The 968,441-nt window shown below is 36.8% G+C and overlaps 26 protein-coding genes, 1 long non-coding RNA gene, 1 other non-coding gene and 1 pseudogene across 50 annotated transcripts; 14 read left to right on the top strand and 15 right to left on the bottom strand.

Annotated features, from left to right (window-relative positions):
• Positions 1-172,246: 172,246 nt before the first annotated feature.
• On the bottom strand, positions 172,247-470,355 carry LOC118274145 (ATP-dependent Clp protease ATP-binding subunit clpX-like, mitochondrial). Of its 9 annotated transcripts, none has more exons than XR_007707451.1 (15): positions 469,929-470,355; positions 460,397-460,531; positions 459,524-459,740; positions 455,999-456,177; positions 450,460-450,576; positions 446,762-446,906; positions 446,238-446,329; positions 444,684-444,837; positions 444,014-444,209; positions 443,631-443,723; positions 443,179-443,307; positions 436,561-436,725; positions 436,137-436,152; positions 435,479-435,538; positions 434,024-435,269 (listed from the first exon to the last, which is right to left on the bottom strand). XR_007707451.1 is itself a non-coding variant. In XM_050706806.1 (14 exons), exons 1-13 carry the CDS (start codon positions 469,996-469,998, stop codon positions 435,216-435,218), a joined length of 1,746 nt encoding a protein of 581 aa, XP_050562763.1. In that variant the 5' UTR covers positions 469,999-470,355; the 3' UTR covers positions 172,247-172,256; positions 435,195-435,215. The 9 variants fall into 9 exon arrangements, 6 of the variants coding, with proteins under 6 accessions (XP_050562763.1, XP_035447432.1, XP_050562781.1 ...); XR_007707450.1 differs by lacking the exon at positions 436,137-436,152 and adding an exon at positions 436,407-436,422; XM_050706806.1 differs by lacking the exons at positions 435,479-435,538; positions 436,137-436,152 and adding an exon at positions 172,247-172,256 and having other exon boundaries at positions 435,195-435,269.
• LOC118273800 (cytochrome P450 6B2) lies at positions 325,309-333,399 on the bottom strand. Of its 3 annotated transcripts, none has more exons than XM_035590918.2 (2): positions 331,862-333,399; positions 325,309-326,356 (listed from the first exon to the last, which is right to left on the bottom strand). In XM_035590918.2, exons 1-2 carry the CDS (start codon positions 333,219-333,221, stop codon positions 326,157-326,159), a joined length of 1,560 nt encoding a protein of 519 aa, XP_035446811.2. In that variant the 5' UTR covers positions 333,222-333,399; the 3' UTR covers positions 325,309-326,156. The 3 variants fall into 3 exon arrangements, with proteins under 3 accessions (XP_035446811.2, XP_035446810.2, XP_035446809.2); XM_035590917.2 differs by lacking the exon at positions 331,862-333,399 and adding an exon at positions 330,126-331,665; XM_035590916.2 differs by lacking the exon at positions 331,862-333,399 and adding an exon at positions 327,997-330,023.
• On the bottom strand, positions 333,560-335,000 carry LOC126912811 (cytochrome P450 6B2-like; annotated as a pseudogene). Its single transcript, XR_007707457.1, has one exon. The product of XR_007707457.1 is annotated as a cytochrome P450 6B2-like (transcript).
• Positions 335,711-337,303, bottom strand: LOC118274311 (cytochrome P450 6B2-like). The gene has a single exon (XM_035591773.2). It carries the CDS (start codon positions 337,301-337,303, stop codon positions 335,927-335,929), a length of 1,377 nt encoding a protein of 458 aa, XP_035447666.2. The 3' UTR covers positions 335,711-335,926.
• On the top strand, positions 370,753-383,773 carry LOC118274242 (cytochrome P450 6k1). The gene is made up of 9 exons (XM_035591675.2): positions 370,753-370,948; positions 375,572-375,775; positions 376,367-376,519; positions 377,106-377,290; positions 377,687-377,844; positions 378,325-378,443; positions 378,697-378,802; positions 380,455-380,703; positions 382,945-383,773. The coding sequence occupies exons 1-9, from the start codon at positions 370,793-370,795 to the stop codon at positions 383,115-383,117; spliced, it is 1,503 nt and encodes a 500-aa protein (XP_035447568.2). The 5' UTR covers positions 370,753-370,792; the 3' UTR covers positions 383,118-383,773.
• LOC118274285 (cytochrome P450 6k1-like) lies at positions 389,637-399,807 on the top strand. The gene is made up of 9 exons (XM_050706871.1): positions 389,637-389,928; positions 392,472-392,672; positions 395,870-396,022; positions 396,579-396,763; positions 397,120-397,277; positions 397,520-397,638; positions 397,782-397,887; positions 398,843-399,091; positions 399,510-399,807. Exons 1-9 carry the CDS (start codon positions 389,770-389,772, stop codon positions 399,695-399,697), a joined length of 1,518 nt encoding a protein of 505 aa, XP_050562828.1. The 5' UTR covers positions 389,637-389,769; the 3' UTR covers positions 399,698-399,807.
• On the bottom strand, positions 424,622-426,125 carry LOC118273988 (uncharacterized). The gene is made up of 3 exons (XM_035591295.2): positions 425,932-426,125; positions 425,475-425,857; positions 424,622-424,905 (listed from the first exon to the last, which is right to left on the bottom strand). The coding sequence occupies exons 1-3, from the start codon at positions 425,957-425,959 to the stop codon at positions 424,666-424,668; spliced, it is 651 nt and encodes a 216-aa protein (XP_035447188.2). The 5' UTR covers positions 425,960-426,125; the 3' UTR covers positions 424,622-424,665.
• On the bottom strand, positions 426,255-429,327 carry LOC118274104 (cytochrome b-c1 complex subunit 2, mitochondrial). The gene is made up of 8 exons (XM_035591476.2): positions 428,990-429,327; positions 428,583-428,812; positions 428,213-428,501; positions 427,671-427,798; positions 427,299-427,471; positions 427,061-427,180; positions 426,510-426,677; positions 426,255-426,418 (listed from the first exon to the last, which is right to left on the bottom strand). Exons 1-8 carry the CDS (start codon positions 429,215-429,217, stop codon positions 426,342-426,344), a joined length of 1,413 nt encoding a protein of 470 aa, XP_035447369.2. The 5' UTR covers positions 429,218-429,327; the 3' UTR covers positions 426,255-426,341.
• On the top strand, positions 431,963-433,534 carry LOC118274147 (kynureninase). Its single transcript, XM_035591546.2, has one exon. The coding sequence runs from the start codon at positions 432,166-432,168 to the stop codon at positions 433,444-433,446; it is 1,281 nt and encodes a 426-aa protein (XP_035447439.2). The 5' UTR covers positions 431,963-432,165; the 3' UTR covers positions 433,447-433,534.
• LOC126912822 (uncharacterized) lies at positions 438,199-495,668 on the top strand. Its single transcript, XR_007707470.1, has 2 exons — positions 438,199-438,960; positions 494,379-495,668. It is a non-coding gene; the product is annotated as an uncharacterized LOC126912822 (long non-coding RNA).
• On the top strand, positions 470,590-495,668 carry LOC118274146 (sorting nexin-27). Of its 3 annotated transcripts, none has more exons than XM_035591543.2 (8): positions 470,590-470,953; positions 487,245-487,347; positions 488,258-488,531; positions 488,812-488,909; positions 488,996-489,242; positions 489,334-489,497; positions 489,718-490,098; positions 490,277-495,668. In XM_035591543.2, exons 1-8 carry the CDS (start codon positions 470,685-470,687, stop codon positions 490,343-490,345), a joined length of 1,605 nt encoding a protein of 534 aa, XP_035447436.1. In that variant the 5' UTR covers positions 470,590-470,684; the 3' UTR covers positions 490,346-495,668. The 3 variants fall into 3 exon arrangements, with proteins under 3 accessions (XP_035447436.1, XP_035447438.1, XP_035447437.1); XM_035591545.2 differs by lacking the exon at positions 470,590-470,953 and adding an exon at positions 480,032-480,583; XM_035591544.2 differs by lacking the exon at positions 470,590-470,953 and adding an exon at positions 482,655-483,038.
• Positions 495,669-500,125: 4,457 nt separating this feature from the next.
• On the top strand, positions 500,126-541,905 carry LOC118274148 (myogenesis-regulating glycosidase). Of its 7 annotated transcripts, none has more exons than XM_035591547.2 (9): positions 500,126-500,284; positions 514,517-515,072; positions 525,232-525,329; positions 536,092-536,239; positions 536,598-536,820; positions 537,073-537,252; positions 537,432-538,837; positions 539,073-539,250; positions 539,680-541,905. In XM_035591547.2, exons 2-9 carry the CDS (start codon positions 514,539-514,541, stop codon positions 539,817-539,819), a joined length of 2,907 nt encoding a protein of 968 aa, XP_035447440.2. In that variant the 5' UTR covers positions 500,126-500,284; positions 514,517-514,538; the 3' UTR covers positions 539,820-541,905. The 7 variants fall into 7 exon arrangements, with proteins under 7 accessions (XP_035447440.2, XP_035447442.2, XP_050561468.1 ...); XM_035591549.2 differs by having other exon boundaries at positions 500,193-500,213; XM_050705511.1 differs by lacking the exon at positions 500,126-500,284 and adding an exon at positions 508,401-508,422.
• Positions 503,570-503,653, bottom strand: Trnal-uaa (transfer RNA leucine (anticodon UAA)). Its single transcript has one exon. It is a non-coding gene; the product is annotated as a tRNA-Leu (tRNA).
• Positions 541,906-549,756: 7,851 nt separating the features above from the next.
• On the bottom strand, positions 549,757-552,825 carry LOC126912956 (uncharacterized). Its single transcript, XM_050707564.1, has 2 exons — positions 552,773-552,825; positions 549,757-552,673 (listed from the first exon to the last, which is right to left on the bottom strand). The coding sequence occupies exons 1-2, from the start codon at positions 552,823-552,825 to the stop codon at positions 549,757-549,759; spliced, it is 2,970 nt and encodes a 989-aa protein (XP_050563521.1).
• An 866-nt stretch (positions 552,826-553,691) lies between these two features.
• On the bottom strand, positions 553,692-751,925 carry LOC118274312 (microtubule-associated protein futsch). The gene is given in 24 exon segments (XM_050707568.1): positions 553,692-554,304; positions 554,427-556,904; positions 556,907-564,569; positions 564,780-565,045; positions 565,048-565,402; positions 565,404-566,081; positions 566,254-567,303; positions 567,850-570,615; positions 570,768-571,000; positions 571,302-572,304; positions 572,425-574,004; positions 574,071-574,566; positions 574,759-575,642; positions 576,729-578,547; positions 578,698-579,281; positions 579,284-579,514; positions 579,550-587,547; positions 588,525-588,696; positions 595,477-595,658; positions 602,648-602,806; positions 612,824-613,052; positions 618,450-618,622; positions 633,630-633,728; positions 751,672-751,925. Coding segments are annotated over 24 exon segments (31,425 nt in total). The 5' UTR covers positions 751,829-751,925; the 3' UTR covers positions 553,692-554,134.
• A 65,423-nt stretch (positions 751,926-817,348) lies between these two features.
• LOC126912838 (uncharacterized) lies at positions 817,349-821,764 on the top strand. Its single transcript, XM_050707098.1, has 2 exons — positions 817,349-818,884; positions 821,116-821,764. The coding sequence occupies exons 1-2, from the start codon at positions 817,675-817,677 to the stop codon at positions 821,148-821,150; spliced, it is 1,245 nt and encodes a 414-aa protein (XP_050563055.1). The 5' UTR covers positions 817,349-817,674; the 3' UTR covers positions 821,151-821,764.
• A 3,399-nt stretch (positions 821,765-825,163) lies between these two features.
• LOC118274018 (DDB1- and CUL4-associated factor 12 homolog) lies at positions 825,164-835,447 on the top strand. Its single transcript, XM_035591348.2, has 10 exons — positions 825,164-825,568; positions 825,965-826,121; positions 827,371-827,523; positions 828,628-828,749; positions 829,237-829,336; positions 829,694-829,841; positions 830,580-830,737; positions 831,154-831,310; positions 831,726-831,823; positions 832,349-835,447. The coding sequence occupies exons 1-10, from the start codon at positions 825,471-825,473 to the stop codon at positions 832,499-832,501; spliced, it is 1,344 nt and encodes a 447-aa protein (XP_035447241.1). The 5' UTR covers positions 825,164-825,470; the 3' UTR covers positions 832,502-835,447.
• Positions 835,448-836,975: 1,528 nt separating this feature from the next.
• Positions 836,976-839,394, bottom strand: LOC118274131 (programmed cell death protein 7). The gene is made up of 4 exons (XM_035591515.2): positions 838,807-839,394; positions 838,390-838,576; positions 837,482-837,704; positions 836,976-837,182 (listed from the first exon to the last, which is right to left on the bottom strand). The coding sequence occupies exons 1-4, from the start codon at positions 839,392-839,394 to the stop codon at positions 837,101-837,103; spliced, it is 1,080 nt and encodes a 359-aa protein (XP_035447408.2). The 3' UTR covers positions 836,976-837,100.
• On the bottom strand, positions 838,815-840,468 carry LOC126910587 (tubulin-specific chaperone A). Its single transcript, XM_035591517.2, has 2 exons — positions 840,204-840,468; positions 838,815-839,575 (listed from the first exon to the last, which is right to left on the bottom strand). The coding sequence occupies exons 1-2, from the start codon at positions 840,410-840,412 to the stop codon at positions 839,440-839,442; spliced, it is 345 nt and encodes a 114-aa protein (XP_035447410.1). The 5' UTR covers positions 840,413-840,468; the 3' UTR covers positions 838,815-839,439.
• A 1,357-nt stretch (positions 840,469-841,825) lies between these two features.
• On the top strand, positions 841,826-847,246 carry LOC118274208 (myogenesis-regulating glycosidase). Its single transcript, XM_035591641.2, has 9 exons — positions 841,826-841,984; positions 842,502-842,606; positions 843,044-843,214; positions 843,820-844,480; positions 844,655-844,847; positions 845,313-845,425; positions 845,848-846,103; positions 846,540-846,696; positions 846,964-847,246. Exons 1-9 carry the CDS (start codon positions 841,960-841,962, stop codon positions 847,149-847,151), a joined length of 1,869 nt encoding a protein of 622 aa, XP_035447534.2. The 5' UTR covers positions 841,826-841,959; the 3' UTR covers positions 847,152-847,246.
• Positions 847,247-848,676: 1,430 nt separating this feature from the next.
• Positions 848,677-856,403, top strand: LOC118274214 (myogenesis-regulating glycosidase). Its single transcript, XM_035591647.2, has 9 exons — positions 848,677-849,336; positions 849,694-849,822; positions 850,552-850,758; positions 850,977-851,637; positions 851,754-851,946; positions 852,224-852,333; positions 854,346-854,619; positions 855,545-855,701; positions 855,996-856,403. The coding sequence occupies exons 1-9, from the start codon at positions 849,255-849,257 to the stop codon at positions 856,274-856,276; spliced, it is 2,094 nt and encodes a 697-aa protein (XP_035447540.2). The 5' UTR covers positions 848,677-849,254; the 3' UTR covers positions 856,277-856,403.
• A 1,807-nt stretch (positions 856,404-858,210) lies between these two features.
• On the top strand, positions 858,211-863,999 carry LOC118273964 (myogenesis-regulating glycosidase). Its single transcript, XM_035591253.2, has 9 exons — positions 858,211-858,377; positions 859,382-859,504; positions 859,912-860,127; positions 860,256-860,916; positions 861,113-861,305; positions 861,677-861,786; positions 862,159-862,414; positions 863,024-863,180; positions 863,646-863,999. The coding sequence occupies exons 1-9, from the start codon at positions 858,359-858,361 to the stop codon at positions 863,921-863,923; spliced, it is 2,013 nt and encodes a 670-aa protein (XP_035447146.2). The 5' UTR covers positions 858,211-858,358; the 3' UTR covers positions 863,924-863,999.
• A 1,579-nt stretch (positions 864,000-865,578) lies between these two features.
• LOC118273965 (myogenesis-regulating glycosidase-like) lies at positions 865,579-873,115 on the top strand. The gene is made up of 9 exons (XM_035591254.2): positions 865,579-865,671; positions 868,161-868,283; positions 868,639-868,848; positions 868,997-869,657; positions 869,958-870,150; positions 870,492-870,601; positions 870,931-871,186; positions 871,699-871,855; positions 872,908-873,115. The coding sequence occupies exons 1-9, from the start codon at positions 865,584-865,586 to the stop codon at positions 873,093-873,095; spliced, it is 1,986 nt and encodes a 661-aa protein (XP_035447147.2). The 5' UTR covers positions 865,579-865,583; the 3' UTR covers positions 873,096-873,115.
• Positions 873,116-873,695: 580 nt separating this feature from the next.
• LOC118273966 (nucleolar protein 6) lies at positions 873,696-882,382 on the bottom strand. The gene is made up of 14 exons (XM_050707791.1): positions 882,248-882,382; positions 881,016-882,093; positions 880,433-880,712; positions 879,796-880,011; positions 879,285-879,389; positions 878,774-878,916; positions 878,228-878,419; positions 877,559-877,726; positions 876,797-877,097; positions 876,201-876,454; positions 875,735-875,949; positions 874,915-875,100; positions 874,332-874,433; positions 873,696-873,882 (listed from the first exon to the last, which is right to left on the bottom strand). The coding sequence occupies exons 1-14, from the start codon at positions 882,257-882,259 to the stop codon at positions 873,748-873,750; spliced, it is 3,387 nt and encodes a 1,128-aa protein (XP_050563748.1). The 5' UTR covers positions 882,260-882,382; the 3' UTR covers positions 873,696-873,747.
• Positions 882,383-883,544: 1,162 nt separating this feature from the next.
• LOC118273801 (probable isocitrate dehydrogenase [NAD] subunit alpha, mitochondrial) lies at positions 883,545-899,638 on the bottom strand. 4 transcript variants are annotated; one of them, XM_035590924.2, is made up of 7 exons: positions 899,481-899,637; positions 898,979-899,146; positions 898,110-898,288; positions 891,076-891,291; positions 889,409-889,544; positions 888,732-888,845; positions 883,545-884,151 (listed from the first exon to the last, which is right to left on the bottom strand). In XM_035590924.2, the coding sequence occupies exons 1-7, from the start codon at positions 899,505-899,507 to the stop codon at positions 883,927-883,929; spliced, it is 1,065 nt and encodes a 354-aa protein (XP_035446817.1). In that variant the 5' UTR covers positions 899,508-899,637; the 3' UTR covers positions 883,545-883,926. The 4 variants fall into 4 exon arrangements, with proteins under 4 accessions (XP_035446817.1, XP_035446815.1, XP_035446816.1 ...); XM_035590922.2 differs by lacking the exon at positions 899,481-899,637 and adding an exon at positions 899,223-899,428; XM_035590923.2 differs by lacking the exon at positions 883,545-884,151 and adding an exon at positions 884,362-886,995 and having other exon boundaries at positions 899,481-899,638.
• Positions 899,639-900,557: 919 nt separating this feature from the next.
• On the top strand, positions 900,558-903,349 carry LOC118273804 (vacuolar protein sorting-associated protein 33B). The gene is made up of 3 exons (XM_035590928.2): positions 900,558-900,645; positions 900,736-900,918; positions 901,112-903,349. Exons 2-3 carry the CDS (start codon positions 900,758-900,760, stop codon positions 902,904-902,906), a joined length of 1,956 nt encoding a protein of 651 aa, XP_035446821.2. The 5' UTR covers positions 900,558-900,645; positions 900,736-900,757; the 3' UTR covers positions 902,907-903,349.
• On the bottom strand, positions 903,178-924,532 carry LOC118273803 (phosphatidylinositol 3-kinase catalytic subunit type 3). The gene is made up of 18 exons (XM_035590925.2): positions 924,325-924,532; positions 923,507-923,695; positions 921,524-921,680; positions 918,827-918,964; positions 916,273-916,395; positions 915,559-915,654; positions 914,969-915,141; positions 913,835-913,902; positions 910,122-910,227; positions 909,608-909,714; positions 908,539-908,658; positions 907,555-907,690; positions 906,946-907,145; positions 906,079-906,300; positions 905,279-905,689; positions 904,833-905,046; positions 904,430-904,537; positions 903,178-904,102 (listed from the first exon to the last, which is right to left on the bottom strand). Exons 1-18 carry the CDS (start codon positions 924,393-924,395, stop codon positions 903,979-903,981), a joined length of 2,763 nt encoding a protein of 920 aa, XP_035446818.2. The 5' UTR covers positions 924,396-924,532; the 3' UTR covers positions 903,178-903,978.
• A 237-nt stretch (positions 924,533-924,769) lies between these two features.
• LOC118273806 (dolichol-phosphate mannosyltransferase subunit 3) lies at positions 924,770-925,379 on the top strand. Its single transcript, XM_035590931.2, has 2 exons — positions 924,770-924,936; positions 925,030-925,379. The coding sequence occupies exon 2, from the start codon at positions 925,034-925,036 to the stop codon at positions 925,310-925,312; it is 279 nt and encodes a 92-aa protein (XP_035446824.1). The 5' UTR covers positions 924,770-924,936; positions 925,030-925,033; the 3' UTR covers positions 925,313-925,379.
• Positions 925,380-931,079: 5,700 nt separating this feature from the next.
• Positions 931,080-964,681, bottom strand: LOC118273809 (uncharacterized). Its single transcript, XM_035590940.2, has 3 exons — positions 964,578-964,681; positions 934,998-935,146; positions 931,080-932,505 (listed from the first exon to the last, which is right to left on the bottom strand). The coding sequence occupies exons 1-3, from the start codon at positions 964,645-964,647 to the stop codon at positions 932,302-932,304; spliced, it is 423 nt and encodes a 140-aa protein (XP_035446833.1). The 5' UTR covers positions 964,648-964,681; the 3' UTR covers positions 931,080-932,301.
• Positions 964,682-968,441: the final 3,760 nt, after the last annotated feature.

A 968,441-nucleotide genomic window follows, 5' to 3' on the forward strand; every position in this document is an offset into this window, starting at 1 on the left:
TACGTGCCGGAGACACACCGCCGCTGAAGTATTAACCTACAAAGAATTAAATTAATCCGTCAGATGAAGTGCGTCTCAAGTTATCCAAGTACGAGTACGTAATTATATTGTATTCAATAAGTTGGTCGCTATGTGCGAGAAGTGACTTGAGTGTACATCTGCCGCTGTACTTCAACCAATGAACTGTTTGGTACATCCCCGGCAATGATGAAACACTCCAACCACATGTGCATAGTAGGTGGCGCGTGCAGACTGCACAGGGCACAGGTACAGCGCGGTGGCAGTGACGTCAGGCTAGTGTATGCGCCGCTCCGAGCCGCTCGTGTATAAGTAGACACAAGTTTTTATACCATTGCGGGCTCGGTACCGACGGACAATAATACATCGCTGCTAACTGACCTGAATAACTCCCGACATTATATTGCCAAGTAAATTAATAGCCGTAAATTGTTCAGCTCTTGTCTCACCTACACAGCGCACTACAGTACACTCAGCTAGATATTCGTGGACGGCACTTATACGAGCCACAATTGGAAATCTCGACTTGTTTTGAATTAATCGTAATCCATACTTTAGGATTAAGCATTTAGTTTCAGTTCTATTTTTATACAAAATGTAATTAGGGTTATTAGTTCTAGTTCTACTGAGATCTGCAGTGCACGGGTATTGCTCAGTAAGCAAGCAAGGTTCTATTATTTCTCCACGTGTTATGTTTGTTGACAGAAACATAACTTATGTACTTACACTTTCTATGTACTGCAGAGTAGAGAAACAGTTTCTATAGTATATATATATATACACAATTACACACATAGGTATATGATTGTACTAAAAGTGCATCACAACGCATTATTTAATTGCTGGATGATAATTTGAAACAAAGTGAAACTAATGAGGTGATGAACTGTAACGAGGCGGGCATGTCGCGCGCGGCGAGACATTAATCAAGACAATCTGAGCCCCGTGTAGCGGTGTAGACAATCTCCGCGCAATTACTGCGCAGCTAAACACTAACCACACATTGTACAGCATCCCCCGGCCCGTGCCATTATCACGAACATCTTACGGGATGAAAAAGAAAATACATTAACATAATGTGGCCAGTTTATCATTTTTATAACCAGCCGCGATCGTTCGCGCGCGGACCCAGTCTCTTCGAGAAAATCCGGCGGAGCACGACACGGGACTCGAGCCGACACCGGGCAGCGTTCCCGAACATATAGTTCGGCAGGATGAATGAAACAACATCGCGTTACGAAATCCAGATTCGTAATATTCCACACAAAAAGTAAATAGAAACCCTTTCACAAAAACGTAGACAAGTTAATGATATAGAAAAATAGTATTCGATCGTGGCAACGAGGTCAGGTTTGTGGGCCTAAGTAGCGGGTTTACCGGGGCTCCGGCTCGAAAGGCAGGAGTAGGAACGGGGTGGTTTTTAGTCAGTAAGAGTCTGACACTGACCTCTCGCCTCGCCCAAGGCGAGAAAAGTCATTGGATGATTCCCCCCCTCAAAAAAAAAAAAGTAAAGCGAGTTGGTCCGAACTTAGCATTTTGTGTGAGTTGGGAAATATGAGTGCGGCGGCCGGCGGACACGAGCGCCGTACGGTCCGCGCTCGTATAGCTCGCGAGCGGCACCGAACTCCTGCCCAGCCAGTACCGGACCCGAATAAAGCGCGCCACCTGCGGACCTCTTAAAGAATTAAATTAGAGATGTGACCTTTTAATTTGGCCGTGGCGATTCGTTGGCGCGCGTAAGAGAAAATAATGAACCTCTTTGCATGGAGTTTACGATCCCTCTCTAATTAGCTAATGCTGTACGCTGTCTTATAAATAATGCAAGTTTAAATTGGGACTCATTGTAACCGTGTACGCCAATTTGTTACAACTCCACATTGCCGCTGCCGGTGGTGGCTCCCCGTGCTGTTTCCACGAACATTTTGTCGTGTTGCTTGTACAACTCTTTCAATTACTTAGATATTTTCTTAATTACTCTGACGAAAATAAATAAAGCGGTTTTGAGCTATCAGTAGTTGTTGAGTTACACAGACTTTTTCTGTCTTACAAGTGAACCTAGCCTGAGTCCTGGTATCCGTAATGTAAGAATCGGTGTGGCTCCTGCCGGCCCGAGCTGGGCCAGTAGCGAGCGTCCTGTGTTACGCAACCGCCGCAGTGCTGGAAGCGAGGCCGGCCGTACATTCCACCACAGCGATATAATCCCAGTGATTAGCGATTGTTTGCGTTGCTGTGCTAAGCTGAAAGACACTCGTGTCACGCGTGGATTTAAAATTAAATCGTGGAATTTATTTTATTGATTTGTTTGTTTCAACTAAAGCCTTTGTTTACGATATGGTTTCCAAATGTTGGTAACGTTGCGACTTATCCATATAATTCTATGCATAGTACTGCTACTGGGTATATTACAGCGACGAGTCAAGTTTTTGTTAAATACTTTGTCGCGAGAAGAGTTATAAAGAACTTCTTTTAGAGGTTTATAAAAAAAGCAAAACAATAACAGTCCAGCAGTTACCGCACTCCTCCGACACACAAGTGTTGTCCCGCACGGCGTGTGTAGGGCGATATAATAGTCTGGGGCAAGGGAATTACGATGAAAAGTTAACTTAGCTAGATGCGAGCTAGTGGCACCCCTGGGACGAGCCACCCCTGGATGTGTGACACCCCTTGCCAATGAGGACATTACACTGTAATCGATAGTATGGACCTATGTACCTGTGCGCCGTGCGCTGATTGCTTACAGCTCGACTGAAGGAGAGCCCCTAATGAGAACATTAGCAAGTACATGCGCGGAATGCACGCGAGACGCGCGTGGACTGACAATGTGATGTACTCGTAGTAACGGCGGAGCTGACAGTTGCGGTATATATATGTGTCGCAGCGAGACCGGGCCGCCCACGTGGCCACTAACACACCGGATGTTGCATTAGTACCCCACTTAGTCCTGCCAACCCTTTCATTCCAACCCTTTCCCAGCACAACCTCACACTGTCCAAGTGTACGACTGAGGGAACAAGCCATCGACAAGATGATTTATATATAGTGAGTGGTGTGACGTCACAGTAGTAGAACAGTGGAGGAGTCGCGTCGAGGGTCACGTTAACATTCATGAGTGACCCGCACTTTATTGCCCGTTTTATTTGCGCAAGAAAAAGTTAATTATGTATTCCCGTTTAATTAGGAGTTCGGAGATAAGTCTCCCCTCACGGATATAACGTATCGCTCCCACTGGGAGCCCAAATAATTCAACACCTACTAGAGCTGATGTAACCTTGTTACGTTACCCCACGGACCCCACAGACCCCACTGCCCCGGTGCTCGCGTGCCCTCTCATCGCAACTACTCTCACTCTTGTTATTTCTGTAGGTATCACCTAATTTCGTTTTAAACAAAACGTCTTCTAGCAATAAAGACTGTGCAGTAAGTGATTGTTTGTTACTCCCAACAATAAAGGAGTAAATAATAACAGCGTCGAGTGGCGGCGGGAAATAGAACCTACGCAATGTCTCGCTGAATGAATAGTTATTTGAAAAAGCTTTTTAGTTCACTTTACAAACAGACCTCGTTTAGCATATCGGGTAGCAGGAACAGTACCTCGCCGCGCTGCGCTGTCTATTAGAACAATAACTAAACTGAAATAAAATATACCCGCCGGGGTAACTCTCCGACTGCTGCCCCGTCACCGATTGTTTATTGGTAAACATCTTGTGTCTGGATATCGTGAAATGACAAATAATGATGAAAACGTGAAAACATGTCCTTCTTGTGTAACTACACATTTATAATGTCATGCTGTGGCTTGCAGGTTGCTGTTACTATACATGTACGTGTACTATGTATGGATACTATGAAACAGAACGACAATTATAAGTGAACACAAAGCCACACAATTAATAACCGCGCTGTTCAAATTAATTGAGATTTTGCGTTATTATTATTTTGTGTGGTCGAGTACGCGACTGTACCTGCGAGCGGTTTGCAAATATCACGTAATAAATGACCGGCTCTGGCTCTGTGCGATTTATTTCATTATATTTGTATTGTGTTGTGTGGGGCCGTTCGCGCGCCCTTCTATCGTTTGCGAGCGTCGCGTCGTTGCGTCGTCTTCCTCCGTCGAAAGTGAACAATTAAAAGCAGAAAGCAATAATCCGTCAACGTGACAATAACACCGTTACGGCACACGGTACAGACACCCGGACACAGCGCGACACAGGCGGACAGTGGCGGCGTGCTGGTGTACTGTTGTATCGAGCTCGGTATTGTATGGCGGCGGCGAGCTACTTGACCGCCAGTAGACAGCTCGCAGTAGCATCGCTCTGCCTTCGAATACAAGCTTTAGTAGAGACTAAAGCAAAGACGTAAGTTCATAGAAATTATTTCTAATGATTCAAGTGCAAAACCTGTCAAACTGCAAGGAGATGTGGCAGAGATACAAACGTTATTTATCCCATCTTTAGCCCAGTCTTGATGATCATCATTATGAAGCCCTACAGTCAACAATATGATATTCTGTTCCAACTTCATCTGGTGCTTAAAGTTGGCAAATGTACAATTAACGTAAATACTAATGTCAATTAAGTAATATGTAAATGTTTATGTTTGTGTGTCTGTCCGTCGTGTCTGCGACTAGTGTACAGATACTCAGGAACTCCATCGCGGAACCAGTTTCACGGCTATTTATGGTTCCTCCTTCAGTCAAAATGTTAGATGTCCACAAAGTAGAACAATCCGCTGTTCTCGAGAGCACTCTAGGTTTTAACAGGGCATTCGATTCTTACTAATTATGCATTTAATTTATAGCTACTACAATAGTACCCGTAATTATGGAGTATAATGTATACTTGTGTCGCATTGTGTGTCCTCGGCCAAGCCTTGCCCGTCGAGTAGTGTGCGGGGCACCGTGCGTAGTGTGTTGTTGTAGAACGATTATTACATTTGTGTTTCGTGGATAAAGTTGTGTACTGTGTAGCGCTGCATAATGTGCTGTGACTAGCTCAGTGCCTTTTTATGTTCCCACAATAATTTACTAAGGAATCGTTGGGAACATTAGCGTCGTAAACTTCGAGCGCTACGCAAGTAGTCTGCTGACTGCACGCCGGCTGAGTTGAAGGCCACCCGCTATATACGCGTATACTCATTGACACAAACTTAAAAATATATTAACAAAATATTGTGTATTTAATTTTTTATGTTTAATAAATTGTCTCGTACCTTGAAGTAAACGTACCTAGCTATAATGTACAAAAAGTTGGCTTTCCATAACAGTCGCAATTCGCAATGTTTACAAACAAACATGAAGTCAGTGATTGTACTTTATATATTTTGTTAAAAGTTAACTTATTACGGAAATTGTTGTTGAGGTGTGAAACAGCCTGAGACTCTTAAGCAAAGTAAGTATTAAGTAAAATTTTAACTGGCATCCATAATTCCGACGTTAATTTTTAACTCTCTCAGGTAAGTACAGTACGGTACAGTACAGTACGGTACGGTACAGCACTAACTACATTACAACTCTGTACTGATGGCGATTTTATTATTTTACACGTTTTATGGTTTCATTCTGTTAAGTAATGTAGACATTATGCGCGTTTAATGTTATTGTAACAGGTGAGATATTTTCTGTTCTCCAAGTTGTTTATTTATTAAAAATATATGCGTCTGAAGCAACGACAAATGTTGTAAAGCTATGAACCGATAAAGCAGCGTCTACACTGAGCAGTAGCAACCGCTGCGTAGTGACTCCGATGTAGTACGAGGAGCGAACGGTAACACTCGGCGGTAACGTGTCGCCTAGCTACCGATGTGATGACGTCACACAATGAACCACACGCCACAGATGATGGCACGCACGGTCTAGACGAGCTCGCACCGTGGCGAGGTGAGCCGGGCTCGCGACACATTACCTTGTTTGGGAAATATCTTTGTTAGGTTGGATCGATTCCACTAATATTTCTAAACTACCGATTGTGTAGTCTAAGTATGTATTATTACTTTCGTCTTGTGTAGATAATGATCTCTCAATGATTGTTTAAAAGATCTACTGAAATCTTGAGACATAGAGCAGCGAGAATAGAGTTCTTATAAACTACACAAGGAGTTGAGTTAATGCAGTGCAGTCGGAAAAAAGTTCCTCGTCTGTGAAGGCCCTTGTTACCTTCTTATCTAACCGATGTAATCTTATATTCTACCATTAAATTGTAGACGGTTGTCTTCGAATTAGAAGCTGCGATGCTAATGACCAGTATATAATAAAAATAGGAACTATAAGACTAGTCGTTTGATATTCCAATAATACCGTAAGCGTGGCGAGTGTGAGTCGGTCGACGGTCCGGTCCGGCGGCGGTCCGGCGGCGGTCCGGTGGCGGCTGTTATTAATACCGGCGACATTAGCCGCCGCTCCGTCTCATGTGGCCGCCGCAGTTGCGTGTAATTGCTCACATTGACAGCTTCGATTGTTACTCAATTGACTTCCATTACACGAGGCGGGTATGACACAGGTGTGGAGGATGGGAGGAGACACCTTCCCAAACAAGTATCGAGCAATTGTATACATCTATTTATATTGTGTTCAGTAGAATATGTCTTTGTTATACAGCAAAGTGATTTAAGTGTATTAACAAATTGAAAAGTAACGTTTTTAATTTCGCTTTCAGTCCCCAAAAGGTGTTGTTACCACAGCCGCCCAGCCGCCGGCCCCGGGTACCACGCGCTGACCTTGATCTTCACTCGTCAACCTCTTTGATTGATGGTCAACACACACACACACACACACACACACGCAGTACCTATCCGGGTTGAACTTGAACTGTTAACAAATATTTGTTAACCCTTGTTATTAATCCATGTTGTGTGAATCACGAACATTATATAAACTTTACGTATTTTTTTATTTGTTGCGCTCGGTAATGCCTTGTCCCACATATTTGTATATAAATATGACCCCAACGATATGTAATGAGTAAAATGCTGAAATAATGGAAGCTTGTTTGTTTGTAGCAATGTTTGTATGTGCATCCATCATGAAGCTCATACATTACAATCTGTAAAGTAAACTGATTAAAAATATAGTAAGTACCTGTGCGCTGTGTAGCTGGTGCGGGGGCCGGCAGAGTGCCAGCCTGATTGATGGCAGCCGCCGAGGGGCGAGTGGTGAGTGCGGGGGGGGGGTGTTTGATTGCAAACCTATTACAGCCAGTGCAGCTAATGCTGCGCTCCCCAATCTCACATTCTTTGCTTGATGTGATCGTTGTGCGGCTGTGTACCCTCACCCTAATGAATTAATTCCAGTGTTGTAAGGTCGGTGCCCAGGTGTAATTTTATGCATTTTACTAGTCATTGTCTTAAATATGTTTTACATTCACAGTTCGAAGAGCGCTATAATGTGATATGAACTCCTGTGGTAGTAATTACCAGCAGTAGTAAATATAAGTTGTAGCGTATTATGTAAGTGGGACAGCGATAGTCATTTTAGAGCGAGACTTACATAATACAAGCATTGAAACCTGTAATGGGACGAAACAATAAACAGCCAACATCTACGAATGAGGCAGAACAATGGAGTCGGCAGGCGGCGCATTATCGGCGCTAACATAAAAACGAACGAGTCGAGCTTGAATCAGGAGCAGGAATCAACCCAATGAAATGATTATAGTCCTGTCCATAGACTCGGCAGGTCCTAGTCGCGGGCTAACGTCTGCAGTGTGGGCTACCTGTGGCTTCTCCACACTTCTTACTACAAATAATGCAAGGCATGTTAACTGTAAACACCCAATGTTCAGTATTTAAGTTCCAAGTCCTATGTAATGTAAGGGGGAAGGCACATTGTCTTATATCGCATACAGTCAGAGACTTCGCTGCTGTTACTGTGGATAAACAAATTAATAATCACACAATACATATAACTGACCCGGAATTCGAAACCTGACCTTTACATCGTGAGTGGCATTTGCTATCACTTCACCAACGAAGCAGTCATTATTTTAATCTAGAATATCTTATCATAAAGTGAGCACTCTCTGTGTGTTGGATAGCCTCCATGGCAGTTTGCTACAAGTGTGAATGTTGGTCTGTGTTACGATGTAAGATAGTTCTGCCGACCCCGCCAGCGGTGCGAGCGCCGGAGCCGGACAATAAAGCGAGTGTCGCAATGCGGGACGGAGCCGGAGCGAGCACGGCGCGCCGTCCCGTGGACACACCGCCTAATTGGGACAGATTATATTCAAATATCTCCTCGCTCACATAAAGAAATGAGTTTCATTATTACGTTATTTCAGAATACCATATTAATAATCAAAGAATTCGTTCATTTACGACACACACAAGAGTAACCTTTTCAAACGTGAATTGAATATAATTTGGAATTTTCTTTAATCATGGATCACTCACAATATACATTTTCAATGTAACTGTGGAAAGAGTAACTCGTGAAAAAGGTTGTACATTTACTGCTCGGAGCGATTTCCTCGCCGCCGCCGCCGCCTCATCTGCTCCTGACAAATGAGTTATTATTTCATCCTCTCACTTAACACACGTGGGGATATATCAAACCGCGTTTTGTTTCATTTATATGCAGAATATATTTTTACTGAAGGTGTCGTGGAAAAATGTATTTCTCTATTTAATGAAACTCAGCGTGGCGTGGTCTCCTCTCCGGTTCAGTTCAGGCTGTAGAAGCCAATGGACTGATAATGATGATAGACTAATGACCACATAATGGTAGTATCACATCATATCATCATCATATTAGTGGCCACTGCTGACAAGGCCTCTTCTCGCACGGAGAAGGTTTGAGCATTAATCGCCACGCTTACTCAATACGGATTGGCGATTTTTTTATAATCAGAAATTATAAGCCCAGGTTTCCTCACGATGTTTTAATTAGCTGTTTGTCAGTGGTGTCTAAATAATCTTACAGACAGACATATAACTCGGATATACTCACATTGGTAGGTTTCGAACCCGCACCCTAATGAATGAGGAGCATGAGGTCTTAAACCTCTGGCAATCACATTTTTATGATCCGATGGTATAATAAATCTATGTGTGTGTACGTATGCCTCGTATAGTAATATGCAGCTGAGAGCAGACTGAAACATTTCGTCATTCTGTTTATGCACCTGTAACTATCGAAACAACAGTCGAGTGCATCGAGTGCAGCGGACGTCACGCGTGCAGTTGTTGCAACTTCTGTTTGTGCGCGTGGCCACCGGCCAGTGAATGCTATCTTATTATCGTTTAACGCTAACCGATGTTTGGTATCGTCGCGCCGTCGTCTCGTTCGTGTGATTTTCATTTTATACCGGCGACTAGCCTTTACTGGGACAGCCATTCCGATCCGAGATCGTTTCGCTGAAAGCTACAGCTTACTGTTAATGTGTTGTATGTTTCTGTTTAAACTTCTTGCTTTTCGTTTTATTAAATATTTTCAATGGAGATAACTATAGTTTTTTTATTATCTATATCCCTATGTTTGTGTTAAATAATTTATTAATATTATGAAACTGAATCTCCAGCTTTCCAGAGTTAGTTTTTAAGTATTATTGCTAAAAACGTCCTTTAACAACAGTAAAAATGTCCTAGGAGTAATTGGGTAAGATATAAGAGTACGGGTGTAATTGTCCGGCTCATGCCTCGCAGCGCTGCAATCGAGCGCAGGACAGTCGATAACTCGGCGATACGAGTAGACCTGCTACAGTAGAGGAATCGATGTGTTGGAGACTGGAGCAACCAACGGCTTAAATAGCTTAAATAAATACGTGGAATGTGTACGAACAAAGATAAAAACGTAACTTATAAACACGGAGAAGAACATAAAAAATGGCGCTACAAGAAGTGCTGAACCAGCGTCACAAGTCGCGTCCCAGCCCGTGATCATCAACTAGTGCTGCCGCCGGGCGCCGGCTGTCGCGCGCCCGACAGACCAACTTCTCAACAAAACAATCGTTTAAAATATCAAAGTTAAACAACGAACGTCTCGAGATCTGCTTTTGTCTGTGGTAATGTAATATTTACTTGCAGATAATGTGGCGCCGCGCCGCGGGGGAATCATGAACAATTACATGCGATCCTACAATGTTGAGTGAGTATCGAGTGGCGATGCTTTGTGATCACGTTGCGGCTCCCTGTTGTTCAATGTTCTTCAACTTGTTTCCAATATCATAACAAATACACGTCATTTTGTAAAGTGTATATAATAATTTCTAATGCATTTATATTGATAAACAAATTATAGCTCCAAATTGGTGCAAGAAGTAACAATTAGACGGGAATTAACCCGGGTAATGGCAATCCTGCCTAAGTAGTTTACCTGATACAAGTACCCTATGAAGAGAAATTGTATTAAAGCTGCGACATGGCTGTGGAATGTGTACACACACACACACACACACACTCACACACACACACACACACACACACACACACACACACACACACACACACACACACACACACACACACACACACACATTCAGCGGTCAGTTCGGGATATTTGAAAGAAATCAACGCGGCCACCTTCCTTATACACCCTTCCGGGGACTCGTGTGACATCGGTTTATATACACCCACGATATAAACATTTACTCACCTCAGGTTACACAACATTCGTACATTTACAGACGTTAATGTTTTAACACATTTATACTCCAGTCATTTTCTGCAATAGGATGATGTTTACATAAATCATTTGGTGACATAGGATATCACAGATTAGTGAAAGTTGCGAGTAGCAGCGCGCTCTATCGCTCGCCTTGGAATAATTTGCGATGCAAACAAAACAAAACGTCCCCTGTGTGAGGGCGCTGAGCTGAAACATTTTAACACTATTTACATATTTTGGCAGTGACAAGACAAAAAAGGGCCGAGGTTTTACCTCATATATAAGTACGCACGCGAGCACAAACGTAGTTAGGACGGTCGCCGGTCGCCGGTCGCGCCCAGTATTACATTTTTGTTCACGTAATACAAATTGTTTTTGTGTTGTCTCCTTTGTGTGAATATATCTGCGTAATAAACACAAACCGCCGCAGCCACAAACAATATTGTTTATACTTTACTGTAGTCTCGCGCTGACCCCGATCCCTTTAAAGCGATCACCACCTCCAGCAAAAAGATCCGAGTTCTTTCACTTCACCGACCAGACGAACATTCCAACAATTATATCTTAAGACGGTCCGCAGATTCGAAGATATTAATTACAAAAGTTTCATTTGATTACAAAAGTTGCACCCTTTGTTTGTATTGAGCAAATAATTTTGACGAATATTGGAAAACTTGATAGGTGCAGGTTTTTAATTAATTTTGTTTGGAACGTGCCGGATCTTATCATAAACTGTGGTTACCTAAGGAAACAGCAGCACCCCCCCCCCCGCCGCCCCCCTCGCTCCGCTCTGACTGCGAGGGCAATCATTAGCACGTAATGCTCCATTACCACTGCCTGCAGTTGCTCCACGGATGGTAACGGCGCCGCCGCGAGACATACTTGAGTTATGACCGAAGGTGCGGTATATACTCCAGCTCTGTGTACTTACCTAATTATTGTTCATTTATTCCGTTTATGAAGAATCAATATTCGGATTCTGTCTGTATTTCAAATACCTGATGTAACAAGCAACCGTCCGCCGATGTCCAAGTATAGCGGTACTCATCCTTGCGTCACTTCGGTCGGTAGGAAACATCTGTGCAGCAGAGCTCTACTGAGCTACTTGTACCCACTGTCAATGTTTAGTCATTATAAAATTATAGTTTTTCAAAAAAAATATAAGAAGGTGAACATTTATCTGACTAATTTACGGGTATGCTCGATTAGTTTCGACCTCGATCAGAGCCCATAACTCAACATAGCAAACAGTACTTTGTTGAACTGAAGTTTGAAACGTAATAAGTAGATATTTGATAATATTATGTAATACTAAGATTATCATTACTCCCTATAGTTACACCAGGCATTAATATAGATTTACTCGTTCGTTGTTTTACGTAAAAATTAGAATAGTTAAATATATTCAACATAGGGTACACAGGGTCCACAATATTCAATTTAACATCAGTACGTAAAAACAGTTGATTTTATTTTAATTACTTTTGGAGTGCGTCGTTTAGCGGGTGGAGCGGTGGCGGAGTGGCGGAGTCGGAGGAGAGTAAAGTAAAACAAAAACACGAGAGTACGTGAGAGTGTGACGCAGGTCGTGGCTGGGGTCTGGCGTTATCTGGCCGCGCCTCGCTTGATTAGCTCCGCACAGACACACCGTAGCTACTGCCGGTGCGAGGTGATCTATGGCCGAGGTTTGTACTCTCAAGTAAATAACGTGACAAATCGTAATTCTTACTTTATACACTATTCTAATTGCTATGGATTGGTAAAAAATAATAATAATTTCATTGTCCATTTTCGTTTATTTTATAAAAGGCCATATAAAATACTATACATAAATGGTAAAAAATAATATTAATTTCAATGTCCATTTAAATATATCAAATGTTTAGTCCATTCAAATACTATACACAAATAAGTAAAAATTACAATATTAAAATAAAATAGAATATAAATATATCAAATGTTTACCAGATACAATAACAAAACTCAGTTTAGATGGGAAAGGTTTAAAATTAAAGAGAAGGAAATATAAACGCAGAGTTTACTTACACTGATACTTTTGATCGTCAATCTGTTATTAAACGTAAACTGTTAGACGATATAAATCCAAGTACCAGGGCAGCAGAAGTAAGCCGAGGTGGACGGAGCTAATTCAATTGAGGGCAGCGTGCATCGTACCGCGCGGCGCGACTATTGCCAACACACACTCGGCCGCAGTTTGTGGCTTAGCTTCAGACATGTCACACACACATCCGGACCACATTTCAACTCCAAAATAAAGTTACGTTTATCTTAATTCAAAGTTATTTATTCACAACTCCAAAATATTATGTTGAATGTTAAAAATATTAAAACGGATATTATGATGTTTGAAACAAAATATACTATTAATAAAATAAATAAATATGTAATAATTCATGTACTCATACTGCATTACACAAAACGCTCGGGACAAAGTTACTTGCTTGCTAACTGAACATCAAACACGTCATAGCGAAAGTTGCAATTCCCACATGAAGAAAATGTAAATAACTTGACGTATGTACATATTATTGTAGGTTCTGTGTATGAACAGGTTCAAATTGTATTTCTCTTTATTTTGATTGTCCATAGATGATACTTACAGTTCCCACACAAGCAGTATGTACTTCGTAAAAAATAAAGCTTTATTTTTTAAATGTTTTTAACAAATCTTCTTAAAGCTTAAGTCCGGCCACTTTCACTTCCCCTTTAAAAACTATTACTCTGTTAGAAAGGGGCGTGGTGGCGTCCTAAGTAATCGTCACACATTAGTCTCTGTCTCACCCCCCCCCCTGCCCACCACACACACACATTTGTACGAAATGTGTGCGTCGTTATTCTTCCCGTGGGCACAGCCATTGAGGATTGGACTCGCAGTTTGAAAATGTAGTAACATTGCGTCACTAATTCACACTGATATGAAAACTGAATCCACGTCTGTTCGTAACAAATGGTGATACATGTCAGGTTGAGTACAATGAAAGGAAAGGCCGAGCAAATGTTCGTTAGCCCGAGTGTCTCCGTATCAAGTAATAACGAAACGAATCCGTGTACCAGGGAGCGCAGCACGCGGCGCGGCGCGGCTCGGCGCGGGAACGAACCTCGTCCCACTTCCAAAACAAATAATTAAATTACTCGGGAACAATCTCGTATATTGGCGCCAATTACGCGGACTCTGTGCCGTCCCCCAAACAATGGATGGTACATTACTATGCCGCGCTCGTTCTGTTGTGCTATTCAATACGAGTGAATTTGTATGTTAATGTCATGATCAAGTTTCGAACAGACAATAAATGGTTATTTTATCATCATTGTCATGAGTTTCGTATTGCTTTCCATAAAAATAAATGAATTTGAATCAATTATTTGTGCGCTAGCAATGGTCGGTGGCTACTTGTATCGGAATCCATTATAAAGTAAAATAAATGTAGAACTAGACTGTTGTCTATGGTCTCACATTGATTGATAGTTAAGGTTCGTTATTGGTGTACCATTATTTATTTCTTATTGTAAAGCTATCAATCCATTAAAAAGTTTCACTAGAAATTGCGTACATTGAACGTTATTTTAGTGTACACACACGTCACAAGAAAATTCCATTCAGTCGTATACCAGTGGAAAGAAACAGTAAAATCTTATTTGTTATACTAATAAATATCATTAAAATCGATACACAGGCCAATTTAAAGTTCAGTTCAATGTCAGTAATTAACCACATGTCGGTGATCGACTGTATTAACAAACATCGTATTACTAGTGTGACATGAGTGCTGTATATTACGGTACAATGACCTCGAGCAGTGCCAGGCTGACGAATGTTTGTCTAAATGTAAGTTCAACAAGGGTTTCTTTAAAAACGCGCGAGTGATCGTTCGTCAGGTGTGTCGATCTATCTGGCCGCGAGGCGCGCGGTGAAATATAGCAGTCATTGCAGCGGGCGCCCGAGGGGGAGGCGGGGCAGGCTGCGGGCGGGGGGGGGCACGGGACATGGCCTGCGGGTCACTGAGACCTACGAATATATGTGGATGAGAACTGGTAATTAGAAATTTAAGTCTTTAAACCATATTTCTAAATGCTAATTAATTTCATAAAAATAAACCCAGACTTAGTTCTTAAGAATCTAAATTAGCAGGTACATTGTAAGTCGGGCCGCGTCAAACAGACAAGTTTTCAGGAAACAATTGTAGATGGAGAAGCTGCGAACAGTTGAAGCTCTACGAGTTATTTTAAATAACCTCAACTAAAGTAAAGTACTAAGTTCGAGATGAGAGATGTGTGGAAGATTTCTTTACTCTCACCGTGTTTGCTTTGTTGATTTCTTTGATTTAAATTCCAAGTTTCAGGTCAGAAGTTCTCAGTTGTACTTTGAGGAAACTCCTCGTCAATTGTGGGGAAATCGTTTTAACAATAGCGATAAACTTTTTTCAAAGAACAAAATAAACCTGTTTTGTAAATCAACTACATTTTGCGTGTTATTCAAGTAGTGCCTATGTACTCTAACAATAACCTACAACTGCTAACATATTTTTGAGTAAAACCTTAACAAATACTAGTAATATCCTCCGGTTCGTACGTCCCGGGCGCTATCAGTGCTGGGAGCCCAAGAAAACGATTCAATCAATCAGTTTGACGGCCTCTGATACCCGTTTCTTTTCCGTTATCACCGCTGAATATGTCGCAAATAAATTATTATCACTGTTAAACGTCCCATAAATTATTATTACCTACTGTAAAATAAATTATTATGAGTGTTGAACGTGGTTGTGCTACGCCGTAGGCGCTACGCCCGTAGCGATATGCTACGTGAGTGACGTAGCGATTGGCGTGCTTTTGAAATGTGTTGCAGTACGGTTTGTATTTACTGTAGCTGTATATGGATTAGCGCTTGATTGCAGAGAAACACATTTTGTAACAACATTACTAAATTTACTAACGAATATTTTTATTAAATTTTTTTGAGAAAATCAATCGCAACAAATGGTGACTTGCACACTTGTACGGTATTTGTACGTTACTCGTATCACGGCCTTCTTTTCTATTGTACAAATTGTATATAGCTATGTAGTAACTATTTGTTTTATTACAATCCTTAGCTTCATTTGTCCAGGAAACAGCAAAGCTCTATGGTTCCTGTCACGAACCCCATCAAGGGAGCACATTCACATAAGTCGTAGTAAAACGTGTAATGCTTTACTATAAGTCGTAAAGCGCAAGTAGTCTCACGTACGTTGCTTTACTGATTCCTGTAATAAAAGCAGTTTCTCTTAACAAAATCGGTGCGCGTACAGAGCGACTCGGTTCAAATGAGATTAGCCTGCGAGTGCCGGGTGCCTCCCAGACCTCCCCTCAAAGACCTCGGTTTTATTGGACATGAAATTAAATCAAGCGCCGGTGTGGGCCGCGGAATATTCTTTCTCTAACGAAGCGGCTAATGTGCACTCTTGCAACGACAACGCGACGCCTAATAAATAAACGTTCGGAGTATTTGAGAAAACTTCGTTATTTTTTCGCAGCTCGTTTCGTTATTTCGTTAGTGTCTGGGTTATTTACTCGTTTCTTTGTTTAAATGCGTGCGCCTTTTATTGCGGCTTCTTAATTAAATGCCGTAAGTTTGTGCATGTCTGCGTCGCTAAGCTTTGCGAAACTTACAAATGAAAACAATAAAATGTCTTCACTACAAGCTCTTAATTTGGGGTATTTTATATTGTGTACATTGTTTGTGACTAAATACATTGTCAATTAACAGAGATTAGTTCCTTTAATCTTTATGATTTAAATATCTGTATTTGTTGAGTATTTCAATGAAACCGAGAAATGAATCACACTTGTAGATTAGCATCTTTCTCAACAAACCAGTAGCCTATAATAAAACTATTAGCGCAAACACCCATTTGAATATCATCAACAATGCAAACAGTGCCGTAGCCTCGTAGCAGCGTAGCGATGTGGCGCCGCGGCGTAGCTGCTACGCGGCTACGTAGGTCGTTCGTAGACTGCTACAGTTTTCTGCATAATTATCTTTATTGTAGACTGGAAGTGGCATAAATATAAAGCCCGTGCTTAAAAAATCACTCTTATGCGGAGAAATTAAAATATTTTAATGATGCTTCTTAGTAGGAATGAAATATGTTTTATCCATTGTTTTGGCGATTTAATCTTGTTATTTTTGGCAATGCCTTTGTTCATCTACTTAGGACTGTGATTTTTCTGCTTTAGTCTAGGCTAGACAGTAGCCACATTTCCAGTATGAGACAAAAAAGCCGTCGCTAACCGCTCTCGACCCTGGGTGTAAAAGTGCAAGAGTTTAATTAAGATGAACGAGACGGAATAAATTAATGTTGGCACTTAATAACCGTCGCCGAGAGATGTCGCCATTTGCATTCGCAGTGACCGTAACATTTTTGAATGACTTAATCTCGGCTGACGGTATCTCGCGGCTTTATTGCGGCGCCGGAGCTGCTTTATGCTGGACTATGATAACTTGTCGGCGGCCGCTCGAATATTTTGCTTAATTAATGTCTTTTTACAGAAAAAATACAATTTTGTAAAAGCTAAAGTCTAAATAGTAGAAAATGTAACACAAGTCTTAATTTATAAAAGAATTATTTTTTGTATGTGCTTTTTTTCCAAATCTCTATTAGGATATTTCGAGTTTTATAATTCTCATGTTCTCCAACGTGTACAACATTTTAATAAAAAACTTTATTTATGAACTCGACTTAGTGGTCAGCAAGAATATTGAAATCAAGTTATTATTTCCTCATTAGGGACCAGTGCACCCATAGCCTTCAAACAGAGAAATTAATCAATAACAATACCTCACTGCACTACTTATATATGTGGTGGATGCATTATTTCAATACGTACTGAGTCGACACCGGGTGGTGTCACACAGCGGACTGCTTGGATATACCGCATGGGATCAGCTTCACAGAGAGATACTGGTCCAGTACACTAACTCTCCACCAGCTATCCTACGCTAGCATTAGCTATGTGCGCTAAAACTGCTATAAAACACCAAGAGTATTTTTTTACCAAAATGAATACATGCAAGTATTAAAAAGGAAACCAAATGTATGTATCTCGTAGCTGTGAGAGTACGTACATGATATAACGAAGGCGCCGTCAATTTAACAAGATTATCACATCGCATGGTTACGGTAAAGCCGCGGCACGTTCCTCCGCCGGGAACATGTCATCAAGTAGTCGGATCATTATAAAATACAATAAACCGCTGACCCGGTCACATTCATTAGGCTTCATTATACCACATCTACATTCGAAATAGATACAAATCAAATTATCCATTTCTAAATCCGATTGTTTTTTTTCTTTTCGTCCGCGAGAGAGAGAGCGAGACGGAATTTGGATTTGATGAAAGAAATATTCCGCTGAAGCCGTAGGAATAAAATGATAGTGGGCCTTACGGGAAGCCATAGCAATCGTATCCAATCCAATCACTGCTGTAATGAATCACAAATGTTTTCTACCGCTGTTGTATGTGTACATGTTATGTCGGACATTGTACGTGCTTCTATGTCCGTGTAGATGGATGGGGGATTAGGGGCCAGTGTGGCCACTGCACATTTCATAGACTGTTATTATATTGGAGTGTAAAGTCAAGAGAATACATACATACATACATATCGTCACGCTTTTAATTCCCGAAGGGGTAGGCAGAAAGTCAAGAGAATAGAATAGTCAAATGAATGTCAAAGTAATAATGACAGTATTTTTTTTTAATTCACCTTCAGTATCACTTGTGCATCGACGACAATTTTATTTATACCCGCGCGTTATGCGAGTGTAACGAACTGCTCGAGTATAACAACAACGTGAGTGTTTCTGCTACAAAACAAAGAAAATCAAATGAAAAACAAACTTCACACTACGAAGTGACATTAACAATAATATTTCCAATAACTGACGGTAAACAACGACTTCCCAGCGACTCGGGGAATTGCATCACCCGCCACAGAGTATAGGACAACAGCTGTCCATGTCGGAACAAGAACAAAATGTTTTATAATTCATTAATCTTAAACCAAAGTACAGTAATAGAGCTTTTGAGTACAAAGTACTAGTTTCAAGTCACACCGGGCTTCATAACCCTAAACAGTTTACGCGACGCGGCCTGACAAAAAAATCTTGTATGGACATAACTTTTTAAAGTATTACAAAAACATCACTTTCATTCCAAACATCAGACCATAGTGTAGTGTGTATATGTGTGTGTGTGTGTGTGTGTGTGTAGTATGACTGGCTGTCAGGAGTTGCATTACTGTGCCGTGTACAGTGTACCTGTACAGGGTGTTCAATGATTAGTGCCGGGGTGCGATTGTACCGCTCATTAGCAGCTTGTCGACGAGGCGCGACTGAGCACTGCTCGTACTCACTACTACTCAGTATTACTTAGTGTGTGAACACTAGCTTACATCCTTGTTACTCACATCAACAATTTGCAGATGCCAATTATAGAGAAATATAGTTATTATAACTGCAGCGAGGGCATTTCATTTATAACGATATTTTAAGTACCTATAACGATACAGTCGTCAATTTTGTACTCGTTAGTTACACTTACGTAAGTTCTAAATAATGTTTTGGTGTTCCGATGAAATAACCACAACTCCATTTGAAATATTTCCCAGCTTTGTAAGATTGTGGACACGAAATATAAATCAGATTAAAATGAAAAAACAACAAACGTTGTCAGTCCACGTGGAGCGGCTTGTATGGCGCGCGGACCTCAAACCCTTTGTATTTATTCAACGTGGATTTATTCGCACGAAATAACATCACACGTCCATTTTTAATTTTCAAATACATTTGCAATTGAAATTAGATAATCCGAAAAAATACTGTTTTTACTGAAATTGCTTTCATGTGTTTCAATTAGTGAGTCCGATTGTGATAAACAAATTAAGTCACGGCCTGGATATAAGTGCTAGCCCTCGGGTGATTGTTTTCATTTAAATATACAATTTTAAATAACATTACTGTATGTGTGTACTAAGTGAGAGAGTTCAGGTCTGCAATGACAAGTGTCATCCGAGGGTTACAGACACTACAGTCCAGGTACCAGGCAGACAACAGTCAAATGCGGCGCACGCCAACTCATTCGCAGACGAAGCCAGATACAATTAAACTAATTAACCAACACAAATAGATTCATTAACTTATTGTCATTAATTATCATGCATTTTTATACTCGGTAATGTTTAATATCATGTTACATTAAATTTTTTAATGAATAATTATATTAACAAAATTTTTTGACTCATTGGTTGACCGTCTTGAAAATTGTTAGTTTTGATGAATACATAAGTATAGCACTTATATAAAGGTAACAGTGAAATGATGAAGTATTGGACTGCCACTCGTATTACATTAGTTCAGAATGTGAGGTACGTCTTGTAGCTTGTAGGTACCTCTTGTGTGAGTAGAGCCTCCTTCCTTAGAAGGATATCGGTATAAAGATCCGGCGTGTATTACTTCGCCGCGCTGCGCCGCCTGGCTAATTACTCAGTAATCTGTATTTGTGCACGACTGTGGCTGTCACTCTGGTGACGTGCTTACTCTGGGATGTTATGGTATTGGATTGGAATGAATATGTGTCTTGGTTGAATCCAATAGAATAGAATTAACAGCAAAATGGGTTAAAATATAATCACTTAAATACTAATTTGAAGGTTCATAATAACAGTAAATGACATAAAATCCCTCGCATATAAGTACTGTTCAGGTCAAATTATACACAGCCGTAGTAAACGTAAGTAACGCGCCAAGTACACGAAGCGCTGTAATGTATGGGCCTCGCAATATATCAACCACCAACGCTTATTAGCTCTCTAACTCTCTAATCTGTGCCGACTTACCAAGTCTAGTTGTTGTATAGACGAGTACGTATGTCACAGCTTGAAAACGTCAAGTTGTTCGTCAGATGTACCGGTACTAGTAATATAAATCGTCCCGGGAACAAGGATTTAAAAATCATAACAACACATTCTTAATTCAACTCTATTTTATTTCATACTCGTACATGTTGATAGTGTCTGTGGAGATATCCGCATGCATTCACCTATACACTAGTGACGTCATTCCTCGCTTCGAAGCCGGGCTCCATAAAAGGGTATCCGCAGAGATAATTGTCACCAAAATATCATAATTCTTCGCAGCATACTGCAGATGTGACCACTAATGGCCACGAAACTCCATCGTATTTTAATTATATCCCGTTTAATGAACATATTATTACCGGCCGTATTTGCGGACTATGGCAATTTTCAATCGTACTCACCCACTGTACATAATTCCGGACAATATTTAACTTGTAATATGTTGTAACGGAAATTAAGGAGCAATTATTGAGCTTCGATTGATGATTATGGGATTCAATGGATGGGAAACATTGAGGAATGACAAAAAGTGGGATCACTTACTGTTTATACGATGTGTGTGTATAAAGTAATTTAGAATTTAAATCTGAATCACACAGTAGGTAACTGACTTCTAGTAGGCACTGCTATCGGCCTGGTGTAATGTGCTCACATGTCGCTGGGTTCTCCGAGCAGTGAACGGTTCAATGCGACTGTTTGTTGAATGTGTCTGTCTGTATCAAGATCATTGGAACATTGAGAAAGTTATTTCTATGTAAATGTATATTTTAAAAAGGTCTGTTTCATTGAACTGGGCGCGTGGGCTGGGGGATTGAATGGCCACATTTATATAAAGGTTTTATGTTGCGACTGAGAAACTGTATTAGCGTTAACACTCTCAACTTTCATGAAAACTGCTAACTTTGAGATTTCATTACAATTTTGTCTTTAACTGATCCGACGTAGCTAGAGTGTGTTACGCAAGTGTACTCTACTTATTTATATAATTTATTTTATTTCTAACGTTGTATGACTTGGTATGACACGTACTGACAGAAATCTAATCTCGCTGCAATAATGCATTCATCGCTCGCAAGAACCGCGTACTTTACGAGACGCGTTTAATTTTAATGCAGGTGTTTAGCATGTTGCCGGGGTATTGAGGCGGGTAGGCGAGTATGTGCTCTAGGCCACACCCTGCAAATATGGGTTAATTAGCTAAGCTGTGTGCAGAGAACATGGTGCAGGGTTTAATTAACTGCTGTGTTATTTTAATTAAATAATGGAGGAGATGTGTATTTAGGCGAGATACCGTCCTGTGGCCGCCGCCGCCGCCGCCGCCGCGCGCATCTCACGCGATGCCGCACACGCGGCTCCTACTTTATAATACTATCATACATTTTGCTAAATTATTTCACCGCTTAACGAGTTACAAACACCAAGCAGCTAAGACCTACTTAGAAAATAATTATAATGTTAGTGTGTTTTAATAGAAAACATGAGAAGCTTGTCACTAGCCAATAGCAACTCAGGGAATAAGTTTATGAGACTGTTCAGAGGGCTTAGTACGAGTTTTGGCTGGCCAATCGCAGCGGTCTCGTTTCGATTTCGTTAAACGTAAAACAAACTCGTACTAAGCAGTACTTACGCATTGGACTTCAGCTTAAGTGCCACATTGCATATGACTCGTAACTCCACGCTTGTATAGAACTGTCAATGGCTCAAACAAATATGAATTAGTCGACGACGGCGCTCGTTGTGAACTCCGACTGAGTCAGTAACGTGTCGCGTGCGGCGTCACACCGCGACACGTTCGTCTCCACTCTACGTCAGATATTAATGGGTGCACTTCTTACACTGAATGCTGGGTTTACTCAATCTTAACTACATAGTAAAGCTGCATAATTAATATTAATCTTCTTCATACAATTAAAATTATAATAGGTATAAATATTTTCTTAGAACTACGAAAATTCTTTTCGAATATTTTGGCTATCATTAGACATATGAGGAAGTGTAAATTACAAGGTTATTGGCTGAGATAAGATATAATAATGTATTACGTTATGTTTGCCGAGCACAATACGAACGGAACGACGTTAGAGAATCCAATTACCGGCGCGCGAGTGAGGCGAGTGCGGCACGGAGCCGCGGCCAGATAATTGATACATTAGCCCGCACTAAGACAACGAAACAAATAATAATACAATCAAACGCGGGCACACAATGCTCACCACGTACTGGACACACCCGGCGCGCTCCAATACATCTATTCTCAGGTATTGATAACAGAAACTATTTTCGTATTTGTAGCGGGTGATTACCCCAAACATACCTTTGTCAGATGATACCACGGCCGCGAAGTCCTTCCTGCCGCGCTCCCTGTAACGTAGTCATAGTGACGTAACTGGTGTTCGACGTAGGTAATATCGTTTTGATTTCGGTTCGCTGGCTACCTTCATTATTACTTAATGTGGATCAAGCAGATTAAATAAGGTTTCAGCGTCCCGGGGGAGCGCGGCCGGCGGCAACTTTGGCACATGTATAGGAAATGTTGCCGGCTTAGTGGCAGCCTGCCATCCACTGGCAACTACATGTGCCACGTACTACTGCTGTCAATATAGCACTACTGCTTACTGCTCATGAGCACAACAGTCTTGGTAATTCACTTCTATGAAAAATACGAAAAGTGAATTTGGAAAATGAATGAACTGTAATTTATTAAATCTTGTTTTTCACAAATGATTGACAGGACTAATTTGATCATTTGTAACAGAAATATTGGAAAGAGAATATATTTTTACGACCGAAGAACTGAGCGGTTATTTTAGTTTAAATAAATAAAATCACATTTACATGAATATTGAGAGACAACGATTTGTTATTTCTATTACATCGGGGCGTAGCGGGCGTGACCTTGGGCAGAAGTGCCGTCGGAGCGGGTTCAGTACATGCTCAGCAGTGGCGCGGTGGCGCGGCGGCGCTGGTGTATCGGAGGGCCGAACATTTTAATCCAGATAAAGTTACCTCCGCCGGCCGTAACGGGCCGAACTCGCCGCAGAATTACCCGTCCGTCATGACAAAAACGCCCCGAGAACCGAGAGAAGGTTCCGTACAAAAGTAATGTGGCATTAGGGGCCCGTAAGCGGGCCGCAGGGTTGCCGGCAGAATTGTAAACTAAAGAATATTGAGTTATTTCAGAGCGCACTCCGCGCGAGTCGAGTGCCGCGCGGCGCCACTACTCGACCGAGTTCGTGCTTCCTTCACATTCATTGATGAATTCCTTCGTCTTACACGTTGCCCAGTAAAGTCCAGTTTCAACTTCTATCCTGTTTATTGTTTTACGAGAACGAAAAATACACTTTATTTTATAGCAGTTTTCCTAAAATTCTACATTTCTCTTGTATTTTGTTCAGTAAGTAAAAGTTCCTGATTGATGCGGTTTTCCTCCATGAAATCCGAATTCTATTGAATCAGTGAGAAATCTTATTTTGAAGATAAAGACTTTGACTTTATAACGAACATCGAGATTGCTTTTTAAATTGGAAGCTGGGAATTTATTTGAAAACCCTTTGAACTTTCTTTGTGGAGGAGATGAAAGTGGAAGTATGCCCGACAACTGAGCACAGGAAGTTGACAACAGAATGACCGACACACTCCGACAGGGGGCGCCACAGTGTGACCTACACAGCACACAATAAGTGTGCACCTTGTGATTTTAATAAATCTGTAGCTACCGCAAGTATTCGTGTACTCGTGCCACCGACAGACCGTGCCTATGTTGCTCGTATGATGTATACAATCAAGCATCAATGTTTGCTCGCTCGCGTATTGTTTCGTATTGTAATACAACATTTTCTTTGTTGTTTCTATTTCTACCCTCTCCAAATATAGATGATATTACCTCAGTGGCGGAATGAATGAGTAATATGTATTATTGTTTTCCCGATTTGTGGGCGGCAGTCAAGTAGCCGGATTGACTGAATGACGGCAAGCTATAATTTATTTCTTGCCAATGTATTGAACAAAGAACGCAACTATTTATTATATTTTGTAGTCAATAGGGTTGGTTGCAGTAATCTCAACACATGGCGGGTCGGCGCGGCTGCCGCACAGCCCTAGGAGGCCATAGTTGGAGCAATTACAGTAAATTAACTAAGTCAGAACATCGGAGGTTATCGCGCGTGTTTATGTAGTACTCTGATAAAGGTTTAGTGTTATGTGTCGGCGAGATACGGCGCCCACTAATATTAATGGCGCGACAACTTAAAATCACTTGAGTTTGTGGTCTGCCGGGACCGAGTTATGGCGGCCAGCCGATGCCCGCTCGTGCGAATTCATCTTAACTTAAATGTATATCGGTGCTCCCACTACGTAGCTACTGTAACTACCTAATCGCTTGATATTTACTTCAACAAATTCACTGTATAAAATATGATCACATTCTCGAGTAGAGAGTGTTGGCCACTTACCTCAATGGAAAAAATAAGTTTACACGACATTACGGGAGCGCGTGTAAGGGTATTTATTGAATATCGGGACGTTTTGTTGTGTTACGTGGGTAAGTGTCCCGCTACCTGTTATCATCACAATCCGAGACAGTCAGATAACGCTACAGTACCAAGATACTCGCGTTCACAACGACGCCAGCTTTTGAATACATTTTCAATTGAAATACAAAATTATTAGTTTTGAAAAGCTTTTCAATAGAAAATATCAATAAATACGTTTTTGTGCACACATTGTTTGCGCGAGACTCCATTATTGCCACATTTGAATTCGCAAACCTTGTATTTGCGATAGTTCAATAACTTTTATCGAACTCGTCGAAGCAAGAAAATGTAGTTTTATATGTGTTTCTAATAGAGGTGAACTTGAAGGAAAATAACAATTCCACGTTGTTGAGGTAACAGAAGGTTGTATGGGACGGCTATTGTTACAGTTCCCTCGAAGTGTGGGAGTCTATCACTAGATTACACACATCACACTTCAGATTACAAAGATGCAATCTCTCAGTGTTTACTCCGTGCCACCGCGCGTTGTCCTGCTCTGCCCTCTAATACAGTATCGGATTATTTTAATGAAGCTCGCTGTGTGTTGCTAACATTTATGCTCCCCTGCAGCAGCTAGTATAAAGTACAAGTGCTAGAGTTCCTTTGTAGTCGAGAGCTCTCGTCTATACTTAGGTACAGACCTTTTTATCACGAACATAAAAGGATTTCTCAAGGATCAACTGTATTTTGTATGATCAACGTACTTGTAACGTATTTGCGTGGGATATTTGCCCGAAAGAAAAATCTGAATCCTGAGTTACCATCCGCTTAGCCTTTTGATAACGTTTTCGTTGAGGTGTGGCGACCTCTGGCGGCATTGTGCGACAATGTGTTGACATGCTGCTCATACAATGTGACCTCACTATATTTAGTTAAATATGCTTCATATTACAATCTTAATTGAATTGCTGAAACAAAAAAACCTCGTGTGTACAATGTAGCTACGCTATAACTCGGCCCTAAGCCTTCGAAGGTCTGCGTAAGTTCCAGCAAAGCATCAACAATATATAAAACGTAGATATTTTATTTGAGAGAGCATTCTCCGATTGTCCGTGGATCTGTAAGTGGACATAAAAGTGATACGTGGTCAATAGCGGGGAATAAACCGGCGGCATTATGTTTGTCGCTCGCTGTACACGGGCACATCTCGTGGCGGTACGCCTTACACGACCGTGGCACGATATGTGGCCGTAGTGGCTACTACTGGACCAACTCACACAGAAAATGGAAAATAAAAAGAAATATTTTAAACAATAAAGTTTTTAAATTCTTGAGGAAAATTTAGAATCTGCTTACATCCTGCATAGTCAACTAGCAACGTAACGGCCGCAGGCTGTAGAACAACATTGGACGAACACATTTCCAGAAACAGTGAAACATTTTAAATGGCCCCATTCCGACCGTGCGTACACAGTCAGCAGCCGGCTGCGAACTCTCCGGGCCGTTTACGGTCAGTGCGGGATTCTTACGTCCGTTGTTTAGCGCGTATAATCCGGCGCCGGAGTCCCCGGGGGTCACTGGAGCCCCGCCCGCGCCCCGCGCCCCCGTCTCGGGTAAGCACGGGTAAAGGACGGCATTGTAGCAACGAGTTAGATGCAGTTAACCGTACCCAAACCGAGAAACTTAATTTTTACGGTTACAATGAACGAACAAGTTTTTGAGTTAATTTTGCCTGAAGACTGGCGTAATGTTGGAACCTTTTCGGAAATGTTCGAGGAATAAGTTGGAAAATATTGCTTAACCTTGTACAGGGACCACGGGACAGTATGTCATTACATGGAAGTTGACTTCATACATAACTGGTTGTGGTACACGTCTTATTAGTTTATACACAAAGTTTGCAGTTTCTGAAACACGTTACACTTGAAAGTATGTTTGTTCTGAACTTGAGTAAAACGTTAAGCGACTAAGTAACAGAACTTTAGTCCAGTGAGTTCTGCGTGAGTTCACGTGGCACTCCGGCATGCCCTAAATGTCCACTCCGCAGGTCAAGGGAACCACTCCGACTGTTCGTTTTGGACATGTATGCTATAAAAGAGTTATTTTCCTGAGTTTCGTCGTATCAGTCAGTCTCCATAGAAACAACAAGTCGCCAGTATCATGCTCCAGTGAGAAGTGGAGTATAATGACGTAACAATAACAACTGCTCAGTTATAATTGTATCGAGATTGAAAATAGTAAGCATTCCGCGACTGGATTAACTAGGAAAGTAGCTTTTAATTGGAAACAAATGTTAATAAGAACAAAGATTGTGTGACAATGAAATGCTTTGAGTGTGTGTTGTGTTGTTGATGTCACTGCCTCATCAATAACTTTGTTTAAATATGTCTGTGTTATTGTTGTTCAACAAGAAGCTAAAGCAACATTTTGTGCGCGTTCCGTAATTTATCATTCGATCAAAATATTGGGAATACAACGCATCCATCCACGATAATCTGCCGCAAAACATTTTACTGTGAATTGATTGAAAATTTCCTTATCTTTTAAAAGATACAAGTAAAAGGAATCCTCGTGTATCCAGAGAAAATATTCATTTACAAGCAAAGATAGGCCGCCATTGAGGAAGGCTCCACCAAATAGAATTGCACAACGAACTGTGTAAGATAAAAGTATAGCAGAAGGGATTGATAAAAACAGTTTGTTAGGAAAATGTACGTGGGCGCGATGTGAGCCAGCGAGACACTGGGACTGTGTGGCTAGGTACACAGACTAGTGACTAGGACTGCTTCTACAGTGACAACAGACCAAGAAATTATAAAATGGAACTTTTCGAAAACTTTATAATGTGTACAAAATGTAAACATCAAGCAGCGCGGTGTCGTGTCGCGTCGTGTCGTGGCAACCTTCAGCGCGCTGTCGCCTTAAACAGGTCACTGAACTCAATTTGTACAACCTATTTCGTACAAGAGGTGCCTTTCAGCTTGGCTCGGAGGATTCTGTCATTGAAACAAGTTGCCTTTATAAATAACATCGTAATATGTAGGATTTGTCTTCGCTTTTTATTACTAAATGTTGTTTTTTTAAATCGTGCTCACGGACGGACAATACAAAGTGTGTCTGCCAGCGGACACAGGTGTTGTACTCTCACTGCAATGCAATGTAATGCTGAATCACTTGCTCCGAATCCTACAAAAGTTAAGATAAATAATTTTACGACCCTTTCTCTAGCGCCCACTCTTACTTACAACGTTAATTGAGTTAGAAATTCTTACTTACTCTCAAATAATTTCACACTTCTCCCGTTTATTGGAAGCTGAGTGGTACTTATATAAAGTGTTTTGATTGCAGAGTTGAGCTTTCAACTAGGTATTAAAAGAAGGAATCAAGTTCAAATCGTTTATTGGGTCGGCAATAGTCAGCAGATTTACGAAGCGCGCTGGAATCCAATAATCATATTTTATTCGAATAATTTTCTTAAGCCCGACGTCTTAACAATTGTAATGATTTCACGATGTTATAAAAGTCGGATAAATTGAAACATAAAACTGTATGGCACCGATATTTGATTCTGTCTTTGAGCACACTGAACAAGGAGTTTTATTCTTTTACGAACAAAGTGTATTGATTTAAAGAAATCGTTACATATCTAATATGTGACCCATGCATGATACTTAGATTAAATTATAATGAATTCAACAAGCAGCCTTTAATCGCGCTTATAAACATGAAACACCTCTCTACACACAGCAGGCAGCTGGGGATCAAAAGACATAATGAAACATGGCACCACAAACAATGATATATCAGCGACAGGCACTCAGTCGGCTGATGGCTCACAATTCATTTAATATCAATTCATGTTGGAATTACCGGCAGTCGACAGTCAACAGTCGGCACTCACTCGCGCGCAGATGAAATTACTCCAATAATTACCCGCGCATAATGTCTCATTTCTGTACACACACACACACACACATTCACACAAACAAATACATACACACACGTACACGGGACAAGGAGGAGTCAACAAATGAAGAGCTTCACGTAAACTATGCGCTACAAATTATAAATTCAGAAACAATATCGTCCCACGTGGTCTATGGGCGGTACTGATTGATTACCACCAGGATCATAATTTAGAGTCTGTTTAATGTCTTGTTTGCTATCTTATCCTATAAAAACAGTAATTATAATATTTAATTCCCATCAAACCTATTCGTTGTTGTTTCATCAGTTAATGTATGAATGATGGTAGTGCACACTCCAGTCATGTTTACTCCGTGTCCGTGGTCCAGGCCATGTATTCGGTCGGCTGGGTATGATTGAATGGATGATGACCGCTTATTGCGTTAGTTGTGGTGCACGCATTATCTTGTTAGGGCACAGTTTAAAGCAATCCACTGTAGCTAAATATTACAATAGTCGGGTTGTATTGTAAAGCAGTGTACACACGGTCACGAGGATATTTCCTTAAGGTAAACTGTTCACAGGTGAACACAAAGTTACGTGAAATAAAGTTGGAGATGTTTCAATACTGAATATGAAGTAACATTTGATTTAGTAAACTGTCACCGGCAGACAATCAATCGGACCGTACTCGGAAATATTAAATAATAGATTTGTAAAACATAGGCGGAAGTCCCCGCAACGTTCGTAATCCGTTATTTTGACCTAGTTTCCGCAATACGTGACCAACTGGATCATAATGTAATATTCTAAGGTATCACATACGTTTGAGGAAAACGATATTTTCTCTATACATACGTAATCGTAGCGTGATCTCGGTCGGCACACTGTTCCCTCCCTAATTACAAATGGATGTACATACGCGTACGTATATCTAAGTAAGTACGTCACTGTACATACCTCGACTATTCTTAACGGTTTATTCTCATCAGTTTTATTTGTGATTTTTTTTCACAATAACCTTTTTTAAGAGGGAAAATCATCCAATAACTTCTTCCCGACTAAAAACGAGAGAGAACCACCCCGTTCCTACTCCTGCTCTTCGAGCCAAAACCCCGGTAAACCCGATAACCTTAAGTGACAATAGCATCTACTGATTAAACATTTAATTTAAAACAACGTTTTTATCCATTGCTGTTAGTTTGTCAGTAGCCACCAGCAGACGCAGTGCAATTATCACGTCGACTGCAGGTGCGGCGGGAGCTACACGACACCTGCCGTGTCTCGGCGTCCTAAATCACTAATATTTCCTTGTTTGTCCTGCTGCTGCCTGCTATCGTTAAATACAGTTAAAAAACAAAAACACACCGAAATACATGCTAAGTGTACGATAACGTGGTCGATGGAAATATAGCTAGAGGAAAGTTTATAAGTGAACCAGTTCATTCACGTAGTTTTTGAAAACAGAGTTAACAATTCTCTTGTGTTCCAATGTAATTGATAACAACCTCCCTCCACTTACATTTGAATGCAGTCTCTCGATATTTTCTACAAGCCTTCAGCGTCTAGAGGTCACTGCGACCTTCCACTGCCAGCCCCTTCAATATAACTGTTGATATAATCTTCCAACAGACAAATTTTCGTTTGAAAAAAATATATTTAAGATAGTCCCTGTCGTTAATAGCTGGAGATTGTCAAAAGAACTTGTAATTGGAATCAGCAATAATTTGATCAACAAACTAAAATTACCAAATTCATTAGATTTGGGCAGACTTTAGACTTTAGAAGATATCTTTTGAAGTGAATTTGATTTTACCACGTTAATGAACAGGCTACCGACACAATTTGCGTCTCAAAACGTATACTATCTATGTAATTACTAGTTTTTATAATAGGTATCATACAACTGACTAGTTATTTGAAGAATGCTAACATTTAGTTTACCCACGGTAGCCATCAGGGGGTCAGTCAAGTTTTAATAAAAACAACTTTGAATATTCCTAACAGTATTAATGAGCAAAGAAAGTTGAAATAATAAAATCGTTCCTTTGTTAAACGTGATTCGTATTCGGGCCAGTGCTCGTCCTACATCGATTAGGTCAGTCGATACGAGCGATCTAATCGCACTCGCAAATCGATACGTTTGGACTAGTATCCAACAATGTATGTATGTGGCGCTCGCTTGAATAAACAGCCCGAGCCGGCCGAGCTGCTTGCTACAGCAATAGACGCCACTAGCTACATGCTATTTACTTCATTGATATACTTATATGTTATGATGTGTGACACTCGCTCGAAGCACTGCCAGCCTCTCTCGCTCCAGTACTATGTCAAGTGCAAGTTCAAGAGTAGAGTCTGTAGCCGGTGCGGGCGGGCGCGACGTCGACTCGCGACGACTCGTAATCTCGTAAATCAAAATATCGACAGCAATAAAGCAGGCATTGGGTGTAAAAATGGCAGTAAAACAATTTATTGGCCACAGTGACAGATTGCATGCCCATCCTATCACCTAAAAGCCTCCGTAAAACCTATCTCGAGAACAATCCGCCGATTGCCGAGATATATATGTGGCTGCCTGGAATATATTTTGTTATAGTCATCATTCGGGACTCGAATGTATTACTTCATCTGGTTTAGCTAGAATTATCTGATTCTTAAAAAAATGATATCAGTCCAAAAGTAAGATATTGATATTAAGAACAACTTCTTGAACTGCTGAGTATATTGTTAAGTAATGGAGAGGGGGAGGGGGTACAATCTAACTCAGATAACGTTAAACATGTCAGCCATCCGTGTGCGAGATGTAACATCAGATACGAAGTATGTATGTCTATTGTGCACTATCGAATAAAATGTAAGTTCCATTGGCCATAATATACAACAACAAGTACTCCCGAGCTGGCGGACCATGGCAACACACCATAAACAAGTCTGGCAATATTAGGACAATTGTGCGAAATAAATCCAAATCCGAATAACACAGAGTTTTATTATTTTATTTTTTACAAACAACTCGTGGAGTTTTCATATTTACTCGGCCCGCGCCAGGGCTGTCACACGCGCGTGTCGATACAGGGCTGTTATTGTTTCATTCACTCGCCGCATGTGTGTGTGTGTGTGCGTGTGTGTGTGTGACTTGTTGTTAATTGTTTCAAACTACGCAGCCTTTTGTTCCCATCCACGAAAGATTGAATGTAAACACGTTGCTATGTCAGTCGTGTATTCAACGATTTTGGTTTTTCCATATAGACACATTCAAGTCCATTCAAATTTAATAAAATACGCAGCAAGTGTACAGTTCAAGTTATTATTAAATGTCAAGTTAAAACACTGTATGGTTTATTATCGTGATACATATTCAAAAGGAAGTACATTGTCTCAAAAATCGTATGTAAGTGTGTGGGTCCCCTCTGTGCAGCGCATTACAGGCGGCGCGAACATGGAACAATATATCAAGCGAATTTCAACACCAGATGCGTCGGCTCCCAGGGACCGATGCGTCCGGCCACCTTCACGCGTCACGATAAAAATATATCCCAACCGACTTCAACACAGCAACCAAGCCAATATAGACCTTAACCCACTACAAATAGAAATTACTAAGAAACTTTAGGATAATTTTGTAACAATTGAAGTAACAAACAAAATTGAACTTTGTGTTTACAGAAATAAGAGTGTTTGTAACGGGTTGTGAGTGAGTGAATCGAGGGCGGCACCCCAGTGAAAGAAATCGGGTAATGGCACTGATTATCGGTGCTGATCCTAAATAATAAATGTCCGCCATTGTGAGCCCCATAGTTGTAACGCGGCGAGCTCGCCAGCTCGCCGGCTCGGGAGATATCGCGAGATTTGTCGCCGGCCGTAAGGCGGTGTGACACCTAGCACATGGTGCGGCGCCACGGAAATAGTCGCGAGTGCGGCGGCTTCACAAATATATTTAGGTTGAACCACTTTCGTTTTTTGTACTATATTTTGGTATTATTGTTTTTTTATTGAACTTTACCCAAAAATGAAGACACACAGTAACACGCGCCAATAAATTAAATCGAAGTACACGAGTACAGTAATCAGCTTTATCCTGAGTGAAACGGACGTCGAAACTTCGGGCCCACATTTCAGCGCGGCTCGGAGCACCAGTGACAGCAGTGACAATTTAAAACCGAACAGATTTATCGACTTCCAAATGAGTCCAATTATTCATTGCGTATGACGTGCAGCGTGCAGCGTGCACTGCACACTGCATTACTACGACACACAACACTATGCGATGTGTACACAAGTACTCAGTGTTCATTCGGTTTGTTTGCTCCATCCAATGTGTGTAGTTGAAAAACAGAACAGTTCACGTTAACACCCAGCGGCACATATTTATGTTCCTTTCATAGCGCTTGTTGTCTACAACTGTATTGTTCTATTTATAATCATTCTTCGAAATACTTCAACTTTTACGCAGGCTATACAAAATAAAGAGGACAGAGTCAACGTACTCTGTATAATTACTTAAGGTGAAATATAAAGATGAAAATAATTACAACTTGATACACCCACGTAACTGTTCAACGACATTACTCGAATAGTTTCAAGCCACGACAAGGACCTATAATTATGAGCAGTTTATGTGATGACTGAAACTAGTCGAAAAACGCCTACCTTATTAATAAGTAATAATAACAATAGCTATTATACTAACAACATTAACGTATTTTATTTGTTATTGCAAGCGGAGTAGCCCCGTACTCCAACAAGTTAGTCGTCGAGTCTCCACGACGTCACCACATTTCTCGGCCGCGCGCCGCCGCACGCCGCCGCACCGCCGCGTCACCGCAACGTCACCGCAACGTATTTATTTCGCTTTTATTCGCAGCGTTTAAAATTTTATTCCAACTCAATTACTTCACAGCGAGATAAGTACTACTTTGTACAGTGTCTCGGCGAGCTAACTTGTTGAAAACACACACACTTGGAGTATAAAAACACACCCTTATCATCCCGCTATCTATGTGTCGTAAACCATACTCAAAGCAACATAATTGTACCTACTTACTTGTAGTTTTATTGCCTTCTGTTTCCAACTACACAAGCAACGTATAAAGATTTCAGGGAGGATACCACACTGGGTTACTTTTGTACTCGTCTCTATGTGGAAACTATTTTAAAAAGCCATAGTATAACTATACTACATTTAATGAAGTATTTATGTACCTATATGTTGTCGTAGTTTGCTGACCGCGGAAGACACTATGTCCATTCACCTCAATGTGTTTCTACTACAAATATATGAACTAAGAACGATCAGCTCCAGGTACGCGATCTATGGCGGATGAATTTCTACCACGTGCGAGGTAAAGGCTTAGTAAAAAACTACAAATAGTTCTTTGTGGCTCCGTCACCCGTCAGTATCAGCTGTAGGCTGCCGTCCTTTGTGCCGCGCCGGGCGATACTCGACTGGATTACTTTCAGGCCGAGTTCAGGTGTGAAAGGCTGTCAAGGGAGAAAAATAAATACTTTTTGGTTCTGAATCTTTGGTCTAAATATAGAGCTGCCTAACTCACACTGTGGTCTAAATATAGAACTGCCTAACTCACACTGTGGTGTAAATATACAGCTGCCTAACTCACACTGTGGTGTAAATATAGAGCTGCCTAACTCACACTGTGGTGTAAACATAGAGCTGCCTAACTCACACTGTGGTGTAAACATAGAGCTGCCTAACTCACACTGTGGTGTAAATATAGAGCTGCCCAACTCACACTGTGGTGTAAATATAGAGCTGCCTAACTCACACTGTGGTGTAAATATAGAGCTGCCTAACTCACACTGTGGTGTAAATATAGAGCTGCCTAACTCACACTGTGGTGTAAATATAGAGCTGCCTAACTCACACTGTGGTGTAAATATAGAGCTGCCTAACTCACACTGTGGTGTAAATATAGAGCTGCCTAACTCACACTGTGGTGTAAATATAGAGCTGCCTATGTGGTATTATACACTAGGTAGGTAGTCATCGTAGCGTCCATAATTTTTTTTATGAAATAAATGGCAAACTATGTAGCAGACGAGTCACCTGATGGTAAGTGATCAGCGCCGTCCATGGTCACCGACAACCACAGAGTATTATGTTATCGTACTATCTCGCATGGGTTCAGTTATATTAATAATATTAATGCAACACTGAAAATAATAACTTTGATGTGTTTGGAAAAACTTCCGTGCGACTTCCAAAGACTGGAAATAACATAAAACAAATGAGAGAGGCAAACAAAGTCGACGCCTCCACACACAAGGAATATTGTCAATACACAACAAATAAGAGTATAAGTAAAGTTTTCATATTCAATCAGAAACACAAACAGAGGTCGCAGCCAGTGATGTAGAAAGGGTCGCACACACTCCCGCACCGAAATATATTGGGCCAATAACTTGACATATACGACATATGGAGAGCAGGCGCTGGGTGCGTGGCACCGGCAGACCAGTGACGTGAGGTTATTGTAATCATCACTGACAACATCGGGCTTCTTCAGTAAATGAGTGACAGATTACGACTGGACACAGACATGGATGGTTCAAGCAACGTGCGCGGAACAAATTCCGTGCGCTCTTTGTTAGCAGGAACATTGTTCAGCGAAATAAAGCTAATTGTTCTAAAACACAAACTATCGTAGTTTCAATCTCAGTCTTTGCATAACTTCCACATTCTGTGGCCGTGCTACCCGACGCTGTATTTTCTTTGAGAGATTTTCTATACAAACTTTTATCCATTAAAATTCCTTTGGCAGATCGATATGATGAAACATTTTTATTTCCCCGCTTGCTAAATAGACACGTCGCTCTCAAAGGGTTTCCAGATACAAAAGAAATCCTTTAATGCATCCAAAATAAAAAGTAAAGCTCTGGCAACACTCGGGAGAGTTGAACTGTCAACACTTGTTTACGTCGTTTAAGTGAGTCCCGTACACTACATTCCTCTCCATTAGGCATCGGTGAGGTGTGCGCGCGACAGGGACAACGCGCTACATGTGTGATTAGTGCGACAGGGAAGGGTAATGGCGATATTTATCGCGGGTCAAACGTTCGCCAGGCAATATTGTCTTATTCGCATTCCCCTTGCGAGGAGGCGGCCATTATAATACGCCACAGGGTAGGAACCGATGGATCCATTTATTATAGCAAATGTCCATAATGTTCTTAGAGTCTGAGTTCCAAACTAGTTCAGTCAATTTCAAAGTGCTGTAATAAGTAGAGCGAGCCGAGGAATAAACATACATTTGAAGAGTGAAAGTTAAAAATCCAATTATCTTACATTACTTAACTTAACATCGTCCTAACTTTAGACTCCATTAGGAATTCAAAGAATTTGTAAGTAAAGTTAGACATTACGGCGGCCTGAGCTAGTGTTTGTGACACTGCTGCGTTGTGTGCGGTCGGGTAATCTCGAAAGTGTTATTGTGACAAAGTGTCAGACAGTTTGCAATGAAAGCTAATGTCGGGCAATCGAATTAGGTCTCAGGGAGAATATCTAATACTCAGTACTAGGATAGCTTCACGTCGATAACGCTGGTACTACTGACATATTTTTACTCTGTGGTTCATATACATATTATTAAATGGAATGTACCTGTGTTTTATAATCAAATAGAAAGTTAATGAATTCTTAATGACTTCTATTATTCATCTACATACTTTTACTTATATAATGAGTGTCGTAGCTTAGTCGGTTATAAAGTAAAACGAAACAGAGAACTACAATTACATAGATTTATACCTCAAACCACAATCAAGATCGATGTTAATTGTTGTTGATGCAAAGAAATGTCCAAAGGCTAGCGCATTGGTGAGCCGAGAGAGAGACGCGACGGTGTAGGTTCGATACCCGGCCCCGTGTCCCGCTGCCTATACTCGCATGAATGATGGCCAAAGTAATGCGCCGACAATGAGCCATAGCAAACTATCCACACTGTCCAAATTGACTATTGTTGTAGTGGCTGACAATTGAAAAGAGCAATGAAAACGATTATTTAAAGACAGGAAAGGTTTTTATAATGTCATAAATCAGTAATTTCAGCCATAATATGTCATGTACTTCTAAGGTTGTGTCGGTGAAGTCGGCGGCAAGTCGGTCGGTAATCGGATACACATTACATAATGTGTTAGTAGGCGAAACATAAGTCATTATCATAACAGTTGACGGCGCAATTACCCAGACACTACATTACTCGATTAAATATCAATCACACGCGACAGCCGAGCTACTGGCGCGAGTACGCCAGATACTCAGATCACTTCACATACTCGCTACTCGCTAGCTGACACAATATTATGGAAATTAATAACGTTTTATATTCCTTGACTATTATTCTGTGCTTTATAAGTAATGATGAAAGTGTAGAGGACATGTTTCAAAACAGTGATTGACAGACCAAGGCCCGCTAGTTCATAATTTTACTACAAAATGGAATTTTACATAAAGTAGAAAAATTCTAGAATTGATTTATTCATTAGTTTTTGTTGGAATGTACGATATATAATGTTGTACTAATTGGCCCATAAAAGTGTAATCTACACAACAATCTAAATAATTGCCTTTAGAAGCTACAGTCGTGCTAACACTGAACTTATTATAGTAGTACCGACGCTAGCGACTTGTAAAACTAGACAATTTGTACGCGAGAAGAAACGACATCAACATAAACAAATCGGTCACTGAACAAGAAAAATATCATGTTACCGTAGTTGTAAGAAAACTCTTTGTTTATATCGAAAAACAGACGCGATACTGATATCGGATCGAACGTACGACTAGCTCCGTAGAATGGGACATAAATCAGGCGGAGCAGCTAACGATACCCTCGATAAATATAAATAGCGGCATTGATACCGGCAGGATGGGTCCCAGTCTACACCTTGCTGCGAGCCCTCCGCCAAGTATCGCGAGATATTGCCGCGATAGCTGCGGGCTGCGGGCCGACACTGGCGGACCGGGAATTACTCGAGACGGTATCAAACGAGATTTTGGTAAGTTCTGCGTTTTATTGCCGAGATATTCTGTTTTAGAAAATATTTTAGTTAGGCTTTTCTACTGGCTTTATTCTGCTGACGGATCGAGGCGATGTAAAACTGTCGGTTGTTGCGTAGATCGTGGCTATATCTTTATGCCTACAGACAGTGACTGAACTCGAATTTACTGGGAAACGTAACAAAATGTCGGCTCACAATAACGTAGTGTCTCGTTACATTAACACGGAGTCCCCATCATCTTTGTCCCAGCACTCGCGTACAATAAGTAGGCAGTGAGCACACGCGTGCAATAACACGAGTGTGAGTAATTTAGCGAGAGCGGCGATTTGTCGCGGGTCTCCGGGGCCCCCTCGTACAATAACACCGCGCGACATGCTCTAATGACTCGCTCCAGGGTTAAGTATTCAGTTACAGAGTCCTTAGACTCCGGTCCAAGAGACCGGGGACAGCTTAAGGTTTTAGTGAGGGTTTGTCTCGATCAAAATGTAAATATCTTATTTACAGCCGCGTTTTCTCAGGGTTCATATTTACACGTTAATTTATTTTGTACTAAGTAAAGTAGTATTATTTAGACATTTTGACAAATTCTATCTAAATTTTTAAGTGTGGAGAGCCATACTTATGTGGAGTGATACCACGGCCTCACAGAAAACCGACGTGAAACAACGCTTGCGTTGTGTTTCGTTGTGTGAGTGAGGTAACCGGAGGCCCAATTACCCCCCTTCCCAATCTTCCCAATCCCCAACAACCCTTAAATTCCTAAGTCCCAAAAAGCCGGTAACGCACTTGTAAAGCCTCTGGTGTTTCAAGTGTCCATGGGCGGCGGCGATTGCTTACCATCAGGTAATACGTCAGCTCGATTACCGGCATGTCTCATAAAAAAAAAACAAATATACAAAATGTTAAAAATATGTCTATATTGAAATGATATCCTTTATTCATGGACTAAATACCAAAAAGCGATTTAAAGTAATTAGCATGAATCGTCAGCTCGGCGGCTGCCACAAGGCAATCCATTGCATTCACAAGTAAAAGTTGATACCATCTGTGAAGTTGGCAATAGCCAGACTTTTCCAATGCTGATGGAGTTGCCAAGTAAAATGAATCCACTTTAATTACAATATTTGCAACACGCTTCTTGGGAATTGAAAGGCGAATTGAATCAAATCTAAAACTTGAAGCATTCAGCTGATCCTGGCCTGCTCACTGGACTGGAAACTGGGATAATAAATTTAAATGAAAAAGTACCGAAATGTTTATATTGAAACGTATTAATTTGGCAAATGATTGGCTGGAGACAAATTAAGAAGATTGCTTTGCTAACAGAATTACCCTGACATAACTATATTTGGGATGAGGTATATGAGCATCATTATTGGTATATGATGGCTTTATAGTAATTATATCACTCGTATATGTACACTCGACACAATAATCAGCTCCGCAATCTCGATCAAACACAATCAGTTAGATTCCTAATACAATGATAACAACCAACTAGAAGTCCTTTGATAGATTTCCAAGCCAATTAAATGGGTTGGCATTCTAATCATACGATAAATTCCTTTATATTAATCATTCGCTACTCCCACGCTAGCGACCTATTTATTCCATTGAAAAAAGGAGCTCAGTGTTTCAGGTCATATTAAATGGAATACAATATCGTAATATGGAAGCTGGAGAGACGAGATTAATAATCTTCCTGGCTCCTGGATTCAATCTCTCGGTAACTGTAAGGAGGTCTGCACACGACGCCACTAAACTGCTGCGACCTCAGACATTACGTACTGTCGAACCATTAGTGTCTTCGGCTTAGGAACTGTGTGTAGGTGGACGCCTCATTTACTCTCTGACTTTTCCTTGAAACAGAGTTTGCCTTTCAATGTGTAGATCGGTGTACATTAAGATGGCTAGACAAAGTACCAATGATTAATTCATTTACCTACTTGTTTGAAGATATAATCACTATCGTCCTATACGTCAGGTGCCACCCAGGCAACAGTCGGTACTGTACCGTCGCAGCAGTAGGAGCGGTGCTCTCGATACTCGACTCCTTACAATGGCAATTTCACGCGTCTTGTCTTGTGATTTATATGGAAGTCATAACTTATTGCTGTTTCATTTGCTTGTGTGCGCATTTTACCTGTTACCTACGTCACGCCGACATTCATTGAACGTTTTGCCGAAATAAAATCATCCAATTTCTCGTTTGATAGATTGAAAATTACAATCCCGAGTTTTTGATCTCTGTATTTATACCAAAAATAACTTAAAACACACGTTTGTATCAAATTGTCGGAACCGAGTACACTCGCGAATCTTAATCACACTTCCGATTTCATTTTGAATCAAATTTGAAAAACAAGATTAACAAAAATAAAATGAAAGAACCAAAAATTTTTGTATTTCATTTGTGTAAATTTGAGGGAAAATAAATATAACTTTAATGATATGCGAGTAAATGATTACGTTAAATAACCTGATATCCACATTTACAAATAATATACGAGTAATTATGTTTAGTAGTTCACCGAACACGTGATGATTTTCAAGTAAAAATGGCAGCTACATAAAAAGTTGTGTGTAAGTTACGTTTGTCGGTAAGTTTAGCTGAATATATTTGGGCCGTGGAACACAATCCAGGTACTATGCTTACATATCCAGTGCTGCTACAAGTACACACTCTCACTGTGTTCTACTTGATTTACACCAGTCTACTTGACTAGTTTGTTTATGAGCTGTGTATGTGTGTGTGAGCTATTTTAGTTTGTTGTTTTACTAGGATTATTGTCTGTGACAGATTAGCTATTTGATTAATGATATGAAACACTCGGTGATGGCTTTCATAGATATTTGGAGAATGGGTGTGAGTAGAGTCTCTTATAGTAGCAGTTGATATGATGTTAGATCATTAATAAAAAAATTGTAAACAAAAATAGGGTCTTTGGACTGTTGGAAAGTTTAAGGAATTATTGAAGGTACTGTAATAATTATAATTGTAGCACTTTGTGTAATACCAAGATTATATAATTCCAGGAAGCAGTATCCGTTAATATTATTAGTAAACAAGTATAATACTGCGAGATCATTCGAACAAATTATCAAAGCATGTTTTATTACTGCGTTCCACTGAGTTTTCTTCGTGTAATCGGATTAACTGATTTTCTCAGAAACAATTTACCGATGTACGGTCAAAACATTTATAGATGAAACGACCATCTCGATAAACTTGTATCCTTTTACTGTTTTTAAAAGTACCTAAGTATTTATGTATTTCTTGTAAGCTTTTAACTAGATGTATTTGCATTAATTATTTTATTTACACACAATCTACCTCGTTGATACAGTGATCACAATGTGATTGACAACTACTGAACAACGCGTCAGAGAGTATGTAATGTCAGTTTCTAAAAAAAAAATCAGTTCCTAATCGCTTTACGCAGTGCGGCACCTTGAAGAGCCATCAGACCACTTCAGATGGGGCCCAATACAGACGCGGCAGACTTAACGCCGGGGCTCCAGTCCCAAGAGCAGAGTAGGAATGGGGTGGTTTTTTAGTCAGTAAGAGTTTGACACTCTCGACTTACCTGAGGCGGGAGAAGTCATCAGATGATTCTCTTGAAATAAGGCTTATCTCGTTTTGTAACTACTAACATTATGTTAACCGTTAACATTTAGAACACACATCACTGCCTACCCTCTCCTTTCAACACATAATCTTACAGCTTAACATTATCAGTGTTATTGTGAGATAATGAAGAGTTCTCAGTTAAAATAAAGTCGTCAATAGCGAGAGCGTGCAGATGAGGACTGATAGTAGCCGTCTTTGAGCAGACATCTTCAGACGGCTAACGAATCCTTTACAGGGATTATGCGGGCACTTTAGATCGAAGCGAGATACTCTACGTTTTATATCTCCACTGCGACTGCGTGCTGTTATTGTGAAGCATTTTGATTAAGAATTATAAACCTCTCGTCTTATTAAGAGGATTGTTTTTTAAAAATATTGGCTATAAAATCAACAAAATAGAAATACATATTATACTGTCGGCGTCATTTATTTAGTTTTTACAAAATCTGAACATAAAGGCCTTTTCAACAAAGATATGACGTAATAGTGTGAATGTGAGAGGTAGGCGAGGTACCTGTACGTAGGCTACAAAGTAAGGCTGGTTCTGAAATTCGACAACATCGTGGTAGTTCACCTGTAGCAGATAAATCGTGGCGATAATTGTATCGCCGGTTATAAATACCGGTGATACGGCCGCCGGCCTGTCCCCGGCCTTATCGCTCTTTTGTGCCAACCGTAGTAGATTAGCACAGGGCTACACTGACGGCGGCACACTACCCGCCACTGTTTGGGGACATTTGTGCTAAAGTCTGTGTAATGTAGGTACACTGACAATTTGTCCTGGTATTACAAACCCGACACAACCTTATCCCATAATATGAAAGAGACATAAAGCAGTAAATGTTCGAAGAAGACATCAGGCGCAGTGAACAAAATTAGTTTTGAAAAAAGCCTAAACGAGGTAAAAATCCTATCGGAAAATTTTGAAAGTTATTCCAGGAAAAAGTGTTTATTACTTCCACGGGCGTTTCCTAGTAAATTTTTTCATTGAGTAATAGTATTTAGTAGTGGCACAAAGTACTGAGTGATGGGGACGGATTTAGCAGACATTCCAGGAATATCAGACATGCCGATATTTTGTGATATTAAAAAGAAACAGAACGACAAACTAACAGCAAAATAACAGCTTCGTTGAAATCGGAGGAAGTGCATCAACTGAGTAAGGAGTTCAGGATTGATTCCCGGATAGACCAAGTGTTCTTGAGAGTTATCGTTTTTCGGATTCGCGTAGTGGCACAGTCTAGATGTGTACGTGTATAACGCAGTAGGCTCCTCACCGGAAAGCCGGAAAGTACACTTGTACCAGCTTTACCTTTTCGGGAAATAAAGGAGGTGCTGTTATGGCAAAAAGTCACGTCTCATGTTGTAACAAGGTTGTCATTCCTGTAACATATGCATCTATTTTAAAATGTGGCAAGTCTGCTGATACCAGTGTAGTTCGGCGCAGGATACATTAGCGCGGCGCTATCAGACGAAACTTTAATAGACGAGCGTCGCATGCAAATTGTATGATAGTAAGTCAGCAATGCAAGCACACACAAACTTGCGCCCAAACTTACATGGCGCTCACACAACACACAATTTCCCCACTTGAGTGTTCACTGTGACCCATTTCACTTGATGTAACTTCCAGCTAATGTAGCTGTCTGTCGCACACAATACGTCTCCAGCTCATTATTCACCAAGTACAGTGTATCGGTAGACGCTTGTCCGCAGTATTGTGACATATAATCAAGAGGCCAACGACCCTTCAACACGAAGGCCGCTGCCGGACCTCCTCGCTGGAAGCGGCTGACATAGCTCCAATAAAAGTCAAGTTAAAAACAGTGAATATGAAAACCGCTGAGATGATTGTGGGAACACGGCGGACGGAGGCGTGCCGCGTGATGGTTTAATATAAATGCAGATACTGTCGCAGGCAATGGCGGCGAGGTAAACAATTGGTCTTTCGGCCGGTGAATTATTCATCACGCCGTGAATTACAGGCATACGCCGATGCCCGGGGAGTATGTGCCGCAGACGCGCACAACCATGCACATCTGTTTATTATGCCTTCACGCGATTTATTACACAGGGTTTAATTTTTACACGTAAACGTTCATTATTTTGGAAATGGCTATTCTTAAAAAACTATACTAAACGAAATTGTTTATAATCATGATTGTATTGACACTTATATTACTTCAGTGACTATTGCCACATTATAAAATCTATCAAACAATAATAGAATAATTCTCAATCTACGACTAATAAATACATTTTGCTTGAACATTACTTTCCCTCAATTAAAAACGATCATTGACGACTCAATGAAGACGCATGTCTTGAAGAACAAGCCATGCTGTGTGTGAGGAGTGTACAATCTGCGAGTGTGGTGTTTGGCCGCAGTGTGTCCACACGTGCTGCGAGCGTGTTTGCTCGACATGTCGTTAAGAGAATCACAATCACATAAAACTACCTCATTATCACCATTTGTTACTGTTTACTGTCGCCACTAATATACAGCCTCAAATATTGCCCGATATACTCATGTACGGGTTTTAATGTAATTGAGTTATTTGTGCGAGATTTTCGATGATCTAAAATCTTGTTCCGTATCTGGCAATTGGTAACATACCAAGCGTAAAGTGGGTTTATGATACAAGTAAAGACATTTATATCAACAATATCGGAGATAAACGACATGATTTAACTGATAACACAATGTAATATTGTGGTTAATGGTTATTATTGTGAATACAATATTGATTTCACAGATTATAAGAATAAACATTTCAATTAATTATTTTAGAAGAAATTTTCGTCTATCAATTTCTAGATAGGTAGTCATTATTTTAATTAGACATACAACATGAACCAAGTTTGCTATTTATGGAGTAAAAATATAAAATTGCTCGTTGATCCACCGTCCCTGAGTGGAACTGCCAGGTAATGAGAAGCTTACTGCTATTGGAACGTAATTGCTACAAATTCATTGAGATGGCTTCCAGCGCCGGCCGTCAAAGGAACTCCTCAGTAAGTCTAACTAAAATGTATTGAATTAATGTCACTGCTTTACATTCCAGCAATAGTTGAACTCTGTTAGGTCTGTGAGTGACGTCAGCGCCACCTACACGAGGAGCAGTTGTGTAGGCAACACGATCGAAGTCTCATTGAATCGGAACATGGTCCAAGCAAATACAATTATAATCTCATTTTAATGTACAATGAGTACAATCGGCGGCCGGAGGTCGATGGGCTGTTAGCAGATAATTTGTTTGCGCTATAATTTCGCCAGAAGAAGTCGGAGCTCGCCACGTCGGACGACTAATTCTCAAACATTACGTTAAGGAATTCTGTAAACAGATTTCGGGGACTTCTGTACATTTACACCTAATCTATTGTTTAACTTTATTTAGAATAGAAAAGTAAAACGGCCTAAAAGGTATTTTTATTTTTTTTTTTTTGTAAAAACGTTGCCCCACACTAGGATTTTCTCCTGTGTCGTAGGTGCGTTAACAAACATACAAGTTCACATACACATCACACCCAGACCCGGAACAACAATTTGTGGATCACACAAAGAATTGCTCCGTGCAGGAATCGAACCCGCTACACATTGCACGGCAGCCAGTTGCCCAGCCACCGCGCCAACCGTGCAGTCAAATCAAAGCAAAGGTTATCACAGAAATCACGCCAACCGCCCATAGACACGTTAATTACAATAAACACGGGCCGCGTTACTTTCCCGATGGAGATGTTCACCAGCAGCTGATGTAGTTGCGGGTATTTTATTCCCAGCGAAGGTAACGGCGCGGGTACATGAACAATCTTCTATTACAATGAGAAGTAATGTGTTACTCTTATTTAGTGCGTACCTTCCACTAACAACTCACTCGAAAATAAATGAAGTAATTTTAGAATATTTATGTGTTATAAAATACACAATTATTGCAGAAACTTTCTTATTTAACTGTGGAATATTATAATGTAATGTGATTGCTTTGCTTATTACAAAGTATTTGTGTTAATGAAATGTAATTACTTTGTGTTACTCCAGGTTTATTCCACAAATTGTGTGGAAGATAAGTACAGCGCCGAGCATCGCGTGAGAATCCTTTGATAGCATTTGTTATGGCATTGTCTGCGCGGCGAGTGAAATTATTTTCATGAAAAAATAAAAGTGCCATAAAGTAGCTTAGAGGTGAGAACATTAAAATTACTTTTTTATTTATATTTTTCATCGTGCAGTGCGACATTCATTTAAGTCATTAGAATGTTTAAATATTACTTTTTCAGCCAGGGCGGGCGGGAGGAGTCTTTTAATTATTTTTATTTTTTGTGACGTTCACTGCAGAACTCATTGTTTATAAAATATTATAATTTAAATAGTTTACTGTTGAGTATCAATCAAGGTTTAAAATGTAACACATCTATATAAGAAGGAGCACAAGATCACTACAACACGTGTACCGCTGTACAATGTACTTGCATACAAGCAGCTTGCTTGAAGGAAGCGGACCATTCTCTGGATAATTGGTGGCGGTATATATTAGCAGTAGAATTAATAAGCCGTTACCGAGATTTACAGCGTGCACTAAGCGCGGACGCGATAAATCTGCTGTATAAAGCAATAAAAACTAGTTTAAAAAGAAAATTAATCGTATCGAGTGCATAATGCGGTCCGGCTGCGGGAACGCGTCGCAAACACATTAATTTGCGCGGAGGAGTCGTTGCGGACCGCTGCCGCCCCGCAACCGGGCCGCAGTCGCCACGCAGCCGCACCGCAGCTGCCGGTAGATTGACGACGGCGGTAATTAACGGGATTTAACGATTAATGTTGTTTTGGTGTAACGCGGTCGGCGGCGCGCGTCACGACCCGCCGTCTGCCACCAACTACTACATTGCGCGCTAAATGAAACTGTCTCATTATAGACGCGTGCACCCAACGCGCACTACTTGTATATGTATATGGACTCCTGTATACGATCTTGTTAATACGTTACCGAGTTAGCTTGTTTTAATAATTGTTATGCTCTACTCTTTATCCGGAATACATAAATTACGTATATAGACTAGTGCATAGTGTCAAGAACTGGATTCAAGATGTAGCTAATGTCTTAAGACAACAGAGATACCACTTCCAGTATAGTTGTGCGCTCCTGGTAGCATCTCGTTGATTACGTGGTAGTGAGAGCAAATAAAACAAATAAACAGCTCTTTTGTCAGCTCGGCAGAAGTGCGCAATCAGTGCGGCCCAAATAAACGGTGCGCTGAAGAAACGCTCCGCGCTCGGGTGAAGTAGTGCGGCACGAGGACGGCCCTTAACTACCGATGTACTGCCTCTGTACTGATTGTGAGGATCGCACACGATACATGGACTTTAGTAAGGTTTTAGAAACGAATCAGGAATTTGTGTGATAATATTCTGTGGCACAAATGGCAATTTGGTAAAGCAATGTAATTATATTGGCTGATGTTGCTTGAAATGGTTGTTTCAAACAACATCAGCTATCTTTTGCTTCAAATCGAATTTAAAGACAAGTCTTCAGTCAGTAGCACCCTCCTCTCTACTCCAAGTGTTAGTATTCCAACAAAAAATGAATAACACCTTATAATGAATGTTATAAGAGTCGTACTTATGTACTGTACATAAAACGAAGTACATTTCTTACATTTAGTAGAGCTCTCTAGTAATATTTATGTTTAATAGTTACACACGAACATGTTATAATGTAAAGAAGCTTATTTGTTTGTTCGTATACTCTTTGAAGTAGCTGTGTGTGTGTATAATTATGTATGTGTTTATGTATTTAGTAGGAAACTTTGAAGTGATGCGTTTCTTTATAGTAACGAGCTGTGAGTACGGGTTAATGTTGTTTAGACACGTTCTTTATTGAGCCTGCCACGGTAACAACTACTTGTGTCATTCTAAACATAGGCTTATGTGTTTTAAAAAAGTATAAAGGGTTTTTAGCGTTTGTTTATGTAAACCAGTTAGAACGAGCTGTTGTTACCGTTATACTTAGAACATTGAGTACAATGTTTCAGGTTAATCGTAGTAAAGTTTCGAAACAAAATAATAAGTCATTGTTAGTTCACTCCGCTGGCCTAAACATGGCTGGCGAGATTACGAACATAATTCAACACAAATCAAGAATTCTAATTAGGTTTCATTTAACGTTACATTATTTATAGGCCAACAGAATTAGGTTTGGGTTTTTCAGATTGTGAAGATTATGTCAGTGGGAGTGGGGCGGTACTGGTGAAGGAGGTAAGTATTGTTTTATAATGAACTGCCCTTCATTCATAACTTGTACGTACTTGGTGAAGTAAAACTACCATTGTTATAAAACTTTCGTGACACATACTAGATTTTTTATGGTATAAACGAGCAGACGGATCACCTGATGGTAAACTATCGTTGCCGGCTTTTTGGGGGTTAGCAATTTAAGAGTTGTTGGGGAATCGAGAATTGGAAGGATTGGGAATGGGGGTAATTGGGCCTCCGGTAACCTCACTCACACAACGGAACAAAACGCTAACGTTGTTTCATGTCAGTTTTCTGAGAAGCCGTGGTATCACTCCGGTCGAACCGACCCATTCGTGCCAAAGCATGGCTCTCCCACACTTACATATATTAATCAATCCAATAAAAGTTAATACTTATGCACCACCTTAGCTCAAGACTTTTGTCGTATGAGTAAAGTACGCCTAACTCTTGAAATCTATCCATAAAGCATAGCAACATTTTTATTGCAGAGCTCCTTAAATAATAGCTGTGTAAGCTGAGCACTTAATCTCTTTTTAAGTACTTTTTCTTTGGATCAACTAACGTTTTATTAAGTAGCTCCTAGGACAAATGACAGTTACATTTACTTTCATATTATATTGCTCGCTATTAGCTGGAACAAACAGGGATTCGTCTTAATCCGCGAGTGCAGTGAACTCTTAATATTCTAATTTGTCTGTTTGTCTAATAACTGCACTTAGTCTTTGTCCCACTGTATGTATAAAATATTGCTTTGTTGAAGCGCTGTATGCTATACACATTGTTAGTGTACCTACATCATAATATATGTTACGTAGGTACTGTTTTTTTTTTTTTTGTAAACGTTACTATATCTTCTCCTATGTCGTAGGTGCACATTCCAACACAGACTTTTACATCTAGATTAGAAATATCAATTTATTGATCGCACTAAAAATTTTCAGCCCCAGAAAGCTTCTGACGTCAATTTAATTTTTGTAAAAATTTCATAGTGGTTGTCGACTTGTAAAGAATTATTTAATAACTTTCGGTAGAAGGTTAGCGGCAGGCAATTTCCAAATCAAACAGATTTATGGTGGAATGGTTATTAATGTTTTTTGTGAAGTTTTTAATATGAGTTGGTCGTAAATACGTAATGAGAGTTAAAAAAAGTTAGTTCAGCGACTGAACGGAGTCCCGGGAGGGACATAAGTTCAACAGACCGGGACTACGCCAATGACGGTAGATGAGCGTAGGAGGGGACACCTCATGACAAAGATAAAATTAGCTACTAGTTAATGTTTTAGCTAAATAAACGAATATTGAAGCAGATTAGGAAAGATCTAGTTATAACTTGAAATGGTAGCTAGCTTTACTGATGGACAGACTTAAGGAAAAGAGCAATGTGTGAAGGTTGACAGTTTTTGGTCCTAGTTTAGTAGAAAACGTAGAGACAGAGAGTAATTAGAAAATAGGTAAACGAAAGTAGTTCTGCTTCACGCCCTCCTACATCACTGGCTCCGCGTCTCCGGCACAGACAATACTCTCGTATAATATATATGTAAAGGTAGACACACGTACACACGTACACACACACACACAAACACAGGTCGCGCGATTTATAGCGCTCCTGATAGAGGCGCGCTTTATGTCGCGCGCGAAGTGTTTCTACGGATCCCCTGTTTATTTCAATCGTAATTTATACGTCCGTCGGTGGCCCGATAGCGTGCTTTATTGCAGCAACACATTCCGTATGGCAGGGACACCGAGGGGAGCAGCTCGTAAGTAGACCACTCCAGGATGAAGTTGTAAGCGGGGTTTTACTGTTGTTTGAATTATGCACCCAGAAAATGTGTGATTATTATCTATTTTACATGACCCGTTACTTTTCACGAACTAGCCTGAATTTTTTGATATGAGTAAATTATATTTAAAGAAATAATAGATATAATAAAATTGAGCCATTCGTTAAGGAAGAGTGAATAATGTCCAAGGAGTTGATGTATATCAAAACTATAATTACGTATGAAAATAACTCCTCACGCAAGCGCCTTTACGTAAAGCTACGTCGCGCGTTTCCAAAACAACAAACGAATAAAATTGTACGAAACGCGAGTACCGACAGATCTCCGAAACTGTAAGCCGACCTCTGTTCTCGTACGACAAAACATTTCAAGCACAACTCAAGACAAGTTTATTATAATAATTAACTTCGGAATGGCAAATATAATGGAAGAACAGAATGCCGTATTATCTCAAAGTCACTTGACAATTGGAGCACTTATATTTTTATCTCGTCTAGACTCAACAATTACATCATCTGTCTTTATTTAAATATTAATATCTGTATTGAGTCGCAGCGCAAATGAAATTTTACTAATAAACGGGTTTAATGGTAACAAATATGTGATCAGTTGAACCGAGCGGGCTCGAAGAAATAAAATTGGTATTATGTTCGGTCAAATTAAAGTTTCTGAGAATCAGATTTATATATGAAGGTCACTGTATGAGGTAAAGTTATACTTGTTCACTTTATATCGAGGATATAATGTCTGTGACCGTAATTCGTCCATTTGTACGATATTGTAGGCGTAATGATCATAAATGAGATTTCACATTCGAAACCGTAATAACGCGGAATGTAGTCCACGATAACGAAACTTGTACTTTATTGCTGGAAGAAACTATTGTATAATTTAATAAATGTAGCATTCAGATTGAATAATGTAACGTTTCATGGCACACATACACTCCCTAAGTATACTGGTATATCCACTCGGTATTGTAATAGTTCTGCAGACTCACGTAGAGCTAAGCGTATAAAGAGTCCCATTTCTTGTGCATCGCACGATTGCAGCAAATTATCTCCTCTTCTAATTTAAAAGCTCGTCTGATTCCATTGTAAAAATCCCGTTCGTACATTAGATATTCAGTTAAATGTCGGCGGCGACGAGGCGACGACGAGGCGAGTGCTACGTGACGCGGGCGACAAGTTTCAATAGTGCGCGATTGTGATGCGCGCCAACAGCCGCCGCAACGTTTTACAAGCGATACGCTACACGAGTTTACTGCTGTGTGCCGTCTCCAGATCATCCCGAAGTACGGGAGCCCTTAACATGCACAGATCCAAGTAACCAACCAGTGTAACTACGGCCTTACATATAAATGACAATCATTTATAAAAAACTTTTCATTTGTTTTTAAAAGACATTATGAACAATGATAAATTCAGACTTGTGGCTGCAAACAAATGTTTAAAGACAATTTGTTTGAATTCGCACATTCGGAAAATGTTAGAATATTTTGATGTGTACTTAGACACCTGCAGTTTGTACGTATGGTCGGTGATCACCGGGAAGTCAATACGACTAAATCTTATTGCATACATTAATAAATAAATTATCCTTTGCATAATACATGAATGATGCAATAAATCTATAATATAGATAATAAATCATTGCATAATGAATAATGATAGATCATTTTAGAACAAGATAATTTTAGAACAGGAGCTGTACTTTACAAAAACAAACTATTTTGATTAGAGATCTCCTGTGGAGTGGTCATTAGGAGAGGCCACTATGTCCAAACAAACTGCTTCCCCGCAGCACTTCAACAAGATACTCCTCAAGTGGTGCTCGCTGACTAAATGTCAATGCTAAACAAACACGGATCGAGTCAAATTGCAACAGTCAGGGTCACGAGCGAGGTCAGACGTACAACAACTTTGGTGACTCTGTTACGTCAACTAGATAATGATATTATTGATTATGTATCTCACTCACAATAAGTATCAGTGGATGTACTAACGTGCCACACGCACTCTGTTTAACGGAGATGCTCGACTAGTTACAAAACCGATCAGAGCCCGTAGTCACGACCCTCCCCTAGCAAGCGACGACGACGTTGAGTGGTGATATCTTTACTGTATCTTCATTAGTTGGAAAATGTCTGACAATACACCATTTTCAACCAAACTGTTGTAGAACCACCTCGTCATAATATGTTCATCAATGTGTAAACTGAGTGATCTGAACAAACGATCGACCTGCCCACTTTGTCCAGTAAAACAATGCTAACGAATGAAGTTGTCACAACTACGAGCCGTTCGCTTACAACAGTCGCAGTAATTGTTTACGTGGAACTGCTACGTAATACTCAGTCAACAAGTGGACAAATTACCTGGAAATTAACTTTTTTTCTTTTAATAATGAACGTCGACAGCAATAATGCTTCAACTTTTTACATAGGTAATAGTAATGTTTGCTTTTTTAAAATCGAATATCTAGCTTCGCCTAAGGCAGGAGAAAACATTGGATGATTTTTCCCCTCAAAAAAAGCTGAAGTTCAAGCTACTGTAGAGGCATTGACACTGATGGTGATGATAATGATAATTTGTACCATAACAGAGATTATGTTCACTACTAAGGCTATTATCGTAACTGAGCAACTTGTCCAGCTCGCACGGAGTGTGCTAACATATTCAGATCCGGCAACTATTATCGACAACTCCGCCATTGACCGGAGCCCGGAGAAACTTCGCGGAACTCATTACACAATATAAACACAAACAACAACAGCGTTTACTAATTCACTGATGCATTGGCTGTGTACAGTGTACAGTGTATACTGTCAGCAGCTGGGTACTGGTGGGAAGATTAGGCTAATGTTCGGTCAGATTACACGTTTTGTTACAAAGCTTACACCAATATCTGTACTAAGCAATAGGTTTATACTCCTTATTTTTTATAGAGCTACAAATGAATATAAGAATCATTTGATGGTAAGTAATTGCTGCCGTCAATGGGCACTCGCGACACTAGACACAAGTGTGTTGCCGATCTTTTAGACATTAGGAATTCGGGGATGAGGGGATTTGATGGTTGTTCATCCTTACAAAAAAGAATAGGCCCTAGAACTAGTAAGGCTTACCGCCCTTAGGGTACTCTAAATTATAAGTAATATTAGTTTAGTAATTTACTGAGTAGTACTAGTCACTATTATATTTAGCCGCCATTTTAACTATGAACAATGGTGGGTAATTGTATAATTGTACAAACAAACACGGGTAATGTTGTGCGAAACACGTGGCTTATAATTACAAGGGAGCGAGTGTTTGCCAGTGAATGTACAAATACGAACATAATCAATTACTGTTCCACAACGAGCTGGTAATCAATAGTAATCGGTGGTGCTTCATATGCAGCAACACACGACACATGACACTCGACACACGACACACGACACGCGAGTCATCGTCTCACTGTGCCTAGTTGACTACACATAGTACGCGGGCGATACAAAAGTTTGATAAAATAATAATCGATTGATGGGGAATGTCACATTACTGGCTCGGTTCGGTTATAATTGTACTTTGTGTTTATTTAGCCATTGTTAGTAAATACATGTGTATTTGAGCTATTCTGTCTGACGGAGTAGAGCGATTTGTTTCCATCTAACTCCAAAACGTTTGAACAATAAGGTTTTCAAACAAGTTAAAGACATCATTATAAGATAGCTTAACAGTTGTTTATGAAAAACGTTTATAAATTAATACCGAGAAGGTTTATGAATATAAGTGATCTTCCTCTTATAGGTACCTAATCCTGGATAATATTGCTATGAAGAAATTCTACAACCTTTCACCACGACTCTGGTAGCAGCTCCAATCAATTGAACAGTGAGCCAATAGCCTCAACTGGGCACAATTCCAGCCTCCTTGCTGCTGCTAAAAATTTCAAACGATGAGCTCTTAACACCCTGAGAAACGCAGTATAAAGACTAACTGCCGTATTCAGAGTCATTTAATGGTTACTTCACTAGTCTAAGTAATCATTTATTGTCTCTGAGTACGACGACGTGTTTAAGCACTGACATAAAATATAGAATAGAATCAGGCGTTACTTTGCGGAAATCCATGCTATATTATACGTATAAGCGGAATTAAAACTAAAAATCTATTGGATAGCTAAACTAAAAATAACGTATTACTTATTAAGTTATATACTTTATATTAGTTTTTAAATTAACCAACTGTCTGTCAGATTTACTTATATTATTAGATAGTGGTTACTGAGCTAAACACTCAAATTTCCATGGAAGGAAACTTCATTTAAATTCATACTTAACATCTCAGCCAGTTATGGAATGATTTAATTAACGAACAAATTGAAATAACGCGAACATTCAATTAATTTATATTAACTGTGTAATTAATGTACACGGGGGAGCTCGGCAGAGATATACACGCTGTAATTATAAAGATTTGCTTCAAAGTATCGACTACTATCACTTAGTACTAAAATTCGGTTCTCCACGAAACTCTGAGAGCTCTACATTCGAAGAAGCTAAATCCTTTTGACTCGCCCGTGTTTAATGTTTTCGGGGGCCAAATTATTATTATAGTTTTCGGCGTAAACATGTAGCGATTTGACGAGGAACTCTACTAGTTTTAAACCATTTTAGGCTCATATTCATTAGCAGCATTCCACGACACACGACGTGGCGATGGTCGCGCTGCGTTACAAGTGCGTTACCGGCCTTTTGGGGGTTAGGAATTTACGGGGTGTTGGGAAATCGGGAATTAAGCCTCCGGTAACCTCACTCACACAACGCAACTGTTGTTTCAGGCTCGTTTTCTGTGAGGCTGGCGGCTGTGAGGCGTGGATCCGTGGTATCACTCCGGTCGAGCCGGCGCTTTCGTGCCGAAATATGGCTCGCCCACACTTATGTCTTACAAAATTTATAATAGGAAAAATAAAAATTTAAAGCTACTTACATAAACTAAACACATAAACAACAAAACGTTATATTATTAGCAAAAACAGAACCGTTCATAATTTAACTAAACTTATCAACATTCCCTGCAATTTTCAGTTACGGTAGTATACTTAGGTAACATGAAACTATAATAAATATTAGTTTTTTGTGTTGAGAAGTAGGGGCGAGGGGAAATTATGCACCGCTGGAGTCATAACTAGTTGTTTACTTATTCAAGTGGCCACTGGTTAAACGGTATATAGGCACACACATATATACTTAGGTATATACGGTCACTCCAGTAATGTTGCAGGACACGTCACACGCTCGATACTTCTACAATATTTTCTTTATTTTGCTAAACTTACTTCAGGCATTATAGTGCAGTAATGTTAACCTCGTCTCCACTAGGAACATTTGTCGTATACATCATACGTCATTTATCGGGCGACATGTCGCTTGACAAATGTTCCTAGTGCAGATGAGGCTCTAGTCTGTACTGCTTTAGACTCATCACTGATTTACATTTATTATGTGCACCTTTACTTATGTTTTCGAAGAATAAAAGGATGATATTACTATGTAGTATCCGGAGCTGCGGATGATCTAGCAGGTTGCCGGAGCTCTGGCTCGAAGCAGGAGTAGGAACGGGGTAGGTTTTTGGCAGTGAGATTCCGTCACTCTCCGGCCTCGTCCAAGGCGGTACAAATCGGTGAATGATTTCCCTTCTCAAAAAAAAAACTAATAGTTCTAAACCAATAGTAATATTTTAGTGGTCTACGTAATTATTTTCAGATTAAAAGCATTGTATATTTTATAAGCTAAGAGTCGGCTATTGTAGGTATTAGAAGCAAACTTGGCTGTACGTTTAGCTCTCAACAAAGAACATTAAATACCCCAACAGAAAGATAACAACTAAAAGAAAACTAATTATAAAATAATTTCGTAACGTTAATTAATCAAACAACGTCTTAAGTTGTTGCTCGTAAATTCGTACAGAAAGCCGAATTGTCTATTAGCTTAGTTTTTAAATACAATTTATCTGGTTCAGCTTGTGGGCGGAGCATCGAGCCAGCAGTTTATACAGAATTAATTAACATAGTTTTATTTTCTTTGAAAGTGTTTCAGCCACAAAAGACTGATAGTTATTTGATTTTAACGCGATTACTCGACTAGCTGATTAATGGACAGCCCCCGTACAGCCCGCACTGCTGGGCTCCAGTCCCACTCGGTACTCCAGCATGTTCTCAATCCAAATACGAATTTGATACTGTCAGCCACCAACTGGAATGGCAAGGTCGTTGACCCCTGGCATCCGAAGCCCCGCACTAACTTAATCTAGTATCGATCATTTGACTGCTTTGATATTCGGGTTAACGAATAAAAATAGATGTTTAATGAAAATTTACGAGCTTGTTATTGCCGTGATTTCGCGTTTGTTACAGCAGCCCGAGGGTAATGTCATGGAACTGGTACATATTATTTAGGAACATTACATTACTTGTAGATGTTTGGGATAATACTCGGTAATTGGGCCTCGTGTAAGTACACACACATTATATATTCGTATTTTTACACAAATTATTAATGAGTACCTAGAAAGTATATAAACACACGCCCGTTGAACGTAATTGCGTAACTTCCATTTATGAAAGAGAATTTTAATTAGCAATATAATGAATATAAAGCCTACAATTAACATACACAAGCCATCCATCAGGGAGGTGGACTTGTAAGTAAAAACTACAATTATGGTGTAAATAGCTAACGGCAGCAATAACCTTAAACATGCAAATATTGTGTAAATATAAAGGTGGCGAGTGGTGGCGAGTGGCGACCCACTCCAGTGACCTGCAATACGCTCGTCACTTATTTATACAAGGACGGCGCCCTGCCAGACAGCCATGGGGAACACGTAAACATCAATCCATGAGTACAGCCCCACTGCCAGCGACTAGCGGGTACATTGCGATACGTTAATGTTTAAACATGGAAGCAGCACCCACAGGGGACATTCATAGAATAATAATAAATCCAGTCACATATATGCATAACAGAAATAGAATATTACTACTATAAAAATAAATGACCAAAAATAAGTTTTATTGTACACACGTACTGTTAATAAGTAATTCAATTTTGCTACAAAATACGCAGAACGAAGAATTTTATATTTTGTTTCATTCGACAGCAAATTGTGTTTGCGGAATAAAAATAACTTTCGAAAATGTTGCCTTTTGTTCGTTTCACTTATTTACAATTTCAATACAGACAAAAGAATTTAAATTTCGACTGCAAAAGACTGGCAGTTGTGATTTTAATATGATATTGTCTGGGGCTCTATACGTCAGTGGTCGCTACCGCCGTCAGTGGGGCCCCGCCCTACTCCACAGTAAAGTGTATCAGTGGTGGCGCGCCTTTTACCACGATTACCGGAACTGTCGTGTTCGCGATAGCAATACAACTCGATACCGAGCGTGTAACACCATGTATACGGAACGTGGTACAGGGTGTGTGTACATTTGTATGATGATTATTTGATATTCATAGCGATCTTTTTGTTTGTCTTATATTTTATTGCGAGGGGTCCGTGCTCACTCGCGTCATCTACTCCCGACACACTTCATGTCGGGGGGACGTGAAACTTTAATTTATTGCGTGTTTTTATCCTGTTTGTTGTCAACAAACATCATTTGTTAAGATTGTAGAGTTGTGTGAATCGTTGTTGTGTAAGTATGACCAACAGTGCAGCTCATAGATACTATATGAGTTGCACTCCTTTGAAGAAGTTGCTGCAAGTTAGCTGCAGCAGTTGCTCCGACCAGCAAAAGACTAATTTATTGCTCGCCATCTGTACACACCACTATCCACAGTTCGCACCAGTATCTTGGAAATACGTTACACAAACTTACTGCAGGAAAAGCAAATCACGGAACATTTTCATTAATAAAAATCTAAAAAGTGTAGTCACGCGACGACTATGAATGTGAATAAATTCCTCGATAAATAAATCATGTATCGCTCGCACACAAGTGAGTCGACAGTCGACATGTTGTCCACTGTGATGGGCGGGACCCCAACTCACTGTAAATATTAAAATTAAAACAAAAGCTCGAACATGTTGTGAGTGTGACTTGTGATCGGAACTGAGTAAACATTGAGTGTTATTTGAGTGTAGGAATAATATCGTGAGTGTCAGAGGTTGAGGTCACGCCGCCATGTCTGTCACTTAGCGAATACTTATTGTGTTCCTTATTCCTATATTTATTGTATTAGATTATACTTTGGTAAAACTTTGTCAATATCAGTAACGATACAAGTTTATCTATATTTTCTTTGTAAGTCAATAATTGAGCTTACATCAAGCAGAGCCACAGTTTTATGGTTCGGATGTACTGAAATGTAGGGAGACAAGTAATTGTTTGAGTTCGTTGTTTAGAATCCAGTTTGGTCTAAAATACTAAAGTAGGTGTGAATACTTGTTATTCACACATGACTTGTCATAAAGACTAAACAGAATAATTGCCAGAACTGTATTAAGAAGGTAAATTAAATCGACACTACAAAGGCTTAACTACGATTACAATAGGAGCAGGACAGACTTTGGTTCAGTATCATATTCATGTATCAGATATTTCAACAGATTCTCCTAATCTCGGGAATGTATGAAGTGTGTGATTTTGTTTTTAGACATACATTAACTTAGTACATAAAATAATACATCTGTAATACCTCAAGGAGATAAACTCTACCCACCAACCATGAGTATAAATCCTAATTACACGTCATGTAATGACGTAACAAGTAAATGATGAAACTTAGGTAATATGTATAAAGCTACTTAACCGAAATATTCATAAACCGCCCTCCTAACCAATATCAGTTGTTAACAAAAAGAGGGCGAATATCGTGGCATCTCACAGAAGTCATATAAAGCGGCATGAATGAGGAGACGTCTCGTATTGTGAGATCAATGTAAGTGCCAGTAGTCATATATTATACTTATTTGATAGGCCGATGACCTGCGGCTTAGCTGATGTACACAGTATGCTCTTCTAGAAGGTCCACACTGTGAGCGAAACTCAAAATCTATTAATGGGTATTATTTGATTTTTAAGACCAAATAAAGAAGATACGCTACGACACCCATGGGCCGGCTCGACCGAGGTAATACCACGGCCTCACAGAAAACCGACGTGAAACAACGCTTGCGTTGTATGAGTGAGGTTACCGGAGGCCCAATTACATCCCTTCCCAATCTTTCTAATCCCCGATTCCCCAACAACCCTTAAATTTCTAAACCTCAAAAGGCATCACACTTGTAACGCCTCCGGTGTTTGGGGTGTCCATGAACGACAGCGATTGCCTACCATCAATCAGGTGGCCGTCGATTACCGTTTACCTTATACCATAAAAAAGACATTTGTAAACCTCATACAGTAAAGAAAGACTACCTATGTCTGTCAATGATCCTGCACATTCCTAAGTATCTCAAGAACTCTATGATTCCTTCTTGCAAAATTACGTAATGTGTAATTACGTAACGTTAAATCTAATTACTCTTGTATTTACAAAATGTTCTACAACCGCGCATCGTATTGCTAATCTTCCTTGTAACCCTGACAGTTGTGCACTGACGTAACCACGCTTACTGCTTACGACACTTAATGATTTAATGCTTTTCGTAACACTCGCAAACTGTCCGACTGATTGGAATGTCGAAAGTTTTTAACCTAATATGGCCATTAACGCTATGTTTATGTTTAGGAATAGCACGTATACCATGGTTATTATTGACAATTAGCACCGTTTCAATGCAAATTAACACTCACATATTAAATCCGAAGCCTATCTTGAGGTTTGCCAATATATTCAAGTCTGTATGCAACTGGAAGATTATGGTTAGGTTATGCTAGTTTGAGGTTCCAAGGACCAAAAAAGCTAAAAGTTGCTATTACCCGACCTAGTGTCTGGCTGCAGTTTTAAGACCTGCCTACCTAAAAAGTAATAAATATGGCCACCTTAATCCTTTACTTTATTATAATACCATTATTGTAAGTTGTAGTGAGTTAACTCACTGACTCCGCCTAACTTTGTGCCGGTAACATGTCGGTAATAACTCTCGAAGAACAATAAAAGTATATTTTTACGAAGTAACGGGCTGTTATTGACGGGACGTTCCGTTTCTTACACGGCTCGTAAACGGCGCGCTTGCCGGCAGTTCAAGGACGGCGGCCGCGACCGGCGACCGTGTCACGGTTTTAATTTAATGAGGCCACCAGCCACGCAGCTCGTGTTATGATTCCAACGAAGCATTACTGCTTTTTTATTTTTAGCATACTTCTAAAAAAAGCTGTGTGAATGTCAATATTTTTATTTTATTTTTATTACACTGATGTATCTTTCGTAACTTAGATTGTCTTAATTGGTATTATGTTTAGGTGGGTTTGTTGAACAGAGAAAATGTGTTCGTTTTGTAACAACCTAGAACATAATTATTATATTAGACAAATTAAGCTATCTAATTACATTATTGTAATTATGTTTCAATTGCACTCCGCATGGTGAATGTGGATAACATAATATGTGGTAGTCATACAGCCAGACAAACTCTTATTATACTATACGTAGTACCTACATAGTCTTTTTCACTAACGATTTTTATTTCTATTCAAAATTTCGGACAATGCCCTGCCGATGTGTCTGGTAATTATAAAACAATAGAGATGACGTCACTCCACCTTTAAAGGTTAATGACTTTGCAATCAATAGCAGCCGCTAGAGAATCTGCTGACTATGGAGCGATTGATTATTTAATTCCACCATAATGCCATAGTACGAGTATAACACAGTATGATTATTTAAAGTTGTATGTAATTATACAATAATACGGGTGAAAGTAGAAATTGATCCACAACTACTCATCGCTCAAATACTGCCAGAGAATGAAGTGATTTCAGTTTCAATTTGCAGTTAGCATCACCTGTTGTTATCGAGCCGCCATACAGCCACACTATCGTACGACAGTGTAGACACAGACGCACACTTCACCCACATATAGTAAATTACTTGTGACGTCAGCGCCCCATGAACCTCCCTCTATCGCCATCACCGGAGTGCTGTAACGACCTGATTACAGCTAATTCGCAAGGGTTACCAAATACCAAGCTACCTGCCCACCTTACCAGACTGTTAAAAGTAACGAGGGGATCGGCAACAGCCATGGGAATGAGCCATTTTCCTTAAGGGGGCTGTTTAACAACATAAAGACATATCACCAGTTTTTGCCCACTGTAGTTGTAAGCGGCACCATTACTGAGGACACTGCTCGTATCCGTTGATGAGATGCGTGATCGTGCGGTACTTTGTTTAATAACTTTCGTAATTAATTACGTGGATCTAATGTCAGAGCAAATCATTTCAGGACATTGAAATACTAGTTCATTGCTCTTTCACCCTGATACAAAGTCAGTTGATGGTAATTGAGAGAAAGTACAACTCAATACAATCAGTCAGTGTATTAATGGATTCTCGCAACCGATTGATTTGTGGAAGTCTCCGAAGTATCGGTCCACATAAATAAATAACTAGTCGGCCCTCCACTACTCACCACCGGCAGTATGGCCGATAAAAAGTTTCCCCCAGAAGGCGCGTGTCGTATAAAATAAAATAATTCCCGATCGCCATACGGCCGCACTTACGTTAACATTGGGAACACCTGCCCCCCATTACTTATAGTACGGGTCGCCATCGGTTACGTCGTTTACTTGAATTTCTATTAGTAGACACTTACCTTGTGTTGCTCCCGTGTTATGTGCGCCTGGTACATTCCACTGAACTGTTTTTTTTTCTATTCTTTCATATTACATAGTTTCTTTAGGAAACTGATTATTGATACTTATTAATAATGAGTTGATAACTGTAATTCCCCGTAGCGTTATCAGGAATATCTCTTACCTACGTATGAGTGTGTGGTAATGGTATATTATTTCCCCGAAGATATAAAATTGCAATAAGTCGCTGGCGGCGTCGTATAGACACCCTCGGCTCGTTGGGCAAACAACATTAACTGGATACAATGTTGACACTACACCCTTGTTATATCTGCGGGCGCATGTTGTGCCATGGGGTTATCGCACCTCCTACACTTACATGTGATCGAGGTAATAAGATATGTTCCAAGAATTATATTATATCGGCCCTTAAATATAATCACGCTACAGATACTTTTGTTTTGATTTAACTGTGACGGTTTAAGTTAGTAACAGTTGAACAAGACCGTCCCTCGTCATCATAATACCAGGGAGTTTCCCTAATGCGTGGCAGACTGTTGAGGATAGCATTTACGTCTCAGAAAGTCTAGACTGTAGTCTAAGGTAATGCAGTTGCCCAAATCTGTGGCTGTTATTGTTTTGTCACCGCAAAAAGCTGGCGCAGTCACGATAATAATATTCTACGAATGTGAATCACTCCGCTTTATTTAATACAATAAGTCCTAACAATGAACGTTACCTAAAAGTACCAAACCATTTAAATGACTTGTGTTTTCTCTCCAAGGAGCACCGCAAACAAAACTATTCAATTAGATTTAATACTTAAAGCTTACTGCACAAGCACAATTTCTGCCGGCAACGAACCACGCACAAACAAATTAATCCGGCAGCGGCCGGACACAGGCCGGACACAGCCGGACGGCACGGCATTCCGGGCTCCCGGCCACCACGCGCTTTGAAGCAGTTGCTGCTAATTTGGTTCTAAGCCTTCATTTCAGTGTGAATGCAGAGCTTATGTAGCCGGACAGCGCACAATGGCGGACGGTTCACGCATTTCCTTGTGAGTGCCACGGCTTAATGTAGCTCTGTAGTACACAGCGCTCTGTCAACACACGCTGCCACCGCCTCATTACACCGCATTACTGCTTTGTGGAACCAAACATTTGTTATTTCCAAATCAACACAATATTAACTTGAGATGTATCCGTGTAATCAACTCGATGGACTGGTTTATTTTTGTTAATATCGCCAAAATCTGTAGGTAATAAAAAATAGCAGGAAAACAGAAATTCTTCTTAACATTTTTATTTTATTTCTGTCAGATCTCTCGTATCGTAGAAAACGAAACAAGAGTAATTTACTCGCGAGAAGAACTTACACAAGTATAAGTTTTCTCAAATAGAGTCGCCCTCGTCCCGTGTCGGGCAAAATGAGGCGAGTAAATCTATCGGCGGCGGCGCGCGGCGCCCGGGCCGGGGCGCCTCTAGTCCGAGTAAACCGATTACTGGCTGCACCCGACACACCGGGAGCCGAGACTTACCGACTATACAAATGTTCACTTTTTACGATTCGACCAAACTATTGCAGCCAAACCAAACTGTTGGTTTTATTGAGGAAAAACTCACAGGAAATAAGAACCAGTTGGAAGCTGCACCGTAGTGTAATGTCTGCAATAAATAATTAGCAGTTGAAATGTTCCAGAAGCGGGGCTCTATTAAGAGTCCCGGCACAGGAGGAGGAGTGTGCTGCAGTAATGTACGTGTATGTGTGATTAATATTTAAGCGGAGGTGTGCATACTTACCTGTACTTTACATACATACATAATTATGAATGTGAGAGATCACTTATGCATGCATTGCCTCCGCGGGGGAATTATTATTTGAAGCGGTATTCAGTCGAGGCATGCTGAAAGTTTGAAGATTTCAAATAATTTGTTCGTACATTTTTCCTTCATTACTTGAATAAAATATTTGTGAAAGGCATCGTAATTTCAATAAAATGTTCTAACATAAAATCTCAAACTGCTCCGCGCCGAGCTCTCAATTTGTAAATTTAACGGCGCGTCCAATTTACCTTTCATTAATTAAAAGTTTTCACAAAAATATACCACCCGGGAAAATAATCTGCTTTGATTACATAAACAATTAATTGTTTGAATAGAGGAAACTCTCCGAATGGATGGTTTCATTAATAATTACATTATATTCAACAAATATGCGCAAAATGTAAATTACGGTAACTGCTCCACACATTACCGAGTAACAGTGGCTAATTGGACACATTTGTCGCCCGGCACTGTACACTTTTTACAGTAATGGATAAATATCAATTGGGCGAAATCATATTATTAGATATCTTTGAAAATTACACTAGGACATGTCTACAAGAAAGGAATCTGTTACAATTAATGTATTTACTTTCAGCATATTGTAAAGTCAAGCAGTACTTTCACTTGGACAGCTATTTAATTTGTTCGTAACACATAGAATTAATATAATATATTTAACTGAGACAACTATAGTAAGATGAGCTTTAACCTAACAATACGATCAGTAACACTAAACATTACCCCAGTATGCACCAGCCCCACAAGACTCCCGGCTCCCGGACAAGGCGAGTCCAAGGAGCAGCCGCGACGGCCTGCGTACAGGGTGTGAGTAAACACGATACTTACTTTATTTCGCTGCTAGCCCTACTAATGAACACTTATTGCTTTATTGGATACCTACCGATGCCGCCCGTATATTGGGTACAGTTGGCTCGCCTAATAAAGTGCCAGCCGTAATATTGGCTTTGTTTTCTTTGCGAAATGTTCTTGTTGGGATCATTATAATACGAAGGGTTTTGTTCGTAATGGATGTAATGGTGTGCTGCAGTTGTGTTATGAAGATAGGTGCCATATTGTCAAATGTAGTCGGCTTAATTATATTTCTTTAAACAGCTGGAATCTGAGTTAAAGATCCAAGTTATTTTAAGCTGTTATATCAATGACTAGGTTATTTGTGGAAGGTGAACCAACACCTGTTTGTACACATATCTTCACAAATGTTACATTTACTAGGCTCCTACACTATAAATTAGGTAGGCTACTACACTATAAAAATATCCCCAGCTCTATATTTCCAGTAATGGCGACTATTTATCTGTATGACTATCAAATGGAAATTTATAACACCAGTACGTATTACGATATTATTAATTTAATGTTGCCATCATAAATTTAAGAAGTGATTTCAGTATAATTTAATTACAAAATTCGATGTTTATAATTAGTGCCGTAATAATTATTGCTGCTGAAATAATTTAATGCGTTCACGGAACCAATTACTTGACATTCTGATTATATTAAGAACTTACAAATTATTTCAGAAGAATTTCACGAGTTTTACCTACGTACTTGATTTTATATGATGTTTACTTAAAATTATTTTGGAATTTCGAATTTCATTTTAATACGCTTTCAGTATAATTTGAGAGATTTTTCAGTCCGTACATTCGAATAATTTTGTTATTATATAGATTTGAAGTTGATTTCTCCGAGCAGAAAGCTGGACGAAGTTTTTTGGTATTCATATCAATACTATCTTAGTATGAAGAATATAGTCCAGGAATTAACGAATATTTAATGAATTACCTAATAAAGTCTGTGTGATTTTAATTTGTTACAATTATTGCCGCGGTCCGAGGCTGCTAATGAAATATATCGCGTGGTGTAGTAGCATATTGTTTGCGCACACATCCAGTAATAATATTATACTTAGTTATTGATTACCAATTTACCAATTATAATTATCGCGAACCACCGCTGTTACTAGTACACTCGCTGGACACTACAATCACATAAACAATATTGTTTGTTAATTCAATTTAAATAAAACGCCGAATTGTGCCTATTTCATACACTATTATTTATACATGTAAAAAGGTGCGTAACCTTATCAAAATAAATAAATATTTACATCAAAATAGCACTACTTTACATAATGGACTCGCCGGACACGTCACACTAGGTTTACTTTACAAAGGGTAATACTTTAGTTAACGCGAGTAACAGTTTTATATTATTGTTAAACCTGAAAGAGTTCAGTGAGTAAGTGGGAAAATAACGATCAATTTGTGTTCCTGTAGCCGGGCACTGTTCGTAAAGGCTGCTGTACAAAGGTGAACACGACACAAATTTTCGCCGTCACCTGACGTGAAAGGTTCCATGAAGCGATACAAATTGCATGCAGTGTGAACCGGCCCTTTGTGACTCGAATATTTGACTCTTTTCATAGAATACCTGCAATCCGCAGTGTATGGGGTGCGCGAGGTGTTTGATTGAACCTGATTGGATGTGTTTTACAAGAGCACTCCGCCGACACCCGCCGCTCTTGTTATTGCCATCAATGTCAGCTGTAGCATCTGTCCACACTCACACACACAAGGCCAATATTAAGTGTCGGCAAATTGTCTTCCATCAGCATCAAGTATCGATCGTTGCACAACCGGTACTTAGAGATTCAACTTAGGTGGCCTCTCACTGTGGCAATTGTTATTATTAGTAACGCACGTCCTCCTTGGTATTTGGCAACTTTAGTAAATGTTACAATAAAACAACGTCACTAAACACAAGACAAACACGTCGCAGTGGGCGTCCACTCCGACCGGTTGAATCAAATTATAATAATAATGTGCCCATTGTACTGTTTGTTGTTCACAAAAGCGTTAAAATTTTCCAGTTCAAAACAAAAGCTCGCCATTTAAACTCGATGACAAAAATGTTAGAATATTACTTGTGAACTTAGGTAAACCTTAACCTTTGCTCGCCCACACAGTAATTAACCGACGCCTAAGTATATAGACCATAATTATGTGCTTGTTGCCATGCTATACAGGCCGGTAAATAAGGTCACGGCCACAATTCTTTAAGCTCTAACACCGATGATCTTTTATTTTGACATTTACATTGAAACCACTCAAACGTCTAACTCGTCTCAATGCATCACTGTTTACTTAGCATATACTTTTGGTGAACAACTAACTAATAATAGAATCGAAATAAATCTACTCGAACAAAGATGGATACTGCTCAGACAACATTTTAAAATGTCACGGAGGAGTGTAAAGTTGTTTATTTCATTTGTTTTCCTTTACATTCGTGTATTCACCCACGCCACGTGTGCTGGCCATAGGACATGTCCAAACTAGTGACAGATGTTTGTGACGTCACGGGGCTCTTACAAATAGTTCACCACGGGTCTTTTGTCCCATTAAATATTATGGAAATTGTAAACCAATAGCTTAGAACTTTATACAGGCAGATCTTATAGATTCAGATTTGATCTTCTCAGTTCCCAGTGTAAGTGGATTTATTTATTAAATATTGGACTGATGCGTACTCTAAACTTGTGTCTACTACATTAGAAGAATTCGTTTTTATGCAGTTGAACTACTCGTATGCCACATTAATTTCCAATAGGCAAGCACGTGTTATTGTTGCGAAAGCTATATCTGGTACACTTGTAGTAAGATGAGCAAGTATGACATAAGCAAACAAATTAGGTACACTCGAACTTGCCACGGAACAAATCGTGTTTACAACACTTTCAATTTCAATTTACAACGCGTGGGTACCTCCCCTGCCAGTACCTCACAGCTGACCTCTGCCGGATCATCACTCGTACCGATTGCAACACTACTCACTCACAACTCGATTACACTAACGCACCTTAAACACTCACATATTTTAATAAATCGATTTATTCTGCAAAGTTCATTGCCTTGTACATCACTTGCGAATATCGTAATGTCCTATTAGCCTTAATCGACTTCACTCGAGTCGCTGCCGAGAGTCTCTATTTCATCTTTATTACGATGATGACTTTTACTTTACTTTTTAGGGTCTGAGGAAAAAGTCAACCATTACCTGGTAACTAGACTTTAGTTCTTATAGGATACAGTCAACAACACTAGTTTGTGAGTGTATTAGTCACATATCCCTTGCCTAGTTGTGCTTCAAACCGAACCAAGATTTCCGGGTCGATCAAAGTTTAATTGGGTTTTTCGATTACGAAATTCTCAGTAGTGACTAGTGACACGGAATTAGGACGTGAGAACGGTAATAGGTGAACCCCCTGTTAACTGGAGATTAATCACATTTAACTCCAATTAAGACGTTAGGTGAAGGAATACGATACAAGTATCTCTGTAACTTGGGAAAACAAATTTGATGTGAAGCGAAATAAAAGCAATATTTCTTCTACAATGTTTTATAAAAGTTTTTTTGAATAACAGGAACTTAATAAAACAGTGCTTTGCGTGGGCAACACGTGATACATTGCCTTCCATTAATAGATAATATTGTATTTATGTAAATAGCCTCGCAGCAGCAGCCTTTGAGAAGATTTTGCGAAATGTTATAAAAACAAGACAAGGCCGGCCAAGGATTGGAATGTTTTATATGAGATTGGACCTTCGGATTACATCCTAACAGTATGCTAATATTGCTCGTAATAGTGTCGTATATCAACGACACAATAATCACATGCCTCCTACATTTTTTCTTGTAATTTTGTTATAGATCGGGTTTACTTGGTTCCCGGCAAAATGTGTAATCTAATCCAAGTTAAGTATAGTTAAAGTTCCACTTATTCGTGGATATGACTGGGTGTATATTTCCTGTTAAAAGTCTAGTATGTAAACTTGAACTTATCTCTTCGATTAGCAAAGCGTCGCTGGCCTTGATGACGAATTAGACACAGATCAATAGGTAGTTATTTATTTTTTGCGCGACACACAACATGTGACTCAAACCCAATCCTTGACTGGAGAATGCTTTGTGCAAGTGTAATAATAAACAGCGTGTCACGTCATGTTTCCGAGAATAATTCCAATGTAAACACATTTCTCAGTATCCGACACTTCCAGCCGTGATTTACCTCGTCTGGTGTTTGATTGACAAGGACAACTGACAATCGATAAATAATAAATTAAACTTGACAACAGGTTCAATAGTAGATAGCAAGTTCATCTTTTTGTTATTGTAGGAACACTAATTTTAGCCTTGGTAGCTGGTGGCAGTTTTTTAGGTCTAGATTATGTTTTTACTATTCTATAATTTCCAAACAAATGGCAGCCCTAAAATATTTTAGAAAACATTTCATTCATCAAGACGTAATCATTGAAAGTTATAATTTTCCATAAATATGTATTGGATGTTTATTTATGAGTTTGTTTGTACGCGGTGCCATCGCTCTGTGTACGTGTATTACATCGACTATAACTGTGGATATATTATAAGACCATGGACACTCGTGGTGTAGTGTATGTCAAGGGTAATATGTGTAACTATCTGTTTTTATTAAAATGAAGATTAAAGGTTGAAGACGATACCAGCTACTACCAAAACTAAGGTGTTATTTAATATAGTTTTAGTTTAGAAGATTGGAAGACCTTTTAAAGTTGCCAGGCATAGTGAGTGTTTCCTCCATTCAGACCAAGCAGCTGCCTTGTACTGCTATCATTGTGTCCTGAGCAGCATCCTTCATGTCTATTGTTACCGAATTACTCCAAGGTTCTCTCACTCGTTCCTCATTTTTAATGCCCATTGTCTTCTCCAAGGAACTCAATCAATCGACAATCAAAGATGTAATTGTATTGTTCAGTTTCATTGGAAGTACAAGTAATAGTACACAATGCTTAAATCTGAGCATTACTTCCTCATTGAGTGTAAGCAGCCTATCTCCGGCGAACAGCTGACCGTTTGTTTCCCTTTCGCACCCAAATCAGGCCACGAGCCCCATTCCATGCCAACAACAATCACCAACTAGTTCCACTTCACACCCCCACTGGCACAACACGCCATCACTCCGTAATAGACAGATGCCGTTGAAAAATATTTGTGCCCCTTCAAAAACAGAGGAGACACAAAAATAACTTTGAGAGTAAATAATACATCAAAGGGCTAAGTGATTGATGCAAGGGGTGTACAGAGGGATGAAACATCATTAATCTTTCTGCGCGCCCCCCCCCCGCGGCACGGGCAGCCCCGCGCCCCCGCCCGCGTCTACTAGCATTGATAGCTTGTTTTGATCGGATTCTTTACGACTCGATATTGGTTGTTGTAAGTAATTGCAGGTGTAGCGCCATGCCGGCGTTTATGTATTTTAAATCTCTTCATTTGCCAGATTGGAGTGACATCTGTGCGACTTTCTCACTACTTAAGGTGAACTTGATACTTTATGTCATTCACCTGTGCTGTTAGCATAAAGCTGAAAACTAGTTTTAACTTCAACCGCGATATTCTTACTTCATTTTAATAGGTTTTCTTGTGTATGATTATGAGCTGAAACCACTTAGCTGAGTGAAACCGCACAGGAACGTTCTGACGCTCATATTGTTTAGTGTTAATTTGTAACGACAACTAGTAGACGTGAGAGGCGTTTCAAAGAAATCAAATTACTTGTTTCGGTTAATTGTTGTCTCAATGTCAAATCACAAGAAACTAGAAATGGTCCTATAAGTAAACAAGAATAAAGTCACCCTGTCTGTCGGGTGTGTCGGGGGCAGGGTTAGTAAAACAAAGTGATGACGAATCACTGCGCGCGGAGACATACAAACAAATAAAGACGGCCATACACGTCGAGTCATTTATTTAGCCACCACGACAGACTTATCGGCCGATCGATCCGCACTTAACAAAGACAACATTAGCAGCGCCTGTACTGAACCAAAATAAATGAACATACCGCATCCACCACCCACCGGCAGTGGCATTGTTTTAATATAAAACAACAACTGTACAATTTTCTTTGTATTTTTTGCCAGTTTTGTATTTACGTACGCTGTAGTATGTGACAGCTAGCGTAAGAATACTAAGTGATATGTAGCGGGTGTGTAGTGTACGGCGTCGCTGCGTCGACATCAAAGGAAACCATTTATCCCTGTAATGTCTCATTCCAATCGCGAAAATGTTAGAGTGAGACAGTGAATGCTTTTTGTAGTGAAATATTTAGTGGAGCTCATTGTGGCGGTGTTTAGCGGCGGCACTACAATACTCGAGGAAGCCACGATTAATGTCTATATCGCGGCACAAAGAGCGGCCTGCTCCTTCAGAAATCACCGATTTGCTTTATTTGCTAGCGCTGTGTATGAAAGCGATTGTGTTTTGACTCAGTTTGCTATTCAAAGCCAAACAAATAAATTATTCATGTTATATTGATATTTGCCTGAATCATAACAAAACGATCTAAACTCGTTTTGATCGACCCGTTTGTTATTTTTAAGTATCATAGAGATGTTGGTAATCCCATCGACCTTTTAAATATACCTATAAGGTAAAGATTTGTCTATTCTGTGTTTCTGTAGCAACCAAATATTTTATTAATATGTATTATTTTCATCGCATAACTCAACCAAAGATATTTATTTTATGTTAATGTAAGTCCAAGTACATATAAGTCGAGGTTACCAGTGGGTTTAAATAATATTGTAACTTTTATTCGACTTTAGGCCTTCACAGTAATGTTGAGAATGCTCCAGTCTCAGTAAATATTAATAAATATATAAATAGAGAATGCTGACAGACAAACACATTCGTCTACTCGTGTAATATTTATTACTTCGTGTGTCTCCATCAATCCCGAACCTCTATCTGCGTTGTATCTATTTTAATCACCAAAGGAAATCCCGCAGCAAATAACTTCCATATTTATTGTCCGTCCGTCGTCACCCACTTACAGAAATAGTGTAACTGTAGAAATTCCAGCTACAAATCTTTTACCAGAACCGAACCATAAACATCTTGGAGCGAAATCAATAAATAGAACTTAACGAAGTCGAGGCGTGATCTTGTCGTCCACAGGACGTCTCCCGGCACCGCGGCACTCCGCCGGCGCCACGCATACATCATCAAACGAATCTCATCCTTTTCACTCCTAAAATAAGAGACAAAGTGACATTTTCGGAGGAGCACTCCAAAGTTGGTTTTCCAACCCCCTTTATGTTCCTCGAGGCGTAAATTGGGTTCGACTCGGACCTTTGTGCAAGCGAATTTATAAAATAATAAAGTCCCATATAATATACGGGCGGTTCATAAACGGTTGATAGCGGATCAAAGGTGTGCGACAGGTAAACACGGACGACTCCGCTAGTTCGGCGCTGTTTGTTCTGTCTCACCTTCACTTCAAATTCAATCTATCCATTACGTGTACTCTACTCTTGGATCCCGACATCATCCCGCTTAAACCTAGTTAAGTCATGTCTGTGTACTAGTTGGTACTCCGCGGCAGCACCGCAAAGTACGCGAGTTTTACCAAAGTTTACTTTATCAATTTTATAGGACGTCACTTACTACGTGCTTAGCTTACATTACTCACTCTATTTTATTATCTGAGAACGTTCGACTGTGTAGTGTTTACATAGAGGTTACTGTAAGCATTTTGTAATCACATCAAAAGCCTTAAGAGTTGTACAAATACAATCGCGACCTACAAAGCTATGGGACATCGTTGATCTAGCTCGCTCGTCTTACAATAACCGAGATAGTCTAGAATTCCTAGAATCTTATAACTCGAGTCGACTGAATAAACAACTTATGTAGGTTCTTTAACTCTCTGTCAAACGAGAATTACGCGAATTCGATATCTTTGTTAGTAGTGTAATATGATAGCGCTTCGATTATGTTCACTCCAAATTATTATCATCGAATTATGATAAATTCAATGAGAGTTAAGATACTTTTATGTCTTATTTCGTACTCTGTGATGTGAATAAATGATAAGCCAAATAAAATATTCAGTGCTCACTTAACGTGTACTCAAATGATAGTCATAAAAATATTGTGTCGCCGATAGCTGTGAGACAGTCGACAGTCGTGCGATATAGGTATATTAAAATAAAGACGACATGTAGATTCCTGCGAGCAACAGTTACAATGCTCGCCAGCCAAACAAATCTTTGTGAGTCCCGTATAGATTGCGCGCAACGTTCAGGCAATAGGATAAAGGCAATAAATAGTAACTAGCCAATACATTACGTTGTTTAGCGTCCATAACTCGCCGGCGACCGGCTAATCCTAAAGATTGCGCCATCGACGCGGCAATCTCGCTGTAATTTATTCGGTCACCGTTTGACAACACATTGTGAAACTGTCCATATGTTTTGTATTAAAGAATTAGTTGGTGAGGCACTCATTTTTCTGGGAAGGTTTTACGTTTCTACAGAAGCCTAAAAAAGAAGGAAAACACTTTGATACAAAAACAACTGAAGCAAGAAGACCCAAGTTCTGTTCTCGGGACAGTAGAAGTAATATTGGGGATTGGTCGATTTTTTAAATTTGGACATACTAAAATATTGTTCACAAAACTCTGACTTACATAGGATGTAATGACAACTAGTGGTGTCCGCGGCCGCCCACGAGCCGCTCATAAACCCGTAGCAACAGCTACAGGCAGTATGTGCCAGTGGCAGGGTGGGCATTGCACGGGCTTGTCACGTCACGCCGGTGTTTGCCCACGCGACGTGTTCTGACGTGTTTGCCCGTCGCCCACACCGCCCGCGCCCGTGTCGCCGTGTCGCCTTGTCGCCTGTCCGACGCACGGCTGATACCGTATAAAATGCATGAGGTGACGCCGCTAAACGGGCATGGAACTGATGCTAGCTTTACATTTTATTCTTTTACTCGCGTTGTTTTGTGCTCAGTTATAATATTGTACCTTGTTTGTTTGTTCATTACTGTTGTAATTGAAAACGTTTTTCTAAATGTTAACTGAATCACGGATTCCGTTTTATCAAATATTTAATTTCAGTTTTGAACATCAGCCAAACAGATATAAGTGTTCCAAAGTATAAATTAATCATGTTCTATAAGAACGAGCTAATCTAACAAAACACTAAACATGACAATTACAAAATGAACAAACTGACTTGTAACCTCCATTACTGTAAGTGTACCACATTAGCTGCACTACTCCCCGCAACTCTTCGATGGAAATCGAGTGGAGATTACATCGGGATCGATTTCGTTGCCAGGATTATGACTGCTGCCAGGCATTACGCCGTACGAGTGGGTATTGCTTGTTTTGAGGATTACTACTCAATATCAACTCCAATTACTAATCCCTCATAATGCGATAGTGTAGTGTACTTATATTATTGTGATCTACTCTATTGTGACGTCACACCTTTTATTTACCAATTCCCATTTTTCCAGTTTTGTTACGATTGTCATACATTTAAAAGAGGGCGAGACAATTGCCACACATATTATCTAGATTCTGTACCAATATTTAACATTTTCAAAAAAATGCTCCAAGTTTATACTATGTAGTTAGTAATAAGGAAAATATAATACATGGCGCGGTTATTCGTATGTGTAAGGAAGGCGGCGCAGTGTGCATCTCATTGGCCTATTTTTAAAGGTGCCTCGAATTCGCGGAGATTTATAGCTGCAAACACATTTTCATGAAAACTTGTTAAAGGTGTCGGTGTTCGTTACTTGATGCAATTAATATCAAATTCATAGTAAATTAGATTTATCTGTTTCTTCATTACTGCGAGTAACCGAGTTATTTGAAGCAAGTGACCGATGAGTTGACCTGTCTACTATCACGTACTATGACACAATGGGCGCGCGCCTCTAACCTAGTTAATTATTACTAATCTGCTTACAGAAGACCAGAATGCCTGTTATTGGATGGTAAACACTTTTGTTTTGGGTGTAATGTAAATTGTGTTCTAATCAATTGTTTGGAGAATGTTCAAAAGTTCTTGTAAAACGAAGTATAATGGATCCATTGTGTGAGTGGTGTTATTGGTAAGTGTGGGAGAGCCATGCTTCGGCACAAATGGGCCGGCTCAACCGGAGTGATACTACGATACGCACAGAAAACCGACGTGAAACAACGCTTACGTTGTGTGAGGTTACCAGATGCCCAATTACAAATATTCCCCGCTTCCCCAACAACCCTTAAATTCCTAACCCTCAAAAGGCCGACAAGACACTTGTAACGCCTATGGTGTTCCGTGTGTACATGGGCGATTGCTTACCACTAGGTGATCCATCTGCTCGTTTACCGGGCATATATCGTAAAATGCTTTCTGATTGGCACTGACTCAGATATGGCAGAATGTCTTTATGTTTCATCGAGCTGTTGCTCCATTACAACCCTTTGAAGTAACATCACGTAATTATTGTTGGTTGGATTTAGATGACTTGTATCGTCCATAGTTCTAATAACTTTACGAAATTGTCCCAGGAATCAGTGTATCTTAAGAGTAACTCATGAACCTATCAAGAAGGTTCTTATAGTGACAGTTACGGTAGCAGGAAAACCATTCCTGGGTATCCGATCGGGTAGTAAAGTGGACTTAGAGTAAGTCGGCGATGCAATCGAGTGCGGTTTGTAAGTCAGTCGAGTCGGAGTGGCGACCGCCGTCATTACGGCGCAAAGCCAGGCTTACAACAAATGCCAGGCAAACGTGTGGGACCCGAAAACAAGGACGTTGCTCACACGGTTTTAATTTCAAACTGTTTTGGTTCCAACTCCGTAGTTTACACTTCAGTTTAAAGCTTTATTTCTTGAAAACTAAAAAGTTATCTTATAAAGTACGATTGTAAATAGGTCATACAATTTAATACTGTATTACATCTGTATGAATTAAATAAACACTTTGTAACATTAGGTATGCCTACCTAGTAAGTTTTTTGTATGCTACCATTGGTTTCATAATCTAGACAGGACCTAATAAATTAGATATAGACATATGTATATACATGTATGTCTGTTAACTTTACATTTAGCAAACGAACCTAATTATCTAGTACCTAAATATGAGTACCTAAATATCTACTACCTAAATAATTAGATATGTATCTAAAAATAATCTAGACTTCGGCCCATTTAGATAGTAGCTTTATTTAATTCAAATACTAATATAGAGAGATATAAAGCTCCACCACCAACAACAATTGTGAGAAACCTACTGAAGAAATATACAAACATATTTATATTTACTGAAACACGTTGAGAACTTACAGCATATACATATCAACATATTATACATACAACCATATATTATATAATGTACATTATCATTTTTATTGTACGAATACCAAGTAGACTCGCGCGAGATATCTTAAAGCCGTCCTCCCAGGGGGACCGGCAGGAGTAAACACAGTGCGACTGGAAGTAATGCTGAGTAATATCATTTACGAAGCTGCTTTTACAATTTACTTGTCATAATATATACTCTATATACTTTTACATTTATTTTTATAAAACAATTATGTTTATAAAGATATGTTATTGAAGTGCGCTTATGTATGTACTAAGTATATAGCATTATTAGTGTTAAGTAGTAATAAGTAATCCTTTGCGGAGTCTACAGTAAACGCCGTCCCTTATTTTATTACGAAGAAGTTTCGTTTCTTCTTTTTGTTTTAAGTTTTTTATTTTAGTGTGACAAACATAATAGTTACCTACACTCTAGTATTGATGTGAACACAAAAGTTTTATACAACATAGACAGAAATAAACAAACACAAAAGTACTCGTAGTACGAAAAAAATTACAATGTATGAAAATACAAGTAGAGTAGTATTTATAGCAAGTTACCTAAGCAACCTAAACGAACGTCTTTCGTAAAAGTTTTGTCTCGAAACATACAAAAAAAAAATCAAAAGCATAATAATATGTTTGAGTGAATTTATGAGTCCATTTCTGTGGAGCACAGCTGCTGCGGGTCTTGACTTCGTAAATAATAAAATATATTAGCGTTTAAAAATCTGTCACGTTGTAAGATGAGCCTGAGGCCTCGACGGTCGACCTGGCGCGGCCTGGCGTGGCCTGGCGTGGCCTGGCGTGGCCTGGCGCTGCCATTGTCGCGTGTCTCCCACTAATACAATAATTTCATTACGGCAGTCACTCGCCCGCGGCCGCCACTCGCACATTTTATTTCACAAGAATAATGTCTTTCGTATATTGTACGTACGCTTTAGATTAAAATGAAAAATTAGCGACTTGGGAATTGTTTTAGCCCCATTACTCATTTTTGACGACGTGATTTTTTATAGCAGTGACATCAATGTTATTACGTTACACTGCTTAAATACGCTTTCAGAATATTTTACTGCCGCACAGACAATTAAGGAGAAAGTTTAATATGCTTTTACCGTAGTTACGTTGCGCGGGGATCGAGTAACCTTAAACTTGACTAAGTTTTTCTCTCTACTGTCATTATACGTTAACACAGATACATAATCACACATTTACATAAAAATCAAATTAAATGTAGTTTAAGGTCGAAAGTTTAGAGATATTGCTTTGTTATCAATAATTTGCAATTAAAATAAACCTCCATCGGCCGTGGATGAGTGGCACCAATTAAAACATGAACTTGCTGCAATAGTTCAAGGACACGGTGACCTCCAAACGCGGTCCGTGTCCAAACATGTTTTGAAATCCAAAGAGATCAAAGTCAACTTACATAACTGACATTGCTATTATTTTATGGGTGTTAATAGAACAAGAAATTAAGACATCAAGATGATAATGTAGGCGAACACTTCTGATTGAGGATAACGTAAAATTAATGCAACATTTCAGAGCCAACACATACGCCGCACACCAAGGGCTGGTCGCTAGCGGAAGAATTCGGTCAATCTCCGGCTTATGCACACACATTATATCGTGGCAAGACAAACACACACAGCGTGAATCAGAGCGCTAATGTGCGCGAGAGTCAACATCGTTTTCCATCAGAGCCGTGTGTCGCCAGCGTCGGAAATAGCCGTCGGAACTGACGAGAGAGTCAATAACATTTAGCGTCTTACTGTTTGGCCGACACTGCGGCGATGGGACCCTGTGTCGGGTGATAGTGTGGCAAGATCACAGCCAGTAATGCAATGCTAAGTAAATACTACATACGCCACGAATAATTTTGTAATGAAGGTAATATTGCTAATAGACATTTGCTTAGACTTCGCTGATGATATCATCAAGTCTCTTTATTGACTTAGAGTTTCGGTGCAGTAGGTTAGAATAACAATCGTAAACATACTCGTACATAGAAGGATTGCTAATACAATGAATTTTCGATAAAACGACCGTAGTAACGAGTTCCCATATTTTAAAACGGAATCTAGAAATATGGAGAGCAGTTGAAATTACAAGCAATAAGTGAAAAATATATGTGTGGGAGGTCAGCTATATTTTGTCGGCACACAGAGCTAATCTCCCGATCGATCGGCACGAAGCGATGTGTCGCATTCCTACTGATATATTGCGCTCACAAATCGTTCCACACATTTATCATACTTTTACTAGCTTTTACAATTATTTTATACATTTTATTTTGTGGAACAACTTCAGCCAGACTGGATGGGTGACGGAGGGCGATATCGATGGCGATTTGATTTCAAGTCGCTGAGTAATCCGCTGTAATTGGAAACGTCCGTAGATTGTTGTTGTTCACAGAAACACAAACTGAGCTCGACGTACACTTCTACGTTTGTCTAGTTTATAGTTTTTACCGAGCACTTGACTTGTTGCATGTATTGTTACTCCGAGTCGACCGGGTCTCACATACCAATAGGGCCACACTCCATCGTTGACAAGCCATCCTTACTGTGCGAATCTAACATCGCCGCTGACAGAGATTTAAGTCGAATACATTGTAAATATAGGACCCTTCGGGGTCCCTAAAATCACGTGCCACGTCTGAAAGTGAATGTTCGAGATGCCGGGCGTGCTCGCCGCGTGCTCGCCGTCGGCGGCGGCTCGGCTCGGTCCTTTCGCCGAAAAATCTCAAGTATTAGAAGATCTCCAGCGAGGGTGGGCTTAAGGCGGGATTACGCGGGTCTGATCGCGGACTGCTCGTAATTGAAGTGTTCCTCATTGTTTCGTAGTTGGGATTGTTTTCATGGCGCTGCGCCGCTGGTGTTATTGTTTACCGGCTTACTCGTCCAATGGCCAACAATAACAGTTTTAGCGACAGTTTACCCGACGTTCATGGTCGGACTTTGTTTATATTGGCTGCTTGTCCGGTTAAATGTGGGACATCGATCCACGACTAAATCTAATGCTATATGTATATCACGTAGGACGTGGGTGAATTGTATATATGATACTGTTGTAAAAATAAAGTGAAAATCTCACCATCGCCATATTGTTTATTCTGAAGACTAAACATTAATTTGAAAAAAGGACACATTACCAAAACGACAGTCTTTTGTTTTAATGTAACATAATAACTCACTCACACAACGTTCCGCGCGACACAAAAGCTTCGTAAATTGAAACAAACAGTTACATGATTATACATATTCATTAAATATTTAACTAAGTTGTGTGCTCCAACTAAAGTTATAAGCCACTCCATAGTTTTCAGTGGAAGAGGCTCCTCTTATAAGGGATTATATCCCGAAGTTTCAGTATCCCTCCGGGCTGTAAACGTTAGATTGCACTTACTCAGAGTAAATTACAAGCGTGTCAAATATCTTCAACGTTGAAAGCAATTCGACAGACGTCTCATAATTAACTGGCAATTATTCAAATTGGAGGAAACACACAGCCGAGCCACAGCCAGGAAACCAAAACGAAGAATACACAAAAAGGGCATTAAGCTCATTACCAGACGAACCTCCGAACCTGTCTTCATTACAGAACAATTATTCAAACAAACCACTTAGAATAATCGGCCTTAATAAAATACTCGTAACGAATTCACGCTGAAAAAGATACGCTTTTTATTTCAGACACAATGGGCGTACGGCCGAGTGACAGAGGAAAAATTATTCAGAAAAGAGACGCGAAAAAAAACGGAGCGTTCGTCATAAGTGGAGTAAAATATGCACCCTCGTGTCGTAATATATAGGAGAGGCCTGGAGAGTCCCGCGGCACTGCGGCCCGCGCCCGCGCGCAGCTGTGCCCGGCGACCGTCGCCTGCTCATTGTGCGGCGGTAGCAGTGATACACTCTCAATTAAATGACCTATCTACAATACGATTTTTAAGGAGTGAATTACGTATCATAAATTGTAGTGTTACCATTGATTGAACTTGATAATATAATCAGTTTCTGGTTTAGTTCCGTAGTACGCAAAGTATGCAGTCAGCATTATGCTAGTGTTACATTTACATAATTCCGTTAAAGCGCTCCGAGCGCTTGCTCACAATTACTGTAATGGATTATGAAACTACGAGCTTCAACTAAGTTTGGATACCACGAGTAATTGCTACACTAAAGATAAGGCTATCAATGCACGTAGTCGTGATGGAGTTTACATTCTGAGGCAACACAAATGTGGATGGCAGTTGATTTTATTCTTACAAGTTATATATTAAATAAATATTAAATAAATATTGATAAATATTTTAAGTTTGTTGCAATGTATTTATACACATTCATTTATTTCACTGTCAAAATTGCAGCATGATTGATAGTGCACGACTTGTATCATCTGATATTTAGGAATTTCATAATTTAAGATTGTCACTTTTTAATACACAGCAATTTAACAATCAACGCAATTCCCGAGCAGTCGCAGTCGCCGCGTTACGTAATGGCGACGCGTGAAAGTGACACGAGTAATTATTAAATCCTAGCGAAAAGATACATTGAGGTGAGCAGCGTTAAGTGGGGGCTTAGCACGTCAAATTCATCGAAGATTTATACTGTTTATACAGCCGTGAAAGAGGACGGATTTGTTTCAATTTTAGGACCCTATCCTACAAGCGATTATAAACCGTAGCCCGAACCCCGCAAAGCTTATAATCGTTGGATAGAAAAGAAGACATTTTGGGAGGCGTAAAATAAAGGTTGGCATCTAAATAATTGCATTTTTACGGTCTTTATTTTTATACAAATGTGATTAATTGAGGTATTCAATTTTAAGGATACTTTCGTGAATGTATTGTATAGTAGATCCATAGAATAAACAACTTGGCTATGAGCTAATCAAAACAAAACAACATGTTCATCTACCCAGCTGGTTCCTGTTTGTTGGAGATCAGTACCTAAGTATTGAACTTTATGACATTTTTACTAATTTATAATCAAACTGTAGCGTAGAAATAAAACGCCACAACCAATGATATACTCACCAATTAGTAAATAAAAACAAAACAATTCGACTACAATTTAATCCCCACGCCATTAAGGACGCTACAACATGTTTATGCTTCATCAAAAGAACTCCCCTCCTCCGGGATCTCTTAAAATAGACATAAAATATAAGATCAGAGGCGTCGCCGTATAAAGAGCACAACTAACGAGAGTAGATCAAAGGGGACTTAATTTTATACGACGCGATTCCCAAACAAATGAAGCGGCCAGTACTAATCGCCGCATTTGTCACGCGACTCATATATGCGTGCCAGCTAGTCACGCCGGATGACGAGCTCACAGGGACGCGGGCGCCTCAGCTATATTTGTACATTATTTCACTTTCCTCGTATAAAATATCTAAAGGCTCGTTTTGTTTGATGTCTCACATCTTCTTTGTGATTTTAGCGTGCTTCCGGGAATAGTTGAACGAGTGACTGTTGACTGACACAAGTATTTATTTCGGAGCGATATCAGCACGCGGTCGGCACGTCACTCATGTTTCTCGTGTATAAAGACGTCTAGGATAAACATTCAGACAAGACATCTAGAATCCAGGTCAGTAGGACGTCTCAGACCCTCGGCCTATCTGCAGCGTTCGCCAAGATCTCTATTATAACATAATAACGTTTTTCCTCGACCAAGTTTCTTTAGAGAAAGGATTGTGTGGACAGTTCCGTTGATACAGCCCGATGTTATCGCGGACACGTCCCGCGGCCGCGCGGCTGCTTATTTTAGAGCACTCCACGGACTATCGAGTAAAGTAATATCTTGTCGAAATACTCGAAATTACTTCGCACTTCTGACGAGAAATGGACTCCTAAGTTTTAACATTTATTAGGACTTACTTATTATTTTAATTCACACCAAATTTTATATTGTTTTGCTTTTTCAATCAAACCAACAAAGATTCGGTGTATCACTTATAATGGAGATAATTGATTCAGTATTTACAAAAAACAAAACATCATAATATGGTCATCACGTTTATGTATCCTAGTAGGTATGTATATACTGCGAATTATTTCACCAAAACATAAGAACTATTTGTTTTGAGAACTGTTTCAGAAACCGCCCTCACACTTGCATACATCACACATATATTACAGTCCTCATTAACACTCGGTGTGTATGGACAGTGTGTGTCGTGGATGACATAATGTGTCGCTGCAATGGAATTAAGTTCCCAACTACGCCACGCCGGGCGTGTCAACTCATTTTGTGGATGTAACGTCACACATAGCGTTCCCGGAATGTAGAGATAGAGAGCAGTTGGAGAATACATCGTACAGCGGATCTTAGCAGTTAGTGAAATTAACCTTAAACGGTTTAAGTGCAATAGAGTCAATATTATGATGATACTATATAAGTTGTAGTACACAACTTTGTCTACTAAATATTCTTTTAATCAGTCGTTAAAACGAGTATAACCGTAAAAGCCAAGACTGTAAGGACAAATTACATCAATAACCTTTCAAGGTACATTCAAGGTACGGCTAGTTCTTAGTTCCCGGCGCAGCTTCCAGCAGTTAAGATAATTTGTTTGACCGCAAAACTTTTACCGGAGTAAAGCCATTCCATTTTTACGCGCCAATAAAGGAGTGACTCCTAAAAGCGTGTCTATTTTGAAGAGCGACTTTACAACAAAGAACTGCTCGACAAACATTCACGGAATCCATTTATCTCAAATGTTTGCGACACAAACAGCTAATCGCCATCAAAGGGGAAAGTCCCATTTCGCGGCGAAGTTTTTAAATAATTTCATTATTGTTAAAGTTCGGCTCTCGGGTCAATTTGGGCCAAAGAAAGTAAAAATTACCGTATTTGTCGCAATGGGGAGCGATTCCAATGATTTAGAATACAAAATGAATTTTTCAGCCGGCTAATCATTGCTGGCGCGCTGTCACACCGTAGCGTGTGATGTATGATAGTTTGTGCAATGTAATTAATCACTCCTTTATAAAAGAATTTAGAAAATTACTTATTTTTGCTAGCTTAGGTACCTAACGATTCATAACACGATAAGTGTTTGAACAATTATAATTATAGCAGAGAACAAAGGGCCGCGATAGAGGTAATATTGTATAGTGTACCTCGCAGGAGTTGTGAAGTTTACAAGATATTAAATTGATAACAGCACACAAGTATTTAATAATGGAACCCTGTCACAGTGATATAATTGTCCCTATTAACAAGTTGCCGGGAGTACGGCCGCCCACGCCGCGACCCGCGCCCGCCGGGGAACGGATTAATAATAGTGCTTCATTTTACATTATTCTCTAATTAATTCTAATGCGTAAATGGGTTTGGTAAAAATGTGATAAATAGAAACATTAAATGCTTAATCTTATAAAAATAAATCCACGATCACAAAGCCACAGACAATGGAATGATCTCGTTCTCTAATCACACACACACTCGTCTCGAATAATTTATTTAACCATTAAGAGAATCAATACCAATAAAGTTCATTGGTGACAAATTCAGGAGCCGGAATAAATGGCATGTGACCGTTTTCTGAAAGTCGCTCGGCGGTGTGCAGTGGCGAGCATGAGTTAAATATATCGGCGCACACAAACTCCACTCGAACTCGTCGGAAACTAAAAGCACGGAAAACCTCACATTATTCACGAAGCCAAAACTTGGAGTTGACATCAATGCGACCAATAGCTATCGATTACTGAAGGCGAATATAAATCTAATAGGTTCGGCACACGTTCGGCTCCTTTCGGGAGCAGTCGGCGAGTCGTGAAGTCGTTACGGTGTGTAGAGATTCCATAAATATCAATAAAATCCCACGAGGTCACGCGAATGCTCAATCAGCTGGCTTTTGGTTTAGTTTGAGTTGGCTTTAACTCGCTGCCTAATATGTTTGTCGTTAAACAAGACTATCAGTCTGAGGATCTTGGAGTGACGGCGGACGTAAGGATTTGTTAGAAGTCATTTACTCATGATTGAGGTCAATACAGGTTGTATGCGATGTGATTTAGTTCATCAGCTTTACAACGCGGACATTACTTGGAACACCAATACTTAACTAGTGTGTACTCACCCATACTACTTCACAAATGGAAATGATGTAAACCTGTCACGAATGAGGCAATGTATGTATGGAGGATCCTCCCCATAATTGCAGCTAACAATGTGTAATGGTGGCTCATGAATAAAGTGAGGAGTTGTGAACAACTGAACATGGCACACTTGATCCAGACCTAATTACCGCCGATTATTATAATGTTGCCAACTTGTGCCGAAATGCTATGCACATAGTAATTGAGGATTTCATACGAGAGTAGTGAGGAGCAGAGTACAGGAACTCTGTGATACCGGAACAACTTACACTTAAATATGTTGTGTTTGAGTAGTCGTTGATGACTGAATGACGAAGGAGGATTAAGGAATTAGTTGTGATGTACTAATACGGGATAATTTAATTTCGTCAATAATAGATACCTACGTAAATCTGAAATTGTGATCCTGTATCAAAGAGTAAACACAAGCCAGTAACACAGGGAGAAGATATCGGAATTTTCCATAAACCAATTCCAGATAATCCCGAATGGAATACACCTACGACCCCACTTCCTCGCGTGTACCAAAACACGTTGGAAAGTTAAGGGAAAATGAAGTAGAACTTCTCAAAGAAGTTTTGTTTTGTGTCCGCACCAGCCCGCGTTAATAAATTCTGTAACACTTCAAAAGCGATGAAAGCTAACCAGACGATATAACGTCAAACCTCTCGCATGAAGTATCAACTTTCTTAAAACAAACACATGTTCGAGTATCGCATCACGTAAACACCGGCTTTGTCGAGCCACGGACGGGCAGAAATAGATGGACGAGGATGGTGATCAAAGGAAACAGCATCCTGACATCTTACACACTTATTCTACGTGAACAAACACCAATTTAAAACGTAGTCATCATCATTTTTACAGCTTCATTAAAATTATAATTGCTTTTGATGTGTTTTATAACTTTAAAATACTAATTAAGCAATAGAAATGTACTTTTAATAGCTCAAAGCCACATAAGACACTCGTAAATTTAGCTTTACTATTTTGGGCTTTGACTGCATACGAACATAAACGTTCAGAATAGTACCACAAGACGAATTTAGACGCATTTGAGCACATTTCTGTAAAATGGCGGCTGAAGGTATTTGTGTTTAGTTGTCTTTATTTAAGTGCCTTTGATCTGTACGAAGATATTCAGAGTGTTCATTGAGAACGCATTAACTGAGGAAATGAGCAATCAAGTTGGTATGACGATGACTAACAACTAGCAATAAGCTAAAAATTAGTCTGCCGTAGTAGTAAAAGTATTGGTCTTTCAATATTACATGCCCAAAGTTGTCAACAAAGTGATCGAACTGGATATTTAGAAACAGATGGCAGTTGCTCTCGTAAAACATATCCCATAACCAAAGTCGTAGAATTTGTTTGTGAAGCCGAAAACTAAACAATATGTATGGCGATATAAAATATGGTGGTGGTGGGTCCCCATTCTGCAACCCGTGCAATATATTCAAGGAGCGGATCGGCCCGTGGTTTGTATTCGTTGTATATCGGGTGACGCTGCATCCTACGCATGCTCGACATTTATTATTCAACGTTGTGACTTCCTCGCCATATTTTCTGAGGATTTTCAAGCCTGATTTATTTTTATACTCTTTTTAAGACCATCGCGATTTGTGTTTGTACAAATTGTCAACATGACATGAATAAAGGATTACAATTGATCCTGATTCTTTTAAAGTCAAAGTCAAATCATTTATTTCAATTAAACCATAACTTCTAATGTCAACAAATAAAGAAATAAATGACAGTCTGTCCATCAGTGAAGCTAGGTGTTCGTTCCAAAGTATAGCTTCGATTGAAGAAGAACGAGCAAGAAACTCCATTTGTTGCTTGTTTAAAAATACGTAGAATTTCTCTGATACATTTTTAGAATCAATAATTTAATATCTCAAGTTCAAGTTGTCCCATTTACATTGTGGGTAACATTCAATATTCAACAATTAAAACTTTACGAAATTGATATGTAAGTGGGTACAAGTTAAATATAGTCACAGTAGAACAACACAATATTGAACGAGCTAGAAAGCCCAGACAATCAATTAAAACTCTCGAAATAGAGCGAATTATTCCACCGTTAGTCGGTGTACATAACTAGTGGCGAGCATTAATACATCGCGCAACGGACGCACGCGATGTTTCAATTATATGGCGGACCATTTTTCACTCGATATCATTGTCGCATGATTTATAGTGGACACCTGAATGGTCCGCACTAAACAAAGGGTGCACCCAGCACGAGTGTGCGTAATTACTTACATTTAATTGTTCAAGAGATTTCTTATCAAGATCATGTTTTGGGTCATTATTATGGTACCCGATACTGATTTTTCGAAACAAAATCTATTTCTCGTATAACTGCTGTAGTGCTGTCATACTGTGGTACTATGCTTGACTAAAGGATCCCGTAGCTGATTAAATGTACATACATTTTGTTGTTGATAATATCCTTTACGTCCAGACAGTCTCACTAAATCTACAAAGAACTACAAGTCCTCTGATATTAGAGTCAAATTTTCTACCACAAGTTCATTTTAACAACAAATTCTAAGCTGTACGGTGTCATCCTACACAAACCCGTGACGCCGGAGCTAGCGACGAACTAACACAAATTAATAACTAAATTGAAGTCCGCAGCAACCACGAGGTGTTTGCAATTCATTAACATAAACAAAACAGTTCACCTTGATTCCACCAGTCCACATTTGTGAACCATGATTAAACAATTCCGAGTATTTAGTTAGGACTGTCGACTGTCGAGTCTGACATCAAACACAGCCTACAGTTATAAGCTTTAATTAATAAACGACAACGAGCCGGTCCGGTCGGGATCCGGCTCTCCGGCAGCCGGTAGCGGGAACATCTTTAACTGATTTATAAACATGCGGGATTTGCAAGTCGCACGTGTTTCCCTTGTCCACGTGTGAAAGTGTGTGTTCTTGAAACAATCAGCGAAACTATTTGTATGGAAAGTTTCTTCAATGTTACTGAGGCTACGGTAATTGTAAATTAGGACAAGTTCAATATCGACATGTGATTAGAAACACTACTGCTATTGTTCCATACTGGACCTGATGACATAATGACCTGATGTTGCCAACAGTGTTACCAAGTGTCGGTCCAGATATTAATTCGTACCTACGTAGGTAGATACGCATACAATAATACCATTTTGTTTGGATTTTATCCTCCAGGGGAATGTATTTTTCGACGTTTTTGTATTTTCAATGCGGAATATTCCGATAATAATACGAGAAGCTCCTAAAATAGAAATAATACAATAATGATGTGTGCAATATTGACGAGAGTTTTTATCGACTCCATTTTCCTTGTCCGACACTAATATACATCGAGACGTTTACCTAGCTTTGCCATATTATAATGTTATGTGTGTTTGTATTATTACACGTCCGTTCTAATATATTTCATAAAAATATAATGTGCTCATAAATCGTAACGTGACGTGGGAGAAACTATAATTTATTAAATAAACTTTATATTGAATAGTAAAAGGCTAACGAAGCCACATATTATATTTAGTTTTACAATAGGTTTGCGTAAACGAAATTGTAATAAATGTGTAAAAATATTTCTATTAAAGTAGGACGAGTTGTTCCCAAACCGCGAACAAGAATTTGCTTTTAGTGAAACTTTATTCTTATTCTAACGAAACCATAAATTAACTACTCGCCGCTGATACACACACAACTTCAAACCGCATTTAAAGTGTAAAAACCTTTAAACTGCGAGAGCATCCACAAATCGAAACAGTTTCACCCCTCCCTGTTCGGTTCCGGCACGTAATCCCCGTGAGCGGGTTCGAGGCCCGGGCCAACTATAAATCACTTGTAAGACTCGAAACTCGCGGAGAAATAAAATTATTTCATTTATCACCGCTTACATGGAGCGCTGGATGCACTCGAGAACTTTTAGGAACCGTTCGACCGAAATGTAAAGTGAGGCCGCGCCACCGCCACCGCCCCGTGTTGCACACTAGCGCCGCCGCGGCACGGTGTCGCAGCGCTCTCTTACTGCACCAGGTGGATATTTTATTGTTGCTTTATTTTAAGAATATCTCCTGCATCGTAAGGGTGCATTATTATGACTGCACGGTTGGCGCGGTGGCTGGGCAACCGACTGCCGCGCAACGTGTAGCGAGTTCGATTCCCGCACTGAGCAACTTGTTGTGTGATCCACAAATTGTTGTTTCGGGTTTGAGTGTCATGTGTATGTGAACTTGTATGTATGTTAACGTACCCAAGACACAGAAGAAAATCCTAGTGTGGGGCAAAGGTTTTTATATAAAAAAATACATATTCCATAAACAACATGATTACAATTTGACTGCCTGACCACTGCACCGATAATGCAGTTAAAATTATATCACCTCTTGAAACAATACATTAATTTATGCATTTCGTTCTGTTTACAACAATCGTACGTAGTATAATATATGTACATCGTACATGTATGTATGTGTGTATGTCCCAAACACTCGCCGCCAGAACTTTCAGCTGTACTACTTGAGTAGGTACTTGCTCAAACAAGCTTTGGTCTATCACAAGCAGCTTTACTGACACGTAATTGCTTCAAGCGCAAGAGTTTAAAGTTTTTTCTTAGATAACTGGTAAAACTATAGTTTTAATGAGGAACTAACTATTCAACCCAGTCAGTTACTGTGTACTGAAGTTCAGAAAAACAAACTTGAATTTTTATTTCTATTGTAAAGTTCTTCATCTATTTTATTCTATGCTTAATGTATTTAATTGTATTCAATAATCACCTATTATTTGCATTCAACAGTGTTATCACGGGCCAAACCGATTACAAGAATAATTGAGTTGAGTGATATTATTTAAATGTTTAATTGTGCAAGCGATATTATTACGATTGTTTAGCATTTATTTGATTTCGTAGTAAAACGCTGGTCATTCACGGTAACGAACTTCCAATTGTGTAATGTTAATTATTGGCGAATAAATTAAAATGGTTTTGGGCAAATGTTTTGAAATAGTTTAACGTTAAACTCACTCAATGTTTTGGGGCAACAGTTGTATGTGTATTATCAGTAGTGAATACAGAAACAACTATTACCAAAACGAACACCAGCATCAATCGCCATCCCTAAAAAACAAAAAAAAACAAAACTAAACTCTTCCTCAAAAGTAGTGAGTAGAGCACAGCCTCTAAACGGTTCACACGAAACTTTCCCCAAGAACTACTGACGCAAGAAACTTCAATTAGCAAGCTGACCTGGGTTCGGAACTAAGTTTACAAAATTGTTCCATGCAGTACACAGTAACCGTGGCCCCTGGTTGCAGGCTAGTGTCGAGTGCACTACGCCACTGAGAATCGTTTAAGGAACCTCTAGTCGTTCTTTTTCCCATACAAATTTGGTTTCGGGGTTTTCCACCACTGTTTGGCCTCCAAAATCAAACATGATCGACATTTTAGTCGATCCGGTTTTAGAATTTTAAAATAATAAAAAGTTATAAGCAGTCAAAGTCTTCTCTTTTTTATTTGCTTTTATTTACTGCTTTAAATGTAATAACAATACAAGCATAAATTCTCCAAAATAAAAAACAGTCGGTTATCGGTACACAAGTTCAATTAATTATGAGTTTAATTACCTTCATTTTGAAGCAGACAAGCAGCAAGAGCGATTAGTTTCAAAGATGGGTTTTATTAAAACCCATCTTTCATTTTATTCTATGCTTAATGTACATAATCGTATTTTTTGCGCGGCCATTTTACTACGAATTGATTATATTTCCCGGTTTCGCTTTCCCCCGCGGAGAAAAATATCTTCATACGCTATTTAATTAGCGTATATCACTTGCACACTTGTAGGGTGGAACAGCATGCATATTTGCCACCGACAAGCAAGTTCGAGCTGCCGACTAGACCGCTCTTAAGAGTATTGTATTGTGTATCTTCGTATTAGTAAAATATCCCACATTGTAGAACTCAAGTGGCGTGGTAGGTACAAATGCCCATTTCTTATTAGTTACGTTAGTCTTCATTTCTAATTACATGTATATCATAGTGTAGTACATAGTCTGTCATGTAGAGACTAAATAATAAATTATTAATATAAAATAACAGAGCTACGTAAGTCCTTTCAGACACACGCTTTAAATGCGCTTTTGGTGTAACTTTTCATGCATTTTATTTCACATTTTCGCTGCGACTATCGGCAGCACAAACTGTTACTGATGATTACAATTCGATACCGCGCTCTCGATTACAATTATCGGTAAACGATACCGAACAAAATCCCTTACATTCCCTATAAAGCCTATAAAAAACTTCATACGTTTTTACCTGTAGCAAAAACTCGGGCCGCGATACATAGTTAACGAAGTGATCGCTCGGGGAGCCCATAACATCCCCATGAATAAGGCAGGGAACATAAAACGGTAAAACACCAACAAATTACAATAGCGATCCCATTCTTCGTGCGGACGCCGTTAAAGCATCGTGATAAGGTCGACAGTGTTGCAACACACACACTTTGTACCACCTCACAGTACATTGTCGGGAATGTGATTTCGTTAACATGTAGGCGATAGAAACTGTTAGAAATTGCAGCTAAATTTTTACACTATTTTCACGCTAAAATACAGCGTGGCATAAACTCAGTGCATTGACACTGGTTTAATGAATTCATTATTTTCATTATGCAGTTCAGTTCATTTAGTAATACAAGTGTATGTCAAAATAATTTAATCTTACAGAACGCCATTCACACAATAATGTACCTCTAACACTTTAAATATTCGTTCATAAGTTTATCCAAAATAAAGCGATTTACTTTCACTCCCAAAAACCCGTAACCCAAATTCAAAATTGGAGGCAAGTTCCGCGTATACCCACAAAAAGGGAAAGCATTAGAACCGCCAAATGTTCCTCAAACCGTTTCTCCCAGTGGAAGGGACGGACGGGAAGTGTAGCAACACCGGCACCGCGCCGCGAATAGAAACAGTCTTATTACCGGAGCAATAGCTTCTAATGAATAATAAAAGTTGCAGCTACATGAGTGGCCCCAACCTACCTTCTTTACGTACACTATGAAGTTTGCGAGTAATGGATACTGAACACCGCGTGAAGGCAACTGCTCTATTTAGAACAAGTGGCTATTTTGTTCAATAATCCTAATTTGTGGTCGTTCCAATGGGTGGCAATATTTTGTTTTGATCTTTGAAGCGTTTGCTCTGCCATTAGTAGTACAAGACAATAGACTTGTATTTTTAATCTTCATACATTATTATCACAAGTATTTCGACAAACGATGTCGCTCGTAAAAACAAATTCTTAAGACGTCTGCAATCAATTTATTTTCGATATGTCTTTTTATAGTACGCAATGAGATCGATCCGAATTTATCAAGTTCACAAAGGAATTTAATTATTTTGGGAGACATTAAGATATTCCATTAAAGATTCTTTCATTTTATTTCAGACTTACACGTCTATGAGCAAAAACTTGATTAATTCTCGTAGTCATGTCGATTTTAATGGACACAGACGGCGATGGTCTCTGTATTAATGATTACGCTACAGATATGCTAAAGTAAAAGTCTCACTTGATGTATTATAAATCGATTACATCGCAGCAGTTGATGCTTCACTTTCTATTTCGACTGCCAATCTCCTGTTATCTGATGTAGTCTGTTGATACAAAATGAAAGATCAAGTGAGCGTCTCCAAAAATATACCAATAAGTCACTTCTACCTGACAATATGACCTTGAGTAGGAAACCAATGTAAATTGACACTAGAGCCGACGCTGCTCTCAAAGGACTATGTTCAACTCCAGTACATGGGAAAGTGGCTCTTGTAGCCACCAAGTGTCAGCATACAATGGTCTGTTTTTCCTCAAGGTTCACTCGATCGGCTGTTCGCTTTTACTGAAGACTCGCTTGCTTATTGAATTACGAGAAGTACGCGCTGTGAGCCATCGGAGCATAGGCAGAGGTAATGAAAACGATTCCACCTCTGTTCGAGATGTCTGAGCGTACCTACATACCTATATACCTACATACCTACATACCTGCGTACCTGATCACATACCTATATCATTTACATGTGCTTGCGTGGGAGCTCTTGTTGTAGGCTGTTTTATTTTATGTATTTGCCTTGGGCGTGAATATTTTTGTAGCGTTTCCCAGTAGTATTATACAAGTATGTAACACTAGGCAGAGAGTAGGTAGTGAAAGAGCTACAGAATTAACATAACCAAGTAAAGCCGGACGCTGATAAATGAAGGGAGCCGTCTAAACAATGGTGAACCGAACCTGTCGCAGTTGGGGCAAAAACTTCACTCGCTGTTGCCAAATTGTCTGACACAACTCCGGGACAAATTATAAAAGTTTTATTCTCAGCTTTACTATGCAAATCATAGCTAAGTAGATACTGATGAAAGTTAAGTTAAACAAACAAACACACGACCTTCCTTAAAAAATACATTAAACGAAACATTATATTGACAGAAACTGAGGTCATTTCAAAAGTCAATAACATTACTATTTACTGATTAATAAACGCGAAACTAATAAAAGTTCAGAACAAGGAACCATACAACGACAACACAGTGATGATAAACTTGTAAGAATATTATCGCGACCACACTCAGCAACAATCACACAGACAGATTATATCCCCGGAGAGTGTTGCTCGAGTAAAAGTTTTATTGTCGCGATAAAAATCTGGTGAGAACAAGGACAGTGTTTAGTTGCGGCGACATTGTGGCCGCAGTAGTGGAGGGCGGCCGAACTTGGCACAAACTGACATTAGCGGCGTATCGCGCCCACCAGGGAGTTTGTCTTGCGAGGCCTACGCCGCCGGCTCTGAACTTGATAGATACGTCCCAGTTGTAGTTCTGTTGACTTATACGAATATGAGGATGGACTCGCCCTCTGAACTCAAAGTTTTGTTGTATGGTTGTGGAGGAAGTTTGAAATTATTAGCTTTAGTATTCATACAAAAATTAGGACGAGGAGTTCCGCATACTCTCGTCCACTTGATGTTCTCGATATTGACTGTCTAGCCAAAGATGTTAAATGAAATCATATTTCCTTTATTATATATTTCATAATCAGCTTCACGACTGCACCAACTATTACTTAAGTACATACGTTGTCTTCCTGAATCTGTCAGCATTGTCATACACTATGAATTCGTCAAGCGATTACATAGTATTATTGTCCTCAGCCTTGTAATGAGGTTGAACATCCGTGAGGTGTATTGTGCCTGCGACCTGCCGACCTATGGCCGACCTATGGCCGACCACCTAATTACTTCACTGTAGTACCTCCCTGACCTTTGCTGATCAACCTGACATTTCCAACGTTTCCTTTTTGCAAACAATTTCATCCTTGAACATCTTTGCAGATCATCATTGTTCGTTTCTATTCGGATGATTAGTATGACATTTTGTATTAGTATATTTTTTGTTAAATTTATTTATAAGTTTAATTTGTCAGTCAAGTAGTTAGAACGTCAATAGCGCAGTCTGATGAATATATTAATTGAATTAATAATAAGGTAATTACATTAACTTTTAATTTTGGAATGGAATGTGTCGCCTCATGCTCAGTAATAACTTATGTAACTAGTACACTCACTAGTAGTGAGTTCAGTTTATCATTTCCGTCATCGGAGGCCATACCCCCTGCCATATTGTTATTGGCATTCACACAGCGATTCCACGAGCTGATAGTGTACTTAGGGCAAATCGTAGAGGAACTCATAACGAGTACGTACCCATAGATCCCAATCTAGCTTAAATTACTAGTCATTTTCCCAACACCTAGTGCTAATACGTCTTGGAACTATTTCCACAAATTGCGCGTTAGAAGCCATCGCAGCCGCGAGGTGAAGCTAATCATTTGCTTCATCAACATTGTAGATTACAGTCGTTTTACAAACAAACATCAACTAAATCACAGCTCTAGTATTAACCGGCTGCCACCATCATTTACACACATTGACCTGAAATGATAATCACTGTTGTATTCTACTTCTTTCCCCATGAACTAGCGATATAGAACAGTATTATCGTTGCCCAAATGTTAGCTCGTTTGTATGGGGTTCGAGGAAATGGCTGGATAGCCTAGTTTTTGTAGTTAATAGTAACATGAGCAAATGTTACCAACAGACACCAAAATCTGATTATTCATACTTAGAAAGCATGTAACGTGTAGTACAAGGCAATGGTGGGAACAGTTGAGTGTATGTAGAATAGTATATACATATAACACTTTAACAACTGGTTAATCATGACCAAAATTTGTTCATGATTCATTCAACATCAAATATTCTGTTTAAATTGTTTCAACTAAACAAACTGGCAACAGCTCCAGTCTACACGTTTAAATATCTAGTCTCTCATTGCGGACTTATTCAAAGGCCCATAAACCACGAACCGATTAAACGAAAAGCAGGTGAGGCGGCACACACGGGCACACACGAGCACACTCGAGCCGTAACCCGCGCCGTCACTCAGCAACTTGAAACCAAACTTAGACAATTAGGTGCCGTGATTACGCGAAATGTGACCGTCGCGGTTTACTCCAAGACACTTGATTTAGCGTCGCTTGGAAGTTTGTTCCGTCTCGGGCCGGAGTAGACCACTCCCATCACTTCAAGTGTCGCGGTTTGTGAGCTACAGACTTTATGTTAAGTGGGAGCCGACCGGAGCGACCGGAGCGACGGGAGCGACCGCTTTATAGAAAACTACGCGAACTCACGGCGACGGATTATGAGGACCATTGAATTGGTTCGCTTGGATTTGGATCCGACTTCAAAGCAGCTATTTCATAGTAAATCATTTGTAAACCTTTTAATATAAGTGAAAGTTTAGATATTATGTACTTTAGTTTGTGGTAACATTGAGGCAGACGGTACGGGTCAGCAATTAACATTTACCTGTCAATTATTTTGAGTTTAAGAGCTATGAAGTACCTATTGGAATGTGTTTGATCTCAATAATAGTTTTGTCTACTATTTTCGATAATGCATGTGTCATTCTATCTCCTGACTCACTCTTCTCTTCACACACATAGTCTCACATGTCAAGTTATTTTATCTCCTCGTTACGACCTGCACTTTGTCATAGGCCGTAAAATAGAACATTAACTATGCCCATTAAAACTAAAGAAAATAAAATATGACCACGAAAATGTGTCTACGGACAATTTATGCCACAACTAACAATAAACTGTACATGACATTGAACTTCATTTTCATTTACTTTGTAGAAGTATTAAAGTAAAAGTTTTTACTATAACTGCGTCTTTCAGGGTTCGCATGTGTTGTGTTGGTGTGTCATGGGCAACGACCTCATAAACCATCCAAACGTCTGGACGTTGCAGTTTATACAACAAAAGCTACACATGTACCGACATTTATTAAGGCCGCTGTGAATTTGTGGCAATTTCTCAAACTACTAATCACTACTGACTTGAAAAAGAGCAATTTGTTGTGTTTTCTTATTTATAGCCTCGCATAGGTTTTACTTTTATTGCCACTGAAGCCTGGCTCGTTAGTCAAGTAGCCACATGTGCGTGCGTTTTTGGAAAATTCTCAGTAAAACATAGGCGTGTTTTCACTATTATATGGCCATCATAATACTATTGGTGAATACTGGTGCCTCTGCCAACCTCTTTGGAGAAAGAATGGGGAGACGTATGTAAGGCAGGTGCTTTTATTTCGGGTGTCCATGGGCGGCGCTGATCGCTTGGCATCAGTTGAAACGGCTGCTCGTTTGCCCCTTATTCCATAAATAAAATACATTTCATTACAATTGGTATATAACACAAACAACTAACATAAACAACTTACTTACTTAAGCAGTTACATCAATTCTCATGGTTTTAACCACATAGTGGTCGCGCTTGTACAGCTGTTCTCATAGACCTTGATATTCCTCGTCTGCAATTACGAATGTAGGGCGATTAGAAATAGTTCCAGACGACAGCCAGACTCCTACAGTACGGCTAACGAACTGCAGGCCAAATGAACAAGCTTGCAATCAACAAAGTGGAACAATACCAAACGTCTAAACTGATTTCAGTCTCCATTTAAATTTTAAAAGAAATAATGTTCTTAAGACATATTTTCAGAAGAATAATATTCATTATTAAATGCACATTAGAGAATCTTACAGTTTTTGAATAACTGTCAGTAAGTAAAATGACAAAATTAAATACTACAATCGGATTTATCACAGAATGTGTAGAGATAGTACTATACTGTACCCGTTAATTAGGAATATATTTCCTAAACTTGAACTAACATCTAGACATTTACTGTGTATAGAACAGTACCGCAAGCAGCTGCACTCGGCTGCAAGTAAAAACATAAAGTTAATTTATTTGTCAAACAAAGCGGGAACTAGTTGCGAGCTGCATCGGTTCGGCGACATACTTATTGTGTGTACTTGCGGGGAATTTATTCACTGAATCAATACGGCCGAGCGCCACTGGGAGCCGGGCAGAACTATATTGTGTGGAAATCACAACTTTCCTACGAACACAAGGCGACACACAACCAGGAGATATTTCCTTACAGTTTCAATTTACCACAGATATTGCCACTCAATTGAAGAGCATGTATTTTAAGTTTTATCGAGTGGAACTCAGAAAAACAAGATTTCAACAAAAAAGTATTTTCCCATTCGAATACGAATACGAGATAGTTGCGATAACAATAATCCATTCTCATTCAACGAGGCTAATAAAAGAAGAATGAGTGGAACATAATTCGTGTAATTTTATTACTTTCGCTTTAGATCGAGTCAAAAAACAAGTTTAATGTTTTTATTTTCGCCAAAATTGCAGCTGTAAAACAAAGCGGTTTCCTCTCTAAGTTAAATTTAATGAGACGAAATCTCAAGTCATTTAATGTAGTGAACAACTAATGACAAAAAGGTCAGAATAATAAAATAGATAGTAGTGAATTAGATTGAAGGTATAAGTGTGTCATTTATCATTCAAGAACTTTGACTTTGTCGGAGCGACGCAATGCAATTACTGCGAGTATGACGGTACTCGCTACACGCACCGCTCACTTACTCAGTAACTAGAGTATGTTCTAATGAAATTATGATGTTTCGAGTTATAGTGAATACGAGTATAAGTGAGTTTTGAAGCACTTACCGTAATATGGCCGTCTGATATCTCTAATGTATTTGTTTATAGTCGCGGAGTGCGTAAATAGGATTACTGACTTCTGAAAGAAAGACAATTTTATTTTATATCTTGTATGACATGTATTGTTCTAAAACTCGACTGCTATGTTCCTAAATGGAGAAACAATAAAATAAATTAAGTATGGGAAGGCTACCTTTCTGAGAAACAGACAAAACAAGTGCAGTACAATGAATGTCCGGCGGTGTGTACCGCGCGCCACGTGACCGGGCCACAGCTGTCCCAGGCTTAACTCAATCACATTAACTAACTTCCAACCCGAGGGCTTAACACACTTTCTACGAAGTACTTGTAACCGCAAAAATCTAACCTTTTACTAACACACTTTTAGGCAAAGGTCTTCGCATCCATCACTTAAAAAGAAAAGTATCAACTTTCGATTCTATGGCGGGCAATCAATGGTGATCTCTGACCCTTGGTTATGTCATGGCGATTGTTATAACCAGTATAATATGACCGTCGAATGTGAGCAAAGATCATACAAAGCGAGACCATTTAAGCTGGTTTTGTATAGCTCCATGTGGAGCATATCTATAACTATTTACTTAACTGCTTATGTAATATGTTATTGTAACAATAGAGTATGGGTTTCCCTCTATTAGTAGTTACGCATTATCGCGCATTCGCTGTGTATTGAATTGATGTTGCTCCATTTTATACAATGAATTATAATGAATCTGTTTAAGCAAACTATGCAAATGTCATGTCATGAATGTAAAGGGCAGTGAATGGTATTTTTGTACTAGTTAATGTTTGATTGCATCGATATTTGCAGGGGACAAGGATTCGTTTTCGACTGAAACAACGAAGCTGGAATTAGATACGAGTATGCCCGGTACATGAGACTATAGTAAAACTGATGAGAAAGAAGTAAAATGGAAGTAAATAATATACTTGTTTATGTGCAGAAACATCAAGAATACACCTATTTACTTGTCTAGTTTTAAAGTGAACCAATAATATTTTCCGAGGTTACGCAGCTGAAGTGGAGCGGACGTGTTAATCCGAGCCTCCGAGTATATAACAATACACACATATGTACAGACGCCAGCAGGTCTACCTACTCCTTTACGAGATTAGATTTTCAACTTTATTATTTTATTACAAAGTCGAAAATTCTGTGAAAATATTTACAGATTGGGGTAGGTTTACCTGCTCAGCTAGTGCCTGTACTACAGCTAGGTAATACCAAAAACTGCAGGTGAAGAGAACTGCGAACAACTGTAATAGTTTGGAATCCGTTGCGAGTGCATTCGGAACTAGTACAATATAATAAAGCTGGTTCACTTGCTGTGTCGCCATTAATCCCCAGTGTAGCAGGTGTGTACTACGCTTTAGATGCTCGAGTTCCCAACTGCTGGGATTGGTTATCTTACGTGTTACATATTTAGGAAATACGTGACTATTTATTTGACTATAGTTCATTTAATAGCTGCACACAAATGCAATAGAAAATGTAAGTATACCGATTCTTCTAGTAATAATTAGAATAAAACAATGGAGAATATCATTTAATTCCATTCCCTTATAAAGCCAGGAGCACTGCGAGCGATATCTGACCTGAAAATAAAGAAGCAAAGCATACGGAAGGATATAAGAAAGTTTTTAATTAAAAGTAGGTTCCATTCGCGCCGCGCATAGATTTCCATAGATAACGTCGACGCGCGATAACTCGCTCCGCGTTCCTTTTTCGATTTTTTATCGTCTTTTCTTAATGTATTCTTTTTCCCTGGCTGAATGGGTTTAAATAAATGTTGATGAATTCATCAAGTCGGTGTAATAACTTGTTTGGAATAAGCGACTTTAATCAGGCCTACGATATAATTAATCAAGATTTACAAAAACTAGAGTTTACTAGTCTAAAACGAATTTAAAGAAATAACGAGTACAATTTCAATAAAAACACGTTAAAGCTAACGTAATACTTAGAACCAACATAAAACCACATACACATATCAAGGACTAGTGTAATTGAAATAATTTCAATCAAAACTCGAGAGGAAATGGGTTTTATTAGCTATTGTAGATTAGCATAGCCATAAACACCATGTTTGCTGGCTGGCATACAGCCAAACGTTGTTATTTCCATGAAAACAAAGCTAAGGAGAGAGTAAATAAGATCAATTATATGAAAACCAAAATGAAAGCATCTCGAAGCCGGGGACTACACAATTAATTGAAACATCTTGAAAGAACGAGATCTCTGTAGGAACAGTGGGCTCAGTAGAAATCTAATAATTACAAGTCTGCACCGTCGTTAACATACAATCTGGGATCAAAAGCACCTGATTTACCTGCTTAGCACATCAAAAAGCCGTGATGGGAGAAATATTACCCCCAAATGAGCGTATCGCGCTCCGAAGCCTTCCACTCGACGGCCGCTGAACACAGACCTCTCCGAAATTCTTAATTCTCGGGAATCCTGTTGGTTAAGGATAATCGGGAGGTCTGAGTAGAGTGGTCAGGGATAAGTTCATTACCTTAGCCGTTGCTTTACTTAACACAGTTAGTGAGTTATTTCGCGGCGAGAGATGCCTCCTGGAGCCTGTACACACCTATATACACTTATATACCTGTATATATGTATGGAGCCGATACTTTCCTTACTCTCGTTTTTGATACGCTCCAAATACCTTCGCTAAAGACGTCATTACTAGCTCCGTTCACCAAAACTCTAGTAAACTAAATCACGAAACTACTTAATAATTAATTCTCAAACAAAATAGCTGTCAGATTAAAGTGTTACAGATCAAAGTATAAGAGAACCATCTGAAAGAGATTTCTGGGAAAACGTTGATGTAAACGTTTTAATCACTAGGTGAAAGTGTTTGTGTTTAATGGGGAAACTAGAAGCTGTTGTATCGCCGCGTTAATGACTAGTTAGCGGTGACGGTAATTTTATAATCGCTATGAAAACTTTAGTGTGAATACTTTAGCTGAACATTTTTAGCTGAACATTATTCGTGCTTTAGTAGACTACATCTGAAATTAGTTTTTGGGCGAAAACAAATGAAAAACATTCTTGGTTAGACTTATTTATTAGACTTTCAGACTAGTGAAAATTCTTTAAATACTGCCTTTGATGTTATCTTGCTATCTTTGATGTATATCTCTCGGGTAGAATTAAAGTAAGAATGCTATTAGAAGATTATATATCTTTAGCCTACCTAGTACTTGTCTTATGCCTATTCCCGAGATCTATTCTATATCTATACCAAATATCAAAATTGGTTCAGTAGTTTATGCGTAGAAGCTGAACTGACGGACAAAAGTATTGTAGGATAACTGATGCTCAGGAAGGTGGCTCATCCACCAACTGACTGCGACAAGCTTGGCTTAACCAAATGACATTTATAGTGCCTGTAGGTTAAATTAATTATTGTGTTATCGGCTTACTAACTGTTTGACGAGGAACTCGACTAGTTTCAAGCCAAGCTAGAGGCTCATATTCATGAGCAGCATTCCGCGACACACGACACGGCGATTGTCGCGCTGCTACTGTCGTTGTAGATGTAGATTCGTTTAGTAGTATTTCTATATATTATTGACTAGATATTAATTAAAGGATAGATAAATGTTTAAAACACGAAACTTTTAATAACGCTACACGCACGTCGAGTATACAACTCGACGTGAGTGTAGCGTTACTGAAAGTTTCATAGAATTCAGCGCGCTGCCAAATATTGATGTGCTGTTCTATTGAGTTCTGCGTCAATATCATATTAATATTAATTTAGACCAGAATTACAATATTGTAACAGATTTAGGATGCAATATTAATTATGGATTCTAGGAAATAGTAGCATAGCAACATAATATGAGAGAGGAAAATCCCAATACCAACTAACAAATATTATGAATGCTACAGTAGGTATGTTTGTTCATGTTTTACGTTTGACCTACTCTGCTACACTTCGTAAAATTTGACATTTGAAACAGCGATCTCTACCTACACACTAAGGGTAGAGACTACGGGCTATTTCTTTATTTACTTTGCCCCTTTGGGTTTTCTTCTGTGTCGTGGGTGTGTTTACAAACATACAATTTCATATACACATGACATCTAGACCCTGAGGTTATGGCAAATCTCTCACGTTGAGAAGGCCCTTAATCCAACAGCGGACTATTACAAGTAGTTAATAATTACGAATAACTTTTTGTACATCAATAATGAACGCAAAACTCGTTGATTGCGAAAATCAACTTAAAGTACATACAAACGAGCAACGTAACCTTTGCAATAATAACACACTCGAGTAACATACATATATAATTAAGCTATTTACTCCTCAAACTGCCGGAAACGATTTAAAAACTTACTTCATTACACACACAAAATTAAATAAGTAACGTGTGACTTGCAACTCCAAGTTACTCAACTTTGAACTTTGTAGAGAGCATACAGAGTGCAAGTTTGTGCAACTAATCTAGCGAGGGAGTGCCTCGTCATCGAATGTACAGCATGTTTAAATTTAATCGATGTGTGTAAGTGACAAGTTGATTTGTGAAACGCTTTTCCATGTCATAGTGTGTTTATAGATTTTTTCTGTGATATTCCATTGAAATTAAAACATGTTTCATTAAGAATTTGCATCATAACACTTGAAGTTTCGCAAGCTCCGTCATTAAACTCTTGTTGATAGGTTTGTGGTCGAGGTGACCTCAATGCGGTGGTTTTCAAACATACTGTTTGTTTGTAATTATATTACAGACTGTTACAGTGAATGGTAAAGTAAATGATTGTGGTTTGGGGACGAGAGGAACTGCATCAGGTGGATGCAATAAAACATCTGCACATATTGCGGGTAAAAATCTCAAGATTAAAGATATAGTCAATTTAATTGACTATATCGTTAGTTAATATTTATTTATAAATTATAAAGGTGAAGATTGAAAACCACAGACTCTTGCTTATGTTTCCTCGAGAGCTAGCTGAGAGTCTGCAAATACTCGTGAGTGGAATCGATTGCTTATTTTTGCACATCGCTTGACCCACATTATGCGCTTTATACTCAAGCTAGTTAATCAGAAAATAATTCCATCAAGAAACACATCTCATCATTACCGAAGAGACCCACAGCTAAACTAAGGCCTTCCCCAAATCCGGTACAACTTTGTATATGGTAAACCAATTCTAACGCAATAAAGTGAAAAATGTGTTGAATATATATCTGGCGCTGCCTACTCGCGCAGCAAGAGTACAATATCCACACTAGTCACGTGCCGCGGCCTCGCCCGCCTACAGTCGCGGTGCAATACTCGCTGATTGTAAACGCGACAAATCGACGCTTGCACTGTCGAGCTGTTTGTGTGGCCACTACAACTGCGGGCGGAAAGCTAAACAATACTAGAGTATTTCTTATGTTAACTTAATCATAACAACATCATTATCTTATTTGAATATTAGCTAATAAGTCAGGACTTACGTACTTAAAATTATACATTTACATCGAGATACATCTGCTAGAAAATATAATGACAGAGTAATAATAATCTAAAATGGATAAGTTTAAAGAAACTATACAGCGCCGATTGGAAGCCTAATATTTGATAGTTTGCTGATATTCTTATATCAAAAATCAATCGAGAAAAAGTATCACAGTGTAAATGAAATATCTAGATAATCGCATCCTTAGTGGCCCGCCGCCCCCGGCGTTGGATTTGCGAGCGATTTGCGTTTATAGCCATTTGCCACCAGCATTACTGGCGCGACGCTATGAATACGGGCCGCTCGGCTTGCTCTAATCATTTAATATGAAAATTGTGCCCATTCAGACGTGCATCGTGTCTGTTACACAAACGATACGTTGCATGTTTCTTCCATTCAAACCTCGTTACCATTCACATTAGCTAGTACCAGTACGTAATGAGTTTTTTTAAGTTCAACAAAGGAGGTTATGTATCTTTAATTTGGCTCTTACAACATTATATCAGCTAACTATCGCTTCATTTCTCGTTAAGTGGTGCACAGATTGGAGTTTAGCATGCAATGCTACTTACACGCAATCAAAGAATTTACCTCGTTTTGCACAGACGTTACATGTTACGATCCAATTTTAAAAGCGATGTCAAAATGTAGTAAAGTTATTAATATTTATCTCTATTTTATCAGTTTATATTTAGCGATAAATGTTACTAAATATAAAGAACGTTTACTGCCGCCCCCGCAGTCTGTACAGCTATTCCAGTTTACAGTTTCGTGTAAAACTCCGCTGGCGTCCATAATTTGTCAAACGTTAGAGTCCATTAGAATCAGGAGTTCGAGCCTTGACCCGGCACATCAGTACACCCTAAACGAAAACTAATGAATTAATAATAATTTACGACATCGTTAAATTACGAGAGCCTTAATTAAAACTCCAGGTTACTGACAGGGAATTAATATCTTCAAATATTACAAGTTTCAAGCACAATTTATTACGAGCGGGCCACGAGAGCGGCGGGTGGAGTACCGAGGTCAGATGTTAAGTGACGTTGCCGAGGGAGTTTAATGTTCGGCAAGTAGCGGCTCGTTATTTAGCATTCGCTTTAAATTCATTACATTGTTTACCTGCCTATACTGTAACAATATTTTAGTAGCGTGAAAAATATTTGGCAAAAACAAAACAATTTTACTTACTCACAGACGAAATCGGAGCATATTTTTTGTAGAAAAAAACTACGTAAATCCTGTGAACCAATTTAAAAATCTAAAAATATAAAACCTTTTATGAATTTGAAATGTTCTACAAACACAATATAAAACTGACTACTTTTTACCCAACGTGAAATGTAAACAAAAAACACGTCTGGAACATCAAGCTTGTATCACGTAGCAACCAGGCAGGTAATGTAATGTACATATGACAAACTCGCTGCTCTAGCAGCCTCGCCTGGTCGAGTGAGATGTAGCCTAGTTCCTCAAAAGAACCGGTAAGTCAGGTCACCGGCAACATTACCATACTCGGACTTGACTTACTGTTTACATAACACTGTGCGATAAAATGTCAGAACATTTTAGCCTTAAGAAAAAATCTGTAGGTATTTATAGAACAGAAAGATCAAGTTCAATGCTATGTAGACGGTACTCGTTTAACAAGCGAGGCACAAAAATAGTTTATAACGTTTTAATTGTAATTGACGACAAAAATAAAATTATAACTGTATTTGACAATAAGGTTGCCTTCTGTTAATTATTAAAGTCAAAGTCAAAATCATTTATTTCCATTAGACCAGGAATGTACTTTTTAACGTCAAAGCAAATATTAAAAATGTCTCTCTGCCGCTCAGTCCTCTAGTGAAGCTATTTGCTCGGTCCAAAGATAGATACCTATGGGAGAAGAATGAGCAAAAACTACATAGGTTACTCTTTCCATTTTCTTCCCAATCAGTTTCACAATACAATTCTTTGTTACGTTGTTTCGTTGGTTCAATTATGTGAGAACAATGAAATACCCACATTCTGTCAAAAAGAGAAAAGGAAATTAACCTTGAGGATAACAAAATTAATGCAGTCTGGAGCTGACCAATCTCAGTTGACGGCACCCGTTCACGAACATGACACGTACACCAGCACCGCCCAACTCAACCATATTGCAGGGAATCGAGCGATCCAATGCCCGTGCCACCGCCAATGAGACCTTTGAGTAAGCATGAGAACCCCAAATAGAACTGCTATTTAAAATTGGGTGTTCTAAAAAGGAACGTACCCTTTCGATTCGATGGCCTCATTGCCCAAACATGGCAGATTATTTAATACAAATGGTACAACACGCACCATAAGATGAGATCCACCTTTACAACTCCAAAACAACAAATAGATTGCATCACAGCTTGGGGCCCTACATCTAAGTAAGTCACGGATGGCCGCGAGCGGAACCATTGTCTACAAATTAAAAGATGTACGAATTTTAATCCGTACTTTCGAAATATACACCAATGTCATTGGATTACAAGCCTGTGGTCTGTAATATTTATTTATTTTCCCATTTATAAGTGTAGTTTGCAATAGTAGCTGTTTGGAGGAGATTGATCAATATTATTACTTGTCAGATAAGTTCACTAATTACCTCGTTAATGACCAAAAAGTTTCCATAGTTTTCCTCAACCTCTTAATTTAACGGCCGATTCCAATAACCTGTCTGTCTGTAGATTTGGTTAGTAGACATTTTAATTAACCGTTAAAGGTCGACGCTTGTCGTTTTGTTGGTTTGTTGTTATATCAGCATTTGATAAAGATTTGTTAAATAGTATTATGTATGTAGAACGGGAGGTTATTGGTGTAAGTACTTTGTAATCTAAGTGACAATATTATGTTATCTTGGAAAAAATGGACCTTAGAGTGCCGAATAGTAATGGAAGTCCTATGTAAATAAAAATATTATTAATTGAATTGGTTAACGTTGCTCATACAGAGGCTACTGTCTTGTTTTATTGGTACCAAGCGGTTAGGCACGTTAAGCAATAGGTCACATCGATTAGATTGTAAACGATCAATTTGTGTACTACGTGATTATGGTAATTTTATTATGATGAGCTTCCAGTCCGCCGAGGCTTCCCTATGTTTTTGCAAATTCGTTGTAACTTGTAAACATAGTTATTTGGCTTATACTTACCAAGTTAATTCTTTAGAAAATGAGTTGACAAATATTTGAGAGAGAATTTAAGGTATATACGTTCGTAATACTCGATGATTTGGCAAACATGTACATTGTACAACCAGTACAACACACATCAATATACTGACAACATGATTATGTTCACACAACGCAGAGATTTCACACGACTCATTGAGTGTAATACCAATAGAAACTGCTAAGCATGTGCTTAAGCCAAATAATTTGTTAGCATGTCGCATTAAAGGTAAATTGGTGGAAAATATATGAAATCGAACAGTCGTTAGCGATACAAGAGCTCTCATACAATGTGACTAGAACGAGAGTGGTCGAGTGTTGGCGACACGTGTATTGTGCGTAGGTACGTGTATTGATCAACTGCCATCTTGTTTAGTGATGTTCCACACATTTGGAAACTAGTTAAGTTCAAGAGCAGCGGCGGCTTGTAGAATGTGTGTGAATATGTAAATGGTACACGGATGGCTTGTCGAAGGTTTATCTTGTAATTCTATTTTAATCGTTTCTTTATTGTGTAATGTTTCGCGTCAGCGTTTCCATGATCGGATGAATGAAGCAATTTGATAAATACACCAATAACAATATTACCAATATTTCATAATAAGTATAAATCAAGAAAGAAGTTTAAAATCGATGTGTCAAAACTATTTTTAATCTCCTTTTATTTATAACAACATGACCTTTAGAATTAATTAGGAATTTTATTATTCAATTAATTAATTGAAGATTTAGCTAGATCTAAATATAAAATATGGCGAGTAACTATAATCTAGGATTTTTTAGAGTTCGGCGATTTACTTGGTAGGTATATACTCGTATTTAATAATTCTCTACTGTTTTAATATTTGATTTAGTCCGCCTACGAAATAATGGATACCACTTACTTCTATAGTTTAATAAATAAAGGCCAATTATGTTACTCAGAGAAGAATATTCTTTTTATTTTATTTCGTTAGAAGTATTATATAAAAGACTTGGATTCAATCAAATGATTATCTTCCATAAATAAATAAATAAGGAAATGTTTAAACTTATTCTTGTCTAACAGGAGAGTAAACAAGTAAGATTACCTTTCGGCTTTTTGTTTTATAGGCTTTGTTTACCTTCTTACCGTATTACATAATATCAATAACCACTGCTGGCCAAAGGCCTCTTCTCACACGGAGAGAGGGAGTGTCAGACTCCTACTGAATAAAACCATCCCGTTCCATTTCCTGTTTGGAGCCGGAGCCCCGGTAACTTGTTACGTTGACCGCAGCTCTGGATCGGGTATCAGCCCCACTGGGCCCCATCTGTGTTAGTCTGGCTCTTTGAGATAATAGGGATGATGACTGGGTCAAAAATAAATGATTACAACTTTTCAATACAATAAACAAATACACATTCTCATTCATAAATTTGATGAACTATGTACTTAATTTTCGATTTTTTCCGTTTCACGTCATAATAGAGTATTTCATACAAAGTTCATAGAAAATATCGTTTTTGATGTTTCGAAAAAAGTATTGAATTTGACTAGTAGGAAACATGCCTATTTTATACCTGTGTTTTATTAGCTATCCTATGCATCTAGAGGAAGTTTAATATTGCTACGTGGAGCGCCATCTCTTGTCTTGATCTTGAACTATTCACAAAGCAATCGATACTCAATGTTGCGAACTTAAACAAGCTTAAAATGTAATTAAATAATTTTTGAATTGTTAATTACATTAATAACTTAATTTAAAAGTAATTTCAATTACCTTTAGCTCTTAACATTAAGGCATCGAGTTTTAAACGAGTTAAGTAGTATTTAAGGAACAAATTGAGTATGAAATATTAACGTGAAGCAGTTTATTAGTACAAGCCAATTATAATAATGTATGAAGGAATGAGTATGTAAGTACTGTCAATCAATGAAGAATTTTCATAATTACATGCGAATATTGCTGTTTTACAAATATACTCATAATTATAGGAACTGTACCTGATTGAAATTAATTAGACAGGAAGGAATGTGTAATAAATTTAGATAATTGTGGTAATAATGTATTAATTTATATACCTAGACACGTCTTTATGTATGTACTTACTATCTGATGCCTTCAGCTTCGCTTGCGTGGATTGAGGAATAAAATAAAATTAGCCTAAGTTTCTCCTTAGTACAAGAACTACCTTCTAATAAAATTCTCGTCAAAATCGGTCCAGCCATTTCCGAGATAAGCCGGAACAAACAGACAAAAATGTAAAAAAAAGGTTATTTTAGTATATGTATCGTATGTAGAAATTCATATGCATGTATTAAAAAACACTTATGTCAATATTATGAACAGACACACCCATTTTTTATTAGTTTAGGTATAAAATATATTTTGCTATCATCTATAAATCAGTAATGAGTCAGAAATATGCTCAGTTTAAATCTTGCCGTCATCTTCGCGAAGTCATTAATGCAGTTACAAGGATCATTGTGCTGATAAATGCTAACATTTGACCAGGAAACTCATATGTTGAGATGTATGTGCATATGTTCTTAAATACCAACGTATTTGAGACTATAAATGGAACGATGACAAATGGTAGCGATGTCATTTTAATTACCAAACCACTAAAGGTCAAAATTGGAGTCATTTTGATTTATTAAGAATAACATTAGCAGGTGCTGGTGGGATTCAAGGTCAAACAGCAGTGCTGTGACATAGAAAGTGGTCGACCTTGACGAGTGACCCCTAATGTAACTACTGACGTCTAAACTTGATATTGGTGTGGACAACGAGTTCAATAAAACAAGAGTTTAGTTAGTTCCGGTAAGCGACATTTTGTTTGGAGCTTATGTTTTATTTATTTATATGAAATCTTACTTAAAATCTATCGTTACAGAGTTTCTCCAATGCTATGATTATAGTTAGGCTTTAATACTAAATCTGTTTAGTTTAAAACAAAAACTGAATCAGAATATGCAAACATACTTAACCTTAACATAGTTACTATGGAAAATAAATGTAAATTTAAACAGAACAAAAACATAAAGATAAACACATTAATCTTAAGATAACATCTCAATGTTAGTGTACTAATCAATTCATCTTAATAATTCTTTTCGCAGATCACTTAACATAACACAACTAATTTATGTTTTAAGCCAGTAAACGAGCAGACGTATCGCCGGATGGTAAGCAATCGCCGCCGCTCATGGACACCCGAAACACCAGAGGCGTTACAAGTGTATTGCCAGCCTTTCGGGGAATAGAATAGAATTTTTATTTGCTCAAACAGGGTTGTAGAATCGGGGAGTGGGAAGGGAGGTAATTAGGCCTCCAGTGAGCTGACAGCTCACTCACACAACGAAACACGACACAAGTGTTGTTTCACGCCGGTTTTCTGTGAGGCCGTGGTATCACTCTGGTTGAGCCGGCCCATTCGTACCGAAGCATGGCTCTACCACATTTAAAAACAATGACAAGAATAATACTTACGAACTGCAACTCTGCCTCCAGATTCACACAAAGAGTCTCAAGGGTGTCGTTTCAAAACCTTTTGTGTCTTTCGTTTAGATAGATTACACCAAACGACGATCTATGGACACTCATCTTCAATTTAATTGCTGTTCCTTAAAAACGCATGTTTGGCGGCCTATTGTCTCTGCCTACCCCAGTAGGAGACAGCTATAACGATAAGTTTGTATGTAAGCCGCAAGTGACATTAATAGTTTAAGACGTATCCACTCATGAACCCCACAGGGAACCGTAAGCTCTAACTCGTTGAATATTGATACCGATCGGTCACATAACCTATCTTCGTATGAAATGCACTCATCGATCTACTGGAGACGCCACAGCGTCACAGTGTAGATAATTTTATACGTGAGCACTTACCTACTGACACATTTACGAGGCAAGTTTTGTACGCTGTGGCTGTGGAGCGGTTTATTAAAGACTATGTTAGTCAAACTATTTAGAGACTCCGTCTTTTGACAGAAGTGGAGCTATGGATGGTATACGTAGTGGTTGTAATAATAGATAGGTAGGGTCTAAGGGGGGATTGTTTGTTTGTTTGATATTATGTCATTAGGACTTTTTTTGGTCTCGTGTCATAATCATATAACTACCCACCAGACATTATAGAGGTCAACAGTCACAGTATAGCAATCACTGGGTCAAAACCATCTAACTCCTAGTATATACCTATATATAGGGTTTGCAACTGATGACAAGTTCAATTTACGGAAAAACGCTGCAAAAGATGGTTATCCCTGTAAACGTTGCCCATTTAGCCGATGGCGTGTGACGTGCAGTAACAAGCAATGAAGAATTAAGGAGCAATACATTGATGACATTATTATGTCGCGACAGCAATGCACCTGCTGTCACACGGCTCCATTAATCACGCTCTCACGTCAGCGTGACGCGGCGCCGTGACGGCCCGTCAGGCTGACGGCCCGTGAATATTGATGACGTCACACGCGCTACCGATCCCTATCCCCGTGAATACAGATACTTTTAACTTGCCGACGTGTTAGCATGCTGCCAGCATCCGCAATGACGTCATATTATATTGCACGCTCGGTGTCGATACCACAAAGCGACGACTCGTTACGTGTTACCGATACCAGCTTTTTGAAATCATTTCACCACGATTTTTGTCAACATTTTTTGTAGTTTATACATAATATCAGGTAGTCAAACGATCGTTACTTTTTGTGTAAACTAGCCTACCGCTTATTTTTTGACGTTTATGATCGGAAACTGAATGTGGTTTTGAAAACAAAGAAACAGATATAGGACGTACATAAAACATAGCATATTTTTTAACTGTTTTTGTGCCAAAAAAGTTAATACTTATTATCGTATACATATCGCTATTGGATAATACTTTAACACTATCGTTAACAACCGCCGGGTCCCAGGAAGCATCGCAAAAATATCTCGGCTGACATGTCGGCGTCCAGCCGCCACTTACACGCTCATACATCACGCCTGCCTGTGTCAGCCATACGTCACGCTGTCACGCAGCCTCTGCCCTCGCCGCATAATAACCGGAGATGTGCCCCTCCCAGCCAAATAAAGGCACAACAGCTTGTGCGATAACTTCAAGTTGATTTGCTTCTGTTATTCCAACCAAACCATAATTTAATATGAGAGACACGCGGTCTCTCGGCTTCGCTTGGCTATTTACAGACATATCATCAGCTTCCATCTGACCGCAACCGCGAAATGCCATTTTCGTTAACGTCTCCATATTGAGCGTTCTATTTTAATACCGAACCAGATGTCAGGTGAGTGCAGTCGCAAAATGGATGATACCACAAATACACCAACGTCTCATGTTTAATTTGAGCACGGGATAAAGCCGCAAAGACCTAAGACACTTCTAATTCTGCCAGTCTCCTCCGTGTCGGGATCGTAAAATTTTGATGGCTTTGATTCACGAACTAGGTATTAAATGGAGTGCCTAAGAGCAATAAAATCAAATCACATTCGCTCAAATCGTGAGTTACTCGCAAGAGAATTCGTTTTCTGTACCTTTGTTCAATCTAATTATACGATGTTCTCATTTTATCACTGTAGAACCTATTCATTTCACTGTGATAGCTAATTTGAAATGGCTGAAAGTAAAGATCACAAAATAAATTAGTCAGTTAGCTAATTAGTGAATTCTGCGCCATGATCAACATGGACGTGAACATTACGGATGTTATCCAGTACAGTGCCCTCCATGGCTGTATAATCCGTGTCGTGGGTTAATGCTACGTCGCCTGTCTATTTGATTGGTTACAAGCCACTGGGTTTACGAGTCTGTTTGTAAATTACAACCTAACTAGAATTATGGACGTTTAATGTGTGGCTTTAGTTTCGTCTATAAGTTGATACCAGACGTGTCTCGAGGGCATATTAATTGTTTAGTGCTTCGTAAATTGCTTAGTAGTGTAGCGTATAGTTACTCGTACTCGGAGACTCATAAATGGGAACGACACCTCGGGGTGGCCGGGGAGCGTCATTAGTATCTATCAACGTATTAATACAGAGTATTGCGCGCCGGTGTAAACATCATTACTTTTTTGCTAGTTTTATTACAGTGATAGGAATATTATTTAAAAAATATTGTCGTCAAATTATTTTATGCTTATAGCACTTTAAATTGATGACATAGACACCTGTGCTCCATTCAGCGTACATCACACACGCAGCTAATGGATGCTGGTAGCTCTCACACGGGCCGGGCGACTCATTAATCTCTCGGCGCGGTGCATCATTATTACACACGCTATCAATCTCTCAACAGTTTTCTTCAAGACTTCATTTATTAGCCTCTGAGGCGTTCATTCGATGAATAAATAAAAAATCACTTAGTCGGGTGTCAGGTGCTGCTGTCAATTACACCGGCCCGTGAAAGCACCACCAGCGCTATGAAATATGGATGTGGTATCGATGGACTGAATCCAGAATTTGCTGGAGATGAATTTATTGTAAAAGTTTGCAAGTTTTATACTGAGTAAAGTTTCGCAAGTTGAAACGTATGAGTTGGCCGTAAGTTGGAAAACTAATGAACTGACACAATTTTAGTATTTTCTGATATCCATGTGGCGTGAGCAGGGAGCGTACGACTTTAACGGTATTCTGCGATTACCTCATTGAGTGTAAATAGTGATAGTCAATGCAATGACTTGTTTTATAAGAGACTCCTGAAACTGTGAATGTTACACATGCTACAAACGTTTGCTGAAAACTAAACATTTATTATGCCATTCCAGACAATCAGTATGCCATAGATTAGTGTAATGAGCGTAATGTATAGCTGGCAGTAGCGGCAGCGGTGGACTGGTGGCAGTGGGTGGCAGTCGGCATGTCTACACAACAAGCTCCTGAGCACTGCTATCAATATTCATGAAGTAATCGCTCGTCACCGTCACGCATCAGCGATGCATGCGCCACTAGCGACATCTACCTACCGCAGTAACATGTGACAGGACGCCATCTTTATTTCCGTTATTCATTTAAAAAATATAATATATCCTTATACCTCGTAGTATAGTTGTTTTGAACAGCGTGAAGAAGGATAAAAAGCGATAATCATGAAGTATTTATAGGTATTTCCTAGTATTGGAAAATATTGCGGGGTTTAGCGTTTTGACGGCTGTTGAACTACAGATACTTGATACAGATTATAGGAATGAAATAATAAAATTGATAAAAGCGCAGTGTATAATAGTGTTTGCCTCCGTCTAATATTTGCGTGCAATTATTATGTTAATTTTGATTAATTAATTATCTATCTGCAGATTTCAATATTAATTAGTTCCACGTAATTCCGTGTAAGGAAGTCAGGTTTGAAATAACAAAAACTGAATGTGGCCTTTGTTCGTTGCGGAATGTGAACTTGTCATAGTCTGTGGACATGTCTACAGGTAATAATAGGTACGTGTCCTGTCAACTCGTTAGTGATCTGTTATCAGTTATTGTGCCGCCAATTAATTTAATATTATTTGAATTGTACATTGTACACAGTACACAATGCCGTGGCATTGCTGTTTCTGATCTAGATAAGAAATAAATTCGATTCCATTTTACGGTTGAAGGATATCCCAATCAAATTAAAGCGTCGTGTAATTAATAGATAATCGTGTTATGTCGAGTTATGATAGTGTATTAGCATGCAGGTATCGAGTAGAGTTTCTTGTTAGCGGAGTATTAATATTATGCATGAAGTAATCGCACCGCACCGCGCGGCGCCGGCAGCGCAGCGTTTAGCTCGGCTGAACGTAAAGTACCTTCTAATAGTTTGCTATCAGGAAATGTTTCAACTTTCATTGAATTAATTTATTTTATAAAAGTATTAGGAATCCCTGTATCAATTTGGGATATATTATGTGGATTAATTAGAATTTCAAAACGGAGTATGTTTATAAGAGAGTGATTATTTTTTCTGTGGTCAGTATTTTATAGGGCTGGGTTATGACGTCATACTTCCAAGGGCTACAGAATATTAATTAAGGTTTTGATAAATAAATGAACACGTTGCTTGACCTAAGGTAACCCTAACCGCTCGACCAGCAGTTATTAAACTTATGATAAGCACAACAACAACATTTGTTTTGTTATACTATTCCCAAACTGGCAATTTACTAAACGAAATATACTAAAGATAAAATATAAATCTCAAGAGAGACATGAGGCGTACTTTTAATCTAATAATATAATATGTTTGCCGACATTATTTGCATCACAAAACATTGAGGATAATATTGACTTTGACAAACGGACGATTTCACAAACGATTTGTTATTGTTTACGTTTGTATTCATATTTTTAGATTGTATCTTACTCATACTACCGAAAGTTATTTTTGTTGAACTTGTATTTTTATGCGTATGATAAAAAATCTTTAATCTCTTTCGTTAGTCTCGCTAAAACTCGAGAACGGCTGGACCGATTTGGCTAATTTTGGTCTTGAAATATTTGTGGAAGTATAGAAAAGGTTTAAGGTTGAAATAGGTTTAAAAAATAAAATTTTTGAGGTGCGAAGTTTGCCGGGCCAGCTAGTTTATAGGTAATTTACATATATTTTTATATACGAGTCTATATTTATGTCGATATCGATCGACATACAATTCATTCATATAACGTAAAGTTTCAGGAACAATAAACTGCCACGATGGTGTTACAGGTGTACGCGTTATTATTCATTCTCATAACTTATTTATTTGTTATATTTCTGTTATTTTGGTTTAAATTATTCGACATTTCCAAAATTAAAACCATAACTAGTTGTGAATTGTGATTAATTTAAATACAGTTCAACAGATATTTCATTTCCTTTGTGTATTATGAACAATTCACTTATAATTGTGCCTTATTTAATGAAATAATGCAGCATAACTTGATAACAAAACTTTCCTCGACTCGCCACGGCCGGCGACGAAACATGGCCGGCGAGGTTCGACGTGCGTCACCGAGTGCTCGCGACACGCTGTGACGTCACGCCCTGACTATGACAGATATTGGCCCGAGATATAGGTCAGTGCTTGTCAGATTGAAATTAAAACGAAAAATAAACCTCAACACAAATGAAATTCAATTATAAAACGTTTGAGATCGCTTGCTTAGATTAGGAGCATTTAACTCAGGCTTGCAATTTATTTATTTTAATTGAATGAAACAACGGGTTACGGCGAGGTCGCGTATAAAATAACAATTAGCTTAGAGAAATTCTGTTGTACAAAATATATAATAAATAAAAAAATATATATATCATTTATAAGAAAATCTTCTCTATGTTCAGAGTTATAAAGCTAATGTTTGCCAAATACGCAGCTATTTATGTTTGTCTAAACAAATCCTTTGAGAAAGCATTTAATTTGCGTCCATATTATCACACGAGACAACATACCTACTTACTTATGTTTATAGTAACAACGAACATACAATAATATACATAGCAAAGTGCTTTTATGTACCTGAATCATGAAATACATATAGTTTCAGTTCCCAGGCAATATCAAGTGAGACAATTAAAATTAACAATTCTGAAGTAAATAATTGACTTTTAATCGTTTAAAATTACGCTGACGAAGTTAAAAATAATAAGTTTGACCTTATTTGTGATTTGAAACTGTTCGGAACGAAGTTTTGTTACCAGTTTGTAAAATAGTTGAATAATCGTAAATAATAAAACGTTTTATTTCATATTGTAGAAACTTTATTTGTTTGTGGCAAAATTGTTAATTACTCTAATGTTTGGTGGACATCTGTCAATTGGTCTAGGTGTTAAACTAACAATTTATTGTTAAATGGTCGTACGATAGGAAATGCTCGATTACATTTCCCAGTAGTTCAGTGCTTTAGTCGAGAATTCGGGAAATTCGCTTGTTTGATATCAGGGAGCTGTTGTTTACACCTGAGCAAGCGAACACCAGCGAGCGACACGTTGCTTGTTGTGTACTTACACCATGCTACGATTGGTGCATCTTAGGGAGCAAACTACGAATATTATAAGCAGCTATTTATTATGCTACTTGCCTATTTATTGGAGAGACTATCAAAAATGTCAGGAACAAAATAAAATATCCTGTGATCTGTGTAAAAGCTAAAAAAACTAGATCGTAGCACGTGGTGGTATGTGATCTGTGTTAATGAATATGATGAAAGATGATAGGTATGCAATAAACATCAATATTGGCAAAAAGTGCAAGGTGTAAACAATACAAGATTGATGTGCCAGCTACTTTGTGTAAATGAGGGGAGAATTGTTGGCTTGTTTTATTGTAATAGATTGCCGATGTCCTGCCGATGGTTAACGACGTGCATTACAGCGTCGCGCGCCGGGCCCACGGGCGTGACGTTCCCGGTGACACGGGCTCGGGACAAACCCTGACTTTGACAGCTATTGGTTGGTTGAAAAATGGGTCATTGCGTTTATAGGCGGAAAGTTATCAACGATATATGTGGGTGAGGACAGACAGACAATAAATCTGTTATATATGCCTCAATCAGTATATTACTGCTGGGATTTGCTGACTAATCTTTGTGGTGGTTTTTACGATCATTCTAATCATCTAATGAAATGTCAAGTTTACCTGAAAATGCAGAATATTGGTTGAAAAAATAAGATTACCAAAAATGTAACAACTTATTACAAGGAATTAAATTATTGTCCTTGATTATATAGACAAACAATACATTTTCTTACGTAAAAGCTTCTTGAAACTTGTTGATAGCACACTAAGTAGGAGAACAATTGATTCAGCCTGCTAGGCTAGCAGTAATTGAAACGTAGGCACGCACAGCGCCTCACACACAATTTATTCTAATAATAATGTTCTAATAAAATTCTTTGTCGTACAAGTTTCTCAGAATGTCGGAGTTACTAAAGTATTCATGTACTTAATTATAACTTGGGGAATAAATCAAAGCGGCGATTATTTTGCTGCTGAACTTTGATTAAATAAACGTTTTGTAAAATTATTTTCCCATGTTTGTTTCGCCCACTCGACTAAACTTTTAAGCAGGTACACATACTATACGTTACGCATATTTTGATAGACAATAATACGAGGTGGAAGCGCATGGAATTATATATTTACGTCCGCGTGTCCCAGCCCGCGGCTCAGGGTCAGGCGCACGTTCTAATTAAATTCCAGAATATTCGTCAAAACGAATTTTGAAGCAACGTCTATCTTGTGTCAACTTGCGGTCGGATAGATCAAATTACGCTTTTTTATAATATTTCTTTGTGGCAACTCTGCCTCGGAATTTAATAAAATGTTTAGAGTTTTCTTTCTTTTTTCCCTTAACGTTATTTTCTATCGGCACTTTACAGTCTCTCGTCAATTTCGACCAGGGAAAATTGGCCCTAGGGACGACTTGGAGCGTATCTGGTAATACGATTTCGCTGGACGGGAGACATTTCTGTTAAAACCACATGTCACTAAAATCAGATAAACTCAAATAAGATTAGAGCTGAGACTAAAAAAATCTAGAAAGTTTTTTCTCCATTTTTTAAAACGATTATTCGTTAGAAGCTATGTTAATCTTTGTTTTATTTTGTGTCGAAGTAATGGAAGGCCTAGGGATAATCTCAGCAAATCGGATCAGGTTTCAAGACGCTGCGATGTAAAGTATAATGAGTTACGTTTGGAATTAGATTATTGAAAATACGAACCTAGGCGAAATTATACGACCTTACAGTTGAATAAGCCACTGCGGTATTAAGCACACAGCCAGCGTATTAGTGGAGCTTGTTAAGAAAGAATAACATTACCTCGAGGTGAGCTTCCCTCGCACAAACACTCGGCTCGCCCACAACTAAATTTATTTTTACATAATGTAAACAGCTGATTATCTCAATTGGGTATTGGAGGTCTCCAAGAAGGTTCATAGCCTTGGAACCTTTTTAGTTGGGGTTGAAGAGCGTAATAACGCTATCAAATCCTCTCGAAGGGTAATTTACATATACATGTTGTGTATTTGGACCCAACCTACCTTGGACAAGGGAATGAGCTGCTAATACAATCATTATACTGCCATTGGACATAAATACTTTATCAAATGAAATGTATTCAAATAATAAACTACGTAGATATCATTTAAAACAATACAAAGCAAACTGAATATCAAGTGGCTCGAGTTTTACTAAGAGTTCAGTACAATGATCAACAATAGGTCCACGTACGCTCCCCATTTAGATCTCCAGCGCGTCGTCTATTAAAAGCTTTAATAGAATAAATCCAATTATTGTTGCGACACTTAGAAACTTATTTCTAAAAGGCGAGGAACAATTCCTTAAAATTAAAATTGGACCGTGTTAAGATTGTAAGAGAACGGCCAGTGTAATTGGAGCCCAGCATACTAATGAAGCAGACTCTTCAACACCCGTTCGACGGAGGACCGGAGGCGGTGAGGGGAGTCCAATTGAGATGGTTCACTCGTGTAAATTGCAACAGAAGTAATCTGGAAGAGGGTAGTCGGCGAAATGCAATTAGGAAGCATCCAGTGACGCTCTCACAGCGTAAAGATATCCTACACTGCGGGACAGGTTTAGTGACCGCTGTTCCACTTTTTCTACCAATTGGTATATTTTTTCTGTCATAGAATTGATTTTCCAATGACCCCGCTCTCCAAAAACCTAGCAAAGAACTTGTGTATGTGCGACGTCGATTGCTTACCATCAAGTAATACATCTGCTCGCTAGCCGACCTGTCCATATTAAAATTGCCTACCAGCCTTCAGCACAAACACGAATTGTTATAAAGCTATTGAAATGTCAGTAAAGTAATTACAAACATCAATGACAGTAATTATTCCATACAATAGTTGCACGAATATTATATTTTACTACCAGTAGGTATATTGTATAGAATATTATAATTTGTATATTCATATAATATTTAATTCTTCTAATTAAATTAATATCTCGTTTTTTACCTTCCGTTATTAAAATGAGCCAGTAAGCCAGTATCAAGGCCAATATTATATTTTTTATTTCATTCATACTATGTATGTATACGACCTTAAAAAAAAAAAAAAAAAAAAAATTCTACATGTACACAATAGCGATAATGATAGGGTATGGAAATTACAAACCTATTTAGTATATAGTATAACGTACGTTACGTACGTTATTTTGTCGTATATGAAAACAATACTTTGATAGAATTGATCAAAGTTTAGGAGTGAGAGCTAACTACGTCACTATTGAGTATAAAACGTACACAAAAGTGACGTCACGCGATATTTCAAATCAATATATCGTCGAAAGTACTTGTTTCTGTAAGAAAATAAAAATACGTAAGTAAGGTAAACCACCTGCAAAAGTCAAAGTGGGAACCTCAATTTTTTAGTCGGGTATTACCCGACTAAGAACTAAGACCTTCTCGGTGAAAAAAAAAACGCTGAAACTCGCATCAAAATCAGTTCAGCCAAACGTGAGATAATCGCGCACAAACATACATACATACATACAGGTCAAACTGAGAACCTCCTTATTTAATTCGGTTAAAAATGCCAGATAGTCAAGTCATGCAGTTTTTCCTGTCCCCAAATGTATTTAAAAGCGTAGTTTGAATCGTACCTCTTAACTGTAGCGCTATTTGAGAGTTTATCTTAATTGTTGAGTGAGCTGCGAACGAACCTAGCGGTAGGCATGTAGGCCGTAGGTGGTACTTTAATAAACAATCAGAAACATGCTAATGTGGCCTTTCGTAGTCAGCCAGATACTGTTTACATTGAAACTAACTGATGTTTAAAATGTACGTAAATTATGAACACGTGTAAACCAATCTCAAGTGTATATTACGGCGAGCAAGAGTAGCTCGCCGCCCGACCAGAACCAGACTCGTGCGTACTGGGCATCGCGTTTCACGCGTGCTTCAAACAGCCATCAGACCACCACAGATGGGGCCCAGTAGGGCTGCGGACTACCTAGCGGGTTTACCGGGGGTGGTTTTTAGTCAGTAAGAGACCCTCTCTCTCGCCTCGCTCAAAGCGGGTGAAGTCATTGAATAATTTTCCCTGATTTTCTCCCATTAAAAAAAGAGTATTTTACCTGAATTATGTTATTTATGAACTTCTTAGATTCTGACAAGGAAGTAATTAATCAATCATTACTAAGGCACAGTCAAGTCAAGAATAATCTCGTTACTCTTGACACTAAGCCACATTAAAATGCAAGGAAACAGCCACCGTAAAGTCAACGGCTTAACATTTAAAAATGCAAAGCTGTTCAATAATGGCGTTAATAAAATCACTGTTTCATTACCAATTACTTGTGGCCGCCAGTGGCGCCCCCTGCCGCGCTGAATAAATTTTAATGCAGATGAACTTAATAAAATGCAGCGCAAACTTGCACCCTGGTCCGACCAGGGGTTCATTTTCTTAGTGCTAGTTACATCGTGTACCTACAATAATGTCACTGAAGTGGATTTTCATACCAGAAAATAAATAATGTGATATTTGGTAAGTGAAGTATAAAAAATATAAGGACATAGAATGTGTGATTTGATATGTTTTGGTCGTTAATTTTACACGTGTTTACGACTACACGTGTAGAAATTATGATATTGTAAAAATAAAATAACACAATTTGTATTACGTCCAGTTTTATTTTTGTACAACTAAATGAGACTTCCTCAAAGATGTTTTCCTTTAAGCTTCAGTGTCAATTATTCAATACGTCATTATATGTACTTACGTAAAACAGAAAATAATTTAGCAAACGACGCCGACGCAAGTAATTATCTTAAAACAATTTAAAAATTCTTCGAGGATGTGTTCGCTGCGGGTATAAAGGGGAAACCAACGGCGCTTTTAAAATAATGATCTTGGAATATTCAGAGAATAACTCAAAATCCGGAGCTAAAATCCTTAAAACTAATACGCTTCTGGAGTGACGTAAAGCTTGGCACATCTATATAAGTTGAAGCCGTCGGAACTAAATGCCAGTCCGCTACGTATGACTTGAGTCTTTGCGGCTTACTCTAAGACATTGAGACATAGACTAACGGCGGCAGACCAGACAGATATACCTACGTTAGAAAATATTATGCCTACATGGCCAATAGGAACCAAATACATTCGGTGCGGAATTATATTTCATTCAGGTAATTATGTTGATGCAAAACTGATACTATGTAGTAAATTATGTGCACTGTATTAATACAATTATGTGTGAAACATTTAGTTTTCAATAGCTAACAAAAAATACAGCGCGGTAACATTCTACTAGTGTAGGTATTTCGGTACAAAAACCGCGCAGTAAAAGAAATTATTATTCCGCCGTATATTCGGGTGCTCCAGCAATATTTATCGTCCGAACAGGAAAATATTCATATATTGTTCTTTTGAAATATTGCCTTTACAAACTTCACTCGTTCTAACATTAATATAGAAAATAACTTTACTATTACTATTTTTATTGTACGGGGAATGCTTTAACGGGCGTCCAATTTATTCGGGAATAAATTCTCATTCATTGACTTGGTAAATCTGCAATCAATTTTTATTCAACTTGTAACATTCTGGCTTCAGAGAGTTGACTTGATACAAGATTTCGTTTTTTAATTGTTCAAATATGGCTGGTATTTTAATGCGGACTATGTCTTGCATGCATTCAAGTTATGCTAGTTTATTCATGGAGACTGTCTGGAATCTTGAATTTGAGCTTCAAGTAGTTAAGAAATATTTCTTGGATGTCTCGGTATGTCTGTGAAATACCAGGGATGAGTACCTTAATATAATCATTGTTTATCTAGCCCAGGTCCTTAGTCCAGGCGGCAAGGACTCGTTATTGGAACTTATCCATTTTCACATGAACAGCTCGACCTTTAATAATTAAATTTAGCATGAAATTCTTATTCTGATTTAAATAGAATTATAATCTTGTTTGTTTATAAAGCTATGACCACAATAATGATCATGGATTTAACCGAAAGATTATTTTATGTAAAGATTAACAATAAAATAAATAAAGCAGCTATTTTAACTAAAGGTATAATATTATATATTTTAACTAAAGGCATAAACATTAATGAGGACGAAAAGATTAAACTGTTCGCCAAAGTAGAAGTGATCCCGTCTGTGGATTTGAACTCTTTGACCTAAAACTTGATCCACATTAAAGTGTAGGACAGAATTATTTCATTAGCGACACATGCCGCGAATGATATTCAGAAAGAGATTTAAGTCTAATAGCGAAACTCTCGCCGAGTTACACGCAGATTACGGATTGTAGGCGTGCGTTGCGGCGGGACATGCATATTCATGCGTCGATGTATTACGCGTCGTCGCTGCTCCTCATTAATATTCTGATTAGTTTGGATTGGAGTTGTGATGTATTAATTTGATTGAGTTCAAGACAATCGAGTCTCGTGCTTGCTATACACCGGGACGTACTTCCTACAGGTGTTTAGGTCTACGTGGCAATATTCAGCCGTGGTCTCTGTTCATAAATTCATTGTTTATTTTATACCAACACAGTTCATTTGTAAAATTATGTATTATAAAATATTATCATGTCTTTTACGAGCACATTACATTTATCATAACGTAGGTAATAAAAATATTTCTGAAGATTTATATTATCTAGTAAACACTTTTCAGTTTCACCGCCGAGACTCGTAAACTACATGAAACATATTATATTGATGGTTACGTGCAGATTTTCATTACGAGATTTTCTTATTTAAGTAACATACTGTGTTTTTATTATAACTTTTGTGAGACATGCTAAACTAATTACTATGTTTTTCAGTTTACTCACATAACTGTTTGACCAGGATCTCGACTAGTTTCAAGCCATGCAGAGGCTCATATTCATGAACGGCAGCAGCTTGCTAAACTAGTCAAGTCTTTCATCAAATAATAACGTGAGTAAGCCGAAAAACATAATAATGAATGTAACATACTGATCCCAAAATGATATTTCATTAATCCTTGCTCTGTCGTCATAAAACAGAGACACACCACAAAGGCAACAATTTAATAAACAACGAGCGTCACGTTACATCACCCAAAAAACTTGATTTATTGACAAATATTCCTTCCGAGCAGTTTCCACGGAAATGGGAATTTTCCTCAAACGACGCTTCAAGCGAAGAATTTCTTTCAGTGCAATTTCAGTGTGTTTGCACATCGAGAGATTTTCCCACTTTTTGCTAGATAATAGCAGTGCAGTTTTAAATTAAGTTTCTGGATTATAAGGCTTGCATGGGACTGTATAATTTTGTGTTACGTTCTTTACCGAAAATAAATGAGGTGGTTTTAATGTTCCCGTTTGTTTCAGATAAAAGGGTTTAAGTAGGTATGTCTCAGGTGCAACTCTCAAGACTTATTTTTTATTGTCATTAAATTAATTAATCAAATATTTTAAACTTGATGTTTCTCCATAAAATAAATGCGGTTTGGGTTTTCTTTTAAACCCAATAAGTAGTGACAGTGAAATATTCCTTCTTTGTGCTAATTCGAACTTAGAAGAAAGACCAGAGTAAGTATTGATGTTATTTTGAGGTGAAAGCAAGCAATTACTGCCCATACAATTGATGAACACTTGACAACATAAAATAACATTACAGAAAGCGCTTATCTAAAAAAGGCCACACACAGGAGGCTATCGCAGAAGGTCATACGCGCTGAATACAATGCCGGGACATAATTAACTTAATGAAGACCAGACCTGGTGAAGAGCTGCCGAACAAAGGGCCGGGACAAAGATGATTCCCTAACAATTTATGCGGATAATAGCAAGAGGTTGTTGGCCATTTGTGAGCGGAGAACACAACGCCATTGTGTTCCAACGGTTTTTTGTTAAGGGCCGGATTAATTGTCGGGAGGGCCTTGGGATGTATGTTGAATGTAGAATTTCGGATGAAAGGACCAATGCTTGATTGTGTAGTGATTTGATATGGGATGGAGGGTGAATTTGCAAGTTTGCTTTAGACGTGTATTCATGTGGAGTTTTGAATTTTCCGGTTTGTGTACTGGAAATTATGGAATAGTTTCGCCGGATTCAGGCTCCTTGGATCCTTGTTTGGACTAACTAGGCCACGAGGGCTTCGCTCTAAATCACACGCAAAACTTTATGCGAAAGTCGCGACGTTATTAAAAATAGTTTGTACATAAAGTTATATTTACCATTGTGCCTACAGTAAACAAATTAAGAAGCTCTATATTTTAATGTGGACATTAATTGTGAAATTTCAGTAACCAAATAAACTTTTATCATCCGCTAAATCAATTCCATTGATAAAATATCACTCAACATTTCAATTAACCCTTTTTTAAAACATAAAATACTTACAATCGAAAATTAAAATCAAATTCATTTATCCATTCTAAAGTCATTAGACGTATTCTCCAAAATCCACTTAATCAGCATTTTGAACTCACTATCAAGTGTAATAGGAATGAGTTTGCGCTGACGCCGACAATGGGCGCGAGGTTGGCAGTGCATCGTCTACACTCCATCAATCAATCATGTCTGACTGCTATCTATGACGAGCAGCGCGCAGCTATACCTACCTACGTATGTATTATATTATGCTGAGTTCGCAAACATTTCGGAGAAATGCTTTGAACGCAAGAATAAGATAAAAATATCATTTTTTGCTGAAACATAAATAAATTTCACTTAACACAACGGTTTAGTGGACACACCTTAGTTATAAGACTTATAAGCTAAATTCTAATAAGCATTTGACTCGCTCGTTTATTAACTTTAATTTATTTATGAAACATTTTTTTCTTTTATTAAAACTGTGATTATAATAATGTCATTACTTTCATAACTAGTGTTTCACGCATTATATTTTCTTTCTCAAAATAAAATTTAGATATTTTATACATCATTATCTACAAAATTTCATTATCTTCGTAATTACGTACTTTTAAAACAAACATGTATTAGAATAAAGACTGAAATTCTGTTTTACTTTAAAAGTCACACAACCCAGTGTTCCATCTTACAATATAATCTAGAAAAAATCCACTAGCCTTATAATATACCTAGGTAAAATTTGGCCACAATGCGTGATCACCCACACACACACACCCACAATGTGTAGATAAGACTTGCTTATAATGTGAAGGAAAAAGCCAGAGACTACAATGCATTGTCCATTATAGCCATCAATCAATGACGACCTCTGTCGGCTCTATCTGTGACGACCAGCTTGCTATAAACTGGCCGACGTTTAATGGCCTACAACACTACCTATATTCATGTTTTTCCTTTTAAAACGTCACTTATACTTATGTTCGAAGCAAATTCTATTTCATTTCCTAAATGAAATTTGGTTTTAAGTGAAGTGTCGACACTTTTAACTATTAAATCTATGTCTAATTTTAACATACGAGCACCTAGCTTCACTGATGGACAGACTGACAGACTATTATTTAATTCTTTATTTGTTGATGTTTCTAAAGTACTTATTTATGGTTTAATTAGAATACATACTGGAATGGAATACTTTGACATAATTATTTTGTCTATCAAATAGTGAAGCTACACCCACGTAGGTAATCAATGATCGAAATCACTAGTTTTCTATAAAACATCTAATTATAACGGCTTATTTTAATGTCAAACACAGTTGTTTATAATACTTAAAACCTAATTACTAAGAATTTACGTATCAATATCGAATGTGGAACAAGATAGTGAACAATATAATATTATAATCAGTAGTCTTATTATAATTCGGATCGTTACGTAAAATGGAGCTAAATGAAAATATGGGAGTAATATAATGTATCGGCCATTACAGTCATCAATCACGGCATTGTCTGGCCATCCATAACAACCACGTTGTAAGTAGTCAGGAAGTTTATAAGGTCTTCAGTATTTAATTTCAATACTTATATTATAAGGAAAATCGCCTTATCATCGTTACACTTGTAAGGCTTTGAGCTTTATGTGGAAGGAAAAATATTATATGTTCCCCAGTTTTAGCATAATGTATCTACGCTCTTGTTTTCCTGAAAGCATACTACAATATATTTTTAGTTTGTATATTTTCAGATAGTACTTAGGTCTCTTTCATCAAGCTAGGTTTAAATCCAAAGCACAACAGTTTTAACTTCAGGAAAAATTCTAAAACTGGACAACGGTCTTTGTCTTTTTTTAGCTGAGCGTTTGTTCCATAAAGGAAAACGATCGATATTCTAAAATTACTTAATCGAATTAAAACTTAACGTTTTCGTGTTCGCGTTTCAAACATTAATTCTGTTCTCATTTCACACAAAACAAAAATGTCAAAAAATAGAATACGAGACTTTGGCAGTCAAATTATTAAGTTTTAAAAGAGGCCTGAGGATAGGCACGTTATCATAAACAAAAGAGTTCTTAACCGTAGTTAATTTTTTGGGCTCGTCTGGTCGTGATGTAGTGATGTGTGGCCCTTTGTTTGCGCCGTAATGTACGAGAGCGTTTTATTCTCACAAAGACTACAGAAAAGTGAGTTTCAATCTTCAAAATGCCTATTTTTGCTCGCACCCACATTACAGTAGTATAATACGTTTAACATAGCTAAAGCTACCGTGGATTCGATTAAAAACAGTGAAGGCAACCGATTTTATAAAAATATTTTTCTTGCGAAAATTCTAAACACGTGTCAGGCTATGTGAAAAAATATCGACAACATTTTTGCCGAATACCTGGCAAAGTTTCGACAGGCGCTAAACAATGCACGTTGCTTTTTTATCGATAATCAATCTGTCGACATTTTCGCATCACTGAGCAGAGTTATTCTGTTACAAGTTCCGTACTACGAATTTTGGCAAAAGAAAGAAGCGGTATTTTTCCTTGATATAATTAAGGGCTCTCTTAGCCTTTTTATTAAAGAAAGTAACAAGCATTAATTTGTAATTAGGGGTGAGGTCGATAGGGTTGGATACTCGCTAGTGGGCAACGACCTGATAGGATTGAGGTTGAACACTGTTTCGCTTTAACCCCTTTCTGGGTAGGCAGATGTAGTTTATCGCGAGCTTTGGGATGAATGTTCGGGTCATGATTTAGACTAAACGGATCCTAACTCTGGGTTGGGGAAAATGATACGACGTCCCTTATTTCCCTTTCCCAGCTCAGAGCCCGTAATTGTCATACATCTGCATGAATGATTGGTATTCTTACGACTATAATATTGTGTTTAGTGAATGTGTTACTGGGTCACGTCGTATTTATATTGGAGTGAAACAAAAAGGTGGGTATAAAACTATTATATTCATCCATTGTACAAAGTTCCCCAAAGACTGTTTAAATAAAGGTCTGAGAAGTTATAATACCTTTTATTTTAGAAATAGAATCTAAATTTCAAGTTGGAAGACACCCTAAATCGTTTAAATGTGAAAGCTAAGGCGTAAAAACAGATAACAACTTCAGCAAAAAAGTATCCGCAAAAGCACTAAACAGATAAAAAAGAAAGTCCAGGGTGAAATTATCGCGAGATCTTTAAATCATCGCAGTCTTGAGCCTTCATACCTACAGCCTGAGTATTACCGAGACCTCTCGCTCCTTTCCTCTCAGTAATACCCTAAACACCGCAAAAACAAAAATATCCAAACACACAAAGAAAAGAAAGCATTAAACGCATTTGCCTATTCCTACATCAAATGTATTTATTTTATATAAACTCAAAATTAAGAGCTATTTTCGTCAATAGATTTATCTTGTTTCAGGAGCTCATCTTTAAATTGTATACTTTGACCGTTACTGGAAAAAAAATATCTGATTTTCATCACTCAGACTTGTTTTGCAATCCAATGCTGATAATGCACCGTCAACAAAAATTTTGCTTTAAAAAAGCCCGCAATCGAAATGAAGAACTCCGCGATTCTCGTTGACTGGTGTACTGGAGCTGTCGCAGTAGGAGCCGGCGTCCTTAAAGGCAGCGCAGATAAACATCTAAGAAAGGTCGCTTTCGAGAAATTTCTTTTCCCATTCCGGGACCTTTTTTGTGAATAGACCAGATTCTTTCATTTCGTCGGCGTTCTGCTGTAGATAATATTGATAAAGGCACGATTGAAAGTTTCGGGTCACTATGACGCCACTTACGTAACGGTTTACAGAATGTCCCGCACTTAGAGCGGACGTGTGCCGGCGCGCGCCGATACATTTGTGGCCGCGCTCTGATTGTACGAGCCCGCGACGCTCTGGATTTATTCCCGAAACATTCATGTGCTCTCAGTAGGTATTTTCATCGTGGATTTTTCGCATAGAGATTAAAAAAGCTACAGTGAGGACATAAGCCAAAACGAATGTTCTTTTAATACGGGTTTAAAAAGGTTTTAAGGAATTTAAGCAAACAGTCTATGACACAAAGTAGTCACCAGTAAAAGGTCTTTTTCTTTCTCAAATCCGTTCTTTACACAGTCGTACCTACAATAGGCTTAGTTTAAATAGCAAAATCTTAGTGTCTCTCAGAATTATTTCAAAAGCCTAACTAAAGTAACTTTATCAAATAATTTCGTATCATCAACAGGTGTGGCCAGATTCTCAAAGATCGCTTGTCTGCGAGTGTTGCCGGCGCAGCAATATGAAGCTACAGGGGGCGGCAGCCTGCTGACTTTATTTTAGAACACCCGGTGTACGTAACGACGCCGCACTGACAGCGCTGGGCTATCAAAACTATTGAACATTCTGAAACTTACATAAAGTAATACTAGTACTAGACCTTGAACACCCTGCGTCGACAGGGAAGCAAACTTTTTACAATAAATTTACATATTACATACCTGCACAATTACACCCGCAACGCCTCAATTTCTCGATAAGTTTCACACAATACTACACACCTGTTCTCATTGTGTAAACCTCCATTTTTCAGCAAGTTTAACGTAGCTAGTTGTAGACCGGGCGCACGTAAATCCAGCCTTGACTACCAATAAGAATTTGCATTTAAAGAACTCCACTTTATCAGGCTAGTTATTGGAATTTCCAAAATTAGATGTTTAAAAAAGTGAAAATGTAATAGCTCACTGTCAAAAATAGAACTTTGAGAATAAAATCTGTAAATATCTAAACATCTACTTATAATATACCTACTCAAATATAAATAAAATTGGAGTGTCTGGTTGTTAAATTGAAATAACTGTTTTTTTCTGCATCCATATGAATATACGATACATATACCAAAATAATATTTTCTCTATTCTCTAAAATTACTGGAGCGAATTGGAAGTGACTTTTATTAGCAGGTAGTTGAATGTACTTAGGTTACTTTTATATCATAAAAAATATTATAAAATTAAAATTCTGTCAAATTTCATTATTCTGCGAACGAAGCCACGGGCAACAGCTAGTAAATAATATACTTACAAAATTATTTTTATAGACAGTCAATGGCCCTTGATGGAAAAAAGAATCATAACTTTGTAGACTGTGTTTATCAGTAAAACGATGATAAGTAAAAATAGAATCGTGATTAAAAAGCGAACCCTTTCTGGCCGCCGCGCGCCGCACTTATCCTAACCTAAAACATCGGCGGCCGCCATTTTGACGCGTTGTTTTTCATCCAGAACATTGATGAAAGTATTTTTTGTTTCATACGAATAAGTTTGTGGTTGAATGTGATGGAAAGGTTAAGTTGCTGGCAATATGAAGCAACAGAATGTAGACTGTTCTCTGACTTTATTTACTAGCGCCCGGTGCGCCTAACGACGTCTGTCTGCCAGGGCTGCCAGGAGACACACTATTGATCTTTGATAAAACAATAACTTTAACATAAATCCACAAATACTTTACGACAAAATTAGCAACGCTCCCAAACATTATTTTTATGTTATCCACTCAAAAATAGAATAGAAATTAGGAGTATTTTCCTCTTGAAATGAAAACAGAAATCTAATATTTATTTTCAAAATAATGAAGCCAATGAATGACGTGATTTAAAACAACATGGCGGACCATCTTGTCCTCGTTTGCCGGTCCATAATGAAGCTGGAGAACACGATCATTATAGTAGAGACACTTGAACATCTGCACTGCATAATTGCACGTCACGCAGTCTTCGCAGGACTGAGACAATATTATAATACCATGTCCTGCATTTTAAACTGCATTAATTAGTATGCAAGGCACTACTTTCTAGTTGGAAGGCGAAGTAATGAAGTTTAGTTGATCACTTGATTTAGAAACTTTGCGAGAAGGATTTTTAGATTTATTTTACAGGTAATGTGGACTTTAGAGCAAGGTAATGATGGGAAATCAATGACGTACTTACGTTTAAAGACATTAGGACAAAATTTACGTGTAAGGTACGGACGTTGAGACTAGTTTTGACGTATTAAACTCATCATTGGAAACGAAAAGGGGGATCATCGTGGATCGTAGCTAGCATAGTAGAAGGAGCGTGTAGCAACCCTGCCAGGATCTCGGGGCGCATAAGATATACATGTTATATTATTAAATTTGGTTACTTAGCTGTGGTTTAAAATTTACGGCCGTATCGAAACTCGTTACAACAAACAAATTTATTGGTCATCTGCTCTCTGCGTAAAATATATTGAAGACTTTTCGGCTCAACTTATAAGACCAGCATCACGCGGCCCCTGTTTAAAGAGATCCTTATTTAAGATACATTCTCTGGCTAAATATTTATAGAATGTTGCTCTCTATAAATTTAAAACGATATTGAATAAATTAACTTTAAGATTTACACCAAAATGAATTTGGATTTTATTTACTTCTTACAAAAGAGATTTTGAGACTCCGCCCACGCTCACAAATAGGTATTATATTCATATTTTTTTCGTAAATTGTTATTAAATATTTTGATGATATTCAAAGTTTAATGTCAAATTATAGTATCTCCATTATTAGTTTTTGAAGCGATTGACACTAAACAGTACGCTTACGACCTTTAGAACAAACAGATAATTTTAAACGTAATGATGTTATTTTTAAACTGAAACTTAACACCAATAGTCATCCACAGTTACTACAATATCATTTCTATAAACTCCAACACATTGTCTTTGACAAGTCTTTGTACACTAAACTGTGACCTTTTGTTCTAAAACTATACAAAATTAATATTTTCTCTATTTTCAGTCGTCGAAGCAAATATTTTACTAAAGGTACTGTTAAATATAGAACTAGTTTTAAACTCCTCTCATCATAAATAGTCAACCAATACAATGTATGGGGTTCCTTAAACATCTTAACGTAGTGTTATATGTATGTGTTATCTAGTCATCTCCGAAATCGTTGGACCGATTTTGACGGGACTTTTATTGATAGGTACCTAATGTACTAAGGAAGTACTAAGTTTTAAGAAACCTAATTCTGTCAGAAAGGCAACAGCTAGTGCCATCTTCATTCTCTTCATCATGCCTTTGTCCCATGTGTCACAACATCATACTTACATTTTTTTAGTTTTCATAGCATTTATACAAGCACCCTGGTCTCACACCGGTTTTTAAAAGTACTCAACATTTAACTTTTTCTTCCAATAATATATTTCTATAAGGACCTATAAGGACCACACAACATTATCCCCTAATCTTCACATACAAGGAAATAGTAACTACTCGAAGATCGGATGAGCTCAGTAAGTAGAGAGAAGGCTGCTATCAGCTCCACAATAATTAGTTTCCCCGAAGCAGGATGTGGAATAATAAATGATGCAAATTGTAAGGATTTATCGGCCCCCGTATTTGTTAATAGCTATAAATTAATTAGTTGGAGTTATCCTGGCGAGCCGCCGCGCCGGATTGATAATAATTAGTTCGTGAGCCCAACCTGGGGGACCCTTACAGGCGCAGATTACCTGTTTGTGTTTTATAGTCGATTGTGTAAGCTTTTCATACCTGATCATTTTATGTGTGGACCAATTTGCACGTAATAAATAACTATTATATTACTATATTCCTGTTTTATGTAAGGTGCGGACGTTGCATGAGAAACTGAGCTAAAAGCTAGGATAAGCTACATCCTATACTAGCTACCTACAACTGTTTAGCAGAAAATCTCACCTACAACAAACATTTGCATTGCATAGTATGAACTTTTTCTGGTTTAACTTACTTTTCCAAACACCACGCGGCAAAAAGGGGTAGGTTTCCATTCACCGGCGAACCCCATTTATTAAAGAAACTCGAGACTCCACAACACCCTTAAACTCGGAGAATCTTCATAAAATCGCTCCCTCGCCTCGTGTCGAACAAAAACACTCCATACAAAGATCAAAGTCAGTCCTCGAACTATGACAGTTATAAAAAGTCGGGAAAAAAGTCGGGCTTGGCTAGTTGGTAAGTTGAGTGATATTTCAAAGCCAGCCCGACTGCCGGGGACGTTTAACACGACTCCTGGCCAAGCCAAGTTTATTTTAAAGTTCGCCATTGTAATTCTGAACCGGTTCCCCCTGGTTTGAACTAGTTCCGAGACAGTACAGTGATTATGGTTAGTTTATTTGCATTGTCAGTATAATTATGTGGTTAAATTGTGGGCACAGCAAGAGAAGACGGGCTCGAACACTAGCCGACTAATGCACTAGGTAATTAAATGAAACAAAATGTTTGTTTCAGAACAAACTGTTCAAGTGTTTCAATTTACGTTTGTCTACAAAATTAATTAAAATTGAACGGAGTCGCCCAAGTTTTTACTCTACATAATTTATTTCGAATTAGTTACAGTATCATGAAAATTTTACAAGAGTAATTTAAATTCTTTCTTTAAATATTTATTGGCTCGCTTTGAGCAGCAGCCGAGTTATTACGGAGGCGAAACAGTTTCGCAACAAAGGGTACACTTGACCAAGTCATTCATTTAGAAAACAGTTTAAATCGCCAAGCAGCAAGCCCTCGCCTCATACATTACAGCTTACGGAAGGGTTTTTATGAGCAATCTACTCGCCTGTTATCTTGTAGTGTAAACAGTTGATTAACCCCCTCGGGACTCGCTTAAACGCCCCCTACGCTCATACGACATAATGGCAGATTTTAGTCTACTACATTCTTCACTGAAAATGCGGCTCTGTCTTTCAGCGTTTAGGGTAGCTTTTCCATTGTTTTATGTGGGTAAGGTATCGTTTCTTCCAGCACTAAGATAATGCTGTTCCGTTGGTCCAGTTCATTTGTCAACGAGATTAGGATGTGTCCAGATGAGTTAGTGAAGTAAGCTGAATATAGCCTCTTGTTGTGGAGCACCGTCTTTACTGTAACTGGCTATGGATGTGGGGCTCCGAGATAAGGTAAGTCACTCGACTTGATGTCGTACACAAACACTGCATTAGGACTTTGTGGGATGAACAGTTGGTACAAAGAAAGAGTTAAGTAATTAGCAGGAAAATGTTTAACGATTCTCTTTTAGATAGGAATTAAATTAGGGATATTTCGTATTTTTGGCTTAATATAACTTTGAAGGAAGACTATTTCTGTAACCAACCATATAACTTTTTATTTAACCACAATTTAAGAAATGAAATATGTAAATTCTCCTTCTACTTAAAAAGATTACGTAATTATCTCACGAACCAATCTTTCGACAGCATCACCATAACTTCATAACGTATTGGAAAATTTCTAAATATGCAACAAAGATAAAAAATAAACACCACAAAGGCCATGAAGCCTATCCCTTTAGTGATTACATGCGTGATATAGCACCTACTTACGTTCCAGAAGCGTGACGTTGTTTCCGAAGGCTGCTCGCAGGCCGCGCGGCGCCTGTGCAAGTACAGACACCGTTCAAAGTTCAGCTGTCTTAAAGGGAATATCGCCAGCGGCGTATGATCCATCGCCTGATAATGAGAATTGGGTTTCTGGGTCACATCCAGGGCCGCTGGAATCACTTACTGCTTATCCACGCTACTTTTTGCAAGTCATTGTACTTTGTTGCCCTGCTTGAAATTGCTTTATGAAAATATCCGATATAGCTATGACTAATGCACGTCAGTAAGTTTGGTTTTTTTATGGTATATGCTGGTAAACGAGTAAACCTGATGGTAAGCAATCGCCTCTGCCCATAGACACCCGAAACACCAGAGGCGTTATGTGCGTTGCCGGCCTTTTGAGGGTTAAAGATTTAACGGTTGTTGAGGAATCAGGGATTGGGGCGATAAAGAAGGGGGTAATTGGACCTCCGGTAACCTTACACAACGAAACACAACGCAAGCGTTGTTTCACGTCGGTTTTCCGTGAGGCCGTGGTATCACTCCGGTCGAGCCGGCCCATTCGTAAAGAAGCATGGCTCTTCCACCCCTATATTAGGTATTTTAATTAGATTATTCAAACATTAATGCTAACACTGGACACAAAAGACAAATGAATTAGATTAAGCATTATCTATACAAATCTTATCTCACATTAATTATGCCTTTGTCTGCCAGGTCAAGTAACAAGGATGCATTGTACAGTTGCCGCGGCTAAGGTGAACCTATTGAGTTCAGGTATCAATTGCTTGAAACCTAACAATAGGGTTTAATCGTATCTGATTATCACTAATTAGTAGAAATACAATAGTACTCACAATTAATTGGCGTCTGTTTTCATATAAAACGTACAGTCATATGAGACAAATCATTATTTTTATTAAATATCCGAACAAAATTGTAGTGAAATGTTTTATAAAGTGAAATTATTCCGGTTTTTGTGAGCCGTCCATATTTACATATTGCCGGCGCGGACCGCTGTTGCGTAAATTGCTGGATTTTACTATTTTTTTATTTATTTTTTCTTTTGTTACCCTACTGTTGCTCGCGTCAATTAAATTAATTGAATTGTTGCTTGTTACAAAGTAATTGTTTGTAAAATGTTCTTAATTAAATGGTCTTTAAACTTTACGCAATGTTTTAGGTGTTCATATGTGTTAAGTATCTTGTGTGACTTGTAAATAAATTAAAATGTAATCCACATGAATGATGTATGTAACAATTTTAATCTTTCATATAAAATCAATTCGAAATGAAGATACAATCGCAAACGTATCTAAGAACCATCGTATACTCGTACCGTACCAACAAACCGTAAGTGCCAATCCATACGGCATCTTCCACAGAAAATATTTTAAAAAGTATTACATTTCAGGTCGTATCCGGCATAAATATCGGCGTGCACGTCTCACAATATTGTATGATACATACAATGTGTCAGATTCCGGTCTGCTCGGTCTCAAAATCAAATTTTTATGAGCCGTGAAATAACCCTGCCTTGAAGCTCGTAATGCCTTTCGATGCAAATATATCGTATATGTATACTTTATGTACATGTTTTGTGGGTGCCGTTGGTGTATCAAATGGTTTTTGCGTCGTAAACCAATTTCTGGATAGGTTAGCGAATTGAAGGGTTTATGTTCTGCCACGGGATAGAATGCCTTTTATGTCGTGTTCTCCCTTAAATAACATTTCGGTTTAGCTATTACCCAGACTGGGTTTATAAATATTTCATGGTGGTTTGTGGGGCACTGCTTCATTAAAATGTATTATTGTTCTCGTTTATTGTTGACACTTTCAATTTTATTTTAGTTTTTCTTTGTTTTATAATTTGATTAATGTAATTGGTGTTAGTGTAACGACTAATTTCAAAACACATGTTGTATGGAGCTTATGTCAAAATTGTATCTCTAGTAAGCAAATCTACCAATAGATAGGTTATTGAAATTGGCCGTTAGTCAATAAACTTAATAAACAACCAACAAATATAAGTATTGAGGTTGAGTATCTATTTCAAAATGTCTAATTTAAGCTTTTGTCCGCGATTACTATTTGGGTCAATAACGGAGTATAATTTAATTAAGTGGTAAACGCCCACTCGTCAATACTCGTCAATTACTCAATAATCGTAAAAAGTTGATAATAACTTTTGTTAGTATACAATAGGGATGAATTTTTATTTTTATATTCGTTTTGTGGATTATTTTAAAATATTTGACACGAATTTTTTATTTTCTCACGCAAGCAAATACTTTCAAAGATATATCGATTTGAAATATCGCGTGACGTCATTTCGGGGCGCATTTTATATGTAGATACGACGTATTAATTTCATCCCCTCCTAAACTTTGATTCGTTTTACATTTATTATTTCATTACCTAATTGACGGACTAAATAGATTTTTAATTTTCATACCCCGTCATCATCCCTATTTAGTAGTTAAAGACCAAAGTGTCAACATACATATACCTCTGTAAATGTAGAGAATAATGAGATAACAACTGATAAAGACGGATGGGGGGCGGCAGCCTCCCGGCAGCATCCCTCGCTGATAGCAAATAAATTAGGATAATGGCAGGAGGATGACGATTTTTCCTCCAATAACAAATGTACGAAGACGTTATTCACGGACCAAATGAGAAACAAAGCGGAAAACGCAAAAATCTTGGCGCGAAATCCACATTATAAATTCCCACATAAATAAGTAAATGGTCCAAAAACTCCTGTTCATTTTCATCCGCTGTTATTTTATTCACTTTTTCCGTAAATAAAACGCGTAATATCGTGATTAATCGCTCGTTATAATTTATTATCAGCCATTGAATCATTTATTTGGTGTAAATGTTATATTTTTGTGTACAATTCCAAATTGTTAACGCCGACGATTTAAGTGTCGAGGTTAATCATTGCAAGTGGAATTATTTAGAATTTTATTTCACAGCGGTGTTTTTCTTCCATTTCAAAGACAAATTGTCGCGTGTGTCGACAGGGAAGAGGTACGTCGCGGAACAACGCACGGCCTACTACGTACGAGTATGTTTAATACAAGGTTCAAATAGAATTTAATCGTGCTCGAAGTCTTCCCTCAGTCCTCACAGTGCTCGTTTGTTTACGTTCCTCCTCTGGCAAAGAGCGCGGCTCCAGGAGGTGAAGAGCAAACATTTCAATTTTTACGACTTTCCCCATTTGATTTTAGGGGGAGGGAACATTTTGTTCGCTTTGTTTTTTCTTATCCTGCGAAGAATTAAATTACGACGTGTCTTTAGGGGAATTATTTGCTTTCCTTATGGAGCAAAGAGTCGGTTGATTCGAATCTTTCATGCCGAGGACCGAGATAACCGCGTCCTACATCTCAAGTACCAATTCTCTAAGCGACTATTGTGTATTGAAAGGCTCCTCTTTACTGATATCCAAGTGAAGTTATTTTTATCTATTAAAAAGCTTCGCAATCCTTTTCACAAAACAATATAAGTACTTTTATATGTTAGCAGTAATACTCGTATTCTTTAAACAATAAAATCAAATTGAATTTGTAGTACAAGGAGTTTAGCAAACATTTTAAGGCTGACAGACAGAAATGATTATGTTTAAATACAACAGCTGGGCAACTGGGTACCGCGCAACGTACCGCGGGTTTGATTCCTGCACGGAACTACTCTATGTGTGATCCAGAAATTGTTGTTCCGGGTCTGGTTTACCATTTAGGCTTATTAAAGTAAAACATAATGCACCACTTTACACATGATAACGCAATAAGTATCTTATGAACATTACATTAAAATAAGTTTTCCAATGAAAATACTTTAAAACAAGTGTAAAGCTTAAAAGATGCTTACGTAAGAGTAGTTGTGCTGATGCGGTGTAGATGGGAACAGAGGAAACTAATAGACTGACCATTATTGGGCCGGTAATGAGCCCCGCCTAATTACCGGCGCCGAATAAACGCTCCGAGCAGAATGGCGGAGCTTTATAATTATTGCCGGCTACTGTATCGCTGTACATCTCTTTATTGCAGCTTTTTGTAAACTACTACAAGTTAGTTTTGTTTATTAACTACCATTATTGTTGTAATTCATTTGCATATTTAGAATATTTTGTTGCAAACACAAACCCAACTCGTACGATGAGTTACGATTCAACAAAAAAAGAACCAAAGATGTGACAAAGGCAACAAATTAAGTACAAAGTGAGTGCAATACGCGAACAATATATTCACCCCTCTATGTAATCATGCAGATATTCTATTTCTGTCCCAAACTAAATGTAAATGGCTAAATAACGGGCGGGTCTGGCCGTGGCTGGGCTGGTGGCAGACATTATAAAACATCGCGACTGAACCTTTCACGGTCCGGCACATCGATAATATTGAATCAGTTGACTCTATTAACAATGCAAATAGTGTAAGCGAGTGCCAGCAGCTAGCTTCGTAAATGCACCGAGTTGTACAACTTACTTAACGCCCACAACCAAGCTATGCGATTCTAAACTTTATTTTAATGGCACAAGGCGCAAACGAATGCATTAAAAAGTTGGCAAGTTTATCCGACATTGTTTGCAAATCCAAACTTATGCAGAAACGGGAGTGTTTACAAGGATCGTTTGTTACAGTTTAATGCTTGTTGTTTAGACTGTCTTCGGATTTTATTCGCAGATAGTATTTTGTATCGGTTCGTTTGAGGCTCGGTTCCGGTCGCAGACTGCACAGACTGCACCGGCTGCAGGCTGCAGGCTGCTTGCACTCGTACATAAATACACACGTACGTACATTACCATGTGGAGATATCGATTGTCGATAGTTTAGAGGATACGCTACATAGAGTTTATGCTGCTACTAGAGCACTGTGTTCTCGTAAAACTATGCAACTTGAGTGCAATTCTGTAATTCGTTCTACCAACATTGTATAAACCGAAATCAATAATGCCAACACTCGGCAACTATCCACACCCACACAACTACAAACTCCATTTAGCTCCAATGCAGCCAATATAACGGCTAAACCAGATTTATACACAACGAGGGTAGAAGGAAATATTTACGACACAGGAGAATTTGCATCGATACTGCTAATGCCGGGTATCGCAGTGTCAAATTATTTGTGGATTATGGCCGGAATATAGCCGCTGATAGCGAAATAGCGGAAAATATTGATCTGCTACGTGACTCTATAGCCTCATCCTGACTGTAGATAAAAAAGCTATGATGTTCGATTCAAACTTAACGTTAGATTAAGTCTTTGACTGCCAATAAAAAACTGTTGAAGGCAAATCCTCCGCTAACGTCGGTCACCGGTGACCATCACGGCGTTCAATGTGTTAAGTACAGTACCCTTAGTACGAGTTTGTTATATGCGTTCGGCACTCTGATTGGTCGGTGCGAATGAACCAACCAATCAGAGGGCCGAACGCGCTCTCATTTTGTTTTCGTTCAACGTAAAGCAAACTCATACTAAGTGAACAGAACAATGATGTAACCTCCTCAGCATTAATAACCTGAGTTACGTACAATCGTTGTTAATTTAAATTTCCGTGTTGTATACGAAACGTTAAAGACAAATCCATATGTATTGTTTATGTCTAGACTCCATGTATCTACTGATATTCTGTGAACTCCTAATGTGGATGACCAATACATGCATCATATTTATATGTACTAAACAGACTATGAACTTAGTACTCCATACATTAGGTGCGAAATATAGAGAACAACAAATTGTGCAGCGCGATACCGCGCCGACTAAAATAGCGTCAAATTATTATCTGCGGCTTATGCACGAAATATTAGCGCGCCCTGATCTGTGCAGGCTTATATGGGGGGGGGGGGGGGAGGGTTGGTTATACGATTCAATTATACTGCTATGGACAGTAGCAGTAGTCACTGTGTATGCGAGGAATGTTTACTTTAGTAAGTTCAACATCATTAAAGCACGCGGCAAATATTAATCCCTCCCCTACAAATAAGTAAGGCTGCCGTTAAAACTGTCAACAATTTAATTTAATTGCTCGACACTCGGTACACAATTGGGTTCGTGATTAATTTCAATAACGACGTCTTCGCAGCTAATCCTTTCGCTTCCACAATTCATAATATTGTATCTATGTACTGAGCAGCCAATTAATGTACTGAGCGGTAAAGTTGGATCATGATCTTGAAAATTACGAATATTAAAACAAAAACTCAAGTAATCTGTGTTGAGCAACATTGACATTGTTTGCACGAAGTTGCTTGTAATTGTGCAAAAATTTCTCTCGCAGCCTTCGACAAGGACGCTGTCGCGGCCTGAGTAAGTTCTCTTGTTAAATAATATAATGGTGAGCACTTTGTGGTCGGAATACCTATTAGCAAGGTTTTAATTTTAAAAGATTAGCGTCGTTCGCGTAACGGGTTTATGATGTAGGTCTGTGGGATAGAAAGGTCACATTTGTGTAGGGTTAATGATATTTATTATAAAAAATAAATACAAAATATGTTTTGGATAAGTGTTAAAACTATGTACATACATCTACATGTATATAATATTCGTGTCGATAAATTGGAACAAACATTTGGAATCAAAAAGTTATCATTTCGTTTCAGATAGAACTGCTATTACTAGCTTTGACGTAGCTATCGTTTCCACTATTTTTGAAATAGTTCTCTTCAAAGCTGCTACAGATTGGCAATACACGTAAAATAAACGTAGAGACCAGCAAACACTCTGTAGCCGCTACTTCACACGAGATATAAAAATATTTCAACTATCAAACATTTATGTGCAGAAGTGGCCATATTTGTCAAATATTTTAAAGTGAACCGTTCAAACATGTTAGTGCTTAGCTTCAACATTAATTCCTTTACATTCCAACTGCACAGTGTATATGACTCAGTGAGTCGGCAATAAATCGATGGAGTTTCGTTTAATGCCCAACTTCGAAGCGACACTCATATATTTCGCTCACGTATTTATCAATAACAAAGGTCTAGAATTAAATTCGTAGGTTACGCAATTCCAGAATACTTTCAAGAGCAATAAAAAGACCTCTAACCCAACGCAGGGTCCGTATCCATCCCTCCCAGACTGTAGCCTCACAATACCACTCCGCATATGAATTGAACCACAAAATTTAAGCGCCCGATATCTCAGAATGCCTTTTAAAGAGTCACTCTAGCCAAACCATCCGCTTTAAGTGCATTCTTTTGTCAAAATTGCTTTTAAAATCTTTTTAGAGAAATTACTTGAGGAGCGCAGCGGTGCGGAAAATTTGAAAATACTACGCTCATATTGTTCGTCACGAGACCCGGCGCCACTCGACTTTTGTTAAACTTAAATATTATATTTGTTTCGTAACTAAGTTCCATAAAAAGAAACGAAAATATTCCGACTAAAGCTCACGTGATATTGTTTTTTATTTTAGTTTTGCCGTAAAGTTCATAAATGTTAGTCCCGAGCGGATTAAACATTTGTTTTGTCAACATACAGCTATTTGTCAGTCTGTATGTTTATACAAAACCACTATGTAGAGAATTTAGTAGCGAACAAAGTTTCATTTCACAGAAAAAGGCAGAAAGAACAAATTATGAACTAACAAAATTATACAACGAAGGTAAACACATAAATTAATTTTCGGAATCCACTTTGTTATTTACTCGAGTGTATTAAACTAAACCATTTCTACACAGTTAGCCACAGTTAGTCCATTCCGTCTGTAGTTTGTTACAGAATAAAATAATAACCACAAGTAATTTCAAAACCTGAAACAAATCGCATCACAGCCCTCTTCAATCAATCACGACATTACATTGTAGTGATTAGCCTCCAACAGGCGCATTACATCCATAACAAAGCACTCGGAGCTAATTTTCTGTAACATTCGCCCATCCTCGGGGAAATCAAGAGCTCACATTACATAACGCGGTACCTATCAACACGCACAACATAATGTAATTTGATTTCCTTATTAGCCTCATTAGTTTACGCGAACCAATACTACTTACTTATGTTCTTAACGATCAAGTAATCTGTGTTTAGTTGCTTTTGTTCACGATATCTCTGTGTTTGTTATCTATATGGCACATTTATGTATTTTAAGTGTGTATTACGCGTTAACACCTTCCCACCTGATATGTTATGATGTAACATGATGTAAGTCTATTACCATAGTTCTTTCGGGCACTGTAAGGTCTGGCCTTATGCTTTTTTGAGAACCCCTATAATAGCGTTAATCGGTGGCTGGGCAACTGGCTACCGTGCAACGTGTAGCGGGTTCGATTCCCGCACGAAGCAACTCTTTGTGTGATCCACAAATTGTTGTTTCGGGTCTGGGTGCCATATGCATGTGAAATTGTATGTTTGTAAATCCACCCACGACACAGAAGAAAATCCTAGTGTCCCCATACTAGGATTTACTTTACGTCAAAGATAAAAAAAGAATCAATCACACTGAAACTACGCAACGGATTTTGATGATATTTGGTATACAGACAGGTATACTTTTAATCCCACGAGAACGTGAAGCCGTTGGCAGAAGCTAGTCGACTATAAATACCAAAAATCTTTTTTCTCAGACTCAGAACCATGAAAATATGAAATCAGAATATCAACAAGACAGCCACTATAACTCGTTCTCGGAATTCTTTAATAAATTAAATGTACTACAGAGAACTCAACGTTGATTTTAAAGAACGCAAATATTATTCTTAAATCAAGGATCACTTCAAACGTAGGCGATGTTAATCTTGTTTCAAATTAACTCTTCATCAAAGCTTTAAACAAAACATCCGGGAACGAATTACTTGTATTAATAGACTTACTTTCTGCTCAAGTCAAACAAATGTTTTAATCTTTCATAAAAATAATTATCTCGAAACATAATATATGAGACAAGACACTGATCTCTTAATATCTACATAAGCATGTATCAGCTTACAGTTTTCCAAGAATTTAATATAGAAAAACATGGCTGAAATACGGCTGGAACATTAAAACAGCAATACTACTAAATATCTCCAATAGCTTTCAGTTTCAGGTCGTCGTGTAAATATTCAGGCAGTTTAATGTTTTACAGTGAGTGTGCCCGACGCCGTGGAGGGTGCAAGGTTCAAGATTCAATATTGTTTAAAATATAAGCGTTTAATTGCCGCTCCTCCACTTTAATTAAAGGAGACGCGGACAGCTGTAAAACACTTGTCGACTTCTACTGACGAGAGGAACGAGGTAACTGAATGTTAAATTGAGCTTACATATTTTCTACAAGTAAGTGAGGGTCTATATAAGTAAGTCAAGTCTACAAGGCTATTGATACGTGTTTTAGATGTAAACATAAATGTTTCATAGAAGTAGCAGTACCTGAATTCAGGCAATTTAATTGATGTATGGATTAATTACTACATCATATTGATAAAAAATATTATCATAAAACTAATGGTAAGAAAGAGTAAAACTAATGGAGTGCGTTGCAAGCACAAATTTCTAATACATTTTTGAATTAAATGAATCTATCTAGTATTATGATAATGTATGTATAATCCTACAAGGAAATACGATGACTATATTATTCAATGATTAAACTACTATCTGTTTATGTAAAACGAATCAAAATTGTCGATCAAAGACCTACTTTGCAAGGAATAAGTATTAAGGAGATTCAATTCAGATCAGCTACGATACAAATCAAATGTAAGATGAATAAAACTGAGCAGAATACGCAAATAAATAATACAAATCGAAGTAATTCCAACAAATATGACGTCATACGACATCAGAAAGCTTCGCAAAATTCCGGCTCTAAATGCCAGATACCGGTTTCTGGATGAGAGCACAGAACAAAACGTTACGTCTCTATGAAGGAGAGTCGTTGTGCATTTTTATTGTTAGTATTGTAGAGAATGCCAAGACTATTGCAGAGAGCTTTCGGCACAAGTTTTAACTTAATAGCTCTGTATTCTGTATTCTTGCTTTTTACTTTTGGCTGTGCGATGACGTCCTCAGATAAATATTCGTAGGGAACCTGTGTGACGTCAACTAGTCTCCCTGCTTATAAAAATGTAGATACCTACGTCATATGTCTTAGTTTCGGAGCTTATACTCCCGACATCATTATTGTGATGTGTGCTAACCAGTGGTGTTAAACAAGATCACGTGAGAATTGTGCGAAGAAAAGTGAAAATCCCTAACAACATAAACGCAAAATGAAATATATCGTAACGCAAGAAAAGTAAATAATGGAGAACATAATACTAAAGTAGAGCAAACAAAAACTAAATAAAGAATAGTGTTTGTATTTTATGGACGATACAAAATAATATCGGTGAAAACTACTAACGTAGGTACTTACAATATTCTGGGCTGCTGCCAGATTCCATGGCAACCCAATCTAGGGCATCCTCTGTAGACTTAGTGACTTGTAATAGTTTTCGAGTAATCGATCTAAGGCGGTACTCAAGGAGTCTGTTTGTTGAAACGTCTCTTGGCTACGAATAGTTGCGCAGACTTCGATATGTTCCCGGGAGTTAGACGCTCTAATAAAATTACTCAGTTAATTTCCAATAGCTCTCGCACAATGAACGTGTGGGTTCAGTTCGGATGGTATGTCACTTCATTAACTCGTGTCCTCCTACGCGTATTTATTTTCTCCCAAGAAAGGGTATCAGCCGCGATCTATATCCGACCTGAACGAAATGTTAATGAAGGTACTAAAATGTTGCGTAGGTACCGAGAGTCCTCACCCAACTTAAGCCCCGGAAGCATCCCGAAAGATCGTCTAACTAAGATAATGAGTTAGTCCAGTTTTCTTGAACACCCACCCGAGCCGGGAACATAAACTTTAAAATGTTAACAGACTCTGACATCGATCATTCGCCACGATAACGAGCGCGGCGCGGGGCGGCTCGGGGCGGCTCGGCGCGGCCACCAGCAACTTCTTTCAGCGCGAGATCAAAGGCGAGTTCTTTCGAGGCCGTAACTTATATCAGATCCCAGGTACTTTTAATGTTTGGGGTAATTAGCGCCCCAAAACTTCCCCATCCGGGGTAAGACGATAAATTAAACAAAAATGGGACATCCAAACAATCTGTGTTGTGAACAAGCTACAAATTTGTCGTGCGCGACATTTTCAGCGGCTATTTATTTACGAATTAGCATTAGGGTGCCCCCATCATTGTTCCGCGAGCTCATGTTGCTGGAGCCATTGTGTTCAGATGTATAGCATCCTGTGCTTATTCAATCTGTTTAATGAGGTGAACATTTATGGTCAGAACAATAACACTGTTAATACTAAAGGAAAAAAAAACTATTCTCCGAATTCAAGCAATTACATTGATTCACTTAAGTTATATTTTTGATCTTTTCACACAAAACTAAAAATACCACCAAAAAACATTACAAACCGCCTCTCAGTAAGCCTTTACTAATAAAATGAATAAGTTTATTAAATAGCAATCAGGTTAATTACTTCCCTGGCTGGAAATAGGTTGGAACAAAGCGGCGCGACCAATAATGTCGTTATTTATATAGTAAACCCGATAGACGCAGTATCGAGGACCCATTAACGTGGTAACTTTTGATCTATTACTTTGTACTTACATCGAACACTAGGCAGTTATTACAGAAGATCCACTTCGGTTTTCGGTGGTAGCTATTTGTTTATGGGATAGGAGATAAATGAAACGGTCGGTCTTCTGGTAGTAAGCGTTGGTGCTTGGTGGTCAGTGCTGCCCATGAAATCCGCAACATCAGTAGAGGTATATATAAAAAAGTAACTACTCGTATCATTTGATATGTGTACAGCAGGAAGATTATATGTTACCATTATGTCAGACAATTAAATCACTAACTCAGCACTTACCTAACTCCTGATTTCGAGTAGCTTAAAGTTTTTTTAGATTATAAAACAACTCTAAAACGAGGTATAATTGACATAAAGCCGTAAAAACTTAAAGTATTAAGACTTTTCTATTTTTTGTTTGAAGCAAAAGGCGAAGTTAATCCAACTATTTGGGGTCAGTAATTAAAAGTTTAGTAATATGGAGTCGAGACCTCTGTCGCGCCGCTGTTGTGAGCAAGATTGACGTCAGAGCCTTACCGACAATTTAATTATTATTGATTTATTAATAGACACACAATAACTTACGTCTTCCCTCTTCCGTGTTCTAATGAACTGAAAACGTATTTAAATTCGTGCTTCGTTTCTTGTAACACACGTTCTCACAAAACATTTTTATCAAATCGTACAAAATAGATTCATATGTTGACATTATTCCAAATCCCTAACGAAAATAGCTCCAGGCTAGCATTTACCTTTAGCAATTGTATTGTAGTTCCACAAAATAAGAGATTTCCAAATAAAAATAACAATCCGCGTTGTTATGTCTACATTCTAAATGCCACGCTATCAGAAACTCTCCGAAGATTCAGTACGTTTTACATTCCCTAGGTGCATGAGAACTCACAAAAACAAAAAAGTACCGCTCATTTCATTTTCCTTTGCTCAAACACACCACATTTACCTTGAATCCCACCATACATCACATCCAACGATTTCCAAGCAAAGAAAGCACGTAAGCAAATAAGCACGCTAAGCAATCTACGTAGCAATCCCCTTATGGATAAATAAAGCATAAACAGCCATACCGAGGAACAGTAACACTACACTTGCAAAGGATTCATGTGGGGCTTTGAAATATTCACGGTAACAAAAAAAGAAATGGCGGAGCGAATTTGGAGTGCGAGCTCGAGGTTCCGCACACAAGATGTGCGCTTTAAAATGGCGGCTGTTTCAATTGTTACGCAGACGTTTACTGCTACGCGTGCTGAGGGCTCAATATTGTGTTCTTTAATATGATACAAATGTGAGAATATAAAGACGGCTTATTTATGTCATTTTTGATACTCTAGATATATTTCTTTCACTTAGATGTATGTGTTGCATGTGTGACCATAATAGACACGTCAACAGTTACCGGAAAACAAACGTTACATTATGTGAAACAAGGATAAGAAAATATAATGTAGCGAGCACCGCACTCCGCTCGCCGGCCTCCAACCACAATCAAGTCAGGAGAACACAGCAGGTTACAGGGTACAAGGCTACACCTTGTAGTCCTTAATCCCAGGCAAATTACAAGCGACACCCGTACATCACTCCACACTACATTAGGACGAGGGTACTTAGACCTCACTCCACGGGACCCCAAACCGTGCACTTCCACGAATAAAGGAGTAAAAGTTAGATTTATGCGTCACTTACTTGTGTTTATTGTCTTAGAACACACTAGCACAGCTTATACATATGTATTGTACACAAATTTTATCCTAGAATAGAAATATAAGGGAGAGAAAAGGGCTTTCAAGTTTCTATTATGTCTGAGAACTCGTAGGTAGTGAATGGAAGCGTTTTTATATTTACCGTTTTGTTATCATTAGTGGAAGCAGTGTAGCAAATATAAAAAGGTGTCGGCTGCATCATTAGCAGATATAATTACTCGATAAATCTGAGAACAACGACAATACCGAGGACTGAGGACGGAGGACGGAGTATTGCCCTCTAATTGGAGACATTGTTATTGTCACCTTCTCAAGCTATCTTACGCATGGATAACTATTCAAAGAACTACGGGTAAATTCAAAAGATCAATCTTTACATAGAATAATGTATTATGATTGAACACACAACATTTTTTTATCTTTGAAGTCAAGTATAAATGCGATATAATACGTCTCGGGGGCTTGACACTTCACATTTTACACTATGATTATTTTATTCAAAACAAGCAAAGACATACAGTAACTATAACTAAAAATATTATTAGATATTACACACCACAGTTAAGAAATATGACACCGGAAAACTAGTTCTAAAAGTAACCCAACCTTGAACTTGTCAAAATAAAGTGAAGCACAAACTGCCTCCCTCCTCCCTCCACCGTCCTTTCTGACCAATTGCCGTAATTAAAAGCCCAATACATTCAACTCCTCAGCAAATAACTGAGGAGTAACACGACAGTTACATAGGAGGGCTTACCCGGTATCTAATAAGAGCGCGCTGTGACGTCACTGGCTAAGCTACGTGCTAACTTGGCCAACTTAGTGATCCAACTCGATGAAGTTATCGTATGAAAATTAACAGCAGACTTGATCTTCTAATAGTTTTCTGCTTGTCTTGTAAACTGTCTGTTGGGAGTGTTTTCCTATGAAAATGTTACTGTGAGATTAATAGTGTCTTAATGTAGTGTGAAGTATAGTATCATTATTTTATAAACTGTATCACAAATTCGATGTCGAATCGAAAAACCTTACCTGCGGGTACCCATAGGCTGAGTACCGCCGTGTCCTGGCATTGGTTCAGGCCATGCCCCGCGTGAGCCGCCTCGCGCAGAGCCATCCGACCACCACAGATGAGACCTAGCAGGGATGATGCCAACCTGGAACTGTGGACAGCCTAGCGGGTTACCGGGGCTCCGACTCGAAAAGCAGGAGTAGGAACGGGATGGTTTTTAGACAGTAAGAGTACTTCACTCAATCTAGCTACGGCCTCAAAAAAAAAAAAAGAAAAAAAAGTAAATGTATTTAAAGCCAAAGCGAATTATTTTAATCACACCAGTAAAATCCCGTACCTAGTTCTAGGAAACGGTGAGCAGTTTGTAGAATGAATAAAATTATGTTGTAGATACAGTACTGCCGAAATGTACTAACATGTTTATATTTTCTAACAAATCCCGTTGAAAGTGTTCGCTACTCGACATGTCCATTTGTGAACATGTTTATTCATATTTTCAGGATTTTAGCTAACAGTGTGCATATTTTAACTATGATAGTTTAAACATGACGGACATAGAGTGCCATTGAACATTACTCCCGACATGATACCCTCTCTATGTTACACAAACGTGTTTGCAAAATTATGCTTATTTATGCGGGATACGAAATGTTTCAAAATCTTCATAAAATATTGGGCAGGTGAAAATTTTTCGGAAAAAATAGTATAAAATGATCGCAAACAACAATGAAAGTTCACGTCAATATTTAAATAAAAGATTACATTCTGACAACTGTTACAAAAAAATATTTTACAGAAAAAACGAATCTACCTATATATTAAATTTCGTACGTAATATTTCACACGTTTATATACAGGATGTGTGTGTTCCGTTGCTTCCAAAATGGACACGTGACTCAATTAAACAAACACAAAATAAAATATTTAAAATTTCATTTTGATTCCACGCACACATCGGCGCCCGGTGACATGTCACCCTGTATACGAATGTTCAGTAAAAATTTTATTTGTCAACAAAACAAATGTTTGAAATAAAACCGTACTTTATGACGCTTTGTTGCAGATCGTTTGAAATTTTAATCTGGGAGTTATAATAAAAATCGGATTTGTGTGTGGCGATAAAGATTATTTTGTTGGAGATATTACGGCAACATATTGTAATGAACATTGTTTCGGTTATTGCATATATTTTACGTTTTATTTACGAAACTACTTTACCATCAAACTATTGTTTTTAGTTCACATCATCATTTTAAGTACACATCAGGAGTTAATTAGAAAACTTTATTGCATTACAAATCTCGCAATGTTCTATAAGTTAACTTTTTATACATTTGATGGGTCGACGTTTGACCGCTATCTCGCCTGATGGTAAATATGCGGCCTACGATGGAGCACGTCTGCCCATAAGCAACCTATTCTCTCGGGCTTTGAGGATACCCAGGTTATACCCATCAGGAAACAACTTTATCTTAGTATAATTGATAATTCTTTATACAGTTACAACTACGTAGATCCTCTATTAAACGTAAAAAACCAAACGAATGAGTATTTTCGTTACATTCCAGTGTAACATGGAATCGTTTCAAATTCTTTGATATTCGGGAAATGTCCATGGTTTCTGTTTTACCATTTATCTCTGTTGCCTATAAATCAATGGAATGAAAAAAGAATTAGAGTTCCACAGTTTGATATAGTGGATCTACGTAAGTTAAAAATAAATCCTTTACAACAGTGGTTCCCAAACGGTGGTCCGCAGAAGATAAATATCTCTAGGACACCTCTGTTCCATAAATACCATAGATAAATATAGAATTAAACTTATGTCAATGGAGACAACTCAGAGAAGCAACTGATATCAATAATCCAAAAGTATTTTTTATGAGAACAAATCTCATTACTGAACCAAAATATTGGCGTGGTGAGTCATGAAAAAGGAAATAGTAATAGTGGTCCCTATCCAAACAAGAATAATATAAAAATGGTCCTTGACCATGAAAAGGTTGAGAACCCCTACTTTAGAAAATAGGAAAACAGGAGTAACGAGTTCTTAAAAAAAAACAGATCAAGCTGAGGCACACGTAAAGACACACTAAACACGTATAATAAGTAAATATGGCCTAAAAATAACACATTCAATGTACAGTATAAATAAATTATAAAAAATCACCACAAAGCTTTGAAAATTACACATTATTATGAAGCACAAACAAAACGCGAACACAGAAACAGCACTTCAGTAACGGGATGAACTCAAAACATTAGAATTAAAAGAGCTGCACTTAATTCTATTAGACCGCTTTGCATGCTGTGTGCAGTTTTAAAAATATGTGCTTTAGTTCTGCCAGTTAAATTAAATGTTGTTTAACAATTTTAGTATTTTCCCTGCTAGTATTTAATCCTTTTGTGAAGAGTAATTGTAATAACCTTGTTATGTACAAACGATAGAGTTTTTATTCAATATGGGAACTAAGTTTTTGGAACTAAACTGGTTAGTTTGGGTGTCACAATAGTAATCCGTGAAGATTATCAGATAGTCATAGTAACAGCGGTTTGTATTCTTGAAAATCTTATCAAATCGGTTTATGAAGCCCTACGAGGAAGTACAGGTCACCCAGTGTTAACCCCAGGGAGTAATGGTGTTACAAGTCCTATAAAGATTTACACCCTACAATTTTTATCATGGAATGCGTCATGTATAAAGAAAAGCGAACGCTCACATAGCAACATGAGCTTAAGAAATAACGTGACAGATATTTCTCCCTGTCAGCATTGAACGACATTACCAAACAGTCGGTACGATATAAATAAAAGCATCTCATTTAAATACATTCCCAACAACCCTCGCCGTAATAAAACACTTACTAAAATTAATTGACACGCCAATAGACTGACGTCACACGTCACGATTTATTCACGTCAGTTTAAATCACGTCCACGTCGACGTCGACGTGAACGAGACGTGTTCAATTAGCGATTATCATTCGCGAACGAATGAATTGAACGACTGTTTGCTTTTATTATTTTTGGCTTTATAGGTCAATTATGCGGGTGGATGCCGAATGGGATTGGCAAAGTAAAAAGAGGATTTTTTATGATGGTGATAACGCACGGCGTCCTACCTAATTAGCACTCAGCATTGAGAGCTTCCCAAAGTGTGTGTCTTTTTAAAGGTCTCTGTTATACATAAACGCAAAAGCATCAAATACTCTAAAAATAAAATAGAGCAGGTATCAGGTGTTGTAAAATTTATAGGATTTTTCACTGGAACTACTTCCAGTAACGTAAAACAATAAATCTTCAATACAAAGTAGTGAAAACTGTGAACTGTTCGAGTTTTAAGTTAACAAAAGTGTATCAAAGGCACCACAAGCACGTATGAATAATGAAACGGGACCTCCGAAAGAACTTTATTTATTCATTTCCCGTTCGTTGATCAAAAGGAACCGTCTCGTACCGGATGGCCGGCAAAATGACGGTTTTTACAATACCTCTTTTGTAGCGATTTTGAATTTATAAGTCGACGTATGCTCGGATTGAGGGGAATCTGAATTGCGAAAGAGTTTTTGATGTTTCGCTCACATTTTTGTTGGAATACGTTTCTGCGTGTAATGGTAATTCTTGAGGAATTCGATGTAAGTCGTAATATGTGACTTGACAACGTTTAGCGTTTATATTTCTTACATTTCGTAGAATAAGAAGTACAGTTGTTGTTGACATAATTTCAATGAAACGTAGCTTGATAGATAGGGAATGTCAAAGAAACCTGTCGTGTATGATTCTAAATATAAACGAAATAACTTCAGAACTTAAAACAGCAATATTCGAAATTTTGAAATTTCTTGCTCGAGTGAGCCTTATTGTTTATCGACTTATTTACTGAGATATTAATTACAGTTATACTACATAACCGGAGTCGGTGGTTTAAGACGCCCGCCAAACTGCATTGAGAAAGCATGGTGATTAATGCTCAAACCAGCAGTGGCCACTTTTATGCCGATGATTTATGATGTGTCATGTGAAAGTACATAGTAGTTAGAATTTCACCCAAAATATGAGAAAACAATCGTTTGTTTACTCATTTTACCACTGTGACCTAAAATAGAAACACAAAAACCAGAGTTAATGATTATGGCATAATGAAGTATACAGTGTGACGTCACAGCGCCGCCATATTTCTTTTAACTGCTGCAGTCACGGAACTTATAATATTAATTCCGGGATCACGATCGCCTGACTTATTCAAACTTCGTTTTCAGCCGAACGTTCTGTTAATTTTTTAATTACTTCCTCAAACTGAATGTAGTAGTATGTGTACTGTGTAGCTTTACGGCACGTGTTTCACTTAAATATAGCTATGTAAATTATATATTACTGTGTTGTACTTTTTCAGTGTAAATTCTACACTTGTGTATAAAATTATTAACATGATATCTTTGCTTGTTTTTCGGGCAACAGATTTTGTTATATATTATGTAATGTATGATACTCGACATGTTAATTAATCAGTATGAATACCGTATTCAAATTAAAGTACCTTCATTTAAAGTAGTAGAAAATCATTAATGATGATCGAATATTTCAGTGCACGGACCAAAAATCAAAAACATAAAGTATTTGGACCAAATCAGGTTAAGCTCTCCCCACTGACCTACGTCTGTGCTGATTCCGCGCATAAATACGGAGAGGGGCGCATTTCCAAAATTAGGTTCACTTTCCACGTAGTATGAAATGTTACGTCATTCAACCGAATGAAAGGACCGGGTATGAAGGAATGAATGAATTTTTCATTAAAAAATGAGTCCAAATGTGCTAAAGTTAGTCTTTTCAGCGTCAAAACGTTGGATGTTGTTTGCTTTTTCTGATATTATTTTTTCTTGTTAGAGGTACGTTTTCATGATATTATTTTTAAGTAAAATATTACAAGGTTATACAACAATATTGTTTCAACTGAATAAATATTTTCTTTTCACATAAAATCTAGAGCTAGGAACAGTAGCTTGCGTAGTTAGGACAAAAGAACGTAAACCGAGCCGGCATTTACACTATTTGCATGTCCAATGAATTTTCTCTTTCATGTCTGACCAACAACCTACGTAATTGTCCAAACCTAAAAATGAACTGTGCTACAAACTGCACTGGGGGCACAAAGCGCCACGGGGAGCGTAAAATGCCGCCTGCTCTTTTTTTACGAACAAAAAATGGCTACATAGTACACCGCAAAAATTCACTCTGTAAGAATTAACGAATGCCGAGCCACGCAACGCAAGACCACCGAAAAAACGGACAAAACCAGGATCTCGATGAAACACCGACGAGCCACTTGTTACCTCACAATAATGGAGCAGTCAATCAAAACATGCCGACACATGAGAAACCACGTAAAGCCATACACTGAAGTTATATCATCGATAGAATACTCCGCCGGAGTTTAATTAAAAAGATGTACAGAAGTATAAACATGTCTGACGTGAAAGAAGACAGAATTGTAATTACCGAAAACGTGGATCGTTAAAACTTGAAATGAAAAAGTATTCATATTACGCTCTGAGCCGGACAGATGGAAATTACGTTTGAATTCAGTTATGAATAACTACAGTTTATTCGTCATTTTTTTGTTTTCCTTCATAAAAGTTGTGTCAGCTGGCTTGAAATTCGTTGAGATGAAAATTTCTCTATAAGTTTAAAAGTCTGCCTTTTGCAGCGGAAAATTTTAGCTGAATACTTTTATCAGATCCAGTGGTGTTGTGTTCTCTGCCGTAATGGATTTTATTCAATGTTGTTTATTTTTATACGTGTAACTTGTGACGTATCTGGATATGTGTTATGATTTCATACATTCTGCTTCGAGTCGTGATAGACTGTGACTCTGTGACATACTTTTACGACAATAGCAGATTGTATTGTCTATTCTTCTTTAAGGATAAAACATTATTGATCTACACAGGTCTTGTGCATGCAATAAAGGACTTTTAGAATTCATTCTTCAATTTAGACCTAAAACACAATATAATTTATTGCTATACCAAATAATTATCATAAACCGAGTTATGGTAATAGCTCCCTTTACCCTGACCTTGGCTAAAAGTCATGATGGAGAAGAAAGCATTACTAAAGGCTGACTTAATCCAGCTTTTGATTTGGCCGTAGAGTTGTCAGGCTGAGCCCAGCGCTGGCCACTAATTGGGTTGTGGTCTGAGGTCAGGCGACCGCTCGGTAAAATACCTGCTACAAATTGCTATTATTCTAAGTAAGGCGCCGTGTCACTGTGTCACTTATGTTAATATTTCATTATTGTGGCTTGATGCTTTATCATTTCTGCAGTTATTTAGTAAAGCTATGTATTAGATTTGTTGGTTAAACATTACAAGACGCCTTTATATCCACGTCTCTTCTCTGATGTACAATTGTAAGTTTTTACAATAAACGATTGGAATTCGAATTTCTCAACTGCTAATAACGGTTTCGCAATACCTACCAACTTGGCTACTCACTCGGGACTATTTTTATTTCTTCCGAACCCTGGTTTACTTTTTTACTTAATTTTTATTTATGTATTTAATTTCCCCCTCAGTCAGACGTTTTCCTCGAGCGTTTGTTGTGATTCCGTCATGGGATGGCAAGCAGCTGTCACGAGAACTTCTTTTTGAAAACTTAATTAAAGATATTTGTAATTTTTCGTTGAAAGTATTTCCATGACTCGCCATGTTTTGTAACATTTATTAAAAATTGGCTAATGATTTCAATGAAAGTTTTTGCTCAAAATAAAATATCTATTGTTAATTAAATCTTCTCAATGATATAACAATATCGCTAAAAAATATGTATTAATAAATGGGTTTAAAATAGATAATGTTACACAAATTCGAAAGCAATGAGGCAAATGAATTAATTACATCGACTGATTGACACACAAAGCACACGGCAGTAGCAAACATCCTGTAGCATATTATACAGTACGTTAATTATAATGTAATTACTGAATTACTCGGAGCTACAGCGTGCTCCACGCTGCACGTCGGTGGCGCTGTACAAACCCACTCGTAGTTATTAGCTGGCCAAGTAAAACAAAGCAAAGAGAACGGATGGACGCTACTGTGCTGCAAAACTCGGTAGGAAGCTAAATTTTTACTCGAAATAAAAAACGTTAAAGCGAATACAAACATGTTGCTAATGTTATATTCGTTTTACCACTAATACAAACTGCTGATCAGAATCAATTAACTTTGCATTAAAAATTCTGATTAATTTCCTATCTAGTATGATTGAGTTTACCGAAAGCTTTAGAGAGGTATAAAAATGTAATCGATTTAAAAAGTAGGATCATTTCCGAATACGTGCCAAAGATAGTTTGAGGAAAGAATAAAAGAAAGGCCATTTTAATTCAGTGTACAATAATAAAAACAAAGCAACTTGTTCGTAAACCAGCCACGGACAATCAATCACGTCACCAAATTCATTAAACCTTAACAGAAAACTAAAAGTATTCTAGTAAATCCAGCCTCAAAGTATCTCATCTTATTTAACGTTCCGTCTACTTAAAAGAAAGAAAAAAGATTGCGAAAACCGATTAATATCTGACGGTGTCTCTAGGGAAAATAATTTTTCCTGAGCGCCATAATCTGATACCGCTTTAATACTTGCTTTCGTTAACAGATTATGTTAGCGTAGCGTTACTCGGCCGGGATTATGTAATGTTCCACACTTTTTATATTCATCACAAAGTTATTATTCTGATCTAGTTGTTACAGGACTCACTGAAGCTGTGTTGTTATCCTTAACTAGTTGTTGTTGAAGCACTGTAACTTCAGTTCGATCCGTGGTCAGTAATGTTATATTTTGAATATAAAAAAGCAGTTTAGATGCTACTCCAAAATAGTCTTCAGCATTTTAGAAACAAATTAGTATTCGTAGAACATAGTTGACTTTAATTCAAGTCTTATTGGTTAGTTTAACCTACTTTCGTCTTTGTCTAATTTAACTAAACCTCCAGACTGGATCCCCCAGTACCCAGTCCCCCAGACCCCAGCTTCATTGCCTCGCGAGTCACATACGGCGCTCTAACTCACAACAGTCCACGGTCCATACGTGCCTCCGTGCCTCCGCTCAAACAATATCTTGCGCCACGCCACGCCTCGGCCACGATGCCTCGCGAGCCATCGATTTTTAAACGCCTCGCCTCGGCTAAGCCGCTTTCGTTTTTGTTTACATACCGGATTCTACTTAAATGGAATAGCTCTGATTTGTTGGTGAATCGCGGTAATCCCTCGGTGGGGAGGGTAGTGGAGTTTCAAGTGTGGATGGTGTTTTAATGGGTTTCAAACTATTTTGTGTAAGATTTGCGTGAGCGATAGAAAAACTAATTGAGTTGCGAACCAAAAATGAATATTATGAATAGTGGAATGTACGAGTAAATAATTCATGTTTGCGTTTAACCGTACGTGGTATTGTTCTAGTAAACTTGCCCCCTGCGACCCATAAACGGGGGCTTTCAAATCAATCATAATTATTTCAACACAGCTTTGTAATACTTGACTGAAAAACTAACCAATTATAGGGCAGTCCAAAGACAAATGGCCGCTCACAGTAAACTTTCAGTTTCACTTCCGTGTTCAGTCATAATAACGAGTGACGTCACGTCACCATTTCCGTTTCCGGGGGTCATACGTGACTGGTTCCATTAATCTAGTTACTGTTGTTACACAAAGAGTGTAACTTGAACACAGAAGTGTAACTTGGGAATAAGTGTTACACGTGTACATTGTGTAGTTGTGTACATTGTGTACATTCACTCACTCGCTCCTCACTGTGATGGGATTGTTAGGGAATTTCTCGGGACCAAGTAGTTGTTAAGTTTGGATTAGCTGTCAGCATGTACCGTACTCATGTTTAGTTGAAAAATGTTTAATACTAGACGAACACCTTCTTTACGGGAGCAATTTGTCGGTGGATGCAGTTATGAGATACAACATGATTTTAGTTTTACTTTTGTAAAACAAACCACATCACATTCGATCGTGTTCAAACCTCCAGCCCAATGTACCTTCTGACGTAATTCTATAAATTGTCCAACAATTTTTTATTGTAAGTAATTGTTATCATAATCAGTTTAAATTTATGAGGTCAACGACTATGCTCACTTATAAAGGACTTTAAAAGGTCAATGACATTTGACACAGTTAAGCAATAAGTAAGTAAGTGACCACTTCATTCAAATGTAATTGTAACCTATTTTTGGAAGATTTAGCTGAAACTTTCAATACAGTACAGTTCCAAGATCCTCTAAAAAGTAATAGAAAAATAATCAAAACTAAGAGTTCAGGATACGTAGGAAGAAAACCAATACACTAGTGAAGCCTATCAATGCCCACTCGAGTAATAATAATAGCTGTGATCATATTATACGTAATATAATAAAACGAGTTCCTAGTAACGCTGTAATACAATACTGGAACATGATCTCCATTTATTTCGGTACAAGATATACTCCATACCGAGGGTGGGAGAGACAAGCTTCTTGAAATCTAACAACCCTGTCAAAATATGGCTCTAAACAAAAATCAGTAATTCCTGTACTTCAGAAACAAAATGTAACATTTAACTTCCAAATTGTCCTCTTCAGAGATCACGTCGATCACTTTTGACCTTTCAACATTCAGCCGTAACGACCAATCTTAGGGAGTGCCTCATTTTATAAATTATTTCCTCCTTCAAGAGGAATCTAAAAATATTTTTACTTCGATGGGCTTGAAGGCTCTTTACTCATCAGGCGATAAAGCCTATCTTTAGGAAGAAACTGTGTGTGTAAACGTATCAATGTGTGTGAGGGACACAATCCGAGAGGAACTGTAGGAATGTTACTTGAAGTAAAATGAGCGTTGGACCAAGTAAACTACCCTGAGGTATCCCATGTATGAAATATTGATAACACAGAAGCCGGCCAATCTGTTAATTTCCAGCCAAAATATATCAGAGCTATAAATTGGCCGGAATATAATATGCTCGCATTATGCATGCTGAGGTTTCAAATTGACGCGAAAATCCCAATCAGGATACAAAACCTCATTACAGTATCCGAAGCGGCAATCAAATCGATTATAAACCACTTTATAACGTAAAATAAACTTGATAAGCGTAAAAATGAGATTGTAATTATAACTTTGAACTTTTAAAGTCAATTGCTTTTGTTTTAATTCCTTGTCCTGACGACAAACCAATCAATTATTCCGGATTATCGCGGAGACGATAAAATCTCTTGCGGTGAACTTTTTGTTCCGTGTTTACACGCTCCGTGCTCGAGATTGTTCGAGATTTTCTCGGGATTTATATTAATCCGTTACAAAATTGTGGGAACGACAATTATCTGTAATGTCCGCAATATTTATTTATTGGGAAGGGTTAATGACACGTATCTAAACAATGGTTTTGTTTACCGTTGTCAGAATTAACAAATCACTCAATTTACTTTATGCCACACACTCAGGCTCGCTGATTTATTTCTTGTTGTAGTAAAATCTGTAATTTTCCATAATAGTTTACAACAATAACAAATCGTAATTTTCGTTTTACAAATCTCCAACGATTTATAAAAAAATATGGAACCATTTTTATGTTTCACTTGATTTCCACGAAAAGAGGTTGTTGATTTAAAAAATCTGTTTCAATCCCTTATTCAACATTTATAAAAAATCTAACAGAAAGCAAACCGAACGAAAAAAGCCTTCGGGAACTCAATACTTTTTAAAATCGCTTACAATAGTAGCGAGGAACTAATTAGAACGGAGGAAAACAATATGTGCAGGTAATGAAGACTTGTGTACGTAAAAGGAGAAATACCTGGCTGTGGAGACAGCCTGTATTTTCCCTATAATCTAAACAAAGGATTGCAGAGATCAGCCCGTGGACCGCTATGTGAGCCAGTTTCTCGTTTTACCTCTTGTATATATTTTGAATCGCATTTTTTCCTGCAAAAGCTTCGTGGAATCCTTTCATGCCCGGGGTAGCATGTCGCTAGTCGCTAGTCGGGGAACTATGCCATTGAGGGGAGACTCATGTTATTGTTGCGAAGGAAATGTTCACTTACGTGGAAACGTGGAAGATATAAATAAAAAGTATTTTGCAAATTTGAGATGCTAATTAGTGTAGGTACATAGATCGTTTTGTTTTATTTTTATTTTTACCTGTTTTTTGTTTGTAAGAAAGAGCTCATTAATTGCTTAAGTTACTTGCTATAAAAGAACGAATAATACACAGGGTGAACAATAACTACAATGGCGTATAATGTATGCTAATTCACATAACACAATTTGTGCAATTTGCCCTCACCCTCGTCAATTACAGTCCATGAAATTCTATTGACAAAATTAAAAAAGTGTAATATAAAATGGTAAACAGGCGGCGGTGTGTAATCACACCGACAAATGTTTGAATAATGCATGTTGGCAGGTTGTTATAATGTCGTGTGGTGCTGTACCACTGGCCACCACCGGTACTGGCACCACTTCACTATATTGAATGTTTCGCCAACAATAAAGTTTATGCTATGAAATTGTGTGTCGACCTAAATACGTTAGTACGTAGATATTCCAGGGTTCCAGCATAGATATACGTATAAGTGGAAATATTTCAAATTCCAATATCATCCCCAGGTATTGTGTCATATGAATTTTACGATACGTATATTCAGAACAGATAAAGATTGAGAAATATTCTTATATCTGGGAGCGTGGCTAGCGAGCGAACATGTTTTACTTCCTAATTTAACATGAGAACTCAGACTGAAGCGGTTTTATTACTTTTAAAGACGGGCTTTAACATTTTCAAGAAGTTAGTATGAAGATTTTACGTTTTACGAAATGTTTTTAGGTCATACGCTTACTTTTATGGTTATGTTTTATTTATTAGGCTCTTGTCTTCTGATTTATGTGATTACATTTATATAAGTATATTATTCTTTACATAACATTGATCAGTAAGCTATCACAGATATTAAATCGCTTCTATAAACTAAACACACTTGGATCGCATTTTATGGTAAACAAACTTAGCTCGATAGCCAGCACTCGGTTCAATTGGATTGCAACAAGTCTAGGAATCTAGAGAAATAAGTCCAAGTACCAAAAAAATAACTCTCAACTACAAGTACACTATCACCATCATAGTCTGCTCAAAATCTTTTATTATCCTTAGTCCAACAAGTGTTCGTAATCAAATATAATACACAAAAAGTATTAAGTTACAGAAAGACAAAAACAAAGGGGTGAGCAAAATAACGAAAGAAATTCAAACGATGAATATGTTACGACAAAATATGTTGAACAATGCAGCTGTACATGTGAAGAGAAATCAAATTGTGTATACAAAGGGAACTCACTACAGATAACTTTGATATTGTAAAGGTCGGAAAATTACAGATATCACCCTTCGAATATTATCTTTGAGATATAATAAAATGAGGAACACAAAAGAAAATGTTATTGATTGGGATGATTTTGTCCTTTATGTTAGAGGCTCGGTCAAGCCGAGGGTAGGCGGAAACAGGCGACATTATAATATGAATGAACTGTCATGTAAAATAACCGTGATCCGTGGACGTGGGGTCAAGTTTATTTAGGGTGACACGGAAATATGCACACTTCACGCTATTCTTACATCTTTCAAATTCAATTATGGTATGAAAAATATGAATGAATAATACTACAAGCGTCAGCCTATTTTTTTATAAATAAACACTTTTCCGTACCAGGTTTTTCTCCTGTGTCGTGGGTGCGTTTACAAATATACAACTTCATAGCACATACATATGACACCGAGACCCGAAACAACGATATGTAGATTATACAAAGATTTCTCCGTGCGAGAATTGAACCACCACCGCAACAACCGTGCAGTCAATTTGCAACAACATTAAAATTAGCTACAACTAACCTTAATCAGCAGATCTCAAAAAATGTGAAATAAAATAAATATATTCCAACACACAAAATGCTTTATGTGTTTGATTAAACACAGGCACGTACGTCAAAAATAAAATGCCATTAACGAACATGGCAATTTCGTCCAAAGTAAATATATAGGGTCCATATGAACAGTATTGGTAACGGTACAATTTAATCAATGCCGGCTGACATAACACGATTGATTTGGGACAATGATGCTAGAAGCAAGGGACGCGCTACACTCGACAGTTTCAAGTGTCTTTACTTTACAACGGTCGATTGATCAACGTTCTTAATGTACAGACGTCAGAGAAATATAGAGAAAGAATTGCAATTCTAACCCTCTGCTTGTAATTCGTTTCAGCGAAGTATTTAGTATTTTGTTCATACTCAAAGGGAGCAAATGAGTACACGGAACGTCCGATGATAAGTGAATATGGCCACAACTGCTACCAAAAACTGGTCGAGTAACCATTGATACTTGAAAGTCGTTAAAATATATTTTACAGTATTCCATTCCATTGTCCAGAAAGTGCTATTGAAGTATACGCAGAATGAACATAGAAACAGGCTTGCCTTAATGGACGAATCATTTACTCTCTAGCTGGAAGCTCGTCTGTTTCGTAGATCCGTGAACTGGACGAGATAAATAAACAGAGGCTACATTTGCGATTTAGGAAGCGTCGCCCGATTGGCTGTTGTGGACTGACCTTTAAAAACGTTTGTTGATTGTGTTGTGCCAACCGTGTTTGGTTTAGAAAGAGTGCGAGATGGGGATCAGCTGCGCGAGGTGACGTGACGGGGATTAAGTTTTACTGCGTCTCTATAAATTAATTCTAGACTTGTAGCTTAGGACTTAGGTTAATTCGTCCTTGAACTGTACTTGTAATGACCGTCCAGCCTTCATTAAGATTATTTTGAGATCGAAGCTAGAAAAGTTGAATTGCGTGTAGCGATACGAGTCGTGTTTAAGTTAAAAATATTTCTTTGTGCTATAAATGTCAACGTTAATTAGTTCAGAACTATATTGATTATTTTTCCAGTCCAACAACGTGTTAGTATAACAAATACACAGTAACTAGTTTATACAAACTTCATATAAAGCTCGTCAAAGATCAGTTTACGATAAAAATAACAATATCGTTTTAGTACCATTGTTACCCACTAAAAGTTGAGCTCTCCTACCAAAAGTATATTTTTCCCAAACTAATCTGTGAATGAAGGTAAGGAAATAAATTTTATTTGTTCTTTTTACTTGAGAACTCGTAAAAAAGTAACAAAAGGGGAGAGGTACCCGCTAAGGGTGACGTAGCTGCCAGATAAAAAGGTGAAACATTTAAAAAATATTTCGCTCGTCTCAGGAATAAAACCGTTTGTTACAATGTACATAAAGGAGCCCGTTACATGAAATTAAATGCCGGCGCTGTAGTTTCATGACCTAGCAATAATATTGAAACATGAACACAATAGATAGATCTCGGCTATTGTAGTCATAGATTACCGTATAACCTAGTTGGCTGATACAAAGAAAGTATGCCAATAAAACATGTCCATGTCGATCTCCCACTAGACTACAGGCCAAACAAATCCAATCTCATGAAATGACACAACTAAAGAGTATTCCATACTGGTATTATAAAATTCAAATAATAACCCACATCGATGGCGCTGACAAAGGTCGTCCCCACGGAGGCAGTGGCTCTGTATCCATTATAACTTGAATTAATGCTGGTCGCCTCTATTTCTCAAGGGGTGTCGATTTGACGAAGGTTTTTATATCCAACTGCTGGATGATCGATTGTTCATTTTGGGATTTAAATTTTAGTTGTTTCTGTCGTTTAAAGTCATGAAGTTTGATGTTGATGTAAAAAACGAGTATCTTTATGTGCTCTGTCACTCTGTTTATCGGGTTCTGCTAATTATTTTTGAAGCACGAGTATATTCTGCAGAATATACTTAGTTCAAGTAGTCGACACAGTTCGATACTAACTTAAAATCCATCTAAAACCGTTCTGTATAAAATTTGAGGACGTTCAAATATAACCACCACTAAACCATCTCTAGACGCTGTTCCAGAGTTTATCTCGAATCTCTAAATTTAAATCAATTTGCATACATTCCGGCTCACCTGTTGTGTGATAGTGGTTCGTTTCTGTCTTTGTAAAGGAATCAGGTCAAGCAAATTTAGTATGCACGAGTGAGCGTGGGACTCCATATATTCAACATAGACACAATAACAACACACATTTCAATGGGAATTTAGTTTCAGATTGAGGAAGAAATGTATCGGAAACGAGCGGGTACAATCTGGTTTTAATAAAGGGATTCACTTCTTATTAAGTATTTCGCAGTGGTAGCACGAATTCTGGTATTGTAGCAGTTTTATAGCACGAACATGGAGCTCAATAAAACTGGTGAAAAGTGAGTGTATCGTGGGTGCTCTCTGTACGGGGAGTAAAATTGTGGTGTTATATAATGGGCCATCGTGATGGAGAGACCCCAGCAACTAATGGCTACTGGATAATTTGTTTATCACGGCGTCGACACGGCACTCAATAAATCTCAGCAAATTGTAGTAATTGACAGAGCATCAGGCGGTCGGTCACCGCGATGGCACGTAAATAATGGCAGGTGCTCAAAGTTGGCCAATAAATGAACGTATTATTATGTCACGACCCCCAGATTAATTTGAAAACTTTATTAATTTGATATTTTTTAATTAAAACTTGACAAAATGTGCTAAGTAAGGGATTATCAGACCTATTATGTGATGAATGGGTAATATTTTTTGCTTTGTTGCTGGATTGAGTTTTAAAATTTTTGTTCGTTTGACTTTTTATTGAGATAGGATCAGCATTGACGAACTTAATGACCCGAGGTGTCCTCTGTATTATTCACAAAATGTACGTTCAAAGCTTTTTTTCAAACATTACGTAAAAATAAGAAAGAAATATTTAAAAAGTACCCCTAAAGAGTAATCCCACCAACAGCAACATTATACTGTAAAATCGAACCGTTAATATTGTCGTAATTTCCAGGAATGTCGGGAATGATCGCAGCGATCCCGTCATTCGGAGGCGCGCCGAGACAATTCTTCACAAAGTAATTATGTCTTTGTGAGTCAAAGACTGCCCCCATCGTTTGATGCCGGTACCTGTGTTACGTAAGCCCGCGGTACAAGACGTGCCCGCCATACCCGCTGTGCCTCATTATACTGCTTTATTACCAAGAATGGCGGGTACTCTCGATTGTATTAATTGTTTCAAACAGTTTCAACATAAAATATTGATGTTTTATTTGTTCGGATTCTGTTGTTTGACTTTGTTCTCGAGATTGTTTTTAGATTCAACAAATTCTGTAAGCTACGGATTATATTATAGTTTAGTTTTGTTTTGTTTTGCTTATGTAAGTTAGTATTATGTTTAAAATAACAGAAATATTAATATTTAATCTTTATTTAGTAGAAGCGTCTTTGAAGGCGGAGTAATCAAGATGAGTGACTTCCTTATCCCCGTTTAGCGTAAAATTAATGTTGTAATTACAAGCTGCATTAATAATGATCCGCCGTAACCCCAGGCGGAGTCAGGTGGCGCGTCTATAGCGCGGACTGGCAACTTCAGCCCCGGCGGGATAATGTCGGATTTTTTAATAAAACTTGTCCCGTTATTCAGGCAGTAACGACTGAAAGGGATCCCGTGGTTTTGTTTACAATAACATGATAATATTCCGTTCATGGGTCACTATTCCCACTTTTATTATCCAACTTGGACAATTGGCTGGGGTTTGCATAATGAAATCGAAGCGCTTAGGATTTTTCGTGGCCGGAATAGGGACGAGCCTAACTAAAATATTCGGGAATAGCTGTTCTTGTTTCAGATTAAGTTGTGAATGGCTTAGTGGGAGTACTTTCTTCGGAAGTAGGTACTGGGGGGATTGCTCTCAATTCTTAAATTAGAGTTATTGGGCTAAACCGATTAAATTTCGTATTTCGATATGAAAATCTCGAACGTTCCGTTACAAAGTAATAAGTAAAGCTAATGTTATTTTACATAGTTCTTAATTTTGTGGAATTCATTACAGTGATCGCCTCACACCGCAGCGACTAGTGGACGTGAGCTATACTTGAAGGGATTACTTTGACTTACACTACCGAGCCATTCTTACCATAAAACCTCTTTAACCAGCGCATCGCTTCACAGTCTTGTATACAGAGGATTAAGACACATCTTTGTCGTAGTAAGATTTGATTGGCTGTCAGAAACAGCACGGAGATAATAATCGAAGTTGAAATTGAGTCTTTTGTCAAACGGCGCACGAACAACGTCTGCTAATCATGGGAAATTATACTTCAGCTCGAGAACGCCTTTATGTCACGTACTTTCATGGATATTAACGGGAATGGGGTAGCATTTCGTTATATTAAAATCTCTTTCTAGGGGATTCCAATGATGAACCAATTCGTTTTATATACACAATGGGGAGTAAGACACATAGAAATAATATTATCAAACACGTTTCTATTGAATTTTGTAGTATTAAAATAAAATAAGCCACAAATATAATGGTTTTAAAATAACTGAAAATGAATACGCAGAACAAACACAATAACGTTACAATTCCCTTGTTACATAAGCACAATAGTTTAAAGAAAATTAACAAGCATTCTGTGGAGGGGGAGGGCATAAATTTGGAGCACATCACAAGCCAAGTTTCTTGAAGGTCGGGAGGGATGGAAGTTTCCCTCTTGGGTTAGTTGAATTTTAGGATTCCGGCGCCGCTTATAAATTCATACACCGCTTTAGAGCGCAAATAATTTTGTGGACTTACTGTAGTCCTCGCCAGGGTGTTGTTCGATTGGATTTAGACGTGGGTGGGGGGTCGGCTGTGTTTCGCAGTGTACAGTAAACATAGGGACTATATTTTGAAAGAGCTGTATCTATTTTTAGTTGTTAGGTTATTTGTGAATTCTGACAAACAATGCTATTTTTAAAGGGTTTTAAGTGTCTGAAGCTACTGTTCAGATATATGTAGAGTTACATAATTCAAATTCTGGTTGAAGCAAAACTTGCAAGAAGATTGGTTTTGAAATAAAGCAACTCCTAACATCGTCTTGTACTACATACAAAAGTAATCCATAGGATTAACCAAAATATTCTACGAATTTTTCGTATTATACTGATTATGATATTAAAATACCAAGACTAATATTTATCCATTTACTAATTTATAATCTGGGAATAACATAATAATATTTCAAGTTTACATGTTGAATCGAGTGACATGAAAAGCAAGTACATACGAGTAATCAAATAGTTTCACTGAAATAGTCATACGAGTGTGCTTTAACTCGCGTATAAATAGCTAATGAGACGAAGTAATATCAAACAAACTGCGAACGTATTAGTTGAACGTATTTTGCCATTCAGAACATGCGCAGTTTGTGGCAGTAATATTGTAAATATTTGTATTAAAACAAATTATCTGGAACACAGCTGGACACGGAGACTGGGGTTAGATAACGAAACTTTTACTGAAATGTATTTAACTATATTTACAGTAATTGTGGACGGTGGCATTGTTAGTCCCTGTAGAGTAGTTTACTACTACCCCGAAGGGGTAGGCAGAGGTGTAAGTTACGGCACGTAATGCCACTATACAATGTATACCTACTTTTCACCATTTGTGTAATAAGTCGGATGTAATAGGGGATGTGCTTATTGCCATATACCGGACACATTTCTAGACTCCGTGCTACTACTGAAAAATGCCGAAAAATGCCCTGTAATTCTTTTCCCAAAACGGTTTTTTACAACCACTCTACCAAAGAGGCAGTTTACTGTTATTGTTGAGTCGTTTACCAATACCAGATAAGTTTAGAAACGAATACACAACACATGCAAGTTAATTAACTTCTTAAAAGGTAGTTAGTGGTGACTATCACGTTTGCTGAAAAAGAGGTCATGCATTTAATTCTAGATTACCTACGGTCAAATAATGTTATTCTTCCAATGTTTAGAATAATAACAAACATTTTGAAATGGTAGTATATTACACTAATGATTAAAATAACTGAATATTTACTGGAATTAATACATAATTATCTATGTCTGAACGTAATTTCTATGACAGCTTTCGTAACTAACATTATTATAATAATTAAAATTAATTCAATTATTCATCAAAAGAGAAAAGTTTAAATGATATTTATAGATACATAGCAACCTGATATACATGTTCAAATTAATGTAATTACAGTCGAATGCGAATGAGTTACAAGTTATAAATAAATAATTGGTAATACGTGGCTTACGTAAGTTTCCAAGTAAAATGTTGAATTAACCCGTAAATATCAATGTCGGTGGGAACTGGTATTACTTAACTCCTACTCAATTATGTAACGACTGGAGATATTGATCTGTGTGTATGTTAGTATGAATACAGCATGTAATAAAATACCCATATACATCAAGAAGCACTGAAGAATACAGGTTGAATAGAATCTCTACACAAAGTTTCAGCTTAAAATACGTTTAAAAAAATTGATACCAAACACTTAGTGTCACACGGTTCTTGATTTTATAAATTAATCACACAAATATGTCACAACACTACAGGGGGTCACTCGCTAATCACGAAACATTTTTTCTGTAAATCTCATCGCCTAGTACCTATTTACCTAATTTTAATTTGCATAAAAAATATTAGAAAAATTCATAACTTGGTACCGAAAACGTGAGAAAAGTCAATTTCATTTTTTTTTCTTATTTCTAGTGTTTTGGGTCAGGTTACCAAGACCCACCACAGACACCACATGTTCTGTGATAGACAAAGAAAACTATATTAAATCAATACACTTGACATTTTGGGAATAAAATAAATCCTAGCATATAATAACCATTTAGTTATTAACGTATGTTAGAGAATAATATAATACTATGCATAATATAACATACATGAATAACAACTTTGAGCTCCCGTCGTGTGTGAAAGTCGACGAGAGAGACATTACGATAGCATACACCGTTTGAATAGAAACTAGAATCCAATATAATAACAATATATCGGTTTAGATGTATAACATAATGAAGGTGGAACTACAACACAAATATATATATATAATCGGAATATATAAAAGCATTACATACGTGGTTGACAGGCGTTGTATCGATAGACGCGGATTCGATCCCGGGCCGCACCTGTGTCGAGACGTGACTATTTGAAATTAGCTCGAGTAAGGGAGAGTTCACATAACATCGTTATGTACTTTGTTTGGAGTGCTTTCAGTTTATATGTTTGCGGGAACAACTCAGGAAGAAATGCCAAGTTTCAAGTGAGTTTAACTTGAGAGGTGCTGCTGTGCTGTTGTGGCTTGATAAATGTAAAATATAAAATATGTATGGTAGCCGCGTACGCTTAATTTTAATCTTTTTTTTTTAATTTAATGGATCGACGTTTGGCCGCTATCTCGCCTGATGGTAAGTGATGATGCGGCCTACGATGGAGCACGTCTGCCCATAAGCAACCTATTCGCTCGGGCTTTGAAGACACCCAGGTTATACACATCAGGAAACACAGACTCCGGCAAGGAGTTCCACTCCCTAGCAGTTCGCACAAGGAAGCTTGAATCTAGATTCAAAGGCAAATATTTCCAACTAAATTGAACTTTATTAGAGACATATTTTAAAGTAAAACAAAGGGTCATTCATAAGCTATATATATAAGAAGTACATCTCATACAAGACGTCTGTTCACAAGATTTATGTTTACAACACCTGGTGCGAGCATAAAGTCCGACTGTGTAACTATGGAACAACGAAATATAAAATACATTGTACTGTGGAGTCATCCTTACACTTTTATTTCTATACTGCTTCGGGATATTTCACATTTTTCATACTTTCAATTGTTAATTAATGATTTCCCGACACTCGATATAGTTTCTATTTGAAGTTTGTTTTATATGGTTCGTTAAAATATATTTACGTAATTGATGAGTAACTAACTCGTTTTAAGTTTTTGGTTAGATTACTATTTTTCCCTAACTAGACATTGTCATCATGAGCTGCGGACTACCTAGCGGGTTTACCGGGGCTCCGACTCGGGGTGGTTTTTAGTAAGAGTCTGACACTTCCTTTCGCCCAAGGCGTGAGAAGTAATTGGTTAATTTCCACACCACACTCAAAAAATACATCGTCATCATGAAAAAACGTTTATTTATCGTATTGTTTTTGTGTTACTGTATTTAAGATTAAGAAAATACAGTTACAAAGGAATGTTTAAAAAACCATTTAGTTTTGCCTCTCAAAACGACATTTAGCCAGAATTTTCAAATGACAATCTAATTATGTTTATAGCAGAACAAGCCAAATTACGGCCAATGATGTTCTACAACGTTATTTCCAATAACTGGTTTCTATTGACCTAATGCTAGTTTCCTGATTGGCTGCAATATTAGCGATTTATTGGCGAACGTGCTCGTTCTGAAAGCTAATCAAAAACAGATTATAATGTTTCAATATGGCCGAACTGCAGCGCCGCAATATACCACTGATATTATTTTAATACACTGTGTACGTAAGACACGGCGCAGATTTGCGATTGCGTTTTTTTTGTAGTCGCCTAATAAAAATAGTCGAGCCTATGACATCACGTATAAAACAATAGAATCCTTATTAAATGAGTACACATGACAATTTCATGTCCGCTACTTTGTAATTCGTATAAAAGCTAAACATAAATATTCATGTCTGAATAAATCCTATGAGCGTCGGTCGGTCAATCGCTCCGATATATTTTATTCATGAAATTATTTCAGCTCACAGTCAATCTATTGTGTCGATGTACCCCATGTTCGTTATTTACTTTAGAAGGGTGCTCACCTAATATATTATGTAGCGATTGTTCGTTTTGACGTATTGTTATTTCATCGGTGGAAGTAAATTAAACGTTTGTTTACTAAAATTTGGAATTTATCAATATCCAGTACGCTGATGGCGATCGGTATGTTGTTATGCTTCATAACATGATACCAACAAATAAATACACATATTGCTTGAAGAAAATTAATTTCTAAGTAGCACAGTATTAGCGATTATAACTTATGTGTTGGTTGAATTCTATTCAAATTAAATTTCCATGAAATATCGTAATACTATTTTAGTAGCGTCTCTCGTGGACCATTTTCCAAGAAAACATTTCACTAGGTACTCTAATTTAAACGGACTGCAATCTCCCCCGCCGTATCTGTGTGCTGTACCTTACTAAGTGTATACAGAGCAGCGCAATCTGCGCTAAATGCCGCTTTAAGCGCTTTGCCCGTCGCCTGTCGCCGGCGCCCAAGACATTACGGCATAGTGTGTGTTGAGAGGAGCCGTCGGATACCAGCGGCTAGCCTATCACTTGCTTTAGACGTCATTAGAAAGGATAAAAGGATTATACACAGAGGAGAGAGCGAGACAGAACATCTATTTACAAAATATCAGGTTTGAATTTTCAATGGTGGGAGATTGATGAAACTAAGATTTGTGAGGGATTGTCTATCTGACAAGCGTGATGTATTATTTGTTTCTTGGTGTGGATTGAAGATTGATTATAACAGAATCAGTTTCGACGGTCATGATTGCATCAGCAATAGTAATATTCATCAACTCGCTGCTGGATTATGTTTAACTTTATCAAACAGTTGTTCATTCGCTAGCAAACAGATTCAGAATGATTTTCACTGGAAATTCACACAAAATCATGTTCATAGCGAACTGATATGATGTAAGTTCCCAGAAACATGTAATTAACCCGTCACTGACATTTGTCAGGTCCGCTATGTAATAAAAACGAACGTTGAACATGAAACTGGTTCACGCTGAATGCTACAAAATTAATAATATCTGCTTCCATGACGAGTTCCAAAAAGGCTTTATGCGCATCTGAAGATAATCTTAGATATTGACATTTGGCTAAAACAATAGCGACGTTCCTTCTCTGTCTGACGAGGGTAAAACGGAGTCTCCATTAAAAGTTATATTAGTGACAAATTTCAAATGGACTTTGGATATTATTCCGCTTATCTCAATGGTTGTTTGATCTCAACTATAGAATTTCCCCATGGACAAAGAAGTCTTTATGAAAATTAGCTTTAGATGTCAAGAATTTGATTCACTCCACCATGTATATCTACATAAAACTGTATGTATATGTACCCGCACAACGCTACCCACATTTCACTCAACGTCGATACTGGATTAGATAAATACGGCGATGCTTTTAAAAGGCACCAATATTTTGTGTAAACAAACAAAATATCATCGCACACAAACATGTCTCCGTGTCAGCCGCGCTCTCGCGTGCACAATTATTTTGACAGATAGTGTAAACAGACTCGCAATGCACGCCATTTGTAAAGTTTCCTTCCGAGCGAACCGGCAGCGGCAGTACACTGCCGTGCAAAAAATATACGCATTTGCATATTTATTATGGCAAACTCATAAGATTTCCTTGAAGAGCACCGTGGGAATTTATGCTTGTTAAAGTATTTCGCTGTGCTTTGCTTTCGACATTTTTTAACTCAACCAGCGAGCTTGCATGGAGTATTGTGAATGTGGATAAAGTGAAAGAAATATCTGCATTTGGCGTTCCATTGTGTTTGTAGAAATATATTCTTACACTATGGCAGGCAAGCCTTTATACTTTTAACAACTTTTTTCTCCCGTAAATGTATTTGCGAGTTTATTTCGTTTTATATAGAAGTACGTCGATCGTGACTTGCGAGTGTTGTATGTAGACATGTAGGAGCTCCTCGCTAAATATGTGTGTAGCTTACATAAAAGATATTGTACGCTGTATCGACATCTCATCTCGAATCAATAAGATACACTCAGTCATAGCTTCTGCTGAGTCAGGACCTGGTGTTGCCAAGTACAACAATATTTTAGATGAAAATATTACCTAATATAACAATAGAATTATTATTTTAAAACTAATAAAGTTTCGACGAAGGGTACTAAAAGGGTTGGTACTTATATTTTTGGTAAATTAATACAACCACAGTGTGCTTATTGTCGGCCACAAGTCTTAATGCCGTTCTAAGTATCTGTTACATAATTAATTTGTGGACTGTAGACAAAATTACTTTTATTTTACTTTAGTATACGCAGACCGGCCTCTATTTCAATACAACATATTTTTCTGCTACAGTCCCGGAAATATTGTAAGGGTTGCACATTTCGACTGGATTGACCTTTACTGACTCGAAAAAGTACGATTTTTTATGATTCCAGTGTGTGGCAACACTGTACCGCAAACGTCTAACCCTCTCATATCTTGCGGGACTTTAGTACCGTCGCGCCGCACATTTGTGTCATCCATCGCTGACGAATGCTTTCGCGTCAAATTGTTCCCGGGATAAAAATGTACCACGTTAGCATGTGAGGGTTGATATCGTAAATCTATGCCACTATTGATGCTGCTCAGTTATTCATGTATCTGTGAACTGGAACACGAAATGATTGTATTGTTATTTCTACCGACAATAACTTCAATTTTGTATAGTGTTCCGCTGTCGATTGACATGTCGATACATCATGAGTATCGTGACTTGAGCTTGAGACTTCTCTTGTACATTTTTGTTAGGTTCAATTGCAGTGAGGTCCAAACAAATACCTATGTGTATTGTTATAGGTCCACCTATTGTGACACCAAGTTTAACTAATAATGTAGTATGACATCATTGAATCATGAAGAGCAGGATGATAATACGCTGAATAAGGTGCCAACTAATCGAATCTTGATAAGACTACTACAACTAAAAATCGATAAAATAATTACAATTAATTACTAAAGGATTTGAAGAACGATTTTTTGAGGATCGCGCACGGAATTTTGTTGTTTTGTTATTGTGATAAAAATAAAACTAATGAGTTTACAAAAAAGTTTCTTACGGAAAGTTGTTTGTAATTATGAGTACAATCTCGTGTTTAAATATCGTTCACTAATTATCAGTCACCCTATACGTACATCCAATACTATACAACAATTTTGCAAAAATACTAACGATGTTTTACAAGAGTTTTGCCAACAGACTCGTGGCATCAAAGAAACAAATAAGAGAGATCTACATGAGACACACGTTTGGTCAATTCTTTGTTCAACGTTCGTTTAGGCACGTTTACTTCGAAACACGAATAAAACTAGATTGAATAAAGGCAGCCTCAAGGGCGAATACTTGGATGTACAACAGTCGGTAGGAGTATGTAGACACGTGTAGTTGCGTGTACGTTTGGTTACATGCTAGATATATTGTTTTTACTATTGAAACTAGACTATCAAAAACCTCACAGAAAACCGACGAGAAACAACGCTTGGATTGTGTTTTATTGTGTAAGTGAGGTTACCGGAGGTCCAATTACCCCTTCCCGATCGGAGGATTCCCCAAGAACCCTTATATTCCTAACCCCCAAAAGGTCGGTAACACCTCTGGTGTTTCGGGTGTCCAGGGGCGGCGGCAATTGCTTTACCATCAGGTGATCCGTTTCCTCGTTTGCTGGCTTATGCCAAAAAAAAAACAAATTATTGGAAAAAATATAATCCAAAAATGAACAGTACATTTTATAAACAATAATGTGCTCGGTCATAATTTACTGTCTGTTGTTGATTAAACAAGACCAGAAGCCCAGATTCAATGAATAAAACAAAACTTAACACATGCAATGCATGCGATCAAATAAATAATTAAATGAAACGAATTCATCGAATGCTTTACAAGAGAATGTTAAAAAGTTGTACATTTAATACAATGTAACAATTAATTAACAGCCAGTAGAGTTCTTTAGTTTTTATTTAATAAATTTGATACTTTTCAGATCAACCATTTTAGTAAACATGGCTCAGATTTCATGGTTCGTTGCTGATTACCCTATATTTTATTTATAACATAAACTTTTAAACTACAGTTGTAATATCTACCAGCCTCCTTATGAAAAACTGTTCTACTCAGAACGTGAATAAAAAGACGAAAATAGTACACAGTAGCTATTCGCGATACACGGCTGTATCTCATTAAGTTTCACAAAGAAGTAAGCACATTACACACGTACAACAAAAACCAGTAGCTTACAGTCGGTAGCCGAAGGTTACAGTCGGTAGCAGTCGGTAGCAGTAGGTAGCAGTCGGTAGTAATGTAAAGAACCGCTCGCTGCAGCCGTCGAATGTGAACGCAACCATTAACTTGAACGGTACGTACTTGTGTTTCTTATGAGACCACCGACGCCGCTTCTGGATACATGTAGCTTGGTGATAAGCGGAGCGGTTGCTTAAGCGGTAGCGATTTTACGAATAACTCTTTTTATAGAGAAGATTTTAAAAGGTAAAATAGTAAAAGGTAACAGAAAATATTATCTATTATTTATTTGATGTACGTATTTGGAAAATAGTCATTTTATTGGCTGTAAAAATAAAGTAAATCTGACGACGTAGTAGTATAATAATTAGATATAGCTGTCTCCGCTACCGAGAGTAGTTAAAATATAGAACATCTATTCTACTTGACAACTTAATATTCAAGTTATGAGCACATCACTCACCGCCGTGTCCCATCCCTAAGCCCCTCACCTCGTCCGTATAAATGTTCACTTTTTTACCACAACACTACACGGTACGTATACAGCGTGTTCTATCTACTTCATACATAATATACAGGCTGTTCTATCAACACTATACAGGGTGTGCTATTCATGCTATACAGGATGTTGTATCTACGCCGCTTATATTTGCAGTCGCTAATGCAATTCTGCAACGGACGCTATTTGCGTCGAAAATTGCTTCCGATATTTACTTAAAGTCAGCCCATAATAGAGAAAGTAGATTTTCAGTTTAAAACACTAGCTTGAAAATGGTTAATGTATTTTTTTGTAATTACAGTAGTGTAGATACACGTGTTCGAAAGGTAATGGGCTGGCTTTTGTCAATATTGATTGTATCAGTCTAGACTATTGTTGTTTCAGTGCTCGAGTACAGGTTATTTCTTTTCAAAAAATACTTTAATAGTACCGGTGGGCGGAAAGCTGACTGAAGCTGAATCTCTATACGAGACATTTTATTTAAAAAATGTATCTTATATTTTCACAGTAAGCCGCAATCAGCGAAAAATAATTAAACCTCAATTATTATAAAACCGTTTAATTGAAAATATCATATACAAAGGTATCCGAAATCAACACAGAATCCGGAAAACTTATCATTTTAAACACACTCACAAATGAATACGTAAATAAGTTAACTACCTTGTAAATAAAACGTAATTATTTACTCGCATCCAACAATTCTCTCATATAAACACGGCCGTAATAAACTTTAAATTATTTAAAACATCTCCTCGGCAAAATGTATGAATCACACGTTCGCGGTACCGTTCAACTTTTAAAATATAAATCATGCTTTATATGACAAATTAAAAGCGGACCGTACTTAAAAATGAAGGAGCTCCACCGACCTTGAAATCACAACTTTATACACAACGTGATAAAGCACATTTTCTTTTATCTTAATAGTTCCTGTAAGATTGCTGACAAAGTAATTGGATGCAGTTTTATAGAACCTTAAGTATAGCCAGATAAGGATGTAATTCGCGTGACTGAGTATCAGAATTAATGTTGTAAAGAAATTCGCTGCGTTTTCTTTTGAATGTCACAATAATTATGACAAGTGACGTCTGGTGCGGTCTGAGAGCCTGAAGTCAATTTTATAGCGGAATCATTTGTTTAATTTGAAAAAGTTTCAATATTTAAATGGAGTTTCGCAAAATGTACAGTGAAATGTTTTGAAATGTTCAGCTCGTGCATTTTGACAGTTTTATTGGAGGGAGCTAATGAAATAGAAGTTATCGCGGCATTGAGGCGGTTTATGCGGCCACTATATAAATGTACTTAATTTATTATTGTGGTATGATGTTAGTGATTATAACTTAGGTAATATGTTTACTTCTTTTATTTGTTTTATACTTAACCTAAGTTTCAGTATTATACACGATGATAAGTAATTATAGGTTCGATTCCCGGGTCGGGCAAAGTATTAACTTTATTAGGATTTTCGAAAATTTCTCAGTAGTCGCATGGAGTCTGGAACTGTGCCCGGCATATGGCAATAGGCTCATCCCCTATTACATGGGACTTATAACACAAATGGTGAAAAGCACATTGTACAGTGGCATTACGTACCTACCGTAATGTTCACCTATGCCTACCCCTTCGGGAATAAAATGTGTAAATAGAAATAAATAATAAGCACATATGGTAATTACAAACATTCGATACTCTCAAATGGAGTACAATAATTGGTATAATATTATCGATGTAGCCAATTCAGAGCAATCTAGATAGAATCGAAACACGGTTAAACATAGACCTGTATAATTCTGAGTAATCTGGCAATATTAATAGATGTTGAATGCTAATACAATATTAAGTTAGATACTCCAATATTTATGAGGTATCTAGGTTTGCTAATAAATCGTCTGACATCAGGTTAGAGATAAACGGTCGGGATCTAGTTTTGTGACTGTAACTAGGTCTGTTTAAGGTAAATACTAGACTAGAGTAGGTATATAAGCTAAGATAGATGATACAACAACATGATGTGGTACGCTGGTTTACAGATGTAAGGCTGTATATTGGAGGTATGTACATGTCATGTTATTTGTAAATAATATAGTGAGATTAAGATTTGTAATCGGTGTATTGATTGCGTGTTATCATCAGCTTCACCGCCGATTACTAAGATTTATCTAATTGCTACCATGCTATATAAAAATAAATGACATTTGTTTTCTTTGAAATTTTTCTTAAATGTTTTGATATGAAGCACTCTAACTATGTACTACATAATCGTTATATTTGTAGTATATTTTAAAGTTTTATTGTCAGCCGAAAGATGTTCACTCCAAGACTAAGGCCTCCCCTTAGTTAGTATTCTGTGTCTTAGTCCTACACATTATAGTAACACTACATTGAATTTAAAATACATATACCACGAACAACACACAAATAAGTGTAGAATGTAGGTAAAGAAAGCAAATAGAACACCCCGACATCCCTAGTAAAGATAAATCGTTCGAAAAAGGGTTAAAAAGTCAAACTGGATCGGTGATCCAGAGCGTGGCGCAAAAATGGGTCGCTGGCTTTAAAGCGCTGGCCTTTGCAAACAAACCCTGCGCACTGACGATGATGGATCGCCGCGCAATGACAGCTTTACTACGACTTTCTTTGTTTGATCCATCGCCAATTAGGTAACATTGATTGAATTGTATACTTACACTGTAGCTCGCATATGTGGCTGCTGATTACACAATTTGTGGTTGATTTCAAATAAACCAGTCACGATATGTCATACTTATATGTAGATTAAACTTAGGAGCCTACGAAAGCAATAGCTCTGAATGGTATATAATTAAAATAACTTCGATTTGGGTTTTGTGAAAGAGAAAATAGACAGCCCAAACATCAACAAGGGAGTTATAAATTAATATGTGTAACAAAACAAGCTCGTTTAAGAGCAAATATTTATCTTACACATTGTATAATGGGGGAACTTTAACAAAAAACATATAAACATTAACAAGCAATACTCTTCATCCGCTGTTCAATCAAAAAGATAAGATAGCAAACATTTACTCAGGAAGCTTCCTCTCATTTCCTAATTAATCCATATTAATTATCGTTAATGAATAATTAACATAGTAGCTGATTACTTAACGGATCTATTTAATCACGCTGATGTTTTGACAGCAAATCAAATATTTGCACACAGCCGAACATTATTTGTATTATTTTAACTAGTTTAATATAATTCCGAGAATACTGTATTACACAAGAAGTAGTAATTTAAGATTAATATTTGACTTGTATATAAATAGGTACTTAGTACAATCAAGAGATCGAGGTGGTCCAGGGGTTTAAGACGCTTCTCGCATGAGGAGGTTCAAAACCACGACAAGTACCAATGTGGCTAATATTTTTCCACTGACTGGTGAAGGAAAACATCATGAGAAAACCTAGGCTTATAATTTCTGATTTCTAATTATAAGTTTGAAATCGCTAATCTGCATTGAGCAAGCGTGGTGATTAATGCTCAAACACAATCCGTGTGAAGATGCCTTTGGTCAGCAATGGCCACTTATAGGCTGTTGATGATAATCCCATAATCGCCGACGGTTAACTTGTACCAATTATATAACCTGACCGACATTGCCTAGGTGTTAGTTAGCATTTAGGTAGTTTAAGCCTTTGTGTATGTGATATTCGTGTTGAACATAACTACATCATCACAGTTTGTACCTCACAGGCCTTTAACAGACGGGAATATCTATGTAATATAACATATCTAAATTAAATTAAACAATTTGCGTTTTTTTTATCAGTTACCTATACTTTACCAAACTGAAAGTTCTCCCATGAAACATTTAACATACAACGTGTATTTAGATACTCTTATTGAAATGTAAACATATTCTCAGATCATTCAAATAATGTATTAGTTTCGTCATTTTTATTGTTGCTTCAACGATTCCATAGAACGAGACAGTCACAACTGAAACACAATTACGAAATATAAAGCAATCTACTCTACTATACCTACCTATATACGTACGTAGGAAGGTACATACCTACAGTCGCTCCTGACATTAATCCCTCAGTCACCTTTTAGGGCACCCACAAAAAAGTGAGGCGACCTGCCCTTTACGGGTCACACAAACATAGACCTAATAAAGAGAATGATAAGGTCTTCCAATGTTTTGCCTTACAAAAATAGGCTCGTTTTATAAGTGCCACTGTGCCTCTAATGGCACTCCACTGGCTTTCCAGTTTTCACACCTGGCGACATTTGCAATTTATTTAATAATGGTGTCTTATTTTTGAAGATTGTTGTGTGTGTTGTGTACGTGGTATGAATATTGTCAGTGTGTGTGATTGTGTTAGTGACGTGATTCGTGATTAGGTGAAATAAAGTATTGGGTGAGTGTTAGTACACTCTAATTAATTGATTTTAATTGTTATTTATGCTCGAAATAGCTTTGATTGGTATATCATTGGAAATTACTGATTACTGCGTCATTTGACGAAGGCACGCAACCAAGAAATGGCAATAGGCAGCCTATAATTGACGAATCTTGCGCCTTGCTTGGAAACTATGAACACTGTCGAACGAAGCGGCAACGACAATTTCGCCTATAGTCTAGTTATAGGTTATATTATGTACTTGTTAAATAATTTGTCGTGGTCAACAGACCTACTTAATACTAATAAATACTTTTAGTGAACAAAATACGAGTAGTTCGTTTTTTTAACGTCCGTAGCTGATTTTCTTATAGGCAACACTGAATTTGGCAAACGTCCTGAAAGGCGCTGTAATGTGCTAACGTTTTTGTCCATTGACGAAGGTACGGCGTGATGAGGGAGAGTTTACAAAGCGCTACGTGGAAGGAATTCTTCTAAGAACACCCTATTATTTCTATTATCTTTTTTTGTAGTAAACGCTTTTGGTATTTAGTTTTGGCTTTTTTCGATGATGTTTTTATTTATTGAGCAGAAAGAGCAACGGGTTTTGTGTTCCGATAGATAGAGTAAATTAATATTGACATATATTTTCTATTTCTACTGTTAATCTTATTTTCAGAGAAATGTGAAAACTGTTCACATCTATTTTGAGTATTTTAATATTTTATTGTAACAGATTTATCTCTGTAAAATGCATTTTTTAAAGTAGCGCCTCGGTGTCAAGGTTTATTAAATACGTGTCAAAATGTGAATATTTATTCTGTCGGCAGACACGATGTTAATGAGAAAATATAAAAATTGGGAAAACTGCAAGTATTTTCGACGCGAGACCGTTTTTTACATAATGTACTTACTGTAATTAAAGTAACGGTAACAGTAACATATTATTATTTTACTAATATTATAAATGCGAAACTTTTTGAGTTTGTGTGTAGTGTTTATGTTTGTTACTCAACCACGTCAAAACAGCTAAAAAGATCAGGCGAAATGTGGACTAGGGGTAGATTATGGTTTGGAATACACATAGGCTATTTTTTATCCCACGGAAACATGAGACGAAGCTGTAGGTAGAAGCTAGTAGTATCATTATAAAGCGTAAGAGGCTCTAATTGAGATAGGCATTTCAAAAATGGATCTAGTAACAAAGACAAATGGAGCTATACAAAACCAGTTTATTGTGGTCTTGCTTTATACGATCTTTCCACACATTCGACGGTCAGTTTATACTGGTTCTGTATAGCTTCACGTGTACATTATACATACCGATATAATACAACTTCGTGGGTAGATAGCGAAGTCCGTTTTCATATCATTCGAAAGGTCAAAGGATCTAAATGTATGTCTTTAATTAAATACTTTGTAGTACATATACATAGGTATATAGGCACGTAATGTAAATTCTAATTAGGGTCTATATACTTAAAGGTCTAACAAATGACATACAGATGTCCTTCATGTGAAACGTAGAAAAAAAAAACATTATTGTAGACTATATTTCACAGAAGTCATTACTAACTTCTTCGTATTTGAATAATTCGCCATTTTTTCTTGTGACGTGATATATGGATGAATTTGAATTTTATTGTTCATAATTTGAGTGTTATGGCTTCAGTAACCGCTGAATGAAATTACTACTGAAAATATCTATGATCACTGTTATGAAACATCAACTTTTGGAGTACCTAGTAACCTTTAGGTTAGGAAGATAAAACAAACCAAGAAAATTTACACAAGCTAAAAATAGCATCAAATACATGAACCAACCTTAATGAAGTACCCCAATTTGTAAATAAACAGTAATATATTCGATGGTGAAATGAGCAGGTAGAGAGAAGCCGGCCAAATAACTAGCATACCTCTTAATTTGGTTGCCATCAAATAATGCAATATAATGCTCGGATCCCATTACCGTGGAATCACCTGCGGGGTCGCTATAAGGAAAATTTTGGGGTAATCTCACCGTTATTAGCAGTCCATTAGGTACATAAAGATTCTGATCACTGCTTACCCACGGGAATCATTTGCTTAATGATCTATCAATGGCGGGCTATGGCTTGTAGAATAGTGACCATCCCTTATTTTAACGAATAGACAGTTGGTGTAACTACACGAAATGATATCGGTGTGATAGCTCTAAAGGTGCTTGTGTTTGGGGTCCGGAGGTCCGCTAATTTTGCGAAAGTTCTTTACATTTCTAAACAGTAGGCAACAAACCCGTAATTAGAACTATGTATGGAAATAAACTGGACCCTAATTATGTAGATTTACTTAACGATACAACTGTCAAAAGACAGTGTAATGAAGTATAAATAATTTTACTAAAAAATGATCGATGGATATAAGATATTATACACAATTCAAATTGAATCAAATTATTCAACGACTCTATAGCGTCCCATAGTATCTGTTCTTACCCCATTGGACATAGGCGTGAGGTTATGCATTTATATTATTGTGTGTAGTATTGCATTACACTAAAATAAACGAGAAAACAAATAAGCAAGATTCAAGAAAACGATTGTACAAGTTTGAAATGAAGCTAACGACACAACTGTGTAACTTTAACACGATAAAAACTGCAGCGACATTTCTCACTAAGACAAATTGTTTGCTACGTAGCGACTGATTAATTATCTCTAGGTATCCCCTTAAATAATGAAATACTAACACGTTTCTTCGATTAAACCGGGATGCTTTTAAATAGTAAAGGTTTTAGTTTAGAACTTCAGTGATAATGTATGAGCTCTGGTTTAGATGTTGGGTCACATTTTAGATTGTTTCGTGAGTACTTTCCACTCTAGAGAGATAAACTAGATTTTACGATTGTAATCTAATCTAGTGGCCAAAGTGAAATGGCAGTTTTGTGTAAAGGCAGGTACAGTAATTAGAGTATTGTTCTCTGTCTGGGAATTACCCAAAAGTCCATTTTAGATTCGATTCTATTATTCAAATGTTATATTCAATTTATCCTCCATTGCCGCCATCTAAAGAAATTGAAGTAGCTATCAACATTATACTAAATGAAAGCATAACAGCTCAATGCCATTACCAGGATATTCTCGAAGGAAAATCATTGGAGGCTGCAGACAAATCTCAGCGAGCGTCGCGTTACGAGCGAAACAAAGCGTTCCAATAAAAATGTACACGTTATAGAAATAAACGGCCACAAAGCCGCCACTAACCGTGCCACTAACACACCATAATCATAAACGTAAACTTAAACGATAAACTTAAATATACGGCGAGCTCGCCGGCTGACAATTTCGGCAGCAGAACATGTACTCAACTATTCCCGGGACGAATCATAACAACTTACAATATTGCATTTTGCACTCGGCCAGAACAAGTTTCCCGGGAAATTTTGCCATACAGTTGGAATAGAATTCTACATGTTTTGCTATTTTCTGAACTGGACTGATCTACGAACTAAAAGTAGGATTGCCACGTCCCGATAGGGACATATTGTGTTTCTGTTTTTATGAAACGAAAATTTGAAATATAACAAATTCGTGGTACTCGTTCTTTACTAATATTCACTTTAAAAATAAACCTGTACAATTCATTAAAAATAAAATTCTAAAATCATTGGATTAATTATCATGCCTTGTTTATTTTGGAACTCAAAATGAAAAAAAAATGTTCACTTTCACTGTACAAAAGTCATGTTTTAAATTTCTTAATCAAGGAAAACTAATTAAGTTCTAATGACCTACTTATATTATGTACGTTAATCTGCTTACCTCCTAGTGAGGAGTATGGCGGGTGCACGTAATTGTGAATGTGAACAATGTGCACATCACATCCTGTGGGACTGCAGTCTGTGCACAATGAGCGCAATGCAATCTGCTGGATAGTTTAGAGTTTCATCAGTCAGGAAATTACATCAGGTACCGCTCGTGACTTCTGAATACCTCGCCGTCCAGGGATTGTTGTCACTCGTACTGTCGACGCTTTATTCGTAAAATAATGAAAACACAAACCGTAATCAATTTATAATCCGAAACTAAATTGGAAATGTGATCAAGAATACATATTGTACATTTTCTGAGAGAAACCTATCTCGAAACAATTCCACGTCGGGCTTACTTTACGATTATCTCACATAGAAAAACGCTACAAAATATAATCTGTTAGCGAGGCGACGTGCCGCGCGCGGCTCGCACGCAACACGCATAAACCCAACCGCTCGGCGTCACTCAACTCGTCAAATTTTACAATCATTGGCTCATGAATTTATATTAATAAATTGAACGTATCGCCCCCGAGACTTATCCAAATACATTTTAATATTCAATTTTGTTAAATAAATATTATATTATTTGAACATTTACAACGCCATCATCAGATTTTACATTTATTTTAGACTCGCTAGTGCCGTTAGAGTTATTGTATGCAAATTGATTGTGAATTTATAGCACTTTCCGGCGAATATGAAATTTTGATAAGCATTTTTGAAAGTTATGATTTATGTTTTGTTTTAATTAAGAGTTTTCCGATAGCACGTTTGTATTAATTTATGAAAGCTGTTGTTTATTTAGGATTCGGACAAGTTGTTGAACTTCATCCTAAATTGTGAGTCGTCACTCCAGTTCTGTGCTATCTTTATATATTGTTCCCTCACGCTGAGCTCACGCTGAGCTTCCCTGGCAGACTCCGTGAGAGCTAATCTCTTTATATTCCGTCCGCACCTCTTCCTTGTTTATCGCGCACAAGTAAATATCTTTTTCCATTTCGCGAACAACTTCATAACTTCATTTGTTCAATAAAAAACACGGTCGCAAGTTTACCGCGTCTCGTAACTTTGTCTTTCTTTCACTTAGTTTCAATTTGATGTAATCGCGTAGTTCCTCTGTCGGCCCCATCAGATTACGTCGAGAACATACACGCGTTGCAGGGATTTGCTCCCTACTGCAGTGTTGTGGCCACGCCTTCGGATTTGTTTCGGACATTTCACTGTTGGAATGTGCGAGGATTTGCCTCGAGGTTTTTGGTTGAAATCTGTACCTATCTACCGTGAACACTAGAAAGTGTTTGCGGTATAAATATTTGTGTTTTCGTTGTGCATATTGTTGTCGTATAGTGACAGTCGAGTAATGAAATGAAGCATTAATTAATATCGGATGGATTGATGGATGCTATCTCTGCGGTATCTGCCATATGATAACATCTTACTATCTCTGTTTGTTGATATGCAATCTCTTGTATATTATGTATGTTTATATGACAGGTTATACCGTATACTACAGCCACCAATTACATTAGAATTTTGAAAATAATTGGTGAGACATGGTGTGTTGCTTTTGATGCCTGTATCTGTGTGATGAAAATAAAGGCGCAGACTGACAATGAAAGACGTGTCTTTGACAATGTTTACTAAACAGTAACACTAATTAGTATTTCAAACTGCTACAAAAAAAAAAAAATTCTCATTCATTCACGCTGACATGGTCGTCCTACTAACAGGGATTAGCTGTGAGCGGGTGCGAGTCGCGCTAAATTGTAGTGTAGTGTGCGCCGCGCTTTATGTGGAGGGTGCGAGAACACACGCCTTAAATTGTACGGGGCGTAAGGGAGAGCGCACACCGCCGACACACGTCAACTACACCTGCAAGTTGCCACAATCGTAAGGTGAAAGAAGTTCAATGTAGATGAAATAGATTTAAAAGATTAAATTTTCTTTTTTAATTTCTTTATTTTTTTCATTACAATGTGTCGCAGAGGTGTGACATAACATGTGTCTGAATGTATGTGCGAAAATTTATTTTCGTTCTATTTTTTCATCACCTTTTTTCCAATGTTAATCTTCTATACAAAAAAGTAATAAATATTAAAGCCCACAGTTAAAGCCCAACTTGAAATGAAATAGAACCCAGAATAGATTTCAATCCCTGTTTCGAGTTTATTAGATTTCAAATTCACAGTGTATAGCAATTGTTAATGGTTTAACTAATGCTACATGGTGCACCCTTTAATCCTCTACCAATCCCAGGAAGGAATATTTAGTACCTAATCTCCTGGAGCTACAGACTACCTGGCGGTTTACCGGGGCTCCGGCTCGAAAAGCAGGAGTAGGAACGGGGAGGGTTTTAGTCAGTAAGAGTCTGACGCTCCCTCTCGCCTCACCCAAGGCGGGAGAAGCCATTGGATGATTTTCCCCACTTAAAAAGGTATCTCAATGTTATATTAATACAAAAAAATCCTTTGTGAATGACGTTACAATACAATTTGATACGAGCAACGATCCCTGAAATAATCCCTCAATATAATTTATCAGGTAATTCCACGCATGTACAGTTTCCACCAACTGAAGTATCTCCCATACAACGTCACAAGTAAACACTACAACAACAATATTATTACATAAAAACTGTTTTTACAAAACCTTATTGCACTACTCCTATACTACAGGTATTAACGTGAAGATTATCTGCAAAAATCACAAGCTTCAGTATCATGATATATTGAACTTTAAGGGTGTGGTGTTAGGGTTGATATTGGTGGGTAAGGGTGTAAAAATGAGGCTTGTTGGGGGTGATTCTCGCGGGATATTAGGGCAGGTAGTATGGAGCGCCGGCAGTGATGGCAAGTTGCTTGGAGTTGTGTTAACTTTGTGCTGCCTCTTGGGCGCTTCGTTAGCTTTCGGGAGTCTATCACCGGTTCTCGATCTAATTACTATGTCAAGGACGATTGTACTGAATGGGGGTGTCATGTTTATTAGTAACGGTTAACAAGTACTGCACATCATTTCTAAGACATGCTAGTGTCTTAGAATTCACTTTTTCTGTACAGGGTGATTTTGTAAACATATCTGATAAAGCTTAAGTAAAGGAAGCAGACCTGTAAAATAACATAATTAAAAAGTAAATTATTCTAGAAGTAAACTCAATGCTGTTGATGACTGTTGACTTAATGCTTATCCACCAGAGATATGCTAAGTAAATATGCTACGAAGTTGTAATAGCTAAGCTGTGAAACTATGTGAAGGTTTCCACTGAAACTAAGCTATGTAGCTGTGCGAGGATGATGTAGAGCTCGAGTGTGCGCATGCCATGTATTTTGATAGTAGGGAAGCCATCCATAGCACGCATTTTTCCATATAAAAAACATAACTTAGCTGAGTTCATTTCCACCAGCGCTAAACTATGTGTACCAATGAATATGATTGGTGGAAGCCAAACACATCCACAGCAACGTAGCATAGCACATCTGTGGAAAACCACGTAAAACAAGACAACCACTTCTCAAAACGTTAGATTTTAAAATTACAATTAGATTAATAATCTAAAAATAGGTGATGAAAAGCGTTAACTCTAATATCCAATGATTAATAAATACCAAGTTATCAACATTAAGCACAACATTAGTTATTAATTTACCATAATTGGTACAGAATAACAAATACCTCATAAATAACGAGCCTGTTAGAATGGAGGGCGAGCGACAAGATAATATGATGAAGAAATAACAACTTATATTAAGCTGTAATTCAATATTCAGTATAATCAGTTATATTTACTGATACAAACGAATTTAGCCAGCTTCATAAACACGCGTGATCTTGCTGAGATGTAGTCTGGAATGGAATTGGGTTCAGTGGGGCGGGTTATATATCTCGTGTCTCATATATTGGGTTAATCATCCCAGTAAATTATTATTTTTAGTAAAATTCTCTTTAATGCTAAACAAATTTGTTAGTCTACGTTACAATTTGTGTCCTTTTGAAAAAAAAATTATTTTAACACGTTAGTGTCCCTAAAACTAGAGAACAGCTCGACCGATTTAACTAATTTTGGTCTTGAGTTATTTGTAGAAATCTAGGAAAGGTTTAAAAGGTGAGAAAACAATATTTGAGGCACTTAGTATGAAGTTTACCGGGTCAATTAATATTAAATGAAAGACTATCTGTCGCACTCAGAGATAATAAAATTGAATGATTACTTAAAGTACGTAGTACAGCGGTTAAATTCTTATGACTTTTTTTTATTTAATATCACCCGAGAATGGAATCGAACCTCGCGTTTGTAACCAATGAGGCAATAGTAAAAGTTACTTCAAGATACTTATATTTCTTTTCTGAGACATTAACTTAAGTTTTTAAGCTATGCTTATACGACATTCATTATACATTACATCCTATGCATATTTATTTAGTAGTTAAATGAAAATAAACTCCAAGCACGCGGCATTTCGTTTAATGCAGTTTGTCTAGTGAGTTTACGTTAGTAGATTAAGCTCATCCGATTTAGTTTACTTTTTAATTGAATTTCGAGGGAACTGCACAACTTTATAATATTTCCAGAATATCCAGCCTGCAAAAGTTAAAAAGTTTCGCCTTCGTTCATGCTCTTAAAACTAGTGGTTTTAACCTAACTGGATCTTATGTGGACATAGTTACATGGCTTTTTACTGTGGTGCTACATAATGTAAAAATAGACGATTTTAGAATAAAATTCTTGTTTAACCCAGAATAGTTTAAGTGTGGGAGAGCCATGCTTCGGAAAGCGACCGGAGTCATTCCACGGTCTCACAGAAAACTGACGTGAAACAACGCTTGCGTTGTGTTAAATGTGTGAGTAAGGTTACCCAATTTCCCCTCTTCCCAATCTTTCAATTCCAGATTCACCGTCATGGCCTAAATTCCAATCCCCTAAAGGCCGGCAACGCACTTGTAACACCTCTGGTATTTCGGGTGCTGGATTGCTTACCATCAGGTGATCCGTCTGCTCGTTAACCGTTTTATACCATTAAAAAAAGATTTGAAAAATTTCTTTCAAAAGAAAAATATTTACGTGATTATTAATTTTGCTAACATTTATATAACTAAAATGTAGTTACTTTATAATAATATAATGACCTAAAATTGGTAAAATTATACGTTTTACGAAGTAAAGTAAACTAAATACATAATTAACTTTCGTACTAAAGCACTTTGTGAGAGTCGAGATACAAGTGCTTTTGGTTAAATTAGGTACTGTTTATGGAGAAAATATTACCTACATCGTGTACATTGAATATTCCTTTGTGAGCTTCTAATTTACCCCGAACTAGAACGCTAACGCGCCACGGATTTTCATACTAACTTTCATGTCAAAAACATAGATTATTCTGCAAATCTACGTACTGAATTATATTTATTAAAAATATATTTATTACTTGTTGATGTATTACCCTTAGTTATTATGGAATTCAAGGTTGGTCAGAACATTATCGTGTGTTCTAATGAAGTGTGAACTTATGGGCGTGTGTATCCGGAGTTGCGGACTACCTAGCGGGTTTACCGGGTTCCAGCTCGAAAAGCAGGAGTAGGAACGGGATGGTTTTTAGTCAGTAAGAGTCTGACACTCCCTCTCACCTTGCTTAAGGCGAGAGAAATCATTGAATAATTTTCCCCATTAAAAAAAAAATTATATTATGTCTGATGTTTTTAAATATTTACCAGACGAAAATAAAAATTAATCATCTACCTATTGACTCTACTCGCTATTCGGTCTATGAATGAAGGAGTGTAGGTAACTTATTTTATATAAAAGAATAATAAATCATACCTAGAACAGCCCACGGCCCACACCTTTGGTATCAACATGTTTATGTCATAAAATGTGTATACTTCAGTAAATATCGCTTTGTATGACAATGTAGGGACGGATGTCGGGTATTTCACACCTCAATAGTAGAAGGATTAAGTGGGGAAGAAATAGATTTCTGGGAAGGTGTAGGTAGGCGTTATACAGCGTGCGTCATAGATATGAAATAACTAACGACCCGCCCAAGCTTTCTATGTGTGCAATGGTGATATATTATGCATGTATTATACATATTAAACTTCCTCTTGAATTACACTATGTATTAAAAAAACGCATCAAAATATATTGCGTAGTTTTAAAGATTTAAGCATACAAAGGGACATAGGGACAGAGAAAGCGACTTTATTTTATACTATGTAGTGATACCTTCAATATGCAACAGTACTGATGCTACAAATAATGGTAATTTTGCTTTAAATTATACGTACATAACCTCATGCCCGTCTCCCATGGGGGTTGGCAAAAACTATGGAACGCCAATTGCTACGAATCTTACATACCTTTTTAGCTTCATCAACATCATCAGTTTTTTCATGCATGTTCGTCGATTAAAGGCACCATTAATTTGGCCTTTTTTAATATATCGCCAATCTAGTAAGTAGTTGTAGTAAACATTACAAGTTAAAATGTATAAAGTATATGTCAGTAACATGACTCACCTGTATAATATCTGTACCTATATATAGCTAGTCTTTGTAGCAATAAATCCCCTATACAAACCCACTCTTGTATGGTGTTGATAACTTCTTTAGGAACGTTCACGCGGTACAGGTTTTCAAACAAGCGTTGAAGTGAAAAATCATAGCAACTACTGAACTTATTTTAATGAAATTTCGCAGGTACACATACGCAGTATATTAAGGAATTAAGGAAATTTTTAAAAGGAGATTTGATAGTCAGACGTAGATTATTTAATGTTAAATCAGGTGTACGTATCGTAATCATCAACATCCAAAAGACATCCACTGCTGGACAACGGCCTCTGCTTTAGTCCTTCACGCCGAACGACAGCTCACCTGCATCCAGTCCACCTAGCGGGAGTACTGCCCACGCTTCGTCTACCAGTCCGTGATCTTCAATGGACGCCATTTCTTTGAATGACCTGCTTACTAGAAAAATATTTCACAAATGTGCGTATTGAGTACAAAGTTACATTCAAAGTTCAGTAGTGTCTCAGTACATATTGATCCCGTATCATTAAGAATACCTCGGATTCTCGACACACGATCGTAATTAGCCAAGTTATTCTCGTACAGTTTCAAAGGTTTTCATTTCGTACGCAAACGGGGAGGTATTAAAACCGCATGGAACTCCCTGGCGGATGGGGCCTCGATATAAATAATGTAAGCCGCAAGATTGCAATACTACATAAATAATGATAGATGCTAACCCGTCTCGCTTTATTATGTACCACAACATTTTACACTGTATTTATGTAACATCATTCCAATTTTAGATACAAGATATATATGGAAAGGAACTAGGTATATCACAGTTCATTTTAAGGAAAAATAAGCTAAAGGCTAATAAAATTATACCTATAACATAACAATAAAAAGTATCAAAGGCCATTTAAGAATTAAAATTAACAAATTATCTGTCCTGAAAGTAAAACTGGATATTTGCATTAGGTTATTATATTTGTTTTAATGAGTTTTTAACTAAAAAAACACTGGTTTACATTAATGGAGAAGCTCTACTAGTTTCGAGTCAGAGGCTCTTCGCCATAAGCAGCGTGCGCAGCGTCGGTAAGCTATCTGTAACTCGAAACTAGTTTATTTTTTCTCCATTCATGTAGGAACGTGAGTTAACCGTGATTTTTATTTAATTTAGTATGTCTCACGATAGTTAGTATAAAATTAGTTTTTACGTTTTTTAGCGTATAAAATGTAATAAGTTGACCACACGTATAAAACTATACCACAGTTTGTCAGTATATAAGTGTTTTATCTGTAAAACATAGTCTGAATTTACATTTACACGTAAATTCCAAGTGAACTAGAAATGAGTCTGAGTCTGTCAGTATTCCCCGGCGGCCGTCCTACTAATATTAATCGTTCCAATTTTCATCTTTTCTGAACGTTAATCACGTTTTCCTTGACGGTCCCACATGATACCCCGTCTACTGTTACAATACATGATTACACAGAAGGTTTACTATTTCGTGTTTTAAAAAATTAAGGCATGTTGACCCCTAAGGTTTTTATTTCAAAGTGCTTTATTCAAGCTGGGGTACGAGTTTACTTTAATTAAAAATACCCTGACCTTTATTTCCAAAAGTTAGTTACCTAAGTTAGTGTAGAGTTACACCTAAGTTGTCCATCAGAATAATACAATTTTGAATGCTTTTGATCAAATGAATTAAGGCAAATGACTAACAGTTTTTTTTTTTATTTGCTCCACACTAGGATTTTTTCCTGTATCGTGAGTGCGTTTACAAACACACATGACACCCGGACCAAGATCAAACATTTGTGGAACACACAAAGTGTTGTTCCGTGCGGGAATTGTACCCGCGACACGTTGCACGGCAGCCAGTTGTCTAGCCACAGCGCCAACCGTGCAGTTGCAACAGTGGTTGGGATACCTGACTCGTTTGGCTATAAATATAAATTTCACAAAGTGTAACTACTGCAATAAACCTATATAGTGGCCACGTATATATTTATAGAGAACATTTAAGGGCTTTGTCCCCTTTGTCCCTTTGGTGTGCGTTGGCTTGGAAATACCTAGCGTGGACCCCAGATAAGGTCAGTCGTATAGAAAGTAGAAAAATAATACCAGATCTATATGCTGACGTGGGAGAGCGCGCTGTCAGCAGTTTTCTCTGGTCAGTTTAATGTTCAATGCAGTGACGTGAAGTCTTATCATATTGGCGTTTTAAGTTCGGTGGGTCCTAAGATATTATGAGTTAGAGTTTTGTACTTATGTTCACTATATTAGCAAGTTGAACGTGACGCTAAAAAAACTTAAACAGGTTTTATTCTTAAACAAATGCGTTATTCCATAAAACATTCGAATTTCCCACCTGCTTCTATTAAAATCTTCAGAGGGCTGTTATTTTAATTAGCCAGACAGTTTGAAAAAGAGCCAGAAATAATAGAGTAATAAGTAACTCTTGATTGATTTTAGTCACTCAACCCATTACAAAATCCGTGCACATTTGAAACATGAAACCATAACCCCATACAAAGCCACATCCAGCAAAAATGTTCGAAACAGCAACTAATTAAACCAATGGCCCTATTACAATGAGCATAATATCGCGCAAGTCGTTATCACCGGGACGCAGGCGAGCGCAGCCGCGCGGCACACTATGTCTCTAACTGCTCAACTTCAGTTTCATTCATTAGACTTAAACCCCCTCATTACAGCTCTGTACTGGAGTAACGCCAAACTGGTTTTGTTCTGAACTTCTACGATTATTGTCCAAGACTCACTAACGATGGAATTGAATTCTAGTTGTGGGCTGATTTGGTTCTGAAAGTGAGATAATTCGCTTCTAACTGCCACACTCAGAGTCATTTAATGGTTACTTAAACCATTCCTTAGTAACGATTTTGTATAGAAAACAATTGCTAAAGACTGGGTTAAGTAACCATTAAATGACTCTGAATATGGCAGTAAGGCCTTAATTAAAAGCATGTTTAAATTCAGCTTAGTAACTATCCGATTTATTCATAATGATTATTACATTTTGACTTTTTCCAAGTCATTATTTTTTTGCAAGCTTTACTACCATCCATTTTATACTCGTACTTAAAATTTTCTTTGCATGAAACTTAGTAATGTAGTTCTCTGAGAAAGAACAACAGCCATCAATTCAACAAACCATCTCCACAAACTTTAGCATTAAAATTGTAAATAGGATACGCCTATAAAGTACGTAGAATGTAGACAAGCGGCAGAGAAACATTACTTTAACATGTTTGGATCATACTATGTTTTTTTCTAATGTAACAAAAAAAAAGCAATGTCGCGCCTTTTATCCCCGAAGGGGTAGCCAGAGGTGCTCATTACGACACGTAATGCCGCTATACAATGTACACCCACTTTTCACCATTTGTGTTATAAGTCCCATGTAATAGGGGGTGAGCCTATTGCCATATACTGGACACAATTCCAGGCTCTATGCTACTACTGAGAAATTTTTCAAATAACCGAAAGTACCCCAGTAATACTTTGCCTTCGTAAATCAAAGAACTAAAATAATGTAATTCCATTCCAGTGTTACTAGAATCCAGGACAGATACACGCGACACTTTGCCCATTAGAAAGTGGCTATGATAGCCGCTGCCGTTGGTAGCCGGTCCGCCGACGTTTCACTCCGTTCTCTATCGCTTTTATGTCGCTTATATTTGTTGCTATTGCTATCATCTGCTATTACTGAACGTATTTGGCATCGTAGACTTGTTCATTTATTTCATTGGATAACAAGTTTATGGGTTAAGTGATACAACATACTTAGGGTTAGATTTTTACCTAATAAAGAGTCCTAGTTAAACGAACGAAACAATGTAATCAAGAATCCACCAATCAATTGTAAACATGATTGAAGAAGAGTAACCTATATAGTTTCTTGCTCGTTCTTCTCCATAGGAATCTACACTTTGGAACGCACAAATAGCTTCACTAGAGGACTGACCGACAGACTAACCTTTTTAATATTTTTATTTTTGCTTGACGCTCAAAAGTGCCTTCCTAGTATAATTGAAATAAATGAGATTGAATTTTGACATTTGGAGTCCTGTAAGAGTACCGTACGTACATCAAACCACCTTTTATGTGTACCCATCTATACCATTATACAATGGGAATGTTTTTCACGAACGACACAAACACAACACAACTCAACCGGAGCATAAATTTTCATTTGGTACGTCATCCGCATCTCAGGTTTGACCACACAACCATCTAGCTACCCTTTCCTCCGGACGACTGCGTAGAATAATTAATTCTATGGCGTCACAGACATGATTTAGATCCCAACGAAGCCCATAAGTTATGCCAAAACTATACATTAATAGTTACCGTTTTAATTTAAGATCAACAAGGAATTCTGCCCTCCAAGATACTGAATTTAATTAAGATTTTAGGATCTCCTGACTCTAGCAAGATATGCCATACTGAGGGCCGACCCGCATTCTGAGACCTGAATACGTTATTTAGGTATTCTTTATTCTAATTATACATAGCTTTGAGAATAATTTGCTTTAATACATGCTGCTTAATTTGGCAATGTCTCACGCTAAAATTACGTCAACTTATTTTGCTTGCATGGGTTAAAAGGATTTTATTTTTAATTTCAGAAACCATACACAGTTAACAAAAGTAATCCACGTTAACAAACGCACTCTCAATAATAAATCCAATCCATAAATCTTAGCAATAACAAGCGATGTTAAAGTTCTATCTCGAAGAAGTAAGTTTTTTCAATAAAACAAAGAACAACAGATTATTCCCGACCTCTCGGGCGAAGACTTATAAACTATTGAAGTTGACAGCGTTTTCCTTCATCTACTGAACTGAACTGTGAACACTACTGAACCCAGTTTAGTACCCAACTGAATGAATAATGCAAACAAGAGAAAAACTAAGACAACGAGCTGAGAATGGACTTGAAAAACTAATGTAAATAAAATGTATTGCTTTTGTTCAGTGTAACAAGGTCACAGTGTTCCAGCATATTAATAACTTATGTAGTTGCTTGCTTTATATTCTGTTATATTATGAATTGATGTTAACTGGAGGCCAGATGTCTACTTGGTTTATGCAGCCTGTCAGGGTTCCATTTCAATGCGTAACTTAGTTTTATACAGCTAAAGACATTTTTGTTTGAGGCCACAAATAATCTGGAAAATCTTTTTATAATAACTATCGTGAGACATACTAATTACACTAAAAAAACATTGTTTACTCACTTAAACTAATAGAGAGTGCATCCGCATGCTACTCATGTTGAAGAGTCTCTCTGTGACCCGAAACTAGTTGAGCTTTTCTCCATTAATTTACGAGAGCAAACCTTAAATCTTTTCTTATATCCAATTCATAATCAAGTAATGAAACCATTTTTAGCCAGGTATAATTATATTCTAAAACCCTTTGTTCTTTGAGATTTTATTTTTCAAATCTGAATTACATAGTATGAATTTAACTTCAAAAAAATTAATCGCCTAATAACAAGTCTGAAGCAACTTTTTCAAACTTTCTCCTAATGAGTTTCAGACAACGATAATTTGGGACATTTTATTAATTTCGTCTTTCATTAGCAGTCATGACTGACGAAGTAGATAATTGGTGAAAACTAAAAAAGTATAATAGCGGCCTAACTGGGGTTTATATCGAGCATAAAAATAAAATATAAGTGGCTCCTCGAGCTGTTGCCTTTTACAAACAGCGACATCTACCGACCATTACAAAAAAAAAACGAAAATTAAAATTGTTTTCGCTGAATAACACTTGTACGTACTGTTAACTTCCCAAACGACAATAAATACACTGATATGCAAATCAGCATAACAAACCGACGCAATCTCCCCTAAACCAATCACTGAGACACGTTAAATTCGACATCCGATGTGAGAATAAAGAAAACTTTAGAGACGTATTTAACATAACAAAGAAGCAAAGAAAATCCAAAAAAGTCGAGAGGCGAACCCTTTTAACAGACAAGACACACTTGTCAGTTAATAGAGTGTAGACAAAGGTGTTTACCATGATAAAGGAGCTGAAAAAAGCGGAAAACGCGAAGCTGAGCTCCACAGTTTGCTCGATAAGTGAAATAAGGTGCCTCGGCAGGCTGTAAGCTATTATTTCGACTAAATGGAAAGCAGTTTACTGTCTAAATGGGTTCTATATCGGACCATCTTCGAGAATTTATTCTTTTTTGCTAACAAAAGCAGTTCTCTTAATTTATTGAAGACAAAATTGTGATGTTTTCTTACGTGGCTGGAGTGTTAGGTAATGTAGGAGATATACAGAGATACATATAGACTTTACGCATACATTTTAATGATCATTGTTTCTGTCAGTCTGTATATCAGTTGATTTCAATTTCCACACATCAATAAATTCAATTATCCCCTTCACAGGGTGATATGCTGCAATGTTGATTGACATTAACAAATCGGCAATCAGAGGGCGCGAGTGAACACCACAAGTTAATGCGAGATCATCCGGAATCGGAGTTAATTGTCTGATCGCGGTAATTACTGACAAACCACAGACACGGCTGATTAATCACCCGCACCTAATCAATGACAAACTGCTTTGTGTACAACTGTCAAGGTCATCTGATCTTTGGTTCATGGGTGTGTGGAGTCTGATAATTTGATATTGGGTTAGACGTTCTAAAAGTAACTTTTTGAAATTGTTGGGTATGTTCTATTGCTCGTCTATTAAAGACTAGCTACTTCTGCGCGATTTCACCCGCTATACTCGGCTCCTAAGAAGGTACTGTTACTGTCCCAGAAGGGGGGTAATTGGGCCTCCGGTAACCTCACTCAGATAACGAAACACAATGCAAGCGTTGTTTCACGTCGGTTTTCTGTGAGGCTGTGGTATCACTCCGGTCTACCCGGCCCATTTATGCCGAAGCACGGTTCTCCCACACTTGAATCTCTCTTTCGCTGTGAATTAAATAAAATAATACTTTATTATTTCCATTTGCTTTAAATTACCACTTCGTAGGCATTTTCACAAGTGAACAACAAAATATATCAAAAACTAATTTCATTTGTCACAATAATGGTCCTTACATACGCAGTTTGATAAGGGTCAAAATTGTGTGCATTCCAATTCCAATTTGACATACAATATTGTTAATATTAGGGTATTACTATCTGATTTATGTAACAGACGTGCATCATACCGCTTAGAGAGTGACCGGGTTAATAAGCATATTCGACCGGCATGCGGTTTCTGAACGGCACCAATTATAAATTATCGGGGAACCACAGAATCAGTACTAATGGTCAATTAGAGGTGAGCTCTCATAGTTCTGTAACAGCTACTGAGTGAGCATGTGTGTGTGTGTGTCTTGGAGCAAGATGAGGCTAGTTAGTGGTTGACGGGATGTGTGTTGAGAGGAGTTAACTAATATGTTGTGTTGAAAAAGGACGTGTATAACATAAAAATATATCTTTGATGAATACGAGAGTTTAGCTTTGTCCGATTAGTAACTTTTTTGAAGAGATGATCAACGATTAAAATATACTTAAATGGAGAAAACGCGCTAGTGTTAAATAATAAACATAGATACCTACTTAAGCAAGACTTGTCCAATTGTTGTTTTCCCTTTAGAAAATATAATCCTCTTAAATTAGAATTATTAGCAAAAGCAAGTAAGATTTTTATATTATAGTTTTTCCAAAGTAATCCATCTAATAAATACTGAATAATAGACACAAACTAATACATTTTCCCGATACCAATTTGTCTGTTACGACATAAATCGACGTATTCCTAAAAATCGTTCACATTCCAATTGACTTGAAGCTAATTTTATTTGTGAGTGTCAATATTCATTTCGTTGGAACATTGTTGGCCGATTTATCGAAATCGGGTGTAACGGAGTGCGAGAAAAAATGGGTCACCCCGTAATGTGACGTAACAGCACTGATACATACCATAAACCGCTAGTTTCGGGACATCCGTGGGATTCGACCCATCGATTTTCATCCTAAAGAGGTCGCAGGGGGGCGAAATAAAAAAGCAATAAAAACGTCCGCGCCGTTATTATTTCCTGTTATTTTGGCATCCCCCCTCCTTGCTCCGTCTCTCCCCACGCCATGGTTGGACTTCGCTAAATAAATAAACTACTACTTACTCTGAAAATGTTCGCGAAGATGAAAATGTAAAACGTTATTTTTATTTATTTTTGCAAGTGATGAGGTGCCGAGTCGCTTCGCAGCCGGAACTAATGTTTCTGTCAAATTGACACTCACTCAGCAAGAAACTCGAACCATCAAAATGTCCGCATTCCTTTTCTCTTTGCTCCAACCTTCTTCATAAAAGTCAAACCTACACTTAATTTTCCTCAAGCCGACATGATTACGGTAAATGGAGCTAACATTTATTCGTATCCAAAAAACGGTTATTTTCGTCCTATGACATTCCGGTCCAGTGCTAACTGCTACACGAAGCACACTGTACCAGGGCTGCCAACCTGCAGTAAAAATAAACTTTGTAAACCTTTTGTGAACACAGCGTTGATAAAAAACTGAGTACCCGAAGGACCATTTTCGAAATAAACATTGGTCCTTTGTAGTTTTTTGAAAAAAAAACCGGTTTGTTGAAAAAATCCTCTTGTCTATATAATTGATTGGTCGTTTGATATTTTTTTAAAAGAAAAATACAATGGCTTTTGTCCACGTGAGAACTACAAACCGGGAATCAAGGTTTGTACCCGCGCTCGCTAATAAAATGGAACAGAACAATGTCAAGCGCAGTTTTCCTCTCTACAAGTTTACCAGTAGTTATTTTTATTTGTATGTCATTTTAAATGGCAACATTGTATTTTAACGTAGCTGACTTACTTTATGTTTGAAAGAAAAAGTTGGGCAGAACTGTTTCTCTGCAGCCTCATTTATTCTCATGATAAAATATGACATTATTATGGATGAATACGTAGTTTAAATACAGCATGAATAAAATATATTCCAACCAAGACGAACACTCAACCATAGTAAGTCGGACAGCCCTGCAATAGTCCCAGAGGGAACTACAAATTAGAGACGCCTTAGGGCCCTTAATTTGGTGACAGTCGATTGACGACACTAGCGCCACAATCACAAGATCTCGACAAAGTCCTTCACGAAATTACCTTGGAGCTATTCACGAAAGTTTTTTCAAGTAATTAACTGTTCCAGAACATTTTATAGACGTTCAAAATAAATTTTATGACAGGATTTTAGAAATAAGGTCCTCATTTTTATGGCTCAGTTGACGGAATTTTGTTACAATACGGGTAATGATATTACACAAAGTTATGTTTTAAATAAATTGCCGTAGGCTTAGCGGATAAAGCAACGAATGGCGATTTCAAAAGTGTGAAGGACGGACTTGTGTGTGGTATATAAATCGGTTCATCCAAACGCGAGATCCACACAAACAAACATACATACAGGTCAAACCGAAAACCTTCTCCTTTTTAAGTCGGTTAAAAATATGTACGTTATAAAATAATTGTGGCTTTCTTATTAAGTAAAAAGATTAAGAAGCTGTAGTATAATAGATGTCTTTAATAATATCTAAAATACAGACAAAAGCAGTATATCTAAAGCAAACAGCGAAGCACATAACTTATTACACAATCAGTGAGAAGAAAACAAATTTATTTAACCAAACCGAATAAATCTCCGATAAAGCTTCGAACAAGCAATGAATTCAAAACGATTCGTTTCACTCGCTACACGCTACACTAAAGATACAACTCTGAAGTTAATTACTGAAACGAGGTAATTATGTTAATAGCAAAGCAGCAACTTTCAACATCAAACTGGGAACAAAATCCAGTCCGAAATGATTCGAGTGAAACTCTCGGTATAATTCAAGTTTCTAATTCAACACACATTACTGGCCCTCCACATGAGTTGAACGTTAAATAAATTACACATGTTCACTTGTTTACAATTCTAGTATAATTTAATAAGGGTTTTATTTCGATGTTGCCAGCCCCGAAATTAATTTGTGTTCCACATTAACATTAAGGTAATGTTGCCTGTTTAGTTTATTACTTTTTTAACTTTTGTAAGTATTGTGATATTGTATTGACTTTCTTTTAAACTTAATATCTTTTGAACAAAGGACGTAGGATAAGGATAATAATATAATTCATCTTCAAACTAATAAATTGGAGTAATAAAGTTTCATAACTTTTCATTCACTTCAGTGACTAGTATTATTAAAATGAAAGTAATAGCTTTTTTATATGAATAATATGATACCCATATCTGTACCGAAGGTTTTGTACCAAAAGGACCAACTATCATAATAGCCAGCTTCCCATTAAAATCCAAAAATTGTTCACTGCCCTCTATTATAAGTAATTTATCGTCTCCAAGTTGAGGGTACAGTCGTAAGCAGCACGCGGCGTCGCCATTGCAGCCAAGGTCACACAACTTATATTAAACTGGACCCGAGTTACGTTACGGCTGTCGACGTCTTTAATCCTTAACTTTGGTTCGCTCTAGATTGATTTATGGCTACTCGATAAATTTCTCAGTACTAAAGGCTTAACACCTACATGACTATTTAAAAATAAAGTACTTTTTGATCCTGTTGTATATCCTTTCTTTGTTATCCTAAACGTATTCTACATAATACGTACCTATGTACCTACAATGTTTTTCTATTTTTATACCAATTGTATATTCCATTCATTTAGCTATTTTCTCGGAATTTAGTACTGAACAAATACCTTAGGTTTTACAATAGAATTACTAGGTTTTTAATACAATCGTTTTGAAGAAATTTACTAGCAATAACATCCATTAAGTTATGCTCACACGAATATTTCAAATGTGAGTTTTATTTTATAGCAGAATGAAAAGTATGAACTGCCAAGAATGTACATTAATGGAATTAATTCTTTATTGGATTACAATTTTATTGTTAGCGCGAGACATTCGTGGCATTTAGGAGTGGGAGGGTTGAGTGGTTTATTTATAGGAAAACACTTGGAATATTCGTGGCACCTCTGAAATGAAGTTTCACTGGGAAATAACTGTGTAACTCGATAGCAGTCACAACCCTCGCCATAAAATGGCCGGTTTTAAAGGTGCACAATTGCTGCACGTTGTAAGCACTAGGTTTTTTTACCGCACATAGGCTAAAACCAATTAAAAATAGGCTGTCGGACATACAGTTTGTATTGACAGCAACTAACTGCCATAGGCTCAACTTTACATTTTCGTTCGTCGTATGCCCCCGAGTTTAAATTGTCGGACTAAAATTTTATTTCCCTAAAAATGTCCGCATGGATTTAGGTACAGTTTTAGTTTTATCAGTTTTTTTTTTACCAATAGATGAAGTATTCTTTGATCATTTGACTGTAGAATTTAGGTTTCATTTTTAAAGATATAAGCGAAACGACAAAATTGCTGAGTAAATAGTTAATAAAATTGTATTCATCTCTTTATTTTAATGAATTTAAGGATTAATACAAACAGGTCGCTTTGGCAATCATGCTCAGCAATATAAATTGATATGATTTCGATTTATTAGGATTTGGTATTACCGAAATCATATTAATATCGAATCAGACCATACGCTATTGAATTTCATCGAAATTATTCGACTATTGTGCAATAGTGGGTCTTCGTGGCTAAACCAACAGCAAATATTTTGTGGAACATTGGCCCCAATGTGCCAACATTTAATCCTAACGTTTACTCAAGTTGTAAACTAGGAATTGTAACACTACAGGGACTTGAGACAAACATTCTGGCCAAATAGAGCGAACTATGCAAGTACAGCCAACGCCGCTGTAATACATTATAGATGCTGTACTTATGTATGTCTGTTGGACTTGGACTTGGTGGTATTGTACTGTGGAGAGTTCCAGAGGAGGAACCGAAGACTTATTCTTAACTACATAATAAATGTGTATTGCACAATTAACCTACTTCTGCAAGCATTATGTTTGCCAAAACATTTCCATTTTCCTCTATTGGGATATTATTTGATAAAGTAGTTGATTGAAAGATTCGTTTATTGAAATATTTTTTTTTTTAATCTACAATCTTGTCGCTTTTAAATTTTAAGATCAGATGTTATAGCAAATTTTTACATTCTCACAAAAACATGCCTAAAGACGAAACATATAACGATCAAGATCCTTTATCATCTTGAGCACTAATAACATAATTTAGCGCTTAACTAAGTTGTACTAGAATTATCGAGTTACGTCGTTATTCAGCTATGCCCCCAGGAGTTTGCAGCGACAGTTAGGACATATTACTCATACAACAGTTCAAAATTAATGCCGCTCAACCATTCCACTGAATGTCTTGTAACGTTAATGAATGTAAATACATTCGCTTTGTGTGTGTTCTTATTGAATTTCATGGAATCTGCTCTTGTTTTATGAATGTTTACAAATATGCCTTCACGATGTGCGCGCCTGTGCTCCTCGCGCTCATAAAAACTGTGTGTCGTAAAAATACAAGCACTTGTTTGTTGAGTGTGATTACTTTTAGACCCTTTTTTTGTAAAATCAGATGAGTTTTTGGTTACTGCCTTGTTGGTTTACTCGTTTTCGGCAAAATTCTCAGTAGCTGTGCGGAGATTTTCTGTCATAAAGTCGCTCTGCGCTGTAAGTGACTTTGTGACTGGCATATAACTAAAATGGACAAATGTGAAGAATCTGAGTCTCTGGACGCTTGTTCTAAAAATAAGCGCAATATTATGTATATTTTGTGTATTTTTAGAAGTGTCTGAATATTCGAAAGAAACGTCGGACAAGACAACTGTGAAGTTAAATGTAACATACAAATAATAGTCGATGATATCAACAACACGCGGCACTCAATAATTGAAATGTCTGTGTAATAACATAAAACACACAGACAAATAAATAAACAATGACATTTAATTTAATTAGCATTGCGAACCAAACTCGTAGCAGTAATTGAATGCTCTCAACATCTGTAATCAATTGATAATCGCATTAATTATATTGTAACTAGCCAATTAATATGCGGACGCGATTGCTTTCAGACCGATTCCATTTTGTACCATACATTTCATTGAAGAAACTCCCGATATATGATGTGGGTAAATCTAAATACGCTAATGTACAATATACCTCTTTTTCCTGGCCCTATCCCAACTAGGTTGATGTTCGCATTGAGATAACTAGAGGCGGCTAAATGCCAGTATTTTACGGGAAATGCCTGTTTTCTGTAACCTACGACCCAAATTCGGGTGATACGATTTTAAATAGGTGAATTGTTAGTCTATATTATACATATATTTATGGCATGTATACCTACAATAGAACTATGGTAAAAAAGATACTACTCACAAGAAAAAAAATACTACCCTTTAGGTGACTTCAACCAGAAATATAACAAAGTTGAAACGAGAAAAAAAACTACGTTTACCTACAGTAACAACGACAAACAAGAAAATGGTTGAACCAAACATTTCTCCTAAAAAACTGTCGCATGTTGGAAAAACCGTTATCACGCCCTCACGTGACAAGCTATTGAACAGTTATATAACAGGAATAGTTTCCTATACATCAATATCTATGTACATAAAACACTAATTTTATTTCAAAAGACTAAAAAAGCTATCTCCTAAATATTTGACTGAGTTGACAATTTCAATCTGCAACTACTGCAACCATTTCATTACTTTCTTTTCTCTAAAATCCCATTCTTATACAAGACAGATATTTTTAAACCATTTCCCGTTTTGAATAAAAGCTATTTATATTAATGCACTATTTTAAAAGGAAAGTCCAAGAAAATAATTTATGCAGAGTTTTACTACGTCAGTTCTTTCATTACATATTTGGTTTTAATTTGAATTCTTGTAGTGCAACAGAAGAATGGCGCATATTTACTTTTCTTTCAGTTTTAATGAACGCATATTTAAAACTGTATTGAAAATTTAATTTTAAAATACATTTCTATTAGCACCGGAGCTCATTCTTTGAATGAGTTCTTTCATTTTGGTCTGATTTTATTTCACATCAAGTTTGCTTTGTATATTTTAATAATGAACCAGAATATTTTTCTAAATGATACAGAAAATTATGATAATTTAGAAATTTTGATACCGAATGGAAATGGAGGATAATTTTAGAAACAATACGTAAATGTCTGACTTTAACAGTAAGAACTCTGTTTAATATGAAAATAATAGAAATTATTTAAATCTTGCTGAAATAAGTAAAAATTTGATACTTTAATACTGCGTGTTTCAGTAAAATTACATTTTGGTCCTTCGATCCGATAAGGACCAAAAAACTTCAACCGGTAATACGTTTAAAGATTACCCAGTTAAACGCTGTCCCCCGTATATTTAACGCCACAGTTTTTCATATCTATCCGCAAAACAAGCAGTAGGAAAGTGTGAAGTTAAAAACACGGTGTAAGCACAGTACGGAGATAGGGGCAGCAAGAATTTCATTAAACTTGCCTCGTTGGCCGAGATCGAGAATTACTGGCTGTCGGGGCGGACTGCCTTTACACCGGAACGAACTCAAAATTAAATATGGTGTGTATTTGATACAAATATCATTCCTATTTTATTTTCCATTAAACAAACAATTTGATTTCTTAAGTGTTAGTGACATAAACTACGATAGTTTCTTATGCAATTTGAAAATATATCTAAGGGTTTTGCTACTTAATGAAAAGCTAACAAAGTATGTTTTTAGGAAACACTATGACTGACGTGTATACAAAAATGGATGAATAAATAAATCAACACGGTATTGAGCCATATTCATTCGAAAAACACGACACTTGATTAAACGTTTGTGTATAACTAAAAATAAACGAACTCTTTTGATTCGTGTGTGCTTACCCAGTTAGCAACACTCGTATTGATTGATCGCTTATTCGCTATCGTTTGTTTAAAACAATACACCTACTCCATTCCAATTATATTAGCCTGAAATAGAAATGTTATACGTAAACATAAACTTTACTGTGTGCCGACGATATAAAATTTGAGTGTTGACGATAGAAATCAAATTCGTTTGGCAACTTTGAATATTTGTGTTTTATGTATTTTGGCTGATCGCCTCTCTTGGTCTTTCGTTTATCGGATCAGCAGAATTTTAAACAGCATCGAACGTTGGAGGTTTATGCAAACAAATGTCGGACTTACTGATTTTAGAATACAGTGTCGGTCAAAGTTGACTGTTGTTCCAATATTTGGTACGTCACGATGGTATTATGGTAAAATTTCTAAAATTTATACGGAATTCTATCAAAATGCAAAGATGTAAAGATTTCAAAAGACTTAAAGGCAACAGTAGGAGGCCAGCTAAGCAGATGCCTGTTTCCCATGATTAATTCAGAATTATGACCAAGTACAAAATTAGACATCCACTCAAAGACAAAGACTTATAGGAAACAACAAATACTTAGTTCTATAACACTAACAAAATGTTTCCTCTAAAACAATTGCACTGTCACGCTACGGTGTGAATGTAGTCACCAACGGCGGCTTTTTGATTTTATAGCGAGCACTAATTTAACGTGTAAACGATATAGCACTTTGTCATAGCACTCATAAGATCTAGTGGCGAAACTTTCTGTTTGTCTGTACCCTGTTTACACCGAAACCTTTATCATTTTATAATTATATACCTTCTCGGAACGGAGGACGCTTTCAGGATAACGTTGTTAAATAGGGATACACTTTGTGGTGACGAGATTTTATATTAAAGATAAAGTTTTAGCAATTTTGAAGATCACTTTTTTTATTCGGCGCTAGCCAACTAATCATGTTTGTATATCGATAACTATATTCTAGATCCGAATCGAATCATAAAGACTCCGTAATACTTCGTTTGAATGATAAAGTACTTATCACACGTTTTTGTAACGACAAATCTTTTGTAACTGTATATGAATGAGTATGAGGTTGGACCGCCTCGTTGGCCGAGTGGTTGCAAATGTGACTGCCGGGCAAGGGGTCTGGCCTATTTACGATTTTTCGAAAATTTCTCAGTAGTAGCACAGAGTCTGGAAATATGTCCGGTATATGGCAATAGGCTCACCACCTATTATGTGGGACTTACAACATAAATTGTGAAAAGTGGGTGTACATTGTACAATGGCATTACGTGCCATAATCTGCACCTCTGCCTACCCCTTCGGAGATAAAAGGCGTGACGATATAAAAAACTAGGTTGAATATAAATTGTGATAAATGACATACTCCACACACTAATAATAATATGGAAAATAACAGTCACTTCCAACTAATCACAACACAAACTCTCTCTCTGGTCGGTCCTTCATGTCTGAAGATCGTGGTCATGGTGGGTGATTCTGGCGCGCACGAATTGTCTCCATCGGCTTCTGTCTGATGCTATGCTAACGACGCCATAAAACTTTGTTGCTTTCGTGGTCTTGAGCTGGTCAGACCATCTTGTCGGCGAGCGGCCTCTGGATCTTTTGCCCTCCGTGTTTCCGACAATGACCAATTTCTCGAGGCTGTCGTCTTCGCGTCTCATTATGTGGCCAAAGTAGCTCAGCACACGCTGATAGCACGTTGCTGAGAGACGCTCCTTGATTTTAAGCTGTGAAAGGATTGACACATTTGTGCGTTTGGCAGTCCACGGAATTCTCAGCATCCGCCTCCAGCACCACATTTCGAATGCGTCAATCCTTTGCCTCTCTCTTGCTTTGATGGTCCATGTTTCCACGCCGTACAGGAATATCGGGAAAATCAATGCTCTCACCAAACAACACAAACAACGAGTGTTTAATACGATCTAGATCCAAAGACAACGCCTACAATCTGTCTAAATGTTACTAAGCCACTAGAATGTCAGTAGATTTCCACTCAGCACAAGCTAGTTCTTGTTATTAGTAAAAGCAAAATTTTCTTGAGGCTGCGGCAAATTTATGTAAGACTATAAAAATAACAAAAATTAACCAAAACCCTCGATATTATTACAAGAAGTAAATTAAAGTGGAAACTATGTTATGGGTCCTTTGTTATTGTTCCCATGAGACGTAACTTTGGGACTCTCTGTTTGTCTCAATGCCCGCCTCTTCTTATAATACAATTTATCCTTTTGGAACTTGTAATTTATTTTATAGTACCCATTTGTAGTTTGATTTTATATTAATTGTTTTATTCGAGTTCTAAGTTGAATTAGAGTTGTAAACTGATTAAAATTGTTGTTTGTATGCGGTAATGAAATCACTAAAGATCTTATTGTTAAAACTTTTATTGTGTAGAGGGTATACAAGTAGAATGAGGCATCTGATACCGCCCATCGATAACAGAAAGAGTGGGTTTCCAGTCCCATAAAAAATGCCGTTGAAGGCTTAAAGGTTCGGACACCGCTTGTATTATATTCCATAGATTTTTCCAGCAGAAAGTTTTAGGAAACCCAGTAAATACTGTATCATCATACTTCATCCCATTACTGTCTACCTACCATTGAACGTAAGTCACACCAGCTTCACCCAATACACTCAATCTTCAGTTCCTCGCAGTACATTAACTTCAAAGAACAGACCTATCGTATTCCACAAACTAACATAGTTAGTGAACTTCCCAGTACTTTTATAGCTCTTCAATACAATAATACTGGGGGAGCCATCTTCGTCGAAAAGCCAAAAAATAATTACTGCCATTTCTCTTCGGCTAACCTAGTTACCCGAAACTTTGGACAACTCTGAAACAACTAAGCGATAGCAGAAATCATGTTTGATTCAAACATGTGCCAACTTGTTCATAATTGGCGCGGGAACAGTGTGAACAGGTCTCCTCTCAACTCGCCAGAGTTTAGACATGTTCATTAGCTTACCGCCTGCTATCAGTAATTGGAGTTAATTGACAATGGAGGTGTGAAGTAAAAAGTTACCGAGTTCCATTCGTTATTTGATAAACTCGGCAGAGGTAAATGATATTTTATGTATGTGTTCATGTTTACTGTTTTATACATACTTGATGTACCTACTTTTTTATTTACATTTAGGTACAGTCATGATGGATGGATGCAATGAAGGTTGGTTCTTAATATGCGAAATCTTCAGTACTATTGAAGGATACACTGAATTGAGTGGCAAATAGTCCAATCAAAGAAATGTTCTTCATGTTGAATATGTAATACCAGCTTCTGCCAGTGGCTTTGTCTGCGTTTCCGGAGGATAAAAAGCTACCCTACGTAGTAGCAGTAACATAGTTCCAGTCACTCTTTTAAAAAACCCTTTGCTAGAGGTAATTACTTCATAGACCTTAAGGACCAATATTCCTTTTCAAGTTAATTTAAAGTCCAAACCAAACAATGTTGAACAATCATACTACACGAAACACATATCAAGAAACATTTGACCCCATTTCCCGGTTATCAACGGAACAAGTTGATCCCAAATTGTCAAATGCCGCTTATTTCTGTACAAGTAAGTAATTGAGTTAGTTACACATAGAGTCGGAACTTGCTAATAGATGGCGCTGTCTAATTGTAAACGATTTAACTTGCTTACAAAGTTTGGTCCTTCTGTACGGACCAAGTTTTGTAGTCAATGACAATAATATGAATATTTTTTGATACAAACTAGCTTAAGAAAACATCGAAAGACTTTTTAAGATTCTAGTAAAGAAAAAGGTTTTTAGAGGCACGGAATTATTTAAAAAGTACTGGGTAGTTTTTGAGGAATTATTTATGACGTGAATACAAATATTTTTTGTATGTTAAATAATAAAATATAGTATGTACTGCGTAATATAACTTTACTGTTTTGATTTTTGTTGGAACACAACGAAATATTATTTTTTTTTATAAGGAGGGGTTTCATATAAACAGAGCCGTATACTAAACATGCAAGACAGCCAGACATTACACCTAAAAGGCAATCTAATATTTTAAGTGCGCCACAAGTTCCCCAACCAGTCACAAATTAAAGCGGTGCGCAGTGAAACCACACCTTAACACGCAATGGTAGGTACACGGCTGCACATCGAACTAGACATAACCAGTTTATCATGACCTCGCTTTGTACGATCATTCCACACATTCGACGGTCAGTTTATACTGGTTTGTCATAGCTTGATATGAACCATGTTTATAAGTAAGTGTAATGTAATGGAACTACCCACACCTACACACAGCTGATTAAACCTTAAACTTTAACGTTTTACGACGTTTTGTTTTACTACTAGTAAAGCGATCTCCTTAAAACTTGGCTAAGTAAGGGTTTATGAAGGTTTTATTAATACTCTTATACTTAGTTAATACTAGATAAGTTTTATTATGACGAGCCTTTCAGTCATTGCTGAGGTCCGCGTAGGTACCACTTAAGTTGATGTAACTTAGCCTATATACGACAATCATTCTTAACATAAATATTATTATTTGATTCCAGAACTTAATAAAAAGGTCATACTCAGTATCACAGTAAACCTAAGCAGGTATTTAACCAAAGATAGGTTGGTGTCCACCAGTTTACTAAGTACTTATTAATAAACCGAATATGGTATGATTTTGAGTCTAAGGCGATGTCAACATGATATTGATAGCAACAAAAGTTTATCTCAGTTCTAAATTCGTACAAGAAATTAAACTCAAGCAAGGATTGAACGTTGTGTACATTGATGGGAGCTGTAGGCGGGCGGGCCACTCGTTCACACACCGTGCTCCCACGCAACATATTAATTAAATCTCGTTCACAGTTCATCTAACACGGGAGCGACCGCAGGAACTCATTACAACGTCGGTTAATTGTTAAAACTGTTTATTTCGGTTACTACACAATTAATTGGACCCATTTATTAAAAGGTTTTTGCAAAATAATTAGGAAATTCGAGCCTAGAAATTATTGGAATTTTCTTGCTTCGGTACGCGAAAATCACTTCATAAACGAGTTGAGATTTTGTTTAAAAATACTTGTCTTCAACTCGTTTCTGATTAAAAATGTTTTTAATTAAATTTCTTTATGTTTTTTAATTATTTGGTACACATTGAGAAAGAACTGGAATACTTGATGAGTTACGTAGTTATTTGCTAATTAAAATTTTGCTCTAAAATATGAAAATCTAATTAAGTTTCCTGTTTGGCGATAATTGCTGGTCCGTGTGTTGTACACTCCTACGTAAATGAACCGTGATTATTTTATGTAATCTAATTATTGACAGAACTAATAACCACTCATTAATAAATAAGTAGTTATAAAAACTTTATATTTATACTGTTACTTATTTCAGCAAACTATTAATATTTTTACATTTTGATAAAATTTGTCACCAAAAAATCTCGCGAAATATCACATTATTGTGGTTAATTATGGAATTTTATTTTATTCCATTGTCCCGTAGACCGTAACACCGAATACACCGATGTTTCTGCATAACTGAGTATGGTCAATGATACATTGTTAAAACGAATGAATTTCCACAAAATTAAATAAAGTCCGTAATGTCGCTGTTGTTTTGTGGTCGATGGAAACATTCGTCAATTTGTGAAACAGATTGTCGGAACAATAAGAATGACATATACGTATAATCAATGTAAAGTATACGTAAGTAGGTAACAAGCTATTGGTATTATAAAGCATCGCATCGACGAGTAATTTATAAAAAAGTTTACTCAAGCAAAATATTTGAGAAAATCTCTACCAGTTTCAAGTCACCACGGGACTCTTATACACAAGCAGCGTGTACGTGACGTAGCGCCTTCTACGTCGTCACTCTGCTATTATTTTTATTTAATTTTATCTATAGTTTTTGCGTAAGAGAGATACAAGTTTTTTTTTATTAGATTTATCTAGTTTTTCTCTCACACAAAACTAGAAAGCAAAAAGTTTCGCTGTTCCAAACGTTTGATCGTTCCTAGTTCAAGCCCGTGCCGCGGCCGCGCATCAGGTCTAACACAATAAAGCTGCTTAAGTTTTTACTCTGAAAATAGTCGGTGCAACGCAAAGCGCTTTAAATCACAGCGCTCTGTTCGCTGCAGCGCTGTGCGAACTTGTTGACTTTAACTTTCTATGATTTTAAATTTTAGATGCTGTTGATGCTGTTTGTCGTGGAATATGGAGTATTGAGGTAATCAGCTTTCTGATGGATGGAGATGACAAAAATGTTTTATAATGTGCCTATAGTGCGCGTATAAACTTTAAAAAACTTTGAGGCAATAATTAACGGTGCAACACACGCCTTTTTATCCCCGAAGGGGTAACCAGAGGTGCACTTTAAGGCGCGTAATGCCACTACTGTATAATGTACATTAACTTTTATTTTTATAATTAACAGCATTCTTTGTAATTAACAGCATTACAGCATTCTTGAATCGAGGCGAATATCACAACTTGAGGCGGATTCCACTAGATAAAATAATCAATGAATACCTGACATAACCTAACCGTCCTAACTTCTACTCTACACTAAACTCGTATTGTATTCTTAAACACAAAAATAGCTTGTTAATGCGAGTAATCACGATTTGTCTAATTGCTTGGCGCGGGTTTTATAGGGTTTTAAACGGTAATGGTGGAATGTAAACACTTCTTTTACCCCATCGAGGAATACAGGCGTGATTTTATGTAACGTTAATGCCTTTATTGCTGCTTTCAACGGCTTGTAGAGCGGTCCGGCTCTGCGAAGAAAACACAACGGTTCGCCCGTACAGATAATTAGCTTGCTTAACAAACAAGCTTCGGGTTTTCCTGAGTAATCTTTAACTAATCTATTAATCAACTCAGTCCCTATCAGCGAGCTTCGCATACTTCATTGTATTTTATCTTTATTTAGCTCATCGGTTTTATAGTTTTATGTGTGTGGGAGAGATATGTGGGATGTGAAATTTCTTTGTGGCATTGAAGTACACTAATTTAAAAATGAAACATTAAAACTATAGACTAATAACGTCATCGTAATTAGGAAATGTATAGGTACTGTACTAGCGCATCTTCTTGTCTGTAAAGGTAAGATAGACCTAAAATACAAACTAAGTCCATTTCAATTCCTTTTAAAATCAAGTCAACCATTTTCAAATGAACGTGCTTCAGGTGATCAGCTCAAAATGGAACCTAACAAAATGGTTCTTGTATCAGCTTATAAGCCTCGTCACGTAACAGATGCGCCGGCGCCAATACTCGTAAAGGGTATCAGCAGAGAAGTCGATATTCTATTGTTAGAACTAATCTGAATAGAAACGTTCTGTTGCAAGTTATATTGCGTTTTATCGCGGAATGTGGACGTGAGCTGAGTTCAAGCGGTTTTTAGGTGGGTAGGCAGTGATAGCGGGTAAATGGAAAGGTTTAAGGCCGTCACAGACTTGGCTATGATATACAGTAGAGCAAATAATTTTCAGCCTATAAATATTTCTGTTTTATTTCTGGCGAGATTAGTTTTTTGGATTAGGCTAATGAAATACGTTTTCGGTTTTAATAAATTCTTAGTAGCAACACGGACTCTTAAAGACCTTTGTTACGTGGAACTTTTGCTTTAACTAGTGAAATGTATACCATTACCTGCACTGTTAGAGAAAAAAAACGCGATAATATCTACGATATTACAAAATCATTTTTTTCCAAACAACAAAACACCTCACCCTCCCCGCTATCAACACAACCCCACCCAATTCCCACGTCAGACAACTTTAAAATATATGTAGGTAACTATAGACAGTTTTATAGAGATAACCCCGGTTGATTTAGTGCCGTCTACAGGGTGTAACTATGTGGCTATGACGTCACGCCATGTGCCCCTAATTTATGTGCGTCACCTCCTATTTACCGTACACAACAAACAATTTATTATACATTTACTCACGACAGTGTTTTGTTTTTTTTATTTATTTATTCATTTATTTATGAAGTCAAGTGTCTATTATTTTGTGGGGATGAAATGTTTAGGTGGGAATAATATTTGTTTTATTTAGCATGATGATAATACATACGTTTCTCTTTGGCTTTTGCTCTTTATTACAGTTTTGTTCTTTGAATTATTTTTCTTACAATTTATGTTTTGTATTATAAAATGAATGGGGCTATAGGTAGAGGGCGTCCTAGATGGACATATAGAGAAAAGTTTAGTGATAAAGAAGGGCCAAATGCAAAGTACCCTTAAACGACTGATGATTGTTGATGAAGCGAAAGAGGTACATATGTAAGGTTCATAGCTATTAGCAGTTCATTATCGTTGCCTGCCCCCATGGGAGACAGGCGTGAAGTTATGTATGTATGTTATACAATTACAAGACATAACATTTATAGTTTCGCCATGTAACATATTTAACAATAGTTAGTTAACAGGTGTAAGTGTAATTATATTATATACCATACTAGTCTGTATGTATATGTATAAACAAAGGATTCCTATATAAATATGTAATTAGTGAATTAGTGGTTCAATTAATGAATTTGACATACCGAATAATGTGCTTGGAGATTAATTAGTAAATCTAATTAATTATATTACACGCTGTATGTTCAGTTGCGGACGTCTTTCAGTCACTATTGTGGTAGTATTAACTAGTGAAATGAAATGATCTAATGAAGAATTGAAAATACATTATCATTTAAAATTGAGTTATGATGTAAAAAAGGAATTGAAAATAATATATCTACCTGGACCACAAATAATGGTTAACCTCAGATAGGATATCGCTACCTTTTATTCAATAACAATTGAAATATAAATCTTTCACTGAACATTTATTCAACCGATAGCCATGCAATAAAAAACGTCACAAAAAAAAAAATATTTCCAACCAAACCTTAAAACAAAATCTAACAATTTCAAAATATATTAAAAGCTATTACTAACGGTAAATAAAGGAAGCTCAACAAACGGCGCAAAACAAAGTCACATATCAGCCATTTCCGGTTCCGTCGGAAGCGGATGTCACCCCCGCGCCCCCTGGCGGCCATTGTCCGAGCGATAGCATGGCGATAAACGGTTTATGTTCAAATAGATAGTTGATATAGTGTGCCTGTGATAGTGCGAGATATAGGCGCGGCTCGTTATACTGCTCGTAACGTTATGCGCTATCATAGCCGGTTTTTTATGAGACCTTATATTAACAACTATGTTGGTCCTTGTTGTCATATTTAGCTGTTTGGAAATCGCTGTCTAAATCACAGATTTCCATATAAATTTGTATGTATATTTCTGATACTATTACTGTTAAAATTACTTTAATAGTCATATCAGAAATATACAAAAAAATATTTTTTTCCTTGTTTTAATACACTAAGTATTAAAGTAATAAATTATGTTCTACAATAATATATAATTTACTTTAGACTAAGGTACAGTGGTATTGGCATATCTTTGGATAAAAACCCCAATACATTTATAAAAAAAGTATACATTTATAAAATGTATATCATTTATATACGAGTACTCAATAAAATAACTATGTAACAAAGCAGAAAATAAGCCATACCTACAACACTGTTATCACCACCATCTTTACAATAGACGCCAAGAAAATCTATTCAACTGATTATTTCGTTCGTTTCAAAGCAAGGCTGGTAACACAAAACCGGCACAATTACAGGGTTGCCAGCGTCGAATTAAATTTCCGTCCGTATTTTACAGGAGCTGAAACTATTGCGACGGACGATCCAATTGAAATTCCTCAAAGCACCGCACACGAGGTGGCTGGGTGCTATGTGCCTGACACAGTGATCTGCAACATATTTCGTTTATGCATTGCTTTGCTTCTTTACGATCGAGGAGTCATGGCAGCGATATATGAAAACCTTTGTAAGTGGTTCTTTGAAGTTTTCATGTAGGTTTAAATGTAATATCATGTGCTATGACTATCAATGATATGACTTATACTTTTTTACAATCAAATATATGATTTTTACAGGATAACGATTAAACAATCATTTCCTCATTCATAATATTCAGCCAACCTGTATGTCTATATGATGAGGATTTTTTTTTTTTTTTTTGAGGGGGAAAATCATCCAATGACTTCTCCCGCCTTGGGCAAGGCGAAAGGGAGTGTCAGACTCTTACTGACTAAAAACCACCCCGTTCCTTCTCCTGCTTTTCGACCCGAAGCCCCGGTAAACCCGCTAGGTAGTCCGCAGCTCCGGATCAGATATGATGAGGATGGAACTGCTATTGCTTAACTGTCTACGTTTCATTATCACAGCGTATCACAGATTACGTGTCAGTGACGTCATAAAATAACATGAAATAGAGATTAAAGAAGTTGTCCCCACTATGAACACGGGACAAGTCATGGCCAGTGTTGGGGATCCCTTTGTCCTTCATTTGTTATAATCTATCACGGAACCCGGGCCGCAGAGTGTATTGGATGCATGGGGTCGGGTCGCGATGGATGGGACCTTTATATGGTGTTTGTTAGCTATCCTTGAGTCATTTGTCTTCTGACACTTTTTTGGGAATTGTTTTTAAGTTTTACAGTAGTGGAGTAGGGTTATTAGGGCTTTAAGTGTAGTTAATTGCTGTAGATATTTTTGATAACACTTTAATATGCAATAGTCAACAAATCATGTCAAAAATGATTTTTACATCTACCATGTTCTGAAAAATAAACCGGTTACTAATCCTACAATCAAACGCTCAAAACAGAAAATAAAACTTTACATCGCAATGTAGCGCAAATTCTGTACCAGACTCGACTCAAAGCAATTTGTATTGAAAACTACTCGTAGCGCGTCTACGCGGCTACGAGGCTACGAGGCTACGAGCGCCGTAGCGCTACGTGCCGCCAACTGCACGCTACGAATTTACTACGATCTAAACAGAATTTCTACTAAAAACAATATTAAAGCAGTTAAATCTAGATTGTTGTTTGTATTTATGTGATTAGGGTACAAAGGAAAACATTTTCGATCCCAAATTCACAGTTTGGTCTCTATATTCTGCGGATGAGAATGCCATTTCATAAGTTTAACAAAACTGTACTTCTGTTCACAACTTGTTCATTCATATGCTGTGAAATCGAGGTGCCTTTAGCTACAAAAAGACCAGCTCGACTGAGCCGTCGAACAAGCTGTTCTAAATTGAGCTGCTCAGGTGTATTGTGTGTTTAGCTGATTTTTGCTTGTGAGCATTTTTCTAGAACGAAATGTTACAAGGTTGTTGCAACTTGCATAAGTTAGGAGGAGAAAATGTTGAGTCTATTTTATTCAGTCAAATGTTGTATGATGCTCATACATTGTAATACACATTTGTGGTAGACTATATTTTAGTAAATCACATTACAACATAAAATATTATAGCTATAATACTGAGCTACGTTGTATAACTGGATTACATTAATTTATTTTACTTTACTTTTTAATTTTTTACCAGAATGGTTCCTAATAAAAACCTTGTCTTTAAATATCTTACAATCTTTCGTATTTTAATCTGTCGGCAGTCAGGCACCGCAGCGGCGAGTCAGCAAGTAGATGGACTCGCTGACTTGCAGATATTTTCGCTAAGGCTTGACCTATTTAATACTTAAATGTTTCCTGTCGATAAAGAAGAAACAACGTTTACGAATTATTGAGACGCTTTCAGAAAATTGGATGTGACCAAAACAAAATTTAATATTTCGTGCTTGTGTTCTACTTGTTTTATTTTTGATGGAAATAATAAATAGCTGTGAAGTAGCTTCTGCCAGCGGCTTCGCCCGTGTTCTCGTAGGATAAAAAGTATCCTATTACCCAAGTCAGCTTATACACAGTCTGTATACCAAATATCATCAAAATCTGTTCAGTAGTTTCAGCGTCATTGACGGACAAACATCCAAACTTTCACATTTATAATATTAGTGTGACAGTAACAATATATTCTATGATGTCAAAATTAAGATACTCGACACCTCTTAACTACCCAATCTATATTAAACCAAATATAAAAGAATACAGTCCTCCATCAGAAAAACTTGAAATCGTAAACTATTGAGTAGTAAATCAGGAAAAGAACAAATCTTTTTACCAGAACAAGTTGTAAGAAACTTGTTTAGAATGCAAAATCGTTCTCGTCTATCGACATCCAACTCGAAAGTATAGACGAACGATTTTTCTTCTTCAAACACAAGTAAATCATTCGGCAAATTAAACGAGCCTCCGAAACGAGCCCCTAGGAAAAAATACAAGGTTTATGGTTCCGCATGTAAGTATTCTTAGGGGTTTATAGTGGGTTCTTATCTAGGGAAGTTCGTGCGTCCAATATTTTGGCCAAGTTTTCTGCCGACTGCTCTTATCGTGACTGATTTTATGTCCTGTTCTCAAGATGAGGTAAGTACTTAGTGTTTGTTGTAAATGTTTCATTGCTTAGTAGTCGTGCTTTTATTTTATCTTTCTATAGAATGACTAACGCGTAGTTATAATGATTTATAATTGTTCCCGTAACTGTAGTTGTAATGATGTTGAAACTTGCTATCCTAGCCAGTCTTATATCCACATAATGAACTTCACGCAACTCCAAAAATTTTGATGAAGCTAGTAATATAAAAGCTTCTTAAAACTTAAAAGGTTGCTGTCTTCACCAAAATATTTTCTCAACAAATTAAATTTAACCGCAGAACCCTCCACGTCGGAATATAGTTCGTTCCTCCTCCAAATGTTTTTTCGTCCCTCACTTAGAATTCCGCGGCATCACTGTGCGAACGGCATTAGCGTCCCAGAGGCACCGACTTCACAAGAACTCAGATTTTTATCAGTTAAGAGAATACCGACTCTTTCAGGGATGTCTCTGTTTTGTACACAATAATCCCGTTACTATACTTTTTGAGTAAACTTTTTCAATTCTGCATGTAATGCTAGCTTGCCCGGATGTTTGACGGTTCGTTCTTAACGAATCTGTGTCAGTAGCTTGGAGTAATCAAGCAATCAGTTTTTATGCTAGCCTAGCTAAACTTTTACTATGGTATTTAACTACATTAAGGTGGTTTGAAGCGCTATCGTATATACATTTGTGTTTGAGTCTCTTCTTGTTTAAATAAAAAAAAAATTACACACACATTGAAAGTAAAAATAAAATGAAATGAAGAAAACTACACATTCAGAGTTAAAGCATTTATTTCTATAAATCCTTAATTTGAAAAGTCAAAACAGTCAGACAGTCTGTCAGTGGAGCTAGGTGCTCGTTCCAAAGTGTAACTTCGAATGAGCATTCTAATTAGTGTCCACTAGCTAAATAACAACAATACCTATATAATACTACAGTCAACCCTATCAGAAGTGAATAGTCCGCATCGTAAAATTGAATGCGTGTCGCTATCAACTGCTACCTGTGTTTAGTCGCAAGTGTACACAACTGCTATCGATACGCAATCATCTTGATATACTACGAAACTATTGTATTACAGTTTATATTTTGGTTGAATTAAATTGATAAGTTTTCTTTTGAAAGATAAGATTAGTATTAGTATTCGAAAGAAGACACATTATACAATAGACGTAGGGGATACGTAGAATCAAATATAACTTTTTAACTAGCTAGCTACCAGCAACTTTGTTTGTACTTTCAGGATATACAAATAAGCTACTATTATCTGGCATATAATAATTATTTGTACATATATTATATGCCAGATAATAGTAGCTTATTTGTATCAAACTATGTATTTTTCATAGGATATCATTCATAAAAGATATTCTAATGCATTTTGCAGTTTTTTCGTAAAACAGACGTCATAACAATATAATTACCCACAGATCCTCACAAACATTCACATTTATAATATCAATATAGATAAGTAGAAAACGGATCGGTATAGACGTATAGAGAGTGAAGTACATTAGCAACTACTAATTTGAAACACCTCATGCCAATCCCAAGTATCATGTAAACTTAACGAAACTAAACGGAGTTAATAGCTCAGTTCGGCTTAGCTCGGCTAAGTTCGGCTTAGCTTAGCTCATTGAATTTCATATGCGTGCGCTAAGCGCGGGCTTACACTTGCCGAGCCAGGATATTAGGCGGTGTACAGTCAGATGTAATGGAATATCTGAAGTGGCATTATAATGTTCGTGTATCTAGGATGCAACTTGTAGAGGCGCTGTTTATTTATATTATGTTATTGTTTATTTCGCTTAGCCACATATTATATATTTTCGTCCTATACTTAGATTACTCACAGATATTATCTTCGAAATTCCAGGAGGCTCTACTCTTCCCCGAAAATTCATATTAGCTTCTTATAAATCAGTCCATATGTTCGTCTATGTTTGATTGTTCCTCATAATATTATGTACAATTTTACAAACAAAAATCTAAAATAAGACTTCAATTTAATTCTAACCCCAAAATTCTATTAACCTAGCTTAAATTTTCATAAACCCCTACCGACATGATATCTCAAAATATACTATCACTAGATTAAAGTGATATAATTTGCCCAAATAACATTGAGCCTGAGTGTACTAGCCAATGAATACAGTAACGTTGTAATTGTTGAATTAATTGGCGATTAGGCCCGGCATGCCATCAATTAATATGTTTTTACTAAAACCTTGTACTCGCTCCACTCACTAACCCCTCCTGTATATTTGATAATGAATTTTGATTGTTTTTGTTCGTAATTGGTAATTTGAAATCTGGACTTACAAAGGGTTGCTGGGTTTTTGGTAGTTAAATGGTATGTTCTGTTGTATTTTTTATTATTAACGGGTTATATTTAGGTCATTTTAAAATCGTAATCACGTTTGTGTTTTAACAATTATTCCAAATTGCTAGTTTGTTTTCGATAAATGAGTTTGTTCTCATCTCTTAAACGCATAATAAATCACTTCTGTTTTTACTCTTCTTTGCACAAAACAACAAACTATTATATTTTATCCATAACAGTATAGGTATTGATGACATTTATTACAAAGCACAAAGAATCCATTACATCTCAAAACTAAAAACATAAACATACAAAAGAAATAACAACTATTTTGTACATTCCATTTATTTTATGATAAATTGCTATGATTCCTTTTCATCAAATTTAACAAAACCGAGTAAAGCCTAAACCAAAACAAGCAAACACGAAGCACTACATATAACTACAACAAATTACTTCATTCATTCACAACGAACATTTGACGCTTTTGTGCGTCAAACTGACGGGCGCTGATTAATGTCTCCACACCGCAAACGAACACCACCTTTACAACGCAAACAATACCGCTCATATTCCTTTGAATTGCTCACCGCAAAATAAGACTACAAGCGAACACTTTACAGAATTGTGAGCTTTAGAAATGTGAATTTAGAGGTGATAATTCTGTGGTGGGTGTAGAATAAGGCTAGACACAATGCTTAGTAAGACCCAAGGTTTGATTTATTTGGGAGGTATTGGCCCATTGTTACCTGTGACTTTTCCGTAGGGACACTATTGTGGCAGCGCTCTATTAAACAGGTAGTTTCTGAGCGATAACATTTTGAAATATGGTTCGAATCAAAAGGGAATTTATATCGGGCTTTCTATATATCTTATTATCAGTATTCACTGGGTTTTTGGACATTCTTGTTAAATAGCACAACTTGTATTGACGTGTCTTTCAGGACAGTGAAATCGTTTGTTGTTTGTGAATGTTTTGACGAGATACCAACTGTTTTGTTTGTAGTTGTTATCATCAGATTTCACTGAAAAGTATTATTTTTTGTTATGGAACAAAACTAAAAGAAGTATAGAACCTGTCTTTTGTTGTAGGCCTTTATATAACAAACGCAAACAGGTATTCACACACCACGTAGTCTCACTACACACTGTTATTTTATAAACTAACCAATTTCTTTCCAAAAAAAAAGAGAAATCACGTAACATAACACACACAATAACGCAAAACGTTTCAATAAGGAACAGCCATTCCGGTCATTATGCTCGCATTGCTCACACATTTACCGACCGCGGGAAAATCGTTGGGAAAATCTTCGAAAAGAAATTTACACAAACGCGGTCCCCGTGTCCCGTTATTTCAATTTATCATTGGACCCAAAGGTCCGTTATTATCTCACCAGTTACATGATTACCTTGGGATTATTTTCTTCGTGCTCGTCCGATAGTGGTCTCGTCACGTACGAATGGTTCGGAGATGGAAAGAAACGACAGGCTTGCGTTCTCAAACGAGCCCGCCTCCGTGACCGGCTACTCGAGAATTAAGGTGAGAACGTTTTACTCTGCTCAGCGAGCTGATTATCACTTGATGATAGAAGATTTAAAAAAATATTAAGGTGTAATATAAATGCTATGAATTGAATTGGTGTAAGCGTCAAGCATAATGTGTAATGGGCTTTTCAATTCGTAAATCGTCTACGGGATTTTCTTTTTCAGAATATAGGCTTGATGTTTAGTTTAAACGTAAACTATAATTTCTTTTCTTTTTAATCGTTACAGTTTTGTAACGATTTATTTTTACAGCGGGCTTGATAGTGGAAACAAGCCTCAGTCAAATAGTTCCTATTCATGTATGCATTATTCAGCTTAAGCAAACTTTATTTGTGTAATACATCACAATATTCCCCGCAGTGGTCAGATTGAGGCCAGTGTGCTGTGTAGTTAGATGCCGACGTGTGCGTCTTGTTTGTCAATGTCTACACAATTTACATACACCAGCAAAACCAGGACAAACATCATGTAGGAATCAAATAATACAACTCTTGTATAATCGGTCCTTCTGCCTACACAAATATTGGTCCTAGTGGGCGGATCTTAGGATAAGATGAAATACTTAGTAAAATACATCTATTCAAAGGTTTTATGAAAACTTTCCTAAGCTTAGCTTTTTTTATGTTTTAGTAAATACGAGTAAATATTTTAGGAAGGCCATTAAACGAAAGTTTTTATTTTAACATTATTTTTAGTGTACGGTCACAAATCTAAACTCGATGCTACGAGCGTCATTTTAAAAACTTCTATCTACAGCTTGGGATTATCGGAGAGATGAGAAACATCTCCTTCATTCCATTACTCCACGAATCCTTTTAGTGGCTCAAAAAATGACGGCTGACCTCACGTTGACCGCGCAAAAACCTTTCCAGGTACTAAAACATTGGAATTAAATTACGGCATCTTCAAGGAAAACGTCTTCAAACTAATGTCGGTGTACGTGTGTGATAGAAAATGGACCGAAATAAATTGTAGCATTTGTTTTGATGGCCTTCCAATGTACTGCCGGCCGGACCTCACGACAAATTGATCGTCCAAATGTACTACAAGCTTCGGGTAGCGTTTAATCTTCCTTCGATTTTATTAAGTAACCGAAAGGGATTTGTATCTTGTTTCTTAGTTGGGAATATAATTTTCGATTTATTTTGGTCAAGATATATAATTGGTTTATGGATAAGGATTTTATTGCCCCATACTAAGATTTTCTCCTGTTCTGTTGTACGTTTAACGTATTATGGTACATTAATAATGTTCTCATGTGAAACATATCGAAGAATGAGTCCGTAAGTAATATGCTCTTTACAGTATGCGCTCACCTGCTTTAAGTCTAAAAACCTATCCACGCAAAATCTAAAAATCTTCAAAACCTATTGAATCAATAACCCATCTAAAATAATTCTTTATCCCTTTTTTCTCAAACCCGATGTGAAAAATAGATAAACACGTAAAAGGTCCTCTCATCGTTGAGGTTCCATGTACTACGAGCTCTATAGTTAGTTATATATAATGTAAACTGTTTCTGAGCAAGATATTAACCAACAGTTTATGTTTTTACACATTATGCTATGGGTAGACGCTGCATAATCTTAAGGTGATATGTGTACGCACTAGGTACAAAGGACGCTACGTTTCTTTTTATAAACTGCTTTGAAATGTTTGTAGTTTTGTTCTTTGTTAGCAGGTTAATAAATGATTTTAAATAGTTTAAGTAAGGTTTGTCGGGCAATAGAGAACATTATAAATACCCTTTACTTATTATCTCAGTTCTCTCACTTTAGTAAGGAACAGTGATCTTAGATCAAGACCATGTGTAGCACTTTACACGTATTACTATTTTAATGTACTTGTGTATTTTTAAATATGAACTATCATTTATTATACTTTGGTGTACTTTGGTGTGTATCACAAAATTACTTACTGTTATAGTTTCAAGCCATGCGAGAGGCTCATATTTATGAACAGCATTCCGCAACAGACGTGCAGCAGTCTGACAATCGCCGCGTCGTCGTCTAGTCGAGTTCCTCGTGAAACAGTTACATGAGTAAGCCGATAACATAATAATTAATAAACTGTCTTATCCTGAGATATTGAGCTAATAGTAACGTACTTCTTTCTAATATGTTACAGCAACCAATTGTGCCTCTACATTACTTCACAAACCGCCCAGAAACCGCAGCAGTACGACAGCGTAGTGCGTGGCCCAGCACACGCAGCACGCCGCGTTTGATTATGTTAATGCATGTTTGTGCACGTGCCTTGTCGTCGCGAATACACGCGTTTAGCAAACCTGATAACTTTACTCATGTATTTAGTTTAACTGAAGCCTAAAATAGGACAGTTATGCTAATATTACTTTTAATGGAATATTCTGATGTACGGGGCTGAAAGGTTATTGGAGGTTAAGTGTAGAATAAAGGTCGTTAAAGAGGTGTTATGGTAGGTTACTAAGCATAAAGAGTGAAATCATTGCCAACAATTTTCAGATTTCTATTTTACTATATATGGCTATTATTTTTTGCTGAAGGTTCGTCATGTATCCTAAAAGCCATTATGTTTTACCTCAAGACTGTATAAAGAAAATTCTACTATCTAATAACATATCAATTTTAGTGAGACATCCAATGTAATAACGAAATATATCATAGCAACACCTATTACAACATAATTGGCTGATAGTATCGATATCATTAGATTATCGACAAGACATACAACTAGAGACTCATGTGCTAACATCATTACATTGGGACGTAAAGCTCCATCGTCTCTCTTCAACATCAATAAGATTAACTGGAACCAAACTGACATACATTCTGAAACACATTCTCAAATAATTATATTTAGTCTAAACGAGGTTCTATGTAAAATATTATATTTGACAGTTTTGGCAGCTTAATTAAATCTTATTGGATGTGCGACTCATATTATATAATACATATTAGTTTCCTTAGTAATATTTCTTTTTTTATACTTTATTAAATTATTTTTAGTTCATGAAAATAAAATATGTTATTAAAGCTAAAATATTAAAGCTATATTTACTAGAGACCTCGAAACAAGACTCCTCAAATTATAATTGGGATAGATAAATCATATAAATATGAAAAAAATACTTCATAATGAAATATTGAAGGGAACAAAATTTATTCGTGGAACAGAGAACAATTTGTAGAGCACCCTAATAGGGGGCGAAGAAGGATCTTATATCGATATACAAAATTGATTTTTTGCTAAAACAGAAAACGGTCACCCTGAGGCAACAGACCGAACTTAATATCGACAAACAAAAAAGGGAAAACAAAGGAAACAAGAATATATAAATTCACAAATCCTACATTCTCAAAATTGTGTTTTCTCCACTAAACGAAGCAACAGAGAAGAAAGCAAAAACAAAGTTGAATATTCCAAAATTCATTGAGTAAGGCTTAAAATTCCCAGCAATTTTGTTCAAGTGTTTCAAAGAAAACGTTATTATTGAGGGTAGGAAAAATTCAGAACAATAATTCCCGATACATTATAAGCATCTTAGAAATTTCCCTTTGAATATAATGTAATCATCCGATATCGATACATTTGTTTGTCGTAATGAAATTCCAAGGTTTGTGCTTGAGATAAATTTGAGGATGTGGGTACTCGTTACGAATACTTTTTATTGTGGGCAAATTGATACTCCATATTGGAGGGAAGTGTGCGAGGAGGTAATTTATGTAAAGTGGCGCGCTGGAGGAACGCGAGCTGATGAAGTACTGGCTGGTGAGCGACGTGGTAACGTGTGCCAACGTGTGTGTATTCAGTATGGAAGTGATGACTAGAATAGAAAAATAAATATCACTGATGTTTTAAACTTTTTCTCGTAGCAAAACGAATTAACTACTAAGCCAGTTGTGTTAAATATATCTAGAGACATGTGTTAATACTCTATCTGGGTTTTAAGACTTGTTAGACTAAGAAAATATTTAACCTATTCTAACAACTTGACCAAGTAGATCCCAAAATTAAGTTTACTAACACGAACTTAGTTAGGACTAAGTAGAAAGCAAAAATAAATGTCATTTATCTCTTAAAGGTCGATTGGCATTAAAACTATAAATAGCTACTCTTCGAAAAGTACGAGTACCATGAATTTCTCGTATATTTTTAGTTCCTAAAAATCGTGATGGAGTCCGTCGATCACGGCTAGAAATAAGCACTTAACCCAATTTCTCTAGTACATTTTTGGTCTACGAAATCTCGAGCAAATCCGTCGATGTAGAATCAATAATCCGAGTCGGAAATGATTCGGTTCGCATTTGCCGTGTCCTGCTAAAAAGACTCACAAATATTCGTGTGGCATGGCCTTCCCTCGGTACGCAATTTGGTACAAGGGACGAAATCTTGGCGACGAAAATGTTTGTTGACGCTTTTCGCCCTTTAATTTAGGGTAATTTATTTTCTGCATTCCAAATCGTCTTCAGACCTTTATTTATTATTGTCTGTTTACGGAAATAAGAATGACTTTGAAATACTCGGTAATGGAAAATCGATATCAAATCAAACATTTGTTAGAAGAACGATACACCAGTGTAGGCTTCCGTATAATATTTCATCTGGTCGCAGTAGAGCACATGATCCATTCTCCAATCAAAAACTGTCACATCCATCTCGCACGTAACTTATCCCTCGCGCAGGTCCAAAGCAATGAGATTATGGCTAGGTTCCGCCGTGTCCGGCGCTCGCCAATCTAATTTTTCACTCACCTCCAGTATCCTGGATTAGGGCGTCGATATTTCGTTAGCTTGCAACTAATCTGTCGGTTATTGAAGCGTACATCTTGGGATCGATAACGTCCCTCGTACGGTTTTAAGTTATCTTTAACATTGTTTCAATTGATTTTGCTACAGTTAAACCTTGATTCGTTTAGATGCCAGCTTACGTCAGCTTACAAGAACTGAGAAAATAAGAGCACAGCTGATATGTTGCGTTGAACCAGTAAATTATGTGACAAGCTATAACTAAAGTAATATTGATGGAACAAGTTTTACGCGACAAATAATTCTTGAAATAACTCCAGAAAAAGGTAGAAAAAGTAAAAAAGCAACTCAATTCAAGTCTGAAAATGTTATGAATACGAATACAGCTTCGAGAAAAGTGACTTTCCCAAATTTTATTACGCTGGAAAAATTGGAGCTACAAAGTATAAAACTACATTCAAAGAGAACGAAGGTAGTTAGTTGAATATATGTGTTATTTATGTATCGCGTACCATTACAGCAGATTTCTTTTGCTTGAAATCTAGATGAGTCCCACAGATACAGCATTCAACAAATATTATGAGAGAACTATTCGGGTAAATACCCATATATATCTTTCAGTAGATTAAATAACTGTGATTTATTACGTGAGCCGAATGTATAAGGAATAAATAGTGGCGCGCGAGACTCGAATGCGTAATAGGATACGTCTTCTGACGAGAGAAAAAAATTAAATTATCAAGAGGCCGTGTCAGAGCAACTCTGAAGAAAGTTCGGTTTGAGGTAAATAAGTACTTTTTGGGACCAGACTTGTTTAGCGTTTGTTTATTTTTTATTTGAAAAATTCTGGGACGCCGGCTGAATATCAATTTGCTCGGGAACTCGCACTAAGTGGTGAATTTCTTTAGAAGAGATGTTTTATTTATTTTAGTTAAGTCGAATCCTTGCTTAGCTGAGAACGGACGAGCTGCAGCAGGCTATATTTGAAGATTTAAAAATTTTACTATCTTTCCTGTTTTCATTCTGAAAAAGAAATAAAAACTTTGCAGGATGCAGTACTTTATTCATTCAAGAGTACGTTTATAAACAAGTCACTGTGTTTGAAGTAAAATATGCGCTTTGTAGAAACACAATTTTTACTTTTGTACTCAACAATATATGTGGTTTAACTATTCCTTTACATTCAACATCTTCACAAAGTTCCCACAGTTTACCTGGCCAACACAAAGCAGCTCGTCATGGTCCAAAATCAGGAACAAACCTCCGTCAGGAATCATTGCGAGCGGAAAATAAAACTAAAAGATTTACATTCTATTTACTTCACTTTGATTTTCACGGTAAATGTTTTTGTAATAACACGAGGTTTTTCCATAAATCATACACTAGTAGCCCATTACACTTACAGAGGTTTACGAGTTATAGCTCCACCGTAGAGTTTCAACAACTAGAAGTGGCTTCGTTGTAAATTAAAAAGTTGTCGATGACCATCCGTTGGCTCTGGGCTCTGGCATCCGAAATAAACGGAACAGTTTACCAAAATGTTGACTGAAGTAGTCTGGTAACTTTTGAATACCGATGTTGAAACTATAATACTTATCGTTGATTATGGAATTAATATTATTAGTAAACTACTAATTGCATGTTACTTATGCGTAAGAAAAGTTTGTTGTCGAAAATGCTAGTATCATCTTTTAATAAATCCTTGACCTAGGACAAGATTTTCTCCTATATCTTAGGTCCGTAGGTGAAAGACGTACATTTAGCAGCTTATTGCTCACCTATAATGCCAGTTTAAACATTTCCCCATAGTACAATTTTTTTAACAAAATATAAGCATGGTATATTGGCCCTTCCATGCATCGCACGTCCGCACAATCGAGTGGCGGGTGCAGTTAATCACCCCTCGACAATGTGTAGTTAACACCAACATGTGTGAGGCAATCACTCCTCACCCGAGCAGCTGGAACAAGCCCACTCTTGTACCAACAACCATACCTTTTGTATAGTATAATTTATAATTGAGATCACTGTAAATGTATTACTCTTTCTCTTATTAAATATCCCTAATTAATTAAGAACAGATACAAAAAGTATATATTTCTCCTTCACAAAGATTTGTAAATATTTTTGTGACGCTTGAAGTGAGAGTGCTAAGAAAAATAACTAAATAACTTCTTCATTTAATTTCGTAGCAAATTACGAAATAAACACTTCAAAGAAATATTCTGTAAAGCTCTACTTCTCCAAAGTCACACAAAACCAAAACAAGGAAAGCGAGAATTAAAGTGGAAAAAATCCCTCGTTCTACATGGAACGTATTTCCAAGAAAACAACCGACCGGGCCGCACCTGAGGACAAATTACACCAATCCTCTGCGACAAATTACGCGATTACCCGAATAAATTACGGACTCACTTACCTCCGTGTAATAGTTTACTGGGGAGCGGTGACGATACATGGCCGTGTTATAATCATAACGCTCGCGAGCTCCAACTTGTTATTTTTCTTAGGAAGTTGGGATGCAGAGCTTAGTAGTTGGGCCTTAAGAGGTTTTATTACTAAGCACACCTGTATCCGTGCTCAAAGTGTGCCACTCGTTATTTTGTCTACGAAACCTCACAACATTTTACCTAAAACACTTTTTTATACTAAGGACCATATTTTATTTCAAGTTCACTAAGGATTACTTTTAATCATTACTTACAGAATTTAAAGAAACATTTCTAATAAAAATACGTGTCGAATTAATTAAAATCAAAAAGTTGTTTCTTTGTGTGGTAATTTAGAGAGCAGACAAAGGTAGACAAGTAATTATTGTCAAAGATTTGGTCCTTTTTCTTGTCTCGGATCTAAGGACCAAACAATAACATACCGAAATAAAGAAAGCTTGATGATGACAAATGAAAACCAAGTCTCATTATTTCTGTTGTCAACGTAATGTGAATACTGACTTAGTTCGAGACACCGCAGTTTATTTTGAACCTCGCCTCCGTACGTACATTTTGTTTGCAAAAGAAATTTCTCTTCAAGAAACCGCTGCATTTTCTTGACCATTAACAAAAGGAGCACTTTTGTTGTGGTCGTTATCCTTTTTAAAGTTGGACCGCGGCCATCATACATACAAATGTGGAGTCTTTGAACATTTTACTTTCCTTAGAGATCGGTAAGATTTATAACATGTCACAACAAGCTTTGTGGAGATTAGTTTGGGTCGGATAAGATTAACATATGTATGTATGTATCTGTAGCTTGTTTCAAGGTTTCCTCCTGCGAGGCTATTGTAAAGGCTTGCTTTGTTCGGAGAAATTGATCCTTCTTATTATCATACCTAGGTCTTATTTGCTACACACTATGTATTTTGAAAATAGTTTATTGAAATGAAACAGCTGTTTCGTTTACTTGCTACAAACGATTGACTGCTGAGAACTGAAACTAATAAAACCATTCAGCGTGTTCCGAGAATTTGTCTGGAAATCCAAAACGTTACCTGCAGCTACGAACTGAACCGGACTGCAAAGGCTATTCGTTCTGAAATCATGTTCCCATGAAATTGTAACTACATAGATACTGAAAAGCGAGACTCAAAGGTAAGATATGAAAAACCGATAGCCAATCTAGTAACTTAGTTAGTGAACACTCACTAAGCTTAATATCCTCACATTCATCCTCCACCAACCCTTAGCACTATTCAAAGAGAAAAGGTCCCTCTCAGTAACCCGCCGACTTACGAGTAAATGTGTAAGCAATTTCTAAATTACACATATTTTCAAACTAATTAAAACTTTCCAGAGGGCTGCTTGTATTTTACTGCGGCTATACATAAAAGAAGAACGAGCTCAGCTTAGGGAGGCACTAATACATTGAAAGAAATAAATATCAGACCATATAACAGATTATTCAGGTGCTAATATTTACGTTCACCAACTTGTGTTTACGGCCGCGGGAGCCTCTATTGGTTGAGCTATAAGGTTCGATTTTGATTGCAAGAGATATGTGGGTACACCGTCATTTTATGGTGAACATTTATAGGTTCTCGGAATCGCTCAGAGATATTGCCTTTGAATATTATATTTTACAGGTGGAAGCGAGATCCGTGAAAATATTCATATTTTTATGTAATGTAATGCTTAATTTTGAAGTGCCATAACTGACTGGTGCTTTGGAGCAATTCGCGGTTCCAAATGTTTCTTCTATATTCTTGTTTGATTTTTACAAGATTTAAGTTCACACAGTGTTGATTGATCTTTGCGTTCTGAAGCTGGGCTTTTGAACATTTCTATTACAAAACCGAGCCGAATTATAATCATAATTACACTCTGTATGGAAATGGAATTTCTAACTTTCATAAATTCAAATATTGGCTTACTCATAACTTACCGACATCAAATCAAATTGTATTGTTTTATTTAGACAATCCGCAACTGATTTCAGAGTAGCCCAATTAAATCATGTCTTCAAAATGTCAGCAACGTCGTAGCTTACTAATCCTCTTGATCACAGTGTCGTCACGATTCAAATACAGAGTGAAACCAGAGAGGGCCGACACTTAATCCTTATTCCTGCAACGACTTGGACCGACTGACCTGTCAACTAGGATTACACCCGGCTTAATAAAGTAATTAAGAATCGAAAAAATTGGAGGAAACCGTTACTAAAGTCGCTACAGTTTGGGTATTTATATACAAACTGATTAAACTGATTTATTTTCCTTTTCTTTCTCTGTGTTATTTGTTAAGAAAATCCCAAAATATACTTTGCCGACACGGAAGACTATTATTGTTACACAGCCTTTTATACAGAGTCACAAAGTCTACCGAAATCCTTTAAGAGATGATAGTTTTCATCACTTCTCACCGATTTGAGTAGGGAAACCCATATCCCAAACTTAACGATTCACAAGTTATCGGCCTTTGAATTAGTTTTATAAAAATCAAAGATTATTTGTCAATTGCAACCCTGTATAAGTAATAAAGCTTGCTATGTACTAAGTAAACCTGTCTATATAAAGCCAGGTTAATGACCTCATCGCATACCGAATAATAATATTTATTGTAGACTGATTTAAAGATATTTCTATAAGAACATTGACAACGCGACGGATAAAGATCAAAGATATTAAATGCAAAGTCTGATGTCTAAAAATAAAATAGTTTTGATTTTAAACAAAGCTAATACAACATTGATCCTTTGAGAAAAAATAATAGATTTTGAACCGCGACTAACAAAACAATTAAAATGCTTACTATAGCTTATCCAGTGCCTAAAACAGCTTGAAACATACAAAAACAGCTATAGGTGACAGGTTGGGCAAACAGTTTATTCTCATTTACGCAAAAACAGATTGGGGATAGCGATCCATCAAGAGGGATTAATCTCCTCCCTCCCGGCAACAGGGCCGGATTTAGTTAGCTTACCTCTGGTGCAAACGCTCTAATTGACGTCCTAACTCTTCAATAATTAATTTTATATATTGTTCGTTTATTTTGCGATAGTTTTGTTTTATAGTTTTTTAATTATTGTTTGTGTTCTTTTAATGACTATGTAGGGGCTTTGGTTGTTTTTATTTTATACTTAGTAATTTTGTTGTATTTTTTTGTAAGTGCGGTTATTAGCAGTGGTTGTTGCTAAGTATTACAGTTACAGTTATTTTCATTTCATTTCTTAATTTTTAATACGATATAAGCTGGTAAATGAGTAGATGGGTCACCTGATGGTTAGCAATCGCCGTCGCCCATAGACACCAGTGGTGTTACAAGTGCTTTGGGGGTTAAATATTAAGGTAAATAGTAAGATAATGCTGGAAAATCAGGGATTAGGAAGGAGAGTAACTGGGTCTCCAGTAACCTCAAACACATAACGAAACACAACGCAAACGTTGTGCCGATATATAACTGTGGTATCACTCCGGTCGAGCTGGCCCATTCGTGCCGAAGCATGGCTCTCCCACACTTAAACTAACTTACTTTTCTTCCTTTGAAACCAAAGGGATCGCAAGAACAACTATTTTAAAAATAAAATATTTTTTCCAACATATATTTCCAACACGATCACATTACATCACTCCACATGTGCGGAATAAATAAAAATACAAATCTGACGCTCAGACCTTGGCCCCGTTTCACAAAAAATATTATCACCTTTTCTTTATACCGTACACAACGTAAAACCTTTGTACACGCTCTGAAAACTACAAAATATATCAGAAAAAATGAAACGTACCTCGGTAGCTACACACTAGAGCACAAATTCCATTTCCATTTTATTCTATGTTTTTTGTTCGTCAAAAAGAACATTTTGCACCCAGTCATGCACCCCTAATTCCGCAGCGGCCCTGTCACACGCTCCCGAGAGCCTCTTTTTGTAACGAATGTCTTCTCAAATAACGCGTCTTGACAATTTTAAGCCGTCTCGCCAGGGCCGGATTCGGCGTGTCTCTGTAATTAGCCTAGTGCCTTTAATTAGGGCTCCTACCATCTTTCTTTGTCTGTGGTGTGTTTGAAACAGAAGAGTTATTATGGTGTGCTTTAAGGCTTTTCAACGAACAATGCCTTTTATAAAGATGTCACTCTTTTGAATAGTTAACACGTATGAAGAGTTTTCAACAATAATTTGAAATGGAAATAATGGAATTCATTGCAATCAGTATTTAAGCAGTATTCCAAAAGTTTTCTTATCTACATACATTATCAAAAGAACTAATTCCAAAGAAGTGCCTCCAATGCGCGTCTTATAATTTGCAAAATCCAGACTAATCAGTGACAAAGTCCTTCGTTTATAAGCGCTCAGTAATCCCTGGTTGGTTTCCCTTGTAATCCGCGTAATAATTGTAACCGCTTATAATATGATGACGTCACGGGTGCCGTACTGCCGTACCGCCGTACTTGCCCGACTCCGGCTCAAAACTTGCCCCATAAAATTGATGAGCACGAGTTTTCTCCAAACACCGCCATTGTCTCAAGATTTTTGGTCGGTGGCGCAAGGGTTGAGCGATATTTTTCCTTTTATACAACGTAAACTAGGTATAGAGTTTTATTTTTGTGACATTCATAGATTTCTGTCTAAAAATGGTAATGAATTAAAATGTAGTAAATAAAGTTGGAATAAAAACGAATTTAAAATCAAAACACTCTTAAAAATATAAACAATAATAGAACAATGGCATTGTTGTAATATTCTACGATGTAATCTAAAACCAATTAGTATTTCTCTTAAATAAAAGTACCTAGTGCTCGCCTGTACCCTGTAACTTAGCACCTAATTATCACAAAAGCATAGCTGGCAGAGTTTAGAATTTTAATGGTTTTATTGGTCGCCCATTCCAAGTTTCAACGTGTCGTAATAAAGGGTTAATTGTTTAATGGTTCATTTAGGTTGTTTGCTGCCGGCTACCGGCCGATACCGCCTTCGAGATCGACGGAATTGGTTTAATTAAACTATGAACATCATTTACACTGTAGCTCGCGGAGACAAGAATATTTGCAGCAAACTTCTGTTATATTTTTTAACTCAAGATTTTAGTGAGATTTTATTACGGACTACATAAAATGAGAGGTTTTGCCTTGACCCGAGCCAGCTCGTTATTGTTGGGAAACTACCAAGGGATTATTATCAGAGTACTTTTTTCTTTATTAAACGTAAGCTTATAAATTCGCTTTTTACACAAATTATTTATACCTATGTCCCTTTAGAAGTATCGAGGGTAGAGACAAAGGAACAATGGGGTAATTATGTCTTTTATTGGAATTTTAGGTAAGGAAGGTAATTTTTTTATCAATTCATTGGTTTCTTAGAACAATGGTGGGTTGAAGTCTAGCAATATCGGACACAATAAGCGATCAAGAGGCGAGAGAGAGTCATAATCGTCCGCTTTGTGGGCCGACATATTGAATGCACAATAGTATGGTATTAATAGCCGGGAGACACGGGACATGCTCCTGATCATGTAATCCGTTAGTCAGCTTACAACATGGCGGCTGTACCACTTTTCCAGGTATTGATAGCTGTTCATAATTTGTTAAACCAAATGCACAGTGAGACTAGGTAATGACACAACAATAAATTTAATCATTTCAGTTATTTTACAGTAGTGTTTGGTAGAGGTATAGTAAATGGGGACCGATTTTTTACTTGATATTTTGTCGCGTTCATACACAGTAGGTAAACATACATACATTTAAAAAAACTTAGAATTCTTTACATAAGTAATTTATTGATTGGAGCCTTGTCTTGTGTAAGATAATAAAACTATTACAATAATCCGACAGTAGGCTAGTTATAGTACTTTTATTACAATTTCTTGCCAAAAACTCTCGTAGGTATTTACACAAGCCTCCTTATTCGGAATACTAGAAAAATAATTGGACAAAAGCACAAGAGACCCTATTATTTCCGATGATGTTAAGTTGGGTATTTATTTAACAATATTTTTTTGTCTGGCAATAAAGTAGAATATTTTTACTTATAATATTGCTCACAGTTTCTGTCTACTTAGGTTTTGACGTTACGTAATTTTAATAGATCCATGTACATGAGTATTTGTATATACACTAATCTTTAAAAGAATTGAAGCAGGTTATAGTAGTAGTATTTTTAAGGCAAACATCAGAAAACGTATTGAACTTATTTCCATAACGGTTTTGTTTTCAAAAAGACTACGTGGTTGGCGCGGTGGCTAAGTAGTGTAGCGATTTCGATTCCCGCACAGAGCAACTCTTTGTGTAATCCATAAATTGCTGTTTCGGATTTAGGTGTCATATGCATGTGAACTTGTATGTTTGTAAACGCACCCACGACAATATTTTTAAATAGGTAAACAAATATTGTCAGGTGATTTTCATCAACTTTATCTTTCACAAGCTTATTTTAGGAAATTTTGTTAAATACCAGAGCTTTGTCCTTCAAGTTACAAAAAAGTAGACTTAGTTGTGTACCAACGAGCCTTTTTGTCATGAATATTGTTTTTTCCCCCATATTTTTGATAAAATTCTGACACCACGTGACAGATGTAGGCAGGTGGCGCTCGGTGATGCATCACGCGGCTGACAAGCCCTGATTGAGTAAAAGACTTTTACGCCAATATTTTATTCGTGTACCAGATATTGTAAATGTATGAAATATTGGAGATGGCAACAACGAGTATTGTTCAACCAATATTGTATAATGGCGGGCACTTCTCATGCATGAGAGTGCTGGTACGAAACCTACCAACAGGAAGTATCAATGTGACTTTTTCCAAGCTTTAAGCTCTATGCTCTATATGCTCTATTATTTACACACCACTAATAAACTGTGAAGGAAAATATCGTGAGGAAACCTGATTTTAAAAATCCTATTTATAAGTTTGAAGACCAACCCGCATTGAGCAAACGTGGCGATTAATGCTCATACCTTCTCCGTGTGAGAAGAAGCTTTTAGTCGACGTCTGTTGACGTGGATGACAATGAATATTGTAAAGTAATAAAAACAAATAAGCTTCATCCCAAAATCCTCAAAAAATATCCAGTTATTTAATTAGACTTATTATAATTATGGAGGAAATAAACTCCATCAGAAACTGCCCTTAATGAACTGACTTGACTTGCACTCGTGTTTTAAGGTCGATAATAATCACCTTGTGCCCTAATTCAACCAACATCATTAATAATTTATTGCAGAAAAAGAAATACAAATTTGTTAACTCAACAAATAATAATACCTATACAATAATACCCTCTACATAATTATATGCCTACATTACATAAGGCTCCTAACATTAGGCACTTAGCTCAGGCTATAGGCACACAATATGGTAAGTGTAGCCACTCTCAGGGCGCCTAATATTGCAGCTCACGATCCGCGCCATCGCCGGCGTGCAAATGGATTCCACTTGTCGATTGTCCACTAAACTGGATGGATTCTGGAAGTTCTTGGTGAGACTGGAACTGTCACGTCTCTATATCTTAGATTAATGGAACGGTTAAACGAGAAATGTCGAACTTAGATTAGTTTTATATCAAGTAATTTTGTAATAAAAAAATTGGTGCTGAATTATTTTGTTGTTGTTGTGAGTTGAGGCAATTTGTAAACAAGAGTCTTTATTGTATGTGGTTGACTGTAGTACGAGTAGTTACTTGTCCAAGTTTAGTAATACGAAAAAGATTAAAAAAAGAAAAAACTAAGTCTGTGTACTCCATCTTCGGCCACATCTTCGCTTCGCCATTTGGCAGTAAGCGTGTTGTTAGCCAAACGAAGAGTTATCAATGCTAAAAGAAAATGTCTGCCACGAAAAAATACCAAAGACGACATTGAAAATAAAAAATATTGAAATCGGCTTCGAAACAAGTTTCAAGTTAGTTATGAACAACCTTCCGATATTAACTGTTCATTGAATTCGTACATTTATTATATAAAATGGCGTGGGATATTCCTTTCACCTTTATGTATGAAATATTTTTAACTCCCAAATATGAATAAAATGAAAATGTGCTGTACATTCCAGCCGTCGATCCGCTCTATTAGCGTTATTTACTTCTCTGGGAATGTAAATAATATGGCAAATCAAAAACACACACAATATGTTAAATAACATTTTTATTCCCAGAATGCTTATTTATAGTACCATTAAGTAATGCCAGGGATTTTAAGAATTTAAGCGAAATTGTTAAGCAAAACGTGTCAGATTCAATTCTAAATTGTGTGGAAACTATTATAAGTTTTCTCAAAATTCTAGGAAATTTACTTAGGATAATTGTGCTTCGTTTATGTAGACGAAAAATAGGTAAATTTCGTTTTCTAAGTATGCCATCAATAAGATAAAATAATATAAGATAAGATATTACATTTAACATGCTAAACCTCACATTATAATACGTATTATTTCTTTGTCAAATTGCAGTAACTAAGTAAACACATGAGGCAGGTAAAATACAATCGAACAGTTGACTACATGTGTTGCATTGTAACGTGGGCCGAGAGCAACACGTTTGCACAGCGCAATAGTGCACAATTATTGCCAGATCAATGGGCTCAAGCGAGCATTTAATTTCAATTGAGGTATCCTGTGGCACCTACCCAGGCTGCGGTAAATGAAAACTATTGTTCAACGAAGCATAGCAATTAGGTTCGGGTTTAGGCAATAAATTACGCTTTACATCGTATTTCATTGAATAGAGTAAAAATTTAGTTGGATTGTATTGTTTACTCTTTATCATTGTCTTTAGAGTTCAACTACCCTAGCTTAATTTAGGCTTAAGTTGGGTGACCATTCATTTGAATAGCCACCCATCCTAAACCTCCTAAACCCATCTTAAACCCATCCTAAAGATGAAATCATATTTAAAGTTTTTCAACCTTCGTAGAGATTAATTTAATATTTAAAATTCTGCGGTAATTAGTCTGAAGCCTAGAAAATATGTCGAAAGATATCATTAAGTCTTTGACTGCCAATAGAAAACTGTCGAAAGCAAATCCTCCGCTAACGTCGGTCACTGGTGACCACCACGGTGTTCAATGTACTAATAATGTCGTACTACTACTAGTTTTAGGGAGTTGCGCAAAAAGGTCGTTCTAAGACAAAAGAGATATAGATATAGATAAGCCTTAGATCAGATACCTAAGCACTGAGTTCCAGTGCTACTTTCAACTTAGCAAGGAAACATTCATGAAAAAAACCTATAACTTCAGTATTCTATAAGGCAAACGTACAAGTCTTACTTTTATATTCACATCTTTTTCAGCAAAATACTCTAAATTGAGACATAATCTTCTCAAATAATACATCCTCACAATCCACCGTCCAGAATAAGGGTGTGTACAGACTGCGCCGGCAAACACTAGACGGTGGGTGGTGCGACACGGCGCACGCATTAGCGAGTGCCGGCGACTCATGCACTTGGAGTGGCTCGAGCACACTCACCATACGCTTCACGTGATTGACTATCTATAGGCTATTCTGATGAGCTCTCAGTAGGTGTGTGCTAGGCGCTAGGAGTAAGCGCTGAGTGCAACCGTATCAGCATATTTTTAGCTAAGTATTCGGCTTCAAATTAAACTGCATCTTGTTATATAGCGTTTATGTAAGATCTAGTCTTATTTACTTTCTACAGTAATAGTTGAAAAGGGTTGTCATTTCATAGATTCTTATAAGTTATTCCAGTATTGATACACATTTATGGAAGGATTATTATAGGGAAACTGATGATACCAGCGCACAACGTAGTAAGATTTTTACTTATAAAAAGTAAGGTAAGTATCGCAGTTCGGAAAAATCACGAATCACTATAACATAAAGAGAATATTAAGTGATACACCAATACAAAAATTTAAATGACCCAAAAATCTACATCAAACGATTCAAAAGTATTCAAGCTGACTCTACTAACAATGACGTACGTACCACGAGGTCACCAGCTGTGCAATATATGGCCAGCCCCCCCCAGACCCCAGCCCCCAGCCCCAAGCCCCACATAGTTGCACAGCTATGCGCGAGAGTTTCCCTTCAATGAAATAGTTGCCAACTTTCTCGTCTCCACGTTATTTACGTGTAAGTTCTGCGGCAATAGGTGTTATGGCGTGGAAACCAGTTTTATAGCCACTTTGTTGGGTAATTGCTGTTGGAAAATTAAAATTCCTGTGGTCCGTGAAGATATCTATCATAAGGTTTTAGTCTTATATATTATTCTCTTTGGATTGATACTTAAGTCGTTTTGCGATGTATTGCTTATGTGTTATGCAACTTTTTGAGTTTTGGTTTAAAAGTTGATGGCTTATATTCTGATGAATGTTGCTATGCACGTGAAATGTATCATCATAAGCTGTATAATGAAACAATACATAAAAGAAATGAAAGACATCAAAACTTACCAACATTAATTACAAACAAACACAGCATCGCAAAAAGCGACAACGTCAAACGTCACTCGAAAAAAAAAACTTGTCAAAACGCAAAAAAAAAAACTTAAAAAGTTAAGCAACGGAAATGGTGCACGGCAAAAGGCTCTGCTCTATTAAATTATTCCGTTTGGTCGAGTCAAAATGGCAGATCTTAATGTTGCCGGCATTGAGAGGAGGCTGCCTGAAAGGGTGGCTTTTTGCTTTATTTTCGCACTGTGGTCAAGTGCTTTCGTGTGGACGAATTGTTGATGTTACATTTTACTATGATGCCTATTAGCTAGACTTGCAAATTACATTGTGACACAAATTAAATGTATAACCTACCCTCAGGATCGTCTCAACATTTAACGCGTTACTTTAATTCCTAAACACACGATGCTCGCGTCAGAACTCTTTCACGAAATATTTTAGCAAACGTACGTATTACACCCACACTTGTACCTTTCAACCCACATAATTGGGCCGAGCCTATTTCCATAAACCGGCACAAAACCTGACTCCGGGCTATTACTGAGAATTATTGGAGATGAAAAATAAAAGTAGGCGCAGCCTCTGTAAACAATATTTTCTGAGTGAATTCACCGCGAACTAGTGTTTAGGTGCGGTCACGTTAAAAGCCACAGACAGAATAATTGATCAATAGGAGCACTGGCCCTACGCCGCAGATCAATTATTTATTTAGGCTGTGGTTTATTCTACTGTAAATTGATTTGGAAACAATCTAAACAAGCTCGAATTTATTGTGCTATTGTAAACTCGGGTAGCGCGGCTTAATCAGGTTTGGTCGCAATTACACTAATTAATTAACGTGTTCATTTGGCTTCTAGTGATATTACTCGGTGTCTCTGTGCCGGGTAGCTAATAAGCAAACACCAAATTATTTACCTATGTAAAGTCATTTTGTTCGAGATTAACATAGTTTATATATTCTAAACTCTCTTTGGACTTATTCACTGAAAAAGTAATCAATCATGACAACAACATTTAGAGGTAAATTTAAAATAAAAATGTTGTAACATACAAATGTAAAAATAATTGTTTAAACGTTACAAAAATAATTAAAGAGCCGTGAAATAATGATTACAGGCGGCCGCTCGCAGACGTTGTGTTGGAAGCAATTAAACAAAAACAAAATATATACAGACACAACATTTGCAGCGACTTAGCGTAATGTATCATAATTTATTCACACCCTCATCATTACCGGTCGCGGCGTGTCATTCCCAGTAGCTTATAAAGACCCTTTATCAGGATTGAGATATTAAAATGATTTATTATTCAGCATACATACCTGTGCTGCGCGAAACCGTGGAGTCTATGAATTCATGTATCATACGTCAGTACTGGAGCTCATCGATTGAGCGTCATGTTCTTTTACTGTCAAAATGGGAGAAATCGTAGGTTAAAAATATTTTAGATAGCTAAACAAGAGGTTCCAACATTTCTCACAAGTTTCTAAAGCCCTCAATTACACCTACAAGCAGAAACGTTCAATACATCAAGATAATATTCTTACAGATACCTACTTATAATACTATGTGTGAAGTTTCCTCTTTGTATTTATTTATATAACCTATCGATCACGAAGCTATAACCTTAACACATTGTTGTATTGAAATCAAGAACCGATAAAATTACATAGTCAAAACTCTAGGTCTTTATTTCGCTTCTTGCCATCGAATCCTTAGTTTATTAACAAAGCACGCCAATAAACCGATAGTACACAAACCCACATAACTTACAAACCCATAAATCCGCGAGCCTATGTTTTAAAACCCCATAAACATGTACGCAGCATACATAATTACGAGCTCAGTCCGTCATTCGGATGCGACACATATTGGCTCTCGATAAACCATTGAAAAACAGTATTTGCGACAATTTACGTTCGCCAGCGATTCACCGCGATGAGATATGTATGTACTGCGTGAGTTACGAGCGCCGATACAATGGCATTTATTACGTGACGTACTTGGAAACGAAATATTGTATGATACAGTATTGAATATCGATATGTTGCGGCAAGAAATGATATTGTGTCGATGAATTGTGAGAACGAGCTGAGAAAGGGGGAGGAACGTTTTCCAAGTAATTCGCGTTCGCTTTGTCTATTGTGTTCGTGTTTAGTGAATTTTAGCTTCGTTGTGATCTGTCAGTTTTAATGATATGTTACATTGTAGGTTTATTAATATGTTTTCCAATATATGAGAAATCTATCAGGTATGCAAAACTTTGGCTTTTTTGTGGAAGAAAATCCATCCTGCCTTAGGCGAGGCGAGAGGGAGTGTCAATCTCTTTCTGACTAAAAACCACCCCGTTTTTACTCCTGCTTTTCGAGCCGGTAGCCCCGGTAACACGCTAAACAGTCCGTACTAAAGTCTGAAGGCCTTTTTTTTTTTCGAAACAAAAAAAACGTAGGGTTTTTACAGATACAGCATCAAATTTTTTTTTTTTTTAGGGTGGAAAATCATCCAATGACTTCTCCCGCCTTGGGCGAGGCGAGAGGGAGTGTCAGACTCTTACTGACTAAAAACCACCCCGTTCCTACACCTGCCCGTCGAGCCGGAGCCCCGGTAAACCCGCTAGGTTGTCCGCAGCTCCGGATTAGGCATCAGCCCTACTGGGCCCCATCTGTGGTGGTCTGATGGCTCTTTGAGGCGCGCGCAGAACGCGACGCGCCGCACGCACGGGTCTGGTTCTGGTCGGGCGGCGAGCTACCCTTGCTCACCGTCCGCAGACCCGCACTTACGGTGGCCGGAGATCGTCGCGCGATCCCCGACGCCCGGAGTGTCTCTCGCGACGGCTGGGGCGTGAGGAGGTTCGTTCTCTCACGCGCCCCGCCTCCTCCTTAGCTAGCATGACTGCTTCGCAGAAGGAGGAGACGGCATCCCAGTCCCCCTCGCTCCGCACCATGGCTTGTATCAGTGCCGGGCGCGAGAGGGCGCCGTCGCCGACCACATCCCTGAGGACACGGCGGTGCTCAGCCCACGCAGGGCAGACCGCAAGCGTATGTTCCACCGTGTCCTCCGGGCGGTAAAGTCTGAAGACCTAAGAGTGTGTTGAGGACAGGGCAAAGACTCAGTTTATCTTTCGAATGAGCCACTTTCATTATATTCAAGCAAAGTCTTAAGTCAGGCAACACATCGTATTAATGAAAACTAAATAATGAACACAATGTATCAACTGCGTAGTTTCACATTTTACACTCGTACTTTAAAAGCCATTGTAACAATATATCTAAGCTGGTTACGTAAAAAACATTGAAAACGTAGCTCATACAGAGATGTAATAAAAAGTGTGTGTGGTGGGAATCTGTCGGTGGCCGCGTAATAATCCGCCGCTGGCGGTGGGCGGCGCGCATCCATCAACCGGCATTAACGCGTCACGATCGGACGGGGACCCACTGACAGCGGAATCTAGTACATTCCTCTCTAGGTACCGGTCTGGGTGTCATGGGCGTGTGAACTTGTGTGTTTGTAAACGCACCCATAGCACAAGAGACAACGCTGTGATGTGCAACGTTTTGTGAGATCGGAATCTTTACGATGAAAATACGCTTTATACAAATAATTTCTTTTAATAAGAATGTCATAACACTTTCAACTTTTTGATTCGTTTTATTACAAACATTGAGATTTTTAGAAAAAAGGATACATACTCTGTTTACGTAATTGCCTGGTCTTCAATTTCATTGCGCTGAATATTACGGAAAACTGCTTTTCCTCGGATCAAATTAGTGGCATGTTTTACGTTTAATTTATGATATTTTGAACAGTCCTGCCAATTTTCAGGTGGTTGCTAATTATTGTAACCTGACTCCTAGTCTTATTTGGATTGCACCAAATCGAAGACCCGCTATTACTGGCACCCCACGACGGTACAACAAACTTTTTTTACATCAATATGGCGCTTCGTGTAGACATTTGCGGCATTTTGGATTTGGAATGTCACAAGGAAATGTAAAGTTTAAATGGCCTACAATGTTGCATCCTGCTGTTGCTGGGAATACCAAAAGTGCAGTTTATTCAAAGAGCGTATTGTACTCAACGCGGATATTTATTGTACAGTCGATATTATCGATTCTTTTTGCCAAAGTTATTAGCCTTATTGCAATAAACTTCATTTTCACAGCAACAGCCTATTAGTAGCCACTGCTGACCAAAGCCTCTTCTCGCATGGAGAAGGTTTTAAGCATTAATCATCAAGCTTACTCAATACGGGTTGGCGATATCAAGATTATACATAATTACAAATTATAAACCCCGTTTCCTCACAATGTTTTCCTCCTCCGTTTGTCAGTGGTGTCTAAATAATCTTAGACAGTACATAGAGCGGAAAAAGTAACACTAGTATTTGCCGTTGGTAGGTTTCGAACCCGCGCTCTCATGCACGATGGTAGGTGTCTTAAACCTCCGGACTTACCAGCTTAATTTTATTGTAACTAAATAACTTTTAGTTTATTTTATTCTCTACCCAGAGCGTAGAAAAAACGAAGAAATGTTAAAGTAAATTTCTAGTTCTTGTTAATATTAATTTTGTTTTCTTCTTTTTAGCATTTATTAAGTAAGTTTTAGTTACTATGGAACTGTCGTGAATTATTTTCAAAAGAGCCTTAAATAAAATAAATTTCAATGTTCATTTTGAATGGAGTGTATCTACAATAGTACTACCACATGGTTGGCTTGGATTCTAGCAATTGAAGCTTACCCAAATCAATGCTAGCTGATAGCTAGGTAGCTAAGCTAGCTAGATGTAAGTATATAAGGGAATATAAAATTATTGATTACTAGCTTTTGCCCGCGACTTCATTCGCGTGGAATAGTGACTTCCGGCAAATTTTTGGTTTTAACCACATAGTTCCCGATCTCGCGGGATCTCTTCAAAAATGAGATGTGGAAGATATTCCAGGGAACTCTTCAAAAATCAACATAATGAGCTCTGCGTTTGAATTTAATAGATGTATACTCACTTAGGGCATTGAAAAAATAGTTTAAAAACGGACTTAAACTAACTTAAAACTAAAGAAAGCTACGAATTACGAATTTATAACAATTAAAAAAGAAACTATATTACAACCTATCCTCTATGCTATAATAACCAAGCTTAAACTAAATAATTTAAAAGAAACGACTTAAATCTAATCTAATTAAAAAAAATTAGACTTACAATTTTATTAAAAAAACTAACTACAGTAACTACTAATAATCGATATCAAACTAAACCTACGTTAAATAGTTTAACCAAAAAACCAGGAAAACCCAACAAATAAACTTATTAATTGACAAATACAACGAAACCAATTTAGAATATACGAAACAGCAGGACCACTACAGACAAATAATCATACGACTGATAATACACTTTTTCTACGATAGTACCGAAGCGCTCGGCCGATACCCAACCAAATGAATGTAACGAAACCATAGCGCGATCTATTTCGATCTATCGAGGATAAAGACAACTTGGATTATTTATTTATACTCCGTTCGGGCATTTTCTTTGTACTAAAAGTTTAATTATATTGATATTATTTTTTTCATACCTTTTTACTATTTATTTACTTTTTTCGATGAATTAAAACAATAACATGAACCGAAGTCGTGTAACGATCGACATAGAATTATCTATACTCCGTTAGAGCATTTTCTTTGTACTAAATGTTTTATTATATTGATATTATTTTTTTCATACCTTTTTACTATTTATTTACTTTTTTCGATAAATTAAAACAATAACATGAACCGAAGTCGTGTAACGATCGACATAGAATTATTTATAAATAATTTATTTCTTATTTTTATTTTTTGATTTTTGAAATAAAAATATATCTATGTCCTTTCTAAGGTTCTAAACTATATCTGTACCAAATTTCAACCAAATCCGTCAAATAGTTGCGGAGATTAATGGTATAAGCATAGAATGTTCGACGTGATTCTTTAATTTGACATAAATTTTTTATTTATGAACCGATTGACATGAAACAAACACTAAATGTAAATTTAAGCATCCCACAATATATTCGTGAAAACCGCATCCAACTCGGATCAGCCGTTTCTGAGATTAGCGCGCACAGACGAACAGACAAACAGACAAACAGACAAACAGACAAACAGACAAACAGACAAAAAAAGTTAATTACATTTTTGGGTTCGACATCGACATAACAATAACCCCTGCTATTTTTTTTATTTTTATTTTCAATGTACAGACAGCACTTTTCTACGATTTTATTATATGTATAGAATATATAGATGAGTTATTTGTTTTCATACACTATCTCTTTCACTATCCCTGTCGTTTCGTGCATCATGCATGTTTAGTAAACACTTTATGCAGAGTAGTGTCAATGTTTATTTAACTTCTTTATGTTCTCAAATTGAATTAACGTGTCCGGGGTACGAATTTTCTTCTCAAACACAACACTACCTCCCATTAAAAGCGTGGCAGATAATTTTAGAACACCTTATATTTAACGTAATAATGAGTGAAGAATACCGGAATGTTTGTGACTTATTCACTTAGTTTCTGCTCGGTTGACGCTCAAAGGCTAATTATTTCAGAAGCACCAACATTAAAATAAAATATTGTTAGGCGAGCCTCGAACGGCAAACGTGGTTACCTATTTACGACTTTAATGACTTTAATGGTCGGAATTGCGGAATTTATCGGATGTTTAGTGAATTTACATCGCAGTGTGAGAAATTCAGTGTACGTTTATGTGAGTTTAATTTAGAGAAGGGTGCCATTTTAAGAGCTATTTTCCTTTGTTCTGTATTTTGGTTACTGCAATTAGTTTAAACCCTAATAGGTAATATAGATGGAGTGTTTAATTTATAGATCTATGTTTATTATAGCTTATTTTTGATATGACGTCATTTATTTGAAATTCAATACCACAATATTCATGCATAAATCCAACTAAAACGTGTTAACAAAAACTCAGAAACAATGCGTATAGAGAACACAGAGTTCCAAAAAGTTCAACAACTGCACTACGGCTCGAACTGGCACGAAATAATACACATTTATTTTAAAAAGTATTTTTTCAAAATGACATATTCCCGTTGCACACACGTTCGTGAAACAATGTATCATTGGAACACGTCGAGTTCTCGAAATAAAAAGTAAAAAACATTTTTACCAGATTAAAACAACATGAGAACATGAGTTGGTATTATTTCAAAATATTATTATCAGAATGTGGAGTGACGTTTTTCAACACAGTACTCCACTGTTGCATAATCTTTGTTCATTTAATATCATGTTTTTATACGTGTTCTCTTCGAGAATAATCGCTTTAAAATACAATGTGCATCGCTGCTTATAGGAACTCAATGCAGATTAGTGATTTCCAAGTTTTTTTAATAAGCGGGTTGTGGTGTTTTTTATAATAAAAAAACCTGACTTATTATATAATATACTACCTTCTTGCATTTCTTTTTCATATTCTTCCACCTTTGTGTAGAGCATTTCTCCAATAACGTCCGTGAGTAATCCGTGATTTATATTTAATTTAGTATGTGTCACGATACTTAGTATACAAATATACCTAGGTACCGTAAAACGGGGTGAATAGAATTCAAGATTCAGAATAAATGTTTGGAAAATGTTGTAACATCTATTCACCCCATTCCTGTGTCTATTCACCCCGTTTTACTATATACAGTTTAAGTCATTGAAATAATAATTGTTAAATACATGTAACGTGGTATAAATGTATTTTTATTGCAAACAAAACTAGCCCATAGATACAGTAACTCTGTCATACAATTCATGTTAGTCGTTGTCGTTTTCTTGTCTCGTTAGTCGCGTGGTTTGAAAAGCTGTCGACCGCTGGTATCTACTGACTTCAAACCTTTTTGTTGTCCATCAAAATATCCGTTAACTATACCTGCACTGCTTTATGCGTGTAGTACGAGTTTGTTTTTCGTTGAATGAAAACGAAACGAGAGCCTTTTCGGCGCTCTGATTGGCTGACTCGATTAAACCAACCAATCAGAGCTCCGAACGCGCTCTTGTTTCGTTTCAGTTCTACGTAAAGCAAACTCATACTAAGGTTACTGATTGGTTGGTTCATTCGAGCCGACCAATGAGAGCACCGAATTCGCTCTCGTTTCGATTTCGTTAAACGTAAAGCAAATTCATACTAAAGGTACTGTATATCTACGAAATTACGATGTCGTCAAACGCGAGTAAACATAAAAATAAAACTTATTATCATTTGATACATTATTTTATACGCGTTCACGAAACTACCACTCAACACATAGGTAGGTACATTGAATAGAAAATTATTCCCATCCCGTTACTACAGCGCCAATTTTCTCGCCATCACGCGAATATAAATATATTCGCTCATTCTTCCTCGGATCATTTGCGTTATGATAATGATGTTGTGTTCACAAATATTGTATTACTGCCGCACACGTGCTACTGACTTATTACGTTACAAGTAAACATTTTTCTTAACAATGAATGTCTATATATAGATAGGTATATAAGGATACGTGATCGGAGTTTTTAATTGTATAAAGGAATCTTTTCTTGTGTAATCTTTGAATTTCTGTCTGTTGAGATCAATGAGGATGTGCCTACGTTATATTTAGTGGTAAGTAATTGTTTTTACCGTCTACTGCTCATTTACGTACCTCTACCAAAATAGGTGACATTTAAAGAGATTTTGGTACAACAAATAAAAAGATAACTAATAGTCTGTCAGTCTATCTGTCAGTGAAGCTAGGTAGCATTACAAGTAAGGGTTTAGTTTAGGTGCTACATCACTCTAAGTAATATTTATCCATCATTTGTTAGAAGAGGTGGTTTAGGGGTGGTTGGCGAAAAATACCATGATTTCAACGTTTCAAAATAGATTACTTCTTTTTCTTCTTTTATTTGTATTGATAATCCAAATAATCTTATTCAATAACACAATTGAGAAACAAAAAACACACACTTCTTTACGTAATCCAAACAACGATCAAGTTTTCCAACAATCACTTTGACTAAAGTATCAAGAAAACGTAACGACGCCTAAATTACGGTTGTCAAACTTAACACCGAGACACACAAGACATAGCACAATGCGAGAACAAGAACAACTCTTCAAAATCACGAGAAAGAAAGAAAAAAACAATAGGTTAGTTGAAAGTATAAATAAAGAAAGATTTATTTCGTGAGGCGAATAAAGTCGGTACAGACATGTGGCGTTGAATGTAAAGTAGGCGAGTACGTCGATTCTATTGTTCCCAGTGTTGTTTCAAGTCCTTTATTTTTTGTTTAATCTAATTCTGTATGTTGATTTGGGCATCTAGTGTGCTCTGTGCCCAATTTGTGGGCACGTGTGTTCCACTGCGAAGGTGATTACGTGTGCATGCTGACTAATGTTGATACGCGTGTGTAGTGGGTTGGTTCTATAAAACGATTCTTTTCTACGATAGAACTAAAACTGCCCCGTTGGTCGAGTGGTCGCAAGTCTGACTGCCAGGCCACATATTTCGGTTTCGATTCCCAGGTCAGACAAATTTTGCTGGGCTTTTTTCAGATTTTCGAAATTTTCTCAGTACTACTACGAAGTGTGGAATTGTGTCCGGTGTGTGGCAATAGGCTCACCCCTTATTACATAGGACTTATGGTGATGTGACAAATGGTGAAAAGTGAAGACGTTACGAATACGATAAAAATATAATGGTTTTACCTATCTACTCTTATGATCTGTAAAAAAATATTTTTTTTTTAATAATATCTAGTAAATATTTCATAGCAACAGGGACAAAATAACTACAATCATTTATCTTGTGAAGCGATGACAAGTGTCTTGAAAAAGGTCTAGGTTATATCCTAGGCTCAGGTTAAGGATATAAATACGTCATATTATCATTTTATGTATTTTTCTTTTGTCTCACGTAAATGTTCTGCAAAAATTTCTTGTACCAACCACTAAGGGTGCTTTTCCACCAGAGATGTGCTATGCTATGTTGCTGTAGATGCGTTTAGTTTCCACCAATCATATTCATTGGTACACATAGCTTAGCACTGATGGAAACGGACTCAACAAGGTGTGTTTTTATATGGAAAGATGCGTACTACAGATCACTTCCCTACTATCGATACATTACATACTCATACTACCCAACTTCCTCACACAGCTACATAACTTAGTATCAGTGAAAACGGTCACATAGTTTCACAGTTTAGCTATTACATCTTCATAGCATAGCTACATAGCACATCTCTAATGGAAAATCACCCTAATAGTTGTATCGCAATAATAAGAATTTAAACATTATAATTGTCTTCAAATTAACAACTACAATGAGCGGCCTACGCAATCAAACCACATTTATATTTTACTTGTAATGTTCCAGTAGTACCCTTTATTCTTTGTACACCATTGTATACAATCGCCACAATAGTTTGAAGTAGTTATTGTATTTGAAATCCTATTAATACTAATTATATAATAACATTAGAATATATTATAGCGTGGCAGTAAAACCGAATTGAATGTATATAGTTAGTGCCCGCAACTGGGGCGATGCAGTGCACTAAATAATGATGACGCCGTTCTATACATTATGTCTGATTTATACGAGCGGTGTTATTTACACTGCATATACTATGTGGTTTATACATTTTGGGGAATAATGTGAGACTGACAAGGGAACATGTTTTATAATCAACTACAGCTTTAATGTTTCTGTAGTTATAGTTATAGTAAATTTGAATTAAAATGGACGGTGGTTATTTTGATTGCGAAATTGTTAATTTATAGTGTCTGGTTGCTCGTGTTTAATTTAATAGAATTAAATAAATTACATTTATAGTCTCTATCACAGCGTTTAACAGCGCTCTCTAAAAATCGCGTGTCAGGCGAGAGACTATGGATTGTTAAGGGTTGTTGATGGTGAATCGATGACATTACTGTAACTGTATTAACTGCACCAGGGACACGGAAATATTAATTTTACAAAACGACAAACCACAATAACCAAAAATAAATTTGTATTATTATTTCATTTATGATGAACACACCACAGAACAAGCATGCTACGTAAAAATGTAACACCCATCAACCGAAACAAGAGAAAATAGGACGAATGAATGATGGAAATAAGTAAAGCTAAATAAAGTAGGTACGAGTAATTAAAGAAGAAATTAATACACAACACAATATTAACAAGCCCCGTTCTAAATTACTTTTGTTTTTTCACAAAAAACTTTTGCGTAACGAATTCTGAGAGTTTTTTTTTCTCATTTGTTCAAAGTGTACTTGTTTCGTTTTACGGCGTGTTTTCGAGTTCCAGCGGCGTGTTTAGGAAATAGGAGGGAGGCTGGAGTACCCCTACAACTACTATTGAACGACCTGCTTAATTTATTCGAGTTGTTTTACTAGTTCTCTGTCTAGCTCATCTCCATATATTGTGATGTAGGTACTGTGTATGTTGTTAGTGGAAGTTTTTGGTGACGTGGTATGTGTGAGGGTACTGTTTGTTAAGGTGGACTGATACCTTCTCAACATCATATCAACAACAGCCTATAAGTGACTGACTGCACGGTTTACGCGTTGACTGGGCGGACGCAGTGTGAAACCGGTTCGATTCACATCCGGACTCTTTGTGTGATCTTGAACTATTGTTCATACCAGTCTGGGTGGCTTGTGTGTGTGAATTGGTATGTTTGTAAACGCACCCACGATACAGGAGAAAATCCTAGAGAGAGGAAACGTTTTTATATATTTTTTATATAAAAAGTGACCCGCACGGAGTAGGTTTCAGCATTCATTACCACGCCTGCACAATGCAAGTTGGCAATTATATACCTATACTAGCTTCTGCTTCGCCCGCGTTTCCGTCGGATAAAAAGTATTCTATCATCCAAGTCAGCTCATACCCTGTCTGTATATCAAACTTCATCAAAATCCGTTCAGTAGTATCAGCGTAATTGACGGAAAATACCAAAACATCGAATCAAACTAACTTTCATATTTATATTGATGTGATTTCGTTAACTCAGTTATTCAGTTGTTACTTCGAACATCTTTGTACTCAACGTTTTACCAGAGTTTGTAATTAAACTCTGGTCTTTAATATTCATGTCTCTCACCACTTCTCAATCACAAAACAATCACTGAATCTGTAATCAAAAGCAAAAAGCATACTTTGCACAATAGACAGACTAGATCTCATTATTCACAAACAAAACAATTTGAGTGTAATCACAACAGCATTGTTTTACATTCGACGGCTCGTTACACAGAATAGCACGATATCTGCTGACCCCGCCCGACACACACTTCATGCTAATATATTATGCTAAACTAGTGGGGGGATGCTGAGGAACGAACCATGTTGCTGGAAGAGAAATTGGTTGGAATATGTTTTGTTTGTTTGGTTTTCTTTTGTGCCATTCGTCACATTTTATAAGCTATGGGGTACGAAAATATCAATCTGTTATTGTAATACGTATGTAGTTGGTGGTTTCAGCATCTAGTGGTTGGTTTAGCGCCCTATATAATATACTAGATAGTAGTAACCTTTAACTGACGAGCTTGCATGAAAATACTGATAACTGTTGATGAAGCGAAAGAAGTATGTAAGATTCGTAGCAATTTGCTATCTATTGTCTCTGCCTACCATCATGGGAGACAGGCGTGAGGTTACGTATATGTACAGCTGAATTTTTAGAGGAAATCTGTAAGTTAACATTTGATTTCCTCCTCACATACAATACAATCCTTTCATAGCAGTAGATGAACAACATTTGTTTTTTATTTCAAATTAGTTTTTAAAACTGATTTTAAAATACACTTAGGATGCCTACTATCAACTAAAATTTCACCAAACCCCAACATTTAAACGACCGCAATAATACCGTTTCAGTATCGTCCCAACCGATAGCGCGGCAATCAGTCGAGGTAATATGCATCTAACATAATTGTTGGGCCATTGCAGGCTTTGTCAAAATATATGAGTTTACCAGCCAACTGCTAGTTTATACTCGTTTTATCAGCCGAATGCAGCTGCCCAACGATTGTACTGTTTCAATCGGTTTACAGGTAAACATTAATTATGCTAATTGCCCATTCGTATTAGTTTATATACATATACAGGAGCTCTGATTACAATATATATTATTGTTCTGATTTACTAAATCGATGGATTTAATCATAGCTTGTGCAAACCGATTAATAAATAATCGAATGTTCAAATTGTTTATAGTCACGCAATGTTACAAAATGTGAATTTATTTCTCTCTAGTTATCCTAATGTATAGCAATTTGTAGTCAGAACTCTGCTGGAACAAAATGGAGATAAATGTCGTAATGATTGTATGATTACGTGAATATTTCACAAAGTTATTATGATGAATAAAGTCTAGTATTTCAAGTTTCCTGATATCACAGACACTATAAATTCAGTGAGACTATGACAAGCCTATTACTGAAAATACCTGAAATTTCCAAAAAAGCATTATGTACTAAGAAGTCTATCTAAAATTCGCATCCTGTGTAGGCTTAATGTTGAACAAAATATTCGCTTCAGTGGAAACATTAATTTAGCAAAATGTCGTATTTGAGATCGAAATATGCGAGAGTCGTGACAGTTTAATTATAAACTCATCATCCCAGAGAGACAGAATGCCATTTCACTTAATATACTCTTCTAAATATTCTATCTCTTTCTATTCGATGAGTTTTATTAGTATCGGTTTATATTTCCACGGTGACATTTCTTTAATGTAGTATCCTGTTATTTCCTCAAGGGGTGGCTAAAGGCGTGTACACACTTACACTATAGCTTCTGCCAGTGGCTCTGCCTGAGTATTAGGGTAGAAAGTAGCCTATGTGTGATTCCTGACTATAATCTATATCTGTCACACATTTCATACACATAAATTTTACTTTATGATTTAAGTATGAACTCTGTAGGTGTTGGGTAAAAGGTGAGAGAATTAATACACGTCTTGCTGTTAACTCCGTCTATTTGCGACTACTAAAAACTTACGAGGCGGGCGCAGCCGCCACTAAAGTGCGCTCTCAGCATAACTACATTTATTAACTATTAACACCTACAAACTCATTATTATAATATCAGTCACAAGACGTCCACTGTCAAAAAAGGTCTCCTTCAATGACTTTCAGATAGGCCGGTGGAAAAGACCTGATAGCAACCTGCAACCAGCGCCTGCCTGCGACCTGAACTAGGTCCGTCCACCTAGTATATGAATTAGTCAAATAGTGATAGGAAACCAATTTATATCAAATACCGGATACTATTCTAGGATTTGCCGTTATTGAGAATTCAGAAATCAATAATTCAAAATATGCTTTTGTAAGTGACTACAGCTAATTTTCAGAAGTACCTCTATATAGGAAATTCAGCCTAGTAAATGGCATCAAGTTCATTCCGTATTAAGTTCAGTTCGTACCTAAAAATTGGCAAAGCGCCATTTTTCTAAGTACATTACAAAAAAGTAGGAAGAAAAATCCAATATCTACTATTTTTATAGAAACCCAAACCCTTAAGCACTAAGCACACATTTTACCCTAACATATAGTAAGTACATAATATAAACATTAATAATATTTTTTTATATTAGACATAACAACAGTAATAAGCATATTTCACCTAATTCCCTAAATAAGGTAAATTATCATAATAATATTAAGGAAAATAAAATCGGTATTAAATTCATTCTTCATTATTGGATGATTACGTATGTATGTACTGTATATACTTTTCCCAATGTATGCGGAGTTAAATTTAAGGAAAACCCAATCTTAACTTTATCCTACATAATTTACATCGTTAATTTGATCTGATTATTACATTTGCGTAGAAATCGCTAATATGATTGAGTTCGCAGTCATTGAGTTTGTTTTGCAGGTTTAAATTAACTGACAACACTTGAACTTATTTAAAGTAGCTTTAATTACGTAAGTCTTTTTTGTTATAGGAGAAAATTATCCAATTCCCTTTTTTTCGCCTAGGACGAGGCGAGAGGGAGTGTCAGGCCCTTACTGAAAACCACTCCGTTCCTACTCCTGCTTTTTGAACCGGAGCCCCGGTAACGTAAGTGCTACTGATAAATGAACTATCTGTAATATGTAATTAACAAACAGTCACCTCACATTGATATAAAACTGACTTTACACGAAACATTCCCATCTTGTTACAACCGTAATAATTTTTGAAGTATTTTTATTGCCCAGTAAAAGTAACTTGATCTGAAAATTCAAGATATGAACGTAATAGCAGTAAATTTTGGGCAAATTGACGTCATTATTGTTAGCAATTTAGCTATTATCATATCAGTCCAAGTTAATAGCAGGAGCTGAAAATGTGTCACTTAAATACTCAAATGAAATGTTTGTAATTGCTATGTTAATAATTACTTGTGCTTAGTAAGAATTGAGAAAAACCAAACTCCATAATGTATTAAACAAATTGTTCGGAATAAATTTTATCTTCAGTCCTTCCAGCACAAAGGACCATTAACTAATCAGTCTTTCATTACCTTAAGGTTGAAAATTCAACTTCGTCTACCAAAAATCTATTACAACACCAAGTACTACCGGATCATTACTTATCATTCAAAAAGCTACCCTAAAGACTGGCTCATGAAATAGCAGTGAATTTCCTTCTCCCCGAAAATTTACGGGGCAACAAGACATCGCGGTAATAACGGCAAATTGACGTCAAATTGTCGTCGCTCACGACCAATTTACTGGCCACAGTGTGGGGGGTATGGCACACTATGGCGCTTTGTCCTAGCTGACGGAATATTGCTGGCTAATCTACGGCTAGGGCAGGTGCGTGTCCTGTAAGACGGGGCGAAGATTGTTCTGCTAAGGACCAAATTTGAGCTGTAACGACGTGTTTGAGTGTTGTGATTGCATGGGTAAAATTAATTTAGTAGGAGAATTTAATGTAATGATATAATAAGACCATAAAAATATTTTTAAGTGTCGGAGACCCATGCTTCGGCGTGAATGAGAGGAGACTGAAGGATCGATCGAAGGTCAAGGTCGACCGGAGTGATACTTCGCACACTCACAGAAAACTGACGTGAAACAACGCTTGCCTTGTGTTTCGTTATGAGGTTACAGGAGGCCCTATTACCCTCCTTCCCAATCCCGAGACCCCAACAAGCCTTAAATTTCTAACCCCCAGTGATCCATCTGCTCGTTTATCGGCTTTTACCATTAAAATTATAAATGGTTTGAATTTTTAAGGTCATCAAAAATAAGAGTGTGTACCAAAACTGAAAATTTTTATGGTCATCAAAAATAAGAGTGTGTACCAAAACCGAAAATAAACTATATCTGACCCAACCTAAGAATCCAAGACGTATGTGATCAATCGACCACCAAATCAAATGACATCTACAAAGCATTATTAATAAAGTAGCTAAACTTACACGTATTTTATTCAATAGTGATCTTCATTTCAAGTTCGCGATAGAAGTGTAGAGTGTATCGTAAAGGATCAGTCTTGCGAACTAGCGAGCGACTGATACCATCGCTCCAAATGAGATGAATTCAATGTGAAGATACCCTGGATATACACTGGCAATGTGATGAGAGAAGATACGTAAACAGTAAATAAATATATGTACTTTTCACTTTATTTTAGTATGTTTAAATCCTACTAATATTATAAATGAGAACGTTTGTATGTTTGCTGTATGTTTGTTACTAGTTCACGCCAAAACAGCTGAAGGGATTGAGATGAAATTTGGAACAGAGGTAGATTATGGTCTCGAATAACACATAAACTTTTTATCCGACAGGAACACAGGCGAAACCGTTGACAGAAGTAAGTTTGTAGTTAAAAATTCATAAAAATAAAATTTCGTGATTTGCTTTGTGAACACTAATAAAAAGGAGATATCCTTTATATTCACATTTTATACAATTGTTATCTATGTAGTTAACATAACAGACACAAAAGGACGAGCAAAAAGTAAATTTCAAATTATATTTCAGAAATGGTCAACACAATAGTAATTTCAACTAATTTTGGACAATAGGATTGGCCCAGTACTAGCCCAGTTTAGCCTTTAGCGGTATCTGGCAGTAGAAGTAATTTTAGTCTACACAAGAGACGAATATAATAAAACAATTTATGTACCTAAGGACATAAGCGTTCAAATGAAAACAAATACGAAACAATAACACAGAAATTCGAAAATGAAAAAACCGCCATAATGCCGACCCGACCTAAACCCGGACCTCCATTACACTTATTTATATCGGCAACTAGACCAAAACCGTACTGAAATAAAACCTATACCACATGGTATAGGTTCAAGGAATCTAAGACACAATGTCGTTATCAAAGCCCGATTCAGCCGCTTACCTGAAAGAACGATTTTCCATTTATTTCCTGTTTTCCCCAGACAATTTTTTCAGACGAGCTTTTCTTTAGCAAAATACTGAAAAATGTATTTTTGTTATTTTTTTGTATCCGTAGGTAGCTACGTAGCAAGGCGTTGGAGCCTGGAGCCTGGATTAGCAAATAGACGTAGCCAGAGCTCTTTAATACTACTTGAGAGTAATGTGCCTTGAAATGGTGCTCGTATTTTATTTTGAAGCTGACAATAATATTTTATGAAAAGTGAATATAATGAATGTATTTCTAGTTAATGTGCGCGGTAAAAACTTCGTAGTATACTTTAATACTTTGTAGATCCAACAGCATTTAGTTCATAAGCTTTTCAGGTTTCAAATTAGGTTATAAACAGTTTTTTTAATTAACTATAGTTTAGTAGTTTAGCTCAAACCGTCTCCGTGTGAGAAGAGGTCTTTGATCAGCAGTGGCCACTTATAGGCTGTGGACGCGTGTGAGATAGAATATTAGCTCGCATTGGATCTGACACTAAATTATCTATATCTCCAGGTATAAACACACAATACAAACACTGACTGATTATATCATTATCTCGAACGATCGACTCACGTTCGCCAATATTTACAAATTGCCCAAAGAATATATAAAGTGACATAAATAGATATGATACCGCAATTTAGCTCTCAATACATTTTATCGTAAGAAGTAAATTACATCACATTATTTGTAAAAAGATCCCATTCCATCGTAAGTACATTATGTAGATAGGGACATAATATTGTGGGAACATAAAACGCTTGTGTTTAGGTGTACTTTATATATAATACTTATATATACGTGTATTGTATCTGAACTGTTATTGAAACGTAGGGCTGCTACGGAGCGCTTTGTGTAAAAAGTTTCTGATTTTCGTGGAAATCGTGGCTGAGTCTATTGTAATGTGTTTGTTGATGTACCTACTTGTGTTTGGTTTAGGCTAGGTTAGTATGTTTTCTTAGTAAAGCGAATAATAGCTGTGCGTAATAATATGTAATATTTTAAAAATAATGCTGTGTCTGGCAGTGTTTTCAAGGTTGATGTGTGGTTTTTACAATATTTTCTTTTAATGGATACTGCATTGGATTGGTTTTATCTGCGAACAAAATTTTTGGTATTAGGAACTTTACTTGTATTAAAAGTTCTCTCGTTTTTAGCAGTTTATAACATGTATAAGGACTTCATTGAAAACTGTGTACATACTAAATATTAAACAATGCTTTGTAATGTATTAATCCAAGGTATTTGCTTTCATACATCGACTATGTACTAAAGTAACAAGAAAACACATCGTTATAAGTTAATAATGCATTTTCTCATTACTTTGATACAAATCAAGGCTTTCAAACTTTAAATACTGATGTTATCATACAAGGAAGTTTTGTCCGTTTGTTCGTAAAAGGGTTGTCACTAAATAACATGTATTGATTTTTCTGTGTGCTGACTGTGTCACCTACAGCCTTCTTATGTTAATAAGATGTTCGATATTATTATAAATATTAAACCCACACGTACATTTTAATTTAGTCGTTGTTATAAAGATGTTACGGTAGATATTTAAGTGGAACCTAAAAGGATAATATACAATACATTCTACACCAGTCACACTTATGGATGATGAATTGAAGAAAACCTTTACACAATACTAGCTTCCGCCAGCAGCTTCGACCACGGCCCAGTGGCTTAAAAACTGTCCTATATTTTATTTCAAACTACAATCTACACTTGTTCCAAATGACATCCTGATCCCTTCAGCCATTTTGACATGATCAAGTAACAAACATACAGACAAACACACAAACTCATAAACATTCGCATTTATAATATTTTAAAGTAAGATACGATTTTTGAAAATTCCATACTAAATTAGTTCTTTTCTCGTAAGGTATAGAGTAAAAAAACGTCGAGACCGCAGCCCTGTCGCGCCTGGTAATCCGGTGGAGGCGGTCGATTCCTGAGATTGTGTATTCAATTTCCTTTCTGCAGTGAAGCGCAGACATATATTTGTGTTGGGACATTCATGTACGAAACTTAAGAGGGTTTACTTCTTAACTTACCTTAACATAACGATGTTATTTAAGTTTTATGGGGATTGATGTATTTTTTATTGTTTGACATATAGTAAGTAATATCTTATTTCTTATGTACCACTATTATATAAATCTGAAGTTTATTAGTGTATTTTAATGCGTGACCGATGAAATCGCGCAGAAGTACGTTTTTTTTTTTTTTTTTTTTTTTCAAAGATATTATATTGTTGATAGTTACGTCAAGAATGACGAATTAAAATTACGTAACAATAGAACATCATCCAAGAAAATATTAAATAACGTATTGTCTACACACATAAACTGTACTATCCTAGTTCACTCGTACAGCGATGTAACTAGAGATTTGTTGAGAAAACGTTCCCCGAGTATAAATCCGCACCGTATCCGCACCGTATCGGCGAAACAAGTGGTTTAATTACACAGCCTCGCCCCGCGGCGCCGCTCGCTCTTTTACAACTTGTCAAACAATTCTCACCGAACTTGTGTCTTTGATGTTATGTTTAAACAGAAATATTAGTTCATTAACTCCCTTGTGGCATATTTAATGAATGTATGATTTCATGTACAAATTAATTCTCAATTTTATTAATGAGGTTTGCATTATAAGTAATAAGTTTGACGTACTTAATTATGGTTTGAATGTTAGCGGGTTTATTATTTCTTGAACTATGAGTTTGCATTTTTCTTGCCATCTTTTTATGGTATAATCCGGTAAAGGAGCAGACGTTTCACCTGATGGCAAGCAATCGCCGCCGCCCATGGACACATGAATTATCATAGGCGTTACAAGTGCGTTGCCGACCTTTTTGGGGTTAGGGGTTATTATAAGGGTTGTTATTAGAATCAGAAGATTGGCAAAAGTAGGTAATTTGGCCTCCGGACCTCTCTCACATAGCGCAAGCGTTGTTTCACGTCGGTTTTCTGTAAGGCCGTAATACTTATCACTCCGGTCGAGTCAGCCCATTCGTGGCGAAGCATGGCTCTCCCACACATAAACCTTAAAGCTCGATTGAATTTATACTAGTAAGGGCATTAACAAAGTCAAAGTATTTATTTCAATAACAACTAGAGATACTTTTCAAAGTCAAGTATAAATAAATGTCTGTTTGTGTTTTAGCGAAGGACCTAAGTAAACTTTAGGGTCATAGTTATAGTTCGATACTTATTATTTAAAAAAAATCTCTGATCTCACATAATTAGATAGACATTAATTATTCATTTAAAGTTATACAATCTATCGATTCTTAGAAAGAATATTATCAGAAGAAAGTATCTACATAATATAAATTGCTAAGTTTCATAAAGTTTCACCTTTAAACTAGATTTTCACATTAAACTTGTCAATTTACAAAAGAAATTGTAAGTTTTCATTCAATTTACATTTATGTATGTGCGTTCTTTTATTTTTATTTTATACTAGTATCTGCCAGCGACTTCTGCTACGTTCCTGAGGGATAAAAAGTAGATAATGTGTTATTCCAAACCATAATATAGGTACCTCTGTTTCGTTCCGATTAAGTAAATATACACACAAACATTCGCATTTATAATACTAGTAAAAGATACAAAAATCAAGTAAGAAGTAAAATTATTTTTAAGATTTTAAACTGTTCTAGTAACTTACTTAGTGTTGGCGTGATCAGGGCAGCACAGTTATCGTAGGGTGATACGTGTCGTATACTCGTTTGATTCTGTAAAAAAAATCCAGTTACCTAGTTGCAGACTGTAGATACCTATAAACGATTACAGTCCACTTTCCAGTCGATTTGTAATGACTTAGAGTGTTTGAATAAAATATTGCTATATAGGTAGGTATCTATGTACTCACAACCACTTGCAAAATCAAGTATACCACTCAACGTAGAAATAAAATGACAAGCGCATTAGTTGTCGGTCTGAATGTCAGTGCGTCCCACGCGACCTTAGCTTAGCCTAGACCGAACCTAGACGCACTACCAAATTGTCTTGTAAATAAAATAATAAATAAGATTATCCATTTTCTTTGAAGGAGGCGATGCAAAAAAGTCAGACGCTCAGTGGAAAATTTTACGTAACTCAAGTTTGATTAATGTTAGGATTAATGGAATGATCTAGAATTTTGATCGCTTTATATAATACGTTAAGTTGACATATTTATAGATCAAAGGTAACAAATGTTTTCAAAGAAAAATTAAAACGCTGTTTGCGCTTGACATTTTGTCAACAGGCAAATTGTTTTACTTTATATTTCAACACACAATGATGTTGTTTGTTGTGATAGTTTATTTTTATGCTTATAAAATATCCTACTATTTTGTTTTTATATCTTTATTTATTAAAGAGGGTTTGATCACATAGTGAATATGTCGTCCTCACGGAAACTTTAAACACAATAAACATTTAACTAATTTATATAATAATCTACCAGCTTTAGACGTCGAAATACTATTATTTAATTTATTAATATATTTTAAACTAATCACAGTTAAAATACATAACGATGCTAAAAAAGCTGGAAATCTAAACACAATTAATATAAATTGAAAGTACAAGCATTTGCTTTGAAATGTTACTTAACATAGGAACTTGAAATCTCTGATCCGTGCAAGGAAAGCTAATCGTATTACTTTGCCACTTTTTTCATATTTAGTGAAGTAATATAGTCCATGAGGTCATTAGTTTTGAAATGTATGTTTGTATTTTATATTTTATAGAAAAACCGATAAGCTTAATGTGTATTATACCTAGTTGTAATATCTTAAAAATACATAATTTGTCAGTACAATCAATGCACATTGATATTATTATTTAAAACAAATACAACATAATATACCATTTTAAAGCCCCTAGTTTCTGTTATCCCAGAACTGCCAAAACCATATCAGCAGGCTTGTTCCCGCGATGATTCCATGTTAGTTCCACATTACGTACATATGATATTCCGCGTCTAGCCGGCTGTACGTCATATAAATATGACAAGTTGTGCCGCGATGTCACAAAGCCACAAAATGGAATTGGAATGTCGTTGCGAGCGACAAGCGGCGCTGCTTGTGTTGTGGCGGACAGAATAAAGTGCGCACTGTGTTGAAACTGGCATGCAATTCAGTTTAAACTCACCATTTTTCTAGTATTTCGTTTTTAGTTATGTGCCGAGATGAGTAAGCGGATGGAAGTTTTCGAGTATTACGTTTTTGAAGCTTAAAAAGAAATAATGGCTACTGTTTGCCAACGTCTTTTATCTGCTCTGTTTCATAAAAAGCGAGCAACGTATGTACGTTCTCACAATAAAGTAAATAGGTTAGCAGTTTCCTACCCACCTTATATAATACATAGTACAGAGAATCGGTTAATAATGAACCTCAAACTCAACAAAATAACACCGTTTAATCCCAAAAACGATATGCAAAATAAAGATTACTTATGTATAATTGGATAATTTTTAATCACTTTCCATGTGGAAAGCTATTCAATAACAGTATTATGTCCTGTTTTCCAGCTGCAATGCGGCCCCCGAACATCATATTCATATGCCATTCCCGCACAAATAAGTAATTAAATTTTCAATACACACACGTTCAACTCGACACCTAACATCCAAATTACAATTCCGCTCCAATCTAAAAACAAAAACGAACTGGCGATCCAATCTATAAAACAAATGAACGAGCATAAAACTTAATTTTATAGGTGCGCTTGGCCTACAGTGTATTTGGAAAAATTCGATGGCATTTTAGGTTTTTCGATACGGCATCGACGCTCGCTGCTCGCGCCCGCACGGTCGGCGGACATCAACAAACCTAACTATGCGTTTTACAATAAAATAAAATTGAACAGAAAGCTTTGTCGATTTGTACGGATTCCCGAACCGGCATTTTAATTCGCTGCTCAAATATCACAATGGGGCCATAGAGTAGACACGGTCAGTAGGACAACTTGTTCTGTCCTATCCTTTTCTGTTTGACTGCAATATTGTACTAGTCGGATTACTAAACAAGTTGTTGTGCTTTAAAACGGTTTATTTATTAACAAAAAAAGTATGAATGTTTCGGTAATACAGTGCAAAAAAAATAATACATAGTGAACATTTAACAAAACCCCTCGGGCTGCATGAAGTCGGCTTTGTCCGCAGTATTTTATAATGTACAGTAAAATTGAACTGTTTGTCCTTTGTTTTAAAACTATTTCGAATAAATCACTTGTATTCTTTTCATCGTGAATTTTAAACGATTTAATGTGTAATTAAGTTTTCAATTTGTAATCTTTTTGTTTCTTTTTTGATGCACACACATAAAAGAGGTCTGCGAACGAAGATTAAAATTGTTCTTTTGAAGATTATTCAGTGAAGCTTATTACTTTTTCGCAGATAATTTATTGGTCGCAGAAGATAATCAGAATTCTATTAAATATTACGAGATTATATTTACCAAATATAATCTAGCTAGCTCATAATATCTAGCTATCAGACAAAGGTGAAAAATTTCCAAGAGTTCACTCATATCTATGACACGTGAAGACAAAGATGAAGCGTGTCATCTATCTGACGAGTTCACGGGAAAATGGTCTGACAGAGTACCGCCTGACTTCACCTAGGGGTCACATTCCCATATATTAAAACAGTTACAGTGGGATGTTGACATAATTGTCGCTTGTGTACATGGCCGTTTATTTAAGCGGCAGCTCTCCCATCAATCTTCATCGAGGGGACGCACTCGATTGACAGGGAACGCGCGCAATGAATACAAATGAACTTACCCTTAAATTTGTGGTACATGCAATGAGATTTGGAGAAAAGAATAATCTAGAATACAATATACAATTATACATGCAAATTATAAAGTGTCTGAATACGTTTTAGGAAGCCCTTATTTTGTAAATTCGGTGGTGTATAACCCAGGTTGTCATACAACTTTAAATAGGCAATTTTTCGGAGTTTTACAGAGTATTTTCACTCGATCATTTATTCAAAAAAGTTGACAAATACCCAGTATTTACTAATCATTATCCATTTTTGAGTATGTATCCGAAAAATCAACCATCTCTTTATACAACCCTTTTATACAGTTGTGAGACCTAGACCAAAGCCCAAAATACCTAACGATAGGTCCAACTAAGCACTTAATATCACTGTAAGCGACTTGTAGACAGCAATACTTAACTCTACATAGAAAATACTATCAATAAGTAAGTAAGACCCCAACTTACTTCGGTAAAGAAGTACAAGACCTTTTCTTAATCTGTAGCACGACTTAAATCACTCGTCGGTACCGATCTCATAGTTAATACGTGAGGGTCGAATACTAGTATTACTTAATAATTTATTTAGTTACGACAACAACCCGAGACCTCCTCGAGGGACGATACATAAATATTTTTCGTCTTGCCCTGGTTTGGGCACTTGGTTGTGTTAACCATCTATATATTGACTATGAGTTGTGAGGTTTTCATTGAAACAATTTTTTTATGACCGTAGTTATTAACCGATTTCATTATCCGATTTCAAAAATAAGAGGTTCTCAGTTTGACCTTTTTGTTTATATCGCATTGGTTGAACCGATTTTGATGCGATTTTCAGCATAGTATTTTTCAGACTTAGGAGAAGGTTTAAGGAATATAACCCGACATAAAAATGCAGGCGGAAAATAAAATAGAAGACGGTGTCATTTAAAAAAATGTATTATTTTTTATGCTTTATACACTGTATAACGTGTTTAGTATTATTGAAAATGTGTTTTCAACAGTCAACATGGGATAAAAACAGTAATACTAAGCACACAATCGCTTGTAACTTGAACCGAAGTCTAGACACGACGATGCTCAGCTCACAGAAATCAGTCTTGGCTGGAAATTACAGAGAATTTTCATTAGAATGGGCTCTTAACTGATAACACCCCATTTATTCCGGGAAAGTACCGTCTAATACATTATTGAAGCGCTTACTTAGTCCGTTTTAGGTTAGTTTTTAGGTCAAACAAATGAATAAATCATGAATCTTAATGTTATATTAATCTTATTTGGAAAATTGCTTTCTTTTCCATAATTCTTTTATTTGTTTAACACAGATCGCACGGGGTGAATAGACGGGATAAATAATCCCATTAACCTATTAACCTACACAAAATATCATGTTACTTTACATGAAATACATTTATTTTCCGTTTCGAAATGAAATGATAAATAATTAAATGGGCCAGAATTTAGAGGTTTGGTAGCGCAAAAAATGTTTGGGATATAATAAAGTCAACATGTATTATTTTAATAGTAAGGAAAAGTGTTTCTTTCGAATTCTTCTCTATTTGAAGCTACACTCTGGAACGAGCCGATTTAAATCTAGTAATCTGAATTATCTGCAGCGTACGAAAGACATAGTTTTGTACGAGTTACAAAAACCACATAAACATAGATTGCTTTTTTAAACAAGAAATCCTTCCTAGAAAACGGGTATTATTGAACTGGTTTTAACCGTAACATGTGGTTATTCATAAAGGATTATTAATCCATGTGTGGTATTGTCCTCATCAAATTGTATGTTTACTAACAAACATGACTATAAATAGAACTTTTCCCTTGGACTGAATAAATGGTATTGATTCATCAGATTGTTATGAGGTGACCGATTAGTTCAATGTAATAGGAGCCGAGCCAATTAATATACACCGGGTACAATAATATTATTAGTTTATTTCTGAAACTGAACCCATTAATATGGGAACAGTAAACAGTTCACTTTTAGTATAGGATAGGATGGTAAATGAGCAAACAAATGACCTGACAGAAAGCAAACGATGCCGCTGAGAAACCGCAACAGTAGATACGTTGTATTGGCCTTTCGACTCACACATACAACGAAACACAACGCAATACAGCCGATCTGGCCCATACGTGACAAAGCATGGCATTTCCTCATTTAAAAAAAAATCAGCCAAAAGCGGGCGTCCGAATGATCAGCGGGCATCTTAAACCTCCGACCCTTAAACGCTTCTCATGCATGAGAGTGCGTTTTCGAAATCTACCAACGGCAAATATCAATGTGACTTTTTCCGAGTTATACATATATACTTTCTAAGATTATTTAGACACCACTGACAAACGGTGAAGGAAAACATCGTGAGAAAACCTGGGCTTATAATTTATAATTATAAGTTTGAAATCGCCAACCTGCATTAAGCAAGCGTAGTGATTAATGCTCAAACCTTCTCCACCCGAATTGAGCAAGCGCGGCCATGAATGCTCATTCTTTCTGCGTGTGAGAAGAGGCCTTTCGTCAGCAGTAGCCACTTATAGGTTGTTGATATAATCACCCATATATCCAAAACCTCAGTTATCTTAAATCTAACAAACTAATCTTCCTTATACCCTCTCCAATAAGTCAAGGATTACAGGCAGACTGCCGTACGTGTGTAGTTGGGAGTGAGACAAAATGCTCATTGAATTTCATAAGTCCCGGATTGCAGGCCAGACCCCACCACCTTTAGCTTGTTGCAACTTTGTTTCACGGCAGCCATTTTGTCCGGAATAATGGGACTAGTTGCTGAATACTTTATAATCTTGTCAAGTATTATAACTTGGAGTTCTTAGTATTATAATAAGTTCGTGGCTTTTATTTTATGGAATAAGCTTCTATTTATTCTTTCGAAGAATATTACGGATTCATATTTCAAATTATTTTTTCACAACCATTATCAAATAAGTTTTTAAACTGACATGGTCACTAACACTAGAATTGGAATTTGAAACGGGATATTTACCATGTTTTTCAATTTTTATGGAGTTTAACCGTGATCATGGCGCTTGTAACAGTGCCGAAATATCAAAAACTCATATAAATTTAAAAACATAGTAAATATCCCGTTTCAAGTTCCAATTCTAGTATTATCAAATAATTCCATAAGCAACCAAACACCAAAAGCGTAGATCTACCGTCAACCAAAAGTTGTATCTCGGAGTCCCAGTTGGGCGGCAGTAAGCAATGTACTACAATAATTTGTAAAGATTACAAACAACAGGTGTACCTAACGATACAGCCCCGTGTTTATTTGTGTACCCTTCGGGCATAGAATATTAGCATGCGTGGAAAGTCCGCTTTAATAACAAATATAATAAAAGTTATAATTGTTTGTACCTGCAGTGAGATTATCTCTACGGAATGTAGGTCGCGGATATGAGCTTGAATTATAATATAATGTATTCAACTATATGAACTGAAGTCTAATTTATGTATTTACGGTAACTTCCTTTTATATACAAGGAGAAATACTGTCTAAATAGGGAGTCTATCTAACATGTGTACCGTATAATGATACCTCATCCGATATCATACTCTCATAGATTTTTTCATCTAAGGTTGAGTTTGACCCGTCACATACTTAGTTACCATAATACCTATAGTAATAAAGTGGAATTTTTTTTCATCAAAACAAAACATCACCCCCAATTATCTAAGATGTAACAACACAAAATTAAAGACAAGAAAGTATAATTATGATATCCGTTTCGAGAAAATGAACGTTTGTCCTTTATACTAGTACTTTTGAAATACCAAGAATTCATAATCAGTATTCAGAATCCCAGTTCTGACATTTACAAAAAGGCTTTTTTTACATCTACCCCGAGGTACTACAAGGTAACTGAAAATGTCACTTAATAGAAGTTTTCTAGAATTTCTACGAATCCAAGATTTTCTTCAATGTTTAAAAGAAACTGAAATAAAATTAACTTGGACATCAATTAACGTTATCTACAGTGACATAAATAGTGTTTCCTAAAACTTAAGGTAAAGGAAAATAAGAGTAATAAAAATAGAAACAAACAACACTACACTAATAATTTTCTTAGTTTTGTATTAAAAAAATAGCTGATACCCACGGTTTCACTCGCGTGTATTACGGACATTGTCACTAAATAAACTTAGTACTGGTACATCAGCTACTTGCCAATAAAAGTAGTCTCGAAATCGGTTTAGTTATTTCAGAGATTGGCACGAATGAGCCGGTTTGACCGGAGTGATACCACGGCCTCACAGAAAACCGTCGACGTGAAACAACGCTTGCGTTGTGTTTAGACGGGTGAGTGAGGCTACCGGAAGAATGAGTAATTCCCTTTCCCTTCCCAATCCCCGATTCCCCAATAACCCTTACATTCTTAACCCCCAAAAGGCCCCCAACGCACTTGTAACGCCTTTGGTATTTCGGGTGTCCATGGGCGATCCGTGTGCTCGTTTACCGGCTTATACCATAAAAATTTATTTATTAGTCTAGATACCCAACTATAACTATTAGACATGATGGTGACAAAATGTCTCTTTATATTTATTTCGTACACTATTCTGTTTACACAAACAAAAACCCCCTGTTCTTATTATGTCTACTTTATAAGAATCATCCTAAAATAGTCCTAGTTTGGTTATCCGAAGATCGCTATTTACATAACGATCGTTTATCGAGCACCATCACTGCCTCGATCCCAAGTCCCATAGGTTAATAATCGTATAAATTCAATATTGGGACGTTCCGACTCTACGAGTTTGGACTGTGGCCAATAGTAATGATTTGGCTTAGTACACACTGAACTTGGCACTTTAGACTTGTTTAAATTTTAATGGGAGGGTAAGTTTTACTCGTAAAATGGCATTCAAGCAGCCAAAACAAACTGAAGTGGGTTTATTTTTACAAACACATTTACTGAACTTATGTAGAAAGACTATAATAAAATGCTGCTTACAACTTCTTTCAGTTATTGAAATCAAATTGAAATATGTTTAAATAATGTGAAAACAGCTAAGAATAGATTCTCAATTGAGTATTAAGAATATTTTTAAAAATATCAGCAAGCTGTAGTGGCAGTGGGTCGATTACATTTGCCGAAGAACCGATGACCGTTTGATTAAACGTGTTCTAGAGTGGAGACCACGCCTAAGCAAACGTAGTGTAGGCCGCCCTTCAGCTAGGTGGAATGACAATATCCGTGAGGTGGCTGGTAGAGCTGAAGATCGAGCTCATTGGCGTGTCATTGGAGAGGCCTATGTCCAGCAGTGAACAAGAACAAGCTGATGATGATGCTATCAAAAATGTATATAGGCGTTAATTTCTTTCTAATTAATTTCACCCGTAAATGAGCACGAATTAGTCCCAAGTCCACAGTTCCAGTGACGTAACTAGCCTAAAGCTAGACCGGGCTCTTATCCGACTGGAGACCGCAGAAGGAGGTATGTATCTATTACTTGTTTTGTTCCCAGGCTCGATACATCAGTGTAAGTTTATAAGGCATTGGACGCGACCTAGTGGCTATATGAGCCAAGTTTATTGAATTCTGGAATTTATTACAAAGATCTATTGTGTTAGATCTGTGCTTCATATTAATTTGTTGCTTGTGTTTAGTTTCTTACGTGGATTTTGATTTAATGTTAGTCACGAGCTCTTTAGATACAGTTTAAGTGGGATGTAGATGTTTTTTTATGGAGTAGGGGGCAAACGAGGACACCCGCAACGCCAAAGGAGTCACAAGTACATTGCTGGCCTATTAAAAAGGAATACGTTCTTTTCTTGACGGTTGAAGGTCTTATCGGTTCGGAAAAATCCCTGACGACAGCTAATTCTACAGTTTTGCTATGCGAGGCAGAAAGTTTCGTGAAAAACGGCAGAAGAAATATATCTAATTAGCACAACGTTAGCAAAGAGTTCTGATGACCTTTTTAGAAGAAAAATAAGTTACTCCTCCACAACCAATCAATGAAACAATATGGTATATATTAATATGTTTGTACCAAGTCATTGAAATGATCTCTACACTCCCCGCACTGGAAACCTTCCAACATATATTGAGAGGTCTATAGATGTCTTAATCGTAGTTTCAGACAAGCTTTTTTGAACTCCAATAAACTCATAGCCATTTTGTTTTTATTATGTACTACAAAATGTTTGTATCATATGTTAAAATAAGAAAAAAAAAGGTTCTGGAAGACACCACGCTCAACACTATTTCACTTAGATAAAACTGCGTTTAAAAAAACCTAAAAAAGTCTTCAACACACGCGTTAAAATGCGAATCTCCATTTTTAAGTCAAGTAATATACCTAACCTTCTTTTAAGTCTGAAAAATACTATACTGAATGCATCAAAGTCATTTTTCCAAACACGATACAATCACCAAAACTGAGAACCTCCTTTCTTTTCGAAGTCGGATAAAAATATATTTTTCCATAGCCACCTCCACACAATTTTCCCCCATAACATTTACCATAGTTCCACCGCCCCCATGTAAACAAACTATCTAAAGAACCGTCAGTATGTAAAACAGACAGTATTCGGTGACCTGAAAACCGTTGTCCGGACGTCCGGGCCGTAACACCGTACGGAATCAATAGCCGTAACATACGCTGCGATCGTACCATGAAATATGCATGAGGCTATGGTGCACTTGCAATGGCTACTTTTGTTGTGACGCCCCTGTAAATACTGCATTAGCTTACCTTTTGTTGCTGGGCTCAAGATGGACTGTTTGGCCTTCGTTGTGGCGAGGCAAAGGTCTTTGTTTGGCTGTGAATATAATCTTAAACATAATTGTGTTATTTCGAAGTTAAGTTATTATTTTACCCTTATTGTTTTTGAAGTTTTTTTGGATGAAGCAACCGAAATTTATTTTGGACTAGCGTCTTACGCGTAGTTTCATCCGCTCTGTTTGGCTGTTATTGGTCATAACGTAATGTTTTATAGCTGCTTCCTTGATAATAATTATTCATATCGGTGAGTAGTTTCAGAAATTAGCGCGTTCAAACAAACCAACTAACTATTCAGCTTTGTTTATTCGTATCTAGATATGCTGAATATTAGTATCTGAATTCTATTTTCATTCTGGAGCTACAATCACTTAGCTACAGTAATTTGTTTTAAAGTCAAAGTCATTTATTTCAATTAGACCAATAAAGTACTTTTGTACGTCAATAAAGATACTTAGTTTATGTAGTCAGATTACAGTACAGATTTAGTAAGAACACTTAAATACTGAGTTATAAATCGCAACAATATGAGCTGTTCCATCATCGCCATCATACCGTCACGCCTTTTACCCCAGAGGGGTAGGCAGAGGTGCAGGAAACAATACGTAATCATTACAATTTACACCCACTTTTCTTTGCCGTCCTATGTCTACATATGTTTTTGTTTATGTAAGTCCTGTGTAATATGGTGTGAGCCTAGTGTAGTCTGGAAAAATGTGCGCAGTATAGGAATACTGCGCACATTTCCAGACTCAGTGTTACTACTGAGAAATTTTCAAAAACCCGAAAAGAAGCCCAGTAGGTAGTACTTTGCCCGGGAATCGAACCAAATACACTTGGCCCATAAGTCGCACTTACAACCAATAGACCAACGAGAGAGCTGTTCTACGTATCTCATAAAAGAACTGCCGAAGCGTTCGTATGATACACACATTTATTGTTAATTGAACTTGTTCTACCTATACCATGTATTAAATTACTTACAACTATTGCTCTCCTGTCCATATTCCAGAGAATATGAAGCCCCATAAACATAATTCAGTGCGGCCGCTCAGTAGCCCGACCACGTATAGCCGATAGCTCACAGTTAATACGAGCAATGTATCTACTTCTTGTGCCACTCTGTTTCCTTGCAATCTATTGTAATGCCTAGCTCCGACTGGACTGGCGATTCAGTAAGTAGGTGGTGAACTTGCGATAAAACGTATTTAAGTATATAGGTAGACTATTTTGTTACTATAGACAGCCATTGGAAAACACAAAAATCATTTTGTCTTATTTATTTTATAGTCGTATACTAAGTTAAATATTAAGTTATCGAATTAATCTCGTGACTGTTTGACGAGGGATTCGACTAGTTTCAAGCCATGATAGAGGCTTATTTTAATGGGAGGCATTCTGCGATACACGTGCGGCGATTGTCGCGCTGCTACTCACTTCGTCATTATACATAGAAAGAAAGAAGAATAAGGTCCTTTCACATAATCTATCCACATTTTAGTCATTAATATTTTCGGCGGAGATGCACATTACAACACGCAATGCCGCTATACAATGTACATCCACTTTTCACCATTAGTGTTATAAGTCCCATGTAATAGGGTCCCATGTAATAAGGATATCATTATGTGTACTATATTCCGAACTTCGGTTCAACACGAGACAATGAGCTGTATCACTATTATTGAGATTAGTTCGTATGTTAGGCACAGTCCAGTCCTTTAACTAATGAAGTTACCACGTCCATTAGCACAGAGGCCTGTTCTCGTTGTAACAGTAAATTAGCGTAATATTAGCACCACAGAATACAATAATATCGCTTGCGGCGTAATATCCCAGTATCCGTGGTAGCGTCCCACTGTGGGGCCAGTTTGTCCAAAACAAACACAAGTGAAGTACATAACGCGTTACTAATATAAAGCACTTTACAACGTTAGCTTCAGAATATTTAGCCTGGATGACCACAAATGAGTAGACCTAGCATTTCGCAGCTGTGGCTCATGTGGGACCAACTTCACACTACCAACCATCCACACAAACCTCAACTTTAATACCATAGTAATAGAGTAACGGGTGAATGTAAAGTTATCGTGGTATCGTTAAATAATGTCATGGGCGCTGTACCCCAAACGGCTTATAAGTGTGCGTGTATAAATAGTTAGAGTTTAGTTAAAAACTTTGCTTCCCACTAATGTTTGGCTCTGGTTTTGTTGGTTTTTCATAAGTTTAATGCGTTTACAGTTTGAAATTTTCTTTTTAAACTTCGCTAAAGGGAAAGTTTAGAGATCGTCATCATAAAAAGTTTGGAACTTCAAAAGATCGAGCGGAGCCGTTTCACGCAAATTGTTGCTACCCAATTATTATTAGGAACATCTTGGTTATGTAACGTTATACCACGCCTACGTTCCCGGAAGGAGTAAATAATACTCCTGTGTTTATCCTCATCGTACTTTTCCAAAAATTGTATGTCTTTACTCAGCAGACATGTTTAATTATCCCATTAGTGACGAGTTTCTAGACTAAAAGCGTACTGAAACAGCACAAAATACGGCCTTAATCTACTTTTTTGTTTGTCTGAACCAAATTCACAAACTACAAATTAGTTTGGAGCGTTCAAAGCAGATTTACTTTCGACCCGAACTCCAGTGTGTCCGCGACACATACCTGTCAGGGCTCACAAAAACTATAATAAACGACACCACAACTTGTACCCAATTGAATAAAGATCTATAACTTGGAGTATAAATCACGTATATAGAGGAAGGAGGAAAAATGCAGTATATCAGTCCCTCAGAAAGTTTTCAAGAGGGTCCAGTGTAACGGTCAGCCGAACAAGTTCTGCCTACCTCCCCTGGGTCAGGGACTCATGTATATTTATTTAGTAAAAGTAGGTCTTCTTTTGTAAGTGTCGGAAACTGGTCGCGTCTGCTACATATCAGTTTGTGGGTGAAGGTTCCTTGTGTGAAAGTTTTAGGTTCTTGTTGGGTGAAAGTCTAGATATTGCGTATGAAATGTTTTTGTTTTCTTTATGTCAATGACTAAACTAAGTTATTGTTTATTGAATCATGGTCAGATTGATTCTATTGATACTTTGGAAAATCTTTAGAAAATTTTACGTTTAATTTTATTTTTTTTTTAACGTTGCCCTACACTAACGTTTACGCCTGTATCGTAGGTGCGTGTACAAACATACAAGTTCACGTACACATGACATCCAGACCCGGAACAACAGTTTGTGTATCACACAGAGAGTTGCTCCGTGCGAGAATCGAACACATTTCACGGCAGTCAGCTACCAACATTATTTGTTTTTTTTTTACCTTGGAAAACTCCTACAAAAGTCATCTCCAAACTACATTTCTACCTTCACCTAACCTAAGACAGCACATTTCAAAATTAAAACCTAATCCCGTGGCAGTCTCCTATCTCAACTAGTCTTAATATTAGAGTGCAACTTCTTCCCCGCAATATTACTCTTAATACTAGCCGTACATGTTCAGCACCGCGGCTCCGCCCGCCCGGCGCGACACTATTTATTAGCTAACTTTCACAATAAATCCGACTGCTCGGCCGTGACGAATCAAACGACGTGCTAGTATATGTGCACACACAAATGTTTTCATGTTTGTTTTATAGTTTTTTTATGCATTAGTAAATGTATCATAATATGTTATGTATTATTGAATAAACATAGTGGCTTTTTGTCCGTCTGATGATTGTCGTGATTTTAAAATTTTTAATGGCAGTAAAGCTATAGATTTTGGTGTTTCATATTCTGAAAATAAAAATATTTAATAACTAAAAACTATTTTTAAACCACCTATTTAGTATTTCTTTTAACAATTTATCGTATTTGTATTTGTGTCGTATTTGTATTTGCCATGCAGACATACAAATCATTACACACAAAACCTTAAACAAATGAAAATTCTCACATTTGTCTCTCACACACAAATAATCCGACAAACAAAAACTCCTCTAAAGAAAAACTAAGAACAGTAATCAATGAAAAAGAATACCCCTTTAAGCAAGATAAATTCGTCTGCAAAGCACTTGTGGATGCGGCAGTACGTAATACGTGTTTGGCATCGATTTATTCCGTGCACCTTACACCTTAATCCGTTCCTTCACCCGTTGGTGAGCAGCCACGTCTCCTGGCGACTGACTGGAATAATGCCCACTTTTATACGATTTATATCTAATACGACTTGAACGAATTGCCTAGAGTCTATCTCCGGAGATGTAGTTTCGTTATGGATATAAGAGTAATCAGTCACTTTGGTTATGTTGCGTGAGCTTTTTTTTTGAGGGGGGCAAAATCATCCAATGTCGTCTCCCGCCTTGGGCGAGGCGAGAGGGAGTGTCAGACTCTTACTGACTAAAAACCACCCCGTTCCTACTCCTGCTTTTCGAGGTGTTGTGTGAGCTGGATGTAAGTCAGAAATTTTGATTATGTAGGTCTATTTTAACTAAAAATCGCGGTTTACGTACGGACATTAATAGAGAATAGCTCTACTAGTTTCGAGTTACATCCCTATGTAAAGTCCCTGTGTAGCGTCGTGAGTCCCTACTCTTCATCATGAGCAGCGTGTGCAGATGCGGCGATGTCCCATCGCATTGTTAGTAAATCGTGATTTTTAGTTAATTTAGTATATCTCAAGATAGTTATTATAAAAATATGTACGACTGCTGCTATTTTGATGCTATTGTTAGAATGACTTATGGCTTTAAATATTATAGCTGAGAGTATAAACCGCGAGGTGACTATTTTAACATTAACTGACGTGCTCTAGGGAATAACTCGTAAAGAGAACGGCGAGAGTCTAATGCCTGGATTCTAATGCTATATTTTAGTTATTTCTTGTGAAATAATTTCTTAATTTTACTAAAAAGCCTAAAGCCTGTAAGTTAGATTATAAGGAAAATGTCAAAAAATATTTAATTTAAAATAATCAGAAAAACACATCCATAAAAGGAAAGAAATGCAATCAAACGAAGATAAATTATTACGAACTTAAAAACAACTCTGTTACAAATAATTTAAGAGCCCTTTTCCTTATCCCATCAACTTTCTATAAAGTACTCAGTAAGTTTGAAAAGAACATGGCGATATGAAAATAACATTGGCCGCATTTAATAAAGCTGCCCAAGAATAATACCTTTGATTTCCTCCTGTCAGATTCATCACAAGATCTTTTGTGTTTAAAAAAAACTGTCGTAATTTCATTCTGTTCCACTTAAATAAAGCATAAACCATCCAAATTGGAGTATGTACTGCCGCAAGCAAATCAACCTACACCAACCTTTGAAATATCTTCAATAGATTATCAACTTTATTCTTATTAGTCTTAGAGTCGAATCTCCATTGAAGATTTTTTTCGGTTTGGTATACATTGATGTGCGACAAAAAAAAAGATTCTTAAGGAAAATGGTTTGGAGGGAAGACGGGAAATCGTTTCGCTGCAAGCCATTCATATGTGGAAATATACGAGGAACGAGGAACGGGCCACGGGCCGCATTATACTGGGGAACCGCTTAGATATACATTTACTTTGAACACCGGCCGCTATTGTCGATGTTATTGTTCGTAATTGCTTTTGCATTTTGATCTTTCATATGTATTGCTTTGGTTGGTAAGAAGGATCATAATGAGTTATTGATTGTCACTTCATAAGTTTTGATACCTTCATTGAAAACTATACGGTAATTTCTTTAATGATTAAATGGAGGCCCAATCCGTTTTCCACTCCCAGTCCCTACATGTCTAACTTTCAAAAAGCCGGCAATGCAGTTGTAACTCCTATGGTATAACTTATGGGCGGCGTCGATTGCTTACCATCAGCGGTTTCAACAGCTCGTTTGCCATTCTATCCATTTAAGGTAAATAAACGTCTTACACAAAAACTATCATAAAACCGCGACTTGTCGTATAACGCAATTCAAATCAAATCCTGTAATTAAGTAAAGTATGAAGTAACAACTAAAGAGTACTCCAACTAACTCAGTTACCACCGACAATGGCATTCAACTGGTGTGTTGGTGAAAGTTCCCGGCTTCCCTCGCCCCACCTTGCCCCCTACATTCCTGGGACGACCTGCGCGCGACATTTCGATCCGCTGATATGAAAACAGGCCCTGATTGAATTGTGATTGGGGTTCAACAATCGGAGATGGATCTTTACAATAATTCCCAACCGGAATTCCTATTATTTTCCAATGACTCGTATTGTGGGAGACGGCCCGCTTAATATCTTTGCTATTCACCGCTTCGGAGGTCTTTTAGGGACGAGTGATATTTGAAACGTGTCGTTTACCGGTAAAGAGTGCTGCTGAGATTTTTCATATTTGTTTTTTTCGTCTCATATGTGTTAAATTAATGACATAAGATTGTAATTTGTGTAAGATATATCACAATTATTCCTAGATGGAAATGGAAATAAGTCATACATCTTCCATAGCTTAAAAAATATAGAGATTGTGTGTGCAACATGTAAAATCTAATGAGCGAATTAATTAAGATATCACCTATAAAAAACGCATTCAAAGGGCTTAATCGATCGGCATGGGATATATCTATCTGTATTATTCCAAACGCTATATCTGGCATCCTGAAATACTGAAGTTCAGTAAACGCCGAGTCAGCAGCACAGCTGTGAACATCCTAAGTAACGAGGGTCATTCCCGGTTGAACCCTTTGTTCCAAGTTTGCAGACTTAAAACAATAAAATTTTACGACTATATGTGGTTCTATAAACTTGTCTTTTTACATTTTTTGCTTTTGAACATAAATTGACTTGGCTAGCTACAGATTTTGAAATCAATAACGACTTTGTGTTATAGATGTAAGGATTATTTTTGAACGTTTGAAGTTTTCAATAGCGATTGTATTTTATTTCGAAATTGAAAATTTGAATGCAAATTCTTTTGTCGTCAGTTTTTAGCTACGAGTCATTTACATTGAAAATATTCAAATGTCGAATTTAAATATTTTCAATCGACTCGAAAAATATATCCACTCGATTTAGAAGCACACGTGCTTTTCAGCTATTGTAAACTAATATTATAATAACAAAATATATTTTCATTTTTCTATCGAAACCATTCAATGTATTTCGATATAAGCGAGCGAGCGTTGAGTATGGCAACGCCATCTATCCAGGGGAGGAGTAACTGAATATTTAAGTCGTAGGTACACTATTTTTAGAAATATAACATTAAAACTCAGTAAATCAGTATGTTACATACGTTCTCAGTAATTTAGTACAATCAAGAGTAGGTATTTAGACAGGTTTCATAGTTTTCATTTATGCAATCTGTGGATAGGTTCACAGAGAAATAGAGGTAAAAGAAAAACTTTGCCTGTTTTCCTACCACTTAAATAACTTTTTTTCTTATATTAGGTAATTGTAATCTATGTATTAGCTAAATAAAAAGATTTTCTCAAGCAATCTAACTATAATACAATCATCCACACACATACAAATGTCAATTTCCACATAAATAATTTACCGTAGCAACATAATTCCACCAAAGAATCCCCACTATTTGCTCCCTACACAGAAAATGCAGACAAACAAAGATACAGTATGACCTAAAACCGGGCATCATCGAGAGAAACTTGCGCCATTAATCTTGTGCTAATAAAGAGCTCTATTGTGGACTTGTTAATACATATCAGGGGTGCTTAATGTTCCGTAAACTTCCACTAGTATTCACTGTCTGTTTGTTTGTGGGTTGGTTTATTTAGATGCCATTATCTGCCACTATGCTTCAGGCCTTTTTAGGGTTCAACCCGTAATTTTTCCGCGGGTGTCATATTCATATGTACTGTGTAGGTATAGCGGACTGGGGGTCTTTGTTTTTTAAGGGGAGAAAATCGACCTATGACTTCTCCCGCCTTGAACGAGGTGAGAGGGAGTGTCAGATTCTTACTAACTAAAAACCACCCTATTCCTACATATGCTTTTTGAGCCAGAGCCTCTGTAAACCTGCTAGGTAGCCTGCAGCTCTGGATCAGGCACTAGTTCTACTGGGCCCCATCTGTGGTAGTCTATGGGTCTAAGTAGGGGTGGAGAATTTACCAAACAGACTTCCTCTTTAAAAACCCCTTTTGTAGTCCAATAGTGAACTGTGATGGACTGCTGATGACGAGTCTTAGACTGCACGGTTGGTGCGGTGGCTGGGCAACTGGCTGCCGCGCAACGGGTAGCGGGTTCGATTCCCGCACGGAGCAACTCTTTGTGCGATCCACAAATTGTTGTTTCGGGTCTGGGTGTCATGTGCATGTGAACTTGTATGTTTGTAAACGCACCCACGACACAGGAGAAAATCCTAGTGAGGGGCAACGTTTAAAAAAAAAAGAGTTTCTCAGAGAAACGAGACCCTATTACTAGGCTCCGCTGTTTGTTTGTCTGTCAGTCTATCACCAGGCTGTATGTCATAGACCTTGACAGCTAGACAGTTGAAATTTCCACAAATAACGTATTTTTGTACAGCAAATACAAATATATAAATATTTAAGAGAGGCTCCCATTATTTTTATATAAATAGGGTCCTTCATTCAGTCCGGACCATTCATTATGGTCGAAATCGCACTTGGTAAGTCTTTTTCTATACGTACGATACATGTAGTTATTAGCTTTTGTTTAAGCAAAGCATTAAATTATAGTATTGGTCGTTTGTCACTATGTCTGTAGCTTTTGTTTATTAGTCCCGGAAATGGAAGATGAAAATGGTATTTTGGGCTGGTCCTAGAATAATGCTTGCTCGTTGTGTAATTATACAAAATACATGTATCGTGTTTTATACATGTATTCATCGTTAAATGTAATAAATAGAAAGCGGTTTCTAAAACTGCGAATAACTGCCAAGAGAAGATATTATAATAAAATTAATTATGTATGTACAGATTAAGATTGCTCTACCTTTTGTCTACCTTTATTAAAACGTATATCTCACGTCATTACTCACACTTTAGCAACATTTTCAAAACAAAAATAAAAGTTCTTCTAATCATTTACCCAAACCATGACCTTATGCTAAGTGACACTCCGCTCCTGCCGCGATGTCACACTGGTTCAACCGTAAAATGTCACTATCATGTTGTCCTCCCTCCTGTATTTGTCATCTCCACGTCTTCTTAACCGACTACAAAAAGGGAGGAGGTTTTGTATACACGGCTAGTCGTAAGCGTGACTACCTACCGAATAAAATTGTCGTATTACCTAGGTAGTATTTTAATCGGAACATACTTGTTATCTATTACTTTGTATCCAACACATACAATCTGTTAATCTATACTAATATTTGTTTGTTGGTTTGTTTGAACGCGCTAATCTCCAGAACTACTGGTCCGATTTGAATAATTCTTTTTGTGTTGAATAGTGCATTTATCGAGGAAGGCTATAGGCTATAAAACATCAAGCTATGACCAGTAGGAGCCAAGCAGAGCGGGTGAAACCGCGCAGAAGTAGCTAGTTTAGAATAAGATCTCTAGTGTATTACGACCATGATTCAGCATCATCATCATCAACAGCCTATACGTGTCCACTGCTAACCAAGTACCTCTTCTCGCACCGAGAAGGTTTCAGTATTAATCACCACGCTTGCTCAATGCAGCTCAACCCTATAATTAGAAATTATAAGCACAGGTTTTCTTCAAAGATTGTTCGTGGTGTCTAACTAATTTTAGAAAATACATATGTATAACGTGGAAAAAGTCACATTGGTACTTGCCATTGGTAGATTTCGAAAGGCGTCTTATACCCACCACCACGGGCCATCGGGCCGCGGGCCACTATGACATGACCATTTATACTAATGCCATAATATATAGTGCACCCCTTCCCATTCTTTAAATGATGTTATATTATGTGTAATTAATATAACTAGGGAAGCGAAGCGCGCCCCTCCGCGAATTGTTTGCTAATTACATCGCTTTGTTCTAACAATCGTAATGTAAGCGCCCTGTATAATGTTTACTGCTATGTATTATTTGCTATATAGGCGGATAGTGGTGGGTGTAAATATAACAATAGAAATAAGCTAGTATTATAATTTATTTTTTACTGTCCGTCTGGCAGACATGTAGATTTTCTTTTCTTACAAAATTAAATACTTTCGAAGATATTATATTGATTTGAAATAATCAATATATCGACACACGACGCGGCGATATATATTATTGATTTGAAATATAGTGCGGCGGAAAAACCCACTCAGTAGGCCTGATCAGGTGTCAGTCCTACTGAGCCCCATCTGTGGTGATCTGATGGCTCTTTGAGACGCGTGCGGAGGCCTTTGCCATGCAGTAACGATCAGGGCTAAAAAAAAAATAAAAATAATTGGGTTTAATACACGTCTAGCGACATCTTTTGATACTGCGCAATAAACTATCTTCCTTCTACCTTTTTCAAATAGCAGGCAGACGTATTCTTAGAACTATTCATTCATAAAATTTTCTGTACATCCGTGGGGCATAATAGTCCCTAAACTACAGAATACATAAACTGAAACAATCAGATAACGACATAATGTTGCATAACTTTCCCATTGCAATAATATTGCGTGATTTAACAAAACGAAACAACTTCATCCAAGAATTGAATGCCAATGTCACCAGTGTGGCGACACATTGACAAGTGACAAGTGACAGATGACAGAAGTCGCACATAGACTATCGACGAGCAAATCAACGGATGACGTCACAAATATCCTGCATCGCACATACGAAGTTTACATGCGAATTAACACGGATAGAAAATCCCAACGAACAACAGTTGGGCAGAAAGCCCGCCAGGCTGATCACCTCGCCTGGTCGGAGGATCCTCCTTTTCATAGGGAACTTTACTCGCTGTTCCCTAAAGTGGTGACCCCCGACGTGATTGAAACCAACCTTCACGGAGCAGATCAGCACCGTCATCCTTATCGCCATCTCCCTCACCCATCACTTCTCCGCTGAGCGGTAATCAAGTCGCAGCCAACCAGCATCCTCGGCCTCATCAGGGACCACCACACGCTACATCGAAGATATGCAACCAGCACCCCACTGTTTGGTCCCCACTCTTGTATTTATTATGGCCATATTTTCCCTCAAACCGCCATTAAACAATCATTTGTAATTTTCCTTGTAATCAGCGCATTATTCGGTAAACTAGGTCACTGGGTTGATAAAATGTATGCAAGTATGGGGAACAGCATATCAACATACACTGACCTACCAAAAACTGTTATTAACTTTATTACTAAAAGTGTATAGTCGATTATTGCTTGGCGATATTATAAAAAATGGGGTAGTTTGATATGCTGGCTTTGGTATTTTTGGTAAGGGGAAGTGCTTAAAATACAAAGTAATTATAATGGCCCATGACGGGTATAATCCCATCCCAGAAGGGAGTCAGATCTCCCACCTTTTATGTTAAAATGCATGTATTATGGGATCCCTGACTTGTAGGTAAGGATTTTATAACTAAGATATTTTTAGCTTATATTAGGTAATCAAGTTATTATAAATCCGGACTTATAATTCCAAATTATAAGTTTTTATTCGGGAATACACTTTGAGCAAGCGTGGTGATTAATGCTCATTCCTTCTCCGTGTGAGAAGAGGCTTCTTCTCAGCAGTGGAGATGATTTTTAAATAATCATATTCACAGCATTCCGCGACACACGACGCGGCGATAAAATAATTATTAATTTAGTATGTCTCACGAAAGTCATAATTAAATTATAGTTTAAAATAATTAAATATGTGAAGATATAATTTAAATATACAATAACTAGCAGCTATTTCGATAGGATCATTAATTAATTAAGTCAATGATTACATTAATTAGTATCAATTTACTTCGCAGTATTTGTGGTGGTTATTGGGGGCTGCTGTTTTATTAATAATATATGAAATGTTTTTGGAATAATTATTTATGCATCAATACATCAAATGATGTCCTAAAACTGCGATTATCCCAGGAATGTGAAGCACCTACTTCTTAACTGTTGGTAGTATAAACTTTAGTATCTAAACCACCTGGCAAGCGTGGGAATTCGGACACGCTCGCTTTAAAGAGAATGTTCAGCAATGGACATATTCTGGCTGGTGATATTAATGATATCACAATATATCCTGAAAGGATAAGCGATATAAGTGTATCCCACCCAAAACATAAATGTGAAAGGCTGCCAAGTTCGATAATATTGGAATGCTTCGCCTATAAAAGAAGTGAGATCTAAATAAGTACCAAGTTCCATACACAGACTTCGGCAGTTAAAAATGATATAACAACTTGGCAAGTTTTCACACACTTTGTTATAAACCTACTAAACGCAATGAGTCTTATAATTTTCTATTAAAACTTGCCAAGTTGCTGTGTATGGAACTTGGTACTTATTTAGATCTCACTTCAGGCGAAGCATTCCAATATTATCGAACTTGGCAGCCTTTCACATTTATGTTTTGGGTGGGATTTCATTTATTTTTGTAAGGTTTATTTTCTTTTTTTCTTATTTTACTTTACTTTGACTAAATACAAACCTTCGTAACGAATTTTAGGTCGGTACGACCATTGGAAGATATAGATAATTTTTTTGTTTTAGTTCCTTAGGGGTATGAATTTACACCTTCATTATTTTTAAAACCGACTCACACTTGGCCATTTTCAGATTTTTTCCTTTACCTTGACCTAAAGACCTACCTCCATGCCAAATTTCAAGTCAATACGACCATTGGAAGTGGTCTAGGTTTTTGATGAGTGAGTCAGTCAGTGAGTGTATAGTAAAAATAGCGATTTTCTGACGTCAATATCTCAAGACCTACAATAGGTACATTAATGAAATTTGGTATTTTAGATAAGTAAGTAGATCTCGACAGATACTAGAAATTTCATATGCGTAGATAAAATAGATTTTGAGTTATAGGTGGGTCGAACTTGGCCCGAAATGGTTCGTGTAATATAACCCACGGCCGGTGTGTCGGTTTTTTTGCTCGAACTTGGCGGACACACTGCCGTGTGTCTAGACTAACAGGTACTTACGTTTAGTTCTTAAGTTAAATGCAGGATAGCTATATTTCGGTACGAATGGGCCGGCTCGAGCGGAGTGATACCACGGCCCCGTAGAAAACCCGCGTGAAACAACGTTTGCGGTATGTTTCATCGTGTGCGTGAGGTTACAAAAGGTCCAGTCGTCAGCTCGTTTACCGACTTATCTCATAAATAAAAAGTTCTTCGTGTTATTAGCCCCATCAAAATACTGGGTAAGATCACAACATGGAATATTACAAAAAATCTGAAACCCACTAATAGATACTTTTGTAACTATGTATATGCTATAACATTGAAACTGTGATATACATACTCAACACACTACCAAACATGACTCCAATGCGTTCAGTAGTCCTAACAGCACAACCTACACATGTGATACAGCTTCAATTTTAATTAATTTCAACACGAGCACAACGAAGTGTATCTCCCACCAGCACTGCAGCAGTAGGCGCCATTAGTTTCCTTTACTTACTAGTGTCGTAAATTGTAATAGAACCTAGAACCTAGGTACCGAAGCCGGGAACTAGGTTACATGCCGTGTAACGAGCGAACATCCGTCACTATTTGTTACTGAGACACTTAAAGTTAACTGCCCCAAAGAGCTACGTGTTTGAGCCACTTAGGGTGCTCGGTAGTTGGGCGAGTTTTTGGTAATGTGTTGCTGTGTTGGTTCTTGGTGTTTTGTTATAGTGAGGTGTTGGTGTATTTATTATTATTGAGATATAGTTGTGATGGCTTAATCGTGGATGTAACTGTTATATGGCACATCATGTTGTACGATATAGCCACTCATATTTTTTTGACTCTACAACTGAATAATATACAGGAGAGCCATGCTTCGGCACGAATGGGCCGTCATGAAGGGAATGATACCGCGACCTCACAGAAAACTGATGTCAAACAACGCTTGCGTTGTGTTTCGGTGTGTAAGTACTCGATTCCCAATTTACAGGCTTAGAACTTAAAAACTACGATACAGAATTTAAAATCTCACCTTTAATCATAAAGGAAAAACGTTATGCCAATAAATTTAAAATAGTACGTATTCACTCACACAAGTTTATTCTAAATTACTCTACTACTAAAACATAGCTCATAAAATACAACCACTACACCTATACATACAAAGTAAAAATCAATTTGCATACAAGTCAAACATTTCCATTACACTCCGGTAATGATAAACCGAACGTCTCCGCGAACTTGCAACAAGTTTGCGATCAAACGATACATGTTGCAAGTAAATTCATTGGCTGTTCTGTCCTAGAACAAGTTGCGTCAAGTTCGTTGCTGCAACTCTAAGTCTGTAACTAAGATTGAATGAGTTGCTTTCAATAGAAATGACGTCATGTTTCCTTGTAGTAAAGCTATTAGGTTGCGTTGTAGGCGAGCGATAGTTTGTTGCTGGTAACGGCAACTAAGTTGCTTAGTCGAGTGGAGAGTTTTTTCTTGAAATTATAAGTTTTCAGATCGTCGATTGCTATGATGACGAATTCTGGAGCTGCGGACTACCTAGCGGGATTATCGGGGCTTTGGCTTGAAAAGCCGGAAGAGGAACGGGGTTTTTAGTCAGTAAGAGTCTGACCTCACTCCTCGCCCCGCCTAAGGCGGGAGAAGTCGTTGAATGATTTTCCCTACTTAACAAAAATACGAATTTGTAATTCAAATAGTTGGTATGCCAGAGAATGAGATAGCTAGGCCTATTTTTTTCTATTACCGCGCAGGTAAAGCCGCAGGTAACGGCCAGTCGAAATTGTATTTTTGTTATGGTCCCTTTTTATAAAGCAAACATACAATCTAGCTAACATTTTAAAAACGTTTTCCAAGAGTAAAAACAAATTTTAACAAAATCCCGTACATACCGGTATTCCAAGAAAACCACTCACTCAATGGTTTTTGAAAGCAAAAAAAAAAAACAAAAGAATTACTAAATTCTGAAATCAAATATAACTAAAGGAGAAAGAATCACGTTTATACATCACTAAAGTTAATTCGCGTTTACGGCAGGAGTACCTTTGATTGCGAACAAAAACCGCCCGATCTACCATCAAATATTAGCCTACCGGAATAATATTAAACGTGAAATAAAAGAGAGGCCTTCGGGCCCTAGGAATTAAGAGTATGGCTACATTGGTAGAAGAACAGCGGTAATGAGAGCGAGAATCTTTCGAAATGGTACAAAAAATTTAGCAACTACACCATTGTTAGATCTTTGAAGAAATCACGTTTTCTTAACCTACATCTATGTCATTATTGTCACGTCATCATTATGTGGTATCCAGTAGTGTGTGGAAATGGGCAGATGATAACTCTAATAGAACATTACTCTGTGTAGCATCTGACCAACAAAAATAAACAAATAATTATAAGTCCCATAGTTTCTCTGTAAAACTTCAAGAATATTATTTTCATCCATCGCAATGTCGCTGTCTGCATCCGCATCGCGTCGCTCGTGTACATGCCCCCTACCTTAGGCTACGTCTCGCGTTAAATACGGCTTACCCACACTCAACTTCACTCCAGTAAAATTATATTCGGCAGTCGTTTCTCTCAGCTTGCTAATGAAGTATTTTTTTTTTCTTTTCTGCTATTATTTAATACTTCAAAGTGACGGCGACATCTGCAGGATGAATGCTTATTGAAATAAGTAGGATTTCTTCGTAAATATTTGAAAAAAATATTTTCTCAGTGGTTTTTGAGAGAAAACTTTTTGATTGTAAATAATAATATTAGTACATTGTTATAATTCACAAAGTTTTACGTAAAATATTAACGTCACGCAACGGCCGTTCTTTTTCCTCGAAGGGGTAGGCAGAGGTGCATATTATGGCACGTAATGCCACTGTACAATGAACGACCACTTTTCACCATTTGTGTTATAAGTCCCATGTAATAGAGGATGAGCGAAATGCCTACAACTAAAACGAAAACTAGTCACAATTCCAGGCTCCGTACTACTAGAATATACCCTGAAGAATTAAATCTAATTTATTGTAATTTGTACTGTACATCCACAACACAAGGACACGAGTCTGTTGCTGTACACCAAGCAGAACTTTAAAACTATAATACATAATCGAAAAACACAAAGATACTACATCCATAGTCTTATCTAAGGAGTCAAAGAAACCAGTACTCTAAATGGTGAACTGATTAATGCGACTTGACTAAAATCGCCTCACACTATTAAAGCTAATTCTTCTCCAAACCCAATAAGGCGTGGATGAGCTTCATCAGACATCGAGCAATCTCCGTACAAGTTGCAAACACTTCCCATTACACGTGTTACTGCCTACTTGTATCGTCTGCCTACATGTCGGCAATATCAAAGTTTTCTAGTTAACAGTATCGTGTTGTTGACGCTAAACTGTTGCTAAGTCCCCCCCACTAACTTAAAGGAGGGGGGAGTAACATGGTGAGTCATTTTGTTATGGTGTTAAGAAGGAGTTTCTTTGAAATCTTCATAATGATGTTCATGTATTCTCTGTTAGAATTTGATGAAAAGGATTGCGACAACGTCTCTTTTGTCAGTAGGTATTGTACTACTAAGACATTTACGATCAAAGCCAAATTGTGTATTCAAGGAATAAAATTCTTCACAGTTTATTGTGTGTTGTAAAAGTATGAAGAGCAATCTATCAGCATATTTGTTTCACTAAAGCACAAACCAATCTTCGTCCAAGGACATTTGAGAAACAAACCTACTTTAATACATAGCAAGTATGAAGCCTCGTTCTTTATTCGTCTCTAAACAATACATGCGCTGTCATACCATTCATCTTCGCGAACTTTCGTTACATCACCAGAGTAGGAAACATTATTAACCGTAAGCAGTCCAGGCATAAATCATTATACATTATCATAAATAAATATTCAATGGCGTCCCGTATTAAATTTCATCTCTCTGTGTGTTTGGCGAGCTTCCAAAGGCCACGATTGCCTGGTGCAAAGAATTAAAGTTGCTGAAAGAGGCTGCAAGATGTCTTGTTCGAGATACCTTGAAACGCCACTGCATTGTCCAAAATCGCAAGTTGGGGCCTTATCTCCATTATCCCCAAAAAACAATCTAAAACAGTTACATATAATAAAATATTTTCAATATACCTTAATTTTATTATTATCTTTAAGTCTTCTTAACTATTCATCATCAATATCAGTGTGTAAGATTAATATTAACAATGAATAAAAAACAAATACAATTTTCTCTGCACTTTCCTAAAAGAAGCACCAAAAAAGTCACCCATAGTTGGAACATATTACTGTATAAAATTGTAGACCACACTGTACACTATGGATGCATTAAAGTGATTTGCTTTGAAAGTCTATTTTCGTATAATCACATCCAGCATCTGTATCTCTTCACCACTGACTATGCAAAATCCCGTCCAATGTTTTCTCAGCGCACTTCACTGTACTATCCATTTTCTATCCATTAAGGACTCTTGATTCTTTCTCAAATTGTTTGTCCGCAGCTTTGCTTCCTGCTTTTGGAACTTCGACTTTTGCGTCTTTGTTACACCACGTAATTCCATTCTGGTCTGATTCTTTTGTAGGATATGGGGCACCGAGTTTGAGACTAGTTCCTTTGAAATGTGATGTAAGCGATGCTTATGTGCGGGCTTTAAAATAGTTTTGGATCATACCTAGGTTACGAAGTTTTAGACAAAACGACAAATATTTTTCTCTGAATTTCGGTAGCTATGAAATTAGACTAAACAAAAATTATTTTTTTTTCTTTTCTGCTATTATTTAATACTTCAAAGTGACGGCGACATCTGCAGAATGAATGTTTATTGAAATAAGTAGGATTTCTTCGTAAATATTTGAAAAAATAAATTTCTCAGTGGTTTTTGAGGGAAAACTTTTTGATTGTAAATAATAATATTAGTACGTTGTTTATAATTCACAAAGATTTACGTTAAATGTTAACGTCACGCAATGGCCGTTCTTTTTCCTTGAAGGGGTAGGCAGAGGTGCACATGACGACACGTAATTCTACTGTAGACCTATTTTTCATCATTTATGTTATAAGTCCGATCGTCGCCGTCGATTGTCGATCTAGTTTATTGTAATTTGTACCGTTCACTCACTACATAAGGGTATCAGTCTGTTGCTGTACACCAAGCAGAACTTTAAAACTATAATAAGTACATAATGGAAATCAGAAAAATACATTAAACCAACACATAGTCCATCTCATCCATAGTCTTTTCTAAGGGTGAAAGAAAACAGCATCTCTGATATCAATACTAAAAATGGCAAACTGAATAATGCGACTTGACTAAAATCGCCCCACACCATTAAAGCTAATTCTTCTCCAAACCCAATAAGGCGTGGATGAGCTTCATCAGACATCGGGCAATCTCCGTACAAGTTGCAAACACTTCCCATTACACGTGTTACTGCCTACTTGTATCGTCTGCCTACATGTCGGCAATATCAAAGTTTTCTAGTTAACAGTATCGTGTTGTTGATGCTAAACTGTTGCTAAGTCCCCCCTAACTTAAAGGAGGGGGTATAACATGGTGAGTCATTTTGCTATGGTGTTAAGAAGGATTTCTTTGAAATCTTTGTAATGATGTTCATGTATTCTCTGTTAGAATTTGATGAAAAGGATTGCGACAACGCCTCTTTTGTCAGTAGGTATTGTACTACTAAGGCATTTACGATCAAAGCCAAATTGTGTATTCAAGGAATAAAATTTCTTTACGGTTTATTGTGTGTTGTAAAAGTATGAAGAGCAATCTATCAGCATATTTGTTTCACTAAAGCACACACCAATCTTCGTCCAAGGACATTTGAGAAACAAACCTACTTTAATACATAGCAAGTATGAAGCCTCGTTCTTTATTCGTCTCTAAACAATACATGCGCTGTCATACCATTCATCTTCGCGAACTTTCGTTACATCACCAGAGTAGGAAACATTATTAACCGTAAGCAGTCCAGGCATAAATCATTATACATTATCATAAATAAATATTCAATGGCGTCCCGTATTAAATTTCATCTCTCTGTGTGTTTGGCGAGCTTCCAAAGGCCACGATTGCCTGGTGCAAAGAATTAAAGATGCTGGAAAAGACTCCAAGATGTCTTGTTCCAGATACCTTGAAACGCCACTGCATTGTCCAAAATCGCAAGTTGGGGCCTTATCTCCATTATCCCCAAAAAACTTTCTAAACAGTTGCTTATATGAAAAATTTTAAATACACCTTAATTTTATTACAAATTTTACGTTTTCTAAATGTATCGTCATCAATATCAATGTGCAGTATTAATATTAACAATGTCTTAAAATCAAATACAATTTTCTCTACACTTTACTAAAAGAAGCACCAAAAAAGTCATCCATAGTTGGACCATATTACTGTATAAAATTGTAGACCACACTGTACACTATAGATGCATTAAAATGAATTGAATTTGAAAATCTATTTTCGTATAACCCCATCCAGCATCTGTATCTCTTCACCACTGACTATGCAAAATCCCGTCCAATGTTTTCTCAGCGCACTTCACTGTACTATCCATTTTCTATCCATTAAGGACTCTTGATTCTTTCTCAAATTGTTTGTCCGCAGCTTTGCTTCCTGCTTTTGGAACTTCGACTTTTGCGTCTTTGTTACACCACGTAATTCCATTCTGGTCTGATTCTTTTGTAGGATATGGGGCACCGAGTTTGAGACTAGTTCCTTTGAAATGTGATGTAAGCGGTGCTTATGTGCGGGCTTTAAAATAGTTTTACGATATCATACCTAGGTTACGAAGTTTTAGACAAAACGACAAATATTTTTCTCTTAATTTTGGTAGCGATGAAATTAAGGCTAAACAAAAAGGAGAAGCATAAAAGTAAGTATATAAAACATAATAACCATCCGCATCACCCTTCTCAACAAACATACAACGAGGCAGGTAAAGTACTTACCCCTGAAACTGACCAAACATTGTCGGAGTCTCTAAAACCCAACGAACCGAATTAACATTTGTTTTTCAACTTCATTACCGCAAATCACCTTCCCTTCCACGGCTATGCACACCAAACAGACAGGGAGGGCCAATAAATTCCCGATTATGTTATTTTTGTTTGTGAACACCGTTAGCTTATTAGTTGGAAAATTTATCAGAAAGGATTTCGGTTGGTTTCCGGGTCAAATTACTAGGTTATATTTAATGTTCTTTCCAATACAATAGTAATTTAGTTCCTGAAGTTTATTTATATGGTAGTAGTAGCTGGTAATATAATAGTACTTGTAGAGTATCTGAATAAGATAAAACGACCTTAACTTGTTGTAGAAAGAACACACCTTCTGGTAGAATTCGACATAATATTATTGATCTCTTGACAAAAAGTAACAACCAACTAAATGGCCTACGATGTATATGTGAATACATAATAAAGAATATCTTTACAATATAAAGAAATTTGAGAGAAAAGAATTACCCTGACATTCAAATATTTTTCTTGTTCCAGTTATGTAGGTATGTCTTTTTGAGAGTCTTTTGTCAAGTCCGCGGCGAGCATAAGTATGAAGATTATGTCCTCCTTCCGTTCATAAGTTTCCAGAAATATTTTTTCATCGAGGTTCCTCCTCCAAGTTCACGAGAACCGACATTATGATAAAACGGAGCACCTGCGGGTCGCTGATTTACCGGCACTACCGTAAAGCTGGCTATTAACGCCGCGACTAATCGCATTAACTCTGTTATTGTCGCACCGCAGGGCGACGCGTTGAGTCGACAAAGCATGGATTTGCGTTGGTGACTTAGTTGTTGCGACTAAGTTGACTTAGACTAGATTTTTTTTTTAATAAACTAGTTTACTTTACCTTTCAGGTGAATTGTTGAAACTGATTTAATATCAGATGGTAACTTTTTTACATTATTGGTTCCTGAAATCTATTTTTATTTATCTATTTTTATTTAACCAACAATCAAGATAAAAGCCTTCGCAATATGAACAGGGCGTATAAAATCCGCAAGTTAATTATAATGAGTCGTATGCCGGCTAATCGCAGTGACGCTTTGTCTGAACTGACAGAACAATGTGGTGGTCCCATTCACGAGCAGTCTTTTGTGAACGCTCGCGTTTAATTTATTGCACCTTTCTTACTCAGGAGTTGAGAACGAGTTTGTAATAATTCTCGTTAATCGCATACTCTATGCCTCCTCGTTTTTTACTTTATGTGCTTTATTTCGTTTACTATTTTTGTTCTGACGTCATTAATTATTGTTCTGACGTAATTGCAAATAGTTTAAAGAACGATTGCTAAAATTAAGTTGACAGTTTTCAGCTTTGTTTCCGAAAATCGATTGATCCACGATTTAACCAATTTTATTTTATTTGAATCATTTCATAGATAATAATAGGTACTAACAACAACAAATGTCCAACTTAAATAATTACTATGCCATTTCCTCTTGATTTCATGTTCGGAAACATTCACGAAATGGCCGTAAAAGCATTTTTAATTAGTATCGAACTAATCACAAGAGTTGTGGCTGGGAATTCGTGAATCAGTCAGTCAGTCGCGAGACATGAACCCACAAACACGCAAACTATTGTGTCCATGAAATACAGGTATACCTACCAAAATCCTTGAAAAAACATTTTTTTTATGTTAAGTGTGAGAGACCCATGCTTCGGCACGAATGGGCTGGCTCGACCGGAGTGATACCACGGCCTCACAGAAAACCGACGTGAAACAACGCTTGCGTTGTGTGAGTGAGGTTCCCGGAGGCCCAATTTTTCCTTCCAATCTCCGATTCCCCAATAACCCTTAAATTCCTAACGCCCAAAAGGCTGGCAACGCACTTGTAACGCCTTGTTTCATGTGTTCATGGGCGGCGGCGATGGCTTACCATCAGGTGATTCGACAAAAAAACTATTTAAACAAAGGCTTTATGAATTAGCTATAATCTTTCTATTGTTGAAAAAAAAATGGCATCGACAATTTTATTTTACGTTTGTAATTGACATCAGTAATTATTATACACGTCAATAGTACGCGTTCACTCTATTGTTATTTTTTAAATTGATTTAGTTGGTTTCCACGGTCTAAAGCTGTTAAGCTTTAAAAAATACTACCAAATAGTTTTGGTGAAATATTTTGTTTCAAATAACAATAGACGATTTATTTACTAAAGGATTTAGATGCAGATGAATTTTATTGTACCACATACATTCATTTAAATACTTTTTAATATTTTCTTATTTAAACAATTTAAAGTTAAAAAATCTAGTATTTTATTGAAACCAAGTGCCTTATATGTTTCTGCGGACTACCTATTGAGTTACTGGGGCTCCGACTCGAAGAGCAGGAGTAGGAACGGGGTGATTTTATCAGTATAAGTCTGACACTCCCTGCCTCACCCTAGGCGGGAGAAGATATTGGATCACTTACTCTCCTCAAAAAAGCATTATGCTTGTTAGAAAATCAAACAAACAACTTTATTCAGACTAGTATAAAGCAAGTTTACTCAGTCTTACATTTTAATACATTTCTTAAGACACAGAACAAATATAAAAGTGCTCATGCTGTAAGTATGGTTCGGAACCATTTCCAGCGTGGCCACTGTGCCGAGGCATCGCAATTAGATTCAATTAACGCTAGGCATCGTTACGGCGGCCTAATTATTCCACCTGGAACCTGCGGCCGACCATGGGAAATTACTACCCCTATCGGCAACTTTTCTTACACCGTCCATGGTGTTTCGTTAAGGGTTATTAGCCAGGAAAATTTGGTTGTACTTGTTACACTAATGTTTTATTCAACATGTGTGGGGCTAATAAGACCGAGTAATCCTTTGTGATTTGGGAAACGCAATTTATTTGAAAACGAAAGAGTTGGGTTAAATAAGGGTGTTGTATTGAATACATTTGTCGCGTCCTGGTCTGAATTGAAGATTTTAAGGGAATTGTTTGGATTTCAAGATGAGTGATTCGGTTTCTTTGTTACAGAAGAATGGTAGTACAAGATATAGATACAATTTGCTTGAGCAAGTATACTCGCCAAGTTTCAAAGTACATCAAGAGCCCATAATCATGATCTGCTTACGACGCAGGTTAGTTGACGCATATAACTCTAATCGATTTTATTAATAAACGCTTTTAAAGTCAAACCAAAAAAAAGTATACTGACAATATTTTGATCATCATAAAACTAAAAATTAGAAGAAAAATACTCTCTACAATTTAGCACACATTCATTTCCAATTGGGAATGTAAATCTAAACTCACTGGACCACTCCATCAATATTAGGAGTACATCTGAAGCGCAATGCTGCAGCAAATCCATCCCAGGGGAGGTAATCAGCACGAGTAGTAAGTAAACGAAGTGTCCGATGTTCGTCCGGTGTTGGTCCGGTATTTGTCCGGTATTTGTCCGGTATGATACAGAGCAGAACGGATTGGTTATCGACTGGCGCACAATCACCGACGATTACTGTTGCAGACGCTCAAATACATCACTCAACTCTGTTTACACAATCGGCTATTTCAAATCGAAATTTGATTGTAAATCAAGCGTCTAAGTGTTGACTAAGCTGTAACTTAAACTGTTTGTAAATAATAACAATGTAATGTATTACAGAACCATTCAATACTATAAATGTTTAACTAAAAATCACGGTTTACTCTCGTAAATTAATGGAGAAAAGCTCTACTAGTTTCGAGTTACAGAGGGACTCTTCATCATGAGCAGCGTACACAGCCTACTCCTTGTCACCACTGTAAAAGAAAATATCGTGAGAATCCAGTAAATTCTTATCATAAGTTTGAATTTATAAACCATTGCATTGTGTGGTGATAAATGTTTAAACCTCCTCCGAGTGAGAAGAGGTCATTGGTCAGCTGTGGCCACTCATAGGCTGTTGATGTGATGTAGTTACGTAGGTATAACACTTAGCTTAACGTTTTGACCAGATTACAAGTATAAGAAATAGAAATTAAACTTCAAAATCCTTATCATCTTATTTCACATTCAACAAAATTTCATATGAAAAACACACATCCTTGCGAGAAAAGCCTGAAAAGTCTGAGTGGGATTTTTCAGCATCAATGTGATTGGAAAAGACATGATTATTTCATGTATTAGCTGATTGGTTTAATTCTGTTAAAATGTCTTACAAATTTACTTAATCCATTAGCCATTGGATGGTTCCTTCTAATTATGTTAAAAGTGTAATACTTTATGTAAATGTAATGTCAGTTATGTAGGAACATGTATGTTAGGTTCTTATGTTATGTTATGAGCTTAATGTCTGTCCAATTCATTGGATATTCATAATTATGTGGTTTTATTGGTTTGTTATTGACTTGTATAATTGTTATTTATGGGATTGATAAAGGTTCATGAAAATTACTGATGATTCTTATGTAATTAAGTATGTATTATGCCGATGGTTTTCAAGAAAGTATTATTTTTAAAGACTGCCTCGTTGGTCGTGTGGTCGCAAGTGCGACTGCCGAACAAGGGGTCTCGGGTTCGATTCCCGGGTCGGGCAAAGTATTACTGGGCTTTTTTCGGATTTTCGAAAAAATTCTCGGTAGTAGCACGGAGTCTGGAATTGTGTCCAGGATATGGCAATAGGCTCACCCCCTATTACATGGGACTTATAACACAAATGGTGAAAAGTGGGTGTACATTGTATAGCGGCATTACATGTCGTAATGTGCACCTCTGCCTACCCCTTCGGGGATAAAAGGCGTGACGTTGTGTGTGTGTGTGTATTATTTTTAGTTCTATAGATAATTCCTGAAGTAAAATCATTTAGATTACGTTCGAAATCACTCAATACCAGTTAAAATTTCCCTAATAATTATTATTATGAATGCGAAAGTTAGTAAGTTTTTTTGTATTTTTTTTTATTCTTTTAATCCTTCACGAAAAATGACTGAAGGGATAGAGATGAAATTTGGAGCACCAATAGATTATGGTTTGGAATAACACATATACCACTTTTTATACCAGGAAAACATGGACAAATCCGCTGGCAGAACCTAATACAGTAGAGCCTCGATAATCCGAATTACCAAAAATTTACCCCTGTTCGGACTCACGGAGCGTTCGGATTATAATATGTAAGTACTATAGAAATAAATAATACAGTATAGAAAAAAATTTAGTTATATTTTGATATAAATATATTTATTGAGGTTTAGTAAAATACACATTTAAACCACATTTTACACAAGTTACTTATTAATAAGTAAAAAGTGCTTCTTCGAGAACGGGATTTTCTGGCAATTTAAGCGTTTTTCTCAATCCTGGGCCTTTCTCGGTTTGAGCTACAAACGACCGTATCTTCTTTTTTCTTTAAATCAGTAATTGTCGATTTTCCAACACCATACTTAAGGGAAAGAGAAGTTCCTGACACTCCATCTTTCAAACTATCCCGTATGGCACACTTTATAGTTAAAGACAGCGGCAGTTCGGATTACAGCGGCGTTCGGATTAGCTTGAGTACGGATTATCGAGGCTCTACTGTATAGTGTAACAAAAACATCAACATATATTTTTTTATAATAGACATGATCTCTAATAAAACCTAAGGAAACTAAATACGTTGATTTAACCGCAAAAAGCTAGAGTAAGTTTCCTCCTAAATGTCATAATACATTGAATGAATAATTAGAATACTTGAGAAAACATTATCATATTATGAGATTGTTGAGTGTGAAGTTTGAGTGGCACCTTGGGGTCGTTTGTACCCTCTCGCGTGTAATAGTGGGTTAAGTGTAACTTTAGAATTGCGCTTGTACCTATTAACTTTATGGTTGAATTTATTGTCTAACTGGTTTTTACCAGAAAGGTTCAGCAGTACTTGTTATAATAAAATTAAGACATTCTATCAGGAACTTGATTATATTGCTTTTGCTATAAGATTCAAAGTCAAAGTCAAATAGACCAGGAAGGCAATTTCAATGGTCAAAACAAATATTAAAGATTTCTGTGTGTCGGTCCTCTAGTGTTGCTATTTCTTCTACATTGTTTGGCTTGTTACTTTTAATCATTCTAATTAATTTTTAAATGTACGCAATTGTTCTGCCTAGATTCTCGTATTAGTTTTCAGTAATCCTGCTTTTGATTATATCAGACGTATAGAATAAAAAAAAAACACAGAACATTTCGCGACAATAACAGATACAAAAATATTCGCCAAAATACCTGTATAACAGACAATTCCGTATAGAAAACAAAACAAAAAAGAATAATACATTTCAGCTCGCAACATGGACCAGAAAAACACACGTCATAGAAAGTTTCAAAAAATAATCCTCGCGCAGATTCTATCCAAACATTGCAATAGTTAAATTATTCATATTCCATCATCATGTGTCATCGACCGGAGTGATACCACGGCCTCACAAAAAACCAACGTGAAACAACTTACGTTGTTTAACACAACGAATGTGAGTGAGGTTACCGGAGGCCCAATTACCTCCCTTCCCAATCTTCCCAATCCCCGATTCCCCAACAACCCGTAAATTCATAACCCCCAAAAGGCCGGCAACGAACTTGTAACGCCTCTGGTGTTTCAAATGTCCATGGACGGCGGCAATTGCTTACCATCAGGTGATCCGTCCGAAAGTTTACCGGCTTATACCATAAAAAAATTAACAACAACCCACGGCTATTGCTGGACTATAGGCCTCCTCTACAAAAGAAGGCCATTACATAATCTTCACGCTTGCCGATTTGCAAGCAGTTTGGAGATCACAGTTTAACACCATCAGTAGAAACCATCACAACCTTCAGACGAAAAGACATAGGATATCTTGTTGTGCGACAAATAGTCAAAGGTGAGTGGTTGAATACGATTTACCTCGCAAATCCATTACCGATCTGACTTGGTGTTCAAAGGTTTATAAGATTAAGTCTATCAGAGAATGCTGCTATAAGTCTCCATCAAATACAAACGTAGTCCCTTAAGGTCCAAGACAACAGATTTTAGTTTGTCTTCTGTAGAAACTCATACAAATGCGTCCACTGATAAGCATCGTACGGACCATATCACCAGCAATGCCTACATGCGATGCGTACTGATGACGTCATACGGAATGCGTACGATGCATGCGATGCGTACGATGTGAGCTGTGGACTGTGAAGAACATGGATGGTGACAAATAAATGAGTAAACGGCTGTAATGTGAATTTAACTAAATCCAATTTAAAAAGGAATAAAATAAAAAACGTTCGATTATAATAACATTGGCAAGCGGTTGGAAGGCGGCTCGCGGTCCCTTCGGTAACGGTTCCAATGAATACCATTACCGACCTCTCCCATTACCATACGTACGAGAATTACTGGCGTTGACCTGCACTAGGTATTAAAGGAATCGTGGAAACTAGGTTTTGTTGATTTGTTCTTAAAATGGATGAAATCTGCCTGAATTTACGTGAAATAATATAGTGTTTAAATGCTTAACAGCGTTTTTTTCAGTTCCCTTTTTTGTGAGGATCCCTTTTTTGAAAGGTAAAAACATCCAATGCCTTCTCTCGCCTTAGATCGAATGACAGACTTTTACTGACTAAAAACCATTATTCTGCCCTTTAAGCCGAAGCCCCGGTAAACCCGCTGCTCCGCAGCTCCGGAAAATCATTAAGCTACCTACTATACTACCTATATTAATGACGTAGGGTGGTAAATGAACAGATGGATCGTCTGAAGCAACGTAAGGGTAATTCAAACCGGTTTTCTAAGAGACCTGAATGGCATCACTTCGGCCGAAACGACCCGCTATTCGTGCCAAAGCATGGCTCTCTCGCGTAAATTATTTTAAAGAATAACACGACATTCGCATATGTTACGTTATTTAAAGCCAATATAGTATGTACATACATACATAGATTATGCATAGATTACTTTCTATGTATGTGTGCGTGGGCAAGCAAACCCCAGCATTATGAGTCTTCACCATTTGAATTTCAAACTACGAACGTTCGAAGATTAAACTGGTTACCAGCCATTATTTCGTAACGTTCCGAATTTGTTTTTTGCACGAACCTTACATGCCAGTACTCTGTGATTTGCATTCTTTAAAATTGGAACGTTCTTGGAATTCTAGAAATGGCCGCCGTTCCGTTTCGTAATAGATCGACACCACAATTTATACTACGCTAACTCGAAATTTGGAAAAATCTTTTTTTATGCCAAGTTTCTTAAAATGTGTGTTTACATACGTCATCTGAGAAGAAATGTGCAAAAATAAGAAAGTTACAAATCTTATAAAACGCTAAGTAAAGGTTCTTTTTGAAATCATTCGATTTATATTACCGCCAAGCTATTATTAGCGTCTGTGCGCGCGGATCACTTTGGTCAAAGTCCGTGCAACACTGCACGAACTCATAGTTAGCGAAGTTTAGTGCGTTAATACTTCTTCGTTTGTAAAATGAACGACTTAGCGACTTTTACGTAGTAAATACTTATGTGTTAACGTATTAATTAGTTTATTAATGGTACGTTGACTATTCTTTTTGTAAGTAAGTACATTTCTTTATAAAAATATTGAAATATGCATCAGATGATTGATCATGCACTACGAACCTTACATACGCCAGTACTAAGATGTGATTTGAATTCTTTAAAATTGCGCTAAACGAAATATAAATATTCTACAATGGAATTTACCAAATTTCAAAAAAGAAATGTAAAAGTTATCACGCTTTAAACGCCTCTACTGTAAAGTACCTTTTTTTCGTAAATAGATCTTAATGGGCAGTTAGGAAGTCAGTTTTATTTGTGCGCTCACGATATAACTGTTTGACGGGGACTTGAAATGTTGATCTTTCAAAGGCTTTCTTTCTCTTGTCAAACTTGCAACTAGGTCTATAGGTTAAAATAATAAAACTTCAAATAATTCGAGTTTCGTATTTCAAATCCCTCCCACAACCACGTAACTAAAGACACAGTAAATAAAATGTAATGAAAACCTAACACAAATACATTCTATAATCAAAAGCATAGTCTTTTTAGTTTAGCGTTTCGTTAGACCGGAGCATTGAGTCTGAATCCACACGTAATGAGCAAAACCTTTTGCCGACAATTCGAGTGAACATTTTCTATGTAACAGTCCATATTTTTACACGTGAATTATGCTGAATACGAGCTTAGAAACGGCAAAGGACGTGTGCTAAAGTGTAGACATTTTTGTAAACATATTTTATGTGAATGTGGCTATTTTTGTGCTTTACAGCCCCGAGTATAAGGAGAGTTTTTCTTTATGTTGAAGAATGTGTTAGGATTTCTGTTTTGCATTGCAAAAGACTTTGGAAATAATTAAAATCTTAAGGTGTTGCTTTTGGGCTAAGTTTTTATTATTAAAAAAGTAAAAATTCTTTCTATTCTTTATTTTGTTTCGCATAATATTAAAAGCAGATTATTTATGGAAAGGTCTACTTGTTTATTCGAAAGGCCTATTTCTATAATCACATGAATTATAAAGTAGTTTATAAAAAGAACTACAAATTTATGTACGAACAGTGGGTGTTCAAAATAAACGCCTTTCTCAAATGTTTTTAGTACATATTGTACTTCTTCACCAAAAATATTGCTTTATAACGTACTTTAAGATTGCCTTCCCTCCGAGTTGAGTACGCGGCTGCGCTTGCATGAAATTGGAGGCTGTTATCTATGATTGGATTAATTTTTCCTTGCTCTGGATGGAGATTTCCATTTAAAAATTTCTCATAAATACAAACTTGGAATCATCAAACAAAATCCCAAAGCACACCAAACGACACACAACGTACCTAGTTAATGACAAAAAAAGAAACTACCTCACCTAACCCGCAACCTACCTACCGCTGCACAATATACCCCGAAGCAGATTCAGCCGATCTTCACCTGGTATCCTTTACAAGTTTCTCCACGTTCGCATCTAACCGAGTCCACCAATCGACTGATATTGAAAATAGATTGAAATTGGATTGAGTTGAAGTTGAAAATTGGAAATTTTGCAATGGCACTCCCTTGGGCCCTGGTTGCATGCCCGCTGAATATATTTTTTCGAATTACCTCCGAGTTTGGTATAAATATATTATTATGTTTGTGTGTCCTCTGTCTGTAAGTTATTGTGATGTGTTTTTGGTTTTGTTGTAAAGAATATTATTTAGTGCTTCGTGCCGGAATGCTGGGTTAAAGTAAAGCTATACTTTATTTTTCTGTAAAATAACAGGTAACATCTTGGGTTTTTATTTTATCATTGATCAATGAAGCAAGCAAAGAAGTTTTAAGATTCATTAACAGATTAAACGAAGCACCTAAGTATGCTCTTTTCGATTCTTAAAAATGATCAATAGCTGAAATAACTCCCAGTACATCATAATATTATTATGACTTTTCTATACGTAAGACTCATAGCTAACTGGTAAAAAGTAGATGTTGTATTTAATAACCCTTTTAAACCGCTTCAATATGATTGTGTTAAGTTTTTTAAACCTTGTCTCACACTAGATTTTTCTCCTGCATCATGGGTGCGTTTACAAACATACAATTTCACATACACAAGACACCTTAACCCGAAACAACAATTTGTGGACAAAACACAAAGAGTTTTTCGTGCGGGAATCGAACCCACTACACTCCATCAATTGCCCAGCTTCCACGCCAACCACGCAGTCAGTTCACTTTATATAAATTACTTTAAACCGTCCTATACCTTAATATAAAACAAAAATCATGACTAAAGCATTAAATCCCATTTCACTTAACATCCCCGAGCAATACTTAAGATATAATTCCCCCAAGTTATGTGGGGCAACATTCCTACTTACTCAGTAAGCACAAGTTCCATGCTTCTCACAAGATGTTCCACCATGTTCTGCCGCTGACTTTACAATCAGAGAATGAGATGCCACTGCAACTTATTGTGCAACTCGCTATTAGTTGCAGTTGCTTGTTTAGATTGCAGGTTTGAAATTAGCTGGTGTATAAATGTGTATATTTTTTTGACTTTTTTGAACAAAACGACAAATAAAAATGAGTGTGGAAGTAAGTATGTGTGGTTTTATTAAACTTATTTAAATGTAGTTTTTGCTTATGAAAACTTATTGATATGAATACTTACTTAGTACTAATGTACACTTCATCACGGCAGTGATACAATACTTAAAGATGGGGACAATTACGCCAAAAAAAATTATTATGAAACATGTTCCAACCATAAAACAGTCCAACACTATCACCACGATAACAATCACACAACTGCAACTGGCCAATAAATAACCGAAGGCTTGTAAAATAAAAACAACTGCAACAAAAATACAGTACGGCGCGATTGCAATTGCAAGTTGCAGTGTGCGCGCCCGCCGGGGAATTATGCGAAATTTAATATAAAACTATGCGCCATAACTCAACGTCCCGCGCCACATGTGACATTCGCCCACAACTTTTTCCTCCCGACATCCCTCGTTGTACCTACTTTGTGGTGCTTTTTTTTTCAAAAAACTGTAAATTTTCCCAACGAGTCCGCGAAAAGTTTTGATTACAAAAAAGTGTCAAATGTATGTATGGTATGTATGTGCCAACTACCACTGCGTATTCAAAATGTTCGCATTCAATGTCATTGTAGGCCATGAAAAATTACGACTCTTTCTTGATTGAAAAGTATCCAGATGTGCAACAAGACAATCAGGTTCAATTCTTTGGAGAAAATATTGTTGCGTAGTTTCGATTTTTGGAAGTTGCCTGCAGGAAATCGACTTACTTTTGCTACACGGAATTAATATAAAAAAGAAAGTTAGTTTTTATACACTTAGGACCCTTTTTTGACGGAGTTAAATCATCCAATGACTTCTCCCGCGTTGGGCGAGACGAGAGGAAGTGTTAGTGTTTATCATCAGACGGTTTTCATCCAATGATTGGCAAAGACCTCACCTCAAGTAGTATGCCACTGAGCTCAACCTGAATATATTTTTATGATCATAATAACATAGTCCGGATAGTGTAGGCAAACTGATTTGCATAACATAACCAGTTTAATCCCCGAAGGAGTTAGCAGAGGTGTATAAGTAATGGATATAGTTCATCCCTAAGGAGTGGGTAGAGATTTAAATAATAAGTATGTACAGGACACCCACCGTGTGTCAGTGTGTGTCAGCTATGGTTATGTGATTAGAGAAGCATTATCATAATACTCATAATGTCAGTAAATTCGTCCTAATATTTTCAACCCACACGAATCTCCCGCTAATGTATTTTGTTTGTGTCAAATTATATTCTCAGTATAATAACCTAAAGAAGTTATTACCTATATGGTAGAGAAATGGTTGATACCAGTCAGGACTGAAATTCTGTTAGACTTTCTTTTGAGGGGGGAAAATCATCCAATGACTTCTCTAGCATTGCGCGAAGCGAGAGGGAGTGTGAGACTCTTACTGACTAAAATCACCACGTTCCTACTCCTGCTTTTCGAGCCGGAGTTCCGGTAACCTGCTAGGCAGTCCGCAGCTTCGGGTCGGCATCAGCCCTACTGGGCCCCATCTGTGGTGGTCTGATGGCTCTTAGAGGCGGAACGCGACGCGCGGTACGCACGAGAAATTCTCTTTGACTGACGGGGTCATTTCACACATTCCTTATAGATAATACCCTGACATATTCTGGAGGACATCCATCCACAGTGCGCTGAGAACTGCATAGTCAAAATCTGAAATGCAATTAATCACTAAAACGCAATTCTCTTAAAGTTAAATATGATAACATTCCTATACGCTAAAAGCTGCAAAAACAACCGCAAATCAAAGCACAAGAACTTAAATTGAATTACCACATTCAAAACAGTAACCGTATTACTTTGAAAGCAAATATCCTGGAATCCAGATGCAGTGGGATCCCCACAATTCTTCCATCTGTGTCTTCTATTATCCTCTCAACAGTGTCCCGGGGTGGCTTGCTCAGTGAAATATTTCCGTCGTTTGTCACTGTCAGTGCCCCCCCTCCCCTCTCTTACCCTGGAGGATTGGACCGGCTCCATACTAATTGGTAATCAGTTCAGCTATTAGAAAATATTGGCGCGCTTAAATCATGATTTTGGATGGACGTTCATTTTAGAATAAGTTGAAAATGTTTCTTTTGTGTTTGTGACAGGTATTTGACGAAAATGAAGCAACTCTCACTCTTGTTATTTTTAACCGACTTCCCAAAAAGGAGGTTCTCAATTCGGCTGGTATGTTGTTTTTTAAGTAAAATAGTAAAAATGAAAACTGTTAGATGTTGTAAGTTAAATAAATTGCCTCCCGTCCCAATTTCAGTTAGATTCACAGATAATGTCGGTTTTAGTTTATATAAAAATAAAAAAAATGTTTTCACACTAAAATTTTCTCCTGTATCGTGGGTGTATTCACAAATTCACATATGCAACATACCCAGCCCTGGAACAACAATTTTGGGGATCACATAAAGAATTGCTCCGTACAAGAATCGGACCCGCGACACGGTGCACACCAACCGTGCAGTCAAAGCATGCAATATTAAATTACAAATTACTGTTCACTCACACACTCATCGTTTTAAAAAAAAGAAATTTAATGTGAGAAGCATCTTGGTGAAAAAGTAATTTCTACCTTTAGAACAGCCAGAAAATAAAGGCAAGTTCAACAACTTAACGTTTAAATTATATTCAGTAGTTATATGTTTTGTTTAATCAAGCTATAAAATCATTTTTATGGTCAGAACTTAAGAAATAACCGAGACATCCCTCTTGGGGTAAAAATTGTAGAGGTCGTAATTAAAAAGTTACACCCTTAGGGGTAAGTGGGTAAATGTACGAAAACTGAACGACAGCTGTGTTTTATTCCTATTTCCTGAAAAAGGGGATGAAAAAATGACCGAAGTTTTGTACCGTAAAATATTAACATCGCCTGATTTTGTTTATAGCACTTATCGTTGGAACGTAATCAGTTTGCTCAAGTAAACAGCCTGGATCTGCGTATTAAAATATCCAAGTTCGGATATTTATATTGTTTTTATGTAGAGGGATTTTGTTTAAAGATGAACAGGCTAGCTGGGTACTTGTATAGAATAGATATATAACACTTTGTGTTGTCTGATACCGGAAGATTAAATACTGAATCTAAGTCGGTCAAAGTCAAAGTCATTTACTTCAATTAATCCTTAATTAGGCAGTCCGTTAGTTAGTTAGTCTGTCTGTCAGTGAAGCTAGGTGCTTGTTCCAAAGTGTAGCTTCGAATGGAGAAGAACAATACAGCGTCAAAATTAATGGGACAATGAAACCAATTTGTGAAGAAAACAGAGTGCCCACATATGTACACTAACAATTTGAACTAATACTTCTATACAAACATAAAACCTTGTTTAATTAAGTCTTTCAAACCGAAAATGAATTGCTTGAAGGAAAGGATAGGAAGGAAAACACACTCTGTTTAAAGCTAAGTTTAATATGTAAGAAATAAGAAGCCATTATAACATAATTACACTTAATCCGCCAAAATAAACAGATGCCGGAACTAAGTAACAATGTAAGTACACAAAGCTGTTGCTCTTTGCGCATATCTCATAAATACAAGATGAACAATGAACTCGTTTCATTACAACATGAAAAGCAAGCGAAAGGGCTAATAATGATACCACGGATAAACACGACGTAAAGCCGGCGACGCACACAGAGAACCAACTTCATTGCGAAACCAATGACCTTTAAAAACTTTTTCTGACCTAAAAAATATTTCATATTATATTTTTAGTAAAAAGAAACGACGACGAAACAAACCCAAAACGATTTTAATTAAAAGAATCCATTCGAAGAAGTAATCTGAGAAAGTTTCACGCCAGTTTTGTTCGTGTGAAGTTTTAAGGAAAATCAAATATTAATTTTTATTTATAGAAAAAAATGTATCTCGGCATTCGTTCTTGTGACAGACAGACATTTTGTTTTCTTTATATTGTAATATATGCTTTGACGTTCAAAAGTGCCTTCCCGGTCTATTTGAAATAAATAATTTTGACTTTGACTTTTGACTTTGTGTGAGTACACTTGTGTGGAAAATATAATTTATTTATACCATTTTCCGACACATGTGTGCATATACCTACTGAATTGCACACATCAGATCAGTAAACTATTGCAGAACCGGAGCTGCGGAGCGGATTACCGGGTCTTCAAAGCAGGAATAGGAACGGGGTGATTTTTAGTCAGTAAGAGTCTAATACTGCCTCCCGCTTTGAAATACGAGCTATAAAATTCATACAACATTCATTGCCCTAGAATAAAATCGCTAAGCCAAACTGAGCAAATTAAACCAACGAAATATGATCATTTTAATGCTTACTAAAGTTGAAGTCAAAGTCAAGGCATTACTTGGCACTTTTAATACGTCAAATTCAATTGTCCGTCAATGAATCCAGATGCACCATGGTTAACGTTTGTTACATAAAAAAAACTATTTATTACATAAAAGAAACTATTTACTTCGTAATTATTTTCCTAAGAGGTAACAATGTCCTCAGTGTACCACAACCCTTTAATCTTGAGAGAATTATTTGGCGTGTTATCAAGTAGACTCAACTCGTGTGTGTGTGTGTGTGTGTGTGTGTGTGTGACGTGTACACAAGTGAGTGGGGGTAATTAAACAGATCTCGCCTGTATCGGGTCATCAAGCGAGCAGTCATTATGTTTTATTATAATCATATAATATAATCTACGCGATATATATTATACAGTATATAGGTATATAATATAAGGATTATATTGTTAAAGATAATATTAGTCTTTCGCTTTGGTGTGGTCACTTTGTATACTTCCTGATATGATAAATTAAGTCTTAAGACTAGCAACTTAAGCCTGACAGTACAGAGCCGTTTCTCGTTAGCGTCATGACTACTAAAAAGCTAGACTGTATTATGTAACAACAGACAAAATAAATTAACGGAAACGTATAGGTACTGAAAATTATAAGGGATTTTCAGAGTTTGTAGAAATATAATGAAATGTATGAAATAGGAATTTTAAATCAAAGTAACAATTGGGTAGTTTCCTCTGTCAAAAATAAATGATTTCGACTTTTCAATACAATAAAATATTAAAAAATAATCATACTTTCATTCATAGATTTGTTGATCTACTTAATTTTCGATTTTTTCTAGCAAATTTTCTAAAAATAATTCTGCTATTTGACGTAAAAATCTTAACGTCTTAACGCACTATTTCATACAAAATTAATAGAAAATATCGCTTTGGACATTTCTTAAAAGTATTAAATTTGACTAGTAGGGAACTAGCCTATTTAAACACAACCAAATAATAGCACATAAAAAAACAAAACCAGACACAAATAGACATTTAATTACTCGTACAACCAAAACAAACAACCTCTCCACATTAAATAACGCAAACCCGACAAGAAAAGGCGGAAAAAATAAACTTGCAAAAATGATCCCAATCCGGGATTCAAACGAGCTTCTAAGGATAGAAAAACAAACAGAAAAATAATGCATTGTTATTAGTAAGGAGAGAGAGAGCTTATAAAAATTGGGTCAGCTGAGTTGTAATGATTAAGTGAGGAGTATTTATAAATGGAGTGATTGATGATGAGGACGTGAGCTGTTCCTCCGAGAGGGCTGAGAGGAATGAGGAGCAGGAGTTAAGGGATTCTGATTACGAAATGATTGGTGTGACAGAATTGTCTGTTTTAAATATGGCTTGGGAATGTAAAGGATTTTACGGCTGGGAATGAAAACTTAACGGTTGGACTTATTTGAATGTTAATAATGGATTGCTAACAATGTAACAGTCTTTTAGTGGTATTTGAAAGATTTTCGTCACAATTAAAGACTGAATGCTATAACTAAACTGTGAAATATAATTTAGTAGTAGTTACAGTAGTCGATATCAAGAATAGGTGAAAAGAAGTGGAAGTAACCGTAACAAAAATATACCCATAAATATATTTTTTTAACTTCAAATCACATTATCACACTATTAAATTAAATGTGAAAGTTTGTTTGTTTGGATATTTGTACGTCAATCACACTGAAACTACTGAACGGATTTTGATGAAATTTGATATACAGACAGGGTATGAGCTGACTTGGATGATAGGTTATTTTATCCCACGGAAAAACGGACTGAGGCTAGTTTTTAATAAACATAACAAAATAAATGATTTTTAAACCTCTGCAAAATCCGCATAAAACATTATTTAAATATAAAATAATAATTCATTTCATTTTATAAAGCTAAAAGCAGTTTTCAGAAACTAACATAAATTATTTATATGTAGTTCCACAAATAGAAAAACGTAATCGAAAACGCAAACAAAATATAATTGCATGTGTATTTAAAAGAGAAAATTTATAACCTACATCCCATTCCCATTTTCCAATTATGAACAGAATTCAACATTATATATTTACCTATATACAGGGTGTAACAAAATACCCATATACATCAAAAAGCACTGAAGAATACAGGTTGAATAGAATCTCTACACAAAGTTTCAGCTTAAAATACGTTTAAAAAAATTATACCAAATACTTGGTGTCGCATGGTTCTTGATTTTATAAATCATACAAACGTGTCACAACACTACAGGGGTCACTCGCTAATTACGAAACATTTCTTCTGTAAATCTGATCGCCTAGTACCTATAATTTTAATTCACATGAAAAAAAAAAACAAAATGGAAAAAATCATAACTCGGTACCATGAAAACCTGAGTTTAAAAAACCCTCCCCGTATAGTTTGTTATGTTATCTAGAAACCGTGCACTTGATATGTATACCCTCTTTTTGTTACACCGTGTATAAATACAACAGCCAACGCAATTTTAATCAGAGTTCATTAACCTTTCACGTTGGTAAAATTGATCATTACATACATACGCAGTTGTTGTCTAAACAAGTCGTCAGCAATAATACATAACAGGAGTGCGTGAAATTATTTAATTTGTTACATAACCATTTAAATAATATATTCCGTGCGTGTCACGGAGTTTACAACTTTTGTTTCTCGTGTTGTTTGAAATTCGTGAGCGATGTTTCCATTAATGGCGATGAGTAAAAATAAATGTGACGCATATACCTTTGAGTATTTGTTAGGAGGTCTATTTATACAGTGTAAAGAAATAAAGTAATCCAACATTGTCTACTGTTTCATACACTCGATCAAATAAATAAGCAAATAAAACGCAAATAAAGCAAATTAGTTCAACTCTAAATAGCACTGTAGATCTGGTAGCTACCAGACTTAATGCCTAGACGATTAGTAATTGTGCTATATATATTATTAGCTACTTCTATAAGTAAGAAGTCAAGTACAACACGTGCCGCAGGTTCCAACAAAGAAGACTGCAGTGATTAAGTGATGACATAACATAACATCACCATTTTAGTGTTTTATATTGGAAATAGGTCAGCTTTTAGCTACTATGTTGCCCATAGGCAACCTATTAACCTATTCAGAGAAAATAAATCATAAGAAATTAAATAAATCTACAATATCACTCGACCGAACCCACAAAACAAAACAAGTATCTACATTTTAACATTAAATACAAGTAAGAACGTTGCGAACGTACGCCCAAAATCAATTTCCCCGGACTGGCGAGATTATATCCCCTTGAAGCCTCTTTTAAATTAAAATAAAAAGAGAAAGGGAAATTGTTCACAGGTAAGAAAATTGTGGCCGCAATATGAATCACTTGAAAGGACACCTTTCCGAGCTATTTTCAGATGGAAATTGTTTTAAGCCTCGCCCATATACATATTGTATTATAATTTATATATTTTCTTCGCTTTTTAGAGCGGTGCTTGTAAAATTGGGATTGTGGTTAACCAATTTACACTGTATATATATGGCTGCGGCTAGCCTTCTGCCAGCTAGTGTCGGTTACAATGAATTTAGAGTTAAATCTGTAAATCCTAGGGCTTTAAAGATTTGGTCAATATTTCTGGCTAAGTTTTAGATATTAAGTTTATTGTTTTACTGAACATTGAGTGAGTCTGAGTGATTTTAACTAGTAGATTTGTATAGTATAGACTTCAATAAAATGTTTTGGAAGCAAAAGTCTATGTTTTAACATAAACTTTAAACTAAAACAGCATTTACCCAACTTGTAATAGAAAAAGAAGTTGAACCGAAACCACTGGATCGCTCCCCGAGTCCCAAGCAAACCAAACAGACTATTAATCGCGGCACCACCTCACCAGATTGCACGCTACTGCGTGTAAACAAAGTCATTTGTTTCTCGCCCACGCCCGCACTGATTGCGTAATTAGGACGCATGGAAGCAACTGATGAAATCAAGATAATACAAATGCCGTATTTTTATCTCCACATTAATCTGAGAAAAGGCTAGTTAATGACTCCGTTGATCAATCAGCTGCGTTAGCTGTTCATTAGAAGGTAGCCTATAATTAAACGAAACCGCAGCCGTTGGAGTAATGTTACCAGTCTACTCTCCCTAGACTAATGTATGGCGGTCCAGTATAATACACATTGTCTAGAAGATTAAACTCCTAGCCGCAAATGACGACTTCAAAATGAAATGAAAGCAACATTTAATTATGGTATGTTTTGTTAAACTTGCCCCACACTACTAGGGTTTGTTTATATATCAACACTTAAATTCCTAATCCCCAAAAGGCCGGCAATACACTTGTAACACCTCTGGTGTTTTGGGTGTCCAAGTGTGGCGACGATTGCTTACCATCAGGTGATCTGTCAGCTCGTTTACCGGCTTATACCATAAAAAAATATCATGGTTATGTAAATAAACTTCATAATAGTGTAAGTACCCATACCAAACTTAGAAGTATGACATAATTTTCTAATATCAATAAGAATAATTGTTTTGAGTGGAACAAAGGGATGTTACTTGGCAGCCGGTCTCCCAACCACTACGTCAAACTTTTCCCAACGATCTCTAGAAAGCAATACCCTTGATATAATATTTTATAGATTTAAAATATATAAGGCGTGCTATGGCCGAGTATAAAGAGACGCTCACACGCTCGCACCAGGCCGCGTGCAGGCACTAGTCTAACACAAAGCCTCGATTCTCTATAAATCACACTTGGTGCTGTATGAAGCAATATTTTTGGCGCGCGAAAGCTTCGCCATATATTTCTGAAATGTGAATTTTCCAATGAAATTGTACGTTATTTCTATTCTAATGTGGCCATGAATGAAATATATTTACTTGCTTATCTTCTGTACGCGAACATCATATTTCTTTTATGAAGGTGGGTTTTTATGAGGGATCGTTTTCAGACGTGAACGTATTTGCTGGGTCTAGATTACTAGATTTTGTTACTAATTGAGATGTATAACTAGTATTGAGGCTTTTCTTCGCTGACAAGGTCTATAGAAGTGTATTTATTAGACGAAGTAAAATACAAGTACCCGCTACTTACTACACGTAGTGTTTCTTTTATCCACACCAAAATTGTCTAGTTTTCAAATACATAACAATTCGTAAATCTTCAATTTTGCAATATAATAAATTGATTTAAAAACCTAAACAATTTTCACACCATTTCCGTGCAGGTAACAACATTATTACATAAACCCACCAACCCATGTGATCACAGATCCGGGACACGTAATTACATATATTCACGGAATCACACAAAGAATCGTTCGGGCTCACACCCAAACCCCGCTGTGTTTAATGATTCACACTTTTTCACAAATCGGGATTCAAAATGTTGAGTTTAAAGGTTCAAAGTTGATAATGTTAAAACAATTAGGAAACAGGTAGGGCTCGAATTACTTTTGATTAATGAGTTTTAGACAAGTTTAGTGATCGAGTGCGTGGGTTCAGGATGGTGGCAGCGAGCCGGTTATTATATATGAGGACACGTGTACTACATGTTACGCCGTAGTATGGAATTGCTTGTATGTAATGATGAACGGGAGAGGTTGATACATAAGTTAGAACAATGTTCTTAGTAGTAGCGCGGCGGCTAGTGACGACAGAAGCTACACTACAACTACAACTGTTGGAAATATAATGACAAATATCTATTTATGTATACCTACAATAAGTAATTCTAAACCTTTTAAAGAATAAAAGGTGTGATTTACGCCAGCCATTGTTTAAAAATAAAATAATAAAACAATCCGTTTAATGGTAAGCGTTCTGGAACATCGAAAATGATGAAAGCAAAATTATTTTTGCACTTGATTTTAAGGGGTACAAGCCTCTTTAGTCCGAAATAAAATTGATGAAAACTCGAGTGGCTACCTTTCTTTGAAGATTTGCTTCTTTTGTTACCATCCTTTGCTTTATTTTGTCTTGCCACAAAAGACCACTGTCCCATTATATAAAAAGAAGGTACAAAGTCAGCCACAATGGCTTCTACTGAAGTACTTATTCGTGTATTCTAATAGCCGTAGCTGTACAAGATTATGGAGATTACCGTGTAATCACTGCTTACAACAATTGGAAAACTAAATTAATTATTATGTTATCGGCTTACTCACGTAACGTTTTGACGAGGAACTCGACTAGTTTCAAGCCATGCTAGAGGCTCATATTCATGAGCAGCATTACGCAACACACGACGCGGCGATTGTCGCACTGCTACTGGCGATTCGAGCTACGCGCCCATCGCGCCCTCTTCAACAGAGACGGTGGCTGGGCATTACCTCCTGCCTGGAAGCCAAGTCTGCAATCTGCGTCAGCCTACAATGTTGCGGGTCTGGAGTGTGACACAGTGAGCGCGGTATGTGACACCGTTTTTGCGTCGACCCGAGAATCGAACCCAACACCTGCGCAGCCGCCGGCGAGCGAGTCTAACGAGCCAACATCGTCGCGCGCGCCGGATAGTACGCGCGATTCCAGGCAGAGGGCGCGATGGGCGCGTAGCTCGAATCGCCAGTAGCAGTGCGACAATCGCCGCGTCGTGTGTTGCGTAATGCTGCTCATGAATATGAGCCTCTAGCATGGCTTGAAACTAGTCGAGTTCCTCGTCAAAACGTTACGTGAGTAAGCCGATAACATAATAATTAATTTAGTATGTCTCACGAAAGTTACAATAAAATTATAATTGGAAAACTTGAGAACACAAATAAAGCAATTATCGCCATCATAATTAATTTGACGTTAACGAGCATCCTGTACATTTAGTTCAGACAAATCATTACGAGATTGGACGGAGCTAAGTTGTGGGCGGTAAACAGAGACCAGCGAATTTTCCGTCCACACGAATTCTTGTTCAAACTGGGAGCTGGAGAGAATTTAAATTTATTTCATCGTTCCTGCGTACTGAGTATTAGTAGTGGGGAGATGGTGGTTACTTGAGTACACTTTACTTGAATATACGGTCTGGAGTAAGTACTTGTGCATTACCTTATAATGGTTTATGTAGATCAATGGAAATTTTCAGTGAGTTTAACAAATGTAAATGAAGATGAAAGTAGACTTGTGATGTTTATATTATAAGTTTCGTGAGACATATTAAATTAATTATTATAGTTATCGGCTTACTTACGTAACTGTTTGACGAGGAACTCGACTAGTTTCAAGTCATGCTAGAAGCTCATACTTATTAGTGTCAACGCGACAATCGCCGCACCGTGATGACTTGAAACTAGTCGAGTTCCTTGTAAAACAGTTACGTGTGTTAGCCGTAAAAAACAATTAACACAGGTGATATTTTTAGTACTAACCATTAACACTGTATATTATGTCCTGTACGGCCCGGATGATACAACATACCCACCTCACTGTAGTTGTTATTTACATGACTTAGTTTAATATTTTTCTAGTCAAGAAAACCTGTCCTTCGCAAGGCGACAATCAATTAATAGTACTATTTAGCTTTAGCAAAACTACAAATCTTCTACAAATAATTCTCAGTCCAGACTCCCAGCCTGGGTCCTCGTCGTCTGGAACTTAAAGTACTCAGAACTTCTGGGGAATTTACATTTTCAATGCGAAATTATGTCTCCCGATGTCTCGGAATAAACGGAGACAGCACTTATGCAAAAATAACCAGCAACTAAGTACTTGTAGCGACTATTAGTGAGCTCACTGATTGACTTTTAAAACTGTTACCGAAGTTTCCAGTACTTTTCGTTCGTTCGTTTCTGATTCGAAGAGCTGAGCGCTCATCCATTGGAAATTATTTCATTTTGTTCTCACAATCTGTAATTAAGCGGTTGAATTGTTGGATTTTAACGTCTGTACGTACTTTTTGGATAGCTATCCAGAAATGGAGTTACTAGTTACCTATAATGTTTTTGGTGGTTGAAATGAGCTACTGGTTTCACTATTGGAGCGACAGACAGGTATATTGGATTCTGTTGGAATCTTAACTTTATTTTAAACTATAAGATATACTACCTTTTTTGAGGGCGGAGAATTATCCAATAACTTCTCAGCTCTCGCAGCTCCGGGTCGGCATCAGCACTACTCGGCCTCATCTATGGCCTGTGGTGGATATCATCATCATCATCATCAGCCTGTTCTCGTCCACTGCTGGGCATACGCCACTGAAGTCGATCTTCAGTGGTGGATATGCGATAATTAAATATAATAACAAGTACTTGTAATGTACTTACGAGTAAGACACATATTGACATTAAATTATCAAGTTATTCGTAAAGTCTATTCAAATTATTTTAGGAGCAAAGCTTTATCAAACAACAACAAACAAACACTGTACAAATACCCTGAAACATCACTTAAAATAACTTAATGAAGAAAACAAGTTCTCGTGAAAGCACTAAGAAAGAATGCAAGTTGTCCAAAGTTGGCGCTGGTAGTACATTGTGGGGTGCTAAGTATTTTACTTGTCATAACTTGTTACCAACTTCTAAGGCTGCTTCAATAACATGTTTTTGTTGATTTTTCAATTGTTTCACAAGTTTTCGAGTCTGCTTTATGTTGTATTTTCTATTATGTTTTCGTTCAGGTTTAATTTAAAGACTTGACTAAAGAGACATCATACATCAACAACCTATAAGTGGCCACTGGTGACCAATGTAATGGCCTCTTCTTGCACGGAAAAGGTTTGAGCATTTATCCACGCTTGCTCAATGCGGGTTTCACTCCTTAGTATCATCGGGTCGAATCGTCCCATTTGTGCTGAAGAATGTCTATGCCAAACATAAAATTTATTGGTATGTAAATAATCTTAGTACATAATAACTTAGAAATGACATTTTGGTACTTTGTCGTTAGTAGGTTTTAAAACCGCGCCGTCATGCATGAAACAATGGCATCTTAGACCAGGCCACCACGACGAATGTATAAATATATATAATGTAGGCATATCACGTACAAATACATAGGTTCAAGATTGAGATGTTTCTAGAACTGTTAGAATTAGAAACAATAATATGGGATCGATAATAACCGCTATGTTTAGTTTCCTAGGATTAGCATAAAGGGTCCCTGTGTCTCAAACTCAGTCTCAGAACTTTGCATAAATTTGTATTAATATCGACCTTTATAAGTGAATACAATAACAATAACTATTCGTCTCTATATTAAAATCTTTTAATTGTGTTTGTATTATAACTTTTGTGAGACATACTCAATTAATTATTATGTAGTATAGCTTGAAACTAGTCGAATTCCTCGTCAAATAATTACGTGAGTAAGCCGAAAATAAACAAATAAAATATCTTGATAATAATTAATCTCTCCATTGTCTTTGAAATACTCAATGAAAACTTTAAAGTATAACTAAATTGGTTAGTACTCTTTAAGCCCCGTTCCGCGTTGTAACACAAAACCTATGTGTAGTAAAAAATACTACAGAAATAGTTGCTAATGTACAAACTATTCAAGTCCTAAATCAACGGTTTCCAATCGGCAGTCCGCAGACACCAAGATATGGTTTGATATATAAAAAAATAAAGAACACGACACGTACTTTGACGTTCAAAAGTGCCTTCCTGGTCTATTTGAAATAAATGATTTTGACTTTTGACTTGAAACCCATAAAGAGGTTAAATCTCGAGTTAAACTTATGTCAAAAAAGACAACTGAGAGGGACAATTGATTTCTATTGCTGGCCACTTTTATGAGAACGAACCCCACAACTTTGGAGAAAACCTTAGAAGGGGATCTCATGAAAAAAGCAATAAATAGTAATAGTGGTTTCTACCTTAACCAGAATGATATAAAAGTGGTGGAACCCCTGGTCCTAAATAATTCCTATCTACTAAATTGTGACAATAAAACGACATATAAATCACACAAAGAAAATCCAGTTACAAGAAAATAAGTCCGTCCTACGGTTACACCGTGCTAAATTGATTTCGCGGATTCCAGACGGCCCCTGCAATAATTTTCAATACACTTTATTTCGTGTGATTTTTTATGGGAGGCCATAATCGTGTTATTGTGAGTGACCACCGCATGACGTATGTGTTCGGTGTGATTGATGCCCGAGATTTTTCACTGTCCCTTGATCTTGGTGTATTCACTTTGCTTTATCCGGACTTATGTCGGGAAATATTTTGTTTTGTTGTCTTTTAGCTTTTATTTACTCAGAAAATTATGTTAATGTCTTAAGAAGTTAGGGTTCCAGGAGTTATTATATTGCTTTTATTTCACATGGATATAATTTAAATTTATATAACTTGAGATGAAAAAATAAATAGTTATTAGCCACTTACCACATAGGAAGTTCTACATAATTATAATTGACATAATAATTCTTCATTTGGATCCAAATGGCAAAATATGATATCGAATATTAATTACTCTTAAGTTCAATGCGAAGTTTGTTAGGACACTAAATAAAAGAGCTAGATAACAAAAAACCATTCCGAAAACATAATCTCGACTAGACAAGACCTCAATAACCGAAAAGCAAAAGTCAATATCTCTACAAAATGCCAATTTCCTGTCATCCGTTTGTCTCAGCTCCCAAAATGTTTTTGAGCCTAGATTGTGAAGAAAAAAAAGAATAACTAAATTGTTTTTTCACAATGTTGGCAACATCTGTATTGAAAACGTAACGACACAATATCCGGTAGACTCCCGATATTAATCTTTTAGTACTTCCTTTTTCTTAGGAAAAAAATATGTTTTAATATCTTAGGAAATAGGTAACGTTACTTCAGAGTCACAGTATTGTTCAGTATAAGGACATTTTCAGGAGAAAGATAAGTAAAAACAAATCACCGGAACTATTAATGTCGTTCGAAACCTACCTACGGCAAAAACCAATGTGACTTTTTCCGAGTTAAATGTACTTTCTAAGATTATTTAGAAACCAATGACAAACCGTGAAGTAAAACATCGTGAGTAAACCTGGGAATATAATGTCTTATTATAAGTTTGAAATCGCCATTTTGTAAGCGTGGTGATTAATGTTCAAACCTTCTCCGTGAGAACTATGTGTACTTTATAATTACGCCATTAATCTAATGAAAATACCACTGATAGGGCCCAGTAGGCCTAAAGCTTGATTTTAAACTGCGGACTACCTAGCGGGTTTACCGGGGTCGAAAAGCAGGAGTAGGAACTGGGTGTTTTTAGTCAGTAAGTGTCTGACACTCTCTCTCGTCTCGCTCAAGGCAGGAGAAGTCATTAGATGATTTTTCCGTCTTAAAAATTAAAGACTAATGAATATGTATGTTACAGAAAATTTTAAATGAATACAAATTTAAGCTAAACAATTTCCCATTAAGCATAATCAACAAAACAATAAGCCATTTCATTAATATGAAAATACAAACACATTTTGAAAAACCTTTGATCAGCGTCGATAAAGCTAGGTTACACTTTATATAAAGTAAATATTTCCAAATAGGTACCCAGTGTTATCGCTGAAACAGCTGCCAAATCTAAATTCATGCAGTGACCTTTCCTGAAACCGCCTGTAAAGTCATTAACCTAGTCGGTCATTGACCTGAGGCTTCAACTTTATGCTGTATACAGAAGTTTCATTAAACTATTCTTACAGTAAAAATATTATACAGTGTTTTATATCTAGAAAAAGGAGTAATTTGGGGTTTTCACAGACCTCTCCGAAAATAAGAAACCTTTAAGTTAAATGACATTGTTGTCACTAATATATAAGTGATACCTGGCAGAATAGGTAAGGGGTTAGTGTTCCTACACTAACTCACTAAGAGGAAGGAACAGGAGTTCCTTCACGGTAACTAACTCTTAGTAGAGAGATGGTTTAGGGAGTACACAATACATAAAAATAATCAACAACCCTTCTAACCCAAATACAGAAGTTTCTCTAGAAGCAATAGCATGTAACTATTCCTGTATTTCTTTACGAAAAAATAAAACAAATATCATTAGGAAAACGGAAGTGAGCAATGGCTTTTTCCTGTCGCTCTACATAAATATGTATGTTGGCAGCACTGCGTAATGTAGGCATTACGTAGTGCCAACTGAAATATACTGGCTACTATGTTGTATTGAAATTCAGTGCGTCTCTTAAGTATAGAAAATGTTACAGACTAGGTTTTATTGTAGCTATGAATTCTTTGGTGGTTTTATGTTTAGAAGAAATTGTTTTGTACCTGGATAAACCAAGTATTGATTTAAAACTATGGCGTTTTAAATAGGGTCAATATTATTTTTTAGCTTTTGAAAAAATAACGTAAATAAAGGCAATTAACAGTAAAGTTAACCAAAATGGACTTAAAACAATAATGGGATTGATCTGAATAGTCTATTTTATTGACACGTCATAATTTTATTTTACCACACTCTAACATTTTCTCCTGTGCAATGAGTGCGTTTTCAAACATGTAATTTCGCATACATATGACACCCAGACCTGAAACAACAATTTGTAGATCACAAAAAGTGTTGCTCCGAGCTTGAACCGAATCCGTTACACGTTGCACCACTGTGCAATCTGCATAGAACTTCCGTATAGAAAATAAGACTACCAATTTAATACCGGCTGGTTGCAATTCTGATCAGAGCCATGTATTTTCGTGTCGGGCTGGATAAACCCGTTTTGCAAATTGTGCCACAAACGATCCCATATCCCTCAGCTAAGATTGAACTTTATACCATTTTCTCCCATGACCAATATCAGGGCAACCCATACTTTTAAGTAGATTTCCGTAAAGCCCTATAATATCTCGATCAAGGAGTACACTTACCAACAAACTGCAATAGGTCGATCAGCACTAAAACGATGTAAGTGGCGTGTGCGTTCATATTTAACGTAACTTTATACGTTACGTAAATACTTCTAATACTCTTGGAGCAAATATCGCTACACTAAGTCACCATGATAAAAGAGAGGGGCAGTAAACCCAGTCATTTAAAATTTGATAAAATGTCAGTTACTTTAGGTGAAAATGCTCAATAATTAAGTCTGAGCATCAAAAACATCAATCAACATAGTCAACTTGCTAATGATCATTATTGAGAAGATAGCATTGGTGAAGTCATAATTAAGAAGCTTCTGGTAGAGCACTGCTTGCAGAACTGATGAAATCATGTCAAACTTACACACAACATCACGCATTTTTATCCCAGAAGTAGTGCACTTTACGGCACGTAAATCCGCTATACAATACACATCCACTTTTCACTATTTATTCAGTGTTATATTAAGTCCCATGTTTTAGGGGTTGATCCTATACTGGGCACAATTCTAGACTCCGTGATACTACTGAGGAATTTCCAAAAAACCGAAAAAAGCCCAGTAATACTTTGCCTGACACGGGAATCGAACCGGCGATCCCTTGTCCGGCAGTCGCACTTGCGACCATTCGACCGACGAAGCAGTCTCTTCCTTTTTTCTTGAACTTGTGTTTCGATGAAATTTCAACGTGATACATTTTCGTTGCTTAATAGAATATCATTTCTAATCCCTAGTCCATAGTACTTCAAATAGTTTTCTTATCAATTTCTCTATTGCAGCAAAAATGGTGCTTCTGTATAATCGTCCTAGGTCGTCCAAACAACCATAATAAACCAGCCCATTCCGGTTTTATCCAGTCATTACTGGCGCCTATAAACACAGGCGGCCGCTGCCACGTGACCGGACTATGGACGCCTACTTTATGGCCCCACACTTCTCATGGAACTTTATATGTACACTTAAATATTGTACGTGCTTACAGCCGGTAGTAATTATTTTTTTATCTTTTTCACTCGCTGGCTAGCTTGTGGTTTACGCTAGTTTGCTACTTCCTAATGTTAGGTTAGTTAAATTTAATATATTGCATTTACTCTATATTTAAATACAAAATCACAATCACGAAGCTTCTGATACCATTAAATGAAATCTTATGGATACTGCAAAAGACTTAATACTATTATTCAGAATCAATTTCCTTCATCATTCGGCTTTTCATATCCGGACAATATCTCTTTATAATATTTGAAATGACCACTATTTTCCATCTACTACTTAGTAGATATAATATGTCATACTTGTGACGTTTACGGCCTAACAAAGCTACATACATTTTTAAAATGCCTTTTCTAATACAAATACATACAAATTATTATATTATCGGCGTACTCACGTAACTGTTCGACGAAGAACTCGACTAGTTTCAAGTCATGCTAGAGGCTCATGTTCACGAGCAGCATTCCGCGACACACGACGCGGCGATTGTCGCGCTGCTACTCAAAACAGTTGCGTGAGTAAGCCGATAACATAATAATTAATTTGGTATGTCTCATGAAAGTTATAATAGAATCAAATCATGGTTTTTTGTAATACAGGTTTATACAGCGTGTAACAAAATACCCATATACATCAAGAAGCACTGAAGAATACAGATTGAATAGAATCTCTACACAAAGTTTCAGCTTAAAATACGTTTAAAAAAAAATTGATACCAAATACTTGGTGTCGCATGATTCTTGATTTTATAAATTATACAAACGTGTCACAACACTACAGGAGTCACTCGCTAATTACGAAACATTTCTTCTGTAAATCTGATCACCTAGTACATATCTACCTAATTTTAATTCGCATGAAAAAAAAAATATTGGAAAAATTCATAACTTCGTTCCATGAAAACATGAGTTTAAAAACCCTTCCCGTATCGTTTGTTATGTTATCTAGAAACCGTGCACTTAATAATTATGTATACCCCCTTTTTGTAACACCGTGTATACATGGACATGGATATACATGGTCTAACACGTGCGTAATGAAAACTCCGCTACATTTAGATAGAACCCCACGGGGGTTCAGGGTGTCGCCTACTATTCTCAATAATTAAAACCTCTTCACCCAGGATCAAAGTAAACAAATGACCGTTATACATATACAATTAAATTCAAATCAGGGACAAAGCGAACAGTGGCGGTGGCCTCGCCCGGGAAGCAAACGCGTATTCATTAAAAGTTAAATTGGGAGTCGCCGCGTGATTGGCACCGACCATGTCAGGCATTCCCGACACATACTTTGTTTTTATGGCAGAAAGTGGGGCGTGTGGGGGTGATACTGTATCTCTGATACGTTATACAATGTGTAATGTGTATTTTTTCATCGTTTTGTCAGCAGATGTGCGAATTCAAGGTTTTTATGGTATAAGTCGATAATCGAGCAGACGGCTCACCTGATGGTAAGCAATCGCCGCCGCCCATGGACACCCAAACACCAGAGGAACAAGTGCGCTGCTGGCTTTTTTGGGAATGGGAATTTAAGGGTTGTTGGGGAATCAGGGATTGGGCGTAATTGGGTCTTCGGTCACCTCACTCACACAACGAAACAACGCAAACATTGTATAGCCATGGTATCACACGGGTCGAGCCGGCCCATTCGTGCCGAAGCATGGCTCTGCGACACTTAACTAACTAATTCTAATATCTTACATGAAACTTTTTCAAGTTCATTGACACTAGACGTTGAAAATCATCGTATTTCAATACAAATTGGTCAAACTGAATACAAGTATTTTCCTTATTTCATTTTGTTTGATCTAAAAATAAATGTGTCTAACGTATTTGCAAAGGTCAGAGGGCTCAGCTAATCTAAGTTTTAATGGAAATAGATGTCCTTCGGAAGGGCTCGGAGGGCCGGCAACTTTATGTTCCTCCGCTGGACTAAGTTGGCCTAAGAATCTGTGTGTCTTGTGGACTTTTCCAGTAATAGATGGCCCCGGATTTGCTTAACCTTTTCAAGTTTTAATCAGAAGATTCTATAATGTGAGGAAATATAGAAGATTTATGTTAAACCAAAGTTTTGAGGAAAGGGTAGGAAGTGCTGATTTTGTTAGCTTCGGTGCAATGGAAGTTAATTCTAAAAAATAATAGCTAGTATTACCCTTTATGTCTTTACAAATAGGCACACGCCGCACATATCATGTGCATCCCTCCCTTTTATTTTTCATTCCCAAAATTACATTTCTAGACTTTAAGAAAACAATACTTAAGGTAAGAAATACAAGAATTCAACAGGCAGGTAACAAAACTAAGACATAATTTCAAAAACAATACAAAGTTTATCGTTTATAACAAAAGGATATAATAATACATTTCTTGGAAAGCAATCACCTGATACTTAATAGCACACATTCGCATTTCCCCACATGTCGCGAGCCAGCGTCGGTTACACCGCTCGATGCCCGGGCCACACAATGGCCACCTTCCCTCTCACTCCGCTAATTCTTTACCACCGGAAGGATTCAGAACTTTTATTGTAGTAAACCCATTTGTTGGGGACGCACTTATTTTTCTCAATAGACGAGTATTTTCACAAGGATTTTCCGTTTAGGATCCTGTTGAGTGGTTTCTGTTACGCGTTTAACAATATGTATCTGTTTTGTTACTATTTTTGGATCGGATTTTATAAATAGCTGTTGTTGGTCAGTGTCGTGTTTGATTTTGTATTTTGTACAAATAAGTATAGAAGGTTTTCTGTAGAACAATACTTTACGATCTATTTTGATATCTGCTACAAATTTCTGCGTTATGTACACTGCTCCAGTTTTCGTTGATAATCAAGATTCACACAGCACATAAACCCGTAGACGGCTCGGACACGAACCGGCCCGATGAGCTAGTATTCAGTAAACATCCGGCATTCCGGCAATTTTTCCGTGAGCCGTTACGGGGTTCGTACGGATTTATTTTACGATAGCAATAATCATAACAGAGGCACATGGAGAACAAAAATATATTGTTTGTAATAATACAGTGGGCAAGTTTAAGTATGCCGGCCGCCTAACAATTTCTTTGTGGAACTCGCTGAGAAATTTAATCTTCCTTTGCTTTAGCTATCTGTGAAGTTACCGAGTATTTTATACCGAAGAATGTTTTATTTTTGTCTAGATAGTTTTGTTGGTAGTTTATTTTTAGAAGTTTAAATAAGTTAAAAACTCATATAGCAGTGGAAAGTTGTTCAATCTTTCTGAAGAAAATAAAATGTAATTTCTTGGCTGCTATGTTCAATCATCCAGGCTGAGAGCCTCTCATGCTCGGCTTACAATACTAGAAAAACAGCCGGTGTGTACCGTATTTGCTCCACTCGGACAATTTTCTTGTCGACAAGTTTTCGAATAAAAATATACACGGTTTCAGAAGTCCAATCCACTGGCAAGTTAGAATCGATGCAAGTGCTTTAGTACGAGTATGTTTTCAGAAAGTTGCCGCTAAAATGTGAGTGGATTTTGCTCGGGGTTTTATTAGTTTGTGAAAGGGTTTTCTAAAATAGTTTAGTGAGGATTGCTATTGGATGATTGTTTAATGTCTAATCAAAAATAGTACGCTGGTTTAGTGCCAATAATTTATTACTTAATGAATCAAAAACTAAATGCATTAAATTCACAACACCAAATGTTAGACATGTGAAAACCAGCGTGCTAATCAAGGGCGAGGAGTTGGACCCTGTAGATTCAACTGTCTTTTTAGGTATAACTCTGGACGCTAAGCTACAGTGGGCTCCACACGTAGATAAGTTGTCGAAAAGACTCAGCTCTGCAGCATATGCCGTTAAAAAAATTAGAAATTTGACCGATGTAAATACAGCGCGATTAGTATACTTTAGTTATTTTCATAGTATCATGTCATATGGTATCCTCCTGTGGAAATGCTGCTGACATTCAGTCTGTCTTTGTGCTGCAGAAAAGAGCCATTCGATCAATTTATAATCTTAGTCCGAGGCACTCTCTTAGGGAACTATTTAAAGAAATTAATATATTGACTGTTCCTTCTCAATACATTTATGAAAATGTAGTGTATGCTCACAAAAACATTAATTTATTCAAAAAGTATTGTGATATACATAATATAAACACTAGAAGTAAAAACAAATATATTGTTCCCACTACTAGACTTAAGAAAATAAGTGGTTCGTTCAGATGTCAATGCATACGCTTTTACAATAAAATTCCCAGCGATATTCAAAGTTTGAGCCTGAATAAATTTAAAAATGTTATTAAAGAAAAACTGTATAGTAAAGCTTTTTATAAAATTAAAGACTACTTAGATGATAGTCAGGCTTGGGAGTGAGCCGCTATAATGTCCACACAGGTCATGTTGACATGTTTGTAACACAAGTTACATTTTTATACAATTTGACATGATATACATTAATATCATTCGATATTTTTTTGTTTTCACATATTATTTTTAAAATTGTTAGTTTGAGGACCGTGCGAGAGTTTGCCTAGTCATTTCACTTGTAGTTAATTATATTCTGACAGTGTGAGCATTGGTGTGGCCTACCCAAATGTTCTTTTGGTAGGTATTGTTCGTCGTATCATTCAGCAACAGCCGTCAGCTGAGCTCATTGTAAACTGACACATGCGTGCTGCCATCTGAACAGGTCCGCTCAAACTGCTGTGGTTCTTTCCTCAAAAGACCACTACAGAATAAACTTGCACGGTTCTCCGACATCTTTAATTGATTTTGTCTGGACTTTAAAAGAGACTATGACCTCTGAGTTTGTTTCGGCATTTCTTCTCAGAGTAGTCGGATAGGAAATGCCGGCCTCATCTAGCTATTTGAAATATTGACGTGTAAAAGTGTTATTTTATAATCTATTTACAGAAATAAATATCATTTATCATTTATCATTTAATGAAAAATTCCGAGTTTTTAGACACATATGTACATGAGTCGTTGATGTCAGTTTATCGTTAGATTAAAATCTTTAAAGTATATCTATGGCTTGTTTTAGTGGTGATTTTTGTAAGTAAATAGATATTAATGTCTATTATAATTGCAATGATAGGAAAAGCTGTCAATTCAATTTAATTTGGTTTTTGTTTGTGTTTGCTGTGCTTTTCACCACTATAGTGATACGATTTGGCTTATGAATTGTCTTAATATGATGGTAAGAATACTTACTACTTTACCAATCTCAATCTATTGTAATACTCGTATATGTATATCTAAAATGCTTACAGGTGCTGCCACCTCCCCCATCAAACATTAAGCCTGGCTACACTCAATTCTTTGTCAGTTAAGTAATGGATTATTTTATTTATTCATTTTATTTTCAGCCGTGATCGTCCCACTGCAGGGCAAAGGCCTCCCTACCCTCCGTCCAGAGCAGAGCTTTCTACGGTCAATCCTTAACGTAGGTGTTAATTTCTTCCATTTCCTTCTGGGCCTTTTTTTTTTGAGAGGGGAAAAATCATCTAATGACTTTTCTCGCCTTGGGCGAGGCGAAAGGGAGTGTCAGACTCTTACTGACTAAAAACCACCCCGTTCCTACTCCTGCCTTTCGAGTTACGGAGCCCCGGTAAACCCGCTAGGTAGTCCGCAGCTCCGGATCAGGCATCAGCCCTGCTGGGCCCCATCTGTGGTGGTCTGATGGCTCTTTGAGGCGCGCGCGGAACGCGACGCGCCGCACGCACGGGTCTGGTTCTGTTCGGGCGGTGAGCTACCCTTGCTCGCCGTACTAGCAATAATAGTACTAGCAATGGGTATTTAGGCATCACAATACATGTATTGTGATGCCTAAATAACCATTGCTAGTACTACTGCAATAACCAATTACCTATGTTAAAAAAGTCAGTGTTTAAGTGAAAATAAAAACATATTTGCAGAATTTAAACAGAAAAGAAAATCTCCTAAATTGGTCTTCACCTAATCTAACACTGATTCACTAAGGAATCGAAGCAACAACACCATCACACAATTATTACAAGAAATACGCCATAGCCTCATTAATAAAATGTCTCACACACATCACAGTGGTACCAGGAAGGCTCCCACTAAGTAACCTCGTGTGCTACTTTGTGAACAAATGGAGAAGAATGGAAAGTTGTCAGGTGGGCATCGTTGGCAGGCGGCTCACGCTTCAAATCCCGCGCCATTCAATCTAGCGGGCATTAAGTGGGAATGTGTTACGTGAACTATCTTCGATGGAGCCACGGAGGCTGGGGGTGATTGTGATATTCATTTGTTATATTAATGTTTGTGAGGCTGCTATGTATTGGAATTATATCTTATACACCATCTTATAACTTTGCCTAGTAAATAGGTTTTAATTATTTTAGAAGTGTATTGTAGAATGGGCAAACATCTAGATAAATATAATCGCAAATAGCTAATGTATTTATATCCAAGATAATTTGCATAGTATAAATGTAGCGCCTGCCATATAATTATAGCAAAGACGACGCGGCGTATCATCAACCACATAGTTAGTTGATGCTATGGCTATCTTAGAAGGCGCAACAAGACATAGCCATAGATACTAAATACTGAAGTCAATAATTACTTGACAATCTAAAATATGTACTATTTATTTCAAAGGTACAAACAAAGACAATACATAACTACTGTCAACAAGTTCAAAGAATAATATAATTATGCATAGACATTAATTATTCTGTAATCGGCTTACTCGACGTAATTGTTTAACAATGAACTCGACTAATTTCAAGCCATGTTAGGGGTCATGTTCATGAGCAGCATTCCATTTCAATGCTTGAAACTAGTCGAGTTCCTCGTCAAACAGTTACGTGAGTAAGCCGATAACATAATAATTAATTTACTACGTCTCACGAAAGTTATAATAAAAATTCATAGACATTGTTATATTAATACCCTTTGATCAAATCGCTCGTTCCCTAGCCCCTCCCTTCAAGGTCGAGTGCTACGTATAATTAATTACAACGCTCCTGCTGACCCCCAAGGAAGCCACCGGCTCTATTTATCATTGCGCTCATAAATAGTAATAGAGTTATTCTCGTGTTTCTGTTTATAGGACCAATGTTTAAGGTAACTGTGATGGATCGGAAGTATGTACGTGGGCTACTGAACCGACCAATGGTTAGAGATGTGGCTTGGTTAAGAACTATATAATTTATGGTCAAATACTCAAACGTCACTCAATTTTAAGACGCTACAAATTCTTTATAAAAGACAGAGATAGAACGATATTTAAGTAAAATTTAAATTTGAGTAGCGTTTCAGTATAAGGGCGTTAGTATAATACTAGCTACTGTGTCTGTACTATGATAATCTTTATTTCCTTACCTGCATAGTAAATCCCTTTTTTATGTTATAAGCCGGTAAAAGGGCAGACGGATCCTCTCATGTTAAGCAAGCGGCGCCGCCCATGGACACCCGAAACATCAGAGGCGTTACAAGTGCGTTGCCGGGGGCGTTACCTTTGGGGGTTAAGAATTAAAGGGTTGTTAAGAAATCGGGGATTAAAAAAATTGGAAAGGGGGTAATATCGCCTCCGGTAACCTCACTCACATAATGAAATACAACGCAAGCCTTGTTTCACGTCGGTTTTCTGTGAGGCCGTGGTCCAGAGCCGGCCCATACGTGCCGAAGCATGGCTCTATCCTATCCTAGGTTACTATCCTAGTAAACCTGTAGTAATTGAATTCTACTCTTCGTAAATATTAAAGCGCTAAATTCTTATATCCAATCTACACTAAACAAAGTCGCTTAGTACCCATCAATCTGCCTATACCGCCGTGCCTTTCAGCAGTGGAACCATCTGAGCGGATATCATTATGCTAATGCTGCTCAATAACAAAAAACATCGAGGCAGAATACTCTCTAAATAATAAAACTGATATCGATGTCTCTCTCGATATTCAGTTGTTTCGTTTCATTCATCTCTCCCGAGAATTCAGGCTCCGACATTATCTAAAAGAAATTATTCTAATACGAAACGTATTTCTTTTTATGGATCTAGGCCACATTTTATCCAAGATTTTGCCTTCCTACCATATTCTAAGGGGATTCTAATGTTTGTATGTACATATATATTATATGTATATAAAGATTGAACATAACAGCATTGGATACTAAAATATTTCTATATAATACGATCGTTGGAAAACTACTTCGAGTATATTGTGTATTGTTCTTCTTTATACGTTATCTTTAAGAGAAAAGATAAAGGAAACACTCAAAGCTTTGTATATAAAACGTATAATCGATATGATAATAATTAATACTAGTAAAACACTTGTGTTCTAAAGTATAATAGGTCAATCACAAATAAGAAACTAATCGCAGTACTCAGAGTCAATTAATGGTTACTTAAGTACTTAACAATTGTTTTCTATAGAAAATCGTTACTAAGGAATAGTTTAAGTAATCATTAAATGTCTCTAAGATGGCATTTTACTAAATCACACAAAAATACAACATTATAGACAGTGTCACAATTCGTATCTCCCTATTTGCAATAAGTACCAATTAAAATTAAATCTTACATATTTACCTCAATAATAACCAGCTGGAAATTACTACAGTACAAGTGTTGAGGTAAACAATTAAAATAATAAAACAGTCATATACGATTAAAATAATAATTGAGCTGCTTGATAATTATAAAAAGCGTTTATGGTGTTTGTGACAAAACAAATAATATAGCGTTACACTAAACTTAAGCCATTTCGATTTGAGTTAAATACTTTAGTTCTAGCTCAGTCGTTTTAATAACCATGGATTTGTTCACGTGTATCAATCTCTCCAGGTAACTAAACTGTATATAAAATAAAAGGTTAATTTTAATTTTCTTTTTTTAAAACATTGCACCACACTAAAATTTTCTCCTGTGTCGTGGGTGCGTTTTCAAACATATAATTTCAAATGCACATTATACCCATACGCGAAACAATGAATCACACAAAGAGTTGTTCTGTGCGGGAATCTAATACACGTTGCAAGGCAGCCATTTGCCCAGCCACTATGCAGTTAATATAGGTATATACAAGACTCGTGAACAAATCCATCGTATTCAGCCAACTGTCTACGAATTTAGCTATCCTTAGCGAACACCCTACTCTCCCATCCCTCCCTTTCAATAAACTTAATCCTGATTCCTCCCACTGGATGAGTGATGAAGGATTGAGCCTTGAACTTCAGCTTCGTCGGCATACCATCAGCTAACTCCAGGCGGTACTTCTTCAGCATCGTGATCAGACCAGCCAACATCTGCATCTTCGCAAACCTCATACCTGAGAACAAAAAGGGTATATGAATGATTTGGTAAAAGGCATATAAAAAAAGGCGAATGTTGCTAAATTGTAAGAGACATTTTAAGTCTCCTACAATTACATGAAGGTAAAAAATTGAGAAACAGTTTCTGTTAACAAATAGGAAAATAAAATTTCTGGAAAGAGTTAACTATTCTTCTCCTTACATTGAGAGCTGAGAAGAGCAGCTCGTTATATTATGGCATTAAGATTCACTGGAAACCAACATGGGAATTATGTGATTTTCTCAGTATAATATAAGTCTATATATTTATAAGTCTCATTTACTTAAAATATTATCAGTTTTTATGATCACAATTTTCAATGATTATTTAATGTCACAAGCACGATAATAATCGAGGTCGCTATCCCACATGACAAAAACCTCGTGAAAGTTGAGAAGGATAAACAAATAAAATATCTTGACTGGGCTCACGAGGTTGTCCACATAAGGAATGTGTATTCGGCTAACATTGTGTCGATAGTCGTGTTGGTCGATGGGTTGATCCCTAAAAGTCTCGACATCTATCATTGGACGTTAAGCGGATGGATCAAGAGCCTGTTACAGAAGGCAGTTCACTTGAAAACGGCACGCACTGTGATGATGTTTCTGTCTCTGGAGCCCTAACCACAACTAACTTAGACCGTGCTAACTAACTGTGGTATGTTACTGGTCGGCTCCTATTTTTATATTATTCCTTTCCATAAATAAATATATGGAATGTTATTAAATCCTGTGTCTTTTGTACACTTCAGTCCATCATATCTTATCTATTGACAACACAATGTATTTTTAGCACTACCTCTGCAGTGTCGTTATCTACATTTATGTTTTTCAATGTTCACAAACGATTTCCTTTCATAAAACAATATCACTAATTAATTAATCCTAAGTTCTATTTATACACACACAATTTCATAATGAGTTGCAATACTTTCAAGTCATATGTTTAAAAATAGAAATATATTCATTGCTAAAAATATAATAACAATAAAATGTTTGATAGTAACTAGATAACGCGTGGATTAAGATAATCAATATGATAACAAAATAGTTCAGTAACCTTAGTACGAGTTTGCTTAATGTTGAACGAAAATGAAACGAAAGCGCATTCGGCGCTGTGATTGGCTGGTACGAATGAACCAACCAATCAGAGAGCCGAACGGGATCTTGTCTTCATTGCGTTAAACGTAAAACAAACTCGTACTAAGGGAACAGGTGATTCATCATACGAATGTTGCTGCGCAAAAGAAACCTTTTGAATTCGTAAACAACTAAGTTGAGGATGCGGATCCATCTCAGACATGTTGCAACATGTCCAAATTACATAAAAGGTAACCTGTAATATCTATTAAAAAGGTGATTTATTCAGAAGTTCAAAATCTACAAATAATGACTCGGTCATGGTCACGGTAGTTGACCGCGATGATTTGACCTTGACAACTCGTATCATTGTGACTGTTACACCTACACATGTTTTGAATAAGGAAAACGAATAAATTAACACAAAGATGCTTATACAGCACATCATTCTTTTCTTTTAAGAAATCAATTCACATGTTCGATCGGATTTTCAAGTTTTATAATAACTTTGTAACATAAGAAATTCTTTATAACGTACCTATGCACACTCTTGGTCCTTCTCCAAATGGTAGATATACATACGGATTGATATTCTTCTTCTCCTCACCCAGAAACCGTTCTGGACGGAATACCTCAGGTTCTGGGTAGAATTTTGGGTTATGGTGAAGATGGTATACAGGTAATTGTACACTCAAGCCTTTGTCCAACTTTGTTCCATCAGGCATTGTGTAGTCCTCCATCAACTCCCGTGGAATTACACTAAGCACTGGATACACCCGGAATGTCTCGTCTATGACAGCGTCCAAGTATGGCAGCTCCGACACACAATCGTAATTTATCTTATTATCATGACGAGCTAAATACGAATCTATTTCTTTAAATACTTTGTTCTGAACATCTTCATGTTTTGCAATTTCATATAAAGTGTAACTTAGAGCAGTAGTTGATGTTTTAAAACCAGCAGCAAAGAAAACATAGCACTGAGCTATAAGTAAGTCATCGCTGGCTTCCAATACCACTTTTTCATTTTCACCAGTTTTCATATTCCTGATGCTGTCTCCCACTATATGATGCTTTTGTTTCCAACCCATTATGAGATCTACAAAATCATTTCTCTCAGAAGGTTTGTTATCCCGCTGGTCCATCACAGAAGTGATCAATTTATGTAGAAAATCCATTTGAGTGCTTGGCATTTTGAAACCTAGAGCATAATAGATTTCAGGCCACAGAGACCGCAGCATAGCCTGGTAAATCACACTTTTCTTTGGTTTCGAAGAACGAATTATCCTTCTAAATGGATTATCATCCTCTCCTTCTGTCATAGTTTTTGTATCTATACCAAAAGCACAGGCTCCAATACAGTCCATAGTGAACCTAGTAGTCATCGGCATCACATCGTGCTCCTTGGAGATTTTTATTTCTCTGTCTATCATAGCTTCGTATTCGTGACAACATTTTTCTATAAGATGGAACATGTTCCTCATCTTTGCTGATGTGAATAGAGGAGTCATGTTTTGCCGGATAACTCTCCAATTATCACCAAATGTACCAAAAAGGTTCAAGCCACCGGGTTCTTTGTGATTATACTCTGATAACGCTCTTCCATGAAAGTAATAAAAGTCCTTGGTCACGATCAACTTGATAATTTCTGGATCTTTAGGAATCAGGACGGGTTTCGTACCGTTGAAAGCTCCAACGTACTTCTCATCAGGGAACTGCTTGCAGATGTCGTCGATTATTTCTCCATTGAACTTCTTATCGAGATACGTATCCGTAAAATTTCCCAATAAAAACGTTGGCTTAGCATATCGTACGTTCCTTGCTTTCCAGTAATTATGTTTACGCGAAACGACATAGTAAAAGAGGAATATGAGCACTAGTACCACTAGTATGAGGTACAGAAAAATCATATTGATTCTGTGCGCGACTCGCGTTGACTAATCGTCCTTATGCTCAGACACACGGAGCAGTACATTGACTGTGGTCTCTATCTATACAAACGTACATTTTTGTATGTACGCTTTTTTATACTTTGCGCGTAAAATGACCGGCGATGACACATTATCAAGATAACAACGTTTATGTAAGCAAGTACTAATATGTTTGTAGTATAAATAGTAACAGTGATTCCCCGTATGTCTATAATTGTAAAAATTACTATGATGAAGGTTTTTTGTCTATATGGACTTTGAGATTTTTCTACTGCTTGTAAATTATAGTTGGAATTTTGTTGCTAAGTAACTCTATTGTCTTGAATCAATGTTGTCTGTATATTATCTAACGTCATCGTACTCTTTTTGTAGAGGGGGCCCGATACGGTGATAATTACGTTGTTACTAATATTAAATAAGTACAAAATGCTACAAGATAATTCATTGTTTGGATTAAATAAAAATAACACTCTACCATTAGCATTAACAAGGTCATATGTGTGTTACTATGCACACTGCGTACTCGTTGATTAAAAAGGTAAATATCGGCGCTATGCAAACAGAACCGGTTTTATGTTACAACAACAATACGTCCCAAAACAAGTCGTGATAACTCAAAACTATATTATATTTATATGATTATGCCTCATACAACAAAGATGCCTAGTTTCTCGCACTGTATTTATTGATTAACTTCGTGTAATAAATGTGTTTTTAATTTTATATTTCAACTCACCGATACATGTCCTTGGTCCTTCTCCAAACGGCAGGTACACATACGGGTTTATATTCCGCTTCTCCTCACCCAAGAACCTTTCTGGACGGAACACCTCAGGTTCTGGGTAATTCTCCGGATTATGGTGCAAGTAGTACACAGGTAAATGTACACGTAAACCTTTAGTTAACTTTGCGCCATCAGGCATTGTGTAGTCCTCCATCAGCTCTCGTGGGATCATCCCAAGGACTGGGTAGAAACGTAGAGTTTCATCTATAACTGCATCCAAGTATGGAAGCTCCGTAACACAGTCGTAGTTCAGTTTGTTATTGTGGCGAGCTAAATATGCGTCGACTTCATTCAGCACTTTCTTCTGCATTTCTTCATGTTTCGCCAGTTCGTACAGAGTATAGCCCAAAGTAGTCGATGACGTCTCAAACCCAGCCGCGAAGAAAACAAAACATTGAGCAACTAGTAAGTCATCGTTTGCTTCTAATGTCACTTTCTTATGTTCTCCAGTTTTCATATTCTTGATACTATCTCCCACTATCTGATGGCTCTGCTTCCAACTCATTACGAGATCTACGAAATCATGTCTTCCAGAAGGTTTATATTCACGTTTTGACATCACAGAAGTAATTAGGTTGTTAAAGAATTCCAACTGCTTTTTCAATAGTCGTCCTCCAAACAAGTAAAACAACGACGGCCACATCGCACGAATTATTCTTATATAAACTAAATATGTCGGGGGCTCTACAAATGCTGCAATTTTTTTAAACGGATTTTCTTCTATTCCTTCTGCCATAGTATTTGTGTCGACACCAAACGCACAGGCTCCAATACATTCCATGGTATATCTTGATGTCATACTTCTAACTTCTAACTCATTTGAAATTTTAATTTCACGATCCAACATTTCTTCGAAAATATATGAGCATTTATCGATGAGATGGAACATGTTCTTCATCTTTGCTGATGAGAACAGTGGAGTCATGTTCTGACGGAGTACTCTCCAGTTGTCCCCGTACGTTGCGAAGAGATTTAATGCAGCAGGCTCCAAGTGGTTGTATTTAGATAACTCTCTTCCATTAAAGTAGTAAAAATCTTTGGTCACAATCAATTTAATGATTTCTGGGTCCTTGGGTATAAGTACAGGTTCCGTGCCAAAGAATGCTCCAATGTATTTTGCTTCTGGAAATTCATTGCAACGATCCTGGATATTTTCTCCGAAGGATTTCTTCCGAAGAAACAAGTCACCATAATTTCCCAATAAGAATGTGGGTTTAGCGTGGGGAACATTTCTGAGTTTCCAGTAATCATATTTACGTGTGATTACGTAGTAGATGAGAATTAGTAGTGTGACGAATAAATACAGAAACATCGTGTTGTTTCCCTAGACGGTCTCAGTTGACTGACTGGCGAGCGCTGTTTGTTATTATATTTGAGTACGTCGCGTCGGTGAATCGATGTAAACTAGTTTTATGACGCGCTTCAAGTGGGAGTGACTACTTTAGTTGTTATCGCGGAACAGCTGTTGTCCAAGTATCGAAGATAAAGTATTAATCTTTAACATTACTGTTATAAGTGACTTGCATAAAATATTAATAACATGTTTGTGAGCGTTCATTATTTATGTTACAATCTAAGGTAAACCAAATATTGAATGCTCAAGAGAACGATATCAGTAAATAATAATGCATACCTATTTGTACACCACAGAGAGATAATAGTGATAATGTAAAACAATAAATACTCACCAATACAAGTTCTCGGTCCCTCTCCAAACGGCATATATGTGTAAGGAATGATGTTTTGTTTCTGATCACCAAGAAATCTTTCAGGACGGAACACCTCAGGGTCAGGGAAATATTCAGGATTATGATGTAGATAGTACGTTGGGATATGTATGCGAAGACCTTTCTCTAACTTCACACCACCAGGCAGGGTGTAGTCTTCCATCAGCTCCCGTGGTATTACACCGAGAATAGGATGGATACGAAGAGTCTCATCAATAACAGCCTCCAAGTACGGCATTTCCATGATACACTCATATTTCAGTTTGTTCTTGTTGCGTTCTAAATAAGCATCAACTTCTTGCAGCACTTTCTCTTGAATATCTTTATTCTTGGCTAGTTCAAACAGTGTATAACTTAATGTGGTGGCCGATGTTCCAAATCCGGCAGCAAAGAACACAAAACACTGAGCCACTAACAAATCATCATTAACCTCTAACATTAGCTTTTTCACTTCACCAGTTTTAGGGTTTTTCAAACTATCACCCGTAATGTGATGACTTTCTTTCCAACCCATTACCAAATCAATGAAATCATTGCGTCCAGAAGATTTGTATCCCCGCTGAGTCATAACAGTAGTAACCAGATTGTGAAAAAAGTCAACAACCTTTGCTCCTATATTTAACCTCAGTCCATAAAAGATTGATGGCCAGACATCGTGAACAACTCTAAGGAAGCAAGCTATTGCTGGTGGTTCTGCAAATGACGCAATTTTTCTAAACGGATTCTCGTCCTTTTCTTCTGTCAAAGTCTTCGTATCAACGCCAAAGGCACAGGCTCCAATGCATTCCATGGTGAATCTTGAATTTAACGACTTGACTTCTACTACATTTGATATTTTAGTTTCTCGGTCTAATACTGCTTCGAGTGTATGTGAACACTTCTCGATGAGATGGAACATATTCTTCATCTTAGCTGAAGAGAACAGAGGCGTGAGGTTCTGACGCAGTACTCTCCAAGTGTCGCCGTAAGTGGCAAACACATTCACGGCAATGGGCTCTTTGTCATTGTGTTCTGATAAATCTCGGCCACTGAAGTAGTTGAAGTCCTTGGTCACAATAAGTTTGATAATTTCTGGATCCTTAGGGATGAGTGCGGGTTCTGTGCCGAAGTATGCTCCAACAAATTTCTCGTTCGGGAATTTATTACAAATACTTTGGAGTGTCTGTCCAAATGCATCTTTCTGTAAGATCAAGTCTCCATAGTTGCCCAATAAGAACGTTGGTTTGATGTGCGGTACGTTTTTCTTTTCCCAGTAACTATATTTCCGCGTGACGACATAGTACAGGAGTACTAGTAATATTATTGTTAGATATAAAAACATCGCGTTGTGCCAGTACCGCGTGTGTCGACTGTGCGCTACGCGTGGGTGTGTCGGACTACACTGTTAGCGTATGCTTCAATGTATAATATATATTATGTGATAAATCTCCCAATCTTTTGATTTTGGGCAACGTCATGTTTATCAACACTTTTAGTTACATAATATGCTGTATATTTTTTTTATCGTTACAAAGATATTTACTATGATAAAGAATATATTTATTTATATGCAAGTACAAGCAGCAATGTCATTGGATACATTCAATACTCAACCCAATGTAACGCAAAACTGAGTTTATTTTGTTTAAAAAAAAATGGCCTTGCGCAACGATAAATATTTTACTTACCAATACAAAGACGAGGTCCTTCTCCAAACGGCATGTAGGTGTAGGGGATGATATTCTTCTTTTCCTCACCCAGGAATCTCTCTGGACGGAACACCTCAGGTTCTGGATAATATTCTGGATTGTGGTGCAAGTAGAACACAGGCAAGTGCACACGTAGGCCTTTGTCTAACTTTGTGCCATCAGGCATGGTGTAGTCCTCCATCAGCTCTCGTGGGATCATCCCAAGGACTGGGTAGAAACGCAGAGTTTCATCTATGACTGCATCCAAGTATGGAAGCTCCGTAACACAGTCGTAGTTCAGTTTGTTATTGTGGCGAGCTAAATATGCGTCGACTTCATTCAATACTTTCTTCTGCATTTCTTCATGTTTCGCCAGTTCGTACAGAGTATAGCCCAAAGTTGTCGACGACGTCTCAAACCCAGCCGCGAAGAAAACAAAACATTGAGCAACTAATAAGTCATCGTTTGCTTCTAATGTCACTTTCTTATGTTCTCCAGTTTTCATATTCTTGATACTATCTCCCACTATCTGATGGCTCTGCTTCCAACTCATTACGAGATCTACGAAATCATGTCTTCCAGAAGGTTTATATTCACGTTTTGACATCACAGAAGTAATAAATTGTTAAAGAATTCCAACTGCTTCTTTAACAATCGTCCACCGAACAAATAAAATATCGATGGCCACAACGAACGTACTAGTCTCATCAAAACTAAATGTAGCGGAAAATCTATTATTTTTCCAATTTTACTGAAAGGGTTTTCCCCTGTGTCTTCGACCATAGTATTTGTGTCGACACCAAACGCACAGGCTCCGATACACTCCATCGTATATCTTGATGTCAGACTTCTAACTTCTAACTCGTTTGAAATTTTAGTTTCCCGATCGAGCATTTCTTCATATTTGTAGGAACATTTATCAATAAGATGGAACATGTTCTTCATCTTTGCTGATGAGAACAGTGGAGTCATGTTCTGACGGAGTACTCTCCAGTTGTCCCCATGGGTTCCGAAGAGGTTCAAAGCGGCGGGTTCTTTGTGATTGTGTTCGGATAGCTCGCGTCCACTGAAGTAGTAGAAGTCTTTCGTCACAATTAACTTTATGATTTCTGGATCTTTGGGTATAAGAACAGGCTCCGTTCCATAGAATGCCCCAACGTATTTCTCTTCAGGAAATGCATTACAATAGTCTTGGATTGTTTCCCCTATATTTTTCTTCAGAAGGATCATGTCACCGTAATTTCCCAGCAGGAACTTGGGCTTGGTGTGTGGAACATTTTTGAATTGCCAATAGTTATATTTTCGCGTAATTATGTAGTAGATGAGAATCAGTAGCGTTATTGAAAGATATAGAAACATCGTTTTATTTTGTTGAACAAAGCGGCAATGCTTGCTGTTGAACGCAGTATCAAAATAACTTAATACTTTAATAGTTGATACCATTTGCACGTTTATATACCAATTGTTATCTGGGAATACTTTTTAGGTATATTTGACTCAGATACCGTACTCAGAGGTGACTCCTGATGATTAAATAGGTACAACATTTTATTTTTACACATGAAAGAGTCTTGTTTTACGAATCGGTCAGCTAGGTTGGATTGATGCCACTGCCTCACAAAAAACCGGCGTGAAACAACGCCTGCACTGTAATTTTCTTTTTTTTACATTTAATTTTCACTATAATGCCCAATCCTCAAATTAACCTAAGACCGGGAACGCACCAGTGACTCCTCTTGTATTGCGGGTATTTATAAGCGGTGCCGCGCACCGATCACTTATCATCAGATGATTCGTATACTCATTTGCCACCCTACCCTACAACAAACTTAAAACCATATTATCTACATCAATTTAACTTTTTTTAGTATTTTAGCCTATAATATAAAGTAAACAAAATCTTTTCCAACAGTTATGGCCAAAGTTTTAATTGTCATTGTCAAGAAAAGAAAAAAAAATTCAAAGCCACAAACAAAATACGAGCAACTAAACCAATTTTACGAAATATATTTCCAAAAGTTTTTGTTGTAGTTTTGATGACATTAATGCCATTTTTTATCATTTCACCTTCACCATATTAATATTTGTAACGAGTGACCATACTCATGATATTAAAAAAAATTACTTGTCCCAGAGAATAAAGGGAAGGCCAGTGACATCTTTACAAAGTGTGGAACTGACAGCTACCGGCACTTGACCTTGTATTTATTGATTTTTATTTATTTTCGTATTACAGGACCATTGGTTCACAGGATATCGATTGTCCAGTGTTCAAACGACACAAAATGTTAAGAGTGGACGACTGAACGGATAAATATCTAATCAGTATGAGTTTTTAATTAAGTTTACTTTAGATGAATTAACAAAATAACTTACCCATGCAAGTTCTCGGTCCTTCTCCAAAAGGCAGGTACGTGTATGGATTAACCTTTTGCTTTTCTTCTCCTAAAAATCTTTCTGGACGGAATTCTTCAGGGTCCGGAAAATACATCGGATTGTGATGCAAATAATAGACTGGAATGTGAACACGCATCCCTTTTTCAATAACTAAACCATCAGGTAGTGTATAGTTCTCCATTGTTTCTCGAAATATCACTCCAAGAACAGGGTACAAACGTTGAACTTCATCAACAGCAGCCCAAAGGTACGGAAACTCATTCACACATTCATAACAAAGTCTATTCTCATACTGCTCCATATAAGCGTCTACTTCTGCCAATACTCTATTCTGAATTTCTTTATTCTTTGCCAACTCGTAGAGAGTATAACTGAGAATAGTTGCCGATGTTTCAAATCCAGCATTGAAGAAAACAAAACACTGAGCCACCAGTAAATCATCATCAGCCTTCAAGGACACTCTGTGTCGTCCACCGGTCTTTATATACGTAATACTGTCACCATCTATAGTTTGCTTTAACTTCCAACTTAGTATGAGATCCAAAAAGTCGTTCCTCCCCGAAGGCTTGTTTTGTCTCTGATTCATGACAGAAGTGATCAAATTTTTGAAGAAATCCATTTGTTTTGACATTAACTGAAGTCCTAATCCATAGAAGATTGATGGCCAAACATTGCGGACTCCTCGTATGAAGGCAGCATATTTTGTTGGACTCGTTAGAGCCGCTATCTTGCTGAACGGATTGTCTTGCATCTCTCCCGTCATGGTGTTAGCATCTACACCAAACACACAAGCTCCAATGCATTCAATCGTATACCTCGCTGTCACCAACCTAGTCTCCAGCTCATTGGACACGCTGGTCTCACGATCGAGCATTGCTTCAAATACGTGTGAACATTTCTCAATGAGATAAAACATATTTCTCATTTTCCTGGACGAAAAAAGTAGGGTCATGTTCTGACGCAGGACCCGCCAATTGTCTCCATACGTGGAGAAGATGTTCAGCGCAGCTGGTTCCTTGTGGCTGTGTTCTGATAGCTCTCGTCCATTGAAGTAGTAAAAGTCTTTGGCTACGATGAGCTTGATGATATCAGGATCCAAAGGGATGAATACTGGTTCGGTGCTGTAGAAAGCGCCGATATACTTCTCATTGGGTAACTGTTTGCAGATGCCTTGCACGCCTTCTGCAAAATTCTTCTTTTGGAAAATAATGTCGCCGTAGTTTCCGACGAGGATGGTAGGTTTGACGTGAGGCACTTTTCTCCTTTTCCAGTAGCCATATTTCCGCGTAGATATAAAGTAAAACAAGAGGATTATCGACACCATAAGTAATATAAACATAGTGATCGTACGTGAGATTAAATTTAACTATACTAAGTGCATAGCTAAGAACTAATTGTTTTTTTTTATTTCCAGGCAATAAACTGCGACAGTGTATCTAATTAATATTAATGAGCCGTTGTATTCATTATATATGTGATTGATTACATTCAGTTATTTGCAGTCACTTAATGGACACGTGGCAGGAATGATTATTGCTAGAGCACAGATTTACTTAGTTTATAATAAATAAACAAACAACATAAGTAATGTCTCTTAATAATGATAAAACTAAACATTAAACTCCCATCGGTAGGTACTATCATTGATATCGTCAAAACAATATGTAACAGGAAAAATGTTTTTGGAAAATTTCAAAAATAAAAAGCTTTACAAAAAAATGCTCTAACCCTAGTCTAGTTGAGGTGTTTGTTTGTGCAAACTAATTATAGAATAGATAGTTACCCACTGTAGATAATACTTACCTATTCACTGGAATTTAACAATATGATCTTATTGTAAACCTCCTATAACAGCATAGTAATTTTACTGCTAAGCAAGCCTTTTTATTTAAACCTAAAAATATTTAAGGTTATAATTTGGTGATTCAATTTGTCGTAAAAGTGTCGTATTAAAAAAAATCAGTGGGAAGTGCTCGAACTGTGTCAAAATGGGTGTAAGCAGAGAAAACAACAGATAATTGAGTCCCATCAGTATCCCATTATTATGAACGGCCGCTTTAGAAGATTTCCCTCCGGTTGTCTTTTGAAAAATAATGGCGCACTTCAACATTTTCGGGGGAGTGAATAAAGATTACATAATAATACGTTCTGGATTTAATTTTTCGCTTACCATGACGTTTTTAATAACTTGAGAGTGGTTCACGGATACCTATTTTTTTTTTTTTTTTTTTTGAGGGGGAAGATCATCCAATGACTTCTCCCGCCTTGGATGAGGCGGGAGGGAGTGTCAGACTCTTACTGACTAAAAACCACCCCGTTCCTTCTCCTGCTTTGAGCCGGAGCCCCGGTAACCTTTTACGTTGTCCACAGCTCCGGATTTGTCCACAGCTCCGGATACACGGATACCTATGACTTCTTAATCTAGGTTAGAATTTATCTCCATTTACCTACAATTCTTTTTTAAATCAAGGAAGGCTTTGTTATAAATCCCACGATTAAACATTGTAGTTAGATTACGAATATCACATGTTTAAAATATGCTATAGAGAGAGAGACAGCGGCGTAGGTATCGCAGTTTCAGGACATAACTAAATTAATTTGGCAAAAAAGTTTTATTGTGAGTAGTGTAGCATCATGTCATTTAAACATATTGCACGCCCATAAAAGGAATGCAATACACACAAACATAATTTTATCAGTGTAAACATAGACTGCTTAAATCGAAACCTGTTTTTGGCTCCACCGCAGTCGGGTAAAAACAAACTCTAATTAACCTCCGTGGCAAAACAAGTTTGGAACAGCCTAGTCATCGTGACTGATGCAGATTATGAGTAGGACTTGAAAGCCTGCTTAGGTGATATAAACAAATGATATTATTATGTACCTACTACATAATATCCATGAGTAATACGCTACAACGGTGGTTAAGACGCCCGCTTCTCTTGCATGAGAGTGCGGGTTCGAAACCTTCTAACAGCAAGTACTAACGTCAGTTTTGCCGAGTTATATTATTGTGTACCAAACCGTACTAAGGGCAAGTACCTACCAATGTAACTTTTTGCAAGTTATACGTACTTTCTAAGATTATTTAGACACTTGTAAATGGTGAATACCATAGAATCCACATAACAATTAACTCAACCAAAAACAACGGTTTACTCCCGTCAACACACTGAGAAACACAACTAGTTTCGAGTCACAGTGGAACTCTTCCTCATGAGCAGCGTGCGCAAACGCGGTGACAGCGACGACGCAGCCTGCTTTAGGTAAGCCCGTCGTCACGCACAGTATATTTAAGTGAGTAAACTGCTATTTTTAGTAAATTTAGTATTTGTCATGATTATTACTATAGAAATATAGGTACAAAATAATTTTCAAATCAAACTAATGCTCCTAATGCTCCCATAGCATATACAACATGTACAAAGAACACAAACACAGAAAATAATAACCGGCGCTCTGCGCATTTTGTCTCCGTAATCTGATAAAAAACAGTTGGTCTGAACACTGGGTAAGCATTGTGCGAAGTTTTTGCTAACGTTCTAACAAATTGCCAAAAGATTACAACCTCCGTTTTTCCTGGCTTGAGCTCGGATCATGTAAAAAGTAGCAGTTTTGTGTTTCATGCGTGCCTGACCATACTTAGAGGGAGACATTTCTGGGCCTTTTTTACGTTATTAATGGGAGATATTATTGTAGCCGAGAGTAATGTAGGGTTTGGATAAAAGTACCCACACGTTGGTAACTGGACTAAGTTGTGGACGAAATGGATTGGTTCGTTTATCGCCTTCGGAATTCAGATTGAGAAAAGGTTTTTTGACTCGTAAACTTCTACAGTAGCGATATTAGGCATAGGTTTGATCTATCATACTTAGTACGAAGAATAATATTATAAATGCGAAAGTTTTTATGGTTGAAGCTTGTACTTAAATGATTGATGGTTTCATTATTTTAAAATTCTGACTTTTATAACTGGCCTATGTTTTGAGGGTCGTCTTCCAGTCGCCATAAAATTCATTCTAGTTATAACAAAATTTTAGGATGCACAAATATCAGTCATAATATTATGATCATCATCTAAACAACGCTTTATTATAATAGCGAGCTCTTCACAAAACATAAATATGTTCCGAAAAGGCATTATACATCATCCTGCATCTCTTTCTAATCTGGTCAAAATATATAGTTTCATCTCTTTCGAACATTCTGGAGAACTTTGCTAAATAAAATACGTATTTACCTATTTTACGGTCTTCTTAGCTTGAAAGCCCAACACCGGAAGGAAAGGAGCGTTTGAAGCGATTTATCTTCAAGCCGACGCCGTTAGGGGGCCGGTTGAAATGTCTCGAGACCAATGACGTAGATATGACGAGGCTGGATGTGGCCCATAAGGATGGATTAAAAAAAAAGCAACATCACGTCTTTTATCCCCGAAGGGGTAGGTTCAGGTGCTCGTAATGAGCATACACTCGTAATGCCGCTAACAATGTACACCCGCTTTTCACAATTTGTGTTGTAAGTCCCATGTAAATATAAATATATACTGGACACAATTCTAGAGTCCGTGCTACTACTGAGAAATTTTCGAAAAACCGAAAATAGCCCAGTAATACTTTAAAAAAAAAATGGGCAATAAAATTACTTCGATGGCAGAAAAAAGTATAACATACCATGCATATTTGGTTAACATACAATATATAGGTATAGTCTATAAGCCACGTGAAATACTAGGAAATCCCAATTTACTGCAATATGAAGCCTCCATACCGCTGAATATGGAATGGATATGAATCACAGATCATATAGTTCAATTTCAAATTTCTCAGTAATAGCACAAAGCTCAGAATTGTTTGATAATAGACTCGTCCTCTATCACAATAGAATTAAGTAGTAGAATGTGGGATTTATAAGCATACTTCTGCTTACCTCTTCAGAGAAGAATAGTATGAGGTTTTGTAAGGAATCTGCATTTGCATTTATTTTTACCCTTTGCCCCACACTAGGATTTTCTCCTTTGTTGTGGGTGTATTTACAAACTTTTAATTATAATAACTATGTTACATAAATACCCAGCACCGACTACCAGCAATTTATGAGCTCACAAAAAGTTGCTCCGTGAGTGGTTTTTAGTCAGTACCTGTTTGACACTCCCACCGCGCCAACCGAGTAATCAATCCCGCTGGTTTTCCCCCTCAAAAAAAATTCTGAAAATATTGCTCATCCTTCAAGTTTTGAGCGATCACAGCAATTGATGAACACTCAGGTGTATTACGTGAAAATTTTTGTTGTGGATCTAATTAGTGATGAGAAATGTGATCAAAGTCAGAATTCTTTATTTCAAATGTACATATTTCCTGCGTTTTTTTATACGTACTTAATAGGATAATATTAATTACGTTTGTTTGTCGGTCAATCCTCTAATGAAGCTATTTGATCATTAATTTACGTGAGTAAACCGTGATTTTTAGTTAAGGAATTTGATCACTGAAAAAATCCAAAGGCACAATTTACAATGTTAAAAAAATACTGCGCTCAAGCCACTTCAATGTTTCTTACATCAGTGTCGCATCTGTATTGGGCCAGCAAACAACAAGAATACTTTGTAAGCGTCCTAAGATTAATGTTCAGCCCACAATAGAAACGTTTTTTCAAAGTGGGTTCGGCTACAGTCTATTCTGTACCCCTTTGGAGTTCGATGAGTTACACTGAATTTATCTACAAGAGCTTTCTTTTTGTTTCTCACTTTGACGGTCTTATATTTTGTTGTTTGAAATATACGAGTATGTGTAAAAACATTTACCTAAATAGGGTCAGTGACATTTTTTAGGTACGGTAGTGTTTTTGTCGTATTTTTTTAGTTTTGTAAACAGAGTAGTAAGTAACTGTATGTGTGAGTATGCTGCCTAATCAATTTGATTCTAGTTGGAAGGTTTTTCTATTGTATCTTATAAAGTATCTTTTTAGCAATTTCTTTCTGTTTTAAATCGCTGTTACTTCAAAACTTCAATCTTGTATTTATTGGATATTTTTTCTTCTATACATAAATTTTGGTTGAATTGTTGTTTAGTAAGATAAAATGTTTACTTAGGGTCATAGATAACACGTAATAAATAAAAAATAATCTATTTGTTTGTTTGTTTGTAGCTATAAATATTATTGAATCATTATGCACCAAAACAATCTCAATGGAAACGTGGCAATCTACGACCAAAAATAAAAACAAATTGATTTATTCATCGATTACTAAATCCTGCTGTACTTACCGATAACACAATCGCAAGTCATAATTACTAGCAAATTTTCTTCAAGTATGAATGACATTGTTTTATTTTTATTCCTCGTTATCAATCACGCAGTAATAAATCGCAATCAATCTACTGAAGTAATTCCTGTCATACCAGAAACTACGTCTGGTCTATTCTTATCATCGCTCGACAATAACTTACGAACGACGATTAGATTGAACGAGACATCCAAAACGTAGACCACTCGTTAAACCAAATATGGTTAGAGAGACAAACTGCGGCGCTCTGCAGACAAATATCGCTGAGCGCTATATCCAATGATCGTCTGACATTGAGAATAGGGACCTATTTCGAGGATCGAGATGGAAACGAATATAATGCAATAATTAAAGCAGTGGTGTCTTTCCATCAGAGATGTGCTACGTAGTCATGCTACGAAGATGTAATAACTACATTGTGAAACTATTTGACCGCGTCCGCCTATACTAAGTAATATAGCGGTGCGAGGAAGATGTGCAGCTCGAGTATGCGAAGTATCGATAGTAGGAAGACCATCCATAGCACACATCTATAGCACGCATCCATAACAAGCACCTTTCCATATAAAAAAATTAACTTAGCTGAGTCCTTTTTCATATGAATATGAATGGTTAAAGCCAATCGCATCCACAGCAACGTAGCATAGCCCATCTCTGGTGAAAAACCACCATAATGATATCAATGGCTGATGGGTTTAACAATTCAGTCAATACCATTGTTTCATGGTCATCCTAATCTACAAATAGAAAGCACCGACTACTAATAGGATAAGTACGTGGGTACGTAGGTATCCAAAACTTAGTAACCTAATACCAAGACAGCACAATTTGAAGACATGTGAATGAAATATTCGTGGGATGTCAGATACGTAAGTAAATTCCCTTTATCAAAACTGCGACATATGTTTTCATGTTATCATTTCATAAATCGGCAGGTAATGCTTATTGTGTTATATTAAGGTGCTTTAGCTCTTTATTTATCACCACACAGTCATTGTGGTCAGCTAAAATTGTTTATTTAGTTTTATTTTTATCAATTGTCAAAATGGAACCATGTTATGATACGATAAATTGATTGATTATTTTGTACTTTATATTTCTATTCTAACAGCTGTCGTCTATCATTCATTCATTCATTCATTGTTACAAAGAAGGAAATGTAGTGAAATATATTAGGAATCATATGAAATGAGTTAACGTGAACAAAACGTTTTTTTATAGTATAAGTCGTAAAACGACCTTACAGATCACCTGGTGGTAAGCAATCGCCGCCGCCCATGGACACCCGAAACATCAGAGGAGTTACAAATTGTGTCGCTTAGGCTGTTGAGGGTCATGGAAATTTCAGGATTGTACAGGATTCCGAATTGAGATAATTAGGGAGTGGCTAATTGGGCCTCTAATAACCTCACTTACAACGCTAAAGAACGCAAGCGTCGTTTCATGATGGTTTTCTGCGAACTCGTGGTAACACTCCAGTCGAGCCATACATATATTACGTTATTAATCTTTACTAAAACATTATATTATATGACAACAAAAAAGGAGGACATTATAATGACACAGAGTGGTATTCTTAAATTTTCTAACCACGACCAGTTAATATCGTTTTCATATCGCATTTATCTCGTTCCTCAACGCCCAAATTCTTGGTTCTTTCGCAGCGCTCATACGAAAGCCCACCGCCACTGTTGGACATCAGTTAAAGGATTCGTTGGGACACTTATAGATGTGTGTTTCTTAAGAGATTCCAGATGCACTGGGCACATACGAATGGTAGGATTACGTGATACGGTGTACTTTATTTCATAAGCTATTTTATTTTGGCTATGGCGTATGTAGTGGGTGAAATGTATTGTCTTTCCAATGTACTAGATACGTTGGTTTAGTTAAACACAACCTGATCGATGATTAAATCGTTTGATTGAAATATGTAATTTTACATTTAAATATTAACTAGTTACTATTAATTACTAAGAACGATTAATAATCCATACTCGACTTATACATATAGGTATATTGCCGATACAAATAATTCAAGCCATTTAGGTATATACGGGATTTGTATGAACTATTTGTCACATAAGTTTATCGGGCACTTATATGAAGGTGGTGAAACAGGCGCTAGGTAAGTCTAATATTTTCTATGACATTATTCACTTATTATGACATAATATATCTAATGATTTGAAACTAAACATTGTTTAGGAAATGCATATAATTTCCAGATATTAAGGATATGATTTAAAACTATATGCAGAGTATTATTTTGTATCAGTGACATTTTTAAAAACCGCAGTGCATAACAAAAACAAAATGATGAAATGAAATGAAAACAATAATTGAGTTTGCGTCAGTCGTAATTATAATGACCGGTATAAAGTAATGACCTGAATCATTTTATTTTCAAAGAAAAATATATCCTTTATTTATATATAAGTTACACACTAGTCATATTTTTTTTGCTAAATCACGATGACCAGAGATAAATTTGAGTGTTTACGTAAATACACGCTCGCGTTTGTGTTGTGTGTGTGTGTGTCAGATAACAGACAAACTCTTGATAACATGAGTCATTACATTGTTTCATTCATGTAAACCCTGTGTTTTGTCTGCACGATTAGTGCGGTGGCTGGGCAACCGGCTGCCACGTGACATGTAGTGGGTTCGATTCCCGCACGGAGCAACTCTTTGGGTGATGACAAGTTTATGTATCGGGTTTGGGTGTCATGTGTATGTGAACTTGTATGTTTGTAAACGCACCCACGACACAGGAGAAAATTCAAGTGTGGGGTAACGTTTTCATAAGAAAAAGTATAAGATGTCTACGTAAAACATGAACAATAATGTCTACCTTTATACCGTTGTTAATGCCCGTCATACTGAATCACAATATTCACCATGACGGGGCAACTCCTTGTGGAGATCAATTAGTATTTACTCATACATTTCTTCCGTGGAAGTAATTTTTGACCAAAACACGCTACGCATGTCATTCGATGCATCTACTATTTGTAGTAAACAATGAGTAGTTGAGAAACCTCCTCCTTTTTTGAAGTCGATTAAAATTTTAGAGAGAGCGATACCACGGCCTCACAGAAAACCGACGTGAAACAACACTTGCGTTGTATGAATGAGGTTACCGGAGGCCCAATCACCCGACTCCTTCCCAATCCCCGATTCCCCAACAACTCTTAAATTCCTAGACCCCAAAAGGCCGGCAACGCACTTGTAACACCTCTGGAGTTTCGGGTGTCAAGGTGTACAATCAAGTGATCCGTCTGCTCGTTTACCGACTTATCCCATTAAAAAATACAAAGTTTATAATTTTGTAAAGAAATAAAAAAAAACAAATATAAGTTAATTTTATTAGTTCGAGTTCTTACATTAAGTGAAGTTTCATTAAACGTTAGCGCTTGTTGAGCACAAGTACCTAGTATGTAAAATGAAAACATTTTATATTTTTGTTCAGTGTTTTTGAAAAGAATAACTAAGTAAAACACTAATGTGGTTTTCTATTTCTACTTTCTAATTAATTTCTAACTCTGTGCATTCGTTTAACAAAAAAGTTAGTCAACGATACACAGTTCAGGTACAGTGGTTGTAATTAAGTCTAACCCTTAATACGAGTTTGCTTTACGTTTAATAAGTAATAATCGAAACGAGAGACGCTCGGCGCCCTGATTGGTTGATTTATTTGAGCCGACCAATCAGAGCGCCGAACGCGCCCTCTATTCGAATACTTTAAACGTAAAGCCAACTCGTACTATTGGTACTGATAGTTGGTTTATTCAAGCCGCCCAATCAATAGAAGCGCCTAACGCACTATTTACTTTTCGGCCCTGAATTCAGTTTGTGGATAAATTAAACATCAAAATACAGTTAAAAGTTAATTATAAAACATAAAAAATATATTATTTTATAATATTCATATATCATCGCACTATAAAATAAAAATTAATCTGAATATTTCGACTATTCGATTCGATAATAACCTTAAATTTCAATTTTTCACTCGACTGGTATTAATAAAATAATTTAAATCGCATGGAGAGGTTATGAACTCATAAATTTCGTATAATTGTGTAATAGTACAGGTCTGGGTGCGAATTATTCGGTACCGAGCATTAATTGTGTTATATGATAGATAAATTGCTATAACGGCCCATCGTATTACTTAAACCTGGGAAACGGTGAGATCAGCCGAAATAAAGACTGGGTTCATTGCTCCAGCCGAGATAAGGCAGATCGTAAAAAAAGAAAGCTGTGTAGTTGTGATTCTGAAATCTAGTACTTATCTACATAATGATTACCTAGAACTACCTAGCGGGTTTACTGGGATTCCCGCTTGAAGGGAAAAAGTAGGAACGGGGTGGTTTTTATTAAGAGTAGTTAATAAGAGTCTGACACTTCCTCTCCCCTTGGCCTCGCCCAAGGCGGGAGAAGTCATTGGATGATTTTCCCCACTTAAAATCTACATGCATAACGATCGACATTGACCTTTAGTTCCCTTAGATTTTAAGTTAGCAATCGAGTAACAGCAGAATTTCACTGTATACTTACTAAGATGTCTAGAATCAGTAGTCCTAATTGTGCCGTATTTAAGAAAAAAACTGATACGAAATAAAAATGTTGCCGCACTTTGACGCAAAATCATCAGCAAAAAAAGTATCGATTCGTCAATTCGCCGTCAAACTAAGAAGTAATACTGGGAAAGTTATCAATTTCGTAAGTTAGCAGTAAGCTGCGGGGGCTCGGAACATTCTGGGCGGCTCTTAAACAGTTCTTAATGACTGTCGCTCGTTAAGGCGAAAGGTTTTGGCTGTTCTTCAGAATTAACAGTTACAACGGTACGAACTCCCATCATAATCTGACCTGCCACTCCCCCCATCATATTTAAAATGCCGAAGTAAATCGGGGCTCTGTACCTCAATTCCCCAGGCCATCTAATACTGGCGCCTTATTTTGCGGCGCGGATGTAAAGTTTTATGCATTCAGAATAGCCCGAAAATTGCTCGTCTGACGTTTTCAAAGCGTTCGTAGATGGGGTTTTATTTTAAAATAGTGATTCTTGATAAAGAACGAAATATGAAACGTGTGGCGGTAATGTTTGCCGGGGAATAGAACATGGACCCGAATGTGCGGTCGTTACTATGAATGGCCGTGAGGTGAGCTAAAATGTTAAACGTGGCTAGATTTGCCGCGGCTCGAGTGCTTGCTCGCAAACACTTTCATTCATTTTCCTTGTCGTGTTACTCATTTAAAAGTAATTGCATGTTTTTGCTCTAAGCGTAATATTAAATTTTATAAAGATTACTTTACGTACGTACGTAGTCATTATAATATTCCATGTTGCTTTTTCTTTTAAAAATATTATAAATTAGAGTAGACTTAACTTTCTATTCTTTAACATGTAGGTAAGAAACGAAGAAGAATCTGTGCCTTTCATGATTTTAAAATCTCTTAAACAAACGTGCAAATTACCTAGCTAAACATATGTGTGGCTTTACTACTGCAGACAAAAAGCAGGTCCTTAACCGCATACGAGGTCATACAATAAATAAATAACCTGGACATTCGGATATGAAGCGGATTCATTTATAGATAAGTAAACGTAGGTAATATTGAGTTATTCAACACTTAACGCTGTTCTTAGCAATTGTTTTCTATGCAAAATCTTGTTGTTTGTTATTAAGGAATAGTTTAAGTAATCATTAAATGAGCACTCAGAAGAGTGCGGCAGTTAGATATGTTCTCATACTGAACATGATAACAAACACTAAACACAAACACAATAGGGGTGGAAATAGTCCCGTGAGACTAAAAAAATATCGGTGAAATTATTGTAGCCACTTCACTTATCCCTTAGAGAAATAAAAAGCAACATGGCTTTCCACTTAAATTTATTTTAAGTCCACTGATTTCAAATAGCTTGTGATTACATAACTACTGAGCTATATAACCCAAAATCTCTCACAAATATGCTCCAAAACACACATTAGGTGGGGAATTTAGACAGAAAACAGTCCATTTGACCCCATTAAGTAGTAAAAAATCAGATAGCAGTGGACAGCTCATAGATAGGGCAATCATTTAACCTGAACTAGCGCAGCTTTATCTAAATTATTCACAACCCCTTGTATCTACGCTAGTGATACACTCGTTCCGTAGGCAGATGCAGAAGGTTTAAAGAAAGAGAGGTCCAATCGTGAAAATACGAACAAAAGTATGTAATTATTTTCATATAGTTTGTAAAATATAGAAGAGAGTTCGTTTTGTTTATATATTCTGGCCTGAAAGGTAAAATAATAGACGGCATCTTTAAAACGACAAAACGCTTCTCTGTTGCTGCGAATAATTAAATTATCTAAACTAAAAATAATGTAACTGCCTCGTTGGCTGAGTGCAACTGCAGGGCCTCGGATTCGATTCCCGGGTCTGGCAAAGTTTTGCTGGGCTATTTTCGGTTTTTCGGAGATTTCTCAGTAATGGCATGGAGTCTGGAAATGTGCCCGGTATACGACAAAAGGCTCACCTCCTATTACGTGGGACTTACAGCATAAATTGTGAAAAGTGGGTGTACATTGTCTACCCCTTCGGGGATAAAAGGCGTGACAATAATAATATAAAAAAACGAAAATTTGACCTACCTCAACATCATCACTACCCAATGGTAGTGGAGGGTTTACCAATGTAAACCATTCACTACCAATTAGAGAACTATGTCTCTCTCCCATACCAAACACACCACTGAACTCTACTCAACCCACATTCAACATTTTAGCTCACAGCCATTCACACTACCAATATCACTCCAAAATCCAGCCAAACTATCAAAGTAATACTTCTGCGTCCTCCTGCCCCAAGTCCGGCCTACACAGGCTATTAGAGTGGCAGACAAGGCGCCGCTGTCGCCGTAATCCGCACAGACAGATGGCCCACTGTTAATACTGATTAATTGCGAGACAAATCTACCCGACACATATTTTGGGGATTGTATCGCCTTCAGGCTGCTGGCAAATTGCTTAGCTCTCAGCTATCCAGATAACGTCTTAGAGCTTTGAAACACATTGATAGGGTTATGTATTGCTTTGTTATATTTGGGTCATGTTTTAAACCTAGGTAGAAAGTTAGGCTTGTATTTTGTCTGACTGGTTGAATCAAATGAAACAATGTGTGTTCTTATAATTACATCTTTAACGCCTAAAAATTTTGCAAATGCAATAAGTCTTTTATTCTTATTTGCTGACTTAAAATGTACAGATATTCTAAAAACATTTTGCACATCTTCTTGAAAATAACGCCTTAAAATTACAGTTCTGAAAATATAATGTATACATATAATAGGCAAAAAAATTAACAATCAAATTTGCGACTTTGACTCACGGTTGGCGCGGTGGCTGGGCAACCGACTGCCGCGCAATGTGTAGTAGCGGGTTCGATTCCCACACGGAGTAACTCTTTGTGTGATCCACAAATTGTTGTTTCGGGTCTGGGTGCACGAATGTTTGTAAACCAGGAGCAAGTTCTGGAGCATATAATAGTGGGGCAAAGTGTGTTAAAAAAAATAACTAAACAGAATTAAAAATTCAGGTTTCAAAGTCAGAGTAAAAGAATAGTAAAATAGTTAGTATTGCGCGCCTGAGTAATATTACATAGCAAGCTGGACAAAGGCATATATACTAGATATGTATAGAATGCACACGTTTGTGAGACGTACACGTTTGTGAGACGTATGAATGTATGTAACGTACAGAGAACGTTTGTGAAACGTATGAACTATTTCGATATTTTAATACGATAGAGAGACAATGGTATAGAGATTTTATATGAACTTTTATTAAGGAATAAAGGATTTGAATTTGAATTTTATTCTTTCTGTTTTAGAGTCCGTTTTTCTTTGTAGGTTGTGTAACACGTGTATGGATGGAGTTTTATTTTTATAATTTTTACATTTATCATTTATCTCTTCGGCAAACTTCGTACCACCTAAAACAGTTCTTTTTTTCTCATCTTTTAAGCTTTCTTTGACTCCCGCAGATACTTAATTCAAGACTAAAACTTGCGTAATCGCTCCAGCCGTTCTCAAGTTTTAGCGAGACTAACGAACAGCAATTGATTTTTATATATACCCATCGTGTTAATCAATAAACAATAAATAAATATCATAAAATATCCATTAATTACGATTACACCATTTCTCACTTCCACAATAAAGTTCCACAAATAAACCTCCCCTTTGATTTACATTGAACAAACAATAATTAGAACCCAAGCTTATTATAAAAAAAAAAAACACAAACATCCGCGTTCATTTAAAAAGTAAATTAGATTAAGAGCTTCCGTTTTGATAATTTAAGATTTAAATAAAATAAACAGTTAAAATCAGCGTTGGCTCTGTTCATCCCCCTAACTCCCCACCCTGGCGGCTAATTATTAATTAACACGGCAGGGTAGGACAACCCTTGACAAATTGTCTGTTTGTCTCGTTATTATAATTCAGTTATACGGGTAACGGTAATATTTAAAAAAAGAAAAGATTTGGGGGTACTTGTAAAAATGCGTTGTTTGTTTTGGGTCGTGGCTAATTGATATTCAGATGAGCGCGCGTCCTCTCTGAGTGCAGACGCGTGTGAAGTAAGGGTACGCATTTAACAACACAAAGTATCCTTACAAATAAAAGTCCTGAACACAATTTGGTAATCAGATAAAATTATTGTATGGGTTCTACTCTGTTTTGTTTCAAATAGGAGTGGAATGTTATAAAGAGATATATGTTTTTTTAAAGAGTGAGGGAAATCATTAGACTTCTTCCACCTTAAGCGAGGTATATAATTTTCAAGAGTTTACTTATTATTCTGTGGCAAGAGGGAGTATCAGACTCTTACGAAGTAAAAGCACCTACTCCTGCTTTTCGAGCCGGAGCCCCGATAACTCGACTAGACACTTAGACAGACCACAGCTCTGGGTCGACATCAGCCCTGCTGGGCCCCATCTGTGGAAAGAGATATGCTTGAGTGTGTTTACTAGCACCACATAAGTTGTGCTACGGTTAACAAGGAGAAATAAAAAAATCGCTTATAAATACATTTTCTTCTTCCTCTACTTAAAAACGCCGAACTGTACTTTCATTTGGTAGCCTGCGTCATGGTGATGATAAGAAATAATCGTAAGAACCAAACTCGAGGGAAAGTGGCCTCTATAACCTAAACATAAAAAGCCTCCCCTTGGAACCCTATAAAAATCAAGTAGCCTCATAGCCCACGGAGTAACTGCTACTTACTGATCACAAAATAACGTTAACAAAATTATATTTTCACAACGTCAGTTAAACTTTACGAGTGTTTAAAACTCGGTTCGCATCACAAGGGTGCAATCGTAAAACTATGAGGGCTTAAAATTGATGTCGCCCATCTGTCACTGGTCCGTGCAAATCAATTTTAACTTGAACAAACTTAATTATAGGCATACAAAAGGCCCTCGCCTTTGTCCCAACTTCTCTTTCACTCGGGATCACATAACTTCAGTCGTTCGTTCACTCTGTCGTTCCTTCGATTGTACGATAGCTTCTGTTGACATAGTCTAATTTTGACGTCATCAATCTGTCTGAATTGTTATTGAAGCCCTTTGATAGACTTTAATTAGGGTACTAAGTTTTAGGACTGGTTGGAATTTCATGTTAGAGGAAACAAATCCAAGAGGAAACATTGGAAGATTTAAGATTAAGAAAGAAATGTCTAAGTACCTCTTAACATGATCACAACATAGTGCGTTACTTGCACGGTAACGACAGGCCAAAGTGTTTTCTCATTTTAGAATTATATAGCCTAATCCAATCTGTGGTAGATCATAATTTACCCATTAGAATAATCCAAACCATAGCACCAACAATCAAAACAAAATACTTCACCCAGCTACATTTCTTCACCAAACCACATTAACACAAAAACAAAAGCCATTGTAAAGGCGCTGAGCGTGATGCATCAGCTCGGCATCAAAGTCCAGTCAATCACGCGGCGGTATCGCGACCGCACTCACGTTAGTACAGCTGCACTGAGGCGCTTTCAATTACCTGCCCCGGGTGTGAACGCCGGAAGGTGCCAACACGCGACCCGCTGGAAGTGTACTGAACTCACAGGAGAGACGGGAACGCCGTGTTGAAAGGCTTGTTCTGCGAAACTTGTTGCGAGCGCCTGTCAGATCTGTTAGAGCAATTGTGAGGATTGGTAACATGAATGCTTAGTAAATTGTGTAGGAGTTAACAGTGTGTTTAATACACACTGTTAACCAGCTGTAGACGGAAACAGAGACATGTAAGCTATGCTTTTTAGGAAAATAGACTATTGTAATAGATATGAATCGAAATACCTGTAATAAATGAAAATTGTTATTAAATCGATGTGTTTGTTTGTATTTTCTTCACGTCCCAACAGAGCGAGTTTACGATATTATGATATTTGTGTGAAGTTAGTTGGAGGGCTGGAGAATATGCTAGATATTGGCTTTGGCTTTTGTCTCTTACTAACCCCCCACTTTCTTAAAATGGGGTGTGAAAGTTTGTATGAAACATTCCGCACTTATTTTTCAAGACAGAAACTAAAATTGGTATGTGGACTATTAGTAACTTAAAAAAATATGTGCATCATTTTTTTTTTTTTTTGTAAGCCAGCTCCAGCAACCCCTTTAAAAGCGTTGGAAGCCGCGGGCGGAAACCTAGTAAAAAATATCGAACCGATCGGGCCCGCCTAAACTAGAACACCCGTACATTTTCCTCATCAAGTTGTACATTACAAAAAGTGTTGTTTTTGTTGGTTTACCACAACTATGGGCGATAATTCCTGCTATGATTGTTCATGCCACGTAAATCAAGGCAAAGTTTAATTCCAACTAAATTAGGGTTTGTGCTTACCGTGTTCCCGAATTGAAGCCCACGTTCTACTTAATTTGGAAAACAATTTAACGAAAGTAATATTAGTTAGTAGTATTAGTATAGTATTATAGTTTGGTATGAAGAAAATAATTGATTAAACTCTAAAAACATGAATAAAAATTATGTTCGTACAATATAGAAAGACTATATTCATGACGGCATGCATATTTTAAAAGCGGGAGTAGGAACGGGGTGGTTTTAGTCAGTAAGAGTCTGACACACTATCGCCTCGCCTAAGGCGGGAGAAGAGGAGTCATCTCCTCAGCATCATCATCAACAGCCCATCACAATCAACAGCCGGATTACAGAACTTCTCTGCATTTAAGAGTTTGCCATAATCCCCAGGCTTAGCAAACGAAGTGGTGATTTCAGTTTGAAATGTTTCAATTTATATAGCAGCACCGATGCCCTGTCTCCATCAAAGGTTTAGGACACCTTAATTGGCTTCGGTGGTTACAATATCATGAAGAATTTGCAATTATCCACTTCTACAGACCCAAAAACATAGGTTCGGACAAACTTTGTAAACAAAACAGTATTTGAAAACTAATTAATTCGAAAACAAATTTCGATAGCTGTGTATTGATTGGTCGATGCGGCAAACTCATTACGAGCCGAAGTGCACCGCAAATATCTAGGAACGATGACGTCATAATACCTAGTATTATTAGCTTTAGATTTTGATGGGCATTTCATTGTTCGACGCAGATACTGATCTGTATGTAATTAATTCTGTTGATGTTTCATTTCCCATTACAAGTTTGTCGTGAATAAAATTAACGATATGCTTGATTTTAGTTTAACTTATATTTTCCTCGTTGCTCGAGAGATTTGTTTTTTTAATAAAACTTTGCTTCACACTAGGATTTTCTCCTATGTCGTGGGTGCGTTTACAAACATACAATTTCACATACATATGACACCCAGACCCGAAACAACAATTTGTGGAAAGAGTTGCTCCATGCGGGAATCGAACCCGCTACACGTTACGCGGCAGCCGGTTACCCAGCCACCGCGCCTACCGTGCAGTCAATCAAGTTTACAAGCACGAGTGCTAAGTCGTCTCGAACTCGATTCCAGCTAGGTTATACTGAGCTTCAGACTGCCTAGTAGGTTATTGGAGCTCCGGCACGAAAAGCAGGAGTAGGAACGGGGTGGTTTTTAGTCAGCAAGATTCTGACAATCATCAATTCTTTCCATCCGTGCATGAGCGTCTGGAGAGGACATTAGATGATTTTCCCCCTGGAGGAAGAAGCTAGTGCTATTCTGTAATTAAATTACTGGCAATGCGAAACATTTGAAGTGAGCTCGATCGCATTCTCGTCTGTCATTGTAAACTCGTTGAAATCACCATATTGTCACAATTAATGACATGGCGGAGTTGCCACGATCGAACTCAGTTCGATCATATACTCTCGAAGTGTTGGCAATCTACAGAATAGCCTAGCTGGTCGGTCGATGAGTATGTCAGTATAAACTTACCACTATGACATTTGGCGTAACGTAAATCGGAACTCTGTGTTATATTTAGTACCTTCACTAAAAAAGATGAAGCTCAACGAGTGATCACAGTGTTCACAATTGAACTCAAAAATCAATTATAACACAAGCACATACATTTAGCCAAAGTCAAAGTCAAAGTAAAAATTATTTATTTCAGTTAGACCAGGAAGGCACTTTTGAACGTCAAAGCAAATATATCTAATAACATTAACAACGTCTATCTGTCAGACAGTCCTCTAGTGAAGCTATTTGCTCGTTCCAAAGTGTAGATTCCTATGGAGAAGAACGAGCAAGAAACTCCATAGGTTACTCTTTTTCAATCAAATTCACAATACAATTCTTGGTTACATTGTTTCGTTTTACGTACGTAGTGTCACGCAAGCAATCACGGGTGACACAACATGTTTATCTCATGTTCCCGATAAACTGTGCCTTTGTAACGGAACTGCTGCCATTAATTATTCGTGTGACACTTTGACAGTTGAAATATAACGTCGCGACTGTTCACTGCCATGTGCTAATAAAACTGCCTTTACTTGATGCAGGCTGTTTGTGTGCGTGCGACTAATCGTGACTTATTGACGACTGTAGACTTAGTATGAGTTTGCTTTACGTTATAAAGTATGTAATTGAAACGAGAGCGCGTTCGGCTTTCTGATTGGTTGGTTTATTCTAACGGGCGCTCTTATTGGTTAGTTCGAATATTTCGAACCGGACAATCAGAGCGCCTAACGCACTTTCGTTTCGATTTCTTTAAACGTAAAGTAAACTCATAGTAAAGGTACTGATTGGAAGGATATATTTTTTTTTTGTAACTCCATACCAACCATGCCTTCATAATTAGCTAATCAATTGTCTTTTCCTGGAAAATTGTAACTTACAGAGCACTATACATCGAAATTAATTTGCATAATAATAATCTCTGTTTAATTGGTGGATTGTACATTTGAGTGAATCAGCGCAAGGCCCTATGTTTAACTGGTATCGTTTCGCCGCAGTGGGACCTGAACATTTACCCATAACTATCATGTTTAAGCCGTACACGGAAAGCAGTTATAACCGACTGCTTGAAGAACGACTGCGCGATGAACTATAGCCATTCATTTGCCGTACAACGATGCTACAGTCGCAACACTTCAAGCCGTCAACAGCTTGTTTCGACGCCGACCGCTCGACGTCCGTGTACGGCCGCTAAACGTCATCGGTGACATGTCACTTGTTATCTCGTGCGAAATAAATGATTTTGCTCTTTCTTTCTTTTTCACCTAATCTGTTTGTGAATCTCATCGAAATATATCGAGGTTTTGGCTTAGTTACTCAATAAACTACTGTAAGCAATCAACAATTAGTTCGTTAAAGATACTTGGGTAAGTACAAGTATAGAAGTAAAATAACTTTACATTCGTGGAACTTTGAGGTAAAGGTCAACTTAATGCCATTTGACTATTTCAGTTCAATACTATATCAAAGTTTACCATTTCTAGGAACCCTAGGCTCTATTACACAGATAGACGATGATTACACAATTAAAATTATAGGACCAACGAGAACAATATTTACTTTCTTAATGTTTAATTTGTGAAAGCAATAAATCTCAATAATCCCAAAAGCAATATTAAAGCTATAATTACTTCCAAAAAAAGTAAATAAAATAAAACCAATCTACAAATTAGTAAAACTGTATAATATAAAAACTAGAAAACATAACTTTATTCTCACTTATTAAGGTACTTGAACCTTCCTTGCGATTATTAGTCGCAACGCTGTAGCCAGCCGAGGTCGTTAAACCTTTAATAGGGCCACAAATTAAATTCACAGAATCAAAATAAAACGGAGTCGAGTTCAAAAATGTATATCTCTGAGTAATGGGTAATTGAATCAGAGTGACGCTGAAACTCCAAGGATCCTGAAACTTTGCTGATGTCACCAACAAGTGAAACATGAGGTAGGGATTTCCAGAGATGTGTTATGTTACGTTGATGTGGATGCGTTTGGCTTCTACCTATCATATTCATTGGTACACATAGCTTAGCACTGGTAGAAACGGACTCAGCTGCTTAGCTAATTTATGTTTTATGTGGAAAGATGCGTGCTTTCCTACTATCAATACATTCAAACTCGAGCTGCGCATCTTCCTCGCACACTATTTTTTTTTTTTTTTTTTTTAGGGTGGAAAATCATCCTATGACTTCTCCCGCCTTGGGCGACGATAGGGAGTTCAGACTCTTACTGACTAAAGAACCACCCCGTTCCTACTCCTTAATGTCGAGCCGGAGCGGTAAACCCGCTAGGTTGTCCGCAGCTCCGGATTAGGCATCAGCCCTACTGGGCCCCATCTGTGGTGGTCTGATGGCAAAAGGCGCGCGCAGAACGCGACGCGCCGCACGCACGGGTCTGGTTCTGGTCGGGCGGCGAGCTACCCTTGCTCGTCGTCCGCAGACCCGCACTTACGGTGGCCGGAGATCGTCGCGCGATCCCCGACGCCCGGAGTGTCTCTCGCGACGGCTGGGGCGTGAAGAGGTTCACAGAATCAAAATCACGCGCCCCGCCTCCTCCTTAGCTAGCATGACTGCTTCGCAGAAGGAGGAGATTGCATCAGAGTCCCCCTGCTCCGCACCATGGCTTGTATCAGTGCCGGACGCGAGAGGGCGCCGTCGCCGACCACATCCCTGAGGATACGGCGGTGCTCAGCCCACGCAGGGCAGACCGCAAGCGTATGTTCCACCGTGTCCTCCGGGCGGTCTTCGCAGTGATGACACCATTGGTTTCCTATACAATCAGAAACAGGAACCTACCGAAGCTTCCAGTCCGGTAAGCACCTGCGTCAGGCGGTAGGTGAGGACGCCGTGGCGCCTCTTACCACTCCTCAAAGAGGGGACTTACCGCTGCAATGACAGCGAGCCCATCCTCGCACAGCTACATAGCTTAAGTATGTGGACACGGTCACAAAGTTTCACAGCCTAGCTATTACATCTTCGTAACATAGCTACATAGCACATCTCTGGTGGAAAAGCACTTTAAGATGATAAATATAAAAAGATGTAAGATAAAACTTCGTTTTTCATACAACTACTTAGTAAGTTTATCTACTAACTGGAACGTGGTTTTACGGAGTATTTATTCGGATAAATATACCCAGCTCTATTCACTCGTAATAGTAATTAAATAACGGCAACAAAACACTTTAGGTAAACTTATATAGAGCACCATTGGAGTAAAATAAATAATTAGGTGTTGCATTACTTCGTAAAAAATCAGATCGCTATAATTTGTCGCTATAATATGTGAAGTAAATCTTCACATATTTAAGACATTCACGAAAATTCACGAATTTCAAAAAATAATAGTCATGTAAAGTCCATTCCGGAGTACAATCGCCAATAGATCGTTTCTTAAAAAAAAAACCTAAAATGTTTCGAAGACCTATATCTCTCTTCTCGAAGCATAATAATAAATAACCAATGATATTGTATTATGTAAATAAAACAAAGTATTTCATAACTTTCTCAAATTCACACACAAACATAAATCACCATGAAATCACATAAACTTTACAAATCTCTAACCTGCTCAGGATTCAAACTCGGGGCTTTGCATGGCGCGACGTCAAATGCGTGGCAATTGAAATTCAATGAGGCACCTCTCAGACATGTGTTTTAGACTTATGTTTCCAGATTCTACATTAAACCTGTTACATTTTGTTTGTTGAGGTAACGGAGTGCTTTTGATAAAGTTAACGATATTTATTATGTAAGTACCGTGTTAGTAAACTTATAGTATTTGGTATTATAATACTTATAGTTGAGCTGTATTTGTGTTGCAAAGGTTTTAAATTAGCTCTTCTTAAAAATTCTCTACCAATGGAGAAATAGTATACACAGTACTGCACAGTTGGCGCGGTGGCTGGGCAACTGGCTGCCGTGCAACGTGTAGCGGGTTCGATTCCCGCACGGAGCAACTCTTTGTGTGATCCACAAATTGTTGTTTCGGGTCTGGGTGTCATGTGCATGTGAAATTGTATGTTTGTAAACGCACCCACGACACAGGAGAAAATCCTGATGTGGGGTAAAGTTTTTTAAAAAAGAAAAAAAAAGTACACCTAACTAATACATAAGTGTGGGTCCAGTAGGTCTGATGCCTTATCCGGAGCTGCGGACTGCCTAGCGGGCTTACCGGGAAATTTTAGGAATTTTAGGGTTGTTGGGAAATTGATGATTAGTAACATTCGGGAGGGGTTAATTAGGCCTTCGGTAACCTCACTCACACAACCAAATACAACGAAATAACGAAAACGTTGTTTCACGTCCGTTTTCTGTGAGGCCGTGGTATCACTCCGATCGAGCCGACCCATTCGTACCGAAGCATGGCTCTCCCATACTTGAAAAGTCATTATAAATAAAATCTATTCATACTGAAAATAAAATTCTCAGAACAACGTTAAAAAAGGTGGCTATAAAACTACTTCGTCCATTTAAGCATTAAGTTCAAAGTTAATTAAACGAATGTCGAAAATTAAAGTAAAACTGTACAAAACTGTAGGAGCAATTACAAAAGTGATCTATTCAAATACTTAAAAACTTTCTATTTCGGGTGTAGTCGGATACAGTGTAATTATTAAGCCGACCCGGGCAAAAACTGCTATATACTGAGTCACACAGGACTGTATTTAGACCTGTGAATGAAAACTCAGTGACATTTATTCGTACCCCTTTACATATATGACTAACTTTCAATGCATGGGTCCACAGCCTAAATTTTCCAAATACAAAATACTTTTGATTTTATTCAAGTGGAAATGTAGCCTAAATAGAAAAGACTAGACGTTTAAATGAATTTGTTTTGTACTCTGCATACAAATTACTGTTTGTGTGAATATGTTTTTCTTTTTATGTATTTAACTGATTTAGATTTGGGATCCTTACATCTAACTAAATAATATTGATATTTTTTAAGTAAACTTTTTTTAATTACAATTTAGGTAACAAAGAGTTTCTGTAACAAAGTAGACTGCGCGACGTCGCCGCGTCTACGCACGCGGCTCATGATGAAGAGTCCCAATGTGACTCGAAACTAATAGAGCTTTTCTCAATATATTTACACAATTTTTAGTCAATTAGTATGTACTAAACATACTAATTTAATATGTTAAACATTAATGTAGCACTACTACATTCCTCATTTACAAAACTAGAAAATTGATGCTGCAACAACTTTTACGCTTACGGTAGGTACCCGCGTTTCGCCATAAACGCTTCTGTAATACAAGAAACTCAAGCATAATTCCAGCTCTCAACGTAATCCGGGATCAATTCCATATTAAAAATCAAGAACCATTAAAAGAGACAAACTTCTTACCGAACAAAATTACAACCATAAGATCAATAAGTACCTATTACAACACTGGGCCGCACTTAAACCCATACAAACTCCCCGATCATTGACCCCAACATCAAAAGACACTTTCTGAAACCAATAACTCCTAAAAAGTAGTCCGTCCACCAAACGACTGCCATTTATTAAGGAATCGCTCCGTCAAACGACCAATTAATCAAAAGGGTGCATACAGATTAGTCCGGCCCTGTACAAAGATTAATTGCGCTTGGACGGCTCGGGATTAAACACTTGGAAAAGTCTATTGGCTTTAAATTTACGGTCTAATTAGGTTTCATTAAACTTTCTTAAGTACAATTTTGGGACTGTCTTAACACTTTGCTGGGAAAATATTTCAAGTTCTGAGCCGTTCGGGGTCTGATCTGTTTGGATATTGGGGTGATACTGTCGTGGAAGCGGAGTGGAGAGTTTTGGGTTATAGCTTTATTAGATTTGGGTTTGAAAAGTAGAGTTATCTAAATCTTTTTTTTATGGTATAAGTCGGTAAACGAGCAGACGGATCACCTGATGGTAAGAAATCGCTACCGCCAATCGACACCCGAAACACCAGAGTTATAAACTCGTTGTCGGCGTTTTGTATGTTAGGAATTTAAGGTTAAGTGAAGATTGGAAATGAGGGGAACCTCGGAAACCTCACTCACACAACGAAACACAATGCAAGCGTTGTTTCACTTCGGTTTTCAGTAAGGCCGTAGTATCACTCCGGTCGAACCGGCCCATTCGTGCCGAAGCATGGCTCTCCCACACTTAAATGATAGTGGGTGGATACATCATATCACTACAAAGTATGTTTATAAAAACAGATAATACAGTCGGAAAGTTTACCCTCTACAATGAATTGCAACCAGGAACAGTATTTCTTTGGAGTATTAAAATTCTGAATGTTTCGCTCGACCGACACATAATGTACCAATTCTCAGGCCACCGAACATAATTGTGCATCAGCAACTAAATTCATTTAAAACACATGCAAATTTAGACTTTATCCCCAAACAAATAAGTTTTAAATTCATACGAAAATAGAATGGGGATTTTTAGAAAATCTCCACTGCATTTTTCAGGGATGTCACCCGTGCAGGTTTATTTATACTAACACGTCACAATGTTGTATGAGGTGGCATTTAAATGTAGGGGAAAATCACTTTAAAGGAAGTTAGTTAAAGTGAGAAAATTAAAAAGAAAGCTACACACGACAGAGCGGATTTTCCCGTGAAAGAATAATTCTGTTTCTTTCACATTTATTGGTTCGAAAAACAGGCTTTCCAATCGCTCCTGGGTATAATTTAGTCATTACCTTTGTCCAGCATGTGACTGGCCGACCCTACTTATGCAAATCTAACAGCGCAGATTGCATTGGAGGAAGAGAAAAAGAAAGTTAAACCACACGTTTCTTTTATTCAGTGCGGGCGTAATTCGCTATTTGTACTGTGCATTCGTACCATTGTAGCCATGAATAGAATTACCCGTCCGGCGGTGGGAGTCCCTCATTACCATGGCAAATGTCCAGTGCCGAGGACTCCGTAACTCGGACGTATTTGCACTTAAATCGACTGAGCGGCAGCCGTGTTAGACGCTTCCAAATTTGAATTTTAAACTAAGCGTTCCGTTTTATGCTGGAGGTAAATTCTGGTAGGTTTTTTACACACTCCGAGGTAATTTGGTTTGTGAATAATTTATACAACAACTAAGTATAAGCTCCTTGCGTTTTGTTGTAAGGAAATGGAACGTACGGATTTTTCGGGGTAAGGGGTTGTAACAAAGACGTCACTTTTTGTTTTAGCTGTATTTAATGTTGGCGGAAAATCTACTTTTTCCTCTAAAGTATTCTTACTAACCAATACGTTATTTTTACAGGCCCCAATAGGCCTTTAGAAAACTCAACTAGATTCTGAATACTAATAATTTTACAAGATGTAGAGAAGAGACCATCCACTACCACAATCTACGGGTAATACTATTTCAAAGAAGTATCATCCAATAAACAAACAAACATAAAACATTATAAGTATTCCCATAAGTAAACAAAGAAGCAGACGCTTATTCTAAATCATTTCCTCTTACAATAAGTAACGGGAAATACATGGAACATATAAATATATGAAAATATCTTAAACACAGCGTTCATAGTTACCTCTGCGGCTATATATCATGTGAGCTATCGACGACCGAAATGAAATATGCGCAACCCGCCCACCCTTTGAATATAATCGCCGAGCCAAGTGAGAGACGATGCTGAACACAGATGTTCCTTATCTGGGAAACCACCAAATAGTCGCATATTTTTACCTTTTTTAGTGTTATTGGTAAAGGGACAATAGTGGGTTTTCTGTCTAAATGTGGGAGAGACATGCTTCGGCACGAATGGGCCGGCTCGACTGGAGTAATACCACTGCCTCACAGATAACCGACGTGAAACAACGCTTGCGTTATGTTTCATCGCGTAAACGATGTTACTGGGGGTTCAATTACCCCCTACCCAATTTCTTCAATCTCGTAACTATACTGAAAGCCCTCTGGTGTTTCAGGTATCTATGGGTGACGGCGATTGCTTACCATCAGGTGATCCGTCTGGTGCTCGCTTTGTTAGCAGAAGCGATTCATCTACTAGCGTAGCGAGCAACGCTTGCATTTTTCGGGATTATTGAGCTATTATGTCCTTCCCCGTACTTCTAAATTCAAAATGTAGAATGTAGTCAGAAGAGGCCATGCAGTCACACTGTCAAAAACTTACCATATACATATTATCTTTACCCTTAGTATGAGTTTGCTTTACATTGAACGAAATCGAAACGAGAGTGCGTTCGGCACTCTCATTGGTTGATTAATTCGCGCCGACCAATCAGAGCTCCGAACGCGCTCTCGTTTCGTTTTCGTTCAACATAAAGCAAACTCGTACTAAGGGTACAGATGTATAACCAAGTTTCTAAATAACACCCTAACTTTACAATCACTTTACATTTATCAATCTTAGTCAAAATGCGTAGGCATGCTCGTGGTCGTTTCCCCACGGAACCCTAAAAGCTAGCAGACCCCAACGTCGATTTATGCCTGTCTAGGATATGGCGAGAATCGATTCTTTTGCTCTCAACTCGGATTTACTCGGGTTTTCATTCGCGTTTGTGACCGAAATGTCGCCCTATTTATGAATATACTCTTTGTAAATAGACTAAACATGTTTTCCTAGTAACTCTTTGAAAACGGAGTTCCTATGAAGTACGTATCCTACGTAGTAACACATGTTACTATCCAAGTAGTTTTCTACGTCAAAAAATAATCGTACCTACTTCCATTCATTGATTTGTGGAATTGACGATATACTTATACACACACACACAATCACGCCTTTTATCCCCGAAGGGGTGGGCACAGAGGTGCACATCACGGCACGTAATGCCGCTGTACATCCACTTTGCACCATATTTTGTGCTATAAGTCCCATGTAATAGGGGTGAGCTTTTTCTATTGCCAATATTGGGCACAATTCCAGATGTGCTACTACCGAAACATTTTTGAAAATCCGGCAAAGCCCGGTAATACTTTGCCCGACTCGGACGAGACCCCTTGTTCGGCAGTCGCACTTGCGACCATTCGACCAACGAGGCAGTCGATATACTTATACTTATTGGAATTTCGATTTATTCTAGCTTTTTTTACAAATAAGTGTGTTATTTGACGCAAAAGAATGATGACGTCTTAAGTTGGTATCTCATACAAATTCATAGAAAAATATCGTCGATAAAAGTATTGAATTTGACTAGTTCTCAAGTACCATATTCATATACCTACATATTAATAATGACTGCCTCGTTAGTCGAGTGGTAAACCCGCAAGTGCTACTGCTGGGCAAGGGGTCTCCGGTTCGATTCTCGAATCGGGCAAAGTATCACTGAGATTTTTTCAGATTTTTGGAAATTTCTCCGTAGTAGCACGGTGGTCGGAGAATTGTGTCCAGTATGACTTACGACAGTCTCACGCGTCCCGCCTTATAACACAAGTGCTTGAAATATGGACGGCATACATTGCATAGCGGCATTACCAATGCCGGAAATGTCGCCGAATTCTTCTGCCTACCCCTTCTGGGACAAAAAAGGCGTGACGTTGCATGATTCACCCAAATATGTGCGCATTAAAAGATACAAAATGTACAATGAGAAGGATCAGATATTGTAATTAGTTTCGCAGACAGACAGCAGTAATTAACAGACTCCAGTAACGAGTGCTGGTGCAGAATTATTACACGCGGGACCCAATTAATTTGTTCCCAATCTTTATTTACTGACACACACAATTTTATTATAACTCGTCACTTTAACATGATGAGGTTTCACATATTTTTAATCTCGGACTAAATCCTGTCGTACATATACATGGATACTGCAGTGTTGTTTAAACCCAAGCAAGCAGATTGTATTTTATTTAGACAATCTTCTTTTTATAATTTGCGGTACCTGGGCAATCTTTGCTTCGTCTTGGAAAAAAATATATATTTTCCTATGTAATACATAAAAAAATTGCGGATTCAGTTCAGCTGTCCTCGAGATTTGCGCTTAGCAACACTTTTATTTACCTGTTCATTTTAATATTACTTATAGATATTAACATTAAGGCGCTGTGCATAGTCAAAATAGGGATTCAACAGATTTTTTTGCCCAATGTTTGCATGTTAGAGCAACAAAAAAAATATATGTTAATCTTGATCATTTTTAAACGCACCCACGCCACTCGGAGAAAATCCTATTGAAATTGTGGGGCAACGTTTTTTATGAACATAAAAAAAAAGAAAGAAAGTAATATTGTATATTCCATGATTTGTTCTTATGTTTGAAGCTTAAATATTAATATACGTACGTCGTCCGACTTCTTCTTCTTCATTCGGATGCTGACACTTTGGAATGAGCGCCGCTAGCTTCACTCACAGACAGACTGACGGACAATTTAGTTTGATATTTCCAAAGTGCCTAAGTAAGTATTAATTTTGTTGTAATAAATGCTTCGACTTCGACTTTACCGCTAGATCGTAGATGGATACGTAACGTTCCGTTCATTTAACTTGCTAACTATTATGTATAAAGATTCTGGAAAATAGTTAGTGTATGTGACAGACAAGATGCAGAATGCATTTTCATTTTGAATTGAATACCTATAGGCATTACATTTCACATTTTGAAATGGGTTTCCTTACGTTCTATGATAAAGGTATCAAACTAAAAACATTATCAGCGACGGATAAAGCTGCATTAAAATGCAGCTAATGGCCATCACAGACCTCCTTCACGAATGGCGATATTTTTTCACTCTTGGAAGATCGATTTTATCTCTCTCAGTGGCGTGCATCTCTCTCTCTATGGTATCTCAGTTTGAAAGATGAATTTACTGCCCTACCCTATTTAATTGAAGATCATAATAGATATTTTTTAACTGTTTTATTTCAATACACCTGCTTGATTTTTTTAATATATTCCAGTACCAAATACACGCGAACTTGCGTGCGTATCGCGTCTTTCGCTACAGACGCGATTTAGACGCGGCCTTAGACCTTTGCAACCTGACGCGCGTGTGTAGCGATGCGGAAGCGACACGCGCGTGTTATCGATACAACGCGCTGGTGCCGCGCCATACAAACTTTAACAAACTCACTGTAGGAGAAAAACGTCCGGCATTTAGGTCGCCACGTTTTTAAACACTAAGCAATAATATTAATAAACGAGTGATATATCTTTATGATGTTAAAACGCTCCTTGCTTAAAACCATAACACACATAACTTATAAAAAAATCTGGAGTTTTTCCTTTAAATAGCCCACAGTAAGATAATAATTAAAGCGTAGCTAGGTACATACTTTAGGAAAAATTGTAGACTATGTCTGTGTGGAAAGTTGAGAGCTTCCATTTACCGGTTATTATAAGCAATAACAATTTTCTCAAATCTCGGTCTACTAAATAAATGTCGGACTAAGTTATAGGAGTCAACGTCATACAGGCAACTGTCACTAGCGCAAAAACTATAGTAGTAGTAAGTTTGTGTAAATTATTGTTCGATTTCGGTTTTAGTCATAAAAAAACTAATAAAAAAAAATAAAATAAAATAAAATAAAAATGTATACAACATACTATTGAAAAAATAAAAAAACAAAAACTAATACGAATAATGAGATTCGATCTTAAGGATCACGGAACGCGAATCTAGACAGCAACGCACTGGGCCAATCGTCCATGAAACTATAGTAGCGAAATTACGCTCCTAAATAAAATGGAATACGCGTATCAATGACATTTGCACGGTGCACCCCTCAGTACACGAGACCCACTTCACCTGCTTCACCCCCTCAAATACATAAAAGTTGTCTATTCACCGCGCCTTAAGTTAGTAGTTATTCGAGCAATAAGACAATACCCATTAACAGAAAAACATCAAAACATCACTTGTTTACATGATTATTTTTTACGATATTGTTTTTATTACGTAACACATGAAACACAACAAGACATCACTTAAAATAATTACAATTTGTTATATTTTTAACGACAAAAACTATAAATAGTAAATCAACCAACTAGACAACGTTAGTGAATCCTAAATATATGACAATAAAGTTTAAATTCTATCAGCAAGAATAATACCAACAATTTGGCACCTCCAATTGCACCATTCGCTTCCTCCTATGTCTTAGCACGCACACTATTAAGCCCGCCCAGTTAATTACTTAGAAAAAAAAAACTTGTTGAAAAGTTGTAAAATATTAAGGTGGACCTGGCGGTGGGGCGGCGAACAACTTCGGTTGCTGTATCGTTACAAGTTACAACCCTTGTTACGGTAACGGCTTTTGTAACAAAAGAATGTTGCATCATCTCTTTGTAGGTGTATCTTTTTCATGTTTAGAGTATGGAAGTTGGGTTTATTAAATGGTTTAAAGTCTTTATACCTTAATTCTTTTTTCAGGGCTTCAAAATCTTATTGAAGCAGCTCCGTGTCAAATGACGTCATTACAATCGCATTACTTCATGTAATGACGTCATTTGACACGGAGCTGCGGACTGCCTAGCGGGTTTTTCGCCGGGAGCCGGAGCCCCGATAGGCTCCGGCTCGAAAAAGCAGGAGTAGGAACGGAGTGGTTGGTAAGAGTCTGACAATCCTTATCGCCTCGCTCAATGCGAGAGAAGTCACTGGATGATTTTCCTCTCACTTTCTCACAAAAAAGTGACATGATTTCAATATGGAACAGCCATGCTTCATTACGAATGGGCAGTTTCAACCGGAGTGATACCACGGCCTCACAGAATATCAGCGTTTGAATTTCGCCTATAAATGAAGTTACTTAAAGTGTAAGATTATGGCTGCGTACTTGCTGACCATGGATCAGTGCTGTCCATGAATCCTTTATCATTTGCCATGAAAAGACTTTGCAACAGCCAGTTGCCCAGCCACCGCGCCAACCGTGCAGTTCATGTAAGTATATACTATTTAACTTTTTATAATATCATTGTTTTCTTTAATAGCTCTAAATGACGCATCTATGACTCAAATTAAACTAAAATTTATTTCCTTACTTCATTATCTACTATGATTTCGGACAGCGAAGATATGAAAGTTTTGTATTTATATGTATGTCAGCCTACACATTATGGAAAAACAAATAACCCAAACTAATCATGATTGAACCCGCTACAAGAAAGTAAATAATGACCAAAACAATACATAAATCGCACGCAACGTATGGCAGCCAGACTTGAAAACCAATATCATCAATTATATAATTTTACTCCATTGTCCCATTTATAATTGGCACCGGGAATCGAACCGGGGACCTCACTAATTGAATTACAATAACGCTATTATTCCATCGGATCAATGGGCACTTGGCAGACAAAGGGCTTCCTAATGGTTTCAGACTTGGCTTTGAAATATTAATTTTTTAATGGCTTTAATTAATACGGAATTCTATGGAACGGAAAAGTAATTTGGTTTTAATTATGGAAATTTAAAATTTTTGTTTTGTATCACTAAAGGGGATTAGAAAAGGGGGCGTTACCCCTCTGTAAGTAGGTCATCTTTTTATGTCAAGTATTAACCAGTTCTTCTAAGTAAAATTTCGTAAGAATTACTTTAAAGTCCAATGTTCCTTTTAATTCTATGGTTCAAGGAATAAGAAGTAATATTTATTACCCGTTTTTACCAACCTTTCAAAAATTTTAAGGATCCCCTAAGATAAGACAAGTAACTCTTAATTTGTTTTTCACCAAGCTATAAATGACATTTAACAATTACAAGTAAGGGCTTAGTTTAAATCATCTCTCATGCTAAAAAACTCTTACTCTAGTTTGTATTAAATGAGAGTATTTTCTCCAATGTGCAAATCATTTCCATCATTATTTTTATAGGTAGTTAAAATAGGAATACGTACGTAATTAAATTTTGTTTACTACCGAGATATAATACAAGTCATTTCCTTTCATAATGATAATTATATAATTATTAATTACTCCCCTAATCGCTTCAGTAATCTACCTGTAATGATATGTATTCCTATTGTATTGATCTGATCACTTACCTACACTTATAAATACATACTGCCACCCCTGTTTCATCGTCTGGGGGGAATAATTTTCAAAAGTATTTTTTTATTAAATATATACTACTAGAATAGAATTAATTCGTCTTCCAATCAGTGAAGTAAATTAATCGGATGCTCTACTCATAGACAGTCTCAGTTTGATTTTTAGACCTGGCTGTACCGGAGCTGCAGATGGCCTTACAGTTGACTGGGGCTCCAGCTTGAAAAGCAGGAGTAGGAACGGCATTGTGTTTATTCAGTAAGAGTTTGACATTTCCTCGTATTCTTTTTAATCAGTAATAGTGTGACATTTCCTCTTGCCTCGCCCAACGCGGGAGACGTCATCGAAAGATCGTTCCCCTCAAAAAAAAAAGTATAATTATTGATTATTCCTTCTCCAAGCCAAGACAGGTTTTTGTCCACCAGCAGAGTGACATTTGTGGACTGATCTTGATCGTATTCTTTAGGCTCGGGGTTAAACGCCGCACTGCCAATATGACGATTCCAAATGCAATTCTACTCACATACAAAGTATTCACATATTTACATGTGCATGCATTGCACTGTGTTATAATAATACAAATTGCATCATTTGGATGTGAGCCCGTGTCTAATAACGAATTTAAATATACATCGTGATTAAATTTCTGATATTATTTTGTTTATGGTTAGGGCTTAAAAAACAATTGACACCAATATATTGTAGTACGTAGAGAGTTTTTACCATACACAATGTATTAAATTTTGATGTTTCATGAGTGCTTGTTTCAAGGTGCTTTTCCACCAGAGATGTGCTATGTAGCTATCCTACGAAGATGTAAGTAATAGCTACTCTGTGAAACTATGTGACCGTTTCCACTGATACTATGTAGCTGTGCTAGATTCGCAGCGCGAGTATGCGATGTACCGATAATTAGGGAAAATATCCATAGCACATATCCATAGATGCATTCATAACACGCATCTTTTCATATAAAAATATATATCTTAGTGGAGTTCGTTTCCACCAGTGCTAAGCTATGTGTACTATTAAATTTGACTAGTGGAAGCCAAACGCATCCAGAGCAACGCAGCATAACAAATCTCTAGTGGTCACATCATAGTAACGCAGCATATCACCCTAACAGGAGCACAGTAAAAAATAACATCGTGTAAGGCCCTTAATGTGACCGAAAATACGTGACTTCTACTCCGTTGAGCAAAACTAACTTGCTATATTCTTCATAAGAATCTATATTTAGATTAGACATTGACAAACATACTGACTGATAGATTAAATTTGTCTATGTAATGATAAGTGAATGAATTCTGATCACAATCGTATGACACGACAATATTTTTATGAATAAACAAACGTGATTGTAAACTTTGAATTGTCACAAATCATGTTAATACGAGTAATACCTATTACATATTTTGTGTTATCAGTTTTGTCATTATTCGGCAAAAAATGTACTAGGTACTTCAAAGATGATAATCCTATGACGGATGTGTTGCAGATTTATGATAAAATATCTAAAATTCTTTAGCTTTCTAATAAGGTATTTAATATTAGGATAACATTAGAAGTTTTGGAAAAAAACTTTAAATGACGAACTATTTGATTTGCTTGACGATGTTACCATTAAACCTCATTCGTGGCATCATGTGGTTTCAACATAGTGGGTGCCCTGCGCACTTCAGAAGTAGTGTCAGAGAGTGACTAGACACCAATTATCCTAATAAGTCGATCAGAAGAGGTGGACCTGTTACCGTGGTCAGCCAGGAGTCCAGACTAATCTTTATTAGTTTAGGATATAGGGTTCCCTGGTCAAACTAGTCAGGATTGATGGAAACTATCTTATCTTAAAGGATCTAGGTCGACTTAACCTGTAACCCAGTATAAAAGTAAGTCGTGTTAGTTACACTACTTATAACTCAAGAACGGCTAAATCGATTAAGCTGAAAATTAGTAGAGAGTTAGTTTAAAACCAGGAGATGGACTTAGAATACTTTTTCTCCAAGGATTTCTCCTACAGGAACGGGATTGCGCGTATAAAGTCGCGGGCAGAAGCAAGTATTGACGCTATTACTTGCCGCTACACAAAGTAGTAGATACTTAAGAGCGGAATCACATATATAATGAGTGTCCCTATCTCTGAAGCCAGTGCCGGCAGTACCGCGGAACAAAATGTACTATATCTTTGTGTTGCCTCTCTTCATTATATCACTATGGTTGTACTCAAAATGGGTCTCCATGAAGAACTATTGGAAGAAACTGGGAGTTCCAAGCGAACCAGTCCATCCCTTATTTGGAAGCATGTCGTTTTTGCAGAAGAAGAATCCGGTTTGTATTCATTTCTTGTTTTCTCTCGTTTTTTTCCTTACTTTGGCAGAAATATTTCTGCAACATTTTGGGTTGCAGTCACATTTCGTTCACTACTATATTATTGTAAGATACTTACATTGCCAATAGGTAAATGATCAAATGATCAAATAATGTATCAGAGATATTGTAAACATCATTTTTTTTAAAAGAGTAACGATGGAGTTTCTTGCTCGTTCTTCTCTATTCGAAGCAACACTTTGGAACGAGCGCCTAGCTTCACTGACGGACAGACTGACGGACAATTCAATTTGAAGTTTCAAAAGTGCCTAATTTAGGATTAATTGAAATAGATCCTTTGACTTTGACAAAATAAGTAATATTCGATTTTTTATTTGTATACTCATATCATCTCATTTCCGTCCACGGGAACAAAGCAAAAAGCCTAATTTGACACTCCATGGTCTGCTTCAAATAAATTCAGCATTTTAGACTTTCTCAATCAATTGAAGATCTTTTAAATGACTTTATTTTTATATAACAATAACAGCCTTGAACTGTATTGTAGATATAACTACTCACGAACATTAGGCCTATCATATCTCGACGAACCCTGACCTAATTATTAGTTTAGGTAATAAATTATTTCACTCTGACTTTAAAACTGAGAAAATTCTATATTCACAATTGCATATAGATATTTTTTTAAGTATCTGTTTGATTACCGCGTCGAGATATAAGGAAGTAAAACGTATATTCGGAATGTGTATGTATATTCGGAATAATACCTCGGAAGCAGTCTAAAAACCCCTTTTTTTCTTTGCATGTAATTGTTAACAAAACGTTATCAAATAGGTGCTTTAGAACTTTATATATACTTAGGAAATGTATATGTAACTTCCATCAATAATGAGGTTAGGTACTTATTTCTTACTCTTACTAATCTCCAATTACTGCACCACTGGCGGGGTGGCTGGGCAACTAGCTGCTGTGTAAGATGTATCAGGTCTGATACCCGCGCGGGGCAACTCTGTATGATCCACAAATTGTTGTTTCGGATCTGGGTGTCATGTGTATGTGAAATTGTTAATGTGTATACGCACCTACAGGAGAAAATCTTAAGATTTTTTAAACGGGATTTAAAAAAGTTAACCTTCCTAGAAACTCACCTTTATCTTACAAGTAAAAAATAAGGAGACCAACGAACAGGCACAATAGTGATAATGACGGGGTATGAAAATTAAAATTCTATTTAGTCCGTTAGGTAATGAAAAAATGTTAGACGTATTTTTAACTAATCGTATAAGAAAACAATATATAGATAAAACGAATGAAAATTCATTTTTTAAGTATAAAAATATCTAAAGAGCAGTGACGTCACGAGATTTTTTAAATCAATCCATCGAAAGTATTTGTTTCTGTACGGTCAGTAAATAAAAAATACGTGTCTTTTTTTAAAATAATCTACATACATATAAAACGGAATTTCAAACCTAAAATTATATAAAGTGTTTACGATAAATATTTCTCAATATAAATAAAACACAGGCAGTCATTTTATCCATTCTTTAACTTGTTCGATGCCCGTATACTTTTTGCAATCTATAATATAAATTACACTACTGGCAGGTTTCATATTTATAACCTATAAATTACATTATAATTAGTTTTATCGCAATAAATTTTACTAACTACTACTGCCACTTCAGCTTCCTTATCCGCCGGGCTACGTCGGCGATTTCTGTTCTTTTTATACGGTCTTGCAAAGAAACTCCGACCTTAGCCCTTTCTATAGCGTTTATTTACTGACTACCAATTAATGGCTACATTTAATTATCTGAATCGCACTTTACGTATTTTTTGTTAGTCCCGATTATACATACATTATCACGTGATGGCCACCTTGTTACGACTTGTGCACGATAAATTATGTGGATCACACAAACAGTTACTCCGTGCGGGAATCGAACCCGCTAAACGTTGCACGGTAGCCAGTTGCCTACCCACCGCACCAACTGTGCAGTATATACGTTTGCATTGAATACAAAACTGCTGTATGAGCATTATGTCTCCCACAGTTCTTTTCAGAATAAGTTAGTGTGGGAAATAAAATAATAAACGCTTCGTGCACAATTTTAATCCAATTAGGTATTTACATCATGTAACACAATGATCAATAAATGATATCAATTTATTCAGTAAATATTGAATATTTGTCTTGTTTCCACGTGTGCAAATATTTGGAAGTTTTCTGCACACAACGTCATGATAAAATGACAAGTGAAGTTATCAGATTAACTTGAGATATAATCAAACTAATAATATTTGCTAAGTGTGGGAGAGCCATGCTTCGGCACGAATGGGCCGACTCAACCGGAGTCATACCACGGCCTCACAGAAAAAGCTTGCTTTGTGTTTCGTGTGTGAGTGGGGTTATCAGATGCCCAATTACCCCACCCGCCAATCTTTCCAAACCCCGACTCCCTAATACCCTTAAATTCCTAACCCCCAAAAGGCCGGCAAAGCACTTATAACGCGTCTGGTGTTTCGGGTGACTATGAGCGGCTTCGATTGCTTACTATCAGTGATCCGTCTGCTCGTTTATCGGCTTATACTATAAAAAATATAGTCTCAGTTTATATTTGGTCGTCATTGTTTTGACTTACATAACGAGATTATTTATCTAAATTAAAATAATTACAGAATTTATCGTAAACGTTCTCAAGGTACCTAATTACAATGACATGCAAACTACAAAATGACACTTAATATGATAATAATAGATATTATTTTTGATTAAACATTGTTTTATCATTGTTCGAGGTCGTCTGGTATGATGAAGTTTACGTTACTTACGTATTTGAACACGTTTTTGGTACAATATTGATAAAAAGTGCATTTTTATCTTTTTTCTCTTCGTTAATCGTGTTTTCATTGAGATTGCGAGGTAAATTCCATTCCCAACGTCACGCCTTTTATCCCCAAAGGGGTAGGCAGAGGTGCTCATTACGACACGTAGTGTAAATTCCATTCACATGTAACAGAATTTATGAATTAACTACTAGGTTCTGCCAACGTCATCGCTCGCGTTCCCACTGAATTTTTCCAGAACATAATCCAGACCTCTGTTCTAAACATCTCAATCCTTTCAACCGTTATAACTTGAAAGAGTAACAAACAAACAAACATATAAAATTTCGCATTTATAATATTCAAAAAATAATCACTGCTCTACTGTCAGTAGGCTGCGCGACATTCACCGCGTCTGCGCACGCTGCTCATAATTAAGAGTCCCTTTGTGATTTGAAACTAGTAGAGTCTTCCTTCATTAACTTACGTGAGTAAACTGTTGTTTTCTCAAGAACATCATACCATGAAAGTGAAGGATTTTTTATGAGCAGCATACCTTGGCTTCACACGTATCAACAACCCAACCCTGACAATAACGAACACAACTAAACAAAATAATATCCATTTCGACACAGTCGTTCAGGAGTTATGCCCGTACGAACAGTGAGGATCTACATTTCCTTTACAGATTTTATTTTGAATGATAGATTTAATATCGATGTCTAGACATCATCATTATAATCGATATTTCAATGTACGACTCTGACTTGCCAAGTACTTATCATCATATCATATCATCATAGAGATTTTATAATCTCTCTTATCGGGGATTTTCGTATTATTTATAAATATTGGTGTTACAGTACACAATGGTAATATACCTACTTAGATATCATCCATCAAAAAGATTAAACCTAATCGGTTAAAACCAGTACTTAAATAAAGCAGCAACCTATACTTACTTTGATATTTGGTATCTCTTGACATTTCTGTTAACCTTACAATAATTATAAATACAATAATAGAGGTTTATCAAAACTTAAAAAAAATGCAGCTATAAACGCGACAGACGCTACATTATCTTCTGACAATTTTTATATTTTTATAGTATTACTTTTTATTTCTTTTTTTTTTTAATTTGCCCTACACTATACTATTTTGTCCTGTGTCGTGACTGCGTTTACTCTTATGGAAAAACTCCCTAAAATTGCCAAAACCCGAGCCAACACGAATAAATATTATTTTGTATACATTTCCCTGTTCCAACTGTTGTATTGTCTGCAACAGATTCGTCTCTGTCACAGTATCTATGACGTCATTTGTCTTCGCAACGCCACTCTGTTAGAAGCCAGGTAATATTATATAGGTATTATCACTCAATATTCTACAAATTAAACATCTCATGATATTTTCTCAGTAGTAGCACGGATTCTGGAAATGTACCCGGTATATGGCAATAGGCTCACCACCTATTACATGGGACTTACAAAATAAATTGTGAAAAGTGGGTACCTATACATTGTACAGTGGCAATCCATGCCATAATGTGCACCTCTGCCTACCCTTCCAAATATCTAATTACTAGCTACTTCCGCGCGGTTTCACCCGCTATGCTTGGCTCCTATAGCGTGATGTTTTATAGCCTACAGCCTTCCTTGATAAATGCACCCAACACAAAAATAATTATTCAAATCAGACCAGCAGTTTCGGAGATTAGCGCGTTCAAACAAACAAACTCTTCAGCCTTATAATATTAGTATAGATAATAAGAAATATTTCTATTAAACTTTCCAGGGTACATGGTTTATTGAGCTCTACCAGAAGTACAGGCCGTCTCCATACGTAGGTATCTGGATATTCTGGCGCCGCGGGCTGGTCATCAATGACCCTGACCTGTCGCGCAAGATCCTCGTCAAAGACGCTGACACCTTCAGGAATAGGATGCTTGCTTCTGGCAAGTCTGATCCCATGGGAGCCCTCAATTTGTTTACCGTTGATGTGAGTACGAAATAGCTTTGTTTTTACTTACTGCATTTTGTATTGTCCGCAGCTATCTCCACTACTACTCTAACGGCCATGCTCAGAGTCATTTAATGATTACTTAACCCTGTCCTTAGAAACCGTTTTCGGAACAAAATCGTGACTAAGGAATGGTTTAAGTTATTATTAATTGTTTCTGAGTATGGCAGCAAATGCATATGGAGTCTTTCTTAAAATTGCTGCACTTACAGTACGTAATCGTAAAAATTATTTGTTTCAAACAAACTTACCATCATATATTGTAATATTTAAGATTAATCTGATTGGTAAACATATATCTATAATATATCCAGTAGACATCTCGATTATATGTATATTTTTAAATATACTTATGTAAATGTCAATAGGCTCACCACCTATTACATGGGACTTATAACACAAATGGTGAAAAGTGGGTGTACAGTGTATAGCGGCATTACGTGCCGTAATGTGCACCTCTGCCTCTTCGGCGATAAAAGGCGTGATGTTGCTGTAATTGTATACTTTCAAAATTAAGGAAACAAACTACCATAATATACCTAAACCTAAAAATCATCTTTCCTCTTCCAGGATCCATTATGGACTTCGCTCCGCAGACGCCTGACATCAGTGTTCACTGGCTCCAAGCTGCGAGGCTGGCAGGAGCTGTACCAGGCCAAGGTGGACGATCTGATCTACAGGATCAACTCGGACAATGAGAAGGGAATCGTCAGTGAATTGAAGGTAACTGTTTGTTTAGTCTAGTTCATCATTTTGATTGCAACGGGTTCAATTTTCTAATAGAGACTTATTTGTGTGATAGAGAAAATGCTTTTCGGGATCTGAATGTAAGTAATAAATTGGAAACACACCCATGGACAAGAAAGGAAAGTCGTCCGTCTGCTGGGTGAAAAGATAAAAAAAATGCTAAGTAAAGTTCAGTAGTTAACTTTGTTTGGTGCGGTAGCTGGGCAACTGGCTGCCGTGCAACGTGTAGCGGGTTCGATTCCTGCACAGAGCAATTCTTTGTGTGATCCACAAATTATTGTTTCGGGTCTGTGTGTCATGTGCATGTGAACTTGTATGTTTGTAAACGCTCCCACGTCACAGAAGAAGATCCTAGTGTGAGGTAACGTTTTAAAAAAAATTAAGAAAAAACATGGCAAAAAGTAAAAAGGAATGTGGAATTATTTAGACTGCGTGAAGAAGCGTGTGTGTATGTGTGTAACTGTGTACCAACAAAAACACCACGTTTACACGCTCAAGAGTAAACTTATCAATCGGGCATTTTGTAACACTACATAACCAATTACTCCTTTTTCTATTCCAGTCTTTGTTTGCTGATTACGCAACAGACATCATCGGAGAGTCATCGTTTGGTATCCAGTGCCAATCCACGAGGAACTCGACTGGTCCGCTGCGGATGATGACCAAGGAGTTTGAGAAGTACAACCAGTGGAGGGGCATGGCCTGGTCTTCCATATTCTTTCTACCAGAAATGGTCGATATATTGAGGTAAATATTTTGAGCCATGAGAAATTGTGCCATGTTTTTATCATTTATGTTAAAGTCAGGCGTCATTGAACTTGTTCCTAGATGATAATTAAAAATAAAAAATATCGTTTAGTCTTGACTGAAATTAATCACATTTCATATCATATCATTATCCGACTAAGACTTAACTTAATTTAGTACGAACCTTGAATTACTACACCAAAAAAACAGGTTGGCAACGCACCTGTGACTCCTCTGGTGTCCATGGCCGGTGCTGATCGCTTACCATCAGATGACCCGTCTGCTCGTTTGCCCCCCATTCATATGTTTAAAGCATCATATAACATTACATAAATATATGTATAAACGTCCTTACAAACTCTTTGAAACTCAAAAGTACTTTTCATTCAATTTCAGGTTCTCATTCTGGCCAAAGAATACAGTAACATACTTTAGGAAAATCTTCAAGGTAATGGTTGAGGAACGAGGAGGGTTTGAAAAGGACATAGATGGGAAGAGGGACTTGCTTGATGCACTACTGAAGATGAAGATAGATGCTCAGAAGGAAAATCAAGGTACGAGTACTTAGCAAAATATGATATTTTATTTATCAAAAAGAAGACGTCCAATGCTGAACATAATACTTCAACCAAAGACTCGATCTGTAGTTTGGAAGCGATCTGTCTCATTCAACTCTTACTTTAATGGTATAAGCCGGTAAACGAGCTGATGGATCACCTGATGATAAGTAAACGCCGTCGTCCATTGACACTCGAAACATTGGAGGCGTTACAAGTTAACGGGCCTGGTGTTTTGAGTGTTGTCGGCTTTTTGGGGGTTAGGAATTTAAAGGTTGCTAGGGACTTGAGGATTGGGAAGATTGATAAAGGGCCCAATAAACATTGGGAATCCGGTAACCTCAGTGACACAACGCAATAACGCATTGAAATACTTGAAATGCCTTTAAGATATACCAATACATCATTTATTTCTCCAGAGATGATGCTCCAAAAATTACTCGTATCTCCAGGTATCATGATATCATTTACTTTCAGAAATGGACATCGACATTTTGATCTCAAACGCTATGATCTTCCTGCAAGGAGGGTACGACACCTCCTCCTCTGCTCTTACATACGCAGTCTATGAACTTGCCTACAACCGTGAATACCAGGTACAATCAATTATTATTATAATTGAATATAATTTTCCCGATTATTTGCTTAGTAGTATTATTAGAAGTGACGTCACGTGACATTTCAAATCGATATACATATCTTCGAAAGTATTTGTTTCCGTAAGAAAATAAAAAATACGTGTATAATATTTTAAAATAATCTACAAGACGGACATTAAAATAAAAATTAGTCATCTACCATATTAATTGTGGGGTTCCAAAAGAGTAACATTAGCTGTTTTCTTTCCAGAAAATATTATACGATGAGCTAGTGGAAGCAGAGAAGGCGCTGAACGGCAAACGGTTTGATGCTGAGAGCCTCGCTAAGCTGCCGTACTTGGACGCTGTCATTAAAGGTAAATTATGCTCTAGGTATCTTAGTAAGTTAGTACTTAGTAGTTTTCAGTTTGCTGTCCTCATATTCTCTTGTTGTAAGTAACTTTAGAGTAGGTACACTTAAAACACGAAAAAACTTAAACAAATTCTAGAATTTCCAAAGCAACCAATCAATATTTACTCTCTTCATAATAATAGAAGCCTAGGTACACTGCACAGTTGGCGCGGTGGCTAGGCAACTGGCTCCCGTACAACGGGATCGTCCCGCGGGGACAATTCTTTGTGTTCATAGATTGTTGTTCCGGGTCTGGGTGTAATGTGTTTGTGAACTTGTATGTTTATAAACGCACTCACGGCATAGAAGAAAATCCTAATGTGGAGCAATGGAGGGGTTTCCACGGCATCGAGGTGACGATGTACCTGGGACTCGTCCTCGACAGTCGGTGGAAATTCGAGGAACTCCGACGTTTGGCTGTTGGAACGAACACTCTGTACCCAATCGGGGGACCAAACGCCTCCTGCCGGAACGCGGGGATTGTGCGGTCTATGGTATGGGGCCCCGGTGTATTTAAGGCGACGACCAGCTCGCGCGCTGGTTTCATCCCAGAGGGATGGCCATTCGGATGATCCGTGGGTACCGCACAATCTCCGGGGAGGCGGCTACCTCCTTGCCGGATTACCGCCGTATCTGGAGGCGAAAGTGCTCGCGGACGTATATAGGTTACGTGCGGAGGCGCATCGCCGGGGCGAAACTCCGCTGCCAAGATCAGTGCGTGGCGGGATATTTCCAAACCAACCACTGTCAACCGTATTTACTCTCTTTATAGCAGCGGTAATGAGGAGTGCCTAGAGAGGCGTACGGCGTCCTCACCTACCGCCTGACGCAGGTGCTTACCGGACACGGAAGTTTCGGTAGGTACCCGTTTTGGATTCAGCGGGAAGAAACACCCGGGCGTCGGCATTGCGTGGATCCGGAGGACACGGTGGAGCATACAGTAGCGGTTGCCCTGCATGGGCTGAGCACCGCCGTGTCCTCAGGGATGTGATCAGCGACGGTGACCTCTCGCGTCCGGCTTTGGTTCAGGTGGTGCGGAGCGAGGGGGAATGGGACGCCGTGTGCGAAGCAGTATGCTAGCTAAGGAGGAGGCGGAGCGCGTGAGGGAACGATCCTCCTCACGCCCCAGCCGCCGCAGAAGACACTCCGGGCGTCGGGGATCGCGTGACGATCTCCGGCCACCGTAGGGTACGGTTTGCGGACGGCGAGTAAGGGTAGCTCGCCGCCCACCACAACCAGACCCGTGCGTACGGCGCGTCGCGTTCCGCGCGCGCCTCAAAGAGCCAGACCACCACAGATGGGGCCTAGTTTGATGTGATCCGGAGTGCGGACATACGTAAAAGGTTAAGTGTCAAAGCAGGAGAAGAACGGGGTGGTTTTTAGTTGTAAGAGTCTGTTACTCCCTCCCGCCTCACCCAAGGCGGGAGAAGTCATTGGATGATTTTCCCCCCTCAAAAAAAAAAAAAAAAAAAAAAAAATGTGGAGCAATTTTAAAAAAATATTTCCAAAAGGCCTGACTAACGCATTAGGTTATATAATTTACCTGTAATGTTAGTTATAAGAGTTGAAATAAATAAATAAATAAATCATTAACATAAACATGAAACATTTTTCCAGAAACCATGCGAAAATACCCCATCATGGGTTGGTTAGACCGTAAAGCTTTGCGAGACTACCAGGTCAACGAGAAACTGACCATACCAGCCAACACGGTGGTCTACATCAACGCCATCGGCATGCACTGGGACCCCAAGTACTTCCCCAACCCTGAGGAGTTCAGACCTGATCGGTTCCTCCCTGAGAACGCCAACAATATCGTACCTTATTCGTACTTACCTTTCGGAGAAGGACCTAGGATGTGCATTGGTGAGTCATTTTGTAATATGGATTTATGATTAGAAAATTCTATTGAGGTTTTTGATTAACTTAAAAGCACAGTCTACTAACGTAGGTACATTAATGGAAACTACTGCTCATAATGAAGAGTCCCTTTGTGACTCGAAACTAGTAGAGCATTTCTCCATTATTATGTACGTGAGTAAACCGTGATTTTTGGTTAATTTGGTATTTATGTATACTACTATCTCATGATAGTACGGTAGTTATTATAAAGATAGAGGTTAAAAATGTCGAAAATTCACAGGCTTTTAAGAAACCAACCTGGATATCCTTCAACTAGAAATTAAGAAACCTCTATTACATGTGACCCCTAACATGGCTAGTTAAAATGAGTGTGAAATTCAAACAGGAATCATGATGTAAACGAAACACAACTTTATTATTCCAAAATTTTGGTTGTAAATTCGTTAGTTAGTATTACAACGAATATTACATTAATAGCTTGACAGCTAATTGAGTAGATTGGTCGGTTTAACCAGAAGTATCAAATAACATGAAATGCCAAAAATTAATGAAGGAATACATAAATAATAACCATCGAAATCCTTGGAATCGGAAGTTATGCAAAATAAACTCGATTTTCTCACAATTGAACTGTAAAACAACAAATAACATCATCCTTGTTGTACCCAGAAGGACTTGGCAGGAACATAATTGTTTACCTTAGCTCTTGACTGTTACTTTGAGGAAATATTTCGGTCCTATTGCGCTATATTCTTATTGAAAAATAACATTTAGTAAGACAACCACAGATTGGGCTCATTAGGGCTGATGCCGACCCGGAGCTGCGGACTGCCTAGCGGGCTTACCGGGGCTCCGGCTCGAAAAGCAGGAATAGGACCGGGGTGGTTTTTAGTTAGTAAAATTCTGACGCTCCCTTTCGCCTCACTCAAGGCGAGAGAAGAAGAAAATTATTAGATGATTTTCCTCCCTCAAAAAACAAAAATGTTAATAGATACATATAAGATAATAGTCTTTTACTTTGTATTGCCTCTAAAAATGTTTTATTTTAAACACTTTTATACATAATTGAGGTAGTTGTGGAAACAATTAGATTATAATATTGTCATCAAAATTAAGAGTGTGTGTGTGTCCCAAAAATTACATCGATCAGTAGTTTAATTAAATTATTGATCACCAACAAAATACGACACCAGTAACTACCCAAACACCGACGGAGTTAATCCAATTCACTAATTGATAATTAAAATGTTCATTAATTGTTATGGTTGACAAATTGACAGACTGAAAGGATCACTAGTCATTATTTGACAGCATATTGACAGGATCTGAGGGCCTAGTGCGACGTTTTACTTTAATGATGCTCGGCGCCTGGTCCCATTAAAGGTACGCGTCCACAGTCCCACATCGTACGCATTGGACGCATCGCACGCAATGTGTTTTAGTTTGCATTGTATAGAAACTCATACAACTGCGTCCACTGATCCGCATCGTACGGAGAGCTCATCAGCAATGCCTACATACGATGCGTACCGATGACGTCATACGGAATGCTGATGCTAAAAATCCGAGAAAAAGTGACATCGGTAATCCTATTGCTCCAATACTCGCGTCGGAAATCCGGACGCAGTCAATCCGTTTGATGCGATCCGTCCGATGCGTACGATGCGGGCCTGTGGACGCTTACGGGGTAAAGTTTCAAACGAGTTAAGTTTAAAATAAAACTCGCAATAGGCCCTCTGTTGAAGGGTTCTGGGTGAAAATGATGGAGAGTTACATTAACGATCATTTAATTAGGATCCTTGGTCCATTGTGTTATTAATTTGTGTATTGTTACGTCGCGTCCTGGTCAAAAACAATGAAGGAATTAATCTGGAATCGTGACTTAATAGACCTTTGTTATTGTGTAGCAGGATCGAAAGAAATGGGTCAGAGGTGGCTTGATTTTATGATCAATTAATAATTTGTGTTTTGATTTTATATTTTTTATATTTTAGGGAGTTACCATACTTACATAAATTAGATAATGGAAGCCTTCAAGACATTTCTGTCGGCAGTCAAAGTGGGTATAGGTACATAATTCTAGATTCCATGCTGCTGCATGCATAAAATGGTACAACCCCAGTAACCCCACCATACTTTAGCCGAACCAAAAATCTACTAACCCCAAGTTCGCTCACCAATTTAGTAAAAAAGACAGTAAAATTTTTCAAACAAATACTAATGTTTTAGTATTTTCATTTACAGGTAAACGCATAGGAATGAACACAGTAAGGTACGCGCTAGCGGCTGTGGTACTCAACTTTGAAATCTTCCCATTGGCCAAACTCCCGCAGCCCAACGATATCCCGATTGAGACGAAAGGACTCTTATACCACCCTGCTATACCACTCTCTGTAGAATTTAAACGAAGAAAATAAACAGAAACATAGGCAAGAACATAGTTATAAAAATTAAGAATGAGGCTACAATACCGTTTTGTGAAAGGTATCGCAAAAACGACATCACATCCACATCCACAATCCCCAATTGCCAATCGCCAATTGCCAGTCACCGATCTGCAATACCCAATCCGCAATCCCCAATCCGTAACCCGGACTTTATGTATTTGTTAGAGACTTACCTTTCAATTGTGCAGTCTAGTATTACATAGAAAACAAATATTTTGTAAATCTGTATGTAATTTCCACTTCAAATGGAAATGTAGATAAAATTCTGTATTAAATACGTGTACCTATTAAATATTGTAATTCAACAATAAAAAATATTTAGCTCAACCTGTGTGATCTAAAGTTTATGAATCAATAACTACGTAATATCAATTTACAGATCAAATTGTTAAAAAAAAACCAAAATAATGTGCCTTCTACTTTTAATAATCATATTTTGAACAATTACAAAACAATATTGTTAGTATATGGATCAAAATGACCAATTTTATTGTATAATATATTTTTATGATATGATATTATGTATGTCAATTTATACCCTTTACCTGTACATATCATTACGATGTTACGATTAAAAGCATTTAAGCTTTTAAAGAACAAGAAATAAAGTTGTTTTTAAGTTTTTTTATTTCCTTTTTATTGTAACCACTTAGTTATATTAGAGGTGTCATATACAAACAGCGGACTCCGTGCAAATTCTGTGAATTTCGAAATTGAAATTACTTACTTTTTTATGGTATAAGCCGACCAGACGGGTCACCTGATGGTAAGCAATCTCTGCCGCCCGAAAGAACAGAGGCGTTACAAGTGCGTTGCCGGTTTATTTTTTGGGGCTAGGAATTTAAGGGTTGCTGTCGGGCATAGCAAACAAAATGTTACGTATTTTACAATACAATTTATTTAGAGCTAAATAAATTGTACACAGAAAAGCAAATTCGCAACATCCCATTTTTCCCGGAACTGCGGACTACCTAGCGGGTTAAAGCAGGACTAGGACCGGGGTGGTTTTTAGTCAGTAAGAGTTTAACACTCCCTCCCGCCTCACCCAAGGCTGAAGAAGTCATTGGATGATTTCCCCTCTAAAAAAAGATTCATAAATCTCCAGTAACAACGATACTTAATTGAAAAATAAGTAAATTATTATTTATTTTTAAAACGTATCGATACTTTCCAACAAAGTCTGTGAAGTTTTACCAACTTATTAAAAGTAAATAAATACTTCTATTGTAAAAAATACAAAACGACTTTATGAATTTAAGGCATTGAAAAAAATATAAACAGAAATTCGCTACAATACAACTTCGTAAATAGTTTCTAAGTCTACCGAAGCTATCGTTGTCATGTCCCTTAAAATAAACAAAAATCTGAGTTGTTTAAAGAACACTAGATTTTCAAACCAAATGCAATGCCTTTACTAGTAAGTAGACAATCCTAGATAGATTGATTGAATCAACCATGAACCAAAATTATCTACCATTTACAACTACCTAAACGCTTAATACGGCGCCTGATCAAAACAGACGAGACAACAGACAACAAACCATGTAGATAAATACTCTAAAAAAACCCACTAAGATTGCAAACTAGAGAAATGTACAGACTCCTGTAATGATACAAAGTTTAAACCTAAAATACACCTACTTAGCTCAAAATGTGCTCCTACAAAGACGACCTTATTACCTTATTACCAAACCTCTTTACCTAAGAAGAAATGAACGAACAAACTATGAATATCGAAAGACCCAGTCGAAAGAAAGTCGGTTTTTTGTTGATTTGGGCACAGGCTTGAGGTCCCATATGGTGCTGAAAAGACCAATACCTGAAGAACTATTGACAAACCATCATCATATCAGACACCACAAACCATAGACCGCCCTCAACGTTTATGAATGACGTTTACGTTATAAAACCATAGACGAATCAGACGAGAACCAACAACCAACAGAGTTACTTACAGAGTAACAAACATAAAATTAGACAAGAAACATACAACATACAGATTTAATACAACATTTAAAAACGATACATACCAAATACCAACCCATTTTTGTACTTCTTTCTTCACTCAGAGCCCGGCATGAAATGGTACACGCACAACAATTCGAAGTACAACGAAAATTACGTAAAAAAACAATTACGAAGCAGTTTTCATGACACAAGCACAATCGTAAGACATGACACCCAATGATACGACGATACTACGTAGTTATTGCGCTGATACCGCGATTATCGCGTCCACAGCGACATTGTTTACCCAACCGCTTGACAACTGGTAGTGGTTCTAATCGCACTTCTTCGGTACGAGCGAATTAATGTTGACATATCGCTGGATTTGTATGAAAACAGTAGCACGTGTGTTTTATTTAGTATTTACATTACGAGGCATTATTTCGTGTGTTATTTCTTGTGTGAGTGTTTGACACACCCTCTTTTAGACAGAGCTACGCCATGAGATTATTGTAAAATACAGGGTTCAATTTGAGAGTCCATGGCAGTTACTAAATTAGAACTATAAAAAATCTAGTAAACTTCGCATGCCGCAAGGATCGAACCTATAAGTTAGTGTTCAAGAATCACGCTTTCGACGATTTTGACTGCACGGTTGGTATGGTGGCTGGGCAACTGGCTGCCTCGCAACGTGTAGCGGGTCCGATACCCGCACGAAGCAGCTCTTTGTGTGATCCACCAATAGTTGATTCGGGTTTGGGTGTCAATTGAATGTGAACTAAAATGTTTGTAAACGCACCCGCGACACAGAAGGAAATACTAATGCGAGGCAACGTTTATATCAAAACGAAAAATAAAAATAATAATTGTGAGATATTTTCAGTTTTCATACGATGAGTTATTAATGCCTTGTAAGATTTGGGTTTTACAATTAATTTATGGATAAGCTTGATAAAGGGATAGTATCTCAGTTAAAATTGTATAAAACATACCGCTTCAAACTCTTCCTACGTAACGATAGTTTAAATTTTATGTTCATTTAATTTTATATTCGTTTTTAAGTTAAACATGTAGAAGTCAAAAAATGTGTTAATGTTCTGCACCCAGTCCAGCCTAGTCCTACCAGATAACGGATTTGATGCCTAAAAAGTATTTAACCAAGTAAAACGAGTCTGGTGTTTCTGGTGGTTGTGGACGGCACCGATTGCTTACCATCAGGTGATCCGTCTGCTCGTTTATCGGCTTATACCATAAATAAACGAAATTTTCCAAAAATATGTCAGATATATAAGCTTTATACGGTTGACCAACGTTTGGTAATAATTTTACACGGGTATTTGACCAATTCTAAACCCAATACAAACTAAGTTTGAAAAAAAGAGGCCAGAGACGTCCAAAACCATGTTAGGTTCATGACATAGGCAAATAAACTGAGGCGCCACTCAGCAGTGAGTAAATCTATGCTAAATATTAAAATGATGGATTATACTTTGTCGTTTATGTGGCCGCGGTGTCGGCAAAACATTATTACATTTTGTCTATTATTGAAACCTTCGATAATAACACGAATTCTGAAAATAACCCTAGACTTTAATAGTAAACTTACACCCTTTTACGTGGAACATAATAAAATTGACTAAAATATCTTGTGTAAAATAGATTGTAATGTCTGATTTACACTTGTAATATTATTACTACATTTCACCAGTTATAGTGCACTGTAGTGAAGTTAGGTTATTGTTGTTCCATGAAGTTTGTTAGTTTGTTTAGGTATATGTATACTTATTTTCACAAGTATACCGAATATTATTCTAGACTCTGAAAACACATCATTATACTTTCCTCTCGATCTATTGATCGAGACTTTCAAACATATTTACATACACAAATACATGTATATGTAAGTAACTTCACGCCTATCTCCCTTAGAGGTAGGCAGAACTCTTCCATAAATATGATGTATATGCTAAATTCATCATGAGAAAAATGTACTTACTTATTAGCTTTAGACTATCAAACCACGTAGAACAAACAATGAAGATTTCATGCAATTACTAGGACACGTTTCCTAATGGGTTAAACTGAAATAGTATAATTTATGGCAATGGTACGGTATGATAGGTGAGACTGCTGAGCTATGTATGGGTTTGATTTTCAATTTTTGATTTTCAATTCAATCAGTCTAAGTATTGAGATATGGATGGCTATACGGTCGACTCTTGCTGTATAGCATAGAATAACTGGCGATTAGTTAGTGCTAGTTTTAAAATTAAATTAGAAGCGTGAGCGTACTAACTGTTTGGTACTAAAAAATCGGGTGCATAAAAACAGCTACACGAAATATTAAAAACGCATCAACTTGAAAAAAAACTAACTACAACAGATAAAAATGCTGCAAAAATACTTATATATAGTCGATGCCAGTGCCAACCGGTTACCGGTTGTAACACCACCATGTACCATAAACAAGTAACAAATTAAGCAAGCGAAGAGTAAATCTCTTTACACCGTACGAGAATCACACCCATGATGCATTACGCAACAGGCCATAACCCAGCCACTGCGCCAGCCCACCCTGCGTGACCCTGCCTTAAATATATATCTTAATTAATCATTTTCAAACAGTTTCAAAGTATAATTGCCAACCACATTGGCCATGACAAAATGCTATTTATTTGTGCAGCACCAGCTCGATACGGTGTGCTTTGAAGATGGGATGGCCCAAGAGTACTAATTAACGCAAGTTGTGTCCCATACTATCTTTTATTTTTCAGGGTGGTAATATCCAATGAATTCTCCCGCCCTGAGTGAGGCGAGAGGGATTGTCAGACTCTTACTGACTAAAAACCATCCCATTCTTACTTCAACATTTCGAGCCGAAGCCCCGGTAACCCGCTAGGTATTCCACAAATCCGGGTCCGAGTAAAGGCTTCAATATGGGCTCTCATGACCTTAGCAGGCTCATACTAAAGACATAAGTCGCATCTTCGTCTTCATCTTATATTCGACAAATCTCTCGCCATGGTCGCGTACCAAGCGTGGGTTCTTGAGTAGCTGGCACGCCGGGTAATTACAAAATGTATCATTAAAATTACATTACTCGTCCAATTTTATTAAGGTCTTTCCAATTATTGAAAATATCTTCCGACCGGAGGGGTCTAGGGTTCAATGTACAGAACAAGCACTGCTACATATAGAAAGTTTCTCTTTTTTTTAGCGTTTATAAGTCTGCGTTTGGCCACCAACCCGCTTTCTGCGGGAACGGCGAAGCGAAGGTGTGTCTATCATTTCTGATATTTCTCAGGAAAAATAGAAGCCGGCAGTTGTTAACATGGAATTCATAACTGGTGAAAAGGGGATGTCATAAGGCATAGTGCGTGTCGTTTATTAAAAAGATTTTGTTACTCTACCAAACTCTTTAATCATAAAAGCGTGATGTCCGACATTTTTTAAATATTTCAAGTTCATTTTAATGTTCATTCTGTAAAAAATCAAAAAAAAAAAAACACTAAATTCCAAAAAAAAATTGAGAATGCACTATATTTTATCTTTACGATACCACTTGCAAAGAGCAAGTGGAGTAATTGGGCATCCACCAATATATGTTATGATAAAATTATCTGTTTACATTAACATTTTTGTCAAATCATAATATTAATACATGTTTTTCCTTATCTTATTGATATGTTTTAACCGCTCTTATCAGTTCTGTATAATAATGTAATTTATATATACATATACCTACGAATTGTCTTGTCTGTATGTCTAAAGTATAGTTGTAAGATTTTCGTGTGAATTTTTTATATGTAGCTATATTTAATACCTGGATTTGTTCGCGTAGAGAAGTGTTAATGGTAATAATTTATTGTTTTTTGTATATTTCCTACATAAAAGTGTATATACAAATAATGCTTAATAATTCTGAATAGGATTTCAAAATGTTATATAGGTAATGAGAATTTCGAAATATCTACAATATTAATAGATTGCCCAACCCGGAAATCGAATTCAAGATTGCACTTGCGGGCACATAAATCAATATTTGGTTTCTGGCTAATAAATAATAGTACCTATTTGTTTATATTATATAAGTATTTATAAATAGTCAAATAGAAGGTGAACACTAACAAATTCTGGTAGAAGAAATATCTGAAGACCTCCATAGATCGCGCTCTATCTGTAGTCTATAGATTTTACTAAAAATGCTAATGGAGTATATGTATGTATAATAAATGTATAAGTCCTTACTAATAAATTTAACTAATCTTTAAAGCTTTACTTTCTCTGAAAACTATAATTGTTTATGGGGCATTAGTATTTAGTTCTTTATTTAATCCTTAAAAAAAGTATCTACGCTAAAAATACTAACTTAACTACCATACCATACCTACCTAAAAACATAAAAACATATAAAAAAACTATCTAAACAAACCAATTAGCATTAACAATATTGCCTATCAATAAAAAAATATAAGAAACAAATCACACAAGTAAAACCGTACGGTAATACTAGTTTCAATCGCAGAACGAAGTATGCAGATCAGTATAAATAGCACTCAGTATCGAGATATTTGCTAAGGAGTTCACACTCAAACAATTTGCAACAAGTTTGCATATATTAAAAAAAAAACATATTAATTTTGAATTACATTAAAAAACACCTCGTGTTCGCACCATGTTCGCGATTCTCTTGTCTTTGGTGGTATTATTCTTTAGTATATGGTTGCTAAATAAATGGCGGAAAGTCAAAAGTTATTGGTTAGAAAAGGGGGTGCCTCATTACCCCCCACACCCCATCTTGGGAAGTCTCACCTTTCTGCAAAGGGAAAATCCTGTAAGTATATCTTCAATTGCATTTATTTTTTATTTTTGGCCAATCATAAGTTAATGTTTGCCCATAAAAACGTCTGTATCCAGCCTGATTTTTTATCACTAGCCAAATTTTTTTGAGAGTTAGGTATCATCCAAACGTTTTGAAAAAAAAAAATCTATTTACAAAAAATCCGACTTAGACCGATAAAGACGGTAAAAAACACATTAAAAGGATCAAATTGACTTTGATTGTGAAAGTCGATGTTTCTCATAATGATTTGTTTCTTATTTAACACCGAGTACTCCGAAATTAAAATTATTTTGACCATTTTAGCCGACATGACTCTCATTTATTAAAAAATCAGGCTGTATACATACTTAAATCATATCAACAAAACGTTTGTATATTAATCAAAAACATTTTGATTACACATTATAAATTTTCTATTTTAAATACTATTTAAGCTCTGTTAAATATAACAAATAATATTTTATTTAACGTACACATAACGTTAAATAAAATATTATCTACATTTTAATTAACGCAAATATTTATGCCACAAAGCTTTACGTTAACACTCACTCATTAAAACAAAATTATACAAATACCAATACTATATTCGCGTTAGTAATATTTGTTTTCAATATAAATAAAATTAATCAACTATTATATTAAAGGAAATAAATAATTTCACTGCACGGTTGACGAGGTGGCTGGGCAACTGGCTGTTGTTCAACGTGTGGCGGGTTCCATTCCCGCACGGAGCTAATGTTGTTTAGTGTTCAATCTGATCAAAACAGTTTTCAGCCATACTAAACTTACTTTGTCAACCGATTCTTTAGTATAAAGTTTTTAACAACGTAATATGTATTCAGTTGCTATATAAACTAATCATAACAACTCACAAAATAAAATAAAACTAGAGTTTTATTAAAAAAGAAAGTTGAACTAAATTTTAAAAAATATATATCGCTTAAAATTCCCAGCGATCTATATTCGGTATACAAAAAAGGTTCTATATCGACAGTTTTTTGTTAAACACAGAGTGTTTGTATTTTTGAAAAAAATATATAAAGTAACCGTCACGAGAAGCTATAAATTATGTAAACAAACATCTTTTACTAAGTAAACATTTTATACTGTGAGATAATAATAACTTGAACATATTCAATCGATATGAAATATAGACGGGTTATATGAAAGTAACAACCTATTTAATTTATTCGAATTATATTTTAACGACGCAAAGCGCTATCGTTTGTGTTTCTTGGTACCGGAACGCGTCCGTCGCAGGGATTGTAAACTATCGGGACGCCATTTTGAAATAAACAGTCATTCGAGTTTCGAATGCTTACGAGTTTGTTTCATTGCTTTGCATATATCGCGGATCTGGTTGTTATTGTTAATTTTGTTATTGTTTCGTTATCACTTTTTACTTTTACGTTGTGAACTCCTGAACACTTGTTTACAAAATTTATAGCTTCTCGTGACGGGGACTTTAGACGGTATTTCGATACGCTCCGGCTTTCCCTATAAATTCCAATCGAGAATTGATAACTTATACATATAAATAGCGTTTGAGATTAAATCCACGCAAATAAATTCAGTTTCAGTAAAATATATTTAAAAGTGTATAGTGTGAAAAACCCGTAAAAATAAAGTGCTATAGTATTGGAGAAAAAAAGTCTAAGTATATAGACAACGACAAGCCTTTTAACCCCGAAGGGGTAGGCAGAATTACACGTTACGGCATACCGCTATACAATGTATAAGTTGATATATGTACCTATATTAATTTCTTTATATTTCTTTCAAAGGTATTTTAAACTAAGTTTTATATAATACTAGCGACCCGTCCCAGCTTCGCATGGATGCAATTGTGATATATTATGCATGTATTATACATAAAAACCTTCCTCTTGAATCACTCTATCTATTAAAAAAGCGTATCTAAATCCATTGAGTAGTTTTAAAGATTTAAGCGTACAAAAGAGACACAGGGACAAAGAAAACGGCTTTGTTTTATACTATGTAGTGATTTGGGAACCACACATCGGTTGGTTCTATGTGGAATAATTAATCATATGCTTCATTATAAATATTTATATATTATATTTATTTAATTTATATGTGTATCGAATGCTTCATTAATATTATAATGAGTGATTAAAATAGAGAGCAAATATATTAACGTATAATTCCCAACATAAAAGTTTTTTTTTACGAAGCTCGAGAATTTAAAATTGAAATTCGTTTTCAATCGAACCTTAAATCATTTGCTTGCTCACACGCTTGTTTTTATTTTAATATTTTTTGCCCCACTCGGCTTTTCTCCTTAGAGTGCGTTTACAAACATACAATTTCACATACACATGACACCGACCCGAAACAACAATTTGTGGATCACACAATCGAATAGAACCCGGTTCACGTTTTGCGGAAGCCGAGTACCCAGCCACAACGCCAACCGTGCAGTCAAATTATGACCAAGTGATCAATGACACAAGAATTACATATAATTACTTGTCCTATCACAACAAACTAACCATCTTCCTTCTTTCCAGTCAATATGGATGAGAAAAGTATACAACGACTTCAAGGCTCCTTACGTGGGCATGTGGCAGTTCTGGCGCCCAGCGCTGGTGGTGAACAGCCCTGAGATCGCTCGCAGGATCCTCGTGAAGGATGCCGATGTCTTCAGGAACAGGTTCCTCAGCTCCGGCAAGAGTGATCCCGTTGGAGCTTTAAATGTTTTTACCGTTAATGTGAGTAATTAGTTGTCTGTGTAAAATATTTATTACATGGCTATTTTTCGAATGCTTGCTAGTTCCTAGCCCTATTTAACTAGTTCTTATAAGATAAATCTTATACTATATACAACGTGTAACAAAAAGGGGGTATACATATCAATTGCACGGGTTCTAGATAACAACAAATGATACGGTAAGGGATTTTTAAACTCATGTTTTCATGGTACCAAGATACGAATTTTTCAAATCGCGCCGCCGCGTTATTCAAAATTAGGTAGACAGGTACTAGGCGATCAGATTGACAGCAGAAATGTTTCGTAATATTAGCGAGTGACCCCTGTAGTGTTGTGGCATGTTTGTATGATTTAAAATCAAGAACCATGCGATACCAAGTATTTGGTACAATTTTTTTTTAATCGTATTTTAAGCTGAAACTTCGTGTAGAGACTCTATTCAACCTGTATTCTTCAGCGCTTCTTGATGTATATGGGTATTTTGTTACACGTTGTATATATACAACGTGTAACAAAAAGGGGTATACATAAATCAAGTGCACGGTTTCTAGATAACATAACAAACGATACGGTAAGGGTTTTTTAAACTATTTTTTTCATGGTACCAAGTTATGAATTTTTCAAATCGCGCCGCCGCGTGATTCAAAATTAGGTAGACAGGTACTAGGCGATCAGATTGACAGAATAAATGTTTCGTAATATTAGCGAGTCATCTCTGTAGTGTTGTGACACGTTTGTATGATTTAAAATCAAGAACCATGCGATACCAAGTATTTGGTACAAAAATTTTTTTAAACGTATTTTAAGCTGAAACTTCGTGTAGAGACTCTATTCAACCTGTATTCTTCAGGGCTTCTTGATGTATATGGGTATTTTGTTACACGTTGTATACAATGTGATAGGGGTGGGACTTCTAACCCGTTAAGGCTGAGTACTACACCTAATTTTATCGACAAAAAAAATAATATGGGTGGTTGAACCCCTAATTGAAAATATTGAAAAATAGTGTTTTTTTCGGTAAAAATAATTCACAAATGATTTTTTTCTCACCAAAACATTATCAAACATATGAAAAAAGTAATGAATTAGTTAGCCAAGGTTTTTTTTTTGTTTCTACGACGCATACAACCTTTGATATCAAAAAAAGTAAAAAAAATATTAAAATAGCCATAATTTTTAGGGGGAGGGGATTCGACCCCTTCGACCCCAGACTTTTGTCGATAAAATTAGATGTAGTACTCAGCCTTAACGGATTAGAAGTCTCACCCCTATCACATTGTATATTGTATACTATTATACTATAAAGCTGAAGAGTTTGTTCGAACGCGCTAATCACTGGAACTACTAGTCCGAATTAAATTTTTGAATTGGATAGTCCATTTATCCAGGAAGGTTATAGACTATAGAACATCACACTATGATTAATAGGAGGTGACCAGAGCGGTTGAAACCACGCACAAGTAGTTAATACGCAGTTAATACGCACAAATAATTAAACCTACCCTGGAGCCCCTATGGTATAACATCTGTTATGGCACATCCCTAGGAGTTAAAAGCATGATAGCAGAACAACAAACAAGATATATTCAATGTTTTTGTTGTGCCCATAACTAAAAGACCATTCTATAATTAACATTAATTTATAATACAGTACTACTTCTTGTCATTATAATTATTCTGTCAATAACGTTTCATACATAGAGCCTTCGGTCAAATCCGTGTTCAAAAATTTCTTGTCGGTACAAACACGTGATTGCAAACATACTTCATTAGTTTCTTATTTCTTCTGATGGTTTTTATTTAGAACATAATAAGCTTCTTACAAAAACATACTATACACATATGTATAAGGTGTTCTAAAAGTATCTGCCACGGCTTTAATGGGAGGTAGGTAGATTGTATTAGTGCATTGTGAGTTTTTCTTTTTCATATACAAAAAAAAAATCTGCCTGTGCTTTTGTTATGAAAGAGCTATTCTTTCACTGTCTCTGTCACATCGTCAATGAAAACAATTGCTATTAATCGGTTTCATTAAAAATGCACTTTATGCAGAGGAAGTCAATGTTTATTTCACTTCTTTAAATTTAATTTAATTGGTCCGGGGTACGAAATTTCTTCACTATTGTAATCTTCGAACACAACACTACCTTCCATTAAAGCCGTGACAGATACTTTTAGAACACCTTATACAACTAGGACAATGATCTTTGTATTTGGTAAAATTAATTTGGTAAAATTTGTAGATGTCTATATTGTTACTACACCTAATAAATAACAACATTAGATCTAGACCTTGAAACGAGTCTAAATTATAGGTCTCTTGATATACTGGTATTTTTGTTGTCCTCTAAACACGTGCACGAGACACAAAATCTCGTTTTTTTTGCTCAATTATAATAATTTAATAATTTTGATATGTATCGTTGATTATTTATTAGTTTAACTAGACATTATGTAATTTTTTTTATACACCTATACTTAATGCTTAAAATATTATGTATTAAATTATAATAATAAATAATAAATGCTAGTAAATCTTTATATATATAATTCTTCTGTAAGTGTGTATGTCACTGAACTTCTCTTAAACGACTGGACCGAATTTGATGAATTTTGTTCAAGGGGATCTGAGAATGGTTTAGATTCACAATTTTGTCCGCTGGACAATGTTTTTTAAATTAATTTTTAATTTATTAGTAGTTGTTGATTTTGGAATGTTTTACATTGGATCTGTCAAATTTTCAAATTAAAGACGCGTAGACAGGAAAACGTCTGTCGGGTCCGCTAGTATTATATATACCTACATCATATTTAGTGGGTAAATTTTATAAAATTAAAATACAGTCGTTATGTAAATTAGATTTTAGCACTGCTAAGTGAATAAATACAGTAAATAACCCTAAGTGTAAAGGAGTAAGGCATTGCGTCGTTACATTCTCAACAAGTATAAAATGAATAATAATTTGTATAACAAATAGAGTCTGTACCTAACTCCTGCATAGTTTGCAAAATTGTGCACATAATTTAGAGCTCTATCTACTCCTTTATAAGGTATAAAAACGATGTTAACACATATTAGCAATGCTAGACATCGTTTATGATAGTTTCACCTAATATTCCACAAGACTAATTTGGAGAAACCTAAAATGTTTATACTTAAGAAAAACAGAATTCATCATCATTATGTTTTGTTCCCAGGACCCTCTCTGGTCTAAGCTGAGAAGACGTCTGACACTGGTGTTCACTGCTGCAAAATTGAGGAGTCTGAACGGCATCACCGTCGCCAAGACCAAGGATTTTGTCAAACGTCTGGAAATCGAATCTAAGAAACCTGAACTTATTGACCTTAGGGTAAGTAAGTAGAGTTTGAGTCACGTGTTCTGCTCTTAAGCATCGGAAATTAATTTCCTTTTTATTTCCTCATCCTCATCTAGCTATTTGAAATATTGACGTGTAAATGTGTTATTTTATGACCTATTTACAGAAATAAATATCATTTATCATTTATTTATCATTTGAATTTTATTAGAAAATTTTTCTAAACACACGACACAGAAGAAAATCCTAGCGAGGGGCAACGTTTTTTAATAAAAAGAAATATTAATAAACTTTTAATAAAATTGTATGTATGTACAAGTTCACATAAAATGAACTTGACCTCTACGTTTCGTAATTCAGTGCCAAATGCAAAAAAAAACATTCGTGATATAGGTACTTATAATTCGAGACTTGCTATCGGTACGATTTTTACTGTGGAATTTTATATACTTTTTGTTTACTGATAAAAACTCAATAGGTAGTTTTTTTCTATACCCACACTCAGTCACTTTGCATCTATATAATAAGCATTTGTTTCAATAAGATTCACATGGAATTCGAGCAATGATGTGTTCTCTCTTTCTCTCAGAAAATCTGCACTGACTTCACAACTGATGTCATTGGGGAGGCAGCGTTTGGTATCACCAGCAACTGCCTGGCAGACGGCGACAGCATCATGAGGAGGGTCACCAGGGAGTTCCAGGCCTTCAACTTACATCGAGGACTGTCCTGGTCCAGCATCTTCTTCTTCCCTGAACTGGTCGATATATTTAGGTTAGTTATTCATCTGTGGTGTTACCATACAGGGTGGGATATGAGACTTAACGTACGAGTATTGTATGCCGCCGGTATTTAAGACACGATAGAAAAAACATTGTGTCTCGCTTGGATCTGCGTTCCACCACGGGTTAAATGTTCTCGTGTGATGCCACATCTTACTTTTTTTTTCATACACAACTATAAAATAGTTTATCAGAATTTAAAAAGATAACCAGATACTTTAGTGTAGAATAATCTATCCTTTAGAAAAAAGGAAATTAAACATTAGCATTAGCATTTTGCTTCAAAACAAAACAACTGGAGTAACCTCCCAACAATCCCAAGTAACCTCAATCTATCTGGTCTTGCAGATTCAGTTTCTTCCCGAAGGACACGATGAAGCTGCTCCGCAAAATATTCCGTACGGTGGTGGAACAGAGAGGAGGGTATGAGAAGGAGGTCAAGGATGCTAAGGACTTGTTCGATGCTCTGCTGAAGATCAAGCAGGAGGCTGACATGGAAAATGAAGGTAAACATTATATTTAAAGTTTGAAATTGTTAGTTAAAGTCAATGATGTATTTCGATAGAAGGATGATGAGAAATTGAGGATATTATTATGATATTGTAGGCAATCATCACTTGTATTCATTTATAATATATACCCATATACATAGGGGGCAATCCTATTGTCATTCAACGATCACTATTTCAAATTCTTCCACTAATGCAAAATCAAACTAACAAGTTACTAAAATTATTTCCATTTCTAGAAATGACAGAAGACATTCTTCTGGCGCAAGCTGCAGTATTCCTACTGGGTGGCTTCGACACTTCTGGTGCAGCACTGACCTGGACTATGTATGAACTCGCCTGGAATCCTCACTATCAGGTAAGGACATACATATTAGAATTACCTATCTTACTTCTTAAAATGCTATCTAACGTACCACCAGCATTTTACCAGTTATTGGTTGGGACTTTTCCCCTTGTTTTAAACACTGCAGTATTCCTCACAAGAAATTATATTTTTAGGAACGACTATACGAAGATGTGCTGAACATGAAAAGGAAGATTGGTGACCGTGGCTTCGACTCCACTGTGCTCGCGGAGGTCGGATACCTAGACTGTGTTATTAAAGGTAAGGAAATATCAGACGAGTCAAGTGTAAGAGAGCCATACTTCGGCACGAATGGGCCGGCTAGACCGGAGTGATACCACGGCCTCACATAAATTCGACGTGAAACAACGCTTGCGTTGTGTGAGTGAGGTTACTGGAGGCCCAATTACCCACCTTCCCAATCTTCCCAATCCCCGATTCCCCAACAACCTTTAAATTCCTAACCCCCAAAAGAACTGGAAACGCACTTGTAACGCCTCTGGTGTTTTGGGTGTCCATGGTCGGCAAAATTGCGTACCATCAGGTGATCCGTCTGCTCGTTTACCAGCTTATACCATAAAAAAACAAATGCTTCTTTTAAAGTCAGATCATAATCCTGATTCCACATTAGAGGTCACCAAAAGTTATGAGGACACGGACACCCATTCATTACATTAACTATATAAAAAATATCTTCTTATTACTTGTTACGAGTATAAAATAAATGCAAAAATAAAACCAGTTATGTATAATTATGCATGTGCATTATGGATGGCGTTATTTATAAACCACGTCACGTGTCTCACTCGTGCAATTTAATACTGACGCACTTGCCCATATATTTACTACAGAAACTTATTTCCATCAATTAAATATTTATGACATTGACATAGGTTCTACTGTCAAGGTCTCTTCTATGTGAAATCACAAGTTAATTTTATAGATAAACTAATATCTCGTCCCATATTTAACCTTCCTCTCATATTCAAACAATTAAGAAAACAGCGTACTCCTTTTAAAAAGCCGGCAACACACTTGTGACTCCTCTGGTGTTACGGGTGTCCATGGGCGGCGTCGATCGCTTACCATCAGGTGATCCGTCTGCTCGTTTGCCAACAATTCCTTAAAAAAAATATTCGCTTTTCCAATCGAGTGTTTAAAAACTTGAAGTTGAATTAATATTCACTTTTATAACAAAAATCCTTTTTGTCTCCAGAAACCCTCAGAATCTACCCTCCAATGGGCTGGTTGGACCGCATCGCCACCAAGGATTACAAGATCGACGAGAAGCTCACTATCCCAGCTGGAACTGCTGTCTACGTGAACGGTGTCAGCATGCAGATGGACCCAGAGTACTTCCCCAACCCTGAAGTCTTCAACCCTGACCGGTTTCTACCGGAGAATGAACGGGATATCACTCCGTACACGTTTATGCCTTTTGGAGAAGGACCTAGGAATTGTATAGGTAAGCCTTAATTATTTAATGAATGTTTCTGCCCATCACGAACCAAACCTCAGATTGATGACTAATTTTATTGCCATTGGTATGCAAAAATGTGTAAATGTCCATAAACGCCAAAATAATGGCTATGAAAAGACTTATCCGATTTGTCACGCTGAAATTGCACTTTTTGAAAATTAAATATAAATTCAACTTTTATTATTATCTTCTGCATCACTTAAAAGTTTTTATGCACATTACCTTTTTTGATAAACCTTCAAAAGTCGCCTAGCTTTTTGGGGATAAAAAACTAAATAGACCTGCCCTGAAGCCCCCACGCTACCACGCCTGTTACGGCACATCCTTAGGTAGACGTGCGTCTCCCTTGGACAGTTATACACAAGTACCTTACCTAAATTAATTTTCCTGTCCTCTTTTGCAGGAATGCGCTTCGCCTACCAGACTCTTCGCCAAGCGTTAGCAGAGATCCTACTAAAGTATGAGATCAAGGTGATCCCGGGCACGTTGAAACCCAGAGACATAGAAATCGAGAAGAACGGCATGTTCTACATGCCCAGCGGGAAGATGAGCGTACAGTTTGTGGAGAGAGACAATGAGTTCGTTCGCTAGGTTGTTTTCAGTTTTACAATAAGTCTTAAATTATGTATAGGTAGTTATTAAGTTACTCATAGTTGTATGCTAAATTTATATGAAATAAAACTTAAGTTATTTATACTTCATATCTAGGTTTTATATAATTTTACTGTGTATCAATATGAATGGTTTTCCTTTCCGCTATTTAATTGTAAACATAAACTGTGCCAAACTATTCCCTTAGTTTTTAATTCATGCATTGAGTTACATTCAAAGTACTATAATAGGTAAAGAGTGAGTAGTAGTATAGCGAGTAGGCTATGCGACGTCGCCGCATTTGCGCACGGTGCTCACGATGAAGAGTCCCTATGTGACTCGAGACTAAACTAGCTTTTCTCCATTAATGTACGTGAGAAAACCGTACTGATTTTGTTTATTTAATTTCGTATGTCTCACGATAGTTATTATAAAAACTATAAGTAAACACCATCACACTCAAACAGAACAAGTAGATAAGTATGTGCCAATGCCAATATAACTACTGCAACCAACAAAAAATTAACAAGATGAATCCATGTAAGAATCACATAATCTACTTATTCTAATAGTAGCTAAAGCAACCTATAATAAAATACACAACATTGATAAATGGTCCATTTAAATTAGTCGCAATAGGTATTACTTGGCATATCTTTACATAAGGTATCCGCAACAACATAATTATTATAATAATGCCATTTACAAACTCAGTACAGTCTACTGACATCACTTACAAATAGGTAATACCTAACATAATACATAATGTGTAACATGTTCTCTTGCGAGCACTTAATGCCGTGCATAATTCTTAATGTGTTGCATCAAGAAATACATAATTATGTATCTACGTACAAGCTTATTTTTAGGGGAGGAAAATCATCCAATAACTTCTCTCGCCTTGGGTGAAGCGAGAGGGAGTATCAGACTCTTACTGACTAAATACCACCCTTTCCTACTTCTACTTTTCGAGCCGAAGCCCCGGTAACCTGCTAGGTAGTCCGCAGCTCCGGGTCAACGTACCTGTTACAATTTATGTATTGTTTTTAATATTTAATGATAACTTAACCTTCTTAAACTTAACCTACTTATCTTAAGTGGTGTACTCCGATAGTCTCCTTACAAATAAGTTACACCTAAGTTTATTAAGTTAACTTACTGTTTACTTAGGTCATTTTTATGGGGGGAAATTATCCAATGTCTTCTCTGGCTTTGGACGAGGTGAGAGAGGTCATTGGATGATTGGATGATTTTAGGAGAGTGTCAGATTCTTACTGACTAAAAACCCTGTTCCTACTCCTGCTTTTCGAGCCGGAGCCCTGAATACTCCTTAGGTCTAGTCTATCTAGTATATTCACAATTGATAATTTAAAAAAAAACATCAGTGTTTTGCGGGCACAGAAATGGAAACTAGAGTTTCACTATTATTAGGTACTTCTAATTTAAACTTTCATATTGAATTTCTTATTAACACACATTAAGATATCTAGAGTAATTTACTATCGATCAGAAAGTCATTAGAGAGCCCTATGTTCAGCAGAAGACAGCTTGTGGCTGATATACCTAATAATCATGATGAACTAACGTGAATCATTGCAAAAATTTTGCATTCAAAGTAACCCCTTTTAATTCTAAAAGTAAAAGTCACCAGAGCATGCCAGATTTTTATCTACTATCATTAAGTGTGGGAGAGCCATGCTTCGTCACGAATGGGCCATCTCGACCGGAGTGATACCAAAAAAACCGACGTGAAACAACGCTGTTTCGTTCCCCAACAACAGTTAAATTTCTAACCCCCAAAAGACGGACAGCGCATTTGTAACGTATCTGGTATTACGGGTGGCCACGGGCGGCAACGATTGCTTACCAATTAGCAATCCATCCGCTTGTTTACCGGCTTATTCCATAAAAATAAATACTTAAATAGATTTTAATTTTCATACCCCATCATCCATTCAACATCAGCAAAATCATCAGAGAAACTGCTATAGCTTCTATAGACAATGTTTCTTTGAAAAACTCGCCGGAGTTAATTCGGGGCCCGTCGCTACATTATCGCCGATCTGCTAGTCTCCCGCTCCCTAAAGATTAACACCCTTTCAGTTTATATATCATTACCGGCTATCGGCTATCGATGTCACCACCTATTCTCATTAACGGTAGTGCTGCGATCGTTACGATAACCGTTATTTATAGACGTTGTTTCAAACGGTTATTTTTTCGGTTTTTGTGTCGGGATGCTTTTCCTTTCGTTATTTTAGAAGAAATACGCAAAAATAAGAAAGTTACAAATCTTATTAAACTAAGTAAAGGTACTTTTTGAAATCACTCGATTTATATTACGCCAACTATTATTAGCGGAGTTGCGCGGGGATCACCGTAGTCAAAGTCCGTGCAACACTGCACTAACTCATAGTAGCGTAGTTTAGTAGCGTACTCCCTTACTCTCGTTCGTGTGTATGCTTGTTCGTTTGTAAAAAACGACTTAGCGACTTTTACATAGTAAATACTTATGTGTTAATCGTATTAATTAGTTTATTAAAGGTACACTATTCTTTTTGAGTAAGTACATGTTCTTTATAAAAATATTGAAATATGCATCAGATGTTGATCATGCACTACGACCTCCCGTACTACACTACGCTAACATAAGTTAGACGGGTATAAGATGTAACATTTTTTTGATGATTACGTTTATATGCGGCTAACTTGGCTTCAAAAAATAGAAATAATTAAGAAATATAAAATGAGATATTCAATGAATAAATTAAATATTAAGCATACCAAATTTCAAAAAAGTATCTTAATTAATGTAAAAGTTATCACGTTTTTCCCTTTAAACGCCTCTACTGTAAAGTACGTTTTTTTGAGTTAGCGTAGTATAAATTGCTGGTGTCGATTTATAGACGTTGTTACAAACGGTTATTTTTTCGGTTTTTGTGTAAGGATGTGCTTATGCTTTCGTGTTCGTTATTTAAGAAGACAGAATATTAAATAAAATTTTGCGGTTTAATAAACGGGTTGGCTATTAGTCTTATTAGTGCATTACTGGGTTAAACGCAACAATCCTGTGAATCCTGATAAGTTTCAACAATTTTGAGCTATTCTCTTTACTCACAAGTTCACACCTCTACCGTACCCAAAAAGCAGGAGTAGGAACGGGGTGGTCCCCCTAGTCAGTAAGATTCTGACACTACCTCACCCAAGTCAAGAGAAGTCTTTGATGACCCTTCCCCTTAAAAAAACCGTATGTTATTTCAACAAACTTATATAACTAATCATCCATAAAATACGATTACGCTTAGGATATTCCTAAGCAAACTACATACATAAACAACACATGAACAAAAACAGTTATTTATAGTGACAAAAAACGTTGAAATAACGTCATGGTTCCGCAGCGGTGTCCGTGTCCCGTGCCTACCAGCGCCATTACAGCTTAATCGTTAAGATAAAGGGATGGCGTCTTTTTATGATCCCTCGCGGGTTTATGGCTAAGGCAAGTACACACTATACACCAAGATTTCAAAATAAATAAATGCTTAAAAAAATGTAGATAGTGAACTGGTTTTATTTCGTATTTTTTGTATGATGTAAGCCGATAAACGAGCTGACAGATCACCTGATGGTAAGCAATTGCCGCCGCCAATGGACACCCGAAACACAAGTGCGTTGCCGGCCTTTTGGGGGTTAGGAATTTAAGGGTTGTTGGGGAATCGGGGATTGGGAAGATTAGAAAAGGGACTAATTGGGCCTCCCACGCAAGTCTTGTATCACGTTGGTTTTTTAAGAGACAATGGTATCACTCCGTTAATTGATTAAATATAAAAATTTAATATCGAATAGTGTAAAAATATCCCTCTAAATTATTTCACAAATCGTCTCTCCAGTTCGTATGTCCGCACCCTTAGCGAGTGCTTCCCTATAATCTATTAACGTGAGGTCAGGTCACTATATCACCTCCGTTGATAACTGAGGGTTACTTTAATAACTCACGTCTCTTCGCCATTACTAATCACTTGCTTTGCTAAGTCTTTATTTTATTTAAGAAGCAGATATTTGAGAGATGTAACTTTGGTACATACATAGAGTTTCTGTTTAGCGTGACGTCACCAATTTTTGTAACAAAATGTATTTTATTTCGTAGGCTGCCTTACTTATAGAAGTTTATTTTTTATTTTACAACCTTTGCCTTATACAGTTAGTTAAAGTAACATTATTAAACAAAATATTATACTGTACCCTTAGGACGAGGTTGCTTTACGTTGGACGAAAACAAAACGAGAGGCGTTCGGCGCTCTGATTGGCCGGCGCGTCTACCCACCAATTAGACTACCGAACGCGCTCTCGTTTTGAAAAACTCGTACTAAGGATACTGCCCCATAATAGTAATTCGTAATTGTTGCATAGGTACAACTTCATCTCACCTAGAAGAGAGTGCCTAGAGGTACTCCCCGAACGAAATAATACATAACATTAATTAACAAGCTACTGCATCTTCAAGCAATAACCTCGGCGCCAGGTTTACCAGCTACTAACAAGGAGTAAGCTTCTAAAGTCTAAATAATCACCACTTGGTCGCCACAGCTCGCGACCTTCCGGAGGATTATCTGACTAATTGGCAATCATGGCGCGGCCCACTCCTCACTGAATTCCGAAGGGCACAGACAAAGTTTTATTACTCTGATTTACCCAATTAACTTTGGAACATTGTGATGCATTATTAAATACCTCCGGGAGGTTTGTGAAATTATCAACTGTTCCGTTGAACAATTGTTTAGGGGATAGAAAATGTATTATTTCTACTGTTTCCCGTGTAGCGGTATGAAGGGCAGTTTTTCATGGAACTTATTTTTCTAAAACTGAGCTCCTATTTTTGCAATGTAGCTAAAGTCTGCTAAAGTTACATAAATATAAAAACTCCTTAGAATAAACCTTTTTATCTTTGGACAAACGTAGATTCAATGTCTTAGGGTGATTTTCTACCAGAGATGTGTTACGAAGCAATGCTGCTATGATGTAATAGCTAAGCTGTGAAACTATGTGACCATTTACACTGATACTGCTATGCAGCTGTGCGAGGAAAATGCGCAGCTCGAGTATGCAATGTATCGATACTAAGAAAACCATCCATAGCACATGTCTTTCCTTATAGAAAACATAGCTTAGCTAAGTTTCCACCAGTGCTAAGTATACCAATGAATATGATTGGAAGCCAAACGCATCCGCAGCATACATCTCTGGTAGAAAAATACCCTTACTCTGAATTTCTGAATTACATATATTCTCAAGTTAAACTCAAGACATATTCTTTCTAAAACTACATTAATTGAATACAACAATATCTTTAAGAACATAACACATCATATTTATTCAATACTGACAACAAAAACATAGAAATAATATTTCTAAACAGCCCCAGAGTCCCACGACACCTGCTTTGGTGGGATATCTCTGAAAAAATCCTCTTACGGAATAATCTGACAGGCGACGTGGTCGGTCCCAGGGCATTTGGTTTTGCATCCACGTGGATATTACTCCAGGAGGTTAAAATGTAACTTTATGTACAGGTTCCGAATTGAAAATGTTGTTTATTGTCGGTTAAAAGGGTTCGATACGTTGATGTAGAGAGGAGAGGCTGGGAAATTGGTACATTGAACTGAATTGCTAAAGGTTTTAGAAGTTTAAAAATAAATTGATGAAAATGTGATGTAAAAAGCATGGTATTACATTTTAATTTTCTATTTGATTATTAATTATGATGACGATGTGGTTTCTTTTTATGGGCGGCGCTAATCGCTTACCATCAGGTGTATGCCTCCTATGCCATAAAAAAACCAAAGATATAATATTTCTATGATTCATGCTAATATAGGTTTTATAAATATTATCCAGTCAACAAGAAGGTGGTGTCACGCCATGCTTTAATAAGGTGGTGTCACGATGCGGGCTTGGTACTTAATGCTAGCAAGACCAAACTTTTAGTTATAAAATCACCATACATTAAAAAGCTGCCCGTACAGAACTTGATAGCCCATGACCACAACTGTTTACACACAGTCAATGCGATCGACTGTAACTGTCCGCAAATAGGTATGGTCAATAAGCAAACATATCTTGGACTAATCATAGATGATAAGTTTAACTGGAGTCATCACATAGAACGTGTTTGCGACAAACTTCGTCAATTTCTAGCCGTCATGGTCATATTAAAAAATCGAATACCCTTTAAAGTAAAAATAATGCTGTACTACGCATTAGCAGACTCGCATATCCAGTATGGCCTCAGTAGTTATGGTCGTACCTACAAAACCTATCTTAATAATATTTTAAATTTACAACATAAAATTCTAAAATCTATAGTTTCTCCTAATATAAAAAAACAATATTACGAAAATATAAACGGTTTGTTCAAGCACTGCAAAGTCTTGCCAGTTCATGCACATGCCAATTTTTTATTGTTAAAAGATCAATTTTTCAACGAGTCGCTACGAACCAAGATTGAACATCCTATATATACTCGGGCTAATTCTGAGAATCGGCTCCGTACGCAGCGCGCTAACAATGCATATGGCGAGCGAACTATTGGTTATATTGTACCAAGACTTATTAAAAGTATACCCGCAGAAGTAAAAAAATGTATCACACCTAAAAATATAAAATGTAAACTCAAGGAATATTACCTGAGTACTATTTAAGCAAGATTATTGTACCTACCTCCATATTGTAACATTTAAGGCAGATTCCATAGCACGGTTCTAAACCTTAGTGGTTTTTTGGTTGCTATTTGTTATTTATTGTATTACTGTGTATTTTGTGTAAATAATAAATAAAAAAAAAAAAAGAAAGTACCGAGGTTTACTGTCGAGACAAGCACTACATTTTCCGGAGCTGCGGACTACCTAACTGGTTTACTCGAAAAGTAAGAGTAGGAACGAAGTGGTTTTTGGTCAGTAAGAGTCTGACACTCCCTCTCGCCTCTCACAAAGCGGGAGAAGTTATTGGATGATTTTCCCTCCTTAAAAAAGGTACTACATTTATATTCTATTCTGAAATCTTTATAGTACCTATCTATCAATCTTTGTAATAAATATCCTGTAACTACGACAGTTTCAGAACGTGACGTTATTTCTAAGTACGTACTTAATAAGTAGGTAGTTGGTAATTTTATTTTATGTAATGACCACTAAATCTATAAGATTAATTGCCTAGTACTTAAGTCTAAATAGAACACTTGAATATATTTCAATATTGCATAGAAACCATAGCTATGTATAACTCGGTAAATAACACAAACACTACTGGTTTTCAATCCTAAATTTTATACATGGACAATCGTTCAAATAACAACTGACTTTGACTGTTGGTGGTTGACGTGGTGGCTGGGCAACTAGCTGCCGTGCAACGTGTCGCTGGTTCGATTTCCACAAATTGTTGTTCAGTTCTGATTGTCATGTGCATGTGAACTTTTATGTTTTTAAACGCAGCCACGACACAGGAGAAAATCCGTGTGGGGCAAAGTTTAAAAAACTAGAGAAATGCATCTTCGTCATAATTATATTTTTTAAATATGACTTAAAGTATTGCCTTAAAATAAAATGTGGGTTATATTGCAACTCATGGACTGGTCCCCATGAATACATGTACATATATTTTTAAATTTATTAAAATACAAACATATGTGAATAAATAAATTTCAACATTTTATGACGTCTAAATAATAAAAAATATTCGTCTGAAACGTGCGACTAACTGCTAAATACTATACAATCTCCGTATAACGTGTAGGATGCAGTAACCACAAACAGTGCTCGCGGCACGACCCGCTGGTCTCGGGTTCTCTACAAATACTTTAACTTTTTCTATGCACAGCGTTTAAAACAATAAAATGTTATAAACTGGATTTTTGTTCGTGAAACTTTAGATTTTCAGCGTGGATATTTTTTATGTGATGTTCCTCTTTGGCCAGTGGGTAGTATCAGCGACTGCCTAAATAGAAGATGTTGGTTCGACTGCCTGATGTCTCAGTAATTTTACAGAAAGTAAGTGATTGATCAACATATATTTTGCGTCTCTATTTACCTCTTTGAGGTATAAGAAGCATAGAAAATCGATGTAAACTAGTACAAGATATACAAGAAGCAATAGACTAAATAGTATCAGAAATGAAGTTAGAAATTGGCTACAAACTAATTTGCAATGCAATAGACCTAGCGAAAACTGGTCGAATGTCTTTATGTTAATAAATTCGTAACACGCATCCTCTTTACAATAAAGAAATAATTAGGTACCAATATCAATTTGCACAAAACAACACACAACACAACACTACTAATATGAAAGCAGATCCTCACGATTAAACAACTGAACTATTTAATAGCGAACAGTAACAAAATTGAATAGAAGACCCGAAGCGATTACAGTTTGTCCCAACACTAGTTCCGAAGGCTTTGTTCACACCTCCGACACTTCGGGATTCGGGATTTTTGTTCAAAGCTCTTGCGACAAGAGTTCTAAGCTCTCTTACGGGAACTATGAAGTCCTCTTTGTTATATAAACTGTGTGGGTGTGGTGTGGGTGTGTGGGCCCATGTGAAGGAGATTTGGAAAAATATAACATCGTGTCTTATTGTTGAGGTTGCGTTGCAATGGATTAGCCATTGGTGTTGTTAGCGTTTTATGGTGTATTCAATTGAGTTGTAGTTTATGGTAATATAAGCCGGTAAACGAGCACACGGATCACCTGATGGTAAGCAATTTTTTATGGTATAAGCCAGTAAATGAGCTGACGAATCACCTGATTTTAAACAATCGCCGCTGGCTATGGATACCCAGGAGGATTGAGTATAAGGAGTAGGGCTGAGCCTCACTCAGTATCACTCTAGCCGAAACATGACACTTCCATGTGACCAAACGTTGAAAAGTCTCTAGACTTGAAAAGTCTCGGTTACCATCAAATAACTCCCGAAATATTGACCAACGAACAAAGAACATCAACAGGTGAAAAAACAACCCAACAAGCCAGGGCTTCACCGAACAAGCAACATTCTGAATAGCGAATCAATGTTGTGAACATGCACCTCACACAATACCTGCCTATCACGTAACCAGTGTACCATGGTCCCGCTTTATATGGTCTTTCCGCTCATTCAGAGGTCAGTTTATACTGGTACTGTATAGCTTGATGTGCCGCCTCATACAAGAGTATCAAGTAAACAGTTTCATAACTCCTGTAACGGTCTGGAACACGCCGGGCTATTCTGAAAGTTCATTCTACTATAATTTTATTATAACTTTCCGGGGACATACTAAATTAATTATTGTGTTATCGGCTTACTCACGTAAAAAAATTCACTAAGATTTACATACGTTCGACACCACTAATCTAGAGTTAAATAATCTCATCGTGGTTTAAGAAGTGATTTAGCGTAATAAATTGTATTATGTTATCGGCTTACTCACGTAATTGTTTGACGAGGAATTCGACTAGTTTCAAACCATGCCAGCTAGCAGCAGCGCGACAATTGCGGCGTCTACCATGGCTTGAAACTAGTCGAATTCCTCGTCAAACAATTACGTGAGTAAGCCGATAACATAATACCTAATTAATTAATTATGCTAAATCACTTGTAAATCCACGATGAGATTATTTAACCAGTGGTGTCGAAAGCAGATCTATTCAAGAGAGAGGAAAAATTACACCACATAGTTAAGTATTCTATTTTAAAAAAAAAAAAAATGTATTTTTTATTGTGTTTTGTACATTTACCGACAGTCAAATGATTAATACTAAAAATTAAAGTTTCATTTTACGAAAATACACTTATTTCGACACTAGCGCCACCAGTTAATCACGAACGCGAATGTGAGTGAAAAATTACACCATGTAGTTAAGTATTGTATTTTTGACATTTTAAGTAAAAAAAGATATTTTTTATTGGATTTATTGAATTGCGATGGGGAGTTGCGAGATGAATTTCCCATTTTCAGAATAGCACGGCTGTCCGGCGCCGGAGCGGCCCCGGGCGACCGGTGACGGCCCGGATTGAACAAATATACCTTCGGAGGAACAATGTTTGACGTGAACGAGGGTTGATGGACGGCCGGCTGGCGACTAAACTCCACTATTAATTATATTTAACACTTCCATAGTGTTTATAGGTGCCTCTTATTCAAGTGGACGCTTTGTAGTTTTAATTTTATCTTAGTAATTAATTTTATAGTCACAAGAAGACCTGAATAGACGAAAATAATGTTTCAAAAAAACTGAGATCAAAGTTCTTTACACATCGTCTATTTTCATTTAGATTCTAGGTAGTCGAGAAATTCCGAGAAAAATATCCTTGAAATGATTACGCTCTGTTTGGTTTGAAACAGTAAGAAAACAGTTACTACAAATATTATTACAGATTGTGATATTTTCACGAAAAAAAACCCAACTTAAAAATCACATGTAACAGACAGAGAAATAGGAGTAAAAACCCATACATAGGTACACACATAATATGAAAATTAAACAATAAATCATTGGTAGGTGTAGGTATGTATCGACCCAGTGGGCACGTAAGGTCGCCAGTAAGAACGGTAATTTATTTTCTGACTGTACATACTGGGGGAATATGAAAATTTCCTCCATGGGGAGTGGAGGCAGACGGGCGGGCTCCGAGCAGGAACCTTTGTTTCCTGAACGTTATCCAGCTAAGCATTCTTTCATTCATAATATCTGAGGTATGGGAGTTTCAAAGATTCGTCTTATGGTATGTTAAGAGTTTAGTACTGTCGTACTCAGAGATATTTAATTATTACTTAAACTATTTCTTAGTAACGATTTTGTTCCGAAATCAATTACTAAGATTCAGGTTAGGAAACCATTAAATGACTCTAAGTACGAAGTATTAGTTGAAGGATTTTTTTTGAAAATTATGTTTCAATTCTTGATTCAAGAATTTGATTCAAGAATCATAGAAGATGCTCCTAAAACGAATGCGTCCTTTGGAAAAATCAGAAGTCTAGCTACATTTTTTATGGAATAGTCCCTATACTTATTTACGCAAACGAGTAGACGGGTTACCTGATAGTAAACAATCGGTGAAGCCCATGGAGACGTGCAACACTAAAGTACCTACTATACAATACTTTATTAAAGGTAATATCTACAATTTTGATGACGTTACCAAAGAAAATTTGGAACAATAATGTAATCGCTATTATCTAACCTCGAACCCGCTGGACCGTTGGACGCCCGTCTGTCCACCCATAACCCCAACTGTTCTGGTTTAATTGGAACACAGTAATTTATCGTGGGATCTCTGTTATCCGATTACGGACCCATCGAGATTGTATTTGAACGAGGGAATTAATTTAACTATGCACATACGGACAGGAACCTGATTGGAGGATCCCGGGTCAAGCTTGCACATCTTATGGTATCGTCTGGACGTCTATTGGCGGAACGGCTAATGCTAACACGTTTTAAGAGTATTGTAATAGGTGTACTGTCTACGTAGATACGTTTCTATAAATCCATACTACAACAGCTATTTTAAGTAGTAATTGGAAACTATGGATTTGACAATGAGTTAGCTTCACTTTTACTAAATAAAACTACAGTTGTTACATATCTAAACTCACGCGTGTTTCCCGTGGGGGTACGCAGAGACAATAGTACGCTAATTGCTACGAATCTCCCTTACCTCTATCGCTTCGTCAACAGTCATCAGTCTTTTTATGCATGCTCGTCGGTTAAAGATACTTTTAATTTGGCTCTTCTTTAATACATCGCCAATCTGGTCAATTCACGTCCGTTTAGAGAGCCTTCTACCGACGGTCCCAATTCTTTATACTTATTTTATAAATCTGTTTTCCTTTCTATGTGTCCCAACCATCGTAACATTAATACAGTTAAATATTTGCGTCACACTTACTAAAATAGTTAGCTACAATTTAGCATTTTCAACGTAAAACCGCACTTATACCAAAATTACCAGCTCATGTTAAAAACCATGTTTTATAAACAGCAACAACTGTAATACGTCAGCTGAAACAGGTAAATAAAACACACAATATTATAATACGAGCAAATGGCAGGTGTATAACAAAACACTGTAATCAAACCCGGGCTCCCAGCGCCGCGTCACTTTTTCGCCGAATTTCTCAACTCACGATAGCAAACTCAAACATGGCAGGTTTAGCAAACAGTTAAGGCCTGGACTCCAAAGGGAAGCGAGACGAAAATATGTATTTTCATTTCAGCTAGGATGTCTGCACTGAATCTGTGTAGTAATTATTTATTTACATATTTATTGTCACTAACATGGATGGAAATAACAGTAATATACAATATACCTTAGGCTAATCTGTATTTATAATTATGGGTAACCATAGCATACGTATTATGAACTGATTACACTGTTCAGTACCCTTAGTACGAATTTGCTTTACGTTTAAAATAAGCGAAACGAGAGCGCGTTCAACGCTCTGATTGGCCGGCTCGAATAAACCAACCAATCAAAGCGCTGAACGCGCATTCGTTTTAGGTTTTTAAAGTACGAGTTTATTTTATGTTTAACGAGATTGAAACATTACCACGTTTAACCCGTTTAACTGGTTAAAATTAAAACACGTACTAAGCCACTAAACCTTAAATTCCTAACCACCAAAAGACCGGCAAAGCATTTGTAACGCCTCTGGTGCTTCAAGTGTCCATAAGCGGCGGTCATAACTTAACATCAGGTGATCCGTAGCTCGTTTATCGTCTTATACCATAAAAAAGCACATCTCTGCTCCCCTATAGTGGAGTCCGACCCTAACTGTTGTGTTTCTCTTTGTGATGACGGAACACTAACGCTGTTAGTTCTCTTCATTTGTTGTTTATACAAGCTTTTTCTCTGGGGTCACTCGCCCAAAATATACGGTACGGTACTTACACCTACGAACCTCAAGTTTGAGGTACTTTGTTTATATGTATGTGTAAGTTCAGGAGTTGGGAAGTCGCTTTTGTTTCTAAGATTATTGCAGCTGTAACATTGTAGGAGTGACGCTAGTTTGTGGTCTTCATGCATACAATGAAATTAATTACAAGTAGATACAAGTTTAAAAAAATTCTAAAATCTCCTTTTTTTACATTTAATGGGTCGACGTTTGGCCGCTATCTCACCTGATGGTAAGTGATGATGTCTGTATAATGTAAGTACGTATAATAATAAATCAGAAAAATAAAATATATAAGTAGTACATGTTTTTTTTATAAGAACCACTTTCTATTTTATTTAAGACTTCAATTTTTCTACAGTAAAATAGGTAATATGCGTAAAACCTTCTTCTAAGTCTGAAAATACTATGCTGAAAACTACATCAATATCAATTTAACCAAACGCGAGATAATCGCGTACAAACATACAGGTCATACTGAAAACCTCCTATTCTTGAAGTGGGTTAAAAATCAACATAGTCTGTCAGCCAAAAACATGTCTCTATGATCCAATAAATCCAGCCTCTTCGTATCAAAGGTTGTATCTAATGGAAAATTTGCATTTTCTCGACCAGAATGGCGTTTGTAGCAAGCTCACCAAACTGCCTTAATAATTTGTGATTGAATCGCTGGCGCACACCCAGCTGGCTGCTCGCTCGATAACGATAACATGAGCGGGTACCACTCACTGTCACAGTTTTGGATCGAGGGGATAAGCTATGGTGGTGGCAGTGGGCTGCAAGACTTCGATTGTGAATAAGATAGGTTGTTGGTCAACAAAAATGTAGAAGAGAGACTGGTTAAGGTTCAGATGTAGAGTTAAGCAAAGGTACATATATCATCATCATACATATAAAACGCATGCAAAGAGTTTGTATGTTAGTTTGAACGCGTTAGTATCTGTAACTACTGATCCGAATTGAGTTATTATTTTTGTGTTGGATAGTCCATTTATTGAAGAAAGTTATAGGCTAACAAAACATTACGCTACGATCAATAGGAGCCGAGAAACCACGTGAAAGTAGCTAGTATTAATTAATATAGTTTTATGGCGACATATGACAAGTGGCAGATGACAGAAGTCGCAAATAGACGATCGACGAGCAAATCAACGGATGACTTCTTAAAATCCTACATCGCATATATGAAGTTTACATACGAATAAACATGGTAAGAAAATCCCAACGAACAATAGTCAGGCAGCCCGCCAGGCACGATCACCTCGCCAGGTCAGAGGATCCTCCTTTTCTTAGGGAACTTTACTCTCTGTTCCTGAAACTTGTAATATCATAGATACATACAAACATAAACTTCACGAACCTTTTAATTTTTCGCCTTCAGAATAAAATCCCGTTGAGCGGCGTCCTTAATTAAATAATTAACATTTTTGTACAGGAGCCGACTTTTACAGAAATATTCCTTTATTAATAACATCTCGTGATAAATAACTGAGAGATATTTTTTGTTTGTATTAAAATTAACTGACTTGGGTTCTGTGATTAAACTTTTTGGATTCTGTAGGTAACACAAACCTACTTAAGTTGTTACCTAACCGCTGTACTCAGAGTTATTTAATGGTTACTTAACCCAGTCCTTAGCAATTGTTATCGTTTAAGGAATAGTTTAAGTAATCATTAAATGTCTCTGAGTGCGGCAGTAAGAGTTGCAATAATATTTTGTGATTATTACTATAAGTAATATTGAGTTAAAAGAAACGCGTGTTCAATACATAATGTTGTTTTTCATATCGCTTTTAGTAAACTTGCAGGAACCTTTAAAGATTTTACAAAATTCTAGACTCAGTGTGCTCATTCACCTATTCATTCATAACCTCACGCCTATCTCCCATGAAAAAAACGCAGGCAAAGACTATGGAACGCCAATTGCTACAATTCTTACATACCTCTTTCGCTTCATCAACAGTCATCAGTCTTTTCATGCATGCTCGTCGGTTAAAAGTACTTTTAATTTAGCCCTTCTTTAATATATCTCCAATCTGGTCGATACTATGCTATTAATCAAAAACTTAAATAATATTGAAATAGGCCATTTCAGTAGATGCACTTACTAGCATTATACAGACGAAGCACTTCAACCCCAGCCTAACTACGAAAATAACAAAATAAAATTAATAAAACTTCGTTTAATTAAAACCTTTTCACGAAATTCGGTTAGGTTATTCACACTAACTCATTCAGTTTTTGACTAGTAAAACATTTTATATATCGCCGAGCAAATAAACGCAATGTTTCATCGCACTAAAGCTATATAAATAAGTTAGCTAAGTATATTAGTTAAGTTGGTTCAGTATTATTTATAAACTATGCGCTACAAAGCTCTATGACAACATTTACACGTTTGCTATTCAGCTGCAGACCAATTATAAAGCGACTTGAGACTTCATTTGACTTTTTTATTCATTTAATACACTAAACGTATCTTACCTAGGTAGGTACATAAGTACGAGATGACTTATAATAAAATTATTTCGGACAGCAAAATAATTTTCTTTAATAACCTCAGAATTTTGAGCCGTCTCTTAGGACACGGTATGTTCATTGTTCGTCTCCTGAAACATGAATACCTAAAGAAATTAAAAATGTAACATCCCGTCAGTGTTTTTATGGAATAGTGAACAAACCGGTACATTGATAATACGATTAAGACCACACATGGAAAATTTTATAATCCTACTTAAGTAAAAAAAATAAGTTTTCGACTTAAGCAATTTTTTGATGGGGAAATCATACAATGTTAGGGAGTATCAGACTCTTACTGACTAAAAACCACCTACTCCTGCTTTTCGAGCCGGAGCCCCGGTAACCCGCTAGGCAGTCCGCAGCTCCGAATCTGCGAATTAAATCGATATGTTTTTATTTCACATCACTCTCTTTACTTCAAAGGGGAATTAACTTAGTTTAAACAGAAATAAAAGTACATAATGGTATTCCGCTACCGTCTGTACCATGGTCCAAGAACAAAGCAGGAAAGCTGAGCTGCCTAGCTAGGTAAATAGTGTTAAACTAATGAATTGGCCGGAACTGGTACATTTTATTACAAGCACCTAGTACGTGGTTCCTGCGAGTGTAGTTAGGTGGCGCCACGTTCGTGATGTTACGTTTTATTCAGTTTCTATTATATTCATTCTAAATGCTATTGTTACAGCCTCTTGGACTTTTATATGAAACTACAGTTTGGAAACTGTATCTTAAGTAGTTTCACTAATCTACTTTTGTTTTGGTATAAGCTGGTAAACGAGCAGACGGATCACTTGATAGTAAGCAATCGCCGCCGCTCATGGACGCCCGAAACCACAGAGCCGTTACAAGTGCGGTGCCGGGTTGGTAGTGTTAAAAATTTGGTTTGGGTATTGGGGGATTAAGGCAGGGGTATACGATAGGAAATGCACAACGAAGCTACATCTCTACGCATTGCCAAAATGTCATCTAAAAGAATACCTCTTTTACAGCGACAGTAAAACATTTTTTCATGTAACTACATTGCACATCGAATTTCCTGTTTCCTTCACGTTTCCAATTTGTTTATTTTTTTCGCTATCTGTCGCACAACAAAAACAGAGCAACCATGGGAATTCAACTTTGATGTTTTCGTAATGAGGGGCTGTGTTTCTGTGAGCGCTCAATAGTTGGCGCCACCAGCGTATAAAGCGTACAAAAGTAATTTTGTTGGTAAATAGTAGTGAAAGATAAGAGATTGAGTACATTTTGAGATTATTTAAAACATTATTAGTAGTATGTGAGAAAATGGCTAAAATAGTTTAGTGTATTTTCTAAGGAATTAACATTAAAAACATCTGAACATAGACCTCCTCCGATTTATTGTTAATTTCACTTTACTCTAATAAAAAGTCGGGCTCGAAAATTGGTTTTATTTATGCAAAAGTTCAAATCAAAATGGTGGAAACTTTCATCAATACTAAACGTCGTTTGTTATATTGTAATACTTTGTTGAAACTAGGTCAATCACTACAGTTTCTGCTACAATTTTCGATAGCTTGCTTGTTGAACCGTCGCGGTCAACTTGGCAAGTTTTCGTGTACCTATAAAACAAGATATTGACTGATTGGCTACTTTGACTAGTCTGACCATTATACCTTCAAATTCTTATCACTAATTAATCTTCGCTAAACTATTCTGGATTCCCTAATTTAGTATTAGGTAGATACTGACATTCTTTATAATAGTTCTTTATAAACTGACTGAGATAGCACGTTTAACATAAACTAAAAGGTTCTTTGTCTAAAAATACAAAAAGCAGTCGTTTTTTTCCACCATCTTGAGTTTGTAACGATTAAACTTACCCAAGGTAACGTATGACGTCACATGTGAAGAAACATCCTTTCCCTAAGCTAACGTTTCAGAAAAACACTAACGAGCAACCACGGCATGAACGCTAAACCTTTCCACTACGAATAACTTCAAAAGAGTTCGAAATTATGAAACGTCATTAAGCTATACCAGAAAAAAAATATAATATAAAAATCCCTTTGAAAGGGCGGAAAAATATATTGAATATTCATGACACTCTAATATACCCCCAGGCAGACTGCGGGTTGAAAAAAAGTTAATTGAATTTCCACAGAATATTTGGAAGTCTTTAGATTTTGAGCGAACGCCTTTATTTCTAAATTGGTCGGGAGGACTGCTGTTTTTGCGAAATGTTATTTTTATTTTCATGTAATATTGGCTGACTGTTGCAGTGCTGTGATTTTGTTTTTGATTTCCTTTTTTTCGTGGTACTTTTCTGTCAAGATTGTGACTAGTTAGCTGGGTAAAGAGCAGAGTACCATCTGATATTCAGTGTCCCCTACTCACGCTGATATGGTCCTTTGTTCCGAAAAAATGTTATAGCTGCCTAAAAAGTATCTTAATTTTCTGGAAGACAAGCATCACCAATTGAAAACAGAACTTGTCTTAAGTTCACTGAGAACTAACTGTTACCAAGAGCACGGTTACTAAAAACAGTTTCATATTACAGTTGATCAATGTTTTACAAAAGAAAAATGGTAAACCATTACCAAAACAATTTATAGCAACAAATCGTATCGCAGACCAATACCTGGTTAATGTTACATGATGATGTACTGGAACCACTCAATAGGACGAATGGAACCAATAAAGTAGATTACTTCTCATCAAAATAAACGTATTAGATTCCAATAAAACAGGGCCGTCGCGACACCGGACTCGGGGGTCGGAATAAAATTAAATTAATGGACACTATCGATACTGGCGACCTCAATGAGCGGGCAGAAGGATCACTCCCTTTTTTTAAAGGGGGAAAATCATCCAATGACTTCTCTCTCCTTGGGCGAGGCGAGACTCATACTGACTAAAAACCACCCCGTTCCTACTCCTACTTTTCGAGCCGGAGCCCCGGTAACCATGTTGGGTAGTCCGCAGCCCGGAGATACACTGTTTTTTTTTTATAGGGGGAAAAACATCCAATGACTTCTCTCTCCTTGGGCGAGGCGAGAGGGAGAGTCAGAATTTTACTGACTAAAATCCACCCTGTTCCTACTCCTGCTTTTCGAGCCGGAGCCTAGGTAAACCCGCTAGGTAGTCCGCAGCTCCGGAGGTTCACTCCCTGCCGTGTGAACAGTGAGATGTCAATAGTGCTTCTTGTACTATCCAGTCCTATCTGTGATTTAGTAGCATTATCTCTAAAATTTGAAAAGGGAGACACTGAAGACGGTTCTTAACTCTGTAACACAACAATTTTAATTTAATACCTATCTTAAATCTTAATTCACAAACTAAAAACGAATTAACCTGAAGATTAATCTCAGCACAAAACAGATTAAATAAGTCTGTTCTGTGATTCTCCGGGACTACTAGCTTATTATTCTGTGCTACTAGTCCGATTTGAAATAATATTTTTATGTTGGATAGTCCATTTATCAAGGAAGGTTATAAGCTATAAAACATCACGCTATGATCAAAGGAAGCTGTGCAGGGCGGATGAAACCGCACAGAAGTAGCTAAAAGATTATATAGAGGTGCCGTTGTAACCACAATAACAAATTTCAAAACACCGAAATCTCTCACTCATCAAACACAAAGAAGTAAATCTGAAAACCCCCTAATTACCCATTAACCTTCTGTTTTCTCCTCTGAATAGTGACATCTGCGAGTACAGCGACAGAGGAAAGTGGAATTATTCAATTTCCGTAGAAAGCAAACCAAAATCCAATTGGCACAGGTTTAAATCGGTTTTAGTTGAATCAGACGTCGCCGGCGGGCAGCGGCAGGCAGCGGCAGACTGCCACTAATATTATATTTGGTTTAGTTTTACATGCGATGACAGAAAAATATCGAGTGCTATTGCTTAGTTTAGGTTTTGATTTAAGATTCATCGGCTCATTAAAGACCATTTTGAAAGAGTTTCAGTCCTCTCTTTTTGTTGTTGTTCGGTCTTATTTAACATACATACATGACATACACACATAACCTCACGCCATTCTGCCATGGGGGTAGAGGGCTACGATTCTTACACAGCTCTTTCGCTTCATCATCAGTCATCAGTCTTTTCATGCATGCTCGTCGGTTAAAGGTACTTTTAATTTAGCCCTTTTTTTTGAAATACCTATCGATTATTTAACCAGATTTTGCTTATGAAGATGAAGCATACGTTTTATTAGTGATTTAATTTGACAACATCTAGAATTTACCATTCAAATTATTATTACACCGAAGTTATCCTTAATATCTGTACATAAGGACCAAGTTTATTTGTTTCAATAACTATTTACGTGAAACTTTTAATGGGAACAACTCATTTAGCTGTCGAACTTTGTATAAGTAGATAATAATACTTCGTGTTATAAATCCTTAGTAGTGTGTGGGATGATTGTAGTAAGTAATTGCGTAGGTGTATAATACAGGGACGGAATTAGGTTGTGTGGGGGCCCCGAAAAGGCAAGTGGGCCCATCAATTTTGTAAATCAATGGACCCACTTAATCAACAATGTAGTAGTTTTTAAGTACTTAGATACTGTCATCATTTCAGAAGATACGTAAAGAAACATTCGTAATAGCTGCTCAATACTTTCAAAACATTTAGAACGGTCATCTTTATAACTAAATACTTATATTGCGGAGCCCTAGAGAAATCCTTCTCTGGTTTCTAGATACCTAAGCAATGTAGTACGACACGTGTAGTTATTTTTTGTCAAAAATAATGACACTGGGCTTCGGAGGGATGTAGCGATGGTAGCTATTGTTGTTTTTACGGAGTAGAGAGGTTGTATTTATAAATCCTTGACATTTAGGAAGTTACCTAATGTAGAGGCACTCGGCTCATCCCACTAGGTGTGTGAATGAACTCTGTGTAATGTTATTTTACGAGAAGTTGTCAGGCTTTCTTTCTATCTAAATTATTTGTATAGTAAATGTCTTATAAGTGTTATACCTATAAACGGTCCCCCTAGATACAGGCAAACTACAACTAAAATGGGCGAAACAAATATCTCTTTAATAATAATATGTACCTAAAACAATGTAATTACTTGAAGGCATTCCTTTTAATATTATTAAGGTTATCTCTCAAAAGCACACCACCAAAAATTTCTAAGTAGATTACTTAGGAGTTTTTACATTTTATAAAAACTGTTATGAACGATAACATCAAAAATTCAAACAGAAATCTACACAAAGCATTTTCTAGCACTACGCAAAATAAACATGAAACTATTTTCGATAAATTTTTAAGATATTTCTCGCAAACCCTCGATGGCAAGCGTAAAATTTAATTATCAACTAGAATTTCGTTTATTGAACGATAAAAACTGAAACCGCTATAAATATTGAGAATTGCATTCATTTCGCACGCCATTGCCGGAGGATAGAACTTCGATAATATCTTTATTGCTTGGAGAGAGCAATGTATTTTGATATTTCTGTTATGTACCACATACTTTGTCTAGGTATTTGCTTAATTGGCGCGAGAGCTTAGCACAGGGATTTCGACTAAACTCTAGGTATGCGTAAACAATTCTTAGCTGTCTTGTTGTTAAATTGGCGGACATAAGTAAAACTGCCTAGCGAGAGCTGTTAAATTCGATTCTGAGATAAAATATCTTAAATAGTTACCGTCCATTACTTATATACCTATCTTCAATTAGGTACGATCCCAACTGAATACTATACTACATCTGCCAATCCTATTTTTGTTGCTATCGGGAAATACGAAGTAACATTTTTTAATAATTAAAATGGCACATTAAACATTTCAGCCACTTCAGCTAACCGCCCACGGTTTCAACCTTGTTGCTTCTTTATTCTATAACGGGATGAGTTCTCAGAAAGCACTTAACTAGGCACAATTTTATTAGGTACCTATCCAAATTTATGTACTTGTTATAATTTAGCAGAACTTAAGCCCGGGACTCAGACGTTAATGAATATAGTTATTTATGCTAAAATATTAAAGTCTTTCGTGAAGACCGGCTCGTACCGCGGCTACGAATAATAAATTTCCCTCTGATAATAATGTCTCTGAAAATCTGCGTTTTAAGAAGTTGAGTACATTTTGTCCGGTTTGAAAATCATAATAAGAGAAAATAATTTATTTATTAGGATTAAAAAAATAAATCCAAAAAATGCTTTGGTTGCCGAATGAGACGATTTTAAAGATTTTGAGTAAAAAGTCTCTATAATGTTTCAGTCAACAAGACCATCGCAGAGTACAAGCCAGCTGTTAATAAATACTTAGCTTAATCTCGAAATAGGAGACGTTCATTTATTGATTTCTTAATCCTTATGAGAATAGAGCGTAAAATAAAATGCCAAAAGCACTAAAACTCCAGCATATAATCCCCATTAAAAAGCAGACCAGAAAAGGAATAAGATTCAAAGATTAATATTCATAAGTAATAGCGTAATAAACATTCTTATATCCGAGGAGTGTCGTAAAAAACGTTAGAATCGAATTGCGAGCGTTCGTGTGTAAGTTGTGGGTTGGCGGGTCGGCGGGTTGGCGGGCTGGTGGTCGCCGGGTCGCTGCGGGTGGTCGCGGGTCGCCCTCGCCAGGAAATTGGACGCCAACGCGAACTATCGCGGATTTCATCGAGATGTATCGAATAAAAACAAAATGAATGGCCCCGGGCGGAGCAGTGTTGATAAATGGGAGTTTAAATTGTAGGTATTTTAATGCTCGAGCCTGTAAATACAGTTTGAAATAGGGATTTTATACGAAATTGGGAGATTGATTAATCGCTTTTGGCTAGGAGGCTATTTGTTTGTCAATGAGTGTGAGCTGCTTGTTACTGAGAAAATAATGAGTTGACCTATTTTAAATTGCCAATCTGGGGCTTGGGTCTAGTTTAATAGTGCTTTGTAACTTAGGGTAGCTTTCATAGTTGTAACTGACAGATGAGGGTCAATTTCCGGGTCTAACAAAGAAGAAAGTTTGCTAAATTCTCTCAATCATCGACATCAATCATCAACAAAATCAGCACATCACAAACAACAATCTTATGACCAACGAGACAAATTAAAACGACATTTTAAATTACTCCAACAAACCAAAACAAGAAACGCTAGCACCCGAATCTGGGGAAAATCCCCCAAACTTAAATTATCGATTGTACTTAGATTCGTAAAGACGGCATCGTTGGCTGGTTGTCAAAGGGCTCCGTGAAGCGTGCGCTGTAGATAAACGCAGCTTTGAACTCCTTTCACTTCCAACCATCTGCCGCATAATGAGACTGTCCGATTGTCTAGTCTCTTGATATTTCTATATTTTAGGTAAGTACTCGTACTTTGATGGTTCGAGCACTTGGAATTTCGTGTAATTGGAGTGTCAACACCTGGTATGGCCTTTCAAATCAAAGAAATCATTAGATATTTGAATTAAAAAGCCTGTTTGGATTTATTAAAAATTCTTGGAAAGCAAATGTCTACCTATATTTAGAATAATTGCTGCTCAGTGTCACGTTACATTATTTTTTCGAGGATTGCAGGTTTATCAAACTTACTAATGAGTGGGCCCCTGGGCCCCGACGGCCAATAATCTTGGGCCCCATGCCTCACTTCGAAGGCTACGAAGGAAAAATATGTCCATAAACAAACTTGAAAGATACCTACTTTTGAATATATTAGGTACTTTCAGAAAATGCTAAGTGAAAATAGGGTTGATGACGGGGTATGAAAATTAAAAATCTATTTAGTCCGTCAGTTACGTAATTTAAAAAATTTTAGACATGATTTTTTTTTATTTTGTCGTATAAGATAACAATACTTAGATAGAACGAACTAAAGTTTAGGAGTGGGAGCAAATACGTAATTTCTACGTATAAAAAGTACCTACCTAGAAGTGACGTTACGCGATATTTCATATCGATATATCATCGAATGTATTTGTTTCCGTAAGAAAATAAAAAATGAAGTGTCTAATACCTACCTATTTTAAAATAATCTATAAGGCGGGCATTAAAATAAATCATCTACCCTATTATCACTAACTAGGTAATTATAATTTTCACATTAAGTAATGTAGAGTTACGCATACCTACGAAAAATATGGAAACAAAGCCACCGACTTGAAATACAAGGGTGTCATTAATCCATGTCAATGAAACTCCGAATTTGTAATTAAGTCCGTTAAAATGGAAAAAAATAAAGCGTTTGACAGGGAAGCGACCTAAATATTGAAGGTCGGGCCACGAGACCAGCGGAGCGGAGCGATGTAAACATGTATCTACCTACTTATCGATGTTTTTAAAACCATTCCGTATTCTGTCTGTGTTCCTTCCTGGACAGGGATTTACCATCCCATGAGATCTCATGGCTAACCATATTCTCGATCCATTTTAAACCAGTTTGATCAATAAATAACATTTAAATATCTCTATCTATAAATAGGTAAAGTAAGTAACTACGTAAGTAAGATTTTTATGCTTTCGCAATTCAGAGCTAAGAAGGTACCATACCTACCATGCTATTGTTTTAGACACGACGACAAAAGCCTACAAGACAATAAAACACTATAAGTAATATAACTTCACGCCTGTCTCAGCAGAGACAATGGACCGCCAATTGCTACGAATGTTACATAACTCTTTCGCTTCATCAACAGTCATGCTATAAGTATATTATAAGTATTATTTAGATATATATTTCCAAAATTGACCGCTGTAACAGGAACTCCACCCCATCTAATGTTATTTTGATTTGCTCTGATGAATACGCGCAAAATATACATTTTTTTCGTTAAACTAAGTCCAATAATAAATCACAAAGAAACGCCTACTTAGGAAAGAAATATCGTTCGTCGTTTGTTTCAAATAATCCGTATTTTGGGGAGCGATTGCGTCATAGGTCGCTAGAGTACCAATACCTACCTATACATACCTACCTACCTGTTACACGACTATTGATCCAAAGATAGGATTTACATTCAACGGTCTAAAGATAAACTGAATCCAAGATCTCATGTAGAACAAGCATAATTTACACTTATCAGACTTTAAAAAGACAGCCAAAATCAGCACACCTACCGAGGTACCTATTAATCAAACAATCACACCTAACTTTTATATGTACCTAACTATAAAGTTTTATCGTAATTAAGATTGCACACATCTTTTTAAGGGTGTCTTTAACGTTAGTTAAATAGCTAGGTAAGTTTAACGGCCAGTTCACGACTTTGTGAACAATGTATGAAGTAGTATGCAAAGAGTCTGCCGATCACAGCGACAGCGTTTCTAGAGACACTACAGCAACGAGCTGTGCAGCGCACAGTACGGAGCAGCAAGAAACCGAGCGACAGCGGCAGCCAATTACCCAGTTGTGGCACCAACAGTGCAGTCATTGTCAGATTGTTTCCCCAATATCCTAGAAATCCTAGAAAAGACCTATGCCTAATTCTTAAAGAAGTCTATCAGTGTGACAGTAATCTACTAAGCATCTACAAAGTAAATAACAAAACTCCCAGTAAATAAAACTACTTTAATATTACATTAATATTGAACAAACTAATCAAGCCTTATACACATCAGTGTGCTTATAGTTAATCTTCTTGTCGATGCCCAGCAGTTGTCGTATGATGAACTCCGGCAAACGTTTGTGTTTCCAGCGAGTTGGGAGCGGAGTGTGGTTGGCTTTCTGGATCTTGTCAGCGACATACTGCTCAGCTTGGAACTCATTGGCCTCCTTCACCATCGCCAGTAGAGAGTTCTGGAATCTCTTCTCTTTGGCTTGACGACGATGCTGCTTTACCTGTAATTTGTTTAAAAATAAATGAGTTTCTAAAGTTTGTGTGAATTTTCTGTACTGTTTTTAACACTGTGTTTAATTAATACTTTTGCATGTAATATAGCACAAGGCGGACTTAATATATTTGTGTTTATCTGCATATGTACTAACAATAGTTTTATAAGGATTTTATATGTTACTAACAATATATGGGCTTTTGTCTGAAATAATTTATTCTATTTTATTTTATTCTATTCTATTCTATTCTCTCCCGGTTTACCTTACGGTGGTACAAAGACAGGGCATCATAGTTGCATAACTGTAATATACTTCTATATCTTGGTGTAAGAATGAGTAACAAGTTTTTTATTGTTAGTATTCTGTTTACTTATTTAGAGAAATATTGTTGTAATATTCCAATAGCAATAGCAATTGGTTAACCGGTGGTAGGCCAGGAACGTAGATCTATGCAAGACACAATGTTTTTTTTTATTGTGTCTCATAGCAGTCAAGAAGTTAAATACAAAACTGAAATTGGTAAATAACAATAAAACATAACAGAACTATATGTTAACATTATGTGAGACACTAACCCTAGCCCAGGTGTAGCGCATCTTCTTCCACAGCTTCCTCCTCTGATGTTTCTTCATCTTCTTCCTCCGAATGACAATCAGCCTCGCAGCTTGAATCTCATCCTGCTGGATAGCTGGCAGACCAATCTCATCCTTCCTCCACTGTTTGTCCAGCAGTGGGAGAATGGACCGAGGGTTCACAATAGGTATGTAAGGTATCGGGTCCTGTTTTATCCCATTAGATCTACGCCTATCAATTATTTCGACACCAACACTCCGTGGTGCAAATGACAGGACGTTTTGTTTACAAACCAAGTCATTCTTAACTTTTACGACATTAGGAACAATGGGCTTGCATTCAGAAATTGTCTTCAATGCCGTGTTGAGGTTTAGGAGACGGAATTCTGTAATAAAATGAGTAAAATGGTTTACAAACAGAATTAGAGTAAAATATAACCTCAAAACGTTTTGTACATACGTTTGATGGTGTTGTGAAGGGAGTTCATCTTGATACCTTCTTTCCCTTTTTTCGTATTTTACATAATTTTTGTCGGAATAATTATGCTTTATGTTTTATTTTATTTTATTAAATATAAATAAGCTAAATAATACCTATTATACAATTTTAGGTTACAATTTACAATTTGACGTTGACATTGACAAATCTAGCTCATGACAGTGACAGGTAGTTTTGATAGAACGTGATCTGTGTTGTCAAGAATAAAGCCAAATTAAACTCGAGGCTTTTAGTTTAAATTTCTTTCGAGAAAAATATAAATAATAAGCAATAACGTTTTGTTCCACGATATCATTTTGACGACTGATATCATTTATTTAAAAATAAAAAATATATCTTCTAAAAGTAAAAACAAAATTGTATGATATTATTCAACATGCACAAATAAGCTCCCTGTCGTGAGGTACCCGTCCAATATCACCAACAACAGCAAGAGCCATATCTCGATCTGCAAATATTAATTAGTACATGACAATGTATACCAAAATAACTTCACTGTCATGTCATCAGTTGCAGCCAAAAAGGCAACTGGTACTTACATTTCTTAGACAAATCTATTGCAGTGCTTGATACATCTTCATTACTGATTCCATCAATCATAGCCATGGACTCTAACGCGGTGTCCATTCTATTACCGCTGGCTAGCTGCAGCGCTAGTCCCTCAGCCACCCTCACACAGTCGTCGTCATGGATTGCTAAACTGACTTCTGAATGAGACAAGTAAGAAGATTCGTGTTATGATTGAACATTACAAAATATAACGAGTTTCGCTTGGTGCCCAAAACCTTGGAATATCCATGAACTGGTCTAGCTCAAAGCGTGATCGTATGTTGATCACGCTTTGGGCTACACAGCAACCTAATTAAGAAGTTGGATAAATCTATTATATAAAAATAAGTCGGGTTTTCCTTCCTGACGCTATAACTCCAGAATGCACGAACCGATTTCCACGGTTTTGCATTCGTTGGAAAGGTCTCGGGCTCCGTGAGGTTTATAGCAAAGAAAATTCAGGAAAAATCAAGGAAAAAGCAGGAAAACAGGGAAAATCATTGGTGGCGAAACGGAGTTCGCCGAGTTTGCTAGTACTTACTAAGTCTCTTTTTACCAATTTCTATTTGTTTATAGCTGAGACATCCGACATTACTCAAAAATTCTGCGGCTGCTTTTGTTACATTCCATGCCGTTGGGGCACGAGTCCTTGCCACTATACCTGAAAAATAATAAAAAACATGACTATAAGTAAACCACTGTTTGAAGATATTTTTATAAGACATGAATACAATTATTATCTTTTATGACTTTGAAGTAAGTCAATCGTGCAATCTCACCGAATACTCCAGTCTCATAATACGATAAGTTGAATGCTCTGAATGAGGTATAGACATCATTTCCCGCCATGAGTCCGAGGGGAAGTTCTGGAGTGCGATCTAAAACGTGGGACCCGTCCTGCATGTTACCTGTCCCACAAGCGTGTGCTACTATCGAGTGCTTCAGTAGAGAACTGATCAAAAATAAAATAATTATACATTAAGAGTTGCAAATTGCAAAGTAACAATAAAAATTATGACAGGCGTTTTAAAGGAATAAAACATTTTTATTGAATGAAGGAATTAGTTGAGTTTGATTAAATTTTACTTTAGAATTATTTAATTTGAGATTTTGCTTTTACATTGGTATAAGTACTGTTGGTAAACACTTACGTTAAGTCTTTAGTGCCACAGCCGGGCACAACCACACATATCCAGGTGTCGCTGCAGGCGCCCAGGTCGTATAACTCAAAGCCTCGTCTCGGGAATGATGGCTCGATACATCTTGGGTTTGGCTTTATCTATAATATTTTATTTCACAATGAGTAACAATCTACTCTAAAAGATGAATTATAAAAAATACTAGTTTTCTACTCGCAGCTTCGTACAAAAATGTCGCATTAATTTATACAGACTTAACCTACAGGTATTACAAACAGACGCGAAAGGGGAATCATTAGCGATTTAATTCTATTTATTGATGGACGATGGACAAAAAATTTAAAACGTTTTCGAGGACATTGACAACAATAGAAAATAGGTAAGTACATTGTGTCTCGCGTGGATCTGCGTTCCGGTACAACAGGTCAGGGACGAGAAGCTGCTCATTATAAGACTACATAATATAGGTATCTACATTTTTAACTATGTACCTAACTACCTAATTAGGTACAACAACTACTTTTTCTACGATACTAATTAAAATAAAAACTTGCTCGTCTGGGCTCGATCGCTTCAGCCATTTTTATAGTCTCTTCAAATGGGACACCGACACTAGCCACTGAACAATGGTCGGACTTGTAGTTCCAATCGGCATAGTTGTCGAGGATTTCTCCTGTCATACCGTTTATCCTCGATGGTTCGCAGTAAATAGAGTTGTTGAGAGGTCCTCCCCAACAAGCCTTTTGGGCCAAGTCCAACACACGTTTCTCTGGATGAATGCGATGTAAATCGTCTCTGATCATTGGTTTTAAGTCTTCCATCTCCCATTCTTTGAAACAGCATCTGATAAAGTTTACGATGTAATGAAAAACAAACGGAACAAACTAAAGGAAAGAAATTATTGACTGCAGACTTATTTCTTACCTAATGACCGTATCCAGCAGGAAACATTTCATTTCTGAGAAAGTAGTGACTGGACAGCGCAATGTGTATGCTATGGATTGTCTGTCACTAGAACAGGTAATTGAAGCACCATACTGGGACATGAAGCGCATTTTCATGAAACCAGAGAAAGCACAGCTGGAAGCACTAGATGCGGCACGCAGAAAGTGGTTGGCGCCTAGGAATTCATCCACTTCATATCGGGAACCAGCCTGCACGGTAAGTATTGTGATTAGTTGGTAGCTACCTAGCTATACAAACTCGATAAATAGGTACCTGCAGCCATAATTTAAAAAGGTACCTTTTGGTAAAACACTGCATACAACCTACCTAGTGATTTTAAAATCAAACTTTATTAATATACCTATGACAACATCGTATTTTCCCACCTGATACATGATTGTGCAAGCACCAATCTGACCTCCAAGAGGTTTGGCTACTGCCACTTTCATCCCATTAAGCAGTATCGTACGCTGCACGTCCACGGGACCATAAGCAGGCTTGGGCCAGCAAGTTCGAGTTATATTACAGTCGGCAGCTGATACCCTTCGTATAGAAATCTTAGAAAGTTTATCAACGATCATCACTTGAAGTTGCGGAAAATTACGTTTGTACATTTTTGATTTTATTATTTCTTGTAAACAAGCTGTCAGTCTGATATTTTATACTTGAAAGCGAAATGAAAGAATGTAGTGATCTCTGGTTCACTTCCAAAGAAAGTTTATAATTTTCCATAGGTAATAATAATCGACCATAGTTAGGTATACCTTTTTTTGGATAATCATCCAATGACTTCTCCCGCCTTGGGTGAGGCGGGTGGAGTGTCAGACTCTTACTGACTAAAAACCACCCTGTTCCTTCTGGGCCCTGCTTTGAGCCGGAGCATAGTTAGGTATACCTAGGTCCTTAAATAAAAGAAAAAAAAATCGACCATAGATTTGTAATCTCTTACTTTTGGCGCGAATATTCAAAATTCATGGAAAGTTGGTACCTGTGGTTGGTACGGTACGCATGCAATTCAAACTCAAACTCAAAATATTTATTTGCACGTTAAGGTAGTATTACAGGTCTTAATTTAAATATATTCTAATATGGGTTATGTTATGTATACCTACCTGCTTACAAACTTGTCTTGAAGTTAGATATTTTAGTTTCCCCGATCAACGGTGACGATAACATTGACGTAACGTTAGATCAACGTGTGATACGTATCTAATGCAACGTGACTCGCTGAAAATTACAGAAATTCATATAAAATTCAATACTCACGCCCACAGATTATCTTTAGACATTAATTTCTTATCTTATTTTAATTAAATCAATCGAGGTGATTGATCTTTCCGTTGGTACCTAAAATAATGGCGATATCTACTTATGTTCTTGTTTATCAAACGATACGTAGCTACGTTTCAATTAAGCCTGATATTTATTAAGTTTATGATATAGATTAGCTTGACAAGGTCGAGGTGCTGGTTGTCAACAAGTTTGTGTCCAGGTTACAGGGTGTACCGTACGTTGCGAATTTGTGAACTTGAAGATTGGAGGTTTTCTCACATTTAGATTTTGTTTAATCTTTCGTTTGTTACTTATCTCAGAGCACGTAGATTCGTACTTACATACACATAACATCACGCCGTATATTCCCCAAGGGTTAGGAAGAGGTGCATCACACTTAAAATACTTACTCGTCAATGGGAAAATCCGTTGTTCCCCAATCATATAACGAAGACTATGGAATAGGTCCTAGCTATTTTTTACCAATCAGGGAATCAAACCCTATAACCCATAATCGATTGCTGCTCCATTAACAAGGCAGTTAGGACACTGCATAAACAATACCCCTGTATTTTATAGTAGAGTAACTGCCCTTCTGTCGAAATAAAAAGCAAAACAGGTTGTTCAAGTTGTATATAGATATAATAACCTACCTTAATACAATACTAGTTCCCTGAGTATGCTAATCTCATTCACTCTTGACTCAACTGGGCGGGTTCTTAAGCCTATTATGTCATCGTACACGAGCCTATAAGATATCATAAAGATAAGTAATTATTAGACATTCATTGAGTTTCACCTAGGTCTTTAATTAGAAACATTTGTTTAGCAGCCAATGTTAACTACACTTGTGTGGGTAGGTACATATAATAAATACATAGAGGAAATACAAATACACATACAGCACACAGGAAACATAATTATACATAGGAAATCTAAACCTAGGATCTGTCTGTCTTAAACTTGAGTTCCTACCTATCCATACAATGTAAAGTAGTTTATTATCACTTTAACTGTATAACATATTGGCTTAAGCTGTAAAATTATGCATGTTTTATTTAGTAATAAATAAATTCAGCTATTGTTTAAACGTTCAATGTCTTTCGCAAGTTGTCCTAAGATACCAAACTTTATCAACCTAGCCTGAGGTTATGACAATAGGCTCAAATGTTCCCTAATCTAATGTACCTAGTACTAATTTTCCCACGTTGAACTGAAATCCCAGCTCAATGTAAGGAAACAGTGATTTTCGGCAGTTCCAGTATCAACCTATCACTTTTATGATATAATCCGGACTTGTTATTGTTATCGAAGATAACTTTGTATTTTATAAGCGTACTCGGGTGACAATCATTTACGGAATGTAAGGGATTTTTTATACCTATTTATTACATGTTCGCAGCCTCAGATGGCGGCAAATACATTTTTTTATGGTATAAGCCAGTAAACGAGCCCACGAGCCATTGACACCAGAAACACCAGAGGCGTTATAAGGTGCGTTGCCGGCCGGTCGAAGGTTAAGAATTTAAGGGTTGTTGGGGAATAGGGGATTGGGAAGATGGGCCTCCGGTAACCTCACTGACACAACGAAAAAACGCAGCGTTGTTCACAACATGCCTCATAACCACTTTATTACATTTGTTCATGAATCATATTGTAAAGATTTTTAACACACACAAATAAAAATATTCCTTCTTGATAATTTAGTACTCATGAATCCATTTTACTGTATTTAGTAATCTCTAAACTTTCCAATATACTATGAGTACTAGTTATGATAAAGGAAATCCCCTATTTAATTAAATAATTAATTAATGGCATTAGTCTTTGACATACCTAAGTTAATTATTTCCATAAAAAGGGATAAAACACATAACAAACGATGATAAAATATTCAGTTTAAGCAAGAAATATCATATAATGAAGAATAATTTGAAATTGTCTTTCACTAAAATGTTGGTCACCCTATCCGCGAACATTGCTCCTTAAATATTCGCATAACTACAGGATTATTATACCTTCCGTTGACTCAGTGATAGCTTATCGATAGTACTTACAAAACAATAAAAGGTTTCGAGTATTTAAATACCTTCTAGTATTTCCCACATAGCATTACACATTGGTTAATTACGTGGGCTTGACCCTTAAAAGTAAATAATTTGATTGACATATTTCAATAAGTAGAAGATTCAGCGAGTAGACGGTTGTGTATTCGAATTCGAGTGAGGATCATAAAGGCAAAGCCTGTATTCACATCAAGAAAATATTTCCCAAGTCAAAGCAAGTTACAATGGACCTGCCATACCAAGATGATGCTGAATACCCAAAATCATTGGACAACAATGACCCCATGGGACACTTCAGACAGCGATTTTTCCTCAAGAAAGACAGCATTTACATGTGCGGTAACTCCTTGGGTCTGGCCACAAAGGACGCCGAAGAATGTGTCTTAGAAGTCATGGAAAAATGGAAAGAGGAAGGTATCAAAATATGGACAGTCGACGACAACAAATATTATTTGTATTCTAAATACTTAGCGAAACTCATGGCTCCCATAGTCGGAGCTGATCCTGATGAAATCTCAATCTTTGGAGGAACTACAATCAACATACATCAAGGAATAAGTACGTTTTACAAACCTACAAAGGACAAATACAAGATATTGGTGGACGACATCAACTTCCCTACAGACCGGTATGCAGTAGACAGCCAAGTAAGATTGCAAGGTTACGATCCTAAAGATGCAGTTAAGGTTGTGAAAAGTAAAGGAAAGTTCATGGACGAAGATGACATTATAAACGCCATGACAGAGGATGTGGCGCTGATCTTCCTGCCTACTGTGTACTATAGAAGCGCTCAGGTACTAGACATGGTCAAAATAACTAAAGCAGCTAAAGAAAGAGGTATTCTTATTGGATGGGATCTTTGTCACGGTGTTGGAGCTGTAGAGATCAATTTGAAGGAAATAGACGCTGACTTTGCAATCTGGTGCACTTATAAATATTTGAACGGAGGCCCTGGATCTTCTGCAGCCATATACGTCAACAGGAGACATTTTAAAAGGTTACCAGGTCTAGCTGGATGGTATGGAAACAAGCCTGAAACACAGTTCCTATTGAGACAGGAGTTTGATCACCAACAAGATGCGAACGGATGGCAGATTGGAACACCTAACGTGTTATCAATGGCGTCTTTGGAAGGAGCTTTGAAGGTGATCAATGAAGCAGGAGTATCGAATATGAGGAAGAAGTCTTTACACATAACGGGTTACTTGATGTACCTTATTGAGAAGAAACTATCAGATTACGGGTTCACTATTGGCAATTTGCGGGAGGACAACAAGAGAGGCGGTCATGTGTGCTTGGAACATGATGAGGGTTACAGAATCAGTATTGCAATGAAGAAAAGAGGTATTGTTCCGGACTTTAGGGACCCCAACGTGATCCGTGTGACACCAACCGCTTTGTACACGAGTTACGAAGAAGTATATAGAGTAGTCGATATTCTGTTAGATATTGTTAAAACTGAGAGCTACAAAGAGATTGATAAGAATAGGAACTATGTAGTATAAGTTTAAATTAAGTAAATATTTCTCATTTTAAGTACTCGAACGAAATGTGTGTTCCTGTAAGATACCGATCTATTTATGTCAAGTATATCTTTATATATATAATTCTTCTGTGCGTGTGTATGTCACTGAACTTCTCTTAAACGACGGGACCGATTTTGATGAATTTTTTTGTGTGTGTTCAAGGGGATCTGAGAATGGTTTAGATTCACAATTTTGTCCGCTGGACAATGTTTTTTATTTAATTTTTAATTTATTAGTAGTTGTTGATTTTGGAATGTTTTACATTGGATCCGACAGACGGCGCTACCATCGCAGTGTCAAATATTAATGACGTTAGATATTGTCATAACATAATAATTTTCATCAAAAAGGTCCAGAATGTTTTAGCTTATTAAAAAAAAATCTAATTAAAGACGTGTAGACAGGACAACGTCTGTTGGGTCCGCTAGTAATATAAAAAGTAGAAGAGTTTGTGTGATAATACGTAATACTGTCTAACCTAACTAAGTTGTTAAAGGTAATATAAGGTAAAGGTTGTCTGTGATGAAAATAAAGAATAGAAATAAAACAATCAGTATTTGGTTTTCTTTATATTTTAAATTGAAAATAGGCTTATACTATTTTACTCGAGTTGCAATGTGATTATATCAACATGCCATAAAATTTATCCTATCACAAGTCCAGAATTATATTAGACACAATTTTTTGGAGGTTTTTTAACAAAAAAATATTCACACTTACTATAATCACACCACAACGATCCATTTATAAATAAAAAAATAATTATGTATAATAATTAACAAAATGTCAAAACGTCATTCCTTCTCAGTGTTGCCGGCCGAAATAAAAAATATCTATTTTATACTAACAACATCTGCGTGTGACTTTTCGTACTTACAACTTATCTGGGATGTACAATAATGAACCCTATTTTAATTTTAATAAACCTTAATTATAACAGTTTCTTTTCTATTAATCATTATCATTTATTATTTACAGTAATTTACATCACAAGAGTATGTTGTATGGTGGTCGTTGACAATACAACATTTATTTCCAACATAAACTAACGTAAGGAACTAACAGTAAGGACCCATAAGGTCTAATTTTAGGTTCAAACAAAAAGTTTTCTATCTTTTTGAATTTAGGATAGAATCGAAAAGATTTTAAATAAATCACGCAGAAAACTTTTAGTTCAAACCATCACATTTTTCATGAAATGCTAGCTGGAACTAAGCTTACTCAGGAGTCCTAATTTACTACAGTTAACTTATCGCTAAAACAGTAGTTCCATATACTATTAACTTGGCCGTTCGATTCAAATGCTGATATAGGATACATCGATAAATCTACATTTGTATGTAACACTGAGTTGGGCAAATTGCTAATACAAGTATAATCACTACGACATGCGGACTTAACAATGGAGGACACTGCCATTACGGATGCCGTGATAACAGAAAAAAGGCAATCCGAGAATGGAGTGTCAATCAAACCTACAAACAGGAATGATGTTAGGAATACTAAGTCTTATAAAACAGGACTCCCGAACGTCACAACGCACAATTTCACAAAAAAGCACTAAATCAAAACGTTGCATTTTTTTTTATATTTTTCAACACTAATATACCGCACAGCGGTGCGGTGTCTACTTCAGTAACAAACAGTTCTTACCTCGGTTGTCGTGAGCCGCTAGAGTGAAGTACAGTCGGCTTCACTAACTAAACACTTGACGTCCGTTCGTTTGTAACCACCATACTTGTTACCGCTCACAGCACACACGAATGAGTGACAGATGGTTGCGTAACTGTAGCCTTGAGCCTCTGTAAACAATAATAAATTTGTTTGTTATAGAATAATGTCAAACATTGCTAAATACTATCATCGCTACACTAGCAAATATTATGTACTACTATTAATATTAAACTAAAACAATAAGTTTAAATACAAAAAATCTATAATTCGCTGTCTAACTATACTGGCCAAAACTTCGTGTAAACTTGATAAAAAATAAAATAAAAAGAAAACTAACAAAATATCACATAGAACACCCATTTTGCGATCTTGGCCAGACCGCCGTGGAAACGACATTCTGAAAAATAATTCAAATAAATGATATTTTATTTCAAAAACTTTTCATTCCCATATTATGTTACTACGAATGTAAGTTAGAAGAGCGATAATTAAAATTAGCACTAACTAATCTATCTAAACTAAAAATACACAAAGACTACATACATACTTTCAAGATAACACATACTTATCGAGACATTCGAGAATTTCAAGACCCATGATTGTAGTTACATCGTGGAATAGATAGGTTTTATTACCTAACTACATATAATAAAGCAACCACAGGGACTTAGGACATACTAAAATTGGTCTTAATTTACTTACTTGCACATTAAATGATTTGACCGACTGTACAACGAAGAAAGCTAGGTAAGACTTGAGCACAAAGGAACATTTATCAAGGTGATCACAGCTAAGTACATACATAGGGGTGAGACTAGAGCTAAGTACCGTAAAACGGGGTGAATAGGAATCGAGAAGTGAATAGGGACAGAAGAGAGGTGAATAGGTATAGGGAAATTGTTCATAGTATCTATTCACTCCTCTTCTGTCCCCATTCAATCGATCCCTATTCACCCCGTTTTACTGTATGTACGCTAGCTACGCTATCTACGTACAGTTATGCAGGCGCACCTGTACAACGAAGTAAATTAGGTAAGACGTAGGAACAAAGGAACATTTATCAAGGTGATCACAGCTAAGTACATACATAGGGGTGAGACTAGAGCTAAGTACCGTAAAACGGGGTGAATAGGGATCGAGAGGTGAATAGGGACAGAAGAGAGGTGAATAGGTATAGGGAAATTCTTCATAGTATCTATTCACCCCTCTTCTGTCCCTATTCACCCCGTTTTACTGTATGTACGCTAGCTACGCTATCTACGTACAGTTATGCAGGCGCACCTGTACAACGAAGTAAATTAGGTAAGACGTAGGCACAAAGGGACATTTATCAAGGTAATCACAGCTAAGTACATACATAGGGGTGAGACTAGAGCTATGCGCTAGCTACGCTATCTACGTACAGTTATGCAGGCGCACCGAGGGCCAGTCGTCGAGGTCCCGGGCGGCGGCGCGCGGCTCGGCGTGGTCGCGGCGGCGCGCCGTCTGCGGCGGCTCGGCGCGCGACACGCAGCCCTCGTGGATGTGCACCGACGCTATGTCCGACCCCGGGATCTCGAACATCACCTCCAGGAGCAGGTTCTCCTACAAATGTAAAGACAATGTTTTATTACAGTACCTTAAGTAACGACTTCCATTTAAATGAAGAGTAACGATGGAGTTTCTTGCTCGTTCTTCTTCATTCGAAGCAACACTTTGGAACGAGCGCCTAGCTTCACTCACGGACAGTTGTCCGTCAGGCACTTTGACGTTTCAAAAGTGTCTAATTTAGGATTAATTGAAATAAACGCTTTGACTTTGACTTTGAAGTAATGGTGAGGATATCATCACAAAGTCACTGGAATTTGATAAATATCAAATTATTGCCTATTAATCCTCCTATGACCTTAAAAACAGATACGAGATACGACAAAGTGGAAGCTGAATTTCCTATCCACAAACACATTTGTAGAAAACAAAACATAAATCATACTAGATGACGAGAACGAACTTGGAAATTAAATAATATTGAATCATATTACTGTATCAAAATAATTTCGTGTTAAAATAATTATTATGATGAAATTTCAATTTAAAAAACTGTTTAAACGTGATGTTTTTAATACTGTTGTGTGAAATTGTTCATGTTTCACATTCCGCTATGAAGATAACGCAATAACGAAAATGAAAACATAATAAACAGTATCTAAATTAAACTAACCTAATTACATAACACTTAAATTTTATCGGAAACAAATCAATTAAATAAAATTACCTCTTTATATCTCAAACAAGTTGTAATTTTCAATGTTGAAATATTATTATTACCTTAATAAAAACCACCGTCTTATCAATTACGCAGTATTTCGTTTCCTTTCCAACAATTGTATTAACTTTATTTTAACACAACGTCACGTCTTTTATCCTCAAAGGGTAGGCAGAGGTGCACAAGATATACAATGTAAACTTTATTTTAATACGTATTAGATACGTATTTTTTTTATTTTGTCGTTTAAGATTCTAATACTTAAATAAAAGGAAAAAAAAAGTCACATTTTTGATTAGGGTGAGGGTCAATTTCAAACCGGCCGTAAAAAGTGGGTTTATGAAATAACTCCTATAATATTGTTGAAACACACGTCATATCTATTTAATGGGATGCATACGTAACATTTTAATATTGTACAGTTGGAAATCTTGAACTATTATATTTAATAATCGAGATAATTAAAAGAAACTACCTATTTTTTCATTTGTGTCACCGGTTCTTTTCCTACTTTTTCAACAAAACTTTAAATATACAAAATATTACTCTGCGAAATTGTATATTTTTTTATTTTGGTTACACTTTATAACCATAACTTCATGTTACGCTAAATAGTTTTAAATTAATTTAAAATATAACACGATTTCTCTGTGTTTTATTTAACTATAAAAATTTTCAATCATTTGTGTCGACTAAACAAAAGTTCCCGTAATAAACAAAGGCTGTGCGTTACTGCCATCCCCACTCCTACGCCGCGTAAAGGGGCCCCAGTGGCACGCAAACGTTCGACAAGAGCAGACGCGCGCTTTATTATTCTGGTAAGAAATCACAATTTTACTCTGTTTCTGTGCTTAATACAAAAATGTAATCATTCGTGTTTATAATAGTGTGGTAGTAAGTGTTTGAATAATGAATTGTTTATCATGCACGTAGATAAGTAACAAATAAGCGGGATATTTTGTGGCCTTCTAATAGCGTCTAGAATATTCTATGACGCAATAAATTAGATTTTTTGTTGAAAATTTCATTCATGTCACTTCATTCGTGTACGTTTTTTGAGTAACACTAATGAAATTCCATTCGACACGAATGAAGCGGTTTATTACTTCACTCCGAAAAGGAGGGTTTTTTTTATGGTAGGTAAAAATCATCAAATGACGAATCCCGCCCTTGGGCAGAGCGGGAAACAGTGTCAGAATTTTACTGACTAAAGACTACCCCGTTCCTTCCATGCCATTCGTACTGGGCCCCAGCAGGCTTCGACCCTTCATCAGGGTCACTACAGTTGCTGACAACTTTTTTTTTTTTTTTTATGAAACAAGCCGGTAATCGAGCAGACGTATTACCTGATGGTAAGCAATCGCCGCCGCCCATGGACACTTGAAACACCAGAGGCGTTACAAGTGCGTTGCCGGCTTTTTGGGAGTTAGGAATTTAAGGGTTGTTGTTCGGGAATCGGGGATGGGGAAGATTGGGAAGGGGGAATTGGGCCTCCGGTAACGTCACTCACACAACGAAACACAACGCAAGCGTTGTTTCACGTCGGTTTTCTGTGAGGCCGTGGTATCACTCCGGTCGAGCCGGCCCATTCGTGCCGAAGCATGGCTCTCCCACACTTAAAACTCCTTGAGGCGCGCGGGAACAGTGCGCGCCGTCGACGACTGAGCTTGGTTCGGATTGTTACCAGACAACCGGACGGTGAGCTACCCATTGCTCGCCGTCCGCAAGCCTGCGCCTACGGTGGCTGGAAATCTGGATCGGAAGTTTTGTTAAGATTATTAAATGGTTTTTATAGTATACGGTAAATTGTTTTAGGTTTAAAATGGCGAAAGAAAAATCTAAGAAAAATGAAGAGGAATTAGAAAGGAGACGGATTGCAAGAAGGGAAAAATATAAACGAATAAAAAACGATCCCGAAAAATATGCCATTGAAAGGGCCAAAAAAAAGGAAGCTTACTTAAAGAGGAAAAGCGAGAATAAAGTAAAAAATATTAACCAAATGTCTCCAAGAGATCGAAGAGCACAAAGAAAACGTTGGAGAGAAAATTCGAAGCGATACCTGGAAAAGAAAGCAAAAGAACGGAAGATACAAGAAATTACTATTTCTGAAGCGCTCGAAGATCACGGAAAAATGAATGTTAAAGAGTTACCTGATCCACTGCGTGGAGAAAATTAAAAAAAAGGAGAGATTGATAAGGAAAGTAAGAAAACGACATTCCAAAGTAAAATTAAAGCTTTAAAGTTAAAACATGCGATGGAAAAAAAAAGAAATGACCTTATTAATTAAGAAGTACCAAAACCGCTGTAAAATTTTAACAAAGAAATTAAATAAAATTAAAGAAAATCAGGCCAATACTGGTTTTGCAGAAAATATTGCATTACCTACTGACTTGAGTAGGCCTATTTATACATCGAGTTGCCATGATACTGCCAAAGAAACAACACTCGAACAAGTTATTTCAAAGCCTGTTGGCAATATAAAACGTAAATCTAGACTAGAGCTTCGTAAAAAGATTCTAAAAGACAAATTTCAACAGAAGATAAAGCACGGCAGTGATAGCGTTCAAGATTTAATTAAACAATTTTATGAAGATGACATTAACAGTCGCGTTGGCGCAGGAAAGAAAGAATATGTCAAAAGAAACGGAATAGTGAAACAAAAACGGTATCTGCTTGATTCTATTAAAAATTTGCATAAAAAATTTCTTGAAGACAATCCTAATATACTGATTAGTTATGTAACGTTTACAAGGCTACGCCCATTTTGGGTCGAATTGCCACGAGATGACAGGGAAACATGTGCATATACGACACATACAAATATAGATCTGATGATTATCGCTTTAAAGAAAAATAAAATTGTTGACATAAAGAATTATCAGGACATGCTGCAAGTTCTTTGTTGCGACAAATACAATACAAAGTGCGTTGGTAGAGAATGTGAAATTTGTAAAAATAGAGTTATACCGTACTAAGAATTTAATAATCAGAAAGAAATTGAGTACCATGAATGGTGTAGAGATAAAAAGAAAGTGGGCTCCAAAGAAATAAATATAGTCAAAAAATTTACAAGGAAAATAAAGCCCAAAGACCTGATATTGAAACTAGAGCATTTCCTGCCGAAATTCCTCAATCATGCAATGAACATCCTCAATCAATACCAAACTGTTACTCTGTTGAAACAATCCCTTAATCATGACGAAACAATTCTCCACATGGACTTTTCCGAAAATTACAGTTACAAATTTGCTAAAGAGGTGCAGAGTCTACATTTTGGGGGTAGCCGTGGACAAGTGTCTCTCCATACCGTGGTGGCTTATCTTAAGGAAGGAAAGGAGACTGTTCACTACTGCTTATGCACGGTCAGCGAATGCACAAGGCATGATTCCCCTGTAGTCTGGGCACACTTACAGAAAGCGTTAGAATTTGTGTTCGAAAAATGTCCCTTTGTCACCACCGCGCACATTTTAACAGATAGTCCAACAAGCCAATACCGAAATAAACACATATTTTACGTAATAACTCGGCTCCGCGATACTTTCCCGTCTTTGAAGTTAGTTACATGGAATTACCAAGAAAGTGGTCATGGTAAAGGCGCCCCTGATGGCATAGGAGCTGTGGTTAAACGGACAGCTGATCTTCAAGTAAAATGTGGGCGTGACGTCGGGGATTTCTCAACATTCCTTGCAGTTGTTCGCGAAAATGTTAAAAATGTTGAGATAAGAGTAGTAGAGGAGCATGAAATTATGGAAAAAGAATTGCTTCTTCCTAAGGATATTTTGCCTTTCAAGGGAACTATGTTAGTTCACCAAGTGGTCTGGAACTCTGGATCCGAATTTCTTGAATTTAGAAAACTAAGCTGCTTTCTGTGTAGCGATAAAATCTGCGAACATGAGAATAAACATTTGCAGTCACATAAAATCTATAAGAGTGCCATCGAATCAGTTATCCAAAATATAAAAATTATTCCACCAAGCAAACGAATAACAGTGTTGAGCGATGTATCCATCCAGTATTATAATCCAAACAATAATCCGTCAACTTCCGGAACACGTAAAATTAGAAAATCGAGAAAGAAAGAAAATGTAAAAAGACTTGCAGATGTTAAATTTGACTGGACAAATCAGAAATTTATAAAAACCCAACAGAAGGTATCCGGTGGGCATGAAGAGGCTTTCCTCCGCTTTATTAATGAAGGGTCTTTTGAGAATATTACAGAAAAAGAATAGAAATGAAAAAAGAGAAGAATAAGTGATTAAAACTTTAACCATGATCAAGACTGATTTATTAAGACTGATAATAATCCAAGAATTTATAAACAATAAGATTGAATAAGAAACCAAAAACTATAGCCCGACCGCTTGTCTGAGACCGTCCCTGAGGTAGCTGCGCAGTGCGGGACGTAGTACGTGAGAGCTCACTGATACGTCAACTTGTGACAACAGTCGGCCCTCCCGCACCGCGCAGCTGCCTCAGGAATGCTCTCAGTTAAGCGGTGGTACAGATTTAACATTAGGAGATAGCCTATCAAAAATGACTGATTTATTAAGGAAAAGTAGTTAGGTAGAATCTATATACGAGAAATTTATTATTTTATATGAAAAAAAAGTTTGTTACTAATAATTCGTTGATCACAAAAAAAAATTGTTACATTAATCGTGTTTTTTTGATATTTGTTTTGTATTTTATAATGTCAAACTTTTAATTGATTTGATTAAATGCTTAATAAAAGTACATATTCTTGTTTTGTTTCTCACTTCACACCTGAAAATTTACTTACATAATCAATAATTATGTGGTTCGGTTACCCAAAATCATTAGTGTCATGCAGACTTCATTCGTGTACTAAGAATTTCATTCGTCTTCCCAGGTAACTCATTCGTGTTACCTTGATCTTGATTTTTTGTCACTTATAAGTCGATGTACGCACCGTGATTTATATTTGCATACATATCTCCATTACAGTAAACGTTATAGACCGCCAGTTAGCAATAAAACGGCTGTTTGCAGATAGCGAAAAAAAAGTGTCAAATTAATTCGTCTCGTGAAATCGACCCGAGACGTGATTGCTTTAATTTAAATATCTAACCACTGTCACGTCGTCAACACGTACCTTAGGTCAATATACTTTCTTGTATAAATAGTGTTACACATTTAGTATGTATTTTGTATAATTTATTTTAAGGGTCATTAAACTTATTGTAGTTATTGTTGATGACTTACTTAATTTCTGTACATTTCTGTGCTATTAATAACAATTCTTCATGATAATGTGATTTTCAATGTTTCGTGTAATTAACATTTCGATGAGTACAGTCTTATTAGCATATTTTTGTACATTAACCCGTTGTATGTCGGAACACAGATATATGCAAGACACAATATGGTTTCTATTGTGTCTCATATACCTACAGACTAGAGGTTAAGCGGTCTACTAGATTACACTTTGACTGCACGGTTAACGGGGTGGCAGGGTAACTGGCCGTGCAACGTGTAGCGGGTTTGATTCCCGCACAGAACAATTGTTTTTGTGATTCACAAATTGTTATTCTGGGCTTAGGTGTGATGTGTATGTTTGTAAACGCACCAGACAACACAGGACAACATCCTAGTGTGAAGCAACGTTTAAAAAAATTAGAAAATCTTCACGTTATGCAGATTTTTTCTTTTCTACCGAGTAGCGCCCATGTGTATCGAGTTTGTCCGACTATTTTCGAGCTCAAACGGAGCTCTTAATCCAATGACCAACATTAAAAATTTGTATTAATTAATGATATTGGTAAATGACATACCATGATGGCTCTAAGCCCACGGGCCCCAGTCTTCCGCTCCATGGCGAGCGCCGCGACGGCCTTCAGCGCCTCGTCACTGAACGTCAGCTCGCACTTGTCCATCGCGAACAGCAGTTTGTATTGAGATACCTGGAAATTAAACAAACAATTAGTAGAATATGTTTGTCACCGCTATTCTACACGTGGGTGTGGTTAGAGTACCGGTTAAAGGTACGCGTCCACAGGCCCGTATCGGGCGCAACGGATTTTAGTTTGTCTTGTATAGAAACTCATGCAGCTGCGTCCACTGATCCGCGTCGTACTCACCGACCTTAAGGGATTGTACATACAACAGACTGGGCAGCAAATCGTCGGATTGTTGAAACTGCGATCTCCAACCGGTTTGCCCAGGAGATAATAGTATGTATTTTTTTAAGGAAGTCCCATAATTCAAGTAGGAAATTTCAACTTACCATAGCATTTTTAGGTTCTTTTAGTATCCGTACGAGCAGATCTTGATTGAGACTATGGAAAGGTACTAAAACTGGGAATCTTCCGACGAATTCCTGTAGAATAGAATAAATGACAAAATTAGAATTAAATTAATGGAATTGTGATTTGTTACTAATTCCGATGTGATACGCGATTATTTACGAGTTGACAAATTGCTTGTTTTAATGTAAGGATTTGTAGTACGTAATTTGATCACTGGTGTGACACCTTTTTTTCTGTATTATGTACTTCACTTAGATTTGTCTTTTACAGGCTTGTTTTAAGCAAAATAACGTTTAATCTGGCAAAGTACACAAAGTACACGATCAACAAACAAGGAACATATCCTCAAGCCGCAACCCACCGGTATCATCCCGAAGTCGATGAGGTCCCGGGCCTGCACCTTGCGCAGCCAGGCGTCCCGCTCGTCGTTCTCAGCGCGCGCGGAGTCGAGCGGGCTGGCGTCGCTGGCCGCGGCCGCCAGCGCCGCGCGCCGCCCCGACCGCGGGTCCCACGCGCCGAACCCCAGGTACTTCTCGTTGTTGCGCCGCTGCACCAGTCTGGAGGGGTAAATAATTCAACATGAGAAAATATAATGAGAAGACCCAACATATCTATTTTGGTAAGCTTAGTCTTACAACGTAGCTTCATTATTTTTATTAAAGCTCACAATTTTACAAGTTTTGTTTTTATTGTAACACAAATATCATGTTATTAATACATGTTAGTTACGCAATGGCGTTACGAGCGCAACTAACAATTAAGGGACCCAGTGTAACTTAAAATTGATCGAGTATACTCGTATTATAAAATGTAGAATAATTGCTTGATTGAATTTGTTTAACAATAGCGACGGTTAAAAGGAAATAGGGTATAACCGACATTTTGGTCAAAAATGAGTTATTATGCTATCCTACGCAAAATTTTGCGCTCTTTCGAATGCGCTTACTTTCATGGTTCTGCGATGACATTTTTGGCGTTTATACCCCATTTCCTTTTAACCGTCGATAAAATTATAAAATACACAGTAGTACCTGTCGAGTCCGTTGTAGGCCCCGCTGGCGACGAAGAGTATGTTGGTGGTGTCGACCTGCACGGCGTCCCCGCGCAGCTTGCGCGAGTTCCGCTCCGGCACCGACACCACCGCGCCCTCCAGCATCTTCAGCATGCCCTGCTGCACGCCCTCGCCTGGGACATTACCATACAACTATATAATGTCTGTCTTAGAGGTATAGAATCAAACACGTAAAAAACTTAGTTGCTTTGTTTGGAATGTAAAAGGTTCTAATACAATTTGATAAACTTCTATAACACTCGACTCAAATAAACTACAATCTAGAAGTTCAAACCACTATCTAAGTTCTGGAACTGCATATCATCAACAGCATTATCTATACATATAATAAAATCGTAGAAAAGTGCTGTCTGTACATTGAAAATAAAAATAAAAAAAAAGCAGGGGTTATTGTTATGTCGATGTCGAACCCAAAAATGTAATTAACTTTTTTTTTGTCTGTTTGTCTGTGTGTCTATGCGCGCTAATCTCAGAAACGGCTGATCCGAGTTGGATGCGGTTTTCACGAATATATTGTGGTATGCTTCAATTTACATTTAGTGTTTGTTTCATGTCAATCGGTTATAAATAAAAAAGCCACCACTCGACAGATTTCAACGAAACTTGGTACAATTGTTCTTCATACTCCTGGTTCAGGTTATAGTATACTTTTCATCACGCTACGATCAATAGGAGCAGAGCAGTGAAGGGAAATGTTGCGAAAACAGGAGAACTTACTCCATTTTTTAAGCTTCCGTCGCGTGTGCAGCTTTAATGGTTAAAGCTACACAGAAATCATGTATGACGAAAATGTTCTCCTTAAATTGTTTAAAAAATATACCACGACAGCAAATGTCTATCTTTTATGGTTGACTCACAATAACACGTATAACTCCCCGATAGCTTAGCAGTTCGGAGCTTTCTGATTATATTTGTCTACTCTTACGTTTATAACACTCTCATTCACTCATTCATTCATTCATTCATTCATTCATATTATAATAAATCTGTAGAAGGGTCAATTCTGTACATTGAAAATATTGAATGAATAAATAGCAGGGGGTGTTACTGAATCGATACCAAACCCAAATATGTGATTAAATTATTTTTTGTCTGTCTGTCTATATGTTCAGGCATCACGTGAAAACTAACGGTTCGATTTCAATGAAACTTGGTATAATTGAAACCTTATTATCCTGGGCATAAAATAGGATACTTTTTATCCTGGAAATCTTTAGTTTTATTCTACAGAACGCGAGCTCAACAGCAGTAGCTCAATAGAGGGATTCCTTATAGTTATATAAGTTTTTAAACTGACATGGTCACTAACACAATAGTGTTAATTAGAACTCAAAACGGGATATTTATTATTATCATGTTTTTCTATTTTTATGAGTTTCCTATATTTCGGCACTGTTGAAAGCGCAAGGAAAACAGGTAAATATCCTGTTTTGGTTCTAATAATAGAGCACTATAGTTATTAAATTTTCTTAAAAAATGAAATACAATGATTGATAAAGCATCATTAGCTCACCTCCAACATCCCTAAGCTGGTGTATGCCCGGCACGGCACCGATTTTGTCCACCTCGTCTAAGAACACGATACCCGTCTGTGCTCGCTCCACGCTGTAATTAGAAAACACTTCATTCGTAAACTTAAAACCGATTTACCAAGAGTAAGTTTATATATTTGAAAGACTGTGATAGTAAGCTCAATTGCAAACACATTGAGATTTCACCCGACAACGACAGACAAATTTTCTTCCCTTCTCAAAATAGTTATAAATTTTACTAGTTTAACCAGATGTATGGGATTTTACAAATCTCTGTAACTTAATTATTATGTTATCGGCTTAATTCGACAAGTTTCAAGCCATGGTAAAGGCTCATATTCATGAGCAGCATTCCGCGACACACGACGCGGCAATTGTCGCACTGCTACTGAGTGATTGTAGCAGCGCGACTATCGCCGCTCCGATAACATAATAATTAATCAGTATGTCTCACGAAAGTTATAATAAAATCTCTGTATTTTTTTTATGTATGTTTTTAACTCACTTGAAATTGGCGTCCTGCAGCAGTTTGGCGATGACACTCTCGATGTCCTCGCCGACGTAACCGGCCTGTGTGAGCGTCGTACAGTCGCAGATCGCGAACGGCACGTCCAGGCATTGCGCTATCGTTTGTGCTAACAGAGTTTTACCTGCAACCAACAACAATATACATTATATTTCGTAAGGCACTAGACAGACGAATTTTGTACGTTTTCCGAAGCAAAACATAGCAGGATCTATTCATGTATAGCAGCATACCCTACAATTTATAATGTACCCTATGTTTCACAAATAAATACTTTGACTTTAGACTTACAATACAGTCACAATTTTTAAGTCTGAAATGGACATTTCGTTGTAAAATTACAATGCTAACAACTTAATTAAAATGTTTCGCAATAGTCCTTTTAATTTACTATGGACATGGACACCTTATCTAAAATGTTTTTTTTTTTATTTCAATGTCATGGATCCAAATAAGGAAACGACTGAACGCGTCGACTTTTAAATTTGAACAAAAATAAATAAAAAATGCAAATTAATGCAACGAAACGCATTTGCATTTTGACATTCCAAAAATAGAATTTAAAAAAGAAATCGCTCAACATTCGTTATTCGTTAAACAAAAATAGTGTTTTTTAAATAGACAACATGGGCTGGTCATACAGAAAGCTCATTATTTAGTTGTAATTGCGGCAGGATGCGCGTGAGTTGAATAATGTAACAAGTTAGTACATTGTTAAGATTTTGTTATGAAATTGTTGCAGTCTGTGGTTACTCATTTGTTGTTGCGTAAGAACCCTTTTGTGCTGAATTGTGTTTGTATGTCTCGTTTTCTTGGCCAACAGCCAGGGTTCAGGGCAGAAGAAATAAAGACAAATGCTTCTAAGGTGATTTGACCTTATCTGATTGTGAATGGATTGCAGAACTGCTATTCCACTAGACTTTGTTGCGAGTCAGTAGGTAGAGATTAGGAAATCAGAAAGCATTTATTTTACTCAATCTTAGTAAAAAAGAGTGTAAAGAATCAGTGACAATGCTAGCTAGACTTAACTAAAATATTGCATTCTTGTTGCATAAAACTGGTCCGACCAGAACCAGCTTTAACAACGCCAAATATGAGTTATATAAAAAAGCTGAATATTTCTAAACCAAGGAATATTTTGTTGAATGGTTTCCCAGAAAATATTTTTGATATTTTTAATTTGGATGTCACAACAATTATTACTGATGATGATTTTGATGATATGCCTAGCATATAAGAATGCTATACCTGTTAATCTTAGGTTTCTAGCTTAGGTCATCTAACCTGAGTCAATTAAATGAGCCCTATAGGACTAAAATAGTAGCTATCTTCGCTATGACAACATTTCAAATAGATTCTCTAAGATGACATAAACAGTTAATACTTTTGCAACAAAACATCGCACTGCAGTTAATGAGAATCCTTTAATTTGCACTTTATGCACTCTGCATACGAAACAGTTTTGAACGTTTAGCATTCAGGTCTCGTGTTTATGGTGATCCCACCCACGAGTGGTTCGGTAAGGAATTAAAGAGTAAATGTTATGTTGAAATATTGGCCTTGGATCACTTAATATGAAGTAGGTAATATTATTAATGACTTATTAAGATGTCCAGACCCTTAATTTGTTGTTGAAGTCTTTTAATTCAAGTGTCGTGTGTAACAATTTTTATTGCACTGATAAGTCAATAGTTATCTACTTTTAAGAAATTCTTGCTGTTCGTCCTAGGAGTAACCAAGAATTGTATTTGTGAACCTGATTGAAAAAGAGTAACCTATGGAGTTTTTGTTCGTTCTTCTCCATAGAATCTACACTTTGGTATAGCTCACTTCACTATTCTATTAAACAATTTATTATACCTCTAAAATAAATTCCATCTGAATATTACAGCACCTTTTAACAATTACATATTTACAATTGTTGTAGATCAAGCAATGACGAGGTACATTTTTGTTTGAATTTATTCTCATATTTTGGTAAGGCGAGTGTTCTACAAATATTTGTTTATCGAGGGACCGGAGTGCGTCATACGTGACTCATTGTTTGATCTGTTTAATATCTTAATACATACATTCACTGTACATAAACTAAAGCCTTTGCGTCGTGGGGATAGGCTGAACTAAAGAGCGCCACTTACTATAACAATTCTTGTAATTTTCTGACTTACTTAGCTTAGAATCCTAACATTGGTAAATGAATTCATCTAAACTCTATTTAACGCTTAATTTATTACTTTACTTTCGTGAAAGTGATAGCCAAAGATGGCGCGTTGAGTCGCCATGTCACAAAAACAAATCTCAAAGATAAATCTTGCTGTCATTTCGAGATATAACATTTAAATGCCACCTACATTCAGGTCACGTATTTGTATTTTACACCGACTTTTAACTTACATCTCTATCTGTTTCAATTTGCATAAAAAGCAACCACATACATAGGGGATACATATCTACACACATACATATTGTCATGCCTTTCTCAAACTGGGCTAGGCAGAGACAATAGAACGTCAAATGACTAGATTCAGGCATAACCCTTTCGCTTCTAGTGGTTCCCAACGAGTGATTAAATAATAATCCAAAGTCACTATTTTTAAATATAAATGAGAAAATCAAAGTGGGACCACTTGAAAAAAGTAATACTAATAGTGATTCCTAACATAATAAGGATTTAGTATTGACTAGGAAAAGGTTAGGAACCCCTGATTTATATCATAAACTCTTTTATGCAGTAAGAATGCTTGCTTTTATGTATAAGAGTAGATACCATACATCATACAACATCACGATTACTATACAAAAAACCTACGTTTATAGTACAAACTAATTACCCAACAAGAGCAATCATAGGTCATGCAAAAAACCCAACGTTTACAAACTATCTCCATAGCAACAAACAAAATACAGTACTAAAACAATGTATATATTTACATTCACGTATGATTCACACCTTATATAATAGTACAATGTCTCGCTTCACCTCTGTTGGGCAAGACTATTGACACTTATTAAGAACATATGCGACTGTTGACTTTTTACAAGAAGATAATTAACGTATTTTATTTTAATGTACTTAATATGTGAATAGTGAGCTGTCGATGCTTAAATTATTCTTTCTTTAATGTTTATTTCCAGCGGTCGTGAATGGCATTGTAATTGGTTGAAGTTAAATTGAGTTTTAAGAGAGTATTTAGCAACGAGAGACGTTGTTTTGGGCATGGCTACTTGTGTTTACTGAGAGCTTTCAGGCAAACAATCTCATTTAATGGTTACTTAACCCAGTCCTTAGCAATTGTTTTCGGAACAAAATCGTTGCTAAGGAATTGTTTAATTTATTATTAAATGACTCTGAGTACGGCAGTAAGACTCATTAGGATTTTCATTAGAGTAACTGATAGGCAATGGTTGGAACTGATCGTAGAAAGTTTGGGTAAAAGTAAAACTGACAGAGAAATTGCTCAAAATTATTATGGGAGTAATACCTATATCTGGGGGATTTTACACACACACAAAGAAAGCAAGACAGCTTTGATAACAAGACTAGATTTCCAGCTAAAAACTTGGACTTGCTTACCTTAACGTAATCATCTTTAAGAATCACTATTCATTAGTGAAAAATTTGTTTTAACATGTAGTACTGTTATCTAAGGTAACGTAAGTAAAACTTGGTAATTTACCGCATCCAGTGGGTCCCAGAAGCAGCACGTTGCTCTTGTCGAGCCTCAGCTCGTGGTGTTGGCGCTCCAGCACCTCGGCGCCGCCGCTGTTGTTGCCGTGACTTAAGTGGAGGAGATCTGGAACCGTTTTACAAAATATATTATTACTAGCTACTTCCGCGCGGTTTCACCCGCTCTACTCGGCTCCTATTGGTCATAGCGCGATGTTTTATATCCTATAGCCTTTCTCGATTAATGCACTATTCAACACTATTCAAATCCGACCAGTAGTTCTAGAGATTAGCGCGTTCAAACAAACAAACAAACAAACAAACTCTTCAGCTTTATAATTATTATATTAGTATAGATGTTCGCTTCCATTCACGAGACCACAGGGTCCCGGACCTTTGGAAGGCGTAGGAGGAGCCGAAGCCAATTTGCAGAGGACCGTTGAACAATTTTAAGTCTTTGACTGCCAATAGAAAACTGTTGAAGACAAATCCTCTGCTAACGTCGGTCACCGGTGACCGCCACGGCTTTAAAGCTGTTAATCTATGTGAAATGGATGTATTATAAATATGATTACACACAGGAAAAAGAAAGCAAAGAGCACATAAAGTCAAAGGGTGTTCCTATTAAAGTGGGAAATATGACGTTAGTTTGCGTTTGATCATTGAAAAAGATTAATTTATTGTATCAAAAGAACCCAAGGTGTTTATCATTAAACATACAATATCTAGTAAAAACATACAATATCTAGTCAAATCACACTATATAGTAAAAACGTGTGGTCTATTGCAATTAAGACGATTAGTAAGTAAGTGTGACCAATGACTCGTAATTCGATTAGCAATAGTACTTTAATTGATATAAATTGATTTCAGGATATTACCAGTTTAGGTAAGATAGCTCTTATATCATCATAGAACAATAAATATATTTCCAACTAGCTTCTCCAGCAAGATTTCGCGGTCTCCTACTCATCGCAGCGTGTGTTTTATAGTATATAGCCTTCCTCAATAAAAAATCAAATAGAACTAGTACTTCCTGAGATTAATGGGTTCAAATAAACATACAAACTATAATAAGTAATTAAATTAATAAAGATTAGATAACTATTAAAGCCACCTAAATACATTTTACGACATTATTATTTAGAGGTGACCTCTATCTTCTTCTCTGTAAAACTGTTCAAACACATGACAGACGAATGAAGACTTTTTCATTTGTTTTGTCAAAGTCATAAAGTCACACTATTACTTCTCCAGACTGCAAATATTAATATGATACCTATTTTAACTAGTTATGGTATAATTTCCATTAAATTATCCACATCAGAACCAGCTCTAAACTGCATCCTTAGTACGAGTTTACTTTACGTTTAAAGTAATCAAAACGAGAGCGCGTTCGGCGCTCTGATTGGTTGGTTTATTCGAACCGGCCAATCACTTTCGTTTACTATAAACGTAAAGCCTACTTGTACTAAGGGTACTGTACGTTACTTACTAATCAGTTTTTGAAAATCAATAATATCCTATAATGCTTTTCTCGACCCTAGGAGTTGAACCCTTTAACATTTTTACTTCGTAGACGCGTTCGGCGTTCCCATCAAAGGATAGGCTTAGTACCAATTTAGCTAGTTATACTTTAGTGCCGCTTACTAGGGGGACCATCTAGCTAGGTACTAGCACCGTACATAATTCTAGACTTCATGCTTCGTAATCCAGGCGATAAAATTGCGGCAGTTGTTGCCTAGGTGCAATAATTGGTGCATCGGTCATTGATTCGTCACAGATGTTACCATTTGTGCAATAGCTTGTGCAATATTGCCACATAACAAAAATGTAATAACTCGATGATTGTGCAATAGCGTAGGTGTCAATGCTTTGTAGTCCAAAAAAAAAATGTGTCAGTTAATTTAATTAACGTAGTCAGTAAGACATAAACACAAAACACGCAAATAATAATAAAACGAACAAAAGTAGTAAATAAGCAAAAAAACCTACACATGAGTTGAGAATAGGGCCATTTGGATATGGGCAGCGAAACCATCGGGGCCAGCGGCTGGTCGACTTTATGGAGAGGAGAGACTCTATTTGATGAACTCCTTCTTCCAGAAGCGACCGGCCAAGAAGTGGACATGGATAAGCCCTGATGGTTCTACCAAAAATGAGATCGACTTCATCATGGCGACCGAAAGACGTATATTCAGTGATGTCTCTGTGATAGCGAAGGTGAAAACCGGTAGCGATCACCGTATTGTCAGGGGCACACTGAACATCAATGTAAAACTAGAGCGGTCACGCCTGGTGAAGTCCACGCTCCGCCCTGGACGTGCCCAGATCCAAAACCCCGAGCAGTTCCAACTCCAACTGCAAAATCGCTTCCAGTGTCTAGCTGATTGTGGAAACGTGGACGAGATAAATAATGGGTTGGTGGAAACTGTCCGAGCAGTGGGGTCAGACTTCTTCAAGACCCCCGCCGAAACAGGCCCCAAAAGCTCTCCGACGGAACCTTAAAACTTCTTAAGGATCGTAGCGAGATGAGGCTGCAGTCTTCAGACGATATGTCTGAATACGGCAAGCTCAATAGACGAATCTCGAAATACATGCGACGTGACCTGCGGGCCTATAACGCCGCAAGAGTCAGAGACTTAATTGAGCGAAACAAGGGCTCAAAAGTCTTCGCAAAGAATTCGTCTGTTGGGCAAAGCCAAATGACGAGGCTGAAGACCGAGGATGGCAGCGTCATCTCGTCGAAGTCCGAGATCCTCGGAGAGCTCGAGAGGTTTTACGGACAGTTATACACCTCAACACGGCAACCCATCGTCGGTACAGCTCGGGACCCAAGAGCTAAACTGACGCGGCACTACACTGAGGATATCCCAGACATCAGCCTGTACGAGATTAGGATGGCTCTCAAACAGCTTAAAAACAACAAGGCGCCGGGCGATGACGGAATCACGTCGGAACTTCTGCGAGCGGGTGGAAAACCGATACTTTTAGTCCTCCAGAAGCTATTCAATTCCGTCATACTCGAGGGAACCACGCCGGTAGCATGGCAACGGAGTGTGGTGGTTCTGTTCTTTAAAAAAGGCGACAACTGTCTGCTAAAGAACTACAGACCTATCTCACTTCTGAGCCATGTGTATAAGCTGTTTTCGAGGGTCATCACGAACCGTCTCGAACGCAGGCTTGATGACTTCCAGCCTCCCGAACAAGCAGTTATACAGAAAACCGAGGAGTATAACTTACCACTGTGCTTGGCGTTTGTGGACTATAAGAAAGCCTTCGATTCAATCGAAACCTGGGCGGTGCTGCAGTCTCTCCAGCGGTGCCACATCGACTATAGATACATCGAGGTTTTGAAGTGTTTGTATAACAACGCCACCATGCGCATCCGACTCCAGGAAGAGACTACGAGGCCAATCCAGTTGCGGAAGGGCGTGAGACAGGGAGACGTTATATCTCCGAAACTGTTCACGAACGCACTGGAGGACGTTTTTAAGCTCTTGGACTGGAGCGGACGCGGCATCAACATTAATGGCGAATACATCACTCATCTCCGTTTCGCCGATGACATAGTCGTAATGGCAGAGTCGCTGGAAGAGCTGAACACCATGCTCAGCGACCTCAATACCGTTTCCCAACAGGTGGGCCTTAAAATGAACATGGACAAGACGAAAATCATGTCAAATGTCCATGTTGCACCTATACCGGTTGTCGTTGGGAACGATATACTCGAAGTTGTAGACCACTACACATACCTGGGTCAGATCATCCAGCTAGGTAGGTCCAACTTCGAGAAAGAGGTCGCTCGAAGAATCCAACTCGGATGGGCAGCATTTGGGAAGTTGCATGAAGTCTTCTCGTCAAAAATCCCGCAGTGTCTGAAGACCAGGATGTACAACCAGTGTGTGTTGCCAGTGATGACGTACGGTACCGAGACATGGTCCCTAACTGCTGGCCTTTTAGAAAGGCTCAGAGTCGCCCAGCGCGCGATGGAGAGAGCTATGCTCGGAGTATCTTTGCGCGACAAAATCCGAAATATGGAAATTCGCCAAAGAACAAGAGTTACAGACATAGCTCTCAAAATATGCAGGCTGAAGTGGCAATGGGCAGGCCACGTCGCTCGGAGGACTGATGGCCGCTGGGCCAGGAAGGTGACTGAGTGGCGACCGCGGACCGGAAGACGCAGCGTGGGCAGACCTCCCACTAGGTGGACCGACGACATCGTCAGAGTGGCGGGGAGCCAGTGGATGCAGGTGGCGGCTTGTCGTTCTACGTGGAGGACCAAGGGGGAGGCCTTTGTTCAGCAGTGGACGTCTCTCGGCTGATGATGATGATGATGATGAAGACATAAACACAAAACAAGCAAATAATAATAGAACGAACAAAAGTAGTCAATAAGCAAAAAAAAACAGTTTACAGTTTACTAGTACCTACTAATAAGTATCTAATATTTAACATGGATACTATAAAACAAAATCTAAACTCTCAATTTATTTGCTAACCATTTTTCGATAGCAGATAGATTTGTGACAGCACTACAGCAACAATAGTACTTTTTTAACACAAAAATAGATTCAACAAAGCGAAATCGGAAGCGTGAAAACACTAACGAATAAGGCATAGATTGCTTTTAGAAAAAAACTGTCATAAGGTCACGTGCCCACTGAAGCGTAATGACAACATCTTTACACCATTCGCCACACTTTCACGCAAACTATTGACAATTGTTTTCAGTGAAAAGCACTTGCGCTCGCGACGCGCTTTACGGCGATCTAGTCTAAATGAGCCATTATGTACTTTCCAACTTTTATTTGTTTCGTGAAAAAGTTGTTTGCGGTTGAGTGACATTTTCAATAAACTATATTTCGAAATGTAGGTTAAAATACTTGTCTATGTAACATAACAATAAAACATATAAAATATAGGTAAAAATATTAAAAAAATTGAGTCGTATTATGTACCTACTTGTTGTGTAAATTACACAAGTAATTACACTTGGTTACGATTTATTGTAATAATCGTACTTTTGTTAAAGTAGTTTAATTAAGATATTATTTACTTATGACATTACAATCGTCACGAGTCAATGCGAAGTAAAATAAAATGTGATAGCGAGAAAGGCGTAATAATTGGCAATAAGACCTTCGTATAATATCCTACAGGTTATTGAAAAATATCAAGGGTTTTTGATAAGAATAATTATGCATAAAGTAAACTTAATTAAGCCGTAAATAGGCATAACATATCCTTAAATATTTTTAATCAGCTGCATCTACGGCCAACCTTTAATTAATACTTCAGACTCCTTTCACCTGTCTTTAGCTATTATCTAGGAGTACCATAGGCTACATTCCAATATTCTTCTATTAGATCTATGGGAGAGAAACCATAGTAAGTCCAGAAGACTGTCTATATTACTATAGGAGAAGCTGAAAACTGTCCTCTAGCTAAATTCTCTTTACCGAAAGATGGTTTTGTGTTCCTTTTGGGGAGGCCTCATTTCAATAGTGGACTTGTGACTGGTATGGTGATGATGAAGTGTCCCTTACCTCTGTGCGTGTGATGTAAAGGATGGTGGGCGTCTGCCGGCGCGACGCTGGTCACGTTGTTGTAGATCCTCTTGTAGTGGTTGTACACGGCCACTGACAGCACCTTCTTGGCGTACTCCTGGCCCACGACGTGTTTGTTTAGGTATTCGAAGATTTTCTTAGGAGGCGGTGGAGGTTTTCTGTGGGGACAAAGAAATATGGGGTTTATTATCATGTTTGATGAGGTTATTTTTACTTAATCGTGTTAATACAGCTGAAAATATTTGGATAGAATATTGCCTACAGAAAAATTGATGATAAAACTATTTTTTAACCTATGAAAACGTACGGTTCCCATAATATAATAATTATGTTAACAGGGACTAATTCAAGTCTAGTTCGTGGATTTTTCTACTTAGAATTCTCAGTAATAGATAGATAGCCGTGCTGTGGCTCAAAACAAAATCGAGACAATGTAATCAACAGCAGCAGCTGACTCCAAGTTTTCGAGGAAAACTGATATTTATTCAAACTTATCAGAAAGTGGACGCATAAATATGTATGAGTTGCACTTAATTCAAAGAAAACCACAAAAGAGTAAGCTAAGATCCGCCATTTTACGGGTTCACCGTCAAGGATACCGCAGCCCTACATTTTTAAAGAGTACGAGTGAAAGTTTAATCCTTTTAACATGACACACGACCGGCCGTACCTCCCGTCTCAGTTTACGGCCTTTTGTGAAACAAAACAACTTGGAAAGCGAGTGACAAGGAAATCATGACTGATTTCCATAAAGATACAGATTTAATGTACATACAATCATTAAACATCAAGTAAATAATGAGGAAATTTATGATTTATGAGTAATCAAAGTTGTTAATTAATATATTCTATCGGCTTGATATTATGCCTACTTGCATGCATTAGATCATTAAAATAATGTACTGGAATGCTATTTTTATATAGTGATTGATGTCTTACGTACATTTTAAAACTAAATCAACTTAACTGCATTTTGTTTTGTTTTTTCTCGGATTAAATTCTGCGATAGGGAGCAAGATAAGGTAAGATATGAAAATGCCGTAAGGCTGTCTGGCAACGTAGTGATAAACATAGTTAAACCGTGTTTACATACACTACTACGTATCAACATTTACATAATGATCTTATAATAGGAAAATTTACATGAAAATTCAGTAGAATCGGACTTGGTAACTAAGAACTGTGTTGGTCCCAAAATCGTACCCTGGGTAATCCCACTTTGCAACCTTATTTGGATAATGCGATTCTTCCGAAGTGCTGTTATAAATTCAAACAATGTGCTCATTGAATACATAATCAAAATTACAAGTATTATGTTAAGTATTGAGGAAAATGTCACTACTCATATATATTTTGGTTTGTGTCTTAAAAATGTTGTGGTTTAGCCTATCACTACGAGTAAAAACAAACTATGCAAACAAGCAATAAAAGTGTGATACAATGTCGTCGGGTCGATGGCTCTAAACGTGGGGATTTAAGTGAAAAATTGCTATTCATTCAATGTGACTTTGAATCTGTGGCTACAGCAAATACTGACGATTCTTCACTGGTTAAATGTATCTGCATTTATTGTATTTTTGCATACGTACCTACAGTACCTAGCAAGTTTTATATTTTAAAAATTAAAAATAATCCGTTGGCCCTTAAAATACGGTAAACTGGGGTAAAATGGAACAAGTGTCACGGCTGTCATACATAATTTAGCATACAATTTCCTAAGATTTAAATTTTCCTTAAAAGATCGAGAGCAAAGACCTTTTTAGTAAAACATGCGTATCGCCACTATTTGTTTGGGAAACCTTCGTTTTCATGCGTCTGATAAGGAGACGTTCAATGAACCATGTATTTGACTAGGGATGATGAGAAATAAGAACAAATGAAGTATCTAACGTAAGCAAAATATAATTTACGCGGTAAAGCCCTTGATTCTACGCACATAAATTTTAATAGTCGAGTATTTATTTCAAACAGCATTTCGTCCCATCATTTAATTTATCATTGTGTTTATAAGAAACTTTGCACTATTAACACTAGGTACGTACAAAAATAGATCAGCACATTTTGGTTATCTTCGCGTCCCTTTAGTTAACCGTGTAATCAAGTAATCGTGTATGAATCAACGACATTGTTGATTATAGATAACCTTATTATAGTAGCCCACAGTTTTATACCTGATAAGCGGCTAAAACGTTGTTTTACTACAGAATAAATAGGATACGATAGCTGCAATTTTGTACTGACGCATTTTCAGCCAAATTGACACAACAGTGAGACTTGTTAGTTCAACAACCCTAGTATAATATTAAATGCTCCGATGTAAAAGCAAGATAGATGAGTTTATTGCTTGGTCATTGCAGTCCGACACTGTATAAATTATTCATATGTATTTCACACCTTTGTGTGTGTTCTGGCAATTTTTATGAACGTTGTTTATGTGGCGGGCGGACGAATCTGATTGTCTGACTTTGACGAGAATCCAAATTTTTTACAACGTTATGTGTGTTCGACAGACCATTGAAACTAAGTATATTCAAGATTGTTGAAAGTGTTGCACATTGTTCAGCTGTGATTTCTAATATAATGAAAACTTGGACATCATTATATCAACACACTTTATAGGTAAATACAAAAACTCAGACAGGAAATCAAGTGACAATGACAAAAACTTTCCGCCCTTTTACTTATTTAATGGGAAGTAAATCAAATACTTCGGTACCAATATTTCCTCAATTTCTCTTTGTTAATTTACTATCTTTAACTAAACGTGCTACAAAGACGTAATAATTGACAAAACGACTGCAAAAAACTCCCATCGTAACTTACGTCAACCTAATTTGGTAGCAAATCACGACAGGATACAGGAAATCGTATTTTGTGCAAATTTGGACATGTTGAGCGCACCGACACGTTATGACGGACACAAATTTGAACCTTATGACCGAGAGTACTCGCCTAAATAAACTTACGAAATCTCGAAATGAATTAGATCTCATAATTAGGAAATGTCAGTTAAATTTTGACAGAACCTGTTCGAAGAGAGATTTGATTGCAATTTTAGATCTTAAAATGTGATTGGTCTTTGATTTATATAAGTTACGAAGATACTGTATGATTTTCTAATAGTAGTATGTAAGAAGTAGGTTAGCCAAAGTAAATATAAGTAATTTTTTTTAGGACCAATGAAAAATATTACGTGACAGTCATTTGACATAAATCATCATTAAATTGAGTCATAATTTATCACCTGGCAACATTACGCAACCGTTATGTTCAAATAATAAATAGGTAATGTAAATAATATTTAGTTGCATTTTATTGCGTATTGCTTGGCTCTCAATCACTATTATTTTTATGTTATCTAATATATGCTAAATTACACTGTAACCACGAGTATCATTTTAAGACAAAAAAATAGGTGCTAAAATACTATTTATGAAGTTTTATTTACATGCAAAATGGTCAATCGTCTAGCATATGTTTCAAGTTCAAATAAATTTAGCTTACCTGTAGAATCCAGACTTATTATCCGCATTATCTTTAATGCTCTTCTTAGTGTCAACCTCACTGAGTACCACGAAGAAGTGGTGGCACTTGTCGCACTTGACGAACCGTGTGGAACTAACGAAGGTCTCGACGTGGGTGCAGGGGTCGCCGCACTTTGGGCACGTGAGGACTCCATTGTTGTTACCAGACCCTGACTTCTTGCCACCTGATGTTGAACCTGAAGAGAAAGAACCAAGAAAATCGTGGTAATTTCAGCGAAAGTTAGAGATGTGAACCGAAAGTACAGAATAAGTAATAGAACTAAAGATACCAGTGTAGCTTCGCAGCTTTCTCCAACAACCTCACTGGCGTGAGTACAACGTGGAATTGCTCTTGTCACTTACAAAATAATGACAAAAATTGTATAAAGTTAACAAAACAAACATGTAATTTAACTAAATGCTGTTGCATAAAACATTACCTACATGGCAATGAACTATAAGTCTACAGAGAATAAATAATTTAGCGTGCAATCGCCTCACTATATAATGAGATAGCCAAGCAATTTTAGGCATTGCAAAGAACCCATTTCCTTCAATTAATGCCTGAAAACGACCTTCAGGTGGATACTTGATACATGCTTTTACTTTAGGCTTGCATTATTATAGTGACCTTTTTGTGCACTAATAAGCTCAAGGCTGAGTTTAGTCAATCAAAAGATATGAGCCTAAACACCTCTAGGTGACTGGCTAGTGGTTCCAAGACAGTAATGTTTGTGATATACAATAGGCTACATCAACGTCATGAATGAATCAATGTCAATCACAGTTTGGACAACTTCAACGAATATTTTGATAATAATGAAATATGTATATCTTATGGGATCGATCTTACCTGAATTAGCAGCTTCCTTTGGTGGGTGTGAGTGTGGTGGTCCGGGTGGTTGCTCGGTGGGGCTCTTGCACAGCACCGAGCAAGTGCTGAAGTCTCGAGGGCACGTCCGTCGTAAAGTACGACATGGCTGAGCACCTGTTGACAATGAAATAAAACATTATCTAACTGACTTTGACTGCTTTCGAGGTCACCAAGACGATTTAAGCAAAAGGTCTGTGGGTTTTATTGTGTTATTAATTTATTATGCTAATAGATTTTATATTTAACATTACGCGAAGTTTATTTTTACGTAGTGAAATACTCAGTATCTCTGAATCATATTTTTTATATAACTACTAGACAATAAGAAGATTTAAACAGTCGAGAGAGATGAGAATTGCAAATACAGTTTGGTCTTCAATTTACCTAAACTTTTTCACAACAAATGAAATCTAGAAATTGCAAAATCTTTGTTACTTGGATAATTTAAACTTTCACGCAATCATAAAGTTGTTACAGATTTTTGTTTTATGTAAAATAATCGACGATGATACTTTCCCCGTTTCTCCCCTGACGACAAAAATAAAAGATTGCTTATCGGAACACGTGCAATTATTTTAATTAAATATTTAATTAAAGATTTACACGACAAAGGCATGTGCAACTAATTGGAAACTGGAATAATTGAGATAGGTATTTCATAAGTATCACTTAAAAGTGTGGTTAGACGCCTGTCTAAGAACCGCCTCAGAGTAGGCATAACAATCTATAATTTCATTCAACACAAAACCAGTAACAGTAATAAATTATGTATGCCTACAAAACATAAAATTACTTACATTTTAACACGCAAGGTCACAAAACCGGTAGATCGGTCATTCGGGTTTTTGCATATTCAAGGTGATTATCCAAAGTTAAATTACGTATTAGCATCAAATAGATGCATTGACTTATGTCAGTTTTATTGAAATTATTCCAAGATTTTCCTTCCGATTGAACTTGACATTCAATACTGTATGTAGACGCAATATTTGACTTAATTCAATGTTAGGATGCTGCTACATGATGACTAGATAAAATATTGTTTAATGACGCTTTTGGTCTAGTATTTTATATAAGAACTAAGCATAAAGATTTGAAACCTATAGGTTTATTTGTTATTCCTAATTTGCGTGATAATTTCGACGATTAGTTATGTATTCGATGCGTAACCCAAAAATCTGAATATCGTAATAAAATTGACATTAAAATGCTAATTAACTATTAAAAACAAACATGTTTCGATTTTCAAATCGAACACGAGTAACTGAGAGGCCATCTTTGTATGAGAGTATTTCTTAAGGAAAACCGAAGGATTAATATGATGTAACCAAAGCTCTTAGCATGTACTGGGCACAGATAAAGCTAGACATTTAGCATTGCAGTATTGTGTGTACACAACTTGGCGCCACTGTCGCAGGACACAAGATATTGTGCAATCAGTTTGCTCAAATTATACACTAATAATATTTTAAATAACCACAGATTACTTAAGCCTCGTTTCGTAATATCCACTTTTGCTTTCTTTAAGTGTATCAAATTGGCATAAACAAACCACAGCCACGCGTTGATATTTGGCAATAACCGACGCATTTTGTGGACATCATTATCAATTATAGTTTAGGAGCCGGGTGCCAATTTTGTTGCTCTTACCTCGGTTCCAAAATTATGGAATGTTGGCTATGCAAAGATGAAGAAATGTATGTAGAACAAAGGACAAAGGAAATCGTAATCACTGCAGCTTTTCACTCTAATTATGCATAGTTTACAAGACGATGGATGGCCATGGTGTCTGAGAACTTGGTTAACAATGGAGACTATTGTTCGTGGCCATGTCGTTTTACTTTCCTGCTTTATAACACCAGCATTGTTGGCGATCCGAGTGTGAAAACAAGAGCCTCCAACCTTTCTAATGTGCACGACTACATCAAAGGTAAACACTGTAACATTTATGGAATTACAGTACCACTAGGTATTTAAGAACCAGTTGGCAATTGTAGCGAAACGTGTTGCAAAATATTTTAAGGCTTTATTAATATGATGTTACAAAATGTTTAAAACCTAATTAAAATTACATTTTCAAGAACAAATTTCGATGTCTACTTTGAAAACGTTACACTGTTGCTGCTTGAAGGAGAGACCTTGCCTTGCCATATGTTTATCATAGAAATGAACCAGAATTATACAGTAAGAACCAATTTAATTGCAGCGAGGTTATATTTAGAAGTTCAGAATTTAATATTATGCTGATGTGTTATCGGTCATTTAAATATATTATGTAAGCATCTTGCAGGTCATTTAGACGACTAAGGATAATTTCTTATTAAATGCCATGGCAAAGAAAGAAATACCTAGAATGTTTTGTATTTTATTGGTCTGTAAGAATTGTAGTGTACAAGTGGCTAGAAAACTGGTTGCCGACATTAACAGATAATCATAAAATAAATATTGTTGTTTTATAGTTATTAATTTTATATGAAGAAATAAAAATACTCAAATTGGCTTAGTATAATCCTTTGATAATATAATTTCTTTAATAAAATCACGCCAAACTACACGCCATGCGAAGGCCATGTGATTAGCGATAAAAATAAAAAAAGGAAAATAGTTTATCTTCGTCCATTGCAATAATCTGTTTTATCACTGATTAATAAAATTAACAACAGAATCAATTTCGCGGTAACTTTCCAGTCCAGATTTACAGAGCAAAACTGACGAGAAGAGGTCAAATGGAATGACACCGTGACATCTCCATAAACCTGAGGTCATTTTATTGACATTAACATAAAACCACTTCATTATACCTCACCACAACTCCATTAAAGCTGACAGACGATGTGTTCGGATACAACAACAAAAAAGTTAAAGACCTTGGCCCAATTCGAGCCAAGAACCAGTAGTAAGGAATCTTCACTGATTTTCGGTGTACCTACAATTAACTGCGATTGTTACTGCTTAATATCCTTCAGCTTCATGTCAAGGTAATTATATTGTGCAACTCAAAGTGGGTTAAAACTTTTTCAAAAGCCTTTTACGGACAAGGATTGAAGACTACTGATGGCCTTTACTGCCTACATTTGGTAATTCGGAGTTGCTTGTTGAAAAAATGGTTATTACCTATGCTTTGTTCGTAAAAATACAAAATGATACATACTAATTAGACAGGCCCATTAGACCCAGTAAATTAACTTTTGTATGATAACTTAAAATGTCTTATCAATGAGAAATGACATCAAAACGGTCAATCAAAATACATTTAAAAAGTAATATTAAACTAAATTGAGTAATTTACGATAACTGCATTTCAAGTATTGTTTATCAACACAAAATGGCGAATTAAAAACAACGGCTAACAAATCAATGTCAGTTGCGTTTCAAGTTTACAAGTTCGTTCATTTTAAGCTTATCAGGAACTTCGCAATTAATTTTTATCAGGGTCTGAGATTCACGTAATAGGTACGCAATACGCATTTAGGTTTATGTCAAAATGGTATATGCAGACAAGAGTATTATCAGAGCCAAATATAAGACCAATAACAGTTTATTAGTCCGCGATGACAAGGAATATTTGCAATGCCCAGCGATTTTAGAAATGAACATGCAATTTGGGCTTTGTGTCCAAATAAAGCTGGGTTTAGTCATTCAGACTCAATACCAATATCTAATAGAATAACCGTTATATTATAGTGAGTAACAGTTATAGTGTTCCTAGCACAAGGTGGTTACGCAACGCGAATTTTAAACGAATCCAATGTTGCATGCACATGTTTATGTGGCGTCAACAGAATCAAAATTAAATGCAGGAAATCAATGAACATTGACTTAAGTTTTCCGTCATCAAACCAGTACATATTATGATTGTGGTAACTCATTATTTTCATATACCATATTTTAGTAGAAAAAAGTATGTTCTTCTTAAATAATGTTGTATTTATTTAGCAGTCCGTGTTTATGACTAGATTAAACCATTTTAGTAATTTAGTCTTCTCTCTTTGCTGTCATTCAGTTTATAATCACGCCGTAAGCTGTTGTCTGCACTTCAATCTTCGTAATAGTCCATTAAAGTCATTTTCCCTTTCCATATCAGAACGAGAAATCAAGCATAAACTACAACGAGCAGGCATGTAGTACTTTCAGCTTATCATACAAATCGAAACAGTTTAAACTCCTTAATTTAAATTTATGAATTGAAAAGTGGATTCAGACCAAAACGTATTAAAAAGTTACACAACAAAGCATTTTATTGTCATATTGCAAGATATAAAAAAATAAAGGTGCTAAAATTTCGTTCAACGAGCGATTTTTGTGTGAAACGAGTTTCAATGAATCTGGTTTAGTAAAATTTAAATAAAAATCGTTAGCATACAATGTAATAAAATGATTGGGAGTGACGTAACTACTTTCACTTTCCTAACATTCTAGATAATCTAGGTGAAGTTACAAATGTTATGTGCGGCTCACGGACTATGAAACCCGAGAAGCAAAAACATAAAATAGGTTTTTATGGCTTCATTTAGAGTTGAGATTTGCTTGTTAATGATATCCCATTGGCCATGATTTTTTTTGTCAGTGTCAATCATCTTTCACTGGCTTTGCCTTCTCCGTAAGTGTGATTTAAAGACTTAAATATAATGTGCCTATCTATTTATCTCGTGAGTTACGCGCCCAGCATCGCTATGGGCCACAGACGGTATAATCACCGCGTATAATAAATTGCCAATTTACATAAGAACCAAAGTAAAAGTAAATACGTACTTAAATTATGTATTAGTATAAAGTTTGCATAAGATGGTAAACTTGTTTATTTTTATATGTTAGTTATCGAAGCAAAACAGAAGGCACGTGCAAACACGTTATGTGATTAAATAATCGTTAGTATCTGTGATAAGCTGATTAGGTACTTAGTCGAATCATTCTGCAATGTGCATGACGTGTGATTATTTTGATATTTTTAGCAAAAGAAAGACGTCATCCTCATTAAGTTGCATTGAGCAAAATCATGACTGAAAGAATACGCAATACCATTGTCATCAATGTCCGCCATTTCTTATTGACACAAATCCTGTCAGAGTAATGACGAAGAAGATTACTAACAGAATGCTAACGAGGTACAAGATTAAGCACTATGTCCATCAGTATACAAAACATATTACATCAGAGACAGTTACATCCAGGGCCATTCACTATGAAGATAAATCTCTCTACATAGTCGTTAGAGAAGAAAGGGCCCAATCATCTCAACTCGAGTCTAATTTTCCTACGATCTCTAATCAGGCATGTGCGTGCGACGTGCCTTTCTACAGATGTGATCAGTAGCTACTCGTGACGTAGGGTTGACATCGAAGCATGCGTCAGCCACTATGTAACAACAAAACAATCACGTAGAGGTCATCGCTTGTTCTGCTTCTGTTTTAATCACGACTTAACTAACTAATAAACCTTTATTGGACATTTTCTTAACCTTTTTTCGTCTCTCCTCGATCTCTCTTTTAGATCATATCAAGCAGAAACTTGAAAAAAGTTACAAAACGACGCCTTACAAGGTTTCGGAGGCTCTGCGGTACTTTTTTCAGAGATATGCGTTTTTTTGTGATAAACACATTATTTGTAGTCGCAAATCGCGACGATTTTATTCCCCAGAATAAATTAGACTTTTTTCGGAATAATGTTTTTGAGTTAGTTTATTTTATTCCAAAAAGAAATCTAATTTATTCTGGTTTATTGATTCCAGTTTAATTCAATTTATATCCCACAAAAAGTCTAATTTATTCTGAAGAATAAAATCGTTTCAGTTGCGAATAATGTGTTTAGGTATCGCGTGGACTACCTATTTATAACAAATCGTATTCCAAAGCAAAAAAACAAACAATGCCAAACAGAGATTACTTAATTTGATAATCATAACATAATAACGCTCATTTTAATGACGTAATAGTTAGAAATACGGAAATGATACGAGATGAAAGCTACAATTATGTGAGCTTAGTCATGCTTCAGTCAAGCTATACATAATTGGATATAGTACCTAAACACATATAGTACTCTTATGGAGGTAAATGGTTAGAGGAAATCAGAAAATAATAGATACAGGAACCAAATAAGAAATGTTGTTTATATCGGAAGTGAATAAGAAATGCGTGTTGTCGACCTATTGGAAACTGGACACGTGTTATTGCTGTCACAGTTAATTGCTGTTTTACGACGTATCAATATTGTTAGCAAAGGCACGTTTTTGCGACGGTAGTTAAAAGATCTAATACCTACAATATATGGCTAGCTCTAGCAACTATTCAAAAGAAGAGAGAGTGCTATTGTCTAGGTTTTTCAAGATGCTCCGACGCTGACGTCTCAAAACGATATTTGATGACGCGGCGCCGACGGATGCCAAAAACACCCTTCTCCATAGTGCCTCGTTTGCTACAAATTTTACTTACACTTAAAGATGCGTTGATCAACAACTTTCACAGTTCTCGCAAATGAAAGGAAAGGAACTACGAGTGTGTACTACAGCAACACAACAAAAACACGAGTCATCGTCAATAAAGACCGCACTTGGCAATACAATTTTCAACATCGCTACATCTAATATTATCCACACGTGTATTATCAATGCCCTCGACAAAATGCACTATAAATAGTGCACTTTAAATTGGTCTAGGTAGGTATAAACATTGTACACTTTACAAAACGGTAGTTGTTTAAGAAAGTGTGAAATAGTTACGTAAGTTAGATAGTAACAGGGTTTAGGAAGTGGGCTCTTTGTCTACGCTGGTAACTCACGTTTATTTACCGATTTTATAATGAGCAATCATACAGTTCATGAACATGCGTTAATTAACTGGTCGTTTTTTTCTACGATTACTAATCTGCTATGCTATAAATGTTTTATGAAAGCAACTTGTTTTTGGCCGTCAAAAAGGGGCACGAACATTTTGACCGGGTCAACCTTTATCGTACGTTCTTCTTCAGACATGCTTCTAATTATAAATTCGTTAATCTTCGTCTATGTTTGCTTGTAAATATAGGTAGATAGTTTTGAATATAAGCGTATCTTTAACATTAGGAGTCAAAATTACACATTGGTACTTTATCAGGACATAGTTACATTTTAGCTGCGTTTATCTTGATCCTTTGTAGCTCTAGATCGCACGACAGACAGAAACGAGGCAGTAATCCTGTAAATCTTCATAGGTATTTCCAGACGATGTAAATGAGACAAAAACAAATCCAAACAACTTCAATTGTTTTTAGTTGACAGATAACTTATCAGTGGCTACCTACAGTCGCGTCACGTGGAGATACCATTAAGAGTTCATGTCAACGCACCTTCTACAGTGGGCACATGTAATCGCCCGCCCGATAAGGTGATCAGGACCTTAGCTGGTGCTTTCAAATCGGTCAGGGTTAGGCGCTACTAAATTGCGAGCAGACGGCCGAAGTTACGGATTTGGTGCACGTCTTAATCAGACATCTAGCCTTCTGTCGGTTGCCAATATTATGTTGTTTTTTGTGATCGGAATTTGGAATTTGTAGTGATGTTTTGGCCCTTCAGAAATTAGGTGCCACCCCCTAGGTGCTTAATGTTCTGTAGGATCTAACTTAGAAAGTGGTCCCTTAGCTACTGCCAGTAGGCTACTGGTCCTTTAGGATCTTATTGGTATCCTAGGAATGCTAATACATTTTTGCTAATTTTCGAAACATTTGAATGACACGTAAAATCATTCTAAGTAGGTAGTAGGCCATAAGAAACTTGGTAACTATTATAATACCAGAGTAACTATTAATTTTATTATTTTTTTTTGAATTGAAAGAGAATCATTATATTTTTTACCTAGTTATATCTCATAGATAGACTAGGTAGGTGGTATTGTAATAACATACAGTCATTTTAAAACAATAATAATATTTAGGTATTTATATTGGTCTGTGTCACCTAAGTAAATATTATTATTTAACTTACACCAGATATTGAAAGTCACTACTATTCAGATAAGTAACAGCTTCCAATAAGAAGTTTGTTAACCCTTAAAAACTTGAACAAACTTTAGGAGTAAACAAAAACATTCAAATTATAATTGTGTTTACATAACAGATAGTTAGTTATCACAGTAAATAAATATGAAATAACATAAAAATTGATATTAAGAAAGGAGGTTTTAATAAGAGTTTAAGGTTTGAAACTATCTTTCATATTATAACTTTTTGCAACTATGGATACCTTTTATTGAAGACATTATATTAAAGCTTTTAGTAGTATAGGTACCTAAATAGTAATGGAACAGGTACCTCAATACACAGATAATGTTCAAGGTGGGTACCTCAATAACCCACGGCCGGTGTGTCGGTTTTTTGCTCGAACTTGGCGGACACACTGCCGTGTGTCTAGATTATTATTTAACTTAGAAATATTGAAATAGCAGTAAGTTACCGCTTCAAATTCCTGAAAAGAAATTCAATATTCTCATTTAATAACTACGTTTTAAAAGAACGGACTGTACTGTTTATGTGACAATAGATATGTTGTTAGCTCTTCTCAGTGCCAGCTATGTTATTAGTTACGGTAACATGTATTGTATATTCTAATGTTTTTCTCAGTGTAAACTAGTTTTAGTAACAATGATGAAACGTAAAACAAAATTGAAGCTGTTTTGTTTAAAAACCATGATATAGAAAATAAATATTGATTCATTGCACATCTTCATATTATTAAAAATAAGTAATTAAAGGCAGACATGACACCAGTTGGCTATGATAGAGGTTAAAAATAATATGATAAGCTTCAATTATCATTAGAATTGAGGAAATAATTGGCATTTTACATTTGTTTTCAATATTGTAATGTAAACAATTAAAGCAAGCTCTAATTGAGGCCTTGTCATTTATTGGTTACAGAATATTATAATTTCTCATGGTATTATCGGCAAAGCAAAAGTCAACAATACTGCATGCACAACAACTTTCTTTTTTTATTCAATTATAGGTATTTCATTTATGTGGTAACATTATAATGACATTCTAAACCAGTTGTTTTCAAAATTGGAATCTGACATTTCACTGTGGTGCTAAAGTTCAGCACCTATCATTGATGTTGATGTTTATCATAGTGTTATGATGGATTCCAATTAGAAAATTACAGAATCAAAATACCAGTTTCCAATAATGATATTTATGCGGCCAGTGTCATTGATACACGTGACTCCCTTGACCTTGCTTCCACATTCACCTTGATAGGCCCTGCACCGCAATGGAAGGAAAACATCTTCAGAATGAGTTACTATGAATTAATTACAGCGGGAATGTCCAGCCGCCTAACACGCGCCATCACGCGTGTATCGTACGGGCTCTAGGTACACCACGCAAGATAAGCAACATAAAACATCACGTTTTGTTATCAAACACCTAATCGCGTACGCATTCGAACACAAAGAACATCGCAAGATACTGCGACACGAGCCTGGATCAACGCCAACCAGCAAAAAAACAACACTGTATAGTGAAATTATTATGCACTCACCCGATATTTGTGAATTTCTTCTCACTGCTATCCTTCCCACGGATACAAAACTCAATCTAACACTACTCATTATATAAATTTCGATAACGATTCAGTAATAACATCAGCCCTCAACCGAACGACAGTAACGTTATACGAGTCCAATAGAAATTACAATAAGTCGCCGTAATAAGCGAGTCGCAATTTTTATTGTATTTGTTTGTCAGTGAGAGGTCTCTGTCATGACGCAACACTTTTAGTCAACATCAACACTATTCGCAAAATGTACAATTAGATGGTGTAAGTACGAAAACTGCACTTTACTATTTTTTTTGTATGATTTTACAAAAACAATTTTATTTTTTAGATAATGGAGCGGCCATACTGATGTTCACAGCTGATTTTGATGTGAAAGAAAATGAAATTTTTGTACCACGTTGTTTCGATACTACCGCTCTCTGTTAAAAATTTGTGGCAAACCCTCACTGTTTTATCATGCGAGCAAAGTGTTGCCGCCTAAATACCAGTAGATGGCGCAGTAAATGACTTCAGGTCAAAACTAACGAAAAACTTATTAGAATTACCTCGATGATCCTTTTAATTTCTGTGTACAATAAAGTAACAAAAAATGAAATCAGATTATTAAAGAAACGAAACTTATTTTCTTTTTTCTTTACATTCGAGAATGGTATCACTTTTTTGGCATTTATGTTTGAATCTGGTCACCCTACTAGGAAACGTCAATTTGTTATTTATCTGTGATGGAAATTGTTCAAAATGGCTGAGACAGAAACCGATAATAACAGTATTATCAGATCCGAAAGAAATAATAGGAATACAGTGCCTGCCAATGGACCCCGTCGCGTTACTATCTATAAAACTGAGACCGGATTTGGTTTTAACGTGCGCGGTCAAGTGTCTGAAGGGGGGCAGTTGAGATCGATTAACGGTGAACTTTATGCTCCTCTGCAGCATGTCAGCGCTGTGCTGGAGAATGGGGCGGCTGAGCAAGCTGGCATCAGGAAGGGAGACCGCATACTTGAAGTGTAAGTACTTTGAATACTAAGTTTTCCACCGCCCAATATTTTGTTGCACAGTCTTGGTTCCCATTGGATTTTCCCATAATTGTTTGTGTTACTTAACATAGCAACGCATTTCCCGCCGGTTCTTTGTGTTTAAATATTCCTTAGAATTATATTCGTCACTATAAAAAGCTTAATTTTCGTGATAGTCTCGTGCATACTTCATTTACATAATGTTTGAGGTGATTCATTCAAAACTTGTTTGATTTTCATAACGACTGTCGCTGGGGTTTGAAATTAATCGTATCTGAGTTCAACATCAGTCCATTAGTATTATTATTGTAATTTTAGTTCAGTTATGATCATATTTCATACTAAATTATGATGGCAGTTAGAATATATCAGAAACTTTAGTAGCTACCAAGGTAAATTACATAGAAGGACTAATACAAGTAGGGTCAATGGTTTCTGTGACACATACCTATACATAATACAAAACTATCACAATAATTACCATTATGTCTGGTTGTCAGCATTTGAAACAGGATAATGAGAACACCCACTGGTGTCCTTTCATTGAGTGTATTAACTATAATTAATTAATAATGGTTTTCCTAAATAATTATGTGCAAGGACATATTCATATTTGTTTAAATATGTATACTTTGCCCATACTAGTAAAAAAGTATTGCCAAAATCTTGTAAGACATAAAGCCATATGAGTATTATAATTCATTTGTTATCTGTGCACACAAATATTATTTATTCTCGATGGCCTTGTCATGTTTGATTAAAGTTTTTTTGTAAGGTAGGTAATTAAATAAAACACAGATGTTTTGTATTTTGAAACAAGAATAAATTTGGTGTTTTTGCTGGTCATTTTAATAAATAAAATTGTAGAATGTTGTTTAAAATGTTTATGCTTACTTAATGTTATTTTTGTTAGCAACTGCCATTAAATAAAATCTTATAATTAGTGTTATCACAATAGTAACTATTTGGTTTTATTATTAAATTGTTTAAGCAAGTCTTTTCCTTAACAATAGTTAATTAATTATTAACAAAGTCATTACTTAATTGTTTTTGTTATATTGCTATACTAGCATACTCTATGAACTAAGTTTAGCCTAAAATAAATGGGCATCTTATCTTACTTAATAAGCTTTTCCAAAATATAACAAACCCAACACAATCAGTTTAGTTGTTACCAACACATTCTACATCGCAAATCAATGTCCCATGAAAATCAGTTCAGCCATCTATTTAAATAGATAAATCAATAAATGTGTTGCTAAGCATAAAACTTACCTACTCAGTCAACCAATTAAACAATATGCTTAGTCGAAGATTTTAAAAGATTGTTTTGACTAGAAAAAATGTGTATACTGCACTAGACATAGGTAACATAACTCGCAGGTCAGGTTGTAATAAGAAAATGAATAATTTATAAAACAGCACAGTCTAGTTTTGTAGTAACTAACATAGTCTGAGAGAACACTATTAAAAACATAATTTATTAATATTATTGTTATTACTACCTGGTTTGTACTGAAACCGGTTTTAATTGTGTAATGTCTCAGGAGATAAGATGTCCGGCAATCATGGGTTTAAAAGAATAACTGAAATGCATCATATTTGTATTGAGTTGTAAATGTATTGTCCAAATTCTGCCAAAATTGTTTAGCTGACATTTTGAAGCTATTTTTACAACAAACAATTTCTAATCTTGATAATGAGGTTAATAAATGTGACATGTTTCCTCATCATCAGAGAAAAAAAAAAATTTAGAGCTATGAATCATGTAAAATGTATTAGACATTCATTCATTTAGTTAAAGTAGGTATATAGGTATGTATTTGTAAAGTAATTTGTAAATAGCATCTGTACCACGGCATTGGACTACTACTACTAAAGAGGACTTGGTGCCTCCTTTAGGTGTAGATGATGACCAATGGGGAGGTTTTAGTTTGTCATGTAATAATATAAATACGTACAATGGTGGTCACATGCGCCTGACCACCACTAAGTTAATGTTTGCTTGCACCCGATGAGATCCGCTTTTTATCTCCGCCCCATGACCTTGAATTGACGAATGAAGCGGGGTGATGGGCGGTGCCACCGCCGGCGCTGTAGCTGAACAACATCAAAAGCACCACTGACTAAGGGAATACACGTGTTGTGTCACTGAGCTGCGACGTTATTACTTTTCTATTTGAGGAGACATTTATAGTCTTAATGTTTTTGCTGGGTTTTAAAATGATCATGCGGATTTATCCTCCACTGTACCTAGCACTTTTCTCTACACGGAAATAAACCGCGAACATCGTCCTTTTAATGGCACTTACTACAAACAAAACGGTCATGTATTTGCTAACAACATACATATTTCGTAACCTACTTGCCGGTAATAGCAACAGATTCACAAAATAAGGGGTGCAAAGGGGTGGAAATTTTCCTTCCACGACATAATAAGTAGGATTTTGTAATAGTAGTGTACTAACTAACAATAAGAAGTAATACTCGTAATAGGTACAAGACTTTGTATGGTTTCTTTCAATAAGCCTTGACTTGGTTCCCAGTTACCAAGTTGACTGCGAAGTAGGTACAGACAGGCTACTACTTAACTAGTTACTAAACCTCCTACATAAAAAACTGCCTTATGTCCGTGTTTTCGAATGATCTCAGCGAAATTAAAGAATAGTTTCAATTAAGTACTTAGAAATTGTGCTCAGATTCTTCCCATTCTGATCTATCTAAAATTTCCTTAAGTCAAGTATGGACTGAAATTCCTGGAATTTAGTGTATGTATAGATAGGTCTAGGTACTCAAAATCACTTCATCTCAAGTAAAATTCAAAGAAAATCTCTCGCCGAAATTGCTTCAGTGCCTCTTATGCCTTGATAAAGGTTTTCAGGAGTTACTAAATTCTGTAGGAGCATAGATTTTTCAAGATTAATATTGAGGTAGAAAAATAAACTTAAAATGGTAAGCGAAACGTCTAATGAAAAATTGAATCTACCACCGTGATGAAACATCGCATTAATTTTCAACCAATAAATCATTCCATAGTAAACATAGATATTGCATCAACTTCTTTCATCCAATAAATATTATTGCTGATAAAGATTTTACGGCCTTTTCTTTGCTAATCAACTTTGTGTTGTTATTTAATCTTACGACTTTAAGAACATGCATAAAATTTGCTGTTACAATCACTATTCTTTACTTATTTCTTTGAAAACCAGAATCGTTGCCTTTGGAGAAAAATGATCCTATATTAAATGCGAAGAAAATCTATCCTTCCAGTGTCTCTGTTTCTGGATGTTTCCACGTCTATCGTTCATATAATTGTGCACATTGTAGGACTCACATTAGCGTGAACACGCAGTAATTGTCCGAGAGAAGCAACCACTCCCGATCTATTGATCGTAATTGATCCATTAGTACAACGAATCCATCAAATTGATTTGTTACGAATGAAGCCACTTTTCCTTCTAATGTAGTCTACGTAAGCATATAAGAACTAGAAGTTATAAGTCAGTTTTTATTATTATTTATCGTTTCCTGATAAAGGTTTTGTTTGCATAATTGATCTGCAAAACAAACAAGAGAAAGGAAATAAAGAAAAACAAGCGTCCTTGATAAACGTTCTATTTCGAATGGATTCCATTAACCGATACTTTATTTCTTTATTAAACTAAATTAGAACACCTAGGTAAGAAATTCACAAAATAACTTGAACATAAGAATTATGGTTTCTAAACCTCTTTTTAGGGTTCCGTAGCCAAATGGCAAAAAACGGAACCCTTATAGATTCGTCATGTCTGTCTGTCTGTCCGTCTGTCCGTCTGTCCGTCTGTCCGTCTGTCCGTCCGTCCGTCCGTCCGTATGTCACAGCCATTTATTTCCGAAACTGTTGGGCCTACATAGTTGAAACTTTGTAAGATGGTGTATTTCGATAACCGCTATTAGAATTTTGAATAAAAATTAATAAATTTAAAAATTAAAGAGGGGCACTCCATACATGGAACTGATTCAAAAAATTTTTTTTTTTCAGCTTACATATCCGTGATGGGTGTCTATGGATAGGTCTTTAAAAAAGACATTAAGGTTCCTAAAACCACTTTTCGTCAAAATCAAACGTTTGAAAGTTAGACGCTTTCAAAGTGGAAAAATGTGTGTCTGTCCCCCCCCTCTAACTTTTAAAATAAGAGAGTGAGAAAACTGAAAAAAATATATGAGTATCAATAGAAACTAACAACGAAAATTGGTTTGAACGAGATATCATTATTAGTTTTTAAGAAATAAAACATTTTCAAAAACCGCAAATATAACTTTGTCGTTCATACAAACACTATGTAAAACCAAGTTATTTTACAACTTTTATATTATGTCATCTACTTGCTGTTACGGAACCCTTCATGAGCGAGTCCGACTCGCACTTGGCCGGTTTTTTAAACATAGACTATAGTCTATGTTTAAAAAAGAGGTTTATGTATACATAAATATAAAATTGGCACCCTTGCTTTCGAAGTTAATTCGTGAATTAACTTGATATCATCATCACCAAGGATTTACGTTCAGGTTCAATTGTTAATCTTGTTCAAATAGCCGATAGTATATCGGTAGCAGATTCTCGAATACTTGTAATTACGTCGATATAAAAATGCGGGGCATTACGATTGGTAATTGTTTCGCAATAGACGTTATAATCAATACAACTATTGCTGCACTGCACTTGTTAACTGGGGCACGTGTGCCTGCATAGGGCTGCCAATCTTTGATAGGAAGCCGTTTTGGATAACCCACAGTTCTTCGAGTATTGGTCGCTTAACAAAATGTTGCTGGAACTAGGTGACAGTTTTAACAGTCCTTCCCTGCTTCACCTGAAAAGTTTACAAGCGATGGTTTGAACTAGTCCACTTACTAAGCAACTCCTAACTACGTGTAGTTTGGCTTTGCTAACGACAGGCACCTGGTCCAATTATAAATTGTTGTGGATCCTGTCTAGATCAGCGTTGTAAACGTAACAAAAGAGCTGAAACTTTGATAGAGAATCAATTATGCAGTTCCTAACCACCGACGAACGCTCGATCGCTATTTCTATTACATGATATAATGGGCACACAGAGCCCTATAAATAATAAATACTATTGAATAACCTTCGAGAATTTCCACCAAGTTTTTACTTGCCTGTCTAAGCGTATAATCTAGTATTCAGGACACCGTCTCAGAAGCCATATTGTAAAGAAATATAGAGCCATTCTTTCGTTTTCACAATCGCCAATACAGCAAATAGTTTCACAATCATGCATTATGTTTTATTGCATTATCAGCTCCGCCCTACTTGGGACACTTCTCACTTAAGAATTAAGCCTAAGAGACTGCTCGACATAAGTAGGTACTTACCTATGTTTTGTTTTAAACACCAGTCTGAATACTTAGGTGGTCGTCACGGTTTGTAATCACTAATGACCTGTGTAGCACTTACTGTGTCAATCATTGCAACAATTTTATCTGCCTCATTCGCATATTATGACCGTGGCTGCATGGTCTGGTGAATTAGCAAAATGTTCGGACCAATTTCTCAGAGCAAATTAAAATAGTCATCAATTCCAAGACTCAGGCTAAAATACCATTAATCGCATTTTAATAGGAACTGGAAATAAAAGTAGTTCAGTAATTGTCACCATCTTTGTATGATAATAAAAATGCCCTTCTATATCGGAGGCAATTTCCGCGAGTTGACATTCCATTAATTTCTCCCATTGCTGCTTCTTAATATCACGTTTTACGAGATGTCGGTAAGTTCTTAATAAAACGTTATTACGAGAGAGACATTAAAAAGAGAAGGGTAATAACTTTGACGTCTTTGTTACAAAGAATGAACGTCCTATCTCGAGAGTAATAAGATATTTGCTTTGTGGAAATAACTAAGCTGTGACGCTAGTTTATTGGATCTCGAATAATCGGAATGTATTCAGCATTAATTCTTTTTCTTTTGAAAAAGGAATTTTGTTGTTTATTGTAAGCAAGATACTCATCATTTTTGCTTAACTCTCAGTCTTTGAATTGTTCAAGAACCTTGTCTCCTAATGTCGTAGCTTGTCGTCAATCAAGTAAACATGGCGATGTAACTACTTACGTATAGATATTATGAGAATGAACTGGCTTTAAAAGCTTGCACGATTGACTCCTTATCATATCAAACTTTGTAGAACTATTACTGTCTTCGTCCGTTGGAGGCTCAGACAGGGGTGTGGGTGTATCCTATATTTAAACCCAAACTGATAAACAACCCACACACCTACACAACGCATGTATTGTTAAGCCATAAAACTTTTTGTGTTACCGTCAGTCTGCGGGCTCATAACTCCCGAACAACTGGGCAGATTTTAATGATGTTTATTTTAGCGTCCGCAAGATTGATTGAGGATGGTTTTTTAAATGCCGTGACTAAAAATAGTAGTTTTGTAAGGTCATTCGCTTACGAAAATTATTTAGTTTCTTTTGACCGTTTGTCAAATGCAAATTTTCGGTTGAAAATGTATGTGTTGTATGGCAATGTAGTAAGAGGTTATCGCCATTTTAGATTTCCATACGGTTGGACGGATCTGAATGGCAACAATAGTTCCCGCATTGATTGTTCAGAGTACTTGAGATGTGTAGGCAGATGTCAGTCACGATTACCGTTTCTAAAGGGATGTGAGTACCAGTATGTTTGCAATAACTCTGTTACCGGGAGATGATCGATATCCAGCTCTAAAATAAATATTTAAATCTGTTCCGTAAATAACTTGAAACTTCGAACCTCACAACAAACCTCGTGGTTTTAGTTTGTGCCAATGTAATATTGGCAGTGGAATCAACGTTTTGTATGCAATAAAAAGAGAAATAACATTCTGCCCTTTTCATTGCCCTTGTTCTATAAAGGCTGATTGATATCTTTGTCAGTTTTCTTGATCAAAGCAAATTGTACCCTTGTCAAAGACCCCAATGTTCAAATTGAAATCATTTCATATCAGCCTCTTGACATATATTCCTCGTCCTCTTCAAAGGACATGTAAGTAGAAACAAACAAAAAGCTTGTTATTGCGAAATAACGTATCTATTAGTAACTGTTATAACAATAGCTGGTGATAATGTCCAATAGTGCACTTTTATCGGTGAACGCCACTGGTCACTTTCGCTGTTCATTTACAATATTAGTTAGTTGTGCTCATTTATTAATGTTGTTTGCATTTTTATACTAATTCGTTGTGAGTATCCGCTTATCTCTCTTTTATTGGTAATTTGGATTTTGATCTACACTTCTACTTTATACTTCGGAAGCTTTTCTCTAAATTAGACTGTCGTAAAAAGTAATGGCGGCTCTTGCCTATCTGTTAGGGTCTGAACATTTCAAGTTGTGTAGTAGCACCAATTCTAGAGCTTCAATTGCTAAGTCACCTTTTATGGGACCCTTAAAAGTGTTATTTTATCTTTTGCTGAGTGCAGTAAAATCGCGTCACTCATAATAGATTTTACGCCATAATATCACCTTGGATAAGAGATGTGATGGTCTTGTCCAGTGCAGTGAATAATTGAATGATAACTCAAGAATGAAATAGCTTCATACTATTGCATAGTATCGGAACACGTGTGTCTCTGTTTAGGATGGTGACTGGTTAATTGATTATAATTACTGGAAACTATTTAATTGATTCTCTTATCTACTATCACGCTGCTTTTACTATGCATGGGATAGGCCAAAGGTTAGCTTAATTGTAGAGTTCTATTTCAGTGGAAATAATCTGTTGGAAACGTGATTCTAACATTATATTAGACTTATAGTATTATGTTTGGCTCTATCTATACAATAATCCTCTATCGTGTAATCCATTGTGCTCCAATAATTGTGACAATGCTCTACTGACCAAGAAATTTCGGCTCCCAACATGTAGTTCAGGGGCTTTATCAATTCGGTGTGGTACTACAATGACCCATTTCAAAAGCAGATGATCCAATTGAATAATTTCATTGTAAACTTCCAGCGGATTGTGTTGTGTAAATCTTTTATGGATACAATATTTGGCTATATGAAGAAATGTCTTCTTGGTGTCAATATATTTTTTAGAAAACTAATTACATTATTATCTGTAATTAGGTGTAGTTTGTGACTATCTCCCACTTAATATTTTCTATTTTGTACCCAGTTGTCGATTTTGTCGTAATTGTACTCGTTGCCCTGTTGACAGACATATCCTATCCTACTTCACACTAATTATAGTGTTAATTATAAATGTGAAAGTTTGTTTGTTGGTTTGGATGTTTGTCTGCCAACCACGCTAAAACTACTAAACGGATTTTGATGAAATTTGATATACAGGCAAGGTATGAGCTGACTTGGGTAATAGAATACTTTTTATCCCACGGGAGCGGCGGCGAAGCCGCTCGTGGAAGCTATTATAATGCATGAGAATGTTTCGAACTTATTGATTGGGTCTTAGAATTATTTCTCAACTAATAACTGAACAAACTTGGAATATTACTATTGGCTATCGGAAAATATCTACCATTAACTACTGCTACTAATCCTTTAGCAACTTATTTTCCCCTAAACAACTGTGAATGAACAGCAACTGATGGTTTCTTTGAAACCGTGGCGTGGTTGTGTTAACACCTATTTAGCAACAACCATCCATCTTCTAACCTTATTGTACCCACTAAGTTCCATTGTACAACAAGCCTCATTAAGCTACCATCTACGATCTTTTGTTCTTTCCACACATATTTCACAGTCTGACGAAAACAACAAACTAAGTATATGTAATTGTCGCGCCGGAGAAAGCGTTTCATCTGTGAAAGTGGTTCCATATTACATGGTCCTTAGAGCCGGATTAATTTGTTTTGTGGTCCTCCCACGGTGCTACTTGTTTATAAGGACATGTGATGACATAAGGCGTCTCAATGTATTCGGATATTTCTGCTGTGTTAATATTTGTTGGCTAATCGAACTTGGGCTTTATTTGAAGGTCTTTTAGAAGAAGCTACGTTGGTTATTCCGCGGTGTAGTACTATGTGGCATTTTGTTTGATTAATGAGTCTAAATTCATCTTGTCGTCTTTCTTTCTCATCTTGTATAATATTCACGTTTTGTTATTCTAATATTAAAAGGCTCTACACAAATCCGAACATAAGCCCTACCTCAATTTATCAGAATAACTCAATTACTTTTTGTTGCTCTTCGCATACTCGTATGACCTTTACGGCTCCTAAACCAACAAGACGATCTAAAACACTCCAACACGGAGTGTATTACTAACTTTCTTTTATTATTATAACATGTATGACGTGATAATCAAGTCGAGCGAGTCTTATTATATAAGTTTATTTTGCCCAAGTTTCAACTATGTGGAAGCTGTTTTAAAGTTGCTTTGACACCGGAACAAGACGAACGAACTTGGTCACTTTAGTTTTGCGTTGCGGAAGTGTCCTGTGGTGGCTTTTACCGATAAAAAGTTTTAATCTGGACTCTAAGGTCAGAGTAAGGTTTGTCCAGGGATGAAGGTAGTGTTTGTGATACAAAATGTTCAATAATATGCATTGTTTGTATGAACCTAAGTTCCAACGAAATGAAACTGGCAAAGGAAGATACACACTGCTGGATACTAGGTATGTTGATTTACTTTTAGTACATGTATGTAACTACTGTTTACTTTATAATACCTACTTCTGATTCTAAAGGAAACAACTTTAGTATCAAACTTATTTGTAGTCGTTTCATTTAGATATGCAGTCTGTCTGTGTAGTTGCGTTTATCTGTCACGATCTATTAGAAAGTACTCACGATGCTAACGTAACGTTGGCTTACACCCGATCTTTAGGCTGGTTTCAAAGATTGGCGTCGACTCAAATCCCTTTCAATATCGACGAGGGAATTTGACGAATAAAAGTCTAAGGTCTTAGGGATCTGTCCCAAGTGGCGACCTCAAAAGCATTTTACGGTTCCTTTTGGTTGCTTAACGATGGATTTGTATGTAAGTGTTCCTCAATTTGTTCGGTAAGTATAGCTATCGATATCGACCCACGTAAAGTGACTGCTAGTATAATCTTCGAGCTTGAGACGCCTTTGTGGGCGTCACCAGACGTCTATTAATCTTGAATGTAAGCGTTAGATCTGTCTTAATCTTCATGTAATTGCTACCTAAATGTTTAGAATGAAAATAAACTATATTTTAAAACAAAAAACATCGAAACAAGCATTTGTCCTGCTTCGACATAGAGGATAAATACTAAAAATAAATCACAGTCTGCAAATCTTTATTTATAATGTTTTAATGTAATTACTATACGGAAATAACAAGGGATTATAACATAGTTGTACGTAGTACTGTACTCAGTTTTCATCAATATTATCCGTCTTTACAATGTTATGCGAAATTGTACGTAGTTATTATACTTATTACGCATGCTTTTCAAGTGTGTTAGGTATAAACAACATAATTTATTCTCCGTTTTGTGGTTTTGACCCGAGTCTCATCGTATTGTTGACTGCTCTCAAGTGTGTTCTCTATTATCCTCGTGATTCGTGATTTTCTTTTGTAGTCAAATGGCATTTCATGTTTTACGTGTGCCTCATTTCCAATTACGTGAAGTAGACGTCTTTTAAAAAAAGGGAGAGGATACGAATATTTTTTTGTAAATTGAAATACGTCTTCTAGAAATAAATTTATTTTCTGGCTTTGCTGATGAATTAGAAAAGTTATTTGAACTTAAAATTAAATTCTTATGCTCTACCGTTTTATTAATGTGTAGACATCCCCATGGACCATACCCTACTGAGGCCTAGACACTATCCATAAGATAAAGAATGATACTAAACTTAGGGATTACGCCCTACGACGAAGTTTCGAATTTTCGGCAAGGTACCGTTATCTGCCCTCAACCTCGACTCGTGGACACACAATCAAAGTTCACGGCAGCCGCGAGTTCAAACCGGTTGTCTAACTAAATAGCTCGTAACTGCATTACTACTCCAATAACCTATATTACTCGTTATCTGACGGACAAGAAATTTAACACTCCCAGTAATGATAATGTGTTCAATTCATGTCAGTAAAAGGGGCGTTTATTAGAAAGTACTTTTTCTATTCAACATGAACTCGACGCCTGTTTTTATCTCCGTCTGGTCCTTTCTGGTCCTTTGATCCGCACCAACGAACTTGAAACGATGTTACAAAAATTGATCTTGAAAGGACAAGGTCAATGTCCGTTTTGTAAGGGTCGAAGTTTAAATGCTAGAGATTAAAATAGTACATTAGGAACCTTTAGTAATACAAATATAACAGTGATAGGAAAGTACTTACATCTTTTATACGTAACAGGGAAGTGAATTACAATTACTCTACTAGCCACAATAGTCAATCAATTAATTCATAGAGACAACTGAATGTCAAGTTGTGATGCCTTGGTAACGTAATTGCGAGCTGATTGAAATATATAGGCATCGTTTCCTAAGGTTATGTGCTCTTAGAACCCTTTGCCACTGATGTAACATTCAACCATATTGCGTATTCAATTAACGATATCCGATTTAACCATTAAACAACTACCTTATAACCTATTTATGTTTAGAGGTCAGAACTGCATCTAATCAACTGTCATCAACGGACATGACCCATATAATTCAACGTCGCAATTCAAATATCAATATTTATTGTTAAAACAAATCTAATTAATGATCATTAGTAGTTTGTTAGTGTATCTGCTCGCGCGTGTTAGATGTATACGTATTTTACTACGAGCTGCATAGTGAAAAAGATTTTGAGAATCTTTAGTGCAAGTCCATTGAACAGTTTCCAAAGTTTCACTTAGCTAGTTCGAGTTTTGTTTCTCCCTAAAAGGAGTTGAAAGTTTTTTTGTGATTCATAAAGTTTTTATGCATACTTACGTGTGTAGTTACCTGTACATAGCAAGATTGTGGTGTGCGTGTCAATGTGCTAGTGTGGGACACAATGTCGGTCCAAAGAGGCGGGGTTGGAAGCTTTCGATACTGTTTCTACTATTGTGCAACCACAGACTTTGAGATATATGACTTGGAGACCGAAGATTCTGCGAAGGATGCTAGGTACATTAGATTAGTAGATACATTTAATTGAAATATTGACAATTGAGAGAAATAATATGGAAGAAAAGTACTTAAGTAGTTATAGGTTAATTGAGTACATAGATATATTATGGTATTGATGACATTGATGCCAAACATTTAGCAAATGTAGAAGTGAGGTTTGATTTGATTATCAATTATAACTAATCAACAGAAAAATAAACAACTTAGGTAGGTATATTAAGAGTTATAAAGTGATTTAAAAAAGTGTAACTTGATTTGGTACTGGTCTATGAAAGGACTCTTCTCACCAAACTTTCGCATTCTTTCAAAAGGTCTAAAAAGAAAGGTCCTTTGATAAATCATGTTCTATAAACTCAAAGCTGAAACAAATACCCATCTGTAGCTCTACATGAATCATCTCCGTCCATCAGTAAATCATTTCACAGTACTAATTCGCTAGCCGCTTATCATACTGCGCGTAGATATTAATATTCTGTTATATCATTTTTTATTCGCCTTGACCTGACCTCAGAACCAGATTATATTAATTTTATCTGCGTATAAAAATGCGTTGGGTTTTTAGAGGTTATTTGTTTGGCTATACATATCTTGTGATGTAGATTGATATGTTTATGGTGTCAAAAGTCTTCGAAATTTACTTGGAAGCTACTTTTTTATTTATAAACTCGTGAATGTGTGTATAATTTTTTAGTCCTTTGGTCCATGATTGCAATTGATCCTTTAACACATTAGACGCCATGTCGGACAACGTTGTCCGACACTAGTGGAGGAATAGCCTTTAACAGTTTTTGTTGGCAATGAAAGGCTTAATATCATTTTAGTTAAAGTAACAGAAATCAATAACAGAACAAACTAGTGAAAGATAGTCTCCCCCATCAAGCATGTAAAACTTAAATTACCTTTGAGCAGATTCAAGATAGGTATCTAGTAATAATAAACCCATTTACACGTACCTACTCACTATATTCTGTAAAACAACCGTTCTTCCTACTTGACCTTTAAAACGGGAGCCTGAATGTTTTATTGGATCACTCTTATCTGGCGCAGATAATCGGAGAGAAACAAAAGCCTTATATAAATAGATATTGGTTAATACAAACTGTTTGGTATACATGTCCCGTTTACACTGGCCGGTCGCGGTTCTGTGTGTAAACACAGCGGCAGTGTATGATGTAATGTGTTTACTAAAAATACTGGAATTGCGGTACGAGCGTGTGTTATGTTATTTTCTGGATATTTTCCTGTAGCCTTTTAGCCTGGGTTGTTGTTTTTATGGGTTTAGTAGTAGATATTTATTCTGAAATTTAAAAAATTGCTTAACCCGTTGGTTTGGGCCTATATGCGTTCGGTATGCTTGATAATATGTCTACGCCCCCTAGATACAATAGAGATAGTTGCTTCTAGTGAAAAGAACGACTTGCGTACGTACGTAGTTTCCATATAATATAATATATTTTAGACATAGGTAATAGTAGTAGTAACATAGGTAGTAGTTAAATCAAATAATATTATCCCAACCAACAAAAGTTAGTTTTATAGAAGGCCATAGAACGTTTTGTAAAAACTAAACGGTGGTCAAATAAAAGGCCAAAGAAGGTGCATCTACAAAGAAAGTGGCGCAATTATATCTCCATTCAGTGTTAAAGTAGAACTATAAGGGTATCAGGCATGACAATTTTGTGATATATAAGCCACCGCAGCACTACTAAAGTGTTTTTGGGTACTGTAAAAGAGTTCATGATTCCATTACATCACTAAAATTCATCATTCATTCATTTTACATTCGTTCACGTCGCTGCTGTGTCTCAGTGTTTTAGAAGAGAAATAAAAAAATAAGAAAAATGACGTATCGTGGTATCGTGATGAGCAAGATATTATTTTGTACTTAATCGAATTATTCGTCTCTTACGAGGAAAATGTTGTGCGACTGTAATTTTACTGATAAACTATGTATGGATTTACGACATATTTGAATGCCCCCTTCGAATTAATGAGCTTTTACTAAAATAATTTCTTATTTTAAGTTATAAACATAGTTCCAGCTTCCTTAACTCTACTATAGTACTCATTATGATAGATTAAATCCACCATTACATGAAATTAGGGTTCCTTTTGAGCTTGTTTGTTATTTTTGTTTTATTTTTTGTCCTTATTCCATAAATATGATGAATACTTTTTTAAACTTTACAATGTTACAATGGGTCTTAGTTTTGGTATTTCATGAACGTTGCACAAAATTGGCCATAACTGTAATTTTGAACTTTTAAAAGCAGGCAGTCCATCTATGTTTATATTGAGTGAATTTAAAGATATACTTTTATTAATCATTTCTAGATAGCATTTCAGTGTTTTTGTCAAGCCGTTGTGCCAGTACCATCCACTTCCCACGGGCTGAGTAGTGACAGATTTTTCTGTATTAAAAAGCGTTCGTGGATCTGCACGCAATGTATTTGGTATTCGATCGTTTATTAGTACTATCCAACTTTTTATTGCTTCGTGTGAAATATTATAATTAATAGCCCAATGCTTCAAACCATCTCGTAGTTGCTGGTTTTTTCTTCAGTTGAATCAATCAAACAATCTGAAAAACTGTCACACCTGGAATCGCTGTCCACAAATGAATTATTCTCCATTTCATCACTGACGTGAACTGTATTTTGTACGGAACCATTTTCTATAATTGGGTCTTCAACAAATTTGAGTGCTTCTTGTTGTTTCCTCATATTGTCTTTTCACTTCTCGTCTATAACTCCCACTGCGTTTGTATCGTTGCCAAGCTTCTAAATCCATTTCTCTTATAATTTATAAAAATATTGTCGCATTAATTACACTGTATCAAAATGTCAATATTGTTGTAGAAGAGCGATAGAAGTGCTTTTACAAAACGGAATTATCATTTAAAAGTATTGCTAGCCTACCTTTATACACAATAATAATGTTTTAAAACACATAAGGTCTCCGTTATAGTACTGTTGTGTAATAGCGGAACTATAATAGTTATAAAAAAAACAATCTGCTTCTAAAAAGTGTATATGTGATATAAGTTTATCACTACAGCTATAATGGGCATTAACAACCCTTTATAAGACAATTAAGCTATATAAATATAATTTGAAACTCAGCTGTATCACCAAATCACTCCGATGTAGACTTTTTGTGCCCACTATATTACTGTGTACTGTAACGATGATCTTAAAACTATCGCAATATCGTCCTATTCCTGAGTTGTCATCTCTACTTTCACAAACGACACATAAGAGTTCGTTTCGAACCTTTATTGCGCAAATTAGGCGCATTAGGGTGACAGTTAAAACTGTTATGAAGTTCAATCGTTGTATACTAGTCACAATGGAGGTTGCTATAACGCCTGACTATAACAGCTATATAAAGTCGTGAAGTAAACCTTTACATCAACTATTAATAGGTCGTTTTTGCTATATAAACTTATAGAGCCAAACTGTGTTGTCAAACGCTTTTACACAACAATCAGTCACCACCAAAACCTTTATACATCATTTACCCAGCTTTTTTGAGATATAAGGTTTGGTTATAGGGCAAAATTGTTAGTTGGGTATGTATATGAAATAAAAAACGTATCCATTTCTCTTTGTGATGATAAACTTATTACGTCACTTTAAATCTTCATATTTAAACAAAACTGCACGAAACGTACAATTTGAATAACATCTGTGTTCAACTCGATATTGATAACAAGTTAATATAATATTGTATGTAAGTATGTATTATTAGCACGCCAATACACGAGAGCTCATTGTTGGTCCGATCGTTTATGAGTAATTTTATTAATAAGGCTGCTTTATCATGCTACGTTTGAAGATTTTAAGAGGAAACGTCATTGTAAACATTAATTATTCTTGAAATAAATACATGATGGATGGAAACTGGACATGTGGCATATTAAGGGCACTCTAATCATAAAATTTCCATGTCACTTAGTTACGGTACTTCTCCGAAACGGCTTTACCGATTTGTATCAAACTTTATAATGGGTCTGAGAATCGGCTACTATCAATTTTCCTCTCTAGAATTAGAAATAATTTATAAGGCAAAACAACGTTTGCCGCGTCAGTTAGTAACTGATAAAAATATTTTTGTGGAAAATTATGGTGTATATAGGCATGTAACATAATCTGTTGTATTTTAATGATCAATTATAACATTATCGATTTTCCTTCGTTACAGCAATGGCGTGAACGTGGAAGGTTCCACACACAGACAAGTGGTGGACCTCATCAAGTCTGGAGGCGACTGTCTCACTCTCACCGTCATCTCTGTCACACAGAGAGTAAGTACACTTATACAGCATCCGTTCTTAATGGATCCCAAATGTTTTGTTTGCTATCGTATGCCATCACTCATCACTTGTCTAGAGGAGTTGTTTGATCTTGGCCCTCCAATTTATAAGGCAAATCGGGTCATTAAAATGGTTCTGCTTATCTGGATCTTGAAGTTAAACTACTTAAAGTAAATTTCACGATTTAATCTTCTCTACAAATTTTTGGTCGCGTTTAGTGAGGCTTAAAATTCGCCTCCAGAACGTAAAATACAGCTTATATCAAAAGCCAAGAAGAAATATCGCTCCGTTTCATCAAACTCCATCCATAAAGCTTTAATAACATTCTGGAACGTCTCAATCGATAGCAGTTTACACGTAATAACATAAAGTACTAACAATGAATATTTTATACGTAGGATTCGGATCGATAAACTCGTATGTTTGATTGTATATCCTCCAAAACTAATTTAACCAAACTACTGACGCGATGGAAATAGTTATGGCGTGGGATGTCACTTTCCCAGTGATTCGTAGCTGCCATATCAATTAACTAATTGCCGTTTACCGTATTCTCAAGGTCGTCAGCAGTTGGATACTCATTACAGTGTAATTTGTCATTTGAATATTAGTGTCGGAAATGTCGTCGGGTGCTTTATGGATTACCCGTTGAATGAGAGTATTTTAGTTATATTTTATTGAACTATATTCCACTCGTTTACGTAACGCATAGATTAAATTGGTAATAGCCAACCCAGCTCAGTCAAGTATAAGGGCTCGCTTTTGGAGTATAAAAGGGTTAGACCGTATTGAACAGGTAAAATGTGACCGTTACACTTTAATATGTAAGCCCCGGCTTATCTCGTCCTTTCAAGGACATACGACAATAATATTTTATGGTTTTGTTGAACTTCAATTCTAGGAAGCAGAACGCCTAGAGCCATGCGACGACGGTTCAGCGCCTGTGGGCGTCATCGGCGGCGCTGCCAATTCCCGCGCCACCGTGTACCAACGTTACGACTACACCGACAAACGTTCCCTCCCTGTATCCATCCCGGACTATCGTATAGTGATGGAGAGGAATACAGGGAGGTCTTACGTCGCCTTCAACGTGCATATGGCCGGCAGACACCTATGTAGCAGACGGTACAGAGAATTCGCGGCGTTACATCATACTCTTAGAAAGGAATTTTTAGGTAGGTAACACTTTTTTGACGTTTAAAAGTGCTTTTGACTTTGACTTAAATAAATATGGACCTATTATGATACCTTGCGGTATACCTGTTTAATTTCTTTCTGCAATATTCCTCCACTTGGGCAATTTTTTCTGTATGATTCCTTTTTGCTCATCAATTTAAATTATTTGTTAATTAAAAACAAGGTTATCGAATAATTTAACCTAACCAGATTTTTAAAATGACACCTTACAATCAAATGCCTCTGAAAAGTCATAAAATATTTACCCTATGATTCCAGGTTTCAACTTCCCTAAACTACCTGGCAAATGGCCGTTCACGTTAAGTGAGCAACAGTTGGATGGCAGGAGGAGAGGGCTTGAACAGTATTTGGAAAAGGTAAACTAATATATTCTACATCTTCAAAAACTCAACAATGTTTTTGGGGAATAATCACTTATAGTTTTAAATTGTTTCCTTTCCAGGTATGCGCAGTCAGGGTGATAGCAGAGTCAGATGCTGTCCAAGAATTCCTAACAGATTCTGACGACTCCTCAAATCCCACCCCAGTAGACCTGAAAGTTCTCCTTCCTGACAAGGAAGTGGTAACAGTCAGTGTACTCAAGTCTACGAACGCTGATGATGTGTACAGAGCGGTTTGCGAGAAGATTGGCCTATCGAAGTCGGTGCAGAAATACTTCTATTTGTTCGAGATTGTTGAGTATAATTTTGGTAAGTTCAACATTTCTATAGTATCTTTCCTTTAATCTGTATTTAGTATCGCTCAAGAACTTTTTACTTAGAAAATAAATAATGTTTTCAGAACGTAAACTCCAACCGAACGAGTGTCCTCACTCGCTATACATACAGAACTACTCGACGGCGTCCAGCAGTTGTCTCTCAATACGCAAGTGGCTGTTTAACCCTCGCACTGAAATATCCGTCGTCGCTGAGGATTCTACTGCCGCCGCGTTTATATTCTGGCAGGTCAGTTCATAGTTCTAAGCCACTTTGGTGTTTGTTTTTATGCTATAAGGGCGGCAAACAAACTGATTGATTAACTTATGGTAAACAATCATTGCCGTCTATAGACAAGACACCCATAAGACTTGAATAGTTATAAGTAAAGGTTCCTAATTTTATTGTTACTTTTTACTGTCATTAGTTCTGTCTATTGTCGCTTATTGTTCCTAAATTACTTTTCCAGGCTGTAGAAGACGTAAACCGCGGCGTATGCGTGGCCGGCGCTCGACTGTACCAGCTGAAGGCGCTACAAGACGTGAGACGTGCGGCAGACTACCTGTCCCTAGCGCGCAGCCTGCCGGGGTACGGGCACGTGTCGTTCCCGGCGGCGCGCGCCGAGCGCTCGGAGTGCCGCGCGGCCACGGCGCTGTGCGTGCTGCTGGGCTGGCCGGGGCTGGCGCTGCAGGCGCCCGACCCCGAGCCCGCGCGCCCCGCCGCGCCGCCCGCTGAGATCCCCTGGAGGAACGTCAGGGACTGGCGCGCTGACGATGAAGCCGCCGCCGCTCGCATCACTTACACGAGAAATGATAACCACACACGTACCCTCACACTCTATACGCCATATGTAAGTATTACCCTTCGCATCTTCACCAAAGAAATTAATAAAGCTTTGCACACTAGAAAAATGACAATAAAAAATAACCATACTCATTATGGCCACATCTATAAAAACAATTTACAAGTCCAATTTATCTTTTTCTTAATAGAAAGTGAGTTTTTAGTTTTCGTCGTCTCTTTTTCAGTATCAATTCTTATGCAACTGCATGGACAGAATAGCCGAAGAAGCAAACTGGGTAGACACTGGGGAATAAATATCGTCACAACGCCCAAACACAACATAAGATGTAAGCTACGGAAACGGTATTATGCCACTTCAACGTCACAATCTTTGGTAGAAAAAGTATTTATCGCCTGGCAACATTAACACAAAAGTATTGCCAGCTAGCTCATACAATTTCTACCAAACTTTTGACGCGAGAGTATTAGTTCGTTATTCTTAATATAAAAATAATATTAAAAACTAATTATTTATCTTAAACCTTTTCAATACATACCTTCTAGATGTAATTATCCTAGCAATATTAGTTTTTATGCAAAATATCACAAAAATTGAGTCGAATTTGTTCCTTAATATAGATATTGTGAGATTGGCTTGCCAATCTTAGGTAAAGACAAAATTCTACTGTTTAGTCAAAGTGATTTATAAAATTTATTTAAAATTATACTCAAGTTTTCGTGTCATTTTGTGTGAAAACTTGATCCATACTGATTTATTGGGAAATTCTTCCCGGACGCAATATCAAAATGTAAACTGTAGATGAGTATAATATACTATTTAACTTTTAAGCCGTGCTTATAAAGAATTATATGTAGTTTAATTATAATTATCTAGTTTGCGATTTGAAGGAATATTGGGAGATTTTGAATTAAAATTTTGTTTTAAACTTAAATCTTTTATTTGTTTAAACTTAAAATGCTACTGATATTCAGTGGTGTTGCAAGAAAAGTCTTCGAAAACTACCAAAATTAAGGTAATTATGATTTTTTAATTCACTTATTTTTGTTTATTCTCCCAATGTTTTGTAGACAATCGCCACAGGTCTCTCTGCCTAGGTTTTATGTACTTACAATAATATAATACGATTTTATTTAGATCTGCTTCATTCTATACGCGAAACCATTTTAGTTCATATCTTAATCTATCATTATATGCGTAGAAATCATTAAAATTATATTCTATATAGACTAAATATTTTTATTAAAACAAATCCATCGATCGATATGTTCGAAAATAGTTTAATATATCTAGGGAAATCTTTTTTTTTATAATATACGCATCATAATAGCAGCTGAAAGCGCAGTTTTATTTGTAAGACAATTTTATTTAGTTGTATTTTTAATATATTCGTGTAGTGATCGTAGTGATGTGAATCATTAACGCATTTACCGTGATAATGTAAAATATATTACAAATTAACTTTAAATAAATAATCTTCATTGTGTAGGTAATTGTGTTTGTAAAATATATTTAATAACATTAATGAAAAATTAATATTCAATACAAGAATATCGCTCAATCAATCGTCTGTTGTTAGTCTAGATCACTAGATGGCGTTGTACTCAAAAGCGAAGTCCCGAATTGAATGTTGTAGTTTTCTATGAATTAAATATGTTCTACAAACATACACTTAAGAATATCATTGTTAAGGATAAAGTAAAATCAATTATTATATATTATTAATAGTTCGTGAGGTGTATGTGTTAGGTATTCGAGTAACCGCCTTTATACTATTATCATTTTTAGAGTTTATTTGTGGCTGTTTAAGTGATACAGATAATTTTACACATGTATAAAAATGGCCTCTACGTAATTTAAAAAGTCTTCAAACGTTATCCTCTCCCTTTTACAGTTTTGGTGTAATTTTGAAATCATTCATTTCTAGTTTTTTGTTCCCACACTGTCTTGTGCTTACAGTTTCAAAGTTGTATTATAATGGTCAGAGCGAATAGGCATATGGTATTGAATATAATATTCTTTACTAGCTTCTGCCAGCGGCTTCGCTCGCGTTCCCGTGGCATAAAAAGTATAGTATCGCCCAAGTCAGCTCATACCCTATCTGTTTAATTTCATCAAAATCCGTTCCGTAGTTTCAGCGTGATTGACGGACAAACATCTAAACAAATAAACTTCCATATTTATAATATTAGTGTGATCTACATTTCTTACTAATAAGTTATATTCCATAATGAAATTATATTTACAGCAATATGTCACAAATCCTGTTTATTTTTACATACACGATCAGTATTATTGAATATTCAATCTAAATGTCTATTTAAACTCAACTTTGGAACTACTCTACAAGATAGTGCTGGGATGTAACGTTTTTTACTTTTATCGATATTTTGGTCTTAAGAGCTTAAAAGCCGTTGGTTTCAAGTCTAACCCTGTTGATGTATGTTGCTGTTGAAAGCTGTTTTATAATAGTTTAAGCCTTTCTTACATATCTATTATTATACCTTTATCTTATATTATATTTATAGATTTTATATAAACGTTTTATATCATTATTGATTGAACATTGTAATGTTTCTTGAATGGTTAAAAAAAAGTGGAAATATTTAACCCGGATTTATTATCGCGTTTGTTTATTGGAAGCTGGACATTTTTGAAGGAGTTTCGTCTGTCAATTTTCTTTTTTTGAAGTCCATACGAATTATGAGATATTATAATGGTGCCATAGAAACGGTGCAAGGAGAAACAATCTCTATTTGTTATGGGAATAAAATACGTTTTCTAATGTTCGATGAAATGGATAGACGTGTCGATTGTATTGCAGTAAGAAGGGAGAAATGTAATATTTATTGAATAATTAAATGTCGATATCGTCTATTTAATTCATTGGGACAACACTCGGTTACACTTCGCTGGTTTAAAGAAACTTATAACATAGGGGTTATGTCAAGCCAGGGATTTGGAATCGCCCAAAAGTTTATCGCTAAGGAAGGACTAGGTTCGATCGTCAGATCGGAATTTAATATTTTCGATTTTAATTCACGTCACACACAGAGTCTAGAATTGTTTGGCAGTTAGTTTAGCCCTATACCCTTGGTATGAGTTTGCTTTACGTTTAAAGTAATCGAAACGAGAGCGCGTAGGGTGCTCTGATTGGTCGGCGCAAATGAGCCAACCAATCACAGCGCCGATCGCGCTCTTGTTTTGTTTTCGTTTAACGTAAAGCAAAGTTGTTTACAATGAGACTAGATTACGAATTATAAGTGTCTCTACTTACACCTTCAGCCAATTACGAGAAGTTGTCTATCTCTAGAATAATAACAATGTCTCAAAATGTTCTCCTCTATGAACGAATTTAATCAAATTCTCTACGAAAACGAAGCACTTTAAAAATGTTAAACAAATGCATGATATCGTCTTAATGTTGCTATATTATAAAAATGTATTGTTCTATGTAATTGTAATACTTTGTGCTGTGTTACTCACTGTTTACACCTAAATAATTGTAGAAAAATCTTATTACATACACTGGCGTGCAATATATTTAACGCATTTGTTACAGGAGTTATATGAATTGTAACACAACATGATTGTTAATAAACTGTTAGTTTACTCGTGTAAATGTATTGAGGAACGCTCTACTAGTTTCGAGTTAAAGAGGGACTTTTTATGTCGATATTCAATGAAAGGATTTGGATTGCTCGGTGGTAAAAATACTGCCAGTAGATTTTCGCTTATTTGGAAGTCGCGGGTCCGATTTCATATTATGTAACACTAAAAAGTAATGCCCTTTTGAGCTGGATGAAATGTGCGTTCTTTATCGTGCACGCCAGTGTAATTTAGTAGTGATAGTAGATGTTTAACTTCTCATGACAAATTGGTTACTATTGACAAGTACTTATTTAACACTTGAGACGGGTTTCGTGTGAACCGTGATGTAGGATAAAAGTTACATCGTAATGAACTTCATTGGATACCCTTATATACCTAGAACTCTGTTTATCGTGTCGTTTTGACTGCCAAACGAAAGGTCCTGATTTTCGAAATCTGAGTGGAATCTGTACCAGTGTCCATTATCTGGTAATAGGATCAAATTGATCTTTTAAGACTTAAGAACTTTTGTAGTTGGCAAGTATTTTTTTTGGGACTTAGCCGTTAAACGAGCAGGCGGGTCACCTGATGGTAAACTTGGAGGAATTAAAGGGTTGTTGGGGAATCGGGGATTGGGAACGGGGGTAATTGGGCCTCCGGTAACCTCACACACACAAAGAAACACAACGCAAGCATTGTTTCACGTCGGTTTTCTGTGAGGACGTGGTATCACTTAGGTCGAGCCGGCCCATAAGGCCCGGTCATGTAACTTTTATCTTACATCAAACTGTAGAAATATGAATATGAAATGCAATAATTGCTTTAAATTACGTTGGCCCTGTGTATGTAGATGTAGAAGTATATTGGTTCGTAAGTGTTAGATAAAATCAAATAATTGTATATTTTACGTTATAAAAAGCAAAGTTGTTGTCTTGAAAAGGTGCCATTGCACACACGACTGAGAAAAGTTATATAGTCTGTGTATTTGTTTAAAAAAAAACTTAAGTTGCTTTATCGCGAGGCTCTATGGTTTTTGCTGTTTGCATATTTTAATGAAGCGAAGCGATATATCATATGAAATATGCTATCTCGCGTATGTTTACGTTGAACTAAGTAACTACAAATTTAATTATTATCCATAATTATAATTTAATAATAATTATATATTTTTTGTATAATTTAGTTTACTTCTTTTAGTTAATGTATGTCGTGGTCTGATATGTTATTAAAAGTCAATGTTTAAATTTTTTTAGTAAATTTTTGTGACTAATCGAAGTACTATCCAGTTTTTAAACGATTTAGAGGTCATAAATGAATTAGATATTTATTGGGATACTAAATTAACCTCTTTTTATGCACTCCAGTGTATGGTATGGATAGTGGTATTATAGTGTAAGAATAAATTCTCATTTCTGTAATGTTATTACATCTGCGCTTACAAATGTTGGTGGCCAACGTTGGGTCAAAATGTTGGTGTGATTGGTCCAATATTTGTGGGCGTGGTTATATTGTATGATACATTCCAATCATAGCATAGTTTCACTTCACATCGCTGTGTCAGATACTTAGTGGTTGTTGGGCGACTTTTTAGTAAATTGTGTGATATGAAATGTTCCTCAAAATAAGTATAGACGCATCATAAAACTACCCGATTCGTTCTGTAATAGATTTTAGACTTTATTACAAAGGGATACAGTTGAAAGTTAATTGAAGACATTCGACAGTATAGAAAACATCTTATGGTCTATTTTTTGGATTAAGACCTGCTCATATGAATGTACCAATACTTTATTGATAAATTATATCAGTAAGTAGAAATAGGAAAGTAGGATTTCTTATTCTATTATTCAAGTTGTTCCCTAGAATTTGTTTGTCTTCCATAGTTCTCGTTACTGCCCAAATCACATGTAAAAAGTCGTCCAACTTGAATTTAATTAATTATATGTAATTATGTATGTTGTCCACAGTGTTTGTGTGATACAATCAGTATGTATAGATTTCGCTTAAATAAATAAAATTGTATTCAATTTTGGTTTTTATTTCAAGTTTACCTTACGATGAGATTGGATCTCATCTCTCTTTAGGGATAGATACAAGGAATGGGCGCCTAGCTTCACTGACAGACAGACTGACGGACAATTCAATTTGACGTTTCAAAAGTGCCTAATTTAGGATTAATTGAAATAAATGCTTTGACTTTGACTTTGACTTTGAATTGTAGTAGTTTCCCCATTCAAAAATAAATGATTTCAAAATTAATCACACTTTCGTTGATACATTTGATGTTCTACTTAATTTTCGTATTTTCTTAGCTAATTTGTGTAAACTGATGACGTTATAACGCAAAATTACATACAAAATTCATAGAAAATATAATAGTTTTTAACGTTTCCTTAAAGGTATTGAATTTGACATTACGAAAACAAACCTATTATCTCAAATTGTGTGTGACATTTCTTCAATTATTATAAAACTAGTATATAAGTATCTGTCATAGTTTTCATTGGTATTACTTATGTTAGTAGAAAGCTCATTTTTGGAAGTACAAGATTTAATTAAGTAATGCGTGCACTATAGCCACTAATGTCTTTTAACTCGGTCACTGTAAAAATCTACAGGGCACTGTATGTATCAATAAATGTACTTAATCATTCAGAGTGATACGCCTTATCAAAGTTAACTGATACATCTATTAAGTACTCAACTACTACTAGTAAAATCTACGATGTACCACCACATACTTAGTTTCTATCCAACCTGCACTGTCATCATCACCACTAAAACTACAAACGACACTCCAAAATGGCTTTTTCCGATGCACTTGAGAGACAATCATCAGAAAATTGCATAAGTAGGTACTCCGAAATGATAAGAATCGAACCTGGACCTGATAGTCAGAATCCGCTCCACCACATCTAGGTCAATAACACATTGTGACTTCTCAAATATCCTTTTAATGCAGACTTCCTTCCTACCGTGAATTGAAACGCAAGACAAGACTAAACTCTTTGCTAGAATTACCTGCTCCTAACTTTTTAAAGTGGGAAATTACATAATCTACGTGTGAACTGTTTATTTTGTGGATATATTTTGTCTAGGAAATAGCTAGCAATGTTATTATTATTTTGTATGTTATCTTAACTTCTCTTCCGTTTACGGGCAGGATTCCGTACCTTTGGAAGGCGTACTAAGAGGGGTCGAACCCAACTCGCTGAAACCAGTACCCTTAGTATGGTTGGTTTATTCGAGCCGACCAATTAAAGCGCTTTAAACTTAACGCGCTCTCGTTTCGATTATTTTAAACGTAAAGCAAACTCATACTAAGGATACAGATGAACATTTTAAATATAAGGGCAAATACCCAGAAGTGTATCGAATCCACGACATGTTGCCAGGTTACTCAGCCGTTGAGCATCGCACCGTGTCTTCACATTGGATGACCTACGCCACATAGGTAATTAAAACTTAGGTATCTAGGACAGACTAAACAAATACATAATAATAGGTACTTAAAACGTCACTATTCCCATTTATTTCAGTTATTAGAAATAATGTTAGTACTAACATACTTACAGCCTCAATATTAGCAGGTCCCAGCTTAATGATAGTGCTAAACGAGCTCACGTGAGTGTTGCCCGCGCTAAATACTCAATCACGAAAACTGCCGCTAATTTACGAACGTAATTTACAGAGACTGGTCTCAAATTTTGAATTATTCATGGGATTGGTAGGTAGAATGGATGTCAGAGTTTTATGTTGGATGCTCGCATGTGGTATCTAGATACCTAATCATGAGCTGCGGACAACCTAGCGGGTTTACCGGGGCTTCGGCTCGAAAAGCAAGAGTAGGAACGGGGTGGTTTTTAGTGAGTAAGAGTCTGAAACACCCTCGGCTCGCCCAAGGCGGGAGAAGTCGTTGGATGGTTTTGCACCTTTAAAAAAAGGTACCTAATCAGCCGTTTGATTTCTCCCATTAAGTTCCTGAAGGCTGATTGGAAGTGACTAGCATCCAGTGGCTGTAGGTAATGCAAACATTAAGTACTAACAAGTAGTAGTTGTTGGTGGCAAACGAGTAGGCGTAATACCGAATGGTAAGCAATTGGCTGCGCCTATAGACACCCGCATCTGCAACGCCAGAGTTAAATTGCATTACCAGTCTTTTGGGGATGAAAGATTTGACATAACTAATAAGAAAACCACATTAGGTGTTTACTTTATTTAAACCAATTTAAACAATATACTGGTAGTAGACAGGTACAATGATGGTCACATGCGCCTGACCACCACTAAGTTCATACTTACATGCACCTGATGAGATCCGCTCTCTAGCTCCGCCCCATGACCTTGAATTGACGAGTGAACCCCGCATCACTAGTGAACGGTCCCGGCGCCGGCGCAGGAAGCCGAACCAAATCAAACGCACTACTGACTAAGGGATTACAAGTGTGAGAGAACACAAATGAGACATGGGGCATGCCTTAATGATTTTGTTGCGTACAAGCAATAACATTTTTAAATGATCAGGCGGATTTGTCCTCTACTGTACCTACCTACTTAAATACCTCACTACCCAGGTACATATAATTCCTCGTTGCATTACGGAGTAGACAGTTAGCGCGGCGCCGGATCTTATTGTGCTGTTAATGTTTCCTCCCGGAGCCCAGACTACGAGACGACACACAGACAACACCAGACACCTACTTAATGTACTTAGGAATTAAAAATAGGAATGTAGGTCAAAGGGTTATGTACCTCTGGTCTATTCAGAGGACCCGCTCCATAGGGAGTGCCCTATGGAGTCGATGGTGACTACCTGGGCCTGGGTGGTTTTAAAGAGAGCGAAGTTCTGTACTCTCTAAGGTTTGTTTCCAAAGGCTTTTGAGGTTTTTTCCCGCAAACCCACTGATTATTTAATTCTAAGTGTAATGTGTTGCTAATAGATAGACTACCGGAGTGACCCCAATTTTTAATTTCTCATGAATCGTTAAAAGATTAATTAAACGATTGAATTATTTAATTAAAGAAAAAAATTCATTAAAAGGGTAATATTCATTTGATAAAATATTAGGTTACTTATATCACCTGTTCTGCCCGTCCATAAATAGCAGTTAATAATAAGACACATTAAAACATTTATTGTCACACCTATAACAATAATCCAGCACACACACACACACATAGACAGTGGTGCGTGGGCGCAACTCTTGGTACCAACTGTTAAACACAGCGCAGTTGTAAACTTACCCGGCTAATTAAACACAGTGTCCATTTGTGACCATGGGGAGGAGGGGGGAGCTGTTTAATATTCTAATCTTCTTTACAAGGCTAAAAAAAAACGAATGCCTAATAAGGAAAATCGCAAAAGTTTGGCAGTTTATATTGTATAGGTTACCTACGTACATTTCCTTAGGTATATCGTTTTAACCAACTTCATAAATGGTGGACTTTTTTAAACGACGACCTAACTAATCAATCCACCCTCATCAATCTAGTCTAGTCTAGTTTTTACTTTCTTTATTTTTCCTAAAAAAATCCCTACTTAAAGGAGATTGTCCAAATCTGGCTATTTTTGAACAGGCTGTTCAACAAAAATGTAATTTACCAATAATTTTATTTATATTTTAGTAAATGTCTGACGCTAATAACTTTGTATCAATTTGTACTTTAAAAAAATCCATTTTTATTGGTATTTGTTATGATAAGACCAAGTATTTGTAGTAGTTTGCTTTGAATTTGACTTTAGTGCTGCCAATCTGCTGTCAATCTGTTGTGTTTTTTGTCAAAATGACAGATATTATTCGCTTTGTTCTTTTGCATTGTGAGTGTTGAAACTCCAATTTATTGCGTGGGAAAATACAAAGTAGACACATTAGTAGGAAAACATATTTTGTATATATATTATATGAAAATAACACTAAAGGCAGGACAGCCATAAAACATTATTGCTGCAACTGCATGGTGGGTGGTGATGTGCACATATAATAACTATTATTTGGTTTTTAAGCTGGGCAAGGTACTAGAAAATTATTAATCCACCTGCCGAGTTCCTTGACCATATTTTAATTACATATGAATCGGATTAATAATGCAATTTAATAGAAAAAAATGTTTTATTTCATGCATAATCAGTTTCAATAAAATGTAAAAAAATATCTAAATATAAATCTTGATACAAAACTAAGTTTGTATCTTCATTCTTACTGATATGAACTAATAAATCAAACATATATTATTAGCTGAAGTGCTTGTTCAAAAATAGCCAAAGTCCCATACAAGTTGGTCAATCCCCTTTAATTTTCTAGTAAAAAAATCATTAAATACGACATTTCATTAGTATAATCATGGCTTCCAAGAGACCACACTAGAGCTGAGCTGGAGGTAAGGACCTCCAAGTGGATCTGTAACCCTCACTTATGGTAAGTCGTGAGGAAATCCTCACGTGTGTTGTCGTCACTCATTAGGCACTCTCAGTTTGCGGGCACTCGAGTAAACGCAGATAATGAGCAGTGTACTTCGCGCCCCCGGATCGACTCCTGCGCATGTAAGGCAGTGAGCGCGTGTGATCGTTGCTGGTGTGTGCTTGCTTGTTTTTTTTTTTGTTAAGTTTTTCTGTGACTTCTATTTGTGTTTTTTAAGTGTGTTTGTAAGTATAATTTGAGATTACTTACCATTTTTTTTTAATTTTATATAAAATAAATTCTATAAATAAATCTTATAGTCGGTAAGTTACAAGAAAAAAATATATTAATACAATTTGATAAACACTTGACAACAATAATAATATGTCTTAGGTATAGTGGATTTTTTTATTTATTATCCCAAAAAATAAATCGATGCCAACTTGTTTAACAATTGAGATAAAATAATCTACGACGAGGTGTCATTAAAATATTTATATTTTTCACAATTATTTATCGACTGTCTTTAGTAGATAGTAAAATACTCGAATGTTTTAAGAGTCAATGTAGTGTGTGGGTATTATTTTTTATAATATTTTTCAAAGTACCCACGTAGGAATTTAGTTAAGATTTTGTTTATTTATACTGACAGTTAAGTTGAAAGTTGTGTAATTGGGTGAATAGTGATTGTAAATCCCTATATATTAAGTTTTATGTCTATCTGTAAATTCCTCTAGTGAGTTTTATATTTATTGTAATAGGAGTTACATATAAATCAACAGTCAGCTTGCAGTTAAGCATCCCACTTAGGTATACTTCTTGTCGGCAGATTGGTGATTTCAGATAGGTATTTATAATACAGGTTTTCTTGTGACGTTTTCCTCTACGTTTTTTTTTTATTATTTATTTTATTATGAAAATATTATCATAACAAAAGCGACATTTACATTAATACTCATAAATAACGATAATGACGCAGGTGTGTGTCTTTATAAAACAAATATATAGTGATTTCTGAAAGTAAATAAATTATAAGATTATACAATATACAATTAATGTATTTTTCTCTATGCTGTATTTTTAATTCTCCGCACCTTATTTTCACAGATTTTCTTTTAAACCCTAAGCTACCACAAATTCGCCTTATACTCCTAGCTTCAGACTTGACTGGCAGACTGACTGAAAATTCAGTTTGACGTTTCAAATGTGGTTAATTAAGGGTTAACTGAAATAATTGCTTTGACTTTATTTTTATTAAATAAATAAGGAATCAAAGCAAAAATTATAATTTGAATAGTATTGGAGAGCAGTCTTATTAGTGCTTACCTATCAATGGAGCCACTTAAACTATATTCTCTAACCCATCGTCAAACATTTAATGAAATACAAATCTATTTATGATTACACCCTTGTAATTACGAAAATCTGTGCAATTTTTAAATTACGTCGTAATGTCGAACTCGTAGCTTCCCACTTAAATGAAATTACTAAATTATGATCATTTCAGTACATAATTGGCAGTTATTCAGCCTCGTACCTAGGTATTATGTCTTCACTATAAAAAAGTATTTCCTAGTTAAGTATAAACCAGAGCTGCGGACTACCTAGCGGGTTTAAGGGGGTTCCGGCTCGAAAAGCAGGAGTAGGAACAGGGGTGGTTTTTAGTCAGTAAGAGTCTAAAACTCCTTCTCGCTTCGACAGAGGCAGGAAAAGTCATTGGATGATTTTGCCCCTTAAAGAAGTAGAAAATCAAAGCTGGATTTCTTTATTAACTTAATTTAACAATTCTAAAATCGTCATACCACTTTGAGCTATCATTACATAATCTGTCGTCATGTGAGAAAAGTTTTCACCCAGCAATGACACAGTGTTTTTATGTTTTGCTACCTAACACCAATTTTCGAGCTATTTACAATAAACTATTATTTAGTACCTACTTGAATGTAGGTGAAGGTCATTGATAAAAACAAAGAGTCCTTGTTTAACAAATTGCTGATAACATCGGTAGCCGGTAGATGATCTCTTTGATAGTGTTACCGACAAAGCGCTTTCTAGATAAAAATATGTATGCAGTTTATTATTTTGACAATATCTGATTAGTGATGGCTTTGATATCGCCGGTAGGAGGTTGAACAACAATAACAGTAGCGTTTTTAGGTCTTTTATCTAAATTGCCGATATTTAGGGTGTGTTCTTATTAAATTCACTAAAAATCACGGTTTACACACGGAAATTATTGGAGTCATGTTTCATGTCAGTTTTCTGTGAGCCCGTGGTATCACTCCGGTCGAACCAGCTTATTCGTGCCGATGCATGGCTCTCCCACACTTATATGAGACTAGCGACCCGCCCCAGCTTGTTACAATGGTGATATATTATATATTATGCATGTATTGTACATAGAAAACTTCCTCTTGAATCACTCTATCTATTAAAAAAACCGCATCAAAATCCGTTGCGTAGTTTTAAAGATTTAAGCGTACAAAGGGGCATAGAGACAGAGAAAGCGACTGTTTTATACTATGTAGTGATGCCATTTGATTATAAAGGAACTTGAATCATTCAACTACTTACTATTTAAAGTTATACTAGGATTCCAATAAGTGCACACAAGAACGATCTCCTTGGACAATCAGAGAGCACAGTGTTGCATAGGGATCGCATTGACATAACACGTAATATGCAAAGTACTGCAGTGTTAATGAATAGGGCCCATTGTTCACCGAGGCCTCAATTATCATGGTAATCAGCAGCATCTATGATGATACACATCTCACTGCATGTCCACACATGTAGAAATTATGGCTCTTTATTGTAATTGGCTTTATTTTTAATCGTTGGACCAAGGTAGATTGTTTAATGACACGCTAACGTTAGTTTAAAATGAATAGGGTGATGAAATAAATGGACTGTCTATAACAAGTGTTATAGACTATTTAAGCACTTGGGGGTATAAAATATATTAGTCCGAGCTTCAGATGTCCAATCCATTTAATTATTCCTGAAGATTTCTCAAAAATTATGGGTAGATTACACGATTTGTCACATGGCCAGCAAATCGTTTGTGATTCTTCTAGTGCTACAAGAGTATTTATAGGGTCTACCCTAAATAGTTTTGTTACAGCCCTTTTGTCAGACTCTTACTGACTAAAAACCACCCCGTTCCTACTCCTGTTTTTCTACCCCAAGACTCGGTAAACCCGCTAGCTAGTCCGTAGCTCCGGAGTTATTACAGGCTGGTATAATTTTATTAAATTGGAAACTTTGAGTTATTTTTTTACCACTACAGAGTTTAGGACAGTTCACATTCGAAACAAAAAGTGTCAATATTCGAAACTAATAATTAAAAAGGCTAATAAATGATAATAAACGAATGTGATTCTACATGAATGGCGCAAATTCCCAACGAAAAAAAAACTTGTTTGAAATTAAAAACATGTGTATAATTTTATCAGTAGATAACAGCAGCTAATCAAACAAAAAAGGTTTTACATAAAAATTATATTGAAACAAAAAGAACACGTATCAATTGTCAGGTGTGGGGTTCGAACCCACGCTCCCTCTCGGGAACCAGAGCTTAAATCTGGCGCCTTAGACCACTCGGCCAACCTGACGTGATGGCAGATGCGAAATAACGAACCGGTATCGACCGGGGTTTTTGCTTCCATTACACACAATGGTCCTTTGGGGTAAGATACCTTTGTTCAGTAATGGTTCCTTAGTTAGTTACACTTAATATGGTTAGATTGAAACGTTAGAATTATCTAATGACGTTAAGTTGAATAGACCTTGTAAAATACATATGTATTATGTTTCTGTCAATTTATTGTTATATGAATTAAGTATCTAATTTTCCTTTTTTCTTATCAATCTGATGCATAGATTAAAATCTTTGTCCTTTATTCACAAACAATGTTAAATATTGATTAAATATGGGTACAGTTCACAGACATTTATTATTATGTTTATGGTATACTTTCTTTTAAATAACTTTGACAACACGAGGCGCAGTGGCTGGCCAACCAGCTAGTACGCACGCAACGTGTCACGGATTCTATTCCCGCACGAAACAACCCATTGTGTGATCCACAGATATTTGTTTCGGGTCAGGGTGGCAATGTGTATGTGAAATTGTATGTTTTTTAACGCATCCACGACACAGGAAAAAAAATTAATATCCCCACATTAAATTTTCTCTTTTAATTAGTGGTATTTTTTCTCTTTTAATTAAGCTGGTTGCCTCCTTATTATATTTTGCCAACGCCTATCTCTTCCTGACGTAACTAAAGAAGCTATTTTCGGACGTTTGAGATAAATTTTATTGTTGACACCCGGCTCCCAAACTTCAAAACATTAGATAATGCTGTTTGACCTTAACAGTTGATAATATCGGAAAGATTTTTAGCCATATTTATACCTATTTACGGTCAGTTAAAACAAACCATCTGAGTCTATCGGTAAGTAAGTAGATTATTTTAATACTAATCAGTCAACTAATGCACTATATCATTCTTTATTTTTTGATCTGTTAACTAAGTAACTGCCTCGTTGGTCGAGTAGTCGCAAGTGCGACTGCAGGGCAAGAGGTTAAGAGGTCGGGTTTGATTCCCGGGTCAGGTAAAGAGTTACTGGGCTTTTTTCGGTTATACGAAATATTTATCAGTATTAGCACGAAGTTTTGGCCCAGTATATGTGCAATCAGGCTCAGCCCTTATTACATGGGACTTAAAACATTCACAATGTGGTGAAAAATGGGTGTAATATTGTACAGTGGCTTTACCTGCCTGCTTTTGCCTAACTCTTCGAGGATAAAAGCCGTGACGATACGATGTATACTAAATAACTTTGAAAATAATGTTTTATATGTGTGTCTGTATATTATGTAGATATCTATCTACACTACTTACAAAGATTTTCATCTCTCATCCTTTGCAGTTAGGAACTATCTCACGATTGTTCTACGATCTCTATAGATATACGTAACTAGCCATAATTATTCACATTTAACTAGAACTGGTTGTAACTAGTTAGGTAAATGAAAAATATTTTTTTACCCTCATACTGTCATATACATACATACATACATATAAATACTTACTTACTTAGATGTTTATCTAAACGACCGCAGACGATTACTGTAATGTACTGTAAACTATTGCTATTGTGAAAATATTGTACGTAGAATATAAGATGCAGAAATTCCACTCGAGTTTTGCTCAAAGAATTAGATAGAAAACACTGAACTCAAGTGTTTGAATGAGTTTTAGTTAGTGAATTTTGAACTTTGAATTGAATTTTGAAACAATTGTAAGAATCTCGCAGCTCGCAGCTATGATGTTACAGCTCCCATGAGGTATTCTCCCCGTACTTACTATTTCATTTCTAATCAGTTGTGTTTCGTTGTGTGAGTGCCGTTACCAGAGGCCCAATCACCCCCTTTCCCAATCCCCGATTTCCCAACAACTCTTTCTATTATTCCTAACCCTCAAAAGACCAGTAATGCCTCTGGTGTTTCGGGTGTCCATGGGCGGCGACGATTGCTTACTATCAGGTGATCTGTCTGCTCGTTTACCAGTTTATACCATAATAAAATATGTGGGTTTATAAAAATGATGTTTTCTTGTCCATTTTATTGAATGAAGTAAGTTCCCTCTCAATCATTTTAAAGCCGTAATTTTTCAAGTAAGTTAACCTTTTGTATCAAAGACCAAACTACATAATGTATGTGGTAAAATAGTAAAACTGAAACAGTTTACGAGTATTTACCACAAATGGCCCGCGCTTTGTTTGCTCAGCCGTGCTCTGTCTCCGTAGCACGCCGTAATGATGGACAATCATTCTGATGACTTGGACTGGCTTAAATATGAGCTATTTTATCGTCTGCTCATTGTGATTTGTATTTACTAACTTGAGGTTAGTTCAGGTAATCGTGTATGTGAAGGTTATGCTTCAAATGTTTGAAGGAAATTCAATGTTAGACACTGTGTTGAGAATTTACATTATTATTACATAGGTAACTTGATCAAAGTTATTCTCAAGAAACATACACAAACATATTTGTAGATAGTGATATGTACTGTATATTAGACGCAGCGTTTTTTTAAACAAATATATCAATGAATAATTTTGCATTATATACATAATTGCATTATCAATTGTATTGAATGTACTAAATGACAATGCCAGAATCTCTATAGAGCTTTGCCCCACCAAAAAACTATATTGTACAGGCATGCCAAATGTAGCATTCTATTGCTGCTTTATTAGTGATAACTAAAAACATGTTTAAAAGCCTTTAGAAGTTGCGGTTTTTATGTAAATCTAAGAAAAAAATACCACTTTTAGGTTAAGCACCAGTTTAGGTTAATTGCAGTTATAATGGTAGAAATAATTAAATTAAGTGCTTTATATTATTACAATGCTATCATAGGGTGTTTAGCTATGAAAGGCAGGAATGTTATCACCAATATAACCTTTAGTAATCCTACTTTTAATTCATAGTCATAACGAAACAACAATGTAAACAGAACAGACAGAACGAATGTCAAATAATGACTTTATCATCACTAACGTTCAATCACGAAATAATAATTAGAATATGCATTCATTATAATATATATTATAAAAAAATTAAATTAACTAACAAACGGTTTTAATACATACGTATTAAAACCAAATTCATATTAAAATCCGTACACGTTACATTAATAAATCTTTTTTTTATTGAATAACTCGTTTTTTTCCTCGTGTATACGTACTGAGAAACGCAGATGGTCGCCATAGGAACAGAAAATAGGCCTTGGGTTTTTTAAATTCTTTTTATTTCCTACTTTTTATCCGCAACTTTATCAGAATAATTATTAAGTAACCAAGGGTCCTATTTTCATTGCATAAATTTTGATTAATTTACTTTTCTTGTACATTTATGAAATCGAGTGGGGCAGGATCTGGCATTGTCATTTAACCCTAAAAAGATATATTTTTGATGATCAATTCCGTTAGTTTTTTACGTTAATTTTGTTTAAGTAATACATAGACTATTGTCATGCCAACAATGACGATTTTCATCAAAAGTAAATCCACGTACGTCAGTTACGTAAGGTCTAATTTGGCAAATCGATTACTTAATTCACTCGAAAAGGTTATCACTGCGTCTTGAATAACAATGTCTCCTATTTAAAGTAGTTTAGTTCACAAATGCATTGATACTTTCTTTATTCCAGTGGTTTAACTTACCCTGGGAGGGTCCTTCATTGTGTGTTTTTATAAAAAGTCATACCGAACTGGGGTTTTGCCTTTTGTCGTGGATGCGTTTGTAAGCCCAACAAAGGGGACCGATTTATGTAGTTTTGTAAGAAGGTACAACATGCTATGGGTTGCGTCTACGCTTGCATGTTGCGTGCAGCGTCTAAGCCGATTTAGCTATTGCACTAACCCTAACCGTGTAACAGCTACATAAAGGATTTCGTGTCGTCGAGAACGCTGGCATCATTAAGGGGAAAATCTTCCAATGACTTCTCCCGTTTTGGGCGAGGCGAGAGGGAGTGTCAGACTCTTACTGACTAAAAACCACCCCGTTCCGACTCCTGACAATAGGTATATTATTGATGGGGGATTTTAAGCTATTCTTGCGTTTAGTAGTCTAATATGGTGATACCCATCCTTTATCTAGCCTATATGATGGATCTACGATTTAAATGGACCCCAAAAGGCTTTAAAGACTCAGTAACAGAGGCAGTGTCTGTTTACACCTATATTTTCCACTTCCTTGATGTAAGCGTCAAATGTAGAGCCTATATCTAAACTGCTCGTAGTAATTAACGTTATATTAACACTGTTGTTTGTCGGATTACCGCGTCATTTAGAACATTCTGACGACTCCAGATCTGAAGCAAAACTTAGAATAAGATAATCACTCAACCGAGTCACGCCGTAATCGTTTACCATTACAACGTTTTAAATATAAGTTCTAATTACATTTTGTGTGCGCTAAATACGTTTTAAATTGAATACCGTAATTAGATGGATGTTAATTTGCTTCTGATTGTACAAATACATGCCTCGAGTGGTTCATTTTGAAGTGTGAACTTGAAAAGTGTTGCGTCAATTGTTTGGATTCCATATTTGATATTTGATTCGCTGTCAAACTGGAGATAAAGATAACAGACATTTCTTTTACTTTTTATAAGTTATTAAAACCTTTTTGGTTGTTATAGTGTCAAAAAACTTTATAAATATGACGATACAGTGTTTCTCTGGTATGCAAGTGTTTTCGAAATGGTGCATAGAACAGTTGGATTACTTACTATATGGGACGTTCGTTTTAATATTGCTGATATTATTTCTTTACTTTATGCTCGCATAGCTGGCCTGTTTGTGGAAGGTAAATATCGACTTAGCAAGAACTTTATCTGAAATTAAATATGGTATTAAGTGTATTGTTGGTTTTGTCTTGTTCGTCGTGATTTGCTTTTAAAATGTGTATTAAAAGCAGAAATGAGAAAGGGCTCGGTCTTAACCTTAAAACAAAGCGTATTTCTAGTGCAAATAAGTTTAGTATTAGGCTCTTATATCGATAAAATTGTTTTAAGGGGGAGGGGGTTGGGAATCATCCCATGACTTCTCCCCTCTCTCCCGCCTTGTGTGAGGCGAGAGACAGAGAGTGTCAGAGTCTTAATGACTAAAAATCAACCGTTCCTACACCTGCTATACGCAGCCCCGAAGAAATAAAATTCTGTTAAGAATGGGATCATACACGAATTAAAAGATTTATGTATAAATTTAAGATTTTTCTTTGTGTTATTTATTTTAGTTTAGTTATATAATTCGCACTCTCACTTATTTCACCTTCAGATGATCCTTTTTATCATTTGTTTGTCCGTCCATCCGATAAGTTTTAATTGTCGTCGCGTTCTTTTTGTTTCCAATCAATAAAAACTTATAAACATCTTTAGTATATTAGTAAACCGGAACTTTGGACTACCTAAAGGGTTTACCGGGGCTCGGGGCTCAAAAAGCAGGAGTAGGAATGGGGTGGTTCTTAGTCAATAAGAGCCGGACACTCCCTCTCAGTTCGCCCAAGGCGGGAGAAGTCATTGGATGGTTCCCCCAAAATTATATAAGTGAAGAAATAAATAGTATATGTAGTCAGACGTGGTACAGTTAATTTTCATAAGTTCTATTCACATAATCAAATGCCATAATGTGTTTGAACATCTGTTAAAATTAAAATCTACCAATAGCAATAACAATTTAATGACAACATACTCGTATTGAAGTGGTTTTTAATTGTTTTGTTAAGTACGTCCACCGTTTGAGGTAACTAGTAAGATATGAAAGGAATTGAAAAGTCCCTTAATAGTTAAAAAATCTAATTTTATAATCTGTATTTAATATAAGTAATTTAACACATTAAACGCCATGGGGGGCAAAAGTGACGGGCGCTAGCGGAGGATTTGACTTCAACTGATTTTTGTTGGCAGTCAATGTATTAATATAAGTAAACCAAGTGGTTTTTTAAAACCTTAGTAAAATTTGTTACTGGGTGATGTGATTGTAATCTTATATACCAAACTTTACTGGGAAGGTTTACTAGCTCTTACACTACCTATATCATGGAGTCCGAACATTGAACATAAACAATTTAGTCATTAATTTCATCAATATAATGTTGTTAAGATAACGATTGATCTGCGTGTCCATTAGGTATTACCTAGGTACGTTATCCATGTAGACAAAATACCCGCTACCTAACAGGTACTAAGCAAACTGAAAATCCGTCTGTGTTTACCTTATATGTATTTCAAGATCATAAATGATCTGTGTATTTCAAGTGTAGTGTATTTCAAGATCATAAATGATCTTGAAATACATATAATATTTGACTAGTTACATAAAATCACATAACAAAATGAAGTATTTCTTATGCAATGTCAGTGGTATGGCAATTGATTTTATTGGTATTTGTAATTATTTTGCTCCAATCGGGAGTAGCTAATTACTGTATTTGCGGCATTTATTTATAAACGGAATTTGAACTACATTTTATCTAATCTACCTACAATTGAGAATGTTTTAAAACTTTCTACTGATTAAATTCGAAGAATAATGAGTAAGAAAGCATGGAAATTGATAGGGAGGGTGATTCGTATTCTGGGCAGTGATCTATAAAAGATACTGGGACGGGGACTTAAGAGTGATCTACAAAGATTAAAGAACTGGGAACTTTGTTGGCAAGTTAAATAAATTAGCAGAAACTTAGAGTTTACTTTTAAAGGATAAAGTATACACAACTTACTCAACGTAAGGTGGATGCCCTTTGCACATGTCTGGAGAGCTAATGGTCTTCAAAAGATTGAGATAGGTAGTTCTTAGTGATTTTCCTTGTTATTTCACTTAACGTTTGTTTGTGTCTTCCTTAACTTGATTGTCTGGAACTAAACTTAGAATAATGAAATGAATTTCTTTATTTTTCTTATATTTTTTCATCATTCATTATAGTTCACACACAGCTACACATCTAGTTTATCATGATCTTGCTTTCTATGATCTATCCGCACATTTGATCAAAGTCAAAATCAAACTTAAATTATTTATTCCAATTAAATCATACATTGGTACTTTTAAATTAAAATGTCGATGCTAGTTGGCATAGCTTGTTGTGTACCATTGCCTGTTATTCTATAGGTAGATACAAAATGTGTCTCACTAGTTACTACGTGATACGTATAAAAATGTGCTTTGTTTTATTTGGACCTTGTTAGGTAGATACGAAATCCAATATTTACTTAATATTTTATCAGAACATGTTTTCCTTGCAAACTGCAGTTAACGTCACAGTTTAGCCGGAATTCTAGTCTTGTTTTGATAATACTACCTACTACCTACAGTTTAAAATGTAACATAATGTAATTTTACTACCGGACCTATCTCGTTGCTTAAGTGGCCTCTAGCACGAATACCAAGGCCCAAGATTCGAATCTGGATATTTTTCTAACCTCTTATTTAATTAGGGCTTTTTATCTAGAAAGATTAGACAACCTCAGAATCTAGATTGATGTTGGGTTTGTTAAGTTATGGAATAACCAGCTTCTGCCAGCAGCTTCATCCGCGTTCACGTGGAGTAAAAAGTAGTCATGTTACTCCAGACCATAATCGACTCCGGTTCAAAATTTCATCCCGATCCCTTCAGCCGTTTTGACATGATTGAGTAACAAACATACAAACAAAACTTCCGCATTTTTATTAGAAGTAAGATAAACCACAGATTGCAATCTGGAATTTGTGACCTGTGTGTAGTAGACTTCTAACAAAACTAGTCAAAAATTGGTTTTAAAATGTGCATCATTATTTAATCTTATAAGGAACATAAAAGACGATTATGTCATACAAAACAAGATATAGAAATATATGTTATCTTCGAAAACTCACTGATCGTTGTATCGTCTTTGTACATCAGCTGCCTTCGATAAATTGTGATAACTGACAAACAGTCAGTATAACCTTCAATGTGAATTTTTGAGTATCACGTATCTTTTGTATGCAATTTATTGTACATTGAAATTCGTTTTTAAATTGTGTGGTGTTTTGTTTCAGTGAATTTTAAAAAGTTAATATTAAAATCAGACTACGGCTACGGTGCACCATGACCGGTAGACCATGCCCGGTATAATATGGCTATAAAGTCAGCTCCTATTTCATGGAATAAATGATGAGAAGTGAGTGTCACATTGTATGAGTGGTTGTGCATCTTACTCCCCTTCGTAGATAATTTGTTTTTTAGTGTGGCCAAATTTTCATCAATAACGGCAATAGAACACGTTTTTTATAGATCATTATCACACGGTCATTACTATGCATTCTCCTGCATGAAAATCTCTCCTGAAAATCCTCCATATGATTTCTCCTACCTTGGGTGAGGCGAAAAGGATAGCCAGATTCTGACCAAAAACCACCCCGTTCCTACACCTACTTTGAGTCGGAGCACCGGCGACCTGTTACTTTGTTCGCAGCTCCGGATCGTTCGTTACTTGATCGTTACGTTACTCGATACAAAAAAATAGTGCTTATAAAATTTACTTAATGAGTATCATATTAAATTTTTGCCACACCTGATTTTTTTTCTATATACATCTCACTTGTCTTTAAATATAATCTGCTTAACATGATTAGAAGAATTGAAAGATCTACTTAGTATGCATACTGACAATTGTAAATCAATTAAACAAATTGTGCGTAAGTAATCTAAATTATAATAATCAATTAAAAAAAGTATCGACCTATGATACTCACTTCAAAAAAAAAAAGACCATGTTACTACTCTAATTTTTTTTTCAGACATAATTTGTGACTTCGATCGGTTTTGACGTCATTATATACAAAAAGCGAGCAGTGCTAATCACGCGATAATCTTATAGTAAACACACACGTGTGGGTAACCTTGTCTCAGTGTGCGTCGGGCCTTACTCTGCGCAAGAGTGGATCCTCGCGCGATTTATAAAATTCAAGTGTAAATATTGTAAATTATAAAGTGTATTGGTGATTACTTAATTTAGTGATTTTATGGGTTAGTCATTATGTTTTTATTTATGGTTGGATATTTTTTGGTTGTGTTGTTTATAGAATTGCAGTTTTAATATAATAATATAAGTTTATTTATTAAGATAGCAGAGGTCCATATAAATGACAATAAGGAATACAATTTATTAGTAAGTAATGGTAACCAGGGATTTAGTCCGTTGCACTAATTTCCACATCAATGCCTATCAGCTATAGCTATTGTTCAAACCCATTACCTAAAGTTTTTGATATAAATTGTGATAACAATTACATTTAAGAAATCAAATGGTAATAAATACTTCACTTACACCAAATACGATTATACATATTATAAAACAAAATAATCGACCTTTTTATATTTTTGAAGTTTTACACTATTAAAGCACGAATCACATTTGTAAAAAACTTATTTAGATAAAGTCAAAGTCCAAACATTTATTTCAATTAATTCTAAATAAAGTACGTTGAATTACATTGTCTGTTAGTCTGTTCGTCAGTGACTCTTAGGTAGGTGCTCGTGTTAAAGAGTATCTTCGAATGGAGAAGAACGAGAAAGAAACTCCATCGCTAGTCTTAATTTTTTTTTACAATCTCTCTGTAATAATTTTCCCGAAGCTTACCTGGTTTTAAGGAATCGCGCCAGTAAACATCCATACACGTTCCTACATACCATTACACCCAATGGTATGATCCCCACCTTAGGGGAATAAAAACAAATGATATTTCATATCACACATTGTAACAATATCAATAACTGGTAGATACCAGTAGAAAATATTAAAATTCTGATCACACACTAACAATAAATCATACCGTTTGTCTGTTTGACTCAGTAGCTTTGTATGGAGGTTCTAATCATTTTGCGTCACATATGTACTTAGACACCTAGTCACATAATCGGCTTACATTACCCAGAAATATACGTAAGACAATATATAAGAAATATATTAGGAAATAGGATGGTTGATAGGATTCTGCTTAAAATACTCGTAGGTATAAGTATAAAAGATAATTCGTATATAGAAGTTGTGATGATGATGCCAAGGGTTTCCAACACTAGGATTTTTTTCTGAGTCGTGGGACAAACATAAAATTTTACATGCACATGACACCCAGACCCGAAATAATAATAGGGATGGTGGCGTAATGAAAAACAAATTACGAATCAAAGTTTAGGAGTGTGAGCAAATATGTCATTTCCACGTATAAAATATATAACCTAGAAGTGACGTTATGCGATATTTCAGATCGATTGTTTCCGTGAGAAAATAAAAATATGTGTCTAATATTTTAAAGTAATCTACAAGACGGACATTAAAATAAAAATTAGTCATAAATCCTATTTGTGAATCACACGAAGAGTTGCTCCGTGCGGGAATCGAATCCGTGACACGTTCCACGGCAGGCAGTTGCCCAGTCACCGCTAACCATGCAGTCAAGTCGACACGACATGACATATAATTTTAAAGTCAATAAACTAAATTAATAAGGATTTACTTTATATTTGAATAATTAAATACACTCTGACCTGAGGTCATCGATCGGAATAAACTGTTCAAGCTTAAATATACTGAGTCATCTTCTCACAGCTCTTCTCACAAGAAAAAATATAATTATGCCAAATTAAATATATCTACCTTGTAGTTACAATGTATGAGATAATACTAATACAAGTGATGGGTAATGAACCCGGTTTTTAAATATGAAGTTTCAAGTGTTTTTGCCTCGATCAAAAAACCACAGATTTCTTTTTTTCTACGTGATATGAAATAAAAAAATACTCTCAAGACTCTTGTACAATCCACCGACTATTTGATTGTATCTAGTGTATCTACAAGCAAATGATTTCATCCCACCTCATAAATAAATGTAGCATTTAGTCATTCCATGATTCAACATACAAACGTTTCTATTTACAGATCTCTACTATGAAATAATATAATGGAAAACAAAGATCAAATCTCAAAAGACATAGAAAAAGGCTTAAATTCACCAGAAATAAAACAAAACGATGACATTCCATACGTAGATGACTTCGTTGAACTAAATCTAGTCAAACCAGACGAACCTGTCCGTCCAAAGCGCGCAAAAGATGAGAAGGAAGATGGGGAACCACACACACCAGAAAAGGATAGAAAACTGCATGCGTCAGATTTGGGAGAAGTACATTCTTCGCCAAATAATGATACGATAATAGTGAATACGCCAGAAGGGACTCTATATATAACTTTAGAGCCTGATTCTGCTAGATCATCGAAGCCTACTAGTCCTACTACAGAGTCTACTGATCTTGAAGCTATGCCGAGTACCAGTTTTGGAGCAGCAGAGTCTGACGCACTGATTCAGAAAGAGAGAGAAGCAGAGATGATGGAACAGAGGAAGATAGGTCTGAGAAGGAATTCCATTTCGATGCCGACGTTGCAGAACTTGGAGCTGGAGGTGTTGAAACAGCAGTACCTGAACCCACAGGACGATGTGAGTTGAATTTTATACTGTTGATATGACTTATTGATTTCAAAACTCTACTGAACATAAACAGAACTGAATTGGTGTAAAACGGTCTAGGATATAATATGGTTATAATATTGAATGATGTAGATAGATTCAAAATTACTTTTGCTATACATTCATTGATAGGCACGCTCCATAATATAAGCGCCTGATATTTTATCAATTCTTGTTTCACAAAACGTCGATATGTCTTGCATACGGAAAATTTTAAGTGTCTGTTTATGTAAAGTACTTTTTAAACTCACCGTACCTAATAGTGCATCGAAGTCACACTGGGATACCGGTGTAGTTTTAAGTTAGTAAGAGTCTTACTTTGCCCGTCGTATCTTTCCCAGAAAAAGAAGCTCTCGGAGAATTTTCCTCCTCAAAAGGGGTTAAAATTATGTTCAATGACTATAACTTGAAATGTCCCTTGATACCCCAACCCAATAAACATTTATTTAAACTAATTATCTCACCATACGATCGCGGCTACACAAAAGAAAGTCAACATTAAACAAGCCAGTTCGATTGCAGAGATATTATCAGCACAAACATTGGTATCACGTGCTTAATCTACTCTACACGGTGATGATCCAAATTGTTTAAGCATAGCCTTGTTCCGATTAGGGCAACTAGCTTAATCTTTGGTGTTTGTTATGGTGTCTTACACCGTAGATAGTATCATTAATACCATAGATACTGCCTCTCTGTGACATTATTGTGTTGGTTTAGCGTTTTTCAAGGCTATTAGCCCCGAGTATTGGGTTATTCCTAGGATATTTTGCCCAGAAATCATCATCTTGATCATTAGTCAAGATCGTGGCTATCTCGAAACGTCCGAATGGAGTCGTTGACGAGTTTCCTATACCACCAGAAGAAGTATTCGGTTACATTTTATTTTCGGAATTTTTTAAATTGTCGTACATCCCTATGTATCTTTAGGATAGCAAATTTAGTAGATCGAGCCTTAAAACTTACTTACTTTACAAAGACAAAAACGACGCAAATACATTTTTTTTTATTATGGAATAGGGGACAAACGATTATTCGAGTCAAACAGCAGAGGAGCCACAGGCGCATTGCCGGCCTTTTTAAAAAGGAATACGCACTTTACAATATTACCTAAAAAGTCATAGACGTTATCACAGATTCTAATCATGATTATAACAACCTACATCACTCGCTGACTGTATTAACGGCTGAATGAAAGCATCACGATAAGCTTTATTATCAAATCATGTGTGATAGTGATCAAATAATTGTAATAATATGCAACAGAGGGCATTAACACATAATGCTTGATTAGTATTCAGCGAACGATAGCATTGTGGCAGATTGTTGGTGAATTGATGATGTGATTCTAACATTTAATTGTGAAGCAATATTGTGCTTTAACACCTAAAATACTAAGCCCAATTTCGTGAAAGTTTGTTACAAACGATTAGAGGGTCATTCAACTATTTTCCTAGAGATGACATTCTGAGTTCTCGAGCCAAATTGAGTACCTACTTAATGTATATGAAGTCTTAACTCATGATAAGAATAGGCAATGAGCCTGATGTGATTGACAATGACAATGATTCATATACGACTTAGGTGCATCTGACTGAGATGCATCGATACTTTGAAGGGTTACTTTTTACTATAACATTATTGAGTAATAGAACTGTATAAGCTGGGTGTTTACCAAGGCACAGAGGTAGAGGTGTATTCCATTGAAGGCTATTCATAAAAAAAATATAAGATGGACGGTACTCCTCTTATCTTTGGAAATAAAACACACTTCTCGAAAACCAATCGGACATGACGCGATGTTTATCAAATAAAAAATAAAATAAAATAAATAAAATTTATTAAAAACATAGATCACATGTATAATTAAAATGACTCAGATGTTGAGGTAAAAACAAAAAATGGTCTTAAGAATAACAATCGGAAAAACTAAGTTAATCTAGGCTAATACATATAGGCAATAATAAAATAAAAAACAGTTCTAATTTTAAATATAGGGACTATCAAATATCGAGATTTGGATTAAGTAGTAAATCACGTTCTGATTTACTTTATTAGCGGATTACTAACTAATTCTTACTGATGTTACGCTAATTCTAACCGGATTTACAATGTACCTGATTCATATAAATTGTAATAAACTAAAAGTAAATTAAGTTTTTAACAATGGTTGTAGCAGTGTAAGCTTATGCATAACATTCCGTTGCTAGACTTATAAAATCGGAAGCCAATACATTTTTTTAATACAAATTCGTAAGACTTTATGATACTTCAAGACCATATCATTTGCTAATTACATCGGTAGGCAGTTACTAACAGTTCCATGGATATGAAATATGGTCAGGCCAATAATTACAATTCACTGAAATAGGAACTGACCCTTGGATATCAGATCATCTGATTTCTGGCTAACCCGGTAACGATAACAAGCAAAACACTAGAAAGATAACTAATCCAATCATATGACAATAAATAACAATCCTGTATTACGTATTATTTATCTACACGACTACCATTGGTGCAAATTTGATAAAATAAAGCAAAGAAAAATTCACAGATAACATTATGAAAGATTACCAACAGTTTTGCTTACAAGTCTTTACGATAAACGATGGTGTAAAACATTTAAAATTAAGATATACAAGAATTTTTAAAAGAAAACTGTGCTATAATTGATTGGTGTCTAAATTTAGTGTCGTTGTTAAAAATATAAAGGAAAATTTATTACCTCGTGATTAGTCTTATCAGTAAGTGTGCAAAGCAACAGAATGAGGGTGCGGAAGAAGCCAGATCTTCGTTTGAATATGCCTTCATACCCTTCTGACTATGTGGAAATGCCACCAGAGACTAGGAAGAAAATAGAAGAAGTTATTCGTAACAGTATGAGTCCTACAACCGAAAACATTGTTAATACTCCTTCTACTAGTGAACAAGATGATATTAGGGAAGAAACTAGGACCCCTGAAGTTAGGATCGTAGGTCCTGAAGATGACACAGATAAATCAGATCCAGCTGAGGCTAAAGACGATGCATCATCAGCTGGAAGTCCAGTAGTTTATAGGAAGGCAAACAAAGAAGCTGAATCTAAAGATGGAAATAGTGAACAAACAGAGACACATGTTGTAAATGTGAGTTGTTTAGTTCTTAACGTAACTTTGAGTGTCAAAATAGTATTTGTTTTGTTTCTGTTTTATATATCCTCTCTCACATCTTTTATCTCCGTAGGGGTATGCAGAGGTGCACATTATGGCGCGTAATGCCACTTTTACAATGTACACCTACTTTTTACAATTTTTGTTGTTGCAACACGACACCCAGACCCGAAACAACAATTTGTGGATCACACAAAGAGTTGCTCCGTGCGGGAATCGAACCCGCTACCCGTTGCGCGGCAGCCAGTTGCCCAGCCACCGCACCAACCGCGTAGTCTGAAGTCATAATATTAAGCATCCCACACATATGAATGAGCCATGAGCAATTGGATTATTAGGGTTTATTACTTGTTGTAGCAGATACATCTGTGGTACTAGATAGATCAGGAGTGCTCAAATACGTTAGCAATATGTTTGCTCAATGCGTTACTTCTATGAAATTAGGATATTGGTTTGCATTAGCCCTAGAAATTGGACTGAGTGTACTTTACTCTTTTACAATAATATTATTATCTTAATTATTATGTTATCGGCTTACTCACGTACTGTTTTGACGATTAACTCGACTAGTTTCAAGCCATGCAAGAGGCTCATATTCATGAGGAGCATTTCGCGACACACGACGCGGCGATTGTCACGCTGCTACTGACAGTAGCAGCGTGACAAATATGAGCCTCTTGCATGGCTTGAAACTAGTCGAGTTAATCGTCAAAACAGTACGTGAGTAAGCCGATAACATAATAATTAATTTAGTATGTCTCACGAAAGTTACAATAAAATTATAATATTATTATCTGTTGATATAATTCATTTCACAGTTAATAATACTTAATCATCATGACCAATTGTTTCGTTAAACAATTATTGATGCTTTATAATAAAATATTAAACGATAAACCCTCGTAAAACAAAACTCTCATTGTGTTTCGTGGTGTGAGTTTACTGGAGGCCCAAATCACCTTTTACTCAAAACCATCCTGCAAAGACCGGTAACGCATTTGTAACTAGTAACTCCTCAGTACCCTTTGGTTGGTTTATTCGAGCCGGCCAATCAGAGCGCCGAACGCGCCTTCGTTTCAATTACTTTAAACGCAAAGCAAACTCGTACTAAGGGTACTTATTTTATTTATCAGAGGATACAGGTGTCCATGTAGTTAACTGATCGCTCGTTTACCACCCTATTCCAAAAAAGGGTTCTAAGGTACAATGACGTCATTGCGGTAGGTCGCGTTGATTCCCACATTTCTTCACCTAGTATAGGGGACTGGAGCCACAATTACCATTACTTGATACCCGACCAACTACTGTGACACTGAAAGCGAAGAAGCTGTTGATAAATTGCGACGTCCTGTCGGGACGATCAATTTAAACCCATCATGTTGCTTGGTATCAGTTTCATTTGGATTTGCTTGTGATTGTTAAGGATTTTGTTCGAGGTTGTCTCCTGATGATTTAAAGTTGAGAAAAGAAATAGATATTAGAGGTGAATGTTTTTGCGTAGGCTCATTAATGTTGCTTAGTGATACATAATTTTTGTTTTGAGCTTATCAGTTTTGGTCTAGTTTATTATCATTTTGGGTTTTTCCTTTAATCCAAATTATAGAAGTCAGATATTTTTTTTTGGCCAAAATAAGACTAACCTAGGTTAACAACTTCTTTGAAAGGAAAAGAGTAACAGCATGCCTAGGACCATATTTTCTACTAGAGTTGGTATAGAAACCCGAAAAATTCATTATGCCACCCTGACGCATCATTTACAAACAAATTCTTTGTTTAATCTAGGAACACGTCATGTGATTGCATAGCAAACAATTCTGTGTGAATTAATGTTATCAGAGATTAGCGGCCTTAGATAATTCGTGATAAAGTATAGATAATCTACGTGATACCTCTGTAGGTATATCTTATGAGAATTATGTTGATTTAGGAGACCATAAGACTAAGGATAGTGAAGTGCTTTTCGTGTTTGATTGAAGGCAATAAAACAGTGAAGAAGTACAATGGTTATGTTTGCTTAGCTTAAAGTTAAATCTAGTCACTTTTACACTTATCAATACAGATTTTTTTTGTTAAATAATCTTAGATTTCTTATATTCACACGGACACAAATATTTTCGATGATATAATATCGATTTAAAATATCGTCACTCCTAGTTACATTTTATACATAGAAATGCTCCCACTCCTAAACTTTGATTCGGTTTATCTAAGTATTGTTATCTTATATGACAAAATAAAAAAATACTTATCTATTTTTTTTCCATTACAGACTAAATAGATTTTTAATTTTCATACCCCGTTATCATCCCGATTGTCAAACCAAAGTATGACTGTTTATTTTGTAGGCAACCGTTATATCAAAAATCAACCGTCATATCATCACTATGACAACGTACCTCAGCGTCTCAATCTGCAAGTCCCTCGTTCTAGTTGCCTACATTCAAATCGTCGGGATTTGTCCGTGATCTTAGACACAGATTCGTCTCATACCCTTTCCTGCACGTACCATTATTGCAACACACACATTTTAAACCAAGTTATTTATACTTTCATTACTTCTATCTTTAGCTGTTATAGTGTCAACAATATCTTCTTTTGTTTCATCCTTTTGTTGAACAGTGTCATTATTTTCAAGTGTCATTTTGTTATTTGTTGTGTTAAAACAAACAATAACTTTGTCACTGATACTATGTTTTAACACAAGTTCTTCACCAAGGTCTCCTCTATCATTATAACCATCTTTGCTTAGTATTTGAAATAGGACTTTAATGCTTATTAATTTTATGGTCTAATTTGCATCATCATCATGAATAACGAGTCAAAGTTCAGTGCGTTTGCTCATAAGTTTAAATACCGGTCTCCTTTGTGGATTGAGTCTGACTCCGACGTGAGTAAGTCTAGCAGTGACTCTCGTGGTAACAATGGTGGCTTGTGTAACAGTGATGACAGCATCGGTTGCCATAGCAGCGATAGTTCCGACAGCATCAACAACTTTCTGGATTCCAAGGTTACTGGTTTTTCATTCTTGATTTGATGAGAATATTGCCATGTTTACTTTGTTGTAAACGGTGTTTACTAGTCAAGTGCTTGGTCAGATTATCATGATCATGATTTGTGTGTTCTATTTCAAGTAACAGTTGCTTATTTATTTGTTACTATATTGTTTAAGGGGGAACAAATCCAATGACTTCTCTCGCCTTGAGCGAAACGAGAGGGGGAGTCACTCTTACTGACTAAAAACCACCTCGTTTCTACTCCTGCTTTTCGAGCCGAAGCCCCAGTAAACCCGCTAGGTAGTCCACAGATTCAGAACAGATTTGTGAATCTTAGAAACAGTTTTAGTTTATGTCAGAAGTTCTAATGTAAGTTGCCATCTTTAGGAAATTTTGTTTTGTTATTTAACTTCGCAAATAACTGTATGTAGGTATGTGGTCACCACTACACCACATAAATCAGTTATGTAACTTAACTGAAGTAGTGATTACAGAATGTTAATATTCAAGGTGTCCACAACAATTTCCATTTCGACCTCTCTCGTATCCTTACGTATCGTAAGTGACCCGGTTGTGGCCACTTTAAGAATTTTGTCGACTTTGAGGCTTTCTTAACTTATAGTTTTTGTTATCACGAACATATTTCTTGTAAAAAGTCATTTAACATGTATTAATCTTGCCTAAGAAAACCCTTTTTTTAAAGAACGTCCAATAGAAAAATAACTGTATAAAAAAGAAAAAAAAAGGGAGTTTGTGCCATTTTTGGCCAGATTCGTGCCATTTCTGGCCACGGTCGTGTGCCAGTTCTGGCCATCAAAAAATACAATAAAAGTAATCAAAATTTATTAATTAAATTTAACATTTTAGAAACAATGGTTTTCATTTAGTATGGAAAATATTAAATATTATTACTTCACTTGAATTTAACTTACAAATAAAGAGATCAACATTTATATGAAGTTGGTAAAAGCTGCAAAGTAAACTGACCTCCCTTTGTGTGAAGGCAATTTATTGCATCTCTGAAAATGAAAAATATGTATTTGTTGATATGTAAAGCCAAGGAAAAATAATAAATAAATTACGATAAATGACTAGAAGTGGGACGTTTATGTTACAAAAGTTTTGGCCAGCCGTGTGGCCAAAGATGGAGAAATTCATAATTTTGTCTCCATTAGTGGCCACCTTCTAATAATCCCACTTCAGAAACATATGGCGTCAAAATAACTTTAGTTCCACTTAGACAATATATTCTTCATGTAGTACTAACATAAACATCCAAACAATAAGCAAAGATTAAAAATAAAAACCAAATCCTCACCCGCTCGCCTTAGCCTTTTTGTTAAGATCTTAACAATTTCACCCTCAACTAAAAAGAATGACTTGTTGCATCGAAGTGAAGTTTGACACATCAAAGCTGCCAACGGTATCAGTGTCTCCAATATTCAATATTTTAAATACTGTACATCACAGAGTAATTTATTTGTCCATGCCTTAGTTATAAATATTTGAAGGCCCAAGTGGCCACAAAGGGGTCGATGGCCACAACCGGGTCACTTGCCCTATTATGATAATAATTATTGCTTATTGCTTCGGAAACTCATAACCATCACAAATGAACATCATAATTAGTTCCTCACGCATCGACAGCACGCCCCATTAGTGTCTATTAAGTTTGCTACAAAAGAGAAATGATTTTACTGCATTTTCTGAACTAGTCATTTTAAACGGACAAGGTAAAATAATCCTTTAAATTAATAGAATAGAGATGATAACACTAAAACAATTAACGTTATTTTAAAAAATAAGCTTATAATAGTGTCTTTCAAGACAATTGTCCTTTTCTTGTAGGCAGCGCCATCTAGTAGCACTGGTATAAAGTACGCGAGCATGTTATTTAGTGTTTGTCATGACGTTTTCAAGATGTGCCATAGTTGTAGTAGGTGTCGCTACTTGTTTCATGCCATCACGCCTACTTTTCTCTGGAGGGTTACCGTAGTCTGTCCTTACAGTAATTTTATTTTTATCACTTATTTTTTATGTACTATAATAGTTTTACCGTAAAATCTCTCTTTAACACGTCGTCAACAAAATGGTTATTTCGGAAAATCATTTTAAAAATTGATGTCATTGGGTCCGTATGTTTCATTGGCCCATATTTCTTGGTAACCTAATTGTTAGTCAGCTTTTATCCATTTGGTTTTAATAGAATTATTATAGGAAGTAGATGCTTAAGTACTTAATTTAATTTTTTTAACTATTTGTATGACTCCGAGGATTAATTGGGTACGGCCGTATTACCTAGGGCTGATGCTGATTACTCATACATATTACGAGAATGTAAGTAATGTAATTAATAAAGAGCGAACAAATACTTCACATTTATTACCACTTTTTAAACTTTCTTTTTTGCAATAAATATGACAATTGACCAAACATAAAGCACAACATACAACCACGTCACTCCTTTTATCTCCGACGGGGTAGGCAGAACTCACATGACGGTACGTAATACCGCTATATAGTATACACCCACTTTTCACCATTTGGGTTATAAGTCCCATATAATAGAGGGTGAGCCTAGTGCCATGTACTGGGTCATTTTAATGGGTCATTAAAAATACATCTTAATTTTAACGACCCGTGAAACAATATTAAACGAATCCTAAAAAGTGGCATCCTTGAATCAGACGTGTCCCAGACACCTAAGTTCATCAACGTGTTAAATTAATTACAATTAAGATGCAACTGACGTTGATTGAGTTACATTCTGCACTGGACGGGTGCAGCACCTAATATAGTAGTACCAAGATACCATATACATGTAGTGTTTCCTTCAAAATGAGAGTTTCTAAAAAGAAAGTGGAATTTGACTGCATACCTCTTACTCAGGTTTGAATTTTTAAAGTGATATTCGCATTATTTTATGCAAAAATAATAAATATTTTTTTATGTAAACGGCTTTAATGTGTAGGTCATCAAGAATAAGAGTGTGTACTAAAAATCAGATTGATCTGTCATCAGAAAGGTGAGAAATTCTAATGACTAATTTTGACTTAAACAAAAAAACAGTACCCTTAGTACGAGTTTGCTTTACGTTAAAACTAATTGAAATTAGATCGCGTTCGGCGCTCTGATTGGTTGGTTTATTCGAACCGGCCAATCAAAGCGTTGAAAGCGCTCTGATCTCTCATCTTATCATAAATCAAACTCATACTAAGGATACAGTTCAAGCTAAATAAAACCAAGCTAAAAATGTCGAGGCGAATCACCTGACAGTACTAAGTAATCAGTGCCACCCATATACTAGAGGAGGATACTCGCAACACTAGAGGAATTACAAATGCGTTGCCGGGTTTTTGGACACCGGGTATTACACTGGTAGATAGACAAGGAAAGGATAGTAGGCAATGGGATTCCCTTAGTTAAGGAAAAAGCAGGAGGGAAGGCCCGGTTCCTAATGTAACTGAATATTACAGATCGTAATATTGATAGCAATGCACACTGGTTATGATGGCTCAATGACGTCAATAGACCTATGAGTACTATGACATATATTTTGTACTATGAAAATACGCATTTTAGTACAATACTTGTTTTAAAAAACAATTTGTATTCATTTAGGATTCGAATACTGTGTTGTGTACTTGTGTAAAGTGAAAAATAAAAGAAATGCGAAATTTATGTTTATATGTGGTACTTTTTCTTAAATGTCTATCGCCCGAATACTCAAACGCTACTCAATTTTAAGTTGTACTTAAATATCGTGCTATCTCTGTCATTTTATAAAGAATTGATAGTGTCAGAACTACATTTGAGAGCGTCTTAAAATTGAGTAGCGTTTGAGTATTCGGGCATAAAGCTTCTAATGGTCATCTAGTTAAATACTTTCTCTAATTATCTTTTCTTTAAATTAAAAAATGGGTTGCCAATCTGTAAATTGAATCTGATAGATCTCATTTCAATGATAATTCTCTCGACTTCCAGATTCCTGAACATCATCAGAGCTCAGCGTCAGGATTCAGTGATGGCGACAACACGGCTGATGATCACACTGAAGTACTATCCGATGATGATAGAGTCAAGTGAGTACAATGATAATTTAATTAATAATAGCTACTTAATAATAAAACTCGATAATAACTATAGGTATATAGGTAAACAATATAAATGTATGCTTCTGGGGGTAAACTATGTATTTCGAGGTTCCTACAAATGATTGAAAGGAAAATCTTTATATAAAATAAAAGAGTTCACAAAAGAATAAAACAAATTCAAATCCAGATAAAAAATTGTATTGCTTTCCTTAATGTGTTATATATGTTCTTAAATTAATATATGGGTAACAATTAAGGCCCCTATCGCGCACTCGACTTAAAGTCTAATGTCCAATGAATAATAATCTTACGTTAGAGCTCAGTACAATAATAGCGTAGGTTACGTAAAGGAAAGTCGTATCACTTCAAGATCCCGGCAATGCATCATTAATGCATTTAACCAATACTTCCACTCCCATTCAACGACTTCATTCAAGCAATACTCATCCTAAACCAAATGCAAATAACGCAACAACGTACCAAGACAATAGCCACCCAAATCCCTAAGTACTAAAGTGCATATTTCACAAGCCCATTACGGTTTCCTTCGTCCAAATGAGTCCGTTTGAAAACTAGGTCCTCCAAATGCGAGGGTTGGGCCAAATCAGGGTTTAATAAGGAAGTGCGGACGATGACCGATGCATTGCGAAACGTCAACGTCGCCACTTGACGGCACAGTGCAATGTAGATAAGATGGGTAGATGGCGCTGTCGTCAATTGTGGGACACTAGTTGTTTGAATGATTGATAGATGTGGGTCTGTTACTATGTGCTATATATTGTCTTGTTGATTATTGCTATTGTTTATTGTGCTAGTATACAAACATAGATGTATAGATATTATGTATCTGTATATTTCATGATATATCTCAAACCAAAATCTTTAGTTCGACTCTTTGACTGAATATTGGTGTTACATTGTTCTCACATAATTGAACCAACGAAACAATATAACCAATTTTCTGATTGGAAAAGAGTAACCTATAGAGTTTCTTGCTCGTTCTTCTCTATAGGAATCTTCTCCACACTTTGGAACGAGCAAATAGCTTCACTAGAGGACTGACCGACAGACAGACATTTTTTAAATATTATATCATTTCCTTTGACGCTCAAAAGTGCCTTCGATTTTTGAAATAAATAATTTTGACTTTTGGTTTTTGACATTAGTTCTATAGAGTTTCTGTCAATAATGAAGATCAATCGGTTATTGATATTGGCAGTTAGGCATTCCTTCTCATACAATCTTTGATTGCGGTAAAGCATCTAATAGTAGATAGATAGATTATTCATCCTTCAACCATAACAACACACTGTCTATTGACTAGCTAATGTACGTTTAACTAATTAATTATATTTAAATCGATTACAACTTGACTCGTGGCTATCTAATTTATTGAAGGAATAATGTTTAACATCAGTGAGTCTATGTTATTTTTGTCTAATGAAGTATCTTGTTACTAAACAGTTGCTCATACAATATTAGAGACTGCACGGTTGACGCGGTGGCTGGGCAACCGGCTACCACGCAACGTGCAGTGGGTTCGATTTTTCAGTTTTGACGAAGAACTCGACTAGTTCCTTGCCTTGCTAGAGGCTCATATTCATGAGCAGCATTCCGCGACATACGACGAGGCAACTGTCGTGTTGCTACTCTTTGTGTGACTCACAAATTGTTGGATCGGGTTTGGTTTTTGTATATTTGTAAATGCTCTCCCACACAGGAGAAAATCACAAAAAGAGTGAAATGATAATATTCTCAAAGCTTTCGGGCTCTCTTATTTCTTAAACGACTACCACAGACTTGTGGACACTATATCAATTAATTCCAAAGAAACTGAAACAACAGCAAATGATTAATGAATCGAATACAATTCATGCAATCAATACGTTGTTGATACGAATAACTTTAAAACATGCATTCAACTTGTAATCTCATGTGTCGGGTAAGCGAGATATTGTGTGTTCCCATCCAAGTTTACAAAGACTGTGGGAATTTTAACTGATAATATTGAAAGGTACCTATTCATCTTCATAGGAATTTAAAATGTGGAATGGATGACAAGCTTCATTCATAGAAATAGGTCTTAGTAGTTGTGAAGTGAACTTTCTAGAGAGCTATTGTTATCATGCGTGATAGAGATGAATGGTTTGATTTGAGATTTGATTTAGTCCCCTGTAGGATGCTTTTTTTTGAGGGGGAAAATTCATCCAATGACTTCTCCTACCTTGGGCGACCCATATGGAATGTTATCGTGATAACATGATTTTGATGATGATGATTAATGGAGAAAAATTCAAATTGATTTTTTAAGACATGATGCTTACGGTGTTTTTCATCAAAAATGTTCTATGGCACGTTTCTGTGGATGCGTTAGGCTTCTACCAATCATATTCATGGGTACACGCACGCGCAGCTTAGCACTGGTAGAAAGAAGATAGCAAAGTTACGATTTTTTTATGTAGGGGCTGAGTCTATTACTGAGCACAATTCCGGGCGCGGTAATACTGATGAGAAATTTTCGAAAAACCGAAAACCGCCTAGTAATACTTTATTACTTATTAAATTTTAATACAATGAAAACGCATTGTTAAGTAAATAAATAAATAAAAACAATGCATACGTAATCACTCAGTTTGTAGTAAAGATTCTGATGTACATAGGTCATGGAATTTGGAGCACGCGACACACTTATATACATACGTACATAGTGTACCTTCGAGTAGTTTGTACTATCATAATAGTTTGTGTAAACTAGTACAACAAGAAGTAAATAATTACATAACAAGATAATAATTTTATTACTATTCTTGTTCTACCAAAATGAGACAAATTTTGGGATATTTTTACTATTAATTATTATGTTGTTAGAGACATTCAATGATTACTTAAACTATTCCTTAGTAACGATTTTGTTCCGAAAACAATTGCTAAGGACTGGGTTAGGTAACCATTAAATGACTCTGAGTACGGCAGTTAATCATATTTATCGTATCATTATTAATTTAATCGATCTTTCCAATATTTTGTCTAGAAAATTAAATCGTTATGGGAGGTCCACATTAAAATATTTTTACAGATATTAATAAACTAATGGCGTTTATTAATAATGTTCTACAAACGAGTTAGAGTTAATGAATAGTTGAACGATTCCATTATGAATATAATTAGTTAAATGCTTACATAATGTTTCTGTCACCATAAACCTGGATTACCGTACTAATAATATTCATCATCATCAACAGCTTATAAGTGGCCACTGCTGATCAAAGTCTCTTCTCATCAATAATGAGAAGCACATATTCCTCTGAAAATGTCACATTGTAGGTTTTGAACCTGCACTTTTAAGCATTAGCTCAATGCAGGTTGGTGATTTCAAATTAGAACAGCCGCGAGAAGAGGCCTTTGGTTAGCAGTGGCCACTAATAGGCTGTTGATGTGATATGATGGACTGCTGAACTATATAAGGGGTCTACTCTATATAAAGACCCTTGGCAGGCGGGTTAAAGATAGAACTCAACAATTCTATAGAAGTGATTAAAGAACAATCAGTCTTAAGGTAATTGTAAGAAGTTCTTAAATCACTTTCTTCAAAACACAAAGTTGTCCATTGGACATGGTAACATAAACGCATCAATTAAAATACGCACTCTAGTTAAGCGCATGCGCTCGACGCGCGTCTCACCGGCCAGTATCACTCGTGCGCGCAAAGAATCAACTCCTGCGTAACTGTTTAAAAAAAACATATTTTTTGTTATAATTTTCAAAGAAAACTTTACTTGTGTCGTGTGTATTGTTAATTTTTTTTGTATTGAAAAGGATTTTTCTGACTGTGGGAGTGTATAGAAAGGTATATTTTTTATTTTAATTTATAATTTTTTGTTCGTAAAGAAAGTTCTGGGTGTTTTAATGGACTTTCTTTGATGATGTGTGTTGTGTAGATTTTTTCTATACTTATTGGTGTTTAATTTGTTTTGTTTGAGAGAAAATTGTTATGTGATAATGTTCATTAAAGATTTCTGAAACGTTTAAGAGGTAAACCATTCAATAATTCTTTAAAAGTGCAAAGTTTAGTTTGTTTGTTAGTGCTTTCTTCTTTGGGGATCACTGCTGTGCTAAGGTCCATGTCTGTATCTTTTGTAACCTTGCGGTTTGCAAATAGAAGTTTAAAATGTCCAGTTTAACCAGAGAGTGCTGTTGCAGGGTCTCTGTCAAATAAGCAGTCCCATAGTTTGTTCTGACGATCTAGTGGCCAAACTTCGACCCATCCAATATATATAATTAAAACTTGGATGATACTTTTATCCCACGGAAACCGCTGGCGGAAGCTTGTAGGGGAAAAACCCGTGATCTAAGTGTGAAAGTGTAGGAATAATTAAATTCTGTCACAGCTGTGTGTATAAGTTGATCGAGACGTTCGTTATTTACATAAACACACGATCGTATTACTTACCACCGATGTTATTACTCGACAATATTTACCAAATAAAGAATTCTAAAGAATATTCGATTGTTTTCTGTTTCTATAATTTGATAGTCAAATTAGTGGACTTCGAATGAATCAACTTTGGAAATGATTTACATAATTTTGTATGTTGTGTTTATGTAAAATCGAATCATGTTTTTTTTTAAAGCTTATTTTGTAGGAATATGATTGTTGGGTTTATTTTTCAAACTATTATTTAAATATACATATTCTAAGGATTTGTTTATAGGCAAAAAAATAAATGAAATAAATAAGATATTTTTAATAAGCCGGTAAAAGAGCAGACGGATCACCTGATGGCAAGACACCGCCGCTATCCATGGATACCCAAAACTCCAGAGGCGTTACAAGTGCGTTGCCGACCTTATGAGGGTTAGGAAATTAAGGGTTCTTACGTAATCGGGGATTGGGAAGAAGGAACTAGGCCACCGGTAACGTCACTCACTCAACGAAACACCGTGAGTTCACGTCGGTTTTTTGTGAGGGCGTGGTATCACTCCGGTCGAGCCGGCCCCCTTCGTGCCGAAGTATGGCTTTCTCACATTAATTAGAAATTGAACCGGTGTGTGTTCATAGTTCTATGTGAAATAAATACAAACATAAACGAACATACATTCACACTCATTAATTATTTTATTAGTAAGGATCTATTAATAATATTTACAAATACTTAAGCACAATTAAGACAACAATTAAGAGATCTAAATTAATAGGAAGATTAATAAGAATTAGCCCTGAGACGTGTTTACTAGGATTAGTTTTATAACGGATTATGATAGTTGGGTTAATATAATTATTATTGTTTATATACCTAGTTCCATATACATATATGAAATGATAATTAGTATAGTATATTCGATATGAGTGCGTAGCTAATGTGTTGTTTACAAAATTACTCTCTAGACATGTTTACGCAGACACATTCATATTATTTTGTTATCATAATAGGTTCAATAATATTTTTTTTAGTACTTTCCCTGGAAAAACAGTCATTTGTTTTTTATAAGGTTTGTTTTGAGTAAAAAATTCTGAAATCGAATCCCGATTAAAGGCCCACAAGCCCACACCGCACGCACCGCACGCATCCGTATGACGTCATCAGTACGCATCGCATGTAGCTATCGCTGATGACGTCATACGGAATGCGTACGACGCGTGCGATGCGTAAGATGCGGACATGTGGCGCTTACCTTAACGAAGAAATAATTTTGAGTTTTGTTTTCAAAATATTGATACGAGACTGATTAGAATAAGTTATGTTGTTCATTGTATCTAGCTACTGTCATTCCTTAGTAAGTACAATATGGGACCATCAAAAACTGACAAAGAAATCTTCTCTTAAATATAAATAACCTCATTACCTTAATTTTTAATCCCTTAAATTGTTCTTAACAAATCTCTTAAAGACGGACAATTAATTCGGCATTGTTTAACAAAGATAGACATTCTAAAAATGACACATTTTCATGTCAGTTAGCCAGATGAGTTAACCGTGACCCAGTTTACACAGTAAAATAAAACATGTCGTAAAACTGTGATAGTATTCTCAAAAACAAAGAATTGGTTTAAAAAGAAAGGTATATTTGCATTTTTAGGACTTATCGTGATGTTTAGTTAGCCTAAAAGAATATGAAAGAAAATTAAAAGATTTTTTGTAATCAGTCTAGTCGTTCTAGAGATTGGAGCATCCATAGGTACAATCTGATGTTCTCTGATGATGAGTATGTTTTGTTATTGTTTGTCACTATATGGTACCATGATATGAGACCTATTTTCTCGAATGGAACTGAAACAATTCTTTCCATAATATTTAAATATCTCTTTATAATTAAACTAAAAATCACGGTTTACTCACGTAAATCAATGAAGAAAAGCTCTACTAGTTTAGTCTAAAAGTGTGTAAACCATGATTTTTAGTTATTTTAGTATAGTTCACGATAGTTATTATAAAAATCACATCATCACTTACCATCAGGTGAGATAGCGGCCAAACGTCGTCCCATTTAACAATAAAAAAAAAAAAAATCTCTTTATAATACCTATAATAAGTACCTACATAGGTCCTCACCTTCTGGAGACCTAGTACACCTGTGTTAAACGTTCTTCTCGTTTCATCTAGATTTAAAGTTCACCTTGAACACAAAGGATACTTAAGTCATTTGGAGACTGATGTTTCTGTGATGATTATGATGATCAGCTTCATTTAGTCACTTGTCCCGTGATCTCTTCAAATATCCAGTGTTTAAGTAGATGAGTAGGCAGCTATATGACTGCAGAGCTCAGTAATTTAGGATTATTTGTGGTACTTACTGTTTTACACCAATTTTGCCCAGACAGAGTAGGCAGAGGTTACCTGTAATTTGTTACCTCTCATAGGTAGACACTTATTTATGTATGATCATGTTTAATTTCCATACATAAAGACGCGTATGAAATTGTTAATACGATATTCACATTTCACCCCATCTTGCGAAGATGTAATGCGAGGTGAATCTGTTACCATACCATATATAGAATACTATCCCGGCCTTCATTGTGAAATTTTCCTGAAAAGGAAATTGAATCCGAAACTGGTTACTCGGCTCTCACTTGACCATCACGGCAGTACAAACTACACAAATACTTCTTAAGTTAACTAATAATCACGGTTTACTCGCGTAAATTAATAGAGAAAGCCAATAGTTTTGAGTCACAGAGGGACTCTTCATCATGAGTAGCGTGCGCAGACGTGGTGACGTCGCGCAGTCTACTCACTATGTAAAGCCGTGATTTTAAGTTAATTTAGTGTGTCTCACGATAGTTATTGTAAAAATATACTTCTTAATATAAGTTTTTAAACTGACATGGTTACTACCCAACTAACAATTTTGCCCTATAACCAAACCTTATATCTCAAAAAAGCTGGGTAAATGATGTATAAAGGTTTTGGTGGTGACTGATTGTTGTGTAAAAGCGTTTGACAACACAGTTTGGCTCTATAAGTTTATATAGCAAAAACGACCTATTAATAGTTGATGTAAAGGTTTACTTCACGACTTTATATAGCTGTTATAGTCAGGCGTTATAGCAACCTCCATTGTGACTAGTATACAACGATTGAACTTCATAACAGTTTTAACTGTCACCCTAATGCGCCTAATTTGCGCAATAAAGGTTCGAAACGAACTCTTATGTGTCGTCTGTGAAAGTAGAGATGACAACTCAGGAATAGGACGATATTGCGATATTGAGGGTTTTAAGATCATCGTTACAGTACACAGTAATATAGTGGGCACAAAAAGTCTACATCGGAGTGATTTGGTGATACAGCTGAGTTTCAAATTATACTTATATAGCTTAATTGTCTTATAAAGGGTTGTTAATGCCCATTATAGCTGTAGTGATAAACTTATATCACAAATACACTTTTTAGAAGAAGATTGTTTTTTTATAACTATTATAGTTCCTCTATTACACAACAGTACTATAACGGAGACCTTATGTGTTTTAAAACATTATTATTGTGTATAAAGGTAGGCTAGCAATGCTTTTAAATGATAATTCCGTTTTGTAAAAGCACTTCTATCGCTCTTCTACAACAATATTGACATTTTGATACAGTGTAATTAATGCGACAATATTTTTATAAATTATAAGAGAAATGGATTTAGAAGCTTGGCAACGATACAAACGCAGTGGGAGTTATAGACGAGAAGTGAAAAGACAATATGAGGAAACAACAAGAAGCACTCAAATTTGTTGAAGACCAATTATAGAAAATGGTTCCGTACAAAATACAGTTCACGTCAGTGATGAAATGGAGAATAATTCATTTGTGGACAGCGATTCCAGGTGTGACAGTTTTTCAGATTGTTTGATTGATTCAACTGAAGAAAAAACCAGCAACTACGAGATGGTTTGAAGCATTGGGCTATTAATTATAATATTTCACACGAAGCAATAAAAAGTTTGATAGTACTAATAAACGATCGAATACCAAATACATTGCGTGCAGATCCACGAACGCTTTTTAATACAGAAAAATCTGTCACTACTCAGCCCGTGGGAAGTGGATGGTACTGGCACAACGGCTTGACAAAAACACTGAAATGCTATCTAGAAATGATTAATAAAAGTATATCTTTATATTTACTCAATATAAACATAGATGCACTGCCTGCTTTTAAAAGTTCAAAATTACAGTTATGGCCAATTTTGTGCAACGTTCATGAAATACCAAAACTAAGACCCATTGTAACATTGTAAAGTTTAAAAAAAGTATTCATCATATTTATGGAATAAGGACAAAAAATAAAACAAAAATAACAAACAAGCTCAAAAGGAACCCTAATTTCATGTAATGGTGGATTTAATCTGTCATAATGTACTATAGTAGAGTTAAGGAAGCTGGAACTATGTTTATAACTTAAAATAAGAAATTATTTTAGTAAAAGCTCATTAATTCGAAGGGGGCATTCAAATATGTCGTAAATCCATACATAGTTTATCAGTAAAATTACAGTCGCACAACATTTTCCTCGTAAGAGACGAATAATTCAATTAAGTACAAAATAATATCTTGCTCATCACGATACCACGATACGTCATTTTTCTTATTTTTTTATTTCTCTTCTAAAACACTGAGACACAGCAGCGACGTGAACGAATGTAAAATGAATGAATGATGAATTTTAGTGTTGTAATGGAATCATGAACTCTTTTACAGTACCCAAAAACACTTTAGTAGTGCTGCGGTGGCTTATATATCACAAAATTGTCATGCCTGATACCCTTATAGTTCTACTTTAACACTGAATGGAGATATAATTGCGCCACTTTCTTTGTAGATGCACCTTCTTTGGCCTTTTATTTGACCACCGTTTAGTTTTTACAAAACGTTCTATGGCCTTCTATAAAACTAACTTTTGTTGGTTGGGTAGTACCAGTTCATTAGAACTTAGAACGAGATATTTACCATGTTTATTAGTTTTTGTGATTTTCTGATATTTCGGCGCTGTTGCAAGCGCCGTGAACGGATGAACTGTATACTCCTTAAGTCTCACAAATCCAGACATTACAATCAGTTCCGTAAATACAAACTTAATGATAATTACCTTCGAGACACGGCTCGGTTACTTAACCCCTTATCTTCATGTTTTCTTGACCTCTAACTTATAAACAAAGTATGGACACTGATAACCCCACACAATATGGTTTTACGGTGTGAATCAAATAATATCAACAGCCCGTGAGACATTGGACTATAGGTCTCCTCAACATAAAATTGTTATTTCACCTGGATCACCTGATGGTAAGCAATCACAGCCGTCCATGGAAACCCGAAACACCTAAGGTGTTGCAATTGCATTCCCGGCCTTTTGGGGGTTTGGAATTTAAGGGTTGTTGGTGAATCGGGGATTGGCAAGATTGGGTAGGGGGAACCTCAGTTACACAACGTAAGCGTTGTTTCACGTCGGTTTTCTGTGAGGCCGTGGTATCACTCCGGTCAAGTCGGCCCATTCGTGCCGAACCATGGCTCTCTAACACCTAGATACCTTCGGGAGGAGTGAGGGTGATGAGAAGTGTATTGCACTCTTCTAAAATGTGTACTGTGTCATTACCGTCACTCAGTTCAACTCAGTATTCCAGTGCCAACGAAATGACACAGCTGAGTAAATGAGTTTCCTCATTACCGCGGCGCGACACTTTACCCACATTGAACATTCTTTTGTTTTGTCAGCCTCTACCATCGTTATCTCGCGTTACGTCATGTCATCTAAATATTTTTGATTGTTTTATTTATTTTAGGATTTTTATTGTCGTCTTGTTAATGTGTGAGTTTAGTTCTGTTTTTTTTTTTGTAAAATATATTTATTCTAGAAGCGTGTGGATAGTTAGTCACGAAAATTGTCGTCTCGATCTCCCACGGGTGTTATTCCATGACATTCTTTGGTGAATTCATTAAATTCATTATTCTTAGTCTTGACAAAAACGAACTTTACATTTTTAGCTAGTAGACAATTTGTATTGTTTTGTATGTTGACTCTAGGTATTATTAAAGATATTTTTTTAAAGGGGGAAATTCATCCAATCTCCTCTCCCACCATGGGCGAGCAATAGGGAGTGTCAGACTCTTACTGACTATAAACCACCCCGTTCCTATTTTTGCTGTTCGAGGAATACCAACTAGGTAGTCCGCAGCTCTGGAACATAAATGATATTCTTCTTCGTCTTCCACACCTAGTTTATTTCCTTAAAATTCAACTACATACTTGTTTCTTCTTCCAGGACTCCCCTCCGCTCCCCCCGCCGCAAGTCCACGGCCCCCCGAAGGTTTGGCCGCTCGGAGTTCAGCATGGACGACGATGACTACTCTCCCAGTAATTCTGTCACCTCTGTCAACTCACTCGCCAGTCTACTCAGGGAGAAGTTACAGGTACACTTTGGAAATATTCCTGCTAATGTTGGATGTTGAATTCTGTTGCCATTAATGTTAACAGAAACTTAAATTCCTACCTGAAATCAGTTAGCTATAAAACAGTAACAATTTTGCCATCCCCTACAGAATTCTCAAGCCTTTAGAAAAAACGAAATGTAGACCTTTTATGGTTTTTGCATCCTTACCTATTTGCATGTCAAATTGTTACCCTCTCTCGATAATTTACGTTTGACATTCAGCTGACTATTATTTTGTCCGTGATAACCATTCTTACATGGATATTCATTCTCAATATTTCTTCGTGACTTTTGTTACTTCATGTCCACAATACTAATCACTTCTTAAAATCTTCCAGAGCATACCCCAGAAGATCCGCAAGAAGCCGACAGACTACAAACTCCGTGCGTTCGTGGGTCTGATGTTCCTGGCCATCGTGTTCTTCGTGGGCTTCGCATACGTGCTGTACCACCAGCAGGCGCTCACCAAGGCTTACTTTGATAATGTACAGTTCAACGAACCGAAGCGACTCATCCGGATCTACAATAAGGATGATGTGGAGATCCTGAGGGCTAGTTTAGGTAAGTTATGTGTTGGAATTTTTGATAATAATATTTTATGACATAAAAAATACTCAGTATATCAACTGCAACAAAACAGCTAATTTCTTTCAAGTCCATTCATGATCCGTGACCCGTGGTTTACAAAATTTCAGAAACTCTATTGGAGTATTGGATTTTCTCTGATTATTATTACTAAAACAGCCTATAGTTTAAAGATCTTCAAGAACTAGAGTTTCATATTTCTTATATATTTCGTATTTTCAATTCTAGCGGTGAACATTCAAGGCAAAATGAAAGCGTACCCATGTCTACCTGAACACCGCCGCAAGGATGGCTCGGAATGCCTGGAATGGCTGCATACTCTCCGTTTCTACTTGAAGTCCCTGCCTCATGACCCTGGCGTTGATAACACCACCTGCTACTCCGTGCACTGGAAGGCGTTAAGATCTGGTCAGTAACCTCTCTCTAAGAAAATTTATTTTACATTTTTGGTAAATGTATAAAACAAAGAGAATTTCAATGTCAAAACCTTTTCACCAAATTCGAACTCTTCTTTCAAATTTCTATACACTCAATTTTTTCTCTCAACCCGTACAAGATTCATAAAAGACCAAATATTTTCATTACAGATGTCTATCCAAACGATTGCTTCGACTGGGGCGCGACGAAAGTGCACTGGTTTGGGGGTGGTCTGTCCTCCAATTTGACCTGGCCCTTGGAGAGCGGCTCATTAGATTACACTCCTTTCATCACAGGAGACATGCAAAAGAACCAATGGGGCAACGTCCTTACAAGATACTTTATAAACTCCAAGGGAGCTGCCATTATCGTAGATGATGAGACACCTCTTCACGTCTCCGTTAACAAGGGAGGCAAACACATTTGCCTTAAAGCTATGTACCATGAATTTGCATATCCTAATAAACTGACTGAATTCCCTGAAATGAAGTACAACATTTGTACATCTGAAGATATGGCGTCATTGCACTCTTCGATCCACAGCCATCGACGAGCTCCATTATGGGACGGACTAAAACCAGCTGACATGCAAACTTTAGAATCTCTTATATCTGAACCAGTTTGGCAAATAGCTCCTCGGTTCAAAGAGGAATTACAAGCAGAAACGATTTCAAAATACACTGAAGATGTTATCAACCTTGGATTCTTGAAGCAAGGACATGTGCTTATCAATGAACATTGGCAAAATGCAATTGGTGATTTATCTGTGGATACAAGTCGATTCCAAACTTTGAATACAACTGTAGATAAATTGCATAGACGAGGTTTCAAGGTAGCGTTTACCATTCAACCGTTTATTAGTACTGAGAGCAAAAACTTCGCAGAATGTGTCCAGAAGAGATTGTTGATCAGTGAAAGAAATAGTGACAGACGTATACCAGCTTTAACCCGCTTCAAGTCGTTAGCTAGTGCTGGAGTATTAGACATCACAAACAACAGATCAGTACCTTGGTTTTTGGAGAAGTTACAGGCAGTGATCGATGAGTACCACATCGACTCTTTCTTCTTTGATTTGGGAACAGCTTACGATATGCCTCATTACTTCCGTTGCGAGCATCTTCTGACCAACCCGGATCAATATAAGAAGATCTTCACTAAGACGTTTGAGAAGATGTTTAATATCATTGGAGTGTCGTCAGCAGTGTCACTACCTCGTCCTCCAATCTTTGTTTCCCTTCCACCGTTTGAGTCTACATGGGAAGCATTGAAGTTGGTTATACCGACTATGTTAACATATGGTGTGAATGGTTTTCCGTTCATAATGCCAGGAGCTGTCGGCGGTGATATTTACTGGCCTGGAAGTGAACAGTTCCTTCCATCCTCCAAAGGCATGGTGGACATTACAAATAGCACTCAGGAGAATGGAATAGAGTTACCAGATAAAGAATTGTACATGAGATGGCTGCAGATGGCGACGTTCCTGCCTGTAATGAAGTTCACTCATCTCCCGAGCAAGTATAATGATGAGAGAGTGTTGGAGGTGGCGAAGAATCTGACGGCACTGCGACAGAGGATGGTAAGGAATTAGACAACTTTTATAATAATAGCAAGGTGTCTCTTCTACCTATTGTATTTTTGTATTCTCCTCTGCCTCTGACGATGTATTCTTATGATAGTAGTAATCAAGTAAAAGTAGATCCAAATTCTGACTTAGCTACGTCTAGATTGTGATACTGCTATTCTTTTTTTTAGGTAGGAATCTGAGCCTAGACCAATAACGGGTTTCCCTAATAGAAATGTTGTATTTACAGGTGACACCCTTACTGTTGAAGTACAAACGCGAAGCCCTAGAAGCTGGGCTGCCACTCCTGCGGCCGCTGTGGCTGCTGGGTGCTGGAGACGCTCCCCGTGCGTTGAAGGATGAGTTTGCCATCGGCAGCGACATCGTTGTCGCACCCGTGCTCGAACAAGGACAGACTACTAGGGATGGTGAGTAGACTGTTTGATAAAGAGAACTAGTAATTATTGGACATAGGCCCATCTCATGTACCAGATGCGAAAGATTTGTAAAGTGTAGTGAAAATTGTATTACAAAACTTCTAATAGGTTGGCTACGACCATTATTTGATACATGATGATTATGGTATATTTTAAGTCAAAACATTTGTTGATATCGCAGTTTTGGTCTGTTTAAATGAGCAAGCATTCTTCGAAGTCATGAATATCAAAACATTATTTGACTTATTGCTTTAATTACGATTGATTTTACCGACTTCAAAACAGGAGGAGGTACTATGTTCGGTTGTGTGTTTTTATTAAACACTAGTGTCAACGTACCTTATTATGACTGATTAAACTATTTTTTTTCTACTACAAAAATATAGTTCGTGTTATTAAAGCATTTATTCCTTGTTTCAGTGTACCTTCCAACTGGATTATGGCAGGACGGTATCGACGGATCTCTTCGCAAAGGCAACCGATGGATGCACGAGTATAGAGTTCCAATAGACAAAGTGGCCTACTTTGTTAGGAAACCTGATGATATGAGGTTTAAGTGATTCTATGGCGTAAGATAAATGCCATGGTTGCAATCTTGTATAGGTATGTTCATGCCAAAGTAATTGAACAGATTGGTTGTTCATATTATGAAGCAGTATGTTCAAATTGAACATTAATCATTTTTATGTTGCTTGGGTAGTGTTTAAGTAGCAAACACTACAATTTCTAGTCTTTTATCGAAACAAATGCAATGATCGTGAATGAAAATACCGTTATTTTTTCGTTTAAATAAATGTGACAGGGGCGGATTTAGAATCTATGGGGCCCTGCGACAGCATTGTTTAATAGCTCTATCATCATGCCTATATAAATTCTTCTTCTTAAATTTCTTAAATCTGTTTCCTTTATTGTGATTATTTTCAATTTACTGATTTATCTTTTATTATTTGCCATTTACTATTTTACTTTTTACTACTTTCCGTCCCTGATTCAAATGTAGATAAATAAAAGATGCTTGTATATTAGATGTTATTTACATGCAAGTTTAATCTTTACCTTGGAATACGAGTTTCAATTGTAGTCTATAATTATTTTGTAACAGTAAGTACAATGTGCCAATATGAGCCTTATTTACATAAAATACAACCAGAATTTATGCATATCTGAAGAAAAACCATATATTATAAAATTTTATCGCAATAAAAACAGTTGTGAACACTGCCTCGAAGTAGAATAAGATAATTAACAGTGTATGTCCAGCTGTTATATTAGCCAGAGGTAATAATTATGTCATAATTATTATTCCTTTTTTAAGTAATAACAGTTCTCAGAAATCCAGTCTGAGAATTAAAAAAAATGTGTTAGGTGGATAATTTGTAGCTAATATTATACACAAATTGGTTGATAAAGTTTACCAAAAGTGAAGGATGTGTAAAAATTGCCAGTTTTTTTTATATACAGAGAAAATAATTGTAGTAAGTAAAAAATCTTTGAAGGAAAATTATAATTGCGAATAATTTTATTGGTTTGACGTCCATAGTATAAAATTTATAAGTGAAATAGATGTATCAACTCTTTTAGTACATAAGTAAGAGTTTTAAAAGAACATTGTAAATACGTAATATCGTACGTAAATAGTTAAAAATGTGATCACATTAACATTCCAAAGCTTTAGGTATTTAGTTTAGTTAGTTATGCGGGCAATATATTTTTCGTAGATATTTTATTTTTATATTGATTCTGATAAGTACAGGGGCGGATCCAGGTACCGTACCATGGGTGCAAAAGGGACCCGAACTAATGAATATGCCTTTTTTGCATAACATAACAGTCCTGTATAGTCCATTGAACTATGTCTCTGCAAAAGAAAGCCCTGGATTTGCCCCTTTATAGGTAATAATTTTATTTTTTGAAAATATCTGAGTATTTTGTTGGTTGTGTCACAAGTTGCCTTTTTTTAGAAAAAAAATATAGTGTTGTGAAATTATCATTCCATATCTTATAAGTAGGTTCACCAAGTATTTATATTTTAATAATTATTTAAGATAAAATAAAACGCTACATTTTATATTAAATTTATGTATAGTAAAGCTTGTTTGAGTATGCATTATGTACCTATGTTTGTATTGTATATGTATATAAATATTTAGCTTATATAATATTAAAACGTATATTTGCCAATAAATAGTACATTATATAAGATAAGTAGATAGTGTACGTTTGAATCTATTTTAATAAGAGGACCATTTTGAGATTGTTTTACGATGTAATTTGGTAATATGATAACAATCATTGTTATTTGTATATAAAGAAATCCCTTCAGTTTCAAAATTATCTGTTTAAGCACATATTCGGAAAATTATGTCTACAATAAATAGGACAAAAATATAATTTATTTAAATTATAATATGTAAATTACTTCTGCTACCCCTTTGGGTAAAAAAAGCGTGATGTTACGTATGTTATCCTGTGTAATAATTATTATATAACTTTAGTTATTGCTTTGTGTAATGTTCATTATGATTATTGCCTATGTAGATAATAAGCCACCAAAAACTATTGTATACGATCGTTCTAATGTATTGATAAGTAATGCATTTAAATTAAAAAGAAAACTGTGCTGTTATTAAATGTTTTTAAAATCTATTTTCTCTTTTAATACCTGTCTGTTTATTGAGCAAGAAGTCTTTGAGTTCGATTCCAGTTGCGGACAAAAATTATTTATGATTTTGGGAATCGTAAATCGAAATAGAACCCAGATATAGAAATTTAAAGGTTTATTTGTTTATAAAAAAAAAAGGTTATCCGCAGATCCGGATCAGAAATACTAGATCTACTAATATCAGACGTGAGCAAGTCAAACTATCTCTTTGTAGTTATAGGTTGAAAAAAAAAGCAAAATACATTTTCAAACATTTTTTATTACTCATAATGATTCATACATTACCACCAAACACTCCGTATGGGTTACAGCGACGTGATCGATACAATGACAAATATAATGAACTCTATAATAATGATTATTACATATAATCATAATCATAATTAATATGCACCTAACTCCCTTAAGGGCGTAACATTATTTAAATTATTAAACATTTCTTATTATTGGCAGGTTTTTTAAAAAGCAAGCAAGCGTTCCAAGTTATATCAGTGCATGCGATATAGCGTTTTAAATAAATGTACATAAATGTTAGTTTCGCTGAGCAGAGACTTTAGTAGTGTCTCTTTCATATAAGGGAGAGAAAGCAAGAAAGAATCTCGATGAAGAACGGTATTTGCAAGGAATTTTGAATCCTATTGCTGTTGTAATAAGACTGATAATGCACTGACCGGTAATCTGAGACTTGATTTTCAACATTGATTAAACAGTTTTGTTTTTTTAAATTTGAGAATTAAATCTTGCTATCTCTTTCTTATATTCACTGTTAGTAAAAGACAGCGATAGTTTTAAGATATTTTACATAATTATTTTAACTAACATATTTTAAATGTTAAATAAAATACAAATTATTATAGCATGCACTGAAATTCTTTACCAAAACCAACATTCCATTAACAGATAACATTATAAATACAGGCGTATACAGCGTTTACCTTGCAACGGATTCGAAGCCCAACTTAGCTGTTTAACATACATCTCAGTCTTACTTACCACTAAGCGTGTTTGCACCCCATAAACGATGAAAGTGGAAGATTATTACACTATAATGTAAAAAAAATCATTTAATAAATAATAAACCTCATAATAATCATTTTATTATAACTTTCGTGAGACATCATAAATTAATTTTTATGTTATTGGCTCTTATTTACTCACGTAACTGTTTGAAGAGGAACTCGACTAGTTTCAAGCCATGCATGCTATCATATTGAAGCGCGACAAGTCGTGTGTGCTGCTCATGAATATAAGCCTCTAGCATGACTTGAAACTGGTCGAGTTCCTCGTAAACAGTTACATAAGTTAGCCGATAACATAATAATGTTAAATAACTCATGAAAACCAAAAAGATTACACGAAACTCAGAGGTAACTTGTTTGCTACTGAACTGAGTTAACAATCTTAATACAACACTAGTGCCCTCTACTATGGACGGTTATTACTCTCCAAAGCTTGTCTAAAGGCAGTATATTGAGGGCTCAGCTTATTTAGAATGAGTCTAAATTTAAAAAGTATTACCTAATTTTAAATCTTTAGTTAGACGCAAAATGTATACATGGTTTAAAGACTCTTTTTCACTCTGTGCATCGTATCAGGCATATAATTAAGGATTATTTAAAACATTGTATAAAAGATAATAAAATTTTGGTAATAGAACAAAGTTGTGTTTTTATGCAATTTTCTTCATTTTCTGTTCAGTAATTTCCACCCTCATCAAATACAGGGTGCAACAATTCAATACTTAATATCGACGCGTCGGTAGCTAGCACCACTTAAGCATTCACTGTCGCTTTATCAAAACAGAGCGTGACGTCATTTCTTTTGTAAACAAACCTTGTTTTATATCTCTAAAAGGTTTTATAAAGGTGTAATTTTGAGACGTGAAAAGTGTTTTTTTTTTGTAACACGCTCTATTTCAAAGCGACAAACACATTTAAACCTATCTACAACAAATTCATATTGAATTTCATTCCTCTATCGATGTTACTTTCTTAAATCTTCTCAAAACCAGCTCAAGCCAAGCTCTCAGCCTCTCACACATACCTACTCCTTGTCATGAATAAAGTATTCGAATAATGACACACAGTCATACGGTGTACCTTCTTGTATGATAGTGTTATTAGCATTGTCTTATATATTATATGTATCTTATATATGTATAATAAACTAGATGTCCGAAGACAGTATGAGGTAAAGCAGGTTCTACGTTGGCAAATTGTTCAGTTTTATTCAATGTCCATTTGAGGTAATATACACAGATATACAGTACCCTTAGTATGAGTTTGATTTACGTTTAAAGTAATCGAAACGAAAGCGCGTTCGGCGCTCTGATTGGTTGGTTTATTCGTGCCGGCCAATCAGAGCACCGAACACGTTCTCGTTTTGATTATTTTTACACGTAAAGCAAACTCATACTAAGGTTACAGGTAATCTGCGGCTTGTTCGTCAACCTATGACAGTCACTATAACGACGACATGTAATCTACTACACAACTAAACATGTTCAATGTTTAACCCACATTTGGAAGAATACAACATTTAATAATTTCAATAATGGTTTATTTCTCAGAGCTATTGATGTTCACTAAGCTGATACAATTCTTAATTTTAATAACATTTTTAATATTCCTAATAATATGCATTAATTAGAATTCTAGCTATAAAATACAATAGTAAACTTTAGGGTCAGGCTTCACAGCCAGCTAGACAGTGGATGCCGGCTGAACATAACAAAGCCTATTTAAAAAAAATACTCAAAATCTCATTTTGTTCGAAGCTTTTAAAGTCGTCATCACCGATGTACTCGTGAACCGTTAGCTTGGCGGATATCTGCATTACTTTAAAATTGTGTCGCCCACAGTCTGAGCGATCTTTAAAATAATGTAGATATCTGTGCAACGTATCGATGTAAAAGCGCTGCTTGTTGCTAGAATTGACTGGAAGCCAATGGTGGTAACAACGGCAGTAGCATCGGCTCTGACCTCATCCCACAAGGTATTCTCACATCCCTGTTTAGTCCCATCCAAACTACCTAAAGCATAAACCACGTAATGAAACAATATTGTGCTCACATCAATCCACACACAGAAACACATACTAATATTAATTATGTATTTTTTAAACTATAAAATAAAAACTCATTCGTTGACATACATAAAAAATAAAATAAAAAAAAACTGTATTCTTTATGTATTCGTTTACAATTTTTTAAAGATATTTTTTTGTTATGTTATTACATTGTGCTGGTGCGTTCAGAGTACGAATTGTTTTCGCTATTTTATTTTTCTATATTTAATAAGAAATGTTGGCGAAGTAAGCGATTGTTGTGTGACATTAATCCACTTATATCTATGGATGACTTAAAATTAATTGACTCAAACATTTTCATTGGATATTTGGCAAATTAGGACAACGTAATTGTGGAAACACGAGCGAGCGAGCATTCCTGTCAGTAAGATGTTAACATGGATATATAATCGGAGGGACCATGCTCGCTCGTCGTGTGTCGGAGGAAAGCCTCGAACACTGCTTACACACTATATGCTGAATCATTTATGGATCATTATCACATTCGCTCACATCCGAACATAACACTTGGAAACAAACAAATCGGAAATCTAATGGAGAGGATATTTATCTATAATACATGAGGATTTCATCTTCGTCAAAACAATTATTATTACAAAAACGCTTAAAAACAATTCATCTGAATAGGAACGAATTTATAAAGACTATAACGATTTTTATAAGTATTTGGGTCGCCACGACTAGAAATTTCAAACAAAATTACAACAGACCGAAAATATAATATATATAGATGCCAACGTAACAGAAACAGAGATTCAACAATCTCTTTACTTCAATAATTATCTTTTGGAAATGAGTTAAATTTATATAACACGTAATTATAACTATGTTATATTACTATACCTCGACGCAACAAGCAAGTATCAACTTAAACAGAGGTAAATATAATGAATTCTTTAATTATAGTTTTTCTACTAAAACATTTATTATTTATAATGGTTAAGCTCTCTATCGTTTTAGGCTCACTGTTGGTCTAGAATAACACAGATGTCTTCAGTTGTGTGCCAGCGAGCGATCATAGTTTACACTCCAACACGAATATAAGCGTTTGGACACACATCCGATTAATATGGAAGTTGCAGGATTCTTCCATTATAATCGAATCTGTGTCTAAGATCTTATACTTTGGTTGCAGTTGACGCATGACGTTGTCACGATAATGGAATGTTGCGTTAGCTCGTGATATTATGCGCAACGTATTTTAAAATAGCTTAGAAGATAAATTTCGTAAGCGTGATGTAGAACCTGAGATCAACAACGTGCGTCGGGTAAATATAACGTCTCGTCCCCACTACAATCGATCGCTACCACTCGTCTGTTCAAAGTTGCAGGGAAATAAGCTCGAGTTCAAAATAAATGTGAAAAACGTCACTCCTTATATCTAACTGGATTACTTACGAGGTACAGGCTGTCACGAGAAGTCATCTTTGTCGTTCTAGAGTCGATATAATAAGTCTCATCTAACAAATATTAATACATACTAGCGCACGCAGCACTAGCCTCGACGAGCGACTTTACATTTAAGAACGTCTTTTTAAGACAATTTGTTTATAAGTATATCTTTATTTAAACCTTTAAAAAAGTACCATCAGGTTTACGTTAGTGTCAGTTACAATGACATTCATTTGTTAATCACGTCCTTTTTAAGCGACTACGCTAAATAAAAGAATTGCCGCTAAGACATTTTGTACAATTTGTAAATTACAAATGGCGATAGCAAAATAATTTCTCTTTTACAATCCCCCCAAAAATTTTGATCGCAAAGCGGTGTTTTGGCTAAACAAAATGGACTGGTTACGCTAAATATCATGTATAAAAGCACTACAGTTTTGTATAAGACCAAATTTTAAAACATCATCAGAAATATATTTTAAATGGCAAGCTACTAGAAAACAGTTGTATTTTAGAAAAAAATGGACGTCTCTGTTCTTAGGTCGAGAATTGGTTATTGACTTTACATTGGATGTGGTCAGGACACTGTCAGTTTGGGAGTTACGACTCGGCCGTGGGTAGCACAACACATTGACACCAGCACTTTCGTTATCGCATCGGTTATCGTTACGTTCATTATAACTAAGATTTTATCAAACTCTTTAGCAGTCTGTTAATTGCATTCAAATATCACAAAAACTCGGCATCTATTTGCAAACGCTCTCACGCGAAGTAGTGGCCACAGGAGTCGGTGCTTACGATCACTTCTTTCATTATCACAGCCTTTTTATTCTACAACAACAATTACACTTTTCTTTGGTTCATTCGGTTCGTAAGCTGCGACTCCGCGGAAGGGGCTCACTTCTTCGATGAGAAGGCCACAAATAGACCCGAAACCTAGAACTCGAGTCTATAGGCCGCACACGATGTCTCATGGTCCTGGAGGTTGATGGTGCACCGTGACGCAGACGGCGAGAGGTCGATCTTGTACTTCTCCAGAGCTTCCTCGTTCTCTGTCACCCAGTAGCCAAGAACGTCGGTGTCATACGTTGGGATTATGGTGACTTCTGTAATGATCAAAAACAATAAATTAGTAAAAATTCAATGGTTCTTTACAATAATTTATAATTTCATTTATAACACATAAACATCGTCATGGTGGTAAGGAAATACAGTTATAATCAACGTACCTAAATCTTTATCTTCCCATGTCTTCTTGGCGTCGAGCAGGGCGTTGTAGATTTCCTTCGATGGCTCTGTTCCGGAGAACACGTAGTAGCGCGCCCGGACTCGTTTGAAGAATTCAATGGCTGAATAGTAAGAATTGCCATGATGTGGAACATACGTCAGTTCCATGTAGACAGGTGCGGGAGCCTTCTTCTTGCTGGGAGACTCTGATGCGCGACTCTTCGCTTCCTTGCTCTTCTCTTGGTTGATCTTATTTTTGTTCAATACATTTGAGTTCGCTTGCTTTTTAGGAGTGCTCTTGCCATCTGCTTGCGTTGGTGGTCCGATCGGACTGGGCAGACCTAGTGGCTTTCCCCAAGACTCGATAGGATCTTTGGATGGTTTACTGGTTTCACTGGTAACTTCAGATTTCTCGTATTTCGTTTCCTGTTTGCTTGATGAACTGCTTTCTGTCACTTTTTTAGTTTCAGATTTGATGTCCTTTAATGTGATTGTACTTTCTTCTTTCGATGAGTGACTCGAGCTAGAGTGGAACTTCGAATCAAGTTCGTATTTCGCAGTTATGTTTGAAATAACCTGAGATCCGCTAACCTTCTTATGTTCTTCGATTGCTTTCTCAAAGTGTTCGTCAGCTTCTTTCAGGAAGGTAGCATCGCTATGTTTCTGATGTTCTGTTCGTTCTTTTGTTAAGAAGTCTTCCGTCATTTTTTTAGCCGAGCTCGTTAGTAGCTCAGTGGTCGTTACTTCAGAATGTGATGAAGATTTATACGAGTCGTCTTCAGGAAGTTGTCCGTAAATTGAAGTTGACATCGGGTCTGGCTTTTCGAACAAGTCCTGTTGCGATTTGGCGGTGTCTAATTCAAAGCTGAGATTTGACCTCGGTGAATGTGCGATCTGAGACTTTGTACTGCTGGGACTACCCTGGCCGTCTTCGTCACTATAATACATTCCGCTGCTCTCTGTGCCCCAGATATGAGTGGCAGCTCTTGACCCTCTCGAGCTGATATCTGATGGTGGTGAGGATATACCAGGGTGGTCCAAGTCGTCGCTCGCTGCTGATGAACTTCGCATATCTCCAGTTTTAGATGAGAGTTTGGAGAATGATTTTTCACTTTCACCAGTATCTACAGTTTCCTCATATTCTTCCCGAAATTCGGAAATTGTGGTCTTTGTAGATTTTGTGGTCTTGGTGACACCGTCACTTCCCTTGCTCACTGTAGTGGTTTCAATGGTTATTTTAATTTTTTCGGGGCTGATTACTTCTTTGGTGGTGACTACAGTAATCGTTTGTGTAATTTCATTGTCTCCTTCTTTGATAACTTTGGTGTAAGTTTCCGTGTCAGTGGTTATTTCTCCAACTGGTGACCGTTGTTTCTTGGGCTTAGACTCTGACTTGTCTTTTGTATCAGCTGGTTTCTGAGTGTCTGCGGGCACTTCATCCAAAATTTGCCTTTCTTCCTGAACAATAGGTTGTTTCTCTATTTCTTCCAGTTCTTCTGGTGACCAATCATCGAGTCCTGTTCCTGGAGGTAGATATGTGATTTGTGTGCGAACATCTTTCGTTGTTTCCACTGTGCCATCATCTTTAGCATTTTCAGTGATTGTTTCCGTCACTGTTTTGACAGCAACGTCGTTCGTTTTACAGTGACAAAGTTCCTCTTTAGTGACATTTGTTGTGATTGTCTGAGTTATTTTTTCACCATGCTCGGATTTGATAATATTAGTCTTTTTATCGACAGATGTCTTTACTTTACCGGTTGGTTCTAATCCTTGCAATGCCGCTTGTAAATCACTGTCCGATGTCTTTTGGAATTCCGAGATTGTTATTTTTACATCTTTCGTCGTTTCCGTTGCGCCGTCAGGGAATTCGTCCACAGTTGTAGTTTCAACAGTCGTTCGTACGCGCTTAATATTCACATCGTTGCTAGCTAAGAACTCTCGCTTGGTCGCTATTGTGATTTTGCGCCTTATGGTGATAGTTCCACGTTGTAATATTTCGTTTTTGACGTCGAAGTCCTCAGTCATACTTTCAACGATTTCCGTATCGCTAATGGGCAAGTCATCCGGTCGTTCTGGAGCGTCGTCATGTTTTTTGTATGAATGACTAGTCACATCAGTAATTGTGACAGTTACCTTCTTTTGGTGATCACAGTGCCATCAGGATATTCATCTTCAGTTTCAGTCCTGATTGTTGTTTTAATTTTCCTAGAACGTGTAACAGTGTTTTCAAATTCTTGTGTAGTTGTGATGACGGTAGTTTTCCTGATGATCTTGATACCATTTTCTGTGATAGAATCTTCAGCAGTTTGCACTGATTCTTTTGGTTTGTCGATTTCAACGTATCCTACAAGGTTTTCGTAGAATGTTTCTGATTTATAATCGTCAAGTGTTACTTTTTTGTCTCGTGTTATTTCTGTGTTTCCGTCAGGCAGTCCAATTTGACTTTCAGTTTCTACAGTAGTTCTTACTTTCTTCTTTCCGTCTTGTGATTCAAGAACTTCCTTTGTTGTCTTAATTGTGATTATTTGTTGAAGTTCTTTTCCTTCTCTTAATATCAAATTATGCTTAGTTTCTACGTTAATTTGTACATCACCAACTTGCTCATAGCCTGCTATATGTTGACTTGGAATATCTTTTTGGTCTTCTTTGATTTCAGAGATTGATGTACTAGTATCCACAGTTGTCTTTGCAGCGCCATCAGGATATTCATCGGTTGTTGTAACAGTTTTTACTGTTTTTAGTTTCCTGAGAACGTGTTGGCTGTCCATATATTTTGTTTTGACAATTTTAGTAACAATTATTCTTTTTATTTGAATGCCATCTTCCTTAATTTCCTTGATGTCCGTATCTTCACTTACTTCAGGTTCGCCTGAGGGCGACAAATCTTTAAGTGCAGCTTCTAGCTTTTTCATTTCAGCCTGTTCCTCAGGAGTAGGTTCGTGAGCCTTAAGAGTTTCATCTACTAATGAGATCTTTTCACTAGCTCTAGTAACAACAGAACCGTCGGGATGTTCATCTTCTATTACTGTCCTTACTGTTGTTTTAGTTCGCTTAATGTTTTGTTCTCCGTTAGTGTACTCTTGCACAGTTGTAGTAATAGTTATTTTCCTTTTAATAATAACACCGTCTTCAGTTACAGTTTTAGTTTCAGTAGTGGTGTCTTCGATTGGCTCTCCAACAGGATCAAAGCCTTCAACATCATCTGCAGTTTCAACTTCTATGTCGGTAACTGAAGTGCTACTTTCTACTATTGTACGAGCTGAACCGTCTGGATACTGGTCAGTTGTGGTGAGAATCGTAACAGTCTTCAGTTTTCTGAGATTGCCTTGTTTATCAGAATATTTCGTTTTGATTATTTTAGTTACGATGGTCCTTTTGATGATTATATCTTTCTCTTTAACATCAATGGACTCGCTAGATTCACTTACTTCAGGTTCACCTACAGGAAGAAATTCTTTTAGAGCGGCATCTACTTTGCTGCTTTCTGACGAAACTTCATCATCGTGTATTGGTGTTTCCTCTTCCGTGGGAGATGCTTCAGCATCTTTGGGTTTATCTGATATTTGTTTAGCTATTATTTCTTCCTGAACGCCGTTAACCACTGGTTTTGAAGGTTTGTCTTCCTGTTTGGTGACTTTGCTTTCTTCAGGTTGTACTTTTTGCTTTGTTAGATGTTCTTCGACGCTAACGTCTGTAATTGTGATACTTGTATCTACAGTCGTCTTTATTGTGCCGTCAGGATATTTATCACTTGTAGTTACAACTGTTTCTGTTTTAATCTTGTGTGGCACACCACGGCTGTCAGAGTACTTTGTTTTAATGATCTTAGTAACAATAGTTCTCTGTATTATGATTTTATTTTCAGTGATTTCTTCAGTTTGAACTTCTTCAGCGATTTCAGGCTCTGATGGAGTAAGATTGCTAAGAATTTCTTCAATCTTTGCATCGTCGGCTTCATCAGTATCTTCTGTGGCCTCTACAATACTTTCATCTGCTAATGTTATTTTTTCGCTAGTCTTCTTGATGACGGAACCATCTGGATGCTCATCTTCTACTACGGTTCTGATTATCGTTTTGATACGCTTAACAGTCCGAGCTGTGTTGATGAATTCCTGTGTAGTTGTAGTAATAGTGGTCTTTCTCTTAATAATCGCACCGTCTTCAGTAACTGTTTCGGTTTCTGTAGTGGTGTCTTCCATGGGTTTGCCAATTGATTCAAAGCCTTCGAGACTTTCATCTACAGCATCTATTCCGATATCTGATACAGAAACTTTGACATCCTTCGTAACTTCTGTAGTACTGTCGGGAAGCATAGTTTCTGTAACAGTTTCAACGGTGGTCTTAAGCTTTTTCTTAGTTCTATCAATATTACTCAAAATTTCCTTTGTTGTTGTGGTAGTTACAATTTGCATAGCACTTTTTCCATCAATAGTAATATTCTTTTCACACTGATCAGTTTCAACTGACTTGTCTTCGACTAAAACCATGCCTTGGAGCTCAAGGCTTTCTGCGGGTTCTACTTCAATATCTGTCAGCGATGTACTGCTATCTACTTTAGTGCGAGATGATCCATCAGGGTAATCGTCCGTGGTAGTAATAGTTGTGTCAGTCTTAAGTTTTTTGGGTACGCCTTGTTTGTTTGCATATTTTGTTTTAACTACTCTTGTGACAATTGTACGTCTAATGGTAAAGGTTTCTTGTTTAATTTCTTCTGTTTTGGATGTGACGCTTTCTTCAGGCTCACCACAAATTACAAATTCACTAAGAATGTTATCTAAATTACTGCTAGAATCTAAAATAATTTCTTCAGTCTTAACTTCAACGTTTTTCTGAACATCTTTCGAACCATCGGGATGTTCTTTAGTGACGTTTGTTTCGATTGTTGTTCGGATCAACTTTTTAAGATCACTGACCTTGATTGTTTCCTTTTTAGTTGTTGTTGTTACAGTTTCCACAACGTCTTTGTTATTTTCTTTGATTATTCGTTTACTAACATCCGTATCGATGATTGTATCTTCAATGTTGTCGTCTGATTCATCAGTCTCACTTAAACAGAGGTAAATATAATGAATTCTTTAATTATAGTTTTTCTACTAAAACATTTATTATTTATAATGGTTAAGCTCTCTATCGTTTTAGGCTCACTGTTGGTCTAGAATAACACAGATGTCTTCAGTTGTGTGCCAGCGAGCGATCATAGTTTACACTCCAACACGAATATAAGCATATTGGACACACATCCGATTAATATCGAAGTTGCAGGATTCTTCCATTATAATCGAATCTGTGTCTAAGATCTTATACTCTGGTTGCAGTTGACGCATGACGTTGTCACGATAATGGAATGTTGCGTTAGCTCGTGATATTATGCGCAACGTATTTTAAAATAGCTTAGAAGATAAATTTCGTAAGCGTGATGTAGAACCTGAGATCAACAACGTGCGTCGGGTAAATATAACGTCTCGTCCCCACTACAATCGATCGCTACCACTCGTCTGTTCAAAGTTGCAGGGAAATAAGCTCGAGTTCAAAATAAATGTGAAAAACGTCACTCCTTATATCTAACTGGATTACTTACGAGGTACAGGCTGTCACGAGAAGTCATCTTTGTCGTTCTAGAGTCGATATAATAAGTCTCATCTAACAAATATTAATACATACTAGCGCACGCAGCACTAGCCTCGACGAGCGACTTTACATTTAAGAACGTCTTTTTAAGACAATTTGTTTATAAGTATATCTTTATTTAAACCTTTAAAAAAGTACCATCAGGTTTACGTTAGTGTCAGTTACAATGACATTCATTTGTTAATCACGTCCTTTTTAAGCGACTACGCTAAATAAAAGAATTGCCGCTAAGACATTTTGTACAATTTGTAAATTACAAATGGCGATAGCAAAATAATTTCTCTTTTACAATCCCCCAAAAATTTTGATCGCAAAGCGGTGTTTTGGCTAAACAAAATGGACTGGTTACGCTAAATATCATGTATAAAAGCACTACAGTTTTGTATAAGACCAAATTTTAAAACATCATCAGAAATATATTTTAAATGGCAAGCTACTAGAAAACAGTTGTATTTTAGAAAAAAATGGACGTCTCTGTTCTTAGGTCGAGAATTGGTTATTGACTTTACATTGGATGTGGTCAGGACACTGTCAGTTTGGGAGTTACGACTCGGCCGTGGGTAGCACAACACATTGACACCAGCACTTTCGTTATCGCATCGGTTATCGTTACGTTCATTATAACTAAGATTTTATCAAACTCTTTAGCAGTCTGTTAATTGCATTCAAATATCACAAAAACTCGGCATCTATTTGCAAACGCTCTCACGCGAAGTAGTGGCCACAGGAGTCGCTGGTTACGATCACTTCTTTCATTATCACAGCCTTTTTATTCTACAACAACAATTACACTTTTCTTTGGTTCATTCGGTTCGTAAGCTGCGACTCCGCGGAAGGGGCTCACTTCTTCGATGAGAAGGCCACAAATAGACCCGAAACCTAGAACTCGAGTCTATAGGCCGCACACGATGTCTCATGGTCCTGAAGGTTGATGGTGCACCGTGACGCAGACGGCGAGAGGTCGATCTTGTACTTCTCCAGAGCTTCCTCGTTCTCTGTCACCCAGTAGCCAAGAACGTCGGTGTCATACGTTGGGATTATGGTGACTTCTGTAATGATCAGAAACAGAAAGTTAGTAAGTAATTCAATGGTACTTTACAATAATTCATAATTTCATTTAACACATAAACATCGTCATGGTGGTAAGGAAATACAGTTACAATCAACGTACCTAAATCTTTATCTTCCCATGTCTTCTTGGCGTCGAGCAGGGCGTTGTAGATTTCCTTCGATGGCTCTGTTCCGGAGAACACGTAGTAGCGCGCCCGGACTCGTTTGAAGAATTCAATGGCTGAATAGTACGAGTTGCCATGATGTGGAACATACGTCAGTTCCATGTAGACAGGTGCGGGAGCCTTCTTCTTGCTAGGAGACTCTGATGCGCGACTCTTCGCTTCCTTGCTCTTCTCTTGGTTGATCTTATTTTTGTTCAATACATTTGAGTTCGCTTGCTTTTTAGGAGTGCTCTTGCCATCTGCTTGCGTTGGTGGTCCGATCGGACTGGGCAGACCTAGTGGCTTTCCCCAAGACTCGATAGGATCTTTGGATGGTTTACTAGTTTCACTGGTAACTTCAGATTTCTCGTATTTCGTTTCCTGTTTGCTTGATGAACTGCTTTCTGTCACTTTTTTAGTTTCAGATTTAATGTCCTTTAATGTGATTGTACTTTCTTCTTTCGATGAGTGACTCGAGCTAGAGTGGAACTTCGAGTCAAGTTCGTACTTCGCTGTTATGTTTGAAATAACCTGAGATCCGCTAACCTTCTTATGTTCTTCGATTGCTTTCTCAAAGTGTTCGTCAGCTTCTTTCAAGAAGGTAGCATCGCTATGTTTCTGATGTTCTGTTCGTTCTTTTGTTAAGAAGTCTTCCGTCATTTTTCTAGCCGAGCTCGTCAGTAGCTCAGTGGTCGTTACTTCAGAATGTGATGAAGATTTATACGAGTCGTCTTCAGGAAGTTGTCCGTAAATTGAAGTTGACATCGGGTCTGGTTTTTCGAACAAGTCCTGTTGCGATTTGGCGGTGTCTAATTCAAAGCTGAGATTTGACCTCGGTGAATGTGCGATCTGAGACTTTGTACTGCTGGGACTACCCTGGCCGTCTTCGTCACTATAATACATTCCGCTGCTCTCTGTGCCCCAGATATGAGTGGCAGCTCTTGACCCTCTCGAGCTGATATCTGATGGTGGTGAGGATATACCAGGGTGGTCCAAGTCGTCGCTCGCTGCTGATGAACTTCGCATATCTCCAGTTTTAGATGAGAGTTTGGAGAATGATTTTTCACTTTCACCAGTATCTACAGTTTCCTCATATTCTTCCCGAAATTCGGAAATTGTGGTCTTTGTGGATTTTGTGGTCTTGGTGACACCGTCACTTCCTTTGCTCACTGTAGTGGTTTCAACGGTTATTTTAATTTTTTCGGGGCTGATTACTTCTTTAGTAGTGACAACAGTGATTGTTTGTGTAATTTCATTGTCTCCTTCTTTGATAACTTTGGTGTAAGTTTCCGTGTCAGTGGTTATTTCTCCAACTGGTGACCGTTGTTTCTTGGGCTTAGACTCTGACTTGTCTTTTGTGTCAGCTGGTTTCTGAGTGTCTGCGGGCACTTCATCCAGAATTTGCCTTTCTTCCTGAACAATAGGTTGTTTCTCTATTTCTTCCAGTTCTTCTGGTGACCAATCATCGAGCCCTGTTCCTGGAGGTAGATATGTGATTTGTGTGCGAACATCTTTCGTTGTTTCCACTGTGCCATCATCTTTAGCATTTTCAGTGATTGTTTCCGTCACTGTTTTGACAGCAACGTCGTTCGTTTTACAGTGACAAAGTTCCTCTTTAGTGACATTTGTTGTGATTGTCTGAGTTATTTTTTCACCATGCTCGGATTTGATAATATTAGTCTTTTTATCGACAGATGTCTTTACTTTACCGGTTGGTTCTAATCCTTGCAATGCCGCTTGTAAATCACTGTCCGATGTCTTTTGGAATTCCGAGATTGTTATTTTTACATCTTTCGTCGTTTCCGTTGCGCCGTCAGGGAATTCGTCCACAGTTGTAGTTTCAACAGTCGTTCGTACGCGCTTAATATTCACATCGTTGCTAGCCAGGAATTCTCGCTTGGTCGCTATTGTGATTTTGCGTCTTATGGTGATAGTTCCACGTTGTAATATTTCGTTTTTGACGTCGAAGTCCTCAGTCATACTTTCAACGATTTCCGTATCGCTAATGGGCAAGTCATCCGGTCGTTCTGGAGCGTCGTCATGCTTTTTGTATGAATGACTAGTCACATCAGTAATTGTGACAGTTACCTTCTTTTTGGTGATCACAGTGCCATCAGGATATTCATCTTCAGTTTCAGTCCTGATTGTTGTTTTAATTTTCCTAGAACGTGTAACAGTGTTTTCAAATTCTTGTGTAGTTGTGATGACGGTAGTTTTCCTGATGATCTTGATACCATTTTCTGTGATAGAATCTTCAGCAGTTTGCACTGATTCTTTTGGTTTGTCGATTTCAACGTATCCTACAAGGTTTTCGTAGAATGTTTCTGATTTATAATCGTCAAGTGTTACTTTTTTGTCTCGTGTTATTTCTGTGTTTCCGTCAGGCAGTCCAATTTGACTTTCAGTTTCTACAGTAGTTCTTACTTTTTCTTTCCGTCTTGTGATTCAAGAACTTCCTTTGTTGTCTTAATTGTGATTATTTGTTGAAGTTCTTTTCCTTCTCTTAATATCAAATTATGCTTAGTTTCTACGTTAATTTGTACATCACCAACTTGCTCATAGCCTGCTATATGTTGACTTGGAATATCTTTTTGGTCTTCTTTGATTTCAGAGATTGATGTACTAGTATCCACAGTTGTCTTTGCAGCGCCATCAGGATATTCATCGGTTGTTGTAACAGTTTTTACTGTTTTTAGTTTCCTGAGAACGTGTTGGCTGTCCATATATTTTGTTTTGACAATTTTAGTAACAATTATTCTTTTTATTTGAATGCCATCTTCCTTAATTTCCTTGATGTCCGTATCTTCACTTACTTCAGGTTCGCCTGAGGGCGACAAATCTTTAAGTGCAGCTTCTAGCTTTTTCATTTCAGCCTGTTCCTCAGGAGTAGGTTCGTGAGCCTTAAGAGTTTCATCTACTAATGAGATCTTTTCACTAGCTCTAGTAACAACAGAACCGTCGGGATGTTCATCTTCTATTACTGTCCTTACTGTTGTTTTAGTTCGCTTAATGTTTTGTTCTCCGTTAGTGTACTCTTGCACAGTTGTAGTAATAGTTATTTTCCTTTTAATAATTACACCGTCTTCGGTTACAGTTTTAGTTTCAGTAGTAGTGTCTTCGATTGGTTCTCCAACAGGATCAAAGCCTTCAACATCATCTGCAGTTTCAACTTCTATGTCGGTAACTGAAGTGCTACTTTCTACTATTGTACGAGCTGAACCGTCTGGATACTGGTCAGTTGTGGTGAGAATTGTAACAGTCTTCAGTTTTCTGAGATTGCCTTGTTTATCAGAATATTTCGTTTTGATTATTTTAGTTACGATGGTTCTTTTGATGATTATATCTTTCTCTTTAACATCAATGGACTCGCTAGATTCACTTACTTCAGGTTCACCTACAGGAAGAAATTCTTTTAGAGCGGCATCTACTTTGCTGCTTTCTGACGAAACTTCATCATCGTGTATTGGTGTTTCCTCTTCCGTGGGAGATGCTTCAGCATCTTTGGGTTTATCTGATATTTGTTTAGCTATTATTTCTTCCTGAACGCCGTTAACCACTGGTTTTGAAGGTTTGTCTTCCTGTTTGGTGACTTTGCTTTCTTCAGGTTGTACTTTTTGCTTTGTTAGATGTTCTTCGACGCTAACGTCTGTAATTGTGATACTTGTATCTACAGTCGTCTTTATTGTGCCGTCAGGATATTTATCACTTGTAGTTACAACTGTTTCTGTTTTAATCTTGTGTGGCACACCACGGCTGTCAGAGTACTTTGTTTTAATGATCTTAGTAACAATAGTTCTCTGTATTATGATTTTATTTTCAGTGATTTCTTCAGTTTGAACTTCTTCAGCGATTTCAGGCTCTGATGGAGTAAGATTGCTAAGAATTTCTTCAATCTTTGCATCGTCGGCTTCATCAGTATCTTCTGTGGCCTCTACAATACTTTCATCTGCTAATGTTATTTTTTCGCTAGTCTTCTTGATGACGGAACCATCTGGATGCTCATCTTCTACTACGGTTCTGATTATCGTTTTGATACGCTTAACAGTCCGAGCCGTGTTGATGAATTCTTGTGTAGTTGTAGTAATAGTGGTCTTTCTCTTAATAATCGCACCGTCTTCAGTAACTGTTTCGGTTTCTGTAGTGGTGTCTTCCATGGGTTTGCCAATTGATTCAAAGCCTTCGAGACTTTCATCTACAGCATCTATTCCGATATCTGATACAGAAACTTTGACATCCTTCGTAACTTCTGTAGTACTGTCGGGAAGCATAGTTTCTGTAACAGTTTCAACGGTGGTCTTAAGCTTTTTCTTAGTTCTATCAATATTACTCAAAATTTCCTTTGTTGTTGTGGTAGTTACAATTTGCATAGCACTTTTTCCATCAATAGTAATATTCTTTTCACACTGATCAGTTTCAACTGACTTGTCTTCGACTAAAACCATGCCTTGGAGCTCAAGGCTTTCTGCGGGTTCTACTTCAATATCTGTCAGCGATGTACTGCTATCTACTTTAGTGCGAGATGATCCATCAGGGTAATCGTCCGTGGTAGTAATAGTTGTGTCAGTCTTAAGTTTTTTGGGTACGCCTTGTTTGTTTGCATATTTTGTTTTAACTACTCTTGTGACAATTGTACGTCTAATGGTAAAGGTTTCTTGTTTAATTTCTTCTGTTTTGGATGTGACGCTTTCTTCAGGCTCACCACAAATTACAAATTCACTAAGAATGTTATCTAAATTACTGCTAGAATCTAAAATAATTTCTTCAGTCTTAACTTCAACGTTTTTCTGAACATCTTTTGAACCATCGGGATGTTCTTTAGTGACGTTTGTTTCGATTGTTGTTCGGATCAACTTTTTAAGATCACTGACCTTGATTGTTTCCTTTTTAGTTGTTGTTGTTACAGTTTCCACAACGTCTTTGTTATTTTCTTTGATTATTCGTTTACTAACATCCGTATCGATGATTGTATCTTCAATGTTGTCGTCTGATTCATCAGTCTCACTTAAAAAGGATTTGAGAGATTCTACATCTTTAGGCACGGAAGACTCGCGTTTATCAGTCAAATCACGAATTTCAAACTTCTCTTCGCTTTCCAAATAATCTTTATCTATTCTATCTTTTGCATATAAATCCATTGATGAGGTAGATCTAAGGCTGGAAGAACATTCTGAAAGTAATGTTTGTGTGTCTTTTGTTGTGGTTGTAGAACCATCAGATCCTTTGCTAAGTGTTGTGGTTTCTATAGTGGTCTTAATGTTTTGAGGTGTTCCATCTTCTCTTGAGATTACTTCTTTAGTAGTCACAGTAGTTATAGTCTGTGTTACAACATTTTCACCTTCTTTGATAATCTTTGTTACAGTATCAGTTTCAGTTTTGATCTTTCCTACATTTTGCATTAGAGATAAGAGATCCGATTCATCGTCTGCTAGGGTGGTCGTCTTTTTGGGTACCTTTTCAGTTGATGTTGAAATCCTTTGTGTGAGTACGTCATCTCCGACATGAACCACTTTTGTAATCGTCTCCTCACTGCCATCGGACTTGTCGTATGTGACTTCACTTTGAACTCCATCGCTGATCTTCACATCTTGGAAGCTACTAGGAGTCTTAGGAAGTGGGCTTACTGGAACTGTTGGGGGAGTAGATACCCTTACTAAAGATTCAATGCTTTCAGTCTTGATTCCTTGTTGTACAGTATCTTCTTCAAACGCCTTATGTATTGATTCCATAAGATGTACAGCACTATCTTTCATTGCTTGTACCACAAATTTTTCGTCACTTGGTCCTAGATCTGTAGGTATGCTATGAACTCCTGAATCAGATGCTTCAGACAAAGGAATTTCATCTTTAGGTGACCCGAGTTCTTGAGTTTTGTCATCATGAACTCTTGTTGAATCCGTATCCTTTAACGTTGAAGTGACTGAGTCGTCAAAAGTTAATGAATCCACTTTATGACTAGATGTTTCATCAGAATGTAACTTATCTTTGAAAGATTTCTTTTCCGATTTTTCAGTGCCTTCAAAACTATATTTTTCTTCAAGACTCATTTCTCTAGACACATCTTCAGAACTGCTACCATGTGGAATGGGAGTGGCAGTATCTGTTGTGCTCTCAATCATTTCATCCACGATAGATCTCTTTTTGATGTCGTGAGACTTAACTGTGTGATGTGACTGAGAAATAGCCATTTTTTCTTGTTTCAGCATTTCTTCAGATTCACTGATTAGGGATTTTGTTGTAACAACCGAAATAGGTTTCTCGTCAACTTTTTCTAATACTTGACTGTCTTCACTTACTGACTCGCCATCTTCGTAAATTTCCTTTTCATCCATATCTAAATCAGGCATATCTACTTTTTCATCTATTGAAGGCTTGCCTGGTTTTGTTTCTGTTAAACTTATTGATTTTGGAACTATTTCACCTTCAACAGCATGATCTGGTTTTTCCTCAATTTTGGTTGAGATTTCTTTCTCAGGTGTCGTCCTACTACTTGTAATAGAAGTAGGTTGGTCAAGGTGTTCCTTTTCGTCAATGTCTTTTTCATCATCCTTGGATTTTCTTTCCATTTCCTTTGTAGAACCTTCACTCTTTTCTAATGGTCGATCCTTTTCACTTGTAGGTTTCTTTTCTTCAAGATCAACTCCCTTCTCATCTTGTTTAACTGGGCTGGATGCTTCCTCTTTAGTTTTGATTGGACTGGGTGATTGTTCATCGGATTTACCTTGGTCTGGTTTCAGATCAGGTTTTAGTGGGCTCGATGTGTCCTCATCAGGTTTGCTTGGACTGGACGGTTTTCCAGCAGGTTTTAATGGGTCAAGCACTTCCTCATCAGCTTTGATTGGTTTGGATTTGGTAACAGTGCTTTCCTCGGCATGTATCGTTTGCTTTGTTAGATGTTCTTCGACGCTAATGTCAGTAATTGTGATACTTGTATCAACAGTTGTCTTCGTTGTGCCATCAGGATATTTATCACTTGTAGTTATAACTGTTTCTGTTTTAATCTTGTGTGGCACACCACGGCTGTCAGAGTACTTTGTTTTAATGATCTTAGTAACAATAGTTCTCTGTATTATGATTTTATTTTCAGTGATTTCTTCAGTTTGGACATTTTCGTCGATTTCAGGTTCTGATGGGGTAAGATTGCTTAGAATTTCTTCAATCTTTGCATCGTCGGCTTCATCAGTATCTTCTGTGGCCTCTACAATACTTTCATCCGCTAATGTGATGTTTTCGCTAGTCTTCTTGATGACGGAACCATCTGGATGCTCATCTTCTACTACGGTTCTGATTATCGTTTTGATACGCTTAACAGTCCGAGCTGTGTTGATGAATTCCTGTGTAGTTGTAGTAATAGTGGTCTTTCTCTTAATAATCGCACCGTCTTCAGTAACTGTTTCGGTTTCTGTAGTGGTGTCTTCTATGGGTTCACCAATCGAATCAAAATCTTCATCTAATCCCATTTCAGGTTTAATTTCGCTGAAATCATCCTCATCAGGTTTAGTTTGTAGTTCTTTCACCTCTGACTTAACAGGGCTTAGCGTCTTCTCATCAGGCTTAGAAGGTGTGGGCTTATCTTCTTCAGGTCTGATTGGACTAGGTGTCTTTTCGGGTAATTTCACTGGGCTGGGTGCCTTTTCATCAAGTTTTTCAACTTTATTAGTAGGGCTGGGTGCTTTATCATCAAACTGGTCACTTGTGGGGCTGGGTGCCTTATCTTCAGGTTTTATAGGGCTTGGCTCTTTTTTGTCAGCCATTTCACTAGGTTTAACAGATTTTGGCTCTTCTTTATCTGATTTGATTGTGTCACCATCTTTTAATTCTTTGGAAATTGCTGTTGGAAGAACTGATAGGATACCTAATTCTACAGGTTTTATTAATTTTTCCCCAATTTCCTGTGTTTCTTTATATTGTTCTTTGTCAGTCATTTCTAGAGAACAAAGCTGCAAAAGTTGTTCTATACTGGGCTTAGTGTCACTCAGCGTAGTTTTCTTGTATGTTCGCCTGACTTTAGTACCATCTGGCAACTCATCTTCTTCAATAGTATTAATAACTATTTTGTAAATAATTGTAGTTCTAGTAATACTATAGTACTTTTGAACAATGGAAGTAATTATAAAAGTTCTCAAAATTACAACACCTTTTTCAGTAACCGTCAAATATTGCGTTACAGTTTTTTCTTCTGACTCTCCCATAGGCTTAAAATCTTTCAGTCTTTCCGCGATTTCTGCGTCATTAAAGAATGTATAAGACGTTTCTTGTACAGGACTGCTTGGACTTATATCTCCATTATCTAATTTTTCTTGAACAAATGGCTTGTCTTCTGACTTGTCAGAAGTTTGTTGACTGACTACTTTTTCATCAAACTTGTCAGCTGCAGGTTTTTTGTCTTCAGGCTTGACCGGGCTAGGTGCTTTCTCGTCAGGCTTGACTGGGCTAGGTGCTTTCTCTTCAGGCTTAACTGGATTAGGCACCTTGTCATCAGGCTTGACTGGGCTGGGTGCTTTCTCATCAGATTTGACTGGACTAGACACCTTCTCGTGAAGCTCGTCTTCCGTGATTTCTTCGCCACCATGTTTGATTGAGCTGGGAGCCTTTTCATCGGGCTTGATTGGGCTAGGTGCTTTCTCGTCAGGCTTGACTGGGCTAGGTTCTTTGTCACCAGGCTTGACTGGGCTAGGTTCTTTGTCATCAGGCTTGACTGGGCTGGGTGCTTTGTCGTCTGCCGTGATGAGACTCGGTTTTCTTTCATCAGGCTGGACTGGACTGGGTACTTTCTCATCGAGGTGTACTTGTTCTGGGCTAGGTATTTTTTCGTCGAAATGTTCTGGGCTAGGTGCCTTGTCTTCTGGTGTGATGAGACTTGGCTTCCTCTCATCAGGCTTGACTGGGCTAGGCTCTTTGTCACCAGGCTTGACTGGGCTGGGTGCTTTCTCATCAGATTTGATTGGACTAGGCACCTTCGCGTGAAGCCCGTCTTCCGTGATTTCTTCGTCCTCAGGCTTGATTGAGCTGGGTGCCTTTTCATCGTGCTTGACTGGGCTAGGTGTTTTCTCGTCAGGCTTGACTGGACTAGGCTCTTTGTCACCAGGCTTGACTGGGCTGGGTGCTTTTTCATCAGGTTTGGCTGGACTAGGCACTTTCTCGTCAAGCTTGTCATCGGCAGTCTCCTTCTCGTCAGGCTTGACTGGGCTAGTTGTTTTCTCGTCAGGCTTGACTGGGCTAGGTGCTTTCTCGTCAGGCTTGACTGGGCTAGGCACCTTCTCGTCAAGCTTGTCATCGGCAGTCTCCTTCTCGTCAGGCTTGACTGGGCTAGGTGCTTTCTCATCAGGCTTGACTGGGCTAGGTGCTTTCTCGTCAGGCTTGACTGGGCTAGGTGCTTTTTCGTCAGGCTTGACTGGGCTAGGTGCTTTCTCGTCAGGCTTGACTGGGCTAGGTGCTTTCTCGTCAGGCTTGACTGGGCTAGGTGCTTTCTCGTCAGGCTTGACTGGGCTAGGTGCTTTCTCATCAGGCTTGACTGGGCTAGGTGCTTTCTCGTCAGGCTTGACTGGACTGGGTACTTTCTCATCGAGGTGTACTTGTTCTGGGCTAGGTATTTTTTCGTCAGGCTTGACTGGGCTAGGTGCCTTTTCTTCGGATGTGATTAGACTTGGCTTCCTCTCGTCAGGTTTGACTGGGCTAGGCACCTTGTCATCGGGCTTAACTAGGCTAGGTGCTTTCTCGTCAGGTTTGTCATCGACAGTGTCCTTCTCGTCAGGCTTGACTGGGCTAGGTGCTTTCTCGTCAGGCTTGACTGGGCTAGGTGCTTTCTCGTCAGGCTTGACTGGGCTAGGTGCTTTCTCGTCAGGCTTGACTGGGCTAGGCACCTTCTCGTCAAGCTTGTCATCGGCAGTCTCCTTCTCGTCAGGCTTGACTGGGCTAGGTGCTTTCTCGTCAGGCTTGACTGGGCTAGGTGCTTTCTCGTCAGGCTTGACTGGGCTAGGTGCTTTCTCGTCAGGCTTGACTGGGCTAGGTGCTTTCTCGTCAGGCTTGACTGGGCTAGGTGCTTTCTCGTCAGGCTTGACTGGGCTAGGTGCTTTCTCGTCAGGCTTGACTGGGCTAGGCACCTTCTCGTCAAGCTTGTCATCGGCAGTCTCCTTCTCGTCAGGCTTGACTGGGCTAGTTGTTTTCTCGTCAGGCTTGACTGGGCTAGGTGCTTTCTCGTCAGGCTTGACTGGGCTAGGCACCTTCTCGTCAGGCTTGACTGGGCTAGGCACCTTCTCTTGAAGCTTGTCATCGGCAGTCTCCTTCTCGTCAGGCTTGACTGGGCTAGGTGCTTTCTCGTCAGGCTTGACTGGGCTAGGCTCTTTGTCATCTGGCTTGACTGGGCTAGGTGCCTTATCGTCTGCCGTGATGAGACTTGGTTTCCTCTCATCGGGCTTAACCGGGCTAGGTTCTTTCTCGTCAGGCTTGACTGGGCTAGGTGCTTTCTCATCAGGCTTGACTGGGCTAGGCGCTTTCTCGTCAGGCTTGACTGGGCTAGGCACTTTCTCGTCAAGCTTGACTGGGCTAGGCACTTTCTCGTCAGGCTTGACTGGGCTAGGCTTGGCTCTTTGTCATCAGGCTTGACTGGGCTAGGCACCTTCTCGTCAGGCTTGACTGGGCTAGGCACCTTCTCTTGAAGCTTGTCATCGGCAGTCTCCTTCTCGTCAGGCTTGACTGGGCTAGGTGCTTTCTCGTCAGGCTTGACTGGGCTAGGCACCTTCTCGTCAAGCTTGTCATCGACAGTCTCCTTCTCGTCAGGCTTGACTGGGCTAGGTGCTTTCTCGTCAGGCTTGACTGGGCTAGGCACCTTCTCGTCAAGCTTGTCATCGACAGTCTCCTTCTCGTCAGGCTTGACTGGGCTAGGTGCTTTCTCATCAGGCTTGACTGGGCTAGGTACTTTCTCGTCAGGCTTGAATAGGCTAGGGGCTAGGCGCTTTCTCGTCAGGCTTGACTGGGCTAGGCACCTTCTCTTGAAGCTTGTCATCGGCAGTCTCCTTCTCGTCAGGCTTGACTGGGCTAGGTGCTTTCTCGTCAGGCTTGACTGGGCTAGGTGCTTTCTCGTCAGGCTTGACTGGGCTAGGCACCTTCTCGTCAAGCTTGTCATCGGCAGTCTCCTTCTCGTCAGGCTTGACTGGGCTAGGTGCTTTCTCGTCAGGCTTGACTGGGCTAGGCGCTTTCTCGTCAGGCTTGACTGGGCTAGGCACCTTCTCGTCAAGCTTGTCATCGGCAGTCTCCTTCTCGTCAGGCTTGACTGGGCTAGGTGCTTTCTCGTCAGGCTTGACTGGGCTAGGTGTTTTCTCGTCAGGCTTGACTGGGCTAGGTGCTTTCTCGTCAGGCTTGACTGGGCTAGGCACCTTCTCTTGAAGCTTGTCATCGGCAGTCTCCTTCTCGTCAGGCTTGACTGGGCTAGGTGCTTTCTCGTCAGGCTTGACTGGGCTAGGCACCTTCTCGTCAAGCTTGTCATCGGCAGTCTCCTTCTCGTCAGGCTTGACTGGGCTAGGCACCTTCTCGTCAAGCTTGTCATCGGCAGTCTCCTTCTCGTCAGGCTTGACTGGGCTAGGTGCTTTCTCGTCAGGCTTGACTGGGCTAGGCACCTTCTCGTGAAGCTTGTCATCGGCAGTCTCCTTCTCGTCAGGCTTGACTGGGCTAGGTGCTTTCTCGTCAGGCTTGACTGGGGGCACCTTCTCTAGCTTGTCATCAGCAGTCTTTCTCGTCAGGCTTGACTGGGCTAGGCGCTTTCTCGTCAGGCTTGACTGGGCTAGGCACCTTCTCGTCAAGCTTGTCATCGGCAGTCTCCTTCTCGTCAGGCTTGACTGGGCTAGGTGCTTTCTCGTCAGGCTTGACTGGGCTAGGTGCTTTCTCGTCAGGCTTGACTGGGCTAGGCGCTTTCTCGTCAGGCTTGACTGGGCTAGGCACCTTCTCTTCAAGCTTGTCATCGACAGTCTCCTTCTCGTCAGGCTTGACTGGGCTAGGTGCTTTCTCGTCAGGCTTGACTGGGCTAGGCACCTTCTCGTCGAGCTTGTCATCGGCAGTCTCTTTCTCGTCAGGCTTGACTGGGCTAGGTGCTTTCTCATCAGGCTTGACTGGGCTAGGTGTTTTCTCGTCAGGCTTGACTGGGCTAGGCGCTTTCTCGTCAGGCTTGACTGGGCTAGGTGCTTTCTCATCAGGCTTGACTGGGCTAGGTGTTTTCTCGTCAGGCTTGACTGGGCTAGGCGCTTTCTCGTCAGGCTTGACTGGGCTAGGCGCTTTCTCGTCAGGCTTGACTGGGCTAGGTGCTTTCTCGTCAGGCTTGACTGGGCTAGGTGTTTTCTCGTCAGGCTTGACTGGGCTAGGCGCTTTCTCGTCAGGCTTGACTGGGCTAGGCACCTTCTCTTGAAGCTTGTCATCGGCAGTCTCCTTCTCGTCAGGCTTGACTGGACTAGGCTCTTTATCGCCAGGCTTGACTGGACTAGGCTCTTTCTCGTCAGGTTTGACTGCACTGGGTGCTTTCTCATCAGGCTTGACTGGGCTGGGTGCTTTCTCGTCAGGCTTGACTGGGCTAGTTGTTTTCTCGTCAGGCTTGACTGGGCTAGGCACCTTCTCTTGAAGCTTGTCATCGGCAGTCTCCTTCTCGTCAGGCTTGACTGGGCTAGGTGCTTTCTCGTCAGGCTTGACTGGGCTAGGTGCTTTCTCATCAGGCTTGACTGGGCTAGGTGCTTTATCGTCAGGCTTGACTGGGCTAGTTGTTTTCTCGTCAGGCTTGACTGGGCTAGTTGTTTTCTCGTCAGGCTTGACTGGGCTAGGCTCTTTCTCGTCAGGCTTGACTGGGCTAGGTGCCTTTCTCGTCAGGCTTGACTGGACTAGGTTTCCTCTCATCGGGCTGTAACCGGGCAGGTTCTATCTCGTCAGGCTTGTCTGGGCTTGGCTCTTCTCGTCAGGCTTGACTGGGCTAGGCGCTTTCTCGTCAGGCTTGACTGGGCTAGGCACCTTCTCGTCAAGCTTGTCATCGGCAGTCTCCTTCTCGTCAGGCTTGACTGGGCTAGGTGCTTTCTCGTCAGGCTTGACTGGGCTAGGTGCTTTTTCGTCAGGCTTGACTGGGCTAGGTGCTTTCTCATCGAGGTGTACTTGTTCTGGGCTAGGTATTTTTTCGTCGAATTGTTCTGGGCTGGGTGCCTTTTCTTCGGATGTGATTAGACTTGGCTTCCTCTCATCAGGCTTGACTGGGCTAGGCTCTTTGTCAGCTGGCTTAACTGGGCTAGGTGCCTTATCGTCTGCCGTGATGAGACTTGGTTTCCTCTCATCGGGCTTAACCGGGCTAGGTTCTTTCTCGTCAGGCTTGACTGGGCTTGGCTCTTTGTCATCAGGCTTGACTGGGCTAGGCACCTTCTCGTCAGGCTTGACTGGGCTAGGCGCTTTCTCGTCAGGCTTGACTGGGCTAGGCGCTTTCTCGTCAGGCTTGACTGGGCTAGGCGCTTTCTCGTCAGGCTTGACTGGGCTAGGCGCTTTCTCATCAGGCTTGACTGGGCTAGGCACCTTCTCGTCAAGCTTATCATCGGCAGTCTCCTTCTCGTCAGGCTTGACTGGGCTAGGTGCTTTCTCGTCAGGCTTGACTGGGCTAGGCGCTTTCTCGTCAGGCTTGACTGGGCTAGGCGCTTTCTCGTCAGGCTTGACTGGGCTAGGCGCTTTCTCGTCAGGCTTGACTGGGCTAGGTGCTTTCTCGTCAGGCTTGACTGGGCTAGGTGCTTTCTCATCAGGCTTGACTGGAGCTAGGCCTTTCTCGTTCTTGATTGGACTAGGTTCTTTATCATCAAGCTTAGCTGGGCTAGGCGCCTTGTCAAGCTTGTCGTCTGTAGCCTCCTTCTCATCAGGCTTGACCGGGCTGGGTGCGTCCTCATCAGGCTTGACTGGACTGGCTGCCTTCTCATCAGGCTTGACTGGACTAGGTTCTATCTCATCAAGCTTAGCTGGGCTAGGCGCCTTGTCAAGCTTGTCATCTGCAGTTTCCTTCTCATCAACCTTAATAGGGCTGGGTGCTTTCTCGTCAGGTTTGGCTGGGCTAGGTACCTTCTCGTCAGGCTTGACTGGGCTAGGCTCTTTGTCATCTGGCTTGACTGGGCTAGGCTCTTTGTCGTCTGGCTTGACTGGACTGGGTGCCTTATCGTCTGCCGTGATGAGACTTGGTTTCCTCTCATCGGGCTTAACCGCGCTAGGTTCTTTCTCGTCAGGCTTGACTGGGCTAGTTGTTTTCTCGTCAGGCTTGACTGGGCTAGGTGCTTTCTCGTCAGGCTTGACTGGGCTAGGTGCTTTCTCGTCAGGCTTGACTGGGCTAGGTGCTTTCTCGTCAGGCTTGACTGGGCTAGGCGCTTTCTCGTCAGGCTTGACTGGGCTAGGTGCTTTCTCGTCAGGCTTGACTGGGCTAGGCGCTTTCTCGTCAGGCTTGACTGGGCTAGGCACCTTCTCGTCAAGCTTGTCATCGGCAGTCTCCTTCTCGTCAGGCTTGACTGGGCTAGGTGCTTTCTCATCAGGCTTGACTGGGCTAGTTGTTTTCTCGTCAGGCTTGACTGGGCTAGGCGCTTTCTCGTCAGGCTTGACTGGGCTAGGTGCATTTTCGTCAGGCTCGACTGGACTGGGTACTTTCTCATCAAGGTGTACTTGGGCTGGGCTTATTATTTTTTCGTCGAATTCAGGTTCTGGACTAGGTGCCTTATCGTCTGCCGTGATTAGACTTGGCTTCCTCTCATCAGGCTTGACTGGGCTAGGCTCTTTGTCAGCTGGCTTAACTGGGCTAGGTGCCTTATCGTCTGCCGTGATGAGACTTGGTTTCCTCTCATCGGGCTTAACCGGGCTAGGTTCTTTCTCGTCAGGCTTGACTGGGCTAGGCACCTTCTCGTCAAGCTTGTCATCGGCAGTCTCCTTCTCGTCAGGCTTGACTGGGCTAGGTGCTTTCTCGTCAGGCTTGACCGGGCTAGGCACCTTGTCACCAGCCTTGACTGGGCTAGTTGTTTTCTCGTCAGGCTTGACTGGGCTAGTTGTTTTCTCGTCAGGCTTGACTGGGCTTTGCAGCTTTTTGTCAAGCTTATCATCTGCAGTCTCCTTGTCGTCAGATTTGACCGAGCTAACTTCATAATCATCGAACGTATCAGGGCTGGTAACTTGCTCACTATCTGTGGCATGCATTGTGCTCTTTTTGCTATGTTCGTCTGGACTAGATGTTTTAGTAGTTTCTGGTTCAATGTTGGCTAATAAAAGGTTGACATCTTTAATTGGTGTTGGCTCCTTAACTTCAATTTTAACAGTGCTCTTCTTAGGTCTAGTATCCGCAACAGTAACTTCTTTAAAACTTCTACTGAATTTGGTGCCATCGGGTAGTTCATCGGCCTCCATTGAAATTACTGTTATTTTATATTTGGTGATTGTCTTACTAACATCTGAATATTCTTGTATGATAGTTGTTACTGTTGTTTTTCTAATTATGACGATACCACTTTCGGTAACTGTTACTATTTGTGATGTCGTATCTTCTTCAGTTTCACCTATTGGTTCAAAACCAAAAAGCTGTTTTTCAATTTCTTTTTCATCTAAAGCTTTCGATGATTCTTTTTCTAATAAAGGTAAACCTTTACCAATAGAAATATCAAGCCTAGATTCAACATTTTCAGGGAGTTGCTGTTCAGAGGTAACCAAATTTGTAGTGAGAGGCTCAGTGTCGTCCACTAAAGCAGGACTAAGAACTTCTTCATCTGATTCAACCGGACTTGGTTTGAAACTAGACACTAAATCAAGTTTAACTGGTTTTATTATTTTTTCACCAGGCTTATCTGGGCTAGGCATCTTCTCGTCAAGCGTGGCATCTGTTTTTTTCTCGTCAGTTTTGACAGGGCTGAGTCCGCCCTCATCAGCTTTGACTGGGCTGAGTGCCTCCTCATCAGCTTTGACCAGGCTGGGTGCAGCCTCATCAGTCTTGATTGGACTAGGTTCTTTATCATCAAGCTTAGCTGGGCTAGGCGCCTTGTCAAGCTTGTCATCTGCAGTTTCCTTCTCATCAACCTTAATAGGGCTGGGTGCTTTCTCGTCAGGTTTGGCTGGACTAGGTACCTTCTCGTCAGGCTTGACTGGGCTAGTTGTTTTCTCGTCAGGCTTGACTGGGCTAGGTACTTTCTCGTCAGGCTTGACTGGGCTAGGCGCTCGTCAGGCTTGACTGGGCTAGGTGTTTTCTCGTCAGGCTTGACTGGGCTAGGCGCTTTCTCGTCAGGCTTGATTAGGCTAGGTGTTTTATCGACAGGCTTGACTGGACTGGGTACTTTCTCATCGAGGTGTACTTGTTCTGGGCTAGGTATTTTTTCGTCGAATTGTTCTGGGCTAGGGGCCTTTTCTTCGGATGTGATTAGACTTGGCTTCCTCTCTTCAGGCTTGACTGGGCTAGGCTCTTTGTCATCTGGCTTGACTGGACTGGGTGCCTTATCGTCTGCCGTGATGAGACTTGGTTTCCTCTCATCGGGCTTAACCGGGCTAGGTTCTTTCTCGTCAGGCTTGTCTGGGATAGGCACCTTGTCATCGGGCTTGACTGGGCTAGGTGCTTTCTCGTCGGGCTTGACTGGGCTAGGCGCTTTCTCGTCAGGCTTGACTGGGCTAGGTACCTTCTCGTCAAGCTTATCATCGGCAGTCTCCTTCTCGTCAGGCTTGACTGGGCTAGGTGCTTTCTCGTCAGGCTTGACTGGGCTAGGCGCTTTCTCGTCAGGCTTGACTGGGCTAGGCACCTTCTCGTCAAGCTTATCATCGGCAGTCTCCTTCTCGTCAGGCTTGACTGGGCTAGGCGCTTTGTCATCAGGCTTGACTAGGCACCTTCTCGTCAAGCTTGTCATCGACAGTCTCCTTCTCGTCAGGCTTGACTGGGCTAGGTGCTTTCTCGTCAGGCTTGACTGGGCTAGGTGCTTTCTCATCAGGCTTGACTGGGCTAGGCACCTTCTCGTCAAGCTTGTCATCGGCAGTCTCCTTCTCGTCAGGCTTGACTGGGCTAGGTGCTTTCTCATCAGGCTTGACTGGGCTAGGCACCTTCTCGTCAAGCTTGTCATCGGCAGTCTCCTTCTCGTCAGGCTTGACTGGGCTAGGCACTTTGTCATCGGGCTTAACTAGGCTAGGTGCTTTCTCGTCAGGCTTGACTGGGCTAGGCACCTTCTCGTCAAGCTTGTCATCGGCAGTCTCCTTCTCGTCAGGCTTGACTGGGCTAGGCGCTTTCTCGTCAGGCTTGACTGGGCTAGGCGCTTTCTCGTCGGGCTTGACTGGGCTAGGCACCTTCTCGTCAAGCTTGTCATCGGCAGTCTCCTTATCGTCAGGCTTGACTGGGCTAGGTGCTTTCTCGTCAGGCTTGACTGGGCTAGGCGCTTTCTCGTCAGGCTTGACTGGGCTAGGTGCTTTTTCGTCAGGCTTGACTGGACTGGGTACTTTCTCATCGAGGTGTACTTGTTCTGGGCTAGGTATTTTTTCGTCGAATTGTTCTGGGCTAGGTGCCTTTTCTTCGGATGTGATTAGACTTGGCTTCCTCTCTTCAGGCTTGACTGGGCTGGGCTCTTTGTCATCTGGCTTGACTGGACTGGGTGCCTTATCGTCTGCCGTGATGAGACTTGGTTTCCTCTCATCGGGCTTAACCGGGCTAGGTTCTTTCTCGTCAGGCTTGTCTGGGATAGGCACCTTGTCATCGGGCTTGACTGGGCTAGGTGCTTTCTCGTCAGGCTTGACTGGGCTAGGTGCTTTCTCGTCAGGCTTGACTGGGCTAGGCGCTTTCTCGTCAGGCTTGACTGGGCTAGGCGCTTTCTCGTCAGGCTTGACTGGGCTAGGCACCTTCTCGTCAAGCTTATCATCTGCAGTCTCCTTCTCGTCAGGCTTGACTGGGCTAGGCGCTTTCTCGTCAGGCTTGACTGGGCTAGGCGCTTTCTCATCAGGTTTGGCTGGACTAGGCACCTTCTCGTCAAGCTTGTCATCGACAGTCTCCTTCTCGTCAGGCTTGACTGGGCTAGGTGCTTTCTCGTCAGGCTTGACTGGGCTAGGCGCTTTCTCGTCAGGCTTGACTGGGCTAGCCACCTTCTCGTCAAGCTTGTCATCGGCAGTCTCTTTATCGTCAGGCTTGACTGGGCTAGGTGCTTTCTCGTCAGGCTTGATTGGGCTAGGTGCTTTCTCGTCGGGCTTGGCTGGGCTAGGCACCTTCTCGTCAAGCTTGTCATCGGCAGTCTCCTTATCGTCAGGCTTGACTGGGCTAGGTGCTTTCTCGTCAGGCTTGACTGGGCTAGGCGCTTTCTCGTCAGGCTTGACTGGGCTAGGCGCTTTCTCGTCAGGCTTGACTGGGCTAGGCACCTTCTCGTCAAGCTTATCATCGGCAGTCTCCTTCTCGTCAGGCTTGACTGGGCTAGGTGCTTTCTCGTCAGGCTTGACTGGGCTAGCCACCTTCTCGTCAAGCTTGTCATCGGCAGTCTCCTTCTCGTCAGGCTTGACTGGGCTGGGCTCTTTGTCATCGGGCTTGACTGGGCTAGGTGCTTTCTCGTCGGGCTTGACTGGGCTAGCCACCTTCTCGTCAAGCTTGTCATCGGCAGTCTCCTTCTCGTCAGGCTTGACTGGGCTAGGCGCTTTCTCGTCAGGCTTGACTGGGCTAGGCGCTTTCTCGTCAGGCTTGACTGGGCTAGGCGCTTTCTCGTCAGGCTTGACTGGGCTAGGCGCTTTCTCGTCAGGCTTGACTGGGCTAGGCACCTTCTCGTCAAGCTTATCATCGGCAGTCTCCTTCTCGTCAGGCTTGACTGGGCTAGGTGCTTTCTCGTCAGGCTTGACTGGGCTAGCCACCTTCTCGTCAAGCTTGTCATCGGCAGTCTCCTTCTCGTCAGGCTTGACTGGGCTAGGTGCTTTCTCGTCGGGCTTGACTGGGCTAGCCACCTTCTCGTCAAGCTTGTCAACGGCAGTCTCCTTCTCATCAGGCTTGACTGGACTAGCTGCTTTCTCATCAAGCTTGGCTGGGCTAGGCGCCTTGTCAAGCTTGTCATCTGCAGTCTCCTTCTCATCAGGCTTGACTGGACTAGGTGCTTTCTCGTCAGGCTTGACTGGGCTAGGCGCTTTCTCATCAGGCTTGACTGGGCTAGCCACCTTATCGTCAAGCTTGTCATCGGCAGTCTCTTTATCGTCAGGCTTGACTGGGCTAGGTGCTTTCTCGTCAGGCTTGACTGGGCTAGGCGCTTTCTCGTCAGGCTTGACTGGGCTAGGCGCTTTCTCGTCAGGCTTGACTGGGCTAGGCGCTTTCTCGTCAGGCTTGACTGGGCTAGGCACCTTCTCGTCAAGCTTATCATCGGCAGTCTCCTTCTCGTCAGGCTTGACTGGGCTAGGTGCTTTCTCGTCAGGCTTGACTGGGCTAGCCACCTTCTCGTCAAGCTTGTCATCGGCAGTCTCTTTATCGTCAGGCTTGACTGGGCTAGGCGCTTTCTCGTCAGGCTTGACTGGGCTAGGTGCTTTCTCGTCAGGCTTGACTGGACTGGGTACTTTCTCATCGAGGTGTACTTGTTCTGGGCTAGGTATTTTTTCGTCGAATTGTTCTGGGCTAGGGGCCTTTTCTTCGGATGTGATTAGACTTGGCTTCCTCTCTTCAGGCTTGACTGGGCTAGGCTCTTTGTCATCTAGCTTGATTGGGCTAGGTGCCTTATCGTCTGTCGTGATGAGACTTGGTTTCCTCTCATCGGGCTTAACCGCGCTAGGTTCTTTCTCGTCAGGCTTGACTGGGCTAGGTGCTTTCTCGTCAGGTTTGGCTGGACTAGGTACCTTCTCGTCAGGCTTGACTGGGCTTGGCTCTTTGTCATCAAGCTTGACTGGGCTAGGCACTTTATCGTCAAGCTTGTCATCTGCAGTCTCCTTCTCATCAGGCTTGACTGGACTGGCAGCCTTCTCATCAGGCTTGACTGGACTGGCTGCCTTCTCATCAGGCTTGACTGGACTAGGTTCTTTCTCATCAAGCTCAGCTGGGCTGGGCGCCTTGTCAAGCTTGTCATCTGCAGTTTCCTTCTCATCAACCTTGATAGGGCTGGGTGCCTTCTCATCAGGCTTGACTGGACTAGGTTCTTTATCATCAAGCTTGTCAAGCTTGTCATCTGCAGTCTCTTTCTCATCAACCTTGATAGGACTGGCTGCCTTCTCATCAGGCTTGACTGGACTGGCTGCCTTCTCGTCAAGCTTGTCAACGGCAGTCTCCTTCTCATCAGGCTTGATCTGGGCTGAGGTGCTTTCTCGTCAGGTTTGGCTGGACTAGGTACCTTCTCGTCAGGCTTGGACTAGGCTTGGCTCTTTCTCATCAAGCTTAGCTGGGCTAGGCGCCTTGTCAAGCTTGTCATCTGCAGTCTCCTTCTCATCAGGCTTGACTGGACTGGCAGCCTTCTCATCAGGCTTGACTGGACTGGCAGCCTTCTCATCAGGCTTGACTGGACTAGGTTCTTTCTCATCAAGCTTAGCTGGGCTGGGCGCCTTGTCAAGCTTGTCATCTGCAGTTTCCTTCTCATCAACCTTGATAGGGCTGGGTGCCTCCTCATCAGCTTTGACTGGACTAGGTTCTTTATCATCAAGCTTGTCAAGCTTGTCATCTGCAGTCTCCTTCTCATCGGGCTTGACCGGGCTGGCTGCCTTCTCATCAGGCTTGATTGGACTAGGTTCTTTCTCATCAAGCTTAGCTGGGCTAGGCGCCTTGTCAAGCTTGTCATCTGCAGTCTCCTTCTCATCAGGCTTGACTGGACTGGCAGCCTTCTCATCAGGCTTGACTGGACTAGGTTCTTTCTCATCAAGCTTAGCTGGGCTAGGCGCCTTGTCAAGCTTGTCATCTGCAGTCTCCTTCTCATCAGGCTTGACTGGACTGGCTGCCTTCTCATCAGGCTTGACTGGACTAGGTTCTTTCTCATCAAGCTTGTCAAGCTTGTCATCTGCAGTTTCCTTCTCATCAACCTTGATAGGGCTGGGTGCCTTCTCATCAGGCTTGACTGGACTGGCTGCCTTCTCATCAGGCTTGACTGGACTGGGGGCCTTTTCATCAGGCTTAGCTGGGCTAGGCGCTTTCTCGTCAAGATGGTCATCTGCAGTTTCTTTGTCATCAGGCTTGATTGGGCTGGGAGCCTTGTCATCAGGCTTAGTTGGGCTAGGCGCTTTCTCGTCAAGATGGTCATCTACAGTTTCCTTCTCATCGATCTTGGTAGGGCTGAGTGCCTTCTCATCAGGTTTCGCAGGACTGGTTGCTCTTTCATCAGGTTTGACATGGCTGGGCGCCTTCTCATCAGACTTATCGTCAATCTTGACATCGATTTGGCTTAATAGATTTTCTGTTATCTTTAGTTTTTGTAATGGTACATGAGCTATACCGTCTTGGTCCTCACCATCGATTGCTTTTTTGTCGTCTTTGATGTGATGTATATCTTTTTCTAAATCAACTTGCTTGTCATCAAGTTTGTTAGAAATGATATCTTTTTTATTGATTTCATCGAGTTGTTGTTCAATTTGTAAGTCTTGTTTTGTATCAATAACCAGTTCATCACTTATACTTGAATGTTGTTTAGTTGTTTCCTTGATTCCAATTTCATCAGTTATTAATTTAGCTGTTGTTTGTACAAGGGCTTTTTCTACTTTATCGATGATTTTTAAATCTTTGTCGGAAATTATCTGTTTGTTATCTATTTCTAGGTGAATGTTATCTTTTTGTGTCAATAAGCTGTCTTGTAGAGAACTCGCATCTGACACAAGATCAGGGCTAGGTATTTCATCGTCAGGTTGTTGTCGTTCATCCTTTAAGCCCGTAAGTTGTTTTGTTATTGTACTGTGGAGCAGGTCATCTTTGATTCTAATGCCTTGATCCACTTCATCCGTTATCTGAGCCTCTTTCTCTGGACTAGGTTCTTTTTCAGGAACTTTGCTGAGAATGGCATCAGAAATTTTGAATTCTAGTGATTTTTCATCGATGGTGATTTTTTTTTCATTTATTTCGTCCGCTTTTAATTCAATTTGTTCCTTTGGGCTTAATTTAGTAACAGTTTCTGGAGCTACGTGTACGTCTTCAAGATGATGTTTATCTATGACTATGAATCCATCGTCATCTTCTTCCTGTTTAACTAATTTTTGGTGATCCAGTTTGACAGTGTCAAAAGTTTTGCTTGGACTAAATTTGTCGTCTATAAGTTTTTCAGGGCATTGATCAGTTACTTTGCTGATTTTTTCTACAGATATAATGCTAGATAGGTCATCGTCAGTCTCAGAAAGACTTAATTCTTTTTCCTCTACTTTGTCATCTATCTTCACTGGTGTAGGGACTTTCTCTTCGAGATGTACTGGACTGGATGCTTTTTCTTCTGGCGTGATAAGACTGGGCTTTCTTTCATCAGGTTTTACTGAACTAGGCTCTTTTTCATCGGGTTTAACTGGGCTGGATGTTTTTTCATCTGGATGTACTGGGCTGGGCGCCTTTTCTAATGGTGTGATGAGACTCGGTTTTTTCTCATCAAGCTTAGCCGGGCTAAGCTCTTTGTCGTCGGGCTTGACTGGGCTGGGTGCCTTTTCCTCTGGTGTGATGAGACTTGGCTTCCTCTCATCGGGCTTGATTGGGCTGGGTGCTTTCTCATCGAGATGCACTGGGCTGGGTGCCTTGTCGTCTGGCGTGATGAGACTTGGCTTCCTTCCGTCAGGCTTAACCAAGCTTGGTTCTTTGTCATCGGGCTTGACTGGGCTGGGTACCTTTTCATCCAGATGCACTGGGCTGGGTGCTTTCTCATCGAGATGCACTGGGCTGGGTGCTTTCTCGTCGAGATGAACCGGGCTAGGTGCCTTTTCTTCTGGTGTGATGAGACTTGGCTTCCTCTCATCGGGCTTGACCAGGCTAGGTTCTTTATCATCCATTTTGTCGGGACTGGGTATTTTCTCGTCGAGATGCACTGGGCTAGGTGCCTTGTCGTCTTTCGTGATGAGACTTGGCTTCCTCTCATCAGGCTTGACTGGGCTAGGCTCTTTCTCGTCCACTTTGTCAGGACTGGGTGCTTTATCATCGAGATGTACTGGGCTGGGTGCTTTCTCGTCGAGATGAACCGGGCTAGGTGCCTTTTCTTCTGGTGTGATGAGACTTGGCTTCCTCTCATCAGGCTTGACTGGGCTGGGTGCTTTCTCATCTAGATGCACTGGGCTGGGTGCCCTTTCTTCTGGCGTGATGAGACTTGGTTTCCTCTCATCAGGCTTGACTGGGCTAGGCTCTTTCTCGTCCGGCTTGACTGGACTGAGTGCCTTGTCGTCTGGTGTGATGAGACTTGGCTTGCTCTCATCAGGCTTGACTGGGCTAGGCTCTTTCTCGTCGACATGCACTGGGCTAGGTGCTTTGTCTTCTTGTGTGATGAGACTTGGCTTCCTCTCATCAGGCTTGACTGGGCTAGGCTCTTTCTCGTCCACTTTGTCGGGACTGGGTGCTTTATCATCGAGATGTACTGGGCTGGGTGCTTTCTCGTCGAGATGCACTGGGCTAGGTGCCTTGTCTTCTGGTGTGATGAGACTTGGCTTCCTCTCATCAGGCTTGACTGGGCTAGGCTCTTTGTCGTCTGGCTTGACTGGGCTAGGTGCCTTTTCTTCTGGTGTGATGAGACTTGGCTTCCTCTCATCAGGCTTGACTGGGCTGGGTGCCTTGTCGTCTAGTGTGATAAGACTTGGCTTCCTCTCGTCAGGTTTAACCAAGCTTGGTTCTTTGTCATCGGGCTTGACTGGGCTGGGTGTTTTTTCGTCGAGATGTACTGGGCTGGGTGCTTTCTCGTCGAGATGCACTGGGCTTGGTGCCTTGTCTTCTGGTGTGATGAGACTAGGCTTCCTCTCATCAGGCTTGACTGGACTAGGCTCTTTGTCGTCTGGCTTGACTGGGCTAGGTGCCTTGTCTTCTGGTGTGATGAGACTTGGCTTCCTCTCATCAGGCTTGACTGGGCTAGGCTCTTTATCGTCAGGCTTGACTGGGCTGGGTGCCTTGTCGTCTAGTGTGATAAGACTTGGCTTCCTCTCTTCTGGTGTGATGAGACTTGGCTTCCTCTCATCAGGCTTGACTGGGCTGGGAGCCTTTCGTCTCCAGATGTACTTGACTGGGCTTTTTCTCGTCGAGATTAACCAAGCTTGGTGCTTTGTCATCTGATTGACTGGGCTGGCTTTCTCATCGAGATGTACTTGACTGGGCTGGGTCTTTCTCGTCGGATGTACTGGGCTGGGTGCCTTGTCGTCTGGTGTGATGAGACTTGGCTTCCTCTCATCAGGCTTGACTGGGCTAGGCTCTTTCTCGTCTGGCTTGACTGGACTGGGTGCCTTTTCTTCTGGTGTGATGAGACTTGGCTTCCTCTCATCGGGCTTGACCAGGCCAGGTTCTTTATCATCCACTTTATCGGGACTGGGTGCTTTATCATCGAGATGTACTGGACTGGGTGCTTTTTCATCGAGATGTACTGGGCTAGGTGCCTTTTCTTCTGGTGTGATGAGACTTGGCTTCCTATCATCAGGCTTGACTGAGCTAGGCTCTTTCTCGTCGACATGCACTGGGCTAGGTGCCTTTTCTTCTGGTGTGATGAGACTAGGCTTCCTCTCATCAGGCTTGACTGGACTAGGCTCTTTGTCGTCTGGCTTGACTGGACTAGGAGCCTTGTCTTCTGGTGTGATGAGACTAGGCTTCCTCTCATCAGGCTTGACTGGACTAGGCTCTTTGTCGTCTGGCTTGACTGGGCTAGGTGCCTTTTCTTCTGGTGTGATGAGACTTGGCTTCCTCTCATCAGGCTTGACTGGGCTGGGTATTTTCTCGTCGAGATGATTGGGCTAGGTGCTTTGTCTTCTGGTGTGATGAGACTTGGCTTCCTCTCATCAGGCTTGACTGGGCTAGGCTCTTTTCGTCCAGATTTGTCGGGCTGGGTGCTTTCTCGTCGAGATGCACTGGGCTAGGATGCCTTTTCGTCTTGTGTGATGAGACTTGGCTTCCTCTCGTCAGGCTTGACTGGACTAGGCTCTTTCTCATCTGGCTTGACTGGACTAGGAGCCTTTTCTTCTGGTGCATGAGACTGTGGCTTCCTCTCATCAGGCTTGACTGGGCTGGCTCTTTCTCATCTGGCTTGACTGGGCTAGGTGCCTTGTCTTCTGGTGATGACTGGACTGGGTGCTTTCTCATCGAGATGACTGGGCTGGGAGCCTTTTCGTCTTCCGAGATGAGACTTGGCTTCCTCTCGTCAGGCTTAACCAAGCTTAGTTCTTTGTCATCTAATTTGACTGGGCTGGGTACTTTCTCATCGAGATGTACTTGTACTGGGCTGGGTATTTTCTCGTCGAGATGCACTGGGCTAGGTGCCTTGTCTTCTGGTGTGATGAGACTTGGCTTCCTCTCATCAGGCTTGACTGGGCTAGGCTCTTTGTCGTCTGGCTTGACTGGACTAGGTGCCTGTTCTTCTGGTGTGATGAGACTTGGCTTCCTCTCATCGGGCTTGACCAGGCTAGGTTCTTTATCATCCACTTTGTCTGGACTGGGTGCTTTTTCGTCGAGATGTACTGGGCTAGGTGCCTTGTCTTCTGGCGTGATGAGACTTGGTTTCCTATCATCAGGCTTGACTGGGCTAGGCTCTTTCTCGTCTGGCTTGACTGGGCTAGGTGCCTTTTCTTCTGGTGTGATGAGACTTGGCTTCCTCTCGTCAGGCTTAACCAAGCTTGGTTCTTTGTCATCGGGCTTGACTGGGCTGGGTACTCTTTCATCTAGATGTACTGGACTAGGTGCTTTCTCGTCGAGATGTACTGGGCTAGGTGCCTTGTCTTCTGGTGTGATGAGACTTGGCTTCCTATCATCAGGCTTGACTGGGCTAGGCTCTTTCTCGTCTGGCTTGACTGGGCTAGGTGCCTTTTCTTCTGGTGTGATGAGACTTGGCTTCCTCTCATCAGGCTTGACTGGGCTAGGCTCTTTCTCATCTGGCTTGACTGGGCTGGGCTCTTTCTCGTCTGGCTTGACTGGGCTGGGAGCCTTTTCGTCTTGCGTGATGAGACTTGGCTTCCTCTCATCAGGCTTGACCAGGCTAGGTTCTTTATCATCCACTTTGTCGGGACTGGGTGCTTTATCATCGAGATGTACTGGGCTGGGTGCTTTCTCGTCGAGATGTACTGGGCTAGGTGCCTTTTCTTCTGGCGTGATGAGACTTGGTTTCCTATCATCAGGCTTGACTGGGCTAGGCTCTTTCTCGTCTGGCTTGACTGGGCTGGGTACCTTTTCTTCTGGTGTGATGAGACTTGGCTTCCTCTCATCAGGCTTGACCAGGCTAGGTTCTTTATCATCCAATTTGTCGGGACTGGGTGCTTTTTCGTCAAGATGCACCGGGCTAGGTGCCTTTTCGTCTTGCGTGATGAGACTTGGCTTCCTTTCGTCAGGCTTAACCAAGCTTGGTTCTTTGTCATCAGGCTTGACTGGGCTGGGTACCTTTTCATCCAGATGCACTGGGCTGGGTGCTTTCTCATCGAGATGCACTGGGCTGGGTGCTTTCTCGTCGACATGCACTGGGCTGGGTGCTTTCTCATCGAGATGCACTGGGCTGGGTGCTTTCTCATCGAGATGCACTGGGCTGGGAGCCTTTTCGTCTTGCGTGATGAGACTTGGCTTCCTCTCATCAGGCTTAACCAAGCTTGGTTCTTTGTCATCGGGCTTGACTGGGCTGGGTACCTTTTCATCCAGATGCACTGGGCTGGGTGCTTTCTCATCCAGATGCACTGGGCTGGGTGCCTTGTCGTCTGGCGTGATGAGACTTGGTTTCCTCTCTTCAGGCTTAACTGGGCTTGGTTCTTTGTCATCGGGCTTGACTGGGCTGGGTGCTTTCTCGTCGAGATGCACTGGGCTAGGTGCCTTTTCTTCTGGTGTGATGAGACTTGGTTTCCTCTCATCAGGCTTGACTGGGCTAGGCTCTTTCTCGTCTGGCTTGACTGGGCTGGGTGCCTTGTCGTCTGGTGTGATGAGACTTGGCTTCCTCTCGTCAGGCTTAACCAAGCTTGGTTCTTTGTCATCTAATTTGACTGGGCTGGGTACTTTCTCATCGAGATGTACTTGTACTGGGCTGGGTATTTTCTCGTCGAGATGCACTGGGCTAGGTGCCTTGTCTTCTGATGTGATGAGACTTGGCTTCCTCTCATCAGGCTTGACTGGGCTAGGCTCTTTCTCGTCTGGCTTGACTGGGCTGGGTACCTTGTCTTCTGGTGTGATGAGACTTGGCTTTCTATCATCAGGCTTGACTGGGCTAGGCTCTTTCTCGTCTGGCTTGACTGGGCTGGGTACCTTTTCTTCTGGTGTGATGAGACTTGGCTTCCTCTCATCAGGCTTGACTGGGCTGGGAGCCTTTTCGTCTTGAGTGATGAGACTTGGCTTCCTCTCATCGGGCTTGACCAGGCCAGGTTCTTTGTCATCAGGCTTGACTGGGCTGGGTACCTTTTCATCCAGATGCACTGGGCTGGGTGCTTTCTCATCGAGATGCACTGGGCTAGGTGCCTTGTCGTCTGGCGTGATGAGACTTGGCTTCCTCTCTTCAGGCTTAACCGAGCTTGGTTCTTTGTCATCTAATTTGACTGGGCTGGGTACTTTCTCATCGAGATGTACTTGTACTGGGCTGGGTATTTTCTCGTCGAGATGAACTGGGCTAGGTGCCTTTTCTTCTGGTGTGATGAGACTTGGCTTCCTCTCATCGGGCTTGATTGGGCTGGGTGCTTTCTCATCCAGATGCACTGGGCTGGGTGCTTTCTCATCGAGATGCACTGGGCTGGGTGCTTTCTCATCGAGATGCACTGGGCTGGGTGCCTTGTCGTCTGGCGTGATGAGACTTGGTTTCCTCTCATCAGGCTTGATTGGGCTAGGCTCTTTGTCGTCCATTTTGTCGGGACTGGGTGCTTTCTCGTCAAGATGCACTGGGCTGGGTGACTTTTCCTCATGCTCGATTAAATCTTGTTCTTTCTTGCTAGCTATCGGTAGACCAATGGCTTTATCATCTGGTTTGTCAAGTTCTGGTTTTTTATTGGCTACGGCAAGCATAGTCCTAACACTCGTTACCACATTTGACCCTTCTTCAGGGATTTGTAATTTATCTTCGAATTCAAATGGTACAGGAACAGGTTTCTTATCGAAAAGTTTCATTTGTCTAAAAACACGGGTATACTTAGAACCATCGGGGTAATCATCGGCTTCTATAGTCATAATGCATACCTTATATTTTATAATTTTTTTAGTGACATGTTTAAATTCAGTGATTACTGTAGTAATTATATATTCTCTCATTACCTTTACTCCTTTCACAATGACAGTTTCATCTTTATGAATAGTGTGTTCTTCAGGTTTACCCAAAGCCATAAAATCTTTTAATATCTCATCAATTTCTGCTTCTTGTGACTCATCCCAGATTAAAGTAGGTGTTGTTCCGTCTGGTTTTGGAGAAACAGGTTCCTCTGATTTTACTGGACTAACTATTTTGTCATCAAGGGTACCTGCAATAGGTTCTCCTTCATCCTTTTCGACTGTTGTTCTTTCAGATAATTTTTCCGATATATCTACTTCTGAACTAATAGATTTTTCGCTAGGTGCAGGAGATGGCAGTTTCGGTTTTTCATAAGCAAGGGAGACTTTTCGGGTGGTTCGACTAAATTTGGCACCATCCGGCATCTCGTCTTCTTCAATCGTTAAAACAGTAGTTTTATATCTGAATGTCGTTTTAGATACATTAGTGTATTCTTGTAGGATTGTCGTCACTATGCATTTTCTTTTGATTAAGATACCTTTTTCTGTAATTGTTGTTATTTGTGTAGTAGTTACTTCTTCTGGTTTTCCAGCCGGTTCAAAAGCCATTAGTCGTTCTTCAATTTCTAATTCCTCATCTTCATTATAAATTAAGTCTGGTTTGGAGGTCGTCAAAACTGTTTTATCTTCTAAATCCGTGGATTTTGATAGTTTTTCTTCAGTTTGAACGGGCAAACTAGGCTTGTCGTCAATTTTGTCTTTTTGTGGCTCCTCTTTATCAAGCTTAACAGGGCTAGGTGGCTTTTCATCCGCTTTTGTTATACCAAGTTTTGGTCGTTCATGAGAAAGAGATACTTTTCTGTACGTTCTTCCAGTCTTTTTACCATCTGGAAGTTCATCATCTTCAATAGTTAGAACAGTGGTTTTATATCTAACAATCGTTCGAGTAACATTACTATATTCTTGTAAAATAGTTGTTATTGTTGACTTCCTAATGATGACGATACCTTTCTCAGTAATTGTTGTAACTTGTGTTGTTGTGAATTCCTCTGGTTTACCACTGGGTTCAAATCCAATCAATCTTTCTTCAATGTCTAATTCTTGATCTTCATCGTAGATTAAGCTAGGAAGCTTATCGTCTGAGATATCTGGACTTGGCTCTTTTTCACTAGAAATTAGTTCTTCAGGCGTGAGTTTCTTCAAATCTAGTTCTTTTGTAGCATCTTTGGTAACATCAATAATATGGTCTTTCATTTCATCGAATATTGATACTCCAGGCTTTTCTTTTTCTATCAAAAGATCTTCAGAAGGTTCTACTTTAGTGGGGCTTGGTGTTTTGGAAACTGATTCTTTTTTGGTTTCAGTTTCCTTTACTTTATCTTTTTCGGGACTTTCTTTTTCTGGGCTTGGCTCTTTCTTGTCAGTTTTTTTGCCGAAGAATCCGAAAACTTCATCTTTGAATGCCGACACTTTTTCGGCAACTTTTTCAACTTTAGTTTCAGCCTTTTGCAATAAAGTCTTTTTCGGAATTTCTTTTTCCGAAACTTCTTTTTCTTCAGAAGGCGATTTGTCTTTAACGGGTTCGTCTGAAACTTCAGTCTTTTCTTGTAAAGTTTTCTCTTCTTTTCTCTTAAGATCAGCAATTTTTTCCTCCAGTTTTTCTAACGTTTTTGCTGATTCTAGTGTGGTGATTACTCGTTTTTCGGGCTTTTCTTCTAAGTCCTTGGGTAAAGATTCTTCTTTAACAATATGATCAGTTACATCAGAACTAATTTCTTTTTGTACACTTTCTTTAACATCATCGACTTTTTCGATGATCGTTTCATCTACGAGTTCTCGTTTGACTCGTTTGCTTTCACTGAGCACTGTCTTGTCTGAGGTTTCACTTACATCATCCGATGTAATGGATCGGGCTGGTGATACTTCTTTTTGTATTTCAGAGCTTTCATGTGGCTTTGCATCAAGAGCTTTTGTCTCTTTGAGTTCTTCATGAAGATCGTGCTTAATTGCTTGTTCACTAGTTAAGAGCATTTTTGTAGCTTCGATAGCACTAACAGTAACTGGCGTGCTTGGAAAAACTTCCGGAGATTTGCTAAGCAAAGGTGATTTCTCAGCCATGATTTCATCTAAGCTTTTGTCTGATTTAAGTACTTCAGCAACATCAGCAACGATTTTTTCCACTTCTTTAGGACTCAAAGGAGGTTTGTCGGGCATTTCTAACTTACGAGCTTCTTCAATCTCTTTTTCAACATCTTCTGGTATTGAAGGGATCTTTTCGGGCATACAAGGAATCTCTTCGATTACAATAATATCATCTTTTATTGGTGAATCGAGAGTTGTAATGTGAGTTTCTCGTAATTTCTCAGTATACTGCCCGTAGTCGTATTCTCCATCATCATATTCTTTAACTGGTTTTAAGTCTTTATCGGGGACTGCTGACACTTTCATTTGTTCGTGGTACATTGGGGACTCTGGAGCCGATCCAGGTGTGACAGTAACAAGTTCAGCATGGGACGCACGTTGCACTGTTTTGATAACAACATCATCTTGAACAGCTTTCATTCCTTTGTATGTTACTCCACCTTCTTGATCTAGGAGAGGTAGGTCTGTAGGAACTTTGACGTCATCAGATTTTCGTTTTACGAATTCTTCCTCTGGTGTTTTCTTTTCTACGTAAGTTCTGTAGTCAACTTCTTCATGCAAAGGTAAATCGGCTACTTCATCTGGAGTCTTGACGATTTCTCTTATTGGAACTGGAACAGATTCGAGTTTAGGACTCTTTTCTAGTGATAACGGTTTTGTATCGATTAAACTTTGTGGTGGAATTACTTCCTTAGTCTCTTCTTGAACGTGTTTTTCTTCAACCTGTTGATCCTCTTTAATATCATCAAGTGTTATCCTTTCATCTTCAGGTAGCGTTGGTGCAGTGGTTGCCCCTGATTCAATAGTAGTAGAAATCTTCTCATCCGGCTGAGACTCTTGAACCTGCATTTCAAGAGAATCTTTCGGTTTAGGAATACTTTTACTATCAGAGGTTTTCTTTTCACTGCTAATGTCTTGTTTTTCTTCAACGCTCACTGAGTGTTCTTTAGATTCAATTTGTTTCGTATCAGTTTCGATAACTGCTTCAGTCTTGATTTGTGTTTCTTCAGGTTTTTCTAGTACTGTAATATCTTTCTTTTTCTCAGATTCCTCTTTATCTTTAGCATGTTTTTGTAATTCATCTTCATGCTCGTGACTATCCTCTCGTTCCACAGCAGAGTCTTCAGTATACTGTTCAACTTCTTCTTTTTCGATTATAAGATATTCTTCTTCAAATTCGCCGTCGGCAGTCGTTTCAGTCTTAGTATCATCTAACAGGCATGTAATTTTTTCAATATCCGACCGTCCTACAAATTCAATTTTCTCTTCAGCTTCGCTGTCCCTATTGAAGACAGCTTCAATTTCTCTTACGATTTCTTGTTCTTCTCTTTCATCCAACTCTTGTTGTTTAATATCATCGAGGGATTTGGATGTGTCTTCATCAGATTTCTTTGCATCTTTCAGTATATCTTCATAATTTACTCTTTGTAAACCCTTTAATTTTGAGGCATCTCCTTTAACTGACTTCACAGATTTGGTTGGGCTCTTCATAGCTTTCAACCCTTTCACCGGTGATGATAAGGGTCTTGGCCGGCGCGAGATAGGTTCCCGTTTAGCTTTAGTTTCTTTCTTTTCAGATGATTTTGCTGTGGTTTCTCGTTTGGGCGATGCTTGTTTGTATTTTGATTCGACAACCATACGATTTTTCGCTTCTTTAGTGCTCTTAGCTGGGGTGCTTCCTGGACTCAGTCTTCTAGTTTTGGCTTTTATTTTGTCTTTTAAAACTGGTACGGATGGAGTAGTTTTAGTATCAGCTAATTTTTTAGGTGTAGTTGGAGGTGATTTTTTGTCTTCTGATCCTGCTTTTTTCTCTATACTTGATGTCGCTTTTCGCTCTGAAACAGCCCGCGTTGCGCGATGACTGATTTTACTTCTTGTAATTGACGACGTCATTTCAGATTTGCGTGTGTCAACTTTAGTTTTCTTTTCTACTTTTGTTTTCGGTTCGGCGTCAACTTTTTTAGCATCAGCCTTAACTACAGAGTCTTTAACTTCATCAGTCTTATCAACGCGTTTCGTTTTCTTATCCACAGCCTTCTTCTTGACATCTTTCTTTTTAGGCAGACCATCTATCACAGTGCTCTCGTATTGAGCAATCTTATCATCTAGTTTAGTTTCTATCCTCGCAGTTATAGCCTCGTGTAAGACGGAGTCCATTTTATCTTCCCCATCTACGAGTTCACTAAGTAGTTTATTGTCTATTATATTCTTTGTTTCACCTTCTTTGAGGTCTTTTGGAGGTGGTTCGGGTTCAACAATTTTTTCATCTTTCGTTTTTTCTGTAATGATGCTTCTTTCTTTACTAGATTTGGTTGTCGTCTTGGCGCTAGTTTTTGTAGTTGTAACTGTAGTTGCTGTGGCGGTGACAGCTGGTACCGTGGGTGCCATTTGCCTGCCTGTGCAAGTGGGATGTTGTAGGAATTCTAAGTGTTTAAGTTTTTCTAAGCCTTCGAATATTTTGTGTTGTGGTGTCGATCCTGGGAACATAATCCTCGTGATCGTGTCATCGGGGTTGGCTGGGCGCCACACTAGTAACGCACAGATTGAAACTAAGTTAGGTATCGGGAAGTTAAACTGTCCGGACACACTCGCACCTTCAAATAACTTTTGTTCACTGTTGTGCCAACGTTTTAAGAATTCACGAACGTATTTAGAGTCCTTGGACGGATTCAGTACGTACATGTCGAGGGTACCTGAAATAAAGAAAAGGTGAGGGTTAAAATATGATATTATGTACCGTGGAGGACCGAATAAAATGGCCATTTTAAAAATTTTGCGCTTGAGTCCATCAAAATATTATATCATACCCCATAAATGTATAATAGAAAAACGGTAAAGTCGCAACTTAGTGACGCAACACGTGTAATCCCTTAGTCAGTGATACGTTTGATATCGTTCGGCTACATTCATTCATAAATTTATTTCTTCATTCGTAAATTTAAAGTCATGGGGCGGGGATAGAGAGCGTTTATTATTAGGTGCAAGCAAATATTAGTTTAATGGTGGTCAGGCGCATGTGACCACCATTGTACATACTTAATAACTGAAGGCGTGGGGCCATCGACTCCTTTCGAAATGGTTCTGCCGGCGGCCTCGACGGCTTGTCCCCTCAACATCTAAAGGACCTAACGTGTTCAAGCGCCGGGGAAGCTGGTGAGTCCCTTTTGAGGGAGTTGACGGCCCTAATTAATTTAATGCTCTCCGGCAATGTGAACGAATCCGTCATCGACGTCTTGTACGGGGCTAATTTATGTGCCCTGCGGAAGAGGGATGGCGGTATTCGTCCCATTGCCGTAGGTTGCACCTATAGGCGTATCGCAGCCAAAATTTGCTGTGCATTTTACAATGAGTCGTTGGCCAGCAAATTCCAGCCCTCACAATTAGGCTTTGGTTCCAAAGGGGCTGCGAGGCTGCGGTACATGCCCTTTCTACCTTTATAAATAGCAATCAAAGTGAGGTCATTTTAAAGGTTGACATAAAAAACGCTTTTAATTCAGTAAGCAGGGACGCCTTGATAACTGAAGAACTTTATCTTGTATTAATAAAAGAAGATTTATATTATTGAATGAAGCTGAACTATGTATAAAAACTAACTTATATAGTCACCTCAGACTTATTTCCTTACTTAACACTCAGTCACTTTATATTTCAAATAGTAGTTCAGGCTTACCATGCCCAACTTTGTGGTAGAGATTGATGGGCTCTGGGTTTCTGTAGCAGTGTTGTGGCTTGAGGTTGATGTGGCGCAGGTCGGCCATCATGTCGGAGCCCTCCTGCAGCAGCGACACTAGCAGGGGATCCGTGTCCTTGTCTCCGTCAGGGCTCGCGAGAGCGCGCCTTTCCTGGAAATTGTTAAATTAAGGTATTAAAGTTATGTTAGCTCGAAATACTGACGGTCGATGGGCCATGAAAGTACTCGAGTAGTGGATCGATAGATGAATCGCCAGAAAATTGCGGAATTAATGGATGCAAGTGGTGGGATGGCCTTCGAAGTGGTGGACAAAGAGGACAAGGGGATTTTCCAGCTTATGATGATGATAATTAAAATTATATCTTATAGAAATAGAAATAGAAATAGAAATATATTTATTTGCTTCAAAACATGGTATATAAAGGTCTTACAATTAAAATGGGATTCACATGTTTTGCTTAAATTATAAGCATGCAAATATTTCAAATTATCACAGAAATGTGAGTTTGTATCTATGGTAATACAACATGCAAAATAATTAAAAAATTAAAACTTATAATCTAAATATTCCTTAAGACTATAAAAATTATGTTGGTTGAGCCATTTGTATAGTTTTTTCTTAAATAGACTAGCATTAAGGCACTTAAGCTCTGTGGGTAGTTTGTTATATACGCGTATACACATGGCCACACAGTTTTTGCTATATTTAGTACTATTAGGTCGGTTTATAACTAGTTTATATGGATCCCGGCGGTTTCTTGGGATAACTTGTTCTAATGCTTGGAAGAATTGCTTATGTTTCGAGACAAACATACAAGTTTCATAAATATACAAACAAGGCAAAGGCAGCAGACCAAGTCTTTTAAAATGAGGTTGGCATGAATCGTCGGGTTTTAGTCCACATATTGCTCTTATACATTTTTTTTGGGCAACAAATGCTCTATTTATATCCGTATTATTGCCCCAAATTACTAAGCCATAACGGAGTATAGATTCCACATATGAATGATAGCATAGAATAGCTGTATTTATATTTGTTACATATCTAACTTGTCTTAATGCGTAAACAAACTTATTAATTTTGTTAGATATAGTATTTGTATGTTCTTTCCAGCATAACATTTCATCAATCGTTATCCCTAAAAATTTGGTGTGTGTGACTTTACTAATTTTATGTATATTCATGTTAAAATTGTATTTACTATTAGATGATTGGTTAAACTGAATGTAAACTGATTTTTGAAGATTTATTTTTAATTTATTTTTATTTAGCCAGTGTATCAAATTGTCTACAGTTGAATTTATTTCACTTTCATGGTCGCTAATTGTGTTAATTTTTTTGTCTGATGATATCAGAATCGATATGTCATCAGCAAATAGAGTGCATTTATGCTGAGTTATGTCCGTTATGTCGTTAATATATAATAAAAATAGAATAGGTCCCAATATACTGCCTTGCGGAACGCCGCGTTTGATATTTTCATATTTTGACATGTAAGGTATCATATCTTTATTTTTATCTAAGTTTGTGATCATAACACACTGTTGCCTGTTACTTAGATATGACGTAATCCATTGAAGTGCAATTCCTCTTATGCCCACATTCTCTAATTTACGTAGAAGAATGTCATGTGTAACCAGATCAAAAGCCTTAGACAGATCAAAAAATAACCCGGTTGTTATATGATTTTCATTAATACTCTCTAAAACATTTTTTGTAAAGGAAAATATAGCGGAATTTGTAGACTTATGTTTTTGAAAGCCGAATTGCTGTTTACTAATGATTTTATATTTATCACAAAAACCCGTTATTCTTTTGTACATGCACTTTTCAAACAGTTTTGCGAATATAGGGATTAAGGTTATTGGCCGATAATTAGTAATGTCATGTTTGTCTCCTTTTTTGAATAAAGGCTTTACTATGGAGCGTTTTAAAGCATCTGGAAACACTCCGAGGGCAAAAGATTGGTTAATTAGATAAGTGAGTATGTTAGTAATCTCATTTGAGCAAAGTTTTATTATTTTCGTATTTATTTCATCGTATCCTTCTGAGTTAGTGGCCTTCAGTAGCATAATTTCGCGATTAACTTCACTTTGTGACATAGGCATAATATACATTGAATTTGCTATAGGAGTCTGAGTTTTATGAATTTGATTAAGCGCTGGTGTTAGTTGATGGGCAGGTGTTATGAAATAGTTATTGAATGCAGTAGCTATATCTAGAGGATTTGTGAGTATAGTATCATTAACTTTGATACCATCAATGTTATCTTTAGGCTTTGCATTTGAGATTTCTTCTTTGACTATTGACCACGTAGCTTTGCATTTGTTTTCATTTTTATTAATAAATTTTACATTGGCAAGTTTTTTAGAGTTATATATACATTTTTGTAAAAGATGTGAATAAGTCTTATATTGATGTTTATTCTCCTCATTTTTATTTTTATAATAACGAGATCGTAGATATCTTTTCTTTGAGCAACTTATTTTGAGTCCTTTGCTAATCCATTTTTGGTTACTTTTATTTAATTGGATTTTTATTTTGTTTTTTGGGAAACAAAGGTTATACATAAGGCAAAACAATTCATGAAATTTATTAAAGGCAATATTTATATTATTTTCATTGAAAACATCTGACCAAGATAGACATTGTAAATACTTTTTAAATTTTTCAATGTTTTCTGAATTAAAGTCTCTTTTGTATAAATAGAAAATAGGTGGCCTTTCGGTTTTCTGTTTTACGGGAAAGCTAAGCATTTGGGCTGATTCGTGATCTGATAGGTACAGTGGTAAAACGGTTGCTTCTGCATTTGGTATGTTACTTAAAATGTGGTCTATGCAGGATGATTTACGAGTGGGAACATTTATGTGAATTTTCATATTATGGTTGTAGGCTAGGTCTTGTAATTCATCTGTGATTTTTCCTTTTTTAAGATATTAATGTTGAAATCGCCGGTTACCACTATTTGTTTTCTAGATTTAAACTTTTTGAGCAAATCATATAAAAGATTATTTAATTTAGTAAGAAACTGTGTAGGTTCCGACTGTGGTGTTCTGTATACGCAGATTATGATTAAATTAATTGATGCAATTTCTATGCCACAAACTTCAAAAGTATTTTGAACTGCATGACTGCTTAAGTGTTGTAATTCTTTAAATATTAAATCTTTTCTCACTAGAATACATGTACCGCCTCTATGCTTATCTCTACAATAGCTAGCCGCCAAACAATAGTTAGTTAATTTAATATAATTCTCACAACCTTTCTTTAAGAATGTTTCAGAAAAACACATTACATTAGGAAGATTATTACACTTAAATAAGTCCTGGAGTGTTAACTCCAATATTTCTTTTTAGATAAGATACTAGCTATGTTTTGATGCAATATTTTAAATGTGCTACTGTTTAGTGGGAGTATGTTGTGAGGCTCGAAAAAAGGTTCCAGTTTTATTTAATTTCTGAAAGTAGTATGGAATTGTACCTTTCACTGGTTGTTCGATAGACAATTTAGGAATTAAGGACTGACTTGTATTATCAATATTTTTTTTCAAGTTATTATTAAAATAAAAAGGGATAGTGCCTTTTTTCGGCTCGTTTTTTCTAATGGTACAATTGTTAGACTTAGAACTATTATGAGCTATTAGTTTTCTAATTTGAGTTGGACACAAAAATTTTTCATTATAATAATTACAATCTAAATAGTAATTTATACATTCACTAATAACTAATACCTTTGAAGTTTTTCTTATAAATGTACATGTTCTATATTGTTTACATACATTTTCGAGATAGTTATTTAATTTGTTGACATTATAGTAGTAACTATTATTTACACCAAGTACAAAAATTAAATTATCCTTAAACCGGTTTAATAATGTTTTTAACTGTGACACGACACCATTTATATTTCGATCATTTTCACCAATACATACTACTAGTACATCGTGCTGACGAAGCTTCGCACTCAAACAGTTCTTTACTACTTGGGTACTAAGAGCGTTCGGGTTTGTTTCACCAATAACTTCGTAAGTTTCATATTGCGTTTTAAATCTAGATTGCCATAGAGCTGAAGCCAAACCAACACATTGTTGAGCACCAAATATGAGTATTCTCTTCTTTTCCATTTTGCATATTTGTATATTATGTTCTTGCTGGGTAGTATCTTCAAATCTCGAGTGTACATAGTTAGGTTGTTCGAGATTTTCTAATTGTATACTAGAACTAGAACTAGAACTAGAATCACAGGTGGGAAGAGTGTAGTTATGTTGCATTATAAGGCTAACACGTTTTGTGAGAGCAACAATTTCCTTTTCTGCAACTTTTAATTGTTGTTGCAGGGATGTAATTTGAAGGTTTAAGTTTCGTATTATATCGTCGTCAGTGGTGTTGACGCTGATCTTGGCTGATGATGGAGAAGGTGGTGTTGAACATATGTTTTGAGGTAGTAGGGCATGATTTTTAAAATTTTTGTTCGTATCTGAACCTTCATACAAGGAAGAAGAATAGCACAAAGATTTTAAAGTTGTTATTTCTATATTTAATTTATCAATTAGTAGGTGCAGTTCCCTGTTTTGTAGTGAAATACTTGCTAGGTCATTTTCGGTAGTTTGTAGCTTATTTGAGAGTTGGGTTATTGTCTCTTTCATGTCAGAGATTGATATGAGATCAGTGACCGTTCCATCCATACTAACAGAAGTTTTATTAGGAGTAGTGTAGGACTCGTCCGATGTTTCGCAGTCGGTGAGTATGTGTGAGTCGGTTAATGTGCTATTTCGAGTTCGAGGTTGTTGTTGTACCTTCTTCGTACGCTGTTGTAGATCGGCAGGCGATGGGATTTTCGATAAGGTTTTCTTACGCAAAGTCATAGCAGACGGTCCACCGTCACCTACATTGCTATATTTCTTGCTTCTAACACAAGCACTGCATCTCCACTTTTTTTTACTTTCGGCATCTTTTAGTTTATACGTTGCCTCGGGGTAACCATCGCAGCTCAACTCGTATCGATTGTCACAAGCGCAACATAAGGCAGTATTCTTCACGCTTACTATTTTTTTACATTTGTGACAGCGTACTAGTGCTGCCATCTTGTGGTCAAAATAGTGATATTTTAGTGAACAGTTTTGAAAGTTTTTTTCCGCTACTCGGCGCTAGATGGCGTTGTCTGTGTTTTGGATTTTAGTGTTTTTGTTTTAATTTCTTTATTTTGCGGTTATATTATAAGGAAATATCTGTTAAATACCTTTCTAGTACTCCTTTACATATGTTCATAGCTTGTGGTTCGAATAACTTCACTTTTCCGGCACTTGACTGTTTTTAATTTTGAATCACAATTTTTGAAAAAGTTCGTTGGTAAACACAACTTTCTTTGTTTTTATCACTTTTGTTCCAAGATTCATTTGAACTACTTCTTTAAACACTGATAGTTGTTAGGTTTTAACTTTTCATCGGTTTTTTAAGGAGATGGATGCACTTTAACTATTTTTAAACTTTAAAATACGCGGGGCTATTTGTTTACGTGCGCACTGCAGCGCCCTCACGTATGACTTATTTTTACGATGGTAAAAGTGTTATTTCTTTTTAACTCTATGCGATTTAATAATATATTGAAGTAGTAGGTTGAGCACATTTAAATGTAATTAATTTTATTTTTATTTTTCTAGCTGTTGCCCGCGACCTCGACCGCGTAGAAAAACGACTTCTGACAGAATTTAAACAATATAATAATTATGTAATTATTTATTTACTCCTAGCTACTCTTTCAATAAATTAAAAACATACAACATTACATACCCCTTAAGTGTTACATAATTTTACACTTTATCACAAACGTAATAGATAACAAATTCACTTGTAACTTGTCAAAGTTTTAATATGTGTACGAGTACTAACTAACGCGGCGTGCGTAGCAAACGATCGAGGAATACTGATTGGAAGCTGATACTACACGCATCAATGGGTGCCATAGATGTTATAATAAGATTAATTAGATTTTAATATCATAATATTTCTGTAAAATGTTGGCCCTAAGAGCGTCGTAATCAGATGGGGCCCAATAGGGCTGATGCCTGATCCGGAGCTGCGGACTACCTAGCGGTTTTATCCGCGCTCCGGTTCCAAAAGCAGGAGTAGGAACGAGTGGTATTTAGTAAGTAGAAGTCTGACACTTCCATTCACCTCGCTCAAGGCGAGAGAAGTTATTGTATGATTTTAAAGAGCTTCGTAATGCACATTTTTCTGATATCACTCATATAATCGTTAGTAGTATCTGTATGAAAGGAAACCAGTTAATTACTGACACCTATTGATTATCTGTAACGCCTGATTTGAATACCGCAAGTAACCTATCTTTCGAATTCGAATCTTTATGGCCAATGCAACTATAGTATTTAGGGATTGTTTTGCTAATCATAAGTTTCAGCTAAGTTAACATGCAATTGAATCCAACATTAAATAATAACTTTTATTACAAAAACCCATAGTCCCTATTTCCTATGCCTCCTCTTGATCTACATAGTCAAGTCTAATAGATTGCTAGTGCTCAATCCGGTAAGCAGCGTGTGTGCTGAGGTGTGACGCGGGAGTGTCAGGTGACGGCCTTGTAAGGGCGACTCCGTGGCGCCACCCTGCCCCCATTGCTCGAATACCTTCGCGAGCACTGAGGACAGCGCTACTGGTCACATTAAGCTTTTATGTTAAGTATAACATTACAATCACCTCACAGAAAACCGACGTGAAACAACGCTTGCGTTGTGTGAGTAAGGCTACCGGAGGCCCAATTCACCCCTTCCCAATCTTCCCAATCCCCGATTCCCGAACAACAACCCCCAAAAAGCCAGCAACGCACTTGTAACGCCTCTGGTGTTTCAAGTGTCAATGGGCGGCGGCGATTGCTTACCATCAGGTGATACGTCTGTTACATAAAAAAACTTACTTCTAAGTTACAGAAGAAGTGTCCAATCTGTGGGTAGACAGTAGCTCCAGCCTTCCTGCGCAGGACTGACGCCATGCCGGAGACGGAGCAGTTGTTGAGCCTGGTGAACAGGACTGCGTCGAGACGGTCCAGGTGGCGGGCGAAGTCCCACCAGCAAGCCTTGCGGGAGAAGCCTCCGTCAACTGGAAGGTACAGGCATGAAAGTTAAGTAAAGGTTTTAAGATTGTCTACAATTTTTAAAAACGCTAAAAACTTTAATATTGATGGCTTCCCTATACTAACGATATAGTAAGAGCTATGCGATGTAGTAATAACTGCGCATCTTACTCGCACATCTTACTGCGCATAGTATCGGTGGAAACCGTCACAAAGTTTCACAGCTTAGCTATTATGTCGGTCACCGAAGGCGGCGGCCGCATTCGGTTTAACAGAAACCGAATTAATACGGCCAAACGAATACCTGTTTATATTAGTTGGTGACCGAATACGGCCTGCAGCCGAATACGGTCTAACCGACTAATGTAAATACGCCATTACATCTTCGTAGCCTACCTACACAGCACATCTCTGGTGGAAAAGCACCCTAAGTGCAAGACCACAAGAGAGAAATGAGGTTAGATTTAAACACATAGCCATTTAGTTGGGCGATGCGCTTCTGTTCCTCTAATAGAACCTAGACAGGGTATCTAGCGTGTCCTAGGAACATTCCAACGTATATAACTGCATACTAAGATACTATATCTGTCTTCAGATCTATCGAGGTTTAAAGTTTCTGTATTTTATTTAAGTAGATGTTTATGTAGTTCTATGAATTTTATATATTGGTATTAAGGTATGTGGTGTGGTGTATACGTGGAGTACACAGTGGTTTGTTTTCTTGTCCGAACAGTTATATTGCAACCTATACATATTTGCTAAGACTTAGAATTAGAGCTTTCACTTTTAAAATTAGTCCATGAATAATGATAACAAACTACTAATATTAAAGCATAACCCAGTAACCAAATAGCACTAACAGAATTCCATACATCATTAACTACCACCATTTATAATTCACAATACAAACGAATTAGCTATTCACGCCCAATTACCGTGTACATTAACACTGTATTCAACAATTTACACCTAACAATACCCCGTTTAATCCAATCACACAATATTACCCCCAAACTCCTTTCATACTCGAATCAACATGCAAATTGCAGTTTGGCTAAGCATACATTACTGGTTCGCAGACCAAACTGTTAAACAAACACGTTAACTAAAACGCAATATGATGCAAACATTCCCAAATGTTCGTTGAAGCGAGATTCTAATTTCAAATGATGGTTTGTGTAAACAAATCAATGCGGCCATTGTTTCATAATATTGCTAAAGGCTTAAAGCCGAGTAAAGGTACCTTTAACCGACGAGCATGCATGAAAAGACTGATGACTGTTGATGAAGCGAAAGAGGTATATAAGAGTCGTAGCAATTGGTGGTTCATTGTCTCTGCCTACCCCCATTGGAGACAGGCGTGAAGTTATGTATGTATGTATGTTAAAGTCGAGTGTAGATGGCAAATCACATTGAGTTAGGCATTAAATTCCATATTCTGGATGCTATTTTACTAATAGTTACGAATAGTGTTGTATAGTTTTAACATTGCTTAATTTTTGCATTAACATTAAGATTGGCTTTAAGAGTATGCTCCCTGATCTTTAAAACTGCGAACCTGCATGCCATGCGTAAAGACCATTATAGGTAAACTCCTCTTTTATGGGTTCATAGTCTAGTAATGGACAGTCACAAGCTGCTGATGATGATGATACACCATTGTTTCATTTTAATAAAGGCACAAACACATTCAGCCAGAACGTTATTCGCCAATGAGGTTGCAAGTTTTAAATAAAGAATTAAATGTCGAGATTTAAATTGGGTGTCAGTTTGATGTGCCTGGCAACTGATGGACGTTAATGGAGGCCGAATGCTGGCCATTTTATGCTTTTTAATTTCCGTTGTGGCGGTCCGAGGTAGCTCTGATGTTTGCTGTTTTAATTGATGACCAAATTGTATGTAGGTGCGAGTTTTTGTTAATTTCATTGGTAGATTGTGAATGTTAAAGGTTTTTCTTTAATAATCACTGCTTAGTATAAAACAAAGTCGCATTCTCTATCCCTATCTCCCTTTTACAATGGGGTTGACGTATCCGTGTGGATAAAAGCCCCCTAATAAATAAATAATAAAAAAATGTCCCTTTGTACGCTTAAAACTACACATGGAATTTTGATGCAATTTTTTCAAATATACACCATTGCCCATGTGAAACATTGGCGAGTCGCTGGTAATTAATATGTGAATACATTATTATATTTAAAAATCTTTGTCTTACACATTAAAATCACACAAAACTAAAGGACCAATCAACGAACTCGACAAAAGGAACAAAATAAAAATTGTTCCAATGTAATTTGAACGACGTTTACCTCCAATCCAGGCGACCGTTCCATCCAACTAATTTAATACCTATAGGTAAGGTAGCAGCTAACAAAATATTGACAGAGACCAACTCAAACACGATAAAATCGTTCTATCGGCTCTTGATTGAAAAATAAATTGGAGAGGGAATGGCGATGTGCATTCTTGTTTGAACACAGAATGACGCTTACACCCGACCACCCGCCATCTTGTTTACACACGGCGGGAAAAAATCAAATTGACAGTTCATTTTGAGGTTATAAAATGTAGATTGAGAATTTATTCGTTTAGATTAATATAAATCGTATTTTATTATAACTGTCGTGAGACATACTAAATTAATTATGATGTCATCGGCTTACTCACGTCACTGCTTGACGAGGAATCGACTGGTTCCAAGCTATGCTAGAGGCTCATATTCGAGTCAAGTTTCTTGTTAAACAGTTACGTGATCGTATTTTATGTGATAATTATTTCCTAAAAAATAATTAAGTATTTTTAAGTTCATTAAGTAGTATTTAACAATAAAAAATAATCATCCCAACACTTTATTGTCTGTTCACTCAATTTGTACCAGAATATTAAGTAAACAACTAAAAGATTATTAAACTACGTGCCGACATTAAAATTCTAAGGATGTACAAGTAATACCATTACCTAGAACATTAATTTCCTTTGTTTTATAAGATACTCAGTAAAATTATAATTAAGAAATTATTTGCTCGTGCTTAATCACTCCTAAGGTTTGGTTGAAGTAATAATTACTAACAAAATCGAATAAGATCACGGAGTCTAACAATGTCCTACATATGAACTTGACTACCCAATCGAAAACCCGAAAATCAATAAGATGAATTATTATGTTATCTGCTTACTCACGTAACTGCTTGGCTCATATTCATGATATTCAGTCGTGTATCGCGGAATGCTGCTTATGAATATGAGCCTCTAGCATGGCTTGAAACTAGTCGAGTTCCTCGTCAAAGAGTTACGTGAGTAAGCTGAACAGTGAACACATAATAATGAATTTAGTATGTCTCACGAAAGTTATAATAAAAAAATAAGAAGATGTACTTAACTTTTATATCACAAAAATAAAATAATGTTCCAGTCCATTATAACAAAAAAAAAAACCTAGAGAACAACAAAATTAGAATAATATAACAAAGATAGCCAACAGCGTGACATTCCCACCCGACGTGTATGTGAGTGTTTACATGTGTGAGTTTACTTAGTAAGCCAACGTGACACGTCGGCCGTGACGTGACACAAAAGGCTTAATGGGAAACGTTGTTTGTTACAGACCCTTATGTTATTCAGGAAATTATCTAGAAAACTAGGTTTGACAGTAGTCTGGAGTCACTAGAGTGACGCGTAGATTAATTGAATCTGTTTGATGAAGATTCGATTCCCGTTTGCGAATAATTTGCTTTGACAAGCGTTCCGTTTTGTCTGGTCTCTGTAACGGATTTGCCTAGTTTAATTTATTAGTGAAACTTTGATGTGTTTCGGTTTATAGTTTACAGTTTCAGTTATCTGATTTATTTAATTACGGGTAGTGAGATTATGCGACTGTTTCCTAAAATCAGAAAATAGAATCGATCGGACATTTCAACATATATGGATCTATGAAGACGTTGAACTACGGTTTTCATGCTTTTTTTAATTAAAAGTTACTGTACTAATATTTTGTCCTGTATCGTGGGTTAAAAAAATACAAGTTTACATAAACCTAGACTTGATACAACAAGTTTTGGATCACACAAAGAGTTACTCCATGCGAGAATCGAACGTTTTTTTGCTACACGTTGTATGGCAGCCAGTTGCCCAGGCACCGCGCCAACCGTGCAGTCAAAACTATGTGTCTAATCTATTGCCATTCAACTGGCACAAATAAGGTAAACTCCATTCATCTACAGAATTTCTGAAACCAAAAGTCCCTTTAACTTACCAGACCACGCAACCAACACATAGCAAATGGAAATCCCAAAAAATGTCTACGACCCGTTTCTATTCCCATTTCCGTATAAAAGGACAAAACTTCAATATTTCAATGTTACATACATATGTATGCAGGTGAACCTCACCGTGTTCGGGTCACGTTCCGCGGCTGTTTGTTCAACATGTCGGTGTCTCGCTGGTTAGACGTGACATTGTGTGTAAGGGATTTAATATAGACTATACAGTTCCAACTGCGTAATATAATTTCTAAAACATTTTTACAATTGAAGGTTCAGGGTTCAGGTCTAATGGTTTTAACTGAAGTTAATGAGGACACGTAAAATATTGTTAGGTTTTGTTTTTGTGATTATATTGTAATGGCTTCTGAGTATTCAAAATTGGGTTTTATATTTAGTTGGTATTTACAATAATATAGTTTTTTTAAATGTTGCCATACACTATGATTTTCTCTTGTGTCGTGGGTGCGTTTACAAACAGACCCGAAACATCAATAATTTGTGAATCACAATCACAATCACAAAGAATTGCTGTTGAAAATCGAACCCGGGATCCGGGAATATCTAGTCACCACACCAACCGTGCAGTCAAAACTATATGTCCATGCGGGAATCGAATGCTACATATTGCACGGCAGCTAGATGCCTAGCCACCGCGCCAACCGTGCAGTGCAAACGGTCACCTCAATCCAAAACGCGAACAAACTATACCTACTTAGGTATCTACCAAATACTCATGGAAGAAAACAAAAACCCATTTTAAAAATAGACCTACACAATTACATTAAAGAATTCCATTTGTGGTGACGTGAAAACAATGACGTCATCAAGATAGCCAACAGCGTGACATGGCCGGTGTCGGTCCGAGCGTGTTTACTTAGTAACACGATAGCACGCTCTTCGCTTGACGTGTGCGGTGGCTTAATGGAAACCGTTGTTTGTAGGACAGTGGGCACTTTATTTACTTTAGTCCAACTAGGTGTCACCTGGAAAATCTAGGTTCCCTGCTGTACTTACATACGTCACTAGTAGAACACCTGAGTCTATGTAAAAGCTTTTTAATCACGTTCTGTTTTGATGTTTCGTGAGATTTCAATTTACATTAACGACGTAATAAAATCATTCCAGAATTGATTTATCGAACAAAGTAATACTAACAAGAAAATTCCACAAAGAACGCTAATACCAATAACTTGTTAAAAAACAAATTACGAACACAGATTTGACCTCAATTTGATTGTTTCCAAATTCAAGAATCTAGACGCAGCACTCACAACTGCCAACAACAACAATCACAAACAAAAACAATTATCTAAACACTCGAGACGTTTCGATCCAAATCTTGTTCACTGAACAATAATATAACATTGTGGGCTTGACAAGCCTTCAGCCGGCGCTCCAAGGCGTCCCGGAGACAGCCAATATTTCTTTGGCACAACACCAAGTTTTAAGTGGCTGTGCTCAGGCTTTTGTGATTGTGTCAAGGTTCGACTTTTATAAGTCAATTGGCTGTGGAATTTTATACGATTTCTCTAAGAAATTTATTTGAAGCATTTTGTGCTTCGATAAAACTTTAGACCACAAACGAAAAGGTACAGTCAATTAAGCCGATTGAATAGATTTTTTTCTTGTTCCATTTAATTTTGGTATTTCTTATCTTTCACAAAATCGCGCAAACATTAAAAAATACTCTACTCTAGGAACATAGTACTAACACTAAAACCCAAAAGTTCCTTTCAACAAATTCCACTTCAATTCCAAGTAAGACCATAAGCACGCGAAACAACAAAAGACTCGTAAAACTAAATTGTAAAATGTTGAACAAAGTACATGGCGTAATCTTGCCAATGTAGCCTAGAGATGAGTTTTGGCCGCACGCCAATGAAAAGCGAACAGCAGAAAAAATCCGCATTGAGCCTCGGGCATGGACTATGTGGAAGAAAGCATTATATTTTAAGAACTTTAGTTAGAGCTAAGTCATTGGGGAGAAGCTAACTTAGGTATTTTTATTTCAGCGCCATTTTGCTCTAGTAAAGGTGGAGTCCCCGAGGCAACATTAACCTCTTGGTACTCGCAACGGAATTTATCAATTAGATTAACGAGACGCTTCGTTGCTGGAAGTTTTCTTACGTTGTGCTATTTATATAGGTACTGCTGCTGAATAACTAAGTTAAGAAGTTACTTTGTTCAAATACAATTAAGAGTAATTTACATTCTTTTAGACTGTTGCAGAGCATACCTATCTGGGACTAATTGTACTGAATTTATTATCCTTTTTTATATTATTTTAATTGTTTTAGAATAAGGAGTCTTCAGCAACTTATAACGTAGACATGCTACAGATGATATGATTTATGACTTGATTATTATCAGAGGAAATGCGCAACTATAAAAACGGGTGTTTTAAATCCATATCATAGTCTGAATACTGCAGTTGCTAAAATGTTTGGATTGCCACAGGGAAGCATCATAGGACCATTGCTAAAATTAATTTACAATCATGTGACCAAATTGATTTTATACTATTTATAGAGCAATAAATCAAAGGTTTAAAGCCACTAGGAACTCCACTAGGAACATTTGAACGACATGTGTCACCAGAGACATCGGGCGAAGTCGGGCGACGTCGGACGACATCGCCGCGACATTGATGACTGAGCGACAAGGAACAGTTTGGGACGAAGGGATGAGGCTTTATTCTTCATACTTTTCTCAGTCTCGTTTAGCAATCATATAACCTAAAATCTAAGACTTACCAAGCATATTAAATCCGTTGATGCCGAACAGCGCGGCGTCTCCTTGTCCTCCTGGGAACACGTAGAGCGTGGGGTGGCTGAACCTGATGTTGCCCACCACGTCGCTCGACACCAGGAGCTGGTCCAGGCTTGCTGGTACCACGTATGGGTCCAGGTATGCTGTGGACAAGAGAAAGGAAGATTAGGAACTATTTACTCATCAGAAGACTAGGTAAAGGTGTACATTTTAAATGCACAGAGTCTGGAAATGTGCTCGATATAATGGCAATAGACTCACATGGTACTTACAACATAAATTGTGAAAAGTGGGTTTACATTGTACAGTAGCACTACGTGTCATAATTCCTACCCCTTCGCGGATAAAGGGCATGAAGATTTTGGAATTGAAGCTGAACCTATCAACTAACACAATTATAATCTACGTTAAAGAATGTTCAATCAATACTTCTTGCCTGACCATTGTACTTGTAAGAACTCGACCAATAAGGGTAGTTTTAATATCGACATAATGTATACCTCAATAAATTTCCTGAATGGGTATTGGGTCTATTGCATCTGTTACTGTGTATTTCGTTTTCACAATACGTTTGGGAAACATAAACGTTTTTGTATGGGGCTGTAATAATAAATAAATAATAGTATAATGTACGTGGATAACAACGTAGAAGTATCTAAGTATTTTGTTTCTCATAAACTTATCTGGTAAAATGTGTAGTCACGGCACACCTTTTGTTTCTATCTTCTAATATAGTGTGTTGTTTCACCTTATTTTCATCTTTTGGACTTAGGTGAGCCTATTGCCATATTATACTGTACACATTTCTAGACTCCGTGCTACTACTGAGATTTTTTTTCGAAAGGTTAACAATTAAAAGGTCTTTACTATTAATAAATTATACAAAACTTTGACTTAGCCAAGAAAAATAAAGAATATGAATGAGACTATACTCTATCTATTTCCATACATAAACAAGTTTAATTATAAAAGTTTACATTAATTAAATTCCAAAACGAACTAGCTTTCATTTGAGAATCCTTAAGAAAGAAACGTTCAGTAGCTTTGACTGTAAGCTCTGAAATTTAATTAAACCAACTGACTACTTGAACTCGAGACTTATTAAACTGAATACATAGTTCTAGGTTTTAGTACATGACATACATACATACATAGAGTATAATTATATGTATTTCATTTAGTACGTAGAACTAGTTTTGTCACTGAGCAACGAAGGGATTAATCAACGAATCTTCCAGGATTTGAAGTTTTAAAGAGATTCGTGTTGGGATAGTGATTAAATTAAGTATGTTTTACTGTGTTGTGAGAGTTGTCTTTTTTCTGGTTTTAATTAAAGTTTTTGTAACAACTATGGCCTATATTATGCTCTTCGATATCATACTAGGGTGGGTACTAAAAAACTGGTGCCAATGTAAGTCTTTATTTGCTTTCTATTTATATTAAACAAAATTCTTAGAGGTATTATGACTTTCACTTTTACATGGTAGCTTTTTTTTGAGAGGGGAAAATCATCCGATTCTTTTTCTCGCCTTGAGCGAGGCGAGAGGGAGTATCAGACTCTTACTGATTAAAACCACACCGTTCCTACTCCTGCTTTTCAAGCCGGAGCCCCGGTAAACCCGCTAGGTAGTCCGCAGCTCCGGAAACGTCCTTATCATAATGTAGCTACAGTAATATTCACAAAATACACCTAACGTTTATTATATGTATGAATTATTACGTAACTAACTACAAAAATATGCAAATTAGAACTATATCATAAACAATAACCCATTGTAAAACCTTTCCACCGCCTCTAATATCAACATTTATTAAAATTTATTTCGAACTAACCCGCAACCAACAATAATAATTCCATGCAAAATTATTTTATAAAAATATGGGCCATTTATCGTGACTAACAAAGAGATATAACCCGTTAACGCGCACGGGGTTATAATAGACCCTATTAACATTTATTCGCGAGGATTGAGCTAAATCCCTGTATTCACTGGGTATAATACTACAATACTGCAGCGCACTGAATGGGTCGCTCCGGCATAAATGCTATTTAGATCTGTGGAAATATTCCGTTGGAGTTCACAGGGTTAACTTGTAGAATTATCAATGGCTCTTAGACGGGTTTGAATGGAATAATATTAATGCGAGTTTGAAATGGCTCCCGTTGCTTTAGTTTTAGTTTTTAGTTAAATATTACGTTGATTTTACTATATCGTGGTTATTTTATTTTGTACTGTGAACATACTAAAGTTTGCAAAATAGACTTGTATGTTTTTCTAAAAAAGTCTATCTTTTTGCTTTTGTTTTTTTTTACATTAATATTTAGTCATTTAGTATATCAATTATAGTTGCTCCGTGCGGGAATCGAACCCGCTACACGTTGCAAGGCAGACGGTTGGCTAACCACCACACCAACCGTGCAGTCAAAATGAATACGGTGTATATTATGTTGTGCCTTATCAAGTAAAAATGTCTGATAAGCACGCATTCTTAATCTGTAATTTTCACACAATTTATGATAACAAAAAAAAAAAACTTAAAGCGCATCATATCTCTTTTAAAAATAACATGAGTATAATTTTAAACCGCTTAGGTTGACGTAAAACAAGCTAACACACACAACTTTATTACTCAAGGAGACCTAACAAGGTGACCTAAATGGTAACCTAACAGCCTGCATCCGCCTCTAATCAATGACCTACCTACTCGCCCTAATAACTCACACATCACCAACGCATTTCAAACTTTACGTCTCTCGAGATAGAGTTTAAACTTGGTCAGACGGCTAGTGATACGCTCCGTTGCACAGCGGTTAATTCAAGGATGTTGCTAATTATTTTCTATGTAGTGCTTTTCAAGTTAATATTTGTTTTGGATAGGGGAGACATTTTCTTTAGCTATCAGAATGTTAGATAACTTGAAATAGTATAAATGATACCAAAGTATCCTGTTAGGGTTGGGTTGCCTCTGGGCCCATTAGGCCTGATGCCTGATCCGGAGGTGCGGGCTACCTAGCGGGTTTACCGGGGCTCCAGCTCGAAAAGCAGGAGTGAGACTCTCTCTCACCTCGTCCAAGGCGGGAGAAGACATTGGATGATTTTCCGTCCTTACAAAAAGTCTCTATAAAACCGAGCCACAAAAGTTTTTAAAACTCACTGCCTATAATAAAACTAAAACAAAAACCTTTCATAACGAAACCAACGTAAATTGAATCCTAACTCCAATATAGGTAGATAGGTTTTACAACAAAAGCCTGTTCGATATGACAGTAGATTTTAATTTCGTCCGATCAAAGGTTCGGCTAGAACACGTTGCGAAAACAATATGGCGCCTGCTATTGTAAGGCCACGGTATGCGTTTATTGAAAATTCCGGGAAATATGTCCCGATATACAGAAATAATGATTTTATATATTACGTTATCGGAGGCCGGTCGGTCGGCGATATAATAATTTTTGATCGGCCCGCTTCGCTAAAATGCCTGGGCGATAATAATTTGGCGATAAAGGTGGGGAATTGTAACAGTTATAATATTAAATTACATAACACTAACACTTTTCGACATTACGTAATCATACGTTGGCCATTTCAGGTGCTTTAAAATCAATAATCTTGATCAAAGACCTAACTCGGAACAATTAATACATACATCACATCAACAGCCTATAAGTAGTCACTGCTGAACAAAGGCTTCTTCTTACACGGAGAAGGATTGAGCATGAATCATGACGCTTGTTCATTGTGGATTGGTGATTTAAAACTTATAATTAGAAATATAAGCTTAGCTTTACTCGTGATGTTTTCCTTCACCGTTTAAGTATCAGTGCTGTCTAAATAACCTTAGATTACATATAACTTGGAAAAAGTCACTTTGGTTCTTGCCGTTGGTAGGTTTCAACTCCGCACTTAAACCACCACGAAATTAATAGATATACAATTCTAATAAAGTTTCCAGACAAAATTAAACTACATTCAACAACAATTTCTCTTTCATTACAAGCAATAAAAACACGACTAGTCATAAAACCCAGAACTCGACTGAAATACTAAGTAAAACATTCTTAAGCCCTCATTACAAAATAACTTGAGACAGCTCTTTGGAATATAACACTGCTTTAAGTGTCACTATGTATAGGACAATAGGTTTCTAAGCTATATTCTGAGCTAGGTCTTTAATACTGAATGTCTAGACTGTAGGAAATAGTCTTAAAGATTGCTGAAGTGGGTAGAGACTTGTAGAAAAGCGATTGTTAAGAAAAAAGAGGCAGTACTATGCAGACGTCTTTGTAGAACTTGAAGAGTTTTACTGTAATGCTGGCTAAGTTGTTTGAGTGTGGATTGCAAACGATTTTCTTTCTTCTAGCCTTTTAGAGAAACTATTTCTGTGTTTAGAAAATTTTTAGGAGAAACTTAGTATTCTTGGTATGACCTGTATTCAGATTTATTATAAAACTTTTTATTCCTTTTAGCAGATCATGTATAAACATGATGATTAATGCTGTATTACAGGTAGAAAATGCATAATTTAAATAGATAAATACAAATATTGAACACTTAAATGAAATGCTCGTTTTTTCTGAATGATAGATCAGTAGTGGGACAGTTAGAAGTTGATGTGTATTTTTCGTTTTTTTTTTTTATTCTAAGAGAGAGTGTATCTAAGAGACATGGAAACATAATTATATCCCAATTTATAAGCATAAATTAAATTTACATGTTCCTTGACAAAATAGTTGCTGTGCTACCATAAGCAAAACTTTACACGGATAACTGATAAGTGTTGGTTGGGAAGCAATTTAAACTTGGTTACAAGTTCTGAGCACTACCGCCTCACACGTGAACTTATCCTACATTATATATTTATCTATGTATTGCTTACATGATCGAAAACTTTTAAGCTTACGTTACATTTCCAATTTTATGTAATCGCTATTAAAGTTCTTTATTAGTTTGAACTTAGCAGTAATTTGGTTTTTATACGATGAAATTGGTGGATGATATTAATAAAAAATATAGGAAATGCAGATCTATTGCTAAAACGAAACAGAAGGTGTATTTAGTAAACGATTAGTCAGTTCATCCGTGATCATTGCGCTTGCAACATTGCCGAAATATCGGAAACTTATAACATAAATAAACATGGTAAATATCCCGTCTCAAGTTCCAATCATAGTGTTAGTGACCATGTCAGTTTAAAAACTAATATTAATAGTCAAGAATAAGGTTTACTTATTATAAGTTTTTTCGATTTGAAAATGGAACTCAAAAATTGTGGCCAGTACTTACGAATATTAACTTCAAAAGAAAGGTTAAAAGCTAATAATAAACCAACCACTGGTTATCCAATAATCACAAGAAAATCTTCAATTCAATCTCAATACCTTCTTTAAAGAAACTTCAAGCAAAAAATATCTGTTTTCCAATAAAAAAATAATATTGCAAGAAACGGGAAAATACTGAAGGCAATCTATTAGCTGTAAAGGAAGCCATCCTTACCGAGCCGTGTTTTATATTTCTATTTACACATTGGTCCAAGGAGGTTCTGAAATGAGATCAAAAAAGATCTCTGAGATAAGATTTTCTCGTTAAATTCGATTGCTACGAGTATTACGTAAACTTATTTACTTTGATTTCTTTCAGTTTAAGGAAGAAAGGACGCCATTTGAGTGTTCACGATTGTTACTATTGTCCACGGTAATTTGTGATCTATTGAAATGTATTGAGGGGTGATTATTGGATATTAGCTTATTTTTAGATGAGGGTGCTTTGGTAAGGATACTTTTTTATTGGATTTGGGTTACTTTTCATTTTCATTGGTCACTAAATTGAGAAAAACTTTGGAATTAATACTAATTTACAAAACATACTTCAGTTTTACAGACTGTCCTTTTATTTAATAATACCTATCTACAGTTTGGCTTATGAAATGTTAGTGCCACGTTATAGGAAAATAGCGACTATATTATGTTATACAATCCTAATGTCCTAATCATCATTATATGTATATTGATATCAGAAACTAAACACTCGCATAAACATATTTTCTTTATTCTGACGACGTATTACGACGAGCGTATTATCGGTTGAGTGTGAACGGTCAAGTCTTTTTCTATACACTTGTCTGTTCTGGCGTTACGCGACCGATAATACACGACGCAAGTTCCGTCAGATATGAACCGGCCCTGACTGTTTCTTCTATTCCACAAATTACCAAATCCACATTAAAACCGTCTCATAAAACCCCAACTACATAGGTACAGATACATAGCGTACTTGAACAAAATGTAAACTCCGCCACGGCCGCGAACAGTTTCCAACATCAAATTAGCTCGAAACAGTATTTGTTTAGCTTCCTACAGCCGACCAACTTTGCTCCTGTCAACCTCGCTACATTACAGACACCAGCAACTCAACCTATACTAATATTTTCATTTAATTTTCGACTGTATTACTACTTTTTTGAAGGTCGAAAATTAAATAAAGGATTGCGACAGAATGTACATGTTGACTTGCCGTTGTCTGTACCGACAAAGGAGGTTTTATTACCCTTTTTGATGCTCAAAAGTGAATAAAAATTACGTTGTTTCGAAATGTTACGCTTTAAAAAGGACTGAGTATGTTTGTCTGAATGTTTGTGTTGTACAAACAGCTTTTTGTGGATTGCACGGAATGGGATTTGGCTTTTTAGATTTAAAACAAAGGAGAGTTTTATTTAATGCTTTTTGTTCGTTATTTTTAGAAGTATTTGAATGTGTATCCTTTAATGTAAGTGAAGTGGGTATAATGCGTATTTTGTCACATATTTTTCAACTGTGATTATATTCCAGCCTTAATAAATCTTATGATTATTAATTAAAGTGACAAAGTTACAATTCTCACACTAATTCCCAACATAAAAGACCAAAATCATAAGTTACTGTAATATGAAATCAACTATTACCTTTGAACAAAGCTTTTAAATTCTATCTAATATTATAAATAATTTTAACGACCGATCATAAAAAGACTCGAAAGTTCTGGCTTAAATCTAAAGTAATAAATGTGTCATGAAACTCAATAAAGTTAAAGAAATAATCTAGAACTAAAACAGAGCCTACAATTTAGACCTATTTTCAGGTAATGTTTAAATATTAATGTGTTAATGGCTGTGAAACACGCCAGCCTTGGTTTTGTAGGTTAAGGTAATAAATTAAGGTCTGTTGCTTTTTCTTTTTGTAAATCAAAATATAGGTTTTACTGTGTTATTGTTACAAAGTTCAAAAATAAATGTTTTTTTTTTTTTTAAGAGGGCTTTGGTCGCCAGCAAGCACTTGTAGGTTGTTGGCGTAGTGTGATATAACATCTTGTATTGTAAGAATCGTTTACTCAACTTTTTTTTTTCATATCTTGCGTATTAAATGGACTTAGTAAAATCATTATTTTTTCTACATAAGTCCAACATTTTCATGTTTTTAAATACCTACTAAGTCCATTTTAATGATTTCATTATGCATTTCAATCTTAATTAAAAGTAATAAAAGCGTAACAAAAAAAAAATGTTATCTTTTTTGTTCAACGTAGCAGTTAAAATAATAATTAGTTGAACGTGCTACGTTATATTAATTTACCTTTCATTTTAGGTAAAATGTATGTTATAATTAATAGTATAAACGTGAAAGTAACACTTATTAATTAACCAACATAATAATTATTAATGTATCTCCGTTGTAAACACGCAATGAAATTACTAGTCAAGCTACGTCGTAGCAAGCTCGTAGCCGGCGCGTAGCAGCTCGTAGCGCTTGTCTACGACGCTACGCTGATTTGCTTACCGTTTGCAAACGCTTGTCATTGCCAACATTGGGAACGTTGTACTGTAGGGTGACAATCATTTAGTAACTGAGACAATTCCTATCTTTGTCATAAAAAATACGAATTGTATAATTTGATCACCTTTTTAGTACTGAGCTGTGAGTGCTGAGATTATTAATTTTAACTCAAATAAAAATTGTAACCCAAAAATAAAAGCCTAAGTAATCCAAACAGAGGTCGACAAACAAGGCCCAAAATAAACAAAAAGGTAATATCTATCCGTCTGAAACACGATACCTCAACATTTACCATCGTGAATCCTTAGTTAAATATTAACAAGGATTTACCGAGCGACGTAAACCGGTGCCGACGGACTTAACACTCAAACACCTACTGTTAACACTTCAAACCTGCTTACGAAACTTAATTTGGTGTAGGAGTGGGTAATTGAGCCGATATTAAAGGTGTTTACAGCGAAATGTTCTTTGTTTTCAGCTGAGATTTTACTGAAAGTAATGGTTCAGTAAACAGTCGGTTTACGATGTAAACGTTGGAGTTCAGGTTATGATTCTGAATTTTAATTTAGTACGCGGTGAGTGAGTTTTTGTTTTTGTAGCTATCAGAAAATATTTTTTAATTTTATGCAAATTGGACAGTTTTTATCTGATTATTAAAATGTATTATTGAGAAAAGACAATACACATAGATATTCAGATAGTTTTGTAACATTTTGAATTATAATTTACACTAGATTTTTACCTGTGTCGTGGGTGCGTTTACAAGTTCACATGCACATGACACCCAAACCCGAAACAACAATTTGTGGATCACACAAAGAGTTTCCTTAACCCGCTGCACGTTGCGCGTCAGCCGGTTATCCACCGCGCCAACCGTGCAGTCAGTACTTAAATCTTACGTACCGCAATAATATCCAAACTTAACTCATTTCTAGGACGGTCCGTCTCTCCAACCTTAATTACAGTTACCCTACAACTTTACACGTGCCAGTAACCCAGGTTCGAACACAAGTGCGATCGTTAGTGCAATGTGAATGGCGCACAGTTGCAAACATTGCAAGCTTCGGTGTGAATGGCGAACAGTTGCAAAACATTGCTGCAAGTTGCTGCAACTTGCTGCAACTTGCTGCAAGTTGCTGCAACTTGCCACAACTTGTAACACTAACTTTGGTATTGAAGCCAAATATTCGTGGTCTTTGTCGAGTTCCTTTGGTAGCAATTACGTTTGGTTTATTGAGGTTTCATATTCAAATGTGGAGCGATTTCTATGTAGACTTTGAATGAGATTTTGTGAGCATTGATATTGCTGAATATTTTAGAAGTGGTCTATATTTATTTGGTTTCGAAAGGTGGGAGAGCCATGATTCGGGACGAATGGCCGGCTTGACCGGAGTAATACTACAGCCTCACAGAAAACTGACGTGAAACAACGCTTGCGTTGTGTGAGTGAGGTTATCGGAGGCCCAATTACCTCCTTCCCAATCCCCGATTCCCCAATAACCCTTAAATTCCTAACCCTCAAAAGGCTGGCAACGCACTTGTAACGCCTCTGGTGTTTCGATCAGTTTGTTAGTTTACCGGCTATGAAAATATGATTTTATAAGGCTACCTATTCGTAACTTTATATTTGTTACAATGAACTCTTAATTTGGTTCGCACACAATCATTAACCAAACTCTACTGCCTTATACCATTTACATTTCATTACTAAGAACCAATTTACATAGAACTAAGATAACATTTAACATAGGCCCACCGAACAACAGCGCAAACACTTTGATTAGACAAACACTAGACGTAGCAACATCGATAATTCTAGACCGTAATGTAATCACAGACTCAATCAGTAGCTGACGAGATCTAGACAATAATCCAGGCTGATATATTGATTACTAAGATGTAACAGATTACTTCAATTGGAAGGCAGATTGATGGTAAATAGGATAGATAATAAGGTTTTGTTGAATAAGGAGTTTAGGTCTGCCGGAGCTGCGGACTGCCTAGCGGGTTACCGGGGTTCCAGCTCCAAAAACTGGAGTAGGAACGGGGTGATTTTTAGTAAGTAAGAGACACTCTCTCTCGCCTCGCTCTAGGTGGCAGAAGAAATTGGATAATTTTCCTCCCTTAAAAAAGATGGTAGAATCTAATAAGCCAGATACATACCTTATAAGAACTAAACCTCCTTGGGCGAGGCAAAAGGGAGTGTCAGACTCTTATTGACTAAAAACCATCCCGTTCTCCTACTTCTACTTTTCGATCCGAAGCCCCGATATACTCGCGAGGTAGTCCACAGCTCGGATTTTTCGATTCTAAAGCAATAAACAATATAAATGTAATGTTTGCTAGTACTCACCAATAAAATCCTTGATGGCTTGAGAGCCAGAGTCGAGTATATCAGTAGGGTTGACCCTAATCTTGCAGTATTTCACGAAGGGCATCTCCGGGAGCTTGGCCCATTCTCCCCCACCACTGGTAGAGCAGTGAACATCAATAGAAATCGAATTCTCATAGGCGCGGATGACGCGCTGTACCTCATTCTCTTGGTAAGCATCAGTGAAGTCAGCTAGGGAAAAGGTCCCGTCCTGAAACAAGGATAAACATATAGGTTAGATAAAGACAAAATATAACAGTGTACATATGTTAGAGATTGCATTGATTGGAATTCGCGTATACTCTACAATAGTTGAGTTTGTAGTTAAAAAGGATTTAGTTAAAGATAAATTAGGATTAGGTTTAGTTTATTAAATCTATTGCCTGGTCTTGGTGGTGGCAAATATAATTAAACTATTTTACCCCATTGTTATTACTAAGTATGTCCATGGTAATATGTGACAATGTCGTGAGTAGTGTATTTGTTAAATCTATTATTTTACAACTTCAATTTCTCTCCCCGCACCGCTGTTTCCCGATTCGTACAATTTAGGAATTTATAAAGCAAGAATGAACAGGCATTATTTGAGCTTGCGTGTACCACCTTAGATCTCATCGGCTTCCCATTAGGCAAGATTGAGGTCAAACTAACTAAAATTTTCGATAAAAAATACATCATTCATGTGTTATAACATACTGCAGTTTGTTGTCCTTGATAAAATAAAATAAAAACCTAATCCATCCAACTCAATAATACTTTAAACTACACAAGTAAGAAACATATAAGCGATACTCCCATTAGTCCTGAAGATCAGCTCAAGTATACAAGTACACAGCCTATAAGTCTCTGGGCCATCCATCAATCCCGATGTGACACATGTCTAGCGGGTCATTAGGGGCCCGATATCTCTCGCTACAACCATTAGACATGTATTGAGAGAAGTTCTTCTAAATTTTGTGTATTGAATATACCATATATATTTTTATACATATATATTTTTATACTAGCTTTTGCCCGCGACTTCGTTCGCGTGGAATAGTGACTTCCGGCAAAATTTTGGTTTTAACCACATAGTTCCCGATCTCGCGGGATCTCTTCAAAAATGAGATGTGGAAGATATTCCAGGGAACTCTTCAAAAATCAACATAATGAGCTCTGCGTTTGAATTTAATAGATGTATACTCACTTAGGGCATTGAAAAAATAGTTTAAAAACGGACTTAAACTAAAGAAAGCTACGAATTACGAATTTATAACAATTAAAAAAGAAACTATATTACAACCTATCCTCTATGCTATAATAACCAAGCTTAAACTAAATAATTTAAAAGAAACGACTTAAATCTAATCTAATTAATTTATAAATTAGACTTACAATTTTATTAAAAAAACTAACTACAGTAACTACTAATAATCGATATCAAACTAAACCTACGTTAAATAGTTTAACCAAAAAACCAGGAAAACCCAACAAATAAACTTATTAATTGACAAATACAACGAAACCAATTTAGAATATACGAAACAGCAGGACCACTACAGACAAATAATCATACGACTGATAATACACTTTTTCTACGATAGTACCGAAGCGCTCGGCCGATACCCAACCAAATGAATGTAACGAAACCATAGCGCGATCTATTTCGATCCCAACGCCATCTATCGAGGATAAAGACAACTTGGATTATTTATTTATACTCCGTTCGGGCATTTTCTTTGTACTAAAAGTTTAATTATATTGATATTATTTTTTTCATACCTTTTTACTATTTATTTACTTTTTTTCGATGAATTAAAACAATAACATGAACCGAAGTCGTGTAACGATCGACATAGAATTATCTATACTCCGTTAGAGCATTTTCTTTGTACTAAATGTTTTATTATATTGATATTATTTTTTTCATACCTTTTTACTATTTATTTACTTTTTTTTCGATGAATTAAAACAATAACATGAACCGAAGTCGTGTAACGATCGACATAGAATTATTTATAAATAATTTATTTCTTATTTTTGATTTTTGAAATAAAAATATATCTATGTCCTTTCTAAGGTTCTAAACTATATCTGTACCAAATTTCAACCAAATCCGTCAAATAGTTGCGGAGATTAATGGTATAAGCATAGAATGTTCGACGTGATTCTTTAATTTGACATAACTTTTTTATTTATGAACCGATTGACATGAAACAAACACTAAATGTAAATTTAAGCATCCCACAATATATTCGTGAAAACCGCATCCAACTCGGATCAGCCGTTTCTGAGATTAGCGCGCACAGACGAACAGACAAACAGACAAACAGACAAAAAAAAGTTAATTACATTTTTGGGTTCGACATCGACATAACAATAACCCCTGCTATTTTTTTTATTTTTATTTTCAATGTACAGACAGCACTTTTCTACGATTTTATTATATGTATAGAATAGATGATTCGTTAGATGCCAAGGTTAGTGAGCTGGTCAAAAAGTTTTATACGATAGGAGTTGTACTCTTAAAGGGCATATAACACTTTAACGATTTAGCACTCAATTAACTTGTCAATTAAATTTCGTCATTATTTCTTATATCGTATGGTACCTATATTTCGTAATGTTTTCAAAGCAAAAGTCCCATAGCAGGGCCGTGCTGTGCCCGTGCGCTTTATGTGTGCGATGACCGACCTAAACGACCGTTTATATCAAATAGTAAACTTGATCGTTTTAAAAGAAATATAAAATATTGATATTTAATAGCAATAAGTTATAATTATGTGGATTTGTTCATTTTTATCTAGCCAATAACTAATTATTATCTTAAGTCACTTTGCATAAAAATCAATTTTCAATCAAAACATTGTGTTAAAACTATAACTCAAATTCAAAGTTAATTTAGCTTTTAATATTCACGTTTTGTGATAAACTACGTTCATAAACCACCACCACATTCTCTAACTAAACATTTAATTTAATATTGCTTTTAAAATATTAACCTATACAGCAGAAACCACGAACAATACCCGACGTATAATTTTTCTCCGTCTATTCAAAATTTCATAATCCGTTCATACTGAAAGGATTACAGTTTTTCAGTACAACAATAGCGATTGTCTGAAAGGCAACGTTTATGCGGCACCCATTGAAGTCAACGTTGCTTTTTTTTAAATGTTAGTATAAAAGATTTTTTAATACAATATTCGGATTAGTAGTTTAATTATGCTATGAATGGGTTTTTAAAATGCTTGCTTTTGTATGAAGTTTTAGTGGAAAAGTACCCTAAGTAGTGTGAATTTTATAGAGATCCATTCATTTTAATCAATTTAGTGTAACGAGACCATATATCTACTTTCGCCTTTCTTTTTAAGACGAAAATTAACTTTTTAAGCATTCAAGATTTAAAAAAAAACATAATTTGCATAAAATACTGCCCCTTATTAGTATGTCTCACGAAATTTACAATAAAATTACATAGGTACATACATTTTGCATTAAATTTCAGGATTAATCCACAACTTTTCAGTCCTATTACTACATACATACAAGTATATACATAAGCTACAAAAATCCTGTTCGCCGTGCGCCCGTAGTTTTAATTTCCGGTAGCGTTGCGTCGGCAAGGAAATGTCAATCAACGAACTTCCATTCACAGCTTGTCGTATACAGTCCGTTTTTGAACCGGATTTAATTTTTAATCGAAATTTATAACTACGCTTATTGAACCTATAATAATCTATATATGTAATATCATAATCATCAACAGCCCCTATAAGGCCTATAATCTATTAATATACCTACATGTGTAATTTCATAATGATCAACAGCCCGGGACTGTCCATTGCTGGACTATTAGCCTCTTTTTTAACCGACTTCCCAAAAAGGTGGAGGTTCTCAATTCGGCCGGTTTTTTTTTTACAACACAGAGCACCACATATGGGGCTCAGTAGGACTAATGTTCGATCCGGAGCTGCAGACTACCTAACGTGTAACCGGGGTTTCAACTCAAAAGCAGGAATAGCAACAAGGTGGTTGTTCGGAAACGTCTGAACGAACATAAAACCTTATGTATAAAACTTTTTGTTTGCTGGCTGGCGACGGAAAAAGTGACGGCATCAAAGGGAAGATCGCGACTCGCCACTTTCGCCCGAGCAGCTGTACAAGCATCAAGGTCGCGCGCATAAAAATTATTCTTTTGTTTTCTTTTCCTCATATTTTTCTCATATATTTTTATAATCCGTTGTATAAATATACCAGTACCTATTATACAGCCCAAGTACTTTTCTTAACAGTGGTTTTTAGCCAGTAGCAGTCTGACACTCCCTCTCCCTCCAAAGCGGGACAAGTCAATGAATGCCCCTTAGAAGAGGGGCTTGTCAACAAATATTATTTATTGTTTTGAAATCAGGCAGTTGAGCAGTTTTCTTTTTAATATTAAATACAAATTTCGGTTTTCATCTGTTACATTTTTGTTGGTAAGAGAAATAAACAAAAAACTTCATCCAATTAGCAAAGTTTCGGGTTCAAATAACAGCGATATTAAATTACTTTGGGAGCGAAGAATTTCGTTCTTTCAGAGCTATAAGTTTCAGTTCATTTAAATTGTTTTGTGATAGGCCTCTGGTATTTTAGTACTTAGAAAGTCTTGGTTGCTAGGTACTTAGGTTTCTAGAGCAATTTCTAGGTGTTTGATATCGAATTTTTACTCCGAAATTAAGACTTTGATCCAGGCTATATTTTTTGTATAAAAAGATGCGTACTATAGATGGCTTCCCTGCTATCGATACATCGCAAACTCAAGCTGCGTATTCCTCGCACAGCTACAAAGTTTGGTATCAGTGGAAACGGTTACATAGTTTCACAGCTTAGCTAATCATCATCTTCGTAGCATAACTACATAGCACATATCCCTATACACCCTCAATTTGATTCAAGAACAGTACAAACCACAAGCTAATCCCTGACACACATCGAGAAAGCTTCTACTAAAATGTAATGGGAACTGCCTATTCTATTATGCCGACATTCTCTAGATAATGTATCTTAATTTGTCGCAAAATGGCGTCTATTTTATTCGAAGTCGCTGATTGGTTGTAACGTAAACACGTTAATTTGTCTTCGCTGTTCATTGGTAGCTTTAGTGTTTACTTGTAAATTGTTTATTTAGTTTTATTGTAGTTGTCTCTGTTAAAGTGGTGATCGCTTTTTGTGGTCTTTGCTCTGTATTTGTGTTGTTTAAAAAGATCCGTATTGTGATGAATAGCAGATTTTTGTTAGTATCTTTAATTAATGATTAGTTTTACCTTTTTTTGCTGAAAACGTTCACTAACTCCTACTGACTCTGTACTGTTTTGAAAATCGAAATTCCTGATAAAACCAATAACGTTTTTAAACTAACGCCCGAATACTGAAATGCTACTCAAATTTAAGTCATACTTAAATCTCGTGCTCTGTCATTTACAAAGAATTTGTAGGGACAGATCTATATTTGAGAGCATCTTAAAATTTAGTGACGTTTGAGTATTCCACCATAAGGATTTCAAACTTTTAACCTCATTCACGGCTTGTTGCTTATAATAATAATAACTTATGTATTTATGACAATCTTCCAGTTCTGCTACCATACCTGCATGATCCAGGAGCCGTTCCCAGCGAATGTATATCCAGCGTGCACAAGGTGCCTGTGTCGAGTGAAGGAGCTGAGCAGGTTGCGCATGCACTGCATCAGCGTGTTCATCTGAGGGTGGATCAGGATCTCCGTCACCAGGTTCTCCGAAGCGAACTGTATCAGACGTTCGCCTGTAAAGAAAATTTCTATGTTAGTTTAGGATGTTTTAGGATAATTTTTAATGGGAATTTGATATAGTAATCTTTTTGCTTCTTAATTACATTAGGTTGGAGAAATTTATTGTTAGACAGTAATGGTTTCCTAACATTTAGATTATAATTATGAGTTTGGGAATCTTTCTTGCATTTACATAGATAGCGTTTTAGTATAATGCTTTAGATTTATTATTAGAACCTAAAACGAAATATTTACCATGTTTATTAAGTCTTTGTACATATATTCCAGTTCATCCGTGATAATGGCGCTTGCAACAGTGGCGAAATATCGGAAACTCACAAAGACTAATAAACATGGTAAATATCCCGTTTTAACTTCTAATGATATTACTAGTGACCATGTCAGTTTAAAAAATCAAAAATGGCTTTAGATTGATTCATCTCCTTTTTTATATTAAATACTAAGTTGTATAAATAATCCTTCAACATTTGTGTTTCATTCAAGTCATAATTAGATCATACTTTCGTATTTGAACGAAGAAATCAACTTGTTTATCTACTAGACTATTCTATACCACAAAATAATAGAACAGCGAATTCTTCTATAAATTTTCCACTAAGTCAATATTATTTCATGTAATACAAATACTGGTTACATAAGTACCATAAAGAACCTCGATCTTAATATTCTGGTTCGTGGGTAAGTAATATATTGCGTGTTGCCAGCCCATAAAATGACGTTAGGACAATCTTTAGTTTTCGCCCCATTTTCGCTGGTTCAAGCGAGCGAAGGTTTCATTGTAATATGTTTTTATCATTGACATATTTTTATTTAGCGTTTCGTGGAATATATTTGTTTTGTTCTTTATTTATTAAGTGGTGGTTTTTATTTGTGTTGATTTATTTCTTTGTTCGTTATGTGATTGTTACCGTACGAGATTTATAGGTTAAGATTCCAGAATTATTTATGTGCATTTTACCAAAACTGTTCAGCAGTTTTGGATATACATAAGACAAGTGGTCGCAAGTGCGACTGCCGGACAAGGGGTTCGATTCCCGGGTCGGGCAAAGTATTACTGGACTTAGCAGTATCTATCACTTTATCTGCTTCATTTAATATCATAGTAAGTCTATTAGTTGTTATTAACCTCCAGTATAAGTAATTCCAACATCTCCATTCATAAAACTCCTCACACAACTATCTAAAGCACCCTTCATCACCCGCACTCACACATAGACATTTCTAACCCTAACCGCTAACAGCCACATGCCGCAACCTTGAACGGCTGACACCATGAGTAAAAATATTAAATCCATGGCGACAAAAAAAGGTACCGCAGTGCGCCATTTTAACCACAGCTATCGAGACGTCTCCATTCACTCCCATTCACTCCCATTCATTCGTTCACCTCATTCACCTTCCCATTCATTGCGTGACGTCATTTATTTGATTGTTCCTCTTAATATAATTCGTGTTTGCCTTTATCTGCCGCCATTTTGTTTGTGTGAGCTCCGAGTGAGCAATCGACTTAGTGATTGAGTGCTTAAATTAAGTGTTGGGGTGGTGTGTGCAGGCGATGTGATTTACTTTTATTTGATAGTCTTGGTGACTTGTTAATAGGGTAGTAATTTTATAGCATTATTTAGGGAACAGTGAGTAAAGTTCCCTAAGAAAAATAGGATCTTCCGATCATGCGAGGTGATCGTGGCTGGTGGGCTTTCTCCCCATCTGTTGTTCGTTGGGATTTTCTATCTATGTTTATTCGGATGGATAGTTCCTATGTGTGATGTAGGATTTATGATGCCATTCGTTGATTTGTTCGTCGTTCGTGTTACTTATGTCGACCTATGTTCGACTTTTGTCATCTGTCACTTGTCATGTGTCGCCACAGTTAATTAGTTTATGTTGATTACGATATAAAGAAAGTAACTATATCTAGTCTAATCTGTCTAGTCTGTCATAGATATTTTAACGTTCAAAAAAATAAACAGTTGAGGATTACGTGATACGTACTGTAAAAATATACCCCAATAAAACAAATAATGCTACAAACAAAATAAAAAACTACCCACTCATTAAATTTACAAACATATACAAGTACGATAAAACTCATACACAAATGAATCGTGACAATGACAAGCGTATCGAATGAAAAAAATGTAACATAAGACCTGAAAATAAACGAAAATGTCGAAGCCTGATCCATCGTATCAATTAGTAGCCAATTTGTAGGCGATCGATATGGAATTAATAACAGCGGCCATTGTTCGCAGAATGTCAAAGGCTCTCGAATTTTTCGCTTCCCTTCGTTAATTGTTGTAGCCCAACAAAAGATTTTTTGTTAATACCTTTTTTTAACAAAGCGAGTGGAATATTCAAAGTTTAATTATGTCGTGTTTAAAGGGTACGTGGGTTGTAGAGTCTAGAAAAAGGTGGAAGAGGTATAAAGAGATTATTTTTGTAAGTTTAAATGTGGGGAGCCATGTTTCGGCATGAGTGGGCCAGCTCGACCGGAGTGATACCACGGCTTCACAGAAGATCGACGTAAAACAACACTTGTGTTGTGTGAGTGAGGTTACCGGAGGCCCAATTACCCACCTTCCAATCTTCCTAATCGTCGATTCCCCAACAACCCTTACGCCCTAATTTCTAACCCCCAAAAGGCCGACAACGCACTTGTAACACTTCTGGTCTTTTGGATGTCCATGGACGGTAGCGGCTTATGACATAAAAATAGTGTTATATAAGTCAGATAAGTAAAAACTATGGCCATAAAATGAAATAAAGATCTCAAAAAAAAACCATGCTTCCACCATCCATCTTAAAGTGTAACATTTTAATCAAAAATTAACAATCCTTTTGAAGATCATTATCTCAAATACGGACTTAATTAGGATTATCATCTCGCAGCTGTAGCAATTACGAAACACCTCGGGTGCTTTCCGAAATTCCGAAACAAAATGAAGGCAGGATTTCAATCAACTGCGATTGTTTCAAAACTTGTTAAATGTCTGAATTCTGAATTCTGTTAAAACTCTCCGAATATAACAATTTGTTAGAAAAATATTTGATTCCAAACCCTTATTGAAAGTTTTTGGGATTGTATTTTTGGTTGTAAAATATTGGGTTGGGTAAAACATTATTGGGTTATAATCAAATTCAAAATTTCTTCGCAACAGCCATTTTTATGAAACTTGCCCAATTTTTATTAGCATGCCAATTTAGTCTCCATAATGAAATACTTAACTGGCAAAAATTTAAGTGAAAATCTTGTTTGTGATCACGACACCTCTAAGTTTGTTTCGGCATTACTTCTCAGAGTAGTTAGTAGGAAATGCTGGCCCCATCAGTAGCTTAATTGAAGTAACAGTGCAATTTACGAAAAAATAAAAAAATACGAAGATTTTATTGTTTTATTGCTGCATAAATCTTCACTTAAGTGTGACGAAGAGTGCTCTTGCCCAACGTATCGCCCATACCTCCCTCCGACAAATATAAAGAACATTTCGATGAACATTCATAGCAAAAAATCCTTTATGTTACACAAAAAATCTAAATATCACAAAGCTTATTGAAAAGGAGTGAAAAATAAATGATATTCATGAACAAAGGGCTTTGTTCGTGTGAACATGGAAGGGAGACAATACTTGGCTGGCTTTGACACCAAACAAGGGGTGGCCTTCGGAATGTGGACCATGGGGCTGTTTACTGTGAAGGTAATAGGGAAATTGTTGTTCCGACATTATCTACATTAATATAAAGAGGAGAGCTTGTTTGTTTGAACGCGTTAATCTTCGGAATTACTGGTTTGAATTGAATAGTTATTTTTGTGTTGGATAACCACTTATCGAGGGTATAGGCTTAAACGTCACACTATGTTCAATAGTAGCGGAGCAGAGCGGGTGAAACTGCGTGGGAGGAGCTAGTAATAATGCATAAGTTTTTATTTAAACAAGTCTGTTTTCCGTAGGTACGCTGTTTGTCACAAATATTTGGTCCAGCTTAAGGACCCTTAGTTTTTAATGAATAAAATCACAAAACGCTCTTGATTCTTAAGGAAATTTTTAAAACTAACAAACTATACTGATACATTCCCCAAATGAGAAGTTCTATATTAAAACGTAATTATTCTTCCTCAGATGTCCCACTTAGCCACTCGACACTACTTTATAAAAAATAATATTAAAAACCACAGCAAATCCAATAACGAACATCCGATTACATTCCGATTCCCAAGCACCACTCGAATCAAATTGAATCAGAAAAAGAGCAATCCGATTAGTCGGAGAGAAAATACCATCAATACAAAATAAATCTTCAGTGGGATGAAAAATATAAAAAGCGAGCAAAAATATAGGATAAAGGATGTTCTCGGTACGTTTTCAAAAGCCTGGCTGAAAATACTGTAAGTTCCTTGAAGTAGTGTAAATCCCCTCTCTTTCAGTGGGGGATGAACACAGATGTATTGAGTGTGTTCTAGGGAACTAGAGCCCGGTGGAGATTCGAGCGAGACGATAGTCTATTGTTTGTTTTTGAAGAAGATTCGATGTGTTACCTACAGTTTGTAGTTTCATTGTTCGTGATGTATTCTTGTTTGTGTGAATACTATTAAAAATATACGTGTTTGAATGTGTTCTTTCTTATTACGGAGTAAACGATACTTGACAAAAGTGGGCGTGAATCCAACGATTCCGAATGATTTGGATTGGATTTCGAAGGATTAAAATTAGTAGCCTATTTGTTATATATTTATTTGTAAATCGTTAGATGGTACCATTTCTATATCAATTACTTTTTCAAATAAATTGTTGGTTATCATTTGTCATTACATTAAACTCAAACTATAAATATCTGATCTATGTACACAACATAAATATGTAGATAACGTAATTATTTCCAGCAATAACATTTAATATAAGCGAGATTTCGTAATCCGGGAGAGGGGCAACCGCAAGGGGTGCTAGGACACGCCCCACCGCCGGCCGACCAATACCTGCCGGGAATTGGGACCGGAGTAAGAGGAACTCCGCCCCTGGCAATAAACTAGTTGAGGAAACATTGAGGTTTTAGAAAACCGGGGTCCTTATTTTGAGGTCATACATCTGACGGCAATAAAGAATTTCGCACCTGAACGAAAGAAAGTTATTTCAATCTGAATGTTCAGATTCAGGTATTTTTACGGGTAATGTATGTAGATATTGAAGTTTCCTTTATGTCTGTTTTGTTATATTGCCTGTCTATTGTTGCATATTTTCATACCTAGTACGTCTTTTGCTATTACTGAAAAACCGGGATCTAGGATGCTTTTCCACCAGAGATGTGCTATTTAGCTATGCTACGAAGATGTAATAGTTAAGCCGTTTAACTATGTGGCAGCTTCCAACATGAACCATAAAATGTAAACCATATAAAACTGAAAAAAACACTCGCAACAAACAAATATCAAAAAAAGAACATCATTCCATTAATTAAAACCAAACATAAAAATTAATCAATCAAAAGCATACTCTAAATAATGAAAAGTACGAATTGTTTTTGCATGAAATAGCTTTCGTGGGATTACCAGGAAAGCTGTACATACGCGACCATACTCGTACCGTATTTAAAACGATTTCAATTCGATAGGATTACGTGTGCCGTCACCTGCGCACATTAAATTGCTTGTTTCAATTAGTAGCCCTGATATAAATGTCACGAAGGATTATCAAATTAGGTTTTAATATTAAATTAAATTTGGAATATGGTTTCGTTCGACCTGTGAGGTATTGAGCAATTAATTTTATGAAATTATGTTAGCGAATAAATAAAATAAAATATTATACTGAGGATGCAATGCGGTATGTGATCAGTATAATGATTATGAAGAAAGGAGAATAGTTTCTAGACTTAAGATGCTTCCTACTAACATACAGGGAGTTTTATATCGATCGAGAAGTCATTTGGGAGGCCTTTGTTTAGAAGTGTCAATTTTTTATGGCTTAGATATCCCCATTTTCACAACGAAACACAACGTAAGCGGTGTTTCACGCTGGTTTTCTGTGAGGATTTCTTGTTTTTGAGGATTCAACTACATTTGGATTTTAAATACTACATCACACATATTTTCAGGTTCATTTATAGGCCAGTTTTATGACCAAGTTTCAACAGTCAGTGGAAAATTGCCTCAATCAGTGTTTGAACCATTACTCTCGACTATTGATTTGTAACTTGGCTAATGTCGTTCTCAATAGACCACTTGGCAAGTTCTCAAGGCATTGCTAAATGCCCTAATGGATCTTTTCTTTCTAAGTGGATCGTTAAACGTTACTCAAATGGCCTTTATTCGTAGCTTAGGTCTCGATCATTTTATTTCTTTTATAAAATTGATCAAAATCGGTTCAATGATATTTAAATAAGTATCTTGGTGCATCTGATCTCAACTACTGCCGTGCAACTTAGTGTGTTCGATTCCCACAAGGAGCAACTCTTAGTATGGTCCATAAATTGTTGTTTCGGGTCTGGGTGCCATGTGCATGTGAAATTGTATGTTTGTAACCCATGACACGGGAGGAAATTCTAGTGCAGGACAACATTTTATTTTAAAGAAATTGTAGAATAGTAATTAGAAAGATGTCCAATTCTTTAAGATGACTTGCAGATCATGAGCACTAAACACCGTGTTACATTTTAGTTATATTAATTGCCTCGCGAAAACGGGTTTACAATACTAAATATCTTGTAATTATAATCAATAGCATCACAATCTCTTATAGGCCTACCATTCACCAACAACAACACAGACACCCAAAAATATTATAACGTCTATAATCAACAAAAAAAAAGTATAAACGTATAAAATGGGACTCCATTTCGCATGCTCCTTCATTCGTGGCGCGTGTCAAGCCAGTGGGCCAGAAACTCCGATAACCCCGCGCCCAAACTTACGGCCGTACCATGGCGGCCTATATTTGGTTAATAAAGTGAACTTGAATTGGTGTTTACGTTTCAATAAATATACTTGTATTGCTGGGTAATGGTTAGTAATGGTGGAACATGACATTGGGTTCAATTCACTGTAACTTCTCCATCTATGAATCTCTTGTTCGACTCCTGGGTCGAGCAAAGTATTCTGTAACTGTAATATGGACAAACATACACTTTCTTTGGAATAGGTAATCTCTGTTTGTGTTGTTATATTAAAGTATTATAATTAATTAACACTCTATTAGCAAAAAACCTCTTCTTATTCAGATAAGACACGATCTCTTAAGCGTGATCAGTAACTCATTGGATTCTTCTTTACGTTGAAGAAAAAGGAACTTCCTTTTTCGACTTTTCTATTTATTCATACTATAGATTTTTCTCTTCTCATTATTATATTATATAATCTATCCCAATCAATAAAACATTTAACCATATAACTTTGTCTACTGCTCTCCATAAGTACCTACGTTTATCCAAGAGCCTTTCCAAAATAATGTCTCGTACAGCCCCTTGCGGATAACAAAATATTTAAAGCCCAAATAATATTTCATCTCCTGCCCAGAGTACTAGGCTAACTTGTGTAATATTTCAGCTGTTACCGCTTATCTTGGTTAGCTTAAAATCTCATCTTTATGTCAGTTTTTACTACCACCGCTTGGTATAACGATCTGATTTTACTACACTAACATTTTTTAAAGCGAGTCGCTTTAAGTTTATTATTTTGTGGCTTACAGGCTTTGTTTTAGGGCTTGTAACTACTCAGATATAAGAACGGTTGATGATTTCTTTTTTAATGGTCGTAGCCGCCAGACTTTGTATTAAATTCCGCGATGAAGTTTTTGATATTCGAAAATTATGATATTGTCGTAAATATCAATCGAAACACAACATATAAAGGGCAAATAATAAGTATTACATAAATTCAAAATGGCTTCCATTACACATCATTGTGAAAGGTTTCGTATTAAAGTCAATAAATACTTAAAATATCCACTTTGTTTTCCATATTTGTTACCCAAGCACCTACCTACGTATTCATAACAGATAAATAAATAAATGAGAAACAAAATACACAGGAGACACAAACACGTACGATCTTTGAATAATAGATGCGCTGTACCCGTCAAATTGTATTGGCCCAATTCTACCGTTCGATATTTAAAACCGGCGCGGGAATTCTACCAACTGTCAGGTCGTACTTTTTAATTTCGTTCGGCACAGACAAAAAATATAACACGAACCTCTTTCGTTGGGAGTACCTATACTCTATACATTTTACTCGCACAGAATCAATATTGAACTAGTTTCCTCAGAGGAGATTAATTCAATTACTGATACGTTCCTAGTCGTGCCTATGGGCGTATACATAATACATTTTCCGTCCGTATATGACACGCTTTCCCAACCAACTTACTTAGTGGTTTCGTAATGAAATTATTCGAGTTCTTTTATAGGATTAATCGGGACTCGTTAATCTTTGTTTTTGCGGAAACCGAGTTTTATGTTCAAGTTAAGTGTCTTGAAATAATAAATTATGACTTGTTATCTTTTTCTGAAGAAATTAGCGGAATGTAAAAGTAGTTTATTGATCAGTTAAGTTTTATGATAATCTTTGGTAGTCATTAAACCGGCAACGCACCTGTGACTCCTCTGGTGTCGCGGTGGTAATGGTCGGTAGCGCTGATCGTTTACCATTAGGTTAGCCGTCTGCTCGTTTGCCCCTTATTCCCGAAAAATCTCGAATACGAGTTTCCAAGATTTCCATTAATGAGTTTCTGAGATTTCGTTTGTCTATATTGCAGTATTCCAGAATTGAGCATTCCCTTTCTCAATACCCTTCTAGATTCTAACTACCTGACATTACCATCGCCAAGAAAATATCAGTAATATAATACCAAAGACTTAATTCAAAGCTAATCGACACCAAAAATACGAAATCAAAGCACCTTTCTTCTTTGCACCTTTCAAGAACCTCCTTTATATGTCACATGTCAATTGATAAGTATTGTTGTACATCAATACCTGACATCATGTTATGTTAGCTCAAGCTAACGACGTCAGGTGCGTCAATCGCTCACGTCATCGTATCATTTGTTACGTCACCTTGATTAATTGCTTCACCGATGTTATAGTGTAGTGTTGTATAGATTGGGTGTCAATATTGAAGTGTAGTCGAGATATGGTTGGAGGTGACGAAAATAGCGTAAGCTGTTGTAATCTTAGATAAGCGAAAATGCATCCACTTATCTTAGTTTATAGTTTAATTATGGGATAAACTAAAATGATTATATAAAATAATTTATAGGGCTTGATATCCATGATTATGGCTTCATATTGTATTCATTTTGTGACGTATCAGTGTAACCTACACTCGATGGCTTAGGTGACTCATAATTTCTGAGATATAAAAAGATAACCTAAAGGAAGTCCAATATAAAAAATAGACCAGTCTTTCAATTTCCCCGTCGAAGCTAGCAGGTACTACAACAAATCAGTCAGGATTGTCCGTTGGCGCGTCGAGCGCGGTTGTGGTGAACTGATTGATTGCTCACTAAACCAATCCGGTGATAAATCGATCCCTGCTGCCGCTGCCGATAGTGGCGACGTTGTGGTGGAAACTGGCTTTTGTTTATTGGGAAATTAATTGTTGCAGACAGCATTTTTTAAAGCGGATAAGTTAGAGAGAGTGGATTTACTGAACAGCAGAGTAAATGCTATGAAGAAATTATGGTAACTCTAGATCCACTATTTCCTTCAATAGTGAGTTGAATCAATCAATCAACTCTTGATCTTAAGAATATGATTGTTAAGACAATTTCACTGCACGGTTGGTGCGGTGGCCGGGCAACCGGCTGTCGCGCAACGTGTAGCGGTTTCAATTTCCGCACAGAATGAACTCTTTGTGTGATCCACAAATTGTCGTTTCGGGTCTGGGTGTGATGTGTATGTGAGCTTGTATGTTTGTAAACGCACCCAAGACACCGGAACTACACCGAGAGCAACGGCGGGGCAATGTTCTTAATAAAAAAAATAATTAAAGGCTCCAGTTTTTTAAAAGTAAACCAAAAGTAACAATAAAACTCAAATTAATCCTCATCCAGTTTAGTAACAAATGATGAAGCACAACACAGAATACACCCTCACATCTTCAATAGCAGCCTCTACAAAGAACAATAAGAGGGATACAACAGAGGGGCACTCTTGTGGACTGTTACCGGTCACCACGTTGAGTCACCCTGTATACAATGCCATTCAGGACACCATGACACACTTAAATAGAGGTCATTTGAAAATAAACCTTATGAAGATGAAATTAAAGTTAAAATCACCCTGTACACAATGCCATTCAGAAGACCATAGCACCTGATGGTGGTCGTAGCAGAATCAACTTTATGAAGATGAAAATAAAGATGTTACTTGCATTTTGCGATACCTAAAGTTACCTTCTAATAGATATCGTTGCAAAATAAACCTTATGGAGACGAAAATAAAGACGTTGTTTGGCATTGTAGGAGGATAAAGCACTGATGTCACTAAGGTAAGTGTCTATCCATTAGGGAACGTTGAGTAATATAAGTAGCTTAGTGATAAATTATCTTTATTTCAGTATATTGTGTGGGATGAAGTGGTACTTTCCTATGTTGTGATCCTTGAGAAGATCTGAGATCTTCATTATGATCAGTGGTTCAAGAAAAAGGCCAAGTTCCTTATAAAATCTGGACTATTTCTACGTTAGTTATTTATGTTATCAGCTTATTCACGTAACTGTTTGATAATGAACTCGACTAGTTATCGCGTGTGTCGCGTAATGCTACTCATGAATATGAGCCTCTTGCTTAACTTGACATGGCCTGAAACTAGTCGAGTTCCTCGGCAAACAGTTACGTGAGTAAGTCGATAACATAATAATTAATTTAGTATGTTTTCATGAAAACCGTATTGCGTGGATATTGAATATTGAATGAACAAAATGGTATTTAGTTTGACTTTATATTCCGTACTCTGAATTCTAATTTACCAGCTACAAATGAGGCTGTATAGTTTGTATAATAAATAAATATTGGATTGGAATTACATTGACATTGAGATTAGTTACAAGAGTAAGAGCCCTTAGAATATAACGAAGAAGGATAGGACATTAACCTTGACAAGGATGATAGACACTTGGAAGCAGTTACTCATCGTCATAAGTCAATATTAATGACTCACTGACCTTAACCCACTTGGAAAGGAGCCAAAAGAAAAGATACTTTACTATAGAGGAGACAAAGTATATATTTGATTGTTACGACTGACATGAAGTTGGGAGATTAATCTGGACCGTTAGTAAGTTTGTGACGGTCATTAAGAGGAATAAACATGGTCATATAAAATGTGTAATCGAGCAGAAGATTGGGGGTGAAGACATAAAATCATTAGGATGGGAGTTTAAATATTCTTTAGTTTAGGTTAGTTAGTTTTAGAGCTGGTTCAGAGTTTTGGAAACTTGCAGGTGCCTTAGTACGATTTTGATTTAGCCCAATGAGATCAAAACGAGAGCGCGTTCGGAGGTATGATTGGCCGGCTCGAATTAACCAACCAATCCTCTCGAATGCATGCGTTCTCGTTTCGATTTCGTTGAACGCAAAGCAAACTCGTACTAAGCGTACTGATAAATTCTTGAATTAAACTAAAAGTTTCTAATAAACTCGTTACCTTGAGTAATTAAACTAAAAGTATTTTTAGTTATAGTCTTGTATCATCTGTAAATTGTATTTTTGATGATGTGTGTAAAAGAGTGCTCAAAACATTTAGCCCCGTACAAACAGTCTCTAATGTCGTACTAAGAGTCACACAATGGTTACTTAACCCCGTCAAATCGTCCAACCAAATGGTTATTAAATAATCATTACATTTCTTTAAGTAGGGCACTTATTTCCAGAAGACAGTTTCCAATAAACAGTTATAAAATCAAAAGCACAATGATTTATGCTACATTTAAATCAACACAGAACTAACATTTCCTTACAAATTAGAATCCCTTACAAAACGAAATAGGAAAATTTGATAAATAGGCGTGAATTGCTTTTGTATTCTAACACCTTGTACAAATACAATAAGGTTTTATTCCCTAAAGCATTGTACCGCGTCTTATTGAACAATGGGCAAAGGAAAATGATATTTATTTACGAAAAATGTTTTTCTTTTTATCTTATATTCGCTTGACTGCTTTGTTAGTTTAGTACAAGTAGGGTTGTTGAATTTGATTGTCAATATTTTGGCGAATACAAGTATGTTTAGTATGGAACATTTTTCGTTTCTCATACATAAGAGTGCGGGTTTCGAAACCTACCAACGGCAAGTACCAATATGACTTTCTAAGATTATTTAGACTCCACTGACAAACGATGAAGGATAATATCGTGAGGAAACCTAGGCTAATAATTTATAATTATAAGTTGGAAATCGCCAACCCGCATTGAGCAAGCGTGGTGATTAATGCTCAAATCTTCTCCGTGTGAGAAGAGGATCCTTGTCAGTAATGCCCACTTATAGGCTGTTGATGATCTGTCTGCTTATTTATATTAGATCTTTTCTTTGTCTAAGAATAATGAACTAAACCTCTTATGATGTCACCTATTAATAAGATTGTCTAATTATTGAAACTAGACTGCTTGTTTTCAGAATTGCAACCCACACAATGTCTGGAAGGCTCAATAATCTCTAATATTAGTTATTTGAGATAATATTTTAAATATCAGATAATGTATTGTATTTTGAGCATGTCATGTCTAGGTATATTTATGTAATGCTAAAATAGAATATAGATACATACTCTGTCTACAATAAGTTTATTTATTCGAAACAAAACCATTTAATATATGAAAACTTAACTTTCATTTACACATTGTAATTTCTAACTCTCTCTTTCGCTCTTTAAAGTTTTCTAATTAGGTATTTAAAAACACATTCTATTCCAATAAAATAAGTACTATTCCAAGAAGGTTTGATATACAATCAAAATAACTAATTAATAAGTAAATTACAAATAAAAGAACCCAAACAGAATTCAAAACCTTGATCTTCAAATACAAAACTTTTAATAGTGTTGAAATTTTGCGTTGAAAATTTAATTTAGAAAGTTGTAAGCCCTTTATATTGCGTGTGGTGGGAGAGTGGAAGGGGAAACCACGAGAGTTTAGTGGTCGGAGAGTAACTCGATATTAAATTGAAATAAACAGAAAATAATGGACAAACTTCATATAACTAGTGGGTAGTGGTTTTATAGAGGTTTTGTTGGTCAAAATACATAATACATAATATGTATTGTTATATTCAGGACTAACTTATTGTTCTACTTTATGTACCTATGTACTGAAGTCTTTAGAATATGTGTATATATTAGTATGTTTTAGACTAGTTAATTTTGGAATAATATTTGTCTAAAGTTCGATGTTTTGTTGTGTATGCCTACATATTGTTTCAAATAGTTTAACAAGGGCGCGTGTAACTTTAATTCGCCATGCTCAAATCATACATTAAAATGACTCAACTCTGATGACATTTACATTACATTACATTAACAGCCTGTATGAGCCACTGTGACCAAAGGTCTTCTCACACGGAGATGGTTTGAGCGTTAATCGCCACTATCTAAATAATCTTAGAAAATACATACAACTAGGAAAAAGTCACGTTAGTACTTGCCATTGGTAGGTTTCAAACAATCACTCTCAAGCAGGAGAAGCAGGCGTACTAAACCTCCGGGCCACCACGACAGACATGACAGAAGTCACAAATATCTTAGAAAATAAAACCAAGCTTCCGATACACGTGTAAGCAAAATCTATTGGATTTAAGCCCAAAGGGTAACAATATACGAACATGGATTGACAAGACGACACATGATGCCACTTTTGGTAGCAAATTCAAGGACTTTCTTTTGTTTTTTTTTTTGCAGATGTAAGATAGGTATTTTGAGCATTGATATCAATAATTATAGAGCTAGATCGAGACGTGCTTACTAGGTAATTGGTTATTGGATTCAGGCATTTAGGTTTTTTGTTAAGAAATATTTTTTATACGTAATGTTTTGCGTTTTCTTTCAAGTATAATGTACACATATTTTCTCTATACGAACAGTCATTAATATCAAATGATTGGTACCATAATAATATCAAATATTTTTTCTTTAACTACACACATACATAATCTCATACCTGTTTCCCATAAGGGCAGAGACTATGGAATGTCAATTGCTACGAATCTTACATACCTCTTCTGCTTCATCATCAGTCATCAGTATTTTTATTCATGCTCGTCGGTTAAGAGTACTTTTAATTTGGCCATTCTTTAATATATCGCCAATTTGATCGATTTATTCTTTTTCTTTAGATATTATTATAAATGTCCATCAAGCTACACTGAAGAGCATTTAATTTCTTTTTGTTAGAGATCCGTTGTTTTTCTCAAAATCAACATCATTTCATGCCATTTCAGTACTAAAATGAATGAAAATGTAGCATGTTCGTTCGTAATTACAGTACTTTGTCAATAATTGCTTCGGAAACCAATCAATTAGTTCATTTTGTTTGAGTCTCATTACATGCAGTGTTAATTTGATGCATGGACACTTCATCTCCTCAATTGTAATTAATTTCAGCGGCTGAGCAGCGAACAGTATTATATTGGCTCGTTGAAACTTTGTTGATTTTTCGCGTACAGGTGACATATTGCGTTGTAATTGGTTGAGTGTTATTGGATTTTTTGCCTATGTACACATTGGGGAATATTACAATTTAGTATACTTCTGTCGCTTTATCCATATTAAATGAAAGTTATAAATTATAGTTTCAAAAATGACTGCTTTATATTTATTAATTAGTCTTTACAAATATTTAGTACCGTTTATGGCAATTGTATATAATGTACTCTATAATTTTAATACGTTATATTATGGAAATAGATGCAAGAAGATTTCCCATATTCATTCTAACACTTGAATAATAATGTCTGGTCTCTTCTGGAGCAGAGATTTAGGCTCTAGTTTCTCATAGACTTAAGTAAATAGGTACGTACCATAGCGAGCTTCCTCCCCCTCGGGTGCCTGCGCCGTGAGGGTGGATAACTCCTTCTCCAGGTCGACCTGGTGCTCTCCTGCGTCCCATGACAGCAGCCCTGGAACAAACGAGTCGAATATTAGTACTGGTCATGGTGAAAAAGATAGAAGATTCATATTGTCTTATTTTTATGACGTATACCAAGATGACGTATTGAATCTTGTTCAAAACCTAGAATAAAATAGGTGACACATTTAAATCTAAGACATAACTAGTATAATTTCTTTGACCACAAGACCCAACACTGAACTTCAATAGAGCAAACACATTCCCTAGTTTACTTGCGCTATAAAACCCTACAGGCACACATAATGAAAAACCTCACACCATTTAAACCCCAACAGGTTATATAAAATTCGCTTTAAAACAATATATTCCGAAATAAAACCTTAATTAAAATGAGTCCGGGCAGCATTAACATAATATTCTTTGCACAAAACGCTTCGCTTTACACCGTTATATTAAAGGTACGTAAATATATGAGAGTATAAAATTAGCTGCACGTGTGATGCAGGCGGGGAGGAAGTAATGGGGGAAATTATGCACCGGTATACGGCACGTGTCTCTTGTGTAGCAGAATAATATGTAAGTGTCGGAGATAAATGGTTTCGAAATTATGTAGGAATTTCGCTTGTTAAGGTTTTTAAGATTAAAGTGTTTTTCTAACAGAGATGTGCTATGTAAGTTATGCTAAGAAGATGTAATAGCTAAGCTGCGACACTATGTGATCGTTTCCACTGATACTAAGTTATGTAGCTGTGCGAGAAGATGCGTAGTAGTATGCGATGTATCGATAGTAGGGAAGCAATCCATAGCACGCATCTTTCCATATAAAAACATAGCTTAGTTGAGTCCGTTTCCACCAGTGCTAAGCTATGTGTACCAATAAATATGATTAGTGGAAGCCAAACACATCCACAACAACGTAGCATAGCACATCTCTGGTGGAAAAGCACCCTTAACCCCTGCCAGCTTACGCCCTTCAGAAAAAAATGTTTTGTTGCTGTCCTGCAGCAGACATTTCTATTGTCAGCCAGTTTCGCTGTAGACTTTATTATCAACATATTTTAATGAGTCCGACATCACTAATTAGTGGTCACATGAATGCTAGTACGCTAGAGGGTGGTAGCTTGATTTCACTTCACAAATGTAGGTTTTCAATTGTTATTTCATATGAATGCCGATGGGTAGATTTAAAACTTATTCAAATCGAGACGTTGTAACATAGCTAGAATCCAGTCTATATAACCTATTTGTAGATTTGTTTACTAGAAATAAAATGTTGATGAACTGTGTATACAGATTACAACAAATTTCTATCTTTCTGTCTAGCAAGCACATCTACAGATAGACTTAAAGTTAGGCAACTAAACTAAGAACAGTTAAATAGGATTTTGAAATATTAGAAGCAAATATACAAAAACCAATTTATCGTAAACAAATTTGATAAGGATAAACAAATGAATAAGGGATAAGAAGATCACTGAAATCAGATTCTAAAAACGATTTTCGAGAAAGTAATCCGTCTGTGTTTTGACGAACAATCCTCTAGGATTAAAAGGATTTTAGGCTTAACTTAAATATTTAATGGATCGACGAAGATATACAATTTTATTAAAACGTTTCAAGATTTGATGTTTATTTTTCTAGATGATAAAGTTTTTTTGTTAAGCTGAGCGATGAGTTACAAAAAATTGTTTGCGTAGGTAGAAAATCTGAACAGAAGAAACTAATGGTCGCAATTTATATCTTTTCATAAACAATAAACAGAAGAAAGTTCACAAAAAATATCAATATTCGGCTGCCGGGCAACGTGTCGCGGGTTCGATTCCCGCACGAAACAACTCATTGCGTGATCTACAAATTGTTGTTCCGGGTCTGGGTGTGTGATGTTGTATGTTTGTAAATGCACCCACAACCCAGGAGAAAATCATAGCGTGGGGATCATAGCGACGTAACAAGCACGGCAATTCAAGTAAATAACATTTAATGAAATCGTGTGTCATGTGATATATTTCATAACGTCAATAAAAAGCCAACGGTCACCACCTGTGTATGTACATACACAACGTAAATACATGTCCATAAATAATAAACAAGATCGATATATAAGAAAATAAATAAATAAATACATAATACAAAAATTCAAAAGCATCTAGGCACTCAGCAAATAAATATCAATCTAGGACACTTTTTCTTTTTTCCTTTACTTTTCTTTCTCTTTAATTATTCACACAATTGCGTCTTTTTGCGACGCGACCGACGCGACGGTACGACGTTCCTTTTTTTATCTTTTTATCTTTTATTCATTCGCCTATTTGGGACAACTTTGTCTCTTTTTGGCTTCGAGATGTATTTTAATCTTCGTATTTTTTTAAAAGTGACGTTGGTTGATTGCAAAGCATTTTGAAATGTATTTTGTTGATAAGAGGGCTGATTTTTTGATGATTCTATAAATTTTGAGGTATTGTATTGTCATTTTGATTGGCATACTTTATTGTGTAATACTTCCAATTCAATTTAAGTCTATTGATTAGTATTAAAATGATTTTGTTTTTCATTGATTTTTGGATCTTGAGACGCAATAAGTATTGTCATACATAACGTCACGCCTTTTATCCACGACGGGGTAGGCAGAGGGGCACTTTACGTGTGCAAGAGGTGCGGCACAATAAGTATTGAGTTTGTGATTGATTCTCTCTAACTTTCAAATACCTTTACTAGAACGTCTATAATATCATCGTCAGTAGGTATATTTTTATCAAACAAAAACCAGAAACAATTTTCCATAACGAACTACCACCATAACAATAAAAGTGTAAATGGAAAACTACCCAGTACCCAGTTTATTTCCAGAAGCACTATTGAGCTAAGTCGTACAATGTGTATCGTAACCGGGCCATATCTCTGGAGAACACGCCCTGTATAACAGAGCTAGAAATAAAACAATATACAGCCGACACCAGCGTTGTGGCGCAATATGTTCTAATTAAACCTCCGTGGACGTCTGTGAGGGATGATAGCTTAGTGTGTGCCGTTTAATTTTGTTATTTCCTACGTACGTATTAGAGTTTCATATTATTTAACACGTTTGTTGTTATCTAGTTAGGTTGAGTTGGAATTAAATGGTTTATGTAGGGATCGTAATGTATTTTTTATAAAATAGGTACCCGTTAGGAACTATGAACTTTAAAAGAATAATTATCTTGATTTTTACTGACCTACTTTGACGTAAATTTAAGAAAAAACTTATTTATTCAAAGACAGCAATACTCTACATATGGCTATTGTAAGTACTAAAAAAGCACCTATAGAAATAAATAATTAACATCTATAAATTATGCGTCACCCATGAGGTCGGGAGTGCAATACATTTTAATTAAACCGCTGGGAGTGATGGATCCCTCTCTAATGATAATACAGTATGATGAATGCGCAGCGTCTATTGTTTCTGTTATTGTTTATTTATTACTGCCTCTGCTATAATTCCAGTGAATACAATGCGTACTCAGAGACTTTTAATGATTACTAAAACTATTCCTTAGTAACGTAATTATAGATCAGAAATTATATGCCTGGGTTTCCTCACGATCCTCTTTCAGCCGTACATAGCTTAAATAAAGTCAAGTAATCTCAAATTTATTTCAATAATACCACACAAAACCAAGGAATAAAGTACAAAATTCTTTTAAAAAATTAAGTATACGATCAAAGGCAAAAAATCTAGAATTACTCTTTAGATCCGAAAAAAAAGTCTGAAACGCAAATTGGAGGTACAAAAGGTATAATAAGAAAGTAAAATTTTATAAAAGTAAAATATCGTGGGAAATGGCCGACAAGAACGTAGATTGAAAGCCGGAGGGCTATTGAAGGAAAAGTTAACGTAATGGAAAACTTTAAAGAGGTCCAAATGGGGTTTTTGGGAGTTAGGCGTACGAAGCAGCCATTGTACAATTTGTATTAACATAAATTAGCTTAGGCGGAATATTTTTGGATGAATACCAAATGTTACGGGTTTAACAGGGCTGTTCTTTAAATTAGAGGTTAGCAGGGCTGTACTTACTGAATACAGACAGGAACTTTATTTTACAATATTATTTATCTTACTTAGTGGTAATAACACTTATGACGTTGTAATTTAAGCCAATTATTCTGGTCTGGTACACACTTAGCCTAGCTTCACTGAAAAACAGACTGATAGACAATTTAATTTGACTTTTCAAAAGTGCCTAGTTAAATAAGGATTAATTGAAATAAATGCTTTGTCTTTAACTTTGACTGGTGCGAATTGATTACTAAGTTAACTCTACACATAGCCATCTACTTACACATGGTGCCTACAGAATAAAAAATTGCAAAGAAACTTCAATTCTTTTTATTTTTATCTCCTTCCTTTTCAACTACGACATTTTGGAAACTTTTCCTAAACTCTAAAATAGTCTCCCTAACAACTAAACTTGTATCTGCCATCTTGTCTCAGCACTCGAACTCTCTACTAATGTATTATGCAGAAAGGGCACGGAGTTTGTAAAGTTGAAACAAATCACTGATTGTTTCGTTGCTCGCGTTCTCAATTACTCTGCTGAAGTCTATTTATATTGTTTGTTTGCTAGTGTGCTAGTTAACGCTATTGTTCCGTCTATCCTTAAGTTTATTGGGTTTAAGGGTTACTTTCTAAATAGTAGTTTTATATTTGTGACTGGTGAAAGGATTATTAGTTTTATTTCGCTTCGAGACGGCTGATGTGAAAATCATCATGGCTGATATGGCGACAATGATGCTAATGATGATCTTCCTATATTATTATAAGAGGGAGATATTACTATCAACAGTATTTTTAAGGGGGGAAAGTGTCCAGTCACTCCAAAGACACTCCTCTTGCCTCTCCCAAAGTGGAAGCACTTTGGGAGAGGCAAGAGGGTGTGTCAGACTCTTACTGACTAAAAACTACCCCGTTCCTACTCCTGCTCTCCGAGCCCCGGTAAACTTGCTACGTAGTCCGCAGCTCCAATACTATCAACCACCTACAGGGTCTCTTTTCACGTCATTCTATGCGGTGATCCTATAGATAAGGCTACTATTACCACTACACGACTAAGTACTACACAACTATCCCTACAAAACTAAACCTATCTGAACTATCCGTTATCAGTTTACTATCTCAGTAAAACCCAATCTCCTGTCCCAAATGTATCGCAAAATGTCAGAGGTTAACGGAACTGGGTTAATTGTGCGCAGCAAACTGAACACGCTGTACTTGTTGCACCCGATACCGATGGAGACACGCCCTGTATAACGTGTTTATGTGTGAGCTATCTCGTGATCGCGTCTGTGTTGTGTTGTGGTAGTATCATGTGTGATGTGAATCTCAGTATTATAAGGTATTACAGTTTAGTAATGGGATGTTAGGGCTTGGTTTTAAGAACAACGGCATTCAAATTAATATTTCTTTTAATTCGTTTATGCAGTCTATCGCTTTTCTCTTATTGAAATCACTTATTTGGTTTTTTTTTTATTATTTCTTTATGCTAATTAGGGACTTTTATAACGCACAGTGTAAGTCGGTTCCATCGTACTTTAACACACATTACAAAAACGAAATCAATGGATCAGGGTCATAAAGTCGAACACCTTTCTCGCATCATCGGAAGTCGGTATCGGTAATTTCAAAATTGAAATCATTACTTTCATCAGACCAAGATCACACCAGGTACCTAATATTCTACAATCGCTTATAACACTTATAACATTTATAAACACTTCGACTTAGCACGAAAAAGTTAAAAGCATAAAATCCACGATATATGCAACTACAATTTGTAGATTTCAACCTTTAAAACCAAAAGGTTGGACAAAGAAAAAGTAGTCAGGGATTTGCATTACGTAGAAACTGCAGCCGACGATAAACTTCTGGTATTAAAGCTCACATTAGCAGAACGAAGCATTTACTTGGAAACTTGTGCTCTTTGAGGAGGTTCTTATTAAGAAAATTTACGAGGAACTCGTGCCTGTCACCGGTCGCTAGTTACATGTGAAAGTAGTGTTCTTCAAGTAATTTATGATTAGGTAATGTGGAGTAGCTATGTGAATAGAAAAGGATATGTTTTGAGTGTTTGGTAACGTAGTTCATTTATTGTATTAGGTTAGGTTTATGTATAAGAGAGAAAAAAAGATTCTAGTAAGTTAATCCTAAAAGAGAGAGCGCGGGATCATTTTAAGAGGAATAATTCTTTCATACATATAATTTTCGTATCTTGAACCATTTTCGCAGCGCACGCAACGGAAGCCCTAAAATAATGCTTTATTTCTTCGCTCCAGAGGACACTATAGTGTCCATAATTGGAAAAACGAGATAGCGGCCAAACGTCGGTCCATTAAACATCAAAAAAAGCATAAATTATATTCAAAATTAAGAAAAGTTAAGGAATGTTATTTTATCAACCTGCATGCTTATTTTGATCAACTGGGCGCAAGTCACTGATTTCAATACCTACTTAGTCGCTAGTTACATGTGAAAGTATTTTCAATTAATTTATGATTATAGTGTGGAGTAGCTAAAAACATACGTTTCGAGTGTTGGTAATGTAGTTAACTCGTTTACGTAAAATGACTGCCTCATTGGTCGAGTAATCACAAGTGACTGACGAGAGAAAGAGAAGGAGAGAGAGAGAGAGAGAGAGAGAGAGAGACTGCCCAGCAAGGAGTCTCGATCTATCCTACATAACCTTGTATGTTCGATTTCCGGGTCGCGCAAATCAATGTTGAGCTTAAAATCATGCTTATCAAGCCCAAACCAACAGGTATTAAGGCTTACTAAGCATAATCACGTTCAAGTTCCTGTTTCAACTATACCAAAAACTAAGCCAATGAACCAGAAATAATAACTTGAAGCCAGATAACATTGTTAATTATAATAACGTGCTAGTTAGGCGTGACGCGCCATATTTCACAGTTTCTGCAGTGTTGCCCGTTCATTAAATCCAGCGATTAATTTGTGCACTAACTAACGCAGATACTAGGATTTTAGCCTGTACATGACCTAGTTTTGAGCTAAAATAATGCTGATGTGTAAATTGTAATTAACGTGTGTTATAATATTAATATAATGAGTATTATGTTTCATTAAGGGATTAATTAATGAGGTTTTTCCTTTTTGTATTTTGTTTTGTTTTTTATTTTTTAATTGGGTTGTATATTATTTATGATAGTGAACATTAAAGTATTCTTAGTACCTACATCAAATGATAAATGATAAATGATAAATGATATTTATTTTGCAAATAGGTTATAAAATAACACTTTTAACGTCAATCTCTTAAATAACTAGATGAGGCCGGCATCACATGTAAAATGTATAGATATGAAAATTTGTTTGTTGGGATAAAATTTGGAACAGAGGTAGATTATGGTTTGGAATAACACATAGGACACTTTTTATCCCACAGGAACGCCGTTTAAATAGCTGGAGAAGCTAGTTTTATATAGAATAGAATTTAATTTTGTTAATTTTTAAAACCTTACTACATGAATAATTGGAAAATATTTAATTTTATGACGATGCAAGCAGCATTGCAATGTACTTTTTGTCAAAAGAAGTATAAATATAATGTTCTTAAATACATAAGAAAATAAACACAATAACGTTATGAAGTAACACACAATGTTCTATTTAACGAGGATAATATTCATTGCTTACTTTATTAAGGTAATTATTTTACTGTTTTATATGGCTGCCATTTTAACGTTTGCATAATTAAATTATACATAATGTGTATGTCTAATTAAACAAACAATGTACAGAGTAATAAAAATAAACTTCCTATTAACAGAATTTGCATACTTTCACACGAAAACTAATGTTTTTTGATCATTTTTTGTATCTAACTGGAATAAGTCGCGTGTCGAACGTTAAACGAATTCTTTTGTAATTACAAAGTATTTTAGTACATATATGGTTATAGATTAAATAATTGTTTCAAAAACTAAGTCCATTGTATAATTAAAGTTATACTATATATATTTGCTCGCGTTCTCGTGAGATAAAAAGTATCCTATCACCCAAGTCAGTTGATATTCTGTCTGTATACAACATTTCATCAAAATCCGTTTTGCAGTTTTAGCGTGTTTGATGGACAAACAACCAAACAAATTTTCACATTTGTATTATTAGTGTGATTTACCCAATTATTTACGTGAAAAGTCTTTAATCTAAATTATGCAACGTCACGCCTTTTATCCCCGAAGGGGTAAGCATCATCTAGGCTGGATCTGAACTATAGGAATAGAAAGCAATCGACATATTTTTTATTTAAAAATATATTACCTTTGTTTAAGTTACTAAAGAATAAAAATAAAACAAAACGAAATAAATTCGTAATGCAATTATGATTGTGTAGATAGTTAAAAGAGAAAGAAAATTGGCTAACGATGACATAGCGAATAATTACAATAGGTCTAAAATGACTCAATCTAGACCATTAGCAGAAACCTAAAAGGTCTTTGATGTCCAAAAGGTTAAAAGCTATGTTTTGTCCTCAATTTTAGCTCGTATGACACACAAAATACGATTGAAATCCAATTAATTAACTAACATGTAGAACGCCTTTTAGCCCCGAAAGGGTGCGCAGTACTACGTATTTTTAATGTAACACCCACTATTTACCAGTTGTGTTATGAGGCCTGTATCTAGATAATAGACCGAGACCCTATTAGATACTATACCTGGCATTAATTCACACTCCAAGTTAAACCGAAAGCGATCCAATAGTCCTTTGCCCGACCTGTGAATCGAATTCAAGCCTGCCTAGCGGGTTACCGGGGCTCCGGCTCGAAAAGCAGGAGTAGGGACGGGGTGGTCTTTAGTCAGTAAGAGTCTGACACTCCTCTCACCTCGCCAAACGCGAGAGAAGTCATTGGAAGATTTTCCCCGCTCCAAAAGAAAGACCTCTTGGTAGGCAGTCAGATATTCAACCATCGAGTTATTTAACCCAGTTTCCTTAATTAGTTCAAATGGAACAACAAGCAAACACTTCCAAGTATTTCGTTAAGTTTTACATAAGCCCACTATAAATCAATTTGCGTGCATAAATCTGGTATTCGGATTGGTCGATTATGAATGTAAATACATACACAAACATGCACATAACTGTGCAGGTTTTTATATACTTTCAACAAAGACTTAATTATCGTGTGATGTGATAAAATCTGGTATAGATTGAATAAATTATAATTGAATTTATAATAACGGTCAGTACGTAATTATGTATATCTCTTCTACTATTTATGCATCGCGTTATTTTCAAACAAATGTTTGGTAATGTGTTTAACCTAAATCTAAAATGGATGGATGGAATGGATAAAAGGAAGATAGCGTATCCCCAAGAGTCCTGCGAAGTGCGAGAAAAATTTGGAAGTACCTGAGGGAATTTTGGGCAGGATATGTTTAGACACATTTTGAATTCATGTCAGAAATGCCGCAGTAACAAAGGTCAGATCAATAAATATGGAAGGTTTTAGCCTTTTAGGCACAGTCTTTGAAAGGACATCGTTCATCGATAGGTACAAATTGAATGTCTGTGCAAACTCGATTGTAAAATCAATTAAATTAATAGCTAGACTCTCCCTTCAAATGTCAATTACGCCAAAACCAAGATCTAGAATTCCAATTAAATGAAAATCAACCAATCACAGCCCTGGAAGCCCAAAGACAATTAAACGCAACGTTCTCATTGGTGAATGAATCGTAAATAGCAGTTTGTTCATTAGTGGCTGTTGTCAATAGAACAAAATTGCGGTACACTGCGAAAAGAGGCCGTTGGGAAGGAGTATAAATAGGAGGGTATCTCGACCTCTGACCGGGTTATACCTAAACAAAGAGGGAGGGGTCATCGCCCTTTCGTTCTATTTTTTCTAGAAGAGTCTTGTGTCTAAGTTGTTAAGTCGGTTAGTCCTCTTTTGTGTCTCGTGTTAACTTTGTAGAATGTAGCGCAAATGTGTTTTTATATTCAGTTGGGAGTTGGGGACAGAATGGAAGGCGACAGCTGTGTGTCCTGTGTGTGCAGGCTTTGTTGCAATAATGAAATTAAATATTTTAGTTCCTTGTTTTTTCTTAGTTGTTGTAACGTAATTATAATTTTGTGTACTGTAGTATGAAATACTGCATTTGCACAGTGTATACTATGTGTTTGTCGCATTTATAGGTTTTAGGAAAACTAAACTTTTGTCCACTTGTCACATTTCCCCAAAGACAATTTCAACTCTCGAAAATTTGACTGCACAGTTGGTGCAGTGGCTGGGCACCGGTTGCCGCGCAACGTATAGCGGGTTCGCACACACACGGAGCAACTCTTTGTGTGATCTACAAATTGTTGTTTCGGGTCTGGGTGTCACGTGTATCTGAACTTGTACACGACACAAGAGTAAAACCTAGTGTCGGGCAATATTTAAAAAAAATATTTAAATCCCAGTTCCAAAATCCAAAAGACGAAATAACCAAGTTCACATTCACATGCCACAACTTCTAAAACTTCATGAGCAGACGTAATTGTTTTCTGAAAGACGGCATGGCATTACCATCTGATTTGAATGCAGTAACTTTCTCGCAGTTTCGAAACAAGATGGCGGCGAATAGTTTCGTATAATTTACTAACTTCTTGTTCTTAATGCTTTGTTGATTGGGCGCTGAATAGTTTCGGTGTTACCCTTTTTAGTTTGCGCAAGAAATGGGTAATTAATGGGGAGTGTTGGTAAGATTTTGTGGATACCAAATGTTATTTTGCAGTGATTTTACTGGACCGGTTTTTGTGGAGTTGAAAGTAGGAGTAGGAAGTAAAAAAGGAATATTTACTAGTAGTGTAAAATATTGGTTTAATGTCTTTTAAGAACGACGAACGTGTCGAAAATGTACTTACCTATATTAATGTAATCAGTGAACCTATATCATTAGTAGCGTTTTTACATGAAAAATGTTTGGTTCATAATAAAAATGATGCCATCTTAAGCATTAATAGGTATAGCGTAATTTATGAAAAGAGTGTACAGCTACAAAATTATAATTTTTTCTCAAATACTGATAACAAATATCCTTTCCTACTGAAACATAGACCACCAAAAAACCTTCTTTAAAAACCCCTTTGACCTTCCCAAACTTGACCTCCAAATGATCGATTATACCACCCTCTTTTCCAAACTCCCATTAATTATTCACGTAGAGTGATTAAAATATCTTACAGCGTTTAGTAAAAAAAAACATCGCTTACGTAACTGGAATTTTCTTTACTTTTAAAGAACCTTAAGTCGTGGGCATAAGGTCTAGTGTATTGTGTTATAGTCCTAATATGTAAGTCTGTTAGGCGTATGTTTAATGTTAACGTATTTCTTAAGGCTTATGTAGATGTGTTAAAGTTCCTGTCTTAGGTAAGTTTGTTTGAATTTTGTGTTGATGTTTCTGAAAGATTGTCGCTAGAGACTTAACGGATTATAATTTTGTCTGTCTCCATAAACTTAGGTCTTGATTGTCTTCTCTTTTAATCTTTTTATTTAGGTTGTTGGAGTTTTATTAAAGCCGTTGAGCCTAACTCTACTGAGGGTATCACATAAATACCTTTTTTATGGTATAAACCGGTAAACGACTAGACGGATCACCTGATGGTAAGCAATCGTCGCCGCCATACCAGAAACACCAGAGTTAGGAATTTAAGGTTTGTTGGGAAGATTGTGAAGGGGGTAATTGGTCCTACACAACGCAAACGTTGTTTCACGTCGAGTTTCTGTGAAGCCGTGGTATTACCGATCCCACTCGTGGCGAAACATGGCTCTCCCACACTCACCACCACCACTATCACACCTTAGAGTGACTTAAGAAAAAATTGTGTGCATGTTGTCTTTAATGGATTTGTTAAATTTACGAGCGGCATAAAGAAAGATGTCTAATTAAAGTGTTTATGCAACTTGAAACCAACTTCCCATTTAAAAACCTAGCAGCATGCGAAATATTAAACGTTTCCATACTCGCGTGACGCTAATTATTTTAGCATCATATTTACGATGAAATTTCACTTGAAAACCGCTACTAACGTTTTTTACCCGTTAAAAATTTAATATCCCAACTGGCAACCCAGTCCCGTAATTTACTTTTTTCAAATTAAAACCGTTGAACGCGACGTTTTGCATAATTCAATGCGAGAGCGAGACGCGTCGTAGTTAATAATGTGACGTCAGTCTATACAGTGTTGCCAGCCATAAATGAAAAAGTCCCGAGATTTTTCTTTTATGGCTCAACATTTTTTATTGGGCAAACTCTGTTAGGGTGTTGGTGTATGTTGAATAATGTATTTCATGGTAGATGTCATACTGTATGTGAGAGTTCACATAAGCTGTAGTGTGGCTTAGCATATGACAAAATATTAAGAAATGTTCCTAACACTTTCTAAGTAAATAAATATTTTGTATATTTTACTCACTCATCTCACTTAGATCTCAATTATTCATACGAATGTGCCAATTCAACTCAAGAAATAAATTGTGCAAACAAAAAGTAATTTTATATCTCAAGCAACAAAGTACACTTTTCAAATTGTTTCAAAAGAGCGCTTACTCGTACAATATTCATATCTGCAGACAAGAATATTGGACACAAAAACTATTATTTATTCGTAACATATATGTAAGAAAAGTTTATAAGACCATTTGTGAATGGGTAGAGGCGGGAAACGATCCAATAAAGAACTCTTACTTCAAGACAATGAATAAAAGAGGAAGATATTTTATTTATCCCACCTCTAGTGTGGGGCCATAAGAGCGGAGTTTTAGCGGTTTAAACGAACATTATGTGTAATGCAGGAAGGTTTAAAGTCAAGTGTAGTTTATGGTTTGTAGCTGATCTTGGATTTAGTGGCCGTTTTTATTGATTTCGTACGTGTTTGAGAGTTTCGGAGTAAATTTTAACGTTGCCGACATTTTAAAGCGGGACTCTAATATATTTAACCACTAAGTTATTTAAGAAGTATCGTTTTACGCCTAAGATATTAGGTTATTTTGAGGGGGGAAATCTTCCGACAGCTTCTTCCGCCTCGGGCAAGGTGGGAGGGCGTGTCAGACTCTTACTGGCTAAAAACTACGCCGTTTCTACTCCTGCTTTTCGAGTACGAGTCCCGGTAACCCACTAAGTCCGCAGCTCCGGGTCGGTATCAGCCCTACTGGGCCTCATCTGTGGCGATCTGATGTATCTTGAGGCGCGCGCGGAAAGGTTAGACTAGACTACAAACTCTAAAATGAAAAGAATAATAATAAAAACTACGCTTCCAAATCACTTATAAACCACTACTCCATCGGTGGAATTAGGTACAAAACAGTACAAAATTAGTATTAAAACCCTCAACAAAAAAGAAATCAACCAATCCAGCAAAGCATAAAACAGCTCCACAATAGAAAAGAACCAACTCAACAATGAAATTATCGACAAGAAAGCAATTTCTTTCAAACCTACCCAAATGAAATTAAACGGTCCTCTCGTATCGAGACGCGATCGTATTAAATCCCCACCTTCCGACCTTTGGTGGGGACAAAAGACCAATAAATACATAATTAGTGTTACAGGGGCTAGACGTAATAATCCCCTATCAGACCCCTTACTGCTGGCTACAGGATTTAATTTCCGTTCCCTGATAACAGTGAGGTATTACTAGGCAAGCTAGATTGTGGGAGGACACTTGGGAGAAACGCTGTAATTTTCCTGTGAATATTGTGGGGGTGGTCCTGTTGCAGCACTATCGTGGATGTTTTTGGTCTAGGCATTTATAATGGTAGTGAATATTAGTAAAGTTAGCTTTGTTCTGTTCCTATCTTTAGGATCATGGAAATATGGTGTACTGGCAATCATATGAATAATGCCAGGGTGAACTAATTTAGTCTAAACATCAGAGGCCTTAGTACGAGTTTGTTTTACGTTTAACAAGATCAAAGCGAAGGCACCTATGGTGTTCTGATTGGTTGATTAATTGGAGCCGGCCAATCAGAGTCCCGAACGCGCTCTCGTTTCATTTTCGTTCAACGTAAAGCAAACTTGTACTAAGGATACTAAACAGATGACGTCTTACACAAATATATTTATGTATATTCGTACCAAAAACCGCTCGATCCGTAGCCCCATTTTAATATCTCAAGTTCACATCACTTCAATATTTTCCCGAAAGTTCCTCCTCTTGGGGAATCGGGGCGTTAGAATTTCTTTGCCTCAAAGACACACTTGCCACATAATGGCCCCAGTGATGTATACTTACGTAGCTACCTAAATAGCGGTAACAGAGTTATTTCAAAGTGTTTTCAAGGACTCCTCGCTGGTTTGAAGATCCAAAATGGAACCTTATTAAGGTGACAAAGGAAAAAGAACCAACGCTTTATAGGTTTACGTTTGCTTTTTCGAGGATTCGGATTTGTATGGTAATTCAGTCGTTGCTAAAGGTCTATTAGAAAACGCGGAAAATCGGGATATTTTTCTGATTTGATAATGATCTTGAGTTCAAATTCTTTTAAATATTTTGAGACTCTTGGTTGTAGTAAGTAATAATGTACCTGTATTATGTACTAATATTATCAGAAAAGAATAAAGAAAACATTATTCTTGAAAAGGAAACCACAATAATTGGATGGCAGAATTATTGTTGTTATTGCTAGCAAAAAATGACAAGCTTATTTTAGGACGCCCGCAAAGTGGTTGGATGCGTAGAGCTGAAGAGCTGCAGTAGCGTGCCATTGGAAAAGCTTATATTCAGCAGTGGACGAAAACAGGCTGACGATGATTATTACCAAAAAATCGCTCACACTAAAAAACACGCTTCAAAAATGTTTCTCTCGAATTTTCTCTTTACACAAACGTTGAAAAAACACCATTTCACACAAAACCGACACATGTCCTGTAATTGTTATTAAAATGGCACCTATTTGGAACCTAACTACCCTCTCGAGTCCTAAATGTTGGTCGAAATTGTAGCTCTAATTTGGTTTTATTTATCCGGTTCAGTTTGCCCGGATGAAAAAACTATTGAAATGTTTGCGGTTATGTCTCCGGTTCCATAATGACCGGTTTTTACGACCTTAGAGATCTCCGGAGCGGTGTTATTATGAAGTGTCATCAGGTCTGTTGGTTCCTCGGGGGAAACAACGTAGTTTGCAGTTGTCATTTGTTTGATTACTTGTTTAATTGAGTTGTCTTGTTTGTTTTTATTTTTTGTTTTTGAAATGATAATTTTGGTTGGTGTGTGTTTATTTTAGATTTTAAATCCTTTTATCTTCTTTTTTAGTTTTATGTTTTCATGTTCATCTTAGAAGTATTTTTAATGAAAAGTCTTTTAACAAACTTCAAAAATGGCGGTTTTCTGTTAGACCTGTATGTATGTTTGAACACCATTGTCTCGCGTTTGGCTGAACCGAGTTTAATGCGGTTTTAGCATAGTATTTTTCAGACTTTTCAGGTTTTAATATATGTATTAACGCGACTTATAAAAATTGAGGTTCGCTCTTTAACATTTACAGGCTACCTTTTTTAGACAAGGTTTTTCTAGCAGCTAATCCTTGTTTTCTTCACCTTTAGTTCTCATACTCATTTTAAAATATATAAAGAAAATTTACCTAACGTACAAACAAGACGTGAAAACATTCTATTCACGAGCACATTTCTCTTTCAAGCAAAACGTTTTAAAGTGAAGAATTTTATATAAAAGTTTTCTCTTTGAACGGCTGGAACACTGCCGAAGGCTGCAACTTTCAACTTTATGTTAAGTTTAAAGCGCCTTTCACACGACAGGTTTTATTTAAAGTAAAACCATTTCAAGTTAGTTGAGGGCCACAGAAAAATGTACTATATAGGTTCTACTCGTAAAGACTTCTTTTGTTTGAATTTTCAAAAGTCGGTAAAAGGATTAAGTGATTTAGTCTTTCTTCTTCTTACCTGTTCGTGACTAACTTGGTTTGAGGGTTTAAAAAGGTTTTGTTTTTTTTTGTGATTGACTATTCTCTGGAATTCGATAGATGTGTTTTAAATTTTCAGTTTAATTAAATCCTATAGGTACACTATAAATTCAAATACTTACAACCGTAAGAATGGTTAGTATAAACTTTTCCAATAATTTAGGCCGCCAAGTATAATATGAAGAAGAAAATAACAAATGCATACTTGCATAGCAATGCGCAAAGACAATGATATAACACTAGTCTAAAAGAAAGCATGTTCCAAAGATGAAATTTAAAATTTAAAAATAATGCAGTGCAATAAACACTGTACACTAAATGCAATGCAAATCTTTGTGCAGACATATTTACTGCAGTACACGAAGTAGAATGCAATCTCCCTCTCGAGAACAATATCCTGAGGAAATCTGTCAGGAAAACTGATATACTGTAACAGCAAAGGCGTTTACCCAGTGGAAATTACTGGAATGCATAATGGATGAGAAGGATTCCATTTTGTGAGGGAAGAAAATTAGGGTAAAGACAAAGGACTTGTAATATCAAGAGAGATATATTTTGAATTGTATGTAGAAGTAACTAAACCAACTGCTGAGCATACAACAACAGACATAATTACTCCTGTTATTCCCGAAGGGCTAGGCAAAGGCGTACAGCACGTACTGCCACTGTACAATGTATACCTATTTTTTAGGTACTTGTATTATACGTCTCATATAGTAGGTGGTGAACCTATTACCATAATATACTGGGCATAATTCCAGACACCTTGCTACTGCTGTGAAATAATCGAATAACCAACAGACGCTTTTAATGATAAAGTATTATACGCCAACCTCCCTTAAATTCAAAGAAGCTCCTAAACTAAGATAGGTTACACTTAACGACATTTCGGTTTTCACCAACCTATAAGTGACATCTAACAGTACAAGTAAATATAGTCTAAGTTCTTTAGTCTAAGTAAGTTTTTGGTAAGTCAAGTAATGGTTTTATAAGAAAAATGTTTCTCTCAAATAAGAAGAAATAAAAATGTTCGACGCCTCTAAACCAAAAGCCTAGGCTGATCATTAAATAGCTGTATCGACACAAACACGGCATACAATCAAGTTTACAACTCGAGTAAACATCGGAGCAGCTCCAACGCTGAACGTGCCGCCCTTAATGATCCTGTACGCCACTCGGATCAGCTCGCAATTGTTACACTGTATTTAATGGATGCCTAAATTTGAATTTGAGTTCAATAAACTCATTTACATGTTTTGGGTAATGTTACATATGTATTACTGAAATTCGGTCTAGAATTTCTCGAGATGAAAATCCTTAAGAAGTCTTTCAGTGAGAAACTTGGTAAGCACCTACGCATATATGAATTATTTCCATTTGAAATTACACTTTGGAACTAGCACCTAGCTTCACTGATAAACATAGACGTTTTAAAAGTGCCTAATTAAGGATTAGTTGAAATAAATTCCTTGACTTTGACATTTCATATTTTCTTAAGAAGAGATAGTGAATTATAAGTATAATATGTATTCCATAGGGAACGTCTCCGATAGAACATAAGTATTAGAAGAAATAAAACAAATAGAGTAATGTAACACAAATAAATAATTCAAGCACAAAAATCTAGAACAATACAAAACAAGCTAAGAGTCCTTGATAATATTAGTTGCTAAGATAACGAATTTAGAGGAGATACAACAATAGATACAGATGCTCTCACTATTTTCTTTAACATGCCGCAATACTTAGAAACAAAACACGTAAAGAATATATTTATGACAAAGGTTCTAAATGCGAAGATGATCAGGTCGAGACGTGACCTGAAATATATAAAGATGTTGTTTAGTCTGCCCTTCGTTATACTGTTAACAAGCCGTTGATCTTGGAGGGGGCGGTGTAGGAGCTGAATATTTATACAGACGGAAATATTGATCTAATGCTTTGGTCCTCTAATTTGTTCCAAAAATAGTGTGATGTTTTCCATTTAGGTTATTTTTTGCTTCAAAATGCTAGAGGATATTGTACAAGCACTTTTCCTATTTCTGAAATACTGAAGGACACCCACACTTCTTATTTCTGAAACTGTCTAATTTAAAACTTTAAAGTTTAGATAGACACATTGGTTGATAAAATATACCTGGAATCTTTTTTGACAACCAAAACGTTTTTTGAGTCAATTTCCACAAATGTAAAATAAGGTAAGCGCTAAGACAGACGACATTTTTCCATGAAAAAGCTGCAGGCAAATTAAAAGGTCCTTAAAATCTCAGAAGGAAGTGTTTATTGCACAAAATTACACGTTTCAGTATTATAGAAGCCTCAACCACGTAATCTTGGGCCAACGCGAGCACCTTAACGGTTAATTAAAGGACATTTGTGAAGGCGTGCACAGGAAAATGCAGCAATTTCTTACTTTTTTATTACCGTTTGAAACCTCTGCAGCGCTTACTTTGCCATCCCTTATACACGTTCATTTTCTTTGAGTTAAATTCGTCTGAGAAGTGTGTGTTTCATTTTTAATTTTACTTTTTTCAATACAGTAGGGGAAATATCATTTAATGACTTCTCTCACCTTGGGCGAGGCGAGAGAGTGTCAGACTCTTACTAACTAAAAACCACTCCATTCCTACTCCTGCTTTTCAAACCAGAGCTCTGATAACCCGCTAGCCAGTCCACATATCCGGGTCGAATACTCAGTTACTTAGTCTGGCTTTCAAAGTGTGGTTTGCTAGTATCTGTTTTGTTGGAACATAAAAAGATTCCAAATCAAATTATTAGACCAATAACCGAAGAAAAGTATCTCGGGTCAAAGCTAGCCTCATAATAAAAATGGGGTCTGAACATCGAAACCTAATGCCCCAATATTTTTTGGTATAAAAAAGGAAATATTGCTTGTTACCATATAAAACTGTTTTTGTTCAAAGCAATTTTCTTTGTGAGCCGGGTCAAAATTCGAACCTGGACATAATATTGTACTTTACTTATTTATATGTTGAGTTCGATTGGTCGGTTGGGCAAAATATTACTGAGCTTTATCGGTTTTTCAAACATTTCTCAGTAGTAGCATGGAGTCTGAAGTGCTCACTCCTTATAACACAAATGGTGAAAAGTGGGTGTACGTTACCTATTTATATCTAGACAAATATAAAGGAACAAGGAGCAATCGAAATTTCTCGATTCCCAAACAAGTTACAAATTACCGTATTTAGAAGTTGTCAGTAGACCCTTAGAATTGATTGGGTGCTATCGAAATTGAAATTCAAGTCGTTGAAGTTCCTTGTTTTAATACAAACTTCGGTGAGGTCCAGATAAATTTGGGATTCTTGAGGGTCCTACCTAAGTGGATTTCTGTCGCTAATGGAAGTCTAGTGAATGACTTTAGTTGGTTACTGGATCGGGATTTCGGGATCTTCTGATATTGGATTGGAAATTTGTTGTAAGGAAATTACCTTTAGAGAATTTATACCTATAACCTATAATTTTCTGTAGATAATTACATTCTTGTTATATGTTCCATCACTTTATGTTGCAGATAAATGGAAAAAACGTAACGATAAAATTGTAAAAATTAACCATCAAAAGACAGTTTGCATTATTAATAAAATTCCGTACAAAATCAAAATTGTTAAGTCATTCATTGTAAGCAACAAATGACTTATTTCGTATTCTATCCGTCAAGCCTCGTTAAATTGAATACGACTTCAAATATCAAAATTGACATTTGTATCCGTCAACGTAATGTCAAGCCGTAATTTTAACATTTGTCTCATTTGACATTTTAAAAGGTTCCGTTACCTTACCCTCCGTTCCAATTTGAAGACAGAAAAACAAACATAAATTGATATAATGTAATTTTTAATCTTCCGACAAGGAAAAATCTAATTCAATTTGACTGTACAATTTTCTTCAAACACAAAAAAAGAACTGAAATTATTCCATCATGATTTACAAAAAGGAAATATTTAATGCAAATTGGATGCTTTATTTCAATAAACGTTTTGAATGTCAAAGTTTCCAAACTTCACCTGTCATAATGACAGCTGTCACTCACTAAGTCATTTTTGACAGTGACAGTAAATGTCGTTATAAATGAAAATACTTTTAACATCGAGCCTTTCCTTTGTTTTCCTTATTCTCAAAGTATTATCAATAAAAGTTAGTGGCTATAAAATGGCAGAAAATACTAGACGTACTGCGGATAGCCGACAGTGACGTGTTTATATCGATCGCTCGTCTGGCCGCGCCTTTACTTACAGGCTAGAACAATGCCAACTTTCAAATTGTATTACTTTTATCTAGAACGTAAATGGCTTAAGGGTGGCTTATCTCGTTGTGGTATGTAGGATTCGGAATATTTGTAGCGGCTTGACCGGCGGTTTTCTTGGATTTTGTCCAACAATCACTTTTAGGTTATTTCTCTCTTGGCTCTGTAGGTATTGACATATTTCCTTTTGGTGTTTATTGCTATATTCTTTTGATAGTTTATATTATGATTTTGTCAGTAACGTTGTAATATGTCTAATATAATAAATTAACATCCAACAACATAACAAACAAAACAGAAAACAATATTTAAAACAAAATACAGACGAAAATAGAACACTAATCTCCCAAACGAAGCAGCAAAAAAAAAAACGAATTCGAAAAATAAAATTCAATTTCGTCCAATGTAACAGTCAAGTAGGGATGTTGCTGGGAGAATTTTAGGCCGAATTTTGCAAGCCGAATACCGAACGCCGAGCGCCGAATGGCCTGTGTTTGAACAAGAGTGGCTAGATTGAATGCTTTCCGCGCTAAGCCGGTGAATGGAGATGTGAACGAATAGTTTGGAGTTTATCTTCAACGCCATTTGCTATTGGTCTGATATTGCGAGCCGGGGTTCGGTTTACGTAGAACTTTGAGTGATTTGATGTTGCTTTCGTAGTTTCGATAGCGATTTTGTGGGGTAAGGATTGTATTTATACTAGCTGTTAGAATTCTAATGCATTGGGATTTGGGGATACGTTTATATTTTTAAGTAATAATGTCAATACATGCTCAAATAAATTAGCAAAAAAAAAAAATTACAAATAAAACAATGACAATATAATAATGAAAAACTGCCATACACAATATTTCATAAAGCTTCTAAAAGAAGAAATGTCGGTTAGCAAAAGGAAAAATGGATGCTAGATAGAAGCATCCATCAATTAAACTACTAACCATTTTGCTCTAGGCCATCGCAGAGATACACGTCTATTTTTCATGTGGTAGTAGGTGTTGCCTACTGGACGGGATGTAGGAGCTTGCTTGCACCACATGACATAAACGTATATACAGTGCATGTGCGAGTTACAATCGAGTCTTACGGATATGTTCTCTATTTGCTCATGACATCTGAAGAAACCAGAATACGGAAATGTTCTCTATTTGCTCATAACATCTGAAGGAACCAGAAACAGAGGAGTAACTCGCACGAAATATTAGTAGACCTTTATGATTTAAAGGCCACTAATATTCTTGGCCATTATTGTAAAATTCCACTATTATTCTACACAGCAAATACAGTCATGCAAGAGGTATTAATTGTAATTAAAAGAATAACAAAATAAAATATAGCAATGCATAATGTCAAAAAAGCTTGTGTAGGTATTGTTTACTCGTATAAAAACGAATTTTATTTATTCTTTTTAAAAAGCTGCCCCACACTAGTATACCTGTATTGTGGATGCGTTTACAAACATTCATGTTTGCATACACATGATACCCAAACCCGGAACAACAATTTGTGGATCACACAAAGAGTTGCTACGTGAGGGAACCAGCCATACATATTAGAAAATATCTTTTTTCTTATCAAAGAAAACAATACCTATGTATATATGTAGCCATAATAAGACGATTTTTTTCCTAAACAATTCTATAAAAGTTTCCAAACTTCGATGTGGGTCTATCATCTATGAAATGTAATCTGTTTCCCGCAAAATGTCGAACTTTATAATGGCTCGAACAGAATCGTGTAAAAGTTCTATAAACAAGTGTGAGAACTAAGTTCTGTTTTGTTAGGCAAAGTTCTTGGGAAACTGCTTTTGATCTTGATTAAGGAACTTAAGCCACAATCTACTGATAGTAAAAACATTGAAATTATTCTTTAAACCAAGAAGTTGTTTAACTTCACACTGATTCGCATTGTGTTTTGTTTTTCGCATATTTTCGTTTCGATATAGATCAAACCTTATTTAGAGATATTCAATTAATGTACCTATATTAACCTTTATTCTTCAAAGACTTTATTAAACAATTAAAACATTATATTATCAACATCGATAAAAAAGTACCTACTTAGTAAACTATAATTATCACATGACGTTGCATGAAAGCTAGTGTGAGACTGTGCACTGTATAAGGTTTACAAACGATATTTAATGTGAATATTATAGAAAACGACCTTATAGAAAATGGAAGTCAACATCTTTAAACAAACACAGATAAAAGTGTAATAAAAGTAACATAAACACTAAAGCCTGGATAAAAGAAGTAAGAACCTAAATTGTCATTCACACTGAAGTATTCATAATTGCGTAGGAAACTTGATACTTATTATAAAACTGCCAAAAGTTTTGAGTCCTAACATCAAATTATAGCTCTCAAAGTTTGGAATTTAGATCCCAATGAAAATTTTAAGACCTAAAGTCTTGAATCGTGTTTTTTGCTACGAAATTGCGAAACTGTGGTTGACTGTAATGTTGAAGTATGTTTGTTTCTTTTTTAATGAAATTTTCAGTAGGTATTGTCACATCCTTGAGCTTGGTTAGCGTTTTAATTATGTTTTTATTTTTATTTGTTTAAGTAAGCTTCGGGTTTGAACACCAGAATGGTATTACAAATAGGGATATTTGATTTTTTGGCCAAAAATTATACTTAGAAGACTCCATTTCATTCCTCCTTTTAAAATTGACATCTCAAAATTGTAAACCTATAAACAATGTCCATTAAACAAATGATATTCTTTTATTTATTTCCAAATCAGTAACAAAATAAAAACAGACATTTCCGAAACCACTCACAGAATTCACCGTAATCTATTTAAAGCGACATTTTCTCGAAATTTCGAAACATTGCGAATGTAATTAGATCAAGTGGGGCTTAGCGCCCGTGTCTCACTGAACGTGTGCTTATGAAATGTTGAGGCGTGGTGCAAGTTGGAAGACTATGGCTGTTCATGTCAACGGCAGATTTGAGGATAGTTTTGTGTCATGTAGTTGTGATAGTGACAAGTGTAATTAAAATTCTGGAGATAGAGATGAGGATACAGTTATGAGGTCTGGAGTAGTAGATAGAGGTATAGAAAGATGTATATTTACTTTTTGTCTATATGTTAGCTACTGATTTACTATAGTAAGTACGGTCTTTGCATGAATTCACTGACAGACAGACTGACGGACAATTCATTTTGACGTTTCAAAAGTGCCTAATTAAGGATTAATTTGAATATTATTTTTTTGACTTTGACAAAAGATTAAAATTAAAATATTCTGTATCTTTTAAGACAACAAAATTACATTCTATAAAATAAACATAAAAAGTTTAAATCAGGAGGCCTTGTAAAAAAATCTAGAACTTAATTGATTCTTGGGAAAGCTAATCAAGAAGTGTCTACAAAGAAAATAAATCGAGGAATGTAACAGTAATTACGTCTCTAGAACGAGGGTAGGTATTTGAAAAATTAATTAATTTGGTATCGAACAAAGTTTAGCTAGTATTCAGGAACTTTCTTACGTAATATTGATTTTAGAGTAATTATCAGTCACTCTTATAGCCTTGTAAATCTAACGACCACTCTGGAAACAATGAAAATTATACTACTGACAATAAATATATAGTGTACTATTGAATTTCGTGGCATGTATCGTCGTCTCATATTATGACGTCGTATTAAGACAAAACCCATCACCAGCGCGCGATTGGCTTAGAAAGCCATTGAGCTTATACATAAGTATTCAGATAAGAGCCGATATCTGCAGCAATCAAAAATATTTTAAAAACAGCAATGTTAAAAATAACAAAATATGTCAATTTTAATTCCCGCTGTCAAATGAAACTTGGACCAAACCAGTCTTGGAACCAAAGTGGGGCGGCAGAAGAAAGTCCTAGTGTTTACACGACCTGAATACCTAGATACAGAGCCTTAAACGAAGGCTTTGAGTGTTCGCTGAAAGCTCGCTGAATTAAGATGGATGAGAACATCTCTAGAATTACACGTAATTGTGGCTGAAACTCTGCGAACATTTTCAGCGTTTATTTTTCAAAGTAATTATTATTTATTGTTCTTTCTCGTGTTTTGTTACGAAAAATTGTGTGAAAATAATGATGATTGAGCGTGTGAAGTTTAGGATTAAGTGTGGGACAGCCATGTTTTGGCACGAATGGGCCGGCTCGACCGGAGTGATACCACGACCCCACAGAAAACCGACGTGAAACAACGCTTGCGTTGTGTTTCGCTGTGTGAGTGAGTTACCAGAAAAGGAAGCTCACTACACTTTCCAATATCCGATTCCTCGACAATCCTTAAAATCTCAAGTTTTATACAGAACTCAATGGAAAAGATACCACTACCTACGAAAGGAAGTCTCAGGCTCTTACTGACTGCTAACCACCCCGTTCCTACTCCTGCTTTTCGAGCCGGATTTCTGGTAAACCCGCTAGGCAGTCCGCAGCTCCGATCAAATAATTTGTTACCAAGATATGAAAATACACAGCGAATATTCACAGAAATAACTACTAAATCATATTCTCCATACTACAAAAACCTCGAAAAATAATCTTCTACCAAATATGGAGGCTGGATGTTGGATGTTTGAATGTTTGCTCTCCACATGATAGATTGCGGACATCCAGGACGTTGTCATGATGAATTGCTTTTATCTCGGCTCGGGTCAGTCGAGGATTTTGTAAAATTATTATAGAAAATATTTTTTTGGCGGACGTTTTGTTGGCGATAATTAATGTGTCTTAATTTTTTTGGGTAATATCATAATAATTTTATACCACGATTTTTGGATAATGAATGCCTTTCGCAATTAGGTGTAATTAATTGAATGTGATGTGATATTATGTAATATTTATATTATAAGTTAGTATTTTGTTATTAATAAGTAATGTATAACATCACATCACACCAATGTGTGACAAGTTTGTTTGTTTGGATGTTTGTCCGTCAATCACGCTGAAATCATACGGAACGGATTTTGATGAAATTTGGTATACAGACAGGGTATGAGTTGACATAGGTGATTGGATATTTATCCTACGGGAATGCGGGCGAAGCCGCTGGCAGAACCTATTTTATTTATATTACAGCTTGAATGAATTTCTGATAAATACTTTGATATGCCAAATGGTTTTAAATAGCATATAGTTCTTTTAATTCTATGTCCATTTTATATAAATAACAGTTTTCTATCTAAAAATATATGATTAAGTATATTCCCTAAGAAAAGCAACCCATCAAAAAGATGACGCGAAAATAGGTTCTAAAGAAAAACACACCCACGTCACTCAACCGTTCACTGATCCTATTCTAGATATGGAAATAAGATCCGCGTGGAATGGACCATACTCAGGCTTATTCATATTATGTTTTTGATAGACAGACTTTCTAGAAAAAGAAATCTAGTGTAAGTAGAATTTTTTAGCGGCGGCTTTGGAGCTGGGACTATACGTACGTGACTATACTTAGGTTGGGTGATCGGCTGTCGTACAACGTGTCGCAGGTTCGATTAACGCGTCTGTCAAAAGGTGATAATGGCATTTTCGGAGTAAAATGACAATTATTGACCCGGAGTCAGGAAGTCCTGCGCCTGAACTCTTTACAGTCGTGTCGGTCTGCTGTCCCATCGGGTTATGAAAGTAATGGAACAGAGAGTACAACTATGTTTGCGTACACACTTGGGCACTCTAATATCTCGTGCGTATAGGACTAGTCTAGTCAGACAGACTGGCCACCATGATCGAAATTGATCAGGAGATTTACTAACGTTACTACTATCAACACATTCCACTTCTACAAATAAAACACCCCATTCCTTACCACCCTGTACACAATATAAGCGTGCAATATTTTATACTAAAGTATCTCCCACACGACACAGTCTCCTCATCAACAGCTAATTGCCTTCATCGCACATACAATGTAATTTTAAACTGTTTTATGCGAATATGTAAATTATAATGTAACTTCGTCGTGCTACGGCAAAAGTTTCACAGTGTATCGCTTGAGGTGATGAATTAAAGATGGCGACGTACGTAGGGGGTTTGAAGCCTATGAAGTACTTTATTAAATAGGTAAGTGTCACCTTGTTATGTCATTACGTTTTAGACAAAATGGAGGAAGAAGTTTTACATTGAATTGAGAAAGTTATACAATGAATTATGATGGTCTTTCTATTTAGGTAAAGATGTTTCTTACTCACAATATCACACTGTATTTAAAATAACACAGTAGCCGCGTCGTGTGTAGCGCAATGCTGCTCATGAATATGAGCCCGTAGCATGGCTTGAAACTAGTTGAGTTCCTCGTCAAACACTTGTGTGAGTGAGCCGATAACATAATAATTAAAATAACACTTTATTCAATTTGAACTCAAGAACTGTCAGATAGAGCTAACAATTTCCCACGGAGAAACAGTTGGTTCTAAATCCCACAACAATTTCAACTCTATCATTACCAAACGAAACGACCTTGAAAGCATAACGTAGAAATCAAAAATATCATAAATCAATACAGATTTATAATTCCGAATATGTTTGCCGAAGACAAACCGAATGCTGAGCAGAGAAATGTATTACCATTCAAATCGAATCGGCTTAAAATCGCAAGAATAAATACGTGAACGAAATATAGGGACTGTACAATTCGTCAATTTCGGATTTTCGGTAACAAACTCCTTGGTACTTACAGATTAACTTTATACCCTCTGAGAGACCGAAATTCAGTTTCATACTGAAGACAGTTGCTAATCTTATTTGAATAAATATACCTTGTGTGTAAAGGTGTTTATAACCGAAAATATTATTTAAATAAACTAGTTTTTGTTCGCTTGTGTTGATATATATTTGCAAAATAGTCAGTGTCCCAACTAAATCTGATTCAGCTCAATGGTTTAGGCATTTAAAAAGGATCACTTTCACATTTAAATTGCTTTATAAATATTTTACGATCAGATATATACGAGCGAGCGTTTCCAAACGGCAACCAACCCCGAGAGACGAGTATCACCGTTCCCTTAATTTTTGGTGACCTAATTGCATTACCCGAGCCACAGCTAAACGCTGCGCCGGTGTTATCGCAAACCTTGGTGTTCTAAAAAAGAAATATTTGTTTTCTGGCAAATAAAAAGTAATTTATACTTTTTACTTTATATTCTTATTCTTTTTTATAGTATAAGCTGGTAAACGAGCAGACGGATCACCTGATGGTAAGCAATCACCGCCGCCCATGGACACCCGAAACACCAGAGGCGTAACAAATGCTTGCTGGGCTTTTGAAGTGGGATATAATTGGACCTCCGGTAAACTCATTCACGTAACGAAACACAACGCAAGCGTTTTGTCACGTCGATTTTCTGTGAGGCTATGGAATCACTCCGGTCAAGTCGGTCCATTGGCCAAATCATGGCTCTCCTACACTTATTCTAGAATATCAAGGTTGAAATGCATTACAGAATTCATTCTTCTTCAAAACGATCAATATCCTTCCAAATTCTCTACTCTAGCTCCATATATCACGGCGAAGCCATTCTTCCATATTCTAGGCTCCAGAACATTCCTAGTTCATGTTTAATCCATAAATCCTGGAATACTTTCTATAGGTCTATCTTGAGAGTAGTGCCCAACGTCAATTGTGGGAAACGATTTATCTTCGCCTATCATTTGTCTAGTCTCGTCTTGATCCAATCGGCTATAACTCACGACCGCACTTCTGTGGCGTGAGCTGAACTGAGTAATTGAAATCGGTTTCATATATTTTACAGAATAGAATTGAGAACTATTTTTACAGAATAGATTGGGAACTATTTTTACAGAATAGAATTGAAAACTATTTTCTTGTTCGTTTCATTAAGAATGGAGTGAGGGTAATGGATTTTTTTGGTGGAGGGATTTTAGAATTGAAAAGAAGTTTTATATATCGGATCAACATTTCAGGATCCCTAAAATGTTGATAAGAAATGTAATTTAGTTGGAATAAAGAGAGTTCTCATCCTGCACATAACGATGTAGGCATGAATTTTCTCTTCTGCATATACAATTTCTTCTGCATAAGATATCAGAATGTGCTATCAGCTTAAGATCTAAAACGTACCAACACTTCCGCAAATAAAATAATTTGAATTTGAAAATAGGTAAATAACAATTAGGTATTATCATAATATAGTATTTTCCACTCTTCTAGAAACAAAACTTTCAATAACTAGGTACGTATTTAGTCAAACTCCAATTAAACACAAATACAGCACTACCCAATTACGTCGCTACCTCCATCTCTAATTACACGTGAACCAATTACATGTAAACTAACAAACAATCCCTTTAACATAACTATTCGATCAATACTTTACTAACCTACTTCCAAATAGTTCCATTTATATTAACTACAGTCAAATCTGAATTGTCGACAAACTAAACTGTGTACACCAATTCAAAATTTGTGATTCAAATGTTTCAGTTTAGCAAATAATCTGGTTGAAGCATTTTCTTATAAGTGTTTGGTTTCTTCATCATCATATTACCTTTATAACGTAACTATGTTAGTGTTTTCTTAATGGGTTATACAAGGATATTTAGTGTAGACAGACCAAGGGGTTCATAATTGAAAATATTAAAGTACTTTTTGTAGGCTATTTCCTGACTATTTCTAAATATCTTCAGTGGTTTAAGGTGCTTGTAATTTTCTTTATACTTTGGTAATGATCAACGCATAGAATTAAAGACCTATTCAAAAATATTATAATTATTTGTGCCAACCATAATGCGAACAGACAGACAAAGACATATTAAAAGCTGTTATCAAAATCACAAAGATCTAATTGGAATAAACGCTTCGAATATCACTTTGAGTTACTCTCGGCTCGTTTCAACGACCCATTGTCAAACAATTGCTTAAATAATCACAAACACAACTCAAAGGTTAGTAAGCACTAATATTTCAAAGACAAATTCAACTGTGTACATGAATTCCAAATCTGTGATTCAAATAAGACGATCCATAATAATTAATCTCACTAAACAATTCCTTGAACCGTTTATTCTATTTAATGAATATTTATTCTGTTATATCGCTTTTAACGGCAATTTAACACTTGAAGATTTTGAGGAGGAAATTAGTAAACGTAAGTAATAGCAATAACCATTATGATTCATGATTTATAAACGTAGCTGTTTGATGAGGCAATTTGATTAGTTTCAAGCGAAACTAGAAGCTTATGGCCTACGGCTCGTTGCGTTCCGTGCGCGCCTTGTAGGGCCATTAGACCACCACAGATGGGGCCCAGTAGGGCTGACGCCTGATTTGGAGCTGCGGAATACCTAGCGGTTTTTTTACCTCTGGCTGCTCGAAGAGCAGGAGTAGGAGTGGGGTGTTTTTAGTCAGTGAAAGTGTGATACCCCTTCGTCACTACCAATGCGGGAGAAGTCGTTGGATGATTTACCTCCCTTAACAAGGGCTTATAGCCATGAGCAACTTTAGCCCTTGGAGTAGCTTGAAACTAGCAAAGTTACTTCATCAAACAGTTAAGTGAGTAAGCCGTTAAATATAATTAAATATCATACAAAAATCGCAACATTTCGAAGGATTAAGGTGAAATGAAGATAATTTCGTGGCTCATCCTGAATTTATGCTTGAATATTTTAAGGCAAGCCCCAAGAAAATGGATGTCGGTAATAAAATTACAAATGCTGCTAATATTTTCTCCTGTCTTTGTTTTTCTTTTGCGAAAGAAATTATTAGATGTCCTCGTTGATTATACTGTGCTTTGAAGGTTGTTTGTGGCTGAAGGCCGTTTTTGTTTTAATTTTTATGATAAAATGCACCATATTTGGCTGAAATATGAGCGAAAGATCAGTTCAGAGCAATATGTTTCCGAAGCTACGGACTAATAAGGGGTAACCGTGGCTCCGATTCAAAGAGCAGGAGTAGGAACTGGGTGCTTTTTAGTCAGTAATAGTCTAATACTCTCTCATCTCACCCAGGGCGGGAGAAGCCATTGGACGATTTTCTCCCCTCAAAACGGATTATTTGTTTAATTTTTTGGTTGGAGTAAAGTACTCTAGGATTTTTCAAGATCAGAGAAATCAATATGCCATTCCTTAAGCCCATACAATTAGAAATAAACACAGTCAATAGACCTGATAGCATCTAATTTCGCTCGAGTACTTCCAACTTTTTTTAAACAGGGATCCTGAAACTGTCCTTCAGAATGTCCTTGAAACATCAGATATCGGACAATGAGGATCCGAACTGTCTAATATCACGTGATTTATGTCTGTACCCCACACTTTTGTCCGGGAATCAAACGTCGAAGTGCGAATTTATAGGATTTACTTATAAAAGGACTGGATGAATAAATGATTGGGCTGGGTCCTTGGAATGAGAATTTATTAAAATGGAACCGAATTGAAGGCTGGTAACAATCAATATTGAAGTTTAAAGCTTTATTTGGAGGTGGGTGTGTCTAGTTGGGTTGGGGGTTCAGTTCTGAATATTGTTTTTTTTTTAGCCCGCACACTAGGATTTTCGTGTGTCGTGGGTGCCTAGACCCGAAACTACTATTTGTGGGCCACACAAAGAGTTGCTCTGTGCGGGAATCTAATCCGCTACACGTTGTGCGACAGACAAGTGAGTCACGGCGCCAACCCGCCAACCGAGTAGTGTAATAAAAATGCTATTATAGTAAATTAAAAATTACTAATTCATACATGGTACCAAAGCCTGTAGGACGCTTATATTCTTCACACAACCTAGCGATTGAAACGTTTTAAATCTCCTGCTAAGCAGTCACTCTCATCCTCACTTCATCAAGAAGACAAATTAAAACCATACCCCACCACCCACCACTCATGCTTCACTTACTGAAACTCCTTACCAAAGTCTCAAGCCTAGCAACATCGTTCACCCACACACACACACACATATATCTACGTATATATAAATAAGTATGTATGTATGTACAGCTAGTAATAAACTTATCAAGTTACGAAGCTTCTAGACTCTTCAACTTGAAGTTGGTATCGGAAACTAGATCTGTTAGACTTTACTTGAGAGTACATAGAGGTATATAAAGAAGTATATAAGGACCATGTGGGCTGAAACTTATTACATATTTGGCTGGAGTTACATATCGTATGTCTTAACACAAAATTTGTTTTGTTTGGTTCTATTTTCGCGATGTTATCGATAGGAAATTGACTGACTTGGTGCTTGAATAATAAATGTGGATGCCTAAGTTTGTTTAGTTAACATGTGTTGGGTAAGTAGTTAGCTATTCTTGCTTGGAAGATATAAATAGATATTGTTTGGAAAAGCATACGTTTCCTGTATTTTAATTATAACGTTGTGTACCTATACATAATTATGTATAATTACGTTTGAATCTATGTGGTAATCAGTAACAGACTAATTATGTTGGAATCAATTTAGTAGTACTGTTTTTAGATCACTTATATCATACCCAGATTTGTAAATCCCACTCAGGGCTCCGGCTCGAAGAGCAAGAGTAGGAACCGGGTGGTTTTAGTTTAGTGAGAATCTGACATTCTCTCTCACCTCACCCAAAGGGAAAAAGTTATTCGATGATTTCCTCCAAAAAACTAAAATAAAAAGAAACTTGTGAATCCCCAGCCTTAGTACCAAATTACTGTCCTAATAACAGTCTTTGAACCAAATAGTTCAAATTCCAGAGATACCTACCAAAACTAGTAACTCAATATTGAAAAAGTTGTCGATTCAAAAGCCCAATGTTTTCAAGATACGGGCTAAAAGTAAATATAGTACTTCAACATACAAGTAAAACAAGAAATAATGTCGTAAGAGGTTGACTATTTTTTTCTTTTTTCTTTTTAATTGGGGACTTTTATACAAAGTATATGCCAGTCCCATCGGATGTTATAAACGTACTAACTACTTTTAACTACAAAAATAATGTAAACCCGTTAGATATACATAGATTGCACTACTAACCACAAGGTCCTTTGCCTTCCTTATTTTTTGCAGATATCATTATATTGCATGATATTTTGTTTTTATTATATTAAATGTAAATAAGAGATGAACATTTTAAACAAAAAATCATATAAAATTTACAAACAGTAATAAATAACACCACAAACAGTGTCACAGTAAAAATATCATACAAACAAATAAATCAACGGACCACAATTCCCCATCACGAAAATATTTTCTCGCAATAAATAACCTAAAACATTTCCAGTTAGCCAGTTTTTGGTACACGAAGCCTGAAAATGTTCATGTAATATCGTATAAATGAAGGAATCGACATAAAAGGCATTATATTATAGCCACTTGATGATATCCAGACGAGTGCCCGAGGCTGGACGATAGAATTGCCCGCAATCCCGAATCCCGACGAAATTTAGCCGCAAGATTATTACGGTTTCAATTTCTGTAATATGTTACTGCGAAAATCCGGATCAAGTTAATCCTTGGACTTTCCAGGTTAATACTTTGATTTTCTGCTCTATTGGTATAAGATAGCGCTTCTAGTTTTGGTATTTTGATAAATTGATTTATTTGAAAAATAAGACGACTTTAGTGTATTTTTATTTTAAATCTCAATGGATTACTGAACCTAATGACATTTATATTTCTCGAAATTTTACGTTCAAAATAAAATATCTTTACCTATTTTCTTATTAAATCTTTTTATAAAATTGTCTAGAAAGACCTTAAATTCACTTAAAATCAAACTTTACCAGCAACATACACAATTTTCTGCCCCAACATGATAGATGGTTGCGTAAAAGTAACGCATTTACGTCTAAGTAAGATTTCATGTTGGAATTTTTTGAATTTTTGCTACAATACTGTTGAAGCTGCCTAACAATAAATTGTTTGGTCTACTTTACCGGCTCGTATGTGTAATGTGGGCATTAAATTATGGCATGTAATTTGTGTTAACTTTGTAATATTAATATTACGTTTCTTATGAGTTATTTCTAGGGCTGATGTTGAAGTGTCGTGTTTTCTTTCTAAGATGTTTTTGTTGTTACTTTTTACGTTTTAGAAATGTTTTAGTTTCTGTTATGTTAGTAAAGTGGTCGTTAACAGAGTTCTTGAATTGATTTATAACATCAATAGCATTGAGTTTATTAATGTCGACATTGTCAATACTAACACGGAGTCTTGAACTGTAATATACTGACTTTATTGTAAATGACTATCGGCGTAATTTACAGGAGATTCTTCACTCTATTTCACCATCAACAGCCGGAAATGTCCACTGTTGGACTAAGGACTAGAGGGGAGGTCCTTTCCACACCAAACGACAGCTCGCTACCTGCAACCACTAGCTCCCCACGACTCTAGCAATGTCGGTAGTCCATCTAGGGGAAATCTGCCCACGCTTCGTCTTTAGGGCCATGGTCTACACTCGATCAGTTTCCTGGCCCATCGGGCGTCAATATAATATACCTTTTCTTATTCAATCTCATTCTCTTTTCATCCCATTATCCCTATACAATAAACTACAGAAATATATAGGACCAAATACTGAACAATACCACTATTCTTAGCTGAAACTCCTCAGCTATTGTTAGCGAAGTTTCCATGGCAACCATTCTGAACTTACTTCAGCATGTGAATTGCTTATGTGGCTGTGAAGTTATTTCACAGTCTCTTGTCTCCATGCAAGTTTAAACTTTCTGTTCTTTTGTTAAAGTTGAGATTTCAATGGAGTGGTTGATATGTTTTAAACTTTGACGGTGTGTGTCTGTTATCTATTCACTAGTATTTTAAGGAATACAATCCGTCAGACATTTTAGATTAATTTTTAAGCTTATTGAAAATTATTAATGTTATAAATAATAGATAACAAAGCCATAATCAGCTTATAGATACTCAGGGTATTGAAATAAATAATCAACCAAAATAAAGATTTCCTTTGTTACTAAAAAAACTCTTACTCTTATAACACGAATATACCAAAACGCCTTTCATAATTTTATTCTAGACAAAAAAGTTTCGCCTTAATTCATAAAATTAATGTCAAGATGGAACATAACTTCGAGCCTTACTTTAGAATATTAAATTCCTAACTTCGTTACTTTTGCAAGGCTTTTATAATTAACATTCCCTAATTATTCTAGCACCAATTTCTAGATGTTCCAACTAGACTGGAACTACAAATTTGATTCTGTCAACGGCACAGGTAAAATAATTACATCCCTTTCATTACGAAAACGATTTTCAATATTTATTTATTAACCGAGAACTAATTTTAGTATTTTGTTTGACCTGGCTTGGCTTGTATATCGAGTAGTCGGCAATGTGACTGCTGATTTAGGTATCGAGTTTAAGTTGCAGGGCATTTAAAATATATGTGTAGAATGTAATTTGAATTTCGCGCCTTTTTCTGTCAACTTACGCTTGACCTTTTTATTTTCCCGCGCTCTCTCTACTCCGTGACATCGTAGTGTACGCGTCTATATTTTTATTGTAAAACATAAAACAGTTTAAATACAAGTTAAACCAAGTGAATAGTCGTTTAATTTATCAGGTTATGGGCCCAGTAAAGCTCAGAAATAAAGACAGTGCAAAATATAGTAGTGAAAAGTGAAAATAAGACTTTGAATGTGAACATAACCTCATACGCCGACAAAATTTTTTTCTCAAACGGACTTGTGAAGTGTTTTCGTATAAGTGAATATAACTGAGTTTAATTGTGTAAAATGGCAGCAAATAATCAAATGGCATTAATTGAAAAGTTAACCGGCCGTGAAAACTATGCAACTTGGCGATTTGCAGTGAAAACTTACCTGCAACACGAGGAGCTGTGGGACTGCATCGAATCCGACACAGACACTCCAGTTGATAAGAAACGAGACACAAAGGCTAAAACGAAGATAATTCTCTTAGTCGATCCAATAAACTATGTACACATTCAAGAGGCCAGCACTGCAAAAGAAGTTTGGAATAAGCTGTCGAGAGCCTTCGACGACTCTGGGCTGACACGCCGAGTGGGTCTGCTGCGTGATCTTTGCAACACGTCGCTAACTGGATGTCAAAATGTAGAAGAATACGTAAGCAAAATAATGAGTACTGCTCACAAGCTCAGAAACATTGGTTTTGCTGTAGACGACGAGTGGCTCGGCACACTGCTGCTCTCCGGTCTGCCTGAATCCTATCAACCAATGATTATAGCAATAGAAAGCTCTGGCATGAAGATAACATCAGATTCAGTTAAGTCAAAGCTATTACAAGATGTTAGACAACCTGACAATACATCTACAGCATTTGTGGCTGATAAGAAAACACACAACTATAAAAAGAAACCATCAAAAGGCCCTAGGTGCTACTCTTGTAATAAATATGGTCATAAAAGTCCGGAATGCAAATCCAAAACCAAAGATACACAACAAAAGTCAGGCAAATCATCTTATGCTGCCGTGTTCATTGCAACTACTAGTCAAGATGATGCATGGTATGTGGATTCAGGTGCATCTTCACATATGACCAGACATAAGACTTTGATACAAAATATAACAACTCCTGTCATACAAAACATAAGAGTTGCAGACAATAAAGTGTTATCTGTGCAATGCTCTGGAGAAGTGAGCTTAGATGTCTATAATGACAGATGTGAAGAGAATAAAGTACTATTCACTAATGTACTATGTGTTCCTGAACTCGCCACAAATCTGATTTCAGTGAGTCAGATAATCCGAAGTGGTGGCCAAGTAAGATTCAACGAAGAAGGCTGTGTTATTATGAACAGTAAAGGTCAGATAGTAGCAACAGCAAGTGCAGTCAACAACATGTACCGGCTAAATATGTCTGGAAGAGGCTATGCATGCATGTCAGATGTTGAAGAAAAAGATCCTTACTTATGGCATCAGAGAATGGGACACCTGAATTTTCACAGTCTCAGCAAAATGACTGAAAATACTGACCATGTAATTTTCCCGAACAAAATAGAAGATCTGACATGTGTCACATGTAAAGAAGGTAAACAGACACGACTACCTTTTAAGAGTAAAGGCTCAAGGGCTAGTAACATACTCGATCTGGTTCACTCTGACATATGTGGGCCTATGGAAACAGAAACACTAGGAGGTTCCAAATACTTCATTACATTTCTTGATGACCATTCGAAGAAGATACATGTTTACTTTCTCCGAAACAAGTCTGATGCTCTGGAAAAGTTTAAAGAATTTAAACATGAAGTCGAAAATCAGAAGAATGCTCGTATAAAAGTCCTACGAACTGACAACGGCTTGGAATATGTCAACAAGAGTTTCTCCGACTATCTGAAAAGTGCTGGTATTATACACCAAACTACCACGCATTATACGCCAGAACAAAATGGGACTGCTGAGCGTATGAATAGGACTCTTGTTGAAAGAGCGAAGTGCATGCTCCTTAATGCAAACTTACCCAAACAATACTGGGGTGAAGCAATACACACCGCTGCCTATGTCGTCAATCGTTCACCGACTAAGTCCTTGTCGTTCAAAACTCCTGAAGAATTTGGGTTTTTATGGACAGAACAGAAACCGAATATAAGTCACATGCGTATATTTGGCTGTGAAGCAATGGTACACCTGCCCAAAGAGAAACGTAAGAAATGGGACCCCAAAGCTCAAAAAATGATTTTCATCGGGTACTGTGATCACACCAAGGGTTACAGATTTATAATACCTGGCACACGAAGAGTAGTCAAAAGCAGGGATGCTACATTCCTAGAATCAACTGTAAAGAGAGATTATGTTCCTGTGGAATTGTCGACGAATCCTGCAACAAATAATGACAACATTATTCAGAAGGAAGCAGAAGAAAGTGACACTAACAATGATTCATATGAAACTGTGTTAGAAGAGAACAGATCTACTTCAGACAGTGATTACTTACCTGACACCAGAATTGAAGCTCCTGTCGCCAGCAACATGACCCTGAGACCTAGAAAGAAAATAAATAAACACAATATAAATACAGAAAGTTCAGATGAAAGTACTTACCTTTGCCAACATGAAGAGACTCTCGCAGATGTTCCAGTAACATACAGAGAAGCTGTAAATTCTATTGATAAAGAAAAATGGGAAAAGTCCATAAGTGAAGAACTACATTCCCATCAGAAAAACAATACCTGGACATTGGTTGAAAAACCCCCAAATGCCAAAATAATTGGATGCAAATGGGTGTTCCGTATCAAAGATGAACCAACAGGTCCTCGCTTCAAATCTCGACTATGTGCTAAAGGATATGCACAAACTGCAGGTATAGACTACCAGGAAACCTTTGCACCAACAGTGAGGTATGATTCCATTCGATTATTGTTATCCACAGCTGTTCAACATAATTTCAATATTATTCAACTTGATGTCAAGACGGCGTTCTTATACGGCGAACTAGAAGAAACAATCTACATGTCTCCACCAGAGGGCCTGCCGTGTGAAGAAAATATGGTATGTAAACTTAACAAATCATTATATGGTTTAAAACAGGCCCCTCGCTGCTGGAATAATAAATTCAATTCAGTATTGAAAAAGTTTGGCTTTGTTAACAGTTCAGCCGATCAATGTGTCTATGTTGGTCTAGTTAATAATAAGAAATGCTATCTTTGCCTCTATGTGGATGATGGATTGTTATTCTCAATAGATGAATTTGCATTAAAGGAAATAACCAAAGATCTGAAAACTATATTTGAAATTAAAGTTTTGAATGTTCCAAGTAACTTTGTGGGAATGCAAATAGAAATGCTTGATAACTGTATTTGTACATCAGACTAAATATATAGAACAAATGTTACATAAGTTTAATATGATTGATGCCAATACCAACAGCGTTCCGGTCGATCCTCACATGAAGCTGCAGAAAGGAGAGGGAGAGCCTGAGAAAAACATACCATACCGAGAGGCAGTGGGCTCCCTCATGCACCTGGCCATTGTGAGTCGACCAGATATCATGTTTGCTGTCAGTCTGGTGAGTCGTTTTCTTAATTGTTACACACAAATGCACTGGAATGCAGTCAAAAAGATATTCAAATACCTAAAAGCTACCAAGGATTATGGATTGTGTTACACAAAGACCACACAGACATCAGAAATCACTGGCTACAGCGACGCTGACTATGCAAACGATTTAGATACACGACGCTCCGTCACTGGCTATGTTTTTATGAAGAGTGGTGCAGCAGTAACTTGGTCTAGCCAAAAGCAACAAACTGTAGCTCTATCTACAACAGAGGCCGAGTTCATGGCAGCTTGTGCAGCCACCAAAGAGGCCATGTGGATCAAACAGCTACTCAGTGATATTGGTGAATATAAACAAGACACATTGTGCCTTCATTTAGACAATCAGAGTGCTATCAGTGTTATAAAGAATGTAAACTTTCATAAACGGTGTAAACACATTGAAACTAAATATCACTTTATTAAGGAGAAGTATCATCAAAAATTAATTTCACTTATGTTTGTTAACAGTAACAACCAATTTGCAGATATACTTACCAAGGGCTTAGCCAAAGATAAATTTGTATTTTTGAGATCTAAACTAGGAATGTGTTCATATAATTCTTTGGTATAAAACATGTTGTTTTGTTAAATATTTTATTTACATAGTATGTAACCGTATATTTAATCTAAAAATGTTGTAGATCTGTTTAATAAGGCTTGAATTCAGAGGGAGTGTAGAATGTAATTTGAATTTCGCGCCTTTTTCTGTCAACTTACGCTTGACCTTTTTATTTTCCCGCGCTCTCTCTACTCCGTGACATCGTAGTGTACGCGTCTATATTTTTATTGTAAACATAAAACAGTTTAAAATACAAGTTAAACCAAGTGAATAGTCGTTTAATTTATCAATATACATAGGTGTAATGATAGGTTACATTTTCAAAATAGTCAATAGCTTTATCATGTCATTCAGGTTGACTGGTAGAGAATGCCATATAGCATTAAGTTCGCCTTATGTACCACTATTTTATTGTATTGTCTACATTAAAGATTAAATAAATAAATAGCAGATTGGAGTCTACTAATTGTTAATATCTGTGCAACAACAAACAAAAATGAGAACAGCTTTGAAAATGTTCTCTTTTGTTAAAGAAAAAACCAAACGTATCGATATAAAAGGCACCAAGATTTTCCAAAGGTAAAGACTGTTTGGACTAAAGAGATCCCCGTACACTATACGATGTTCCCTTCAAAATTATTGCAAGTACCCAAAGCCCTACCGTGACTGCCTGCCATTACGTTAATAACGTTGTTATGATAAAGCGTGCCAGCAAATAATGATGGCTGAACCATTTGCGAGTAATTGTGGTGCGTAATGGGAAATATGTTCCGGGATGAAATGCTTATCGAGTTTAGAAATTATGGGGTTGCTTTTTAAGTGGATTTTGGGTTTTTCTGGCAACATCAGGTTCAAGTGTAAATGTTAATGTACAGAAATTATTCATTGTGTCTAATTATTCCCTTAATTTTATACTGTATTCAGCAGTAGACGTCATTCATCATCATCAGCTTATACTCGTCCACTGCTGGACATAAACCTTTCCAATGGCACGCCACTGAGCTCGATCTTCAGCTCTACGCATCCAACCACTACCAACCACCTTGCGGATATCGTCACTCCACCTAGCTGGAGGGCCCCCTACACTACGCTTGCTTTCATCGCTAGACTTCATTCAGCAGATATTATTATCATGATTCGATTGTCAAGCAAAACATACATATGTATTTGTTACTATCGTATTATTTCTCACCAACAAACAACATTCAACATTTCCAACACTACTTACAAGCATTTTATTCCCATATTATTACTGTTACACACACAGTTCTACATAAGAATCTATAAGGTATATAACAAAATGTCTTACTTACTTCATGTCTCACACACACACAACCATATATTAAGTAAGTACATAAAGACACAATGTTATATTTATTTACTTGTTTACTTCACTTTATGTAAAGGAATAATACAAGTGTCTTTTGTAGCAAATTATTTTATGTAGTGAGCTGTTTTATTTTCTTTGAAAAAAGGGGTTTCTGTATAGAAGACTGTTATGTGTTCTTATGAGTATTGTAGTTACATAAATAACATTCGTAGAATCACAAATATCTGGTTTGCTGAAATGGTAGATAAAGCTATTTATTTATGTATGTAATAAGATCATTGTAATATGAAAAACCTAAGTGTGGAAAGACCCACGCTTCGGTTCGAATGAGCCGGCTCGATTGGAGTGATACCACGGCCTCACAGAAAACTGACGTGAATTATAGTTGCGTTGTGTTTCGTCGTGTGAGTGAGGTTACCTGGAGGCCCAAATACCTCCTTTCCTAATCCTGATTCCTCAACAACCCTTAACTCAAAAACCCATTCATGTTTGCAACCACTAATACTTTCGAAGCAGCAGATATGTAAATATAACGTCACCTTTCTACACGCGTTTAATTTTCCTAGAAAATTCCATAACCAGCCAATACGAAGTCCTTGACATAAGATGGCTGACAATGGACTTACCTTACCAAACATTGTTGTAGTATTCTTAACAATGGCAACAATAAATCACCATAAGTGTTACCTGCAACAAAAAAACAAGAATTATAAATAACGTGACATTTACTGAAGTGCGTAAATAGGTGAGTGGGGCAGAAATGGCGATGTATTTTTAGATATTCAGGTGAAAAAGGGACAGGTATTTTCGTTTGTATTTATTGTTTAATGCTGTTTCTAATTCATTGAATTGATAGCGATTTTTCTATTCTAACATTGTAATAGTAATTACCGGGTTACCGGGGCTCCCAGACAGAAAAAATGGCACGCCAAGTAGGAACGGGGTAGTTTTTAGTCAGTCAAAAGTCTGACACACCTTTTCGCCTCGGCCAAGGTAGGAGAAGAAATTGGATGATTTTTCCCTTATAAAAAAGGTGCAACTCCTGCTTCGAGGGCCAAGCCATTAAAATATCCTATAGTTAATTCGCAAATGTTACTTAGAATCGTTTTATATCCAGAGATATTACAGAAACATCGATTTTAATATAATTGTAAGTAATTAAGTACCTTAAGCGGCAAGATATAAAACTCAAAATGGCAGATTTTGCACAAGAAACAAGAATCGCGCATAAACTTTAGTTTCAGAATAATCTACAACACAATACTATAGAAGTCAAAAGACAGATAAAGACGAATTTAGCATGAAATAAAGCAAGTCTTACACAAGTAATTACTTGGAACGGGAACTCCATTTCACATGCTAGTTTCGACGTTAATGTACGTCGTCTGATGTCGTATTTGAATGGCAATTAGGAACGTTGGCTCTCGCTTTGCTGAAGTTTGTAGCTTCTACTCTGAAGACTAATGTTTGTTGATTTGTTTCAAAAAGTTCGTTGTGTCAATTATTTTCTGTGTTCCAAGAGTAAATACTGATTAAACTTTCTTAATTGGACTTTTAAAGAATAATATTGTATATTATTTCTCGTATAGGAACTTATTTTCAGTGTTATTTCGAAAGATCTAATAATAAATAAATATTCTTTATTTTACACCTTAAAGCAATTTAAACGCACGTCACGCTGCCTATCCTAGAGATTAACAGTCCCTCTGTGACTCGAAACTAGTAGAGCATTTCTCCATTAATGTACGTGAGTAAACCGTGATTTTTTTTAGTTAATTTAGTATGTCTCACGATAGTTATCATAAAAATATAACCAACAGTTCCAAATCATACTATACCAACGAAAATTCACAAAAATGACATACTTACGATTTACCCACCTACCTAATACCGTAGACATCATGTATAATGAGGAAGCACTCTATTCGTACACACATACGTGTCACATTCTTCTGACATGACTATGTACCATCAAATTAGTTCATTGGCACAGTAAAGCTACCACTCTATGTAATTACATGGTGAGATTAATAGTCGTATGACAGAGTATTAAATAGGCGGCTAGGGACTGTTCGTAAAACATGGAGTAATGAGAAAAATGGATATTAATGATTGTGGACATGATAAGGAAGGAAAAATCATCCAATGACTTCTCTAGGCCCGGGCGAGGCGAGAGGGAGTGTCAGACTCTTACTGACTAAAACCGGGGTGGTTTTTAGTCAGTCCTACTTCCGCTTTTCGAGCCAGCGCCCCGATAAACCCGCTAGGTAGTCCGCAGCTCCGGATAGTTTACTAATGCAATTTGTAATGACAACTTTGAATGCTATAGAATATTATAAGTTTCAACAATTGACTGCACGGTTGACGCAGTTGTTTGTCGTTCGTCATTGTTTGTCAATTCCCGAACGAAACAACTCTTTGTGTTATCCACAAATTGTTGTTTTGGGTCTGGGTGTCATGTGTATGTGAACATGTATGTTTGTAAACGCACCCACGACACAGGAGAAAATCCTAATGTAGGGCAAAATTAATTTTTTTATAAGTTTTGAAAGGGAACTCATCTTCATTTTCCACATTACATGACATTGGCTCATAAAGAAAACAGAATAAATTCCAATAGAATGTGGATTTAGTAGTAACATCTTTAAAAACCTTGGAATAAAACCACCAACAAAACAACTCCCACCCACATCAAACAATATTCACGACATTTTTATACACATTTTAACATTAAACGCTAAAACAATATAAATTAGCAAATAAAATTAAACCCAACTACCATGAAAAAGGGTCTAAATTTGAATATCCAGTCATAATTTAGGCCATTATAAGCTAGGCTCCACGGATATAAAGAAAAGCGAACACACGAAGCGGCTTCCAGTTTATGTGAATATACATAAATATAATTAATGGATGAAAAACATTAAGTTCCCTTTGTGTTGTCACGTACGTTGAATGTGGAGAAATAAATTAATGTACTTGTTATTACATATTACGAATGGAAATTATATTTCCTCCACACAATTTCGAATTAAACTCACTTCTAGACGACTAACGCTGTGTTTCCATTCAAATGCAAAATATCTTCGGTTTAGTGATGATGTATTCAGTATTAAAGACTGGCTTTAGGTTGCTTTTCCATTAGATATGTGCTATGTCGCAAATCTACGAAGATGTAATAACTCAGCTATGAAACTTTGTAACCGTTTCCACTGATACTAAGCTACGTAGCCGTGCGAAGAAGTTGCGCAGCTCGAGTATGCTATGTATCGATAGTAGAGAAGCTATCCATATCACGTATCTTTCCATATAAAAAACTGCTTAGCTGAGTCCGTTTCCACCAGTGCTAAGCTATGTGTACCAATGAATATGATTGGTTGAAGCCAAACGCATCCACAGAAACGTAGTTTAGAAGATCTTTGGTGGAAAAACAACATATTATAAAATTTGGTTAAAAATATCTCCCTGAATTACTAACTCCGATTATCGAACAAAGGATAACAAAATATCAAAATCTGCTCAATACTTTATTCATCATCCTACACTAGATTAGCTAAAATGAAAATAAAATAGAAGGAGAATCTTCTAGAAAAATAAATACAACAATACTTAAAACAATATCAACATACCAGTTATTCTTAACTACGACCAGAATAAATAAAAGCAGAATAATACAAATAATATTTTCGCAAATCCAACTGTTTCATGAAAATAAAAATAAACGAAAATGTTGTGTCCCAGGGCGAAAGGCCGAAGATAATACTAAAACAGTTGAATAAAGCCTGATTTCGACTAGATATTTTTTGCTACCAGCGGGGGAACAAAAAAATGTTCACTTCTACGCTTTACCCCCGGGGGACATCACGATAAAATGTTACCGAGTGAGGACTATGTGGAAAATGGAACGAGTTGGATCGATGGCGTAGAAAATTAAATGAAACTCGGTGGAATGGATTCAAATCACGCTGATTGGTGTTGATGAAATATATTGTAGCGTAGTGGAAGCAAATACGAGTAACAGCAATTTAATCATAATTTAACATTTAAATTGAGTAGACTGCCTCGCTGGTCGAGTGGTCGCAAACGCGACTGCCGGACAAGGGGTCTCGGGTTCGATTCCCAGGTCGGGTAAAGTATTACTGGGTTTTTTTCGGTTTTTAGAACATTTCTCGGTAGTAACACGGAGTCTGGAATTGTGCCCAGTATAATTGCAATAGGCTCACCTCTTTTACATGAGACTTATAACACAAACGGTTAAAAGTGGATGTACATTGTATAGTTGCATAAGATGCCGTAATGTGAACGTCTGCCTACTTTTGGATATAAAAAGCGTGACGTTATTTAGTTTTAAATTGTGTAAATGCAAATTTATTGTAATAAAACTATCTTAAGTTTAATCGATTTTCTCCTAACCATGCTTTTTAGAAATTTCTATGCAATATTCTAAGTAAGTTGCAATTTGATATTCATTTATTATTTTCTCCCGTAGTATCTGAATGCTTTTCAATCACAATCCTTTGTCTAGATCCATTTACTCAACTTAATTGGAAACCTAAGAAGATAAAACAACTCTTATTTTTCTTTCATCTCTCTAAGAGAATACTGAAACGTAAATATTGTTTGAAATTTCAATGTTTAGACAAGTACTTAATGTCTTGGAAGTTGCTTGGAATAGAAAACCCCTTTTGTATGAGATAAAAAGAAAATATTAAGAAATGTGATATTTCTAACGACATGTGGGCGTTATGACGTATAATGCTTTTGGTATTTATAAAAAACCATTATCGTTTTAACTTACCATCCCAACTTTAGGATGAAAAGGGTAAGTGTTATGTTACGCATACTAAATACACATTTTCTTACGAAATCCTTAAAATAAGTAAGAAAAAGAACATAAGAATCAAGTATCAGAACATAAATAACGACGTATGTTCTCACAAGGACCACATTATCGCCGAGATTGGAGAAAGGACCAAATTCGTCCTCATATACTTTCGAAGCAGCAATTTCCAGCATTAACGCTATAACAGATAGTAACCGAACATTACACCACGAACAAAAAAGCCTTTAGCTTAGTAAAATATAAGACGTATGTACGTGAAAATAAGATCCACTTGAGAAACGCCTACACATCTTCCTCGTGATTAAATGTCAGAACTTCGCAGTATAGTGTCACTAAATATTGCTGAGTGTCTGCGAATGTCGTGTAGGCACCTCCAACCAGTACTTGACACACACTTCTCAAGCAATTTGTGCTTACGACACCAACGACGAGTGGAATTGAATTCTGACAAATTGAAATTGTTATAGAAGGTAGGAATTCCTTTTAGCTATATTATTATGAATGATACGGAACAAAAATTATGGTCCTTTGAGTCGGGATGGTATAATCGTATTAAGATCTATTTTTACTTGGTTTTGTTATTTTTATTTTTAGTATTTCGGGTGTGGGTAGATATTTGAAGAACCAAGAATAACTCAAGATGTTGTGGGATCATAATATAGGCTGTTCGAAAACGTCAGCTCAATTTATAAGGTCCAAAAAAAATAGGAAAAGAAAGCTGTATTTGTTTATTCTTTGATTAAATAAATTTGCGCGATATGATGTGTATTAAATTTACTACCTCAATAACTTGGTTAAATTATAAAATTATTTTCCCACAAGTTTGTCAGAGAAACGGATCAAAGGATAAATTATGTCATACGCTCATGTGTGTCAATTCAATCTACAAAATATTGGATTGAAGAGCCCTTTCATGTTTTTGGCGTGACGAGTTTGAAACCAAATCAAAAGAAATATAAAATTCTACCAGAAAAAAAATGTAGATATCCTGGTCTTTCGATCCACTACAGTACAAATATGAATAAGTAAGTACTTTGGATATTTTTCCAAGAATACTCGTATCTTTCTTCCAAGTATACATTGACAAACATCTTCACTAAGCCTCAAATTCTCAAACTTTGCATAATAATGATAAACTTGAGCAATAAACTCGGAATCCATCGCAATTTCGCTTTGGATTCCGAAAAATACTTCCAGTCCATTAGTTGTGGAGAAATTCTTCTAAATTTTGTCGAGGGCCTTCCACTTGATAAAGTTATACCAAGTTAAAGAGCCTCTACAATCGCAATATGACATTTTTTGTGTATCAAAGCTTTGTAACTTGTGTGTGTCTTTGTAGTTAGTTTCAGTTGTGAAATTCCCAACGGCATGAGATTTAAGAGACCAGTGTAGTTTCCGTGTATCCTTAAGTAGCTTCAAATATTATGGAACTATGTATTGTTTACTTTTGGGCTTGATTTGAATATATTAACCGTGACTTATGTATACTTTGTTATTGTATTGTCCTATTGTGATTTCTTAGTCTAATTTTTTTACCAACGCTTTATCTTTTTGGGTAGAAAGACTAAGTGTGGGAATTTTACCTCACTAAAACTATCCTGGTAGCCACCCTCAGCACCTATAAAGGGCAACGCGTCCTTTAATTAGACTTTATAAGCGTACAGCTGGTCTCACTTTAGCATAAACCTTTTTTAATATTTCCTAATGATGATACGTCTGTAGAATTTCAAAAAAGTCTTTGTTGATCTTAAAATAATACCATACGACTTTAATCTCATCCACATGCATAATTAAAACTTGATCAATATCCCAATTACCTTTTCCAATTTAATATTTTTGAAACAAATATTGAATCAGATAGTGACGTCACAACACACGAGGGTAAACATCCTCGTGGCTCATTAATTAATAATTTCGTTGGAAAATTCAATTGGCACAGCGCTGGCGTACGTTTCAACATTCAATTAAGATATGGACCACAGACACGGTGATAATTAATTAGATCCTGAAAATGTAAATATGTGGAAATGTAATCAATTTATTAATTAATTTAATACTAGCGATGTTCATTGGTGATGTTCTTTTCATAGGAGTAAAGACTTAAGAGGTCTGATAGGGAAGATTGGTAAAAGACGACATACGTATTGTACCACATCTAACTTTAAACCACTTGGCTTAACAGGAAGAAAAAAAACAATTAAACCTAATACATGAAGATGTTATGTCGTGGTGTCCCAGAGATATAAGACGCTTCTAGTGGATGGGAGTGCAAACTAATTTCACGAGTACCTTTTTTGAGGGGGGAAATCATCCTATGTCAGACTCTTACTGACTAAAAACCACCCTGTTCCTACTCCTGCTTTTCGAGCCGGAGCCCCGGTAAACTCACTAGGTAGACTACAGATTCGGTTCACAAGTACCTACGTAACGTTATGATGGTTTTCTTATAAGAAAATATTGGATTAATTTATCTTATCTTTATTACTTAGCCCAAAATATAATGGAAGATCAAAATTCAGAATTTTCAATTTAGCATTTACGTAGATTCCCATCTACGTAATTACCATGAATCTAATAAATAAGCGAGCGTCGTATTTTTACGAACGCAATTTATTTGTAAAAAATATCTAAAGGTGAAAGGTTCTCGTGCATACGATAGGGAATCGAATTGAAAAGATTTGGGAATGGATATTAATTATTTTGATTTTATTATTGAATAATTATGTTGTTAACAATTTAACATAACTGTGTAATTTATATTTTCAAAAGTTTCGTATAACTTAAGTAACTATTATTATTAATTAGTTAACTTAATGAAGGTATGATTCGGTAGTGCGTCAAAACGTCGCGCCGCCTATGAGCCCTGATGTAACATGGAACTAGTAGAGCTTCTCAGTAAGCTGTACATTTGTGTATTAAAAAATCCATGATATTCCTATTTAACATATTCCAATGAATACAAGCGAACAACACATAAAGACCAAATTGGTCCTTAATACATGTAATCTAATAAAAAACGTTCCAAAGACGTTATTAGCGAGAGACCTTGAACCGAGTAGGTACAAGTATTGTAATAAGAGCCAATATCGATTCTTCATCGAATCGGTATCGAATAAAGCCTAGGGACAGCCATGTGAAGCAATTCGCGTTCCAAATTGAAACGTTGATTGTATCGCACGGCAATCGCTCCGGGATGACACTACGAAATTGTGAATTCTATACATTCTAGAATGGAGGGTAGAAAATGTAGATGTGTTCATCGAATTTGTAGCGTTCGCTTGAAATTTCCAAGTCTATTGAGCTTTTGTAGAAGATATCTGTCTTACGTAACTTGTGTAAGTTACTTCTGTGCTTGGAATTTATAAAATTTATTCTGAGGAGTGGCTTTTTCTAAAAAAGTATTAGTTTGAGATTATATACAACGTCACGCCTTTTGTCGCCGAAAAAGTAGGCAGAGGTGCTCATTATGACACGTAATGCCGCTATACAATGTGCACCCACTTTTCACCATTTGTGTTATAAGTCCCATGTAATAGGAGTGAGCCTATTGCCATATACTGGGCACAATTCCAAACTCCGTGCTACTACTGAGAAATTTTCGAAAACGGAAAATAATACATTTGGAACTAAGGACCAGAAAAAAATTACTTTAGAAGATTCCTAAATGAAAACACAATTGAGAAAAAAAGCAACGCTTAAATAATAGAACCTCCTACTTAACTAAATTATTTCTTAAGTTTCTCCTTAACTTCAGAATACTGCCAAAGTTGCTGAGAGATTTCGTAGCTGTATAAAAAATGTATGAGCTTATACATTAACAAAGCCTAAAGAAAACCTTTACTGCATATATACATATAATATTATTTTGAAAGCCTTCTGGCTGTAGATTTCGTAATTTGCGGAACAACTTGAGAGTAAATCCAAGATTTGACAAAAAAAATATTGAGAACAGAAAAAATAAAAGAGTTACGTGATTTTTATCGAATTTTCTTCACATCGCATTCTATTTTTAGAATTCTCCCGATTGTGTCTTGTTAGGATCTTAATTTTTTTGGGGGGGAATATCATCGAATGACTTTTCTGGCCCCGGAACGCAAAGGTGTTACTGACTAAAAACCACCCCGTTCCTACTCCTGTAAAAGTCTGAGCCAGAGCCCCGGTAAACTAGGTAGTCCGCAGTTTCGACTCGTTAGGATCTTAGGACCTTAAAAAAAATATTGCTCGTCGATAACAGTTTGTCAACGATTTTATGAAAACGTCGCCTTTGAAGGTTTATTAATTTATAATGAGAATTTTAAAATAGATCCACGTATAATATTTGCTCAAAAATAAAGAAAATATTACCTACGTCCAATTTGACATAATTTCCCTAAAGTAATGAGACGTTTTATATCATCAAATTAAATTTGTTCTAAATTTAAACCATCAAACAAAATAAAAAAGCCAGTAAAAAAGAGCACACATTTTAAAAAGCCAGGCATAAAGCAGTTCTCTTTTACGGAGGTCGCATTCAAGTAGAGTTGTCACAATTATACGGCAGATGTCGCCTCGTTACTAGAAACCGGGTCAGCCGGATAATACGGGCAAAGCACATCGGGTAGTGTCGACATATCGGTACTTGGATTGATATAACGATGTTAGCGTATCTGAGCGTGGTCTATCGAGATTTGCTTTGCGAGGACAGATTTGGAGCAATTTTACCGTATCCTCGACGATCCTGATTGGTGTTAACTGGTGACACATTCGTTAAGCCGATGCCGTGTGTCGATGATACCTCTCTCGAAACACGAACATTTTTCTGACTCGACAAAAACATAGAACATTGTTTTGATTGATCCACAATTATATTTTGTGTTTTCCTACGTTTTTATAGACACCTAAGTTTTTTTAGTTACTGCCTACTGAAAATAGTTCCTTTTATTTCTAAATCTATATTAGTGGTTGAGTTTTAACGACATTTTAATAACTAGGCACTTACATTTAATCAGTTTTTTTAAGGGAGGAAAATCGTTCAATGACTTTTCGGACCTTGGGCGAGGCGAAAGGAAAGTATCAGACTCTTACTGACTAAAACCACCCCGTGCCTACTTCTGCTTTTCGAGCCGGAGCCCCGATATACCCGCTAGGTAGTCCGCAGCTCCGGATCAGACATTTAATCACTTATCATTATCACTATCCACATCACTTCAAATTCCTATTACAACAAGTCTATTGCTTAGAAGAGTTATAAAACAAACATGTTTACACGCGATATAATCCGTAACATACCGCATATTGTGGCGTGCCCAAATATCGGCCATATTGGGGTTATAATAAGGCTATTAAGTATTTACGTGTATACGAGGGGTAAAGAGCGTCTTGGCCCAGATTTCTGTAGCCGCTTAGAAATTGATACATTTTAATATTAGTTTTTATGGTTTCTGAATAAAATATCGTGTGGTCGGGTCGGAGAAATGTATATTGAAAACGTTGTAAGTATGTATATTATGTACCTTTTTAGTTAGATGTAGGTACCGTAATAGTTACTGGTGATTATGTAGGCTACATACTTACATTGTCAGATACTATCTGACAATTTTTCTATATATTTAAAGGGTATCACAATAGGTGCTCAGAGTTCCTCAAACTCACATAAAAGGTTTCTAACCTATACCTATTCTTTAAATCACTGATTGATTGAATGATCCGGTAATTTTGTTATACATTTTAGAAGCTTTTAGAATTTATCAATAGAATTTCATCTCTTACGTTTTCCCTGTTTCATCAACAAAAGTAAAGTCAAAGACATCCATTGCCTTACCATCTACAAATCCCATCATTCTCCCAAACCCAACGAGACATAATAAACATCGAACGCCCACAAATTATGACCGCCTTACAACCTTTCATTACACACACAAAATGGGACAAAGAATAAAGAAGTGTGTAACCGAAGAGGGGACACTCAATTGATCGGTTCGGATCGACGCGCCCAAAGTAATTGTTCTCAGTGGTAGACAATTAATATCAATTTGTTACCTACTTCCTTTTATTGCTTTCTGCTTCGAAACGAATACGGTTTTATTTTTATTTTATTCGCCCGTGGAAATGGGTGGTGCTAAGACTTGGGGTAGGGTGCTTAGTGTTTAACTAGATTTATAGGAACTAGTGGTCGCCTAGTGGTCGAAATTCGACCATAAACGATTTAATTTACAATACCACTTAACATACGTTCAAGGATAATTTTTATTTAACTCAAACTCAAACAAACTCTTTTATAAAACTCTATTCATATAAGACGTGAGAATATCATCGCAATGTCTGTCAATTTTGACGTTTTGTCAAATACGATCAGATACTATGCATGTGTGTGTAATTTTTTTTTTTTTTTTTTTTTTTTTTATGGAATAGGAGGCAAACGAGCAAACGAGTCACCTGATGGTAAGCGATCAGCGCCGCCCATGGACACCCGCAACACCAGAGGAGTCACAGGTGCGTTGCCGGCCTTTGTTTTTTAAAAAGGAGTATGCTCTTTTCTTGAAGGTTTGAAGGTCGTATCGGTTCGGAAATACCGCCGACGACAGCTCATTCCACAGTTTTGCTGTGCGAGGCAGAAAGTTGCGCGAGAAGCGCACAGTTGTGGCCTGCCAACCATCTATATGGTGGGGATGGAAATGCTGTCGTGTGGGTCGATGGCGAAAAGAAGCGGCAGGAATAAGACCAAACAATTCCTCAGAGCACTCCCCGTGGTATAAGCGATAGAAAATGCACAATGAAGCTACATCTCTACGCATTGCCAAAGTGTCAAGTCGGTTTGAAACTTCCTGACACTCAACAATCCGAACCGCACGCCGCTGAACGCGGTCCAGAGGATGAAGCTGGTACTGGGGTGCCCCCGCCCAAAGATGAGAGCAGTATTCCATATGGGGCCGAACTTGCGCCTTATATAGAAGCAGGCGATGGGCTGGAGTGAAATACTGCCTCGATCTGTTGAGCACACCAAGCTTTTTCGAGGCTAATTTAGCCTTATCCTCCAGATGACCACGGAACTGGACGTCGCTCGAAATGTTGATGCCAAGTATTCCAATACCGGCTGAGGCAGTCAGAGGGGTACTTTGAAACTGAGGTGAGACGACCAACGGTAGTTTCTTAGCGGTAAACACGCAGACCTGTGTCTTAGTAGGGTTAAACTGGACCAGATTAAGTTCACCCCAATCTGAGATTCTCTGCAAAGAAGTCTCGATTTCTGACACAAGTCTGTTTCGGCTTTCGATGACGTTTTCCCGAGAAATGTTAGCGCGGCCGGTATAATAGGCATCACCTGTACTGTCATCCGCATAACAATGAATGCCGCTGATTTGCAACATATCATTGATATGGATGAGGAACAGGGTAGGTGATAGCACGCAGCCTTGAGGGACACCTGCGTTCACAGACAGAGAGTCGGAGCATTCCCCGTCGACAACGACCTTAATGCTTCTGTCTGTAAGGAAGCAGGAGACCCATTCGCACAATTTCTCGGGAAGCCCATAGGAAGGAAGCTTCGAAAGAAGCGCTTTATGCCAAACCCGGTCGAAGGCTTTCGCCACGTCCAAGCTCACTGCCAACGCTTCCCCCTTAGACTCGATCGCCTGTGCCCAACGGTGTGTCAGGTAAACCAGAAGATCCCCAGCCGACCGACCTTTACGAAAACCGTATTGTCGGTCATTGAGTAGTTGGTGATCCTCTAGGTACCGCAAGAGCTGGCAGTTAATAATGGACTCCATTATTTTCGAGAAGAGGGAAGTTATGGCTATCGGTCTGTAGTTGGACGGATTTGTTCGATCGCCTTTTTTAGGGATCGGGTGGACCAAGGCCGTCTTCCAGGATTTCGGTACTACGCCTAAAAAGTAAGAGAGCCGAAAAAGACGTGTTAAAACTGGTGCCAACTCCGGAGCGCACATCTTTAACACAAGGGGTGGAATCCCGTCGGGCCCACTCGACTTTTGGACATCAAGGGACAGGAGCGCCAAACGTACCGAACGCTGGTGGAATCGGATATCCGGCATATACCACCCACACCACGGCACGACAGGCGGCCCACGCCCCCCGTCATCCAGTGTCGAGTTGGACGCAAAGATTTTACCCAAAAGTTGGGCTTTATCCCTTGCGCCATGAGCCAACGAATCCCCCCCATGTGCAGAGGTGGAAATGACGGCCTGCAGAAATTGCCTTCGATAGCTTTGGCGAGCGACCAGAACGCACGAGTTCCCGAAGGAAGGCGTTCAAGCTTCTCGCCAATTCTACCGATGTACTGAGACTTAGCCCCGCAATAACTCTTTTGAAGGACTTGGAGGCAAAGTTATACTCCTTTTTAAAAGTGCTGGTATTTACATCCCGTGCCACCACCGCATCGGCCCAGGCTCGATAGGCTTCACGCTTCCTGCGTGAGGCCTTTCTGGAAGACGAATCAAACCAGGGCCGATACCTGCCACCGACAGGGACCAGAGAGGATGGGACGAACAGCTCCATCCCCTGTAGCACCACATCGGCGACAGAATCGGCAGCGGCGTTGGGATCATCCTGCAAGAAGCAAACCTGTCTCCAAGGATAGGATGCAAAAAAGGACCGCATCCCATCCCAGTCTGCCGACCTATAGTGCCATACGCGGCGAAGACGTGCATCTTCTAGACGCGGCGAGCGCGTCCAAGATACAGAGCTCCGGACGAGACAATGGTCCGATGAGCCTAGGGGAGCAACAACGGACACACTGTAGCCGTCCGGGTGAGAGGTCAGCAGAAGGTCCAACAGTGAAGGCCTCTGGTCTTCCACATCTGGGATGCGCGTAGGCGCGGTAACCAGCTGTGTCAGGCCAGAAGCAAGGGCTAGGTCGTGGACAGATCTCCCCGCGTGGTCAGTTCTACTAGAACCAAGCCAGTCGGCGTGGTGGGCGTTAAAATCGCCAAGTAGAACGACTTCTGCAGAGGGTATCTGCCCTTGTACAGAGTCTACAGCCGTCTGGATGTGTTCCATGAGTCGGTCAGTCTCGCTATCACCACTATGGGACCTGTATAGGCACGCATAGACACGGGGGTGGTCGTCGTTATCTACACGCAGCCATAAGATGGAGAGGTCCCTACCTTCAAGATTTCTGAGGCGACGAAAGCTGATATCGTCTCTAATGTACACGCACACCCCGGCCCTAGGCAAGAAGGAATGCTCCAGTCCATACCCAGGGTAGGTGAGGTACGATGTGTCCAACGGAGACGATATCTGCGTCTCAGTTAAAAAGAGCAAGGCGGGCTTTGCTGTCTCAAGATGGTAGTGGACAGCGTTAAGGTTGGAATGGATTCCCCTGATGTTGCAGAAGTCCACATTCAGCGTGGCAGGGGGTGCCGAAGTTATTTTGCTCCTGCCTCGAGCTGTAATGCGCGCAGTTTTGCCCCCCCCAGAGTACGATGTGGGGCGGCCTAGACGTCCACGCTCAGGGTGGTTGAACTCTGAGTATGGACGTCCAGAGAGGGATTCTCCAGTGTAGCTGGTACCCTCCTGGGGTAATCGAATATTTCAATAATGTTTTATTTATTGATTTAAATCAATAATGTTTTATTTATTGATTTAATGTATTTTATAAGCATTATTTTTGAAAAATATTGGCGTTCTTCACTTCTCCTACACATAAACTATAAGTGTACCAAATTTTATGCTCCTACGTTCGCGCAATTTTCGTAAAAATGAGAACAAAGTTTTTGCATCACATATTAATATATAGATATTGGGTTTAGGTAACTTTCTTTTAAAAAAACTTTGCCACACACTAGGATTTTCTCTTGTACCGTGGGTGTGTTTACAAACATACATTTCACATACACATGACACTCAGACCCGAAATAACAAATTGTGAGGCGTTCCTGATTGGCCGGTTGAATGAATAAAACAAACTCGTACTAAGCCTTCAGAGGTTCATTGCACCTATTATTTTCTCAATCTTCGTCAATAAGTATGATATTTTACTACTTTTGACCATGACAAATGACGAATCTAATGATTTTTTGCCTAACCTGAAATCTATCCAAAATATCGTGCTCAGAGTCACGATAAGGATCACGACACAAAATGAGGTGATCTAAAAGAAAATAAAATAATAATAGGAACGTACCCATTTTCCACTAGCAGCCACAGCCACGTGTCGTAAATTTTACGACACTTACCTATAAGTACCGACCGATTTTACAACCAAAGTACACCTGCTACAGCAATGTCAACTTTATGTAAACGTGACAAAACGCCATTTCGATTGATACCACTTTAGTACCATATAACTATTAAGAATCCTGACGATTTTATCTTTTTCTATGAAAGTCTTATTCTAGTACAATATTTTATAGATGTTTTATTGCCTAAACAGAGGTATGAACCGGGATTATAATTTTATGACTGAAATACTGCCTAGTTTCTGATCTAGACTGAAATATCGACACCAGCAATTTATACTACGCTAACTCAAAAAAGCGTACTTTACAGTAGAGGCGTTTAAAGGGAAAAACGTGATAACTTTTTTATTAATTAAGATACTTTTTTGAAATTTGGTATGCTTAATATTTAATTTATTTATTGCTATATCTCATATTTATATTTCCTTAATTATTTCTATTTTTTGATTTAGCGCAAGTTAGCCGTATATAAACGTGATTCATCAAAAAAATGTTACATCTTATACACGTCTAACTAATGTTAGCGTAGTGTAGTACGGGAGGTCGTAGTGTATGATCAATCATCTGATGCATATTTCAATATTTTTATAAAGAACATGTACTTACTTACAAAAATAATAGTCAACGTACCATTAATAAACTAATTAATACGTTAACACATAAGTATTTACTATGTAAAAGTCGCTAAGTAGTTCATTTTACAAACGAACAAGTATACACACGAACGCACTAAACTACGCTAACTATGAGTTAGCGCAGTGTTGCACAGATTTTGACCAAAATGATCCCCGCGCACACTCCGCTAATAATAGTTGGCGTAATATAAATCGAGTGATTTCAAAAAGTACCTTTACTTAGCGTTTTATAAGATTTGTAACTTTCTTATTTTTGCATATTTCTTCTCAATTTTTTTATGACGTATGTAAAAACACTTTTTAAGCAACTTGGCATAAAAAACGATTTTACCAAATTTCGAGTTAGCGTAGTATAAATTGCTGGTGTCGATATGAAGGTTAGGACGGGTTTATAGGTCTGTGAATAAATTATATTAGGCAGAATAATAGCGTTAGTGCCTGTCTGTTCTGTATCATATTTTTTGTTCTTTGAAGGTTTATAGTGGAATAGAAGGCATTTTTCACAGAATACGAGTATTTGATCATAAGACGTACCAGACCAAGGCCAAAGAATAGTTTTTTTTTAACGTTGTCCCACATTCGGATTTTCTCTACTGTCGTGGGTTCGTTTATCAACATACAATTTCCCATACACATGACTCCCAGATCCGAATCAACAATTTGTGGATCACATAAAGACTTGCTCCGTGCCTCCCGCTATTCGTTGCACTGCAGCTGGTTGCCCAGCCACTGCGCCAACCGTGCAATTTAAAAATTAGTGCTCGCAAGTAATATAATGCATAATAATATACTATTAAATAATCATCACGTTTATTTAATACAGAAAAAAGTATACATATTATTCTCGTGTATTATAAATTGCAAGTATTGTCACACAAATACTTATAATTTTCTTTAATAATACATTTCATAGAATATTGCCAATCAATCATACAGTGAAATGTCACATTAACTAGCAAATTATAGTGTCTTTGTTATATTTACTACACATTATTAGATATATAGAAACTTATATGGGATGAGTACATTAAATGCTGTGTACTTTGTAAGGAAATAAATGTTCTTTGATTATATTTCTATTAAATTAAAAAAAAAGGAAACTCGAAAATGGGACATACATCTCATGTCTTATTGCTGGCTCTTCTTATTTCTTTCTTAAGAGAACTTAATGATTCCTTAAACTATTCCTGAGTAACGATTTTGTATCGAAAACAATCGATGAGGACTCTGTGTAATCAAGAAATGACTCAGAGTGCGACGGTAAGAAATAGTTTAAGTGTAATCATTAAATATCTCTGACTACGGTAGTAATATACTAATCTATAATGAAACTTCCAAAACATAGCTCCATACGCTAGCTAAACTAATATCGCGCAGACAATAGGGTCTAAAAAGTGAATCCCTACATAAAGGCTCTTTGTCTGTTGATCCCACTTTCAATAGAAGCTTTATTGCACGCCTGTTCGCTTGCTATTCAACGTAGAATTTTTAATTGAAAGAAAAACTCTCGCTTTTTTGATTTTCCAGAGGATTTGCTATTTTCGGGCTACCTATGTGTATGTAAAAAAATAAAGTACGTTGTACTTGAAACTGGCATTCATTACTTTGTTTGCAAAGGTTTTAGCTTAAATAAGTTTTTTGTATTTAGTCAGGAACAATACAAATGATTTTGTTTGCTTTTAATTTCATTAAAATAAACGAAATATTTATTACATTAACAAATAAATGATAAGTCGTAAGTGTGAATTATATTGTGATGTATTTAACACGTTAAATGCCGTAGAAGTTAGTGTCGCCGGTTACCGATGTTTGAGGATGCTTTACCCTGAACAGTTTTCTACGGGCATCAAAGATTTTAATGCAGCATCAGAAAATAAAACGTACACCTTATTGTGTTAACAAAAAAATATAGAAGCGAGAACGTTTTATGCTTACGTAATGACATGATACTGCAATACTACAATAAAGCTGTATAAGATGTAATGAATAAAATGAACAACACATTTTCTATCATTAATTTCATTATAATTAGTAAAGGCCTGACGTATTTAGCAGACTGTGTCTCAATTACTTTAACTTCAGTCAGACGCCTCCCCAATTACACGAAGAGAGCCCTCCAGACTACAATAGGTCCTATATACCTATTAACTTAAAGTATATACCTGTGACGACTCTAATAAAGGTGAGACACTGTTTGAGAAACACATCAAGTTATACAAAACCAGTTTATCTTGGTCCCAACTTGTATGAGCATTCCGCACATTCAAAGGTCAGGTTATACTGGATTTGTGTAGCTTGGTATTTAGCTAAAGGCACTCCATCACTGACAAAAGGTCTACGGAGGGTATTGATGACGTCAGAGCCTGTCGGTCTCAATCTCTTCGCTTTATGACGCCTTAAAACCTTTTTGAAGTAAGTTTAAATTAAGATTAAAGGTAGATGCTATTTTAAGGTGTTTATAAGGAGTGTTTCAGAGGAAAGGTATTGAAACGCCTACGAATAAGAGATGGGTAAGTAACGCTTAAACGTGTTGCTTTTAGATTTTGTCAGGCGCTTTTAGTCTTTATGTTGCTGTTTGTTTAGACGTTGGAATAATATTGTTTAAACGTTTTACTGTAAATTTTGTGATATAATATTATAATTCAGATATGTCCTGAATACATATACTTGCTGTAATCAATCACAGAACTATTGCAAACAGTAACACCGCTTAAGACATTATTTAATTCTTTAACTAAGTGACACACTGGATCACTATTTTAAGGACCATCAGAATGGTAGATGACAACATAAAATTCAAAAACCAAAATCCTTTCTCTCCCAACCAACCGTTTTAATAAGCACTTTGTGTACAAAGCATCGATTAGTTGGTAGTGAACTCATTTCGTTTGTGAGTTCAAAGCTTTTAGGTCTCAGTTGAGACCTAGGTCCCTAGTTTTCATCTAACATTGTGCTAATATTTACAGGCTGTAGGAGCTGAAACATTATTGCTTTCATTGTTTGTTCACTAAGAAAACGAGCTCTGTTCTCGTTTTAAAGGGAATTTGTTTTTAGAAATGTTTTTTTGTTGGTAAATAGTTATGATAGTAGTGTTTGGACGTTACTTAATATTAGTTTTTGTGTTTTTTAGGTTTACTCCCTTTATTAAATCAAATGTTATTTTAGAAATTTTAAACAAGAAGAACAGACAATATTTTAAACTAAAAATAACGGTTTACTCATGTAAATTTTGAGGAAAGCTCTACTTGTTTCGAGTCACAGATGTACTCTTCGTTATGAGCACTGGATACAATTTCAGTATCTATATTATGACCAAGTACACTTAAGAAGAAAACTAACAATACTTTGACCGATCCCAGCATCGAACCCCTCATTTCTATCACTAGAAGAATGAACCACTAATCTAGTGTTAAGAACATTTCAGGATAACAAAAGCCTATTATCAATATACCTACTCATTTAAGTAAATATATCTATCAACCAATCCCAAAAAAGAGGTACATATAAGTCTTAAAAAATCCAGTATTCAAAACAAATAAACATCCATTTCAGTCCCCAAAAGTATTAACCCAAATGTACCCTTTACCCTTTAACCAACAATACGGAGTTGTACCCATTTCAACCACAAGATATTTATTTCTGGTTATACTCGTATATTTGTGGCGACTATATTAGACGTTCGCTCACAATTTAGAAGTTAGGAAAAATGTGTTTAATTTATTTCTTATTACCTAGGTATTAAGGGTAGCTATGATTTACCCAAAAGGACCAAGAGTTTTTAAAATAAGTGTTTTTAATAATTGGTTTTATTATTGAATGGGCCGGCTCAACCGGAGTGATAAGGCCTCACAGAAAACCGATATTAAACAACGCTTGCATTGTGTTTCGTTGTGTGAAAGAGGCTCAATTACTTCCCTTCCCAATCTTCTCAATCCCCGATTCCCCAACAACCCCAAAAGACCGGCCCTGCACTTGTAACGACTCTGGTGTTTGGGGTATCCATGGGCGTTTGCTTACAATCAGGTTATCCGTTTACCAGCTTATACCATAAAAAAGGTTTTTAATATTCATTAATAGGTCAACCAAACAAAAAGCTTACTTTTCTGCCCCAATAACCCTCAATAAAATTCATAGTACTAAATAATGAACCTATTTACTTACAAATAGTTTTACAGAAATAAGCACAAAAGCAATTATTATAAAGTCTAGGCACAAAAGACGCAATTTTCCTACAATTTTCTCTACGGCAGATGGCGCTCTGGGCGGAAACGCTGGGGCGGCCATTTTCCTTCTGCGAACTATTAGTCAGGAACATGGATGAGACTAGATGACTTATTGTGGTGGGTATTTAAATGTGAACTAGTTTTTATTTATACCACGACGGTGGCAAGAAGGCATACGGTTCACCGGGTGGTAAGTGACTATGAACGCTTGCAAACATTTACTCCTAACCTACATACTGCCTCCTTGTAGAACCATTTACACTTATATAATTATAAATACTTCAGTACCATAGATCACCCGATGGCAAGCAAATCGCCACCGCCAATGGACAACCAAAAGATTGCAGGCGTTGCAAAGTGACAAAATATAGTCATGACAGTGAAACAGGCCCTAAAATCATGGAATAAACCACGTTTCTTTATTACACAGCCACCGAACCCTACGTAACGCTTCAAGTACTAGTATACAAACCAAATTACCTCTAACTTAAAACAAATCCAGCCAATCGCAAAATCCAATTCTAAATAACTTAATACTTAATAAATATTCAATAATCGCGTGTAAGTGTGTGCGTAACGTAACATTATCGTTTTCATACAAGTTGCGTCCTTTATTGAGTACTTCGGAATATAAATGATGTCGTTCCACAGTACGCGGTCGATATGCAAATTGTACTTACATTAAACTTATTGAAATCTTAATATTGGATATGAATACTTTTGTAAATTCATTGAGAGAAGTTGCCGCCCGACCAGAAAAAGACCCGTGCGTGCGGTGCTTCATGTTCCGCGCGCGTCTCAAAGAGCCATCAGACCACCACAGATGAGGCCCAGTAGGGCTGATGCCTGATCTGGAGCTACGGACTACCTAGCGATTTTACCGGGGCTCCGGATCAAAAGCAAGAGTAGGAACATGGCTTTGTTGTCAGTAAGAATCTGACTCCCTAAAAAAATGTATAACATTTTAAAGTTAATACGTTATGTTAATTTGACGTTTCAAAAGTGCCTAATTAAGGATTTATTGAAATAAATGCTTTGACTTTAACTTGCATGATAGAAACATTCTAAAACGAATCTAAAACACTTGTACATCGCAGTAGAACTACCAAAACCTTGTACTAAAATACTAAAATTACACTAACAACCAAACGAATGACTATTACTACCACATCGAACATTAAAACTTCAACATTTAAACTCACCCCAAACCCGGAATGGGGTACCATAAAATCCCCAACCCCACAAAGGTACAAACTCCGTCCTAGGACTAACAAACGACTTCCACATCTCCCCCCTTGGACCCCAAATGGGATGGGATGAAGGGGGTCTAAAACCTAGGCAATATAGAATCGTTAACATGAAATACAGCTGAAAATTGAAGTTTGAAGTGCTTTCAGCTTTCAACATTTCAATTGATGTTTCGGGTTAAGGGTACATTTGAATGGTAACTGTGCCTATGTATGTATGTAATAGGTACTGTAATATGTATGTTTTTAGTTCGTTATGTTGTTGATTTCGTTACTCGTTTATTTATTTAAGACTTGAACTTTCGACATTAGCCTTTAGCCTTTTGGCCTAGTTATACATAGAAATAAATTGAATAGAGTTATATAGGCTTTAAGGCTACTTGACAAGATTAAATCGTCAAATATATTTAGTACATACACATTTAACCTCGCTCCTGTCTCCCATTGGGGTAGGCAGATACAATGGAACGCCAGTTGCTATGAATCTTACATACTTATTTTGTTTCATCAACAGTCAGCAGTCTTATCAAGCATACTCATCGGTTAAAGAGAGTTTTAGGATTTGAATATACACATAAACGTCCACAACATTACAAAATCTCTGCATGCTAAGAGTTTCCAAGTCATAAACACAAGAAGAGATAACTATACAAATATCTAAAGTAAAATTAATTAGTAAAAGTAATTTCGTGTAATTTCCTAACCACTAACCAACACTATTTATACAGTACCTATCTTAATGAAAAAGCCACTCAACTTAAAGCGACGATTTCAACATTCAACACGAGATCGCTATTACGTAATTAACACCACATAAGACCCCAAGCTCTAGACCCCAGACCCCAAACCGGGTACAACTAACGCTATCAATCAGACACAGGCTTTTCAAATCTCGGAGCTCACTTCCAGTTAATCCGGTAAGGGCTGCAATCAGTCCTCTTCCACCCTCACCCACCCCCTTTAGGGGAGGGGGATTTACAATTAAAAAGATTATTTAATCCCCCGGGGTATTGGAATGTGCTGAAGCGGGTGACAGTTATAGATTAGGTCGAAATTAAATGTAGGAAAGTTTGTACCGAAGATACTATGTAGGTTCTGTTTTATGTCTTATTGTTATTTAAAGTTTTATAGCAGAATTACGCGCCGTAATATGCACCTCTGCCTACTCCTTCGGGGATAAAAGGCGTGACGTTGTCATTTAAAGTATCGAATTGATAGTTCCTTCGTTTACATGAAATCACAAAGCCTCAATTATCTGTTATAAAATCAGCTTTAGTTATTAAATATATTATTAGGTAGCCATTTAATTCGAATTTGTGAAGGAAAAGTATACTAAATTATATTACGTATAATATTATTATTGTGAAATATCGGGTTTGCTTTGCTAAATAGTAAATATAAACATAACCAGTATGTAATTCTTGCAAATTAATGTTATATTAGGCTATGCAAGGCCTATAAAACTAGCCTTAAAATAAATATAAGTAGGTACAAATTAATTACCTAACGGAAAACTGACATCATTTTACGTTTTCCTGCCTTTTAACATAAGCATTCAACTTATTTTATCTACACTACACTGTCATTAGTAAACTTAGTTGCAATACCGTTAAAACTATTTATATTTTGCAATTACTATAGGTAGACTGCCTAGCTACCGGGGCTCCGGCTCGAAAAGCAGGAGTAGGAATGGGGTTGTTTTTTAGTCAATAAGAGTCTGAAACTCCCTCTCGCCTCGCCCAAGACGGGAAAAGTCGTTGAATGATTTCCCCCCTTAAAAAAGCCCATTACTACTCACTGAACTTCAGCATAACATGATCAATTTGCGCATTTTCATGCGTTTCATGAAGCCATAGTACTATTTAAATGGTATAATATACAGAAAGAATAAAATTTTACTCGCGTATGGCGGATAACTATCACTCATCGAATATTTCGCAACAAAATAAAGTTAAACTTCAATAAATGTATGTGAGAGGCGGAAAATTTTCATTTCAGTATCGCCTCTCGCCCGCGATGAGTTCAAAATGAAATCTGCATACGATTTGTTGGCTCACAATTCATAAGCTTTAGCGGGTGAAGAATTAGCTGGTAATTTAAAGAGCTGAGTTTAGTTTAAAAAATATATTGAAGGCTTAAGTAGTAGAATAAGACTAGGTTAAGATGCAAATCTAAGTAAATTCAGGAATTAAGAACAAGATTTGTCTCTAAAAACTGACTACTTTTTAGCATTCTTATTAAAATTTTTAGCATTCTAATAGGAGTATGTTTAGTCAATAAGCTCATAGTTTTAAAGTAAATTGGCACCTATTTCTTACTTATCCTACCGCAACTCACAATATTCCTATTCCGCTTCTAACTTGCACCACAAAATATATAAATTCACGCGAGCGTATAAATCCTTCTTTTCAAAAACTACGTATATTGACTGGAAATTCTTATGTAAATCATATTTCTTAGAGCCCGGCTAAAGGCTAGGTGCCTTCAAGATTTCCACCAGCATTTTATGCGGACTTAGAGACGATATTATTATGACATGCTATTGAAAACTGTTGGCCTTTGACGGGTTTATTAAATTTCAAACCAATTTCTAATAGCTTTGAGTGCAATTTCCTTTGATTTGTATGTTTTGCTAACGATTTACTAAGACTTTCTTGCTACTAATTAATGGCTTTTATGTTCCTACGTTATACAGTTATTTCTAACCAAATGCTGAAAGAGCTTTTCTACGTTTCTGAAACCAACAGTATTTAAATATTAACTAACTTTTCATAACAAATAAGTACTTGAAATTACCAATTCAGCATCCAAAACCCCTTTTACCAGTTTGTCGACATTAATATAAGTCATTAACATCAATTCGCCTAATTTTAACTTACTTTAGGTCCCAAAGATTTCCTTTTAAAGGTCGCCACTCAAGAACCTGCGTCGTATTTACTACATAGCTATTATGTACTCGTACATAACGTAGTACATAGTCTGATGGCCTGGAAATTGGATTGCGCGTCACACGCAGCCGAGTGCAAATAATATTATGCTGTAATACATATACATATAAGGTATATAACAGTTTGTTGTAAAATGGCGACATTCACCCTGTCTGCCCGCTTCGATGAAGTTTTATTCAATTATATTGTGGATGTCATGTTTTGTAACCGATATAAGGTAAAATTAAGTTTGTATTTTGTTCATGAAATCAATACGTATCATAGTCTAACTGATGCATTTTACGAGGTGTTTCCTATTATTCCTGTTGACGTTTTGGAAGGGTTTAAAGCCGTCAGTTCTGCTCGTCCTAAAAGTCTGAAAGATTTAAGGCCGATTTTAAACAAAAGCAGGTTCGATTCCCGCACGCGTCAACTATTTATGTGATACACAAATTGTTAGTTCGCGTCTGGATGTCATGTGTATGTGAACTTGTATGTTTATAAACACACCCACGACACAGAGAAAAATCATAGTATGGGACAATAAAAAAAGTAATCAGCTCTTAGTACACCCACGGGCAGAGTAGCAAATATTATTTCAATTCTATTCAGAACTACATACTTAACCTCCCACATATTATAAGTAGTGAATAAATACTTTTAATTAGCAATGTTCTAGCCCTACGTGTCCCTTGCAATGGTCGTTGACATTGATCGCGCGCGTACGTTGCTCTCGTCGCCAAAATTAGCTGCGCCGGCGCACGCATTTAGAACGTCTAGATCCGTACGCGAAACTTAGGTAGGTACTTGCGAATTCTAATGTTTGTAGTAAAGCTATAAGTATCTGTATGATTTGAAATATGTATCTGTATTTGGTGTTAAAGACCATGTCCTATTCTGGCATACTTAATTGAAGTTTTTTTCATTATTTTGTTTGATTTCAAAGCAAATTCTATACAGAAATTCTTGTTTTGGGTAACTATCCATCGACTTACACATCAAAATCGATAAATTTTAGACGCTATCTAACATCACTACTACATCAATAATATTCTACTGTCGCGAAATGCTACGTATGCACAATCCCCCGCTACCGTAGCCACAGACCGCCATAGACAGAATTCCACATAATCTATGCAGATTGTAGACATCACACAGAGATATACCACATCTATGAGACTGACTAGTTGCCCTGTAATCTCATTGTGAACGGAGATGAGATACCAATTAATGTACCACTTGATTGTACCTCAGTGCCACCGCATAATTACATCTTGGTCTCATGGTGGTTGTGGCTTCTTGTTAATGGTGACCGTAGATACATTAGAAAAGATCAGAGTATGAGTTATGTGGTACCTGTGGACTTAGAGAGCTTGTTATGACTTTGTAATGTTCTGGTATGTAAGTGCCTGTAACCTTTTAGAGTCTTCTAGATAGTAGTTGTGATCAAAGACATCAACATATCAGTCTTTGGTATTTTTTGGCTAAAAATTAATGAGTAAATTGTCTAATTTGAATAAGGTAATACTCTTATTTATGCAATTTAGCATTAAAATTCTTTAAAATTCTTTAGCAATAGAGAGCTATCACTTCACCAATATAGTCCTTAAAACTGCACAGTGGACAAAAGATGAGGACAAGTCCGACAGTAAAACCTAGTATAAAATAATTCCTGCACAGTGTACCGGCTGATCGCTTCGCAAAAACTTAGCGTGTGCTCCAGTTAATTGGGTACAGAAAGCAGCAACACCGCTGGCACGTTAGTTTTTACAATATTATTACAAAAATTATTTACAAGCATTTTACTAGCCAGCGCACTGTGTGCTAAACGGTTGCGTGTTCAAAAATAAGAGCAAATTGTTTTAACAGCAGGGTACTATTATAATTAGGCTACTGGGCTCAAAACTTCATAAATCTGAGAAGGGCCTAATAAGAAGCCTATAATTGGAATTGTGTAGGTTTGACCACTAAAACACTCAATAGGTATAATTTGTGGGATAGATGCTTGTGATGATTTTTAGTTAGTGAAAAAAAAGTGTTCTAATCTCCTCTGTAAACTATAACTTCACTAAATCGAGATTATCCTATCGCCTTTATCTCGTTCCTGGAAGGTTGATTTTCCTCCTACCAACTTAAATCTCCTGTCAAATCTGTCATACTACTTACTTCTCTCCGTGAATTGCTCTCACTCTTTCCTTTGGTGCTAAGTTACGTACCTGTAACGAACAAAACAATTTCATTAGCACGATTTATCGAATACAAATCGATATAACGCAATAATTATGCACATGCACGAGAATCGAGATCGAATCGATTATTGCATGTGCTGTCAAAATTGTCGTGAGCAAGCGAACTGTGAACAATTGCTTACTTCAGGTTATGTTGGCAAACGAAGGCTGCGTATGTTTTTGTAAAAACGTTCCGATACGAAATTCTACAATTTTTTTCTTAAACTTAATGAAATGTTCTTTTTCTACTAATAAATAAAATAAACGGCTTTGAACGTCACGTCAATGAATAGTTATTACGAGTAATTTATATTGATATTTATTATTATATGTTTTTTTAATATTATCCATTTTGATTTATACGCTAGTTAGTCTTTGAAAAATGTGTCAGAATATTCTCTGTAAACGAAAAAAGTATCGGTCTAGCGAACCATATTGAACATTCCGTTCGAATTTTATTTTGTAGGCAACACTTTAACGAAATATTTTTTCAAAATATTTTGTTCACAAAAATAATATACTATCATAAAGTTTGCTTCCAATTTTTGCCCGTGTTTTAATCCACGCGGAACACTGTGCATTCTTTATTCAAAAAAATGTTTCGGCGGCCATCTTTTTTTGTGATGACATAAAAGTTACCGTTATAAAAATGGTTTTTTGTTTCTTATATTGTGATGGGGAATTCTATTTGTCGAGTAATCAATCAGATAGGATCGTTAATGATGCGTGTCAAATAGAAAAATGTGTATTTAACACGATAATCAATGTAACGTAGCGATAAATTTCTTTTTTAATCCAGTTTTGTTGCGTAAATGTATTGTCGAACTTGAATTACACTAACCTAGATATATCAATCATCGATTCGACTTACTTTAGCGGACTATGTTTCTGTGCACTGGTCACGTTTTGTAGCGTTTAGTTTTATAATTCTGGATTTCTTTTTTTTCTGATCAATGTTTATTTTTAACCCGTAATCGTCTAATATGTTGAGTCAATAAATACATGTGGTAAAGCCCCAATTAATTACACGAATTTTATAGGAAAAATAGCGGTTAGTTATTTTTTTCAAAAACTCAATATCGGTATAAATTTTCAATAGGCAATTCTTCAGTTCAAAACTAATTTGTTAAAATCCTACAGACAGTTTACGAAAATCGATACCAAACCACATTAAAATCAAAATTAATTTCATCACAAGCCGTTCTGATCAAACACTTCAATTGAGAACTTCTCAATAAACCAGTGGTACCGCCTGCCCGTCACTAAACGTGGCAGTTGAAGTAAAACAATCTCAATAGTGCTTCCAAGTTTGCTATCTAGATGGAAGCGACTGGCACAAATCATTTCATTTTATCGTCGACGCGATCGGAAACTATCGGACAACTTCGTGACAGAATCGTGTCGAATAGAATTGATTTTAAATGGCGTTTGTACTTTGAAAAGAATCATTTTTTTATCTCACTTTTCTAATAGAAAATCTCTTTTGAATCAACTCGCAGAAAGCGATGAAGATTGAAATGTAATTACATACAATCAAACGTAACTTGTTACATAAAAATATTCGTAAAAAAAAACAAACAATAAACTGCTCGCTTTATTATGAACGAGAAGAATATTTTGTCCGGACATTTTTATACATTTAACCACTGTGTACTCAACATAATTTGTAGTCGACAGTATTAATTTGAAGTGGACAGTGGGCTGACGGAATTTTGAACACCTGTCTCAACGTCGAAACTTTTCATAATTGAATTAAAAGTTACATTTTGTTAGGGATCAGTCCCGGGCAGAAATTTTCAGTGTTGGACGCAAATCCCTGGGACTCATTAGGTTGAAAAGCAACGTATTTTTAAGCTGGTTTTATAGGTTTATGTCCAACTTTTGACGGCTCCACTCCATTCCAGTTGTTAGAATTGTTTTTGTCAGATTTATCCAGACTGAAATTTAGGTTGTGTGGACTTTTTCGAAAGTGCTTAGTAAACTGTCGTATGATAATTAATTCTGAAAATATTTTTCTGATTTTATTTGGCCGATTTTTTGTCATGGTATCTTTTTTTTATGCTGCCATCCTACATTAAACATAGTCCACAAATAAGAAAACCAACACCTAACATTATCATTCACCAGAAAATTTTCCTCCCCCTTGCCTAGTTCCACCTCACAATAACAACATAGTCTAACAACAAGTTTCTATACAAGACAAGGGAACAATAGTGACGCTTGCTTCCGAAGAGAAACAACTGACTGCTTAGGAAATAGACACACTGACTCATGTGCTCATAATAACAACGCTATTTATGCAGACGTCTTCTAGACGTGCCTGATTTAGTTTTATAGACAATAGGAGCTAGGCTGCTTCTAGACCTTCCTTGCGTTTACAACGCTGGGTTACTTTTGATAGTTTTAAAACTAGACAGGCATTTGACCGCAATGCCTGTCTAGTTTTAAAACTATCAAAGCAAACATAGAAACAAGTGCAACTGTAGTTTTATCGATTGTCATTAGAATTAAAATTAAAAATATTTGTTATACCTGAAAGCTTGATTAAAAATTATACCGCGAGAAATTTATTAAAACATAGTATACCTAGGCTGTGATTTCATGGTCAACAAACACATTAGCAAGCACTAGATCAATAAAACATTCTATATAAACATCCTGTAGTTTAAAAGAACAATAACAAACACACCAGATAGTAAAGATTATAACGATGTAGATAATAAAAATAACAAAACTGTAGAAGCAAAGGCAGCAACTTCCAATAATGCTAAAACAAAACTGGATACTAAAAGAAAGGCGTGAAACGAAGCAGTATTGTGCAATATATTTATTTCTGTTCAGCGAGCTCTTCGCTAAGACTATCCTTAGTCTTGGATTTACCAGTTCAAAGGAGTGGTGGAAATTGTGCGGTTCCACGTTCAAGACCGGATTATTACCGTGTACTTTCTTTGTGTTCTGTATAGATTTCAAGAAAGGGGTTTCTTATTTTATTTTTGTTCCCTCTCCGCCTTGTGTTTGGTTTTCGTCTTCTGTGGTTATATTTTCTTTTAAGAGTAGGTACTGCGCTATAATAATCATATAGGTTTAGTTAGTTAAACAAGATTTTAAATGACATTTCAATATCCTAGGACTTCTCAAATTACAGTTTTAATTTTATTAATCGTTCTTGAACTAAAACCTTCTACAATTCTGTACTCTCCTAAAATATAAACCAGAGTAACTAACATCAACTTGTTCATCTTTAAAGAGGCACGGAAGAAGAATGAAGTCAAATTATCTTTTATCTTTAGCCTTGTTACCAACAAGAGCATAATCATTACATAAATAGATGCTTACAACATTCTTATCTAAAACATTAGGTTACGCTTCGCAAGGGGTAGCATTTTGTAGCAGATAAGCCGCTACTAACTTAATAATTTTCGCGAAATGTTTTCATACAACAGTAATCCAGGAATTACTATAATATCGTTCACGAATGATTTAGTTTTTGAAAGAAATATCATTAGAACTTAAAATAAATATCCCGTTTTAAGTTCTAATGAGTTTGGTTTCAGAAATTAAAACAAGAATGAATGACGTCATAACCAAACGCGTAAGTAATGAGAAAAATATGATTGATGAATTACTAGGAGTGGTAGCAGGGAATATTGACGGGGACAAAGTAGGCGACGTTAAAGGTCATGCTAATCTTCTGAATATTGGAAATTTAGGTTCAGACGTTATTGAAATTTTTGACGATAAAATTCTTTGTAGAATATTATTCTAAAAATTAATTAATCACGTAGGCGGACTATACAGACACCACAGTGTGACATTTAGTATATACGATGTCCTTATCCTTGGCTTACTTCACTGTTCTAAGATTTTTGCCATTTCACAAGTAAAATATCCTAAATCATTATCTCAAAGAGACTTTATTTAGAAAATCCAAGAACCCTGTATAACACCTCCGAACAGAATTAAAAAGGAGAACAGTACCTTTCTTCTTTACTGGGGCGTTACTCAAAATGTTCAAGTGGAAATTCGTTCAAAGAATATCCGAAAGTAAATGAGGCACTCAGGGCCTAAGTACAAAATAATTGGAGCATAAAGGTTCAGAGTTCCTTCCACGATTGTGTTAGGTAAACGTTAGCACTTAGATACTCCCGAACTGTTTCAAAGTCAAGCAGTAAAACGTGTTAGAGTGAACCTCTAGAAGAAAATAGGTTTTATTTTATACGTCTACGAGTTTTTTGTATCAAGTTGATCCGTTAGGAAGCTTCGTGTGAAGAAATTGTTTTGTTTTTTGGGCCTTTCTTGTATGGTTTGAGAGACTCTGATGTTCATTTGTTATGATTTCGAGTAGATTCGCTTATCTTTCTTGCTTGTACGCTTTTTAGAGTTGAATTGGGATTTGTACAGCTCTTCAATTGTATTCTTTTTGTATACGTAAGTAATTACAATGATGCGATTGAGTGTTTCTTATAAATATCTACATACATATATTTAACTTTCATCACACGTTTTTTCTTTAAAAGACTCAATTGGCATATTTGCTACACCAACCAACTTTTATCTAGTTAAGCCATTACAAATGCTCTCTTCAGTGCCAAAACTGACACATTTGTCCCGAAAGTGTTCACAAATTGAGTGTAGTTTGACTTCGTAATTCGCAAATTGGCTGGTCCACAGTGGCCTCGCAATCAGTCGCGAAACACAGCCAAATATGGTCACTTTATGTCAACCAAACACGCGAGTTAACGAGCACTGCGACCACAACTGGGAGTGTACGATGAAAATTGAGGATTTTTAGCTCTATATTATAAATACAATAGATTTTTTGGTTATTACATGAATATTATTTTTATGAACAATTTGATTGTCACCAGCAATAGGCAAAACATGTCCACTCTTCATCCAAAGCCTCTTTTCTGCATAAAATTCTGTATGTCAGTTTAGTTTTATTACCTACAAATTATAATAATATGTATATCATTTTGAATCTTTACGACACTTTTATAAAACTAAGTATCGTAAAATGATTATCACACCTAACTTAAAGTTACTTCATCGATAAATCCAATCAATCAACAATTATATTCCTTGCTAATGCCAAATAGCCAATCAACACGCTTCAATCGTCCGTCTAGCTGGGTGCTAAATGACTCATAATTGACTTCACTCACTATTAGTATTTGTGCGTGTTGTAAAAAGGTTTTAATAGAAGACTAGTTGTATAAAGAATGATAAATAATTACTTCATCAGTCGACAATGGTGCTATTGTTCGGGTGAAGGATAATTTGATTGGTGTTAATAGATTGATATTTTGTTTTGAAGAGCAGATTGTCTATCGAGAAGATTGGAAAAAGAAATTGATCTGGATTAAAAAGGTGTTGGAAAATCATGTGTTTATTTCTAAAGACCTGTTTTACCAATCATCTCTTTTCGTCGTTATTTTAGAGTACTTGTTGAAAATTTCAATTTTGAGTTCTTTAACGTCAACCGCTATAACATTAATGTCAACATTAATTACATTGATACCTGCATAATGTACCCTTCTTTCACTAACGCCTTTATCTCTCTTAACAAGGTCATCTTGTAAAAGAACAAAAAGATTTTCTCTATCACCGATCAGTCGCGAATCTTTTTCATTACCAACAGATGTCAGTCATTACGTCCAAAGTAAATACAAGACGGATCTGTTTATTCTCTCCCGTTCCGAATCTCCACATAAAAGTGGTGACTTCACTGTTATTCGCAGAAATTGTAACATCTTACCTCATCTTGTTGAATGAATTAGTTTACCAGCTATTCCTTCAATTGGACAATATTTTAAGGATATTGTGTTTCTTCGTATATTGAGCTAAAAATATATCTTCCATGTATAGTTCTAAAGATGATTCATAAATTTTTGTCCTATTTGAACAATATTTTTAATCTCTATCGTGACCTTTACAAAGAAGCAAGTCTTGAAGAATTAATATCTGGTGACTAAATAGTGGAAAGTCACGCGACATTTTAGCCAGATTACTTTTTATTGCTACATCATGGTGGATAGAGCTATCCATCTATGTAATGATTTCATCCTTACATATAGTATCAGAACTATTTTTAGTATCAATCCCGACCCATATCTGTTGAATCTCAGCCCGTCCCGATTTTGCGACACGATGGCGACCCCAGAGTTAGAGACGCGCGCAATTTACGTACTGACAGCTCGAAATTAGATTTGCAACAATTTGACGCCAACGACACTGCATGCGCGACAATTTTGAAACTTGTATGGATTTTGGGATTGGCTTTTGGTTATGACATTTACCTTTTATGCTAGTTGCTATGTATGGAATGAAATATTCCAAATATGGTTGCACCAATAATGTTTTAAAGTGCGTCATTATTTATTTGATAGTTATCTTGAAGACTAACTATTAATCTATCTGCCAAACAGTCGCATTTAGTATTTATAAATGCAGACGAAAACCAATTAATATTTTATATATCCTAATACTACTAATATCGGATGTCCATTCCATAAGATCATTAAATATTATGAATAATAAATGTCACTTGTTAATGGTATTACACAACAGACATCATCAGATGCAGTCCCAACGGAATTAACACTGTCAAAAGCACTTATGTAATGTCGTACATAATTAAACAGGACATTTTCTATGGATGTTTCGATCAAAATCGGACGTGTCCAAACATGTGTGTAATCAGACAGTAACAGAGGGTTAAAATGGGGAACTTATACCCCTTTTGTTGGTTATAATAACCCTTTCTAGGTCCACTTCCCCTCGCAGACACGCTAGTCATTCTAACAAGCGCTGACCATTCATTAGGGTCTTTTAGGCCATTCAGCTGTTGAAACCCCTTAAAAGTTGCAACCCCTTTGTATGAGTCATGTTGCAAGTGAGGGTGATTTTAGGGTTGATATTTTAATACTAAAATTGCGTTCGACTCGTGCTGTGGTTGTTTTTTAATTTCCTGTTTTAATGGAACTGGTTCTAGTGAAATGCAAATAAAAAAGGGATACATATCTCTTTTCTTTTGAAAGAGAAACGCTATATAAATTGTGACATACATTTCTAATATAAACTATCTGAACTAGACAAAAGCAATTCTTTCTTCAAGAAAAAAACTCACAGTCCTCAAAAAACCGCCAATACTACCGAATTCACCAAGCCAAAAGACGAAGCAATGCGCACACTCACACAATAACAAAAAGGAACAGCACGTACAAAACCTGTACTGTACACACAAGTGAACACTTGTTCAGCATTTACAAGACATTTTGATGCAAAAATAAACTGAGACACGAATTGTCCTTGACCATAATTCGCACTAACATGTACTTTAGCGAGTACAGAGGCCCAAATCTGTCTTAATATAGCTTGATTCTTTCTACAGCCCAGATTTGACTTAGTACAACAATCTCTTCAATGAATTATCAACCTTAGTCTTTTTACATTATAGTTTAAAATCTAACGGCACCTTGATCCACTGGCGCCTATACAAAGTGTGTCATAAAGATTAAATTGCTTTGGTTCCAATTTTGGACTACTGTAACATAATTTGGTATTGTTTCCCTTTATGAAGTTAAGGAAAATGATATCATTGTCTTTGTGGCTTATTTAGAGTATCTTAAGACCTAAATCTGTTACTATGATCGTTGTGATAAGTAATTTGTTTTATAAGTAACTGCTGTCATAATTGTTTAAAAATACTAAGGAAGTCTTTCTCATTAGGTATTCTAAACTTAGGGGCTCATATTCATGAGCAACATTCCGGGACACACCTATAACACCACACGACTCGACACAGCAGACGAAACCCTTGATAATAAATTTAATATGTCTCACGAAATAATACAAATACACTTCTTCTTTTAATTGTTGTTTTTTGGTTACTCACGAAACTAATTGACGAGGAACTCGATTAGTTTCAAGCTATGTTAGAGGCTCATATGAACAGCATTCCACGACACACGACGCGGTGACTGTCAATCTACTGCTCTAAGCCGAAAACCATGATAATTATTTTAGTATGTCTCACGAAAGTTATAATATAAACTTCTTGTTTTGTCAGTCTTTCAATAGTTTCTTTTTAAACTACAGTTGCTAGGTTTATAACTATAGTGCCAATCACTCCCTGGTACCTATCACTTGGTAGGAAGCTAGGAATGTGTCGTGATAGTTCAGAAGTTCACAATATGTATGCCACATAATAGTATATTTGCGTGTGCCAAAATTATGTTCTAGTGAGTCTAAACCAATTTCCTAGTGTACCGGCAAATCTTTTGCTTTGATAAATACTTTCATCATTCAATTAGAAATCTTATTTAAGTATATAATTGTCTGACATCAGGTCTTCAAAGGAAAACTTTAAATTGACTATAATTTCATTATCTTTATCTAACTCTTTAACAATTTAATTCCTAGACTTTAAAATTAAATCAATGTTGAATCCAAAGATGACAACTGATTTAATTTTAAAATCATATTATGACGACTTAGTAATAACAAACTCGATGAGGTAACGCCTCTAAAAACAAAAACTAAATAGCACATTAGAATAGAATAGAAAATAATTGATCAAGTCTGGAATCAAACACGTGGAAGGAATAATGATTTTATTGGTCACAGGCCATAATTGGATGGGTCAATGAGATAATGCGAACGTAATAAGTTCAGGAGTTTACTGTTTATGACTGAGAATTTTATTACGGCAGTTATTTCATCTTTACGAGGTCATTGCGCATGACGTGTAGGATTTCTTATAGCTCTCAAAATGAGCTCCGTTGATATGTTCTTTGAAGAATCTGAAGTGTCTAAATGTCTGGATTAAATGGTGGTTGCTAAAATGCTACAATGTTGGCTAACTCTGCATTTATTGGTCATACAGTGAACACACTCCCAAAGCCACGACCTTACTAAACATTTCCTCATCAATAAATCTGAAAGCTTTATTCAATTTCATGGCAGCCACACTTGTCACCAATGTTAAATTAAATTGTTCTCATGTCAACACACATAACATACATCACATAGCTCCAGACAAACTTTTATACGAACAGGAAAACGCAAATAAAAAAATTAAAAAGTTCCATCCACTACTTTGTAAATGGGACCGGAGCGAGCCGGCCAGAGGTTGAGAGTCGTAGTTGCAAAAAGTTACACATGTAGGAACTTTGTTGCGTGCATCCCGGGAACTTGTCCGGGATTCAATATCCCGGGTTATGTCAAACGAATTCCAATTGGAAAAGTTGTACTTATTGCTTGTTTCCAGCCTCGAGTGGTCATCGAGAACACGGTTATATACGGGTCGAAACAATCCCAGTACTAAGAGCTATGCCAATACCTACGTAACTTGCTGAAAGAAATATTGGAATGCTTTCAAAGAAGTAAAAGAAAGATTGATTGCTTTCTGACCCACTTCCATCGTGATTCGTATTTGATGCAAAACACATTAGCGTTCGCGAAATGTGGAATATGGATTAATATTTGCTTACTAAAGTGGAGCTGTTATATCTACTTATTCAGATCAAAATAGACCAAAGTCCATGATTGAAAGCCTACAAATATCTACCAAAACTGTCTAAAAATAAAACTCATTTTTCAATATAACAAATAGCACCCATTACTTTTGCTCGCATATTTAAACTGTGACTAGTCAATAAACTGAAATATTTGGGATGCCAAACTGAAGTGGAGTAATTGGACATAATTTGTACAAAGGGTCCAGTTTCAGTTAGTTAGGATATAGAGCGTAGAAAATAATTGGCGAAATTGGACCCTAGTGACCGGTGCTTGTCAAATATGAGTGTTTTAAATTAAATTTAGTTTTTGTTACTGGGTATGTCCTAAAAGTTTTACTAGCCACAGATAGTTGGACAGTAGACTAAATTACTTTTAGGCAACCCATTTTCTATCTCTAAAACGTTCACCAATTTTGACAAAACCTAGATAAAAGCATTTGATCATCAGTACATTCTTTTGAACTCACAAATGATAATGGCAAAGATAACGCAGTAACAAAAAAATTGCAACACGGCAATTGACTTTCACCAAATATAAATTCGCGTATCAAACTCGCTGTGAATGCCGAATGTGATGACAAACCATCAAGTATCAAAGACAACAAACATCATTATAGAACGAAGGCCAAAACTGAGACGTGCGTGAGACACGACCAGTTTACATAGAGCCCTACGATTCAATTCAACCTCAGTATTTAGTTCTACAACGTCGTGATAGCCGGGGAGCAGGGCGTGTCATTGTATACTGGATGTTTTTATTCGCATGACTCAGTAGTGAGTCACAGCGCCAGTACTAAAGTTTGGGGGCATTCCTGCGCCGATCAATATTTTATTATAGTTACAAGTTTTCCTTTTAAAACAGTTTTATTTCCGATTTTATTGGTGAAGTTGTATTTTCACTTTTATTGTCACTTTGATTGGTTTTCTTTTTCAATGTCAATAAACTATTGTTGGGTGTGGAATTGTAAGTATTTTTAAAGGTCACGGTACTCTGGTGAAGTAAATACGAGCCAACCAAAGATGTCAACATCATCATCATCATAATCAGCCACTGCAGAACATAGGCCTCACTTAAGAACTGTCAAATTATCTTATAGCTACATATAAACTTACTATCTTCCACGTGTAAATAAATCCATACACAGTCAGAATTCCTTGGAACATCTCTAGCAGTCATCAATAGTGACTGTCAGTAATAATACGTGACTGCTGACTACTGAAGTGAGTGGCAAGTACCTACCTACTAGACTGTTTATATCAGTATAATTACTACTAATTAGACGTACATTTACGCCCTAACGGTGACATCATCGTTGACAGACTGTGGGTAAAGTTACATAGAAATAATTTCATTTTAAACAACTACGTAGAAAGTAAAATTAATTGTTCTAAAGAGTATTGTAATGATTTCAGGCTCTTCTAAGGTTGATGATATAAGAGATGATGAGAAAGTGGCTCCACTAAAAATTTTACCGAACATAATGCAAGAGTTATTATACCACGCTGATTTTCTGTAGGGCCGTGGTATCAATCTGGTGGAACTGACACAATCTAACCGAAGAATGGCTCTCCCTCTTATTTTTGCCTTTATCTTAGGACCTTTATTTAAGCAGGAAAATCATGCTATGACTTATTTAGCCTTGGGCAAGGTGAGAGGGAGTATCAGACTCTTACTGACTTAAAACCACCTCGTTCATTCTCCTGCTTTGATCCGGAGGCCCGGTAAACTTTTACGTTGTCCGCAGCTCCGGATTCCTTAGGACTTTGACAAAATAATTGCCATTTCAAAAACCTATATCATACAATAACTCACTCTATATAGCTACCTACGTGACCGTCCAGCCATTTTATTTTCACTTCAGACTGACATCACCACAAGTGACTAAGGTCTAATTTAATTTGCATATTCAAGCAATTCTGCACCTAAACCCTTTGGCAATAAGATGCATTGCCACATTACACCGTAAAGACCTAATTGCTGCTGTTTTACAATCGTACATTGCAAATACTAGCATGTTAGGTAATAGATGAGAAGCACTATAGAATTCTATTTTTTAGGTTTCGGTTCTCATAGTATAGTGCTAATTGAAGCAATTGGTTTTGCAAAATGTACGTTTTGTAAGCGGCATTTTTATACTAGAGTATTTTTCAATTTAAAATCGATTTGTAGTGCAAGAGTTTCAGTCGAAAGTGAAAATCAATAATAAAGATATGTTTAGTACTATAATATTACTAGAGTTTAGTACTATAGTTCATGTCAAAATAAGGGATATATTTCCTAAAAACGAATTATCTTCTATTTTATTTGTCCAATCCAAGAAGTAAATCAAAAGTAATCGTACCTATTAGGTAGATATTCATTTTAATAACTATCCAGTCATTAATCTAAGAAACACATTGTAAAATTACAACATAAACTATCTGCTCTAATACAAACAAAAACTATATAAAAAGATAGTATAGAGAAAGTAAAAAATCAACGCAATGCTTCTATGAACACCTCTTAACAAAACTCATTGAATTTATATTACATCATAAATATTGCTAGTTTGTAAAAAATGTTAGTTAGCTACTCCATTGTTTTTGTTCAGATCCGCCAGACTGTAGTTTGAAAGACAATGCGAGTATAGACAAAAGAGGTTTGAATGAATGAATGAACTGAATGATGTTCTTGCGTTATATTTGCTTATCTGATCGTGGTAGTGTTATTTTTGTTTCGCTATTCATTGATTGAAATTTCGTAGCTATTTTACAGTAAAACTGTCTTTCTTTTTAAAAACCTACGTCTCATTCTAGGTTTATAGTGTGGAAACTGCATACATAATACACTCAAATATAAAACAATAATTTGTGCATAACACAAAGTTACTCCACATCAGAGAAGGCCGTAACAACGAGCCTTTTTTATTTAAAGAAATGTTTTTTGGAGCACCATGTGCCGTCAAAATAATAATATTTTATTTAATTTTTTTGGTAGTTCGTTAAGCAAAATTCATGCTGAACTGGAGTCATTTGTATAACTCTGAATCTTTAATGTTATTCATATCTGAAAATAGCGACAGGTATAGGACAGATTTTGTGATCGATGTACCCAAAACACTCTGCTGTATGATATCTAAGGCACGCTATAATTCAACTGGTGTACTCTTTAATTCATCACTATTCCCAAAAAAAAGAACAAAAAAAAAGTAACCCTTTAAAATTTACACAACCCAATTAAAAAAATAATCACAACCAAAACCCGTTTCATTGCACGCATCATACGTCCAAAAAAGGCGACATATTTAAAAATAAAAAAAGAACAATAAGCGTGAGACCTTGGCCGAGTGAAAAGGAACGTTGACAGGTTACAACATACAAAATGGCGGTTCAATGCTCGCATGTTTTAAAATGTAATTGACAAAATGATTTATTGGAATCTATCGATCGTGTATATCAGCTCAATTGAATTTAGACCTATAATAACTGGTTTAATGACCCGTTAAATTAGAATAAAATGTAAAGTTAAATAGACCTACACCTTCTGCCACTCTATTTTGCAAAAATAATTAAAAATGAAATAAATGTGGTATTTTCCTGGTCTAACATTAGTAACTTTCCATTTTCAGTAGTTATTTATATTTGAAAAAGACTCGTTTATGACAAGACCTATTTTGAGTCATGCTTCGGCACGAATGAGCCGGCTCCACCGGAGTAAAACCACGGCCACACAGTTCCAATCTTCCCAATCGCCTATTCCCTAATAACCCTTAAATTCCTAAACCCCAAAAGGTCAGCAACGCAATTGTAACACCTCAGGTGAGGGTCATCCGATGATTGCTTACCATCAGGTGATCCATCTGCTCATTTACCAGCTTATACCATAAAAACATGCCTTGGGCAAATACATTATTTCCATCATCACAATTTTCCAAAAAGATCATCTACCTAGATACTACAGCGACAAACCATTACCTGTCCCTTTATGAATACATTTTAATAAATCAATTTTCCTACAGAATCCGACGTCAGCTTCCTGAGTAACTTTGATTACAAATCGTGGACTGAATATTAAGCATCCTCAGGTATAAGGAATACATTAACTTCTGTGTTTAAAGTAACTAGAGCATTGCAAGGATCTTTGACTTTCAATTTCATTGTGATATCTTGGAATCTGAATGGTCCATTTTACAGAAGGAAGGTCGCTTTGACGTGATTTCTGTTAGAGTTCTGGAGTCAATAACTTTGTGTGGAGACAAAAATAAATGTGGGATTAACACTTTCCACTTTAGTAGGTACCTATATGTATCTATAATCATATACCTAACTCATTAACTTATTTCTTCTCCAGACACCGTATTGAAAATTTAGAAATTGGATAAGCAAACTTAATTAAGAGCAATATCCGAAAAGAGCCGAAAATTCACGTTAATACTACCATCCTTCTCTTTCCCCTACAACCATACTCGCCAAAAATCTAAAGAACTAACAAAATCTATCAATCCTCAACCAGGAAACTCTCCCCTTCCTCGTGAGTCACAGGACTCAGTTGATACACATCTCACGTCACTTAGTACTGACAGCTTCACATCAAGTTATACAAAACCAGTATAAATCGACCGTTGATTGTTTGGAAAGTTTATTCAAAGCGAGACCATGTTAAACTGGATGTATACCTTGATGTGTTCGTACGCTATATTAAAGTGGATGCGTCTGCCAGCGAGCTGAGACGACGGCGCGACGGGCGGCGCTCGGACGCGATCAATACTATATTGGTCTGTTCCTGGTGTATAGAAATGTTTGTGAAGCTATTTGCTGAGTGGAGAAAGGGTTTTGATAGTTAAGATTATGCTGTCTGAAAATTGGCTGAAAGATTTGGTGACGTAAGTTGAGATTTTTACGAAAAATGTGACAGAAATAGTGTATAATTCCAACACGATTTCCTAAATTGTTTAGTGACTTATACATGGTACTAGCAACATTATGACAATTGCAATTTCTTACATGAGAAAGTTACAGAATTTTTTATTTTATGTTTTATGGAACAAGCCGGCAATCGAGCAGACGTATTACCTGATGGTAAGCAATCGCCGCCGCCCATGGACACTTGCAACACCAGAGGCGTTACAAGTGCGTTGCCGGCTTTTTGGGAGTTAGGAATTTAAGGGTTGTTGTTCGGGAATCGGGGATGGGGAAGATTGGGAAGGGGGGAATTGGGCCTCCGGTAACCTCACTCACACAACGAAACACAACGCAAGCGTTGTTTCACGTCGGTTTTCTGTGAGGCCGTGGTATCACTCCGGTCGAGCCGGCCCATTCGTGCCGAAGCATGGCTCTCCCACACTTAGATATACCTTATATGTTTTAGCTAGCACAACATAGAACGCAAAACAAACAATGTTTTAAAAGTAAATTAAAAAAGGGTAACATTAGATTGACAGGTAATTATTTAATTACAAACTCTCTCATACGTTTTGTAAAACAAATTTTAAACATAGCTAACATAATGAACTCTCAACTTCGTAATAAAATCCTAATTGAAACAAAACAACGCGTTTTACGATGGTACAGGTAATAAACAACAAATTAGGTCGACAGCTTCGTCAAAAAATGTTCGTAATTAGTAGATGGAGAGAGTTTTTTGTGCACGCAATTTTGGACCTTGTGGATTAGGGGTTATAAGTCTGCGAATGGCCTATAAACTATAAGCAATGGGCTATTTGGGGCATATCTCCTCGTGTAGTAGTCATTACATGGGTCATTAAGGATATATGTGGAGATTTCCAGATTACCAATCTGTTCTTGTGGTAGACACTGAAATAGTGTGTGAAGTTGGATGATAATTCTTATTAGTAGCTGAATTATCAAGGATCTGATAATAAAATTTAAATCTAAAAGTTTGACCAGATAATAAAATAAATTAGGAATAGACACCAAAACTTCAGAAGTCTTAGGTTCTTTGCATAAAATTGGCCTGGACACACACTAACTATAGAAAATACTCTTTTCGTCCCGAAATCACCCATGAAACTTCCAGTCTACGCTGCATATAAAGACATGTGTCTAACGAGGTAACTAAAACCGTTTTCTTTTACGGAATAAGCCGGTAACCTCACTCACACAACGAAACACAACAATTGTTTCACGTCAGTTTTCTGTGAGTCCGTGGTATCACTACAGTCGAGCCGGCCCATTCGTGCCGAAGCATGACTCTCCCACACTACAACCTTAACCAAGAAACAACCCTGAACCAAAAATTAGGACTAAACCCAAAACTAACCCAAATAAAACAATAGACAGTGCCACTGACATGACTAAGCAATAACACTAAAGTTAGTAATATATTGCAGACCTAGTAATTAGGTCTAGCACTAGAAACTAGCAACTAATGAGAGCTGGCGCTAAGTGCCGTCACAACTTCATTGTCATTAGACTAGTGGGCCTGAGGAGGGCAGGAGAGTATTGTTCTAGTGGTTTTGAACATAACTATAGACTATATATCTAACTAGTAGGAAAACTGTTATTGAGTTATCTATTTTCCAAAATACCCAGACCAAAAGTTTGAATAAATGTCAAAGTTAAAGTGAAAGTCAAATCATTTATTCCAATTAAACCATAAATATGTACTTCTTAAGCCTTTAACTGCCATCAGAAAATTATTGAAGGCAAATCCTCCATTATCTCTCTCATAGAAAGTACTAAGCTTATCTTGGCTATAATTAAACAAAGGATCCAGTGGTTGGATAGAAAGATGGTTGAAGCTCGAACTCAGTTCCGAGCCACTATAAATGTCCAGCAGCTGACGAAGTAACTCATCCATTTTCCTATATATTTGTTAACTAGATACTATATATTATACTATCTATGTATCATTAGCTCTTATATACTTCATGTTCATATATTTTTACCTAATTGCCTATAAGCACCAATAAGTAGATACATATTTGAGATCGGAAATTGACTTCCTCGGCAAACGAAGACAGCAATAGTAATAAAATACTACATGTTATTACCAAAGAAAAGGTTCCTTTCTTTTCCAATAAAATAGGGAACTTATGAGAAAATGAGTGCAGACTATTAAATATAGAAATAGTGAAATGATGCTATTAGAACGATATTTGTTTAGAGGCAGTAAGAACAGACATCATTTACTTTATAACTACATTTTCTTCGTAGCATAGGTAATGTAAGATTGCCTAATAGCGCTTATCAAGATGTGCCAGACAGAATTTTAAATTCGGTCTCTTTGAATTTAATGACAGAGCCTTAACGCTGTCTAACAAACTCCTTAACTTCAGTAGCCTAAAAGTAACTTCATCGAAATAAAATATTTAAGTTTTCAACTGTAGTAACTCGACTAAAAGGCCCGAAGAATCTTTTCTTCAATCTTGAAATAGAACTAAACTTAACAACACAGTCAACCTCCAAATCTCCTTCAAAGAGGTTTCAAGTCAACAAAATCTGTTCGAAAAACAAATTCTAACTCGTTTCAAACAGGAGGCTATAAAATAAATTTATCGCCAGCCAGTTCTTTATAAAATGGACGCCATGCATCTGACTGCATTAGAGTAATATGTAAAATAGTTCTGCAGTCCACTGACGAATTGTCTATGCTCGTAAAAGTGTGCAAAAATCGTCTCTTGCGTCATTTTTGTGGACGAGGATAGCTGTTGTGTGTGGGACAAGTGATGAGAGACTTGCGATCGTGAAGTTGAGTTTGGGAATGGAGAGGATTACAGAAATGATCTGAAATTATGGAGTCCTAGAAGAAAAAGGAAGAAAGCAAAGAAATTGTCTACTTCATATCCTTTTTCTGACTGTGTCGTAATGACTTTAAATGTTAAGTCTTAATTAAGCTCAACAAAATTTCGGTATAATTTTATTATAACTTTCGTGAAACATTCTTTCATTTACTGCTAAGTAGAGCCTCATAAACTTGCTTACAAATAGTTAAGCTGAATAAATATTTAAAAGATGTAGATTTAAAAACCTTTGCCATGCTAAGTTTGTGTTTAAAGTATGCCTAACGCCATTGAAATAGAGTCCACATTGAAACCAAGGTTCCATGTAAACCAAGCAAGAAAACAAATAAAAAAAGTTCCTGCAAATAATTTATTACCCATATAAATTTCGACCTTGGCCGTATAAAAACTAAGTCGTTAATACTAAACCGCTGATCGCTCGTAAAATGGGCCACAAAACGCACAGAGATATGAATCACAGCGAATTTAAGCACTTAGTCCGTCCCAAGGCTGCGCCATATTTACATGGTGTTCGCAGATTACTGTTATAGCACTTAACGTTTTAAGAGCAATCATTTGTAATTGTCAAATGAAAAAACGCTGAAAGAAAACGAAGATGGTATTCTTTTCAACGCCTTTTTTCAAGGTCAGAGTGAATAGGTACTATCTAAGTCTGTGTGCTCCATTTTCGGCCACATTCGCCGTTCTGGCAGTAAATGGGTTGGAGGCCAAACGCAGACTTATAAAAGCTAAAAAAAAAATATAGGTTTGCCCCTGTACTAAGTTCAAGACTGGAAAAAGGTTGTCATTTCATGTTCAATTTTTGAGCTAGTGAATTTTAATTCGTGGATCAGATAAATTGTTAAGTAAGAAGTATTTTGTTTAATTAAAATGTTATTTAAATAATCATGTTTGACGCAAGATTACATAACACGAATGATGTAATATGTTTATTTATTTATTTGGGAATACATAATGGGTATGACGTTACTCAATATTATCATTTAGTAAAATATTTTCCTTCATAAATCAAGTCATTGACTATAACCGACACAATTTGATACCATAGTGACAGACTGACAGACAGTTTTCATGTTTCCCTACAAATACTTATGATAATACAAGACGAAGTCAAAACGTCTCAAGCACCACTTTAATGTCAACAGCTCTTGGATCTTACGCTTTGCTTCAAAAAGTCGCTACAACGCTGACAATTTAAGAAAAATAAAAGTATAATAATTATATTCTTCAAGTGCTAACATTTTTCCCACGGTATTTTAATATTTCTCAGTTTCCTGACTTTGTACGAATATGTTTTATACCTTACTCAACATTAAAATCTTTAAGAGCTAAAAAGATTTGTTATACTATACAATATTGCAGTTCACTCAGGTACTTGTATCAAAGTGTCAAAAAAAAATAAAGGTTATTATGGTAATCGATCATTAGTATGGTTGTGTTAAGTGATACATAATGTATGGATAACCTTATGCCTGTTTCCCATGAAAGTAGGCAGAAACGATGGGACTCCAATTGCTACGAATCTTACATTTCCTTTCACTCTATCAACAGTCATCAGTATTTTCATGCATGCTCGTCGGCTAAAGCCCCTTCTTTAATATATCGCCAAAACTGGTCTCAATTACGTCCGTTTAGTTAACTGTTAAATGATCATTGGGAAAATTTGCATTATTTTGCCAAATACTAATTAATTATAATCTTTCTACAAAAATCTTCCTGAAACCTTCCCATTCTTCTAGAAAATTCTACAACAATTCCACCATTTTTCTTTACGTTTTTTTGCAAATTTTATCGCAGCTATATTTTCGTATTGTTTTCGTTTCTCACGTAACTGGCTAACCTTGGTAGCTCATCTTATGTTTGCTCGTATAAAAGAAGGCTATTGCATTATACAATGTTTACTTGCCTTGCAGTTTTATGATGACATATTTTATTTAGGCTTTAAGGTTAGGATGCTAGTAATATTTGTTTCCAAAGGCATATAACGGCTTGTTTAGTTTTTAAATACAACAATGACTGTTGATGAAGCGAAAGAGGTATGTAAGATTCGTAGCAATGGGCGTTCCATTGTCTCTGCCTACCCCCATGGGAGACAGGCGTGAGGTTATGTATGTATGTAATTTTATTCATCATCATTTTAATTTTTAACTTTTATTTATAACTACGTCTTAATAGCTTTACGTAATTGTAATTGAAGAACAATATAACTATTCTTTCAATGTGTCTAAAATCACTTCGATCTTAAATAGGTACTATTGTGTTCCTGTACAATCACTTTTATTAGATTGACAACCTTATTGTCTAACAATAACGTTGAAAATCATTATACTCTGATAGGATGCTTTATGAAATAGTGACTGCCTAACGAATAAACGCATTGTCCAAACATTTTGTTTACATAAAGAGAAATTGTATAACAATGCTTCGGACCAGTGAAAGTTAGGCCGAAGCTCGTAAGTTGCGTCTAGACATTTTTTCAAAATGGCCGCCAACCATCTGTCAGCTGACGCGTAGCGGTTGTAGATTTAAAAAGAGAACTGTAACTTTTTAATAGGCTGTCTGGGATGATGTTTGTTTTCTTTTTTTTTCAAATGTCGAATTCGTGTGATGTTTTGTTCATGGCTAGCATTTTATTGATGTTTGCGTTTATTCATTTGACGATGGAATAATGTTTTATGAATATTTTTTATGCAATTTTTATCGTAAATATTAGGATAACCTTTTATTCGTCAGCTGATAAATAGAAATGTTTACAGTCAAATTCTTGAATTTTGCGTCTGAAACGGTGAGTACCATTTCAGACGCAAAATTAGACATAGTCGTAGGCATGATCTTATATTATGTACTTAAGACTCATAAGACAACTGGTTAAAGGTAAATGATGAATTTTAAAATATGTACTTCTGTTTAAATTAATCTATAGGTCTTCAATTTTCAAATCATCTATTACTAATTTCTAAATCAAACACATTTCAACAACATGCGAAATAAACTGACAGTAGAGCAACATCACTCGTCCCACATACGACTAAATGCAATCGTGAATCGATTCCGTTCCAGCTAAATCGATCTAGTATCGATACCTACGTAATCGTTATGTAAGTAAACAATATGTACCGAATGTTTATGTCTGGCAGCCATCTTCCGAGTAATGAGCCGTTAAGATATTGTTTTATTTTGATACATTCGTGTAAATGACCTAATTTAATAAATATTTGGAAGTATTATGCAAATAAACGATCTAGTTATTATTATTATCGAGTTTACAATGTTTTATGACTAATTGATTAAACTTGGAATATAAAATAGCACCTAAGCTTACGGCCCGCTTGATGGGTAAACGGTCAGTCTAAGTATACTTACTGGAGTTGCGGATTACCTAGCGGGTTTACCGGGGCTCCGGCTCGAAAAGCAAGAGTAGGAACGGAGTGATTTTAGTCAGTAAGAGCCTCTCGCCTCGCCCAAGGCGGGAGAAGACATTGGATGAATTTCCTCCCTTAAAAAAGCCAAAGTACACTAGCTATATCTGTGGTAACACAAAAATGTAAATTGCGAACCATATACGAATTAAGTTGCCAAAATAATACTGTAATTAAGTTTTGATTGGAGTTATTTCACGACTTTTTAACATTACAAAAAGTATTTTGTTTGACATTTCATATTATCAGATTAATAATTCATTTAAATCTAAAGCAAGGATATCAAGCAGAATTAACCTATTACGAGAGCTGATGACTCACCGCTAGATCAGTCTCTAGATAAAGCAATTATCAATGAGAACTGGGTTGTCTATACAATGGAAGACGTAACACCTTTGATAACAGTCTCTAATTGCCAGGTAAACTTAGTTCTATCTATCGACACGCCTTTTATCCCCGAAGGGGTAGGCAGAGGTGCACATTTTATGTTGTAAGTCCCATGTAATAGGTGGTGAGCCTATCTTAGTTGTATCTAATACATAGGTTTTTAAAATATATTATTTAGTTGCAAATTTGAGAAAAAGAGGTCGCAGGAAACCCCCAACCGGCCGATCTCGTATTTATTGGGGAAGCCCACTGCCGAACGAAGACAGAGGGCGTCAAAATTTAAAGCTATTCTTAGAGTTCAATAGGAATTTAACTCCTACTTCGGCACTTACTATACAAGTCCTAGAAAATAAAGGCTGATTCTTGAGAAGCAGAAGACAGGTATAAGAGCTGTTTGTCAATTCCTCCACCAAGACTTACCAGAAGGGATAAAACCTTTAACAGTGAATTTAAACGACAAGAAAGGAAGGTGGTGGGAAGTGTGACTAAACTCTCGTTGGAAAACTTTACACATGCCAAACAATGAAAGCAATCTTTGTCTGCGCATTTTGCCTTACATGGGATGAATTATATCACCTTATATACATTTAACATATATTATGAAAATAAATTATTCCATTTGATATAAAAGAACTTCCCGTTTGTTCCGGTATCGAAAAACCGAATCGATGTTATAATAACCAGTTAGCATTAAACCTTATAATCAAAATACCGATGAGTGCAGTTAACTAGTGTTATGTCTTAACTCATAAAACTGGTTACGGCTCAGTCTGGCACGCTTATCGTTGGCTGTATGCCAACCGCCGTGTTCCGGGTTCAGTTCTCGGCTGTGGCAAATGGTGCTTTGTTCGAGTTTTCGATCATTTCCGTCCATTATTGGTTGCGGTGATTTATTGGTTTGAAAGTAAAATGTGCGAGGATGCGGTATTGCTGTTTGTTCGTGATTGGCTCGTTAGCTTTCGTAGTATGGTTTGTTGTTTCGCAGAATGTGTCTAGGAAGAGAAAGATAGGGTTGCTATGTCTTGTAATATTTCCTGGATTTTGTTTAGAGATGTCATTCAAGAAAGGGAAGTAAGATTAGGTTGTCTGTCATGTAGTTGCTTCATTTCATTGTGAAACAAAACATCCCATATAACGTCGTAAGAATCACAAACTATGATATATGAACTAGGTATAAAGATAAAGATAAAGAGAGTTTATTTGCCGATATGGGTTATTACAATATAATGTGGTGTTTAGTTAAATTGCGAGCTCGGCTATAAATGAATATAACGCATTGCCTAATTTTCTAATAAGGTTCAAAAAACTTAGATAAAATTTACCCACGGCCAAATACTAGTCACTACGCTATACTTTCTCCCCACACTAAGAATTTCATTGTCAAAACACCCATTAAAACTAAACCTAAATACAAACCAACCACATTACAATACTAAGATAAACCTGTAAGATAGAAGTGCAAAAACTACAAGGTTACGGTGCAATGACCGCTGTGACTCCGCCAGAATCGAACTAGTTGTAATAACGATTAGTTTCGCCAAACTCCCAGCCAAGTGACACGGTCATTCTACTAAACTGATGGTAAGCAACTTTGTTACTGATTGCTGTTCACTTTTGAAGTTTGGATGTGCATTGTTCTTGAGAGTTTGATGTGATGTGATAATGTGGGATTTGGAGAAATATCTTGTTCCTAGTATGTATTGATTTTACCAAAATGTGAACTGATAATAATGTGTTTTAGGAAATACACTATACTATCTATTTGCTTCAATAACTCTTCTTTTTAAGTATCTATTAGGATAGAGTTTGACCATCACTTTGCCTGGTCCAGGAGCCTAATTCAAAATTCCAATATCAACAATCACTCTCTATCTCTATACCTATGCAACAAGGTTCCAAATAACGATCACTTAAAGAACTACATACCAACCGCACGCAAAATAGACGCAGCTTACCTGAGAACAAAAACATCACACTGTTAGACAAACAATTTGACAAAACAATACAAACAAAGCCGTACTTAAACAAACAAAAGGTACAAATATGTATAAACAATTAAATGAATAAAATTGCAATTCATTCCGTGAATAATGGACGGTACACGGTAACATTTGTCTTACAGGGACGCGTAAAGCCTTGTGCTTTATTTTCTATGCAAATAAGACCATTTTAGACGTAGGTCTTAGAGGCCGTAATACCATTTGTAGGCCAATTAATGCTTTATGAAATATTACCTACTCGTAGGTGGTAGAAAATAGGTCTTTAGCTACGCTTAATTAACTGCTAAATGATTTTCGTGGATCATTGTTCAAATTTTATAGTAAAGCACAAATCTTATCATAATTGTCTTATTAGCTTGACGGACAGACTATAACTTATTTCATTATTTGTTGACATTTTAAAAATTTTAGTACATAAGTAAACTTTTGACTTTGACTTTGAAAGATATCGAAATTATTAAATAATTCTGAATATTTCATCAGTACCTTCTACGGCAAATTTAGACCTAAAAATTCACGCATTTAAAACAGAATTCAAATTCCAAATAAATTTTTACTAAACAAAATGTTAAAGCTGGGAAACCCCAGGCCAACAAAGAGCGTTCAACCATCAAAACAAAACAGTAACCAGTTAAAACAAAACTGCTCTAATAAAACAATTTGTTTGCGGTTTTGTCTGGCGTTAGTAACCTTAGGAGACTTGTATTAGAAACCACAAGTCCCCCCCCCCCCTCGCATAATTTATTTAAAATGTTTCAACCAAAGGGCAGTTGATGACGTCAGCACTACCAGTAGTGACGTCATGCTACCCCTTTTATGCGACTTTGGTTTTCAATGTTAAATATTCAAATTCAATTTCTTTGAAACTGATGGAGTTTATATTTATACTTGAACTTTAGATCGAATTGTTTCCAGGTATTGAAATTTTGTGACAAAACAAAAATACGTTGATAAATCAAAATATGTTTGGAATCTTACATTAACTGCCGTACTCAGAGTCACTTCATGGTTACTTAGCCCACCCCTCAGCAATTGTTTTCGGAACAAAATTGTTATATTACTACGGAATAACTTAAGTAGTGTGGCAGTAATATTGTGACGATCAGACAACCCTTATGGATCACTAAAATCTTATTTTTCTGTCAAGTAGAAGCCAATGGAAGAAGAAAAAACAATTTGCATGTATTTCGTTTTCTATTACGACATTCGACGCGAATTTTACTAAATAGATGATCATAAAGACCACTAACAAAAAACCTTAAAAACATTTTGCCTTCGACCATTAAAAATAAAGAAGCCACCAATTTCTCAAACCAAAAAATGATTCTAATTCATAACTTGAAAACAAGACAAGGTACAGTTTAGCACATCAGCTTACAATTTCATGGCGCATTCGTCGCGCGGACCGATCGCAAGCCACACGCCGCAACTCAGTGCGATCGTGTATCGAATTTATAAATCACTGTCCCGTTTATATAAAATAAAAATTGAAAGTATAACTGTGATTAGTTTAGGATGAGGGAATGAATATTAATTGTTTTTTTTAATGGAATTTACCTAAGTGTTTTGGTTATTTGAGTACCTGCCTATCATAAGGTTGTAAAACTTCAATATATAAGATTTTGAAAAGAGTTGCTGAGTGGTCGTAAGTGCAACTGCCGGACAAGAGGTTTCGGGTTCGATTCCCGGGTCGGGCAAAGTATTACTGGGCTTTTATCGGTTTATCGAAAATTTCTCAGTAGTAGCACGGAGTCTGGAATTGTGCCCAGTATATGGCAATAGCCTTACCCCCCCCCCTATTACATGGGACTTATAACACAAATGGTGAAAAATGGGTGTACATTGTATTGGCATTACGTGCCCTAATTTGCACCTCTACCTAACGATAAATGGCGTAACGTTGCAGCAGTCACTAGTCTTGTAACCGATATAACGATAATTATGGAAAAAATAATGCTTAATTTAATATTATCTACTAAATCTTTATAAAAAGCAACAACAATACCGAACCTTAAACATAGATAACAAAAACTTTTAAAAACTATATTACTCAACACCGCATCTCAAACTGGCTGAAAAGAATAAAGCTTAAATACATCGAGTAAGTATAGTTGTAAGGTCGAGTGCACACGAACTGCGGATCAGTGCAGACTGTGCATTTATCATTAATATCAGATGCAGGCCAACCAGATAACACCTGGTTGGCCTTCACCGGACGGTAAAAGTGTTTCTACAGGTTTTGTAAGCTGCTGTGTTATTATTTACAAATGTGGTTCAGATAGTGTGTGCAGTGTGTGTTTTCTTTAATAATAATATTTATATTCTTTCTCTTGAAGGTCATTATTATACCTTTTTATGGTATAAGCCGGTAAATAAGTAGACGTACATATCACCTGGTGGTAACAATCACCGCTGCGCATGGACACTTGAAACACCAGAGGCGTTAACTATTTCATAGCCTCATTCGTAATATTCCCTATTCCCAATAACCCTTAAATTCCTAAGCCCCAAAAGGCTGGCAACTTGTAAGGCCTCTGGTGTTTTGGATGTCCTTGGACGGCGGTGGTTGCTTACCATCAGATTATCCGTCTGCTCGTTTAATGGCTTATACCATAAAAATATTTAAGTACAAGAGAAAATCTTTCAAAACCGTTTAAAAAAGCCCGATTATAAAGAATAACAACAATAAATAACTGTTAAACATCACAAAAGAAAGCTTAAACATTAAATTTACTCGAAGACAGAATACATCAAAAATAAATTTAAAAAATTCCGAGATTATCACCAATTTAGGCGTGTGACGTCACTGCTCCGTTATCCTCCAAGGATGGCTTTGGATCCCTGCCAATGTTCGCAGACTCGCCGCGTATTAGGATTGAATCACCAGAGTTATTTTAAAACTTCAACGGAAATGGCAAAATGCAGAAAAGTAAAAGTAAAAGTTTGTTGATTCCGTTGCCATGGTTACGGGTAGTGTCAAAAAAGGATGGTTTAATTTGGTGCTTCTTAACGACCAATTTCAATATCTATCTATCTGTGTGATTAAGCAAATCTTTCTATAGATAGGTTATTGAAATAGGCCGTGAACCTACTGAGGAAGAGTATTGATTGGTCTCATAATATAGCAAAATTTTATTATACTATTTTGAGAATTTTTAAACATGTTACGCTTAAATAATACTAGCGAAGCCTTAATCCAAATATGTTTAAAATATTAGCATACCGACGCAATATCAAAGAAAACTAATTGAAAATACATAAGACAGAACAACATATTTCATACAACGAAGAGTTTGCTGAGCAATCAAATCAAAATTCAAATCGCGTTTGTCGTTCCGCAAAATGGCTGCCATTTCAAGCGAAAACGTCAATAGCTAAATTCTAGCTTGACATGCACTGCATTGCAGCTGAAGTCTAATCTAGATCTAACTTGTAAAACACACAACCTACCTAACGTGCACGGTAGGTCAAACATCAATTTTGGCTTTAATATATTCATGTTTTACTTAGCTAACTGTAACTAAAACCGAAACTAAACGAAACAAAATAAAATGCAGTAAACATTTTTACTTAAAGAGTCACTTTTTTTGATGTTGGAAAATCATTCAACGATAGGTAGTGTCACACTCTTACTGACAAAAAACCACCCTGTTCCTTCTCCTGCTTTCCAAGCCGGAGCCCCGGTAACCCGCTAGACAGTCCGCCCCACCTAAAGAGCCACTTAACCCCCGTATAAAGCTAAAGGTTGTCGGGCTTCATTGGACGGAATAATCTTTTATAATTGACGAATATCCACGAATTTGTCCGAAGCCACACGAGTGGTCTAATTGGCTAACAAGCTATACGATTTGATCAATGTTGTAACACTAAGCTGAAACGGGTATAGAGGTCAATTTTGTGTATTTTACTTAAGAAATAAAACAGTAAACTTGGTTAAAATTTGTTAGACTAGGCTAGAATTTCTCGGTAGGTACAATGTTGGTATATAAATGTGAATACTATTCTCTCAATCGACCCCTCTCCCATCCATCCCCTAACCGACGAGCATGCATGAAAAGATTGATGACTGTTGATGAAGCGAAAGAGGTATGTAAGATTCATAGCAATTGGCAGTCCATTGTCTCTGCCTACCCCGATGGGAGACAGGCGTGAAGTTATGTATGTATTAATTCCAAAACCACTAAGGAACACATTTTGAAACCTTAGGATTATCATGTCATTGTAACAGTAATTTAAAAGATCTAATTATACCTTTTCTACAATACATGACTTAATCCATTATACTCGCGAGTGTGTCATTAATTATACACCATAAGATCCTTCGCAGAAAGTTACTAAAGCACATAAATAAGTAGGTACCGTACCGACAAAATTTCGCGCGTGAAATTTGACATTTGTTCGAAATGTCATGTGTCATATAAATGTCAGAAGTGTTCATTGACAGCCGTTGTTTTGGGTTGCGAATTGCGAATTCTTAGAAAGCGTGTCTGTATTAAAATAGATACCTAGACCGTTAAATATTCCTGGATAAAATTCTTGAAGAACTTAAGTTAATAATTGACTTTAAGAATAACTTGTCGATAGCTTTCAAAATAGTATCTGAATTCTTCTTAAATTCGTTTTTTAAAAGTAATATTAAAAGAAGCTCTTCATTATTCTCCAAATTCATTATTAAAAAAATATTATCTTAAAATTGTCTTATACCCTATGCGCCGTAACAAGGTGCGGCTGACAGATTCAGTAACGTTTCGTATCACTCTTGAAAGTTGCTGCGATTTAAAAATTACGCCTTAATATTTTAGCTGTATCACATTCGTATTATGTTAAATCATTCGGAAGCGTAGTTAATTAAATTAAAACCAACCGGAATGTTCTAGTATTTAATTAAAATCTAATGAAATGAAAAATAAAGTAAAGTGTTATGCGAATAACGTAAAGCCATAGTCGTGTTTAGTGATGGGATGTACGGCTACCATGGATAGGTAGTCGATGTTTTTTTAGAATAAAAAACGAAAATCGTGCGTCGTTCAATTATCATTCTTAAAAAACCTTTAATTATGTGGGTAAATCCACTATAGACGCGGCTCTCTCTGCCCAAACCACAGTGACATTATCTGAGCAGAAATATGTAGTAGGCATTTTTCTAGACATTTCCGGCGCCATTGATAATGCGTGGTGGTACTTAATCTAACATATACAAACTAATATACCCTTGTTTTCATCACGGTTCTGTAAAACTGAAACTCTGAAACACCTCAGGGCTCGGTCATAAAATATTTATTTTGACAAGTATATACACGTAGTTAGACTGCGCAACTAAATAACACACACATTTAATAAAAAAATTAAAGAGAATTAAATGTATGCTGCGAGTATCGATAGCGATAAAAAAAGATTTTTCTAATGTCCATCCCTAAAGAGAGACGTCAACGTCATACTGGCATCTGTCAGCCGCACCTTGTTACAGCGCATTAGGTATAATTGGTTCATCCTTTTAATAAACTAATTTAATTTATTAGTTACTAATTGTCGATCTTTTTAATCATCGAAGAAAAAGCGATCGTGTACTATTAAAATAACGGTTAAAATCACTTTTATTTTTATTCTTGAGAAAAGACATAGAGCAATCATTATTAATACATATTAGTATTTTTTACATTCGTTACATAGGTATAGAAACCCATATTACATTCAATAAACTGATCTTGAAATCGTAAGTCAATTTCAAAACGACTATGCTCTTAACACTGCAATGCCTCTATCACGAGCAACAACACAACACGTATATAGAAATCGAAACTACACACAATCTGGTTGTGTTGTCTGTCTGTCTGAAAGTAGACGAAAGTAATTCGAGGTTGCGGTTTTTACGACAGATACCGTACAGGTATCAATCATAATTACACTAGTTTCATTACAGTAATGGAGGTCTGGAGTTTTTTCTTCTCTTTTAGAAAATAGTTGGTAGTCTGATGTAATTCATTTAATGGCATTGTGTTATTATTGTTAGGTGTAGATTATTTTTCTGGGGCAGGTCTATTAGAGAACACGGTTACAGGTGCTGAGGGTAGCCAAAGGGGTGGTTTTAGTGAGGTAAAAATCTCACAGTCCCTAGTCTTTATGTCACCAGAAAACTAGGCGCCTTTTGAAGGTTTCCAGCAGTCATCAAAATAAAAAGGTGTGTGTAAAGATGGCATGTCGCTCTCTGTTATTAACCAACTTCAAAAAAAGTTGTTCTTAGTTTGACCTGCATGTAAATATGTATGTATGTTTGTATGTTCGTGCGCAATTATCTTGCGTTTGGCTGAACCGATTTTGATGTGGTTTTCAGCATAGTATTTTTTAGACTTATAAGTAGGTTTTAAGAATATTACCTGACTTAGAAAATGGTAGCGGTACAGAAAACAGAAAGCATTACCAATATTTTTTAATAAAAGTTTTCCATTAAATATATAAAAACTTATGATTAATACAAGTTTTTATCTTAGAAAAGATATTGACTTTACAATAAACACTTTCATTCTCAATACTATAAATAAATACAAAAGTAAATTTGTTTATTTATCTACGCTTTCACGGCTAAATTGATAGGCCGATTGTACCACACCCAGTGAAAGGACGTTGCCAATTTTTTGCCTAACTAATAACCAAAATTACTCACTAAACAAGCGAAATAACACCTTAAGCTACAGCAAAAAAGGCACAATTTTATCAGACGGCCCTAAAAAAACTTGCACACATAATAATATGAATACGATATAAGCCGGTATTCTTAGCGATGGAGTGTAGCCGACACACGTGAGTAGCAGGCCTTAATTAGCTTTTTGTTTGATATCGGTACAGCGAGCGCTAAGGTCTATATAATATGGGACACAATGGGAAGTAACAATGGTGTTTGCATGTTGCCATTAAAGCAATTTGGGGTCTTATGGGGTCAGACAGTATCGGTTTAGTGGGGTGTTGCGTTTCGTCTGAGTGGTATTGTGTTTGTTTGATGGGTATAATGATACTATAGGTTGGTATAGGAATAACAGATGTTTATGTTATAAGAATTGAAATAAATTTTATATTGGTCAAGAGAGAAATATTTTTATGAAGTAGGAAAAATCATCTAATGATTTCTCCTGCCTTAGGTGAGTTGAGAGCGAGTGTCAGCCTCTTATTGAATAAAAACCACCCCGTTCCTATTCCTGCTATTAGAGCCGGAGCTAAACATTAACTAAAAATCACGGTTTACTCGCGTAAATTAATAGAGAAAAACTCTACTAGTTTCGAATCACAGATGAACTCTTCATCATGAGCAGCGTGCGCAGACGCGGCGATGTCACGCAGCCTACTGATTTTTATACACATTACCCTAAAATAATGCTTTCTAATCTCCTCTATCACAATAGCTACAGCTAAAATAGTAAATTAGCAAATTCCTAGGAATAATCTCCTTTACATATCGCATTAAAAACTTACGTGCATCTTAGCAATTAGTAATTTAATAATGGAATGCAAATACAAATTGTTTCTAGACTAGTTCCACCCTCCCTGCGCGTTTCCCGGCGGATAAGAAGCATGAATGCGTAACGGTAATCAAGTCATCAAACTGTGTGCAGTACAGGTAAGTAACAGTAGTACCACGCGAAGCAAAATGTTGTCTTCTCTACAGCTCTGGAGTTTTCTGAAAATTGTAATATGAAGACTACGTGCTTACAGTCAATATAATTTTCTGTTGTCTTTAATTTTGGTACTTTAAAATTTCTTTACGGTGTCGCTCTTGAAATTATTCCAGTTCTATACCCTTAGTACGAGTTTGTTTTACTTTGTACGAAAACTAAACGAGAGACGATTGGCCGACGCGAATGAACCAACCAATCAGAGCGCCGAACGCGCTCTCGTTTCGTTTTCGTTTACCGTAAAACAAACTCGTACTACTATTCGGTACTGGTACTGGTATTCTGAAAATCTTTAGACGTAGATCTTCAGCTAAGTCTTTGCTCTATCAAAACACAACAACATTTTTATATTTTATTCGTATATACATATACACTAATTAATCAACCTTCTACCATTTTTCCTTTTTCCTAGAACTCATAAGTAGCCACTGAAAACATATTCAAACAACCACAACTACAAAAATCTCACTCCACGACAAATTTTCTCCAATAAACCTTCTGATCCTCACCTCCTATATGCAACAAGGGAGCTAAGATGTGTGACTACTCATCCGTAACGGACACAGGTATTCATTGGCGATTACCGCTGCATAGTAATTCTATTTGATGCGCCCACATTGTAACTCGGGCGACACTTTGTATGTATTCAAATGTTAGCGGTCTAGGCGTTCTATCTTAGGACTAATTAGGTAGTAAGGCTTCCTTAATGACTCAAGTGGCTATAGTAAGTATAGAGGTATCAATTGTTGAATGGATAATTCTAAGCTCTAATGTTTCGTTGTTAAAGTTTAAAATGTAATGATGAGTTTTGAATAGGAGTAGTTTGATGTGCGGTTAGGCTTTTTAAAAAAGATTTTTTTATATGAAGTGTTAAGAATTTTGCTAAAATGTAGTGTTTGACTTACTTGTCATTATTTACAAAGCTACAACAAAAACATACAACATATACATAAAATGAATTCAGTTTGAACATAAAAAATAACAAGCGCAGACGCCGCCGCCGCGCCGCCCGCACCAGTTATCGTAGAAAAATGTAGAAAAACGTGAAAACTTGCCTTCATGCATTTATAAGAGCCATCAATCAACAGTTAATTGATTTTTATCTTCACTGACAATTGCAATTAATAAATACGACACGTTTACGACGAAAGCAATAACAACATCTAGTACTTACGCTGTTTACTTTATTCATTTTATCTTTTAATCCTATTATTTTCCAGTCAAAATCATAAGAACTCGCAATGACCTAAAATTGTAGTGCAAATTCGTCTCAATAGATGGCGTTAACCACAAATAAAGTGTCTCTTCCTTATTCCTAATTTAGCTCGGGGTCACCGATCCTGAATGACGTAAAATGGTCATAGACCTTAATACATACTTCATTCATTAGTCAGGTATAACAGCGATATCAGGTTCGATTCTCGGCAGGAAAATATTCTATTGAAGAATTTTATAAATACTCTGTTTTTATGATCATTATTGTTGTTTACCGACGTTTTAATTACATATTTCCTATTTGAAAAATGCATGAATAGAAGTAATTACATCATATTCAATTTAAAACAACATTGAGTACGCAACGTCATAACATGGCATACATTTTTTCTTGGGGTTTTATCATAGTATTGTACACGTACCTACTTAACACTAAACACCTAACAAAACGAACCAAAATCTTTTTTTATTGTAGAGCCGGCAAACGAGCATACGGATCACCTAATGGTAAGCAATCGCCGTCGCCCATGGACACTCGGATCACAGAGGCGTTACAAGTGCGTTGCCGGTCTTTAGTATGAATCGTAATAAAATTCACACTTGCGAAAAAGTATGTCTGATACAGAGTAAACCGATAAACAACAGTCGTTTTCTTTTCATTTCAAAGAACAGAGCACCTAAATAAAACAGATCGCAAAATAATGTAATGTCTTTTTTAACGTTACTCCACACTAGGATTTTCTGCTGTGTCGTGGGTGGGTGCGTTTACAAACATACAATTTCCTATACAATCTGTGGATCACATAATGAGTTACTCCGTGCGGGAATTGAACCAGTGACACGTTGCACGGCAGCCGTCAATTTAAGTTAATTAAAACTATACCTATAATGAATTCAACCAAACACTAGACACACAAAGCCTACTAATTACATAGAAATGACGTGACATAACGGTAACCTAGCCCAATAAACATCTAAACCGCGGGTTACCAACCTAATTGTCCCCTATAAAAGTTATATAAGGAAACGGGTACTGTTTCCGGCGCGCGCGCAACCGCGTGATTCATACTAGTGTGTGAGTGATGGTGCAGATACAGTTTGGAGGTCAATGTCGATATTTTGACCTTGAGGAGTGACGAGAGTTGTGTTTGGCACACGTGAGGTCGAAAGTGAGAATAGATAATGGTCTGCTGGTCAGTGGTCGTATACAGGACCTCTGTAGGGGTTTTATAAATAGTTTATGTTAATAATCGTATCTTAATATTCAATCATCAAGTATTATGTGATTAAAAACTCTAAAAAAGTGGTGAGATATCGTATCGTCACGCCTTTTATCTAGGCAGAGGTGCACATTGTGGCACGTAATGCCATTGTTCAATGTAGGTAGATACACTCAATTTTCACAATTTGTGTTATAAGTCCCATATAATAGAACCCATGTGTGTCCCTTAGGGGTGAACCTATTGCCATATACTGAGCATAAATCCAGACTCCCTGCTACTACTGAGAAATTTTGGAAAAACCGAAAATCTACCCAACAGTACTTTGCCTGACCCTAGAATCGATCACGAGACTCGACCACTCGACCAACGAGGCAGTAAGCAATCCTGCTTGAATATTTCACAGATAGCACATGGGACAGTATGACTTACTTTTCTAAAACTCCAATGACCTTCAATCTATTTCATAAGTCATAATCACTATAAATCAATTTCGTATTGAAGCAGAAAAACGGCAATTCAATCATATCAACGAATCTTGATTATAATACGAATGATAAGAAATCATTGAATGTAGTTGCCACAATCATCAGTAAGGTCATCGTGAATGAGCAAGTCTATGTATTTGCACTTACTCAAAATTTGTGATAAAAGTAGGTAAAGAAGAAGATTTTGGCAATAGGGATAATGACGGGGTATGAAAATTAAAAACCTATTAAGTCCGTCAAGTAGATAATGAAAAAACATTTGACACCTATTTTTCTTTTTATTTTGACGTAAAAAAAAAAACAATACTTAGATAAAAAGAATCAAAGTTAAGGAGCTAACTACGTCACTTTTGAGTACAAAATGTAATCAAAAATGACATCACGCGATATTTCAAATCAATATATCGTCGAAATTACTAGTTTCTGTAAGCAAAATAAAAAATACGTGTCTGACGTTTTAAAATAATCTACCAAATGGACATTCAAATAAATATTAGTCATCTACCCTATTGACGATTTAGTTCGAGTGACTAGGAAAGCCTTGACATTGACAAGTCTGGTGGCTTTTATCAAAAAGTAGTGTTTAAGGTCATCTGCATCATCTGCTATCAATTACAAAAAAACAACTATAAATAGATATCTTCTAAAATTACTTATCTTGTCTGCATTAAATAACAATTCTATTTCTCACTCAAAAATTTTCAAGATTCCAAATTAAAGATAACATCGTAGATTATCAGTCTTATCTTTAAGATTATCAAATTTTTGGAAGCCTTCAATCTAAAAATAGAGATGTCCAAAATCTTAAACAAGAGTCAATTTAACATCCAAATATGACAATAAGACTTAATGGGCAGAGTCTGCCTCATCAAATATTTTCTTCTTGATGTGCGAAAAAATCTGCTATTTTTGTTATGACATCACTTGTTATTATGACATCAAAGTGATAAATTGCAGGTTGCAGAACAGGCTCCTTATCATGATGTAATGTGTACAATTTCAGAAGGTCATTGCCGAGACACTTCCGCTTTTAAAAACTGTGTTTGTGTTAATAAACGATGCATGAATTTGGCAACATGTGTGGCGCAGGATTAACTAATTTTATTACATTAATGAATTAAAACAGATTTGATAATGCAATGAGCTCATGGTGTCATGTGTCTATTTTTTTCATCTCTTCCCATACAGTGGAGATTAGATTTTTCATAGGAGTTGTCTATTTTGAATTGGCTTACTTCTCTAAAGAAGATACCCTTGAATCGGCACAAGACGGTCTGTTTAATGTTTACGATCTGCTAAGTGCTGTACATAGCTAACAATTCTAGTGTCTCCACGACAAATATTCAATTTTTATTTCTACATTGACAAGTATGTGAATTGCAATATGACAACATATTGACATGGAACGTGAGTAATGGCACGTGTGACAATTCGCACTTGAACAAATATTTACTTGACACAGAAATAGAAATGACCTAACCATTTATTTTTTAAGACTTTACTGACTTATTGACCTAGTCGGAGAAGCTGGGCCAGTATTTGATCAATTCATCTCAAACGCAGTTGAAGTGGAAAAATAACAAGCTATTACGTTTGGATTCAGTGCAATACGTAAAGTTGGTAATGGTTCTGCAACACTGCACAAAATATACAATAAAAGTGTGTAAGGACAGATATTTGCAACAAATGCTACAACTATTATACAAAATCATTGAACCGAATAAGATGAACTCGCATAGCAGAATAACGATCACATAGACACTAACTTTCTGAGCTCTGTTTCTGGTCGGCAATGTATATTATGATTGCGCCCATGTTTCCCTAAATCACTGTCCAGACACACACTCAATATCCTTCACCCAAACATCACTTCAAGCATCATTTATTAAGAAATGTTTATCTTTCTTACCTACAAATGTATTATTAAAGTTTAGTTTTAACCGTCCATCATCCTAAACAAACGAGGCTGGGAAATAGGTTAGCGCCGACAATGTGAGGGCGACACGTTATTATGCATTGTTATCACCCAGCTACAGGTTAGCTACAAGTGGTTGCAGCTGTCACACAATGTTGGAGCTTTTGCCTTTGTACTTAGAGGCTATTATTGTGTAAATATTTGCTTTGTTTATGTACTTTACTCCATTTGCAGACACAACATTTCTTTGATTTTGATTGTTTGGACACAATTCATTGAACGGGAGAGTTTAGTAAACATTTTTCACTAGCGTGGGTAAGGAAAGATCAACTTAACCGATGACAAAATAAGGTTTTTTTTAATAGATATCGCTGAAGACTTTGCTCTAGATCTACTTAGTTCATTAGAAAAACTCAAAAAAGCTACTTTCCAATCAAAAATATTGATATCGCCTGTGGGTTCCACTTCGTCCAATTTCCGTTCAACCAAACCAGGTTTTCCCAGCAGTAAATTGAAAATTGTCCAGAAAATACCGAATAAATGGTGATCATAAACATCTTGGGCCTTTATTCGTGGTACTAATAATTTGTTACTGCCTCTAAAGATTTTATCGTCGCTTGAGGAACCGTTTTCTTCGTCTCCTACTTATTACATTTCCGATATTCATTTCTTATTGTTATTGTTGTGTTCTTTATATGTTTCTTTATTGTATTCTGTATTTGATTGGTTTGTTTTGTATTTAGTATGTATTTATATGTTCCATAACATGAGTTGAGTACATAATAATAGCTATTACGTTTCTTTTCATTTCATTGCATTCGTAATTTCGTCTTCACAATTATCTTACCTTGGCCTTGGAAAACAAATCACAGCCTCTCACTCTACACTGTGCTTGCAACTATTAAACCTTAGGCATTCGAAATTATGTTACTTTAAAAACGAGTAGGTAAACCTAACTGTTGTTCACACTAGCATATTCTGTATCTGATCTAAAAAAAAACTTGCACTTTTTCACCTAATGTTAATATATTTCAACACTAGTTTAACTTTGACACGCAACCTTCGCGTGTAAGTGTTGCCACACCAAAGATTTATAATGGATTGTTACAAACTGAAAAAAAATGGTTTTCTGCTTGGTAGGTCAAAAGGACAGAAATTCAGACTTTTAGTTATATTTTTAGCAAAATACTTTTGCAATGGTGACTGAAATCATACCTAGTCATTCTGTAACTTGATATAATGTTTATGGGTAGTAGTAAATGACCTAAGTCTCTTATAAATGGCTTTGAAGTACTAACAAGTTACAAATAGTTACTTTGTGTCAGAAATTGTCAAGAAAAACGTTTTAAATATATTTATGGAAGTGACTAAAACCTTGCATCATTTCTATTTATGTCAAGTTAGTAAGAAAACTAAAATACTACTGGATACTAGTAATCGTGATGATTCTATAGATGTTGACTCAAAACCATTTTTAAATCAATATGCGTGTACCTACTTATAAAAGTTAAAAATTCCAAGCAAAATTTGGATCCAAAATTGGAACACTTTTTTTAAGGCATAAGTCGGTAAATGAACAGATGCATCACCTTATGGTAAGCAATTACCACCGCCCATAGACACCCGAAACACCAAAGGCGTTACAAGTGCGTTACCGACCTTTTGGTGGTAAGGAATTTAAGAATTGGGCCTCCAGTAACCTCACTCACACAACGAAACATAACGCAAGCGTTGTTTCACGTCGGTTTTCGGTGGGACCGTGGTATCACTCCGGTCGAGCTGGCCCATTCATGCTGAAGCAAGGCTCGCCCACACTTTTCACTTCCATATCCAAAAAAGAATTTCTAATCCACAATAGTAAAGTAAATAAATAACTTTGTATTGTAACAAATGAAATAATACATAGCCTACAAACAGAGTAAAACAACCTCCTTAAAATATAATAAGTGCCCATAAATTTAAATTTTCTATCACAATTTCTAAAGGTCGTCCATTTAAATATCCGTTTCCCGAGCATAAATTGTATCTATTCTGAATATCTATTCCAGCTCCACAATTGTATTCTTGTTGTATTATCTCCTTTGAGATCCTCTAGCCATTGAAAGATATTATTTATGAAATCCGAAATGTCTTTTTGGTTCAGTGAAGTCGCTACTGAGTCTGTATTGGATAAAGTAACGTTTCATGATTTATCAATATCGATATTACTGCATTGCCTTATATTTTTAACCTACTTTAACAAAGAAGGAGGTTCTCCGTTTGACCTGTATGTAATATGTATGTTTGTGTGCGAAAATCTCGCTTTTAGCTGAACAAATTTTGACGCAATTTCCGGTTTAGTATTTTTCAGACTTTAGAGGAAAAGGTTTTCGGTATAATATCTGAAAGAAAGGAAGTTCGCACTTAAAAAAGGAATTTTCTTTGCCATCTACTTTTACTTAAGTCTAGCAATCCCTAAAACCACCTAATTATGAAAAATCCAATACAGAAAACCGCATCAAAATGGGTTCACCCAAACGCTAGATAATCGCGCACAAACAAACTTACATACATACAGATCAAACAGAGACCCTCCAATTTTTTAAAGTCGGTTAAAAAAGGAAAATGTCTATAAAGAATTACCGTTCAAGTCTGTAATGTCTCTATGACCTTCATCCACAACCTTGACCTCTCCACGTCTTCATAAGCCGGTGATAATTTAAGCCAGACTGTCTAATTGATAATGATTAGGATTATCCCAGGATCAGTGTCTGGGTACATGTTACGTGAGGTAGGCTATGATGCTTGTATCTAAGTGGTAGTATTTTTTATGGAATAAGCTGGTAAACGAGCATACGGATCACCTGATGGTAAGCAATCGCCGCCGCCAATGGACACTTGAAACATCAGAGGCTTTACAAGTACGTAGCCAGCATTTTGGGGGTTAGGAATTTAGGGGTTGTTGGGGAATCGGGGATTGGAAAGGAAGGTTGAAGAATGAAAGAATTGGGTCTCCGGTAACGTCACTCATACAGTGAAACACAGGTCGTGGTATCACTCCGGTCGAGCCAGCCCACTCGTACCGAAACATGGCTCTCCCACACTTACACAACCGCAAAGATGTCCGACAGACACTTTTATCCAAACTTCTTCAACTTAATTTATATTCATCAATTTCGTTTTCCAATTACGTCATCAAATTCTGGACCAAACTGTTCAGCGTTTCCTAGTTCAGTATTTCTAAAGTGCTGACTCAGATTTCATTAGCAACGTTTCGAACTAAAGTTTTCAATGCAGTGCGCTCTCATTTAGCTAAAACCAACATAAGCTTCTTTGGTGATTCAAATTTAAATTAATTGAATGTAAACAGAAAACAACATGTGCCCGTAGTATTTAGTTAATTGGAAATTATAATTTGATGTTCTGATGACAAAATAACAGTACTTACTTATTTGTTTTATGTTTATTCTGTTTGTGATTCTCTTGGGTCCTGAACTTAACTGTTTGCGACACGCACTTATTTGTAAATTGATGTTATTTTTATATGACATCATGTTATACCTATTAGAGACTAGCATTGAAGTGAAAATGAACCTTTTTTCCAGTTAGTATTAGAATTTTCCTCCATAAATCATATTTTGAAAAAAAAAAATCTGATTCGGTGCAGTCATTCGGTTAAGTTTAAATTACGTGCTTACAAACATATCAAAAATTCAGTTTTAAACCAAAGTTACGGACAAAATATATTCACTTTTTACCCATCACATACCTAATGCTAGTTAGTTCCACAACTAATGACGCATATTACCAATCACCTAACTCATTGTTGTGTTCTAACGCAGCAGCCACAAATCCTAGCTATCTAAAACTACTCAATCAACGACACAAGCATATTCTAATAATACTGCACCTACCACGAATACTTCGATAACAGATCTAGAATCTGCACAAAGAGCTCGCGATAGCCGCGGCATGTAGCGGCCATAATTGTAGTCTCTTGCATGCTTTCTTTTTGCCGCTCGCTTAGTACTTGCAGACAGATTGCCTTGCTTTATAGACTGTTAGTCTGTGGAGATGTTTGTCTAATGTATTGTATTATTTATTTATTGGTAATTATGCTATTGAATCGTTGAAATGAGCTGTATTTATAAAGCTCTGCTGTAATCGCTCTATAGAGTTAGCATTGATTTTGTAACTCAAGACTTAGAAGTAGTTTCTGTTTTTTCCAGATATTTTCTGGTCTAGTTTAACCTCTCTTCGAAAATGATTACGAGAAGGGGCTTAATAATTAATCCTAGCCCCATTAGGCTGTTGATGTGATGTGATGCTGGAACACGGATCCACACGACACAAAATATTTTTCTATTGTTGTCTTAAATAACCACTCTCATATATAATATTAATCCCCTTAAAATCATTTTACACTAAACTATTCAAAGAGAGAGTAAACATATCAGTAAGATCGCAACCACTAAAGACAAAAAAACAAAAACATCACTTGAAAATATCTTAAAAATCTAATCTTCATAACTAATTGCCGCACACGTTTCAAGAAACTGTAACTCGTATTATTATTATTGTCAAAATAAATTTCCCGTTGATCAGATACGTCACGCGGTGATGTATCGAGATTATGGAACTACACGACTGTGACAAATACACACGCGATTCTGTTTTCAACTGTCTTACTGAGCCAGCGACGATTATTTACTAAAGATCAACTAAGATAGATAAATTGAGATACAGTATTTTTATTTTATATACTGAACGATCTTTTTAAGTTAATGAGTGACTTTTTTACACATGTGGCTGTAGTTAATTTTATAATTACAGCGAGTAAAAGTATATTATTTTATTATATTTGTTCAAAAGATACACTTTCTTTGAGGAGGGAAAATGGTCCAATGACTTCTCCCGCCTTGGGCGAGGCGAGAAGGAGTGTCAGACTCTTACTTTCTAAAACCACCCCGTTCCTTCTCCTGCTTTACGAGCCGGAGCACCGGTAACCAGCTAGGTAGTCCACAGCTCCGTCAAGATACACTGACGTACTAATACACAAATAGACTACATTGTTTTGTGAACGAAATCCGGACTTTTGCTAGGCTAGGTATACTTTTATGTTTAACTTCACTGACCAAACTCTATAGATTTTCAGACCACTTCTACTACTATATTTAAATCGAATCTAGTAAGAAAACTTTACCACTTGATTTCCATATTGGTATTAGCGATTACGTACCAGAAGACCAGAAAAGACCACAAAAGACCGCAAGGTTAAAGAGCCTTCAGATTTTAAGAACTAAAGAAACTTAGTAGACCATCGACTCACAAACTTAGATACAACAATTTTAATCCAATTAATTGAATTCTAATTACGTAGTAATCAGCCATTTAAGTAATTACGTCACTAAGTAGGCGTGTGTGTAATTTTATAATTATCGTTGTATAAGTCTCGCTAATCCATTACTTTTTAACTTATATCCACTACTGGTTATACGTTAAACAATCATCTTGCGTCATTCATTAGTGTTTCGTCTGTTATAAAGGTAATTTTTCATTTAATCATAAAATATCTTTTAATAGCATCTTAATGTGTACATTAATAAGACATCTTCAAACGTTTTTGCTGAATAGGAACGATGACGTGGTATGAAAATTAAAAATCTATTTAGTCCGTCAATTAGGTAATGACAAATTATTATACATGTATTTTTTTTATTTTCTCATAAGAAAACAATACTCAGATAAAACGAATCAAAGTTTAGGATTAGGAGCAAATACGTTATTACTACATATAAAACGTACTTAAAAGTGACGTCAAGCGATATTTCAAATCAATAACAACAAATATATTGCTGAAACTATTCGTTTCCGTAAGAAAATGAAAAAATACGTGTCTAATGTTTTAAAATAATTTACCAGACGGCCATTAAAATAAAAATTAGTCATCTACACTAATAGGGTTTGTTTGTTCAAGTAATTATATAGACTTTAGGGCGTGTCGTCTATCCACTAATTGCGTGCGATGTAGTTTTATTTTTAAAGGTAGCCAAATTTTCTAACATTCATAAATGTGACATTATAGTTATACTATACCGGAGCTGCGGACTACCTAGCGGATTTACCGGGACTCCGGCTGGAAAAGCAGGAGAAGAAACGGGGTAGTTTTTAGTTAGTAAGAGTCTGACACACCCACTCGTCTCAGCCAAAGCGGGAAAAGTCATTGGATTTGCATCATTGGATGCATAAAGATGATGATGCATATCAATAGAAACTCTCTTATTAAAGCTTACTCAAATATCAACCATAATAATTACACAATTAAGTTCATTTATGAATAATCAAACATAAATATAGCGAACAAACACCCAAATGGCACAGAAAATTAAACTTTAACCATCTACATATAAAACACATATTCCCAAATTAAGTGGAAAATATTATACATAGCATGTACTGGACGATAGTGTAGGGAATTCGACCGTCGGCTCTTGGATTATTTTCCCGTGGTGGCGTAAGTGAGTAATCTCATAATACAACGCCATCCCTCGGCCTTTACTTGCAAGGCTTCAGTTATACGCCGCTCGTTGTATCCATGTATCAAAATCTCCGAAATTGAGACTTGTAAATAATATTTTATGTCTAAAAGGGATGTTTTGCTTTTAAAATTGTATATTACTAACAAAATTTTGAGTATTACAAACTTTAGTCTGACTTCGTATTACTCTTAATCTTAATAAAATAGTTTACTCAATAGAGACTATGACCTCTGAGTTTGTTTCGGCATTTCTTCTCAGAGTAGTCCATTAGGAAATACCGGCCTCATCTAGGTATTTAAGAGATTGACGTGTAAAAGAGTTACATTGTAACCTATTTGCAAAAATTAATATCATTTATCAATTACTTTAACTCTCATTTATAGCTACCTTATCCTTTAATGTAAACTTTATGAAAATCAGTTCAGTGGTTTCTGAGTTTATTGCTATTAGACATTCAACCGCGCTGTCAAAGACACACATGTTTATAAATCTTCTGTAAATGAAATAAATTAGACAACCTGTAATTACTTTAACAATAGTATCCAAAAACAAGCAGAACAGTTCAATTACTGAAACGTCGTTTCAAAAGGATTCTATTAATTAGAATTCAAACCCTAACATATACCCAAAGAGTTCAATTTCAATTACCTAATGTTCAGTTGAAGCTATTTTGAATTAACGTGTCAAGTTCTAAGTTAGTCGGATGCTTCAATCTTTATAATTATAATTAAATGTCTAACATTCTGTCTCTCTGTCTCTCTTCAGAGTTTAACCACTGTACTCAGAGTTATTTAATAGTTAACTCACTTAACTCTGTCCTAAGCAATTGTTTTCGGAACAAAATCGTTACTAAGGAATGGTTTACGTAATCATTAAATGTCTCTTTTTCTCATTAGGTCGTTTTCCACATTAATTGACAATTTCTACGATAGGTCATCCAAAATCTCTTGCTTATCATTGCAACTCTGCAAACTTGGTCAATATATTATACTAACTTAACTTATTCAGTGTACTTTTTTCAGTAGCTAACTTTGATAAAATATAAATTATCGCGATTACTGATTAAAAATAACTGTTCTCTATACGAATGAACTACAACTTAACTGCAAAGAACTTAACTAATAAGTAGATATACTATTACATAACTACTCTTTCAATATCTCTACATTGTCTTTCTATAAAGGAAAGAAATGATGACCATAATGAATGATCAAAGGCACGTTGCACATTACAAACATAGTTGCATTGTACCGCCAAATAATCGCGGCCGATGTTATCACCGCTTATCATTATGTCACGATAGATAACACGCTATATCTGTGCTAAACACTCAAATGCCAACTTTCTCGAGCAACCTTGAGATTATAATTTGCACTTTGTTTTTTAATTTCTGTGATAAGAATGGTCCACTACTATAATTTGGACGAGATAGGATACATATTTTATTTGTCTTTGAAGCCAATAATCCATTATTGGATAATACATACTATTAGAAGTTTCAAGTTCGACTCCTGTAATCAGTACCCTTAGTACGATTTTACTTTACATTGAACGTAAACGAAACGAGAGCGCGTTCGGCGCTCTGATTGGTTGGTTCAATCGCACCGGTCAATCAGAGCGCCAAACGTTTTCGTTCAACTTCAACTTAAAATAAACTCGTACAAAGGGTACTGATTACTCTTGAATCAGCAAAAGTATTATTGGTCTTATAAATTTATTTTTAAACGTAGTAGGTAGGTACTTGACTGGTTAAATTCATATACTTTACTAAATCATATATTACACAATTATACACTTCTACAAAATTACTTCAGGATACAACAAAGTCCTTTTGAAAAACTTACTGTCGTACAAACTCAGAGTAGAGTTCTACTGTAGAGACATTTGATGGTAAGTTAAACTATTCCTTAGTAACGATTTTGTTCCAAAAACAACTGGGTTAAGCAACCATTAAAGGTTCCGAGTGCGACAGTTTTTTTCAACCGCCGAAAAACAAAAGAAGTCCTCAATTGCTACCATCTCATAAAACTTTTAATAAAGAATTTTCTTCTAGCAAAGACCTTTTTGGCAATAGGCAGGCGGTCCTTATCTTGTCATAATAGTGGTAATATACGGGCGCGCCATCACTCCTTGCGTATGAGTTATATTAACGCAATTCCTTATCATTTCCACCGTTTTTCTTGTATGAAATAGTATTTCTCTGTATCTTTTTTTTATCAATGTGTCTTTCTTCATTCGAGATTTTTTTGTCGTCATCTTGATTTTTTTGGGAGATTCTTTATTAATGTAGGCGTGGTTTTCCTAACTGTAATTTCTTGAAATTGGTAAAAAAGCGGCCACATTTTGTTTAATAACTGCCGCAGTCAGAGGTATTTAATGGTTGCTCAAACTTTCCTTAGTAACGATTTTGTTCTGAAAACAGTTGCTACGGACCGGGTTAAGTAACCATTAAATGTCTCTGAGTACGACGCTAAGTCTGTCTATCGATCATTAACTTAGTACCTACTTATCATCAAGTTAAGATTCTCGATGATAAAATCCACGGCAAAAATATTTTAGTAAAAATCAGACATCAGTATCCTTCCTATAATTTATTTTATCAAATGAAATTAATCTGAATTTGACTTTATCATTCGTTTGAACCCTTATAATCCGTCGACTAATATCATGCGGCTCGGAACCCCCAAAAGGGGTTACCGACATTCCCGATATCCGCTGCGGTAATGTCACATAAATTACAAAATGTCGGTTGACTTTACATTTTGTAAATCTACTATTGTGTTTTAATTTAAATTTAAATCTTTACATTCGAATTGATATTTTGTACTTTATGTGAATATTTTATAAGACTGATAAGTTTTCTGAGGTGCCTAATGACCTAATTCCTAAAGACTAAATAATAATACCTAAGAATTGAAAACTTTTATTTCTTAAAGTGTCATGTTGACCAAGTTATCGGTACAAAAGTGTTTTTATTGATACAAAACTGTTATCATTCCGCATCTCGTCCAAATCTGTTCAGCTAAACCTAGGCTATTTTGTAACTTTCAATTCAAAAGATCGAAGTGAGCTCGATCGCATTCTCGCCTGTCGGTCGAGGACCGAAGTGAGTCCGGTCGAGATCATTCTCACAACCAAATGACACGGCGGACTGCGATCGAGTTTATGTCGATCTTTCGAATTGAAGGTTAGAGAATACCTACCCCAGCAGTAGATTCTATTCTTTTTTGAGTAAGCAAAATGATACAATGGCTTCTCCCGCCTTGGGCTAGGCGAGAGGTAGAGTCAACTCTTACTGACTAAAAAACCACCCAGTTCCTACTCCTGCTTTTCGAGCCGGAGCCCCAGTAACTCGGTAGGCAGTCCGCAGCTCCGGAGTAGTTTCTATTCTTGGAATTTTGATAGGTTCAGGTGTGAAGGTATGCATCATAATCGGCAGTCAATAACGGTTTCAGCGAACCACTTGAAGCTTCATCGACGCGTGGTGATAACACAGCACTTCACTTTACACAGCTATTATTGACAATTATATTATTAAGTATAATATTTATGATGTGTATAGACATTAGACAATTATAATCCTATTAGAAGTCATATTCCTGTACGAATATTTTGCTAAAATAATAATCATACTTTTTTTTAAATGTGTGTATTTTTAATTTATTAGAGTCATAAAATGTATTTTAATTAACTAAATTCGCTTAAATGAAAATTTTGGTCCTTTGGTCCGCCTACTATTTTTTGAAACGATGTTTTCTTTCTTTTACTTCTTCCAGTCAAAACGTATCTCATGTCAGCTCATCATCATCATCAGCCGAGAGACGTCCACTGCTGAACAAAGGCCTCCCCTTGGTCCTCCACGTAGAACGACAAGCCGCCACCTGCATCCACTGGCTCCCCGCCACTCTGACGATGTCGTCGGTCCACCTAGTGGGAGGTCTGCCCACGCTGCGTCTTCCGGTCCGCGGTCGCCACTCAGTCACCTTCCTGGCCCAGCGGCCATCAGTCCTCCGAGCGACGTGGCCTGCCCATTGCCACTTCAGCCTGCATATTTTGAGAGCTATGTCTGTAACTCTTGTTCTTTGGCGAATTTCCATATTTCGGATTTTGTCGCGCAAAGATACTCCGAGCATAGCTCTCTCCATCGCGCGCTGGGCGACTCTGAGCCTTTCTAAAAGGCCAGCAGTTAGGGACCATGTCTCGGTACCGTACGTCATCACTGGCAACACACACTGGTTGTACATCCTGGTCTTCAGACACTGCGGGATTTTTGACGAGAAGACTTCATGCAACTTCCCAAATGCTGCCCATCCGAGTTGGATTCTTCGAGCGACCTCTTTCTCGAAGTTGGACCTACCTAGCTGGATGATCTGACCCAGGTATGTGTAGTGGTCTACAACTTCGAGTATATCGTTCCCAACGACAACCGGTATAGGTGCAACATGGACATTTGACATGATTTTCGTCTTGTCCATGTTCATTTTAAGGCCCACCTGTTGGGAAACGGTATTGAGGTCGCTGAGCATGGTGTTCAGCTCTTCCAGCGACTCTGCCATTACGACTATGTCATCGGCGAAACGGAGATGAGTGATGTATTCGCCATTAATGTTGATGCCGCGTCCGCTCCAGTCCAAGAGCTTAAAAACGTCCTCCAGTGCGTTCGTGAACAGTTTCGGAGATATAACGTCTCCCTGTCTCACGCCCTTCCGCAACTGGATTGGCCTCGTAGTCTCTTCCTGGAGTCGGATGCGCATGGTGGCGTTGTTATACAAACACTTCAAAACCTCGATGTATCTATAGTCGATGTGGCACCGCTGGAGAGACTGCAGCACCGCCCAGGTTTCGATTGAATCGAAGGCTTTCTCATAGTCCACAAACGCCAAGCATAGTGGCAAGTTATACTCCTCGGTCTTCTGTATAATCTGCCGCAGCGTATGAATGTGGTCTATGGTACTGAAACCTTTTCGGAATCCGGCTTGTTCGGGAGGCTGGAAGTCATCAAGCCTGCGTTCGAGACGGTTCGTGATGACCCTCGAAAACAGCTTATACACATGGCTCAGAAGTGAGATAGGTCTGTAGTTCTTTAGCAGACAGTTGTCGCCTTTTTTAAAGAACAGAACCACCACACTCCGTTGCCATGCTACCGGCGTGGTTCCCTCGAGTATGACGGAATTGAATAGCTTCTGGAGGACTAAAAGTATCGGTTTTCCACCCGCTCGCAGAAGTTCCGACGTGATTCCGTCATCGCCCGGCGCCTTGTTGTTTTTAAGCTGTTTGAGAGCCATCCTAATCTCGTACAGGCTGATGTCTGGGATATCCTCAGTGTAGTGCCGCGTCAGTTTAGCTCTTGGGTCCCGAGCTGTACCGACGATGGGTTGCCGTGTTGAGGTGTATAACTGTCCGTAAAACCTCTCGAGCTCTCCGAGGATCTCGGACTTCGACGAGATGACGCTGCCATCCTCGGTCTTCAGCCTCGTCATTTGGCTTTGCCCAACAGACGAATTCTTTGCGAAGACTTTTGAGCCCTTGTTTCGCTCAATTAAGTCTCTGACTCTTGCGGCGTTATAGGCCCGCAGGTCACGTCGCATGTATTTCGAGATTCGTCTATTGAGCTTGCCGTATTCAGACATATCGTCTGAAGACTGCAGCCTCATCTCGCTACGATCCTTAAGAAGTTTTAAGGTTCCGTCGGAGAGCTTTTGGGGCCTGTTTCGGCGGGGGTCTTGAAGAAGTCTGACCCCACTGCTCGGACAGTTTCCACCAACCCATTATTTATCTCGTCCACGTTTCCACAATCAGCTAGACACTGGAAGCGATTTTGCAGTTGGAGTTGGAACTGCTCGGGGTTTTGGATCTGGGCACGTCCAGGGCGGAGCGTGGACTTCACCAGGCGTGACCGCTCTAGTTTTACATTGATGTTCAGTGTGCCCCTGACAATACGGTGATCGCTACCGGTTTTCACCTTCGCTATCACAGAGACATCACTGAATATACGTCTTTCGGTCGCCATGATGAAGTCGATCTCATTTTTGGTAGAACCATCAGGGCTTATCCATGTCCACTTCTTGGCCGGTCGCTTCTGGAAGAAGGAGTTCATCAAATAGAGTCTCTCCCTCTCCATAAAGTCGACCAGCCGCTGGCCCCGATGGTTTCGCTGCCCATATCCAAATGGCCCTATTCTCAACTCATCGCTATTCCGTGTGCCCACCTTTGCATTGAAATCCCCCATCACAACGGTGAAGTGTGTTTCGGAGGAGTGTATGGCTTTTGAAATTTCCTCATACAGAGCCTCTACTTCGTCGTCACAATGTGTCGAGGTCGGCGCATATACCTGTATGACCTTCAGCGAATACCGGTTAGATATTCTGAGTATAAGGTACGCTACCCTGTTCGACACACTGTCGACCTCACACACGTTGTTGACGAGAGACTTGCGGACGAGAAATCCGACACCACCCTGGGATTTACGGTCTCCTTCCCGGAAGAAGAGCAAGTTGCCGGAATCTAGGATTATCGTATCCTGACCCTCTCTTCGGATTTCAGATAGTCCCAAGATGTCCCACCGCATTTTGCTCAATTCTTCCTCCAGCTCGACAATCTTCTCATCAGTCCGCAGTGTGCGGATGTTGTGCGTTGCCAGGGCCAAAGTTCGTCGGGGGTGGTAGCGCTTTCTCTGCCGGGGATTCTTAGCACCCCCTGCTCCGCCGTTACCTGATCCGCTACCTAGATCAGGAATAGCGGAGCTGCCGGGGACTGGGGGCCGTGTAATTTTGTTGTCGCTCATAGTGAAAGGGGGGGGGGGTGGCCATAATCCCCACACTTGGCAGGCGGCTTGGGGATCGCAGTTAGGTCACCGATAGATTTTTAGAATGCTGCTGCCCATTCCTCAGTGGCTGGTCGCAGTTTTAGGACGTACCCGGGTCCGATATGTCAGCTAAACCAATGTAATCAAAATTATGATATAGAAAAGCTTAATAAACGCTTTGCCTATATTTAACATATTCCAATACTAACACTATCTATGGTTGTATCATAAACATCTTTTATTTACAGTTTACAAGCAAACACATAAAGTTTTATTCTAATAGAAGTGTCAAGAAACCTATTTACAATACAAAAGGGAGTGTATTTTATTGTTCAAGTATTTTGACATTTTGCACTCCTCCAAACTATTGAGGTAGGTCGTTATGACTTTCTAAGGCAAGCAAGGAATTATGAAAAGAGACAATATTGATTTACAAATATGTTTTTGATGAAACAATACTTCTATAGGGTAAGAGACAGAGTGATAAAGTAGAGTTAAAGTTGCTCATGGACACCTGCAATAGCAGAATAGTTACATGCTTTGCTGGCCTTTGAAAATAGTGTACCTTTTCTTAATGTTTGAAGGTCGTATCGGTCAATCAAACTTGTGTAAGTATTAGTTAATATGGACTCGTATATTATGACCAATATAAAGGTTTCATTTAGGTATATATAGGATAGATGATAAGTAGAGAAATTACGCAACCAATAAACAATAACATTAGTAGTTAAGTAAAAAAGTGTTTAAAGAAGTTTAAGATGAAATAAAATGACTTCTTGATGACATAAATAAGTTACTCATTCACCGTAGTACTTTAAGTTTAATTTTAAAACTTCCTTAGCTCTGTCTTGTATCACTTATATGATTAAAGTGTAAAGACGACATAATTCCAAACATAATTAAGTGTAAAAGCGACATAACATTCCGCCGTTTTAGGTTACTGGTACTCTTACGTAATTAGTGCTTTAGTGGTCTAAAAGCTGACCCGAATAAAGTTTCATTTAATTAAAAGCCTTGACGTGATCCACTTAGAGTATATTTAGCTTTGTACCTAGTTATTACTTTTTCTGTACAAAATATGACCGGTGACAAACATTAATTAGTAATGTATATACTTTTGTCGTTCTAATTAATTTTTCACGCGAAAAAATGCCGCTTCGCGTAAATTACGCCAGAATTACGGAAGAAATTCACACGCGGATTCCGTAAATCCATTTGAAAATCGTACGAGTATAAAATGCTTTTGCTTTTATACCGAAAAATTCCGAATCGATCGCAAATCGGATTAGCTAACCGCAATCGTGAATTGTTTATTTATTTTTCCGATAATGTTGATACGCGAACATTATCTTTGGCCTGCATCATTCTTTTATCATTTCGCGTAAAATGGGTGTTCTTTTAAAGGCCTTTTTACATCGTGATATCGTGTTACTAAATACTGTAATTTGGTTACTGAATAATGTCACAAAAGTTTCTTGTTTATGATTTACTACTGTTATTACTGCAATGCGTAATAAGAAAATAAAAATGTCCGTCAAACTATTAAATAATTGCCGTCGGCTATCAATCAGAAAAATGATTTCTATTCTTAGTAAAATAGAAATCAATTTTCTCAGCTGAAAACTTAATCTAATATGGCTTCCTATTTCCAACTGTCCGTCGGTTGACCTCTACAACCCGGAGCGTACACAATGACCTCCCGCCGGCAAACAGCTGGCAAACCATTTAACTGGTCCTAAGATGCTGTGTAAAACGAATCACCTGTTTAAACAAACAGTTTACGCAATATTGCAAATAGTCCAATAGTGAGTTTTGAAGTTATGCATATATGCAGTGACTAACATATGTCTGCATTCCAATTCATGATGTGATGTCGCCGACCAACCAAATCATCATCTGAATCATACTTCAAAGATATCTTCTTATCATCTTCAGCCGGCGTCTTGAGATCTTCACATTTATCCATGAAAAATTCGTTTTCAAACATAAAATGTTTGAGGAAAACTGTATCATTAGCTGAATGATTCTGCAACCAAACTAACTGAACAATCTCAGCGCCGTGTATTTTACCGCAATATACTTTTACTATTATTTGATAGATAAATAATTAGTTCGTGTCCAAGCATTCTAATAATCAATTCATCAGTAGTTTTACAACATTAATAAATTTGTTACGACCGGCTTTTCTTTCTTCGTTATAAATAAAGCCGGTTTGTTTAATGTTTGCCATTCAGGCTGAATACTTTCATAGACTTGGGCAGTCGACGAGTGAAAATAAAGTAAAAGTATTACGTAATATAAATATTGTCCTGCGGTATGTTTGCCGCAGTATTTTCATTTAATTATTTACTCACATTACCGATCCTAGCCGAAACTACGCCACCGGTGACGTAACGGGAGAACAGACCAAACCGGCGAACGCAACCATCATCTACATAATTGCCGCATTACATCACATTTCCCCAAATTTTACACTGACGTTACTTTTTTTACTTGTACACGCACCGAATTTTCACACGGAAACCAACAAAATTCCACATTGCTTACGTAAAATAATAAACATTCAGAAAACATCGGAACTATTATTTTTCATCGGAAAGAATCAATGGAGAAAGTGCGTGTTGTGATGCTAAAAAATAACGTTTCTAATTCCACAATAGACGCTCGCCGGCAAATTCAATTTTCTCCCAATTTGACAGCTGTCACGTTGACAGTTCCGACTTTTTCTGAATAAGGCAACAAACAGTTCTGCTTACCTTTAACAAGCCGCTGCAGAATAATCTCCTTGTGCTCGTGAGTGTGGGGCTCCCCGATCACCGCGAGCAAATAACATCCCGTAAGAGGGCTCGGTGGGGGCACGGAGGCAGATACCTCCGTCCCCAAAGACAAGGACCTGTCCTCGTCGTGGTCCATCGCCGACGGCGGCGCCGGCGCGACTGCCGACGGTTCGCCCAGGGCTAGCGTATGAATCGACCGCTCGGCACGAGAACTCCGATCGGAATGAATTCAAACGGCCTGTGAGGTAGACATTTGCGCGCGCAACGCTCCGGCATCGACCGCTGGATATGCGCGACACGCAGACGCGTCGGCGACTCGACTCAACCCCAAAACCGTCTTTTCATTCTAACTTAACATTTCTTTTATGCGAAAGATAGAGATGGAATATGTCGTAGGGCGTATACAGAAGCCGCTGTAGGTTTTTCAGCGCACACGTGATCTGCATTGCGTCTAAACAACCCGGCTAAATAACCTCGGACCGGTGGCTCAGCTGTTCGACAGAATGCCATGGTTGTTACAATCGATAATGATATAATCGGAATGACTTGACATTACAGCGGTTGGTCACTTTATTTTAAAGAAGGCTCTATTAATAGCCGGCGAGGGAGGCAGCGGGCAGCGAGGCCGGTCCTCGGAGACCCGGAGCAGGATGGCAGTACGTACAGGTCTGCAGTGACACGGCCCATTAGTTTCCCTGACGTTTATCACTCTCCTACAACCACCATATTAAGTGGACTAAGCAGGGCTATTCAATTTTTAACGCTTTTTGCGTTTCCCGCATTAGAGTTATTTGCTCGAGGGTCCTTATAAAAGGGAGATAATGTTTTAATCTTTCCTCCTTACCTTTTATTTCGCTCGAGTTATTTAGTTGAGCCTGGGATTAAAAAATGCCACCACGTTAGTAAAATGTGCACATTTTACATTTCGTCACATTTACACCAGAGCAATTTATTTAACTGGTAGGTTCGAGTTTTACATTTTTATTGAGCTGTAATTAGTACGAATTAATTTATCACTCGTATTTGTAAATAAATAATTGTTATTATAGATAGCGGAATGCATTGGTCCTCTGACAGTAATTAATATTCGAGCTCAATAATAATGTAATTTGCAATTTCAATGATTATAACATCAATAAGCGTATCCGATTATTTATCGTGTATTCGAAAAATTAACATTTTACATCTGGCAATCATTTTTAGTGTATCATAGTGAAAACTCTAAAATCTATGTGAAAAGTGTAGATAGTTTCGATAAATTGAAAAAATAAAACGCTGTTTTTCGATTGGCCCTTCGATACGTACTTGTATCGGTCGTTTAATTTGTATGTAAAATGTTTTATAATTCAAATATTCTAAGCTTTCCGAATATGACCGTTGTTAGCATATTAGATTGTATTTTTTTTTGAGTCCTTACATTTCTCAATTGTGTTTGTGTCCTTATCGTTGTTAATCGTTTAACCATTTTTTTGTGTATACCATTCTGAATAATTATATGCTTTAGAATAATATAATTGAAAGATGATTGTTTCGTACATTTATTGACAAAACTCTACACTTGTTAGTTTAGTTAACAAAGTATTTTTTTAAGCTAGCCCAAATTAGCTGACTTTATTGCATATTCAATTATTTTCGATATTTGCATAATTTATTACATGAAGAAAAAGAATGGTCTTTCTTAATTATTATGTGTGAAACGATTATGGTTTGTAATTTGCAAAAACTCGTTCATTGAGGAAATTCGCCGCTACATCAATAAATGTCAGAATAATTTAGAAGATTCCACATAAATTATCTCGGCACATGCTTTCACTATCGACGCCTGTGCATTGTATCATCAGTAATATTGTTCCGACTGCTCCACTTGCCTACATACGGAGAAAATTCTCTGTTGCTAATCAGTATCGTTATCTATGTACAGTTTTGTTCGAGAAAAATGTTATAATTAATGCTGTTCATTATAATTTGTTCATTATAAGTCTAGCATCACCTGCCTTACTCTTAACGTGGGTATCGTATGTCATACTATAGTCGTTAGTCGTCCATGGGACAGGTTACAGGGCTCTATATTTTTTATGGTACAGGACGCCAAATGAGCAGACGGATCATCTGATTTTTAGCAATCGGTGTCACCCATGGGCACCTACAACACCAAAGGAGTTACAAATACGTTATCGACTATTTGGGGTCACAGTATTGTAGATGTTATGATAGTGATAAGCTAGAATGATAAAGTTGCCTTCTTATACTGCGATCATCAATTCGCCTGCAAAGCTTGGTGGTTGTGATAAACCCTCCTATATTCCAGCAGTATACTGACAAGGACTGTTGATGATGGTCCTTAGGTACGCAAGCACAGGTTAATAATATATCTCCTGTCTAAATATTCCTAGTGTGGCCTATATGGCCTAAATAGCCTAATACCGTATCACATCCATAATGATTAGTCAGTGTCGTCCTAATATCGCTGTGATTATGGTTAGCTCGGTAGTCCCACGTCCAACTGTGGTCGTTTACGAGCTTCCCTGATTAATGATACGATCTGGAAATGTCATACTAAATTCTGTCAGCGAAATATCTTATTTTTTGTGGAGGAAAATAGATTGTGGAAAAGTATTTTGTTGGTTAATTTTCAACGATTCTGAGATTGTTATGTTTATTTGTTTATTTAGCTTTTTGGTGTACTTTTATTACCTGTTATAAGCTGGTGAACGAGCAAATGGATCACCTGAAACACCAGGGGCGTTACATGTACGTTATCGGCCTTTTAGGGCTTTAATGTTTTGGGGAATCGGGGATTGGGAAGATTATGGTTAAATGGGCCTCCGATAACCTCACTCATACAGTGAAATACAACGCAAGCGCTGTTTTACGTCAGTTTTCTGTGAGACCGTAGTATTACTCCGGTCGAGCTGGCCCATGCGTGCCGAAGAATGGCTCTTCCACACAGTGCGATTAACTTATTATTACTTACTAATTCTTTTAATTATTACGTAGATGATAAATGATGAGAATTTTCCAAGATTAAGGAGTATGGAATCGCACCGGTTTTTAGCATATAATCGTCCTCACTCCTATTTATTTAAAAATATGTATTTTAAAATACATAAGTGATTACCAATACTAAGCAGACAAATCCACTTTTAGTAAGTGGTTAAACTATCTAAATTATAAAAACATAGGTACTAAGGCGGTCTTAGACTAGGCAATTTCACTTAGATAGCCAAATTATAATCTAATTACTTAGCTAAGTGCTGGGGAACTGTTTTATATAACCAAGTTCTTTAAGTACTAGTACCTAATAGTTAATCAAGTATCATTATTGGAAGAGTTTTCACTACTAAGTAATTACTTTAGAAGTAAAATTTACCAACTATTATAATTGCTTATTTATTTAGTACTTTATAAATCTTCTGCTAACTTTTGGAGCATAATTATTACAGGCTTTTACAACGAATGAAAATCAGCACACGTATAACTGTGTTACAAAAATAAATTCTGTGTAAACTCAAAATATGCCTCTTATTCTTTGAAAATATTGACATCTACTATCTAACTATATAGGTAGTAACTTTTAGTATGTGGCGACATGGCAGATGACAGAAGTCGCACATAGACGATCGACGATCAAATCAACGGATTACGTCATAAAATCCTACATCACACATATGAAGTTTACATACGAATAAACATGGATAGAAAATCCCAACAAAGAACAGTTGGGCAGAAAGCCCGCCGTGCGTGATCACCTCGCCTGGTCGGAAGATTCTCCTTCTTAGGTAACTTTACTCCCTGTCCCCTAAAAGTACTACGGCATTTACTAATTATGTAATTAATTGTATTGTATTAAGGGCCAATCACTCATTGCTACTATACCAAGCACTAGCAATATCCTCTAGAAATTATTCATACGAAATTAAAAAACATCCTTTCCCAAAAACCCATCCGTTACACTACACCAGTATTATAAACAAAAAAGCTAAGAAAAAATCCAATGAACTCATTTCGGAAAGAGGTCGTCCATCTTTATTTACTTACCCTTTCAGCAAAGAACGTACTTAAACTTGAGAAACATGTATTAAGCCCGTAAAAAGACAACATACCAACGTACTAACATACTATACATATATATATATACTAAGGGTACGTTCGGACGCACAAAGCTAACGGGACCCGCATACTAATGTGAGCAGCAAGTCAATGTATACCTTTTGGTCAAACTTCGATTTTCAACTTTATTGTTTTTGTATATAAAGTCGAATATACAATGAAAAAATAATGGATGTTGTAGGTTGATCTGCTGTTTAGCATGAAAAGTGATCACAAGGGATGTAAACATTAGAGATTATTTTGAATACTAATTTTGAAGCCTATCGTTACAATGTAATCTTGGGATTTGATTAAATAAATGTAGATTTTTAGGTTATTGAGTTTATTTTTTCAGCAATTAATTAATTTTGCAGTCTTCGTAGTAATTATGTGTTCTTCTTGAACCACGCCAATTAATAATTGTGTGGTCCTTCGTATCTGGTCCTTTGGTACTGCAAAATTCAGTGAAGTATTTTTTACAGACTGAAAGATGAATCGGTCTGCTATGCTAATGTTGAGATAAGGGCTCCGATATTGACCTATTTTATTAAATGTTCATTAGTAAAAAACGATCTTGTATATATTTTTAAACGTTACCACCTACAGACTACCTATTTACTGTTATGTCGCAAATGTACTAACTTCAGATAGATAAATATAAACCACAAATCTTCCAAATAGTTGTTTCAAGGAGAAACGGAGTCTGCGACACATTACTTAGTGGTAGGTCACCAAGCCATTAGTTTATAGACTAAAAGGACCAATTTATAAAAAAAGACCAAAAAAAACCATTTAATATGAAACCATTGACCTTCTAATTGTGGTGCCAATAATTTGGGACATTACACACACTTATCTGCTATCAGTGGTGTAATTCGCAAATGCATCATCAAGTGTAGTGATAAGGCGGTGATAATCTACATAATAAGTTACGATGACGTAATATACACGCCTGTGTTGACACATAATGTATGGTGTATTATGTATACAAACATACATAGGGTTTTCTATAATATATGGAACGCTTAGTGACTAGAGTTAGTATTAAGCTTCACAAACTGATGGATGATTTTGGTTTCTATTTTACAAAAATTCAAAAAGAGAGTGCACCTACATTTCTAAAATTATCATCATAGTAGCCGCAATTGCCACAAGATAAAGAGTGGGAGAGCCATGCTTCGACATTAATGGGCCAGCTCGACCGGAGTGATACCACGGCCTCACAGAAAACCGACGTTAAACAACACTTGCGTTGTATTCTGTTGTGTTAGTGTGTCAATTACTTCCCTTCCCAATCTCCGATTCCCCAACAACCCCTAAATTCCTAATCTTCAAAAATACGGCAACGCACTTGTATCGCCTCTAGTGTTTTGGGTGTCCTTGGGCGGCGGGAAGGAATAGTTTAAGTAATCATTAAATTCTCTGAATACGGTAGTAAGTTGCCAAAAATATGAGTGAGTATATCACACACGAGTTATATGTCCAACAATAAACAGTATTGTTGATAATGATGACGACACGAGGATTCTGGTTTAATTCCCGGGTTAGACAAATTGAAGTCTGGAATTGGACTTGTTCCTATTAATAATCACGTCTTGCCTTTTGGTCCTTCGAGACGACAGAAATGGAGTTACTTCAGTATTATTACAGTGATGTCAGCACATTTGTGTTAGTGCTACCGCTCAGGTAAACAAGTTAGACTATTAAGTTAATTAAGTCACATTCCACACATTATCCTTAAACCAAGAGGATATTCCAGAAGTAGGTATTGAATTATTACCTAGTACTCGAGTCTTAGAAAAATATGCGCTGTTTAGTGAATAAGTTGTAGGAATTTGATGATACTATTATGCTGCTACTGCTCGGCGCACGTATTCCATGTTTGTCATTGGGTTTACCAAATACTCAGTAGGTACTGACAGGGATTTTTTTCCAGATTGACTTGATTGATGCACTGGCAGGACGAATGAATAATATGACGTGGCAATGATGATTGCAATACGTGTCGTCGACGGCTTCCAAGAGATAAACCACTTCATTACCAAAAGTCCTGACTCCACTACCTAAAAATTCTTGCAAATTGAAAAACCCAAATCTCTTCCTCTCAAGATTCAAATTCAAAGATTCTTTCTTCCCAACCCAAGAATCGAACTCAAAACAAAACTAAGTAGTCGCATCATTTCATTTTTTCATTTTTCATTTCATTCATTCATTCATTTCATTCACCGTCTGTCATTGGTGTCTCAAAATAATCTTAAAAAGTACATACAACTCGGAAAAAGTCACATTAGCACTTGCCATTGGTAGATTTTAAACCCGGACTCTCATGCATGAGAAGCGGGTGTCTTAAACCTCCGGGCCACCACGACTATGTCAACATCATGGCAGGCTTGATCGCCTGTAAGTGAATTTATAAACTCCTAACAAAAACACCCACCATCCTGATGACAAGTCCGTTCTCCTGCCAATTCTCCTTTGTTGGGCTATTTATTGGACGTTGGTTTACTTATCTGTACATAACTGGCTGGTCCAGGATTACTGGCTGAATGCCAGTTCATCTGTTATGCTGACCTATAAACTGAACGCCATTTTGTATATCTCAGCTCGAAGTTCGATGACTTTTCAGCTCCATTTGAAGAGTGCTTAGCGTGTATTTGTGTCAGGTAAGTTGGTAAGTATGGGTGTTATTTTTTATGTCGATGGTTGTTTGTATGATGTAGGCGTGCTTTGGGCTTCAATAATGGCAAAAGTTTGAAATGTCTATTAACATAATACATAACATAACTCCTTTTATATCGAGGAATATTGCAGGTAGGTGTGCACATCTAATCTACGATGCGATACCCAGTTTTCACCAGTTATGGTAAGAGTCGCATATCATAGGAAGTAAGCCTATTGGCTTACACCCGATACAATTCTGGGCTAGTTGTCATTGCAGTGATGCGGGGCAAGAGGGACTGGGATGCCGTCTCTTCCTTCAGCGAAGCAGTTATGCTAGCCAAGCTATGCTAGATTATTTGTCTTCCCTAAAAAAACCCGGTACAATTCTAGTACTATTACTAAGTTGACATCAATGTGCCTAATAATGCTTCTACATTCAGTACTATTCCAGACCCAGTGCTATTACTGAATTAAAAGTGCTGAATAATACTACGCCCGACCTGGCATTTGAACACAAGACTCCTAACTTGACAGTCATTCTTTACACTACGTTATTTACTGTAACATACAAAAAAAATAAACATCTAGAGTGGCTTTATACACCAGAGTCTAACCCATTATGTTACACAATAGGCTCACCCCCTATTACATGGGACTAATAACACAAATGGTGAAATGTTGGTGTATATTGTATAGCAGCATTGCGTGCCGTAATGTGCACCTCTGCCTACCTATTCGGGAATAAAAGGCGTGACGTTGCATATAAGTAAACAAAACACGGACTACGGACAAACCGCTATGAATAACTAAGCAAGTATTCATTACTAAATACATCAATAAATAATATAATATAGAGATCAGACGCAACTGGCTAATAAGTCGATCGGACCGTATATAAGCTGCGATAGGCGATTATAGGATTAATATTCTGCAAGTACAAAATAAGTAGCGTTGGTAGCGTCTAATAAAGTTATTATCTATTCTGTTAACGCCTAATAGGTGTTCAAAGTGAGACAGGAGTCAAGAAATTCGTAGTAGATGACGTGATATTTATAAACTAGTCTAAACATTAATGATAAATCTCATGACACACATTGACAGCTTTTCTAACTGCCTAAGACTGTGTAATGATTGACGGACATGAATAATATTAGACCCACTAACTATGAAAACATAAGTCTAAGTGTGGGAGAGCCATGCTTCGGTACGAATGGGCCGGCTCGACCGGAGTGATACCACGGCCTCACAGAAAATTGACGTGAAACAACGCTTGCGTCGTGTTTCGTTGTTTGGCTGAGGTTACCGAAGGTCCAACAACCCTTAAATTCTTAAACCCCAAAAAGCCGGCAACGCACTTGTAACGCTTCTGGTGTTTCGGGTGTCCATAGGCGGCGGCGATTGCTTACCAACAGGTGATCCGTCTACAAAAAGTACATTCCTGTTACAATATCATCAGAATCTACTTTCTTCTGGTTTCTTCAACACATTCTTATTCTTATTTAAATTACTGTTTACATCTAAACCATAAAACCAATCCTAGTAAACTAAAAACAACACAATAACAAAATACTTTTCACTTACAACTAACTTTAATATCACTTATCCTAACAAAAAGGGAGTAAACAGGAGTATAAGTCCTTGGCAGTCTCTGATGTAACAAAAAGTGGTCGGTCATCACACTAGAGGGCGTCACTCGAAGACCAAGGTTCACGCCTGTAATCCTGTCTGTGACACGTCGGCAAAAAGTATCCGCCAGCCAAACTATTAAGGTCAACCAACACTTGATATGGACGTACTATGTGTCTGTTTATCGTTAGAAATAGAGTCGAGATTGGTGCGAGAAAATATCGACTTTTAATCATTAACATTTATATTTTTTTGTGATTGTGTGTGATAAAACAACAAACAATATTACCATTCCATTTTATCTAAAACATACGACTACGAGAATGCTTTACGTTTAACGAGATCATTCAACGTTGGTTCATTCTCGCCGGTCAATTAGAGCGCCGAACAAGCTCTCGTTTCGTTTTCGTTCAATGTAAAGCAAACTCGTACTAAGGGTACTGAACTTCACTAAAACTATTTTTTGTGTTTTTCGAACAACCTCGAGTATCAATGTCGTAATAATATGACCAATTTACCCAATACAGACTATTTCGGGGCACCGTCTAATTAAATCTATATCAATCGACCTATCTACGAGTTTAGCACTAATAGTATGACATAGTCACAGACAATATCAGGTCAGAGACAAAATTGATGTATCACGAGTGTGATGGCGGGAAAAAAGGTAATGCATTTGTCGACTCTTCCCGCTGGTGTCATAAGAGCCGACTAAGCCTTGCATAGCGCATATAGGCAGTAACACTCTTTGTCAAACCCGTACTTTTAAACCGGGATCTCCAATCCAGTTGCTCGTGTGGAGATTATCGCTTTTGTAGAGGGCCATAGTCTAGCCATAAATGATAACAGCCCGTAAATGATTAAGTCTTTGACTGCCAATAGAAAACTGTTGAAGGCAAATCATCCGCTAACGTTGGTCACCGGTGACCACCACGGTGTTCGAAGTGTTAATGATGTCCCAATATAGACTATTTCGGGCACCATCTAATTGGATATATCAATCGACCTATTTGCGAGTTTAGCACTAATAGTAGGACATAGAACCAGACAACATCAGGTCAGAGACAAAACTGATGTATCGCGGGTGTGATGGCGGCAAAAATTTATAGGTAATGCATTTGTCAAGTCTCCCCGCAGGCGTCATAAGAGCCGACCAAGCGTTGCATAGCGCATGTACGTAACAGCGCTCTCTATCAAACCCGTAATTTTAAACCACTATGTCCAATCCAGTATGGAGACTACTTATGGCAGATCCTTTTTTTGTTATGCCGTAGTCTAGCAGTGAAGCCTGTTAATGATTAAATACCACCCAACACAGACTATTTCGGGGCACCATCTATATCATCTAATTGAATCTATATCAATCGACCTATTTGCGAGTTTAGCACTAATAGTAGGACATAGGCACAGACAATACCAGGTCAGGAGCTCGCACAGAAATGGCGTGTCGCAAGTAACAGTACGTTGACTCCCAACCACTAATGCTTACACAAATAACCAAACACTACCATTTAATTGGAATTATGACTATTACTGTATTTTCATAGCTACAGTATTTATTTTATTCCGATATCGTTTTGATAGAAAGTAATTGTACCTAATATTCCTTCCTTACGACTAGTTTACATGAAAATTGTTTTGAAGAGTACATAGATACTGATTGGGATTAAAGAGCAGGTACCTACACATAAAGAGGATTAATTTAGAGACTGACTCGTTGGTCGAGAGGTTTTCGATTTTCGAAATTTTCTCAGTAAGGGTCAGTTCATATCTGACGGAACATGCCTCACGTATTATCGGCCGCACAACAGATAAATGTATAGAAAAACACCTGATCGTTCACACTCAACCGATGATACCCTAATGCAACTGATGATAAGCACGACGTATTTTGCATCAGATATGAACTGACCCTAAGAGTACTGAGTCCGGAATAGAGTCCAGTATACGGCAATAGAAAATTCGACCTTTATTACATGGGATTCATAACATTTTTCTTTTGTATAACACGGTAAACGAGCAGACTTATCACCTGATAGTAAGCAATCGCCGCCGCCCATGGACATCTGTAACACACAAGTGCGTTTGTCGGCCTTTTGGCGTTTAGGAATTTGAGGTTGTTAGGGATTCGGGGATTAGGAAGATCGAGAACACATAACTGGTGAAGTGGAAAAGATCGGTAATAAAAAGATATTATGTTATATACCCATCTTATATGATGTAGAGAGTAAATAAGCTTCTCGTATACATTTTCCGATGATATAGTTGCATTTCACTATGCAAATTTGAAGTAAAACAAACAAAGTGCGCGATACAGCTGACAATTTGTAGTCTGTAATAATATTCATTGAGTTCGGCTCGGTTCACCGAACTATGCAGCAAGGCTTTGTATTACAACTATATTTATGTGTCACGTAAGTAAATTGGAATGTTTTCAGCCAGTGTTTTGGATTATAAAATGTAGCTTTCTATTATTGATTTTTTTAAGTTGCCCGTCTTTTGGGTTTTCTCCTGGGTCGTAGCTGCGTTTACAAACATACACTTTCACGAGCACAAGACACCTAGACCCGAAACAACAATTTGTGGATCACACAATGAGTTATTCCGTGCGGGAATCGAACACAGCTATCTAATATCGCTACCGTACAGGTTGCATGGCAGCCAATTGCCATGGCAACCATGCAGTCATTGTTGTTATGTCATGATTGTCAATTGTTTGAAAAAATAAAGAATATACTAGGTATACATTTTAACAAATTTAATAAACCCACGTTTAAAAGCCGATTTTTCCAATGCCAGATACTTAACTTTATCATAGAAATAATTTAAAATTTGTAATAGTTTTTCCGTACCAAAAACTGTGAGATGTTCATGAATAAAATATATCTGACTAGCTTTCCGCCCGCGGCTTCGCCCACGTGTAATTCGGTTATATATAGCGTTTTTTAATGATCTCGACAGGGCTTTTTCTTCCACAGGCTGAAATCTTGTTACAACTGGAATTAAATATAGCCTGTGTTACTCAGGGATGATGTAGCTTTCTAATGGTGAATGTTTGAAATCGATTCAGTAGTTTCGGAGTTTATCGATTACATGTGTAAACAAACAAACATAATGAAAATAAAAAGATAATAAAAAGTAAATCTCATTAACGTTAAGAATTTAGGTGAAAATGGATGCGGACAAATTTCGTCTCTTCACTTGTTTCCTTTTAGCTGTTTGTATGGGTAGTGTTAACACAAAATAGGGATTTAAAGGCGTGATGTTATTAATGTTATGCATGTATGTACATAATTATGTATGTTATTATGTATGTTAAAGAGACGACTGAAAGTTGTCATACAAAGTCATTTTTTTTAAGGATGGGAAATCATCAAATGACCTCTCCCGCTCTGGGTGGAACGGAAGGGAGTGTCAGACTTTTACTGACTAAAACCCACCTCGTTCCTTCAGTTGCCCTTTGCGTTCCGGGGCCACGGTATCGGCCGCAGCCCCGGCTCAGTTTATCCCGTTTCCCCCCCCTTGGGGGTTGACATTTCAAAAATCCCTTCTTAGTGCTCACTTATGTTACTAAAGGAACCTCTGTTCAAAATCTCAGACTCCTATGCCGAGCGGTTTCGGCTGTGCGTTAATAAATCAGTCACCCAATCGCACCCCTTAAATCACGATTGGAGGGTAGTTTGATAAAACTTATAATGTCAAACATATTTACTTGCCTATATACGGGTTCATGCCAAGTTTCAAGTTTATAAACCCAAGGAATAAGATTTTTCATAGAAACGTTTTTACCCCTTTTCCCCCCCTTGGGGGTTGAATTTCCAAAAATCCTTTCTTAGTGCTCCCCTACATATCCCAAGGAACCTACATTCCAAATTTCAGCTGTCTACGACCAGTAGTTTCGACTGTGCGTTGTCTGTCAGTCAGTCAGTCAGTCAGTCAGTCAGTCAGTCAGTCACTCAGTAACGGAAGAGTTTTATATATATAGATGATTGAAAAATCCGTCCTAAATCATATTACTGCTTTTCATAGATAAAAAAAATACACCGAGACCTTGTAGAAAAAGTGAAGTCGTGACTTTTAATATAATTTACTATGGCTTTTCTTGAAATTACTTTTTTAAAAATAACTTTCCTAGTCTTAAAAAACTAAACTTTATCTTCCCTTCTACACACAAAACTTAAGATAATCCTAATTTATTGTAGAAGTAATAATAAATTCTAGTCAGTTCGAGTTACTTCAGCGGCAGGCGTGGCCGCGACTTGGAACTTCCAACAAGCTGAACAATACCGTCGAGAGCAGAACGTTTTGTACCTTATTAATATTTCTCAAACAAATAACTAGGCATTGTTATATAAAATATTTGGAATATTGTTTCATTATTTAGTGTGTGGATTATACAACGTGTAACAAAAAGGGGGTATACATATCAAGTGCACGGTTGCTAGACAACATAACAAACGATACGGGAAGGATTTTTTCAAATTCATGTTTTCATGGTACCAAGTTATGATTTTTTCCAATCGCGCCGCCGCGTGTTTCAAAATTAGGTAGACAGGTACTAGGCGATCAGATTGACAGAAGAAATGTTTCGTAATATTAGCGAGTGATCCCTGTAGTGTTGTGACACGTTTGTATGATTTTAAATCAAGAACTATGCGATACCAAGTATTTGGTACAAAATTTTTTTAAACGTATTTTAAGCTGAAACTTTGTGTAGAGATTCTATTCAACCTGTATTCATCAGGGCTTCTTGATGTATATGGGTATTTTGTTACACGTTGTATATATCGTTGCTTGAAAGATCGCAACTGTGAGTAATGGCATCAGCCACCGACTGTGTCCAATGTTTTGTATTACCAGTAAAAAATTTACAACCACCACAAGCCAAGCACGTGACCATAAAAGTATGAAACACCCTTACGGAACTCCTTAGAAATGTTACCAGACCTTTCTATAAGACAAAATACAAGATAAGTACATAATAACTGCGTTGCTAATAAGACAAAGACTGCCTCGTTGGTCGAATGGTCGGAACTGCGACTGCCGGGTAAGGGGTCTCGGGTTCGATTCCCGTGTCGGACAAAGTATTACTGGGCCTTTTTCGGATTTTCGAAATATTCTCAGTAGCATCATGGAGTCTAGAATTGTGTCCAGTATAGGACAATAGGCTCAACCCCTATTTCATGGGACTTATTACACGAATGGTGAAAAGTGGGTGTACATTGTGTAGCGGTATTACGTGCCTTAATTTGCAGCTCTACCTATCCCTACAGGGATAAAAGGCGTGACGTAGCATACGTACATAAGTAATACATGTAGTCTACATGTCTACATATAAACTCAATAAGTCATCATTAATTTTCCTCACTCATGTGTCATGAAAATAACCATTGACCCATTTTAATTTACTGCAGTCAACACCGGAATGCATTTTGAGAACGCGATTAATTTAAATACTATTGGAAAAAGTCAATTTAAATCTGTTTGATAAAACTCCCGCGCTGTCAACCGAATAATAAACGAGCACAGATAACGAATCGCATATTTTCATCAGCTTAACTATTTTCTTTATAATCTGCGACCGAGCCACAGATAATTAAACACGCGTTATGGCTGAGCAAGCGGTGCGAATATGGAAATTTGTGCTAGTAAGTTTAATGGTGCCTTCACTGGTTTAACTAACGAGGTTGGTATCGCGGTAGTCACCTTGATTTCATTTATGTACTTTGGTGAAAAGAACAACACCATTATTTAGGTTCTGCTAATATTATTCTGATCGAGATATTGACATAGTTAATATAAGTTGTTACTTTTATTTTCTTATAGGTGTTCAACGTCACGTCTTTTATCCCTGAAGGGGTAGGCTATACAATTTATACCCACTTTTCACCATTTGTGTTATAAGTCCCATGTAATAGGGGCTGAGTTTTGGTAAAAATGCGTGCTATAACTTATCGCTCGAAAAATTATGTACCTAATTTTATCCATAATCCATGCATTAATAATGCATACGTAAAATAAAGCAATGCAAATAAATCGTTAAAATGAACCAATACTAAAATGATGCAATACAATAATTATATTCATTTATTCACAAACACCTCTAACAATCAAATTACTGTATTCTGTACCCTTAGTACGAGTTTGCTTTACGTTTAACGAAAACGAAACGAGAGCGCATTCGGTGCTCTGATTGGCCGGTTCGAATAAACCAACCAATCAGAACGTCGAACGCACTCTCGTTTCGATTAATTCAAACGTAAAGCAAACTCATACTAAGCTCTCTGATTGGCCGGCTCGAATAAACCAACCAATCACAGTGCCGAACGCGCATTCGTTTTGATTAATTTAACCGTAAAGCAAACTCGTACTAAGGGTATTGTATTCATTTAATTTCGCTCCATCACGTTGTGGTCCAATCAATGTATATAGGAACCATTATATGTATGTTTGTATGTATGTATGTGTGTGTATGTATGCTCACTCGTTTGAAAATTCATGCATCAATATGAATTAATTGATATCGATTTGGACGCTCTATTGAGTGGAAGTACGTTATTTATTTGATTTTGTAGGTTTAATGACCACAAGCGGAATGAGCACGAAATCTGCATTCGATTATCAATTTGAGAAATGTAATAACTAATTGGTCTTTTTTTATAACACTTGAAATATCGATGCAAACTATCGTACGTAACCTCACGCCTGTCTCCCATGGGGGTAGGCAGAGACAATGGACCGCCAATTGCTACGATTCTTACACACCTCTTTCGCTTCATCAACAGTCATCAGTCTTTTCATGCATGCTCGTCGGTTAAGGGTACTTTTAATTTGACCCTTCTTTAATATATCGCCAATCTGGTCTCTATATGTCCGTCTAGGGCGCCCTTCATATCCGCCTTGTATATTTCTTTCGTAAATCTGCTTTCATCCATCGTTTCTACAATGTCCAAAACCATCTTAAATCGTCTTTCTTGCAAACTATTGAGCTGAAAATCTATTGAAGCAATTACACAGTCAATCATAGTCTTCCTCTAGAACACTAAAGAGGCTAATGCACTAGATAAATTAATTTCCATGGAAAACTCACAACAATTCATTGCAATAATACATAAGGATTTTATAAAATAACAGGCTATTATCAGATTGGCAGATGTCAGGTATATTTCTGTTATTATTCCGCCTTTTAACAGTGCATTCAACTTTCTATTGGTATCATAATTCTGTTCAATAGCCATTAGGGCTAAATTATTTTATCAAAAGACCATTATTATTGACGTTTCTTACAGTATGAATCGTTATGACACCGCGGTTCAAGGTAGGACGATACCACAGACCGTAAAATTGACGACAAAAAAGTTCCGAGTAAATATAAATAGAAATCGTTCCCTTTAGAAAAAAGGTTGCATACCTATACGAGCTCTTTGGTTTGTAGAAGAAGAATGTTATATTGAGGTGTGTGAAGAAAAAAATACCTACGTTCTAGATTTGATTTTTTTTTAATGTCCAGATTTTTTTATTTGAATTTGGAATCCTCTAAAATATAAACTAGAATGAAATATTTTTGTAATTTTGATAAAATACAAAAAAGGAATGATGAATGAGTCCGTCAGTTAGGTAATGAGAAAATATTATAGTTATTTTTTTATTTTGTTATATAAGATAACACTACTTGATAAAATTAATCAAAGTTTATTTCTACGTATAAAATGTACCTAGTGACGTCACGCGATATTTTAATATCTTGTCTAAATATTCTAAAATAATCTACAAAGCCGACATTAGAAAAAAATTGGTCATCTAACCTATTATAGTCGATCATACAAATTAGTTTCTTGATAATGGCCCCTTTCCTTGACATTACTTCTACACGCAGTGGTCTAATGAATAGGTGCTCCAATTTCCCTAATTACGTACCAGGTAACCTTAGCTTAACGGTTTTGGTACCTGTATCTTTTTTACTATCACTAGATGAAAAGCTTCCTTTTAAATAGTTAATAATTTAGTGCGTATTTAATTTTTATAGTAGGTATATGGTTTAGTTTACTACCTATTTATACGTTATGCCTACGTAACATGAACATTATACCTTGCAGAGTTCAATAAGAATAATATAACAAATAGTAAATTAACTCATAGAAACCTATTTATGTTATTTACTCTCAGAATGTGACAAAAACATCAAACAGGACACGAGTGAAAAATAAATGGCATCTAGAAACTAAGTCTACACAATGGTCCCCATACAAAGAGCCCAATTAACTTATACCGCGCCAAGTCGCCATTCCGTGCGCCTTCCAAATTTGAATTTATTCCACAGATTAAGAAATTAAAGAGGTGACAAGCTCTACAATCTACAACAATAGGCCCCGTTTAGTCTTCCTATACAGCCTGTTTATTTTTATCCATACTTTTTGCTGAAAGTTAGGTGAGTAGTTACATTAAAAGAATCAAATTGACTTCGATTTCGAAAGTCGGATTGTTTGTTTCTTATTTAACACCGACCTCGGAAATACAAGTTATTTTGACCATTGTTGTGTTTTTTTTAGCAAAAAGTTTTTTTAGTTAAAATTGGAATGTTTGAGTGATACTCTCAGTAAGAATTTGGCTGGTGATAAAAAAATCATGCTGTATTATAATCATAATGTAGTAATGTAATCCAATGTTTCATTTTATTATTTAAAAAAAAATCAATTGATCTCATGACTATCTATTTTAAGATACTAACTAAAGTGTCAAATAATTTGCTAAACTAGAAAATTAGGCACTAAAAGTGAACAATCAAAGGTGTGTCAGATCTCTCGACTCCTTATCTAAGGCGCATAACCCGACCGATTTACGGAGGTAGCCGTGTTCCTCGCGCGGTAATGGCCAGTGCGTGCAAGCGGCCGCGGTCGCGATCGATCGCCCGTCGCAGTGCGGCAACACGCGATTTCCTCAACAGCTGATTTCCAAACACGCTCATTGGCCGGCCTATGAACTACGAACCAAAGCCATTATAATGCAATTTGTGGTCTATTCTTTTTTTAATTTGAATTTGAACGAGCGTCGTGCGAATTTGAAGTGTTCGATTTTTTTGCAATGTCAAATTTTGTGCTGGATTTAAAGTTGGAATCAAATCTAAACAATAATGTAAATTCATTAAAAATATTTATTTTATATTTTGGATTTTTTTTAATAAAATTCTGGCATAAATGAGTTCCTAACTTTACTGTATAACATTTTAAAATTCCCATACAATTAATCAAGTTAAGTTCTTCTTAGGTATATTAACGCATTAACTATCGACAGAAAATTAACTAACTGTCGCACTCAGGGACATTTAATGGTTACTTAATCTATTCCTTAGCAGCGATTTTGTATCGAAAACAATCGTTAAGCAAATGTTAAATGACTCTAAGTACAGTCGTAAAACTAATTTAAAAAAAGACTCGCAATCATAACTTTGTCTCCCGGTATTAGCACTTCTTCAAAATGCCAATTGACTTTTTATCACGGACAAGTGATTCTAAACTAGAACCTCTTTCTTGTATGTTCCTCCTTAAAAGAGTAGGTAGGTATTGTTCCAAAGTTTGGGGGCTAAACGCCAGTAGATTAATGTTTCTGCTTAGTAAGCAATGCTTCACACTTTGTTAACTTACACAAACTCATTTGTTGTGAAAACCACGGCTTTAAAAATGCGTAAATACATATTTTAACCAAGTTTTGTTTTTCACGTAATTTACGTGTTAAAAAACCTTAAATATATCACATGTTCAAAGATTTCGACAAATAAATGTGACTAACGATTTTTTTTCATTCCATTATCACTTTTTGACCGGCGCAGGAATCGAACCCGTGACACGTTGCACAGCAGCCGGTCACCCAACCACTGCGCTAACTGTGCAGTCACACAATAACAATAATACGTTTGCATGAATGCAACGTTTTACCATTAAACAAAAATAGTACATGGAGCTATTAAAATTTTAATGTGTGAAAAATAATGGCTCACGTATCACAATTGGATTTTTAACTAATAAAATGTGTGGGTTTACCCAACTACACTGAATAACAAGCACTATACCATATCCAATTTATTGTTTAATTTAAAAAAAGCTTCCGTCCGCACCGGTAACTACTATACGATTTAAAAATAGATGAGAAAAAAGAGTGAAATGCGTTTTTCATGAAAACTCGCTACGGACTGAATTCTAAAGAAATGAAATGTGTTTTCAGGTTTTTCAGCGTGGTTTTATTTTCATAAGTGTCGTTCACAATTTTTCCTAGGCGTAACACATTCTGCCGACAACTGGGACAGGTAGCTACTGCTACTGTTTCGACAGAATTTTAATCATTTTTATGCTAGCTAGATAAAGTATGGGAGAGCCATGCTTCGGCACGAATGAGCCGGCTCGACCGGAGTGATACCACGGCCTCATAGAAAACCGACGTGAAACAACGCTTGCGTTGTGTGAGGTTACCGGAGGCCCAATTACCCCCTTTCCAATCTTCTTAATCCCCGATTCCCCAACAACCCTTAAATTCCTAACCCCAAAAAGGCCGGTAACGCACTTGTAACGCCTCTGGTGTTTCAGGTATCCATGGGTGGCGGCGATTGCTTACCATCAGGTGAACCGTAAACTCTTTTACCAGCTTATACCATAAAAGAAGACTAAGACACCATTTGAAGTATAAGTTTAGTATTAGTTGATACTTGTGGTGTTCTCTACTTTTACACATCTAATATTATGTTTCATAGCAGTCAGGAACAACATATTTCTTGCTACAAAATGTCTTCTACAATATGTCTGTCTCCAATATGTGCTACAGCCATAAATTGCGTGGAAGAGCCATTAGCTAGTACGCACTATTGGTTCCATAACTAACTCTCGCGACATTACCTGTACACTACGTCTGTGTTTGACTAAAAAAATAATAGTTCTGTTATGTCGTATACATAGGTCTTTTAGGACCCTTTTCTCGGGTTTAATGTATTGATATAAAATGCTTTAGAGTATTTTTCATATCCGAAAATCTAGTTCTATTCAATATGGGTAGATATGTCATTATTGCGGTTTCTTGATGAAACCACCGACGTTTAAATACTTGAAAGTCCTAAGATTGCTGACAAATTATGCATTGGTGATGATGTCATAGTATAGGACAGTATTAATATTTATAACATCACATCAACAGCCTATAAGTGACCACTGCCCACCAAAGGCCTCTTCTCACACGGATTTAAGGTTTCACCACGCTTGCTCAATGCGGGTGGGCGATCAAAGTTATAATTAGAAATTATAAGCCCAGATATAGTCACGATGTCTTTTTTTCACCGGTTGTTGGTGTTTAAATAATCATAGAAAGTATATGTATATAACTTGGAAAGAGTCACATTGATATTTTGCCGTTGGTAGATTTCGAACCTGCATGAGAAGCGGGCGATTTAACCCTCACGCCATATATTACTTGAAAATATTTAAATGGAGCTTCAAAATCATTATCTTAAAACCAATATATTAAAGTCCGTAATTCCTTAATAAATACGAAAAGCAATCCTAGAAACTGTGAACATAATTCTCGCTCGTATCCAAGGGAAACTAACCCTAAAAGACTAATGACGTCAGCACTTTACACACATCCATTTCATTACGCTGAAAGAAAATCCGTAGTGTAGAAAATCTGATAACATTTGCTATTCATTCTAAAAACTAGACGTAGAATGAAATATACAGTATGGAGATCACTCATAAGATTTAAATGAAACTACAAGTAGTACTCGTCCATGGAAGCATAATTAAATTCATTAATTAACAAACAATTTATAAATAAATCAAGTATGTACATATTAAATTCTGTGGGAACAGCTCCATCTTCCTTGATCATAGAAGAGTTGTAATTTTATAGGTTGTCTAGAAATGTTACATGACATATTATTATGGTGTGGCATTGCTATACCTAATACCTAATCCCTAATTCAAATTAGCTCATAAGAGAGATTAATGCACTTTTTGACTTACCTATTGGGCCTATTTCACCTATTTTTCGTATATCGTCAGCCAAGATCGTCGCCAACAAATATATATATTATATATTTGTATTATGTACTAAGGCTCAAAAGACTAACAACTCTGTCTAACTAAAAAGTAACAAACAACGCCATCTATCGACAGCAAGTGTACCTAAAATATATTGAAAGTTTGAAGCAAATAATGGTAGAGCTAAATACTGTTAACTCGATACTTACGCGCCATTAGGTAACGTCTCCCGCCATTGCCATTGAAACTCACTGCGTGGAACAGCCTTTCTTATAAGTACCTCTTTGGATACTAAACTTGCTGTATTTATAGCGTAAAGGAGAATATATTGGAATGAAGATAATTTTTTGTTCTTTTGTAAAATGTAAGGACTTTTTTTTATACTAACATTAGAACTGTAAGACGGGATATTTACCATGTTTATTTATGTCTACGAGTAAAAGTTTATGTGATGAACTCCGCGTGATCATGGCGCTTGCAACAGTGCCGAAATATCAAAAACTTATCGACATAAATAAACATGGTAATTATCCCGTCACAAGTTCTAATGTTAGTTTTAGTGACCATGCCAGTTTAAAGACATTTTTTATGTCATTGAATGCGAGGTATAGGCTCTTTAGTCAGTTAACATACCACAGATAGGGCCCAGTAGGGCTGATGCCTGATCCGGAGCTGCGGACAATGTAACAGGTTACCTGGGCTCCGGTTCAAAACAGGAGAAGAAATGGGGTGATTTTTAGTCAGTAAGAGTTTAACACTCCCTCTCGCCTCGCCCAGAGAGAAGTCGTTGAATAATTTTCACCCCTTAGAAAACTGTGTTTACCTGTGTACAATCTAAATGGCCATGTGTGTTTAAAAGGAAGGTGCGGTTAAAATTGCCTTGTGAAAATATTCCTCAAAAAACAAGAGTTTAGATAAAAAAAAAATTTAACCACGCGATACTCGTTGACATTATTCGCTGTCCCTTTATAATTCTCAGTCTTCATGATCAGTTTATATCTTCAGGCATGATCCGTATAACATGAAAAGTAATTTAATTATACACAGAAATCTTAAAAACAAGAATATTCTTAAACAAAGTCGTAGAACATTGCCGAAAGTCTCCAAAAATGACGGTAAGAAAAAGGCAAAATGTTATTAAACATTGTTTGAGGTCGAAGAACTCAACCTACGACATTTTGGTAAAATAATTACTGTACTAGTTGAAGAATAAACTCCCTAAATCATAATTATCCATACTCGCCTAACTGACGACATTTCCTATCGCGAATTACTTAGAGACTGTCAGACTTAACGTGGATCCAAGTTATAAACGTGAGGTTCTTCATTTTTATCAAAGAGAAAAGACTTAACTTAAAAAGACTCCCACATCACTTAGATGGGTAATGTTTTAAACGTTTCTTACTTATTTTATTGCTACAAAATCACGGTTAACTCACGTATATTAATGGAGAAAAACTCTACTAGTTTCGAGTCACAGAAGGACTCCTTATCATGAGCAGCGTGTGCAGACGCGGTGACGACGCGTAGCCTACGAAACTAGTACAGCTTTTCTCTTTATACGTAAGTAAACTATGTTTTTAGTTAATTTTTTAATTACGTTCTTGACAAACACTTAACAAATATATTATAGCCATGACTGAACCTAAAGCAAACACCATGTTATTGTGTAAACTTGTGTAATTCAAATCTTCGTATGTTTTACCTAACAAATAATCGATCTCGAGAAATTTCTACAAAAAAACCAACAACAGCCATTAAACCGAACGTTAGTGTAAACCCACTCTAAAGCCTCTAACATGTACCAAGCACATAGCCTCAGGAAAATTTAGCACTCTAGTAGACTAGGGCGCGTGTACCGTAGCCAAACAGGACATTATCATACTAAATATTAATACAAGCATTTTCAGATACCTACACGACGTTGTTATGTCTTTATATAAAGTTTCAACTAGGATTTTTACCGTTTAAACTTTGAAACTTATGTTTAGGGGAAGAAGGAAGAATTTTAAGTGAATTTAAGTTCGTATGTTCTACAAGAGTGAGTGCATCGTTGTTGAGTGGTATGCGCTTGCCAAACGATATCCTGAGCAAAGTTCTTAAGGTAACTTCACGATTTTAAACTCTGAAGGGGTACACAGAGTGTTATTTTTGATACAAAGTCAAAGTCAAAGCATTTATTTCAATTAATCCTAAATTAGGTACTTTTGAAACGTCAAATTGAATTATCCGTCAGGCTGTCTGTCAGTGAAGCTAGGCGCAGTACAAGTCCTATAATAACCTAATGTTTATAAAATATTATCATTTTGGTATAGCTAATAGGTATTAAATACGACTAAAATTATCAATATCTTAAGCCAAGAATCTTGTGTAATTAACACTCAATTTGGTTAATTCGAAGTTTGTTACCACAACAATTTGGTACTTCGGTACCCTAGGCACAACTTGTAAACTTGCCAAAGTGCGAAGGGTGCAAACTTTAGACCTTCTTGTTTTACGATCCCGACCGAATTCGAGGGACAAGTGCTTCCTAAATTTGTATTCAATAATAGGATAAGCAGAGGATTTTAGTAATGTAATCAATCGATCACTTGTATTTCATTTTTAATTTTGATTTTCAGAATCAGCACATAGAGCCCGGTAGTTTTAAATTCAACTGCACAGTTGGCGTGGTGGCTGGAATACTGGCTGCCATGCAACGTGTCGATCTTGGGATTGAACCCAATTCCAATTTGATACAATGAAGAACCAAAGTAAATAGCCTGACTTTATACACAATACTTAACAGAATTCATTATATACACATAACCTACATACGAAAAGATAACTTGGAAAGTGATTTTACATTGAATAAACAAATATAAATTATAATATTCATACGAACATGGATTGTAAAGGGTTGACTCCTTAAGCCCTTTCCAAATATCGGCCGGTCTAAGGGTAGGTCACTATGTTATTATACATGTTATATTTTATGTATATTTGAACGAAGATATGGAAAAGGGGTTACACAAACACCACTTTTTAGCTTTTAAGTCTTGTTATCCTTTAAAAAAGTATTCATAGATACTTTGACTTTGACTTTGAGGAGATGTTTTGATTTATGTTGTAAGCCGGTAATCGACGGATCACCTGATGGTAAGCAATCGCTGCCGCCCGTGGAGACCCGAAACACCAGAGGCGTTACAAGTGCGTTGTCGACCTTTTAGGGATTGGGAATTTAAATGTTGTTGGGTAATCGGGGTCTGGGAAGATTGGGAACGTTGGTAATCGGGCCTCCGGTAACCTCATTCACATAACAAAACACAACGCAAACATTGTTTTTCTCGTGTCCCGTCGGTTATCTGTGAGGCCGTGGTATCACTTCGATCGAGCCAGCCCATTCGTGCTGAAGCATGGCTCTCCCACACTTTAAAACTGTACTACCAATAGCTGTCGAAAACGGGCGTAGCTGCTACCAAAAACTAGTTAGTACATACAGCACATAAACATACTATCTACATGTATCTTAGACCTTCAAAATACCGTCTAAGTCTAGACCGAAGTTTAGCCGCTACATCTAGATTGCAGGGTCCTCCGATGTTATCGGCAGGATTAATTAACTTTATGCCAAAATGGCGGCAGGTCTTAGGCCTAAAGGGGTCGTAATGTGACCTCAATTGAGAGTAATAACTCGTTTTAATTATTCAACTTTGCAGCTTAGTTATGGACTAAGGAGTTGAGGATTTAAGACGTATGTTAAGACGTATATTATGTATTGATTTTGGATAATGTATTGTCACATATTTGTCCTTATCCAATAGATAATTCAATTTGCTGCACGGCGGGTATGGCAGCAGGGCAACTGGCGGCTGCGCAACGTGTCCTTGCTTCGATTCCCGCACGAAGCAACTATTTGTGTGATCCTCAAATTGTTGTGTCAGGTCTGGGTGTTTTGTGTTTGTGAACTTTTATGTTTGTAAGCGCATCAAATTATTTGAATGGCCCTTGAGCTATGGAACAGTTGGTTAAGACATATTTTAATGCTCTCGAAGGCTGGCAACGCATTTGTAACTCCTTTGGTGTAACGGGTGTCAACAGACGACGCCAATGGCTTACCATCAGATGATCGCTCTGCTCGTTGTCTGCCCCATCATATTTATAAAGAAAGCATGAAGATAAAAAGTGTCTGTAATAAAATTTTCCAGGCTAGTATCTAAATAAATCTCTGTAGTGCGGCATACTAGATTATATCACAGACTTGCTATGCAAATTTTTACAAGGCAATCTGTTCCTTTATCTCATTTTCTTTGTTTCTAGAGGTACATCTCTTTTTCATGAATAACTTAAGAGCAATAATTATTAATGTATTTTAAATGGTTCATCTAGGAAAGTCTAGGTTTTATAAAGAAACGCTTTAGTTTAGTTTCATCTTAAGGCAAAATAAAATGCACTAAGTAAAAAGAAGACATTTAATACTGACCCATCGCTTCATTTACAATTTTACATTCGTGTTTGCTAAACAATTAAATTTCAAACTTAAATTCTGTCTACCTATAAAATGTCATCAAAATCATCAATGGAACGCCGTGCAACGTGTAGCTGGGTTCAATCCCCGCAAGGAAAAACTCTTTATGTCATCCACAAATTATTATTTCGGGTCTGGGTGTCATGTGCATGTTGTAAACGCACCTACGATACAGGAGAAAAACCTAATGTGTGGCAATATTTAAAAAATATTTTTAGTTATCATCACAAAAGTGTTCTTTATTTATTTTCATAATACAAAGTTAACATCAAATCTTATCCAACTTAGCAATTGACATGGAAACAACCTAGAAAATTCGAACAAGCCCATGTAGCACTAATGAGAGCCTACTCTCAACATATACACTACCTAGTACTACATTATGTATGTGTGTCACCACTCTCGTGATTAGAGTCCGGACTTAAGAATTAGGGCTCGTTACCTAAGATCTGAGCAGAGATTCTTAGAAGTCTCAAAGTTAAGGTAATTACATTAGAATTGTGGGTGTTCTTCTTATCGTTTTGTGATATATTTTCGTTATGTATTACTAGAGCGGTTGTAAGTAAGCGTCTTTTTATTTATTTGTGTTATATTCGCCGAAGAATAGAAAAAGCACAGATGCGCATTATTTGATAATAATTGAATACAATTCTATCGAAGACACAATAGTCCATGTATTTTTTAAGTTTTATGGTTTTATTTTTATGGTATAACCCGACAAACAAGCAGGACAGATCACCTGATGGTATGCTATCGGGGTCACCAATGGACAGACGAAACACCAGAGGATTTACAAGTGCGTTGCCGGCAATTCAAATCCAATCACTAATTGGGAAGATTGGGAATGTTGGGGTAATAATATTTCATATTTTCCAAACTAAATGAAAACCATTGTTTGTAAAATGTCCAATTTAATTAATAATTTTTGATTACTTTTATTGTATTTTTGATGGCCAGAACTAGCACACGTCTGTGGTCAGAAATGGCACGAATCTGGCCAAAAATGGCACAAACTCCCTTTTTTTCTTTTTTATACAGTTATTTTTCTATTGGACGTTCTTTAAAAAAAGGGGTTTCTTAGGCTTATGTTAAATGACTTTTTACTAGAAATATGTTCGTGATAACAAAAACTATAAGTTAAGAAAGCCTCAAAGTCGACAAAAATCTTAAAGTGGCCACAACCGGGTCACTCACGATATATAGAATAGACACGTATTTTTTATTTACTTATGGAAAGAAATACTAACTACGATATATTGATTTGAATTTAAAAATTGTTATGTTATATGTATCTTTTATACTTATGTATATACATAAAATAAAAAGATACATGTCTAATATTTTTTCATTACTACGAACAGACTAAACAGATTTTTATGTTTTATACCCCGTCATCATCCCTATTATTCGTGTATATTTATTGTTTTTTTTCTGTTTTATGTTTTTTTTATGCTAATATCTAATTTCCTCGTCTTGTTTACTCCATAAGAACTTCTACCACAAAAAAAACCCAACCTGATTCTACACAATTCTCGAACACTGCACTCCCTTCTCCACAATCGCTCTTGTAGTTATAACCACTCGACAAACTACCCAAGTACATCCAAAACCCAGTTCAAACTAAGATCACGTAACATATAACTTAATCTAGATAAGTATAAGCTGTAGTGATACAAGTTTAGTAGACGTTGCTCTAAGATTAACATCTAATGTGATTAATATGTGATGTTAGTATGTCCTTAGCGAAACTAGGTCACGGTATATTAAGTGGGATTGCGAAGGAATTATTGGTAATAGTGGTTGTTACTACCCTGTGTTAGATAGAAGTGTAGGTGTTTCATAATCGACCAGCGAAATAATAACAGGACCGTAAAACGCCCATGGGTAGTACCGATTGCTTACCATCAAATCCTAAGTGTGTGTGAAATTGTATGTTTGTAAACGCACCCACGACACATAGGAGAAAATCCCACACATCATCACATCAATAGCCTATTAGTGGCCACTGCTGACCAAAGCCTCTTCTCGCATGGAGAAGGTTTGAGCATTAATCACCACGCTTGCTCAATGCAGGTTGGCGATTACAAATTTATAACTAGAAATTATAATTATAAGCGGGTTTCCTCACGATGTTTTACTTCACCGTTTGTCAGTGGTGTCTAAATAATCTTAGAAAGTATAACTTGATACTTGCCGTTGGTAGGTTTCGAACCCGCGCCCTCATGCATCATCATCATCATCATCAGCCTATAGCAGTCCACTGCTGGACATAGGCCTCCCCAATTGTTCGCCACTTTGCTCTATCACTAGCGACGAGCATCCAGCCCACATGCATGAGGAGCTTTAATACCAGACTCATCACTAAACACTAAGCAGACCCAAAATCACCCCGCAGTATTTTTAGTATTTAACTATGGTCCTTGACTGCAACACTTATGCAACATATGGAAACAAATAAGCATAATGCTCTATCATACCAATCGCAGTAATCAATTCCTTGTCTCCTTTATAAATGAAGATATTAAACAAAACAACTTAATTTAGCTTCCACCAGTACTTTGCACTTTTATAGCAGTGTTTCTCTACTGCCACTACCATTATATAGTAAATATCTCTTGTTCTGCCATGCAATGTTTTGCCTTGCACTTTATTAAATAAATATTCTTTGAGCATTTTATAACGTTCAGTATTAAAATCTGTATGAACTGAAGTGAGATATTTTTAAACTTGCCTCAAAGGAGCGTAGAACTTAAGACGTCTTCTTTTTTATTTATACACAAAGTTTGTACATTATGGATGGTCATAAATTGCTTCAATAGCTAAGTTATCGTAACCCAAACTATCAATTTTTCTTTGTTGGGCAGGTATACACGCGTACACATACATGTCTACGAATGTGTATGAATGACTATAGTCATACACATACTGTCACTATCATATATCTACATACTGTCATATATGTATGTCTATACATATACATATGGTTCTATAAATCTGATGAAAACACACGCTCGCAGTCACTACGACTCATGTAAACGAGGACCTATTTAAGAAAAATAAATGAAACATCAACAGACGCGGTGACGTCGCATAATATCAGCCATAAGACGTACACTGCTGAACATAGGCCTCCCTCAATGACTTCCAGATAGACCAATTAGAAGCGACCTGCATCCAGCGGCTACCTCCGACCTTAATGCATAATTTCCATAAATGACCTAGGATCTTAGGGATCCTGCAACAAACAACATAAATACACAAATACCTATTTATCTCATCAAATTTATTTAACCCACACTAAAAGCAAAGGCCTATCCACTAACTTATACCCAAACCCCTACTCCTTTTAACCTGCTAAGTAAATAACCCGTCCAGCCGCAAACCGGCCAGTATCGGCTAACCGCTCGCAGCCATCATGGATTCCAGTCCAACCTCCTTGTTGCATACCAATGACGTTATTAACCAAAACGTGCTTTACTTTTTAAATGGACTTTGGTTATAAAGTATGGATTCAATGGAAGAATAAGAAAAGATTCTTGTGGAACATTTTGTCTTGATTGAAGTTCAATTCGGTGCTTAGTTCGAGTAAAGTATTTGTCGGGTTTTCCATTTAGCTAAATTGGGGCTGATGTATGTTAGATATACAATAGGTTAACTTCTCTGTTAAAATGTGGTTAATCACACTATCACACAATATTATAAATGTGAAAGTTTGTTCTTTTGGATATTTAGATGTTTGTCCGTCAATAACGCTGAAACTACTGAACGGATTTTGATTAAATTTGGTATATTTAGTTAGGGTATGAGCTGACTTGGGTGATAAGATACTTTTTATCTCACGGGAACTCGAGCGACACCGCTGGCAGAAGCTAGTGTGGTTATTAATAACAATACATAATTTTTCTTTGTTCCTCTCAATACTTCATGAGTATCATCCGCCATCAATAACGTTATTCATTTTACACTTACTCACAAAACATACTTCCCGTAGTAATTGAAGTAAATATGAGCATGTATCCTCAAGAAATCAATGTTTCTACATTTTCGCTTTACTTTCGTTCCATTTGTAGCAATGTGTCCTGGGAGACGAGTAAATCGCGGCCGGAGTTTCATTGTACTCACGAGAATGTAGTGGTTTAGAGAACATCGAACGTTATTTGAGTTTCGCTGTACTTTTCAAGGTCGACCGATGGGTCAATGTTGCTTACATTGTATTCTTCCAGAGATTTTTTTTTCAACACACAAGGTACATATTGTCAGGGAAAAATAAATTAGCTGGATTGAAAGAGGATTTTCAGTATTCAAGTAGCGAATACTTTCTACTCTTATGAGTCAGAAGATACTTCCTTAAGGAGTTTTAGATACTTTGTATTTACATGAACAAGGTATAACTAGTATGGTTACGTTTTTTTTCATTTAAAAAAAACAATACCTTACATTAGTATTTTCTCCTGTATCGTAGATGTGTTTACAAACAAACAAGTTCACATACACATGACACCCAGACCCGAAACAACAATTTGTGGATCAGACTAAGAGCCGGTTGCCCAACTAGCTTGGTTGCAGTCAAATCTTAAACGACCTGAACAGATACATAACAAATCAACACTGAGTACTACTAACAGAACACCACTCTAGGTCACTTCAATCATAAAATTGTTGCCCTACATTTAAACACTCCTCTAAACGTGTACTTACAACCCTCTTCGATCCTAAAGGTTCAACGTCAGCCTATATTAATAGCCTGGGACATACATAGACTACATACATAGGCTACATTTAGGCTATAACACGATCCTATGTTTGAGTACTAAGGACCGAAGTCTAATGGTCCGTAGTAAGCACCTTCGTGTGAGCTATCTCAAAGCAAGTAAAAAGGGGATCCCATAAATCTGCCCGTCCTATGATAGACGCCCAATAAACGATCGATTTCGGTGTTTTCGCAGACCAACGATTTTGTACTGAAGCCTCGTAATATTCCGAGAATTGGGGTTAGTATGATGTGGATGTACGAATTATGTGTTTATGAGTAGGGTTTGTAGGGAGCATATTTTTGTCGGTGAAGATTTTTTGCTTAGGGCAGTGTTGACTCATAGTGACTTAGCAACAGGATTTGAACATAATATTATGTGACCCCTTATAAGCATTTCACTGCCAACAAAAAACTGTTACAGAGGTTATGCTCTTCAGTAGCGTCGGTCAGCATTGTCCGACAGGGCCTCTTATGTGTAAATCACTAAAGTGAAATATACAGAGGAGCACTTGATACAATGTCACAAACACGTTATTAAAGCACTCAAAAGACAAAATACTTAACTCAAATTTCAACAAAATCAAAAATAAATACCAAAACTAAAAGATCCTGCGCCAGACGTATTCCAAAATCTTATACTCTCACCAGGTAGTCAAAAAACCAACAAAAACGTTTAAAAACAAAATCCGGTCCCACCAACAGAAACACATAACTTGAAACACAAAACCTAAACCAGTTTCAAGCAAAATCTGAGCTGACAATATAACTCAGGACACGAGTAAGGCACCTCTTAGACGTGGGAGCGCGGCAGCTGCGACATCGACGGCAAACACATTAGGGACACTTCAGACTGACGGAACAAGTACTACGGTGACTGGAAGTATGAGGTTTCAAGGACGATGTGCTGATATTGTTTCGGTGTTACTAACTGGATTTTGGTAAATATGTAATACATATTATCCATGTAATTTTCTGTGACACAGATACATGGAAATGCTACCTTAATTAGTCTTAATAGGGTCTATTATTCAATGAATTCATTTTAGGTTTGACCAAGCAACACTAAGCGAGCCCGTCCGTGTTGCATGATCATAATCGTATAATGTTAGCGGGTCGTAATAATTCACATAATACTAAATATGAGGTGAAGCCATGAAACAATTAACATGATATAGCAAATCTCGTTCGAATCAAAACAAGACAAAAATCATTACAACGTCGTCACGCCTTTTATCCCCGAAGGGGTAGGCAGAGGTGCATCTGCACATTACGGCACGTAACGCCACTGTACAATGTACACCCACTTTTCACCATTTGTGTTATAACTCTCATGTAATAGGGGGTGAGCCTATTGCCATATACCGGGCACAATTCCAGACTCCGTGCTACTACAGAGAATTTTTTGAAACTGAAAAAACTCCAGCTATATTTGCCCAATCCGGGAATCGAACCCGAGACCCCTTGTCTAGCAGTCGTACTTGCGACCACTGGACCAACGAGGCAGTCCAAAAAAAAAAATACATTATTAGATGGTTAAAATTCTAACCGTTCACTAGTACCCCGGCTCAGTCTAGTAAAACTACCTTCACCGTCAAATTAATATTAATACACCATAATTTATTACACAATAGAAGACCAACAAAGAGTAGCAAAAAATCTATCTACAAGTATTTCCACGAGGGAAAGCGTTCATAATAGAATGTTACGTGGTGACTTTTCTAGAAAATTCCATTAGCATTTTTATTGCGCGGCCCAACAACAGAACCTCTTGATACGCAACACTAACTCACTCCAATTAAGGTTCAGACAAACATTACAAGTACCTCATTACAATAACAATACTAATGTAGAAGTTTTAGAATTGGCTTCGATGGTCGAATAACGCCAAATGTGACTGTTAAACTGGGGGTCCCTTTTTAGGAACAGAATTTCGAAAATGCGAAAATGAACCCACTATATGGCAATTACTGGACTTTTCGCATATATGTACATCACACATAATCATTAGCAGCTCATAAGTGCCCACTGCTGAGCAAAAATGTCTTCACATACGGAGAGCGGGGAAGGGCGTCTTACATAGGAGGACTATGTGTGTGTTTTTTTATGTATCACGCCGTAAACGAGTAAACGTATCACCTGATGGTAAGCAATCGCCGCCGCCCATGGACACTTGAAATACCAGAGGCGTTACTAGTGCGTTGCGGGCCTTTTAAGGGTTAGGAATTTAAGGGCTGTTGTTCGGGGATTTGGGAGATTGGAAAAGGAGGAATTGGGCCTCCGGTAACCTCACTCACACAACGAAACACAACGCAAGTGTTGTGTTCATCGTATTTATATTTTTTGTTATAACTATCGTAAGATGTACTACATTAATTAAAACACCAGTTTGCTCATGTGAAATAATGAGTAACAGAAGAAAAAGAGTCCCTCTTCTAGAGCGTCTCATTGTTTCACATGAGTAAACCGGTGTTTACTTAATTTACTTCGTACCTAATAAAAATTAGAATATTTTGCTTACCATTACTTACCTCTTTGTAAACAAAATACGTAATATTATGCTAAGTAAGGAAGTTTTAACATTTCATAACTTGTAAGATTTCACTCAGCAAGCTCCTAACATTTTCTATTGAAACGGTCCTTGACTAAAATCGTTCTGTTCAATCAACCGATACCTTAGGAAATCCATTGTTCAAATTATTTGAACAACGGCTCCTTGCTAATTAAGAAGTTACTTAACTCAGGGATTGATTATACAAATCGAGGGTCCATTTAATTTTTAAGTAATTGAAGGAGATTATAAATGAAGATTCTTGGGACTTTGTAACAGGAGGATTTTTGTCTTCCAATTTGCCTCAAAAAGTATAATGTTATAAACCATAAATAGCATTTAATATTATTTACTCCTTTCAGAAATACATTTAATAATAAATATCATGATGCAGAAATATACACGTGCACCTGTGACAGAAGAACCAATTCAAATCGAAAAAGTAGTTTAAAACCAACTCAACTTCTTATCCATATAATTAAAAAGCACACCCAAACTTCTTAAAGGTTTCGATACCTTTACAACCACTCAAGAACTACCAGACAGATGTACAGCACGACAATGTACAAAATCTTTCCAATACATTTTCGCCTTTATCACAAGATATTAAAGTTGAAATTGACAGAGGGATTATTATTCCCTACCATTTGTACGTCAAAGAGTAGCACAGTCCACTGGCTTGAATAGTTAGTTCCAATACTCCTTCCTTATATATTTGATTTCGTAACCATTCAAGTTTACAGACTTCAAGTGCAGTCAGACGTAATGAAATTTGCAGTTATTTGAACACGGGGAAGTCTATGCATTTTTAATTTGGATCTAGATTCGCTGCTGCTAATGTTACGTTGTATAGTCAAATACGATCTGAAGATGCTTCAGTCAAAGGCTTTGAGAAGATGTAGAAAATTATTTTATACTCGATTCTTTTAATATAATATTCTAGTTTTTAAAATGTGTGTTTTATATTTACTACAATTCAATATTTATGGTTCACCTAATACAATATCCAATTGTTTCAATATCAGAAGCAGAAACAACCAATTCTATCTATTAAACGAATTCCCTGAAGCATGAAATAACTTCGTACAGTTATAAACCAATAAGCTCGTTCAAAAACAAGCCTTACCTTACTTGAAAAAAGTTATAATACTCGAGATTTTCTAGTAAAATTCATCTTTTCATAACTATATATTGCTCAACCGAACGTAAAGCTCAACCATTATAAAACCTTATAATAACGCAAAGTGAACGCTTAGAATGGCTCGCAATTATTTGTGAAGAGCGCTACGCCGTAGTCCGTAGCCCCGTAGTCCGTAGCCCGTAGCTCGTAGCGAGCTCAGGTTGCTACAGGCTTCATACATCACACGTAAATTCTAAGTAGTGCTATAATATTATGGGGATTATGTACACAGTTTATATTCATGAAGTTATAGTGTCGGTCGTTATATCTCTATAGAGTTAGGCTTTACTGTTTCATTAGTGTCGGTTTAAACTATGCAGGCTCACCTAGCTTTAGTTAAAAGATAGATTTATATTGTTAATTTGGACTTAAACATAGACAAAAGATTTTTAGAAAATCTAATTGGCTTTCTTCACTGTGTCGGTAAGTTCTTATGGCCCAATCAAGGTGATTAGCCAATAAAATATTACGTCTCTCTTTTTTCGTAAAAAGTCGTCTACCTCGTAAAACCTATAATAAATAGAAGTTGACACACAACCAGAAACTATTTCCATCCTCATCCATTTAACCACCCCTTTATCGACACAAACTGTCTAACAAGACCTTTCTACTATAATAAATACCAAAAAGAAAATACATAAAGCCATAAAGAAAATCCATTTGCTTCCAAATTGAAAAATATTTCAGTCTATGGTACCTAGAGTATTTAAAAAAAAGCGAGGCATAGGAATTTAAAGCGAAACTTTTTTGTTGGTTTTTCGGTAGTTTCGACAGCAACGTGTAAATCTCGTGTCGCAGTGCAATTAAAACTTTAAGGTTTTTGTGAAAACACCAGACACTAGATTACTTTGTGACTTGGCTGACAGCCAGGTTAACTGTGACTATGTCAGTAAAACTATGTTGACTTAAAAGAATATGGATGCCAGTGTTGCGTAGATGATGGTCTTATTAATTCTACTTTTTAATTATATTTTTTTATGAATACTTTATTCTGCTATGCTTTTACTCAAAGAAAATAATGAACGCACATATTTCAATGTCTAGAAAAACACATTATTGTTTATGAGGTTATTATTTTTGCTGCAACTGTTATTTTTAGTTTATTGCATTTTTGATAGAAATTCCTATAATTCCTGACTTTAATTGAGTTTAATATATGACGATAGGATTAATAAGTTTTACGATTATAGTATTACTGGGAATGGTACGCCGATTTCGAACAAAAATCCGTTTATATTTTTATAAATGATGTTAATTACTGATTTTTTGAGGCAAAGTTAATATATTTTTATAGTATCTGTTCACTTTTTCTATTCATAGGGTAGGTTAGCAGGAGCATAAAGGAGGCGAGATAGTCGATTAAATAAGTAGAAACCTATCACACTTTTGATCCGGAGCTGCGCGCTACCTAGCGGGTTACCCGGGCTCCGGCTCAAAAAGCAGGGGTAGGAACGGGGTGGTTTTTAGTCAATAAGAGTCTGACACTCCCTCTCGCTTCGCCCAAGGCGGGAGAAATGATTGGATCATTCTCCCCCCTCAAAAAAAACCTATCACACGTTTCTAATTATATGCCAATCAGACCCACATACAACTTATTGCTCAACTCAAAAGCTAATGTATCTCGTATATACAATCAACTAAACCCTACACAGGTACTTTCTATTCCAGTCATCTTCCAATTATCCTATAACAGTGTTAATCCCCACAGCATGAGTGTGGAGTTGGCTGTGTGCCGCGCCGCGATGTCTAGCCGTAACGACGTCGATGCGTCTCCCGTGCAACTCCTGCAGGAAATATTTACTCAGAATATGTTTGTGTGGGGGTTGAAGGGTGAATAATTGAATGTTAAGATTTATTTCATAGGCTGTTTGTGTGTGTAATTATGTGTTGAGTCAAGTACGTGGTGGTAAAATTATTGTGAGATATAATAAGTTAAAAAAAAATAACATCACGTGTCTAAGAAGTCGTGGGCTCCGGTTGAGCTCGAAATCGGTAGAGCACTTCAAATCAAAATAATGTTTTTTGTTTAAAAAATCTTCCCAATCCCCGATTCCCCAACAACCCTTAAATTCCTAACCCCCAAAAGGCCGGCAACGTACTTGTAACACTTTTGGTATTTCGGGTGTCCATGGGCGGCGGCGATTGCTTACAACCAGGTGATCCATCTGCTCGTTTACCAACTTATACCATGTTTTTTTTTCTTAATTGCGTAAGTACTCTTAGAACAAATGTAGAGCAATACATAATATCGAAAAGAAAGTAGTATTTTCGTTTATATAACACTTATCAAATAATCGTTGAATCAAGAATAACATACGCAATAATTAATGAAGAAAACATCCAAGAAGCGACTGTACTATTCGTTCTATTCTATTCCCTACCATAACACTTAATACGAGTATGATATCTTAAGTTACGTGTAAGTAAAGGTTGTGTGTAAGTTCAAGGCTCGCAGTTCACCGCAGTGTGCGCTGCGCTAACTGTTGTCGAGTTCAAAGCACCGACGACATTGCGGTGTAGTTACGTCATCGTGGAGGAACTACTATCCAGTCAGGTGGAGTTTCAGATATATTTCTTATTGTGAACTGTGAAATATGTCTAAAGGAAAAGATGGTGATTAATCTTTAATATGTCTGTATGTAGTTCCCAAGTAATATTAGAGAAAGAGGTAAATGTAAGATTCGTAGCAATTGGCGTTCCATTCTGCTTACCCCCATGGGAGACAGGCGTGAGGTTATGTATGTATGCTAAAAAAAACCTGACTTTTGAAAGAACATAACTTACCTTCCGGTATAAGAAGCTACACTCTTTCAGTGCATTCAAAACCCAACTTAGCTAATATATCGTAGCAAATCAATCACTTATGGGGAAATGATTGCATTGGATGGGTGAATTTGTTCGATTATCACGAACTGTATGTAAAATTTAATTTCTTAGTGTCATTCTCAAGTAAGTGACATTGTATGTTTTAATTGAGAATAAAGTTTCTTTAAACCTAAACCTATTTATGTTGCCATATAATAGACTTGCACCTTAAGACATAAGTCTTATAATATTACGGGCAAAAAGCTTTTCATACACACGTACAATACGTGATGCAAACCTTAAATGGCTTAATCGAATAATTCTGAAAACGTATCGAAAATCGGCCAACACTTTTTTCCTTTTTTTATAACATTGCCCCACATTACGATTTTCTTCTGTGTCGTGGGTGCGTTTACAAACATACACATGACACCCAAACCCAGAACAACAATCTGTGGATTACACAAAGAAATGTTCCATCTGGGAGTCGAACCCGCGACACATTGCACGGCAGCCAGTTGCCGAGCCAACTTTGTTTTCCGTTTTATACTTGCGATAATGCAGAAAGAGGCTTAAAGTTTACGATCTGAAGTAATGTTTTTTTGATCTTACACAATATTTACAATACGATAAGGCATAAAATATCAAATCATACTTGTATAGTATAAAAGTAGGTTTACTCGTCATTCACCACTTTTTAGTAGAAATTGAGAGACCCAAGTACAAATATGTCATTAATTGAGCTTCTTCATCCTTCTAACTCAAGACAAAAATCCTTCTAAATTTTTCTCCTTACTTGACTTGAAGACAGACCATACTGTCTTAAGAACAAATGTTATCTGAACATTGCACGAGAACATTACACGCGAGTTGTACAGAATTTAACGAAGCGGGAACAATTTGTAGACGACTGCGATCCTCCAGTTCACTGAGCAATTGCTCTTTGCTTGAAACTGTTACTGTAACCGCACCGTTTGCAGCTTCTAATAGATTTTAGTTTGTATCTTCTGTGAATTTGTTTGCATTGCATAACTTGGTGTATTCTAGTATGTTAAGGAATTGAATCTTCAGGATTGAATTTTATAGTCAAAGTCAAAGTCAAAGTCAAAATTATTTATTTCAATTAGACCAGGAAGGCACTTTTGAACGTCAAAGCAAATAAAATAATATTAATAATGTCAGTCTGTCGGTCAGTCCTCTAGTGAAGCTATTTGCTCGTTCCAAAGTGTAGATTCCTATGGAGAAGAACGAGCAAGAAACTCCATAGGTTACTCTTTTCCAATCAGTTTCACAATACAATTCATGGTTACATTGTTTCGATTGCTTCAACTATGTGAGAACAATGTAAAACTAATATTTAGTCAAAGTGATAGAAAAAGAAAATAACCCTGAGGACAATAATCTTAATGCAGTCTGGAGCTAACCAGTCCCAGTTGACAGCGCCCGTTCACGAACATGACACGTACACCAGCACCGCCCAACTCAACCATGTTGCAGGGAATCGAGCGATCCAATGCCCGTGCCACCGCCAATGAGACCTTTGAGTGAGCATGACAACTCCAAGCTGACACAAGTGCATTCTACTAGTCTAATACAGTTTTAGCTAATTACAGGGCTCTCACATTTACAATGATTGTATCTAATTTAACAGAACAAATTGAAATAACGTGAATTATTAACGTGAATTATTGTGATTAAAGCTCAAAACTTTTCTGTCCGAGAAGAGGTGTTTGATCACCAGTGACTGTGGATCTTCTAGCATTTTTATTAAATAATTCATAGTAATAGACGGTGTATCACCTGAAAGATAAAAAATAAAATGAGACCTCAAGAGTGGTTAACTGGTCAAAGGCTTTAATTAAGTTACTATTAAACTTACTTCTGCACTAGTTAAGTCCTAACTCATTTTCTTACATCGATTTGGATACACCATTCAATTTAAAACTTTAAGTTATTATAATTTGAGAGAGAGAGAGTAGTGTTAGTTCAGATAATAAAATTAAAACACCGGAATCTTCTCTACATGCCTTTTACATATTTACTTTTGACCTTAGAGAGGTAAAAAATGGTTTCTAAAACGAACTTCAATCAGTAGCTAAATATCTACCACTATCTCTACCCTACTGCCCCCATTCCAGAGCAACAGGCTTCATAATATCCTAATCCATGGTCGCAGCGCCGCTTATCTATCACATCGCCAGTTAACACGAGATAATGCCATCCATTGCGCGCCCGGCACGCGCCGTCTACCAACAACTACTGGTCCACGCAGTAATGAAATGTAAACAGATGGATATCCTAGCTTAGGACTTCTATTTATTGTTAGGTTTGTGTGTTGTTTATATAAAGATCGTAAATAAAAATGATAATGACACATATGATTTTATATATTAAAATCAACAATTGAACAGTCACAAATTGGTAAAAATAAAACATAATTTAATACGTGTAATAAATTAATACGTACATAAAGTCAAAAGTCAAAGTCAAAATCATTTATTTCAAATAGACCAGGAAGGCACTTTTGAACGTCAAAGCAAATATAATAATAACGTCTGTCTGTCGGTCAGTCCTCTAGTGAAGCTATTTGCTCGTTCCAAAATGTAGATTCCTATGGAGAAGAACGAGCAAGAAACTCCATAGGTTACTCTTTTTCAATCAGATTCACACACACACCTCAATTACTTACATCGGCGGGAGCAACAAACGTGAGAAATTATGAAAAACTAGCTTCTGCCAGCAGCTATACGCTCGCTCCCGTGGGACAAAAAGTCATATCACCCAAGTCAGGTTTTTTCAGTTAGGTTTTAAATTTCAACAAAATCCGTTCAATAGTTTAAGCGTGATTGAGGGACAAACATCCAAACCAACAAACTGTCACATTTATAATTTTAGTGTCATAAATTTAATAATAAATCAAGATCGATCCAAACCTTTGCCACAACTAAACAATACATGTAGCTTACATTAATTTAACTATGTTCGAGGAGTAATTATTACACCATTTATGTATTATATTATAGTATTCTGACTACCCCTTTAGACAATTCAACTGTAACAGCATATTCCATTTCCATTTGGAAAAAAGCCAAGAAAAAGCTTTGAATATTCTCTAGTAGTAGTTTAGTAGTTTCACTTACAAAATCTAGCTGTATAAAGAAATGGGATAGTTGACTGATATTTTTATTACGAAAAACGCAGCATGTAACCAGAAATAAATAATTTTTATTTTTTCTTCTCCTCTAATAATATCGTCAGATTTATTTCGTTGCGGGATCCAAAACGCGTTGGACTTCAGTGTTCTGGTATTTTCATGGTTGTATCTACTGCAGATCCTAGTATATAGGAGTTGCAACAGTTTTGGGAAGAAGTGACGTGAGTACCAAAATAAAAAAATGGTAACTAGTCAAATAATAAAAAAGACGGTATAATTAGTGTTGCCGGACTTCAGTGTTCAAAATAGATAGCAAGATATCCCCAAGTCATTAACTCCTCAAAATATCTTAATTAATTTAAAATAGTCAATACTATCAATATTTACTCTACAATTTATCACAAAAACTACTTACCAAATTTCCCATTCAAGCCGTTGTACAGTCAAAAATAAAACCACACATAATCACACTATCTTTTCTCTGTAGTTTAGCTTAGTGCAACATTTTATATACAGCAGCAGATATATAAATACAAAGTAATCCGCGCCTGTATATCTCTGTCATAATGCAGCTACAACAACTGGGTAGTTCTTTATAATGTTTATTTTATAAAACAGTGGTAGTGTTTCGTTTTATATATCCTTGTTTGGTTGTTTTACATAACTGTAATGCGTGTAATATAGAGTGTAATCCCTTGTTATACAGGTACTCTTACTAATGTTATCTAAAAAATTGCTAAAGGTTTAGGAATTAAATTAAGAACAGGGGCAGATTATAATTTGAAATATAGGCTACATTTTATCCCATGGGAATGCCGGTGAAGCCGCTGGCAGAAGCTAGAGAAGGCATAATATTAAATTGAATTAGAAATAGTACGAGTATATTTTCGGTGTTTGCTAACAACTTGCTTATAGGTACTTAATTTAGATACACATCATAACTGATATAAGAGTCCGCCATTACATGAGTAAAATATAGTATGGTTGTAACAAAAGTTTACGTGTTAATCTTAACAAATAAAACAATCAGAAAGGGCTAACCTCACTTATATTATAAATGAGATAAATGAGAAATTTTGTCAATCACGCCGAAACTACTGAACGGATTTTGATGAAATTTTATATAATGTACCATGATAACATTTTATCCCACAGGAACGCAGGTGAAGCCACTGCCAGTAGCTAGTTTACTTATAATACAAAGTTTCCTATAGTACTCCATCTTGTTCGTCGCCTCATTTGCCAGTTAGTCTACAACAGAGGTGCCACAGAGCACAAACTACGTTCTATAGACGACGAGAAACTTGGACTGTGGAACTATTTGCATTGTTTATGCCATTTGCGCAGCAGTGGTATTGTCAATGAGAATCCTAGTAGTAGGTTGGAAATTGGAGGAAGTCATTTTTATGACCTCATCTAGTTTTTTTTAAATAATAATTTTGACGTTTAACAGTGCTCTTTTGTAGTCTATTTACAAAAATCTATTCACTGTTTCCTTTAAAAAAACATTGTCCGTCGTTAGGATTGTCTCCTGTGTCGTGGGTGCGTTTATAAACATACGAGTTCACATACATAATTGACACCCAGACCAGGAACAACGATTTGTAGATCACATGAAGAGTTGCTCCGTGTGGAAATCGGACCGCTACGTTGCACAGCAGCCAGTTGCCTAGCCACCACGCCAACCATGCAGTCAAAATCATTAAGTCAAATCATTATTATGAAATCTTTGCATAAACTGTACTTACTTGTCATTTGTTTTCTTTTTTGCGTGTGAAATAAATGTATATTATTTATTTCTATGTATATTCCAAAATATTAGGTGTGAATATGTAAAACCCGGATTCGAATAGAGCTGGGAGGTGCGTCTGACACCTAATAACCTAAATATTGGGTCCCAGGCGACCGTGGGAGCTTTATACACGGCTCGCGTGATACACTGCCATATCAAATCAAATATTACTGTGGGGCCACCAAAACTGAGGAGTAAGTCTAGATCTTCTATCCTAGATTTAGCTGAAGAGAGTAGAAAAAGAATCAGATTCGCTTCGGTTAAGTTTGGCTAGCTCAACCGAAATGATGCCTCACCAACATTAAAAGTGTGGGAGAGCCATACTTCGGCACGAATAGGCCGGCTCGACCGGAGTGATACCACGGCCTCACAGAAAACTGACGTGAAATAACGGTTGCGTTGTGTGAGTAAGGTTACCGAAGACCCAAATAACCCCCTTCCCAACACACTTGTAAAGCCTCTAGTGTTTCGGGTGTCCACGGACGGCGGCGATTGCTTACCATCAGGTGATCCGTCCGGCTGTTTACCGGTTTATACCATAAAACGCACGCGATTCTGTATTGCCATACGTGTATGAGTGAGAGTACTGGGTGTTCATGGGTAACGTATCCAGAAATTCTTCACTTCAGTTGTGAATAAAAACTGACTTAGATGTCTTTAAGGAATACTAACGCTATTTCGACTTAAGCTTAATACTGATCAAGAAGTAGGATCTCTGTGGGCATCCTTTACTTCTATCTAGGAGATATAGGATAACTGGATATTAATTCAGAAAAATATGAAACCACCACCGACCTCGTGGCCTCACCCAGTAGCGTCGACCAGCGATATAGCCAGAAGCGACCACTGCCCTGAACTCTGACCTTAAAACCGAGACCTGGCAATATTCGCCACATCCCCCCGTCCCCCACCACCACCTCCACTTGTAATGAATTACGTAATCACATCGATTTCAAAATAAATTCACGTTTTTACTTTTTAGGTCACATTTGTTGGAGTTCGCCGAGGATTATGGCACATTTTTGGTGACAAAAGGCTTGGTAGAAGTCGTCTAAGTATACCTACTCATCATTCATAGGGTGTAAATTACATGAGAACAAAAAATCGTTAATTAAAAAAGTAAAAAAAAAAATCTCTCTACATAGACTCTGAAATTGTCTCCAATCTTTGTCTCTATCAGAAGTATAGTATTTTTATACCACGACGGTGGCAAGATAGCACACGGCCCACCTATAAACGCTTGCAACACTTGGAGTATTACATGCGCTTTGTCGACCCTTAAAAACCCCATATTGTAGCCTACAGTTTATTCCATAGGATGCATGAGAGGAAATGCCTCAGACACTAAACGAAAATATGTAGTTACATACCATAACTACATGAAGAATAGGGATTATGACAAATGCATTCTACTTCACAATCATGACTCTGCTCCTTAAAAGAAAAATCGCTAGGCAATGTAAACTCTTCATTTTCTTCTACAACAAACAACTATAAAACTAAAACACTTAACACTTAGCGCTTAACAAAAACGGAAATTAAAAAGAAACTCCACCATTCAGTAGACAACGCAACGCCTTATAAATTCTGTTATTTGCTTTAAAAACTAATTTGAAACTTGCATTAAGAAAACTTAATACAATGTGGGCTTTATTTCAAAGTAAATAAACATGAAGTCTGCCACCGCTAAGAGAGTGAGAAATGAGTATAATTTTGTATTATTTCTGTCTTTCGACCTTCAAACCTTCAAGGGCACACCATATTCCTTTTTAAAAGGCCGGCAACGCACCTGTGACTCCTCTGGTGCTGCGGGTGTTCATAGGCCGCAGATCGCTTACCATCAAGTGACCTGTCTACTCATTTGCCCCACGTTCTACCATTTGCGTTGTTTTACGTAATATCTATCAGAAAATATTCCAAAAATGGTATTTCTCACTATCAACCCTCAAAAATCATAACAATATTTCAATTTAAGATAACATACACCAACTAATAAATATTGGAAAGCCATTTTTGTCCCAGATACCGATTCCATCCCATTAGTACGCGCGCGCGTCATTCCCCAAAAATTATAGTCATAATAATAAATCCGCCATTTTTCCGACGTCATAAATTTTCTTAATCGTATTTTTAGGGGTTTGGATACAAGTTTTTTTGCGCAATTAATTAATTTTGAAGCTTTACGGATAAGTTTAGTAGATGGGGGATTTTTGAAGATGATCCTGGATAAAACAATGGCTTTAAGCCTCTTGCTATCTCGCTCAAAGAGTGATTATTCTTCTTTCTTTTGGTTACAAGATTGCCTCGGTGTTATATTGTATTTTTTTTATTTTTTTTTTTTTTATATTGAATGGGCCGACGTTTGGCCGCTATCTCGCCTGATGGTAAGTGATGATGCGGCCTACGGTAAAAGTAGCCTAAGTTACTCCTTAGTACAGCTAACTGTCAATAAAAATCCCGTCAAAATCCGTCGAGCCATTTCAGAGAGAGCGAGAACAAACAGCCAGACCAACAGTCAAAACAGGCAGACAAAATTGTAAAAATATTGTGTTTGGTATATGTATCGTATCGTATATTACAGACAGACACTCCAATTTTATTTATTAATCTGGACTAGATTACACATGGGTTAAATTAAAAAGCATAAAAAACTGTAGAAATTAATTATAATTTTACCAGAATATTTTCATAAAACCAAAAAGCGCGCTGACATTACACACTACACCCTCCAGTCGCAATGAAATATCGTCTCTCCCAATAAAGTAACAAAGTCGTAAATCAAATATTGACGCTGCTATATCAATGCTCTCACAGCCCCGCTGATTGTGTCCACAGCTAATTTGAGAAGCCTAACGAATCCGACCTACTTCCCACTTGTTGAAATATTTAATCAATTTAAATGTCACTCTTATTTTCAGTTTTAATTAAGTTCGTTTTTCTTTAAATGTCGATTTTTCTAGTGATTTCTCATGGCATATCATTACAGGAGGCATCTCAAGTGTGGGGCAGTATTTAAAAAAAGTATTTAGTTCTCTCATTGTGTTAACTGTCAATATTTTTGAGAATCTACTTATAATCCCCTAGTAATAACGAATGGACAACCTTGAATAAAGGTCATTGGGCGGAATCCGACCCGGTCGCGGACACGAATGAAAATGATATCAAATGAAAGAGTATAAATTTACTTAACATAAGGTATAGTTATTTTTTAAATCCAAAAAAAAAGTTAGAGCCAAAAATAGACGAAATTAAGTCGCAACCTTGACATAATTCCCAAATCGCTTAAAAGAGCTGAAAATTGGCATAGATGATGACTACATGATTATAAACAAAATGTCAAAAATCCCCATCGATTTGACTTTTACTTAAAGAAATATTCAAGGTCAAAAGGTCAAAGTTACGGTTTTTTCCATTTTTCTCGAAAACGGTAAGTTTTGTCGTACGAACTTGTTGAACATAGTGGTAGATAATACAATTTTCTACAAAAATAGTTCATCTCTTATTTTAAGTTTTAATTAAGTTCGTTTTTCTTTTAAATAAATGTCGATTTTTCTAGTGTATTCTTAAGGCACATCGTTAACATACATAATATATTAATGCATGGATTACATAAGCAAATCCCTCGCACTCAGGCACACACATGTGATTTACTGAATAAATAACTAAAAATTACATTATGTAACGGACTAATGAATAATTAAGTATTCAGTTACTAAGCCGAAATTATGTGTGAAGATCTGTAACTTCACGGTTGGCGCGGTGGCTGGACAACCGGCGGCCTCGTTGTGTATAGTGGGTTCGATACACAAATTTGCTCTTGTAGTTTTCGAGATCTGTGCGTGTCAAAGAAACAAAACTGTATAGCTTATACATTAGCGTAATACGTAATCCGGCGCTGTTACAATTCTCAGCTCAGTTCTTATAGACAATTATTATATTGTGTCATGTTGGCTATAAAACATCACGCTATGATAACTAGGAGCCCAGTAACGGGTAAGATCTCTCGGAAGTGGTATGTTAATTGACTAAAGAGTTAATTATTATGAAAATCGGCTTAATCACGTAATTGTTTAATGTCGAACTCTACTACTTTCAAGCCATGCTAGAGGCTCATATTCAGGAGCGGCATTCCTCGATACACGACGCGGCGATTGTCGCGCTACAATACTGGTAGCGCTGTATGTACTACTGTAGCGCTGCTTTAAACTAGTCGAGTTCCTCGTCAAACAATTACGTGAGTAACCCGATAACATAATAATTGATTTAGTATGTCTCACGAAAGTTACAAAAAAAACCAAAGAGTTAGTTTGAATCTCCTAACGTGCTAATCTCAAGAACAACTACTAATGCGAATTGATTTTTATTTTTTAGATAGTTCACTTATCGAGGAAGGTTAGTAGGGTGGTAGTAGGTAGGTAGGTAGTAGGAGTCTCACTATTATTCTAAGCTGAATAGTTTGTTTGGACGCACTAATCTCTAGAACTACTCCGTTCGTATCAAATTATTATTTTTGTGTTAAATTGTCTATTTATTGAGAAAGGCTATACGCTATAAAACATCTCGCTACAATCAATATGGGACGAGTAGCAGCTGAAACTGTGCGGGAGTAGTAGGTACTAATATTTAAAGTTGAAAAGTTTGTTTGAACACGCTAATCTCAAGAACTTTTGACCTGAATCGAATTATTATTTTTGTGTTTATTTATTGACTATAATCAATAGGAGCCGCGCAGCAGGTAAAATCGCGCGGGAGTAGCGAGTATTGTAGTAAACTGTGATTTATTTGATTAAAAGCGTGATATCACACGAATGAAAAGTCGTAAGAGTAAAAGTGATGAACCATTTTTGTAGAAAATTGTATGATCTACAACTCCGTCGAACATATTTGTACGATAAAACTTACCGTTTTCGAGAAAAATAGAAAAAAACATAATTTTGACCTTTTGACCTTGAATATTTTTTTTACCTAAAGTGGGATAGATGGGGATTTTTGACATTTTGTTTATAATGATGTACTTAACGTCTATGCCAATTTTCAGCTCTATGCGAATTATGTTAAGGATATTGATCACGCCGAATAAATAATTATGTATAAGTTTATTTTTCTCCACTCTCCTACATCCCACAAGAAAGCGACCCTTACCATGATAAACTAGACACATTTTATTAATATATCCTGACAATTTCATTTCTGTCCGCCGTGGGTTTTTTTCCCATACTATTTGCCCATTGACCTTTGTAGGTATTTATTCAAGGTTGTCCATTCCTCATTATATGTTTAACTCTTACTGCATTTTTACTGCATTGAAATCCAATCACTGCATTGTATATCCACAGCTCTACTTACCTAAATGATATAGTAAATGTAATGCCCAATTAATAACATTTACCACAAAGTACAAATTACACGAGAATATACGACACAAACCGGGACCCACAATTATGATTTACGAGGACAACCCGTGACCGTTCCATTTCATAACAACTTGTTAAGACCAGATGTTGTCTACACAATAAAATGTTTGTAGAAAAAATATCTTATGTTTTTCTCTGATTGAAAATCTGCGACATACATTTTTTATTGGTTGTTTTTGTAGCGATAAGAGTGGTATCTTAATAAGTAGTGTTTATATGTAGTGGCTTTTTTGAGGGGCAAAAAACCATCCAATGTCTTCGACTAGATTTTAATATTCATCATGTCTAAATCAGCCTCAATTTGACTTGTGTAAATTAGTAAAATACTTATAATATTCCAAACTTATTTTAATAACGTTAATTTATATCTTAATAACTTAGTAAACATAGTTAATACTAAACATGAAAAGTGAACGCACTCAGCCTAGTCCTGCGGTTAACTCTTCGAAAAGTATACATCTAAGTACAAGTCACACACATACTGCTACACACACACACATTCCCTTTAAATTACCCCCCAGAATTCTGCATAAATTATGAGCATACCAGCATCAAAGTGCCAGCACATTATTAGGCAAATATCTGGCAGTACATCGCTGAAGTATGGCAGACGAGTTTATTAACAGACCAATGACCCAATCGTCTGACAACACGACATGTTGGTATGGTGTGGGCGTAAGAATAGTCCCTATACATATATATATATATATATATATATATATATATACAAGAATCAGAGATTACATACAATATAGTTTTCTCCCAAAGATGAAGTGTATAAATACACTTTTAGCAAATAAATAAAATAAATTATGTCCATCCCTAAAATTACTCTTCAATCGATGATTCTTAATCGGTGTTTGTTCTGTAGTCAGCATACACGTACTTTCTGCAACAACGTCTATTACAGATCTATACACCTTTTCTAAGTGCAAGTTTATTGTCAAACTTGAGGTTTAATTTAACTTCTTCCAATTCCTAACGATTTAAACATTTAATCACCCTTCAATGAAACTCCATATTATGGCTTTTGATTGCATTCTCAATCTCTTGAACCACGTAACAATATAGGCACCTTCCATGCATGCAGCATTTCGCGACCGTCGCTGCGTCGTGTGTTGCGGAAGTGTGTTGTTGTGTTTTTTCCAATGAATATGCCGTAAACCAAAAACATAATAATTAATTTAGTATGTCTCCCGAAAGTTATAACATAAACAAAACAATCAATAAAATTGCAACACTCACTTTAAACATCTCAAAGATATCGTCTATCATATGTATATAACGTAACTTCTACACATTTCATGTTACCCTAGTACTCTCAGATCTATGTAACTCGCCGAGGTACGGAACTGCACAAAGCAGAGTCAGTAGGAACCTCTTGAATAGTTAATGTGACGTCAGAGAGCAGGCAACTTGGCCAACATTCGGAGAAATATTACTATGAGAATGAAGATGATATGTTATCTTTGTTATTTATTGCTGTTCGGTGTTGTGATGGTGAAATTTTCTTAGAAGTATTGTGTTAATTGCAATCTACGTTCTTACTTAGTTGGATATTTGTTACAGGATTTCAGGAAGAATCACTAAGCCTGGTAGTGATAACGGCTAAAGGATTGAAAATTGTCTGACGTGTGATTTCAAGCCTATGTGGGCTAAGTACGAGTTTTTGCTCTACGTTTAACAACAACGAAACGAGACAGGGTTCAGCGCTCTGATTGGTTGGTTCATTAGAGCTGGCCAATCAGAGCGCCGAACGCAGTCTCGTTTCGATCTCGTTCAACGTGAAACAAACTCGTACTAAGTCTTCTAAAGATTGAGTTCGGTGATGTGATATTATTAAATAGTCCTAGATTCATCAGTGAATAGAAATACGCAAAAATTATATCAAAACAGTACTTTCTAGTCTACAAAATTTTGTAGAAATTCTTGCCGCAGCAATAAGGACTCTCGCTAGTGCAACCGTTTTAATGTATCTCAAAACGTTAATGAAATAACTGCAGAGACATGTTCCAGAAAGTTCCGCGACAAGGCGACGGGTGTAGATGTACACTAATGGTCGCTGTGTTCTCAGAATGTAATATTGTTTTATTACGTGTCGCGTGTTACTGAGCTTGTTAAAATAAAGAAGTTGTATTTCAACTACTAATTAGGAGCTAAGCTGCCTTGCGGGTTACCGGGGCTCCGGCTTGCAAAGCAGGAGTAGAAACGGGGTGGATGAGGCTTTCATGTCATGATTTTGCCCCTAAAAAAACCAGTACTACGTCTGGTTGTCTGCATCAACCTTCGTAGCGCTTGCTACGCCAGCTACGACGTAGCGCTTGACAGCGTAGCGAGACTAGGACGCTGCTACGAGGAATTACATATCGAATTTTCCATCTTTGTAGAAATATTAATTAAATGGCATTTTCTGTACTTTCAATCACCCTAGGCGATGTCAATCATATTCATATTTACTTTGAAAAATGAGAACTTTGTCATATTTTTGAAGCCAGTTACTAAAATACATGAAAATTACAAACTATCCTTGTGTTAAAGTTAGCCCGCATTACTGATCATAACTGAAAACTCAAGAACTTACATACTTAGTTCCCAGTACATACTTGTATGTAAGTTTTTCAAAATAAATCTTTCAAGTAGTTGAGGCTCCTACTCTCCTACATTCCGTCTTGAGTATGAGCACTGAATTTCATACGGAGACTGGAAAGTTTTTTACTTCAAAAACTCATTAGGAAATGTGAAAAAGTTTTGCAATTGAGTTATGTATGATGGTAGTTTGTTATGAGGATGCTAACAATCTTTTATTTAAAAAAAAAGTATCGTCACGCCTTTTATCCCCGAAGAGGTAGACAGAGGTGCACATGCCACTGTACAATATACACTTACTTTTCACCATTTGTGTTAAGGTCCCGTGTAATAGGGGATGACCATAGGGTCAACGAGTCTGAAATTGTCCAGTATATAGCAATAGTGCTATATACTGGACAATTTCATAGCAATAGTGCTATATACTGGACAATTTCAGACTCCGTGATACTACTGAGAACTTTTTGAAAAACCGAAAAAAAAACGAACAAGGTTCTTGGCCAACCAGGGAATCGAACCCGAGACCCCTTGCTCTGCGGTCGCCCTTCCAACCACTCGACCAACGAGATAGTCTTGTATTAAATAATCATTAAAAGTCTCTGAGTACGGCAGAGAGACAACAATTCAATTACTATAATCTTCCTATTACCAAGTTACAATACCCATACAAATAGTTACATGTATTAAACTAGAACAACGCACAGGTAGAAGGGACCTGATATCGTTTTTCTTTTTAATGAAGCAAGGACAGGTTGGTTCCGCAGGTCGACACCACGACAAATGTGTGGCCGCACATCAACATACACCAACCTATTCTCTCCAAAGGAATTTCAACTTTATTACAAAGAGATACGGTTGAGAATCGATTGAAGATGTTTGGAAGTTTAGGGTGAGGTTGATGTGCTCATGTGTCTACACGTGTTATCTATTATCAGTAAAGGTCACCCAGCATGGGGGTCGAATGTTGGAAACAAAAGACATCGATTTGTACGTACGCTCGGAGACAAAAGTGGTTCGAATTATTATTATTTGTTTTTACCTCCTTTCATACAAGATGTCATGTCACGTAATATTTTTTTAATGGTATAAGCCGATAAACGACCATACGGGAGGTTAAGTGTGGGAGAGCCATGCTTCGGCACGAATGGGCCGGCTCGACCGGAGTGATACCACGGCCTCACAGAAAACCGACGTGAAACAACGCTTGCGTTGTGTTTCGTTGTGTGAGTGAGGTTACCTGAGGCCCATCCCCCTTCCCAATCTTCCCCATCCCCGATTCCTGAACATAAATTCCTAACTCCCAAAAAGCCGGCAACGCACTTGTAACGCCTTTGGTGTTTTAAGTGTCCATGGGCGGCGGCGATTGCTTACCATCAGGTAATACGTCTGCTCGATTGCCGGCTTGTTCCATAAAAAAAAAAAAAATACGGATCACCTGATGGTAAGCAATCGCCGCCGCCCATGGACACCTGAAACACTAGAGGCGTTACAAGTGCGTTGTCGGCCTTTTGCGGGTTAGGCATTTAAAGGTTGTTGGGGAATCGGGGATTGGGAAGAAAAAAGGAAAAGGGATCAAATTAACTAATAATATTTTCGAGAAGTTATACAACCCTGTTTACAGTAAAATTTTAAATTCGTGGCCTACTCAACTTTTCCTCTTTTATCTGTATTAGTTGATCACGGTTGGTTAAAATTTCAATTAAACTAAAAGTTTTTGACAATGAAATATTCGCCTTCTACGAATCCTCATAGTTCTCTATTATTATTCGGAAAACTTGTATTTCTGTTCTGCGCAGACTATGACGTAAGTCCTAATTAATTACATTATATGCTTGACGAACTCTATAATAATATATACCAATGTAATATATTATAATAAACAAATAAATACAACATTTTCAATTTACTTTATACAAGCACTGCTAATAAATACACAAATAAATAACTATTAACAAACTTACTTCGTGAAATTATCGAGCCCTGAGGGGCTAGACAGAGGTGCATAGCATAATACATATAATGTAACACCTACTTTTCCCTGACTCGTTGGTCGAGTGCGACTGCCAAGCAAAGGGTCTCGGGTAATATACCAAACTTTTTCGGCTTAGTAGCACGGAATCTGGAATTGTGTCCAGTACATGGCAATAGCCTCACCCGCTATTACTTAGGACTTATGACAAACATTTTAATAATAATAATATTAAAATATGCGGAGAAATACCCATCTCGATTAGTAACGAATTCCATTAAAATTCTCTAAACATTTTGTCAGTGTCTGTACTTTTGCCACAGCGCAGGTGCGGCCATAGTATGGTGGTACGTTTAGTCCCAACCTTCAACCAAGGGTTGAGTAACATCCCCGAGACAAATACCATGATTAATAGTCCTCTATTTATTGCCATTTTTTGCTAAACTTACTTTGAAAAAGTTTTTATTAAAATAATATTTTATTTCTTAGTCGTTCTTTTTTGATGTTCTGTTATTTCGTTTTGTTTAAAATCGCAGTTCACATTTCACAGCAATGATCCAAAGGTATAATAAGAATAGGGGAAGAGTTGCCTCTTGTCAAAATTTATGCCAATCAATTTGAAACGCCATCTGAATTTTGATTCCGAGTAATTCTTTTTTATTTCAATGATCCTTGCAACGTGGCTTGTGAGCTTGTAACATGGGAAAAAAAATATAACAGGAAAATAAAACCAACCAAAAATAATCACACTACAAATTACATACCTACATAACCCGATTAATCACGTAAAAATACGACATACATTACTTTCCCATATATTTTTTAATTCAAAAGAATTTCCCAGTCACTTCCCTCACCGAGGGAAATGATTACACGCCCCGGTGTGTCCGTGCCCTTTACCAGTGCCCTACGACCCAGATACCGAGGTCGTTGACCCCGCAAGGTCGTCAGCTGATCGATGACAACACCCTTCGGCTATGGTGTTACCGTACCCATGCTTTATGGGGGCGATTCCGAACTACGATAAAAGTTACGGGGAAAATTACGCTTTTTAGGTTACGTAACAATACGATTTTTAACCATGATATAAGATTACCAACTCCTTGCTAGTAGGCTGAATGTCCTAGAAAGTTTAACTCGATACTTTTTTTTATTTAGAGTCGACACTAAATTTTACCAGCATTTTTGACGCAGAAATACCGCATTGTGATACTTTTTGCTTCCTTCAGGCGATGCGAAATTGCCTGGGACTAGACTAAATCTATTTTTAGACTTATCTGGAGCTTATGAATCGGTCTAGAACTTCGAAAATGCTGTATATGTGGGAATCGATACTTACGGTTCTTCATGACGACATACTTTTACTTAGTATATATAGGAAATTAGAGGCTTGGAGACCCGCTAGTAAAAATAAAAATTAATTTCAAAGCACATTTGATCTCAGTCAAGCGAGTACCTAGCAGTAAATATACCTAATATGATTATATGCTGTAGACTATCATCGTCATTATTATTTTTATAATCCACAAGACGTGATTGAAACACCAACTCTTACCCAAAAACTAACAGGCAAAGTGCTCTTTTTAAATCTATTCTATACATATAATAAAATCGTAGAAAAGTGCTGTCTGTACATTGAAAATAAAAATAAAAAAAATAGCAGGGGTTATTGTTATGTCGATGTCGAACCCAAAAATGTAATTAACTTTTTTTTTGTCTGTTTGTCTGTTTGTCTGTATGTCTGTTTGTCTGTTTGTCTGTTTGTCTGTGCGTCTATGCGCGCTAATCTCAGAAACGGCTGATCCGAATTGGATGCGGTTTTCACGAATAGATTGTGGTAGGCTTCAATTAACATTAAGTGCTTGTTTCATGTCAATCGATTCATAAATAAAAAAGTTATGTCATATTAAAGAATCACGTCGAACACTATTCTATGCTTATACCATTAATCTCCGCAACTATTTGACGGATTTGGTTGAAATTTGGTACAGATATAGTTTAGAACCTTAGAAAGGATATAGGATAGTTTTTATTTCAAAAATCTTTAGTTTAAGTCCGTTTTTAAACTATTTTTTCAATGCCCTAAGTGAGTATACATCTATTAAATTCAAACGCAGAGCTCATTATGTTGATTTTTGAAGAGTTCCCTGGAATATCTTCTACATCTCATTTTTGAAGAGATTCCGCGAGATCGGGAACTATGTGGTTAAAACCAAAAGGAGATTGACCAATTTGTATGGGACTTTGGCTATTTTTGAACAAGCAGTTCAGCTAATAATATATGTTTGATTTAATAGTTCATATCAGTAAGAATGAAGATACAAACTTAGTTTTGTATCCAGATTTATATTTAGTTTTTTTTTTTACATTTTATTGAAGCTGTTTATGCATGAAATAAAACATTTTTTTATTAAAATTCTTTATTAATCTGATTCAAATGTAATTAAAATATGGTCTAGCAACTGGGCAGGTGGATTAATATTTTCCTGGTACCTTGCCCAGCTCAAAAACCAAATAATAGTCATTATATGTGCACAGCAATCTACTGTTCTACGGCCCACCATGCAGTTGCAGCAATATTGTTTTATAGCTGCCTTCAGTGTTATTCTCATATAATATATATACAAAATATGTTTTTCTACTAATGTGTCTACTATGTATTTTCCCTTCGGGAAAATTGCGGGAAACCTTCCAGTAGGCTGCTGGCAGTATTTCTGCATAATTCAATCGTATAGGAACCATCGCCTCTTATGTGTTAGCCATAGTAGGTAGTAGTAGTGAAGAATCAGAATCCATTGAAGACTTAGAAAAACAACACTCACAATGCAAAAGAACAAAGCGAATAATATCTGTCATTTTGACGAAAAACACAACAGATTGACAGCACTGAAGTCAAATTCAAAGTCAACTGACTTGGTTATCATAACAAATACTAAAATAAATGTGATTTTTTATACTGCTAATTGATACAAAGTTATTAGGATCAGACATTTACTAAAATATAAATAAAATTATTGGTAAATTACATTTTTGTTGAGCAGCCTGTTCAAAAATAGCCAGTTTTGGATAATCTCCTTTGCCGGAAGTCACTATTCCACGCGAACGAAGTCGCGGGCAAAAGCTAGTACTAAATAAATTAGGTTAGAACCCATAGGACAAAATATAATTGAATTCCGTAATTTGTTAGAATTACGAGTACCTACCAGTGCCAATTTTAATTGTGTTACAATTTATTTAGGCCCAAAACAAATATAAAATTTTATTTAGGCTAGGACATGTGGAATAAAGCAATAATATACTAAAACAAACATGGGCGAATATCCTTCGTAATTTAAGCTTTATCCGTGAATCGTGACAGTTTATTCGAACGGGCCCAATGGTAAACAAACAAGTAATAATGCTGGCATAACCGTAAAATTCCGATAAAACCGTTTTCTACTCTTTAACGGTTGTGTACCAGTGTTGCCAGTTCAGGAATACGTTTAGTTACAGTGTTTAATTGTTAGTTTTGTTTATTGTGTCGTTTACGTTAATGGAAGTTGAAAAACAATAATTCTTGCTTTTATGAACCGGGAAGGCACTTTTGAACGTCAAAGCAAATATTATGATATAAAAAAATTATATGTCTGTCTGCCAGTCAGTCCTCGAGTAAAGCTCGTTCCAAAGAAAGAATCAGGTTTACAAAACAATACTTGGTTACATTGTTTCGTTGGTTCAATTATGTGAGAACAATCGAACACCAATATTCAGCAGGTACTTAAAGTCGGTTATAGATTAAATCCTGAAATTCAAAAGAACATTTTACAGATGAAATATTAGAGATGTTACCCCAAAACGAAAGTTAAGACCATTTTAGATAAGCAGACTTTATCTGGATACAATAATATAGCCCTCTGAAGATTCATCAAAGTTTCTCAGAAAATAAACTGGTAGGAATAATAAAAACTTAACTAAGTATAAAACGGAGATAATTTCGATAAAACAAACTCAACTCTAAAGTATTTTAATTGTAGCTAAAACTCCTTTCTTAAGTTAGTCGTAAGGAAAGCTTTAAGTTCCATAATTGCTTATCATTATCCGTTTCGTTGTCACACTTTCTTTAAAAAACCATTGGACTAAAAACAAAGATAATAAAAACTTTTTCAAAGGATTTTGGCTCTTAACGTTTGCGTTTTTTTAAGTTGCGGTTGAGTGGAATAAAAAGTAGCCCCGAATTGGGTTTATAAACAGACTATTGTTGGCAAAATGAACCGTCTGGCTTCTGGAATAGGTTACATTTTTTATTTCGTCTATAAAAATACGGTTTGTTAGCGAAAATTTACTCTAGTAAGACGTGAAAATAAACACAGCTGACAAATCATTTTTTTAAATGATGTAGGTCATAATGGTCATTATTGGTTATTTTTAAGAAACAACTACAAAATTTTAATTCTGTTACCTAAATCATAACCAATATTATATCTTCGCTTGCATGAAAACTAAGTTGGCACCCAAAAAGACCCTTAACATACCTTGACTACACGGCTGCCAAACAACGTATAGCGGGTTCGATTCCCATACAGAGAAAATCTTTGTGTGATCCGCAAATTATTGTTTTGGATCAGGGTATGATGTTTATGTGAACTTGTATGTTTGTAAATGCATCCACCACACAGGAGAAAATCCTAATGCAGAGCAACCTTTTGAAAAAAAAGCCTTCGTGTAGGCGACACATAGGCATCGGTACATGTTCATTAGATATTCTACTTAAGACCTATCTGCATAAAGAGTAATTTAGAAACAAATACATCGTAATATATTTTACGAGAGAAACGCTTACACAGGTATTGTGACGCACCTGTAGAGAAGTTTATGTGTTTTGTTCCACCATCTCACCATCTCAGGTGAAACTGCTCTTTAATATTCTAGAAAATACGCATAAAATGTTATGAGTACATTCTAGCATTTAATGAATACATATTCTGTGATTATGAGATGAGTTTGTGCATTTTACAAAATAGGTATTGTATCTATTGTTTAATGAAGATTACTTTTTCTTTTTCTATTTGCTTTACCGATAATCCGTCAATTACGCTGAAATTACTGAATGGATTTTGATAAAATTTGGTATACAGACAGGGTATGAACTGACTTGGGTGTTAGGATACTTTTTATCTCACGGTAACGCGGGTGAAGCCACTGACAGAAACTAGTATAAAAGTCAAAATCCAATCATTTATTTCAATTAAACCATAAATAGGTACTTTTGAAATATCAACAAATAAATTATAGTCTGTCAATCTAAAATAAAGAAGAGGTAAAACACTTACTACCGTACTCAAAAACATTTAATGATTACTTAAACTATTCCTTAGTAACGATTTTGATCCGATAACAATTGCTAAGGACTGGGTTAAGTAACCATTAAATGACTCTGAGTACGGGCGGTTAGTAACCAAATAAGCTCCACAACCAAAGTGCGACGCTTAAACTCTCAGATATACACACTCGATATAAAACCTCACATTCCCAAGAGGTTGAATCTACACAATCTAGAATCCGTATACAAGGCAGATTCGAACCGTGACAACCTCCACCGGGTTTATGTTACATCCGATTGTGAACGGAAAACCTGGAAGCTCGACATTTATTTTTTATTGTATTTTTTTATATGGAATACAAATACTGCGGTTGAGTGTCGGTAGAACAGTGTTTTATGTTGTAACAGATTTTATTTCTGGATGGTTTGTTTTTAACGAAACGAGAGCATGTTCGGCGCTCTGATTGGCCGGCGCGAATAAATCAACGAATCAGTACCCTTGGTGTGAGTTTGAGCTGGAAAGTAGAGAGCGTTCTGTGCTCTGATTGGTTGGTTTACAATGTTCAAATAATAGAGATGATGGCGGAATATCAAAATTAAAAGTCGATTTAGTCCATCAGTTCGATAATGAAAAAGTATACATATTTTGAATTCTTTTGTATAAGAAAACAATACTTTGGATTAATAGACGTTTTCAATCTAATTTATATCTACAATTATATCCAAACCACTAGACAACCTCTCAATATTTTTCATTACATTATTTATGGAGGAAATGGAGCGAGAAAGTACTGAAGCAGCCTCTCAGCACTAACCTTGGTCGTTATCTCCCGAAATAGAAGATTTGTGTGGGCGTTAGTAAAACACATGATTAGTAACTGTAGCCTGCGAGTTGGGGGAATATAATATCATTTACAATGTCTAGCTAAAATTAGATTTTCTGCCCATTAAGAAATTAATATCCTTTGTGGACCCTCCATGCTTCAAAGCTGACATCTTCACTTATAACAAGACCTTGTTGGTTTACTGATGGCAGCATAATTGAGGATGACGACGGGGTATGAAAAATAAAAATTTATTTAGTATGTCCGTTAGGTAATGAAAAAATATTAGAAACGTATTTTTTATTATGTCGATAATAATTTTCACAACATTTTCAACATTTCAACGAATAAAACGTACCTAGACTAGAAGTGACGGCACGCGATATTTCAAATCGATATATCTTCAAAAGTATTTGTTTCCTTAAGAAAATAAAAAAATATGTGTCTAATGTTTTAAAATGATCTACAAGACAAACATTAAAATTGAAACTAGTCATCTACACGATTAGTCTATAAGAAATTCTGGGTTTAGAATCATTTTTTCAACCTTAAAAGAAAACTCAGTAGCTTATAAAATATAGGGTAAAATACAGATTGCTTAAAACAATCAATTCCTTCTTCAAAATAATATTTTAAGTCTCAAGTATCCAAGAAAGCAATTTGGTCCTATCAAAATTCTTCCATCAATTGACCAGAAACGATTCTAGCTGAAGATAAACAAAATTCACGAAATTCTATCTGTTTTGTCATGTATAACAATATGTATATGTATGTATACGTAGGTATGTTCAATCAGAAATGGGCTATTTGCTTAGGAGGCAAGGACACATATTACAATACGTTGGGACCTGTTTTCTCGATAAACGAAACAAGGATTTATTTCTTCTTACATTATGGATACTAGAACATACTGTGACATTGCTTCATTATTTAGATTTGGTGTCGGGATTCTATATATTTTGAACTTCATCTGCGACATTGCTTCAAGTCAACTGTTTAGATTTCGTGTCGGGATTCGAGATATTTTGAACTTCGTTATGTATTATAATGGTACTTTAAAAATGACGAGCACTAAGCCAGACAAATGTTCAAATGCGTAAAATTCATTCTGATTGATTGAATGCTAATTGAATTTTGAAATACATACATAAATAACCTCACACCTGACTCCCATGGGGGTAGGCAGAGTCAATGGCACGCTAATTGATACGAATCCTATCTCTTTCGCCTTATCAACAGACATCTTTAAATGCATGCTCGTTGGTTAAGGGTAAATTTGCATAGGATCAAACGCAATTTTCGTATCTATAAGCAAAACTCTAAAACAAAATAAAATCACACCACTTTAACTTACCTACTTATTATTTTAAAAGAATTCTCCTACAACAAATTGTCTCAAGTAGCGTTGACGTGCCAGTAAATCTGGCCTGACCTGAGCTGAGACGGATGAGTATCGTTTGAACACTTGAACCGTTGCCAACGAGCTGAAGAAGGTGTGTCAGGTGCTAGCAGCTCAAATTGGAAACCATATAGATGAGGAGAGAACCTTTTTTGCACTAACTGGATGGAATGAAAATGTAATGTAATCGGTTCACTCATTTGTCTATCAGAACGATGTCCATTTAAAGGGGACAGGATTAGTTTATGAATTAAATAATAAATAAATTAAAAAAAGTGTGGGAGAGCCATGCTTCGGCACAAATGGGCCGACTCGACTGGAGTGATACCACGGCCTCACCGAAAACCGACGTGAAACAACGCTTGCGTTGTGTTTCGTTGTGTGAGTGAGGTTACCGGAGGTCCAATTCCCCCCTTCCCAATCTTCCCAATCCCCGATTCCCCAACAACCCTTAAATTCCTAACTGCCGGCATCATGCCGGCAACGCACTTATAACGCTAGTAGTAGAGAGTAGGCTGCGCGACATCGTCACACGTTGCTCATGATGAAGAGGCCCTCTGTGATTCGAAACTAGTAGAGCTTTTCTCCATTAATATACGTGAGTAAACCGTGATTATTAGTTAATTTAGTATGCCTCACGATAGTTATTATAAAAATAAAGAATAAATAATTGAACTGATAATCTACAAAAAGATTTATCTGACCTTTAGCTTCTATCTCTACTGTAAACTGTACCCAAAATTTATTAAACTACCCGGGGGAAACGTTACTAACCATAGGACTACAGTATCGCGGAAATTATCTGAATAATTCTCACATTAAGCGAGTTTAGGTGGGTTGGCTTATCATAAAACCTCGATCAATATCTAACTTAAATATAAATTAATGTCGTTTTCTTTGTCCAATTACACAAAAGGCCAAAGTTATATTCACTATTATAAGTTTCATACGTTTTCATTTAGCGTCGGATACGAATGTCCTTTTTGGCGCATCGCCAAAGCAACGACGCCGCTGTGTCCCGAACACGATTATAATACAAAACACACAGAAACCGGTCAGAATTAAGTTATAATGTTCGTGTTAAACATGCTTGGAGAAAAGGTTATGTAACTTTGTAAGGACTGAGTACTGAACTGCAGAATTATGGTACAGAATGTTTTAAGGTACGCATCCACAGGCCTGCATCGCACGCATCGCATGCAACGGATTTTAGTTTGTCTTGTATAGAAACTCATACAACTGCGTCCACTGATCCGCATCGTAAGCATCATGAAATGCATACTGGTGACGTCATAAGGAATGCGAAGCTTACCTTTAGTCATCTCCTTACATACATGCGGGGGTGTGGCAAAATATTGTGGCGATACATGACAAGATGACAGATGACAGTAGTCGCACATCGACGAGCAAATCAATGGATGACGTCATAAATCCTACATCGCACATGTGAATAAACATGGATAGAAAATCCCAACGAACAGCAGTTGGGCAAAAAGCCCGCCAAACAATGATTATCATCGCGCATCCATCTTCCCGCGAATAGTTTTGGAAGACAAAGTATGACTTAACTGATTAACAATAACGTTTCTCATTACGAAATGCCTTTCCTAACAATGCTTATTGTGTAAAAGCACGCCTCCTAACAAATTGTAGGCTGCTTTTAATTCCATAGACTTGCGTATAATGAAAGTGAGCCCGCCATATTCATTAGCATAATTAGGGCTTTCTAACAATATTATAGCACTTATAGGGTGCCTTTAGAACTATAAAAGGCCTACAGTAATTTTAACCAGATACGAATAGAACATTACGTAGGTACTTTGCAAAATAAACTTTAAAAATAACGAAAATGGGTCAACACCCTAAACGAACAATGTTGCCAGCGTAAAAAATAAAAAAGCAACAGATTATAAAAACCGGTTTTTACTGATATAGTTGTAGTTTTCGAACAAAATGCAGACTTGTTAAGAATCTGATGTTGGATCAGCAAATTATATAGTTTTCGCGATCGCCTGGCTAGCTTCCAATGACAAGAGCTGGCTGGAGTGCTGGAGGGATGTAGCCAATATTTTGAGCGCCTACGAGATACACTTCAAAATTAAAGTAGAGGAGGTCAACGGAAAGAGGTTCTACCTTTTTGCCAGTAAAATGTGTTTAGTTGATATCTAATACATATATCTAATATTACTACAATAGGAACATTGAATAATTTGTGTGTGTTAGTTAAGTTGAAAACACTATCTTCTGGAATAATTTGAATTCCAAATTACTCTTGTACAGTCAGCGTCAAAAACCAATGACCACATTTAGATTTTCAAAATCGCTGTACATCAACATAAACCTTGGATTCGATTTCCGGGTCCGGCAAAGCATTATTAGGTTTTTTTTCAGGAATTGTGTCTCCCTAGTACATAGCAATGAGCTCACCTCATGAGACTAAACATTCTGGTGAGAAGTGAGAGGAACGTCCGCAGTACTGATAATTATACTATTAACATAATGATAGAGATAGTAAAGATGAATTCCATTATAATAAGGTAAGAACTTGTTGTAATAAAATCATCCAATGACTCTTTCAGCCTTAGGTGAGGCTAGAGAGAGTGTTAAATTCTTACTGACTAAAAACCCTCCCGTTCCTACTCCTGCTCTTCGAACTCCGGTAAACACTGTAGATACTCCACAGCTCCTCGGTAGATCTATACCTACAGTTACAGACTACGTACCTAGATGCTAATGTGAAATGTCAAAACCCCAATGAGACAGTGATACGAAGCAAGACCAAGACCTGGATTTTAATATTCGTCAAGTAACCAACTTCGATCTGTATCAGACTCACCTTGAATTTTGTGAATAATAAAATATTTATAACATAATATTCCAAACTTGGTTTCTCTGTGCTTACACACAGGGTCGTAAATCGCGTGACTACCTTTCTATGTAATATCAGATTACTATATTCATAATGTGATGTAATTTCTCAAACCTGTGAATATTTTTCTTTATACATATAAGTAATTTTGCCGTGTTAGCTATTTTGGGCTACGGCGCCTCAAAGAGCCATCAGACCGCCACAGATGGGGCTTAGTAGGGCTGATGCCTGACCCGAAGCTGCGGACTACCTAGCGGGTTTACCGGGGCTCCGGCTCGAAAAGGAACGGGGTGATTTTTAGTGAGAAAGAGTCTGACACTTCGTCTCGCCTCGCCCAAGACGGGAGAAGTCATTGGATTATTTTCCCCCGTAATACAAAGATTGTTACTAAATATTTTACAGATTCGGTTACAAATCAGTATTTTCTACGGAACATTTACTGTCTGTGTTCTATAAGTCTGTGGGGAAAATGTAGCCAGACCTTGTTTACAAGCTACTAAGAATTTTTGACTGCACGGTTGACGCGGTGGCTGGGGAACTGGCTGCCGTGCAACGGGTAGCGGGTTCGATTCCCGCACGGAGCAACTCTTTGTGTGATCCACAAATTGTTGTTTCGGGTCTGGGTGTCATGTGCATGTGAACTTGTATGTTTGTAAACGCACCCACGACACAGGAGAAAATCCTAGTGTGGGGCAACGTTTTTTTTTTAAAAAAAAAAAAAAAAAAATCTGTAACAAATAAATATTTGTGTGGAAACCGATAGTATGTGACTACTGACTACCTACATTTTCATAGACTTATTATACGTAAACGAACCTATACCTAGGCAGGTATTATTTACACAGCCTGTTTTTTTTTTATCACCGCCAAATTTTTTCTGAGAGTATCATTCAAATATTCCATTAAATTACCAACTTCACTGAAGAAAATCAGTTAAAAATAACAGTACAATGGTCAAAATAAATTTTATTTCGGAGATTGGTGTTAAATAAGAAACAAACAATAATGAGAAACACCGAAATCAAAGTCAATTTGATCCTTTTAATGTTTTTGAACCGTATTTCTTCAGTAAAGTCGGTTATTTATTTATTTTTATATATGGAATGTTTGAATGCCACTTTACTCTCAAAAAAATTGGCTGGTGATAAAAAAATCAGGTTGCATAAAAATGGACAGTTCTGTTTTCACCAATCGGAGTACAACACTATCACATTGTTCGTTGTTCTAATTAGGTGAAGAAAATTTTAGCCTACCGAAACAATTCCAGTAAAAACAAGAATTCGAATAATACTTAATGATGTTTCGTACTGTGCAGAATTTATTCGGGCTTGTCATTAGCACCAAACAATCAGTATTAACGAAGATTCCGACTTTCGCAGCAATTAAAATGTAATCAGTCTATTCCAAGAACTTGGAAAACGGTGGCATAAATTCTTATCACTAGCGCCATCTATGATTCTATTCTGGAATTAAACATTGTATGGACAGTGGACTTATAATTTTATTTTCATTCGTATGAGTTGTTTAGTAATTAGTTAATTGTTTTCTATATGTGAATGATATAACTAAAATAAATACAGTTTGAGAAGTGTAAAATCAGCTATTTATAAACCACAGCCTCTCCGAAATGAGTGTGGTTGTTTAAAAATAATTTAAAAAACTTCTTTTATTGCCTGAGATTCTATAACTGTCCAGGCAGAGCATATTATTTTACCGGCTCAATAGGTATACCTATTACCACCCAAAATTATCTAGAAGTATCATACCTACCAACGAGAACTTACAAAATTCACACATCACAAAGTACCGCTCAAAGATATATCTCAAGTACCAAATTCAATAAGAACAAAAAAAAGAAGTATTGAATGTTCCCAGTGCGCAGGTCTTAACCACATTAGTGAGGGCAGGTGTCGGCTGTCTCCAGTCCATCACTGGCACCTATTTTTAGCCCACTGATTAAGAGGAAACTTCCTAAGCCAGCGACTAGAGCCGAAATTCAAGGGCGAAGTCGGCCTGCGTGTTAACTAAGTTAGTTGGACGGATTTTTTGCGCACAACAATAGTTTCTTTGCAAACTTTGTATTGTTTTCTTTTAGTTCTGTATTGTTATTTGATTTATTAGTCGCTAGTGCCAAAAATGTTAGTGTTTAGGTACCGTATTGGTAAATAGGTCTCATAACATACTTATAGCAATTATACCTGAAACATTTGTCATTATCTAGGTATACCGAGCAGTTGACTTTACGACATTTCAATTTCAAGTGAGGAAAAGACATGCTTCGGAACGAATGGGCCGGCTCGACCTGTGTGATACTACGGCCTCACAGAAAACCGACGTGAAACAACGCTTGCGTCGTATTCCGTAGTGCGAGGGAAGTTACCGGATGCCCAATTACTCCTCTTCCTAATCTTCCCAGTCCCTGATTCCCCAATAACCTTTGAATTCCTAACCCCCAAAAGGCCGGCAACGCACTTGTAACGCCTCTGATGTTTCGAGTTTCCATGGGTGGCGGCGATTGCTTACCAGGTGATCCATCTGCTCGTTTACTGACTTATAACATAAAAAAAGACAAATTACCCAATTAATAAAAAACACTCTAATAGATACTTCCTATTGGTAGTAGCCACAAACGTGACTGTTTGACATGAAGTTTCAGGATCATTGAACAAACTATAGATACCTAAATGTTTCTACACTATCCTCATTACTTTACATAATATAGTATTTTGAGTAGTAGCTATTATAAAAGCTAAACCTCTGAGCCATTAATATCTCTAAAATGAACCAACCTACGTAACTAAACTAAACTAAATATCGACAGTTTTACAACAACTCGTAAACGTTGATTGGACGATTTCAGCGAAATGTCTGGCAGCCTGTCTTGGCATAGTGCAGTCCACAGGCAACTTACAATATTTATGTTCCTAGCCAACCCACCATTTTGAAGACATGACCTATTTTTTGAGTAATCACGTAGGTAATAACAAAGTACGGTTTTACAAGGCAATGTAGACACAGATATGAAATATTTACGTGAATGTATGTCGGTCATTTCAACACGTTAATGTTATTAGTCTCATTTGTGGAGCGGGCATGTTATTGCCTACTGTTTTGTGTTCGTACATTCATGTGCCTACAGACTTTGAAGGACAAAAATCTTGTACATACCTGTAGTGTATTACAGATAATAAATGTAGCACGCTGGCTGGTGGGAATGCTCAGTGGTGGGGAGTGCGGCTAGCGAGTCGCTAGCCGCTCAGTCACTGTCTAGCCGCCGAGCAGTTAAGTGCATTACTATTCAACCTGCTGTTTTATTCCTGTGTACATACCCAGCGAACCCTTACAAGTGGCGACCCTGCCAGGATTACAAAACCGTAAGGTATGTACAAAAATTCCAAAAATATCGAATTAAGAGGTAAATCAGTGACTAATCAGTTTTTATTCGTTGAGATATTCCTTGTAGCTTTATATAACTAGGAATGAATATGAACTTTATACTGTTATTGAATCTTGTTACATAAAATTCATACGTCATAATTGAAATAAAATAACCTATGTCAGTTCAAGATAAAATTAAATTTAAAACTATTCAGCAAATACAAATTTATTCTTAGTCATCGAAAAATTTGTATAATAAACAATTTTCCGCCATTTCTTTTTTAAAAAAATCTCGACGTTCCATTTTTAAACAATTATTTTTAAATTACTTCATTTACTTTTTGGAATCATAAAAGAGGTTTAATATATGAGTAATACTTAATAATTAAATAATATTAGGTTAGATGCGTCTGGTGTTCCCAGTGGTTGTTAACACCTACTTAAATAAAATTTTAGTTATGCCACAATAATTGAATTGATTGGGTTATTTAGCTTTCGTATGCTATTATTTTATTGAAACCAGCATTCTGATTAACCTTTTGACTACATTAATTATATACACAATTAAAGAACTATAATTTCGGTTCAATAATAATAACAATGAATTTCCGTAATTTGTCTTTTGGATCACAAAACGATTCCATGTTTCAAGATAAGGCTGATTTTGTTACTCGATTGGTACCTAAATAGTCGTTATTGACTTACCAATGTACCTTGCATGAAAATATACCACGATAGTTGTTGGTGGAACAAAACCGTTTAATGATTTGAACGTCAGTGTTATTCAAAGTAGCTATTGTTACAATAAATTATTATTCATTAGACAAACTTTTTGAGAACTTTTAGCTTATTTACTGTTATATAGTATACACCTAAATATGTTTAATTTTGATTTCTGTTCTGTCAACATAAACGTGGTTATCAGAGGTAGTTTGGGCAACCAAACGGTACCTAAAAGATCTATTATATGATTGGTAAAACCAACATGTATAATTATGTCGACAAATGCCGATTCATGGAGATCTAGAGGTAGTTCGATGAAAATCGGAACGGTACCTATAAAAGGATATTAATCCTTTGTTGCAGGTAGTCCAAAAAAAAAAAAAAATATGTCACACCTACCGCCACTAGAGTCCTTGGACTGTGATGGGGACCCGGCTTCGGTGGGACTACGGTGGGAAAAGTGGAAGCGTGCGCTTGAGTTGTACTTAATCGCTACTAATGTTACCACACCAGAAGCAAAAAGAGCTGTGCTCTTACATATGGGTGGTTTAACCCTGCAGGAAGTTTACTATAATATTCCTGGCGCACATTTAGAAACTACTGCCGATGATGACAACGATATTTTTACAGTTGCCATCAACAAACTAAATGAGTATTTTGCACCCAAACAAAGTCGGGTATATGAGCGTCATTTGTTTAGACTCATTAAACAAGAAAGCGGAGAGAAGTTTGATAAGTTTCTTGTTAGGCTTCGACACCAAAGTTCGAAATGCAAATTTACTGCCCCTGATGAACATATGATCGATCAAATCACTGAAAAATGCGAGTCAGCCAAATTAAGAAAAACAATCCTGACTCTCGGTGATGACGTTACACTGGACAAAATTATATTCGAGGCAAACGCTTTGGAAACAGTAAACCGTCAACTCAATAACTTTGGTTTGCCAGGACCTAGTAAAGACCTGTCAGTAAATAGAGTAGAGACGCGTACGAGTAAAAAGAGTTCGAATTCTAATTCTTGTTCCCGTTGTGGTGGCACTCATTCAAGTGATAGTAAGTTTTGCCCAGCCCGTGATAAAAAATGTCTCAAGTGCGGGTTTATTGGACATTTCCGAAAACTGTGCAGAACTAGGGCAAAGAAACGAAAATCAAATGATGATACATCTAAGTCAAACCAGTATATACATCCTGATAAAAAGTTAAAAAGTAAATCTGATGAAGTCGATTACATTTTTCAAATTGAAGGTGACGACACTATTAAATGTGTTCTTGGGAATGTCTTAATTGACATGTTAATTGACTCTGGTAGTAAATATAATATAGTTAGTGACGTAACTTGGCAAACTCTAAAAAGCAAAAAAATTCTAGTTGAAAATCAAGTAAAAAACCCGAACAAGACATTCAAGGCCTATGGAAGTCAAAACCCTCTAACAGTTCTCGGCGCATTTGATTCTACCATAATGGTTAATAACGGATTGCCTGGCATCAAAGCAACTTTTTATGTTGTAAAGGACGGCACAAGGAATTTACTTGGAAAAGATACTGCTACTAGACTCGGAGTTCTGAAACTAGGAATAGGTGTTAATGCAATCGATGGTAGGTTTCCTAAATTTAAAGATGTCCAAATCCATATCCCTATAGATATGTCTGTCAAACCGGTCTCTCAACCTTGTCGAAGAGTTCCAATACCCTTGGAGGCTAAAATTAATAAAAAAATTCAGGAGCTACTTGATTTAGATATCATAGAACCCGTAAATGGCCCTTCTGATTGGATCTCTCCCCTTGTACCCGTTCTAAAAAGTAACGGAGATGTTCGCATCTGTGTAGACATGAGGCGAGCAAATCAAGCCATTATTAGAGAAAAACATCCTTTGCCCACTATGGAACAGCTAATACCAAAGTTCAGAAATGCCAAAATATTTTCTAAACTGGATCTAAAAAATTCATTTCATCAATTAGAGTTGAGTGAGAATTGTAGATACATCACAACATTCATTTGTAGCCAGGGACTGTTTAGATACAAGCGACTCATGTTCGGTATTTCCTGCGCTCCTGAATTTTTCAGAAGAACTTAGAAAGAGTACTTTTGCCTTGTACTGGGGTGGTTAATTTTATAGATGACATTGTCGTCTACGGTAGCAATGTGGCTGAACATGGGGCGAGGTTAAAACAAGTTTTACAGGTTTTAAAAGATAATCATGTCTCTTTAAATGATGAAAAGTGTGTTTACGGGGTTAAACAAATAGAATTCCTCGGGCATCAACTGTCTTGTGAGGGAGTAAAGCCCTTAGATAAGTATATTAAAACAATTGACTCCTTTCGAGTACCTAGTGTCATTGAAGAGGTACAAAGCTTTTTAGGGCTGGTAAATTATGTAGGAAAATGGATCCCTAATTTAGCAACATGGACTGAACCTTTACGCGAACTTTTAAGATTAAAACTGAACAAGGGTACTAATATTACTTCTCATTGGGGTGATAAACAGTCACGCGCATTTGAAGGGTTAAAACGGGCTATGACACAAATTAAAACCTTAGGATACTATGATCCACTAGACCGCACCCAAGTATACGCTGATGCTAGTCCAGTTGGGTTAGGCGCTGTACTCGTTCAGCATGGTAAGAATGGGCCGCGAATAATTGCATTCGGTAACAAAAGCCTCTCAGACCGCGAAAAACGTTATTGTCAAACTGAGAAAGAAGCTCTTGCTCTAGTATGGGCAGTAGAACATTTTGATATGTATTTGTTTGGCAAGGATAGTTTCGAACTCATCAGTGACCACAAGCCTCTGGAGGTAATATTCGGGCCAGATTCTAAACCATGTGCGAGAATCGAACGTTGGGTTCTCCGCCTACAGTCGTACAATTTTAAAATTGTCTATAGTCCGGGCAAGAAAAATATTGCGGATTCATTGTCGCGATTGTGTGTCGATAATAGTCAGTCTCCAGAACCTTTCGATGACGATAACTATTTAAATCTAGTTGTTGATGAATCTCGTCCTACCGCAATCACCTTGCGTGAGCTGACGCAAGCATGTGAAGCGGATCCAGAACTGAAATTAGTTAGAATTGGAATCTATAATAATAACTGGGAACAAAGCGTCAGCACTTACAAGATCTTCGAACATGAGCTTTGTTTTCAAGATAATTTACTTTTGCGAGGGAATAAAATCGTTATTCCGTCTATTTTGAGGTCGAAAGTTTTAAATGCAGCTCACGAAGGTCATCCGGGTATCGTAGCTATGAAAACACGACTACGATCCAAAGTATGGTGGCCCAAAATCGATAGAGACGCAGAACATTATGTCAGATCTTGTAAGGGCTGTACTCTAGTTTCTGCTCCTAATCCCCCGAATCCCATGCGCAGACGTGAGCTTCCAATACAACCCTGGATTGATATAGCCATAGATTATCTCGGACCCTTACCGACTGGACATTACCTTTTAGTCGTTATAGATTATTATAGTCGTTATAAAGAGGTAAAAATTACAAAAACTATTGACTCAACGCACACAATAAATATACTGAAAGAGATATTTTCTCGATTAGGCACACCCGTGAGTATTACTGCTGATAACGGCCGACAGTTTATTAGTACAGAATTCGATGATTTTTGCAAAGAATTCGGTATTCAGTTGTTCCATAGCATTCCTTATTGGCCACAGCAAAACGGGGAGGTTGAAAGACAAAACAGGGACATATTGAAACGGTTACGAATAAGCCAAAGCCAAAGGTCCAATTGGCAAGAAGATTTACTTAAATATATGACCATGTACAATAGCACTCCTCATTCTGTGACCGGTAAATCTCCTGCTGAACTTTTTTCAGGCGTAAATTCAGAGACAAGCTACCTTCTGTGTTAGATATTGAATTTGCAGAAGTAGATCTAGAAACAAAGGACAGAGATGTGGAAATGAAAACAAAGGGCAAAGAATATGCAGACAGAAAAAGACAAGCAACTGAATCAAACATTGAAGTCGGAGAAAAAGTATATGTAAAAAACACCGTGAAGGAGAATAAGTTAACAGCTACATTTAATGATGCGCCACATACGGTACTCAATAAAAAAGGCAATGACGTTGAAGTAGTAAATGATGAAAATGGGAAACGACTTCGTAGGAATATAGTACACTTGAAGAAGGTCGAAGGTAAATGGGAAGTATGCCCAAATAAATATTTAGAGAACCATAATAATGAAGATGAAGAATTAAGTGAAAGAGAATAACTGATTTTTGGCTGATTTTGTACCTTGTTATTGTTAAGTGTTAATATTGTAGTGTTGTGATTCTGATGAGCATCCTAGAATAATATTTTCAATTTTTCAAATTTTGTAAAAGGTAGATATGTAGTGTATTACAGATAATAAATGTAGCACGCTGGCTGGTGGGAATGCTCAGTGGTGGGGAGTGCGGCTAGCGAGTCGCTAGCCGCTCAGTCACTGTCTAGCCGCCGAGCAGTTAAGTGCATTACTATTCAACCTGCTGTTTTATTCCTGTGTACATACCCAGCGAACCCTTACAATACCTATTATAATTGGTTTATTTTTTGTCAACAACCTGGAATTTAAGTTTTATTTATGTCTGCACCATTAAAATCTTTAATATAAAAAATTGAGTATTCTTTCCGCCGATAGCTGATTCTTTAGAATCCACAAATAAAATCTATGATAATATCTAAAAAACTAAGAATTTATTGTTGTCTATTTCGCTATCTTTGCATGTAAACCAAATACAGATAAAAAAAATCATTCCTTTTTTTCTCCACTGTTCTAAATTCAAATATTTGCTACCTGCCAGTAACAGTACACATTTCGCGCTAATGGTGTTAGAACTTTTTTATTCGCAGAACTGTTTGGTATTGGGAACAATACACTGGTTTCCAACCGCATAGCAGTAGGTATGCCAATGACCTCATGAAAATACCTACAACATGGCAGCATGCAGCTGTAATAAAATTTATTGTTCCACTGCATTACCGGCAAATAATACCTACCAATTACCGAACGCCACTATCTTGTTGTACCTAATACGCCTATTAGATACTTGTATAGCTTTGGCATGATGGTAATGGAATTCCAAAGCCGAAGTAGATTTTATTTTTTATTTGGCAATTGAGCCAAGCATGATTTTATTAAAAGATTAAATAGAAGATTTTGTTATACTTTACACACATTTGTCATCATCAGTTACTTGTCTTACTTAAACGAAATTGTATATGGGCCTCATACAGGCACTATTCCATGTTTCTTCATGAGACTACTTCTTAGGTAGGTATAGGTACCTACTTGACTGTAAGATTAATAAAATAATAAAATGTAAACAGAATTTCCCTTCAATCGTCCATAGATTTCACAAGCCGTGCACATAACTACTACAGAGGTATTCAAACCTAGATTTCACTGACGCCATCTTTCTTATTCGAATCACAAACGGTATTCAAGCAACGTATCCCGTATCCCGTATCCCGAATCCCGTATCACGTATAAAAGATTCTTGCACCTGAGCCGAGGCAGTGTAACACGGCTTACTGAGCTTTGGGAGCTAAGAGCGATTTCATACAATTTTTACTGCTCAACCATTTTATTGGTTAAGAATTTCCTTTGAGGATCGCATTCGTTTCAGTTGGTCATTACCTAACTAAAGTATTAAATAAAGTAGTCTGGATGCCGTGCAACTTGTAGCGGGTTCGAACCGCAAATTATTGTTTCGGGTCTAGGTGTCGTGTATATGAAATTTTATGTTGGTAAACGCACCCACGATACAGGAGAAAATCCTAATGTGGGGCAAAAAAACTATTACTGTTTTATTCTCTATCATTTTTATAAGTTTACATAATGTAAAAAGAGGTTTCTAGTCTGATTCCCGGATCAATAAAAAAATCTTTGTACGGTTATTTGCTTTTAAATCAATATTATTTCTGTGCCACGAACATTGTTTTGATAAGCAGGTAAGACTTAGCACTTAGATGGTAAGTGCTTGAATTAACTTAAAGATAGGAATACCAGTTATATCTTATGTGATTACCGACATCAACACACCATGCGTGGCAAGCTTAGTTTCGAGAGAAGTAACATCAATCCTTATACGGATTAAGGATTAGCCTTAATGCTTATAATTCCTTACTAATATCATAAATGAGAAAATAACTTTTGTTTGTGACGATTTTATGTTAGGATTTTTCAGTCTGTAGATAGTAGCTGAGCTGCGGGCAACGTATCAGGTTACCGGGGCTCCGACTCAAAGCAGGAGAAGGAATGGAGTGGTTTTTAGTCAGAAAGAGTCTGACACTCCCTCCCTCCCTCCCTCCCGCCTCAGCCAAGGCAGGAGAAGTAAGTAGATGATCTTCCCACCTCAAAAAAAAAAAGATAGTTAGGTTAGGTATATGCCTAGGAAGTATTTTATATAATGCTTATTTTTCCTGTAACCGATGATGAATGCTGTAGTTGAAAGAAATTAACTAATAAGTCGTATTGTACTGTATAAGGTTTGTACCAAACACTTTTGGTAGCTGAAACACGACAAAAACCCCGTATAAAGTATGTTAAGAAGCCATTCTAGTTGCGCCAAGATTACATTCATTCCTCGAACGTCAGATTATGTAAATGCAAAGAACAAAATGCATTCTCCTATTATCATACATAATATTCTGATTTTATAAGCTGTTCTTCTAGGCTATTTTGTAATTGGTAATTTGAAACATTTGAAGTGAGTTCGATCGCGATCTGCCATGTCATTGGTTGTGAGTAGCGTTGCGTTGGTAGGTTTTAAAACCGCAACCTAGTGCATGAGATTCTCATGATGAGAAGCTGAAGTCTTAAGGCTCCGGGCCACTACAACACAATTAATGTTAAATAGATAGGATCAATCGACACCGCGGAAAGAGTAGAGGTGGTAACAAATGTATTGGTATTCTACCCTGCCCACACGGCAGTAGGACGATATTATATTTACCAGAATTGAATTAAATGCTACCGTATCTAAATAGGTGCAGTATATCATTTTTATTGGCGGTGCCGTGTGGTCTCTGGTCACGAATACTAATCTAGTGGTGCATTACGGAACTGAATTGTAAGTGGCCTTTTATATTGGTTCAGTTGTAGGAGATAGAGGGCATTTCTGGCATCCAACTTTTAATTTATTGTCTTATTGATTGTGGGCAGAACACTGTTAACTGCAAAACTTCCGCTAACGATGCACCTATGTGGTGTATCATATTTGATGTTAATGGTAAAAGAGTAGGTAGCTATTGTCTACCTTTAATTTGTTCTCTGTCTTTTGACTACCTCCTTGATCTAGTGGTTCCTTACCACTGTTTTAATTTCAAAAGCAAAGTAGATATGGTTGAGGGAGTTGATAGGTTTCAGAACCCATTTCTCGAAGCCAGAATAACATAATATAACATAACTGGCAGAAAATATATTTTGATACTGTCTTTAGCAACACAACACTATTATAGAAGTTACTTAAACTGCGGATTTAAAAATCATAAAATTTTCATAAACTGCTCGTAAAATTTTCATAAGCTGTATTTGTTGTAGGTAATAACCTACTTCTATTATTTGTGTAGTGATAAACAGAAAATAATGTATCAAAACCCATTAAAAGCATTACCACAAACCACAAGCCACAAGAAATTTTTAAAATTATTGCTGCGGAACTGCGAACTATATCTAATAGCTACTGTACAAAATTGCAATATGGAAAAGCTATAGAAATTTTCAAGGATATCAAAAGTAGTTATCCTCGATGTGTACTTAGGTAAATAAGAATATTTTTTGCAATTTATTTATGAAGTTGTTAGACATACTTTACAAACTACCAATAACTACCTTTCTACCAATTTTTTTATAAACTATAAATTGATAAATAATTTTTACATATAGCAACACTAATGACAGACAGCTTTCCGTCAGCGTAGTATTTTCTACAAAATATCTAAAATAAAGAGTTATTATTGTATTTGGAAAGTTTATACTTTGTGTATTTTTATAGACAATCTATATATAAAATGTTTAGTTACTGTGCGAACTGTTAACGTGTGAATAGAAATAAATGTGAATGTTCGGACTCCATTCTACAATGAAAGATGTCGTACTATTGGTATGTGTACAGCCGAACAAAACGAAAGTGACTAGTTGACCGTGTGTTAAACGGTGATTACTGAAACACTCGACTGGAATAAAAATGGCGCAGACCATCAGACGAGCGATCGAGGGTAGATACCCGTCCTGTTACATACCTAGTAGGATAAAGGAGAGGAGAGCAAAAGCCAGGGCATTGAGGTAAATAAATGTTGTTTCACAGGGCATTGGCACCTCGCAGCCACGGCAGGTGCCTTGCTCTTTTTTGTGCGTGTTATTTTTCATTTGTTTTTGCTTGGTAAGCTTTGTACTTACGAGCTATGTTAGTTTTAAATGAATAATAAATGCTTTGGCATTGTAGTAAGAAGCCTTGTTTTGCATGTAGCTGTTAATTATTTCCCAATTGTTCGTGATCATTCACTGATGTAGTGTTATGTGATTAGGTCTGAATACAACATGAGCATGATAGTAAAACAACTGATTAGATAGAGGTACAATGACATTAATATTTTTTGTGTTATTTACACAGTGTTTTGTTGACTTATAAAATAATATTTGTACTAAAGTTAGTGTTGACCTACTTATTATTGTTTACAGGTTAGAACAGCAGAGGAAACCAGATAAGCCTGAGGACTTTGTGTGTTATTCAGACAGTGACAGTGAGGAAGAGACTCCGGCACAACAACACAAAATATTGTCCACTTCATATAACTTTGTGGACTATGTACGATCTCGGGAGATACAGTCCAATGAGGTTTGTTATTGTTTTGCTTTTCATGTCAATATGATCATAACAACAGATTGTTTGCATTTAAAATTATTATTGAGGCTGTAAAACATCTGTTGTTTGATATTTTTCAATTGTGGTGTTTCAGTATTATCTCCTAAGTATGTTTTTAGTAATTCATATAACGGTAATGGTACGCCTGATGCGAAGATTGGACAATATCTTATGCTAGCAACTACAAAACTTATACAATAAGGATGTATTACCCAAGGCTACATTTTTATTAAACTAAAACAAATATTTAATAATAATCTTTATTTGTAAAGAAAATAAAGATTAATTTAAAGTAAAGTCCTTCCTCAATACATGTTTAAGTTGCTTAACACTACAAAACGTTATATATTTACAACATTATACATTGTAGCAATCTTATCTCGTTGCATTTCGCACAGATGCCCTTGACTCCATGTGTATTTTTATCAAGAACCATTTACTTTTACTAGATTACGCTGTAGTATATTTTAGGGGTTTCATGTTCTTTAACAAATGGTTTATAACTACATCATTTTAATACTAGTAACTACTGACAAGAAAAACTGCTAAAAACAATGACCTATATTTTTGAATAGCGAGAATTTGTCATCTATTTCCTTAAGTCCTTTTGATAATATTATTTGTAGTTATCTTAGTATTGCAATGTACACTAATTTGTTATTTCTGTCTGTATGTAATAACGGGCAGGAAAACAGGTATTTTGAGAGCACAAATATAATTATCAAAACTTTTAATTATGAGCATTCAGTAATGTGCAGTATGTTATTGTTTTTTTAAGTTAAATGTATTGTATCTATGTTCTTTATAATGTAAGCATGTTTACTGATGTGACAATTAGTTAATTATTTAAAAATACTATTATCTAAATAATTTTACTTGTTGCTAATAGGTATGATGAATGTAAATATTTATGAGTTTATCTGTTTCTGTATCTGTTTGTATGTTTGTTACTCAATCACATTGAAACAGCTAAAAGAATCACAAAAAAATTTGGAACGGGGTAGATTGTGATCTCGAATAACACACATAGGATACTTTTTATCCCATGGGAAAGTGGATGCAGCTGTTGAATTTAATTTGATCAGAATAAAACTTCAACTAATTTCATCATGTATCAGACTTTAGATGCCATGCCAGAGATATACAGTAACATAAGCATACAAAAACAATATGTACATCCCTTTTCTAAGTCAGATAAAAACTAAGAACTGTTCCCTTCCAGCCCCGCTCAGTGGAGCCGTCGTACGCGACGCGACACATGCTCACCCACGACATGTTCCGGGAGACGCCCATCAACCTCGGGAACATGAACAAGGTGTTCTGCTCGCAGTGGCTCTCTGACAGACAAGTTGTGTTCGGCACCAAGTGTAATAAGGTAATGAGTGGTTATTAGCCCACTATTTTAATTCAAGTATAATTAATAATGATTTGATACTCTCTGACTCTCGTTAATACGAAATTGGAGGGACTCATACAATATTTCCATAATTACCTAATGTAATATCAAATAGCCTGAAATTTGAACTAGCCTCAAAAAAGTAAATACTTATCTCTTCAAGTTCTGCAACCTACCTGTCTGTTTCTGCAAATTCGAACTGTGGACAGTTTGACGCCAATAAGTTCGAATTAATTTAACGAGTAAATTTTAATACGTAGCTATGAGTTTTTTCATTCGAATTACCAAGTGTATAATAATGATTTAGTTTAAGAATTTCTAGGGACCTCGTCATAACTTTAAATTACGCAGAAGTTCGAATTATCGAGAGGCGACGGTGATAGGAAAGTTATCAGAAATTTTCTAAATGATATTTAAAAGCAATTAGTTGAACTATGTCATAGGCTACCTACTTATGGTAGGCGTTTACATAGATATCTAAAAATAGTCTTATCTCATTCGTATTGCATTTAGTTCGACTAATTGTGGTACTGCGCCTTGAAGGTGACCTCATAAACTATGCATCCATTAAAATTGAATCACTCTGGACTTCTTTAATTAGTTAATTAGTAAATACATAATGTTCCTTAAGTTTTGTTTACCTTTTGTTTAGACTATGTAATGATGCGATATGTGTATTAAATGTAAGCGGCCACAGGTCTGCATCGTATAATTTTTGGATTTATTTTGTCTTGTATAGAAAGTCATACAACTGCGTCCACTGATCCGCATCGTACGCATACGTGGACGCTTACCTTTATTGGGAGCGATTGTTATAATAATCACGCCTTTTATCCCCGAAGGGGTAGACAGAGGTGGACATTATGGCACGTAATGCCACTGTACAATGTATACCCACTTTTCACAATTTATGTTGTAAGTCCCATGTAATAAATAGGTGGTAAGCCACCACTCGGCCAGAATGTATGACAAGGGAACGGACCAAAAGTCTTAAAAATAGAGAATTAAAAAAAACACGTCCAACGAGGCTGCTATAATAGTTATGTTAAATTATATATGTCATCATGTGTGTGTGTTCCCTAGCTAATGGTGTACGACGTCCGCCGCCGTTCCCTGGACAATATCCCGACGTTACGGCCGCGCGCGCCCTGGGCCGGCGCCGACCAACAGACCGGCATACACGCCCTACAGATTAATCCATCCAGGTACATTATAATCATTTATACTTAACTAGCAACCCGTCCAAACTTCGCATGCAATGGTGATATATTATGCATGTTTTTACATATAAACCTTCCTCTTGAATCACTCTATCTATTAAAAAAACTGCATCAAAATCCGTTGCGTAGTTTTAAAGATTTAAGTATACAAAGGGACATAGGGACAGAGAAAGCGACTTTGATTTATACAATGAAGTTATTCATGATGAGTATAGCAGTGTCAGTGGTCCGGAGATTGGATTTATTTAGACATCTCTTACATAACATGAAACAAAACATCGTGAATTCGTGAGAAATCCTGTGTTAAAAAATTCCAATCATAAGCTTGAAATCGCCAATCCCCTTTGAGCGAGTATGTCTCGTATGGTGATTAATGTTCAAACCTTCTGTCTATGAAAAAAGCCCATTGCTCAGGTGTGGGCACTTATAAACTGATGATAATGTCATATCATCATGATGATTTTCCTTCCAGAACGTTACTAGCGACGGGCGCCCGCAACTCCTGTGAGCTAGCGATATACAGTCTGCCCACACTGGACCCCGTCTGTGTGGGCGAGGCGCATAAAGACTGGGTAAGTCATATCTATTTGTATTTATACCGGTTTTATGGCATAATTCGGCAGACGTATCAACTGATGGTAAGCAATCGTCACCACCTGTGGATATCTGCAACACTAGAGGTTATATGTGCGTTGCTGGTCTATCAGAGATTCAGGATTAGAGAAGTAACCTCACTCACACGGTTGCACACAACGCAAGCATTGTTTCACGGCGGCGTTCATAGAATGCCGAGGTATCACTCCAGTCGAGTCGCCCATTCGTGCCGAAACATGCCTCTCTCATGTCGAAACCCTCAGAAAGTTCTACTCTTTTGATATGCTTGTGTAAATGCGTCATTAGACATATGAGAACATTATATTTGTGCACAGATCCTGGACATGTGTTGGCTGGACGACGAGTTCCTGGTGACGGGGTCCCGCGACTCGAAGCTGGCCCTGTGGCGCGCGCCCAGCGCCGCGCCCCGCCACCACTCGCACCACTACGTCGCGCCGCTCGCCATCAAGGAGTGTCGCTCCGGTAAACTTACCATACTACTTTTTTGAATATTCAGTTTTATCTCACATCAAACTGAGAAGTTTGGCGAGCTAAACTGTAACACTTTAAAACTGCATTATAAATAATAAAAAAAGAAATCTAAAGCCAATTAAAGGTATCTCTCTCTTATACACGATGCAGCGATAGTCGAACAACCAACTACCCAAAAAATATGGCCAAAACTAATTTTATTTCTTTAAAAAGCCTAAATGCGACTTAGACCCATCAAATGTAAAAAATGCACTTCTTACATCATCTCTTATCTATATATTAATACGTGATGCAAAAACTTTGGACCGCTTTTTACAAAAATTGCGCGGACGTAGGAGCATAAAATTTGGTACACTTATAGTTTATGTGTAGGAGAAGTGCAGGACGCTAATATTTTTCAAAAATAATGCTTATAAAGTACATTAAATCAATAAATAAAACATTACACACACATGCATAGTATCTGATCGTATTTGACAAAACGTCAAAATCGATAGACATTGCGATGATATTCTCACGTCTCATATGAATAGAGTTTTATAAAAGAGTTTGTTTGAGTTTGAGTTAAATAAAAATTATCCTTGAACGTATGTTAAGTGGTATTGTAAATTAAATCGTATATGGTTGAATTTCGACCACTAGGCGACCACTAGTAGAATATAAAACCAGCATAATATAATAAAACAATACAGAATGTTGTCATTGACTAATAAATGCTTCTCTCTATAGGTCAAAAAGTCCGCGCGCTAACGTTCAACCAGCGTTGGCGCGAGATAGCGGCGCTCACCCTCAACGGGTACATACACGTCTTCAACGCGGAGACGTTCCGACAGACTCTGTCCAGGAAACTGCCATCCTGTCAGGACCTCGTGTGTCTGGCTACACAGGTAACTTCTCTTGTTATTGTATGTCCTAGGTCCCTTTTTGGCAAAGTGGACAGTAACCTTTAATAACCGGAGTATGAAAGACTAGTAAAAATTATATATTTGGTCATAGAACGAATAGAAAAATCTCACTTGTACTGCTTGTACAAATAGAAATTGTACATTCGATTAAAATTATTTCAACCTTTGATTTTATCTAAAATAGTATGACGTCACAAGTCAAAAAAATAATGAATTCAACTAGTTTGAAACATCAAAATTGTCCAATTTTAACTTTGAAACTTACCTTGTTTATTGTCACATTTTCTGCGCTCGCCAGTTGGCGCCACTGTCGAGTTATATCTTGTCAGTCTTTAAATTTAAAACTTATCCTTTCTTTAAAAAGTAATTCCATGGGATTTCTAAACTTATTTCTTCAGGAGAGCGGCGTATACGCGATAGGCTGCAAGTCGTACACGCTCCTGCTGGACTGTCGCACGCTGCAGTCTGTGAAGAAGATCACGTCCAGGTACAACGGCTGCGGAATTCGGTCCGCATCGTTCCGGGGGGACATGCTCACCATTGGCACCGGATTAGGTGAGGAAAAACATTTTATAATGTTATTAAAAAACATACGGAAACCAGCTCATTGGCTATTAGGGGCGTTCAAGTATTACGTAACGCAATTTACGGAGGAGGGAGAGTCTCGTAAAACGTTATGATGCGTTACTAAGGTGAGGAGGGGCGTCAAAAATCTCCAAGAATTGCTTTACGTAATTGTCTTGGAATACTCAGGTTCCTTTAGAATAGACTTACTTAAAAATATGGCTAAGGTCGTTTAGATACAATTAAAATTCCATACAACCATTAAATATTCGTTAGTTATCATGTCTGTTTTGTGTTAACTAATTAAGAATGTCTTTAGCAGGATTGATATTTACCAACTATGATCCAAATTAAACAATGTCTTCCCAATAAAAATAATGTGTTTAAGTTTAATATTAATTTCCAGGTTTACTAATGTTCTACGACCTGCGCGCGGGCAAATACTTAGAGAGTAATATACATTCTACCAAAACTGTCACGCTCAAGGCTTCCAGGGGATACGTGGTGAGTTCAGTTCACGATTTATTTTAATGTTACTTTCCTAGTCCAAGTGCTATTATGGCTAAACAGTATAAAAACATCACCCTCTTTTTGGCAATCAGGTAGAATATATTATCAATAGAATCATCATCAAAGGTGACAAAGTACATGTTAAAATTATGTTAATCACTACATAGTATAAAACAAAGTCGCTTTTTCTGTCCCTATATCTCTTTGTATGCTGAAATCTAATCTAAAAAATACGCAACAGATTTTAATGCGGTTTTTTTAATAGATAGAGTAATTCAAGAGGAAGGTTTCTATGTATAATACATGCATAATATATCACCATTGCACCCATGCGAAGCTAGGACGGGTCGCTAGTTGAGATATAAAACATTGGCTAAGGAGCAATAAATAGATGTGGTTTCATAGAAAGTATTAATTTACGTCTTGGACATATCATGTCTTGCAAAATACGCATTTAGCTTCCTTGCAAGACGGTCCCACACTTTTAGCATGTTTTAGTAATACATCCGTTGTCCACAGTTCCCAGACGAGGAAGCAGACGGCTTCAGCCAAGTGAAGCATGTCCCAGCAATATACACACATTGCTACGACGACAGTGGGACCCGGATCTTCACGGCGGGGGGCCCGCTGCCCGCGCCGCTCATCGGGAACTACGCGGGACTCTGGCAATAACATCCACTACCTACATTGCCCACAGTGGACACACATCTTGTCCACTGCTGGACAAAATTTCTGGGAATGGCGATGTTATCTACACCCTCTGTTGTCTCTATTCCACTGTTGGACAAAAGTATTTACAATTACAAATGAGTCCTACGACCCATTTTAAAAATAAAAGAAATATGACATTCGCTTTTATTCAAATATAATGGTTATAATATTTTTTATAATTATTTTATTTAATGTAAATTGTCTATATTAATACTTAAATTAATGTTAATTCATTCTCATTGGTTTGTGTTAAGTCGGTGAATGAAACAAGGATGTAAATTGTATGTTAAAATGTCTTTAGGAGTCGCTCGAAATAATTGTGAAGCGTATTAAAAATTCGATCTTGCAGAAATATGGTTGTCCCAGAATAGTCAGACAATTTGCTATTTAAAAGCACTCGATTTTAAAATGAATTCGTTATTTAGCATTTATGAAAGTAGAAAATTATAGTTAAAATATTTGTGAACATGTTTATTGTGTTACTTAGTTTTTGTACAACATAAAATTCGAGTCTCGAATGGAGAATTTATTACAATCATGGTACCAATCGCAATATATCATTATTTTAAGAAAACTTCACCTCCATAGGTTACTTTGGGACTTTTCTACTTTCATAAACACTAAAAATATTTTTCATCATTATGATCGAAACAAATGTGTGAGTAAGACAGCAATACCTCAAAACCAACGAGTGCGAGAGAGACAGCCTATTACCCATACTTTAACTTTGGTCGGCTAGATACTAGATAAATAAATATAGAACATAATATTTATAATAAAAATGGTTTCTAATTAGAAGTGTACGGAATTGTGTATTGATATAGCAATAATGAAGAAATTAAAGAGTGCAAAATTATTTAGATTGTATCCAGAGTGGTTTTGTGTGCAATACAAATGTTCAATGGATACCACAAGAGTATTTTGTGAAGACAGATTATTTTTAACTGAAATGTTAATGCGCTACACACCACCCTTATTAAAATGAGGGCTACTGTTGTTTTGCTCACCAGATAGCACTAAAGTAGCTTTAGATCAATATATGAGTTTGCTTTACGTTGAACGTAAACAAAACGACAGTGCGATCGGCACTCTAATTGGTCGGTGGAATGAACCAACCAATCACAGATCTGAACTCGCTGTCGTTAAACGTAACGTACTAAGCACCATCTTCGTCCAATCACTATAGCTGTTAAAAATAAAATGTCCAATGATTAGACAACTAACGAATTCTAGGTCTTTATTACATTAGTGCCTTTTGGTAAGCAAAAAAAAACGAGAGCCCTCATTGTCAAATGTCTTTAATAAATTTTCAACTTTATGGTCCAGTAATAAGGTTGAAGATTTGACAGCTTATGTAGCGTATTTAAAGTTGATTCAGTAAAAATATCTGAACTTTACAATTTACTCTGTGTGATAAAAAAAACATCGATTTTAATCTCGATTTACCGCGGCTGTTCCGTCAATTATTTTTCATTTGCTATTAATGAAAACTTTGGGATAGAAAATGTAAATATCAAAATATGCTTTTAAATAAATCTGAAGACATCTTTTGCCGCGGTTACTTTTGTGGAAAGAAAACAAACAAAAAAATGTTATAATTTTTCTTTTGGCGTAAATTTTAAGTTACAATGCTACCGATACTTTTTATAGGAAGAAAATACAAACAAGCTAGTTATTCTACTATATGGGTTAGAAAATATAGATTCATTCCATGCAAGACGTACTATTGTTATACCAAATTTACCTTTTGTATCATAGCGCGGTTGAGTAGCCGACAAATCTGTTTGCGGTCAAATGCTAATATCAGACCTGCTGGTGCGAATTAAATAATTATTTTGTGTTGGATAGTCCATATACCAACGAAGGCTATGCGCTATAAAACACCAATGGTTTCTATCTCTGTACTGAATCAATCTTTATTTTCTTACCTGCATACTAAATAACTTGGTTAACAACTTTCCTATAAAAAATATCGGTTCGGAGATCGGTTTTGGATCGAAAACTGTTTTGGTAATGCCTTGATATCTTGATACCGACACTTTCACTTTATGATGCAATGCCGCGTGTACCTCAAGTAATTTGTAGACGAAACGGGACGCTTGCTGTGTATATACTAAATACATATTATTATACTTTAGATCAATTCTTTACCATTTCATAGGCGACCTCATCATGCAGATTAAAGTATCCTATTTTGGCCAAATGATTTTCAACTTTATTGTAAAGGGATGTGGTTTAAAATCTATTGATTGGTTGGATATTTTGATCTGCACTCGTCTTATTGTATTTTTTTTTTATTGTTTCTCATTATTTTCATTTGACATTGTGATTTTAAATTAGTTCTTAAGGTCTGAACAGTAATGTTCAAATTAAATCGTTTTGTCATTTAACGTTGCATTGTGCATATACTTAGGGGTTTATTTAAATCTATAAGCCGTCCCGTTTTCACGGATACATAGTTGCAATGTGTTCATAGTAGTTATTTCTTTAACCCCACACAAAGGTACTTGAGATGGGATTTTAAAATATCGAAAAATAAATGCGACTTTCGCAATATTTCTTTGTATAATAACTATAAATTAATTGAAAATAACGGCTTAGTCACGTAAAATCACGGATGCCTCTTCATGAGTAAGAGTCCCGTTAAGATCTGAAACTAGTTGAGCTTTTCTCGAAAAGTTTCTCGTGAGTAATCCGGTATTTTCAATTTTAATATCGCTCTTTAATGTGGGGACATGGGACATAAATACTATGAAATGATTAGAATACTAATTCGATAGATTTATTACGATACCCATAATATTAGTGTATAATTATTTGGGCCGCGTGTCCATGTGTTTTTACTACATTTCCTATTAATTCATTTAAGTGGAAATTGTGACGAGTAAAAGACTTGAGTATGCTGAATGATTTGTTTTATTTTTCTTTGAACTTAGCAGCTGTGTATTTAATAGCCCCTTTGGTCAAATGGTTAAATGTCCGTCGTGTACCTGAAGTAAGTTGTAGATCGAAACGAGACACCTTGCAAAAGTGTCAAATACGATATGAATACTACTAGATCAATACCATACTCATTGGATAGGCAGCATTGTCATGCAGATTAAAGTATCCTATTTTGGCTATACGATTTTCGACTTTATCGTAAAGAGATACGGTTTAAAATCTGTGATTGTTTGGGTATTTTGATCTGCACTCGTCTTATTGTATTTTTTTTTATTATTGTTTCTCATTATTTTCATTTGACATTGTGATTTTAAATTAGTTCTTAAGGTCTGAACAGTAATGTTCAAATTAAATCGTTTTGTCATTTATTACGTTGCATTACACATAAACTTAAATTTATTAAATCTTTAAGCCGTCCGCGTTTTCACGGTACATAGTTGCAATGTGTTCAAAGTTATTTCTTTAACCCCACATTAATACTTGAGATGGGATTTTAAAATATCGAAAAATATATTTATTTCTGTAAATAAATTAATTGAAAATAACGGCTTAGTCACGTAAAATTACGGATGCCTCTTCATGAGTAAGAGTCCCGTTAAGATCTGAAACTAGTTGAGCTTTTCTCGAAAAGTTTCTCGTGAGTAATCCTGATTTTCAATTTTAATATCGCTCGATGTGGGGACATGGGACATAAATACTAGATGATAATGATTAGAATACTAATTCGATAGATTTATTACGATACCCATAATATTAGTGTATAATTATTTGGGCCAGCGTGTCCATGTGTTTTTACTACATTTCCTATTAATTCTTTAAGTGGAAATTGTGACTTTAGTAAAAGACTTGAGTATGCTGAATGATTTGTTTTATTTTTCTAATAGACATCGAAGTACTGGTACCTCGAAACCCTTATCTTTATATTATATATAATTCTTCTGTACGTGTGTATGTCACTGAACTCCTCTTAAACGACTAGACGGATTTTGATGAAACTTTTTGTGTGTGTTCAAGAGGATCTGAGAATGGTTTAGATTCACAATTTTGTCCGCTGGACAATGTTTTTTTAATTTATTAGTAGTTGTTGATTTTGGAATGTTTTACATCGAATCCGACGGACGGCGCTACCATCGCAGTGTCAAATATATGTGACGTTAGATATTGTCATAACATTTGAATAATAATTTTCACCAAAAAGGTCCAGAATGTTTTAGCTTATTAAAAAAAGATTAAAATTTTCAAATTAAAGACGTGTAGACAGGACAACGTCTGTCGGGTCCGCTAGTGATCTATATTTTGCAACAACTAATACTACAAAACGCCATTTCAGAATATTTGCCACCCACTTTTTCACATAGGACTTACAACATAGACTAACTATTTTCTGTATTGTTTTGTTTTTTAAGTAATTGGTGGCCGTTGGATAGCCATTTGTATCAAAGTACCTAAATACAAACTCAAAGTAAGTAAACATAAATAAAACAACAAAATAATTGAATAGTAAATGCATTCTTTATTTGTAATAAAAAGCTTTGCAATTAAGGCCACATATATAACATGCAAATAAATATTAGATTACATCCAAATACTGTAGTGTTGGAACAAACGTGCACAAATTCACGCAGGTCTCGTGGACGGAGGGACCCAGCCGACAGGCAGGCGAGTTCCTTCCTTGCTGATGTAGCGATCCCACTGTGATCTGGAAATAGAAATAAAGTTATAATTCTGAACAGGAATTTGTGTCCGAAAGGGAGTTAAGTATAATAAAATTACTATAATGGGCACCATATCAATTCGAATTTTCGAAAAACTTTAGAAATCTACATTTTTAAGAGAATGATTTTTTGTCAAAGTCTTATGCTTTGGCAAAAACATTACAATACATTGTGTAAACTTCTACATCCCAGTTTTCCCAAGATTAATAAAATTTTAACTGTCAACAACACAGTCTCTTATTATTTCTATAAATTGAAATCAATAATAATTTTTGCTAATTACCTGACTGCAATAAACTTAGCGACGTCGCCTGCAAAATCGACCTGTGGCAGCTTCCCTCCAAAGAGTGCCGTCCTCCAGAGGTTGAGGTTGGTGGCGACATGTTGTTCTGCCTCTGCCAACATGGAGTATTGCCTCTCCGAGTCCTCGTCTAGCTGAGCACGCAGTTCCACCTCTTCCTTCTCGTACAGTACAAGCTTACGTTCCCAAAGTGATTTTAGTTTTTCTGTAAATATGATTGAAGTGATTATCAAATCAAATAAAAGTACAGTAGAAGCTCTTTATTCGCGGGGTATGCGTTCCGTAAATATGCCGCGAATACAGAAACCGTGAATATGGAATGGTAATTTGTATGGGGTTATAGGGGATACGTTCCTAGATGACGAAATCAAGAAGCAAATAGTAGATAAAAAAATGTTTAATTGAACATTCTGATCATACAGATTGCCCGATGATAATATTATTATCATCAGGTTTAGGTCACACTAGATTTAGGCAGAAGTCACAATCTAGATGTAGTTGTAATAAGGTTTATTTTATTTTTTATCCTTCTACTGACGCGTTGACAAAGGATAGCGAATGTATTTTTTTTAACCGACTTCATTTAGGTTACGCACCGATATTTCGATTCAATCCGCGAATAAAGAAATTTTAGACCGCGAATATAGGAATTGGATCGCAATTTTTTAATCCGCGAATAGTGAAAACGCGAATGAAGGAAGCGCGAATAAGGAGCTTCTACTGTATTCGAAAATCCTAAGGTAGATTTTTTTTTTAAGCTTTTGGACACAAAAATATCCAAATTTCGTTGTTTTTGCATTTGATTACATGATCAATAAGCCATAATCTATTCTTGGTATTTAGGAAAAACAACAAATCAGTAAATTTATAACAATTTCACGATTGCTTACCAATATGCGAGAGGAAGGCAGCCTCATCACTCTCCGACACACTCTCACCCCTCCCCGCGGCAGTGTTTTGTCTAGCCTTGCGCAGTTTCACGAGAGCATCCAGTTTAGTCAGACATTTCTTGGCATCACTCTTCTTGCGGAGAACTTCTTTTAAAACCATATCAGCTTGCAGTTTCTGTTCAGCTTCCTATAAAACAAAAAGAAATTAAATAGGTGTGGAATCACTAAATAGAGAGATTATGCATGTAGATCTAGATCTAATTCTAATATGGCCAAATTACGACATTGACTGAAACAACTATGGACAAGAACTCATAACTAGGGACAAAGATTGGCAGAACTGGATAGCTCAAAACTCTAAAACATTATATTTGAAAAAGTATATGAAATATACTTTAAAGTAAAAACTAAAGTTACCTGCTTAGCTTTATTGATGTCATCTTTGATTTTCTGCAAGTTCTCATCAATCTTCCGAGACCGCTCTTTCATCTCTTTCATTCTTTCTTCCTTCTCTCTCTTCCTGTCCATGTTAGCTTTCCTTAGACGCAATCTCTTGGCTGCCCTCTTCGCTAGAAGCTTCCGTAGTAAGTCTAAGTACGGACCATTGAGTATAGTCAGGGTTTTATTAATCAGAGCTTGGTTTTCCTCCACTTCTTTCATGTTAGATCTCCACTCATCTTCAGACAATGTACTTATGTTTTTGCTAAGCATTTTCTCTTTAGCCTTCAATTCATTTACAGTGATAACCATTTTGCGTATCTTTTCCCGAACTTCAGATATTGACAGCGGTTTTACATTAATCTGAGTGAGCTCTCTAACTGGAATCCTCTTCTCAAAGGTTTTTAGGAACTCCTGATCTTGCTTCTCTCGTTTGGCAGCAGGAGTGGAGGCAGGTATGAAGTATGCAGGTGGTTGCGGAGGAGGTGGCACATAATTAGGTGGCAAACTTTGGAATGTAGAATTGTTTCCGCAAAAATTATTATAAAAATTAGGATTATAAGACATGATTGTGTATTATTATAAAATTAGTAGAAAAATATTGTATTGTTATTATAAAGCCCCTGTCTCTGGGAGTTGGCTCTCAGCGTCCTTGAGTACTTGCTCCGCTGCTACGTAATCCTCGTGTTCTTTGAGATCCTGCTCTGTTTCTAATGTGTTCTTGAGGTCACTGAATGCTTTCACCAGTCTGTGAAATAATACAAATTATTAAGCAAATGTCATGGGCAAGAAGTGTAACTAAACTGATTAACTTATTTTTGGGTCCAGTATTTTATTTTATTTGTTTAATTCTTCATACACAAAATAGTACATCTACCAGCCACACCTTTGGGTGATGGAGAGACACACCAATGGTAGGTGCATGATGCAAGCAAAATAGGGAAAAATATGAAGAAAGTATTTTACACTATTAAATTACAAATGTAAAGGCTAAGGGTCCATTGTTTGCAATTTCCTAATCATCTCTTATTACAATAGATAAGCAAATATTAAAGGACTGCATAAGTGCATAATAGTATTTATTCTAATTGGAATCTACCCACAAAACATTACACAAGTATAAACTAATACACCCCAATATTTAAAAAACTTAATGAATATTCATGGAATCGACATGTGTCATCATATCTATAAACGAATCGTCATGGGTCAATGACTAACGGCTGCAACAAAGAACAACTGTCGCGCCGCACTTAACCTCTAAACACATCTGTGATTTTACATACAAATTACTATGAAACTACGCAACATATTATATAGAGTGTGGAATTATGATGATTTATAGGTCTTAATACTAGTTTTAGTGCCTCACTCACCGTCTTTGACAATCTGGTACCATCATCAGCGACTCTTGAAGCACTTCTTCTTGCTTCCGAATGTTGTGCTCGTCCTGACCCTCGTCTTTTAACTTCTGTATTCTATTCTTCTGCTGTTCCGCCTCCTTCTCATACACTACTTTCTCTTTAGCTATGCGTTTCACAACGCCGGTCTTTATTTTTATTTGACGAATTCTAGGATCTGCCATTGTTACAAAAGTTCGCTATTGTTTTTTTTTAACTTAGTTGTCAAACTCAAAATGATGACTTGACAGCTGTATAGACAATCAAGCTCTTTTATCTATAATTTGGAGTTGCGTTTCAGTAATTGTTTAGGTACCATTTCTAGCATTAAAATTTATTCAAACTACCCGCATACAAAAGGCTATTTTATTTACGTAAAATATATCATTCAGGATAATACTTACGGCTCATAATCTGTTAATATTCAACTATTTGCTTCATGCAAAACCTGAGAGTAGACAAGCTTCTGTACTACCTTATCGGTGAATTTCAAATGACTGTCGTGTAAATGAAGTGACGAGTTAAGAAAATATGTTATTGAAGATAATCTAACATACTTTCATAAGGAGAAACGAATAATTAAGTATTTAATTAATGCTGGCTTTAACGATATTTTCTACCTCCTAATGATTTAAGGCCTATTAAATCTCACGACTATAATACATTATCATCAACATGTTCCCACAATTGAACTGAAAAGTTCATTTAATTTTATTTCACTTTTCAACAATCCTACTTATTACAACCGACTTATTTTCCAGAAGAATCCAGTACCTATAAAATAATTGAAAACTTGAACCACTAAAAATAGTACTCAGCATTACATAAATATTACAAACAAGCTACTTGAGAGATAGCATTGTAGCTGTATCTTATCATATCGAGCCGGAATCTTGTGTCGAGAGACTATGCCTGCCGTCCCTGGTTACACGACTTCACGTTCTAGAGAGCAAGCAATCTTAGTATCTGTCTTGTTACATACAGGTTGTGGATTTTTTTATGTAATAAGCCGGAAAACGAGCAGACAGATCACCTGATGGTAAGCAATCGCACTTGAAACACCAGAGGCGTTACAAATGCGTTGCTGGCCTTTTGAGGGTTAGGAATTTAAGGATTGTTGGGGAATCGAGGATTGGGAAGATTGGGAAGGGTAGTAATCAAGCAAGCGTTGTTTCATGTCGGTTTTCTGTGAGGCCGTGGTATCACTCCGGAATCTGTTCATTGGCAAGCTTTAATTAGGAACTACGATATTTTTTATACTATCCACTAATGGTAGCTACAAAGCTTAAGTATCATTTACTGCTTCTTCTGCCAGAGTTGTAGATAAGGTCGCTAGATACTGCGGTTCCGGCATGGAACAGGAATTGGAAAGGGCTTGTTATAATCAGAAAACCACGGATACTCCTTCCCACTTCACACCAGAAAGAGTGATTTTTCATCCAAATTCTGCATTTAATTAAAAAAGACAGTTTCTTTGCAATAAAGACAACAAAAGAAGATAACAAGAACACTTAAGAAACTTCTTTACTGATCCATGTAAATTTCAAACATCCTATAAGTAAACCACGCCAAAAACTACAGGGGATTTGACCATACACACTATCTGACATGGAATTCTCTGTATCCGTTAAGATATGATTACAGCGATACCATGAGATGAGATACCGAAATAGCGATCGTACAAATAAATATATCGTACCGTGCGGGATTACCGTCAGTACCACGATACAAGATGAAGGTGATTCTCCTGTTGGCAGGTAGGTGTTTGTTGCTAAGCTCTAAAGTTTCAAGGTCGCACTTGCTCTTGTATTAACAGTCTAGGCTTTTTGATAAAGAACTTTTGGTGTTGGGAAATAAATTTAACTGTATTTTAGTTACTAACCAAAAATAGCTTTTTATCAAAACTTCATTGGAGACTAAATTGAAGGTTTATAACTAAAAGCTGTGAAAACATCCGATGGAACACTTTAACAACAGTTGTTACATTAATTATTATGTTTGACAAGGAACCCAAATATTTCAAGCCATGCTAGAGGCTCAAATTCCTGAGCAGCAATTCGCGACCCATTTTTATAGGTACCCTAAAACTTTGAACTTGACTGTTGATAATAAGAACTGTAATCTCCGATCTCATCCTGATCTAAGGTACCTGAGTACCTGTATAAAATAAATTCTCAAACATTTCTAATTTCTGTAACTTCTTCTCAAAGAACTTAACAAAGTGTACATCCTGAGGAGACACCTAACCAACCGTTTCTTTGCTATTGTCTGCAGGAGTGACAGTGGCACTATGTGCCGTCCCGCCCGCGAGCCAGCAGCAGCGCAGGCCTCATGTTCACATGAACGATGATGGCAGCTCCTTCTTGACCATCGATGGACGTAAGTCAAACCTACCTACAAGATTTATCATACTTTTGGAATAGACAGGAATATGTAGGTATATGAATGGAATGGATGAATCATTTATAATTTGTTATCTGATCTTAAAGACGTTACTCTGGTAATATTTGAAAGATCAAAACCCTGATAGTCACCGAGGACCAAAAAGAAGCGTTCATAGGCCACGGTAATTTATTTATTAACATTTACCATCAGATTTCTTGTCACCGTTGTATTATGAAAAAAAAAGTGACTATTAGAGAGATGAAGAAAAGCTCCTTCTAGAATGGAAAACAAAGTTGTATGGTTCGCGAAAGTCACGAACATTTATTGTAAACATGTATTTTCCACTCGTGCACAACATTTTTACGTGATTTTCTACGATTCTTAATATTGATTTTGTTCAGAAAATGTATATCATGGTTCCTTTGGCACAGCTTCTGGACCCCACTACGTGGGCCACATCGGTCGTGGTGCTGTGCAAGGCAACGACAATGGTGTGACGTTTAGCGTGGAAGCCTCCGGGGAGGCCTGGAGGGGCGGCCTCAAGATCACTGTCACCTGGAACGGTCCCGCCGACGTCGTGTTCCAAGACTGCATTGATTTTGGTAAGTACTCGTATAGAACGACTTTTTACAGAGGACAAACTTATACGCAAGCCCAAAAATAAATAATTTAGTTGTTCTAGTAATTTGGGAATATTTTCCAGTGTATTATTTTGTTGCACAATCTTTTTATTTCAGCGAGTTTTCTCTCCATTTCTCACACTTAACCTTGAGTAAGGCGCCAATCTTGTCGATTCATAATGTTATCTTCACGCTGTACTTATGGTACTTGCTCGCAAGCACGCAATGTATACTTGCATAAGTATGTAAACTCCTATCTACAGTAGTGTAGTGGTTACTTTGTAGATATTTATCAATTTCGTTGATAAAACCGCTTGAAAGCCAAGCACCTGTCACTTCACGTTATCGAATAGATAGATTTTTGCAACATGACTCGATAGCTTTTCATGCAAAAACAATGTGATTTTTTAACACTCTTGAAAATGTATAAGTAACTCAGTACTAGAACTAGACTGACAATTGAACTATAGATGAAAGTTTTAATAGGCGTTTGGTTTTGAAACCGAAATATTTCTACCGTATCAAAATGTGGGCATATACATCATGCACGTAACAATAACAATTCATAATAAATCATCCTCCTGCAGGCAACAGCCAATGGTTCGCTGGTCCCGAACAGAAGCAGCAGTACTGGCCCATCCAGAACTCATTCCTCAAGAAGTACTCCGCCGTATCCAAGGAGGAAGACAATGCCGCTGTGGGCGAGCGTTACTGGCTCAACTCTGACGGCATGTACCTCTACGTCGCCCCTGAAGTACCTCTCTTCATCGACTACCACAACGAGCTGGACAACCATCTCTGTTTGATCGCTGAAGTCGCTGACCCCTACTCCACAAGGAGAACCGAAAATGTCCTGAAATACGACCTCTGGTTCTTTGAGAACCCTAAGATCGCCCACCAACACGCTGTAGACAACTACCTCGGCAAACCCTCTGGTGTTCCCGACTATAGGATGATCCAGTACCCCATCTGGTCTACCTGGGCTCGTTACTCCAGGGAAATCGACCAGGACAATCTCTGGGCCTTCGCCAACGAGATCAAGGACAGTGGTTTCCCTAACGCTCAGTTTGAGATCGATGATCTTTGGGAAGTCTGCTACGGTTCTCTGTTCGTGGATGTAAGGAAGCTTCCTGACCTCAAGCAGTTGGTGCAGGACATCAAGGGTCTTGGCTTCAGGGTCGCCATTTGGGTGCATCCCTTCATCAACAAGGACTGCGAGCCTTGGTACTCTGAGGCTTTAGGAAAGGGGTAAGTGAACATTTTCTTAATTTTTTCTTTCATTCGACTTCTATGATTCAGAGTACTATTGCAGTGTCCTATTAGCCATAAAAGTGTCATGAAAACACTATTACTAATATTTGCTTTAATTCAATTTCGTTGTAACCGATATAATTTCAATACTAACCAATATAATTCCACCAGCTACCTGGTCCTGAACGAGGAAGGCAGTCCAGACACGACCTGGTGGAACAACAACGGCTCCGTACCTGGCTACATCGACTTCACCAACCCTGAGGCTGCTGACTGGTTCTCCGATAGAGTCCGCAACGTGATTGAGACCTACGACATTGATACTGTCAAGTTTGACGCTGGAGAATCTAGCTGGTCTCCACAGGTACAAATAATGTATGATGATGGTGATGAGGCTTTGACTTATTTCTTTATCATTGCTCTAAAATGTTTTGCTCAAATGAATAAGGTGATTTAACTACACAAGTAAATAACTATCTGTTATGAACCCAAAAAATGTAGAGGGTTTTGTCTTACGAAAAGAGTCTATAATTGATCGAATTGACGATAATGAAACAAAAAAATTACGAATATCTATCAATGGAAGGCACTTTTGAACGTGAAAGCAAATATAATAATGTCTGTCCGGCCAGTCCTCTAGTGAAGCTATACATACTTGTATACTCTTTCCAAAGTGTAGATTCCTATGGAGAAGAACGAGCAAGAAACTCCATAGGTTACTTATTTTCAACAGATTCACAGGTCAAATCTTGGTTACATTGTTTATCAGTTTTTTAATCACTAATAAGATCATTATAATACTAAAGTTTTCTCTCCTTAATGTCCATAGATCCCAGTCCAGAACGGCCTGGACATCAACCTGCACCCTGGCCACATCGTGCAGGCGTACGTGCGCACCGTCGCCAAGTTCGGACCCGCCATCGAAGTCAGATCTGGAATGAGGTGAGAATTATGCCAATTCCTTAGATCAGGACTTATTTACCTTTCTCGTTTAATCGAAAAATAGTTTAATTTTTAAACGGTTAGAAACTTACCATTCGGCAAGTACCAATGTGACTTTTTCTGAGCTATATGTACTTTCTAACATTTGTTGGAACCATTGACAAACGTTGAAGGAAAACATTGTGAGGAAACCAGGCCTTATAATATCAAATTATAACTTTGAAATCCGCAACCCGCATTGAACAAGCGTGGTGTTTAATGTTTAAACCTTCTCCGTACGAGAAGAAACCTTTGGTCAGCAGTAGCCACTTAATAGGCTGTAAATATGTGAATATAATATAATATGGCGTAATTGCAAAAATGATATTCCTCTATTAAGATCCCTTTCTATGCACCACTTAAACCTCACCCCATTCTTCCAGGACCCAAGACCTGCCAGTCTTCATCCGCATGGTAGACAAGGACACTCTATGGGACTACAACAACGGCCTGGAGACTTTGATCACCACTCTGCTCTCCATGAACCTGAACGGCTACACCCTGGTGCTGCCTGACATGATCGGAGGCAACGGCTACAATGAGAAGCCCAGCAAGGAACTCTTCGTCAGGTGGCTGCAGGCTAACGTGTTCATGCCCACTCTTCAGTACTCCTTCGTGCCATGGGATCATGATGAGGAGGTAAGCTTGAAAGAATACTTCTCTAACTTATTATAAGGATAGTAATTATGTTACTATTTCCAAGCCATCACCACGTTGACTGAATGGTTACAAAGCGCCAACTAATGAGTATCATAGTATAACTACTGATAATGATTGCTACGTTTAAATATTTTGACTGCATTGTTGGCACGGTGGCTGGGCGACTGACAGCCGAGCTACTTTTCGCGAGTTCCATTCCCACACGGAACATCTCTCTGCGTGATCCACAAATTTTTGTTTCGGATCTGAGTATCATGTGTGTATATGAAATTGTTTGTTTGTAAACACACTCACAACACAGGAGAAAATCCTAAAGTGGGGCAACGTGTTTTAAGAAAAAACCTTTGCTTACTGCTTTAGGATATAAAAGTTGTGCCACTAATAATTTAACCAATATAATTTGTCTCGTTACTAGGCTGTAGAAATCTGCCGTCGCTACACGGACCTTCACGCGGAGTACGCTGACGTGATCCTCGCTGCCATGGAGAAGTCAGTCAGTGACGGCACTCCCGTCAACCCTCCCATCTGGTGGCTCGACCCTCATGATGAAGAAGCCTTCGCTATTGCTGACGGTAACAAGATCAACTTATTGATATAACTGCATAAGATTGATATTTGTTTTGACAGTCTATAGATGCACTATAGACTGTCAAAGCAAATATTATTGCAGAAGATTATCATTATAACAACCCAAGCTAATAAAAGCGTGTTAAAAAGGACCTTTTTTACAAAATTTTCGCTTGTCTTTCATCAGCGCAAACAAATCACCTGATGATAGACAATCAACGCCAGAAGGAATTACTACTACCACCACTCAAACCATTTTTGTCGTATTCCAGAATTCCTTTTGGGTGAGAAGATCTTAGCAGCTCCAGTGGTGAAGCAAGGAGCAGTGTCCCGTGACATCTACCTGCCTCGTGGTGCCTGGAGAGATGGCAACACTGGCGATGTCGTCCACGGACCCATCTGGTTGAGGAACTACCCAGCCCCATTGGACGTCCTCCCATACTTCACTTTACTTGATTAAACTAGTGTGTCATGTGACTCGAATGTTTTGTTATTGTTATTAAATAAATTATTATTGTAAATTTTAATTTAATAATATTTATTTTAATGAGTACAGATTTGTTGTTTTATTTGTTTTGGCCTCAAAAACTGCTGAACCGTTAATGATGAATATCAGTTGATGGGTTTTACACCACTGACTGTGCTCACAATAGGTACAAATAAATGACTGAATAATTATATTAATCTTAACGACTGATTGTTGATCGAATGTATTCGGTTGAGACTAACCAAGTCCGATTTCTGACTATGGCAAAGTGTCACTGGGGATATTTTTATTTATTTCAATAATGACTACCTTACTAGATACAAATTAATGAACTACGAATAAAACAATTCTTGTTCTTTCGAAGATTAATTAGTGTTCAAAGAAACACGAGACAAAATCCGAAATGTGAAAATTCACAAATGATAGAAAAAGAAGTAGATTCACCGATGTATAATCTAGACTAAGGTATAATCTGCAAGCTAAAATAAGAAACCCACATCAGTCGAAGGACTGACAATGATAACCAATGATAACTAATGGACCCGTAAAGTACTCAGTGGCAACCGGTAAAGGAGCCAGTGCATGTAGTAACAGCATGTAGACGAGATCCTGGTGATGATGGATAGATCATAATTTTAAATTCAAATATATTCCAGAAACAAACACACTAAAGTACTCTTACATAATCAAATATTGAATCGGATAAGACAAAAATCTCTTCTCACTAGAACCTACGTACTCGGAACAAAAAGATACAGAAAAAAACCCTAGTCATCACACAGTGAAGGCAGATCAATCTACTCGACAAATTCCTTTATTAGAATTCCAACCTTATTTTCTTGACGAAAAGTGGAAAATCCAATAAATAATTCGACAGATTGAAGTAGTAGGTTGACTTGCTAGCCACTGAAGGTACTTGTGATAAACCGAGACAACTGACAGACTACTTGAAGAAACGATAGCGTCGATAACAACCGGCTAAAGGAAGAGATTATCTTTGAACAAACAAATATGTCAATAAGAATGAAAAGCAAAAAAACGGCCTCGTTGACCGAATGTGAGACTGCCTGTCAAAGGGTCTCGGTTTCGGTTCCCAGGTCGGGCGAAGAATTACTGGGCTATTTTCGGTTTTTCGGAAAAAAACTCAGTAGTAGCACGGAGTCTGGAAATGTGCCCGGCATATGGCAATAGGGTCACCACCTATAACGTGGGACTTACAACATAAATTGTGAAAAGTGGGTGTACGTTGTACAGTGGCATTACGTGCCATAATGTGCACTTTGGTGAGGTGTACCTCTGCCTACCCCTTCGGGGATAAAAGGCATGACGATAAAAAAAATAATGAAAAGCTAACCGAAATCTATAACACCTACCTTGCTAGTATAGCCACCGCTGAACAGTTCCTATGTTTATTTCATGATCTCATGGCCTTTTAACATCAAGGTCTTATCTAGTTTAGTCTAATATAAATATGAGTTTTACAATGCGATTGTCATTTGTGGCTACAATTCGTGGTTCAATTCACTAAAATAGTTTAGCAAGAACACGACATACATAAGTAAATATTTAGTTAGATTTTCGTATATCTACGAGAACCAATGGGTGCACGAGTTATTCAGGACACAGCGTAAACGATTCATTGTTTTTTTTGTTTTCTTACAAATAACGTTGCCTCACATTAGGATTTTCTCCTGTGTCGTGGGACTTCACACCCAGACCCGGAACAATAATTTGTGGATCACTGGAGATCAATGGAGTTGCTCCGTGCGGGAATCGAACCCGCGACACGTTACGCGGCAGCTAGTTGCCCAGCCACCACACCAACCGTGCAGTCAAATTAAAAGCAGTCTTTTAAAATCTCATAGAATCTGATGTTGTTTATCACATCGCTGCTTTCATTAAGTAGGCCATTAGGCTAAATTATTATCGAGCTGAACTTAATTCCCTATAACAACAAAAACAACTTCGTCTTGTTGCCATAAGTCACAAAAGTAAAATTCGAGAATTATCTCAGAAATGATTTAAGCTCAAGAGCAAGCGATAGTGTTGTAAGATGACAGAGATATCAAGATATCGATGCAGATAAAGATATTGTCACGAAAAACCGCAGTCGATACTCATTGGTGGGACGTGATGGCGGCTCTTAGGGCGTTTTTATGTAAGTCTCAAATCTTTATATTCAAGGTTTCGTCTCTTCCAGAAGAACTATAGTCAGGTATATTTGAACCACAAAGTCTACGATGCAGTTGAAGCTATGATTAAGAAACTGATAGAACTGGGCAACGACATAGATAAGGCTGAAGACACAGAGTTACGTGATGCGGAATTTGAGCTGACCTTCATAAAAAATGCATTAGTTATATTTATCAGTAGCTTCATCCCGATCCCTTCAGCCGTTTTCACGTGATTGAGTAACAAATATACAGACAAACTCACAAACTTTCGCTTTTGATTACCTAATATGTATTACGTGATATCACATCCCATGAACTTTAAACTTATTTCTGTTTTTCAGTTTTTCTAACGCTAGGTGCGCGCGCGCACACAGCTGCAATATCCGAGGAGCCCACTGTACGTGCTGATGACGTCACACTCACTTTGGAGCCGATCCTCACTGGAGGCTTCCACCTTGTTTTGACTGATGGTGAGTGCAGTTTGAAATTCATTAGCTCCTTGTGGTACCTGAATTGTCCATAATCAAAAATCTGAACCTTGAAACTAAAGCTGTAGTTGATTGTCATACTAACGGCCATCCAATCAATAAATCTTTTAAATATGGAAGATAGATTGGAGGTCTAAATCAGAACGACGCATCATCATCATCAACCGAAAGACGTCCAGAACAAAATCCACGACGCAACAGTAATAGAACAACAAAATAAATCAATCCAGTATCAAAACATCTAGACAAACAAAGATACAGAGATCTTTCAAGGTCGGGATTATGGTGGATGCAAAATGTATTCTAATTTAAGCAAATTACAAGATTGATAAGACACGGCGCTAAATACAATTTATTGCCTTGTCCGTACGTTTAATGATGTCAAGTAATGGCACATTGTCTTTGATAATCATGATGGTAATCAAGGACTCGTAATCCCTTGAAGACGAGACTTCGAGAACGAAAAGCTTGTGTATTATCTATAGACACCTAACATAATTAGCCAATACAACAAATTATAGAAGATTGATGACGACTTACAATGAAACAGAGAGCCAACTTTCCAAAAATATCTTTACAGAATAATCAGTTCGGTTTTTGATTTTCAGTCACACTTCCAAGTACGTCTCTCAACATAACCAACTTGCTAAATTTCCACCATCCTGATAAAGGCTTATTCAAGTAATTTCTCTTTTATTACTCCTTTTCCAGAAAACCAGCGTGTGGTATTCGGTCAGGTGGGGCGCACATTAGTAGCTCCATACACAGTGACTGACGTAGACGGTGGTCTTCTGGTGAGAATTGGCAATGTGAACCTGACTATCAACACCCTGTACGAGGCAGCTACCCAGGCCAGGGGCATCAAGTTCAGCTGGGAAGCCGACCAGTATACCAGGCTAGAAGATTGCATCGATTTCGGTGAGCATAATAATCTTATCTTCCGACACTTGTATTTCTTAAGAGCAGCTGTTTATATTGACAGATTGATTGATTTTTTTCCTTCAAAGATTTGAATACAATATACAGTTATCACTGATGTTTTTGATTCGTCACAGAAAAACCCATATATCTTTATTTGTTAACGTCAAAATCATTTGATACACATAAAATACTGTAAACATTTTATTTTATTCCAGGCACAAAACACTGGTATGCGGGACCCATGCAAGTCGACCAAGTGTACCCAATCGAAACTGCGACCCAAGTTTACAGGGCAAGCTACATTCAAGAATACGACAATGGTGCTATCATGGAGAGGTACTGGCTCAACTCCGCCGGAGAGTACATCATTGTCCACGACAAGGTCCCACTCTTCATGGATTACGGGAATATTTTGAACAACCATCTATGCTTCGGAGCCCAACTAGCAGGACCCTATTCCACAAACAGGCCACGTACCATACTGGCTTACGACATTTGGTTTTTGTCAGACGTGAAAGCAGCTCACAAGCATGCTATTGCTAACTACCTTGGCAAGCCGTCAGGTACTCCAGACTTCCAAATGGTTCAGCACCCAATCTGGTCTACTTGGGCCCAGTATTCCAGAGAGATCAACGAGACAAAACTGCTAGACTTTGCTCAACAGATCAAGGACAATGGGTTTAACAATTCTCAGTTTGAGATTGATGACCAATGGGAGACGTGCTATGGCTCTCTCGTGGTGAATGAGGAAAAGTTCCCAGACTTCAGACAAACTGTGCAGGACATCAAGGCTATGGGATACCGTGTCACGATCTGGGCACATCCTTTCATTAATAGGAACTGTGATCCTTGGTTTTCGGAAGCTGTGGAGAAGGGGTAGGTACTAACTATTATACCTTTGCTTCATTGTGCTGACGATCGTCAAATCTATACAAAATTCACAATCTCAGTTTACCTTACAAGTATCAATTGATAATTTATAATGTCTTTAGTTTCTTCGTGATGGATGAGAACATGAGCATCAACGCTTCATGGTGGAACAACAATGGTACGAACGCCGGGTACATCGACTTCACCAACCCCAAGGCTGCTGACTGGTACTACGACAGGCTTAAAGACGTACTCGACACGTATGGAATAGACAGCGTCAAGTTTGATGCAGGAGAAGCTAGTTTTGCACCTGAGGTATGAAATTTTGTGATATTTGTGAGCAGACTTGCAAAAATGGAGCGTAAAAACAGTAGTCTGGTTTCAAATTAATTATTATGTTATCGGCTTACTCACGTAACTGTTTGACGAGGAACTCGACTAATTTCGAGCCATATTCATGAGCAGCATTCCGTGAAAATGTTAGTAGTATGTCTCACGAAAATTATAACAAAATTATGGTTTCAAATTTTCTAATATTTCCTCATGTATGCTGCACACACACATTGCTAATTTACTCAATCTGTTGTTTCAGATTGCCATCCAAACAGGTGACATTGAGTTCCAGCCCCATCACTTGGTGCAACAGTACGCTAAAGTGTGCGCCACTTTCGGAAACATGGTGGAAGTCCGAGCTGGATTCAGGTGAATTACCATTTTCTAATCTATACTATAATATTAAAGGTGAAGAGTTCGTTTGTTCGAGCGCGCTAATCTCAAGAACTACTAGTCCGAATTGAATAATTATTTATTTTTGTGTTGGATAGTGCATTTATCGAGACTATAGGCTATAAAACATCACGCTATAACCAATAGGAGCCGAGCAGAGCGGGTGAAACCGCGCGGAAGTAGCTAGTAACAGAAATAAGTGTATGAAAACGCAAACATCACACAGAAGGAAAATCTTCAAAGCATAGTTTAATCGAACATTACATCCCACAAAAACATTTCATGTTAAATGTTGCCAAGACGAGACCATATAGCTCGCACTGTCAAAAAGTAATCAGATCCCGTGTAGAGCCAAGTTTCTAACCCTACATGCCCAGACCTAAATCGATAAGCCCTAATTTGACACTGAAGTTACGGGGAAATTCTACAGCCATAGCTCGTACTGCGTAGTTCGTAGCGCGTAGCAGAGTTTTTACGCTATAGTCTCGTAGGCGTGCAAACCTTGGACGTAACTGGCGAGTCGGCCGCACGGACTTTTTGCTATTCGTCATATGGGCTTGAGCTTAAAAATCTATTCAATCTTCTAAACTCTTTCCGTGCGGCCAACTCGCCAGTTACGTCCAAGGTTTGCACGCCTACGAGACTATAGCGTAAAAACTCTGCTACGCGCTACGAACTACGCAGTACGAGCTATGGCTGTAGAATTTCCCCGTAACTTCAGTGTGAAATTAGGGCTTATCGATTTAGGTCTGGGCATGTAGGGTTAGAAACTTGGCTCTACACGGGATCTGATTACTTTTTGACAGTGCGAGCTATATGGTCTCGTCTTGGCAACATTTAACATGAAATGTTTTTGTGGGATTTCATTTCTTTTTGTAGGTTGCTTATGATAGAAAGATAAAATGAGAACACTAGTACCTAACTAAACCTTCACCTACTAAACTACTAAATTTATAAGAAAATTGCAAACGTAATCCTAATACTTTTTATCAATGAAAATTAAAACACTAGTATCTAAAGCTTTAGCTACTAAACTACTAACAATTAAATATTAGGCAAATGGTTTTTTTCTCCGCGATAGCAAACTTTTAAATCACCGAAATATTCCGAAAATTTTTCATTCAACGAGACAACCGTCAACGACGTCTGCCCTCGCGCGTCTGCCCCCGTTCGGGTGCCGCGCTCGCTGACGGGCCGATTATTTTTAGCTACTGCGCGGGGACGAGGGGGCAGGCGGCGGGCGTTGGCGCATACTATACTTACGATGCTTATGTTCAAAAGTATAGGTTGATTAATAAACACTTACCGAAGTGAAGTGTAGTAATATTATTCATATCTAAGTACTTATGGGTAGGATAATGATTTGATGAAAAGTTTGTGTTCTATGTACTTGTGTATAATTTTCAGATCTCAAGCATAGGGAATTAAGTTTCCCTATTTCAGATTTTTACCCCTCCGCGGCCGCATTCAGACCTCTAGCGTCAAAAGTTGCGGAAGTCTCGAAAAACTTTCACCCCCTAGTTTAAGGGGTTGGGGGTAAAAGTTCCAAGTTTTAGGATTTTTTTGTTGTTTGGGTACTAATACTAGCTTACATACCAAATTTCAGTTTTCTAGGACTTCAGGAAGTACCTTAAGAATTTTGTTGATCATCAGTGAGTGAGTGAGTGAGTGAGTGAGTGACGAAATCGGGGTATTTTAGATATCAATAAAATCTAAAGTATAAGAGCTATGCAATTGAAACTTTAGAGGTTTATTAAGTCTACCACTGACATTATATCCTGAAAATTTTGTTTATCTGGTATAACCCAAACTCAAGTTATGAAGGTTCAAAAATACGACGAAGCGCTTCGAGAAAAGGTAGGTAGTGCCCTTGCGCTTGCGCTTCGCTTGGCTCGTCTTGGCGGGGGCACTACCGTGCCCCCAGATAAGTAGTGGTACCAATGATAGTGAAAACTCTGAATTTCAAAAGCATGATTATACACTTTCAGGACCCAAGACCTTCCAATATACGTGCGCATGGTAGACCGTGACTCCATCTGGGGTCTGAACAACGGGCTGCCCACGATCATCACCACCACCTTCCAGATGAACCTGAACGGCTACCCCTTCGTGCTGCCAGACATGATCGGGGGCAACGGCTTCAACCTGGACCACGAACAGGCTGACTTGCCAACTAAAGAACTGTTCATCAGATGGGTGCAAGCCAACACCTTCTTGCCTGTGATGCAGTATTCCTTCGCTCCTTGGAATTTCGATGAAGAGGTATGCTTTTATAAGAAAAAATCATTGCATTTCACATTTACGCATTTCTATACTAATATTATAAAGCTGAAGAGTTTGTTTGTATGAACGCGCTAATTTCCAGAACTACTGATCCGATTTGAATAATTCTTTTTGTGTTGGGTAGTACATTTATCGATGAAGGCTATAGGTTATAAAACATCACGCAATGACCAATAGGAGTCAAGCAGAGCGGGTGAAACTGCACGAAAGTAGTTAATAGCATCTATACGTATGCGGTATTACTGAAGCTTTGGTGAAATATATTGGCCTTAATAAGGTTTTTTTTTTGAGAATTACAATTTAGAAGCTTCCAGTCAATCAGTATGTTAATTAATCTAGTTTTTCGTAAATATTATAATGAACATAATTAACAATAGCAGTATAACTACGTCAATAACAATTGTGAGGTACATCGTGTACTAGTCAATCATCATGAATTATCTACACGCAGTTATCCAAGCATCAAATTGCACAACAATTGTCAGCCTGTGTGACTCATACGCAATACTTTACTATTGTACATTTAAGTGGAACGCTTAGCACTGAAAATGAAGTGTAAAACTGAAAAAATAACTGAGCCTAATTCCGAACAATACAAAATTATTAAATTAAAAGCCTTTCTTATGGGGGGAATCATCTAATGATTTGTCCCGTCTTAGGTGAGGTGAGAGGAAGTGTCAGACCACTGACTAAAAAGCACCCCGTTCCTACTCCTGCTTTTCTAGCCGGAACCTTGGTAAACCCGCTAGATACTCAGCAGCTCCGGCAATTAAAAGACCACGAGTACGAGAGAAACTAAACCAAACAATTTCTTTTCACGTAAAAACAATTTAATATATCAAAAGTCTTTTCACAAAACATTCAAAAATTAAAAAAGCCTAACAATAAAGTTATCAATTTACAGACAGTACAAATAAGCAAGAAGTACACAGACCTTCATGCTGAATACGCAGACGTGATCTTCGAGGCCATGGAGGCGGCAGTAGCTGATGGCACTCCCGTCAACACTCCACTCTGGTGGATCGCTCCCAATGATGAAGAGGCTCTCGTGATTTGGGATGGTAAGATTCACTCACACCATACTGAAAAAATAAGCTTTAAATTAAATGTTGTATTTGTTATTATAAATTGTTCTAGAACCTGTCGATGGCCTTGCATTTTAATGTATCTTGTACACAGCGGGTATCTCATGAGCATAATCACTTCTTCGATGATCAATAATCAAATATATACCAATACAGGATTCGGTGTTTTAAAAAGGGAGTTCCTCAAGGAGCTATATTGGGTCCAGAAAATAATTTAAATAAAACTTACGCCACTGAATTGTAATAAGGTTTTCGATTTCTTTATTGCAGAATATCTCCTGGCAGAAACAGTTTTAGTGGCTCCGGTACTGACAGAAGGAGCTACATCCCGTGACATCTACCTGCCGGCTGGTGTTTGGTACGAAGAAGGCGACTTAGAGAAACCTATCCAAGGCCCCACATGGATCCGAAACTACCCAGCACCGTTGGATGTGCTCCCATACTTTGTTCGCGATAACTCTGTGTCCCACGATTCAAGTGTATCTCTTTACACATCTGCTATCCTAGTAGTTTTAGGCTTAATAACTAATATTATTGCTATAAGGAATTAATTGTATTTAAGTTTGTTTGTTGTCTTATATGAATATGTTTAAACCTTGATTGAACATTAAAAAATATTAATTGGAGTGAGAATAATACGTCTAAAATAATGTTTTAAAAAATAAAATTTATTTTTAATTATTACACATTTTTTTCTCTGACTTTACTAAATGGTGTATCTAAACATCAGATTTCATATTTTTATGGTATAAGCCGGTAAACGATCAGATAGATCACCGGATGATAAGCAATCACCGCCGCCCATAGACACCTTAAACACCAGAGGCTTTACAAGTGCATTACCGGCCTTTTGAGGGTTAATAATTTAAGGGTTGTTGGGGAATCGGGGATTGGGAAGAGGAGTAATTGGGCCTCCTGTAACCTAGCGCACACAACACAAGCGTTGTTTCACGTCGGTTTTCTATGAGGACGTGGTTGCATAACAAAGGCAGCGAGTTGGCTCATTCGTGGCGAAGCATGACTCTCTCACACTTAGATTCTCCCACACCATGATTATTGCAAATGGTAAATAGGTGAAGATTTCCATTGCTAAAAAGGTTATTAAAGTACCCAATAATGCATCGTACTAATTGTTGAATCCGTGTATAGTAGCAGACCTCAATAAGATATAGGCAGTACATATAGTAATCACAAATGTTAGAATTATGTAAAACACAGATGTCCTTGACGATCATGCAACAATATACTCGACTACACGACGCTTGACATTGTTTGTGTACAATTAGAATTTTCAAGTGATTTTATCATTTTATTGTTTCTACAAGTAATACAGGCTACCGATGGCTAGCAATCTGATAATTTTCGTTGAATGGAAAATCGAAAACACCTTTCAAAAATGTAAAAAGAATTTACCGTAACATAATGTCCTACCCGTAACTCTCTTTTTTTGTGTGGGGAAAATCATCCAATGACTTCTCCCACCTTGGGTGAGGCGAGACGGAGTGTCAGACTCTTACTGACTAAAAACCACCCCGTTCCTTCTTCTGCTTTGAGCCGGAGTAAACTTATACGTTGTCACAGCTCCGGATACTTACAAGACCCTAGGCTACAAAATATGGAATCATATGGAATCCTATAACCTACAATTTTAAAATATGTAGGTACGACAAGGACTGAGAAGTCTAAAATTCTACCAAGCTGCAAAATATGACTTCCTCCATAAAAAGAGACTAATATTATATAACTAAAACGTGAATGTTTCTCATAAAAATGAAATTCAGAATACTACTTGATGCCTTTGTAATGCTGACATGAAAATTCACGTGGTCGAATGGTCGCGATTGCTTTTTAGGGTATAAGCCGATTAACGAGCAGACGGATCAGCTGATAGTTATCGCCACCGGCCATGGACACCCGAAACACCAGAGGCGTTACAAGTGCATTGCCGGCCGGCAACGAGGTTAACCCTCGAGGGTTAGGAATTTAAGGGTTGTTGGGGAATCGGGGATTGGGAAGATTGGGAAGGGGGGTAATTGAGCCTCCGGTAACGTCACTCACACAACGAAAGACAAGCGTTGTTTTGCGTCGGTTTTCTGTGAGGCCATGGTATCACCGGTCCGGTACATCTGTCTGGTTTGGTAACGCTTTTGGTGTTTCAAGTGTCCATGGGCAGCGTCGATTGCTTACCATCAGGTGATCCATCTGCTCGTTTTCCGGTTTATTCCATAAAACATTTAAAAAAAAAGTAACGATGGAGTTTCTTGCGCGTTCTTCTCCATTCGAAGCAACACTTTTAACGAGCGCCTAGCTTTGCTGACAGACAGACTGACGGACAATTCAATTTGACGTTTCAAAAGTGCCTAATTTAGGATTAATTAAAATAAATGCTTTGACTTTGACTTTGATAAAAAACAACTAGTTAGATATGATACAGTAGTCACTTTCCACCCGGGGATTATAAATAATGACGTTATGTTAATTATATTTACGTGCACTTTCATAAGTGTTGACTACACTGACATATCTACGAGTGGTTTGAAGTGGCAGCTCGATTCCCGGGCGTATCACATTCTGAGTGTATTCATATTGAGTTGCTTCGACACTGGAGGACAGTCGAGCGACAAACTGCCACCATGATGGGCTTGCACTGCGGTAAGTAAAATAATTAATTTTTAAAATATAATTTCAATAAAATTATTAACGTTACATGATGTTCTACAGAAGCAGAATCATTATAATTAATTATTAATTTTAATTGTCACTTTTTTACGGTATCTTATAGGGCGTGAAGGTTATCATATGCGTATGCAAAATTCTAGATAGCGAGCGCGCATCTTGCTTTACACATGAGAATTTTTGAAGAGCGATATTGTAATACCGAAACCCAAGAATCCAAATCAGAAATTCCTTACTCGAATAGAGCACAAACACTATTAGCATTTTCATCGATAAGTGTCTTGTCATTAGCATGTAGTTTGGACTTGGTTAGAAATAAACAAATACCTACATGTAGTTATACTACGAGTAAAATAAAACTACATAGTTCAAGAGCTGCATGATTGTCTATCGTTCATCACAACTTATCATCGTACTCCTTTTTAAAAGGCCGGCAACGCACCTGTGACTCCTCTAGTGTTGCATCCATTGGCGGCGCTGATCACTTACCATCAGGTGAACCGCTAGCTCGTTTGCCCCATACTCCATAAAAAAAAAACACGCTTGGGATTCTTTTTAACTAAAATAGTATATTATGGTTCAATAAGACAGGTTGAAATAAAAATATATATACATACATACATATCGTCACGCCTTTAATCCCCTAAGGGGTTCACTTTTCACTATTTATGTTGTTAGTCCCATGGTGGTGAGCCTATTGCCATGTACGGGGCTCATTTCCAGAGTCCGTGCTAACACTGAGAAATTTTCGAGAAACCGAAAAAAACCCAGTAATACTTCGCCTGACACGGGAATCGAACCCGAGACCTCTTGCTCTGCAGTCGCACGCGCAACCACTCGGCTGACGAGGCAGTCAGGTGCAGGCAATTATAAATAAATATTTAAGGCAATAATGAAAATCTAGTAGCAATACCTAACGTTTACGTTTGAAACCTTGTGATTACAAAATGATGACATGTTTAACCTGCTTCGTTACACAGTGGTGTTCGCCGCTCTGGTGGTGTGCGCCCACGCCATCAACCAGACCATACTCAACGTCCCTGGAACCAGAGCAATGGTGGAAACCAACGGTGTCGGGGGATTTCAATTAACATTACAAAGAGGTAAGGTTCATATTCCATTCCTAATAGATGTTATCGGATATTCATTTACTGCACAAAGGTAGACAAAATAGAACTATGGTTTGTCTGTGATGATGTTTTTCCTTAAACCTGATTTGTTTTATATGTCTTAACAAAAATGATAAAAATTTCGACAATAATTGAAATGTAATGATGATGATGAGAGAATGCCAAATTGGCATTAAGTCCACCTTTGTATAATGTACATAAAGTGTAAAATAAATAAATAAATAATGAACATTTTTCTACATGTGTGTGTGTGATATGTTACGTAGAAAAATTCTCATTAAAAATAAAGATTAAATCAATTTTCATTTGAACATCCACCATACAAAAAGATATCGACAAAAGACTTTAAGCTACTAGCTAAAATGCTTTCCTATTTATAGGTGACAATGAACCAGAAAGCATCATCTGGATAGGTCGTAACTTCCCTGACCCCACCACTGTCGTGTCTACCAACCCACTGATCCTAAGTTACGATGACTTCAATACCACGGTGACCATCTCCGGCACAAACGTCACTGGCAATAGGACCGGCCAAATCATCTCTGTCGCCTGGGACTCTCCGAAGGAATATGATCTTGAAGACTGTGTTGATTATGGTAAGATTCTTGATATTACTTTAATTGTGTTACTGACAGAGTGCACGTTAGCAAAATATGTTGAAAATCAAGCAATTATATTTCCAAAATATCCCACAAAAATGATTTTAAACGAGAATTTTTTCTAGGCACCCACCAATGGTATGGAGGGCCTCAGCAGAAGGGGCAGTATTGGCCCATCCAAAACTTGAACTTCAGCGAATATTCGTACGTCACCAAGGAGGCAGACAATTGTGGAGTGGCCGAGAGATACTGGCTCAACTCTGCTGGAGTCTTCTACTACTTCGACAAAAAGGTTCCACTATTCGTCGATTCTAAGAACTTACTTAACAACTCAGCATGCTTCATCGCCAAAGTCCAACCACCATATTCGAGCAAACGAACAAGAAACTACCTCATCTATGACATCGCGATCTTCGAAGACGTGAGGAAAGCTCACGAATATGCTGTTGAAACGTACCTGAAGAAACCAACAGGGTACCCCGACGAATTGATGATCAAATACCCAATTTGGTCAACTTGGGCAAGATATAAAAGGGATGTCAATCACGCTGTAGTACTAGAGTTTGCTGATGAAATTACTAAATATGGTTTCCCGAACAGCCAGTTTGAGCTGGACGATTTGTGGGAGATATGCTATGGGTCTCTGACGGTGAATACTACCAGGTTTCCAAGCATGAAGGAGACTATAGCTATACTAAAACAGAAGGGATACAGGACCACCATGTGGGCCCACCCCTTCCTGAACAAAGGGTGCGATCCTTGGTATACCAATGCGAAGGATTTAGGGTAAGTTTAACGGCGTTTTATAATGATTTGTTTAATTCTGCAGTAAAGCGATATGAAGAATGCGAAATCGATGAAAGCCAAAACTCATAGGAACTGAATAGAAGTTCAGTACAATAATTGCACAATATTAACAAAATTATAACAATAACTGAAAAGCAATTTACTAAAACAGCAATTATTTAATTTCCACCAACAGCTACATTGTATCTTCGGAGACTGGTGAAGTTGACACCAGCTGGTGGAATGACAACGGTACCATCGGTTCCTACATCGACTTCTCCAAGGAGACTGTCAGGAAGTGGTACATGGACCGGCTGATTAGACTGCAGAATGAAACTGGTGTGGACGCGTACAAGTTTGATGGTGGCGAGACCAGCTGGTCGCCTACTGTAAGTATACCGTTCAATAACACACAACACAACATCGCGCCTTTTACACACATTACGGCACTTGATGCCGCTATACAATGTACACCCACTTTTCACCATTTGTTTTATAAGTTCCATGTAATAGGGGGTGAGCCTATTGCCATATACTGGACACGATTCCAGACTCCGTGCTACCACCGAGTCATTTTTCGAAAATCCGAAAAAAAGCCCAGTAGCACTTTGCGCGACCCGGGAATCGAACCCGAGACCCCTTGATCGGCAGTCGCACTTGCGACCACTCGACCAACGAGGCAGTCCGTTCAATAACATTAACATAGTATTACTTCCATGCAATGAAGGCAAGATGTTTAATTATGTCTGGTTTCCCGAAGGTGGCCGTCCTCCAAGGTGACATTTACGAGCACCCGAATCTCATAACCACAGACTACGTCAGGACAGTCGCAGCTTTTGGATCCCTGGTGGAAGTTAGAGTTGGATTTGGGTAATTATAAAATGCCGATATTATACTTATGCGTAACACATAATCCAGTCAAAAGATATTTCGTCACGCCTTCTATCACGTAGGCAGAGGTGCACATTATGGCACTGTACAATGTACACCTACTTTTCACAATTTATGCTGTAAGTCCCATGTAATAGGGTATGAGCCTATTGCCATATACCGGACACATTTCCAGACTCCGTGCTACTACTAAGAAATTTTCGAAACACCAAAAAAGCCCAGTAATCCTTTGCCCGACCCGGGAATTGAGAGAGACCCCTTGCCCGGTAATCGCACTTACGACCACTTGACCAACGAGGTAAAAAATATCGGTCTCAAAATATATTCTAAAAACTATATTTCCTACTCCAGAACTCAAGACCTTCCAATCTTCGTACGGATGATCGACAAGGATACTTACTGGGACTTCCGCAACGGCCTAGCAACCTTAATCACGACGCTGTTCCAAATGAACATCAATGGCTACCCTCTGGTGCTCCCTGACATGATCGGAGGGAACGGGTACAACGAGCCTCCTTCCAGGGAACTGTTCGTCAGGTGGTTACAAGCTAACACCTTCATGCCAAGTCTGCAGTTCTCTTATGTACCCTGGGACTATGATGATGAGGTCAGTTTTGTCATATTAGTCGCGGTACCATTATGTTGAGTTAAAGTGGACGTATATGTATGTGTAAGTGGTGAACGTGTATGATTGTAAATGACGATGGGTGGATGCGAAGAGCTGAAGATAAAGTTCATAGTCATTAGTAGAATTTGAAGAGGGCCTAAGTTCCGCAGTGGTTGAAAATGGTTTGATGATGATGAATTTTTTACATTTAACTTTTAATAAAGTTTACGTCATTCCTGTTTCTTCAATCCTTTTTCCATTAAATTCTTTCCATTTGATTCCACATCATTCGGTCGTCCGGAGGTTTAAGACTCCCGCTTCACATGCATAAGAGTGCGGGCTCGAAACATACCAACGGCAAGTACCAATGTGACATTTTTCGAGTTAAATATACTAAGATTATTTAGACATCACTGACAAACAGTGATGGAAAACATCGTGAGGAAACCTTGGTTTATAATTTCTAATTATCATAAGTTTGAAATCGCCAACCCGCATTGAGCAAGCGTGGTGATTAATTCAAACCTTATCCATGTGAGAAGAGGCCTTTGGTCAGTTGTTGCCACTTAGGTATAGGCTGATGATCATGGAATTTGTTAATCTGTTCAGATCATAGAAATAAGCAAGAAGTTTGTGAATCTTCACGCGGAATACGCTCCAAACATCATCGAAGCCTGCAAGAAGGCGGTCAGTGACGGCGCTCCGGTCAACATGCCCATCTGGTGGATAGCACCCAACGATACACAAGCGCACGCTATTTGGGACGGTATGTATATTGTATAAAGACCTATATTCCCGTAAAAGTTCGCTGGTTAGGTAGAGGTGTACGGGGGTCACGTGCTACCATGCACTACACTGCACAGAGAGGTTCAAGAATGTAGGTCTTTAAGGAAGTACCATAACAGGCGTTGCACCATAGGGGCTCCGAGGTTGGTCTACTAAGAGGACCCGGTGCCTCCTTTAGGTGTAGATGGTGGCCACCGGGGAGGTTTTAGTGAGGTAAGGAGGAATAAAAGGTAGAGGTGCAATTGTTATATGTAAAATTCACTTTTAGCTTTGTAGGGATTTCCGAAAATCGAAATAAATCGCATTCATAATTTGTCCGACTTGGGAATTATAGCCGAAACCCCATGTTCAGGCACCCACGCATACAATTCCTTAACCAACGAATCAATGTATACAAAAAACATTAAGATGATAAACTAAAACCATAAAACGCTTCTTTATTTAGAATACCTCCTGGGAGAAAAGATCCTTGTAGCGCCAGTGGTGACTGATGGCGCTAGATCCAGGGACATCTACCTTCCAGCAGGCACTTGGTATGACCAGGGGGACAAGAGCAAGGTCATCACAGGCCCCATCACACTGAAGAACTACTCCGCACCTTTGGACACGCTCCCATTCTTCATAAAGGGTAACTCAGAAGCTCCTGTGTACTCTGCTCTCCTGGTATTTATAGGAGTAGTAACTAATTTGTTGTATAGTTGTGTAGTAAAGTTTAATAAATGAATAAATATTTTTTTATAATTGTATGTTGTTTACTACTTAACTATGTGATATTTTCTTTTGAATAAAAATTGTTTTATAATTTTTCGTTTTCTTTTAAATCCTATGTTCCGCAAACTATTTCATTCAAATTGTTTAAAGCCAAACTTAATTCAAGGATCACCTGATGGTATCTAAGCAATTGGTGGACACTCGTGGTTGCAACAAATAAAACGTAGCAGCTCGACAGTAGCGAAAGGCTGCTCATGAATATTAGCCTCTAGCTTGAACTGATTCGGAGCTGCAGGTACCTAGCGAGTTTATCGGGGCTCCGGCTCGAAAAGCAGGAGTAAGAACAGGGTGGTTTTTAGTCAGTAAGAGTCTGACGCTCCCTCTGCCCAAGGCGGAAGAAGTAATTGGATAGTTCCCCCCCCCCCCTGAAAACAATACATGGCTTGTAACTAGTCGAGTATCACGTGAGTAAGCCAAAAATCACAATAATTAACAACTAGAAAACGTTTTTTCACGCCGGTTTTCTGAGAGACCTTAGTATCACTCTATTCGTACCGAAACATGGGTTCTTCCACATGATAAAGGTATTTCTTTAGCGAAGATTTCCAACTTGGCTAGTCTAATCAAAATCGTCTTATGTTATCCATTGAATGATGTTCGAATTAGCAAAAACACAGATCTCCCAAAGAGATGTCAAGTTTTTGCTCATTACCCTTCAGTCAGAAACTGTCCAAAGAAACACAGTTTCCGTCGAGCACCATGTTTATGCATTTTATGATAATTTCAAACGTTTAGCAGGTAATTTGTTTATAGTTTACCACGCATTTATAGATGGACGTAGGTAATTGTTGTATCTAATTGTGATATTTACGTTTATCTCAACATATTGTTGCATTAGGTAGTATTTAGGTACATATATAGCGTCACGCTTTTCGATCTCCGAAGGAGTAGACAAAGATTGAGATCCACAATGCTACACCCCTTTTTCCATTAGTTGTATTATGGATCCAATATTATAAAGGGTGAGGTTATTGCCACACACCGGGCAGAAAGCCTAAGGGCTTTACTCATACCTTAGTACGAGTTTCCTTTACGTTACGGCTTAAATAAACCAACCAATCAATTTAAACGCGTTTTCGATCGCGTTAAACGTGAAACCAACTCGTACTAAGCCCACTGAATTCTAATTCAACCAAGCGACCGACAAGGCAGTAGATTTTAAACCAGCGTGTATAATAGGTACGATTTGGTGCATTAATGCGGTGAAAAGTGGATCCGAAAAAAGTATTTAGAGATCGTATTAGATAGAGGCTATATACAATTCCTACACACCCTTCTATATACCTACTTATCTTCAAATCCTAATACAAAAAACACTTTCTGCACATACCCATGTAACGTCATGCCTTATCCCCGAAAGGGTAGATGTGCACATTACCGCACGTAATGTCACTGTACAATGTATGCCCACTTCACATGTAATAGGGGGTGATCCTATTGCGTGGAACTAATAAAACAATATCTACACATACCAAATGACTGTTGAAAAGATCTGAAACGGATCTCCTCATATCAGATCTTAAGAAAACTGAGAAAAACATGCAAATGTGATGGAAATGAGCAGAGATTACTGATTGTGTTGTCCTTATTAACGAGAGACAATGCGAGCAAGATGTTTGCTGTCCTTATTAAGTTGGTCGCTTCGCTGAGGGCACCAGTACACGTGTGTCCTGCTGACAAGATGCTCGTCTTCGCAAACTGTGAGTACTTTCTGGAGTTACGAGTTCCTACATCTAATAGAGTAAATATAAGTTTTTAAACTGACATGGTCATCATCATGGTCCGATATTTCGGCACTGTTGCAAGCGCCATGATCACGGATTAACTAAAAACGGAAACTCATCAAAATGAATAAACATGGTAAATATCCCGTAATAAGTTCTAATAATAGTAATAGAGTAAAGTTCGTCATAACGTTTGTTCTTACTAAAATCATGTGTGATATTAGTTTTGTTAAATTAATCTCACTGTCGCATTCAGACACATTTAATAATTACTTAAACTATTCCTTAGTAACGATTTTGTTCCGAAAACAATTACTAAGGACTGAGTTAAGTAACCATTAAATGGCTAGTAGGTAGTTTAATTTGGATTTAAATGCAAGAAACTGTTCTGTGGCTGCGGAGCGTCGTTAAAAACAAATTAGCTTTAGAAATAAAAAAAAACATTATAGCATTATCCAATGATTCACGAATAAGTGTCGTTTTTGTATACATATCAATTTTAGCAGCTTTTGATTCACATTAACAGTATATAGTGGTCACTGACCAAAGGCCTCTTCTCGCACGCAGGTTTGAGCATTAATCACCACGCTTGCTCAAAATTAGAAATTATAAGCCCAGGTTTCTTCATGATGTTTTGCTTCACTGTTTATTAATGGTATCTAAATAATCTTAAAAAGATTGATCTTTAAAATTAAAGGTGTAACTAAAAATAAGAAATAGGTACAAAATCTATGTATTAGAACGTGATTTTACTTACTAATTATTTAGTTTCGGACTACCTAAGTAGGTAGCTAATTAAAATACTGATTTATTGAATAATAGTTTATTGACCCCAAAATAATACCTAATCTACTTATACTATTTTAGATTTAACTAAAACTGAAGAGTTTGTTGCGCTAATCTCCTAGTCCGATTTGATTAATTCTTTTTGTGTTGGGTAGCGCATTTATCGTGGAAGGCTACAACACATCAAGCTAAGATCAATAGGAGCCGAGCAGAACGGATGAAACCGCGCAGATGTAGCTAATTGTTTATCAGTTACGTTCAAATTCGATCAATTACCTACCCAATAAAAAAACACTCATAATATAATTAATTAAATTATTAGAGCAAAACACAGCATCTACAACGCATTTACACCGTGTTTACATTATATACAAAATTCACGTAAACCAGTGTCGTGTATTATTTTAATGACATATAAAGCCTAACCGCTCTATTATATGGAATGGTACATAATTATATTGTCTCAACAATTACTTGATGACAATGGGACAAAAAACTGACTCTTTGTATGTGACAACACGCACGCTGTTTTATAGTTTACTCAAGTTCTATAGGAAACTTTGTGTTTAAAATGTTTAGTGAATCATTGTGTGACAGTGTCTTTGTATGTATCGTAGACTTGAAAAATACGCCCGGGTGTCATCACTGTGAGGACCGCCCGGAGGACACGGTAGAACATACGGTGGCGGTGTGCCCTGCGTGGGCTGAGCACCGCCAAATCCTCAGGGATGTGGTCGGCGACGGCGACCTCTCGCGCCCGGCACTGGTTCAGGCCATGGTGCGGAGCGAGAGGGACTGGGATGCCGTCTCCTCCTTCTGCGAAGCAGTCATGCTAGCTAAGGAGGAGGCGGGGCGCGTGAGAGAACAAACCTCCTCACGCCCCAGCCGTCGCGAGAGACACTCCGGGCGTAGGGGATCGCGAGACGATCTCCGGCCACCGTAAGTGCGGGCCTGCGGACGGCGAGCAAGGGTAGCTCGCCGCCCGACCAGATCCAGACACGTGCGTGCGGCGCGTCGCGTTCCGCGCGCGCCTCAAAGAGCCATCAGACCACCACAGATGGGGCCCAGTAGGGCTGATGCCTGATCCGGAGCTGCGGACTACCTAGCGGGTTTACCGGGGCTTCGGGTCGAAAAGCAGGAGAAGGAACGGGGTGGTTTTTAGTCAGTAAGAGTCTGACACTCCCTTTCGCCTTGCCCAAGGCGGGAGAAGTCATTGGATGATTTTCCCCCTCAAAAAAAAAAAAAAAAAAAAAGACTTGAAAAATATTGTTTGCACTAATATATCGTTTAAAGAAATGGCCGAAGTTATACAATATTGAAGAATTTTATTATGACTTTCGTGAGACATACTAAATTAATTGTTATGTTACACGATGCGGCGATTGTCGCCGATGCTGCTCATGAATATGAGCCTCTAGCATGGCTTGAAACTAGTCCAGATCCTCGCCAAACAGTTATGTCAATAAGTTGATAACATAACAATTAATATTGATGAATTCCGTAACTGCAGAAAAAAACGTCTTACTTAACGACTATTTGATTTACTTAGCGCGTTAGTCAAAAATTATTAAGTAGTCTTGCGAAAATTCCAAAAATACGATCCGATCAAGCTAAACTAGAAGGACAATATAAAATTTTATAACAAATTTTTTAATCGAACACCTGTCGATTTTTAACAGTGGTGCTCGCAGCTCTAGTTGCGTGTGCGCATGCTATCGACATCTGCATCTTGGACTCTCCTAATGTCAAGGCAGAGATAGAGAATAATCCGTTGGGAGGATACAACATTGTTTTGGACAGAAGTAAGTATATACCTACTTATCATTTATTTTATATCTACAATAACAATATCGTCACGCCTTTCATCCCCAAAGAGGAAGGCAGAGGTGCATCTGCACCATTACGGCACGTAATGCGAATGTACAGTACACACCCACTTTTCAACATTTATGTTATAAGTCCGATGTCATAGGGGGTGAGCTATTGCCATATACTGGGCAACGGGCCGCCACTTGCATCCACTGGCTCCCCGCGACTCTGACGATGTCGTTGGTTCACCTAGTGGGAGGTCTGCCTACGTTGCGTCTTCCCGTCCGCGGTCGCCACTCGATCACTTATCATGATTTATAATGATCATCGGCTTTCAAATATTTCCAGGAGGTCTATCAGAAGTAATAGCGGTGGTGGGTCGCCGTACCGGAGCCATCAAAGATGTGGTGGAAGATGGCGACGTGGTGATCCAGTTCAGCAACGACACGACTGTCAGGATCAGCAGTGAGGAGGTGGTGGGGGAGAGGAACGGCTACATCATCACCTTCACCTGGGAGGCGCCTAAAGGAGTCAGCTTGGAAGACTGTGTTAATCTTGGTAAGAGAAAGTCTGTGATACGAATTTCGGTTCTATTTCTAAATACATAAATCACCTTATCCTATAAAATCAAGATCCTCACTAAACTGTGATATTTTAACTTGTGAAATAGAAGAACAATAATGCACGGTTTTAAATAACTTTATAGGTTCACGCCACTGGTACGGAGGACCGCAGCAGAAACGACAGTACTGGCCAATAGAGCGCCTGGTCTTACCAAACTATTCCTACGTGACCAAGGAAGCTGATAATTGTGGTGTGGCTGAACCTTACTGGCTCAACTCCGAAGGCATCTTCTACTACTTCGACAAGAAAGTCCCTCTCTTCGTAGACCAAAACAATCTGGAGAAAAACGCTGCATGTTTCATAGCACAGATCAAATCTCCCTACTCCAGCAAAAGAGCCAAAACAGACCTGATCTACGCGATAGGCATCTTCGACGATGCGAGGAAAGCCCACGAATATGCTGTCGAAAAGTATTTGGAGAAGCCCAAAGGGATTCCTGATGAGAGAATGATCACGTACCCTATTTGGTCCACTTGGGCGAGATATAAGAGAGATGTCAATCACAATACAGTATTGCAGTTCGCTGATGAAATCACCAACAATGGGTTTCCGAACAGTCAGTTGGAGATAGATGATCTTTGGGAGACTTGCTACGGGTCTCAGACGGTGGATGTTGGGAGGTTCCCTAACATTAGGAACACGATGGCCATTTTGAGGGCGAAAGGGTACAGAGTGACATTGTGGACACATCCCTTCATCAATAAAGGATGTGAACCCTGGTATTCTGAAGCTAAGAGTAAAGGGTAAGTGAAATTTAAACTGTGAATAATTTACTTAGGTAACATTCATTTCGATAGTAAGATAGGTTTAATCCTATTTTCCATTTTATTTTTTAAGGGTTTAACCCTTTGTGCCAAGGCGGGAGAAGTCATTCATCACAATGACTTTTCCCACCTTGGGCGAGACGCAAGAGAGCGAAAGAGACACGTGCGGAATTTTTCATTCCTTACAGCGCGATTTTTCTTCTCTATTCAACAATAAAAATCTGAAAATATTCTTCCTCCTTACCATATTTACAATTCCCCAACAATTTTATTTTCCAGCTACCTGGTAGCCTCGGAGTACGGCTCGGTGGAGACGAGCTGGTGGAATGACAACGAGACCACGACAGCATACATCGACTTCACGAAGCCTGCCGCCAGACAATGGTACCTGGATCGACTGCATCTTCTTAAGAATATTTCTGGAGTCGACAGCTTCAAGTTTGATGGCGGAGAGTCTAGCTGGTCACCACAAGTTAGTTACTGAACCTTTATAATTAGAGTTTGTACTATTGCTAAAGAATAATGTGCAAATCTGACTCTGAATGGATGGGTGGTCTGATCCGAGGCTGTGGACTAGCTAGCGGGTTTACCAGGGCTCCGACTTGAAAAGCAGGAGTAAGAGTAGAGTGGTTTTTAGTCAGTAAGACTCTGACACTCCCTCTCGTCTCGCCCAAAATTGATGAGTGGTGCTATTATTTTGAACCTTTTTTTGGTAGTCTTAACATTGTCAAAGATAAAATGTCTGTTTAATGCAAGCTGGAATACTCAAGTCCTTTCTCTAAAGACGTCTCAATCTAATTTCATTGCGTCTAGATTCCTGTCCTGCAAGGCGACATTAGAGACCAACCAGGCGTGATATCAGCTGACTACGTGAGAACTGTCGCAGAGTTCGGACCTCTCGTCGAAGTACGAGTTGGATACAGGTAAAAATCGTCACAGTATTTTCTAAACAATTTTCCAGAACTATCATACCGCTGTACTCAGAGTCATTTGATGGTTACTTACTTGACCCAGTCCTTAGCAATTGTTTTCAGATCAAAATCGTTACTAAGGAATAGTTTAAGTAATCGTTAAATGACTCTAAGTACGGTAGCTAAATTCTTAAGAAAAATGTAGGTAACAGCAAACTGAGTTGTTTAAGCATTTTAAAGATCCATGTTTTGATAATGCAGATCAACCATATAAATAAACCTATACCTATCAACAAAAATAGACCATTTATTTCAAAACATAACTATATTTGCTTCCCCAGAACTCAAGACCTACCAGTATTCATCCGCATGATAGACAAGGACACCTACTGGACCTACGAGAATGGACTCCCGACCCTCATCACCACGCTACTGCAGATGAACATGAACGGCTACCCTCTGGTCCTCCCTGACATGATCGGAGGGAACGGGTACAATGAGCCTCCCACCAAGGAACTGTTCATCAGGTGGCTCCAAGCCAACACCTTCATGCCTAGCATGCAGTTCTCTTATGTGCCTTGGGAATTTGATAATGAGGTAAGTTTTTATAGCTCTTTCCCCCTACTTATGTAGGGGAAAACCAAAAACGAACGAACTACCTGATGGTAAGCAATTAACACCACCCATGAACACCCTGACCCGCTATACCAGAAAGTCATAAAGTAACAAGTGCTATAGCGGCCCTTTGAATTGTTACCCTTATCGGTTTGGTGGGGAGGTGGCAAAGATTCTTCCGCTTCTTTTCGCCATCGACCTACACGACAGCATTTCCATCCCCATCATATAGATGGTTGGCAGGCCACAACTGTGCGCCTCTCGCGAAACTTTCTGCCTCGCACAGCAAAACTGTGGAATGAGCTATCGTCGACGGTATTTCCGAACCGATAAGACCTTCAAACCCTCAAGAAAAGAGCATACTCCTTTTTAAAAGGCCGGCAACGGACCTGTAGCTCCTCTGATGTTGCATGTGTCCATGGGCGGCGCTGATCGCATATCAGGAGACTCACTCAAAAAAGATCAAAAAGTTTAATAGATTTTCTTACCAACAGACAATAGCTATAAGCAAGAAGTACGTGCAACTGCACGCGCAGTATGCCCCCGCAATCATCGCGGCGTGCAGGCGAGCAGTTACACACGGGGAGCCCGTCAACCCGCCTATCTGGTGGATAGCACCCAACGATACTGAGGCTCATGATATTTCTGATGGTAAGTCAGTGAAGGCAATTTATTTCCTCTTAAAAGCTTTAGACATGAATTACATCTCATTTTATCCCTGAAAGCATCTTAAGCTGCGGACTACCTAGCGGGATTACCGGGGCTCCGTCCGGCTCGTAAAGCAGGAGTAGGAACGGGGTGGTTTTTATTCAGTAATAGTCTGACACTCCCTCTTGCCTCGCCCACGACGGGAGAAGTCATTGGATGATATTCCCCTCTTAAAAAATCCCTGAAATCATTGGGGCATTTGCAAACTTCGTGTTGTTGCTGGAAAAATATCGGAAAATCTTTATCTTACCTAGTTTACCTGACCTGGGAATAAAACTCGAGACACCTAACTCAGCTGCACTCGTCGAACTCAACGATGAATGTAGTCAAATCACACGTTTTGTTTAAAATATGCCGTACCTAGTTAATAATTAGTATTCTTTCTGTCTCATGATTCCATGATCCAATTTGGAAAGTTCTCATGGCACAGACGTAGGTAATAACTGGTACAATGAACCGTCGCGTGATTTCTAAGGAAGCAATTACTAATTGCACGTAATTTTAACACTCTATAAAAGGATTATAGTGTAGGAACATAATTGCGGTCCATTGTCTTTATATTTTTACAAGGAAAATGTAAGAAAATATCCTAAGAGCTCACAATAAAATGTTAGTAGTTAGTGGGTTTGAAATTAACATTACACGAGTTGTGATAGTGTGGAAGCACTAGTTTTACTAAAGTATTTTTTTTTATGGAATAAGCCGGCAAACGAGCACTCGAAACCCGAAACACCAGAGGCGTTACAAGTGTGTTGCCGGCCTGGGGGTTAGGAATTTAAGGGTTGTTGGGGAATCAGGGATTCAGAAGGGGGGTGATTGAGCCTCCGGTAACCTCACTCACACAACGCAAGCGTTGTTTCACGACGGTTTTCTGTGAGGCCGTGATATCACTCCGGTCAAGCCGGCCCATTCGTGCCGAAGCATGGCTCTCCCATAACGAAAGATGATGCCGCAAAAAAAGCAAAATTATATCTTAATTTACGTTTCTTCTCCAGAATATCTGCTCGGCGAGAACATCCTGGTGGCACCAGTGATAGAGCGGACAGCTCGCGAGAGGGACGTGTACCTGCCGGCGGGGACCTGGCTGCAGCAGGGGGACCCATCCCGCCCCGTGCAGGGGGGGGACTGGATCCGACACTACCCCGCACCGCTCGACACATTGCCGTACTTTATTAGAGTGTAATTTTATTTTTTGTATGTAGAGTAGACTAGTGTAGGTGTGAAAATGTTTTATTCCTTTTTGAAGTAAATTAAAATAAAAATACTTTGGACTTGGAATATTTTCGTCTTATTAGTAAGAATAATATCTTTATTTTTAACCAATTTCTTTGATTACAAAAGTAGTATTGTTTTCGTTTTTGTAATCTGTTCATAGATTTTTAGTGGACACGTTTTATAATTAAACTATTTAATATAGTGTGAACATAGTTTTATTTAATTTTCATCTTATTTTTCCGCATTTATTGAAATTTTCAGGAGAACGGTTTGAGTTACTTTTACTGGTTAAAAATGACATAATTGACGCAGGAAGCAGAACGTAGATGATAAAAAAAACTTTTAAAAATAATCCGATTGCCAATATTTCAGCTACCCTTTGGAACGAGCACCTAGCTAGCTTCACTGCCGGACAACGCACTGACAGATTATTGTTTATTTCTATAATAATTGTTGACGTTTCAAAAGTACCTAAGTGCGGTATACCGTATCACCGGTATACCGTAAATCATATATGATTTAATTGAAATAAATTATTTGACTTTGACTTTGAATGAAATAACACACATTTTAACTTAAAATATACATTTATTCCTACATAATATTACATTATTTACAAGCTATGTGTTAACAGTGATATCTCTGACGAGGCCGGCGCCCAGTATCCTGAAGTCTTCGACTATGGCTTCTATGTTCACTCTGTATTTGGTCTCGCCCTTCGCCGTAACTGGCTTGAGCGCATTTGCGTTTGTCAACTGTAAACAAAATAAAAATAATTAGGTATTTATTGTAGGTAGGACTAACTCGTTGGTCAAGTGATCAAAGGGGCAAAGGGTCGATTCCCAGGACGATTAAACTATTGTTAAGCTTTTTTCAATTCTTAGAATATTTCTCAGTAGTACCAAGGAGTCTGGAATACTGCCAAGTATACGGCAATGCGCTCACCCCTATTACATGCAACTTATAACACAACTGGTGAAAAGTGGGTGTACATTGTACAGCGGCATATTACATGCCGTAATGTGCACCTCTACCTACACCTTCGGAGGATAAAAGGCGTGACGTTACATACGTTACATAATTAGGTATTAATGGGTGACACAATAGAAAACACATCTCGCAATTACTGACAAGGTTAATGGGGGGTATTCAATGAAAAGAATATGTAAAGAAACTATTGTTGCATTCATATCAGAAGGTATACCTGAAACTCCTTGTCCTCGTAGACGTCAGGTTTCCACAGCACTGCGATCACCTCGCCGCCGTACGCGTCGTGGAAGAACAACGCGAACTCGCCGTACGCACTCTAACACAATAAATATAGAAATTAATATAAAAGTTACATTGTGACAATAATCAAAGATACAGTTTATGGTTCACCGTATGTAATGTTCTAAAAACGGTTAAGCACTTAGTGAGTGAGTTTAAAAAGTGCTAACAGTACCTTTGGTTTGCTTTAAAGTAATTGAAACGAGAGCGCGTTCGACGCTTTCATTGGCCGGCTCAAATGAACCAACCAATCAGAGTCCCGATTACTTTAAACGAAAAGCAAACTCGTACTAAGGATACTGAAGCCTCTACAGATTTTATAAGAGCACCATAAAAATACTGTAGTGTAGACATAAAATAGATTGCTAGAACTATCGAAAAACAATTTTTATGTTATCCAACTATCAATAAAGGCAAATATTCCTATAGAAATATGCCAGAAGACATGCTGCTATAAAAAAGAATCTCACAGGAGAAGCTAATAAAAAAAAATAACAAACAAATATGTATAAACTCACCCGTAACTCCTCCAAGAACCTGTCGACAGGGTTGAACTCCACAGCCGGTATGACGTCCTCCGCGAATGTCTCGGCCACCGGCCGCAGTGCGGGGACCGAGTCCACGCGCTCCCAGCAGTGGGGGACCAACGAGCGGTGCACGTGGATGAGGACGTTGTAGCCCGCGTACGACGGGACGAACATGTTCTGCAAGTATAATGTCACTTGTAACACAAAGTCAAAGTCAAAGCATTTATTTCAATTACTCCTAAATTAGGCACTTTTGAAACGTCAAATTGAATTATCCGAAAGTCTGTCTGTAAGTGAAGCGAAGTTCTCGTTCCAAAGTGTAGCTTCAAATGGAGAAGAACGAGTAAGAAACTCCATCAAGAAACTCCACATGTTTCAACAAGTTCTAAGGTAATAATAGCTATCTGATTGGTTGAGTGGTCATGAGAGCGATTATTAAGTAAAATACCTAGTTTTTGTGTATGATACCCAGTTGAATATAACAAAAGTTATAGAACTGAAAAAATATACGCAGCAGTTTTGTTCAGAATCTGAGATTGGACTTAGTGTAGAATTATAAATCAGACATCTTTTATGTAAATCTTTTTTTTGGATACATAACATTTTTAAGGTAAGCGTCACCAGGCCCGCGTCGTACGCATTGTACGCATTCCGTATGACGTCATCAGTACGCATCGCATGTAGGAATTGCTGTTGATGCGGTCCATAAGATGCGGATCAGTAGACGCAGTTGTATGAGTTTCTATACAGGAGAAACTAAAACCCGTTGCATGCGTACGATGCGGACATTTTTGATTTTTTTAAGACTTACCAGCACATTATCAGCACATTCCGAGAACTTCTTGTCCATATAATCCAGTGCACTCCTGGCCAGTGCCTTGGTCCGTGCCAGGACCCTACTGTCGGGCCCCGCGCGGCTCCAGGCCCCCGCCTGGGCCCCGTCGTATGACGTCACTATACGCATCGCCGGACGGGACGATATGTCTACTTCATTGAGTTTCTTTTCTATTTCCATTATTTCTTCACCTGGAATGTTTTTGGAAGGATGTTATTTTGTGATAGTTACATTGTTATGAGTTTAATAAGATTTCTAACAGTATAAAGACATGAAACATTTACGCATGTCATTGTTGTAAAGTGTAAACCTTTTTACTGACAGGAATTAAAACATGAGATTACACTTTCGAGTTATATTTCATAACGTACAAATACGCGGACTATGTTAAAAAGCTTTTATAATTACAAAGTACATACAAAATATCACACATGATACTCACGCGACATATCCTCATTAAAGTCCAGCACCAACAAGTCCCTCGTCCAATCAAAGTCCACCAACAGTCGCATCGCCCTGTACAGCCCCAGCGTGGGCGTGGCCGGGGGCTGCGCCGGCGCAGGCTGCAGGTACACCGCCGACACTAGCAGCTCCGCCACTACCGCGGGGAAGTGGGGGGGAGACAGTAGGTGGGCCGATAGCCAACGCTTGAATAGGCAGACTGTAGCACCGAATGATGGGTGCTTCTGGTGTAGACTGGAAAAGAAGAAAGAATATTTGAAATTGGTTCAAAAGTAAAGTTTTATCTCTCTGTCAAATTTAATAAGAGTGATAGGCACTGGTACAGTATGAAACATTCTTGCTTCTATAGTAAAAGTTATTAGTTAAACTAGCTATTCTATGGTTTCGTATTTTGTTCAAAGAGAAAGTCTGCGAAAATAAGGTATGGAGAATAAAAAATTAACAGCAAAGAGAAAAATATATTAATTCTATCTACTCGATTCACCAATTTAACCAAAAACCAGTAACGAACAAAATCAATTTCACATAAAGTAATTTAGAATTAAGACATAAAAAGAATAAAAGCTATCAACTCACCCATGCAACGCTCCCCTAAGTCGCGGCAACAGCACAGTATCACACTGTAACTGCAAACTCTCCTCCGTATCTCTAAACTTGGCGACTCCATTCTCAATCTCTTTCCTCAGCAATGTGATCTCCTTCGGGTGGGAGATCTCTAGTCGGAAGGTGATCCCGTCCCGTAGGACATCGACATGCGTGTTGTATGCCTGGCAGGCGTTGCCATATTGTTTGTTCAGTCGCTCGGCTAGTTGCAGGTGGAAGGCTGCCTTTAGACATCTGAATGCGTGAATGTCACCTGGCCATTTTCCGCTGTGACCTGTTGAGGAGATTTAGGGTAAAGTTAGGTTAAGAATGGAATGTTTAGTAAGAGGTTTTCTTGTTTACTACGGATATTTTTATAACAAAACGTTGTCCCACACTAGGGATTTTTCTGTGTCTTGGGTGCGTTTACAAACATACAAGTTCACATACATATGACACCCAGACCCGGAACAACAATTTGTGAATCGCACAAAGAGTTGCTCCGTGCGTGAAAAGAACACGTTGCGCGGCAGCCAGTTGCCTAGTCACCGCACCAACCATTTCAGCTAGAGAGGTTTTTGGACAACATATCCCATTTCTTATTTCACAAAAATAAATTTACTTTAGACTATCTAGCTACTAGTTAGAAAAAAATCTAACCGGTTAACAAGTTGCACTCTTTATGTACAAAAATAAACCATTTATGTAACACAAAGCTTTTTAAAATGCATTCTAACAATATAATTACGCACTTACCGAGTTCAATAACAACTTTGCAGACAGGGACGTAGTCAGGCAGTGTGTGTAGGCCGTCTCTCTGCACGTCCTTCACCAGACAAGTACTGGCGCGCTGCCAGGGCCGGACCGGGGGCCCGCGGGGCACCGGGCCCACCGGGTCCGTGTAACTGAACACTGGGGACACTCCTGCAAACGTGATAACATGATTATTAATAAGAAGGGTAGGCAGAGATGCACATAATAAAAGTAGATAGATATATGTATATTTAACAATCGCTTTTCATCAATTATGTTGCATTATGTTATTATCATTATTATTTATTTTAATTAGTTACAATGGTTGAGAGCCAGTCAGTTAAAAAGGAAGCTCCATCTACAACTCTACAGTGAGAATTCCGAAAATTGAGCTTTTTGAGTAGCTTTGAATATTATTATTTACTACTAGCTGACCCGGCAAACTTCGTACCACCTCAAAAAAAATTTTTTTCTCACTTTTTAAACCCTGGACATCCAAGTAATTTAAGACCGAAATTAACCAAATAGTTCCAGCCGTTTTTGAGTTTTAACAAGACTAACGAACAGCAATTGTATAATATATAAATATAGATGAAGATTCGACATTATAATTTAGACATTATAATCTCTACCAAGAGTACCAAAGGCATTTGGGTCAAAACCTCAACTCACCATACACAGCACTGATATCGAGCGGCAGTTCGACGAGCTGCCTGAGGTCGCGGCGCAGGGAGTCGAAGGTCTGCAGCACCGTGAGGGACGTCTCCTCCACCTGCAGGACACTGCTGCCGCGGGACCACTGCTTGCGAGCTATGACGCTGGATAACTGGTCACATACGTGGTATAGCTCGGTAGGGTTTATTTCTGGAAGACAAGATATTTTTGTGATTTTATTTGTATATGTCAAAAATGTTGTCTATCTTTGTCTGGTTTTTTTTTTCGTAGAGGATATTTTTTAGGGACTTTTTAAATTTTATACTGTTATATTTTGCGCGATGTTCTTGTACAAAGATTGATAGTAGAATGAAAGAAAACATTCATGGTAGATATGTATTAAAATCGTTCTTAAGTGTTACACTACTTTTTAAGTTATTAAACTTACTTGCGCAAACACTGCGCAAAATTTTGCGCAACTGTTTGCGCTAACTTATTACTTAATTTTATCATTTATCATTAACACTAAAACTTAAGACTCTTCGAAACTTGAAGGCTACTTACCAAACTTGAGCTTCATGAGATAGTTTACAATCTGTGTGGTGACGGTGCGTCTCTCGGCCATAGTCTCTCCCTCCCACACACATGTCTCGGTAATGGACCCGTCCTGGAAGCGACGCAACTCTGATTTGTCTCCCCAAAACGCTCTGCAAAATAAATATCACTTGAGATTTATTTCGTGATCATCATAATCTTATTTTAATACATTTTGGTACAACGACGTATGTTTTATAGAGCATAAATTCTTAGTTCTGGTACTCTTTTTTGGGGCAAACTCGCCACTTTGTCCTAAAACCGCTGCAATCCCTTTAAGCCAGGATCTACAGAAGATACACCCATAAAATACCAGATCACTGTAGTCCCAGGGACATGAATGACTGTCTTGGATCCCGCAACGAAATAAATATGAAGATATTATTAGAGGAGAAGAAGAATAAATAGTTTAGGTATGTATATAAGTTAAAAACCGTATAAATACACCTAATTAATATAAAAACGTTAATAAATACTTTACCTGAACTGTTCTGCTTCAGGTAAGTTAGCAGGTGGTCCCTTCTCCACCACATTCATAGAATTTTCTGGGTTCAGTACTAACCCAAAGGAGAGCTTTTCTTCAAACCTGCAACATTTTGTAAAGAAGTATTAATATAATTTAAGTTGACAGCAAAGCAAATTGATTTGTATGAGGTCATATAATTTAAGTTGACAGCAAAGCAAACTGTTTTGTTTGAGGTCTATATAACTGGCAACAAAAATCTGTTGAAGGCAAATCCTCTTCTGGCGCCGATCACTTTTGCCTCCAATGAAGTTTAATGTGGTAAAGATTGAAATAAATAGGTACAATAATAGTTCTGTTTGTTACTATTCGACTTGCACTTATGGATATATATAATGATATATATTACTCATTTCTTAACATAACCATACTGATTTTCAAGTTTTGAAAACCAATTTAAATCAAAGAAATCATTGTTTTATTTAACTTATATTAAAGAATATATTCATATACCTACTGATCCACTTACCCACTCCTAGCTGTCTCCAAAGTCTTCTTAACAGGCCAGGAGAAGTCAGCCTCAACCAATTGCTGTATCAGATCGGCTCTGTTGCCCAAACCTTTCACCAGCAGGGAGTATACAGCATCAATGACTAGAGGCAGTTCCTCAACTCCATAGTTAACCTTTTCTTCTTTAGGTGCCTTCCCAACTATTGTCTTTTTGATCTGATTGAAGTTTTTGAACCTTTGAGAGAGAAATTTAAGGATATGATAAATAAATAATCTTTATTGTACACCTTTCACGATTTAAACAAGTATGATATGATTGATATTATGATAATTTTGAGGATGTTTAAACAAGCAATGCATTTCGGGAAAAAATTTAGTTAGGAATAAATTATTGAACTTGTTCTTAGTATTAGTGCAGCCTACAAAACTAGCAATGTCATGTACTATGTAGTTTAAGTTAATATTAATATCTTAAGACCTATTACATGGGACTTATAACACAAATGGTGAAAAGTGGATGTACAATTGTATAGCGGCATTATATGCCGCAATGTGCACCTCTGCCAACCCCTTCAGGGATAAAAAGGCTAATGTTGTGTTGTTGTTACTATCTTAAGATATATAATTATGGTACTTAAGATATAAAAGATAAATACCTCAATATATGATCAAACTGCAACAAAGGCTTCACTGGAGTCATAAACAGTGGTATGAAACTATTAATCTTCCCGTTATCCAGCATGTCTACGGCTAAGGCACTCTCCCTCTTCAACGCAGCATAGGTCCCCTTACACATCTGCCAACAAATGTTGTAGTACCCCGTCTTATCTATGAACACCACGGGGAAGTGTTTGTGGAATACTTCCAGTGAGGGACATGTATCTTTCTCCTGCGTTTTGTGGAGAGAAATGCCTTTCGTGTCCAGTTCTGATGTTTCTGTAAATTAAAATTTTATGTTATACATTTATTTATATGGGCTAAATAGTATAGTTACAAACTTATTGAAATAAATGTAATCATTACATAGTATAAAGCAAAATTTGATTTCTCTGCCCCTATATCTCTTTGTATGCTTAAATCTTTAAAACTACGCAACGGAATTTGATTGTGTTTTTTTAATAGATAGACTGATTCAAGAGGAAGGTTTATACATATGTATAATACATGCATAATATATCACCATTGCACCCATGCGAAGCTGGGGCGGGTTGCTAGTAAAATATAAAAAAATCAACTTACTGAGTGCTATCCAAATATTTCTTACAATTTGATAACTGCTCATAATATTGTTTATTCTCTTTGCCTGTACGAAATATGCCACCAACAGAGACACAACATGTCCGGAGACTTTCAGATCTCTTTGCCGCAACCAAATCTTAAGCAAAGTAATTGCTTGCTTCAAATTATCACTTTTTAATAAGATTTCATTCAAAAATTCTTGATTAACCGATGTGGTTAGGTCTGTTAACACACTGCTGTTGTAGTACGGAGTTGGTGGACCAACTTCGGTATTATTATCTGTATTCTCATTTAACAACCATGCTTCTCTCAAGTTATTGCGTTCTGGACTGAATCTGTGTAGTTTGTATGCATCACTTTCACATGCTAAGTGTATGCGGACTGATAACTGATTGCCAAGTTTGCCTTTCGGTTTGAAGTCTAGAACGGGCTTTGATTCGGACATGCTGATGTATGAATATTGTAACTCTTCAATTGGTTCATATTTTGATAAATGAGCAGCAATGTATGCCAAGTAAGCTGCCCTTTTCTTATGATATCTATAGTTTATAGAATCATTCTTCGTATATGTCTCACTAGGCACTGTTATCTGTAAATCTACTCTCAATTTGGAATTGATTGAGCATCCTAAACCGTATGACCCAACGATTTCAACATTGGAGAATTTGTGGAAAGTAAACATGCATTTTGTTTTACTCAACCTTTCACTTATAGGCAGTTTCACTTTTAATTTCTTGCAGATGGCTTGTTCCGACAAATCGTACTCCGTTCCATCTTCAGATATAGACAACAAATAAGTTTTTAATTCATTAAAGAACTGGAGGAACTTTTTCTCAGTTTTCTCTTTGACTTTGACTTCCTGGATGATTTCATCGATTTGTAGACGGAATAAATTAGAGTTGAATAAGTTCTCGGTCTCCTGCAGCCTGTTTAACTCGTTCACTGTTGGCTGGCGATACAAACTCTTCGTTCGGATGCGCTTAGCCCCATCTTTGTTTTGATCCTCACCAGCCCGCTTCCCGTTCTCATTAACCACTGGAGCCTCTCCCTCCTCTTCAGAAACGGACGTCTTTGCATTCTACAACATTAATTAGTAAGTTAAACAGCAAACTCATAGAAAAAATACCACGAAATAATCAACATGAACTTTTCCTAGATTTTTTTATGAAAAACTAACAATAACTGTACTATTTACACAAGTCATTTGAATAAATAACGTATTAAAAACTTACCCGCTTCACCATTTTAGAGAATAACTTATTAAACCGCTGAAATTATTATTTATGAAAGGTTATAAAAATAAAAACAACGTGCGCAACTCAACCAGCCATGCTCAAGCACAAACTGTCAATGAATATGACAGTCTTGACAGCTGTCAATCTGTTGATAAGAAATACGTTCCTTTTCACTACGCTTTGCTGTTTTAGTGCGGTTGTTTTTTAATGTTATTTTCTATTATTTTGAAGATAATAACACAATAATATTATGTTATCTATTTTAAGATAAATATATTGTTTATATTTGTAAAGATTATCTTAATTAAAATATTATTTACTAGTTTCTGCCAGTAGCTTCGTATTCCTGTGGGATAAAAAATATCCCATCACCTAAGTCGGCTCACACTCTATCTGTATACTACAATCATCAAAATCTATTCAGTAGTTTCAGCATGTTTGACAGACAAACATCCTAACAAACAAACTTTCACATAATTGTGATTGACTTCATTCGATTCCAGCGTTGTGCACAGTATCATTCATAAATCATCATTCGTTTTTTTGACAATTCTTAGTAATAACAGACTCTGAAATCAGGCCCGACTTTGAGCAATAATTCACGCTAATATGAGATCTGGTAAAAAAACACTGGTAAATTGAAAAATCTACTTTATTAACACCAAGTATGATATTGGTATAGTATGCATAATTTATACAGATTACAACGCTTTAATAGGATTTTAGGATAACTCTAGTGATCAAAGCGTATGAAGCCTCATGAACTCTGGCCGAGATTATAAGTAGGGAATAGAAAGGCCTCCTGTTTTATTAGGGTTCAATTTTGACTTTTAGGTGTCTAGTAGCAACACGCGGTATGAAATGGTTACCTATGGGATTTCTATGTAACAAAATGTTAGTGGTACATCTATTACAATGTAACGTCCCCGAAGGGGTAGGCAGAGGTGCACTTTACGGCACGTATTGCCGCTATAGAATGTACACCTTATTTTTACCATTTGTGTTATGAGTCCCGTGCAATAGGGGTGAGCCTATTGCCATATACTGGGCACCATTCCAGACTCCGTGCCACTACTGAGAAATTTTCGAAAAAACCCAGTAATACTTTGCCCGACCTGGGAATCGAACCCGAGACGCCTTGTCCAGCAGTCGCACTAGCGATCTCTTGACCAACGAGGCATGCATTTATGCATGTTTTCTAGCCCTTCGAAGAAAATGTACCTCTAGATTGTTATGGAAAGAACTGAAATATCCAGTCTAGATGGATCAACTTACAAAGTAAATAAAACAAAAATAATTTTCTGTAAGATTTAATTTTTAAAAATGATTTTCGGTGTTCTTATCCATTTGATGAGATTAGAAATGGCAGACGAAACATATCGTCTCAATAAATATTATGTTAACGTGTTTAGAATCTACTCTAAGGTACCCTCGCGATTGAATAGGATACTTTATAATCATAAAAAATATATTTACAATAAAATACCTAAACGTTTGGTAACATTGCTCACAATTATTAACGAAATAAATACTATTATTGCATAGCAATACTGTGTGTAAATCTATTTGTTGAAATCGACTACTTATCTAAGGTTTTTACAGTAAGCTTTGGCGAAATACAATTCTATTGTATTCTTGGAGCCACGGCCAATGTAGGGGCAAGGAACTAGTTGGAGTTAGAGTTTAGAGATGATGGCGTTGGTGAACTCGCTGCACTTGGCGGTGCCTCCGAGGTCTCCTGTTAGGGCTTTGCCCTCCTTGAGGACTTGGTAGCAGGCGTTCTGGATGCGCTCGGCGTCCTCGTGCAGCTTGAGGTGCCGCAGCATCATGATGGCGGACAGCAGCAGCGCCGTGGGGTTGGCCATGTCCTTGCCTGCGATGTCCGGGGCTGTGCCGTGCACCTGGACATACCGTTTTATTATACACACTGGAAACACAAGCTACTCGATGCTGTTTATAAGATTTTCAACCTTATTCTATTGGAATAAAGTTGAAAATCTATTAGTGATGTAGTATATAGTACATACAAAAATATAAAACGTAAAAAATACATTTGCTATACCTTATATATAAGTGTTTTGAAATGAGGGTTCAGAAATAACATTCACACATGTTAGTTAATGCATTTATTTTGCTACTTATTCAATCATAAATTAACTAAACAATAAGCTTAAACAATAAAATGGTAAAATCATGTTTTCACAGCATTTTGTGTACTTGGTCATTATAGAAATAAAGATAACTACTTGATAATGGTAAAAAATGTTTCTATTTAATCTATGGTAATTTTAAAAGCCTTATTCTTTATGTAATGGCAGTGAATTTGTGTATACAGGCTCACACGCTAGCATTTAGTGTTAAGAAAGAATAACTTTTAAAATCCTGGTGTAAAACCTATTGATACAAGCAAATTGAAAGTTTATTCACGTGCCCATAAAGTTCAGTTTCCCATAAAGGGGAAAAATATTGTTTACTTAATTTTTGTCTATTTTCAAACTTCTAGCCGGTTCTAGAGCTAAAATAAATAATTTCAAACAGACACAAACATTTCATTTCTAACTAAAACTACATTTTAATGTATTAAACGCCTTTATAACTACTTCTTTCCCGCTCACTCGAACATTTTTGATAAAACAAAATGCATCATATTTCTACATGAATTAAGTTCTTTTTCATGTGTAGTTAAGTACGCCGAGTGAGACAGAATATCCACGATTTCACATCTCTTCAAAAAATATACGAGGACATACACATTATCTTTTGTAGGTATATTTCATAATACCATTTGTTTAGTATCAATCTTCATAACTGCCGCTGTTACACAAAATTCGACTTAATTCGTTAACGTATTCGGTATATTTTCGAGAAACAAACTAAGTATTTAGACCACGGACATGTATTCTAGATTCGAAAAAAAAGTATTTACTAAATATCTCACTGTATCACAATGCTACATTGAACTAACTGGAATAAAGAAAAAAAAAACAGCCGTCTATATCACTATCTTCCGTCTTACTCTAGCCTATTAGGAAAATAATATTATACTACTATTTTCAATTCAAATATCAATGTCATAAGGTCGAATATTACTTGTACTAATCAGCTGTAATATTATTTTATTTAATACAAGGCTAATCTCAATAAATGTAGTAATACTTGTGTTAAGACTGAAATGGTAATTGGTAACTTAAGGCAAAGTATATAACTAAAATGGCCATCGCCTATTAGAATCAACTGGCACCCGACCAGCTGGTTCGCGGGTGGACGGCGCGTGGACAACGAGTGGACGTCGGGTGGTCAACTAGGAAACGTCGCGCAGTCAACGAATGGACATCGCATGGTCCATACATTTTCGAGTAGTCGTTTATTTTTTGTTCTGCGTTTACGACAATTATCAATCATGCGAGCGACGAGTTGTCAACTAGTGGTCCACCCGCCGTCCAGCAGCGGTCAACGCGGCGAACGACGCGAAGTTCATATTTTGGTTACCGGTTGTTGGGTGACTATAATGAACGATGACCTTGAAGTAAGTAAGCTATGGCTTTAACTTTTATTTATTTGATAATTCAAGTAGATGAAGAAATTTCATTTTGATTCCCATCTACAAAAACAATCGAATAAATATAAAAACAACAGCAGATCTATGTTCTACGCAGGGAATGTACATAAATAGTGAAATAAATTACACTGTCAACTACTTCTTTGGCAGTTATACCGGCTTGTGAGTGCACTGACTGAGGTATGAACCCGAGACTTCATCTAGCATCATACACTTAATATTCTATTTAAACAAATAATTATCGAAATGATATATTAGCTATATATCATTTCGATAATTATTTTTACCTTTCAATTTTCTCTTAGACCATCACTTTAATGTTACATGTTTGCTGAAATATTATTTCGGATAGCTTCAAAAACCAATGCAGTACTAGTTGTAATATTTATTTTATATATCTTCACTCGCGTTCGATTGATATCCTCCCATTGAAGAGAATGCTGACATTAAATCAATTTTTTAAGAATATTCTTTATTTTTATACAGTAATTCTGTTCAAAAGTTAATTTTCAAGTACCTCAGCCAGTAAACTGCACACTTATCACTAAATAGGTCAACAATTTGATCTAGTAATTGAACTAACCCTCATGTGTTACCTCACAATGCGACCTTTCATCACCGACACGCCACTGTTTCGATACAGGACTAAATACAACCACTTACAAAATTATTCAGAAAAAAATATCTAACAAAATGCACATGATAATACTTGTTTTGTAATAATAATAATTAAAAAATGTTAAAGTAAATCTTTAAGTAAAGATATTGAATCAATTTACTTTTCTATTCTGTCAACACATTTTCAACCTTACCACACAAAACAATTAAGTTCAGAATCGATTACAGAAAGACATATCAGTAGACAACCTACTATAAAGTACAGAGACACTATTATTTTGTACCTAGTCCCTTCCAAAACAATGACTAGCTATTAAGCACCAAGGTTTTATTGCTCCGGCTCGTCCAAGTATTTGATAATCTCCGCAGTGAAACCGGAGCAGGTTCCATTCCCTCCTAGATCAGGAGTTAACACCCTCCCTTCCCTGAGGACCCTGAAGCAGGCTCGTTGTATCTTCTCAGCTTCGTTGTGAAGGTTCAGATGTCTCAGCATCATGACTCCGGACAACAGGAGAGCGGTCGGATTGGCCAAGTCTTTGCCGGCAATCGCGGGCGCTGTTCCATGCACCTAGAAAACGATTATCAAGTTAAATCAAGCCTTATATTTAAGTAGAAAAGGTTTAGTTTCACATGAGTTAGTATTGTACATTGGTTATTTGTTATGGAATGGTTTTTAGAACAGCGGTTATCATTCAAATGATATGTTGTTAGGTGAAAGAAATCAATTTTTCTATAACCAGCCAACTTAGTAATTGAGTAGAATTCAATGCGGAAATTAATAATAATAAAATGGACATGTTTGTACAATAGTATAACTAGGCTTCAAATATAATCATAACGTTTTTATGTAATTGAAAGTTCTTTCGAAAAGGACATTTTTAGAGGAAGGGACAATAACAAACATCAATCCATATTTTCCTCAAGAGACAAGCAGAGAATATCTCCCATTTTTAGACAATTACATAAGGTAGAGAATATTTCAACAAACAAGGACGCAATCCGGTCGCCATGCCATTTCAGTCATCCCATTTGCGACCACGGAACATACAAGTGAAGAATAAATTTGAATAGTTTCAGAAAGAGCTTCCAAAGCTTTGTAACATAGGAACACATGCTAACAGTGATTTATAAAAAAAACCACTGATATAATGAAAATAACATTAATGTCCATTTCCACCAACTTCTCTTAAATTTTCATGAACCCCTTAATCTAAGATAGGTGACACTTAACGACACTTAGGCTTTTATCAACCTATAAGTGACACCTTACAAGAAATAGGTTAGGTGTTCTCTCACATTAAGTAACTCTTAGTTAAGAGGTGGTTTAGGGGATGGTTGGTGAAAACGGGTTTAAGACATTCACATATTAGTTCACATGTCATAAAAACAGGTTAATCAAAACATAAATAAAATGTCGAATCGTCATGCGGTTATTGCCATGTCATGTAAAAAGATTTTTTTGAACATGTAACCCACACCTGTTAGTTCAAAACTCAATAATTTGAATCGACTTATCTTTCCAAGTCATTTTGGTTGATAATTTCACTTTTTTCATAGTGGTAACACTTTTAGAGAATTTTTGGCAAACACTAGTGTAGGAAACCGAAAAAGTTATCTAAAATGGCGCAGGAAGATCCATTTTAGGTGTTTTTAATGCAGCTTTTGAATATTTCCATTTCTGACGATTCTGTGTGGTGTCCCACGTCGATTTTTCTAATGATACACCTCTGCTTAGTCGATTACAGGCGGGTATGGCTTGCACTTGTTCATTTTAAATCCACTATCGATCATTTTACTGGCAGTATTGACTGATTTTGTCAGAAGTAATTCTTCATATCATTTCTCAACAGTACCCTGAGTATAAGTTTGCTTTACGTTTTACGAAATCGAAACAGTGCGTTCAACGTTCTGATTGGTTGGTACATTCAGAATAAGGGTACAGATAGAATTAACCACTGGTTATTATCATCAGTATCGTGGTTACAATTTTTCTTCTGTCTTCTGTTCCATTCAAGAACGAGTATGTATTTTCACAGCATTGTAGCAGTGATGGAGCTCATGATAAACAAAAGGAACTCTTTGGCAGACTTTTTCCTATTCTTCCTCCCTTAAGTGAACTCAAAGGCATTCTAAAAGTTGGCATTTTAAAATATTACATCCTCTCTTTCATCTTAATCTGAAGTTTCTCTTTTCCTTCATTTAGGTAACAACATAATCTTCAGAATGTAGCTAACAGGAAAAAGGCATAAAATATATGACTTTATACTTTTGATCTACTGCAGGTAAACTTAAACAAATACTTACGGATTCGAATAGCGCTCCGTTCTTGCCGATGTTGCCCGAGGGCGTGAGGCCGAGGCCGCCGACGAGACCCGAACACAAGTCCGACATGATGTCTCCGTACAAGTTGGGCATCACCTGGAATACAGTACACAAGCATTGTTAATTAACTTTATTAATAAACTAACGACCCGCCCCAGCTTCGCATGGGTGCAATGGTGATATATTTTTCATGTATTATACAATAAATATAAACCTTCATCTTGAATCACTCATATCTATTAAAAAAAAACCGCTACAAAATTCGTTGCGTAGTTTTAAAGATTAAGCATACAAAGCGACATAGAGACAGAGAAAGCGACTTTGTTTTATACTATGTAGTGACTTCACTAGTGGCTAGTGCTGAAGATCAGCGATGTGACTCGAGCCATCGTGCTCGGGCTACGGCATTTTAGCTGAGCACTGGCCTTTTTGCGCTGTGTAGATTATTATATTTTTTTGTATTACCTTACAACGGTGCAATAAACTATTCTTTCTTTCTTATAGGTTGGTGAACCCCAAAATGTTGTTATATGTCACCTATCTTAGTTTAGTAGTTTCTAAAAATGTAAGAAAGATACCTGAAAATGGGCACTAGGACAACAGACGAACACGTAGGTACTAGGCCAGCAGAAATTATATAGCAGTGTAAGTATACTGACCAATACGTCGAACTTGGCGGGGTCCTGCACCATGTTGAGGCAGACGGTGTCGAGGTAGCGCTCCTCGAACTTGATGTCGGGGTACTTGGTCGCCACGTCGCGGCAGCACCGCAGGAACAGACCGTCTGACATACGCCTGGAATGTACGCGGGGAATGGTTAGATACTGTGCAGTTGACACGCGTTGATGTCATGTAGCCCCCATCATCAGGAGATATATTATAACACTGTTCTTGTACAGTTTAAGGAATGCAATAGGCCTTGAGTCTTAAACTTTAAATATAAAATGTGTTCAGTGCTGAAATTAAAAAGATCTTAGGCTAAAATTTTTTTTTAAATTTTGGGATAAATTATTACGGAACCAAGCACATAAAGGTTTTGCGTAAAGTGTGCATAAATGTTCTTACATTTCGTGATTGAAATTAAGATTAATGATGTTATATCAAAGTACATTTTTATTGAATATCCTAATTGAACCTGTAAACTATAGCGAGATTTTAATGGAATATTTCTCTAAATTTAATATAGGATGTGTATACAAGTACAATGAAAGTCATTTATAATAGAAAAATGAATCGCTAAATGTGTTGCTAGGCAAGAATCTCGAGAACAGTTGAATCGATTTCGCTAATTACTATTTTGTTGTGTTTGTTACTAGTAGAAGGTTCTTATGTAAGTACTAAAGCGAAACTAAAGTTCGCACGGTCCCCTAATAAATAATAGTTATTTATTAATTAATACCAATGAATAACACGCAAATTGCCACCTATCAGCCGTCCAATATGTTCATGTGACATTGAGCGTAGTACTCACTACATGCCACTTAGCGTACCTTATATGCACTGGAGTAGATTACAGTCTATTATCGTTAGTGCCGGTGTTTAGTTACAACATGTTATTTAGTAAAATAAGGTCAATTGAGACTAATTTTTTAACTAACTTGGTGTAGTAGGTTAATTATTGCTTGTATTGTGAGGTTCTAATTGGTATTTGTTTTTGTTTAACATCAATTTTTATGATCATCATTGCCTGCTAGATATTGGTACTATTTCACTTAGTACCGAACCGATTTAGATGAAATTCGTGGATTTATTGATAACTCTAAGCTACATGTTGAGTGCATAACCACATATTTTTAAAAGACGTCGGTTTGCAAAGTATATAAGCACACCGCAACTAGTATGGTGATTAGTGACATTTTTGTGTTTAAACATGAAACAAAAACTACATACATAAACTCACGCTGTCTCTCAGAGGGGTAAGCCAATCTGCTTAAGATTCGTACGAATCTTTGGCGTTGTATTGTCTCTACAATAGAACGCCAATTGCTACGAATCTTTGGGGTTCTATTGTCTCTACAATAGAACGCCAATTACTACGAATCTTACATACTTCTTTCGCTTCATCAACAGTCATCAGTCTTTTCATGCATACTCGTCGGCTAAGGGTATTACAATATACTTTTTATAATAATTATAGTATACTTATAATTAAACCTTTCTCTGGTCGATATATGGCGGTCTAGGGCGTCCTCTACAGACAGTCCCATTCATATTCTTTATACTACTTTCGTGAAACAAGACATATAATCAATTCGCTTAAGGTTCAACGACCAACTACAAATTTACACTATAGAAAAAAAAACTTTCTTTAGCCAAAAGTACTTACATAATATTAGCTTTATGTACAGCTGTGACCTTCTTCCTCTTGTTCTCCTTGGCGAATACGAAGGCGAACTCCGCGACCCTCATGGACGCCTCCTCCGTGATCAGCTTGATGGACTGCACCACTCCGTCCACGATCTCGTGCTCGATGCCCGAGTACTCTCCCTCCGTGTTCTCTCTGATTGTCACTACGTCTACATTGTCGTACAGGGTCTTGATACTGGAATAGAAGAACGTGTTTGTTAGTCATTGTATAAGTTTCCCTTTTTTGGGGAGGAAAAATTTAGATGGAAAATGTTTGTAGGTAGGCTAGATATGTGTATTGTTCTAGTTTGAAGGTAGAACCCGCATAATTTGAAGGTTTCCATAAAAGAAAACAGCAAATACATCGGAAAAGAGACGCACCCGCATGATGTCGGAGGCATATATTTAAGAAATAAACATATTTGTCATGATACGTGCATTGAAGATAAAGATCAATCATTATTGATGATTTAAATGTTTAAGAATGTTTGATAATTTTTTCAAAATGTGTATGAGTAAAATAGACAGAATCATCCTGTATCCTATAGACAGGTCAAAGTCAAAGCATTTATTTCAATTAATCCTTAAGGCACTTTTGAAACGTCTGTCAGTGAAGCTAGGTGCTCGTTCCAAAGAGCTAAGGTAATGAAAACAACAAACGGTAACATTTACCACGCAGACTGGATAGCTCTGTAGTAAAATAAGAATAGTTCGGTCCAGTGCGTAGCTCCTACTGCATGCGTAACTTGGCAAGGAGCCAGCCTTTAAAACGCAGCGATGGAGATGACAAATCTAATGTTTTTTGTAATGCAGGTGTATTAGAATTGTATTGTGAACCTGATTGAAAAAGAGTAACCCATGGAGTTTCTTGTTCGTTCAAAAAAATCTATAATTTGGAACGAGCAAATTGCTTCACTATAGGACTGACCGAAAGACATTTTGTTTTTTAATATTGTAATATTTGCTTTGGCGTTCAATAGTGCCTATTGTGCGCCCAAAAGTCTATTTGAAATAAATAATTTTGACTGTGACTTTGACTTAGTGATAGAATCTAATACAAGTAAACCGAAAATATTATTGTAACTACTAATTAAAACAATGTTTGAATAGAGCTACTTCTAACGATGTTAATATCAACAATTTCATAGCTCATTTTTCTCCATAGGAATATACATGTTAGTTTATGGACAAAATAGCATAACTAAAACACCGACAGAAAGCTCCGTTCAATATTGGAATAAATTATTTGAATCGTTTAGGATCTAGGGATTAATGTTGGCTACTCAAACACGAGTACCACCTAAGTTCGAAACCAGGGCAACCGAATATGATGGACATCTAGCATGAACACTTAATTTAAAATAAAAATGGCTGACATGGTCACATGGTTTATGTTGACCAATTAGACCTAAAATTGGTGTTACTAGGTATATACCTAATCGATATCGATCAACAAACCACGGTTTCATTTGCCACAAATGGAGTCAGAGAAAAAAGCGTGTAAAAAACGGACCGAACAAGAACGAATCGTAACACTTTTTAGAGCGCAAGTTCAATACACTACAAAAAGAATAAAAAAACATGGCTACTGTGAGAGTTCTCGAGCCGTCTGAACCTTTAACAATGAGAAATTAATACAGTAACTTACAGAGTTACTTAGATAAGTACAGTATAAGGTATTTTCGTTAATGGTAAAGCATTTTAAGCTAGCTTTTTTTTGAGGGGGAAAAATCATCCAATGACTTCTCTAGCTTGGGCGAGGCGAGAGGGAGTGTCAGACTCTTACTGACTAAAAAAAACACCCCGTTCCTACTCTTGCTTTTCAAGCCGGAGCCCCGGTAACCCGTTAAGCTAGCTTAGCTTCTTTATAGTATTAGATTAAACCTGTAATGATAGATGTTTCTTACATCTATCATTACAGGTTTAATCATAAATAAATAAATAAGTATTGTATCAACTTTATAACTGAGGCCACTCCTCAATAAGGAAACCCTTTAGAGTTATTACCTAAGGTCAGTTACCGAGAAACGTAGGTACTACTGGGTTTTCTAATTTCTAAACTCTTACTAGAGACATGCACAATGAATACGATACGAATAGAATTATGCCCAGTGTATGGCTGGATGATCCTTAGGCAGCTAACGTAAAGATGGGTAAATTAGCTAGAAGGATCTTTTGCCCTTCGAAGAATGACAACCGAAATATTATGTAAAAAATCCAGTTGCTAGTTTGTTCTCTCATATCTTTAATTTACCTCAAAGCAACTCGATATAACAGTGAACGACCTCTGTGGCTCTGGGTCATTGAAACCTTTTTGTCATGCGTTGAGGAAACAGGCGCTTTTATTCAAAACATTAGAATGTAAACCTTTTAGCTATAATTTTAAAGTGGAAATCCCTTTGTATAATGGTTTTAGAATGCAAGAAACTTTGTAAGGCTTCGTTTTAAATGTAGTTACTAGCTCGGAAGAAATATTTTACTCTTGCATTTTGTGCATTATGCAACATTATTAGACTAATTTGACGTAAAACCGGGTTACCGGGGCTCTAGCTCGAAAAGCAGGAGTAGGAACGGGGTGGTTTTTAGTCAGTAAGAGTCTGACACTCCCTCTCGCCTCGCCTAATGACTTTCACCCCTCAAAAAAAAGGACAGGCGTAAACCCAAAGAGGTATTTCAATACGCCAATGACTAACAAACCTTTTTTCTAGAACCTTGAATAGCCCGCGTAGGAACTCATGCCAATGACACTGTCAAATGGCGTCAGATGTCTAGAGATACCCTTATCAGTACGTGCTAAGTAAAACGTCGCGTTATCATATTGTAGTCAGGGTAATTGATAGCCCATCTGTACGGTTTCTGATTTGTATTGCTTTATTGACGTAGTGATGCTGCTGAGAATGCTCAAGTGGGTATTACCTGCATTTAATATGCCCTTTTTTTGAGGGGGTAAAATCATCCAATGACTTCTTCCGCCTTGGGTGAGGCGGGAGGGAGTGTCAGACTCTTACTGACTAAAAACCACCCCGTTCCTTCTCTTGCTTTGAGCCGGAGCCCCGATAACCTTTTACGTTGTCCGCAGCTGCATTTAATATGCCCTAGGAGAATTATTATGTCTTACTTGGTTTATATTATCAAGTTAAGTCAGAATGTTAAATAAACAATTGTCATTAAAGTTGAAATAGATTATTGAGACCACTGCGCCTTAGTAAAGTATCTATTTCTATCTTGTCCAGTTACATTTTTTAAACAAACAGAATTGTGGGGCAAGACTAGTTTAAAATATTTAGGAAACACCTTACTTGCTTTATTTATCATCACTTAAAAATGTGTCACACTGCATTTAATAATTTTAATTAAAAACAAATGCATCAAGATCCAATCTAAATGCCATGTCAACAACTTTAAATGCGAACGATTGCACTTGGTAATCTGTATCATAACAATTATATTAAAAACGTATAACCGGTAAATTCCGGTTAGTGACATTATCAGCACGTGCCTGTTTATCGAGGAACCATTCATTTTAAGTTTGTCGACAACTTGAGATTATTTTTATCATATTAATACTACTTTTTTGGCCAAAGTCAAAGTTACTCAAATTATATGGACAAAGGCTCGTTTTGGTCTTTATTTTACATCATTTCCGAGTGTTTTAATAACTTCATGCCAAAAAGGTAATGAGATCTCTGTCCTAGAATAAAAAAAACCCGGAGCTACGGACTACCTAGCGGGTTTACCGGGGCTCCGGTTCGAAAAGCAGGAGTAGGAACGGGGTGGATTTTAGTCAGTAAAAGTCTGACATTCCCTCTCGCCTCGCCCAAGGCGGAAGAAGTCATTGGATGATTTTCCACCTCAAAAAAAAAGAGATGGCCTGACGAATGTCATAGACTCTTGAATTTTTTTTTATTCAGCAATAGGTCTATTTATCAGCCTGACTGTAATCCCAAGAACTAGATTTCCCGCATTACAGTTTTGAAATGGAAAACTAATAAGAAATGTGTTACAATTTGCTACGTAACTATTAGTAGGTATTAGCTGATTGATAACACGAACAGCAAACGCGTAGAAGGCGCCAAACGTACGTTTGTTTAGCGCCTGTATGTGATAACACAATAAGGTGCTAAATGATTGAGTTTGCTATGTCACTGGTGCGGACTACTTTTAACAGGATTCTGTAAATATATGTACAATTTAAGACCTTGACCCCACAGAACCACGTGTTAAATACTCGCATAACGATTATAAATATTTTATCTTTCAAATTATTATGTCTTTCGGCATACTCACGTAATTATTCGAGGAACTTAAATAATGTTATGTAGCAGCGCTCATGAATATGAGCCTCTAAGTAAGGCTTGAAACTATGTAGTTGGGTTCCTCGTCAAAATGTTACGTGAGTAAGCCGAAAAACATAATAATTAATTTAGTATGTCTTATGAAAGTTATAATATAAACATCTTTCAAATTGTTTGTGCAATATGTATACGTTTGGACGTTTCTGCTAATTTTAAAGTAAGATGTGGTTTCCAGCAGCGATTTCTTAGAAACATTCAATACAAATTCTTGCAGTTTAAAATGCCCGCAGTTACCCGATCGGTACGACTTAGACATAACATGGCATACAAAATCGTCCCACTGGGTCAGTCTTGCTAAAACTCGAGAAGTCAGCTGGGACCGATTTGGCTAATTTTCGTCTTGGATTATTTTTGGAAGTCCAGGGAAGGTTTGAAACGTGAAAAAATATGTTTGAGGCGGTACGAAGTTTGCCGGATCACAAGAGTTGAATATCCAGCTAGGATATTTATCCAAGAACTTTTGTAAATTGATAATACCAATGAGGCAATTTCCCTCACGTAAAAACCAGAAGGCTAACGGCAATCAATAATAAATCTAAACAATTTTCCTTAACACCTAACTGGTAAGCCTTAATGATAAATAGGCCCTCGACAAATCAATTCAAATACACCATATCTAAAAACCAGTGCGCTGAAGATAAAATTATACATTTACAAATATTATCATAAAACAACTCACGCGATTGAAATCAATTCCCTATAGATAAATTTGGACGGAGTATCGATAGTGTGTAATCGATTAGCTAGGATTATAACGTTAGAGGATTAATAATAAATTGCTTTTTGACTGATTACGAAATTGAATTAGGGGATATTCGTCAGTCGGGTTTTTGTGAATAGATTACGAGGACATTACGAGACGCAGTGTTCTATTCTACGTAAAGAGAATGTGCTACTCCTCATCGAAAACCGACGTGAATGCGTTGTGCGAGTGTGGTTACCGGAGGCCCAATTACCGTCTTCCTGATCTTCCCGTTTTCCGATTCCCCAATAACCCTTAAATTCCTAACCCCTAAAAGGCCAGCAACACACTTAACGTAACGCCTCTAGTGTTTCGGGTGTCTATGGGTGGCGATTGCTAACCATCAGGTGATCCGTCTGCTCATTTACTGGCTTATACCTTTTGAGCTATCGATACTATAATCCCCTTATCATCCAGCTTATAGGTACTATTGCACAATCATGACGGTTATTAATCTATATTAGGAAATTCTGATAATGATATGAGCTGGCAAGCTACCCTTGACCTTCGAAACATGATTATGTTTTAATTATTTAGGAAATTGTGTAGTAGAATCATCAACAGCCTATAAGTGGCCACTGCTGACCAAAAGCTTATTCTTGCACGGAGAAGTTTTGAGCATTAATCTCCACACTAGGTCAATGCGGGTTGGGACTTGCCAGTTGAAAATGAACAGTCATAATGCAATACTGTCTAAATATTTGATGGCGCCCTACCGGTCGATAGAGATAGAGTTGAATGCCCTACATGTCTGGGCAGAGAGCCAAGCTAAACAACAAAGTAATAAGCATTGCTATCACTTAGCAATACCTATTAGGATATTTTCTATTAGTACTGAAATTATTGGTATGCTCCATGGAAATCAACTAAATACATTTTCGAAATAAATTATTGAAAGTAAAGTTGCTGACTACAGAAAACATTTGTTTCACAAGGAATAGACCATAAAGTGTAATATCCTGCTAATACAAATGGACTACTTATTCAGAATAAAAAATCAATAATACTTTCTCAAAAATAATTGTTTTGCTGTCACAGTCACACTAATAAATCACTAAAATGTTCATAAAATACACTTTACTTATTAAAATAACTGTAATAAGTCATTCCTCACAATCACAGGCCTTGAAACATGTCTAGACGTGTTATCAAAGGTGACCCACATGCCACAATCAAGTCAAGTGCATCACACGTAAATATTTTGGTTTACTGCACTTTCTGATAAATCATGATCCCGGAAACTATCTTCGAGAGATAATACTTTAAATGGTTTGAAGAATTTATCAAGTAGTATTGTGTCTAATTAATAATTTCTAATTAAATATGGGAGATATTATAATATAAATACTCAATCCTTAGTTTAACTTATTAAACTTATATTATTATGATTTCAGAAATCTTCAGAAACTAATTAGGAACCGTAAAAAGTTAAATGTGTAGTATACAACAGGGACATGAATGACCGTTTTGGATGCCGTAACAAAATAAATGAGAAGATATTAAAGTATTGTCTTATACCAAGGATAAAGATCTCTACTTGTTGTTAAAGTTATTGAGTAAAACTAATGTTTCTGAATATTTATCTTCTCATACTTGACCCAAAACTAAACAAAAGAGTCTGAATAAATTAGCAGTATTTCCTCATAGTCTAGCTTCAAAATACAACATGGCTGTCTTACTAAAAAAACAAAAACAGCATAATGTGTTGCAATTTTATCCTGTTTGAGTCATGCAGTAATAATTGTAATAATATTATACCTAATGCACGCTTGCATAAAGTATTTCATTATAATGCTTATGCACAAAAATATACAAGGCAGTCTTGTTGCCTGGGGAATTCGGTCTGAGTCTAAACTAGACTTTTAAGGGGTGACTTAAATAGACTATAAATTATAAAATAAGGTAAATAATACATACCCCTCCATGCTTTTGCAGGGTCTGACATTGGCATATAAGTCAAACTCCTTACGCAGTGCCAAGTTCAGGGAGCGGTAGCCTTTACCGACTGGAGTCATCAACGGTCCCTTAAGACCGATTTTGTTTGCATTTACAGAGTCAATGGCTTTCTGAGGAATACCCATCTTGCCGTCAGGGCCCTAGAAGAAAAGGTTACAGTTAGTATAATGGAAATTAAATAGAATCAACTGGATCTACTGTCTTAAATCCTGGTAAACAGTAAAATACAAAAAAGGGTAAATAAATATAACCATCAATTTTGCCAATAATACTACTTATTATGCATGAGGTTGTCAATAAATCAGAATAGCATAGGAAAAATGTACTATGTTTTGTAACACTGACTTTTAGTTAGCTAGTTTATTTAAATAGGGACAATCCCCAATGAAAAATGTAATTCCATATGGGACTAATCCAACCAGAATAAACTGAAAACATGCAGTTGTATAAGGATACTGTAATAATTTATGTAACTCAAAACTTAGGATATTTATGATTACCTGCATACTTATGGACAATATTTTTAATTTAAGAAATACCTAGTTTATGTAATATATCAATGAGTTTCCTCTACAGTAGTTATTATCTATATTCTAGAATAATATCCACCACATTATGGCCCAGGGATTGATTTCCAAGACATTAGCATTGTTTACAATATAAATGCATATTCATAGATGCATTTTTATTTATAAAAATACTTGTAATTAAATTAACAATAGAAAAAGAAAAATATGTGAAATAAGTTAATTGCATTCTGTATTCTTATGTTGATTAAGCGTGACTGTAGCTAAACACAGAGAGTATGTAGTAAATAACACGGGGCTTACCCTAACAGCTGTGACGTCGACCTCATCCCATTCAATCGGGACTTTCGCGGCCTCGAAGATCTTCTGCACGGCGACCGTGATCTCAGGGCCGATTCCATGGCCAGGGATCAGCGTCACCTTGCGCACGCCAGAGCTGTACTGAGCGGCGCCGCTCCGGCTCACTGGGACCTACGTATCACCAGAAAATACCAGTCACATAACCTCAAATACATCACCAATTAATCACAAAAAAATAATATGTAACCTCATCATTCCCTCCCTTATGCACCCCAGAACTATTGCTCGCACCCGGCTCCAGCCATTTCAGCAGTGAACCCAACACTTTACTCTCACGAAAAGGATTCAAAAGCACTTTTATGTAATTCCTCGACATAACTATACTACTACGTCTATTTTTGGATAACGATAATTGTATCACAGCAAACCACTTAAGCTATAAGTTATGAAGGTCCATGCACAAGGACACTACGTTAGTTATTATGTAACACTTCTATCAACTTACAATTTTCCTGATAATTCTTGCAGCCATTTCTCTAATTTTTGCTAAATCGACGAGTGATAACTCCGCGGCGAAGGGCGGAGGGGGAGGAAATTGCAGCGCGGTTACTACGCATGACCGGAAATAGATATCAAGGACATTGACAGATGGTAAGAATTTTAAAAAATATAAGTACTTTCATTGGGAATAATATTATTACAAAAATATTATCTAATTAATTTATTATGATACCAATTTCCAAACTAATAAATGAACTTTATAGAATTACTTGAAGCTTACCTAACACCCACAAACTGATTGTTTCCTCGGCGTACACCCACATTTTTAGCATAAAAGTAATCAAATTACATACAATTTATTTTCTGAAGTATTCCTAGGTTAAATTTGTAGTGGAAAAATGTTTTTGTAATTTCTTTACCTCATTATAATGCACCGGAAGTTTATAGCATCATGGTAACACTGGTATAATCATGTGGAGCTAAAAGACTTAGTATCAAGATTTTCGTTTTCGTTACCTATAGAGATGTTTTATTACTGTAATAATCGATTTGATTTTAAATGCAAGCTTTTAACTTATCGATTTACTTACTTAGGCATCCCGTGATTTTCAAACGATTACAATATTTGTATTAACACTATCAATAAGTTAATGTATTAAATCATCATGTCATTCAACAACATTAAAAAATATAGATGACCTGACTTGTCGGTTTGTAACTTTAAGGTAATTTATCGATATATATTATAAATGACTGATATAACTGACCATATTTTCACATATTCCATAATATGGAGAAACCGTCCAATCGAATAATAGAAACTTAGGCCTGAAACTGGGTAAAGTAGACGTCCGCGCGGTCCAATACCAAAGTGTAAATCAGACAGGCTCTAATTTTAGTAATAATTTATAATCCATGAATAAGATCATTTTTATACCATAATTTACTGCAATGTTTATTTTACGAAATAATTGAAGGACAAAATACTCGATTCTCGATATAAAACCGAAAAACATTTACTGCATCCTTAGTTTCCAATTGTTATTGTCAATGTCAAAAATCTTTGTGTCATCATGATGTTTACTGTTGACGCTGTCATGTTGTCAGTCAACAATGCTGTATTTGTGTCATTCAAATGAAACGAAAATACGGACGTAATTTATAATAATGTAATTGATTACAAATACTTCTGACTACGAATCTTGTTTTCTATATTGTTGTAATTAGATATTACATGATTTTTCATTCTGTTATTCTAGAAAGTAGGTCGGCCATATAAAAATGGATCATCAGCCTCTTGCTTCGAAATTGGCTTCTTTATGCCTCATTTCACAATGTAAATTGAAAGAAATCCTGGTATTATGTGGAGATAAAAAGGACTTGATAATAGATCCTACACTTATCAAACCGTTGGAGAGAATTTGTGGCGTAAGCTGGCTTAGGTAAACTTCATTGTTTATTCTATTATTACATGCTCAATATCATTTGCATTTAGTTATTTATTAGTCTTTTGTCTACCATATTGAGTATCCATCCTAATTTGCTGGTCGATATTATGATTTATGTTTATTTTTTGGCTTTATCATACTTTGTATTCACTTCATAATGATTCACTTCTTAATTTTTAATTTTCAGACAACATGGCATTGATAAAATTTACAAAATGGACCCACAACTCGGGAGCACGGCCAATAAGATTCGAGTGTACTTCATACCTGCATGCATTTTGAAATATAAATGTGTTTTGGACCAGATATCTTCAGTACTGAGCCAGAACCCTGCTTTAGCTGATCAGAAATGTTTCCACATTATAATAGTACCTAAAGTCCTTACTACATATGACTCAGTGTTAGAAAGTAAAGGATTGTATGGAATTGTGAAGCTTCATACATTTTCATGGGAGCTCATGGCACTAGATGAGCAGCTACTTAGTCTGGAACTACCATTCCTCTTCAAGCAGTTATTTGTTGAACAAAATCATTCCTTACTGTCCAGTATATCCATGTCCCTATGGAGTATGTTCCATGTTACTGGGAAGCCTCGAACTATATTCTCTGTTGGGAAACTATCTGCTAGTGTACTGGATATGTTAGAGATCTACAATGAAACTTATGCCAGAGACTTCCTTGACACCCACAGCTCTAAAGAAATTGGAGCTTTGATTGTCATTGACAGAAACCAAGACTATGCATCCAGTCTGCTCACCCCAGCTACTTACAGCGGTTTATTGAGTGAATTGTTTAACATAAACTGTGGACATCTAGACTTAAATGTGAAAGAAACTAAATTGAAGAAAGGAAAACTGAATTTTGGTTCAGAAGAGGAAGCTGGATCTTCCAAAAATACAACCATGACATTAGATAGTAATATAGATACTTTGTATGGAGAAATAAAACACAGGCACTTCTCTGAAGTCCTGAGTGTTCTCAGTTCTAAAGCTAAGCTTCTGAAGAATGAGGACATTAAAGCATTAGGGATACAAGAAATAAAACAGTTTGTTGCAACTAAACTGCAACAGGTGTCACTTTTTAAACAGAATCTAGTCAACCATGTGCTTGCTTGTGAAACTATCATTTCGGAAATGAGCAACAAATTTGAGAATCTGAAGCTCGCTGAAACTGAAATGTTGAACAACAGAAATAAGAAGTCAAACTTCACTTTTGTCGATGAGAACTTTGGCACAGACATACATATTTATAATAGCTTGCGACTCATGTGCTTGCTCAGCCTGACCCAGTCTCTAACATATGATGAGTACAATGCTCTAATAAGCAAGTACCTACTTGCCTTTGGCTACAAATATCTGTATGTTTTCAACAATCTCATAAATGCTGGTTTGTTAGTTCAGCCATCAAGTCCAAAACTGTCTTTGAACATTTCAAATCTTGGGAATCTAAGTGACAGATTACCAAAATGGCAGAATGAGTTCCAGAGTACAGCTAATAAATTGAAGCAGCTCCCATCTCAGGCTGACAAGGTTGGTAAAGCCTGTCCGAGTTATGTGTTCCATGGTGGGTATGTGCCATTGATTGCAGTGCTCTGCAATGCTCTACTGACATCGGACACATTTGCTGATGCCTTAGCAAAGTTGTCAGCTGTATCAGATTTGAGGGTTGGAGGAACAATATTAGAAAAATTCAAGGATGGCATAGAAACTTTGAATGAAAAGCTATCAAACATGAAGTTACAAAGTGACTTGGAGTTTGGCTGCAAAGATGTTCGAGGTTTAGCTAGGGTTTTGAAAAGTGAGCCTAATAAAGGGGGATGTTTTCCTTTGAAGCCTAAAACAGTGTTGGTTTATGTTATTGGTGGTGTGAACTATGCAGAGGTTGCAGCTTGTGATGTGATACAGACAAATACAGGCAGCAAGATAATAGTGGCAAGTGATTGTATAGCTAGTGGGGCAGACTTGATGGCGGCTAATACTTGAAACCAAGTACATACATATAAATAACTTGGAAACTGATGATTACTATTAAACTCATTTTATGGAACATATACCACCTTGTTAAGTCTGTTATATTTAATGTATAAGTTTGGTCAGCTATTTGTAATTACAATCTTATGTCTTAAAGCTTTTATAAAAAGATATTTTTTGTATAAGAATAGAATTTATTTACTTTTGCTACTAAGTTATTATTCCACTAGCGTAATTATGTGTCATAATATTTATAATGTTAAGGATAAATGAATAATCTCAATTTTATTAAAATAGTCCTTTTTATTAAAATATTAATGAACACTTATAATACCTATTTTATCACAGAATATTGTTCGACCATTTTTTCTGTGCGAACCAATTATCATAGTCATATAAAAAAGCTTGAAAATGGTTGAAATATTTATGATTAAATGTGATGAATATACTCTGATACATAAGCTTTCATTGTCTTTTCTTGGAACATTATTTAAAATGATTATACAAAAGCAATTTTTCACACATTAAAATTACCTATTAGACACATTATAAAATATTGATACAAAATTATTTAAGTCAGCATATAAATAGCCAATTAGTCTATAATGAGAACCGCGCTTTGGTCGCAGGAACTAAAATCTTACGAACCTCCTGGTCCCAAATAAGTAGAAGAATCCTACAACTGTCGAAATTACATAATGTCAATTATTTGAAGGCAACTAGCTTTACTAAAGAACCGATACAATTATAATAGGAAGACATTTTTTGTGATTTTTAACCACTTGTATGTCGGTATATAAGACACAATAGAAAACACATTGTGTCTCGCGTAGATCTGCGTTCCGACAGACAACGGGTTAATGTTATGATGAAGTTTCTTAACTCAAAGTTGAACATTCAAAATCAATATGAGAGTACATTGTAGGGCCTATGTCAAAGAAAGGTTGGTAACCACTGGTCTATTTGACGAAAACATTTTGGTACTAAAACCATGCTATTCTCTTAAAATGTTTCCTTCTTTACCATCTAGAGTCTAGAGTTTAGTTCCCTTGTGACTAGCAAAGCGCTGTGTAACGAGTTTGGCCTACTTCCTCCAATACTGCGCGAATTTGTGGAACTGTTCGACTAGTACGGCCATGACCGCCGTCACAGACATGTCCAGTAGGTTTTGTAAGTAGTGTACTGCCTCCTCGTCGCCAAGGTCCAGCCTGGGAAGAAAAGATATGGTTTAGATTTTAAATTATTTATATATTACATATTATAGGCAATTGTGTTGTCAAAATTTTTAATAAATAGTGACGTCGGTTTATGTAGCTATTTTCAGCTATTAGATAAAGTTTATTTGAGCACCTATGTTAACTGATGGACAGACCGACATACTATTATTTATTTCTTTAATTGTTGACATTTTAAAAGTACATATTTATAATATACTATATATACCTTTACAATTGGAATAAAAGATTTGGCTGAGATAGTCCTTATTACTTTTCTTTTCCATGAGAATAATAGCAAAAAGAAGTAAAGAGGCTCACCTTAGTTTGTCCTGTACTTTCTTGACCGCCTTGTCAGGTTCCAACGCGATGTCCGGCACTGACGCGTCCACCATCAGCGAGAACAAGTTCAGCATCAGGTTCGCGTGTCTGAGATACAAACAAAAGTATTATTTTGTATGTTTTATCTTATTGATTCACTACATTAGCAGTTTTACTCTGCGATCGATGTAAATGTAGTAGTTGTCATACTGTCATTGCGCAAAATACCTGCGCTACGGTTGCGCAGATAACTCTTCCATAAAAAATATACACCAAGATGATATATTTTTTTATGGATTGGGAATGTAGAGATGGCGCCGCTCATGTTCATTCACTACACCACATGTGCGATCCTTCAAATATCTTAAATTTTTAAGATCACTACGACGTTAAGCCTGCCTACCTGCGCAGATGTAGGAATGCAGTGTAGCACTGTTTCCGGAACTCGTGATAATGTTCCGAGTGCACGCCCCCCATGGCCTCCACCATCTCCTTGCTGAGCTTCATGGGCGGCGGCAGCGGCTTCGGGTCGCGGCCCAGGATGTACCCGAAGTCTATGTGGAACAGGGCTCCGCTACGGGTCAGTAGCAGGTTGTCTAAGTGACGGTCGCCTACGCCTGGAATGGGTGGATAAAAGGCATATATAAGATGGTGTATGTGTTTCAGTTTTGATTCAGATTAATCAAAAAGTTGTCTGTAATACATTTTTTTATAATAATATCTTACTGTATTTTATAATCTTTGTTTATTTTCAAAATGTTTTCATCACTTTATTCCTGGTGGTAATTTAATCATCTTCAAAATCACACATTCAAAAGAAATCTACAAAAGCCAATCAAAATAACTTACCAAGTAAATAAGTAATAACACAGTAACCAGCGCAGCTTCTGATATACGTGTCCATAGTTTCCGGCTTTATACCGTAGGGGGCGCCCTCACACGGATTATGTTTTCTAAAGAAATTCTGAATACTGCCCTCAGTAGCCAAGGCTTCAGCTACAGTCACCGACTCAATGAATTGTAGAAATCCATGTTTTGAACTCGTCGCTAAGACTTTGTATGGCGTCAATTTTAAGTCTAAGTTTTCTCGCCTTAGTAACTTGTCCATTAAAGTGATCATTTGCAGTATAAGTTGGTCCTGTCTGAGATCGTCTCCATGCTTGAATATTGCTTCGTATTCCATTCCTTCCGTCGTCAAAAATGTTAGTTTTGATGGCATTAATGCTGATTTGAAGAGACTCGCTTTTTTGGCTACTATTCCTGTTGAAGGAAAAAAGCGGTTTGTTAGTGAACAATCAGACGCGTAATAGGTTTTTGGGAGGCTCTCTTGAGCTCGCCGATTTTAAATTACTCAGTACAGAATAGCAAAAAGCGATTCTTTTTTCTGAATTCATGTAATTTTATAGCCTTACTGGCCCAACTGTCTAGTTGGACAAAAGCGTTACCTACATTGTACGATTGCTGCACTCTATAACGTATACAATTCAAGAAACTTCTACTATTTAAATCAGTTAAAAACACAACACAGTACACTTTACAAACAGCACTAAAACTTACCTTTTTTTTTGAGGGGGAAAATCGTCTAATGCCATAACAATACTTTTATTTTATGTATATGTGCAATAAAGTATAAAAGACCAAAAACTTACCTTTAATAGTAACATTGGGGTCGAGCGGGAAGGGCATGGGCTCGAAGTTGGTGAAGTTGTACTTGAAGGCGTCGGGGTCGGCCAGCAGCTGCTGCAGGCGCTCGGCCTTCTTCCCGCGCGAGCCGCTCTCCCGCGCGATGCAGCGGACCAGCCGCACCAACTTGTCGATGAACACCTGCTGCCGCGCCAGGAACGAACGCGTGCGTTGCTGCTCCGCCGTGCCTGGACGGGAGAACGAATTGGTTTTATGACTAGATAGGCACAGGCACTTACAACTATTTGATTTTTAAAGGTTTTTTTTTTATTAAATGATAAATGATATTTATTTTGCAAATAGGTTACAATGTAACTCTTTTACACGTCAATCTCTAAAATAACTAGATGAGGCCGGCATTTCCTATCGGACTACTCTGAGAAGAAATGCCGAAACAAACTCAGAGGTCATAGTCTCTTTTAAAGTCCAGACAAAATCAATTAAAGATGTCAGAGAATTGATCCCTTTTCAATAGAGCTTAGTAGCAAAGTTTTGTATTAATCATGTATTGATTTAAAAATCTTGTGCATATCTTTATTAACCGACATAAACACTTGACTGTATTTTAAGTTTTATTATTACTTGACAATGTTTGGCGGTTTTTAATAAATGTGACAGTGATTTAACCCGTTGTATGTTGGAACTGCAGGTCTACTCGTGATATAATGTGTTTTCTATTATGTCTCATATACTGACAGACAAGAGGTCAAGGATTGTGGATAGGTCAACTCCTTGTAATTTATTGCAAGGAGTAAAGTAAGTGGGAAAACAATCGTTAATTAAAAGAGAATTCTAGGTGAATACTTCAGTTGATCATATTAAGAACTACATACCTTTAGCCAACCGATGGCTGAATGTCCTCATGACGGCGAGGTACATGGAGCGGGCGGCCTGGTCCCGGGCCTGGTCCTGGTCCTCGCACTCGATGAGCAGGTACCAGTACAGGTAGTTGGCCACCACGCTGTTGTTGCACGCGCGGGAGATCAGGAACGATGCCAGGGAGAGACGCTCCTCTGTCGGGTCTGTTTGCTCACTGGGGAGTTTGGTTTAAATATTAATTATATTGGAATTAATTGAGTGTTTCTGTTAAAAAAATACAGACATAATAAGTAATGTTTTAGTTGCCATAAATTATTTTAGTGTGAAATTACTGTTGCGCAACGGTTATTCAAATTGCGCAATGGTTGCGCATTCTACACCAGAATATTGTTTCGTTGTTTTTTTTTTTGTTTAAAATCAATTCGTTCTAATATAACACACTTATATCTTTTATTTTACAAATTATGCTCTTTTTAAATAATACAGAAATAAATATAGTAGGTACAAATCGCTTTCAGTCTTCAATCTTTGAGTTTATTTTATTTAATATTAAAATTATTTCATAAATGTACACGAGGACTATGAGCATCACTATTGAGTGAAATAGAAACTCTAGTAATTACCTGAAGGCATTATTATTATCAGCGGTAGAGTTGTTGTTCCCGTTGACACTGTTGTCGAGCGCGGGCGGCGCGTCTTCCACGCCGTCCGTCGACCGACGACTCGTTATGGACGACGTCATGTCGCTCACTGTCAGGACTATATACAAGCAAACATGTAGTCAGCCGCCTTATTTACGTGCGAGAGGGAAGGAGCTATACAACCTACATAGCTCCGTCCCTCTCGCACTGCTCAATGATCGATCTTTCTGACACAATTGTAATAGCAGACTAAGGCCCCAGATCATTTGTTCTTCAGAAGAGAGAAATAATTTTCAAAAAGATAATGTGTGCAATGACTTCCTTATGTTACATTATCAAGTCATAAAATGAGAATGTAAGTGAATAGTTAAATAGACTTTTGATACTTACTTTACTATACTTTTGGTTAGTTACGTTAAGATTTGTTTCTTGTAATAGTTGTTAGATGAGCCATATTACCATAGAATTGGTAAATTACAGGCTTTGTATAGTTTTGTAGTCAAAGTCTACTTACTATACAAGTCAAACTTGTATAGTAGACACACTAGTTGAAAATAGCTTTAGTGTTCAAAATTTGTGTAAAATACTGAGATTTTTTGACAGTCCAGGCTGTAATATTAGAGTCAATCAACTGTTAATAACTAAGCTGATTGGAGTGGAGTGTCACTACGCTACATCACAAACAGTAAGCAATCAGTTTGAATGCATGCTCTGTAAAACACTGATCGTTAAAGTAGATGAAACAGTGAAATCGTAAAGCAAACTTCTAGCTTCACTGCTGTAAAGTGCACACTACAAGCGATAGTTAAGTGGTTAGTCCACAAAGATTTTGATCTATTTCACGCACAATTAATGAATTAGTACATCATCTGTATCTACTGATGGAAGCAGGAAAAGATAGTGAAGGAAAGATAGACAGAAGATGAAAGCCATGATTGTTAGATATAGATGGTATTGTATAAATACCGGAGGCGGCGAGTAGACTGTGTTGGCTAGCTCGATGCGCGCTGTGCATGAGTCGCTCGCGGCCCTCGCGGCCCTCGCGCTCCAACTCCACCGACTCCTTGCCGCATGTCCGGGCGTACTCTGTACCGCCCATACAGTACACATGTTACACTTTGTTTTCTACTGGACAGTTGCTTATTACTGCTATTACAGTAAACTAAAGTTTAAAGACAAAGTTTCTGTAAAGCGTCATTCCCCAAACGGTATAAAAAGGTATTATAACCCTCAAACTGGTAGGTATTCGATGGATCATAACATAAACCGTTTTACCATTTCATTAACTTCCACCATATTGCTGCATATAACTCGTAGTTATTTGTGCTGAGTGCCTAGTGCGAGTTTATTTCAAGTTAACGAGATCGACGCATACATAACATTTACCATTTGGCCAGCTGGTTAACCAACTATCGATTCAATTGCATTAACGTATAAATAACTCGCACTCAGCACTGTGTTTCCCCAAATGAATTATACATAATAAAATCACATCATACTTGTGATCTATAACTCTCATTAAGTTGTGTTATACAGAGTTACTTTAGATCCCACCATATATTTAAGGATTTGGTTACTAGCCAAACAAGTCCTTTTCTTCTTGAAGCTGAGAATATCTTACGGCCAATTTCAATAACCTATCTATCTATAGATTTGCTTACTAGAGACTACAATTTTGACATAAGCTCCATACAAAATGTGGTTATTGGAGTTAGCCGTTAAAAAACCTCGAAATATTATACGGATTCTAATAAAGTTTCTTGCCATCATGGACTTAGTTAATACATTAAACGCCGTGGTGGTCACCGGTGACCGACGTTAGCGGAGGATTTGCCTTCAACAGTTTTCTATTGGCAGTCAAAGACTTAATAGAATTAATATGTCTATAAATAATATATAAAATCTAAATTAATCAGTCTCCCGACTATACAGATTTACATAAGTCATTTTTAAAGAAGTTTCTTCTATCAGGAGTATTTGGCACTTCAATTCGACAAGGGCTCCCAGCCTAGGTTATAGTGTAGTAAAACCTTACCGTCATGTATTTCCATAAAGTCTTCATACTTGAGTGCTTGTACTAGTTGCAAGAGGTACAACAGTAGATCATCATCAGGTGCCTGCTTTAGACGAGAGATTGCGTACCTGGATACAAATTAATTTACAAAATTAGTATACTGGATTTTCATGAGTAACAAGTACATACAATGGTAGTTTCAGATAAATGAAGTCAGTCCCATCATGTGTCTACCATCAAGATAGGTGAATTTTAATTTTAGTTGTACTGCTTCAGCTAGTAGCCAAATTGCAGGACTTTGCAAGTTATAACCTGTCTTCGGTGATTAATCGGCGTCACCCAAGGACACAACAAGTATAGTTTTGAATTGTAATTCATTTTTTTTATTATCTTTATTAATTTAGGGTCCTTTGGTCACACAAAGAGACCATGCCAGACCTAACGTACCCTAAACATAGTTACATTTACTTAAATGCTAGGTAATCTTATTTACTATTTTGAATGGTAATTCATAAAGAAAAGAATAAACACGTACTTCCTCACAGCGGGATGTGTGAACTTGGGCGTCAACAACTCGAGCGCATCTTCGACATCCATCGGCGCCCATTGCTTCATCATAGACAGCGCTTGGCGCACTTCCCCTGTAAACAATATAAACACATTTATTATAATACGAAAACTTAAATCAATTATCTGAAGAAAAAAAAAACGGGGATTTGTGTGTACCATTGACTTAAATTCAAACCAAAAGATGTCCTTTAGTCATTCAAATAGAGTTTAATATTCATTTAGCTATCTATTACCTATTTAATAGCGATAAAACGATTAGATTTGAATAAAAATCTCTATTCCAGAGTGACAATTGAAGTATCTAATAATACGCCAAGAATTTTAATGTGAAGAAAATATGTGTATTATTAATATTATAAATAAGAAATACTTTACTATGTTATAACATTGAATTCTTATAATACGACTAATCGCCATAAATGTAAGTTATTTACTCTTACTTATATAAGTATACAGCTGAATAAATAAAACTATTCTTGTTGATTATTATTATTGCCAATGAAACATACCCTTACACCGTTGGCAACGCATTCTCATATGTTTTATAGCCACTGTACACATTTTTAAAACAAAACTTTATTCTTTGTTACACAAAAATCAATTTTCACTGCAGTCTATGTCATTATCCAAACTTATATTAAAAGAAAAAACTACGTAAATCCATATGCTTCGTGTAAGAAGGACAAGTAAACAAATAAACAAACACACAGACACATTAATTAACGAATTAATAATATTAATTTGATATCATTTTTAATAATAAATAAACATAAAGCGTCCTATTTCTAAACAATGACCGTCTTAACTGATTACTGCAGTCAATATTTGTATCAGTTAACCTTGGAAGTCCTAACTACACGCGTTTATCTTAACTGACCGTTACTGTGACCAAAACAAACTTTTAAAAATATAATTAGCGTAAAATTGGGGATTATTGGAGAGCCGGTATTTATTTTTGAAGGGAGGATAAATCATTGAATCCACCCTTCTCCTCCTTGGGTGAGGTGAGAGGAAGTGTCAGGCTCTTACCAACTAAAAACCATCCCTTTCCTACTTCTTATTTCGAGCCGGAGTCCCAGTAACCCGCTAGATCGTTCACAGCTCCAATAGAGTATATATTTTTAGAGGTTTTCAAGATTATTCGGTAAAAGTATGGAGTTTGGAGTTATCCGCGATATATGGCAATAAAGTCACCTCATACAATAATGGGACTCGCAACATAACTAATCAAAAGTGGGTGTTACATTGTATAAGTGCACTTCTGCCTAACTTAACTTGTGGACTTAGGAAAACGATAAAGTTCCAATTAAAACTTGAAATGGAAGAAGTACAAACAAAGAATTTTTATCGAGTTCTATCCACTTATATGTATTTAATATAACCGGGTGTGAAATTTATTGTAATTGAATTTTAAATATTGATTGTAACCTTGATTTTAATTTTTACTTATAATTGTTGTTTTTATCTCGATCGAACCTATTATCATCATCAAAGTATGTGCTAATGACTAGGTAACTTAGCTTCACTTTTGGTTTGATATTAATTTAAGCATGTGGTGTTCACCTATAAGTGATTGTTACACTGTAATATTATCATTAAGCATGTGTTTTATAATTGAAATTGTGTAAACAATTGTTGGTGAACCTATTATAATAAATAAAAAAAATAAAAAAAGAATTGATACACGAACGTTCAAACATTATATGATAGACACTTTACAGACTTGATACATAAAATAAATAAATAAAAAAACACTCACAATCACAAACATGTTTAGTTTTACGTAAAATCCTAAGTTCGGTTTCAGTTTTCATTTCGATAACGTACTTTTAACATAAGAACTAACACTGACATCGTCTGTCGGTACAAAATTTGGAAACCATTTCACCATGACTGACTTGACAAGTTAACCAGTTAACCACGTGTTGACAAGGTAAACAAGTTACATTCAATAAGTATAAAAATATGCTAATTTGTTAGTTGTTTATAGTGACGTAACTACCATTAAACTTTAGATGATTTTGGATTGTATTTGCATGTCGTTATGGTGTGTTTTCGATTGTATTTGGATGTATGTTAATATGTTTTTTGTTTGTTTTTCGAGATCGGTATGGGCGTAAGAAGATTTGGGTGAAAAAATGTAGGTCTATCTGGATTTTTATGTTAATTGCGATTGAGACTAAATTGGTACGTTTTAAGACTTATATGAACTGTCTTTTTGAAGATGTAATCTGTGTTTGTAAACTAGAAAAGTGAAAAAGTGATTACTTCTAAATGGGTCACATATCGACATTAGCGAGCAAGGAAGGTATTTTCTTACTGCGGTTTAGAGAAATGTCTAAAATAGATTGATAAGTTATTAATTATATTCCTTGTAAACACGACATCTGAGAAGCTAGCACTATGGTTGCGTTTGCGCAAATTAAAGCAGATTCGAGTCGCGTACGGAACAACTGTTTCTGGTGTTCATGAAGTCACTGATCAGGGTCTGGTGCATGAAATCTAATAAATACAGTTTCTAAAAAGATGAGAGCTGATTACGAATCTAACATCGGATAAATAGACACAATTTATAGTTCGAATAAACAAACTTCCGCTCCCTACTTTGGGCTATAGTTTACGCATATTTGTATTATAACGATAACATTATTTATACTAGTAAAACCACGTCTTAGATTAATATTATCATAAAAGAATCCATTGAAGTATAATATTTGAGGTCAGTATTCGACATCATTATCTAATTAGGACTAAATTAAAAAGAATCGGGTCTTTATACGAGTATGTACGTAACGCGTGCCAGATTAGATTAAATGCCGCAGTAGTTTATTATAATAACGTTAATTTTTATTTAATGGAGGATGTTACGTTATTTATTACTATAAGATACATACATTAGAATGTGTGGGAATTTGACTGTCATTGATAGAATTTGTAAATTTTTATGTGTGTGCTAAATTAGATACTTTAAGTAAGTTGTACTTAAATGATCTAATTTTTAATACTAAGTATTTAATAATTATGTAATAGGCTTAGTGACGTAACTGTTGACGAGGAGCTAGATTAGTAATGTAATGCTGCTCATGAATATGAGCCTCTAGCATGGCTTGAAACTAGTCGAGTTCCTCGTCTAACAGTTACATGAGTAAGCTGATAACATAATAATTATTTAAAATAAGTATTATCAACCAGTTGGTAGTCAGGTAAATATAAATTCGTTTCACAACACATGGTTTCCGAAAGTCGTGCGCTTACGAACTTTCAAGTCTTTAAACCTATAATGTAAAACTTGCTGACCTACACTTAATGCCAAATGTAAGGAATATTAGGTAACATACATACATACATACATACACAACCTCACGCCTGTCTCCCATGGGGGTAGGCAGAGACAATGGAACGGCAATTGCTACGATTCTTACACACCTCTTTCGCTTTATCAACATTCAATATTAGGTAACTTTTAGGGAATAACAATGTATTGTATTACATAATTTAATTTTATTTTGCCGTTACCTACCTTACGAGATGAAAAAAAAACATTTGTAATTATTGTAATACCATTCAGAATACCACGGAATATTAGCTAAAGTATTAAACACATCATAACTTAACCCTTTAGCCTTTATATAAGTGGCATACATCAAGAAATATAACGATAGATAACTTTGAACTTACCGGGTCGGTTCCAGTTGACGCATTCCAGAAACTTCGTGAGCGCTCTACGATGCGAAGATAAGTAGAATCTGGAACAACGAAAGGGATTGTGAAGCTTTTTCTTTTATACAGAGATTACTATGGAATTTCTTGTTCGTTCTTCTCCATAGGAATCTACACTTTGGAACTAGCAAATAGTTTCACTAAATGACAGACAGACAGACAAATTGTTTTTTTTTTTAATTGTTGTATTGTAATATTTGCTTTGACGTTCAAAAGTGCCTTCTTGGTCTATTTCAAATAAATAACTTTGACTTTGACTTTACAACTTATTTTCACCGGCCCGTGACAGTCCTCTATTAGAATAAGGGCCCTCTTTACATAAGAGGGTTTTTGCCCTCAACATAATCACCATGTTTCGCAGACTGGTTCGAAATTGCACTTTAAAAGATCACATGGCGTTTAACATATTTTTCTCTGAATTTTAGTCGGTTTATAATGTCGATATTGCTAATCTAAGTTCCTACGACCATCTGCGATCGGACGTTTGTATTTATTGCGTGATTACTTGTTGTTCTCAATATTCACGAATATGCACGTCAGAGGATAATAATGTATAATTAGTTATAACTAAACTACTCTAATACTCACAAAGAGAGAAGGTCATGTGTTGTTTAAGTATAGAACTAGAATCGAATAGACAAAGGTAAAATTAAGATGTGTAGTCGATTGTGTTGAGGGTGGTAGCTTTATTTGCACACTAAATAAAATGCATGGGTCAGTTCGACCGGAGTGACACCACGGTTTCGCAGAAAACCGACATGAAATAACGTAAGTGTTGTATTTGACCGTGTTAGTGAGATTAACAGTCATCAGAGTCGCGTGGAGGTAATGAATGTAGGTAACGAGTTGTACTATGGAAGACTTAGGGGAAGGTTTTTGTCCAGCAGTGGACGTCTTTCAGACGGTACACAAAACTGCGATTTCTTTCGTTCGATTTGGGCTCCCATACAAAACTACGCCGCACTAGTTGCTCCGTGTGGGAATCGCATCGCAGAAATTCGCATCGCAAGTTCCTGCGATGCGAATTCGCATCGCATCGCATCGCAGTTTTGTGTGGGAGCCCTCAGCTATGATGATAGTATAATATCATACCGGAACTTCCAGAGCAGGTCCTGGTCGTTGGCGGTGAGTGTCCGGGCCGGGGGCGCGGCGACGAGCGCGGCGAGCTGGTCGCGCTCGGCCGCCGACGGCTTGCTGTCGCGCCGCGACACGCCCGGCCGCAGCGACCGGGCCAGGCGATGCTGTTTCGCCTCTACCAAATTCTCCTACAAAGAACAAATATAGGTATAGTAATAACACGTAAGTATAGGGTATAATTATTCATTTCAAATAGACCGGGAAGGCACTTTTCGATGTCAAAGCAAATATTACAGTGTAAAGAAAACAAAATGTCAGTCAGTCGCCTATTGAAGCTATTTGCTTTACTTTTGTATAGCCTTGCAGATGGTACAGTCAATCAGGAGAGTGAGATCCCATAACGTTGTTGACAACGCCGCATAGCACAATTTGCCTCGAAAATAATTTAAATCGTCAGTCACAGTTCTCATCTTATAATCTATGTAAGTCATTTAGTCTGAACTTAGACTACTTCGAAAATAGATATAGGCTTTGTAACAAAGACCACCTTTGTATAATGTATATAAAGTGTAAAATAATAAAATCTAAATAAAACGTTAACATACCTGTAGGATCTCGTAATCTGGTACGGTAACAATATCTGCCTGCGCCCTGAACTGATACATCTCATCACCATCTTGCTCGTAGTACACAATCGCATGCTGCAAGGAAAGCAGACGTTTAACAAACTATCGATTTTAATACCGAATTTAATACCAAAGTATTTTATTTAATATACTTTGCACAAGTACTTGAAAAATGAAGAATGTTACAAAACTAGCTTCTGCCAGCGGTTTCGCCCACGTTCCCATGGGATATAAAGTTTCCTCATACCCATGTCAGCTTATACACTGACTGTATACAAAATTTTATCAAAATCCGTTCAATAGTTTCAGTGTGATTGAAGAACAAATAAACTTTCACTAAAGTGTGATGTTTAGAAGTGCACATTTGAATGGAAATGAATTGTCATAAAAGCTTTTATATATGGATTTGATCTTTTTATTTTCAAAAAGGGTTTAAGGTAAATTTAGAGAGGATGCAAAGGTTATGTTTTAAAAGAATGTTCAAAAATATGCAGACCTATTCAGGGTCTACTCGTTAGAGTAGTGATTCTAAATATAGTATGTTTAATTACAAAAAATACTGAACTAATCTAGATGAAATTTGACAAGAGATAGTTTATAGTCTAGAATAACATATAGGTGTCTGTGCTGTTACCACCACAGACGGAGTAGCAGAAGATAAGCTAGTGTTACATAATAAATAATAATACTTACATTAATCCCCTCAATTTGCACGGTAGGAAACTCAATCATGAGGTACATGTAATCGGAGCTCCTTTTTTCCTTCTCATTGATCATTTCAATCTCTCTAAACGTTAATCTGTCCAGCCAATCCACCTGGTAAACAAAATTACACTTTATTACTAATATTTAAAGATTATTTTCAAATAGCTGTTGAGATAAAAATATAAGTCCTTGTTTGTTCAAGCTTTTAGTCAATTTTGAACTGTATTATATAAAATTTAAGGTAGATTTTTCTTTAGTTATGGTATATACCTGTGAACTTGTTTATTCTAGTTTCTATTTATAAATGGTGTGTCATTTTATTATGAAATAGAAAGTGTCATTTGATTGATAATGATTTATATAAGCAACTAGCAAACTCGGCGAACTTCGTTTCGCCACAAATGATTTTCCTGCTTTTCCCTTGTTTTTTTTTTTTCGTAAATGTTCTTTTGCTATAAACCTCACGGAGCCCGAGACCTTTCCAACGAATACAAAACCGTGGAAATCGGTCCGTGCGTTCTGGAGTTATAGCGTCAGGAAGGAAAACCCGACTTTTTTTTATATAATAGATGATTAGTTGATATGCCGATTATTATTATTTTATTGGCATTTTTATAGAATTTGTTTAAGGACGAAGACTTGTTAGACATAAAATATGTAACTATACAGATGAAATTAAACACGAAAAATATAAAACATAATCTAAAGACTTGGTAATTGAGTTGATATTCTATTGAAAGTTCAACACAGAGAGAGATTAGCGAAATATCTTCAGAAATATATTGAAAAACAAATATAAGATAAAATCAAAACAACAGTGACTTTAAAAGGTTCTCTGACCTAAGTTTAATAATAATCTGAAACAAGTTTTAGTGCATTTTTTCCTCGAATGCAACTTTATTGCATACTTGTAAAAACCCATTTGATTCGATAATGGCACGATTAAATTTAAATTTAGAACTTGAATGCCCGGTTGGTCCTGTGGTCGCAAGAGCCACTGTGAAACATGAGGTTTTGGGTTCCGATTCAAAGTATTATAGGTTTTTTTTGTGATTGGTCTACAGTAGATATAACCTTGAAAACACCGGAACACTGAAGTGCGGCGCGTTCTAGGGACATGAATGATTCTCTTGGATCCCACAACGAAATAAATCAGAAGACATGATTAGAGAAGAAGAAAAAGAAAACGATAGTTTCCACTTCCGTCGGTGAATATAATGCAGGCACAAAAGAGACTCACACGCACGCACGCACCACAGAAACTTGACTTAAAACTAAGTATAAATGTAGCGTATGTGTAATACTTATAGACATAACATAAGTAGCTCTACCATACCCACTTATTCTACTTAGATTGCATACTAAGTAAGCATCATAGCAACCAAGTCGCAGGGGGTCATGTAGACCCTTATCGCGCGCCCTTTCACGTCACTCGAGCCATTCGTCATATCACGGTTATATGACTGTCATATTAAAGGAATGTGCATATTTACAGTCAACAGTACAGATAGATATTATTGTATTGTAATTTGGACTTTATTTAAAAGGCAGTAGGGTTGGATTTACTGTGTTGTAAGGGGGGTTTCAGTTATTGAAATTACCCTATAAAAAGGTTTGTAATTATATGTGTTGTAAGGTAATAGGTTTACCTCCTAATTAAAACTAAATTGATAGTTAAAAATTGTGAGAAAAGCATTGTTATGATATATATGAGTATAATTAAAAAAAGATTGCAAATAATTTTAAATGTTCACAATTTACATAAATTATAATAAGCCCAAATACGTCATAAAAAATACGTCAATATTCAGCTATTATAAACAGCTAATTAATATTATCTTCCTGCATTTGGTGTGCACATTTAGGTGTGCAAATTTTTACTTATCATCAATACACCAGCTATGTTTAGCACCTTTAGCGCATTTAATATAATAAAATAAAGATAAAATAGATAAAGACAAGATTTTATCTTAACAAAGGAGATGACCTCGAATCTCAATTACTTTTTAGATAATTTTTGGTCACTAAAAGCTTTGATGAGCGAGAGATAAAAGCTGATTTATATACAGTGATTTGTACGGTATTATATTTCGAAGTATAAAAGGTAAGCCAGATAATAAAACTAAGAGATTTTTTTCACAGGAAAATTTGCAATATGAAATGTGGTAGCCATGTACCTCAATTGTATACATGTGTAGTCCTTTATGTTGTATGTGTGTGTAAATAAAGAAAAACAATTCAGAAAAACTAGATTATTTTTTATATAAACGATGCCCCGCACTAAGAATTTCTCCTGTGTCGTGTGTGCGTTTACAAACATACAACACATCCACATGACACCCAGACCCGGAACAACAATTTGTGGATCACACAAAGAGTTGCTTCGTGCGGGAATCGAACCCACTACACGTTACTTGGCAGCTGGTTGCCCAGCCACCGTGCCGTGAATTCAAATTTGTAAACACTATCTGCATAAATATACATGGTACTTATTGCTAAAAGTTCTTAAGTAGGTAAGAAAATTATAAAACAGTATGTGTACCTTAGGAATTTGTCCATTTCGATGTTTCTTCGCGAGTTTAGCCAACCGCTGCATCTGTTCCTTGCCCCGGTCGGGGGCTTTGCCAGGAGTCTTCTCACTGCCCTCCACGCCGGGCCACACGCGAAGGTCAAACATACCCTTTTTCAAGTCAAAACAAAACCTTTTAAAACGGTTAACTAAAGAAATATAACATTCCTTGCAGACCTGCAAGGTACTGTATGATTTACCCATTTTTATTTATATTTAGTCAACAATGATAACTATCACGTCATATTCGATTAAAGTTAAAAACTAACAACCGACGTTAAACATTTTATTATAGCGAAAAAAAAACCGCGGGTAGATTCATAACACTCATTATATTGCACTTTAAAATGACAACCGATTTTTTGCTAACAAATTATTTTAAGCACATCTTGATTTACAGTAACATTTTTTATTAATTTTTATTAATAAATCTAGTTATGTTAATAATTTGAGAGAGTCATTTTTTATAACACGTCACTCCGCGTCCGTATTGCAAGGAGACTGAACCGTCATCCGAGTGGCTTTTTCCAGCGAACGATGTTTGTGCCAATGGTCCCTATATCAGTCAGGTCATATACATCAATAAATATCCTATTACATATTCTTGAGATAAACGTTAAAAAAACAACGACATATTAGTCAGAAGGCAATCGATTTGATGCATATTTTTCATAAATATCTGAATAACAATGTATTGATTGATAAGCTTCATATAAATAACAAATAAATATAATGGCTTTTATTAATGAAAGTAATGGATTAAATATCAGTTGTTTGTCTATTTCTTGTGTTACTCCGAGACCCTTTTTTTATCTATACTCTTTTTTGAGGGGGTAAAATCATCCAATAACTTCTCCCGCCTTGGGCGAGGCAAGGGAGTGTCAGACTCTTACTGACTAAAAACCACCTATTCCTACTCCTGCTTTTCCGGTAACTCGCTAGGTAGTCCGCAGCTCCGGGTACTACTCTGGATACTAGCGTCCTGGCCCGGTTTCGCACGAGAGCTATTCCTCATTACAGAATTATCTGATTTGCTGCAGCTGTTTAGAAGTTATGAGCGTACAAACATTTTGATAATCACTCTTTAAGTACCTTTTTGTTTGTTTTCAGTTGTTTTTCTAGCTAACATGTTACGATAACGCATAGTGAAAACCGCGGGGAATAGCTAGTTAAATAATAAACATGGCTAAGGATTTCTCTTTAATAAGAATTTATCTTTAAATATAGTATTTACAGGTCTAGTAATTTGGAGCATAATCAATAGAAAGGTTCAAGTTTATCCGGTTCTAAGCATAATAAATCAGCCATAACTGTTTTAGTAGGTTAATCATATTCGAAGTTTATAAAAACATATTTTTATTATATAACTTTCTATAAATTAATATTCCGCACCTTCGTACTGATATTAGCTGTTCTAGGGACATGTTTGTTTATGTAAAGTTTTGCGTAACTGCCTCATTGGCTGAGTGGTCATAATAGGGATGAAAATTAAAAATGTATTTAGTCCGGCAGTTAGGTGCGGAAAAAATATTAGACACTATTTTTTTTTTTGTCATAATAACAATACCTACTTGTATAAAACGAATCAAAGTTTAGGAGTGAGAGCAAATACATTATTTCTACGTATAAAACGTAACTAGAAGTGACGTCACGCGACATTTCAAATCAATTTATCTTCGAAAGTATTTGTTTCCATAAGAAAATAAAAATACGTGTCTAATATTTTAAAGTAATCTACAAGACGGATATTAAAATAAAAATTAGTCATCTACCCTATTATGAGCGACTGTTGTGTTAGAAGTTGTATTCCTAAGTCATTGATTCCCAAATGAGGAGAGCATTGTATTTCTTAGGGAGTGGAGTAATGGTCAGCCACATGTGGGCCACAGCAAAGCGTGTTTATCCTATAACATTCTTGCGACACCTTGGGTTAATCTTGAACGACAAACACCAATAAAATTAATTGATTTTCTGCTGCTAATTGAAAACAGCGATAACCTTTGGAACATACACATTTCCTATATTACATAGTTACAATACGCTATTGAATTGCCACCCGCAGCTTCATCTTCGGGAACTACTCTTAAATGGTACACTTATTATAGGTATCTTTCACAAAATAAAAAATAAGCTCTAGATTAACTATAAAAAATTAGAGGTCAGCAGTATTTGAATTTGTAGCAAACAGACACAAACGCAGTTCGGAACTTTACACTTTACGTAAGGATATATTTTTTTGATAGAAGGCAAACGAGTTGGCCAACTACCTGAAGGTAAGTGATCAGCATCGCTTGTCCTCCTCCGTAACCCGAGAGGTGTCGCAAATGCGTCACTACCATCTTGGTAACGTCACCGACGTAAAACAGAAGGCAAGCGTTGTTTACCAAAGAAGTTACCGGGGCTCCAGCTCAAAGCAAAAGTAAGATAGCGGTATTTTTTTGTTAGTAGAGTCTGACACTCTCTTCCGCCTCACACAGGGCGGAAGAAGTAACTGGACGATTTTAACACCCTCAAAAATAAAAAGCGTTATTTCACGCCAGTTTTCTGTGAGACTGTGGTACCTTTCGTGCTGAAATTGTTATGGTTCTTCAACGTAAGAAGTTACGGGTGATCATTACATATTGCATGAATGACCTAGTAGTAAACATTGACACAAGTAAATCTACGAACCTGTCTCAACATGCCGTGCTTCCCAAACAGTGATATGGTGGTTCCACCGACCACCATCACCTTCCCTGGTCCAGCGCAGTCGTATATCGTCATGGCTAGGGTGGCGTTGCGAGGCAGATCACTGAAGAACACCGGCAGAGTCACCCATTCATTCCAACTGTAGAAGAGAATAAGGTAAGATTACGAAAGAAATGAAACAGTGAAATGACTCGATTTGCGGTGGACTGCCGTCTGGATCCACAAGTCACAAGTCCAACAGCCGAGTGAGGAATTTCGGCATTTATTCTGAAAGGGATACGTCATAACTGTGCTATATTAATTATTCGATAAACATTTTTACACAAATTCTCAGCTTAGAACGGTGCCTCTTGTATAGCAAAAGTAATGTTATTTTGTCCTAGTAATTCATTATGCTTTCTTTTCTCACTTGTAGTAATATAGATTGATTACTTATCAACACATTTTTATTGAAAAATTGCTTTAACATTCAATATGCCCATTACCTCTAGAGTGCACGATACTCAAAATTGTAGCTACCAAATTACCGACACCTGAAGTGCTCTCGAACCAGGATATTGCCTAATAGAATAATATACAAATAGTCATCTATCTAGTACCATTATTGTTAAGGTCTAGGTTGGAATATTCGACAATGTTATCAATAGAAATTCGTCACTAATGTTGAAAATATAATTTACAGATTTCAACTTTGTAACAAAACGGTAAGGTTCAATATGTGTTAAAGAAATTCATGACTTAGTTACCAATTTTGCTGGCCCTATAATCTGTTAGGACTTGACTTTGACTTTATATTTCTAGGCTTAGCCTTGAAAGCTATACTAGTAAGGTAATATTATACCTTTGGACCTTTGAGCTGATTTAGTTATGATTTATTTATAGACTAGCTGAACAGTGGGCTTACTCTTGAATCCAATTCCGATCGATTGACATTGATAGTGTGAAATTTCGTACCCTTGAGTTGCAACACTAGCGCCCTTGGCTTTCGTATTGCGTAGATATTGAATGAACTAAATGTAATGTTTGGCTTTAAATTCCATAATCTGAATGCTATTTTAACAGTTACTATTGGAGTTGTTTATTTTTGATGTTGAATAATTATTGGATTGACATTGAGATTGGTTTTAAGAATAAGCGCATCTCTTCTTTATTTCTATTCCTGGAGTTTGTTAGTGTTATTTGATAGGTATAAGAAAATAAATCATTTCTATTGCACAGTTTTTTACATAGTTATTGAAGCATAAAATATGTTTGCAATTGTTTTAGCTATTTCTAAGGATTTTATAATAATTATTTTATTTATGAATACCTACATACATAGCATGACAACATAGACTGAATGTGTTTTAAATATCTTTTATGCAATAAAGGCTAGTTTTGTTTGGCTGAATAAATCTTACAAACGATCAAGTTCATAGAAAAAATATTCATATATTAATTGGAGTATAGACAGTTACATCTTTGATTATAATTTATTAGCATATTTGATTTAATATTTGGCTGCACATGCCACATTTTATTTAAAACTATTAAAAGCAAGAATTTAGCGCAGGTGTTCATTTAAGACTTGTTTTTTTTAATGATTACAGGTCTATTTTTAAATTGTATAAGTGTGAAATTAGTTAGTATTATTACTACTACTAATTGTGACTATACATTTACAAATATGTTATGTGCATTTTTGTTACATAGTGTTTGTTTCAATGTCATGGTGGCCCAGATAACTTAATAATAAACTAAAGCCTCTACTAACTGCTGAGTCGGTTAACATTAGATGGTTGATGGATGTAGAAAGCAGTAGTTCTTGACATGACACATATTGTCCGGAAATTCCTTTCTCTTGAGCTCTGACCACAGCTAGCTTGGATCTCTCCCATTTCTGATGGGCTACTGCTTCTTATATTTATGAATATTTTATTTTTGTAACCCTTTATAGGGTACAAAGTAAACCAATTTTCAACTTACTTCCATCTATTAGTGAAGGACTTGTAAGAAGTGGTGACGGGCAGCGCCAGGGGTTGATTGTCGCTGAGTATCTGGCATGTCACATATAAGTCGGAGCACCCTTCCTGGCAGAGGCCAGAGAACTTGAGCATAGGGTCTGTGAGTAGCTGGTCATATTCTGGCTTGGCTCGCTTTCCTTCTAGGGTGCCACTGAAAAGAGATAGAAGGTGTTAGAGAAAATAGTAAAGATAAAGTCAAAGCTTATTTCTACTAAACCATTATCAGGTAGTTTTGAAAACTCAATGAATAATTATTCTGTCAGTCAGTCTGTCAGTGAAGTTAGGTGTGCAATCTTGTAGATTCAAATGGAGAAGAATGAGCAATAAACTCCATAACAGACAATTGTTTTCTTTTACATTTAGTATTTATTGTTTGGTATAGTTAGTGCAGTGTATAGTTTTTTGAAATAGATAACTATTTCGTAAGGTACATGTAGGTAAGTATAGTTTTACCCTCATTTGAAAATGTGGTTATGAAGTGCAAACTTATAGTAGCAAACACTGCAAGCTGCATTAGCCATTGAATATTTATCTGCATTTCATGATATCATTCACATTGATTTATCATTAAGATAATGATATTTTTTAAATATCTACTAAATATAAATCGATCTCGGTTAGTGGGTCGTTATTATTCCTGCTTGCGGTGTGTTCATTGAACCGTTCAGTAGATGAAAGTAGAAGTACGTAACTAAATATTTCGCAAGACAAACAATGGAAATGCTTTAGATAAAATACGTAGGTAAATGGTAAATATAACAAGATACATTTTTTACTTACATCTTTATCTGTACTTTGTGATCCAACGACGAACTATACACGTAATAAAATTTATCGTCAATCTCGTTCATCTTGTATTATTTAAATTACGATTTAATATTCAAACAAAATTAAAATAATGCTACAGCTGTGTTCGCGTTTTTTATTTTTTTGTTTTCTTTGTATAACGTCAAGCGTCAGTTCAGACTTCAGTCAGCGTGCGTCAAAAACCGAAATAGATAACATAGAGTTGGCCAAAGACTAAACGATGACTTTTTGCTTCACTATGGAAAACTTGATAATTCATGGTGTTTTAGTTCATTTTGAATTTCTTATAATAAGTTCAACTGGTACCTGTAGGATTATTACGGATTTTATTATATTTTTGTTACTTTAATTCAGTTTTTTAATATACTTATAGATAAATCTATTCTTTCAGAACGAATATCAAATATGTCACTGTAATCTGTCACTGTCAGTTGCTGTATAAATTTGTCATATCGCACAGTGGTGATGTGTTTTGGGTTTGCCGATTATATTTCTTTAGCAAATAAATACCTCGTATTACACAATAAGTCCTGAAATAATCAGGGAACTGAATAATTTACGAGTGCAATAAATACTTTTATTCAGGTAAGTGGCTCTCCTACAACACTTATTAAACAAAAACATGTTGCTTTGTTTACGCTATGAATTCGAATTTATTTTTTGGATTATCTCTTTCAGAACAATGACGAAGTTACTCGAGTGGGTTTCGGTGCTTTCGGCGTTCGTCGCAGTATGGTATTCTTTAGTCGCTGGTTACGTTAAGCATCCAATGATTGAGAAAAACATGACATTGGTAATTGTATCCCCTTTAATATTCGTGATACTTTTTGGATTGTACGCGGTATCTGTGATCCTATATCGAGTATTCACGTTCAATAACTGTGAAGATGCAGCCAAGGAATTGCAGGAAGAAATAAAAGAGGCTAGACGAGACTTACAGGAAAAGGGTCTCAGGTGGTGATCATTCATTCCGATTTAGACATAACTAAGTAACATTTTTTACTGTAATTATATTCTGTTTATTTAAACGGTGTCTTATTGAGTTGGTGTACCTTGTAACCTCTTCTATATAAGAAAACACAATGTGTCATGTGGATCCACATTCTGGCACACAAAGGGTTAATGAAGTAACTATTATCATTGTTTTCACAAATAATGTCTTTCATCAGTTCAGGCATAACTAGTAGGTAATCTAAAATTATTCTTATCAGTCACTGGTCTCTAATTATAAATGCTATTAGTGTAGAGTTTTGAGGGGTATAAGACTGGGTGTCTTTAAGTTCAAAGTATATAGGTTGCTACTGGACAGGTATGCCATGCCGTCTATGGGTGGGATAGTAACTAAACACTGGCTTACTGACCATTGATCAATGACCATTTTTTCAATCAATTTTTGTTTTAATGTTGCTTCACTCAATAACTTTTTCCTGTGTTGTGGATGCATTTACAAACATAATTGCAAATACACATGACACCCAGATCTGTGGATTTGTGGAAAACAATTTGTGGGACAATAATTTGTGGATCACACAAAGAGTTGCTCCATGCAGGAATCGAAGACGCTGCTGTGCAACAGACAGTGTTTTGGTTGCCCAGCCATCACATCAACCATGCAGTTAATTACCTGCTTATCTAAATAAGTATACAAGTCTTTATAAAAATAAAACATTTTATTATTTTGTTGGGTATCTTTATTAAGCTAATATTTAAAATTATTTGCATACAATATTTACAATATTTTATTCTTATAATTACATACACATAACTAACTAAAATGATTTCAACTTTACAAATAATTAACATAAAAAGTAACAATATTGACTTCCTTCACTTAAACATTGAAAAAAAAAACATAACATTTTTGTTGCCATAATAAAATAAAACAAAAATATTTGGTAAACAATTGGGTCTTATTATCTATGTTTTAAAGCTGTCATTCTTAATAATTATGTATGCAAAATATACAACCAGCAAAATATCACATACCATTTATTTTAATATTTTTTTTTTTATATATTTGTAGACGGTGCAAAGAAGGGAAAATTCGCTCCTTTCATAAAAACAAATAATTTGAAGTATTTCTTTGGCTTATTATTTGTTTTTTTTTTTTGTAAAAAGGTAGCCAAAATCACAGCATTTATAAGTACTTGTGTATAATTGAAAATGGTGCAGATATATTTAATATATTATTCATGCAATATTTTTATGTATATGGCATTTTGACATAATATTTTATTTATGTATATGGCACTCTTCTGTTATATTTAAAATAAATTTGTTACTCACTGTTACTTTCTTAAAATTTAATTTTATTAATGGAATTTATTTTAAAAGGATCCCTAACTTATAAATATTGTTGTGAGATAGAAAATATTCCACCAAAAGCAATTATATGACGTATTCATTTAATAGTTATTTAATGCACTCCTTATCGATACTTTTTGGAACAAAATCGTTGCTATGGTATAGTTTAAGTAATCATTAAATGACTCTGAGTATAACAGTACCTACCTATGTACAGACAGACATATTCAAACCTAGCTGACTCGGCAAACTTCGTACTGCCTTCAGAAGTAATTAATTTTTTATACATATATAGAGATTATATCGATGGCTGTATGTATAATCATGACTAAAAATAAGTCATTTAAACATAAAATATGTTTTTTCAACTTATGAATCGGTAAAAATAATTTCCAAATAATTTCATAAACTGTAAATACCTTTTACAATAGTTTCCATTAATAAAACAAGATTTTATATTAATTTAGATAATTATACATGTATAATGGACGCAGCTCAATAGTATTTCATAATTCGTAATAGGTAATTAGGATACAAAGAAAAATAAATTATCGAAGGGAGTATGAATATAGAAGAAGAATATTTAATAATTACAGAAGTTAGTCTTGATTTTTGGCCGAAGCTTTTGTTAATAAGAAGTGAGATTTTAAGAAAAATATATTAATTATAATTCAGTATTTTTCTACATAGTCGTGCAAACTTAACTACCCAAGTTTACATTTATATTTTTGGGCTCCATTATGTACAATCCGAGCGCGGTAACTTGAGACTTAAGATAGAGTTGAAGTACATACAAAAATTATTCTTAAAACCATTTCATTAGAGTTGTAAATGGTTAAGTAGCTATAGTGCTGATAAGTCTCAATTTACCGTGTACCTATACGATGTAGGTACTCTAAAATACCTTCGTTTCGTTTTTCTAACTATAATATTAAGGTTTTGTTCATTATCAGCAAGGTCAAAAATAATAAAAAGCAGTTTTTAAGGTAAGCGTCCACAGGCCCGCATCGTACGCATCGTACGCATTCCGTATGACGTCATCAGTACGCATTGCCGATGGTGCGGTGCGTACGATGCGGATCGGTAGACGCAGTTATATGAGTTTCTATACAAGGCAAACTAAAATCCGTTGCGTACGATGCGGGCCTGTGGACGCTTACCTTTAAATGGAAAATTTAAGAAAATAAACCAATAATGAAGGCGATTGGTGTTATAACGACCATTTTTCATTACGAATGAAAATTGTAGAATATTCATCTAATTCTGATCCCGCACTTAGGTGAGCTACTCCGTACTTATAGTAATTAATTTAATAGCTATAATAATTACCTAACTACTGAGTGTTTGATGAACATGGCTCGTGAAATTATTTCAATTCCGTTTTTTTATATAATGGGTTTCGTCTATAACAAAAGCTGTAGGTTCTGAAATGACATCATATTTTTTTATTTCTTCACGTTTTTTACCTAGATACACGTTGTGGGAACACTAGTCTTTTCTCTTAAGTCGTGTATTTAATTTACAAACTCGATACCTATCTACATACACTTCACTACCAGATTCGTAACGATCAGATCTAGAATTATACCCTTAGTATGAGCTTGCTAGCGCTATCTGATTGGATGGTTTATTCGACCCAGCCAATCAGAACGCTGAACGCGCTCTCATTTCGATTACTTTAAAACGTAAAGCAAACTCATACTAAGGTTACTGAAATCAAGCCCGCAACACTTTTCCCAGTCACTAGACAAACGCTGTAGAAAATAGAACGAAGAAAATTTAATAAAACTTTAACTCAGTTCGAATAATTTAAAAAGAAAAACAATAATAGACAATAATCGAGGTCTTTCTAAACCTAACATAGTTCGACCATTAAACTGTAATAGCAGAATAAAAATAACAGTAAAACTAAGTAGGTAGGTACCTAACAAATGGGGCGTAACTAAATTCACTCGATTACTTCTGTGAAATTAAATCGAGAGGAGGACATTATTAAAATTAGGTATATCAATCTTTAGTTACCTCTTTGGACGACAAGAACATTTGAAAAGGGTGGGTAGTTAGTTAGTGAAGTACGCAACGCAACGTCACGGCTTTTTTCCCCGAAGGGGTAGGCAAAGTAGCACGTAATGCCGCTATACAATGTACACCCACTTTTCACCATTTGTATTATAAATCCCATGTAATAGGGGGTGAGGGGTGAGCCTATACTGAGAAGTTTTCGAAAAACCGAAAAAAAGCATAGCAGTACTTTGCCCGACCCGGGAATCGAACCCGAAACCCCTTGTCCGGTAGTCGCACTTGCAACTACTCGACCAATGAGGCAGTCGCAGCGAAGTACCTACTCAAAATAGCCCAAAAATAAAATAGGGGCCCCTAGGTATGCCTCTATATAAATTAGGGGCACTAAGTAGGACTTATTTCGCTAATCTCATCAATCTTAGTTGTGTTTGTTATTGTCAGGAAAAAGATGGAAAATGTCCGGGAAAATCCGGTAGGCACCCGTGCGTACCTAACCAAGGCGAGGAGCTTGTAGGCAATATTGTACCAAGTACCCAGGTAAATAGGTCCATAATAACTTGAAAACCTTTCTTATAAACAAAACCCATTTCTAGAAATTCATATTCGTAATTAGTTGTGGTAAATATTCTTATGTTAAAGTGGTCAAGGTTAAAATAAAGCTCGCAGTAAACTGTAACCAATCAGAGGCAGGTATTTCAACTCGTAAACAACATAAACACGCGAGGGACAGAAAGCACTCAGTCATGCAAATACACTTTTCAACTTTTCATACGATTCTACACTTTCGTGACAGGGTATAACGTTGCTTTTTGAATGAATTTTAATAAGGTGTAGTGTTGCTAAGTAATTGTGTATCATATGCATAATAATGGCGCGAACTAATCGCTCCCAGGAATGTTCGTAACCCAATATTTGTTTATGTGGGACATATTTTCAATAACTTAGAGTGCAATAATTATTTTCAGTCTCAAACACGACTAACGTACTCAGAGACATTCAATGATTACCTACTCAAACGATTCCATAGTAACGATTTTGTATCGAAAACGAGTGCTAAGGATTAAGTTAAGTAGTCATTAAATGGCTCTGAGTACGAAATAAAATATTAATTGGAATCGCTTATCGATAAATTGACGTGAACTTTACTTAAATTAAAAAAGCGTGTATTATATGCCCTTTAAAATCAATTGCTTCGTACCCACGGCTATAAATAGCCCTGAAATTCGATAGGTACCTAGTTAGAATAGGTACGTATCATAATTCGTCATAGGTGTACAATAATATCACCTACCCACGCAAGCCTTGATCGTACATTATAATATGTCATATAGCATCATCAATCTTGTAATCCTGTACCATCACTCCGATATATTTCAAAAGTTTTCGATATAAATCATCCACTTACCACTTCACTATGTATTTATCGTGATCACTATTTTTCAAACCCCTGACAGATCCTTTTATCTAAGGGCTTTATACGAGTTTGTTTTACGTTTAACGAGATTAAAACGAGACCGCGATCGGCGCTCTGATTGGTTGGTTCATTGGAGCCGGCCAATCACAGCGCCGAACACGGTCTCGTTTGGAAAAAACTGAAGAGCATTTTATTATTTTTAGTCCCTTGTCACTTTACTTATGTAAAACGATTCGATAGAAGATATATTACATGAATTAGTTCAGGGTGTTCCTATTCATGACGCAGCGTTTTCTTTTTTAAACGGTCTACATGGAATTGGTACCGTACGAGATTAATCTGTGAAGTTTGCAATAAAAAAGTAATTGGCTTTTAACATTTTTGTCGTTGCCTGTTGGTTTAGTAATTCGTTAGTGTTTTTTTTTATTTCCATATTTTTTTGCGGGGTCTTGATTGATGTTTGCTCTTTGCTTTTTTCTTTGCCAAGATTTTGAGGTAAATACGTATTTGATGGTAGCATTTCTAATGGCTGTATTTGTAGATACTTGCTTATAATTGGAGATTGATTAGATTAATAGAGGTGTCGGTGCTAGGTAGGTTTCCATATCAGATTTGCCTATGTAAATTAAATTAATAAGCAAACCTTTTAAGTCGGTACAACTCCCATTATATTACCTTCGTTACACGACATGACTCAGACCGAACATGACCAACACGAAGAAATAAAACAAACACACAACTTAAAATTATATGAAAAAACAGGATTACAATATTAAATTGACGCAGTGATTAAGAGCTTTTACCCCATTATTATAGAGTTGAAAATCGTTTAAAAACCACAACTATTTACGAATATAAATTATTGTATCGTCACCAATGTATCGTCGACGTGTCTCCTACATGTATTATTGCACTATTTTATTTTACACTAAATAGCTGGGGCGCGATTCTGTAAATGTTTTGTTGAAAAGCATAATTCACTTTGTTATCTTATTGTATAAAATAGTTTTAACACTCGTTTAGTATGGAAAATTTAAACAAGCCAGTATTGTCCAAACATAGACTCGTGATGAGCTGATGTTACTTTACAAAGATGACTTTACGAGATATCTTAATAAGAAATTTGAAATTTTAAAACGTTCTTATAATTTAATTTTGATAAACTCTAAGCTTTTTAATAAAATTTGCCTCGAGTCTCTCAAGGCACTTTGCTTTTTACCTGAAGTTTGCTTGAAAGCATTTTCTTATTAAAATTACTCAAACTAGTTTCTCTAGAGCTTGGCGCTATTTCATTTCAGCTAGTTGCCGCATTAGAGTAAACCCGCTCCACTGCAGTAGCCAAAAACGTACAGAATCGGACCCCCGATGATATGAATTTTAAAGCTACAATTTCGAAATGTGTCTAGCTAAGTGAAATAGGTATTTAGAAGTGAAGAAATAGGCATGCGTACTGTATGCGTGAGTCATATAATGTTAGATTTTCATTTAAAGAATCCCTATTATATCCTACTGATTAATGGACTTACAATTTACATATGGACCGGGAGAAACAAGTATTTCATCTCTTATGGGACGTGACCTAGCTTGTGTTCTATGTACTCTCGACTACAGTGGCACCATTATTGTTAGTTGAATACAAATGAGGTTTTCATAAGGTTTCTTTGTAAGTTTTTTCGTTTATCTACCAAAACACAAATGTTTTCGAATGAATAAATTGTCTACTAGGTATACGCAACGATCCTACTTTTACATTTCACATTCAACATTTTCAAATTATAAGGAAAATAAAACGAACAACACGATGCTACTCGGTTACATAAAATTGGTCCGAATTTATTCATTTTGTTGTAAACGGAAATCATATTGGTAATTAATGTAAACTCGTGTGCTCTGAATATGAAAACTCATAGTTCTAGAGAAATAGATGTCCCGCATTTATCGCAGGACGTAAGGACAAGGTAAAGGCAGATCGAATTATAATCGATAGTGAGTTTTGGCATTTAGTTAGGAAGGATAGACAAACTAGGCATAGCTGGCCTTTCAGTACCAACGATCGAAATTCAAACGATGCCAGCCAGTGCTGCCATTATGTCACTCAGTTTGCGTCCCCATTCCATAAATTAAAACCTTTTTACCGTAGTGTTGCCAGGCAAATGATTCCCTCGATTTCAAATAATTTTCAATTGGTTAGTGTCTACATGGTCCGTGTTTCATACGAATCGTGCGACGACTACTGCTAGGAGGGAGATCCCGGCTTTGAGTTCCATGGAGGGTCCATGGTGAGGTGCTGAGGAGTTGCCGGAGAGGATGAGGGCTCGGAGTCGCTCCCTCTCTCGGTACCGCACGTCCTCACCGGGAGGGTCGAGGCACTCGAACTCACAGCATCGCGCTCCGACGCGGAAGTTTTTGCAGAACTGTGGAAAGATATAAAATTAAGTGAGTTATTATCGAACAAGTTTCGTTAAAATCCCGATGGGGTTACGTAAGACTCGGATCACGAATGCGTTAACTTTCCTGTGGATGAACTCTTAATAAAGATAAGCCAGTAGTAGCAACGAGTAACGTGCTCATGAACTATGATATTCATAAGAGTTTTTATCGATTCAGAGCCTTAGTACCAGTTTGTGTAAACCTGTTAGGTTGGTTCATTCACGCCGGCCAATCAGAGCGCCGAACGCGGTCTCGTTTCTTTTTCGTTCAACGTAAACCAAACTCGTACTAAGGATACAGTTCTAATAGAATCTAACAAACTTTCATACAATATCATTTCAACAAAATTAAATAGATAAAAAATACAAATGACGCCTAATCACTACAATTACCTGTACCTCCTAATTAGCCAGACAGCTATGAAAGCTTGTCGTGTCAAAACTGAATATAAATGTAATGAAAAATTCATAGTTTCTGTTAGTTTCGCAACAACTACGTGTAGAGTTGTAACGTGACGGGTGACAATTAAAAAGTCTGTCGTGTTCACAGAACTCTGTAGTACATTATGCATGTTTCATGAGGTCTAAATACATGGTCTGTTGGCCTATAATATAATAGGATTTAAGTGTATCCGGATGATTATGTTATTTCAAAACTTTCTATTTTGAATATTTGAGGTTATTTAGGTACTCGATAATTCGATGACCAATAGTTTTTTTTTAAGATTTTCGGAAGATACCGAGCGAGCGAGCAGACGTATTGCCTGATGGTAAGCAATCGCCGCCGCCCATGGACACTTAAAACACCAGAGGCGTTACAAGTGCGTTGTCGGCCTTTTGGGGGTTAGGAATTTAAGGGTTGTTAGGGAATAGGGGATTGGGAAGATTGGGAATTGATTACTAAAAATTGGCAAGATACAAGGCATAAAACATTGTTGGACTGATCATATATGTAAATACAAAAGTGTTTGCTTGTCTATCTTCCACGTTTTGTCATGTCTTTCTTTTCACAGTAAACTATGCTTTTTATGGTTCGATTTTTTTAGTCTACTTTGTTACCTTTGACCATTCAGACGAAAAACTAGTCACCTGTACCTACCCTTGCGTGCGTCGAACGCGCTCTCGTTTCGATTACTTTAATAAAGCAAACTCATACTAAGGGTACTGAACTACAGCCCTGTAATGTAAAGTTATTCTACCATAGTAAAATCTATAACGTTGTAAGACTATTTTCAACCGCATTAATCACGCCATGGCTAATAATGTAACACTATGTATATAGGACTGCCTCGTTGGCCGAGTGGTCGCAAGTGCGACTGCCGGGCAAGGGGTCTCGGGTTCGATTCCCGGGTCGGGCGAAGTATTGCTGGGCTCTTTTCGAAAATTTCTCAGTTGTAGCACGGAGTTTGGAAATGTGCCCGGTATATGGCAATAGGCTCACCACCTATTACATGAGACTTACAACATAAATTGTGAAATGTGTGTTGGCATTATGTGCCATAATGTGATGTTATATATATATGTTACGGTAAATCTGATTAATTGAAAATTATTAATAATCTTTTAAAATTATTAATAATAACCACACGTTTTGGTAAATGTGAATTATCGAACGGAATTTATTACTTTTAGTAGTGATTATTAATAATTCACGACACATATTGGTGAAAGTAATAAAATAAATATAAACCCTATGTTTTTTGACCAGCAGGTATTTATTTATATTATTAAACACTGTCTTACGATTATATTAATTAGAGATCACACAAACAAGGTTACTTGTACTTGCTTTAAACCGAAAGGACAACAAATTCACATATTCTGAACTAGAATAATTATCAAATAGTGCCCTTCTACGTTTATCTGGGCTCGCTGTCATTGCAGCGGTAAGTCCGGGGCTGTTTGAGGAGGGGCTAGAGAGATGCCCCGGGCGTCCTCACCTACCGCCTGACGCAGGTGCTCACCGGACATGGGAGTTTGGGTAGGTTCCTGTTTCTAATTGGGCGGGAGGAAAAGCACAGACACGGAACAATTATTGTTACATTAACAAAATCAACCTGAATCCTAAAAGCAATCATCAACAATCATATTTGGTTTGCCTGTAAATCTTCTGTAGCACCTATAAATGCATCAAATTAAAATTTTAAAAGTATTGTCATAGAATTCAACAAATATTTGTTGTGCAAGTACAATATATTGCCGTTTAAATTGAAATAAAAATTACATCTAGGCCACTTATTACATTTATCACTACTAGGGTAAAATTATTAATAATAACCGACAATTGTGATTAATTTATCACTTTTACCTCGAGTTTCGGTAATTATTAATAATAGTAGATAATTATTAATAATTTTCAATTATTCACTCTTACCGTAACATATATATAATCTATTTTCAACCACATTAATCACGCTATTGCTAATAAAGCAACACTATAAATAAAAATATAACAATAAATAAAGTATGTAACTCACATAAGGCGGATCACAGTAAATAGCCTTGCACCACATAGGCTCAGAGTGGTAGCAGACACACAACGAACACACGCCCGGCCCAGGCACGTACAGCAGACCGTGGGGGACAGACTTCCCTTCCCAGTCGATGCATTCTTTTTCTACGCATGCTGTGGATAAATGGGAGTTGTGTAAGAATTTAAAAAACACTAAAACTCTGGGTTAAAAATAATCAATTCTGACGTTAATAAGTGCCTTACTGGTCTATTTGAAATAAATAATTCAAACTAATTAATGAATATGATTTCTTGACAAAATTTTCTACATACTACGTAATATCCAGTGATCCTTTTGTTTTATAAAGCAAGTTGTTTAAAAGTTTTGGTATCATTGCACAAAACACAACTAGATGCAATGAAATTCCTTAAAAACCTTATTAAAATAAATTCTATATTAAATATAGTGATAGAAGAAAGATAGTAAAACAAAAATGGTATGATAATAAAGAACCATTTCAGGACTTCAGCTCAAATGCTTTCCTTAAGCTTTCGTATTTGTTTTTATTTCTTTTATTGGTAATAAAGTTAATTTCGTGTAGGATTGTACTGCAATAAAAGTCTATAGCTACCATAGATGCAAATTAATTTGAGTGTAGATTGTAATCGTGAATCCGACTACGCTGCGTAGCATTTCGTAGCAGGTTGCTACGGTGGCTACGTCGTAGCAGGCAGGCTGCTACGCACAAATTGGACTGCATGGTGCAGTCAGCCAGTTTGCTGCCGTGCAATGTGTACCGGGTTCGATTCCCGCACGGAGCAACTCTTTGTATGATCCACAAACGTAGTTTCCGATCTGGGTATCATGTGCATGTGAAATTGTGAACGCACCCACGACAAACGAGACAGGACAAAATTAGAAAAAAAATGTCTTACCTAAGTGTCTATTTTCTAAATATGTGTTTCGTCAAAGCTTACAATGTAGGTAACTGGTACAATGGTGTATTCTAATAGCCTACACTACGCCTAAAATGTGACAACATAGGAAATTGGATTTTACTTTTGACAGTTATATTCTTAAATGAAACTAGAATAGAGTAGACCAAATGGTGTAGAGCTCTCAATATTCTTATTCTACTTTTATATCAGAGAAGTCAATCTCACATCGTATTCATTTCAAGGGCTTGTTTTGCGACTAGTTTCAACCCATGCTAGAGGATAATAATATAACAATGATAATATAACAACGCGACAATCGCAGCGTCGTGTGTCGCGGAATGAAGCTCATATATTATGAATTGTCTCACAAAAGTAATTATATTAAAATTATACTTTAAATTTCCACAAAAGTCATTAAGCATATGACGTCAATACACACTTCAATAACATCGATTTACAAATCGTAAACAGATAGCAGCCGCGATTGCAACCACATTGACATTGAATATGTCATACGAATGGCAATTAACCTTCGTCGATTGAACTAGGTTATTGCTAATGTACATTTGATTTCTAAAGTTTTAGCAATCACGATATATTGATTGATAATACGATGAATTATATGACTAGCGGTATTTGAAGGGCAACTAAAGGAAAATAAAGGCAAAAGTATATCTGATGCGAATAACTAAAATACTGTTTTCTGTTTTCCCAATGCAAACTATTTTTTTTCGTTAAGTTTCTTTCAGGATTGTTAGTTAGTGCGCAGCTCCGGATGAGTTTAGACATAGCTGCGGTAGTTTTGCCAAAGTCGAGAAATATGTTTGAGGAAGTCGTACATGTGTGATGTCGTACGTTGAATACATTTGTGCCAATTACGAAAATACTTGCATCTACATCTACTTTTAGCATTACTGAATGACACTTGTTTATCTATGTATATGTATCTACCTATACTGTACTGACGTAAAATAGTGCCCTGATATCTACATGAGGTGTGCCATGAAGAAAAGTTTACATTAACTTTTGGCTGTTTTTGTAGGTTTTGTCATAGATTGTGAGCTTAGAACAAAATCTAGAACTTGTTACTATTACTTTTTGTAATAAAAAATACCCAATCACACTGTGCGATATTTGGAGTTGAAGCTTGAAGTTGTAACTTCTTTTCCAGTTAGTTTCCACAATTTAAAATTAAAACTCTTCTCAAAACGAGTAGGTACGAATATTCGTACCACCACTTTTCATTATTTCCTTTTATATAATTCTGGAGCATTTTTAGGTTTTTCAAACCCAGTTATAATTACACACAGAGGTTTAAAAATAAATAAATTATCTGCGTATCTGTAGAGTAAAACACAGCCGACCCCAATTCCATTTAGGTTAGAGCCGACCCACCAGTCAGACCTCTACAAATAAAAGCAGATTATCAAATAATTTCTATGAAATAAGGCCTGTTTTATTTTCTTTTTTCTAAGAAAAATTGTGAGAGGTTCATTTAAAATTTATTTAAGTAAATAAATAGCGAAACGTTCTTACAAAACACGCAAGGAATGCTAGTTAGTAATCTACAAGTCCATTCATGCGATAGGAAATAAAATGGGACGTAATAAATAACAGACTCCAAATTAAAAAATATGTAAAACGAAAATGCTCTTTCTTAACATAACTAGTAAAAGTATAATGAACTAGCAAACCCGGCGAACTCCCTTTCGCCACCAATGACTTTCCCTGTTTTCCTGGCTTTCTCTTGAACTTTTCCCGTTCTTTTTTTTCTATAAACCTCACGGAGGCCGATACCTTCACAACGAATGCAAAACCGTGGAAATCGGTTCGTGCGTTCTGGAGTTATAGCGTCAGGAAAGAAAACCCGACTTATTTTTATATTATACATAGATTAAAAAGCTTAGTGCTATGTTGTATTATAGAAAAGCCCAATAATACTTTTCAGAGCTTAAAAAGTCGGAAATCTATTTTATCTAGAATCTGCTGTAAACAAACGTATCCATACGTATAATTATATTTATTTCAAAGAGCTATTACAAAACAATAAATTAAATGAGGTCCCTTCTATTTCTATTCAGCCGTATGAAGTGAGCCACAGACTATATCTGGATCGTCTGGAGAATGTGCCAGACTTTGTTGTCTATTTATGACAGATCCCGAGGACGAGCGAATTTTATTCGCACTTTATCTTTCTTTAACTTGACCTTTTCTTAGCTGACCTAGACTTTCATCAGGCTTTTTGTTAGTGTTTTATGCATAGAGTTAATTTAGTTGTGTGAAAAAACTAAACAATTATTTAAAAATCTGAAGATCCACAGCTATTACCTTAAAAATGCATTTGTTACGCCTTGTGTCTAGTTCGTCAAGTGGATTCAAGTTGGGCTACTGAGGACTCTCTGTTTTTTTTTCAAAGACTTAAATTGTTCTGTTGCATAAACGTAGAAACATATAAGTGTCTGATAACAAAGCAAGTTATGGCGAGAGATAAAACGACACTTAAGTAAAGGCATACAACTATTTACATCCTTCTTTGCCATTTAAATAAAACGACTTGGTCTGTAAATAAACGATGGATGAAACATTTAGTAGGAACTGATTTCGAATACAAAAAATACATTAGTTTAGTAAGTAGGTAGGTAAAGTTACCAGTCTATTGTGTTGAAAAACAAGTACCTAACCTTATTCTTATACACACCAAAATTTGATTTATAAACGAATTCAACGTACCAACGAATAAATAAAATTGTATTTCAAATCTCTCTTGAGACGCTGGAAGTTCTCGGAAACGTGTGTGTCAGAGAGAAGTATGAATAAATACTTAAATAGGAAGTAAGAATAAGAAAGAAAGTAAATATAATATATGTAGTTACCCGGAGCTATTGTTAGCAGTCTGTGCCCAAGAAATATTGCATTAAAAATCATAACTGTGTACAGGCAGAATACGCGATTCCTTTGCCTGAGTATCACGGTTGTGTTCCCGCGCTTTTCTCCATCATGGCGGCTCGAGCGAGAATAAATAAATTTTATTTATAAGAAGCGGTGGGAGTTTTTATTATTGTCTGTCGCACGCGTAATATTCAATTCATATTACTTATTACGACAGCCATTGCGGCTACGGTCTGGACTAAACAATATATCGTGCGTAATTTTGTAAAATATGTGTTTTTCCTAACACCTGTCTTTGATAAATCGGTACTGCCGTACGTCATATTTGTGTTTTAACGAGGTTATTATTCAATCCTAAAAATGTATCGCTGTTATGTAAATATTGCACGTAGGTACAAAGCTATGCTTCAAAGAAGTATAGATAAATAATTTGCATTTCTTTAAGTGGCATCCGTTGTCACCTCGCCCAAGGCGGGAGAAGTCATTGAATGATTTTCCCTCTTAAAAAAAGATCCGATAGTACCTAGGTACTTAGATACTTATACACAACGTAAAATGTACCTTCACATTATTTAAATCGCTCAGTCAAACTACATTATAAAATCGTATATGTCCCTAACCACCTACTTAATGCAGATTTAAACCATAAAACAAGCCTTTAAGCTAAACTACGAAAGTGTTTAGTGTAGATTAATAGCATGTTGTTAAAGTAACCTTCGTTTAAGGACATGGTAAAGCTAACAAATGAGGATAGCTGGATACGAGAATATACGGTCCAAGTAATCTGTATAAGAATGTCCCTGTATGTTTGCGGATCTTTGGGCCCGCATTGCAGTAGCAAACGCTAAATTCTAATGTCCACAATTCAAGATATAAGAAATCCTACTAAAATGTATGTGTTTAACAATTTGTTGCGACTTTCTCCGCGGAATAATCTAATTTGTTGCTAGTTTTGTCTAGATAAAGTTAATATAGCGAGTTTGTTTCGGATAAATAGTTTCTGTGCTTGTGTTTACCTACCTTTTTATTTTATGTGTTATCTTTGGACGGTTCGTAGAAGCGAGTGTCTAGACTGTAGTATGAAAAAAATACCTACTTAGTTTTGAAATATTCGTTGATGTTATTAGGTATAGACCTACGTTAGAAATCATAATTCTACGTTTAAAGATTATTTTGATGATTACTGATACACAGTTTATAAAAAATGTTTGTAAACATACTTACTACTATAAGAAATACATACTAATATAAGTTATGCTAAGCCCTAGGTTAAGCAAATGTAGTTTATGATAAGTTAGGGATAGCCCTCTTTGCAACGCCTGAAAAAGGCCGTTAAGCTGTACAAAATATTTAAATTAAAACTTGTAATACCTTAACATGCAAATAAAGAATTTGAGTTTGAATTTTAACTAGACTCATAAGCGCATACTAAATGAATGATGACCAATGTCAATTTAAGTATACATTATCTGTGCCCTAAACATAATCTATTAAGATAAATGCCCGCCAAAACGAGCGCCATTTTATTTCTCATCGTGTATCAAAAGCCCAATCTGGCCAATCGTCGTGCGTGTGATCTAACAGCCAGTAAATCCCGCTGACGGTCTGTCCGTCAGGCTTATCTCTCGATATCTCTTCATGTTACGTTTACGACAAACACTTTCGTTTGAAGACATAAATAGTTTCCCGGTGTTTAGATACGGAAGAATGAAAATGGGGAAAATATAATCCGTAGTGTACTAAACTTGTAGCATCATATTTTTGCAAAATGTATGTTCTCTAAAATGAGTTCCTAGTTGTGTAGGAAATAAAACACTGAATGAAAGAAAAAAATAATTATGTATTAAAAAACGATTGTGTAGAATACTATAAGTTGAATGATTGTGACAATGTAATTGTATTGAATGAATTGTATTATTAACCTGATTGAAAAAGAGTAAGTAAGGAGTTTCTTGCTCGTTCTTATTTATAGGAATCTACACTTTGGAACGAGCAAACAGCTTCACTAGAGAGTCCTCTACGAAATGTCTGTCTGTTCGGTCGACTGACCCGACTTTTTTATATATTTCCCGGTCTATTTGAAATAAATTATTTTGACTTTTACTACGTGTGGTACGTTACAGATTAATCGACACTCAGATCTTAGGTCTTTACTTTGGGCACTGAAAACCTATGAAAAGTTGTCATTTGAGTGGCGAAGGTTTGTCTTCTAATAACTTGAAATTCCTATTCTTCATTCAAGTAGAAAAATGAACAACCGTTAATTTGAAATGTCTAAAAGTATTTTCTACCTCTCAATCATTTGTTGGAAACAAGTAATAAATTAGCAAACAAGTACCTACTCCAATCATAAATCCTTTCAAACTTTCGATGGTGCTAACCTACTTTGCTCTTCGTTGCTGTCTGTCTGAAGAGATGAGTTATTTTCAAAATAGTTATACTTTACTTGTTTCGAAATATTATACGGAGAACGATTTCCTTGATCTTTTCTTTAAAAAAATAGTATTAGTAATTTCTTTAGGTTTTCAATTTCAAGATTGCCAGTAAGAATCTAGAATTCTGCTGCCTCATCGGTGTTTGGAATTAGATTACTTGTTTCTTATTCGATTGTTACTTTTGATTGAGTTGTTTTTTTGGTGCATCATGAATAAATTGTTTTTCTTTCTTCTTTTAGATTTTCTTTCTATTAGGTATTTATTGTATTAACAACGTTCTACTAAGGCAACGGAACAGAATGTCTGTCTGGCCCATTTATCATTAAAAATCTTTTAGATTTGATTAATATTTTGCTAACACATGCTGTACTGTGCATGCGAAATTAAAATTCTACCATGATTTAAGCGAATTCGTAGGTGGAAATTTTAGTAAATAGTTAATACTTAATACATAAAGATGAAGAGTTTGTTCAAACGCGCTAATCCGCGCAATTATACTAGTGCGATATGAATAATTCTTTTTGTGTTGGATAGTTTATTTATTGTGAAAAGTTATTAGCTATATAACATCACGCTATGATCAATAGAGCGGGTGAAACTGCGATGAAGTAGCTAGTCGCTAATATAACAAAGAAGTAAAGGAGTGGTGTATATAGCAAGTCATTTTGCGTTAGTTGTTTCCAGTACTTGTAATATCCGTCTTGCGTCAGCGGCTATTAAATAAGCGGTTTTTATTTTTAATACGTATTACAGTGTGTTTCGATACGTGCCAAGTGCTATTAAAAATGATATATGATTATGGAACTACCGAAAAACCGTTCAATTTTTATAAAATTATGTTTTGTTACGCTCACGTTCGCGATGTCCCTTGTTATTTTCGATTGTAAAACTTTATTGGTACTAAAAAAACGGAGTATTTTATCCAAACCGTGAAAGCACAGACGTTGATGAGTCTAGTTTACTGTTAAACGTTGCTAAAAATTATACGAAACCTATCGTCATTTCATTTCAACAACGGAATTATTCACATATTTACCGCCGTGGTTCAGTAGTATACGCTCATAAGAACTTATCCTTCCACCTTCAATTTTCTTTATCGCCTCCATTTTTTTACCCAAGTAGTATCCTTAAAACTTTCTCCTAAATCTAAAATATCATGTGAAAATCACATCAAAATCGGTTCAACCAAACACGAGATAATCGCAAACATACATACAGTCGTAATAAGGACCTCCTTTTTTAAGTCGCTTAATGATCTAAAGATCATCGTCTAAGTATTTTAAGTCGGTTAATGATCAATAACAGTCATTGTCTAAGAGCCACGTAGGTACATTAGGTAGAAATGGAATTAAAACATAACACCTAAGGTAATACGTATTAATAGTACCCCTAACCCTCTAACCGCCTATTGTAAAATATGGGTCAATACTTACCCACGCACCTTCCCCGTATTAATTACACAAGTAGGTAAGGTGCCATGTAGTACCTATTAGTTCAATTAATAAAATGTCTTTAACACGTAGGTAAGGTAAGGTAAGTGAGGTTTTGGGGCATTTCCTTATCGATCGATGACTGTTTGGACTGGTCTTAGCAATTTTTGTACGTGGGTGAGAGAGTGTTATAAGGTGTAAGAAATTTCTTGAACGTAAAGATCACATATTGACATATTTTTATTAGTATTTATCTTAAAATTACTTAGAGATCCAGATACAGTGTTTGTTTTCTTTTTTAACGTTGTCCCATACTAGGATTTTCTCCTGTATCGTGGATGCGTTTATATATACAAGTTTATACATATATACAACTTCTCATGCACACGAAACCCAGACAAGAAACAACAATTTGTGGATCACACATAGAGTTGCTTCGTACAGGAATCGAAACCGCTACACATTGCGGTAGCCGGTTGCCCAGTCGCCACTTCAACGGTGCAGTCATTATTTATGTATTAATTTATAGCTAGTAAAGCTTTGTTTTTTATTTCGAAGCTCATGCAAATTATGGTGTGAACTAAAGTTGTGCTCAGTAAAGTGTGAAGAGAATGAGAGTGGCCCAGCGCTGTAATGTTATTGAACTATTCAATCGGAAAACCGCATCACAATAGCGCTACAAAATATCTACAGAAGGTGTTGTGGAAGTTATATAATTTTAATTAAAGTATTTGTATTTTGTAGTAAATATCTGAAGTATTTTTTTAACTAAAAATGGCGGTTTACTCGGCTGATCTTTGAAGTGGCTGGTCGATTTTGACGGGATTTTTTGGTAGATAGCTGATGTACTAAGGAATAACTTAGGCTACTTTTAGTTCAGAAAAAATATTTTATTTTTGAAATATACATATCAAAAACCCATATCAAAACAGAAGACATTACATTATTCTACGCGAATGAAGTCGCGGGTAACCGCTCGTTAGTATTTACTATGAATTCTGATCCTGTCCTGTAAATAAATAAAGATAAAAAAAATCTGATAAGAAGCAGTGTATACTAGCAACTAGACCAGCGATGTAGAAAGTTTCAAGACCACTTCACCAATATCTACCATCTACAGAAGAGTAATCTCAAGCCTCAACGAGTGAAGCCTTATATCCTAAGACTGTTTACTTAGACAAGTATTACCTCAACCAATTTACAAGCTAAGTACACTAATTAAATATCCATTATCTAAACACTAATAAAGACCGCTGTCCATAATTGGATGTTCCTTACTTATTTAACATTAAGTCGTGTGTACACTGTTCATAATCCATCGCATTACTTCGGATTAGCTGTTTAATATACAGACACTGGCAGGTTAACTTACCCCAATCTGTAAATTTTTGTCGTTGGATTTTCAATTTTATATTCAAAGGTAATAAAGTTGAAAATGATTATGGAAGGAAGGGGTAGGTTGATCTGCTGGTCTGTACTAATGGAGTCGACCAAGCGGTAACATTTTGTCTTGGTTTGGTCACATGTCATACGGGTTCTTTTATAGTTTGGACCTTTTATAGTGATTGTGTATTTATTTATTTATTTATTAATAAAGGTTCACCAACAGCTTCTGTATAAAAAATATTAAGTGTAGTAAATACATATTTGTTTTGGACTTATACAGTCGCCAATTATAGGTTAACCAGCATTTAATATTAAGTGATAACTTAAAACTAAGAGAAATATGAATGACTTTTTGAAATATACTACTAAAAATTACAATAACAAAATTAAAAAACAATTAAACTTAATACAATTAACAATAAAGAAAAGTGAGATATAACTAGATGAGATCAATTATCCAACATTAACATTACAAGTTTAAGTAAAATTACAAATACAGTAAAACTTATTGTGAACTAACTTGTGAGCTGCGACCTCCGGGATTCAAGGACTTGGGCTTTAAAAACTTTCATGGAGTCATAATATACGTCTACATCTGGGGCGGATTTTGTCAAGGAGTTAATCTCACGAACGAGCCTATTGAGAGGTGAATTTACATTATTTGTGTAGGACACCATGTGATGTTTTGATAAAACTATAATAGTTATGTTAGTTATATTGGTAGTCTCATAATTATAGAGAGTCTCGGTCAAAGTCTGGTGATGACACTATCGGTTGTTTATACGGATTTTTTGTATGGTATAAGCCGGTAAACGGATAGACTGACCTGATAGTTAGCAGTCGCCAGCGCCTATGGACATCCGGAACATCAGAGGCGTTAAAAGTGCGTCTGCGGTTTTTTGGTTGTTAGGAATTTTAGGGATGTTGGGGAATCGGGGATTTGGTAGATTAAGAGCTAAGAACTGGTCACCTCACTCACACATCGAAACACAACACAAGTGTTGTTTCACGTCGGTTTTCTGTGAGGCCGTGGTATCACTCCAAAGAATATTTATTGGAGAAGTAACATTATTATTCAAAAATATTTGAGGATATACGATATTTTTATTTAGTTTTGAATGGCAACCGAGTCTCCAATTCAAGAAGGAGTGAAAAGACGCCTCAGTTCCCATTTTACACCAGTTAAGCACGGATAATAGAATCCTCACATTACTGTCAAAAGTTTATATGAAGGTACTACACACGTCCAAGTTTGATCCGGAGCTGCGGAATAACTAGCGGGTTACCGGGGCTCCGGTTCACAAAGCAGGAGTAGGGACGGGTTGCTTTTTATTCAGTAACCTACTTAGAGTCGTTTAATGATTACTTAACCCTGTCCCTCGCAATTGTTTTCTATACAAAATCGTTAGTAAGGAATAGTTTAAGTAATCAATAAATTTTTCTGAGTGCGGCAGTAAGAGTCTGACACTCCCTCTCGCCTGAAGAGAAAAGAAGTCATTGAATAACTTTCCACCCTTAATAAAAACACACGTCCAAGTAAAACCAACCTTGTATCAATAGTAAATGAATATATAAACCCAAGAACAGACAGCCGGGGCGATCCGTTCGGTCCTTGTATTTTGTATTTTTAACGTAGTGTAGCATACAATGTGACCTCGACCCTCAAACGTCTAGGTACGGGTACAAACGCTCCTGACAACTTCTTTCATGGTTTGCATAATTTAAGAATACGTTAATACTCGTACGTAGGTATTTGCACGCTTGCCTCAAGAAATAAGGTCACACCAATATGTTGGGTTGTGCCTTAAATGTTGTAGTTTTTTTAGCTTACGCTTACCTTCAAACCTTCAAGAAAAGAGTGTATTCCTTTTTAAAAGGCTGGCAACGCATCTGTGACTCCTCTGGTGTTGCGGGAGTCAATGGGCATCTTGTTGTTGAAGCGATTTTAGTCTTAATTTTATGGGGGGTAAAGAATATAATGGTAGATTTATTAATATTGTGTAAAGCATGTCTAAAACTGCCCCAACAAACTAAAAAGTTCTCATTTTTTATATTTTTCTAGGTTACCAATTTTTTTGTCGTTTTACGTGAATTTGGTAGGTATATTTTCAGGGCTATTTACTCTAAATAAAGTAAAAAAAAACATATTATCTTACTAAATTTGAAGACGAGACTTCATATATCACACACCGTTTTATCCAAAAGTACGCAAAAATAACGGATCGCCATGTACTACGATTTATACAAATTTTGTTAGTCATACACGCGTCGCCACAGAGGTACAGGCTATCATTGGTAAAGTGACAAGGTAATCTATTGCGTGCTACCCATGGGAATATCGCACGAAATAATACATTAATGTATAGACAATGGGTGTATAATCTTTATGAATATTCAATGTGCCTGTAGGCAAGAACGAAGACATAGGGCACACTAGGTAGGTATGTCATGGGACAGGTGCTCGTTCTCATCGAAAGATGATTGGGTCATTTACTGGACACAGTTCTGTTCTGTTATCAGTTTTATTTAATTGCTAGCGGCTTCGCCTACGTTCCCATGGCTTAAAAAGTTCTATCACCTAAGGTAACTCGGACTCTGTCTGTATACCAAATTTCATCAAAATCTGTTTAGTAGTTTCAGCGTGATTGACGATCAAACATCCAAAGAAACAAACTTTGATAAAATGTAGAGTGTTTTTATGTAATAGGCCAGCAAACAACCAGATGGATCGCCTGATGGTAAGCAATCGCCGTCCATGGAAACTCAATCGTACCATCAAAGGATTTAAAGTGTGTTGCCAGCCTTTGGGGGTTTAGGGATTTGAAGATTAAGGATTTGGGAGTTGGAGAGAGACTACTTTTCTCTAGTTCCATAGTTTCTTTTATTGAAGACACCATCAGCTACCTACTTAAAGTTACTCCTAAGTTCTATCACATGGTTTCTACATAATGTGACCGGCATTAAATGCCATACGTACCTTTATTAACTCCGCCTTATATACCTTTATTTTCTGTTTGCATTAAAGAGTAAATAAATAAATGAATAGGGTTTTGGGTCCCAGAAGTTACAGAACTGAACTGTACATAGTACATAGGTAATTACCTCTCTAATTGTTCAAGCACCCGAGCTCAGAATCCTTAGTTCAAATAGCTTTAGTAAATTAAAAACCCCACACTCCTTTAGAGCTAGGACCTAGTACTGACTGTAAATTAGTACTTACAGTGAATAGCCAAGTAGGTAATTAAGTTCCTACTGTTTGTAGAGCTAATGGTAATTCATTGCTGTAGCATTCAAAGAGTGCACCGCGAGTAATTCAGTATTGGATGACTTTGAGCTGGTTTGTAATTAAAATGTGGGTTATTAAGGTAATCGTGGTGATTAAAGTACATTCCTACTCTTTATGGGTAGAGGTATTAGGCTGTATTATCCCTAAGGTAAACTAGGTAAATGCCAGTTTAAAGAGGAGCACAGCGAGACCCACGTGCTCAACCATACGGTGACGGTACCGTCAAAAAATAATATAAAAAACTGGATTACTTAATATAAATAGTCTTAGGATATGCTTTATAGGAACGTTGACAAGCCTTTTTTACGTGCTTTTACCTTAAACATGTATACCAGGGGTTCTCAACCGTTTATTAATTTATGTGACATAAGATTTTCTCCAGCCGTGAGGTTGGTTCTTATAAAAATAGTGTCCTTTTGATTATTGAAATCAGTTTATCCTCTCAGTTTGGACAGATTTTTTTTTGTGTCAACCATGGTATTTTTATTAGGTGATATCTTGTGTATCTTTCTTATTCTACAGACCATATTTTGCCATCTGCGGACCACAGCTTGGAAACCACTGATATACACAAATAACTTGCTCATTAAACAACGTCATTCACACACACCGAAACTTAGACAAACAAACTCAAGATATACAATGTTCACAGTATCGTTCACAGTACATACATTTGTCACGGTGTGGGATGAGCGTGACAACTTGTATCTCGTCACGTCACACGTCACAGTAACAACTCATGAACGGAGGTAAACGAGGCGTGACCACCGTGTTGTCACAGATTACGGCTGGAAACATCACTCATTATAATCTCGTGTTTATTGTTCTTAAGTAAGTGTGTAATATGTGGTAATTGTGTGATAAGTACGTGTGTGTAATGCTGTTGAATTTTCAGGAAAACTTTATATGGTTATCATCAACATCAGCCTATGAGTGGCCACCGCTGACCAAATTCCTCTTCTAGCAAAGAGAAGGTTCGAGCATGAGTCGCCACGCTTACTCAATGCGGGTTGGCGATTTCAAACTTATAATTAATTAGAAATTATAAGTCCATGTTTCCTCACGATGTTTTCCTTTACTGTTTGTCCTTGTTTTTTATTATCTTAGAATGTCATGCAATTATTTCAATTTCAGAAGTTAGAAATGTGTAAAGGGGATATTTTGTAGGCGTATTTTGTTAGTTAGGAAAGTTTTCTTTTTTATCTGGCAGAGGGCACAATACCTCATGACTCATAACAGCCACAAATAGAACTCTAAATAAAAGATACCAACTAATAAAATAACGCACCAACCACCACTATCAATAATTATTAATTAACAAAACTACAAAAACCAACAAAATCACAAGCAAAACCCTACTTCCAAAACAGTTTCCTCCATATTACCGCTGTATTTACTTAAGACTCTACTACACGACTTAACACTTAATACTATCAGCTCCCTTAATTCATAACCTTGTCTCCATGAAGTCATTATGAAGCGAGCCTGACTCCGGACAGATAACTAAAGCTTGTACTAAGTATCACTTGATGATGCTCCGGGCCGGGCTTTGAAAGGACTTAGCATGTTAGGTTGTGATACTCTTGTTTCGGCATTTCTAGTGTATCTTATGACAACAGGGCATCGTTAAAAATGGACGAAAGATCTTTTGATGAAATTGTGATTTTTTTACCTACTAGAATTGAAATAGTTTTTTTTTTATTTAAGGACTAGCTGATGCATGCAGCTTTGCTTGCGTGGAGTAAGGAGTTCGTGACTTCATTTTGTAAAATAAATAAAAGTAGTGTAAGGTACTCCTTAGTATATCAGCTTCCCTTTTTAATGGGAGGAATTCCTCCAATACACATGTAAAAGAGTTGACCGATCACCTGATGGTAAGCAATCGCCACCACCCATGGGCACCCGAAACATTTGTTGCCTGCCTTTTGGCTAAGGAATATATGGGTTGTTGGGGACTCGGGGGATTGGATGGGTTATGCCACTCCTCTTAAGCTATAGAAATAAAACTAATAAGTCATTATGTCAATAATGTCACAGCAATAATCAACCTAAGTAATTACCTAAGAGCGCTGATTGGCTTTACCTAATAGCTATCTACTAATTAGCATAGCAACTAATTAATTAGTTCGCAGATAGCAAAGGAAATAATGTAAATACAGTGAGCTAATTATGATAATTATGTTAATATTCATTAGTTGTCATTGACGGACCTTGGTTGACGGTACCATCCCATCAACAGCTCCTAATAGTATACTCTGCTGCTCATGTAAAGATTCTAGATCCAGGAGAGCGATGTCTGGTCTCCATTAAATAAATCAGTTCCGTGATATTAGTAGGATTTCAAATCTGAAACTTCTACACAACTTGAACACACACTACAAACTTCTATAGCGTTCATACTAATGTGGGAATCAAAATAGAACTAACTCAAAATCATAGTTAACTCCCGTATATTCATGTAGAAAAGCTCTACTAGTTACGAGTCACAGAGGGACTCTTCAATTAATTTAATATGTCTCACAATAGTTATTATAAAAATCAAGAACTATTTGATTGGTAGCCATGAAACTCATTCAAAAAGATGAAATAGTTTAAATCCAACTGCGAATCTATATAACTAAACATCGGGCACCATTACAAAGAAAATATTGTAATGTCGTTCACTTACTGCAAATGTATCACAGTAACATAGATAAAACAGAAAGCAAGAAGTTAGTATAAATAATTCATTGGACGGAATTACTATTCAACGAGCCGAACTGATTTCATTATGTGTTGTGTTCAAGATATAGATAAACTTATGTTACATACATTATGTATCTTGTTACTGAAGTAAATAAAACTTTTGTTTGGCCTGAAGGGGTCTCAGTGTTGATTCTCAGCTTGTACAAAAAAGCTAGAGTCTGGAAATGTGCCCGGTATATGGCAATAGGTTCACCACCTACATTGTAAAGTGGCATTACGTGACATAATGTGCAGCTCTGCCTACCCCTTCGGGGATAAAAAGCGTGACGATATAAAAAAAGAATCCGGTGACTGGGACGGCGGTCCTAGTTGACGGATCAACTTGCTCGTGCCTTTAATTCTATTGGACATAATATACTCACATCATAAAATCTGGCGTGAAATGGTTATTGCATCTTTGGGTATATTACTAGGTATATATATGTACATTTTTTGAAAAAAAAAACACCATTAAAGTTTGCCCGACGCGGGGATCGAACCCGAGACCCTTTGTTCGGCAGTCGCACTTGCGACCGCTTGACTAACGAGACAGGTATCTATATCTTTCAACATATTTCTAAATAAAGATGGACTAACTACTCGTACAATATAAAGTGTAAGTTATTAATAACCCTCGCACTGTACCTAGGTTCTCCTTGTTCTAGATTACCAGATCGATTGCCAGGTACTCGCACAACTTGGATCGGTAGCCAAGCATTAACCTTTTATGCTTCATATCACTTTATATGAAGGTACTAATTAATTAAAAGACTAACCGTCTTACGAAAGAGAAAAGTCTTGGTACTTGTATTGAAAAAAGAAAACGTGACTATAGTAGTATCGTGGTGGGTTTTTTTGAGGATAGAACATCATCCAATGACTTCACCCGTCCCGCGAGACAAGAGGGAGTGTCAGACTATTAAATAGAATAATTTTTTCAAAAATTTTACTGAATGTAAAATTTTTGAAAATATATCAGATGCAAAGATTTTTTAATAGAAATAAATTATTGCATAGTAACCGGTTGGATTTACAAGGGGTCGTTCAACAACTGATGCCGGTGTTGAACTTCTTAATCACATATATGACGCGTGGGAGGACTCAGGGGACGCATTGGGTGTTTTTTGTGACTTATCCAAGGCGTTCGATTGTGTCCTTCATGAAACACTGATCAGGAAGCTATCCCATTATGGAATGCGGGGCAGCTCTCTGGACCTACTTATCTCTTACTTGAGTAATAGAATTCAGAGAGTTGAGATTAACGGGAAAATTTCTGCCGGGTCTGTTGTTAGGATGGGTGTTCCGCAGGGGTCAATTCTCGGTCCGTTTTTATTTCTTATTTATATTAATGACTTACCTTACCTTGTAAAGGATAACCATGGGATAGTACTGTTTGCTGATGATACCTCTTTATTATTTAAACTCAAACGTGGACAATTAGTCAGTGATCATGTAAATAGTGCTCTCTCAAAAATAGTACGCTGGTTTAGTGCCAATAACTTGCTACTTAATGAATCAAAAACTAAATGCATTAAATTCACAACACCAAATGTTAGGCATGTCAAAACCAGCGTGCTAATCAAGGGCGGGGAGTTGGACCCTGTAGATTCAGCTATCTTTTTAGGTATAACCCTAGACGCTAAGCTACAGTGGGCCCCACATATAGATAAGTTGTCGAAAAGGCTCAGCTCAGCAGCATATGCCGTTAAAAAAATTAGAAATTTAACTGATGTAAATACAGCGCGTCTAGTATACTTTAGTTATTTCCATAGTATCATGTCATATGGTATTCTCCTGTGGGGGAATGCTGCTGACATTCAGTCTGTCTTTGTGCTGCAGAAGCGAGCCATTCGATCAATTTATAATCTTAGTCCGAGGCATTCTCTCAGGGAACTATTTAAAGAAATTAATATAATGACTGTTGCCTCTCAATATATCTATGAAAATATAGTGTATGCTCATAAAAACATAAAATTATTTAAAAAGTACAGTGATATACACAATATCAACACTAGAAATAAAAATAAATATGTTGTTCCTACTACTAGACTTAAGAAAATAAGCGATTCGTTTAGATGTCAATGTATACGCTTTTACAATAAAGTTCCCAGCCATATTCAAAGTTTAAACCTAGGTAAATTTAAAAATGTTATTAAACAAAAACTTTGTAGTAAAGCTTCTTATAAAATAAAAGACTACTTGGAGGATAGTCAGGCTTGGGAATGAACTGCTATAATGTCCACACAGGTCTTGCTGACATGTTTGTAACATATAGTTACATTTTTTATACAATTTGACATTAACATAATTTGACATTGTTTTATATATTTTTTTTCCTTTTATATTTTTATATTTCCTTTTAAAATTGTTAGTTTGAGGACCGTGTGAGACTTTTGCTAGACATTTTATTTTTAGTAAATTATATTCTGACAGTTTGAGCATTTGTGTGGCCTACCCAAATGTTCTTTTGGTTGGTGTTGTTCGTCGGATCATTCAGCAACAGCCGTCAGCTGAGCTGATTGTAAACTGACACATGCGTGCTGCCATCTGAACAGGTCCGCTCAAACTGCTGTGGTTCTTTCCTCAAAAGACCACTACAGAATCAACTTGCACGGTTCTCCGACATCTTTAATTGATTTTGTCTGGACTTTAAAAGAGACTATGACCTCTGAGTTTGTTTCGGCATTTCTTCTCAGAGTAGTCGGATAGGAAATGCCGGCCTCATCTAGTTATTTAAGAGATTGACGTGTAAAAGTGTTATTTTATAACCTATTTGCAAAATAAATATCATTTATCATTTATCATTATCATTTATTACTGACTAAAAACCACCCCGTTCTTTCTCCTGCTTTTCGAGCCGGAGCCCCGGTAAACCTGCTAGACAGTCCGCAGTAGCAGTGTACCCAACAGAGAAAACCTTGTTCTGGATGTAAAAAGCTTGGATATAAAATCTATACATATATTTTTTTAAATTGCAATTACAAAACATATGATTAAGATTTTTTATTAAGATAACAACCAATTATTATTATAAGTGTTACATTTATGTCATTCCCCTTGCCTAAACATCTTGTATTAATGTTAACTATCACAGTATCACGTTAATTAATTACCCCGTAATCTCCCATGCAACACTACAAAGATTCAAGACACAACACAACACAGCTCACAAAACATAAAACAATAGAAACGTCAAATTAAAATCCAAACTAAAATCGTTAATCAAAAACTGGAACGAGATAGAAGAACGGTTACAAAGCCATCCCGCCATCCCGCTATCCCGCGATCCCGCCATCCAGCATATCCCGTAGAGGATTAATTAATCACCAATTATTACAGGGTTGACACGAAGTGCCATGTCTATCCATCACGATAGTAATTCATTATTGCGAACCCTAACAGCTTCGAGTAAAAGAGGCACTTCGTCTTAAGATTGATAGCCTTCATACAAGTTTGAGGTTACATGATTTTTTTTAGTGATGAAATAGATGTAGGGCTGTCTCTGTTGATTGAGTGGTGAGTAAGTGTGGGAGAGCTATGCTTCGGCACGAATGGGCCGGCTCGACCGGAGTGATACTACAGCCTCACAGAAAACCGATGTGAAGCAACGCTTGCGTTGTGTTTCGTTGTGTGAGTGAGGTTACTGGAAGTCCAATTACCCCTTTTCCCAATCCCTGATACCCCTCTTCCCAATCCTCGATGGAGTCCCCAACCAACTTTAAATTCCTAACCCTCCAATTTCTAAATTCTTACAGCAAAGTTTTAATGGCTGCTACAATTCTTTTTGTGTACATACTGTAGATGCAAATTGTTAATAAGTTTTTGATCTGACATTAGTTAAGTTAAAAATAAAAAGCGAGAGAATATTTTTATGCGATTTCAGCATAGTTATTTTTATACACTTTGGAGAAGGCTTTACGATTCTAACCTGACTTTAAAAAAAATGGAGGCGATAAAGAAAATTGAAAACTGTTTTACTTAACAACACAAACGAAAAACATTCAATCGTCCAGCTTCATTACAATCCTACAAAATAGGTCAGATGAAAGGAACACTACGTTATACAATGAAAGCTGCTCTACCTCAATAGTGGAGCTCCCCTCATCTGTAACTAAACGATTGATCGTTGTAAGATCTAGGCTACACTACCGACATTTGTTATTCGGATTACGGCCGACAGTTGCTGTTACAAAACGATTTTATACATTTCATTGGAAATTGGTATCATTGGCTTTTCTGCTGGTAGGATTGTACTTAAAGGAAATTATGATTTTAATTTTGTGTTTTGACGTTCAGTATGTATAAATTGAATTTCTTGAACAATTATTATAGTCAGTACGTACGGTCTTAATCTGTAGGCTTACCATGAAGGTAGCCCATTCTGCAGGACAAAGAATGAAAATAACTTACTCAGTCAAAATAAAAGAGGTATTTTATAAGTTTTACCTACCATTCTAGATGACTAATCACTCAAAGTAGACACAACATGGAGCTGCAAATTGCCTAGCGGGTTACCGGGGATCCGGCTCGAAAAGCGGTAGGAACGGAGTAGGTTTTTAGTTTGAAAGAGTCTGACACTCCCTCTCGCTTCGCCCAAGGCCAAAGGTATCATTGACAAAAAAAGTAGCCACAACATTTTTGTTGGAAATCAATCCAATCAAATAATACCTCATAAAAATACCAGTATATCAATCAGATATATTTGCCAATTATGTGAGTAATAACCGCGAGTATCTCGCTAAAGTTGCATCTCGGCACGGTGCACAATATCCGATGCAGTTAATGAAAACGTTTCATTAGTATGCAAGTGGGACGCTTGTATGTTTGTGCATGAATTAAATGTCAGAAACTGAAATGGTAAGACAGATCTTGGTGATATAATTGTATTTTGTGTTGCATGTTCCTGTAGCCAGCTTTGTTTGGTTAAGTTGACTTTTAAGTTAGAAGTAGATATACCATTCGTGATAGGTAACCGAGAATCATTTTGGGTCATTACCATATGATAATTTGTTCTGTTCAGCAGTTCTTTAGTATAATACAAAAAGATAGACTGACTCGTATAAAGGTTTTGTTTAATAGTTGTAAGATCATTGTAAGGTTACTCTTTGTTCACTTTTTTTCAAATTGTTTCACTCTTGTTTGATTGTATTCGATTTGGCGTTAATGCATATTTTTCACGTGCAAACTATTTTGGACTATACATATGTTATTTCATTTGTACCTAAGTAAATACTTCTGATTGAAAAAGGTAAAGGACAACGTATTGGGAAAGCAACGCCATCGTAGAAGTAAAAGTAATAACAATATCAAATAACACACATGCATAGATATATGTGTTTCATCAAAGTTTTAATATGGAAAAGCAGGTAAGTTATACGTTGCAATATCAGCAGTATAACTTATAAGAGTAAATAACAAAATATCAGGTCTCTGTAAAGGATATTGGCTGTGTTTTTAACAATGGAAAACTTTGAGATACGCATTCTTCTCTCGTTCGCGTACACAGCGACATCTAGAGAAAGTTTGACTGAAGTTTCGTGTGTATCATATACTAAACTAAGTGTGACTCTCCCACACTTGGTTCCACCGTCCATTCGTGCCAAAGCATGAGCTCTACCAGATTGCTACCACGTTCTCATAGAAAACCGGCGTGAAACAATGCTGGCGTTGTGTGAGAGAGGTTACTGGAGGCCCAATTAAGGGTCCCCAAAAGACAGGAAAGGCACTTGTAACTCCTCTTGTATTTGGGATGTCCATTGGCGAATGCTTACCATCAGGTGATCCATCTGTTCGTTTACCAGATTATACCATAAAAAGAAGAAAAATAATTGTTTTATTTATGTAATTTTTAAGGAATGACCTTTTATTTTTTGGTTAACCATGTTTTATGGTTCTACCAATTCGATATTTTGAAACACTCTTTACTTCACTAAAATCGTATTAGGAAACTCATCATAATCGGACCAGCGGTTCAATTCCATTCGTATAAGAATGACTAAAGTTAAACATAGTAACGTTACAATACATTATACTTTGAAAACAACAATCCAAAACTACTAATTAGTTCTAATAGACTAACACAATCTCGCTGTCAGCTTCCACCTCGATCTTGGAACATTATCAGATCATTCCTCGATTGTCCCGCCAGACCGCGGTAATTACATAATCGCCGGGGTTTCTCCAGAGGCCAGTCAACCGACCCGACCCCGCGACCCCACGTATTATTTATTGATATGTACTTCATTAGGATGGCCCGTAATTACTTCGTTTTGATTCTGTGTGGGTAATTAGAGTTCCTTTATATTTGTTTTGTTTTACTCCCATGACATGACTTGGGAATAATGGTTAATTGTAGGTTCTTATTTGTTTATTTTTTCGGAGTATAAACTCTTAATTTTTTTTATGGATGGAGGGCAAACGACCAGACTTATCATCGATCAGTGCCGCCCATCAAAACTAGAGCTGGGACTAATGCGTATGCATTGTCACCGTTCAAAGTAGATCCCATAATACAAATTATACCTTACTTTATTTCACGCCTTATCCGAGAATCAGCCATATTCCAATTCCACAACCATTAATTCCAAAAAAAAAAACACAATAAGCAAAAAACAAATGAACCGTTTTATTAGCCACTAATCAACTACAAATGTTGGTTTTGGCGGCAAAGTTGGCGTCCAACACGTGAGCGGTTGGCACATAAACATTTCCTCCAGTTTCCAGAAATGAGAAAACAAAACGTTTAAAATGGCCGTGAGACACAAAGATGTGGCGATATAAATCTGCGAGTAACATAAGACATGAAACTTGCTATCTACAATTCATTGCCACATAAATCAGGCGAGCAAAAAGCAAGACTGCAATGTTTCATAGCTCCCCAGTATTGCGTCTTTCGAGTAGGTACAAAAGGCGTTTTAAATATTCGAAACCTGTTTCTGTTTTTGTCTTTTTAAGTAAATATATGTATATGTTTCGCCAATCATGGACTAATTGCAATACTGATAGGAAAAGTGTATCAGAGAAATTGTAAACATAATTATATTTTTTAAAACAGGCACGAATGGTGTTTCTTGCTCGTACTTATCCATTCAAAGCTACACTTTAGAAAGAGCACGTGGCTTCACTGCCAGACAGACTATTATTAATTTCTTGACATTTCAAAACGGCCTATTTATGGTTTAATTGGCATAAATGATTTGTCTTTGAAAACACACGCATAAGAAATATATCTATTATCGACATTTTAGAATCCTTCCAAAAATTATTACTTTAACCAGATCTAATAAGATCCTCTTGTACGTCAGTTATAATATCACCACACGGCTAAAAACCATGATTTAAAACCAAATTGATAGTATATATCTAAGTTCTATCTTGGACATCCTCTATCTACGAGAACACCACACGATGTGAGATAAATCGATCGCAGCGACCTCTGTCGAATAAATCTCTCGTTCCATGGTTTGTCGTGTCGTTGCAGAAAATACAGAATGTATGTATTGTGTGTGTGCGGGAGAAATGGAACGGAGTGGATTGACGAATTATTTATTGGATTTACTTTTGGATAAATCCGTTGAAATATGGCCTTTACTTTTGAGAATGTTTACTGAACAGTTTTCCGGTGTTTTCCTTTGGTACAGAGAGTATGGTACGACTTATTTTAATGTTTTAACATGAAATGTTAATCGATTGGAGAAAGCTGTTTACAATTTCTAAATTCAGTCAGTCACGGTCTAGAAACATTGACAATATCTCAGCAAATAATGAATTTAATGACATTAAGTTTTAAACCTTTTCTACACATACATAAGTAACAAAATGAAAAAACTCGATGTTTATCATTGGCGCAGTGAAACGCAGAATCCTTACAGGGTGTTTTGACATTGGCACATTGCTAGGACAACCCGCTTGGCAAGCTGCCGACTAACACAATCACTATTTCACCCACTTTTCCTCACAGAAACGTATTCCTTTCCCCTCTATAAGGATAATACAAATATTTACATATAGTTTGCTTACTACGTTTCCCTTCTGGGGAAAGATTGAGATAAATATAAAGAATTTTATGGTGTTTTGGTGTTATAAGGCATATGGTGGGTCTGTTTTGGTTTTTGTTTGTAAATATGGATTGTTTTGTTGTTGAACGAGAGAAAAATTACTATATCTGCGATAAATTAAAATGATTTCGTACAAAGTACTTATGTTATTTTACTATATAGCTTTTTTCTAGGGGTGCCAATCACCTAATGACTACTCCCGCATTGGGCGAGGTGAGAGGGACTGAGACTCTTATTGACTAAAATCCACTGCGTTCCTACTCCAGCTTTTCGATCTGCAGTCCCGGTAACCCACTAGGCAGTCCGCAGCTCCGGGTCTTACTATGGGCAAAATTTTTTTTTTGTAATCTATGGTCAAAATGCTTAAATGCTATAAGTGTCAACATTTGAAGATTAATAGTCGTGTTAAATTTTTGATGAATATTTGTTATGCGATCATACAAAAGTGGTCCGAGTTTTAATGAATGTTGCCATAAAAATAAATCATCACCTGTGTAAAATATTTATAACACCTTCACTGAAACCCATTTTCATAGCGAATGGTAATAAATAATATTTTTATGACTGCTAACAGATATATCAATCAATGGCTTTTATCCAATAAAACAGGGAGCAATTTTTATTTCACTTTTTAATACATTTGTATATTTTAAAATGTTCGCGGCTCGTAAACTTTGGCTTCTTTGAATTTTTATTGGTCTATGCATTATATTGTGTCATAAATATATTTTATGATATTTTTTTACGGAGGAACATCATCCAATGACTTATTCCGCCTTGAACGAGGTGAGAGGGAGAGTCAGACTATTACTCCGGTTTTTCGAGACGGAGCCCTGGTAAACCCGTTAGGCAGTTTGCAGCTCCGGATCAGGATATTATATGAATTTGAATATGAAAAGGTGTTATGAACATTTGATTTGGGAAGTTTTAATATATTTATATAACGAATTTTTAATATAGTTTTCGCAGATGGACAGAGATTAATCAGAAGTCTAGAAGAAATAAAGGTATTTGATTAAAATCTGATAGTATTTAAATGTTTTATCCTTCCATCTGCCATGGAAACACATTCTAAGCCGTAGACAAACCCCCAAGCACAGCTAGTTTACAACAAAATTCTTAAGTTGAACGGTAAACGCTTTCCAAACGTTGAAAATGATTGATGATCGGAATACTTGAAGGAATCCTCGTTAAAACCTTCATTATAATATATCATTTCAACATTTAGTTGCCATTAGACAGCAAATGATTTAGGACGGAAATAAATGGCGGGAAACCTTTTCCATGGCCGCCATTAATGTCAAACGGTCATTGCCCTTTTCCCATCGGTAAATGATTGACACAAGTTAAGAGTCATCGGTAAAATAAATGATATAAGATTGTCTAGATCTTAACCATTTTTTTTGAGGGGGCATAATCTTCCTATGACTTCTCTCTCTAGTAGATTTTAACCTAAGAAGTAAATATGCATGACAGGGTATAAAAGTAACAATAACAAGCTACCACCGCCCGGTATTAATTATACCTAAACATAACACATATGGGGGGTCCCATGTAGGTATTAAGTTACGAGTCCCATAATGTTGAAAAATGACCCTCAAATTGTTTATGTCCTCTCTATCCTTACGGGGATTTAACTTTATTGTCATGTTTATTGTGCAATTAACAAAAGGTGTCCTATTTTACGAGCTCTGCTTACCCTGTAATAAATAGTTCATGTCCCAAGATGCCGCAACAAATGTATCTGTCCCGTAATCCAATTGTACAAAGAATCTTAAGTAAATTCAATTACTAACTAATGCAATAGATGTTTGTAAATAAATGCTCGACTATTTAATGTGATTACGTAACTGGACAAAGTCAGGGGCAAAACTATTGTCTTTTTGTTTGATACTCCAAATATAAATGGTCTTAACTGCTGATTATTTTTTCATTTAGATTGATGGTAAACGGTTTTCAATTGGTTTACAGTCTTGTATGAAATTGCGACTAATGGATAAAATTAATAATGTATCTTAGTTCAAAAGAATCTAAGTTTTTGATAGTTTGATTTCGGTTGTAAGTTGAAAAAGAAAAGGATTTGTGAGACCAATTGGTAAGTAAATTTGATAGCAAGGTAGCAAGAAAACACATCTGGCTGGTTCATATAATTCAACATGGCCTTCTTAGTACCTTAACAATTCCTTTATATATGAAGGTCTTAGAACCTTTCATCTAATACTACAGCATTTCATCTAATTACCTAATTAAGCTAATACACACTAAAATTTACAAAATAATGGAGAATCCGAATGTAGATGGACAAATAGCTAATACTAAATAACTACGACACATTGTCTACATTACATAAATGTGAAGTTTTGGTGGAAATAACAGTAAATATGTTGGTGATACCAAGAATGAGGACAATAGCTGTCTACATGGTGTTTGTAGGCCATGACACACTAGACAAGTTTGCCAAAATACTTCTGTAACTCGACCTACCCTAACATAGTGCGAATCCTTTACGATTTATGACAGTTTGCGAAATGTTTTAATTTTGTTGTTTGGGTGACACGTTTTCTCTTTTTGTTTACGCATTATATGAACCCTTAGTACGAGTTTACTTTACATTTAATGAGATCGAAACGAGAGCGCGTTCGACGCTCTGATTGGTCAGCGCGAATGAACCAACCAATCAGAGCGCCGAACGCGAACACGTTTCGATTTCGTTCAACGAAAAGCAAACTCATACTAAGAGTACTGATGTCTGCTGTACTATTTTCCATAAAAATAAATATAGGTAATAACATTAGCCCCTTTGGCTGCTCATAATTCTTCCAACATAATAAAAGTTACAATTTCGTGTGATATTTTGCAATATTGGACGGTGATGAAGCGTTTTAGGCTTATTGTTATGAAAATGATAGCTTATTATGTAATAGCACGTAGGTTAGGTTCGTAAACAGGGTGTCCAGACATGTCTCAAATATTTTTGCTTACATTAAATATATACAAGGTGTAAACGGAACGCTCTCGAAAAACTCTACAATTTTTTTTTTTGGGTTTTTTAAATGTAATCGTTTAAGTTTTCATTTTATTCATGCAACATCAGCCTTAAGCAGTTGATTACAACTATTATTACATAAAATAAACATTGAATTCTTTAATTTTTTGAAAATAAGTCTCGTTTTTTACCATCACCTATTTGCTGCTTTTGGGAGGGTTCCGTTTACACCCTGTAGTGTACACTACACACATTTTAGACTTATACAAAACGATTTACACAAATAATCTTCAAAAACAGATAAATAAAAAAAGAAACAATACTGTAAAAGGTTGACAAAGACAACATTGAATGAATAAATAGTGTTAGCTTCGCTGTAAGCTCTCTGACCTACATCTCCGCCGCAACTTGTGTGAAAAAACTGAAGAAACACTTAATTTGTCTTTCATTGTTGTGTGACAGTTCTAGTTCTTTAGTATTTTTTTTTTATACTGCTATCAGTAGTAGTTGATGAAGCGAAAGAGGTATGTAAGAGTCGTAGCAATTGGCGGTCCATTGTCTCTGCCTACCCCTATTGGAGACAGGCGTGAGGTTATGTATGTACTATCAGAAGTATTACTAAGCTTAAACGCGTGATGGTAAACGGTTACTGTAGACTAAGTAAAGTTTCCGAAGCTGCGCATTCCCTAGCGGGTTTACCGGGCTCCAGCTCGAAAAGCAAGAGAAGGAACGGGGTGGTTTTTAGTCAGTAAGAGTCTGACACTATCTTTTGCCTTGCCCAAGGTGGGAGAAGAATTTGGATGATTTTCTATATAAGTATGCACCCTATTTATAAAACTTCTATCTTACAAATATTATAAAGGCGAAAGTTTGTGACTTTATGAGTTTATGTGTATGTTTGTTAACTTAACTTAACTTATGATTATGGTCTGGATTAACACGTAGGAAAGCGGGCAAAGCCACTGGCAGAAGCTAGTAGTCAATATAAATTGATATCTACAGTGTCGCGAATTTATCGTGGCACTATTATATACTAAGATATTATTTCGTACCACAATCCTATTTATATTTTTGTCTTAAATCCGTCTTGTTAGAAATATTGGATTATACCTCCCACTGTTATTTCTGTGCTCTGTATCGTGGGAGCGCTCACAATCACAAATACAAACGCTGGATACAAAAACAACGTAACGCAAAACAAATATTTGCTATTTTCTCAAATATTTGCACAACACGGAAAACGAATCTGTGACACGTAATGCCTTAGTAGAAAAAGCTAGCTTTCTAGCTAGCTGTGTCTACACTGCTTCGTTGATATATTTTACGAGTGTCTATAAAGCTTTTTAAGAGAGCTAAAGATTCTTGACATCATTCAATTTTAATATTTCGATAAAATAAATCGAGTTTTATTATTATGAAGCTTCAAATCGATTTGGAAATCGTCGCCTTTTACATGTTAATATTGACATTAAGCATTGTACACTATTAGCACTGAATTATAACTAAAAGAACTTAAAAAAAAATCTACGATAAGTGCTTAATAGGGATGATGACGGGGTATGGAAATTAAAAGTTTTTGTCATATATGATAACAATATTTATATATTTGACTTTTCAAAAGTGCCTAGTTTAGGATTAATTGAAATAAATGCTTTGACTTTGATAAAACGAATTAAAGTTTAGAAGTGAGAGCAAATACGTCATTTCTACGTATAAAATGTACCTATAAGTGACCTCACGCGATAATTCAAATCGATATATTTTCGAAAGTATTTGTTTCCGTATCTAATACACACGTGTCTAATATTTTGAAATAATCTACATGACACACATTAAAATAAAAATTATTCATCTACTCTATTAGCATCTGATTAGCATCGGATTGACAAAAAGCACTCGATATTTTTCCGACAATCCAAACAGCGATTTCAATTAATTCATTAACTGCCGTACTCAGAGTCATTTAATGATTAATTTACTTAAACTTTTCCTTAGTAACGATTTTGTATGGAAAACAATTGCTAATGACTGGGTTAAGTAACCATTAAATGACTCTGAGTACGGCGGTAAGTTCCCAAGCGATGTTTTAATTAAGTAACACTGTAACTCCAGGTGAAGTTTAAGCTAAGCTAAGGCAAATTTGTTTACAAGTAGACTTCCTAATTTATATCCATAACTCTTCAATGTTAATCCTACTAATATAAACGAAAAAGGGATGGACTAAACTTGCCCTTAAAAAAGTAGTAGATTCATGATTTCGATGAGGTCACGATTAAAAATTATTGAACTCCTTTGATTCTACAGTTCTGAAGAGTTTTAAGTAGTCTTCATTCTTGTCACTATACACATACAGTTTTATTTTAGTTTTAACGCCTGTTTCACCATAAGTGCCCGATAAACTTATGCGACAGATAGTGCATACAAATTACATTCTTAAATCAAAGCTATCTGATACATAGCGGCTATTCAGACATTGTGAAACAAGTCCTAAGATATTTTATTTGCGTTATATTTAAGAAAACTTTTCACGCTAATATTATGCGTCAAAAGAAAAATCTAAAAAGAAAAAAAAAGTAATCGTTAAGTTACAAACCTCTTTTCAAATTCCGTAGTGTTCCATATTCAAATGAACTTTACTTTTAAATGTTGTTCTCTACTGCTGGCTGCATCAAATTATTGTTGCATTGTTAAAGTCTGTTCTCGAATTCAATTTATGAAATGTGTATGCCGCATTTATTATGCGGATACATCCAATTGTGGTCCGTTGATTACCTACTAATTAATGTTGTGTTTTACTATGATAATAATTAAACAGGACTTTTCCATTTGTAATATACTGTATGTATAGTTGCGTGATATATGATTGTCATAATTAATTGATTTAAAAAGGGGTTAATACAAAAAAGCAATCAGTAAAAGGAGTTTTTGTGGTCTTTATTTCAGTCTATATTTTGGCTAATGTGTGTATTTTAGGAGATTCAAATTTTTAGCATCCTTTATAGAGGTCGTTATGATAAGTAGAGCAAAAGGTTGGGTTTATTGTCTGTCGGAGTATTGCCGGTACTGGCGAACATAAAATGTACCGCATAATTCTCAACTACGAGCATAAAACAGGAAAGGTTATCTTTTGTTTGTTTAATTAAGCGTATTTTATATACTACATTTATATCGTTCTACTAAAAATAAACACCGCAAATGTATCTTTTACTAAAATTAGTGTTGTAAAAATAATGATAAAATACATACGTTTACACACTCCCTGTTACATAACTTGGACAATCAAAACTAAATATTTTTAATTCATAATTCCTTTAAAAACATAAACAATCTGTCTTCATTTAAAACCTGCTTTATAAAACGGATCACAATAACAAACACTGGTGAGAGAGAACAAGAAACTATCAAACGTTAAAAAAGGTGTAAATATGGAATGACAGTTGGTTCGAAAATTGAAAATTTGAATTTGAACTCACCGACGAGCGCGGCGAGTACCGCGAGCGTGGCGGCGGCCAGCGCGGCCGTAGCCGGCGCGGCGCGGGGCATGACTGCCGGAGACACGCCGGGATGTTGCCAGCCTCCCCTACCAAACTAACTACAATAAATCCCCCAATAAAGAAATTGTAGTGAAGAGGTTTATTGTAGTTTGTGAAGTATTTTATTGGTAGGTACAACTTCTGTTCAATGTGATGTTAGGAATTTCGTAGTGCATGGCCTCAAGACCTTTCCATATAACGTGAAAAGGTCGATCAAATTGATACATTTTCGAAAGTGTAATCATTTTCCTTTTTTGTTTAAAACACATTAAACGCGCTAACCGAGAATTTCCCTTTAACAGATTTGTGTTGGTCATCAAAGCATATAAGACATTTTAAATAGGCATATGAAAGTTAACACTTTCACGATACACAATTCACACATAGATAACATAGCTTTAATGGTACCATCAATTCCAGCTATTCTGCTAAGTTAATCATTAGATAAGGTCTTTAAATTGAGGCATTCTTGTACATGAAGCTGCTAACCTTCAGGACTTAGACACAAATTGAAAACAAATACAGCCATTAACTCAACTTTTCCATCCATTCAACACCCCCTAAACAAAAATACATACACTTTCAATAATCCCCCATTATTACTAATGGGAAAAAATATACAAATTTTCCCTTGAAATTAGTACAAATGGTACGTTTAGTTCGGGCTGGCAGCCCCGAGCGCCGCACGGTCGCCGCACGCGGCCGCAGCACGCCCGCCCCGCGCCCCGGAATGCGGCACTGCGCTCCGTGACGGGCTCACGCCTGCACCGCTCCCATACACACACGACACACGACACACGACACACGACAATCAACTTGGGAAACATTTACGATGTGATTTTTGGAACTTATTTCTCTTGTCTTTGTTACTTTACCACAATAAGTACGTCTTCTGTGCTAATTTTCTAAATTTTTTGCAGTAAATAATAAGATTTGAATTAAATGAATTCGTAATATTAGGGTATCTATGTTTTATTCTAGACTAGTGATCCGCCCCAGCTTCGCATGGGTGCGAAAGTAATATATTATGCATGTATTATAAATATAAACCTTCCTCTTGAATCACTCTATCTATCAAAAAATCCGTTGTGTAGTTTTAAAGGGACATAGGAACAGAGAAAGCGACTTTCTTTTATACTATGTAGCGATTTAACAATTCTATATAGCTCCTAATTTTAATTTTTACTTACATATCCTATTTATTTATTAACAAAAATTGTTTTAGACTATTTTATCCGTCACTGTTCCAACTTTCATAGAAGATTTAGTTTACAACATTGGACACACACATCGACGTGTGATACGTTCACATTCATCTCCGAGTTTGTTACTCTGCTCATCACCTTACAAGTGCTAGCGATATAGTGCTGACATCGTTACTTGAAAACATATTATTGTTGTAGATTTTGTAGCTAAGTATATTAATTATGTAGTAATGTTTGATATTATTTTATGTAGTTTGTTTTAAACTTTACGCATAAAAAATACAATAACTATATGTAGTTTTATTGTAACTTTCGTGAGACATACTAAATTAATTATTATGTTATCGGCTTACTCACGTAACGTTTTGACGAGGAACTCGACTAGTTTCAAGCCATGCTAGAGGCTCATATTCATGAGCTTCATACTGAGTATGAGAGTAGCAGTGCGACAATCGCCGCGTCGTGTGTTGCGTAATGCTGCTCATGAATATGAGCCTCTAGCATGGCTTGAAACTAGTCGAGTTCCTCGTCAAAACGTTACGTGAGTAAGCCGATAACATAATAATTAACTATATGTAGGTTATGTAGTAATGTTTGATATGTCTTATGTAGTTTGTTTTAAACTTTACGAGTAAAAAATACAATAAGTATGTGTAGGTAATACAGTGATAGGCGTCTTATACAAAAATCAACTTAGAGAACTTCCTTTGTTTTTTTTAAATGTCAGTTTTCGTGATGTCTTATGTTATTTCACAGACTAAAGGCTAGAGGCTGTAGTAGTGCTTCCGCGACTCTGACTTATTCTTCGTGAAAATTCCAGGCATTGTAAGAAATCTAAAAATTAAAGAGACTTATTTTTTCCGTCAGAATCAGTATCAATAAAGTTAACCAATAAAGAAGTAAGTCAATCAGTCAGTTAACCAATAAACCAGTCAATTCTAATTAAACCTACCAGTTATTTTGACTAAGCCTTTTGACCATATACGATTTGACGTAGCACGTAGCTTAGATGACTACAAGCCGTAGCATTCGTAGACCCGCTACGAGAGTGTCGAGTGACTACGACGGATCCGCTACAATTACCGCTACGAACTACGCTTTTTTCAAGTAACTTTGAGATGCATATTCAGCATATTGCAACGTTTATTTGTTTATAATTATAATATCACACAATATCTTTATTACTTTGAACATAAGTAATAAAAATACATAGATTGAAAATATTTTGAAAGTAATAAAATTTATACAGAATATTTTTGTATAACATCCTAAATAATTTGATATCAATGGACAACCAAAAGGTACACCAATATAATGAGTAACTAACGATGCGTCAGCATACTATGGTAGACGTATTGATGTATTTATGTGTGCACAGTAAATTCAGGAGCCGATACAATTACATGGCCTGTTTCCAAACTTGTGTAATTTATGTCTAGCTCGACTAATACTTTAATTACTCGCTAATATACCTCCGAAACAATACTCTAGGACCTAAACCTAAGTACTAAGTTATATTAATAAAATAGCTTTCTAATGTTTTATGGTATAAGCCGGTAAACAAGCTGACAGATCACCTGATGGTAAGCAATCGCCGTCGCCCATGGACAGTCGAAACACCAAAGGCGTTACAAGTGCGTTGGCTTTTGGGGGTTAGGAATTTGAAGATTGTTGCTGATTCAGGGATTCGGAAGCGGGGTAATTGGGTCTACGGTACAAGCGTTGTTTCAAGCAACGTGTGTTATGACAATTTCCTACCGGTTTTGTTAGTTAGTTCAATGAGTTCATGCTACATGTTCATTGATTTTATTTGCGCACAGTTGGTTAAGCTGGTGAAGAAGAACCGGCGATCTGGAAGTTATTGGGGGAGGTCAGTGAACTAGAGACGTCTAGTGGTTATGAAGGTGAAATATGGTGATGAATTCATATTATTACCAACAATTTATAAACTAAAGCTTCTATAGTTCATAGTTATCTGATTCGATCAATTATAGTGTAAATTGACCAAAAAGTGAATATGTAATAGTTAACTTTTAAAACTGCCGTTTCAATTTTACTACGGTACAATGACTTCACTTTAACCCAGAGATTGAACCTGTGACCTCGCGCTCGTGTCACATTTGAGAACATAACAACGTATAGTTTTTCAACTGAAAAGAACAACCCAATTACAGAAGCGACTCATGAAACATGAAACTGAAGAACTCCAGTCTCGATTTTCAAATGTTTTTCATGACAGCTTTAATTACAGCCTTACAGGGCTGTAAGCGAAGCCTTATTTTAATGAAAGCTCTTCAAAGGGATGACTCGCTTTCAGCTTTTTGACGGCAGCTTTCACCTTTTCCGACGAAGCTTTTTTCAGGTTACCGTTTCAGATTTTCAGTGTGTTTTCTTAAGGTTCTTTTGGCTTCAGTGTTGTTACAGGTGCCAGAACACTGGGTTTATGTTTATAGGCAGTACAAGGTTTCTCCCTTTTTTTAATAAATAATGTATTTCGGTCATGTACTGTGAGAGTAAAGAAAGTATCTACGTGTAGGCTTTAGAATTGTCCTTCTCATACATATGTATATTGTGGTAAATCATTACGCCTTTACTATCT

The sequence above is a fragment of the Spodoptera frugiperda genome, chromosome 3, assembly GCF_023101765.2.
Source record: "Spodoptera frugiperda isolate SF20-4 chromosome 3, AGI-APGP_CSIRO_Sfru_2.0, whole genome shotgun sequence".
Lineage (NCBI taxonomy): Eukaryota > Metazoa > Arthropoda > Insecta > Lepidoptera > Noctuidae > Spodoptera > Spodoptera frugiperda.

Coding starts and splice junctions, on each gene's coding strand:
- LOC118273800 (XM_035590916.2), bottom strand. CDS start 329,368: ATGATTTTTCTGTACCTCATACTAGTGGTACTAGTGCTCATATTCCTC. Junction 326,357..327,996: donor AGGACCAAGAGTGTGCATAG/GTACGTTATAAA, acceptor TTTTGTTCTCAG/GTATGAGGTTTGCGAAGATG.
- LOC118274311 (XM_035591773.2), bottom strand. CDS start 337,303: ATGTTTATATTACTTATGGTGTCGATAATCCTCTTGTTTTACTTTATA.
- LOC118274242 (XM_035591675.2), top strand. CDS start 370,793: ATGTACTATATCTTTGTGTTGCCTCTCTTCATTATATCACTATGGTTG. Junction 376,520..377,105: donor GAATCGTCAGTGAATTGAAG/GTAACTGTTTGT, acceptor TTTCTATTCCAG/TCTTTGTTTGCTGATTACGC. Junction 380,704..382,944: donor AGGACCTAGGATGTGCATTG/GTGAGTCATTTT, acceptor TTTCATTTACAG/GTAAACGCATAGGAATGAAC.
- LOC118274285 (XM_050706871.1), top strand. CDS start 389,770: ATGTTCGCGATTCTCTTGTCTTTGGTGGTATTATTCTTTAGTATATGG. Junction 392,673..395,869: donor TAAATGTTTTTACCGTTAAT/GTGAGTAATTAG, acceptor TTTTGTTCCCAG/GACCCTCTCTGGTCTAAGCT. Junction 399,092..399,509: donor AGGACCTAGGAATTGTATAG/GTAAGCCTTAAT, acceptor CCTCTTTTGCAG/GAATGCGCTTCGCCTACCAG.
- LOC118273988 (XM_035591295.2), bottom strand. CDS start 425,959: ATGAACTCCCTTCACAACACCATCAAAC. Junction 425,858..425,931: donor CCTTCACAACACCATCAAAC/GTATGTACAAAA, acceptor ATTTTATTACAG/AATTCCGTCTCCTAAACCTC. Junction 424,906..425,474: donor TGCGCTACACCTGGGCTAGG/GTTAGTGTCTCA, acceptor AACAAATTACAG/GTAAAGCAGCATCGTCGTCA.
- LOC118274104 (XM_035591476.2), bottom strand. CDS start 429,217: ATGTACAAACGTAATTTTCCGCAACTTCAAGTGATGATCGTTGATAAA. Junction 427,799..428,212: donor AAGCGATCGAGCCCAGACGA/GCAAGTTTTTAT, acceptor AAAATATTATAG/ATAAAGCCAAACCCAAGATG. Junction 426,419..426,509: donor AATAGATTTGTCTAAGAAAT/GTAAGTACCAGT, acceptor TAATATTTGCAG/ATCGAGATATGGCTCTTGCT.
- LOC118274147 (XM_035591546.2), top strand. CDS start 432,166: ATGGACCTGCCATACCAAGATGATGCTGAATACCCAAAATCATTGGAC.
- LOC118274145 (XM_050706806.1), bottom strand. CDS start 469,998: ATGAGTAGTGTTAGATTGAGTTTTGTATCCGTGGGAAGGATAGCAGTG. Junction 456,178..459,523: donor AATAAGTCTGGATTCTACAG/GTAAGCTAAATT, acceptor TTGTCCCCACAG/AAAACCTCCACCGCCTCCTA. Junction 435,270..436,560: donor ACCTCGACGACTGGCCCTCG/GTGCGCCTGCAT, acceptor TATTGTTTACAG/AGGCTCAAGGCTACAGTTAC.
- LOC118274146 (XM_035591543.2), top strand. CDS start 470,685: ATGGCTGAGACAGAAACCGATAATAACAGTATTATCAGATCCGAAAGA. Junction 488,532..488,811: donor TCTTAGAAAGGAATTTTTAG/GTAGGTAACACT, acceptor CTATGATTCCAG/GTTTCAACTTCCCTAAACTA. Junction 489,498..489,717: donor CCGCGTTTATATTCTGGCAG/GTCAGTTCATAG, acceptor TTACTTTTCCAG/GCTGTAGAAGACGTAAACCG.
- LOC118274148 (XM_035591547.2), top strand. CDS start 514,539: ATGGAAAACAAAGATCAAATCTCAAAAGACATAGAAAAAGGCTTAAAT. Junction 537,253..537,431: donor CTGGAAGGCGTTAAGATCTG/GTCAGTAACCTC, acceptor TTTTCATTACAG/ATGTCTATCCAAACGATTGC. Junction 539,251..539,679: donor AGGACAGACTACTAGGGATG/GTGAGTAGACTG, acceptor TCCTTGTTTCAG/TGTACCTTCCAACTGGATTA.
- LOC126912956 (XM_050707564.1), bottom strand. CDS start 552,825: ATGATCGCTCGCTGGCACACAACTGAAGACATCTGTGTTATTCTAGAC. Junction 552,674..552,772: donor TGTGTTATTCTAGACCAACA/GTGAGCCTAAAA, acceptor CCTCTGTTTAAG/TGAGACTGATGAATCAGACG.
- LOC126912838 (XM_050707098.1), top strand. CDS start 817,675: ATGTCACACCTACCGCCACTAGAGTCCTTGGACTGTGATGGGGACCCG. Junction 818,885..821,115: donor AGGTGTTAATGCAATCGATG/GTAGGTTTCCTA, acceptor AACTTTTTTCAG/GCGTAAATTCAGAGACAAGC.
- LOC118274018 (XM_035591348.2), top strand. CDS start 825,471: ATGGCGCAGACCATCAGACGAGCGATCGAGGGTAGATACCCGTCCTGT. Junction 827,524..828,627: donor TCGGCACCAAGTGTAATAAG/GTAATGAGTGGT, acceptor TGTGTTCCCTAG/CTAATGGTGTACGACGTCCG. Junction 831,311..831,725: donor CACCATTGGCACCGGATTAG/GTGAGGAAAAAC, acceptor ATTAATTTCCAG/GTTTACTAATGTTCTACGAC.
- LOC118274131 (XM_035591515.2), bottom strand. CDS start 839,394: ATGTCTTATAATCCTAATTTTTATAATAATTTTTGCGGAAACAATTCT. Junction 838,577..838,806: donor ACATCAATAAAGCTAAGCAG/GTAACTTTAGTT, acceptor TTTGTTTTATAG/GAAGCTGAACAGAAACTGCA. Junction 837,183..837,481: donor GCTAAGTTTATTGCAGTCAG/GTAATTAGCAAA, acceptor TTCTATTTCCAG/ATCACAGTGGGATCGCTACA.
- LOC126910587 (XM_035591517.2), bottom strand. CDS start 840,412: ATGGCAGATCCTAGAATTCGTCAAATAAAAATAAAGACCGGCGTTGTG. Junction 839,576..840,203: donor GTACCAGATTGTCAAAGACG/GTGAGTGAGGCA, acceptor ATTATTTCACAG/ACTGGTGAAAGCATTCAGTG.
- LOC118274208 (XM_035591641.2), top strand. CDS start 841,960: ATGAAGGTGATTCTCCTGTTGGCAG. Junction 842,607..843,043: donor CTTCTTGACCATCGATGGAC/GTAAGTCAAACC, acceptor CCTTTGGCACAG/CTTCTGGACCCCACTACGTG. Junction 846,697..846,963: donor AGCCTTCGCTATTGCTGACG/GTAACAAGATCA, acceptor GTCGTATTCCAG/AATTCCTTTTGGGTGAGAAG.
- LOC118274214 (XM_035591647.2), top strand. CDS start 849,255: ATGCAGATAAAGATATTGTCACGAAAAACCGCAGTCGATACTCATTGG. Junction 849,337..849,693: donor GGCTCTTAGGGCGTTTTTAT/GTAAGTCTCAAA, acceptor TCTGTTTTTCAG/TTTTTCTAACGCTAGGTGCG. Junction 851,947..852,223: donor AAGCTAGTTTTGCACCTGAG/GTATGAAATTTT, acceptor CTGTTGTTTCAG/ATTGCCATCCAAACAGGTGA.
- LOC118273964 (XM_035591253.2), top strand. Junction 862,415..863,023: donor CCTGGGACTATGATGATGAG/GTCAGTTTTGTC, acceptor TAATCTGTTCAG/ATCATAGAAATAAGCAAGAA. Junction 863,181..863,645: donor AGCGCACGCTATTTGGGACG/GTATGTATATTG, acceptor TTCTTTATTTAG/AATACCTCCTGGGAGAAAAG.
- LOC118273965 (XM_035591254.2), top strand. CDS start 865,584: ATGTTTGCTGTCCTTATTAAGTTGGTCGCTTCGCTGAGGGCACCAGTA. Junction 869,658..869,957: donor TCTGAAGCTAAGAGTAAAGG/GTAAGTGAAATT, acceptor TTTATTTTCCAG/CTACCTGGTAGCCTCGGAGT. Junction 871,856..872,907: donor GGCTCATGATATTTCTGATG/GTAAGTCAGTGA, acceptor TTTCTTCTCCAG/AATATCTGCTCGGCGAGAAC.
- LOC118273966 (XM_050707791.1), bottom strand. Junction 877,727..878,227: donor CGATATCAGTGCTGTGTATG/GTGAGTTGAGGT, acceptor TCACGTTTGCAG/GAGTGTCCCCAGTGTTCAGT. Junction 877,098..877,558: donor CAAAGTTGTTATTGAACTCG/GTAAGTGCGTAA, acceptor TCTCCTCAACAG/GTCACAGCGGAAAATGGCCA.
- LOC118273801 (XM_035590921.2), bottom strand. CDS start 899,351: ATGTCGAGGAATTACATAAAAGTGCTTTTGAATCCTTTTCGTGAGAGT. Junction 899,147..899,222: donor ATAAGGGAGGGAATGATGAG/GTTACATATTAT, acceptor GGTGATACGTAG/GTCCCAGTGAGCCGGAGCGG. Junction 886,996..888,731: donor ACGGAGCGCTATTCGAATCC/GTAAGTATTTGT, acceptor ATCGTTTTCTAG/GTGCATGGAACAGCGCCCGC.
- LOC118273804 (XM_035590928.2), top strand. CDS start 900,758: ATGGATCATCAGCCTCTTGCTTCGAAATTGGCTTCTTTATGCCTCATT. Junction 900,919..901,111: donor TGTGGCGTAAGCTGGCTTAG/GTAAACTTCATT, acceptor TTTAATTTTCAG/ACAACATGGCATTGATAAAA.
- LOC118273803 (XM_035590925.2), bottom strand. CDS start 924,395: ATGAACGAGATTGACGATAAATTTTATTACGTGTATAGTTCGTCGTTG. Junction 913,903..914,968: donor GACCTGCTCTGGAAGTTCCG/GTATGATATTAT, acceptor TCGTTGTTCCAG/ATTCTACTTATCTTCGCATC. Junction 905,047..905,278: donor TGTTATTACTTATTTACTTG/GTAAGTTATTTT, acceptor CACCCATTCCAG/GCGTAGGCGACCGTCACTTA.
- LOC118273806 (XM_035590931.2), top strand. CDS start 925,034: ATGACGAAGTTACTCGAGTGGGTTTCGGTGCTTTCGGCGTTCGTCGCA.
- LOC118273809 (XM_035590940.2), bottom strand. CDS start 964,647: ATGCCCCGCGCCGCGCCGGCTACGGCCGCGCTGGCCGCCGCCACGCTC. Junction 935,147..964,577: donor GGTACTCGCCGCGCTCGTCG/GTGAGTTCAAAT, acceptor ATTTATCCACAG/CATGCGTAGAAAAAGAATGC. Junction 932,506..934,997: donor TTTACTGTGATCCGCCTTAT/GTGAGTTACATA, acceptor ATCTTTCCACAG/TTCTGCAAAAACTTCCGCGT.